Source organism: Podarcis raffonei, chromosome 1 (assembly GCF_027172205.1).
Source record: "Podarcis raffonei isolate rPodRaf1 chromosome 1, rPodRaf1.pri, whole genome shotgun sequence".
Lineage (NCBI taxonomy): Eukaryota > Metazoa > Chordata > Lepidosauria > Squamata > Lacertidae > Podarcis > Podarcis raffonei.
This window is the reverse complement of record NC_070602.1, coordinates 95,402,628-96,461,935: the sequence shown is the minus strand read 5'-3', so window position 1 is coordinate 96,461,935 and position 1,059,308 is coordinate 95,402,628. Positions and strand designations below refer to the sequence as shown.

General features: G+C 40.5%; 6 protein-coding genes and 5 long non-coding RNA genes across 28 annotated transcripts; 4 read left to right on the top strand and 7 right to left on the bottom strand.

Moving 5' to 3' along the window:
* Positions 1 to 3,485: 3,485 nt before the first annotated feature.
* Positions 3,486 to 6,797, bottom strand: LOC128421974 (uncharacterized). Its single transcript, XR_008332411.1, has 2 exons — positions 3,793 to 6,797; positions 3,486 to 3,615 (listed from the first exon to the last, which is right to left on the bottom strand). It is a non-coding gene; the product is annotated as an uncharacterized LOC128421974 (long non-coding RNA).
* A 113-nt stretch (positions 6,798 to 6,910) lies between these two features.
* On the bottom strand, positions 6,911 to 116,042 carry MGAT5 (alpha-1,6-mannosylglycoprotein 6-beta-N-acetylglucosaminyltransferase). 2 transcript variants are annotated; one of them, XM_053405298.1, is made up of 17 exons: positions 115,707 to 116,042; positions 68,858 to 69,254; positions 58,942 to 59,109; positions 49,339 to 49,415; positions 48,884 to 48,973; positions 43,925 to 43,996; positions 43,182 to 43,343; positions 39,541 to 39,710; positions 36,892 to 37,026; positions 33,825 to 33,958; positions 32,738 to 32,871; positions 20,170 to 20,319; positions 14,751 to 14,897; positions 12,465 to 12,581; positions 11,666 to 11,740; positions 10,575 to 10,732; positions 6,911 to 9,090 (listed from the first exon to the last, which is right to left on the bottom strand). In XM_053405298.1, the coding sequence occupies exons 2-17, from the start codon at positions 69,096 to 69,098 to the stop codon at positions 8,892 to 8,894; spliced, it is 2,229 nt and encodes a 742-aa protein (XP_053261273.1). In that variant the 5' UTR covers positions 69,099 to 69,254; positions 115,707 to 116,042; the 3' UTR covers positions 6,911 to 8,891. The 2 variants fall into 2 exon arrangements, with proteins under 2 accessions (XP_053261273.1, XP_053261283.1); XM_053405308.1 differs by lacking the exon at positions 115,707 to 116,042 and adding an exon at positions 114,997 to 115,105.
* Positions 116,043 to 132,080: 16,038 nt separating this feature from the next.
* LOC128421937 (uncharacterized) lies at positions 132,081 to 149,153 on the bottom strand. The gene is made up of 4 exons (XR_008332406.1): positions 148,923 to 149,153; positions 147,185 to 147,625; positions 139,963 to 140,054; positions 132,081 to 132,363 (listed from the first exon to the last, which is right to left on the bottom strand). It is a non-coding gene; the product is annotated as an uncharacterized LOC128421937 (long non-coding RNA).
* Positions 149,154 to 207,051: 57,898 nt separating this feature from the next.
* On the top strand, positions 207,052 to 765,220 carry NCKAP5 (NCK associated protein 5). 8 transcript variants are annotated; one of them, XM_053405165.1, is made up of 20 exons: positions 207,052 to 207,184; positions 272,104 to 272,229; positions 392,371 to 392,444; positions 452,221 to 452,284; positions 479,946 to 480,079; positions 558,243 to 558,333; positions 572,890 to 573,039; positions 613,321 to 613,389; positions 618,696 to 618,734; positions 628,344 to 628,463; positions 667,399 to 667,503; positions 671,387 to 671,578; positions 673,101 to 676,867; positions 678,464 to 678,641; positions 682,286 to 682,364; positions 708,544 to 708,861; positions 713,764 to 713,900; positions 715,352 to 715,484; positions 720,820 to 721,007; positions 763,798 to 765,220. In XM_053405165.1, exons 2-20 carry the CDS (start codon positions 272,161 to 272,163, stop codon positions 764,065 to 764,067), a joined length of 6,177 nt encoding a protein of 2,058 aa, XP_053261140.1. In that variant the 5' UTR covers positions 207,052 to 207,184; positions 272,104 to 272,160; the 3' UTR covers positions 764,068 to 765,220. The 8 variants fall into 8 exon arrangements, with proteins under 8 accessions (XP_053261140.1, XP_053261131.1, XP_053261153.1 ...); XM_053405156.1 differs by lacking the exon at positions 207,052 to 207,184 and adding an exon at positions 222,995 to 223,160; XM_053405178.1 differs by lacking the exons at positions 207,052 to 207,184; positions 272,104 to 272,229; positions 392,371 to 392,444 and adding an exon at positions 410,525 to 411,142.
* LOC128421924 (uncharacterized) lies at positions 338,505 to 411,322 on the bottom strand. Of its 3 annotated transcripts, XR_008332404.1 has the most exons (4): positions 411,222 to 411,322; positions 402,212 to 402,395; positions 346,123 to 346,300; positions 338,505 to 339,343 (listed from the first exon to the last, which is right to left on the bottom strand). It is a non-coding gene; the product is annotated as an uncharacterized LOC128421924 (long non-coding RNA). The 3 variants fall into 3 exon arrangements; XR_008332402.1 differs by lacking the exon at positions 338,505 to 339,343 and having other exon boundaries at positions 344,787 to 346,300; XR_008332403.1 differs by lacking the exons at positions 338,505 to 339,343; positions 346,123 to 346,300 and adding an exon at positions 359,102 to 359,487.
* Positions 765,221 to 767,448: 2,228 nt separating the features above from the next.
* On the top strand, positions 767,449 to 800,604 carry LYPD1 (LY6/PLAUR domain containing 1). Of its 2 annotated transcripts, none has more exons than XM_053405249.1 (3): positions 767,449 to 768,311; positions 771,589 to 771,726; positions 799,926 to 800,604. In XM_053405249.1, the coding sequence occupies exons 1-3, from the start codon at positions 768,194 to 768,196 to the stop codon at positions 800,162 to 800,164; spliced, it is 495 nt and encodes a 164-aa protein (XP_053261224.1). In that variant the 5' UTR covers positions 767,449 to 768,193; the 3' UTR covers positions 800,165 to 800,604. The 2 variants fall into 2 exon arrangements, with proteins under 2 accessions (XP_053261224.1, XP_053261231.1); XM_053405256.1 differs by lacking the exon at positions 767,449 to 768,311 and adding an exon at positions 769,474 to 769,560 and having other exon boundaries at positions 799,926 to 800,333.
* LOC128421934 (uncharacterized) lies at positions 799,239 to 799,980 on the bottom strand. The gene is made up of 2 exons (XR_008332405.1): positions 799,870 to 799,980; positions 799,239 to 799,480 (listed from the first exon to the last, which is right to left on the bottom strand). It is a non-coding gene; the product is annotated as an uncharacterized LOC128421934 (long non-coding RNA).
* GPR39 (G protein-coupled receptor 39) lies at positions 800,548 to 923,412 on the bottom strand. 3 transcript variants are annotated; one of them, XM_053405222.1, is made up of 3 exons: positions 923,072 to 923,412; positions 921,919 to 922,794; positions 800,548 to 801,074 (listed from the first exon to the last, which is right to left on the bottom strand). In XM_053405222.1, the coding sequence occupies exons 1-3, from the start codon at positions 923,181 to 923,183 to the stop codon at positions 800,548 to 800,550; spliced, it is 1,515 nt and encodes a 504-aa protein (XP_053261197.1). In that variant the 5' UTR covers positions 923,184 to 923,412. The 3 variants fall into 3 exon arrangements, with proteins under 3 accessions (XP_053261197.1, XP_053261204.1, XP_053261213.1); XM_053405229.1 differs by having other exon boundaries at positions 923,153 to 923,410; XM_053405238.1 differs by having other exon boundaries at positions 922,974 to 923,185.
* A 53,937-nt stretch (positions 923,413 to 977,349) lies between these two features.
* On the bottom strand, positions 977,350 to 1,007,029 carry SLC35F5 (solute carrier family 35 member F5). 5 transcript variants are annotated; one of them, XM_053405093.1, is made up of 19 exons: positions 1,006,847 to 1,007,029; positions 1,003,790 to 1,003,859; positions 1,002,446 to 1,002,507; positions 1,001,778 to 1,001,848; positions 1,001,591 to 1,001,672; positions 1,000,251 to 1,000,392; positions 995,615 to 995,758; positions 993,501 to 993,563; positions 992,069 to 992,150; positions 990,348 to 990,538; positions 988,628 to 988,709; positions 987,287 to 987,374; positions 986,519 to 986,583; positions 985,727 to 985,831; positions 984,939 to 985,098; positions 982,996 to 983,086; positions 979,699 to 979,853; positions 978,807 to 978,898; positions 977,350 to 978,136 (listed from the first exon to the last, which is right to left on the bottom strand). In XM_053405093.1, exons 6-18 carry the CDS (start codon positions 1,000,383 to 1,000,385, stop codon positions 978,814 to 978,816), a joined length of 1,446 nt encoding a protein of 481 aa, XP_053261068.1. In that variant the 5' UTR covers positions 1,000,386 to 1,000,392; positions 1,001,591 to 1,001,672; positions 1,001,778 to 1,001,848; positions 1,002,446 to 1,002,507; positions 1,003,790 to 1,003,859; positions 1,006,847 to 1,007,029; the 3' UTR covers positions 977,350 to 978,136; positions 978,807 to 978,813. The 5 variants fall into 5 exon arrangements, with proteins under 5 accessions (XP_053261068.1, XP_053261091.1, XP_053261084.1 ...); XM_053405116.1 differs by lacking the exon at positions 1,001,778 to 1,001,848; XM_053405109.1 differs by lacking the exon at positions 1,002,446 to 1,002,507.
* On the top strand, positions 1,003,172 to 1,011,785 carry LOC128421862 (uncharacterized). Its single transcript, XR_008332383.1, has 3 exons — positions 1,003,172 to 1,003,318; positions 1,007,975 to 1,008,044; positions 1,011,725 to 1,011,785. It is a non-coding gene; the product is annotated as an uncharacterized LOC128421862 (long non-coding RNA).
* Positions 1,011,786 to 1,023,498: 11,713 nt separating this feature from the next.
* On the top strand, positions 1,023,499 to 1,057,839 carry ACTR3 (actin related protein 3). The gene is made up of 12 exons (XM_053405079.1): positions 1,023,499 to 1,023,694; positions 1,042,040 to 1,042,095; positions 1,044,695 to 1,044,819; positions 1,045,972 to 1,046,082; positions 1,047,087 to 1,047,182; positions 1,049,264 to 1,049,371; positions 1,050,791 to 1,050,934; positions 1,051,614 to 1,051,787; positions 1,052,992 to 1,053,084; positions 1,054,573 to 1,054,698; positions 1,056,352 to 1,056,435; positions 1,056,903 to 1,057,839. The coding sequence occupies exons 1-12, from the start codon at positions 1,023,651 to 1,023,653 to the stop codon at positions 1,056,996 to 1,056,998; spliced, it is 1,257 nt and encodes a 418-aa protein (XP_053261054.1). The 5' UTR covers positions 1,023,499 to 1,023,650; the 3' UTR covers positions 1,056,999 to 1,057,839.
* Positions 1,057,840 to 1,059,308: the final 1,469 nt, after the last annotated feature.

Genomic DNA, 1,059,308 nt, shown 5'->3' with positions numbered 1-1,059,308 from the left:
TCCCTTAGTGTACACAGCACGGATTGCCAATATGGTACCAGCGGGCATACATGTGCCAATAGAGGTATTCCCAAAAGGCCACAGCATCTCCTCTCCCAGCCTTGAAAGAAGCATAGAATGTATAGCAAACGGAATAGTCGCACCATGCATTTGGTTAAAGCCCATAAGCAAATTTACCAATAGGCCCCAAGAGCTTGGTACAAAATGTACCAAGAGCTGGCAGCCCCCATGGTGTATAGATTATTTGGTATTGCAACTGATACTCATACTTGGGCACATATTTACGGCTTCTAGTGTTTTTCTGACACCTTTGTTTCAGGCATACAGAGCTTGTGCTGTGAAACCATCAACCAGGCCTCACACCCATATGTGTAAGGCTGATTTCATGAATTTTATAGCAGGAGAATATCAGTTGCATTGGCAAGATAGTCTATTATGCAATGTAACTATCCCTCTTTTTTAAAAAAACCAAAAGCAGAAAAATGAAAGCGGAGAGGTTCAATTCTTGGAAGAGGGGAAAGTGTGCTTTTGGCTTCCTCTGTTTTAATAACTATCAGAGTCATTTATAAGAAAATTCTGATCTTAATTTTATTTTTTAGCACAGTGTGGTTGGATGGAAGAAAGGGTGAAAACAACGCAGTCACACAAGAAAAAGTTTATTGAAAAATAAAATTTTCCCTAGTTTGCCCTACAACAGTTGGTGGGGGTGGGGGGTGGGGGAAGGAAGCATTGTCAGCCATGAGAATACAGACATATTTACACCTTGGTTTTAAGTTTCCCATGTTGTTAATCTTCTCATTTTACAGTTACTTGCTGTGAAGCAACCTGCTTAAACAAAATATAACGGAACACAATTTAAGAAATAAAACCCCCGCACAAAATTTCAAGCATGTATTGTTTTAAAAAACATAATCAGTGCTTGTGAAACAGATTAAAATCCTTATTAAACCTTAACCTACTACTCCGCTGAACAATACTCAGAACTGGGAAGCTAACACTTTACTTCTCATTACAAACAATATTTTGACTTTCAATGTTATATTTATAGAGATAGTCAGTGACTTGCTATTCTCTGTTGCACACTTCTGGAAAAAAAAACCACTACTTACTTTTTTTTAGGGTTTCTCTTACTAGCCAAATGTTAATGTTGTGATCTTGACCCCTGGCTGTGGACTGCTTAGCTTATTTTAGTGAAACAGGAGAGTGGTGAATATATGCACTACTCACTGCTTTCTGTTCTAAAAAATAGGACAAGTCTAAGTTGGGAGGTAAGCTTTGTTTTGTCGGACAAAAACAATGCCATTTGCTTAGAACCCGGGTTTCAGTAAACTATGTAAGCCTTCTGCATGGTTTGCCAGTACCTCTCAGTGTTACCGATGCATTATGTAGGTAAAAGAATTAAATACACCTGGCAAACAGTCCTTGGAACTGGTAGGTTTCTTTCCTTTGAAAAGTCATATTGTAAACTATTTGCCCTGTGGCATTGGGTTCAAGGAAAAGTTTAATTAGAACTAGCAATTCAAAGTGTCCCATAAACACCTACTGCTATATACAGCATATGGCCAATTCTAATATAAGAAGTCACTTTCATAATTGTAGTAGTAGGGGGGGTCACTTGATACAAACACACTCCAAATGGTGGATTATTAAGCAAATCTGGTACCTTCATGTACACATCAATACAAAGGAAATTAATTCATTTATATAAATATAAAATGACAGGGCATAGTTAAGTAGCATCATTCAGTGTCCTGAATATATAGTACTCAATAAGATATAATACTAAGGTACATCCATCTTGTATATGCTATTTCTATAGCATAACACATATATATACACACACTTTAACATTTGCAATATATTGACTGACCTTCCTACCTGCTCTGTTATATAGTCAATTTATGCACAATATGTTCAGTCTTTACTATGGGAATTTTACATCCAGAAGAGATTTAGAAAATTTTAGAATAAGAAGCAGCAAAGCATGAGCAAAGCATTAGACTCATTATAAGACGCTTAAGGTACTGGAAATCAAATCCAGGAGACTGGGGTAAATAGAAAGAAGCACAGATAAGAGAGATCAATACTGGCCATTAGAACCCAATTGTTTACAGCAGATGGAATGTGGAAGTTGCTGCAGGTGTGAGTCTTATGTCTGAAGTTTGCCTGTTGCATTAGTTTTCCATATGCAACTGTGAGAACAGGATGCTGGACTAGATGGGCCATTGGCCTCATCCAGCAGGCTCTTATTTTATATGCTAGTCATGTATGCTGTGTGGTCTGATTCCTCATTTACATTCACTCCACAATAGCTGCTACCTATCCTAGTAAAACAAAGGACAACAGAGAATGCTCAATTGAAACTAGACAGTAATTTTAGTTGCTTTAAATTTATTCTGACTGCTTAACTGTGGTCGTTAAAATATCAGCACTTAGGCATAGTGAGAGTAGTTTGGGCATTGTATACATGCCTGTTTACTTTGTCTCCAGTACACTCCTGGTTTGGGAAGTGGTGTGCACATGATGTTTAGCTGCAATTCATATTTGCCCTGTTGTTTCATATAAAATGCTGCATTCTGATGTGCTTTTCCCTAAACCAGCTTTGCTCCAAAGTGAGAAAAAGAAAGCCCTAGCTGCACTGTAAGCCATGAACAGGAATTTTTTTTGTCCCAGCCAGAACTCAGTTCTGGCACCTCTCAGGTGGGTGCCATTGCCATACGAGAACCAGGGAGGTGTTCAGGGTGAGTTCCAGCATCTTTTTTCTATTAAAATAGCACTAGCCATGAGCAAAGCTTCTTAAATAGCCACTCTCTTGCTTTCCAGGTGCTGCTAGACTCCCAAATCCTGTCAGCACTGACTGGCGACAGCAGTGGTCAGGTATAATGGGACTGCAGTAAAAGCTGGAGGACCACCAGGTCCACAGCACTGCCTTAAGGCAATTTCTAGTTCAAGCACCTGAGTGACTATTTACTAAGTTTTCAGCAGAACAAGCCTAATTATTCTTGCAACATTATAAGCAGGAGGTTGTAATTTCAGTTATTTTGAATTAGTCTAGTTTCATGTGGAAGGAAGGTTAACGTGATACAAATTGGCATGGGTTGGAAGGATGCACCTGTTCCTGAATTTCCTTGCAAGGTTGTTCTGGTGGAAGAGAATGCAGAAAAGACCTTGAAAATGTCTCTTTCTGTGTACCTATGCTATTTTAATGTGATGGCACCGATAATTTAAGTTCGAATGGTACTTTATTAACTCTAAAGTTATTGATAAAAAAAAATTAAGCAAAAAGACCGTCTATAAAAATGGTGTATAGGGTTCCTTTAGCAAAGCAGAAACCACACCAATCATTTAAAGCTGCTGAGAACCAATCAAAGTAAAATAATAGCTATAGCATCTTTGTATAACATATGGTTTCATATTAGGTGTATGGTAGGGGAATTGGGTTCATGCTGTTAACAGCAAAACACCCAGTTTTTGTTTTTTTTAAAAAAAGGAAAAGCCATTTGATAGATTAAGATGGATTGTTGGAAGATGCCTCCCTTGAATAAGACTTTTTTTTTTAAAGGTTCTTATTGTGGATAAAATATAAGATTTTTATCAAAGGGTGCAAGGGACCAGCTATTACTAAGTACATTAATGGGCTATGGACAACTATGCATGTTGATACTTAATTTTTTTAAAAAACAAACAAACTTGCATGACAATTGCAATTGCTTGTTGCATTTGACAACAGCCATCTAGAGCACCGCATATAATCAAAGCCAGAGGATGTTCTGCATAACCAGCTTAAAACACCTATAAATGCCTTCTCAACAATAACTCTCTTCACTTGTTGCACTAAATAAACAGGAGTTACCTAGAATATGAATGGCCTCTACTTTGCCCAAAAGGCTGAAAGCAATCATCTAGTATTGTATGAAACCTATTGAGAATTATAATCTTCAGGCATAACCCATCACAATTACTACTACTAACATCCATTGTGAATGCACAGTGATTTTGTAGCAGTCATGACACCCTTTTCAATTCAGAACCTGTATGAAGGCTATTCTTTCTTTAGAAAGCTCACTGTCAAAAATACAAAAACAAAGGCACTAATTACGGGGGGGGGGGGGCACTGCGTTATGTAGTTAATTCAATTGTGTGCCTCAGAACTTTTGCAACAAAAGTTATTGGGGGGGAAACGTAGTGAACTGTCCCTGAATTGCTCCCAAGTACTTTTTTTAAAACTAAGCAGCCTGTCAGACAAGCCGTGGGCATCGTACCATCAAGGTATAAAATGCTGAATGATTAATTACAATGCTAAATACATTTTTATCCCCAGTTACAAATGGAAGTTTCCATAGACTTTTCAGAGAAATTGACTTAGGGCCTACTTACACACTCTAAAAATTCTCCATATTGGACAGCTATATAACCAGAGCCACACTGACAAAATAACATGTGAGTGTTCAGTCATGTTGGTAGGCAAGGTTCTTCTCTGTGACAATTTGTAAAAAGAAGGAAGCCCAGTGCTACTCAGATTACAAGTGTCACGACTTTTAAATTTATCCTGTAGTATATCTGACTATTTTTAAGGAAGTGCATAGGTAGACCCATACAACACCAGTCTTTGTGCACTTGCTTGCTTGCTTGAGGAGGTTAGGCTGCTCCTTGTGACTTGGTGTTAGGCTTCTGATAATCCTTATTCTACAAGAGTGGTGCGAACGTTAGAAGCACATAGCATGCCATGGTAGCTGTGTGAACTTGAGCTAGGGGCCATGCACCCTCTGATGCTACAGGAATGAGCAATTACACCTCCTTTGAAGAAAAAGAGGGGACTTTCCTCTCTAAACAACTTCTTGAGTGCTCATGTGGTCAACCTTACATACTACTAAATGTGAATAACTTAATTGGAGCGCCTTCATACCTGCGAAAGTTTGTGCTAAGAACGTCAAGAAAATAACCTATTTCTTCAAAAGATCATGCCAGTGAAGTACTAGTAATTTATAGAAGAACATACTGAACTGCATTCTTTTGAGAGAGAGAAAAAGCATGTACATACCAATTTACATTTCTAGTTCTTTGATATTGGACGTCAGCAATTTCCTGTCACTTGGAACATGAAAAGTACACTACCAAACCATTTAAGACCAGGCAGATGGGCATTAGCTAACTATATTCTCTCCTCCCTCCTTTACTAAGATTTAGCATGGATAATGCATCATATATAAGCGCATTGTGTTTAGACACAAACATTCAAGTACAAATATCAATAGGTAGCATTCTCTTTGAGTTGTTGCAGCTTGTAGTACGTACTTTTGCTTTGTCTTTTCACCAATATTAAAAAATACTCTTTATAAATCATACCAATATTTACAGAAAGTATATAAATCCTCAAATTAGTGTTCCATTATAATTGCTCAGGCAATGTTCACATCCCAAACACACAATTAATTTAAAATAAAAAATAAAATAAAAGGCACACATATTAGCAGAATGTGCTTCAACACTGCCATGCAGAAACCAAACCCCCCCCCAACCACAACTGCTTCTATGAACCACAAGAGAGACAAATGATCAGAACTAGGTGAAATGTACTGAAAAGCATATTTATAGATGTGCAAATCAACTTGCATATATGAAATAAATGAGGTTTTTATTGGCATTTTTAAACAGTGTATTCAATCTTTACCTTTCAAAGGTAAGCTTTAATGTTAAAGTTCTTTAAAAATAAATTATGTAAATGCTTCTCTCAGGTTTTGGTGATCTCTCAGAACAAGATTTCTTTTAAAAAAAAATACCAAGTTACAAACTTGTAAAATAAGGGAGAAAATTTTGATATATGAAGACATGATGCTTCTAGCATGATGTGTTCTTTCATTTTATTTCAGACTTCAGGGAGCTCCATGAATTGTAGCCCACTACACCCAAAGCCAAAACCTGCCAAAATGATTTGCAATTCTATTTATCCCCTTAGATCTCCTAATAATCCTGAAGTGAAATACCACATTTCTGCATTTGAACTTTTAAAAAATGGTCCAGGTTTCAGTCAAGAGAGGCATTCCCCTCAAATAAATCTATAAGTTTGTCTGGCTTTAATGAAAAACCACCTTAATCATCACCTGCCAACTGCTCTTTATGCTGGCAGAGGATTATGAAGGCATTTGTTTTCAATGTGTCATTCATTAAAGGTACTGTATCCATAGAGATAGGTTTGAAGAAAAACCTTATAGATAGCCTGGATCATGGTACAAGTTTAATTTGCTTCCATATTTCGATGCTAAAAAAGTGTGAGGTCCATTGACTCTGTACTAACTACAACATGGTTAGATGAAACTCTTCTTTTGTACCATCTACCAAGTCTTCATAGTAAACACCATAATAAGGCTAATACACAAATTCATTTCTCTTCCACAATTACTGTTATTTTAAAAAACGCAGCTATGAAATAACTGGATGAGCCTATCAAAGGTCTGATCCTATTCTCAGTGATATCATAAAACGCTTGAAGAAATAATGGGAGACCATGTCATATGCAGAGTAAACCCAATGACTTGAAGTTAGTCATAACTTAAGTCCATTCATTTCAGTGGCCTGCTCTGAATACGGCTTACTCAGATACCACCCTACAATAATGTTATCAATTATACCTTCTCAGTACACCGCCACTCATTATAACCACATAGCATTTTTTTTTTTTTTTGGCCAACATACAGTATGTCTAAACTAGCAATTTACAGATATTACCCCCTGCTGAAAGACTATGTTATTCATTGCACCAACAAACTAACAAAACTCAAATCCTTCTCTTGGTGTATGTATGAAAACAAAAACACATTAAAAATGTTGCAATAGAGGACAAAATCTATGTTATTGTTTAAAGAAAAATAAGCAATTGATCAGATTTGTAAAATTGTATTAGGACGTTTAATACATTCTTCTCTGGAGAAGAAATATTAGATTGGAACTGGCCCCGTTACTAAAGCCAAACTAATCTGAATGTGCTAAAATGCATTTACAGCACATATATTCTCAAACATTTTTGCTGCAGCAGCAATTGGTAGTACTTTGTTTATTGCCAGGTCTAGTTTGATGACGGTCTGGCCTCATAAAGAACACATTAGAATAAAAAAGTCAATCACCAACAAGGGTATCAAAGTTGAAGAGTGATAATTTTTTAAAGGAAGGAAGGAGGGATGGGCTCCCATGTACTTACAAGTGTGGGGCAGAAACTGCTTGGTAACTTAACACACAAGGCTAGATTCCAAGTGTTAACTATTACAGAAGTCCAAGACATCACACAAAAGCCAGTCACAAGTTACTGGAATTTGGGCCAGCCACTGCTAATTTTTAATCCTATGCACATACAATTAAAAGTTGTTAGTCTTGTCAAACATTTCTGGAGCTATGCCCTGCTGATATGAAATAGTTCTTTAAAAAAGAAAGAAAGAAAGACTCTCTTATCTCAATGATTTGAGAGAGGTGTTTTCCCTTATGGTCTTTGGTATGTCAAAAGATACTTGAGTGCTTCCCACAATAAACAGTGAATGCCAAATAATGAATTAAGTTACATTACAAAAGAACAGAAAGGAGTGAATTATCCCACCAGTAGAAATAGTAAGTAATATTTAGGGTAGAGGGGAAAGAAGCAAATAACTGAAGTATCGTACTCTCATATAATATTGAAAATGGTCCAAGTTTTTTCTTGCCAACCTGTGGTAGCTTTTAGCTTCAAAGTGAGGAAGCATCCATTTTCTATCCAATGTCTTTCTATCCAATGCCTTCCACAAACAGTGCTTTTAAAGATGTCAGCTGTGCTGCAAAACACAACCCCTTTTTCCTTTTAAAAAAAAAAGGAAAAGCTGATCTACAAACAAATCTGAGTTCAATTCTCTGGATTAATTTCAAATTGTAACACTACCAACCTGCTGCAGCACACCTACTTTTAATTAAGGACTTCAGGAAGAGGTCTCACTTGCTTATAGTCATTGTTTTGTTCATGTCTGTCCGTCCATCCTATAAAAGCTTGTAAAATCTCCCCAAGCTGTCAAAGACAGACCAGCACGATTTGACTGCCTCACTTCTATTTTCAACTTTCAGTCACTGTTTCTCCACCTTATACCGAGGAAAATATTGCTCCAATGGCACCATTTTATTTTCAGTGATCTAACAGTATGTCTAGTCACCACCCTACAACAAAACTTCGTGGGACTGGGAAAGAAGGGTACACTCATAATTCTAGACAAGACCATACATTTTAAATATTACGCTTATGTGGCTTAGAAGCCCCGATGAATGGCACAATCATAATCCATTATCAAACCAAAAGTATCTGCGACTCAGGAAGCCACCAGTTAATGGTGTTACTTGCTTAGCTATGTGGAGACCACCACACGGCTGTGAATTTGCAGAATGTGTCAGATGAGATAAAAACCAATAGATATTCTGTCGCTGTGTTCCGTTGTAGTTCCATGTTCACCAGCCATTCAGGATTCAGAAGCCCCCTATAAACAATGTACCCAGGATTGTGTTACCGGTAGTCTTTCCTGTACTGACCAATCTCTTCCAGGTCTGTTTCTTTGTACTGGAAATAATATTCAGAAAAGTTGTTGATCATGAGGAGTTGTTGGTAAAAGAAACCCACACTCTTAATTTACCCTTACAAAATGCTGAACTTTGTTTTTTACCTCCTTAAGTAAATTAAGGAGATTTCTGTGTCACTGGAATTGCTTGCTTAGGAAAAAAAATATAAATCATTTGAGATTTTTTAAAATCGCTTTTCTGTTCCATCGTGGTACAGATTTTTCTCTTCAGCAATTGTTCTGCCTGCAGTAGCAAAGTGCAAGAAATGGCAGCAGCTCTCACTAAGCCACTGGCTCTTTTGTCCCTTCATCAAGTCAAGTGAGCTGCTGCTATAGACAGTCTTTACAAAGTGCAACTTGTCCTTTAAGGTAGTCTCTGCAAGGGCAGATTCTTTTGTGGCTTGGATGAGATCCTGCACAGCTGAACAACAAGAGATCACCCTGGAAGACACAGTGTTTTCTCTTTTCATCAAAAGATGGAACCACAATATCATTTGCAGACTCAGCTGTATGACATTCAATGTTGTATCTGGAAAAGAAAAGGAAAAGTAAGACAACCTATATCACATGCAATAATTCAGCAAGCAGCAGCAGCAGCAGCACTTCCAACTCATGGTTCCAAAGGTAGGTAATGCAGAGATTCAGTTCATACATAAAACTGACATCTCAGCAACTGGGTCCCGTAAGCTGCCCAACTCACGTCAAAAATCACACCAATAATTTCACTTAGAAGAGATTGACACCATCCCAGAACACTTGGTTACACAAACACCGATGAGCAGAAATACTATAATCCAGAGTTCTCTTTGACATGAAGTTGCATAGAGTTCACAGTTAAAGTGGATAACTAGAATGTATAAGATCTGCACAATGCAGTTCTACTATAGGCCCCCCTTCCCTTCCATAAAAAGAAAAGTAGGGATGAGCCCACTGCCCCCCACCACTTCCCCAATCCATCCTCTGCAGCACACAGCTTGTTCTAGTCAAGTAGGCTGTCTGCACAATTGGAAACCCTGGAAGTTCTAAATCATGTGGCAAGTCTGCTTCAGTACAGCATGCTTCCAACAAGCAGTGAACTGCAGAAACAGTGATGGAGTGTGCAGAAATCACTCCTTGTTTGCACTTCTCATGCAATGGTAATCATGTGATGGTGAGAATGAGTGATTGGGAATTATGTTGCCTGGGCACTGTGGCACACTCTGCTCTGGAAAGTAGTGACTGACTTGTATAGGACATTCCCCAAGCCTATGGGCCAGTTTACACTTTTCAAATTCATCCAGCAAACCCACCTGTATATGCAGAAGTGTAGAGTAAAGCTAGAAGCTGGCAACTATTTTAATGATGATGACTAAACAAAAAGCAGTGGCAGATGCACATTCACAAACATGATTCTAGAAATGTATTTAATTACAACACACACACACACGTGTACAATGGAAATCTTCCACACTAATACCACAGTTGACTCACTTCATACAATAACTGTTCCATGTGACAAGTTTACTGGAGGCATATACCCCAACAAACCATGATTTAGCAGACAGTTCTCAGCAATCATAGATGTAAGCTAACATACATGTGTGATATCGTCACACATGAGAGCATACAGGGAGTTATGGGGTTTCTTTTCCGCCAATACCTGCATACACTAGTCTAGGGGAAAGTATTTGAAAGTAGATCTAAACATCAATTGTAACTTGTAGGTCAACGTAGGCAGAAGCCAGGGAATTGGTTGCAATACAAAGGAAAGCTATGGTAAATTCTGTTTGGTTAGCAACATGAACGGCATCATTTGGTTCAGTTTTCTCTGTCTATTAAATTGTGCTATGCAGGTGAACAATTTCTGTGAAAATTTTGTGAAATTGTGCTATGAACACAAATGCATTATATTCGAAAGCCTCTGAAGTTTATCTCATGCTGAGATGGAAACCGTGTTCCAGAGCAACATTCAAAATGTGCTGAAAATGTTTTCTTGCAACTTTCTTTTCTTGTCCTTGGAACTGCAGTACTTACTTCAAGAGGTCTTTGTCCTTGTTCAGGTGCTGGAAAAAGGATGGCTCACAGATGAGCTGATTTTCTTGACAAACCTGCTTACATGATTTCCCAGACCCAGCAATTTTAACCTGAAGGGCACTTAATGGGGGCCACATCACTTGCCCGTGGCAGAAATCCTGAAAAAAAGTACATTTCAAAATGACAAGGCAAAAAGTGATTTCACGCAATACGCTGCTGTTATTCAAAGCTTCAATCTCCAGACGGTTCAGTTAAGACTGTAAAGTAACCAGCATGGATCTCAGGGCTGCCTAGATCTCTGCCAAGTGTATAATCTTGTTTCAGGCTCCTGTCTGAAACTTGAAAGTCACCACCACTCAGGGTAAACAATACACAGCTAGAAGAAGAAGAAGAGTTTGGATTTGATATCCCGCTTAATCACTACCCTAAGGAGTCTCAAAACGGCTAACAATCTCCTTTCCCTTCCTCCCCCACAACAAATACTCTGTGAGGTGATTGAGGCCGAGAGATTTCAGAAAAGTGTGACTAGCCCAAGGTCACCCAGCAGCTGCATGTGGAGGAGCAGGGAATTGAACCCGGTTCACCAGATTACGAGTCCACTACTCTTAACCACTACACCACACTGGCTAGATGGATCAATGTTTGGTTTTAGTAGAAGGCAGCTTTTAAGGTATGTTTTCTGTCTAAAAATGTGGTACCCCCAAGGCAATAAACAGCCAACTTAATAAAATAAAAATATTAAAAGAGCACCGAAAATGGCTCAGCAACAACAAAAAAGCATCACCAAGCAATCTATTAGAGATATGCACTGACCACAAGATTTGTTTTAGACGCTGATAGAGTGCTTCATAGAGTGCCCTCTACCAGTTAGTTTACTGGTTACCGTATTTTTCGCCCTATAGGACGCACCTTTTCCCCTTCAAAAATGAAGGGGAAATGTGTGTGCGTCCTATGGGGCGAATGCAGGCTTTCGCTGAAGCCTGGAGAGCGAGAGGCGTCGGTGCGAACCGACCCCTCTCCCTCTCCAGGCTTCAGGAAGCTATCAGCAAGCCTTGGGAGCCCTGCGGGAGTTCCAGATATGGAGAGCATACCTGTTTCTCTATGAAAACATTCATTCTCTGGAGCATCCCCTCACATGTGAATTCAAAGGGCAGGTAAGGTTCAATCTGTTAAAATAAAATGTACAGTTTAGTTCCTTGTTGTTGTTTTAAAAAATATTATCCAAGGCACCACTGTAACATATGTTTGTGCAGGTGCTCAGATATTAGTTATGAAGTTGTTTAGTAAGGCATCTGCCATTCTAAATATTGCTGCTACCATGAAATTAAACTATAAAAACACTCAGCAAATTTCACACCTGTAGTATTTCCTAGCCCAGTTTCCCCTACCATTAAAGCTCTCCGCTACCAGAGAAATAATTTTGTGCTTTTTCGATCTGTAATTTCCCCCCACACTGAGGCTTCTTAACAAAGTACAATCTATACATATATTCAAATATGACATTCAAACTATATTGGATGGGCAGGGGTGGGGAGTTATCAGCTGAGTGCCCCCCTCCCGGTTTCAAGCTCTAAACAGGATATAAATCTTATATCTTTTGAAATAATGTCATTCATATTTTGCATATTGCATGGTATTTACAGTATGTAAGTTTTGCATATTAATGGATCTTATATAATGATCCATGTGAGTTTGCAACAAGCTGTAATTCATCGTAGCCAAAAAACAGAAAGTTTTATTTTTGTTGGATTATTTAAGGCTTTTAGTTTCATATTGAGCTCTTTCTGATAAACCTCACACTATCATATGTTTCTGTTCCATATTTATGCATTGATTTACAAATGCAGTGGGGGTTTTTAAACAACAACAACACCACACAAAACTGTTAACCTTTTGATTCAAAATTGCTTTCACTGCCTTCTCAACTTCAGAGAGGTCATTGATGTTTACAGTCCAAACATGAGGCTTCCCGATGTAAACTTCAGCATAGGGGTGTTGAGATGTCAACTGAAAGAAAAACAATCAAATGTCATCTTTTCGGGAATCATGTTCATTTCAGTAGGCAAATTTCAATAAGATACAAAATGTGTAGATAACATAACACTCCAGCCATTTAGGGGGCTCTTTATTCCTTTGTTTTCAAAGCTTTGCACACGTCATCGTAGTCACCAAAAAGGAATTATCAAGATTTCTATAGAACCTAATCAATGAAATGTGGGGCAAGTAACTAGGTAAGTGTTAGGGACAGTGTAATGCACCTTGACAAAGGGAAGCAGACAGTCTAGTGTTTCTTGCAATAAAGTATCCTAACATTCTGATTCTAAATTCTGACCTCTCTAGTATCTCTTGCCAAGCTAATTAGTATTTATATGAGAATTGTATGCTCAGTCATTTCCATTTGTGTCAAAGCTGGAAGACTCGATAAGATTACTTAATTTGTGAGTTGCCATCTAGAATGACACTTTTTGTAGCTTGTTTACTTAACGTTTTGAAAAACTTAATACAGCTTAAAAAAACAAATTCAGAGCACATGCTATATAAGCCATCTCTTTTTTCGTACTTTACCTTCATGGTGTTCCAAATCATTCTGCACCCACTCTTTCTAAAGCCCCTTTTACCTTGCTTCAAAATATTATAGGCAGCTGTTTACTTCTTAAGGAACTGTTTCCACCTGAATTGGCTTTCTCCTGCAGCCACTTCCTTGCCTGATATTATGCATTTGGCAGAGATGCATAGGAGGTCATGTAAAGCACTGACATGCACATGTCCCAGCCCCTTGGTAGCCCATGAGTCTGTAGTCCACGAGTCACCTCCTGTACTTCTAGATAGCCTCATTCTTCTAAAAGCCTTCAGAATTAATGCTACAGAGTTATAGTGCTGGGCATTATGCCCAAAATACTCCACTGTTTGATGACTCTTAATGTTAGCTAAAGGCACTAAAGGCTGGCAAGCAAGACCTTGCTTCCTGTCCAGTGAAGGCTAAAAGGCAGCTAACACATGTGTAGATAAATGAGGAGCCTTCAATCCTAATCTCCCTTGCTTTACTTTCTGAATGCCATATTTACAAAGCCAATTCTTGTTGTTGAGACATATTTTGAGGACAAATCCTTATCAGCTTATATTTGCTGCCTGAACAGAGTGAAAGCACCTTGTAAACCAAATGCTTCTTTTACAAGAAAGAGGCCATTGCCACACAAGCAGTTTATGAAAAGAATTGATTCCCCCCCCCATGCTATGTTTACCCCATGCTATGTTTATCCCTTTTATTAAGTTAATGGCCCCCTCTGACTGCCCTTTCTAGGAACTAAAACAGCCAAACAAATATCCTTTATACTGATTTAAATACAAATATCTTCATAGAATTTTATTTATACTTTTTTAATAGGCTATGTGCTGTCAGCATACAGGATTCAGGTGGTGATGACTGTAAAACATTATAAATATTGAGGAACAAGCTGTTATTTCCAAGTAACAAGAAGTATGCTCAGGAGTGAACACGTGAACTCCATTATCTATGGGAAGGGAGCAGGCTGTGCATACAAGCCCTGGCACAATATCCGCATCCACCTCACTGCCTATACTTAATGCCTGACTATCCCCGTGTTTGAATTTGAGTAGAGTCCTGATCAGGAACCTTGAAATGTGTGGCTGCAAGTAAAAGTTCACTGTAGACCTCCATCACCCAACACAGGGAAGGTTGGGGGGGTGCAAGGACCTTGCCCCTAAAGTCTAGCAAAATAATTCAAGTGGTTGGTGTGTTTTTTCCCCTTGCTGGAAATTGGACAGAGTTTAACTTTCTTGCATTTAATGTACATAAAGCTAAATAAATGTGCAAACACACCTCCCCAAAAAAAACCTGCTTAGAATTACACTCTTAAGATTTTCATACATTGATTTTTGTTTTTAGCAATGATGATTTCCTGTGTAAACTGAACCAACTGAAAGAATTGAGCACTGATACTATTCTAGATACAAATGTCTAAAAGTAATTGCAGGTTATAGGCTCAGAAGGAAACAATCTCAGACCAAGAGTTTGCTATGGCAATAGCAATGAAATCCCATACTTTGGTGATGCTTAGAAATTTAAAAAAGGACGTGCTACAAAAGCTACTGTTGACATGTCCAACCAGCAGTACACACAATAGAAAATTGTGAATATGGATGTTGATTGCTTACCTCTCGGAGTGTTGGCTTGCCTTTGAAGAAATCTGTGTTTTTGCTGCTTTTGGGTGGATTAAATTTTGGATTCAGAAATGCACATCCATTTGCAATGGCCTCTAGAGGGGCAGGTCCCTCATATGGAAAGCCAAGACCAACAAAGAGCTGTAAAATAGAAACACCCATAACATTAGATTTTATTTCATTTTCTCTGCTACATTTTATTTCTGTGTTAGGCATTATTCCCTTTCCTGATTTTAAACTTTAAAATTAGGTTAGCTTACTTGTATTCTTTTATGCCATGTTGCATGGATCGATTCTTTTGTATTTATTATTGACACAAGTACAGGTGGTTTGGGGAGGCTGCCTGTGACATAATAGGAGGGTCAGCCTGGACATCTAACTCACAAAGTAAGGCAGCTTCCTGCCCTATATCTGATGACTGCCAAAGGTGCTTGCTTTTGCAACATGCCACACTTCTGAAAGAGCCATGAAAATATACTGCAAACCTGATAACCTTTCTATAACGGGCGAAAGTGAAAATTATGAAACCCTTTTCCTAAAATAAAACCTTCTCTAAATTAAAAACAAGTTTTATAAAGCACTCCGTATTTCCAGTATTTTTGTAGTGAGCAGGGGAGGGAAAGGAAGAAGGGAACATCATATTTTTAGATTTCTCTACAGCCAATAGTGCAGTGAAAAAAGGTGAAGCAAGGCACACTGTCTTTCCATTATTGGGAGAATGTATTTTCACCCACTTTCTTGGTAACACATATCACCAAGTCCTAAGCTTTGACCAAAGTCCACTTCATCCACAACCACAATTCACAGACCTCAAGACATTCTAGGCCCATCACAGAGTAATAGAACCACCATTAGATCCTGGCATAAGGAGGAAATATGTCTTTGGGGAGTTAGCAAATACTTTGCTTGAACTTGTGCCACACAATAATTACTACACAATTGGCAAAAATGTCTTGCATAGAGTAGCTGAGCAGGGTGGCATTCTTGAATAAGCATATTCTTCAAACAGCACTAGACTTCCAAAGACCAACGGCAGGTGGCAGCAAAGTTTGCAGGAATGTGCACCTAGTCTACAACAGTGAGTCCAGCTCAAACTACTTGGAAAGCTGTGTGAAAAGGCTGTTCTTGGAAATTGTTTAGCATAAGAGATGAAAGAAGGGACTGTGAGTGGTCTGCAAAAAGTCAACCAAAAGAAAGTTGCATAGAAGTACCTGGTCTTATAGACCATTTTGTCTAACCCCAGCCTGATGCAGGAAACCGAGAGCTACATGGCTACTCCTTAGACATCTATAGGAGTGCTATCCTGCCCCCTTGGCTACTTAGCCTACTCCTTTGGCTAAGCCAGGGTTCCCCAAACCTGGGTCTCCAGCTGTTTTTGGACTACCACTCCCATCATCCCTAGCTAGCAGTGGTCAGGGATGATGCAAATTGTAGTCCAAAAATAGCTAGAGACCCAAGTTTGGGAAACTCTGGACTAAACATTCCCAGTTCTTTTAGCCCAAAGAAGGCTAACCTGTAGCCCTCCAGGTATTGTTGAACTCCCATGACCATCAGCCCTAGCCAGCATGGCCAATCATCAGAGATGATGGCAGCTGCAGTACAAAAACACCTGAAGAGGCGCAGACTCCAATCCCTGACTTGACCTTACCTTATAAAGCTTGTTTTTTTATACTGCTCACCATAATCATTGTTCTCGTCTAACCCACTCCACTCTGTTTGTATCTTTATTAAAGTGTAGCACTCAGAAATGGGACACTGTACTCCAGTGGGGTCTGATTAGTGAATAAAATGGAACTTAATTACTTTACATGTCCTGGAAACTATGACTCTATTGATGCAGTCTAAAGCCAAATTTTTCTCTTTTGCTGCTGCATCATGTTGCTGACTCATTTCAGTATGTGGCTGGCTACAATCCTGAGGTCCTGTTTGCAGGAATTATTGCCAAGTCAGGATCATCCGTCCTATACCTGTGCATTTGATTTCTCTCACACTGAAGAACTTTGCCTTAGTTTTTGCTGAACTTCGTTTGGTCAGCTTCAGCCCAGTTTCCCATCCTGTCAAGGTCAACTTGAATTTTGTTTTAATCTTCTGAGAGGTTCTCCTTCCTAGTTTTGTGTTATTTGCAAATGTGATGACTCATTCCACCCTTTTATATTTATAAAAAGTTGAAGCCACAGCCCTGCAGCACCTCACTTGAAAACTCGTTCCAGTCTGATGAGGAACCACTAATGAGTACAATTTCACACCAGCTGTGAATCCACCTGACAGCAATGTCATTTAGCCTGCATTTAAACAGTTTGCTAACCAAGGTACAATTGGAGGGGGGGACTTTGTCAAAGTCTCTGCTGAAATATAGACATACCATGAGCATCCCACAACCCACTAAACCTGTAACTCAACAAAGATGATAAATTTATTCTGGCAGGATTATTAATTACAAATTTATACATGTTTCTACTAATACTGCATTATCATCAAGATGCTTTCAATCTGACTCCTTTATAATATATTTAAGCATCTTCCCTGGTAATGAAACTGGACTGACTGTTATGTAGTTTCCTTGATTCACCTTTCCCTAACCTTTTGAAAATTGGGCAGTCCTGCCTCTTCTCACTTGTTCTCCACGATTTCTCAAATGTTCTCAGAGTACACCAGTGAGTTCCTTTAGTACATGGGTAGGCAAACTAAGGCCCGGGGGCCAGATCCGGCCCAATCGCCTCCTAATTCCAGCCCACGGATGGTCTGGGAATCAGCATGTTTTTACATGAATAGAATGTGTGCTTTTATTTAAAATGCATCTCTGGGTTATTTGTGGAGCATAGGAATTCGTTCATTATTATTTTTTCAAAATATAGTCCGGCCCTGCACAAGGTCTGAGGGACAGTGAACCGGCCCCCTGCTGAAAAAGTTTGCTGACCCCTGCTTTATTACTTTAGGGTGCAGTTTGTCTGGCCCTCAATACTTGAACTCGGCATCTTTGTTTCTATTGACTAATTCCTTATCTATCTGAACTGCAATCCTCACCTTCATTAATTATGCTAATTATGCAAGGTTGTACACTATCTCTTTTGAGAGAAGATGAAGGAAAGATCGAAGATATGCAGTGCTGCCTTCTCTGTGTCACCCTTTAGCATTTCACCATGCTTACTGAGAAGTCCATTGTACGTACCTGAAAAACCCTTTCTGTTGCTCTCAGCATCTCTAGCCAGCTTCAGCTCATTTGAGTTTTAGCTTTCCTGACAATGTCCCTACAAATCTGGATTCCTTGTCTGCACTTGTCCTTGGTTACCTGTCCTCCCTTTATAAATGACCTTTTTTATTTTTAGCTCCTCACTATACTTTCACATTGCCTTTTGTATACCTCTCTCTCAATATCTCTCTCTCTCTCTCTCTTAGCTGTGCCTCCCTTCTTCAGGACCTCTCGGCCACCTGAGGAATTTCCCTATCTAGTATTTCTCTGAGCTTATTAAAATCAGGGTTCCCCCCCTGAAATTCAACTCATTCACTTTTGATGAATTTGAGAATTATTTGGCCACTTTCTCCAAAAGTTTCTGCTACTTAAATGTCCCGACTTTCTCTTTCCTACTTGTTAAGGCCAATCTATCTTACTCCTTCTCCCTCTCTTCTGAAAAAAGGAAGTCCTCACCAAGCATGGCCACATGAATGGGTCTTTCCAGCCATCACACTTTCAGCAAATTGTCACATCTTAAAGTCTCCAGATGACTCTGGAACCCCATATGACAGGGAAAAAAGGTAATCATTTGAAGGAACCTTTGTTGGAACATGAGCTTCCATGCACAAATCTTGATTTGGACATCCTGCAATGATCCTTGCCATTGGAGAGGGGCAAGTTTTAATCCCCAAAAGCTCCTGGCAAAGGCTGCTGCTGAGAATTATTAACTTGTAAGTCTTAAGTGGGCAGGATTCAGGCTCTTTTGAGATGAACAATACTGGATATTAAAGCAACAAATTTTTAGTATAGATTATGAATATACCTCTTCAAAAGAAAAATAGGGCAAAGTGCCATCTGGCTGCAAAATGTTATAACCCTTATTTCAGAGTGCCTTTTGTGGAGAGGCTGACAGTGAAATACAGGAAAAGAAAACCTCCTAACAAAACCTACTGATGTATCAAACTGCATTATGAGTTCCCACTTTTTTTAAAAAAAAAGCAGATTTAATGGGCTCAACATTTACAGAGAACAACCTGATCTATTTCTGCATTCCCATGCAGCAAACAAAAAAGGTAGACAAGTCTGATACGCAATTAAATTATATCTTTTAATTAGCAGCAGCAGAAACATGGCCGAACCATTAATTAAAGGACTTTAAAATGTCACCAACAATTCAGCAGTGGCTGAGTTTTAATTAGTTACAGAAAATGATACTGGATGGTTAGATAAGCATTCTTCACTTTTTACCTTGACGCTGTTGGAACATCTTTTCTGTTCTATATGCTGTCAACTTATTTAACAAAAGCTCCTTAGGGGATAGTGTGCAGCTCACATGTCTTGACAGCACAGGGGCTTCTGTTACCACTTAATAATAAATACAGCACCAACTGTCCTCCACTCATATTAAATAGCTGCTACCATCTGTGAAGTATAACTTGGAAGTAACAACACTACAAACTTCCCCAATTGGATCAAAATTATAAGCAGCACATTCCACCATTTCAATAAGAAAGGAAATTATTTTACTGAGTGATGTTTTGCTTCACTTTAAATGAAAATATTCTTTCAAAAAGATCCCATGCAAGCAAATCCTTTTGGCTTTTTTGAAAGAATATTTTCAGTATTTTTGTGGCGAATGTTCTTTGCTTTTTTGGCAGGAACACACATGTATTTGGTGTTTAATACTTTTGAAATATTAAGATTTTTGTTGAATTTTTGTCATTTGTACTGTCTGCATTTGCATTATTTTGTATTCACGTTTATTTGTTCTTTGTGAACTGCCCTGGGAACCTTTTCAGGCTGATAGGTAAATAAAAAGTAGCATAACAGAAACACAACATAATAAACAGCTATTTGTGTGTATTTGTGTGAGAGGGATTTTGCCTCAAGTTTGCTGAGCCAAATTCTGAAGTGCGTTTGTGTGGGAGGAGTGTTTCTGAAATCATCAAACTTGGTTCTCATGCATGCAAAACTTCTAGAGGGTGGAGGGGCGGCTATTTAACAGTGAAAGCTTTCCATTTTTCTAAACAAACTTAACACACATATGAAGCACCATCCCAATAAGAAATTGAAACCAGTGGAAACCAGTGGCAAATGTTTAGAGCTGTTATGGTACAATGAGCATAATGGGGCAATCGCTTCATGGGGGCGGGGAGTAAATGCATTTCAATGCACATGTATTTTAATCTTTTGGGGTTTTGCTTCTTCTTCTTTTCTTTTTTTGCATACCAGCCAACTTACCTTTGTCCCTCTCAGCAGGAACTGCAAATCCCGGCCACTGAGGATGCCATGGTTTTTAACATAGCTGGGCATGTAGACAGTACTAGTCCCGTGGACAGTTCCATGAACTTCTGTATAGGTATGAATGACATCCAAATAAGCTTTCTTATCCTAGTAAGGAAACATAAGCCAACCAAAACTGAGTCTTCACATAATGCAGAGGCCTATCTATCTAATTACCCACCACCACTACACAATACAATATCTCCTGCTGCTCCAAGACTCCCCTGATCCTATGGAGCAGAATTTCAAGGGGCAAAGGGGCTGTAGCAGTGGTCAGATCAGCAAAAAATGCTGCAGTACCCCATCGGTACTCCCACCATTGGAACTAGTTAAAAGTTCTTATTTCACCAAGCTCTTATTTCACCAAGGAGACTGGTTATGCTAAGTTTTGGGCCCCACACATCTGAGTCACACAAAATAATTACTGATCCTCTCCAAAGTTAACTCCGTCAAAGCAATGACAAACCTAGACAGCATCTTAAAAAGCAGAGACATCAGCTTGCCAACAAAGGTCTGTATAGTTAAAGCTATGGTTTTCCCAGTAGTGATGTATGGAAGTGAGAGCTGGACCATAAAGATGGCTGATCGCCGAATAATTGATGCTTTTGAATTATGGTGCTGGAGGAGACTCTTGAGAGTCCCATGGACTGCAAGAACTCCCATGGACTCCATTCTGAAGGAAATCAGCCCTGAGTGCTCATTGGAAGGACAGATCCTGAAGCTGAGGCTCCAATACTTTGGCCACCTCATGAGAAGACTCCCTGGAAAAGACCCTGATGTTGGGAAAGATGGAGGGCACAAGGAGAAGGGGACGACAGAGGGCGAGATGGTTGGACAGTGTTCTCGAAGCTACCAACATGAGTTTGACCAAACTGTGGGAGGCAGTGGAAGACAGGAGTGCCTGGCATGCTCTGGTCCATGGGGTCATGAAGAGTCGGACACGACTAAGCGACTAAACAACAACATGCAAGTGCTTTGAAGAAAAAAGAATCCCCCTCATACTCCCCAGTCCACAAAAGCTTAATGGTGGAGTCATGCTGCTCTTTACATACATGGTGGCATTTAAAAATTCTTCTCTAGAGTGAGCCACAAAGTCTCTTGGTTTCCCCCCATATACTAGGACTTGAAGCAATGTGGAAAACTAGGTGCTTTGTTTGGGAGAAATTTATTTCATAAAAAACACACCCTTGACCTGCTTTCCTCTTCTCTAGAACTCATTCAAAGATGGATTGTGAAGTGCTCAGTATAGAATAACCCTTGAAACATATTGCATGAATGAGTCTTCTCAACTGTGTAAATCAGCAACCTCAAAGTCTGGTTTCTAGTTGAGAAGTAAATGTACCCTTTGTCTCCAGTGGGATCAGAAAGCACAAGCTTGTGTTTTGCATCCCTCAGTTCCATCACATGCAACACCGACACACTATTCCCTGTTTGTTGGTTAAAAGCCATGCGCAGATGCTCATTCAAAGGTTACAGGAGACTAGGAAGAATCTTCCTGCCTTGAGCCCTGTAGAATCCAAGCATCTTCACATATATTTGAATTATCAGTTTAAGAACACAAAACACACTAGCTATTACATCTTCTAATGAAGAGTAAATATATTGTAAGAAGTTTTATTTAATTAAAAATTATTTCAGAATTTCAATACCACACTTCATTCTTTTGGGGTTTTCATGATGGTGTATGATCAGTGATCTTAACAGGGCAATAGGACAATAAATAAAATCCAGAAAGTGCCCCATCCAGAAAGAAACCCATTAAAACGATTTGCTTCCAAAATGGTCCCTCCCGCATGGCAACACTGGTGCCCTGCCAGGCAAGCCTCTTTGCGGGGGGAGGGGGTGTTTTGTAGTTGACGGTCTACCACTCAAAAATCCCTCTCTATTGCTGTTGAAGATCACACATCCAGTAAAGGAGGAGATGATTATTTGGTCTTTCCTTTAGAAAAATGTCCTCCTTTGGACTACAACTCCAATCAGTTTTTGATCCCAAGATTTCAGCAGTCTTCAGAAACCCTTCCTTGAACATGCTTCCACTTAGCTTTCCTTTGAGCTCAGATCTCTTTTCCTTGCTCGCTTCCTACTATAGTACACACAGCTAGTTCCTGGGCTTATCTGTAAATTCCAAACCCTGCCTTCATGAAAACTCAAGCCAGAAAAAAACAGCTTGGCTTAATTTTTCTGATTTCATTAAACTCAATCAGGTTGGAGTTTTTGTTTTTTTTAATGCAAATTCTTCCTTAAAGAGAAGTATGCCTAATTAACTTGTTTTGTATGGTTGTTAGTTTTAAAAATTGTATTGTGTTCTTGATGTAACCCATGTTTAGACCTTATGGTGAAGGGCGGGTAGGAAATTATAATAATGATGCTGATGACGGCAACAACAATTCTAGCATCTACAAACTCTCACACATTATTTAAATGACTGTGGTCTTTGAAATAGAGCTTGAATCAAGATCAGTATGGGGCTGCTCAGACAGATGCTAAGGTGAGATTAAAGCTCTTGGTTGTTCCTTTGATCAAGCAAGATGCATTCCCAGGTGATGGGTACTATGAGAACACCTTCAACACACACACCCCACTCACACCACTCCTTTAAATCTCTGTACTTTGAAGGAAAAACGTGGAGGGAGGCATTTGGGATCAACCAACAGGCAGTAGGAGCATGCCTTGCTCGATACTTTCAACACATCCCTCCCACATTTCTCCTTCAAAACTCTGCAGAGACTTGAAGGAGAAACTCAAGGGTGTGTGTGAGAGAGAGAAAGAGAGAGAGAAAGCCCTTTGTAAACATCCCCATTGGTGGATGTTTGCAAAAGGGCTATTTGAAAGCCCCACAGTATGCTTTGAAGTCCAATCAACGATGGAGTGTGTGTGTGTCTTCAAAAGGAAGAATCTCTCAACATCACTATGATAGCAGCTATCAACTTCAGTCGATGGTGGGGTATGTGTGAGAGAGATAAATATCTAGCCAGAAAAGACTACCCACCCCTGCTCCATAGGAATGTTCATATTCTAATCCAAAGTGTTTTAGAGCACGATGTGGTTACTGTGAATATAATAGTAAATCATGTCATATTTTCTTTTGTACAGTATTATAAATTTTAATTTCTTAATCCATTTAGAATTTACAATACTTTTTTAATTTCAAGGATCAGCTCACACACCAAGTGAATTATCTGAGATTTAGTTCTTTTTCAGTGTTCAAAGGGCAGGAGGAAGGGATGGTGGGAACAGAAGAAACATTTTAAGGAAAGGTTGCTTAGAAACAGAATAGACTTGTTAAATCTTTTGACACAGATTAGGATAGGCAGGGCTAGTACTTGTTTGCAACTGGAAGAGAGAGATATAAGAAACAAGAAACATAAAATGGGTCAAACTAAGGCCACATATTTATTAACTTAACTTCTGCACTGCAAATGAAACAGTGCAATCAGCTAATTTCCACTGATGGCCTCGGTCCTGTATACCTGAAGAAGCGTCTCCACCCCCATTGTTCAGCCCGGACACTGAGATCCAGCGCCGCGGGCCTTCTGGCGGTTCCCTCACTGCGAGGTTACAGGGAACCAGGCAGCGGGCCTTCTCGGTAGTGGCGCCTGCTCTGTGGAACCGCCTCCCATCAGATGTCAAGGAAATAAGCAGCTATCCTACTTTTAAAAGACACCTGAAGGCAGCCCTGTTTAGGGAAGTTTTTAATATTTAATGCTGTATTCTGTTTTTAATATTCGATTGGGAGCCACCCAGAGTGGCTGGGGAAACCCAGCCAGATGGGTGGGGTATAAATAATAAATTATTATTGTTATGACTGCCTTGAATGTATCAAGTCCTGTCCTCAGCAGGGGTAATGACCAGGCATAGCTCCATTGCCTAGGCCTTACCTTCGAGTGAACAGGGATGCCTTCCTGATCCTGCCAGGGCCATACAACTCAAGGCACATGAGGTATCCAGGCTAAGGGCCCCACAACTCAGAACATTGGGCCTCCAAAATGCCCAATGAGGCCAAAGGGGGCGTGGCACAAACCCCACAGCCATGCCCCCGATAGAGATGTTTATGTGTGTGCAAACCTCTACATGCATGTCCATGCATCTTATATCTTCCTGGCCAGGTGCAAATGACACTCCAGGGGTGTGGTGCTACACAGCCAGAGCGAACTTCATTTGCCAAGGCTTTTTAGAGAAAAGCTAGGCTCCCAACACGAAACTCTACCACAGAGCCGCAAAAGAGTGGTTCTTATTCCTCTGGCAGAACCAGCAGCTGCTTTCTTCTTGACAGCTACGATAAACTTGCCATTTACAGAAGGCACTTCTGTTGATCATCGAATACACAACTGTTATTACTTTATGCCAATTATTTTCCACCTACAACCCTCCTCCGTATGCAAGACCTTTCACATCAGAGAATGGGATGACAAAGCCTGATGCGTTTCTCCCTCTTAAAGCAACATTAAACTGGAAAATATAATCATGTGTGTACAATTTTCAATGGGAAAGGGGCAAATTTCCACAAGCTTTCTTTATGGTAATCAGCTGCAGAAACATAGGATGGAAAGAAAGAACACACGTGTTCTGTTTTAAATGGAGATAGTAAGGAGGAGGAGGTAAAGCTGCCTGAGCCATCAAACTGGCAACCTACAATTAGCAAAAATGTGCATTATTTAAAAATTATGCAGGTCACCTCCACAGAATAGTAATCTTGTTAATCAATGATCTGCTAAAAGCCACAGGAACAAAGTGCAATCCAGCTATACTCTGTGTGTGGGGGGAGCCCAAGCATTACCTCACTGCTCGATTATCACCACACCAGGCAGTCTTGTTCTATAGCTCTATGCTCTGACTTCTCATAGAATTCAATGGAAAACGAGAACAGGGGTAGCCAACATGGCACTCTCCAGATGTTGTTGGACTACAACTCCCAGAATTCCTGACCACTGCCCATGCTGGCTGGGGCTGATGTCCACAACATCTGGAGAGCATCATGCTGGCGACACCTGTACTGGAAGCATTTTTTAAAAAAATAACTATTGCTACACAGCTGGATACATGGTTGGAGACCACAATACATGCTTTTTAAAAGATAAGTGCAGGATTTCTAAAAGATATATAAATGTGTGCATGTATCTAAGGTCTGTTTTCCCAGTGAGTTGATAAATCTCACGATTTAATGGAATTTTTCTCCGTACAAAAGACAAAACAAAACCCTCCATGTAGAAAGCGAGACCTAAAGGAGCAGCTTCCGATGTATTATGACGCCTTTTAGTGGAGCAGCATTCAATCATGTCAGTTTCACTTGCAGGATTAAACACTACAACCCAGACACAGCAACCCAACATTTTATTAGCAATCTGCTTTAGGTGGAATTGACCAGTAATTCTAGCCTAGGGATACCTATCATAGTGCCCTGCAGATGTTGATAGACTAAAATTCCCACCATCCTTGGCTGGGGCTGATAGGAACAGGTGTCCAACTCGGTTGGGATAGCATCATGTTGGCTACCCCTCCTCTAGTCTTTAGTTCTGTATTCCATAACGGCCCTGCAGATGTGACTACAGATAGAAAAATCAAAAGTCTTGCTATTGTTACAAGATTAAATGAGACAAACTTCAGGAAAGATTTGAAGCAGCTGAACATGATTGGGGACAACTTTGTTATTTTTAAAATGTCACATTTAATGCAGCAAGATGTGTGGAACTAGAAATTAATTGTAACTCTCAATAGCAGATACTTTTTCAAAATCTCACAAGGGAATATGGTAGAATCTTAAATCTATCTATGTTTTCTCTTTTCAATCCTGCTTAATGCCGAAGCATACAAAAAGAGCTTCTGAGTGCCAGTTATATAAATTCAATTTGGCAGAAGGATCTGTTATTCCTTCTTGGATTTCATTCTCAATAATACAGCTTCTGTAAAACAAATTACATTCCCAGAAACACATGTGTAAACTGCTATTTCCTCAAACAGGTGCCAACTGAGTGGAATCTTGTGAAATATTTTGTCTCTACTGCACAAGGAAAAGTCTTTCCATCCATATCCCTATTCCACCCCATCTAACTAAATAGATTCCATCTATTAGGAAGACTGCATGCAGATCTTATGCATTTGCTACACGATCCTTACAATCCTAATATATTTTGTTCTGAAACACCCGCGTCATCTAGCCATGGCTTTGGAACAACCCTAGGATTATCCCACAATTAGGGTGAGTGGCTTTTCTGTGCATGGCATCACAGCTAAATTTCATAAACAATCAAGGACAAACTAGAGGTGATGATTGTGCTGCAATTTTAATTATCCCCAAATTCTTAGTCATTAAAAAATAATAATCAAATATAGATATAGCTTTTGAACATAGCATTCTTAGTTCTGGTGTTCAAGCACTTTATCACTGTTTATCATAAGGTATATAAAGACATGAACCTGGTGTAGCAAAGATAATTAAGGAATGAATGTAGCACAATGTAGTGAGCATCAAGAGAACCACTGTAGAAAGACAGCATGACAAATACTCAGCCTTATTTTATAGATAAAAATGTGACTATACAAATGCAGTCATTACTCTGAAATCTGGGCTGGCACAGATGTAAATCTGGGTTTACCTTAATTACAGCTGAAAATTCTTCCAATGAACTATTTAATCATTATTTGCAGATTTAAGAGATTGACTCTTTATTTGCAAACATATGTTAAGCAAGGAAGAAACACTGTGTACAGCAGGACAAACTTTGGAGAGTATGATTCAAATTCAATAGGTTGAAAAGATCATCTTTATTCCCTGCATCTCTAATTTATCTGCCTATGCTTGTGAAGGTGTAGGCAAAGCAGCACCACCCATGCAGACTTGAGGTAACCGGGATGTTTGCAGGTGCCGGGGGGGGGGGGACCAAAACCCAACTGCCTTTAGGAATGGAAATGGGAGACACCCATATGGAGAAATCAAGGGTTTTAATGTAGTGTAAAGCTATCTACTTCACCCCCTAAAAACATCCCTAAATGGAGAACCCTTGTGACAAAACAAGCCACTGAGTGCAGAGCACTCTCAGTGGGGACAGAATATTAACTGACTGATACTAACTGAGGACAACCAGACCAGTGGAAGGAGCAATGGAATGGATTGGTTGGAACTCTGAGTAAAAGCACAACACACTGTAACATTTTGTGGCCGGTTGCCACTTGTTACATGGCTATTAACAATTTGCATAACTTTTTTCTAGGGATACTCAATGGCACATAGTACCAGCACCTCCACCCCACCCCAGTTAAAAGTGCAGCACTTATTGTAACAACTTCATGGTGAGTACCAACACCTTTTTTCCCTATCTATAAAAAGCAATGACTATTTGGTATAAATCAGCAGCTCCCTTCCCCCAAATCTGGAGGTAGGATCCCTGATGAGCTTGTGTGTGTGTATCACTAGAAAACTGGAGAAGATGAGTGAACGGGAGCCTGAAATCCCAAATGTTTGAGGAAGAAGCTCTGTTCTACTGAATACAAACAAATACCATTTCTTCTCTACTGTCCACCAATGCCACACACTGTTCACATTCTGCAGCAAGTTCTATCCACCTATTATCTGTTTTGCCTGCATGTTACAACTGTTCATTTAACAGCTGGGAACCTGGAGAGGTGTAATGATCAGGAGGTTGCTGTCACTGCCCTTACCCTTACAAGCATGCATCCTCCAGATGGTCTTTATTTAGGCTAGGAAGATGAGTAACACAGAACAAGCGGCACTAGAATATTTTCATCCCCCAGGAAAAGCAAAGATCTAAGGACTGAAGAAGGATTCCGTATTCATTTCAGATCTATCTATAGTGGGTAGAGCAGGGGAGTGAGAGGGCAAACACTATACTAGTTAAGATAATATTTTATTTTTTCCACAGTGAATGTTAATATGCAAGGAGACATTAATTGACGTTTCTGGAAAGAGCTATTTTACAGATGGGGCATTTAACAATGGATACGAATATGCTGGATATGGCAGACAAATTGACAGGGAGGAAAGGAAGGAACTAAGGAAGAAGGGGAGGGAGCTGGGGGAAAATAAACTAAAAGAAAAATCTGAAAATAAGTCTGATACATCTTTTTGAGTACAAGACCCAAGTCTATCTGACAGGCTGTTCTTCTGATGTACTACTAATCACATTAGGAAATAAACTGATTAATTATACTCATTTTTTATTGAGGCTTTTAAAAGTCTCCTAGTACTGATAATAGAACAGAACGCATAATCACGAAAATGAATCAACTGTTTCCAATGCTGCTAAAATGTGTACTCTAGCACAAGGAGCACACTCTAAATGAGGATGAAAAAGTTAATGATTTTTCTTCAAAGTCACAATGAAAGCAGCACAACTACCACTTAAATAATAAGAAAATAGTAAGGTAATAAGAATAAGATAATAATAAGAAAATAATTTTTCTGCTCAAGAACCATGGGCAAATATAGGACAATCAAAACCTCAATATGCTGCTAAACAAATGAAATGAACAGACAGCTGCCACACAGAGAAAAAGTCTTGACAGGCCTTCAGGCTTTGTAACGGGCAGACAAAATAGGCTGGCAAAGGGGCCACTAGGCATTTGCCATTCTCTCTGTCTCTCTCTTCTTCTGCCATGGCGCCTTCTTGAAGTGGGCTTAACCTAGCAGATTTATCCCTATGGGAAGTATAATGAGAAATGCTTTCACTGAGGAAGTTGGTACACTGTGGCTTTAAATCACTGGGAAATCCCAGGAAATTACTACAGTACGGATGAAGAAACTACGTGTCCAAGGTCTGTACTATGAATTATGAAGAGCTCTCACGGTTTTCTGCTGCTAGCCCGAACTAAGATGCCCCACAAAACGCAAATAATTTGTGAAACCCTTGAAAATTGAAATGACACCTGTACTCCTAAATTTTTACTCTTAAATCCTCAGTCTGGCATGTTTCTGTAAAGGACTGAGCAACAGCTTAAGATAATCGCGTACACTTGTTTTTCCTTAAGGAACAATATCTTACACAAATTATTAGAGCTGCTTTAGCACTAGATAATGTACATGTGCACACACACACATCATGTACTCCATCATGTTAAAAGCTTCTATATGCATCTGTACACCACTGCATACATGCATGTATGGCAGCTTGAATTGGCTGTGGCTTCCTAAATATTCTAAATGCAACACTGTAAATCAGCTTTCCCCCAACAACTTCTAGCATCACTGATGGGAGTTATAGTTCAAGACGACACCCTGCGAGAGGGCACCAGGTTCAGGGAAACTGGTATGCACCATATATCCACTCATTTATTTTTGGGATTTATTCAACAATTTCCCAGGATGTCTAGGCATTCTAATCTAAGAAGCAGCTTTTAGTTATAGGTTAATGGCATGAAAGGGAGATGTACCTGATTGACTGAGTGTCCTCTAATAGTTTAAAACAGGGTAGCATCCACTCTGTGACATCTGTGGCTGTGTGTGCATGATAAAATCCTGGTCAAATAAGCCAGCATATATACAGTTGACATGCATCTCCTTTGCCTCTCCCTTCACTTGAACAGTGAAACAAACCAGATAATTTCTCCTTTGGTCTGAAAAGGGAGTATGGCTAACGGCTTCCAAACAAGCCGGACTCAGAAGCTAGTATTAAAGTACCTTCTCTGTGATTTACAGACACTGCTTAGTATAGTGATAGCTCTTTTGGAAGGTATTAGAACATAGATGGCTTCTTGCATAAACAACTCTTTTTACTTTTGTGTGCGCGCAAAATTGAACTTTTAAACAATGCAAATTCAGTTAATTCTTTTCCTCAACCCAAACTCTTGATGTTGTGACTAGCTGAAATCCCGCTTTCGGTAACTAAAGTACTTATCTGGGTTGCAAGCTATTGATTCTTTGTTCTAGAATGCTAGGTGTAAAACCTGGTATTTGTAGCACCAAGGAGAGATTTACCCAGCCTCCAAGATCCATCTGCAAACATGCTACAATATCTAGCCTAACCTTTCTGTACTAAAAACAAACAAAGAAAAACCCTCACCTCCTGCTTTATGTAACATTTTGTCTGGACAACTCAAAAGCTTGCAACAAATTTGCAATGTTTTGATAGGTCCAATAAAGTTGTTGGCCAACCGGATTTTGAAACTTCTTGCTTACATGCTAACACAGCTGCCTTTGGCTGTTAACATGCTATTATAATTCAATTTGTTACAACTGCATTTCAGCTAGCCATTTACCCAATAAAATGACAACACATAAGCACAAAAGGTTAAGATTACCTCATCTGGCTCTCAGCAGCTACCTCTTATGAAGAGCTAGAAATTACAGAACTTTAATTGCACAGAGTAGTACTTGCTGCATTTGCTTCTCTGAATACTTGTGTTGTATTATGGACGATGGCCGTGCCCTCTGGGCAATAATGGGACAACACGAAGCCTTTCTACTGAGAATGGAGGGCAATTTGGAGAACGCCCCAAGGCAGCCTTCCACAACCTAGTGCCCTGTAGATGTTTTGGACTACAACTCCCATAATCACTGACCAGTGGTCATGTTAGCTGGGGCTGATAGGAGCTAGAGGAGAAGAAGAAGAAGAAGAAGAAGAAGAAGAAGAAGAAGAAGAAGAAGAAGAAGAAGAAGAAGAAGAAGGGTAGTAGTAGTAGTAGTAGTAGTAGTAGTAGTAGTAGTAGTAGTTTGGATTTGATATCCTGCTTTATCACTACCTGAAGGAGTCTCAAAACGGCTAACATTCTCCTTTCCCTTCCTCCCCCACAACAAACACTCTGTGAGGTGAGTGGGGCTGAGAGACTTCAGAGAAGTGTGACTAGCCCAAGGTCACCCAGCAGCTGCATGTGGAGGAGCGGGAAATCGAACTGGTTCACCAGATTGCAAGTCTACCGCTCTTAACCACTACACCACACTGGCTCTAGACTCCTAAACATCTAGAGGGCAATAGGCTGGGGAAGGATACTCCAAGGTGTTTGTTCTTCTAGCAGACCAGAGGTGACCAAGGATTGTTTTTTTGCCCTTGTTCTCTGGAGCTGTATGCTTAATTCTCAAGGGAAATGAACAAAAGAAAATCTCTTTTGTAAGCACATAGCTCTCTCTCTCTCTGCACTTCTTTCTGGATGAGGAGAATGCCTTGAAGTCAGTGCTAAGAAATTTGACTCAGTCAAGACCTTGCCGTGCATGTGAAAATAGGTGAATTATTTAATATTATGATTACAGGGAAACAGCAAGTCAGCAAGAAAAAAAGAAAAAAAGAAAAAAAACTTTAGGCAAAAGATAACTCATAGGTTATCATTTTTGGAAGTGCCAATGGCCTAGTCTACCATTGGCACTTTATCATAAACAATACTTTTAAAATAATACCGAATTCAATGGATCTTTAAACATGTAAAAGCAATTCCTTCGAGCATTTTGGAAAGACAAATAATAACTGAAACTAGAGAAATCAACTCTTCTGTTTTCCTTTCATTACCTACAAGTTCAACAACACATGAATCCACAAGCAAGTTTGGCCAGAGGCTGCTACCCAGAGACCAATTACTTATAACAAATGAGAGAGTTGGAGTAAGTCTCCATTGGCTATTGTGTGGCTTCACAATGTGTAGCTGCACAAATCAGGGCCTCTATCTTCCACTATGGTCAGGATTGTGAATACTTTGATTACAAAGAAACTTGAGAGTGTTGGAAACAGGGATTTTTTTGGAGGCATTTGTAAGGCTAAACATTCAGTTAAGCTGACAATTAGCTGGAGATCCTTTGGTAAAAAGAATGTGACACTCACACTAGAAATCTCACAAATGGAAACACAGAAGCAGTGCATGTAATAGTGTGTTAAAGACAGTGGGCAGGATTCACCTAACCAGCCTCATCAACAGAAGCCCTGTTCAAGGACTTCCACATGTACAATTTGGCTCCTGCACCCCCTGAATATTTTTTTTTGGGGGGTGGCAGTAAAACCACCTGAACAACACGAGGAGGTAGGCGAGAGAGGAATCATTCCACCTGACAAGTTGTAATGCTTGCACAGATAGAATGATTGGAAGAGCATGATGTTGAATTCCACCCAGTAAGTACAGCTAGGAGAGTTTTTGTTTCCAATATTCAGATATAATATGGAAAGCAGTTTGACTGAGAAGCCAACCAGGAGCTCTAAGTTTCTTTTCAATGCATGAAAATTGAGGAGACGGGAAAAGACAAGAGTCAAATGTTTGTACTTGCTCATACACATTATGATAAACCAGCTAATGGCTTGGTACAGATTAATGGCATGTCCCTTTCGCCTTCCAAATCTTTCAGTTATAAACATGGTGCAATAAACCTGGCTGAACATATAATGACGTAAAATTGTGCACAAGACTATAGTCTAAAGGAGCTGCATCTTTTGTTAAAAACCTCTTTGAACAGATAATATCTGCCGGCATTGTTTTCTAAAAAGTACCTGTCAAACACTATTTAAAATATAGCTCAGTTTAAGCTTGCAACTTTGTGTTCTGCTCAGTCATTGAAAATGAACTTCCAAGAAAAGATTTGTTCAGCATAGCAACTCACCTTCCAGAAGTTATCAACTTTGCCATAGACAAGCGACTGGTCCTGCCTTTTAATTACGTTGAAGTGCTTGATGTCACTGGAATTCAAATATTGTTCCACAACAAAACCAAGGAAACTATTGTCTGGAGTGTGAGCTGTAAACCAATCAACCAAACAAACAAAAAGTCAGCACTGCATCATTATGCATCACTGCAACACTGTCATAAGTCTTATCTTCTATTATGTATTTTCCTAAGGATATTGTCATGCTGCAATTCACATGGCTGTTGACAGGTAGCACTGTGAGGTAAAGTAAAGGTAAAGGGACCCCTGACCATTAGGTCCAGTTGTGACCGACTCTGGGGTTGCGGCGCTCATCTCGCTTTATTGGCCAAGGGAGCTGGCATACAGCTTCTGGGTCATGTGGCCAGCATGACTAAGCCGCTTCTGGCGAACCAGAGCAGCACTACTTGCACTTTGATGTGCTTTCGAACTGCTAGGTGGGCAGGAGCTGAGACCGGGCGGGGATTCGAACCGCCAACCTTCTGATCAGCATGTCCTAGGCTCTGTGGTTTAACCCACAGCACTACTGTGAGGTACAGCATGGTTAAAAAAACAACAAAACCTGGTCTCAGAACTGCTGAGCCAAGGCAGCAGCATAAGGGGCTGAGGAGGAGGGGAGATAGAAAGGCAGGAGGTGGCACAGGCCACAGGATGGGTGGCCCAGCTAAGTGAGCAAGATGTTTGGCAAGGTGTAAGGAGAAAAGGGAAGAGGAGGAAGGGGAGAAAGTGTCCTTGATGATGCGTAAGGGGAGGGGGTGTCTTTGGTGAGGGGGTTGATAAGGGTAGGTGGGATGGTCCAGCAAAGAGAGCAGGGATGCAGCCCCTAGCATCTAATAAGTGCTTAGAATATAGGTTTACCCTTTCATTATATTCAAAGACTTGTAATATTAAAAGTGAAGGATACCAAAATAACTACAGACCTATAAAAACAGTTTAATATGTGGACATATCTTCTTTTTTATGTAATATCTTGACTTGGAGGACTCCGAGGGCTAACTCCTATTCTGAAAAGCAAAAATTGCTTTTGTAAACAACTTGAACTTACGAAACATTGTGTAGAATTGTTGTGGGTTAAGGTTCCATTTTCCCCATGGAGTTTTGTGGCCTTTAGATTGGGCATAATGAGCATGGTTAAACTCTGGTTCAGTCCCAAATGAATCTAGCACTCGTAACATGCACCTGTGCAAAGATAAACGAAGGCAACAACAGTGTTAGTAATTGGTGACCATGCCTTCTAAAGCTGATACAAAAATTTCTGGCATAACCGAGAATAAAAGCAATACCATGATATGTATCAACAAATCAGCATGGTTACTATTCATAGTTATTTATGCCAAAGAAAATATGGTAAACATCTGCCTCTGATAGCAACACCACGGGCCAATTTACACCATAAAGGGCCCATTCTCCCAAAATACCAAGTATTATTATTCTTACTTGCACGTGTCCTAGAAGTACTTCTCAACAATGCCCTAGGAGTACTTTGTTGAGAAGTTTTGATAGAAAAAGTATTTGAAAGGCAGTTTCAGAGTTGGGATGGGATCAAGAGGTGGGGGGGGGGGAGAAGAGTTGCAATAAGTTAAACACAAATAAGAATTTTCTGACAATAAGAGCTGTTGAAGAGTGGATCAGACTCCCTTGGGAAGTGGACTGTCCTTCCTTGGAGGTTTTTAAGCAGAGGTTGGATGGCCACCTGTCATGGATGCTTTAGCTGAGTTCCTGTATTGCAGAGGGTTGGACTAGATGACCCTTGGTGTCCCTTCCAATGCTACAATTCTGTGATTCTATTTTATGCATCCATGATACTTCCACATTCTAAGTCCCCTAAGTCTGCACTGGGTAGCTGAAATTCAAAGCTTTATGTCAACCGCTTTCAGTGAAAACATTTTACAGCAGCAGAATTATTTTTTGATTACATCAAGTGCTTGTCGGGAACCAAACGTATTATTTAGTAGAATAAATCATACAGCAGAAGGAAGCTGTTGGGTTATACTGTGGAAAGGAGAGTGGGATTTGAATAAAAGCATTTGGTTTTAAGCCAAATGCAGGACGTGGGATGATTCTTGGAAGATAAGGATTAGCAAAATGAGTAGGCTGAATTAACTATCTGAAATACAGTGACAGGTTACATAATATTTATTATTCTCCCTGTTGCATTAAAACTGATAACAAAGAAATGAATCACCAAGTCAAGTTTTAATGCACTGTTATGCATATGGTGTACTCTTAAAAATAATGTTTGAAGGAAAGTAAACCAAAGTTAAGAAAAGGTATATAATGTGATTCCTAAAGTAGTTTTCTTCTTCTCTACTTTTCATAGAACTATAGGACTGAAAGGGATACCAGGGGCCATCTAGTCCAACCCCTGCAATACAGGAATCTCAACACCTGGTCCCCCATCCAATTTGAAACCATACCAGACTCTACTTAGCTTTGCAAATGTGCTAGCAGTTTTACTGCTATACCACTTGGAGGTGTTTTGCTGACTTCCACTTTATAGAGTACCAAAGAATAACTGGAAAACAGAAAGCTTAAAGAAAACCAAAGGATCACTAATTCAACTTCCTGAATTGAAAAGGCAAGAAATTGTTGGAACCCATTGTCAACAAATGCCTCCAGAGCCCATAGCTTTCCAAAGCACTTTATTCCATTACTCAGTTCATGCTGCAAAATGAATAGTTAACTGAGTTACCTCAAATGCTAAAAACAGCCTTTTTTCAATTTGAACCATTTGGTAAAGAAAAGCAGCAAAGAAAAGTTGACATATCCATGTTATTTCATATATTTAATGAACTAGGAAGAAGGAAAACAATGAGGTTTTAGTTTGTCAGGCACATTTTTTCCTCCCATCTTCTTCCTATCAGAATCTGCTCAGTTTCTAAAATTTGGAATCCAGTGGCAATGTAAACCTACATGAATGAAAAATGAGTGAATATATGTTGCCCGTTCATATTTTCAATTATGTTTTTCAGGCTCTGTTCTGCTACAACTGCAAACCGTGGCTTGGTGTTACGTGATAAAGCTTGCACACACATGCACACACTCCTTGCTCATCTGAAAAAAATATTTACTTCCATTTTCCTGCAAGCCTATTACATTTGAGTCATCCAAATATGGATTATGCTTTCATTCCAAACTAGAATGGCAAACCACAGCTTGAAGCTGATTTGAAAACATGATTTGGAGAGCAAGTATAAACTGTAGTTCAGTTCACCACACTGGATAGAAAAACAAGCCCTGGATTGTTTGTAAGAGGAAGTAATTGGGTGTCAGTGGGGAGAAGGGCGGGTATGAATACAAGGTTTGTTCACAGTGCACCAAAATAAAGTCTGGAGATACACCTGAGTGACCCTGACCACAAAAAACTAAAGCAACTAAAAAGCAAGAGGAATGCAAAATAATACAATTTATTTTGGTTAAGTATACTTTCAGATATGCATAATCAAATACTGAAAAACAAAACAGATAACAAAACAGAGATTAATAAATCTAATCAGCAAAAAGTAGTGACTCCAATTGCCAGATGCATTTCAAACTTCTTCTTCAGTGGCATATAAACAACAATTAGTGGATTAGCTACTCCATAGTAGAGTCCGATTCAGGCTTGCATAAATCAGGAATCTTAGTCTTAAGAAAAAAATATTACATTTCTGCTCTGTGCAAGATTTATCCTCCTGATATCCAGGAATTTTCCAGTTCCACTTCACTGAAGGAGGAGGGAGACTCCCAACGCTCTGGCCTTGAGGGACATAAGGGGGTACGGAAGCTACTGTCATACAATTTCTTACAAGTTCGGCACTTGTGTTTTAAAGCAGGAGCAAGACTGCTTGTTGAGAACAGACGTGCAAATGAACAGAGCTCCTATGAAAAAGAAGCTACTCATACACAGGAGTTTTTCCCCAATGTCCACACAAGATGTGAGGACAGCCTGGGTATGTGACACTGGCGTCATGGCCTTATGTGAATGCTCTATAGAAGAGTAGCACATAAATAGGGCTAGTTTAAAAATTCAGATTCAACATCAGGAACAATGAGGAGAAAGTTGTAAAAATGCACTAGACATGTGGAACCACAATTCCTTCTGATAAATTGCTTTAGAAAGGAATACTTACTGATAGTGAACCCAGGATGGTCCAAGGGTTTTCTTGAACTGAGTGAGTCCAACAATGTCAATGTAAATTAGTTCCACTACTTTATCCCCTTGAGTTGGGCAGCCAGATCTATTACCAACAACCTTCTTCATAATCCTAATAGTAAGAAAAAAGAAAAAAATTATTTCCACTGAATTCCTGCATTCATACATAAGAATGAAATAAATTTAGTCTTAACAGTGAGCTTTTATTTTTCCATTCCCAGAGTCAGAATGACTAACAAACCAATGTGTGTGTGTGTGTGTGTGTGTGTGTGTGTGTATGCGCATGTATTGCCTCAACAGGATTTTTGAAGAACAGTGTCTGAGCAGGAGTCACTGCAACTCCAAAAGCCTGTCCAAGGCAGTATTCTAACCCTCAAATTATCAGTGCTGATCTAACATTTTGCTGGCCTAGTTCACAGAACACCATATGTCAAACTATGGTTTACCAGGACTGTGAGAAGATGTGGATTCCTGGAGAGAAGTTCACAGTCACTTTACTCATCCCGTCTTAAGCCATGGTTTGATTTAGTGCGTCATCAAAACCTGGCCTTGTGGTTAGGCTCTTTCCTTGCTAACTGTGAGCTACGGCCAAGGCTTGTTCTCAGCACTTGGGTTTGGAAAACAAGCTAAGCGAAATTGTTGGTTAGCTCAGCAGAGGAGTTAAAAAAAGACCAGGAAGAAAGCATAATGGTTGCAACCAACTCTCCTTGTACCTGCACATCCACACAGTCCCAGAAAACCATAGTATGGCTTACTGTATTGTGCAGGCAAAGACTAATGTGAAAAATATGGTTTGTGCAACATGGCTTTCGTGTCCTCTACTCTTCACTGCTGCCTTCTCCAGGAGCTCCACTAGAATGAAGTGGAATATTGTGTCAGGGAATGGAAGCAGGATATGGAATAGGTTGGAGCTGGAGGGCATCTTCCCTATAAGGAATTCCACACCCTTCATTGAGTGCCCCCTCCCCATTTCCTGCCTAGCAATCCAATACTGATAGGTAACCTTCACAAATGACCTTGGGTTCTGTTTTCCCTCTATGAACTACATGTCTCAGAGAAGCCAATTCTCCGTGTACTGTATACTTGTGAAACACTGCAAGAGGAATAAATCCCCAAGCTTACCATGGTATGGGTGTGCACATGGATGTACACATGCGCAATAGCTCTTCTTCCCCATTTGGTAGTAGGTGAGCTACAATGTGCTTCCAATTTCTTACTGGGGTTTTATATATCGGGAAAGTGAGGGGGCTGGTGGGCTCTCTACTAAGACAAAAGCTTGCCTCAAAAAATTTGGTCTTTCCAGATGCAACTAACTTGCCAGATCCTCAATCTCCAGAGAAATTATGCTAGTCTCATTTTGAAATCGCATTAGTCTCACATTTCAGCAAACAGCACTACTGACAGACGTATTAATGCATGGAAATGTCCACAACAGGGTTAACACTTGATAACTTCCTTAGCATAAACATGTGCTCACTGCACTGGCAGAAATACAGTGAAACCAGACCAGATTAAAACAGATAGGGATACCCTATTACGTTAAACTCACATAATTCTTTCCACAAATGGGCCTATTCATGTACCAAAGAAGTGTCACCAAACAGTATGACTAATCCTTTAAGCCCATATTGTAAACATTTTAATTCATGGCTGCTTATGTATATTATACAAATACAAGCACACACACTTCCGGGACTAGCTGCCATACATTAACTCTCTGGCTTAATTTACAAGGAAACATAATAGAGAAGTCTTTCAGGCTTATTGAGTTGAGATATGGTACAGCAGAACAGTTCTTTGGGGCCCTGAAATCAAAGCTCATCGGTTTCTGACATACAAATACAGTCACCCCACAACTATGCGCCTAAAACCACGTATAGTCAAAACATGTTAGATGTCATGGTGGGTGGGGTTTGCCTTTGTTCCTAGAAGCCTGCCTCCTTTCTGCCTGCTTTTATCTTTTATTATTTGTTTGCATTTTTTTTTGCCAAGAGCGTAAGGCTGAATGCAAACAAATTAAGTGTGCATGTTGTGGGCTTACTGTACCACCACCTGTGCTATTAAACATCACCCCCAGCACAATACAGTATAACCATGGGCTTAATTCTCAATGTGTATCCAATGAAATAATTTGGAAATTATGGGTCGCATGCTGAAGAACAGGATCTTCAGAAAACAGCTCAAAATCCAAAACCTGTCTGAACAAAACGATGGCTTTCACACAAATTAACCACAACCAATCTAATTTGCTGATAAACAGTTTCATGTTGGAAATAAAGGTTATTTAAGAAAAAGAGGAAACAAATTAGAACACATTTCTCTTGCTGCAGATGTCTAGCACACCTGTAATGGCAGAGAATAGAACTGCTTAGTTCTGAAATTTCCAGCATTCATTTATGAAGCCTAAGGAGGAAGCAGTGACAATGAAAACATATTATGCTTTTCATGGTGCACATATTTAGCTTATGAAAATAATCTACTTATCATCTGTTTAGTGAATTATCACTTTCATTTTCCTCTTCACAAAATTATAGGCTGTAGAATAAAGGCTTCAAGAGAGTTTGCAGTTAAAGGAAGGGGGGTTTTTTTGGTACTCAAGTTTCAAAGTGGAAAATAATCTCCTTACTCCTTGAGCTCTGCCAATGAAGCTGAAATCCTAATGTCATGGCCCAGTAAATAGAGAGATGTAATTAAATCACTCCACTGGACTAATTCACCAAGTGGGCCACCACTAAAGGCATTTTCTGCAATCTTGAATCCAGATTCTTTTGTGAGGAGTCCCAGATGAACAAGGACCTGAAAAAGAAAGCTGAAATGTAAGTGTTCAGTACTGGATATATATTGAACAGAGGGTTTAACTATAACATCATTTTACATCAATAGCCCCAATTGCTACAACATAGCATATTAAATATTTGTACTTAATTATTTCAATCACTTATAAAACACCTAGTATTTTCTAAGCATATGGAGCTGTTCATGTACAGCATCTACAGAACGTTAAAAACACACACAAGATACTCCTCAGCCACAGACTCACAGGCACAATGCAAAAGGAAAAGAAACTAAGAGAATAAGTCATGCATTCAAAGGCATCAATTATTGAAATTACTTCAGACCTACTCATGTGGGCAGAAGTGTGCAGAGAGAGAAGCAAGGCCTCACTTTTGTGTGAGAAGCATGTGCAAGCTTCCTGTTTGTGAGCTGGGGATTTGCACAGCTGGGACCTGTGGCGTAGCATGGGCGGGGCAATGGGGGAAATTGCCCTGGGCGCAAAATTGTTAGGGGTGCAAAATTTCATAAGATAAAAAGAAAATAATAATAATAATAACAACAGCAGCAGCAGCAGCAGCAGCAGCAGCAGCATGCCCTCTGCCTCACACAGAACTGGTGATGGCCAGTTGCTCAGGTTCCCTCTGCACGGGCTTTTGAAAGATACCCGCTCCTGACCAAACCCCCATCCTGCTTGATGCTCACAGGCATCACAGCTGCAAGGATACTTGCCTTGCCCCAGGCAACCAATGCTACTCCACTGGTTGGCGCGCGCACACACACACACACACACACACACACACACACACAGACCACAATTAGGATCTCAGACTACATGGAGCTCCTGCAAATGTGCTCATACAGTGGTATTTTCCCCTTACAGAACCAGTAAGATAGTGGAACTAAAAGTGAGCCACTCCCCACTCCCTAAACATTTATGCCCTGTGCAAGAGTGAAACATGAACAGGGCTACTGTCTCAGCAGTATCATTTATTTAGCCAGCAAAATTCAAATACCACTAAATCGCAGTCTCTTAAGAGATTCACATAAAACATACAAAATACCAATTCAATATAGCAATAAAATAAACTTTGAAAACAGTAAACACAATACAATTATCAAAATATAGATAAGAACAACAGTTCTGAGAACAAATGCATATGATCAAATTACATTTCTAGGGAGGCCTGCTGGTGGGAAAAAAGGTTTTAGAAGGCACAAAAAACAAACAGTACAACGAAGGTGCCTGTCTAATATTAACAGGCAGTTAATTCTCTAATCTAATGATGATTAGAGAATCTTCTAATGTGCACTGTTGTGGGCTTCCCTGCCTGTAAGTATGTATACACATACAACCCAAAGCCCTTAGTCCCTTAGCTGTTTGCAGAACCCAGTACACAGTCAAGAACAAAAAGCAATACACTATATTTAAGGTTTTTTATTGGTCATTCATTTGATGTTACATCTCAAATGTGATTCCTCTGAGTCTGGCAGGTTGTTGCAGGTTTCAGTTTCTCTTCAAATTCTGTATTCATGGTTAGGATATATCATTTAGTTTCCAATTATATAATCCTTGAAGGTTAGTCCATGTTCTGCACAATCTAATGTGTGGGTTGTTTTTTGTTTTGTTTTTTTTAAATGTGTATCCAGAATAAATACTCTCTGGTTTAACTGCTGGTACAGGACCCCTTCTGATCTGATGGTGCCAATTATATTAGTACCAGTTACTTCTAATGTGATTTAACCCCAATTATTCTCATTACAATAACAAGAGGTTATCTGTGAGGTACCCTGTGAGAAAATTAAATCATTTCCTTATGGCCAAAAGGAGACTGCCAAAAATGCTTTCACATTATCACTGACTCAGACCACTGAAAGGCATAACACAAATAGTTTTGGGGGACATTTTTATATCCCAAGCAAAACTGGAGTGAAACTTGGGGTTGTAAGATGTCCCCAAAAAGAGCCATGTGGGCTGGTGCCAGAAGAATGAATGAATGCTTTTCCTGAATCAGTTTTTGTTTGAAAAAACCATGGGACTTTTTAAAAATGCCAGGATATTAACAGTGGCTGGAGTAATAAAATCAAAAAATCACCATCTCACCATAAACCTGTACCAACCAGACAGAGGGCCTTCTCGGTAGTGGCTCCCACCCTGTGGAACACCCTCCCTTCAGATGTGTAGGAAATAAGCAGCTATCCTATCTTTAAAAGACATCTGAAGGCAGCCCTGTTTAGGGAAGTTTTTAATATTTAATGCTGTATTGTTTTTAACACTTGAATGGGAGCCGCCCAGAGTGGCTGGGGAAACTCAGCCAGATGGATGGGGTATAAATAATAAATTATTATTATTATTATAACCTGGTTGGATCACAGGGATGTGGGTCCGAGCCCCACATAGGGCAAAATATTTCTGCATTGCAGGGAGCTGGATAAAAACAATCCTCATGGTCTCATCAAACTCCATGATTCTGTGATGACTAGGAAAATCACACCCCAAATTATTGTATTTGCAAGGCCAAAAAAGCACCCCACATATAAAATACAATTAGTTTTCTTAGGATATTTTGTGTCCCAGATGCTTTTTGTGCACAGATAGAAAACTGTAAATAGTATGTGGCTCCTTTTTAGTCCTAGAAGGACTACATTGTAGATAAATTCTGCAATGAAAAAGTGCACCCGGGGTATAATTCTAACTCCAGACATCTGGATTAAAATAAAGGTATTCCATACATGATGCCAATATTTCATAGTCTCCAACTATTTCCTCTGTGATGAAAATAGGGATGTCCTATTTAATCATCATCATCATCATGCTCCACCCATCTGACTGGGTTGCCGCAGCCACTCTGGCAGCTTACAACATATATAAAAATATAACAAAACAAACATTTAAAAAATTCCCTATACAGGGATGCCTTCAGATGTCTTCTAAAGGTTGCATAGTTACTTATCTCCTTGGCTCAGGGGTCACATAACTCCATACCCTCCAACATTTATCCAATGAAAATAAGGACATCCTAAAGAAAAGCGGGACATTTCAGGATCAAATCAGAAACCCGGACGGCTTCTGTAAATCCTGGACTGTCCCTGGAAAATAGGGATACTTGGAGGGTCTGACATTTGAAATCAGCTTATATTGGGCCCTTAACACCATGGAGAGATTGCAAGTCAATACCTGTCCATCCAGAATCAAGGTTATTCAGATACTACTTTACCTTTATCCTCAAAATGCTCCTTTCCTTGGATTCATGTTTTTAATTGGATTAAAATCCCACTGGCAGAGAATTGTAACTGGTTTTTAGTTAGCCTACACTACCTACTTAAGTGTCACCATTTGGAAGCATTTTGAATTGCTAGCTTAGTTACCTCTCTCTTTTTCTCTGACCTACAAAGAGGTATACTGACATATGGCAAGTATATTGAACCAACTCCTACTCGACACTTAGAGCTAATGGGGCAGTTTTCTAGATGCTGCCTTGGAGCAGAACTCACTTTTTTTCGTTTTCTCCTCTCCAGGTTTTGTTTTTCAGCAAGTGATTTAATTGCCTCTATCCAAGTGTCTGCCATCCTTCTTATTCGTAGCATCATCCACCGGAACTCTTCGTGCCTGGACATCATTTTGTATAGCAATTCAAAATTCGTTCTGATTTCGGCCTTCAATTAAACAGAAAAGTTTTAAAAGTGATATTGCAAAAATGATTTTTTTTCCTAATAGGAAATCTCTCTAAAGTGTGTGGGTGTGTGAGGCACAGTGTCATTCCACTTCATTTATTTAAAAAATGCATACAGATATTCCAAAATTCAAACTCACAAAGTTGGGAAATGGAAAGTAAGCTCTCAGATATTATCTGTGTGATAATTGAGCTCATCATGTGTGTTCTCCCCTCCCCCCATATTACTTTGGTCATTTCATACATTACACCAAATATGTCTGCTGACTGAATAGACCTACCTGCAATATAAAAAGTATGCTTCCAAATATTTGCTGTAGTATCTAAAAGCCGTGTATTAACTTCTAAGTATGTCCAACAAATGCATGTTTCCAAAAGAATGGCAAGAAAAAGCAAGTGTGTGAGATTAGGACCAGAATTACTAGGCATTCAGACGGTTTAGGGTTTACTTTATGGCCCAAGATTTGTTTTTGTTTTTTTCTCCCTACACAGAAAGCTGAACTTAAGGTAACTCCAAGGCCCACTTTGTTAACCATTTTGAAAGCTTTGAGACATACTCCTTACCATCGTCTTTTGATCAGTTTCTTCATTAGGATTTTTCGCTCTCCAGGGTAAACGAGGACACCAGTTTTCAACCTGCAGATATAGGGATCTTTTGTTAGGCACAACTTCAGATGCATCAAGCAAGATGTTCATTCAACTATATCCTTGATGCGATCCCATTCTCATTTGCTGGTAGCCATAACAAAACAGCACAAGGTCAGCAGGCGACAAACTAAAAAAGAGGCACTTCTTTTAAGATATCGTAGCAACAGCAATAGCATTTTCAAAAGACGACGAACACAGATTGGCTATTAAAAGTCCTATCTTTGGCCTCTTCAATAAACTGGCTCTCTTTCATTAACTGATCAAATCTTCAACATATCATATACGTATTGTATGAAACAACCCTGAAGAAGTTGCTATGAGAAAATTGGAGTGCTCAGCACAACAGGACAGCTGGCACATGGAGAAAAATGTGTTTAAATCATTATGCAAGAATAAAGCACAACACGAGTCAATAATAAATAAAAAACTGTGACATTAAGACTTTATTATTTAGTAGATGGAACACCGATATCCACAGAAGGCAACACTTCCCTTACATTGTCCCTCGAGACGGACGGATGCCAACAACAATGAATATATGAGAACACAGGATGCCATGAATCCATTCTCCTATCGTAATGGATTTCCTGGTGGTACTAATCCCAATGCACATTGGCATCCAAAAACACGTGGGATGCATAACAGCAAATACTTTTCTACAGTCCAAAAACGAGTGTTCCAGTGATAAGGAACCTATAACACTTAAAAATGATTCACTACAAAAAAAAGGCCAAAACCTTTGCCACTCACCAAAATCTTCAGTGCTAGCAGAGGAGTTAATAACTTACCAGTCAAAAGAGTTTGAGTCCATGTGCCAAATCGCCCATAACTCTACCATGGTTCATTACTTTCATTAATGTTTTGTTATTGTTGTTAAAATAGAAATGGAAAGTGCAAGGAGGTCTGATTAGGATTCCACTGTGTCCATGGTCAACCCTTTCCTCCTGCACCATTGTGCTGAAAAAAACACACACCCTCCCCAAATTGCTATTAGTCCTAGGACAGGACTAACACTCTGTGATTTAAAGTAGGCTATAGTTCAGAATTTAATCCATAAAAAGACAGCCTTTTTGTTAGTACTATTCTATATGGGGGGCGGGAGGAATAATTAGATGAATAAAGAAATGCTTCTGACCATGTCAGAATCTCTACTGCCTAATTCTGATAGAAAGAACAGCCAGAGGGATGGTAGGATTTAACTGTCATCAGCAATCAGAATTTTAACCAATGGCACACTATAACCAAGCAAGCTTCTTCACAGGCAACTTTATAATTTTGTCTTGCAGCAGAGGTACTTCACTGTTTCTGTGAAGCAGCACCATGCTACATACTGAGGAATAACTGCACATTTTAAGCAGAATCTCCTTGTCAGAAGTCATTGGAGAAAAATAGCTCCCACCTATGGTGAATTACTAAGCTATCCACCCCCCAAAAACCCAATTCTCTTTTTTAGTACTGTTCTCATTCCTTACTGCATTCCTTATTGCAGAATATGCATGTCTAGAACTCTAGTTGAAAATTATGATGATTGATTTAAAGATCAAACTGTGTTGAGAAAGAATCTTCCATCAATCTCTGAGAGGATGCCTGAAGAAATAATGCTCCATGATTTTGGAGCATCAGATAGAAAGGTAGACCAGGGAAGAGTCTGCTGCAAAAAGAAGACTGCCTATTGACAAATGACTTTATGAGACACCAGTTCCAGGTTATCTTTAGCAAGCAACACAATTCATATATCTACATCATTGTAGTGGTTATTAGAATTTTATTTCATGCTTGAATTCACAAATATTTAAGCTTTCAGAATTTGCTGTTTAGCTTAATCATAACATTAATCACAGGATTAAGTATGCTGAATTTAAGCTCCAGGTTAATACCATGACCAAACAATATTAGTTTTATGTGCTGTCAAAAAGAAACCTCTTAGGAAACCCCCAAATACTTTTATGTATGCTGTTCACTAAATATAAAACAGATTGATGAGTAACATGGATCATTTGTTCTTCGGGGAAGCACAATGAATTCTATACAATTATGTACTGTAACAAATGCCACATGAAGTACTTCATAAATTCCCTAAATTCTGGAGTGTTTGAAGATCTAGGATTAACTATTTTTTCATAAATACAGAAGCATCCTAATATGTCAAGCGAAGGACATGATAAACACAAATCATTATACAGTGGTACCTCGGGTTACATACGCTTCAGGTTACAGACTCCATTAACCCAGAAATAGTATCTCGGGTTAAGAACTTTGCTTCAGGATGAGAACAGAAATTGTGCTCCGGCAGCACGGCGGCAGCAGGAGGCCCCATTAGCTAAAGTGGTGCTTCAGGTTAAGAACAGTTTCAGGTTAAGAACGGACCTCCAGAACGAAATAAGTACTTAACCCGAGGTACCACTGTATATCACTAGGCCTTGACATTTTTTTCTCCATCAATAGTTACAAGATGGCTGAGAGCACTGGTGGTGAATTGGGTGTTATAAACAACATTTTCCCCATTGTCTGCATAGCTCTAACCTGTTGTATATAATGGCCTTGCACAAAATGGAAGTATATAGGGTGTTCCCCTAGCCAACATGTTAGGTCATATAATACTACTGTAGGTGTCACAGAACACTTATATGCACCTCTCCCAGATTTCAGTTCTTACAATCACCCTAAAAATGGGGTAATGGACTCTGGTAAAGAAAAACCTTTTCAACAATACACAACATAGAAAATAAGTCTAAAAAGTGTGACTGGTGAGGTTAAAACACTTGCTCCACAAACTTATATATTTATAGCCTTATCATAACATCTTGCTTTTTAGAAAAATGAGATGAGCAAACGCAAAATTACTCTCCGATCTGAACTGGTTGAGAATATGCTCCTCCTACACTCTAAAAGAACATATTCAAAATAATTTTCCACTGCAATTCTGTCTTTCTATTATCCCTGCAGAAGTATCTCTGTGTGATATATTTAGATGTTGAACAGTGAAGCTTCATGCAATAGTTGATTCCCAGTTTTCACCACCAAATAAATGGAACCCAATACTCTTAATAAGTAGTATCACAAGGCAATGGCAGCCCAATGGGACCATGTGTCACAGGTCATGAAAGTACTGCACTGGCTGCCAGGGAGCTACTGGGCCTAATTCAATGTGTTAGTCCTAGCATATGCAACCCTAAATGGCTTAGGATCCAAGTACTTAAAAGAGTTCTTTCCTCAGTATCAAACACCCTGTACCCTATGATCTGCAGGTCAGTCCTTGCTGTTGATGCCACCAACAGGGGCTGCTTCGTTGGCACTGACATGTAAAAGGGCCTTTTCATTGGTGGTTCCCCATTTGTGGAATGCCCTCCTCTAGTGAGGTGCATCATAGTGAGGAGGAATTTGAAAACGTTCCTAAATAATGGCCAAAGAATACTGTACACCTGGCGACCCTGAGATCACCGGATGAAATCGTGTTTTTAATTGTGAATCTTTTTACACTGTTGTAACTGTTCTAGAATGCTTTTATTTTCTTTTAATTGTGAGAGTGTGTGCTGCCCAGTGTAAGCTGGTAGCCAACAAATGACAGCAAGAGCCACTGTTGAGGTCCACTGGGACTGCATGTTCCATCTCTTTCTTCAAACCATTTTAACTCACCCAGAACCTATTAGAGTGGTACCTCTAGTTACGTACTTAATTCGTTCTGGAGGTCCGTTCTTAACCTGAAACTGTTCTTAACCTAAAGCACCACTTTAGCTAATGGGGCCTCTCGTTGCTGCCGCCCCACCGCCGCCCGATTTCTGTTCTCATCCTGCAGCAAAGTTCTTAACCCAAGGTAATATTTCTGGGTTAGCGGAGTTTGTAACCTAAAGTTACAGTGTATGTAACCTGAAGCATATGTAACCCAAGGTACCACTGTAGTAAGATACACTGTAAATCTAATAAGCAACAGTTTAGAAGTTAAGCCACAAGCTGATCAATAGCCACCAATACTGGATGTACTGATCTTCTAAAAATCTGTTTTCACCCAAGTTATGGCACTCATTTGCTGGCATTCTCTTGTGAACTGTATTTGTTCCATCATCTATATTGAGCTTAATTAGCATGTCTATAAAAAGATACCGGTAATACTCACTGACACATGCCAGGAAACACTATGATACCTCCTGAGGTGAGGGAGATATTAACAAGCTAACTTGCTCTAAGAATATGTTTTGGCCTTTCATTACCTCTTGAAAGCTGAGAGAATAAATATGCCATTTTGAGGGGGGGGGAGGAGAAGTACTATGACACACAGTATGCACATAGCATTTTAATAATTTAAAAGAAGAATTCTACGTTCTTCATTAGCTACATCAGCAGGAAATGCTGATGATTCAAAGACAGTTAAATTCTATTAAGGAAAGACCTTCCTTAAAAGGGAATAAATCTTTAAAGTGCAACAAAATTTAAGAGTTCACCCAGGATAACTCATAGTCAGCCTGTACTTTGAATATTCAGGGAGTTATACCAGAGAGAAATAAAGGGGGGAAAAACATTTTCCATCTTACAAGTGTTATAAAGTACAAACGGTAACATACTGCTGGAAAAATGAAACCTATTGGTCACAATTATGCAGACTATGATAAGAACAATACAGTGTGCATATCAAAGGGCAAGACTAATTACTTTTTTGCCCACCGATCTAAATCGCAGTTAAAGGTTACTAAAAAACTCTGGACCGAGCCACTTTGCCTCTCCCCACTATCATGGGGCCTATGGGGTTAAATTGTGGTTAGCATAAATTATTTTTTATTGTGCTAAACGATTACTGCTTGAAATTTTATTTTAAAATCCAGTCAGTCATTGGGATTTTTAAACAGCTCTACATATCAGTCGCAATACAAATTTACTGACCTCACTGAGGTAAATAAAGAAGGAGCATGTGGATCCATCCACACCGTAACTTGCGTAACAAGGATCAGATCGCCACATATCTTTCATCCACTAGAAGATAAAAAACACACACATACAGTCAACAGATATGGGGTTTATAAGCCTAACTACAATACCAACCATACATATATAATATAGTAGAACTGGTAGAAAGCAGCATCTGAGATCAGCAAAGTCAGCTGTGGCCATTAATTATTACATCATGTTAATATTTCATGCATGAACATGTAGAATAACCTCAATGTTAGTCACGGCATCAATATATGGTTTATTACTGTGCACACAATGTAAGTGGACCAAGATCTGTTCTGCACACCATTCTATATATGGGGCTTTTTCAGGCTAGGAAGCTGCCTTATATCAAATCAGACCATTGGCCCACTCAACAAATAAATGCAATAGGAAATTAGTCTTACTTTTATTTTGCCCTCACAGTGGGGGAAGCCATCCATGGGAGGCAATTCACACTGTTCCTGGGCTCCATTAATGAGATCTGAGAGAGAGAAGAGAGAGAGAAAGACAATATGATTCAATAATTGTAGCACACTTCATAACATATTCATACTTCATCTCAACTGGCTGTGCAGATGGATCACCACCCAAATCCCAACTGAATTCTAAAAATGAGCATTGCCTTTTCTCCCCCGACCCCCAAGAATGGAGAATTAGAAGCAGGCCATACAACCAGGTAGGAATAAAACTGAATGTGCAGCAATTGTGCTCAAACAGAACAGGTTGTTAAGAATTAAAAAATGGAAATAATTCCTCATCATTTATAATTAAGCACAGCCAAATTCCTAAGAAGAAATGCAATTAACCTATTTGTTAAACTGAAGTACAGCAGTCATTCAATGAGCAGTTGAGAGTCAAATGTTTGACAAACCTCAGAACACAGATGCAAGCTTAATTCATTTTAAGGCTGCGTTACCTATTATCACTGCATGGAGCACATGCATTTACAGTGGCACACATTATTATGGGTATGAAAATAAAGAGAGAGAAGGGATGTTGGTCAGAACCTTGGGATCTGAACACCAGAGATTTCTTTCTCCTTATTATCTGGCTCTACCCAGTCCTCATGTGATTCCAAAAGTCATGTGTGAGGAGTTTGTGTATACACATGGGACTTTGTGCAGAGGACAAAGGCTAGTGGCTTTTGATGATCTTCCCATCCCATGTTGGGACAGCCCCATGACTAACAGCCTGACCACAGATTGCATACCTTGACCTCATGTTCTTGATTAAACATAAGTTTGATGATATGGTAGTAGGAAGTTCTTTTTCATTTCATTGTCATGGTGAGCCAGCCCATTTCCTTGTGAGGTTTAGGTTCACAGATGTTTCTAACATTTGCAGGTGTGATGTACCTATTAAAATGCCCTGCCCCTGGTGGCTGATGGACATGTTTAGCCAGTGTGGTGTAGTGGTTAAGAGCGGTAGTCACATAATCTGGGGAACCGGGTTCGCGTCCCCGCTCCTCCACATGCAGCTGCTGGGTGACCTTGGGCCAGTCACACTTCTTTGAAGTCTCTCAGCCTCACTCACCTCACAGAGTGTTTGTTGTGGGGGAGGAAGGGAAAGGAGATTGTTAGCCGCTTTGAGACTCCTGAAGGGGAGTGAAAGGCGGGATATCAAATCCAAACTCTTCTTCTTCTGATGAGTAAACCAAGGATGAGGAACCTGCAGCCCCCCCCCAGATGTTGTGGACTATATCTCCCATCATCCATGACCACTGGTCATGCTGTCTTAGGCTGATGGAAGCTGGAGTCCAACATTTATCTGGTGGGCCACAGGTTCTTCATCCCTACAATAGTCCATCTGTGCAATGCAGAAATAACGCAGGCAGTTGATTCAATCACTACCCAACCACACTCTCCTCTACTACTGCAAAGAACTCAGCCTGCTCCCCCACCCCAAATTATTAATCCAGGATGTTATCTAATGTTGTTCACTAACACAAGGAATAAATCAGTGGACTGCCTCCTAGTGGTGCAGCAATAAAACTGCTAGCACATTTGCAAAGCTAAGCAGGCTCCTGTATGGTTTCAAATTGGATGGGGAAATGCAGGTTGCAGGAAGTTGGACTACATAACCCTCAGAGTCTCTTCCAACTCTAGATTTCTGGGGTTCCATGGAATAACTCCTGCAGTTCCACACTCTAAATCTGCACCGATGAATCCCTCGCTACACTGCAGTCTTTTCAGAAGGCCCTGAAGATTTATTTTCATCTGAACATCTAGGCATGGTGATGGTTAGCTGGGTGACGGTGTAACTCAATTACACTCTCTCCAGCCCTGCATTTTATATGTTAGGTGTTCTTTTGTAGTGTTTTAGATTTGGTACTAAATATAGGTGGTGGAAAACTTGATTCAATTATGACCTTCAGAATGGCACATTAGTGTGCCTACTTTGTTTCGGCAATGGCAGCATAGCAGCAATAGTTTTCTGCACCCATTGTCTCCTTGGGGGGGGGGGGTCTTTCAGAAGAGTTGTGCTATATAAAATGTGAAGGGACTCTTTAGCATGTGAATATCACCTCAAGGCACAAGTATAGCCATTTCCAACCAACACATCTCCTAGCATATTAAAATGGTTCAAGCTTTATTTAAAATATCATTGTATACAAACTATAGAACAGTGTAGGCAGCAAAAGAAGAGTACACAAAATTAATACCAAAACAAGGAGATAGAACGCTACTGTTAAGTACTTACATACATAGCTTTTATGCTATGATAAAGCTCAGGTCATAACAGGAATGCTTAAATAAAACATAACACACACAGAGCACCAGATGTATCAAAACAACATGTCAAGGCTTGTTTGCAAATAATATTGACTCAGCTGGAAGTTATCATGAAGGTAGTGTATCAAGGACAATAAATGGGGCTTTGCTTGAAGGGCACTGACCTCTCTGCCTCAAAGTCCTTGGAACTACAGGAGGGAGAACTGAAAAGGCAAGTCTTGGTAACAACAATGATTTGTGTCAATTCAATCAGATTCCCAACAATTAAGAAACATAATTGAAGCCAATATCTGATGAGTTTGAGCTGGACAGCTGACATTTTGACTACGGCTTTAGCAAGCATAAAAAGCCTATGTAGGGTCACTAATTTAGCTGAGTCCTATACTTGTCCTTCAGTACACAATCTGCAAGCTAATTCAAAGAGAAGTTTGCAAGAGATTCATTATAGATTTTTCTGTCATGGGCTTGAATAGAAAATGGCCTTTCTATTTATAATTTCTAGAAGGACTCCCCACCCTGCAACAAGGGAGAATAATTCACACACACACACACATACACACACATCCCCCCTAGAGATCTGGCTGAAAAGAGTAGCTTGAAGATTGCAGGAGAAGATGCAAAATTTCAAGGAGGAAATATTCACTTTCACTATCCTTTGCAATAGGAACCATGCTTACTTCTCACTTTCTGATGCAGGTAGCGTATGGGGCTGTCTGCCAGGCACTGGTTCTGGTTCAGTGGTCTGGAGGATCAGAAACCAGATGCAGGCACAGGCATTCTACCTCATATTTCCTCCTCCTCAGCTTCCTATGCAGCATTAAATTTACTGTAACTTGCTATGAAACCAAAGTCAGCAACTGTGGTGAGCTCTGGCCCTTAAAATGCAACAACAACAACAACAACAACAACAACAACAGTGATTTTCAAAGCAAGCAATGTAGGCATTTTGAAACCACAAGGTGGGAGAAACAGGTGTTTTTAGGAAATGCAGGGAGAACTGAAATGTATGCAAACATGGGGGGTATTCAGACAATCCTTATATGATCTTGCTTCTATGCGTTGATAAAATCAGGGCAGCTTTTTGAGCTCAGACACTTTCGCACATGCATAAAAAGTTAGCACCTAAACTAGGAAATCTTACATTTATTTAAACACATTGAAACCCCTGATTCAGGTGTTGCCTTCTCTGTGAAATAAGGAATGAAGAAGAAACACATAACCCAAAGACACACTTCCAGTGATGCAGCATGAAGAGATAAGACCAGGAGGAGTTATTCAAAACAACATACTAAACTTCAGTTGTTTAGGAACATGAAGTGTATTGCAACTTCCTGAACAAAACAATACTGTCTTGTATATGCATGAAGCAGGAAAAATATAAATCCTTCTCTTTATAGTCAAAGATAATTGACTAATTACAAATGCAACTAGTATTTGAGATGGAGTTGCAGGTGCTTCAACCTACGGTACCCAAGAATACATCATTTGACTAGCTAACAAATAAGGTGGGGGGGTGGAACCATCAACATACCAGAGAAGAAAAAGGAATACTAACTAGAGCACAGAGGTCTCAAAATAAAGAAAATATCAGGTTCCTCCAGAAATTGCTGAGTAATATCCAATGCTATAACGCAATGAACAGAATTACTCTCAACATTCTGAGAAAAATCATTGCATGAGCACACGCACGCACCCACCCACCCACCCCGCAATTGGACCATTTGGGTGGAGACAAACATTACAAGGGAAAAATATGCTTTAAGCCTGCACCTCACAATTCTGAACCAATCCAAAGTATTAGACGGGTGTTTTCCTGCATTAGTAGTCTTTTGTTTGATATACTCACCAAAAAAGGTAAAAATAAATAGGGTTAGGTGGAATAATGATGTCACATTGTTTATCATTACTTTGTGGAAGCAAAGCATGAAGCACCTGCCAGCTCCAAGATACGTTGGAAGGGTATTCATCCACATGGGCATATCAAAACTTGCAATTCTATCCTCCCGTCTTGACAAGCTTTTCATGATTCCTGCCTAATAAGGTACACTTTCCCACCCACAAAGGGCACATCAAGGCTGTGATACAATACCATAGCCAAATATTTTAAGGTGAGCACAAGCTACATCATGTTAGGTCCATGGAACAACTCCAGCAAGGAAACAAATAGGTATCCTTTTATATGTTAAAGAAAAATGTAGTCAACATGTTTCAGCAATTCAGTGTGCAGGGTAGGTTCTCTCTAAAACCAGTTACTGGTAGGCAATACAATACAAGGAATGAGGAACAACAGGGTGTAGTTTCATCACAATCTGCTTCTTTCGGTTCAATGACAGTAAGTCATTTTTTAAAAAAACAAAGACTAGGGGTTGCATTTAACAAAGTCCTACTCAGAGTAAACCCATCAAAGTTAACAGACCTAAATGAGTCATAGCCATTAAAATGCAATGGATCTTCTCCGAGTAGGACCAGCATCCTAATAATATCCCAGAAATGTAATCATTTATTGGATTGGCTACCAGGTCTATACTCACAATGGTTCTTTAAAACCCTGACTGCTTCCATTTACTTCAGGGGTAGGGAACCTTTTTGACTCCACAGGTAAGATCCTTATCAGAATCAGCCTTGCAAACCAAAATTGACAGATATCATTACTATGGTGATGGTGATGATCCCACCCTTCACCCTAAGAACCTAGGATGAATTATAAGAATGTACAATCAGGATACCGGGTTCTTGGTCAGATTTTGAAATATATTCTTTTACTGTATACAGTATGTGTGAATCTGCTTTGATTCTAATTTCCTTAAAATAAATCCAATTTTTTTTACGTGTGATGCTGCAGCTTGGATTTAGCTGTCAGCTGCTGTCCTTGCTCAGCTTTTCCATTTCTGCCCTGCACTACTAAGATTTTGAAACTCGTTATTGCAGAGAGGGTGGCATCCAAGTTTGCCCCAATACATTAGCTTGCGGCAAGCAGTAGCTGTTGGCGTGCTCGAATACAATTGCCTCATCCACTGTGGGGAAAACATGGGACATTAATGAACAAAGTTTGTCTGGAACCTGGCTGCCACCACAGCATCTAAAGCAACCAACATGATGCCTTCCACATGTTGTTGGACTCCAACTGTCATCAGCCCAAACCAACATGGCCAGTGATCAGGAATTATGGGAGTTGTAGTCCAACAACAGCTGGAGGGCACCATGTTGGCTGCCCTCTTCTGAGAACCTGCTTTCAATGTTGTCTGAAGGCAACCACCTTGCTCAAGCTAAGCAGGACTGGATCCAGTGAGCTCACTGGTGGGAGCCCATCTTGGGATCCTTCTGCATTGCATTTATCATGGCTGTTCTATAAATATAATAAATCAATAAAAATCCTAGTTTTGTGTTACTAGGAGAGACTGCACTTATGATTAGACTTTTCCATTTGCTTTCACTCATTTATTGCAGACATGCCCATTTCCTTTTGAAAATTAATATTATGTGTCAACTCTTCAGAGTTCCTACAAAACTCTTATTGTTTTGTCTCCTCCCAAACCCAAAACTATTTCTGTCTTGAGAACAAGTGCCCAAAGATGAAATTCACATATAAGCTGAGGCAGCATTAATAGTTACTTTATAACCTCTTTTCTTATTTATACACTCATTTTTTTCCCTTCAACTCACAAAAAGGGGCTTAGGCAGAAGCGATATGAATTATGAAAACCTTTTCTTTTTGAATGAGATGGTAAAATGCTTCACAGTTCCATGCCAACAGAAGCATTAATGGCTTTTTGGGAAGAAATAAAAGTATATTCCTTCTGTTCTCAAAAAATACCTGCTGAGCTAGCAGCCTTCCATTAACACTTGACTGAAATAATGCAACTTTTAAAATGTTCAAGTAACTGTCAAGTAGTTAATCCCCAATACTGACTGCAGACCACCTACAGCACATTTCAGTTTTTCTAATACACATTTATCACAAGAGCTTTAATAGTTACAGACAGGGCTGTCACCACCATGAGCCAATCAGGCAATTTTCCGTGTTCTTTGAAACCAGTTGCCCTCCAAAGTTATTGGATGCAAGCCTCCCAAATGAAATGGATATGAATAAGAAAATTAACAACAATATAGGTGAGCAAAATAGTATAAGCAAACAACATAGCAGTAAATAACACCTTCATACTTAGATCAACAGTTAGTAGGTATTCGGGTAATGGGCAATGCGGAATTAACCTTATTGTAAGGATTTTCTGGGGGATCAATAGTAAAGGGCTATGTTTTAACAGAGTTCCTATGCTTCAAAGACCTCATGTGATTAACTTCAAAACAGAGCTGAAATGCCACCATTTCTTAAATGGTTGGTTATTGACATGCACTTCTTTAATGAAAAAGATTTTGGTGTACTCTGTGCACTAAAAGCAAGAAAGATGTGATCAGCAAATATATTACTGCAACATTCTAATCATATGCTCATGGCAGACCTTTGAAGAGTCAGGAAGCAGTGCAGCTTCACAGCAACTCAATCATGCAAGGTCACACCTTTATCTTTTGTGAAAGAGATCTGCCCTCCTGTTCTCTCAGTACAAACTCCATGCTTCAAGTGATCACACAGTCACAGAATTGTAGGGTCATCTAGTCCAACCCCCTGCAATACAGGAATCTCACCTAGAACATACATGACAGATGGCCTCCTAACCTCTGCTTAAAACCTCCAAGGAAGGAGAGTCCACCACATTCCAAGGTAGTCCATTCCACTGTCAAACAGCACTTACTGTCGGAAAGTTCTTCCTGAAGGTATCAGAATCTCTTTTCTTGTGACTTGAAGCTATTGGTTCAGATCCTAGCCTCTGGAGAAGGAGAAAACAAGCTTGCTCCATCTTCCATGTGACAGCCCTTTAGATATCTGAAAATGGCTACCATATCTCCTCTTTACCAGGCTAAATATATTGAATTCCCTCGACTGTTCATCATGAGGCTTGGTTTCCAGACCTTTTATCATCTTGTTTGCCCTCCTCCTGTGCACATGTTCCAGCTTGTCAATATCCTTCTTAAATTGTGCTGCCCAGATCTAGACACAGTACTCCAGGTGTGGTCTGACCAAGGCAGAATAGGTTGGGAATATCATTTCACTTGATCAGGACACTAGACTTCTGATGATGCAGCCTAGAATAGCATTAGCTTTTTTGCTGCTGCATCACAGAATGTTAAGTTGGTATGATGTTACTGCGTTTGACTAGTATATGCAACACATCTGATCAAATCTCACTATAAGCATAAACCCCCCAGTTCCCAGTCTTCCACAAGCCATTATACTTTGGTTCTGATTTCATAAAATGGGATGATTTAGCTGTTTCTAATGAGTTTCATTTTTGAAGAAGCACTGCAAAGCTAATGCTTCTTCAAAGTTCTATGAAGCGTGAAATACATAACATGAATAGAAATTCATAGTGTCATACGCCGGTGGGACAACAGACAGACATAACAAGCTAAAGAGCTTAGAGGAAACTACAGCATGTTGTTGAAACAGGCAGCTCATGTGACACATCATGCAAAAAGAAGAACATTGCTTTTTAAGGGGAAAGAGTCAAGACCTATGTTTTAAACTTGGCTCTATAAAAGTGTCTCTTAGTATACATAAGACCTAATGCATTACAAGGTCAAGGTGCCAAAAAAAGAAACAAGAAATAAAATTTTGGCTCCAAATAATGTAGCATTATTTGTACAGCTGTATCTCGGTTTTTGAACAGCTTAGTTCTCGAACGTTTTGGCTCCCAAACGCCGCAGACCTGGAAGTGACTGTTCTGGTCTGCGAACTATTTTTGGAAGTCGAATGTCTGATGGGGCTTCCGCAGGTTCCGACTGGCTGTAGGAGCTTTGGTTTCTGAACGTTTTGGAACGTTTTCTCTCGTTAAGTTGCTTCCCTTGGGTAACTCTAAGATTTGAGTGTCTTATAAGCCTGCTACTTATTGTTCAACAAATTATGCATCTTCTAGATAGCACTCTTCTTAAAACTTTAAATACTTTTAGTAACTTTTTTATCACACCGTGTGTGGTAATCATAGACACAACTACAAAAATAAAAATGTGGTCTAAGTGTCACGTAGCAGATCTTTTATAAAGAAGCAAAAACACCCTTATCACATTTCCCGTGTTCTCTGAAGCTTAAACATTCCTCCAAGGGGGTAAAAAAACCACTCACAATTGCTCAAATTGATCTGTATCACATCTGTTATGCGCAATCTTTTAAAAACAAATTCCCTTTACTGACATGTTATTTATATTATTGCCCTGCACCAGAAAGTGGTAAAATAATGGCATCAACTTAAATCTGAATTCTACACTAGATATAAAAGACAGACACATAATTGTGTGCCTGATGCTTGCCAAGAGAAACAAAAATGATTAAGGTTTTTTTTTTAAAAAAAATAGGTGGATTCTCTGATCTGGTTTTATTATCAATACAGAATACAAAAGCTATATAATTGCATACCTTTTCAAGTTACTTAAACAAAGGGATTACATAACATCACAATAAACTGTTATGTTGCAGGTGGGCTGCTTTATTTTACATGGTTGATCACTGATCAACCGGCTTCCTTGCATTAACCTTCTTTAGCAAAGCATGTTTGCAGATTAGATAACTTTTAAGTCACAGGCACCAGCATTAGTTAAAACTCATTGATCTCACTAAACCAGTTCACTTAATGTTGGTTATGCAAGAATCATAGCTTTAACTAATGCATACCCATGAAACCTAACTTCTCAGTAGTTGTGCCCGCCCTGTGGATCGCCCTCCCATCGGGTAGCAAGGAAATAAACATCTATCTGACTTTTACAAGACATCTGAAGGCAGCCCTTTAATGTTTGAAGCTTTTGTGTTTTTTTGTGTTTTAATATTTTGTAGGAAGCTGTCCAGAGTGGCTGGAGCAGCCCAGTCAGATGGGCAGCATATAAATAATAAAACAAACAACTAACTAAAATGTATGGGAAGACCCTGAGCCCATGAATGAAGATAAATGCTAAGCATTATTCATTAGAGGGTTCAAGCCTGTTTACTCAGACTAGGAGTTCCATTGAGACTACTAGGACTTAATCACTAGTATGACTGCAGCCTAAGTCGTATACAAAAGTACATTAGGATCAGACAAGAGGTGCACTTTCCTTCAGTTAAGATTTGACACCAAAGACTGAAGTCCATTGCAGTTTAAAAAAACAGAAGGATCAATTCATACCTTCTTGGATATTTGATTCTGTAAAACAGAATTTAAAAAAAGGCACAACAACTTTCACACCCACCTGCAACATTGAGTTTTTCAGCTGCTCCTGAACTGGGAGTAGCAGTGGAGGTACTATTTGTGGAGTTTGCACCTGTGCCATTGATTACAAGGTTCTCCACTTTAGACTCAAGCTTCCCAATGCGTTGCAGGATGTTGTCTAGGAGGACGGCAAGAGTTTTCTTCAGATCTAAGTTAAGAAAAACAAAGTCAGTTAATCTTACACAGAACAACATATACCAGGAAATATACCCATTTGGTAAAAGTAACAGGTTTGCAACAAACCCTTCCAACCCTCTAATTTCTTACCTAAATATTTCCACAGATCCTCCTTAACTACCTAAGTGTGTTTCTAAGGCTAAAGGCATTCTACAGTCATATGCCGTCAATATGGTTTATTATAATAATGAACATTTACAGACAACAGTTATGTTTTTTCTAACTACAGAGATATGCACCCTCTTAACCCCCCAAAAGAGTATTTCAATACAAAGTAAAAGGCTACCTTTCGTGGGGAGGGGATACACTTTATAACTTGTCAATTTCATCTGTATACCATCTCAACTTATCCATATGTGCAGTTTCTAACTGTTTAAATAGCCATTGTTCTTAATAGATGGGGTTGCTAAATGTCCCCAGTACTGTACTGAGCAACAATAATATTTGCCATACTTGAAAAGGTTAACAATCAAACTTTCACTCTCTTTGTTTAACACATCTTGTATATGATGTATGAATAACATCAAATAACTCCTGTTACTTGGTTGATTATCTGAGAACCTTGCACCCAATAACTTCAGACCTTTGGACAACTACATGTTGTAAGTCAGCATCCATTCTACCACATATTTTGCAGCTTTGTACACTAGAGTAGCAGTGCAGTTATGAGCACTAGCAGTTCTAGCTCAGACTGACATGAGTACTTCTAGTGGCCTTATTAACTCAACCCACTATTCCTGTACTTCAGTTTCCCTCACTGATCTAGAAATATGTAAGCAACTACCCTATCTTATACACCTCTTAAAGATAACTTATATTAGAGGAGATTGCAGGGACTTTGCTCCACCCTGCTCTTTTTTATTCCCATGCCACATGTCATCTGAACTCAGGCTTGTGGTTAAGCTCTTTCTTCAACACAAGCTGTAGCCAAGAGCAAACTTTTGTGCAGTCCCAGTAAGCCATGGTTTGGCTTGCTACATCGTGAAAACCAGAGCATAGCGTGAAATACTTGGAGAAGAAAAAGCAGCATTATATTACAACATCTTACAATATTTTTCCAACTGCAAATTAATTTCCAAATTTACCACTAGAAAGTGATTTCAGCTGGAAATTTGACCTGTGGTAATAAAAAAACTGCATTATTGGGGGAATTTTCTGCTTTTCTTTCTCCTGGAATCGGAAGCACTCTTATGTCCTATCTCATACTTTTTAAAACCTTCAACAGACACTACTTGACAATTCCCCATCCTTTGAAACCATAGAAATTGGCAATTATTTCCTTGTGGGGAGGGAATTAAAGCAAGTTTTCTGAAGCAGTCCACATATGTGATGGCTGAACAATGCAGATGCAGAAGATCTGCAACGGTTACAGTGGTACCTCTGGTTAAGTACTTAATTCGTTCCGGAGGTCCGTACTTAACCTGAAACTGTTCTTAACCTGAAGCACCACTTTAGTTAATGGGGCCTCCTGCTGCTGCCACGCCGCCAGAGCACGATTTCTGTTCTCATCCTGAAGCAAAGTTCTTAACCTGAAGCACTATTTCTGGGTTAGCGGAATCTGTAACCTGAAGCATATGTAACCTGAAGCGTATGTAACCTGAGGTATCACTGTATAGCTAACAAGCCAAATGAAGTGAACATTTGGTCCAGGCAAGTTTCTAATCTAGGCAGGTTGCCATTTTTAAAAACACCCTCAGGAAATGTACATGGTTCCCTTGCGACTTAGGATCAAGGAATAAAGGCTTTGCTTTCAGAACAGCCTTTAGCACCCCATATGCCTTAGTGGATCTTCTTTTAGTGTTAACTTTTTAAAAGGCTCCTTGTGAGGAGGAAAGCAGCACATCATCACCATGCTCTAAATTTGTTCCATTCAAGTGCCAGCCTAGCACAGATTCTGCTTGGTTTGCAATACACAGTAAAATCACAATGCAAGCTACCATAGCCTGGAGGCTGCCACAGATAAACATGAGTTACAGAACAAGGGATACTTGTTACTTCAGCTACAAAGCGATGCAACAGTCAGCTGCCTAGGGGATGGTGGCCTCAACCTTTCAAGCAAATGCATTCACAGAACCACCAGCATCTTATCGGAAAATGAGACAAAGGTATACAAAAGCAGCATGGCACCCTGGCATCTCTGGCACCAGTTCTAAAGAAGGGCTTTCATTCCTAACAGAGGAAGGGGAAGAAGATACCCGAAGCAGTAAATGAATGGCTGTAAGCTCCGACTTGTGTGCATCACAACTCCCCTCTCCTTTGGCAAGATTAACAGACAAACCAAGTTAGATCCCACAATGATAAGATAGTGATGGGGAAAAAGGACCATTGTAAGTGAAAACAAGGTGAACAACTAATTGGCATCTAGCTTTCCAAAGCGGCAGGTGCCTTCTGGCAAAACAAACAAAAAGGTCAGAAAATGAAAACCAATGTACAGGGAACACACACAGTCACACTGCATTTAAAGGGGCGCTGCACAGATTCACTGCACAAAATTCTCATTGAAGTATAAGATCACAATTAAAACCTAGGTATGTTCCCAACCTGTAAGAGGGAAGAATATTCTTCAATGCACTTTACACAATATATGAAGTGAATGGCTTGATCTGATACACAACCAAGACAGACTTTGCCAGACTGGTGTCACCCACATGTTTTGGGCTACAACCCCCATCAGGTGCAGCCAGCTCAGCTGTGCTGGCTCAGACTGACTGCAGTTGGAGTCCAAAATATCTGGAGGGCACTAGGTTAGCAAAGACAGATCTGATTCATCACTTTCAATATATCTTGGGATATACGCTTTCTTGGTGCATGGCTAAAGGATCACTTATATAGCTGGTGTTTAATTACGTAATATTGTGCTAAAGCTACATATATTTTAGTATTTTATTTGAATATATCTTAGTATTTGATGAGAACGGCAAGACAGGGTTGGGACACCTTTTATTGTCTGTGCTACCCATAATGTGGAAACTTCTTAAAAACTTACCACACTGCCTTAATTGCAATGAATAATAGATGCTACAAACACTGTGAACTAGCGATGGTATTTTTCGGCGCATAATGTTCACCTCAAATATGATGCTCTTGTTGTAGGCCTGAGAGATCTTTCGAGTCAGATTAAATCTTAAACAAAGACCTTCAGCCCTCTTAACCTGCCTCCTTTCCCCTCCCTCCCATATCTCCACTTACTTCTATGAGAGCAGGAGAACAGAGAAAGGTTTCTGTACCCTTTTCCTGTCTAATGCCCAGTATGATGCTATGGCTGCATGCCAGACAAAAGAAGCACATGGAAATGCTGTTTCCCAGCACTGCTTGTGTTTGGCTTGCAGCCATAACATTGTACCAGGAAGTGGGGATATTTCTTCTCCATCATTCATTCCCCTAACGCTGCTCCCCAAGGAAAGTAGAGAGTTTGGTGGTAGGAAGAGGGAGGCAGGTGCTGAGCATATGGGAAAAAGAAACTGGGTTTTGAGCCCAGTTATCAAGTCTGGCAAGGATGGTTTCTTACCATCACTACCAGTCTTCTGCTTAGAGAAATTCCACATACTACATGTAGTTCCATGCTTATTTTTTTCCAGGCTCTTATTCACATTATGCAATACGTTAACCTTAGTTTCTTAACCTTTCCACAAATGCACACACACCCCATTCAACATTCTCCCCCTCCCCATAAGTACACCTTGTTTCCATCAAAAGGTAGAAAAACAGGTAAAAGGGTTAAGAAACCCCTGTAGTCAGTGTTGGTTTTATGCTTCAAAATAGAAGATTCAAAGTGTACATTGCATAAAGACAAAGAAAAAGTCTGATGTAATCCCATAACAACACACATTGTACAGTCCTTCCCTGAGATTGCTGCCTTATAGAAATCAACCACTGACTATTTTTTTAAATGAAAAAAGGGATTGCACAGAAAAGAAAAACCTTGCTTCAGAGCTTAGGATCCACCTCTTACATGACAGTAACAGCATAAATACTATATTCCCATGGCTCTAATGAATTTCATGCAACATTAGAACATTGGAGGGGGATCGTGGAGGATGATATCTTATTTTTTTTTTCTGAATAAAGTCATGGGGCACCTTAAAAGACAAGGAAGGTTTACTGTAACTTTCTCAGGGCTGTGTAACTAACCTAAAATATGCCAGTAGTGGTTTACATGTGGAATTAAGTCGTGTAAAGTGAGTCCACTTTCAAAAGGAATGCATCTCTGATGTTATATGGCAATTCAGTAAATTTTGCTTGGTTCCCATGCAATTAAGTACTTATGCTGACAGACCTTCCCTTGTTTACTAATGGCTGTATTTTTTCCAGTGAAAAGGTTTGCATGTGATTGATGGAAAACAGGGACACTATTTGGATTATCAGAGCCAATGTCACTTAAAATTAGAGATGCGGGACATCAACACAGTGATATAAACAAGATTATGACCCGTGTAGCAACTATGTACAGAAAAAGCCTTTAGAGAGCTCCTGCATGTAGTTTGTGAATAAAATGTTTCTACGTGCATGTGTGCATTTGTGCACGTGTGCCTGCTCACACAAATACAGCACTGTTTTATCCAACTAGGCTTTTTCAGGGTAGAATTGGTAGGTATTGCTCTTGGGAATTTTACAAATGGGTTTAACATAGTCTTACAGCTTTAGCTTTGCATTTTATTTTACTTCTTTTTGTACACCACAATATTTTTGAAATTTTTTTATTGTGTTTATATTCCGCCCCTTCCTGCCAAAGGAACCCAGGGTGGCAAACACATCAATATCATTAAAATATTCCAGAAACAGTTAAAAACAATCACATGCTCTCAACCAATTATTTCAATGTTGCCTGGAACAGTATCTTTTAACCATCAAATGCCTGGGTAAACAGGAATGGGGGGGGGGCTCCTGGTAGTCAATAATGAAAAGTGATGAGTGGTGGAAAGTTTCTAAATTCAATAAATAAATAAATGAAACAAATAAAACACAACACATACAAGTTAAGCTATGCTTCCCATTTCTGGTACAACTTATTTTTATCTGTGGGCAGCAGCTGTGCCAAGGTTTTGGGTGGCTTTTGGTCTGAGCCACTTAATGAATTAAGTTTTTATTCTTCCCAAAACACAGAGAAACACATGCTCCTGATTCATTAGCTGAATTTGCCTTGCAGCAGAATCATAAAACAGTGAAACCCAAAAGGGCAGTCAGATCATCCCAGGAGAAGGTGCCAAGTGAGTGAAGCTAAAGTCATGCTTTTGCTATAGTCAAAATCATCTCATTCCGAACCAGACAGATTGATCCAGTTCTGTCTTACCATATGAAATGCATACGCAAGGAATAGGACTCTGCATCTGACCAATCAAAATATTTGGTCACAGCTGTTCATAAAACATTGGTTTTGTTTCTTTTTAACAGATCAGTAAGGGCTATTGTCGTTTTTCTTCCCCCTATATCTAATATACTTTGAGCAACCCTTGTTCCTATCAATTGAAGTGACATACAGATGTTTAAATAATAGTGCTAGTTACAAAAAGGTAACCGAAGTACATAATCTATTATAATCAATTCCATTTATAGTAATTAATTATGAATTGCCAGGTTGGTTGGTAGTAGCACAAAGGTGAGACGTAGCCTCAGCCTTTACTCAGTCTTATAAGCACAGAAACAAATAAACATCCCTTGCAAATAGAGAAGCTTGTTCATTTACACACAGTTAGAACAGGTCTTCAAACATTTACTTTGCTTTGCCCACTAGCTTTGGCTGTCATCATAAATGAATGCATAATTGTTCACCTTAACACTGACCTAATTTACACATGATGCTAAACTATGATTTGACATTATGTGCGGGAGTCTTAGTAAAATATTTGGCTCAAGCACTTCCACCTCATTTCTCCCATGCCATTGGGAGGAGAAATAAAACATGATTCAGTGTTACTTCCTCCAGTTCCTGAATTGTTCTTATGTACTGTGAAGGAAATGGACTATTCTGTTGCAGACTGTACTGTTATATAAAACTACAAATCTTGCATGTAGGTTGATCTGGGGATTATGGAACACTCCTAAACCTAACCCCTAAGTCTGGGGTTCAAACTGGAAGGTGGAAAACTAACTGAGGTGGATGGCATGTAGCCCAGTGATGGCAAAACTTGGCCCTCCAGCTGTTTTGGGACTACTATTCCCATCATCCCTGACAACTGGTCCTGTTAGCTAGGGATGATGGGGGTTGTAGTCCCAAAACAGCTGAAGGGCCAAGTTTGGCCATCACTGATGTAGCCTCTGATTTGGAGTTGGTATTTGACTGTCATAATTTCCATGGAATTGTGGAATGGGAGTCACAAGGTGACACAAGACAGAATAAAGTGAACAAAAAGGAAAAGGAAAATGAGAGAGAGAGAGAGACAAAAAGGAAATACCAACAGGTGGGGGGGGGAGTAGGAGGTGGTGAGAGAAAAAGAAAGGACAGACATCGTTAATAACAGAAAAAAGGAGAAAGGAAAAGGTAAGGGTGGGGCCAAGAGTGGAGTACAGTTTGAGGAGTACCGCAAGGCAATTCACAAGATATAGCTAAAGTATTACAACTTGACAATATTAACTACATCCACATTTTGCTCAACACAGCAACGTTAAGGTCTATGGAAACATTTTCACTAACCTTAAATCACACACACACACAGTGGCATCTGGTTGGCCACTGTGAGAATGAAATGATGGACTAGATCAGCGGTTCTCAACCTGCGGGTCCCCAGATGTTGTTGGACTACAAGTCCCATCATCCCTGAGCTCTGGCCTTGCTAGCTAGGGATGATGGGAGTTGTAGTTCAACAACATCTGGGGACCCACAGGTTAAAAAAGGCTGGACTAGATGATCATTTGGCCAGACCCTGAAGGGCTCTTCTTATGTGGTTATCATTGCTCTAGTTCTGGTCTCATAGGTATCCAAATCAACACTGACTTTTGGATTTTGGCATACATAGGGAGACCCTCAGCGGCAGATCCTGAGCCCCAGACATTCAGGCTTTTAAACAATGTATGGAGGACATCACAATGACTATCCCAGGTCAAAAGGGTGCCCTGCAGCAAGATATGGCTGACAAACTGAAAAATCTCTCTTCCCCTCCCGAGTACAATGCCCTTCAAGCTGCTGGCCTGCCATTTTATCAGATATTTGCTATTCATCCAAATCTTCTGTAAGAGAAAAAGGTCTTGGAACTGAAACTTTTTGAGAAGCTGCTGCTCCCTGGCAAAAATGAAGGCTAGTATTTGGTTTTCAGCCAATGGAAAAGGCTGAGCTCACTGTGGTCATTGCCAGCTATTAATATGCAACTTCTTAGCTTTGAAAAACTTTTCCTGTGAAATAAAAAAAATAAAAAATAGAACGTCTGAAACACCACATTTCAACCACAAAGTGGGTGATGTTTCTTTGCCTAAACCACCTAAAGTGACATTTAAAGAAGTTGGGGAGTTCTTGCTGTGTAGTTATAAAAGCCTGATTCCTTATAGCCACTATTGTTGACACTTTGAGTCACTAAAATAAGGAACGGATTGGCAGAGCGGGGCAACGGGTGGGAGGATATGAAATGCATACTTAGCAATTAGGGCTTATTTGCCATAGCAAAAAATAACTCTGTTCCAAAACAGTGGGAAATTGTAGGGTTAATCTTGCTCCAGGAAAAAGTCTTACTATGTGATAATAGCAGTCCCTTCCCATTTTTTGAGATCTAGAACAAGAAGTACCTTCAACTTAAAGAATAGGAAGCTGCCATTGGACTATCTAGTCCAGCCTTCTACAATGACTGACAATGACTCTCCAGGGTTTCTCCAGCCCTACCTGGGGATTGTCAGAAGGTCCTACACATGAGTAGGAGTCCAGCAGAGACACATGCCCGACTGACATGTTCTCTCCCTTCTGGTCGGGCGTTCGGGAGATTCAAAAGCTTTCTCCAGCCCGAACATCACAGCGACTGATACCAAGAGGCATCAGCACACTTCAGGATCAGCAGAGTATAGGCAGTCAGCGTTCAGACTCAGTAGCCCAGCAATCTGGCTAAACTACGTTTATTTACATATATACACTTAGAGCATCATAACTCAGCTCCTTCCTCTTCAGCATCAGACAGCAAAGAGAAAGAACAAAAGACAAAAATCCTACATCACAGAAACACAGTAATAAAAACATCATATCTCCGTCACTTCCCACAATGTGGAATGAAAACATACACCGTCATGTGATAAAACCAATCCCATGACTACAACACGGGGAATGAATCCTAACAGGGATGTCAGAGATTAAACCTGGGACTTTCTGCATGGAAGTAGATGCTCCACCACTGAGCTACAAGCCCTAATGCACTTGGTTTAGTACTATGGTTACCACACCTCTCCACTGATTTTGTTACACTATTTTGACCAGCAACCCACTTGGCAAACATATTCCAGCAGGAACATGGATATTAGTGAGACAATTAGGTAAGTAGTTATACTGAAGTACATGAAGACATGAAGGGCTTTTTAAAAAGAATAATTATTTAACTAAAACTTTAGTTTGAAAATGAATGGGGCAGGTAGAAGTGGTCTTAGGTGACATGGTATATCAATCCGCAAACCTTCCCAAGGCTTATTTGCATCGAAGCACAGATTACACAATGATATATTTAGAACATTTCGTACAAAGATTGCCATAATAAAAGACAAAAGTGGAAACGACCTTACAGAAGCAGAAGACATCAAGAAGAGGTGGCAAGAATACACAGAGGAACTATACCAGAAAGAAATGGATGTCTCGTATACCCCAGGTAGTGTGATTGCTGACCTTGAGCCAGACATCCTGGAGAATGAAGTCAAATGGGCCTTAGAAAGCACTGCTAATAACAAGGCCAGTGGAAGTGATGATATTCCAGCTGAACTATTTAAAATTTTAAAAGATGATGCTGTTAAGGTGCTACACTCAATATGCCAGCAAATTTGGAAAACTCAGCAGTGGCCAGAGGATTGGAGAAGATCAGTCTACATCCCAATCCCAAAGAAGGGCAGTGCCAAAGAATGCTCAAACTACCACACAATTGCACTCATTTCACACGCTAGCAAGGTTATGCTTAAAATTCTACAAGGCAGGCTTAAGCAGTATGTGGACCGAGAACTCCCAGAAGTGCAAGCTGGATTTCGAAGGGGCAGAGGAACCAGAGACCAAATTGCAAACATGCGCTGGATTATGGAGAAAGCTAGAGAGTTCCAGAAAGACATCTACTTCTGCTTCATTGACTATGCAAAAGCCTTTGACTGTGTCGACCACAGCAAACTATGGCAAGTTCTTAAAGAAATGGGAGTGCCTGATCACCTCATCTGTCTCCTGAGAAATCTCTATGTGGGACAAGAAGCTACAGTTAGAACTGGATATGGAACAACTGATTGGTTCAAAATTGGGAAAGGAGTACGGCAAGGCTGTATATTGTCTCCCTGTTTATTTAACTTATATGCAGAATTCATCATGCGAAAGGCTGGGCTGGATGAATCCCAAGCCGGAATTAAGATCGCCGGAAGAAATATCAACAACCTCAGATATGCAGATGACACAACTTTGATGGCAGAAAGTGAGGAGGAATTAAAGAACCTTTAAATGAGGGTGAAAGAGGAGAGCGCAAAATATGGTCTGAAGCTCAACATCAAAAAAACGAAGATCATGGCCACTGGGCCCATCACCTCCTGGCAAATAGAAGGGGAAGAAATGGAGGAAGCCTACTCACCATACGCAGTCATCGTACCAACATATGGTCCATCCACCACGTTCCTATTCTCTTCCGCCAGTGCTTTTATGTATCTTTTGCTGAGGTCCAGTATTTGTTCACGAAGCACCGAACTGCTTTCGTGCTGAGTCTTCTGTTGGATTGTAAAATGCAGCAGCATCATTCCCCAAATGAAGCCAAAGGTCACCAGAAAAAAGCCAAGTTTCTGAGAGGACAACTTCCATGGAGTAAAAAATGCCATGGCTGTTCAACCAGCTCTGGAGTCAACTGGAAAAGGTTTGAAAAGTCCACGCCAATGTCTCAGTTCATAGTCCAGGCAGGTAACAATCAAAATTCTGGTGCTATTCACTCTGGCTCCTTAGTCAACATATTGTTGCTATTCAACTCCATCCTGCTGCTGCAAGAGAAAAGGAAACATATGGTAATTTAGAGTAGCAAAAATACCCACCAAAACTCTTCAAAGCTGTTTTCATGTTTATAATTCCCCATTGCCAGCCTTGGAAAGCAGGACAATGTGCTTTCTTGGTAAATTGTTATGAATCAATATTTTATGACACAAGTGACCATAGAGTCCAGGAAACATTTGGGAATGGATCAAGAAATGTGTCTTTAACAGATATGGTCCCTGGGCTGACCTTATCACCTGATGTCCTATAGTATATGTGCAAGACATTACATTTGGGACAGAAGAGCTGTTAGCATCCATCTATCTCAAGAGACAATGGAGTACGCTTCCGGGGGTTAAAATCAAACTGCTGTGTTAGCACCACCTAAGTGACCACCCTGGGGCACAAGCATGGGCAGTTTGTATGGAGGTGCTGGGCTGCCCAGACGACAAGATCCCCCTCTTGGCCTTGCCAATGTGGTTTAAAGGAAAGCAGAGCAATACATTTGGCACCAGCTTGGCCACAGAAGTTCTGGAAGGAGGCATACAAGGCGCCATCCAACAGTCTTAGGGTTGCCACGCTGGATTTGTGTAGAGTTTACGCCTTAGCCTTTTGTTCTCCTGAATATATCTTGCAAAGCAGCAGAAGTTTAGGATCAGAGTCTTCCTTATCTGAGATGGGCTACCTTTCCAGGTTGCCCTTCAATACCCTCTATAGCACGTGCAGAAACTGCCTTCTTGACCACTGGATCCACTACTGGTCTCTTCCACTCAATCCTCCAGAGCCTGTCTTTGCATACAGGGGAAGTCCCTAACTCACTGAGTGTTTGAGACCCATCAGCTACCTTCACCTGGTTCAGCCAGCCTGGTTTGAAAGGTAAAGGACCCCTGGACGGTTAAGTCCAGTTGAATCTGACTATGGGGTACGGCACTCATCTCCACTTTCAGGCTGAGGGAGCTGGTGATTTGTCTGCAGAAAGCTTTTCCAGGTCATGTGGCCAGCATGACTAAATCGCTTCTGGCACACGGAACACCATGACGGGTGCCAGAGCGCACGGAAACGCCGTTTACTGCTGGTTTAGCCAGAGTATGGCTGCTGTTTCAGGCTGACAGGTTCTAGGAGCCACAGGTGAGAGCTGAGTGCAGGGTGGGGACCAAAGGTGGGACAAACTATCCCAGAAGGAGTATGATGCGTCCTCTACCAAAAGTACTACCCCTCCCCTAACAGAAGTATTCAAGCACAATTTATGCATCCATGCACAGCCACAGTGTTGCTACATGCACATCCCCACACCATCCTTAGCCAACGGGTCAATGGTCAGCGATGACAGAAGTCGTGGCTGAACAGCATGTGGAGACCTAAGGCTGGGGAAGAATGGTGTAGATAATTTGGAAATGAAAGTTGTTTCCAGTTTCATCCTGTGATATAATGGAAATATAGTTTAAGCTTATCTTTTCAAAGAACACGCATAGCCTAAAATCAATGAGTGACTTCCACGAATAATTAGTTCACATTTTGTTAATCATTTGCTTATATAAGATTAGTAGGATGGTTTATTGTCAGTCCTCTTGGCGGAGATGGCGACATCTAGCTGATGACTTCAGCTGTCACCGAAGTGCAACAAATTGATAGTTGTTATTGTATTTTTACTGCCAAGAGGAGGGAGAGGTACTTGCGGGATTTCCTGCCTCAGCTGCCAAAGTAACTCGCACCTTGAGTCCCAAGGTACAAGGGCAGGGTGGGGGAAAAACCATTTGCTGCTTCACCTCAGGCTGCAAGATTACATAATCTAGAAATGCTCTCAAATACATAAAATAAAGAAGAGGTCTTGGGTCAATCCTGTTCCCCCACCTATACATCATAAAAACAGCTGTTCTCCCACAGCCCTCAGATAGTCACACTCCATTCTTCTCAGGCTGCTCTTGCAATGTTGCATGCTGAAGTCCTTCCCTTCTTAATGTCAGATGGTAATCCTTCTTTATATGGTGATATCTGCCACCTCCCACTTTCTAACAAAAACCTCTACTGTAAATGATTAAAAATATACTCTGCAGAGAGATGAGAGGCAGATGGACTGAAGGAGGCTAAGCTCCGAGTGCTAGGGTCTATACCTTTCATGCACACACACACACACACACACACACACACACACACTTCCTCCCTCCTAAATAGACATGTATGAGAACTGACAAGGGTAGACGTTAAGATAATGCAACATGAAATCACTTTTAACCTTGAGCAAGCAATGTAGTTCTATTTTCGGGGTGGGGGTGGGGAGAAGTCTCCTTTGTGCTTGGAGTGCTGCTGAACAGGCCTGTGGCAACCACCCATGATTCTAACAGATACAGGAGTCCTTGGTTGCACTGAGCATCTTGAAACCTCTCCAACTTTCTGTCAAGCATGCCATCTTACACAGCTTAGTCCCACAGAAATGAATCCATCAGCAGACACTTTTCTCATGGTGTGATCAACCATTTTTCTTTTTTCTTTGCTTGTCCCTGAATCATCATTTGCGTGAAGACAAATGGAGGCTTTAAAACAACAGGCGCTCCAGAGCCTCTCACTATTTACTATCCTGTTTACAAAGTCTGAACAGAATCTTCCCAAACTTATGGTCAGCCTTTAATTGGCCAGTAATAATAACAAGAACAGAATAATAGGCAGGAACGCCCTTTGAACTGCCCCCTGAAAAACACTTCACCTGCCCCAAATGTTCTCTCTTCTAGATTTAAAGAGTTGGCAGAAGCTGGCTTGAGGGCAAGTGATTCCTATTTCCAGGATGTCATCTCAGTGGGGATTCTAGTCTTATGATTTTCCGTGTGACATTCAAGTAGGGTTACAATGGCTTGTTCGGGATCTGCAAAACCTAATTTGGTCTAGTAGGTCCCATCTGTGATATGGAAATCATAGGGCTTTTCGTGAGGTGTTTTATAATATTGCTTCAACACTCACCAACTCCTACTACTCTGCTGAAAGGTGCAAACATGGAGTCTTCCCATCATTTGGCAATGCAGGAAAGCAAAGAATGAAGATGGGAATGGCCTGCAACTTCTGCTGTGATGCAATGTCATGGATTAGAGGGAATGTGTTGCTGGCAACACACTTTTCAGCCTGCCTGCCACTTCTTCCCACTAACTTCACCTCACCAAGGGAAAAGGCTGCAGAAGTGATGCACTTATCTGTGGACCAAGAAATAGGTAAGTCAGACTTGTTGGCTTCTGGAAAAGATGTTTGGCTACCAAGCCGAAATTTATGCCTCCCTGGATAACAATTGTTTTCAAGTGTGCCAGGAAACCCTGAGATTTGCAGTAGCTATCAGGGGTTTACCCATGGGGACAAACTTTTCCAAGTTATACTTTTCCTTCAACATACTGAACACTTCCAGAACCCTTTGTAGGATAAAGCAGCTCTTCAGCATACATGTTGATGTGGAAAGTGGTCCTACAACTACTGACAGTTCTGTGAGTTTTGTTCATGAAATAAACAACACTCCACTAAGGTTCTAAACAAATACCCCAAATTTCATTTAAAGTAATAATTATAATCAGCTTGACAGCATAACACGGCATATGTCTGAGACGCAGCTGGGTATCTGTATAGTTACTAAACTGATATAGCTCCTGGGGAAAAGTTAAATTTGTTGGGCTATGATGTGTGTAGACAAAAGCCTCACAATAACTCCCAGAGACAGTTATATGATAGTCACAGTGGAGCTACTTGAACCCCCTTTTCCCCTGCTGCTCTTGATTTGCTTAACCACCTGCCCATATGAATTTGGAGCCAATGTTTTCTTCAGAGCTTGGTAATATGGCAATTAAAAATCATCATGAGCCTTGCAAACCGATCAACTCTTGTGAGAGCTTAAAATAAAGAACTGAGGAAGAAAGGTAAATAAATTCTGTTTTTATCGCCCTAAGGAACATAGGAAGCTGCCTTTTACAAAGTCAGACTATAAGTCCATCTAACACATTATTGTCTACACTGTGAGGATAAAATGGAGAGGGGGAGATCCATGTATGCCAAGTTGAGGTCCTTGAAGGAAAGTTGGAATATAAATGTAATAACATAAAAATAAAATAAATGAAGGTTTATAAGAAAGGGGGGGGGTCTTCGTGAATTCTGATAAACACAAACAAGATGAGGAAATTCTCGCTAGACCAGAGTGGACTGTCCTGGAACAAGGATGCTGGGGCAGTGCCCCTAGGGAGAAGGAAGATTGCCCAGTTCAGGAAGTGAACACCTGGTGGAATGTAACACAAAAAAGCAGGAGACATGCTGTGTATTTGGAGCTACAAAATCAACTCCATCCCCTGATCTTGGACACCAATTCTCAGTCAGAGGAGCAAGTACAGTGCAAGGTTGAACTAGACGGGGTCCCTTCCAACTTTACAATTCTATGAAACACATGTAGCTGTGGGTAGATATTTTCAGTGATAAAGCTTGGGGGAGGGGGTAGATTCATCTCAGAAGTGCATCTTTTATTGTTATGAAAACTCCAGGGAAGAAAGTATTTAACATGCCATGGGACTCATTTGTGAAAAAAATTTCTTCCCTTCATTTTATAACATTTATTAGACAGAAAATTAAAACAAACATTTTACTGGTCAAGTTCCACACTTTCCCAACATTTGATGGTTTTGCCAAAAAACAGCAACGGAAGCCAACTACCTAAACTAACATGACAGTCTTGAAATTTTTCAAAGGAAAACAACCATAACACAACCCTGCCAAAACTGACATCAATTTTAAAAGGGGGCAGGAGAGGAAATCAGCCTACACAAACCCTGTTTACATAATTAATGCTTGAGCTACCAAGCATAGCCATAATTTGTGGACCTCTGATTAAGTCTTGGGTTGTAAGGGATTCAATATCAGCATGGTAATATAGAACAAGGAAAATTGTATGGCCCTGAGCATCAAGTTATTGTTAAGCCATTTTATTTCCACACAACATGTATCTGTGGAACAGGGGTTTTAAAAAACAACAACATAAAAAACCCACCCACCACTGCTACATATACTATTTTCTAAGGATGAAGATCAAGGACAAAGCCGCAGGCACTATAGTGATACAAGATAGGACAGTGTTGTCAAAGCTGAACAATAGTGACAATAAGATTAAAGACATTGAAGACTGGTTAGAGATGCAAAAGAATAATACAAAAAGATGCAAGGGCTTGAAAACGAGTGAAGGACACATTCATGCCATTGTTAGAGATAACACACAGCTAAATTTGTAAGAAATCTCCAACTCCAACTGAGTTGGAGTTACTGGAAAATCTGTGATTACGTTAGTTTCCTGCTGATTGAGCATTCAAATGAAATGGTTAAAATGGCTCCTGAGTTAATACTCAGAAGTAGCTCTACATATTTAAGAAGCAACAGGTCAACAAGAAAGATGGCCCAGGTGAAAACTGTTCCGTTCAAAATCCGAGGAATTAAGAATATGGCATCTACATGTCAAATACTGTGACAGTTAAGAACTTTGGATACAACTAAGCCGAAGTAAGGCGTTTCTCAACAAAAGGAATATGCACCATATGCACTAGTCTCCCACTGAAACTCTTCCATTGGCAGAGGTAGGATGCCTCTGAATGCCTGCTGCTGGGAACCACAAGTGAGGAGAAAGAAGACTCCTGCACTTAGGGCTTGCATATGGACTTCCTGAACTAGATAGCTCACTGGCATCACCCAGCAGTCTCTTCTTCTGTTCTTAAATCAACAGGACTTTAAAAGATCTTATGTCCATTTTAATTAACCATCAAAAGCTGTTTCTTAATAAATCCTACACCCGGGCTAGAAAAAGCCATTCAAAGGCCAGATCTAAAAATATCTACCAATCTGCATACTATATATATAATATAAAAAAAACACAATTGTTTACCTTAGTGTTAGCCCTACTGCTAAAGTAATTGATCCTGTTCCATAAGATTAAAAGAAGCACTAACAGCAATTTTCTGCCAACTGAGCCTTAGCTTTGAGCTGCTCATGACGCCTCCACAAAATAAATATTTAAAAGAGAATCTTATTACACAGGTCTAAAAATAAATTGCATTTATGTTTTCTACCAACTGTAAACAATTTCATATAAAAAGGATGCTTAATTTAATTTATTTCAGAAGAGTGCACCAGAAGCAGATGACATAATATGCTCTTTTTTTCCATCATATGCAGCGCAGATTTGCAGAGCAGAGAGTACATTACATACCACAAATCTGGTTAACAGCACTTTAAGTACTTGGGTGGCCTCATCCTGAGATATGCTCAGTAGATACGACTTCAATCTAACCCAAAATGTAAAATGTTAAGATATATACTTATTATAGACTCTCTCTCTCTGTCTGTCTGTCTGTCTGTCTGTCTGTCTGTCTGTCTGACTCTGACTCTCTCTCTCTCTCTCTGCCAGACTGATCTAACTCTTCCAAAAGCTCCTAACAATCGCTATGTGGATATGAGGAAAGCAAACTCACAAGTGCATCTGGTTTTCAACTACACCAAATGGCGAGGTGTTTGCACCTATGAACCTCCTTCCTGCATGTTCAACCAATTGATTTCAATCCCTCAACCAGCTATTTCAGCTCATGGATTCACTTTACTTAATTTCTAAGCAACCCAATCATTTTAATGCATATGTCGCAGGGCGGGGAGGGTGGTCGTTCCTACCATAAAGCTACCCTCATTTTGTCAGTGCAACCTGGAGAATGGAGTGTGGCAGAACACATGCCTTGCCTGCAGAATGTCCCAAGTTCAATCCCTGGCCCAGAACTCTGGAACGGCCGTTGCCATTAAGCATAGATAATACTGAGCTAGATGGAACAATAGCCTGACTGTGCAAAGCAGCTTCATTCGTTGCCTGCTGAGTCATTGCCACATCCTTCCTTCACCATTGCCCAGCCTTGCAGAAACAAGAGATAGCTGTACTTCTACCCAGATAAACTGCTACAATACACAGCCTCTCCCTACTATCATAATGAAAGGCATTTCACTTGAATATGGGCCAGGTTCAGATGCAACGGGGGCCCCACATAGGCACCTTGGAGGGCTGCCATCAGGCAGGCTCACACAGATTCATAGTTTGCAATACAGCTTCCATGCAGAAGGCTTTTATGCGGCCATCATGGTTTGTACTGGGCAGCCAAAATGATGCCATCCGGGTGCTGCTGAATTCCCAACACCCATCAGCCCCAGTCAGCAATGGCCAATGGTCAGGAATGATGGGAGTTTTAGCCCGACAATATCTGAAGGACACCGTGTAGGCTACTCTGGTTTATGTGACTGTACAGTTTTCTTTCTTTTCTCCCCTTGCATCCTCTGACATGCCCCAGTGAGGCATATCTTTAACTCTGACCACTTTAAAATTCTACATAATACCACAACTCTATTTTGGCTTGCTGTCTGTCCTTAGAAGCTACTCATATCACAACATATACACAGACACAGACAGAGTGTGAGTAAATGAAACTTTCAGATCAGAATCTACTTCCTCTTCCCCTACTCTACCAGCTTCTATTACATGAAGTTTAAAGAATTACCTGTTTTGGCAACAGCGTACCATTTTGACAGCCTCTCTGATTTTTCTAGCTGATATCATTAACTACAAAACAGAGCTCCTCCATTTCCCCTATACTGGCACTCTCCCCAGACTGCCAGACAGTTTAGGGAATAAGCAGAAATCTTTTACTGCCTTAGGAAAAAAATTGAATCAAGTAGGAAAGAAAATTGATTTTAATGACTAGCTGGATGAAAAGCTACTCTTCTCAAAACAGAACTTCCCGGGCTCACTTACTGCACAGTTTGGAATGAATTTTACACCAACCCGAGGATTCCTTAAGAGTGTAATCAGTTGCTTCTACCTGCTAATATAAGTTAGTTTACATCTTAAGCATAGCTACATTAGGAGCAAGCAGTACAGACCAAAGTTGATGCATATTGCTTTTGTCTAATATTTGCAAAGTCAATAACTGCACTCTAAAATACCTTCCCCCACCTCATCTGAGAAAATGCCCCAGTTTGCACACCACACTAAGCCACCCAGGGCTTACCAGTACTGTGGAAACATGGAGGCTCCTGGGGAGCAGCAAAGCTCACAACCACTTTTACTGCTCCTTCCTGGTCTTTTTTTAATATATACTCCCTGGCTTTGCTGAACTAATCCAAGGTTTGGCTTAGCATGTATTCCAAACTTGGATTCATGGTTAAGCTGTGTCTCACTAACCAGGATCTGTGGCCAAGATTTATTCAGTAACCATTACTGAACTCATCAAATACAAATGCTTTGTTTCTAAAGGAAACTTAAGTGTAGCTTTTGCAAATGTCATTTATGCACTGCACTTAAGAAAACACTGAAGTGTAGAACAACGTGCAGCTGGCTTCAGCATTCCTAACTGGACAGAAAAGTGCTGTGGACATTGGTGCCATTTCGAAACCAGCATGAGTGCACTGCAAACATGAGACAGAGAAAGGGAGAGGCTGAGAGAGAGTAGGCAAGCTTAGTTGTTTCTAGAGCAGAACCTGAAGAAGTGGAGTTGGACTCTTTAACATCCTTAGTCACTAGCACTATCCAACCCCACCCTGTGATTCCAGTACCTCATCATCAGCATAGATTGGAAGTCCTGTAGCCATAGTCTTTTCCTGCTGTCCTTCTTCCAAAAGCTCTACTCATTCATTTCAGTAAACAATGCTTCATGTAAGATCTCATTTCAATTGTTACATAAACTAGATAATTTAAAGAGAGTAAAATATTTATTGGCACCTCTGGCAAGAATAATTTCTCATTCATGCTGTTACGCCGACAATACTATTAGTTTCACATGCCCAAGTCAGTCTGCATTAACTACCGATAACTTCAGGAAGGTATTGCAATAGAAAGTTACTGGTAATAAAGGTTTGGATTTAAGCTTCACAATCTATGGTTTCAGATGGCATCTGAATTGATCCAGAGGTAATGGCCTGGAGAAAAATGATTACCTGTTGTCCGGGAGTAGCCATTTAGTTAATAATTCCAATGTAGCTAGATAATTTAGCTGCCATTCCATTGCTTAAAAGTCCTGTCCCTGACCCTGCTCTCTGCACTGACAAGAGAAATGGTGAACTAGTTCAATAATATGTAAGTCAAGAAGTATAGCTGGGGCTGCAACTTCCAATCCCTACAATTTGTGTCAAAGGGGAGGAGGGGAGGCAACACTCAAGCCAAGCTATTAATTACCTTGTTAAGACTGAAACTCTAGATACAGGAATAGATATTAAGGAGTCCTCTCAAAGAGGCAACATTTCCTGCACACCCTTTAATAAAATGCAGGGAGACCTGTAGCTCAACTCTCTAGTTGCTCATGCCTTTTGCCCTGCAGTTTGCAAGCAAAGTCATAGTGTTTTTTTAAAGAATCAAAAATTTCCATAAGAAGACATCAAACAATTTCATGTGCAACAATACATTGCCTCTTAATAGTTGCAAAGTCTAGACACAGGGTACTTGCTATTATTATTATTAATGTAATGCTTTATACAGTCACTGAAGTCCTGATGCAACTCATGGTCGCAAAAAAAAATGTAATGAATATATCTGTTTAAAAAACTAATACACTAAAAAGATCACTCATGAAGATCAGTTACAACACAGATTATTTATTCCCTGCTTCCAAAGGAATATCACAAAAACCAACACAATACCAGTGACCATTTTTGCCTGGAAAAATAAGAGCTTATTTCTCTGGCATCCAAAAGATGACGATGTCTGCATTAGGCGAGACACTCTTGGGACAGCATTCTACAAATGGACTGCTGCTGAATTGTGGCAGTCACCTAACCTAAATATGTTAACCTCCACTCCAATATGTTTTGGATAATTCTCATGCACACAACCAGGTGGTCATTTTTAGGGGCTCAAGTTCCACTTTCCACACATAGTGCTTCACAGAATAATACAGGCAAAGATGCAAGCAGGTTGCCATCAAAAGCTGTACATTCACCACCCATGTTGACTAAGAATCCAGAACCAACATTAAACTGAATAGGATTGGTGTAAAAGTAGCAGAAATGCTTAGACATTAACTTGAAAAAGAGCCTTAATCTGTACAGCCAAATGACTAAGCAATTAGGTAACAGGGCCACTCTCCATGCAGTTTGTTAATTTTTCCAACGGCATTTCACCACACTAGAAAGGGACTCCACCCATTTAGGAAAGTTACTTAATTATTTAATGCAAATCATTGTTTGGCAGCAAGTGTTGATTGAACAGAGTTCCATAAACTTAAGGGCAAATCATAAGGCAATGGAATAACAGGAGCAAAGACCCCTCTTTTAGGGTCAGGCAAAAGGCAGATCAAGATCGACTTTTATATCTTTTTTTCTAATACAACAAAGTATTATCTCTCTAAATTCAGCTGCTGGAAGAAAGAAAGCTTACTGTACAACCAGAAACAGATTTGTGTGCCAACAAATCAATAACTCACTTTTGTTACTAGAAACAAATTCCTGGGTTCAGATGTGCTCAGACCCACCCACTATCCTCAACCTGACTCTCGCTGGTGGATCTCAAGTTTCTATTTAAAACAAACCTGAAAGTCTACCCACTTCTGCCCTAGTTAATCAGATCAATGAGACAACTGGATCTGGAAGTTTTTATCAAGGTCAATGACTCTCACCTGACCTGTGAATTCCTGTGCATCTTCTTCTTGGTCTAGAGCTGGGTAGCAATTTATAGAATGAATCTTTGACTGACAGCCCAGAGGACCCAGGGTCAGGAACCTGTTGCAGTCATGTACCTAAAATCTCTATATCTGCAGGAGGTTAGCCTTTTACAGCAACAACTCTAAAGCTTACAGATGGAAAGCCAGTGATTGCACAGTACAGCAATGTATTCTTATCTGCACACGGTAGCCAACTCAGTAATCACCACACAAAAATCTGTACACCATTACTTCCTCAAATAAAGAAGCTTGCATACAATGCACTTGCAGACCTATCATTTTAACACAGATAGACATGAAAATCAAGAGACTTCCCACAAGTCAGTATCTAAATATTAGAACACAGTGAATTTTTGCTCACATAGGAAAAACCAATTCACAGCTTGTATGTAAAGCATACTTGTATACTTTGATTTACAATTTTGTAGAGCAATTCCGTCAGCAGTTTCTTGTTAAAGCAGATCATATTTCATTTATTGGAGGAATACCATCACCTCTTAACCTAACATACATAAGCATAATAAGCTAGTCTCAGGAGCTGCATTTTCAGTGCACTTCTCAACTGATAATTTCCCTTGACTTTACATTCTCCTGAAACTGTTGAGATTCCTGCATTGTAAGGAGTTGGCCTAGATGCTCCCCGGGTCCTTTCCAACTCTACAATTCCATGGTTCTATGAAATAGTGTTGCAACTTAAAATTTCACAACCTGATCCTCAACATGTGTAGTTGAAACTTAGTGGAAATTGTTTTAGTGGGACTTAGTAACAACGTTTAAGATTGCAGCCTTAAAATGCAACTTTGTGAACAGATTTTTTCAATTCATACTTGGTTAAAATCTTCAAGGCAAGGATGTTCAGAGGCATCAGATTTTGCAATGGAAGAAGCTTGAGAGTCCATACCAGTGCTGGATTTATGTATAAGCTAAACAAGCTATAGCTTAGGGCCTGGCTCTCTTGCCCCCCCCCAAAAAAAAATGTAAAGGAAAAAAACACTGGATGCATATTTCCAAAATATGTTAAAATAAAATAAAATAAAATAAAACCTACATCCAGCTAGAGCGTTTTGTGTTGTGTAGGATCCCATGATATAAGTAATGGGCCCCACCTGCTATATAAAGAGCCCCATTACCTTCAGTAGCTTAGGGCCTCATCAAACCTAAATCTGGCCCTGGTCCATACTCATAGATCTAAACAAAGCAAACCAAAACTACACCGAATAAAATGATTCCTTAGTTTGAATCAACTGGAATACACTTCTGAAATCGCTGCCAGTGACTTTTTCATATTCAGTAACTGAAGAAAGGGTAGGGGTGAATTTCCTTGGCGGGGAATTGGTCATAAGTGACTTCACTAAGGTTTCAACCCTGAACATTTTCTGTGAAGATAATTTTGATTTGTAAGATAGAAGGCTTAAATTAAAGCTATAATGAAACCTCAACACTTGCTAAAACACCTTGAACCATAATTTACTTTGTACTGGGCATTTTTATAGGTCTGCTGTAAAGATCAACACTTGGAAGATTGCTTTAAGTGTTTAATATCCCCCCATCACTTTTTTTGTAATGATAATTCCAAAACTATTCATTCTCTATACATGAACTATACATGAACCACATAACATAAAAACAGATGGATTTAGTCTAATTTATAATATGTATCATTATTGACATAAAATGGAAAACTAATCAGTGGCAGTGGCTCTGCTTGAATCCTAACTAATATTTTTTAATGCACAGAGTCAGCTACACTGCCACCCACTGTAAGTGGAACTGATCAATACTGCACTTATTTTATTTTGCTTTGAGGAGGGGGTTCTTCCACTTTTATACACAATAGTGGCATTTCAAGTATTTTCTTTGCTTTGCTTTTGAAATATCAACTACTAATTATATGAATGCATAGCATATATACCCCAGTGGTTCATGCTCCTAGATGAGAAGTATTCATCTTGCGTTGGAACATTGTAATTAAGGCATTAATTTCCCTTCATTGATGCTTGTTCACCTTTGTCCATTTTCTCCCAGAACTCCCTTGACACATACAACCTATGAACAAATCCTCACAACACATGCCTCTTTCTAAGTGGAATGTTATTTTCACAGCTCCTGCTCATCTAAACAGAATGCTGATTACTTTAACAGAAGAACGGTTTAGTTTGAAAGAAGGAAAGCATATACTTGAATAACAAAGAGTTGTAGTGCTAGAAGGGAACCTGTGGGTCATCTAGTCCAACCCCCTGAGCTGCAGGAATCTCAACTAGATCATACATGACAGGTGACCATCCAACCTCTGCTTAAAAACCTCCAAGGCAGAGAGTCCGCCACATTCCAATGGAGCCTTTCCACTATCAAACAGCTTTTACCATCATAATGTTCTTCCTAATGTTTAGTCAAAATCTTCTTTCTTGTAACTTGAAGCCATTGGCTCAGGCTCTACCCTCCAGAGCAGGAGAAAACAAGCTTGCTCCATCCTTCATGTGACAGCCCTTTAGATACTTCAAGATGGCTATCATGTCTCCTCTCAGTCTCCTATTTTCAATGCTAAACATACCCAACTTCCTCAACTGTTCCTCATAAGACTTAGTTTCAAGACACATTATCATTTTGGCCTCACTTCTCTGCATATGTTCAAGCTTGTCAATATCCTTCTTAAACTGCAGAGCCCAGAAATGAACATAGTATTCCAAGTGTGGTCTGACCAAGGCAGAAGAGAACAGGACTATTACTTCCCTTGATCAGGACACTTGATCTGCAGACAATGGACTAAGTACAATAATGAAGAACCCACACAATAACATTTCCAAGTGCCTTGAGGAAATCTATTACTGGTGTATTTTTGCTGCTTAAAACAACACAGCTGTTGGCAAGCAAAACCTTCACTTTTTGTTCAAATGAGCAGTGCTTTCACATAGTTCTTAAAAAGTGATCCTAGTATTTGGACCACTGTCAGGATTCTTACAGTTATGTGGCAGTAGTCTAGATCCTTTTCTTGAAGAATATAGATGCCCAACAAATAAACGCCCACCCACTGCAGGCAGTATGCCTCTGAATATCAGTTGCTTGAAACCATAGGAGGGGATAGCGCTCGTGTGCTTAGGGTCCTGTTTGTGGGTTTTCCATAGGCATCTGGTTGGCCACTGTGAGAACACAATACTGAACTAGATGGTCCATTGCCTGATCCAGCAGGCTCTTCTTATGTTCTTAAGTGTTTGGATGCATATATAGCACTCAAGAATGGATCTGCTGTTTTGGTAGCTAGCGCGTGAAGACTAAAAATGCCCTATGTAATAAAATCCACATTCATTTGTGTTTGTCAAAAACATTAAGCATTATGCAGGCAAATTTGCTAAGGTTTAACACATTCTGATGAGGTCTCAAGATCTCATACTCTAATTAATCAACTTCCCTTCTGCCATTTGTGCACTTGCTTCTCTCTTTTTATCAAGTAACCAATGCTGCACCAGGACACGTACCCTTAAAAATATATGACAAAGCTGATAAATATTCTGCAGGAGTTGCAACAGCCAGACAACTGTCCCATTTTACTGACTCATTAACATGGCACAGCTGTCGCCACACTCACTAACAATGCTAGCCTCAGGGGATCTGACAAATACAGGTCATAGTGAAGGTAAGGCGTAAAAGATTAGATGACAAATCTAAAGGGGAGAAATGTATTACTCTCTGCATACCGCAGGTTCTTTGCTGAAAGCTGCAAAGCCAACCAGTTTTCTTTCCTTGACACATTCTTTCACCAAAACACATAGCTTTGTGGGAGCTGAGAATATATTTATTTATTTTATTTTTAAGAGAATGTCTACCCAACCCTTCATCATATGGTCCCAGGGCAGATTACAATATAATAAAACAGCACAATAACACAGCAGTAGAACCAATTCAGCACAACTTATGGAAGCAGATAAAAAAAATATAGCACTCTAAACACACAAGGAGTCACAGCCTGGGCAGTAACTTACAGTAATGACAAAATCTATAGCAACTCCAAAAAGCAAACAGATGAGTTTTCACCCAGTGCTGGAAAAGTTATTTATTTATTAAATTTATATCCCTTGTTCCTCTCAAAAGAGACCTGGGTGGCAAGCAACCAGAAATAGAAATAGAAATAGAAATAGAAATATCTTTATTGTCATTGCCCCCTCTCAGGGGCAACGAAATTTGGTTTTGTCAACCAAATGACAAAACAAAACAAAACTTAAAAACAACTCCAATATAGATGCAGGCTAGGAAATATATCACCTTGTTGGAATAGGAAGGTCTTCAGTAGGTGCTGAAAAGACACAGGACCTTATATTCATGGGGAAATAATTCCACAAGAGTAGGTGCTACAACACTAAATGCTTGATTGCTACATTGTGTGGAACAGACCTAATGGTAAGATGGTATCTGCAGGAGGCCCTCATCCGTAGAGTGCACTGATGAATTGGGTAAATAAGTGGTGAGATGATCTTTCAGGTTTCCTGGTGGTCCCAGCATAGGGTTCTTTACACTAAAACCAGCATGCTGAACTTAACTGGCAGCAAGTGCAATTCTTCAAACAGCAGTGTAAAACAATGTCTTGCCCCAGTAAGCAGTTGAGCCACCATATTTTGCACCAGCTGCAGCTTCCAAACCAAATGACAAATGCACTGGCCTTGCTCATGCCTCTCTAGGAGTAGGGAATTCCCAAAGTGGGATACCACTACTGAGAACGCTCTGCATCCCATGTCACTGAAGAATGTTCTCTGCTGAGTGATGTAAGAGGACGAGGGGCTCACCTATAGATCTAGAAGCACAGGACAGGCTGTCACAGGGAGAGGTGCAAGGTCCAAAATCATTTAGGGTTCTGTAGGTCAACACCAGCACCAAATCCATATTTCTGCAATTTCTGCTACCCACACAGTGTGACTACAGAAATAAAAACACCAATATTGAAAAGGCCATGGACTTTCTCATATGAGCAACAGGCAGAACTATGACCATGGAGCAATAGAAGCTTGGGGAAGAACCCTTGATTATAGAACATGCTCTACAAGCATATGGTGTTTCAACTCTGCTGAAGTTAAATAGGCCTGTGTCTTGTGAGTGCCTAGAAGGGAGCCTGGTTGGGAATCCTATGCACATTGCCTGAAGTTCTATGATGAAAGAAAAGTAGACTATAAATGTAATGCATAGCACATCCTCAACTCAGTTTCCCTTTCTACCCTCTCATGGACATCATGGAGGTACAATTAGGCAGGTTCAGACAGCAGCAGAATTCAGCCAATTCAATTACACTTACTTACACACACAGCAATAATACAGGGTGAGTCTTTTAAAAGAGGCCCCGTGAAACATGTGTACTCTGTATCCACAGGGCCTCTTTTAAAGGACTCGCCCTGTATATTCTTCTGGCCATTTTTTTTAATCTACCCAATCCCATAAATGTAGCCAACAGGAGTACAAGCTAGACTGAGGGAACCGCAATTCTTAAAGAGGTTGCTGTTGAATGCGGCACAAATAAAATTTGGGCAAGGCAGATGCTTGCAAGGTGAACCAAATCCATAAAAAGACTGTCAATGGGGAATAAGCAGAGGACAGGGAAGAATGGAAAATCTCAGTTTACAATATTACCATTATTTATCACCAGCATTAGTGGGACCAGTCCACCAATACCACCAGCATAGGAGATAGCAGAATAGTTACAAAATTGTGTAAGTATTTGTTTACTGAATTTGACATAATAATTGGCAAGCTTTGCATAAACAAAGAATGGGGAATGTTTGACCCTCCAGATGTTGGACTACAATTCCTTCTGTCCTTAACCATTGGCCCTGCTGGCTAAGGCCAGTATAAGTTATAGTCCAACATCTGGAGGGCCACAGATTCCCCATCCATAGTATAAACTCATTTGCTATGTTCTGTGTCAGCAAACTAAATTGCAGGAAAGGTGTAGGAGGATATCATGGCAGGAAGCAGTTCTAGTTCTTCAAACAAACAAAAAAACCATTTTTAAAAACAAGTATCCCTGGCAAAGAATTTCTTATTTCAGGGAAACATGTTTATGCAACAAGATGTGTCAAAGTTTTCAAGGATGATTCAAGGTTTTCCAAGAGATTCTTTTTTATTATTATTCAGTAACCCTGCAGGTGTTTACAAAGACACTCTGCACTTAATCGAGCTCACATCTTGAGATAAATTATACAGCTATTGATGTGTGCCTACCATACCGAATGGCTCAACAGCACTGATTTACACTCAAGGAAAAGAGTTTTAGCAGAGAGCAATACCAATTGTGCCACCTCAAACTGTGGAACACAGAATTTCCCAGGGATCTGCTGCTGTCTATAGGTTTGAATTAACAAAGGATGCAATTTCATACACACGAAGTAAGACAGCTAATAACTCTGCAGAAGTTGAATTCAGTGAGCTTAATGAGTACATAAAAGAGAGATTAAGCATCAAGGACAGCTCCAATAGGACAAGATTAGTGTCTCAAATGAGTTTTTAAAAGAGTGGGGAGGGGAAAGATCTAAGAGCCAAAACTGAATGAAAGTGTTTATATTAATGATGAAACAACACGGAGAACACATTCTGCCATGTACACAGTTTCTAAGAGAACAGAACCAATGTGCTAGCAAATGCTTCGTGTACCATATTATTTAGAGGAGGGGAAAACATTTAGCAATGCAGCACCATCATGGAGAGTAGATAATCTTCTGGGGCCATTCTGATTCATAGTCCTACTCAGATAGGGTCTATGTTAGTCACTCCAAGAGCAGGGCTTTTTGTGGCTGCCACGGGAGACTGAACTCTTTTGTCAAAGATATCTCCTTAACCTCCCCTCTGACATCATTTTGTAGAGTTCTTTTTCCAATAGCCTTTGACTTCATTTTAATGTGGCTTGCTCCCAATTCATTATTCCTGCTATTTATTAGGATTGTTCGTATCATAATATTTTATTCAATTGGAAAACAGATTTTAGCACAGAAGGACAGGCCACAGGAGTTTAATCTCTCTCTCCCCCCGCCCCACCATACCATTCCCATTCTTTCAGAGGCCCATCCAATGTAAAAACTGGGTGTCATTTAAAGCATGCAAATTTGTCTGGAGGCTTCCTGGTTCAGCTTTGCTCTATAATCAGTCATGCCCACAGATCCTGCTGACCTCGGAGAAAGAGCTCTGAGACCGTGGAACTATGTTTAACATTAATACATATTCAGGAACCATCCTCTGAATATTGCATTGTTGCTCCATCGGTGCCATTTTGCAGCCCTGACTTTGCTGCCACCCCAACTCTACATTATCCAGGTACATGGCAGTGCTGCTGTTGTAGGGAACATGGTTCTATAGCACTGCCCTATCACAGTGACTACTCCTATACCTAGGCATCTAAAATAGGAGTATTCATTCTAGGCTGCTGGAGAAAACCCTTTATATGGAAAAACATGTAACAGAACACAGTAAATATAAGGACTATCCTCTTTAACTTTTAACCACTTTATGTTGCCCTCAGCTACTGTAAGTTTCAGAGACAGAAAAGTAAAAAAATGAGAAGATTGACAGTTGAAGATAGAAGGAAGACTGGCAAAATGAATGTGATGCCTTGCACAGATCTACACAATAAACATAAATTATAAAACACTGCAAATAGTTTTGAATGAAACCAGGCTATAGCTCTACAGTCTATAAAAGGTCTGACGGGTTCATACTCAAACCTTTGGCTGTGAACATTTATCTTAATCTGTCTGCATAGCATGACCTTTTCTGGCAATTCCCCCCACCAAAAATACTTTACATCTTTATCTATAAAAATGCAAACAAAACCAAAAAACTGTTAAAAGGAGTCAGACAACTTCCTAACAAAAGCCATGACATGCCTTTCTTAAAATGTATCTTTATACAAGTTTTTCCTCTTTGATATTTAGCTTAAGAAATCTTCTTCTGGCCATTCTATATTGAAGACAACACTAATACAGTAGTTCTACAAGTCAGCAGGCAAAGCTTTTACTACTTTTTTTTTTTCAAGTGCTCTTATTACAAGTTTAGAACAGGTTCACAAATTGGAGTTTAGCATTAAGTTAGGAGCGTAAGCCCCTAGTACAATGGTTTATTTCCTTAGCATTTCTCTACAGTACTTTAAATGCATCACATCACTAACAAATACATCCCTTCTGATGTAATTCAATAAGGTCCTGGGAGTCCAAACCAGAAGAGTCAACAATTGGATTTTCACTCATTGTGTATGTGCAGCTGTCAACCTAATTATACTAATTGAAGCTTCATAACACTATAATCTAGTGCAAGAGATGGTGAATACAAGAGTTTCCAGCTGTTTAGAAATACTAGTATTTGTTTCTCTATTGCAATTGGTCGTAGTGGAATGTGCTAGCCTGCTGCTGATTTCTACAACGTAAGTAAATGCATAAGCTGAATTCCACTTTGGATATCAGGAACATATCATCAGACAAAAGGAAAATCAGTCAGGCCGGATGTAGATTAGATTTGACTGTCTCATCACAGTTATTAACTTCTCTATGATAGATTTTGGATTCCCCCCCCTAAAGGCCTTTACAGCTTAGGACCTGTTTGCTTGGAGGATCACTTTAACCGATATGTGCCCACTCAACTGGGTGAATCTGTGGAAGTGGCACTTTTACAAGTGCAACTACAAAAAAAGTGCTAAAAGCCATGCAACTATATCAACATATTAACAATTAGAACTTTAAAGTGAAATAGGAAAAAAATACTAAAATTGCAAAGACACTCTTGGAATTAAGGTTTGGAATGGCTTTTCTTTAATTAAACTCTGTGGTTTTTTTCCTAATGTTGAATATGATTATCCTACTTTTGTTTTATATTTAGTAGCTTTTTGGAGAGATGGAACATTTCTGAAGTCTTCCCAGTTGTGAAAACTGCAATGAGGGCCTTGAAAGGCTTTTGAGGTAGTGAGTTTATGGTTGGCATGTGTTCAAAGGCTACTACAAAGCATTTGCAATTTAAAAACAAAAAACCAGGTACATAAACATGTTGCATCTGTACAGAGGCCAGTCTAGTTGCATAACAGAGAAAATTATTTGAAAATATAATCAACAAGATCACCTCCCTTTCACAGAATCATTGAGTTAGAAGGAACCCCAAGGGTCATCTAGTCCAACTCCCTGCAATTCAGGAAACTCAGCTAAAGCATCCATGACAGATTGCCATTCAACCTCTGCTTAAAAACCTCCAAGGAAGGAAAATCCACAACCTCGAAGGAAGGAAAATCCACAACCTCCCAAGGGAGACTGCTCCACCGTTGAACAGCTCTTACTGTACAGAGCATTACCTTCATTCAGCTAACATCTGGTCCTTGTGCAGAGATAGTGGGAAGCCAGTTTAGACTGGGGGGGGGGGGCGAGAACCAACAAAAAATACTAAAAGGAGGACCCAAGCAAGTAAAACATGATGCAAACAAACCAGAAGCAAAATTAACAAATTGCTTTGCTACCATCCATCAAAAGCAGCCAACCCACAAAATGAACTCTAGAGACCCCGTCTCTTCAGCTCAAGTGGCAGACTATTATATAATACACTGCACTTGTAGCTTGGGAACCAAACAGATTGCTGTGGTTCTGCTTTAACAAATAGCTTATGTTGCATAGTATATGGTGATGTCATCACTCAGCAGAATGAGGCCAGATTATGTTCCCTGGGAGGATCAAGTATGTATTATGTCAGTAAAAATTATCTGAAAGCAGGCCATAGAAACACAGCTTTAATTTATATAATTACTGCAAGCCAGATGGAGGATGCCTATCTAAATTCTTACGCTTGCTTCTAAAACAGTTGTGATTTCTATGTACAAATCACCTCAGTGCTAACTTAGGTTTTCACTATTGTACTGCCTTGCTTATAGTATTTAGCATGGGTGGCTTCAAATGAATATAACAGCAACAAGAAAGAAACTCAACCTTTTTCTTAACCAAGTATTACAGCCCTTTAACCAGCAACAGATCTGCTTTGGTTACACAAGAGTGACTTACACTCTATGAGTACTGACCTCATTTTAAATCTACTTGCTACTGAAGTGAGCTCTCTAAAGTATTCAGTAATTCAGCTGTAGTTGATTGAAGAAGAAAAAATCAAGGAAAATGTACAAGTGTAAAATGTATTGATTCAGACATTCAACTTGCACTTAAGCACCTTGCACTTCCCACTCTGCTCCCATTAAAGGAATGCAACAAAGGTTTCTCCTCTAAGCGGCGGGGGGGGGGGGGAAGAGACCTGTATTCTCATTTAACAATTATAGCACAGATCTACACCCCCACCACTGGCAGAATACTGATTTTGCTCTGCAAGTAGATGGTCCATTAAAGAAAACATCTCATTTCATTATCTCCCACTATTATTAACACAACAATCAGCTTCACAAAAAGGGAGGACCCAATTGTCACCACACAATTTTTAAAAGAAGGTGGAAAATTAACCTTAAGGCACTATTGTAAATAATTCCACAGAAATTTTGTAGCCCACCTACAAATGCATACCAGCATAAGTAATTTGTGGAAATTTAAGAGGATGGAAGAGAAAGCAAAAGCACTGTCCTCTCATTTACAAAAACCTTCTCAGCCGCTCACCTGGAGACAATTGGTACTTACGATGACCAAGGAGGCAAGTCACTATTTAACACTTGTCCCTTAGGAATCAGCAATGTTGCACTTCAGAGAAGCTCTGATAAACAACTAAGCCCCAATGAACTTGAATATTAGCATCTACAGAATAGCACGTCAGCGACTTGGAGGAAACTATGTCTGCAACTAAAATTTGCTGAACCAATCATTCTGTATCTCTCTGTGGAACAGGTTTGGTACATGATCACTAATTTCTGCTTTCAATGTGAAGAATGGAGAGAGATTGGAATGCTCCTGAATTAATGGTTGTACAATTTAAAGAGACTGACTTTGTAGGGGGAGGGGTGTGTTCTTTAACATTAGATAAACTGATTAAAAAATAGTAATCTAGGAAAGCATTTAAAATAGCAAAAGTTCCTGTAAATGGATTTCTACTTGTTGGAACTAATAAAACTCATGCAGCCATTTCCTAATTTTGACACTAACTGAACTGATGAGGATGATCATAAAAAACTGGTGAGTGTGTGTTTGTGTGCATTGTTTGTGTGTGTTGAAGTTAAAGAGGTATTTATTAGATGTTATCTTATTTACTACGTTCTCTTTATATAGCCAAAATAGCACCAACAAAGATGTGGGTATCAGCAGGATCAGTGTAACCCTAAGGCTTGCTTGCAGAAATGTATAATGATGATAACCATAGAAATAATGCTGATTATTATAATAACAATGCTAATAATACCTAAAGGTGGAGGGCTCCAAAAGATTGTTGTTGTTTAGTCGTGTCCGACTCTTCGTGACCCCATCTTCGTGACACCCCTGTCTTCCACTGCCTCCCACAGTTTGGTCAAACTCATGCTGGTAGCTTCGAGAACACTGTCCAACCATCTCGCCCTCTGTCGTCCCCTTCTCCTTGTGCCCTCCATCTTTCCCAACATCAGGGTCTTTTCCAGGGAGTCTTCTCTTCTCATGAGGTGGCCAAAGGTTGATTTCCTTCAGAATGGATAGGTTGCAGTCCATGGGACTCTCAAGAGTCTCCTCCAGCACCATAATTCAAAAGCATCAATTCTTCGGCGATCAGCCTTCTTTATGGTCCAGCTCTCACTTCTATACATCACTACTGGGAAAACCATAACTTTAACTATACGGACCTTTGTTGGCAAGGTGATGTCTCTGCTTTTTAAGATGCTGTCTAAGTTTGTCATTGCTTTTCTCCCATCCAAAAGATTAAGCATGATCAATACACATGAAAACCTGATTGACTATTAAGGGGAGAGGAATGGAATAAAATATACTAGAATGTGTTGCTGGCTAGCTGAAATCCTGAACAAACTCCATACTGCAGCTATTGCAAGTTGCACCACTGAAAAATAATTGTAACCAACAATAAATAATGTAAGAGAGAGCAGGTAGACTATTCATGAATTTCTTCAGAGAGGCAGAGAGGAATAAAGGGGGGGTGGGATTGTGTAAGGAACCTTTGGGTTTTTTTCTTTCCCCAATACAGATTAATAAACCACAAGTTTACCCTCTCTGCCCCACCCCAGCTGCACAAATCTCCAAAGATGAATTATCAGTTCAATATATACCACCAGAAAACATGCTGGCACTAAGCAAAAAAAAAAAAAAAAAATCAGTCCTTTTTTACACCATTCACAAAAGGTAGACACACTTGATATTTCAAACTACAATGTTAGAATAGCACTTAGAGACTTCAGTGGCACTTTTAGATAATTTTTATCCAAAAACGCCACTGAAAAAGATGGTCTAAATCAAATGAGTGGAGCTTCCCTCCTGAATAGTTTATCTAAACCTTTCCTTCTCATTTTAAAATTCAGTGCACAAAGCCAAAAAAGAAAAGAAAAAAAGTGTATTAATTAGCTATCTTCATTTCGTCTTTCCTACACCACCTTTTCCCAAATCTTTTCCAGATAAGTACGATTACTGTATTGCTTGTATTTCAGGGGGCTGTTACAATCTAATCCTGACAATATTTATATAGCTGTCATGAGAATTTGTTTAACGGCAGGATATAAATACCCAAACTAAATAAAATGAAATGAAATTTAGGAGCCAGACTGACTAATATAACACCTTAAGGAGGAATAAAATTGGCAAGTGATATATTTAGCTCTATATTGCCTCCTCCACACAGAAAAAGAATGAAAATGCTTTCAAGTGCTTTCAAGTGTGAGAAGTGGAAGTGTTGCGTATACAGCCAGGCACTGGCACTCTAGCATCCCTGGTGTCTTTCTAAGAGAGCCTTTAACCTTGTGCCCCACAAGATCATGAAGTATGCAGGGTAAAATGGATGTTTAATTCTCCCAACTTTACTGCTGGGACTAAATGAACATTAAGACAGCCCAGTGAATCACTAGCTGCCAACACAGACTGAGTTAAACCTGCAGTGAGATACTAAGTGTAGCAAGTAGAGGAATCAGACTAGGGTACTGTGACACACCACTCTGCCAGCTCTCAATTTCTGTCCACCCAACTCCCTAGAAGGGTAACATATGCCCGGACAGTAGTTTGGATCAGAAGAAAAACAGAATGATATACATTGGTTCAAAATGTATGTCCAGATCAGAATACATTACTGTTTATCACTTAAACTATATACAGTATATAAAAAAATAGGTTTATCAATCAGAACACAGAACACATAAATATGGCAGACAATTAAATAAAGAAAATCTCTTATGTAACTGCCAAGTCTTGCCACAGCTGGTATAATAGGCATGTAGTTAATCTCTTATGGGCTGTGGAAGAAACAATTGTGGAAACAGAAATCAATATCCTCCTTGGAAATGAAGAAGCATGTAATACGGATTCCAGCTGAAGGCAATTTATCCAAGGTAGGCTAGGTTTCATATTTATAGGTTTTGTATGCAAAACAGACAGTTTGGCATGACCTTCAGGATATTAGCCAGGGGTGACACAAAGGTCAAGCAACACACACTTTGACTGTCAGGAAAGAAGACAGGATGAGGGCTGGGGCAAAAATAAAGGCCATATCCGACTTAGACATGATCTAGAATTACTGTAACTTAAGTCAGGGGTATGGAACCTTTTAGAGTCCAGGGACATGGAAACACAGAAAGCTGCCCTATATACCGAATCAGGCCAATGGTCCATCTAGCTCAGTACTGTACTGTCTACACCGTACATAAGCAACTCTCAGGATTTCAGACTAGAGTCTCTTCCAATAGTACCTGGAGACATAGGGAGTTGAATATGGGACCTTCTACATGCAAAGTAGGTGCTCTAGCACTGAGCTACATTGTTAAAAAGTAGGTTATTATATATGTTTATTGATGTTAACTCAGAAGTGGCACACAAGCAGGGCAGCCTTTCTCACCTGGCTTCCCAACACTGCCAGATACTAAGAGGGGAAGGAGCAAGGCAGCATGAGGTAGCATGAAGGGTCTGTGCAGAAGCTTGCAACTCGAGTGTCCTAACTCTCAGATCAACTAGCTAGAAGGGATTAAAAAGGAACAGTGTCACCTCTCTCTTTGTAGAGGATAGCTCTGCTGGCAGAGGAGCACATCCACTGCATATGCCTTACTACACTTGCAGCCAGCCCAGTAGTCTAATCCACATTGACAATGACGCTTCTGCACGCAACCACTGCTAGGTCCCCAAATGGGCATTGTAGGGGTGGAGCAGAGGCAGCTTCAGATCTGCTAAATCCAAGCTCCCTTCATTCTTTGGAGAGGGCCGTGCATCTGTGAAACAGGAACCAGATTGAAAAATGAAGATACACACAGGGTAAGTCCGACCCCTTACACTTTGCACCACGCCTTGGGCAAGCCAGCAGAGCTTCAGAAGTGTGGTGTACCATCTGCCACATTACACATTCTCCCCCCAACCCCCACTTAGGATATTTCATGGCAATATTTTCATTTTCTAATCCATTCAAAATGTGCAACGCGTTTCCTGGAAGGTAAAAGGCAGAGAATTCACAGATTGTATTATATGATATGGCGGGGACGTTTGAGGGAAATGATTGTCAGTATAACCCTGAGAACCACTTTATCTGATAAAGAGACTGTACAAGGAATTCCAGATGGATAAACACCCTTTGGAACTTACAGTAATGCTTCTTCTTGCTAGAAGGGAAAGCTTAATTTGACAACAGGGGAAAACAGCACATTTCATATTTCCAAGGAAGAGGAAGCCAATCATTCTGTTGCTTTTTACAGAACAAAATGCAAGCAGATAAAATAGGATATAAAAAACGAATTCTTTTTATTTAATTTTCCATAAACAGGTACATATACACATCTGAAACAAAACCAAGCAAAAATTAAAATAATAGAAACAGAAAAAAGAAAAAGAAGTTGCTAGTTTGACAGTGCAGAGGAAAATTTTAATTAAATAGGATTTAAAATCTGAATGCAAAAGGTAAATTCACACAACTTTTTAAACAAATCTTTTATAGACTAGGATCCAAAGAGCTATTTTAGGCACACAGTAGGACTTGGCATGTCTAGCCAAATTTTTCATATAACTATTTTTCTTTTAGCAGCAGACCTTTCATGGCATATTTAAACTGCTTATGAAACTCCTCGTTTTTAAAGAAGTTTGCTATGTTTGACACACATAAACCCAAAGCTCCATTTGGAACCATTGGGATTAGAAGGCAAAGCCATTTCAAAACTGCTTCTCAATGGATTTTTTGGGTTTGTTTGTTTGTTTATTTTTCTATAGTTCTTGTGACTATTTTGATACGATTCAACAGAAAACACGTGCCAAGAAGATTGCATTTGGAGGTGAGCCCCAATTGCCTAATTATAGTGTCCTAATATACTGAGCAAATACCAGGACAGAATGTCACATCAAAATGTCAGTCACTCAGAGAGTCATAGAATCATGGAAACTGGAATGGTCCCTGAGTCAACTAGTCCAACTCGCCACAATGCAAGAATCCTGCCCACAGCCATCCCTAGATGGGCTTGAACCATCAACCTTCTGGTTAACAGTCAGATGCACTGAGCCATTGTGTCACTGGCATTCCTCCCAACTGCACCTCCCAGCCAATATCAGGTATAGCAAGTGGAATTGCCAAAGTCATTTTTCCCTGGATGCCTACCCCCTTTTTATTTATTTATTTTAAATTCCAAGTGTGCAAAGCTCAACGTGGACAAGTTAAATGCTCATAAGTTGTGAGTTACCTGTAGCTGCCAATGACAGGTAGCAATAATACCAGGCCTGAATGCCATTAGCTGTATAAGTTCCATGTACCTGAGGCTTTATGCCTGCACTACTTCAGTAGGTACTCCCATGGAACATGAAATAGATGGGACTTTCAAAAGTAGTTTGTGAAGTAGCACAGATTTGTGTTCAAATAAAAAATAAATGTACAGCCCCACTGGCACCCCTGAAGTAGCTCTTCTGATCACAGCCCACTTGATGATGGCATTCAGATTTTTCAGGTTATACAAATCAGAATTATTTCCCTCATAGTGGCTAAAGCTAGCAGGCAATGTTTGCTGGTGTCTGAACAGCAACAGTTTTAAGCTTATTCTGAAGCTGTAAACACATAGTAGATGGACTGCAATTCTGAGAACTTTATAGTCATTCCTTGATTGTAAAGTAAATAACTTTTGACAGTGGCTTGGTTCACACATTACATTAAACAATCTATGGCTTCATAACCCAGCTTAGCTTTCACTTATGGGGCATTTTGGGAGAGAGACAAACCATGAGCCAGTACTGAAACACAACAAGACAGACTATGGCTTGTTTCATGGCGGCATGACAATCACAGAAGTGGGTGACCAGCAAAGAACTCTGTTTCGTCAACATGCACCAGTATATTGCTCATTCACACAAAACCATGGTTTATTTTAACTGCAGTTTAATGCAACGTGCAAACCATACCAGTCTTTCTTTCCAGACACAGTACAATGCTAATTTAAACACAAAGTAAAATCAATATGTATTTTAACCACAGCAATATTCATGAAGTTCACCTCCTTATAAATGGGATCACTGTCTTGTCTTACTAAAAGACTTAACTGTTTTCAGGGCTGTAGGCATCTGCTACATGTATGCCAATATCTTGGTATGCAAGAAGTACACTTGATCTCTATGAAGTAGTTTAATCAATGCTATCATTCTCCTCTAACGTCAACCAACTTGATGAGTAAAGCAACTATAGGAAATTAGTCAGAACAGCAGAGTTTAAATTGAAACAGACTCATACTCTACAATCATATTTCTCAGTAGCTTATTGCTACTTCCATGCATTTCCATTTAATATTCAGTAGCTACCTTAAAGGTTTAAGTTAATGGGAGGACAAGTTCTACCAAAAAATTTTTGTAAGGTGTAAGATGACTTGCACTATTTTTTTTCCATTCTGCAACGGAGTCTTTTAGTGTAATTAGGTCAGTCAAGAATGAAAGTGGCTGCAAAGTAGCTATGTAATGGATTAGTCTGACAAGCAAACAAGGTGTTCATCTTCATCCAAGTCCTAGCTGACACAAGCACAGATGTGTATCAACTCCTTCAGCAAAGTGCAGCTTTAAATGCGACACTGAGAGTTTGGACATCTCCATGGAGATGATGGCAGTGGGGAAAATAATGTAATTTTATTTTGGGCAAGACAGAACACTGGTGCATTCATTTACTGGGATATTCCTTCATGTGTTAGAGGAGCAAGTTCATCATCCTCTGCCATGTAGATTTTCTTTTTCTTTTTTAAATATTTTTTATTAAATTTTCCATTTTAACAATCCAATCAAATCACATTAAGTATTCCAAATTATACAAATACATATCATATAGTCCAAATATTCTGCCAAATTATGTTGGGGCTTCCCATGCTTCAAGTTCAGTGGGGTTCCAATCATCTTATGTTTCTACTGCCTTGAGTTTCCAATAGTTCCTTCTTTAAATCTTCCTGTTGTTATCCTTTTCTTTCGTGGCCTCTGAGTTGTTTCCACAGGCGAGTTGAAATAAACAATAATGTGCTTCTTTGTGAAATTTGTATGATTCTCCCTTTTTTGCAGCTGGTAGTCCCAAAACATCTGGAGGGCCGAGTTTGCCTATGCCTGCTCTAAGGAGCATCTTATGGTGATTGACAATGCAGTTTCTGGTGGAGAGCCAACATTCCTTGTAAGCATCCATTCCCCCCCAACCTCCAAAAAACAAATTGGGGAATGGATTAGACAAGGTCCAGGCCAGGAGAGCAGGGCTGCCCTGTCAAAGAGTTCAGATTTGATGCCACTTGCAGTCTTCTCAGGAGTTCTTTCTCACCTATGTCAGTGGCAGTTCAATTTCAGTTCGATTCCAGCAATTGCTGGCTTTACTTTCTATTAGCCATGCAAAGGATTGAGCTCTGTGACTTAAGATAAGCTTACAAGTGGTAGGTTGTTAGCAATAGGATACATCAGTGGACTCCGAACTCCCTTCAGTAAGAATTCTCAGAGCCCACAGGGCATGTTAACCTGATCCAGGGAAGCAATTATTTCAAACATCCTTGAAATCCAGAATGAGTAGGACTAGTCACTTTATAGGCAGGCGGGTGATATAAATCAATTGGATACACATTGTTTCATCCAAGACAATGAAACACAACAGTCCACTAGTATCCAGTAGTACACATCCTTTCTACTGGGCATACTGGTATGCTTCAAACATTTAAAAACATTTATCAGTATTATACAATAACATTGGTGACTTAGAGCAGTTTTAAGGAATGTCATATGGCTCCTTTGCTGCTTATGTTTAGAAGGGCAGTTAAAATATATCAGGTTTTTGAGCCCTTCTAGATATTTTGACTGCTCTGCTGTTATTATTTTATACTGCTTAGTGTTTTATTATTTTTAAGTGTCATATTGTACACTATGCTCTGATCTGCTTTGGGAGGAAAAGCAAGATGCAATGGTTCAAAATAAGGTCTAGGTGTTTGTGCATAGTTTAGGCAGTTACAAGAATAAAGGTAGGTGAAGTAAATGCTATCCCACTTCACAAAACTTAGCCCAAACTTTGCAGCTTCAAAATTATTGCATGCACACACAGTGGCGGAAGAAGGCTCTAGGGCACCTGGTGCGGCGCGACAAGGGGTGGGGTGAACTGTTCACAGGGGCAGGGCACACGGTGCCCATATGGAAAGCGCGCCTGGCGCCCATATGGACAGTGCGCGCGGTGTGGGGCCTCAGCGGCTCTACAGCTATGGGGGAGGCGGCCGGTGGACAGCGCGGAGCCTGCGGGCACCCGAGCCACACGTGGCTCGGGTGCGCTGCAGGCCCCACAGTGAGTGCCAGCCGCCATTTTGTCAAACCCCCTCAGGGTGACACCCAGGGTGGACTGCACTCCCCGCACCCCCCTTCCTACACCCCTGTGCACACACTGCTATGAGACAATATAGGACATAAGTATAGGAAATGGTTATATACATAAAGTATAGTGAAATGGTTGCTCACTCTTTGTTATGATTAGCTGATGAAGATTTCAGAAGATTATTCACTTACTCATGTCAAGCCTTTTCTGCTGCAACCAAAAAGAAATCCATGCCTTTTAGAGAGTTACACAGACAAATACAATATATTTCACAAGATGTGTTATCTAGATCAAGAACAACATTCAGTTTCCCATTCTAGATAATTGAAGCTCTCTTAAGAGTGACTTCCCCTGACTGCTGAAATTTCAAAGGCTTCATTTTCCTGGAGCAGACAGAAAATTAGTCACTAGCCTCAAACAGCAGGAAGCGTTGGAATCAGGAAGTCGGAAACATTAAGGTAACCTACCAAAACCCATTAAATAATTTATGACTGAGATGGAAATTGTAGTGATTCAACAACAGTATGGAATGATCAGTAGGGGTGACCAACATATTCACTGGACCCATACTGTTGCAGAAGAACTAAGAATGTATCACTCTCAGCTAAAACGCAAATATCTGGGAGAAGAATAGATGTGTTATAATCCCCAAAGATGTGTTAACATAAAGTTCATGAACTTTTAGTTACTTGTACACTGAAATAAACATTAATAATAACAAAAGAGATGCCTACACCAGTAGCTGTAGCTATTGTTATTAATTATTCTTATTATTAGGTAAAGGGGTAAAGAGACCCCTGACCATTAGGTCCAGTCGTGACCGACTCTGGGGTTGCGGCGCTCATCTCGCTTTATTGGCCGAGGGAGCCGGCGTACAGCTTCCGGGTCATGTGGCCAGCATGACTAAGCCGCTTCTGGTGAACCAGAGCAGTGCACAGAAACGCCAATTATGGTACCTTTCCGCCGGAGCGGTACCTATTTATCTACTTGCACTTTGACGTGCTTTCGAACTGCTAGGTTGGCAGGAGCAGGGACCGAGCAACGGGAGCTCACCCCGTCGCAGGGATTTGAACTGCCGACCTTCTGATTGGCAAGTCCTAGGCCCTGTGGTTCAACCCACAGCGCCACCCCTGTCCCATTCTTATTATTAAGCAACTGTAAATCCATTGGTCGAAACTTACTACATACATTAACGCATGAGGTGGTCTTAGGCAAGAACCCACAAGTTTAATAGACAGGATCTGGCAACTTCTGACCAAGAAGCTATGCCCACACTCTTCTACCCTGCTCCTAAGACTTTAGAGGATTGATTTGGTTGGGGGGGGTATCCGTCTTGTCATAGTGCACTTAGAGGTTCTCTCTGATTATCCAAAAAGGCAATCATGCTGCGTAATTCCCTGTCATCCTAAACTATTTCATGCTCTGTTTTCCTATGTAAATGTATCACAATTGTCACTGTAACAGGATACTCCCTCCAGTCAGGGATAAAAGCAGAGTCCCGGGGCTTGCAAAAGCTGGCTAGCTATCAAAGTCAGGCAAGATCTATGGAACCTGGCTTTAGGAAAGCAATCACTGACAGAACCCCAGCTGCACTTTCTACCACCTTTACTGATCTGTTTTGCAAAATTGTTGTAAGGATTACTGAGATAATACATGCAAAATGCTTGAAGTGTACAAAGTGCAAGAAGAAAGATTAAGTATATACAGAAGTCAAAGTGAACAAGAAATATATAAATTCTATCTCAGCTTTCAACCATAAGGTTCTAAAACAGTTTACAGATCAAAACATTATTCACAAGAAAACCGCAATAATTATTAATCCACAAACTAGGATTGGTGTTGGTATAGCAAAACTCACCAATAAATGTTGGGGGGGGGGAGTTAACATGGCACCTAAATCATCAAAGCATATCAGAACTTAACTTGGTGCAACAAAAACCAAGTGACAATCCAAAATGTTATCACTTTGATATCCTTTCACTGATGACCTACTGCCAGTAGCAAACACAAGTGAGAAGCCCATTGTTACTGCTAAAGCAATAGGACAGCCTTTACCAATGCTGCGTCCTCCAGATATTTTGAATTACAGCTCTTATCGACCCCAGACAGCTCTATGGGAGATGTGGTTGAAAGATCTGGAAGGCACCAGATTAGCAAAGGCTGTGACTGGACTTCCTCTAATAGCGCCACTAATATCACACAGTGCTAGTTGCTGACGATCTCAGTGTAGTAAAGAAATTGAGGGAAGATGTCAACCTGTCCTCATGCCCATTCTGCTGATTTATCCATGTGGACTGCAAAAAAGTCCAGTGAAAATTAGCATCCTCTTTTTCTACCTTTACTTTCAGGGCTGGTCCACCCATGAAGTAAGGTGAGGTGACTGCCTCAGGAGCAGTATCCACAGGGGCAGCAGATCCAGCCTCCAAGGAATGCCTCACCCGCTGTTGCTACCACTGCCGTGGTGAAAATAAAATGTTTTAAATATAACAAATATAAATATACAATCAGGATTATAATGTGTGTTTCTACTAATAATTGTGGAACTAAGAAATGATCTTGTAATTTATTTTTCTATAAAAAAATTTTTTTTTAAATAAAATTTTAAGTTATTGGCATTTTGCTGTCGTTTTGGAAGTGAAAAGCTGATAAGACTCTTCTTATGCTATTACAATGGGAATAAATCAAGTCACAATTTAATTCATGAACAAAGAGAAATCTTATGATACTGTGCTTTAAAAGGCAATTGGTGGTATGAAATTGTGGGTTCGCTCTACAGGTGGTGGTTGTTGTTTTAAAAGTAGAAAGATCAAAGATCAAACCATCCGTATCTTCTTCCTTAGGTTTCACCAGAACTAAAGATAGACTATCTGTTCCCTTTGGGCTTGCTACCACAAAGCAAGATAGAAATATTGTTCTCCTGTCCTCTAAGACCTAAGTGATGCAACCTTTTTAGCTTGCAGAACAGGTCTTTCCTCTTGTCAAAATGAATTAAGGATCATTGATAATCTATCCTAAATGGTACAAATGCCTTCACTAATTTTCATCAATCTTTTCCTCAAATGCAAGCCAATCTGACCTCTTCCCAGCTTGCTTTCACTACTTTTTCCTCAGGCAAGCCCGTGAGAACTGGATATCCCACAAGCAAAGACCTACATTTATCTTCTACAATTATACTTTACATTCATTCTCTTTCCCACATAGTTCTTGTAAAAAAACGGCAGCTTGGGGCGGTGGGTGGGATTTCCTGTGCAAGTAAATAGAGTTCTGTATACATACACAAACTTTCCCTTTGGTTCATGAGGATTAAAAACATAGTAACAGCAGCCTCGGTCCACTACCAAATTCCCAGCTAAGAAGGCAGCCCACCAGAAGCATGGGTATCATACAATTATTTTAGACTTTTCCGGTGACTATTAATAGAGTCTCCATCCAAAGAGATACAACAGTCCCTCAGGATAGTGATTGACAGCCTTCACCAAAAGCTGAGCAGCAGAGAGATGGGGTGACCAGCTGCTTCCACCTGTCATTAAAACAGGCTTTCAAAATACCATTTAACCATGGGTAGGCAAACTAAGGCCCGGGGGCCGGATCCGGCCCATCTTCTCAATCTGGCCCACGGCTGGTCTGGGAATCAGTGTGTTTTTACATGAGTAGAATGTGTGCTTTTATTTAAAATGCATCTCTGGGTTATTTGTGGGGCCTGCCTGATGTTTTCACATGAGTAGAATGTGTGCTTTTATTTAAAATGCATCTCTGGGTTATTTGTGGGGCATAGGAATCCATTCTCTTTTTTCCTCTTCAAAATATAGTCCGGCACCCCACAAGGTCTGAGGGATAGTGGACCAGACCCCTGCTAGAAAAGTTTGCTAACTCCTGATTTAAACTATAAAGATCCTTTTAGAGCCAAGTACCAACTCCACAATTGTTGCAGCAGTGGAATGTGCCTGAAGCAGGTTCCAGTTCATTGTGATCCATATGTAACAGTGATTGCAGTCAGCACTACCTGATCATGTTGCAAACTTCACTGTAACATTATGGCTCCATTATAAAGTTCTTGAAACTCATGAGTAAGACTCTATGAAATAGGCTAGCAGCTGGCAAGGCCCCAGTGCAACATTTTGGACATTGCATTAACAATATTAAGCTCCCATGAGGCAGCTACATCTCAAAAACTTTGTTGTAGAGCTATTGAAGATTTGTAAGTGACAAGCCTCTGACTGTTTGGAAGTTGGGCTGGCCATGTTCCAGACAAATTAACACTTATAGAAGCCTCACTGATATCAATGTGGATTAAAATGTCCTTCACTTTGGCTCGAATGTACCTATTATCATGGTGACCTTCACAAACCATGCTGCTATCTGTACACCTGTTATGGCTTAATTTTTTGAGTCACTGAAATCTGTTTGAGACGTCTTACCCAACAGTCCTCCATTGTCCATGGAGTATCAATGACATCTGGAGAAGGTTTTTTGAGACACAGTTGACTGAAGGAGGTGGGGAAGGATCAAGATGAACAACTTTCATTTCATGACCTTCATTGAGTTAGCTTATCTCAGGAGCTGAGCTTTTCATTTACAGTCATCCTGGTAAGTAATATTCCCCCAGAAAACTGTGCCTGGAAACCAGCTACAACTTGGCTAAGCAAAAGTCCTTCCAAGGACATCAGTATATATACTTGTCTGGCACTATGCCCACATACTGGGTCACAATGATTATTCTAGCTGGAATGCCCATGCTTGTCTTGATTGACTTCATTGGCAATCATAGGCATGGTGCAGTCGTCAGAACTACTTGTGTGTCCCCAAGCACATTCCACAGTACTGATAAGCAACAGCAGCAGTGATCTAAAAAGAATGAGACATGATTGACCAGCTCTTCTGTCACTGCGTTCAAACTTACAGCTTTCAAAAACCCAGCCTTTTTATAAAAAGGCTCCTGCTGGTGTCCAAACTTTTTTCAAAGAGGGCCAGATCTGATGAAGTGAAGGGCCGTGCAGGCCGACCAAAGTTGTTAACCTTTTTTCAGGATTGAAAGCTGTTGAGCTTTTTTTATGATTTTACCCCAAAGTTGTTGAGCTTTTTAAGGGTTGAAGTTGTTGAGGTTTTTTAGGATTTTACCCCAAGAAATAAACTGCCACAGGGACCGGATTGAACCAATTTGGCCCCCGAAATGGACTTTGGACATGCCTGAATCTTGCTCTTCCATATATGCAAAAAGTAAGACTCATTGGCCAAGTGAGCAATCAAAACAAAAATGCCACTGGCTAAAAACTACTCAGAAATAGAAAGTACAACCAGAGACTCAACAGGTAAACAGAACGCACACCTACCTAATATAGTGTCTCATTTATGTTCCTAGGAAAGTCACTGAAATTCATATGAATAACTTTTTCAGTAAGAATTACAAAAACTATTTAAAAGTTTGCCTGTATCTGTTCTTAAGCAGATCTGTATCTGTAAAAGCAGCCATTTATGTAAGGCTTTGTCTGTTTCTATAAATATTCCTTTACCAGAATATTTTAAGAATTCCATCTATTTAAAATGTTCTCTGAGCATCCCTATTAATAGGATGAAGGGTGTTTTTTGTTTTAGATTATTACACCACAACGGTCTCTCGGGCTATTTTAAAAGTCATTTTATTGGCCTTCATAATGCAAAATACAGAGGTAACATACCTCTCAAATACTTCTTGACAAGAAATGAGGCCTACTGATGCACTGAAGCCTAACAAGAGGCTAATTACCATCACCAACAGACAATAAGAACAGAACTGAGACCTTTATTTATAACTAAGATTCATTGCACCACAAGAGTCCAGAATACAAACTTGGAAGCCATTTTAATAATAATAAAAAAATGAAGTCAAAGGATTCAAAGGATTAAAACATGTAACATTTCACAAACACATTGATTCCCCCAGAGTCACATCCCAATTATGATATGGGAGGAAGAAATCTTCTTCTGGACTATAATGTAGAAGGCTAAAATATTAAGAGCAACCTCCATATAAAAGTTAAGGAGGCATACAGCAATCCTTCATGAACCCTCTCTCATCTAGTTAGTTCTCCATTTGTTTTTCTTGAATTCAGAAAACTATGATTGCAGATGTGAGTCCATATGCAGCGGTGTTAAACACATTCACATAAATGAACTTTAAACTTATTCCTTAAAAACCACATACTTGACTTACTTTCATTGCAGCTGTACCATGAAACAACTGGAAACAAACACAACTAAACTAAAAGACACAACTTCTGGCCACCAGCCTTCAACAGATAACAAATATTAGATTATTAAAACAGAAGTAAATGACTATGCAATTTTATCTAACTAAGCAAGCACTCACACAGACTATGGATTCAGCTACATTAGTAAAAAAAAACCCACTTTGAATGTGTTATAAACATGCAACACCAGATGGTGCCAGAGAGCAAAACAAATTTCTATGCGATTTTTACATAGCTTTTTTTCTTTAGTTTCAACAATTTAATTTCTGACTTATTTATAGTGGGAGTTTTTCCCTGTGTGTAGATCCACCTTATGAACACTTTAGCAGACCAACAGGTTTACAAGAAGACAATACTTTTTGTATTGTATTTTTTGTATCTGCAAAGCAAATTTTCCTCAAGTGTCAGCATTTGATTAGGTGGGACATAGTATGAAGGTACATAACTGAGTAGGAGGCTGCATGGGTAACCCATGTATCTGCCTGAATATAAAGAGAAGAAAGAATAATTCCAATCTATTATAGTGGAACCCCTTATTTACGTCACAGGCTCCTTTTTCTATTCTAGCTTGTTTTGGCTTCTACTTGTGTTACCCATAATGAACCACACCCAAAAGCCCAACACCAGAAATTGCATAAGAAAGAAACAACATGAAATATGAAAAGAAAAGTGAATCATCTGCACAGTTCACAAATTGCTTCTACTTGGAACCTTGTATTGCAACCAATCAAGTATTCATATGTTCTGTATAAATGCATATAACCTGAGTAGGCTAATTTGCTCAGTCCATGACATCATGACCCATTCATCAACATCCCTAGAGCAGTATCATAGTTTTTAACAAACTTCATTATGCTTTTTTTAATAAATAAAAAGGTACACAAAAGGAACAGGTTTACATTTAATTGAATAAACATACACTCAGTTCTTTGTAAATGAAAAAAGGCAAGCACTCTGCTTAAAATATGGAGGATTGAGGCAAGGCTAATCAATCACTACTGGATTTGCATATAGCTAAATATGTCTTTTTCACAGCAAAACTAATGGGAAGAAAAGAAGTCAGGTTCTGTTTTTAAAGTCAGTTTGTAGGCATCCCAGTTGGCATATTGATTACCTGCTTAATTTTGACAACTTCATTTTGTAGATGCATAGATCTGTACTGTTCTCAGCACACACTATTAGTTACAAATTGCTTCTGCTCAGTGAAATCCTAAATGAAACACAACCAACTTCCCAGGGAACCTCACCATAAATAACCTGCTTCAGGTCTATGCCCTATCGTGCCTACCATGAGGGTTGCCATATTTCAAAAAGTAAAAACCAGGACACCCCAAAAGGCGCGATTTGTTGATTGACTTGCCTAAGAAAGTGCCACATTTCAGAAGGTGATCCTTCATTTAAACAAGCATGCATCTTGCTCAAACATTACATGATACAGCGTACAGTGAAAGCACTATGCAAGTAAGGCAAGAAATATACAAACAACTCCTTTCCCAATTTCACTGCAGGATGGAAAAAGACAGTTGACTCAACAGTTCCCAGTAAAGCAAAGGACATCATTCCTGATCATATTCTGTATGCGAGCTTCTGGAAACATATGACTAGTTACTGTTGAAACAGAATGGCAAATTAAGAATGTCCAGATCACTCGAGCAAAGTTAATTTTTAGAACACTAAATAGATAAGGGTTTTGGCCAGTATAGTAAGGACCCCATAGTATTGAAAAGGAAAGCCCCAACCTTTTGTCCCACCTCTTTCTGCTTGTTGATCTCTTGAAAATAAAAGGGATAATTGGGGGTGCAGATGGGAGGAAAAGAGATAGGTATGGATTGATAGAGGAGTATATGATTGCTTGTTTGTGTGCAGCCAAAGTTGTCTGGCCCAAAGTTGCTGCAGAAGACTCATCAAAGGCAACAGGTGCTACTTTCTTCTTCTGCCTCTCAGGCTCTGTATCCTCTCTGAAGAGGGTTTTGGCAGAATGGGAAAACAGAGTTAGAGTGATATATTTTGAATTTATTTTATTTACTTATCAATTTTATATACTGCCCCTCATCTGAGGATCAAAGGGCAGTTTACAGTATAAAAATAACAAACAAACAAAAAATCCACCCCAGATTAAAAGGCCATATATTGTTTAATTAGCTAAAGGTCTGGGAGAAGAAGAATGTTTTTGCCTGATGCCTAAATAGATGTAAAGAAGGTGCCCGGCAAACCTCCCTGAGGAAAGCATTCCACAAATGGAGAGCCACAGAAGAAAGTCCATTCATGAGTTGCTACGCTCCAGACCTCTCATGGAGGAGAGACACAAAAAGAAAAGCCTCAGGTGATGATCACAGAGTAATGTAAAAGGAGGACAGGCTACATTCTTTCCTACTGAGGCCCCCTGCATCACACACACCAAGAATCTGTTCTGGGGGACTAAGGGGTTCTGGGGAGACAGCATGGAAGGTGGTACAGGGTAAGGAGAAGTTGGAGAGACAGACAAAAAACCACTTCACCATTAGCAAAGCTGCAATTCAAGGGTCACAAATTGATTGCAATTCATTATTTCCAACGAAAGCTGTAAATAAAGTGTACTCAAAGATGAATACTTGAGGAAACTGTCACCTTTCTCTAGTTCCAGGTCCATATATAAGGGTCGTTTGATCATATTTTCCAACTTCACCGGTAATTTCACATCAAGTCCTCTAGCACAGTTTTCCCCAACCTTGTGCCCTCAGATGTTGTTGGACTTCCAACTCTCATCATCCCTTACTATTAGCTAAGATGGTTGAGGATGGTGGGGGTTGTAGTCCACCAACATCCTGGAATTCCAATTTTAAGAACTCTGCTCTAGGAGAAATAAACTTTCAGAATACATTTATTCTAACACTGAGAGGTGTGCTCATATACATGCTTCGCATGCCAAGAGTTCCAGGCTCAATCCGTTGCATCCCCAGGTAGGCTGTGAAATTATGCAGCCTGAATCTGTAGAGAGCTACTTCCAGTCAGTACTGAGAATACTGATGAGTATTCTGGCATGGTATAAGGCAGCTATCTCATGTTCCCTTGACCACAGGAATGTTTTCCTGCTACCTGTTCCATTCCTGCAAATCAGAAGGCTCTGGATATCCATCCTTGGGACGCAGGAGGGTCTCATCACTACTGATGAGTTGTCACACCTTTTCTCATCTGGATTTTAGTTTATTTTGAGGCATTTAAAATCTCTTTTTGATTTCAGCTGTTCCTGCTTTAAGCTGCTAGGAAAACTGTCCTTAAATGATGTCTAAATTATCTATAATTGAATTATTTTTAATAAAACTACTTGTCACCAAAAAAACCAACCCCCAAATTACGATGATATCCAATGTTATGTCACACTTTTAGTAGATACCAAAGGATTTAAGTAGCAGAGTTTGATATTGCCCTTAGATGAGGCATAGGCAAACTTGGTCCGCCAGATGTCTTGGGACTACAACTCCCATCATCCTTAGCTAACAGGACCAGTGGTCAGGGATGATGGGAGTTGTAGTCCCAAAACATCTGGAGGGCTGAGTTTGCCTATGCCTGCCTTAGATTAATAAGACCAGTCATTTTATTATTTTAAAATTAAGGATGTACAAATTTGATTTCTCTAACTGGAGGAGTAGAGTCACTGAAATCAATGGATTCAAGTAATTTAGTTGGCTATTACCCATAGATTATTAGAAGCATCATTTATAGAATGCTACCAGCTGTTCTTCTCTTTTCTTGAAAAAATTAAGAATGTACTTTTTTTTTCTCTAGCAGGAAAATATCTTTCTAAAGAGGGTTGTACAACACTGCAACATGTGACCTGGCCATTTTTCAGTCTGGCCCTGGGATTCCATTACTGAGTTTTCATCAACATGTACCATACTGCCAGTCTCATAAAGTCAGCGCCATCCTTATAACAACATTTTGGACTCTGCCTCCTTCGTCTTTTTATCTTTTCTCTATTTATCTTAACAGGAAAGTAGTACTGAGATGCAGAAAATACACTGGTGCTAAGACAGACGTAGAAATGTATCAGGCTAGTTGCCTAGATAGCTTGACAACTGAGAGCCTGTGTTTGGATGATGACTAGCATACTGATTTCTTAAGAATCTCAATTTTCTGGTTGCGAAATGTGTCTCCAGCGCTTAAGTTCCTTAGGTGAACATGCCCTGAGCAACTTCGCCCAAATTGCAGCAACTGTAGCAGAACACAGCTACTCTGTAATGGCCAACAAGAAGCTCTGTAGTCAAAGGAATATAATTACAAAAAGTCTAGATTGTGGTGCCGGAAATGCAACCAGAACTCAGAGTGGGGAGAAGCCATCTGACTGTAGACTGTGGTGTATCTACAGGTTTTCTGTTCAAGTGCAGAACCTGGTCTCTGGCAACTGACTTTAGCAAGTTGCTAGCCATATGTACTACATTCAAAAATGGGGCCCAAGTTGCCTTGGCATCAATGTCAGCGATTTATGGCACATGTGACTGCCTCTGCAGCCTTGTAAATCTAACCAGGCAGATACAAAAGGCAGAAACCGAGAAAGCTGGTTTACTCCAGTTACTAGGCACATTTGTAGGCTCCTCCCCTCCTCACCTCTGTCACAACATTTTAATTCTCTTTTTTTATATGGACACCTACTGTCTTGAAATGCTCTTGTTGCAATCTTTGACGGATGCCATAACAAAATTAATTTGTTACTTGATTTAATAGATAGTTAAGTTTTGGCTCTTGTTGATGCAATTTCCAGACTTTGAAGTCTGGAAATTGTGTTCTAATTATGGATTTCTATTTTACACTTGGTATTATATTTTGCAAGCCACCTTGAGCAATGACTTTCAAAGTAGGGCAAGCACTAGGCAGGTTCATAGAGTCAAAGAACTGTAGAGTTGGAAGCAGTGTTAGAAAGTGATATGAAAGCTAGGAGCTAAATGACACCTTAAACCTAGGTTATGGGCGCAACAACGGAATGTCTAGACACAAGTTTTTATAACAAGAATACAAAGCTGAAAATGAATGAACAACAGCTAAAATATTATGTTCATTTTTCACGTGGTCTAGTCCTTCACCTGCCCACCCCCCTAATATTCTTAAGAGGGTCTCTCCTCCAGTCTTCAGAGAGTAGCTGGAAGTGCAGAGGCAGGAAAAGGTCCTCCTTTGCTTCTAACTCTGCAGTTTTAATCTGAAATCTTAGGTCTAGTACTGCGCCCAGTGCTCAGAAACTCCTCGCACTAATTAAATTCCCTGTCACAAAATGCACCTAGAACAATAGGAGTTTTGAACACTGGTTGGAAGGGCGCCCAAGGGTAACCCTAGTCTAACTTCCTGAAATGCAGGGATCTCAACTCTCCAAAACAACAGTTTTCTTGGAGACTTAGGGGAAACCCCGTGAAAGGACTTCTTCCTGCAAAATGGGGTTTTCTCCAATCTCTCGCCCCCATGCACTCCCTGAATTTGGTTCAGGGAAGTCTGAAGAACTCCCAGTAGAACAGTACACAGGGAGAGGAGGGAGGGATCATTCTGCCTGACAAGCTGAGATGCACCTTAATGGCTGTCTTCATTATCAATCAAATATCAAGGATGATGTGGAAAAGGAACTTAACAGTTGGGTTTTTTTATTTTAAAAAACCCCTCACTTGGAAATTTACTACTGTTTTCACACAAATGATAGACATGGAGGAGTTTACCAATGACTGTTAGTCAATCTACGGCAACAGGGCTTTCCTATGCAGAGGGGCAGCATACCAGAAACTGAAGACAAACAAGAGATAGCCGCTGCATTCATCCCACACTGTTAAGAACCCACTGATATCTAGCCAAGCTCTGTTAAAAGCAGGAAGTTGGGTTAGTTAGCCCTATTCGGCTCCATCAAGGCAGTTGTTATGATTGCATCTCACAGAAGCACCAGGAAGAATCCATAGGCTTTCACCTTCCTTACACTAATGCCATGTATGCATTACTGTTGTCTGTACTGAACAGATTTGTCTCACTTTGGAGTATCAGAATAGCAGCATTCTACCACACCATTAGTACCTCAGCCAAATATATTAGGCAAGCATATCCAATATGAGACTGTTGCTACATGTAGACCTAAGGAGCAAAACAGATCATGTTAACATTTTGTTAACTAAATTTAATTATGATCAACTGGAGTTTCCCCATCAATTCCAAAGGGTGTTGGGTCATATTTTTTCTCTCTCTTTCCTCAAAAGACAAAAATAAATAAATACAGCTGTGGGAATTATTAGGTCACAATATAGACAAACCACATTTCTCATGCCATCACATCTGCCAACACAGTCCCTTGGCATCCCCACCGCTGTTCAAGAAAACAACAGAAGATGAACATGTACAAGCAGCAATAATTCATCTAACATGTAGAATTTTTGTTTTATCAGCACAGAGAGCTATGATATTTACATGCATTCAAGATGACAGACTTTTAGGATCTAGGATGGGGGAAAATGATTCAGAGGAGACAAGACGTGCAAGAAAGATTATAGCTGTCTCAATCCTATCCATGTCAACTCACTGCTGAGTTCAGCTAAGCTTACTCCAGGTAAAAGGATACAGGAGTGCAGCCTTAGGCACAGCCTCATTTTTATTTATTATTTTGCATCCTTCAGCAACCAGACATCTGATTTTTTTTCCAGCTCTACTCTGAAGATAGCATGATTGAACACTTATGGGGAAGACTGTGGGGAGATTTGAGGGGTTCAGACCACAGTACTTTTGAACTTAAGCAGTGCAGCACAATAGGACATTTATCTATAATGTGCAGAAAGTCTGATACACTAGATACACTGAATGGGCAACTAATTAATAAAATTTTCTACTTCCAATAAGGTTTGTTTTAAGAAAAAACATCTATAAATTTGTATTGTAGCATTATTATTTAAGCTCTAATTTCTAGCAGATGAATAAATTACGATTCACTTTTATTAACTATACAAACTATATTACTGTGCCTCAATGCGCAAGGTTTAGGAAATATATTAATGGAGGATTTAAGCCATTAAATATTTTTTTATGAATTTCAATAGGGAAAAATGTAAGGTTCTACACTTAGACATGAGCCAGTTGCATAAATACAAGATGGGGGACACCTGAATTGCCATGTGAAAAGGATATAAGGATCCTAGAAAACCACGAACTTAACATGCTTTAACAGTGCAAAGCAGCAGCAAAAAAAGCTAATGCTATTTTAAGCTGCATTTAGTGTCCTGATCAAGGGAAGTAATACTCTTACTCTATTGTGCCTTGGGAGTTACTGTGTCCAGTTATGGGCATCACAATTTAAGGAGGAAATTGACAAGCTGGAATGTGTGTAGATGAGGCTGACCAAGATTATAAAGGGTCTGGAAACCAAGCCTTAGGAGGAATGGTTGAGGGAACTGGGTATGTTTAGCCTGGTAAAAAGAAGACTAGGAAGAGAGATGATAGCCATCTTCAAATATCTTAAGGACTGTCAAATGGAAGATTGAATAAGCTTGTTTTCTCCTGCTCTGGAGGGTAGGACTCAAACCAATGGGTTCAAGTTACAAGAAAGGAGATTCCAACTAAACAAGACGATTAACTTTCTGGCAGTAAGAGCTGCTCGACAGTGAAACGGACTTCCTTGGGAGGTTGTGGACTCTCCTTCCTTGGTGGTTTTTAGGTAGAGGTTAGATGGCAATCTGTCATGTATGATCTAGTTGAGATTCAAGCACTGCAGTGGGCTGGACTAAATCAATCTTGGATTCCCTTCCAACTCTACAAATCTATGAATTTTTAATCTCTACCCACTAAAAAACATATAGGTCCTGATACATGAGCAATCAGAACACCTGTGGACCTTTGTGAGGAATTTGCATATACAAGGAATACAGAATTGAACCAATAAGCTAAGTTATGACACACAATTCAAAGAGTCCTCACCAATAAATCATAATCACAGCATGCCAAAATGAAGCATCCTTTCAAAATCACAAACATTTTGGAACACTCTACCAACTTCACATTTTGGGATGCTTATATACCTCTGATTTACAGTGAAGTTTAAGCAAACTTGAGGCTAAATACAGAAGTCAGTCAATACCACAAAGTTATTTTCTACTTCAACACTAAAAGCCAGTGTTCCCACTCATTGTGTTCTGTGCAATGTTCCTCTCACAGAGCATAATAAACCTTTTGGCCACCCTTGCCTAGGAAAACAGAAGTATACCTCATTATCTTTTATCGTGAGTATGCTTGCTCTCCCTGCATTGTTTACGGTCATTTCATGCTGTGCTATATTTGAATTCCACTGTGGAATGAACCCATCTCACTGCTCTTTTCCATTCTGTATAAAATTATCATTTATATTAGCAAAAAAAGTGACAGCATGCTCACTGGACTTGGTAATTTTAATGCCCAGATTTAACATTCTGGCTTTGCCATATTTAGCATGAAGTGTGCTACAAAGTAGCTTTAGGTATGGTGCCACTGTAGCATTACTACCCAGCAACAGAGGGAATAGAAATTTAATAAATAATAACAACAATATATGACCTTTTAAACTATGTGTGGGGTGAGAAGCTTATTGTTTTTGTTTGTTACTATATATTTTTGCTATATATTTTTGTGTTTTTATACTGTAAACCACCCTATGATCTTTGGATGAAGGGCAGTATAAAAATTCAGTATAAAATGTCAATGTAATGTTGACATGCCAAGTTTGCTGGTGTGGCCAATTCCCACCCCCTAGCCATACATACAGACACATGTCATTTCCAATAGCTCAAAGAGAGATATTACAACCACAAGACAACAGCTGTAGGTGCCTTTCAGTGACCTCAGGTTCCCTATGGACTTCCTAGCCACATATTTGTGTGTTTGTGTGTTGGGAGACAATAGCTTTAGGGAAATACAAACTCTGGCTGAGCTGCTGAATTTCTGAATCCACCCTGAGTCTCTTCCTGAAGCGCAAAGAAATGCTCTTCCTGAAGAGCAAGGAAAAGCTTGAAGTGCACACCGTAGGGGACACACGCACCAGGCCCCTTTGTTCCTGCACATACCTCCAATGCAAATGCTTTGACATTAAGGCTGGGTATAAATGCAGCAGATGAATGATAGTCCGCTGCAACACACACACACCTCCCATCTCTCACTACAATCTCAGGGAAGCATCACATAATCCACCAGCCCAAACGGAAGGTGGGCTGGGCAAAAGAAGGCCAACAAGTGTTCCTTCTGCTGGGTGACACAGAAAAGAAAAGGCATTGCAGCCATCCCTCAGGGCCATGAAGATACTTGGCGGAGTATCTTTACTGGCAAAAGCTGCATCCCTCCCTCGGAAATTGGGCTGGGAACATCACCACCAGCTTGTTGGCACTGGGAGGTGGGGGGAGGGAAGAGAACAGGAGAAAAAAGACTTTTCTTTCATGGAAGACCAATAATAGCTGTCCACAAAGACAAAGGCTGGAAGCAAACAGCGGTGCACGTTAGGAACCAGAGCCTGAAAAAGCCAGGAAGAGAGGCAAGGGGGCTCCCTCATCCCTCTGAAACACTTTGCTATATCCCAGTAATAATGTTTACTATATTCCCTCAAGAAAAGATAGCAAGGTGGCAGACTCTGCTCAGGGGAACGCACAAGGCAGGGGAGCAAACTCAAGCCTGCCGCCCACCCGCCCCAAAAACCGTCACACCAAAGGAAAAGGCCCCTTAGTAGGAGGCAGACGAAAAGGGCAGGAGCATCTGCTTTGCGTACAGAATGTCCCAGGTTCGATCCCGGGCATCCCCAAGCAGGGAGAGGCGCTGCACGTCGATGGGGACTGACGTGCCCCAATGGCCTGACTCCGCCTAAGGCAGCTTCCCAGGTTCCTCTTTCTCCACCCAGCTAACCTGGAAAGTAGACGCAGGTGTGGCAACCTGTTCCCCATATCTCGTGGCCAGGAAGAATGGGGAGAAGCAATTACTGTCCTAATGATAGGAAAAAGTCCCCCCCCCCCCGTTGGTCTTACCCGCCTGACAAAAGCAGAGGAGAGAAAAGGGACCGGATAACACACCCTCGTCGTCCACACTGACAGGGAGGGAGAGGGAGATACCCGCGCAGGGAAGTGACTGTGCACCGGACGCGGCCACCACGCGGGACGCGCTGGAGAGCAGGAAGCAGAAGCCACCTTGTCCCTCATCCATTCCTCCGTCGAGAGAGGAGCGCCCTGGCAGAGCTGCTCTGCCTCCAGAAGGCAAGCGAGGGCAAAGCAGCATTTTAACCGCGCTCTCCACCCTATAGGCGCAGGCAGGCAAGCAAAGGAGCAGACCTACTCCTCTGCCCGCCTCTGCTCCGGCACACGAGGGGGAATAGTAAGCTCTTTCTTCCACCGCTCTCCACCCCCCTCCGCGTAAATGCGGGCGAGGAAAGGCGAACTGCTTCCATCCTGACCACACAGAGAGAGGTGGGGGCGGCGGGAGAGAGGAGAGGAGCAGCACGTTTAACTACGGCGGAGTAAGGAGGGAGGGGAGACGGAGCCACTGCACTCCGCTCCCCCCCCCGCCCCCCCCCCAGTCCTTCCCCGGCGCCCGGCAACGCCGTTGCACACCCCGCCGGGCCCTCGCAGCGCTGCGAGAAGCCGCGTTTCCAAGCGAGCTTCCCGGTGCTGCTCTCGGGTTACACGGGGGCAGAGCAGAGTGGAGCAGAGAGAGAGACAAGCCCCGCAACCCCGCTGCTTACCAGCTTCGCCGGCGAGTCGCCCCGCCGCCTTCCTCGCCCATCCTACTCTCCCAAGCGCGGCTGGGGCTTGGCCCCCCCGCCGGACTGGCGGGGAGGCCGGACCTGGAGCAACGCAGTAGTGGCGTCGGAGGCGGCGGCGCTCGGCGCTCGGCTTCTTCCAAGGGCCAGACTGGCCACTGCAGCGCCTGAACCCCGCGCGGAGCGGCCCGTGCTCGGCGGCTCCTTGTGCGCCGGCTCCTGCGGCAGGGTCAAGGAGCCCGGGCCGAGCAGGGAGCGTCTACGAGCCTCCCGCCCGGCCGGGAGCGTGTATAGCAGCCTCGCCTCGCCGGAGAGCCAGGGAGCGTCTGCAAAGTGCTCACCCTGGCGGCGAGCGCGCGCAAACGAAAACAACAAGGGGCGGGGGGGGGGGAGAGAGAGCCGCCTGCCGCGAAAGAAAGGGAGCGTCTCCAAAGTGCCACACTCGTATCCACCGGCCTGGGAGAAAGGCCGCAGCAAATCAGGACTCGTGAGAGAGAGAGGCTCTTGGCAGGCCTCCGCGGAGGCGCATGACACCGTGTGAGCGTTTGGCTGCCGCGTTGTTGTCGTTTTAATGCGCCGAGCGGCGGCACGTCCCATATTGCTCCAGAAAGTCCTCAGCAGGAAGGGGTTAAATCCTTCATCTCTGTGTGTAAAACAACACTGCATGATCAGGAAGCATCTGCAGCTTCCCGGGTCCCGTTGCCCAGGAAAACCTCCCCACAAAACCCTCTCCCGTTTACGGTTGCAAAAGTCCCCGCCTAGCCGCCGAGACGGCCGGGCATCATTGACACATAATACGGTTAGATAAACCTAAAACTTCCTGCTCTCGCTCCCTCCCCCTTTTTTTAAAGCACAGACATTCATAGATTTCCCGTCTGCTGGCCACGGCCCCAAAGCGGCTAGAGGCAACCCAATGGACTGCTCTGCAGTGCAGGGTTTCGTACCTTAATAGGTACCAAGGCATAAACTTCAAATGATGCATGCCCGAAGATTACGTGCACAATGCACGGCAGTGGAAAACACATAACCACAATGACAGATCGGAGCTTTCTGAGTAAATACCCATTACAGAACGAGAAGTGGGAAGTTTGGTGAGAGCCTGATTTAGAACCAGCGACGACCCTGTATTGCAGTTCCCCACGCATTAAAGGCTCACACGCCTGACAGCTGTTAACACGTGGTGAATGAGGGACTGGCTCAAATATCACATTTCCATACCACTTCAACAAGCAAACACCAACCCCTAAATGCAATACTTTCCGATTCAGTCAGTTGACACAATCAGCTGCCAGCCATCATGTACTGAATAACTGTGGTACAAATGGCCACCCCCAAAACTTTTTTGAAGAATGCCTGGGGTTGTTTCACATGGTCATGCATTGCAAGCATTGTTGACAAGTGAGGTGATACAGATATAGACCCTCCCATGTGTAGTGCAAGGGGGAATCCTGACCAATTAGAATCAGTGGTTGGAAGGGACCCTGATGATCATCTGGCCCAATCCCCTGCGATGCAGACCCCATCCTCCTGTCACTGGTGTCACTGCCGTTCACTTGGACATGGTGGCGGCAATAGTGGCTAGTTCCATTGCAAGGAGACCAGCAGCAGGTGAAGCCAGAGTTAATGACAGGCAACACCCACCAATTCTAGTTTTGCCCCCCGGCTCCATCCCCTTCCCTGCTGAGCTCTGGATTGACTAAGGAAGAGGAAGGTGGCAGCTAGAGCAGGCAGGTGGAGGCTGCCTGAAATCAGACTGAGGTTGGTGGGAGGGGCAGAGACAAAGTGAATCAGGATGCGGCCGGGGCAAGGACCCCTTCACACCATGTCTTGGTCCAGATATGGCTCAATCAGTCATGCCAAGCCAAACTACATGACAAAGGTCACATCTAGTTTGACTCTTACAGCAGAGTAACCCTTCAGATGTTGTCAGACTACAACTACCATAAATTTCTGATCACTGGTCTTGCTGGCTGTGAATCATGGCGGCTGTAGCCCACCAACATCTAGAGGGCACAATGTTGCCCATTCGTGCTGCAGAAGAAAATAAGGACAATGGAGAGAAAGAGAAGTGAGATCTTAATAATGTGGAAAGAGGAGAAAACAAGCTTCTTGGCATCTCTAGCACCCCATGCATCAGTTGCCAGGTCCTATTTTTGGGGTGTCAATGTCAGCTTTGTGTCAGGGTTGCACCTTGTGATATATACTTTAAAAGTTATTAACAGCCAACATTAGTCATATTCAGAGTAGACAAACTGATTTAAGTGAGTCTATTCCCCGTATGACTAATGTTGGCTATATATACTGTTCTTTAAGCCATCAATTAAAATAGTCTCCATTTTGTCAAAGTGTCTGAAATACAGCCATCAAGAAAGCAGATCAAGCAAGGATAAGTTCAGTGTCATTTATATGGAAGAGTCCTATTAACATATATGAATCTTATCCTCTCCCGATGGAATTTATAACCTTTTCTATTAGAGTGTTTGCCAGCTGTTAATAGTTCTTGCAGTCATATTTGTGCAGTTAGGTGCACAGGAGCCCTCTGAAATCAATGAATCTAACTCTGCATTGGGCTTGTCTGATAAAAGACAGTTTAAAACGATCAATGGCTTAGACGAAAAGGGTGGCTAGGGTATAAATGAGACATCACTCTTACTATCTGGCAGCCTGAGATTTCAAAATAATATCTTTCTGTATCGATTGCCCAACGATTAAAATGTAAGATGTGTGTTTCATCATATTTCCGTTATAGATTTGCCACATTCCTCTATGAATACTATATGGTGATACTCCAAGACATAAATTTCAATGTTAAAGATGTTATAGGCCTGTCACTAACTGTAAGGCACTGTTACCCAGACCTATATATTGATACTGTAGAGTATGATCAGAGCATGTAAGTTTGATCAGACCTTTACAGACAGGGGCCTGTAAGCTAAACTGCTAGTGATTTCACAGCAAAAAAAGAAAATCTTCTCAAGATTCTATCTTCAGCCTTATTTAATGGGGATCACTGAAATTAGAGGGTATGTTTAACTTAGTTCTGACGGAAGACTAGAGCAGGTGACATTTTAATTTACCATCAGAGCATGCTAATTGCTGGGCTTTTAACATATCACCACGTGTGCTTTTATTTTCTCTCGTCTTTTACTTTCATTTATCCTTTCTTATTACATTTCATCTTTATTTACCCAAGCACCATATTTTGCCCAAATTAAATGCCCATAGCACAGAACCTTACATAGGTTTATACACCCCACAGCATGCCAAATCACATTTTTATTTTTAAATACAGTACATATTTGAGCAATGAGTTCACTATAAGCACATTCTATTTGGGCTTTTAAAAGAGGGGCACTGTCATATGCACTTGTCACTTCCACTACCTGGAAGGGTTTTTGTTTTTTTTAAGGCGTGTATTTATTTATTTATTTATTTATTTATTTATTTATTTGGTCTCTTTCCTTTATTTCCTTTTTTAATTTTATTAGCTTTATATAATTATTACAAAATCAAAATCAATCAACAAAGTATTACAATTACATACATATATCTAAAATTCTCCATAATGCTGTTAATAAAAAAAGAAAATCATAGAAGAGAAAAGAATAAGAATGAAAAAGAAGAAAGAATAAGAAAAAGAAAGAAAAATTAGAAAAAGAAAAAGAGAAGAAAGTAGGAAGAATTTTTTTCTACATGTATTTCAATAAACAAATAATAATAAACAAATAAACAAATAATAATAAAATGTCATTGAATGACTTCCACCTCTTACACTGCATTTCCTATAGACATTTTAAACATAATTGTATGTGTTATTCCATATTTTTTTCTCTCCCAAAGAATCTCATATAAATAATCAGGTCGCTAAGTTCTCTGGGTATCTCACAAATTTACTCTAAACACAACCAAAACCTTGTATTTGATCCTTGTCTGTATAAATAATCATTTAAACATTTCTGTTGTTTCTGAATTATACTCTTTGGTTTTTGTCTTATTAAATCAGTTAACTTTGCTAATTCTAAATATTCACATAGTTTATTCAACCATTCCTCTTTGGTTGGGATGTGGTTTCCTTTCCAATGGCTGGATATCAGCATTCTTGCTGCTGTTGTTGAATACAGGAAAATATTTATTTTCTCTTTCGGGATGTCTCTAGTCAAGATTCCTAATAAATATGATTCTGCTGTTTTGTTGTATGATATTTTTATCAATTTTTTAATTTCCTCATGTATCATATTCCAAAATGTCTTAATTTCAGGGCAGGACCACCACATATGATACAAAGTGCCAGTTGTTCTGTTGCACCTCCAACACTTATTACTACCCAATTTATTCATTTTTGCCAACCTCTCTGGAGACAAATACCATCTGTGGTGCATCTTCATAAAATTTTCTTTTGTCCAAAATTTTTCTTTGTCCAAAATTTTCCCCAATCTTTATAATAAATTTTGTAACCTAAATCTTTTCCCACTTTAACATATTTTCCTTTTAATTTCTTGATCTGTTTGTGTATTATTTAATAGTTTATATATTTTTGTGAGTATTTTTTTTATTATTTTGTAAAACTTATTTATCTAACCTTGATGTTTTGTTTTCAAATCCTCTACTCTTTATATCTTTCTCAAATGTCGCTTTCAATTGAAAATATTCCAGTCAATTTATTCCCGTCTTTTTTAATTCTTCATACTCTTTTAATTTAGGATTTTCATTCACTTCTTCCACCAACTCTTTATAGATTAGCCACAATTTTTTGCATTATTTTTAATTGTGGATTTTGCCTCTACTGAGGAGGTCCCCCACAGAGTTTTTTCTATAATTTTCTCCTTTGTTCTCTCCCATACTTCAAACAAGGCCTTTCTCACTAAATGATTCGTAAATCTTTTATGTACTTGTATTTCCCCATAAAATAAATAGCCATGCCATCCATAAATTTTATCCCAACCTTCCAATTCCAAAACCTTCCTATTTTTAAGTAACACCCACTCTTTCAACCTGCTCCAACATGCAGCTTCGTAGTATTTTCTTAAATCAGGAACTGCAAAGCCTCCTGTTTCTTTTGACCCCATCATTATTTCTGATTTTATTTATTTGGTCCCTTTTATATTCCCTGTTTCATGCCTTTTGGCCCAGAACAGGGAAATACAGTGTGCATATTTGCTAATACTATGCTTAGAAATATATTTTTTAAAAAATAAAATAAAATAAATCTAAGATATTCCATGGCATACTGTTCTGCTGAGTGCAGACTTGCATGAATAATTATTTTAATAGAAAATAATACTAATAATTGAAAAATTGAACTGTAGTACAACAAAGATAAAGGAATTGCTGCAATCTAAGTTACTTGGTACTAAGTTACTTGGTACAGGAAATCGCCTTGTACTGAGATAAGACTATCAGGCTGTCTAGATTGGCGGCCTCAGGTCTCCTGGGTTGAGGCAAGAGTCTTCCCTAGTCCTACCTTGTGATGCTGTGGCTTGAACCTCGGACCATTTTTGCATGCAAAGCCCATGCTCTGCCACTGAGCCATAGCCCCTTCCCTATTTGCTTATGAATGGCAAAATAATTTGTTGGAGTCAACATTTGGGGTATTTTAAAAGACAAATGCATAGAGCCAACCAATGGAAGATGGGTGACATCTGGTGGTCAGTGTAAATTCTCTGGGTTTTTTAAAATAAAAGTTGAGTATTTCCACTGGAATGAATGGGACTTACTTCCTGTGTAACTCATATGAAGATTGCAATATGTGTTCAGAACAAAGTTAATATGTTAGGCCAATAGCCAAATAACCTTAGATATATTTATGCATGTTGTACCATTTGCAAGACCCAGCCTGAATAATGCAAGAAAACTATCCATAGTAATGGAAGAAAACCAAATGGCAAAGTAGTACAATTTTCTTGGCTGCTGTGGATGAAAGCATAACTGGTACAAAATACTACTAATTTGTTTTTCAGGGGAGACAAATACATTAGATTCTGAAATGCAGTTGCAGAAGACTTAATTAAATTCACAAACATTGAAGTCTTTATCTCCAGGAAGGCTGGCACAATCTGCAGTTGTACATTGTAGCATATAGTATTCTATGATAATATGTATAAAAAGCCCTTGACATTTAATGAGACATTTGGAATTTATAATGCTCATAGGTTATTAGTGATCAAAGCCTTGGACTTATTCCGTTAGAAAGGATGAGCAACTTTAGAAGTATTCTCCTGTGATTCATATGCTTTGTAAAACAGGCTCTTTTCATAAAGAGAAAGCAGCAGAAATCATGCTGGAGGTTTTGTGTATGTGTGTGTATGTGTGTGAACCCTATTCAGTTTCAGGACTTAAGGTGAAATAAGGTTAGCAGAGTTCAGACCTGCATTCTCTTGCATGCTTTTTAGTCACTGTGAAATGTTTGTGGTGATTGTCAAGAATGAATGATTATAAGAAAAAAAACCAGATATATTTATTTCTATAGATGTATACTTCACCCTTCATCCTAATTGGAACCCAAGGTGGCTAACAATACAGGTTTCAGTAACAACAAACAAAACTTAACAGAAAACATACAAACCAACCATACTAAAACTGGATAAAACAAAGCAGCACAGTCAGTGGAAAATTTGTTATACTCCAGAGGCCTGGTGGTGTGTGTGTTTCTAAAAATATCCAGTATGGGGGACTATCAAGCAGAAATCAGGAGAGAGAGCCATAATCTCACAGTTCCATTAGGTTCTAGGTTCTGCTTGTGTCAGGCATCCCCAAACTCGGCCCTCCAGATGTTTTGGGACTACAGTTCCCATCATCCCTGACTACTGGTCCTGTTAGCAAGGGATGACGGGAGCTGTAGTCCCAAAACATCTGGAGGGCCGAGTTTGGGGGTGCCTGTCTTGTGTCATGGAGCACTGACCAGCTAGCAATAGCCAGTGGTGGGACAATAAGCAGGCATCTCCTGCTGATGTTAATGATCGTAGGGGACAAAACAGGAGAAGGCTTTCCTTCAGGTAGTTGAGCCCCAGGTCATTCAAGGCTTTGTATAGGAATACAAACTCCTTGAACCAGTCTAGCAGCTCAGAAGGAGGCAGTGCAAAGTTTGGAAGATCAGAGCAATACGACCCCCACCCCACTACTTGCTGTACCAGATACCAACTGGTCAGTGGTATTTTGCACCACAGGCAGCTTCTGGATCATCTTAATGGGAAACCTGACACAGAGTGCATTCCAATAATGTAGTCAATTAATTAATGTAGTAAGGTTTTTGTTTTCTGCTTGGTAAATTGTTGAGACCTATGGCTGTGTCTTAGGGACGCGGGTGGCGCTGTGGGTAAAACCTCAGCGCCTAGGGCTTGCCGATCGCATGGTCGGCGGTTCGAATCCCCGTGGCGGGGTGAGCTCCCGTCTTTCGGTCCCAGCTCCTGCCCACCTAGCAGTTCGAAAGCACCCTTAAGTGCAAGTAGATAAATAGGTACCGCTTTATAGCAGGAAGGTAAACGGCGTTTCCGTGTGCTGTGCTGGTGCCGGCTCGCCTGAGCAGCTTCGTCACGCTGGCCACGTGACCCGGAAGTGTCTCCGGACAGCACTGGCCCCCGGCCTCTTAAGTGAGATGGGCGCACAACCCTAGAGTCGGACACGACTGGCCCGTACAGGCAAGGGTACCTTTTTATGGCTGTGTCTTATGCTGGGATTTACAGTTCAATCTATTCAGAAGTTTAACAGTACAATCCTACATATGTGTATTCAGACCTTATTCTCCTTGAGGTCAACAGAGCTTCCCCCCAAGAAAGTGGGTATAGGATACCAGCCATAGAAAGTCTAGGATTGCTGTTGCCCCCGTACCTAGATGTAGGCCACATTTACCTCTGTGGTACTTACTTTCAAGTAGGTGTGTATATAATTGTACTGTTAGTCTGCAATCCTATGCCTGCTTGCCGGAAATTTAACCCCAATGTCCTCCAGGGTACCTTTTCTTTTTCTAAAAAAATAGTAGACGTGTATCAGGTCAGGCTATAATCCTGTAGCCTCTTATCTGGGACTAAACCCCACCAACCTCAACTGGACTTACTGTTGTGTAAACGTTGTAGTGTTGTGCGGTTTTTTAAGAGATACGTACAGAATTCAGCTGTAAGTCACAGCATAGGACACAACATTTATAGCAATAGGTCACAGGAGTTTACTAAACAGAAAAAGAAAACATTAACAATTAAATCAGGATGTAAGAACAGAACCACCATATAACAACCAAGTCCCTGTCTACTGATTTTCTGAATTCCTTTCCTTTGCACCTCAGGCCTGTGTTTAAGGAAGAGGATGCATTTATTACCTGGGCAGAAAGGAGCGTGACTTAATTTCCCTTGACCTCTTGGAGGCTTTTCATGAAGTAGAAAATGGAATTATTTTTTGATTGCTTGTGGAAGTTGGGGATTTAAGAAAGTTTTGCAGCGGATTCTGCTCGTCATCTCTGCTAGTCCCATGTAGTCGATCACTTTTGTCTGCCACACTTCCAGTGTGGGTAGTTCTTGTGTCTTCCAATACTTTGCTAGTAAAACTCTCGCTGCTGTTGTAGCATACATAAAAAACATCCTATCTTTCTTTGACAACAATTGGCCTACCATGCCCAGGAGAAAAGCCTCTGTTTTTTTGTGAAAGGTACACTTAAGCACCTTCTTAATTTCATTATAAATCATTTCCCAGAAGGCCTTAATCCTTGGGCACGTCCACCAAAGGTGATAGAAAGTACCTTCAGTTTCATTGCATTTCCAACATTTATTATTGGGCAAATGATAAATTTTTGCAAGCTTGACTGGGGTCATGTACCACCTATAAATCATTTTCATAATATTCTCTCTTAAGGCATTACATGCCGTAAATTTTATACCGGTGGTCCATAACTGTTCCCAGTCAGCAAACATAATGTCCGCGACCAAGGGAAAGAGACGGCGGAAGAAGATTGGAAGAAATTTAAACTTTATCTTAAAAATATTTGCAAAATTACTGAGTGTTAAAATGTCATGGGTAAAGCATAACAGATTTGCAACGTTAAATGAGGATAAGAGGAAAGAAAGAGGTTAAAGAAAGGAAGTAATTATAATTTGGATCAGGGGTTGCTGGAAAAAAAGTTTAAAATAGAGATGCAGAAAAGGGGGGCATGGGGAAGTCGCTGAAATTGGGTACATGAAAAAATCTATGAAATTATACATGTTTATATGTTTGTTTGTTTGTGTTTGTCTTTTGTATTGTTTTATATTATATGTGGAAAAACCAATAAAAAATTTTATAAAAAAAAAAAAAGAAAGTTTTGCAGCGGTTCTGGTTGTATTTCACTAGTTCTCCCTCATGCAGTAGTTTTGGTCGACTGCTGCTTAACTTTGTGGAATTTGACCTACAAAATGTGCAGGGACCTTAGTTTTAGTGGCAGAGCACATGCCTTGCATGCAGAAGGGCCTGGGTTTGAGCAAACAGAATCAGGTAGCAGATGATGAGAAGGACGCTGTGCCTGGCACCCTGAAGAGCCACTGCCAGTCAGCATAATAATAAATACAGGGGTAGATGGACAATATAGTTTCACCCAGTAACATTCAACTTCCTATGTTCCTTATACCACAGAGTTCTGACTTATACTACTAGGAGACATTATCCAGAGGCAGGGTGTTATCAGTTTTTGGTTTTGGTTTTGTTGTTTCACCACAAATTTGATATTACAAAATTTAATGTATGTTACCCAATGCAAATGTTCACTAATTCCTAGCAGAAGCAGTGTGTTCAAATTCTTATATTCTGGACTTCCACATTCCTATTGAGATATAAAGTCACAAAGTAGAATCCTGACATTGTAATTTTTTATATGGAGGAAGTTTTCCTATGGGGACCATTACATAGCTGATCCTGCATATGTAATCTGAGGTGGTGTTGTCTAGCAACAAATATACCTCGGGTACCTCGGGTTAAGAACTTAATTCGTTCCGGAGGTCCGTTCTTAACCTGAAACTGTTCTTAACCTGAGGTACCACTTTAGCTAATGGGGCTCCCACTGCCGCCACGCTGCCAGAGCATGATTTCTGTTCTCATCCTGAAGCAAAGTGCTTAACCCGAGGTACTATTTCTGGGTTAGTGGAGTCAGTAACCTGAAGTGTCTTTAACCTGAACATCTGTAACCCGAGGTACCACTGTATTGACTAAATCTGTAGATCATGTGTTCCTAGTCAACTTTTAGCCCTGAAGTAATAAAGATATTCTGCCTCCCCACAGGAAAGGGCAAAGTTTTTCCTGTAGAAACAACTGCCCATTCTATAGTATTTCTATTATTTAAGAACTGCTGATTGCCTTATTAAGGGTTACAGGTGGATAAAAAATATTACAGAGTACAAAAAGATACAGTTCTCTTCTGAGAGGCTCAGAATCTAATTTCTTATTCATTGCCAGTTTTATTGTAGTTCAATGGATATCTATGGCACTTTACAACCACATATAAAGATGAAAGCTACCTCTAGGAGTTCAAAGTCCTAAAGTCAGGCCATGGAAGTAATGATAAGAAAAAATATCAAAGAGTAAGGCAAGTACATAAAGACCTTGAGCACTAGAAAACCAAATTATTTCAAATCATATTTTGCCAGGAATATTTGCTGGTTTTAAAGGGTGAACTTTTGCCAGAGGCGTTAATTGAAATAGCTACTCACCAGCAGAATGTCTTGACCCTGGGAGCAAAGGCTATGAGTGCTGTTAACTTTTTCAATATATTTTGAAATTAAGGTTGCCAGTGATTTGTAATTCAAATGAACTGGTCACATTAATTAGACTTTGTAACAAGGAAAAGAAAAAAAGGGGAGAACTTACTGAAAGTATTTCAGAGATGGAAGCCAATAATTCAAGCTTTGCCAGATGTCTAAAATTTCTTGTTCAAGTCCTGTCCATATTCAGACTTGTCCATGTTTTTGTGTGTGCTGAAGGCTTTTGTAGGCTTTGATCACTGCCTTTCAAATTTTTTTAATTAAAAAATATCTATAAACTTGAAATTACTGTGTACAGTAACAAGGAACTGTGATGATGGTTAGGAATTAATGCGCTGTTTCCCAATTCCTTCTTCAGTTTCATAAATGATGGCACTAGATAGATACCTGCTATTTTACCCAATCACAATTAGCCCCTTGATGTGGTTATCAAAGTTCTGCCCTGGTGTAGTGAAGGGATGGACTGTCCATAATTGGATTGTCAACTGAAGTTAAAAGAAACTTCAGAACGGCTTAGAGAAAGAGAGAAATACTTTAGGAGGTTTGTCTTCTTACCAAAGAGCTAAAGGAGGGAGTAGGTCAATAATGTGGAGTGACCTGCCATCTCACACTCATGCTCTCTCACATGCCCTCCCTGGCCTGGAGTGCCTTTTACCAGTTTTACCACTATGACTGTTCCTGGACAGGGATGGCTTAGCCATGGTGACCAATGCCCCAGTAACATTCCAGCTATGTTGCTGACCTGTGTGATATGTGAATTGCCCTTAAATATCACCAAGAAGCTTCAGTTAATGTAAGATTTGGTGACAAGAATGGCTGGAGTCATTCCTATGCAACCTACTTTGAAAAATCTATGTTGGCTGTCTTCTCACTTCTGAGACCAATTTAAGCAGTGGTGCTTAACTTTAAAGCCCTAAATGACTAGGAACCAAATACCTAAAAGAGTGACTCTTCCCATACAAGCCTGTCCAATCCTAAGATCTCCTGGAGAGGCCCTGACCCCAGTATACTCTTTAGTAGAGACACACGTTGTTTCCACAAAGGAGGGGGCTTTTCCTGCAGTTGCATCCAGACTTCAGAATGTCCTCCCTAATGGGCACATTTAGCATATTGATAACAGTTGCCTGCTTTGTAGTTTCACCAAACAAGGAAAATAATTATTATTGAAGGACAATTTCAAAGGTTTAGGCAAGTAGACAAGTTACTTTGCTTAATGATAACTAGGAATTTTCCTCAGAACGTCTTTAAATGACAGCTAAAATGACAGCAGATGACATTGGTTGGAAGTTGGAAATGGCAAAATAATTATTTAAATGCAATTCCAGTGCAGAATCTTGCTTAGGACATTTGCCCACCAAGTCTCAGGATGGCTTCCCAGAAATTCTGGGGTCAAGTTACATAAGCTATGAGGATGCATTGAGAAGCTGGGCTGAGTTTGGCCCATGCTTGTTGAATTCCTTGAGAATGCAGCATCTGGCAGGCAGCAAGGTGGTCATTCTGATTGCTTCACCATGTGTGCAGCTTGCGATTCAACCCACAGGCATTTGCAGGGTGGGCGTTTTAGTAACTGTTTTGCTTCCGTCTTTAAAAGCCAATGGAAGCCACAATTTCTGAAATGGATCAATGTGATTTAAAACAAATTCAGCTCTGGGGTTAGATTATTTGAAGTTTAAACCGTACCAACTTCAGAACTTCTCATAAAATGTCTTATGTTTTTCTTCAGAAATACTGCAGTGAATTTTTTTTACTGATGACAATGGCAGACTTCTGAATGGGTGACAAGCAGAACAATCCACACTCATATAATGCTGAGACCAGAGGCAGGCTGCCTCTGTGTCAATGGAACAACCATTGGACTGAATAAATGCTCAGCCAGTGAGGGGAGGGGAAATATACAACCAGAATATGCAAAATGTTGCAGGAAAACTGAAGAAATAGCCAGAGCAGCCTGGAAGCTCCACTAGGGCCAACCAATAAGGTGTTGTTTCTGTTCCACTACTTCCCTTATGCTGCCTGCATAGGGAAGGGACTGATGAACTCACCATGACAGGGACACCTCTCCAAAACAAGTCACAGTGTATGTGGTAGGGGGATGCAGCTGTGCTACTCTACCAGCTGCAGGGGTGCTGCCACTCTCCAGGACTGGTAGGGTGAAGGAAGGTGGTGTTGAGGATTGGGGAGCAATGGGTTGGCAGTGCTGGGTGCAGCTACTTGCCCCTGCCACTGCCAACCTAGTGCTTCCTCAACCCTCACTGCTACCCTGCCCCAGCACATCTGGAGCCTGGATTGGCAGTGCCACTGCATCCAGGAAGCAGCAGCTCCCTACTTCACACACCAGAGCTGCCCAGAACACTCCATGCATTGCAATACACATACACCCCAATACCACAATTGTTAAGGTCTACTAAAAATGGTCTAGGGCACCAGGAAGGAAAGGTTTTTAATTTCCTAGGGAGAGAGCCACCTGAAGATGGATCTGCCCCACATATCTCCACACACAACAATCTAGTTTGTAAATCGCTAGTGCAAGTTGAACCTGCTGTCATTTCAGTTTAAAAATTTTTTGTTTTGTTGCTCTGGGAAAATTAGTACTTGTAAAGCAATAACCCTAAATGAAACCCATTAACTCCAAATGTATCTGTTTGCTGGTAGGAAGTCTGCAGCCTGCTGACTCATGTCAGAAAGAAACCTTTTCTTGTCCATTGACACAACTGGGCTGCAGACTGCAGCTTGACACCATAGGCTGCACCTTTCCCCTGCAGACAGATTTATTGTGGCAAGAGGCAGACCCCAGTCATTCACCTTCACTGTTTCTCTGGCAAGGAAGTGCTGCAACATGCCACTCCCCACACTTACCAAGGAGCATTTCCTGTGTGTGAACTGCAGACAGGCAAAGAATAACAGAGCATGAAGCAGCATGATTAAAGGAGATTAATATTGCTTGTTTCTTGGAAGAAACAGACCAGCATAGAAACAGCATGCCTTCCCCCACCCCGTTTTGATTTCATGAAAGAAATGAATCCTCACTTGATTTTAGAAATAGTTAAGGGGTTCATAATATTGGAAATAAAGTAGCATCCCTTGCTAGCTGCCCTTGTTTTCAGCAAACCATTTATTGAGGATTCTTTTTATATTCAGACTGCTAGAGCATTAGAGTTAAGAACATAAGCTATAATCCATTGTGCGTATTTGCTAGAACAATATATATCCCAGCCATAAGGCAGCTTGTGAAAACCAGTGTATCATCATGCATGTCTTACAAAATCAGCGTCTTAAATAATTAAAATAATGTTTCACAAATAGTGAGTGGTCAGTGTCTGAAAGAGGAAGCACTGGCTCAGGAATACCTGGCCCAAAGTCCCAATTACAACGCGAAGACTCACTGTAGCTATTCACAAGTGAAGGAATGGTATTCTCCATTCTGGGATAGGTCAGTGGGTAAAGCATGGGACTCTTAATCTCAGGCATTGGTTCAAGCCCCATGTTGGACAAAATATTCCCGTATTAGTCTAGATGACCCTGGAGGCCCCTTCCAGCTCTATAGTTCTATGATTCTATGATTCCATGTGATTCCATGTCAATCTCTCTATACTCAGTAGTTATCTATTATTATTTGGCATGTCTTAAGGGTAAATGTTGTTCATAAAAAGAGGTGCCAAGACTGAGCCTTCACTTAAAATAAACTTTGGAAATATGACATTCCCATCATGAAATCAAATCACCAAAAAGTATATTTTGAAGAGACACCTCCTGTTTGACATAGTTATCCCTGTGCTTGATAGCCAGTATATGGTAGTGGTTAGACTGAGTATCAGACTAGGATTGGAAAGACCCAGGTTTAGATTCCCACTTGGCCATGAAGCTCACTGGGATACCCTCCCTAATAAGGATGTTTTGAGGATAAAATCAGGAACGATGGGTGCTGCCTTGAACTCTTGGATAAAGACATTATTTGCAATGTCTGTACAAATAAAAGGAACAGCTCCCCCTGGAAGGGGTTCATTCCTTATTTTTTGTTTGATATTCCTAGAATCACACACTTTAAGCTAAATTAAGTATCAATGTTCATTTGTTAATCAAGGTTTTGTGTAAGCTTATTGGCTAGTATTGTCATATCCTGGGTGTTTGGGGAGACTACTTGCTGTGTGAGGAAGTCTTACAATGCATCTGTCCAAAGACCAGGAGTTGAGAAAACCTCAGTAACTATACTTATCTGTGATCAACAATGCAACATAGTGGCTAGCAATTGCTACATAAATAAAACAGATGACCCAATCAGTTCCCATTTAGCTTTTTTGGGGGGGACCACACCCAGGGAGGGAGGCTTCTTCTCAAGACCAGGCATGTCTCTTAAAGAGACAAGCAACACACACTACAAGAGTGTCCTCTTCTATTGCACTGTAATAATTACCATGAGGGGAGTATCTTTTTTGCCAACTGAAGTGCCCATGCTGCTCTCACTAGAACACTTATTCATTGATATCACTGAATCAGCAAAGCAATACTAAGGACACACAGGTAGCTGCTGAACAGACAAGCATCATGGAAATGGTTATTTGGGAATATTACTGGGACATTATAAGGCAACCCCTTTGCTAATATTTAATCTGTATCCACCTAGTAGGGTTTTTTGTTTTGTTTTTGTAAACCACACATGGAATTTGTTGAAGAGTGGGGTATAAACCCTCAAATAAAGGCATACATATGTTGAAGGCACATATTGTGATATATGTGAATGTTGTGGGATAACCAGCCTCATATAATCAACATGCTTAAAACTAATTAATGCACGAAGGGGTTAATACCATAGAGTAAACTATCCTGCCAGGCATAGCTATGTCCATTACCATGGGTGGAAATGGGTAATCAAGCCTGTTGTTCCTCAGTCTACCTGAGTTACTCAGCATATAAAGAAGTTTAAACTGGTTGTTCCAGCTCAAACTGCAAGGCTCTCACTCTTGAATTCTTATACCAATAATTTAGGAACTTTCACCACTTTTTAACTAAGCCAAGTTTGACTGCCTGTGCAACTTTCTGAAGCACATGTACCTGATCTTTGAAGAGTTTGAAAGTAACCCCCTTTTAACATGCCAAACATGTTGTCTTTTTCTATGCTAGATGAGAGAAACTTTGGAACTCCCTTTAAAAGGCATATTTTAAACATTTAACAGTTTATATTTCCATGCTTTACTTTGCTACATATTCTGCAATGTTTTGCTGGGGTTCTCTCACCAAAAAGTACTTTCTCCAAACTTGGATATTGGCATCTAGGAATTATTCCTTCTTTATTATTATTTTCCTTGAACCAATAAATGTATCTTTAAGATACCCATTTTCTGTTCATATTAAATTTCTCTGGGTGTGCATATATAAATATGTAATTTTATTTTTATGCTGCCTTGCCATAGTTCAAACCATGCTTGAGGCAGCATAACATGAAAAAATACATAATTACAACAAAAGTAGTCATAAGCAATAAACAAAACATAACAAATATACAACCAATCTGAACAATTTCCACATAAGATCTAAAATAAATATACAAAAATAATAATAATGACAACAACAATTCCACCCCAATCTCAACCCCGCCTAAACAATCCCCCAATGCAATACCCTCAGCTTTATAGCTGCAATTGGGGCCCTGCTCTTCCAGGCCAGGTGAAAAAAAGGCTTGCAAAGCAGGAATTAGGTCTTCCAGAACTTGCATCCAAGATGCATGTCTCTGACTCTCTGGGTGTGCCAGGTTCATTCTCTTAGTCAACATAGCTTGGCTGCCTCATAACTGAAATAAAGGTTAGTGCTCTGTTAAATCTTTGCTGTGTCGTCCTGACTCTGATGACAGACTTCCCGTAAGCTGAGCTACATCAAAATTTATTACCCTTTGCCCAAACGTAAGACAGAAATATTATGCACATCATGGTCTCCTGTGGTGAGCAAAGACATGGATGGAATTATGATCTCTTTGATTGGACAGCCATGTGCTTAAATGTCCATACATGTAGAAATCTACAGGCCACGTGTAGCTTAGCCGTTAACTTCTACATTACACAATTAGATGTCTAGTGCATAAGTTGTGAAGTCTTTGTTTCAAATCTTATCTTGGCTATGCTCTTAAACAAGGGACACTATTTATCAGCCTCTCATCTGGAATATATGGATGATAATATGGGTTTGCCGGCTGGGGACACTGGGATGGTGTATGTGATATGTTTTGAAACCTTAAGAGAAGTGCTGAAAATTGTTATGAGTTGTGGGTGGCAGACCACTACCCCCTCCAACCTCTACATTCAGTGAAGGGTTAGAATTTGAACAACCTCATTAACTCATGAATTTAGCAAGGGCTGGAAATAATACAGGCTAGCTTCCTCATGAGGCCAGTCTGGGAAGGCTCGCTGAGGGTGGGTCATTGAAGAAACAAAAAGCTGACAATAGCCTAGTTTGTTTAATAATGATAAGCCATTGACAAAATATAAGACCCCAGTAGTTTTGGGGTACGATTATCTTTGCCTTTTGCAATCTTTTACAGAAGATGCCAGGGTGACCGGGATGTGTGTTTGCTGGAAGTAGAAGGGGAGTAGTTGTTTTTCTGCAAATGTTGCTGGAAAGGAGGAGGAAGTGGGCAGAACTCCATGTGGGGACTGAGGGACAGCAGCCATACTGGCTGGCTTGAGCAGGCTGTTAAAGAGAGACAGGGGGATGGTGCTTAGGATGCCCCTGAATCCAATGATGCGCTGCTGGAAAGCACAAACCCCTCTTAGGATGTGAATGCCCCACAATCCCTCCATCTAGGTTCAGGTTGTATATATGTATAAAGCAAGCATATATCATAAAGACACCACCGCCTCTGTTGTGCCTCCTTGTCCCAAAAGGAGACCCAGTTCCTGGTGTTCTTAAGGTGGAATTCTGAGGCCTAAGGGGGTTGTTTCTCACTATCTCTATCAATATAACTTTTAAGCCAAGCAGGAATTACATTTCTTTGTGTGTGTTTTTGCATTATGCACATGTTTATGCCACTTGGCATGATGACTTTTTATTTTTAGACGTAGCTTCCTATAGAACAGACTGAACCCAAAATGAGTTCAGAAACACACCTGGATTTGCTCTACAGACCTGCATATAAATATCCAGTAAACCGATTACATTTGGAGACAATACACTTAAGAAAATATAATGCCCTGTGCACTGGAGAAGCAGGTTAATATTAGCTGATGTATATAGCATACTAAATTGAAACAGCATTTCCCACAGACAAATAACAGGCATATGGAATAAGAGAAACAGTGATGGCATATTAGGGTAATTTTATACAGACTAGGTTGTGTTGAATAAAATGTGCAGTGGTGGTGGCTGGTGCCCATTGGGACAGTAGAGTGGAAAGCAGGGACACCAACAATAGGGGTGCATTCAGAAGGTTATAGCCATGATAGTTTTCCTGATTATTATGCTAACACTTTTGTCCCAGTTTCAAATGCTCAGAGTTGTCTACACCCAGAAAGATGTCTCTCCATTCAGGCAAACAAGAGGCATTACCACAGTTCAAAGACACGTGTGGCCAGGCAAAAACACTTGAGGGGCATGGAGAAAGCCTGAAGAGCTGTATTCAGGCTCCCAGGGCTGGAGATTCCCCACCCCTAGTTCCACTGAAGTTTCGTTTATCATTAAAGTTGTTGTTCTTGGCTATGCTCCTCTTGGCTTGTGTCCTGGGAGAATATATACACATTGCACAACTCTATAATTGTAGAAATACCCGCCTTTGCAACTAGGCAATAGAAGGTTTCTTTTTCTTTTTTAGGTGGCCAAAGTAACCAGGAAGTTAATGACATTCTTTACATATAGCACTTTTTAATTGGCCAGGTGCAGAATGGGAGCTTTAAGTTTCCTTTGAGATACTGCCAAGGCAGAATATAAGAACAGATGAACCCATGATCTGTTCAGGTACGACAATTTTTAATGGTTTTTGTGCGTGCATAAAATCTGTCAGTAAATATATTTAGGAGTTAAGGAGTAGAAGTGTTGTTGAGTGTTTTGAAAGCAGAGGCAGATGGAAAGTGAATCTCAGAGGAACAGTTGTCATCTTTAAATTGGCAACACCACTGAGGAAACTGGAAGGATTGCAGGCTGAGGGGACAATTTTACCTGTGTTTCAGATCAGCTCTGCTCTTTCTATAGCCACGATGGCATTGTGAACACAATAGGACTGAGTTCATCCCACGGTTGCGGGCAAAGATGACAGCATTGAAAATGAACCCAATAAAGTGAAGTTTCATTCTATTGAGAGCTGAGTGATTGCAGTTTGGGAGAAGAATTATGAGGTTTGTTTATTTTGGTGGCAGTGTAACTTCTTTTTTTCTTCTCCAACAGAAAAGCTTTGTTATAATTAAGCCAAGAGGGAGGATTCTGTTTTAGTGATGCAGAACTCAACACAGAGAGTTGATTTAGATTCCCTACAAGAAGGATTTGCTGCTGTTAGATCAGTTAACACTCTGCTCCACAACCCTTCAAAGCAGAGATCAAACATCAATTTGTAAAATTAAGAAAAGTGGCATAGAAAGAAAACGTGTAAAGTTGCATGCAGGTGGGAAACCTTTTCTGTGTGTGTGAAATCAGTGCTATTGACCTTGGGCCACCTTTTGTGTTCTGACAACTGAAAGAGAATAGGGTTTCCAGTTTGATGTGCGGACAATGGTAAGTTATAATATTTATTCTTCTCCCATTAAAACTTTCATATTCTGATTCTGCACATGAAGCTGCTGTTAAAAACAAGAACCACACCATCCATACCACCCCGCTCATCTGTAAATTTTAAGTAAGAAGTACATGAACTGGCTCTATGTGAACAGGCATTATCATCACAATTGCAATATAATAAATTAATCTCATTTTATACATTCATTCATTATTTCATTCCTTACTGCATAACAGAGTTCTTTGAAGAATCCAACCCTCAATTTAATTATACTGGATTGAAGGACACAAGGAGGGAGGTAGTCTCATATATAAAGCACCAATAGTGCTATTCTCCCATCCAAATTTCTCAATAGTTAATAACACATGGCATTCAAGGCAGCAACTCCAGAGACACCAGTGTGGCAACTGGAACATATATTTACAGCTGAGCTCCTCTGGTTCAGTGGCTATTATTATATTTGTACCTGAGAGGCTTGAGCTGTAATCCAGCTCAGCAGCTGAGCAGACTTGAGAAAATCACTAAGAGTGTGATTCAACCAAAATAAAGCACTTCTAAGTATCACTGTTAATGTGATAGAGCTAAGCATGTGCTTACATTTGACTGAATAGTGTCCTGTGAATGTAATCCACAATTAACACCTCTGGAATAATCCTGGAGACTCCCATGGGAATTTCATGGTACCTGGATCACAAGTCACACCTGAGCCTAAGTTCTCTATAAAACAAGGATGGAAAACATAAAACAAGGATGGACAACCAGAGGTTGTTGGACTCCAACTCCCATCAGCTCCAGCAAGCTTGGCAAAAATCACGGATGATAGGCATTGCAATCTGGCAACACCCAGATGATCACAAGTTTCTCACTCCTGCTATAAACCATAAAAACTAATTATTGGGGATGTGTGCTAAGCTGCATATTTAATTTGGACCCCAATTTGGTGCTTTGGAAAACAGCCTGTCTTGATCTGAAGTGCTTTGTAGTCTGCTTGATTTGTTTAAAGGTCAACTTCAATTTGCTTCATTTCTCTTCCAAATCTTTATTTTTGTTTGCGGGGAAGTTTTTCTATCAAAAGGAAGTTATTTTTGTTTAACTTCCTCCCTTTTGATAGAAGTGGATGAAATTTGCAGGCATGTTATCCCCTCCCAAATATATAAATTGAAGGCAGATAGGTCCAGGGATATTTGTTGTGTGTGTGTGTGTGTGTGTGTGTGTGTTGTAAAAAGGACAGAATAATCTGAAATTATTCCACTTCTGAGGGCGTATATCCTACCAAATTTCAGAAGGTCCCCCAGTGGTTTTCCCACAAGGGCAGCCATTTCTTCATTTCCCCACCCCCTTAACTATTAGGAAATTTTCAAATGGCCATAACTCCACTCCAATCCTTTGATAGAAGTGGGTGAAATTTGTAGGCATTGTAGCAGTTAAGATGTGTTGGTGGTTATGGTTTAACTTCCCATGGGTGGTTTGGAATTTAAATATTTCCTTTTCAGAACACAGAGAAGGGCATGCTTGTGAAAATAGAAGAGGTGGGGAAAGTGTCCAATCATTTCTAGTATTTTACATTTTGTGGGGCAGAGATCGAAAGAGCAAGATTGAAATTGCATGTCTTGGCAGCCTCAGACAGAAGAAGAGGAATCATAGAATTGTAGAGTTGTAAGGTATCACAAAGGTCATCTAGTCCAACCTCATGCAATACAGCAATATTTGGCCCAATATGGGGCTTGAACCCACAATCCTGAGATTAAGAGTCTCATGCTCTACCAGCTGAGCTACCAAGGAAGGAAGAAAAGGAGCAGGTGGGGATAGGGGCTGTAAGACTGGCACCCAAAGGTAGAGGAGTGAGGTGACGCTAGATGTCCGGCAGTGGGAAGAAGAGATGCTCTCTCCTCTGCCCTTCCTGTGGACTGAGATCCACATCAAGGAGGTGGGAGGACTTTGACCAGCCAGAGGTAAGGGCTGAACAGGAGGCTGTCTTGTTCCTCTGCCTGCCTATAAGTGGTAGGGAAGCTACTATTGCAGATTTGCCCCACTTGGCAACCCACCCCTGCCTCTGTCTAATGTATTTTTCATAATTTACAGTTAAAAGAAACAAAACCATTGATACCCTGCTGCTTTGTGGTTTGGTTTGAAATTTTATATATACTGTAATAGTTACAGCACCCAAACAGATAGTGGTGGTTTAGGAGAGAAGAACAGGATGAAGGTTACTGTAATCCTAGATAAATAGGATCTATATGAATAGATAATGGGGTTAAAAACACAATGCTAAACTTGTTTACTTGGAAATAAGTACCACAGAGTTCAGAGGAGCTTACTCCCCAGCAAGTATGCATTGGATAGCTGTTAAACTACAAAACTGCATATCTTTCTTTCATGAAACAAAAACAACAAAAAATGCTGAGTATACTATGACAATTAGTGCTCCCATCAGAGAAAGCACAGATTTTGTTGTAGAGGAAATCAACATTCTCTTATAAACTGCACTTAATATTCTGTTTGGGCACCTATTTGACTAAAAGAATAAAAAAACAAACAAACACCATTTAGTGTAGGCCTGGAAATGCAGGCATAAAAGGAAATCCTCACCAGGGGATTAATTTATTATTGTTGGTGGTTCTACTGTTATTTGTAAATTAAGGGACAGCAACAAGAAGGAAGTGAGATAAGGCACAGTGTCTTGGTTCATGAGCAGTAACAAGTAAGAACGCATTAAATAATAATTATTTTTTTAAAATTAGACAAAATTTTACTATCTCAGAAGTTACAGGAAATGTACACACATGAATAAGAGTAAACAAGACATGTAAAAACATGCTTTGGAAACCCTGATTACATCATCAGAGATTGTGCCATCCTCTTTTTCAGGGCTGCATTGGAATGAGGTCCAATGAGAAAATGGTTTATGTGAATTCATAATGTGTCATTGAGTACACTTGGTGCTCAGTTTTAAGGAACTAAAAACACCTGAATGACCTAACAATCACTACACCACTTCACTGGAGTAATAATGTCTTCCTGAGCTTCGTCCAGTTATATCCTGAAGCCTGAAACCCCCTCTCTAGAAGTTAACAGAAGTGATAATATTTTATGTCTCAGTGTTTATTCTTGAGATGGGACATCATGTCATCTTTGACTTTAAAGTAAAATCTCTCACCAAGCAGCATACCAATTTAACCTCAAGTAAATCTGATTTAACAACATGCTACAAAGAGGTCAATGGTGAATGAACATCCAGATGAAATGTGAGTAACAACAGAAGCAATGGGGGGAAAGCTTTGCTGCAGAGTCTTTTCATGGCTCTCTTGGTATATTACTCTGAATAATTTTATCAGATTTCCTTCCTACTCTGTTTCAGGCAGTGGTAGAATACACCTAGTGATTAGAACACTTGAATTTTATCTAATATTCTGTGATTGGGAAGCAGCATCAAATCACGATTTACAATCACAAAATACTATATAAACTTCAGCAAGGGCATTGCCAACCTTTTTGGACAAATATAGCCAGTAGTGGATTTATAAAGGTGTGGGCAGTCCCCACCCCCACCCCGGGCGCTGAGCCAAGGAGCCACAAGATAATGATGAATTAAAAAGCAATAATGAATTAAAAAGGAATTACAGTGGTATCTCGGGTCACAGACGCTTCAGGTTATAGACGCTTCAGGTTACAGACTCTGCTAACCCAGAAATAGTACCTCGGGTTAAGAACTTTGCTTCAGGATGAGAACAGAAATCGTGTGGTGGCGGCGCAGCGGCGGCAGCGGGAGGTACCTCAGGTTACGAACAGTTTCAGGTTAAGAACGGACCTCCAGAACGAATTAAGTTCTTAACCCAAGGTACCACTGTATTGTGAAAATAAGACCGGGGGGGGGGGGGGACAAATTTTGTCCTCACTTAGGGAGCTGTATTACCAAAGTTTGCCTTGTGGGAAGCCAATGAACTGTGATATGGAGCATCTGCCTAGAACAGAGGTTGTCAACCTGCTGCCCATAGTCACCAGTACTCCCTCTGACATCCATGGAAAGTTTCAGCAAATATCCACTCAGAAATCCACCATATATGATATGTGGGAGACCACCTGCACCATTTTAGTCTCTTTTTATGCTGTTTTCAATGTGGCAGTCACACACAACACAGCAGCCATTTTGTGCCAGGTGCCAATAGCACTATCTCAAAATTCCAAGTGTGCCCACTGCCAGGGAGCTGAAAAGCACTCTACTAATACTATTTTCTGGTCTCAGCTCTATAGGTAGGACCATAATCATTCTAACAAAGTGTCCCCACACAGCTGGTTCAGGAGTATCTCATAGTCAGTGGTAACAAAAGGTGTAGGGAACGAGAAGATGGAATAAGGTTGCATGCTGCTGATCCCACTCTAAACAAAAGGGAATCCATCATGACAAGCAAGGCTGATTCAGTTCCCGGACCAAGCCTGAAACAAAACTGGAATGAATCTAGATAATCCATATCATCTACAGAAGTCTGCAGTTGCCCCACCTTGACCCTCTCCACCAACTTCAATAAAAGGGGTGGGGTCTCACAGGCAAAGCACCAAGTGCAGACCCTCTAAGCCCATCCCAAGATCGAGTCTGGACTGGTGCTGTCTGGGTGAGCACATCTGGGTTCGGTTAGATGCACTTAGTTCACCCACTGAGGTTTCACCAGTTCAGTTCTTTCTTCATTCATGATCAAATTGCGGATCACCATGGTCTTATTTTGGACTGACCTGATGTTATGTAACAGCACTGCCAGACTGGTGGGCTCAGTGGATAAACGAATATGTTTTTCAATACTGGGAGACTGAATGGTTAATAATTGTAGGAGATGCCACCTACCTTCCTGAGGCTGCATGGGACAGAAGAACCGCTGGTTGTTGTTTGTGTCAAGATGTCTGACTGCTGTTAGAGGTTCTGACCTTGATTGTGTTCTACATTAAAATAAATGGTTAAGTCCTGTTAGAAAGTAGCAGTATATGTTCTTCCTGGAAGCCTGGAAGCTCCTGACTTTCTACCACAGTAGCTACCACAGTGATGCTTCAAAGAAGTATTTCAAAGGACAATGCCATAAGTGTTTGCAAGAGAAAGCTATAATGGAGGTAGAAAAACAGGAGCTTAGTTAGAATTTCTTCCTGTGCTTTAGTTCCCGTTTTCCTTCTTGCACTTTAGCTTTTTCTTGCTGTTCCAACAGTATGACATACACGTTAGAATTATATTTTGACTATGCCCCCAAATGTTTGACATTTTAAATGTTAATCTGCACAGTAATCAAGACAGGGTATTTTATTTGTCAAAATACCTACCTTAAACTTCAAAGGTTTTGCCTCTAAATACCGAAGCAATCAGTGCACACATTAAATAAAGGTCAAAAGCTAGGTTTACCATAGGCATTTATATTGCACCATAAATTCATTTCACAAACTATGATATACATTAGGTGGTTAACCTGGGGCCCTGGATCTTGCAGTCCTTGCAAAACAAATGGTAAAGAGTTTATTGAGAAAAAGGTAGTGGAAAACTTCTTTGCAGGTGGCAACAGTGTTGAGATGTATGAAGAGGAAGTAAAAGTAGAACATATCTTTTCAACACAGTTTAAATGGCAGCAAAAGAAAATGCCATTTGTGTCATAAAACAATTAAATGTTGCATGACATTTTGTAGAAGGCAAGGTTCATCATGATAAATTCAGTGTAATGGAATCCACAGAACTCTACAAAGGTCATTGGGTATAGTCAACTCTCTGCACTGACAGGCTTCCATAGACTTAAATAATCTATGATCAAATTCAAATGTTTTGTTTTCAACACAACTGCTGCCCCAAACCACAGCCCCTTGAGTAGGGATCTATATGCTTCCTAGAATGGTTAGATGTTATTGCTTCAGAGACCACCAGATTTGGCTTTGGAGTTATTATACTTTGTCCAAACATCAACAGAACCATTGTGTTGTAGTGGATAGACTCAGACTGGAGAGTGTTGGAATGTGTTAGATTCAAGGTCAGCCAAGAAGCTCACTGGGTGACTTTGAGCAAATCATTCCCTTTTATCCTGACCTAACCAGCTTCACAGGTTAGTTGCATGAAGTTAAAATGTAGATAGGGGATAGGGATAGGGTAAAATCTCCAGTTACTCTGCAGTATTCTTTGGCATGTATTGAAATTAGAATACTGTATATTGCTTGCTGTTACATCTTTCTATGTATCAAATGAACTGCTCAAGCTACATCACTACTAATGGATGGGTGCACTGCTCACTTCAGTGTTGATCGGCTACTATTTAATGAAGACTAACTTATGAAAATTTTATTCCAGAGTGCTCAGTTTATTGATGAAATGAGTACAAAGCCAGGTTGTAAGGAGCAGCTTTTTTTAAAATAGTTTTCTATAAGTAGTTTACTTTTCATTTAAGGTCTTAATGGAATACAGCCATTTACTTCACCTGTTCAGAGGCACGGGTTGATGGGACATACTAAATAAGGAACAGTGAAGATAACAGGAACAGTGTAGGTTACAAAATTTGAAGCGGAGTTGAAAGCTATGTCAAGATATTATCAAACTGCAGAATAAGATCATCATGAAGAGGAGAAACCAGAGTTCTAAAGAACATCAGAAACCATAAAAGGGGAGCAGGGATAAAAGTCACAATTTTTGTAAACCACTTTGAGTTTTTTGGGTTTTTTTTTAACAATCAAGCAGTGTATGAATTTTATGAAATAAATTAAAAATATGTTTTGCAGCCATCAACTTCTGTAGCATTACTTAGCTGCTTTGTTCATTAATCAGAATCTATCGACAGCTCCAACTCTCCGTCACAACCAGCAAGAGAGGAAGCAAAAACTTGCAAGCAGCCATAAACTGGAAGATTGGCTTTCCAAGGCTTCTAGTACAGTACATGGAACTTTCCCTAACAGTGTGGTATTAGTCCTCAGAATGTCTGCATGCCATTAGAAACTGATAAAGATTTGGCTCCTTTTCAAGCTGCTGAAAAGCTTAAGATCAATATCTTATGGTTTATCTGAAGGTGATTAAAACAAATAAGCCTTATGCAGCACTTTTTATTGATCTCCTTCAGGCCCTTCAATCAACATCACCGAGAAAAACGGTTAAGAGCTTGTGAGATACATTAATATTCTGGAAAGACAGTGTTATTGTTAAAGAGTTCAGTCAGTGGCAAGATCTCCTATTTTCATAGCGGAATGGCAGGCTGTTCTTTGTTGCTCTCCTTGAATTTGATTTGAGTGGGATCGCAAATGTAAAAGTGTCGTTGGCAGTGGGGTAAACAGAATTTTGCTTTGGGAGCTAACAGACACCTAATTACTTCAGGTAGCAAATCTGCCCTTGAAACCAGTGTGTTGTGATGCGTGATTTGGAGAATGTGGAGAGAGACAATATTTTCTCTGTACTCTTGTAATGGTAGAATTCAGGGTTACACAAGGACTGCTTCCCTCTTCCCCTGATGTGCAGCGATTGCGGCCCGATGCAGAGGTCGCAGTGACTCTGGGGGTGGGGTGGGGGTGCTGGTTTCCCGTGGGACCAGGAAGGATGTTATTTCCTCCTCCAGTGGTCACAGGGGCTTCCATTGACTCATCCATGGTTCTGACTAATCACAGGCGGGCCAGGGGGAGATCACCTCAATATGGTATATGTAAGGAAGATAATGGAAGACTGATGAAGAACCCTGCATGACAGGCAGGGAAGGGAAGAACTCCCAGGCTGAGAGGCTGGGAGTACAAATGGAAGCTCCCAAGTTGAGAGCTGGAAGGGTCTACCCCCTTTTGTGTGAGACAAGAGTTAAGATCTACCCCGATACAGGGCTCTGTATATTATTTCTCTCTCTCTCTCTCTCTCTCTCTCTCTCTCTCTCTCTCTCTCTCTCTCTTTCTTTCTTTCTCTCTCTCTTTCCCCTCCTATTTTCTTTCTTTCTTTCTTTCTTTCTTTCTTTCTTTCTTTCTTTCTTTCTTGTTTCCCCCCCTCTTTCATTCTCTATTTTTATTTCGATTTCTTTGGATTTTATTGTATCATATGTTCAAAGCTTTCAATAAAAAATCAGATTAAAAAAGAAAAGATATACACCAAGAGGTGATCCTTAACCTGGGATTAACCCTGCTCAGTAATCAACCAGAAGTCGGGTTGGGTGATTCTGGATATACAACCATTGCCTATGCCAAGAGTTTCTTACATTTGTAATCAATAAAGTTGTAGCCTATTTTATCCCAAAGCGATTGCCCTGTGATTATTTCATCTTCCCATGTTAGCCCCCAACTGCTTGCAGCTTCAGTGTGCCTGAGCCCTCAAAGAAATCAACTGGAACAGATAATAGACAAGATGGATAAAATAAAATAACCGAATGGAGCGTGTCCAGAAGAGGGTGACCAAGATGGTGAGACTGTGTCTCTAGGTATGAAGGGAAAGGAGGGGAATAGGAATGGAAGCAGGTCCTTTTTATATGCCCCTGCCCATGGATGCCCAACAGTGGGGTAACTGGATGCCCCACTACAGGAACCTTTGCTCTGATCCAGTAGCATTCTTGTTTCCTTCTGTAGCCTTGAGTGTAAGTAAATAACAACATGCATAAGGAACAATACTTTCAATGTCCTTTCTCTCTGACTAAATCATTCATTGTTATGACCCTACATAGAAAACAGTAACTCACGTCATAGATGAATTCTGACTACAGCAAATTGTTTTTGTTTAGCTAGGAAGCAACAGTCAAGCTATCAATCCCAACAAACCCACTCTTCTAGTAATGTAAGTTGAGTTTTGGCTATCAAATACAACCACCTAGGCACCTCTCTATATAATGGTGGAATGACCGTGAGCAAGCAGTGACTATTGCTTAAGCAGGAATACAGCACCATGGACCTTTCATCCTCCAGGAACAACTGATACCAAGTTCCTAAAACAAACAAACCGAGTTTCACTGTTACACTTAACACAGGCCAGTGACCATAAACCCTGAAAAGGCTGAAGAGCAATGAGTTCAGTTCTTATTTAGAGAGTTTTCTGAATGCCACCTAAATCCCACTGCTGATTTTGAAGCAAATGGGTTGGTGGAATTGTAACTAGAGACTGAGAAACATGATTAGTGAAGAAATCTATCGTTGGAGGAACATACATTATTCACTACAGTGTCACACCTTTTAGAAACTGAGAGAACTGAAGTAACAAGATAGTAAACAGCAGTGTAGAATCACCAGACATGGGTAGCAAAAGCAGAGAAATACAATCTGTGGGCAGAGATGTGCCAATTAACCATCTCCCTTGTGAATTTTTAAAAATACCCTTGCTATACTTATTTTAAAGTTCCTCAAAAATTCCTGCAGGTGTTTCATCTGAGCAGTACCCTTCAAATCCACAAACTGAATTTTATGTTAGGTGAAATTCAGAGGCTTTTCTCCTGGTAGGCTTATGTTTATACCAGTTACACGGGAACCTTTGGGACTGCAACTCCCATAATCCCTGACTACTGGCAATGCTGCCTGGGGCTGATGGGAGTTTGAGTCCAACAAACATAGGGAGGACCACAGTTTCTCTACCCACCTGATGTATACCTTCCTTCCTTCTCCTAATATATTTATTTATTATTTATTTCAACTGTTTCTAAGTAGTGCACATTAAGATTGCAAAAAGCATACAATACATAAGATCAATGGAAATTAACCAAAAGAACATAATTACCTAAATTTACGCCATGTCTTTCTGATACAGGACAGAAAGGGTTGTCAAACAAACTAGCAAAAGAAATGGACCTAGCCAGAAGTTGATAAGGGATTGTTTGTTTTAACAGGCCATTTAACTAAAAAGCACATTTTAAAGTCAAACTGCAAATGCTCTGTGTTTCCAGTTTCCAGTGGCTGTCTTTCTGAAAAACATTGGTGGGGCAGAGCCTGATTTAGGGTCTGGGGCTATAGCACGGGTTACATGCTGTGCTCCAGTCTGGTTCCCTGTCTTAAATTGCACACACATCTGCATAATTATTTTTTTTTAATGTATGGACAAAAGCTCTTATAACAGTGAGTTTCCATCTCTGTGGCTCGCTGTAGATTTGGAGGTGAGCAATGTGACTTAAGTCAGGGAATATTCATTGAGCTACACCCCTGTCACCAATGTCATGGCTCTGCTCCAAATCTACCACCAAACTAGCTTTCATGTTGCATTGTGTTGACACCAAGATGAATAGATTTTGTCATGAGCTCCTTGACCTATTAAAAATAACAATGGGCTTTGATGCTGGAGCTGCCCCAAACTGCCCTTGGCTCCAACCCAGACCTGCTCTGCTTTCCGCAGCCTCACCCAGACAGTTTTACCTGCAGGCCTCACCCAAGTACCCCAGTGAATATCTTATCTCAAGGCATAACAGGCAGAGGGTTAAGTAAAAGTCACTTCTGAGTCTGCAGCATGATTCTGAACACAGAAGTGTAGAAATAGTCACAGGCAACCTTTACAGTTCATGGGCTTTCCTGGGAGCTTGTTTGCAGTTAATGTATACATGATGCTGTAATGCTTGTGAAGTTAGAATAGTTGAAGCACCACATAATTCAATTATCAGCATGCTTCTGCCGAAGATACTTCTGAGAGACAGTGCCACCTTCAGTCTTAATAAACAATACTACCAAAGGAGACTGCAGTTTTATGCCCACTTTCTTTAGAGAAAGGACTTGCAGAGGACTGTACTGTACAAAAGAGGGAAATAATAAGTAATAAAAATAAAGACAATAAACAATGCATTGGGGCAAAAGGAGGGGAAAACTCAGATGGTCTTTGTCTGTGAAAGATAGAGGTTAGTGTAGACACAGCCTTCCAGTGGTTTGGAAGAGAACAGACGCTCATTTAAAATCTGAATTCTGTCCTCCCTCCCTGTCAGGGGTGCCAACTTGAATAAAATATTGGGGGGGGGGGAGATAAGCCCTGCCCCACATAATCAACGACAAGACATGGTGTGCGCAGTCTTTGAATAGCAATGCCCATCCTATAGTCTTCTATTAGGATTCTCACAAAAGGGAAAGCATCTGGTTGGGCACTGTAAGAACAGGATTCTGGACTAGATGGGCCATTTTGCTCTGACCTGCAGGGCTCTTCTTATGCTCTCAAGCGGCCAAACCCACTGTGCCCCTGCAGCCCCCCAATGTAAACTGATTGCTTCTTTCCTCTTCAATTTGGCTCCAAGAGTGAATTTTCTATTACTGTTGCCTCACAGTAGAATTCTTGGCTAATAAAAGCCAAAATGAGGAAGTACTAGATCTATGGTGCAGGATCATTAATAACTCAGGAAGTGCCTTGGCTATGCAGTTTAATATATTGGAACGACTCACATTAATAAATTTTACTTAAAATAATTTGCTTCTTGTGGCACCCTTTTTGGCCCATGATCTCCGAGTGCTTTGCAAGCAGAAAGCCAAAGAACAGAAAAGTATTAGGCATAAAGTGAATAATGAACCCTTCTCTCATTTTCTTTAGATGGGATGGGGGAAAAATTAACAAGCAATTTACACTGATGTAGACCCATGAACTTTAATGGGTAACATCAGTGCCAATGCCCAATCAACCCTCCTCCCATATGATTAACATTTCCCATGCTTCACTGGCAGATATTAATACCAAGGACTTCATTTTTAGCTCCCTTTTAAACTGGAGTAAATCCTGACTATAGTATGGTATACTACAAGGATAGTAAACCTCTGGTCTTCATATGCTCCTGGACTACATCTCGCATCATTCCTGATCTTTGGTCATACAGTCTGGTGCTGATGTGAGTTGGAGTCCAACATCTGGAGGTGCACAGGTTCCTCATCCCTGAGGAACTAGCTGTATGTATATTTGCTAATTCCATAAGAGCTATTGAAAACTTGGAGTTGTCTATTTGATCCTGAATGATCCAAATCAGGTTTGATACATCAGATAAGTCTGCACAAGATACAGATATATATCTTATGGAAACCAGCAGTAATTGACAAGGTGATAGGTATAAAGGCAGTGGCTCTCATTTGGTTAGAACTACTACTACTACTACTACTACTACTACTACTACTACCGCTACCGCTACTACTAGACTCAGGATACTGACCATTTCCATCCCAAGATCTGGTTCAGCAGCAGATGTGTTGTTCTTTTCCTTTAAACCGACGCATGAATTGTGTGCACATAGTTTCAAATTACAGTGATCTGCTGCAATCTTGGTAGCTGCTGAGTCAGGTATATATTGCATCCATCACGTCCCGAGGAAGCTGCTCTCTGCAGTATATCCCACAGTGTGATTGACTGGTGGATTGATTGAATGACCCCGTCTCACTGTTTCCACTTAACCTCAGCAAAAGTTTGGGTTGTGGGGAAGTAGAGACATGCATTTCACTTTTATTTTCTTTTTGATCAACTGCATCATAGCTTCAAGCCATTTCTGTCAGACACATGGATGCTGTAGATATTATCTTAGGTAAAGAAATAAGTAGGCAAGCCTATCAAACAGGACCGTCTGCTCCCCAGTGTGTGATTGATGTATATTGTTTTCCTAAAAAAGAAAAAGAAAAGATAAGTTGGAGCTAATTTTATAGGCTATTTTGTTGTCTGATGGACATAACTCCTATTTAGAAATTTTTCAAACACTGAAGAAAAAATACTAATAGCATTTTAATGGGAAAACAAATCAGATATACAAAGGGGTATTATTAACCTGAACACAGTGGTGCTTACTGGAGCATATGATGTTCCTCTTTTAAAAATGATGTGGAAATTGTAAATGTTACTGACATTGTGTGGAGATGCAATCACACTGCTAAGCTTTCAAACCTACCTATATTCATGATACCATACCCTGTGAGTTGCTTTATTAATATGCATTTTTCACTTGGAGTCTGCTAAGTGTCACAGATCAGAACTCATTTTTCTATGGGAATAGCAACAACAATCTAGCTCACACCATACCAAACTGTTTCTGAGGGCTGTGTGGCACAAGATGAACTGCCTTCAGAGCGAAAGGCAGCAGAGTGAAGCAACCTACCTCAGGCGGTACCATGAGGATGGATTGATGAAGTTAGAAATCGGTGGTGTTCTAAGGAAGACTTTTGCAAGTTTGGCCCTAGTAAGGAAGGGGAGCAGTAGTAGCAGCATGAAATTGGCCTCCATTTCAGGAAGCAAAACATCTCTGAATAGCACTGCCTCCCTTTGTATAGGGGGCATAAATCTGTGAGGAACACACCCAAATTTATTTCACAGCGAGCCCATTGCTCTACCACACTTGCTTGGGCCACATGTCTCTTTTCTAGCCTCAAAATCTACTCTTCTATGTCCAGGGAACACAAATGCTTAAGTTCAAATGACTGAGAAGAATTTAAACTGAGCTCTTGGAGGGAGTTCCCCCTTCTATGGCCCTGACTCTATTCTTCCTGTCAGGAGCACACGAGCAAGGCGCAGCATACTTAAGAAACTTTATGCTAGATAATGAAGTGCCTTCATAAAGTACTTGGGAGAGAGCAGAGGCGCCGAGTTCCACCCAATATTGGAGGGCGTATTGTTCATGTGTGGCATCACACTCATTGGAGAACATGCCACCAGCCCCAGTCAGGCCCGCCACCACCACTGCGAGGCCTGGCAAGGCTCACCACTACCTGTGAAGCCTGCCGTCGTGAGGCCTGTGAGGCCCAGTGAGGCTTAGCCCTGGGAGGGCTCAGCTCTGTCCCAACAGACTTTATTTGGGGTGGGTGCGTGAAGACACCTCAGCCCTATGGGAGAAAGCAACAGAAATGAGGCTTATCCAGCAAAGGTGAAGTTCTTGAAAGAGTAAACATAGTAAGTAAAACTATACCTACTATTTCTCACAGGCCTGTGCAAGAAGGGGTGGGTGCAGCTGGGCCCGCTTGCACTGGGTCTCAAAGATCGAAGCTGTCTGGGGGCCCCTGCCATCTTATGTTAACTGGACTGGCTGCTTTTTTACTTGAGTTAATAACTTTGTTCTAACAAGACTCCTGTCCTGGGCCTCTGCATGGGCCTGCTCTCTCAGAGCACTTATCATCTGAGGAAACCCAGGCTAGTACAGTGGTTCCTCAGGTTAAGTACTTAATTGTTCCGGAGGTCTGTATTTAACCTGAAACTCTTCTTAACCTGAAGCACTACTTTAGCTAATGGGACCTCCTGCTGCCGCTGCGCCGCTGGAGCACAATTTCTGTTCTCATCCTGAAGCAAAGTTCTTAACCTGAAGCACTATTTCTGGGTTAGCGGAGTCTGTAACCTGAAGCGTATGTAACCTGAGATACCACTGTACTTGAAGGCTGACAGGTGTACAAAATGAGAAGATGAGGTAGGTCTATCCTTCTAGACCTGGAGCAGAGAACCTTTTTTCAGGGCTGCATTTGCTTCTGTGCAACATTCTGGGGTCTACCTGTTAGGGGTGAGTAGGACCAGAGACAAAAAAAAAAAAAGGGAGTGAAACAGCAAATGCACTGTATTTACTCGAATCTAATGCTCACCTTTTTGAGGCCAAATTGTGTTGCGAAATTTAAGGCGTGCATTAGATTCAATGGCACATTTACATTTGCCAGCAAAAACCTTTTGGGGGAGTTTCAAGGTTATGAAAATTGAGGTGCACGTTAGATTCGATGGCGCATTAGACTTGAATAAATACAGTAGATTTTACCTTTGTGCACCTGGCAAGATTCTCTGCGCACTCATCTCCCCCATGTTAGGTTCAGAAGGCATTATCAGAGTTCAGAGACATATTCCAGCCAGGCAGAAACACTCAAGGATCCCAGCACTCATGGGAAAATGTGACGCAATTTGTTAAAATTAATCAAATGAAACTTTAACACGTGGCATGATAAAAGCATGTGGTTTTATCATGACAAGCTATTTGTTGTTTACTGTTGTGACAATTGTTTTCTCAAAATTTATCTTCTGTACCATGAAAATAGATAAAAGCAGTATTTTTTTAAAAATGGATAGTGTGATTGAGGGATGGGACCTGGGCAGGTGGTATGGCCTGAAGAGACTCCCAAGGCTCGGGAGGGCCATCTTCAACCTGAGGTTTTCCTACTCCTGTTCTAGTCAGAGGGAAATGCTTTACATGCGTAGTAGGGACACAGGTGGCGTTGTGGGTTAAACCACAGAGCCTAGAACTTGCCGATCAGAAGGTCGGCGGTTCGAATCCCCGCAACGGGGTGAGCTCCCGTTGCTCGGTCTCTGCTCCTGCCAACCTAGCAGTTCGAAAGCACATAAAAGTGCAAGTAGATAAATAGGTACTGCTCCGGCGGGAAGGGAAACGCCGTTTCTGTGCTCTGCTATGATTCTGGCCACATGACCCGGACGCTGTAGGCCAGCTCCCTCGGCCAATAAAGCGAGATGAGCGCCGCAACCCCAGAGTCGGCCACGACTGGACCTAATGGTCAGGGGTCCCTTTACCTTTTTACATGCGTAGTACCAAATGAAAGGCCAGCTGAAATGTTGCACACAAACCCCTGCTGGGTTCTTAATATACAGTGAATGGATAGCAGGAGCCCACTTCATGCATTTAGCCTGGGCACATGAGGGTTGGGTGTTGGCTCCAGTGTTGCCAGATGTGACACCTCCACTTTTGACCTACATGTATTTAGTGCAAAAAGTCTGAAAGGAGGAGGGGTTGCAAGTGTGTTTGCCTGAATGTGTTTACAAGTTGCTTTTTAAGTGGGAACACTGATAGCGCTAAACATGATAAGGCTGGGGTAGAGTGAGTATTCCTGATGTTGTCAGACATTGAGGTGTGTGGCTCATGTGTGTGCCCCCATCTTTTCTCATCACATGTTAAACCTGAATGCTCCAAAAGGGCAAGAATGTTCCCTTGATTTTGCATGTGTCCAATTGACGTGTGATCGTGATGGGGGAGTCCTTTTGGACCCGAAAGAGGGCAGAATGGGGCGTTGGCTTATGTGCACTCTGCCTATGTGTGCGGGGACCAGCAAAGCAACCCTCACAAGAAATGGTCGCTGCCTGTATTTTGTTTCAGTGGGAAGTGAAAACGCATTTTGCCCTAATTAACATTGTCAGATAAAATGGAAACCTGTAAGACAAAGATGGTAATGTAGTAACCCAAAATGACAGTGGGCTGATGCCTTTTAGCAACAACATACTGTGGAATCCTGCTGCCATGTGGCACTTTCTACCATATGTACAAACAACTAGCTTGTCACACATGGTGATGTTCACCCAATTAGCTACTTAGAAATAATAGGTGCCTCATACATTGTTTATGAATGAAGCAAGTTTGATGACAGAGCTTCAAGTGCAGCTTATCTGCCTCAGTGGAATGGAAGTTTCCCAGTATCTGGGAGTAACCTATTGAGAACTGAATGTGAGGAATTTCACCTATGTGTTTATGCCCTAATGTACAGGATTTTACTTGGCTCTTCTAAAAGTTTCTCCATCTTGTCGGAATATGCTTCCAATGAGCCAGGTTCCAAACTCGAGTTAAAATAAAGGATTTCCTTTCAATTTGGCTGTCAGATTTTTCAGACTGCCTGTATTTTCAGTTCTGTGTTGCTAATCCCTTGACTAGGTAATATTAAAGCTTGTCAGATGTATTTAAATGCAGATTTAAAAGCCCATGGCCAAGACATCTCATAACCTCATCCTTTACATTTTTGAAGTCTGTATATATTACTTAGGCATTCTGCTAGTTCTCTTACTGGATTTGAGGGAAGGCAGGGATGGTGGTGGTCCAAGGATTTTATAAATTGCAGTCAAAAATCCCAGAATGCTGGCAGATGCTGAGTACTAGACTTTTAATAGACCAGAACCATTTTTATTTTTTTTGCAAAACACCTCAAACCAGACAGCTGACAAAGCAACATGATGGGCTTGGAATATGGCATTTCTTTAAAAATGTCAGAATATGACAAATGTTAAACTGCTAAAAGTTTGAATCACTATCCCCTATATTATGTAGTGCTTCTGGAAAACATTTGTAATGTTACCTTCCAACTTCTATGCTTATGTCAGGCTTCTAAGAAACTCTCAGTGGGCCTGCTGATTGGAATCAGCGTGTAAAGATTTGAAGTGATCAACTTGATATATTTTTGCCTCTAAGGTTCAAATATAAAAGGGAGCAAAACAGTGTCTGTCTTACTTTCCAGCCATTTCTTTAGTGTTGCCAGCTTTTTTCTTTTTAACAGCAGCTTGGATATTAGCTTGGATATGCAGATGTGTTATTAGCATTTATTTCCATGTTCTGGAAAATGTTACCTGACAGTGGCAACAGATAGGAGCCACTGCTCAGTGCTGGATTTATGTATAGGTTACCTAGGCTGAAGCCTAGGGCCTCTAAATCTAGGGGGCCTCACCAGCCCACCCGCTCCCCAGCAGGCAGTCTCCCTTCTCCCAAAATTGCAAACCTAAGACTTCATGCAAGGGCAGGGCAACTTGGGCCCAGCAACTATGAGACTCAGGGCTAGCCAGTGGGGCCCAACTTGATTTATTTTTGGTAGGGCCGCAGTTCACAGCCAAAGTCTGCAAAATCTTAGCGATATAAATAAAATCCATCTAGATTGCCCTGGTGCGGGGGCCCCTTAGGAGTAGACCACAGGGCCCAATTTGGCCCAATTGCTCTAATTGCCTTAAGGTCAGCCCTGATGAGACTGTGCAGGGGTTGGACTGACAAGCCCTGCACCTTCTAGGTCCCTAGTGTCACTATTCAGAGTACAGACTCAAGGACTTGTTATGGAAATAAGGGCCACTTATTGGAAATCAGTTTTGTCACCTCTTCCCCCCCCCCCACAAGCCTCAGGTTGATGAGCCCAGCCATCTTTTATTCACAGTTGAATAAGCGCGGGTGGCGCTGTGGGTAAAACCTCAGCGCCTAGGACTTGCCGATCGCATGGTCGGCGGTTCGAATCCCCGCGGCGGGGTGCGCTCCCATCGTTCGGTCCCAGCGCCTGCCAACCTAGCAGTTCGAAAGCACCCCCGGGTGCAAGTAGATAAATAGGGACTGCTTACCAGCAGGAAGGTAAATGGCGTTCCGTGTGCTGCGCTGGCTCGCCAGATGCAGCTTGTCACGCTGGCCACGTGACCCAGAAGTGTCTGCGGACAGCGCTGGCTCCCGGCCTATAGAGTGAGATGAGCGCACAACCCTAGAGTCTGTCAAGACTGGCCCATACGGGCAGGGGTACCTTTACCTTTACCTTTTACAGCATGGCCATAGACCTGTGCGTTCAACCGCTGAAATATACACCAAAAATGTACCAATGGAAATTTATGTTACTGCTTTATGAATGAACACTGTGTTTTATGAATGGACTCTGTATTTTGTGAATTACCTAAGAGCCACCAACACGGAGCTCTAGAATCTGACAGCTAACCAATCGGGTACTACCAAACAGCGACCCCTGTTGCTGAATGCAGGTAACCAGCAGGGAACGCTTCATTTGCAAGGAATCATACAAAACAAAGTGTCACTAATAAAGAAAAGTTCCAGGGTAGCAACAGAAAGCAAACTAAAAATGCTTTTGCATTTTTCATCAGAACTATCCAGCAATATCAAGTTATAGGAAAACTGGTGCTATCAACAGTAACCCTTCTAGTCGGTTAATTGATTTGGCAACTTCCATGCACATGATGTGTGATGCTAATTTCCCCCACAAAGAGTTAAATGATAACTCATCAGAGGCAGCGAGAGTTGCAAATGGCAACAAAATATATGTGAAAGGAAGAGGAGCAGGTTTGTTCAAGTGTGTTTGTAATGAAGTGAGAGCAGTAGTTTACTTGCTCGAATTAACAAATAAGAAAGTTTTGAGAATTTACATGCTAGATTAAAATTGATTAATTCATTGAGAAGGGGATTGTAAGAAAACACTGGGGCCTAGTTTGAATAGTGGAGTGCCTAGTATCTGGTTGGCAATCTTATCCTTTATTTCCACACTGTGGCTGCAAACCAAATCACCCGTCAGGAGAGCTATGAGAGTCAGGTGAGGGTCATATGCCCTGTCAATCCCAGCAGGTATATAAGAAGCCTTTGCCCTGGCCAGGCCTTGCACCCCACAATTTTCCATGTAAGAATCCAGAGTCAGTAGGCCCAGAGTCAACAACCAGATGCACAGCCTTCCCTAGCTCAAGGGTCAGGTCAGTAGTGGTACATGCTGCACTTTAATCCCTGGGAGACTGCGAGTGGGGGGGCCGGCTGGGGCTGATAAACCATGCAAGCAAGCTCTCCCAAGTCTCTTCCATTCCTTCCTTCCTTCCTTCCTCTTTGGCTTGGACAGAGCAAGGCAAGCACATGTGCCTGGCACTGAGCTCTCCCCTTCCAGGCAGGGAAGTCTATCTTTCACACTTCACAGAGCCCTGTTGGTGCCTGCAGCATGCACTGTAAATTGCCCACAGGCAGAGAGAAGCCTTGGGGATCAAGGAAGGCAGCAGTGGGGAGGGATCCAGAACTACCTGTAGAAAGCAGGAGGCCAGGTTGGACCTCATCCAGTATAGGGGGTCAGTTCAGGGTCAGAGGAACTGTGTTTTGTCTTATTTTATTTATGCCCGGTGGTGTTTTCCTTTTCTGTGTTTAAAATCCTTTTACCTGTAGATAGTCAAGAAAATATTTGTTCTTTATTGAAAAACCCAGTCTGGTGCTGTGACCACAGAGTCTCCCCTGCTCTGCCCACTACCAGTGCCTTAAGGAGGGTGCTGTGAGGGGGGAAAGGCCAAAAATGTGCAGGTGCCAACCGTCTAGGGGAAACCCAAAGTCAGGGATTTTCATCTCCAAACCCCAGGAGTCAGCCAGAGGGGTCTCACTGCCCCTCAAGAAAGGCATAAGGAAGTCAGTGTGTGGTGGCAGCTACTGAAGAGTGACAGAAGCCCAAGTTTATCCAGTTGAAGATTTATTTTTATTTTTAGATTCTAATCTAAGCATGAGTAAAAGATTTGCAAGTGGTGCTAGCAACCACAAGAGAGAGACTCGAAAATGCTATGATAATGAAGTTAAGACCAATCACTGCTTTCGTGCATCAACCACTAATTGAAGCAACAAGATATTTATTGGAAATATTGCATACAAGAACCAGTGTTGTAGTTGCCAGCATATGAAAAATGTCTGACTTAAGCCTGCAAGGCACTTGAACCACACTTTGGAAGATAATTTCTTTGTATTTCCAGCTTGAATCTAAACACATTTCATTTAAAGTAAGTACTATCTGATTTTGATGGAACTTGCTTTTAAGAAAATTTGCTTGGAATCAAGGAAAGGGGAAAAAATTCTTCAGTATACATTTTTAAATGACTAAAAAACAGCTTGTCAGATTTTGTATAATTGAACTATTATCTCAGAACCGTGTAAGTCTAGAAACTGCTTCTGGTCTTTTATGCTGCAGCTATTTTGTCTAGACTGAACATTGCTACGAGGTTGTAATTATTTCATAATTATCCTCTTTTGAAGACATATTGTTCACTTTCCTGAGGCCCCAAGGCTGAAGTCCATTGATTTATAATGGGAAATTGGACTGAACAAAGGCTTCAGTGTTAGCTATGTAATTATTAATTAATTTGTATACAGGATTTTCTCATGGTTGCAATTTTCTAGTCATTTGTAGTTTAAGCTTTATGTATCAAACCCGGTCAACTAACCCCCTTTCACTGGAATAATTTACTAAAAAGCTTTACAAGTATTGATACAAGTACAGTTAAGCCCACAGCCCAAGAGTTACTTGTGAATCCATGAGTGTGTTCGACCTGGCATTTGTTGCTGAAGGTCAACAAAGGTTGTAATCCTTTGCATGCTTCGTTGGAAGTTAGGGTTGCCATATTTCAAACAGTGAAAATCTGAACAGAAAAAGTGTTGAGCTTTTTTTTTTTGCCCAAAGTTGTTGTCCTTTCTGGATGTATGGCAACCCAATTGGATGTACTTCCCACTTAAGGTAGGATTTCCTTCTGGATCAACACAAAATTTGTATTTGCACATCAGTAGGAATGCAATGGGACATGGGTGGCGCTGTGGGTTAAATCACAGAGCCTAGGACTTGCCGATCAGAAGGTTGGCAGTTCGACGGGGTAAGCTCCCGTTGCTCCCCTGCTCCTGCCAACCTAGCAGTTCGAAAGCACGTCAAAGTGCAAGTAGATAAATAGGTACCGCTCCAGTGGGAAGGTAAACGGCATTTCCGTGCGCTGCTCTGGTTCGCCAGAAGCAGCTTAGTCATGCTGGCCACATGATCCGGAAGCTGTACGCCGGCTCCCTTGGCCAATAAAGCGAGATGAGCGCCTCAACGCCAGAGTCGGTCATGACTGGACCTAATGGTCAGGGGTCCCTTTACCTTTACCTTTAGGAATGCAACAGGCAGCAATTACAAGTGTCTCTGCAGCCACAGCAGGCGCTGTGATTCTCCAGCAGTTTGACCTCAGCTCCCGAGGCACACTCCATTGTCTCTCAAGACAGATGGATGCCAATAAAAAGCTGTAGGTACTTGGAATCAAGGTGTAGGTGCTAATCAGGCTGTCAATGCAAGCAGCCATCAGCTGCTGAATGAATTTGGAAATGAAATATTTAACAGAACCCACTTATTCATTCTGATTGTCATGGATGTGGCATGGGGGAAACACACACCTGTATCCATTATTGGTTTGCTGCTGTTCTTAATTTTATTATGTATTTTGTGGTTTTTATATTGTAATTTTATGTTGTGAACTGCCCTGAGATCTATGGATGAAGGAAGGTATGCCAACAACAACAACAGTAGCTGTGTCTCTAGCTCCTCACCCCACTCCTCAGGTGTGACACTGCTCCACTCCTAATACATACATTACATTAGTAGCTGCCACTCCCTGCTGAGTTATTTACTTGCCTCAGAGCAACAGGATTCTGAGCATACAATACTGAATACAGTAACTGTGGACTACTGAGCAGGGCCTTTATTGATGAGTTCCAACTCACTTGACTTCAGGGCTGGCCCAATATATTTTGCTACCTAAGGCGAGGGACAATTTGGTGCTTCCTTCCTGCTGCCAGTCAAGGTACAGAATCTGGCCAGACTGGTAGTTGAAACTCATTTCAACACTGACAATGAGACAGGCTCATCCACTGCACTCCCTCTAGGGTGCCCAGTGCAGGCCATAGGTATTGCATACAGCTCTCTCCATTCAGCATTTTACCAGCCTTCTCCTCACCCTAGCATGTGCATCCTTTATTTTACTTGCTTGGTTTCCCCTTTGTACACAGAAGTTTGCTACAGATGTTGTGTGTTTAAGGAACCTCTTTGCGCCTATGCCACAAAAGCCCTGTCAGGCAGATTGGCGCTGTCAGCTCTGACACCCCGATCACTTGTTTGTGGGAATGAATTGCACCAAGTATCTTTTCCTCCTCTTCAGGTAATCAGCAGTAACAATCTGTTTTCATGATGATTTCTACATTACTACATTTCTACATTACTCGGCCACATATGCGTATATCTGGATAGGCATTACAGAGAACGGAATAAAAATGCTCCTGTTGAATTTCTCTTTGTCAAGTGAACAGATTCATCTCTGTGAATGCAAGCCATTTTGCTGCCAAAAATAATAATAAAAAGAATGAAGCCAGGCTGTCCCTTATAAAAAAAGAACAGAAAGGAAATACTTTATGTATAAAGTTGTTCTGTGACACATGTGGAATGTCATTTGTAAAGCAGATGCTGCATGTTCTTAGTAAGAGGCATGTGAATAATGTAAGCTGCCAGTTTTCACAAAAAGCTTTTTATGGCGTTCTACATCAGATAATAGACACTGGAGTGGGAAAGGTACTCTGTTGTTGGCATTGCATCTGTGATCAATGTTTTGAATAACTACTGTAGAAACATTACAGGCGAAGGGAAGTATAGAAGATTAGTATGTTTTCCCAGCTTAGTTTTGACTATACTTGCAAGAGCATTATTCTCAAAGGCTTTGAAATTCTGGTTTAGAATTATCTGTGTTTGCTCTTAGTATTCAAGACTCAAAAAACATTTGTGCTTATTGCTCTTTTATTCCTATAGCAACATGTATGCTACAGGAGCATGTGGAATACTCTTGTCCTCTGTGTTCATTCCTTTGAAGCCAAGCCAGGAAATATGGCAGCCCCACCTAGTAAGAAAAGCTTGCTTATGCCCGTGCTTTCTAGACTTTGGCCCTGGAAGAGTCATTGCAACACCCAACAATGTTGCAAGGTGCTTGTGTAACTTTGGGCTTCTCTCAACATAACCTACCACATAGGCTTCTTGTGACAATAAAAATTGGAAGGAGAAACGTGCTCACTTGGTTAGATCCCCATATTGCAGGTTCGATCCCCATAGGAGACAGCTGCATATTTCTGCATTGCAGAGGGTTGAGCTAGATGGTCTTCAGGGTCCCTTCCAACTCTACAATTTTATGATTCTCACACCTCCTTGAGCATCTTGGAGGAAGGGTGGAATTAAGAAGAAGTTGTGGACCAAGCCCTGTGTTGATTGAAGGATGCACATTGTGCTCAACTCATTTCCGACAAATATAATAAAAGTAGGAAATACAATCTCTTCACAGTATGACTATTCCCATTCAGCAATGGTAAATCTTACCTTGTGAGATGTGGACCAAATATGATTATGATTCCTTTGAGACAGGACTATTCCAATTCAAAGGCAGGGTATGCATGAGGCTTGATCATCAAGATAAATGATAAACCAGATGACAGACTGTTGTGTGGTTGTTTTTTTGGGGTTTTTTTGCTGATTGCAATTTTTAACAATACCAGAAGTATCACAAGCTTACGTTTACATGATTGTGTCATTAAATATATGCTGCTGTTGTGAGTAGCTCATGTTATGCTGCTCTCTAGTGGCTTGCTGAGTTAATAAAAACACTGTAAAAAAAATAAATGAACAGAACTGAAGAACACCTCTCTTTTTGGTCTTTCATAAGCACTACAAAAATAGGATGTTAATAAATCAGGGGGCTTTACAATCCCTGGCTTTTATTTTTAGAAATAAAGGTATGTGTATGCTACAGTATACATACCTTAAGATAGATGCCTGTTATGCAACATTATTTTTTTAGTCACTGCTATGGTGCATAGTGTGTCATTTATTAGGGTAACAACTTAATTGGTTAGATTCAAAAACTTAATTGGTTAGATTCAAAAACTTAATTGGTTAGATTCAAAAACTTTTAGGCTGCTGTCTTAGGATGTGGGAGGAGAGGAGCCCATTGGAATGGAGGATGAAGAAGTGCTCTTGTACTACCCTGTTTCCATCCAATTGGAAACAGTGGTGGTGGATCTGATAATAGATCTCCCTTTCCAAAGCTGGAGCTCTCTCTTTCTCCTCTGAGATGGAGATCCAGTGCTCCCTATAAACCTTGGGGTGCCCTTCCAGAACCCATGAAATTGTAGGCTTAATCTAAAAAGTTGGCCTCTCCGGGCAGTGGAGTTTTAAAAATATAAACAGGGATGGGTAACCTCAGGGCCACTAGCCCAATGCAGCCCCCCCCCCCACAGCTTCCTCCATCTGTTCCTCCTGGCTTTTTCCAGGCCTCTCTCTCCCCTCATTGCCCCTTTCCACCTTCTTCTTGGGCTGCTTGGAATGTTTCCTGGAGCTGTAGTACAACCTCTTGCTTGCCTTGATGGAGGATGCACAGAGGTGTGGAGAGTGGAATGTAGCCTACTGTGCAAAGAAAGGAAACACATACTTTGCTACACCCACCTTTGCCTCTGGTCTTCCCCGCAAACCTGGCCCCATTAACCAGCTCCCAGAGGGATGCCTGGGAGAGAATGCAGCCCTTGGCCTAGGAAAGTTTTCACAACCCTGTTATAAAAAGTGCAGAGGGCATGCACCATGATAAAAGAGGTGGTTCTCAAAGAACAAAAAAGTGCTTCTAACTTCATAAAATAATTGTGTTGGGATTTGTATATCATATGAGTGTTAGATGACTTACTAATCTATCAATTTAAATTGAGAAAAGCCATAGTTTGTGTTAAGTTGTGGGCGAACATATCAGACGACACAGCGATTCTTCCAAAGCAGCTCTTTATTGTAAGCTGGAACAGAACTAACTGAGGAGCTCAGTCAGCCTGCTTATATAGAGCTCCAGAACAATGTAACTGTTGCCATTTTCTAAAACTATCCAATCACTGAATGTCACTTTTTGATCCAGGGTGAGAACTTCAGTAAATAACAGTTTGTATCCAAGCTTTGCCTTCGTGGAAAGTACTAGTGTGGCACTTGATATGTCCCCCCTGTTACCTTAACTGTCTGGAACTTGAGGGTTGGGTAACCCTCCGGAACAGAATGGAACATGTTGCAGAGAGTGGCACTAGGTCAGGGGACACTTGGAAATTGGGTGGGTGGAAGTTCTTTTTGCAAAGGCACCATTAAATACAGCTCTTTGCTTTTACCCATATGAACATTTAACCAATTGACTAAAACTTGCATGCTTCATCCAATTTGAATAGGTTTGCAACTGTACATTTTATATTCCTTTTGTGAGTTTGAAGAGGGGAAAAAGTTATTGTTTTGAGCCTTGTTGCTTTCAGTTTAGTTTACAATCTGGATCCTCTTGTAACAGTCTCTGTCCTGGCTTCTCAACTCCCCAACAACTCAGATTTACTCAGGCTATTTCTCACAAGCTGTCAGAGTTGTGTATAATAAAATGAAATAAAATACAAAAGACACAGGGTTGTGTACAATGTAGCACCAAGTTAAAGTCACTTAGTGGTATATGTGTGCTGATGGAACATTGTTGAGCAATGGGAAACACAATATATATTGTTGTTCAACAAGAGTCAGCTGCCACACAAGGAAAAACACAAGTATATTACCAAATATTGTTGTGCAGCATATTGCACAACAAGAACCAGCTGTTTCACAAGAACCATCTGTTGTGCAACAAGCTTCCAATACTGCAGATGTTGCATTGGATTCCTTTGACAGAGTCTAATAACCAGATACGATGGCACTGGGACACAGTTCTCAAGCTGAGTCCATGATGTCTGAACTGGGTCTATAAGAATATATTACACAACATACTGAAAATACTCCCTGCTCCTAAACCTACAACTTAAGGATTTCAGTGTTGCAGCATTCATATGCCTGAAAGACTTACATTACCTAGAGAGAACCACACCACTTCTACTCAAAAGAAAACCAATCCATGCATTTATCTTCTGATTACCGTATTTTTGATCTGAAATGATGCTTATTTGTTTTAACCAATAGTATTGGGAGTAGGGAGTAGCACCCTATATAGCACAATGGGAAACCAATTATGCTTGATATTGGCTCAATTCTCCCCATTCTCATTAGCAAGAATTTGAACTGATTCCAAGGTATGTAAGTTGTAAATAAATTGTTGAGCTGTGGTTTTCTGTATAACAATTCCACCATTACCTCTAACCATTCAATATGCAGTATAATAGTAAACATTGTGAAGAAAGATTTCGGCTCTTTTATCTAAAACTGGATTTTAGATAAATTTTCTTTTCTTGCATGGAAAAACTGTCACAAAATATGTCAAAATTGCTGTTACTGATACAATGATGGACTTACATCCTGTTAATGTTTCATTCTTTGAAAGATTGATACATGACACAGTATTGATACTCTGTCTCACCTCCACCGTATACCTCCCCCCTTCCTAAATGAAATTGATCACATCATCTCTCTGTGTTTTCTACATATATACTATTATAACAAATATGAGTTGCTTGGATTAACAATACTAGCTGGGATGTGCTTCCCTCTGCTGGTTCATTTTTAGAATACTGTAGGTTTGAAATTAAAAAGTAGAAGCTAAGCCAAGGGGTCAGATTTATACTTTAGAAAAATGCATGTGGTGTTTATGCAGGATTTTTGTGTCAGCATCATGTAGGTAGGTCCTTTAATTAATTAATTGGTATTGTGAGAATTTGGAACTTGGTTGGTTGCATTTGGTTGGTTGCAGTGTGGTTTGTTTGTATTGGGGGCGAGGTGTTGGGTCAGATTAGCCATATTTATTCGTATGCTATTGGGGGGAATCGGTCACTGTCCCTCTCCCCTCTGTCCCCAACCACACAATGTCTATGACAATAGTGTCTCAGACTGAATGTAAACAAACTGTGAAAAATACTCTATGTATTGAATATGGAGACACTATATGTACTTTTCCTTGTTTATTTGTTTGTTTTGTAACACAAGAAAATCTTCAATAAAAGCTAATTTAAAGGGGGGGGAAAAGAAAATTGCAGGTGGTAACAGTCCATCCAGGACTGCACCACTTCAGAATGCCTAATTACTTTCTCACCTCAAAATATGTCTATTATTATTATTATTATTATTATTATTATTATTATTATTATTATTTCACTTCCCATGAAGCATCTCAAAGCAATTAATAAAATAATGGCTCACCAGATGCTGTTGGACTCAAGATTCCATCAGCCACCAGCAAGCCTGGTTAAAGGGATGAATAAAGCCAGATGGGAATCTCCAGAGCGAGGAGTTATGGCCACACTGGCAAGGGCTGATGGGCGTTGTAGTCCAACACATCTGGAGGGCAACAGGTTGGGGAAGGCTGGTAGAACAGTGGAACTCCACCTTTGAGCAGGAGTTCCATTTGGGATGGGGAGGGCAGGAATTACCACCCATCACCTAAGTGTTGGAAACCACGTGTTTTTATTTTTTAGGAGCAGCTATATCCCTTTATGTTCCTCTGGGACACGTGAAACAACCACAACACATGTTTTTAAAAGAGCGCTGTGTTTTGGCATTGCACTTTAAAATCTATTCAAAAGCAACAACAACACCACCAACACTGGCTATGGAATTCCAAAACAAACCCCCAAACAAGCCACTTGGGATCATCAAGACCTGAGTCTAAACTGTGCTTCTTTTACTTCCACACCTTTGCTATGATGCAGAGATAGGGGACTGTGGCTTCCCATATGTTGTTGGACTCCAACTACCATTAGCCACACCAAGCATAGCCAAAGGCCATGGATGATGGGAATTGCACCCAGCAGTATCTGAAGAGCCACAGGTTCCCTGCCCCAGTCCAATGAAATCTTTTAAAATTGTAATCTTCCCTTTGTGGACTCAAAAGTATGTTCCAATGGAATTTACCTCTGAGCAAATGTCTATGTAGACCGTGCTGTTAACAAGTTTTACTTTTTTTATTGACAGCATTGAAAATGGCTGGAATTCAGTAGCTGAAATTTATTCACTATGAGGTTGATCCTGCCAGTCCTTTTTATCTAGTAACCCACTGATTGCAGTTTCCTGACATGTGGCTTAAAGGGAGTTACTTCTCATGTCAAAGCTTCACAAATAACATTTCAACAGAGGGGGCCTCAGAGCCTCAGTGTCCTTATTGTTGGGATGTGGGAATGGAATCCAATTTCTCTGAGTTAATGTCTTGCTTGATACTGTTGTTCTCTGAGAAACCCAAGGTCTATCAGTCTATTTAATTACCTGTCTACCCTTGTGTCTAACACCAGCAAGGCTTTTGCACATTAGGATATGGCAGAGGATGCAATCACTCAGTCATCTGCCAGCTCCACTAGATGACTTTCTGAAATGCATTTTTCCCCCCACATGGGACTACTTCACTGCTTGCTCCTCATGGAAGACTATGTTTAAGAGGAGGCAACAAACAAGCCTCTCGTTCAGGGGGAAAACCAGAAGGTTTGCCATGTGCTTCGCGGGCTGATCCCACACATGTGGTAATTGCAGCTATCAACATACAAACTAGAAACATGAAACTGCTAGCAACAGTCAGCCACATGGTGCATTGCTTCTCGCTTCTCCTCTCTTCGGAAATAGACCCCAAATGTAAACAGGGAGTCATACATGGCAGCTCACCACATGGTGACTGATGCTAGCAGTCTGTATGTAATGTAAACTTGCAGTGTGACAGGACTGAAATAGACTGTTTGTTGATATCTATTTGCAGACGAAATTGAGCTTGTGGGGATTCTCTATTCAGATACGGCTTTCTGTTTCAAAGACATTGGCCTATGTAACCAGGATATTATTATATATTAAAAATAAACCACAGCATTGGCATGTATCTCAGAGATCATCTAGTCCAACTTCCTGGTGATGCAGAAAACTCACTGCTTCAGCATCCCTGATAGGTGGCCATCCAGTCTCTGCTGGAAAACTTGTAACTAAGGATTCTCATCCAACTCTTTCTGAGGCAGCCTTTTATACTGTCAAAAAGCTCACACCACTACTACGTGCTTCAAAACGTTTATTCTAAACCCCCTTTATTGTAATGTGAACCTGTTGATGCGGGTCAAATCCTCCGAAGCAACAGAGAATAAATTTGGTCCCTCATCTATGTGACAGTCCTTATTTAAAGGTGGCAGACATACCATCTCTTATTTGTCTCACTTCCAGGATAAACAAATCAAACACCCTCAATGTTTCATTACAGGTCTTAGTCTCACCATCTTTGTCAATCTTCTTTGGACACATTCTAGTTTTTCAATATGGATCTCAGAACTGGACACCATAGTCCAGGTCAGGCTTGACTGAATCAGAAAAAGGTGGTACTGTTATTTCTCATAACCTGGACACTACTTCTGTTGATGCAGTTGAGGATTGCTTTAGCCTTTTTATGCTGCTGTGTCACACAACTGAGTCCTTTTTTTATTGTGGCCTACTAAATGCCCTGTATCCTTTTCATATGTACTGCTGTCAATCCAGGCATCAGTTATCCTGTATTTGTGCTTCGGAGTCTTCTTACTTATGTACAGAATTTTATACTTATCTTTGTTGAAATAATTTTACTCAAATTTTGCCTATTTCTTTATCCTGCCATCTTGGATTCCATTTCAAATGATACTTGTAAAAGAAAACAATAATACAAAATTGTTGGGCAGCTAGTTTTAGAAGTGCAAATAAGCCTGAGCAAAATGCACAAGGGCTTAAGCCGGTTGGGATCCTCAGCTTCACAGACAAGTTCTTTTGGGAAAATGGAAAACAATGACAACAATGGTTCCAATTGTTAATGTTATTTTACAATCGAGTAGCTTTCTGTATACGGCACTCCAAAGGGCATATGAGATGTAATGCAATCTATTGATGTTATGGTAAATCCTGTGTACAGTGGCCTTAAGGTGGCTAAGGTGGGAGGGGCAATTGGCTGGACCTCTGCTGTCTACTTTGGCTTCTTTTGTGAAGTGAGCCAAAGCAAATACCAGCTTTGTTATAACGCAGCCTCTCTCTCCACCCCCTCACATGTCATTTCCAAGTCTAGCTCTACCACCGATACACAAGCAGCTGCTTTGCCTTTTTGTCTGGGAATTGCAGATGAAGTCTAGTTACAGCCTTATTCCGAAGGCTGGCCATGCCTGTCATGTAAAATGTCATGGTGCCAGCTTTGAAGCTGGCTGGACAATGGCCCAAAGCAGTAATGCCAGCAAGTAATGAGTTGAGAGAATAATCGTATAATGCAGCTGGTGCTCCTCTCAGCAGAGGCCCTTTCGCTGGGCTTGCTCTTTGGTCTTTATTTGCCTTTCCACTTGATGATCTGGTTCACAGGTAGCAAGTGTGAAGAGTACCAGAAATGTTGAAATAAGGGAGGGCTGCTTCACCTTCCCATCAGCCTCCAGCATTGTGAATCTGGGCTGAATCAGAGTTCCATTAAAGTCAGCAAGGCATGTTGCCACATTATCTATAGAGAAATAAAATGAATTTAAGACAACCATAGGATTGTTTCTGGCTTCTCTTTATCAAAAGAAATCTAGTGAACATGCCTGGAGAAAAACTTCATCATTTGGAGAACTACCAAAGCAACACAATGCAGTTTAAAAACAACGGCCACAAATTGACTGTAGTGCCCTGGGTAGCGACTCATGCTTCCCATTTTGGGAAGCTCATATTTTCCCTTTTTCCAGTCTAGCAGTCATTCAATGAAACCAAATCACAGAACGGGATCCCTGCTCTCTGCATTACAAGGCCAGCTGTCAGGTGGAGGGATTGATTTAGCAGAGTCTTGCTGCTTCACAGCAGGACTCCAAACAGACCCTGACAGAAGGAAGAGTGCAACCAAGGAGCCCAGAGGAATCAGGTGGCCCAGGGAGACAGTGGGAACTCTCATAGTCTTGGCATCCTCAGTCTGAGCAATTTATCTCTGAGTGGGGCTGCTAATCTCTTGTTTTGCCCGTACCTCTATATGCTTCAAAACTGGACCACAAGCTTGTCTCAGGTGATGCCATCAGCTATAGATTATTGTTTGGCTGTTACCACTGCTGTTTTGTCCATCCCATGTCTCTAGCTCCACTGGGCCCTAACCCCCAGCTTGTTCTGCTCCTCTTCACATACTTGTCTGCATAATCTAAATGCACAGTTGGCTAGAGGCAAGAGGGAGGAAATCAAGGGAGAGCACTGGATCCATTACCACAATCACCTCAATTTAGAGGAGTCTTTATTGGAATCCCCAAAAGACAGGATATTGAGTCTTGTTCAAGAGGAAAGTCTCTAACACAGCCAAAGTCTAGATTAGCAGCATCTGTACTTAAGAAAACTGGCTGCATGATTTCATCACTGGTTTTCTCATCCTGTTATCCAAAGTCTGTATTTAATTTTGCTTGTATGTTTACTTTTTAAAAAATGTTCAGCTCACTTTTTATTTGAAAACAAAAGGCAGGTCACAGCAACAAAACCAAAGAACAATACAATCTGAATCCCATATTAAACATATTGCATCTGATGCTGATAATAGCTATACACTAAAATATCAGCTAGTCAAATCAGTAAGAGCTGCTCTAAAAAGAAAACTAGTGAAGCCAGACTTTTGTAGGCTTTTGTAAGCCACACTGCTAGGGTTGGATCCACTTGGGAACTCCTAATTGGAACTCCCAAGTGGATCCAACGTCTGCTGAAAGCAATGTGGCTTGCATTTGGCACCCAATTTAAATGTTACCGAATGCAAGCTGTGCTTGCAACGGAGTAATTGGGGGCTTGCTTTTGATGCCAACTTTAAATGACACACCCAATTGTTCCTTTGCAAGCACAGCTTGCATGAATTCAATTCTGTTTAAATTTTGTGCTAAATGCAAGGTGCACTACTTCAGTTAGGAGCAGATTCACCTGATGTTAGGTGACTGACAGGGATGAGGGAGAAAGTCTATGAAATTCAAAGTTTAATACAGTGGTACCTCAGGTTAAGAACTTAATTTGTTCCGGAGGTCCGTTCTTAACCTGAAACTGTTCTTAACCTGAGGTACCACTTTAGCTAATGGGGTCTCCTGCTGCTGCCACGCCGCCAGAGCACGATTTCTGTTCTCATCCTGAAGCAAAGTTCTTAATCCGAGGTACTATTTTTGGGTTAGCGAAGTCTGTAACCTGAAGCTGCCTTATAAGGAGGATGCTTCATCTGGTAGTGCTCCCTTGGAGCTTACCAAGGTCTTGGTCTTGTGGGCTCTCTGCTTTGTATTGGATGTTTGGGCACTAGATACTTTCCCCATGAGTCTTGACCTTCCATGGAACTGGGCACTTGGGCTGTGTCTGCAAAAACACTAGCTGCTTAGTTGAATTTTGAGCATGTGACAAAGGCCTAAAGAGTAGCTTAAATACATACATCCCTACATACACATGATCTTCCATGTGATTGGGACTCTCAATGCCACACAGGAGGTGTCACACATACAGTTGTCCATGCACAGGCTTCCCCTTCAAACCTTTCTAAAATTCATGGCATTCTAGAGAAAGCAGCTGCAGGGATGCACAGCCCTGCTCCACTGCCATGTGACCAGACAATGCATGGGGAAAGGTGACTGAAATACCTTGGCCATTTTGGCACATTTTAGTCCTCTCATTTTGACAAAGTACAGGTGTCCTGTTTTCAGGGTTGGGCAGTGCTTATGACCACGACTACTGAACATGTACAGAGGACTCCATGGCATGATGCCTTGCCTAGTGTCCCTGACCTCATGCATGCCCAGTATACCTTTTGAATTGAGTGGCTCTGATCAGGAACCCTGAAAGACAGGGTCCCGGGTTGCACCTACAGAAACTACACATGCAGTGTTTTATTGTGCATTCTCTGGGTGGCAATAATGTGAGAGCAGTGGGAGAGCTTCACAGAATAGGTAATAAAGCAGAATGATGTGTGGATGGCCCAATATGAATCCAGCATTAAGGCACTGTTATTGCATCAATGACATGTTGCAGAACACCCACACATCCACACACACCACCCATCTAGAGGGTTCCTGTATCTTCCCTGCTTTTGCTTTATAGTTTTCAGATTTAAGTTTTAAGGATTTCAATTTTTAATCCAAGGATTGAGTGCATATTTTGATATTTGCAATTTTCGTATACTATTTGTTTACATCCATTTCAAAATGTGTATGTTTCGATAGCAGCACCTTTTCATACATTAATAAAATTAGTCGCAGTGTGGCTATATATTACCCCCAGTGATGCTTGCATTCCCCAGCAACTCGTATTCTGAGGTAGTCTATCTCTGAATACTTGTTGACTGGATAACATAAAAAGAGTGTAGTTGGGCTCATGTAATGCTTGTGGGTTTCCCACAGAAATCTGGTTGGCTAATGTGGCAACAGGATGCTGGACTAGATGGGCCATTGGCCTGATTCAGCAGAGCTCTTTTTATGTTTTTATACTCACTCTATTGTGAATGTACGGCTGTTTATTGCTGGAATACATCAAGGAGAAATGGAGAGAGAAAGTTTTAAGTATAGGGTCTTGCTCCAGCCCTTTATTATGAGTGGTTTTTCATTTAACCCCATAATATCAGATTGCTACAGTGTATTTTAGGGTTTGCTTGTCATTGTGGGATAAACTGTAGCCAAACAGCTAAAACTACAGTTTCATGTGTTGAGTGTGTGTGTGCGTGCGTGCGTGTGCGTGTGCATAGAAGGGATTAATTTTGATTTCAAAGAGTGAAATTGTATACAACAATAGGGCTTAAAAGCAAGGTAGTTTTCCATTAAAAAAGAGAGAAAAATTTTTTCCCTAAAAGAAGGAAATGAGATGCTAGGTGTTACATAATAAATTGGACAAAATTCAGTTCAGTGTAATCAGATCTTTTTGTGTAACAGTGGAAATATTTACTGTGATTGGTGGCTATTTATTCAATGTTTAATTCATGAGCAAATTAATGTTTGGATTAATCATTGTCTGTTGTACTGGACTCTGGCCTTGTGAACTACCCTATGGACTTCAATATTATTATTTTTAGATTTTATTTCTCATACTTTGATTTAGACTTTTTAAAAGGATAATAATGCCAGAGAAGCAGAAACAGGGGGTGGTGAAATGTTTTATTGCCCTCTTTGGAAAAACATTATTATCATTGTGAATAAACTTTGAAGACTGAGGATAAATTAGACCATCAGCTTCTAGGAACCAGGAAGTAGTAACAAAACTGCAGCAGCTCTTGGGTGGACGTATGCAGCACAGCAGCCCCAGAGTAAGATAAAGCAAGTCATGGTTGTCTGTATATTACTGCACTACACTTGAGCACACCTATAAGAAGCAAGCAAACTTCCCCACTGTAAGTAGTTGGTAAGGGAAGAGCGGTCCTAAGAAGGAGCTGGAGAGAAGAGGGCCATGCAGGACCAGGCAGTGGGGTGTGTTTCCCCCTGCCCAGTATTTACTGTGCCAGTGCCAGGCTGGCTTGCTATATGTGAGGGGCCTGAGGAGTGGGTCCCTTGGGGGATCCACAGGACTCTGAATCCAGAGTGCCCCACCTCTAAATGCCCCATTCTAGAGCTTTCAGGTGGATGGAGCTCTCTCTCTCAGTGGCGCTCCTCTCTGCCAGTGGAGGCCAGTAGAGAGGAGATTGTGTGCCATTGATGCCCGGGGATTAGTATTTCTCTGGCTGTGTGTGAAGTGCAGTATTAGACGCAACAGCACTTTACAAATATCCACTTCTTGCTGCTATACAAACCATTAGATGTAACATTATCTTATTTTTCTGACTTAATTTTCCGACTTCCCTAGTACATGTGTACCAGATACCAATTTTCTGGATGCCTTAAAATTTCTGCATTTTGGAAGCACTTTTTTTATCTACACAGGAGCCAGGGCAGTGAAGAAAGCATCACGATGGATGGTAATATTAGTCATAATGATTGCATATCTCATTTGTTCAATTATATTCTAAATGTTCCACTTCAGTAAATTAAAAAATAACTTTTGTAAGTGAAAACCATGATATGTTGTAGAAATGCAGGGGGTGGTATTCATGAATATATGTTCTCAATTAACTCATTTTTAGTCATTTGTTAGATGGGAAATAAAGCTGCTCAGGCCATATCTGTGCATGAGGTGCTGTACTGCTGCGGCTTTGCATGTGCTTTTGGGTTAGTGGTGGAGAGTACATGCTTTGCTTGCAGATAGCCCCAAAGTCTCTTCCCTTCCAGTAAAAAGAGTCACTCATCAGTAGTAGGACAGTCTGAAGATCTTGGGAAGCCACTATGTGTCAGAGCAGGCAATACTGGGCTAACTGGAGTAATGATACTGTAAGGCGGTTCCATATACCTGACATATGCCTGACTGGCCAGACAGGAAATAGGGGTGCCAGACTAAAGGGTATGCTTGTCGGGGGAGAATTTTTAAAAAGTGAGAAATGGAAGTGGCCAGCCCACCAATAACCTTGTGTCGTGTGGAATTGCTTTGAGATGCTTCATAGGAAGTGATTCATAAAAGAAGCAGCAGCAGCAGTAGTAGTAGTAATAAAAGCCACTGAAGTTCAAGCAGGGGCTGCAAAAGAAGAGCCTTCCTTTGCAGTCCTGACTCTTCGATTCCAGCCCCAGCTGCAAAGAGGGAACTGGGAGCATGCTCTTGCTACCGATACTTCCTTTGCAGCCCAAATCCAGTGCTTGTTGAATTTGGCACCTTCTTCCTCTGCAGTTCAGGGCAACAGAAAAAAGGGCCAATTTCAAAAAGTGTCCGCAAAGGAAGAATTTGGAGTGTGCTCCTGATGGTTCAGCCTCTGCAGCCATTTTCCTGCATCTGATGTCATATAATGGGGTCTTGAAAATTGGGTGCAGTTTGCCAGAAATGGCTTGGCAGGCCTAACTAGGTCCATGGGCCAATGCCGCCTGGTAATTATTATTTATTCCATTTATATCCCGCCTTCCTCCCAAAGGTGCCTTCGGCAGGAAACAAATAATTAAAACCATTCTAAAACCAATCACATTCTCTCAGCCCATGATGCCAGGGTTGCCTGGAGCAGCATCTTTCAGCCATCAAATGCCTGGGTTAAAACAGGGGTGTTTTGATGGAAAGAGGAAGAAAAGTGGTGGGTAGCAAAGGAGCTGACAGGGTGGTTGGAATGCAGATTGTCTATGGTGCCAATAAATAAATACAGGGCTGAAGAAAAGGCCACAATGCACATATCTGCATGGCTCCTGATACTGCATAGATTTTTTAGTGTTCTTCTTCATAGACTTGTTCACCAGTGACGAAGGACTTACTGGCATCTATCTGGTTGACATGTCTGGGTGCTTGGGAGCCAGGCTGGGACTGTGTCACCTGAAGTGCTGAACTTGACGTCACTCCACAGGGCAACGCAGCATATGAAGAGCCCTGCTGATTCAGAGGGCCACTCGCAGCAACATCTTCATTTGTATACTGGTGAATCAAATGCCCCTGTCCTATGGGAAGCCAACAAGGAAATCGTATAATACCACGCTCAAGGAAACACCAGGTTTCCCAGTGTATCCATACAGGCAATATGTATATGAAAGTGTGTGAAATAAAGACTAAAACCGCAACGTATGGAAAGTTGCACATATTTGACGAAAGAGCAATACATTCTAAAACATTTCTAAATGGCAACGATCGCTTTAGTGTGTCGTGATTATGAACTGCCACCAGATGGCAGTAGATTGCCAGTGTGAGGAAGAGGCCATTCTTAACAGAGCTGCTTCCTGCATATCTCGCCCTAGTCAGTATCACTCCGATAGCAGGACAGGAGAAGAAAGAATTATTTATAGGAAACTCCCTAGCTGAACTATTGTGAAATCACTGCAAAAGCTGTTTCCCTTGATCCATTACATACTAGCTAGTTTCAACCCGGGCTTCCAAATTATGGGCCCTGTTTAGGAGCTTGCACTGATGCTAATGTTGTGTTACAGTTGGTACCTTGCTGGCACTGACCTTATGCTGAACAGATAACCTAAGTGCTCATAACTTATCTTATTTTACTTAGTGATATCAACAGAGGGTGCTTTGAAAATGTAAAAATGTCACAATATAATACAAGCAGTTAAAACAGCAAACTCAAACAACAATATTATCAAACTTATGCATTATCTACAGTTCTGTGCCATACTTCCTCTCCACCAAAGACCTGGCAGAAGAGGTGCATCTTTACCTGCCTCCTAAAGGCATCTCTGTAGGGAGGACATTCTAGAGCAGCCTTTCTCAACCTGTGGGTACCCAGATGTTGTTGAACTACAACTCCCATCACCCCTAGCTAGCAAGGCCAGAGCTCAGGGATGATGGGAGTTGTAGTTCAACAACATCTGGGGACCCACAGATTGAGAACCGCTGCTCTAGAGTTTCAGAGCTGATGCTGAGAAGGCTCAGCTATGGGCCCCCTCACTCCATGTATCCCTCCCTGATTGGTTTCTCCACCAACTTCCTGATCTCCTTTGCTGATCATAAAGAACAGGAAGGCTGGAATTATTGTATGTCTTAATAGGCTCCGGGTCTGTGTCAGCATCCCATCCAGCCCAGACCCTCGTTGAAAGGCTTGGGATCCCACAGAGAATCCTGCCCAGAGCTGGAAGAGCTCCATCTCAAAAATGTGTTGCCTGGTCACACCAAGGGCTGAATGTTGGAAGATTCAGGACAAATAAAATAAAGTACTTCTTGACACAGCCATAGTTAAACTGTGGAGCCTGCTCACAGAGGCCTGTTGACTTGAAAAGAGGATGGCTTGAACCTAGATGGCTTGAAAAGAGGATTAGACAAATTCATGGAGGTGAGGGCTCTCAATACTTGATGGCTATGCTCTGCCTCCACAATTCAAGGCAGCAATGCTTCTGAATTCCAGTTGCTGGAAGTCACAGGAGGGGAGGTTGCTCTTGTGCTTGAATCCTGCTTATGAGTTTTCCATAAGCATCTGGGCAGCCACTGTCAGAACAGGATGCTAGACTAGATGGGTCATTGGCCTGATCCAGCAGGCTCTTATGTTCTTAAATATGGGCACAAGCTCATAAAGTTTGAGGCATGTCCCTTTAAAAATGGGTTTTATTTGAGGATAGTTGATAGTGCAAACTGTTGATGGATATTTTATTGTATAGATTATACTCAGTTTGCTTGATAAGCATTGTTATCCACACTGAGGCTGTATAAAGCGAGCCCAATAACATACACACATAAACCTCAGGCTGAGGAATCCTTTTAAAAAGAATGTGAGTTCACGCATTTGTATACGTTAAAAAAATAACATTTACCTTTTTATTTACAGTGTTTCTAAGATTAGCAGTATCTATTATAGTAGGTAACAAGATCTGAGCCTCAGGAGGAATAAAACGGATGTCTATCAAAATAATAGAATCTGTAAAATAAATATCTTTTCTTTTTCCTTAAAAAAACACACATTTTGTAATCTAAACAGGAAGCATTTCATAATAATACAGACCTGGCCCTATGTGCGTGAAGAAGATTTGCAAATGGATATTTGTGGTGGGGGCAGGGAGAAATAAATGGAGTAAACTGCATTTAATATTCTACAGATGCAGCTGTACTGAGTTAAACCTGCTGAATGACTTCACCACGACTTCATTACTCCCCTGTCCCAGTCATAAAAAGAGAAGCAATTCGGTGATCTCTAAAACCTGCCAAGTATTTTACTAATCCCCCATCAGATATGGGAAACTCTTAGAAGGTCACAGAGGTGGCTATTTAACACTTCCCCTTTTGGCCATCATTGTTAATAATATGCAGTCGTGTATTCCTGTGTTTTGGAAAGCTATGGCCCACAGACATATATAGATGGAACGGCAGATGGGAGGGTTTTTGCTGTGGGTTTGCACAGATCTGCCAACTTGCTTTTAGTTTTCAGACTTTCCTTGGCAAGCATGTGTGTTGTGTATCCACACAATGAGCACTGAATTGTTTTGAAGGGTATGTTTATTTGTAAAGACGCGGCAGACACTTATGAGGAGCCGCAGCTAATTGTGGCCATCCCACCATGTATAAGCCCTGTGCATCCACATATTTTAGATAGGATTGTGTTCATTACATGACATGCAGTGCACATGCTGAGAGCACAATGGGATATTTATGCTTCTAAGCAGGCCTTGGCATTTGTCTGTGTCAAGTTTGAAAGTGAAAGCTGGAAGCAGATGTAGTGCTGGAAGACCTAGAACTGCTCTGAGGATTTAAGTATTAGGAAGCGGAGGTTAGATGGTTGTACAGGAGGAGTCAATTAGCTCAGTCAGCCAAGAATACCTGGCTTCCCTGTGTTCAGTTCATATCCAAGCTAACTTTATTTTTTTAAAGCATGAGACTATCACACAGGGATGCTATTTAGTTCAGACGTTACAAGAGGAAGGGCTTTATCACCAGTGAGGAGCAAAACTACATGTTACACTGTGGAGGCCCTGATGGCCCCATCTCTCTAGGTGCGGATGATATAGAGAAATGGCGGGGGAGGCTAACCTGTTGCTCTCCAGATGTTGCTGAATTCAACTTCAATTGCTCCTGGTCATTGACCACACTGACTGAGGCTGATGGACGTTGTAATTCAGTAATACATCTGGAGGGCACAGGTTAGGCACACCTGTTGCAGAGTGAAGAAGAAAGGGAAGGGAAAGTGTAAACCTTCACCTGAAACCCCCCTCAGTTGCTTGCTCACATTTGTGTTTAGGACCTACCTTTACACTACAAAATCCTGCCAAATACACAGGGGTAGAATTGAACTGGCAATGGGGCTGTTTCAGAAGAAGTGCAGGCTGCTATAGGGGGAAATTAAACACTCCCTTCTCTTTTGCTGCTTCTTTGCTTCATAGCATTTTCTCTCCCAATAGCACTTTAAAGGGAAGAATTGGGCATTGGGGCCTCATTACACACAACTACAGTGCAACATGTAATTGAGCCTTCATGCATTAGATGATGTATCTGAATAAGATCTCACTTAGCTGCCAAGCTAGGGGTGTAGTAGCTGGGATTGGCAAGCAAGGCAAGCAGTTGTGCAGCCCCTAGTCTGTCTCAGAGTCTAATTCTGTTCAATGGAGGACACTTCCTGATCATTTGTGGGCTTTCATCACATTGAAAACACATTTTACTCCAAGACAAATAATGAATATATATGGCTTTGACTTTCAGAAATAGATAACAGGAATGGGAAAGGCCAGTTCTCTGCTCCACAATGCTTTATTATCTATGTGCAATCGCTGCAGAATAGCGAACGCTGCTGCTTCACCTCTAAGTTATGTCTGTGCCCTACACCCATTCCAGGCATTTTTCCACTGCATTGAGCAACCTATTTGGGTGTGTTCCTTGGCTATAATTCTAAATTTCAAGTGTTTTTCAATATCTTAAAGAACTCTGAAGTCTGAATTACTATTGGTGTCAATTCACATTAAGCCATGTTTGATGCTTTGACTATACAGCCCTAGATAACTGGAAAACTACACTGTCTTGTTACAGTAACTTGTCATTGTAAACTAGAAGCATAGTTTAGCTCTCTTGTTGTGGTTAATGGGACTTAATATTGAGATGGTGTACAATATTCCATGAAATATAAGTGAATAAATAAACCACCTGTGGCATTTGTATTAGGGGGGTAGGGGGGTGGGGTAAATTTGGTTGCATCGTATTATTCGTCCGATATAAATATACTTTTCTTTAGCCATGTGTGAAGCACAGAAATCTAGGGCACGGTTTGGACTTGTGTCCCTCTCTAACTTTTCTTTTTATGAGCTGAAGAGTTTTAATGAGGTTCTCCCCACCCCCTGCTGTGTGAAACTTTCCAGTAATGTTCATAATGTTACACCAATCTCTGATAGGAAGATAAGTACCATTATCCCAGTTTCACAGTGGCACAGAAGAGTGGGAGTGAGGGAGGGATGTAAAATTCCTGTAAAAATTGCTACACTGGTGCCAAACACACTGATGGCTTTTGTGGGAAATTGCAGACGATTTTCTCTCCCCCCCCCCCGTCTTTTTTTGCAAGAATATCTTATTGTATGCTCATTCTCATTTACTGCAGAGGTCTCTAACTTCAGTAGCAAGTCACTAATGCATTAAAATGGAATAGAAATACATTTCTGGTGAAATAGACACTGGCAAAGGAGCAGTTAGATTTCTCTCTGCGGCTGTAACAAGGATGAGGCCTGAATCTTGGGAGTATGTGGTTTCTAGGATAAAGGGCCATTTTCCTTGTGTTACATTTTGATGCAGGAACTGCTGCAATACAGATACATGTAATTTCTAAAGAAAAGATGCTAGCACTGTCAGGAAATACCAACTGGCCCCAAAGCCCTTTCCCTTAATAGCTATCATGTGGGGACAGTCCCTATAATACTCACTGATGAAGACACAGAACTCAGCACCAGCTCTGGGTTATACCCACAACCCATTAGGAGCCCCAGCACTGTAAACAAATGCCAGGGTTGAGCTGGGCTAAACTATCTGTCACATTTTAAGAACCATGCTGTGACTTTTCTCCGTATTAGCAAGCATTGCTCCAGTTTTTCAGAGGAGTGATACCAGAACTCCACCTTGGACTCCTGCAATAGGGTTTGCAACTGAGTGGGGTTTTTGTTTGTTTTTTTTAGTAGCACTGGAAGGAGCTGCGCAAAGGGGTGGGGAAACCTCAGGCCTAGGGGCTGAATATGTCTTTCAGAGACTCTGGAGGACAAGGCACTGCATAAGTTAATGGCCAAGGCATCAAATGACAGTTTCCCAGCACCACCTTTTGAAACCAACTCTCCAGAAAAGACTGGATTCACCTTGGAAGACTGCCATCTAGTTCCATCCCAGAAGAGACTTTCCAGGGGTTCACTTCAGACATTCCTAGCCTTGTCTGGAGATGTCAGGGATTAGATTTTGGATGATCTGCCACTGAGCTACAGCTTTTTGTAGGCAATGAGCTATGATACTTTTTCAAAAAGGTAATGGATATAGGCCTCAGATAATGGCAAATGAATGGCAACTATCCAATCTGCTGATTGTCTATAGAAAGTGTATAAAATTCACACCAGTGTTTCAGTTCAGATGTAATGACAAACCTTAGTTTGGTGCTGTATGAACAAGCCAATGAGCCTCAGGTATGCATAAGCGGTCTTTCCTGCTCTAGTTCCTGATTTGCTGAAAATTATAGTTTGTGAAAAGCAATGACAAACCTAGACAGCATCTTAAAAAGCAGAGACATCACCTTGCCAACAAAGGTCCGTATAGTAAAAGCTATGGTTTTCCCAGTAGTGATGCATGGAAGTGAGAGCTGGACTATAAAGAAGGCTGATCGCCAAAGAATTGATGCTTTTGAATTATGGTGCTGGAGGAGACCTTTGAGAGTCCCATGGACTGCTAGAAAATCAAACCTCTCCATTCTGAAGGAAATCAGCCCTGAGTGCTCACTGGAAGGACAGATCGTGAAGCTGAGGCTCCAATACTTTGGCCACTTCATGAGAAGAGAAGACTCCCTGGAAAAGACCCTGATGTTGGGAAAGATGGAGGGCACAAGGAGAAGGGGACGACAGAGGACGAGATGGTTGGATAGTGTTCTTGAAGCTACCAGCATGAGTTTGACCAAACTGCGGGAGGCAGTGGAAGACAGGAGTGCCTGGCGTGCTCTGGTCCATGGGGTCACAAAGAGTCGGACACGACTAAACAACAACATAGTTTGTGATTACATCTGAACCAGCAAACCATGGTCTACATTATAGTCTACATTTGCCTTACAAATAGGTCAGAAATATGGTCAAAAACATACAAGACTTTTACTCACACCAATGAAACAGATAATGGTGTGGTTGGCTGAGAAAACTGATGCCAGCACCACTGGACACACTTTGATTATAGGGGAAAGAAGAACAATGCATATTTAGAGACATGCTTTCACTAACACCATTTCTTTCCTTTGATAAGCAGCCTCAGTCTTTGCAAAGCTGATGGACCTAAAGAAACACAGAGATATTATTTAGGAAAACAGAAGCAGAGCAACACAAGGCTTTGGGCATTGCATCTACTTTGGTCCTAAGATAGCTTTAAAAAAAGAAGAAAGCCGTACAGCACAGACTATATAGTACAGATTACAGCTCCTGTTGGAGTCAACAAGTTCTCCATGGCATAGCTATGCTGTTCAGTGGCTTAAGCATCCTCCTGTTTATAAAAAGAGATGTTAATGTTAATGTCTGCTAATTTGCATTCTTAAATCCATTTCAAACACGGATGTTATGCTTAGCAGTTTATATTTGCATAAGCATCTGGCAGTAATAATTTCCTCTGAATAACTGCACAATGCAACCATGTTTTTTAAAAGAGACACTAGATTATAAAGCAGCACATAAAAAGAGTGACAAGGGACACTGACATGTATGTGTGATGTCTGAAGCACAAGAGTGTTTATTGATAAAGAGCGACATGCATACAGTGCTGGTTGCGAGGAAGCAAAATGCTCCCACCGAGTGGATGGGAGTTTCCCATGGAATTCTATTTAATCCCATTTATGATTTAATTATAAAGCAGAGTCGAGGGGAACCCATCTCTCCTCCATAGGAGTCCTTCACTTTAAAGACGTGACACTATATCACGGGGTGTGAAGAGGAAAAAGACAGAATTTGCATGAACTGCATCTTGTGTTTTAATGGGCACAGCTTTGCCACCGTTCTAAAACGTAAGCGGCAGAGACACACTGAAAACATATTGTGGCATCATTCGTTCCGCTTAGGAGACAGAATAGGCAAGTCAGACAATGGACAAGATGGATGGACAATCCTCTTGCTATTTCTATTAGCGGAGGAAATTTTGGCTGAGGGATGGAATGTAACAAACTGGATGTCTTTTAAAAGCATGAAAATATGGTGAAAACACACTGCACCTTCTCTTAACATGAAGTGGGAGGAAATGGTTTTTGGAAAGCAGGAGGAGAGGAACAGGAAAAGAAGGGCATAGAAAAGATGTATGGATGTGGACTTCCAGATCTGCAGGCGGACAATGGAGGAGGACAGAGACAGCTCGCTCTGAGCAACCTGATTGCTGTGAGGAAGGGGGAAGGGTGTTTGGGGAAAGCACCTTCTCAAAAAAGCCTGGAGGAAAAGTTCAGGTTCTGAAGGGTCCAGCAGTGTCAAATGATGTTCTCTAGGCATTACCAAAGCTCCAGAACTACCTCCCAGCTGAGATCAGGCAGTCACCCTCCCCTGTTGAGGGCACTAGGTGAAGACTTTTGTATATCTCAACAAGCACTTGTCATGGGCTGGTTGAGCCAGGATGGTGCAAACTGATGGTTTGACCTGGACCTTGGGAAAGGATCCAGTGGGATGGGGAAGTGTCTGCCAGAATTGAGGCAGCCTGATAATGAGGATCCTGGGGAGGGTTTGAGGATTGGTGGGGATTCCCTTCAACTAGCTCTCTTTTCTCACGCATCTCCCCAATGAGATCTGTGGGCACAACCTCCCTCTGTATCCGCACCTCCTATCTACAGCTGCATCCTCACCTCCTTTTCCACTGTGTCTATGGTGCTGCCTACCCTGGCACCATCAGACATGGAAAGATTCTATTACACAATTTTTTTACCTGCGGCGCAGAAACAATTTTTATGACTTGCTGTTTGTGTGGACTAAGCCAATGTGAGTTTCTGATCGATTGTTCCTCCCCAGGACATACATTATGACCGCTCCCCGCTTAAAACGGGGGGCGCCCTTTGCATGGACGCGCGCAGCCCTAGATCTGGAGCGGCCCCATCAGCATAGGCTTGGCTTTGCCTTCCCTCAGGTGGGATACCTGGAGGTCTCCGCCTACCTCAGTCAGTTGTCCAATCCCACCTGGGGGAAGCGTTGCCAAGGAGACCAGGCCAGGTAGGGGAGGGATTACCTGCCCACACAATAGAGGGAGGATCTTACCTGGGAATCCTCCAGAGCTTCTCCCACCCTACCCACCCTCAGTTAATGTCTTCTTTTGCAGGTTAACTTTTCTTCATAGGTTTTGCAGGTTAACTTTTCTTCACAGGTATGCGGGCGCTGCTATGTTAAGGTCGCTGTTAAAGGGCCGGAAAGGAATTTCCCTGCATTGGCAGGTTTCGCCTTTCCCGGAGCAAAACGTCACAACTTTGGCAGCATCAGGCCTTGGGCGGAATCCTTTAGTCCATCTTCCTCTTTGCGGCGGCGATACCAGGGTTCCCCCTTAAAGGGGTTTCTGAAGGGAGGCTTTGACCGTACGCCGAAAGGTCATCATTGCTCTCCCCTGCGGCGGCGGCGTAACGGGGGCGGCTATCTCTGCTTGAACATATGTTCTCCAGAGCCGGCCCATCCCCCCCCCACACTGGATAACCCTGAAGCCCCCTAGGTCCCCGGCTGGGGACTGGGGAGGGAGAATGCCCAATGCCTGAGCCAAGGTCTACCCACATTTGAAATTTAATAAAGTTGTGGCCAATTTAATCCCATAGCACGTTGTCTTGAGTCGTTATTCCACATGACGGGGGGGATCGCTCGGGATCTGGGGACTCCGCCTGTCCACGCAATGCAATATCTGAACTCACTGCTTTACTTTAGGCACTTGCTCATCTCAACCAGTTTCTGTCTGTTCCAGCAGCCAAGGTTCCTTCAGCACCTTAAGTCAGTTTCAGGAGTGTTAAAGGAGACCTGGCAAGGCCCTACAGGAAAGCCCAGCCTCTTCCAATCATCAGGAACTTACATTTCAAATAATTTTGTTGGGCCACCTCATTCAGTTAATTCTTATACAGTCTCAAAGTTTCCTTTCTCTCATATTCTTCGCCTCAGACAAATCTGAAGGCCGCAGTCAAACAAACTGAAGACTTGAGGCTGACATTACAATTTTTTCATAGATGGAGTGTTTTTACCTTCACCTTTGACATGTTTCTACATTTTATCATTCTCATAACAAATTCTTTTATCTTAAGTGCTGATAAATAGATTAGATTTCCTAAACAAATATTTTGGCTTTTTGAGAAACAATTGTGCTGATAAAAGCTTTTAGAGTTGCTCAGAAGAAGGGCTTTTATGCCTAAAAAGCTTAACATGACCAACCATTTCTCTAACTCCTGTTAAATGTTCTTCAAGTCCCATTTTCCTGGGCTTTTTGTACTGCTCCCATTCTTTTCCTTGGACATATATGTTTAATAATATCTGTAATATTCAGGTAGTAACTAAATTTTAATGTATGTATATATATATGTGTGTGTGTGTGTGTGTGTGTGTGTGTGTGTGTGTATGCATTTATTCTACACTCGCCTCTACCTTCAGGCTAAATAGACTATTACCGTTATGAGAACTGTTGCTATAGGAACAGTTTTACACTGCCCTTCCTTTTGCGTGCAGTTCCATACAGACATTTTATATCTCTTTAAGATCTTGGCATTGTGAAACAGAAGTAAAAGCTCTCAATTAAAAGACTTGAAAGTCAGCAGTTATAAAGCCAAGTTACTGTGCTAGATTCACAGCAGAGAGAAAACAGCCCTGGATTCTGTTTTCTTTGTCCCTTTAACATTTATTCTCAAAGTTTTCCAAAATGGTAACATAGCTGCCAAATACCAAATCAAACTGCAAGCCCATATAACTCAGTATTGTCTATAATGGCTAGTAGCAACTCCCCAGGGTTTGAGAGAGGAATCATTCCCTGCCCTACCTTTTGCATGTGAAGAATTTAGGTCACATTCACATCATACAGTCAGAGTGCTTTGGTACCACTTTAAGTAGTCATGGTTTCCCTCAAAGAATTCTAGGAGCTGTAGTTTGTTAGGGAGCACTGAGAGTTGTGAGAAGGCTCCTATTCTCAGAACTACAGTTCCCAGAGTTCCCTGGAAAGAGGTAAACCACTCTGGGAACTGTAGTTCTGTGATGGGAATAGGGGCCTTCTCACAACTCTCAATATAATAGTGCTTTAAATGTATGGTGTGAATGTGGCCACAGCCCTTCCCAAGAGATCGCTAGGAACAGAGGTCACTGCCTTAGACTAGCTGAAACCATTTGCAGATTAGGCCAGTTTTGTCAGCTCAGTCTCAGTCCTTTAACCTGTGACGCTTCAGATTTGGGGGCTCCAATGCCCATTAGCCCCAGCCAACATGGCCAGTTATTAGGTATGATAGATGTTTTGGTCCAGCAATTTTTTCAGGGCCACAAGTGAGCCTTCACCACTTTAACCAAGCATTCCAGGTTTTGAATCTCTGACATGCAAAGTTTTGCTTTACCACTGACCTCCCAAATTGCACATATGGGAAGCAAAGGAGTGCAAAACAAAAAGCAAGAAGCAAGACCCAACTCCACTGTGTCTGCTGATATAACAGCTGATGGATTCTGAGGGATACATATCTTCTTTCCGTTAATATAAATTTGAGATAATTAACATAATTAACTTAATTGTGTTAATTCCAGATGGCCTTTTTATAAATAAAGGACTGACTGTTGGCATTAAGGATTTCATGAGCCACGGGTCTTTCGAAGACCTCACCAAAAGTTTTAGCTTCAATGGTAATTATATTACCTGCATCCATATGTTCACTTCCTCATATCACAGATGTTTGAAGGTCACTAGTCAAGTTGGGGAAAGAAACCTCAAAAGAGGGATTTGTAATCTGAGGACATCAAAGAAATAATATAAAGGCAAACTCATAGATGGGGGAATGCCCTTGTCGTATCATCACACGTCAGATTTCAGTGTGGAAGTATGTTGGAAAGAAAATGAAAGAACCAAGTAAGATTGCATTCATTTGATACTTTATCTTGTAAGTGAACATTCATTGATGTCTAAAAAGAACAGTTCATGGAAACACTTGGATGATGTTGAGATTACATATTTTCAGGGTGAACTTCTACTGCTCTAATAGTGGTTTGACTGAAAAAAAAAAGGTGTAGTGAAGTCAACAGCATAGAAAATGACTGCCATCAGTTCAATGTGTCCTTAGTCTCACACAGGACAGAAATATCTTTCCATTTTATTTACCGAGCCAGGCAGATCCAGTAGTAATGAATAGTTTTAAAATGCAATAGTTGCACTATTTGTTTTTAAATGCATTGAACAATGGCTGTGTCGCTCTGTAATTTAAACTTTGAATAATGTTGCAAGATAAATATGCAACTAATGTGTTTTTCCTCCCTTCCTTGACTGAGCTTTAATCCTGATGAAAATTTTTGCTCAGACAAGTCTGCTCAGGAAAGGTAGTAATGGTCCACTAAATATAATATTCTGTTTTGCACTGCAGCAGACATTTTATTGCCCTTATATAGAAACAAAGATAAAGTCTTGGTTTGTGGTGGACTATGCTTGTCTGGTAGTTGCACTTTTGAAATGTTCTGTTTGCTTCCATGTTTTGTTTTATACATTAATTTATGTCCTGTCTTTCCAACCAAATGAGTGCAGGGAAGTTCTAACACTAGTTTTAAATGTGAATTATTGAAGAAGAATTTAAAAGTTCAGTTTGTTTGTGCATGTGTATTAAGACTGGATGAGAACCATTAGAATAAAGCTCAGCCCAGATAAGGAGGTGTTACTGGCAGCTGCTTCAGCTGATCATGGAGTTAGGCTTTGGGATTAAGTCACAGAATGATCAATGACAGGAGTTCCTGAAGAGCTCTGTTGGAGATGCTAATGGATTCAGCATTATCACTAAAAGCCCAGGCAACCCACACTGCCTTTTGGTAGCTTTGTTGTTGTTTAGTCGTTCAGTCGTGTCCGACTCGTCGTGACCCCATGGACCAGAGCACGCCTTCGAGAACACTGTCCAACCATCTCGTCCTCTGTCGTCCCCTTCTCCTTGTGCCCTCCATCTTTCCCAACATTAGGGTTTTTTCCAGGGAGTCTTCTCTTCTCATGAGGTGGCCAAAGTATTGGAGCCTAAGCTTCAGGATGCTGCATTCTTGTTGGATAGATATCATGACCAGAGTTATTAAGCCTCTAGGCTAGACTGCTCCATATAACTGACATTTAAAGATCTCTCAAACTTCAGTTGCACAAAATACAATACAATGTATTTGTGTAAGGATTGAATAATAATAATAATAATAATAATAATAATAATAATAATAATAATAATAATTTATTTATACCCCACCCATCTGGCTGGGCTTCCCCAGCCACTCTGGGGAATAGTTTTGGAAATTAAAACGGAACACTGTTCAGCTGAAACCCTGGCTCACTTTGATCATCTGGGCAATCATTTTCATGATCTGAAACTTGTTCAAAATGTTCAGGATGTCTCTCCTCAGCAAGTGTGGTAAACACGTTCTTAGGAGGGAAGCTGTTAGACTCATACTAACAGCAGCACATACATTAGACAGATAATGGGATAATATAATGATGTTACATATCCAGTGGTGAGAGCGAATGGGGCTAGCCTTTGTGGCCTCATCAACCAGACAGGCTTTAACATGTGAGCAGATTAATCTAACCCTGACCCCAATGAGGGAAAACAAAACTCATTCAGAATCATTGCAATGCTTTTCTTTTCACAAAGTATTTTATCCCCCTTTGAAGCAATCACCCAAAAGCTGAGTGCATTTTGACAATGACAAAAAAATTCATGAAAATTGTCCTTTTAGTTTGAAGGAAATAGGTTGCTTATAGAATCAGATTTGTGAGGGAGAGCTCTCTTCCATACACATTTGCAGAGGTAGTCTGGGGTGAACGTACTTTATTGTCACAATGGCTGTCTTCTTGCTTGGAGCTTTAAATCAGGGCTCATCAAGTGCTTTGAACAAAATGATCTCAGTGGAAAACATTGATGATGTTGTTGGGCTTCTCAGAGTATCATTGAGTTAAAATTCCTGTGACTTAAAAGGAAACAAATGTCCATTCAGGAAACACCACAGCTCTTTCTCCAATGTATACCGTATTTTTCGCCCTATAGGACGCAATTTTTCCCCTCCAAAAATGAAGGGGAAATGTGTGTGCATCCTATGGGGCGAATGCAAGCTTTCGCTGAAGCCTGGAGAGTGAGAGGGGTCGGTGCGCACCGACCCCTCTTGCTCTCCAGGCTTCAGGAAGCTATCCCCCCAGCCCGGCAAGCTCCGGGAGCGATGGCGAGGTTGTGCACAGCTTCGCCATCGCTCTGGGGGCTGGGGTTGGGGGAAGCTGGGCTTCCCCAGCCCCGCAAGCTCCGAGAGCGATGGCAAAGCTGTGCGCAACTTCGCCATTGCTCTCGGACTCTCCAGGCTTCACGCAGCTCTCCGCAAGCGGTGGGAGCCCGGCGCTGGGCTCCCACGGCTTGCGGAGAGCTGCCTGTTCTGGGGGCTGGGGTCCGGGGAAGCGCGGGCTTCCCCCAGCCCCGCGCCTGAGGGGGAAATAATTTTCCCCCTTTATTCCCCCCCAAAAAAAACTAGGTGCGCCTTATGGGCCGGTGCGTCCTATGGGGCGAAAAATACGGTATATAATTTGGTTTAGCCTGAGAATTTTAGATGTGGGGTTGTTCTATTTATATTAAGTTTATTGCAAACAAATCTTTACATGTTTTCTTAATATATTCTTCATATAGAAGCAAAAATTAGCAAGTTTGAGGATTAAAAATAATAATTCAGCAGACTGGTCTTGAAGGAAAGCTTGTTTCATTTCAAGTTTTGAGTATGCCTATTCATTTAAGTCTCCATCACAGCATATAAATGCCTTCGTGTGGTTCAGTGTGCTTATCATAAGGCTTATCAGAGACTCCCTTTTATTCCTCTTTCTGTGATGCATGCCAGGTCCTATCAGTCAGTGTACTACACTTAGCACAACAATACACATTTGTTCACGATGAACTTGGTCCCAAATTTCCCAGAGTTTGCAGAATGTTCACAGCTTCTGAATTCTTCTTTGTTGGGGAAAAAAAAATCTCAGCCATTCAGACTGGAGGGGGAAAATGCTTTATGCTGTCAGCATAGCCTAAGGAAACATTATCCGACAATGGCGATACAACATCTAACAGCCGTGCATAGCATGATATTTCTTATAGCTATCATTTAATAGTAGCTTGAAACCCAGATCTTCACTGCTGTCATTTTGTGGACACAGGCTACCAACCAAACAGTTGGAATTCTTATATTTTATTTTAGATACTCCAGGAAAAGAATTATAGATGGCACATTCAAATCTTTTGAACATGCAAATACTCTGTGCCTTTAATATTTTTGTTACAATCATACATTTATTTATTTTATTATATTCCTATCCGTCTCAATTGCATGGAACTAAAGGCAACAGGCAGTGCTATTTTTCCAGAAAATGAGGTGCCGGAACTCACCATGAATGCCACCTTTGTTCTCTTATAATGGCAAAGGCACCCACCTGAAAGGTGCCGGAACTGAGTTCTGATGAATTCCAGCTGCAAAAAGCCCTGGCAACAGGTTTGAGTTTCCTGCCAGTCTTCTATTTAACTACAGACAACATCTAGTGTGGTGCAGTGGTTAAGAGTGGTAGACTTGTAATCTGGGGAACCTGGTTCGCGTCTCCGCTCCTCCACATGCAGCTGCTGGGTGACCTTGGGCTAGTCACACTTCTCTGAAGTCTCTCAGCCTCACTCACCTCACAGAGTGTTTGTCGTGGGGGAGGAAGGGAAAGGAGAATGTTGGCCGCTTTGAGACTCCTTTGGGTAGTCATTAAGTGGGATATCAAATCCAAACTCTTCTTCTTCTTCTAATGCCTCATTCCAGCTAGGTCAGGGATGATTAGTTAGCCGCTCATTTATGCATGAAGTGGCTAACCTTTGGTCTTCTAAGGGAGAATGCCCTTGCTGAAAACAAATATAACACAGAATATTTGCAGTATACCATCAGTTCATAAATGGATGGTGGTGGCAAAAAGAGAAGGTAGCAGGATCTGTTGACTCAGCCAGGCAACTGGCAGGGGCCTGGCAGGACTCTGATGTGTGTGTGGTGGAGAGAGGGGCAGTGATTTATGGGGTTTGGTGCCATCTGTGAGGCAGGAGTAAGGGTGGAGGGAAGAGGAAGTGTCAGAGCAGTTAGAGATGGAGGTGGGGACACAGGACCTGTCAGAAGAGGCTGCTCAGGTGAAGGGCAGGCCAGTCAAATCCTCACCTGCCTGCACTATTGTCTCCTAGAACCAGGAGAGGCTTGAAAAGGGAAGAGCAATGATTTTCATGCAGGAGAAATCTCAGATTGTGTGTGTGCACTTCATCAGATGAGGGTGCATTAGCCTGTAATAACCAGATGACAGCAACAATTAGCAGGGGCAATTAGAGTAAGATCTGTTGTTTGATTATTGATGTAAACCTCCAGAATGTATTTTGTATAGTTAAGTTTTTACCTCTATCTTCCATACATTGTATTTTATTTCATTGCTACAGCTAGTGGCTGATGCAAATAAATATTCTTCTGCGTGGGGCATGGTCCCACTGTGGCTTCATCTGCTTCATGGCATGAACCTGGAAAAGTTCAGGCCAGCCAAGTGGGCACTACAAGTATGTGTGTGTATCTGGTGCACCTTGGGAGCTGCTGTAAGTGTGTGCATTATCAATAAATAATTCACTATGGGCCATTTGCATTCCTTGGCTAGGTGGGTGCAGGACAGCAAGAGCTAACAGAAATTATTTGAGAACTGGTGCAGTGGATTCAAACTCAGTCATCAAACTTGCCCTGTTTGTGTCCTCTTTGAAGCTGAAGGTATACCTTCTACAGCCAATGCACCTTGACTGCCGCAGGAAACTTCTGATAGGTAATGAACATTTTTCATTGTGTTTCCAATCTTCTGGAGAGACAGTTAATGGGAAAATGAAACAGATAACTGGCATTGAAGGAAAAGAGGGGGAAAACACTAGATGTAGACAATAGCAACCTCTCTTAAGACAATTCTCAACTTGTCCATGGAGAAAACAATAGATAAGAGCCTCAATTTCCTACACCAGCATGAGCTGTCATAATGAAACCCATAAAGGTAATAGTGGACCTTACTGACCAGAGCCAAAGTCTTCGTTGAACAATATGGTCACACAGCAAATATTATCACCATTTGGTAACTAGATTGAAAGAAGGCAGCCAGTATTAACATTCCAGACAGATTTTTCCAAAAAAGTAAAGTCCCTTTGTCCATTAATCCTCAACTCCTTTTCCAATTTAAAAATGTTCATTCTGCTCAGCCTGTGGATGTCTATAAGAACAATTATTACACAATTTATCATCATTCTTGTGTTATTTCCCTCGTGAAAGATAAAACCAGTGGCTGGGGCCATAAAGCACAAGTCTCTTATTGTAAGAAAGCAATATGACTTTACACAGCAAGGGAACAGTGAAATCCACCTAAGCAAAAATTATGCCCCCTTTAGCCCTGCATTGAGGCATGCAAAGAAGTGTGTTGGAATTAATCCTGCAGCTCCTAAGCATATGGGCAAAGATCAAATGATCCTGTGCCCGGGACAAAACTCTGAACCATTTTATATTATGGCATTCAATTTTCCATACTTGCATAACTCTGACTCCTTTATTGCTGAAATCCAGTGTGGATTCTGCTTTCATAAGATCTTCCCTTTCCATGGCTAGACAGAAATTTCCTGCCATCAAACTGACAAAAGTATTTACCAAAAGTTTTTGCTTTCATACAGCAAAGACAGAAAACAACTCTCACTTAGAATCCTATAATTGTAGAGTTGGAAGAGACCCAAAGTGTCATATAGTCCAAACCCCCCCCCCCAATGCAGGAATTCTTTACCAAATGTGGGGCTTGAAACCAGAACCCTAAGATTAAGAGTCATTTGCTCTACCAACTGAGCCACATCAGCCTATAACGTATTAGTTCATCTCCAGTCAAAGAAAGATCTAACGCTTAGATCTGCAGTAGCTAATGTAGTGGGTGCCTCCTGCCACACCCCCAACTCTGCCAGAGAAGTGGTGCAAGTATTGGTGCTGCTTTCCTGCAAGATCTTGCAAGATCTCATAAATGTCAAGGAAAAGCCAAGCATCTCATGAGATTCAGGTGAGATCTTCAAGCTCTTTCAGGGAATCTTTCAGGTGCCAATGCCAGCACTGCAGTGCTGGTACAGCTGGTACAGTAATGGCAGATGACACAGTGGTGGTGAGTGTCCCACAGGTGGTAGTGGTGAGGTGGTATGGCAGAGCAGGGTGGCACGTTTTGTTTGGCAAAATGGGATGTACTACCCCTGGTGTCAGGATTCCAGAACTTACAGCTGTCAGCTCTGAGGGAAGGCTGGCAAGGACACACAACCCAGGTGGGGCTCGATTTTTCATGGACAAGGTAAGTGATTCATTAGCTGCAGTAAGCTCAGGACAGGTGAGGGTCAAATGCTTTGTCAAGCCCAGAAGGTATATTAGGAAAAGCTTCCTAGCCAGGCCTGCATCACACACACACACACACACACACACACACACACAGCTGCTGTTTTGTGCAAATCTGATGGACTGAAAAACTTGTATTTTAAAAAATATTAAAGATGTGTGCTTACAGGTAAACAGATACCAGTGTGCATGCCCAGAATGGCCTGTATCCTAACCATGCCTGCATCCAGGCCTGCGTCACTCACACACACACACACACACAGAGAGAGAGAGAGAGAGAGAGAGAGAGAGAGAGAGAGAGAGAGAGAGAACTGTTGTTTTGTACAAATCTGATGGATTGAAAAACTTGTATTAAAAAAAAAATAAGTTGTGTGCTTACAGGTAAACAGATACCAGTGTGCATGCCCAGAATGACCTCAGCTTGCATTCTGAGTACAGGCCTGTGTCCTGGCCGGCCAGGCCACTACATTGGCTACCCAAGATCTAGATTTGCTTTCCCTGACCACATTTAATGGTGGTTCTTGTTATATCCCCCTTTCAGAATTTGTTACTGGTCTTGTCACCGGGACAGATCCTCCAGACACATATGTTTGAGATCAAACTAATCAAATTGTCTTCACTAGAGATCTAAGGATGTATTTAACTATATTTGAGTTGGACCAGGTTCTCTAATACTGTTTTTCGATCTATAAGCTGATGGAATGCTTCTGAAATGGACTTAGAAGATTAATGAGAGTGGAATGTTAATATATGGAGCTATATTTTAAACACCCTGAAAGGAGAAAGCTGATATCTCTAAAATTGATTAGAGAACATCTTCTGCTGTTAGAAAGACTGTGTGACAAGTGAGTGGAGCTGTACATAAATCTCATACTTCCCCTTGCCAAGGATTTTTATACATTGGCTGATTTATACTTCAGGGTGAATGCCGGGACATTAGCAGCATAAATCATCCAAATGGAATTGCTGAAAATGTGATGGTAACTAATTTTTGGTTTTGAGCAACGGATTAATGTAGGTGCAACAATCAACTTCTGGTTCACATTTGGTAAAAAAAAAAAGGGCTATATTATTGCCATGGTAGAGTCAAGAAGTACTAGCCATGGAGCCAGATTCCAAGAATTGCATAGCTGAAACTTGTACTGGTGAAACTGCAAGAATTTGGAGCACAAATTGTAGGCTACAAACATTTTCACTAGCCTGCCAGACATATCATTTGGAATGAGAATGAACTTCTGTAAAACATCCATGTCTGTCTGTGTAGAGGTGATGCTTATATATATGCCATAGGCAACACCATAAAGTCTCAAGTGACAATGGACCTTGGAGGTCTGCTGTGATAATTTTGCTAGGCATTATGCTATGGAGACGAGCACTTTTACCATAAATCTGAATGCCAATGTCAGGTGAGATGCTGGTGAGGCATCCGATGTACTGCCTACTTCAATCCAGCAGGATCAGTTTCAGTTGTTGAGACCTGAGAGTGTGCTTATGCCACTTCAAATGCCCATCATGGCTTATTTGCACTAGTTGGGATTGGTTGGTTGTGTAGCTACAGGGAATGATGGGGTGGTGACAGCTGCTCTCAAAGAGACCACTATGCAACCACTCCTAAAGAAGCCCTGTATATACCCAGAGTTTTATCATAATTACTACCTGGTCACAGCCCCGCTTTTGGGGGCAAGGTTCTCGAGAGGGTGGGGGAGCCCAACCACAGTTGTTCTTAGAGGATATTGATAATCTGGACACATTTTTGACTGGGTTCTGGCCTGGTTTAAGAATGGAATTAGCTTTGGTCACTCAGATAAATGTCCTTTTATTAGGAAAAGCACAATGGGAGTACAATCCTCTTACTCTTGCTCGACCTCTCAGTGACTTTTGAAGGCATCTGCCATGGATTGGCTTATATTGACTCCATAAGATGGAAACTTGAGGCACTGAATTGTAGTGGTTTTGGTCCTACCATCCATGCCAGTTCCATGCCAGAATAGAATTGAGTGATTGTGCCTTGCCCCACTGGCAGTTATGCTTTGGGGTGCTGCAGGAAAACACTTTGTCCTCAATGTTGTTTAACACCAATATAAAGCCAGTTGGGTACAGCCATTATGAGTCTTGGGACAAGGTGCCATTAATAGGCTGATGATGCTCAGCTCTATTCTTTCCTTATATCAGAGACAGGAGCTGATGTGCATTATCTGCACAAGTGCCTGGGTGCACTGGTCAGCTGCATGAGGGTGAAGAAAACGAAGCTGAAGCCTGATAAATTAGAGGCACTGTGGATGGGTGATTCCTGGGTCCAGGAATTGAGAAATCTGCCTGTTCTGGGTGTGGCTGCACTCCCTCTGAAAGGACAGTGGGTAGTTGGACCCATCTCTGCCACTAGATTTCCAAGTGACCTCAGTGGCAAAGAGTGCCTACTGCCACCTTTGATGGTATGCCAGCTACAAACATTCCTGGAGAACAGTGATGGTCCATCATGAAGTGAGGATAGGCAGTTGCTTCAGGCAACATGCTGGGAGAGGTACCACTGTGCACTGCCAGCGTTGCTGGCCATCACTGCTGCCACCACTGCCCGCTGCTACCATTGCTAGCTGTTGCCCAGCCACCATAGCCAGCAACCGCCACTGTTGTCAGGCCCTCCCTTCAGAAATTCAGGAAGGCCGTTATAGGAAGATACCTTACGAGGAGAGGAAATGCCCATGTAGCTCTGGACAGCAGGAAACAACGGAGCATGCCCTTCTTCTTTGCCAGTATTATATAGACATTCTAACTAGGTTTATCCAACCCATCTTATATAAGTTTCCTGGGCCTTCAGAACAACACAACTTCTCCCTATTACTACAGGATGAGAGCCCAGAAGTCACATATTTTGCGCTGCCATGATAGATATTTGACGAAGAATGGTCTATGCTACAATTCAATCCTAAACTGAAGGCCCATATTGTTAGATCCACACTTCTGAAGCCCACCCCTTATAGCTGTGTTAATCGATCTTTTAATTTTTCTTACAAATTTTTACTCACCCATTATCTATGCTTAATTAAGCATTCTATGTATATGTTTAAATCTACATTTGGTTCTTGCTCCTATTTATTTAATAATTATTCGCTTAGATTCATACTGTTATGCTATTTATTTAGATGTTTTGCTTCTGCTGGTCTGTGACCGTAATAAAGTACTTGACTTGATTTGACCCCTGAGATGCTCACTTAGGGGCAAGGGGGTGACCAGCAATAATGCCTCCTTCAAGAGGCTGGTTTTTTTGTCAAAAAGTGGGCATTGCTGGTCTCCTCCCAAGGGTGGTGCGCAGACTCCCTTCCTCTCTGTGGAGGAAGGAAAGAAGGTGTGAGTTGCGGCCTCTCCTCCTTATTGCTGTCAGGATGAAGCCTCTGCCTCACAGCCTCTCCCCCAAAATTTTGGGGCAGAGGAAGAAAAGGAGGAGATGCTGAAATTGCCATGCCCCAAAGGCAGCCCAGGCAGACACCAGACACTTTGTTGAGGTGAGGAAAGCTTCCTTAGCAACATTTAAGCTCGACTTTCTTCCCCGCCCTTCCTCCTCTCTGTCTACACTCACTCTCTCTCTCTCTCTCTCTCTCTCTCTCTCTCTCTCTCTCTCTGTGTGTGTGTGTGGTTTTGGTATTTTTTTTTATTCATTTGCTCTAACAATAAAATGGGTGAATGTCAGGACAGAGAAGGCAACCATATGCCTCAGTGCATATGCAGCTGTGCTTGTAACTAAACTCCCAAGGACGTAGGGCTTGCCTATGGCATTGCCAAAATAAGGAAATAATACACCACAAACACCACAATCCCTCATAATAGGATAAAAGCTTAAGAAATCAATGTTTAGTCTGAAGTCAACAGCCTTTGTTTTGTTTAGGCTGCTGTCTTTCTTTTCCTGTTCTCGCTTTTTTTTTATTTAGCTCACCTCCAAATGCACTGAGGCATTTGTCTGACTCTTCTGTCCTGACACATTTGAAGTGAGTTTCATTTCCCCCACCCACTTTTTCATCTCCACATCCTTCTCATCCCATTATGCCTTTCCTCTTTCCCTCTCTACTAGATCCAGCATATACTGTGCTCTTTTACCAAAAATAAAAAAGATCCCTTCTGTCTCCACTTCCCAGCTTTAGTGTGAGAGGATTTCTGTGTAAGAGAGAACATTTCTGTGGGTGTGCAGGGTGGGAGAGAATTTCTGTGTGAGAGGATTTCTGTGTGAGAAGATTTCTGTGAGGGTCTCACACACACACATGGCCCTTAACAAACTATGATTCTTGGCGGGACACCATTTTCTGATTTGCCTCAGGTACCAAAATGTCTTGAAATGGCCCTGCTCGATAATTATATCCTTACTACTGTGACTCAAGTGTTCATAATCTCGCGACTGGAGTACTGTAACATGCTTTATACTTGGATATCCTTGAGGGTTTGGAAGCTGCAGCTAGTGCAGAATGCAGTGGCCCAGTTTCTCAGTGGTATTCCCTACTGCACACTTATAACACTGGTGCTGAAAGACCTGCACTGGCTGCCGATTTACAAATTCAAGTTGTTGCTTTTGAGCTATAAAGCTCTGAACAGCTTAGGGCCAGGCTATCTCTGATACCACCTTTTCCCATATAGTCCACCTAGGCCTCTGTAACCTGTGGATGGGGACTTCCTGACTGTACCATGGTCTACACAAGTTCAGTTGTGTGCATAGGAGCCAACTCCTAGGGACCAAGGTCTCTTTGCCCCCCCCAAAAAATATTTGAGGGGGCTGGGCTCCCCAAAAGTTGATGGGCATTGCCACTCAAATGGTGTGTATGTTGTGTCTTGTGATCAATTATGCTGGGCAGGGCTTACCTAGCCCCCCCCCCATTTTATTCAAGTTGGCACTTGTGGTTGTGTGGGGTGCAAAGAGGGCCTTGTCCACTTTAGGGATGTGTGACTTGTCGGTTTAAGTTGCTTTAAGTTTCTTGAAGTTCAGTTCAGTTTCACATGATGTCTGCATGAAAATTCACCAGCATTTTCATGCAAATTTCTCCTAGCATTCACAAATTTGTATGCAACTTTACCTAATATTTTCCCTGATATAATGCATTTTCATGCCTATATACCTTAATATGCACACTTTACCCCAGTGTTTTTGTGTATGTTTTTGTATACATTACTTGTCTGGTGAACTGCATTGCACAATTCTGATAATTTTGAAGGATGGCTATGTTTTATTTTTAATATTGTTTCAAAAAGTGCAAATTTGGTAAGTTTGCTTTAAAATGTGAACTGAACTGAATTTTTCCTCCATCTCTACCGAGACGTAAATCCTGCTTTCAATGGGAAGTATTTACAATGCAGTTTACAGAGAATTGCTTCTAGCAACAAACACCAACTCATGCATGCTTATGAACTTGTTTAAGCCACCTTGAGTCCTGGTTCAGTAAAAAGGCAGGATGATAATAATAATAATAATAATAATAATAATAATAATAATAATACAAGTAACTGTTGGGCTGTAGGTTATTGTAGTATACTTGGAGCAATAAGCTTCTGGTAAATTCTTTCAGTGTAAAGGGGTAGTCTATGGGATCTGATATATAGTTGTAACAACAAATGACTGGAAAACTGAAATCATGAGAAAATCCTGTATAGAAATTAATGATTACATAGTGAATCCAGCAGCCTTTGTTCAGACCAATTTTCCATTATACATATGGTTTCATATGTCTTTAAACTATAGAGAATCCCACAACATCCAGAGGACAGCATTTGACCAGCCCTGCCATGTAGTAACATATTACAGAACCATATTCTTTAAAAAAAATAATCTGGTCATGTTTTACAAAATATATGTGTAAGTGTGTTAATCAGCTAATGCATTTTCACATATGGGAATGTGCTAATTGACTGATCCTATCATATGAAATATGGTTCTATGAGTTATATTGCACTAATCTGGAATTTCCTCTTTGAACACAAACATGCTTGTGGTGGCTGACCCTGCTCTGATCTGTTTAAAATGTTATATTGATGAAGCAAGTCCAGAAACTATTTTTCATGCTTTGAAATTATTATTTTAAACAATTGTAAAGCCATTATTTACACTGAGCTTCTGATTGCAGAATGGTTTAAATTAGCCAAGATTACTGGCTGAGTCTGTCAGTTATAAATCAAGGTGAAGAATGTTAGAATTTGCTTGGTGAAATGTCTGACTTTGCAAGTAAATGAGCAGGCTATTCTCCTGACAGATGGTTCTGCCTTTGCATGGGCCACCTACCACCCTAGATATAAGTGAATCTGTGGGTGCAGATGCAGAAATGTGGCACATTTGTTTACTTAAATATGCCCCCCTCCAACTTGAATCCATATGCTAGTACAGTGGATGCTCGGGTTGCAAACGTGATCCGTGTGGGATGCACGTTCACAACCCGCAGCAGCGTGTCTGCGCATGCGCAGGTTGCGATTTGGTGCTTCTATGCATGCGCAAAGCACGATTTAACCTGTTCTGGTTAGTTTACATAGGATTCGGGCAGCCTACCTGCAAGCAGGCTTGCTACTTATACAATGCATTATAGTGAAGATCTTGCCTTCTGGATACGGCCTACGGATGGTCCGGGAATCACTGCGTGGATCGCCAGCGCACGTGTTCTTTCCCTCTTCCTCCCTCTCCCTCCCACGGCGGCAGTGGCGGCGCCTCCTCCCTCCCTCCTCCTGGCTTCTCCCCGCCCTGCCTAGATGGGGAGAGGGGGCTGGGCTTTGTTGGTGCCAGCAGCAGCAGCAGCACTTCAGTGGCCACCATTTTAAGCAGCCCCTCTCTGGAGCCCTTTCATGTGCTGCTCATTGTCTCTCCGCCGCCACCAGCCCCTACCGCTCACAAGACACAGATAAGCAGCCACTGGGGCTCATGGTACTCTTGCATAATTCCCCCCCAAAAATATAGTCCGGCCCCCCACAAGGTCTGAGGGACAGTGGACTGGCCCCCTGCTGAAAAAGTTTGCTGACCCCTGGCCTATGTGCTCTAGCATCCTGTTCTCACAGTGGCCAACCAGATACCTGTAGGAAAACAGCAAGCAGGACCTGAGCACAATAACACCTTCCCCTCCCTTTTGATTTCTGAACTTTACTCAGAGAGTCTATCCAGAATTAAATTGAAATTACAAGTGGGATTCATGATAACCATAAGGGATTAATTTCAAGACTTCTGTCACACCATTGTTGCTCTTTTGAAGATGAGAGGCAGCAAACACAGAATTTAGTTCTTCTGCTCCTGTGTAATCTCGAATTAATTTTAACAGGGTTCACACATAAAGTAAGTGCTTGCCTTGCCTTTCTGTCAACAACATAGGGGCTCCCCCCCTGCAAACACCATTTGCAGCACATCAAACCCTGTGGTCCATGTTAATTTAGTGAACAACAACTGCTTGGCTCTATGCACATAAGATGGAGGTGAATAAAAATCCACATTTTGTCATCAGTTTAATTAATTCCAATATTTATGTCCCACTTTTATTACAATTTGGGGATGTTGGTGAGAGACTTGGTCTGTAGAGGTCTATGCTACCCCTGGCCCCAGTTCTTGGCCCTCAGTCTCTATCCTGTATAGATTCACTAGTTTCTTCAGGGCTGAGTAGAGATTTTTTGCCCATTAGCTGATTTGGCCTTGGTTTTTGCAGCAAGGGCATCTGTTGTCCCAGACTGCCTCCTTAAGCAGATTTTATGCACTCTGTGTTGCTAATAAAAATTCAAAGTATATGCAGAGCAACAAAAACAAATCTATTAAACTCTTACTCTCTCTCAGTATAAGGAATAGATAGTGCCGCAAGTATGTATTATCAAAAGGAGAAGAGTGTGTTGTGTTAAATTAAAAATGCAACCAGCATAAAAAGTGTTTGCAAAACAATGGCAGTGCTTTCTTGCCTGATTTTATTAATCACAAACAACTTATATGAATTGGAGGTAGGTAATATCTCTATAAGCTGCAGAGCATTAAAATACACACAAGCGCTACCATATATCAAAGAATTATTGCTTTATTGAGATAGAAATTTCTATACAGTGGTACCTCAGTTTACGAACTTAATCTGTTCTGGACATTCGTTCTTAAACTGAAGCCATTCTTAAACTGAAGCGTGCTTTCCCTAATGAGGCCTCCTGCCGCCAGTGCCCTTCCACCGTTCGGATTCCATTCTTAGACTGAGGTAAAGTTTGCAAACCAGGACACTACTCGTAAACTGAATAGTTCGTAAACAGGGCTGTTCTTAAACCGAGGTACCACTGTAATGACTTACACTGTTAAAAAACAGAAGCTTGCACATTTGTTCTATCAGCACACAGAATATTGACCAGTCATGTGAACTATACAGCCTTTAGCTGATTAAACAATCTATGGCCTTTTAAAATGAGTTTGGGGGTATATTGGTTTGTGGTTTTAAAATATATTTTTTGTTCTTATTTTGCATTTTTGTTTGTTGTGAACCACCCTGTGATATTCAGATGAAGGGTGGTATGCAAATTTTAGTAAATAATAATAATAATAATAATAATAATAATAATAATAATAGCACACTTTTTATTTTTAAGGCAATATTTTAAAACATGGATCATTTCTATATGTGTGGATGGTTGGGGTTGGGGAGTGAGATATGTACCCACTGCCCGCACTGTATTCATTTATTGCCTGCTGCTCCACCCCAATTTTCACTGTTATTTGAGCAGTACATGGGAGTTTAGCGCATTGTGCAGAAGGTGGGTATGATTAAGGGCAAAGTTGATGTTGGCAAATGGTTGTCTCATGCAGCATCACTCCTTCTCATAACCCAGTTCATCAACATAGTCTCTCCCAAACTATCCTTAAATATAATTTCTCTTACCCTACTCTTTGATAGTTCCTTGTTCTCCCTTCCCATCCCAGCTTTGTCCATTTAATAAAAAAAATTCAGTCCTTAGGGTAGGCACGATGCCACTTCTATGTTCAGACGTGCCTACCACATTAATAGCAATAATAATTGCAATACTAAATGTACAGGTATAGCAAGTACGTTCTTATCACTAAGATTGAAAGGAACAAAAACATCTCCTCCAAAGTTCCTCTGGCTGTGAGGCAAGGGTTGGGTGGAGAGTTAAATAAAATAATTGCTTCCATTTAGGAAAGAGGTCACCATCATGCTATGTATATTTACTCAGCAGTAAGTCCCATTGAGCACAATAGGATTGGTTCAAATGTAATTGTGTGTTGGATTGTATCACTGCCTATGGTGATAACTCTAGGCTTATCTTGGGTTTATTTTGATTTGTTCCATTGCTTGATATGAAATATGGCAGGAGACAGATGTGGCTTAATTTTCTAGCTGTATAGCCAGCATTTGAGTTTTTCAGTAATGCCGCATCTGGTTTCAGTGATCATTTTTACAAGGAGGATTGTTCTCCCACTTACTTTTGGAATACCTGTGATTTTATATTAAAATTGTTGTGTTTGTGTTGCAATTCTTTCCAAAGAATATAGCAAAGGGCTGTTTGGAAAATGGATTCCACATTCCATGGGATTTTCTGAACTGCAGACAACATTACTGCTTGGAGTCAGGAGTTCAAAATGTCACCTCCATAAAATGTGTGGGAAATTGCATTGGCCTTATATTGATATTTGTTTTGGGTGATAGAAATAATTTATTTTAAAATCACCAGTTGTTCATCCAAGTCAAATATCTAGTAGTGCATTTTTCTGGACAGCATATTTGTTAGTAGACAAAGTGTGCTGAAAAGATGTAACTTCTGGGGTGTGTGTGAGCTTTAAAAAAACACTATCTCTTGTAGCGGTACAGAGGATGATAGTATCAGGTAATACTGCATTCAGGGATAGTTTGGCTTTTATGATCTGGCTCCACAACCTTTGTTTGTCAAGGCAGGCTTTCAAACACATTGCAAATGTAGCTTTCCAAATCTTTTACTGCAGATCTTCCAGTGTGTTGTGAAGTCATGGAAGCAATTCATTGTGAGACTCTTAAATGTAAGCCACATCAAATGAATGGGAGCCATGCAAGGGGTTTTGCACAGTTTCCATTCATTTCAGTTGTGTTTGAGAACTTCACAAAATCGTGCCCATAAACTCTGTCCTCTGTCCTTTAATCTAGGGTGAAAAGCCAATAAAATTTCTTAAGGTATTTTGAGAATCCCATTAATTCTGTAAATATTCCTATATGAATGCTAAAAGCAAACATATTAAGATTCTATGTTTTGCTATGTTTTAAAGTTGAAGAGTAGATTTAAAGTTCTGTATATTTCTGTTTCTCTGTCTGAACTTTGTAATCTTGATTGGCTTGCAGCTAACCTCTTCCAAGGCTTGGCTAGCTTAATTTACACAAGCAAGCATTTGCAGGAATGTTAAATAGACAGTATCTGGAAAGGATTTTTCATAGACATTAAAAATTAGGATAAGATTATTATTGCTGCAGGACATCTTATCTGCTTAAGATGTAGGCCCAATATCCATGCTAATGTGGTTAGCTTTGTAATTAGCAGAAAATACCATAACAACTGACTAAGCACATTTCCATAGACACAAATTCCGTTCATTTCAATGAAGCCTAATCTGAATCAGTATGCTTAGAATTAGAGCCAAGAGACTGGCTGGAAGTGAAGAAGCACAGCTGATGATGTGCCATTGCAGCTGAATTGTGATATGCTATGCAGACTGGCTATGCCCACTTAAAAAGGAAACTGCCTGGTTACCATCCATTAAAATTTGTTATGGCCAGCATAGCAGGGTAACTGCTTTGTAGACATCAGTGAGATAATTTATGGTGAAAAGCAGTCTATAAATATTGAAAATAAATAGCTATGGTGGTTCCTACCAGACATTGTGGGCCTACAACTCCCATAATCCCTAACCATTGGCCACACTTGCTGGGACTGATGGGAGTTGTAGTCCAACATTGGCTACTCCTGGACGATAGCTTTCAGGGGCAGGGCTAATTAGAAGGGAAAGAGCTTCCTTAGCAGTGACACCTTGGAGTTTCCCCGCCTCCCTATGTTTGTTGTTCTGTTCCATCTTTTCATCTGTTTACCGGGCACGGAATCTGATGGCATCTTTTTATTCTTTCTGGCTTTTTAAACCAAAACTGTGCTAATGCTAATGCACTGTTCTTTGCTTCTGTTGGATTCACTTTGTTTATATTCTGTGACTGTTTAAATCTGTTTTAGGTCATACATAATGTTGTGGTTGTTTTTTTTAAAAAAATATTGTATTCTATTATTTTAATCTTCATTAAAGGGAACTTCAGTAGCTGGGTGGTGCAGAAATGTAGCTAATAAATAAATATAGTTAGTGATAGATGGAAGTGGCCTTGTTTTCCCATATTTGTAATGGCTCCTGTGGTTTTATTGCTGCTCCCATGTGCTGCCTTTTATTGCTTTTATTGTTATTTTATTAGTTATATTTTAATGTTTTGATATGATGTTGCAAGCTGCTTTCAGAATTGAAAGGTGTAGTGGAAATATTTTCCCCAAGCATAACCCATTGGGATCTCTCACACATTAGCAACAGTGGACCCTGCTACTTTCCTGTCTTCTCCTTGCTCCTAGCAGCAGGATAGAACTATACCAAGCTCCAATGAGAGTCTTCCAGTGACGGCGCTAACATCACTGCTTGAGTGCCTAGTCCCAGCACCTACAAAAAATGACAAGCTGTTGCCTTACGCTGGTTTTAAAATGTTCATGTCAGATCCTCCGAGCTACTGCCTCAGTGCATCAGCTGAGATGTCATTAAAGGGCATACACATTTCAGGTATCATGGCCACTGAATGAAAACAAACCCTTCTGAATATAACTTGTGAGCAGCTCGTGGAATGTTATTTTGCTTATATATGTATAGTTCACTCTGGCTGAACTTGCTGATGAGGGCCTGCTAGTCAGCTAGGGAGCCATCTAGAGTGGCAAGAGACAACACATTATAGACCAGTTAACCTGGCCTTAGTAGTAGGCAAACTCCCTGAGACATTAATAAGGGATGAGATCACAAAACATCTGGAGAAATATGAGCTGACAGAATCCTAGTCATCATGAGATTTGCAAAGTGTAAATCTTGTTTGACAAACTCAAATAGAATGTTGTAGAAGAACTAATGTAGCAAGGAAAGTGGAAAGCGCTAGAGGCAGTGCAGTTACTGTGCAGTCCTAGCATCTCTACTAAGAAGTAAGCCCCACTAAGTTTAATGAGATTTATTCCCAGCTAAGTGTGTATACATGTCTAACCCCAACTATTTAGCTTTTTTGGGGGGGGGATTGCAATTGCAGTTGCAGTTAAGACTAGAATACTGATTGCAAAAAAAAAAAAAAATTATGATTGAATAAAATCAAGTCATACTGAAAGTTATTGTTACACAGGCAACCACAGGGATTTCTCCAGGAGGGTAGGCTGGGCTGTATCCATTTCTAGCACAATAACTATTAACCCTGTCCCTGTTGCTGCATTGGCATTCTGTAGTTATTGTATCTCACCATAATCAGTTATTTGCCAGAAACATGACCCAAAATGGCCACTTATTTTATCTTAACAATACCTACCTACACCTAGGGTTGCCATACTTCTGGATTTTCCCAGACATTTACAGAATACTGCATTTGGCAGCAGTGTCCAGGCAGAAATTGGTCAAATGTCTGGGAAAATCTGGATGTATGGCAGCCCGTGTTGGCAAGGCCATTTTTTTCCTGTTTTCCCATAAAAATATATCAAAACCAGCATTTTTTAATAAGTGATTTTGCCCAAAAAGCTCAACAACTTTTCTGTCCGGATTTTCACTGTTTGAAATATGGCAACGCTACATAACAGCAATACTCACAACAGGGAACCTTAGGAAGTATATAACACGGTTTGCAGGATCAGGTCTTTGGGTTGTGAAACTGTGTACACAATTCTATTATGTAATTAGCATGGTTTTCCTCTGCCAGCGAAGGGCATGCCAAATGACAGATGATGAATATATTTATTTGGATTTTTGTTGTTTTTTACCTGAGGAGTAGGTGTGCCTTTCAGTTCTTTCATGCTGGCTACAGAGTAAATTTTAAGATTTTAAGATTAAGCAACAATCTGAATAATTTGCATTGCTGTTGCACAAGGCACCTAAATTTATGGATGCCACACTTTTATGAGATATGTAGAGGAAATACAGTGATTGCTCCAGGCTACATCAGATACAGCTTGCTCTCCCAAGAATATACTGTAGTTTGGTTGTGGATCGAGGGCCCGACCCCCGCTATGTGAAATAAACACACAAGGACACGTGATATAAGGTTAATGGGCAAGAAAAGGCCACAACTTTATTGATTACAGCAGTGAAAAGGTATTGGCTTAGGCATTGGATGACTATAGGTAGTGGGTTTATTCAACAGTAGGTGGAGCCTGTTGATGCTAATCCAACTATAGGCTCACCCCTGATGTCACCGAGGGTCGTGCCATGGCCTCCCGCCAAGCAGGCATCGGACGGAATACACGACCGCCAGATTCCTTTAACGGAATAACCCACGGTAGATAGCATAGGCGATGGCCACACCTAGCCCTTGACACACATGAATCCAATGCCTAACCTACCCACCAATACCACAAAAGTTGTGACGATTGCTACAAGGTAGGCGAAAAAACCAAAAAGCCTAATGCCAAATGGAAAAATTCCTACCAGGCCCCCCAGACAACCGGGGCGACCAACCTAAGGTCCATAGCAAGGCCAAAAAACCTAGACCCTGAGCTAAATGGGAGTGGAGGGTGGGTGACTCACTGCGGGACGACGACGACTGAGGAGGAGGCGGAGCTGGAGCCGCAGCATTAAGCTGCTAAACACGCCCCCCGGAGACACCTGGTTGCCTGGCTCCGGTGGGCGTGGGCGCCAGCCAGGTGAGGAGGGGCAGGGGCTAAGGCCCCCGGCCAGGGGCGGAGCTTGGGCTCCCGCCCACAACCACTCCCCTCTCTTCCAGGGAAGAGAGTCTTTATAGGAACTGATTCAAAGGAGTTTGTGGAATAATTTACCTATCATGTAGAAATCTGCCCTGTATTGGCAATTATTATCATTTTTTCCTCTGAAATTTCAGAGAAGTGCTGTGCTCTTCAAGTCAGGGTCTTTTAGATTGTAAATGAACTTGCTCCCAAATATTCATCTTAGAATTTTACAGATATGCTCAAATCTTTTTGCAGTTGTTCTCAGAATACTTACCTACGAGATTGTCTTACCCCACATGTGCCCACTTGAACACTTTGATTAGCGGAAAAGGTGCCACCTAATGCCTGTTCCACATTTGTAAGGTGTTGATCATTTAGTATAGCAGTACCTACAGCCTAGTGCAGATGGGACCTTAGTCTGAACAGGTAAATAAGGGATTAATTCTTCAGTAACTCATCTCCAGCTCTACAAACCGTTGAGGTGGTGGACATTGTTCTGTAGCTTGGAATTATGCACCTCTTTTCCCTGCCTCTTATTCCAGTGCATTGTGCAAGGCTGGAAGTTCACTTTTTGAACATAGTCTAGTTTTCATTGGTAATACTGCCATTTTTCCAAGCTGACATAATTTGACAGAGGGGTCAACAAGAGGGGATTTAAGGATTTATATTTATACAAGTTTCTTTATTTAAAATGACAGCAAGAACAACCCACAATTCCTACATAGAAGCCATGAAGAGAAACAGAAAGTGTCTAAGTACAAGGGAGGCAGGCCACAACAGACCCTAAATTTTATTTAATACTAACTGTACATCTTCGTTTAGGGCAGGTTCTTGTTACTTACAGAGGGGAAACAACCTTTCTGTTATGTGGGATATCTATGATAGATCTCCCGGTATATTTACAAACTGAAATATAGCCGGGGGGAAGCTTCCTATTTACGTGAAGTAGTTGGGGAGGGGGAGTTGTTGAATTTCCCCCCTCCCTATGCAATTTTCTTGATCAAAAACCTCTCCCAGCTTCTGTTTGTCCTGAATGACAAAACACCAAGGTGTATATTCCTCCTCCAATAGGCCAAACATCATATTAAGGGGAATTTTTTTAATCAGAAAAATGACTTTGAGGGAGATGATTAAACATCTCTCTCTGACACCACTCAGAGAAAATGGCAACTCCTGCAATTATATCTCAGTTAAAAGACACACAGTTACATCATGGATTGTCCATGCAAGAATAGCACTTGGATGTTTCACTGACTAGGAACATAGTACAAAAACGCAAGACTGAAATCAGCTGAAAACAAAACAAAAGCAAAAACCCCACAGGATAATGGTGTTGCTGCATGATGAATATGTTAAAAATGCATATATATACCCAGTCCAATTCTTTCAGGAGCAGTTTTGAAGTGTGTGACCTTTTTTGCAAATAGGCAGCTTGGGAAATGTGTTAAAATGAAAACAAATCAGGCAAATTCCTGGGGGGGAAACGGAATTTCCACTGGTAAGTTAGACCTGGAAACTTTTCTTTATCATGTTTGCTTTGGCTAAATAATCATCTCATTCATTAGTCAGTCTATATCTTTCTCATCACTCTCTTTTATTTGCACACATCAAAATTACAAGGAATTATGAATTAGAGGATAAACAAACTGCTTATGTGCACAGGATTAAGGGCATGTTTAGTGATTTAGCTCAAATATTTGAAAAGTTTGTGGATGAATTTGGTTTTGTGCTCATGGGCTGATTACTGTAGCTGAAGTTGCAAGAGACTTCATTCTTATGCATCACATAGCGCAGTGGTATAGCACATGGCAGGCATACAGGTATAGAAAGGCCAAAGTTATTTCATGAACAAAATAATCTGTTCGGCAACTCTAACTGTGGGATTCCAAAAGGCTCGGACATCTGAGGACGATGAAAAATTATGCAATGTAATGTAGATGTAAAATTCTGGCAAACCCACCAGTAATATATTGTGAAGTAAGGCATTGGCATAAATGCTCTTTAAAAGTATCCCTGAAAGATTTTATTAAAACTTTTTCATAGTACAATAAGATAAAAAAGAATCTAAATAAAAAACAAAAACAGTGAAAGAAAGAGAAAAGACACAGTCCTCTCTCTAAGGTAGCTCTTAATCCTTGTCCCGCACAGAAAATGGAGGACCCTCCCAGCTCTCACCTGGGAGCTTTCCTTTCTTCTCCTCGTCTCTCACCCTGGGAGGTCTTCCCTTCCCTGCCAAATGCTCTTTAAAAGTATGATGGTTGCATCATTGCTTCAGAGTGTCTACTTTCAAATGAGAAATAATGTTTCATTTATGAGATTTTATAGTGCAATAAACAAAAGGTTGCCAGAATTTGTTTCGTTAACCTTCTTCTGGCTTGTATGCTAAAAACAATTTCTAAGTGTTTTAAAATGAGCTCAGGAAGGAAGGAATGGTATCTAATTTACAGATTCCATAGACAGAGGTGCAGAAATTCTGTATGGACTGGCATTTCAACAACACAATAAACATGATAAATGAGACCAGATCTAAAGGACTACTGGGTGTAAACTAGCATGAATAATTGCAGTCACCCACTGGAATTTGCCCCCTCTTCATACTGTTCTTAGGTACAAATAGCAGTACTTTTGGATTTTCTGATTTAACAAAACATGATAGAGAGGTTTTGAGTGTATTGTTGCATGCCACCCCAATCTCTGAGCGTGCGAAATTCCAGGGGTTCTAGGTGCACTTGCCTAGGGCCCATGTTTTCTTTTGGAAATGAAGCACAGCGGACACTGGTGTCTTTATGATACATGGTTTATTGATGCATATATACCACCTGAGCCTACAATGGAAGAGCTCACAGCATAATCAGCTTCTCCCAGGTGCAGCCTTGGATTCAACATACATAAAACATCGTGCTCTGCGTGCTGCTTTCTGTTTCAGTCACATAGCTCATAACTCCAACCCTTCTAACCTAAGCTCTAACTTTATCTATTGAGGGAGAGGGGCCCCACACATTTGCCATCTCAAACTGAGTTCTTTTTGATCCTCTGTGTTCTTAATGGCCCATCTCCCAGGCTATCACCTTAACAAGGGAGGCTAGCCTGACTTAATTAGATTTTAATACTTGCTGATTCCAGGTGATTAGAAGTGTCTAGCACACAGTTTAACACCCAAACCTTAATTAAATTCTACAGCTACTGGACCCAGGAATTGAGAGGAGTCAGTTCCTAGGTCTGAATCACCATGTGTCATTGCTGTAGAATGGAACTGGGAAAGTGATGTAGGCCAATCATTAGCACTAATCCAGGATGGGTTTTCAAGTTAATTTATTGCATGCTCTGGTTTTCCACATAATTAATTATAATATTATTGCATATTCATGCACACACACACCTATGCAAACCAAGCCATGTTACCCTGGCATTGCGTTTAGGACACTGTCCATTACACATCAACCTAAAAATGTGCTTTTACAAATCAGCAAAAAGCCCCATATGATATTACTAGGGATATACTACTCAGTAATTGTTTCAAGTCACTTGTCTTAGAATCAGTGCAATTGTGAGCTGCTAAGCTTTGATTACAAAGGTATCCACTGTTATTTCAGAGTTTGCATTAGCTCTTGGCACTCATCTGAGAGCAATTCAAAGTTGTGACTTTTTGTTGTTCTGAACTATGAAGCCCTAAATGGCTTGAGCTCAGATATAAAAATGAGAGATCATTCAACTCCTCTACTGTGTTTGCATTGCAGGCAGCTGAGGGCAGATAGTGCATTCTGGCTTCAAATGTGAACAAGGAAGGAAAACAGAGAGACACTCCTGGTAGCCTCTCCCTAAGCTTTTAAACTCATTGGGCTAGAAAGTGTATCATTCTCAGAATCAAAGTATCTTCAGGGAGAGGTAAGTCTTTAAGAAAGAAAAAAATGTAAGCAGTCCTAAATGCTGTTATGTGAGTTTTAAACCGAACTTCTACAATGTATTTTGCCTATATTTTCTACCATATTTTCAAAAGTTTTGATGATGCTGAATAAACTTTCACAGTATGTGTCTGCACTTTTAATAGGATCCAACTGAAATCTACTAATGCTGTCACCCCTTCTACTACCATTTAGCCATTTATTTGCCAGAGGTGTGTTAGGCTTTTTACAGCAGTGGCCTCATTTCTTCATAGCAACCTGGAAGATTTAGCTTTTGGAAAGAAAGAATGCTGGAATCCCCAGAGTTTTCTAACCTACTCCAGATTTAAACATTCATTATTTATAACAGCATCCTGGAAACTACTTTGCTCAGGCAATTAATTACAATGACCCAGCTGAACGGAAGATGGTACAATGCCACATGCCGTGCCATGTAATTAGTCACTAGGCCAGCTCTGCACATTAAAATCTACAGACTGTCTTTATTGAGTACAAGAGATCACCGGTCTTATAGATAATGGCTTAGATGGGAATTTTCATTCCTTAAAAGCAGCAGATATTAATGTATGAAATGTAGTACTCCTAATAGTTTGTTCTTGGAGATTACTACTGCTGCAATGTCCAAAGGCAACATATAGCATTTTCATTACCTCCCTGGCTGTCATCTTGAGCGGTCTTTGAAAAGCTTTACAGACTTAAGGGCAACTGAGGCAGTAAATGTTGTTCCAGAATGATCCTCCAGTTTTAAATGCCATCTAGTGACGATTCAATGAGCATAGAAACTGCAAATCCCAGAAAGCGGAGAATATTTCAGTTTTAGGCCTACCGTGTTGATAGTACCCCAAGCACAAATTTGGTACAGTCCCCTACTCCTCCAGATAGGAATGTATGATACCCTAGAGAAAGAGGCTCTGTGTGTATGGAATACCAAGAAGTTTTTCAACTTTCTGTGTTGACTGCTTCCCATTACAAATCAGTGTTACAGGATAGATGAAAAGAAAATAATAACAGCATTGAGCTGTAGTAGTTGTGTGCTGCCCCCCCCCCAGCTTCCTCTAGGCCTCATATAGATAGCCATGGCTTTCAGTGCAAACTACTGCATTTTTTTGCAGTTCTTCCTTACATAAAACAAAAGAACAACGAAAGGTGGTATTATTGGAAAATAGGCCATTGTAAGTAGTTTATTAAAAAAAGGAAATAGTAATATGGCTAGGGATTTTCATGTTTCCTGTGAGCAGAGCCCCATACAGTGGTACCTCAGGTTACAGACACTTCAGGTTACAGGTGCTTCAGGTTACAGACTCCGCTAAACCAGAAATAGTACCTTGGGTTAAGAACTTTGCTTCAGGATGAGAACAGAAATCGCGCGGCAGTGGCAGCGGGAGGCCCCCATTAGCTAAAGTGGTACTTAAGGTTAAGAACAGTTTCAGGTTAAGAACGGACATCCAGAACGAATTGAGTTCTTAACCCAAGGTACTACTGTATTACTTATTGAAGATATGTTGTGTTTTATTACATGGCAGGTACTGTAAGCCAGCTTTCTCCAACACAGTGCCCTTCAGATGTTTTGGACTACAACTCTATCTAGCACTGCCATGATGGGAGTTGTAATCTAAATGATCTGGAAGGCACCAAGCTGGAGAAAGGTGCTCCAGATAACAAAAGACTGATGCTGAGATTTAAACATCATTTGTTTGTTTAATTCATTTAATTCATTTGTACGGATTTCAAAAAGAGCTCCAGGTATTGCGTATGCCTCCCTTTCTGTGATAAACTATATACCGTACTCCTCAAGAGGTACTATCTTTGTTTGATTTAGCTATTTTCACAGCTGAGTAAATTAAAAACAACCATGCCAATTATTGGTTGAACTTCTCTCAATAAAGTGTGAAGCCTGAACTTCACTGAGCTTGACTTGAAGCAGAACATTGGTCAGAGTGGGTTAAGCTTTTTTATATATATATATATATATATATATATACAGAGAGAGAGAGAGAGAGTGTTTAGATGAGTTCATTGCCACATATTAAGTAGCCCAGTGCCTATAAAGGAAGTCAACACAATTTCATTTTGCCTAGGTTTTCCTAGCATTGAGTGGAGATAGTGTGTGTGTGTGTATGTGTACACACACACACACAGAGAGAGAGAGAGAGAGAGAGAGAGAGAGAGAGAGAATCAAGCTTCTCACACTCCTGTTCTTAGAAATGGTATATTCCTTGTTTTTGCTTGTAGACTATAATGATTGTTATCACAGTTAAAAAAAATCTTTTCCTGTATTCCCTTTGATCTTCAAAGAGCACTAGTGTTTCCAGAGGACAAAGAAAGCATAACAAGAATATTTTTATGTGTGTAACCAAGCAGGTGATTTGCTTGCAAAACACACAAGGTGAAGAGTCTTATTTCAATTTCAAGGAAAATATGGAGAAGTCAGAATGGTTATATTCATTCTCCATAGAATAGGTAGTAGTCAACCAAGCTTTACTCAGAATAGACCTGTTGACATATATAGACTTTAGTCATGTTCTTTAATATCAATGTGACTTCTCTGAGTAAAACCCAATGTTTAGTATCTTAGATTTCCTTCCATTTCTGTTCATGAGCAAAGGCACCCAAACCATAGTTAGAATCTACCCATACTCTATGAGGCGGTCTATGGGCAAGTTCCTACACTACTGCCCATGCATATGTGTGCCTGTGGGAGCTACATTTGGCAACCCCAGAAACACAGCAGGCTATAAAAACTGATGTTTCAACATGTTCAGTTTCTTGGGATAACATATAAGCACCCAGAGCAAATCATCATTATCATCACCGTTAAGACCTGGGTAGAAAAAATAATAATTTTATTTTTGTGATGAGTGAATAGAGAAATAGACATTTGGGTTTTGTGGAGCACTTAAAGAATGAATAAGTTTACAGTAGTAATATGCAGAAGAAGATATTGTCCAATCAGTTTGATTACTCATTTCCTGAAGTGCCAGCTAAGGTAATAGCTAGAGAGCTAAACAAGGCTTGATCAGAAGTGGTTTAAAATGCTGCTTTATTGTGTCTCCCCACATGTCGCAAGAACTGAATAAGGATGATAAATCAGTTCAAGCTGCTATTGAAAGCGGACAGATGATGGAGTTGGATCTGCATTGTAGCACATATGAAGCTACTGAACAACACATATAACATGAGATGCCCAGTTTACAGCAGGCAAATAAAAGTTAGAGCAGGTGCTGCAAAACTCTTAACATGTTGTGATTTCATGGTGGGATTCTGATCCACTTTATACACATTTTAAATATTTATTTATTCATTGATTTGATTTATTATACCCTACTCTTCAACAGATTTCCAGGGCAGTTTGCAAAAACTTAAGATTACAAATTGAAACAAAAGCAAAAAAGCACATTAAAACAACACAGTATAACAGCAGTCAGCAGAATTAAAAGCAAAACTTCCGAACATTGTGAAGGCAATGCAGAGAGTATTTAATAGCCTGGTATTTTTTTAAAAAAATATATTTGTCTGCTGTTGAACCACGACTTCCTGGGTGAGAACATTCCATAGCCAGAGTGCAATAACCATATAAAGCCTGTCCCTTATAGTCTTCAATGGTGGTAGTATTCAAATGGTGTCGAAAAAGCTATGGGTAAGCACTTGCGGAGGAAACAACTGTAAATCTTATACGTTTTATTTGTGGAGCCAACAGACTCTTAAGGCACTTCAGTCATAAACCATAGGATGGACTTTCAAGGTTTAAGAAAGCCCCCAGCACTTTGAATTGAACCCAGAAATGAGCTGCAAGCCAGTGCAGTTGGAGAAGCACAACTATTTTCAGCTTCAATTTTGACCAAGCATGGAATTACATTGTTGGAAAAATATTTGGACCCAATACCCCGTGAGTTCATCCTGGACGGCCAGTAAGATCCAAACTCCAATTTTCAAGTCAAGCAGGACATTTATTTAGACGTTGCAAGGCCAGTGAGACATAACCTCAACCAGCAAGTAGTTGACGGTAGCACACCGGGTATGAAAACAGAACAACCATTTATACACTTACAAGCAAAGGTTTGATCAGGAGGCATAGCAATTTTATTATCTTTCCCTCCTTTGTCCTTAACAGTTATAGCAATAGCTCCTGCATACATGTCATTCCATTCTTCTGCCATGGTTTTCTTGCACATACAACCTTCATTTTCTTGGTCTTTCTCATACACATTTTAATATTTATTCTATAATTCAGTAATTTCAATAATTATCCAACACCACCACAGTGGTATACACATATGGTTTTGAGATAAGGTGATTTAGAGCAGTTATCTTCAACCTTTTCAGACCCAAGACCCACTTTTAACTCAAACATACATTTGGAGACCCATTTCTTTGTATGGTGATAGTGCTCCTGTTATGAGCCACTTTGGATCAAGCCTTGGCCCAGTAGTGGGTCCCAACCCACCTGCTGAAGACCAGTGATTTAGAGCATCCATTGTCAACTGGTGGGTTAGGATCCATGAGCTCTTGGGCCAACTGCATTGCAAACTGTAGGCACAGTTGGCTTTTATCCTCAGTTGGCAGACCAGGCTATGCTCATTGTCTGGGCAGTTGAAATTTTGTTTTGGTAGGTTGTCCTGCCCTGCAGTGCAGCCGGCTGGGGAATTTAGAATGGCTGGCCACTGGGAAGTGACTGCTCACACCTTGTGAGTGGAAAGCTGCCTGTGAGGGGCCACAACCATCACCCACCCAGAAGGATCCATGAAAGGATCGTGTCTGACCTAAGCTAGGTCATACCAGTGCTGCTACAGTTATACACAAATGTGGTAACAAAAAATTAAGAAATGAGTCCCATTATGCGAGCTTGAGGTAAAGCATGGTTGAAGACCAGTGATATAGAGCACTGAGCTATGAATGGAATAGGAAAGCTCAGATATTTGGGTAGGCTTTAAGTCCTCACAAAGCAGCTGAGTCTCTCATCCAGTACTCTAAGCTTGCCACTTGTCCATTATTTCATGAAATATATTTAGTATTAAAATCTAATATTAATAAATAAGGAACAGTTAGCCAACCTACAGGACCCCACTCATAGGGATAATTTAGACGTTGCATAAGCCTGGTAGGGTTGGAGATGCGTCCATGGTTTGTTTGTCTAGCAGACAATTTTATGAGAAAGTATGTCAGGCATACTTTTTTGAGAAGCAAATGTCATCCTTGCTTTTGTTTTATTTTCCCCAAGGGTACTAATTCCTTATAACTGGCATCACTGACAGTACTACTACTGAAGGGCAAACAAAGGAAAATGTGAAGGAAAGAAAAGATAGTTCTGAGTAGTAGGCAGTGATACTGTTGAACCCTGCAGACAAAAAAGGGGATAAACTTTGTGTGCAAAAAAATGGGGTCAAATAATCCTATGAAAAGGTTAGTACTGTATCTAGTAAAATCAGGAGGAAGAGAATGTAGATGTCAGGGAAAATTGGGAGACATGTTTGTGACGAATGTGAGTCAGAAATGGAGGCTGGAGATGTAGAGAATAATACAGCACATAAGAGCACTGGATTTCACAGAAGTATTCCTAAGTGTCTTGCTTTGATCCTGAGCACAGTTAGGTAGATATACATTCCTCTGAAATCAAGTAGATGTGCCTGGGAAATGGGTACACATCACAAGTGCAATGGTAGTTCCAAGGTATGTAGACCACAATTGCATCTAGAACCATGCACATTTCACCTAATGATAGTGAGATTCTTGACATACTCAACTTTGAAGTTTATAAAAATCATCCTCTGCAAACATCAAGGGTACCAAGGGTAGACAGATGTTGTGTGCTTGGTAATATATGGAAAACAATGAAAGTACTTGGTACACAGTGGCAGATAGGGAGGAGCAATTTTAGTCCAGTTCAGGCACTAGGATTGCAGAATCTATAACATCACAAAGGGATTACTGAATAGGGTCAAGAATGGGATATGAAGAATGGGACTGTAACTGAGCTACAAGACAAGTTAAAAACAAAACCCTCCCATTTTGTCAATAATTATATTTCTGTTGAAATTAGACATCATGTTACAAAGGATAATACAGTCCAATGGCAGACCAATCTAGTAAAGTAAACATGACAGAATAAAATGCAGGAAGAGCAAAATAATAACATTTAAAAAATGTCTGTAGGAAGAGACAGGGCTGGACACTTTAAAAGTTTGTTGAATAAAAGTATTTCCAGTTGTATAAGATCTGCACATTTATGACAAGATGTTTTTAAGTAGTTATAAAAATTTGGAGAACTTGCACATTTGCAAACTTTGGTTAAGAACAAAGCTACTGTTCAGCAAAAGCAAACCATTCCTCCAATTTGCTTGTGTTTGCTTAGAAGTGAAGATGGGAGATGGCATGCCTACCTCTAAAAGCACAGTGTGTCTCCTACCCATCTAGAGGTACAAGTTCATTCTTGATTTTTTTATGTATTCTTTTTCTTGCTCATGGCATGGGTGGATTTGTTACAGCAAAGAAGATGACTAAACTTGGCCTGTGCCCTGTGTTAAATTTACAGGTTGAAACTGCAAGTATCAGATTTATTTCTATTTGTATTTATTAACCACACACCTTGTCTTCAAACCTGCAGTGATAGTGCCCCACAAAATAAGATTAGATTATTACCTTGACAGGCCTATAGATGGGCTGTACTTGCCCTATGAATGAGGCATATAAAATCCCCTGCCATTCTGGCTTTGATTTCAGTGGGTCTACTCTGATTATGACTTAGTTGGATGTCTCCCCAAGACAGGGATGTGGAACTTGTGGTTCCCCAGATGTTGATGAACTACAACTCCCATCATCCCATGCTAGTGGAAGTTGGAGTCAAACTTTATCTGGAGGGCCACAGGTTTCCCATTCTTGCTTTATGTACTTCTTAAAATTGCCTGTAAATACTTGTGTGAGTATGAAGCATGTTGTAATTTAAAATAATTTGGTACGTCAATGCAGACTTGTCTTTTTTCCCATCCACATTTCTTGAGCATCAGGTTTGTGGAAACATTGGAAATACAACATAGCATGTTGGGGTTGAGAGTTAGAGTGTTGTATTTTGACATGAGAAGACAGGTTAACAATCTTTTTTCAGCCTTGCTACCTGGGTGACCTTGGGCAATTTGTTGTTACTTCCATTTTAACCAAATTCATAGGGCTGTTGCAAGGATGACAAGAGTACTCTGCCCACCAAAAATGGGTTTAGAAACAGTTGTTGTTATTAGAAACCTTGTTCTTTAATAACTTTATATAATTCTTATTGAAAGGTGAATAGCATTACTAATAGCACTAGAATTAAGAATGGGTCTAGATGTTCTCAATGATACTATATCCTAAAGTGATAGATATTCAGTGGGTGGAGAGACTTATAAATCCAGATTTTTCATAGTAGTAAATGAGAAGGTAGCATATGTTTCCTCCAGTTTTTCTGCTTTTTGCAGCTATCTATCTTACTCACATGTATATCCCACCTTTCTTGCATCATGGAACCTAAACTGGGATAAATATGGTCTCCAGGCACTGATCAGACCCAGACCTGCTTAGCTTCAGCAAGCTGACAGCCACATGTGCCTCCAGATCATATTCTGGCTCTCACCATACCACAAAACCCAGACTAGATCAGGCCATAACAAATCTAGATTTCTTCAAATGAGACAGCATCATCATCACATTTAATTTATTTGTATCCCACCCTTCCCTTCCTTTCACAGGAGCTTAGGACAATAAACAACATCAAAATGTAACCCATACAAATGTTTAGATAAGCTCAGGTAAGAGCCACCTTTGGCCCTTTAGTTAATGCGCACATACAGTACTACAAACATTAATTAATTACAGACATTATTCTTTGGAAAGTCCCTGTTAGATTTCCCTTCCCCTTCTGTGCTCTGTATTAATGTTAACAGTTGTATAATCTTGAGCAAAAGACAGTTGTTTCATTAATTTATGCTCATGTTGTGATCATATTTACCTCTCTTTTTTGAAGGGAGAGGAGCTTTAATTACACCTCCAGTTAATTATCTCTGATACATGTTCAACCTCCAAATGCATATTGATGACATGATGCCATTTCCTAATTATCATAATTGCAGCTTCATTTGAGTGGTTAGAGGCTAAATGTGCTGATGTTTGTAGAAGTCTTTGAGCATTGGTATTAAAGCAATATGGGAACAAAGTTATGCATACATTTAATATAATCATCTGTAGGAACAAAGGAGGGGGGAACACTATAAAAGCATTTAGCTACAAAGTACTTTTATTAATCTTCATAAGCCACCCACCATCCTTTCAAGTTACTACATCTTCCATGGCCCCTCCTACCCGCCCAGCATTATACTCAAGTCCTAGTTTAGTAATTGCAGTGAGATCATGAGCCATATGTCTGGGACACAAACCTTTTTAGAGACTCCTGTAGTGATGGTCCAATATCTTCTTAGGGACAGAACAGTAACCACCTTCTGTTTCAGTCAGTGGTATAAATAGTTTTCTATACACCAGACTTCCTCAATCTGTGTAGCTCCATGGTGTGTGCTTGCATCACTGAAGTGAAGTCTCTTGGGCCCAAGCCTGAGTAGTGTGTATGGAAGTCCTGGACTTCCCAGACGACAAGATACTTCATTGGCCTCACTCATGTGGTCCAAAGGCACCAGCTTGCCAGAAAGAGGCATATAAGACACCATCCAACTGCCTTAGGTACTCAACTCAGGATTTGTGTAGGGTTTACTCAGGACTTTTTTCAGCTGGAACTCACCGGAACTCAGTTCTGTCTCTTCTCAGGTGGGTGCCATTGGCATTCTAAGAGAATGAGGAAGGCATTCATGGTGAGTTCTGGTACCTATTTTTCTAGAAAAATAGCACTGAGTTTACCCCTTAGCCTTTCCTTCTCCTGAAGATATCCCACAATGCAGCAGGTGCAGATATTCGCTCACCATGTATTCCTGAAGGCTTTCTCACAAATGAGAGACATATGACAAGACAGCAGAGGTTTGGGATCAGAGTTTTCCTTCTTCTAGATAGCCTACCTTTCCAGGTTGTTGCTTCCCATCTGTTGAATGTAATGCATGAACACTCCTAAAACCATCTTCTTGTGGACAATATTGTTCACAGAAGTCTGGAAGCTTTTTTTCAATGTGATGTCTGATATTTATGAGGGCATTCATTGGCATCCATAGGACATGAACTATATGTACTACTGGGTACAAAACTACAGCATGTAGGTATACAGTCTTATTAAAGTAGCAGGAGTTAGCAAAATATATGCAGACAACTCTATTTCTCTTTCTTGATATTGATTTGTGTATTTCCATTGCCAATCTCTAGCTTGCCCTATGAACAGGAAAATATAGTGTAATCTCACTTGCATTAAAAGCCTACCTATTTCCTGTTATTTTGTACATTGTTGGCATGAATGACTGCATGAAGAATATACAGGAGTATTATGAAAGACAGGAGTACTTTTACCTTTACATGACAAGCCCTGGTTACATCTGCTAGCAGCTTTCTGCCAAGTTTTTAGAATGAAAATTGCTTTAAAGCTCTTACATGTGAATCATGTTCTGTCTAGTTTTGTTGGTCCTCCTTTCATGTCCTGAAAATAATTTATTATAAAAATGGTGTGTTAAGGTATGTTAAAGTAAACTTTTTTCTTTCTTTTAAGGCTGACATTATCACTCCAGGGCATCAGGCATCAAATTTTGAGTCACCTCAGGACTCAGATGCCTTTTGAGGGGGAAATAATTTGGATTAATTTAATCCCACCCTTTCTTACTTTTGCACTTCCAGTTTTTTAGTTGTCTGAAGCTGTACCTTTGACATTTTGACTTCTCCCTTGTAATATACACCTTAGGTCTCCTTTTGTGTGAAGTTATATACATAAATAAATCTAATCTGATCTAATTCATGATCTAAATCTGAGCCAATCACAGTGTGAGGAGACACAATGAGTTAGACATGATGTTGGCTCAGCCTTCAAATTAGAACAAAGACAATAGGGCAAAAAGTGCCACCTAATGTGTGATATGTCAGCAAGAGCATGTTCCCACTGCACTCATGTAAAGGCATCGTGACACATAGGCCAGTGAAATGTAGTGATGGACTGGAGTGCAGCACAAGCCAGATGAGCCATAACTAGGGATGTTAAGAAGGCAGCAATTTTTGATTCTACCTGTATTTATCACAATCAGTGCTGTTTTCATTCCATAGCAGTTCAGTTTCCACTATATACTATGAAATTTGGCTCACTACCCACTAATTGATTTATTTACATAACTTACACAACATACAATTCATCTTAATATAAGGGAAACTACTATATATCATTTGTGGACATAAAAACAATGTTGTGAACAAATACTGATTGTATTTGCTTTACTGATTTCCGTTCATGACCACATACAACCTGCAGCAATTTCCACTTCCTTTTCTGTTTTCATATGAATTCCCCAACATTCCTAGTCACCAGAATGCTGGAAGCACCCAACCTGTCTTAAAAGGAGAGGGAGGAGAAAAGGAATTCCCTAAATATTCCAAAAGTGGAGATGTCATCTTCAGAACATTTTCAGCAGGCCCTGAAAACAATAACACCAGGGCAGCATTGGAATAGCATGCCTCTTTCAAAACAACAACAACAGCAACAACAAAAAGCCCTTCTCAAAGAACAGCATAGGTATCCCCTAGTTGACTTCTGCCCTAGGAAAGTTTGTCAGCACCCCCAGCACGCCACTATTTCCAAATATTTCCACAAAAGTGTTTTGTAACTTGATTAATAAATGCACAGCATTTGTGTAGCAGAAAATTAGTTTTCCATTCTCTGTGGAGTTACTGCTCTGCCATAAATTAGATTCTCATTCTCTGCAGGGTTCCTCCTTTGCCATAAGTTCGCTTACTCTGTATAACTCTTTTGCTCCCCTCTACCAGCAACACACCGGCAGCCTGGGGAATGGAAGGAAGACAGTGGAGAATTGCCATTAGAAACGGTGAAACAGTCCTTGCTTGTTTATGTCTTTGCTCCGGAAGGATTGATTATCTTTCTTCTGATAGCTGCCATTTTATTTATATATACTGTTTGAAATTTCAAAGTAGCACTTCTGCACTTTTACTCTCCTTGGAGCTATTAAGTGACTTAATAATAAGTGTTTAAATATTTTCTCAGTTATGAAAGCCTCTTTTTGTGGGAGGGTGTGGGTGTATAAAACAGCAGTCAGAAAACTCTGTTAGTTTACAGCTTTGCTAAGGCTTGTACCAACAACATTTAGGTTTGTCATTGTTGCATTGAGACTCTACTAACCTAGGCCATCCATATATTAATTTAAAAGGTGGAAGGCTAAAGGTCAGAAATCCTACAAGTTGTGAGTCATCATGTGGAAACTCCTTGCTGCTCCCACAGTGCTAACTTTACCCAGTGAGTCATTCTCTGCAGCCTTCTTAGAATGTCACATATGGAAATTGAGGGTTATTCCTCCGCCCCCATGTTTCAGACCTCATATTGTGATGCCATAGGATTGCAAATCTGGGTTCAAAGGTACACACCAGTGTAGCAACAAGGATCACACATTCAAGATTATAACTGAAATTATTTAAGGCCTCATCTGCACTATACATTTAAAGTAGTAGTATATCAATTTAAGCAGTCATGGCTTCCTCCAAAAAATTCTGGGAACTGTAGTCTGTTAAGGGTGCTTAACAGAACTACAGTTCCCACAAGTCACAGAACTACAATCCATCTTCTGAGGGAACTCTGCGACTTCTAGCTCTGTGAGAGAAATGGTGGTCTCCTAACAAGCCTCAGCATCCTAAACAAGCTACAGTTCCCAGGATTCTTTGCAGGTATGGTACTGCTTTTCCATAAGCCACATTGACCAATACATGGACCGTAGAGACAATGGCCTGGTTAACAAATCATACTAAGCCAAACTATGGCTTACCAGACCACATTACTGTGCAGGCAGCCAGAGTGGAGCTACCAACTGCTTTGTCCTTTTGTCCTGCTTTGTTGTTATGCTGTGCTGAGCAAAGGCAAGGTTTGACTCAGTATGTTGTCTGAGCCAGGGCTCATGGTTAAGGGCTCTCTTCATGAACCATGTTTTGTTTGCCTCCGTTTTCTAGGGGAGAGCACAACTGATGTTAAATGTAAGGTTGTCACCCTTTTCAACTTGTTTTTGTAAGCATTCAGTATTGTCTCATAACAAGTGCCACTGTTGCCCATCTCTGCCTGCTTATTATTATGGCTTTACCAGCTGCTAAGGTGCCAACCAAGGCCTTCCTTATCAACTAGCAAGAACTTATCATCCAGTCAAGCCTTTCTCCTTCATTAGCAGCCAGCTGCACTTTTCTTTAAAGAAAGCTTTACAAGACTCTGAAGTTCATCTCTAATTTTTTCATTTTTCCATCTCACTATTCAGATGCATTCATGTGCTTGCAACTCTGAATGTTTATAGAATCACAAATCGATATGAAGCAATGTAATCAAATACTTGTGCCATGGTTTAGAAATCATTATGGCTTTGGCAATAATGGCAGCAGCGGCAACCACCACCACCACAACATTGACCTCTACAGGTCAATGACAGGCTAATTCTTTAGAACTTGGAGCATAAATGAAAGTTCTAAACCGTCAGTGGTGTGGCAGAAAGGTGGTTTTAAATGATGGCAGATGTTTGAGAAAAACAGGGATGACGAGGCACTGAGAGAAGAATGGTGCTTTGAAACAATAGTAGAGGTTTGAGTAAAGGGAGGATGAAAATATGCTGAGTAAGAAAAAGTGGCCACTTTAAACAATGGCAAACGTTTGAATAAAGCAAGGATAGAGGAATACTGAGAGGGGATAGTGGTGATTAAAACTTTGGCAGATATTTGAGCAAGTAGGGAGTGACACTGAAGTGGGGGGAGTGGCAGTTTAAAACAAGGTTTGAGCACAGCAAGAAGGGAGTTTATAAAAGCTCTATTCTGTTAGCTTTTTGGTGTTGGCTTCTGTGTTGCACCCATCTCTGATATTTTACTGTGGGCAGTTGGGGGTGGGGAGAAACTGCCATTTCCCTCTCAGTATATCTGCACCTCCACTTCACTCAAAAATTTATCACTTTTTCCCTTTCGGTATTTCTACTTTTTTGCTGTTCTCAAACTTCTCCCTCTTCCATTCCTCAGCCTTCTCATGTGAGAGAGATAAAGGATGTGGAGCCCTGAAATATTAAATAGTACCTTCACACAATGTATTTCACATTGTATTTTATTAACAAGCAAATACCCACAACATCCATCAAATGAGGGTGGAGCAGAAGGCACGGACAAAGAAAAACAAGGGCTGGGATTGGGAAGGTGGAACGTGAGCTTAGAAGTTACATGGAGTGCAAAGGGGAAGCTAAAGGAGATTAATGTGTGGGAAGTGGCAGGGGGTGGCAAGTGGATTGAGTAGGGGTGCATATCCTAATAATGCATAATTCTTTTACTTTCCTTAAAATCCTTACGTTATTTTTTTGCTGGAAAATATGGTTTTACTATCATTATATAGACTAAGTCTCAAGAGCTGCAAGCATTTCAGTCATGTCCAGCTTACTCTTACCAGTCACAGTATCTGAGGTGGTGTGTCACTGCTTTGCCATCCTGCCTGCTGCGGTGGCACTGCTGCTTGTCGGGACTGGGATGGGTTCCAAATAATAAGCATACATTTTCCATAAATTGCCAACTTAGAAACATGAGTTAAAAATAAGAATTGACATCAACGTAGCGATAAACCCACCTGAGAACCCATTCTGCAACTCAGTGGGATCTATATGCATTTATAAAGTTCCTGGTCACCATTAAACCACCAAATTTCCCAGGAAGTCAGCACAAAGAGAATTGCATGGTGAATGCTTAGAATTTCAAGGCTCTTAAGCATTAATTTCAAAAGAATTGCACGCAGCCAACTTGTTAAATCATGCAACTCTTTGATAAAGTAAGTGGGGGGTTCTGCCTATATAATGTGTGTTTCCTTTTCAACACAACAACCCTTAAGTGCTTCATTTTTCTGCACCTGGCAACTGTTGTTAAAATTTCTGCATCAGGACTGTCAACATATATTTATGGAAAACAGTCTTCATTGTATTCTAGCCAGAGAATAATCTCCTTTTCTTTGGTGCCTTCATTCTTCTTGATACGCTGGTAGCGATGGTGGTGATGGCGACAAGTGAACATTTAAGCAGCTACAGTTTCACAGGCTCCTACTTACACTACAAAACACACACAAAAGGGGAGGGGGGAAGCCAGATATTCTTAGATGCTATGACTTTGTTCAGAAAAAAAAACCCTGTTATGTATTGGCTTTAAACCATGAATTTCTGATTTTGCTGTATTCTAAAAGCTCCTTTGAGCCCAAAGTTAAGCACATCTAATTCAGACTAAATTCAGTAGCAAACATCAAGGCACATTCTTAGTTCTCCCCTGGGAATAAAGATACCATAAAGTGTTTAATTTTGGGTAGATGAGACCCCAGCTCTTATATTTACTGTGTGATTTCCCTAGAGTTCTTTTCCCAGTCGTCCCAAACATTTCTTTGGTGTATGTTTTCTCAGCTTTTACAATGGCTATACTTCAGCAATATTTGCTAAACAGTTAAAAAAATTAGGTGTGCCCTTACTTTGAACAGGTAGGACACATTTAGAGTACATACCTGTGCATACATCTTAAGACTCACGGAATAAAATAAGACCAAATTCAATGTAGACTTTCATAGGATGACACTGAATTTATTTAGCAACAAAAACCTTCTGCCTCCCAGCCCAATGCACAGTCACTCAGAAGTCCAAATGAATTCAGTCTGACTCACTCCCAAGTAAATATGCCTAGAATTATGAATCTAGACAGCAAAGATAAAAAGAAAACAATAAAAATACAAATACTGAAGGGTAAAATTGATATAGAAACCAAATATTGTACTAATAAAATATAGAAACCAAATATTATACAAAAAAACCCCCAAAACTAATGTACAGGGATCAGCAAAGAATATGTGGTGTAAAAATATTTTTCAGATACAATCAGTATAACTAGTTTACAATATCACAAACAATAGCACTTACAGAGGAGATATCGAAATAAGAAATATAAAAATTATTTTCTGCATACAAGGAATGCAGATTTGGTTCTGTTCTGGAATGTTTGAAAAAGAGAAAGTAGCACTTCCAAGTTTTACAGTCTTCTTAATTGCTTTGCTGCCAGATTCTGTTTTTTTATTAATTCCTTTCAAATTAATTAAGAATTGTTTGCCAAAAATTATTGATTACATAATTTTGTCTAGATGCATGCTGTTAAGAGGGAGCCAACGATATTCTAGCAATTCCTTTTGATGAAGTAATCAGGAAGCTTGTGGGGCCTGTTTCAGCTGCTGAGGGGCGTGCTTCAAATGCAAATTACTGCCAAATGAGATTCTTTCCAAATTCCAGCCAATTAAAATATATTTAAAGGGCAGCTGCTTAAAGGCAAAAACAATCCTTCCTCACACCCCCAAAACTGTTGCAAGAAACTTTCCAGAGCAAAAGTCCTCAAGTTTGTCAAACAAGATCTTTAAAGTAATGCGTAGCTGCTATTTATTTTGTCCAAACTGGTGGAATCTGTGAACGGCGCCTATCTGCAGTCAGAAGCTGAGATGACATGTTCAGCACCACCTTAAAAGAGACAAAGCAGGGAGTGTTTGTTCGGGTGTCAGTTTTCTCCTCTTGGCTCTTTAAACCATGTGTGTTTGGCTGCTTGCCCTCTGTGGAGCTGCATACAAATATTGACAGAACACAGTGGTATTTGTTGAGCTGGATCTTGGGAAGTGAATGATTAAAACTCTGAAGGAAGATCTGAAAACTTGAGAGCTTCCCTCCTCCCTCTCCTCAAGAATCTTTAACAGTGTTTAACAGAGTGAAAGTGAAAATGCTGAGTTTGGTCAAATGAAAGCCCTGACCTTCTTTTCCTCTGCCTTTGCCTTGCTGTAGGTAAGGACAAACTTCTTGAAATGTTTTCGTTCCTGCATGTTTTTTTAATCCCATTATGAATTAGTGGTTGTTTAATGTGTGGTAGTACTGAAAGGGGCTGGGAATGCTTTTGATTTAATCCTGTGATTTGGGCAAAAGTTATGAGACAATCTTTGTAAATAGACAGACTGTGTTAGCCAGTAACTATGCACCATCAAATGTTAATACTACTTTTCTCACAGTTCCATTACAGTAAGTGATAGGCGCATGAATCTCCTCAGACATTTTAAAGACATACTTAGATCCAAATATCTGGGACACATGAAATTCACCTCAGAATTCAACCTAGTGGTGTTCAACTGAGAGTTCAAAGTTTGCTGCCTGGGTTGTACCTGCAAAACATTATTGTCTCCATCACATAGTTAATCACTGTCATACTGCTTTCTAGTGCCAATGAAAGGGTACTGAAAAACCTGTTTGACTTAAGGTTTTATTTTAACTTGAGAGACTCTTGAAACATTGGAATATTTCCCCCCCACTGTGTATGCTACTTTGAAGAAATCACCAGATGACTGAAAAATTGTATACCAAACATAGTCCTGAAATGGGCTTTGTGTAAGAACACAGATTGTTTATTTATTTATATCTAGAGAGAATGAAATAGACCTATGATGCAGTCAAAATTTTGATACCCATGAGGATTACCGGCTGCTTGTTGCTTCCAATTGCTGCATACTAGCACTCAAAACTGCAGAAGCCTGATGATTGCTTTCCATCTCAGTTGCTTATCACCAGTCTTTGGGGCGTCATCTTTTTTCAATGTAAGCAAAGCATCTTTCATGCCATGGGATCATGTTGCAATAGGAGGGTTTTGGTTAAATATGCCCTGTTAATCTTTAATGTATAAGTAGCACTGAGCATTTGCCAAATGGAAACATTTAAGCAACACCTCATGTATCCATTGCCAAAATAAATGCTGGCAGGCTACAAAATAATATTTTTTAAAGAATTTTGCAACAAACTTCAACATGTGGGTTCAAATATTCCACGATCCTTTGATGCATCTTGGAAAACGTGCAAATGCAAGTTTGCCTATTAAAATCCTACAGTTGGGGGCTGGAAGTTTGCAAGCGTTCCTCTGATTGAATAGCATTTATTCATGAAGCAGGTCTAGTTGAGCTCAATGAAACAGCTTGTTTGAATCAGCACTACGCGTCATTAGAGTTAAGTAGAATTAGGCTCATAAGGAATGTTTATGGGCATATGATGTATATGTCTGATTAATATTGAAAGCTACCTTCACAGAGCAACATGTTAATAAACATAATCACATTTTGTGGAATGTCTTTTAAGAAAAGCAGAGATACACAGGGTGAGATGGGATTAGAAGCTGAAGTTTTTGGATTGCCTCTCTTTACTTAAAACATTGGCCTTATCCGCAGTATTACCCTGCCATGGTATTTTATTTGTATCACAACTGCCAAGAAGCTCAGGGGGCTTTACATAGTTTCTCCCATTTTATCTACACAGTGATCTTGTGATTTAGTTATGGTGGTATTGACTGGCGTTAGTGAAACTCAGAAGTTGAAAAGGGTCTCTGTGGTCCAAGCAGATTGGTGTGGATTGCCTTTTTTCCAGCTGTGGCTGGTTTGCCCACAATGAATGTTTATGGCCAGGGGTAATCTAGCCACACTGGGCTATTATCTGAAAACCTCCTGTGTGGACTACTGTATGTGGGGCTGCCCTTGAAGAGGACTCATAAGCTTCAATTAGCACAGAAGGCAGCTGCCAGAATTTTAACCAGTAAGATTGGCTCACTAAATGAATTACTGTACATTGGCTGCCTAGTTGCTTCTGAGCTAATGTAAAGGCACAGATGCTAACCTTGAAAGTGCTAAAACTCTTGGTACTCAAATAGCTGAATATACTCCTCTTTGGGCAAAAACAAGCCTGGCTATGCTTTAAGATTTGCAGAGAAGGTCTTCTTTGTGCCCCACTGGTAAGGAAAGTTCATTTTGTGGTGATGTGGATGAAGCCTTCTCCTCAATTGTGCCTATTTATGTCATGCCCTCCTACTAGAAACACAACAGGTACTTCTTCATATGTAGTAGGAACATTAGAATATATAAGTAGAACTATGTTGCATAATGCCCAAGAGTAACATTCCTTCTGAGCACCACAAAGATTCAAGGGTAGTGCTGATCTCTCCTTGACAATTCTTTACAAACTCAAAGGCCACTTTATGATGTGTGGACCAACTGAGGGGTCATCACCTCATTAAATGAAAACCTGTTACCTTACCAACATGGCCACGCAATAAGGCCACATCAAAGCACAAATAAAAAGAGCTACTGTTCCAGAGGGATTTGTGAGGTATGCTAGAGAAAACCATAAGGAAGCTGAATGCCTCAAACACACTCATTTGTTCCAATACATTTGCTGGCTATACTCTTTATTGGGAGACTGCTGAAAGATGTACACAAAACTAAATGCTTTTCTCCTGGGTTAGCAGTCCAAATCTGTCATTGATGGTTAGGGAAGAAATTTAGTAGACAGATGCAGTAAATATTTTTTTCTGAAAGCAGAAGCAGTTTGTTGCAGGGGTTAAAGAACCCAACCAAAGGGTATGGTATTTGTTGGACATCGGGTGAGTTAATATGTAGCAACATTTGCATTTCCTATTGCATTCTAGACTGATCACATGCACACACATTCACACAGATACACATAGCAATTGTGAGACATTAGGACAATGGTGGCCAATTTGCTTCTCCTTCTTTCTCTTTGTTTGATATGTGTGCCACAAATCAATCCAAACTGTGGCGTAGTGCCATCCTGTTGTGCTCTGCAGTGCATTAGCAAGGTTTTCTGGTATATTTAGATATGGGTTGAATAAAATGGCATGTTTTTCTTGTCTGCTGGGCTTGGAACAGCTAGCACAGGAGAGTCAGCCGGCCGAACTATGCTATAACCAGGTCTGTAGGTCGTTGAGGGAGGGGGACACACAACTTTCGGTACCTGTAAAACCCATGCCTCCAGACAGGGCTCCTGTGCATTAGGAACAGCGATTATAAAATCAAAAGCAATGCTGATTGTTGAATGCATTCTGCTTCTCCTAGATTTGGTAGTGCAAAGCACAAGAAGTGTTTGGTCAACAAACATACACATGCAAATTAAATAGTATCTGTAATTCTTCCTGAGGAAATAATGTGATCTGTCTTGGTATATAACTTGAACTTTGTAGTGTAACAGACAAGGGAACCTGTGACCTTCTATATAAGGTTGAACTACAATGTCCCTCAGGCCTGACCACTGGCTATGCTGGAATCCAGCAATGTCTAGAGAGCCACAGGTCCCCCATCCCTGTAGTACAGGGCAGACCTAAACATGCCTGATAATTTTCTAACATTTAAGTCTTGCACTTTTACAGTGCCAGCTATAGATCCTTCCTACCTAAAAGATACACCTATCTGGCAAACAATTTAGGTTAGAACTGCAGCACAGCCTTAACTGGATGGTTGTTCCTGGACAAGGCTGAATGGGAGAAATAATCATAGTAAGCATATGTGAAGCATCCTGATTAACATCACAGAGTCCTTGGCACCAACCCTGGTCTCAAAATCCAGACTTTAACGGGAATTTTGCCCAAGCTGGGACTACAGGATCCACTTCTTGTAACAGCAAACAGATGTTCACTTACATTTTTTGGAGCTGATTTTGTGCCCCCCCCTTCCGCTCTATTTCCCTGCTCTCTGTACACTGTAGTGTTCCATTGGGCTTCTCAATATAGTCACTAGCATTTCATGCCTTTGGCATAGAAGAAAACAGCTAAGTTTTGGGAAGTTGCCTTGTTAAGACTTCGTAAAAAATTATTTTACAAACACTTTCACATTGACAGCAGGAATGGGGCATACCCTGCAATCATAGTAGGTTATGAAAGAGCATTATGGAATCACCATTGGAAAGACACTGTAAAGGTGCAAAAGTGTTAGGATAGGAAAGTTCTATTTGTCTTGGTGAACTGGACCAACACTCCATTTTTCGTGCTGTTGCAATGCAGTGTGACCAATCTGAAACAACTGGCTCACATGTGCATTAGAATGTATGTACAAATGTTTAACTCGGTTGTGGGGATTACAGCTTCAAACCCCTTTCTTAACCTTCCACTTTATTAGATAACCTTGAGCAAACTACTCTTTCTTGGTCTCTCAACCAAGGCAGGACAAATGACACCTAGAATTTTGTAGCTCTCAAGATGGATGGGGCTTAACTATCTTATTGTTCTTCCTAAACTACAGCTTTCTTACCTGAAGTGTAATTTACTGATAGTCTCTTAGAAACCACAAAGCTGTTTCTCCTAAAATGGGGAATCATCCCACCTCTCAAGTATAAAATCCAGCACTGTAGTCTGATTGACTGGAATTTAACTCTTCTTGCACAGCAGTAATTAACACTGATAAATGAGAGGGCACGTCCGTGAAAGACCTTGGCAAGCAAAGCACATTGCTGTGGTTTGCTAAATGCTACTCATGCTGCCTTAATGGAATTATTGCTTTCTAAAACATGAGTGCTTTTCCTTGTCAGAGGACCACAATCATCTTCCAGAGCAAAGGAGTTCCTCCTCCCCTTTTTCTGTGTGGTGTGAACCACTAAATATAAACAGAGTATCATGTTTAGAACTACTACTACTACTGTGGTAAGCCACATGAATTTTGTGTTTTGTCATTCTATCACATTGGATATTCAAGCCATATGCAGTGGTACCTCGGGTTACAGACGCTTCAGGTTACAGACTCTGCTAACCCAGAAATAGTACCTCGGGTTAAGAACTTTGCTTCAGGATGAGAACAGAAATCGTGCAGCGGCGGGGTGGTAGCGGCAGTGGGAGGCCTCATTAGTTAAAATGTTACCTCAGGTTAAGAACAGTTTCAGGTTAAGAACAGATCTGCAGAACGAATGAAGTTCTTAACCCGAGGTACCACTGTACTTCATTATTTGAGGTTTGCTTGAGGGTTACAGATTGGCTTGTTGCATTGGGGGAGTCTCCCACAGCAGCTGGGATAGTTCATGTAGAGAGGAGGGAAGGATGAGAGGGAAGGGGCAAGACTGTTCCAGTCACAATGAATCTAAGGTCCATTCCTCATCTGACTTTTATTGGATGAATACAATTCAAAACAGCACCTAAGCCCCACTACTTTATGCCTTGACCAGCCATGAACTTCACATTGGCCTGGACAGAATGCTAGCTCCTAACCTGCTACACAGTGACTAACCATTATTCTTGAAGATGGTTGAGAAACTGCTGCTGGTACAGTTGGGTGCAGGTGTCTGATTGTTGAATGGGGCAGCAAAATGAGACCATATATTACTCATTTTATTCTTATTATTCTTGTTCTTTTTAAAATTAAATTTCTATACTTCCCTTGATCAGAGGATCACAGCAGCTGGCAGTAGCAGCAGCAAAAGAAAGAGAAAGGAAAAAAAGAAATGTAAAAAAACCCAACTGCCCTGCAAACAACAGTGGTGCCTGGTTGCTTTTCAGAAGATGTATGATAACCTGCTATCTATAGTTTGATCTTTTGTGGTTCAGTAAAAGGGCTCTTAACTTTTGTGATTGCAGAGCATGAGAAAGTATGAGCAGCAATTGCTGTTGATCTTAATGCAGATTCCCTTTGAAGAGTTAGATTGCACTGCTGTGGACCTATGTATGTACATATTAACATTTTAAAGTGTCTCATCTCTGCATCCTCAAGCATAACTTGGAATGGTATAATTCCATCTCAGGTAGGTCCTTCTAAAATTCAGTAATGTAAAGGGAGAAGAGAGTTCACTTTTGAACAGAATCCACTTGTTGGTCTCTGATTTAGACTCCATTAATAGTATATAAACAATCAGCCATAAACCTGTAATACTAGTCTGCATGCAAGCTAGCATATATGACTGAGGAGAGGTTGAGATGAGCAACATCTCGTTTCCCAATCCTGCCTTAACTCTTTGGGTCAAATGTACCAAGTTACTGCAGCTTGAGTGGTGATACCCAATAGACAGTGCTGCCATAACCAAACATGGTTGATCCCACACCAGCACTTGTGAACTATTATGAAAACTTATGGGTAGCCTTCCTTGCCTTTCCCAAAGCTGATATAACAGCAGAACACACATAATAGTTTAAGAGGCAGCAAATGACATGTATTGCTTTATTGATTGTTACATGTTTGTTGAGACTAAAAAAACCACTGGAAAACCCAGCACTACACTAGGAAAGTGCATGTAAGTCGGTCTTGTTAAGAATCAATTCTACAAGAAGAGGGACAGATATGGCGGTAAGAAGAAAGGGTGGTGTGAATCTATGGCTCCATCCTTACTACACATTTAGAGCAGTATCATACCACTTTAAACAGCCATGGCTTCCCACAAAGCATCATGGGAAGTGTAAGTTGTTAAGGGTGCTGAGAGTTGTTAGGATCTGTGTAGATCTGTGAGGGGAATAGGGGTCTCCGAACTCTCAACCCCCATAGGAAGCCACAGTTCCCAGGATTCCTTGTGGGAACCCATGACTGCTTCAAATGAATAGTGCAGATGGGACATACCATGTCTAGCTTGTCGAAAAGAATACTGACAAAAATGTTACTAGAAGAAATGTGAGAAAATTCTGCATCTTTTCCAGTCCTTTACAATCCTATGGCAAAAATAATGTGTGACTCTGTCTCTTTAGTGAGGTCAAGCGGCACAGGGTCTTTACCTCAACAGAAGATTCCCTGGATCATTTCCTGTACTATTTAATTCAACATGATGTGATTTTCTCTCTCCAGTGGATTCAGTGTCTCAGTAAGGCAATAAGACACAAACAAACCATACCTTGCGAAAATGCTTTGTGATTATTTGGCAAGGCATCTGCAGTATATGAGGGACTGCTATTAATAATAAAAGTATGTTGCTGAAAATAGAGCTGCAAGCTATAAGGGGAGGGGAAACCCAAAGGAATTACTGGGCCTTATTGCACCATATTTGGCTCTTCCAGCAAAGTAGTCGAATGTGCCAAATATGAGTAATTTTTAAACAAAGAAATCTATGCATGGATTCTGGATTCCAAAGGGGGAAACTAAGAAAATTGAAGTTGGCAATGAATGCACGTTTGTGCAACTAATGGATTCTTTTCTTGTTTCTGGCCTCTCAGTTCCTAAAGCTTCTGAGAGGCAGCAGAGGGTTGTTTTCAGCAGGCTGCCTTAGTGACTGGCTTCTTTTAGCATTAGGCTTATTAACAGGCCTCCACCTCTCAGATATTTCAGGGCATATATGGGTTTTCAGTAGCTGTCTTTCTAAAGGAAATGTGGGGAAACTGTATGATACTTCAAATGTGTCCCTGGGAATTTGGTACCACACAGTAGAGAACCCTTGGCTGCCATCTTAGGGATAGGAAGAAAGAGTAAGTGGCCACTTACTCTTTCTTGCCATGGGATGAGAGAGAACAGATGAGCACTCTGCCTTACAATTCTAATAGCCAATATCTATGACTTTAAAGGAGCTATTTATTTTCATAGTGGATTTTGGTCCACCAAGGTAAATAGATGAAGCTCACTTTTGGAATGCATTTTATCAGGTTTCTGGGGCTACTTTCTTCCTATTCAGCAGTAGAGATAGATTTGCATATGGCTGTGGATGAACCTGAACCTGTTCCCCTCTTCCCTTCAAGCATGACTGGATGGAGTTTAGTTTAACTTAAAAATAATAATAATCACAGTTTAACATTAAGTCTGGACTAGATACTTATCTTGGGTTTAAAACAAACCCTGGTATGTTTCAGAACAAGCAGGCTTCAAAGGCCCAGGGTTACAAAACTGGTTTGTTAAACTAACCATTGCTTGTTTGAAATCAGGGTCCCTAATTTGAATGGAATGCTAAATCATGATTGTGTGAAAGTGAACGAAAATGCTAGCAAAGGGAATTTAGGAGTACATGAGTCTGATACTTATTCGCTCAGGGTTGTTTGGGCTCAACCACAAAGGGCTAAACCACCGTTTAGCATTGCGTGCAAACATGGCCAGAGAATTCAAGCCTGGAGATTGTGAAACTAGTCTCTCTAACACTTGGAGACTATGCAGATTTAAATGGTATCTAAAGAATAATCCTGAAATGAGTTAGGTGGGAAGAAACGGCTAACCAAATCTCACATAAAGGGGCCTGTACTGGAACTAGGCTCTTGCTTGTGAATTTACAGTCAAAAGATTCTTCTTTTTTTGCAATCCATTCTTGTTCTGCATCTTTTAAAGACTGATGAGCATAGCATTGTGTTGTTTTTTAAAACATTTGGAAGCAGTATAATCTTCTATCTCTGCACTGCCCCCTTATTTAGATTAAAATCTTTAAAGAGCATTTGATATGGTGACCTTTGGTTTACAAAATAGAGACTTTAGCAAGGAATGCTGATTGCACATTGGCTGCTGCTCTTTGGACCAGACTAAGGCTATCAAGATAAAAATGTTAGGACACAAAATCCTACAGAAATCTTAGGAGCAGACAGAGCTGGTTCCAAACTCTATTTTTTTTCTTAAAGGAATGGAAGGAAAACAATATATTCCGAAACAGTCACCCTGTGGCAAACATCCCACCACATATAACTTCTAGGCTTGCTGTTTTCATACTTCTTTTTACATCAATTTGCATCATAGCTTACCGTACTTTGAGAATGATCAGTGTTTCTATTTATTAATTCTTGCTTTGTGCTCCTAAACTGTTCAAAGAAACTGAAATCATGCATGCGCTAAGCACCTTGAAAGAGATTATTAACGTGCTTAAATTCAGATTAATATATTTTTTTTAAGTCAAATGGGATGGGAAAAGAAGGCAAAGAAGCATATTTCGTTATTCTAGCAAGGCAGACTGAATTAACACAAATAAACAACTTTGGTAAGATAAATGGACTAGTTCCTTTGGAGCTTTCCTCACATATTGACCGTTGAGATTATGGCTCCTGCCCCATGATTAGAAACATGTTGTGCATTTTCTTTTTAATCTCTGAAGAGCCAAGATCACAACCCAAGCTCTGCTTGTGACATTGCATTACTTGTGCAAGTAGTCTACTTGCATAAGTGGTGTAATTTACAGATAATTCCATATCTAAACTAAACTTTGCCAACCTGGTGCCCTTCAGATGTTTTGGACTACAGCCCTAACAAGCCGCCTCCAACCATCATAGTCATCTGGAGAGCTTCATGTTGGCAAAGGTTAATCTAAATTTGCTATTAGGCTGTTCTCTCTCTTTCACCAGTAAACAGGGTGGTGTGGCTGATTCTCTCTCATGTGACAAAATCACATTGGAGATGTGCTGCCTGATGGGACTCCAATGAGCCAAGCAGCTGTGGGCAAAAAGGTACACTTCAGGTACCAACTGCAAACAATTAAATCCCCTCCCCACAACCACCATAGGGCAAAATGCCACCACCGTTTTAGATCTCATCCAATGTACTCTGCTTTTGGTTGTGTCATGGTTGTGTGTCCAATCTGTCTGCCTGGTAACAAGTAGGTGCACAACTGACAAAAGACTTCCCCATAGTAGTCACCACCCATCTGAAGCATAGCTGTCAATGTTTCCCATTTTTTAAGGGAAATTCCCTTATTTCGAATAGGATTCCTCGCAAGAAAAGGGAAAAGTTGACAGCTATGATCTGAAGGACCTTAGTAGAATATTAACATCAGGCAGGTACATATGGAAGTAGGCACTCTGAGGTAAAAGCACCAGAAAATAGCCAAGCTGTTCAACCAGATTGCTATGGGAAGCCTATAGTATCTTAAGGCTAGGTAGAGATTTTACAGTTAAAACAAGCATCTTGAACTGGATTTAGAAATGAACTGGTAGCCACTTGGAAAACTGGTGAAATATGTTCCCAGCAGACTGCCTTGGTTAGAATCCTAGTAACCTCTTTTTGAATCAGCTGCAGTTTCCAAATTGTTTTCAAGGTTGGCACTATGCACAACACATTATAGTAGTCTAAATGGAAGGGTCCAGAGCATGGATCACCTTAGTGTAGCTGTTCATAATTACAGTAATTATTTCTAAATTATTATTATTATAGTAATTATTTCTATATTTGCATATATACATATAAATTAGAATATGGAAATTTTATTCAAATCAGTATCCTACTCTCACCTCTTTTTTGATGATGCATTTTCTCTTTTTTGGTGATATGTAAGTGGCCATGCTTGGATTTCTGTCACATTCTAATTTCATTCATCATCTCAGAAGTGCTTGGTGTCCTTCAGTTCAGGTGCAGATGGGGGAAGGAGGTCACAAATTTCAACAGGGAAAGTTTTCCCTTTCCCAAAAGAAACAGCAATTCCATAGTGTTCCAGAAATATTTGTTAGAGTAATACAAAATGTGAGAGTTGAAAGCATTCCATTACAGTAATAATGATATTAAAGAATTGGCTACTAGTCTCATGATTCATGAAACAATAATCAAAAGAAAAGTTTGTTTCAGTAACAAAAACTTGCTAGAAAGAAAGAAACTGGAATTCTATGAACAAAATAAATTCTGTTCTTCTCAGATAACGTGAAAACTGATGTCACTTCTAATTCTCTTGAGGGAAAAATGGCTACAGTTAGAAGTACATCAATGCAGCCATTTATTACCCAGACCAGTCTATAAAAAGACATTGTGTACAAGTTTTCACTTTCCATGCCAGAAATGCATTCCTGGAACATAACTGCAGTCTTTTTTTATTTAGTAATTTAGATAATAGTTTCTCCATGAACTTTCATAACATTTATTTACTACCTTAAAGGATTCAGTCGAGTGCTTGTGGAATCCTTTAGCATCTAGCATTTTCATTATATTATATAGGTTCATGAACCTTATGTGGAAAATAATCTTAGTAGGCAGATTTACATGAATTTACAATCTTTACGGAGAAGCACAGAGGAGAGAAGTATGTAGGATTATATCAAGGGGAAATGTGCTGGCTGGAACAATTGTGGGAACATGAGGAAGGGGAGGCAAAGGATGCAAACAATTATGAAATTCAGTGGTGTTCATCCACCAGCAGAATGGACTTTCCTCTGGTGGTTTGGGGTTATGATTATGCTTCCAGAGCAGATTTTGGGTAGAGGGTTCCAGGGGGAGGAAAGGAAAGGAAAAGAGCAGAAGTTCACTTGCATGATACTAGATGTTGCCTGTTGAGTTATTGGGTCAAGTAGGACTCTGGCATTTTTCCTGCATATTATTATCAATTTTAAAATCGGGAAAGGTTGGGAAATGAAGCTTCTCACATGCCAAATGAATTAAGTTCTTTATTTTGCATTTCATTTAACAACCTCTAGGTACCTGTGAGAAACAATTAAAATGTCGTCTGACATCTTCCCTAACTACTCCTGTATATAATAGCTTATATATCTTATATATCCACAAATCCTTTTCTATCTGAATTAAAGATGTTCAGACTATTAGGGCTCCTTACCCAATTTTATTTTTAAAAATCCCATTGTTAGTTCTGGAAAGCAATTAAAAACAAACAAAAAACCTTTGACCTCCCAGAGCCCTTTTACTTTCTTAATTAAAAAAACCCCTCCCCAGTTACTTTAATTTTCAATTTTATCTCTATGTCACTAGTTTCTTACTTTGCTTTGTTTTGTGTTCAACACAGATAATTAATCCATAGATAAGTATCCATGATTTCTTTAATGATATAGCTAAATTATATAGTTTTCAGGCACAGTACCACACCCACACCTGGAAGTTGCCTGTATTTACATGTTTGTATCTTCAACATTTTATTTTAAATATCAGATACTGTACTTCATTAATTTATTTAATCTTCTGTAAAGTAGATTAAAATTAATGTTTAAGAAGCTGGTTTCTCATAGAGGCCTTGTGTATTTTCAAAATCAACATGATATGATTAGTATTTATTTAGGCTGCTTTTCTGAGCAAATGCCCATCTAAAGCGGCTTGCAGGCAAAACAGATAAAAAACAGTACAGAATTTAGAACCATACACAAATTTACTTTTAACACACAACTACTTAACAGTTGTACAGTGGTACCTCAGTTTAAGAACAATCCGGTTTAAGAACGATTTGGTTTATAAACTCGGCAAAACCGGAAATAGTGTCTTGGTTTGAGAACTTTACCTCAGTCTAAGAATGGAATCCGAATAGTGGAAGGGCACCGACGGTGGTAGGCCGCATTAGGGAAAGCGCGCCTTGGTTTAAGAATGGATTTGGTTTAAGAACAGACTTCCGGAACAGATTAAGTTCGTAAACCGAGGTACCACTGTATCAAGTATCAGGTATCAAACTTTCTTTCGGTCACAGACCAGCATAAGATAAAACATGGATAAACTGAACACATAAGACTTAAATCAGGCAAGGAATAAAAAACTAGTAATTAGTAAGGGACAAACAGTTAAAAGCTACTATAAGGGAGGGTGCGTGAAGGAGCGCAGACCTTGCATTTGGGGCCTAGTTTGTGGCGCAAACCATCCTTTGGTAGCACAGAATCTAGCAACTGAGTATGTAACATATGGGTTTTCATCTTGAAGTAGCAGGAAGGTATAAAGTTGTTCTGTGTAACCTGGGAATTTATGTAATATGGGCAAGTTGAACCTAGCTGGTATATCTGTATAGTATTGGCAGTGAAAAAAGACACGTTCTGTTATTTCCAGTTGCCCAGAGCCACATGGGCCTTTCCTCTCCTCATACGGTATCTTCCTAAAGTTGCCTTCTTGGATGGCTGAAGGGAAGGCCTGGCAACGGACCAGAGTGAAAGCCCTTTGCTGTTTTGGAATTTCAAGGTTCATCATATATGGCATCTGGGAGGTGAAGTGTCTTCTGGTTTCACTGATTAAAAATTTCAGGGACCTGGCTAGATCTTCTTGGCGTTTTGTATCTTCCACACACTGTTTGATGGTTTTTGGGGCTTGTTAAAACCCAAGTCTGCGGGGTGAAGCCTAGAGTTGTTATTATGTTTATCACTGCACATTTCCATGTCGTTTGGAAACCATACTTAATAATTAAGGGAGGAAGGCCACGCAGGAGGAGAGAGAGTCTCAGCCAGTAATTTAGTGTGGCGATCCTTACAAACCCAGTTTCAAGACTTATGGTAGCATTGGAGATGTGTTTAAGCACTTGTAGGGCTGATCTTAAGAACTTAGATTATACCAGTTCTAATGGTGTGCAGTTGGCAAGGGGGCCTAATTGGGCACTATATACAAGTTGTGCAATGAATTTGGCCTCAAAAAGTTTGAGGGCTGCAAGTATATATTGTCCGCCTTTAGTCCTGAAATACCTGAGTATTGCATTTATGAATCTCTGGGCATTCCCTGCAACATAATCCCCATGGGCTTTTCTACTTCCTGAAGAGTGAAGGGTTATACCCAAATATTTGAAGCGGGTGACCTGCTCAATCTTATGGCCATTGATGTACCATGAGCAAGGTTTGGGCCTTTTGGCAGTGATTTTGGTTTTCTGATAATTTAGTTTGCTCTCCTTGCAGTATACTTCTAGTATTTTCATGGCTCTTTAAAGACCTATAGGAGTTCTTGAGAGGATTGCTGCGTCATCTGCATAAAGCAGCACAGGGAGAGATATGCTTTCCTGCTAGTTTTGGAGGCTGTAAGTTCATATTGTAGAAGAGAGGTACCATATCATTTATATAGAAATTGAATAAAAATGGGGCCAATATGCACCCTTGATTGATGCCTTTTTTGGTTTGGACTGCGCCCCATTGGCCAGATTGAACCCAACATCGAGGGACCTACCAATCAGGTGTTATGGCTGACCAATCTTACCCACCCACAACACAGGAGGTCAGTCTCCAGGTCTCACTGCAACACTTGCCCTCTTTTAGGGAGGACACATTGCTGTAGGGTAACCATAGTGAAGGACTATTCACCTTACCGACCTAAGGCATGGTACACCAGGAGAGCCAGTGGAGCAGATCTGAAACTGCAGATTGAATGGTAAGAGTGCACATATATTCCAATTAATAGCTTTGGCCCAAACCATTTAATGCTTTAAAGGAAAACCAGCAGTCTAAATTGCGCCTGGAAACACACTGGCAGCCAGTGCAGCATATATATTTGCATATGAACGAGGCCATACATACACTGTCTTCTAACTGTATTTACTCTTACTCCTTACTGCCCAAATACTTTCCTTCCTTCCTTCCTTCCCTTCATTTCCTCTGCTGCTAAAAACGTAGATTACGTTCCATAGGACAGAGATAAATTTATTTATTTAGAATGCAAGGGTTCAATCCAATCCAAATAGCTTTATTGTACTAGCTATTGGCCACGACATGCAAGGTTTTGGAATCATTCCCACAAAGTCTGTCAAATCAGAACAGGGAAACTCTTTGCTGAGATTCACGTCAGAAAATGGGGTTATTTGTATACTGTATTAAAAACGTATGTGCTGCAGAGAAGCTGACTGTGCCATGTTATTACAGTGAAAAAGATGTCCCACAATATATTCAGCATATTTCAGTATCACCATAAATAAGAAACAATATTTGTGGTGACCATCAAGTGATTAAAAGAAAATAAAGAATGGATTTGAGTACTGTAGTTAACATTAGATTCAATCGGATAGTTGCAGGAAGTTCTGATTTTCTCTCCCCAAATTAATGCTTGCTGGCTATGAGTAATATTATCAATAATTCATCACCCGAGTTCATTTCGATATGATCTGTTGATACACACCACCAGAGCACATGGCAGTAATATGAGCATTTAGGTGATTTACAGACCTACAAAATAGCAAATAATCAGAAATTTCTTCAAGTGACAGCCTGCAAGGGCTTTTGAACATTTGAAATGAGGATGTGCAACGAGATCAGTATATTATAAATCACGTTCGTCTTTTTTTAGTACTCTCTGGTGGTCCCAGGGTAGAAGTGCGTGCACTTAGACCATCTACTTCCAACACTGTTTCCAGTGCCTAAGTGACAGGTTGTGTTTTATATAATGGTGCTCTTTCTATATCCTTATTAACTCTTTAGTCCCTCAAGGCATTTTACATTCACTGGTGTACATCATGGAAACAGGCACTATGTGTCTGCAAATATTTATTTATTTATTTATTTCAGTGTCTGTTAATCCTGATTGTTGTGGTCCTGAATATGAATCATTTAATAAAGCAAACCCTGCAATGGCAACCCATTCTATTGCTTTGTAATAGAGATGCATCTTCATTTCTTTATATGCTGCGCTTCCTACATATAGCAGTCTCTCCAACTCTGTCCTGTCTGTCCACTCTAGGCTGCTCCGTAGAGTCCCTAAGTACATGGAGAGGGGTTACGTGCATGTGATTGTTGCTATGAGGTGGGCAAAACCTCTAGATAGGCCCAATTTGTCTGCAGACAAATTCCTCCCTGGCCCTGAATACGGCAACCAGTTAATTCCACAGCAAGGGCCAAAAGATATAGGGTGGGTGGGATGTCCCTTGCCGACTAACACTGCCCACTCACAGCACTGCTGGAATATTGTGCTATGGGGGCGGATCTAAATGAAGACTAGCTCCCCTAAGTCCACCTCCAAAACCACGCCCACTGGAATGGCCACAATTGGCCAATTTAAAGTGCAGATTTTGTCAGGACAACTCTGAAGACCCTGTGACTGGCCAAGGCTGTTAGTGCCACCACTGGTCACTCGGGTTAGGACTTCTGCCCCCCTGGTTCCCCAATGAATTTCTATAGAGTGTTTGTATTGCTACTGCTGTGGTTTTAGGCTTTTTTTTTAGTTTAAGTTTTATTGTACTGAATGTGTGGCTACTCTGTAAATTTCTGTGGGTATTCTGCGCTAGAAAAGTAATATGATAAATACTGTACTAAACATAATAATTTAAATGGAGGTGAGAGCATCCTGTAGAGGTGATTTCACTTGGTGCTAGTTTAGAACCTTTTTTTTTTTTTTAAGTGTCATGCAGAGCAATGCTATACATGGTTACTTGGAGCTATCTCCCACTCAATTCAATGGGGCTTTTTATCTAGTAAGTACGCTTAGCACGGTGCTGGCCATTCCTTGAGAATGGCACTCTGTGTATTATGTAGGCATTTCTTCATATAGTTGTAACAGAAAGGGGGTAACTCAGATAATAATTTTGTTTATGGTTTTGCCTTGGAGGGGGGAAAAAACCAGGGTCCTTGTGTATTTTGCAATGTGTCATGACTAAAATGTTTGTCTGCCTTTTGCTAGAGGTGGAGAGTGTTTTTGTCTGAGACACAGCTGCATGATATGGATTAGCCCTAAACAGGACCCAACTTGTATTTGTGGTCTCTGGTCTTGCTTAAGAACACTTTTGCAAATATTTCACACAGGAGGCCTTATTTTACTAGGGCATGGATTCCTTGGCCAGAACTGATGTAGCCTAATCATTATATCTTCCACACACGAAAGGACTTATGCAGTGTCTTGAAACCTGATGAGGAACTTGTGGTAAAAGCCAAGAATGTTGCATCCACAGGTGGGCATTCTATAAGAAGAATCTCAAATTGCCATCATGAATTTATATATGCAATGGTGAACACATTGTTCAATTTGATCAGAAACTTTTTTATGTTCTTGACATGTGTGGAGAACGTGCCTTGTGCTTTCATAGTATGCTTTTCCTTAAGTAAACTTTTTATCAGCTGGCTAGGCAAGAGATATGCCTTTCTGAGGACATCTAGGGACATGAATGTGGTCTGTAACTGAACTAGTAAGCTATAGAAAAAGCCGGTCGATCACATAGAGTTATAGACTGAATTCTCTAAAGCAGCAACTGTGTGGATTCAAAATTCAAGACTACAAATCAAACAGACTTATTTCTTGACAGTACAAGATAATTGAGAGGCCTTAGATTAGGTATGCCCCAGGATGTGTATAATAACATATGAGCCTTTCTGGATCAGGCCAAAGGCCTATCTAGTCCAACATCCTGTTCTCACAGTGGCTTACCAGATGTCTGTGGGAAACCTGAAAGATAGACAGGAGCATTATTATTATTATTATTATTATTATTATTATTATTATTATTAACCACCCTGTACCCCAAGGTCTCAGGGTGGTTCACAGAATAAAATCAAAATATAAAACCACAAAATGCGTAATAAAAATAAAAACAACAACCACCCAATAACCCCCCACTGCAAAGTGGTGCCACCCACCTCTAGTTCGGAAAGTCGCTCCAGAAGGATACCATGGCCAATGGTATTGAAAGCCACTGAGAGGTTGAGGATAATTAATAGGGACATGTTTCCCTTCTCTCTCTCTCGACAGAGATCATCATACAGCTAGACCAAAGCAGTTTCTATGCCAAAACCAGGCATAACAGCATTCTCCCCACTTGCAGTTCCCAGCATGATTCCTCTGACAGAGGAGGTAAAACACAGCCTTCATGGTTGGTAGCCACTGGTGAGCAATACAAGGTTTGTTATTTCAGTGCCTTTGTCTTGAGTAAATCTCCAAGGGCAGAGGTTGCTTTCCACAGTAACATATACTAAAAATGTATAGGAGCATATAGTAAATCAGAAGTGACAATGTCACTGTGCTCAGAGTTTCTTTACTCCCACAAATGTCAGTCATGGAATGAAAATGATGACTGTCAGGGGCAATGGCATAATGATGGCATCTAACGGTAAGGCAGAGTTAAACAAATCAAGGCTTACTGGGAATGAGCAAGCATGCTGCTCACATCATGTCTGTCTCCTCCATTTGCTGTGCTGGGAAGAAACAAACCAAAGTTTTTGGGAGGAAACAATCCTTAGTGCTTTTGTGTGAACCAGTTCTCGTGAATTCTTTCTCTCCAAACAAGCCATGAGGATAAGCCAAGAACAGACCATGTTTCAGGATGCATGCTGGTGCCAAGTCCCTTTTCTGAAAAGTCTTCCAGTAGGTCTTTGAGGTCCCAGAACAGCACCACTATCAGAAATTATTCTGCTGGTGTATCTCTGGGTCTCATCTGCATTACTTAACCACTGTGTGTGGATTTGATAAGCTATTTTAAGGGTGTTAAGGAGACCTAATCTACCTTGTGATATTAAAATTTCAGCATGTGCGTTTGCGTGAAAACACACACACACACACACTTCATCATAGCCAGAGTTCCCTTCACTTCCTTTTCAATCATCCACTTACTGTGCAAAATCACTTTCCAGCTGCTTATACCCCTTGACAGTTGGGTGTGTGAAAGTACATCTGTCAGAGCATTGTATATTCAAAGGTTGGCTCATCTGATAACAGTTCGTATTACTAGATATGTCAGCTTCTATTGTGTACCCACAGCTATTTATTAGGCCTATGTAAAATGTATTTCCACCACCTCCCCCAAATCCAAGTAAGTGCTGTTGTCTTTTTAAGTTTATCCTTTTTGACAGATAAAAGCTGAACAAGGATGTCTACACCTAAAATAAGGTTGTTATTGCCTCAAGGGAAATATTGGATGCATGAGAACGTTTTTGCTAATTGTAGAATAGAGAGGCCCTTTATTTTGGCAGGGAAAAGTTGCAGGCTGCTTATGGCACATGCATATACTTGCAATGCAATTACATTTAGGGTTTGATCTAGCATCGCTAGTGTATGGTGTCTATATTTCCCCCTTAATATATTTCTTTGGTGTTCTGTGTAATACGTGCTAGATAGAAGGAATTAGCTTAATACAAACAGTTCTTAGTAACCAGATACAGCATTGGAGTCATCCAACATTTGAAATAAATCCAAACATTGCTTTTTGTATAATTACCATGTCAAGAACTTTAGATTATTTAAAATGGCAATCTTTCACCTCACCAATCATAAATCATGATAGAGGACTTTACTGTGTATCTTGCTATCTATTATTTGTCAAATGAGTCTCAAATCGTTCAGTGTATGTGCTCTTTACATTTTTTTATTTATTAATTAAAAATCCCCTTCATAAAGTAAAGGTAAAGGTACCCCTGCCCAATCCCCTTCATACCAGTATTTAAAATGTAGTGATGCAATTATAAATTTTAGATATTGTACCTTTTGGGATTTGAGGGGATTTTTGACATATCAAAATTATTTTATTAGATGAAATGCTTCTCTTTCATTAGAAGAATTAATTAATTAGATGGGGTCTTCTAATAGTCTAGTATTAGATAGCTGTATTTCAGGGCAAGCACCAAGTTTGAAGGTTGCCTCTCAGTGGTGTCTGGTGTCCATTAGGCCTGGTTGGGAGATTGGGAGACTGATGGTAGGAGGAGCCAAAGTGAATGATAGGCCGAGCCAACTAATTCTAGTTTTATCTCTGTCCTTCTCCCTGTTGAGTTCTAAAATGACAACACTTGGACTAAGGAGAAAGCTGACAGACAATACCACTCCATTGACAAATAGAATGTAAGAGTTGTTGTTTATTTATATCCCGTCCTTCTTCCCTAAGGAGCCCACAGGGGCGGATACAGTAATGAAAAACATTTTTTAAAATCTAAAGTTTCAAAACTTTCTAAACATAGTTAAAACAAAAACAAAACAGTAAAAATACTGATCCGTCCTCTGTAGTAGATTTCTGCTTATGGCTAGTATGGCAGCAGCCTAGTGAGTATTAACTACTCAGTGTGTACTTTCAAATTACCTTGATGATGTAAATTGGGTTTTGAGCCCAATTTCAAAATGAAAACGTATGGCTACCTGTATTTTACCACAATTACGCAATGTAAGAATGATCTGTTTTTGAATAATGACATGTTTTTGTGCATGGAAGCACCAACAATCAGCTGTTTGTCGGCACTTGCAAAGTGCTATGCATGGGGCTTTGCAAGTGCCACCAATTAGGTGGCTGGTGGTCCCTGTGACTCTGCCTGTCAGCCCATCCATCTCCTGACCCACAGGTAGGACAGGTAGGCATGGCTTGGCTCAAACAGCCTCACAGCTCAAATGGGGATGCCTAAATAGGCAATGGGAACATTCTAAGACAAAGATGGATGGGGGGCCTGTGGTCCTTTAGATGTTGTTGGACTACAGCTTGCATCACTGCTCGCCCATTGACCATGTTGACAGATGCTGAAAGGAGTCTAACAACATCTGAAAGGTCGCAGGTTCTCCATCTCTGTTCTAAGTGAAAAGGGCTTTAGACTAAATTTAGAAAGCTCCCCCAACCCCCAAATTAGGAAGATCTTGAAAATACATCATTTTAAAAACAGCTTCTCATTGCAAAAAAATAAAAATTAATTCCACCTTGAGAATGCAAAGGTATGTAGGCATCATTCACCCAAAGGGTAAGTCAAGTTTATGCTAATGCACAATTTTTTTATGTTAGGTTACCTAAAATAGAGGCACCTGCTTAATGCATGAGTGACTCACATCCTCCATATTTTGCTTAGTTGGTGCTACATTTTAAAGAGACAGTTATATTCATATTAGGTCATTAAATGAACTAATTACCATCACATTTTCTGGCTGCTGTACTTTTATTTTGAAACCCTTTGAGTGGCAGTCTGGTTTTATCTCTTTAAAGCAGAAATAAGTATTTGGGCATTTATATATCCTCAGGTTCCATAACAGACGTGACAAAGTTTATTTGTTTGTATAGCTAGATACCATTTATATATATAAATCCATATCTCTTGGCAACTAGATTCATGAGATATACCCCCAGGATACAAATAAAAGCCTTAGCTTTCTTGTGTCTAGCTGCAGCTAATTCACTTCTAGTACAAAAATATCCTGGGAATTAATAATTCATATCATAGGTACTCTGAAATTATATCATTGTGAAGCAGAGTCTCTCCACTGGCTGTCCCTACCATTATTGCTGCATGTATCATGGTCCAAGAGATAATGAAAAGACTACATAATGGTTAGAATCTTCATAACATTAGCTTTTGAGCCAGTGCTCAAATTAGTAGCACTTGCCAATATGCTATTTCTCACTCTGTTTTGCCCTAGGTCTCTTTGGCCATGGCATTCGCTCTTTTTTCATTTACGAAAAAGCTATAAACCTTTCTGTGGAGAGATCATAACATTAGGGTGCAGGTTTTGACTCCATATCCAGTCAGATCTTATATAAGAAAATCTTAATTTGGCTATATACAGTAAGAGTTTTTATTTCCAAACAACAACTTTTTCATACTTCCAGCATTAATGAGAAGCAAGTCTCCAAAATAAGAATCATTTAAACAGCTCTCTCTTTTTAAAATCTCTAACTGCACCCATATAGGAAATCACATTTGAAATTTCAGGAAGTTTTCGAATCAATTTGTAAAAGTGGCATGGAAAAGATAGGGCTGCTTCTTAGAGAAAGAAAAGGCCAGTCAAAAGGTCTGTAGTGTACATTCAGGAGCAGACCACAGTGGTTTCTAAGGGAGCTCCTTGGATTGTGGATCCAATAATACAAGAATAATACAAGAAATTGGATGCAACATTTCCAGTGCACCACTGGAAAGCTAGCTAAACCATGGTTTGGATGTTAAGTGGAGCTGCCTTGTAATAGAGAAGGCCACATGCATTTCTTTCAGGAGTGGTTTAGAAGATAAACCATGCTGAAGTCCATAGCCTGATTTGCTTTATTTAGGAGGAAGTAAGAAGGATTTCCTCCCCAAATGAGAATTGTCTGCTTTTATGTTCATATTTGTTGTTTTGGTTTTTTGCCTTCCTAGCTAATAAATGGATTTGACAACTTGCTTAATAGACATCTGGATTGTTTGTTTAGCCTATTTTTTGAATCATTAAAGAAATTTCAGCATGAGGAAACTTGTTGACTCTTGTTTGCTGCAAGGTAATTTATTTCTTCTTCTTGTGCACTGTTTTGTCACTGTGGCTAAAGCTACAGAAGCAGGAGCTTTACAGTATTCATATGTGTAAGATTCAGTTTTGGGCAAGAAGGTTGGTCTAGATTTATAGGGGACCTAATACTGGGCTAGGAACTGTTTTAATATATGATCTTCTATGTGAAATGAGTACATTATCTCCAGATATAATGAGTCTTCCACTGCAGAAGATGAGACACAAGAGGATGAGCAAACCAATAGTCCCAAATTATGTTTTCTGAGAGTTGATGAAATTGACCTGAGGCTTGCAGAGTAAGTACACAGCATTTCAAAATTGAGCTTAGCCAGAGGGATTACACACAGAAATGAGGAAATGGAAGCAGGTCTCCCTGTCTCTTAATGATAGCTTTCAGAGGAGACTACAAGCAGGGAGTGTACATCAGAAGAATGTGTCAGAGAATAACAAATATTGGCAAATGATCAAATATATTATGTTAGAGTGATCACAGGAAGATGAAGAGTCCAACTAGTGCAGCATTCTGTTTCAAAGAATGCACAGCTAGATCCAAAAATACAGTATGAAGGCTACAGCCCTCCCAATTCTCCCCACCCCCCACCAGCAGCTGGTGTTTATATAGGTATATTGTCTTTGACCATGGAAGTTCCATTTAGTCACAATGACTAATAGTGAATCATTACATTGTTCTTTGAATGAAATATATTGATATATTACTAGGTTTGAATAATGGAAGGAAAAGCCTCTAATATTATTGCAGCAGAACGGTTTAAGAAAGACAGGGTTGATATCATCCTTTTCTCCTCTTTGCTCCCTGACCCCACCTACTCTTTCAGGTTGTATGTGATTGTTCCGTATATTGTTAACAATATTATCATGCATTACACCCACATCCACACCCCCCCACACCAAGCTCTTAAAATACACTGCTTTATGCAAGTTAACATGAATAGATGTAAGGGTTTGCCTTTAAACTATGCGGAGCAATCCACACCTACAGCCAGCTGCAACATTTTGCACTCTGTTCCCAGAATCTGAAAAGGTACCCCTGTTGTTCATCAACTCTCCTCACATCCCACCCACACCCTCACTTTAAATATATACCTTAGGCAAGCTTAGGTGGTAAACTGACCCCTTTAAGCTCACCTAATATGTAGGGGGGAAAGAATAGCTTGAACAGCTGAGAGCGAGAGTCCTGCTAATTTAGAAAAAAATATATTGTGACTAATATAACAAAGACTTTGCTGCTTGTTTTGAATTGAAGGGTTTTTTTTTGATGCTTCTAATCTCACTGAAGTCTTTATCACATGGTTTGAAACTGTACCTCTGAGCTCAGATTTTCAAGAAAAGTTGCAAAGGCATTTGGTAGATAAGTAGTACTCTGTGCTATGAATTTTATTTATATCAGTCTACAAAGGGTTTCTCCTTTGTAAAGTTCAGGGAGAAATGTTCACAGGCTCCAGAAGAGAAAACAATCTGGACAAAAGAACATAAAAAGATGCATCTTCTTTTCTCTACCCATGGGCAAAAAAGAAATATTGTGCCTTTGCAAAAATGTAACAGAAGATGTTGTCTCTTATTCTATGCTACCTTTATCTAAGCCACTGCACCAATTATCTACTTAACATAGACCCAGGTGTGCTTTCCCTATGTGATGAAGGTTTTTGAGCTGGAAGTTGTAGAACAGCAATTTAACACATGCTTAGATCAGGCATAGGCAAACTCGGCCCTCCATATGTTTTTTGGACTACAACTTCCATCATCCCTAGCTAACAGGACCAGTGGTCAGGGATGATGGGAGTTGTAGTCCCAAAACATCTGGAGGGCTGAGTTTGCCTGTGCCTGGCATAGATACTACTGACCAGGTCTTTATGTGGTAGCGGTAATGAAGCTAAGAGTTTTAATTAAGGATAGTTTTAGAATCCGTTTCTAAGTCAGATCCTGCCTAAATATTACAGGTCTAAATTCCAGCATAATTTCTAGAACTGGGTGTGCATGCGTTGGACATGGAGGGTTCATGGAACCTGTGTGCCAGCTCACTCCAGGCCAAGCATGGCTGTGCTGCACATCTGCCTGCTTGTGCAGGGAGGAGCCCATCTGGCCGATGCATGCCTTGGCAGGCAGATCCCGCCTCCCCCCCCCCCATGCTGACCAGGTGGCCATTCAACAAGGAGGCTGGGGATACGACGGCGAGGCCAGGCTGGGCTCTGGGGCTCAAAGACCACCAGGGGCAGACAGGGCAGGATGGGGATCCTTTTATGGAGACTCTTGGCTCACGCCCCCTAAAAATTGTGCTCCTGGGGCTACACCACCCTATTCCCCCAAACACTATGCCCCTGGTTGTTCCAACACATTTTAGACCCCATTGGTCCCTGAATTTCCCTGAAGAACCAGAATGGTCTGAAACACATTGGATCAACAAGACTTTTTCTTCTCTGCCACTTTTTTGTTTGTTTGTTTCCAGTTATGTTTTGAGGTGTTCCCATTTTTGTTGGACCTACTATAGGCTTTGATACCCTGAATATGGTTTGGTAATTTGTGCGAAATATAGCAGGCTTCACTGGACACCTCTAAAGTGCTTATTAAGACCAATGGGTCTTAGGATAAAATTGCCGACAGTAAAGTAGAGAAGAAATAGAGTTCTATCATAAATAGGGGTGACTGATTAGGATTTTGCTTTTAAACTTAAAAAAAAAAAGTCAAAGGAATCCTGAGACTTGGGAAATAAGAGAACTCTTCTTCCAAAAGGAAAAGGGCAGAGGTAGAAAATGTCACCATCTCTATTTCCTTGGTTAAATCTAGGCAAAATCCTGCCCCTTTCCTTATTGTTTACTGATGTGATGCACGTTGCCAGATCTCTCACAGCCTGCTGCATATCACCTCATCTGTTCTGTATATGCAGAAGGGTACCAGAGATAAAACTGTCAGAATAAAATAAATTCCTCATTTTCTATAAGCTGTTTTGATTGTTGTCTCTTTCGATAGCAGAAGCGCTGTAAAGTTTATTTGTGATGGACAAAGATACTGAGATAATTTCTTTTGGGAAAAGAACACTTTTTTTTTGCATGTGTCACAAGTAATATAGTTGGTGGCTTGGATCTCGTGTGCAAACAGGATCTGGAGTTGCCTTTGACACATTCCCCTGTCAGTGAGGAGCCTCCCCAACTGAGAACAACTCTGATGCTGAGCTGGTCCTAATTCCATCTCTGTCTCAATGGAGACACCAGTGCTGGGACTAACAAGCATCATGGACCCAATTTACTCAAAGGAGTGCCTGTTTGTTTGCCCAGTGTTGAGATTCTAGCTGCTTGCCATGCATATAGCTGTGGTGGCTTTGCTCTTCAAAGCAAGCAGCAGGTGGCATGTTCAGGTTGGATGAAGGTTTTAGTTCATGCTTAGATCTGCATTTCAGCTCTCATGTACCTGCTGATTTCTGAAGCCTTTAACTTGCCTTATGCACCAATCTTATCTAAAAATTGAAGCCTTTGGCAGAACTAGAGTTCTTCATCCAACGGGGAGGGCCAGGATTTATTTATAGAAGGATTTCTGCACTGCCACATCATGAGATACTAAGGTGGTATACGCTGTTAAAACATAAAACACAATCTTTTTTAAAAATTAGGAATACAGATAATAATTAAGGTGACTGGCCAATTGAAATTTTAAAAGCTGCAAAGGCCTCTTGGAACAAACAAAAAAGTATTCAAGTGATACCTGAAAGTCAAAAGCAAGCATGTCTGGTGAATCTCTGCTGGAAGAGTGTTCCACTATATGGGTATGGCAATACTACGTAAATGCTCAAACTCTAGTTAAGGTCAGTTGGGCCTCTGTAACACAGGCAACAACTAAACAGCACTCCTCTGGATGAAATAGAATGATGTGTGGGCAGTCCAACATAAATCCACCACTAATGCAATATTATTACAGCAACAGTGACATGTCCCAGAATATACCGGTACTCACAGACACACACAACACACCAGTTTAGCCAGAAAAGACTCGGGGATATCTTTTCCTGGTGAGAATCATGGGGGTTGTAGTTTTGTCCTCCTGAACTGAATTGGGAAGCAGACACTCCCCAGAAACTAAAAATCCCATAATATTTGACATGAAATGTTTCTTATTATACTCAGACCATCATTTCTAGCAAAAGTTTCTCCTGGGTTTAGAAAGCTGTGCCCACCATCAATTTTGTCTCTTCCGTTTGCAAATATAGGTATTGCTTTTTTATTTCCTTGAGAAGGTGGAGGGGTAGGGGAGGCAATTTAGCAATAGGAATTTCTAGTTTATTGAAAGCCCTATACCCTTAAAAAGTTTGAAACCTAATCATCTATAGGCTACTGGGTTTCTAGAAAGATGACAACATTAACTTCCTTTTTCACATGCATTACTGGTTTGTCCTGTTTGTTCTATTAGTAGTACTGAAAATAATATTTACCAGACTGCTCAAGGTTATGTTCTCATATGAGACAATAGGAATGTCTGTTCCTACTATCTGCTATGTTTAGACTTAATTTGGTTTTGCCACCACTTGTTGTTAATATGGAGGAAGGTATGGTTGGTAGAAGCACCCCAGAAAAGTAAATGCTTACATATTCATATGCATAGCTGCAAGCCTAAGCATTTGTGCTTTTATTTTGATTTGTGGACTAAATGCTTAAACTCTGGGACAGCCTGGATATATCTTTGTCTTATCTATCCCACACCAGCCCTTTCTTTTCTCAGTTCTGTTGCTAACCCTTGGCAATTTCTTGCTTCCTTTCTGCTTATACTTATGTTCACAACACAAGCCAGTACAGTGGTACCTCGGGTTAAGTACTTAATTTGTTCCGGAGGTCCGTTCTTAACCTGAAACTGTTCTTAACCTGAAGCACCACTTTAGCTAATGGGGCCTCCCGCTGCTGCTGTGCTGCCGGAGCACGATTTCTGTGCTCATCCTGAAGCAAAGTTCTTAACCCAAGGTAATATTTCTGGGTTAGTGGAGTCTGTAACCTGAAGCGTATGTAACCTGAAGCATATGTAACCTGAGGTACCACTGTATTGCATGAATCCTCAGGTCTAGAGGGTTTAGGGTGTTAGAATGTGGCAGTTTTGTCAGGGTGACCAACCTCAAACCTTTACTCCAGAGCACAACACTCCTAAGTGTGTGGGCCAGCCTAGGTGTTCATTGTAACAATACAGTGGTACCTCGGGTTACAGACACTTCAGGTTACAGACTCCGCTAACCCAGAATAATACCTTGGGTTAAGAACTTTGCTTCAGGATGAGAACAGAAATTGTGCAACAGCGGGAGGCCCCATTAGCTAAAATGGTACCTCAGGTTAAGAACAGTTTCAGGTTAAGAACGGACCTCCAGAATGAATTAAGTTCTTAACCGAAGATACCCAAGGTTCATCCGAGGATGAACATGCCTGAGGAAGCTCCTTCCTGTCCAGCACCCCAGCAGTACCACTACCATTGTTCTGGAGGGTTGGGAAATCAGTAAAAGTTGCTCTCCTACTGCTGTCCATCAGCAGGCTCCCTCTGCGGGATCAAAATTCTCATCTGATTAAAAGAAGTTTTTTTATCCAGAGAAGGCAAACTCTGGCTGTAGCCCTGTGTTTAGTGGCATAGGAAGGGGGGAGCGGAGGGGGCGGTTCACCCCGGGTGCCACTCTGGGAGGGGTGACAAGATGGCCTCTGCCTCCCCCCAGCTGTAGAGTGGCCGAGGGCACCTGCAGTCCATATGGGTGTTGCTCTCTTGCGGCGTCTGTACAACCCACCACACGCAAGCGGCATCCTGTATGGACTGCGCATGTGCAGCATTCTGTACAGAGTGTGTATGCGTAGGATGCCGCACATGCGCAGTCCGTATGGGCTGGGCCGTCTCAGGTGCTGGAGAGGGTTCCTCCACCACTGCCTGTGTTACTGAGTTATGTTGAACAATCTCTCAACTAACTAACCTTGTTAAATTCACTGCTGTAAAATATTTACCAATGCTAATGTGCAACATGCTTTAAATATTCCTAAATTATGTTTGATGACTTAAAGCAATTCACTAAAATTTGGTGCCAGAATGTGCCATTACATAAACCTAAGAGAGGATTCACACAAATAGCTTTAAATAGTGCTTAATTTTTCTAAATATCTGTGAGGTAGAGATTGGTATTGTAAATTAGTCAACACACATTTTAACATAGGGCAAAAATACATGAGCCAGGCTTCAAAATTCTGTTCAACCTTACCTGTATTTTAGACTATGGTTGAAGGTAAAATATGTCTATGTCTTTGCTGCAGTCCTGGAAGATGGAATTTCTTATTACTTCTAATACAAATGATTCCCAGATGATTCTAGTAAAAGTTATACAAGAACAGACCCACTCTTGAAAGATGAGAGAAAGACCATCTGAGACATGCAGTATTTTTGAACATATGATTCCACAAGAAATATATCCCTGTAGGAGCAGAAAGTTAGTGATTTGTTTTGGGCTGAATGTGGCATATTCATTCGTCATACATTCCTGAATTGGAGCAATACTGAAAATATAGGAACAAATATGTAGTTGTGTGTTTTAAATGTGTTCTTTATGGTTTCATGAGTGTAAGTATTATGTGAAAATATGCATCTGGCATCTTTTGTTTTGGAGGAATAAGCACTTTTCTTAACGCACGAAAGCAAATATATTTTAAAATATATATATGTATATATTCTATATTTACTAGGCTTTTGCATTTTATCCAATGAGATGCATCATGAACCTAACTAACAGACTTCAGACTCACTAAAAAAAATTGCAGCAGAAAGTCAAATTTAACTCCTTTATGTATTTGGAGTTCTAATTGGTTCTAAACATATGTGAAAGTATTTCTAATTCAGAATTGGAAAAACTGCATTTGGATCAGTTATACTGCAGTCAAATTAAATTGAAACACTGCATTCCATGGCATTTAGGATTGCAACTGCTCCCAAACATGGTGATAACTCAATCTTAGCAACATGGCTGTTTTTCCAGATTTTGATTTCGGAGAAAGTGTGACGAGTTTGTGAAATCACACAAAGACATTAATGTTCTTCACAGGCCCCATGATACCCACCTTGCAAACAGGTGACATGTTAATGCAGTCATATGAATTAGTAGGGACTACCTTATTCAGTGGGCTACCTTCCAGATACATTTGGCGAACCATAGCATGGCCACTGTGACTCATGTATTAGTGACCTCAAGGTTGGATTACTGTAATGTGCTCTGTGTGGGTCTTTGATTATGACTAATGTTGGATAAAACCCATTGATAGTCTCTTTGGACACAGCCTTGACAGCAAAGTATTGCATCAATAGAAATGAAGTTCTGTGATAGGTCAGACATTGTTATTAGAACAACCAAAATTCTACCTTCCCAAGCAAAGGAGTCTATAGAGCAATAATCTTTCAGTTCAGTGAAGCACTTGGCTCTGACTACTGCATTGGAAGCTAAAGTAGTGGTATAACTGGAAATCTATTTATACCTATAAGATAACTTACCACCTTTACAGCACATTTCTTTTAGAAAGTGGTGAATGGACATCATTAAGAACCAAGGCAGGACTGCTCAGTCACACACCAAGGGAACTTAAGTTTGAGGTATACAAGGACAGATATACAATACTAGCACAATTGCAGAGAAACAGTGATGATTCTAGAAAATAAGGAGCACACTGCTAACAATACAATCCTAGCCATATCTGTTCAGTAGGTCTTATTTAGGGTGGCAACCTTGTTTATTTAAATATGTAGGATGGACCTACATCTAGGTAGGCATGTGTAGGACAACACTATCACTGGGACACAGTATGAAGGGCTAGTACCATTTTAATGTGATCAGAAAGTGAGGCAGACCCACTGACATGTATACGTCCATAGATCATAAAAGTCCAGAGGTAACAGGGCTGCTGCAACAACCAGTGTTGCGTTGGACCATGAAGGAGTGAGAAGCTGAAGCATTCCTTGTATTCCTTTTCTTGCAGGTCTGATTTTATAGAATCATATAATTGTAGAGTTTGGAGGGGACCCTGAGGGTCATCTAATCCAACCCCCTGTGCATGGCCAGCATGGTTTGAACAGAGGCTAAGTGCTCCTAACAAAGGAGGATCTGTAAACTAGAGAAAAGCTGATGTCTGAAACATTTCAGAGTTTTAAGACCTCCTTAATTCTGTTGAGTCTGATAACTGCATTTTTTTAATAAAAAGAAATACATGGTTGGTATGTCTCAATGCTGGAGTCCTCCCATGTTTGTGTCATCAATAGAGAATAGCTATTAGTATACACAGTAGCACTTCCTTCACCTTGCCCTTTCAGTGATCCAGGTCATCACTTGAAAAGTTTAGCTTTTGGGAAATAAGTGCAGATGTTTTGTAACTTCAGCTCAAGGCCTTTCTTTGAGGTGACACTCATGGGGACAAGGAAGTGGAACACACACTTAGGGAGATGCTAATTTCCCTCCTCCGAGCAATGCAGTTTCCTTGAAGACTAGAAGCTGTTATTCTCGTTTCACACATAAAGACTAGTCTCAGGTCCCAATCTCAGGAGTGAAAGGTCAGTAATTTCTTGTCTTACCAGCTCACCCACCACAAGCTGAATGGCTCTCTTTGTCAGTTACAGCCTGATCCTCAACCTTTTTATTCAGAAGAAAGCCTCACTGATTTCATTAAGACTTACATGGGCGTATAAATATTATTAGGACTACAGTCTCAAATTTTTGAGATTTAAATCTGCGAGAGACACAGAAAGAGACTTTCTATAATCACCTTTAAAAAAATAGGCATGAACTTATTTTACTGGTGGTTATTTATTTATTTATCAAGTTAGATATAAGATATTAGTCCTACAAAACACTTAAGCATGTTTGATGAACCTATTAAAATTTTTGCAAAGTTTTTCTTACACTCTAAGACTTAGCAGACTCTATTAAACTTCAAACCATTCCTAGCATCTGTGCTGGTTTTTGTGTGTGCATCTATATAACATTTATATATAAAAAGTCATACTAGAAGTATGCAGCTTTTAAAAAGTATGGTAAATGCAGCATTTAATATATGTTTTTCTCACTAGACCTCATGTCCTTTTTATTCCTTTCATTTTTCAGACTGGCAAAGGATATGATTCTTATGGAAACTTGGCTTCGTGATCCTAAGGAAAGCATAGTTTAGATAATCACAAGTATTTACATATGTATAAGTGAAATACCGACTAAGCTCTCAGATTGTGCTTCGGGGTAGACAGTGGTGCCTCCCCACCCCTCTCAGTTCCGCTTTTCTTTTTTTGACAGCCAGTTAATAAAGACTCAACAATAAGCAGCTGCTTGTGATGTCATTTGGGACTTTGTCCACAGAGCTTGTATTTACAAGCACAGAGCAGCAGAAAAGCTAACTGGCAGCAAACTTCATGCCTGCAGTTACAGTAGGACTTTCAGCGGTGACTTGATGAACTTGAGAGCTAACTCAGTACTGCTCCTCACCACAGATTTTTAAGGCTTGGTAAATAAACACAGCATCAACTCGAGCAATTTTTAGACTGCTGAAAACTTTCGTATGGTTTGGATTTCTCTAGTACGGGAGCATGTTTTAAGTGAACAACAACAAGTAAGGTTGGCTGTTCTTACTGCTGTTATTTCCCTGTTCTAGAATTCTATCAGATTAGCACAGCTTTCTTTCTTTAAATGTTGCTGTATTTATTATGTTTCAGCTTCACTACCAAGATTTGCTTTTAATTATAATAGGAGCAAGTGTGCTGCTGTTAGGCGGGATTACAGCAAGGTTTTTCAATATGCTTTATGCATTTGCTCATAAAATGGGAATGTTTGGAGATGAGCGAGAATTCAATTCTAACTTTTTTGTTTGCATTTTTATGATGATATTAAGCTGCCCCTTTTTCAAGTTCCATCCGCTTACAGTTTTAAGTCTAATATCATTGTAGATATTTTGTCATCAGCTAAACGAAGAACTTGAAAATTCCCACCCACCCCTTGTGGCTTCTGTGTTAATGCTCAGATTATGTTAGAATTAGCATTTCAAAATTGTATTGCCGGCTTCGACATAACAGACTAACTGGATCTATCTTGATCCATAGTACAGGTTTTGAAAAGTTAGAAATTTGAAAGTTCAGACGCTGCAAAATGTTTAACAGCTTGAAGCTGTTTTAGTAGAAGTCCTTTATGCTAAGAGTGACAGTTTTGGAATTGGCTGGTTTTTATTGAGAACAGAATGGGATGGAGCACAACCATGGAATCATTAATCACAGTAGTCTCTGGCAGCAGAAGGAAACATGGGTTTGTAACTCTATTTCAGAGAAGAGCAACCTGTGGCCCTCCCATATGTTGTTGGACTCCAACTCTCATGAGCCCCAGCCAGCTCCAACAACATCTGGAGGGCCACAGGTTCCCCATCCTTGCTTAGAATTTAAGAATGCTTGGCCTACATTCATCAACGAATATACAAACAAAGGTGCATAAACTATTTATCATGTAATAAAAGGGACAGTGTGAATCTGCCATTCCTTGCTCTCCTACAGGGCAAGTCTTACAGGAGAATCCTATGCAGTCTGGCATGCAATTACCGTATTTTTTGCTCTATAACTCACTTTTTCCCTCCTAAAAAGTAAGGGGAAATGTGTGTGCGTCTTATGGAGCGAATGCAGGCTGCGCAGCTATCCCAGAAGCCAGAACAGCAAGAGGGATCGCTGCTTTCGCTGTGCAGCGATCCCTCTTGCTGTTCTGGCTTCTGGGATTCAGAATTTTTTTTCTTCTTGTTTTCCTCCTCCAAAAACTAGGTGTGTCTTGTGGTCTGGTGCGTCTTATAGAGCGAAAAATATGGTAATTCCCAATGCATTCAGTAAGGCTTACTCCTCAATAAATCAAATAATTATGTTCTTAGGATCCAGTCCTATGCACACTTACGTGGAATGAAGTCTTACTGAACACATTCTAAATAAACATGCACAGGTTTGTACTGTTCATCTGTAAAGCCACCATTAGAGTCTGGCTGTCATGAAACTTCTATAGTCAATAAACCTACATTGCCTTCTGGTTCCTTCTCATGCTGTTCACTCTCATAGCAACTGTGATGCAATAGCAGTTGCTGACAGATATAAGAAGAGGTGGTCTGGATTTCCATGCATGCCTCATGGTCTTCAAATACTTTCTCCACAACCCTCCCTTAGAAATAAAAAATTAAATAAATATCAAATTATTATGTTTGAGAATGCCTTCAGCTTCTCTGTTCTATTTTCAAAATAGTAACATCCATTTGGAACAATTTGTTCACATATTTCCCATTCCATTACCCATCTTTTATCCCTAAAGAATACTGGGTTTGGAGGCTATATTTAAGGAGAGTTAGGTGGTGTACAGGTATGGGTGTGGTGTACCCTCAAGCCTCAGTAAAGCTGAAGTTTCCTTCACCTAGGCCCAGCCAACTCATCTGTGATGCTTAGTGAAAGTCATCATTGTTTTCCAGCTGCCCATTATGACTCCACCCAGACTTCACTGCCCATTGATGCTGTCAAGGAGAAGTTCCCAGTTTAACCCAGCTGTGGTTTTAATGTAACATCTGGAGGTAGACAGGAAAGGTTTGCTGCACCAGCTCCAGGCTGACTCAGCAAAGAGGTCTAGACTGGGCTCCTTGCTACAACCTGCTGGTAGGTCAGCTAGCTTAAGATCCAACAAACCTTTGGCCAACTTAGCTCTGTCTCTTTCCTCAAAACACCCTGTTTCAGGGGTTTACCCTGGATACCATTGGTGGGGATACCACTGGCACTGGTGAGCAGAGTGAAGACCTCTGTGACAGTGGAGCCTGCCTGCCAGCTGAGCCTGGTACAGCCAGGAGGACCTGGGTGCAAGTATGCCAGTCTCACTTCAGCCTCTTCCAGTACGGTGGATTAAGGGGCTTGGATTGCTCATCCTATGTAGACTAGAAATGCAAAATCATACAATAAAAGCCAATGTTAACATGGTTTCGAGCATGAAGCAGCATATTTCACTCCATGCAGCGAAATACTATGCAAAATAAAAAGAGAAAATTACCCATAGCTTTGTTTAACAATGGCTCATGCCTTGTTTAATGATGTGTTTCATGTAGTCTTCAGAATCCCCAATTATTTTCTGCTAGTGACATAAATTAATCAATGTGCATTGAGAAGTGAGAAGGCTTGTGATTATATATATATATATATATATATATATATATATATATATATGAATATATATGAGAATATATATGAGAGATTATTTATTTGGACTAATGCTAAGGTGTTCTGCTCCAATATGGTGTATGCTGTGGCAGAAGGTGCCGTACATTGTTGCGGAAATTGCCTGTGAGCTGTGAAAGATGTGAATTCTATGGCAAAGCAGCTTGATAATAAAACAGTGGGTAAACATTATGTGCTGAAAGATGGGCATTTGCAAGGAAGCATTTGGAGAACAAATGTTTCTGTTGAGCCCCACGTTTTGATGGGCTTTCTACTAAAGTCTCCTGTTTGTTTTCACAGAACCAGATGAGACTGGGATGGTGTGCACACACAATAGATCTTTGCAGCTGGAAATCAGCGTCACAAATTGTTTTCTTTGACAGTGCTAATTGATTACAAGGGTTTAGCCTTATCTAAATTGTTAAATTCAGCAGTGTCTGTGCTTCCCTTTTCTTTTCTTTTCTTTTTTGCACAGACAAAATAAGGAGAGTTAATAACTACATAAAGGAACATGGGCAAATAATATTTGCTGCCTTTTAAAACAAAAACAAAGCCATAAATTGTAGATGTGGCAGTGTGAGGATTGACTGCCATAGGAGAGATGCAGAAAAACTTTGAACAGCGAATTGTGTTTTTCTAGGAAATTAATAGTAAATCATACCTTTTGGAGAACTGACAGTATCATGTGTGAGGTCTGACTGGGATGCCCCTGAAAGCCTTTTAAGCTAGAGTGTGTAATAAAGAGGTGAGACATGAAAATATGAATTGAATGAGGGCTACATTTATTGTTACAGATCTCAGCAGAGGGAAATAAGGGGGGTGGGGTGGAGAAAATCAGTTGCATGTTGCCTTGCATGAGCTATCCTGCCCAGGACAGGATGCCTGGCAACATCATAGCCCCTCTGCCTTCAAGGTGTGTAGGAAGGCTTTCTTACCCCTCCCCTGGGCTCACAGAACTCTGAGTGGGTGAAATCAGGCTGCTTAATAGGCACTCCATATCCAACACACAGGTCTCATGGCCCAGAGTGGCTCGCCTCTAGAAATGTCCAGCACCCAGAAAGGGGCCACCAGGTACTCACCTCTTCACCTCACCACAATTCTATCCTTGTACCTATCTGCCAGCTGTGAGCAGATTACTCTATTTAACAATACACACTGCCTAGTCTCAACCTTCCCAAATGCATACAGCATAGAGTAGGCAGTATAGTGAATCAGATCAGTGCTGTGCAGCAAAAGGGGCTGAAGGAGGCAGCACAAGGGCTTACATTAGCATGGCTCAACTTTTCATACGAAGTGGGCTGCAAGAGTTATTCAACACAAAACCCATGCCTTGTTAGGCAGGCTGTGGAGGCCAAAATTTGACACCACCCCAGCCCTTGCACTGCCTTCCCAAGCCAGATAAGCAAGGTGTTGGGTTTTGTGAAGGAGGCATGAGGTAAGGTCCTAGAGCCCTACCACCTGTTTCTGAAAGCTGGGAAAGTGCTAACTAGGCCACAAGTTTGACTACTCTGGCTTATATATACTGACTCCTCCTACAACATTGCTCAATGTGCAGGTGCATATGGAACATCTCCATGTCATGCCTTCCTTCTAGCCACATACGATGCGTCTGCTGTCAGCCTTGCACTGGCTGTTTGAGTAGTTTCCTGCTATAAATAGACACAAGTTCATTTGTCACAGTGGTTTGCACATTGGCATTATTGTTTCTTCTGTACTGGTGTTTTAACCATTATTCCCCATAGCAAACACATTTGTATTGTTTGGATGTAATGATCGTAGCTCAATAAACTATAGAAAAGAACACATTTCTATGCAGTCAGGGAATGCATATAGTGGAGCTGGAGCTCACCTATATTTCCAAGTGTTCAAAAGACTTTGGGGCACACATTTCCCTCTACATGTGACTTGCTTCCTGCAGGAAACAGCTGTGTAGCACTGGTGTTGTTGTAGCAAACATGGTTGCTGTGGAAAGTATAAAGCAGCTCTGAAGGCAGTGGTGTTATTCAAATTATGTGGTGTGTTAGTAGTAAGGAATTGTAGTTTAGCCATTCATGAGTTGCTCCATAGAATAGTATAACCTTCAAAACTCCCCCCCCTCCTGAAATGACTTCAAAGGTGCATTTGCAAAATGAAATGGAAGTAATTATTAAACTTTTACACTATTTACCCCCATGTGTTTCCCTCTTGTTAAAGTTCTAGAATGGGTCTTCTAATGTATACACAGTGAAATAACTTAGCTGTAGTACATATCCTTAATTAAAATTATACTTCTTACATAAATGAGCAATGTCTGATACTGGTAAGATTTGGGGGTGAGTTTTGCCAGTAGAGGGCCATGTTAAACTGAATAATATCAGAATGGACCCTTTTAGTGAGCTGCAGTTTTTATGAGGACTTTAAAGGACAATATTTTTGAAGGTGGTTTTTTGGTAATTTTGATATTTTATATCAAATTAGACTATTAAGCACTATTGTCTGCTCAAATTTTTTATTTCAGTGGAAGTGAAGTAGTAGACTGATGCTTTTTTGTTTAATCTCAGCTCTTAAAAGTAGGCTGAGGAATTTTTCAGACATAAGTAACAGTTTCAGTCATCCATCATCCATAAGATAAAAGGATAGCTAGGTAGACAGATTAGAAAATGATGTGTTCAGAATACACTGATAAAATGAGAAAGTGGACATTTTAGATCAGCAAACCATCTTTACAGTAAACAATTCAACCCAAAAATCCACTATTGATTTCTTTCTTACCTAAAACCTGGCTTTTCTGAATGTGTATGCTATGTTCACATTTTTCTGATTGAACGTAAAGGGTCATTCATTACCCTCTCAGTTGCTTGTCCTTTGAACAGATGTTAAAGGAGTAAGCCAAAGGGTTCCTCCTCCACAGCACCTAATTATAACTGGCATAAAAGATTAACAGATGTTGTAATTGTCCTTATACTTTGCTGAAATGGGTTTCTGCATAATTTGTTTTCCCGTCTCTCACCTGACAATACCATTCCTGTAAGGCTGCATGGACAATGGAGACATGCCTTCAATTTGTTATCAGGGCTTGTTGTACAGTCTTGCAATTTATGTTATATTTATTTACATTTTTAGCATAGTTTTTGTATTAAGCCATGCAGAGGAAAAAAACCACACATAAATTGCCAGCTTGGATTCCTCCCCCCCCCCCCATGTATCACATTGTTAGCCTCTGATGCTCAGTAGCTAGTGATGGGACATACAGTGGCACCTCGGTTTACGAACTTAATCTGTTCCAGAAGTCCGTTCTTAAACCAAAGCCGTTCTTAAACTGAAGTACACTTTCCCTAATGACGCCTCCTGTCACTGGTGCCCTTCCACCGTTCGGCTTCTGTTCATAGACTGAGGTAAAGTTCGCAAACCGGGACACTACTTCCGGTTTTGCGGAGTTCATATACTGAATAGTTCGTAAACAGAGCTGTTCTTAAACCAAGATACCACTGTATACAGTAGAAGTGTTCACCAACAACAAGATTTAGCTCAGACCCCAGTTCAGTGCTTTGGAAAACAACCCACTTCACTCTGAGACACTTTGTACACTGCCTGATTCAGTGGGGTCTCTGCAAGTGCACTTGGTTCCTCCAATTCACTATTGAGGAATGAAAAAATGGTTATATTTTTTTTTACATTTTTTTATTTGTATTTAATCCTTTCTCTTTAACCATGAATTCTAGAAGTTTGTAATTCTACAGGATCCCACAGACAATGCTAGATTAGGTTTGCCAGTGAAATGCTTTTGCCATAACAGCAATACAGTGGTACCTCGAGTTAAGAACTTAATTTGTTCCGGAGGTCCATTCTTAACCTGAAACTGTTCTTAACATGAGGTACCACTTTAGCTAATGGGACCTCCCGCAGCCACCGCACGATTTCTATTCTCATCCTGAAGCAAAGTTCTTAACCTGAGGTGCTATTTCTGGGTTAGCAGAGTCTGTAACCTGAAGCGTCTGTAACCTGAAGCATCTGTAACCCGAGGTACCACTGTACTGATAAACTCACACACTTCAATTGTTCCATTTATCACTGTATTTATTTTGTAAAACTTCCTGACTGTATGTAAGTGTTCTGTACACTCTGTATCAACAGAGTTAAGTATAACTTTCAGTTTATAGAACATAAAGTCTTGTGTAGGTGGTTTCAGAAATCAGCCTTTTAAAACCCCAGATCTTGATGCTTCAAAATGACATCAAAATCCAAGGTAGAAGAACAGGAGTTAAGAATGAAATCCTGGCTTAACAACAGTGATATGCACAGCATTTTAATTATGCAGACACCTGTTCACCACCAACTTTTAGTATTTCATATAGGTCACTGAGCAGCCATCTCATAGTAATGACTTTCACCCACTGCCAACCTGGACTGAATCTGAAATGCCATTCTTGGGTTAAAGGCTAAAATTCCAATTACCAGAAGTATGAGGTATCCAATTTCCTGCATTACCACACTGCTGAAGCACTGCTTGAGTGCTCTATATGTTTTCAGGAACGTGGAATCATGTATAAATTATGACTTATTAAAATATTAGTTGCATTGCTTTATGATATTAGCAAGTGTTAATAATTGATAGTGAAGGAAAGTCTCATGCAGCACATAGCTTAATATGTTTATTCCTGTTGCAGTGTCTAATACTCAGAGTGATCTGAGAAAGAGCCTTTGTACCATACAGCTAGCAGGGAGAACAATAAAACAACAGAATGTAGCAAGTGATGCACAACTTCTCTGCATGCAAGATTCATTAATAATTATTATGTGTTGAGTTTCTGTTTGATAAAACAGAACATTCAGCACATTGATCCATGGCTTCATAAATCATAGTTTATGGTTCATTAAATCACAGCTCTCTGTTCTGTCCAAACTAATATTTGGCTTAATACAGGTTAACAAACCAAGGTTATAAAACAGATTCAGAAAATAATCCTGCTTGTTTGTTAATTGATAAGCCAAAAGGTAGGATTGTGGCTCAATATAAGCCAGGATTTCTGTACGGAATCCAGTTTGTGATGGCAGAAGAGTTGAGCCAAGGAAGAACACACAATCACAACACTTACCCACAACTTTACAAACCATGGTTTGTAAGCCATGGACAAACTTCTGAATATTGTCATTCTATTAGAGTGTCATCAAATACTTAGAAAACAAGAAAGCTGTTTCTGGCATTTCTAGAATAATGTTGATTCAAATCCTTAATAAATCAATTGCATGTACTCTTAGAGAGAAGAAGAAAGCAGAAGTGAGTGTTGCCCACAATGCAGATTGAGAGTTGGTATCCATAGATGTGCTATCGAGGGAGGATTCCTGTGGGAGCACAAGTATTATGCATCTATGTTCTTTTGCCTTTATGGAGCACTGACTTCCCTAAGAATTAACATGATTCTACCTAAAAAGAGACTAGCACCTTTTACTAAGCTGAAAACATATTATAGCCTGATTAAGTTTTAGAATTCTTAATTTTAAAATAGCTTTCTATCAGCTGTTCTGTAGATTTTATTAATCTAGGGCTGCCATACATCCAGATGTTCTTCGGACATTACCGAGATTTCAAAGGCGGATTTGACATCTGGGGGGAATTTCCGAAATGTGGCGCTCAACAACTTTCGGGGTGTCCTGGTTTTTACTTTTTGAAATATGGCAACCCTAAATAATCTTCTGTTGCTGTAATCAGAATATTTGCAAAGTCCTATTCCATTTTCTATCTCCAGTAATATTCACCCTCTGTAGCTCTAATATTATTGTTAATGTCCTTCACCTATATACCTATTTCTTTTCTGTTTCACTTGAAATAACCAAATGCAGATGAGGTAAAGGAAATGGGTTGGATGACACAAAATGTAGAAGACTTATGGACTGTAAGTAGTAGTTCGTGAACTTTTTTTTAAATTTACATTTTTATTCATTCTGTAGCAGATGGTGAGAATCCATCTGCAATTGTCAGTACCTCTTTGCAAAAAGTAAAGCAAACCCCTCCCTGTGAGCTAGCAGCTGACTGCCTCTGGGGAAATGAGGCATTACTGTTATTTATATTTTTCCAAAGCAAACCTCTCAACCTAGTATCTGTATAATTTGGGCCAGACACATCAATGCAGAAAAAAGAAAACCAGAAGAGATTAAGGGGAAAGAAAACCTATTATTCCATCGCTGCCTTTGATACATTGCTCCCTGTAGTGTATTTTATAGTACTTTAGCCACTGTACTGTTTAATATCACAAGTCTTCTACCTTTTCCCTGGAAATATGGCACCACATTTTATATTAGATTTCATTGTAGAGAGCGTATCCTAATCAGTCTCTATTTCACATCATTGCAATAATCTTCTAAAGCTTTTTGGCAATGGTTTACATCCTTCAAAAAAATATAAAATGGTTATTTTCCCTCTCTCTCCCAAAGGCCTTTCTTCATTGTTTAAATTCATTACATCCAACTTTGTTCGACTTTGCTCATAAGGCTACTGTTATGGCTGTTTTCCAAATACCTTTCAATATTTCTGAACTTGTGGTCATTATTGGTGCAGACTACTTGGAATACATGGAAGTGTATTATATGTGAATTGAATACTATTGTGCTGCTGTGCCACCTGGTTCAGCTTTCAGCACAACATTTAAAATATGCTCCAAGCTAGAAAACACGGCTTCCCCTGCAATTTCCCAGATAGAATCCATTCAGGAGCCAATCTCTAGAATGTTTTGTGGTGTAAGTGGTGGACATTAGATGTGAATTCATAGATGTGTTACTGGAAATAAGTGCAATTAACCTGTATGCATGTGTGTCTACCGTTGTACATGGGTTGACTTGTTGACTTTTACACATAAAATGAATGTGTGGATTATTCAGACATTCTTGCTTTTTCATTAAAACCATTGATTACACCATACAGGAAATTGAATGTGTTTGAGACATATGTAATTGACATTCATTTAGGCTTGTAACTTGGTCCTGGCAGGTGGATACAATGGAAAACACTCTGAGGAAAACCCACATGTAAGTTGTTGTGGATACCAAGTGCAATGAACAAATCCATGATTGTCATCTTGTTGTCATTTTGCTCAAGTCATTGACATTTATAGTTTGCTCAGATCACATGTTAATGAAATCTGGGGTCTATCTATCTATCTATATCTATCTATCTATCTATCTATCTATCCTCTATCATATAATCTAATCTATCTATATCTATCTATCATCTATCTATCTATCTAATCTGAGCTGCCTTTACTGTAGAGCTTTAAGTACCTGTGATTTCCAAACTGTTCTTATTTTACCTCTGTCTATAATGGGAAATAGTTTTCTTTTACAACATGGGCAGAGAATGCTCTGGACAACTCAACACACTTCTTATACTACTCTCACTAGATTAACCATGGGGGGGAAACCCTTTCTTTTTTGTACACCCAAGTGTGTAATGATTACTGTTGATCCAATGCAGTCAAACAAAACTGATAGCCTTTTAACATAGCTTGATTTGCTGGAGTGATAGGTGGAAAAATGAATACACAGGCCACATTGAATTATTTCAATATTAACAATTAGGTCCTGTAGTTTAAAATCTCAGCCGCTACTGCTTTTGGTTTACAGCCAACCTGGTTTGCAGGTTGGATCTGGATTTGTTGTCAACAGAGTTCTGGTCAAGGATAGTCCTGCTGAAGGAAGACAATTTTCGCCATTTCTTCTTCAACCCCTTCTGAAAACCTGTTCATTGGTTAGGGGGATTCTCTGGAATGGGGAAGACGATGCAGGAAACTGAAAGGGAAAGGGGGAATTGGTGAAGATCATCATCTTCCTTCCTGCAGTGGGCTCCCTCCACTGAATCTGAAAGTCCTATCTGCAAAGAGAAGGAGCCCGTGTACTCATGGAACGGCAATGCTATTTTTCTAGAAAAAGAGGTGCCAAAACTCTCCACAAATGCCTCCCTTGTTCTCTTATTATGGCAATGGCACCTACCTGAGAGCTGCTCGAACTGAGTTCCAGTGAGTTCCAACTGGAAAAAAAAGCTCTGTGAAAGGGCAAATCTGGTTCCAATCCATTGCTTTGAAGAACTGAGCACAGCTCTACAGTGACATGTGGATGATCGGTGGCATAAGGAGAATGTTGCATAGCATCCCCATTCCCGAATTCATCTGTCATTGTCTCTACATGCATCCTCAGTTTCCCAGCTCATATCTGTCCTGAACTCTGTTCAAGCATTTAGTTTTGCAACCTGAATTCCTCAACTGCTTCACACAAGTGAATGAATAGCAAATGTACTCCTTTGACCTTTTCGGTCATCTTTGGTATAATTTACAGGCTGTTTGCTCTTCCCCTAGAGCATGCCCCCCAAAAAAACCTCATGATAAAAACAGACAGCCAATCAAAGTATGAAATGTTGAAAAGGTTACCACCTTTGGTTTTGCTGTGTCTGTTCAATGTTCATAGCCTTGTTAGCAAGAAATACTCTAACAAGAACAGAAAATGCCATCAGATGAATCATGTTTCTTACAGAGAAACTGAGAGATGATATAAACATAATCAATTTTCATTGCCAATGCAGATAACTATGTCCCAACCTTTCACATCTAGAACATTTCCTCTTAAGTGAATATTGTTGGCCTTTCAAACTGCTGATTAAGGTAGTGAGCAGCAGATCTTCAGATATACTTTTGTCTAGTAGCTGTTATCTCCTAGATAGTGTAATAGTCAATTCTACATTTTATTATCATTTATTAAATTATTTTTATACTACACAAGATATCATAGAACTAGACTTCTAATTCTCATGTAAGATTCTGGGTGGTTTTTTGATATGACAGGCTAATAGTGATTTGAAACTAATATACCTAGGTGCGTCTTGTGGTCTGGTGCGTCTTATAGAGCGAAAAATACGGTAGTATTCCAGAGAGTTCCACATATTAACTAACTAATTACCGGTAATTAATAACCAATTTATTTGAAAATCAGTTGCTATGGACTCAGAGAAGGAAACAACTGCTGGTTGTCCAAGTTTCCTGATCAGCTAAAGGAACATTTCTCCTTAGACCTCTAAATTGAGTCGTTCTTATGAAGACTCTTGACACCGAGGTGAGGTGGTGTGGTGGCTCAGAAGGTTCATCTTTTGAGGACAAGGCAGTTTACTGTCCAGCTTCTGTGAACAATAGGAGAGTTGAGTTGTTCATCTGGTTAGGACTGATATCTCACATAGGATATAAATGAGAACTGGGAAGAGGTCTGGAGACTTAGTGTGGAGGGCAGATTTTTTCTCTAGTCTAGGTAGTTTATTTGGTGCCTTGAAAAGCAGTCCATTTGTTTAAAGGCAGTAAGTTTCCATGAACATATTGCTCTTGCTCTAAAATGGTCTCACTGGATACTAATACATCTGTACGCTCAATTCAAGGTTCTTGTATTGACTTTAAGGCCTGATAAGGTTAGGGTCCAGAGTATTTGGGGCAGGAATGCCTACCTCTTTATGATCCCCCTTCCTGTCCCGGTATTACTCTGTATTCCATCAGGGAATTTGCCATTGACAAGAAGCAGGTGCTTTTCAATCAGTCTTCAAACTATGGAATTCCTTCCTCCTTGAAGTCATGCTAGCTCTTCCTTCGCTCCACTTGTTTATGTATTTATTACGTTTATATACTGACTTTTTGCCAATGCACCCATGGTGGCTTATAATTTAAAAACACTAAAAGAAGCAAATGATATAAAATGTAGAGTCCTTTCAGGTCAATAATGGTTTTATCATGAGTCTGGGCCTTCCCTCAGTTCTTAAGTCACCTCAGGGAAGGAGGTACCTCAGGCCACTGATGACTCATATAAAGAGCCAGCGGTATGTGCTTTGAGGGGAGGGAGCATGCCTTTTGTTGTTGTTGTGTCTTTTCTTTTTAAGATCTTGCTTCAGCATTGTTTAGCTTTGGTTCTTTGCACTTGAGTTTTTAATCTGACTTTTGTTGTTCTGCTTTTTTGAATGATGGCATCAACATGAGAACATGTCTGACTCACAGGCTGAATTTCTCCAGTCTGCCATTACCAAGCTCAATTGCCCCTGAAAATGGTATTTCAGCTGTGTTTGTTCAAACATCTTTGCCCCACCTTTCCACTAAAAAGTGCTTAATGTGCCTATTTTGGACTGGCAAAAATCTCATGCATGCTCTAAAGGCAGGCCAGGCCATGTGTAAATAGGGATTTTTGCAAAAGCAAAATGCGTGAAATCAGCTGTTGGGGGAAACAAAAGCCTCTAGCTGCTTGAAAGAAGCAATCTTGCCTTGTAAACCTCCAAACCAACCACAGTACAATATGGTCTTCACAATCCAAGTCCTCACTTCAAAGCTCCCATCCTATCAGAAACCTACAGTGTCACTTGCTCTGCTTAAAGCTCCCCCTCGCGCTTGGAGTGGACCGGATAGAAATAGTGGGGGCTGTGACATAGAAACAGGTGCCACCTGTCAGGTAGAGAGACTGCTTGTCTGACTTGTTATAAGTCATTATACCTCAGTTCTACCACAGCACTGTTGCTTTGGGAAGGTTTTGGCTAAGAGAAAACTTATTTCTTTTTAATTTCAGGCTGTACATAATGTAGATGCCACTGCAAGTTTTCTGGTTTCCTTTTCACCTGGCTGTCAGAAGCAGCCAAAAATTCTTAACTAGAATTATTAACTTCTTATTTTTGTTGTTTTTAGCATTTAAATAAGCTCAGCTTGCTGCATACCAGAGAAGGGAGGGTAAAAGGGTGTGGGTGTTAACATAACTCTTGGACTGACCTGATTATATTCCCAGTGCAGGATGTTCTCATGCTTTGCAGAGGTAGGATGCCTACATATTGTGATAATATTTTGGAGCATTGAAGCATTTGGAAGGATAAGAAGCAGTTATGGGATAGAAATATGTTACTCTGACAGATAGGAAGGTGGGGGCTATAAATCAGCAATGTTGGTTTACAATGAGCGTTCCTCCACGGTCCTGTGTACACTATGATATTACACTGTGATATTTTGTTGTGTCATAAAATAGTTTATTATGCAATAAACCACTGTGGTAGAAGAGGGTATTCACAGCACTGGGCTGCAGCACCAAAACAGCGGAAGGGACAAGGAACATTCAGACTCTGATGGAGCCAGCCATCACTATCCACATCACTGGTCCACAGCTCAGTGTTCTCACCTACCATTGCAACTGCCCACTATTGCCAGTCACTTGCACCCTTTCTTGGCCCTACCAGTAGTCTTCCTGGTCCTAGTGGTCCTGGGGTGGGATTTTAAAATAGAAGGTCAAAGTCCCTCTTCTCTGGACTGTCAGTGGCAGAAGGCAGATGCTATTTTAGCTTCTCAATGCAGTGCCCAACATCATATCGAAAGGAAGTGGTATTTCAGATATCTGGGGCCCAAGTCATTAGGGTTTTAAACACCCTGAATTGGGCCCAGAAATGAACTTGCATCTAATGCCAGTTGTTTTAAAACATGAGTTTTAAAGGGATCCTTAGTCCGTAATCTGCTGCATTTTGGGCCAGTTGACGTTTCTACATCATCTTTGAGAGCATTCCCACACAAAACATTTTACATTAAACCAGTCTGAAAGTTACCAGAGCATGGTTCAAACTCCAGCTCACAGTACATTGCACTAGTGGTACCAGCATAATTTTCTTTTCATTTTTAAGGGAGAATGACAGAGAGGAAAAGAGAATGCACAACATATCTATGTAGCAAAATATTAAAAGCAGTTATCATCCTTTAGGCTGTGGTATATTGTAGGCCATGTACCTATAAAGGTTTTAACTATAGATGTAGCTTTCATAATTTTTCATGTAATCATTATACCAAGTTATTTATTGACCATGGGAGTGGCATATTATACATTTTAGAAGTAAGTCAATAAATAAATATTACCTGTTTGTCTAATAGCTATATCTCTTCTTCAACCAGGATTAATAACTCTAATTATAGATATGTTTAATTTAGGCAAACTATCAGTGGAGAGTGGGAATTCTACTATAACTATTATTAACAACCTGGTATGAAATTTTTAATAAATTCCATTATTTATGTTTAGAATAGTTTTTAAACCACTTGATCAAAGAGATATCCTAGTAGTGTACAAATAAAATTGTACATAAACACATATACACACAACCATAAATCAACATTATTTGGATACTCGCTTGTTGAGGAGAAAGATGAGCAAATGATATTAAAAGATATTTATTAAATGATAGATTAAGTGATATATTCTACTAAAGCAACCTTGGTGAATAGATTGTGAGCTGTACCACACTGCTCCTGTGGTCTGAACTGAGAAGCATAATGTATTGAGAATTGTATTTCATGTTGTCTTGCAAAGGTTCTTGAGTCTTGCAATATCCTGGAATACTAGTTGCATTGACTCTGGGGTGTTTTTCTTTTTTGGAGAAATGAAAAAGATCACACAAACACACACATTTTTCTGAAGTACAGTGGTACCTCGGTTTCCGAATGCCTTGGAAGTCTAACATTCCGGTTTTCGAACGCTGAAAACCTGGAAGTAAATGCTTCCGTTTTCGAATGGGCCTCAGAAGTTGAACAGCTTCCCCCGAGTGTTTCCCAATTTTCTCAATTAAATTTCCAGACCGCCCTTTGCGCCTCAGTTTTCAAACATTTCGGAATACAAATGGTATTCCAGAATGGATCACATTCGAAAACTGAGGTAGCGCTGTGCTTCCTTCATAAGCAGGGCTGCTGTATAACAATATGTACCAGTGTGTGCTATCCTGGATAGTTTCCAAAGAACTGAATAGGCTGGGGAGTTGATAAATAGCACCTTTTACCCCATTTTAATCCAGTTTCATGTGGTGATTGAAATGTTGTAATATTTAATTTGATGGTCTATTCTAGTGCCATTTAGAAATAATTACTATACTCAGTGTTATTTTTCATGTCAAACAGAAAAGATATCTCTCCCTCTCTCGCTCTGTTTTTTCCTAACAAGAAAAAAGTATAATCACACAGGATTGCCATTTAGTTGTGTTAGTAATGGACAGAGCCATTCTACAAAACTATCAATTTAACTATGGCACATATTAACTGTCTGCCTAAGCCACTTGAGAAACCTCTTTTGGCCCCAAAACTTTCTGGGCATCCTACTTTCCAGTGTTGTCTTTCACATCTCAAACACTTGGAAAGCTCATAAGACTTACTTTGCACAGTGATTGGATACATATATTTACTTGAACTGGTCTGTGTGGTCAGGGGCGGAGGAAGGGGGGTGCAGTGAGTGTGGGCTGACCCAGGTGTCACCACTGAGAGGGGGTGACAAAATGTCAGGCGGCACTCACTGTGGGGCCTGCAGCACGCCTGAGCCACATGCCTCTCCTGGGAGAGACGTGGTGGCTTGGTTGCGCACAGGCTCTGTGCTGCCCAAATGGTCTGCCCACTGCCTCCCTCCCCTAGCTGTAGGGCGGCTGAGTGAGAGGAGGCAGGCAGACTCCAGAGGCCCTGCAGTATGGCCCGCCCCTATGGGCGGCTCGGCCCGCCCCTGGGCGCACTGCACCAGGAACCCAAGCAGCTTCCTCCACCACTGTGTGTGGTGTAGTGGTTAGAGTGTTGGACTAGGACCCGGGAGAACAAGGTTCAAATCCCCACTTGGTCATGAAACTCACTGGGTGACGTCAGACCAGTCACAGCCTTTCAGCCTAACCTACCTCACAAGGTTGTTGTGGGGATTAAATGAGGAGAGGGAGAACCATGTATGCCATCTTGAGCTCCTCGAAGAAAAGGTGGGATATAAAGGCAATTGATAAATAAAAATAAGATATATGCACTTGGAGTATTCATATAACATCAGAGCCAGAATACATGCAAGTTTTCAGACTAGATTGCAACCAAGGATTTTCAGTTACAGGACACTCTGTTCAGTTGTTCAGAAATGTGTTCACTGTGAGGACATGATGCTTTGGTAACAAGCTCCACCTCCATGCTATGTCCATTTGTGAATGCCTGAAAAGATATTGGGGCTCTTATTCAGCCAATTCTGTTAATATTGTTATGAGTTTTTCAGGGAGGGCAGATCCTCCTAAATTCTTAGATTTAGCTAATATTTGGACCTGGTACAAATCCTTGCACAAATGGAATGACTTTGTTGGCTACAACTCATTGCCATTTGCCATAATGCCATGCCCCTATGCATGTTCATTGGACAGCTGAATGGGGCTCTCACTTCCAAGGTTGGGCTGCAGCCATCCAGGATTCTCTGAAGGAGCACTGCTCATGTGAGTAGCCTGCTTATGTGAGAATTCAGTTGCAAAGAGCAGTTAGCTTAGCAAATGTATGAGCTGTTTATAAGTTCTCTGATGAAGAGCTGCTCCTTACTGACATGTGGTAAAACAGCCGTAGGCAAACTCGGCCCTTCAGATGTTTTGGGACTACAACTCCCATCATCCCTAGTTAACAGGACCAGTGGTCAGGGATGATGGGAATTGTAGTCTCAAAACATCTGGAGGGCCGAGTTTGCCTATGCCTGTGGTAAAATAACAGGGTCACAGGAACATAGGGAGCTGCTTTATACCAACTTTGACAATTGGTCCATCTAGTTCACTATTGAACTAAATACCGACTTGCAGCATTCTAGGCTTTCTGACAGGGGACATTCCTAGTTCTACCTAGAGAGGCCAAAGATTGAGTCTGGGACCTCCTGTGTGCAAAACATGCTCTACAACTGATTTGCAGCCTTTCAGGCCAACCCCACTTCAACTTCTGTCTCTTGAATCAGTTCTAAGCAAGCACATTGCAACTATGCAAATTTGAAAACCCTCACCTGCTGGTGATTTGCCAGTCTTCCTTAAAATATAAATATAAATCCAAGCACACCTTAGTTGTGATCTGGATGTATTCTGTAGCATTTTCAAGACCCAAAGAAATTCAAACAAAAGCGTGGGGGTGGGATTCCAAACTAACTCTATTAAATGCAATTGGTGTATGTTTCATTGAATCAACTAAGCAGTGTTTTTATTTTAATTTATTACTCATCTTTCACCCTAAGGTACTTGGGTGGCTTACAGCAATTAATTTGTATTTATTTTTCCATCACAGTGAAAGCGGCAACAACCTGGCATTTCTAAGAGAATAAACAATAAAGGATATTCAGCCATGGACAAAAAGCAGCATCTAGTGAAAAAGGAATTTAGCAAAAGATTTTCTTTGGACAGTACTCTCATGGTGAGTACAAAAGCATATCTATAGTTTTGGATATCTTTTTGGCATTGGGCGCTTGGGCCTTTCATTGCTGTGACCCTTTGTAACAGACATCCTTGAAGACTTGTTGAAGACCTTGTATTGTCAAAATTGCAAGAGAGTTTTTTTCTAAATAGCCAAATGTGAGTAAATGCTAAAAGACTATTATAGCTCAGCCAAAATGCAACTGTTGATAGGAACATGACACCTTGTTCGTCTAGATCAGAATCTCAGAAGAAAAATGATGCCTTGTCCAGCGGAGTTTAGTGGATCTGGGATGCCCTGGTATAGGGGTGTCATTGATAAAGTTGTGTCAAGCTAAAAAACCCAAAGTGGTTTAATCAGAGAACATTGCTTCAAGAAAACTTACGTGGTTAAATAATGTTCAAATAACAAAGATATATATTTCTGTGTCTGTGTTCTATAGCCATTTGTACAGTGCTTTTAAAGTATACATACATCAAAAACTAATGTCAGTATGATGAGTGCGCATGATCATACAGGCATCACTGGAAACCAGGATCGGCTGTTGAGAGCACACTTGATGGCAAACCTTGGTTTGAAATGGCCCTGTTAATGTCAGTGTTCATTTTGGCTGCTGTGAACAAAAATTGAACCTAAAACATTGCTGTCTCTCGATAAGCAACTTAGATGTGTTTTCTTGGTTAGTCTTTTTCTCCCATAATAAAGGAATTGGGATCACTCCACACATTACATTTTCAAAGTGTTTTCCTAAGAAGTGACAAATGCAATTCATGGACCTGTGCCTGGATGCCACTCTACTGAACATACACTTGGTAGACATTCTTTTACATAGAGCAAATACCTAATGTCCTCTGGTACCAGAAGTTAGTGATTTGTTGAGCACTGAAACTCCATTGTTACCTATGTGAAACATTCTTTTTTTAGGCATGCTTCAGACAACAAGCATGTACATGCCCCCATAATACTGTTCTACAAAGACATCATATGGCCATATTATCATATTACTCAACTCTGCCAAACACTGAACAGAGAGAGCTTCCTCTCCAGTAGTTGTCAACACATCCACATTTTAGGGAGTTTCTGTCAACTTTGCAACAGTATTTGGATGGGGGAGAAGTACATCAGGACCCACCCAGTTCTTTGAAACAGTTTAAATTTATGGATTTAAATTTAACACTGCTGGTGAAAGAAATGCAGAATTCTTTTTCAACCATGTCATGGCAGGATTCTTTGGAAAGCAGAAAGCAGAGGTGGAGTTGAATATCAGATCATGATAACTCCTGAGAATTACAGCATGCTCTAAAACTCTCCTTGCTCATCTGTCTAATGGCTAATGTTCGTGCCGTAACATTGAATGTGTTTAGTCAGCAGAGTAAGCTCTGCTAAAGCTAATGGGATACATTTGCAAATAAATATGGCGAGGAGAAGCAATAATAGGAAGCCAAAAAAAGGGGGGCGGCACAGAAATACCAAGTAGGTATTCAGGCCAAAGTCATGTCCGTGAGTCTGCTTCCTTGCCTCCACTTCCAGCATAATGAATTTGTGGGCTTCTAAGCAGTGAGAGAAGAGCAGCATTATTTTCAAAGAAATTAAGTTCCCGGGGTCAGCATTTCAGGAGGTCGCTGACATATTTAGTGGCTACCCTTCAAATGTGAGAAAGCTGGTATGAGATTTCTAAGGATGATGAAATCAGGTGACCCAGGAAAGAATGGAAAGTAGAGATGAAAATCAAAGTATTTCTGGGTCAGTAATAGAGCAGTTGCAGAGATGAAAGGAGAGCCTTCTGCCTTGTAAAATAAATCAAGGTACATCCCTTTAACCCAAACAAGGTAATTCATCAGCAGCGGCAGCACAGCAAGCTGTGGGAGTCTCACAGTAGTGTAGCTTGCAGGAAACTTTTAGGGTTGCTTACTACCATAATATGCTAATAATATAAAGCAGAGCTTCTGTGGCTTTAGATCTGGGTTTGAAAAGCAAAGCGACAGGTGATGCTTTCTCCTCGGTTCATATCTAAATGGGAGGGAAATAATCTGAAACGTATGCTTGTTATGCGCTTAAAAAAGCGCAGAGAAGTCTGGACAAGAAAAGGGAGTAACTCCACAACCACAACCTAGCATACTAGTCGCATTGGGTATGTGAGGACTAATTGTCCAGTCAGCTTTCTGCCCCACCTTAGCTGTAATTATCCCTTGGCTGGGAGAAAAGAGCCTAGTTACAACCAGACTAGATTATTGCAATAAGGTCCACAAGGGACTGCATTAAAAGATGTTTGGATTCTTCAGTTGGTACAGAATGCGGTGAATTCTGGACTCTTGTGGGGGCAATCAAAGAGTAGAACACCAATATGATACTGGCTGCACTGGAGGCTAGATTATTTTCAGGACTAGTTTAAAGTGTTGGTGAAGACTTTTAAAGCTCTAAACAGTGCGTAGCCAAGTTGTTTGAAGGGCTATTTGTACTTGTATAAACCTGTCTGGGTCTAAAAATAGGTTCAGGGAGTTGTGTGCCCGCCATCGATATATATTAGGTTGGCAGGCACTAGAATTAACCTGTGGCCTTCCAGATGCTGTTGGTCTACAACTCCCAGCATTCCTGACCACTGGCTATTATGGCTGGGGTTGATGGGAATTGGAGTCCAACATCTGGAGGGACACAGGTTTGCAACCCTTGTACTATATAGGACGGGGTCTTTTTGGTGTTGGCCCCATGTTTAATGGAAACTTAGAACTTCATTCTCTAGGTATGTATTCATGGACCATATTTTGCTGCTTTTTAAACAGAAGACATTCATATTTCAAACTGTTTATAATTTACACTTGGAATGTTTGGCTCATTTTCAACTGTTGGCTGTTCTAATGCTTTTATTTCAAGCTGCTTCTGCAAATATTTAAATAACTAAGTATATAAATAAACTGGTTCGATCATGCATACTTAAATCTGTGCATGATAGGTAATGTCTGTGTTCATGCCAGTGGAATTCAGAATGTGGCAAAGAAAAGTATGCTGGGAAAAGGTCTGTTCGCCCGCCCCCTTTACAGTGGTACCTCGGGTTACATACGCTTCAGGTTACAGACTCCGCTAACCCAGAAATAGTACCTCAGGTTAAGAACTTTGCTTCAGGATGAGAACAGAAATCGTGCTCTGGCAACGCAGCAGCAGCAGGAGGCCCCATTAGCTAAAGTGGTGCTTCAGGTTAAGAACAGTTTCAGGTTAAGAACGGACCTCCAGAGCGAATTAAGTACTTAACCTGAGGTACCACTGTACTTGGCAGCACTGCCATCCCTGGAAATGTATCCTATCTAAAGCTCTGAATAGCCACCCACTTCCAGTCCGTATAGACCAGCAGTTGCTAATATGATGCCTATAGCCACTCATCTGCTTGCATAGGTTTTTATTGGTGATCACAAGGCCTCTCCCCCACTCCTCACCCCATTGAAATTGGACTTGAAACAAGCTTTCTGTTTTAGTGGATTGAATAAGCTGTGTGTGTATGGTGACCATGACAGCCTCACTGCTTGGCAAATGCACCCACTGGCTCAAAAAGGATGCTGACCCCTAGTATATACAATACTGAGCTAGATGGACCAATGGCCCAACTTGGTGTGATGCTATGTTGGTGCGAGGTAGTGGAGGACAGAGGTGCCTGGCGTGCTCTGGTCCATGGGGTCACAAAGAGTCGGACACGACTAAACGACTAAACAACAACAAAAAAACAGAGTTACCCTAAGTCAATAAATGTTAAGTTCTCTGTCCAGCTATTCTTTATGTCACCCCCTTCTATACTGTACAGACAGCTTTTGCCAATGCATTCAATATATGAGGGCAGGCACTGTATTTAAAATAAGGACAACAAAACTGGTATTCAGAATGCAGAGAAGGCATTACATCATAATGTCTGGCTCCAAGTATTATTTTAGAAGGGGAGTCTAGACCCCAAATCAGAATGCAGCTAGTTAAAAATAGTTTCATGACTTGTAAATATGTACATCCCTATTTTCTGTCTCCTGTCACAAGCACATCACAACTTTGTAGTGCTGTAAATCAGAATTTGGAAATGCACATTAATTAATTAGCTAGGATAATGTATAGTTCTTACAGCTCATACATAATCTACTGTATATTCATTTTTAAAGTTAAATGTGCAATGTGGGACATTTTATCAAAACTCAGTTTAAATGTTTTCATTTTCATTGTCTACAGCCCTTCATCCATAGATAGCAGGGCAGTTCACAGCATAAAAATACAAGATAAAAACACAAAATACATAATAGAAACAAGAACGAAACAAAAACCTGCTGACCCCCTTCCATAAATGATATTATGTTAGGGCTGGTCAAATGGTGATCATAGTTGTTTTTTTTAATTTGAGTTGTGCATCAGAAAAATTGGGCTGCTGTTGTGGCTATTAAAACTACTGCCCAGAAGAATTGTAAACTTTCTTCAAATACATTCTTTTTTTATATATATAAAAAGTCCTTCTGTAACCAAGTAGAAGAAAAAAGAAAAACCACTCACATTATAGACCAAATCATTATTACTGTGAGGAACTGTTGCTTTTTTCACACTCTCTGTACAGTGCTCCCTGTGAAAATAATAAAAGACCCACCAGAAACGGAGGCCTTTGCCTGACCTAAAACTGTTCAGTTTTCTCCAGGACACATTTTGATCAGAAAAAGTCAGTGCTTCAAGCTGTGCTCTTTATTTACGAGAGTAATTCCCAAGCTGGCTAGGGAATTGCCTTGGATTGACACTTGCAGCTGTGATGGCATTTAGCTGAGCAGCCTTCTTGAGAACGTTTCATCTTTACAAGTAGCTAGCCTCTATAAAGTAGAAGTTTTTAAAGGGTGGTTTTTTTCGGGTTTTTTTAAATGGGCAGCTTTCCACTTTCAAAAGAAGAGTGCAGTGAATTGTTTCTTAGGAGGCTGATTGCCTGTGCTCTCACCTTTTCAAAGCTTAGTTATATACCACTGTGATTTGCAATCGGATTAGTCTTAATAAGTGAGATACCTGTAATATTTGCTGCTCACGGTTGGGAGGCATGGAATTGACTGGTGAACAGGAGCGCTGCCAGGTCTGAGGGGCTGTCCTAGTTCTTCCGCTCTCCCTTAGAGTACCAGGTGGTGGCAGGAGCCAGGGGGTGTCCTTTTTTAACACTTAAAGAGGTCTGGCTGGTGGGTGTACTGCACAGTGAGCCACCTGCCAGTGCCATTCTTCCCCCAGGAAGCATGATGATGGTGGGTGCATCTGTAACTTTGGTCCTTCAGGGTGCTGTGCATTCAGCAGCCCAATGCCTCTAGAAGTTAACAAATGGTGTGCTCATGCTGGGTGCTGCAGCAAGTTCCCATCATCTACAGGTAATGGAAGGGCGTCTAGGTTTCAGGGCGCAAGTCTGGCCCTAACATCACCACTACCGAGAAAAGTGTTACTAACACCTGAACATTTATACTTCTACCTGCTCTATGTTACCCTTTACTATTCAATCTACATCTATTTACCCCAGTATTATCTGAGGTGCCAAGCTCATCATCATATCATTACCTTAAGTCTGATCCCCATACTTTTGGACAAGCTGTGTTTCCCCTGAATGATAGTCATTCCCAGATCTGCTCCATGCTGAAGAGGACTGCAGATGGCTATTTCCTAGCTTCCAGAGAGGTAGCTGAGTTTGTCTGCTTAGTGAAAACAACAGAGCTTTTGGGCACAACTAAGGGCAAATCCACACTTAGCTTTGCTCTGCATTTCTAGGCACAGGTCCATGCTTTAAACTTCCTGTCTCAGCACTTCTTTTTTTTGCCACTGTGCTTTCCCCGCAAAAGCCCACTCCTTACTTCTGAATCGGTGCAAACAGCAATCTGCAGAAAATCTGAATTGCTGTTTGTTCCGATTCAGTGTTGAAGAGCAGCTTTCCTGGGGAAAGTGGTGGGGCAAAAATAAAAAGAGTGTTTGGACCTATGCCCAGAAAGCACAGGGCAACAGGTAAGTGTAGATGTCTGCTTTAACATTCTATGGCCTTTTAAATGTATTTGTGGAAGGACGGGGTTATTGGTTTGTTTTTGTTTTATTATGTATTCTGTGTTCTCATTTTGTAGTTTTATGTTGTGAACTGCCCTGTGATCTTCAGATGAGGGGCATTATACAAATTAAATAATAAATAAATAAAGTAAAATAAAAACAGGGTCAAATTCACAACAATCATGTTTGTAGTTTTGCAAGCCAAGGTAATAAGAACAATTAGGTCTTGTTTTCCAAACTGTAAGGTGACCCACCTGAAAGATGGCAAAGAATGTGCCCTTTAACCATATTCAAGGTAAAATGAATGTGTGATTTCTCCTCGACCTCAGAAGGGGAAGGTGCCATCCCTCTCTAACTTATTAAGACAACAGCCAGACCAAGCTGGTGTGATACATTACGTACTATCAAGAAACAGGCACTGAAGCTGTGTATTTAAAGCAGTATATTAAAAGTTAAGCAGTTGTATGTAACCTTTACCCTGCGTTGCTTTGTCAATATTATCACCCTTATGAATCAGCCTTTAAGCCTTGGATTTGAAGCATTTATTTATCTTACCATAAAATCTCAATAACTAAGAACACCTTCAGAATAAAATTTGATTTACAATCTTGGCATGTTTGTGTGTCTGGATGTTTCTCCTCTGGCTGCTCAGTCAAATACTTCTCCCTATACCCCCAAATTAGTGATAGGCAGTCAATTCTACCACCTCCCTGCCAAGTATTTGCCTCGTGACTACTAGTCCACAGCAAGAACAGGCAATGTGTGTGGCAATAAAGGAGACATCAGCAAATCTGTGACTAAGTTGTCTATTTGAGTTAGATGAAATTTACATAAAATTGCTGGGTTTCCTTAAGATTAGTTATTCTAATATTTTACTGTATGTCTGGATTAAATGTGAACATTTGAGTTGGCTCTTGGGCAATTTTGCAAATCTATGGACATGTTCACACTGTGCCCGGTGCATGCAATGGATTTTGGGGGTGAGTGCCACAGCACACATTCTGACCTGTTACACACACACACACTTTGTTCACCCAGCCACTTTGTTCATAGATTGAAAATGCCCTACCCACATGGAAATACCAGCTCCATTTTTGTGACTAACATATTGTATGGCATAATATACTTGTATACAAACAAGTATGTGAGTTTAGTCTTAAGGTGTCTGGGTACAGAGTATAGCAGCAGGACTCCCTTATCTTTAATTGCTGGGTAGGAGAGGGAATTTTGATGACTGCAGATAGCTTTTCAGGGCTGAGGAAGTTGCGTTTACTGAGGGCCAAACTACCAATAGCCAGGGTCATTGCTAGATGCTTAAAAGATTTGAGGCACCAAGCATGTGGGGTAGGAGGGCTTTAACTCTCACCCTTCCTGTCACTGTTGTGGTCCTGATCCAGATTGGACTTCTTTGTGTACATTTTCTATTGCAAAAAAAGACCCATCAAATTGAATGGGACCCTTTTTGCAATGTATATTGCAAGTATGGGGTCCCTAATCTGCATTGGGATCCCAGTGGGAAAGAGTTAAGGGATCCAACCCCCAATACTAACAATGTGATGTGGGGAGGTTGTGATTCTGTATACAAGGGCAGGACTATGTCATTAGGGGCACATGCAGTTTGGCTCTGAAATTCTATCTTCTACACAATTAATAAAGATAAACAAGCTGTGTTTTCCTTTGTGCATCACTGCTCTTCCCATAAAACATTCTGTTGCAGCAGTGAGGGTGTTGTTTGACTCTAAGTAGTAATCCAGTATTCTGCTACGTGAATCGTCCTTAAGAAATCATGAACACCTTCCCTCCCATTGCCTTCTTATTCTAACTTACAGCGAAGTTATTTCCCAAACCAAAATGCTTCCGTTTTTCCAGTGCTAGCTATATTCTTTCAAAAACTTTCAGAATTCTAATTGTTCTGTGGAACTGAAAAGTAACATTGCCATATTTATAGTATATCAATATTTGAATGGCATAGGGAATGGAATTTGTGTTGAACATGAAAGAAGAGAAAAATATTTCAGATGGGTTCAGGATCATGTGCTTTACTTCAGTTTTTAATGTTTCTCTCTTTTTAATCCTACCATATCTGCAAGTTGATATTTCCTGCCACATTATTTAAGATATACAGTCCTACAGGCACGTGAGCACAGCCAAGTTAGCTTTGAACTCACACTTCTGATTTTAATGCACACACAATAAAGTAACAAAAAATGCCTGGAGGAAAGATAGGGTTTTAAAGAAACACTTTAAAATATGATTTTGAACACCCAGGAGCTGTTTCTAAAAGGAATTATGCTTTCTGAACCAGTTCCTGTTTATTTGGAAAAGTTATTTCAATTATACATTGGATTAAGGCAATCGAGGCAATTATTGCTGATCACATTTTTAAAAAACTTGCCTATCCAGAAATGAATTCATTTATTCTCAGATATTTCTAAGTTGTTTTTCAAGACTATTGCCTTCCAAAGGTGCCTTATGTTAATAACAAATATAAGATTACATTAAAATGTACAATGCAAATCACAATAGTACAACCATTTAAAAAACGCCCATAGATTAAAATGCAACCAATGATGATAACAACCTCAGCAGCAGCCCATATACTAAAATATTTCTTCAATCAAAAGCCAAGAGAAACAGATGAATTTTCCTCTTTAAAAACCTGAACTGAACCAGACAGCTATTTATCTCTCAGAAGAAAATTCCAAATGCTTGGAGCCATCACTGAGAAAGCCCTATTACTCAGGCCTACAAGTATAATTTTGTTTGTTTATTAAAATGTTTGTTTACAAATACTTCAACAAACCACACAAAGTGATTATATAAAATCATGCAGTAAATTTATATTATTAAAATCAAACTTCAATTAACTATTGTGGAAAGTTGTACTCGTAACTGCCTGCCTAGGTCTGGTGGCATAGAAAAAACATTTTCAGGAGGTGTCTAAAAGCTGAAACAGGAGGCACCTACTGAATATCTATTGACAAAGCATTCCACAAAACCGGACCGATCACACTAAAGGCTCCATTATTGTCAAATGAGCCTCTATAACTCGCGGAACAACCAACAACACTGATGATCTTAGTGACTGAGCTGGGATATAAGGGTGCAGGTGGCTCCTGAGGAACCGCTGGACCCATACATAGAGTATCTGAAGCTAATCTTAAAACATGGGTTATATGGGCAGTCCTGTAAATCACATTGACACAAATCTTGTTGGGCCTTAAAGGTCAACAACAATGAGTTAAGCCCAGAAATTCACTTGCAACCAGGGCAACTGGAACACTCTGGGGGAGGGCTGTAGCTTAGGGTTGCCATATTTCAAAAAGTAAAAACCAGGACACCCTAAAAGTAGCTAAGAGAGTGGGATCAGTGGTCCTACTTTATATAAAAAGTGGACTAGGTGGATCTGTGACCACTTCTTGTGTGCAATGTTTGAGCAAAACCTAAAGCAGCACAGTTTAATTGAGTCATGTTGTTATTGAGTTATTGAGAATCCAAGGCAGAACACATTTCTTCAAATGCTATTAGAAATCTTATGTTGTTCTCAGTTATTCAGTTTCTATAACGGTGGTGCATCAGCAGAAAGCACAGGGTTTTGTGGCTCAGGCTGTGTTGCCTATCAATCCACCTATGTTGGGGGGGGGGACTGAACTAAAATTTGAAGCCCATCTGGAGGTGCTTACTTTGACCAAAACATTTGCAGGATTTTAAGAGAAGCTTAAAGCATTTCACTAACTAATAAGACTTCTCCAGGAGAGGAGTGGTTTCATGCATCCCTACCTAATGCCAAGTTTGCCTAAAGTAGAACTGAGGTAAATCTGGAGGTTTCTGCTTAGGCAAAACATCAAAAGAATTTCAAGTGATGAAGGTATGTCTCAGAGCTGTTTTGTCCATTCTCCAATGCTTATGCCTGAAAATCAGAACAGCTACTTTTATTCTTCAGAAAGCAGGCAAAAGAGGAACAATTGTTCTTGTGCTTTCCCCCATGTGGATTTTTTCAAGTTGAAATTGCACAAAATTTCACATTTTACTCAGTCCCCTCCTTCTTGTGACTACTCTTATCTTTTCACTAGATGTTTTCATTATCCCCCAGTAGTGATTGCTGGTAAAATATGCCTCTCTTTTTCTTTGAGTGATTTGACTATAAATAATGTCGACAACTTTTACCTTGTTCTTTTATCTCGCTGTTCTCAAGAGCTTAGTTTTGTGGATACATTTTCAAGCAGTATTTCTATACTGTCTTCAGCACTGTCAAATTTATGATTCTGGCTTCGCTTCTGCAAACCCTCATACACACTGAATATCAAAGTGACAAGCATTCTCCAGTATGGTGCATACTGGAACACAGTAAAAAGACAATGTCAAGGAAACTTGAGGCTTTCATTAATCAATAATAACAGCACTGAGAAGTATAATAATGCATTTGCTAGTGCAGTGCTTCTCAAACTATCTGATGTGGTGGACTGGCAGTCTGTCATGCCCCCTACCCATGTGCCAGGGACTGGTAAGATATTTAGTCCCTGAAGTGTCCCACCCAACCTAGGTTGTGGTGGCGTCACCATAGATCAGCAACTGATGTTAAAAGCAGGATTGTACCACTTTAAAACATCATGGCTTCCCCCAAACAATCCTGGGAATTGTACTAAAGAATGCTGAGATCCCTATTCTCTTTAGAAAACAGTTCCCAGAGTTCCTAGAGAAGAAAAATGAACTGTTACACCACTCTGAGAATTGTAGTTTTGTTTGATGCTACTTTAAATGCATAGTGCATTATGGGGCCATAAGCAAAAGATTGTTATACTCCAAGAGGTGTACAGCTCAAATGCCCCGGATTGTAGAGATTTTAATATTTTATTATGTTGTTAATGCTCAGTTGTCTCAAGCCCTTTCAGCTGATGTGGGATATAAACCAATAAATCTCTTGTGTCTCAAAACACTGAGGTAGCAGCTATAGTCCTGGAAATCGATTAACGTAAGGACTACACCTGCCCCTAATACTTGAAATTGGGAAAGATGAACACCCACGTGGACCATTTTAAAATACTGTAATCTGTGGGGCATGTATTTTATTGCTTGAATTGTCTTCTATATAGAGGCTTAAAAGGTAAAGGTAAAGGGACCCCTGACCACTAGGTCCAGTTGCGGACGACTCTGGGATTGCGGTGCTCATCTCGCTTTACTGGCCAAGGGAGCCAGCGTTTGTCTGCAGACAGCTTCCGGATCATGTGGTCAGCATGACTAAGCCGCTTCTGGTGAACCAGAGCAGTGCACGGAAACGCCGTTTACCTTCCCGCCGGAGCAGTACCTATTTATCTACTTGCACTTTGTGCTTTCAAACTGCTAGGTTGGCAGGAGCTGGGACTGAGCAAGGGAGCTCACCCTGTCGTGGGGATTCAAACTGCCGACCTTCTGATCAGCAAGCCCTAGGCTCTGTGGTTTAACCCACAGCGCCATCCGCGTCCCATATAGAGGCTTAGAGATGTCATTTATCCTTGTAGACATTAGCTTTTCTTGCCATTGTGCTTGTTGCATAGAAATTGTGTGATTTTTTCCCCCTAAAGAGCTTTCATGTGTGGTGAAGACCAAGCATCCTTACTTTATCTCATGTCTGCATTCAGATACTTGGATAGTCTCACATTGCTTCCTCTGTGAATATCATAATGGAAATCGTAACAATGTTAGAAGCAGCTGTGGCATAGAGCTCACCCCCCTCCCTTTTTAAAAAGCCCTCTCTGATGCACAATATTTCTAGCAGACCAACTGCCCCAAGCCTTTGTTCTGCCATGGATGTTTTGGAGCAATATATGAGAAAGGGAGGGGGAGAGACAGAGTAAGGGTGCATGCTGAACTGCTTTAAATAGAAATATGCCAGATATAGAATCTCTGACCTAATGGCTGGAAGGAGAAAAAGTGCTCAACTTTAAAAACTAATTTAAAACCAAGAGTTATTTGAGAAAGTATAAATAGCACCTAGTTAGTCACTCTTATTCCTCAACAGAGAAGCAGCAGTGAAATCTGCTTCATTAATCTCAGCCAGGCTACTTTGCGGATGACTATGTCTATTTCAGTTCTTCCTTGGTTGACACATCACATTTTAAGTCTAGCTGCATTAGACGTGTCAGCTCATACAAAATAATACAGCATATGGTAGACTTCTCCCATGGTGCCATTGAGACATCCAAACTTTATCTTTGTGTTCCTAGCTAAACAATTTCATTAAATTAAATTAAATTAAATATTTATTCTGGCCATATTTTTTTATTTTCTGCTTTGCTGTCTGACAGAGATTTCAGATACAGAGCCATTGAGTTTTTTAACGTCTTACAATAAGAGTTGTATATCTGTGTATCATTTATATGTCCACCTGAACGTTTGCAGAATTTAAGTAACATGGACAAAATAGCTTGCAGTTCATGAAGCCTAAAACTTATGTCCATGGCAACCCTAACTTAGAAGTCATCTTTATAATTTGGAGTGTCATTTTTTTCAAGGCAGCATGATTGGAATGGTGCTGTAAGCAAATTAAGCTATGGCATTCATCTTACAGAATATTTGGGCATTGTGTGTGCATTTATCTGCTGAACTGTTTCCCCATTTTACTAACACATGACAGTGTCATTTTAACATTAGGACACTATATGGTTATCTTTAGCATATTTCCTAATACATATTGGAATAATTTCTTTCTTTTTTAAAATTTCCCTTTCTGGTCCTCTCATTAAGCTCGCCTCAAATGAAGCCCCTTGATAGAAGAGCATACTAGCAAACTGCATTCTTGTTAGGACCCTATCCCAATTGTCCTAGTCTGTCCACTCTTTTCCATTCATGTCAGACTGGATATCAAAATGACTGATAATTTCAAAATTCATCAAAATGTATCCTGTATTTTGCTCTGTTATTATTGCTTAATTTTGACATCTGGGGAATTTGCAGTTTTCAATAAACCTGGAGAAAAGGTACATCATCCTTTGGATTTCCTTGAAGTTGCAAAATTATTACCAGAGACAGCCGAAATATAAATAGCCCCAATCCATAACAGTTGCAGGTATTACATGGAATCACACAATTTGTGATAAAGCTAAAGCCAAAACATTATGTTAATCTGTAATAGATTCTGAACTGATGTCAATATAACAGCCTACCACCACCCACCAAGTGCAAATTTCTTGGCCCCCTTCAAGGCCCTGGCCCTTAGAGCTTACTGGGTAAGTTTCCCAGCCCGCCCACCAAGGCCAGACTTCCCCCAACTGCCCCTAAATAACACTGCTGCTACCACCTAGAGAGCAGTAGGCCGCTCTTTTTTACAGTGCAATACATTGGGTGAAATAAGCTTTTCTAGAATCCCCAGAACACACTCGGAATTGTAAAATTATACATTTATTTATAGAGAATGACACCCAGTACAGTCACCTGATACAAATAGGAAATAATAGTTATATTTAACACCTTAGTCTAACTCACCAACTCCCTGCTCAAAATAGGCATTTCTTTCCCTTGAAACCGCCTGACCTTCAGATGACAAAGCTAAATGAATGAGTAGCCACAAGCTACAATCGTGCACTTTCAAGGGGAGCACAACCCCACATAGAAATGGCCTCGGCCTAGTATAACTGAAGGAGCATCTCCACCCCCATCGTTCTGCCCAGACACTGAGGTCCAGCACCGAGGGCCTTCTGGCGGTTCCTTCATTGTGAGAAGCAAAGCTACGGGGAACCAGGCAGAGGGCCTTCTCAGTAGTGGCGCCCACCCTGTGGAACGTCCTCCCATCAGATGTCAAAGAGATAAACAGCTACCTGACATGTAGAAGACATCTGAAGGCAGCCCTGTTTAGGGAAGTTTTTAATGTGTGACATTTTAATGTATTTTTAATCTTTGTTGGAAGCCGCCCAGAGTGGCTGGGGAAACCCAGCCAGATGGGTGAGGTACAAATAATAAATTATTATTATTATTATCCAACTAGTTCCCAGAGTCAAGAACTGGCAATGCACAGTACCTCTAGCTTGCCTGGATTTAGTTTAGGTTTGTTGGTCCACATCTAGTCCAGCACTGCATCCAGGCATTTCCCCACTGTCAGTCATTTTCCCACTCCTTCAACACTTACCCATGCTTAAGGGATAAGAATTCACTAAACTTCTTCCTGGGAGGTGATGCACTGTGGAGAAAGAACATAGACCCTACCACCAACTCCTGATCTTTTAGGGCTTCCATATCAGTCTAGAATTTGAGACTATTTAAAATTTTGAATTTTACAGATGGAATTAGTTCATTCTTTTTTAAAGAATATATTTCTATTAAAAGGTAAAGGGACCCCTGACCATTAGGTCCAGTCGTGACTGACTCTGGGGTTGTGGCGCTCATCTCGCTTTATTGGCCGAGGGAGCCGGCATACAGCTTCCGGGTCATGTGGCCAGCATGAAAAAGCCTCTTCTGGTGAACCAGAGCAGCACACAGAAACACTGTTTACCTTCCCGCCTGAGCGGTACCTATTTATCTACTTGCACTTTGATGTGCTTTCAAACTGCTAGGTTGGCAGGAGCAGGGACCGAACAATGGGAGCTCACCCCGTCGCGGGGATTCAAACCGCTGACCTTCTGATCGGCAAGTCCTAGGCTCTGTGGTTTAACCCACAGCACCACCCGCGTCCCTTCTAGAATTTTGTAATAATTCTTTGTCCATGTCCGATATTTTGGTCTCAAAGTCTGTCATTTTTTTGTCTATTTCAAAAATTTATTTTAAATGATAACGTAACCAAGTAATACCTGCCTCTTTGAGTTCCTTGTACTTCTTAAGTATGTTGGCCAATTGTCTTCCATATTTTTCTTTTTTACTGCAATTGTCTCAACTGGGGACAGCCACCATGGTGTTTTAGGTGCCAATAGTTTTTTGTTTCTTTCCCACGTGGTGAATAATTATTTTCTAATTATATGGTTAAGGAATCCTCTATGGTTTTGGACTTTATGCTATCCTAGATAAATAAATAGAGTATGAACTAGGAATTAGTTCATTCATACTTCACTGGAGACAGTGAACAGTTCAAATTTTGAAAATTATTTGGTATGACTTGTGGAAGAAACCTAACCACATCAGATCTTCCAAGCACAAAGTAATCCCAATTAAGCCTCCATTATTTCTTCTTCATTTTGTAACATGTAAATCTCTTTGGGGTTCACCTCTCGTGCAAAAATATCTTGGGCCAACCGTTCTTGATACAGATACATTTCAAAGGCAGTATATCACTGATGTCTGTGGGGTGAGGAAATCAAAGCATCATGGGGAATTATTTCTTGTTTTCTTTCTGTTCAAAGTTCCTTCAAGGAAGCAACCCTCAAGAAATGACATCTAGGATTCTTCAGGCAATTTTCTGGTCTTTTTCAGAGTCCCCGAGTACAGTTTTAATCTCAGAGGTTGTTGATGACATTTATAGATGAACTGGAAAACAAATTAAGCTAGTTGGCTACTAACAGTGTTAAAAATAGTGGACATCACTAGGAAGTTTGTGGAGGATGCTCTCACATTCTGTGATTTCAAGGACCTTTTTCCTTTGCTTTTATGGTGTGATAAATTATGGCTTAAGTCAGTGAAGTAAGCCTTGGTCCAGGTGATTTGCCACTTATCTTTTATCATTCATTTTTGGCAGCATCACATAAACTGATAACATGAGTCAGTATTGAATTCCTCATGGTCAGCTCTACTCCCACCCACTACTTAATGGCCTAATATTGAAGAATTCTGCCCTTGAAAATCATACATGTAATTATCATTGCCAGCCCAATAAAAGAGGAAGTATTGTGACTACAGTATAAGGCAACAATATCATCTTTGGATCAAATGACTGTAGAACTTTGCATTTAGCAAGACCTTGAACAAGTCTTGATAGTAATGATTGATAAATAAAGCTGTAACTTCTGCACTGAAAAATTTTTTTTGGAGCTATGCTTCTCTTAGTTTAAACTGTATCTTTGGCAGAAAAGCAAATACAGGCATCATCCCACTTACCTGCATTTGACTCATGTACATGCAGCACTGGGAAATAAATAAATCTATTAAACTGGAAAAAGGCACCAAAAGGGCAAAAAAGCATGAAAAGATCGGGAAAACAACTCACAATCCTAGGAGCCTATGCAACTGCAATCCCATGAGTCTTTTCACCAACCTTTGAGGCCTGTAGAGAGTTGGAGTTTGTAAAAGGAGGTTTGGAGGGAGTGATGGTGGTGGAGTTTGTTGGATTTTTGTGAATTTTTTGTGGTTTGGCTTTGTAGATGGTTTTCCCCACTATACACTATTTCATGTGTATGTGTGGTACTCAGAAACATAACCCCCACATAAGTAGGGAGACACCTGTATATAAGAACTTAACCATGTAACAAAAAGCCTGAAGGAATGATGGTTCTTGTTCCTATAGTTTCAGATAAAAGACTGGATGTTAGTCTGCTTTCACTCTCTTGTAAGGAGATTGGGTGTGTTCTCAATCAAGCCATAAGAGAAAGTCAGCTTGGGCATGTTCTGGGTGATACTGAATGCATCCAGAACTATCCATCAGTGGTCTGATGTGTTTGGAGAAGTCTGTCCAAATCAAATGACTCACCCAGTGCAGAGTGTGTTGACTTGATGACAGGGCAAGCTCCCCAGTCAGGATCAGAACCAAGCCTAAAAAGATGAGTTATTTTCCAATAAGACCTACACTGTCCATAGCTAAACCCAGTAGGACTCTTTCACACACTTCATGATGATGAAAGATCAATAAGGACCAGTCCTTCCACTACTCTGTGGACTTTTGACCTTCTCCCTTTTCCCCCTACATCTCACATACCTACCTGCATGCCTGCCTGTCTACTTTCCACCCATCCACTTATATTTCCGATTGAACACCACCAACACCCTACTTCACTTGCTGGAGCATGATTCCAACTAGGCTGCTTATAAGTGTGTGCAAATGCTTTAGAATAGTTTGTTTCTAAATGTCCAAAGCCAGGAAAATGCACAGTTTTATTGAGAGGTCTGCTTGGGTGGGGTTTTTTTGTATTTGTATCTTTATGGTTTTGATCTTGATTTCTACTAAAGAGAAATATTTCAGTCCAAGATCTGTCTACATGGCCACAAGAAGATGAAAGGATGCAAAGGCTGTGTGAGCCCCAGATCCTCAATCTTTAAAACTGACAAGTTTGAACATAGTGTGTGTATGCGGGTGCGCACACAAGCACACGCACACACGCACACACATTGACAGAGAAAATAGTATGTTCAAAGCATGAAGATGCATTGTAAATGGCCCTGATATACTTTTTCTTTTTCACCAAGCCATGCCAAATGAATGTAGACATCCATATGCTGCCTCTATCTGCAATATCTTATTTATTTTAATGAGTTCTATTTTTAGATCACTTTTAATGCTCAAAAACACTTTGTGCTTCAGTCTTTCTTGTGCTTAAGGCGTTAACAGATTGGAGAGAGGTTGAAGCCCACTGACCTCATTATGCTTTGTATGAACCCCTTCAAGGGCAGTTCAGCTAAGATAGCTACTGCTACGCCAGAGTTGCACAACTAGTGATCCTTGTATCTCAAAGCATCAGTGCCAAAAGCTCAATCGTAGCCATAGAGGAGGACAGATAGCACAGGTACAGCTACATCTACCACCACAGCATCCCTGACAACTCTGACACAATGCACTGATCACAATAACACTCATTGCCCAAGCTCTTGCATTAGTGCAGCATAGGATTCACACTGTGATGGTGGGAATGCTATGACATTGTGAAATCCAGTCTATATGATCTCCCACCACAGATAATGGAGCCATAGCTGCTGGGGACTGTGGTGTATGACGTATAAAGAGTTAAAAAAAGATTGGCTGCAATCATTGCTCCTCCTATGACTCAGTGGGTGGGATTTATGTTGAGTGTGTTTCAGCCCTTCACTAGTTCAGTTCTGTGCAAGCTGGCCACCTGTTTCTCATCTGTTTAATAAAACACCATTCTTCTGTTCTTTTAGAGTTTACTGTAGTGCATGGTTAACAGAAAGATTTGCAACCATGTAAGTAGATGCATGAGGGACCCACTTAAGAATATTACAAGGATAACAGTGCCATTTGTCAGCAAAATTTACAAAAGCAGAGGAAGTTGTGTTGGCCTATTATAAAACTTTCCAAATTTAAAACCAAGTAATACCTGCTGCATATGATTAATCAAAATATCACAAAAAGTGAGCAAGCTTTTGAGCACATATAGTGCTTTATCCGCAATCCTATAGAGATAATTTTAAGGTTACATGCAGGTGCAGCTCAAATAGGGGAGTTACATAAACTGAGATTGTGGGGCAGGGCCTCTGTTGTGGCAGCTGCCTCATCAGGTGCACACCTAGGAATAGCTGAGAGATGTGTAACATGCCTTCCTTTAACTTGTAAGTGTACTTTTGACAATAAAGACTTAATTCCTCACTCTGGACATTTCAGACCTGCCTGACAGTGCTGTGACAGTAGGAGTCCAGCTTTGAGTCATGGTCACCCTAACCCAGTCTTGCTTACCTGTGTGGGGTGTTTTGTCCTCTCATCCTTAGTTGAGCAGTGGCATTGTGAATCCTGGTGAGTGTGTATATGTGAAGTCCCAACACAAAGTACCTGCACAGAGGGATGCTTCCAAAATTCATCTCATCTATATTTCCTCCTGGATTATGGAGTTCTAAACTACCTAGTTTATTTCTGAAGTGGAAATGGTTTAGCAGTTGAGCTTGATGAAAGCAACAGCAGTGTGATGATGTTACAACACCATTGTAATTTAGAGAATTAAACTGAAATCTGGGTGTTGTAACTCAGGAGTAGTTTTGCATTATTAATCCAGTTGGGATTATACATAATCTGTGGTGCAATGGTAATACTTGGGAGCATGTAAGCACACTTGCACGTTAGCAATCAATAATTCTTCAGTACAGCAGGGAACTGGCAGCAAATGCTTCAGGAGTAAAAGGAATCTGAGGGCACTTGAAAAAGCCACCAATATAATATAATATAATATAATATAATATAATATAATATAATATTGCAATCCCAAGGCTGTTCAATTGCAGCCTACTGCTACATACGGCAAACTCCCTAGGAGCAAAAATCTAGGTCAGAAGCTGAGGAGCCAAGAGAGGATTTCCAGTAATATGTTTTCACATAATATGGCTTTGGTGAATGTGAGTCTTGATATTTTATTTGTATTTGCATGTTGTGCTTTTGGTCTTTTAAGAACTAAAGTATTGGCCGGTGGATGCATGAAATATAAACTGCTTGTTTCTGCTTGCTCCATCCATGGTTTCAGGGTCCTGCCACAGTCCATGAATGTATGAAAAATCCACTCTTCTAAAACTACTTACCGGTAACTTCAGAAAGTCGATAGGGAAAGCTCAGGGACAGCCAAAAATGCTGAATGTTGGAAGTTTCAAGGCAGATAGATAAAAGCACTCCTCCTCACAGCACATATTTAAATTATGGACTTCACGCCCACTAGATTTAGTGACGGCCACCAACTTGCAAGGCTTTCTATGACAAAACCATGGAGGATAAGGCTATCAATGGCTAACTGCCAAAATTCCTATCCTGTGCCTCCACTGTCAGAAGCAGTATGCCTGTGAATGCCGGTTGCTGGGAATCACAAGTGGGAAGAGTGCTGCTGCGCTCAGCTCCTGCCTATGGACTTCCCACAGGGAAACCTAGCCAGATGGGCAGGGTATAAATAAATTCTTCTTCTTCTTCTTCTTCTTCTTCTTCTTCTTCTTCTTCTTATTCTTATTCTTATTCTTATTCTTTATCTGGGTTGGCCACTGTGAGAAAAGGATGCTGGACTAGATGGGCCATTGGCCTGAACCAACAGGCTCTTCTTATGTTCTTTGGGCCCACATACCTGCCACATGCCATAGCCCTCATTATCTTAGCAGAAAAGCAGGTAAAATTTTTACAGGAAAAAAATAGGGGGCTGAAAAGAGTAATATGAATGTTAATGGAGATAGGACTCCCTGAAAATGGGAGGAGTTTAAGATAGCTGTAACCCCAATCTAGATTCCTCCTGGTACTTTCTGGTATTGAGGATTTTCTTCACAGCATAAAACCTGATGCTATGCAGGCTATGTATTTGAAACCAATAGTCTCTAAATATGGATGAGACTGTGGCTTCTCTGTTATGTCTTTATATTAAAACTTATTTTAGATTTCAGTGAGATCTGAGACATCATAATAATAATAATAAATAAATTTTATTTATATCCCGCCCTCCCCAGCCGAAGCCGGGCTCAGGGTGGCTAACAACAATAAAACAGTACAAAAGTACAGCACAAACAATAAAACAGTACAAAAGTACAGCACATACAGGATGTGCTGCTGCAAATAACAAAATGTTTGCTTTCTAGCTGTAGCAGCCCCTGATACTTCAGAAAATACTAGGATGACAAGGAAAGCACTATTATTAACTGTGTAGAAGAAGGATGTCAGTGGACAGCTTTCTTTATCACAGTATGGGAAGCCATAAAAATCCCTTCTCCTACAATAACTAATGAAGGTTCCAGAACTCTTGCTTACTTTGCAATTGATCAGCTTAGAAAATAATAAGGTTGTGATGAACCTTCAAATAATCCTTATTCCAATAATTTGAAATGAAGTTGACTCCCCCACCAAAAATAAGGGTAAGAACCTTATAGAAAAGCCCCATGCGCACTCACAGTGGTGTGGGACTCTTTGTAGACAAAATCCCATCTCAGTAGACTTCCCTTCCTCTTGATAAAACACAGATCATGGTGAACCTTTACAACTACCACTTTCATAAAGCTATTCATATCTGTCTTAAAACCTGGTGTGCCTTCTATGCTAGGGGTGGGGAACTTCAGGCCAGGGGATAAATGAAGCCCCCCAGAGTCACTACCAGTCCTTGGGGCTGTTCACAATCCATGTCCATCCCCAGGCTTTCATAGCCTTCCTCAAATATTTTTGCTTGGCTGTAATGTGTCTTTGAATTGGGACTATCCTTTTTGCTTGCCTGGATAGAAAATGGAGGTGTGTGTATGTAGACAAATCTGTGTGAATGGAATGTAGCCTGCAGTACAAAGCTCAGAGCTACATCTGTTGCTCCACCTGCTTTTGCCCCTGGCTCCCAGCATTCATTTCTTGGAAGGTTGTCAATGAGGCAACGTGGTCCTTGGGATGATAAAAGTTCCCCACCCATGTGCTACACCATTGCTTGAGGAAGGTTCCAGAATTTTATACCTCTGATACGATTATCCTCATATCCTGTTCCAGCTTGCGTCCTTTCAAGTACAGCATTTGCATGAGAATGTTTTCTGTTGTAGATGATGTGTGGTAAATATTTCATACGAACATGCTAATACATCATAGTTTCAATTACCATGCATGACAGGCGGTTATTTCAACTGGTTTCCAATCTCTTAACTTATTGGAATTTACCGAGTCAGCTTTAAAATCCTTGTGAAGAATATATCTATGTTTCTATAGAAAAATCTGTTATCTGAATGCTTTAGATGTCCTCCAGGCTATTTTAGACAAATAAAGCTATACTCCATATGGAGTTACATTTATAATGTCATTACTACTACTGCATAAGTGAGGTACAATGAATGAACTACATTGTCAACACATGGTGCATTGCTAATTTAATCCACAGACTGTGAGAACCATCTGGGTTGTGGAAATGGCCCTGGTTCTTCAGAATCCTGTTGTAGGCCACTTTTGGTGATTGACATGCTTTCAGTTGAGGGACTGAATTTTAGGCCCTGCTATTGTTTTTTTAGGTTGTCCTTGCAGGCCCTTCTGGAAATAAGGAAAGCTATAAGTCCATATTTAAAACCACCACCACATTTATAAGCAGAGTCATGAAAGGACATCATGCTATTTTCAGCACTGATTTTTTTTTTTAATCTTTTGGATGAAAGATTTACTGATGTAACCTAGTATTAAGATATTTATTGAATGACTCTTGGCAGGTTCTTTCTTGAATTTGATCCCTCCAAAATTGATTCTTTATATATTTAGTGAGCCCTGGAGCACAAAGCATAGTATTTCCTTTCTGACAGAAAATATATAATTTTTGCATTATTTAGCCCCGCTCCAGGACACTGCATCAGGTGGTGGTGGGGGAATACAGTAAATTCAACTAGACCAAAGGTACAATATTTTATTTAGTGACCCCTTTTTTCAGTGTACTTACTTATTTTGGTGTTCTCATGGACTTACACCTGGGATCCTCCTGTTCTTAGTAATAACCCATAACCCAGCTGTACCATTTGGTGTGGAACTATTTTGCACTCTGGCCTAGCAATGTTGGCTAGAGTCACTCGGCTCATGGAAGAAACTTCCAAAAACAGAAGGAGAGGGTTGGTTATATTCTTCCTTCCCATTGCAGCCCTCTAAAAAAAAAAAATCCCAATCCACTCCAAGAGATTTTGTCACACTTTGGAAGTGTGTGAAAGGTGGCAGGGTAAACGAGGAGTCAGCAAAAAAAAATCTCCTCCCTATCCCTTCTGTTCACAGAAGCTTCCACTGGATCAATGGACTGTCCTTGAGCAGAGGTACATGGTTGAACAGAACCCACTGAGTTTATTTACACAAGTTGTGGATTTCCTACTATCAGGAAAGATGCTAGTTGTGTGTGTTCACCATGCACTGCTTCGTGTGTTAAGAGCTCCCATGCAGTCACCCATGAGAGCTTATAGGGCCATGTTGGCTCCCAGCCTGTTTTGAACATATTGGTCTATGTCATCAACATCTTGCAGGAGAAGGTCCCTTTTTCAGCACCTTATTCAGACCCCTCCCAGCCAGATGGCACAGTTCCGCTACCATTTTCTGACTGAACAAGTCACTTGCAATACCCAGGTCTCCCAAGCCTTGCAGAAGACAAAGACTGCAAAACAAGGCAAGGACCCTTTAACCTGCCATCCAGTTCTTCCAGGGAGTTGGACTACCACACTCCTGTGTGTTTCTTCCTACAAAATGCTTCAGTTGGTTCTAGATCGCTGCAATGCAGTATTGTATCTTCTGTAGCTCCCTAAGGAGGAGAATGCTTCTGGCAGCAAGTCCCACTTGGAGCTATCCAGGGTCCTGTTCGTGTCTCTACTTTGACTTGGCTCAGACTCGACACTGCCTGCTTCTTCGGTGAGCCTCAAGCTCCCACCTAACTGGACAACCCAAGGACTATGTCTTCTGTCGCTTCCTTTTTCATAGATTCTGCTGTATTAAAAGGAGAATCTCCCCCCCCCCCCCATTTTTGACTCACCTATCAAACTCCTGCCTTTCTTTCTGTCTAGATATTTATTGGCTAGCTTTCTAAATAGATTCCTGGCGGCCAGTTCCAAGGTGCTGATCTGTTTCTGATTAAATGGAACATAGATTTGTTCATTTTTAAAAGTCACATAATTCCAGGTACATTTTGTAGAACCTAACACCAAAGAAAGTGAAACTTACCTTTCTTATACAATAAGCATTCAGTTTCTGAACGTCTTTAAAAAGGGGGGTGAGGTTGCCTCTTACACTTTCCTGCTAATCCATTAATTATTCTTCAATGTGTAATGATGATCTCCACAACTGTCAAGTCCCAATTCCTGCTCCACTGCAGAATTCACTTAATTTTATTACTACAGAGGTTTATCCAGACCCTTTCTGAGAAATTGTCTGTACTTTCCATCTTCCATATATAAGGGTGTAAATTTTGGAAATTAACTTCAAAATGTCCAGCCATGCCTTTCATCAAAAAGTATTGTTTGCTTTTTGAAAGAAGGGCTGAGTGATGTCCCTACTCTCAAATGGAATTTCATTTTTGTTAAATTGGAGGAGCAATGATCTGGCTCACAGGATATGTGTGGAGATGAATTCAATAAGTCTATAAAGGGACTGGTTGATGATTTCACTGTATTTTTCTGGGTATTCTTCCGCATAAGTGAAGTAACAGTCAGGAGAGTTTCTCTTCAGGACAGGAACAGAGTTCACACAATTACACTTCCTTTTTCCTTGGGCTTAGAGTCCAGTTCTGCATTCAATTGATTCATGATTCTAATAGAAGTGGATGCCAGTTCATTTGGGAGAATGGGGAATTGCCCCGCCAACCTCAATCTATCATCAGCCATACCCTATCTGCCTGCTTTCTTCTTTAGAGTTATGGCAGGAGGGACTGTCAGCTTAGTTTCAATGTTTTCAATGCCCTTGAAAAACTTGGAGGGGGGGGACTAGAATTAGTTGGCTCTGCCTATCATTGCCTCTGGCTCCTGCTACTGTTGGGCTCTCTGCTGTTTGCACTAGCAGTCCAATAGGCACCAGCCGCTACTGTCTAATAGACATAAGTTCAGTAGTGTTATATGGTCCCTGACCTTTAGTGCAGTTCCTGCCCCTTTGACTTGGCATTCCCTGGTTCAGGCATGGCAGCTGGATTGGTGCTGTTGTGACGGCCTCCCCACAGCAGTGTCACTGCCACTTACGAGGGCGGTACAGAGTGGTGACAAGGTCAGGGGGTGCTAATGGATGCAATCCAGTTGCTCCTAGTCTTGATCAATTGTTCTTTTCTTTCTTGGATACCAGGGATGTGTGTTTTTTTCGTTCAGCTGTCAGCCAGCCACTAATTTCCCAGATTTGTACTTCAAGTTGCTATCTATATGCCATGCTATTGGGCCTGCCTTAATATAATATTGTTTTCATCTTTGTTAAATATATCCTGTCCCTTGAGTCTCTCATATATCTCTCATGTCCCAAAGCAAAGATGTTTGTTTCTGGTACTCCATTTTCTGTGTCATGGTACAGTATTTCTGTCATTCAGAGCTCTTGAATGACTTTTGGCATGTGTTTCTATTTTCACTGCAATTTCCCTTAGCTCAGATTTGCAAATGTGCATGTGCTCAACAGTTACTGTATTTTAAACCCCAAGCACAATGACATGAGCTGCCCCTTTTCTAAATATGCACAGCAGGGTGCCATCAGTTCAGATAATGTAAGATCAGTTATCATGGGCACTTATGAAACATGCCTCATTTATTTAAGAAACATATGGCAGTGCAGGGCTTGGAGTCTAATTTCTTAGTTGAGTGTTTTGATGCAGTGACTTAAACATTTCATTTGCAAATGGCACTTGGCAGGCAACAATAGTCAAAATTAAAACAAACCAGAACTAACTGGTAAAGATAAATTTGGAAACAAAATAATTAATAATATTAATTAAATAAAGGACTAGCGGCAGAAATTAATATGAGAAAAAGAGTCTTTCAATCTCATAAACGTAGTAAAATAAAGTAGTCTTCAGCAGATGCCAAAAGGCCCTCAAAAGGAGGTAAGATGAGCCTCCCGGGAAAGTGATCTCGGAACCCTCTCATGAGTGCACATCTGATGGCAAGGGGACATGGAGGAGGGTATCTAAAGATGACCTAAGTCAGGGGTGGCCAACTCCCAAGAGACTGCGATTTACTCACAGAGTTAAAAACTGGCAGTGATCTACCCTCTTTTTTCGGGTTCAGGTCAAAATTGTTGAGTTTTTTTAGGAAGAAGGAAGGCCCGTTTTGGGGGGGGCACAGGGGAACCAAACTTGTTGAGCTTCTTTGGGGGGAGCCAGTGATCTACCAATGATCTGCCACAGACGTCCAGTGATCTACCAGTAGATCACAATCTACCTGTCGGACGTGCCTGACCTAAGTGACTGGCAGGGATATGTAGGGGAAAGGAATCCCCTGCAAACCGCCATGACTCAAAGGGATAGCACAGAAGTTATCACTGGGTGCACGTGTTTCTGCAGAGGCCTTCCCCTGGTGTGCCAGTGCCCCTTCCTCTTGACAAAGTCTAGCTTGAAAGAAACATTTTGTTTTAACCATTCTGTTTGTGGTGTGTGTGCTTGGTTGTGTGTGTGTGGTGCCTGAAACAGTTTCTGCAGTTTGGAAATGTGCCCACAGGCTCACAGGAATAGAGGCTCAGAGCATGATAATAATAATAATAATAATAATAATAATAATAATAATAATAATAATAATAATAAAAAATAAATAAACAGGGCAAAGTTTATTATTCCTTTTTAATCTTTCTCACTCACATTTCTATTTTTGATCTTCTGAGCATAAAAAATTAATATCTTAGCCCAAGTACTAAGGCACCTGGCCTGCTACTATTGGGTAACGGAATTGATAGACTTGATGGCCCTTGGACACAGTAAGCCAGCTCTTAAATGTTTGTCCTAATGTACCAAATCCATTAAAAAACAAACACTTTCTGACCTTAGAACTATAGTAAGAATATAATCATGTGGCACCCTCACTTTCTGGGTTTAGCAAGATAATTGACATTTTTACCTCTGAATTCTTGCATGTGCCCTATGGAAATTTATAATGGGTAGAAATTGGAAACTATTTCCACTGAGGGCCCTGGATAAGGCAAGTGACTATTTGATCTGCCACTTATAGTAGAAAAAAGGATTTTCCGCGTTATTGTGTCTGAGATGAAAGGATGGGATTGAATCACTTAACACTAGGCCATGAAGTCACATTGTCTATGTGTCGTTCCTTTTAACACACTCAGGGAATCAAACTTCTCTGCTGAAAAGGCAATATCGCATCTTTGAATAAAAAAAAATTATAGTGCTGCATCTTAGCATTCAAAACATTGCTTAGACATAATAGCCCCCATCTGATGTACCCCTTTTACACATTCAGGTTGCACCCATAATGCACATACCTATTTACATAAAAGCCAGAAAGTATTTTTAATAGATACAGGTATTCAGAAATATATGTGTTTTTATCCTTAGGTAATTTGTCATAGTGTGAAGAACTTACTTCATTTATCTGTTGTGAATCAGCTGCGAATTAATTCATTGGAAAACCTTGAGTTCTTGTATTAGTTTGGTTGCAGCTCTTATGATACCCGTTTTTCAGATGGGCTGACTAGAACTCTACTTTCAGTCCTTTTGTTAATAGTGCCCTCTTCCACCCAAAAGCTGATTGGTCAGATTCAGATAGGAAAGAGAGAACTCTGGCTCACTCCTCCTGCACCCTCCCAGATGGAAAAATTTACTAGAGAGTGTGTGTGTTTATATATGCATGCTATAATAAACAATACAAATAGAAGAAACACCTGTGTTATTCTACTCATACGTGTCTTGCACAAGCTCCATGTGAATTTTGTGTTGGGTGTTCAAAGGCAAAGTAAGTGTTTTCTGTAACACAATATCTCATCATAGCTATACAGGATTTTAAAAAAGTAATCACCAGGCAGGTGCATATTATAGTTTTTTGAATCTCTGTGGCTTCCCTCTCCCTCTAGCCATTAAGAAAGATATTTAAATGCCTGTGATCACCTTGAAAAATGCATCTATTCCAAATCATAGATATTGGGAGTTCATATAAATCAAAATGAGCAAAACTGATTAAAGCTAACAATTTGGTGCTTCCATCAATGTAACTTGAAAGTGCAGCCAGAGGGGCTGAAGTGCATCCGTCATGTGGCCAGTTTCCAGCTGATTTTGGGCCAGACCTTGACAGTCTTCAACTTACTGCACAAATTCCTGCTGGCTCCAGTATCACTAACACTGAATGAAAGCACTAGTATATTTAGCATGCATAGGACAACCCTTGAAGGCCACAGTTTGGACATCTCAGGTATACTCAGGCAGTGCTCGTGGTGTGCAGGGGTCACCAACTTAAAGTGTTCTGAATAATATGTTTCATAATATGAAGCTCACACAAGTTCATGTGTAAACCAGCCTATGTAAGAAAAAAGGTTTCATTTAATGATTTTTATTGCAAATATAAAATGACTGCCCGCTTTAAGAAGCTCCCAAAATGATACAGATATATATATATATAGAGAGAGAGAGAGAGAGAGAGAGCACGAGCGCATTATTTTAGGTGCTTTTGAAAGTGGGTACTTGTAATTGAAACCATGTTTTCCTTTCATAGGGTAGTTTCTACATGAACTTATGTGAGCCTATGCTGGACAGGAGTTCCATACCTAAATGGAATGAGTCCTTACAAACAGCAGTTTTGGATCTGACTCCATAAGTTCATTTATCATCTACTTTATAATCGTTTGTCTTCAGGGTATTTTATATAGCATGGGATGTAATGCTTCTTAGCAGAGGTCATGATCACATTTAACTGTGAGTCATCAGGAGATACATTGCACATGCATATGTGATTTGGCCCACATTGTTATTGGTGGAGCTTCACCAACAGCATCAATTTCTACTGGGACTATGTCTGTGATTGCATGATTGAAATACTTGGAGCTATTGGTATCAATATAGTGACATTTTATACCACTGCTATTAAAGGACACAATCAGACATCACTGTGTGTTGTATCACCTCTATTAACCTATTTAATTGAGAGTATCTTCAGCCACTCAGCCAGTGCCTCAGATTATAATCATTAGTAGAATTGATTGTAATCTCCCCACTGCGTATCAGGCTATAAATTCCCCCCTATCTACTTCTCTGAAAAAGATAAACAGCACAAATAGTATTCTGTACCCCTGGTGGCATGGATTGGGAATAATAATGTAAGTCTTACACAACCTGAGTTTAAATAATAGGGATGTGCAATAGCCACAAGATTCAATTCTGGTTTGGTGCTTCAGAACAGAGCAAGATTTGGATTGAAGGGCTTTGGAGTCTGCCTGATTAGACTTGGAGGTCCACGCCAAAATCCGTTTTTAGAAAAACAAAACTTAATCCTGCCTCCCACCCCAGTTCATTGTTATGGGGACTCAAGAACAGTTATAACTTTTTCCCTTTTGACAGAAATTGATAAGATTTTCAAGCATAGCAGCTGCTGTAGTAAGCCTGCCAAATCAGAGGTAAATATATCCAACTGTTTTTGTATGGACACCTTTAATTTTGATTTTTTTTTCTCTGGCAAAACTGAATGAAAGTTTCAAGCATGGTAGGCCCTGCTGAGGAGGGAAAGTTCACCAAATTTCATATCAATAGCTGCAGTGGTTCTCTCACATGAACAGCTGCTTATGTTTTGTGGCAATTGGTCTGAAAATTGCAGAGAGGTGCTCCTAGGTAATAAACCTGCCAAGTTGTATGCTAATAGATCTAGGTGGGTTTGTGCTAGGCAGATTTCAACTTAATGTGGATTTGCTTTCTTCATTTGTTTTGTTTGTGGGCAGTGGAGTGAGCACTGATTCAATCAGCTTCCTAGCAGGTGCCAACAAGATAGTTAAACAGTTTGGAAGGAAAGTTATTGTGCAATCATGACAGCAGTCTCTGTTTAGGGTGCTTCCAACTTAAGGATCAGGGACGCGGGTGGCGCTGTGGGTTAAAGCCTCAGCGCCTAGGACTTGCCGATCGAAAGGTCGGCGGTTCGAATCCCCGCGGCGGGGTGCGCTCCCATTGCTCGGTCCCAGCGCCTGCCAACCTAGCAGTTTGAAAGCACCCCCGGGTGCAAGTAGATAAATAGGGACCGCTTACTAGCGGGAAGGTAAACGGCATTCCGTGTGCTGCGCTGGCTCGCCAGATGCAGCTTGTCACGCTGGCCACGTGACCCGGAAGTGTCTGCGGACAGCGCTGGCCCCCCGGCCTATAGAGTGAGATGGGCGCACAACCCTAGAGTCTGGCAAGACTGGCCCGTACGGGCAGGGGTACCTTTACCTTTAACTTAAGGATCCATATTTCCACCACCCCAAATCCTCTATAGCTGCCTGCCTAATCTTCCTCCTGCTTCTTGGGAACAGGAAGCTTCAGAATTGGGGGCGGGGGGGGGCTTTTCTCTCTTGCTTAGCCGTGCACTCATTTTGTCGTTCCTGCCTGACTTCTTCCCAAGCAGGAGGGGCTGTGGCTGTACATGTACAGGTGCATTTTGAGACTACTGGAGGAAATTTCCCCCTGCTCTACTGCTTCCTGCAATGCAGACAGATAGCATCTGCTCTGCTGCCAACTCAAATTGATACCAAACTATACACTGCTGCTTCTGTGAGGACCCAGAATCTCAGCCTTCGGCCTATGGGCCTGCAACAGGACAAGCAGGAGGGATATTGGAGGGGGAATCCTTCAACACAGCTAGCTGTGCTGGTTGCTGCCCAGTGCCTTCTACTGGAATGCTACTGCCTTGTGCGGGAGATATCTTAGGGCTGCAGGATATGATGGTAACTCCTTAAAGTGGGAACCATCTGTTATTCAGTCAGGGTCAGCCCAATAAATTTTGGTACCTCATGGTTTCAAATCTCATGATTTCCAAGTCTGTCACACTTATCTTATGAGGTTGAAGCAAGTTTTGGAAGCTAGTGGTACTGTGGTTCAGAATCACACTACAGGACATGGATCTTCATCTGGTGAGAAAGGACTTGCCCACCGCAACTGGCTTGGTAGCCACGGAATTTATAGATCATGGTATTATATATATGTGCTAATGTGTATGATGCATACCCTTAGTGCTGATCTAATTATACCTCACTTTCTGAACAATCTAATGAGTGATATTTCACAGTACTTCACAGAGCAGGGTGTCGCGTATTCCACGCAGCGCTTTCAGCGAAACACTAAGAGTTCCAGGTTTTTCCAGTGCAGTCTTTTTTAATGTGAGCTATATACAGGCACTTACAAAAGAAACAGTCCATACAGAGTACTTACAAACGAATACTCTCCACCACAGCACCACCACACTACAGCACAACCACCACACCCACTGTTAAACAGGCTTTCCCTTTTAAAACAGGTGATAGCCAATTACACTAATCACACTCCTGCTGAGACACTCTGACCCAGCAGAGTATTGCATCATCCTGTTGAAGCCTGCAGACTTATCTAGTATCCTGCGAATCCCCAACACAGGGATGGGGACCAGGGCTGGCCCACCTATGAGGCTAGGTAAAACAACTATCTCAGGCGGCAGGACCCCCAGGGGCAGCAGATCCATGTGTTGATCTTTCTTTCCCTCTCATTCCCTTCTTCCCTGGCGAGGAGGGGGTACCATTTTGGGGTTTGCCTCATGTGACAAAATGTCTTGGATCAGCCCTGTGGGGAACCATCCAGATATTGTTGGACTCCAGCATGTATCAGTCTCATCCAGCATAACCAGTAGACAGGGATGATGGGAGTTTTAGCTCAGCAGCACCTGGAAGGACATAGGTCCTCCATCCCTGATAAAGAAAAAGCTTACTAAGACATGGAAAGTAAATGTTTTGAAATAAGAATAATCCTGGGTTTCATATGCTGCAAAATGCAATTTATACAATGAGTAGCTTTTATTACATGAATTCTGTGTAAGAGGATTTGTGTAGTCAAAGAGATTCTCTGTATCAATTAATAGACTAACTTATCATACCTTGAAGTCGCACTATATTCACAGCAAAGCATACCAAGTGGTAGACCACATAAGGAAATGATTAATGGGTCAACCAAATTACCCAAGGAATATTAAAACTTTTATTATTGCACAGTTTAATTAAAGCTGTTAAATTCTTGCAAGGCTTTTATATTATAATGTTCAAATCTTTGGCCTACATATTCTAGAGTAATTCCATTGGCCAGTAGGGACTATACCATGATAAAGCAGTTTGAGGATTGCAACCCATATTTTTATTGGGTGAACGCACATAAAGTGATTTGAACTAACTACTACTTATCTGTAACTTCTTCCTAAAACTTTACAGAATGAGGGAACACTTGAAGATTAATTCCTCTACTAAAGCCAATTAGCCCATTAATGTGACAGTGCTGGGTCTGAGAAATCAATGTGATACCCAAATAACTTATGTAACTTTGATAACTGCCGTTGTAACTTAAGAACTCTGTCAGCAAAATTGGCAACTTTAATTACTTTGGCATGCCCATCCTAAGCTTATGAGCGCATCCTGATTAGAACTGCTGAACCTTGATTAATGGAAAGCCTAAAAGGTTAGAAAGTTGTATTAAAGAAGTAAAGAGAATCTTAATTATCTTGTAAGTTTTTCTGTGGGCCTTTTTTCTAGATGGGGAATGTGTATCAGCAGTGAAAGATAAGAGTAAAATCTTTCTTTACTTTCCATTACATTCCATTCTTTTAGGAGCTTTATTTAGATATCAGCAGTGCATTCAAGGGAACACATAAGAGATTTTTACTGCTTCAAGAATCTGGTTGCCATGAGGCAAATGCACTTTTAGAATCTTAAGCTAGTAGGAGTCTGAAGGGAGAGGAATATAATCCAACAAAATTCCACTCCTTCTTCCAAGATCCTATATGGTGGGGAGGGGTGTTAATGGTTGATTCTTGTTCTTGTTTTTATTATGTATTTTTATTTTTATGTTGCGAACGACTCAATCTGTGGTGCTCCAAATTTTTAGACTAAAATAACCATACTCTATGGCCATTGGCCATGCTGCTAGGAGATGTAGCCCAAAACATCTGGAAGGAACCAGGTTGGGGAAGGTTGGTGTATATACTAATTTCCCTAGTAGTCTATCTTCTAAAATACAGTGCTGTAAATTATGTGAATTCTGCAAACACAGACCTGTGAGTTAGACAATTCTGACACCCTTTCAGTCAAATATAGTAGTGGAAAATGTTATAAGCAGTGCCACCCACCTGGCCTCCAGTTGGTCACATTGCTGCTCTTTACCTGGAGGTAGAGTGAGAGTGGAGAGGTGTTGCCAGGTTGACATGGTGCCAATGCACTGGTGAAGCCACTCTGGTGCTGCTGCTAGTGCATTTGCTCTGCACCTTCTTTCCTGCTGCCTCTGCTTCCTGGTAAACAGCAATGATGTGACCAACTGGCCTTCAACTGAACAGCAGTGTTCCATTGTGCCATCTACTACTAGTTAAATGACCAATAAATGTTTTCATGTAGTGATATGTATCAGTGTCAAGGACAACTGTTAGTTTCTCCTTGCTTGCATTTTGCACAAAATTATTTCTCAGCTCTGAGGATAATGTCGTGTAATGTCATGTAAAGGGTTAATAATGAAAAAGCAATAAATAAACCCACAGACTAAATCCAATGACAGAAGAAACTAGTGGGCACACAGTATCTGGAAAGGAAGAGGACAAAAACAAGTAAGTTGCAGCCCCAAATACCAAAAGGTCACTATGTGACTATGTGCTTCTCTTTTTATATCTCCTCACCAGTTGGGCAAATACATTTAACTGGGGCCGAGGAAAGAGGGTGTGCAGGATCAACAAGGAGAGTTGCTGGCATCCATCTGTCTCGATAGACAATGGAATGTGCCTCTGGGGGAGAAGTCAAACCTCTCATTAGCAGCTCCGAAGTGACCACTCTGGGGAGCAAGTCTTGGCAGTGTGTAGGGAGGTCCTGGCCTGTCCAGACAACAGGACCCCCCTCTCAGCCTCACTGATGTGGTCCAAAGGAAAACAGAGTGATATGTTTGGCATCAGCTTGGCTTCAGGAGTTGCCTGAAGGAGGCATACAAGGCGCCATCCAACTGTCCTAGGGATTCCACTCTAGATCTGTGTAGGGTTTACTCCTTAGCCTTTTCTCCTCCCAAAAATATCCCACAAGGCAACAACAAGGAAAGGGCACTCTGGAATGATCATAGAGTTTGTCAATACTGACCTTAGGATGCAACCAATGGGCTGGTAGTTATTACAACTGAACTGACACAGAGACCAAGAGTGTCAGCTGTTGTGCATGTCTCTGTTTTTACCTCCAGATATAGATTCTGCTGAAGGGTCAACCTAGTAAATGTCATTTATTTCGGTAGGGACAATATATTTGGCCAGTAACTGCAATTCAAAATGGCTTTTGGGCAAAGTACTTTAAAACTTACCCATGTCTCTCTCTTATGCAGACACAGGTGCTTTATTATCTGTGAATGTTAAACATGTTAATTAATTAAATGGGCATTAATGATTGCAAGATTGTGTATAAGATGTGATAAGAAAATGCTTACTCTGTCATTCTAATAATTCACTCCACCTGCCTTCTGTCAAGATAATCTTCATTGGTAATTAGTTAAAGGCAGAGCAAAAATACTACAAAATGCAGTTACAGACCTCAATGTGTTATATTGCAAAGACCAGTTGAAGGTGGGTGGAAGGATGGGTTGATATGTAGACATAATAGCAGGATAAACTAATAGTCTGGTGCTTCAGAATTAATGTATCAGACACGATCAGCTACACACATTACAGAATTCAAGGAGAATGAGAAGAAGTATGAGAGAGTTGCTTTATAGGTATACTGTTATATCAACACTGGGGAGATGTTCAACTTGCCAACTAAGTTGTTTCATAAAAAGAGGAAGCATAAATCCACCTCCCACTTACTTAAGCCTGTATGGAACACATAAAACCAGCACTAGAGCTATTGATGACATGATGGTATCAAAATGGATCTAGCAGCAACCATCAGCAATCCTCTGGTATCCATCGTCCCTGTCCTGAAAGCAGCATTACAGTGCTATATAGAAGCCACTGAATCTTACTTCTGAATATGGGCCAAGTAGCAGACAGAAAATCTGAAGGAAGATATTGCTGTATCTTGTTATTGTCATTGTTAAATTTGAGCCCCACCCTTCATCGTAGATCTCAGGGCGGTTTGCAATATAAAAATACGATAGGAAAACACAAAATGCATAATAAAAATAGCAACAACAAGAAAAAGCCACCCGGAAACCAATAGTGCTTCCCTCCTCCCACCCACAAGCACATTTAAAAGGGTATAGGATGTTAATCGGTCAAAAGTCTGGTTGAAGAAGCATGCTTCTGCCTGTCCATGTCAAAACGAAATACTTTTGCAAAAGCCATGGTGTTGAGTATCCCCACTATATGTGTGTGTGTGTGTGTGTGTGTGTGTGCGCGCGCGCGCGCATGTGTGTTCAAATGCACACACACACTTTATTTTTTAAAAGAACTTGTTTTGGCATAGTCCAGACCAGCAAGATGATTATTGTTGTTGTTAAAATTTGTACACCACCCTTCATTCAAAGATCACAGGGTGGTTCACAACATAAAAATATGAAAAGAGAATATAGAACATTATGCCAAACCAACCATGTTTTTCGAACACATGGCTTTCAATTCCAGTTTGTGTACTTTATTGAATTTCTATCATTAGAGCCACAGAAGCCAAACACATTCACCACATCAGATGGGAAGAGGGTAATGAGGGGGTAGGTTTCCCTGGCAAAGCCGGTAGACAAATAATTATGTGTCTTCACATTATACAGAATTCTGAAAGAGCTGTGATAGTGAAATTGGTTATAGGTACTACAGTAGTTACTAGAGATCACTATAATCAGGCTGTCCATTGCAAAGGAGGATTTGGAAGTTCCTTATAGTTTAAAGCCCCGTGAATGCCTTTTACTACAGTGAATGAGTTGATCTTCAAGCACATCTTTTACTTGGCACTCCACTGAAGATCTCCTTCATAGAAGCCTAGGAGCTTAGTGCACCGATCAGATCTTCCTTTCCAAAAAAAAAATCACTGGAGGGTGGCAAAGCATGGTAATTCTACTTCTTGAACAATGAATTTTGCTTTGACTTTGTCCATTGTGCTGTGGGAGGAGAGACAAATGTAGGGAAACAAGAACTCATTCCAGAGTTCTGTATGCAAGTCAGGTAAACATTCCAACTTGAACATGCAAACAGAAGGTCCCATGGAAGTGCATGCAAAACTTGATTACTTAAAATAATGTCTGCAGTTTGAGAGGCCAGATGGACAACTGGATTTGCTTCTTCAAAACAAAATCTTTACTGAGTTTCAGGGATTCCCACAGGAAAAACAAAATTGCTCATTCTGGGATGGTTAAAGAACTAAATGGATTGCACAGATGGCTGAGTGACTGGCACAAGGAAGAAATATTACATGTGGATGGGCCAGAGCCATTATTTTAAAGCAGTGATGTTCTAGCTCCTGTGCTTTCATTATAGAGGAAAGGGAAGACATTCAACAATCTAAAATCGATTACTTATTATGTAACTTTTAAAGGATTGTAACAAAAGAAACACAAGGAAAGTTTAAGCCAGACACTGGCACATTGAGTTTAAGAAATAGTGTGGGATGACTGTTCTGTTTCATTCTCTCTGCTCTGATATAAAGGGTTTGAGCTTTTGTTAAGAAAACAGACCTTTAGTAATCCTAATTTACAGCATATCTGCTTCCGTTTTGTGCAAGGTAGATGAGTCCATTTCTATTAGATTGTCCATTAACAAAAGATTGCTCATTGTGGTGCTATTTCCCCCCCACAATTAGCCTTTAACATTGTTCATTCATATTCAGATGCAAATATTTTTCCAGTTCCTTTTAAATCAGTATAAAGGATTATTCTCGCCCATAGCCTTAATAAATAAATAAAACCCGAAGTTGTTTAGACAGGAGAGCTTGTATTACAAGTTACGTAAAATAGATCCATTGGTGTAAGAAACAAGTAGATGATTATGAGGTAGGAATTTGCCAGGTCTGAAGGAGGCGGGAGTATTGTAAAGCACTTCATACCACTATGAACCTGAAGGTCACAAATATGGATTTTTGTGTCTGTGTTCTTAATTTTCTGTATTATACCAGGGTTTGCCATTCCAAAAGCGTTGGGTCCCCCCTCCAAAAAAAAAAAAGATGCATTGGAAAGGAAACAGTATGATTAGAGAAGTTAAAGAACTGATTTGCATCCAAAATGAAGTGTACATTCATTTAGGTGCAAATGTAGTGAGGAAAAACATGCAGGTACAATGGCTAAATCCTAAACCAAAGAAACACTTAATTTTCTTTTATTGTGCTTTGTGACTATTAATAATGTTATGGTACTAAGGCAGAAACATTAAGCTAAGCAGGGGAGCCATAAATGTTCCTAGGCTGAGGAGTACTGTTGATATTAGTGGCTAATAGCTCCAGAGTTCACATAAAATGCAGATTGAAGTACAAAGATGTTTAGTGGAGTCAGCAGTGGCAGTGAACTGTTTACAGGTGAAACCAATAACCAGAGGGCAAACTCAGCATGGGGTAGTTTCTGCACAAGACATCAAGGAAGGAATTGTGCAGAGGCTGTAATCGGAATGTATCTGTCCTAAGGGGGAAAGATTGGATGATCTCTGTTTCTTTCATTTGGGGGTGGGGGTGGGAGTAGCACTGAAGATGATTAATTGAAATTTGTTTCCATTTACAAATGTCACAAGGTCTGTACTCCTGCATGTGCATAAAATATCTGCATTGATACAGGGAAATTCCTGCGAGGCATATGACACATGACTTAATAGAGCACCATCAGGGCCTGGGGATGGGAAGCTGAGCTTGGGGTTAATGAACCATAATTAAACTCAGTCACTGTGACTTAACAGAAGAATGCAATGTTTAATAGCAGTCAAAGGGGGCATTACCATATTCAATATGTTTATCAGAAAATGGACACTTGCTGTTTTGTCACGGACACATGCAAGAGAGGCACACTGTGAGAGGGGCTATTGACTTGCTAAACAATTTAGATGGCTAAATGAATAGGCAGCCTGTTAAATAGCATCTTATGGGTTGGAAGGAAAGTCACAACCATCGGTTGGAATATACCTAGTCATTCATATTTCGTCAATATTCAATACAGTGGTACCTCGGGTTACAGACGCTTCAGGTTACAGACTCTGCTAACCCAGAAACAGTACCTCGGGTTAAGAACTGTGCTTCAGGATGAGAATACAAATTGCGCAGCAGTGATGCGGCAGCAGCAAGAGGCCCTATTAGCTAAAATGGTACCTCAGATTAAGAACAGTTTCAGGTTAAGAACGGACCTCCAGAATGAATTAAGTTCTTAACCCGAAGTACCACTGTACTACTTCAACTTTTTTCTATGTTAAATTAAAATATTAAATTATTGAGAATAAGATTTCCATGTTCTTTTACCCTTATACAGCTGGCTTTGACCAAATTGAAAAAAATCATAATCACATTTATATTCTACTTTCATTGCAGCCTTCTTGCTGCAATGTTGTTGCTGTTGTTGTTGCTGCTGTTGTTACTTGGATTTATTAGTTGCCTTGTGCCAAAAGCTTCTATAAGTTTTTCACCCAACAAATATCTCCCCAATAACCGGGAACTCTTGTTTGCCATTGTCATTTAATGCCTGCAATTACATTTGAACATATTGTAATGATCTGAAGTCAAATTTCTGCTTGCAGCCAGTTTCTTATAACATAGATTGAACAATGGCAACTGAAGTTTCTTTAGTCTGGAATTGTTTTTAATCTGACAACTCACAGGTGCTATACCAAATTCTAGTAATAATGCATGCAGATGCTAGAGCTATTGAATTCACATTGTATCAAAGTTAACATATAGTTCCATGCCAGTTTGAAAAAGCCAAAATTATATTCAAATGTAACTTTTCTGCCATAGAAGAAATCAAAGGTATCAACACATACTTGACCATCTTATGATGAGTTGTCTATACAATACAACCAATTTGCCTGTAAAGGGTTCTGTATAAATCTGTGTCATAAGATTTGGGGTACACAGGTGTAGAGAAATTACAGACTAGCACAGTATGAAAATTTATCAGTAATAGGAATGGAAGAAGTCATGAATGGAGTCTGCCCACGTTATTCTTTCAAGTGTTAAGTAGTTAAGGGAATTATGAGCTGTGAACAATCACAATATTACAGAAATAAATAGGAAAGGTGAAATAGTTTTAGAGCATTCTAAAATTGTATTCTTAGCTGAAACCTCTTTATTAGCAAGCTCACAGGTATTCATTTATTTCTGTGTGCTGCCCAGCACAGCAGGTAAGAGAGTTTATTCTATTTTTAAGTGATGTGTGTGTGTATATCCCAAGTAATACCAATTATGTTAATAAAATTAGTAATCCAACTATGGCTGATGAAACTGCTGAACTGTACTTGCATCGGTATTGATTGCTGACTGACTAAGTGCTGGTGAATGGATGTAAAATTGTGTGATGCAAGATCATTTGACAAAGAAATTGCCTGTTACAAAACACATACTGTAAAGTGACTACAAATAATAAAATATTCATTTCACAGCCTTTTAAATACAAGTTTTAAAGCAAACCAGAAATCATTACTTAAGTATAACAAATGCTGAAGATGTTTCACAAATTTACCAATTTCCCCCATGTTGCTTTATAAAGGCCATTTCTTTCCATTCTATATTTTTGTTTGTCATCAAAGTAGTGTTTTAACTGGGATGCCATCAAAGTCCCTTACTCTTCCAGTAGCTCTTTAAAGTGCTTTCTATGCCACCTGAATCACACAGTAGGGGTGCACTGATTGGACCATTACAAATCAAATGTCCATTTCTCTAAGGGAAAGAACACAATTTTAAAGCAAATGGATCATGGCAATTTAAGCCAATCAAGAAGCAAATGAAGCAACACTGAACACACAAAACATTTATATCTTGTTTTGAGTGAAGGATTAAGTCTAATTTCTCTGCACAACCACAACAACAGGTTTAGGCAAGGGAAATCTTATGGTAGTGTGTCAGTAATTTTTCATAATATTGTGGAATTCCAGTGACCTCATAGCCACTGTTCTTTCAAGACGGCTGGAATGTCATGGTTGTTGGCCTGTGCTGTCAGGGCCAGGTGTGAGAACTGTGGTAACCAATGATTACCAAGCAATGGAAAGGAATTTGATGAGAGCACATGAATGCCTTCTTCAAATGAATACTTGTCTATAAAGTTGGTTGCGTGGCCTCGAGCACATCACTATTTTCAGCCTAATCACGAATAGTATTACTGTGCTACTAAAATTCCACTTTGAGCTCCTTGGAGGAATTGTGATTAAAGTTTGGTATTCATTATGTTCAGACTGTAACATGTGAATCTGACTGGAACATCTTTTCCTTTGGTTCAGACAGGTTTGGGGAACCTCAGACCCAAGAGCCAAATACAGCTCCCCAGGCCTCTCTATATGGTCCTTGACACCCTACCTGGGCAATGCCCCATCTCCTCAGCCCTGCTCTGAACCACTTTGGAGTGCTTTGGCCTGACTGGAATGTGTTCTTTAACTGTGATAGCACTTCTTGCTTGCCTAGAAGGAGGGTGGAGAGGCGTGTGTGTATAGAAACGCTGACTTGTAACTAGTATGTAGCCTATGGTTCAAAGATAGCCCATTGCACTTTTGCCTTTGGATCCATATACTACTGGGATGGGGTGCCCAGTAGATTGTCCATGAGAGAATGCAGCCTTGAATAAGTTTCCCCACCCCTGACATAAGATTACAAAAGCAAATGTGACTCCAGAAAACCAGAATCAATAGCTCACTATTGATATTGCAAATGCACAAGTCGTTATAGTATCCAGGTAGAGAGCAACAGAATGTGAACTATCAAATTAGGGTGCAGTTCTCCTATACACTGGGAATAAGTCCAACTGAGCTCACTTCCGAACTTACTCCTACTGAACTTACTTCATGTTTGGAATTGCTCTGTAAGCTTCATCAACTATGTATGGGAGTATTTTAAAGGAAGACTTTGACACACCTGTTCAGATTGCAAAATATTATTTATATGACAAAAAGAACACTAAGGTAACATTCAACATAGGTCATGTTGCAATTTCCTCCCTGTAAATCCTGGAATTGTTGTTAGTCACATAAGACAACTGTCTGCAACAGAGATCCTTTCGTGTCCATGGATTTTGAAACACTGATTTAAAAAGCTAAATAACGGGAACTCTCTTTGAAACTCTATGAATACTGCTGTAAACAAATCAGAGATTCCAGTTAATATGACAGCAGTGTATCCAAAAAGATACAGTTAAAAACAACGAAATAAACCCACCAAGTCCATATATAAATTGTTACTCAACTAAAAACATTCACATTAGTTTTATGTACTAAATACGTAGCTTCAACAATCAGTCATGATATGCAGTGATGTCCTTTGCTGTCCAGTACAATCCTTAAAATAAATTGTTTGAAATAAACAATTCCCAGTACCTTGGGAATTAGAATATAGCATTCATGTAACACTGGCAGAGTAAATGAACTGGCAGTGAATGTAAGTCAATATTTTCCCCCCTTCTGAGATCTTTAATGCTTATTCTTGAATGTGCTTGCTTCACTGGAGTGAAAAGATTTCTCTCTGTCAGAGTGAAAGTACTTTTCTCTTTTTTTCCCTTTTTTTAAAGGAAAGTTATTGAAACCCCAAAAATAATCAAATAATTCCCACAGGTACTAAAGTTTTATTACATTAATTAAATATAAAGAGAAAGGGTGAGGTGAGGGAATCTCGTTTCAAAATAGTTGTGTAGCCTATGGTTTTAAATTCAGCCTTGCTTATTTCTGCACATTTCCATTATTTTGTACCCTAATCCTTTCATCCTCATTCTGGACTTTGAATAAGAGACAAGAGCTTTTGAAATCATTGAACCAAATTCAGCACAAAGCCAGTCAAGGAAGGGTATAAATTTATGTAAATATGTTGAAAAGGCAGCATACATCCTGGTGGAATGAAGAAGAAGAGCGGGCTGGAAATCCCACCTGCTCCTTTGCAACTGCAAATTGCGAGTGCTACCTCGTGCTGTTAGTTCACATTTAAAGTTGAACTTACCCAATTTACTCTTCAGAATGATACACTAACTGAAACACAGCTCTCCTTTGAAAGTTGCACTATCCAATGCATTTTCCTATCTGAGTAACGAGTACAAACACGCATATACTTCAGTAAAGTGTGACTATAAATACATATATTAACAAAACTAACATACCAAAATCCTTCTAAGTTGATATTCCTATTCCTTCTCAGCGAGTGCTTTGCTAAAGTTGATGGTTGGAGAAATGGGAAAACAGCCCAAGGAGCCAATGTTAAATTTGCTTGGTGGAAAGCTTTGGGCAGGGGTGGGGTGACTCAGACCTAGGGGCCAAATACCACTTTACAAGCCTTTCTACCTGGCCCTTGGGACTCTCCCCAGGTCATGCCCTTCACTTGCCCCTGCTTTGCACCCTCCTGAAATATTTTTGCTTTTCTGGAATCCATCCTTCAGCTTGAGTAATACCTTTTGCTTGCCTGGATGGAGGACAGAGTGTCCATATCTATGTGTAGAAAATAATGTACGCCACAAAGTAAAACTGGCACATGGCCCCTAGAAGGCTGCCTAGAAGGGAATGTGGCCCTCAGACTGAAAAGGGGTCTCCACTTCTGATTATGAGAAAGAGAATGTAGAGGATCCTCATCTGTTCAGCCCTTCTGATACCTGATCAGATGAAAAGGTTGTCCACACTTTGTCTGTCCCGTGCCTAGAAAGCATGCTTGCTTTCTAGGCATGGGTCTGAGTGGTTTTCCATTTCACGCTACATTCCCCAGGAAAACCCACTCTTTAATGCTGAATTGAAACAAACATCAATCCACAGAAAACTCAATTGATGTTTGCTCCGAATCAGCAGTAAAGAGCAGGTTTCCCTGTTCTTTGTGGCAGGATAAGCGGAAGTGTGAATGGGCCTTAAGTTGCTGGCATGTGAACAAGTGCATGTTGTTGGACTACAACTCCAATCAGCCCTAGTGAGAAGGGCCAGCAGTCAGGGTTGCTGGGAGTCATAGTCTGACAACATCTGGAGACCCAAGGTTGAGAAAGGCTGATCCAGAGTGTCACATCTGATACACCATTGGGGACTAAGGGTTACCAGATCAGCACTGAGAGCCAGTGTGGTGTAGTGGTTAAGAGCGGTAGACTCGTAATCTGGGGAACCGGGTTCGCGTCTCCGCTCCTCCACATGCAGCTGCTGGGTGACCTTGGGCTAGTCACACTTCTTTGAAGTCTCTCAGCCCCACTCACCTCACAGAGTGTTTGTCGTGGGGGAGGAAGGGAAAGGAGAGTGTTAGCTGCTTTGAGACTCCTTAGGATAGTGATAAAGTGGGATATCAAAGCCAAACTCCTCCTCCTCCTCTTCTTCAAACTCTTCACAAGCAGCTTTCTGGTATGGTTTAGGGGTGTTCTAAAATAAGGACCCACAGATCAGGGCTTTGGAGGCAATATTGCTTAATGGATATAAAATTAAAACAGTGGGCATTTGTTAAAACAAATATTGGTGGAAATCTAGTACAGAATGCCCTAACAGAATGTATTCTTCAATACTGAATCAAATTTAAGCAATAAAACAATCCCATTTAATTTTTTTATATAACACCTCCCTCAACCGAAAGAAGATACATTTTTGCCTCTTTTCTGGGACATGCCTTCATCCCTTTCAACAAGCCTTTCAAACATTATTGGGTGACCTAGTAGTGACGTGGTCCACCTGTCCCTAATTTGGCTGTTCTGTTGTTAGCAAAACAACAGTGTCAGGGATGTATATAGTATAGGATGTATGAAATCTTATACTCATAAAGCAATTGCTGTCACTTGTACAAAAATCCCCCTCCAAAAAGTAAATAAATGTTAAACATTTGTTTGATAATTCTTTAATGTAGTTGGCCAGTTTTTGAAACCAGGGACACAATAATGTCATTTTCTTTCCTTTTCTTGTGGGGAAGGAAATGCCACAAATGGAACAAAGAATCTGGATACATAAGAGCCATTTGTGTCAGGCCACTCAGTAAAAAGAAAAGAAAAAAAAGGGGGGGAGAGAATCAGCAACAACAAAAGGATACAGATGAAAAGGCTTTGCCCAGCCCTTCTCTGAGCCCTGAGGATTTACAATCCTTAGTCTGTATATGTGAATATAGGTGGATATACAGCCACAGGAATTTTTCAATAGGGAATTTTCAGAAGAAAGAGATTTTGGTGTTCCCTGAACCTTACCATTGTATTATTGGCTAATGTGTGTCAGCTCCCTTCTTCTACAGACCTTGAGGGCAATGAACTGATTCAGACACTACCTTCATCACAAATACAATCCCCTACTGTAAAGGCCTTGGTCATCTGAGCATCTGACATTAAGATACAGTCTAGGGTGGCATTCCGATGGGAATGCCCTTAAGCACCGAAGGCTGTCAGCAGAGAAGTGAGATAGCATTTTTCAAGACTGAGCTACTCTCACAGAAAAAAGCAGTTTATATATTACTTGAGAACTAATCAAAATGGCATCTGAGAAGGGCACGTAATCACATGAGTACTGTAGCTCACGGCAGCATTACAACGCTTGACCTTTAGTTATCCCATTCTTTATTCCTTTTGCACATACATCTCCCCCTGCCCAAAAAACCCACCTCCCACTTTAGGCAGTGTGAAAAGAATCCAGAAACAGGTCCTAAAGTTAAGAGATTGTAGAGACTGGGACCTAAATGCACAGCAGCTGCTGAAGTAAAGTAGCAGTGGGCAGAATTTTCATCACAGTGAGACATTCTGTGCTCTTAAACACAAACAATAATTTTACAAGTGCCAGTATGTAAGTGTGTTGGGATTGAACTTTGAAGCATTTGATGACATTGGAAATGATGGTAACTTATTGTAAGAGGTGGAGCTAGTTTCTAGCTTGTTCACAACAGAATAAACCCATATTTCGTTTATCAATGATAGATTGCTGTCACCTCAAATAACAGTGAAAACTAGTGTGTTTCTTAAAGAGCAGAATTGATTAAAGCTGAAAATTACCTAATATAACATGGATACATATAACATTGGAGGTAAAGCTCTCCTGAAGTGAATTTTCATAAATATTAGCAAGGCTATGAACAGTCCCTAGGCTATGAACAGTCTATAAAATCCACTATTAATAGTGCTCAAAATATTGTTGTTACAATATGAAATAATATTGCTACAATGCACCACTTGTGTGCAGTGCTTCTCAGTTACATTCAAATGCTGGTTTCTTTTCCAAGAAAGCTTATGCAAGGCCTTTGAAAACTTGCTTGGAGCCCCTGCATGGTTGGGTTCTGAAGGAATTAAAGATGCAAGACTGCATTCAGAAGACAGAAGGTACTATTCAGGGGAAATTTGCTAATTTTTAAATGGTTGAACAGATGACTTTAGTGGACCTGTGCCAAGTTATAACATTTGAAAACTTTGCAGTGAATATTAATTAGAGGGGGGAAGGAAGGCTCTTAGTTCCTCTAACATATGCTCTGGTCTCTGATTCTTGAAAGGTGGAACTGACAAAGAGAGGTGATTTTTAAGAACATATTAATTAGCATCAAACACTCATCCCCTATTGTGGTGATTTTTCAAGGATCACCATTAAAAGTGTGAATTTCCCCCCTGAATAGGTATCATTCATGCACAAGTTACTGATTGCCTAGGGTCATCCTTGTGACAAGTTTAGAAATCATTCATTTGATACTCATTTGCTACATGGCAGTGTCATGGCAGTGTAACATTTTCTTGTTCACCACAAGAGCAGGCAGTTGGGATGGGGGGGGGGCGGGGAAGGTGGCAAAGCAGCAGCAGATTGCATAAACAATGGCAGTGAACAGGCACGGAAAAAGACAAAGCACGGTATAAGAGTAAAGTGGATTTTGGAATATTTGCCCCCACCAAGCAGTGTTCTCTGTTTTAACCTCACAGTCTAAATTAACGAACAAGCCACATGTTCTAAGATAGTATCTGAAGCCTCATCACCATAGCTGTCAATGTTTCCCTTTTTTAAAGGGAAATTCCCTTATTCCGAATAGGATTTCTCGCAAGAAAAGGGAAAAGTTGACAGCTATGCTCTTCACCCACTTAATAGTATCCAAAAGTTGTACCCCTATGACTTAACCAGGAGATGTTGTCATTTGCTTTCTGCATTATTTTATTCACAGAATAGTCCTGTTGTACATTACATGCTCAGACTGGGTACAATCCAAAGATTGTGAGGAATATCCATGAAGAGAAGAGCAGAAGCTTCCATTTTAAATTAACCACACTTTAGCATGGCACCTGAAAATATCAGTAGATAATACCTCCCTAAACACCAATCATACCTCCAATGAATAGGCAAATATGTGACTTCAAATTGTACCTAAACATCACTAGAGTTGAGGTCTTCTTTTCTACATCATCTGTTTATTGGAGTCAATAGGACGCCAACAGTCCAAAGAATGAATGCAGTAATATTTTGCTTCCCCGCCTTTTAAATGTTTTTTTCCCTTCAATACATAGTTGAATGGCTTACATCTTTATTACATCCTTAGAGTTGCTCCTTTGCCAATTTTCTTTTGGAGTACAGCAGCATTGGGGAAGTATATGTGCCAAAAGGCAATTTTTATGAACCCTAAGGTGCAACTGGAGGATGAATATATTCCTTGTTTTACTCAACCACTTACTAGCTGCCTTTCCCCCAAATCCTGGCAGTGTTCAAGCTCAACAAAATTAGCTGCCTTTTAACTCAGTGGTAACTCCTTTGTACAACAGAGGATTATGAGGTGGCCAAAGAATTTCATTTATCCTTGAAATCCATTACTGCTTTGCTCTTCATTTATTAAGCAGGCAAATCCTGGAATCATATTACGTATGAGTGCATATCTTGAACAATAACAGAATAAAGGCAATATTGTGTATCCATTCTGTCTGTAGTCATAAAATGCCCTCAACTTTTAATTCTAGGCAACAAATTCCTCCAGGCAACAATTCCAAGGCATTACATCTTATTTCACTTGTCCCATTAGCCATCATCCCCCCACCCCCACCAAGACATATGTTCCAGTGCTGTCCTTGCCATTTTTACTCTCTGCGAGTATGAAGTACACTATTCTTCTGTATATCTTACACACATAATCAATTGTGGGGCACAGGGAATTATCCCTAAAATAATAGACTTCAAGAATGTTTGACAATAGTACCTTTAAATGAACTGGCATTTGTTGATCAGATAAGATGAAGACTTTCATTTTGTATTCTGAGGAGTGGAACATTCAGTAGCCTAAGGTCATCTTTATTATTTGGTATATTGACAAAAAATGTCAAAAATGAACAACTACTACTACTTATTTTTATTATTACTACTAATACTACTACTCTATCAGTGCTCAATGGCTTAATACCATCTGTTAAGCTTGACTCTCCTCAATACTCAAATTATTATTAAATCCTATAAAGACATTGGATAGAAAACTATGGGGAAGATTTTTATGAAGCATATTGATACTGTAGTTAAGAGAGGTTGTGTCCTTTTAATTAAATATGTTTAGATTTGTCATTTTTTCTTGAGTAGCTTTTCCCCTTTAACACTCAAAAGTTTAGAGTAAGTGTGTCTTCCAGGGAGAAATATGGCGGATTGAATGTCTTCTGTCTGCAAGTTGCCGATGGAGATAATTATCTGGTGATTGATGATAGCCAAGTATAAATCTTGGCTATCAAATTCACTCTAGAGATAAGAGTGAAAAGAGTGAAATTTCCTAAATCGTGAGCCTGAGAAAGCTGTCAGCTCCTGGGAATCCTGGGAATCAACATCTTACCCAAAAGCTGCATAAGAGCCACAATATAATTCATGACTGCATGACTAAGAGAGGTTTCTCTGTCTACCAGCAGAAATTTACATTGGGTTTGTGAGCTACTTTCTGGCTTTGATCATTAAAGGGCTGAAGGCAGAACAAAAACATGATCTAATTGTTTACTTCAATAAAGTTTAAATAATCAATGGATCTTAAGGTAAAGACACGAGTTGTAATGAGACTGATTTGTTAATAAGAGCAAGAGCACTCAATATGGCAAATACTGTACATCATTGGACATTTCAGTGACTGTTGGCATCCTTCAGCAAATTTTTGATGAGCAAATAGAAGTGATAGAGCTGAGATAGATTAAATGGTGAATGAAAATGGACCAGAGATTAAATGGAAAGTGCAATCAAAGAGGACACAGAGACTTTGGAGAATGATAGGGATAAAGGATTTCCAGAACATCCTGAGCTGGCAGAGATAGAGTTGAGAAAAAAAGGACTCAGTGTACAACTTGGAATGAATCCAGAGTGAAATGCTATCAAACCTTTGGCACTTTTATTGGAAAAAGAATGGAATAAGTGTAAATGGAAGATCCTTTTTAAAAAGAAGAAGGATGGAAACCACAACAAATACAACAGGAAATGGGAACGGAAGATACAGAACTGGGTATTAATTAATGAATACATAATAAAAATCATGGAATATTATTTTAATATATGACCAGAGCAGAGAGACTTTTGTGTGGTCAGAGAAAGAAAGACTTATTGTTTAACATGGAGGAATGGTTGTAAAAATTATTGGCGACAACGTTGATATGCTTGATTCGAAAAAACTATTGCTGGAATTTATTAATAACAATAATTAGAGAATCCCTTTTGGATTTTTTGTGTAAAAAGGAAAATGAATTAACCTAAGACATTTGGGTTGGAAGATTTGGAAAATACCGTATTTCCTAACAGAAAGTAGATCAGCTTGATGTCAGTGAATATTTTTAATAGTTTTTTATGTAACTGGCAAACAGAAAATCAGAAGTCCTTTTTATTGTTCATCTTTTCTGTTTTATTTTCTTCTGTTTTTTGGTTTTCATTTGGTGTTCTCTGTTTTTGTTTTTGTTTAGATTAATTTCTTTTATCTTACTGTATTATGAAAAAATATTTAATAAAACCTTATTTTATTATAAAAAATGTTTAGAGTTGGCACATTCTAAGGACATGCGATATTCTGTGGAAATTTACCGGCTAAACTTCTCTTTTTGTATAGTTAAAGGTTTAGCAGCCCAAGCAGAAAAAAACATGGCAATCTTTCATCAGTTAAAAATAGCTCAGTTGCACCAGCACTGGAGCATCAAAATTATTTAATTGAAAAGAGTTTCATTAGTTTTACTGGGGTGGTCTCAGGATCCAATAAATGAATAAGCTCCTGGCAATGCAACATTCTCACTTCATCCCAGAGGTGTACAGCTTGTATTAACATACTAATCAAATTCTAATGAGGCAAATATTTGTTTACGTTGAGTAGATTATATATTTCTAACAAGGCTACAGAGCCGACAATAGTTTAAACAAGGAAAATGGGCTATAGATCAAGGGATGAACTAAAACATGAGGCATTTAACTATACCTATCACACACAAAAGCATTGACCTCACTCAATTTTTTCTTTGTGACATTCGCATAGCAATATATTTCTGGTTACCTGGCTGAGATATATTAGCTGGTCACTTGGTGATAGTTTTAAGTAGCAATTACTTGCTGAGCAAAAAACGAGTGGCCAGCTCTCTGTGCCATGATAACCAAGGAACCACAAAGAAGCTTCAGCCATGCCACTTAGATAATATAAGAGTTGAAGTGAAGCACAGCTAACATTCAGTTGCTCATCTCCAAAATGATAGCAGTGGTGACCTATCCTTTAAAACTGTGCAAAAGCAAAAAACGAAGACATTTTTGCACACTGTGAAACACTTTGCTAACAACAAGTGACACATACACAGCATGTCAGTCTAACAGATCTCTGTATATCTGATTTCATGTCAAATTAGAGTCATGATAAGTCACATTATGGTCAAGATCATGACTTTCATTATTCTTTCCTGGCACTCTATGCACAGAAATAGAAGAAAAGTAAACAAAGGCTTTGGTCTGGAGAGATTTATAATCTCAGATAATACAATTTGGTGTTCAGCAAAGATAACTGTTCTGGAGATACCAAAGACAAGCAAAATCTTTATTACTTCCCAAGAGCATGATCACATGGTAGGGTTACTTTCAAAATCCTTTTATAGCCCAATCCTATTCATGTTTACTTGGGCATAAGCCCCTCTTTTCTCACCAAACCTTACTCTTAAATCAGTGGACATAGGATTGCTGTCCTGTGTCAAACCTCTCTTTCTGATTAAATTCGTTCTGTCTTACAGCAGTGTTCAAACAGGCACACTTTAGTCCCCTGGTATTTCTTAGCATAGCAGAAAGCAAATATTTGCAGTAATAGTTTGCCCAAGACCGCACACATTTTGCAGTAAATATATTCAGTCTTTCATTAAAAACAACAGCAGCAACTTACAGAACCATGTCCACGGCTGAACATTTTATTTCCTTAAATGGTGTATCCCCCCCAGTCACTGACTGCTACTTGTAACCTTGAGTTTAAGTTGGACAAATTTGTTTTTATGGAGGTTTATTAATATGTATAGCTTTGCCAATCTAACCCATGCACAACATGGATATCCCCATACTAACAATCCAATCCACTAAAATTTCCTTTTGAAATTCTTGTAAAGCACATACCACTAATACATGGAAAAAATAACTGCTTAGGTATTTCCTTGTGAATGGCCATTAACTGTTCCCAAATGTGTGTTTCAATTTATGGTCATGACAAGTCATTTCAGCAGAGATTGACAATTAGATATGCCACCATTCTTCCATGACCATGTTGTATTCTCATGGACAACTGTCTGCTTGCCAGTGGTAGGCAAAAGTGGGTGGAGCAACAGCTTTGGCTTTTACCAGTAAATGGCACACCACACATAGGGCTGCCATACATCTGAAGTTTCTCAGATGTATATGGGATTTGTCCTCCGAAAATAGCATCTGGGTGGATTTTTTAGAAATCGGGAAAATCTGGGCATATGGCAGCCCATATTGGAAGTGTTACTATTATTTTTTAGCCAAAACAAAACAAGCTCCGGATTTTAATTTTTTGAAATATGACAACCCTACCACACACCTCTCCGCCCTCTATCGATTCAAACAAGAGGCTTTATCGCAAATCAGAGATACATTTCAGCTGATAAAAACACTCAATGAGAGCATGTACTAGGGCTGCTGATAGGCACAGCTGTACTGTTTTGCCTCTGCTGCTGCTGCTGCTGCTGTTGTTAATATTTATTTATATCCCACCTTTTTCCTAGTCCTGGACTCAAGGTGGTTGTATTATACTGCTGTATATCACCTGCTATATTATACAAGTTGGTGATATATCAATTATCTTATAAATAACTAACTAAACTAGCCTGGGGATAGGGTTGCAGCATGGAAAGAATCTGAAGGCCAGATAGAGACAGCTCCCAAGCCTGTGATTCCTTGGGTAGAGGTTGTGCCTTGCCTCTGTTTTGCTTAACAAATCTCCAGGAGAAACCCATACAGTGGGCAATTCAATGCTGCTGCTGCCTTTCAATTGGTACTAAAGTGTTTATTCCGCAAGGTTCACTTAAACCCTAAATAAGTTCCTGAGGGTGCTGACAGATTTTGCATACATGGCCATAAGTAGTCCCAAACCTGCTGCAAGCAGTTGCAACCACAAACAGCAAGGACGGCACGGGAAGAACTGCCAGTGAGTGAATATTGCAAGAGAAAGATGTGCACTGCATGTTCATCTATTTCCGTTCAAAATAGCTTGGTGGAAATAGAGCAGGAGGACATTACTTGCTTCCCACTTAAATGTATACTGGTATGGAGACTATATGATTTATTGAACACAAGTGGTAGCTCTTGATTGGGGAAACTCAGCCAGATGGGCAGGGTATAAATAAATAAATTATTATTATTATTATCATCATCATCATCATCATCATCATCATCATTTGACTTGCATCCGAGAACCCAGGCTTATGCTGTCAGGCTACATGCCAACTTTCAATAGCCTATACATTCTTACAGATGTTGTTCTTGTCTTTATTATGTATTTTCTGTTTTTTATCTTGTATTTTTAGATAGTGAACTGCTCTGAGAACTAAGGTGAAGACCAGAATACAAATTTAACAAACAAACAAACAAACAAACAAACATTTCTACTTAGAAGTAAGTTCCAGAGGTTCAATGGGAAAAGCAGTTAAAAACACAAACATATATTTAACTAAGGAACATAACATCCAGAACAAGATAACTTCCACAACAGCCCTCACGTACCGACTAACTCAGTCTAACATGATTATAATGTATAGGCAAGCTAATGGAATTATTTAACTGCCAGAATGATGATGTGAACCTTGACTAGGATATTTTTTAAATAGGCATATCCCCTGATTACTTAATAATTCACCCGTATAATTCACACTCATATGAATCTATATTTATATGTACAAGGTTACCACACAAAAGGATTAAATTATACGTTCTGTGTTATGCTATGTGTATTATGCCATAGTGCACCATTTCTAAGAAATACCACTCTTAGATATGTGGATAACTGGGGCGGGGGGAATGGAAGGCTTAAGTATAGCGTGCTCTGACCAATTTCTTCTTCAACCCAACCTCCAGAACAGGGCCATAGGGATCAGTGCATCTGCTATAATTAATTTATGGCCAGATTGATGGAACCAGATGGGAGGTCATTGTGATTCAGAAATTTGAAAAGAATAGGAAGGTGTATAGTAGTAGTAGTAGTTTTATATTATAAAATATAGTTTGGGGTTTAACAAATTGTTCTGGACTCATACATTTACCTTAAACAAGAGTTTCTTCTGAAGTTCTCATTCTTGAAATACACATATGCTAAATCACATATGCTTAATCCATTGACTTCAAGCAAAGCTGATGCCACAGACTGTAACTACAATGTTATGGGAAATAGTCTTTTATGTGTTGCCCACCACATGGAGCTTAGAGTCATTTCTTTTACAGGTCATTCCAAGAGAATGAACATTCTGTGTCTAAGTACAATATACATATGACTTCTCTTTGTATTCCATGCCTGAAGCGAGGGTGCTATTTGGTTTGGGGGAGGAACAGACAATCATCTCCATTATGCTTAAGACAAGGATTAATGTTGTCCCTTCCTGCTGAAACCTGAAATGGCATCCCTGGCCTGAAGCTTCCATTAGATGTCTCTATCCAATTAATTCTGCAAAAAACATTGAGTATCATGGATTATGGGAAGTACCATCTATCCTAGGGTCCAACAATCAGAAGATGCAGGGCCAAATCTGGCCACTGGGTAGTTCCACCTATATTTCTTCTAGCGTTCCTTACGAGCTAAGGCAAAAGGGACTGTGGAAGGAGTGATGACTGTTGAAATAGGATTTACTGGCAGTCCATTTTCACTTCCAGTCTAGCTGATTACCAGTTAAAGGCATTATCCAACTAAGTTACTTAATGTACCTAAGTCATGTCCAGAAATTTTGGTATGAGTGAACATAAGAGTAGAGCTAACATTGGATACAACCCTACTAATCAACTTCCGTAATTTTGGCCACTTCTATGATATTGCTCTGCTTATGCTGACTGCTTACTTGTTAGAAATAAATGCTACTGAATTAATCAGGGCTTGCTTCTCATTAAGCTTGTACATGATTGGATTGCCATTTGCCAGTTAGCATTATTCTTTTCAGGGGGGGAAATGAAAACTTAAGAGGATGCCTTGATTTTAGCAACTCTATTGGAAAATAAAAGAACAGGCATGTATTTTTAGTTCTAGTCATTTTATTCATTTGGTTTATTTCCTTATAATTAAACAAATGGTGGATATATATTATTTTTATTCGAAGTTGACCTGAGTTGTAGCAGTTTCTACAAAGAGCACACAGCAATATTTCAGCTAATTAGATACTAAGTTTTTCATAATAGTATGTGGTTCGTTTGATTGTTTTGCCTTAGCAAATATGAGTAAGAATGGTGCAACCTAGATCACTATCTGTGTATTATATGCTATAGTGTTGTCTGTTGGTAGACAATGAATAATTTAGCATGTGTGGGTGAGGTGTAAAAAGAGCTATTTTCTTTCATTTTTGCATTTTTCAGTCCTGTGCCGAAAAATAGATCTTGAATAATTGATAAGGATTTTCTATCATTTCTCATGAAAAACCCATGAGATTCAAGTTTGCTGCATGATGTTGATAACACAGGAGGGTTAATACTGCAATTATACTGTATATTGTGTGGGTAGCATATTTAAAGTTTAACAAACCCATTTTAAGACAAAAGACAACATTTTGTGCTTATCCCAGAAATGGTTTCCCTTTCACAGGGTTGTTAGCTTTCTCTTTTTAAGTGCAAAACCCCAAAGTGCATCTAGCAGCTTTCAGCCCTAGTACTTGGTGAAACTGTGTTGTGATTTCTTTTCTTTTCTTTAAAAAAATCAAATTGGGAAAAGATAATATTTTAAATATTATGTTCAGTTATTGAACAAAAGCATGGTACTACATCAATTGTAAGGAACGCGGGTGGCGCTGTGGTCTAAACCACTGAGCCTAGGGCTTGCGGATCAGAAGGTCGTGGTTCGAATCCCCAGGATGGGGTGAGCTCCCATTGCTCGGTCCTAGCTCCTGCCAACCTAGCAGTTCAAAAGCATGTCAAAGTGCAAGTAGATAAATAGGTACCGCTCTGGCAGGAAAGTAAACGGCGTTTCCATGCGCTGCTCTGGTTTTGCCAGAAGCAGCTTAGTCATGCTGGCCACATGACCCGGAAAAACTGTCTGCGGACAAACGTGGGCTCCCTCGGCCAGTAAAGCGAGATGAGCGCTGCAACCCCAGTGTCGTTGGCGACTGAACTGTCAGGGGTCCTTTACCTTTACCTTTTACATCAATTGAAAGGTTTTGTAACTCTCCGCTCTCCCCTACTTCTAACGTGTTGGGTCTGTGTCGAAATCTAATGGCCGTGTAAGTCCTAGCAAGATGGCAAATGTCAAAGTTGCTTTGGTAGCAACCACAGTAACTTCACAACACACCATTTATCAGAGATTCAAAGCACTATTCAACAGATCACAGTGACACCTGACTCATTTATTTGACCTCGTCAAACAATCACTTTGGGATTGCAGAAGGCGCTCAGTTGTGTGGCTCCCTCAGCCTTGTTCCCATAGTCCTATGAATAGAAAGGCTGCATGAAACACTGGGATACACACGTTTATGCACTATTCACAAGAGAGGTGAAAAAGTCTGCCATCTGCTCAAAATACTTGTCTGTTATCTTTTTATTCAATGGGAAGGCACATCTAATATGTGTGAATCCACGAGCATAACCTTTATAATAGAAAGCTGAAAGTACACAAGAACAACGAAGCAATCACTACAAAATCAGGGACAAAACGAAGCCTCTGCCTTATTGAGCTGAATATTAGTGATAAAAAAGCAGGAGGAAGGAATATGAATTCTCTACCTTTCCATTGCTACTGTTCTTCTCTGGCTCCTGAGTATCAACTTCCAGAGAGGAAGCCATGTTAGTTTATTGCAGCAAAACAAACAAAAGTTTCAGTGACACCTCAAATACTAACAATTACATCATGACAAAAGCTTTTTGTGCCTCAAAAATGAGCTATGGAAGGTGCAAATATAACACAAAGTCAGGATCTTTGTGTGTTTTTCCTTTCTTGAATTAGTTTAGAATATGCAAGACATACAATTTGAAATGACTATGGTTCCCTGTGAAAACCATCTCCTGGCTTTCTGGTTCAAATGGAGTAAGGAAAAATATATGACCTCTTTTTCCCTTGGGTGGCAGGAGAAAACACAGAATGTTTACTTTTTGCAAGCCCAACCATGTATTAGTGTTACTGTTTGGCAATATCTCTCCTTCTTTTGATTAATTGCTTAATATTGTTTAAAGTCCTTATCTGAGGATTTTATAGGAATTGAGTCGTGGATTGTCATAGCTGGCATTTTGTATTCATTAATGCCATTTGAAAATACGAAATGAAATTCACTGAAACATGCCTGCCTGACAAAGTGACATGTGGCATTGTGTAATCCTAATGGATAGATGGTATCAGGTCCAGAGAATCCATCATAGATCATAAATCTGAACAAAAAATAAACATAAAATCCTTTGCCGTGATGTGATTAAAAGAAGGCAGTATACACTCTTTGTGATGGCCTACATAAAGAGATGCCCCACTCTTTTTAACAAAAAATGTTTAAAAATACAGAATTGCATCCAGTACATATTGCAGTTCCATTCATGCAATGTTTCTCTCCTGCTTCCTGCATGACCCCAAAGAAGGAAAAATGAAATGCTTTCTTTTTTACACAGCTATTTTATGGTGAAACTGGACCTGATTGGTAGCCATGATTGTTATTTGTATATGTGTTCCTGTCTAAACTGGGAGGGGAGCTACTAATTTTTACAACAAATCTTATGCACAGGTGGGGGAAGCTAAACCCCTTCTGGCTTATTGCTTTATCACTGCAGGCACCATTTGACCAGCCCATCTGCTACAGGAAGTGAGCTAGACATGTTGGGAGGGGAGGGAATGAGGAAGGAGCTTTGAGTGACAGAATGCCATAGATAAGGCAGGAGGGTTCAGCTCCCACCACCTGTGTGCACACTGTACCTCACTTCAGAAGTGAGTGTGGCAGGTAGATGAATAAACACAGCTGCCCAGATATGTTTATGGAATAAACACAGATTTGGCTCCAGGAATGCTTTTTGGCATTATATCAGTCATAGACAGGTGCAGAGCAATCATAAACTCTTGATCCACCGCACAGGATTGAATTAGGAAGTGGTGGTGATGTCCAGGTGCCCTGTGCTCCACCATTGTGGAGGTCTCCATTTCACCTACTGGAAGCACAGGCAAGTGGAAGCTACTGCTTTATTTCTGTCAGTGGTAGCCAGCATCAATCCCAGACCCTCCTAGTGTCCCTATTTTCCAGGGATGTCCCTGATTTAGAAAAGCCTTCCCAGTTTCTGATTTGATCCCAGAATGTCCCACTTTTCCTTAGGACGTCCCTATTGTCATTGGAGAAACGTTGGAGCCATCTGAAGGCAGCCCTGTACAGGAATATTTTTCAATGTTTCAATGTTTAATGTTTTATTACGATTTTATATATGTTGGAAGCTGCCCAGTGGCTCAGCCCCTTTATTGAAAGTTTTTGGGGAGGTGGCCCCCCAGGCCCTCACAGAAGGGGCTGAACCCCCACGAAGTTCTGTGGCGGCCATATGTGTACATTGTGGGGTGTGCTCACATCACATGCGCAAGCCGCAGGGCATGTTTGCGTCATGTGTGCAAGCTGCGGGGTGCCTGCACAAGACGTCAAAACACGACAGGACATGAGCGCATGGCGTGCTAATGTCATACAGCTCCGGCCCCTCAATCACGGGGGCAAGATGGCACCTGTGATCAAATATGTACTTCCACAGCAACCTAGCCCCCCCCCCGTGCTGATCTGAGGTACAGGTTGCTCTTAAAATATAATTCCTTAGCTAAAGGTAAAACCAAAGTATTTTAGAGCAGGTCTATCTTCACGAACTAGTTCAGTAAGAGCAGGAAACAGAAATTCAGTAGTGTGCAGTCTACAAAATAAAAATAAAGGTGATTTTGATCCACATATTTTCAGGACAAAATCAGTACTATGTGGACTCAGTGATGCACCTGGGTATTGTCAGTTGTGCATGTTTCCTTTTCTTTGGTTGTTAATGGTGGGATTTCTGATCCCACAGAAATTGTTCTTGTTAATACGATACATTGGTGGTGAATGATGATGTTGCCTTGAAGCGAGCTTTTATTGTGGATCATGCAGTTGCACATGGGTTTATGCTGTTCAAATTTTAATGAATGAAATCAAGCCAAGCCCTTTAGCAAAACAACAACAAACCTTTTTTACTGCGCATTTTATATCCTGCAAGCTGACCTCTGGGAGTGATGATTATCCGTTTGTGTTCATTTAAAAAGATTTATTTAGTTGACGGAATTACCATAAGATTGCCTTTTTAAACGGGCTATTTGCTAATGGAAAGCAACGTCAAGAGCATTATGAGATTATTGCTTCATTTCAAATAATGTACAGAGATAGTCAAAGGTTAGTATCACTGCTTTACTTCTGTTTTGTTTTTTAAATGTGTATCATGCTATCTCTGCAACAGAGAATGGGACACGGAAGAGGATGAACAGAATTCTCTGCAGTCTTACAGTACAAAGGCTAGGATTCTGAATTTACCTATACTAAGGCTGCATTAACGTGTGTCTTACTGTGTCAGTTTAACTGATTATAAGGCTACTGCTTCTGTCTCCTTTTCTAATTTTCCTCTCACACTGTACATGCCTGTCCTGTCCCGTCTTGATCGCTATACCACCATGTTGCAGTAAATGTCATTCACATGTCATTACTCCATGCCGTCCGTCTCCTATGCTCTGCCATTCTTCTAGGTTTTACCTTTTCAGCACGACTTTCTATGCTTAAATACTGGCCCGCTTTCTCATCAGGCAAAAAGAAAGAAAGGTGTGAGCTTTGAAATGGGCAGGGAGCACAGTGCATGCCAGTATGTAGCCTTATGGCTCATCACGTGACTGGCTGTATCATGAACCCATGAAAAAGGTGGAGAAATTGCTGCAAATTTCTGTGTTAAGCGGACTGCAAACCAGGCATTTGTTTTTGTCAAGTGAATTCTCTCCAGCTTGTTAAGCTGAGAGCAGGACTCTCAAGTGTTGAGTCATAGGCTTATTCAGGCATTGGTGGCTTTGTCAATAAGATCCTGCAAATTGTTTTAGTAAAAAATTGTTACACTATAGAGGTTTGCTTTGAAATGGAAATACGTGGTGAAATCAGTCAACATGAATAATGGATTCCAGTGCAACATTGTTTAGGGAACTACAAATTCTTTGTTCTGCAACAATCACGTGAGAGCAAATGGCCAGCACACAGAAGAAAGCGGGTCTTTGTTAAGATACTACTTCCATGTACAATTCTGACAACATTATTAACATTATTAACATGAAGCAAAATATCTGCTTAAGTGGCATTTGTTTTTCTCTAGGCTTATTTGATAACCTTTCTCTCTTGATTACATTTTGGGGCCTGGGAATGAACTGAGTGGCATGTGTATATGCATGATGGTGCTTGGAATTTTTTATGAAGCCAGTATTAATTTATGACTAACAAAAAACATGGATAATTTTTTAATTTAGTCTTTACTGCAAGGAAATGCTTAGGGCCAGTCTCTCTCCAACAGAACCATTATATAGGTTCCAGCATTTCTCTTTTAAGTTCAGTAGACGTTCTAAACTACAGGTTGAAGCCTTGTTAGTAAAACTACCCATGGTAACTGACTCAGCTTTAGTTTGTGAGGAAGGCATAGAATAGACAAATGCTGTTACTATATAGTGCTGGTCTTCCGCTAGTCAGTCGGGGGGCCCACTATCAGGTCATGACCTCATCTAAAGTGGGTCACAGCTGCAAATACATTGCACAAAATTATGAAAAGGTTCCCCAGATACATGTTTGGGTTATAGGTAGGTCCTGGGTCTGAACAAGTTGAAGGCTGCTGTGATATAGGAATTATTTCTTTGCTTAAAACCCTGTTTTAAAGAACAAAAGACATCAGGGGCCAGAATACGAAACTTTTATAGGTTTTACAACATATTTTCTACCACCTCTTCATATACTTCATGTGCATGGATCATAGCTACTATATTTTAAAAAACCAAGTAGGCAACACAGGGATTTTGTTCTTAAGGGAATAAGTCAGCAAAGGCATAACAGACAGCCTTCATAGTCAAGGTTTCTGCTGACAGGACAGATTTCCCAGGATCAACATTAGAATCTGAAAACCACTTCAAACATGATTGATGTTCTAATTAGGGGGCACTTACAGAAAAAGGGCATGTTGATTGCTTGTACATTTTTTTTCATGTGTACTGGCACTGTAAGGCATTAGCCACAGCTCCCCAGTGCACATAACAGAATAGTACTATGTGCAGTCATCATCATGATCAACATTCAATTTGCATGCTTTTTTCCAGTATGAAAATGCTATCTAAATAGGGCAGTCCTTCCATCTGAAAAGGCCCCATTTCTTAACTACTATAGGGGAAACTAATGACAGTGTTATGCTAATTAAATGGCAAATGTATTGACTCAGATCGCTCTGGGGTAAATGTTTGGTGCTGGATCACATCTGCCCTATTCTTAGTGGTCATAATTGTAATTGTCCTTATACTTTACATCATAAAGCAGTGACAGGAAGTGATAAAAATAATAAAAATATAGATTTTAGAAAATAGATTTCAGAAAATAGCACAGTGTGAGTTTTACCTCTATAGCAGAAACTCCCCTCCTCCTTCATCTGAATTTGCATATGGAATAATATTCCAAAACTGATTCTTCTTCAGTTTAGTACTGTGTATTTGGGGGTCTATTGACCACAATAAAGCTGTGTGTGAGTGTTTAAATCAATGCAGCATTCTACTAAGAACTATTAGGGATTCTTCATACAATATGGTGTTTGTCTTTGGCATGTACACATTAAACATATAATGGATGCATATAATATATACATAGCATACATATAATGGACACTTTGCAGAGGTTTGGACTAGATGACCCTTGGGGGGTCCCTTTCAACTCTAGGATTCTGTGATAACAAACATGTGCTTGTAACCACACACATAAAACCATCCCCTAGACTAAATTCCTGTGATACTTACTTCTGAGTAAATCCCAATAGAGCTGAACAAACACAGGACCAGGTTATGTACACACACACACACACACACACACACACACACACAATATTATGTGTATTCCACCTTTCAACATGCTCAAGGCAGCTTACAACATGATAAAAATACATAGCTACAACTTAACAAACTAGTCTTAAACAATAAATAGAACATTAAAGAATATATCACCAAAGTAAACAATTCCCACATAAATCACAAAATCTAAAGATACAAAAATCAACAGCAACAACCCCACAAACACCCCAGCCTGAATCAGTTCAGCAGCCTCAGCGTTCATAGCTGGAGTCAATTGGGGCCCTTCCCTCCTAGGCCAGGTGGAGAAAGACCTGCAAGGCAGGGAGTAGGTCTTCCAGGATTCACAGCAGAGATAGTTGTAGTATCAAGCATTTCCTCCTTTATTTGGTAATTCCAGGTTTTATAATTTCTTTTAGACATGGTAAAATACTGTTAGATAATTACCTATTATTATTATTATTGTTGTTGTTGTTGTTGTTGTTGTTGTTGTTGTTGTTAGATAATTACCTATCAGGCACTATTAATGTGGAGGGAAAGACTTTTAGTGTGCAGATTGGAATTTTGTGAATCAGCTAAATTCAGTGAGCTTCAAATGGAAATATTTGGTTTTGACCTAACAAGAACTCTGTGGTTTGGGTTTGAGGTAGGGTTCCACAGTCTGCTAAATCTATCCTAGTTAAGAAGATTATTCTACTTTGACTTTTCAATTCAATCTAACTTAGTTTCAGGATCTGACCATTTCACAGTGTAAGCAGCGAGGCCTTTTTAGATTACTTTTATGTTCACACATATTTGGAGCATCTCCCCAGCCATGCGGTGTGGGATTAAAAAAAGCAGGAGTTAAAGGCAAATTAGCATTTGCTTTTCACAAATCATCTGGAACTAAATTAAATAAACCCTTTTTGTCCTGTGTGACCTTGGACTGGCTACTGTGGAAGAGAATTGGACAGTGTTTTTATTGAATCTGGCTCCTAACAGTATAAAACAAAACAAATCAAATTTAATTGATTTGATCCTTCTGTTTGCTCCACTCTGCGACACAGCAAATATTTACTTGTACAACCGCATTAAATAATTTGAGTAAATTTGAGGAAATGAGGCTCTTACAAACAAGGAAATTTAAATAATACATGGGTAAAGCTGCTTTTAAAAAGTAAAGTTTTAAAATATTTGCTTTTCATTCACTTGTCAGATATCACATTCCTCTTTCTTAGCTGTTTCAAAGCCTGTTCTAGCTACAGTATGTAACAAATATAACTGAAATGTTGGGTGAAATATGGGCTTTTCAAAATTAATAGGCCAGTCAAAATGTGGCTTTGTTTAAAGTTGGCAGCAAACCCCCAATGATGAAATGTAATTTTTTAATGACTAGACAGAGTTTAAAACTAAGCCATGTGAAATTTTCCCAGAACTAATGTCAAGTGTTTGTAATCAAATAAGATGACTAAACGTTTGCAGTTTTTGTGTGATGAAGCTATTTGTGAAATTAATCATCAGCTTTTGGGCTGCTTAATGAAATTATCCTAGAATTTATAGCTTGGAAAGTATCCATTGCAACCAAGGAAAATAATGCAATACAGTATGATCTGAATATAAGAAATGTTCCCAAATAGTATTTAGTATGCCTTTGGTCTTTTATTCTGTTTTTGTCTTGTATTATTATTATTATGTTATGCCCTGCCTTTTTATCTGACATGACGCAAGGCGGTGTACAGATAGAAACAAGAACCGCTAAAAATGTAGAAAAACCAGTCATTAAAATACGATTAAAATATTGATAGAATTAAAACAATATACATATCTAACATCTGTTTAAAAGATACCAATAATTACAAACATGGCTCTCCTTCCTCCTCTCGTCCTCATTTTATTCTCACAGCAACCCTGTGAGATATCATAGAACTTTAGAATGACAGGGACCCCCAAGGATCATCTAGTCCAACTAAGGAAACAGCAAGTGGCTCAAGGTCACCCAGTGAGCAGCCTCATGGCCAAGTGAGTTTTGAAGCCTGGTCACCCCACCCCATTACTCTAAAACCACTGCAATGCTGTCCCAGAGATCGACCGGCCCACTCCTGAAGGGTAGATCCGCAGATAGGAGGGGTGACTCCGTCTGGCCCCTCACACCCACCCTGTCCCTCCCCTCCACTGCGAACTGGTCTATAAAGCTGTTTATTATTATTGATAATGCTAACAACAACAAGAAGAAGAAAAATAGGTGCCTTGGTAAGGTAAGATACCCACAAAGTTCCATTTACCACTATTCTGGATATCACTCTTATCAGCCCTGAGCCAACAGAACTGGAGCACATTCATTTACCCAAACTGAAAACCTTGACTGAAGAACTGGGTTTCAGTCTTTGCTGTTGGATCTTTGGGTAGGAGGAGAGAAGGAAGGACTGAATAGAGGATGGAGCATGAGACTCTCAGTCTCAGGGGCGTGGGTTTGAGCCCAAGGTTGGCCAAAAGTTTATTGCATTGCTGGGGTTGATGACTTTCGTGGTCCTTTCCAATTCTATGATTCTAGATAAGGTTTTTCCCCTATGGATTGGGTAGAAATGAGAGGAAAGAGAGAAAGTCTGGATCCATCTTTCCACATGCTCATGAGCCTCCCTTTTCCCCAGACAGATTATTGGTGCCATTGCTGAGTTTCTGACTGGGAATCTATATTAATTAATTAATCAATAAAATTTAAAATGTGCTTTGGCTTGGCTCCTGAAAGTTTAAAGACAGGGGGGTGGATGTGGATGAAAGTACTACGATATAAACTCTGAAATTAGGTTTCAGAATATGCCATCAGAGTCACCTCTAGTTATATACCGCCCAACAATAAAATGAATGGAATATTTGAACAAATGAATTTGGCAGTAAATAAATCAAATGTAATCTTTTAGGGTTCTGCTCTTGATGTTTCACAAAAAGGTGGACAATAGGTTAGTAAATTATTTGCATGTTTTATTGCAAGCGTCCAATGGGCCCCCTGTGGATGAAGTCCTCTTGTCGTAAATGGCAGCCAATGCCCTTTTGACCTTTTCAATGCATCATCTGAGGTGGTAATGGTCATCTGGCTATCATCGTTTGCTGTGACTCCATCTGGACAACCAGCTGGCAACCAGACATATGGAAAAGACTGACGGTGGAAGCAGGCTCACAATGGCAGCCGAGCTATACTCAACAGATGCATTAGCAGTTGTGTCCAGTTAGGTTCGCAGAGGGCAGAAAGCTGGTTCTGTTTTCTTTGTTTCATGTTTGAATGGGGTGTTTGTTACATGGTAGATACAGGAAAACCTTTTCTTTTGAGTTAGATGTATCTAATATTCACAAAATAATCAGCTGTTTCCAATGGTTTATCAAGCTAAATATACTACCTCCAAGTACTGTATTCCTAACGTAGAAGTCTGGTGCATTTGAGGGAAGAAGAAAAAACAGCTAAAGGCAAAAAATGAAATTTACATATCAAATCTGAAAAGATCTTAAAGATATTGGTCAGACCTCTTAAAACTGAACACAGGCCCCATAACCTTCAGAAAAATAAAAATGAAAATTTTCAAAAACAAAAGCACAGTGTACAGTGTCCCTTTCAGACCAAAGATAGGTTAAAGCAGAAGTTAAAGCTGTTGATGGCAATGAAGAACTAACAAGACTTTCAGGGAAGGTTGAACTGCTTTTCAAATTATTATGTATAATGTTCACTAAATTTTCTGATGTTACAGTTGCACCATGTCAATCTATTAAATGTTGACTGCAATACAGAGTTGAATACAAAAGGATTTTTGCAATGCTGGATTTAAGTATAGGCTGAAGCCTAGGGCCTCTAAATCTAGGGGGCCTCACCAGCCTGCCCACTCCCCAGTGCCGCAGTCTCCCCTCTCCTCAGGAATTGCCCCAGGGAATGCAGCAGGAAATTCTGTTTGTGGTTATTAAGTTTTAACTCATTAATTTGGCTCAGTAAAGTATACCTTTTCTATTATGTCTCTAACAGGTGCAGTTGGGAAGGTTAATAATATGCTGCAGGAATAAAGTTTATTTTTCTATAGGTTAAATCTAAGAGTAGAAATCTTTTAAAATGCAATGTTAGATTATAAATGCAACCTAAACAGACATTGTATGATTGGAAAGCATGATAGGCTCAAATCCCAGGTGCTTTTGTTGTTATCCTATGTGAAAATCATGAAGAGCTATTAGCAGGGGTAGGCAACCTAAGGCCCCCCAGGGGCCGGATGCGGCCCAATCACCTTCTCAATCCAGTCCGCAGATGGTTCGGGAATCAGCGTGTTTTTACATGAGTAGAAAGTGTCCTTTTATTTAAAATGCATCTCTCGGTTATTTGTGGGGCCTGCCTGGTGTTTTTACATGAGTAGAATGTGTGCTTTTGCTTAAAATGCATCTCTGGGTTATTTGTGGGGCATAAGAATTTGTTCATTTCCCCCGCCCCAATATAGTCCAGCCCACCACATTGTCTGAGTGGCAGTGGACCGGCCCACTGCTGAAAAAGGTTGCTGACCCCTGGCTATTAGGATCTGTGCCTTGGATCAACATTTTTTTGTGGTGCTGGCAACCACCAGATCTGTAACTTTTGCTATGCAGTCTGTAATCTTTCATTTGATTATGTTTGCTTATGTGGGGGTAGATCCATTTTAATTCTACTGGAACTGAATTTTACCCAGCCGAGAAAGCAAAGAGAGGGTACATCTGTGTGCTTTCTCTTTATCTGGGGTGGGCAGGTAGGGGCAGAGAGGAGTTGACCTGCAAGAGGAAGGAAATACACAACCAGAAGGTGGAGTTCCAATGACACTTTCTCAAAAGTAAATCCAGTGAAGTTTATTTCCAGGTAAATTGGTACAAGATTGCATCCTGAACAAGATACAAATTACAAGATGTTTTTCATAGTAACTACCAGAGTTGCCACTTGGGGTCGATGATTTGGGGCCACAGTGGCACATCATACACATGATGCATGACACGTGCCTGTGATGACATATGTGCAACGCATCATCTTGCCCAGCACCGCACAGCTGTACCGTGTTCAGCTTGGTGGTTCTACCTCCTCTGCCTTTTGTACTGCAGCAGCCAAGTACAAAAGCACTGTAGTTAAAAGAATCTGTCATAGGACATTGTTGTGAAACAGTAATGAAAGTAAAAACCTGACAGCCCAATCCTATTCATCTTTCACTGTGTGCAGTTGGACTTTTTCCTGAGTAAGAATGGATATGAGTGCAGCCTGAGTATATGTATACATATAATACATTGTATGTATGTATATGATGTGTGTGTGTATAATATCCTGGCACTCAGATGTGCCTCAGTTATACTTCAGGCTTACCAAGCAGGCTGGGACTTTATTTGACAGTGCTAGGCTGAGTATGTGATACTGCTCTAAATGTTTTTTCTTCTTCTTTTCATTTAAAAAGTGATGCCAAGCAACTGGCAAGAGCCACAGGGCCCAGCATTGTCCAGTCATGGCAGGTGCTGATTCCAGGTTTGATGTGCGCACATTTTACCATTGTAGTCTTTTAAAAATTGCTTTCTCCATAATCCATGATTAGATTAGCTGATATGGTAGCAACTTTATGCCAAAAAAGATATAATATGCACCAGTGAAAACAAGGCTAAAAAAAGAAGACACAAGTTTGAATATTTATGTATATATGCAGATTTTAAAATAATTATTAGAATTTAAAGGCATGTCAGCTCTCTTCCCATCTAATGATTCCTAAAATTATTAAAATAATTTGCAGTCCACTCAAGATCAGCTAGATCTTTTCTTAGTCAATTAATTTATCTCCAGATTACTCCGATCCTGCTCTGAAATCAATTTTGCTACAATTAATACCTCCCATTCAATTCAATAATCACATCATTGCATCCCTAAATAAATTAAATTCAACATAAATAAGGACACTGTCATGATTGGCTTTGAGTGGGGTGGGGGAGTGTGGTGTAGTGGTTAAGAGCTGTAGTCTTGCAATCTGGGGAACCGGGTTCGCGTCTCTGCTCCTCCACATGCAGTTGCTGGGTGACCTTGGGCCAGTCACACTTCTCTGAAGTCTCTCAGCCCCAGTCACCTCACAGAGTGTTTGTTGTGGGGGAGGAAGGGAAAGGAGAATGTTAGCCGCTTTGAGACTCCTTGGGGTAGTGATAAAGTGGGATATCAAATCTAAATCCAAACTCTTCTCTGAGACTGCTCTCTTTACCTTTCTTTAGAAAAACGTAATTAAGCTAGAAAAGACAATGATCTGTTATTTGGCCATGCTAATTAAAATCTCAGCTGCCCCTGGGTAAGGGGAAAACATGTGATTTCCATTTCCTTTCCAGAGACACTGTATGAAAAACCAAATGCCTCTTTCTATATAACTCACTAACTAAGAATATCAGAAGAGCCCTCCTGGATGAGACCATCTAGTTCAGCTTTCTGTTCTGTTCTCCTTTCACATGCCCATGAGAAGCTTACAAGCAGAACGCATGGACAATAGTGCTCTCCCGCTCATGATTCCCAGCATACTTCATCTGGTACTGGTGGTAATATATAGTCATCATGACTAGCAGCCATTGATAGCCATTGATTTTTTCTAATCCCCTTTTAAAGTTTTCAAGGTTGGTGGCCACTGCTACATCTGTGCACAAAATGACTATTGGAACAAACAATTATGTTAATTTAAAACACTACATATGCATCCAACTCCACAGAGTTGGGTCTTGAAGTTAAGATCCTTGAGAGGGAATTGAATGACATGGCATCTTGCAAAACCAACCTTTTAACAACCTCCCAAAGCAAAGATACAGCGGGACAGTGATTTCCCAGGACAGAACATAGGAGCAGTTTGAGCATATGCAGCTTGATCATTCGTATGTTCACTCAAAAGTAAGTCCTACTTTATCCAGTTTGTTTCCAAGTAAGTGCTTAGAGTTGCATCAATGTGTTCTGACCCTAAACATATTTACTTGGAAGAGTGCTCCACCAAACAAAGCGGAGTTTACTCCTTAGACATAGTGTTTAGGATTGTAGCCTCCTTCATCCTGAAAGACAAGAAATAAATCACATTAAGGCAAGTATTGTATTTTCTTTTCAGAACAATCTTCCAAATGTTTACGAATAGGTTGCAGTCTGGTGTATTGGGGCAGCCACTACAGATTATTTCTAGAGCTGACACATTAGATTCATTGTGTTCTGTAAATGAATTGCTGAAGTGAAGCTAACATTGTGTAAGTCTAAATCAATTGCAAATTGAGCATCTCCATAAGCAATTTGTAATCTCCATTTTAGTTCCTTGCACTGTGTGGCTTAGAGACAGACTCTGAGTTATATAACTGACTAATACTTCTTGGGGGGGGGAAGAATACAAGAAGGGTTAAATAAAATAAATAAATGTTCTTGTCCAAAATGTTGCTTCACTGAGATACAGGTACAGTTTATTACATACACTCTCTTTAAACAAGATGGTATTCCTCCATTTCATATCAATTTCTCTTAAGACCAAAGTGTCACCAGTATCGGAGCAGACAAAATCAGGATTTGAAAAAGCACATATTTATCATCAGAAAAAGTGTGACAGGTGAGATTTGAAGAAAAGCAACTGATACATTCTCAGGGGTTGCAGGGCTGATACAGCATCTTCTAGGAACTGGCTGTTAGTCTTAGGCACTGTATCATTCTGTATCTAGTACTGATGCATCCATAAATAAATAATAGGTAATAATATTTAAACCCACACAACATCTTTTGTTTGTTTGTTTGTTTAGTACTAAAAACCAGCAAGTCTATTCCTTCCCATGCCATTTCATATCTATTCAGTCTTAGAAAAAAACAATCCTACTTTTCTGAACTTCAGTGCACACCTCCCCCACTTCTAACAAAGCAGCAAATGACTTAATATTCACAAACACCATCCTGCATCCAGGCTATGTTCCTTGAAGCAAAGCTGTTTTGCCTTTTCCTTGTGTAGGGCAATGGTGGGAAACTTGTGACTCTACAGATGTTTGAAGACCACAAGTCCCATGATCCCTGACCATGGGCCATGCTGGCTTGGGTTAATGGAAGCTGGAGGCTAGGAACATCTGGCAGGCCAAAGGTTTCCCATCTTTAGTAGAATGATACACTATTGCATTACAGCTGCTGTATCAACATTATGCTGTGCATGAATTACTGTTTACGCTGTGTGTTCTCATTGTTCATTTTTAATTCCATTACCCAGGATCTAGAGCTATACTGTAGATCAGGGTTTCTCATACTTGGATCTCCACCTGTTTTTGGACTACAATTCCCATCATTCTTGACCATTGGTCCTGCTAGGTAGGGATGGTAGGAGTTGTAGTCCAAAAACAGCTGTAGACCCAAGTTTGGGAAACCCTACTGTAGATTCTGATTAAAAGCTGTTTGATAGAACCTGAGCATGGTATCCTTGTTGAAGTCACATTGAATCCAAGTTGTGCACATATCAGAAGCCTTCCTTTCCTTCTGTTTTTTACTCCAGGAGTCAGCTAGGCCCCTCCAAAACTAGTTCTTACTAGTTTTGTGGTCAGACCATATCCTTGTGTACATGAAGCTGGCTTCATTGATAATGGATTTCTACTTCACTAGGAAAAGAATGAATTCCAAACTCTTTAAAATTACATTTTTTTAAAAAAAATTGTTATTTTTTAAAATTTAATATTCTGTGGGGAAATTACACCAATAAGTCCAGCAGTGAAAAACACAAAATTTGCTCTCTTTTTTTACAAGTGGCATGTATAGATGTTACTTGGGAGTAATCTCCTGGGGAACAAAGAGCTCAGGCATTAAATGAAGTATCTCCCTAAACCCCCACGATCCATTCCAACAAATCCAGTATGGTGTAGTGGTTAGAGTGTCAGACTAGGAGTGAGACCACTCAAATCTCCAGTCAGCCATAAAACTTTCTGCATGGCTTCTGTCAAGTCATTATCTCTCAGCCTACCTGGAGCTCCTTGGAGAACAGTGGGATACAAATGCTATAAGAAGCTAAATAAATAATCAAAAAGGAATGATACCATAGAGAGAACATTAGGTCCTCCTTTTGTCAAGGGGATGAAGCAAGGACATGTGCACATTGGAGAGCTTTGATGGACTGTATATTTCCTAGGTAAATAATGTCTGAAAGGCCCAAGGATTAATCTCCTTCAGTACATACACTAAATGAAAATAATTCTTTGTCTTTCTCCTTTCTAAAGTACTGTATGCAATAAATTTTAAAGGCACATATTATGGTGAGATAGACACTTTAGTTGAGTCATTGTGAATAAATAGATAGGTTGAATTTTTACCTAATACAAAAACAGTTGGTTGCAGAATGGAGAAAATCAACACCATCCCACAAATACTGACTGTATGCTTACAGTATGACATTCATACTTTCCCCCTTTCTTTTTACCTTGTAGTATATGTTGTACATTTTCCAGTATGTAAAATAACCAAGCAAGTATTAGAAATCACCCCAGAATTGGCCTTACTAAACATCTTCTAAGACAATAATGCCCACTTACACCACAAAGAACTCATAACCCACCTAGTTTCAGCAGCCAGAAACATCATAACCAGACACTGGAGAGATTTGTCAGGAGTAAGCATGGACCAATGGTACCAAATAGTATGGGAAACAGCCTTACTAGAAAAATTAACCAATAAACTGAAACTGACACGGGGACAATTAGAAGAAGACGCCTTCACCCCAGTATGGCTCCCCTTTATCACATACACAGCCCAACAAGACAATGACAAAAATCCACCAACAGCATACAAATCAATATGGCTAACCTGAACCAAAACTCCCACCCACCCCACTCACACATGAAAACAAAGACCAACACAGCCAACCACAAATGAACAACCACACCCTAGGCCAACCCCAACCTCTCTCACCACCAAAGGAACACAAGTGAACAGCAGAGAACCTGCACAAGCAACGCTGACACCAAACCCTACATATATTAAGTAAAATAGAAACATCGCCATCTGACCCCACCCATCTTTCCCCCTTTTCTTCCTAATGTCTCAACAAATGAAACTGATTTGTAAAAATGTTACATGGAAAAAATACGAGAGAGAGAGACATTGCACATACTTTTGTAAATCAAGAAAATCTTTAATAAAAATACATTTTTTTTAAAAAAAGTCATTCACACAGGGGGGTCTGTATTATTCACAAGGTATCATGCATCTTACCAGCTTGATTACAGATTGTCTGTATTGGGAACAGCAGCCCTTGGAGCCCTTTTCTTTGGCAGCATTTCTTGATTACTGAATTTCTCGTAAAGCTCATTTACTGAAATAATGAGAGACAATTTGCCCAGATCCACTTTGCCAGAATAATCTCCTTTACAAATTGCCACTCTAAAGTCATTCAGGCTCTAAAAACTTTATTGTGAAGAAGAAATGCAATATAAGGGCTTTTAAAATGTGATACATGATAATCTTCCAACAAGGATAGGGCAGTGTGTGAAATAGGCTTAGCTCCTGGAGCTCCCAGAGGGCACTGCCTGGGAAAACTGAGACTAAGGCTTTCTGAATGATGGTGTTTCTATTGTCAATTAAATGTGTTGGGAAGTCAATGTCGTTTATCCAATTCATAAGTGAACTAAACCCATACATCCTGTGCTCTTAACACCTAGCACTCTCAAGCCTTGCACTTGATTTTGGTACCAGAATGACAGGATATTTGATAGGAGATCATTGGTGGGCAGCATCACCACTTGCTGTGTTAATTAATAACAGCAAGATTGCAACAGCAGAATTATAAGGCTGACGAAAACCAGAGCTTAATTGGATATGTATCTGCCAATTTCAACATTTATTGGTTGATCCTGCCCTTAAGGCACAAGCTGCTAGACCCCTTACTGAATTTGAAGGAATTTTATTACATCTGGGTCGTTGGGGCAGAAGACTGGTATCTGTTCTTTATAACAAATTTCTTGATATTTCTGTTGAAAATATATGACTCTAAGTGGAATGCAATGCAGGCATCTGAGCCCTATAAATCAACCTCAGCTTATGGAAAAAGTAAGGTTACCATATTTCCTTGAGTCTAATGTGCCATCAAATCTAATGCACACCTCAATTTTCAGAACCTTGAAAACAAAAGGTTTCATTTGCTGGCAAACATAAATGTGTCATTGAATCTAATGCACACCTTAATTTTCGCAACATAATTTAATAATGATAATAATAATTTATTTATATCCCGCCCTCCCCAGCCGAAGCCGGGCTCAGAGCGGCTAACAACAGTAAAATAATACAGCATTCTAAAATCAATTCATTATAAAATCAGTTCAAATCAAATTGTTGGCAACCATTGGGCTAGAGTTCTGTGAAGAATTACCAAAGGAGGGGGTCAGGCTGTGCCTTGGCCAAAGGCCTGGTGGAATAGCTCTGTCTTGCAGGCCCTGCGGAAAGATGTCAAGTCCCGCAGGGCCCTAGTCTCTTGTGACAGAGCGTTCCACCAGATCGGAGCCACAGCCGAAAAAGCCCTGGCTCTGGTTGAGGCCAGCCTAACCTCTCTGTGGCCCAGGACCTCCAAGATGTTTTTGTTTGAAGACCGTAAGGTCCTCTGTGGGACATACCAGGAGAGATATGGCCAAAGGTGAGATTAGATTCAAGTAAATACGGTATTTTCTTTACAAATTCTGCAAACTTTCCCTTATGATATCAGATACCCCACAGGATTGTTGGCATGGTTGCAGTAGCAGGGGACATTTTTCCACTCCCTGCCCCCATTTTCCATTATAGTGAGAATGCTATCCATCACCACAATTTTTGATTGATGCTGCTAGATAGATAGATGATAGATAGATGATAGATAGATAGATAGATAGATGATAGATAGATAGATAGATAGATAGATAGATAGAGACAGACAGACAGACAGACAGACAGACAGACAGACAGACAGACAGACATAAAATGCCTAATTGAAGCCTCTCCACAGCTTTTCCTTTAGAACTTATGGGATGATCAAGCAGTAACTTTCTGATCTAAGGAACTTCCTACAGGGATGTGAGCTGCAGTGAGAATGTCTTTGGCCTAGAAAGGGAAGGCACTACGGAACTTACCATAAATCTCTCATTATAAAAGAATATGTGGACTGTGGCTACTGCAGAGAAAAGAACTCACAGATTACATGTTTCTAAGGCTTAAAAAGATCATTTTTGTGCTGTTTGGTGGCATTTCATTTCTTATGTGTCAAATTTTGATAATCAAAACTTTATTCCTCCACCAAATCATGAAATTTGGCTTTCATAATGCATTTTGCTGCTTTCGTTTTGGGCCTTTATTTATTTGGAAAATGCAAGCTCTGCACTGCTCTATGTTTTGTAACTTCAATCATAATTTTGGTGTTGTTGTGGGGTTTTTTTGTATTTCTTATTTTACATCAATAAAGAAGAATAGCAAATAAATAGATAATAAATAATAAATAGATAATAAATAATAAATAGAAAATAAACAAAAAGAAATAGACACACTTCAGGAGTGGTTGATAATAGCAAAGAAGTAGCCTGGGTGCAGGGTGTATCATGTTTTGCCTGCCACTTTCTCACTGTAGTTTTCCATAGATTGGCCATGCTCACCAGGGCCAGCCCTTCCATAAGGTAAAATGAAGAGGCTGCCTCAGGTGGCAAATTCTGTGAGGGGATTGGTAGCAGTGGTGAGATATCAGGTGACAGGGCTGTAAGTGCCCTGCCGCCTACTCTGTACCCCGTAAACAAGCCTGCTGCAACAAGTGCGGTGGAATATGCTGCCCTGTTGCATGTGTTGAAGTGAGATTCAGCCACATTCTGTACATGGAATGTGAGTGGGTAACATTTTGGCCCTCACCTCAGGCAGCAAAATGACTTGGGCCAGCTGTGCGTAGTGCCATTTATGAGAACAAATATCAGGCCAATGTTAGTGGGGCAGCTGTGACTAGCTCAGGAGCTGATGAGGGTGTTGTCGCGAGAGTCTGCATTGTTGGGGTCCTCCCATTTGGCAGCCTTTCAGTATGCTGGGAACGATATTTATTCCACTTTAAAATTATCCCCATTCTCATCTTATATTTACTTTTCACCAAACTTGAGAGGAAGAGAGATCATGTCTGCTGGCAGGCCTCCATCCTTTGTGTATTCACCTGAAAATGAAATCGAGCTTTGTGCATATTATAACTGGGAACCCTGATTCCTCCATGATTCATGATCGTGCATATAGGTCAAGCACTGGGCCAGCAGATACAATCACTTTCATCCTCTGTGCCAGTGCTGGGTAACTGAATAAATTCAATGCCAGGAAAAGTAAACAATACTTAATTCCCATGACAAACGTTTTAAGTTAGATTTTTTCCAGTAGGACATTATTGTTTGCATGGCTTGCACTCCACATTTGCAGTCTAGTACAATTGGCCAGGTAGTCACAAGTTACGCATGACATGAACATGAGTCTACTATTCCACTACATGCATGTTATTTTTGTGATGGAGCATTTGCAAACTGGTCCTACGGCCATACAGTTTAGCTATTTGTTAATTAGTAACTAACTCTTGTTTTTTAAATGTTGGGCAGCCCAATCCAAAGTGTTTTTGAATCATTATTCCCAACCAGACTCAGAGATGAAAAGGTGATAATCTGTTGAAGTGGAAGATAAGCATTTCAAAGTACAAATTAATGCTACCACTTGAAGGACACTGTGAACCTATCTGCAGTCGTTTTCAGTCTCAAGAGGGCCTCTCAAAATCCTTGGCATTAAGATTCAGATATATGATAGATGCCAGCTGTTGATCTCTTTCCCAATTACACTGTAACGTGTGAAGTAAACAAACCTCACTAGAAGCCTTTAAATGTCATGTATTGCCTGCATGTCATCTCCTTGAACCTGGCAGCTTGCAAGCAACATCCTGCTCCTTTCATTCATCGCTGACTCTTGCAAGAGGGCTTGCAAATACTTGAGAGTTCAAATCTACTTCCTTCATTCCCATCACGCTATCCATCTGGATTGGTCTGTGAACAAAAAAGACAGTATGCGACATGATCAAGAACTTCAGTTGCAAATTATGTTTCTCTCTCCCTCTCATTTTCTTTGTTTACAAAAGTATGTGCCTTGTCTCTTTTTGAAGTTGTAAAGTCTTTTCTACAGATCAGTTACATTTGTTAGGAGACATTAATGTTGAGTACAGTATAAGGTCAGGAAGAAAAGGGGTGGGAGAGGAGGACTGTTGCGTTGTTGAAAAGTGGCAGATGGGGAAAAATACAAGTCTGAAGGTTCCTCTGTTCACAGAAGACAAACAAGCACTTAAATGTGTATGATGCTCTTGAAATACACTCTTGAAGATGGGCAGTCCATACAGTACCTGTATGGGATAAAACAGGGGAGTTGCAAAAATGTATTCTGCAGCAGAAAATGTGGTGGGCATCTTGGTTGTGCTTTACAAACCCAGACACATAGCAGACCAGTTAGCCTTGCTTTAATCCCAGGTAGGGTATGAGCTGCTTCTACTCCGTGCTTTTTTCTGGGGGGACGCAGGGGTACGCATACCCCTAAACATTTTGTGAATCTATGTTTGGCCTCATTGAGGGACTGTATTTCAATATGAGTAGGATAATGAGAGTATAGTCATACCTAGTTTTGCGGCCGGGATCTGTTCTGAAAAGGATGCAGGGCAAAGTGCCGCGTTTGTGCATGTGCGGGGAGCAGTTTGCGCTTCTGCACATGCACAAAGCGTGATTGGCAAACCCGGAAGTAACCCATTCCAGTACTTCCAGGTTTGCTGTGGACATTCACCGGAATGGACGCTAGACAAGGCGGAGGTATTATTGTACCCCTAAAAAAAAAAAGCTTTTCCGAATACCCATTTCAGAGATCCACCCTACCCCAATGCTTTAAATCTGTTTTAAAATATTTCTCTCTCCCTTTCTCCTCCACAAACCAGTCATTTCACTCACCTTCCTAGAGTTGCACAAAAGCGTGTTGTTGTTGCTGGTGATAGGTACTTCTTGCCTTTAAGGCCACATGGGTTTCCATAGACAAAGATGGGACGAAAGATGGTTCCTCATTATCCATTTACCTGTTCCTTCAGAGGGAGTGCAGCCTCATCTAAACAGGCAAAGTCCCCGAATCTTGGATCTGGGAACTATTCACCCACAGTGTCTCTGTTTTAGCAGTGTCACTGTTTTAGCAGCTTTAATCTTATGACCACCACTGCATCCAGACACTGGTTCAGAATTGGCACAAACTCTCCTGGCTCATCTTAAATGGATGCCAGATGGCAATGGTGGTTGCTTGTGAGTAACCAGTCAGGACTCCGCCCTGTCTTTTACAGGTTTTATTTTGGTGCAAAACTATTTAGTGCAGAACCACAAGTTCATGTCTGCCCCAGTCGTTAGCAGAATCTGGGAGTGGTCGTTTCCAGGTCCTCCCCGAATATAATAGCTTAGTCATCCCCAGCCTTTTCCTTCATTCTTTGCATTTTACACCTCTGCGCAGGGTGGGCGACAAAAGAGGCGTGCTTCCCTCCTGGCCGGCTTGGCCAGGAGTGGTTCTGAGGCTCCCAGCAGCATCCTCTGGTCCCTCCCCCTTTTCCCCACTGGACGTGGGGAAAAGAGGAACTGCTTCGCAAGATTTTCGGAGGTTCCCTGTAACCCAACTGCCCCTCTGCTTCCCTTCCCTGTTCCAATGGCAGTCCCCTGACAACGGAGAAATAGGATCTCAAACCTCCTGATAACTGTCCCAAAGGCTTCATATAGATGTTAAAAAGCACTGGAGCTAAAGAGCCTTGCAGTTCCCCACAGCTAAGTTGCCAGGGTGTAGACACATAGTCTCACAGAGCTATCCTCTGAGACCTGACAGGAGCCAAACAGGAGCCAAACCACCGTAGAGCAATGGCTTCAAACCCCAACTCATATAGATGATCCGGGAAAAGACCATGGTCAATGGCATCAAAAGTCACTAAGGGTTCCTGCTGGGAGGGTTGTACTCCCCCATCTGTACGCTAGAGAAACTCATCAGTCAAGGCTGATTCTAGGCCAAAACTAGGCCTTTCCAGTCTGTTAATATAGTGGAAACTGGGGGGAAGTAGCAGTTTAGACTACATAATTAAAGCAACAAGAAACAAAAATATAACTTTTACAGTGGGCTTTTATTAAGTCCCTTATATCCTGCAGATACACAGGATTCTTGCTATTAATTTGCTTAATTTGATTATATCAGTCTTTGATAGGATTTTAAAAACTATTCTAAGAATACACTGATGATACTCGTTAAGCCTAATGGAGTCTAACAATTTATCACACAAATTAAAATACCTTCTCATAACACCCCTCCGCTTACCCTGTTTGTGTCAGAAGAAGATTGTCGAAATAAATCAAGGACGGGTTTCCGATATCCCAAGTACTTTGCAAAGTAGTGAGGCATCTGATCATAGCCTGCATTTTTAATCAAGGCTTATATTTTGATCAGATTCCTGTATTCCAAAAATGAGCTTAAATTCACAAATGTTTCTTTCGAGACAGGACACCAGCAGGCAAGGTCTTTGTCAGAGGCCCCTTTGGTTTATTGCGGTCATAAAACAGGCTGGGAACAAAAGGTCACACTGACCATACAAATGATAGAAGACAATCAAGGTTGCAAAAACACAATTAAATAGTAATAATTATTGTGCCTCCCATTAAACTTGAGCCACATCTTCCTAAGGTTAAAAGGGCAAGAGCTAATACAAACAGCAGCTGGCCAAGGGAAGAGGCCTCTCTCTCTCTCTCTCTCTGTGAAACTGCTTTGAAGCTTCAGAGAATTTAGAAAACTTATAGAACTTAGCTTTTACTAAGTTCCTTTTTACTTAAACAAGATCTTTGCTTCTAAAAATCTATATATGTTATATGTATGAAATATTGGCTTAAATGTAATTATGCAAAGGATTTAGAAAGTAAGATTCTTATTTCATAGAATCATAGAATCATAGAAGAAGTTGGAATAGACCATGAGGGCCATTGAGTCCGGACCCCTGCCAGACAGAGAGACGCCATCGGAGCACTCCTGACATATGGTTGTCAAGCCTCTGCTTAATGACCTCCAAAGATAAAATTAGCCACCATCTGTTTTGGAGTGAATAGGGCAATAGGGCAAAAGATGAAATGTTAGTTAAGGCGCCTAGTCTAGGGCAAAAGGTTATTTGGTAATTAAGGTGCCTTGTAGAGGTTAATGGCTATTTATTTGCCAATTATAAATAGAAGGAAATATAGCTCTTTGTCTCCCATAAAAGGTAATAGGAAATGGGTGTATCTTTTATGATTGGTTCTAGCAAACAGCCAATAGGAATTTTAACCAGGCTGATTGGACAGAGGCAGCCAAAGGAGGAGCAAGGGGGCTGAGCTGAGGGAATATAAGTGCTGGCCATAAGGGCAGGAAGGCAGGCCAGAGCTTGGTAACCATATACCACTGTGCCTCTCATTTATTTGTCTGACAAATAAATTATTATTTTAATTTCTCTATTGCTGCGTTGAATATTTCATTCCAGCTAAGCGTTAACCACAAGCAGGGTGCTACATTTTATGGTGCCTCTGTGACTCGGATAAGTGGTCTGCTGGAACGCAGCCCCTTCGCCTTACTGGGCAGGGTACAAGAGGGAGGACCACTAACTGCTTACCCAGCGCGCACTGGAACATTTTTTCCAGGGGAACGCAGAAGTCTCGTCTGTCTGATACCCTGCTCACCGACGGCGACGGACCGGGGGGAACCAGAGAAATAAAGAGGGATCCGCTAAGGGTAAGTGCACAAAGGGGTTTTGGCCCTCCAATTAATTGGGAGGAAGAGAAGTCTTGATCAAACTTCTGCGTCTCAGTAAGGGGGAAACTGAGTACGCTACATGACTGGGTACATCAGATGGTGATCTGGTGTAGGGAAAAGGGAAAGGTTGGGAGGTAGAGTGTGGTGAAGTATCCAGCGCATTGTATGTGTGAGAAAGTACAACCTGAGTGTGGAGTGGGTAGTACTTCGGTTCCCAGTAAGGCGACTTCACTGGGCAAGGAACCCCACGAAGCGAGTGTGTAAGTGACTGAGTGGATACTTCACAGGGCCATACAATGGGAGTTGGGGGTTCAAAGGGGGAAAATACACCTCTTGAATGTATGTTAAATAATTTTAAGAAAGCCTTCTCAGGGGCATATGGAGTCAAAATGACGCCAGAGCGCTTGAGAACGTTATGTGAATTAGAGTGGCCGAAACAAAATACTGAATGGCCATCTCAGGGAACCTTTGATATAAATTTAGTAAGCAAACTTTGGACTAATATCGCCAAAGAAACGGGAGGGTGCCCAGAACAATTTTCATATATAGATTCTTGGCTGAGCACATTAAATAAAAATCCTCCATGGATAAGGGAATGCAAAGTCCAACGATGCAAATTATTGGCTGTAAAAGCCGAAGCTAGGAAAGGAATCTTGCCAAATAAACTCAAACCCATTTTTGAGGGACCAGAGGAAGAGGTGCTTCCACCTCCACCCTATGCTCCACATCGAAGGGAGCCTAATCCAAATACTCCACCAGTTGTAACCCCAAGGCAAGAAAGTGGAACGAATAATGGGGGTGGAGTCACAGAACTTGATTCCTTGATAGATTATGATAAATATCTTCAGGAGGCCTTGGAGTCCTATAATAAAGCCCAAGCAGAAGTGGTTATTCCACCTGTGAGTCCCAGTAGAACTCCATCTACAGTCTCCTTTAGTGGACCAACTAATTGCCCACCCCAAACCCCTGTACATCCAAATCCTAGAGAACTATTACAGAAGTTACAGGAAGACCTTGATCGGTCAGCAAGCAATACAGCAAGGCGTATAAAGCTGCTAAAAGAACGCCTTGGGACAGATACCATCCCCTATGATTTGAGGCCCCTAGAGCAAAGCGAAGAGAAAGGTCACGTAGTAGCCCCTCTTAGAAGAGTATTTGATGCACTTGAGGAGCCTGTGCTGGTTAACGGGCAACCCGGACCACGGCCACCTCGAACTTCGACCCTCCAGTACATTCCATTCACAACTACGGATCTGATGAATTGGAAAACACACACCCCATCTTTCGCAGAAAAACCTCAGGCTATGATGGACTTGGTGACTTCAATAGTAAATACTCATAGTCCTACTTGGACAGATTGCCGCCAACTCCTGAATACTCTGTTCACCACTGAGGAAAGAAGAGACATAATTGAAAAGGCACAGATATATTTGCGTGAGCAGGCTAGAGTGGGAAATATTTTTAATATTGACCGTCATCTCCAGGATAACTTTCCTTTGGAAGATCCTAATTGGGATCCAAACAATGCAATTCACCTGGCCAGGCTTACCACCTACCGCCAGACGCTTGTGCAAGGTATCCGCAGGGCATGCCAGAAGCCCACTAATATGTCTAAAGTCTCAGAAGTAGAACAGAAACCAAATGAGAGTCCGGGAGACTTTTTAGAGAGGCTGCAGGAAGCCTATCGTATATGGACTCCTTTTGACCCTGAAGCCCCTGAAAACAGCAGAATGATTACTGCTACATTTGTGGCCCAGTGTGCTTCTGATATTCGTAAGAAAATTCAGAAATCAGAAGGATGGGAAGGGATGCTGATGAGCCAAATTATGGCCATTGCACGCCGAGTTTATCGGAATAGGGATGAGGCTGAGAAACAAGAGAAGAAGAAGTGGCAGAAGGAAAAGATGGTGATGCTAGCCACAGCAGTGAAGCAAGACTACCGCCCTTTAAATGGAGGGAGAGGGCGGGGAAGGAATCCACCACTGGGAAGGAATCAATGTGCGAATTGCAAGAAGGAGGGTCATTGGAAGCGGGAGTGTCCTGAACCCCTGAGGTTGGAAGAAGTACGCCCAGGCCCAGGCCCAGGCTCCGGCCCAAGAAACCAGGGACGGGGACGGGGAATGATCCGAAATGGAAGATATCAGAGACCTGGACAAGGACAGAGTAGAGACAATTTCATTGGACTGGCAGAGGAGGATTTTACCCAAGACTAGGAACGACCGGACTCCATAAAGTTAGGCTTCCAGGAGCCCACGGTCACGATTCAATTAGGGAGCCATTTAATAGACTTTATGATTGATACTGGGGCTGAATACTCAGTACTCCCAGAACTATTGCAGAAAAAGGCATCCAAAAGTGTAGTCATTAAAAGTGCCACTGGTCAGTCAGCTAAGAGGTCTTTCCTTCAACCTTTGGAATGCCAGATTGGGGGACATCGTTTAACCCATCAGTTTTTGTATATACCTGAGTGTCCAATACCTCTCTTAGGTAGAGATATGCTGTCCAAATTGCAGGCCCAAATCACCTTCACTCCTCAAGGTCCAGAAATGAAACTGCCATCAAAGGCAGCAGGAATAATTACCCTCTCAGTACCTAAGGAACAATCATGGCGCCTAATGTCAGCCCTGCAAGTCCAACCCACATTGGATACAGAATTAAACAAGCTCCTCCAAACCCTACAGGTGCCACCAGGAGTATGGGCCGAAAATAGCCCACCAGGAATGGCTAAGAATATAGCTCCAATTGTAGTAACCCTAAAACCTATGGCTACCCCTGTATCTGTAAAGCAATATCCTTTACCCCGGCGAGCAGCAGAGGGCATCCAGAAACATTTGGACCGCCTATTAAAATATGGTCTGCTTAAGCCCTGCCAATCAGAATGGAACACACCCCTTTTGCCTGTTCGGAAACCTGGGACAGATGAATACAGGCCAGTACAGGACTTGAGGCTCGTAAACCAGGCTATCGAGACCTTGCACCCAAATGTACCAAACCCATATACCCTGCTGAGTTTGATCCCACCAGAAGCAACATTTTTTACTGTATTGGATTTGAAAGATGCATTCTTCTGTTGCCGGCTGGCACCACAGAGCCAACCTATATTTGCCTTCCAGTGGGAAGACCCTTTGACAGGAACAAAAGGCCAGCTAACCTGGACAAGATTGCCCCAGGGATTCAAAAATTCCCCAACTTTATTTGGTACTGCCTTGGCGAAAGATTTAACAAGTTACCCCTCAATACCTGGAGAAAAGGTGGTTCTGCAATATGTAGATGACCTTATACTAGCGGCAAAGGATTTTGATACCTGTAAAGAAGGGACAGAGGAACTGCTCCACTTGCTCTGGGAAGCTGGCTACCGAGTTTCCCAGAAAAAGGCACAGTTATGTTTAGAAAAGGTCAAATATTTGGGCTTTGACATCTCACACCAACAACGAGCATTGAGACCAGAGAGGAAAGAAGCTATTTGCCTTATTAAGGAACCTACCACAAGGAAACAACTCAGAGGATTCCTGGGAACAGCAGGGTTTTGTAGACTATGGATACCTGATTTCAGCAGTCTGGCCAAGCCCTTACATGAAAGCACTCGAGGTGCAGAAAAGGACCCATTCATATGGGGACCTGAGCAGCAACAAGCCTTTTTAGCTATCAAACAACGACTTATGGAGGCCCCAGCCCTTGGACTGCCTAATTCGGAAAAACCCTTTCAGCTGTATGTACATGAACAGAATGGGATTGCAGCGGCAGTCCTGACCCAGAGATTAGGAAGTTGGAACCGTCCAGTAGCTTATTTGTCAAAACAATTGGACTCAGTAGCAAAAGGATGGCCTCCATGCCTAAGGGCAGTAGCGGCCACTGCAAGCCTTGTCAAAGAAGCTGATAAATTTACCTTTGGCCAGACGATGTATGTGAATGTACCTCATGCTGTTCTGACACTTATGGAATATAAGGGTAGTTATTGGCTAACAAACCCAAGGATGGCTAGATACCAAGGCCTATTGTGTGAAAATCCCAGGATTCATCTACGAGTAGTGAATATGCTCAATCCAGCAACTTTGCTGCCCCTACCAGAGGTAGATGATGAAGAATCACATGATTGTCTCCAAATAATGGATGAAGTTTATTCCAGTAGACCCGATCTGAAAGATGAACCATTGAAAAATCCAGATGTTGTATATTATACTGATGGTAGCAGTTACCTGCATGAGGGTGTCAGACGAGCAGGATATGCTGTGGTCACCAATGAGGAAGTTGTGGAAGCTGAAGCTTTGCCTGCTGGCACCTCAGCACAAAAGGCTGAACTTATAGGTTTAACTAGAGCTCTGCAATTGGCAGCCGGATGTAAGGCAAACATCTATACTGATTCTAAATATGCCTTCTTAACCCTGCATGCACATGGAGCTCTATGGAAAGAAAGAGGTCTAATAGGAGCCCACGGGAAGGCCTTGAAATATGGACCTGAAGTAGAAATCCTGTTGGAAGCAGTATGGGCTCCAGAACAGATTGCTGTAATGCACTGCAAAGGTCATGGACGTGGAAGGGATCCAATAACCAGAGGAAATCATGCTGCTGACAAAGCAGCCCGAGAGGCAGCCCAAAAGCCTGTGGGAGGATTTATAGCAGCCCTCATACCAGAGGTAGTTCCAGAAGAAGTTAAACCTCACTATACCCCAGAAGAGAGGAAGTGGGCTGAACAGGAAGGGGCGATTGTGAAGGACGGTTGGATGATCCTGCCAGACAATAGGATTTATGTACCTCATCACCTAGCAGGTACAATTGTAAGAAATTATCATGAATCTACTCACCTTGGCGGTACTGCAACCAGAGAGAGTCTCAGTCGGAAGTTGTATATTATTAACCTATCACAATTAGCAACTTGCATTTCCCAGAAATGTGTTCTTTGTGCTAAAAACAATCCCAGGCAGGGACCGGTACAACCTCCTGGAATCCAACATGTGGGATACGTCCCCATGGAAAGCCTAATTGTGGACTTCACAGAGCTGGTCCCTTCTAAGGGATTCAAGTATCTCCTTGTGTTTGTAGATACTCTTACCGGATGGGTTGAAGCTTTTCCCACCAGAACTGAAAAGGCGCGAGAGGTAACTAAGAGACTCCTCACTGAATTGATCCCAAGGTTTGGATTACCTAGATGCATTGGAAGTGATAATGGGCCAGCGTTCATTGATCAAGTAGTACAAGAAGTATGTCGAGTCCTACAAGTGAAGTGGAGACTGCATGCAGCATATAGGCCTCAGAGTTCAGGGAAAACTGAAAGAATGAATCGGACTCTGAAAACCCAATTGGCAAAATTAACCCAGGAAACAGGATTGGGATGGGTAGATGTGTTACCCATAACACTGTTTCGTGTTCGGTGCGCACCCACAAAAAGACTTAAGTTGTCACCTTTTGAGCTCCTGTATGGGAGGCCGCCCTCCTTTGTTCAGGATATTCCAGCTGACCTCAAACAAATAGGAGACTATGTGACACAGGGACAAGTGCAATCTCTCTCCCGTGTTTTTGTTTCTCTTAACAGGTGGGCCCTCGAGCGCACGCCGTGCAGCATTGCCGAGCCGATTCATCAGTTCCAGGCTGGCGATAGCGTATGGGTGAAAGAGTGGAAACGCGATCCACTTGCACCTAAGTGGCGTGGACCTTACACCATCTTGCTCTCTACTCCAACAGCGGTGAAGGTAGCTGAGGTGACCCCCTGGATTCATCACTCCCGTTTGAAGAAGTCCGAAGGCAGTTGGACGTGCAAAGGTGACCCCTCTAATCCTTTAAAACTGACTCTCTCCAAAAACCCCTGTATCTAGCCCTACGGGGAACGGGCTAGGTCACGGGCAACATTAGACGACCGGCCTGCTGCAGCCACAACCTGGAAGCTGGCTGACCTGCGCACGCCTGAAGCTTGAGGAGCGTCTGAACCAGCGATTGTGAACGGGAAGATTCTCTTATACAATTGATTGACTGCCCCCCCCCCCGTGGAACAATTATCAGAGATATTACTCATTGGGGATCCTTGGGACATATGTTTTGGTCTTGGTGGTTCCCCATTTCTGTCACTGGGGGAATTATATTGGGACTAATATTTTTTTGTTATCACAATAAGGTAATCTTTTGTGGAAGGAATGCATATACTAGACATCAACATGATTTTATTATTAATCCTGATCCCTTGGGAAGGGGAAGGGTCCTTGAATTTGAGCAAATTTGCTAAATATGGATTCCGCCATGACCACAATATGTGGGTAGGCTTAGCTGAGATGGTAGCCAATGTTACAAATAGGACCAATTGCCTTGTTTGCTCTCTTGGGCCAGATGATTCAGAGGGAGGTATGCCCTTATTACCAATACCATTAAATGCCATTGGTATGGTAAGCGAAATGCCACACCAAACAGAAGTACAGAATTTCCCCGGATGGAACTCAACTAAACCAATACGAGTTATACCTGTACAAGGGGAATTCTGTGTACATAAATCATCAGAGGCAGCTGATTCTACCATGATAGGCTCTTCTCATTGCCACTATACTTGGGATTATATTAAGAATAGTCAAACCTGGGCAAAAGGTACTACCTATCGAACTCGGAATACCTTGCCCTGTGCACCTCCTTTTATTCATGCATGGAAAATGGTGTGGAACATAACTATGACAGAAAAAGGCAATCTAACATACTGCACTGTGAGCTCTATGCCCCTTTTGATATTTCGCCTTATGCACTCCACGTACCAAAAACCTCAGACCCGATGGTTGTGGTGGATATGTGGAGAATGGGCATACAAGAAACTCCCTTCCAAATGGAGTGGGACTTGTTTCCTGGGATGGGTATTACCACCAATGTGGATTATGCCCACTAGTTCAGCCAAGCGTACACGAAGAAACGCTGATATTTCTCATATAGCAGGAGGAAGTACCCAAAGTTGGAGCGATACTGATGATTGGCCACCAGAGCGCATTATAGCCTATTATGAACCTGCCTCCTGGAATCCTGATGAGCTCATACAAGGGGCTCGAGATCCTATTTATAATCTAAACAGAATAATTCGATTGCAAGCAGTAGTGGAACTTGTAACCAATGCAACGGCCCAGAGTTTGAGACTTATTGCACAACAGTTGGATGAAAGTAGAGCCGCCATTTTGCAGCTGAAAATGGGAATGGATTATGTACTTGCCAGGCAGGGAGGCCTATGTGGAGTCTTGAACTTGACAGGGAATGCCTGTTGCTTTAACATTTCTGATAATGGTGAGGCAATCCGTGTGTTGGCCACAAAGATGGAGAATATAGCACATGTCCCAGTACAAACATGGGAAGGATGGGATATGGGATGGCTCACCAACTGGTTACCAAATGTCGCAGGACTCAAAGGGATACTATTGTCTTGCTTGTTTTTCTTGACGGTAGTAGTAATGGTTTTGTGTATGGTGCCATGTATCATTTCATGTTTTAGAAGTACAATTAGCAAGATGATTTCAAATGAAACTTTACCTCATATCATGGCCCTATACAGAGCTTTACCTCAGGAATATGATGAAGGTCAAGCTATCAAGGACACTTGGGAAGGTCCTTGAGCTTGAAAGGGGGGAATGAGGCATCTGATCATAGCCTGCATTTTTAATCAAGGCTTATATTTTGATCAGATTCCTGTATTCCAAAAATGAGCTTAAATTCACAAATGTTTCTTTCGAGACAGGACACCAGCAGGCAAGGTCTTTGTCAGAGGCCCCTTTGGTTTATTGCGGTCATAAAACAGGCTGGGAACAAAAGGTCACACTGACCATACAAATGATAGAAGACAATCAAGGTTGCAAAAACACAATTAAATAGTAATAATTATTGTGCCTCCCATTAAACTTGAGCCACATCTTCCTAAGGTTAAAAGGGCAAGAGCTAATACAAACAGCAGCTGGCCAAGGGAAGAGGCCTCTCTCTCTCTCTCTCTCTGTGAAACTGCTTTGAAGCTTCAGAGAATTTAGAAAACTTATAGAACTTAGCTTTTACTAAGTTCCTTTTTACTTAAACAAGATCTTTGCTTCTAAAAATCTATATATGTTATATGTATGAAATATTGGCTTAAATGTAATTATGCAAAGGATTTAGAAAGTAAGATTCTTATTTCATAGAATCATAGAATCATAGAAGAAGTTGGAATAGACCATGAGGGCCATTGAGTCCGGACCCCTGCCAGACAGAGAGACGCCATCGGAGCACTCCTGACATATGGTTGTCAAGCCTCTGCTTAATGACCTCCAAAGATAAAATTAGCCACCATCTGTTTTGGAGTGAATAGGGCAATAGGGCAAAAGATGAAATGTTAGTTAAGGCGCCTAGTCTAGGGCAAAAGGTTATTTGGTAATTAAGGTGCCTTGTAGAGGTTAATGGCTATTTATTTGCCAATTATAAATAGAAGGAAATATAGCTCTTTGTCTCCCATAAAAGGTAATAGGAAATGGGTGTATCTTTTATGATTGGTTCTAGCAAACAGCCAATAGGAATTTTAACCAGGCTGATTGGACAGAGGCAGCCAAAGGAGGAGCAAGGGGGCTGAGCTGAGGGAATATAAGTGCTGGCCATAAGGGCAGGAAGGCAGGCCAGAGCTTGGTAACCATATACCACTGTGCCTCTCATTTATTTGTCTGACAAATAAATTATTATTTTAATTTCTCTATTGCTGCGTTGAATATTTCATTCCAGCTAAGCGTTAACCACAAGCAGGGTGCTACAGTAGTGCCTCAGGGGAACTTCTCACATGATCTTTTGTACTTGGGAACAGATATAATCAGAGTACAAAATACAAGCACACAGTGTTATTTGTGAAGGGTACATGTTTTGTGTAAATTGACACTTTCCTTCAAAATCCATGAAGCAGCCACTTGGGGAAAAACTACACCTCCATGTATTTTTAAAGGAGAAAATGGTAGGTTGCAGTTCACAATTTTCATGGTACATGTACATTAAAATAAAAATCAAAACCTGTACTTAAGTACAAAATATAGCAGAAATAGGATCTACTTACCTTTGTAGCAAAATATTTATTTATTTGAGATCATTTCTATTCTCATGTGTGTTCACACACACACACAAACACACCTGGGGTGTATGGGGTTTTAGGGGAAGAGTAGTACCTGTGAGGGGAGACACGTTGTGCTTCTTCTGGGGTAGTTTGTCCATCTTTGATCTCCACCCTATCCACAGCTCCCACCTGTGGGTCCAAGAAGCTGTCGGCATGTGACAGCAGCCACACTCCAGGAATGGCTTCAACTGGCCAGCTACATCCAGGTGAGCATAGCCAATGGATCTCAAACCCTCAGTGAGTCAGGGATTTCCCCTGCATGCGAAGACAGGCTCTGGTGGACTGAGCGGACAACACCAATAGCGGTTTCAGCAGTCAAGAAGGTGGATTCTGCATGTGCTGTAGAGGGAAGTGAGGGAAATATGGGGCTTGTCAGTCTGGGAAGGTAGCCTACCTAGGAGAAGGAAAGCTCTCATCCTAAACCTCTGCTGCCTTGCATAATACCTTCAAGCGAAAAGGAGTAAACCCTACACAAATCCAGAGTGGAGTCTGTAAGGCGGTTTGATAGCGCCTTGTACATCTCCTTCCAGCAACTCCTGCTGCCAAGCTGGAGCCAAATGTATTGCTCTGCTTTCCTTTGAACCACATCAGCAAGGCTGAAAGAAGGATCCTATTGTCTGGGCAGCCCAGGATCTCAATACACACTACCCAGGCTTGTACCCTGGAAAGGTCACTTCACCCATGGAAGCACATTCCATTGTCTTGTGAGACTGGTGGATGCTAACAATACAACTAAAACCAGTTCCTAATTCAAACTCCATTGCACTCCTGATTCTTCCTTTGCAGCTTTAGGTCCCCTGCATCTGATTTTATAAGATATCAGGTGATAGGGAAGTAGATGTGGTCTTGCTTTAAACAACTTGGGGACCAGCTTACTTAAGATACTCCTTGACTCCATATATTCCTGCCCAGCAACTGCACTTGGTAGACTGAAAGGAGCCGATACCTCAGGGGTGTGTTTATTTTGTTATAGAAACTGGGCTTTTAGTGTTGCTATTCCAGCCCAACTGCAATTAGGCATGCCTCAGCACATTGATATTTAGGTAGCTATGGAAGACCTTTTAAAGAAGGTTTTTAATAATTTTAAAGGAATAATTATTGCACAATTGTAGAAATGGTTGTGTTGCTAATTGTTTACTGAGTCAATAATCTCTTGTATTTCCTCTTACTGTATACCACTTAGGTACCTTTTAGTTGTGAAGCAGTTTATAAATTTGCAAATAATTAAAAAAGAACTCCTAAGGGCTTATTCCTCTTTGCCATAACATAGAGAAAGTATAGGCAAATGTGCCACAGAATATAAGCCACTGCTGTTATATTGCGCATCAAAGCTCTTAAAGTTACAGGTACTGTTTTCCCCCAGCCTGGAGTTAGGAAACCTAATTGCATTGACTGCTAGCTTGTGATCCAACAAGATGGATGCAGAACACCAGCCAGGAATTGTGGCCTACTAGGGACTCAATAACCTAGCTGGGCTTGCAAATGCAAAGGTGTCATAAAGCATCTGAAAGTCCTCCAAATACAGAATTTGTGTGCTGCATTCAACTTTATGGCTCTGGAAGGCCTGCCAAAAATGCGCAAAACAGAAAATAGGCGGGGTGTGTAAATAACTTGGGAGAGTTTATCTTTATGTCAGCCTAAATTCATTTTGCTAATGTAATCCTGAAGGGCTGGTGTGCGTCTTCCATATTTTCTAATGGTATCATGACTGATACGCAGCATTGTGGTTGTGGGAATGGCTGTTTGTGCTGCACACAGCGCCTCAGTCGAAAAGCTGACCCAAGCCACTCTTTGCTCCAACAGATCTAGACACAGAGGATCAGGTGTGAAAATTAGGTCTGCTCAGATATGATGGAAAGAAACGTAAATGATCTTTTAATTTAGCAGTATTCTATGAAATTTACTACCCTTAATTGTGCCGTTAAAAGGTTACAGGTCCAAAAGATGAGCATTATTATAGTAGGTGAACATATGTTTGTGTATGTTGTTATGATGTCTGCTCTGAATCCTAAATTCATTATTTGCCCCAAGCGGCACTTCTCCATCTGTTCCACCGTATATTTTAATGAATCTTTCACATTTCATGGCACTTTGAAGGATATTTAAGCAAGCAGCTACACTGGAAAAAAGTCTATAAAGGGTAAAGGGCAAGAAGGTGCTCTGAAATGGTACAATAAAGGTGATGAGGCATGCTTTTAAAGTCCAAGGCAGATGATTACCATGAAACATGAAAATGATACTGGAGTCCTTTGGCTTAAGGCCTCATTGCCAGTCCAAGTTACTGTTCCTGTAGCTTTCCCTCTCTCATCAGTAGGTTTGCTTCAGTAGAGAATTCAGGAGATAAAGTTGCAATTTTATATTTTATCTAATAGTACTTGACCAGGCTTATCTAATGTTCGTGATGTATGCATGTGTATAAGATGCTTAACAGTAACATTGAATATGTAGTTTGATGTAATAATGTAAATGTAGTTGTGCAGCATTTTGACTGGCTCCCTAGAAATCTAGTAAACTATGCTTTCCAAATACTAAAACATGCTCATGAGAGATCCAGTGCAGTGAGGAGTTAAGAGGCAGGGTAGGCAACTTAGGGCCCTCTGGATGTTGTAAACTACAATTCCCATTATCCCTTGCCATTGTGCATGTTGGCCGGGGCTGATGGGAGCTGTAGTCCAAAACATCTCAAGAGCACCACATTGGCTACCCCTGAGCTAGAGTATTAGGGTATCATGAAGATTCAGTTTCAGCTACTCAGGCATGACCAGACTCTATCTGCTAGAGTCATAACTGAAACGTCACCAAAATCTGAAGGATTTTAGGGAAGTCAAAAAGTTTAACCAGAAGACTTTATAGGTGAAGTTGAAGAGCTATCTTGGATCAGTTATTATGTAATAAGATGGGATGACCCTATGGACGATACCCTAGGCAACTTGACATACAAGTGTGATCACCAAGGCAACCCTACCTGTATGTACCCAGAGGTAAGTTAGACTGACTTCCGGTCTACTGCGGAGGACAATGGCGGTGCGCTAAGTGTCATCCTCGACACAGAGCTGGCAGAGTGGCTTCGAGGGTTGCGCTAGAGCTCAGCACACCCCCAAAACCTCCTCACAGAGGATTGGGGACCTGAGGGCTCCAGCGGAGTGGAAAAACTCACTCCCCAAACATTTCCAGGCTGCTGCAGTGCATGCGGGAGGGAAGGGGAAGAGACTTGAGTTCACTCTCGGCACCAATGCAGCCTGCTGCCGAAGCTATGATCCGTCACCAGAAGCAGTAGATCTTCCAATTAGAGATAAATGTCAAATAAAACATTTAAAATTAAAATTAGAAGCTAAAAAGTTAATTTGGCGAAACGGAAGCAAAACAGGAAATCAGCTTCCGATTTCTGCGGGCGAGCTCTGCAAAGGAACTTTTTTGTGAATGGGACACAGAGACTGCCTACAGCAATGGAGAATTGAAGCATTTAACTTTGACTGAGTGGATGGTTACATTCTAACATATATATATATTAACTGTATCTTAAAGACTGTATTCTTAAAGACACAAATTTGAAGTGGAACTGGCCTAACATTTGCCCCCTTGTTTTCTGGATTTATTTTTAATTTTTATTTTTTGTCCTTTTAATTGTATATTTTATGTTTCCTGATTTATTGGATGTTTTTATTTCTTACTGCCTTCCTTTTTGTTATATGTATGATTTGTTGCTGTTGGGAGGAAGAAGGCAGACTGTATGTGCCTATGTTTCTCTTTAATTTATGCCCACTGATCCCACTGCACTAGCATCCCAATTCCAGTTCACAGATATTTGTGTACCTGCAAAATATCACCTACTGGGTGTAGCCATTCATTTATATTGTAAATCCTATGCATGCCTACTCAGCAATAAGAGACATTAGTTCAGTGGGGTTTATTCCCAGGTTGGTGGGTTAAGGGTTGCAGCCATAGTCATATTTATGAAATGTTTGTTAGGGCACAGATCTTCAGGGTTATCTCTGCAATCATGAATGCTATTCACTTAATGTTTTTATAACAAAGCTGAAATGCCATCAGTGCCTGAAAAAATATTCTAGGAAAAGTTCCAGAAGAGTAGCAGTGCTAATCTAAATTTTCCTCCAAATATAATTAGTGTTAATCTGTGCTGTAGCAAAACAACAGAGTCCTGTGGCACTTTACTTGAAATACTAACAAATCATCATGTCATATGCTTTTGCTGGCTAGAGCCACTTTGACAGATGCATCTAGTTTATATAGAGCAGACTTCCTCAACTTGGTGATCTTCAGATGCTGTTGGACTCCAACTCCCATCAACCACAGCAAGCATGCCCAAAGGTCAGGGATGAGGGGAAATGATATCCAGAAGGATCTGGAGGGCAACTGCTGGAGGAAGACTGATGTAGACACTGCAACATTAATAAATTAATTGAAGGAAGGATATTTACCGTAATTGCAAATTTATTTCATTGACTACAATATTTAATTTATAGAATATGTGTTCAGGAGGATGAAAGGGAATAGTAGAACTCAAGGGGAATAGAAATGTTCAAATGTTAGAGTGTCTTGTACAGTACTTTTAAAGAGCAATACTTCTATAATCTAGAGTACTCTTCGTAAAGCAAATTTGCAACAGACGAAGTGGTTTTTTTGGAAGCTTAAGCCACAGAAAGTCTATTAATTTTCTAAGGTTCACCAGAATCTGTATTGCTTTTTCCTCCCTATATCAGGCTAATATGGCTACCGGTCTGAAATTAATTAAAGTATTTTTATTTGAAATCTTTTATTATATTTAAAATTAATGAAAATGAAATAAGCTCCCTGAGCCTATTGAATAAGAATGTAATATGCATTCAAATAAACAAAACACATCTATTAGGTTAGATCTAGATTAGGCAAACTTGGGTCCCAATGAAATTAGTGGGCCAAGTTAACTAACTTAGTTTTGATCTGGCCCATTGTCTTTTTCTTGCCATGGAGACTGTTGTGCATCAACAACAAGTATACCATAAAACAGTTGGCTATTTTAGAGAATGCTTATGTAGTCTGAGCTGAACATAGCTTTTGCATTATTAAATGGATCCTAAACTTTTGACCTCTCACTAGCTGAAGTGGATAGCTGTAATGTTCCAGTTCATATACAGTGGTACCTCGGGTTACAGACGCTTCAGGTTACAGACTCTGCTAACCCAGAAATAGTACCTTGGGTTAAGAAATTTGTTTCAGGATGAGAACAGAAATCGCGCAGTGGCCGCGTGGTGACAGTGGGAGGCCCCATTAGCTAAAGTGGTGCTTCAGGTTCAGAACAGTTTCAGGTTAAGAATGGACCTCCGGAATGAATTAAGTTCTTAACCCGAGGTACCACTGTATCTTTCCATGTTTGGAAACTCCCTTCCATGTTATTATCTTTCTCTTTAAGGGATTGACTTCAGTCTCTTGAGAAAGCTATGGTCGCCCTTGAAAACTTGGAGCTTCTAAGCAGTTAATATGCATTTTCTCTTAGATTTCCCTGAGCCTCAGCTGGTGTGTAGGGTATGGGAGAAATAAAATTGCCACCTTGTTGTAATCTGAAGCTAAGCTTTTAGCTATAGTTTGGTGCAAACTGGATAGCCTGAATTGCTTCTGAGTGGCATGCAGTAATCAATATATCTCTATATCTCTATCTCTATCTCTATCTCTATATCATCTATATCTATGGTAAATGCAGCATGGATCGAGGGCGTTGTATATTAGAGTTTTCTAACTACTTCTACACATATATAGATTGAGATTGTCACCTTAAGTAGATGCATACCAGTTTAATTGCAGTGTTTCAGGATATTTCAAGAGGAGAAAATAACTAATTGTGAAGACACTTAAACATTTTCTTATACAAGATTCATGAGACCACAGACTCTTAAATGTGCTTAATTATATACCATTTGTGAGTGATAGTATAAGCCTCTGTGTGCAGGAAGAACCAGCAGCACACATGGAGTACACTTGGATTGCCAGTAAAGGTGAAGATGTGAAAAGGATCTAGGGGTCTTAGTAGACCTCAAGCTTACCATGAGTCAACAGCGTGATGCAGCAGCAAAAAAAAAGAAAAGAAAAGAAAAGAAAAAAGAATGCTGTTCTAGACTGCATCAACAGAAATATAGTGTCCAGATCAAGGGAAGTAATAGTACCACTCTATTCTTCCTTGGTCAGACCATACCTGGAGTACTGTGTCCAGTTCTGGGCAGCACAGTTTAAGAAGCATATTGACAAGCTGGAACTTGTGTAGAGGAGGATGACCAAAATGATCAAGGGTCTGGAAAACAAGCCTTATGAGGAGCAGTTGAGGGAATCAGGTATGTTTAGCATGGAAAAGAGGTGACTGAGAGGAGATTTGATAGCCATCTTCAAATATCTAAAGGGCTGTCACATGGATGATGGAGCAAGCTGGTTTTCTCCTGCAGAGGCTAGGACTTGAACTAATGGATTCAAGTTACAGGAAAAGGACTTTCTGATGGTAAAAGCTGTATGACAGTGGAACCTATTCCCACAAAAGGCAGTGGACTCTTCTAAAAATGATGGTGATTAGAGGTTTTCAAGCAGAGGTTGGATAGCCATCTGTCATATATGATCTAGTTGACATTCCTGCATTGCAGGGGGTTGGACTAGATGACCCCTTTACAATTCTGCAATTCTATGATTCTATTAACACCCATTGATGTTCATAAGGTTTTATTTTGTTTGTAGGGCTTGATATCTATGTAGGTAGTCCCCCCCCCAATCCCCTGAGGATGAAAGCAAAAAGATTCTCAGGTCATTAATGTGGAGAATGATCTCAAACACAATAGATTTTCCTCATGACAAATCACACACAATCTCCATAGCAACCCTTCCATCATTATGCATAAGATTTCAATATAGTTACAAAAATAAGCTTGGTGGGAGTGGAAAAGAATTGCCATATATAGGGTGAGACTTGTGGGTGGAAAATCATGCACAGATAGATTGAAAAGCAACTGTTCTTTAAAAAAAAATAAACAAAAGAGGAGGGGAAAGTGATTGGATGCTTTGTGTTTTGGAAAGTGGTGATTAAGTCAGTACATTATCTTGAAATGAAAGGCTCTCGTCTGAAATATAGTGAAATATAGTGGTCTCTCTGCCACACTAAAAAGAACAATTTGAGCATCATTCTTTTTCTCCAACCCACTTTCACAATATTAGGAGCTTTGTATAAATCAAGATGTTTCTGATCAGCTGTTGGATAAAAATTATGACAAATCCTAACTATTTTTCCAACCAGGACTGAGATCTACTGATTTCCCTTCCCTCTGCAGCTAGGGATGAGGAAAAATTTTGGTTCAGTTCACATTTTAATGTGCACCTACATATTTTACACACCCTGAAACAATATATAGCTTTCCTTTGAAATGTCCACATTTCTGAGTTCTGTATGTAGTTCTCTGATTAAGAAATATGTACAAGAATGCATAAATTAGTGTGCATAAAGATACACTCATTTGTGAAAATTATATGTATAATGCATTGTTTTACAGAAAATGTGTGCATAATATATAATGCAGTAAAATGTGTATATTAGGAGAAATAGGCACTAAAATGAATTTTAAAAAACTGTTCTACTCCACCCTGGTGTTTGGTGAAGAGTGGGTGATAATAATAATAATAATAATAATAATAATAATAATAATAATAATAATAAAGGTTAGCCGACTTCAGGGGGTCTGATGACTACTGGAGTTGGTAGGTCTGCAACATTTAAACTCCCCTCCCTTCATAGGCCATGGCTTCCACATAGCTAGGATTTCATGTGAGCAAAGCAATATGGAACATCCTGTTGAACTCTATTAACATTTCATCCCACTAGATGTTCTGTCAGTTAATGTAAAACATAATAAGATGATTTGTCAGTAGATGTATGCAGAACTTTTTATTTGACTCTCACTGCATTTTATTTGCATATAAAGTGGCACATTTACCCTCAACAATAACTAGGCCTGAAGGAGTGATATTTAATAGGAGAATATAATTATTCTGCTCAGGTCATAAACATTTTCTTTAGGGCAATGGGCAACCGTTTAAGGACAAGACCCATAATCATTCATGTAAATGATTTTAATATTACAAAATGGAGCTAGTAAAGATTTAAGGTACAAAGAGAGAGGGAGGGAGGGAGGGAGGGAGGAGAACACTACAATTCAGTTTTAATGAAACATCTCTTTCTTATCAACTGCCTTAGTGGCTGAATTCATAAAGGTCAACAAGCTCTCTACCTTAAACGTATTACTATCATTTAAGCTCACATTGTGTGGTGTGACTTTTGAGTATATATATGTCTGAGGTATCCAATACATATAATTAATGCATCATGCAAAAATGAATATATATATATATCACACATCATGATTCTACTAAATAGAAAAGCTTGTGGGAACAAGCCTTAACAAACTTGGCCTGACTATACAAGCATCCTCCCCTGCCTGTTATTTTGTTATAACATGGCATGCTTGTATGTAATAGCTTTATTATAAGGATCCTACCCTGCCCCCCCCCCCAAATAACCTGTATGTGGTAGCAGCACAGATCAACTGAGCTATAGTACTACAGTTACTAAGATTAGCTATTGGGGCAATTTAATTTGTTTCTCAGTTGGGAGATAACAACATAGATGTATTTCTCACACAGACCAACAATTATTTAATATGGTTATTGACCTAATTATTGGTTGATTTTCATGGAATAAAATGCTTTGGACAGTGTTTTTTTCTGGGTGGATGGAGGGGTACGCATACCCCTATACAGTTTGTGAATCTAGGTTTGGCATCTTTGAGGGGCAGTAGTTGAGAGTACCCCTGAACATTTTTTAAGGAAAAAAGCACTGGGTTTGGATACTAAGATGTGTTAGCTTAAGGAAATTCATGGAATAGAAGTTGTCCATCCTCTCCTCTCCCTGCAGCCCCCTGTGCCCCTTAAAAACAGCTATAAACGCTGAACTCAGTAGGGAAAAGATCAGATAGAAATAAACAGATTATAAATGTACTCCTATGGGGTTTTGATCAGTTTTGTTAAATATTTCAAAAACAGTTCCCCCACCCCTTGCAATGAAGAATTTAAACACGTGTCAGCACACACACAAAGTAGATAAATGAATGCATACATACAGATGGAATATTTACTGGTCACAATTATTTCAATTCGGCAAACTGCATAGCCTGAATTGTGGGGTTTTGTTTAAAAAGAAATATAGCACTTGCTCAGATTTGTTTAATTGGTGACAGTGTCACTTTGACCTTTACTTGACCTTAAAATTCCATTTTCCTGTAGAAACCAGAGGACCAAGCATCTCTGAGATACTTGCATTCAAATCCCATTAAATTCAAGAAGAGCTGTGCACAAGTATGCAAAGGCACAGTTTGGCCCTAGGTAATGGTTAGTTCTGTAAATGTCATATTAAGGGAATATAGAAACACAAATATAATGATTTCTCCCATTATATTCATAGACTTTATTATTTCCATGTTCTACGTGACTTTTGATATAGAAATGAAGTTTCCCAATGTAAGAATAAAAGATTAAGTGCATGAGCTTTCGCTGAAGCAACTGATCTGCTAATTATCATGGTTCGTTTTTGGAATAAGGTAGAACTAGGGGGAAATAACACTATAAAATTTATTCATAACATTTCATGCAATTTCTCTGTATGATCACTTGCCTCTCTCTCTCTCACACACAAATATCTAACTTGAAATGATTTATTTATTTAGAAGATTTCTAAATTGTTCTTCATTTAAAAAAGAAATCCCAGAGTGAACTACAATATAATAAACATAATAATATGCAACTTATATAGAACTTTAAAAACTTGGTCGCTGCACCAGACCATGGTGGGCAATGGGAGACCTGTGCATGCCTCCTATATCCCTACCCTCTTGCCACTGTCCTGGAACTCCATATAATGTTCCTTAACCAAACAGAGGTCATGAACCTGTGCCTTTGCATGGACTGTAAGGGAAAGAGGGGGAAACAAGGTGCACGGCAATCTCTGCACACGTGCCTGCAGAATACAAACTATTCTGAAATGTTCAAGGTTTGTTTTGTTTACAGTGATATTTAAGAGGACAAAGTACAGAAATTCCCGCAGTCTTATTTCAGCTATCCAGATCCAACAACAAGAACAATGTCCAATAGTGTGAGGACAACCGTTTATGTTATCAATGTGGCTAAAGGATTGCATCAGTCATCTTAGAGGTGTGGAAAAAACATATGAAAGTGGAGATTTTTGAAATCCCTGTTGCTTTTAATGAATTTTGGGCCAATGAAACTTGTGCTTCTCTGTTAAGTAACAATCATTTTTCTCTCATACTGTGACACTACACTGAGCTGTCTCTTTCATCCCTATTTTTTGCTATTGGCAGCAGAATGCTTGCCAATTGCATCATGAGACAATCTAAGAACATTAGAAGAAACCTGCTGGATCAGCTCTGCATCCTGTTCTCACAGTGGCCAACCAGATGCCTATGAGAAACTAGATATAAAAGGCATGGTGACACATTCCAGAGATCATAAACAATCCATGTGTGCAGATGACATTGCTATTTCTGTGGCCAATCCATGTCAGCTTACTTGTCGTTATCCTCATGTTGGAAGAGTTTTTCTTAGTCTCTGAAAATCAAGCCAAGTACAATAAACCAAATGTAAACATACCTACGGAAGTAATAACTGGTTCAGGCTGTTGACCCATTCCCATGGCCTGACGACCCATAGATACATTTTAATGTTATTACTTATCCTGATTTGAATGTTCTCAATTGTATTTTATTACAGTATTGATAGCCAAAATTAATAAGGAGGTGCAAATTTTATCTCATTATAGGGTGTGTGTGATTATGGTGTGCATATTGAGCAACATATATCAGGGAGGATTCAACTAATTTGTTGTGTGCAGAGAATGAGGTCTGCTCATTCAGTAAGACTTTCGCCCTTCTCCTCACCCTGCCCCCTAAATTTGTTCTGGCGAGTTGGGGAAAAACCCAGAACTGGTTTAGCCGGTCCAGGGTGTGGGGGAGAAGAGATAAAGTCCCACCGCACAAGCAGACCACATTCCCCATGTGCAAACCCCACTTAGCACTGGATTGAATGCCACCCAACCATAAATATCTATATGAATATTTTACACGGGGTGCCTTTTTATCCCAAGTCTTACTTAGGTTCATTTATGTCTGTTAATATATTAAGTTACAATAGATGCTTAGTGATGCCATTTGGGCACTAGGATTCAAAGGAGCATATGTTTACTGAGATGAGTTAGGTGAAAAGGTACTTTGCAGCATTGTGGAAGGGCCATGGCTTAGCACGGGCTCTGGTCACTTCCCTATGCTGTTAGTGGTTGCAATACTTCTCCTGTCATGTATAACCCTCAGTGAAAACAATGAAACAGGTCTTATTTACTGCTATCTTAAGTTTCATTGATTTCAGTGGGACATTATTTTGACTGTCACTACTAACTTTTGATGGATTGTTCTCTGCACATAATGGCAAATGAAAAAGATATTACATCAGAGCAGACTTTGGCTCATCTGCGCATTATAAGAGATCACAATTCAGCCAACGTTCTGATATGTGTGCATCATACTTACCGGAGCTAAGAAAGAGCCACCCCTAAATGTTCCATACAGCTATAGGACCTGTCCAGAGTTTTCATATCTGGTTTGCATTTGTAACATCACTTAAACTTGTAGCTTTTATTGTAACTTTGTTTCTGAATAGGTTAATGTGTTTGATGGAGATAAAGATCTGGAGTATCAGTTAAATTACATTTAGGAATATATTTATTCCTTTATTCCAACATTACAGGAATATATTTATAGTAAAACATTTGAGCACTGATAAAAGAATATGGGAATCCAAGATCTTTTCATAGTGAGTTTGTTTTATTTTCACTCCTCTGTCAAATTCAAATGGTTTCAAAGAAACAAAAATACTATGACTCATCATAGCTTAGAAGAGTACAGTGGTACCTTGGGTTACGAACTCAATTCATTCCAGAGGTCCGTTCTTAACCCGAAACTGTTCTTAACCTGAGGCGTGCTTTTGCTAATGGGGCCTCCTGCTTCTGCGCCACCAGCGCACAATTTTCGTTCTCCTCCTGGAGCAAAGTTCTCAACCTGAGGTACTACTTCCAGGTTAGCGGAGTTTGTAACCCGAAGTGTTTGTAACCCGAAGCATTTGTAAGCCTAGGTACCGCTGTATAAGATTGAAAAACTCTGTGATTCTTTATTTTATGCAAATTTAGTCATCACATATATGTAAATGTTCTGTTGGTGTCCTTTTATTGAGGGAAGACATCCATCAGTGGTTTGGGGTGGGAGGCAGTTTTCCATGGATGCCTTCCATCAGAAGAACACCATCCTCAGCTTATCTGCTCCTTGAGCATAACATGAAAGTTCTGTCTGTACTCTCATTTCTGTGATGGTCTAGTCTATTTGCACATTAGGAGTAGCAGTCATGAACTAGCCCTGAGTTCCAAAGTGCACATAATGTTAATCCTCCTGTGGTGCAATGGATCAGTGCATCTGGCTGTTAGCCAGAAGATTGTTGGTTGGAGCCCCCCAAGGATTCCTGCATTGCAGGGGGTTGGACTATATGACCCTTGGGGTCCCTTCCAGTTCTACAATTCTATTATCCTAAGTAGGTCACCCCTTAAATGCAGGGGTGTGTTTTCTTTCCTTTTTTATGAAATATTTATTAAGGTTTTACACAAAACATAAGTTTACACAAAACAAAAGTTTACAAAGTAGAGTTTTACAAAATAGAAAAGATTTAAAACAAAACTTAACATACTAAAAAAGAAAAAAAACACATAATAAAAAAGGAAGAAAAAAAGTTAAAAGTTAAATCCATCTTTCAATAAGCTTTCAGCTCATTTCCTTATTTCTTTGACCTCCTCACACCTCCCCTTTTGTATTCCCGTTTAAAAATCCTTTCAGCAAATCCTTACCCTCTATCATTTGTCTTTACTCAGTATCTTAAACCTATTATAACTATGTATTTTCAACCATTATCACTCCTATTTGCATATTCTTAATAATCTTTTTACCAATACCACTTAATTTTAATCCAACATCAATTTAACATTCATTAATTTTACAGTATTTCTGCAAATAGTCTTTAAATTTCTTCCAATCTTCTTCCACCGACTCTTCTCCCTGGTCACGGATTCTGCCAGTCATTTCTGCCAATTCCATGTAGTCCATCACTTTCATCTGCCATTCTTCCAGTGTGGGTAAATCCTGTGTCTTCCAATACTTTGCAATCAGTATTCTTGCTGCTGTTGTTGCATACATAAAAAAAATTCTATCCTTCTTTAGCACCAATTGGCCGACTACGCCCAGGAGAAAGGCCTCTGGTTTCTTGAGGAAGGTATATTTAAATACCTTTTTCATTTCATTATAGATCATCTCCCAGAAAGCCTTAATCTTTGGGCACGTCCACCAAAGGTGAAAGAATGTACCTTCAGTTTCTTTACATTTCCAACATTTATTGTCGGGCAAATGATAGATTTTTGCAAGCTTGACTGGTGTCATGTACCACCTGTATACCATTTTCATAATATTCTCTCTTAGGGCATTACATGCCGTAAATTTCATACCTGTGGTCCACAACTGTTCCCAGTGTTTTCTTTCCAAATTTACACTATGGGCTCATGATCTGGATTAGGACTCCAGCATGTGAAGGGGGAACTTTAAACCTTTACATTTTAGACCGTGTCTGCAGTTTGCATTACAAAAAAGGGTTCTGTTAAAACAAATAGGACCCTTTTTTTGGCAAAGCATATTTCTAAGGTTAGTAACCATAGAATAATAATTCTGAAATGATGCTCTGAATCTTGATTGTATAAACTTGCTAATTTTATTTCTGAATGTTATAAGCAAGTATCTGTGCCCTTTGATGCAACAGGCACAAAAATATATTTGACATTTGTTTTTATTTTACATGGATTAGCTAGATGACTGCTTGTTAGGCAGAAAATTGAGGTTTGTCTTTCTGATACAATTTTGTTGCTCTGAAGGTTGTAGTTCCCCCTACCCCCAGACTATCTGGAAAAATCACAGAGTGATAAATATATTCATTGTGCATGACTGAACAATAGGAACACAGACATGATACACTTTCTCATTCTCTTGATGAAGTCTTGTAGTATGAATGTAAAGGCTCCTGCAATTATAGTCCCTTTTGTGTTCCATGCTGCCGGGATGGCATTTTACTTTGTTCAGAATCTCAAGTCCTGCATCTATCTGAGCGAGAAAATAGATGGTGTTCAATGGGTAAGATTATTGGAAGTGTACAGAGCAATGAGCAAGTGCCATCACCATCCCAGTGGAAATTTTCAAAGGGAGACATTCAGCAACAATAGAGTTTATCATACTGCCCCTCTAATGCTATTTCACCACAGGGATCACTATTTGCAGAGTAAAGGAAACAAAGGTAATGCAGAAGTAGCTGAGAAAAATCAATAGCTCTACAATTGTGACCAGCAAGTTGCTTTTGTTAAGTGCAAACTTATCAATAGCCCAGAAAGATAACAAAAGCAGCTCCATTCATACATCAGAAAACTGTCTCCGAGGACTATATTGTAGGAGTAATAATGGAGTTTGTTACATGCAGCTGCATGCTGTTTGGAGTCATTTCTAGCCATTTAGCAAATAGTCACTTTTTTCTTTAAAAATAAAAGTCTTTATCATTTTACATATAAATTGCATTTTGATGATGACATTTCTGAAATATCAGACTGATTCCTAGCTATAAAGTTACAGAATGATAAAGTGATCACTGTGACATTTTGTTGTGACATGTGTTTATGTACCTTTAAAAGAGATTGTGACAGTCCAACTTCTGCTCCTGTTGATGACGCTTTTCACTCTCCTCTGCTTCTGTACCATTGACTAGCTGTACAATCCTAGACCACCACTGACTGAACTTAGAACTCGATTATGGAACTTGAGGTTTGACTTAAGCAGCCCTCTAATGTAAGTGAAAGGATTATATAATGACCATGTTTTTGTCATTTAGTACAATGAATGAATTTCATGCCATTAAAAGGGAGTTAAATGAAGGAAAGGGTCAATATGTATTACTCATTGAACCATTTCCAAGGAAGAAACTGTTCTTTTGGTTTATGCCTGGTTGGAGCAGTTGCTGGGGAGGATTGGATAAATCTGAGGACTAATCAATTATTTGGCCAAGCTGACAGCCATGGAGCTGTAGACCCAATACCCTCAGGTATTGAGAGGGCCACTCCCATTGTGTCCAGGAAGCTGACCTAAGAGAACAGGTGGGGAAGGGATGGAGATTAGGAGAGGTAATCCGGACTGCAGGAGTTATGAAGCCTCAGGCGAACTCTTGGTTTCATCTGAACACTGGAGCTATCTAAAGTGCTGAGACACTGGTTGCCTTGCTTCATGGGTTCTTGCTAAAGACACAGCAGGACACACTGCCTGTACAATGCTGTTTGGATTTACAGGTGTGTGCTCTCCTCACTCTAAATAGAACCAAAATGGATCAAGGATATTCTTTGTGGTAACCAGTGTCAAATATATTTTTGCTCAAAAATGGTAAAGCCACGTGAGAGGGCCATGTTTGAGCAGTATAATTCCAAAAAAAGGGAAAGGTTGGGGAGTCCCTCATGCTGTTGCTCCATTCATATTGGCAGCTCCTTGCTTTTTATTTACAATAAGGCAAGAGACTGTGTGACATCTACTTTGGCCCTAATGTAGTGATTTTCCTAGAGACTCTCCAGAGCCCCATTTCCAGCTGATAGCAGCCAATGGATCAGTGTTCTAAATAGAATTGCAACTATTTTGACAAATCTTCTGAGCATACTGCTATCCATGCAAGCTCTTTTGATAAAAAATAAAAAGCAGTGCTACATAACTTGTTGGTTTCACAAAGTAGTTTTGATGTGTGTTTATTACAACTGCAGTATGCCTTGAAGTGGGTGAATTCAATAGTCAAAGCAAATTAATATTCAGCAAACTGTCAATAGAGTTATAAAAACATGTGATATCTTCTGTGATAATGAATGTATAAATTTCATTATGAGGTCTGCTGACTGGTTCAATAAATTGATTGGTCAATTGATCAGGAAAGCACTTATAAACGCACACAAAATATACCCTTGACAATGGGCTTTATGGGTTCATAGGAAAACTTGAGTGAATTTGCTTCCATTTCACTGACCCTTGGAGTAATGAAAAGCCCTTCAAAAAGTTTTAATTTAAAGCTGTGGATATTGGTGCTTGCTGTTTATTGCTGTCTTGGATGGCTCTGAAAACTCCCAGTGAATTTTTTTCCAACTGCTTACTACACTCCTCATGTAAACAGATGCAGACATCCGGAAATGTCAAGTGTTACAGATATTTGGTTTCAGAATGCAGAATTCCCATGGTCTCTGTGACCATAGCCAAGTATTACTTATGACTCACAAGTAGAGCAGCATATTTATTTTTATTGCCATAAAACTCACGATAGCAGTTTTAAAACACAACTTAAAGAAACATAACACAGGAGTTTTAAAATTGTGTATTGACTATGTCTAGCTGTGATGACTTATTCTAAACAACAATAAATGGCTCTACTACTTTGGTTATGCAGGAGATTGTAATACTAGCTGGTGTGTTCCACTAGGGATGGTATATACTAATAATCATGATACACTTTAATCACAGGGAGGCCTATAAAAACTTGGGTTCTGGTAGTCCTGGGCAGCAGTAGTTCAGTTTTCATGCTCTGGGGAGCAAGCTGTCAACCTGAACAAGTTAGGAGTATTATCCAAGACAAGCAAGGAGTTGAGTTCCAAAAGCAGCAGCTGATGTTCAGAAGGGCCAGAAGCAAGTAGAATAATCCAGAGTAGGCAGGAAGTTGTGTATAACAGGCTAAATGACAACTCTAAGGAAGTCCAATCTAGAAGCAACATAGAATCTTGAATTTCAGGAGGTCAGAGCTGGATCGTTAGTTTGCATATCTCTCTTGCACTCACACAGCATCTTATACAGTGCTACACTCAAGCATTTCAGAAGCAGAATCAATTGTGCAAAATATCCAGATATTGGCAAATCTGCTTAATCATAATTTATTTGAATAAGCTTTCCTTGCATTACATTACTGCAGATCTTTATTCTAACCACAGAGTAAGCATTACCTTGCCCATTATTTTTGTTTCAATCCATTGGGCTTCACAGAATAAGTTCGTGCAAAATGATCTAAAGAGGACTGCATTGTCATTTTTTTTAAAGAGCAAGGCAATAATTATGTTGACTACTCCAATTTGCTCTTTAAACCCTATGAGTAACAAATTATCCCCTTACATGTCATTCTTTGCAAAGAAAAGAAAAGCGTGATGGCATTGTATCTTCTGCACTTAAATATATCTTTAGTGAGACAGATTGGCTCCAGAGGATAAATGATGTCCTTCGTTTGCAGTCAAGTGTGAGACAGGACTCATCTTTGAAGGGGTTTATTTAGTTACACTTAAGTGGTATAAAGTTAAACATTCCCTGTACATCATGGTAAGTCATATTTCCCTCCATAACCTATAATAAAGGTTGCAAAAATTGCAGGCTGCCAAGCCTGATATGTACAGCTAAGCGACATGTTTCACAAAATACACAATAGTCAAGCACAAATCAAGTTAAAGTTACATTTTTTAAAAAAAGTATTTATTTATATGAGAAAAGGAGGTTCTTAGGGTGTGTTGTTCCTGGGCCACTAAAAGCTTTAAAGGTTAATGCTAGCACCTTGAATTCTGCCAGAGCATGGATAAATAGTCAGTTAAGATTTCAAATGTCTTGTATGTGTGCTCTGATCTCTAAAGTGTGGTATAAATAAATAAATAAATAAATAAATAAATAAATAAATAAATAAATTTATTTATTATTTATACCCCACCCATCTGGCTGGGTTTCCGCAGCCACTCTGGGCGGCTTACAGCATATATAAAAACACAGTAAAACATCAAGCATTCAAAACTTCCCAATGCAAGGCTGACTTCAGATGTCTTCTACTCCTGGGGATTATTTTTTTTTGGACTAGTTGAACTTTCTGGATGGTCTTCAAGGGAAGCTGCATGTCTAGATATTATAGAAATGTAAGTTATTTCAAGGGGAATAATAACCTTGGCTAACTCCAAGTTCCCTAGAAAGACCCACACCTGGTGAACCAACAAGCTAGTTTAAAGCACCTCTGCCTATTGCTGCCTGTTTATCCAAAAGTACTAGATCCAGAATTAGCCACAAGCTGCAAACATACTTTTTGGGAGTGGTAGAGGAGTGCAACCTCATCCAGCATAGATGTGTAAGTCTCTACCCACACCATAGAACTCACCAACCAGCAGCGTTTCCATCTCGCTGAGATTAGGTTTTAGTTTCCTTGCCTCTCTCTACTTCTGACACCAGCATTCAGGATGCTTTGGGTTGCCCATCAGCTAGAAAGAGACTGAAAAACTAAATGTACCCCCCACTGCCCCAATTTGTAATTGAATCAATTCTTTGCCCCAGGGCAGGTTGTTCTATGTCTGTTTTATTTATGTAAACCCACTCCCAGCTGAATCATCTCTATTTTCTATAAACTTATTATGAGAAAGACAATTACACTGTCTGCCTGGTGTCTAGAAATGGGATGGTCAGCACATACTTTTAAAAAGGAGCCACTGTGCAGGCAGCTAGAACTCTCAAAGTAACTGACTACACAACACTGTTGCAAGACAATTCAGAGCAGGGCAAACCACCCTCAAAGCATACCAAAACTTATTATTGTAACACGTCCTCTCTGCCTCAAAGGTTAATCAGAACTACTAGTGATGTAGTATAATTTCCAATATTTTATTGTCTGTAATTAGCATTGTGACATCAGACCCTGACATCAGCAGGGCCTTGACTTTAAGAGCAAAGCTTTGGGGAAGGGCTGTAGCTCAACATCACAGGTTCAGTCCTCCATATCTCTAGTTAGTTCTGCGGAAGACTACCTGTATGAAACCCTGGAGAGCCATTGCCAGTCTGTGTTGACAATAGTGAGCCAGAATCAGGCTCGAGGCCCCACTCCATAACAGTGTGAGAGATAGTGTAGACCAGGCATTGTCCAACTCCCAAGAGACTGTGATCTACTCACAGTATAAAAATACTGGCTGTGATCTACCCTGTTATTGACAGCCAAAGTTGTTGAGCTTTGTGATCTACCACAGGCGTCCAGTGATCTACCGGTAGATCACGATCGACCTGTTGGACATGCCTGGTGTAGACTATGAACACCATCTTTGGTGTTCATAGTCTACACCAACTGCAGGAAATAGTTAATAATGGTCAGGTAAATACAGGTGTGTTTTTTTATTTATCCCAGTGAGACCATTTAAAAGAATTGTTGAGGAAGGTGTTGGGAGTAATTGCAGCCTACAGCAATTAACAATGTTTAGTTCACTTTTTTTTTACTTCATTAGCAGATGGAAAGTTTGTTTTTTCTTCTTCCCATGAAGCAATGTGGCTAAAAGGTCATCATTTTTCTTTTGATTGGTTTGCCATATTTAATGGAAGGGCAGTCTTGATTTGTCAGTTATTCTTGGCCCTAACAGACACTGAAGGTGACATCTACCAGCTTCTCAGCTGGTGTTCCAAAGTATTTAACTACTTAACCTATGGAGAGCTTGCTGTTAATATATCTAAGTGGCCAAATGCACATGAATAGATCCAAGATTTAGTAAAGACACAATCATTACTCTCAGCAGCAGGTGCTTCACTTCCCACTGCGGAGACGATCACCCTGCTGCTTTCAGTCATAGCAAGAGCCACAGGAGCAAAATGCATGAAGAAATAGGAAATGTCACAAGGCAGTGTGTTGGAAATTCCATTTGCTGATAGGCAGTACTTAGTCATATCAATATATATTTTTGTTTGACAGGTTTAGTTACACTTTCTTACTTCAGGATTTGTCAGTCTACAAACTCTAGTTTTCAACTGTTAATGCACAATAAGATGAAACACAGCCATAGGTGTTAATACAGTGAAGTTTTCCTCTACTTTTTACTGAACCTAAAGTATCCTTAAAAAGTTAGAGAGATACAAGCAGAATGTTGGACTTTGGCCTAGAATTCCTAGGCCAATGTTGGACTTTGGCCTAGAATGAACATATTTAGTCATTACATGGACACATGAGGTGGCCTTGGACAAATCACTTGTCTTCTACCCGAAGACCTTGCATCATAAAATGGGAATGATAATTGTAACTAACTACACAAGGTTACTTCACTAATTAGAAGAAGAATGAAATCAGGACAGTAAAACAAATCAGTATTTTTATGTACAGCTCTCTGTCCTGGAGTTTTAGCATGGTAAATGTTATACTTGTCCTGATTTAAGTAACCCACACATCTAGTGTATTGGTCTCAGAAATGGATCTTTAAGAATATGGAAGGTGGGCTGCTCAGCCAGCTGGTTACTAAAAAATATTACACCATCAGCAGCTCTAGCATGTCCAACACAAAGGCATTAGATTTCAGTGCTCAGATATTTAGGACCAAACAATAGTGGTGGTGTGTATTCGGCTGTTTTGGAAAAAATTGGAGCTTAGTCTGTTTTGAATACCTGGAGCTTGTGTAACCATGCTTAATTGGGACATCAACCTACTTGTGAACAAAAGGAAAATGTTATTGATGCCATAGATTGAGGCTGAAGATAGGTGAGTTGCTAGATTCTGGAAATAAATGGAATCCCATATTTGTTGCATTTAATGAATGGGTAGCATTTTGTCAAAGAACTGCAAGTTCTCCAAGTATAACTCTATTTCTTCCTCCCTCTGTGGAAGGGCTGTGACTTAAAAGTTAAGCATGCACTGTCTACACAGGAGGTACCAGGTTCAGACAACTTAAAAGAGGTAGCAATGCTAGGACAGACCATTGCCAGAGTTCTTAGACACAATAAAAAAGGCAGTTTCAAAAAATCGGTGTGTAGCTGTATGCACCATACAAATACTAATAGTCCTAGGATGGTGTTGGAGAGTGTATGTTTTATACAATAGTCTTTGAGGTGTTGGAGGGTCCAGTGTTCTTTCCAGTCTGGAATCTTCAGTGCCAAACTGCATGTTAGCTTAATATATAGCATGCAGCTCTGTCTCTCGTTTTTCTTTAATTAATTTATGACAAGCACGGGGAGAGATTGCTAATTAGAATCACAGTTCATGAAGCCCCTTCCTCCTCCAACTGCAGCTACAAGGTTTAGAATAAGAAAATAGCACCAGTAGAAACTCCCCCCAAACTGGGGGAGGGGGCAATATTCAGGAGGTCGTATCTGGGGATGGAAGTGATAAACCTTCCTTTCTACATGTGGTGATTTCTTTAAGAATCCTCTCCACTGTAATTCATTAAAGAAACATAAGAAACTTTGCTACACATTAAGCATAATGTGCAATTTGAACCTGTTGTTCTCTTGAAACTTTACACTCCAGTCTCAGCCCTACAGGGGCCTCTGTTGAATTGATTTGTTCCTCTCTGTTCAGTGTTGATATTGTAGCACTTAAGTGAGAGTATCAGCCACCACTATCCACACACTGTTCCTTCATGGGCAATAACGTCATTGAGGAGTCGGCATGAAGTTGCAAGACTAGTTCAGAGAACTCAAGTTTTCATAGCCAGAGGAATGAGATCAGCACAGGAAGCACTCTAGAAATTATTACTATTTAGGAATGGTTTTGCAAAATAAGAAGAGGCTGTGCGGTGTCACAGAAAGAGTCTGTGAGAAAGCATTTATCAAGTTAATGAAAAGCTTGTCCTGTGCAATCAAAGGATAGATCAAGGCCTCTTTTTCTTTCTTTCCATCTTCCAAACTTTCTTTGTGGCTTAACAGATGCTTGCATATTCTGCATGCCTTTCCAGCCCAGACATCCAGTGTTTGGATTGATTCTAACATGATGATGAGAATGAGTCATCTACATCATTTATTATAATCTTCAAATATACACTGATGAAGGTCTCTGTCCTTAAGCAGAACAAGCCAAAATGCCATCAGATAAAGCTGTTTTCAGTGTTCTGATATCTTAATTAAGTTACTACAAATTGATATAGTAGTTGATTTTAGAAAATAATTTAGAAAACGATGTGTTTACAAAAGCTTGGCAAGTCTTTCCTATTTTCTGAGTAGTAGTAATCATAATTCACTATTTTTCATAAAAGTGACTCAAAGTAGCTTCCAGGAAAGGAAAGGAAAACAAGCAAAAACAACCTAAAATGCTCACTGGTGATAAGCATAAAAGAACAGATCAGACACAACCCACCCCACTAAAGAGATAAGCAGAAAATTAAGGTACCTAAAAACAGATACTGATGGTGCTCAATGTGCATCCCTGGGGAGGTCCTTCTGCAATTGGGAAGGCACTACTGAGAAGGCCGGTTCTCCCCCTCTGCATCTCCTTCCGAGGGGGAACACAGAGAAGGGCCTCAGATTATGAATGCTGGATTTGAATTGGTTGGTGTTGTGTGAGACAGTCCTTGAGATATTGGGGTCCTGAGCAGCATAAGGCTTTATAGGTCAAAAGCAGCACTTTAATTGGACCCAGAAACTAATTGTCAGCCCATGAAGTCATGCCAGGATTGTTGTTATATGTTCAGACTGTCTTGCCCTGATCAGCAATCTGGTCATTTAATTCTGCACCAGCTACAATTTCTAAACTGTCTTCAAAGGTTGGCATTTAGAAGCAAAAATGGCTATTAGACTTGGCACCTATTGTCTACACTGTAAAACTGAAAGGCTTTTAACTTGTGTTCTGCATAGCTGGTCTATTTCCTCGTCTTTAACAGAAATAAGTATTATTTGTCAATTGCACTATGTTTTAGTCCAGGGGTGGGGGACTTCAGCCCTGTAGCAAAATTCAACCCTCCAATCCTCTCTATTTGGCTCTCTCCAGGCCACACACACTCCTTATCCACACCCTTTCCCCCCAGGTTGCATCCCTCACTGGCCTTGCTTCACATGCTGCCTGACTGGAATGTGTCCTTGAACTCTGGTAATGCTTTTTGATTGCCTGGATACAGGAAAGTGGTATGTGTAGCCTTCAGTGCAAAGGGAAAATCTACAATAATTTTTATGCCACTTATGCTTATGGTTCCATCCAGCACGACATGTGTCTCCTGGCTAAAATAGGTCATAGAATCATAGAGTTGGAAGAGACCACAAGGGCCATCGAGTCCAACCCCCTGCCAAGCAGGAAACACCATCAGAGCACTCCTGACATATGGTTGTCAAGCCTCTGCTTAAAGACCTCCAAAGAAGGAGACTCCACCACACTCCTTGGCAGCAAATTCCACTGTCGAACTGTCCCAAATCCTTTTTCTAGGCATGTGGTATCCTCTGGCAGGACTGGATGTTTGAGCATCTGTTGAGACATTGCTGAATCCCGGAGTTCCCTGGTCCTCCTTCTCCTCCTTCTCACCATTAACACCAGCTTTATCCCAAGTGCCCAGAGGGAAAGGGGGAAAACTACTTCCATCTTCTTGGATAGAAATTGTAGTTAGAATCTTCATACGCTTTTCTGAAAGGTGTTGTGGGATAGCTCCTACTGTATGTACTTTTCGGAATGGGGACAAACAAAAATGATTGGGGCTAGATAAATCTCCACTGAAATTACAATGTAGGAACAGTATTGGAATGAAATATTTCTCCCCTGCGGATAACATGGGAGTAGACAGGCTACTGCTGTTTGGCATGACAAGAGTGAGCACACCAATTTTGTGCATTCCACTGTACATTCCTTGGTTAACGAGCTAAACAGTGGCGCTTTGTGGTCAGAGCCACTGCACAGAGACCATAAAAGTTCTGGTTTAATGAGATAAAAGTATTGTGTCACAAAGAACGTGCCTCTGTTCAAACCATAGAAGGAAAGACATTTCAAATGCCAAAGATCCAGTGTCAAATATTCAGGAAAATTAACCTGACAGTGTAGGCACTGATCTAATTCAGTGCTTGCACAGCAGCAAAGGTTGCATGCCTAGCCTCCCTGTAAAAATAAGCTGCAGTCATACCAATCACCTGCTTGGCAGGGAAGAGAAAGTAAAGTAAGGGAGACCTAAATATGGCCTTACATTTCTCCTCTTGAAAAAGTGTGGGTGTGGAAGTGTAGCCCCAGGTTGCTAGATCAGGTTGGAGAATGTCATCATGGGCGCATCAATTTTGTTCAGGAGATTTCCTATCCAAGTAGGGTCATGGATGTGGAGTTCTACTGCCACACATATAAAGCCTTTAGCCTAATCTGGGCACTGGGACTTCTCGCTGTTCTTTCTAGCCCAAACCACAGAAGATAGTAGTCTAACTACATATCCTGGCTTGTAGTCAACTGCCATCTCTTTCTGAAGGCCAACTCCTGTTGGCCCTTGCTGGTAATAATGGCAAAAATCCTCGCTTTGTTCAACTTAGCCATGATTTGTGATTGTTACAAATTAGCAAGAGTTAACATCTACTGGGATAAATTGTATTGCTTTATGGGGCGTGTGACAATCGAGAAAAGAAAAAAGTACACAGTGTACATTTATATGGAAATATGAAGACTGTTGTGCTGAGCTAGTGGCTTGCCCTCAAAGCTTTCGTATGTAATTTATGGAAAGTGTTACTCCCATTATTCAGAAATGTATGTGTATATATTACAGAAAGGGAGAAAACGTATCTTATTACAGTTATACAGACAATAAAAGGCAGAGTTTAATGGACCATGCTAGGTTTCTCTTAAAACATTAATTTCTTTGTGTTGTCTTTAATTTCCATGATAATGAAATGTTCACAATGGCCACTGGATATTATTATATGAGAAATAAATTAGATCCTTGCAGTTAGATACAAATCCTCTCTGGTGTTGTCATAGGGATATGGTTACTGTGCACCCCCCACCTCAAAATGTTAAATGGTACCCTTTGAAAGTATTTCCTGTTTGAGAATTATTGTTGGTTTTTCAGAATCCTTTTATTTAACTACTGTTAAGCTGATACTAATGCAAATGCTTTTAAAAAGAAATGATTAAATAGTTCATTTCAATTTTTTTAATTGCCTCCTCCACAAGTATAATCCTGGCGGCTCAATGAGATTTCCATGTGGTATGTAACACTTTTAAATCAGAAAACACAAGGAAATGAAATGTCGTAGACATAGAGATGAGTTTAGCATCCCATGCTGTTGCTACTGTACTGATAATGGAAAGGACTGACAAATGAACACACAGTTATTAGAAATGTGCACAGCAAGTGCACAGTTGTTGGTTTCACAACAGCTACAAAAATGGGGATTTGGTTCCTTAACTGTGCAGCAACTCAAGATCACATGAGAATTACTTACCTTTTGAGCATCTTGTAGCTGCCCTGAAATACCATGTGCACTATCAAAGGTGGGTGAATGATAGACTCTCCCTCTACTTTTCAGTACATTTGGTGTAAAAATCCCCATCTATTTTTACTATAAGCAGCACCTTTGAGGGAAATAGCAGCCAGGAAGGGGGCAATTTTCATTCTGAACATGGTGTAGCTCCTGATTCACATGTAATAGCAATAAATGTCTCACAGCACAAAGTTAAGCTTATGATGGTAGCTACTGAGAACATGAATTGCTGGATTAAGGCTTTTGGAATTATCCAAGCATAACAACTTTTACTAAATTTGCTTTTTTTCAAGTACAGATTTTCATTCAAAATAGATTCTAAGGAACAAAATATCTCAATAGAGCTTATTGGTGTTTATTGGGATTTGGAGACAATTTTGACATGCAGACACGTATTCCACAATTTCTTTTTCTAGACTTATTGCCTATTGCTGGGATGGTGCTGAACTTTCTAATTGTAGGTTCCCTTTCAAAATGACCACTTCATTTTGCTAAATCTGTGCCAAATTTCCTCTCTAAGCAAAGGCACATGATGCTATCTACTTTCACTATACAGCATTTGGGAAATGCCTAGCTTTTTTTTTTTTTTTGGAGAATTCCATAAACACAGAGTGTAGGCTTAGGCTGGGCTTTTATCCATCAGTTCATGCTGAAAATAAAACTTTATTTTAAAAATGGGGTTGATATCCTTACTGAATGTTGTTCTTCATTAATGCAAGAAGAGAGTCTCAAACAAATAAGTTGCATACCCACTTCCCAAAAATAATAATTTCCCCAAAGAAAATGAATGATATATGCTCTGCCTACATACAATATGTGTTGTTGTTTTCTTCAAATCCCATAAATTTTATTGAGATTTTATATGGACAATTATAAATACTTCAAGGCAGGAAATATGTGTGCAGATATATATGCATGTGTGGGTGCTTATGGATGTGCACATGCACCTATAGTATAATTCAAGATTCCAGTTACAGCTGTCATGGACTGGCTGGATGCAGAGCAATGGTGGGAGGCACTAGCTGGGGAACCCCCGAGGGGAGCTGGATGGTGGGACAATGATGAGTGATTAGAGGGAGAAGAAGGAGCAGACTGGGTGGAGGAGGTGTTGGAAGCTGAAGAGGTAACAGGGTTTAGTGAGCAGGAAGTGGCTGTGGCAAAGGGCAGTCCAGAATCAGAGGCTGAAGTGGAAGCTGGATAGGAGTGGGGGCAGGCTGTTAAAGAGCCAGGCTGCTAAAGAATCTCCCCATTCTGCTGTTACCAGGTCCCCTCCCCACTAGTCTCCCAGAACACAGAGAGGGATGAAGAGTGCAGAGCAAAGAGAGGAAAGATGAAGGAACCTCGGATTGCTGGGGAAGGACCTGGGGGAGGAGTCTTATAGTGGTAGGAAGGTGGAGACCATCGGTCCTCGCACTTCCTCCTGGGAAGAGTTGCTGCGATCACTAGGCCTGCGCTGTTTTGGTTTCTTTGAATAAAGAGTTAACTTCTCTGATACTGGGTGTTCTATTGCTGATCTGCTCCTGATTCTGTCACCTGACAACAGCTTAAGTATAATTCACACAAAAGCTTGCTGTATAGATATTTAATAGTGAGAATCTTCCATGTTAAAATGCATTACTTTTAAAAAAAAATGTTAAATTGAAAAGATGTAAAATATGAACTTTTTTGTACTATTGGTTCAACTTTCATCTTCAGTTCTCGCCTGGAAGACTCCTGATTCCCTGCTGTCATGGGAACTCATTTCCAATTGGGGGCAAGTTTTCAGTCTTACTTTTTGAAGACATCTGTGGGCAAGGCCATCACTCCCTTAAAATACAGGTGCTAAATGATGAAAATGAGTTAGATTCACATCTGGTAGAAATTCAGGCAGAGCAATGGATAATGGTCTTGGCTTCAAACTTTGTATTCAGACTTTCCCCCCTACTTCCTTTCATCTTTTTTGGTCCCAAGCTCTCATTCCATTTGTTCTTTCTCACAGAGAATATCTGTATTACAAACATAATATAGGAGTTTATTACAGTTCACTTACCTTGAGTTCTTGAACAAAATCAGAGGATCATATTTTTGTGAGGCTTTTGGGAATTCTCTTTGCTTCCTATCCTGTTATGGGGCTTGGGGACTCACAGGAAGGAGAAGCAAGAAACAGATCCATACAAGTCCAGGCAGGTGTCTCTAGGCAGGGCAGGACCCTAGTCAGCTTCCAGGGGCCTTGCTAGCTGAGCTTTAGAATATGTTGCCTTAGCAAAGAGCTGAGACCTTCTGAAGTCTTATGTGAATTGTCATGTCTCCTTCCTCCTTGAGATGACTGTGCTGACCTAAAGGGCCTTTGTTTGAATCTTCAAGTACTGACTTTTATGTTGTGGATTGTATGAGGTTGTTATTGGGGACTTGTTCTCTGAGTCTGCAGAAGGTGGAAAACTATGTCATCTGGTCAGAGGTTCAAGGGAGAGGTATTGACCCCCTCCCTAAGTGTAGAAACCTGTAATTCTTTATTATTATCTTCCTCTCGGTCATGTGAGGAGTCATGTTTGAGGGTCAGGACACTTCCCAAGAGGAGGCAAAAGCACTGTTAAGCCTATTGAAAGTTGAGTGTATTATGTTCTTGACTAAATTTCTATTCAGTAAACTGTCTTCCTATCTATCTTTGTAAAGTGTCACCATACATGTTTGTGATGTCACTGTATACCTTATAAGGCATATACAAAACAAAAATGAATGACATTTCATACCAGATATTACAAATCTGGGTATGAAGTTCACACACTCTCTATTCGCCCAGACTGAGAATAAAACTGGTGCAAGTTAAACTGAAAAGAGAGTACATAAAATAGCTTCAATGGTAACGTAAGCAGTATACAGTCTCATCTGAGCTTTACTAATACTGAATTGTGTCTGCATTAGGTGTGTGTGTGTGCGCATCTAAACACATGCATGCATAAATGTGCACCCACTAACTATAAGACTAATTGTATAGCAATGGTTCTTAGAAAATAAATGTGCATTGACTAGACAAGCACTGCTGGCTACTGCAGAACAGATGTTACTTTAAAACCTGCCTTAACAAGTCCCGTTCCTTCAGCAGAAAATGTTTGTGGCTAGAGCTGGGTGCGCTGTCAGACGTGGAACAGAAAGACAAAGTGACGGCAGGAAACAATGAAAGCAAGATGCCTCTCAGCTGTCTTACTAAAGGGGTAAAGAATGTGTTGGCATGTCTGCAGACAAGGAAGCCCCAGCCCTTGCACTCCTGTTGGCCTCTCATCGCTAATCTTTCATGTCTGTGTCTTCATGACAGGTCACAACATACAGGAGCTACTGTATATAGCTCTGGGGAATGATTTTCTAAGTCAGCAATGTTTTTATAAAGAGAGTCTAGGCAACTGAACTGGAGACCTTTGAGTGAGGAATTTTGATGGCTTTCCCTCCCTCACATTAGCCTTGTCAATGGATGGTGCTTATAGATGAAATTCCACCTAAATTTTATGTCTGTTTTATTAGTTCTAAAATGGATAAGCTGAATTGATTGCCATCCCCTTCCTGAAGGTTTAATAGGATCTGTCTGTAATAGGGGGATTTTTTTTTGGCTTCACATAACTCTCATGCTATTCTTAGGGTCCTTATATACAGAGCGGAAATGCTTATATCTGTTTGATGATGGTAATGGTGAAGTGAAGCAAGGTGGCCAAGAATCCTTGTTCCTTTTAGTGATGGTTGAAGCGCTTAAACTCAAAGCCTCATTGACTCACCATTTGCCAATTACAAGTGCCATTTGTTAATACTGGGGCCCGGGGAGGATTTTTGGGGGGCAGGAGGTAGTTCTAAATTGACACATTTTTGTGTTTTTGTTTATCTGCCAGCAGATTCAGGAGCTTTGCTGGTGGTGGGATTTAGTAATGCATCATTGTTGACTGACCAGATGGGTGGCCGCTGCTACTTGAGAAGATGCACATGTTTACCATGTTACCTGAAATTTCCAGTCTGTGTCCAATCAGAACCTGATACTTGAGAATGATAGTGATAGTTCCCAGTTGGTACAAGTCATGGAGTAGGTTTGATTAGAAGACTGAGATGGGGATGACTGTAAATTGATGGGTACATTTATTCGTTCAATAGGCAAGTTGTGTCGCGCCTCCCAACTTGGGAGTTTTGTTGTTGTTCCAACAGTTGGATATTCTTGATTTGGTTTTATAAAGGTCAGATTTTTGTGAAGCATGCCCTACCCTTGGAGTATGCTTCAGAGACCACTCAGGTGCAAAAGACACACATAAATGTGCATTATGTTTAGTTTACATTGTAAGTAAAAGACTATTTTCAGGCGCAATGGAACTTGTCTCAAAATATACTGGCATATTACGAGGCAGACACATTTGCATTGCCAACTAATTATTATTGAAATTTTCTTAGTACAGATTTTATAATAATTAGCTGACATTGCAAAAAGGTATTAGGAAGAAAGCAGCAAAGAGTCTTGTGGCATCTAAAAAACATATTTATTGTGACATAATATACCATAGGAAGGTGCCAAAGAAAGCCATCCTCCTTCCCCTTCTATGGAACAGAGCAAACTATTCTGGTCTGCATTCTTCCTTGATCTGAGAGCAGAACATTCATTAATTTCCCAAAACTTGACCCATAAAGGTTGGGTCAGATTGCTGGGATCAAGAGAGCTTTCAGAAACACTGGTATAAAGTATCCTCTGTTGGTATCACGCTATCTGAATGCCCGCATGAAAACAGAAGGAGGGGGGAACTCTGCTACATTTTTTCCAGCACTTTACATAAATACTTCTCATGCCTTGTTAACACCTCCTGTCTCATTTGATCCATCACATACATGATTCACATGCAAGCACCATATGCTGCAGAGGTCAGTTACTTACAACCATCACTTATATTCAGTGTATGTTGTTTGACCTGTATTCATGTAAACAATGATTCAGCGATGGCATAGTTTCTACATGCCCTTGTTAAACGCTGACTGCTCAGAACTTGATTATTTTAACTCCTTAGTCAGTCTCAATGAGAATCTGTCCTTCCTTCCTTATATTTTAGTCCAGTCATAACACCCTGGTGGGTTGTTTTTTTTTAGAGGAAGGCACTGTGGCTTCCTCTTTAAAGTTTTGCAGTCCACCCCCACAACTTTGTCTTCAACCTTAGGCTCAGCACTTGGTGCAGTGGAACCTATCATGCTGCCGTAAATCTGCCTCTGCAATCAGGCAGCCAATGCAGAACTTTAGACTGGTGTTATATAGTCTCGCCCAAGAGTACCACTCAACACCCTTGTGGCTGTATCTTGCACCAGCTGGGATTTCTGAATTGTCTTCAAAGGCAGCCCTGCATAAACCACATTACAATATCTTAATGGCAATATTACTAGGGAATAGTTAACTGTGCTCAGGCTGCCCCTGGCCTTAGCTGGAAATAGGTGCCAGTGTGGCCACTTAAGTCTCCAGGGGCTAAGTTGAATCAAGGAGTGCACACTAGATATTTCAGGTGGATAGGTTATTGATTCGTTTTATGTTCTTGTTTTCATCATGTATTCGGTGTTTTGATATTGTATTCTTGGGTTGCTTATGAACCACTCTGGGGTCTGTGAAGGGTGGTATACAAATTTAATAAATAAAATAAATAAAAATAATCCCATCCAGAATAAACTGCTTTTCTTGTTTCTCATAAAACCCAAGGAGCACCATTCCACAGCAACCCTGGTCTTGTCAGGAATGCAATCCTTGTTGTACAGCCTGAGATGCCTTGCTAGCCAAGTCCACCATTGACACTTGTGTAAAAATGTATTCAGCATGAATAAAGGCTGGAGAACTAAGCTGTAAAGTAGCTTTTTGACTTCATGCTGTATACACTTGTGTGCTTGAGAAGAACGATGTTACAAAAGGACACCCAGCCAAAATTTGCAACAGTAGAATATGAAAACAATTGGCTTCAGAATATGATAGATCAGTCTTAGTCACGTCAGCTGAGATTTAATTTTAAATGTGCGCTGATGCTTAAGTAATTTTGAACAATTAAGAAATCTATGCAAAATGCTTTGTTAAAGCAACTGCTATGGGTTTTTTTTAAAATTCATATTACAATGTATTTGATTTTCAGATCTTTCTGTATGGTGCATGTAAACTTTAAAGGCATTTGCCAATTTTTCACTGACTTAGTATTAGAATATGACGTCTGCTTTGGTTTCTAATAAATTTACCAACAGAACTGCAAAACTAAAATGTTGTTGCCATCCGTCTGTTTCAAAAGACACTGGAAGAGGAGGCATAATGAACAGGTTAAGTGACACTCTCTGTACTGGGTGGCTTTTCCTGGTGGATGTCACAAGCTGGGGCTGCCAGCATGGGAAGGGATGCTTGTGTGGAAGGAGTTGCAGGGGAAAGCAGGAAGCCATGTAAATAATACCCCCCTCATTTTCTGTAGTGGGGGTCTCCACTGTATTCTATTGACGGAATGGCAAATGTGGATCCAACTCTGATTTAAGCAACTCTGATTTAACCATTTGTTATTTTTTATATGGCAGAAATAGTTCTAATTATACAATACCCTCTGGCATGGAACATGGCCCAGTGTATGCCATAGTGTTATCCAAAGCAGAAGTCGAAATCAAAGCTCTGAGCCGCCACAGGCTAATTTGCAATGCAACTGATTATTAACATGGAATTTGGTCTTTTAAAAAAGGAAAGCACAGTGATTGCTTAAGTTGTTTCCTTGCATATGTTTTATGGTGGTGTCTTTCAATTAAGGTATCTACTGAGATGTTACTGGGGAATTCCTGAAATTGCTGGGAAAATAAAAGGCACCCACTGTACATGAAATATGATAGTGGTTCTCTTGTAACATATATCTTCATGTTGAAAAGAGATGTAGCACTGATGCATTATTCATGACACTTCCACCTTGCACTTTTCAATTATGAGGAGAAATGGCTGAACAAAGACCTGTCATTACACAATACACAATTCCACAGTCACATGCCTTCCCAATCAATAATAAAGCCTGCCAAACAACCCATGTGTGGAGAAAGATATTTTCCTCAAAGGGGTGCATCTCTTGTATTTGGGTGAGTACAGAAAACATCAGAGAAGTTCTGATGACACATACTGTTGCATTATACACTTTGCATATTATTAAAACCTTTCTTGAGAAAAGATACACAGCAATATAAGCACTGTGTGTAATGAAAAGCAGCATTGATTACTAGCTCCTTTTGATTGCATTTAATATTGAAATCATGATGGGTTTTTTTTTAGAAATTTAACTGTTACGGCGGGGGAAGAGTTATGTTGTTGTATTTCTTTTACTATATAATCAATTGATTCATGGCTTGTAAAATGTTGGCTTTCATGAAAAAAGCAGTACTTGCACAGAACATTTCAAACATAAAAATATGAGGCAATGGAAAAGAGATTTCATGTAAACATTGTTGAATATGCTACCTAAAAAATAAAGAATGTGTACAATTTAATGTACACTTCCATGCTGAGTATAAGTAGCTAGCTGCCCAGAGTGGTGGGGGCAATCCAGTCAGATGGGCAGAATACAAATAATAAAATTATTATTACTCACACAACCACGAACCTCCTTTAACAAGTTTATAAATTCATTTTACCCATTTTAAAGCAGTAAATATATGTATAATGATATAGTACAGTGATTAAGTACATTGTAGTGATTAACTTCTGGTTGCCTTTTTTGCTTGTTTATGGGAAGTGAACTAATTAACAGTGACAACAACAACACTGCAGGAGAAAATACACGTCTGATGAACTACAGTTTTGGTATGATTGAAACCTGCATCAGTTAACACAAATTAATTTGCTGAACAATTTCCTTTATCACAGGAATATATGGACTCAAATAGATACATTGACCATTTGCTGACTCAGCTGGAAGAGCAGCGCTGGAATGTGTGGAGGTAATTATATAAATGATATATGTGTGAGCCAATTCATATTTACTCAGAAGAAGTACTGTGGAGTAGAGGGAGAAATCTGTCAGTTTCGGTTGTTCACATTAATTTTGGTTCTCCCCATTTCCACATACATTTGCAATCAAAGCAGGAAGTCCATATGAAAATTTGTGTGCATTTTTCATTAGCATTTCTTTCAGTGTTTCATTTCTGTATGCAGTTTTACCTGGTATGTACATTTTTGTGATTTCCCCATAACAGAATGAATTTTGTGCATTGTTTTCACTAATATACACATTTTTGCATGCACTTTTCGGTAATGTATGTATTTTTGTATGCATTCTTTGGTTGGAGAACTACAATGCAAAATTTGGAGAAGGGCAGGGTTTTCTTTCACATGCTGTTTTGGAAAGTGCACTTTAAAATATGAACCAAATGAATTTCTCCCCCATCTGTGTTGTGAAGTCAATCTCAAACGTAGCAGCCAAGTATTGGAATTGTACCTCAACACATCTGCTGAAAAAGATCAAATCTTTATTCATAAGTACTTATCCTTATCTGATATTTAATGTTGGATGATATAATGTAATACTGTGTCAGATTGACTGACAGCATGATGAGCTTGTTTTCTTGATCCATCTGGATATGGTTGTTATTTTTAATTGCACTGCCTTTTTCTACGATACCAATTGCATAGCTCACTTTGCTCAAACTGGTGCTTAGCTTCCAACTGGAATAATTGGCTACATTTTCACACACTTGCTTGAATCCTGTATGTCCTTACCTAGGAGTAAATCCCAGGGCTTACTTCTTAGAATCAGTAGAGTTGGAAGGGACTCCGCGGGTCATCTAGTCCAACCCCCTGCAATGTAGGAATCTTGCCCACAGCCATCCCTGGGTGGGCTTGACCCACCAACCTTCTGGTTAACAGCCAAACACATTGACCCATTGTGCTACCTGAGGGTAAGTAGACTTTAAAGGCAAAGACTTGGTATCAAAAGTAGCTCTAAGCCTCTTCCTTCCAGCCTTCTGGAGGAGGGTGCAGGCTACATCCGGGGGGGGGGGGAGTTACGTTTTGCAAGTGATAATCTGTGCAGTAATAGAACAAAGGCATTGTGCCATCCATTATGTTCAAAAATGTAAATGTAGACACTGAACCAAAAAATCAAGGCAATCTTATGATAAAAAATCTAATTGAGTACAATAGGACTTATTCCTAAGAAACTAAGAACAGGACTGCAGCCTCAACAATGCAATCCAATACCTTATCTACTCAGAAGTAGAGGCCGACTCTCAGATAAAGAAGCTTAGAATTGTCACTGTAATTTTAATATTATTTGCTATTCCAATGCATTTAGTTTAGACTTTTAATGGTATAATAAAATAAATAAAATACATCTAAATTAAAGCTATGACCCATAGGTGAGCAACACTGACAAGAACAACCCTAATGCTTGTTGGAAACTGTCCTGATGATGATGAGTCAGTGGAGGAGCTTGTAAGAAGCTGGTCTGGGGCTGTTAGTAACAGAAGGTGACTGGCAGGCAGGAACTCAAAGGCTAAGAACTAGAATTAGGAGATGAGAATGGTAATGGATAGGCCCTTCAGAACCCTGGACAGGTCCCAGAGAGTTCACTTGTTGTGTTCAGTAGTTGATGTTCACTAAGCCCTTATAGACTCTCTAGGCCTGACTATCCCTCCTAGGCTCCACTTCCCTTGCAGGAAAACAGATAGCCGTCAATGAGCAGCTCTCTGGCCTTCAACCTCTCCATTGTTTTATCAGGTTTATTACTTGAAGTCAAGAGCAGGCCTGGTGGAGAGGCTCTTGAAGAGGAGTGGAGTCTAGCTCAAGGGCTATGGTCATTGGGGGTTTGGGCTGCTGGATTTGGGTCCAATATCAAGTACCTGATCCAGCATGTCTGTGGTCTACTGCAGGGCTCTCCAGATGTTGCTGGACTGCCCAACCCCCTATCCTCTCTGACCATTAGCCATGCTGACTGGGGATGATGCGAGTCCAGCAATGTCTGGAGGGCCACGGGTTCTCTACCCTATTCTAGTGGCTCTTCTAAACCAGAATCCAAGGTGCTGCTAGCTGCAGTCATCTCAAAAACCATAGGTAAAAAGGAAATATTGCAAGAGAAATTGTGTGAATGAATGAAGATAATAAAAGCATTTTGTTTGATCAACAAGTTACAATAAATGGAAAAATTAATGGATGTGTATGGAAGATAAAAATAGTTGTAGGCAGATAAACTTTACTAACTTGGGCAGAACACAATACTTTTCAGGATCAAATCAGTGCTTCCCTGTCTGTAAATCTCCCTGTCAGAAATACTGAATAAAAATAAAGCACTGGCTTTGAATGTAATTTGTATTATTAATAGTTTTCGCATTTATTTCTTTTATTTCAACAATTTTTATATGCTGTTTAACACTGCAGTCTCCAAGTGGTGATGTACAGAAACATGCAGAATCAAGGAGGGAGGGAATCACAACAAAGCAAATGTTTTGTATGTACTGGGATCAAGACCGTACACTGCATTCATAATGTGAACAAAGGGAGGACGTTTCCCTCAAAATATTTCAGCTTATTGATTCCCATCTCTTAAACATTTCCAATTTCACTGTTTCAGCCATCATCCAATTCCTTCCATTCTGAATGATAAAGGGTGGAATCTAATATGATTGTTCCAGTAGTGCAAGCATTTATGCTTGCTAGGCCAAATAGTCTCCTCTCTCTGCATGCTATTCTGGGGTTCTCCTGACCCTCCAGAGTGGATTTGGAGGAGGCCCAGGGATGGGGTGGGGAAGCCCAATTATGCTAGTGAGAGTCCTTGCACTGCCTTCCGCAAGTGCACTGGGTTAGTTGAATCTGGCCCATTGTGTTCACATAATTTTTCTTGCTGCTAATATTTAAGCCAAAACATTTAATCCTAACTCACATCATTCATTTTTTAGCCATTTCAACCAAACACGCAAGCAAAGCATTGTGACTATTATCTTATTTTACAAGTCACTTCGGCTTTATTAGAAGGTCTTTTGTTTTGTTTTTTAAAGAGAGAAGTCTCTGATATGTGGAAGACCATGGGAATAGCTGATGCTATCCAAGGGCAACAGTAGATTGTCTATAGTCAGACAGATGCCCTAATAAATCAGTGTGGACCACTTCTCAGACTTCATTATGCCCTTGATTTGTGGCTGCCACAATTTTAACGTATTGGGTCATTGGGTATTGAACCTGACATTGAATGATAAGCCCCCAGTTTACTCTGGGCTAGCTAATAAAACAGACAGACACAAATTCTGAACATTTAGCTCCTTCAGCATTACTCACAGCCTGGGCTGATTTATGGCAACCAGGCCGAGACAGAGGAGACTAAAAGCGATGTCATGGTGCTCATGCAGAATGTCTATGTTACCACATGTAGAACAGTATGCTAGAAGAGGCTTAATTGGATGTGGGAGAATAAATTTCTTTTCATTTTACAGAGCTTGATAGATTTTGTTTTCTTCATGTGGCATAGCCATCTGTTCTGGAACATGAAAATTTATTGCTACAATCTCGCTCCCTTGAGGACCGGTTATGGTTAGCTCATGTTTCATAACATTTTTCAAAAAAAAAAAGAGAAGAAAAAGATCAAGAACCTGCACTCCAGACTAGTTTTTCCATCAGATTTTGTAAAAGCATAGTAAAGAGTCCTCTCAGCAATCTGTACAAATCCAACTGGCTTCAGCTCCCTCCATATTTCCTTCTATGCTTTTTCAGTTGGTTGTTGTGGAAGATATGAGGATAGGGATAAAATAGGAAGATAAAGCCAGAGGTCTGGATCATTTTAAGACAAGGCTATTTCTTTTCTTTTATTGATTATTGTTGTTATTGTTAGTGATACTTCATGCTTTGAATATGCTGATGCTCTACTTGCGGACCTGGAAAACATTTTCATTTGCAAAGGAGCTCCAATTCATTCCTAGTTTAACTTCATAACATGTAATTCATAAACAGGCATAGGAGCCAACTCCTAGGGGCTTTGGGGGGCTTCAGCCCCCACAATAAAGTATTTGAGGGACCAGGCTCCCCCCAGTTGATGGCCATTCCCATTCAAATGGTGTTTGTGCACTGAGTCATGTGATCAATTATGTCAGGCGGGACTTACCTGGGCCCCGCAATATTTCATTCAAGTTGGCACCCCTGTAAACAGTCACGAGCCATCTTTGTTTAATGATATTCAGTTTATAAAATATTATTTGAGCTTTGTGCCTATTCGCATTCTTTTGATGTCACTTGCATGCTATACATATACCATGTATTGTGAGACCATGCGGGGGTGGGTAGCAGGACTCGTTCTATAGATAGAAATGTTTTAGAATTGTTCACAAATGCATTTCCCTGCTACACCTGTGTCATATCCCTGAAGTATGAGAATAACAGGTGCTTGGAAGTTGAAGTGACTGTTCCCCAACCCCATTTTCTAGGGCAGAAAGATTTGAGGTGAGCTTTAGTAGTGTTAAGATTTCTAACAGTTCAGTTTTATAAATACAATATAGCTTGATCAGTCTAGTCCTTTATACAAACCAGGATTCCTGAAGGCCCTGAATGCTGTCCAGAGAGCAGCAGGGAAAAGTTGGGAGTACTTTAGCTGGATAATCCTATAGATAATGGATACCACATAACTGTCCACCTTTGCCAGCTTAAACCTTGAGCTCTTCTTATTTGTGAGGTTGTATGAATGCAGGACACAATAAACTCCAGATCAGCTTCCCACATTGGGTCCTGAAGGCAGTATTGCCCCCATTTCTCTTCCTATCTGCTATGTAAACTGTGGTTTTAGAACTCCATTAGCGCATTCAACAGAGGGACGGGGGTGGCGCTGTGGGTTAAACCTCAGAGCCTAGAACTTGCTGATCAGAAGGTTGGCGGTTCAAATACCCGCAATGGTGTGAGTTCCCGTTGCTTGGTCCCAGCTCCTGCCAACCTAGCAGTTCGAAAGCACGTCAAAGTGCAAGTAGATAAATAGGTACCGCTCCAGCGCGAAGGTAAACGGCGTTTCCGTGTGCTGCTCTGGTTCGCCAGAAGCGGCTTAGTCATGCTGGCCACATGACCCGGAAGCTAAACACCGGCTCCCTTGGCCAATAAAGCGAGATGAGCGCCGCAACCCCAGAGTCGGCCACGACTCAACCTAATGGTCAAGGGGTCCCTTTACCTTTACCTTTAGCACATTCAAATCTTGAAAATGTTCCATGCAAGGCCTTATTCTTAGAAACATCGCATGAGATGGTAACCCTGAGTCTGGCCTGGATCACTTCAAACTGAATATTCAGTCTTCCCTCTCTAGAAAAAAACGTTCACTAGAAAACTAGGCATAAAGGCAAAGGGTTTCAGTATAGTAGTTTCCCTGACATGCCCAGTTTCCTAGGATTTTTTTGTATAGAGAAGCATTCTGAAGTGATACAATCCAGACATAAGTTTACCAACTCAACTGCTGTTTTTGTAAAAAAAATAGGCTGCACAAATATTATCTGAGTGCTATTGAAATATATGGTAACACTCCAGTTGGTTTTAATGGATCTAAGTAACATTACAAAAGGATGAAGGGGACACAGGAGGCGCTATGGTCTAAACCACTGAGCCTCTTGGGCTTGCCAGTTCGAAGGCCGGTGGTTCAAATCAACGCAACAGTGATGAGCTCCTGTTGCTCTGCCCCAGCTTATGCCAACCTAGCAGTTGTAAAGCACACCAGTGTAGTAGATAAATAGGTACCGTTGCAGTGGGAAGGTAAATGGTGTTTCCGTGTGCTCTGGCACTCATCACGGTATCCTGTTGCGCCAGAAGCGGTTTAGTCATGATGGCCACATGATCCAGAAAGCTGTCTGTGGACAAACACTGGCTCCCTTGGCCTGTAGTGAGATGAGTGCCACACCCCATAGTTGCCTTTGACTGGACCTAACTGTCCAGGGGTCTTTTACCTTTACCTTTTACCTTTACAAAAGAATACAATTACACTGTTTATATTTTAAAATAAATACATAAAGATAAACCTGATTTCATGCAATTAAGAAAGAAACGGGTAGAAAATATTTTCGATTTTGCTCAAGGATTCATCCATTTATCTAATTTAGGCTGTCTTCTCTTACTATCCCGGAGTTTCATGGGAGGGCCTTTTGACATAATACAGGATTAAAATTCATTTCATGTTAGCGGGAACTTCAGGTGAATGCCAGTGGGTAGGTTATTATTATTTTGTATCTACTTTAATTAGAAGCTTGTGATACTCTTTTCAAGCATAAAACCAATTCTTTTAATGTGTCTGATACTGCTTCTAATTTAATCCACTGTTCTGTAACTGATTTTAATTTTTCATTGGCTTCATTTATCCAAACAACTTAAGGAGAACCTCTGGGAAGAGACTGGGATCATTCTGGTTGTTCAAGAACAAAGAACCTTTATTTAGGAAACAGTAAGGGAACTGATGGGTGCCTCTGAAACCACAGTTGCTGGCAGGTGCCTTAATCTATATCTAGAGGAGCAGATTAGGAAGTAAGGAGCAGAGTCTTGTGGGTCAGGCACTAATAAAGATTAATCTGTGCACAGATACAAACTCCAAGGATTAGTGATGGAAAAGTTTGCATGAACTCAAAAATGAACAAAGTACCTGAAAAATGAAGTGTCTTACGAAAGCCAAATGCATGATCAGCAATAGGCCCAGAGCAACTGAGGCCAAAATATTTGTTTTACACTTCCTACCTATCTACAGTGTTGTCTCAGAGCATAGTTTGTGAGATACAGTTGTTGAACTTAGAACTTTGTATTGATCATGGTCACCTGGTAGCCCTGCACCAGCACTTGACAGATAACTAAGGAGGATACTTACATGAGAGAAGGCTTGGCGACAGACAGTGGGCACTGTAAACATGTTACTGTGAATCTGCATTATTTCGGTGTAGATTCCAGAAGCACTTACTGTAGACCAATACCAGGAAGTTTTAGACTATTGAATACATTACAAAATATTGAGTATGTAGAATAGCAGCCAAGGGAATGCTCAAAATAGATAATAACTTAAGTTAGGCATTTACAAAGCATGTGTTTAATAGAATGGGGTTTCTACAATAAAATGAGATATATTTGTATATCTGTTGAAAGTATTAGCAGGTCTCTATCCTCTGGAGTTTAATGTTTGCAAGCTAAGGATTGGCAAGTATTAAAGAGGTTGCTTTGTCCTGTAATCATAAACATCCACTGGGAAAACTTAATTGGTCATGAGCAAAATTACACTGTAGGACTTCTTCATGGAAAAAAGATATTAAGAATAAACAATTGTGATTAGCTGTAAATTGCTTACCTAGAGAAGGATTCCATGGGACTACAAACAAATGGAGAAACCTGCTTACTCCTTGCCATTACTGCTACATATCCTTAGGGGGTGGGGAGAAGATTGCTATTTCAAATTTAACTGTAAGTGCAAACTCTACACAGATTTCTAGCAACTTACTTATTCTCTTGTGTCGGACTCTCTAAGAATATGATTAAATAGAGCAATGGACAAGCAGACATAGGGTGAATACAGATGATCATTTACCATGTGGTAAGGCACTACAGTGTGCATATAACTACTCGCTAAGCCACTCATTTATAATGTTGTGCTTGGTGGTGAGAACTTATTGCCCATTGTTTCTCTGGATTTCTCATTTAGTTGTGGTTGTGTAATTAGTTTCATGGCTTTGTTGAGAAATGTGGAAGACTGGCTTATCACTGCATGAAGTACAGGTTTAGTTACCACTTGGTAAAATTGTGATCTATACTTACAGTGTTCTTAGAATTGTTAAAAATCATATTCTGCAAAATCCCTGAACCTCTGCTACCCTATAAAACCTCAATCACCCTACACATGTCATCAAGTCCCATGGATGGGATGGATCTTTTTGACCACTGTTAGTCCAGAAGACAACACCTATAATGTCCATACTCTCCAACCTCAGAATGAATAGTCCCCAGGGGAGTTTCGACTGCGTTTAGCAGTATGTTTCCAGCAATGGGAGCCTACAGCTGCACTGTCTTGGCAGCATCCAAGGCAAAATCACTGTTTGTCCCACCGATGAATCTGACGAGTACTCAGACTGCTCATACATTCTCTAATAGTGGCTTAGGGACTCTTTTTTAAAAATGCTGAACGAAGAAGCAGATTCAAATTTTCCTGTGCAATTTGCTCATTAGAGCTACATGTATTTTTCGAATGCTTTAAAACTATTTTCATTTATTCTAATCAGATGTAATGCACAACAACTAGCAACTAATATATGCCCCTTACCTGGGAATATGCTCCCATGAACTTACTTCAGAATAAGCATGCATAGGATTGCACTCATAAGAGCTGGTTAACACAGGCCAGGGGCAAGTGATAGTGAGGGATTTGTGGGCCAAATTAGACGCAATTGTTTGAATGTTTTACTTTATTTTATTTGGTGCAAGGAGTGTGCATATACATATTGGGGCTCTGGCAGGGGCAAATGATTAAATCACTCCCTTCCCTGACATTGGATCTGGTACCTATTTGGATTGGGCTCCCCCAGCTGCAATCTACTTTAAAATAAACATTCACTTGCATGAATAATGTCACATCTGTTTTGGCCCTGAGGGTTTGCCCAGCTGGTATTACCTCTCTACTCCCTCCCAAATTAATTTCATGCTCCCAGAGTTTTCTACGTCACGTGTAAACTTAATATAGCTTCTTAAATATTTTTGTTTACTGATATGTTGTCTGGGAAATGGTTGTATTGGATAAGGGCATCAGGCAGCAAGGGCAAATTTCAAACAAATAAAAAGTTACCCTATCTTGCATACGAATCCATTCCTGATGTGCAGTGTAACCTGATGGGTGTTTACTTAGACATAAGTACTACTGATTTCAATGGGTTCTTTGTGTTCCCAAGTAAGCATGCATAGGACTGTAGCATCAATTTTTTTGTGTCATATTGGTGACTGATTGAAGGGAAAACTGTGAACTTAAAAGTTATCATAGCCTTTAGCAGGCACATTTTACTCCACAGAATTTCCTCTTAATGCTACTTACAGAAATGTGGAGGCACATTTTACTCCACAGAATTTCCTCCTAATGCTACTTACAGAAGTCTTACCAGAGAAATAAATGAGAATTTCAAGCTGAAATGGTTAACACTGGCTATTTTTTTTAAGCCATTCTGTCTATTTGCTTACTATATTATCAGATTGTAGTGAACATATATTCCATTTTAAAGCATAGCTTTATAAGATGATTCTGAAAAGGAGCATATAACTGAACTATTTATATAAATTTTAGTTCCTTCAACCTGCACATTGTACTAAGTGACATCAAAATGAGAAAATCTATTGACCAAATTCACAGCAAGCTTAATAACAAAGCAAGCAAACAAACAAAAAGCAGAAATGTAAACAGATGTATTCCTTGGAACTTTTTCTTTTAATTAGAAGCTTTGAGCAAAATATATTCTTTAGACTTATGTCATAAATAAATATAATCTATTCTACTAAGCTGAAAGGCACAAACTCCAGCAGGGAAAAGGGCAGATAACCTCATAGACATATGGATGTTTGTTCAAATACATGCACAGACCAAAGGAAAGTACGTGGAACAATTAAATATGCAGTCCTGGGAAGTTTTCCTTTTTTTGTTTGTTTTCAAGGCTTTCTTTCTTAAGAACGAACTCGTATGTATTCAGATGTGCTTACAACTTTCAAAGGTTTAAAGGGCTAGAAAAATGTTGGGATTTGATTTTACCTGATCCCATCTGTGTAAGGCAGATGGTTATTGTCTGGATCTCTTGAACTGTAGTCCATGGTTCAGTTGAAGGGCAGTGGGCACAGCATGCATAGACAACTGTATCACTGCATGAGTTAAGCACAGGTCCACTCAAAGGAATGGTGGCTTTGGGGTGGGGGAGGATATTGGATTACATGCAAATCTAAAATAAAAAATAAAAAATTATCCAGCTTAGAGATTCATTACTGAATGAGATCATTGAGATCAAAGTATCAAACAAAAATGCAAATATATTTATCTGTTGTAATACAAGCTGTCTCTGTGAAGCCCTGGAAACATTTCCTGTCCTTACATTTAAAAAGAAAGGGATTACGTGCTTTCAAATGTATTAAATGTTCAGCCTTGAAAATCCCACAGAAATATATATCTATCTATATATATATTCTAATATATTATGATTGTGCCACACTATTGAAAATATTACTCATTAAAAGAGTGTATTGAAACTGCTGTTGAAGTGATATACAGCAAATGTCCAACTCCTAAGACTTGCTGATCCAGCAAAGCCGTTTTATTTATTTTTTACTGGAGGCTTATAAGTTGTTAGAAGGTGTAACATCAAAATCGCTGCTGGTCTGTAATTTTGCAGTCGTGTTATGCTAACAGCCAAATACCACGTCGGTGGAAATACTTAAGGTTAGGAATAATTTTATGTGCATTGCTTATATACATATGAAAGTCAAAGAGAAAATATCATGGTGTTCTGTTGCACCAGGAGCGGTTTAGTCATGCTGGCCACATGACCCGGAAAGCTGTCTGTGGACAAACACCGGCTCTCTTGGCCTGAAAGTGAGATGCGCGCCACAACCCCATAGTCGCCTATGACTGGACTTAACCGTCCTAGGGATCCTTTACCTTTATTTTATGACCCTAGCACGACATCCAATCATTATGAGTGACTATGATGGTGGTGTACCAAGTGACTTCTGCTGATAATAATATTCTTCATGCTTTTCCCCCCATATAGTGGGTCAGCATGTTGAAAGGAGCCTTGGGGCTGCACATTTAGCATGCCCCCTCCAAATCACACTGCTCTTCTTGCCCCCACCATTGCATTGATGTGTTGAGAACAATGTTTACAGCAATGAGCCTTTCCTGGGTGTGGAGGATCCCTGCTTCAACCTTTGTTTGTTTGCTTCTTTGTTTAACTTATTAATTGCTCCAGGGAGAGGTTTCTAGGTAACATACAATGAAACAAAATTAAAACATCTAAATGTGATAATATGTGAACTACAAGTAAATAAAAACAAGCCGAAGTACAACAAAACTTCAAATTCAGCACAGTAATATCAGATTAAGAACCCAACCCAGATACACACAAATACCAATCATTAGAATTGAACAAGAACTAAAAAATAAGTAACATTAAAATGTTAAAAAGTAATTAAAGGGCTTGGGAGAAGGGGAAGGTCTTTGTCTGATGTGGGAAGGATATAAATGTATGCAGCAGGAGAGCCTCCCAAGGGATAGCATCCTATAGAAACTCTTTATAGTTGGGAGGGAAATAGCAGAGGTGATGAAGATGAGTGATGATTTAAGGAGCTTCTTGGCTATCAGTAGCTGGTGGTATTCCATCAAAAGAGTGTTTGAAGGTGTAGACTAGACTGTCTATCGAAAGTTAGCTGTCAGGTGCTCAACCTGCACTTCAAAGCTCACTTCAGGTGGGAGACTGTACAGAGGTCAAGTCTAGAATATTTCCTTACATACTCCCTTAACATTAAGAAATCCTGATTCCTATTCTCTTATTCCTGAGTTATAGGAACCCAATCCTGACCAAAATACATGTCTTGGTTTATCTAAAATTCTAGGCTTAGTGAGTGACAATACTGGCATAGATACAACCTTCAGGGCAATCTGGTTCAGCATTTAATGTGGTACTTGTGTTTTCAGCTTACATCATGGTAATTTGCCAAACACCCAAGAACAGATGTTGCTGGGCATCTTCTTATCGGATTTCTAATGTGTGTCTTCAGCATGGCTCAAATGCACCGTTTCTCTAGAACCTTCTTTATATAGTCATCAACTGGGTGTTTTAAAGGCAGTGAAAATAGTCACTGTTGATTAAGTGGAAAACATTTTTGTTTAGAAGATTGCAATTGCAAAAAATGCTAACATCCATGATAGGCAGAATTACATTAAAAGATTGAAGGCCATTCTTTGGATAAAGATTTTTGCTTGAACTTGAATTTGCACTAACACTTGGGACTCCATACATGGTTAAATACACTTTGATGCAGATGTGTCAATTGGACAGTGGTACCTCGGGTTAAGTACTTAATTCGTTCCGGAGGTCCGTTCATAACCTGAAACTGTTCTTAACCTGAAGCACCACTTTAGCTAATGGGGCCTGCTGCTGCTGCTGCTGCTGCGCTGCCGGAGCACGATTTCTGTTCTCATCCTGAAGCAAAGTTCTTAACCTGAGGTACTATTTCTGGGTTAGTGGAGTCTGTAACCTGAAGCATCTGTAACCTGAAGCGTATGTAACCCGAGGTACCACTGTAATATGAAAACTTCAGAAGCAACTTTTACTTAAGAATACCCCCCTTTCCCAAATTAAGTTCAGAAAGGGAGCAAAAATTAGAGACATGTTCCATAATGTTTTATTGGAGTTTACAACTGTTTTTGTTTCATGACTCTTTGATAATTACAATTAGCTATTTATATTGTAACGTTATATATGCTTGTGTTCTAGCTCTTAGAACTAGTAAAAATTGTTAGGTGGATTATTTTCAAGAGTAAATGATACAATATTGCGGCTTTCTTAGCAGCTGGTTCATTTGGCTAAATCAGGGGTCAGCAACCTAAGGCCCATGGGCCACAAGCAGCCCACAGGGGTCATTTAACTGGCCCCCGAGCCGCCCCCGAACCGAGCCACCTGCTGTGCTGTGCTAAACCAGTGCAGCACAGGGACTCACTTCCATGGCGCCGGAAATCGCGTCTGCACAGATGCTGGAAATCGCGGGCGCGCTGGAGTGAATCGGCCCAGGCGAGGTAAACCTTGCTGACCCCTGGGCTAAATGCACACCCTGAAAATCAAAGCAACATTCTAAGCAGGACTCTCTAGCAGTCAATGTTGGTTCTCCATCCCTAACCTAAATCTCAGCGATGCTCAGTGTTCAGTCTGAAAAAGCTGTTTTTTGAGCAGAGATTTCAGAGACATTCCCCAGGTGGATATCAGTGGGTTTTTTTAATCAAAAAAATACATATGAAATCACTGCTTGGCTTTGTTTCCAGCTGACAGAACACTTCTGTATGCATTTACTTACATTTAAATGGAATTTGATTCCAAGTAAATGTGTTTAGGAATGCAGTGTGTGTCTATCTTTGCTCAGTTCTAAAAATCCCAAAGTGTTCTTTGGCTGGAGAAAGGGACATTCCTTCTCCAAGATCTGGCACTGAGGAAGAAAATCATCTGTGACACATGTGTGGAATCCTCTTGCCACTGTAGGACAGCTTTCTCATCTCACTTTTTTAGGTCCCAGTGCACTGGGGAACAAAACTTTGCACAGTTCTATACTGGTTTTTCAAAAATAAATAAAATGAAACTTTATGCAGGGGCTTCCTTTGTTCTTTTCTCTAAATAAAAATTGGGATGGTTGGGGAAAGGTTAGAGAAATCTGACAGGAGTGAAAAAGAGGGTTAAGGGGGTAGGGATACAAGGAATAGGTGGGGATGAGTAATTTTGTTATTTTTACAAAATGAATGAAACGTACATTAACAAGATTGCTATTTCCACATGTGTACACACATACACAATCCAACCACCCAAATACACAAGTATTACATAAGACTATGCAAATATTTACTGCATAAGGCAAGTACTATAAAGATCAATTAGACTTCATGCTCTTTTATGGATTATATAGACTCTCTCTCCGTGTGTGTGTGTGTGTGTGTGTGTGTGTGTGTGTTCTGCCCTTGTGTACAAAAAGAGCATTGGAAATTTAAGATGAGTTTCTTGAAATTTATTAGTTATGGTTGAAATCTCATTTGATGAAGCCATGTTTTAAGAGAGACTTTCTGCATGTGATGTCTTGGAGGTGCTGAACTTAGGTTCCCTTCCACTGGAACTAAACTTATCTCTGCCCTACTCTAGTTTTTAACAGGTCAGGATGCGACTCTCATGAACTACTGCAGTACAGACAACACTTTGGACTCTGAATTTGCCCACCTATTGGGAGAGCTCAGTGGACCATTCTCTATTTTTACAAGCATTTTTCTTCCACAGAAGCCATGTCTAAGAATTTGTGGTTAATATTATGATGGACCTTAAAGAGCAAGGTGCTAGCAAGAGTTCTCTTCCTTCCTGTATTTGAAAAAGTGTAATGGTTTTTCTCATTAATAAGGACCCCTCTGGAACAGACCAAAGGCCCATCTTGCACAGCATCCTGTTTTCACAGGGGTCAACTAGATGCTCATGGGAGTCCACAAGCAGAACACAAGTGCAACAGTATCCTCCCAAACAACAAACAACATTTAGCAATTTTTGGCTGACCAACTTCACCTACAATTTTGTCCATTACATTGGGCAATGGCCAGGCCTCAGTACCTGCATGAACAGAGCTTTTTCTTTTTTATCTGGCTTGATTCTAAAAGCCATCACCACTACATCTCTGTAAACTTACAGGATCAATCCCCTACACATTTTTTTTCCTAACATGAAAGAAAGTTGAGGAGACAGTCCAGTTATAGCATGATTTCCTGTTGTGAAGGAATGATGTAAAAATAGTGTACAGTATTACCAGGCTTTTGAGATAACATGCTGTTATTTTTACTTTCTTAGATGTTATCTACTGAAAAGAGTAGAAATTGTTTTAATTGAGAGCTGTAGTTGGATCCCACACTTTTCTATGAACATTTGTAATAAGGAACCATGTGTGGGCAGAAGTATTTGCTTTTTCTCTGGACCAACTCTGCTGTTCCTACAGGGAAGTCATGCTAGCTAAGATGGAGCCAAGCAGATCCTTTTTACAAATGTTATCGGAGTACCATGAATTTACTTTGTCCACCAAACAACTGTCATTGGTAGGATGCAGCGGACAAAATCTGCTTTCATAAAATCCATGCTGACTGAATGCAATCTTACTTTTCGCTCATTAAGCTGCATTAATTGAGCCCCACATCAGTGTTTCCATTACTGTACCCAAAATCAATGCTGAGCTAACTGGCTTGTAATTAGCAAGGTAACTTTCGAAGCAAGGACTATTGATAGTATGATAACAGTTTGTTGCAATGGCATTATTATTTTTTATTATGTCAGAGGCTTAATGTACTGTGAATCCAATTACGAACTTTGATGTTTATTAACTGAGGACAAGGGAAACTGTGCTCTGTAGCCACAACCCAGTAGGTCACTTGTGCATATATATGACTTTATTGTCTCTATTCTAAATCTGCTCTTTGGGGGAGGAGGTGTTTATGTATTTAAATTTAGATGCATGCTTAAGTCCTTTATCGAACTGGGGCCTGGATTACTCTACTTCCTTCCTTATAGCTTAGAAACTATGTTTTTGCCGTTTGTTTGGATTAGCTTCCTTATCTTACATTCCTTTGCCACTTCTAGCTCACTAGTCTTATGTGCATCTTTTATTTCTCCAGCAAGAGACATTCTCCTAATTGGCAAGAATACAGAGTCTTTTACCAAAATGCCGCCAAGTTCCTTCATTTGACATTTAATCTAAATAAGTAGACCTGGAAATCTTCCTGGAAGTAACTTTTTTTTTTTTTTGCAGACATAGCACAAAAAATGTATATACACAAGAATCAAGCCCCCCCCAAAAAAAACGTTCTAAGGATTTTTGCACTTATCACCACATTATAATAAGATGTAGTTACTAGGCAGAAGTTCTTCCCCTACTAGTAGTGACTTTTTTGTGTGTCTGCTTAGAAATAAGATCTGCACATACTTTTATAAAATACTGTGGAGATGAGCATTCCCCATTCAAACACAGCATCCACATGTAGAGGGGCCCCACTCTCTAAAAGAGTCATGTTTTCATTGCCTTACTATGCCATCCAGGCAACAGAACAGCCTAGAAAACAAGAAGTCTCCATGTATATTTTATATCTTCCTCCAACCAACTCCATCTGCTCAGTTTTTAAGCTCTACAATTTGTAGAACCCCTTAGAGCGGGTTGGTTGGTGAGACACAGGCTGCATACACACCATACATTTAAAGCACCCCCACAAAAAAACCCCCACAAATCCTGGAAAGTGTAGTTTAGGATTCCTAGGACCCTTAACAAATTATAGTTCCCATGATTATTTCTGTGTGCACTTTAAATGTATAGTGTGTATGTAGCTACACAGATCTCCCATTTCCTTAGAGGGACATTGTGGAAAACGTGCAGCACAAAGCATTTTTTAAAACAACAACAACACACAAATATTTCCAATAAAACAATTCCAAAATAACATATACAGCATAAATGTATCTAAACAGTATAATGATAATAGTGATATATAACAATGCAAGGTAATGAGGAGTTCTATATTATATTTTTTTGCAATTCCCTGATACTTCGGTCATATTGGGAACAGTACTATCCTTAAAAAGTAGTACAGTGGTACCTCGGGTTACATACGCTTCAGGTTACATACGCTTCATGTTACAGACTCCGCTAACCCAGAAATAGTACCTCGGGTTAAGAACTTTGCTTCAGGATGAGAACAGAAATCGTGCTCTGGCGGCACGGCAGCATCAGGAGGCCCCATTAGCTAAAGTGGTGCTTCAGGTTAAGAACAGTTTCAGGTTAAGAACGGACCTCTGGAACGAATTAAGTACTTAACCTGAGGTATCACTGTATCTCCCAACTCTGTACTGCTATTACAAATTTGAAGGAATCTTTCATGAGTCACATATTTGTGTATAAAACAGGTAGTCAAATGGCCTGATTAGGTTTAAGTAAGCTTACTGTGTTCCTATTATGGGGCTTCAAGGCATATTTTATCCTCCCTGCCTCTGTCCCTCTTTGTTTAATATCCAGTCTGAAAAAGAATTTTTGAGATCTTGAAACTTGTTTCTGACACTTTGGTTAGTCCTGACCATGTCTCTCCACCAAATGAACCACTATAGTAGGGCTTCTTATCATTCTTTACCAGGGCTTCTGGGTCCTTAGTAAGGTCTCAGAACCCCTGGGAAATGCAGTTTCCCAGAAGTCTTCTGCCTAAAGTACTGCTAAGCATGGTCACCAAAGTGGGTGTCAGGATTCCTTACTAAGTACAGTGGTACCTCGGGTTACAGACGCTTCAGATTACAGACTCCGCTAACCCAGAAATAGTACCTCGGGTTAAGAACTTTGCTTTAGGATGAGAACAGAAATCGCGCGGCGGCAGCGGGAGGCCCCATTAGCTAAAGTGGTGCTTCAGGTTAAGAACAGTTTCAGGTTAAGAACGGACCTCCAGAACAAATTAAGTTCTTAACCGGAGGTACGACTGTATTCTAAACTTCTAAACTCTGAACATCAGCTGCATCACTAGTGTGCAGGATATTTAATTGTGGGTACATTATATATACATCAATAGATGGTAGAAAAGCAATCCTGAAACTGCCCTGATCTTACTTTCCTGAAGGTTTCCAGAGCCCAAAGGAGTCACTGCACTCACTATATAGCTTTGGAAATTCCACAGGCACTCTTCCCCTGAAAGTTTGAGGTGCCTTAACCAGAAAGTGCGCCACTCAATGTTTTCCCCAAAGCCAAACTCCCTTCAACTTCCTTAATATTACAAACTCTTCCCATCAGCAGCATTGCCCCCCACTCCTGCAACCCAAATGTCCTTTCGTACACTTGCTGTTACTTGACGTTAGGCAAGTTGGCAGCATTAAAAAGTACACAACCCTGTCAGTTTCAAACAATGCATGGGGGGGGGCCTCCCACTTCCTCCTCACTTCTTGAGGAAAAAAGAATTAAGGCTGGCATCTTTCGCACCAGCTTGTTCCTCCAGAGCAAAACTGCTAATCAGATTAAGGTGCAGTAATTGTTGATTTAGTTAATTAGCAGGAGGGGTTTATTGGGGGAGGGGTCAACAAACGGAGCTGGGAACAGAGGGAGCTCTTGCGTGTGTCTTTTTTGTCGTTGTTGCAAAGTGGGTGTTTTGGGGGGTGGGGAGGCTTCTGCCCCCTCCTTCTCCCAGCCCAGCGCCTCTCTTTCCCCGCTTGCCTCTTACTTCGCAGGCACCCTAGTTCCCAGCACACAATAGCAGTATTTCGCCGAGAGCTCCCCTCACGCCCTCCCTCCCCTCACCCCCCTGCCTGCCTCCCTCCCTCCCCCTGACTTCCCTAACCCCTGCTGCAGGCACAGATTTGTCAGAGCCATTCAGTTGAGACTGATTATGATTGCAGCAGATGGGCTGGATTTGACAGCCCCGATCCTAAGCAGTTCCTTCAGGGCGGCGCGGGGAGTCGATAGGCCCCGGCCGCGGAACCAGCAGTTCCTGCACACGGCGGTGGCCGCCAGAGCCCCCTCCGCGCGTCCCCTCGAGGAGCCGCCGCCGCCGCCGCCGCGCCTGAGTGGCTCCCCTCCCCGCGGCAAGTGTGCCACCTTCCCACCCCGCCGCCTGGCCGGCCCTCCCCAAGCACATGCGAGGCGGCGGCGGCGGCGGCCCTGCCGCAGCCCGACAAGGAGCGCCAACTAGAGCCAGCCCGGCAGCAGGAGCACAACAAAGCGGAAGAAGCGGCGGCGGCGGCTAGAGCAGCGCGAAGAGGCGAAGGCGGCTGATGCTCCGGGGGCCCCTCGCTGCGCCGCCGCCGCGGCCATGGGAAGTTTAGGAACTCGGGGCCCGCCGACGCCGCCAGCGACGGGCTCCTGCAAGGCTCCCGGAGGCCCGCGAGGATTATAGAGGCCCCGCCCCTGGTGCGCGCCTGCTGCAGAATGCCGCTCCGGAGAGCAGGTAAGAGGCGGACGCCGACGGCGGGGCCCTCCTCGGGCCTCACCTCTCTTTCTCACCCCCCCCTCCCCGGCTTCCTCACCTGCTCGCCTGCCGGCTTCCCGCTCCAGTTCTGGACTGGACCCCGCCCTCTGGCGTGTGTCCCCCCCCCGGGCCGGCGTCTCCTCCCCTTCACTCCTGGGTTAAGGGCGAAGTACGGGAGAGAGGTCGTCGGGGGGGTGTGCAAGCCGGGGGGCGGACTTGTGCGGGAAGCAAGATGGGAGAGCAGCTGACACGGGCATGCATGCTGTTTTTGCAGAGGTTCACGCGTGCAGTGCATGCATGCACGCGAAGAGGCCGGCTTGCGCGCGGGCGCTTGGTGGGTGCCTCAGTTGCATGTGCACGGCGAGCGTGGGCAAGTGCATGGGGGCGAAGCGTGCTGCGTGCGTCGACGCCAGCGTGGGCGGCAGCTGCTCCGCTTCGCAAGGTGATTTGGATGGAATGCCCTTCTTCCCGACAATGGAGCATTGGGGAGATGTCGTTTGTAGGTGTAAACACGTGCATCTATATGTCTACGAGTGTGTCTTATTTTCTCCTCCTGATTATCTGTAGGAACTCATTTGTCTGGTCGTTTGTTCTTTAACCGCTATGCAAACCGGTGTCACCCTCGGCACACATGCTTCTGTGCAGATTAATGTACAGACCCTAGGTCTGAGCAGCAGTACTAGCCGGCTGCCAAGTTCTCAACAGCCTGTACAGGACTAGCATTGCTGTTAAACATGTGGTGAGGGGGCAACATGTGGGGCAAGGGGAATGGCAGCCAGACAGCTGCTGCATAGCACTTTGGCGAATCGGGATTAAGCACAGTGGCCCTGTTGATTTCCGAATGGACGGAGTAGTTAAATCTACAAATAGGAGACACTTGCTTCTGTCAACTTCCTGCTGTTGATTCTGTCATTTGGAGTTCCTCCTGCTGCTGTCACTACTCCACCAGTTTTCTGAAGCTCCTGCAACTCTTGCCCTTTTCTTGTCCTTTTATAAATTACTGCCGTGGAATCTTTGCTCCTTCTGGCCCAGCATTTCTGTCCTTTCTGCTTTTTGTTACTGTTTCCATTTCTTCCTGCTGCTATCCGTTGCCCTTTCCCTTGCCTCTCTTTTTCCTGTTCCTTCTGCTGTCCCTGCTCTGCTGTCCCATCTGCTGCTGCCCCTCTTTGGTCACTCCTCCTTTTTGCTGCTGCTGTTGCTGGAGGAGGAGAGCCCTACAATTGTATGCTCTGTTGCTACTGGCAACTGCATGTACCGAATTGCTACGCATCCATAAGCAGCTTAATTCTGATTGATAGCAGAGAAATATGATATTTTTTAGGATGACCAAAGAGAGAAAGGGGGGTGGGGAAGAGAGACCAAAGCTTTCTGTGCTCACATGTGTGTGTGTGTGTATTTGTATATAATTTCCATGATTCAGATTTTTTTTAATCTTGGGGGTTAATCCCAGCGGCTTCCTCCTTGTGATCTGGCTGGTTTATCTAAGCAGTTGGTGTGGTTGCAGTAGACCTTTATTTCTGCTCTTCATTATCTATGCCTCTGTTGGTTCAGATAAATGAAGCTTTTCAAGTAAATTTACTTCTGTGCTTGAGCACTGAAACCGACCTATCTTACTGACCCAGAAGGATTCTTTAAAGCTCTCCGGAAGCAATTTGTAAAGAAACCAGCTCACTCCAGATAATAGAAATATTAATTTCCCTTTCTTTCCATCCTTTCTTTTCCTGCCCCTGTTCACCTTCTCTTTAAAAAAAAAAGCTACTTTCCCCCAAGTGCTGGAAGGGATATGATCAATGCAATTAAATATCCCACATGATCTGGTGAGGCATTAATTACACCATATGTGTTTTGTGGGTGATGGGGCTATAAACTGTCCAGCTACATCTTTAAACATTTTAAAAATTTTTTGCTAAACAGCGAGTTTTGTCTATGTACTGTGACTTTGAGTATTTTAGTATAAAATGACAAAAAGTTGTGCCTTTTTACTGTTGTACCAAATTCCCAACAGCTACTGCATCTAAGCTAAGCAGCAAGCACTACTGTGTGTGATGATCCTCATGCATTGTAAACATCACTTGGTGTATTCATGATTCTATTGGTTAGAGTGCTAAAGGCACAACTGTAAGTTTACATGATGTTGTATTGCAAGCCTGCATGCTTAAGCTTCCTGACAGGCTACTTTCATAAGTGACAGAACTACTTAATATTTTAGTGATATTTCGCTACATGGATTTGGAACTACTTTACATGTTGCATTATAGAAAATCAGTCTAAATGAAAAAGAGGAACAACAATTGTTTAATCACAGATGCATTTTATTCAGAGCGTGCTGGTTAGTGATGGAGAGCTTAAATTGCACGGTTAGTTCTTCCAACAAGTGCAATTAAGCATAAATCACAGTGAGAACTGTAGTGTAGCTATCATTTAATCATATATCATTAAGGAACCAATCAAACTATGGCTTTTTGTGGGAATTGGAAAGCTGTGGTTTTGAAGATAGTTGTTTCATCACAAATGAAATATTGTCTAGCATGTCTTCCTTGAAATGAATTCCCTCATTTCTACCAGTGAGCACACATCATTCTGTTTATGCCAGTACCATCTAACCTAGTCCATGAACATGGCCTGTTTTCATCCCTGCTTAATTACTTTGCTTAGACCTGCTATTCAGATGTCATTATATACTCTCACCCTATTTAGCATACTTATGACAATTGATACATGAACTGGTTTATGATGTGCAAGAAGCGGTTTTATACAAAGTTAGGCCACGCGTCCATTTAGCTCAGTATTGTCTACACTGACTAGTAGCAGTTCTCCAGGATTTTGGGCAGTGGACTTTCCTAGTCTCACCTGGAGATGCTAGGTATTGAACCTGGGACCTTCTATATGCAAAACATCACCTGCAGGCCTTCTCCATAAAGATGAGTTTATGGAAACTCTCCTATAGTCTCCTCCTATACAATACACTTGTTTGAATCCAACTGTATCAGTTACTGAAACCCACCTTTATTGTGTTTCTTGTGGTCTGTCTGTCTCTCTCTCTTTTCATCCATTAACTCCTTGGCATATATTTGGGAATGGAAGGGCTGATACAAGACTATAATTGTTATTATTATTATTATTATTATTATTATTATTATTATTATTATTATTATATTTTATTGGAAACTGGGTAATGTCACTTTGGGGACATGTAATTTCAGATGCCTATGCTGTGAGCAGCATTGTGACAAGTCATGTGTTGCTTCTAGAATGAACATTTTTACATTACTGCACCTGATATTTGTTTTATAGTTACTCTTAACTGTGTTTTTGGCAAGATGTCACAGTACTGTTGTTCTCATAGTTGTGTTGATGAATAAATAAGTTGGCTGAAGGTATCACAAGTTTTGCATTACTTACTTACTTACTTACTTACTTAATTAATTAATTAATTAATTGAGAGCCAGTGTGGTGTAGTGGTTAAGAGCGGTAGTCTCGTAATCTGGGGAACCGGGTTCACGTCTCCGCTCCTCCACATGCAGCTGCTGGGTGACCTTGGGCCAGTCACACTTCTGTGAAGTCTCTCAGCCCCACTCACCTCACAGAGTGTTTGTTGTGGGGAAGGAAGGGAAAGGAGAATGTTAAACGCTTTGAGACTCCTGAAGGGGAGTGAAAGGCGGGATATCAAATTCAAACTCTTCTTCTTCTCTTCTAAATATGTTGATTCCTTTACTGCATGGAAGCATACTTAATTTTAGTGTCCCAAGATCAATACTCTTCAGGAATGAGCTAAACATTTTAGACATAGAGTTGCCTTCCCTATTTGCCTTCTGTATTCACTTGTAGTATAACACAATGGCTCAGTTTTCATGTCACCATAAGGCAAACCATGGCAAACTGTGAACAACATCATCATCATTTTATTTGTATGCTGCCTTTCCACAGTTAAAAACAATGCTCAAGGCGGCTTACAACATGACAAGATTTACATAATTACAAAAGTCATAAGCAATAAATAAACCACATCAAAAAATACACAACCAAATGGAAAACAATTTCCACATAAATAAAAATCTAAAATTAAGAATATAGCATTAATATCCCAGTTTTAAATGACATAGGTAAAAAATAACAGCAGTTTAAAGAACACACACACAAAACAGAGCCCTCTCTGCCCAGCGGCAGCAGTTCTTATAGGCCTTTCAGGCCCCTCCCTAGACCAGGTGGTGAGTGGCAGGACTGGGGCCCTCAGGCGCTCAGCAGGGGAGTCCTCCTGGGTAGCAGCAGCAGCAGCAGCAGCAGCAGCAGCAGCAGCAGTTCTTATACGGCCCATCAGGCCCGGCCCAAGGCAAGACAAGTTTCTTGGTACACAGGGTGAAGATTGTGGCCACTGATTGCTGCCTCACTACTAGGAGCCAAGCCAAACCATGACTTGGTTTAGCATTACATCCAAATCTGGGACCATGTATGTCTAGCTCCAAACAAAGCATGAGTGGCGAGCCACAAACAAATCTTGGTTACAGCTTGTGGTTTGTTTGGAGTGAGACCAAGCATGAGCCTGACTTCAGAAGCAATGCTCTTGATAGTGCAGCAGCAGAAGGACTGTAAGAGGACCAAAGTGGCCACGATTTTCAAAATGTACACCAGCACACTTGGCTCCTTCATGCTAAACAGTAGTTTGGCATTGTATAATGTGCAAACCACGCCAGGTGTGACCTCGTTGTGCTACTCTCCCCTCCTTGCACCTACTTAAAGTTATTGGCTGTCAAGTGTAGGGAAATGCACTATACACTATGCAAGTCACATTGCACATGTTCTAGCACACATTATGAGGAAAAGAGGGCAAAGTAACATAGAGTAGTGGCAATACTTTGTTCTGTTCCTTTGTGCGGAAGTTATGTGTGTATTGACTGTGAGGCTGGTCCTACCTTTAGGCAAAGTGAGGCCATTGTTTCAGGTCATAGGTGCTTGGAGGCTCCCTGGATATATGCAGGAGCACCTTGACTATTGGAGGTGCCACATGGTCCATTCTGCACCCCATAGTTTTTTCTTCTGCTAGCTAACCTGGAAGATTCAACTTCCAGTCCAGTTGGCATTGTGGAACGATGGCAGTGCCATTCTGTTCTTTATCACAGGCGTAAGTTTGTTTTGGCCTTGCCGTGATGGGCTACACCATTCTGCTTCAATCATGTGCTCATCAGTTGGGGATGCTTTGCATGTTGAAGGTCCCAGATTCGCTTGATAGAAAGAGACATGGAGATGATAGGATAGTCTCCTGTCTGAAGTGTTGGCAAGGTGCTGCCAGTCAGAGTAGACAATACTGGGTTAGATGGGCAAATAGTCTGATCTTCTGTAAGATAGTGTCCTGTGTGCTTCCTCCATGAGCTGGCAATGCTGCATGTTTATTCAAGTTCTTATCCTTGCCATAGAAAAACAATGGATAATACACTGTCACCATGGTCTCAGAGTGGCTGAACTGGCAGTTGTCCTGTTTGTTAACTTTTTTTCTTTTTTTAGTTCTGAAGCTGTTGCTATTTTGACATTATCTAAAATCCTTTGAGGGGCTTGTTTTTGTTTTTGTTCTTTAATAACATAGCAGCCATAAAATTGTATTTATATATTCTCAGAGGAATATCGTCTATCTTTGGATTCCAGGTTGCTTGGAATGATGAAACGGTTATTTGGTTTGGAAGCTGAATGACATTGGCATCTGTCCCTGCTATAATGATGGGTGATGGATGATAGATGGAAATTAAACTAAAAAAATCTTAATAGAGCAATCTATCCTCATAGGCAGCTTTCTCTGTTGTGATTTGCTTATTTTATTGCTGTTCTTCTTCAGAATTGATCTCAAGGCAGTTAATGAAACAATTAATAAAACTAAGTTAAAAATATAAAATCAACAACAAAACAGTGATTATAGTAACATAACAAAATTTTTAGTAGATGATATAATGATCCCTGATTTCTATAACCTTGGGCAATCTAATCAGTTATGCCAAAAGTCCTGGGACAGCTCAGTTGGTAGAAAATGAGACTTAACTTGAGGGTTGTGGGTTTGAGCCCATGTTGGGCGAAAGATTCGAGCATCACAGGGGGCAGGACTACATGGCCCTTGTGGTCCCTTCCAACTCTACAATTCTATATAAATGAAGGCTAAGTAAATGCATACATTTTCACCTGTGGTTGGAAGCTTCAAAAGGTAAAAGCTGTTGCACCTCCATGGGGAGAGAATTCTACAGTTGAGGTGCTGCTACAGTGTAGGCATATCCCATATTTCCATCCAGCAGGCCATTCCTGCTATTGATATTGGCTGTCAGAGCCTGGGCTGGATGATTAAAGAAAATGCACTCTATCAGTTTCGGTACTGTGATCGTCAAGCTATGGAAGTGCGGAGTAATTTCTTCTCTTTGGTCTGAATTTAAAAACTTTTTTTAGTTCAGGACTGGCTAACCTGTGGTCCTCTAGATATTACAAGTTGTCTCATCACTGGCCATGCGGCCTTGGACTGATGTAAGTTCAGTGGACTTGACTAATGTGGATATATGCTTATGAATAGTTTTATTATAGATAGGGTTTGTCTGTGTGTCTGTGTGTGTGTTAACAGTGGTACCTCTAGTTAAAAACTTAATTCGTTTTGGAGGTCCGTTCTTAACCTGAAACTGTTCTTAACTAGAGGTGTGCTTTCACTAATGAGGCCTCTTGCTGCTGCTGCGCCGCCAGCACACAATTTCCCTTCTCATCCTGGGGCAAAGTTCTCAACTCAAGGTATCTCTTCCAGGTTAGCGGAGTTTGTAACCTGAAGCGTTTGTAACCTGAGGCATTTGTAACTCGAGGTACCACTGTGTGTGTGTATATCACACTTCTTTAGAAATAATTTATTAATTGCGGGTCTCAAAACAGTTTACTAGCATAGTCACTTTCATTTTTCTTCAGAGCAGATGGGATAAAAATTTGTCCTGTGCATCCAAAAACAGATGCATGATTTAAAATATATATTTTTAAATTGTTGCTAAATTTATGTCATACATTCATACATAATTTTATTTGTATGCCACCTTTCTGCAGTTCAAACTATTCTCAAGGCAGCTTACAACATGAAAAGAATATGTAACTACAACATAACAAAAGTAGTCATAAACAATAAATACAACTTTTTAAAAAAACACACAACCAAAGTGAATGACTTCAGTATAAATCACAACAAGATCTAAAACAAAGATACAAAAAAACCAATCAGCAACAACAACCCCTCCAACAGTCCTCCAGATCAAGTGTTTGTTCAGCAGCCTAAGCTTTTGTAGCTGGAGTCAGTCAGGCCCTGCCCTCACAAGCCAGGTAGTAAAAGGCCTGCAAGGCAGGGAGCAGGTCTTCTAGGATTCACAGCCAAGATGGTCTTGCTGCACCTAGTTCCTTTTCAGCATTTGAGGGGTAACCCCTTTCTTCCAATATCCATTTTGTGCTTACAATTTAATGTCAAAATAGTCCAAACAGAAAGCTTGTAAATATAATTTATTTAAAATAACTTTCAGCTCTGGATAATATCCTTGTTTCAAAGTTCATTAAGCATAAGTTTCAATTTAGTACAGTCATACCTCGGGTTACAGACGCTTCAGGTTGCGTTTTTTTGGGTTACGGACCGCCAAAACCTGGAAGTACCGGAACGGGTTACTTCCAGGTTTTGGCAGTTGCGCATGCGTATAAGCGCTAAATTGCGCTTTGTGCATGCACAGAATCGCAACCCGCACATACGCAGATGTGCCGCTGCGGGTTGCGAACGCTGCGGGTTGCGAACGTGCATCCCACATGGATCACGTTAGCAACCAGAGCATCCACTGTCTTTTATATGCAAGTAATTTAACCCAAAGGATTGCCTGCATACGTTTCTCGCCAAATTATCACCTGTGGAAGTAGAAGCTCTGTGGTCTCCTAATGTCCGTGAATATGGAGCCATCATGGGACTTTTCTGCTAGCTAACAGCACAAGACATTGTGGGAACTGTTTGATGTGTAGGACTTTTGCCTGACAGGAGTTTACTTAAGGTTATTATACTTTGTTTGGGGATTTGTATTTGCCAGGCACTATTGCATTTTTAGTTCCAGGCTTCTCAGAGTTATGGGACAACGGGTCAACAAAAATTACTGTGGGATTGTCAGATGTGACAAACCAGATTTTCAAAGCAAATAGTTCATAATTGATAGCAATTTAGCATTCCTTTTTATAGGACTTGTAATTGCTTTTAGTGGTTCTGTTTTTGACTTCATCTGTAATGCCCATCCTGGTATCATGTTTAATAACAGCATTAAAAACAAAACACATGCTGATTTATCATGAGAAAGGTCTGAAGATATCCTCTGAAGTCCCGCAACTAAGCACAGTCCACAGTGGCCTCATGAATGCTCTATGTGAAAGTGCCTCTCTTCATTCCTACTTTGACCCAGATGTTCTCCTCTTAGCACAGTTGGCAGTGGGAGAGAGGAAAATACCATGATTTGTCAACTAGCTGGAAGAAAATGGTTCTGCCCTGCTTTTGTGCCTCCAACAACAGTGTAATATGCATGAATTAATCTGTGTAGACTTCATAAATTAGTGGATGAAGCTTTTCATAGTTATGGAAATTACAACAAGCACAATCACTTTGTAAGTGCTGTCCATCCATTTTAAGGTAGAAATAAATTTGCTCTTGCAGCCAAACAAGATGTAATGCTGAAACCAGTCATCAGATCTTTTGACATTGCTTTCTGTGCTTCAGAGCAGCTGCAGAGGGGATTGCTTACTTGACTGGGGAAGCAGTGCTGGGGGAGTGTTTATCTTGTTGCCCTTCTGAATGACATCCCTAGTCTATTGGTTCTCCTGCTAAAGGAGTACAAGCACCTCTTGTTGCTTTGCACAGTGAGACTTGGTTAGGGTACATGGAGTCCTTAATAGCATTTGGGCTGTGGATAATTGATTTAGAAGTCTTGTATGAAGTAATTTTCCCCCTTATCCTTAAATGTGTTGACTCATGAGGTTTTTAAATATATTATGTGAATGCAAGTACAAAAGGTAGAAAGGAGGTGCTCTCCTAGGTGTGGCGTCTTCTGTTTGTGCAGACCAGGTGTTTTTCCAGACCATCACATTTTTTCCTAATGTGATCAGGGTGCTCCTGAAAAAAATGCATAGGTTCAAAAACAAAGGCAGCATTTGATTTGTAAGTCATATCGCAGTTCTATATTCCGCTGTTGCTGCAGTATGGTGTAATGTTGACATTGGACTTGGAGAGGCCCGGGATTCCATCTATGCTTGCAAACAGGTGGGTGTGCTTGGATGAGTCACAATTCTCAGTCTAGCCTATGCTCATAAGTTGTTGTGAGGATAAAGGGACAGAGAAGTTTTCCCCAACCAAATTTGCCACCTTACACTTCTTAGACTCTAAGGATTCTTTCCTTTGGAAGTTGGGTCAACAGATTTAATGGTGGCACCTTTGAGTGACAGGTGGCCAGCCCTGTCCACTGGGGGGGGGGAGCTCAAGATCTGGCCAGCCAACTGGATCCTATTCTGTATCCCTGCTGTAGATAAAGAGAGAGAAAAATGTGAGTAGATTAAGTAATAAGAGAGTGTTAACTTTGCTAAAGTAAGTTTTCAATAGTTACCTTTAAACGATCTGGGTAAATGCTTATGCATTTGTGTTTAAGGTGGGGGCATCAGTGTCCTAGCTAGGATCCCATGTATCTATGATCAGTGTCACCAGGGCTTAATTTAAACCTCAGGATAACTTGTCTTTAGAACTCACCCTGACTATGTGAAGGAGAATGCTGCTGTTTAGAGCATATGAAGTATTTTGAGAAGCACACTCTAGGGAAGGGTCAAATACTGTGGCCTTCTCACACGATGGGAGACTCCAGAATTTCACCTGTATCATTAGAAACACTCAATATGGCTCTGAATGTCAGTTGCTGAGGAACAAGACAATTGTATTCATATTCTTCTTGAGGGCTTCCCATTGGCATCTGGTTGGTTACTGGGGGAACAGAATTTTAGACCGGATAAATCTTTGGTCTGATCCAGCGTGGATGTTCTTAAGTAAGCATTGAGTAGCTTTTGGGCCTGTGTAATTTTTTGGAATCTAGTAAACAGAATATATTGTAGAAGCAGAAAGTTCCTTAGCAAAGTATTTGCTACCTATCTTTGCCTCATGAAAAAGTGGCCTGTTCTCTTTGTTTTCAAACAATCAGATCAAAATGTGATTTGGAATGCATTCATAGCACGGGTTTCCCCTCATCAACTTGAATTCACTCAGGTAACCCCCAAGTGATATTCCCTAACACTCACCGAGCCGGCATGCCGAGTGGGCCTTGCCTGAGAAGCAAGGTTGAGAGCTTAAATTTCTTGTCGTGCTGGGAATCCCAAGTGAACCTGGCACAAAAAGAGCTCTGGGACTGGTAACAATGTTCTTGCTACTCTGCTCTACCTCTTTTAGAAGGCTAACTGGCTAGCCATGGGGCAGCTCCAATGGTAACACAGTTTTGGCTGTATGTGGGCCAACTATGTGCTAGCGTTTCAAACAATACAGGCCCAATTGAAGCAATTTGCAACTTTTTTGAAGCGAAAGGTCACTGTGCAAACTTGGCCTTCTTGGCATGTGAAGTCTTTGACATTATTTAATTATTAATATTATTAATAGTAAAAATATGTGTGTGATACATACTTTCATACATTCATTCATATAAGATAGTGCTGCCAGCCCTTAACAATCTAACTGTAAAAAAGAAAGAAAAAACCATACAAGATGACAGTGTGTTGTTTCACTCATTATTGAGATAAGTATTCCTGTGAATCACAATTACAGATGCAGTTAAAAAGTAGGAATAAAGGAAAATATGAATTACTGATGTGTTTAATGTGAGGTCCTTTAAATACTCTGAAGCATATTGCAAATGCTAAGTATTTATTTGTTGTAGAAATTATAGGAAAAATAAAATGTGAAGTTGAAATGTGTGTGAGACGGGCCAAACTTGATGGGCTGAATGTTAACAAAGGTACATTTTGAAACTTTATTGTTAATAGCTATTAAGAAGCAGTAATGAATTTGTTTGTCTTCTCAACATTACTATGAAGTGGGACGTTATTACAGACTTGGCTTTGCATCCTTGTTCAGTCACCATCCTCTCTTGGTGACACTGAGGTTTCTCTGTTTAGTGTGCTTTACAGGGCTCCTTTGAGGACCAAATGGTGAAAACCCCATGCATTAATGTATTTGTTGACTTATTTCAAGGATTTTTACCCCATTCTTCAGCTGAAAAGGCTCCCAGAGCATCCTATATTAAACTGCCCTACCTTCTGATAACTTTGAGACCTTAAATTGAATTCAGAGAAGTATATATTGCAAACATTCTGAAGGGGTACTCATATTTAGATATCTGTAAGTCTCTAGTGGGGAAGGAAACTGAGGACCAACTGTTGAAAACAATTAATTTTTTTAAAATCCATGCTCTTTGATTGTGATCCACAGATTTCATTAAGACACTCTTGTTGACTTGGACATATATGAAAAAGGGAAAGAATCAGCTTTGCTTGTCAGCAATCAGAGAATCCTAGAATTGTAGAGTTGGAAGGGACCCTGAGGGGCTTCCAGTCCAACCCCCCACAATGCAGGAATCCTGCCCACAGCCATCCCAGGCTGGGCTCGAACCACAAACCTTCTGGTTAACAGCCAGATGCATTAACCCAGTGTGCCACAGAGATTTTGTATCTCAGCAGAAAAAAGTGCATTGCTTTCTATAAATTAATGATTATTTGCTTACTTTGCACACCCGGAAATAATTATCTTCATCTTGTCTCTGAGTTGCTGCTTTTAGTTTTTCCTTTAGGTGAGCACATCTTTTCTATGCCTGACTAATGCAGGTGTTAGGAGCTAATGAGTCTCAACAATCCTAAAACTAAGGATTATGTTGTGTTGCTATGGGAGTTGCTAGCTCTGTGACTGGCAGTGTGCAATTAAAAAAAACATACATTGTTTACAAATCCATTCCCATGTTCACATCTTACTGAGTGAGGCCATAGAAAACAATAATGGCATTTACTGAAGTATATCTGAAAGGGTCACAGTATAAGTAAGTTTTAAAGTAACCTTAAGTTGCTTTCCATTTGATTAACTGAGCATTAGAGAGCAGTGTGTCACAAATGTCATTATTATGATTATTAATAATAAGAATATATAATTTATTATTTATACCCCACCCACCTAGCTCAGTTTCCCCAGTCACTCTGGGCGGCTTCCAACAAAACACTAAAATACAATAACCTATTAAACATTAAAAGCTTCCCTAAACAGGGCTGCCTTCTGATGTCTTCTAAAAGTTTGGCAGTTATTTTTCTCTTTGACATCTGGTGGGAGGGCATTCCACAGGGTGGGTGCCACAACCAAGAAGGCCCTCTGCCTGGTTCCCTGTAACTTGGCTTCTTGCAGCGAGGGAACCGCCCAGAAGGCCCTCGACACTGGACCTCAGTGTCCAGGCAGAACGATAGAGGTGGAGATGCTCATACCTTTGAGATTAGTGTATTCTGATTATTTTCAAGTGTTTTTCAGATTAGCACCCGCCCTATGGGGCCAAACTACACAGGATGTTAGAATGTGTCTTTTATTTTACTGCACACATTTTTCTTTTTTAAAAAAATACAAATGATAGCTATTGATGTGTGTGTGATAATTATATTTGCAGCAAGAATACCCAAATGGTTCTAGAAGCTGGCAAGGGCAAAAATCCCCTACATCAGATGAAAGACCTATTTCTGGTTCTTCTGCTTGGTGCTTCAAAGTATCATAACTTAAAGTTTTCGTAGGTGAACATAAATGCTAAGTTCATCTTAAAAAATAACCAAGAGTTCAAAGAAATGCACATGCTACAAAACAATTAAGAGAAGTGATGTGGAGTATTTTGCCTATGGATTATGTTACTTGTATTTCTCTGAAATCTTTGAGATGAATGTTGTCCAATAGTAATCTTGTATATTGTTTTAGGTGCTTAATTGTTGTGAAAAAGTACTGATTGAAAGATTAATGTTTGTGTATAGTCTCAGTCCTTCTAGTGGCTGAAAGGTGGGAGGAAAACTGGATTCATCGCTTGTTGTGCTTGCTCCAGAAGGGCTTGGTTTTATAGTGGTGAAGTGTTATCTATTTAGAAGCAGAATGATCTGAAGTAGTTCATGCTTGCCAAATATGTTAATTTGGAATATCCACTGGCAGAGGTGCAAAATCTGGGAGCTAGACAGATTTTCTAGGAGTCAGAAAGGAGCAGAAACCAATTTCCTTGCAACCTGGATGCCGGTGCCCAGTTCCATTTTTTTTCTAAGATGCCAGATGAGCTTCTGAATTCTGCAGCCCTGTCTCGCTAGCTTTTTCTAATGTGATACTGTTTAAAAAGCAAAACAAAAAATCCTTTAGTAACTATTAATAGCTCTTTGTAAAGGGTGAGAGAGTGAGAGGTCTGTGTTAACAGTACCCCGAGGCGATATCATTGCATATTAACTGCTATTCAAGCAAGCTGGGCTTCGCTGTATTTGTATGCCACATTAGCTTCAGATATGTCTGAACACAAAATATGCACAATTTTCAGGATTAATTTAAAACCCAAATTGCCAAGAATTAGACACAGAAAGCATTTTCACTCCCTGAACTTGAGTCTGAAATAATAGGGAGGGCCTCTGGGCACACATAGAGTGACTTTACTTTTCTATGTTGTGTAACCACATATAATTGGGCTCTAGAAGCCCTTCTCTCTCTTTCTAAGTACTTAGTTTAGATTCACTTCTGCTCAATATAGAAATTATGCATGGCTGGTATTACAAAAACGACACCAACTTTTCTTACGCAATTTTGCAGTTTTCTAAAATAACTTCTGAGCGAAAGACTCAACAGATGCTGCATACTGGAACACTATTCAAGTAAAGATTGGAAAGTTTAAAATAATTGCAAAAGAGTATACATTTTGAGAAAACAATCATACTAGCATAAAATATACTAAAATTTGCAACATCCAGCTTGATGTAAAATGCTTTTGTTCTACCCTCATTTTTCAGGCTAGTCTTATTATAGGGCCAGGCACTCCCAGCACTGCAAGCCATCCTTCTGTAGGGTCTGCAAAGACCCATGAGGTTGCTGAAGGCTCCATGTACGCTCTGAGAAGGGAATAGTCTATGCACCAAACAAATAGGAAGTGATCTATTGACAGAACAAAACCCTTCAAGCACAGTGCTCCCATTCCAATAATAGCCCATTTATATCAAAATATGGAACTGGGGTATGTGCCACACAATCAACTCTGAGCAACCAAAATCATACATTTACTTCTCCAGGAGAACTGAATCTGGCCCATTGTATCCAACCCAATGTTGCCTTTTTAATGCCAGATGGAGCTCAAGGGCCTGGTAGAGGTAAGAGGGGACAGGAAACCTCTCTTCTGTGAACTTCATAAAGTTACCTTAGGATAGAATAGTATATCTTAGGATAAATCAGATAGTGTTCCTGTAATGTTGGGCATCCTAATTGTCACAGTCATGTAACATACCTATTTCTAGTAGAATTGAATACCATTACAAATTTGGCATACCCTCATTAGGCATGTTTCTTACATTATATAAGTGAAGTGAGACTTGCTACAATTGTAGCTGCTTCTCATGCAGCTGGATAACATGAGAACTCCCCCATGCATTGTAAGAGAGTTGCATCAGTTTCAGGTCAGGTTGATACTGGCGTGGTCTGGTTGATGTAGTGCAGGGGTGTCAAACTCAAATTCATCGGGGGCCGCATCAGCAGTTTGGTCACCCTCAAAGGGCCGCTAGAGGGCAGACGTTCTATGGCTTGTAGGCTGCTGCGCATGCGCTGAAGAGGCGGCTTTCTTGTGTAAAAAAACCCCAAAAAACGAGAATAAAAGGTGAAGGCTGGCGGCCGCCGGCGGCTACACGGGCCACATGACGAGGTCTGGCGGGCCGGATTCGGCCCGCGGACCTTGTGTTTGACACCCGTGATGTAGTGCAATATGACTTCTCTCTACAGTGGTACCTCGGGTTACATACGCTTCAGCTTACAGACTCCGCTAACCCAGAAATAGTGCTTCAGGATAAGAACAGAAATCGGGCTCCGACGGGGCGACGGCAGCAGGAGGCCCCATTAGCTAAAGTGGTGCTTCAGGTTAAGAACAGTTTCAGGTTAAGAACAGACCTTCGGAACGAATTAAGTACTTAACCCGAGGTACCACTGTATCTGTTTTGGGAAATGAATTGCACTGCGATGTCTCCAGTGTGGCTGGTGTAATAGGATGGACCTAATATGTTATAACTAAGTGGTGAAATGAACATGTTGGTATATGTTGGTATCTAATCATGTTGGTATATGTTTAGCTGCCAAGCTAATCATTTCTGTACTGATGGGGAAAAGTATCCAGAAATATTATTTGCTTGGATAATATTAGGACGTTTCATTGGAAATCAAGCTACCAGTTCACTGAAGAACAGATAATGTTGTGCAAGAGTGGGCTGATGTGCCTGAAAAATGGCACGGATGGCTGTTCATGGTTTCAATGGGTGTAATTGGTAGCAGCTAGTGATCAATACAGAGACTGCCTCCTATATCCAAATCAGCGGTTTCCTAGCAGCTGTGCCTATTCATAGGCATATAGCAATATAGCAGACTGTTCTTTTACAGTAATTAGGTCTCATCCTTTTAAGCAAAGCGGGTTAAAAAAAAAAAGTAGTCCAGCAACTGATTCTGCAGCAATTTAAATCATTGACTGAATCCCCCAGTGGTTGCGTTATTTTTATTTGCATAAAATTTAGCAAACAGGGCTTTTAATGGGAGTTGGGACTCCTTCTTTCATCTTAATTGGAAGTTTGAAATCAGACAAGAACCACTTGGTTATCCACCCAGCTGATTTTTTTTTATTAATTGTGGCAGTCCAGTTATTGAGAACCCTTTGGACTTGTTGTGGTTAGAAAAGTAACAGGGAAATGCACTGAGAAGTGCAGGATGAACAAATGATTAGTGGGAAGATAAACATCACACTAGCAAATCAGGATGAATACTCGTTGTCGTATAACCTCTCCACAAACAAATTGGAACGAAGGCTTAATAAACACCAGACACAGTCTAACCTCGCAAGTAAGCAAATTAGGCTTCATGGTCAGTTAGCAACAGCCCCTGGTGTAGGATTCAGATTGGCACCCATCATGGAAGTGGCAACCTCTTGAAATCAGAATTGTTATGGAATTCAGATGTTCAGGGTGAACTTCATTTCATCTTTTGGGAATGTTCATTTAGTGTGGGCTAACTGCAGCCACATGCTACCCTCGGAAGAAGAAGAGTTTGGATTTGATATCCCGCTTTATCACTAACCTAAGGAGTCTCACAGAGGCTAACAATCTCCTTTTCCTTCCTCCCCCACAACAAACATTCTGTGAGGTGATTGAGGCTGAGAGACTTCAGAGAAGTGTGACTAGCCCAAGGTTACCCAGCAGCTACATGTGGAGAAGCGGGAAATCGAACCTGGTTCACCAGATTACGAGACTACTGTTCTTAACCACTACACCACACTGGCTCCAGAGTCCTTTCCAACTCTGTTTCTATGATCCTATGAGTACTTGTATGCATAACTGGCTGTTTGTTCTAAACCAAGTTAAACTTGAACAGCAGAGGATTTGTTCCATCCTAAATAAATTCACCTTTAAAAAAAATATTGAATCAATAAATTTTGAGAATGTGATGACTGGATGAAAGAAAGGCAAAAAGCAGTATATAATGGGACACGGCAAGTTTAATGGGACATGGCAGACATCTTCTAATACCCAGTTTTAGAGAACCACACTCATTTTATGTCTAAAGGTCCTTCATTCTGTGAGACATGGGTTAGCCAAGGTGGCAGCCTCCACACATGTATACATTTTGCTTTTCCATCTGGGTCTGCCAAATACCCATGTGTTTTCTTTGGATCTGAATACTAAACCTCTTCTTGCATGCCTTAGCCATTGTATGATTAGTCAGTTGGCAAATCGCCTGTTTGGCACACAGCAATTTCATCAGCTTTCTCTTGAGGCTGTGTTTTAGTAAAAGCACTATTGATTTAGAGTCCAGTTTTGCATATTACTGCACTCACGAATGGTTGGGGAGGGCTTTGCACTTAGCTGGGAAACAATTAGTGGCTCTTAATAGTTGAACCTTCATCACTGTATATTTTATACCAAGCTTCCTTACAAGAGTAATCCTAACATAAGCAGTACTTGTGACGTCACCTGAGCAAGATTTGAAGGATTATGTGAAAATATTAAAAATAAACATTCAGCAAGTGTTTGAGAGAGACTGTAGTGGAAAGTAATTTTTAAATACCACAGCATCACAAGACTGCATTATAGTATGGTGAAATATTAACCTATGCAAAGAAGGAAATGTGTATATACTGGAAACATTCCTTTCTGACCCATTTCCAGGTTGCCAGGCTTCTTGGTGAATGAATTCTTTTACAACTTTCAGAAAACCATTTTGCAAGGAAAACAGCTTTTAAAAAACAGATTAAGTGGTTTGTTAACTATGCATGATTACTATCCTACAGTAACTGTTTTGTATAGCTGATTGACAAATCTAAAAAAAACACCTATCCGCAAGAAGGGCTTTGGTTCAGAAGAGGCTACTTTTGACCGTGTATGTATTTGTGTGGACATATATGGGTTCCTTTTTATTTAAAGTACTGTATAGGCCAGTAGCATCTTTGAGAACTACATATTAGGACACCACTGAACATTTGTGCTACTTTCACTTTCTTTATAAAGCTACACAAAGAGTTTTCAGATTTTAGTACACGGGATATCAATACTTTTCTCGAATAACTGTGGAAGCAAAGAACCTTTGGCTTCTGGCGTCAAGATAAAAATGGATAAAATGATGGTGGACACCTTATGATTTTTATTCACAAAACTCCAGTTCTGTTTCACTGGGCTCCCTTCCCTGCCACTACAAACTTGAGGGTTAAAAAATAATAATAAACAAATATCCTGTTGAGCATTGAGCAGATCATAGATAGGGGTAAAATACTGGGTGGCATAGAGTTGTGGCTTTCCTTTCCGATGTTTTCTCTCTCTTGGAAGTCATATTTATTGTTTGCTTGCTTCAGGGTTTGTTTGCTGTATTGTGTCCCAGACATGCTTTAAACATGTTCCCAAATAACAGCATGCCAGGCACATTGAGAGGTATGCCTAAACACCATGGGACAAAGAGTGGGGTGAAATATTGGCCACACAACACTCTTGGTTACAATATATTAGAATTTGGCACTGCCGCCACCAGACCTCCTGGTCCCAGTGACCATCAGTCTTCCCTTCTCGTTTGTTCCCCTATCCCCTGCTCATTGCCTCCTTTTCGCCACTGCTGATCAGTAGCTCTCTCAGCACTGCAGTTCTCCCCTGGCCACTGCATATTTCCCTGTCCTGCCTGAATCTCTCCCTACCTAGCCTCATTTCTATCTGCTACGACGTACCGTACTTTTCTGTGTATAAGACGCCCCCATGTATAAGACGCCCACTTCTTTGGGGACTCAAATTTAAGAAAAAAGTTGTTGAGCTTATTTAGGGGAGGATTGCACAGAGTTGTTGAGCTTTTTTTAGCGGGGGGGTGCCGAAAACCGCTCACCTGCACGCGTCGCAAAATCCGCCTCTCGTACCATCACCACCAGAAACATTTTCCTGCCTGTTTCCCTTTCCCCCTTTTTCTTACTCTTTCCTTCGCCTTTCCAACCTGTTCTAAACTTCTCTATTCCACCTTGCCTGCTTGCCTGCCCCAATCTATCACAACAGTGATAAATATAAAAAAAGCAGTTTAAAACAGCAACATAATCATAATGCCAAGTCAGGTACAGGACAGATCAGATCTGAATCAGCAAAAATATTATATTTGGTTAACCCCCTCAGTGCTCTGCTATGTTGTGTTGAACACTCGCCTATTGCTATAGCCCATGTTCTGATAAGCCATCCTTACAATGTGCACTCCACTGATTTTCCAAAAATGCACATTTTCCATGTGGGCTGCTTTCTGTGAAAAGGCATCAGTCAGTCCTTGTCAACAAGCTGGTGTTTAGGCTTGCATGTTGTAGAAAGGAGAGCAAGCACCAGATCTGGGGAAGCTAAATATTTTTCAGTGTAAAATTACTGAGAGGTTGTTTTTTGTACACTAAACGGAGGAAACCATGATTTTCCTTATTTTCTTGCTAAAGGGCTAACGAGAACTTTTTGCATTCCAGTCATGTATTCATTCATCATATTTATGAAAGGCACATTTTGCATTTCTCAATGGCTTCATCTTGCATAGAATACAATGTTATCATTTCATTTTCACACAGAATTGGGTAATTATAGCTTTCAGTGTGATGTTGGAAAGCTTGGGGTTTTGTTCTTCACTGTAATAGGGGGAGAAAAATGAATCTTAAAATAGCCTTTTGTATTAATGTCATGTTTGGGTCTTTTACATTGTCTACTGTTGCAAAAAAGATTGAGAAGACTGCAGCAGTGTAAATATACTCCCCCCCCCCACCTCCGTGTTTATCCAGATAGGACATTTTATTGTAACTTAGAGCTGGTGTGCAGAAAGCAAGCTTAAAAGAAATGCCACCAGTATTTTCAGAAGGGAAACCAGATGTGAAATCCTTTAGGTGTTTTTCTTTCTGAATTTTGGTAAAGTTCCAAGATACTACATAATAATTTCGTGACATTTTAAAGCCGGTATTAATATGTTACTGAAAAGACACTGGAATACTTTTAGAAATTAATAGTTTTCTTCTGAGTTCCTGAAATATAGTATGCCACCAACTGATGTAGTCTTTGTTGGTAATGAATTCTGGATGTAGAGTAAATTATACTTGCGTCTAGTTTCCTTTTGGGAAATGGATATTTATTGGTGTTATGTGGTTGATAATTTATGAAGTTGTGTGTGTGCACCAAAGGCCCTGTTCTGATACTAGAATAAATGTGAACCTCTTAGATCAAGCAGCAAATCTCCTTTATGCCTTGAACTGAGTGTATTTTACATGCTGCATGAGCCCTAATGAATTAGGATTCACTCATAACTCCACTTACAAGTGAATAAGCCCCCTTGAATTTAGCATGACTTTTTTCCATGCGCTGCTCTGGTTCGCCAGAAGCGGCTTAGTCATGCTGGCCACATGACCCGGAAGCTGTACGCCGGCTTCCTCGGCCAATAAAGCAAAATGAGCGCCGCAACCCCAGAGTCGGTCATGACCTAATGGTCAGGGGTCCCTCTACCTTTACTTCTGAGTAGACATAGTAAGGAGTTCACTGTTGGGCAGTATAATGGCATGTAGGAGCAGGCATATAGGAACACTTAAAATCTGATTGCACGTATCTTTCAGACCAGGATTCAGTGCTGTTGGTTGTGTTCTTGCTGACCATCTTCCTGACCTAGTAAGGGAGTCCTGTTTGTAGAAAGAAGCAAGTGCCTTTGTTCCAGGTACCTTTTTCTGGATCACTAACTGCACCTGGAGATGTATCTTGCATAGATACAAATTGTGGTATGTTAAATCCATTGTGAATATTTCATGGAACAGACGCTGTGAGTGAGTGGGCAACATGGGCAAACATTTTTGGAGTCAAATCAATCGAGCTTGGGTGGGATACCTTTCACACTGGAGACTTGGTCCTATCTCTGTATGATGGTTTCAACTGTGCCATATAGCCGGTATGGGTTAGTTACTGGCCAATACTAATAATCTCAGTATTGAGTTCATTTCTAAGTTTCTCAGTGTGAATTTATACATGGGCATGCTCTGTTTTCAGGCCAAATAAACCATTACTTGGCTGCTCAAAACAGCAATATCTGAACCAGGCCACAGTCTAATCCTGTCATCTGCTGTTTGTGAGAAATAGGCCAAGTTGCAGCTGAAATAATCCTTGCAGTGATTCCCTGCCTTTCCCCCTTTTGCTATATATATTGTTGTGAGGTTTTGGGGGGGGGGCGGTAAGAGGAATAAGACTGTATGCTTGAGTTTCTGCTAATTCTTATATCCAACAAGAATCCAATTGCCAGCAATAGGCAGACAGCTTTCTTAGTAATGGCCCCTAAGTAAGGGTCATTAAGGTAATAAAGTGGCTCTATACTGTGTGTGTGTGTGAGAGAGAGAGGGGGGGCACACTAGAGGCTAGAAACAGGAAGTAGGCTGGGCAGCTGAGAGACAGAGTCATGCCTGATTTCTACTGGGATCCAAGGCTGTGGCTATGGGAAAAGGAAGACCTTATTGGGGTGTTAATGCTGTGAGTTCCTCCATCGTAGGCTCAGGTTGTATATATGTATAAATGAATCATAGATCATAAAGACACCACAGTCTCCACTGTCACTTTTTCTGAGGAAGCCAAACCCTGCATAAGCACCTGGAACCCCTGGAATCTTGCACCACTCAGAGATTGGGGTGGCATGCGACAATATAGACAACTGTGTGTGTATGTGTGGAGATTATATATACATACATATATAGTATGTGCGTATATCTATATATCTCCATATGCCAAATTATTAAGAGTGACTGTGCTTTGTTTATAAAAATAGGCTTTTTTGAAAAGAACAATTTCTTAACTTTATCACACAAGGTATACTTTATTAAGGACTCTGGTGGATGGCTGCTCTCGGTTCCATTTGGAACCCATCCTTTGGTTTTTTTGCGTTTTATTAATGTGTGTTCGTGTGCTTTTTTAATAAAATATATATAGTGATTTTGTGCTTGATGGTTGTAGTTAATCATCAAATTGAGAAGGAACCAATGAATCTCACGCTGTCTCACCGAACAAAATATAATGAACATTTTTACTGAATAGAAAGAGAGAACCAAATTGTATCACATGCTGAGAAATGTTCTATGTTCTATAAAGAAAATTGCACAAATTTCCATTTATTTAAATGCATCTCACATTTAACCAACTTTATAAAGAATAATTACAAAAATTATTCTATAAAGAAAATTACACAAATTTCCATTTATTAAATGCACCTCACATTTTAACCAACTTTTGAACTTTCCTTAGTATCTGTATTTCTAAAATTATGGTAATAAGTAGCATATGATACATAGGATACAAGAGAATGATTGCAAGAAATAACAGTGGATTTACTGATGTGAGTTTCAAGTGAGAGCACGTATGCAGACATTTCTTTATCAAGAGGACTTACAGTAGATTCTTCTTCCCCAGCCTTTTAAATGCTTTTGACAGATGGGCTTATCAGCTAATACACTTCCGAGTCATCTGTCTTGCATCTCCCTCAATTCTTCTGGTGGGCCTGCCACTGTTTTTATTTTTTAAAGAACTGCTTGCAAGTTTATCTGATTTAACTCTTGCGCAGTAGAAAAAATAGTTGAAAACTTATTCTGGGTTCACAGAGACAAAGGCCACCAACCAATCAATGTAGTGCCTAGCCATCTTTTGCCCCAAACACAGAGAGAAGTTTATTTTTTTCTGAGATCAGTTCTGGGAAGAATACTGTATCCATACAAACAAAATGCAACAAGAACACTTCCATATGTATGCTTTGGATATGTAGTTAATAGCCATGCAGCAAACATATGTTTATTTTCCAATTTCTCTAATGCAGTAATTTTTAAACTGTTCCAAGAAACAAGAGCTTCCATAGCATTGCTTGCTCTGTCCACTGGGAAAAAACACACAAAGGCATTTAGAAATCACTTGGATTACATTTGTCTCTGAAGGTGGACCATTCTAATCTGTACCCCATCCCTGTAGGGGAAAATTGGAGCCATAATTCCAGACTTTTTCATGAAACGGACTGACCATAACAATGGGTTAATAGCCACCACTCCCATCTCTTGACCACTTCTTCCTCAACCTAGAGCAAAAACCAAATTGAGGTTATTCTTGGTTGGAATCAAAATAGTGGATAAAGCCTTGTCATTGCCCCATCAGTGGCAGGCCTGGCGCCCAAGGACTGCTGGACTTTTATGTTCCCTGACCCAACCAGGAGCTGAAGCAAGAGAATACAAGATTAGGGGCAGCCTCTCTCTGGTCTCTTGGTAAAGGAGGAGCTGGACCCCCAGCCTTTACAGCACTTAACAGGGGACATCAACTGTTTTAATATATCCCAGAGTATAGTCTCAAAGCCCCTGGATGTCTTCTTTCCAATACTGTGAAGACTGAACTACTAGTGACCTATCGTAAGACATGGCATGGAGATCTCAGTGTCCAAGGGAGCCAAACTTAGCACACTCCACCCTTCCCCACACTGAGGAGACATATCCCAAGACCAACGCGATGAGCCCCAGCTGCTTGAAAAGTGCCAGTATGTCTGCATTTCTGCTAGTCACTTCTGAAAAGTGTGCCTTGTGCTGTGGCCAAACCATTTTCTGATTGAGTCCTAAGGGAAGTGGCGTTGCCTGTACCATCCACTCTACTGTAGTAGTGGTATATGTGACCCTGGTGCTTTTATCTAGCCATTTCTGACCTAAGGGATGAATGTGGAAAGTTGCAAAACCAATGACTAGTAAAGCATAGTTTTGGAGAAGCCTCAGCTCAGCACATTTTTATTTGAGCTGTATTTTTCTGGCAACAGACGACAGAGCTGTGAGATAGGTGTAAAATGCTCAAGCAAGAGTTTTATTTACAAACTTACCAACACAAAGCATGTGGGTGTTTTCTTTTGCAGGCAAATTCAAACTGCAACTTCTCCTCCTTTTGTACTCATCACCAGCTGTACCTAATCAGCCTAGAAAACCACACCCGGAACTCAGAGAAACAGTTCTTAAAGTTACAATCATCTTTTCTGGTTTTTTTTTTTTTGCAGAATGACTCCTAACAATTTTATAGTCCCTTGAGTTTTCCTCCCATTTGGTTACAGGGATCTAGTTGGGTTTTGCATAGCAAACCTACATCTTATGCAGGAGTTACGTTCCTGGGATCACACCTAAAGCCAACATTAGGTATAGTGAAAACACATTAGGTTCAATGGTGGATGGGATTGCCAAAGTCTTTTTTCCTGGACACCCGCCCCCTTAATAATAATAATAATAATAATAATAATAATAATAATAAAAATGCCAAGCACATAAAGCTGAATGTACACAAGTTAAATGTTCATAGGTTGTGGGCTTACTGTACTTGAAACATAGGGTAGCACCTAACCTCATACGAGGACAAATTATTTATCTAGCCCATGTTCTCTATTCTAACTGACAGCCGCTCTCTCAAGTCCCTAACAGTCTTTCTCATCTCCTGGTCCTGTTTAACTGGGATTGAACTTGGGACTTTCTTTACGCAAACTATGCACTCCAAGATCTGTTCCTTTTCTGAAAATGCAAAATGCAATCTCAAATATGAAATCTAGCTTTCATTTCAATTCTTCCTTATTTAAGAGATACAGTCATATCTCTTGTTACGTTCGGTTCAGGTTACGTCTTTTCAGGTTGCGTCCCGGAAGTACCAGAAAGGGTTACTTCTGGGTTTTGCAGCTTGCGCGTGCACAGACGCGGGTTGCGTTCCTTTCAGGTTGCGAACGGGACTTTGGAACAGATCCTGTTCGCAACCAGAGGTACCTCTGTATATTGTACTGTGTGGTATACTGAATTTTCCCATTTTAAAAAGGAGAGGGTGGTTGAGCTGGCATTCAGATCTGAAATGTGAGAATTCTGCCCTTGAACATATGTACTATATTTCATTTTGATTTCTCAGTGGTTCAGCAGAGTTATTGGGCTGCAAACACACATACAAACCAAAAACATCCTTTCACCAAACTCAGTGTTGACAGTCAAGTTAAGCTGGGGAGGGGGGAATCCACTCACTTTGTTCAGCCAGCAGATACTTACTTGATAAAACATTCCTGGCTTGTGGCTTTTTTTGTTTAAGTTTGTTTTCATTTGCTTCCTGTATTCTTATCATGAAAGGCTAAAGGGGAAAGTAATTTGATGGGGAGAAATTCAAAATAAAGGAGATGAACTCGAAAGCTTTACAAGGAAAAAGCAGATTACATCAATGATAAGACATCATTAAAGAAGAAGAATCCTTCAGTTATAGATAGCTGCTCAGTGAAATTTAAAAGCAAATGCATGCGAAGTATAACTGGTCAGAAGGTTTCATTCAGAACATGAAAGACTCTGAAAAGCAATCTTTTTACTAGACAAGGCAAAACATCTACAGGTGCCCTTGATAATAGCAATATGCTGTTTTCTGGCCCTGGCCCTGCTAAGCTTGTAGAGAAAAATAATTTTCAAATCTGACTATGAGCAGAAGTAATACATTATTAATTGCTTTTCAGTTTTGATAAGCAATTGCCTTGCAAACAGAGAGAAGGGGAGGACCATTCCAGAATGCAATTTCCCTTCAGCTGCTGCTGCTGCTGTGTGTGTGTGTGGGGGGGGGAAAGGATATTCTTCTGATGTCCCTTAAATGAGTGGTTAGCATTATCAACTATTCAGCTCATCTTTGTCTGTGTTCCAAAAGGGTTGGCTCATTGTTCCTTGTTCCTTCTTTTCTGAGGAAGTCTTCACAAGGAACACTGGCTGAGGACTTCAGGGGCCTTTGCTCTGACATGTAAGGGTAGAGCGTGTGTTCATTCCATTTGTATTCTCTGAACTTCTGTGTGTGTTAGAGGTTGTGTAGTCAAACTCATTAGCTGAAACCCACAGTTCATGAAACTTCATTTGCCATGTCTACTCTTCTACTATTCATTCAACCTTTTAACAAAAGGTCTCTGCATTGGACGAGTATTGTGATCTTTCCTTGGTGATGATGCCACCACCTAACCTGTTGATTCTGGAGAACTCAGCTGCAGGGGCCACTTGGAACATTTGCTGCATCCAGAGAGGACATGACACTGAGTCCCAAAAAATGCAGGTGGAAAAATCTGGTGAAGAGGATGAGTGAGAGGATTCAGGAAGCCCTTGGTGATGTACCTTCCGGTGGGGAGGAGTAGCAGGAACATTCTAATCAGCACTGTAAAGGTTTCAGCTCAGTAGTAGAGCATCTACCCAACATGGGTGGCACTGTGGTCTAAACCACTGAGCCTCTTGGGCTTGCCAATCAGAAGGTCGACGGTTCGAATCACCGTGACGGGGTGAGCTCCCGTTGCTTTGTCCCAGCTCCTGCCAACCTAACAGTTTGAAAGCATGCTAATGCAAGTAGATAAATAGATACCGCTGCGGCGGGAAGGTAAACAGTGTTTCCATGCTCTCTGGCTACCGTCACAGTGTTCCATTGTGCCAGAAGCGGTTTAGTCATGCTGGCCACATGACCCAGAAAGCTGTCTGCCGGCTCGCTCGGCCTGAAAAGTGAAATGAGCACCACGCCCCATAGTTGCCTTTTACTGGACTTAACCTTTACCTTTACCTTAGCGCATTGGTGTCTACAGATGCTCCCAAATGTTACTAGTGTGTACCTGGACTCACATGTTCGCAGCCAGCACACATGTATGTTCATATATACACTGCTGAGAGGTTTAGAATCTTTTGTTGGCGTTACGACATTCTGCGTTCCAGTCAGAGCTTCCATTTTAATTATCCACAATGACATAAATACAGTATCGCTCTTCGGCACAGTGGGAAATTATCTTGGACCCAACTTCTTTTTAAAAGAAGACTCCATTGCTGTTGAGTGAGGTTCCTGGCTTTAGAAATAGACTGGAATCAATAGCAGGAAAGAAAGTCATCAATGCTTTTGAATATTTTTGAAGTATGTTCCACTTGTAATTTAACCACCTTTCCAGGCCTATTTTCATCCTTTACAACAGAAATTGAAAGACTATTGCATCGATAGTTAACTCTGTACTAGCTTATGTTTTATGCTTTATGTTTTGTTTTTCATGTGAATATAGGCTAGTATGTATTTGAATAGAATTTAAGCATGACATATAAAGGGGAGGGATGGCGTGAGAGAGTAAACCTGGTTCTTAAAGGGGTTTTACCATGGTAATAGTGTGTTGATAGCCCAGTGAAAAGGGGGTTAAAAAGCTCCTCATTGCATGACCGCCCAGGAACACACTGAAGGCCATCTGTGGACTGCGACCCACAGTTTGAGAAGCACTGGGCTACATAGACATACCTCTTAAAATGCCTTTGGCATAAGTTCCCTGCTGACCAGTATAGTGGTGACTCCTGTTTCAATAGTTGATGTGTGAGGGAAATGGATTGAGAAAAATAGTGGCGTAAGACACAAGCTCCTTTGTGTTTGCTTAATAATAATAATAATAATAAATACACAATCAGTGAATGTGCTTTGGTTTTTAAATAACTGAGCTCTGAAACGGCAAACTACTTCTAGTGTAACAGATGAGTTTCTGGGAGACTGAAAAAGAAAGGTAATGATCCAGAACACACTGTTTAGATGAATGCATAACATAGAGGGGAAGAGAGCACAGGGAGGCTATAAAGGTATAGATAATATTCTGCTGCTTTACAGAAGGTCAGGGAAGTTCAATCTATTATTCTCAATAATGGTTCAAGGTCCGGTACCACCAATCTCCACAGGCTTGCAACTCTTGCTTCCTGGAGCAGGCATTAAGATTGTTTTGTTTTGTTCTGATATTGTGTACTTCTAACCCAGCCTCCTGTGAGGGTCATTTAACATGGATGAGTGGCCATTATATGAAGCGCGCATAGATAGATAGATAGATAGATAGATGATAGATATATTCATTGCTAGTAAATTAAATGCAGGACTTTGTATATATCTCTCTCACAAAGTCCTGCATTTAATTTACTAGCAATGAAGATTAATTAAAGAAATAGCACACACACACACACACCCTGATCACAACCCTAAGGAAAAAGCTAATTGATCCAGTCCAGAACCCAGTGTGCACTCAGTGCAGATGGACTATTTGTGGAAGGACAAAATCTTTGACCGCAAAATAATGTGCCTGCATACCTGCTACTTCCATGCAAGTAATTGGGGCAGCCCTTGTGGGCAAGGAAGGAACGTTTGTATGTACATCAGAGATGTAGCCCATAGCTAGAGATGTGCAAGAGCTCTGAAGAAATGCTGCCAAAGTCAGATTATGTAAACTTTCATTGTAATTTCTACAAATGTTTCACCAGAGCAGGACACAGAAGGTAGCATGGATAATGCCTCCTTTTGCCCTTTGGCCAGCTTGGCTTCTGTGGTTTCAGAATATAACAAAATGACCTGTCATTGTTGGAATTTAAACATTTCTGGCTTCACCTGGCATTTCAAAATGACTTCTATTAGTCCTTATATTTAAGCCCTTTTTTAAAGCCAAGGGGTCTCATGGTAATGATGATAATAAAGTAGAACTCTAAGTACTTGGCAGCTTGCCTAATTGTGCAAATTCCCTCCATATGCTTTTTGGATTGCAGTGTGTTGGCACGTATCATGCAATGCTGAATGCTAATACTAATTTTAAAAGCAACTTTAGGATTGATAAATCAATCACTTGATTGGTAAATCAAGAGAAAGCCGAAGGTTCTTGCAGCAAGGTTGAAACATTCTAGGTGACCTCTTCCTGCACTTTTTATTGCATAGATTAAATTGTAGGTGTCCATATAGCTGAACCTAACAAGAACATCAGAATGTGTACAATGTAGATGGACTAACACTGTGGAAACATTAATACAACCAGGTTCTGTGCTGAATTTACATTCTCTTCACTTCAGTATGATACATGTGGGAATTGCAACAGCAGAGATAATTTGGTTTGTAACCTAAGGGTTAATTCTGTTTTTAGTAAGTCAGCTAATCAAGGGGTGGTGGTGCGGGTGTTGCTTAACAACCAAGCAGATCATTGTGATCTTTGCTGAGGTAACACAGGCTCTGATAGGCTGTGTGGTTCTGAGGGAGTTTTCATCTGAATAGTTGGTTGGATGTCTCCCTGCTGCATATAAGTCATGAAATAAAAAAAGACAAAACCTGTTTTTTTCTCCTTAAATTATACTCTTTGTTCAGTTCTCTTAGTAGTGTGTTACCAGGATTTCTTTTCTCTCTGGGCTCCATCTGCATCATTTACGTGACACTGCTAACAATACATTCTGTAATGTTAGGTAACTACATAAGATGATTAGTTAAAATTGATGTCCACTTAGCTAAAATGTCTCATTTTATAGCTGAGCCCTAATCTTAAGGATTGCAGTTAATCACATGCAGTGCATAATGGCAGTAGCTGCTGGCACTGCTTCCCTGGTTTCCCAGCACTGTGCACTGCTGCTGCTGCTGCATACTGAAGGGAGGAGGCAAGGCACAGTTGCAGCTGCAGAGACACAGTGCCCCCGCTGCTACATCTGTACTGCGCTTAGCTCCCTGCTGCCCTGCCCCTCTCCTGCTCAGTAACTAACAGTGATGGGTGGTGTTGGGGAGCCTGGGAAGCAATGCTGGGCTGCCCTGCCAGCCACTACTGCATAATGGCCTGCATGTGCACCTCTGCTTATCTGGATAAAAAGATAAATTCCAGTGGTTAGATGGAGACCAGATGAGCGTTATGATACAGACAGACATTTAGTTGCACATCTGCATTTGCTGTGCACTTAGAACTCTTGATGCAATGCATGGAAGTTTGTTGCTGGGTCTGGTTGCTAGTGGCTGGGTTCCACGAGGGGGAGGAAAGCTAGATGGTGGTGGTGTTGGTGTTGGTGGTTAATTAGACTTATATACCACCCCTCAGCAAGAGTTCCCAGGGCAGTACACAGCATAAAACACAATAATTAAACCAAAACCACAGAACAATGACCCCACCTTCTGACAGATACATTTAAAAGGCTGTAGGATATTAATTAGCCCAAGGTCTGGTTGAAGAGGAACGTTTTTGCCTGGCGCCTAAAATATATATACTGAAGGCGCCAGGCGAAGTTCCTTAGAGAGAGCATCCCACAAACGGGAAGCCACCACATGTGATCTAGTTGCTTGCATTTTAGTATACCCTTGTCTCCTTGTCTGGATAGTAATAATAGTTTTATTTCAAGTTCAGTGTATCTTTCCTTTACTCTTAGTATTTTCTCTCTCAGTCAGTATAACCTTTTCTGTTTTCAGGGTGTGTAAATGGATATGAAATTTTAAAGTAAAAACAAACAAACAAAACCCCTTTTTAAAGAGCTTTTCTATCAGAAAAACAAAGGGCATAATATTTACTTATACTCAGCTGTCACAACATTTTGCATCTGACAAAGTATTGGCTGTGCTCTCACACTAAGCAAATCCGTCTTCCAGAATCTTTCTGATGTTTGTGGCATCAAGGTGCTTAAAACACCTGACAGGTTACCACAAAAACTGACACTGTCTTTTCATGTTGTTTCTAGTATCCATTTTCCCACAGTTACCAACTTGTCCGCCCGCCCAACACATATTCTAGCAATGTTAGCTAAGCAATTTAAATGTTTCATTAGAAAGGGAAGCTGACAGTGTCTTGCTGTCAATATAAAACCACAATATCATTAGATATAATCCCAGTCTGTTGGGTAACGCAATAGGAAATCACAGGGTTAGAATGCAAATTATTGGTTCATTCATAAGAGATGTAAAGTTGAGCTCATCAGCATAATGCCGGGTCACTGGAATCGAGTGACTGTAGCGTTCAAACAGGAAGCAGCATGTAGCAAAGGAACACCAGAAGCTCTCCTCCTGATGCCAATCCTGGCAGTCTGAACTGTGATCAGTAAGGGAATTATTGACACAACTGTGTAGAATTGCCATTTAATAATATAAGGCAATGCAGCACTTTACAGCTTGCAAGGCTATAGACCAGACATTGTGAACTACAGCGCCCATCAGTCCTGACAATGGTCAGGGGGGATGTAGTTCACAGCAGCTGGAGGGGGCCGGATTGGGTACCCCTGCTATACCTGGGAGTAAGTTCATTGAATTCAATGTGTCCTACTTCTGAGGAGACTTGCATAGAATTGCACTTTTTGGTGGCCGAGTTAGAATTTCTTGCCTAAATATTGGCAATAAATGGGTGTGATGGTTATGAAAACACTTTTATGTATCATTGTGTGTGTGTGTGTGTGTGTGTGTGTGTGTGGTTGTGCTGTGGAAGTTGAGGCAGGATTCTAGTTGCTCCCCCCCCCCCCCCCGTAATGGAGAGTTAAGTTAATTAACTGCAGTATTCCTGAATTCACCATCTGCTTAGCAAGGAGCAAGCAGCACCTGTTTACTGAGTAAACACAAACGACTTGTATTTATATTACTTTCTTATCTCACAGCAGTTAAGAGAAACGGCTTGTTAAACTGGCATACAAACCTTTAATTCATACTGCTTGTTAATGTGCTTAATCACAAGATTGAAAAAGTAAGCCTGCAATTCTTGGAAAACATTATGTTCTGTATGCCAACCCTAGTAAGTATCCCACATTGGCAATCACATGATTAAGATCAGTTAAAAGGTCAACTGTTAATAAAAGCCTACTGCCTTTCTCTAGATTGCAGACACCAGGAGCATCCTGTTGCAAAAATCAATACACATTGGTATTAATTAATTGGACTTTTAAACATAGTGTTGGATGTAATAAACCCATTACGTACGTAAGTTCTTGGAAATTATTAATCAATAGTCAACTCCTGATTTTAAAACAACATAATTTATTGCATATGAAGCAGCGAGCCATCTCTATTATCCATATCCATCTTGCTTCATCACACATGTATTTTTATTTATTTTAATAATTTATATACTGTGTAACATCAAAGTTTCTAAGCAATGCACAACAGGGATACAGCCTAAAGGCAGTTACATTTAATGGTAAAATCAGAAAGTCTCACTTAAATTTCCCGTGGAAATAATAATAAAGTCTTCACCAGAAACTCAGAGGGAGCCTGCCTTATCTCAGATGGAATGGAGTATCATGAGATTGGGCCCACAGTACTGAACACATGGCTCCAGTGGATATGAGCTGGGCATCTGAGCCATGGGGGGACATTAACAGTGACCCCCACCAGAAAAACTGATTGAACTGGGTGGTCTGTCTTACATGCTTTAATATTTTCTTCCCCTTTCTTCCTGGGTGGTTCTTAATTAATTGATCTAAAGAGGCTCTGGAGTAACCTTTTCCTGAGAAGACCAGACAGAAAGTAACATATCCAGTGTCTCTTTAAATTTGATACTTTATGGATGTGGAGTAATACGTTTTCTGAAAACAAGTCCCTTGGTGTGTTCCTTACGGGAAGCAAACAAACAAGGGGGCAAGGCAAAGCTAAAGAAAACACCACCTGCACAAAAGACAAAACCCGCAACAAAACTACATGTTGTGTTGTCATGCACTTCAAATGTTGAACTTTTACTGGATAAAGAACAGTTTGTTACCTGAATTGTTTTATAGCAGGGGTGGCCAACTCCCAAGAGACTGCGATCTGGCAGTGATCTACCCCCTCCTTTTGGGGGGTTCAGATCAAAGTTATTGAGCTTTTTTTTTTAGGAAGGAGGAGGGCCATTTTTGGAGGGTTCAAGTAAAAGTTGTTGAGCGCCATTTCCCGCTGCTATCCCGGATTGTTAGGTATCCTGTAGACTGTCCCCGGGACAGGTGGGGCTGCTGATCCCTTATTTTCGAATCTGAAAGTTTACAGCTATGGTTGTTGAGCTTCTTTGGGGGTGGGGGCAGTTATCTACCAAAAATGTCCAGTGATCTACTGGTGGATCACGATCTATCTGTTGGACGTGGCTGTTTTATAGCATTTATTTTCTCCCTTCCTTAGTCCAGTCACCATTGGCAGATGGTTCTAGGACTCACTATATTTCCACCATGCCAGGGCTCACCCATGTAAGAGCTGATCCACTGGTGTAGGAGAGGATAAAAGGCCCTCTTGGAGTTTACTCCGCATGCGGCACTCTCGTCACTGTAGTTCTTGTTTCTTTCTTTCTTTTTTAAACTATCAAAAATGCAGCAATGGAGACTGCAATCTGCAGTAGAAGGGCCAGCAAGGTGAGAAGGACAACTTAACCCTTGCCTTGTATTTTTCTTCTGGGAGAAAAGAATGGAGGTAACTGTATTTCTGGTATCACTTGCCCTAAATAATCTGTTTCTTCATCTTTTTGAAGTTGCCTTCATCTTTTATATTGTTAATGTGTTGGTAGCCAAATCTGGTTTCAGCCATGAAGTGTTGCATCCGAACCAGTGCTCACGCTACGTTTTCCTACTTCAGGGAATGAGGAACAAGGCTGGGCTCGCTCAGACTGCATGCAGCAGCACAGAACCTCATGCACAACTTTGTTTGCATAACTATGATGTGTGGCTAGCCTTCGTTAGGTCAATTGCCATTTTGCTACTGTCTCGAGTTAGCCAACAGGCTACCAGCTGACACATCTTTTCTAAATACACAAGTCTTGGGCATGCTTTAAATATTGTAGGATAGCAACAGTTATTGACATGCAAATGACTTTTTCCAGTGCTATATTCCACTTTGGAGATTAAAAATCCAGTAATGACTGTTAGGACTCCTCTAGAAGGTGATAAATCATGGCTAATCGTTGAAGGAAGAAAGCTGTAGTGATTGTGTGCTAACCACAGTCCTAGTTAAACTTGTAAATTAATTAATTGTGGCCGCAACTCCTTGGGCTGGATTCTTATAAACTTAATGAGAACAATCATGGTCAGTATTTGCTTGTGGTGGCATGCATGGCATTGAAGGAAGCAGCAATATATAGTGTTTTAGGCTAGAATAAGCACTATGCAAGAGCACTGACTTCCTGGTTTTGGATGTGCTGCCTGTCAAATGATGTGGAGAAAACTAGGTCCTAGATACTTTCAGTGGTTAAAGAGAGCTTCATATTAGTGGGGATTAATAAAGAGAGAGAGTGTGTGCACTTGAACAGCTGTCATCGTTTATTATTTCATTTTATTTTACATTGTGTAACATTAAAGTCTGCCCTACGTTAATTTAGGCCACATTTTACTTTGCAAAACACAACTTACCCAGACAATGAAGGGCATTTCCTTACCTGACTTCTAAAAATAGTGGCATAGCACATGGGTGTTTTGTAGCTAGACAAGTTGTGTACACGACCTCATTTGTTGTTAGCCCAGGAGGGTGCCAAAACTTTCTCAGTTGTTGCTTCTTTGTCGTCCTATTTAAATGTGCAAGACTTCACAGCTGATGTTACAGAGCACAAAATGTTAAGTGAGAGGATGCATTGAGAGATGCTTTGATTGTATAAAAAATATTGTGCAATGTTCCTTTGCACCATGAAACAAAGTTACAGGTAGTTTTGAGACTTACAGTGCAAACTGAATCATGACTGCTCATGATTCCTGCTGAATTTAATGAGGCTTACTCCCATGTCTGTGGGGGTTAGGATTGCATGAGGGTTAGGATTGCATCCTAAGGCACTATTGAGCAGTGCAAGGGTAGAGAACCTGTCAGACCCACCCCTGGTCTAATGTATCTGAATAAAAGCAAGAACCGGCCGCTGAGATTTCTCAATTGGTTTTTCATAGAACTGTAGAGTTGGAAAGGACCTTGAGGATCATCTAGTCCAGCCCCCTGCCACACAGGAATATGCAGCTAGCTCTTACGGGGATCGAACTGTTGCTGTTGTCAGCACCACACTCTAGCCAACTGAGCTATCCTGCTCACAGGGTATACTTTCCCAGAGCTATGTAAAATGCATTGAAAAGCCAGGTATCCATTATTGTACAGTACATTTATATATTAATATTGTCACAGGAGCCTGAATTATTAAATGATGCTAACACACTTTTCTTTTGTTGAAGACTTTATTTTTATTTTTCAACACATACATTCCAAGTACTATTATCACTGAGTTGATTTAGACATCTCAATGAGCCAAGGTACTTTGTTAGGAAGGAGTCTGTGAGTTTCTCAAATCCTTCTCAACTACCCCCATTCCTTCATTGTGGCTGTGAGGAAGAGGCTGGGAGATTTGATTTCTGTTTCTTATCTGAACCCAACAAAATGTCGTTAGTCATAATTTTGCTTCAATAGCCCATGGTTGAAGTTGCCTTGTTTCAACAAGTCATAGTTAATCACAGCTTGTTGCCCTTCAATTCACTCTTATTTGCTCCTCACATTCCTTGACTCCTGCATTCAACTAACTGGGGATAAATTACATTGAGAGGGAGAATCTAATGTCATTGGAGGCCTGACTTGGTATATGGTTTAAGGTTTTTTTGTATGTAAAGTAGAACTGTAGGCCTCATTGCGAAGACCTAAAGGGCCTGATAAATCCCCCACACATTATGTTTGACGTCCCTGTTGTAAGCAATGGTATGGATTATAAGGATCAAGCCCTGCAGAACAGGACATAGTTTTACTGTGCAATTGACTTATTGAAGGTAGCCCTGCAATCTATTTTTGGAATGTGTAGGTCATAGTGTCAATAACTTGCTGTCAATTCCATCAGATTTATTTTACATATTTTCCTTATTATGTTCCATTTATCCCTTTGCATTCCCTTATGTCTTGTGCAGTCATTTTTGAGGGACTTACTCTGGAGCAGAACCTTGCACTGGCAGATGACACCTTTTTATCTGATGCTCAGCTCCTGAACCATGTGGCTAACTGGCCTTAACAAGTTTTGTTTCCTAATTAGATGAGTTGAGTTTTTATAATGAGAGGAGTCATTAGAAGGCAGGATTAAAAACCAGCCCTGCTTTTAGGGTTCTTTAACATACCTGCCAGCATTATGGAGATGAACGATGCCCAATAGGTATAACTGTTCATGATTTTGCAAATGGCATAATCTATTAATGTGAGCTTATTAGTGTGCTAATGGAGATACACTAAAAGCAAGACAATTCTCGGAAGCAGAACCTTGGTTTTGACAGGTAAAAATGGAAGTCCTTTTTCTTTTAGCCTTGAACAATTTGCCTGAACTATTATTATACATTTGTATGCTTGCATAAAAGAGTGCATGTATCTGGTCTGACCCTTTTATAGTTTGAATTTTTGCTCAGAAAAGATTATCTACTTTCAGGATCCTTACCCCAGTACCCCATTTTACTTTTGCAGCAGAATAGAGCTTGCTACATGTAGTGTATTCATTTTAATACAACATCTGAGATACACACACACACACACACACACACACACACAATCTGGAAATTCACTCTGTGTCACAAAAGGTATTTTCTTTATTAGCACCCACAATTGCTTATTCGTTAATTTCTTCGCTTCTACAAAGATTGTTTCAAAGCACAGCTGTTTAGCTTTGTATTTCGTGTAAAAGTCATGAATATGTTGGAATAGTGTAGTAGAATTTTAGTGTGTACGTGTGGGGACAGGATAGGAATTGCTACTAATTCCACGAAGTATGCTATTGGTATATATTGGAGCTAAGATGATACCTGGAACAGGACTGGTGCCAAGGATTTGCCATTTGCTGGGGCAAATGACAAGAGGTCACTGACAAGAGACCCCTAGACTTGCTGCATTGAGGAGGTAGATTAAGTTGGTGTTTGTGGAGTGTGTCGTTTCAGAGGTCCAGCAAAACTTGGACTTGACACTGATAAAAGAGAGGTTAAGATTTGAGTACCAGTTCCCTCTACTCAAACTGACTGGTCCCATTTTGAGTTTGGTGCAGCTCCATTCAATCTGTATCTTCCTCAAAATAGGCCTTGCACCCTACCCATTCTTATTTCCTCACTTTCCCAAAGGAGAAGAGATTTTGTAGCGTGCACAACAAGCAGCAGAATGATAAGTTGACCTGAGAAATCACTGTGGAGCCTTAGCATGGCTGCACTGGGTAAGCAAAATGTGACTTGCTGCCTGGTATTATGAGACTTGCATGGCAGTGTTCTGATCCAATGCCAGATCACACACAGAAGAAAGCATGGGTTGGTCAGGACCATGGATAGTTCCAAGTTAGCCACTTGCTCCAGCAAAGGTTGAGAGCAGACTGAGCCTTTTTAAGCTCCTGCTCTTAGACTACCTCTCTTGGGTTCCACCCGCTTGTCACTAACTCTAGGTTCTTAAAGCCCATTCCTCTAACTGAAGAGGGGCACTCTGTTCCCTAACCTGGTGCATTCCCTACATTGCTGGACTGTAGAGGTACTGGGGGAGGTATTTGGTTCCTCAGGTGAAGGTACCTGTAAAGATCCAAATTCTTGCCCTGCTGATACAGGAAGTTCTTCTCGGGGCTCATATTCCTCAGCCTTGGACTCAGTTGTTTCCTGATCCTTCAACATCAGGTTCAGAGCATCTGATCTGTCTCCTTAGCTAGAAAGTCTGCAGCCTCTGACTCCATGTTGTAACCACTGCTGGACTCTGGGCTTGTAACATGCATCCATGGAGAAGATCTTTATGATTCAGTTCTGTTTTTTCCTTGTCCCTCTTCCTATTCACCATGATGTGGTCTCAAATAGCATGATGCTCCACTTCAGAAAAGGGTGTGTGTCTGTTGGCCTTTCCTGCCCTGTTTAGCCTGTCTTCTATTACTGTTTTCCTTGTGCTACAGAGGCATACATGGGTGTTTTATTGCCCAGGCAAATATATAGGGTGGGAGGAGACACAAATAAATTTTAAATAATATTTTGTTTTTATATAATTTGTGAAGTCCCAAGTCTAGCACTGTTGATTTCTATAGACGCTTTAAACTCTGTTTATGAACCTTACAGTGTGATATAGAACTTTAGCTAATGAATTATCCAGAATCACAGTTGACAAAACAGTATGGTTGTCTTTTACATTAAGTTTTCACTATTCTTTAAGGTATGTTTTAGGATGAGAGATGGACAATAATATCATATGGGACAAATCAAAATACTGGGGTCAGTATTTCACCATGGGGATATTGGACTGAATTTGGTTGACCCAGAAGCAGTTAAATTGAATCATAAGTGTAGTACTCTGAAACATTTTTAGTTTCAATTGACTTAAGTTGACTTATTTTGTGTATAAAATCAGCTTAAAGAGTGCTGCTTGATTTAGTTTCTATACTAAATGTTTGCAGGTGTTATTCAAAATAAAATAAAAAATTAGCTTTTGTGGCCTAACATTCAAACTTTTGATGCAAATTGAGAGTGCTGGATAAAACTGAGGATTAAAAAAATCAACAGCATTGTGTCAGAAAGTGAAATGTTATTAGTGAAGTTCAAATGAGGTTTCGGGATTCTCAAAGACTCTGGAGACATTTAGCTGCCTTTCCTTTCCTATGTAGAATTGAATAGGGGCAGTCAATCAGTGCTTTCACTTTCCTCATGGAATGAATAAAGCTGAGGCTTTTATTTACAGACAGCTGAGATAAAGGAAAGGAACTGTGTGGTGGCCTGCATTGTTTCTACCAGCTATAATCTAATGTTGCTTCCACAGTCCTCCTCCCTGCCCCAGATATTTTTTTCTGAATAAAGAGCTCAAGGAATAATTCCTTTGGCATTAGTTTCTTAGTCCAAGATTATTCACATGTGTGAGAGTTGTTCCACTACAGCCTAAAAATGACTAAAGGAGCAAACCAGTACAGAAGCACAATTTGACCATTGGCTAGAACTAGCTGTACAGTCTATAGCTGACTGCTCAAAAGTAAGCCCCCTCCAGTTCAACTGGACATACTTTCAGGTAAGAGTGTATAGGATTGCAGGCTAGCTCCCCGAAACATGATCAACTGCTTTGTAATTTGCTTGGGTTAGCATTTTATGCAGGGCATCATTAAAAAACAAACAGTAAATGAAGCTGGTGGTTGCTAATACACTGTGAGGTGCTGAACTTGCAGTTTATAGATTGCCCTTTTTAATGAAATAGCATCAAGGTCTTAAAAAAAGTTTAGAGCATGATTTATAAATCTACTTTATGAAAACCCCACAGCCACAGAAGTTTCTTTTACCATGTACCTTGTTCGGTTAATAGCAAGAACAGAAACTTTATTCAAAACTTGACAATCAAAACAATGGTTATTGTAAGTGACATTCAGTATTTATACTAGCTACAATTTTGAGATACTGAAAGTCTGGAAATGGAAATGGAGAACCATGTTTTGTTGACTCCCCCACCCTTGAAAAGCAAAAATAAAATAAAAATGCTTTTACCGGTAACTTGACTTGTAATTTTTCTTTTCCATGAAAACTCTGTAGAATTTGAGGGCATTATTTTAGATGGATCCTTAGCAAATTCGTAACAACAAGAACAACAACTTTACAAAAGGTATTCATACAAACTGAGAGCCTAGGTATGTGTACACAGTTTCTTTATGAAGTGTTCACATACACAAAATATGGCTTGAAAATGAAGGGGAAACTGTATATAAGAATTAAGCAGTTTGCAAGGGTGGGTAAATTATCAGTCAAAATAACATATTAAGGACACAGAAAAGAATAGAATGAAGAGTTTTTAATTTGCATTACTTTTTTTAAAAAATAGACGTTCCAATTGCTCTGCAGACATAGAGAAAATGGGCAATAAATATGTAAGAAGCTAATTTATTAACTTGGTTCCTGCCTATTATGGGGAAGACAAGGAGACTAGTTTGCTGTCTGAAGACATAACTTTTCAAACACAATGACTATCAGTTGCAATGTATCCTGTGGATCCTCATAAATCTCTATAGAGCAGGCTTTTTTATTCCTCTCTCTGCGGGCTTTTTTTTACCCACAGCTCTTCCCAACAGATTGGTTCACAAAAGAGCATTGCTGGCTCTGTCTTCTCACTCCTACTTTATCCAGTCCTACGCAGTGGGGTTCATTGGCAGTGAATGTGTCTATAAAGGAGTTGCTGTCAGCATTGTTGACACTTTCAAAGAACTTTCTTGTAGAACTGTCAAGGAAGTCATTATGGTGTGCATTAGTTGTATCGTGTGCTTTTTAAGTATAGCAGTTGTTATTGGCAGTGTTGATTCCAAAAAATTATGTTGGTATTTGGGCAAGATACACTTAGAGGTACCGTTGACTGGAAGCAAGCTGAACAAAGTGATACTTCTCTCAGAGCTTCTTGAGTACTCTGGGCAAAGTGAGAATGGTCTTGGGAGTTTAGCAGGTGGAGGAGACTCTTGAGAGTCCCATGGACTGCAAGAAGATCAGACCTATCCATTCTTAAGGAAATCAGCCCTGAGTGCGCCCTGGAAGGACAGATCGTGAAGCTGAGGCTCCAATACTTTGGCCACCTCATGAAAAGAGAAGACTCGCTGGAAAAGACCCTGATGTTGGGAAAGATGGAGGGCATAAGGAGAAGGGGACGACAGAGGACGAGATGGTTGGACAGTGTTCTCGAAGCTACCAGCATGAGTTCGACCAAACTGCGGGAGGCAGTGGGAGACAGGAGTGCTTGGCGTGCTCTGGTCCATGGGGTCATGAAGAGTCGGACATGACTAACCGACTAAACAACAACAAATCTTGAACTTCTGTGGAGCTATCTTTGCCTGTGAAACCTGTGACTGTTAGGGAAGAACACATGTAGGGAGGGAGTAGGAACATGGCAGCTAGTCCCACATGTATCCACTTGATTGTACAATCCCTACATGTGGTCATTTGCCATGTTTTTTGTATGGACTTATGTGTACAAACTTTTATGGACATGCAAAATGGGTATAGGGATGGCTGAGGGAACATGGAAAGACAGGCCCACATTAACTCAGCCATCTGTACACTTTCTATGTATTTTCAGGCTTGTGTACATGGTTTAGGAACAGTACAACTCCTGCTGTTCCCCAATGATGCATTATATAGAGATGGAGTTTCTTTTTAAAAGAGATGGGTTATCATTTCTTCTAAAATTCATATTTTTTATATTGAAAAAGTTCATGTTTTTGGTCTTTAAAAAATACCTTTCAGTTTGCTTTTAAGTCTACTTTACTTTGGTTGCAGATGTTAGGGAAGTAAGTGTGTTATCACAGAGGAGAATAAAAGTCATACGCAGAGCCATAGACCATTTATTAAACAATACTGTATACCAAAAGTGGAGTTTTCACATACAGTTATGATCGCAAACCACTTTTGGGTTCCCACACCCTGGGAAATAGTAGGTGCTTATATGTATCAATTTCGCTGTCAAGAAATACAACAAAAGCATACAAGTGCTTTAAAATATATGTTATAAAATATGGCAGATAAATCAGTTTCTGCCAAGGGGGGTTGCCGCATTGATGAGCAGGAATGCTATGGTGACATACAAATGATACATTTTCCCAGCTGGTGAAAAACGAGCTCCTTTTTATGCTTTTCTTCTTTCCACAGGGAGAAGCTGTCTGTGGCTCGTCTACAGCAGGAAGTTGCGCGAAGTAAGAGTGACAGAACAATGGTAAGTTTTGGCTTTGCATTTGTGATTTGTCCTGTTCCCATTCAGGCTTCACACACACTGGCTTTGTCTGTGATTACAATCAAAATGTAAACGTACGATTTTACAGATGATGAAATCATAACACCGCTTAGAAAGAGATCACTTCTTTTGATAGCAGGAAGTGGTAGAGAATCCCAGGAAAACATTATCGGCCATCATAGTGGCTTGCTTTGACTGCTGATGACCATATGAAAAATCATGCTCATTAGGTGCATAAATAGGCAATTTTAAGATTGAAATCAGATACACTTCATTAGTAATTAATCACCCAGTGCTAGCTATGGAGAATGGACAAAGAAAACCATGGAAACATGTGAAAGATTGATCATGCTCATTCTTAAGTCTTTCTTTCCATTCACCTTTTCCATACTCCATGGAAATCATTTTCCTGCTGTTACAGTGTGAAGCTAGAACTTGGCAGTAGCTTGGTTTATAACTGTGACCACAGTTTTAGTGAGCCTTCTTGCGCTTTTTCTTTCTATACAATACCTTTCTGAATGTAGCCTGGTTGCATTGGTCTCCTCCCCCCCAGATGAAGATAATGTTCCTGTGTTGGCTAAGTGAAACCCAAGGATTAAAAACAAAAGGCTCCATCCCTCTCTGTCATTTCTCATACCCATATACAAGCATGCATTATAAAACACAAACACAAGGTCTTGAACTGGCAGTCTCTAGTTATGATGGCCATCCAAGCTCTTAACAAAGGCAGTACTACAGAGATCAGCCAGTCCACAGTCAAGGAAGGCTGCCTCTTTACAGTGGTAGGTCAGGTGAGGTGACTGTCCTTGACTGCAGTTAAAGCATCAACTTTATTGCTTATTGGTCTTCTCAAGAGATAGGCTCTTCATGTCTGCTACACTTTGCCTTTCCCTTTACAGGAGCTGCAATACACTTGATGGTCAGGCACTAGCACCAGTTCATATATTACTGCATTTAAGCAAACTGCAGAAATATGAGTGACCTACTTCTGATTCACTGTAAAATAAATTATATTTGAAGTGGGACTTATTTTCCTTGCAGTGATCTGGAAGCACACACACACACACGTTCGCATCTGTAAGTTCCATCCTAAACACTAATTGCATGTTTGTTGAAGTTGAGTTCTCATTTATTGGTATTTCATACTTCACTATCTTGTGTTTGCCCTTCATTTGTCAATTCGGTTTTGAATGCAATTATTAACACACAGTTTCTCAAAATACGTAACTTGAAAAAAAAGACATTGCACATACTTTTGTAAACCAAGAAATCTTTAATAAAAATATGTTCAAATGAATAAATAAAATCACTTAACCAATAAGAATCTAAGGTCAGATATGGGAGCTCCAAGTGTTGGTTGGCCAGAGGTGTCATTCATCTTTATGCCAGGGGTACACAAATGCTACCTTCCCCACTAGTAAAATGCAAAACTCTCTTTAAGGAACTCCCAAGTGGGCAGAAGAAAAAGTACTTCAGTTCACAGTGTGAAAAGACGCATTGTCACTTCACAAATTTTCTAGCTGGTATACAAATTAAAATGGAATAAATATAGTAAAATCTAACATTAAAATCCGAAACAGCCACAAGTAGGCAACGCAAGAAAGGAAAAAAACAATCCATGAGTAAATCCTGCCACACACAGAAAGAGCTGAAAACCACTAAAAAGCACCCAACTCTCATCTAGTGCAGCATGGGTTGAAGCCATACTGTTTTTAAGTGCAGCTTGCGGAAGAACTTACCTTCGGCATTGCACCCTAATACCTGTTTGGGCAGGTGCTGTTGTAAGGATTTGTCAGTTTCCTGAGTTTCATCACACCATGGATTGGCTGGAGCATGCCTTAGGCTGCTGAACTGAGTGTTAGTAGTGACTGCTTGAACAGAAGCTGCAGCTGCAGCAGCAGGATGCTAATTGCGACCAGCGTCTTTCGCAGTTTAACCACTTGTGTGGCCTGGCTGTGGCAAATATCAGTGCTAGGCCCTCTGACGATGTTGACTCTTAGCCCTCAGGCAAGAGTAGCTGCAGCCTGCTGCTCCTGGTGCTCAGTGGTAGGTCTGAACTCACTGAGGATGAAAAGCAGCAATGAGCAGGCACCGTGATCTGAAGCATTGGTCCCTTGCTTATAGGTCAGCATCAATAAATCCATTTACATGATTGTCATTTTCTACAGATAACAAGACTCTGGTTAAAAAGGAACCCATGCAACCTCTGGGCTAAGAGTCTCCTAAAGCTGTGTCTGAATGTAGACAATGGCAGAATGTAAGGATGATCTAATCAAATGATAAGGTGTATCTAATCTAATGATCCAATAATGTATATCTGGTCTATGATACACTGGATGGTTCTTGAATCCATTTTGGTAGACTTCCGTAATCATTCTATCAAGGAGGGTTCTTTAATATCACATATGTATTTGTTTAAATAGAAAATGGAAACTTTCATTGGAACTTTCCCTGATCAACACAATTTGTAAACAGATGAAGTGAAAAGGGCCCTTTTCAATTGTGACTTGTAATAGTGAATTTATTGTTGGCTTTTTAATATTTGCCACCTGTATCTCTGCAACACCTGTAGATCTGAAGCAAGAATGTGTAGCATGAGAACTTTTTGACCGCTGCGTCTTGCACTTTCCATTTGTCCCAAGATTTTCATGCCTGCATAGAAAACAGTTTCTAGTTTATACTGTTGCTTTCTCAACATGAATAGTGTTAAGAACATGCCGTGTGGGATTTTATTCCATTTGTACAAAGTTCGGTGTTAATCTCCCTTCTGACTATAACCAGCTGAACATTTCATCTGTAGCATTTGTAAGAAAGAAAAGGTTGTGACACTATCCCAGGTAGTACACTGGAGTCACTGCAGCAGAAATTAGTGGACCAGTATAACAGTAGCATTTGCAGCACAAAGGTGGTTTCACATACCTGTCAAAAACAGTACATGCTCATACTCAGAACAAATAAGTGGCACCTGTATAACAGTTGCATTTACAGAACACATTTCTTGTCAGAGGGGAAAGGCTGTTCAAGTTTCCCTGTATTTGAATGTGACTCAGATTCATTTTGAAATGTCATAGTCCACTTGGCTCTGTCAGGAACTGGCATGGTTTGACAGCCCCCGATACAAGAGAAGGAGGAAGGAAACAGAAATGAGTAAGATGGGGGACTGGAAGGTAGGCATAAGATAATTATTTGTGCCTAAGTTGGCGAAAGGTGGAGTTTGGAAGGTTGTCCTTCTCAGTTTGCCATGCCTAGTGGGCATCTTGACGAAGATTGGCATCTTGAGGTTGCAAATACTGCTGCCATTGCAGGTTGGGACTAGCTATAGAACTTGTGCTGGGGCAGGGACCAGCACTACCTTTAACTGTCATGGCTTTCCCCTACAGACCTCTGTGGATTGTAGTTGGGTTATAGTTGGGTTAGATCAATGTTTCCCAAACTTGGATCTCCAGCTGCTTTTGGACTACAATTTCCATTATCCCTGACCACTGGTCTTGCTAGCTAGGCATGATGGGAGTTGTAGTCCAAAAACAGCTGGAGATCCAAGTTTGGGAAACACTGGGTTAGATGCTGAGAAATCTTTAGCGCTATCACTTACAGAAATACAGTGTCCCAGGATCTCTGGGAAGAGGGAATGGTTGTTAAGCTACTTTGGCTGCATTGTGGACATGCCCTTAAATTTGCATGTGGCCACAATTCAGCAGACAATTACATGCACATTATCTGTTGTTTTGTAGCTAGTGCTATAACTTGACACGCATTGTTTCCTATGGTAGAAAAACAATAGTGTCTTCATTGAAACAAAATACCTAATATAACTGAAGAATATAAGCAGCCACAATTATTATTATTATTATTATTATTATTATTATTATTATTATTACCTGCCCGTCACCAGTAGGTCCCAAGTCACATGTGTTTGTAATGATTTATATTTTAGCACAAATCAGATTTTCAGTATTATTTCATCTACTATTTATGGCTCATACTCCTATTCTTTGCATATTTCAAAATCCTATGTCTCCTCCTAACAACATTAGCTCTTATTGCATTTTCTTTGTCCCATGGCCTGTAGCATAAATTATGGCATTCAAGCTATTTATTTATGAAGGTTAAAATGGAATCAGTTGTGTGATATTCCCTTTCATGTTGGCGTAGATGTCACTAAGGGTGGGCCAGAAGCCCTTATTTGCTGTGTTCCCCACTGTGGGTTTAAGTGATACAAAGTGATTATCGTGGCTTCTTCTCTGTATCCATCTAATTCACACCTGCACCCTTTTGTAGAAACACACCATGTTAACTGAATATGAGATCCCAGCTGAATTGGTCCCCTCCCTTTTCGTAATCCTTCAGCGTTAGATTGATTTATGAATGTATCAGATTCTTTGTTAGCATGTAAACCTCTAATTAATTTAAAGCCCTCCTGGGAAAAATTAAAGCCCTGGTTAAGACTTTCAACAGGCTCAGATGGTGCTAATAATAGGAAAACAAGTTATATTAATGAGTTTCAATGTGATCATCCCTATCACTGCTGTACCATAATTTCTGGCAAAAAATATAGCCCACTATATTAAAAAAAGGGGAAAGAAAAAGGTTGAGCATACAAAGAACCCTAAATAAATTGTGCTGTGCCATTTGAGATGCTGCTTCCTTGAGTTCTTGAGAATTGAGTTATTGAGAGATATAATGAAAAGTCTAGATTATGAAAAGCCAAACCTGATTGTTTATCTAGCAAAATTAAACTTTCAATAAAAAAAATGATGGGGGGAAATGATTTTTCCTGGGAGTTTTTGTTTAATAAGGTGCCCTTTTGAAAACATAACTGTTACGTTCTGACTTTCTGATATATCGAATGGCGCAATTCATATGCTTTTGGATATGCTCCAGTTAATGCGTATCTATTTTTGGGTCCTATGCCAGCCAGTTTCATTACACTGTGCTTATTAAAAGGATGCATTACATTAAAAAAAAAATGCATTCACATAGAGCCATTATTTAAGTGTCACCTTAATTGGAGAATTCTGCATTGCCTGGTTTGGTGGAAGGGGGAGAATAGTAATTTTCTTTAGTGAATTTTCCATCTAAAAATATTTGAAATGAGCTATGAATGATACAGTACATTGAAAGGGGTTAGTTCTAGGGTCAGCAGAAGACTGCTAACTTGTTCAGTGCCTCCCTTTCCTTTGCATATACTGAAAAGTCACTCTGGATGGCCCCTAATTTGAGGAATTTCCCACTGAAGCACACCTATGTTGCAGCCCACACTGTTCAAGGGAGTCAACTGTACACACATTTTGGGGGGGAACGCTTGCTGATGCAGTTTTGTCCCCACCCCGTGTGTGTTCAGTCTACACACAGAATGACTGAAAAATGCTTAACTGGGTAAAAGATTAGAGAAATTGTGAAAGGTGGCTCATAAAGAACTAAAAATCAAGAGTTCAATGGGACTCTGTGAAAATTGTATAGGATTAATGGTGGAATATTAAACTGGGGAAACCGTAGAAGTGTAAGAGCTAGAGCAGGGGTCGGCTTTTTAATCCAGCCCACGAACCTTGCGGATCCTGCCGCCTGCTCAGTCAGTCCCCGCGCTAAACCATCGTGACTGACTTCCATGATGCCGGCACGGCTCCGGATTGGCTGCAGGAAGCTCCTGAACGCTGAAAACCCGGTGCAGGAAGCTCTCCTTGAGTGCAGTCGGAAGCCACGCCTTGGTTTTCAAATGGTTTCGGGAGTCGAACAGACTTCCGGAATGGATTAAGTTCGAGAACTAAGGTTTGACTGTACTATAATACAATTCAAAGCAGTTTCGTAATAACAACATAAAATATTATTTAAGATGTGCTGCATATTGTAAAGAGATGTTTTACATCGATTCATATCAGCTTTCTTGTAATGCCGGGAAACTGTAATATTTATTTACTTGGTGGTTGAGCAGGCAATTGAGCCCAGTTCAAGTCCAACATTTTGTCTGCTACAGCACTAATAGCACTACCCTTTTATGACATATATGTACAAAACCTTATACCCAATGAGTTTGCATTCTTTCTGGAAACATACCTCCTACTACGAGCAATAAGTCAATGGCTTCTTTGTGATTGACAGTGGTTATGAATATATCTTGCAATCACCCATCCTTCACTGATCATGTTGATTCTATTGAACCATAGTGGAGAAAGGGCCATAGGTCAGTGGCAGAGCAACTGCTTTGCATGCAGAAGGTCTCAGATGCAATCCCTGGCATCTTCTGAGAGTGTGAGAGAGACCCCTTTCTGAGAGCTGCTGCCAGCCAGTGTAGACAGAACAGACCTGGATGGAACATTGGTCCGATTTATTATAAGGCAGGTTGCTATGAAGAGGCCTCTAAGGTATGTATGACTAAAGCTCAGTCGCAAAAGAGGGCTCATGTGTTGAGAGTTTTGTATTGTTTTTTAAACACAGAGTGTTTTCAATATTCCAGAGCACCACAGTAAGGGCAAAGTACTTACCATTGCTATAGAGGTTCCTGCTTTTATCGTTTAACCTTCTCCCTTAATGTCTGTGTATTTCTCTTTGCTATTGTAACTCTCCCCCCCCCCCCACTATGCTATGCGACTTCAACCTCTTCTGACATTAATGCTGCTCCATTAATCAGCTGGCAGGGAGTGCATCTGAACTCTGCACAGTTGGCTGTGTGAGAGGTCCAGTGCGTTCTCTCGGCAGCGTGCTGGGTCTTTACTGGGGGAGTTGGGAGTTACATGCCTGCTTTTGAAATAGCTGTCTTACACATGGAAGCGCAATGTACCTCCTCCAGCTTGGAAGCGCTTTTCTATCACAGAGGAGATAAATCTGTGCAATTGCCTGGGGCAACTAGGAAGTCTGTTGATGCAAAAGTATTAAGGTCATTTGGAAATTGATGTTGTTTAGTAGTAAATGAAGTGTTAACAGATGAGATACAAAAGACTAAATTATCCAATTTTTTAAAAAGAGAATTTTCAACATTCATTGTTTTTGAATTGGTTTCCAGTAGCTGTAGCTTTAATAAAGAATAGCATATTCTTGTAAATGTCTGGCATTTCTTCTAACATTTCCCCCAGGATTGTTCTCCGTTATTTTCTGCTTGCATAGGTGTGAATGTATGTATAACCCTGTTTTGCTAAGGTTAATTGCAGATTCATTTTTGAAATCAAATCCCATCCCAAAAGGAGAAGCGTAGGTGAGGCCAACAGACGTGTTGTGTGTATGTGTGTGTGTGTGTGTGTGTGTGTGAGAGAGAGAGAGAGAGAGTCAGTCAGTCAGTCATTCGGCCTTCCATAGATCACTGGGTGCAATTTAGTGCTACCCACTTCCAACCATTCCATCTGCACAAATGTTTCAGGTTGCCAAGTGTAACAATATGCCTTCTCCCCCACATGCTGTTTTGTGGGTTGGGTAAAGGTAAAGGGACCCCTGACCGTTAGGTCCAGTCATGGACAACTCTGGGGTTGCGGCACTTATCTTGCTTTACTGGCCGAGGGAGCCAGCGTACAGCTTCCGGGTCATGTGGCCAGCATGACTAAGCCGCTTCTGGTGAACCAGAGCAGCGCACGGAAACACTGTTTACCTTCCCACCGGAGCGGTACCTATTTATCTACTTGCACTTTATTTCTGGGGTGTGGAGCAGAAGATGGGGGGGAAGACCCTATTGTGCAAGTGGAAATCCTTGTGTAGGGCTTCTCCTGATGAAGCAGGTTAGGAAAATCTGGGTGGTTTATGCCTAGCTTCAATTGCTTAGAGCAGAGATGGGGGTATCTTGCTACCCTCCACATGCTATTGGAGTCCAATTCCCACCAGCACCCACTAGCCTGGCCCAGTGGTCAGAGATGATGGAGAGTTGTACTCCGGCATCATCTAGAGGGCCACAGGCTCCTTGCTCCTGTCTTCAAGAAATGTCAGCAGAACTTCCACTGTTTTGTGAAGCTGAATTGCTTACATATGTATCTAATCTCTGCAACAAGAAAGCTCATAGGTTTTTTTATAAGGTTGTTAGCAAAAGAGCACTATTCTGACACTTCTGAAAATGTTCATGTTATGAAATCTAGTTTGAATTTAATTTAACAATGAACATTAAATTATATTAACTCTTCGACAAAATGAAACTCATTTCCATTTCCTAATCTTCGAAATGACCTTAAATGCCACCCTGTCGTCTTTTGGAAGTTAGCTGCTAGAAATTTTGCAGTGTGGTGCCAGGAAATAAAAACCTGTTGCTGAATGACTTCTGTTTAAACTCTGTATCATAAATCATCCTTTCAGACCCTGACTCTATTAGGCCAACTTCTAACCCATATTGCGTTAACTTGGAAGTGCCCTGCTAGGGTTCTTTAAAAAGTACTGTGCCACATATTTAGATTTGCTGCAATGTTACCACTAAAGCTGGAGCCACAACAGAACGCTGGACCTTTTCTTTAAAGCAATTTCATCTTCTACCTCATTTCCATTCATGCCCCCCTTCCCTTTGGATTTGCCTTGCCTGTTTCTGTTTAACACTCTATTTCTGCCTCCTGCTGGACATCTCAGTCCCTTTTTTGTGGTAGATCACACTGTGCAGATTGTATGTTCTGCAAGCAATTCCTTTTGTTTTTTTCCCTTTGTAAAATTTATTTTTTAGCCTTCTGTTTAGATATAACAAGTTATAGGCTAAATAATGATGATGTGCATCCTGCATATTCAGATTCTGTGTAATCTAGAACCTCAGCAGACGTGCTTTCTGAAAGCTGCCCTCTTAGTTGCCAAATGGTTTCAAACTCCAAAGCATAACTCATTGATTGAACTCAACATTAGATTTTTCACCGCTTTATGAAGATATTTATTGGTTTGGGGTTTCCTATCGTCTCTAGACTTTAGGAAGCATATTTGTGAGGCACGTGTGACAGTAAACCACACTGTAGGACAGGCTTCCTCAGCCTTGGCCCTCCAGATGTTTTTGGCCTACAACTCCCATGATCCCTAGCTAGCAGGACCAGTGGTCAGAGATGATGGGAATTGTAGTTTCAAAATATCTGGAGGGCAGAGGTTGAGGAAGCCTGCTGTAGGACTTGCTTCAGAATAAGTGTGTACAGAAGTGGGCTTTAGCTTCTTTAATTTGAGAGTGTGATTGTTTCATCTTTAAAGGGTTAAAATAAAAAAGGATTATAAGAAACCCAGAAGCTAAGGGCCAAACCATCCTATGATACAAGAGATCCGTGCATGTATCTCCTGTTGGATGCATGCTACTTTGGTGACCAGTAATGAGGATGGGGTTAATTTTAACCATTTCCTTCCATGTTGGTTTCCCAGTCTAAGCCTCCAAAGTAGCTATTAGCCCAGTGGAGGGGGAAAAGGCAATTAAATGTATTATACCTTTTCCTCCCATTTTTCCTGCAAAGTTTTAATCAGAGAAATAGTTGTTGGAAAAGATTGATCTCCCCCCACATCCAAAGCTGATTTGGGCTCTCCACTGCTGCTTTTAAGCATTGAAAAGAGATGTTAGGTGAGCTGCAACTTATGTCTAGTTTGGGCCTATCTTTTAAAAATTGTTCTGTATTTTTCAGGTTTTTAAAAGAGTTTCATTTTCTCACTATTTTCCAGGAAATGTAGAGTTTATCTCAGCAGTGCTCTACTTAATAGTAGTAAACACTATTCTTACTAAATTCAAAGTAAAAGTTTTGGCTTTGACAACCCCTGTAACTGTTAAATCATTTTCAGGATTAAAAAGCATCAACATACCTGATGAATTAGTCTTGTGTGCATGTTTCATGGATGCCTTGGTTTTCACAGTGTTTTTAAAATGAAAATGCACTCAGAGCATTATCACATTTAATGGAATGTGCACCTATTGTGGCTCTGTTTCTATTATTCCTCTTAAGAGTTTCTTCCTAATAGGCTTGCTTTAAAACAATACCAGCTTTTAATTTCCTAGATCATAGCTTTGTTTAGCAAGAGTCAGTGCTCAGCAACTCTTATATTCCACAATGATCTTATGAATAAATTCACTTCTTCATCTTCCTTTACATTCTTTAAAATTAAAATTAATACAAATACTAACTTGGTTTCCCCCCCTCATTTTGAGCATGTAACTTATATTGAGTTTCAAGATGAACCCTTCCCCCCAATATTTTTCAAAATACACAGTTATCTGTGTCACCAAAAATGATCTTCAGAAAGAGAGGAGATGATCCTTTATAACTGGCCGGAATATTCTGTTTCCTTCTGATTTTTTCTCCCTTTTTCCCCAAATTAATGAACATAAGATTTATCATAACATATTCATAAAATATATGATGAAAATTTGACCTGTTTATAGTGTGAATTACATTATTGAGTCTCAGCTCAGTAAGCAATAACTCTGGCAGTTCTTAATATAACTGATTCTCCTTTTCTTCCAGAAGAGGGAGCTGTATGCATTTAAATAGTTCCATTACTAAAAACAAAACAACAACACACAACCACCTCTGTTTAAGTAGAATATTTATCACAAGTGATGATTAGATTTGCTTGTTGCATTTTCTCTATCTCTATATTGAATGAATACTACACAGAATGTACAAACTTTTTTTTTTAGTTCCTCTTTCACTTTGACAGCAGCATATGTCATATTGTATTAAAATATCAGCCTAGCATCAGGCTGAAAGACACTCTTACAGCCTGATACTAGGCTCATGTTTCAAGAGAATGAGTTCAAAACTAGTATCTGTAGTGAAAATGCTATAAAGTTGCAGCATTGGTGGCATTCTTTAAACCCTATTGAATCAATTCCACTTTAATTTACAGTTATGTGTAAAATTTGGTCACAGCACTTACTTATAAATCCCAACTTTCTTTAAAATGCTGACTTTCATATTTACTGGAGGAAAAACATGGGATATACTGTCCTTATTTTTAGATTTAGTTGGATGCAAGGGCTGTCTCTCAAGTCTTCTTGCTGGGAGCAAATAGAATTGAAAAAAGCAGCAGAATGTAATTTTGAGTTGGTGCTCAAGTTCACATTATTGCAGTACATTCTTTGCAACAGCTTTTTGAAAAGCATTAAATCTCTCTATCTCTTTCTCTCCAAGCACACACACACACACACACACACACCACCACCACCACCACAACAACACAAACACACCATAATTTGTATAAGAGGATAACATGAGGTTGTTAAGACCTCAGTGTAAAATACATATAATATTTCCAAAAGTACAGGATACAAGGTAAAAAAAAGTAGCCCTGAGGTAGAAGTTGACATTTATACATTAGATAACCCATGCAGAAGCTGATCAAGGGAAAGTTGGAGGGAGTTCCACACTATCCACTGGGTATATTTAATATCACAGAAGCAGTTCCCTCTAGTGTGGAACAAATCCCATTTTATGGCTAGGAACAGATTATTCTGCCTGGGGCAATACCTCAGTAGCTAATAGATACGAAGCGCATAGACACTAATAATACTGAATTGTGACTACTTTAATTTTAAAAGGTTAAGCTCAGCAATCCAGAGCCCTCCCCATTGCCCAGGGCCAGTGGTGTGTGTTGGAGGTAGGGTAGAGCTGGGTTAATGTTTTTATAGCAATGCTCTTTTTTAAGTGTTGGGAGAAAGTAAAATTTATAGACATTAGTTATTGTGGTGTTCAATGTGAGTTGATAGAAAAAAATCTCAACTAATATTTAAGAGCAATATTGTTGCATGAGGAATCATACAAGGGGGCTGTAATCATAGTATAAGTTTCCATATTATAGCATTCAAAAAAAGTATCTTAATTTCCAGAATATTACGTGGGTTAAACCAGTGTCACCTCTTCTGTCAAATTATGCACCACTTGATCGGATTACTTTGAGATTGTACAAAAATCATTTAATTAAATGCTTGTTTATTTAAAATATTTATTATCTGCCCTGCATACTGTGATCTCCAGGCGCAGGGAACAATAAAAGCATGTTAATAGAACCTATTTACAACAAATAAAATTAACAAAAAACATCAGAGGCATAATTCACCTTTCAGGTTTCTTATTTACCTGGAACCAAGCAAGCAAGCCTCATTTGTTCAGCTGCTATTGCTCATTTCTTTTTCTGTAGCCTTCTTATGTGTTCAAGGTCAGGCCTTCAGCTGACTGATAAGAATTTGAAAACACAGATTTATGCTACTCGCAGATGTTTGACCCCAATGTCCTACCCGTGCCGTATCGCTATACGTGCATGTGGTTTTTCAATTATCAAACTAATATATGCATCATTGTATAATGCAGCCTGCAGTTTCTCATCAGTGCTACTTGTGAGGAACTTGAGAGCTCTTTACTAATTCAATTTTGTTATCCTAACAATAACAGTAACAAATACTGCAGATTTCTGTGGAACCACATTTCTCGCTAGCTCAAGGAAGTTGTGCTATAAAAGTGGGTCAAGATTTATTTTCAGTGTTAAAACAAATTCCCATCCCCTCTAGTGTTCAGTTAAGTGTTCTGATCTACCCAAAGTTAGTCATTGCTTTTGGGATTATGAGTCCTGTTGCTTTCTGAGCAGTGCAGCTACATCGGAATTCAGAAAACACATGCTGTGGAAGCTGCATTTGCAGAGTTCATCAGAATGTGGGGAGAATTTGACACTGGACCCATGGATAAACAGGCAAGCCACAAATGATGGGTTGAACATTTTATTTAAATTGCATCTGCCGTGGAAATTAGAAGAGTAGGAACCTAGCTTAACTACATCCTTGGGCCAGCCAGAACTTGCCCATTCTCAGGGTCATGACAAGGCATCACCCCAAAGCTTGGGCCCCACTTTATGGTGAATAAGGATGTCTTCCTATCCCACCCTCGCCCAGTGCCCACAACTCCAGGCTGATGTGGCAGGTGAGCCTCAAGAATGTTCCATACCCAGGCTAAGGACCCCATAACCCTGAGTCCTTCACCTTCAAAGGTGCCTAAGGGTGATCACCTGCTGCCATATCCAAACTTTGCCTTTCCTACAACTCCCTGCCAACAATGTAACCATGAAACCAAATCAACCAGAAAAGTGTCCTGATCCACTTCAAGTTAGCCGTGGCATATAGGAAGTACCATTGTTTTCAAAGCTATGCAATTTCATTTTATAAACGTTCACTCGCTGAGTTAATCAGAATGTGAACACTAAAACAGAAGTATTTGTGCAAGAAGAGCCTACTATGCCAGCACTTTTTTGTCCCAGGGAGTTTGGGTTGCCCTCCTCTGACTCAAAGGACTCCAGTTTAAGAATTCCTAGTGACACCGCCGTCTTTCCTGCTCCATTGGAGAAAATTACTGCTAAAGCAGATTGGTCTCCTTTAACTAAAATGGCTCCTCTTATGGAAGGTGGAGGCAGTGACTTTGGAGTTGCATCTTCATCAACCTTCAGCTCAATCTCATGATGACTGCTTCTGTAACCATGTCTGCACTCTGGTCTTATTGACTCTCTTCATGGAGTTGTCCAGAATGCCACTGAAGTGGAGGTCACTTCTCAGAACAGAACAAATCCTATGACTCTTTAGTCAAAAGTAAGTTCGACAATCAGTGGTACTTATTCCCATGGATGTATGTTTAAGGTTATAGCTTTAGTCACGACTAATTCCAGGGGGCTCAGAACCTATATTGTATCACAAATCAATCCTAAGACACTGCACTTAATATTTCAAGTAGGGCTGAAAAGGGGAATTTATTGTGGCCATTTACCAATATGTAGTAAGGAACTTTTGTAAACATCTAAATCCTGGGTGTTTAATCTGTTATCCTCTACATGTTGCTGTAACTCTTGACCCCTGACCATTGGCCATGCTGGATGGGGCTGATGGGAGTTTGAATCCAACAGCATCTGAAGGACTGCCGGTTAGCTACCCTTGATTTAAATGACTGTGGGAAGCTTCTCCACATCATTAAATATACCGTATTTTTTGCACCATAACACTCACTTTTTTCCTCCTAGAAAGGAAGGGGAAATGTCTGTGCGTGTTATGGAGCGGATGCCTGCGGGTGGCGGGGGGGGGATCTGCTGCAGTCATGAGCAGAGGATCCATGGTTCCCCTTCCTTCCCTCCTCCGTGGTTACAAAGCATGGATCTACATGGATCCTCAGGATTTTTGCATTGGGCTACTCCAAACTCACTGTCAGATCACATGTCTGTGGCCACAGCATGAACCACAAAAATCATATATCCACTATTTCGTTTAGAATATTTTTTTTTCTTGTTTTCCTCCCCTAAAAACTACGTGTGTGTTATGGTCTGGTGCGTGTTATAGAGCGAAAAATACGGTAGTTCTTTGCCTTCACTGAGTAACAAGCTCACCTTCCATTGTCAGCCTTTATGCTTGGCAGCCACACTTAAACCAAAGGACTATCACTTGCATCTTCACATAGTATAGTTCGGTAAAAGCATACTTCAGGTTTAAAAGAATGCCACTTTGCAACCCTTGACACCAAACTACTAATTTTTGTCTAAATTCTCACTTTATAGAAAATGGAAATACTGTCTTGTTTGTGGGAAGTTAGTTAACAATGGGACAGAAGAGTTGTAGTGTTAGCTCTGTCATTATGAAGACACCCCACTGATGTTTGATAAGCCAGCTGCGGCGCCTGTACAGCTTTCCAACTAAATCAGCAGGCTGGAAGCAAAAATACTTTCCCCTGCTGTTTTGTTTCACTGTTATCAAAAAGTTTATGAACACAAATGCAATTCATTTCATTTTAATAATTAGTTTTGAAAAACGCAAATTCCAAGGATATATTTAAGTGTTTCTTAATTTATGTGTTAGGATGTGAATTAAGTTTAAAGCAGTGCCCGTTTTGTGGGTACAAGAATTTCAGTGAGAGCTTACATATGGTGTGAAATTAAAGAGGTAAGCAAATTGCTTAGAGGCACAGCAACCACTGATGTCACATTTCAGGAGTTGATGATATGGTAGAGACTATATGTTATATAGATGGTAGAGACTTTACTCTAGTGGGGGCCCATCTGGTGGCCGGACATGGAACTGGGAGTTGAAGGTTGACGTACACTAATTTCTGTTCACAGCCAGATGCCTTTAAGTATGGTCTTCTCCAACCATAGAAGTGGTTTGGAGGCATGAATATGCATCTGGGAAAAGCCCAATTCAGTTCTGCCTCTTCGGGCAGCCATTAACTCCCAACTGAATGTTTCTCTTCTTCCCTGTTCCATGTTGGATACAGATAACCTACCATTTGAGGGCAGAAGTAGTCCTTCTGGTGTTATGTATTCAGATTAACTGCTTTGATGAGAAAATGAACTGTTGTACCAAAGCTCATTTCATTGTTTTGCCACTGCTGTTTCATCTCTCAGGAGGTGGGTATACTGTGGGCTAATGAGAGAGCAGAAATGTATCTATAATGAATTAGTCTAGTTTGGGAATTATTGTTTTTAGGTAGACACATAAAATGCAGTTGTAGTCTACTAAATGGCAAATACTAAATGTGGTCTACTAAATGGCAAATCTAATTGTATATTTATTGCTAGTCAATTATTCCATGACATATTATCTAAGAAAGAAAAAGTTAACTTGGGTTATAAAAGACAATCCCTTTCTTTCCTGTTCTATGTATTCTCAGCAAGGGGAAAGTTTTCCCCAAAAAAGCACACTTACAAATTCTATTGAAAATGCCCAAGGGAATATATTATTCACCCGGCTTCTTCATAAAGAATGCCACTCTGTAGTGCTTACCAGAAGAAGAGCAAGTGAAAAATACTTGATCAAAGTTCCTTCATTCCTCATAGGTGGAGTAAACTGGACAGTCTTTCCACAAGAGAAACAAACAGAATTCCTCTGCTTCCAACATACTGAATATCTTTCCAAAAGCACTCTTTCTACCTTTGTTCTCATGCCTTATTTGCCTGTCCCTGTTGTAAAATACATGTTCTTCCAGGAAGAAAAAAAAAATAAAACCTCAATACTCAACAGTCCTCCAAATTCCTCTTTTGACCCCTGTCATCTTGCTGCTTCCACAAGTTCCTTCCTCAACTGATAAACTCAGTCAAGGATACCGACAATATGAGAACCCACCTAAATCTGAAATAATTCTTATGAACTCTGCCCAGAATCTACCTGCCTGCTCTAACTACTTGCCTAACATTTCTGAGACACACTCAAACTCCTGTATGTGGCTGAAGCAACAGCTGCTCTGCTCTGCTCTCTCCAGTACCACAGTCTATGCAGAGACTATTTCTTTTCCTGTGCCCCATAACAACTTCCCTAAGAGTCCCATAAATGCTCTCCCTTCTACTATTGTTGCAAGACACTTTACACTTATCCACATTTTATCTGCTCCCTGACCAACCCACAAGCCTTTTTGTCACTGCAATATGCTTAACATGAAAAATGCACAGCAAAGCTCCTTTATTTTTCAGTTGTCTTTTTTTAAAAAAAATAAAAATTGTGTGGTTGTCCTATAGTTATTCTGTACACTAATGTTCAAAGGATTTAGTAATGGCATCAATTCACAAATACCCCCAGTGGTCCCTAACTATTGTAGGTAATCCTGGGATAGACACAAGCCAAGTGCAAATGCAACACAGTCTAATTACAGGTTAATTAGATGGATTGGATCCATCTCTTCCTCTCCTCTCGTTTGAGCATTCTCCTCCCAGTTTTGGATATAATTATGATTAGCAATGCATTTCTGCCAGTATTTTATCTACCCATAGGTAGCACTCATTGCAAAGCTATTGTCTGCAAAGTTTCTAAACTGTGTTTTGGGCTATGGTTATCAATAATGTTGGTGCAGACATATTGGGCTGGTTCACTCATAGCACTAAACCATATTTTAGTGCTATATGAACAAGGTAGAATAAGCCCAAGCCAAACTTCTGCCTTCTGTAAACCCACCCTGACATCCTTCTCCCCCACCTCCGCGTGTGACCAGAGCAAGGACTTCTGCACAATCTCTGGTTCATACACAATGACAAACCAGGATTTGTGTCAACTGAAATGAAATGCTGCAGAAATCCTTCTCCATGCTGTGCAGGAAAAGGAGAGTTTAGAGGGGAACCATGTAAGCCCAAGTCTTCATGCAGATCAGCCCAATGCTAACCAGAGTTGCTTTGAATATATTGAAAGAAAAGAGATCATACTCATGAGGGGGAAGGAGTGTGATGGTCCCAATAACCAATTCATTCCCTCAGCTTCTGTTCATGCTCAGAAAAGCATCATGGAACTGTTATAGGCTCATCATGGAACACATGGATATATTTGGATATATTTAAATCTGGAATTTAAATTTCCAACTAATACAAATTTGAGTTGTACTGATTTAGGAGTAAAGTCTATCAGAATTATCCAATATATTACTAACCTCACCCCCACAGCTTTAACACAATTATTGGTTCAAAGGGTTGACGATGTGTCTCTAAAACCCTGTATTAGCCAGAATGCTCATTCATGTTATTAGTGTCACTGCCTTCCATCTCTCTCATTAACAGCAGCCAATATAGTCATTAAAAATAGAAGCTGTACAGAAATTAAAGCCACACAGCTAAAAACGCTCATAAGAAACACTTAAACACCCAAAAGGGATCTCCATGCCTCTTGGAAAGCTGTAGAAACTTGGGAAGTCTACAGTTTCTCACAAGAAAAGCCATGAGCCTAGTTATAGGATAAAATAGAAGGAAGGAAGGAAATGCAAAGCAAACATAGTCAATTATTGCATCAACCTTCCTCTGTTCCTACTAGTCTGAATACTAAAGTGGCTATCCTGGTAGCAAAAACACCACCTTTTCAACTAGACGTGGGATTTAATATTGTTTGAACACTTTCCATGTGCAACAGTGATAATTATCTGAAAATATTTGCTGTGTCTGATCATCCTAATGCATTCAGGAAAAATGCATTCAGAATGAATTAAAATATGTTTCATTCAGTAGCACAATAGCAAGAGGATATACATTTCAGAAGTCTAAAAAAGGTAGCTTATAAGAATAATTGCACCTTTAATTTATAGTAATTAAATGTAATATATGGCAATATGAGGATTTCCAGAATTGTAAGGAGAGGGGCTGTCCAGCCAACTTGCCCCCAAAGCAGTGATGTTTGTTCACTGATCAGCCAGTAATCCAGATCATATGGCACTAGGAGCAGAGAAGTGTAATCAGACAAGTTCTGTAGAATAAATAGCAGCAATATGAATAAAATACCTAAGTCACAAGACATGATGGAAGCTTTAAAAAGGTTTCAGTGATACCTAGGGAAATATTCTGAAGTGAGAGGTAGCAAAATATTACAGGCCTACACAGGTTCTTTAGATGTCATTCATCTAACATTATTCTGGAGCTGGCAGCTATCAAGGTAGTCTGGAAAGGAATTGTCTCTCTTTTAGGACACTGAATCATGTGATGCAGCATTAGGGTTATCTGTGAGTTTTGCTACTTCGTCAAGTTCTCCTGTTCTTCTTCAGCATCACAGAAAAAAAAAGGCTGGATTGACAGTAATTTATATTCACTACACTTTATGGCTGAAGAGGTATTGCAAAGCATGTTCTGGGCAATCTATTTAGAATCCATTTCTGTGCTCTGGATAAGAGGCATTTCACTGATGTGCCACGATCAGATTCAAAATTGGTTTGAGTAACTAGCTACAACAGATATATGGATGACACCACTATATAATGACTTGCCTGAGACTAAACAGGATGCCTTGAACCATTCTCTTCAATCTTTTTGCATAAATTCTGAGCAAACTGCATCTCCGATTTGAATTAAAGCAACATCTGGAGATACCAATCACAGTAAGACAGAACATTAAATTCAGTTCTTATATTGTAAAGTCAGACATACTAAAATGTGAGCTATTCCTTTTTTTCATGCAACCTTGTATATCATCACCAAGCACATGAAATGTTTGCTACGTGCAGCTGAGATTGAGCTATAGCAAGGGTCAGCAACCTTTTTCAGCCGCGGACCGGTCCACCGTCCCTCAGACCATGTGGTGGGCTGGACTATATTTTTGGGGGGGGGAATGAACGAATTCCTATGCCCCACAAATAACATAGAGATGCATTTTTAAGAAAAGGACACATTCTACTCGTGTAAAAACACGCTGATTCCCGGACCGTCCATGGGCCAGATTGAGAAGGCGATTGGGCCGCATCCAGCCCACGGACCTTAGGTTGCCTACCCATGAGCTATACACATACCTGTGTGTATTGCTGTAAACAAAAATGCTAATTGATAATGTTATTTAAATACATAATGAGCAAACTTCAAATCCAAACCAACTTATTGTTTATGCTGCTTGGGTACACTAAGCCTTTAAGACCCAGCTCAGCCAGTCACAACTGGTGTGGCAGTATTGTTGGGGGAGAACTTAATAGGCCCATGTATTGTGTACATGGTTGGATAAGGTAGTGTATATGAGATATCTCTGCTCAGCTGGTTATCTAGGAGTGGAAATCATTCCCTCCCCCCTTCCATCACTACGGGAATTCTACACATCCCTGTTTTTCTTTCCAGCATTGCATCTGGCCGTATGGGAGGAGCAGCTTGAAGAAGTTTCCATTCAAAAAAGGGAAGGCAAGGAAAAGTTCAAGGCCTGCCACTTTTCCACTCCAGATCACACTGTCATTAGGAAGTGTGTTGTCGGAGTTTATTACATGCATCAACCTGTAATGTAGCCTTACGTAATATGTAGGACTTACTTGCTGCATTAATTCCAATTGTCAACCTGAAAAATCCTTGTGCGGAAGCATAAAGGAGAAAGATGACATGAGTGAGAAAATGTGGGAGGCACAGTGAGAGTTGAAGGACTGTGCTTCCCTTTTACACCACTGGTCTTTAATGCAAACTCCTTTCAATGCAACGTGGAAATATCATGAATGTAAAGAAGTCATGATATTGAAGTGTCATGAAAAGTGCCACAGGAAGGAGTTAATGGTTCTGTATGATGTCCATTGAATTTCATAAAAAACGGTGTCCTTGGCATGAAGTAGTGAACAGTATGGTGGAAGTGGCCACAATGCAGAGTGAAAAATGGTGAGTGATTAGACAAATAAAAGCATAGGGATGAGTCAAGGAGAATGGAACAGAGTTCTGTCTCCTTTTGTCTAATACTCAGGCTGTTGATCTGAACAGAAGCTTGAGAAGCCCATTAAGTGGTAAATCCTTGGTGGAGCCACACCATATTGTGTATACACTTCTGCGTTTGACTTTTTATGAAGGATGAATGGTCTGCATTGAGTATATCACTAACATACCAGTAAGTCATTACAAAAATATATTAGTTCAAAAACTGCAATACTTAGTATTTATCTACTAGCAGAGAAACATATTGTAACTGGATCAAGACAGAGATTACATATTATAACTATTATTTATTTTGCTATTGATTTAACCTTATCTTTCACACTTGTGAACATTAGATTTTTGTATAAATTATTTCTGGTCTAATATCATTTCCAGTTTTTATTTGATCTCAAAAAACATTTCATTATGTTTAATTTAGGGAAATGAGATTTCTTTAATTACTGCCTCTAGAAGCTATTAGAAGCTCAATTACATTTGCAAATTCATTTTTGAGTAGCTTTATGGTTTTAAGATAAAAAATTAAATGATATGAGTATGTGAGCTTTCTTGTTCATTGAAATGACATTCTCTTCTTTTCTTACTTCTTTGTGGTGCATATACATCAAGGCAGGGAAATATACCTTTGAGTAAAAAAAATTAATTAGGCTAGGAGCTTAATATCAGTTTCAAGAACTCAAACTTGGCTCTGAGCTTCAAATTTGAATAAACAGTAAAGATTTCATTATAGGAAAAAGCCTTGTTAAATACATTTATCACATCCCTTCATGTGCCATTGGAAATACCATAAATAGCTTGATCTGAAAAGTCAGCAAGAGAAAAGATGGGTACCACTGATGCAGGTGTCATTTCTGAATCTGATATGGCTCGAAACAGTTATAGTGCCATAGTGAATTATATACATATTAGTGCTTTGATGTCTAGAGACCCAGAGTCTCCAAGTAAGACTGTAAAAGGCCATCTACCTAGTAGGATTTGTTTATTAGTCTGTGGAAGATGACAAGCAGCTTTAGTAGTGTCTCTAGTTTTATTGGCCCTGGTTGCTTGTTTCACATAATTAAACAGCTATTTGGCAGTGATACCTTTTCATTTTCCAAGTCCTGCCAGGGTTGCACAGCTGGAGAGAGCAGGAGCAAAGCTTAAATGCCTATTGCTACTTTATGTTGTTTTTGCCTTTTTGCATATACAGTAACTTCACATGTAATAGCATTCTAAATTTCTAAATACAGATTAATTTTATGCTTAGAATGAAAAAAGAGCTTCTTAACAACAGTTACTCTGTTGCACAGATGCAATTAAAGCTGTGCACAGTACCAGATAAATAAAGCCAAATTGGAATTGAATAAAGTCACTGTCCTGCCACTTGGTGGCAATTTTGAGCTACTGCATAGCGAGTGCTGACATCAAGGAAACTACTTTAATTCACAGACATTTGTTTAGAAGAACTACATCACCAATAACACCATTGACTAAGAATGCGAATCATGAAATCTACTGTCCATAAAGCATCCCACCAGAATCACTGAAAATCTTACAGTTCCTTTCTTAGTCATCTTAATAGACAAATGCAAATAAAGCACACAGAATTTGTAATTGCCAGCTGCTGAATGGATTTCTGTTCTAGTGACAAGAACTGTTAATTTAGGAGTTACTTAGAATGGAAACAGAAAACATAAAGCTGCCCTGATTTACAAATCGGAAAATAACTGGTCCTTAGTTGAAGAGAACATTAAACAGAAATCTATATTATATTGCCATTAACAGTGCAATGACTAGGAATGTTTGGTTGCTTAAAGAACAAAGCATGCTTCACATCAGTTTCTTTGAGGGATGGGAAGATCATCTGTTCAGCTAGAATTAGAAGTTTGGAAAAGGGATGGTGAAGACTGGGAATGTAGCCCAGTAATTAAGAAGACTAAGGGGCAAGAACCCCAGAAACAAGTATGCTGCAGGATAGGCAGTGGTCTGCAAAAGAGCTACTCAAAGGATAGGTAGAAATATAAATAGAAATGATAGGGGTTTTTTAAAAAAAATGGCAGCGGAGGAAAGGGGCTACAGAGAGGGGGTGGGTGGAAAGAGGTGCTGTGGAGGCTGGCTGGTTGAAGTAGTTGTGGCTGAGTGAGTGGTAAAAACATGCAGTTGAAGGAAGAAAGGGCTATGAATAGAATAATATAGGCCAATCCCTTGCATAAAGTCTGGAGACATAAAGGTCTGCACAATATTGACAGGAGAAAGCCAAAGGAACACAGGGTAGCATCTCTTATGAACAAGCTTCCGGAGGCATCATGCCACCTGGGGTAGGACCAGAGGCAAAAGCTCATGGAGCAACAGATGCCGCTCTTACCCAAACTATATACAGTACCATATTCAAGCGACACAAAGGGTGGAGGTTATTACACACATCTCTCCATCCAAGCTGTAGAAATAGGCCTGGAGAGGATTTGTGGTCTGGGGACTAGATAGGGAAGCCTTGAGTCACATCCAGCTTCTAGGTTTGAGGTTGCCCACCTCTGGTCTAAAAATCTAAGTCTCCCACTGTACAGCATTGTAGCCTGGCAACCCTAGCAGGGAATCAACGACCAATAAACCATGGGAGAAGGGTTGGATTTTCCGTAGAACTAAACCAACTACTCAGATTTGGGTTTCAGATTTCTGTAAGGCCTTTGTTTAAACCATAGTTTGTTCATTCTAAAGCTTTTAATCCTTTTCAGGTGTTTGAGGTGAGACTGCATGTGTGCTTCAAAATGGAGAGGGTTCAGCAGCATGCATGCAAACTCCACCCACATGCATGCAGCTCCCCTTCAGACCTCTCTGCATTCAGCACAAAGGTTTAAAGAGGAATTAAAAGTGTATTCACCTAAACCTGCTTAGAATCCCCGTTCAGACTTTCCACTCAATACAGGGAATTCTGAAATGGGCATATTAAACCCACATGCATTTGTCTTGAACATTTAAATAGGTCAACTGAAGAAGAGAGAGAGGGTATTTAGAATAGCTAAAGTGGACAGTTTTTAGATCCTTTCCTGCAGATAATTCTCTTATCTTTTCATTCCCCTCCCCCTCTCCTTAAAGTGCATACAGCAACTATAGAATGTTTAAAAAGAAAGGCCTTTCTCAGTCCGTCGCCACAAAGTTATTACAGTCTATTTTGTGTTACTTCACGCTACTTAAATTTAATCTATAACAAGCGCAACTGGAGGGAAAAAACCTGCAAAAGATAGCTGTCAGCTTTAGCAGCCCATTTTGGAATGGTAATGAGAAACCAAGGCATACTAACTAACTAATCTAAGGGAATTGAAGAATTGCTACTTGTCTAATGTAATAGAATGATTCTACTGTAAGCAGCTTGTAAATACTGAAATGAGCAGAAAACCCAATGCACATTTCTCTCTCTCCCCCTCACTCTCCCGCCCTCCTCAGACTTCGGGGTGATAGTTGTTCATGCTGTTGAAGCCTACAGTCAAGAAAGCTGCAATATGCTGCAGAGTTGTTTGTCAATGCCTAAGTTTATTTTTGTAAAGAAGTATTGATTGCAGGATGAGAAACATTTAGTTTAGCAGCAGTCGATGAGGAGCAGACAAAGGGCTGTCTGTGCTCTGAGTAATTTAAATTGTATACTAAAAGGTACAACCCCAAATATATATTACTGTGAAAGACACTGGTGTGGCACTGCGTGCGTGGTATAGTGTCATTGAATAATTTGGTCACTAGGTGGCACTGGGCTTAGTCATATTTGGAAGCAGTCCGGAGTTGCTTGTTGCTGTCTGTTCTCATCTAAGAGAGGCAAAATAGTTCCCATCTAGTAGGGCGGGGCAATACAGTGGTACCTCAGGTTACAGACACTTCAGGTTACAGACTCTGCTAATCCAGAAATAGTACCTCAGGTTAAGAACTTTGCTTCAGGATGAGAACAGAAATCGCTCAGTCACGGCAGCGGCAGCGGGAGGCCCCCATTAGCTAAAGTGGTGCTTCAGGTTAAGAACAGTTTCAGGTTAAGAACAGACCTCCAGAATGAATTAAGTTCTTAACCCAAGGTACCACTGTATCTGGTTTTCAACATCACAATAGATCACAAGCTAAATATCATGATATGAGATATATATATACACACACACACATACATATATACATCTATCTATCTATCTATCTATCTATCTATCTATGTCAGTGGAGGGCCTTGCTGGGCCTCCCTGCGGCGGCAGAGGGTCCCATGGTACCTCCTTGCAGCGGCAGAGAGTGTGCCACACTTCCCCACAGCAGCCAAGGGCCATGACGAGGCTGCCTGTGATGGTGGAGGGCCTTAACATGTAAGCAAGTAGTAGATTTAATAAAAATATTAAATAAACTTCCATATAATATATTTTCAACTAATTTAAGTGTCGTTGATAAGTGATTTACTAGTCAAGTTTGCATCTGCTTCCCCACTCAGAGGTCTAAGTGCAATCTGTGTATGCATAAACCCCACTGAGTTCAACTAAACTTCTACTTTCCTGGGAGTAAGCCTCATTGAATTCAGTAGGGCTTGCTTGTGAGTAGACATGCATTTGCTTGCACAGCTTACCGAGAAACACCCTCCCCATTATTCTCACGTAGTACCCAACCTCCAATTTCAGCATAAGGCTAAATCTTCTCCACTCCATTCACCCCCCAGAACCTCCCCCCAAGCTCTCATCACACCAATCTCTCCCTTTTTATCAAAGGGAAGGAGGGAGGGCAAGCAAGCAAAAATATAATCTCCTTTAAATAAATTTTAAAAACCTTCATTTTTAATATGGAGGAAAGCTATTTAGGGGGAACCAACAACATGAACACCACCAGAAAATTAAAATAAAAACTCTTCCCCCTCATTTTTTCACTGGTGGGGGTGAGGAAATAAAGAAGAGCTTTCCAGTTCTTTGTTTACTTTGCTGATGGATCTTTGACTGTCTAGCCTTAGGGGTTTCCTCCTGGATTATTAGCAGGGCTCTGCATAATTAGCTGAGCTCTAGAAAGAATACTGGTGAAGATGAAAGAGTTTGCTGGTTTGTGTGAGGGCTTATCTCATTTATTATCGGTTAGGAGAGAGGAAGGAGAGAGCAAACAAAGCTGGAGACACAGTGCCTGCAACTTATACAGGCCTTGGTCCAGTATACCCGAAGGAGCGTCTCTACCCTCATTGTTCTGCCCGGACACTGAGGTCCAGCACCGAGGGCATTCTGGCGGTTCCCTCACTGCGAGAAGCCAAATTACAGGGAACCAGGCAGAAGGCCTTCTCGGTAGTGGCACCCACCCCGTGGAACGCCCTCCCACCAGATGTCAAAGAGAAAAACAACTACCAGACTTTGAGAAGACATCTGAAGGCAGCCCTGTTTAGGGAAGCTTTTAATGTTTAATAGACCAGTGTATTTTAATATTTTGTTGGGAGCCGCCCAGAGCGGCTGGGAAGACCCAGCCAGATGGGTGGGGTATAAGTAATAAATTATTATTATTATTATTACCTGTTGCAGGATAAAAATAAAAGCTATGTATCAAAACCACCAGGAATTTACTGGAATTATGTATAATTTATTGGTGGGCAGGGAAAGCTTTCAAAGTCTCTTATTCCAGTGACAAATTCTGTCCTGTAAAAGCCCCCTACATGTTCCATATATTTATTTTTTTGGATTTATATCCCACCTTTCTTCCATCGTGGTATACATTTTTCCAAGGTGGTATACATGTTTTCAGGCAGTCACCGATCTAGGCACCGACCAGACCTAGACTTGTTTATTTTCAGGAACAGTTATGGATTTATGAAATGCATGTCTGCCCCTTTAATAATGTGTAGCCCCATCCTAGCTACAGTTGATGAACTTCAGTATTTGCGGCGGGGGGTGGTTGTGGTTTTGCAAGATTATGGCAGTGGGAGATGCTAAACATTTTTATACTTATTCAAAGCTCTCTGTAAGTAACATTCTCAGTATCTTGTAGGATTGTGTTATGGGGTAGTAAGAATAAATATTAATTGGCCAATTTAATTAGAACACTAAATTTCTTTTATGGAACTGTGTTTTCCCATTTAAAAACCCTCACTTCCAAGCTTTTATGTGTGGCTAGCTAGACAGAAGTTCTCTGCTATCTGTGTAATTCCACATATTTTACCAGAAGTAAAATAACTTAGATATTTCATTTAATCCCTTATATACTCCTGGTGTGTCATCTGTTTATTTATCTTCATGATATGTCTTTTAAGATCAGTTTTCTGACTTGTGATGCATGTATTTTTGGTTTCTTGCTTTCTACAATTTTAAATTTATCATATAAGATGTAGAGCTGTAAGACTTACACTAATAATGGCTTAACACCAAGAAAGCTTTATTATTCTCTAACGAAAGCAGAAAGCAGAGACATCACCTTGCCAACAAAGGTCCGTATAGTTAAAGCCATGGTTTTCCCAGTAGTGATGTATGGAAGTGAGAGCTGGACCGTAAAGAAGGCTGATCGCTGAAGAATGGATGCTTCTGAATTATAGTGCTGGAGGAGACTCTTGAGAGTCCCATGGACTGCAAGAAGATCAAACGCATCCATTCTTAAGGAAATTAGCCCTGAGTGCTCACTGGAAGGACAGATTGTGAAGCTGAGGCTCCAATACTTTGGCCACCTCATGAGAAGAGAAGACCCCCTGGAAAAGACCCTGATGTTGGGAAAGATGGAGGGCACAAGGAGAAGGGGACGACAGAGGACGAGATGGTTGGACAGTGTTCTCGAAGCTACAAACATGAGTCTGACCAAACTGCGGGAGGCAGTGGAAGACAGAAGTGCCTGGCGTCCATGGGGTCACAAAGAGTCGGACACGACTAAACGACTAAACAACAACAACAATGAAACCATGTCTGTAATTTGGTGATACATTTTTCTAAGCATGTCATAAAATTTAGGTCAGCACCATCAGGCATACATCAAATCCTTTGGTAGGCTACAAATTGCACAACATTGTGTTTACAATTGTTTTTGAATAAGCATGCACACATAAATAGAATGCCTGGTGTCATCCCCCCCCCACCAGCATTCCCCTGAATTTCTAACTTTTTCATTATAATTTTGTAGCTGAACTTTTGACAAGCTATGTGTAGGACTCATTGATGCCACTACATTATGTATGTAAGAAGAGTTCTGCTGGATCAGGATGAAAGCCCACATAGTCCAGAATCCTATTCCCACAGTGAGCAACAAGACGCATATGGGGAGCTGGCAAGTGGGGCTTGAATGCAATTAGTATTCAGAGGCACATTGCCATTGACAGAGAAGGTAGAACATAGGCATCATGGATAGTAGCTTTTGATAACTGTATTCCCCATGATTTTGTCTAATCTTTTAAAGCCCTCCAGGGGAATACCTTGTACCAGGGATTAATTGATCCACAGGAAACTGAGGTGGTGCTCCAGAAACCTGCTAAAGGGCAAGAAACTACAAGAAGGAAGCAGCTCAGGGTGGGAACAAACAAGAAGAACGTGAGCTTTTAATATAGGGTGGCAAATATGACTTAATAGGCATTACCAAAACCCGGTGGAGATGGAATGTAGAAATGGGGGTGGGGCATAACCTTTTTTTGCATTGTGAAAGTACTGTTGAAATTTGAAAGCACTCTTGAACAGTTTTGTTCTCCTGTTTTTTTTTTAAGCGCGAGAAGCTGATACATGAGTTGGAGGAAGAGCGACATTTGAGACTTGAAAGTGAAAAAAAATTACGAGAAGTGACACTGGAATCTGAGCGCAACAGGGTTCAAATGAGAGGACTGCAGCAGCAGTTTTCCAGGTATGCTATTAATTTTTGGCTCATTTTTTAAATGGTCATGCACATATGAAAACAGTGAAAGTTTGAAGTTGTAGCAAACTAAATTATTCTCAGAGACCCAAATGAAACAAATGAACCTGTGCCATATCCATTAATTTCAATGGGTCTACTCCAAGTTGGACTAACATTGGCTACAACCTTGAATCCTGTACTTGTCTACTCAAATGTAAGTTCAAATATGAAAGTAAGAATTGTCTCCAACAAGCTGTCATCAGGACCCAGGCTGTAAGTCTGCAATCCTTAACAGAACTCTGTTCCTGAACCTAATTTAAATCTGCGAGAATGGGATTTACACAAACTAATTAGATGCACACTTGCAACAGAAATGGCCATCTGGAGTATGGAAAAGGTTAAAGAATGGTCCTGAACTTACTCATTTTCTTGATTAATAAATCCAATCTTTAATGTAGATGAAAAATACCTGGAGAAGCAAACCTAAACTTGTGCATGTTATGTGTCCTATGTACATTATTGCATGTAAAGGTGAAAGGGCCAGCTTCAAATTAGTTCACCAGCCACAAATAAGCTGCCATTAGCTTAAGTGAGATAACTGCCCCAGGCAGCAGTTGCATGGAGAAAGAAGTGTGTGTGTACTGTGTGTGTGTACATACGTGCGCCACACAGCTTGCTCTGCATTCTCTTACTTGAACCTGTTGCCCTCAGGTGTGCTATCCTGTTGCCAGTGCTGAAACAATATTCAGCCACCATTCTAGTTACCTTCTCTATGTGTGTGTAGGAAGAGCATATTGCCCTTTGCTTTGGGCAGTAAAATGTCTTGGACTGGCCCTGACACCATGTGCATCTTTACAAAGAGGAATAACATAGCGATGGTGATTCATGCCCAACCTACATCCGACTCAGTCTACTGCCATGAGTTCTTTGTGAGGCTGCTCTTTATTTGTTTAAAATATTGTTCTTTGTTTTGCCATTTATCGCATCATATATATGCTGCCTTTTGTGCATAATGACAGTATATGAAAACACAATGAGCTCCCAAAATTCAGAATGAAACAGCAGCTGCTACGTCAATAGCAAGTAGTTAAAAAGGATCCAGCTGCTATTAATGGCCGGCAAAAGGCCTCCAAGAATAAATGTGATTCCTGCGAGTGCAGAAAAATGCATTAATGTGGGTGCTTGCCCCAGTTCAGAAGGGAGATTATTTCACAAGAACCACAGACATTCCACGTCATGTAAGCCTTCACAAAGCTACTTACACAGCCAATTGATTTGTGTTGTATGTGGAGAAGTTCTACTATCTGGAAATTTCAGCTAGTTTAGTTGTAGTGGCTTCAGTATTAACCAGTGCAGCCTGCGTGGGACACATACAATGTCAAATCTGCAGTTACTTCACTGTTTTCCATTTAGTTTGACCACTTTTAAACCTTAAATGGTCTGGTGTTATACATGTTAAAATCCTCCTCAGAAACCCATGTCCATCTATTGGAAGCATGGGAAAAGGCTTTCTCTTTGATAGAAACAAGCTGCAGTGTGTACACAGTAGGGGTGTTCTTGGTGGTCTTTAGGCATCAGGCCCCTCCAGCCCTTCTCCAAAGAACCTTTGGGGTAGTCTGTTCTTCTATCACAACTGATTGCTGTTCTTAACTGCAAGCTTTAATGAGTTAGAGGAATAATTTTAATACTTAAAAGGCTACTTTGAATACAAGTGCTTATAAAACAACAGATAAAAAGTTCCATCTTAGAAACAGCATTTCCCCTTCAAGTTCACGCTGGATGGAACGTTTCTCCTAAGATACTTCTGCTGTGACATAGACATGTTTTGGTTCTATGAAAAAATAGGCAGATTTAGCTGATTTATCAACTGGTGTTTCTTAATCATGCAATGGGCTTACTTTTAATTCCCCCCCCGGGCTTTTATGACACTGTGATATTCAACAGTTCATAATATTTTGGGAGCTGATTTGGTTTTATTATTATTATTATTGAAAGGCAGCTTATAAATATTTGAATAAAATAAATATAAATGAGGTGACACTGTGCCTTGCACTTCTGGCTTTCACCTGACAATAATAGAAAAATGGGAACCCACCAGCACTTGCAAGTTTCTGTTTCTAGGAAGAACTATTTGTTCTTGTGCATGCGCTGCTTGAAATTCATTTGGTTAAAAATGTAAAGCCTAGGGCACCTTCTTCTCTGTCCCCCTCATCATCAAAGTATACTCAACCCATCTGTATAACAACAAAGCACGAAAGCATATGAAAATCTGTCAATTGCCCTTTTTTGTTTAGTGACAGTATAAAGCTGTCTCTTCATATGCTGAGAAAATGTTAACGTATCATATAAGCTGTCAGTTTGAGTGCACAGGTCTTCCTGAATGCATGTGACTTTTGAAGCCAGGGGTGGTTTTCTTTTTTCTTTTTTTCACTTTGATTGACATTCCAACTCAGCAGTATCTCATTTCTGTTACCAACTCAGCAATATTTCTTCCTGAATTTTTTTATCATCTGAAATCCTTATTTTTAACGTATGTGTAAACCTCATATTAAAAATGGCACCGTGACTACAGCCACACTTTTAAGTGCCTGACTACTCAATAAAATGTTTTTTTTAAGAAAACCATGTGGCTTCAGTTTACGCTGTTAATTTGCATGTAGGTTTTACATGGAGTGCTTTCCATTATGCTTGACATTCTACACCAGCACCATTACCATTCCGTTCATTATCCTATATTGTCATTGTTGGTGGTTGCTTTCATACAGAATCACATTGGCCAGGTCTACTAAATCATCTTTTCCAGTATAGTGCTCTTTCTGATTGGTTTAAAATATACTAAGTGCTTCACATAGGTCAAGGCAGCATTTTCCTGTTTCATGACATAAGAAGCAGCCTAACATTGAATCAAACCACTGGACCATCTGTCTCCGTACTGAAAGACTCTTCAGGGTTTCAGACAGGGGTCTCCCCCAGGCCCTTCTCTGAATGATTCTCTTTTAGCTCTACGAGGAGTTCAACTACTCTCTTTCTTGAGTTTTGTTTTGTTTTGTATGTTATTTTAACCCTGCTGTCTAGTGGTATGTGCCGAAATGCCAAAGAAGACTCAGAAACATCTGAATGATTTATAGTGTTATTCCAGCAAGAACATGAAGTTGTATGCAGGGTATAAATGGATTACATCGTTCATTTTCTGCACGGCCTTATTGTACCAAGTGCTTGTTGAGCAAACACGCTCTGCATAAGATCCATGCAAACGATCAGATGTTAGAGCATTGACTTTGGCTTTTTTATTATTTCAATTACTATGTTAGGCCATGGAAGGCAATAAAAGACATTACTACATTAACAGTCCCTCTGCAAACAGTTATTGAAGCTTTTTGTACTGGTGCTTTAAACTTTTCTTTTCAGTTTTAAACTAGAAAAAGCCAAGCATTTCAGTGAAGATGGCCTTAATGATAAGCATATCATTGTGGGGGAATATCCTATGCATGCTTACTTAGTATGTACTGTGGCATTTACGCCTAAGCCTTGCCGTGCAATTCTGTGCATATTTGCTCAAAAGTAAGTACCACTGTGTACTGTAGGGTTTACTTCTGGGTAAATCTGTGTAGGATTGCAGCTTGAGTTTTTAATAATACACAAGCAAAATGTAGGAAATCAATCACATTTGGGTTAGAGGGAGTCTGACAGATAATATGCGCTGTAATTCCAGTTTCAGTGTGTGTTTCTGCTTGTCACGCTAAATATTAAACAAGGTTATGCCTGTCACTTCCAACAGGTGTGAACACAAACACTATGAATTTGGTAACACGTTACATAGGATGACAGCCTGTGTCAGCTTCAGGTGCAAACATCTTCAGATCCTTCCCGTTGTAATTTTGATTCTCTCAGAGTTTGGTTTAGTGATGCTAGTGACATACTGTCAGCTTAACAGTGAAGAATTAATTCTCAGATTATTAGCGATAATGTGATAGTTTGCATTTATGCTGCTTTACTGTTTAAGAAGATTAGTCTGAAAAGCGATGACAAACCTAGACAGCATCTTAAAAAAGCAGAGACACCATCTTGCCGACAAAGGTCCGTATAGTTAAAGCTATGGTTCTCCCAGTAGTGATGTATGGAAGTGAGAGTTGGACCGTAAAGAAGGCTGATTGCTGAAGAATGAATGCTTTTGAATTATTGTGCTGGAGGAGACTCTTAAGAGTCCCATGGACTGCAAGAAGATCAAACCTATCCATTCTTAAGGAAATAAGCCCTGAGTGCTCACTAGAAGGACAGATCTGGAAGCTGAGGATGAGAAGAGAAGACTCCCTGGAAAAGACCCTGATGTTGGGAAAGATTGAGGGCACAAGGAGAAGAGGACGACAGAGGATGAGATGGTTGGACAGTGTTCTCGAAGCTACTAACAGGAATTTGACCAAACTGCGGGAGGCAGTGGAAGACAGGAGTGCCTGGCGCGCTCTGGTCCATGGGGTCATGAAGAGTCAGACATGACTAAACAACTAAAGAACAACAACAATAGAATGCCATTCTTTTTTTTCTCAGCAAAGGTTTTTATCAGGCAGAATTACAGGAGTAAGCAATGGAAAGCAAGTCTATCAAGTCAGTTCTCAGTATCAAAACTAATGGTAGATCTCATGCTAAAGCAGTAGGCTACTTTTGTGTACTTTGACGTGAAAGGCTGGGGCAGTATATATTTGGCTTGGGTATGGAGACACTTTGCTGCATATTTCCATCATTACGGTGCTTCCTAGGGTAGGATTGAAAGCACACTGTGCAGCCCACCAGGCAGTATGGTGAACAACTGCATTGTGTGCTTGATCATGTGGATGCTACAGTGGTGTCAGGTCTAAACAATTAATTATAAGGTCCAAAAGCAAGCAATAAAATATATTGTTTTATGATTGCCTGAGATCTTACCACATAAGCTTAATTAGATGGTATGGCATCCCACATCTATGCACTGTCAGTATATCCCTATAGAATCTAGGTAATAAAAGCCCATTTTAACGTGCATTTTCAGCCTTCCTTTCCCTTCTCAGTGGAACCTCAAACACTCATGAAAAACTCCACAGAAAGTTGATGTGCTTTCCAGAGCAGTAGTTATCCTTAAAGAATTGTCGCTAGAAGGAAGAACAAGGTGCACACAGTCTTTTAAATGTATGAAATGTGAGTGTGTACACAGTTGCCCATGGGTTTATTTATTTTTGCCAGCAGTGCACTTTTGTGATTACTGGCATTGCTCAGATCATCTGCTGCATAATAGTTAGAGATGAATGGCGTTTTCTAAGGGAGTTTCTTTCCTTGAGGATTTTTTTCTTTTAGGTGTAGCCCCTTCCTGCTAAATAATTCTGTAGGCTACTTCCATGGATGTGAGCTTAGTTCCAAGAAAATAAGTTGTGTATTTCTTCTGATATTCATAGATAAGGCTGTGGGGGGAGGGTAGGAAGTCTTCCTAGCTGGAAAGGATAAAACATTCATCAGAAAGGAAGTCTTGAAAACAACACACTACTTTCAAAAGGGAGAGAACAGGGAAGGGAGGGAGGGAGAAATAATGGTTTATCTTACCATCTGTCAGAGAACGGTATGATAAAAGATGGTACTATTCTTTAATGCTCAAAGTGACTTGGGGCATTCTTTATTTCATTGTGCTTTCCTTGCCTACTAGCTTTGGGGTTGTGCCCCACTGCTTTTGCATGCTTTCTAATAGCCTGGCTGGCTGCCATTGTTCTTAGCATTACCTTGTTTGTTGACACTAATTTTCCTGGACCTAGTATGAACTCTGCCCTGGACAGACGCCATCACAGAGCACATCCTGCCAAGACTTGCCTTCCCAGCTTTCATCGTGGTATTTCCTTCCAAAACACACACTAAGGACGAGCAGATGTATCTATTTCAGTTTCTCATTCCCCCCCCAATCTTTAGTTCAGTTTTCCACATTTCCACATCAGTTTTCATTTTCTTTTGAACTCCACATAAACATTTATCAGCAAATTTCTCCTAATTATACAGAAATATGCTTGCATTTAAAAAAAAAAAGCATTCCCTTAGTGTAATGTACATTTTTGCTTTTTATTTTACTAATAGGTCAGTTTTATGCACATATTACCCATGTAATGTATTTTTGTGCACATTACATGGCCGCAAAACAATACTGTAATATTTGGAGAAGGTGAATTTGAAGGATGATTGAGCTTCCATTCCCACATTGTTTCAGAAAGTTTGGAATAGGTAGGTTTGCCTTTAAATGCAATTCAAATCAAATTTCTACCCCCTCTGTAATAATCTCCGATAGTGAACACAGCCACCAGTCATAAATCCAGGAATCAGAATTTCAGGCCAAAGCAACTTTAGTTGAGTAAACATTGATTGCCACTGGTGAACATTTACAGTTTTAAGAGTTAAGGGATGGTAGCTGAAGAACCTTCCATTGGTTTATAATGGAAAATAAGGATGTGAACTTTTGGTTAATGAGAAAGTGGTGTCCTGTATGATTACTCATTTTATTTATTTTGCATGTACATCATCCTGGAGTGTATTACTTGGATGGAAGTGATAATCTTAATGCTTACATAGGTGCCTTTTAGGATTCCATAGCACCTGGTCTCATCTACATAAGCAGGAACTTTGCTTCTTCAAGTATTTGTGGCCCAGGAGGCTAGGAGGACATTGAACAAGCCAGTATTGTTACTGGCTACATTTTCAGTTCAGATGGGAAATTCCAAATATATATAGGAAGGTAGCCACTTCCAAGGCAGCTCACAACTTATTAAAACACAAAATACTGTAAGCATAAAATCAAAATGCAAAACTCCACATGTCTAAAAATATAATGCTACCAGCAGCTACATTGTCAGCAAAATAAAACAGAAGCAATCTCATTCAAAAGCTGACCAGACTAAAAAAAGTATTTAGGGTTCTCATAAAAGTCAAAGTGTTTCATTTTTTTAAAGTATGCATTTTGTATTACTGTATATGTGATTCCTTATTGTTGTGTTTTTTTAAGAGTTCAGATATGTATATAAATATCTTATACTTTGTACAAAGTAACCTATTATTCTGCCTGTTCAAAGTGTAAATAATGCATCTGTAGAAAATACATGTAAGAAATCAGAAGTCCAATTAAAGAAGTTAAAATTATAATCATACCAAAACAAATCCACAGTTACTGGTAAAAGATTCCCCCGAATCTCTGGACTTCCCACCTTCCCCTCCGTATTTTTACTGCATATTTTTTCAATAATCCAAGTATTTTTTATAACTCCAGTATTTTCATAGTTCTCGTTACATTACAAGAGTTACTGCAGTCTTGCTAGTGTTTCCAGCTGCTTACAGTGGTTTTCTAGATAAGCTATAAATTTTTCCCATTCCTTATTAACGTTTTGGTCTTCCTGGTTTCTGAGCTTTCCGGTCAGTTTTGCCATTTCGGTGTAGTCTAACAATTTAATTTGCCATTCTTCTCTGGTAGGGACTTTATCTTCTTTCCATCACTGGGCTAACAACATCCGGGAAGCTGTCGTCGCATACATAAAAAGTCTTTTTTGCTCCCTTGGAGCACCTTGTAGGTGCTGAAATAAGTGGCTAATTTCTATTACATTTTTGTCATCTTTGTTTTGCTTTCAGGAAGGGATACAATAGGACATGCATTTCAAGAATACTACCCATAGGCATATAAAAATGCAATATTAGGAAGTTCAGTTTTAGCATGGAGATAAGCAACTGAGTAATAGGCCTGCGCTAGTCTGCTTAAATTCTTTACATGTTTTGAAAGCTTCTTTAAAGAGGTCCTGGGAAATGAGTAATATGTGTCTGCCGTGGGCAAAAACATAATAATTTACTTGCTTGGTTTCTAATTCTCTCTCTCTCTTTCCTTCTCCATTCTGTGTTTGAAAGTGAGCATTTAGTATTGGCTCAACCCTATCATATCATTACTCTGGCAATCTTGTCAATTGGCAACTATTTCGTAGATCCACAGAATATGTGTGTCTATAAAGACAGTGGGTGTGTTTTTTTAACACACACACACACACACACACACACGGGAGAGACTAAGCAATAGGTTGATAATTATGCAAGCTTCAGTTTGTATTGAAATCTTCATCAGGCAGAATGCATTCTAAATGCCTAATAAACCCAGCATAGAAACTTTATTTACGTATCTGAGGACCAAGCTAGATGTTACACAGCAAGATGTGTGTACCAATCACCTGGTGTGTCTCTGTATGTATGTTTAATAAAGTGTGTCAGGGTAAAGCAGTGAGATTTGAGCAGAATAGCACAGAGCAGAGAAATATCTCCTTAACTCTTTCTCCTCTGTTAAAGTTTGTTCTCAAATTGCTCTGCACTCCCAGGAGAAAATATACTAGTGCTAGTATATACTAGTAGGTGGAAAACATCTTGGGTGCTAAACTTTGAATGGGAAATAACCAGTGTCTTCTCCCTGACAGAGCCTGACCTGGCTGCCAATTAGGTTGCATACATGCGGAAAGCAATGGGTGCAGGTTTTTTAAATGCGGTGGAGCTAGTGGTGGAGTCCAGTGTAGTGCTAAGTTTCTTGTTCAGTCAGCACAAGGATTTCTGCTTGTGGAATAGCACTGTATTCTCCCTGTGTGTCCCCTAAATCTATTTTAGAGTTTTCCGCAATCCTCTGGAGCAGGTTTGGGCATGGCAGCTTATAGGTAGAACAGAGAGAGAAGGTCCTGTTTTGCAAGTGGAAATCCTTATATTGACAGGATTTGATACTTGAATGTAGGTCTGCTTCTGACCACCCTCCTGATTTTTCTATGCTGTCAAACCTATGCAGGCTATTAAGAAAACATATTTCTGTAACAGTTAGTGGATGGTCCCTAATTTTCAATTTTTATGTGGTTTTGCTATTGTAAACCGCTTTGTTATTTTTTATGATATAGTGGTTTATAAATAAATGAAATAAGCTTCTAGAGTGCCAAAGGTTTCCCATCCTTCATCTTGTTTTCTCTCAGACTTGTGTCTGTCCTTGGCCTAGCTATTCTTGTCTGTCTTCTCAGTGCCACCTGCAGACACTGAAGCCTTAACCACTCAGGTGTCTGAATCTGTTTGGCTCTGGCAGTGAGTGACACAAGGGCCAGTCAACCAGTGCTGTATACAGTTCAGCTTCAAGAAGGAGGTGTGTGTGTTGATTTTTTACTTATATAAGTGCTCACCTGTTATATGCTGCATAAGTTCAGTTTCTGCTTTGAGCCTAAACCAAAGAAGAAATGTCAGGAGAGCAGTGAATCGGCTTTGGGGGGTTTGTTCCTGTTAATTAATAATAATAATAATAATAATAATAATAATAATAGTAATAATAATTTATTATTTATTATTTATACCCCGCCCATCTGGCTGGGCTTCCCCAGCCACTCTGGGTGGCTTCTAACAAAATATTAAAATACAGTAATGCATCAAACATTAAAATTTTCCCTAAATAATAATAATAATAATTTAATAATAAAAAAACTTACATAATTTAAAGTATTTGAAGTTTATAAGAAAAAGAAATAAGCATTTATTATTTTCTGGAGCTATTGAATGTTTTGAACACAACTTTGTAAAGGTTAAAAAGAAATAATAAAAGTTTGACCTTATGAAAACAGTCAATCTTCAAGTCCTCCAGGTTCTCAAACAACAAAACAAAACAAAGCTTAAATCTTTTATTTGCCAATATAATTGTGTCACATCTTGGTTTCAGACTCTCATGTAATATCTTTCGACGTCCTTTTGCCAGTAATACAGAGAGTTTTCCATAATAGGAAATGGGTGTAGTTGTGAATTGCTTGCAGCACCAGAGCAGGAGAATCATATACTGAACATGTGTTGCTGAAACATTTCTTCATGTTTCATCTAACATAGCTCATATTCACACACTGACACATTCTTCTTGTTGTCGTTTTTTAAAAAAAGATTATTTTGCCAGACAAGTAAGTACCTTAGTCACAAAGATGAGCAAAAAATAAAATGTTCTCCTAGTCTTTCAAATCCAAAATTCTTTTGTAATACTGTCTAGTATTGGTTTCCTCTGGGGCATGGAAATCCTTTAGACTTGTCTAAGTGCCTAATTCTTGAGTCACCCTCAGAATTATACCCGCAATCTCTGCATAATGCCAGTGTCACATCAGAAAATATTCACAGGTTAAAATAAATGGTTTTCATTCGAAACCGTGAGCTTTTCATTATTGCATGTGTATAATAAATTCAAAGCCAGCATAAATTTATATGACTTACATTGGTAACACAGCACAATCACAGTCTACACATTGTGGGTCATGGGCTAGCCTTGGAATACTTTACAGTTGCCAGAATATATGTCAAGCTGCATGGAGCCAGAGATTTTTCCAGTTTCAGCAACTCCTTCATTTCTCAAAAGACATACAAATGAGATGCCTGTGATTCCAGATCAGATGTGACTTCTGTGGGCAGAGATGCATGTATACAGCCTGGAGGTTCATCATCATTAAGCTCATTAGTTGCTTTGTGCTACTGTCTCAAATCAGATTTAATAGTAAAATACAGCATATGGAAGCCAAAATAATTAAAATAAGTAGTTTGAGATAACCAGACCATGTGATATGTGCTTCCAAAGATTCAGCCTTAACTCTTTGACATATAGGCTGTTATCAAGCTAAATAATGACTGAATCGGTCCTATGGCTTTTTTTTTAATGCTCTCCACTTTATTTACCTGACAAATATGTACAATAATAATTTATAATAATAATAATAATAAATTATTTATACACCACCCATTTGGCTGAGTTTCCCCAGCCACACTGGGCGGCTCCCAATCAAGTGTTAAAAACAATACAGCATTAAATATTAAAAACTTCCCTAAACAGGGCTGCCTTCAGATGTCTTTTAAAAATAAGATAGCTGCTTATTTCCTTGACATTTGATGGGAGAGCATTCCACAGGGCGGGCGCCACTACCGAGAAGGCCCTCTGTCTGGTTCCATGTAACCTCACTTCTCGCAATGAGGGAACCACCAGAAGGCCCTCGGCACTGGATCTCAGTATGTCTGCCAGTGCAGGATCGTACAGCTCTATACCTAGACTGCAGGTAAATAGAGCTGGAAATGTTCTATTGTCTGAAACAAACATTGGTTATAGCTCATGGCTTAGCTTCAGGCAGCAAGACCACAACAGTACTGGAGAAGAAGTGTACAAGCTTCCATTTCCTCTCTAAGAAATTGTGCACTCGTGCTAAGCTGTGGATTGGCTTAATGCTGTGTGTGAGCTGGTTCAATTTGTCCTGTAAGAGTATAATGATGTGCTACTGGGGATAGAAACTATACAAAAATGAGTGTAAAAATCAAGTATCCCTTGAGCCTGATATTTATTACAAGTTTGATGTGTTTCATGACAATACGTATGAGTTTGGTGACAATAATATTTTCAAATTTATCCTTGTCAGTCTTCCACATTAATTGCTTTGGCATCTCCAGAAGAGGGTTGGGTTATTTTTGTAAGACTGTAGTGATACATGAGCAATTTATAGACTTTGCTTAATCTGTTGCTTCAGGGGATTTTTGTGACCTTAAAAAGTAGAGAAGCTATAGGAAAAAAATACACCGTGGATAAATATGATGGTATTCTGCCAACACCATCCTGTAAGGCAGAATGCATGGTCAACACTGCAGAAATAGTCTTGAGCACAGAAGACAAAGGACAGTGTAAGTGTTCCATTTAATTGACTTAAAGAAGCTATAACATAGCAAGAGGCTTAAACTGCTTAATTGCTACTTTGGTTCAGACTTCCCTAAAAGGATTAGTGACATTTGGCAGTATCCAACTAAACAGTTCTGCCAGTGCAAGAGCTTTTAGCTGCACAATGGAATTTCCTGCATACACCCTCCCCAAATCTGCTGCACAGGATTCGGAGGAAACCCTAGACAGATTTAGAGTGGGGCACGGGTAGTGGAGGAGAGGACTTCAAGTATGCAGCTTTAAAGTCCTTCCCCCTGTCCTTGCTCCTGCATCATGGGGGACACCAAACCCCATAAATGGCTAGCCCCCTCTGCTGGGTTAATCCCCTGGCCTCTTGTCAGAGCCCTGCCAATGCCTGATACCCTCTCATGTTCTTGTATATTCAGAGATAGCCCATGGATTGTTTTGAATATATTTTTTATTTTATTTTAAACAGCTTGCACATCCGTTTGTTTCTAAAGCAGACATACATTATCACAGTGCGCCAGCTCATGGTGTATGGGCACCAGTATTAAATGTGCATTTCAAGGCTGTGTGTACATCCCTACCTTTGTTGAGTTTGGGTGATCTACCCTACCATTATTTCTGCAGAGTTTGGGTACCATTATTTCTGCAACGGACAGGAAATTGGGTAGAACTGGACATAACAGAGGTTCAGGATTAATGTTGATGCTCATGGAACAATGTATGCATTAAACTGGCTGGATTATGCATCAGCAAGGATAGGAAACCTCAAGTTGGATTTAACTAAACAGTAGTTCTTGTATGCATGTGGGAAGAATTCTGGTGCATGACTCTTGGTGAGGCAGGTTTATCTACAAACCATGTCGAGACAACTTAATCTCATTTTTTGATTGGATCATGAGCTTAACAACTGAAGGAAGTGTGATGTGCTTAGTGCAGCTTGACTTTATTCCAGAATTTGACATGGTCCTACATTGTGTTCTCATGGGGCAATTCACATTTCTCTAGGTTTCCTTTATGCTGCAGAAACAAGATACATAGCAGGTGCCTGCAGGCATAACACTGTGGAGATGTGTTTTTGTCAGATCTCTCTAGTTTAGCTACACTTGGTTTGGATTATGATTTGGTTTGATTCAAGTCTCTGAAGAAAACGCTTAATTAATGAATTAAATTTGAAAGGAAGCATTCTTGTTCTGGCCATCATTTATGCAAACCTGCTAGAAGATGCAATTTACTTTTGTGTTGTTGTTTTTAATGAAATGGTCTTAACTGAGAAGGTAATACAAGTAAGGTCAATATTAGAAATAGGCTGCCTAGCATATTGCCACATTTTTTGTTGTACATTTGAACATTTGATAATCACTGTTAGAAAGTACATATACCCAGATTATTATACAGTAGTCTACCAACTGCACAGGCTGGCTACTATCAAGGCTAATAATTGGCTTCTGGCCTATGTATCATTTAAATATAAGGCATAAAATAAACTGATAGCACTTCTTAACATTCAGTCTTAAGGAATTTACAGTGCTGATGGTTCTCTGAAGTTTTGTCCTTGTCCTTGAGACTGCAAGTTTCATGCCGAACCAGAAGCTTTTGGGTGCTACTTTCATTGTGCTGCTGCCTTTTGTATGCCCCTCTGCACACTGATCCCAAAATAGTACTGGAAGAACATTCTGCATCATGGAGCTGTACATTTCCAGATGCACACTAGATGTACACTGCATATATGACATGGATGTAGTTGTGGTCTGCATCATGGTGGATGACACCCCCTTATTTTTTTAGTTTAGGAAGTTAACAAAACTGGGAGGTTTTTTTTAATATATAATTTTTATTAATTTACAACAAAAACAAACGCACAATAATTTCACATCCAATTTTTCACAAAGTATTTCTTTTCTGGACTTCCTTCAGCTTTTCCGTAAATCATCCATAGTCATTATTTAAGTTACGCATTCCTTAAGTTTGTATTGTCATTATTTAAACCTTTCCTTTTCTATTCCCTTTTAACAATACTTCTCAAATTTCACAGTGCTTCTTTAAATCCCTCTAGCATTATCTGTCCCTCACTAATACTTTTCAGATATTCCACAAATTTTCCCCAGTCCTCGAACTTTTGGTCTCTTAAATATCTAATCTTCCCAGTCAATTTATCCAACTCAGCATAGTCTAACAGCTTCATTCTCCATTCTTCCATCGTCGTTATTTCTTGTTGTTTCCATTTCTGAGCCAGTAACACTCTTGCAGCTGTCACTGCATATTGAAAAAAATTACAGTCCTTTCTCTTTATCTCATTTCCTAAAATTCCTAACAGAAAGGCCTCTGGTTTCTTTATAAATGTGTATTTTAGTATCTTCTTCAATTCATTATATACCATTTCCCAGAAGCCTTTCACTTTCTTACATTCCCACCACATATGGTAAAAAGAGCCTTCTTTAAAAACTGGGAGTTTGTTCTCTTGGTTGGGTGCTATACATTATGTAAGTCACAAGATTTGCAGGCCTGTCCTAGTCTAAGCAGATCAGATCAGACAGACAGCAGGGCTTGCCATAAATACTTTTTTCTGCTAAAAGATTTATCCCACTACATATTTTGAGTCTTTTTACTCCTAAGATAGCAATGTGGGACAAACTACATTACTGTTTCTCTTTTACCTTTATTGACTTGAGGGAGACCACATCAGAACAGTAAAAATACAATTTAGGGGGAAAATACAAGTCAGCTGGGTATGTTTAGTCTGGATTAAAGATGACTGAACAAAATTGTAATTGCAGACTAGTGTATAATGTAAAGGATGTTCAAAAGCAATGAGACATTTTCTCTCCTTAAGTAGGCAAGAAAGCAAGAGTAATTATCCAAGCCAGTGAGATTAATCCAAGACTCTATAATTGCTAATTAAAAATGGCATGTACATAAAAGGGCGACAGGGTTATATTTAGGTCTAAATATAAAAGATTTTTTTATGAGAACATTAGTAATTGAAAAAATACAGTAGGAATTATGCAACTATCAGTAGAACTATAATAAAATATGTATTCACCCTTTGGGAGCTAATCAAATTACTTTACAAAGATTAGGGAAAGTCTATAGGGCTGTAACATTAGCTAGGCCAAGATACAGCTAATCTTGAAACCATTTTAAACACGAATTTTAGGATTTCATTGAATTTGAAGACTGCACTCCTGCATCTAGTTAAGTCTGCTTATATCGTATAGAAGAGTATAGAATTTTAGGAATCTAATTGTGTGCCATGTTATCAATTTCGCTGCCAGTGGCAAGTGGTGGGTTTTATCTTAGAGTTAGTTAATACATCAGAGGTCATAATGAGGTACCGTCTTAATAAAAGGTTAATGTAAAGTGTGGAAAAGTTAGGGTTACTCACACCAGAGAGGAAATAACTTCCTCTGTAAAGTATTAGAATGCATAATTAAAGCTAGAACTACTGACCATATGGTACAGATGTGGGGAACCCTCTGTGGCCATTGACCATGCCTACTAGGTTGATGGGAGTCATAGTTCAGCAACATCTGGAGGGCCGAATGTTCCCCCATATATATTTCACATGATTTCCAAAGTAGGAGAGCCATGTTGAATCAAATTAAACGCCCATCTAGATCACCATCCTGTTCTTAAAGTGGTCAGTCAAATTTCTATGGGAAGCCCTGAGTGCAGCAGCTCTCTTCCCATTTACACATCCCTGCAACTGGTATTCAGAGGCATACTGCCTCCACTAATGGAGGTAGCCATCCTGGCTAGTTGCCATCAATAGCTTTATGAATTTGTCTAATCTTTTCTTAAAAGCTATCAATTAAAGTGGGCCATTACTGAAGAACAACAGGATGGTTGGCCATTGGACCCACTATTTGTCTTGTCTCCTTAATCCGCCGGAGCCTGTCTTTGCATGCAGGGGAGGTCAGAGAGTATTGTATATACTTGGTGGTGCACAGAAGCTAAAAGACTTAAAATAAAATGTTATCGATAATTAACAATATGAAAAGAATTTCAGAAATGGAACTTCCCTCACCCATAGCGAAATACATCATAATAGATAAATTGTTGTGATTGAAGTTTTCAGATAAAAACTTTCACTTTGAAATTTGGAGTGTTCAGAGCAAAAGAGGACTGAAATCTCCATTGAAATTCGAAAGATGGGGTGGGTAAGCCACCATTCCCCCACCACATCCCCAAAATGTGTTCCTAGAATAGTGATGCTTGTTGATGTAGTTTTGCACTAGTATGGATCTCTGCTTGAAAATGCAATCTACAATTGTTTAAGCCCATATGTCCACATTGGTATATGTCACCACACAGCATCATTCTATTTTGATGGAAGGATGCTGTTGTAGTTAACTTTTCCTGCACTCCCCAATTTCAGTCAACATATTTACTGACAATTCCAGAATCTGTCTCCTAGCTTCATTATATTAAGGTTGCAAAATTGGAACGGGAATTTTGACTCAAGTTTAGCAAAGGAAGATAAAAAGGAGGTCTGCTAAAGACATAAAGAGGAAAGTTCCAAGCATGAAGGTGATTGACAGAGAACTCACTCACAGAGGGGGTGGGGACAGGTTCTATTTTAGATGGGTAACTGCTTGGAAATGCACCAAGCAGAGGACAGAGTAAAGGGATGATAGCTTCTCAGTGGAGGGAAGAAAGCACTGGCAAACTCAGATATTGTCCAATTACTTGATCCAGATGGCTACTTAAGGATCATCAACCAAGGGATCTTGTCAAAATGGTGAGTGACACTGAGTTATTCAGCATGATGAATTCTGAAGCACCTTGTGAAGTACTTCCAAAGGATCTCTCTAATAGGTGAATGGGCAGCAAAAGAACAGATGAGTTTCAATTCAAGTTAAGTACAAAATTATCCATTATGACCTAAACAAATCACATATATGTTCATAGTGTTTAAGGTTTTAGCTGGGCTTTGACTCCCCAGGAAAGAGATGTTTTTGTGATGGTATATTCACATAAAATAAGAAACTCAGTGTGATCATGTCACTTAAGTGTTTTCCTGTGGAAGAAGAATGAAGCGATCAGAGCTTTTTTGCTTGGAGAAAAGTTGACATGATTTGAGAGACTAGATAACAGCGTATGGTGGATAAAGTAGAATTGTCCTTTAGCATTCAAACAGGGGGGGTTAACAAATTAAATAGGCTTGGAAGTAGATTCAGGATATTCAAGAGAGAAACTTATTTTCATTCCACAAGGTGATTAAGGCAGCTTACAAACAAAAAAATGTAAAATAAATTCATATGCAAATACAGTATAAAAACTATATAAAAACTGCAACCAGCAAAAGAATCAACAACAGTAAAAGATCAACAGTTCATTAGACAAAATATGGGAGTAATAAATACCGTATTTTTCGCACCATAGGACGCACTTTTTCCCTCCTAAAAAGCAAGGGAAAATGTGTGTGCGTCCTATGGAGCGAATGCAGGCTTTCGCTGAAGCCTGGAAAGTGAGAGGGGTCGGTGTGCACCGACCCCTCTCGCTCTCCAGGCTTCAGGAAGCTATCCGCTAGCCGTGGGAGACCCAGCTCTCCCACGGCTAGCGGAGCGCTGCATTAATCCCGAAGCTTGGTGCGTGCGGAGCTCAGCGCGCCCCAAGCTTCTGGGTGCCGGCAAGGTCTCCGCTAGCCGTCTAGACCTTGCAGGCATCCCGAAGCTTGGGGCGCGCTGAGCTCCGCAGCCCCAAGCTTCGGGATTAGCGCTCCGCTAGCCGTGTCTAGGCCTGCTTCCCGGAGCGTCGGGCGCCCTGAAAGCAGAGCGCCCGGCGCTTGGGGAACACATCCGCAGCCTAGGCAACCCTGCGGGAGGTCCCGCAGGGATGTCTAGGCTGCGGATAGCAGCCTGCTTCCCGGAGCGTCGGGCGCCCTGAAAGCAGAGCGCCCGGCGCTTCGGGAACACATCCGCAGCCTAGGCAACCCTGCGGGAGGTCCCGCAGGGATGTCTAGGCTGCGGATAGCAGCCTGCTTCCCGGAGCGTCGGGCGCCCTGAAAGCAGAGCGCCCGGCGCTTCGGGAACACATCCGCAGCCTAGGCAACCCTGCGGGAGGTCCCGCAGGGATGTCTAGGCTGCGGATAGCAGCCTGCTTCCCGGAGCGTCGGGCGCCCTGAAAGCAGAGCGCCCGGCGCTTCGGGAACACATCCGCAGCCTAGGCAACCCTGCGGGAGATCCCGCAGGGATGTCTAGGCTGCGGATAGCAGCCTGCTTCCCGGAGCGTCGGGCGCCCTGAAAGCAGAGCGCCCGGCGCTTCGGGAACACATCCGCAGCCTAGGCAACCCTGTGGGAGGTCCCGCAGGGATGTCTAGGCTGCGGATAGCAGCCTGCTTCCCGGAGCGTCGGGCGCCCTGAAAGCAGAGCGCCTGGCGCTTCGGGAACACATCCGCAGGGTGGGGAGCCCTGCAGGAGTTCCCCGCAAGGCTCCCCAAGCTGCGGATAGCAGCCTGCCGCCCGGCGGGTGGGGCACCCTGAATCAGAGCGCCCCTCGCGCCGGGCAGACATCCGCAGGGTGGGGAGCCCTGCAGGAGTTCCCCGCAAGGCTCCCCAAGCTGCGGATAGCAGCCTGCCGCCCGGCGGGCGGGGCGCCCTGAATCAGAGCGCCCCTCGCGCCGGGCAGACATCCGCAGGGTGGGGAGCCCTGCAGGAGTTCCCCGCAAGGCTCCCCAAGCTGCGGATAGCAGCCTGCCGCCCGGCGGGCGGGGCGCCCTGAATCAGAGCGCCCCTCGCGCCGGGCAGACATCCGCAGGGTGGGGAGCCCTGCAGGAGTTCCCCGCAAGGCTCCCCAAGCTGCGGATAGCAGCCTGCCGCCCGGCGGGCGGGGCGCCCTGAATCAGAGCGCCCCTCGCGCCGGGCAGACATCCGCAGGGTGGGGAGCCCTGCAGGAGTTCCCCGCAAGGCTCCCCAAGCTGCGGATAGCAGCCTGCCGCCCGGCGGGCGGGGCGCCCTGAATCAGAGCGCCCCGCGCGCCAGGCAGACATCAGCCAGCCCCACAAGCTCGGGGGACAGCAGGGAGGCGCAGCGCCACTATCCCGCTGTTCCTCGACCTGGTTCGGTTTCCCTGACCTGCTTTTGGGGGGGAAATAAAGGGAAATTTTTTTTCCTTTATTTCCCCCCCAAAAAACTAGGTGCGCCCTATGGTCCGGTGCGTCCAATCGTGCGAAAAATACGGTAGGTAGGCACTACACAAATGTTTCTTTGTAGAACACCATCTTAAGCATCATCACTGAAATGTTCTATTCTGAGGCGCCATCCACCATCTCTGAAGACAGGGAAACGTGGAACAGAGTCTCAAATATTGATTTCATTTAATGGGAAGGTTTGTGCAAGAGAAGGCAGTCTTTCAGGAAAATTATGGATTTCATGGCCACAAGATATACTGATGCCCCCTGGTTTCAAAGACTAGTTCAAGGATTGTAAACCAATCAACTGCTATTAGCCATAGCAGGTTTTTAAAAAGTATTTTATTTATATAGATAAAAACCAACAAAAATTGCAACTATATAATAACAGTACACCAGAAATATAAGGATATACAATCTGACAGCCCTGCCCAATGCGACTAAAGCCAACAGTTTTAAAAGTAGACAGCAGCATATACTAAATTACAGTGTATAGAAAGACACACCACACTATTAACTGTAATGGTGATTGCTAAATGAAGCAATACTGCCTCTGAGTATTGGACTTGCAATGTATGTTAGCAGCCAAGTATGTTTTATTGGAAATTGGTTGTAAGCTAGCCACACTGTGATCTGTAGAGTCCAAAACAGACTGTGCAGGAACACAGGAGGGACAGACGAACTTGCAAAGCAGAAGCATGCCCTAGTGGTGGAGTGTGGCTAGAGTGCTAGTTATCAGAGTGAACTGGTACCAACATGGAGCGGAACCCTTGAGCCTGTTCAGAAAAATGAACAGAGAGAGGGTGCAAATTTATCTTGTCAGTATTTAGAGGGGCCTCTTTCACAGTTTAACAAACAACAACAGGCCTGGGGAACAATATCTGCTTTTTTCATTGCTCATGCTACACTAGATGAAGTTTTAAATAAATTAGTATGGGATCTCTCATGTTCGGTTTAAACAGAAATCGATTAACCTATGAATAGCCAGGATCTGAACTTCTGAGTAGTTGGTAAACCTGATGAAATGTAATATTTAACCCAACTCACAGGAGAAAAAAGTAGAGTGATTAAAATTTAATGCATGGTCAAGGAGGCCTGTGGAGACAGTATGGTAGTTTGAGGAAGAACTGAGGAAACTTTCTCAGAATTGTAATTATGATTAAACTCTGATGCAGATGTTAAGGGACTGGGTACTATGTGGAAGTAATGATGAAAAATGCAGAGACTGCTGTCTGAATAACAGTTAAACTTTTGCTTTTCTTCAGAACTGACCCTGGCTCAGAAATCAGCAAGTAAATCTATATTAAATTTACAGACCTTCCAAGTGTGTCTATTTTCCAGGGACAGTCCTGGATTTACAGAAGTCGTCCTGGTATCTGATTTGATCCCACAATGTCCCACTTTTCCTTAGGACATCCCTATTTACACCAGAGAAATGTTGGAGGGTATGTGACCACTGAGCCAAGGAAATAAGTAACTATGCAACCTTTAGAAGAAATCTGAAGGCAGCCCTGTATAGGGAAGTTTTTAAGTGTTTAATGTTTCATTGCGTTTTTTATGTGGAGGAAGCCACCCAGAGTGGCCGGGGCAACCCAGTCAGATGGGTGTGGTATAAATAATAAAATGATGATGATGATGGAATAAGGTGTCCCTACTTTCACCAGAGAAATATTGGAGGGTATGAATTTAGAGGCACCGCTCATGGAAACATGGGAATGGGGAAAAGTACACAGGTGACAATGTTTTTTAAATGCATAAACATACCTGAAGAAGGAAATTTGCATGCCCTGTGGAGGAATGCCTACAGATTTAAAAATGTGAAATACCACCGTTGTGGTCTGACAGTTTAAATTAGAAGAATACGCAGCTTTAAATAAAAGGGTGCACCTATATCAAACAATGTGAAAAGCAATTTAATTCTCAAAGAATTCCCGTGTATTAGAGGAGACAAATCCTGAAAATGATGAAGTGTGGCCTATACTATCTACAGTGTAAATGGAACCATAATCCCTAGGGATTGTTGTATTGGACACGAACAATAAGGAGGTAACATTTGAGCTGACTTAATGACTCAGACATCATATAAAGACTTATGGAAACACAGAGGGGCATTTTCAATGCAAAACAGCAAGCTAGAATTGCATAAATATAACAGAAGAAACTCATTTAAGTTACTAGAAACCAGCAATGTGACTCTTTTCATAAGACAAAGTGAAGGCCAATAGGGCTGGCTGCACCATTAGACGAAGTGAGGCAATAGCAGCATGTGGTAGATGCTGGTGGGCAGTAGCAAAGCCCCCCAAGCTATTTTCCTGAACCCCCTGGCTGTTGCTCTGTGCTGGAGATTAGAGCTAATTGTGCCACAGGCTTGTCTTTTACTCCCTAAACTAGTTTTCTACCCTCATGTGTAGTGGAGGACACTGCCCTGTTGGCAGCATTGAAGTCAGAGTCAACATCCACTCGTGCAGACTTCTGTACATGGAATGGGAGGGGATGCCATATTGTCCTTTGCCTCAGACAGCGAAATACCTTGGGCTGGCCCTGAAGGCCAAAGTTGGCATGATGGCCTTTTCAAGCTGTTGTAAAATTATTGGTCTTTTGCAAAGAATAAAACTGATGACATGTTGGAGATGAACTGAAATTTGGTTGGTTTGTTTTTTTAAAGAAAGCGTTCTGAGAGTGGGTTCTCCCCAAACTATTGGAGGATATTTCTGCAACATTGGCAGGAGTCCAGCTATTAAGTGGGGCAGGAGCCATACCTATGAACACCTCATGTTAGCTGAGAATTCAAAGTTGATGTTACTATAACACACACACACACACACAGAGAGAGAGAGAGAGAGAGAGAGAGAGAGAGAGAACTATTTTAATACTTATTTAATTTGAAGTTTATTCTGCAGGTACTATATTCAATGGAGAGATTAGGCCAAGGAATTTTTTGGTGTATTAATCACAGAGGGTTACAAAAGGCAAATGTGTACAAAATGTAGTAGAACTTTTGAGCAGATTAAAGAGAAATGGGTGAGTGATTATATTTTATAACTACTACTCTTTCTTCTTTGGCAATCACTCGTAGCCGAGGATGATTGCCATCCATAAACATGGTTTTAACATTGAGCCCGTAGGTGACTGTGGAGGCCAGTTTTGGATCCACAATGGGGACATATGTTTCCAGGCGGAAGTTGACCATGGTGAGGGTTTGCCAAGCGTGCCTTCCTCTTAGTACATTTCTCTCTTTCGTCCTGAGTTCAAGTGTCTTCAAAGTCCACGACACCTTGGTAAGGGCTGTTCTCCAATTGGAGTGCTTGCAGGCCAGTGTTTCCCAGTTGTCAGTGTTTATACTACATTTTTTAGATTTGCCTTGAGAGAGGCATAACTACTACTGGCATAACTCAAGGCATAACTACTACTACTACTACTACTACTACTACTACTACCTTTTTGGGCTCTTATGCATAATAATGCTTCTGAGCAGTCAGAGAGACAGACTAAGGTTCTTCAATTAATGCAGAAGGTTTTTGCCTAACTTATCAACAGTTCTCTATTCTCTGTATAGCTTGATTAAGAAAAATGTCAAGTGGGATTGGGGATTTTCTAATGAAAAAGCTTTTGAGCACTCTTAAGTAATTACTATAGACCTCAGATGTTCTGCTGTACTAACAGCCTGAGAAGGAGTTGGTTTTCTCTCATGATGCTTCTTCTGGGAAGGAAATGCTGTCAGCTCAGTGGACTGAATATAGATCCAATAATCCCATAGGATTTGTGTTATGAATGGTGACAAGTATCCAACCAAGTCATGCTTAGAGTAGACCCATTGAAATCAATACACTTAGGTTACTTTATTTCATTGGGTCTACTCTTGGGGACGACTAACATTGGCTATCACCTCTTGCTGCTTGCTAAATGCAGGTATTCACAATTGAGCTAGAAGGGAGTGGGTGTTACATTTGGAGTACAGAAATGTAATACAGGTAGAGATAAATTTACAAATTGGACTTAGCAGAAACCCCTGATTTCTTTATTTAGTAGCATTGAAGTAGTTCCAGAGGTGGGATGTGCTCTTGAGGCCTATGATTATGTAATTGTATATAGACCCTGAAAGGAAATGTGTGATCTAGGTATCCTGGGTTGATTGCCATTGCTACACCTACAGCAATACACCATGAAAACTGAGAATTACTGATTGATTGCATTGATGCAGCCCAGTGACAGCCTTACACATAAAGTCTTGGACTGATTATATTGTCATTGTTAGCCAAGGTCAGAGAGATTGTTCTGAGAGTATGGTCTTTTAAGAAATGAGGCTTAAGATTTTGCACCTTGTTATCTTTGTTTCAGGGGATAAAGTGTATATGTTGACGCATACTGTGGAGAGCCTTAATACTAATTAAAGTAAGAAAAGGATATTGTATTAAATGAATGCTTATGAGCTCCCTGTAGAATTACCAGAATGAATGTATGGTGGCGGAAAATAGAGCTAGATAAGAACTTATGGTACATACCTGCACTCTCTGTGTGGCATTTTAAAAAAGAGATATCACACCTCCCCTCCATAGTTGGGAATAGCCAGGTAAAAACATGGAGAGAAAAATCCCTCTAGACAATCCAAGTCAATTTCTCAGGAATAGATTACATGCAAGAGATCCAGGTGCCAAAAAGGCCATCTACTAATGTATATGAGCTTGCCTGAACCCTGTGGTCATCTTCAAAGGCCCTTCCTATATTGTTCTCATCAAAAGCGTTGTGAATTGTGACTCTCTTTCCCTTCTTTGCCACATTTTGCTAGATAAGTAAGACACAGTAAAATGTCATCAATCACATGGGTGTGAATTTCTTTTCCAGCATACTAGATTCCATATATTTAAGTTATTAAGCTACGGTTGCAATACAGTGTTGTCTTGGGTGGACATTGTTAATTTAGGAACTGAATTAATACCTTGCACTTCCAAAAATAATATCATTTGTTTTTATAGCATTTGTGCAGCAAAGAACTATTAAAAAAAAACAACCTAGAAAGAATACCCAAAAGTAATGTAATGTTCTGATAAAAATCTTGAGCATTTACAATGAAGCACATTGCAGACACAGTCACCTCTGAGACTGGAAGTCATTTACATCTTAGAATCCAACAATACAATTTTTAATACAAAGCCCTTTGTGCTACACATTATGTTGTGCTAAAATGACTAGAGAAACAGAATGGTGATAAGAGAAAAGGGGGCTGGGGGGGGCTGGGCTGAGACCCAATATCTTCTATGATGAGATAAACTTTATAAACCTTTTTTAATTTTAAAAAAATATCAGCTTGAGTTGAAACTTGTTTTATATATTTAACAAATTCCTTATGACATTGTATCCCTATAAAGCAATTGCCTGTCATCAAGGATGGCTGTCTATTTCCAATCCACCACAGTTTTGCATGTGTTCATTCATAAGTCCATCCTGTCTCATTTCTGCATTGATCCGTGTGGGTTTCTTTTAAATTAAAACATCATATTTAAATACTTATTAAAACTTGTACTGAATCCTAAAATGCACATTGAAAACAACATTTTGATACACAGGGTTGAGCAGAGAACTGAAACACAAAATTTGGGGAAATGCAAAATCTGAAGAATAATTGTTTTCAGATGTGTGTATTAATGTGAAGGTGCAAATTAGGTAGGTTTGTTTACTAATGAGGACTGAATAAAATGCCCCTGCCCACCCATAAGTTAAATGTTTCAAGGCCCAGGTAATGAAATTTGTAACTGGTGTGACCAAAAATGGAACAACTGTTTTTATAACCTGTAATAGGCCAGGTGTATAAAGCGGATGCCGCATCTGCTCAGCAGCTTCCACCAAATGGAACAGAATCATGTGGTGTTATTTCTTTGCACCACACTGGGCACATGTATATGTGCAGTGGTGCAACATCTGGAATGAGAGTGTTCTTCCCACATTTATTTATTTTTAAAACCTGAATCTCAGTAATGGAGTGTTGACTGTCCTCCTTGAAAGGATTGTAGCTGGTGCAGAGGCTTTGTGTAGCTATGTACCTATGCTTTATAGTCAATGTGAAGGAGGACTTGAAAATGGTACCCTTCTCTTCCCAAATGTATTGGATAAAAAGAAAGAAACATTGCATGCTGTGTAAATTATACATATACCACTTTGGCTTATACATGGTATGTTGAGCCAATAACACAGTCTTCATTCTGCATGAGGATATAGCTGCATAATTAAGCTTCTTGAATAGCAGCTCTGTAATTGTGTAAGTGCTACAGTTATTTAACATTTCAATGAACCAGCATTTTACTACACAGCTTTGTTTTATGACAAAGAAAACCAGTTAAATATATCACAGGAAAAAAGGATGGTTGTGAAATTGTACACAGAAAACGTTAGGACTGAGGGCCAATAGGCACTCATTGTATGAACTTCGGCTCGGAATACGTGTGAAAGAATACTTGTTCACTTGCTAAGTTGAGTTGTATGTATATTTTTGTGTTCCAAGGAAACCTGAGTTACTGTAGCTGTGTTCTCATGAGTTTTCATATATTAAAAAATACTGTAGGGCACTGTATGTTCCAAACAAGTCCATAGTAGCCCATAATATGTTTGCCTTAGGATCATATTTTTATTTACTTAGTTTCCCGTCCCAGCCCCACCTCCCAATTGCCCATGAAAGAGTGTCTCACTAAGTGTGGCTAATTTGTATTTTCTAAATATAATCAGTTTATCATGTTGGTTTGTGCAATCTTTTAAGTAGCTACAATAACTAATAAAAATTGAATAATTTATATTGCTTGCCTTGATAACTTTTTATATGCAGTTTTTAAATGTAGTTTTTCATGTTTGCATATTTTACATTGTTTTTACGCAAGAATTATTATGGTAATTTAAATATTGCTGAGGAACATGCAATTATTATTTCACACTATTGTTTTAATAATATAGAGTATTAAAACGTATAGCATAACAGTAGTTCATTTCTTAGCAATAGTTGGAATTGGACAGTACTGCTGAGAAAATCTAGTTAACCTTTTTTCCTTTCCTAATACAATTATTTAGAGAAGGGAATAATTTAAAGTGCTTTTAATTAAATGCTTGCAGTAGCCCCCATCCAACCAGGACATGGGGAGGGCATGGAGGGGAGAGAAGAGAAAACGGAAGTTCCACTGGGCGAGCAGATTTCCATCGCATAAGCAGGTTGACATCAGAAGCGAATCCTAAGCAGAATATTTTCGTTCAATTGGGCACTTGTAAAAATAGTAGTGCCATTAGGCATTAGCCAGAGATGTACTAACAATAGTTGATTTCTTTTACAGAATTAATATTGTTGCCAGGTTCCATAAAGGGTTAGAATAATTGAATCATAGAATTGTAGAGTTGGAAGGGACCCCAAGGATCATCTAGTCCAACCCCTTTCAACGCAGAAAAGATGTTATCTAAAATTTCAATAATGAAGTGCATTGTGATCTGGTTTCTTTCTTTCTTTCTTTCTTTCTTTCTTTCTTTCTGTGTCTTAGAGCTGTGGAACCATTATTATTTTTTAAATCTACCTATATGATGGCTTGTGGAATTAGGAATATGGGGCAGTGTTTTAATCACACATCTGGCTGCCTTTGCAAACCTGAAACTCCTCTCCCAACTCAGAAAGAGAATCAGCCACTAAGAGAGTAGGAGAGAGAAAACAATGGAGAAATGACAGCCAGTGGCTCTTACTTCACTATGTGCACGATTTCTTTGCCATCCATTTTTCTCTGCCTGTTCACAGCAGAATTCACAACAGGTAGAACTCTTAGTAGCTGCTCTCAATATGATGAGTGTTGCATGTAAGAGAACCCCTTGGGTGGCCATCAGCTTTTTGCCCAGGCAACATTATTGGCAGAGATGCTAGTGCCCAGAAGCTGCTGTTGTGAGTTTAACAGCTGTGTGTCAGGGAAATGTGTTAGCAGGTGCAGTCTCTCCTGTTGCTGCAGCACTTTGACAGCAGAACATATTCAAACACCCCCCCAAATTTCTCCTTGATGATTAAAAAGCAATACAAGTACTCTTTGGGTCAGGCGATGGCATCCGTATTCATTGAACTCTTGGTGCAGCTAGACATACAAATCTGTCCTTAAGTAGCTAATAATTTACATTCTCCTGGTAGTGTTTGTGAAGTTATTAATCATGTTGAAGTCACTTGATCCTAATGTGGATGTAATATCAGTCCCATGGAGATTCTGTGGCAGTTTAGCAACAATTACTGTCTGCTTATTATAATGTGTTGCTGGGGGCGGGAAACCCTGATGTTACTATTTTTGGTCTTAGTGTGTAGCGTACATCCATTTACAGATATTGCCCTAAAAAAAAGGCATATAGATGTTTGTGATTAAAACCAGATTATCATGCAAATAATTTTGGTTTGTACCATCTTTTTCCTGTACAGTCTTTCTTCATCCTAAGTTTATACTTTGCTGCAGTATTGCCCACAACACTGTCATTAATTAAGCATTTAATTATTTAGAGAAACCGATGTTCTCCACCAATCATGCGGCACAATAATAACTGTTGACAGGCAATGCTGGAAAGAGTGCCTGGAGGATGCTAGCAGTATGTTACATTGCCGAAAGCAATGGAGTTTTTCCTATGGGAGTCAGAGAACTATACTTAGGATACAAGTGCCTATTTCTCTCAGCATGACTCATGAATACCACAGAGTAATCAGGCTATGGGTGTGGGTGTGCGCGTAGATCTATTAGACATTCTATGTGTGTGTGTGTGTGTGTGTGTGTGTGCGCGCGCGCATATACATACCTTGGAACAAATATTTCATTAACTTCTCCCTCTTTGCATGATTGGCAATATGCTCCACATAGAGATTGTTTTGCTTTATTATTAAGGTGAGAGAGATTATTTGTAAAGCTGTAAATCACTAAATGTCGGGATGTGTTGTAGCATAATTTTAAGGCTATAAACATTGCTACTGTTCCATACAGCCTGGATTCCTAAGCTTCAGTCATATAAACCTGGGTGTAAGGCCCATTGAACATCATGAGACTTCCTTCTGAGTAGACATACCTAGGACTGCACTGCAAGTCTTTTAGAGCTGGCGCCCAAGAACGTCAGTAGAAACGTAGCAGAAATGAATGACCAGATACCCCACCCCAGCCTTATCATTCAGACTCTGAGTGACAGGGTTGTCATATCTGAGTAAATTGTGTTTAATAGAGCCATCTACCGTAGTTGTATGTCTTTTATATTCATTGACTTAAAGACAGAAATTCCTGTTTACTTCAGTAGGAAAGCAAAGCACGTGCTTAAATCTCTCTGCAATCAATAGGACTCAGAAATGCTGGGTCATGCCTTCCCTAGCATTCTGTAAAAATGGATGAGGTAAGACACTCACACCCTCAGAAACATTGTGCAGAAGAAAAACTGATTGTTTCTGCTAATACAACAGAACCGTTATAGCTAGCAACAAAGGCTTTGAGGTATTGGGAGCTGACAATGCCTAGCTGGAATTCATCTTGCTTTGGGCTTCAGTATTACCCTTATCCAGTGCTTTTTTCTTTAAAAAAATGTTTCATATTCATATTGAAATACTACCCCTCAATGAGGCCAAACTTAGATTCACAAAATGTTTAGGGGTATGCGTATCCCTGTGTCTCCCCCCCCCCCGAAAAAACCACTGCCTTTATTTACCCAGGGAATAAGCCCCATGAACCATAGTAGCACTTAGTAAAGGTAAAGGTACCCCTGCCCGTACGGGCCAGTCGTGTCCGACTCTAGGGTTGTGCGCCCATCTCACTTAAGAGGCCGGGGGCCAGCGCTGTCCGGAGACACTTCCGTGTCACGTGGCCAGCGTGACGAAGCTGCTCTGGCGAGCCGGCACCAGCGCAGCACACGGAAACGCCTTTTACCCTCCCGCTATAAAGCGGTACTTATTTATCTACTTGCACTTAGGGGTGCTTTCGAACTGCTAGGTGGGCAGGAGCTGGGACCGAAAGACGGGAGCTCACCCTGCTGCGGGGATTCGAACCGCCGACCATGCGATCGGCAAGCCCTAGGCACTGAGGTTTTACCCACAGCGCCACCCGCGTCCCCAATAGTAGCACTTACATCTGACTAAACATGCATAAGAAAGTGCCCCTTTACATGGCTTTGATGTTGTGGCAGAATTTTTTTTATTTATTTATTTTAAAAACCATTTTCTCGCCCTCCACATTTTTATTCCCATTTCTTGGATAAGACCCCATCTGCACCATATATTTAAAGCAGTATGCTACCACTTTAAAGGGTCATGGTTTTCCCCCAAAGAATCCCGGGAACTGTAGTTTAAGGGCACTGAGGGTTGTTAGGAGACGCCTATTCCCTGCACAAGCTACAATTCCCAGAGTTCTCTAGGAAGTGGGGTTAAACTCCTCTGAGAACTGCATATCAGTGTGGGGAGATGGATGGCGATTTAAACAAATAAGAAGGTCTTTCAGTGCACATATGCACATATGTTAATTTTTCTGGTTGCCAAAACAAATAGCTGTGTGGAAAACAGAAAAGAAAAGATGTAGCTTTGTCTGGATTCTGAGGGAATACAGATTAGATCGTTAAGGTGTAGCTCATTTTGTTCACTTATCAATGTTTGCATACAGTGGAGTCTATTAATTGAATGAGCACATCAGGATCTGATACCTGATCTCAATTTGTCAAAGGGTTAATTTTCTGTCTTTATTGATGGATTTTATCCTTAATCCTGTGAACTGACTGAAATTGGCTTTTGGCTGCTTTTTATGTTTGTGTCCTTGGTCTTCAGTATACTAAATAAACTAATTTGCAGACTGTTTAGCATTCTGTTGGCTTGTAGCTGCAGAATATACAAGGGCTAATCATGTTATCCTGGTAGTCAAAGAGTAATAATAACAAATATTTATGCAAGACTCTTACTGTTGAGCAGGGTAGAGATAAGCAAAACCTGGCAGGCTTCTTGCACTCACTCCAATACACTAGGCCAAACTGAGTGAAGCAAAGCAATAGATACTGTGGCAGAATGTCGATTTAGACCTCATAATTAAATGCAGGGTTGCAGTAGATCAAAGTAACAACATGTTAAATATTGGCAAAGATTTACTTTCCTTATCTTCCAATTTAACTGGGTTTGCACCTTTTCAAATATGTGATCCTGTGCATAGTTTGGATACTTTAAAACCCTATTCATGTGTGAGAAATGTGCGTTCTTATGTGATTCAACCTGTTGATTTTTCCATGTGCTGGTTGTAAAGCTAGAGGCTTATTGACTCTTGTATAGTCACGGTATTATATACACAAGATTCATATATATTTGTTGAGTCTGTAACATTCCAGAAATCACACACACCCCAGGCCATATAGCGATACAGTTGGCATGTCATCAGAAACCCTTTTTCTCATGATCTTGTGGTGGCAGAAAGGAAAAGAGCCAAGGAAATCTCCAGAAACTGTTGAAATAAATTGAAGAGTCAGTTGTAAGGTAAGGAAAAAAGCAGACTTAAAGAAACAAATTAACCCGCTTTTCAGCACCAGCCAATTCTTTCCTGTTTTGGACTATTGTGCTGAATTTTTCAACCCTCCAGGCAACTGGTGCCTTACTCTTTTCTTAAGATTAAAAAGAATACAAACTAAAAAATTTATTGCTTCATAAACTATATTGAAAACCTACACTATGCATCTTAGACAGAGCCGGATTAAACCATGTGGAAGCCTCTATGCAGTTGAATTGTAGGCCAGGGGGGTGGGGGGCTTGTGGACATGCTATACTGTGATAACATTGAACTAAGAAAGCTTGGTTGTAAATTTTTTTCAAGATCAAATTGGTATTATTTTGATACGTTGTCATGGGGCCCCTAAAAGTCGTGGGGCCCATAGACCGGTGCCTACTCTACTTATCTGGCACTGATTTTAGATCATAATTATAGATCTATACATTCTAGACTACAGTTACAGAGCTGCATGTTTCATAAAGTCAAATATTGATTGGAGTTCTGATGAAATACTTAACTCATAAACTCTCACACTCAAATACAAACACATTTGTATATGAAATAAGCCTTACTTATGTAAATGATATACATGATATGTGAGAAATTTCAGAGAATATATGTTAATTGATAATCAGGAATTGTTATTTTTATCATAACTGCTAATTTTTTTATTGTCAGTTTCAAAATGTGGTGGATTTATTAATATTATTTTCTTAGAGCATTAGGGAATATGTTGTACCAGGTACAAAGGAGAAATAGAAACAGCAATATATTCACTGGTTGGTTGTGTTCACCTTTGAAGGATCTAGTGAAGTTTTTTGGTGAGGTATATTTGTATAGATGTGCACAGTGGACACCTACCTACCTATGACAGAAATGCAAAGTGTGGGCAGTCGTTTTCAAAATAATTTCCTAAATAACCTTAAAGTGCCTTCTGGCACTTTAGTGTTAGTGATCTGATTACCATATTTTTCCAAGTATAAGACGACCCCAGTTTTTTTTGAACCCCAAATTAAGAAATCCATATTTTAGGGTTGCCATCAATCACCCTCAAAATTCTTGAGCTTTTTTTGGGCGATCACCCTACTGATCACTCCATCCCAGACATTTGCTAAAAAATGAAAATATCCCCCTGGCAATCAGCCTTTAACGGTTGCCAGAACTGGTTCTGCCAGTTTCTTCACGGCCAACCGCAGGAAGGTAAGTAGTGGGATATTTTTTAACTACTGTGCATTCACAGTTTTTGACTAAATACATTTAGCAAAAATAATAATCTTATACATATAAAAATACGGTCCTTGTTGATACAGTGCACCCCCCTTTAAACTGATATATTGCTCCAAAAAACAAAAACAAAAAACCATATTAGTCTTAAGTGAATGAATTGGTCTCCTGGTTAATGTCCATTCCAGTATTTGATTCTTAAGCTATAGCAATATAGTGTCACTACATTTGGGTTTGTTCCTCCACCCACACACCACCCCTCAATATGTCCTGAACAATTGGTGTTACAGTAATACCAATCAGTGATTGCTGGTTGTGAGACAGAGGCTACCAATTAGCAAGGTGAGAATCACACTCAGCCATTCAACACTGTGCTGCAGTAATATGAATAAACACATTCACAAAACTGCTTGCTGCTACTGGCTGAAATCGAATGCCTCTGCTCCGCTTGTGGAATGGGTTTTCATCCTGCAGGGATGCATCTGCTAATTTAAGAGAATGGGAGGTGATTTCACTGTGGTTGGTATTCAATTACCACGTCTCATCAGCACAAAGATTTCCTCTTGCACAAAAGGACTTTCCCCGCTCTCTGTGTGTGCCTTGTGCCCTCCCAAATCTGCTCCAGTGGGTTGGGGAAACCTGCAAAGCTGATAAGGGAGTGCATATGTAAGCAGAGAAAGTAAAGAGGCAGTACATAGGGCACAATCCTCAGATTCTTCCTTCCACCCCCACTATTTTTGTTACTGTTTGGCGGGGTGGGGTGTCCCAGAATAGTATGGAAAATGGCATGGGGAGCTGCAGGTGGAAGGGGAAATTGGGAAGAAAACAAAACAAAACCCTGCTTCTTATATGTTAGCACAAGGGTGGGGAAGTTCAGACCTGCGGTTCTAATGCATCCTGTCCCATCAAAAGGATTTTAGTGGAAGGGATTGTCTGAAAGCAGCCTCTTTGTCCCTAACAGGAAATTGGTATTGTAAAAGAACATCTTACGTTCGGTGGTTTGAGCATTGCTTAGTTCATTCTCTGAACACAAATGTGTGTTAAATTTGCAAATTGCTCTCTTTTTGAATTAAGCTACTGTTAATAATCTTTTTATATCATGAAATATGCAAAAGCGTACAACCACAGTAAGAGTAAAGGGGAAATAAGTCAGTCACCAAATCTGTCATCGTTGGGGTTTTTGGGAAATAAAATACTATGATGTGGAAGCATTCTGTGTGGTACTGGTCTCTCTCATCAAGACATGTTGAGTCAGGAATCTTTAATTCCTCTAGAAAGTATGAAAGTTCTAAAAATCGGGGCTTTTCAACATAGTGGAAATGTCTGGACAATATGTTAAGATTGGATGCATCATGTGCTGTGTAACAGATCTGAAACTTATGAGTAATGAAGGCTTCATGCAGAAGAGCCTCTGGACACACAGTGTGGGGCCATGCTAATGCTTTTTTGAAACGTAGATCTGTTCTTGAGCAACCTTTTGTGAGAAGTCATTTATCCCAGTCATGGCAGGTAACTGACAGGGTCCCAGAACACCGCAAGAGGAGCATCACTCCGAGTTCCTATCTGGATGATTCTGCCTTCATGTTAGGACGGACTGATAACAGGTAATAATAATTTGGGTAAAAGTCATGCCACCCCTGCTGCCAGCTGCTAAATTTAAGACTGAAATATTTCTATGTTGAAAAATTGAGGGAAAGGTGAAGGGGCAAGGTTACAATAAGCCAGTGCTTTATGAGTTGATGTTTCATAACCAATAGTTTTGAAAACTGCTTTTTACAATGAAGCTTGATATGTCTTATCATAAGACTACTTCAAATATTTTATGTGGAATCTAAACTTTCTACGCAGCATAATCCTAGTTTACAAATATTCTACCATTTGTGTTTTAAGTGGCATTGCTTAGCAGTTTTAGAGGCTTTTATTGTATTTCTAATAGTTTTATGTATTTATCAGGTATTTGAGCTGGCTCTGCTGAAGTTAAAATGCTTAATAACCTTTCCTAATCCACTTTTCCAGTTGCATAGCTATGAGAAAATGTCATTATCTTTTTGGAAAGGGTTTTTTAGCTCCTTGGAATCCGTGTTGTCTTTGTAATGCTGTATTTCTTTAATATTGTTTCCTGTTTCCACAATTATTACATGTGCTCTCGCCTGGAAGAAACAGAAGTACTTTTTTTGTTTTTGTATGGGTTGTATGATTTTCTTTGGGACAGTTTTCATGACAGCGTGGTTATAAATAAATCCACAATGCTGAAGTGTTTTGTACACAATAAGTTGTTGCTTACTTTCTACATTGTTACCAGCTGATAATATTTTGGTTCCTTTTCTATATAGTAATCTTTTTGTACGAGGCTTGTGGTGAAGGTGGTATTAAGGGGGATAGAGCTTAGAGCGATGAAACAAGCTGGGAGATGGTTCAAATTTATTGGAGGAAAACTCCCGTCAAATGCAATTGAACACTGGTGAGGGCTCATCATCGAACCTTCCTAGTGGCAATGAAGGCAGCAAAGGAGGCATACTTTGCTGCTTTCACTGTATCCTCATTGTGCCATCCAGCAGAGCTTTCCCGGTAGTGTGGGGCCTCTTAGAGTCTGGCCCAAAGGAAGTAACAGAGCTGACAGTATCTTGCTATGACCTGTTTGCAAAACATTTTGAGGATAAAATGGCTTTCATCCACTGGGACTCCACTGTTGCTGTCACTTGAGGCTCAGGTGGCCTCAGTGGCACCAGCTTCGGCTGGTGGCACAGCTGCACCCCTATAATAATAATAATAATAAATTTTATTTATATCCCGCCCTCCCCAGCCGAAGCCGGGCTCAGGGCGGCTAACAACAATAAAACAATAAAACAACAAACTATCTGGACAGGGATAGCCTAACTTGTGTTGTCTGTGTTCTGGTAACCTCTGGGTTAGATTATAGCAATGCATTATACTTGAGGCTGCCTCAGAAGATGGCTCAGAAACTTCAGTTGGTGCAGAACTCAGTGGCCCAGGGCAAGACTGTTCGCACCAATCCTGCCCTGACTGCACTGGCTGCCAATTAGTTCCCAGGTACAATTCAAAGTGTTGGTTTTGATCTATAAATCCTTAAACTGCTCAAGACCACAATACCTCGAGGACCGCCTCTCCCCATATGAACCAATCTGGACCCTGCAGTCATAATCTGAGGCACTTTTTTGTGTGCCTCCTCCACAAGAGTTCTGGAGGGTGGCAACATGAGAATGGGCCTTTTCTGCGCTGGCTCCCCACTTGTGAAATGCTCTTCCCAGGGAAGCTCGCCAGGTGCCATTGTTATATAACTTTAGGCTCCAGGCAAAACATTCCTCCCCACCCCCGGTCTTTGGCCAATTAAACTATGGGGGGTATTGCTTTTGTTTGCTACTGTGTTATATATTTTTGTGTTTTTATATTATAAACCACCATGTGATCTTTGGATGAAGGGGATATAGAAATTTAATCAATAATCATCATCATCATAATGAGGAATAGACATTTGTTGGCATATTTTTCATAGTTGCATCCTTTCAGTACCTGAAGTGGCTCATTTACTTGTACCATCAAAACTGTAGATAGAAAAATGGAGAATTAATTCTTTACTGTCAAGTTGTTGTAGGGTTTAGCTTTGATACATACAAAGGCCCTTGATGTCTTAAGAATAGGCTTTTAAAAGTTTTTAGGCTTCTGTAAGGATTTCTTAAATGGTAGCAGGTTTGAATATATGTATCGGCTAGAATAACTGACATTACAAAGATGTTGTTTGAGACAGTTAGTGGCTGTAGGTCTTTCAGGCTGTTAGTCATTCCCCTTCTATGCGCGTTTATATATCCAAATTACCAGTGGCTTGGTGTCATGTTCTGAGCATTGAAACCCATTGAATAGGTCTACTAATCCCATCCAGAAACAGAAGAGCAGATCAGGCTGAGTCAGGAAGTGCTGCAGAATAACTGGCATTTCTGTGCTGATTTTGAAGGTTGGAAGATTGTTGTACCAGCATTGCCATAAGGCTGAACTGTTCTGTAACCTGGCCTGCTAATAAGTCGTTCTAAATGTCAATCATGGCAGAACATTATGTGAAATGGCAGGTTTTTTAAAGTGGAAGACCGCCAGCCACTAATTCAGCATTCTGGAAAAATAGGGGACAATCATCTTCAAGATGCAGTGACTTCCCTGTTTACTTCTCCTCTGATAGAGTGCAGATGCAGGATGAAAGGCACTTTTGCATGTGGATTACCACTGATGCTTTGTGTCTGTGGCGTAAGATATGTTAAAACTTGAAGTGAAGTGTAGCTGCTGATCAGACCACATAAAGTTGGAAAGATTCCTTCTGTCTGAATATGCGTAAGCGGATGGGCTCTTCATACTTTGCAATCCCGAAGGGTGAAAGTGCAACCCCACAGAACAGCCCCAAGGACATTTGGCAAGGCTGCAGCATACAGATTCTGGAGCTGGATCCCAAGGTAGACCTTTGTTCTCTGGATGACACAGCCTAGCACTTGGGAGAGCTGGACCGTATCCTAGGCTTCCCTCAAGCACATGGAAATAAAGCTGAATGCCAAAAACAAAACAAAAAAACAAAAAACTAGAAGTGGAAGTTTTACTCTTGTTTCAACATAATCATGTCGTAATTGTTCCTTTTGCTGGTTGATTATTGATCGTAGAAATTTTCTGGAAGACCTTACATTGGAAATAGATGACCTGTTACTATGCAGAGCTCATATGCAGATAAAATATTTCCATGCTTTGAGGCATGCTATATAGTGTGTGACATTTTGCTAAAGGGAAATAATCAGTGTGTGTTGTAACTGGACCTCCTAAATTATGAATCACCAGTTCTTGTGTGCTAATGGTAGGAAACATTTCCTGAACACCCTAGTCATGTGAGGAAGTGAGGTGATTTTTAATAGCTGCTGTATAAAGGTAAAGGTAAAGGTACCCCTGCCCGTACGGGCCAGTCTTGACAGACTCTAGGGTTGTGCGCCCATCTCACTCAAGAGGCCGGGGGCCAGCGCTGTCCGGAGACACTTCCGGGTCACGTGGCCAGCGTGACATCGCTGCTCTGGCGAGCCAGAGCCGCACACGGAAACGCCGTTTACCTTCCCGCTAGTAAGCGGTCCCTATTTATCTACTTGCACCCGGGAGTGCTTTCGAACTGCTAGGTTGGCAGGCGCTGGGACCGAACAATGGGAGCGCACCCCGCCGCAGGGATTCGAACCACCGACCTTTCGATTGGCAAGCCCTAGGCGCTGAGGCTTTTACCCACAGCGCCACCCGCGTCCCTAGCTGCTGTATATTGCAGTTATAAATATTAAATTGTAAACATTTCTCTTCCTTCAAATCATTCCTGAAAAAAACCCTACTCTTTTTCGTCTTTCATTTACCCCCTCAGACATTATGCATACTAAATGCTTAAATGCACATTGTTTTCTGATTTTTTTTTTATCCATTGTCTAACTTGGTTCCCATCAGAACTATACATTTAAAGCAGTATCCTACCACTTTAAACAGTTAATGCTTCTCTCAAATAATCCTGGGAACTGTATTTTGTTAAGGGTGCTGGGAGTTGTTAGGAGACCTTTATTCCCCTCACAAAGCTAACATTACCAGTGTTACATGGGAAGAGAGATGGATAGTTAAACCACTCTAAGAATTGTAGGGTGAGCGGAACAGGGGGTTTCCTAATGACTCTCAGCACTGTTAACAAACTACAGTGAAACTCCTAGGTAAATGTATATAGAACTGCAACCTTAGATTGAAAACTCCTTGGGGGAAATATGTCTCACTTGCATGCATAATGAGTTATTGAATGGAAAAGAACCTTCTGTCGACACAAGGCTTTTGAGGGATCCTGCAGAAGGAACAGGGAGCTGATTTTCACTCATTCCCCCCTTTCTTGCAGCTACCTTTGCTTACTTGAAAATCTGATCTGGTGAGTTGGGGGACCCTCTGGAATAGGGTGATGTCATTGGAGGCTGCCAGGGAAACGGGAAATAAGCATAGGTCGGTTCAAAAGAAGTTCCTCCTGCTGGTGGGAGCAAAGTCTGAACCCAAGCCTATGAAAATAACCATGAATACATGGTTGAGTTTATGATCATTTTCTGCTTGGATGTGCCTTTGGTTTTCTACTCATTGATTCATTCTACAGAATAGGATTCAGAAAGCATCATATGTTTCTGCAGTAACCTCTTGCCCCCCTCATTATCATCCTTCTGAGCTAAGCGGTAATGGTTGAGCACCTGTAGGCCAGAACATGATTCCCCTAAACTGGTTCTGGGTCGCCCCCCCCAACCCTCCAGAGCAGATTTAGGAATAAGGGTGGGGGGCATTCTATTTTGCAAGCAGACCTCATTCTGTGCAAGCAACAACTTAGTTGAATTCCTGCCCATAGGTATTTTATGTCTAGTACTGAGCGAGTTTGTCTACAAACAAAGTGAAACTCTCCAGGTTCAGTATGTGTAATAAAAAAACCGAACGTAAATTACCATATACAGCCAGGCTTCAGAAATATGAAAAGCTTATGAAAACGAATTGGAATCCATTTGTACTCTTGAGGATGATATGATAATAAAAATGTAGATTGTGTGGGCCCAAGAAATGACATTTGGAATCACATCTTCATTCCATTCCTGAGGAAAATAGCATGATTAGATTCTTCCCCCTAGGAATCTTAGCAACTAATCTGGATAAATTAAGTCATTCCTGCTGAGTGTAATTAATTTTGAAGCAAATCTAATGCTTCATGGTGTTTCTAGTATTAGGCTTGCTTGCTTAGATTTTGCTGATTATAAGCGGTATGCTTAAGGTCAAATTCTGCCTCCAGATACATGTGTTTCTGTCCCATTAACCTTAGGGGCAGCCACATGCACATTCATATTTGAGTATTGGGTGGCCTCTTGTGGCTTATGAGACATTGACAGGGGAGAAGGAAACAGAACGCTCCCCACTTAAAACAAGTCTAGCAACAATATTTGTTGTTTCAATTCTGTCTCTATTGGTGCCTTTACTGAAATGACAAAAAGAGGTAAAGCAGTTGTATGTATGTATATATTCTGAAGCAGATGCTACTGTAAGAATAGTATGTATAATTGTAGCTTTTAAAGACAGCAGAGCTTAAGATATTTTTTCAGGGTAGATTTATTCTGTTTTCAAACCTGTACGACTGCAGTGGAATTTTTATGTTATGGAATACTGAAATAGATAACTTTGAGAAGCCAGTTACAGAAGAGGAAAAGAGAAGGTGGGGCGACGCTAATCTCTGAGATGAGCTTTGCCTCACATGTTAGAGTTCTAAAACAGAAATATGGATATATTTCAGTGTAAGCCTGCCATCCTAACTTTCCCTTATTTTTCGTTAGTTCATCTTCCAGTCATAATTGCCTGGCAGTGTTGTTTTTTCTTTATGTTACCATGGATGTCATAGGGACATAGGAAGTTGCATTATGCCAACTCTGATCATTGGTCCATCTAGTTCAGTATTCTGTACTCTGACTGGCAATGGCTCCTAGCCCTACCGGGAGATGCCAAGGATTGTATGTGGAACCTTCTGCATGGTAAGCAGATGCTGTACCACTGAGCTTCAGTCCACAATGGGGGGAGGTGGGGAAGCTACTTGCTGGGGGCAGGGGTAGACAGCAATTGGTTCTCTCTTCCATTCCAGTATCATTTTCTCTCTTTCAATCAACTGTCTTTTCTAGGACTTAATTTATTATTTCCTGGAGAGGGCACCATTACATTGCCCTCATTTTGTTCCATTGCTAATTAATGGGAAAAATAATTCCAGAATTAAACCATGATTATAGCTAATGCCTCTTTTCCATCTTCCTAGTAATATTGTTTTCCTGCAGTCATACATAACATCTGTAAAATGTTCTAGCTAGGAAATAGTTTCCTGGGTTTATCTATTAGCAGCCATAGATAAATATTTGGTCAGGAGGCCACAAATTATGACTGGACTTGGTAGCCATGTGTTCATTTCCACTAGCCAACTTTGAAATTTTAATTTATCATTTGTCCAACGTAGTTATGAAATTTTGTATGTGTGTAAGATTTTTAATTTGAACCTGAGATGCATTCCATAGCTTTTGGCAGGGTTTCTTGTTCCATTTCAAATTGTATTCACATTAATGCTGAACTTTTTTCAGTCACTCAGGGATAGGGGAAGAAACACACACACACACACACACGGTGCAGGAGAAATTAAGTAAAATTAGGGGCCAGTTGAGAGATATGTGGGTGTGGCATTACTTTTAATAAAACTCAGCTGAATCACCACAGTAACAACATAGCATTTTAAAAATCCAACTTTAACCTATCTTTATGGATCAGTTCCAGATAGTATCTTTTTGGAGATGAATAGGACCAACAGATGAGTTAATGCATGTTTCTCATGCCAGGAAAAGTTAATACTTGCTAGCTGGGGATTCCTGGTGCTTCTGCTGAGAAGGGCAGAGTGCCTGAAATCTGGCAGAAGTACAGCATTTTTCTTGAGATTTGTTGCCACACCAGTTAACTACTAATCAGATACTCTATCGCCATCCAAGAACAGACCCTTGGTAGTTTCTTCCATGGACTCATAACAAAGGGTCCTTGGTGGAATGTAGAGAAATGGAGCTATATACTAGTTGTAGTAGTAGTAGTAGTAGTAGTAGTAGTAATACCACCTTTCTTTGAAAGGTTGGACAAAGTCTGACCCTAAACATATTTCTGAATGCACTGTACAATCTTTTCCTGTCAAATAAGTGTTCTGTGGCTGTGGATAATTATTGGGTTTTTATATAATCATTCTATCATCTGCCATATTTGATGCTCATTTCTAAGATTTTAATTGGCCTATTTTATAAAAGTGTTTAAAAAAATAAAATAAATAAACCATGTCACCTCGTCAGAGCCTTTGTAGGATGAAAACATATGTTCTTCATACAGAAGGTTTCGGGTTAGATCCTGAACATCTCCAGGTAGGACTAGGAAATAATCCTTCCAATCAGAGTAGATAATACTGAGCTAGATGAACCAATGATCTGACTTGGTGTAAGTCAGCTTCCTGTATTCCTATGTAAGTACCAAAAATATACAAATCTATTAACCTTTATCAGGCAGATATTATGGCTCATATTGGTTTGCCTTAGCTTTGAAAGTTCAATCTGGCAACCGTAGCAAGTATGTCCCACACAGCTCTGCCTTTAAAAAATCCTAGACTTGGAGATTTTTTTGTTTAAGCACTAGGAAAGGCAACCCTAGAGAAAATACTGCTAATATCAGCACAAACTCACATTTCTGTTTCTCTGTTGGGGTGCTTTCATCTTCAAAGAAGTTTTTTATTGCAAAAAAACCCCTACCAAAGTGCATACATTTTTGTGTGTGTGAACATGACAGTTTGCTTTGTAGGCTTGTTTTTTCACATTTAGAGCACTCCTGTGCTAAGCCTTTTGTAAGCAGGGCCTGCAGATATGTGGGGAAATAGCTTATCTTAATGATAACTTAAAATATAAATAGTAAACTTCTTCAATATTGCTGGTCTGAAACACTACACAAATTCCTGTTCTTGAATTGCTGCAATTAATATTTACTTTTTCAAGTGTTCAATGAATCATAATTTAAAGGTTCTTATTAGTTAACTAAATCCAGAGCTATTTTTCTAGAAAAAGAGGTTGCCGGAACTCACCATGAACATCTCTCTTGTTCTCTTATAATGGCAATGGCGCCCACCAGAGAGGTGCCGGAACTGAGTTCTAGTGAGTTCTGGCTGGAAAAAAGCCCTGACTAAATCCAATCAAGTTAGAATTCCTGGCGCTTACAGAGCATGTTTCAGGAATTTGAGGTTTGAAATTCCATTTCTGAAGCGCATAAAGCTGTAAATGTTAACTCTTTGAAAAACTGACCTACCCACCAATCACATATCTCTCTATATATAATAAAATTGGAACAATGTCATTGCATAGCCCCCATTAGAGGATTTGTAGTGTCACATCTCAATCCTGGATTTGCATGAAGTCAGGATGGGGTGTGGAAGCAAAAGTGAAGGCAGGTTGCAAAACAGCATTGGGCATGGCATGGGAGTGAACAAAGAGGGACACTGACAGAGGAAAAGTGGTTTAAAACAACAGCAGAAGTTTGAGTAATGCAGGAATGGAGAGAACTGAGAAGAAAATGGTGGCTTAAAACAATGGCAAATGTTTGAGTAAAATACAGTGAAGTTACTATTGAATATTTGAGGGTTCCACAGCCTTTATCTGTCTTATATGCCACATCTGAAGAATGAAAGAGGGGGACGTTTGAGTACATCAAGAATGGAGAACCACTGAAAGGGGGGAAGCGGGTGTTTTAAACAATGGTGGGAGCTTGGGCAAAGTGATGGTTAGAGCAGCATTTAGGAGGAAATTGTGGTTTTAAATAATGGCAGAGGTTTGAGTAGAATGATGAATGGGTGACATAGTGGTAAAGTGGTAGTTTAAAGGAAGGTTTGAGTGAGAAGGGAGCTTGGGATGGCTCTGTTATGTTAGATTTATGATGTTGGCTTTTGTGTTGTACCCATTCCTGTTCTTTCTCCTTGTAAAAACAATTTTTTAAAAAAATCTAGCAGTGTTTCTCCACCCCCACTCAACTCAAACTTCTGCTGTTGCTTAAAACAGCCACTTTCCCCCTTTCAGTGTGTCTTCCTTTTCGCTGTATTCAAACTTGTCCCTCTTCAATTCCTCAGCTTGCTCATGAGTGTGAGTGAGATGTGGGGCCCTTAAATATTCCATGGTACCTTCATGCACTGTATTTCTAGATTTTCAATGTAATATGGAACATACATTTTGTTAACAAGCAAGCACCCATATATGTACAACATCCATCAACGAGGAGTGCAAAGTAGGGATGAAAATGGGATTGAAGATGAAAGCAGGGGCATGAAAGGATCTGCAAAGCAGGAGGGGGTGGTGACTTCAGAAGGTGCTTAGTAGTTGCAGTGTGCGGGAGGAGGAAAACAAAAGAGGTCACCTTGGGGCTGGTTGGTGTCCAAGAGGGGGGTTAGCACAAAAAGAGGTGGAGGCATGGCCATGGAGGTGAAGGTGAAAATGGGTGCAAAGGGAGTGCATAATAGAAGAAAGAAGTGGCCGCAGAAATGGGTTTGGGATGGTGAAAAGCAATCTTGGTAGCTGTATGGAGTGGGAAGGGGATACTCCAGGGCATGGTTAGGCAAACTAAGACCCAGGGGCTGAATCCTGCCCAATCGCCTTCTAAAAACGCCCGCAGACAATCTGGGAATCAGCGTGTTTTTGCATGAGTAGAATGTGTGCTTTTATTTAAAATGCATCTCTGGGTTATTTGTGGGGCATTAGGAATTCATTCATTTCCCCTGTCAAAATATAGTCTGGCCCCCCACAAGGTCTGAGGGACAGTGGACTGGCCCCCTGCTGAAAAGGTTTGCTGACCCCTTCTCCAGGGGGTACCATGGGAGAATGGCAGGGGGCTTGGTAAATGGAGTGAGCATGGGCACAGCCCCAAATATTACCATATACGTTAAAGCAGAGTTACTTGCATGATTCAAACCGTATAATGTGAAGGTGCTAGTGGCCTTTAGGTAGCAAGTGAGATTATTTGCAATACCTTTTGAACAAAAAAAAGGAAGGCTCAAAAGCTTAATGTAAATCCCAGGAAAATCTGCCTAGTTAGGGCCAATGATTTAAAACCTATACCAAAGGGATTAGTTTAGCAACTTGTTAATTATGTATCTTTGTTTTTCCTCTAAAGATTTGTTGTATTTTGTAAACCTCAGAGTTCATACTAGCAGATGGTAGGTGGTGCTGTTTTGGCAACATAAGGGGTGGCACTGAGAGAATTGAGATTGCTGTTAGTATATGTGACATAATATTTATGTACCTCACGCAACATTGTTCTACCTCCACAGTTGGAGGCTGTATGGCTCTGAATGCCAGTTGCTGTAACCCAATGAGATGGCTGCGGTTAAAGAACTAAATTGTGATGGTGGTTGTTTCTGCTGCTGCTGGGAATCACAAGTGGGCAGAGCACTATTGTACTCACGTCTTGTTTGTAGGGTTTCCATAGACATTTGGTTGGCCACAGTGAGAACAGGATGCTAGACTAGACAGGCCATTAACCTGATTCAGCAGTGTGTTTCTTAACATTCTGTTTATATAATTAGGAAGTGGAGTCCGTGCCACTCATGGTAATGTATTACTTTGTTAAAGTGTTGAAGTTTTGAGGCACTCGATCTGGAAAAAAAAATCCCATTATCTGTTTACATAAAGAGAGTAGAAAAGACAGGAAATTATTCATTTTTATGTTTGTCTCATCGGATTTTTAGCCTGCTTGGTCCTATAGGCTCCATGTGCCTAACACTAAAACATATACACAGAAGCCAGTCAAAACGAAAGAATTAAACAAGCTCAACAGAGGTTAAAAGCCTATGCCCATTGTTGACGAGTATCCTAGTGGACATTTCCACATCTTTTATAACCAACCTCATTACCTATTTCTACCCCAGGGCAACACAAGAACAGGCCCAACTGTTCTCTCTCTCTCTCTCTCTCTCTCTCTCTCTCTCTCTCTCTCTCTCTCTCTGTGTGTGTGTGTGTGTGTCACTCCTAAGGATTAGACTCCATTTCAATCTTTCTGCGCTAAATGCTCTGTTCTTCCCCCCCTCCAGGTGAATCAAATATTTTCCCTTTCTGTAGTAGGAACTTGCAAACAATGTCATGGACATTAATTTCCTTTCTTAAATCATTATGCATTGTTATTCTCTTTGGAAACCTTTTCCACTGGCTTTAACAAGAAATTACTTGTATAGGATTCCCTCACCTGTTTTACTAGTAACGTTTATGATGCCACAGCTAGACGTGCCCAGGCATAATTTGCCCAAACTACTTTTACTTTATTGGTTCCATAAACGTTTTTCAACACCTCATTGATCTAATGAACCATCAAGGATTTCCAAGGTGTTTAACAAAACAAAAACACCCTTTGTGTGTAAACAAAACCTATTCTCTAATTGGCCTTTCTTTTTGCTAGATTTCTTCAGTGGTGTCAATGTTCCCATCCTTGTGGCTGCAAATTACAAAGTCAGATGGTAGAAATGTGTGAAGCTGCTATTTGTAGATAAAATAGTGAAGGAAAATAATAGCCTGGTGCTCCATTTCTCTCTTAGAGGAAGAGCCAGAGCTCAGTGGTAGAGCACAAATTCTGCATGCAAAGCAATCCCTGGCATCTCTAGGTGGGGCTGGGAAGGATTTTTTTCTGGCTGAAACTCTGGAGGACTGCTGCCTGTCAGTTTTAGCGTTACACAGTTGACAGTGTTCCTAAATACTACAATGTTCCTAAATACTGCCTGAAAAATCACAACTCATCTTCATGTGGTCTCCTCATCAACAAGGCTGGTTTCATGAGAGCTGTTGTGTTTTCTGTTCGGTACTATTTCCAATGCACTGAATCTTCATATTTTCTCGATCGGAAACTGCCAATCTGTGTACTAGGACACACCAGCTGACGTCATGAGAGAGATGAAGTGTACAGTGGTACCTGGGGTTAAGAACTTAATTCATTCTGGAGGTCTGTTCTTAACCTGAAACTGTTCTTAACCTGAGGTACCACTTTAGTTAATGGGGCCTCCTGCTGCCACCATGCCGTCGCCGCGCGATTTCTCTTCTCATCCTGAAGCAAAGTTCTTAACCCGAGGTAATATTTCCGGGTTAGCGGAGCCTGTAACCTGAAGCATCTGTAACCTGAGGTACCACTGTATGTTGAAAAATTATCACCACATTGGATGCACCCATTGTTGTGTGCCGCTTGTAGTTAGGAGACATCGCATAGCATTGATTGTCTCCCTGTCAATATAGGGAAATTATAATTTAAATGAATTACAATTTGAAAGAAGAGAGCTTTTAAACCCACAGTCATGCCCCTCCAATGCAGGTGGCAACATGCCCATTTGGCATTGTTGTGCCCCTTCCCCTTCTGCACCAGCTGCAAATAGCACTCCTGGTCCTAACACTGCATGAAGTTGCCCTTGCACCCATTCATAACATCCCTGGGGTGGAATTTTCCTAACACATTCACAGAAAGAGATCATTTCAAGTATAAACGCAAATCTGTTAAATTTCCTTTTTGTTTTACTACTTTTTGCCTCTGGGGTTTCAATAAAAGGACTTAAATTCATGAGTCAAGCACTTAATATTGTTCCTACATTGACATTTGTAGGCACACAGTTTATTTCAAAAGAGGAAAAACTAGACGTAGGTTTGCATTCATTAATCACGGCAATTTAATTAACGAGCTGCCCTTCAAGATGGAGCATTCATGCGGTTCTGTGCTACAGTGCAACTGGAATGAGCATCTCAGGCTGCACTGAATGAGTTGAGAGATGACTCCTTCTTAAAATATGGGAAGGGTCTAATGAGAGGGATGTTGGAGCCCTTTGGGAGAAGGATCCAGAGCCTGTTTGGGATGAAGGACTGAGCCCGGTGAAGAGAAGACCAATGGGTTTTTGCTGGGTGTGCTCATTCAGAAGTTACCTATTTGTCTAATATGTTCCATCTAAATGAGGAAAAGGGGGTGGGGTGGGTAAAGAAGCATATACCAAAAGGGATTTCCTCTGTGACTTCTAACAGCACATACCAATGTGCAGTCAGTTGGGTGGATGGGTGCAAAGTAGAGCATCAAGTAGACTGAAGAAATAAGATGACAGCCAGGGTGGCAAGAGCAGTGTGACAGAGCAAAGCAAACCAGCAGGAAAAAGGACCATCTTGTGGCAGGGAAGTTAATATATTGATTTTTGGCAGCAGCAGGTGCTAATTGGACAGTGGCCTAATTGGTGGCAGCAGTGGTTGCAATTGGCAGGCTGCACAGACCAAGGGCAAAGACCAACTGTGAGTCATGTGTTGTGTTCCTGTGCCCTATTGGGGAAGAGGATTCAATGATAGGATGCCACCACAGATACAGGCCGTGCTTTTTTTCTGGGGGTACTCAAGGATAGGCAGTATCAAAATCTATTTTTTTTAAAAAAAAATGTTTAAAAAGCACTGGATACAGGAAAGACATTTGAAGCTGGGGCGGGGGGTGTAAGAGAGAGAATATGGACAGTGTTGGTGGAATCCTGTAGAAAAAAGGTGTTGCTAATGTTAAAATAAAATTTCCACACATTTTTGTGGGTTTCAGCTATGGATGGGTGAATCCATCTATTTTTGGTCCTTGTCATTTTGCATATGTTCACCTATTTCTTTCTTCTTCATAATCTGTATACCCCCTAACTGTAAATAGAATGTCTTAGCAGTTTACTGCTAAATCCATCCTGTCCCATTTCCACTACAATGGATAATTTATTGATGTGCTTTTGTGTGAGAGAAAAATCTGTACCAAAAATTGTATTTAAATAGGCGAACATCAAATTCCGGAAGCATCCGGTTTCAACTTACCTGCACTATACTAGTGAACTTAGACCTGTGACATAGCATATTTAACATTCGGGTTAATCCTTCCCTTTATTTAAGATTAAGTATTGAAACCCAGTGCAAGCTTTCTCTTCTGATTTGTAAAGTGCTTCCTCGAGATGAGTAACAGTACTTGCATTAATATGTATAATACTGTAATTGGCATTCCTAATGTGTTGTGATGAGACTTGAAATGGTTCGTTGAGCTGCACACTTTCCAAAAGCTTATTAGAAATGCCTCACACATTTAATGCATGGTGACTTATTATGCACTACATAACCAACTCAGTGTAGAATAGGAAGGGGTGGCTGACTTGATACACTGTCACTGTGCTCTGAAAGCCTTGCAGTTTTCTTTATTTCTTTCCTGCTGGTGTTTCTGCATAGAAAAAAGCCAGTGTTAGCAAGGAATTTAATTTATTTTCAGACTTATCAAAACTGATCAAATAATTACCATCTATTAAAGAAGATGCATGAGAGTGCTTTTATTATTGTTGTCTCTTCATAAACAGGATAATTTTTATGTTTATGTGTTTATATTACTTATTTTGACTAATATTTTAATATGCTATTTTAATACTTCATCAGAAATAGCAGACTCAAATTCACCTTAGAGATTAACCTTCCTGCCAAGCACATTTCCAGGAACTATGGAACTATAGAACTATAGAACTTGCTCCCAGGGGAGGCAGTAATGACCACCAGCTTTAATGACTTTGAAAGAGGATTAGACAAAATTCATGGAGTGGCTATTAGCCAAGAAGGCTACGTCCAGCTTCCATGGCTGGAGGCAGTAATGCTTCCGAATGCCAATTGCTGGAAACTGCAGGAGAACAGAGTGTTCTTGTGCTCATGGCCTGCTTGCAGGTTTCCCACAGGTTGACCACTGCGACAGCAGAATGCTGGACTAGATGGGCCACTGGCCTGATCCTGCAGGAGCTTTTTGTGTTCTTATGTTTTGGAGATTGTTTAGATGGTGGCCGGAGTGTCAGCTGTATGACCAATGGCTAGCACTTTTCCTCTCCGCCATATCATACCTGTCAAAATCCCTCCACCAGTGCTAGAAATGACCTCCATCTGCCAACTTTCTGTCTCTAGACACTCTACGGCTATACAAAAGATTCTCTCTTCCAAGCTCATTCCAAATAGTCCTTTTGCTAATCCTGCCAGTCTGCATATCCCTACAACCTTTTCTTTTTCTGCTGATCAGAGGCCATTGCATAGAGTTTCCCCTTGACTTCAACATACTCACAAATTTGCACACTCTTTGATGAGAACACCATTAATTTAAATAGAACAGAGAGCAGGCTTGGCATTTGAAATGGTACCAAGTTCAGAAGGGAGCAAGATTTCAGCCAGGTGGCAAGCAGCCAGAAGTGATGGGCTAAGATGGAAAAGGCAGGGTTATAAGATGGAAGAGGACCTTCTGTCCACAGGAAACAAAAGCCTTTCTTTTCAGTATTTGAGACATAATCTCAACATACTACTGCACTGAATTCTGATGTCAGATACATAACAGTTTTTAAAAAGGCGATTTGAGTATCTACTTTTTCCTACTGAGAACATTTGAAACTGACACAGCATGTACCAAGAATGAAGTACATTTAAATGAACATTCAACCTCCAAATATTTCAGAATCCACCCTCCCCAAAAAACCCCTAGCCATAATAATAGGGTTACTTCCAGTGGCAGCTGCAACACCCAAACAGCATGGCTTCCTTGTCTATTGTCTTCTCATGGTAATAGCATCTGTAGATCTCAGGGTGGTTCAAAACATAACAAATACAATATAAAGACACAAAATACATAATAAAAACCCAAACCAAAAAACCCACAAACCAATAAACCCGCCTCCCCCCACCCCATTCCACTGATACCTATAGGTTTATAGGAGTGGCGAATTTCTGACCATCAAAAGTTTTGTATAGCATACACTTTCCCCTAAAATTTGTGCATAATTTAAGTAAGGAAATCATTCAACAGTATGCTTGTACATTTTGGTGGCTTGTATTGGTATCAGCCCTGAAGTTTCTATTATGCGTATGATGATTTATTCATTCTGGGTGCTTAGAGAAACATGTCATTGTTTTCTCTCGTTGTTTAAAAAGATTACTTAGAATTAGAAGGAGGGAGAATTAAAAGATTACACTGAGCAAAGCAGGCTTCCTAGTCACTGAAACCAAAGCATAACCTGAAACAGGAATTTTCCTTTGAAATCTTGCCCTGTAGGCAGCATATACAATGGAAACTAAGATAAAACAGCTCAGCCGCGGAGAATTTAAATGGAAAGGAAAGCCACGATGAAATTTGCCAGTCAAATGGCATTCTCAAATGATGCCAGTGATCCTGTGAGAGTGCACAATTAACCTTTTTATCAGACCTGTATCAAGTGCCTTGAAGGTTGTGATATTTCTCTGTGGAAAACTAATTTTTGAAACCTGAGGCTTAAATAATTATGTGAAGAGGAATGTGTGATGATTGAGGCAGCAGAGAGATGATTACAGTTGTTTGCCCACTGGATCTTATGGGCCCAGGTATACTACAGGAGAAAAGACATTCAGAGACTTACTTAACTTTTACTTATCATCCAGTAAAATCTCAGCTCAAGGCCATAATGCGCTCTTTGATCATGCTTTATTGTTACAGCATAAAACTATTTTTTTCTCTTATTACATTTATACTCTCTTGATTCTTAAATTCTATTAAATGTTGAGATTTTACGTTTAAAATGAGAGTTTTGCAAAACCTCTTGTCTGTAGTGTGTGATAGCTAGGTGTGCCTGCCTGCCAGGGGACCCAACTTTGTCTTGCACAGTGAGGTTTCACTTTCCTCTCTTTTCTATGCTGCCTGCCGTATGACACTCAAATCTGCTATGTAAGCTTGGTGGGTGTCAGGGACTGGCAGGGTGCGTTTGAGTGTGCACTGGGGGGAGAGGGGCTGGAGTCTGCCATGGGAAAGGAGGGCAGTGGTCTTTGGGGAGCAGTACCAGCCAGGAGGCAAGAATCAGAGGCAGGGGAAGCTTCAGAGCTGGAGGAAGAGGCAGGCCAGGCAAGTGAAGGGCTGTGTGCTTCCCCCACCCTCCCCTGCACCACTGTCTCCTAGAACCAGGAGAGAATTGTAGTGGGAAGAGCAGAAGCAGCTTCCACGCAGGTGTAGTCTAGAGCTACATGTGCACAGCATGTCGGGGGGAGGTACATAAACTGGTGGAGGGGGAGTGGTCCCCGAGTTGCTACAACTACTCCATAGAGTGCAGACCTGGGAATAGCTGCCTAGAGTGACGCCAATTTGGTGTATGTAGGTCTCCAGAGCTGTAGAAGCAACTGTAAGTGTTCTCTTTGACAATAAAAAAGCAGTTTAAAATAATGCTTAATGTTTACATGGCAAATTTGGACATCCCCACTCACCATTTGGATGCATGATAAGGAAAGTAAACATCAGGCAGGTTGGGTGCAGATTTGCCCCTCACTGAATAGAACTGCTCCTTCCCTTTGAGGAAGGAGCCAGGAATCGGCAAAAGCTCTCCACTGGAGGGGGAAAGAGAGAGGCATTTTTTACCAATTTCTCCTTGCTTCTGAATTCCCCAGTGCTACTTTTTATGCTGTTCCTGAGGTCCCTCTGCAAAAACCTCCCATCTCTAGTGACTGGAACACCAATGATTTATACAACCCCATATGTTAGGCAACATTTAGTACATTGCTACTGTAATGATAGCAGGATTCGGACAGATAGCAAACACCTTATATATTCTTAGAAAAATATGGTTGCTTTTGATACTTTGGTTGACTTGTGACTCTGCTATGACAATATATTCATGTCTTAATGTGCGTCTTTGAAGCCATGCATTTATTTATTTATTGGTATTCCTCTTAAAAATTCTGGCAATAAATGTATTCTATAATGATTGAAAATTAGCTTTGGTGTTCAACTTCAACCCTTCCAGTTTGTATGATTTATATACTAGCTGGCACCGCAAAATGTTTGATGTGTGTGTGGCTTTTGCTAGGTGACAATTACAAGCTATACAGGGCATGAGCTGTACTTCTGGCAACCAAGGGTGGGGAAGGCTCCATGTAATCGCCAGTTACGACTGCTAAGTGACTACTGAGAAAGCATGCACAGGTTATGGGATCTGATATCCAGGCTATATATCTGTACAGACTTAGATAGCAGCCTGTGCAGGCAAAACTCAGTTAACATAATTTCAACTGTGCAGGCTACTAAATTTTTATTTTTATTTTTGGCAGCCGCCAAGTTACATCACTTGGATGTTGTGGCATGGATGTGGACTACACATTCCTGCATTCTGTCTGGTTGTGCTTCTCCAGTTTCAAGCCCTAGTGTTACATATAATAAATACAGTGGTACCTCGGGTTACATACGCTTCAGGTTACAGACTCCGCTAACCCAGAAATATTACCTCGGGTTAAGAACTTTGCTTCAGGATGAGAACAGAAATCGTGCAGAGGCACAGCGGCAGCAGGAAGCCCCATTAGCTAAAGTGGTGCTTCAGGTTAAGAACAGTTTCAGGTTAAGAACAGACCTCCAGAATGAACCTGAGGTACCACTGTACTAGATATGGAAAATAATGCACCTATGTTCATTTTTTAGCCCACTGGCTCTCTCTTTTTAGTCTCCTTGACACACTCCTGGTGTTTGAAATAGATTTCTGGTATGAAGCATTTCATACAAAGTGTTTGCTTCATAGGAATGTGTCTGGTAATAAGAATGATTGAAACTGAAAGAGAAAAGTCAGTCAACCAAAGCGTGGCTTTTTTGTAGTCCTTTGGTGGTGGGGAGGCATCTAAGACTACATGGGGAGTCGAAATAAACATTAGGCCTTTTGAAAGCACTATGCCTTCAGGGCACCCAAGGAAGTCCATTTAAGGCTTACTTTGCTCGGCTTTTACACAGATATATATTTATAAATATATTTGACATTCCCTTGAATACACATTCTTCGTTGGAATTCATAATGGAAAGACAGTGCACAGTTAAACACACTTCAGGGCTGTTGAAATCCATGTGCTTAACTGTCTCTCTTTACATTTGGAGGATAAAGCCATTATTTAGGGAGCAGCAGGGGCAACCCAGCAGGTATAAAGCATACCTAAGTTCTATTGAAATTATTTGAAACTAAAGTGCATAGCTAAACACTTAAGCAGGCTGCACCTACCTTTTGCTCAGCAAATGAATCTCAGCACAGTTAATCATGCTTAAAATCAGTGGGACCTGCAGAGAAAACCTAAACTTGTTTACGGAGAAATAAGTCCTACTGAGTTCAGTATTGTTTATTCCATGGTAAGCATATTTAGGACTTTAGCCCAAATTACATGGTGAATTTTGTGTACTTATTTCAGTGTCAAGATTTCATCTTCCAGGGCTAAAGAGAAGGGTTGAAGATACTTCAGTTCTCTTATGGTACAATATAATATGGGGAAGAAACACTCAGTTGTACAATTGAGGGCAGGACATATGCAGAAGGCGGCTTCTGACGGAGCGCATTTTCCCTATTGGATTGGAAACCACATATGAAAAAGCAGGGACAGCAACTGCCTTGGGCTCCAGGCTTCAGGGGCGCTGTCATGGGCTATCTACTCAACTATCCACTTAACAATTGAAACAAAGAGTGCAAACAGTTCATCTTCCCTTGTAAAGCTGGCAATGCTAACCTGTGTGGCCAGTGTTAACGTGTGCTTGCTTGTTTTTCATTCGTTTGATTCAGTCAAATCCATGCTTGCAGATTTAGTCGTTCTATGACAATGATAACTCATGCAAGCAAAAAATCTGTCCATGTTGTAAGGAGTGTGCAAGTGTAACAACAAATAAAATCTCCTCCAGATGACCAGCTTGTTGAGTATTCATTCTAATGTGGGAGATTGGACAGTGCTGACTATTTACTGAACATTTTTTCTGGTTTATTTGTGGGGAGGTTGTGTTGTGTTGCAACAAGCAAATGTTATCTGAAACTTTCCGGCACATGTCCTTGTCACTTTCCTGATCGTGAAAAGTCTGGTTTTGGAGATACTGTACTAAAAAGCTGAATAAATCAGAGCAGGTCCAGAAGATGTTCCACACCTGGGGTGTCATTAAATCTAGGTTTGGTCCTCTGTATGTGTGTGTGGCAGGGAGTGCTGAATGTATACAGTAGTTCCTATCCAGTACTTAAGGTGATGTGTTCAGTCCCTGACAGCTAGATTATGGACCACATACACAGTGCTGATGTGGAGGCTGGTTGTGTCAGCTTTCACAACACTAGTCGTTTGAATTGAAGGCTAGGAGCTGAATCCAGTCCATCATTTTCTTCCTTCCCTAACTGTGTGATAGGGACCCATCCCCTCTGCCAGTAGGTGACCATTTCTGTCAAAGCTGACGCTGCCGTCTATCCTTTTGGCACCCATATGGGCATATCAACATGTGGGCAGCCTGTGTGTGTCTGTATATCTTTGGTTGGGGTCCAATATGTCAAAGTAAATTAGGCTAATTTAATAAAAAATTAACTTCTGCAATCATGTGATTTTGATGGTTGTTTAACTGTGTATTCCTCTACTATTTTTTTAAGAAAAGAGGGAAAGGGTGCCAACAGAAACCCTGAACTTCAGTGCCAAAACCTGTATTGAATATCCTGAAGATTTCTTACATTATTTTGGAAGAGAGGCACTCTGCTGATGTGTAAAAGACTTTTAAAAAGAATTGTAAATTATAACTAAAGAGTTCTGAATTTCTAATTAATTATGAATGCTAATATAATTGAGTGTATAAATCTACACTGATTTTTGTATTGTATGGAAAGAATATTTTCTGGATTATGCTGGCTTTTCCATCCTTTTTGGTGGGTGATGTTGCAAAAAGCAAGCATGCTCATGCAAATTAGGACTTCGGTTGAGAAAGCTGTTCTTTATGTGGTTGCTGCAAATATTGTTGCGTAATTTCTCTAGTTAGATGAATTGTGAAAATGGTAATGCTGATTTTAGAGCTAAAACTTTTGTATTCGGGAAGGGATTATGCCTAATAAATACCAATAAATGAATAATTTAATAAATAAATACAATAAATAAATACCAATAAAATGACCAATAAATACGTGTGTGTGTGTGTGTGCGCGCGCGCGCACGCACACACACACACAATTTTGTTAGTGGGTTGCTTTCTTTTTTCTGGACAGGCAAAAACAGTGCTTTTTTCGGGGGGGACGCAGGAGGACGCATACCCCTAAACATTTTGTGAATCTTTGTACTTTTGTCCATTTACTGTATTTATTTTCCCCAATGGTGATTTTCTTGAGTCAAAATGAGAGTACAGTCATACCTCGGGTTACAGGCGCTTCAGGTTGCGTTTTTTCGGGTTGCTGTAAGGGGTTGGTGCTGCCAAAGCTAGCAGAGATAAAACTCCAGGCTCACAGCCAGTTTCTGTCTTGAAGATTTATTTACAAAGTTCAAATGGTTACAAGAGCTTCAAAGGCATGTCCGTGCCTGTCTCCCTCAGATGCCTCGAATGGCTTTTTCTTACTCCTCCTCCCCCAGCAGGCCAATCGTCGAAAGACCCGCCTCTTACTTCCTCTGTTCAGTGAATAGCTAGTTCCGGGCTCGGAATCCCCCCTCCCTGTTTCTTCTTCGGAGTCAGATGATAAACTGCTAATAAGCTCTTTTGGCTCTCTATAAGTGCTAGTCTCCCCCCTCGGCTTTCTAGCCGTTTGCACTTCCCTGACAGTTGCAGACCGCCAAAACCTGGAAGTACCAGAACAGGTTACTTCCGGGTTTCAGCGCATGCACAGAAGTGCAAAATCGCAACCCACGCATGCACGGACGAGAGTTGCGAATGCTGCAGGTTGTGAACGTGCATCCCACATGGATCACATTCGCAACCCGAGCGTCCACTGTACCCTTTTTTTTTTTAATATAAGCACTGGGTAAAAGTATGTATACAATCTTCTCTTTCTTTGTGTTTATGTAGTTGAATCTACCTTTTTATGGTCATATACCTATAATCTAGTTTGGAACTGGGTTTCAATATTTGTTTTGAGCTATAGGTTAATGCATTCTGGCATTTACAGTTCTTTTGTAGTTCGTGTTCATTATATTTGTAGATTATCATTTTATTTCTTTGCTGAACTGAATAGTCTTGACCTTTTCCAAAGAGCCAGACTTTCTATGCCAGAAAATAATTGTCGGTTGTCCATGCTTACTACTTTACTTTTTCTGCTGTGATGTACTTGAGTACAGTGGTACCTCGGGTTAAGAACTTAATTCATTCTGGAGGTCCGTTCTTAACCTGAAACTGTTCTTAACCTGAAGACCACTTTAGCTAATGGGGCCTCCTGCTGCTGCTGCACCGCCACTGCGTGATTTCTGTTATTATCCTGAAGCAAAGTTCTTAACCCGAGGTACTATTTCTGGGTTAGCTGAGTCTGTAACCTGAAGCGTCTGTAACTGGAGGTACCACTGTACTTGAATTTGGTCTTCATCATAGCCAAATTCTGTAATAATGCTAAAATAGATTCACCAAGCTTGGCAAGTGGGTAAGAGACACTTAGGGTGTTTTTCAGATCGCCTTGCTATACTTTTTGATGAACAAAAAAGTGTTTCTTACCTGTGGCTCTTCATCCATTGCATGGCAATGGTCTCAGTGAGAAAGTGGGTGAAAAGTTCTTCCACTCATCTGTTCATCCATTACCTCCTTTCCATCATTAATGCCATTGTTGTGGGCAGAGCAACACACTTCTTTTGTTGCCCTTAACCATCCACTACTTCCAAGTTCAAATAATGCTTGCCACCCAAAGCCAAAAGTCATATTATGGATGGAAAGATGATTGGCTCTTCCTCCCCAAATCTTCTACAGAGGGTTGGGAAAAACCTAGAACAGATTTAGGAGGTGCACAGTGGGAGAGGGGAAAGCCCCATTGCACAAGCACAAATCCTTGTGCTGAAGTGCTGAACACTGCATTGGATACAAGCCATAGCTTGCAGCATACCAAACAGTGTATAGCCTCTCCATTTACCTGCTTCCCTCACCCCAAATAACTGTTCTATAATGCTATCCTCTGATATGAAGAGGATTGCATTAATGTCGAGGCAAAATTAGGTGAAATTGGTTGGTGAAATCTTGCCTTTTTCCCGGATTTTCCTTTTCTTCATTATGTTTTTGGTCATGCTCGAGTGTGATGAAATGTTAACAACTGGATTTTTAATATAATCTTTAATAACGATATTATTTTGCTATAATATATCCTCTATATTGACAATGCCCCCCCGATGACCACCCCAATCATAGAGCATATAGTTACAGATAGCCTTGATCATGCAGACTTGTTCTACTGAGTTCATAATCAACACTATCTATGGGCAGATTTTAATTTCCTTTTACCCATTATGGTGCAGTGAACTATATGATTTATTTTTCCTGCTTCCATTGCCTTCCTATTTTGTATGGTTATTTACCTTATTCAGAAGGGTTGGTTTGTGTACACTTTTTGAATATCTGTTGAGCATACTTGAAGAAGCAGGCTGGAATCTATTTCCGGTAATGCTAGATAAAAACCTCAATGTCCTGTCATGAGGCACTCTATAGCAAAACTACATTAGGCCAAGGGCTAATAACTGCTTCATTGTATCTCACTATATTTGGCATATTTTCCGATACATAACATCATACCATGTATTCAGGTCTGCCATCATCTGTAGTTGCCATCATATATGTAAAATGATAATAAGCAAAACCCAAAGTGGTTGGTGAAATACATGTACAAACCCATACTTAGCTTGGTTAATAAGCCTTGTTTCCCCTTAAAAGCTTTCTAATACGGCTTTAAGAATGAAGGTGCGTAAGCAAATTGCGGGCGGACTGATAACTGCAATTTGGTGTGCAATTACAGATGCATAAGCTTCACTAAGTCTGTTCTTAATACATCAAATATTTTGGGGGGCAGGGGGGAATATGGCTGAAATGAGTTTCTTTTGGAAGTAGCTTGAAAGTTTTGCCGCCTCTGATACCAGATGTGTTTTTGGTTTGAAACACATCTGTATGAGCTTCCACTAGAACAGGAATCGGCAAACTCGGCCCTCCAGATGTTTTGGGACTACAGTTCCCATCATCCCTGACCACTGGTCCTGTTAGCTAGGGAAGATGGGAGTTGTAGTCCTAGAACATCTGGAGGACTGAGTTTGCCTATGCCTGCACTAGAATGTTTAAACCTGTGTGTGTGTGTGTGTGTGTGTGTGTGTGTGCAGCATCCTATGAAGAGAATCCCTTTTTAGAGGTGAATCTGAAACCATAGCAGATATTTTGTGTACTCTGTGGTATTCTGCCTAAAGAAGCCCACCAGAGTTTGCTGTATTTCATTTTCTGTGTATCTTTTTTTTTATTTTAAAAAAATATTTATTGAAGTGAAGGACATGAGGCAGCGAGTTGATAATGCAGGTGAGCTGAGCACAGGTGAGCTGCATGCAAGCTGCTGACCAGTCCTGTGGAGCCTCCTTTTATTGAGACAAATATGCAAACCAGGCAGATACATTTTGAGCTGTGACCTTTACACATCTTCCAGTCCCAAGATCGTGGGGTGGTACAAAGTTATTTTGGCACCTGTTTCCACCGCGTCATTTTCCCCTTGCACAGTGTATGACGAAGGAGACAAAAGGTCTCAGAGACAAAGGTTACAGACAGGACACCGCAGACTACTGAGACCGCAAAAAGGTTAGACAGAGGGAACGATGTTCAGACAGCTGTGGCTTGTCTGTGGGGGGGGGGGTCATGCGTGCAGGCAGACTGTGGCTGCCTGCTGGTGGGGAGTGTGCTCCCTCTGGACCCCACTGCCCACTCCGCGATCATCCCTACAAGTTATGATTTTCAGTTATATACATTTCATTAGTTTTAAAAACATTCTAACATTTCAAAACTCGACTTCCTCCTCTTTTTGTGGTTCTTTAAATTTATTTTTTTTACATTTTCTGTATATTCTAAATCAATTTAACTTATTCCTTTATTCATCCACTTTAAACATACTGGTTTTTTTCCCTGGGAGCACGGCGGCCATTTTTGGCGCCTTGCTCTTGTGAGATTTTGGGCCAATATCTCACCTCAGTCTGTGATCTTGTGTGGTGCCCCAAAACATATGTTGTTTTTAATTTCCTAATAACTGTAGTATGCAGACACTAAAAAAGCCATTTGAAATGTAGCATATCCAGTGCTTTTTTGTGACGGCACTCACAAGTATGGAGGACCAGCACCTCTCCTTTTTTTACCAAAAAAAGCACTGAGCATATCCAATTAATATTTGGCACCAACCAATTAGTCAGCTAAAACTTTATTTAATTAGCCGGTCACACTTATTACATATTTCAACCCTGTTATATTAGTTTCCATAATAGTCCAGATACCTACAACCGGTCCAGGTTAATAGCCTATGGTGGGTGCACTTGAGAAGGATTTCTTTTTAAGAAAGTGGCTCCTGCGTGCTTTTCTTTTATGCATTGCAGCATAGATCACATAAGCACTGTTCGTGCAAGGTATTTGTGACACCACTCCAAAGATATCAAAGCAATTATATACATGGTTGCTATTTATCAGAATGTTTCCTTTACCAAAGACACTATGGAAGAGGAAATCCTACTTAGCATGCAGAATAGAATAGTCCCATCCTCTGAGAGTAACATGATAAATAGTTATTTATATTAGGGGTCAAAAACACTTCGCTACTCCATGAACAGAAATAAGCTTTTATTTGACGTATTTATTACATATTTAACCTGTCCTTCCTCCAAGGAGTTCAGAGTGCTGTCCATGGGGTTATCCTAGTTTATGCCCTCAACAATTTTGTTCAGTAAAGCTAAACCAAGAAATATCAACTTGCCAATTGCTTTCTGCTCTTTGAGCCAATTTCATTCAGGGCAGGGCATGCTGCAGCCTGGCACAGTTTTACCCACCTGATGTATATGGTATCCCTTCTAATTAGAAGGCTATTGACTATTTGCTATGGAACCTTGATGATACGCTTTTATTTAGAAGATGACCTGACTACATTGTATGGAACCATCCCATGGAAATAGCATTTTAAATTATTTAGCTGAATTAAACATGGCTTGTGCACTTCTGATTCACTTACAGATTTTCCTCATATGCAACTTGGTATTCATTCAGTTGTTCCATTTATATTAAAAGGAAAATCCATTTTAAGCAGCAGTAGTTGCCAGCTACCTTTGGAGCAGTGGCATGCCCTTTCAAACAACAGACACCTGTTCAAAATAAATCTTTAAGCCCATAAATCACTAGCAACAAGTTTTGTTTTGTTTTTTGCTGCAGGTAATCCTCATGGCTCAGCAAAGCATTTATTCTTGATCTTTTATTTTCTCATCTGATGGGTCATTGAGCAGAAGTTTCACACAATTACTAGCTTGACAATTTCTTTGGGTAGCTATTTAGAACACGGAAAAGGCCTGTGGGCAGTTTGGGTTGCAGTTCTGAATGTCATTGTTTCTAATCTTTTTCGGACTGAAGCATGAGGTATCCATGCTGAGGTTGTTTTAGTTTCCTTCAGAATTTACATTTGTGTTATTATATCATTTTAATTTGTATCTTTTTAAAATTTCCTTAATATTTCATATTGACTACTTATTTTAAAAAGACTTGAGGAGTGTGCTACTTGAGTTGCAAACATTTGAATTGGCCATGTATCTGAGAATGAGTCTCAGGTCTTAACTTGGTAGGTGCTAAGAGCAATATATAGCACAGGACACTTAAGGAAAATTTCACTCCTGACAGAATATAAAGTTGGGTTACAAACAGTATCCAAGTCTGATAATCTGTTGAAATGAGGTACTGGTTTGTCATCCTCCCCTTTTCAAGAAAGGGGTTTTGAGGACACATGATGCAGCCACCTTGCTGGAGCTCAGCAAACCCCATGTGCCTGTAGAGTTTGCTGCTGTCCTGGTGCCTAAGTATTTACAGGCAACTCCACACCCCTTCTTATCAAAGCTGTCAACCTTCCCTTTTTTTGCGGGAAATTCCCTTATTCCAGCGCCATTTCTCACTGCTATCCCGGATTGTTAGATATCCCGTAGACTGTCCCCGGGATAGGTGAGACTGCTGATCCCTTATTTTCAAATCTGAAAGTTGACAGCTATGCTTCTATATCTTTAAACCAGGCTGGAATCAGACACCCTTCAAATGGCCAGCTGTCCTATGACAGCCCTACAGATAAAGGACTATCCTTTGTACAGTAGGATGCATGGCCACCCTGGGCCAGGGATCAGTTAGGCTAGAGTGAAAGAACACTAAAGGCATAGTTTGCCACTTGTTTATGTCAATCTTTGCTGATGGAGAGATGGAAGTCTTCTTTGCCAGAGTGGAGGTAGTATGCCTCTGAATAAGGGCTGATAGGATTCACAAGTGAGGAGAGTGTTGTTGTGCTCAGGTCCTGTTTGCCAGCTTCCTGTAGGCTTCTGTTTTTTAAAAATTTTATTTCAACCATTTGTATACTGCTTAACCTCATAGTCTCTCAACAGTGTTGGCTTCTATGAGAGCTGGCCTAGGTGACCCTTTGGTCTGGTGCACTAGGGCTGTACTTACAGAAAAACCCAGCTTTGGATTCCACAGGGTCAGTACTTCACAGTTCCTTTATAGGAAGTTTGCAGTTCTTTAAAAAATATTGACTATTCTTGTTGCTCATACCCATTACATAACATTTGCAGTATCTTATGTGAAACATGTGTTCCTTTATCAGATGTCACATGGAGGCAATAATATGGTGCAATATTGGAAACTATTTTATGCCTTAACCAAAAAGGAGATTTCCCTTTAACACAATTTATCATAATGATAATGTAGAATCTGAAAACCTCTCAGGAAGATATATTTTAAGGAAGTCGGAATAGAACAAGATGTAGCTGTTTTTCAGACCTGCAATCATTTTTATGTGAAGTGTAGTCAAATCAAGTTATCGTTTCAGGAAGATGTATGCTTGATCAGTCTTGTATTATAATGTGCCTTTTATGAACATATACAAAACATCTGTGATGAGAAATAATGGAATAATAACAGAAAAGTGGGGGACATTCTTGAGGTATTATCTCCATAAATTATGAGCACTGGTATTCTAGGGCTTAGATTGTAGAGAAAACAAAAGGAAACATGAGAAAAAATAGATTAACTCATGTGTGCCTGTCCAAAGCAGACAAATATACTCTGTGGCAAATTTCAAATTAGCTAGATGATGTGAATTATTAATGTGTATTAAATCATGTTAACTGTTCTTGCATATCAGTTCTCAATGCTTGGGATATATTGGCTTAAAGTGAATTGGTTATAAACTTGATCTGTTTTGCATTGAACATTTTTGGCTCCCACATTTGCATTTTCATCCTACCATTTATTTTATGAAAATTGTGCCATGAATCAGACTTTTTTTTTAATGTTCAGGATTTTAGGAATACTGATCTAATTTCATAAAGATGTCCAAAACAGTTTTTGTTAGGTGATTGGGTTGTTTTTTTAACAGTTTTTTAAAAAACAGTTTTTGTTAGGTGATTTGTTAGGTGCACGTTCTTATTTGGGAAAATGTGTTCTTAGAATTTCTTTGAGAGGCAGGACTGTTGCCAAACATTTCATTTTGGTTTTGATGCACATGTAATAAGTGTAGCATGCAGTTATAACAGGCAGCTATTTTCATAAATGATGGCTTTCTCCATCAAATTACATTTTGACTGGAATATTTGGAAAGAATTGGATCTCACATCTTTTGTCAGATCAAGAGCTTGTTTAGCCATACTGAACTACTTCAGATTATCACATCTCAGTTTAGTAAACTAAAATTTTATTATGCATATAGCTCCTTTGCTCCTCCCTTCTCAGTATATCATAATTAAACTAGGAAGTCTTCAATAAACCATAGCAACTTATTATATCTGTCTTGGAAAAGTATGGTTACCATGTTCGGAACAAGCCAGGATTTTAAACCAACTTCAGACGAGAGCATGGACTACTGAGACCAACCTATACCAATCTAGGAACCAGCCTAACATGGGTATCAGTGCTCCTAGCCATAGAAGCTGCTTGAAACTCCAGCAAAAAGTTGGAATCCAGGAGTAGTCCCATACGATGAACCTGCCCTTAAGAGGGAATACAACTCAGATAACAGGTTGTACCCCCAGGTACCACCCAACCACAGGACCTCTGTCTTATCAGGATTCAGCCTCAATTTATTAGCCTTGATCCAGCCCATCACTGTTTCCAGACACCAGTCCAACACCTTCACAGCCTCTCCTGGTAGCAATGAAATGGAGAGAGAAGAGTTGAAGAGACTACAGGGGAACTTACTTGATTTTGTCCAGGCATACTTGCTGCTGGCTGGCCACCACCCTCTTGATCACCTTGCCAAGGAAAAGAATACTAGATACTGGATGGTAGTTTTCTAAAATCTATGGGAGCAGCATTGCCTCCTCTTTCAAACTCCTTCACAATATAACCACTCCCCACAGCCATCCAGTCATTCCTCTCATGCTAGATTTTATCAGGCATGATGGGCAAGGATCAAGAGGGCACATTGGCCTCAATGCCACAAATATCCTTCACAAATCTCTTACAACAGGTTATTTATTGACTGATCTGTCTGGACCAACTAGTTTACTATTTTAACAGCTCTGCTAGGTTAGGGCTGGAGGGGGTTGTTTCTGAGCTTATTTTGTATGAAAACAATGAGCAATCCTGTCAGTGGCCTCTACCCTCTTACTCTTCCATTGGGAAAGTCAGGCCTTGGCAGCAGCAGCCATGTAATTGGGAAATACCCTTGGAGCCTTCAGAAATCTAATGGATTTGCTTTTCATTGTTAATATTCAAATGATCTATATTCATGTATTTTTGATAAATAAGAACGTGTAGCAATTCAGAAAAGTGTTCATTATGCACAAATAATTTTACAAGACAATTTGAAGCCCAGAGAGAGCATCCGTATTGATCTGAAAGACTTATTTACAATTATGTATTTACTTCAGTGTGAATTATTCTTGTGAGCTGGCATTTAAACTTACGCTCAGGAGAGAAATTGCCTGCAGAAGTTGTTTCACCCAACAGTGAGCAATGCAAAAATTCTATGTTTAATTTTATTTAAATTTCAATGTATAATAGCAGTATTTTTTTCAGACTGAGCTCAACACACTGCATAGAAATAGGTTCTCTTGAAATCAGTGTCTTATTTCAACTTCAGAACCACCTTGCCAAAGCGTGTATGTGTATGTCTGTGCACACACAGTCAGGCCTTCCCCCTTAGTTTTCATTTTAGCAGCTCTAGTATAAAACTGCTGCACTTACAAGTACTAAAATGCACTTTGGGAGTTATAGGTGTTTGGGCAAAAATTAATGGGATAACCTGACTCTACGAGAGAGAGATCCAGATACCGCATTAGTGAATTTTAGCACTGTAGTCAGAGTGTTTAGATTCGGAGTTGAAGAAGTAGAATCACCATACCAAAGAATTACTGAAGCATACAATATGCTATAGGAATGTAGAAAAGATTGTATGGAAAGGGATTAGGTTTGCTTGGATTATAGACTTGACATGTGTGACAGTTGCTGTTCTTCAATAGAAAGTAAGATCATTTTGGTTCACAGCAAGTTTCTGGCAGACCACGCATGTAGTTCCTTTATTTCATTCTAGTCCTGACATTATACATTGAAAATACTGTTTTTCACATTGGAAAAGGAAACAGAAACCAAATTATGACGTTAATTAGGAGTGAAAAAAAGTTATTTAGAAATAATCTTGTCTTATTTTCAAATCGCTCTTTTTTCTATTCCAAATAAGCTTCCCATAAATGTCTGTTCAGCTATTAGTTTGCCAAAGTTGACATATAAAGCAACACAGTTAAACCTAGCATCAACATGTGGCATCCTCAGAAACTACTACAGCTCAAATGCCTCAGCTGAGCCCACCACTGACACATTCACTTGACCCTCCAACAGGCACTGTTCCAAGGCATTGCAGGAAATTAAATTATGGGTTGGCACTGGATCACAGTGCTGCTGCGACTTCCGCCGCCACCACTATCAGCACCACCAAATAAGCTTTCACTAGGCAAAGGATTGACTTTTTAACTAGTTTGCCTATACTGAGATGTGTTCACAGATTCTGCTTCAGTAGTGAATGCTATTCTGTCTTCCTCAGTCAATGCATACTTTGAGCAGAACACAATTTTGTTGTTATTTGAGAACCCATTTATTTTAAGCTGCTGATGAATGACTTCTAAACTGTAGCCATGCTTTACTGAAAGGAAATTCCAGGAAGAAAGATTCATCATTCATAACATGTAAAAATGTAAGAAGAGGCATGTTAGATCAAACCAAGGATCCATCTAGTCCAGAATCCTAATTTAAGCTGGTGTCAGCCAGACGCATTCAGGCTAATAACTATTGATATACCTATCATTCACAAATAAAATACTTATTTTGAGTTTAATCAATATAAAGTCTGCAATGTAAGAACAATGTAAGAATTTCTATATACTTTTTGTGTGTGTGTTTTTTTAAAAATCTGCCCACCTCTTCATCTAAGAACATAAAAGTTGGCTGGTTAAAAAAGGTTGGCTAACATAAAAGGTTGCATAAAAGGTTGGTTAGCATAAACCAATGTTCATTAGTTTCAAAAAGTTCCCTTAGCATAGGTATGGGCATCCTGTGTCTCTACAGATGTTGCTGGACTACAACTACCACCTCCAGCCATGAGCCATGCTGACTAGAGATGATGGGAGTTGTAGTCAAACAGCATCTGGAGGACCACAGGTTCCCTACCTCTGCTTTAGCACAATTTAGTAAGAAGCACCCCATGAGTCAAACAGTACAAAGGTGATATCCTGCTATTATCTGCACATACCTCAAGACTAGTAACTGTCCTAAGATGGCTATAAGTTAGATTAGGTCTTGTGCCAGTAGCTAAAGGACTAGAATTTACGAGTTCACAGTCTCTTTTCTAATCATTATAATTATAATTTCTGAACAGAGAATATAAAACAAAATAAATTGAAAGAGAGCAAATTAGCAGTGAACCTCCATATTTGAAGAATTTATACGAAACAGTGAATGAAACAGCTGTGTATTGATATTCAGCTGCTGCCATGGACTTCAGGGATAGGATTCAACTAATGAGTCTTGTTAGTGGAAACCCTGCAAAAAGGGCTTCCACTTGCGCAACAGGACTTTCCCCTTGCCCTCCCCAAATGGTTCAGTATGTGTATGTTGGGAGAATTCCTGAAACAGTGTTCAGGTGGAGGATAGGGCAGATCAATCCATTTGGCAATGATTCCCTTACCCTGATGTTCAAATCTTCCTCAAGTCTTCAAATGTTTTTTAAGAATTTAATTTAATTTAATATTTTGCTTTGCATAGAAAATAAATAGTAGGTCACATATAACGTTGTGATGTGTATATCAGTATATGAGGTTCTCTGCCATTCTATAAATTGTGTTCTCCTTGGTTTTGCCTGTTTTGCTGATGCATACCTTGTCGGATGCTGCTGCTTTTAGAGGGATATCTGTTCTCCTTCCTTTCCTCCTAAAAGTGTGTTAAGGCTGTTGCTGGGAACAGTAATTATAGATGTAAGCAAGTGTACAGATTGAGTGATGGCTGTGATAGTGAAAAAAATTGAGCAAGCAAGGTAGATAACATTTGAACTTAAGTGGGTATCATCTTCTTAAAATTAGATTCCAGTATTTATTTTACTCCTTGCACAAGCTAGTGCTAGACCAATAGCAGCCCACTTTGAAGCCATTTACAAAAGCCTACTGTAGATCTGTTAAAACTGTGTGAAAAGAACACACAGAGAAGCTGAACAATGTGCACACCACCGTCTGTTACAACCCAGCTTTCCTGCATTGAACAGGTGCTTCAGCTCTTTGTGCTCGATGCAGGAAGGTCTGGGGTGGAATAAGCAAGAATGTGGGTGATGGTGGCTGCCCCCACCCTTTACCTTTGCCATTTCCACTTTTGGAATAATTCCTGAATAGGGCTTGAGTTTCAGTGTGCTGGATCACTGAATATTAAAACTCTTAATAAGCAATGCAAGTTCACATTTACTAGATTATCTTATAGGTGAATCAGTTATGATTAATAAAATAGTGCCTGCCACTTGAGAGAAGAGGCTTACTGATGATTTTCTGGAGCCTTGTGGTAGTGATTATGCAAACCAAGGGTTCGTAATTTAAAAATAAAATTAAAAATAACGGGAGCAAACAGCCTTTCCTGCCAGCAAAATGGTGCAAATTATTTGTAAGCAAAAAATAAATTCACCTTCAGGTAAGCATTTTAGAGACCCCTGCTATGTGTGCAGTATTAAAAACATATGGCTTTTTAAAAAATAAAATAAAATCCTGTTTTCCTTCAGTCACATCATATCACAACTTAACAGGATAATGTTCAAATAGTACATTATTTAGACACTTTGGAGTACATTTTCAAAGGTTAGCATGGGGTTTTAGCCACAGGATTCCCATTAAGCTCAATGGGAGCTTTATAGCTAAAAACCCACACAGTGGCTTGAAAATGTACCTCTGACTGTGTTGAAGATAGATGTGGAGTACAAGTGGCGGAGGCAGGGGTAAATAAGGGGTGGTGTGACTCTTACTATAGGACTACCATTATGTCTCACCCCTCCTTCATCCTGGCTTTCCTTACAAGTCATCCTCTGTGGCTTCTCTGCCCTTTATTCCCACCTTTTATTAGGGAGGAAATGTACTGAAATAAAATGCTTTGGTGCATGAGCAGCGACTGCCTTCTTTCATTTTGTCCTGTTACGTTTCTAGAGCCCTGTCCTATGATGCTATATTCTCTTTGTCTTCTTAAAAATGCCCTCTCCTTTCAACTCTTATCTTCTCCAGTCCACACATATTCTCATTCCTGCCTCCTTAAAATTCTTACATTTGTTTTATTGTTTGAAGTTTATGTCTCTCTTACTCTGTGGCAGCCATTTTCAAATTGTGTTTACAGGAATCCTAGGGTTCCTCAGAAGTTTATCAGAGGTTTATCGGTTATTATATAAGCAATGAGAAATGAGCTTTCCTGAAATGTGAATGGCTTTTCAGCATTACCAAACTTCGCCTGCATTGTGCAGTGTTTTGATAGCGTTCCAGCCTTCACTCTCTTTCCTACTATACACACGCTTGTAGAACTTTTGTTCTTCCTATACAGACAGTACACACATTTAACTTGCACAATTTCAGGGTGGAGATGCTCTCATTAGATCTTGCTCACAGTTTCAAGTGGGCAATGTGGAAATACTCTCATAAGATGTTGTGGGAAGTCATATTGTCTCGTGAGAGTTCTATAGGTGTGTGCATAGAGAGATGTCATTTCAGCAGAAAACTGAAAATTAAGATAGCATCTATTTTAAGAGCAGTTGTAGATTGCACTGTGTTAAGTAAAATACATTTGTTGTACACTTCAACTCATTTGTGGCAGCTAAAAGTCACTTAGTCTCAGAGCAAGAAAGTTCTAACACCAACAAAAGCCCAAACAGAACCACAGTTGACACATGCAGAGATAGAAAAGGCCTGTTCTCCCTAGAAGCAGGAAAGAACTTCCAGGGTGGGAATCTGGGAGAAGAAATGGAAGCTCCCAGGTGAGAGCTGGGAAGGTCCATTTCCTTTTGGGTGAAATATGGGTTAAGATCTATCTCTGATAAAGGTCTCTGTATTTTACTCTTCTCTCTCTCTCTCTCTCTCTCTCTCTCTCTCTCTCTCTCTCCTCCTATTTTCTTTGTTTTCTCTCGCTCTTTCTTGCTTCTTTCTTCTCTATTTTTATTTAGATTAGTTTGCTTTTTATTGTGTTCTATGCTGAAAACTTTCAGTAAAAATTCAGATTAAAAAAGAAAAGAAAAGAAGACCATCTACAAATGTGGCCTAAATATAATGGTTCCCAAACTTTTTTTTACTTATAGACAACTAGAAAATTGCTGACAGTCTTGGTGGACCACTTAATGATTTTTCTCTGTGTTATAGCAATTGTAATTCCATAGAGTTCAAACTGTAATAAATTAAACACAAAACAAGGAGTAAAAGAAACAATAAAAAACAATTAAAAATCAATATGAATATCCAATGCAATGAACCATCACCAATCACAAATCCACAGACACACCTGAATGAACCACAGCTTAGGAACCCCTGCTGTGCAACATCTGGAAAAGAATGCATAAAAATTCCAAGTATGTTTAAATGAGGAAAAAAGAATATCAAGGTAACACTATATACACTGGTGGAAATATGAAAATCCACATGATTTCTTCATTGGCACACATGGTTTTTCAACTTTGAAAAGATGAGCTCTCTGGGAAATTCTCGTAAATGATCACAGAATAGTTCATTTTAAAATGGAAATGAAGGCACAGGTTAATGCAATTCTTTTTTTCTTTTTTCTTTTACAAACTTACTGGAATTTGAATAGCACCATTATATAAGATAAGTTACATACTCTGGGAAAAGATCACACTTGTTTGGTAATTGTAATCTGAATTGGAGGTATAATGGCAAGGCATCTCAGCTGGAATTCCAGTAGTGCATTTCAGTGTGCAAGCTGCAGAGGGTATACAAGCTGTGACTAATTTAAATTTAATACAGAAGACCTAATATAATAGAAACTGATCTGGAGGATCAATGGGATGCTTATAAAATTACAAAGTTGTGCTTCAAGGTCTAGTTTGTTTACCAGATGAAAAACTCTAGAAAAATAAAACTACAGGTGCTACCCGTAATAGATGCACCATAGGCCTCATCATCATCAATAATAAAAATTTTATTACCGTATTTTTCGCTCTATAACACGCACCAGACCATAACACGCACGTAGTTTTTAGAGGAGGAAAACAAGAAAAAAAATATTCTAAACGAAATAGTAGATATATGATTTTTGTGGTTCATGCTGTGGCCACAGACATGTGATCTGACAGTGAGTTTGGAGTAGCCCAATGCAGAAATCCTGAGGATCCATGTGGATCCATGCTTTGTAACCACGGAGGAGGGAAGGAAGGGGAACCATGGATCCTCTGCTCACGACTGCAGCAGATCCCCCCGCCACCCGCAGGCATTCGCTCCATAACACGCACAGACATTTCCCCTTACTTTCTAGGAGGAAAAAAGTGAGTTTTATGGTGCAAAAAATACGGTATATTAAGTGGATTTCTTTTCCATTCTTCACCATAAGGATTCAATGCATGTTACAAATGTAAAAGCACTATTAAATCAGTTGAAAACAATTTACAATCCAGAGAATAGGGATATAGAGGAGCATACATATGTATTTGTGTGGGCAGATAGATAGATAGATAGATGATAGATAGATTTCAAATGGAACTGAATCATATGAGAAAAGTGAAGGTGATAGTCAGGTTAAAGGAACTTAGAGATTGAGTCAGTCCTGTAGTTCCTGTGGATAAACCTGACATAATAAGTTGGGACGGTGCTTTTTTTCTAGACAAATAGGTGCCGGTACTATTCATGAAGTTGTTAAAGTAAGTGCCACACTTTTTAACAGCAAAGAAGTTGTGCCAGTACTGCATATCCTTGAGTACCCCCCTGAAAAAAAGCACTGAGTTTGGACCCAAATACAATGAAGAAAGCAGTGGAACATGTCCAATTGACGATTGTATAAATCACTTTTTTATATCTTTTATTGGTGTCATTGGATTGATCCAAAGAGCCACTTGTGTGGACAGAAGGCACATTGATGGAGAAGGTCTCCAATTTCCACCAGTGCCTGTCCACCTGAGCCTCTCATCCCATGTTGCTTTTTGGAATAGGTTTTTTGCTTCAGTGAAAATAACTATTCAAGAAAATCCCACTGCACAACCCTACATGCAATTCTTGGACCTGAGTTGGGCAGAACCAAAATGCAACTCTACTTATATTATCCACTTGTACATCAGTGATTTTCAATAGGAGTGAAAAAGGGAAGTGAAATTTCAGAGAAAGTTATGTAAACAATTATTTTATTTATTATGCGTGCCTAAGACAATGTTTGGGTCTTCATGCCTTTTACATTTCCCCTTCTTCGATTTTGCAGTTAGTCTCCTTGTTTTGTACCTATTGAAATATACGATAATTATTATTTATCTTAGACAAAGTTCCGAGAAGGCTACTGGAAGTGGCAGCAGCCTTTGCTGCTGCTAACTCGAGACGGAATATCAATTACTCAATCAAAATAAAATGATTGTTTAATTGATATTCCATCTTGAGTTGGCAGGAGCAAATACTTCAATCCAAGTATTCTGTTTTCATTAGACTTTGAGCATCATGACATTTTTAAAAATAAAATATTACTCATAGAATCTTAGACTCAAATTATTTATAAGTAGTTGTGCTCAGTCTGTTTTTGTGAATAAATACAAGAAAAACTATTATCATATCCTATACTTTGTTCTCCATGTTTCTGCAATTTGTATACCTCTTGGAATTCTAGAATTAGTCAATATGATAACTTAATTAATTGTGGTTATACTTTCATTGTCTTATTCTCAATTGCTGAGTAACAGAAGAGCTGTTGTATCATTTTAAAGATACAACTGCTGCCTAACAGGACACAGATAATTAAGCCCATAGAGATGGTTGCTCACCAAGCTGTCCAATTTTGTTGTGTGGTTAGATAGTGCAAATGAGGCTCTTCCCTCTCTCTCTCTGTAGCTATTACCTCCCTGTTCTTGATTTACCTTATCAGTTGCCTGGATTTTCAGACCACTAATATAATGGTGACATCAAAATGACAACACTATCCTCATTACCCCAGAAATCTCCTTATTTATCCAGCCCTGCTTCTTCAGCTGCCTGTCTGATACATTCAATATAGATTCTTCATTGCCATCTCAGACTCAACATGAGTCCCTGTCTTTGCCCTCTCTTACGTTCTCAGCACTGTACTCATCTGGGCACATATTCCTTCTGTATTTACACTTGCCTCCATCTCTTCTTTTCCTGCACCTCCTTTCATTGCTTTCCATGTGCAAGGGTTTTGATGGTAAGTTTATTGGTGCTTGGACTTGCTTATCTCTTGGTCATTTGTGAAACACCACACGCGGTTAGTGGTACTGTGTAGATAACGTTTACAATAATAATACAATAATTTTCTCGTTGTGTATCTGCAACAAAACTTAGCTCAAGTGGAGATGTTTCTTCTGTATACATTGTGTTACATAAAACTGTCTTCTGTGAATTATAACAAAAGGAAGATATTGAAGTAGAGTCCCTCATTATTTTCCTATCCTCTTTCAACTTCACCCTTAAGACTTAGCTGTTTCTGGATTTAATTAGAAACATGAAACCTTCTGTCACCTCCCACCCTATTGGTTTTGTCCTCATTTCTACCCTCCCCTCAGGCCTTCACAGTTACAGTTTTTATTCTTTCAGGACTCGTAGGAAATGCTTGCACAATACCAAATAGATATTCACATGTGACCATGGCACATGAGTCTTTTATGCTTTGGATGCACATACTTCACTTGGAAGGTCAGAGAGTTTTGCCACACCTAATTATTAATTGAACAGGTTAGAATGAGGCATATTAAATTAGGAGAGGGTGCTTTTTTTCTTAACTGATCAAGTGTAGTTTTGTAAAGTTCCTTAATTTGAAACTTTATTTTATTCATTTGACACAAAAAATGACAATGTTCGCATGACTCCATACTTTTGAAGTTAACTGTTTATTTGCCAACACTTAAAAACTGGTGCTGTATTCAGTGAAGCATCATTCCCCCCCCCCAAACTGTTCTTCACTCCATTTGCAAGTTTACAAACCATAGTAGTAATTAACTATGGTCAAATTACATTTGTCAGATAAATGAACAAAGTAGAATTAGTGATGGATCATCCTTGCCTCTTTTATTGTGTTTGCTCACATTACTAATTTGCAAAATTCAATAATTCACAATGAACTTCCTGGTAATATGTGTGAATTAAAGATGTTCTTTTATACTACTATTCACAGGGGTGCCATAGAGATTAATTGAGGGCAAATCTGTCATCAGCTACATGTACCACTTCTATTGCCTTTGGTTGTCTGAATGTCTCACTAAAGGAGAATTTATCCTGTATTTTGGAAGTACTTTGAAATTCTTCTATTTAAAAGGAAAGAAATATCAATAGGGGGGGGGGATAGAGAACAGATCCTGAAGCCTGTTTGTCTGTCTGCCATTGACAAAACTTGGCCCAGTTCAGAAAACACTCATTCTTATACCCTCGTCCATATATGACCACAATATAGTTTTGCCACTGATTTGATATTTGAATTGATTTCTGTGACAGCTTTCTATATAGATTTGTTTAACGTGTTTAAGTTTTGAACAGATGGGTAAACATATAAGAATTTTTTTTTCCTTTTTAAAGGCAGTACGTTGTACATGTTCTAAGGACTGTCTTGGCACTTCATGGTCTATGAATAATACCAATTTGTGAGGATGATCCAAGTTCGAATGAGTGCTAATTGCATTCTGTTCTACTTTTCTTCTACCTGATCACTTTATTTAGTTCTTTCTGCACTACTTCCATTACCCTTCATTGTATGTCCTATGGCAGCACTACAACCTGCTTTAATTCTGGTTTTATGTTTATTCTGCTTTGTTACTTGTGGATATTACTAAAATGTTCTTTTGCAGACTTGAATGTACCAGTGCTATTGTAGGAGTTTGGGGGATGCCTATTGAACCAGAATCCTCAGGTTTCAGTAATTACATTTGTGAAATCATACACTGTGGACAAAACCCTAAGAAAGCCTAAATTTTACACCACCTCCAGGGTCTCCAGAGGATGATCTGAAGGAACATCTCCTGCAGTGATGGGACTGTAGCTTAGTGGTAGAGTACATCCTTGGCATCTTTTCTTAGAAGTACCCAGTAACAGGTAATATAAAAGACCTTTATAGCCAGTGTGGTGTAGTGGTTAAGAGCGGTGGACTCGTAATCTGGGGAACCAGTTCCGCGTCTCTCCGCTCCTCCACATGCAGCTGCTGGGTGACCTTGGGCTAGTCACACTTCTCTGAAGTCTCTCAGCTCCACTCACCTCACAGAGTATTTGTTGTGGGGGAGGAAAGGAGGAGAATGTTAGGCGCTTTGAGACTCCTTCAGGTAGTGATAAAGCAGGATATCAAATCCAAACTACTACTACTACTACTACTACTACTACTACTCTTCTTCTTCTTCTTCTTCTTCTTCTTCTTCTTCTTCTTCTTCTTCTTTAACACAGGAGTCCCGCTGCCAGTCAGAGTAGACAATTCTGAGTTAGATGGATGAATAGTCTGATCCAGTTTCTCCCAATAAAATTTGTAAAAAAATTGAATGCTTTACTTTTTGTCCATACCCTATGTGCATGTCTGCCCAAATGAGCACAACATCTTACAGCATTTAAAGTAATATCTTTCTGCATTGCTGAATCAGCATTATAGATAAGCCAACCTCTACAGATGCTTTCAATAAAAATAACTACAACAAAGCCCACATTTAGTTTTCTGTTATAACAACACTTCCTAATAGCTGGATTAGTTTTTCACACTGTCTCTAGAAATTGTTGTTTTGCCATAAGGTGGGATCTGATCTGTACATTCAACAAAGAGCAGTCTAGTTTGAGGCTACAATCGATCTCTGAAAAGACATTAAAGAAAATGAGTTTCTGAGGTGTTGTGGTTGTTTTTGTAATAGTGAGCAAAACTCACAATTTTCTGTTGCCAAAAACTTGTAACATGCAATACTGTTCTGAGAGTTAGTGCCATACACTTATTTAACTTGGTGTTTTACAAATGGGTTCTTGGCTTCAATCTAGAATATTGATTCAAGAGTTTATAATAACCTAAAACAATTACTACCTGCTCTTTATTGCAAATGCAATTTCAAATTAAAACAAGTTTAGATGCATCATGCAATCACTAAAATCAAGACACATAGTTAAAATCAGCCAGTTAAAATAGAGATAAGCACTGGTGTTTATTATTTGTACGTGGATATCTGCATTGAAGGGGGTTAGACTATATCACCCTTGGGACCTTTTCCAACTCTACTGTTCTGTGATTGTATGACCTATGTTTCTGCTATCACTTGAATCAGGGATGAGAAACCTGTGGCCTTCTAGATATTGCTGGACTACATTTGCCATCATCCCTGATGACTAGCTAATTGGGAGTCTGACAATAGATAGAGATCCCAGTTTCTCAATCCTTGACTTCTATTAATGAAAATGTTACACTGCAATAGAAGGCAGTAAAGGAAACTTCATGTCTACATAAAATGTTGTATAGATGTTGGTGGCTCCAACACTGAAATTTGTGGGGGGGGGTGGAGTTTGGGAATCCAAAGGGTGTATAATTATAATCTGTTTTGCTTTTACTTTGTTTTGTTATTTGTATGAGAATTGAGGAAATCGTGGAAGGGAATTTAGGCCGACTTTAGAAAAAGGTTTTAAGAATAAGCACTGATGTATAACTATTGATGTTTATAAGGCAAAATTGGTTTTTTAAAATGAACTAAATATAAAAAGGTTAAAAATTAGGGATAAGAACTTGTTGAACCAACAATTTGAATTGGAATACAAGAGGGGGAGGTGTGGGGAAGTCAGGGAAATATGTTATTGAAAATAAGGATTGTGAATTCTATGTGTTTTTAAACTTTTTTGTTTTTTGATTTTTGATTTTTTTAATGTATTACAATGGAAAATTTTAATAAATATCTTAAAAAAAACAACAACACTGAAATTTGTGGGGCCACCAATGGGTTTGCAGCCAGGCTGTACTTACATGAAGGTATGATTCATGTGAATGCTATGCATACTTACATAATGGCACCAGCACTTTTTGGAGCTAATTCCATACCTCTGTTTGTCGGAACAGCTTCCGTTTGGATTTGCCAGTTCAAATAAATACTGTCTCGCCAGTAGTACTGGTGCCAGGGTATTTTGCACTCTAGGCAAGCCTAACTACTTGTACATGCACCCCCCCCCCCCGAAAAAAAAAGAGGAAATTGGTAACTTCAGTTTTCAAAAGCAAATATCTGGCAGAAAAAATGAAAAACACAAAACTTCAAACTGCTAAAATTATTGTAAATTGCAAGAATAAGTAATAGAACCTTCATTGTACTTCAAAAATAATAAATTTCTTCATAAAAAAGCAAAATATCAGAACTTTATAACAAAAACTAATCTGTATAAAGCTGTGCCCATCAAAGGTCATTACTGTGCCCCTCAGTCTGTACCCTTGGCGGCTGCTTCCTTGTCCTCATGATAGCATTAGCCATGTCAGTGTGACAGAAAGCTCAGCTGGGCCAGAATTTGTTGGCGCAGTGCAGTGGAATTCCACCAGGGGGCTGGGCTGGGGCTTCTCTCTGATTGGCTGTGGATACAGCTAGCCAAAGGCAGGTGGAGACAGCACTTTTGGAGGGAAAAAGGAAAGGCATCTGGAGGGTTTGGTTCTGGTCAGGAGCATAGCTCCTGAGCTATGTGTGTAAAACCCACTCTTGAGGAAACCATGTAGAGATTCAAAGACAGTGATTGGTGTCTTTTAAGAGTATTCAGACAAGAGAAAAGTAGGAAGCTGAACTGGAGACAGGAAAAGTGGAAGTGTGAGGAAACACTCTTACTTGGGCCTCATTTCAGTCAGAAGGGGAGTGAGTTTCTGGAAAAAGCAGAATCCCCAACCAGTTAGGAGGGGTGTGGTAATCCCCTGGATCCTGTTATATTATTAGAGGAGCCTCAGGATTGTGATTTATAGAAGGATTGGAAACTAACAGAAATCACCACCTTGTTTAAGAACCAAAGTATTAAGATGTGACACCAATAAGTTTAAGGAACTGAAGTGAAAAGAAGCTGTGCAGTTTATCATCTTGTTTCAAAGCCTATAATGTCCACTGAATTTAATATAAATAAGTTTACTGAAATAATTTTATCTTCTGACACATCCTTAGTTTTACAAAAATAAACCCTTTCACTGTTTAACTCCCGTAAGTTTCCAAGAGTCAAAGTTTTCTTCATAAAAAACAAAACACAGTAGTTAAGAGGGGCTTTGCCTCAGTCAGCTACAAGCTTGATAAGGTTAAGGTGCTACCATGTTTGAACTGACTCTTGTTTTAATGTGCCTTTTAAGCCTCTACAATAGTATTACTGTGCTATTGGAAAATCAGCATATAATTACGTTTTAATACAAGTTTGTGAAGTCACATGCAGAAGTATGCTCCATGGTATTTTATTTTATTTTATTTTATGGAGGGTATATTAGGGAAGAAAAAGATTTGGAATGAGAAAGGGCTCTGAATAAAGTCAAGATATAAAACACAAATGATTCCAATCTGCTGCTGAGAAACTGTTCTCCTGTCTGAACTGAAGATGATACTTGGTTTATTTTTGTTCACATTTGGTCAACAGATGGTGTAACTGTACTAGCTGCATTCGGGCGGATGAAAAGTATGCATATCGTAAATAATGATTATACTAAAAATAACAATTTCCACTGGACATCTGATTAGAATGAATTTCTTGCAATGGGGAGCAGGATAAATGTCAATTTAATGTAAAGCACTAAACAAATTCAAATGTTATCAAAAGTAACTATATTTAATTCTAACTGGTATGATAGATGAGGCCTAAATTCCCAAAGAATATTGCATGCTGGAAATAAGCAGTGGAAGGCCATTACTTTAGTGTGCTACTTATGAGCAGCAGAACTCTTCTGTCTCTAGAATGGAAAGGGTGATTGGTCTTACCTGAAGTGTAGATTTGATAGGTTCTGAGGACACGAATGGACCCTGGTCTGACCCAGCAATGTGATTCCAAGGTTTTTGTCACTTGAAAAAACCCTTCAAATTCTATTTCAAAGGAGATTGTGACTAAACATTAGGAAAAACTTTCTGAAAGTAAGAGATGTTTGACAGTGGAAGATGGTGGACACTCCTTTAGTGGAGGTTTTTTTAACAGATGTTGGACTCCCATCTGCCAGGGCTTATTTGGCTGTGATTCCTGCATTGCAGGGAGTTGGACCAGATGAGCCTTGGGTTCCCTCTCAACTTTTTGATTCTGTTCTCTGTATTGGCAGCCAGAGTACAAGTAGAGTACTGAACAGAGCATCGGGTTTCAACCAGGAACCCTCAATTCAGAGCCTTGTTCAGCTCGCCAGTGCTTATTTGTGTTTATGGAGTCAAAGTGAAAAAAACTTTGTTGTCCTAATGATAGATGGCACTGGCCCTGTATGATAGGGATACTCAGGAGTATTGAGCATTTAGGAGCATCGTTTTATGCTTTGCCACAAAAATGCCCCTGAAACTACCAGAATCTTTTATAAATAATAATTTTGCATTAGTGGGTGGGGTGGAGGCATTTACCTAACCTCCTGGTGGGTGAGTTGCTGCTCAGTGGGTGGAAGAGGGGACAGGTGAGGCAGTGGGGAGGGCGGCATGTTGCATGTACACCAGCAGGATAGCCAGAGTGCAGCTGCATTTGCCTTGCCCCTGCCCCCCCGGTAGATAATAGTGATTCTTCACTAGGAGGTCAAGTGAGCACCTCTGTCCCACTACACCCTTCATAGAACATCTACTATAATTATGGCTTTCTATTTTTTAATATGTTTCTCAACTTGAGCGAGGTGATTGGTTGTACAAAAGAACTACAGTGGTACCTCGGGTTAAGTACTTAATTCGTTCCGGAGATCCATTCTTAACCTGAAACTGTTCTTAACTTGAAGCACTACTTTAGCTAATGGGGCCTGCCGCCCTGCTGGAGCACGATTTCTGTTCTCATCCTGAAGCAAAGTTCTTAACCTGAGGTCCTATTTCTGGGTTAGCGGAGTCTGTAACCTGAAGTGTATGTAACCTGAAGCTTATGTAACCCGAGGTACCACTGTACATCCCACGGCTCATAACTTCAGGTGGAATCCGTCTGGTGTCCTTGCACTCATGATTGAGCTTTTGAAGAAGGGAGGGTGGTTACTTTTTGACACTATTCCCTTCCCTCTGAGTAGCCCCATGCTGCTTCCCACCAGGTTCTTGAAGATCTCCCAATGGTCTGGAGCTGCTTTCCATTAGTGGGCACCACTGTTGGATAGGGGGTGAAGCATATTGATGATAAAAATAAAGAAAAATGCTGTATTTGTTTCATATTTTGCATGATATGTGCCTGCATATGTACATTCACAGACATGAAACAATATGTTCTTCCTTTGACTGAAAAACAGTACTTTAAATGATCCCTCTACAATGAGATTATTTATTACAAATTCTATCCCTTCTCCCCCACCCCTTGTCCATAGAATGGAAGAAACGGTGAGAAATCTACTGCAACGTCAAGGATCACCAGAGGCAAACAGCGAAAAACCTGTTACTGTAATAAAAGCTTATCAGGTAATACTGATATCAGTAAGCTCAATTGTCCGCTTATGGTAACTGATATAATAATTGGATAATATAATGTGTGGGGGGTTGGAGGCAGATGATTTAGGCTTTGATACAAAGTTTCATCTTCAGATGTTTGTCAAAAATATATTTGACGCAGAAAGTACCCTTTATGAAGACTAGCCATGAAGTGTGAACTAAGTGAGAAAGCGGCAAGGTGTTGGCCTTGGGAACCACAGAAGTGTATTAAAATACAGCCGAGAAAGAGGTGATTAAAAGTGACGCTTAGAACTGTTACCTCTCTGAAAGGCTGTTTCTCAGAGCTATCAGAAGTCATGATTTTTTGAGACTGCATGACAAGAAAAGGGAAAGGCAATTTCGACATGTGCAGAATAGAGAGAGAAAGAGGGAAAGGAAGGCAGACAGATGGGGAAAGTATGCATGGAGACAGAGGGGAATTAACGTGACGGCTGGGCAAAGACAGGAGGTAGCTGTGAAGAACTCTTCATCGCTTTCACATGGACATGTATTTAAGTTTATTAATATCTCTGTGTGTGAAGTGCATGCATGCAGATGCTCCTGGGGATGTGGGGCTTGCGGCATATGCATGTAATTTATACAGGGGGCGGCTTCTGAAAATGGTTCAGAAATTTCAGCTGGTGCAAAATTTGGTGGCCAAATTGTTCACCAGAACAAGCAGTATACTGATTTGGAGGTTACCTGTGCATAGACAACAATGGCCAGGCTACCCTGGTCCAGAAATTGCCACAGCTATCTTGCCAGCTGAAGCAGACAAAAAGTATTCCTAGTCACCTGAGCCTCTAGCAACAAACAGTAGCACTCCCAGACTACAGACTTGCTGTTTCAAAGATAGTACACCACCATCCAAAGCAGGTTTGCATTTTATGGGTATGAGTAAGCATGTTGATTACTCAGACGCGGGTGGCGCTGTGGGTTAAACCACAAAACCTAGGACTTGCCGATCAGAAGGTCGGCAGTTCTAATCCCCATGACGGGGTGAGCTCCCGTTGCTCGGTCCCTGCTCCTGCCAACCTAGCAGTTTGAAAGCATGTCAAAGTGCAAGTAGATAAATAGGTACCGCTCCAGCGGAAAGGTAAACGGCGTTTCCGTGCGCTGCTCTGGTTCGCCAGAAGCGGCTTAGTCATGCTGGCCACATGACCCGGAAGCTGTACGCCGGCTCCCTCGGCCAATAAAGCGAGATGAGCGCCGCAACCCCAGAGTCAGGCATGACTGGACCTAATAGTCAGGGGTCCCTTTACCTTTACCTTAAGCATGTTGATTATGCATATGTGTAGAGAACACTAGTTCTAGTATGTATGTATGTATATGCAAATAGATAGTGTGTAGTTTGCAAGTGTTTATATGGACCATGTGCACACAAGTGGATGTATAAATAGTCATATGTGCAGAAGTATGTATAAGAAAGTATGCAGAAAGCCGGGAATGCTCCCTTGTTGCCCTTCATCATAACACCAGTGGAGAAGCAATAGTGGTGTATATTTCAGCCGATAATCATAATCATCATTTATTTGTATGCCACCTTTCCATAGTAAACCATGTTCATGGTGCCATACGACATTTTTTTTTTTTTTTTTACAAAAGCCCTTAAGCATCCTCAGCAGCATGTATTTCCTGATTCACAGCAAGATCATTTCTGTTACCTTCAGCAGTAACAGTTGATGCTATAAGAAGGTGGCCAAAGGTGGACCTCCCTCTCGGCTCACAGTGAAAGAGATCTGCTATCTTCTGTAGCTCCTGGAAGGCTGTTTGCAGGATCCTAGGATTGTACTGTCATTTTAATTAAGTGTCAGTGCTGCCTTCTAGAAGTTGCATAATGTTTCTTATCAGTGCCATAATGAAGGACATTAGTAAAATGCACCTCTAAGTTAAATTATGATGACCAGTTTTCCAATTTGTTTTTGATCAAGTGTTATAGGAAGAAATGAGGAAACGCAGGGTGTTCATTTTGAATATGGCTCTCAGTAAGAGCTGATGAAACTATTCTATATTACCTCACACCATGCTAAGTTAGTTTTACTGTGTGCAGCCTGTTCAAATTAGTATTTGAGTAGTCATAAAAGGTACTTCTTTGCAATAAACACTTTTGATCTATTGACCACCAGCTGCATATTTGTTTTTTGCTTCTCAAACCTAATTATTGTTCTGGGATATATAAAACTGAGTTCTTATTACAATATCAATATCCCTGACTCCAGAATAAATATTGCTGCTAATGAACTTTAAATGTTGCACGGTAGTCATGTCAGTGGAATAGTAATCAGATGTACACAGAAACATGCATGTGTTACCATTGTTCTGTGAGGCCTTGTCAAGAGTTCTTCTTTAAAAATAGGAAGTTTTGAGGACTTGCTTGTGGTAACTACATAAGTTTATAAACTACGCTTTTGCCATATACATTAATTTTTGAATCATGGGTGCAAATAATATAACGCTCAGTTACTCCTGGATTGACTTTGTATAGCACTGTAACTAAGAGCAAAGTTACCTGAATATGGAGAGATTAAGCAGATGTCACTGACTGTAATGCGTTCCTGAAGGCAAAGCACCATTGCATCTGCTACATGAAAAGACAAGTAATATACACATAGGCTCTTCACAACCACTGCTCAGTGGCAACATGCCAGTGGCACATAGTCTTGTGCAGTCTATGTTACTTCTATCCTTAAGACTGGGCTAGTCCATGTGTCACTTACGTTAGAGTTAAGCATTTATAGATGAGCATGCAGCATGGTGCATGAGGCTTAAAATCACTCTCCCCTGCTTCTTTCGCTGCCACATTGCAAGGAGCCAAGCCATGGTTTCAAGGTGAATGTGCAGCATCCTGGTCCATGGGACTAAAATCAGGGTTGCTTCATTCTTCCCCCACTCCTTACATGGCTTAACTTCATATCTGAAAATGGGCATGGTTTTGTTTCCACCAAAGGAACCAGAAGTGTTAAGCAAATAACAAACGTTAGTAACAGCTCATGGTTCTTAGGAGAAAAGCAACACAGGTGTCCAGGTTCAGATTCAGGTAATGGCTTAAGTTCTGGCAGTGCGGGGGAAGCAAGGGAGGAGCATAGTGGTTGTGATGTTAGCTTGCTGCACTAGTAAGTTGTGCATTCATTTTTAAATCATAGTTAAGCTTAACTAGGCCACTAAGTATAGAAGCTAAGCTTTGAAAACTGGAATTAAAGTTTTGCTTCTGAAAATGTTTGGCAGCACATCAGGTGCTTTTGCTGAAGTATTCTTCTCAGGCAAAGCTAAAGCTATAGAGGGAGCAGCAACTGAGCATTAGTTTCCTCCCCCGCCCCTAGCACCTACTGCTTATGATTTCATAGCTATAGTTTTCAACTTCATTTCGAAGCTCTTTCTGGTGCAAACAATTCCTTGTTCCAGTGCATATCTCTCCTGTGATCTTGGACAAGCCATACAATTTCTGCCTCTTTGTAACTTATTTCCCTATCTTGAAAAGAAAGACAATATTATTTCACACCTCTCAGAATAGAAAAAAGGGTACCTTCATTGGTGTCTGTGCAAATATATTCATGGCAGGGTCTTTGATGTTCCATTATGAACTTGAAAAGTGGCTCTGCTCGCAGAGGTTTGATGCAGTATGCAAAATTTTCTGATTAAAAATGAGGCAGCTTCAAGTGAAAATTAAAGCTTAAAAAGGTAAATGAGCTTGCTTTCAGTTTTGAATTAAATAAATATTCACATTTAATATGCAAAACACATGGAAACAAAAGCTGTTCATTTGGCACCTCTCTGCTTCATATTTATAGTTGATTTTAAGCATCAGGACTGGTGTTGGATAGAAGATAAAATAATAGTTTTATCTTTTCACATAAATATGCAAGGAGAATGTATGTAACTAGGAAGTGAATGAGGCTGTAAGTAGTATTGTTAGGAAATTATTTATTTATTAAATATCAATAGTGTTCTTCACCTGAGGATCATAGGGCAGTTTACATTATAAAAAAAACCAAAAATGCACAACATAGTAATGAAAAGAACCAACCAGCGCCCTTCCCGACCCCAGTTTAAAAGGCCATAGATTCCTTAATCAGCCTGGGAGAACCTGCTTCTTTCTGCTTCTTGTGAACAGAAGCAGAAAAGGCAGCACCAAAATGTTGCACATCTTGCTCAGGTTTCCCACCCACTATTCTGACTTGTTGCTGATGGTTTTAAGAAATAGAAAGGAAGCAAACACAGTGTAATTACTAGGCCTGTTCTCAGGATGGTAGATGAAGAATAGAAGAAGATTATTTTATGCTCAGGCTTTCAGACTCTCCCACAAACGGGCTGTCTTTCCAGAAGAGAGGAGTTTGGCTTAGGGAACAGAGCAGAGTCAGCCCTGAAAGTAGAAATGACGAGTTATGGCACTGGCATAAAATTGGAATCCAAACTTTGTGCTGAATGAAAGAAGTCAAAACTAGAGAACCAAACTTCTAGAAGAAAAAAAGCACAGTTGACCTACCAGGTTGCTTTGTCTGTAGTTTTCTTCCTTCTGAAGTCTTTTTACAGATAAACAATGCTTTGACTCCATTGCAGAATGCCTTCTCTTAGTGATCATTCACTGACATGCACCAGGCCTCATCACTGCTGCTATTGATGGCACACATGATGCTCTCATGCCTGAGCCTTCATTTAGGTGGCCATTGTGTTTTGTTTTGTTTCTGTTTTCATGTTGTCTTAATAGTTCTTTGCTAATTACATAAGCACAAAATACAATGATGGTACTTCCATTAATTATCTCCTGCAGAAAAAAGGACAGCACTAGGAAACAGACTGTTCCTGGGGCCATTGGTCATGTAAATGCTCATTATAGCTGCATTTGAAGGGGTGATCTAGAGAAGTGTTCTTCACTATCAGCATTAATAAGAGCTGTTCCCTGTTTAACAGATTTAATTAACATTAGTATTGAACTTTTCTAAATATTTCATTTTACTCTGTTGCTTCCTTTTAGTCAAAGTACCTCTTAGGACTGAACGTTTTTCAACAGAAATAAATGTTGCTGATGGATGGAAGAGGCAATAAAAGCATCATCAGAAAATTTATTAATGTAGCTCTGCAGAGCTGTTCAATAAGGATGATACCCTGCAATATTTAGAAGTGGTTTGAGTGAAGACTAATGTGAAGTAGATTTAGATTGATATGCCACTGGTTGTAGGTTCATATTAGAGACATAAAGAAAACACTTTGTTCTCTTATCCATCACAGGCGTTTAATCTAGGAGATTTTACTGCTCACTCTGTGTATACTTTGTAAGTCAAATGCAGAGATGAAAAAGAGGAGTTTTATGTGTTCTTGCCTGACAGCAGTAATGTTAAACTGTGAACAATTTAGACTGTTTCTCTCAAACCTTCTGATTTATCTAAATCCTTTTCTTTTGCTTCAAATTTTCAGCAGCTTGTGTTGAGCAAAAACAGTTAGCTATACAAGAAAACATTATTCTTGCATCTGTGATAGGTTGTCTAAAGCAAACACATATTGTGTTCTGCTCTGTTGCCATAAGAATGTGAAGGGAATAGTAATAATAATAGTGAAAGGAAGTCAGTGGTGTCTACATGCAGGTTTCAGAATAGGTAAGTAAAATCAGTACTTTTATACTGTGGACTTTTATACTGTGAATTCTGATTTTCTTTCCAAGTTAGCTAGTGCTCATATCTAGTTTAGCATTTTAATAACAACATACTATTTAGCCCTGGATAATAGTGTTAGCAGTCTGAAAGGTTTTCCTTTAATAAGGAGAAAAGGTTACAATTTTAAGTTCACTCAGAAAATAGAAGCATGGAGGGTGCAGAAACCTCCTCATCATATACTCTGCAAAGAACTGAACTGAAGACAGCCCTGAAATTCACCAGAGGTTCCAATGCATAGCTTGGATTGGAGTGCATTAAATGTACTTCTTCACTTCAAGTGTTCCTGATATGGAATAGGTAAGAAGGGAGATTAAAAGTCCACATGCTAAAAATTCAGGAGGCATATCAGAATATCTCAGGTTGAAAAATCTGTACAAGGCCATAACAAACTAATCTAAGCAATGCCTAAGGACAATAAGACCTTTGGAACAAAACAGATGATTCTGAGAATAAAATAAGACTTGAGAATTAGTAGCAAGCTGCTAAAGCCTCCAGGTGTATTATGGGAATAGCTATAGCTCCATGGGTAGAGCTGATTCACACCTCTCCATCTCTTGGCAGAGTTGGGAAAGACTGCTGTCTAAAAATCTGAAAGCCGCTGCCAGTCATTGTCTGCCAAGTTTGGGGAACATTTTTCAACCTGTGGGCCATATTCCCCCATGGGCAGCCTTCAGACGGCCACATGCCAGTGGTGGGCAGGGGTCCAAGGCAAAATGTGGATTGTGCAAGAACTGTGGCTCTTGGTTTTGTTTAGTATCTTACATTCCAGTCACAAAACAGAGGTTTCTATACATGTGCATCCACCCAGGCAAGTAAGAGATATTAGCACAGTTCAATGGACATTACAGCCAGGCAAAGCTACTAAATGAGGGCACAGAGCAGGACCAGTGAGAGGGGTAGCCTGGGGAGAGGGGTGTTGCCAGGGAAGATGTGGCTTAAGAGCCATCCTTAGGTCAAGAGGGCTCCATTTGTTACTAAGGCCTGAGGTTACTCACCTCTGATGTAGGCAGTGTTGAGCTAGATGGGTCAACATTTCAGTGTAAGAAGAAGAGTTTGGATTTCATATCCCGCTTTATCACTACCCCAAGGAGTCTCAAAGCGGCTAACAATCTCCTTTTCCCTTCCTCCCTCACAACAAACACTCTGTGAGGTGAGTGGGGCTGAGAGACTTCAGAGAAGTGTGACTGGCCCAAGGTCACCCAGCAGCTGCATGTGGAGCAGGAGGAAATCAAACCCAGTTCACCAGCTTACGAGCCCACTGCTCTTAACCACTACACCACACTGGCTAAGACAGTTCCCTACATTACCTATGTGAGCTTTGTCTTTACAGCAATATGAGAATTCCTCACAATGAAATAGCATGATTATTACAGACACACTGGCAACTCATCTCATGCATTCCTCATCTACCCACCAAATAAATCATGGGCAGGATCCTATGAGAGAGAAAGCTAACTATAGAGTAAGCCTTCATAGAAAATGAAGTCCCATGCTTTTCACGCAGGGGTACAATACCAGACAGTCTGCTGGCTTTGCTTGCTACTAAGAACTTTGTGTTGTGTTTCAGCTTTGGGGTTTCGTCTTCGCTCCCCACTTTCTCACAGCATGATTTTTGAATATGCTCTTATTATTTCTTCTCCCTACACTCCGTCTAACCTCATGAACTTTTTATGAGTCAATAACAGAAGATATTCCTCAGAAGATCTTTTGAAAGGATTGGTGATTTTATTTTGATTTTATTACTTCTTTTCCACTTTTCCAACAACAAACGTTGAGCTCAAAGCAGCTCATAACAGCAGCAATGGCACTGTAAATCAACATAATATTTAAACAGACTTGCATGTAAATAAAACAAATTCCTCAAACAATTATTACACAATTCAATGCAAGCTCATAGTGATTCAAACTATCAGAAAAAGAGTTGCTGAGCATCATATTCTCTCTTTAAAGGCGTGTCTTCATGCAGAGCAACAGCGTGATCCCAGTAAGATCTTTCATAGTTTTTAGTCTTTTTCACCCTAAGAGAAATAAATCACTTCTATGTTACTTTTGGAGAGTGGATCAACAGGTTCCACAAAAGATACAGATTGTCTTTGATGTCTTGTCTCCTAGTGGTATTCATAAGATAACTCATTTTCACTGTCCCTTCTGAGGAGTGCACCGGCCTCAGCTTCTCTTTCTCATAACGGGAACAAGGCCGAGGCAAAGAGCCCCAGAGCCCCATAGCTCTTGCCCTTTGGCTCATGCCAGAAGGCCTACACGTCTGGCAAGAACCAAGCTTTAAAGTATCTGAAGAGGAGAACAGATAACTCCAATCAGATTAGCAGGCTCCAGGTGGAAACATGCTACAGCCTCCCAACAAACTCTTCCCCCTTGATAACCCCAATGCCTACATAGGCTGCTTATTAAAAATCAATACTTCACTCCAATGCTTTTGTTTTTCTTACATTTCTCTCCTATTTTCAATCCTTATTATTCCTTTGCCTTGTATTTTGTTGACATGTCCTTCATTTACCATTAAGTTCTTTTTCTCCCCATATCTGTCTTCACTTCCTTGGCTATATACTTTATTTTCTCTTATATATCATTTTTGGACCTAAACTTCTCTTAATTTCCCTATTAACCATCCCACAGTCCCACCTTTGAAGATGCTGCTGAATGCACCACTAGTTTTTCCTAGGGCACAGCCATTCCTTAATCATCTCAGATCAAGTTATGTCCTTTTGATCACCAATCCCTCTGACCCCCCCCCCCCAGCAACTGCTGATGTGATTCAACGATTTTATGAAAAGGAGAAAGTTAAGGAGTCAGGCGTAGGCATGAACCATTGATGACAGTGCACCACCAACCCTAGCTCAAAGGTTCAGAAAGAGTGAAGATCTTAGAGAAGGAACACTACTCAGTGGTAGAGCATATGCAAAAGGTCCCAAGATAAATCCCTGGTGTTTCAAGGTAGAGCTGCAAAGGACTCCAGCTTGAAACCTTGGAAAGTCACTGCCATTCAGTACAGGCAAGTCTAAGCTAGGTGGACCAATGGTCCAGTTTGAAGTGCCACTATGGCACTTCAAGCTAAGCTGCATTGGAAGTGTGTGGATGCTGAGGAGCTAACAGGGTTAGGACTAGGACAAAGTAGCATGTAGGCCTTATAAAAAGATAGCGCACAGTGGAAGAGAATAAACATGCTTCTTGTCCTTTTTAGCTATTTAGATACCAGCTGGCAGTGGCCTTTAAAATAGCCTTGATTCAATTGCGTCGTACCCCCATCTGAAAACCTTTTCAGTTTTTAATATAAACTTGCTTACTCCTCCACCGTGATAGAAAAGGGACGGTACAAATTTTAGCCATCTGGTACTGAATAATGAAGCGTTGTAAGTTAATAAAGAAGGGCAAGCTTTTAAAATGTGCAAATCTGTGCAGAGTTGAAAATAGACATACAGAAAATGCATTGCACAGTTGTCTGTCAGGAATAGGTTGCCCCTTACAGGTGCTCAAATGATTCAGTGATGCGGTAACAAACTTCCATTCCTGATCTAGTTTCTTCCTAAATCCCTTTCCTCATCTTTGTTCACGCTATCAGTAGAGGATATTTCACGAAGAAAAAAACTTTGAACCTTTCTATTTCATTGTGCTTTTTTTATTAATTGCAGTTGGTATAATTAAGTGCTGCTACTCAGTTTTAAGGGGGTGTAAGACAGTTTTAATGAGATTGTGTTAATGGTGGTTATTGTATTTGTTATGAATTCCTGTTTGCTGCTTTGAAAGGGGGTATTATACTCTAAAAGATTGACATGCAAATCTTGTAAATAAATAGTGACTGCAAATGAACACCAATGAGAACTTCTACAAAATTAGGTTGTTCATAGAACTATATTCCTCGTTGTAATGAAAGAGTGATACCCCCCTTTCAATGTGATTATCCTTTTCTTCAGAAAATGGGAATATCATAATGTTATAATTTAGTATTAAAGGACCAAATAATATTTGGCTTAGGTGGAGGAAGATCAGTGCTCTGGAGTTTATAACAGTCAAAAGAAATCCCTGAACTATTTCAATTTGGGCCTGAAATAGTGACATTTCAGAATTTAACAGCAACTTGGAGCTTTACACTAATTTACAATTTATGACTTGGCCTTGGCCTGTTTTGATAAATACGTTTGCTTTTGCTTTTTTGTTTTGTTTCTTTGGTCTGCATGGTAGATTATCCATATGACTTAAGAATGGCATGGACTTCTAAAACAACAGAAGGTATCGGGGCAGAATTACAGTTCCAATTACTCTAAATGTAACAATCCTGTCAAATATGTTAAAGAGGAAATTTCCAAGATGGCCATGATTAAGTGGCATTGACTAGTGTAGCATCTTAAATAGTGTGACATTAACTGTCTCAGAAGCTGTCTTTGGTTAAGATGAAAGGCTGACACTAAGAGTCTCTTATTTGATTGACATTCAAATGCTAATAATCAGAATAATTCAGTGGTGACCAATCCTTTTTACTAAGTGTGCCATAAGTCAAATCAAAAACTACATTACACCATGTGTTATAGTCTTCAGTGCATTGAGATGGTTTTGTCTTTAATTGATGAGCCAGAAGTACATGTCACAGTGAAGGCCATGGGCTCCCCTATTAATTAGGATTTTGTCAGAGAGACCAGTTATATACAGCTGGACAATATGTTCTCCTACAAAATTTATCCCTGTGGAAACTTCATCCTGCTCCAGAGAAATCTAGTAGCAATGTCACATATATTATATGTCTTTTTAAAGCCATTAGTAGTTAACCAATACTCTTATAGCCTGATACTATTCATGTTTTATTAGAAATTAGACTAGCTGTTTTAGTACAACTGCAGATTTAATTTGAAAAATGAATATCCTGGTCAGGCCACAGACCTATATTGTGGTAATGATGGGACTGGCAAATTGCAATTAATCTACACATACGTGTATTGAACACAGTTGCACATCTTCTATTGATTTGTTGAGAAAAGTGATTGGCATTGAAAGCTCACAGCTCACCTGTGTCTCTTTCTTTATTTGTTATTTCATTCTGTTCTGTTTGTTTTCTATAAAATTGTTCAGCATCAACTTTTTCTAGTATTACTTTTGTGCCACATGCACCCCCAATGTATTTCTTATTTAGTTGACATTCAGTGTGAATTTTCAACTCTGCTAACTTGGGCTACGTGCCAAAAAAAAAGGCCTAGAAGTATTTATTTATTTATTTATTATACTTTGTCTAAGGATTGCTTTCTATAAAACCATAAGTCATACGTATCTGCCATGCACTTTGAAAATAAGTCTCTTTTATCCCAACTCTCTGGCAAAATTCTGGGGTCATGGTATATGCCACCATTTGAAAAACATATGAATTCAGTGAAATGTCTTTGTGAGAACTTTTGCCCGACACTAGCATTTATTCATTTTGGCTTTCTATCTTGTACCTAAAAAGTGTGGCCAGTGTTTGAATGGCACTTACTATGAACTGTTGTTTGATTATTATTTTTTAATGTATGCCTGAATGAATGTGCTTATTTTAATTGCTTTACAGTAAATGGATTGTCAGACAAGTTTTAATTATTAGCTCTAATTCAGAGTACCATGCAGCTATGTTTAGTCATGTTGTTTTCTTCCTTAACAGCTTTGTTTGTGTGCTGAATAACAATATCCTTTTGGAGATTTGGTAGTGTGAAAAGCATGGTAATACCATGTAATTACCAGTGTACGTGGCATTAGGTCATATAAGCAAAGAAGGCAAGCCCTTATCCAGGGAGATGACAGCTATGCTGGGTAAACACATGGGGCAGAATCCTGGGGTGGTAGAAGGCACCACCTTGGTCTCACAGGTGGAAAATAACATTTCTGTGTGCCCCTCAACAATCCATTCTGCAGTCTTGTTCAGTGCATGTGTAGACGAGAACTTGCACAACAGAAAGGAACAGCAAAGGAAGCTAGTGGAAGGGGAGGGATGGGGAAAAGATGCAAGGGTAAGAAGAGCTGGACATGTGGTGTTCCAAACATTTTCATGATCAAAAGTGAGAGGCCTGGGAGTATTTTGGAATACTATGACCGCACAAGGTGAAAGGAACACAAGGAAAGTGTTTATGTATAGATCAGCATTTCTGCATAATGCAGCTTCTAGCGTGGATTGTTGTTTATTTATTATATTTATTATTACATTTATATCTCAGCTTTCTTCCAAGGAGATCAAGGTGGTTTACACAGCTCTCCCCCCCCTCTCCATTTTACCCTTGCAACAATTTTGTGAAGTAGGTTAGGTTGAGAAATAGTGACTGGCCCACAGTCACCCAGGTGAGCTTCCTGGCTGATCGGGGATTTGAACCCTGGTCTTCCAGATCCTAGCCCTGTGGTTCTCAAAGGGTGTGGCGCACTACACTGGTGTAGCAGGCAGAAATGGGAAGTGTGCTGGGAAGATTCAAGGGCAATCAAACTCATTGAGCTTGTATACATACTTAAGGCTCATATGTAACAGACTCGTTTATAATTAAATTTTGAGAATGATTCATATTCTTATGTAACTTCATTGTTTTATAGTTTCTGGATGTCCCACAGCCATATTATAAAGTAGCTGTGTTCTGTGTTATAAATCAAACACTGCTAGTTGTTTATTTTTGTTTCCAATATATTTCTTACCAATAAAAAATTTGGTATGGCACGAGCAATTTTTTATTCTGAAAGTGTGGCCTAGAGGGAAAGAAAAGAGAACCACTGTCCTAGCCCAGCGCTCTAACCATGTGCAAAAGATATCTGGATATATATGTGTCAGAGGCTCAGGAGCAGAAGAGCAGGGGAGAGAGCAAATAGAGAGCGGAGGAGAGGAATCAGAGGGGAGCGTAGGGGAATATGACAGTGGACCGAGAGATTCCATGAGCTTCTCCAACGAATCTGAAGATTCCCAGGAGGGGGCGCCTATGGTAAGGGCGAGGCGAATCCCAGAGGGGACGATCCATAAACAAGGAACCAGAGGGGAGTACCAAAGGAGTAGCGGAGGAGTAGGGCCAGTTCCCTCACCAGAGCACAGTGGGGGGAAGAGTCACGTGAGTCAGGACCAGCTTCTCCTCCATCGGGGAGTGGGGAGACGGAGGGAAGGCCAGGTCCAGCTAGCCTCCCCGAAAGGGGGAGCAGTGACACAAGTGTAACGGTCAGAAGGAAAGTGGGAGGCTGCGCGCGCGCGCCAAGTTCAAATGTGGAGGAGCGCGGGACAGCAGAAAACCCGGATTGGGAGCCAGGTCCTAAAGCCCGAAAGAGGGGGGGGGAGGAGTCGGGAGAATCAGCGTCAGAGGAATCTCGGAGGGCTGAGACTCCGACTAGCAGAAGGACCCAGAGAAAGAAGGAACAGAGGAAGAGGTGGAGTAAGGCTAGAATCTTAAGCTGGTGTCAGGGGGGAGGAGATTCAGATGGGACTTCTACGGTCTGATGGATAGATGTAGCGTTGCGCGCTGCGCGTCTGGAAATGAGACTGAACTTCAATAAAGACTTTTAAACTTGAGCAAGAAGCAGCGTTGGTCTTGTGTGAGCTGGGACCTTGGGCAGCGCTGACAGTATGATTCTGAGAATTTTGAACACTCCCCCCTCCCCCAATATTTTACTCCAAAGCTGGTATGGCTCGAAGCATATACAAATATTTTGTGAATAGGAATTATTAATATCTCTGCTGGTACCTCTGGGAGGAAACACAGTATATAGGCTAAACATGGGAGGCATCTGTATGACAGGGTTTAACTAACAGAAATACCTATCATAACACAAAAGGAGTTAGAAACCTAAATACACTGGGCTGTATCCAGTTATGTTCCTTTGCTGACAGAAGGCTCTTTAATCCAGTTGAGGCTTCAAGGATCAGAAAGTGATTTAGCTGATTCTCCCTTTTCTCTGCAGCTCCTTCCATGCTATTTGAAAGAATCCACCAATCCTCAACTGATTTTTTCTTGTGGGGTGTATAGAGGACTGTAGAGGAGAAGAATCAGCGAAAATTGCCTGTCTATTTACCACAAGCAGAAGCCTCCATGTGATCAAAGAGACTTTAGCCAGTGGGTGGGCACAGTTGTTTACAGCACTTGCATCTGAAAAATATTTATTTATTTATTTAGAGCATTTGTACCCTGCTCTTCAGCCAAAAGTGTATTTTTGTAAGCAATCATATTTTAACTAGAAAACTGTATCACAGAATTATGAGAAGTATTAATTTTCAAAGGGTAACCATGTTTTGGTTTGCACGTTGGTTCAGAAAGTGTGAATTCAGTAGATTCACATTAAAAGGTGAGCCAAGCAAATTTTCCACCTAACTCGAGCATGAGCAAGGTCTTAATTCAATTGTGGGGAGGTAAAGAACACATTGGCTACTTTGCAAAGCAAAAAAACACGATGCATTCATGGGCTAACTGCAGGATTAAAACATAACCTTTGACCTTAGGAATTATAAATGTGTAATGTTTTCTTTTCACATTGTGAGTTTATTTATTCCTGCAACTGGCAGCTATGGTTGTACAGTGGGGTGAGGGAGGAATTAACATCTTGATGATGATAGCTTCTATTTTGTGTTTCTGAATACTATATTGGAGAGAAGATGAGAGGACAAAGGGCCATTGTTTTTGGTTGTGGTGGTTGTAATAGAAAGCTCTGGAAAGGAAAGAAACAATGGACAATGAGTACTGTCATTTTAAATGATATTTCAGGAAAATGCAATGTCTCACTGCAGGGTATACACTGTGTATATATTTAAATATCTGCAGGATGTTATTCCATGTATATTAGGTGTCACACTTCCACAAAGCTTTGAAAGATGCCTACAATGTGTGTACGTGTGAGATTATAATTACATTGCTTTTTCTATGTATTGTTTTTACCATTTTACTGATGAAAAAATACATTGATCTTTTAGGAAACCTTTACTCACGAGAGCAAGAGTCCTAAAACAGCGGTGGAAGACATTTGCATGTCACTAGATAAAGATTCAAGGGATGAAAACAGCAGCGCTGAAGAGGAAAAGGAAAAGACAAAATTATTGCTGGAACGGCTGAAGGCTCTGGAGGTAGGATAAAAAGGAAGTTTTTGCATAAGGGGGTCTTCACTTTTATTGGTACTGAATCGTAGAGCAGTATAAATCTTAACTTTCTCAGTTCACCTAAGCACTTGGTACAAAGTATTTTTTGATCACGATTCATTAAACCAGGATGAGTGAAATACTCTTCATTGGAACCACTGAAATGATCTCTCTCTAATGTCAAGGATCATATATCCTTAAAAAGAAACTTCATAAATAAATTTAACTTGTTTCAAGCTTGAGACTAGCTCAGACCCACAGAGACTACAATACAGAAGTCTAAGTCTACGATTTAGTTTCAAGTGTTCATTTTAGGGCAAAGATCACAAAGGGGCTCCATTGTATCCTCCCTACCTTCCCGTCTTCTTAGTGCAAGGAGTGAAGCCCCAGCAAACTCCTGATGCACCCAGGTCTAGGAATTATATTCCTTAACTGCTACCAATGCTGCTGCAACTGACTGAACCAGAGGGCTTAAGTTACTCCGCTGGAATGCAGAGTTAACCAGGGTTATTGACTGTCTGGCTCCAAAGCGCCCTCTCTGGTTGCATGGAGCCCGGACAGCCCCGTGGTTTTCCCCGGAGCTGAGGGTGATGAAACAATTGTTGAGACGGCTAGAGCGCCGGTGGCGGAAAACTCATTCTGAATCAGACCAGACACAGGCTAGAGCTCAACGTCGAGCCTACCAAGTGGCAGTGGTCACGGTGAAGAGAACCTTCTTCACCGCCTCTATAGCATCTGCAGAAAACAGCAGCAGGAGACTTTCAGGTGGTTTTCAATCTATTGGAACCACCTTCGTCACCGGGGCCTGGTAGGGACCCCAAGATCTCCTGCAATGCTTTTGCAAAGTTTTTTGCAGATAAAGTCGCTCAGATTCAGAAGGAGGTAGACTCCACCATGGGAGCAGGGCTGGGGCGGGAGAGTGCTAGTGTTCTGTCTAGGCCTGTTACATGGGATCAATTCCAATCTGTTACCTCCAAGGATGTGGACAGGCTGCTTGGACGAGTGAAACTGACCACCTGTCTCCTTGATCCTTGCCCATCCTGGCTAATAAAAGCGAGTCGGGAAGGGCTGGGCGATGGATTCTGCAGGGTGGGTGAATGCTTCCCTCTGTGAGGGAGCCTTCCCAGACCCGCTGAAAGAGGCGGTCATTAAACCGCTTCTTAAAAAAACATCTTTAGACCCGGCCAATATGCCAACTATCGCCCAGTCTCAAATTCACCTTGGGCAAGGTGACTGAGTGGGTGGTTGCTGAACAACTCCAAGCACGCCTGGAGGATGCGGACCATTTAGATCCCTTCCAGTCGGGATTCAGGCCTCACCATGGGACTGAAACTGCCTTGGTTGCCCTGGTCGATGATCTCCGGTGGGCTAGGGACAAAGGTGAGAGCTGTTTCCTAGTTCTGCTGGATCTCTCAGCGGCCTTTGACACCATTGACCATAACATCCTTCTGCACCATCTAGAGGGGCTGGGAGCTGGGGGGCACTGTTATACAGTGGTTCTTCTCCTTTCTCCTGGGCCGTGTCCAGAAAGTGGTGTTGGGGGATGAGTGTTCAGACCCCTGGGCTCTCACTTGTGGGGTGCCTCAGGGTTCCGTCCTCGCCCCCATGCTTTTTAATATCTATATGAAACCGCTGGGAGAGATCATCAGGGGGTTTGGGCTGTATGAAGATGACACCCAGCTCTATCTCTCTTTTAAATCAGAACCAGTGAATGTCCTGTGTGAGTGCCTGGAGGCAGTTGGAGGATGGATGGTGGCTTACAGATTGAGGTTGAATCCTGACAAGACAGAAGTACTGTTCTTTGGGGATAGGGGGTAGGTGGGTGTGGGGGACTCCACAAGTCACAGTAGTGTTGCCAGTTGCACATCAACAGTATGCTTGGGATTTTATGGTATTAGTGCATTTGCTCCCCTTCATGGATCACTGCCTTGCCGTGGCGAAGGGGCTTGAAGAACTCAGAGAAGCTATGAACTACGCCGAGCAGGGCACACAAGATGAACAGGTCATAGTGGAGAGTTTTGACCAAACGTGATCCACCTGGAGGAGGAACCGGCAAGCCACTCCAGTATCCTTGCCAAGAAAACTCCATGGACAAAGACAACAGGCATATAAAAGTTATGACGCTGGAAGATGAGCCCCTCAGGTCAGAAGGCGTCCAACATGCTACTGGGGAAGAGCGGAGGACAAGTACAAGTAGATCCAGAGCTGATGAAGCGGCTGGGCCAAAGCCGAAAGGACGCTCAGTTGCGGATATGCCTGGAAGTGAAAGGAAAGTCCAATGCTGTAAAGAAAAATATTGCATAGGAACCTGGAATGTAAGAACCATGAACCTAGGTAAGTTGGAGGTGGTCAAAAATGAGATGGCAAGAATAAATATTGACATCCTGGGCATCAGTGAACTAAAATGGACGGGAATGGGCGAATTCAGTTCGGATGACCATCACATCTACTACTGTGGGCAAGAAACCCGTAAAAGAAATGGAGTGGCCCTCATAGTCAACAAAAGAGTGGCGAAAGCTGTACTGGGATGCAATCTCAAAAATGATAGAATGATCTCGATACGAATCCAAGGCAGACCTTTTAACATCACAGTAATCCAAGTTTATGCACCAACTACTGGTGCTGAAGAAACTGAAATTGACCAATTCTATGAAGACTTACAACACCTTATAGAAGTGACACCAAAGAAGGATGTTCTTCTCATTATAGGGGATTGGAATGCTAAAGTAGGGAGGCAAGAGATAAAAGGAACAACTGGCAAGTTTGGCCTTGGAGATCAAAACGAAGCAGGGCAAAGGCTAATAGAGTTCTGTCAAGAGAACAAGCTGGTCATCACAAACACGCTTTTCCAACAACACAAGAGACGACTCTACACATGGACATCACCAGATGGGCAACATCGAAATCAGATTGATTATATTCTCTGCAGCCAAAGATGGAGAAGCTCTATACAGTCAGCAAAAACAAGACCTGGAGCTGACTGTGGCTCAGATCATCAGCTTCTTATAGCAAAATTCAAGCTTAAACTGAAGAAAGTAGGAAAAACCACTGGGCCGGTAAGATACAATCTAAGTCAAATCCCTTATGAATACACAGTGGAAGTGACGAACAGGTTTAAGGATTTAGATTTGGTGGACAGAGTGCCTGAAGAACTATGGATGGAGGCTCGTAACATTGTACAGGAGGCAGCAACGAAAACCATCCCAATGAAAAGGAAATGCAAGAAAGCAAAGTGGCTGTCCAACGAGGCCTTACAAATAGCGGAGGAGAGAAGGCAAGCAAAATGCGAGGGAGATAGTGAAAGATACAGGAAATTGAATGCAGATTTCCAAAGAGTAGCAAGGAGAGACAAGAAGGCCTTCTTAAACGAGCAATGCAAACAAATAGAGGAAAACAACAGAATGGGAAGAACCAGAGATCTGTTCAAGAAAATTGGAGATATGAAAGGAACATTTCGTACAAAGATTACCATAATAAAGGACAAAAGTGGTAAGGACCTAACAGAAGCAGAAGACATCAAGAAGAGGTGGCAAGAATACACAGAGGAATTATACCAGAAAGATATGGATGTCTCGTACACCCCAGGTAGTGTGGTTGCTGACCTTGAGCCAGACATCCTGGAAAGTGAAGTCAAATGGGCCTTAGAAAGCACTGCAAATAACAAGGCCAGTGGAAGTGATGGTATTCCAGCTGAACTATTTAAAATTTTAAAAGATGATGCTGTTAAGGTGCTACACTCAATATGCCAGCAAATTTGGAAAACTCAGCAGTGGCCAGAAGATTGGAGAAGATCAGTCTATATCCCAATCCCAAAGAAGGGCAGTGCCAAAGAATGCTCCAACTACCGCACAATTGCACTCATTTCACACGCTAGCAAGGTTATGCTTAAAATTCTACAAGGAAGGCTCAAGCAGTATGTGGATCGAGAACTCCCAGAAGTGCAAGCTGGATTTAGAAGAGGCAGAGGAACCAGAGACCAAATTGCAAACATGCGCTGGATTATGGAGAAAGCTAGAGAGTTCCAGAAAGACATCTACTTCTGCTTCATTGACTATGCAAAAGCCTTTGACTGTGTCGACCACAGCAAACTATGGCAAGTTCTTAAAGAAATGGGAGTGCCTGATCACCTCATCTGTCTCCTGAGAAATCTCTATGTGGGACAAGAAGCTACAGTTAGAACTGGATATGGAACAACTGATTGGTTCAAAATTGGGAAAGGAGTACGACAAGGCTGTATTTTATCTCCCTGCTTATTTAATTTATATGCAGAATACATCATGCGAAAGGCTGGGCTGGATGAATCCCCAGCTGGAATTAAGATTGCCGGAAGAAATATCAACAACCTCAGATATGCAGATGACACAACCTTGATGGCAGAAAGTGAGGAGGAATTAAAGAACCTTTTAATGAGGGTGAAAGAGGAGAGCGCAAAATATGGTCTGAGGCTCAACATCAAAAAAACGAAGATCATGGCCACTGGTCCCATCACCTCCTGGCAAATAGAAGGGGAAGAAATGGAGGCAGTGAGAGATTTTACTTTCTTGGGCTCCATGATCACTGCAGACGGTGACAGCAGCCACGAAATTAAAAGACGCCTGCTTCTTGGGAGAAGGGCAATGACAGGCCTAGACAGCATCTTGAGAAGTAGAGACGTCACCTTGCCAACAAAGGTCCGTATAGTTAAAGCCATGGTTTTCCCAGTAGTGATGTATGGAAGTGAGAGCTGGACCATAAAGAAGGCTGATCGCCGAAGAATTGATGCTTTTGAATTATGGTGCTGGAGAAGACTCTTGAGAGTCCCATGGACTGCAAGAAGATCAAACGCATCCATTCTGAAGGAAATCAGCCCTGAGTGCTCACTGGAAGGACAGATCGTGAAGCTGAGGCTCCAGTACTTTGGCCACCTCATGAGAAGAGAAGACTCCCTGGAGAAGACACTGATGCTGGGAAAGATGGAGGGCACAAGGAGAAGGGGGCGACAGAGGACAAGATGGTTGGATAGTGTTTTTGAGGTTACCGGCATGAGTTTGACCAAACTGCGGGAGGTAGTGGAGGACAGAGGTGCCTGGCGTGCTCTGGTCCATGGGGTCACGAAGAGTCGGACACGACTAAACGACTAAACAACAACAACAACAACAACAGTGCATTTGCTCCCAGAGTTGTGTGGTGTAGTTCTTGGGCAAAGTTCTTGAGTGGGTGGTTGCAGAACAAATCAGCGTACTCTTGGAGGAAACTGCTTTTCTAGATCTATTTCAATAAGGGCTTAGTTGGTGGTTCCCTAGAACAGATGGATGGGGGATGTTAATACTAATAATAATAATTTTATTATTTTATACCCTGCCCATCTGGCTGGCTGTTGATGGGGTTACCCTCCCTCTGAAGGAACAGGTATGCAGCTTGGGGGTAGCTTTGGATCCTTTGCTGTTGATTGAGGTTCAGGTGGGCTCAGTGGCACAGAGTGCCTTCCATCATCTTCAGCTGGTGGCCTAGCTGTGCTCCTATCTGGACAGGGATGTTGTCTATCCTCTGGCAACCTGTAGGTTAGATATTCTGAAGATGGTTCTGATACTGGTGCAGAATTCAGTGGCTGGGGTGCTCACCAGGGCAAGACAGTTTGAGCATGTTAACTGATCCGGGCCTGACTGCACTGGCTGCCACTTAGCTTCCAAGTTCAGTTCAAAGTGATAGTTTTGACTTATAAAGCCTTAATCGGATCAGGACCGTAGTACCTCAAGGACCGCCTCTCTCCATACCAACCTACCTGGACCCTGAGATCATCATCTTTGTGTTCCTCCTCCGCAAGAGGTCTGGAGGGTGGATACATGAGAATGAGCCTTTTCTGCAGTGGCTCCCTGTTTGTGGAAAGCTCTCCCAAGGGAGATTCAACCGGCCTGAGATCTACGGATGAAGTGCGGTATACAAATTTAATAAGTAATAATAATCATTTTGATGGAGAATGGGGACCAAGCCTATCAGATTCTGAGGTGCCCATTTGCTTAACCCAAGGGTGACTTGTTAAGCAAAATACTAGTTCTGTTTCAACATATGTGTATGAGAATGATAGACTGGACGGACACACACAGCTCAGATTCTGTATCCAAATCTTTAACACCCCATTTTAAAGAGACTCGATCATTTCTTGTCCATTTATCATGCCACAAATAATTATATTACATAGCTTCATGCTCTTGTGTACATCACTTTGTAAAGTCAATACTTAACTATTTCTAAAAGAAATTATTGAGAGTATTTCAGTTGAACAAAATAAAGTAAAAATTATAATTGCATATTGAAGAAAAGAAAGAAAGTTGTATCAATATATATGCAAATAACTACTATTTCATGCATTTATGTAGTATATAAGCATATAACTGTTGTTAAGGTAAAGGTAAGGGTACCCCTGCCCGTACGGGCCAGTCTTGACAGACTCTAAGGTTGTGCGCTCATCTCACTCTAGAGGCCGGGAGCCAGCGCTGTCCGCAGACACTTCCGGGTCACGTGGCCAGCGTGACAAGCTGCATCTGGCAAGCCAGCGCAGCACACGGAACACCATTTACCTTCCCGCTAGTAAGCGGTCCCTATTTATCTACTTGCACCCGGGGGTGCTTTCGAACTGCTAGGTTGGCAAGTGCTGGGACCAAGCAACGGGAACGCACCCCGCCGCGGGGATTCGAACCACCGACCTTTTGATCGGCAAGTCCTAGGCGCTGAGACTTTTACCCACAGCGCCACCCGCGTCCCCATAACTGTTGTTATTATTATCCAAATACATATATGGTTATTTATAACCTACTATATTTTTAATAACTATAAATATCATTACATGATATTACAAATATTATTATATTTGTCCTTACAAAGTCTATGTCTGTAAGCAATCCGTTCATAAGTTGCAAGTGTTATCATATCTTAATTTTGGTTCACTGAATATGTACAACTTCTTCTTACTAGTATGACTGCTCCCCCCGCCCTTTTAAAGGTCAATATTTACTTAGTGGGTTGATGTTCCATGCAGACCTTTCTTTCCAATATACTTTCCAATATATTTCCAAAAAGTTCTGTTAGCCTAGTTTTTCACCTGTGTCCGTGTAGCTATTTCAGTTCTTCATTTCATTTCTGATGATAGAAAGTTGTTTAATGAAGTCATAGCTTTTTATCAATTATAGTCAATTGCCTTGAAGAGGGAGGAGGGAAGCCCACAGTAAACCTGGCTATTGGAAGGTCACAGAATAGGATTTCTTCATTGATTCCAGTTTTGTGCTACAGCTTGGTTAAAAAAAAAAGTGCCAATACTTCCAGAATTAATCTACACAAGCAGTTTTAAGGAGTAATCCATGATGAAAAATGAACTACAGGACCAATGTTAATAGTACCCAAAGATAATTAAAATAAAGTGTTGCTAATTGTATGTTGGTTTAATGTTATATATCCTTACCCTTGTGTATTTGAGCTTGGTAGATATAAATTTTTATGTCATGCACTGGAAGCTCTGAGGTTTATTAATCAAGAGACACACATTTTATTAGTTGTGCAATTAGTGGGTTTAATCCTTTGGTATTTGGAGAATAATTAATCTTTGTATTTAATTAGTGGGTTTGAAAAAAACAAAAATAGTTATTCATTAATTCTTCTAGTGTGGATGTTGGAGTTTTGGTATCATGTTTTCAAAATGTTTTCAGGCATGGGGAAGTAGGCAGCTAAGTCACTTGCATATATGAGATGTAGTTTCTCATCTCACTTTCTAGAATTATAATATAAGGGTGTGGGCACTCATTGTCATTATTTGATGCCATGATGAATGTTATCTCCCAGCCTGATGACCCTCAGGGCCAGATGGTACAGTTCTTTCTGTACCAGTCTTCCAAGGTGGAATGGAGAATTATGCCACATCCTCTAGACAGCTTAAATAATTCTATGTGAACATTGGGAGCAAGACCTGTATTATCAAGAATGTAGTCGTGCACAATGGGTGAGAGCGATGATTGTCTCTGTCTACTAAAATCCTACAGCTTTCCAGACACTTCACTTCTTCTGCTCTAAACATGGAAATCATAACATAATCCTGATAATTCTGAGAACTGCAGGCAGAGCACAACCCATCCTGACTGGAACTTTTATTTTTATATCCCAGTGAGCAGACTCCTTTAGGTCCCTGAACGGAACAAACTGGAATTGGCTAGTTTCTGTTTTTCCTGGTGAAAGTAGTAAATCTGAACTACCTTTCATTACTAGTTGACTGGATTAAGGGTTTTCCTCCGAGATACCCCTTTTTCTGATTTTCTCCCTCTTCTTTTTCTGTTCTTATCTATATATTCAGTTAAGGTCTTTGTTATACTTCTCCATTGTGTTGGTTAACACATGCTGCTCAGGTGTGTTTGGGGTATATATGGCGCCCTTCTCCCAGAGGAATAATTAATTGAAGGTGGACATTTATGTGCCTAGGAAGAGGGAGAATCCCTTGAGTACACTGCTTTACAGCCATCAGGAAGAATATGAAGTGTACAAGTATGGCAGACTTCCCAGTTTCTCAACAATGGTTGTATTAATTTAACATCATCACCATACTCTTTTACATGTAAACTGTGTTAAGGAGAGCTAGTCATCCTGGACTGCAGCAAGTTTCTCACTGTCACTAGGTGAGCGTTGCCTTCCCGTAGAGGGTGGGTGGGTATCATCTTCAACATATATACTACTCCCTTGAGGTGAAAGGAGTGGAAGCTATTCGTGTTTTTTCTTTTAAAAAAATACTTTTAAAAGTCTTCCCAAAGGTAGCCATTCTTTCTCCAAGAATTTTGTGATTCTATGCAGCACAGATAAAACTAAAGTATGACTTAAGTTCAGCATTTGCCCTTCTTAGCCGTTCAGTCAGTCATCTTTTTCTATTCTTTATCTCCCTCTGCCAATTCTATTTCTGCTTTAGTGACTGATAAATTCTGTACATTTGCAATCAAAGGGAACAGATGATAATTAACAAATAGTTCCTACTCACTTATACTCTTGATGCACAGAATTCTTGTCAAATTATGATTTTTTAGATATCACAGCTCCCTTGTGTCATGAACATGCTTTGCTTAGGAAATCCCATTTAATTTACTTCACTCGTTACAATAAAAACCTTATAGTTGATACAAAGTAAAAAAATATTCCCCTGTGTATATGGCCTTCTAAAGGAGATAAAACTTTTATGAAGTAGCTCTTTTGTGGTCTTTTCTCCTGATTGTCGTCTTTTAACAAAAGGTACTGAATTCAGTTTCTTATTTTGTATGGGGAAAAGAAAAAAATCTAAAAACCTCCACATATAAGGACATCATCACATGGTAGGCAATGGACATGATTCTTGTAGGGCCACTGATGGTAAACTGGGATTTCCTGCAGAAAAAATTAAAGTAAAATTGAGTCTTGCTTTACACGTTTTTGTGTATACACATGGACCCCTGAGAACCAAACCCTCACTTATTATGTGAGTTAAGGTAAAGGTAAAGGTACCCCTGCCCGTACGGGCCAGTCTTGACAGACTCTAGGGTTGTGCGCCCATCTCACTTAAGAGGCCGGGGGCCAGCGCTGTCCGCAGACACTTCCGGGTCACGTGGCCAGCGTGACAAAGCTGCATCTGGCGAGCCAGAGCCGCACACGGAAACGCCGTTTACCTTCCCGCTATAAAGCGGTCCCTATTTATCTACTTGCACTTAAGGGTGCTTTCGAACTGCTAGGTTGTCAGGCGCTGGGACCGAACAACGGGAGCACACCCCACCGCGGGGATTCGAACCGCCGACCTTTCGATCGGCAAGTCCTAGGCGCTGAGGCTTTAACCCACAGCGCCACCCACGTCCCGATTATGTGAGTTACCTGTATTCTAATAAATAGAGAGGTTGAAGGAGAAGAGACTCTAGAGGCATAGGTCATGCAGTAGGTGCCCTTTCAGTGTGATGGCAGCTGCATGGTAATACTACAGGAATCTGCCTTACACCAGGTCAGCCAAGTGCTTCATCTGGCTCAGTACTATCTACGATGAATGATAGCAGCTCTTCACAGTTTCAAACAGGAGTCTTTTCCAGCACTACCCAAAGATTCTGGGGGCTGAACTGTAGACCTTTTGCATGCAAAGTATGCACTCTTCCACCAAGCTGCAACCCTTTCCTCTCATGTAAGTGCGTTCTCTCTCGCTCTCTCTCCCTCTCTCTCTATATATATCTAATACAATTTATATAACTCTTGACTAAAGAAAAATCTCAAAGTGGTTAATATGACCTCCTCTTGTTTAAATCATGCTATAGAACACAAGGAAGAAAAAGGAAGATATTGTGGGGCAACCTTTATAATTAAATAAATACAAGAAGATGAACCTTAAGAATTTGTGGCAGTTATTGGAAAATAAATATCTGGTAGAGCAGATACTCAGCAACAGAAGGAGATCTATTTGAAAAAGTATAACCCTTAACTTCCTTAAGCATCATTCTCAGTTGCTTACACAGCCCTTAGCAACATTGTTCTCCTAGCACTCTCCTCTTCTTCCCTTGCCCTTTCAGACCTTTTGTCATCAACACTCAGTCTTCAGGGCCTTTGTAAGATTTTCATCCTGTTCCATCCTGGCACCAGCTCTCTGCCTGCCCATTTGTCCTCCAGCACCCACATCTTAGATTAACCTAGGTGTGATGTTTTCCCCAAACTGTTTGTTTTTCATGCCTTGTTAAAATCTTGTGACTTGTTGTGTCCCTATAGCAGTTAGAATGTTTGCCAGCGTTCAGTGGCCTTGCAGCTGCCTGCATACATACACAAGTGATTTTTAAACAGAGATTTGGATAGATATTCCAAGTGAATATGAAATACACCTCTCCACCCGCCCAGTATCGTCTAGCCCCTTGACCACTTACAATACCAGCACAAACATGATGGGAAATCTAAAACTACTTCATGAAAGTGCCCCCCCCCCAATAGCAGTGACAATTTCTTTATGAATTACCAATAAAAAGAGTAATTCAGAAAAACAGCTTGCTGAGTTTTCAGATCTTCAAACGTTGTTTGAACTTAAGCAACACTCTTTTGTTGTTTGCTTTACTGCTGCTCATCCATGAAACTCACTGAGTAGCCTAGTCAGGATCTTTGTGAGCTGCTAGTCCCTCTCTTTTGTATGCTGAAACTTGCAGCTTTGGAGTGGTGTCCCTCCACCCACTAAGTAGCACATGATCCATTCATGAAACAAGATTCATTCTGGCTGTCACAAACTGACTGAGTCCAAGTTAGTAAAGATAAAGGGACCCCATTAGGTCCAATCGTGACCGACTCTGGGGTTGCGGCGCTCATCTCGCTTTATTGGCCGAGGGAGCCGGCGTACAGCTTCCGGGTCTTGTGGCTAGCATGACTAAGCTGCTCCTGGCGAACCAGAGCAACACACGAAAACATTGTTTACCTTCCCGCCAGAGCGGTACCTATTTATCTACTTGCACTTTGACGTGCTTTTGAACTGCTAGGTTGACAAGTTACTTAATAGTAAAAAGACAGTAGTAGCAGCAGCAGTAGTGCTGGTACTAGGCAGAGCAATGACTTGCTGTGCTGGTAGAGCAGTGTCCTGCCGGCTGCACTACCCAGTTCCACCAGTGGGGGAGCTCAGCCATCAGTAGAAAAGTCTTGCCCACAAAGGAGCACCCCAAGGTGCCTGTCCATACTGTGGACAAAATATGTTGTTGGTAGTATCACCGCTGGCTGTTAACCAGTAGAAACCCCAGAAACAGGCATTTAGGGGAAGGGGGGCACCATAAAGTAGCTGGCACGGCAAAAAGGTGTTTCCTTTCACCCCTGCCCTTCTGTTCTAGCTGATGTGAGCACCAGAGCTGTATATGCAGTGCTGATTGCACTGGTCCATCAAGCTCCACTGCTGCTAGCCAGGAGTCATGAAAGCATCCTAAATCATATTTTGCTGTGTCATTTTGTCAACATAAGTAATGAAGGTATGTTCAAGCTAATAAAAATTTTGCTCTTTTGTCCCTCGTTTAGCAAGTTTCTACAAAAGTGGCTTCCTTTTTACGTATGAACTGCATCATTCATGAGCTGTGCCACTTGTGATACTGGTCCAGCACATGCACTAAATGAGGCATTGAATGATATAACTGCACATTGTCCAATGGCTTTTGTTCGACCAGAAGGAACTTAAATATTTACTTCTATTTTGTCATTCAGTGCTGACCAATTACTTCTGAAATGACAAGCCTGCTTGTGTTAGACAGTAGTTTATAGGGAATAGGAAAGGGCACATTTACACTCTTCCCATTGCAAAGGATAAAAAGTGCTTGTATATAAGTGACCGAAGGCTGTATTCAACCTGGCTTTCCCAGACCAAATTACAAAAAAAGTGGAAAGCAGTGAAAATGTATAATCTTGAAGGTTTCCAGTGAAAGTCTAATTTTATGTGTGAAAAATCTCATTGCTTCTGGCTGAGTTAAAGTCAGCAAAAGTTTGCTGAACTACACTTGACCTATTTTCCCCCCAGAGAATAATCTCCAAACACCTTTACTGATATTCCAGCATAGTTGTTTGCTGCCCTCTGTGCAAATCATTATGATAAATATTCCTTCTTATAATAAATACCAATTTTTGTCTATCTACACAGAACTCTAATAGTGTGTCTCCAAAATCCTCTCTAATCTTAATCAAATGCCCATAGGAAATGGCTCTATTGATTCATTTTTTGAAAGTAGCTATTTGTTGACCTTGCACCAATAATAAGGAATGCTGTTTGTAATGATGATTACCTTCCATGGATGAACCAAAATCTTACAGAGAGATTACTTTCATGTAATCCTTTAAATGGTCAATTTAAAGAATATAGTTTTTATTTTTTCAAAAAAGATAAGAAAAAAAGATTCAGTGCATTATGTAAATTGCAGCAGATAAAGTTGTTTGTTGCTTTGAGTATTTGTGGGAATATAACTTCTCTGTTCCTGAAGATATAGTTCGAAACAGTGCCGGTACTAAATTCACTGAGAACATCTGCCTGGTGGTTTTAAACACTGCATCCAGCATAAGTTTAGAGTATAATTATGCAAAGTTCCTACAGAACCTTTCCATTTTATCAAATGAACCTGTAGAAGTTGTCCACTCATTCCAATTAATCTGATTCATAGAAACCCCATCTCACCCTAGTATATTGGGTCCTCACATGATTAGAATTTTTTAACTGCTTAGCTGCCCTAGGTCAATCTACTTAATCCTAATTATCTGATCCCTTTGCTCTTAATTCTTCTTCCAGGGAGATTCTTACCAATAGGATTCTGAACTGTTTAGAGAATTGTCCCTGCAGTAATGAGAACATAGTCACAGATTCCACTGCTGTCCAAATCCTGATAATTAGCTGCTATTTAAGAGATGGCACTCATTCTTCAGCTTCAGTTTGTAAAAGAAAAGAGACAAGAGGAAAGGAAAGGTGGGAGGAAAGTATTCTGTGTGTTAGATTGGTGGGGGAATTGGGGTCCCCCCCTTTTAAACTTCAGTGCTATTTTCTTGCAGTACTTTAAACATATCATTTCTTACCTATCACGTTTGAATATGCAAGATCTAAAAATAAATATTAGAATTTAAGTAGTCATGTAATATATTATGTTTGTTTTTGTTTGTTTACTTACCATCCATCCTCTGGGCCGTTTATATAGTGCAAATTACAAAATATAATCCAAATGTTTTTTTTAGAAGGTAATTAAAATAAAATAAAACTAGTTATAAGCACAATACAAAGCCTATTCGAACTGCAGTTAAATAATTAATTGCTATATTAATAAGTGATCAAATTGTTACTGTTATTTATTACATACTTTATATGTAGTGTGTGTGGTACTACAAACATTGTAAAAGTCCTGCCACAAGAAGCTTACAATTTCTGAGTTCTTCCTTCATATATTACTTATTCATTTAATATCTTTCTAAAACTACCCTTTCACCATATATGATCCGGATGTGGAAAGCAATACTTTAAACCAAAACAATAACCATATATCTGATTAACAAATGCAGATAAAAGCAAGTCATAAATTAAATCCCTTACCTTCCTTAAAAGCCCAGAGTGTTTGACATGCAATGCAAGTTAAATATTTTATTATTGTTGTTAATTTTTCAAGGGCCCCTTATGAAAAAGATTGTTTCCAAGTGTCTTTTGGTTGTATTTGAATCCTACTTCTTAAGATAGCCTAATATTTATTATATATATATCTGTTGCTCTATGAATTTTCAGTGCTACTATTATGCATGAAAAGACAGCTAAAAATATCTTCCAAGGTACTGTTGGAGTTTACCATTCCGGGTAAGGTGTGACCGACAGGGCCACCTATCCAAGGAAATCCAAATCCATCAGGGGTTTAGGCAAGGGTGTGTCCTTGCGCCTACTTTATTTAACTTCTATATCAACTCGCTAGTAGGAAATATGGAGAAAGAAAATGCCCATCCCCCCAAATTGGCTGGTACGCCCCTCCCGGCCCTTTTATATGCGGACTACACAGTTTTAATTTCTTTTTCTTGTGTTGGACTAAGAAAACTTCTGAGATCTTTTTCCAAATACCGCAGCATTGAACAACTAACAATTAACTACAACAAATCCAAAGTCATGGTGTTCTCTAAAAAAAGGAGGAGGCACAAATGGAGAATAGACAATCGCTCAATAGAACAGGTAGCAACCTTTAAATACCTGGGTGTAACCTTTCAGGAAAGGGGCTCCTGGCACTTTCAGATTAATAATACTATTGCAAATGCAGAAAGATCTACCAAAGCGTTAATAAGATTCTTTTATGGGAAAGGGGGCCAATACATACCGGCAGCCTCCCAGGTCTTTGCTGCCAAAATACTACCACAATTGTTATATGGATCCCAGATCTGCAGTTTTAAAAACCTTACTCTCTTAGAGGCATTTCAAACTAAGTTTTTCCGTTGCCTGCTGGGGATCCCCTCTTGCATATCCAACATAGCGGTCCGTTTGGAGGTTGGGCAAATTCCTATCAGTACTCGGATATGGATACTGAAGATCCATTATTGGCTAAAGCTTATTTTCTTCCCGGTTGGGCTGGCACCTTTAACCTTATTAGATACCTACCAATCCAGATGGAAAGCTACACTGCTGGAAAAGCTTAAAGGCTTGGGGATCTCACAGCAGACCCTGATAGCGACAGGCTTCGAGAAAGCTAGGACTACAATCCGCCAGCGTATCTGGGACGTAGAATTACAATGCCACATGAGCGAAATGATCAAACATCCAGCAATAAGGGACCATGGGAGAGGTTTCTCTCCGGCTAACTATCTGTCAGGTCTTCAGATACCCAAATACAGACGGTCTTTTACCCTTGCCAGATTTAACGTTCACCCTTCTGTCTTACTTCAGGGCAGATTTGAGGGTAAACCATACACAGCACGGGTCTATCCTTGTGGCTCGTTGGAAGTTGAAACTGCTTCACATGTACTATTACGTTGTCGTCTTTATACGTTTGACTTTTATTACACCTGTTTTGCATAAGTCTAGGAAAGAATCGGAACACCATAGTCTAAAACTACAGCTAGAGGACAATAAGCCCAAGACTACATTAAATGTAGCTAAATTCTGTGCGTCTGCAATCAATCGCAGGAAGCAAGTGGTATCCCATAATGTCCAATCCCCTAAATGTTAATTACAGGGGGCACGCTAACAATTAATTTTAATTTTTATATTTAAATCCTTGTTATTGTCATATTGTCCCTTGTATTTCTGATATTTTTTAATGATCTGTGATATTGTGTGTGTTGAAGCTGGTCTGTGACCGTATTAATAAATTCATTCATTCAGCTAAAAATATAAACAGCATTGATTATTATGTTCTGAACAATGGAAGAGAAATTGACAGAAAAGCACAAATAATTGAGTGGACACCTTCCTCTGAAACAGCTTAACATGATTGTAAAGGTTCTACTTTTTTGCAAGAGAGCACCTGACCTCCCTCAGCAGTATTTTCATACCGTTGCAAACAAAGCAATATGATGGCTACGGACTTCTTTTTATCTGCTGCATTTACTTGGTTCAGGTATCCAAAGCTTTTTGAATCTTGCTCAATTGAGTTTGTTCAGGCTATAGAAGCTTCAGGCATAATAGTCTGGTGTCAGGGGTTCTTGGCTAATAGTCTAGTCAGTGGACACAAGATAAGGTCAGACCACAGGGAGTCACAGAAAATTACCTTTACCTTTCGATATATTTGAGCTGCCTGCTATATTAAAAGCCAGGCACATTCTCTAGTGGGCTCTTGTTGAGTTCTAACATTAAAACATACATCTAATTTTGATCGTCCAGGGTGTTTCTTTAAGTGGTGAGAAGCTTTTTGAAAACTGCCCATTAGTAATTGTTGTTGAAATCAGTTGATACCAAAGGCATTGTGCATTCTGCAAAGGTTCCAAAAGGATTTGTCCAAACTGGGTCGATGGCAAAAGTGATTCGGTGCAAGTAAAATGATGTACATTGAGGCAATAACAATTAATAATTCTATTGATCATATTTGATCTTGGTGGGAACATACCTTGCTGATATTGAAAGAACAGCAGTGGCTTCTGTTCTGCTCACAACTCCAATTCAAAACGCTGACACTTTACTTGGAAGGCCCTATAATTTCGGACCCATTTTCCTGAAGAAACATCTCCTCCTCCCATGCCAACCAGCCCATAGGAAGTGAAGTAATTTTCAAAGGCCTCCTTCCAGGTTTCCCTGCCTTATGAGGTGAGTGACCAGAGAGAGCGCCTTCCAATATTATTACTATAGCCAGGCAAAGGCGTTTCTATTCTGTCAGCTGTGTAATGTATTACGGTGCAATTTATTAAATTTTATTCTGATTCTTGTATTTTGTTTTGTTTGTAAACCACCCTGGCAGCTTTGTTGAAGGACAGTATATAAATCTTTTGAATAAATAAGCTGATGGGATGTGAACTGGCAGCAAAGAGATCTTGGGGTTGTAATAGATAGCTCAGTGAAAATGTCAATCGGATGTGCAGCAGCTGTGCAAAAAGCAAATTCTGTGCTAAGAATTATTAGAAAGGGAATTAAAACCAGAACCACCAGTATGATTAGGCCTTTGTATAAAACCATGATGCATCTGCATTTGAAATAGTGGGCACAGTTTGGGTTCTCCCTTTAAAATAAAATAAAAAAGTCACAGTGTTGGAAAACTGATATAGGACAACAAATAAAATTATTGTAAAGTTGAAGCACCTTTCCTATAATGAAGTTGCTGATTTTGAGGATTGATTTATTTCAGAGGTAAGGTCTCATTTTCCAGTGAAAGTCCATATTATCTTGTTCTTATCCTGTTTGGGTCCATATTCCAGGAAAGTGGACCTTACCAGTGCCTAAAGCGGGCATGGCAAGAACTAGTAAACGTGGCAAGAATGGGACATACAATACTCCACAGACACTCTTTCACATACGAAAAGTAATATCTCCTCTCTTTATTTATTTTGCTGTGGAAAAGAACAAGAAGAGACAGGCCAGTTGGCTGGCTCATGTTCCCAACCACGGAGCACAGGGGCTAGAACATCTACAGAGACACTCTGGGTTCTGCACTCTTGTCTCCCACTGTTGTTTGGCACTGCCCTCAAAGAGGGACAATTGATGATCCTGTGGGCAGGAGCTACTGAGGTGCACTGCCAGCTGCCACACAGATATCCAACCCCCTTCCCTGCTGGATTGCTACAGGGGGTGTGACCTTTGCTGAGGGGGGCAGGGATTGAAGGGGGGGGTAGTGTCCTAATAAAATGGCATAAACATTCTGGCTCCTGAGGGAATCACAGTCATTTTGCTTCTCCTCAAGCATCTCTTTGGGCTCCTCCCCAGGCAATTTGGTCACTGAAGTGTAGAAGCTAAGCCAAAATGTTTGTCCCCTGGTTATAGTGGTTAATGAGGATAAACATTAAGCACAATTCCAGGATCTGATGACATCTTCCACTGACCTAAAAAGCCCAGGAAAAAGTAAAACGGGTGTGAACTCCTCTCCAGGAACCAGTACCTTTTGGTAGTCATCGTAAGCCAAGTTCAACTTACTATGGCATGTGCACTAGACCTCTGTATGTGAGACAGTAAACTATGCAGGAAAGTCTTTGTAGGATGAAACTCATTTTCTGTATTATGCTTTGTAATCAGATGAAGAAATAAGTAGTTCAGAGATTTCTAATAGACACTTTAGTTAAAATTCAAATTGAGCTTTATGTCTCTAAATGTTTTGCTTGCTGCCCAGGGAATCCCATTTAATTTACTCGAGTACTTAGACTCATATAACACACATATATCGCATATGGGCTTTGTAAAATGGTGAAGTGTTAATGTACTTTTGATGTAAATTACCTTTCATAGTCTATTTTAGAACGTGAATAAGAAAATGTGCTTTTGACAAACAGCATTATCTCCGCATAGAGAGTATATGCATGTAGACTTCATGAATCTTGTTTTGTTTTAAATAGTGATCCAAACTCTTGTTTGTAGATTCCCATTTTATAGGTATGCTTCAATACTGATTTAGCATGTAGAAATATTTTGACATATTTCTTAATTCAGTGGAAGCTGACATTCATTTTACTCTACAGTTGAATATAGATAGATGTCTCATCTGTACTTGTCCTTTTGCTTTCTAATAATAGGCTATTAGAAAGCAAACAACCAAAAGGGAGAGAATAATTGCCAGTTATTATGTTGAATTTTTGCTTCACAAATATTAATTTTGATATTTAGCAATGAATATGAAACAAAATAAATAAAATACAATTTATCATTTGAGAAAAAATACTTAAGTATGTTGGGTTGATGTCTATTTGTGCTACGCATTTTACAACAAGTTTGCTATCACTAGTTTGCTTTTAACCATTTCCCTTTTACTGTAAGCATACCTGAAAATAAGGTTTCGTACTAGTTTCTCATCGCCGCATATGAAATCATGTATAAGCGTTTTCCCATTTCTGGAATACTTACTTTTTTCAGAGGGTGGGGGGAGAACCAAATCCTGGAGTACAAAAATTGAGTATCTGCCAGATTGCCACAGAGGTAGCAGTCTCTTAGTACATCCATTTTTGGATGCTAGAGTGATGCACCTGTCACCTTCCCTAGAGGCCAGTAAGTGCCATCTGATCTTTCTGACTTAGGTGTATACACTCCCTATTACCTGGCTTTCAGTCTCCATTATCATCTGACATACTCAAGTGAATTCTGCCACCTAGAGGGATTTGTGATAGAGTATGCACTTCTTTGCTAGTTTGGATGTTTTCCATAAGGGACCATTATCAATCCCTTGGAACTCAGACATTTTTTGCAGATCAGAGATCTTATTTTCAGCTGCATAACCACAGTGCCCCCCCCCAACCCAAGGCAATAATTTATCTCAATTATTATCAAAAATAATTCTTACCAATTAATGCCTACGCTGTTATTGGCAATCAAAACCAGCTAATCCTACCAACAACAAAAAAAGTCTCCACTCATTTTCTTAAGGTCTTATAACCACTAATAAAACTTTTGCTTCTTCTGTTATAATTTGAGGTAGTTCCATGCAAAATAAGTGGGATTGAAAAAGGCCTCTCCAAGTTTTCAGATAAGATTAATTCAAATGTCAATATTGAGTAAGCTGGGAAACTGATAAAAAACAAAAATTGAAAGTGCAGAGCTATAGCATATATTTGAGGCTCCCTCATGGCCTACTTCTCACTGATGAGGAACACCACAGCTTTTCTCAAGCTCCATCTGTTTTGATCTCCTGGTTTCTGTCTGAGTTAACTTTATCTTTGTGCCAGCTGAATCATTTTCAGGCCAAGTTGAAATTTCGAGAGAAATTTCCCTAATACCCTCTGATATTTGCATGTTTAGGATTTAGGATCTTCAGAGCCAGGTCTTTTAGGCACATTATTTTAAAGCACTTTTCAATGCATTCTTTTACTTAAAAAGTCACATTTTCAGTGTGCAAATTACTTTGCATTTCCCCCCTCCCTCTCCAGCAGTCATACAGTAGTTTGTATATTGTGTGGTATATTGTGTTTGTATACAGTGTTGTGCTTGGACCTATAAAGCCCTTGATTCAAATTCCCACTGAGTTTGTGTATGTTATTAGGTGACCCACAATCTTTTGTTATCTTTCAGCCATGTATATCTCTATAGGCTGTTGCACACATATGGGGAGTAACATGGGGACCACTGGACTTCAGAGTATATTGCTATCAAAGACCACTTTTGGCTCATTCAGTTGGGTTGGCATAAGGGTTAGGGTCATGTTATTTCACCCTAAGGAAAGTGTACTTGCCTAGAGAGCATATGTTAGGTAGCTGGAACTTTTTGTGTGCCTGGCAACTATTAATATTTCAGGTACTCCTAAATATATTTTTTGTTTAGTTTTTTTTAAAAAAAGATTTTTGGCAGTTATGTACACTGAGTACTTGTTCTCCTTGAATGGTTTGAGCAAGGGTGGTGAGACCACATTTCTAGCTGGGATAAGCTTGCTTTTTTTCTTTTCTTTTTAGTATTTCTCATTGTCTGTTCAGGTTTCTAGTCCCTAAGGAAGAGTTAGCCAATTTAGTACACTCCAGATGTTCCTGAACTACAACTCCTATCAGCCCCAGCTAGCATGGCTCAGCATCAGGGGTGGTGGGAACTGGAGTTGCAAAATACCTGGAGGGCACAGTGTTGGCTACTCCTTTCCTACGAGATACAGGGTTGGCGAGAACACACTATATTCCTCTAGCTTGGGATTTTTTTTTCTGGTTCTCTAATATTTGATTTTGCTGTATTACATTGGTTTGCTTACTGGTGGTGCCACGACATTTTATTGTACTTAGTTGTATATTTTGTTTTAGCTGTTCACCTCTTTGCAAGCCTCTGGGCTGAAAAGCAGTATATACCCGTATTTTTCGAACCATAGGGCGCACCGGACCATAGGGCGCACCCAGTTTTTTGGGGGGGAAATAAAGGGGGGAAAATTATTTCCCCCCCAGGCGCAGGGCTGGGGCGGGGGAAGCTCGAGCTTCCCCCGTCCCCAGCCCCCAAACAGGCAGCTCTCTGCAAGCCGTGGGAGCGCTCCCACTGCTTGCTGAGAGGTCCGCGAAGCCTGGACGCGCTGAGCTAAGCGCGCAGGCTTCAGCATGCAGGCAAGTCTCCGCAAGCAGTGGGAGCGCTCCTGCTGCTTGCGGAGAGGTCCGCGAAGCCTGGACGCGCTGAGCTCAGCGGCAGGCTTCAGCGTGCAGGCAAGTCTCCGCAAGCAGCGGGAGCGCTCCTGCTGCTTGCGGAGAGGTCCGCGAAGCCTGGACGTGCTGAGCTCAGCGCGCGCAGGCTTCAGCATGCAGGCAACTCTCCGCAAGCAGCGGGAGCGCTCCCGCTGCTTGCGGAGAGGTCCGCGAAGCCTGGACGCGCTGAGCTCAGCGCGCGCAGGCTTCAGCATGCAGGCAACTCTCCGCAAGCAGCGGGAGCCCAGCGCTGGGCTCCCGCTGCTGCGGAGAGGTGTGCGAAGCCTGGAGAGCGTGAGGGGTCAGTGCGCACCGACCCCTCTCACTCTCCAGGCTTCAGCGAAAGCCTGCATTCGCACCATAGGACGCACACACATTTCCCCTTCATTTTTGGAGGGGAAAAAGTGCGTCCTATGGTGCGAAAAATACGGTAGATAAATTGTAAAACTAAAAATAGCAGTACTGCTGCCCTGAGCTCCTTATTGACAGATAGCGTGATACAAATATTTTGTGATTAGGGAATTATGGCTGAAACACATGTACTATTGCTTGACTGTATTTAATATCTAGGCCTGTGGCCCCACAAGACCAGTTGCTATCAGCAACACAACTGAACTTCATTGGTGAGGTTTTCTTGAGCCTGTTCCAGTGATGTTGATCTGCCAAACCCTTTCTGCTGCAGAATAATATCCTTACCCAGCTAGAGCTCTAATGTGTTGTGAGAGTTAATGCACAGAATTTCCAACTGAACTACAATGTGGCATTTTTCTTTCTCTCTTTCCCCACCCATTATTAGCTGTATTGAATTTTCCAGGGAAAGCACAAATACAACTTCAAACATGAGAAAACCATTTGAGATCAAAAGGGACACAATTCAATCAATAAGCTGAAAGGAAAGAAGGGGGGAGAACCATTACTTTGCAGACTGGAAGTAGCATTTTTCTTACCAGTTTGAAAATGATCTTAAAGATGATTTCTCTGAAATGTACTTCCAGGTATGAAATGCAAATAATGACAACAAAATTGATAGTTTAATAGTTGCATTAATTTAGACCCTATTCCTTACTGTGGATGAAAGTGGGAGGGAAGGAGGTATCATTTCCCATTCTGCCCTTGCAGTACTGTTTCCATTTCGCTGCAGTTCATTTTCTGCCAAAAACTATGTCATTCATCTCACTGCTGCAGTGAAATTATATAACCTACATAAGTTTCAAATTGTTATGTTATCCCACTTAATTAATTTCAGTGTAAAGGAAATGCAGTACAGATGAGGGGAAAACAATCAATTATGTATCATTTGCAGGTGGAAAGCAGCAGCAACAGTAGACAGTCGTATTAACTGGATTGATTTCTGTTCCAGACATGTGATAAATAAGCGAACATTAGCAGTTTCCACTCCTGTTTATGTTTACGATGGAATTCTCCCACATCCCTAGCTTCAAGTTACTCTTCTGAAGCATCTTAACTAGATTCCTAATCTCTGCCTTGGTTGTAGCATAGAGGTTTCTGTAAGTATTCATCTATGGCTTTCTTCACACATAAAGTTAAGACCTGGTGAATGGATTTTCAAGACTTAGCAGCACGCTACTTCACACTCTTCTGTGAGTGGGAGTTGGCTTTTAGGTATGTCCAAGCCTGGGTATGAGGCTTGTTTTCCCAAACCAAGGACCATGAAGCCATGGTTTCTTTTTGCCTTACTGATTGTTGTTTGTTATGGAGAAACAAACTACAGTCCTTGTCTGAATGCAATGACAAGCAAAGGCTTTTTGGTTTGTTTCTCCCTTACACGTCAGGGCAGAAGTGAAGAGGAAGTGATTCAGCAGCATGTACTGGCATTTAAGCCATTAACCATCACATATTGTCAACTTGACATCCTATTCCAGGTTATATAGTAATGGTCCTGTTCCCCTCTGATAGAATGAGAACAGAATAGTGCTCCTTGAACATTTTTTTATTCAACCAAGTCATCTCTAGGCATAGACTTCTGGTCAAAGTTATTTTCTGGTCAATATGTGGCATGTTTAATGTTTATAAAATAAATACAGATAGGCATTAACACATTTTGACAAAATAGTCATTCTCTGTTGGTACAAGCTTTCTCTAATTTCAGTTGTTTGAACTATTTAGTTCTCTCCTTACTTTTTTTGTTTTACTCCCTTTGTTATCCTTGGAGAAATTGAGGACTAACAGTTCAACACTGAATATTTCCAATTATAAGAAGAAAAGCAAGCTATCAATGTCCCTTTAGATATGTTGGTCATGGTGCATACAGTGTTATTTTAGTTGACAAATAGGGTATGAATAAAGCTGTGAAGATGTTATATTTTGTCAAGCAGTCTGTTTGCCCTGATGGTGACCTCTTATATGGAGGGTTATATCCTCATCACCAGCATATTTGTGTGAACAAATATGATCGATCCTAGATATATATTACATTGCATAGCACTCCACACATTAATTTATTCATTGTTCCTTGTGAACATTTCTCCCTCCAAGCAATAAATTACTCATTGGTATTACCTGCAGAATGCCATGGGGAGTAATGTATCTGCATGATTTCCTCATGGTGGATGCCATTGTTTAGCTTCCCTAGGCTACATTGTGACTAGTGGGTGAGATTCCCCTGAAGATTGTTACATTTAGACATGTAAGTCCTGTTTCGAAACATAGGGCCACACTGGCTAACCTTGCTGCCACCCCCCATGTTGTGTGGCATGCTTCTGCCCTTGCTGATAGGCGTGCCGTCACATGTACACGTGTACACAAGGTTCCTGATTCCTCTTTGCAAATATCTTTCTCTTCTTTTCAAATGTCAGAGCCATTGTGTATACATCAAGGGAAGGTGCATGCTTTTTGGGGTGAGGATAAGTGCAATCGTGAATACTGCTCGCTCACACGTTCAATCAGAACCTGAGTTCTAGCTTCTGAAAATGGCTATAACATTTGCCCTTTTTTGATGTTCAGTGCCTTAGACTACAGTCCAGACATATACTTTAGGAATGTCCAAGGCATTGACTTTTTTCCCTTAGAAAAGCTCACATAGGACCTTTTCAGTAGTGGTACCTCAGATACAGAACTGCCCCCCTTAATTATTTGCCTGCTGTAAAAATTGGTTGTCTTTGGCTGACAAGTGAAGATAATATTTTGCTTGTTTTCACTGTGCTTTCATTTGCTTTTAATTCATCTGGTTTTACTACTGTATTGATGATTTCTCTCTTTGTGATTAGGATATCTAGATAGTCTTAAATGATGTTGTAAGTTGCTTTAGGATTTGTAATTTGAAAATTGTAGTCTAGTGCTTCTGCCCCTTGGTGCTGATGTAGGTATATGTGCTATTATTGCTATTTCTGTTGTCTGATCTTTGACTAGAATAAAGATTGATTGATTGTTATGTATATGCTGTGGGTGGAATACAACTAACTTGTCCCGTCAGTGGAAGCCCGATGCAATGAATTCCACTTGTGCAACAGGGCTTTCCCCTCCTCCCATGCATCTCCAGTTCCTCCTGAAATTAGCTCTGGTGGGAGGCAGGAGAAGCCTGGAACCGTGTGTGGGGAGGGAAAGGGAGATAGTTCCATTTTGGCTTGTCAGTGGGAACCATCTTCTTAGTGCGACATTTAATTCCTCCCTCTGTGTCCTCGACTTAGACTGCACGTAGTACAGCTAAAGTGATCTGATGTGTGTTCTCTTATGACTTGTGATTTGTTTAGGGCATCATTAAATATACCCATTTATAGGAATAATTCACTCACTCAGGAAATATTTCCTGGCTATGATCTCTGCTCCTCTTTACCCATGCACAGGGACTTATTTATTGCTGCAAGATAGCATATGAGCTGTATTTTCTTCCATTTCACTCAACACATCTGTAAGTGAGCTATCTTTCAAGATGACTGACTGTCTCTGTGTTATTATTTCTGTAGCTCTTTGACACAAGTGATTGGACCAAAGTAATATAGGAAACCTTTAGCAGTGCATGGGGCTAACTCAAAAATATTTTAAATGTCAGAATCCTTAGCCTGCCCACCCCCCGCCTCCATTAATAGCTGTGGGGCTCCCGTGCTTCTTCCCACAAGAAGAGATGCTGCAAAATGGCACTGGGTACAATCTTGGCCCTATTTAGGTCAATGGCAAATCCTTTAAATCCTGTTTGTCATGTAGATAACCATTAAGGCTATTAATGAGAGAGTTTTGTGGTGATACATTTTAAAAACTATCTCCGAATGATATGTCATTGGGATTTCTGAACAGAAATGAAATGAAATGTATTGTCTGAAGACTGAGTCAGCTTCTGAAACTTTAAGGAACTAACTTAAATTGATAGTTGACTGAAATATATCTGTTCTATGTTATTTAGAGGAAGCAATTAGGTTTACCGCTGTTATACTGTACTTTAGTTCTATTTACAGAAATTGATGTGTGCCAGGAAAATTGGTATTGCAGCTCTAGTCCTTATTCTTCCAGGGTGCCACAAAATGGAAGATATTATTAACCACGTGTTTACTCTGAACATCTCCAAAAGACCAGCTGTGAAATATCAGAAAACCAATCCTATCTCAGTGAAGTTGGTGACAGATTCATTTCCATAAATAAATCAGAATAGCTTTATCCTCTTGAAACCTAACAGCAGATTTAAGGAGAAGATGAGTATGCTAATAAGGGATGGATAGATAAGGAAACAGGGATTTGAAGAAAACAAAATGATAATTATGCAGTGTGTGAATCCAAGCTCAGGTTCTCTCACTGCACAATGCTCATCCTTTTAGTTCTTTTGCTTTCAGCAAACAATTGGCCCCAGTGACATAATTAAGATTAAACATTCATGTTCCATGCTAGGTTTAAAAGAAAATGTGTGCTCGAGGAAAACTAGAGCAAACAAACATTTTCTATTCCATACAGTGGTACTTCGGGTTAAGTACTTAATTCGTTCCGGAGGTCCGTTCTTAACCTGAAACTGTTCTTAACCTGAAGCACCACTTTAGCTAATGGGGCCTCCTGCTGCTGCTGCGCCGAGGGAGCCCGATTTCTATTCTTATCCTGAAGCAAATTTCTTAACCTGAAGCACTATTTCTGGGTTAGCGGAGTGTGTAACCTGAAGCATATGTAACCCGAGGTAGCACTGTATTTCTTTATCTGAGTATTGCATCTGAAGAGTCACTTCATACATTTATTTGAGGCAAATGTGTCTTTTACCACTTTGTGTACATGCTGTAGGGAGTCATTCACAGTGTCCCAATATGATATATGTGGTTGTAAACTCATCTAAGTTGTGTGTGTACATTGCACTGTTACATCCATGCAAATGTACAATGTCTGGCCAAGTGCACACTAAAAAAGTAATATGTGAATCCACCCTTACCTACCTCTTTTTGCCATTCAAGATTTGGGGGCTGCATTGCAGCACTTTGAAATAGCAATAGGAAGTTAGATCCCTGCAGAACACTTGTTTAAAAAAATCAGGTTAGCCATGGAGTTCCATTCTGGTTTGGAGTCCACATTCATCAAGTATTGCTGAAAATATAGCACATTTATCTTTGTGATGACCTACTGTGACTTCATGGTAGATATCATTGCAGTGATCTTGTTTTGTGATGCTTCTCTCCCCTCCCCCAACTTTCCTTTGTTACAGAAGAAAGACAGGTAATCTCTAGGGCAAGGAGGTCCAAAATGCTGAAGTGACTGAGGGATGTAATGTGTGAATCAGAATTTAGCGTAAGACAGCTATACTCAATAGTTAAAAAGCATAAAATGCAGAACAATGACTCAGTGGAATTGCCTTCTTGGGTATCATGCATCCCTCCCAACACTGTTGTGGTAGCAAATGTAGATTTTGTCTGGAAAACATTTTAATTATGGTATTTTACTTTGTTTTTCCTGTTACTGGTTGCATTCTATTCCATTCCAACTATGAAAATACTTAGCTTTACTTTGAGGTTTTCTGTTGTGCTAGACCAGGAGCTTTCAGATTCCTAACTTTAAGGAACTTTTTCTCCATCTACTTATCAAGAGACCCTGCATATGTGTAATGGTTCCAGGAGTTGCTCGTGTGTAAACCGGCGCCACACCTGGCTGGGTTGCCTGAGTGAACCTTTTCTGTCCGGACAGCCACTCGCCCATGGCTGTCTCAATCGCTGGCAGAATCCATCAGTGGGCGTTTCTTGAACTTCTTCCAGCAAAGAAGCTATTTGATGCCTAGTCTCCGCCTACTCTCCCTGCGCGGAAGCCTTCTGCACCAGGAGGGTGTGGGCAGCGGAGGACCCCTACTCTCCCCACTGGTGCCCGGCACGGAGTCATGGGACCGCCTCGCCGCTTCCCCCATCTGCCCCCCTTCTTCACTTGTGCTACGCTGATTCTCTTCCCCAGAAGATGGGCTGCCTCTCCCCATCCCGGGGCGCTCTCTGGAGTCCCTCTGGAGCCCGCTCTCTCCCTCCGGCCCTGATGGCAGTTCCCTGACAATATGTATACAGTGATACCTCGGTTTACGAACTTAATCCATTCTGGAAGTCTGTTCTTAAACCGAAACCGTTCTTAAATGGAGGCGTGCTTTCCCTAATGAGGCCTCCTGCCACTGGTGCCCTTCCACTGTTTGGATTCCGTTCTTAGACGAAGGTAAAGTTTGCAAACCGGGACACTACTTCCGCTTTTGCGGAGTTCGTAAGCCAAATAGTTCATAAACAGGGCTGTTCTTAAACCGAGGTACCACTGTAATTGAGTTTATTCAGGGCATTTTCCACATTTGTCAGATCATAGGATTGCTCCACTTGAACTGTGAGTACACCCTTGAATATTGTCCATAATCTCCTGTGACTACACATTACAGGGGAAGGTTGGTAATGGAAGACAACCTGTCTTTCACAGAAGTTTGTCTGCCATGTTTGATCATCTTACTGAAGAACTCCATTGACTTTTTAAGGACATCCACCCCAAGAATTCCAAATCCTGTGCTCTGGGTATTTATTATTAATAAAATATAGAAATATTCAATAACATTAATTCTCATCTATTAGTATCATAGAATTGTAGAGTTGGGACCCTAAGGATCAGTTAGCCCCTGCAATGCAGGAACATCATCATAGCCTCTCACCCCATCTAAAGAATATCTATGTTTTAAATATGTATGCTACCCATTTTGTGTTTCTACATATACTCCTTGATCAGCATAAAAAGGTTCTATATATTTACTTAATACTGCATGTAAGATTGTGGTATGTCATTTTTTATTTTTTATTTTGCTATTTATTTTATGTACGTAGGTTAAGTGCTGGAATCTTCCATTTGTAAGCTTGCCAAAGGATTTGAGAAACTAAGCAAATTCCCTTAACGATCCACGTAGTGTTCTAAATTGTCCAAGTGCTGTATCAGTAACAATATTTAACATGGATGGACTTTGCAAGGCCAAACAGCTTAAACATTGAAGCCAGGATCACTTGTTTTCTGGCAGAAGAGTCCACGCATGTGGCACATTCTATTTTGCCAGAGATTGTTCTTAACCTTCTCTTGAAATGTCAGTTCCAGACATTTCGGCGATTCCAGGAAAGAAAATGTTGAAGGTTTTAAAGGCTTGTCAGTCTTAACCATCATGCAGTAAACAGAAAGACAATAAAGGATGTTATGATTCTTGCACAAGTTTTTTTTTAAAAATCAGAGCATGTTTTGAGAAAAATATTATGCAAGCACAGCAGAAATGCCTAACATTATCTCAGAAAAACTGAGGCTCAACATTTTACAGAGACAGCTGTAAGACAGGTGTTGTGTGTTCGTCCAGTCATTGCAATCTTATAAATCTTGCTTCAATGTATAGATTTCAAAATGAAGTTGTTCATTCACTAATTAGCAATTAAAGAGTAAAGCTGGTTAATAATAGACATGTCATATTTCATATTAAAAATACACAAACACACAAATCAATTAATTGTACTAATCTTTACTAAGCACATTTTAAGATCTTGCATGTAGTCAGAGCAGTCATATTTGATTTTGACTGAAATTTTATTTTAATTTCTTTCTCTCAATTGATGACCAATGGATAATTCTGACTTCCGTGTTTAAGTATAATTCACTAGCAGTATCACTCACAATTTTCTTGCAGCAGGATCTAGTCTTAAATTATGTATACCCTTAAATCCTTATTCTTAAATCCATATTGTAAAATTTATTACCTCTACAATTTTATTTCAGCACTTCAGTCTTCCTATCAATATGGCTTATAAGTTTCTGATTATGTAAGGTAAAGGGACCCCTGACCATTAGGTCCAGTCGTGACCGCCTCTGGGGTTGCGACGCTCATCTCGCTTTATTGGCCTTATTTCTACTTGCACTTTGACGTGCTTTCAAACTGCTAGGTTGGCAGGAGCAGGGACCGAGCAACGGGAGCTCACCCCGTTGCAGGGATTCAAACCGCTGACCTTCTGATCGGCAAGTCCTAGGCTCTGTGGTTTAACCCACAGCACCACCCGCGTCCTTTTTCTGATTATGTATCACCTCCCAATTAGCCTAACTGTACACAGTGGACTGTTCAGATATAATGTTAAAATAATGAGTGTCATCTGACAAAGTGGCAAATCATGGTAAACAAGAACCCAGAGCTAAAGTAGTTGCTGGTTGTGTATAAGGAGAAGAAGGTGTTTAGTTGCCAGTTGTGGGGCACATAGATGCTGTCTCCCTTATATATGAATGAGGACTGGACCTAGAGATTTTCTGTGTAGAAATCTGCTCATTGGATGTAGTGGAATGGGACTGGGATTTCTTCATATTCAGGCAGCTCCTGTTCCCAAGAAAGCTGCTCTGGGTGGTTGGAGACCCTCTGGAACAGCAAGGGAAGGAGCACCAGAAGCTGGATGACTTGGGAAAAATCAGCTTCCCCTTTCTTCCTGTGGGAGCTTCCACAGGTCCCAACCCTATGTGTTTCTTGGTAGATACTATGGCAGACCAACACGGCTACCTACCTGTAACTAGAAACTTGGTAGATATGTTATTCTATGATGTGCATTATGAAAACTCAATATTTGGTTCTGCATAGGTTTAAGTAAAACCATCTGTGAGACACAGGAAAGGGGGGAGTTGGTTGCTTCTTTTCTAAATCACTGCTTTTACCTGCTGTTTTGGTCAAAATGCTTGGAAAGCTGTTGATACATTGGGTAGCCTTGGGCCAGTCACTGTCCCTAAAGCTAACCTACATGTTGCACAGAGATAGGGAACCAGTGGTCCTCCACATGTTGTTGAAATTCTACTCCCATCAGCCTCAACTACCCAACTACCATGGCCAATAGTCAGGGATGACTGAAACTGTAGTCCAGTAGCATTGCCTACTCTTAATGCTCCACCTCTGTAGATATATTCCTTAACAGCACAGTGTACAAATTTATCAAGAGTACATATAGAACAAAGATCTATTGGGCTATAGTATAAAACTCTCCAAAAAGTAAATTGAGCCATGGGCATCTTGTGCTCCTACTGTAGTTGCAATATAGTGTTTGTTAAATTTAAGCCTTATAGCCTCTGTTCAATTGCTAATAGATGTCACATTTTAATTGATGTGTTTTTACTTGCTGAGTGTTCCAGAAGACACTCTGAGTACTTTTGTCGCCTTTAAAATTCCAGCCTGGGGTGTATGTGATCCAAACTGATTTGTAGTGTCTATAAACAGCTGTCCTGTGATAAAGATGGGAGAGCAGCTCAATCAGATGTGGGTGGGTGGTTGAGTTCTACCTGCTGAAATAAGAAGCAGTAAAAAGGTGACATCTGAGAGTACACCTTGTCACTGGTGCATCAATCCAGGCAGAAGGAAATGAAGGCCAAGTGTTTACCAGGACTTAAACAGGATAATGTTGTTGTCTCTCTCTCTTTGGGGGGGGGGGGTAAAGCAAGCAGCTAGTTATGCAGGCCTTGAATATTTGAAAAAAAATGAAGAGAACTGGATGCCCTTCTTTAAAATTTTCAAGCCTCTTGTTGAAAGCGTTAAATGGTGGAGTGTCTGTACATCGGAGCACAGAATGTAGGGAATTACAAATAAAAAAGATTAAAGATGTTGAGTACATTTGAAGTACTTGAACAACTTTAATGTACTGAATGGGCCATGCTAAATGAGTCTCTGTGTAAATCAATAATCCTCTCTATAAAGAGACTAATAGTTTAGTATGAATAACAAGGAAATGTACATGGTAACTAGTGTTCTAGAATTCTGTCAGTGTTTTTAAAGTTCACTGTCATAACTCTGTTTGCCTTGACCTTTATCAGTGATACCTTCAAAGATTTTTTAGTTGCTAGTTGGGGTTCAACTTGACACAAGACCTTTTAAACCCTCATTTCGTTTTCCCTTGGTGCTGATGCAGTAGCTAATATACTGCCCGCTCCTTATCTACCACTTTCGCTTCCCTTTTGCTTTTTGTTCCTCTGTAATTATAGGTGTGCCAAGCAGAATTTTCTCTCTGCATGCTTCCCTCCTCTTTCCTCCTGCGGGAAATTCAGTTTTCATTAGAATATTGAAGCTTTCCATGCGCTAGTTAATGATCTTCCCTAATTCATTGTCAGCATTGCCATTTGCATCTGGTGTGACTTATTCTGCCTTGGTAGTAAGTAAAAGGTCTAGGGACTTCAGTGACAGTGAAATTCCATAGTTGTATCATAAATGTGTAAGTGGAGATAACTGAGAAGGATCACAGTTTGTTGTCTCCCCAAGTTGGTGAGGTTCATTCAATATCAACACAAAACTGAGCCTTCAGTGCTCCTGTGTAATGCTCTTCCAGCAGAGATTCAAAACGCACTGTCTGTATTACATCTCACGTGTTTGCTGAAGACTTTCATTTGCTGCCAGGCTTATGTAAACAATTAAGAAAAACATATTCCGTAATAGTCAGTTGATGTTTTATCTCTGTATTATTCCTATTGCATGTTAGTAGTTGTAACCATCTTAGATAATATTTATGAAATTGCAGTATATAAATACGTTTATAAATAAATAATCATATAATATCATGAAGAATATTACAAAAAATCATTTGACAGTTCAACTGAGTTCTAAAGAACTCAGCAAGATGTTGTTGTTGTTGTTGTTGTTGTTGTTGTTGTTGTTGTTGTTGCTGCTGCTGCTGCTGCTGTTGTTATTATTCCTCCTGGATATGCAGGCCTTAGTCCTCTCAGTTCTTTCTCCTTCCATTCTTTGAACATATGAGTCACCTCTTTAAGTCCTTTAGTTATATCTCTTACGAGGTGGTGAAATAATAACATTGCATCACTCTGACTGTGATTCGCAAGCTTCTTTCTATAAAGCTGGCTCACATATATTTACTGATAACATTGCATACTTAGCCAAATACCCCATAGTTCTTGTCCAGCAAAATCAGGGATCTTGGGTTATGATAGTAGTTTTCAACCTGTGTGTCATGGCACTCTGGGGTGCCTTGAATGATAGTCAGGGCTGCCTCGGGCAACACTGGCCTCTATCCCTCTTTCCTTCCTATCTTACCTCCCTCCTCTGATGCCCTCTCACATCTCTGCCTCTCAAAGGCCTGCACAGCTGTTTGTTGCCAGCAGCCCTGGCTACAAGCTCCCCATGTGAATGGTGCCTCTGGGGCTGCCCAGGGGGTGCTTCCCAGGCCCCTGTGGGGCAGTGTGAGTAGGCACCTCTCTTTGTGGTAGGAGGGGCAGCTCAGGGACCAGGGGCGGCAGCTGTAGCTGTCCAGAGGACTCCCAAGGATAGGGGAGAAGAGAAGATGCTGGGGGAACTCTCCACAAGGGAGAGTGTTCAAAAAGGAGTGAGGGGCTGCTGGCTCTGCAGGCAAGGGGTGGCATTACTGAGCTTCTGAGCCCCACAGGGGTGCTGCAGAAAAAATGTAGTTGGTCAAGGGAGCTGTGAACCCAAAAAGGTTGAAAAGATCTGGGTTATGATGCCTACTGACATTAGATCAGTTCAGGCTAGGCAAGCCATGCATAGGCAAGCCAGAGCACGGTGTTAGAAAGGCAGAATTGATCTTAGGATGCCATCACTAGCTGAACATATGCAACATATGGTATGTATGAAAGAGTTTAATCCCTTAGTGTTTTGTTTTTTTCAAACCACCAGCAATGCATGTTTCATTCAAAATGATTTGAATGTGTTTCCTTTTGAATTGATTGTGGATCGAGGGCCCGACCCCCGCTATGTGAAATAAACACACAAGGACACGTGATATAAGGTTAATGGGCAAGAGGTGGGTGACTCGCTGCGGGACGACGACAACTGAGGAGGAGGCGGAGCTGGAGCCGCAGCATTAAGCTGCTAAACACGCCCCCCGGAGACACCTGGTTGGCTGCCTCCGGTGGGTGTGGGCGCCAGCCAGGTGAGGCGGGGCGGGGGCTAAGGCCCCCGGCCAGGGGCGGAGCTCGGGCTCCCGCCCACAACCACTCCCCTCTCTTCCAGGGAGGAGAGTCTTTGTAGATGGGGGGGGAGCCAGATCTCATGAAGGTAATTTAAAGTTTCTTAAGATTATCGCATTGCTGTCAAAAACAAAATTCATATTTAATTTTGTGGTTGGTGAGTCTTTTGCTTTCCCACCCCTATTTCAGAAATACCTGTCAATGTAAGCACACCAGTCAGATCTTTTAATATCTTAATAGTCACTGGAGCAATATGTAAATGACTCCTTTAATGGGAATTAGTGTTACATGGTGTATTTGGCTCACTTGATGCTATAGCTGTGGGTAATGGTTCAATGGAAAATAGTTTGCTGTGAGGCTTTAGTTGTAATAGCACAGACACCTATGAATTCTTCCTACATTAAAGGCCCAACTGAAGTCAAAATGAGAAACCACTAAAACTGGTAAGCAATCTTCTTCCTTCCTTTCCTTTGATTTATGGACATACACCCAAACCATATGTTATGTCATGAGAAGCAGTGACTGAAAACCACAATAATCTATCTTTGATGGCTTCTTATTTACTGTACAATGTAAGCTGTGTTATATGGGTCTGAACTAGCTAGGTGGAATTTAACCAAGAGAACAGTGATTGGACAGTAGTCATTGTGGCAGTTTTTAGATACCTAAAATCTGATGTGAAGAAGACATAAAGATAACCACATATTTTGGTTGTGTGATTGTGTTAGAAGCAATGCATTATGTACACATAATACTGCTTTTTTCTTTAAAAAATGATTTCCTAATTGTAGACTTGCCTGGTGTAAAGACAAGACCAAACTGGAAATCTTTAATATTAACCCTCAAGTCACTTAGATTATACAGCTTTCAAATTGTGGATGGTATACAACTGGTGTCCCTCCACTGACAAAGCATCCATCAGTGGAATGTAGAAGGGAACAATTTTTGGTGATTTCCCAACACTGCCCCCCAACCCCCCTGTTCCATAGACTCTCCAGAACAGATCTGGGCAGAGAACTACTTGGGGAAGAATATTTTTGTTTTGTTTTAAAACTCCCTTCCTCGTTTCACTGATAGCTATCTTTCATCTGCAGAGGGACATCAGTCCAAAGTATATTTTCTCCAGACTAATTTCCCCCCTCATTTAATTGTTTTTTTTTTACTATTGCTCATATGCATAAAGTGCTTGTCTCAGCAGTTTAAAGAAAACAAGATAGGAAAGGAGACTGCCTCCAAGGTACATATTAAGCACCAAACCATAAGACTGTGTTTGTTAGTAGTATAAAAACAACAACCATGTAGAATCGTCAAAGATTTTGAAAACTTTCATTTCCTGATAAACTCTTGTGTTGGTAGAAGTAAGGCAGACTGCATTATGTCTTTTCCTCCCAGGTTTCAGGCAGTTGTGCTGTCAGTGACCAGGAAAAAAATGTGGGATATCTAGTCTTATATAACAAACACACATGAAGGAGTTAATGCCATAGAGTAAGCTGTCCAGCCAGGCTTCGCTAGGTCATTCCCCCTCGCATTGAGAAGAAGGCAATCAAGCATATCATTCTTCAGTCTACCTGAGAAACTCAGTGTGTAAAGAGGCCTCAGCTGTTCGCTCCAAGCTCAAACCCCATGGCTCTTACAAGCCTCTCAAGTTCCTATACCAGTAATTTAGGAGCTTTCTCCACTAACTAAGCCCATATTTTAAAGGTCTAAGAGCCTATATGTCCTGAAATTGCTTTGCTATATATTTTGTGGTTTTAAATCTTTGCTGGTGCTCTCTCACCAAAGCGTACTTGTCCCAAACCTTCATATTGGCATCCAGGAATTCTTCTTTTATACCTATTTTTTTTCCATTACCTGTTGACTAGAATAGGACATCTGGAAGCATAGCATGACCAGCCCATGCTTGAGGCTGTATGAAATCTAGGACTTGGGTGGAAAATATATTGCAAGCCCAAGTTATAGACAAACTAAATGGGCCAAACATTTCTCTTTGTTTTCCTTCTCAGTTGTATAGTTTGCTTGTTTGATTGAGTAATACTACACTTGTATCTCAAAGTGGCTTACAAACAAAAGAAGAAAAACACACATACAAAATTTAAAGCACAGATTATAAGAAAATAAGAACAGCATAAAAGCATTCATGGTGCTTCTATCATGCTATGTCTCCCTATACATTTCTGCGGCTTTGGCACAAGAGCTGAGCTGAATCTATAGTGCTTGGTGTCTAGGATTTAGGTGTACAAAAGGGAAACACTTGCTTATTTTGTAATCTGAAGTGATGCTCAGCAAACAACAACTCTATCACTTGCTTAAAATGTAAATATTGCTGAAAACACCAAGACTTTAAAAAAAATAATCTCAGCCTATTGTGAGATAACTGATGCCATGAAGAAATTTTACATACATGTTTCCCCTACATAATTCTGCAAACTTTCTTTCTCATGATGCTCATCTTAAGCTGTTGAGATACTCTTTCATTTATAGACACGGGACAGTACATGAGGTAAGCATAATCTAGGCACAAGCATGTAGAATAATGGATTTCCAAGAGATGAAGAAAGGTATGAAGCATACATGCTAAGAGTGACATAAAATCCTATTTTTTTAGGCTAAGGTGCAAAACAGAAAATAGACTTTATATTTTACAGTTTTATTTTATTTTTACCTCCAATGCTCTGCTACATTATTGGTGATTTAATGTATTTAGCCATTGCTTTTTCATCCTTAGGGGGCTGGCAGGAGGGTCTTAAATGAAGTCATTGAAGCGTTGCCTTCCTATTTCAGTCCCTATTACAAAATGTCAAATAAATGGATATGATTTGCTCAGCAATCACGGGAAGGATAGGCATCAAACTTGCATAAATTCCAGTTAGTTGATATTTAAAACCTCTAGGATCAGAATCCTTATGGATATCTCTCTAACTTGTCCTATCAAATTATTATACTATTAGTTGTAAGACTCTCATATCCTTATTTCTTAATTTTGTATTTGGGGAACAAAGGCTAAGCAAAAAATATGCAAGCAAGCACTACTTTCTTGTTTCTCTGATCAGGGAGTACAAATCAGCAAAAAAAAATATGTGTAAATATCTAAATCACTGCATTAGCAAAATGGAGAAGAGTCTCCAGCTGTGTAAATTCAAATCCATTTTCAGACTTAAAAGTTCAACGTTCAGATATATCAAGTTTGCTTTTTAACATGTTCTCTTACAAACATATTGATAGAGGTGGTCTGGTTGACACTGTATCCCTGGACTTTCAAAAGCCAGAGTACCTCACCAAATATTCCCAAGTAAGCTTAGCAGTCAAGGAATAAGATGAGAAATCCTCTTGTGGATCAGGAATTGGTTAAGTAGCGGGAAGCAGACAGTAGGAATAAATGGATTGTTCTTTGAATGGAGAGATGTAGAAAGTGGAGTCTCCCAAGGATTGGTATTGGGATCGATGAAGTTAGGGGTGAGCTGCAAGGTGGTCAGGTTTGCTGATGTTACTAAACAGTTAAGGATCATTAAAATAAAATGAGATCATGAGAAGTCCAAAAGGACCTCTACATATTGAGTGAATGGCAAATGCAATTCAGTGTAAACAAGTGTAAAATGATACACGTAAGGGCAAAAATGTGTATCTTAATTTCACATGTACAAGTGGCATAGCTTTCTGTCTGCCACAAAGTGGGATGGCATCCCACACCAATCCCTCCCACTCTGAGTTCTGCTGTCACTTCTTTTCTTCATCTCCTTTCCAGCTGTGCCTACTCCCCTGAATCCATTGCCCTGGAATACAGTTGCAACATTCGCCTCTACAATTAATTTGGCCCTGAGTAGGCTCATTGTGTGCTGGCTGTACACTAATATGGAGGTGATTATTCCAGAGCATATGATGAAGATTTTCTCCCTCCTCTTATCACAACAATTTGGTTGTATAACACGAGTATGGTTGCTTTTTGGAATGCTACCTCACTCTGTAGCTCTCATCATTTAACCAAAGTAGATATGGTACCAAGAAGTGATGTATGGGTGTTGGTGTGAGGGAAGTGACCCCTTTTTAAAGATGAATGTCAGCCTGCCTCTTTGGGAACGAGCAGTGTTTCAGAGAAAACTTGGGGGGGGGGAGCTCAAGCTGTGCATCTGGTCCTCTTACTTGCATGCCAATTAATTATTTGGATCACAGCATTAATGTGTAAGCACAAGCCTAGCGTAACTTGATTTCATTACCAATAACAAAAAAGCCCCCAACACTTTTCATAGATTGTCAGAACATTAAAAGAGAAGCAAGCAATGTAAACTATGTAATGGTTGTAATTATGTGTGGTATTGATTGTGGTGTCATGGTTACGTGATGTGAAGGTTATGCATAGAGCACCAGGTATCATGCCTGGATTCCCAAGGCTAGCGTTTGTTTTTGCTTGAACATTTATTTTATTTTGTTCCCGCCTCTGGAGGAATTACTATTTAGACTCACTGCTGCCTAGATGGCTTAGAACTTTTATTTGGTCCTAATACATTTGAAAGGGATTCCATATCCCAAAAGACTTCTCCCAAGAAACAAGCAAATATTTTACAGGAGTGAAACAAGGCTTTATATCTTGCAGAAATAAAATAATGAATAGTTTAAATTTATGATTTTGTTGGTTGGTTGGTTTTTGAATTTTCCTAACTCCAAAGAACATCAGTGTGAAATATGACAACATAAGAACAAAATACATCAACCATCAGTAAAAAAAACACACAAACTGAACATTTAATTAACAAGATAGCTTGATGTGCAGCCCTGCTAGGGATAAGAGTCCCAAAAATGAAATGCAAATGCATGGGAAAATGAGTGTCTTCAGTTGAATCTGAGAACCAAAAATATGGAAGACAGACATAACTAAGGGGAGATTATTTCAAAGTAAAGAACCCACCACAGAGAAGGCCGTTTATGCATCCCCTCTCCATGAATCCTGGTAGGGATTGCAAGCCGAGCCCCACTCCCCCCCCCCCCCATTAAGGATTGCAGTGACTGGTATTAGAAGATGCACTGCTGCATTTTATCAGGACCAGAGCCATTTAGGGCTTTGTAAACTGTTATCAGCCCTTGAATTGGGCCTGGTAGCACATAGGCAACCAGGACACATCATCTAGCATTGGTGTTCCATTATCCCATCTCACTACCCAGCTACTTAACCTGGCAGCAGTATTCTGCACCTGCTGCTGCTTCCAGATGATGTTCAAGGACATCTTCATGTAGAGCATGTTGCAGTCCCACAGCCATGAGATATCCAGAATATGGGTTATTGATAACAGGCTGTCTTGGTCCAGGACAGCTATAGTTGACAAACCAGCACTCCTTGCCTATTCAAATAGTTCCTCTTATAACCCCCTATTGTTCAGCTGTGTTGATTAGTGGTGACATTTCTTTTCAGAGTGGCAGATCAAAAACAATCTGATCTAATCTAGAAAATTAAAATAGGTTAATATTCTAATCCAGAGACAGTCACTAGCCATGGCATAAGGAACTTCTACTTGTAAAGATGACCATAATTCAATGTGGAAGTGAAAGTTTGACATCACAATGGCTTGTATTGTTTTCATAACACTAAAGGCTATATTTGCTGTTTGTCTATAATTCCTCCCCTCCCTACCTACGCTAAGGTGTGAGATAGAGCCTAGAGTGCAGCAGAGAGGAGGTGCTGCTATGTTTGCCAGGCAACATGAGATAGTCAAGGTCTTAGTACATTATAGTTAGCCTGTGCAATCTAGAGACTTCATGCTGATGTCACTAAAAGGGTTGACATTAGATGCCCCTATTCTATCTGTGCATGATCAAAGATTTGGGAACTCTGCAGGCAGTCACAGATTACTCTTTAGGTCAAGTGCCAGTCTCAGATAATGAGATTTCAAATTCTATTTCTGGATTCCCTGATAAGCTCCCACATTGCACAATTTGTATATTATACCATCCATGTGTTAAAGTTCTGCTGTTTTCAATGTGACTTTATTTAGTTGGAAAGGAGAGGTTTCATACTGGCTAGATTGTGTCCTGCATTTTTATCAACTCTTCCAGTCTTACAGCAGTGAACTCTATTTATATATATTTATGATAATTGGAGGTGAGCTTATATACTGTCCACCTATTACACTGGACAAAATAGGCTTGAGCCATTGCACCCAGTGTAAGAGAAAAGTGTGTGCTGCATTTCTAGATTTTATGATATCAGAAAGAAAAACCACTCCTAAAATACGGCTGTGCTATCCATCAATGCTGCAATGTTCAGATGATAAAAAGAAATTGCATTTTATTATTGTATCTCTAAATCTCTTAATATTAAGCTAAGCTTTGTGGTTTGGAAAGGGAAGAGAATGCCCCTGACTCATGATTTTCAAGCATTCGAGCTTGGCAAGCTTGAATAAAAGAAAATTGATGTGCAAAATATCCACTGCAGTGTTTATACTAAAGGCTGTTTTCTGCATCTGCCAAGAATAGATTACAGAGATGTGTAGAATAGCAATGTCTGTCGTTCTCTAAATTGTAATGTATTTTGTGGTAATTTCATAAAGCTAATAGAATTTCTGTTATTTGTAACAGCAAATGAGAGCACATAGATTTAGTTTATTGTTTATTTATTTATCCACACACACCCACCCTGAGTTTATTTTGGATCCTGAGGAGGTGTATAGGGTAAATGTATTGATTGGGTTGTCATGTTTCACACCATGCCCACTGATTAATTTGCATTACTTTTCTGTCTTGCAGGCAGAGAATTCCGCACTGGCTATGGAAAATGAAAATCAGAGAGAACAGTATGAACGTTGCCTTGATGAAGTAAGGTGGATCAGTGTTTTGTCACTTTTCCAATAAGCAACCCTTCCCTTTCTTATTGGGTTACATTTTTATTTGTTAATCAGTTTATAATAAAATAATTCTGAATATACTATTTTTGTAGTTTTGAATATACAATTTTTGTAGTTTTGTTTAGGATTCTAGATTTCCCTTGGGACATATACAGGATTAAAAAATAAATAAATTCAGAAGTAGAATAGAAGCAGTGGAATGAGCTCCCTTTGAGACAAAAGAGTTTTTTGGGGTTTTTAAAGGTCCATTGTTAAATACTGTTATTAGCTTCACCTACAAATCCTGGATGGAATGATAGATTTGATTCCCATGTAGTATGGTCCAGTGGTGCTCCTGTTCTTTTACTGAGTGGATCTACCCGAGGAAGTTTGTCTTTAATATGGGTTGGTTAATTTAAATCCATAATGCAATACTGAAAAGTCATTGGATCTTTGCATTTATCTTCAAGACCCATGCTCACTTTGAACAAACCAACTCTGTGATGCCATTGACTTACATTTTGAGAAGTACAGCAATAGATTATGGTACTAGTAATAATCCTTTTTACCCATGAAATATTCTGCATCCCAAATGAAAAAGGATTTTCCAAACCATTTTCTTCTTTTGTTGGCCTTAATTAGGCATGAACAATCTAAGGCATTCCAGACAACTTGGAGATTTTACATCCCAGAATAATATCAACTTGGATTGTGACCCATGTCTAGTTCTATTTCCTCCCCCCCTCCCAAAATCACCTAAGCTCAGTCTGCAAGTTTGTATTTCCCATATCAGCTGGGAAACTGTTGATACTGAAAGTTAGTGGGTCTCTGTCTCACAAGACCCTGCTTAACCACCTGAGTTTAAGACATTCTCATCCTGTTCTTCTAAGAGCAAATCTTGAAAATTGAAATAGAGATTGTAGGGATCCTCCCCCCCATTTTTTACAATATTTGTCAGAAGTAGCTTTGAAGAATAGGTTTAGACATTCATTTTCTTGGGAACTTCCTATGTCAAAGGCTATAAAACCAGGTCCAGCTATACCATTTCCCCCAGCTGGGAGACTATGCACACTATCCCTTCCACCAAGAAACCTACTACCATTAAGTACCACATATAGGTTGAGGGTACTTGCTGTTTTGGAACAAGTTTCTACAGAAACTTTTCAGCTAGGATATAGACCTATTTAATAAACTGCTGCTTCTGATTATATGGATTTGGGGGTTTATCAAGCAGGGAAAAATATAGCCACAACTACAAAATTCAATTCTTTTGCTCACACAAGAATTATATTCTATGTAGTTTGAGGTGAAAGTGTTCCCAGCACTATGCTACTGCATACCTAGAAGTGACACACAAATCTTCTGATCGCATGTGGGCATGCACAAGCGAGCTGTTTTATTTTTTCCAGTGGCTGTGGCAGCCCATATTGATGCCAGGTTTATGGTATGAATTTTGGAATAGGTTTATGGGCAGATTAATAGCACAAGGGTTTGCTGCTGGGCAGACAACATACATTGGAGAGTTGAGTAGTTGTAGATGATCACAAAAGTGGCACTTCCCATCTCAATAATATCAGCTGTATAAACTTTAATTTGATTTGATGGCATGGGAATTACTCAGCTGTTTCAGACTTTGTGTATAGGCACAAAACCTCATCAAATAAACTGATAGACAGAGCTGAGGTGCAAAATTGCTGGATTCAGGCCCTCATTATTATTTAAAAATCTTAATGTCCCTTTTGTTCATATGCTTTTTTCTCTGTTTATTATAAACCTAACCTTCATAACTGCATTACAAATTCTTGCCCTGAAATACAATTTAATATTCTGTGAGTGTATCTACCCATAAAATTCAGTCGTCGTAAAGGGCGGGGTGGGGGGAATCAGAATGTGAGACAATTACAGTCGCTTATAAATTCTGATAGTAATCCTAACAAACAATTGTTTTGAAATTAGTTGTCTATCTCTGCTATTTCCTCTAAAGTAGATAGATCAATCATTTGGATTGAACTTGAAAGTAAATAGCGCTGCAATGCATTATATAAGGATGAGCTTCATTTATTTAAAATTCAATACATATATCTATACATTCTAAACCCATCTCCTTGTCTCTAGGAAACCTAATGCAAGAAACAGGATTACCTTCTTCTACCTCAGGGGCCTGAGGTTTAAATGCTTAATCCTAGTTTCCTATTCTGGAAATTGATTGTCAGTTTTTTGTCAAGAAGTGGTATAATATTTATTCATGTTATTATGCCAGTAAAGATTTATGTCAGACTCAGCTGCATTCTATCAGGGCAATGTGATACACCACACTATAACATCTTATAATTACTATACTAGCATTTGCAGTTAGCCAGACAAAATATAAAGATCCCACCAATGTTTAACTTGTATTTGAAAGCAACTAAAAGCTGTCATTAACATGCCATGCAAATAAGATAATAAAAGCTTATTCTTATTCTTCATCATTCGAAAACATGACCAGGTCACTGGAAATATATCCTGGATTATTTTAGCTCTGTTGCTATTCTTTCTTAGATTGGCCAGAAATCCTCCAAAACTGTTATGGCGAGTTTCTTTAAATTAAGATGATGGAGAAACTACTTCAGCTTTTCCAAGTATAAAGATCTTGGATTTCTGCATGATGGTAAAGGGATTATTGTTATTCTACCCCATTGATTTCAGTAAAAAGGAAATGCATTGTAAATGGAGTGGGGGGGGGAGCCATGATCAATTAACATGTTATTGATAGACTGGAATCAGCAATGACATGAATACTAATTGTATTTGCTAGATTTATTTCCATTCTGGGCATGGGATGAAAAAGCGAACATCAGCAATTTCCTTTTCCTGTTTCCACTTTCATCAGAATTCTCCAACATCCCTTGCCACTAGGTTGCCTTACCTTCAGCTACTCAGATCAGAAGTGCTTGCACTGCTCCCTCTTCTGCTTATGTCACTCGGCACAGCTCTCAGTGACTATGCAGGCAGAACTGCTGCAAATGACTTGGACACAGTCTGCAGAACCTTGTAGGGTTTTGAACATAGCTATTTGTTTGCTTGCTTATTTATTTATTTATTTATTTTACTAATAAGTGGCTTCATGTCATGTCATTTCGTAAAGAAGTAATGTATTGGATGGGTTTGTTCAATTTTCAGGTACACCAAACAATGTTACAACTAAAAATACATGCTAGAAGGAATGCTGTTGGACGTCAGTTCTTAAAGCCTATAGGGCAACACACATGGATTTCAGAGATGCAATATATTTACTGCTGTGGGTTATTATGGCTGCAGTATTAGTCTGTGTCTTGTATTAAATCATGTACAGAACTATTTTATGTGACGGTTTATTCCCTAGTTGCCTTAGGTTAGAGACCAGTTCTGGAAAGGGAGAAGTGATAATGGGTCATGTTATAAGTGTATGAATCAAATCAAACTCTTGGATCATACAGGAGCAGAATTACTTAGGTTGAAATTTCCGCTCATGCTTCAGTTCATTTTTTCAGGTTACATTTTTTTTCAATGAAGTTGTTGAGAAGAAAGTGGAATTTTGTTTTTAACTGCTAGGTATGCTTGTTTTCAAATGAATAAGCTTCAGATAGGGCTCTGCTTTGACAACATAAGGTTTTTTAGTGTGTACAAAAATAGGTCATTTTTTGAACAAAATAAGGTATTAGATAATTAAATGTGTGATACAAATGTTAATATCTGGTGGGGTGTTTGTTTTTTTTAAAAAATCTAGTTGTATACACAATTCTACTAATCAATGTTTTGTAATCTGATGCAAATAAATTTAAAGTGTGGCGTGAGTGCCATCCAAGCACATTTGATGACTGTAGGCATTTTAATTTTTAGTGGCACTTAACAGTATCTTGCTGTCATGACAGATGTTCTGTTTTGTCAATATTGAATCAAGAAACAATTAGACCTCATGAAAACATCCAGGGCCTGGCCTTCTGCTTGAACAAAATTGATGATATCTCTTTCAAAATCAGTTGAATAGTACTGGTTTTTTCAAGTCCTGTGACTTACACTACTCCAGAATTTGGGACAAAATGAGGTTTTCAAGGGAAGTGGTAGAATCTGAAACTCTAGTGAAGATAAGAGAAGTTAAAAAAAAAACACAACCCCTCCAGGTGTGCCTAAAGGAAATTATCTGTATGAACACAGGAAGCTGCTTTTCACCCAATCAGACCATTGATCCATCTGGTTCTGCACTGTCTATAGGTAAAGGTAAAAGGTAAAGGGACAGTAGTGGAGGAAGGGATGCAGCATGGGACGTGTGTGGCACGTGGCCTGTAGGGCGCCCTAGCCGCCACCTCCATCCCAGTCGTGGCCGTCCTCCACACAGGGAGGCAGCTGGCCCCTGCCCAGTGGGTAGCTTTCCCCGCCCCCATGGACAGCTAGCACCACCCTATGGTGGCTAGCACCTCCCCCGTGCTACTCCGCTGCCCCTGGATGGTTAAGTCCAGTCAAAGGGGACTATGGGGTGCGCCGCTCATCTCACTTCAGGCTGAGTGAGCTGGTGTTTGTACACCGACTACGTTCCAGGTCAGGTGGCCAGCATGACTAAACTGCTTATGGTGCAACAGGACACCGTGATGGAAGCTGTAGTGCACGGAAATGCAGTTTACCTTCCTGCCACAGCGGTGCCAGTTTATCTACTTCCACTGGTATGCTTTCGAACTCCTAGGTTGTCAGAAGCTGGGACAGAGCAACAGGAGCTTACCCCGTCGAACGGATTCAAACTGCAAATGTTCGAACTTCAGTGTTACTCAAACTTGGGTTGCCAGCTGTTGTTGGACTACAACTCCCATCATCCCTAGCTAGCAGCTGAATATACAAGTTTGATAAATACTGGTCTATACTAAGTAGAAGTGGCTCTTCAGGGTTTCCAGGTCTACCTGGAGATGCCACAGATTGAGCCAGGACTTTCTGCATTCAGAGCCACTGTGGTGTAGTGGTTAAGAGCAGTAGACTCGTAATCTGGGGAACCGGGTTCGTGTCTCCGCTCCTCCACATGCAGCTGCTGGGTGACCTTGGGCCAGTCACACTTCTTTGAAGTCTCTCAGCCCCACTCACCTCACAGAGTGTTTGTTGTGGGGGAGGAAGGGAAAGGAGAATGTTAGCCGCTTTGAGACTCCTTTGGGTAGTGATAAAGCGGGATATCAAATCCAAACTCTTCTTCTTCTTCTTCAAAGCAGATGCTGTATTACTCAGCTATGACCCTTAGAAAGCACACACAAACACAATCTGATACATGGCTCAAATGTCCTTTATTTATTCTTACAGGTAGCCAACCAAGTTGTACAAGCACTACTTACTCAGAAGGTAAGTAATTTCTCCTTTTCGTGAGACACTGTTAAATGTTATAGTTACCAAGGGTACTTAATTAGAGTTATCAAAGATCTTTATTCAATAAAATTGCTGCTAATTAGAGATTTACTCTGTAACGAAATATCAGCTTAACCAGAGGATTTTCCTTAGGACTGTAACATGGGAGAAAATGGATAAATTCCCTCTCCATGTCTTCTCTGATCCCATTAATTATTAGCACATACATGTATATTGAGCTAATAGAATTTGAAATTTAAAACATGCACATATACTATGACATGTATTTGATATACTGTATACTGGCATGTTTTCTATCAATGTTTAATTGTATTTTAATGCTTGATTTTTCTATGATTTTAATGGTTCTTGTTTTTATCTGTAAGCTACCTTGAGTCCCATCAGGGGAAAAGGCAGAGTTGTTGTTGTTGTTGTTGTTGTTGTTGTTGTTGTTGTCGTCATCTTTTATAGTAAGTGCATTTATTACTAGATGAATTTATTCTATATTTATTTTCTCTATCAAAATTGTATGCTACTCTTCCTCCAGGGGGATTAAAGCACAATCCATTTTTATCCCTGCAATGGTTTGAGCTGGAAGAGAGGCCCAAAGTCACCAACTTTGGATTTGAAGCTAGATCTTCCTTGTCAAAGTCCAGCAGTTGACATGTTCCTAATGAACTCATTCTATAAGTGCCTGTCCTTACGCCAAAATTGTATCCCCACCCCTGCTATACACAAGAAAGAGAGAGATTAGCATGTTCAGGGGCAATCTCAAGGTTTGAAATACAAACAAAATACTTTAGGAAAAATCCCAGGGGTGTGGAATCCAAAAAGAGCAGAGTGAGAACTGAGCATGCTGACAGACATGCAACATTTGGATAGGGAAAGGGAAGTGAGTAACTGAAAACCTGAACAGAAGCACTCCACATTGCAGCATTTCCTTGCAGATCCCACTAATATGTATTTGGCAAAGATAAAACTTTGTACAGATTGCCATTTGTACAGATTGTCTTTCCTGGTCTCACATCATTTTTGCTATTGGGAGGGTGGGAGTTACATATCCCTCTATTTCCAATTGCCAATATTAGGCTTTTTTTCCCTTTTCTTTTTTTGCTGTAAACTTTGCTGTATTTGTTGTTGTTAAGCTTTTTGAGTGGTGCTTCTGCCTCAAATTTTTTCCCCCTGCAAAGCTATCTGGCTTCATTTCTTGATCAGCAATTAACTCTCTTTGGCTCCAGTTTCTACTTAAAAGTATTGTCTGCAGAGTGTGCATGTGTGTCTAATAGGTAGTATAACACTGGGACATCGGCATCCAGTTACCCTCCTACTGCACAGGGGGAAATGCCAGCACAACTTTCTCAGCAGTGCACAGTCTGATGACTCTATGCACAAGCCCAAGCAAGAACAAACTGGTGTTCTGGAGGTGGGGGTTATTGTATTCAACACAAGAGTGGCAGGAAAGAGGTGGATCTACTGCCTATCTAAAAGTTTATTCAAACAAAATTTATATACTGCTTGATTGTAATAAAAGCTTGAAGTGGGTTACAAAAAAATATTAAAACTATCAGTAAAAACAGTTTTTAAAAAGCTAATCAAAGACATTCTAGTCCCAATCACTTTGTGGAGGCTATTAATGGTTGCTTGTCACCATAAGGGTAAAGGTAAAGGGGCCCCTGACTGTTAGGTCCAGTCGTGGATGACTCTGGGGTTGCAGCGCTCATCTCGCTTTAGTGGCCGAGGGAGCCAGCATACAGCTTCCAGGTCATGTGGCCAGCATGACTAAGCCGCTTCTGGTGAACCAGAGCAGCGCACGAAAACACCGTTTACCTTCTTGCCGGATTGGTACCTATTTATCTACTTGCACTTTGACGTGCTTTCAAACTGCTAGGTTGGCAGGAGCAGGGACCGAGCAATGGGAGCTCACCCCGTTGCGGGGATTCAAACCACCGACCTTCAGATCGGCAAGCCCTAGGCTCTGTGGTTTAGACCACAGCGCCACCTGCATCCAATTACCGTATTTTTTGCACCATAACACTCACTTTTTTCCTCCTAGAAAGTAAGGGAAAATGTCTGTGCGTGTTATGGAGGGAATGCCTACGGGTGGCATGCCTACGGATTTTCCTCCTCTAAAAACTACGTGCGTGTTATGGTCGGGTGCGTGTTATAGAGCGAAAAATACGGTAATGATTGCTTGTCACCATAGCTATGGTCTATCCCCATTGTTGGAGACTGTATGCCTTTGGATACCTGTTTCTGAGTATCACAGCTGTGGAGACTATTTTTCCTCTCAAATACTCCCAAAGGCATCTTGTTGGTTGCCATCGCAGGGTGCTGGGCTACATGAACCTTCCCTGTGTTCGTGCAGTTGCAGACATACAGCCTGCAGTTGTTCTTACATTTTTTCAGATGAGGGCTATTACACACAACCTTTAATCTCATATGAAACATAAAACGCCTCCCTGTACCTGGTCAGAGAAAGAGATCTTTCCCACCATCCTCTGCCAGGTTTTCTGTTCGGTATTTTTTTAGTGGGAGATGTGTGAGTTTGAACCTGGGGCCTTCTGTGTGCAAAGTATGCATTTTTTCCAGAGCTGCAGTCTGCGACCGTGTATCCATTGTGGTGCTGGGACGTGATTGTGAACTAACACGCCTCGTCCCGCTTTGTTTTCATCTCCATAAAATGTAACACATGAGAGGCATCTTAGAAGGAGTGAGGAGATGCCTTTGGGTCTGAGCGTGTATTGCAAGGATGGGGGGGGGGGAGAGAGGTATAGTGGTATTGTGAGTTTTTTTCTTCAGGCATCAACACTGGGTAAGGTTTAAATATCTTCAAGTGCAGAGAAATACACATTATTATAAGTTGCAGATTCTTTTCACATCCATCAGTACTAGCATATGTGGGTGGGGCAGAATGTTACAGCTGGGTGAGGATGGTGCATGGGAGCAACAAGATTGGTGTTTTGCTGCACTGGTGGGAATGCTGAATTGGTGGCAGTAGTCCTGTGAGTGCAGTGCTATGGCCCCAACCCCACCCCGTAAACAGCAGTGATGTTGGTATCAGGAGACAAGCTCTGCCCCACTTCACACTGATATCCATGTATTGTGACTGTAAATCTAAATGCATGCTGAGCAGTCCCAATCGCCACTTAATCCCAGGAGAAGTTCCAACCAACTAGGACAGGAAATCCTGGCAATCAGGATTGTTGCTGACTGTTGTACTGTATAATATAGCTGGCAGGGGTGGATCTGTTGCTGGAATTGTCATTTCAGTGTTGTTTTTCTAAATTCTCAATTGAGAATTAAAACAGACTAGCCAACTCTAGAAACAAATCAGAAATGTATTCATTTTATCTTGTTATGCAATTTAACAGGCCATGAATACAAGTGCATACACAAACCAGATTAGCATTCTGCAATATAAAAGCCCATATGTTGTTGTATATTCGCTGGTATATTGATCTCAATATATTTATGCCTAATTTAGAAAACGGCATGTTTTCTTTTTTAAAAACAAAACAAATACATAATGGAGTTGAAGTGGGGAGAGTCTCGTGAGTTATTTATAACTCCTTTAGGACAATTTTTTTCCATGACAACCCCTTTTGTCAATATTAGAAGACACAGGTACTAAGGACTCCTTATGAACGAACTAAGGATATAGATTAAAATGTATTTAATAATGTGATTTGCTTAGTATTGATGAAATTTAACAGACGCTAGCCTACTGCTGAGTAATGCTGCTTAATTTAATATCCTGAAGGGGAAACACAAGGCAGCACTCTAAATGTTAATGAATGTTAACTGTTACAGCCCTCCTAATGCCATTTGGACTGAGACTATTTATAAGAAAGGACAGGAAGACAATACTGTACAGTAAAAAGGAAATTAGGCTCTTCGGGTCAATCACAAATGGCTCCTATACAAATCTAAGTAATAACTGGTAAACAGATAAGTCTTCTACCACACTGCAGCAAGATGGAACAAGTAATGTCACCAAGAGATAACACACCTCAGGGGCATCATGAGATACAGAGGGAATCTGAAGAGCTCTCAAAGACTCCAGAAGAGTAATACTGTGCAGTAACACCAACTATGTATATTACACTGTGAATTTGGAAATACCCCCCAAGGACTAATTTTTTGTTTAAATTAAATACATACTATAATAATGTAAGGGATGAAGTACTGCATACCCAGAAGTATATGAGAAGCTTCTGTTCCGCAGAGAGATCATGGTGACACCAACTGAGAGAGCAAAGCCTTGAGTGATTTATCAATGTCACTGAATCCTTGAGATCAAATTTATAGTTTGAAGTGGGTACTTTTGGAGGAGATCGTTCCTTATAAGACATATGGAACTCCTCCAGTGAGCCTAGTTTTTGAGTGAAAATATGAAGGAAAATATATTAAATTGGGAGTTCTGCCTCAGAGCACTGCATTTTGTTGTTGTTTTGTTTCCATCATTTCCACAAGTTACGGTTTTACTTAAGAGGCATCTAAAAACCGATAGGGGAATAACAGACCAGCAAACAATCATAAACATTTCCAGAAAATATTTCATGTCTTAAGTTTTAAGACTAGCTTCTAACTTATTTCATTCAGCCTCTAGCCAGGAGCTTCTTTGGCTGGAGTCCTCTTGCCATGTTATTTCACATTGCAGATAATTTTGAGGGGAAATTAAAACTGGACTTTCCTGTCTTAACAACTTTCACTCTTTAGTTTCCTCTCACACTGAAACAGAAACATTAGAACAGTGCTGGACCAAACCAAAAGACCATCCAATTCAGCATTGTGTTTCTCATAGACACCTCTGGGTAGACCACAAGTAAGACAGGAAGGCAAAAAACAACTCCCATTTTTCCTTGCAGGCAACTGGTTCTTAGAGGCATACTACTTGAACCTGAAAGTTGTGTGTCCATATTCAGGAGATCAGATTGGTCCACGGTCGTGGTAGTTTAAGATTTAGTTTAAGGCCTGAAGCTTGGTAATGTAATTGCTGTTTCCATGTGGGCATCATGACTCAGCAGCAACATCTACAATTAGCAACTCAGTGGAAGTAAGATGGATTGTGTGGAAGTACCCATGCTAGCACCATTTCTCCTAGTAAAATCAACATTGTGACATTAGAAGTGATCGCGAGTTGGTTAAGATGCTACCTTCAAGCCAAATTTGGCCCCATTCTGCAAACAGAACCAAAACACTCCAGCTCTTACCTGCCCACACAGTTCACCAGCCCTACCTTTACCAGCCCCATGTGGAGGACCAGTGAAGACCAGCATACCCTTGCTGGCTCCATGTATTTTGCCAGATAGGCCTAACCACATAATCTAAACTGATTCCATCTGATCCATATAACCCATGTGGCTGCTGATTATATTCACGACTGTTGTAGCAAGGAGCCCAGCCATGTATAAATTGCAAGCATACTATTATGGTATAATAAAATCTAATTCCAATGATGATAATAGTAACCTTCACTATATTATTGACCTATGTTCCTTTTTATACTAGGACAGTAGTTTGTCTCCATATCTTAGGGGGCTGTTTTACGGCCTAATAAGTAAATGTGGAGTTGTTTTAACACCCAAGAAAAACAATATATTGACTGTGGTGGAGGAGGAGGAAACATGTAATAGGAATACAGTACTGACTAAGAAGAAGTGCTATGCTATACAGGTTCCTGCTCCTTCTGGATTGTGGGAAACAGTAGAAATGAATATTGAAAGCTTTTCATAGCAGAGGATTGGCATGGAGGGAGATGAAATATATATTCATATTGAGTTCAGATGTTTTGAACTCTTCCTAGTAAGTCCAGCCAGATGGTAACCTGCCCCAGATCATACTCACTTCTTTTAAGAACTTCCAGTACTCAACACCTTAGTAGTAACATCTGCAGCTAGAAACTATGTGGCCTTAAAAGAGAAACTATTCCTATGAGGAGATTGGATGTTCTAGAAAAGTTATGGGAAACCCTTTGACCTCCATATGTTGTTGAACTCTGTCTTCAATAAGCCCCAACCCACATGATCAGTAGTCAGAAATGATAGGAGTTGTAGTCCAGCATTGTCTGGAGGTTACAGGTCCCCCACTTCTATTCTAGAGCCTAGGAAGAGTCTGTCTCATAATGTGAGGGGAATCATTTTACATCTAATTTTGCCTTAAAAAAATAAATTTTCCTATGAACAACTGTACTGCTAAAGCACCTTTTTCCAATAGTTGGGCAATCTAATAACATGCGTTTTATTCTTTATTTTAGAATAAATGCGGGAGAGGAGAGTTTAGCTTTTGAAAGGAATGGCGCAGAGAAGGTGTTACTTGGCCTGTGGTTAGTTTGAATTGCTAGTTCTCGTGAAGCGCTGCTTCTTCTTTTGACTGTGGGGTTCAGTCTCAATTGGAGCAGCTAGTCTTACAGTGAATTTGTTATCTGTTAGAACCTCATAAGGACTGTCCTTAGTGCTTTTGCTTGGTTATATATATATATATATATATATATATATATATATATATATATATATAATGGCTCCCCATAAAAGGTCTGAGATGATGCAGTTATACAGGGATTTCTGTTTGCAGAGGATTTAGAATTTTGCTACACTTCAAATAAAAGATAGCATTGCCTCCTTGTCACTTTGGAAGGCAGAGAATGTATAACTTGGTTCGCCTTAGGGGTACTTTAAATAAGCACTCCACTCGTAATGTGCTCAGGCAAAATGACTTCTTAATTCATCCAGCCTTACCTTTGAATTAAAGCTAACCCACATTTTTTACAGCTTTCATTTAACAAAAGTGTCTCATTGTGTTACCTCTTCTTCTCTGTTCACCGTGCTGGCTTAGGCACAGCAGACCAAGAACAATCAAAAAAAGACTATTTTTGTGAACATTCTGGCCTGCTACTTCAATAGGTTCATATAACTCAATTTATTGTTAATTCTGTTAACAAGTAAATATGTGGGAAGCTGCAAGACTTTTCATTGTGCTTTGCGCCCTTCAAAAATAAAATACAGGAATGTAGGTAGTTAGTGCAGCTGTTCTCATGTTTAGGAGAAGCAAACTGATGTTTTTATTTTATTTTATTATTAATGCAGCATATAATGGAAATGGAAATTCCATGCTACTGAGCCATCTCAACAGTTTCCATTGTAGGCCTGAAACGGAAATTGACAATTGGATGGATGAGGGCAAAATGATGGCTCCTGCCCATAATATGGGCAGAAGAAACGTCTTTACTTAGTTTCAGGGGGATTGTAGGTGGGTTGCCAAGGAACCCAAGCTGCAGATCTCCTTAAACTTAAATTACTTTTTTTTTTAATTTGCCCATGGAATGACTGAGCATACACTAAAGCACAATGCCATTGAGACCACAACCCACCCACCTTCTTACTTTGCCCATATGCTCTTGTTTTAGTTGCAATGTGCATGTAAGCAGCAGTTCGTAACAATAGATTGTAGGCATGATGGAGCGCTGAGCTGAACATATATACAGTGTACTGGGCCCAGAAAATCCTGTTGGAACTCATCCAAGTGGTTTTCCCCTTTCCCACTCCCTTCCCAGGGAAAACCTGCTCTTTAGTGCTCAATCAGAGCAAACATCAATTCAGAGAAAACCTGAATTGTCATTTGCTCCAACTGAGTGCTAAAGAGCAGCTTTCCTTGGGGGAAAGCAGCAGGACAAGAGGAAGTGTGGATGACACCTAGGTCTCTACAGCTATGTACTGGCTGCATTTCCTGGAATGTCTTTGGAGTGATGCCAAACTGTGTCCCATTGCATTGCTTCCAGGGTATTCTTGGAAGTGTGGTCTGTGGGAAGTGGCACAAAACTGCTTCCACAGCTTCCCACTAGTCCTCCCCCCTTCCCCCTTGAAGTGCAGGGTGTGTTTTGCCAGGAGCACAGACATTGGGAAGGGAGTGTTAACCCTTTCTTCCCTCACTTCCCAACAAAATGAAATCCCCTTGTGGATAGGCATGTGGGATGCTAGATTTAGTAAAGAACCTGACTGCCCAAGGGAGGAATGAATTGTTACAACTCCTAGACAACTATCTGGAGAATGGAGTGGCCTTCAAGAATTCAGAAGCTCACCATTCCTTAATACAACAGAACAGATGAATGGGCCTGCATCAACACATGCATGCCTACTGTGAAAAGGAAGAAGTGGATAGGAAAGCAGATTCAGTATCTTGCTCATATAGCACATACATATTTGTGTGGTGATTTAATACCTCAGTGCCTGTGTACCCAGATGATACTTGAGATATAATTTTGTGTCTGGTAAGTCTCATTGGAGTATCATCACAACCAATGCATCCAACTGCTGTTGGGAAGGAACATATTCATAGAGGGGATGTATATGCTGTCAATGCTACTTGATTTATAATGAAGCAATTGAGAAGATGAATGTAATATACTCATGTCAAACATAGCTATTCCTGTGGTTGCACATAGTTTTTATCAGTTTTCACCTGGCATAGGTTATGTTTGCCTTTCCCACTGTTTGCTTGTGATTGCAATGAAATATGGTCTTGCTTGGTTCATCTTTCTCTGACACACAGTACCACATAGCATTGTTTCTAGAGTGCTGTTGGTTATCCCTCTTGGTTGGGGAAATGAAAATGCAGCTTTCTGAAAGTGCATTGCTTTTCATGTTTTCTATTTATTATTATGTATCCAGACAAAATGAAACTAATTAAAACTTTTATTCAGCTAATAAATACTAGAAAACTGCCAGTCTAAACAAATATACTAGGTATTTAGAAATACTACCTTTTAATTTCTTATGACATGCTAGTGCTGAAATTTCACTTTTAAAAATCTGCTTAATTTTAAAAGCTGGGGAGGAATCCATTTGTTTCATCCTAAAGGCAGGAAGAAGGGACGCGGGTGACGCTGTGGGTTAAACCACAGAGCCTAGGGCTTGCCGATCAGAAGGTCGGCAGTTCGAATCCTCGCAATGGGGTGAGCTTCTGTTGCTTGGTCCCTGCTCCCGCCAACCTAGCAGTTCCAAAGCATGCAGTGAAAGTAGATAAATAGGTACCGCTCCGGTGGGAAGGTAAATGGCGTTTCCATGCACTGCTCTGGTTCGCCAGAAGCGGCTTAGTCATGCTGGCCACGCCAGCTCCCTCGGCCAATAAAGCGAGATGAGCACCGCAACCCCAGAGTCATCCACGGCCGGACCTCACGGTCAGGGGTCCCTTTACCTTTACAGGCAGGAGGGCTTTTAATCTGGCCAACACTTCCAGTGATGGAAGGAGGGATATGGTGTTGCCAATTTCACCTCTTCTTTGTTGCTTCTTCTACACCTGAAAATCTGCTCCAGGTGGTTGAGGGATGCTACTGTGCTGTGTGGAAGTTGTTGTGGAAGGTACAGGAGGGCAGGAGATAAGTGAAAAGCACTTTGCATCCTTCTGTCAGCAGAGGCCTCCACAAGATCAAGTAGCCTTTAGCAAATAGGATTCCTCCTATTAACAGAATAGGGTAGTGTTTTGTCACAGGCATTAACAGAAGGGTGGTGTTCTGTCACATGCATTATAATATTCATTGACTTTTCAGTTAATATTTGAATTATGTGGGTTGTTTTTTTTTGCTAATTCAGATTTCCTTCCCTGTTCTAGGACCTGAGGGAGGAGTGTTTAAAGTTAAAGACAAGAGTTTTTGACCTGGAACAACAGAACCGAACGCTTAGTGTGCTATTCCATCAAAGAATGAAACCAACATCCGGCTTGCTGCTTCAGGTAGACTTAATTCATGAAAACACATTTGCAGTTTAAAATATGTGGCATGTTATACTTACTGAAATTACATAACACTAGACAGCTTATGGCAATTTCAACAAGCAAAGTATGACAGTTGATAGGCACAGTGTATTAGAGGGACATTGGCTCTCTGTCATCTGATACTGTTGAAATTGAAAATGTACAAATTCTGGAGGTACATTGAAGCTGAATAAGATAGAGAAGAGAGAGAGCTCAGTATGCTTTCTAAAAAAACACAACAAAATCTAAGTTACTTTGGAATAATAAGTAAACAGAGCAACAAAAAGTATAGGCCATGTTGTAATAGGATAATTTCAGTCATGTAACTTATTGGATCTTATTGGATGAAGAAGAGATTTCTAGTCTAACCAATTAATTTATATAAATTTACAGAATTCTCTCTATCTTTTGCATAAATCTGCACATGTCAATTTATACTTTTTATGGGGGGAAATGTTTAATAGGCTAATGGATTTGGCTTCTTTTACATCTATTTTTTCTGCACAATTCTTCTCAAATTATGAAAAATCAGCTACAGTGCACTGACAATTGCAGCCTGATCTAAAGCATTATTTTAGTTGTTACAGTGTACTACTGTTATAACAAAGGCTGTTGTTGGAGGGGTGAAAGTAAGGCCTGTTGAAATCAACATACTTAGTACATGAAATGAATAAAGGGTTAAAAAAGAGAAAGCAATCATTTTTTTTAAATCAAACAAGATGGTCGTAACCCAGTCTATTGTGTATTTTTGCATAGAGGAATCCCTGTAGGACACAGCAGAGTTCCTTCTATGGTGTGCAGGCATGGAAACTCACTTGGAAATACCATCAGACAATTTTGGGTGACATTTGCTTGAACATGGGAATGATCAAACTATGGATAGGGCAGCAGCACACACCTCATCCTCAGACCTCTGTTTATGGAGAGCACATTCAATTGAACATGCTTAAAAACCATCTTCAGACCTTTGCAAAAATCACATGAAGATATGAACAGCAGCCCGGGAATATTGCATGTTGAGCTTGTGTGTGTGCATACCTACCCCAACCATAGTTTAAGCTGTCACATGTTCAGGCAAATCCTGAACATGATTTATGTTTATCCCATATGCCAGCTGAACATGCCCCTTCCTCCTACTTGCCTAATAGAATGGGGAGCCCTGAGTGGCAATATGAACAGAATGCTCAGATCTCACATTTTCTGTGTAGGGTGACATGTTAAATTCAATACTTTTGCACATATGCCCAGAAAGGGAACACTCTGCTATGCTTCTGCCTGCAGGTAAAGTACTTAGTCCAGTATGCTTATGATGCAGATGCAAATATATCCTGAAAAATATGGAAATCAGTACCTTAGAATTAGTACCACCTGAGAATATTGATGAGCAATGCTCACTGTTAGTCTTCATACTTGTAAAGATACAGATAAATCAATTGAAACCCATGATGATACATAATAATGACGAAATCGGAAAGATCCAAATGGAAGTAGAACCACCTTTCCATCTTCAGTAAATCGTGTTCAATTTGCCACCAAAGCACATCACTTCAGTATTTTGTCACAGCTGTGAGACTTGCCTTGCCTACCTTGCTCTCCAAGCCATTCCTTTTCCTTCATCTGGCATCATTCTAGTATCTCAGTGGTCAGGTATTTAACCTGAAGTGACAGTATTTTTGAAAGTAACTGTGGTGGGTGGCGGCTAACTAGAGGACTGGCACCCCACCTCAGGAACCCCTTCCTCAAATAAGCCCGCCTGGTGCCAGCTTTCGTGGTTTATCAGTGTCAGACATTTCAGCAGGTTTTCTTTAGTTTTGTTTTTATGGCTTTGCTGGATTTTGTTTTTGTGGTTGCTTTTCTGTGGCTTTATACAAGTTCATCATATTTATTGTTTTAATCTACATATTGTCTTGGAAACTGTGCTTCTAAATATGTAGTAATACCATCAGCTAGCAGACATTATATTTGTTTATTATATTTTTTTAAAAACCACATTAAATGTATAGAGTGTTCTGCAGAAATATAAATTAATAGTTTCTGCTCACAGCCTCCCAATCTAAATATATATGAGACAGAATGATTAAAATGGATAAAATATTTCAGAAGCTGGGTAATGCTAAACGAAAACAAAAGTAAATAAAGTAAAACTAATGTAATGTTGAATCTACTAAAGTAGTAAAACAATCAAATTCAGACAGGAGGAAGAATCAAGAAGGAAATGCACAGCAGAATTTTAAATAATATTCTAAAGCTGTGTTTTACCAGGTCAGGATTTTTATCCAGCATCTACCTAACATGTATTGTCTATCCAGGTCTAAGGCAGAAAGACTTTAACATCATCAGATCCCTTTTAAATGGAGGTTCCATGAATTAAACCTGGGACCTTCTGCATGCAAAGCAGGTGCTCAGCCACTGAGCAATGGCCTCTGTCCATAAGCTGAAGTTGTTGCACTTGACCTTTCCCCTTCTATCAATAATTCTATCAATAAAATATCTAAAAACTACATCATTCAGTAACCAATTAGTGCTGAAAATGAAGTCCCATAAAAAATTAAGTATGAAATGATGTTTCATGCAAGAATGCCAAAGAACTTAATTTATTGTATCACAACAAACCAAAGTTGTGTTTACCTGCCTTCCAGATTTTAACTTTTCCTGTTCTACCTTCTATAAGCATATTCTTACACAGTTTAGTATTTACTTGGTTTGCAGACCTTACATCATTTTTTCTTACATTTCCTATTGATTTGTCATAAAGATATGTACACACTAACTCATAGTCATGTAAACCATTACAGGACCATACATGGAGCATATTCAGTATAAAAGGTAAATTAGAGAGATGCAGTTAGATAGAACAGAGTTTTTTATGATGAGACTATATAATACAACCACAATTAAAAAGGATCTGGATATCAAAACAACCCTTTGACTAAAAAAAAATATAATGGTATGTGAGTAACAGAATATTTTTACAGATATAATATGTATACAGTGTGGCTCTTTAGATTTAAGTGTACTTCTCAAACAAACAGAACTCAGCAAACTATTTCCATATAGTGTCATGACAATGAAATCTAAAAGCAAAAAAATTTGGAATTTTCAAACTAAGGCTTGTTATATGGGAGGCATATTAGGTACAGTAAGTATTATAGCAGGTCATAGATACTAGAGCAAGTATGATGAGATCTTGAGTGTGTCTTCTCTGCAGCCTTCATGGTTCAATAGATGTACAATATGCATGTAATTGAATTGGTTTTGACAATTTGAGGTTGAGGGAGAGCAAAAAATAAAGTGGTCTATTGTTCAGGTAAAGAAGTTGGTTTATTGTTCAATATAGCTTTCCTATCTGATAGTCACTCCAATCATGTATACTCCTTCTAGTGAAAGCAATTTGGTCTTTAGTGTCTGTCACAAAGATGTGGCCCCTGACTTACACATATTTCAGTTGCAGTGCTGTTTAATTGCCCCTGGAGCCTACTTTAAAAATAGGTGAGGGTATGAAAATGCCCTATAATACTTGTTCCTTGAAAACTTTAACTGCTACCTCTCTCTGCCATCCTTCTCCAGAAGAAGAGGAACAAATGGTTTTCACTTAGGCATTGGCACCCATTTGGAAATCAACTGTTTAATCATTTCCTTTGCAGTGTGTGTGTGTGTGTGTGTGTGTGTGTGTGTGTGTGTGTGTGGAGGATGTCTGCCGGCTCATCTTAATTCTCAAAGCACTGATTAAACCCCAGCACCCAGGGATCTGGAGGAGCCAGGGTACCCACAAACCCATAACAATATGACTACTACTACTACTACTACTACTACTACTACTACTAATTATTTGTACCCTGCCCATCTGACTGGGTTGCCCCAGCCACTCTGGGCAGCTTCCAGCATATATAAAAACATAGAAAAACATTCAACCCTAAAAAGCTTCGCTATACAGGGCTGCCTTCAGATGTTTCCAAAATGTTATGTAATTACTTATCTCCTTAACATCTGATGGGAGGGTATTCCACAGGGTGGGCACTACTACCGAGAAGGCCCTTTGCCTGGTTCCCTGTAACTTCACTTTTCACAGTGTGCGAACTGCCAGGAGCCCCTTGCTGTTGGATCTCAGTGTCCAGGCTGAACAATGGGGTGGAGATGCTCCTTCGGGTATACAGGGCCAAGGCCGTTTAGGGCTTTAAAGCTCAGCACCAACACTTTGAATTGTGCTCAGAAATGTACTGGGAGCCAATATAGATCTTTCAGGACTGGTGTTACGGTGGTCATGGTGGCTGCTCCTAGTCACCAGTCTAGCCGCTGCATTCTGGATTAATTGTAGTTTCAGAGTCACCTTCAAAGGTAGCCCCACATAGAGTGCATTGCAGTAGTCCAAGCAGAAGATAACCAGTGCATGTATCACTCTGCACCATTCTTCCATCTTCCATTCTTCTTCCTCTATGTTTTCTGTGTATGGTCACAGAAGTAAACTTTTGAAAATTAGTTATTCTTATAACTAATTTTTGTCACATTTCATCTTCAGAGCAAAACTCAAAATCATTTAGTTATTCTACAACAAAGAAGTTAAAACATAATTTAAATTGTTATTTTTGAAAAGTGTGACATGAAAAATTTCAGTACATAACTCATTCCATGTTTTATATAGATACACTTTTTTCTGTTCAGCTCCCCCATACACATTCCTCACAGATCAAAAGAAAAAATGATTACTCCAGATTTAGTCAATTTCATGTAGTGGAAATTTTCTATAACTATGTTCAAAGGGCTTTACAATAAAACTATTATTAAAAATTACAGTGTCATGAATTTTGGACAAGTATATATATATGTATATTTACATATATACAAAGTAGTTGCAATAACCTAGAGCCTGGTAATATTGAAAAAGAAATGCTGCTGTTTATCTCAGGGATTTGATTATGCAGATTGGTACATTAATTCCTTGGCACTCGAAATTTGATGCATCCATTTCTGGCAGTGGATGTCACCACAAGGGAAATCTAATTCCCATCATGAGAAGATTAAGTAAACCAAACTCTGACCCAGAAGAGCCAAGCTTTCTGAAAATAACTAGAGTTTCAGTCTCTGAAACACTACGTTCTTCCGCAGCAAAATACATTGGACTCAATCTGGTAATCTGAGTATAGAAACTGCAGTGACCACAAGGAGATGCCTCACTCAGATTAGGTTTTTCCTACTTTTGATATTTTTGTTCATATTTATTGCTGCTGTTTTAATTTGCTGGGTTGTTTTTTGTTGTTGTTGCTGTTTAGTGTACTTTTATGTCACTATTTTTAGATGCTCCCCCTAATATTGCATGTGACCTTTGAGCAGAGAGGTTGCTGATAAATGATTGTATTTATATTATTTGCTAATTATTGTCTCACTCTTTGAATTTAATGGAAACTTTTGCATTCAGAAGGGTCCCATGTGCATATGAATGTGCATAGATCTACATTTAACGTTCTTTTCTGGTGCTTTTGAGATCTTGATTTGGCAAAGGAATTTCCCCCAAGTTTGTTCTTGTTTTATCATCCATATTTTGTTTAGGAGAAAACACAACACGAGCCCTAATTTAGACTACTTGACAAGTCAGTCCATTGTTTATTTCCCAGCAGTAGGAAGGGAGGATGGGTGTCCAATGCTGGAATTCAATGAAATGTGGACTATTTCAGCGTAGGAGAGGTCGGGCAAATGCCAACAAGAACAGATCAGAAAGAGCCAAAAGTCTGTTGTGCATTGTGGATTTTTAAAGGGATTGTTTACTGAGACCATCTGTGGACATCGTAGGTATTGGTTGCTGCATTGTTTTATTTCAACTTCAGCTTAATGCAGGAATGAGGGATCTTTTTCAGCCTGAGGGCAGCATTTGCTCATGGGTGACCTTCTGGGAGTTGGGAAGGGGTGCGTCAGGTGAGAGGCAACAGTTGGGTAGGGCAATGTATGTAACTCTTATCTTGGTACAATGGCCTACATTCCAGCCACACAAAAGACAGAGGTTTTCACACACACACACGTTCATATACATGCATGCACATGCACACACACATACCACTCTCCAGCCAGGCAAGAAAGAGACATGAACATATTCCAGCCCAGCAAAAGTACTCAGAAAGAGCATGGAGCAGGGCATGTGAAGAGTGTGGCCTATGGAGGCACAGCCTGGACAAGTCCCAGCAGTCACACAAACCTGGTTGAAGGGATGCAATTTGCCCCTGGGCCTTAGGTTTCCCACCTCTGGTTTACATACATACATACATACTTGATTGAAATTTATACTGTACACAAAGCAGTAACTCAAAGCTGCTAATGTGATGTGTGAACCCAGTCAACATGATTACAATGAGTTATGGACTTCTTTCTTTTCTAGAATAGGATGACAGGTAGAACCAACTCAGAACTAAAATTTAAAACCTCTTAATGAGTCCTATGATGAAAATATTTTAGAACTGTTGTTCTGAAATACTTCATGTTAATGTGATATTCTATCTTTTTCCCACATATACTGACATTTGAAAAACATTTTGCAATATGTGAATGTGAAAAGCTATTATGTAGCCTTATGGCTTATAGATTGCTGTTCTTTCCTCTGGAGCGTTGAAATTGGCCTGTATTTTAGACCATTCTCCGAGCATGTTGGCCTGTATCCAAAAAGCTATGGAACTAGTCCTGAAAGCCTAATGAAGTTTTACAACTGTTTTCTCTGAATGACTGTTCCCCCTGTGGTTCATGACATACCATTTTGAAACTGAGGTGTGTTTCAAAAGCACTTTATGATGTGCTGACTGATATTCTTGAGCTGAGTGGCTGAGGGATGCCAGTGGAACCTGTCATTCAGCTGTCCCAAACTTTTGCCTGTTCAATTCCCCATGTAAAAGCGACACTACATTATCACATTACATCATCCCCATCCAGTGACAAATTTTGGCCCTATTTGATCCTGTGCTCCCCAACACTGGTCAACAATTCAAAAAAATAAAATCTGCTGAATCCTGATTGAGCCTAAGTAGCTATTTTCATGCTTGCCAGTCTCATATGTTTTTATTGAATTCTGAATAAAACTGATGAAGATCAAACACCATTCCAGTTATTAATGGTATGTATCTGGCTTGATAGGTTCAATTCATTAATTGACTTGTTCAATGAATGCTTCCCTTGGATGTCTCACATCATTTCATTTTAATCTGCATTTTACATGGTCTTCTGCTGCCAGGTTACCTTTTTTAGGTATCCACAAAGGTTAACCTATATATTCTGGCATTATCTTTGGAAGCAATTTTGAGAGATATGTTTAAAGGAGCTGTGTTTAGATGGAAGCAGTTAACAGTGTAGCAGGAAGGGGTAAATTGCCTCCATGACATTATTATATATGGCAACACTTCTAGGCAATTAATTGTTCAGTACCTGACAGAATAAGATGGAGTAGGTCGCCCTAGAGTCTGACCTCTGATTCAAATATCATTAAACATTACAAGAGGTTGAAAGATAAAGAATTATGTTGGCTTCTATCAGCACGAACATGTTGACATCTCCCCCCCCCCCAAATATGTCTTTGTAGTGGAGATAAAATATTCAGAAGTGGGTAAGTACATGCCTGTATTACAGACACCCTCCTTTCGGCTATGGTGTCCCCCAGGAAACTTGCCTTATTGCCCATGTTGTGGGCACATCGGTGCCATGTTAAGACTTCATTGTTCTCCCAGGACTTTTTAAGATATGGTCAAACGTCCTTGTGGTATAGATGGTGGTTTGAAAGTATGCATTTGATGGCTGCTTTTGCTTCATTTAGGCAGCATTATATTCTGTCCTCCCAATGTTTCCTTAACTATTAATTCTCTCATTTTCACATGACATAAAAGCCACTTCTAGGAATCTAGTGGACATTTAGCACTCATTTCCATGTTAATTGCTTCCAGAAAAATCCATTTAAAACTCAGAAAATCACAAAAGTTTTCTGTTGTAATTTTATCGTAGTTTTCATGATCACACCACCACTGCTCATGTGACCAAAATTGGGCCTTAAAATTTAGCCTGACATGGTGATGTATCAATAGAAAAAAACCCTACTGTTCCATAATGCAACAGGTACTGCAGTTTAAAAGGAATTTTATAAAGTGCTGGCATTATAACCCCTAAAACTGATGCATTTAAACCCCATGCCTGAATGTAGCCTTAGTTCTGTGCTGTCTGCAGTATTTCATTGTGGTTTTCTGTTTGGGTTCTTGTGCTGATTGGCTTTCAAACTTTTTGTGCTTTGGTTGTAGCATGGCTTATTGTTAGTTTTTATTCACTTTTTATTTGTACTATGCCCAGAGAATGTACATTTTGAGGCATAGCATAGATATAATAAATAAATAATGGTTGGTTTGCCATACTATATATTTTTAATTAATGCAAGCAGTCCTAGGCTTCCCCAGACACACCTAATGTGGAGAACACATCATGGATAAAATCAACAGCAATTTCCATGATTGCAGCAGAGGCAAAACTGGAAAGGTCTTAGTTTTAAGGAAATTAGCTTGCAGTAGCTTGGAGAATGCCAACAGCTGCCTATATATGCTGTCCCGTTTCCCCTTTTATATAATTCTGAACAAATGAGATTATCGTCCCAAGAAAGGTGGAAGGGAGATTGTGGTTGCCCAGCAGTCAGAATCAATGCTGCGAATATATTCTTATAGCAGCTGAAAACGTATTACAGGCGAATGCTTGGGAAATGAGACTTTTATGAGCCAGTCTCTCCCCCCCCCCAACTCTATAGTAGTTTTCTATGTGACATGAAATTCCCATGGGAATGTGTCACCTTGAGACTATGCCTTTGTCAGTCTGCAAAACTCTAGCTTTCTGAAAGTCCATTCTGTAGTGGGACCCTTCAAACAGTGCAGTCTTCTGGGAACCAGCCTCACGCTTGCAAGAAGTGGGTCATTTAAACACAGCGCCACATTTGAAACTTTAGTCAAATAGGATGGGGACATTGTGTGGTATGAATTCAATAGGAATATTTTAAACAATTGTATGCAAATATTAGCAAATTATATGAGTGGCTTGGCACATGGATGTATAGGGTGTGAGCCACGTGCAGCGCGCCCGCCTCATCACATGTAGTTCCACATGCCTCTTGAAGCTGCTCCCTTATTCCATCCCATCAAAGTTCCTCACTATCCTCCTTAGTTTTTTGGCTTTTCAAAGTGTTTTTCCCTCTGTGTCCTTTCAGAACTTTTGAGAGCATTGATTTTTTGATAGAAATAAATAGATGGGGTATGTTTTTCTTCTCCCTACCCCCCCCCCAATTCTCTCTCTCTTTCTCTTTCTCTATCTCTCTAATTCACTGTAAGTGAATTACTTACACTTCATATCCAAAACAGTTGCTTCATTGGTCTCTTGTAGTAAAATAATAATAATAAATGAATCATCTGTATACTCATTGGAAGGTCATCCTAGAGCCCTATCAAGCCCAGTGGTTTTACTTCTGAGTAGAGCGGCGTAGGATTGGGAATTTAACCTGAAGTAGCAGGTTGGTATTTATTCTGGATCATTTAATCCAGAGCCCACTTGTTTCTGACTTTTCCTGTCACCCGCACTGGCTCCACCCACTGCCATCATGTAGCCCCAGCAGATTTCCCCTGAGAATATGGCCCTTGACAGAAAGAAAAGGTAGCCAGGCCTTGTTAACACTTACAGTATGGCCAGTGCTGAGGGACCTAGATGAGCAACAATTAAAGGCACATTTAAAGCAACATTTAGAGTAGTTCTTCTATATTTTCATTATTTAAGGAAGGGATAGCCTATGTGGTACCCTCTACATATATTGGATTATTAGCAGGGCCAGCCCCCAACCCATGAGGCAAGGTGAGGCTACCACCTCAGGTATCAAAATCCATTAGGGCATCAGATCCCAATGTGCCTCTCCCCCCCCCATTTCTGATGTAGATCTTCCCTCACCCCTCCTTTTTGTGGTCCACCTTAGGTGCCATAATGTCTTGGGCTGGCGCTGGTTATAAGTGCTATCAGTCTTAGCCAGGATGGCCAATAGCTAGGTGGAAGTTAGTTTCAAACATCTGGAGGGCACCCCTGCTTTTAATGTTTCCAGCCTTCTGGTGTTAGCATTTTTGCTTACTACAGTTGTCATTTTATATTACAAAAAAAAGAACATGCTTTTGCCTTTTTCTTTAAAATGGTTGTTAGGCAAACAGTTGAATAGGACAATTATCCATTTTGTGAACTTAATTTCTCATAAAAGATAATGTTCTCAGACTAGACAATATATACTATCCCTGTGGATCTTGTGACCCACTTATACAACTGCGGGGTTACATTCAGTTTCCTAGGGACACAATACACCTGCTGAGGGGCACCTGGCACTATGACTGATGAGCTGTGTTGAGACTGGATGGGTTTTCCCCCCCACCAAGCTCTCACCTTGTTTTTGTGAGAATTTTTCCAGTTCTCACCATGCTTTTGAAACATTTGAAAGGCAGGGAAAAATTACAGATAATGTACATTGCTGGCATATTCTCCCTGTTGAGCTAGTGCCAAGGGTGTTGACACCTGTACCCTTCAGCTTCTGAGCAAGAAGATACACACACAACCTGCAAAGAGAACCTGATGTGCTATGAACTTCTTGTTTCAGGCATTTGGTTTCCCTAGATAATAAAAAAGGAAGAAGCTAACTGAGGAAGGGCAGGAGTAGGCAGAGAATAGGAAGAATGGAAGCTTGACACCAACATTTTATTTGCCACTATGCTTGTCTCTTCCACCGTGGCGGTGGTCTGACAACACATCTGAAGAGCACACTTTGGATTTGCTTTAAAAGTTTTCTTACTCTCTGAATTACATTCTCCTTTGTATTTAATCAGTTAAATACACGCAATAACAAATGCACATGTGTTACAGCTTCTAGCAGCTGTAATGCTGCATTGCTACCTGGACTTCAGGGACTGCTTCAAGGTGCTCGAGCAGCTTTTAGGGGTGGGGTAAAAGGATTAGGGAAAAAGTTTGGGGTGAAGTTGAAGGGAAGAATAGTTACTGCCAATTGCTCTTTGTTAAGAGCAAGAGGCATGGCTGTTTGCCAGTGGTGGAGGAAGGGAACTGAGGGCTCCTTGTATGCCAAAGTGAAGAAAAAACAGTTTGGTCCTTATCATGACCAAGAGCCTTTGATATTTTAAGGGTGTCACTTTTCACAAGCTGCTAGTCTGCTACCCAAATGACAGTACAGTGCTGGGGAAAAGGCCACCGGCAATAAATCAAGTCGAGAAACTGTCTTGAGGCAAAACATAAATGGTCTTTAGTGAAATATTTATGAATAATTTTGAAACAGGAGTTGCCATCTATTGTGACAGCTGGAAGAAAGAAGGGTATGAGCTTGGTTTGAAGAATGAAGATAGATATAGCTCAATGTTGACTCCAGGAAACCAAAGCTCTCCACATGTTCCTTAGTGACAGTGGTGTGATTGCATTGCTTTTCTACACAATCATTTTTATATCCCTAAAATTGACATAGCCATAGAATCCATTCTTGTATTTATCACCAGGGGCATATACTAAATTCTGGTCTGTAATCATTTGCAGGACTGGCCTGTCCATTAGTCACTCTGAGGTCTTGTCTCAGATTGAGGGACGGGAAGGAAGATGGATTTGCATGGCCTCACCTGGCCACCCACCCACCGCCATTGAATGTTCTGGGAGTGCTATAGCCACATTACGGCTGCAGCAAAGCAGTCAAACACTTGGCAGTGCCTCCTGTAGGACTCTCCATGCTGCACACACCAGAATATCTTGCTCTGGAGAGCAAGGGGAGGGAGGAATTCTGGCCTACTTTTCCTTGGAGCTCCCCTGTGTCACTGCTACTTTGCTGTAGCAAATACTTTATTAGCAGCAGTAAATTGTTAAACTTGGAAGTTTGTCTATTCCACTTACAAATTTAATAATATTTGGTGCTGCTGTGGTAAAGCCACAGTGGTCCAGGCTCTGTTCAGCTTGCTCATGATGGCTTACTCTGGAGTGATTGTATGTTCCCTTGGGTCCTTCCACTCGGAGCAGGGGATTGCAAGGTGGGTGGCTTTAGAGAGCCTCAGCACACTTGCACGGCTGCCACTAGTGCAGTGGCAAAAGCAAAAGGAGGAAAATGAGAGTGATTATCAGTGCAAAGGCAGCAGGTCTGCTTCAGATGACAGAATGTCTTGTGCTGGCCCTGACCATTTGTAAACAATACCTGGCATGGCATTAATTGATTTGCCACCATAGGTCAGATAATTTGTGAACAGGATGGGTGAATATGTTCATTTTGGTTTCTCTCTGGGTTTTACCCCCAGTCTTCGGTTCTTTACATTTCAACATCAATTTGCATTTTTTTAAAAAATGCTTCATGATTTCAGTATTTTAGTATGAATAATATACACATTTTCACATGCAAGTTTGCCTAGTATTTTAAAAAGTCCCTTACCTACAAATAAGTGCTTTCACAGAGCCGTTTCACCACCCAAACACTATTGGGAAACATACTCTCATAGTGAAACTGTTTAATGTCCTCTGTTCCATTCAGTGGCTGTTTGCAAACAAAAAGGTAGTGAGAAACCACTTGCCTGGCAGCTTTGTGAGGAAAGGAGAGCACCAAGTGTGAAAGAAGGGTTTTGTGTATTGTTAGGAGTCTGGGTGCCAGATTTTGTGGGTGCAAGTCATCTACAATTCCTGGATTTTGTAAGTGTTAGAATTTAATCAATGTTGGAGAGTTAAACTGGAAATCAGACTCAGCTCCCTGTGTTCAAGTGACCACCCAAAATATGGGTCACTAGCAGAAAACAAAGACAGGAATATAAGCTATCAGCAAAGTAAAGACTGTGCCAGACAACAAATGGGGACAGCTCCACCCTGAGCTCTGATATCATTAGTCAGAAGACAATGCTGGTGGGGGGGTTAGGAGGGAGTTTCAGGATCGGAGTTGGCAATGTTGTAAGCTGGAAGGAAGAATAGTGGCTGTTTGCAAGCAGCAGCAAACTGGAGAGGCAGCATCAGAGAACAAGGTGGGCTGACTTTCTAAATCGGAGGCAGCCGCAATGGGAGAAACAGAGCCCTCTTGGAGTGTAATGCTTTGAACCCCTCCATCATAGGCTTAGGTTGTATATATGTGTACATAAACCATATATCCTAAAGGAAACACAAACGCTGCATAAGCACCTGGACCCCTGGAATCTCACACCACTCAGAGGTTGGGGTGGTATTTTAAGAAAGAGATGTGGGCACATTATGTCTTTCGGGTTTTGCATTTTATAGAACTCAGAAAGCATGAGCAAGATCCTTTTATAGTAGCAAGAAGCCCTCTTCACATGTTCCTTCTCTGTAAAGGGAGAGTGTGGTGAAAAAGGGTTGTGGGGCTGTGAATTTTGCTGTACCTCAAACATGAGTTGCTCCTCCTGCCCCTACCATCACCATGTTGATCACACTGCAGTGGGAATACTTCTTTAGGTGTTGAGGCTCCAGTGCATTTTGGAACCCACAGAGCCTCCACCTGTAAGGAGGACTGCCCACTGCAGAAATGATGCTCAGCTTGGCAACAGTACGGAGTGGAGGAATGCTGCTTTGGGGCAGTGCTAGTAAGCGCATGGACCTTTTGTTCATGCCTTTTGCATGTGTGTAACATATGAAGGAAACTAGAATGTAATTGTATGTTCCCAACTTCAGGCTTTTTGATTATGTGGATGGTTTCTAAAACTTTGGTATGCCTCTTAGCAAGTTCAATGCATCCAGATAGATTTCATAGAATCATTTGTCTGTCTATGAATAACAGTGTAAAATGTCAGCAAAGTTAACCATTAATAGTATTTTTTAAAAACCATTTTCAAGCTAAAGTTTGATAGGTTCAATCTAGTTCTTTGAGTTTATAACAGTATTTGTGAAGTATTGGTTATAGCAGAATATGGATGGGCCTGATGGTGAAGGGTGGGCAATAAATGTATTAATAATGATTACATCGGAAACAATCCAGTGGATCCAATTTACACTTGCATTGTCTATTTTGCCATGTGATACATGGGTAGAATTCTGCTTATGTATGGAGATTCCCTTAGGAGTGGGATAAAAAATAATGGTACTCTCAAAGTCACTTTCCATACAACTTACAACAAATTCTTATCACTATATGTGTATATGAGAAAGAGTGTGCGTATAAATAAATACAAAACACTTTTTATTGTTATGCCTGACTACTCATACTTCGCTTATTGTTGTTGTTTTGACGGTCATGATCATGTCAACCACAGAAAAGAAAATATACACACTAATACAATACTGAGGAAGAGTGTCAACCAAAACATGTCTTTACATTAAAATATACCAAAATACTACTACTACTACTACTACTACTACTACTACTAATAATAATAATAATATGCAATATACAAAAGTTTAAAAAGTATGTTGTACTGAAAGAGAATTGTCTTTTTGACAAGAGGGCTGTTTGGTATTTCAACCTGCTATGTTTACAGAACACAGGAGTAAGATGTCACCTTCTCATCTAAATCCCTGTGCAAATGGTCAAGAAGTAAGCTGAAGTTGTCTAAAGGGAGTCTGTATTTTCGGCTCTAAATTTCATAAAAAGTATTTGAGCTCTGTTTGTTTTTCTGTTGTTTTCATAGCCAGCTCCAAACCCTTTCCTCATCCCTTGAGAGGATGCTGCTGACTTAGCTCTTTATAGCTAGAGTGAAATATTTTAATGAAATGAAAAGCAGAGTATTTACCTTTCGTTCTCTTTTGCTTTTGCTTTGTTCAGGTTCACAGAAGGTTCACAGAAACAGTTGCATTGAAACCTTTTTTATATAATAAATGTAACCTAGAAAGTGAAATGATTTATCATCATTGGTTTTATGGCAAGGACAGAACCAAAGATTTAATAGAGGTAGTAAATATATCACAGTTGATGCTTTCCCTCTGCTCCCATGGTCTATGTGCAGTTATCCCTCTTTTTCATTATACAACATCTTTAGTCTATATTTAGTCCCAGAACTTTTTCATTATTGTTATTATTAGTATTATGTTGTTGTTGTTGTTGTTGTTGTTGTTGTTGTTCAGGTTCAGGGTTGTAAAAATGAGTTTGGTTTGAAAACAGAAATCATTTCACCATAATCATGGCAGGTAAAATAATGACTGCGAATAACATGTAAAAGTGTGATTCTATCTCTTTGGATCAGTTTCATTCCCTTGGTTGAAATTTTGCAGTAGGTAAAGTAATAGCCACTGCAGGACTCTTCTTAAATATAATATGCATAAACAGCAGGTGTGTGAGATAATTGTTTTCTCATCATGGTGCATATTACACACTCCATAACTCCCAAATGAAATACCAAAAAGAATGCATAAAATTAAATGATTCAAAGATTTAGAGGTTTTCTGCTCTTTGTGATAAAGCTGAAATTTGAGGAAGGCTAGAACTTCAGCCATTTCTATTAACATTTAGGCTAATGTTTAGCCTAACATTTAAATATAGGATGACAGCTCTATGATTATAGGCAGCTGAGTTTGTATGAGGCTGCAGTAGTTGCAGCTGTCTTTGTTCCAAGAGATGAGAGCTACGGTGTGGGTCAGTTAATATATTTTATGGACCCAACATCTGTTGGTAGCTGAAACAAGCTTTCAAGCTCTTCAGTCTTATCACATCTGTAACCAGATGTTGGCCCACCTATTGGAACCATCTTGTATCACTGTCACACACGTGTGATATATAGGTTTAGTGCTAATTGCTTTAATTGCTTGTAGCATCATTACAGAGAATGAGACAAAGTTAATCGCTAATACGTTCGCTTACTGTACAGCTATGCGTGTTTCGCTGTTCTGGAGCCATTTTTACATCATGAAGTGGCAGAATTTGGGACATAAAGCAGCATTAAACTATTCCTGTACTATCTGAAATGTCCAATATATACCACAACGCATTGCATTCTGAGGCATTTAGATTTTTATCAACTCTGTAATTTGCTAGAGGTTACAAATTATAATATGCCTTGGCAGACAAATTGCATTAAGTGTCCCAACAGGCAGGGTGGGAGCTGTTGGATAATTTCTGCATCACTTCTTTTTTTGCATTGAATTCTACCCATGGGTCTCCTCGCTCCCTTCATGTGAGCTTACCTCTTTTGTTGTTTGGTAGAATTTGGGTCCAGTGCCAAAAGCTCTGATACTATTGACTGAAATCTCTGCTGACTTTGCTGAGGATGTGAAATACTGTACGGCAAGATAAAATCAACACACAAATGCTCTGTGTAACCAAATAGGCCATCAGTGCTTTAACTCGTACATTTCTACTGGGCCTTCATACTTGATGAGCCTGAGCAGGAGGACAGCATTAACCTTCATTGTTAAACCTTGGCAACATGATATTGACAGACTTAACTGAGAATATTTTTAGCAGGACAGTGTTTGGGCATTCATATTCATTTTCTGTCTCTGAACTTGAGCAAGCCATGTTTCATTAGTCACTCACCTATGTCAGGACACAAGGAGAAGTGGTGATTTGTCTGTGTCTTGCATGGGAGTACAAGGGCATGATGAACATTATGAATTAAGCTCCCTGGATCTTGAAGTATGGAATCCTGAGGGCCAGGGCAATAATGTCTCACATTAATAACAACGGTACTTAATGAGTCACAAACACATTTCTACTCTCATTTGTGTTTTCTTTGCCAAGAGGTTACATCTGTTCTAAACTTTTAAAGTTGTTTGGAATTAGATTATATTTTGGTTTATATATAGCCGCAGCAGCAGTTGGTATGTGTGAACTTGCTTTACTTTCAGATTCAGAGTTTAGCATCTAAATAATTTGATTATTTTCTCCCTACACACACACACACACAGAGAGAGAGAGAGAGAGAGAGAGAGAGAGAGAGAGAGAAGGAAGGAAGGAAGGAAGGAGTTTAGGAAGGGGGTAGGGAGATAAAAATGATTGAGGTGACAAGAGGTTGGGATTAGGCAACCAGTAAGGTTATGGACAGACAAACTAGGTACCGTATTTTTCGCTCTATAACACGCTCCCAACCATAACACGCACATAGTTTTTAGAGGAGAAAAACAAGAAAAAAAATATTCTAAACGAAACAGTGGATGTATGATTTTTGTGGTTCATGCTGTGGCCACAGACATGTGATCTGACGGTGAGTTTGGGGTAGCCCAATGCAAAAATCCTGAGGATCCACGTGGATCCGTACTTTGTAACCACGTTTTTGCACCACTGCGGCCCCAGGCAACAGTGGGTGTGTGATTTTTTTTGTGCATGCTGTAGCCATGGACATGCTATGTGATCTGATGGTGAACTTGGGGTGACCCAGTGCAAAAATCCTGAGGATCCATGTGGATCCGTGTTTTGTAACCACGTGAATGAAGGAACTGTCAGTAATGTATGATATCTCCAATACAGTGATGAAGGAAGGGGGGGGGAGCTCACACTTGTCCTAGGCAAAGCAGCCAACTCCTATAGGCCTAGGTGCCTTCACCCCCCCATTAAATATTTGAGGGAGTCATCATCCCCCCATGCTGATGGGCATTGCCATTCATATAAGGTACCAGTGTGCATGCACTTTGTCTTGAGATCATTGCAGTCTGTGAGATGGGGCTTACCTGTACCTGCCCCCCCCCCAATATTTTATTGAAGTTGGAAGAAGGAGGGAGGGAGGGAGGGAGGGAAGAGAGATGGAGAGCTCACATTTGTCCTAGGCAAAGCAGCCAACTCCTATGGGCCTAGGTGCCTTCACCCCCCCCATTAAATATTTGAGGGAGTCATCCCCCATCCCCCATTGTGGTATGTGAGTGGGGCTTACCTGGCTGTCCCCCCAATATTTTTTGAAGTTGGAAGAGGGAGGGAGGGAGGGAAGGAAGAGAGAGGGGGAACTCACATTTGTGGAGCTGCCTTGCCTCGAACCGGAGCAAAAAGAGGAGGAGGAGACTCAGGGACACGAGCCTTGTAAGCCGCTTTGTTTGAATTTACCTGTGAGGTGCTGGGGGAGGGACGGAAGGGGATGCCCTCTTTGTCCCTCCTTCCGGCTCATTGTAAAGAAAGCAGAGTAAGAGCCGCTTACATTTGTGTAAGGGAGAGCCATAGAGCAGACAGACACTGAGAAAGAGAGGCTGTCTCCCTTTCCCCACCTTGGTTTTTACACGCTGCGTGCAGCTCTTGCCAGCTTCCGAGCACCCACCTCGCCAAAAAGCCATAGAGGAGGCAGACAGGAGAAAGAGAGGCTGTCTCCCTTTCCCCACCTTGGCTTTTACACACTGCGTGCAGCTCTTGCTGGCTTCCGAGCTGCCTCCCTTCTCCCACCTTGCCAAAAAGCCATAGAGCAGGCAGACAGGAGGAAGAGAGGCTGTCTCCCGACACTCAGCTGTTGCTCAGCTGTTGCCGGCTTCTCAGCCAGCCAAGCGGAGGAAGAGAGGCTGCCGAACAGCCAGCAAGAGCGGTTCCTCCTGCCTGCATTCGCTCCATAACACGCACACACATTTCCCTTTCCCTTTTAGGCGAAAAAAACTGAGTGTAATGGTGCGAAAAGTACGGTACACATTCTATGCAATGTAATATAATTTAGGACCTAAAATAGGGGGGGGGGTCGTGTTAATGGAAATAACCTCCAAAGCAAGCATTTACAGTGAAGAAGTGGCAGAGAGTAAAGGGATCACTTAACTTTCCCCCCACTCACCATTTCTTTTGTTCCAAATTCCCCCTACTCCCTGATAGCCTTCCCACATGCTCACTCCTCTTGCTGCTCCCCCCTTTTTTTCTTAATGTGCTCTTTCTCAGTTGCAGTCATTCAAGTAGAGAGATAGTTGCTAGGGGAAAGAAATATCAAATTGTGTAAACAGAGCACTAAAGGTAGACCCAAGTGGATACCTCAGTTGGTTAGTTTGGTGCTGATAACATTGAGGTTGCAGCTTTGATCCCTGTATGGGACAGCTGCATATTCCTGCATTGCAGTGGATTGGACTAGATGGTCCCTTCCAACTCTGCAATCTATGATTCTATGAACACTTGGCAGCTAGAATCCACTCAAATCACCCAAGCAAATATTGTTCCACAACTTTTTGGACATCTTACACTGTGTATAGCTGGACATGCCACCCTTTCTTAATTCTGATAAAGTTATCTGTGACTGGAAAGCTTGCATATAGTTTTACATACCGTATGTTCCGGTGTACAAGACGACTTTTTCTCCCTCGAAAATCACCCCAAAAGTCGGGGGTCGTCTTATACGCCAGGCATACGCGTTGGGAAGGAGGAGAAGGAGCCAGTGAGCAGAGGTGTCTGCCGTTGCTCCTCCTCCCTCAGCATAGAAGGGGATGCGGAAAGTCCTTCTGAGAGCAGCGCTCACCACACCGCCCGCCAAACGCCTCACCTCGGGCTGCTGCTGCTGCTGCTGCAACGGCAGAGGCAGCGGGGGAGTGCGCGCTCTGCCCCTGGCAGCGCTCAAATTCTATAACTCTAAAACTCTAAAATTGAACAGCAAAAGTTGGGGGTCGTCTTATACCCCCAGCCGTCTAATACGCCGGAATCTACGGTAAATTTTTTATTCCAGTTTAAATTTCTCCCTTATTTCCTGTTTGTGGAGGTTTTACCCCAATATTAGCCAGATAATGTTGGCATTGTTGACAACAGCCTCACCACTATTAGCCAGCATTTTCCATCTTTCCAATGAGAGCTCATATTACCACAACAAAATGTGTGAGCCTTGTTATTGAAGAGTGTTTTGTTTTTACTGTAGCTACATAGAATCCGGATGTCTTGAGGGACAAATGGTCAATATTCTCCTCTCTATGGTGAAATGTCTGGTAAATTTTAGATAACAGTGTTGGCCAGACAGGTTTTGCTCTATATAGAGCTCTTTTAAATAGCCCAAGAAACAATGGACATTTCTTGGTTGACCCAAGAAACATAAACACAAAATAGATTTTCAAGAATTTGATACAGATTTCTAATGTAACACACCACAAAATATAGGTTCCTTAAAATGTAAGTCCAAATATAATAAATCTAACATAGAGAGTTAAACAAAATACACTTCTCTAAACCAGACGTAAACACATATTAAATTTCTAAACTGCCTTTCATCCAAGGATCACAGGGTGGTTTACAGTATAAAAACACAAGAATACATAACATACTAACAAGCAAAAATAATACAGTTTAGAATGCAATAGATTGTTTAACTAACCAAGGGCCTTGGAGAAGAGGAATGTTTTTGCTTGGTTCCTAAATGAATGGTGTGATGAACCCACATTTGGGTGATGTGGCCAACTGGTGGACAGAAATGTTAATAATCCAAGGGGCTTTGGTGTTCAAAGCAGTGTGGCCACCAGGTGATAGAGAGCTGTCTCACATTAGGACCATAGTTTGTTTTAACCAGGGTTCTGAGCTCCTTCGGGGGGGGGGGTAGCCAGAATGATGCCATGCAGGATTTGTGATTCATAAATTATATCAGCATGGCCAGCAGTCTCGAGAGTTGTAGTCCAAAAACATCGGGAGGGCTACTGCTTTATAAAATGGAAACACCACACAGTTCCAGTAATATATGAAAGGGGCTATTGTTTTCCAGGTTAGTAATACCACTCATAACCACTGCATATTTGAAACACCTGCTAATAAAGCTGTAGCTTGATCATTCATTACTGATTGCTATTCTCTCTCTTCCAACTCTAAATGCAAAACCTTTGCATAACTGAACTCAAAATGCAGCTTACTTTTCATCCTGATTATTTATTAAAACATTTATTCCATATTCCTGCAAATCTGAAAGATACCCATTCATTGCCATAAATTGCCCCCACCCTCGTATATTGGAATTTTTAGAGAGAAGGAGAATTCTAGTCTCTCAAAAATAAATTATTTTTGAACACGTTTTCATTATTGCACTTTTCCTTTTCAGATTTTTCACTGGAACCTTTACAAAAATTGAATAGTGTAAAAACTATTTTACTAGTCCAAGACTCATTACATCTGTGCAGTCCCAGAGAAAGCACATTTCTTTATATATTGGAAAGTTATGCTGGCTTTGAAAGTAGTAATGAAGGCATTTTGCCGTAATCTTGATCTTATTGCGCCTCTACTTCCATACCTGATATTTTAGTGATATACAAAAAGAGCCTTTCAAAATGCAAAAGATCAGAAGGGAAAAACGAAATATGGCTTGTTCAACATTAACCTTGGCAAATTCATGTTCTTGTCATGTAAATGAATGAACCTTTCTAGTGTCTGGCATTTTGAACCTTGAGAAACAGCAATAAGCAAAGATTGTAGAAAATGGAGCTTATCTCCCTTGATTTTTAATAGAGGTAAATGACTGATTTCGGGTAAAAAAAAACAAGCAAGAAGGATTCTCTTTTAGAAGAGCGAATATAGCATGTTCTTGGGACACTGTTTTATCGCTACTGAACTTGCCAGGAGAGAGCTTTGTTACTTTCTTCCATTGTAACGTATTGATCTATCTTCTTCTAGCCTTGACTCTCCTACAGGCAAGAGGTTAAAGTCAGATAATAGTATTAATTTTCCAGACATCTGCACATGTTTTAATAGCCTTTAGAAGGCTTCAAATGGTTTCTGTTTGACCACCACAGGGCTAAAATGCCGTTAAGGCCTGGATTGTAGCAATACATTACAATCACAGCCACATAGTTCAACCTGGCAATGAAAAACTAATTTATTTTACTGGAGGTTTAAATTAATGTGATGAACTTCTCTCTCAGCAGGAACCCGCATGCCATCCTTGCAAAAGTAAATCTCCTGCATGTGCAATATCTTCTTTATATAAGGCATAATAACGGCAACAGAACTCACACCGTGGACGTGTTTATCCATGTTCATATAGAAGTGCATTCATATTTATTTGAATGTCTAGGCTCCAGAGGCCCAGCACCTTCCCATGATGAGAAAACAATATCAAAATCAGGAATAAGTAAACACTGACTATTTAAACCCAGCCATTAACAGGCAGGCCAAATAAAAGTATGTCATAGTACTTTAAAATCATGTTCAGGCTCAGACTTTGGTGAAACTCTGGAGAAACAGAGGTTTACAGTTGTGGGGCTTTTACTAAGATTTTATCACAAGTGGACGATCTCACACTTCCCCAAACATAGAGGGGTTGTATCTGGTGCTGTACAAGCAGCATTCAGCTAACACAACAGGACTTCCCCTTTCCCCTTCTTCTCCTGTATGCCCACACCTCCCCCCAAAAAATCTGGTCCAAAGGGCCCTGCAACCATCTGGAGCAAATTTTAAGGGTGTGTTGGGGGCTGCAGGGTAGAGGATTGAAGGAGGAAGTATGTTGTGGAAGCACAATTGCAGCAATCCATAAAAAATACTACAATTCAAATAGAGTTAGAATATATCTCACCATAGCGGAGAAGACTGTGATCAGGTGACATGTCTCTTCTCAGTCTGCAGTCTAGGTACTAACAGCTGGTGGGCAACTTCTAAGCCCCTGTACTTCCTTAGGGGTCTTTCACTTGAACCGGACACATAGTGGACACCTTCAAACAGAGGACTCTCCTCTGTAAAGTAGGAGACAGCTTTGTATGTGAGCCCCTCCCTGCCAAATCCCTAACTTAACCAGGGAGGCAGGGACAACTCATGTTAGGCTTGAGTTGTTCTGCTGCAAACTTCAACACAAGTGTCCACAGAAAGTAGGAACCATGGAAACTTGGGTTTCTTCTTATTGCCAGATTGTATGGAAATGGCTGTGCTTGCTCACCGCAACATTGTAAGTTCTGCAACACCTAATGTTTAGAGTGCTTGAACTGAAATCAACTCCCTGCCCCAGTAATGTAAGGGGGAAAGAAGTGGTGAGTAGGTCTTGGGTTAGTTAGGAATGACAGTAGGTGGATGAAAAGATCTAGTTAGGAACTGGCTCAGACTTTGGAGGCTTGTAGGTACGATGGGATTCATCAAGAGAACATCAGGAATCCTGTGTTAGAACACCTTCTTTTAGGACCTTCTCTCATCAAAATAAAACATGCTGGTCTTCATGTTACAGTAGTGTTCCTAGAGAAATTAAATGGGTTCTTCTTTGTTGTCCTTTGCTGGTAGGTGAAGAATTTTGTATTCCAATAGGCTTTTGGGAACTGACTGTTCTGTGCTGTGCTGTTTTTATTGTTATGAACTGTGTGTGTGTGTATTCTATTATTGTTAATTTTTGTGATGGTTGCTTTTTTACATGTTTTTATCTGTTTCTGTTTTAGCCGTAAGCTACCTTGATTCTTGTCAGGGGAAAATGTAGGAAATAATAATAATAATAATAATAATAATAATAATAATAATATCTGCCATTCAGATGATGTAGGTACAAGGCATTCTTGTGAGTATATTTATGTTATCTCAGTGCTATTCCGTATGGTCTTCAGCCAGAGGGCCAAACTGTAGTGATGTTAGAAGTGTCACATGGTTGTTTCTCGAACTGTAAATAGCAAGTGCAGGGGGCTCAAACAGGACTATGGTGTGCTGCGATGGAAGGTTAACCCTTCCTTTCTCACTGCAAGGCCAAGTGAAATGCCCCCAGCCCACTACTGTTAACTCCAGCTGCTGATGGCTACAGGAACGGTCATCCCTGGTCTAATAGCAGCTCCAAAAGCAACAATTTTCATCAAGATGATTGTACGGAAGTAAAAGATTAAACTGCCTTCCTAGTACACTATGATTCTGATTGGAGTCCCCACACCTATTTATCTTTTTGAAAAACATTTTCAAATTCTTCTTGACATGTTAAAGGTCATGTGCAGTTGACCTCACTAGTCGATGATCTTATCACAATCTAATTTTTTTAACCTCATCTTAGGACTGGCTATAATTTTATTGAAAGAGTTTGAAATGTTATTTAAGTGATATCATCTAAATATTTCACATACTTGTGAAGGTGTATAAAATACATATTATGTGTAATTACTAGTTTACTTTTCACGGCTTGAAATTCTGTTTAGATCTGTGACCATTTTTATTTCTGTCTCAGTGCTGGAGGAAACCTTTCGCTTCTCCCATTATAAAGTGATAAAGCAGCATTTGATAGCAACAGCTTGTGTGATAAAATGATCATGGCAGCAGTGAGAAAGAATCTAATAAGGGAATTGATCTGCAGATTCCAATTCTGTAAGAGCCAACATCGATCAACATAAATGTCAATAACAGGATCGTATTGAGGTCTGCCTAATTCCTTTAGATGATTTTTTTGGTTCTAGTGACAGACTCAAGAAGCAGATGTGAAAAGTTTGGAACTATAAGGCACTCAAAGCCATGAGGGCCAAAGATATATTGTGGTCTGAGTGATATATTTCTGGACACTAGGTATACATCTATATCGGCACAATGAATTGTGTGTAATCAAAAGAAAATGACAAGGAATGGATTTTGCTGGTGGCACTTGAAAACATTAGTGTGGCATTCCTTTAGAAGCCTTTGGGTTATGTCTCTTGGCACGTCAGGGTTAGAAAAGATAGCCATGCCTTACAGTGTTAAAGTGCAAATATTTTGTGTGAGATGGGTCATAAAAGATTAATGATGGCATTCTCCCTTGTCACAAAAGTTTGAAATATAAAATGGAATTTGGAAATGATTCTGACCGCCCTGAAATCTAAAGGTGAGGGCTGTGAAACCATGTGAGTAATGCAAAAAGATAAGGTGTCATAATGTGTAGAATCCTGTGTTGTTGCACTGCCTGACTTCCTGATGCTAATTTCTCTTAGGTTGTGCTGGTTTGAGGGACATTTTATCTTATTTTGGCCATCATTTGATCAGTAGAGAAGCAATTTCTAGGGAGAAGGTGCTCATCTTCATACATAATAAAATGAGTGAACAAATTCAATATTTATATTTCAGAAGTACTTTTGATTTGAATAAAGATGCTGTTGATATAAAAAGATGCAGTCAGCCAGTAAAGGAAGCAGAGAAAGACAGAACATTTTTCTTCGTCTTTCTTCCAGGTTAGATAGGCATCTGCTCGGAGAAGGACCTGCTATGCAATGTTCCATCTGCTAAGGGGCATTTTAGGAGGACATTTCCAAAAACAAGGATAAATGGAAATTCCAAATATCCTAAAATCTTGTGTCATATTCTGACATTGCTGCCTACGCATAGGGTGGATAAAGATGTGTATGAGAAGCAGAATTGCTTCCTGATCCTGGCCCTACATTGGCGAACAACACGCTGAGTACGGTATATCTTCTGCAAAGGATGTGTAGAGTCAGAGCACTTCACAGATAATAAGAGTACTTTAAGTGCTGTGTGACAGTTTTCTCTACGCAGTGAGCTGTTTGCACACAACATAAATTAGACAGTTTTATTTAGGCTGGGTAAAAATGTCCAAAACCCCATTTGTGGGTGTGAGGTTATTTTGTTTGTTTGCAAAAAGCACATGAATGGTTCAGTGCATTGAATCAGCTGCTCGATGCTTCAGTTTCAAGTGCTTTCTGTGTATCAAAAATACACAGAATACACAGAATTGCCTACTGGCAATTACTCAAGAGTAAATCTTGCTGCAATTGCTTAGCCTATATATTTTTACATGAACATCTGCAGCGGGAGAGTGATATGATTGACCAGCTATAGAAACCTGGCCTGTTGTCTTTGTTTAATGGAATAGTTCATTACTATACTACTTCAAAATTTCAGCTTCCAGAGTAGTCACCTGATCTCAGAAGCACTTGCCCCAGAGAGTGCAGCTTCTAGGCTTGGATTCTTCTGTGAATATATGCCAAATTATTAAGTAGGTTGTCTGTACCAAGTAAGTTCTATCCCTTCGTCAGTTTTTAAACAGTTACACAATTTACTGCTGTTAAAATAAGAACGAACATTCTGCATTTCTTAAAAACAAACACTGACAGAGTTATAAAATGAAAACTAAGGATCAGAGAGGATTACTTTGCTTTTTCTGTGTATCTTTTATGTAAAGCGGTTTATAAACATTAATAAAACTTGGAGGGAGGGATTGGAAAAGGAATAATTTTAGGCTTATGCTGTTTGCCGGGAAACATTAGAATAGTAGAAGAAGATTATGCCATTTATGTTTATGCTCTGAATATCTGCTTAAAACTGCACAATTTGCACCCTAGGACATTTATGAATTTCTGTACTGCAACCTCCCAAACACTTTGAATTTTCATTCACTGTTCATATCTTGAAGTGGCTTGATTATACCAAATATAACAAGCCTGTGGAAACTGAAGCAGGCTCTCTAAGTCATTGTTTAATATTTTGTGGCGGATTTGCCTTGTTAACAGGATTTTCTGATGTAGTTGTAACTTGCTAATCTTCCATACCAATGTTTGTAATATCATCTCCTTGTTCTTTGTCTTGGATGTTGTCAGTTAAGTCTCAGTAAATCCGCCTGAGGATTTGCCAATAAAACTGGCAAGTATCTCTTAATGCAAAGTTTAAATTTAAATGCTGAAGTTTGGATTTTGGTGGATTCCCACCCCTTTCCTTTCTCTCCCTCCCCCACTCCCACTTGGAAGGCACTTACAAGTTTAGCCTTTACATTTTTTATTCTGATAACAGTATGTAGAGTGAGTGGAAATTATAAAACAAAGTAAAACTCATGCTGAAGAGTATTTTTGTTGCTGTAATAGAAAGTGGGGGTGGGGGAGAATTGAATCCATTGGGCTTGATAAATTTTACCTAATAGCTGGATGATGCTTTTTGGAAATGATGAGGCTTACTTGAATGTATGCTTGCAGTTAATCCTTTAATATTTGTTTTATGCATATTTCTTCCTGCTGTTAACACTGGGCAAAATGATATGTTTCAGGTTTCCTGCCCCAAATGTTAAACAGTTTTTGGAAACACTAATAAATAAGTTTCCTACTGTTTTTTTTTAACCCTCTAATCACTGAATCTCATGCAACAGATATTTTCAAAGGACCTTCGTGGTATAAAAAAGGAGCATAAATGAAAGAATGTTCCTGCATAGGAAGTAAATTAATAGTATCAAAACTATCAAGCAGGAAAGCTAATAGCCTAGTTAATGCGATCCTCTGCAGCAGTAATCAGGGGTTTAGGATGCTGTCTAATATAGCAGCTGTTGAAAGAGCAGAATATCACAACACTACCATACAAGTGTCATGATCTGATCCAGGACATGCTGTAATCCAGCTTGTAGTTGGGACTGCTCTACCAGCAGCATCTGCTGACTGGAACAACACCAGTATCATATCAGCATTGTACAAAACTTCGTAGTAGCAAAATAGCATTCTCAATTCTAAGGGTGTGGCTGCCATAATCACCCAGCTAAGTCATATGATGCTTACAAGCTAATAAGGCACATACCTACAGGCCATAAAGGTTGGCTACTCCTGCCTAACATGCTGTCATTGTACTGAATGTGTGTCTCACAAAAATAGACTTTCTGTATACTCTTTTGAAGCCAATCCTTGGTTTTCCATCTGTTTCTGCTGCTGTTCTGAAATGGATAGAAAACAAGTAAATGCAAAAGGGGAAGGCTTCTGCAGGTACTGATTGAATTTGCCTGCACAATAGACATTTGTGTCCTTCAGCATGTTAAAGATTCTGACTAGGGAGCTTGATTCTCATCTCATCTATGGTACTTGATCTTTTCATCTTTCTCTTAAGAAAGATCTTAACTCCTCTTGTACTGAATAAACTACAGTGTGGAAAATTGCCATAGATTCAGAAGATTGCAAAATATTGTATGAAGCTCAAGATCTTGCTGTATCTTGTCATCTTGACCCAAAAGCTATATTGTCATTATTCAAGGCACAGAAAAAGCAAATATAGCCATGTATATAACTATGAGGAAAAAATATCGCCATAAGAAAAAATACCAAAATCCACAGTTGTGAAATACCTTATTGGGATCAACCAAAATGTTACAGATGTGTGGTAAGCCTTTGAGTTCTTCAGAACTCTTCAACAGTAATAAATAAATATTTGGGGTGGGGGAGGAATTGGCTGGCTGTTGTAGCTATAAGGTCATATTGTAAATATAGTTCCAAGATAGAGATCGCAAGCTGAAAAAGCCCCTCCCGGGTACTACAGATGTCACCCAGGATAGTGAAATAAAGAAGCAATGGCTGCTCCTCATTTCTGAGAAATTAAAAGTCTGGCTTGCAACTCATTCTGTTTCTTTAAGGTGGTTTGTGTAATGTGTCATGAAGAGTTCTGGAGAACTCAAAAGCTTGCCATGCTTTTGTGGCATTTGGGTTGGTCCCAATAAAGGTGTCGATTTTTGATGATGATGATGATGATGATGATGATGACTATATTGTGATACAGAGAGTTACCATAAAACAGAAAATGAAAAGGTAGCTTTTTATCACAGTATTCATTCCCCATAATGTGGTTTATTCTTATTGATGTCCTCGGATCTTTCATAGTGCAACTTTGAATAGTGCTAAGGTTTTAGTTTTGCTTTTCTCCTTTCTTTTTCACTTGTGTTACCATTAACAAAATCGTATAAAAATTCAGTGGGATACAAATCTCATTTGAACCTTTTCTGTACAGCCAATAAAACAAGTCTATATATTATTCCCCAGGACATGGGGCTACTAGTAACAAGAGCTTTATATCATTCTCTGTTTCATCTTTCAATACCAGGCTGATCGGTGTGGGAATAGGACTCTTAGGCAAAAATGAAAACAAATGACAATGGAGCATGAGAGCCCACTGAGATCTCCAGGACTGGCACTCTCTTAATCCAGTATTACTAGGCAAATCTGAGCCAAGTATCTGTTGTAAGATGTGCTTACAGATGGCTGTAGGTACTGCTGTAGTCCTACTATCCGGTTGCTGTAAATGGGCATATTACTGTGGTTTTACTGTAAACCAATGACTGGATGAAGTTTGGTTTTTGACACAGGAAAATTGCTCTCATCGTTAGAAAATTAGCTTCTTGATCCAGAGATGGGGCATCTCTTGCATGTTTGCTTTGAAAAAGATTTCAGAGCTGAGGAATTGTACCTTACTGCAGGGACACAGATGTTATTAGGACATGATGCGATTAATTTCTTACCTGCCTTCCACCACAGAACCCAAGGCAGTGTATATGTGGTTCTCAAATATTCAACCATCGACCCAGTTAGGTTCAGCAAGGTGGCAATTTAATGTACCTTTAGAGCATATCCTGGGGCCCTCTGGAATTTAGAGTAACCTCTGGAATTTGAAGCCATACCTTCTCCTGTATAGATCTGCCAAATCACTAAGATCTGCAAAGGAGACTTGCCTCCTCCCCAGTTGGTCAGTCAGTCAATCAATCAATCAGTCAATCAATCACTTTGCCAGTCAGTACCCCATGGCCAATGAGCAACTTCACTTGCCCTTGATCCATTTGGGAAGAACTTACTCCCCAGAAGATTGTTTTGTACATCTGAAAATCTCAAGGCCATGACAAACCTGCTGATTCCTCCCTGTTGTGCCTGTCTGGTGCTGTTTTAGCCGCATAAGTATTAACACTCATGGCAAAAGAGGGGGGATAGAAGGAATGATCCTACTGAGGGATAGCTGAGTCAGTAGAGCATGAGACTCTTAATCTCAGGGTTGTGGGTTTCGCCTAACCCCATGTTAGGCAAAAGATTCATGCATTGCAGATGGTCAGACTAGATGATCCTCATGATCTCTTCCAACTCTACAATTCTATGATTATAACATTCTTGAGCTCTAACAGAGTATTCTTTAAGTACAAGGCTCAACATTCTGCAGTGGGTTCACAATAAGAGCTCTCAAAAGCAGTAACTGTTAGGGAAGTAATTTATAACATCTTAAGAAAGTCCAATTCACAATGTGTGTGTGTCCTGCGGTTCAGAAATGCAGACTACTTCTTATGCCAAATACATGTGTGGCAGCAGAAGTCTAATATTTGTAATGGTCTGTCTGTCTGAACACTTTCAGTGATTGAAATCTTTATCGCAATACCATTTTTATTTTATTCCCTACGTTGCTTCTTTCAGATCAAGGTCGTTTGAGTGATTAATGTTTGGTACAGGATATTGACCAAGCATATCTGGAGACTTCTTTCTTTTAAAAGTTTGTTGCCTGCACTTTGGGCCTTTTGCTTTACAGTGGTACCTCGGGTTACATACGCTTCAGGTTACATACGCTTCAGGTTACACACTCCGCCAACCCAGAAATAGTGCTTCAGCTTAAGAACTTTGCTTCAGGATGAGAACAGAAATCGTGCTCCGGCGGCACGGCAGCAGCAGGAGGCCCCATTAGCTAAAGTGGTGCTTCAGGTTAAGAACAGTTTCAGGTTAAGAACGGACCTCCGGAACGAATTAAGTACTTAACCCGAGGTTCTTAACCATTCTACTTTTAGCCAGCTCATTGATTATCAACAATTTAATCCAACCCAATGCCTTTTGAAACAGAGAGACATAGGATGAAAAAATGCGGAAGGAAGAGAATGGCGATAAGGAAGGTGATCAGTGTTTGGATAAACCTGGATCAAAAATTTAAATTTGTAAATTTGTAAATAAATTTGTAAATATTTCTTTGGCTTCCTATTCAAATAACGCCAATATCTTCCATATCTGCTCTTGTTTATCTAGGAGAGGGAAGGGGAATTTCCAGCTTGTGGGCCAAACCTGGTCCACTGGACCTTCCCATTTGGCCTGCTAGCCATGCCCATCTCACACTTGATTTCATAAATGACATCAGGTGTGGCTCAGGTAAGGGTGGGACTTCAAAATAATAACCAGGAACTTACACCGGGCCCCCATTTGTTTCTTTGCAGGAGCAAGGCATGTTCCCAACCTTGCTTAAGGAAGAACAAACTATTTCCATTCAGTGGAAATTGTCCCCCCCCTCCCTATGTTGTTGTTGTTGTTTAGTCGTTTAGTCGTGTCCGACTCTTCGTGACCCCATGGACCAGAGCACACCAGGCACTCCTGTCTTCCACTGCCTCCCGCAGTTTGTTCCGACTCATGTTTGTAGCTTCGAAGACACTATCCAACCATCTCGTCCTCTGTCGTCCCCTTCTCCTTGTGCCCTCCATCTTTCCCAACATCAGGGTCTTTTCCAGGGAGTCTTCTCTTCTCATGAGGTGGCCAAAGTATTGGAGCCTCAGCTTCACGATCTGTCCTTCCAGTGAGCACTCAGGGCTGATTTCCTTCAGAATGGATACGTTTGATCTTCTTGCAGTCCATGGGACTCTCAAGAGTCTCCTCCAGCACCATAATTCAAAAGCATCAATTCTTCGGCGATCAGCCTTCTTTATGGTCCAGCTCTCACTTCCATACATCACTACTGGGAAACCCCCTCCCTATGCTACTCCTTAAACCTCTGGTCCCAGAGCTTTAAAGGATCAGTGTGGGGCTGCTTGCAAAGTCATTTGGAAACCACTTTCTGCTACTCCTTTAAACCTCAGAAATTGGAGGTTTAAGGAAGAGCACAATGTGGGAGGTGCAAATATGCTTTCAGAAAACTTTCAAACATCCCAGTTCTGCCCTTTGAAGTCCTAACAATTGGGACTTCAAAGTGCAGCATCACCTGACATCACTATGACATCAGGTGATTGACAGGTGGGTGGCCCAGCCTCCCCATCAGATTTGATCCACCAAGGGCTGGGAAAATAATAATCTGGCCCACCAGCTGGAAACTGTTCTCCACCTCAGTCTAGGGCAGGCACAGGCAAACTCGACCCTCCAGATGTTTTGGGACTACAACTCCCATCATCCCTAGCTAACAGGACTAGTGGTCAGGGATGATGGGAATTGTAGTCTCAAAACATCTGGAGGGCCGAGTTTGCCTATGCCTGGTCTAGAGCTTCATGTGTATACTATGAAGGTGTTTTTTAAACTTCCCCCTTAAATCTAACATGTATTCTGTTCAATGTTCAATGTTGTGGGAATTTCCTTAAACTTCCTTAAACTTAAGCTGCAAGCATTTTAAAATGATATTTATCGCCACAAATGAAACACTGGGGAGGTTTGTTAATCTGAGACATTGTGACTAGTCCAAGGTCATTCATCAAGATGGGGACTCCTAGCCTGATGCTTGAACTCTGCCACACTGGCTCCCCTCAGTAATATTGGTAGAGATTAGGTCATTTGAATCTCCAATTGAGAGATAAAGCAATTTGGTTCCCAAATAAATCTCCTAAGCATATTGGACAAGATTCAATGAAGGTTGTGTGTGTGAAACAGTGTGTGCTTGTGCAACTGGATTTCTTCTCATCTCCCCCTTCCTGTGCTCCCTAAATAGGCTTTGAAAGGTTGTGGGAACCACCAGAATTGATTTGTGGAAGCTAATCTTTACTATGATGGGTAAACCACATGTAGCAAGTGGTATTGTAGCATGCTCCTTTAGAACCATTTTGGACTACAATAGTCTACATTAGTGTTTCTGTGCTTTGGCTTATAATACTATTGTGCACTATTCACAATATTCAAGGTTGATATTACAGACACGTGTACATTTAAAGCAGGGATGGGAAACCTGTGACCCTCCAGTTGTTTTTCAACTCGCACCATACCTAACCTTTTGCCAGGCTGGCTGGGGCTGATAGGAGTTAGAGGGCAGATGTTCCCCAGTACTGATTTTAAAAGGTAACAGAGACAGTCTCTGATATGACAGTTATTCCTGCTTATATTATAATACAGGTAGTGGTGCTAATCATGTTAAATTTAGACATTTATAATTATTCCAGTGGTCATTTGAAAACTATTACCGATTTATTCCCTTATTGCCTCTAGACTTCTGCCTTGATTTCAGCTACAGAAAGCAAAGGGGAGAGGTCTTCGCTTTTTTCATACTGTGCAGGATACAGTTGGCTAAGACAAAAATAATATTACAGGTAGACAAGGAAACTGTTCAAAGGATCTGAGGCAAGGACCACAAAAAAGACACCAGATTTCCACCTTGTGTGTTACTCATCTAGGTAGAAGACATCCACAGTAGCTTTTGTCTGCTTTGCAGTTTCTACGTGGATAACTGACACACAAAAGAGATAGCAGAAGATCTGTTGTTCCCACACTTCTGACAAATACATGAAGGTATTCCTTCACAATGTGTGAAGGGAAGCATATCTCTTTTCTGGATACTAAGCTAAGCTAGTGCCAAAATTTAAAGATCCTGGGTGGGTAGGGGGAGAATCAAGGCAATTAAAGCAATTGATATTTAATACAATCAGTACTTGGAGAGTTGCGTTGTCTTTGGAATGAATAAATAGCTGGAAACTCAATGGAAAATTGTTTGGTCCATGATACATTTAAAAAGGAATTTGAGATGGAATGATACCCCATAGATAGGAAATTTCACAGTAGATAGACAGACTTGCCCTTTAATTGTCAATGTCAAAGTCTTCTTTTTAATCTTAAGACAGTGGCTCTCAAATTTTTTTCTCTGAGCCACACTTTCAGAACAAAAAAATTGGCACACCATTTTTTAAAATTGATAATAAATACATTGGAAAACAAAAAGAAAACTCTAGCAAGTGCTTGACTTATAACATAAAACACAACTACTGATTAATATGATAGTGGACTATCCAGAAAGAATAAAACAATGCAGCTACATAAGAACATGAATCATTCCCAAAATATAATATTGATTGTCCTTGAATCTTCCCACAGCACTTGCCATCCTCTCAAGCTACACCAGTGTGGTGCTTGGATAACCACTGCCTTAAGAGTACTGTGTACTCTGGTCCAATTCACTTGAATTAACCTGAAGAGGCAGCAGAGGTGTGACCTCTTTTATTGCTGATTGCCTACATTTCCACAGGGAAGCTAGTTACCATGCTTGAGAATCACAAGAGAATTTTAATAGGGGAAGCTAATGACATTAGGCATAGTGAGGTGGTGGTGGGAGGAAGCAATGGTAAAGATTATACACCTGTGTGTGCCCAATGGCCTGTGCTGTCCCTACTCCAGACTACCCTGCTGCCCTCGGGTGTGGTAGGGGATGCTGTCCCATCACCATTGCTGAAGTAAGGTTAAAGTTGCCAGTCCAGTTGGCATCTGTAAATAGAATAGGCACACCATCTTGTCCTTCTGGGCGGCAAAAGCCTTGGGCCAACTATGCACCTTTTGGTTGGGCTTTTGCCACTTACAAGTATTGCTAATGCATGATATAAGCTACAAGGTATTGAGTTCTCACTTAAATGTCAGTTCTATACTATATATGGCTTCATACACAGTGTGTACAAAAGAATAGAATTAGAAACGTTTTAAGTTTTAAAACAGCCACATCAGAAGAGGTTATGTATTAACTAAAAGGAAACTCGTTTATTGTGCTTGGCCTAAAGCCTCCTTTATTCTCCTGAATTCTTGCTCAATAATCAATGTAACTTGGAATACATGTGTCTGTGTATAACATAAAAAGATGTATATTATTTTTAAAGAAACCATAGAAAATGTCAATACTGGCCCACGCCAAACCTTTATTGCAATGTGAAATGTGTGCCTCATCCCTGCTAACTCCTTAGGCTACAATACTGTAAGTCCTATTGAACTAAATGACATTACTTCTGAGTAGACATGTATTTGATTGAGCTGTTAGTTTTATTCACTTAAAAGTTTGGGCTTTTTGCCAAATTGTCCTTGTGTCTAAGTAAGCTTTTCCTTTATCCTCCCACATGAACACAGTCTCATTTTTAAACTTCTCCTCAGAGCTTACCCACTCTGTCTCACTGTTCTCTTTCCCATCTTACTGCAATGCCTAGTGTCTCTGTGACCTTTCCACTTTATCTAGACTCTGAGCAGGACCAATAGTGTTGGCATGAAGTTAGCACGTCATTTATTTTCTCAAAGAAAACCCTTCAGAAGAAAGCATAAGGCTCCATATTTGACCTACAAACTCAACTGTGAATGAGGCAAAGCAGTCTCTAGTTGATTCCTAAGATGTTTTTGAAACAATTTTAACATAATTAGCAATGTTTTGTCACAAAACGTCCAGTCCTATGTCTCACTGTGACTTCTCTGCTAGTGTACACATTTGTAAAATGTGGGTGACTAAGTCATAGTTGTTTACATTATACAACAGAACTTTGGTGAAAAATAGGAAGGGGGCATGATAGGCCCTAGTACACAGGGGACCTTCTTCCAATGGTAATATGGGAAAACCATGATCTGATCTCTCAAATTCTTTTTCTCCTCTTAAAAGCAGGTGCAGGAGGGGTGAATTTGGATCAGGGTCGTAATGATGTGGGAAAGCTGTTAACCCCTTCCCTCTCCATCTTTTCCATGATTTGAAATACCACTTCAGCTATCCTACAACTCCTTCACATTGTGCCCCATACCAATTTCAAGGGTAGTATTTCAAGTGGGGAAATGGTGCCAAGGGAAAGATTTAAACCCCTGATCTCCAGCACCACAAACCCAATCTAAAATGCCCCTCTCCAAACAGTTTTTAAGCAAAGGTAAGGAGGTTGGAAGGTCCAGTGATGGGTGTGTATTTAGATAAGTCTTACTCAGAGCAGACCCACTGAAATTAATGTACATAAGCTAGTCGTGTTGGCATCTGTCAGTCTTGGGAGACAATGGAAAAGTGTGCTTTGATGGGTAAAGTCAAACCATTGGAGAATTACAGCACCTGCTGTGGCTGTAGATACCGATACAGGAGAAACATGTTTTATTTCAGGTCAGGTAAGCAGATAAAAGTGTCCGGTTGTGCTGCTGCTGCTGCACTATTGCGTTTCTTCTCTCCGCACTCTTCCCAATGGCCATTCCTCCTCTGGCCACTGCTGTGGATACATGACCTGTCTCTGTCTGTCTCCAGGCACTGTGATTCATGTCCATTAATTTCAGTGGTCTACTCTTGAGTAGGACTAGCAGTGAATACCACCCTTGGGGCAGGATTCAACTCATGAGTCCTGTCAACAGAAATCCTGCACAAGGACTTCCATTGATAATATGAGGCTTTCCCCTGCTCCATGCCCCCCAGATTGTCTCAGGGGTGAAGGGACTCTCCCCCCCATCCCCAGAAAAAAGAGGATAAATTTTCAGAACACTCATGTGTAAGCTTTATAAAATATTTGGAAAACACATTAAATACATTGAAAATAGTGAGTCCAGGCAAAGAATCAGACTTCCTGGAGCTACTTCTAACTTAATAGTCCAATGATCCTGATAAGTAATAAGGTGGTAATAAGATATGATTGGGTGCAGATGTCTGGGAAATCCCAGACATGTCCTTTCTTGGGGGGCCCATATGCCCTCCTGGGGGGATTTTTACAATTTTAAGTAAATGTCTGGGATTTTTTTGCGGGGGGGGGAGGTTAAAAAGAAATGTGTGTGCATGGGCGCCTTGGGTTTAGGCTACCTCTGTCTCGGATGACCTGGGATCTGTTTCTGGCTCTGGCGTGGGTGGCTTTGGCTCTGTTTCAGGCACAGGCAGCTCAGGCTCAGGCCGGGGGCACAGAAAACAAGCTCAACAACTTTTACATCTAGAAGTAAGGAACCCTACAGTAGAATGTTGAGACAGAGTGTGTGGGAAAATGACTGTGTATATGGGCTCAACACCTACTGAATAACTGAAGAACAGATGCTTTTAAAAAATAAGTTTTAAAATAACCTACCTCACAGGGTTGCTGTGGGGTTTGGATGAGGAAGGGGAGAACTATGTAAGCTACTTTGAGCTCTTTGGAGAAAAGTGGGGAATACAAGATAGATGATAGATAGATAGATAGATAGATAGATAGATAGATAGATAGATGATAGATAGATAGATGTTACATTATAAAAGAAGGTAAATATTTAGAGTGAAATCATATTGAATGAAAAATTTTCATGGAAAACAAATTTAGGGTTGTATGTATCCCTCAAACAGCTATATCATTTTTGCTGGAACAAGGGTGGTGTCAGGTGAAAGAGACTAAATAATGGAATGGAATATGAACAGTGAAATAAGCCCCCAATTAATATCTAGTGGTATTTAAGTCTTTAATTGGCCTTGAACTGAAGCCAGTTAGTGATGACCAATGTAGAATATGAACTAAAGGACTGCATATTTCGAAAGATTTCCTCTAGCAGGGGTGAGAGGATGAGTGAACAATATAGCTGACAGTTGTATTTATAATTATTTTATCTGCTTTTCTTAGAAAGGAACAGTGGTTATGCAACATTTATATATAAAAAAACAACAACCTGCCTCACTATAGCCTCTCCAGATTGCACTCCTGTTAGTACTTCAGATGCTTTTGTAGAGAAAACTCTTTCTGTTTTCCTATAAATGTATTTGTAGTCCTTGTCCCTCTTCAAGCAGAGGCACTGAATATGAGCCATAAAGGCTGTGCTCAGTGAGGGTCCTCACACATAGCAGTGGTGGGTGATTTGAAGATGAGTGAGTGTTTCTGCCAATAGATCTAAACTGGTCACTCACTAACAGCTTGTCACTATGCAAGGAAATAGTCTTAGTGGAACATGTGCTTGATAGTTCCACTTTCTTCTTGGAGTTTGGACAAAATGCTTAACACAATGTCTCTGGAAACTGTACAGTATCTGTAGCAATTTGTACATTCTGTGATTCCACTGCAATGCAGGAAAAATGACAGAAAGTAGTAATGCGAGTGAATATGAACTTTCCCCCAAAATTCTCAATAATCCTTTCCAAGCAAGTGTGTGTAGGTTTACAACCTACATAACATTTGTTTGTTGAATGTGCATTCCTTTTTTCTTGTTGCTCAAGACAGCTATAAACAATAGTGCAAGTGCAAAACAGCGTAACATTAGGCTTGAGTTTTGTCTTCTAAACTGAACTCACCTTATCTTCCAGACCCCCAGCTAGATGTGAAAAGTGGAATGTTGTATTCAAATTTAGATGGCTCTGTGTATTTCTGAATAAAATACAAGTAAAAAAAAACCCTCAAAAAGAAAAGCAAGACAAGTGAACATCATTAAAAACAACCAGTTAAACCCAATTTTAACATTTTTACAAGCCAGCTTATTAACCAAAAGCCTGTCCAAACAAAAAAATGTTTTTGCCTTCTGGTGGAAGATCACCAGTCTAGGCTAGCCCAGCCTCTCCAGGGATTAGATGGTGGGACTCACCCCTTGGCCCTTTTGTAGTTACTAGAAGAAGCAAAATACATGGTGTAACTTGAGCACAGTACTCAAATTTGTTTGTTTTGCATTTTTTTCCAGGCTGCGCAATTCAGTAATTATTTATGCAGAATTTGATGTGAAATTTTTAATTTTTGTTAAATATAGAATTCACACAGCCCTGACTATATGACTGGCAAGAAAATATACATTACCAGGTTTGGAATCTTTTGAAGTTATCCAGCCAGGAGCCATGTTTACATAAATTGCAAAACTTATTGTATTTGCAATTAAAACAGACCAGGCTTAGCACTGACATAAAAACCTTAGTAATTAGTATACAGATTAATATGGGGAAATAACACCAGTTTAGCACTCCTTCCAAGCAAAACTGAAAGAATTGAGTATGTAATCGAACAGCATGTGAATTTTAATGCACAAAATCCTTTGAGTCCCTACCTCCCCGATGCAATTATTTTCTATTCACATTAATTGTTCCTAACAGATGACATTAATGACTTTGAGTTTAAATGTGTGCAAGGGAGGGCTTTGCAAGATCAATGTTGTTTGAAGTAGAGTCACTTTTATAATCATTTACCCGAGCTATAGCAACTGCTAAATAAAATAAAGTTAACCTGTTGATTGCTCAGTAAATGTTTAATATCATGCCTTATTATATTAGGCATCAGTGGCTATAGATAAATGCATTTTATTCCTATGAATGCATCATCGTTATGTACAAAGCTGTGATAAGTAATCAAACATTGTAAGCTAAAAATGCCCTTACTTGTTCGTGCATTACCAACTCCATTTTATACTGTTAAGTTCTGGACTCAATGAACAGAGAAATTAGGACAAAGCTCTTTTACCTTAGGGTCTGTTTTCCCCTTGAATTTAACTGCAGCGGTTGGGATTTTCAAAATCGCTGATCTTCTGCATGCTTGTCAAATGGTTATGCTTTGGTCATTCTGTTATTTTCCCCCAGAAACTTCATTCGCGCATCTTAGATCTGTCGTCTGGGGATTTCCTTTTAGAGGTAGAGAAGAACAGAAGTTTGATACCGCTGCAAAGTGCTGATGTTCAGGTTCATGTGAGTTTTCTTGAATTTGATTTCTTCATTTAGCACATTCTTATCTCTCCATGAAGTATGATTTAATGGAGGGGAGAGAGAGCAGGAACAAATAACACTCATCCTTGAACCTAAAACAGAGTGGAAGCAGAGATAACATCATTTTCTTCTCTTCTCTGAAGTTCACTATAATTTCCCAGGCTATATAGGAATAAAAAAGTGCCCTCTTTGCAAAAAGGCATAAATCTTGGCAGTGTCCCCAAGATACCTTTTTGGGGTATTGATTACATCTCAAAGTTTCTGAGAAATGGTCAAGGAGCTTTTTATTAAAGCCGGTGCACTGTATCATTCATCCTTGTTTTATGATATATTATGTATGAACTGTTAAAAATTCATGGGCTCTGGGGGAAAAACCCCACCTTTTCAGATGGGCTTAGTTTTTGTGCTTATTTGGCAAAACTTTAACTAGTATGCCTTTCATTTTCATTGAAAAAGAAAAATGTAACTCAAAAACAAAAGTTGCATATAGGCAGAATTAAAGCAAATGAGAATGGAAGCATTCATTTTATGTTTAAATATAAAAATTCAACAAAAATGCAATTTGCTGAAGTATGATAAAGTGTTTCTAAATGGGGTGGGATGGGGAGAGAAGCAATTGTTCCAAAAGTTCAGAAAGATGTTAATGACCTACCGTGCAATATGTAATTTAGCCTTCAGGTTAGATTATTCTAACTACCCAGTTTCATCCTGGCAATAGCTTGATTTAGACAATTGTCTTTTCTTCCTACTAACAATTATGTGTTTAAAATATAATCCCGCGCGAGCTTTTGTACTCTGATTTTATTAAAGTTGATGGTTTAAAACCCATGATTAGGGGAGGGGGAGTGCACTCATGAAAAGCAAATTAATAAACCAATGAACAAGTTAAATATATGTAATTAATGCCCCACAAGGGTGATCTTTGAGATCTTTTAAAGGAAATGTAAGAAAATGATTAGGATGCTGTTAGGAGGAAAATTCAGCCTCCGTAAAAAAAAAAAAAAAAGCGGCTGCCATTTTAAATCTGCAATTTAAGAAGACATCCACTGTTGCATGGAATATTGTTCCAATGTTCCGGACTTGTCTCTAATGTGTGTGTATTATATTATCTTGCTTAGTCATTCTCTTTCTTTTTCTGAGATAAGAAAAGCTAGGTGTTGTTTTGTATCCCATCTGTTATATATCTATTCTATGTCTATAGAAAGGATGAAAATATCCCCTCTACTAGAAGAATCTGGGGGAGGTCATAAAGAGAAGTTGGGATCCAGTATTCATCTTCTCTAAACAATGCATGTTGCATGCATAGATGCATTTCATGCATGTACATCGAGACCTCAATTTAAAAACAAGAGTTATCTGTTACCATAATCCTTTCCATTTTTATCCACAAGCAAATCCTTCTGTGTTCTATGGGTCTTTTTCTCACACAAATGAGGATAGGATTTCACCCCTGCTCTTCCCATAATTGAGTGAAGAAACATTCTCTCGTTGATAGTTTGCATGACATTGGAGACCTTGGCAGATTGGACTGGACTCTACATGACTTCTGTCTTCATGTTCTGCTCACTATCCCTGCAGGTTGAATGTTCCACTGAAGCAGATCTATGCCTTCAAACAGAAAGTCAGGGGGAAAGGTTCGAGCCTAACCTCCTCCCTGATATCTAGTTTTTCATATTTAGAAAATATTTGTTTATGGAAAAGCATTCAGCCATGTGATAACATCTCTGATTTAAAGTCTGAAGTACTACAATCCAGAAATACTGCTTGTGGGAACTGGGCTCATTACTTATCAATTCCTAACTCAACCAGTATTTTTGTGATTTGCCAAGATGTGGTCAGTTGTGATCTCAGAATGATTCTGAAAGTGTGTTGGAGCATTCAGATGCCGCCCTTAGAAAGCCCATCTCGGATCTCGTAGTCTGTGATGGTTATTGACTGGTTGATTGCTAATATGCCATTTCTTCAGAATTTGATTGAAGAGGCTGTGGCAGAGCAACTGCAGACAATCTTGAATGGCACTGATTATCTAGATCCATTACAGTCAAATTTAGACCTGGTTTTGAGACTGAATTTGCCTTAGCCACAGTGATCAGGACAAGGGAAAAGCTTTTGATACCATTGACCATAGTGTTTTCTTAGACCAGTTCTGTGGGATGACAGTCAGGCACAGTTTGTGGTGGTTTTGATCCTTCCTGCAGGTTTGGCTCCAGAGAGTAGCATTGGGAAATTGCTCCTCAGCCCCTTGGCATCTATGTTATGGGATGCTGCAGGGCACTGTTTTTCCCTCAGTGCTTTTTATCATCTATATGAAGCCGTTGAGAATGTCATCAGAGAATCTGGAGCATGCTGATAACACACAGCTTTATTTCTCCGTAACATCTGAATCAGGAGTGGTTGTGCAGGCTCTAGACCATTGTCTGGCTACAGTGGTGAGCTAAATGAGCATCAATAAACTGATTTTAAACCCTTGATAAGACAGAGGCTGAGCATTATAGCCTTTAGGTCAAGTGTCACTGTCATCACCCATGCATATTTCCTCCATTGCTCAATAGGCATGGAAAGGTGAAGCCAATTTCATGCAAAACCTACAATCCTGAGGACTTCATGTCCAACATTTTCCCACAGTTGTCTATGAAGATTAAGATTCATATTTACACATAAGGCACCTTGAGTATTTTAGTCCATGACAAACCTGAGTGATTTTTCAGGATTGTGAGCATTCACCCCATCAACTCAGAATGGCACCTCGAAGGAAAGGGAAAGAAAAACATTTTAATGAAGAAGGGAATCCTAATTGTGCAGAAGATCCATTTGGGACTCTCGATTTAGGTTGTTTGTGTCTACTCTTAATGGGATAGAGTATAAGCATCCACCTCCACAGCTTTCAGTTCTTGTTGTTGAGAAAAAATGGTTTTGAGATTAATGAAATTTGTTGCAAAATGTCAAGGAAATGTAGTCTTGTTGTTATTGATAACTTATGCAATGCCTCTGCATAAGTTGAAAGAATTTCATAGCTGCATATTCATGAAGATTCTGAACTTTCAATAATATTTTGCCATATTAGGAAGCAGAAGATTTGCCTGGAAAGAAATTAAATGCTTCCACAAACTCCAGCAAAGGTTTAATGTTTTTACTAAAGCACCACTCTCTTTCTTCATTATTCTCTTCCTTGAAGCTGGTATTTAGTCACAGCAGCTGAGATTGCATTTGGAGAGGGCCGATAACTACACAAGTACTAAAGGCAGCCATAAAGTGTCAATAAAAAGCATAAGCAGGAGGCTTCAGCTGTCGGACGGTGACACAAAGATGGATTGTCCTGCATCAGAGACTTTCTTAGACAAAGCTTTGAACTAGATAGGAAACCAAAATTAGACTGTAATGGAGAGATTCCATTCTCCGTGGACATTCTGGTTGGGACACTAAATTAATTTACCTTGTCCACTTTGTAGGGCCTCATCTGTTACGTTGTGGGGATATAATGCACTTGTCAAGATGTTCTTGTACTGGCTTAACTTTGTTTCCAGTATCTTTCTGGAGCACATTGCTAATAAACACAGCATACTTCAAACAGACTGTCATTGAAAGGCCAGCTTGAATACTAGGATGTGCATGTATTTTAATAATAATAATAATAATAATAATAATAATAATAATAATAACAACAACAACAACAACTGGCAAGTTTCTAGATATTTTAATCTCATAATAGGTAAGAAATATGAGCACTGTGGTTTTCATATTCATTCAATAATTATATCAGCATGAACAGCAAATGTGGGCTTCTGTTTTGTTTTCTTATATGAATGTGGTATGGAATTTTTTTAACCCATAAAACAAAGCAATCTCTCTCTTTTTCTTGTTTTAGGAATGTCAGCAGAATATCAGATCTGGAGTACCTGCCTTGAAGTGCCAGAGCCAGTTAAATATGACAGGGCCTCACCGAGTTTATCCTCGAAGCAGCTGCAGCAGCAGTGAGCTCTCTCTGTCAAGTGCCTGCAGTGAATATTCCAGTGGCTCCTCCTACACTTGGAATGATGGGAAGGCATGCAGTAAAAGGGTAATGAAATAGGTTCATTTATTGTCATTGTCGTCATCAAGTTTATTTATGTGACACTTTTCCAAATAACAGTTCAAAGCAGCTCACAACACCAGCAAATAAACTATCAAAAACACACTTCATAAATATATATTTACATTCACAGTTGCAAATAGGCACCTGTGTGACAGGATGCTAGGCAAGATAGATCTTTGATCTGATCCAGCAAGCCTTTATGCTATTTTGTTCTTATTTTGTTGTTGGCATCAGTCTGTCTCAAGAGGCAATGGAGTGCACCTCTGGGGATGAAGTTGAACCACTGCATCAGCAGCACCAAATTGACCTCCTCGGGGCACAAGCCTGGGCAGTGTGTAGGGAGGTCTTGGGCAGCCCAGACAACAAGACCCTCCTCTCAGCCTTGCTGATGTGGTCCAGAGGGAAGCAGAGCAATACGTTTGGCACCAGCTTAGCTGCAGGAGTTGCCAGGAGGAGGCGTACAAGGCGTCATCCAACCATCTTAGGGACTCCACTCCAGACTTGTGTAGGGTTTACTCCTTTGCCTTTTCTTTGCCCGAATATATCCCACAAACAGCAGAGGTTTAGGATCAGAGTTTTCCTTCTCCTTGATGGGCTATCTTTCCAAGTTACCTGAGCCCCCTCACTTGCCTCTACAATATGTGCAGAAACCGCCTTCTTGACCACTGGACCCACTATTGGTCTTGTCCACTCAATCCACCCGAGCCTGCCTCACTGAGGGTTTGAGACCCATTTGCTACCCTCACCTGGTTTAGCTGGTCAATCTAAGCAATTTCCTGGGGTGTGGCCACTGTTGCATGCAGACAGCTTCTAGGAGCTACAGGTGAGAGCTGAGTACAGGGTGGGGACCAAAGGTGGAGGTACTAGCCCATTAGGAGCACAGCGTGTCCCCCACCAGAGGTACTACCCCTCTTGTTAACACTCCCCACACCTGTTCTTATTAATATTTACTGAAATATGAAGTACATTGTAGGCACCTCCAGCAACAGAAGCAATCTTTTAGCTAGAGTCTACATTCCTAGGCCTCATGGAAATGGGCCAGATGGAGGCGCACAGGATGAGTTTAGTAGCTTATAATATTTTAAGATATTTGTATGTAATGCCACATAATTCGAACACAAAATTGACGAGAGCAACAAGGGAAGCCAACACAGTGCTCTCCAGATGTTGTTGGACTACCAACTCCCTTCAGCCCCAACCAGCATAGCCAGTGGTTTTAGCTGATGGAAGATGTAGTCCCACAACATCTGGAGGGTTGCAGACCTTGATCCCTTGTATGCCAGGTCCTCTTTTTATTATAGCATTGTAACAGAACTATCTGTAGAAAAAAAAATACTATAAAAACCATAGGCCTTCTCAAGCTCCACAGTGTGGCCATTTTAACATGGTTATACAATGTACAACCATAGGGATGAGAGAGAAGTCACTAGCTCAACATTGTCCGTTTTTTTAGTAATGTTTGTTAATTTCTGTGGTAATAACTCTTTCTTATTTCTTTTAAAATCAGTCGTCAGTGAACTGGGATAAAAGAATAAGCATTGGTTCTTCGCTCCCCAGCAACCTTTCCAGTCCTGCTGATGATCTACCTCCAACTCGTATCAAGGAAAACCACATTTTGGAAGGGCTAAAGAAGTTACAGAAATGCAAAATATTACTTGAACCGCCTTCTTCTGTTATATCCAAATGGGGATACAAAGATTGCATGGACTCTAATGAAGGAATATACTCCCCTGGCATTAAGTGCAGCAGTCATAAAGAAGAGGTACATTGCACACCAGAGGAAATGGGGGCCATTTGCATTGATCACCAGAAAAACTTTGTGTATGATTCAGATTCACATGAGGATGCGGATGATGAGTCTTCATCTTTAGCATTGCTGTATGAAGTACCGAGCAAAGACTGTAGGCACTATTGTAATAAATTAACTCACAGCGTTTCTGACAGCCTATTTGGTTGGGAGCCTGATAGAAAGCACTTGCCAGAAAGAGGTTCTTATTTTAATTCAAAAGAGAGACCTGAAAAACTGACTAGTTTTGTCAATGAATTTCAGTCAAAAGGAAAATCTTGCACAAATGTGAAGCTGCCTGTGTTGCAAATAGATAAAAGTCTTGCTAGCATAAGCTGGAGAGACCTTAATTTACACCTTTCAGATACTGATGACAATGAAATCCTGGACGAATTACATATAGAAAGCAGTGATGAAAAAAGCCCATCAGATTTGTCATTAACTCCTTTTGTTGACAAGCACACAGAGAATTCTGATGTGCGTGTAAAGAAGGAAAATTGCCAGCATGTATCTTCAGAAAAAGAAGCAAGTCAGGCACTCACTCACTCGGGCATTAGGCCAAAGGCATGTAATTTCATTAAGCAACAAAAAGTTATAAAGAAGACTTCTTCAGAAGAATGCATTACTGTTATATTTGATGCTGAAGATGGCAAACCTATTGAATTCAGTTCACATCAATCTGGAGTTGTCACTGTAACTAGAAATGAAATTTCAATCAACCACTCATGTACTGGGCCCAATGCAGAATACACTGAATGTTTACCTCAGGGAATAGTTAATTTCCAAAAAGCAATGGAAGCTAAGAACTACAGCATTTTGCAAGCACCTGATAATGAAATTGAGAGAAAGACTCTCCCAAATAACTTAGAGAATGAGCATGCAGTTGACCCTACTACATGCAACAGTCAGTCTCCTTTAATCCCCAAAAGACCCATGTTTCACAACATCCCACAGCAAAAGCTAATGAAGCCAGTTTGCAGTATTTCTTCCAAGCCTAGGTCTCCATCTTGTATGCAGGCAGGTAGTAACCAAAACCAAAAATTGACAAAAATTCCGAGCAGAGATAAGTTCTCGCCACAAAAAACAAATATCACAGTGAATGAATATTCCACTAGCACATCATCACACTGTCCTATGACACTGGAGAAATCTGTAAAATGTTCAAGATTCAAAAAAGTGCAGAGTCCCACTAAGAATACTGATTCAAAAGTAGATTTGCTTATTTCAAGGGTGCACCCTCTGCAAAATTCTAAAATGCTTGACAGAACAGATTGGCCCAAGAATCAGGTCCCAGAATCAACTTCATTGCCTCAACATCTTATAGAGTCAATTGACTGTGAAGAACCACCTACTAGAGATATCCATTGTGATTTGCCTGCTGTAGAAGCTAGATCTCCATCACCACCACCTCCTCCAGGCAGGTCAACGTCACTATTGATAAGACCAAACTATGAATATTCACCACCTGTACCCTATAAGCCAGGAGCAAGCATTCCCAGTGAGACAGTAAAAAGTCCAGTCATGTCACCACTGAAAACGGCCTCAATGTCCATTTTTCATAATGTGCATAGAATGTCAACTAGCAAGCTCCCTTCAACACCTAAAGTCAAATTAAATAACTTCAATGAGAAAGGAGAGGTGTTTACACAAAGCAAATGCATATCAGAGCAACCCTCCACAATGTGCCAAGTCATTCCCAAAGTGTTTACAAAGAAAGTTCCTCCTAAAACCTCAAACCAATCAGTATCCTGCAATAATATAGAACGTAATTCCAAGGATGTGTCCCCAGACTGCACGTCACAAGATACAGATCTAATGCAAAATGAACTACTGCCTAAGGACACTGAAGTACCTCAGAAAAATAAATTTCCAAACAGATTCTCCACATCACCAGATTGTCAGCCAGCAATGATTGGGAAACCTTTTCTGCCTCAGATTAATCACTCCCCATTATCACTGTTGTCTCAGGGAAGTGATGCTGGAAATATACCAGAAAAGAGTCTGAAACCACATCTGCCTGTAGGACTTAAATTACTCATAAAATCTCCTCAGCTCCTAAGAAAGAGTTCCACTATACCAGGGAAGCAGGAAAAAGACAGTATGAATGCAGCTTCCAAAAGCTGTGTGAATTCATCCAAACGGAGGCAGGGTGAATCTTTAGCTCAAACCACCATAGACGTAGCTGACACTGAATTAAGGAATGCTGAGAATGGAATAAAAGAAAGTTTTGCTGGGGATCTTGGTATGAATCCAGCTTCCTCTATTTCACCTGAGACTTGCTGCTTAGTAGAACGAGGAGATGGGTTGGAAAACAGGTTAGTTAAGAGATCCATTTCTTCTAGTAGTAAGGCATACTTGAAGCCTGCTCTTGGTATGAATGGAGCAAAGGCCCGAAGTCAAAGTTTCAGTATTCACACAGGGGAAAAGTCACCTATACCTTCCACAGAAGGGTTAGGAAAAGTTCGGACCCAGATCATAACAAACACATCTGAAAGAGGGAATTCTTTAACGAGGCAGAACTCTGCTGTGGAAGGATTACAAGTCAGAGCTGTTCCTGGTTCAGCAGTGATGTCAGATACGGTTTCAAACACGACAAAAGTTCCAGAAACTTCCTATTCTAGACAGGGTTCTTCTGCAAGCATGAGTAGTTCCAGCAGTCAAGTTGGTAGCCCAAGCAAACTACCATTCCATATGTCTCCAAAGGGGGATTTATTCTGCAGCATTTCAAAAACTGAGGACAACAAATCACCATCTCAGAGAGATGTCCAAAGTAAATCTTTCCATGATGAAAAGGCCAGCGAAATTTCAAAGCATCAACCAGTAAGCAAAAAAAGTGTTACACAAGCAGAAATGGCATTGGAGTCATCAACTAGTATTTCATCAGAACAAATTTTGCCACTTCAGAAAAATCTGGACAGCACACAATCTCCTCATAAACACGAAGCAGGCAAGGTAGTATTGCAAGAAGCCTGCATAAAGGCATCTGAAGCCTTGGAGAAGGTTTCAGCTTCATCTGTTTTACAGCCCACGATAGAAGAAAAAGTCATGTTGTGCATCCAGGAAAATATGCAGAAGGAACAAGGGCAGAGCAAATGCCCTACCACTGAGACTAAACAAAAGAGTGGGGGGCCTTCTATTGCTAGCTGGTTTGGTTTTCGAAAGAGTAAGCTCCCAGCCTTGAGTGGTAGAAAAGCTGATATTTCTAAAGTAAAAATAGAAAAGAAAGAGCCGAAGGGTTTAGCTTTTGGAAGCAAGCAAACAAAATCGGAAAAAAGAAAAGACAAAAAGAAGACTGAACAGCACTGTGAAGCAGAAAACGAGATAAATAAGAAAACTCTGAATTGTGGTATTTTAGACAGTGTTCCAAAAGGGAAAAAAATGACAAAAGCCACACACAATAACCTCAGCCAAACTGGGTGCGAACAAAAGAACAGCTCTGCCACCACACACTCAGGAAAAGACAGCTTTATGAAAGAGCTTTTACACAGGTAAGGTTTTTGGAAATGTAGATTGAGATATAGATATTGTGAAGGCATGTAGATTTCATTTCATTCAAACTCCCATCTTAGTTTCTTTAGTAGGAAAGCACAAAGAACACACTTTACTATGCCACGATCAAGCATGCCCTCACAATATGTACAATGTGGCTGTTTTCTCTTTCCAAACAGCATCCCTTTTCATCCCTTTTACTATGGCACATCACAAGCTGCTATATAAAATCCTGCTGACATTAAAAAGTAACTTGCAAGGAGCGCCCAGTAGCTGGAAGCACCTTGCAATGAGCATGCAAGCTGCTCATCCCCAAAAAACACAACCCCACAAACTTTCCACAAATTGACTCTCTTTTGTCTCTAGATTCCAGCTGTAGATGAGGAGCCCTGTAACACCCTTTATGGCCTAGCATCTGCACAGCCTTCTCCATGTCTCGTCAATCCCAGGGATTTGACTGGTGATGACACAAGGGAGAGCTTTCTTTCTGGTAGCACTTGGGATATGAAGTTCCTTCCTTAGTGAGATTAGCTCAACTCCCACTTTAGCAGCATTTTTATACCACCTCAGTACTACCACCCAGCTCCACAGGATTTCAGCAGACAAATGGTTTGTTTAATTTGTCTCTTTTCTCGTGGTTTCTTCTGTTATTTAGTCCACTTTGTTTATTATTATTTGCTTTTTATTATTTATTATTTATTTGCTTTTATTCTGTCTGTCTGTTTTCCATTGCAGCTACTTGTGCTGATGCCCGTGAGGTAGAAAATTAGGATATAGAACATAAAATGAATAAATCATTTCAAGATTCTGGATAACTGGATACACCATACCTGTAAAATGATCATTCCTTTTGTGAAAAATAAGACAATATTAGGATGTCAGAGAGTAGGATGTCAAGGAGCCTAGACTTTTCCGTGGCATACTATTTTTATAGCAAGAGAGCTTTTTAAAAGCATATGGCCATGCATTCAGAATTGAAACCCCTCTACTACCACCTGCCTCCTAGAATAGCATAGCCCAGTAAAAACTATACCACATGGCTGCTCCGATCATTTGTATCTGCTCTTTGTTAACCAGGTCAGTGGGCTCTGAAATTAAAGAATAGAAAGACTTATAAAAGCTAATACAAATATTAAGCCATAGAAGGTTATTTTTTTTCCTAGGAAAAAACCCTGTAGGCATAGCAGTATGGGAGGAAATGCATTGCCTGGTTTTGTTTTGTTTTTAAGGTCTTCTAAAATTTGCTATTGTTAATTGTTAGTAAATACATACAGCAACCAACCAGAATTAAGTACATTTATGGCCACCTTAGACCACAAAGACATTCGGCAATAATGGTTCAGTGTGTTTTCCAATTTGCCTCCCAGTCATAGAAAATTTAATATAAATCATTATATGTTGAAAGACTAAATTGATATAGTACCTGAAATTGCAAGTGACAGATTTGATCAAGGCTAGTTAGAAACATTTATCACTCACAGGTCTACGGGGAGAAAGATGCAGGGAGGTTACGTTAAACATTAAAGGAATGGTGTAAGTAGAGTGATTGAAGAAGGGCAATGTAATTTATCAGAGGAATCACTTTCCACCTACAGAGTTGATAAGAAAGCAGCCCAGCCGACAGAAAGTGGATCACATAATGTTTCCTACAGGAGCGTGTCGAAGGGCGGCTCCCAGGGCTCTTCTCTTCCCAACAACTCTGTTGGCACTCAAGGAAACCAGAAGAAAACCAGCAAAACAAAGGCTGATATGGAAATACCAAATGATGCAGTGGTACGTAACAAGACCCTGCTGTCCTTAATTTTTACTTTTTTCCCATACTGTTACTGCTCCAACACAGGGTAGAAATATGCTTGTCATTGCTGGGGAACGATGGATTAATGTCAGCATCTGATGGCCTGATTAGGGAATCCGATTATACTAATGCCCATAGCTGTCATTTGATGGAAACATATTCAGCCTTTTTGGTTATATTCAGCACTTGGTTACCTGTACTTTCAAGCCCACTTCAAGGTCCTAGTTTTCACCTTTTCAGTTGTTCCATGGCTTGAGACCCACATGTCCCCAGACATTCCTTCTGGATATATCAACTACCCTGCTGGTTGTTCCCTGAAAACTAAGCCTTGCTTCATATCCTTCACTCTGTGATATAAGGCCTTCCATATCTAGAAGTAAGGTGCTTTATAGTAGTGGCCTATTCTTGGAGCGTACAGGACCTGGAGATGCCAGGGTTGGAACTAAGACCTGCCACTTGCAAAACAAGTGCTCTACCATTGATCTGTAGCCTTTCTTCTACCACCACACTGCCCCACACACCAGGACCCCAATCTGAATCAGGTCTCCAGCACTGGCAGTTTGTGTGGGGTGGGAAAACTTTGTGTTGGATGTCACATCTGGGTTAGCCCTAAGAACACCATTGGATAGTTGTTTCTTTTAAGCTTCTTCTGTTATTGCTCTGAAAAAAGGAAAAGGTGAGTGATTAACATCCCATGCATGCTGCTGCGTTCTACGAGGAAGCTTGAATTGTGAAGTAATTACATATTTCTCAGGGATATATTCTAAAGGTAAAACACATTTTCAAAGCCCTTCATGATGGGAATTGAAAAATCTATTAGCTCAGTATTGATGTTTAGGGTGCTTAAGGTTAAAAGTATCAGTGGCTAGCTCTCAACGTCAGGCAAATGTCTGCAAGCATTTGTGCTTCCATGTAAAGCAAGCTTTAACTAGAAGATATACAAGGTCATTTGTTAAAAACATCTCAGAACCTGCATTCTGAATCCATATGCTTTGGAAAACTTTTTCTATCTCCCCTCCCCCTCTCCCCCCTTTCCCCTCTCCCCCTTTCTGTAGCATGTAGCTTCTATAGTATCATCTTTTCTTTGAAAATGTAGATGTCCCCTGCATTATAAAACCACAAATTATAAGCATATCTAAGTCTGCCCTTGTAATGTCACTGAAAGGAATGAGAGAGAATGAAAGTCTGGAAATGTGCAATATGCAGGAAATTCAATCCAACTGATCTAGAACTTTGATAGCAAAGCAGAGCCCCTTATCACAGCCACTCAATTTAACTATGCCCCATTTAATATGGTGCTGACAGCTTAGGGTATATCTTCACTGTACAGAAGTATTTTTTTTAAGCATGCTGCTTTTACAATTTCTTTTTTAACTTCCTTATTATTGTCTAATGGCACAGTAATTTGCAGAAGTTTTTGTCTCATTTTGTGAAGTCTTTGCAAATGTAACAATAATAGCCATTTAGGACTTTAAGTATATCTTCAAGAAACACACTTCATTTTATCGGGCAAGTACAAAGATTGTTCTGAATCTACATAAATAATGAAGAAATGTTAATTTTTTTCTCTTTAACTTCTAAGGACAAATTACTCACGCTGCAAAGGCATTACCTTTTCCTTCTCCAGACTGCACTTTGTTAAGCTGAAAATCAAAGTGTTATTAGGACATTGTTTTTGAAGATTGGATTATATTATATGCTACATCTTTGTGGGTTTTTCAATACTTGATTTTATTCTGTAAATGAAATAGCTTGCATTACCATGTTGAAGCCATTTGGGTTGAAAGAAAAATGAGTGCCTATAATCTGTGTTTTGGAATCTGTTGTGTGTTTTTTTTAATAATGACAGAATTGTGGGGAATTTCAGTTTGTCCTCTAAACTTGGTACTACTCAATCTCATTTAAAATGCATATATTATTTCCTGGTCTTCATGTCCTTTTCTCCCTTTACTGGCTTCTCACTTTGAATCACGTTGCAGAGAATTCAGTAAAAAGAGATAGCTGTGATTGAAAACACTAGCATGTGGTAGCATTTCCCATTGTGCATTCTTTTTTCCCTAAAAAAAGGGGGGGACATGCCTTTTTGAGAAAAACAGCACAAACCTTTTCAAAAGCCCTGAGCAGAGATGATTTCTTTTTCTTTTTACACTGTAACAATACAAGGCACATTTAGAGATGAGGGTCAAACCAGTAACTAACACTTGCAAAAGTTGATAAAGAATGCATGCCTTAAATTTCATCTGAATGGAAAAATCAAATGTGCCTTTTACATTTAATGCTCCTCTAAAGTGGGTTTTCAAAAGTGTATCTTTCATGCACCATAGAATTAAGTCTTTTCTTTTTCAGCATGTTAATTAAAGGCTTAGGGTTCTATTATGCCATCACTTAAACACTTATCTCAGACTATGGTTTCCTGGCGATTTTTATATACATTTTTAAGAAAAACATGTTCCATTAGCATCGTTGGAACAGATCGTTTGCACAGGGTGTGCAAAACAAGGACTTTGCTGGAAATCTTGCTCATTTGCTTACGTAAATAGCCCCATTTTGAACCTAACCATTGAGTATTTTGTGAAAAACAGGAAAGATACTATGCTCCCCCAAACTAAAGCCAATGTGGTTTTAGTTTTAATATGCATACCACAGCCAAGGTGGAAAAGCACCTTGGGAAGCCAGGTGTGTGAGAGTAGAATATCAGACTGCCATAATGAAAGCATTCTTGCTTGACTTAGAACTGAGCCACATTGTTGAAGCTAATATGGTACAATAGGAAGGGCACAATGGATTGCAGTGCTCATTCTTTCTTCACATATTTTTACCTTGGGTGTCAAAGTATTTAAGTTGCCCATGCACCTTTAAACCACTGGTTGACAAAATAGTATCTAAGGCAGCAAACCAGTTATAGATGAAAGGTAGTGTTGGTAGCTGAGTGGAGAAATGGAGTGGAGAGTACTTAACCTTTTTTCTTTCAACAGCTTTTCAATTCAAAATCTGTTTCAGCCCAGGTGGTAGTGACAGCGGAGGTGGCAGTTCATTTTATTTATATAGATGTGGAAAAGATGCCAGAATTATGTGACTGCAGCACTGAATGAAGATGCCATGTGACACATTAATTTTATTTCCTCAGTTCTTTAACATAAATTAATAAGATACAACATTTGAGAAGGAAGAAAAATACAGGATCATGAGAACTTAATGTATTTCTTTAATATTTAAAAAAATAAATATTATTTTATCTTTTTGAGAAATTGTATCACGTTGTTGTTTAGTCGTTTAGTCGCGTCTGACTTCGTGGACCAGAGCACGCCAGGCATTCCTGTCTTCCACTGCCTCCCACATTTTGGTCAAACTCATGTTCGTAGCTTCGCACAAAGACTTAATTTTTCTTGCCAGTTGCATCGTATTGTTCTTAGCAAAGCATCTAGAAACAATTTAAACGTCACTCATAATAGGACGCTGTGCAAGCTGTACTACGTGGGAGTTGCATTAAGGTGGATAGTAAAGGGTGATAGCAAAGATACTAAAAGTTAAACAGATTTGTTTTGAAATACACTGTTTTTGTTCTGTTAAAAGAGAGATATGCAAGCAGTTACAATTACTGTTCCCCCCCCTTACAACACAGATCAAAGTGGTAACAGAAAACTTCCAAGAAGATGAAGAGAACGCCATCGCTGACTCAACTTGTCAAAGCCACTTAATAGGTAACATCAACAAAAAATTTAAAATGTTGTAATATGTGGCTTAGATTCTCTGAGTACATTATGTAGTCTGTGCAATTGAACAGAGTTATGTACAATTAATCCCATTGAATCACACTAGACTAAAGGTAAAACTGGATGAGTTTCTTCTCTATATATTTTAGCAGGCAGCACTGGGGGATCAGGCCAAAGATCTTAGCCAGCCAGCAGCCTGTACTTGCAGTGGCCTACCAGATATCTGTGCAAATAGGAACAAGATACTTCTCCTTCAATGGCTCAGTACAGAAATTAATGTAATCCTATATGATTACATATAGTACAGTGATTACATTAATTTCTATGATTACATAGTACAGTGCTATCATTCATCCTGATTTTTAGTGCTATGTTATTTGTGCATCATTGTAGCAGTACATTTTGAACATACCAGTTTACCAAGTTGGATGATACATGCCAGCGATGGGAACCTCCAGCTCATGTGGCTAATTAGTCTCTGCAGGCCTTCTCATTTGTCCTATCAGTTATTTTGGCCAGACCACAGCTACCTACCCTACACCTGACATTGTATATAATGTGTGCTGGGGGACAGGTAAAGTCACAGCTGGGCCAAAAGGGGAAAGTGCAGGCACCGTCAATCAGCTGAATGTCACGACTTCAAAGCGCAGCCCAGGGTCTGCAAGCACTGAGGGTCAGTTGGTGGTCGGGGCTTGAAAAGAGTGCTACACAGCTGAAACACTGAGAGTCATCTGGGATCAGGAACTGCCTAGCGCTGATGAGGGGACTGGAGAAAACAGCTTGTATTCAAAGCTCTTCTTCCAATGCTCTGAATACTAGTTGCATTCTGAAGGGCTTCAAAGGACCTCTCTGTGACCAAGGATCAGCTGTTTTGAAGGCAAGTTCCCAGCACCGATCAGGCAACTGGCAGGTGGGTGTTCTTGTCGCCTATCAAATTGGGCAACAGAGGATAGCGGAGATAAAGATCTGGCCTTCCAGCCAGATCCAGTTCCCCACCCTGGTTATGTGCACTCCAAGATGAATCATCAGTAGAGGAAAGGTGCATGGGAATATAAATTAGGATGTTGAATAGTATTTTCAAATGTAAGAACATAAAATGATTGCATATACTATGCTGCTTATATATTTCTAATACTATTTACAAAACTATTTAGCATGATTGACATCAGAGAATAAATTATCATTATTATTTATTACATTTGTATACTACCCTTCATCTGAAGATCACAGGGCAGTTCACAACATAAAAATAAAAGAGGAGAACCCAAAACACATAATAAAACGAAAGCAAAAAAACCCAAAACCATTAACTATTAAACCATTAAACACATTTAAAGGATCATATAAGGTTAATCAGCCAAAGGCTTGGTTTTTGGCTGGTGTCTAAAGATAGGTAATGAAGATGCCAGGCAAGCCTCCCTGGGGAGAGCATTCCACAAATGGTGAGCCACTGCAGAAAAGGCCCATTTCCTTGTTGCCACCCTCTGGACCTCTCACAGAGGAGACACATGAAGAAGGCCTCAGGTGATCAATGCAGGGTACAGGTTGGTTCATATGGGGAGAAGTGGTCCTTGAGGTGTTGTGGTCTTGAGCTGTACAAGGTTTTATAGGTCAAAGCCAGCACCTTGAATTGGGCCTGGGGAAAAATTGGTTGCCAGTGCAGTCAGGCCAGGATTAGTATAATATGTTCAACTGTCTTGCCCTGATGAGCAACCTGCTGAATTCTGCACCAGCTGAAGTTTCCAAACCATCTTCAGAGGCAGCCCTACATGTTATCAAAGTGTTGCAGTTATCTAACCTAGAGGTTACCAGAGCATAGATAGAAGTTAGGTTATTCCTGCCCCAATAGGGGCATAGCTGGGCCACCATCTGAAGCTAATGGAAGGCACTCTATACCACTGAAGCCACTTGAGACTCAAGCATCAGCAAAGGATCCAGAAGTACTCCCAAGTTGTATACCTGCTCCTTTAGATGGAGTATGACCCCATCAAGAGCAGGCAACCTCCCAGCCATCTCTTCTAGGAAATCACCCACTAACAGTGCCTCTTCTTATCTGGATTGAGCTTCAGTCTGTTGGCTCTCATCCAGTCTGCTACTGAGGCAAGACAATGGTCCAGCACTTCCACTGCCTCACCTGTAGATTTAAAGAAGAAGTAGAATTGTGTGTAACCAGCTTAATTTCTGACAATGTACTCCAGACCTGCAGATAACCCCACTCAGTGGTTTCATAGAATCATAAAATCATAGAATTGGAAAATCATAGAGTTGGAAGGGATCCCAAAGGTAATGTAGTCCAACCCCCTGCAATGCAGGAATCTCAACTAAAGCATCCATGACAGATGGTCATCCAGCCTCTGCTTAAAAACCTCCAATGAAGGAGAGTCCACAACCTCTCGAGGGAGACCATTCCACTGCCAATATTAAATAGCATAGGGGATAAAATTGAGCCCTGAGGAACTCCACATTAAAGGCTCCATGGAGCTGAAAAGCACTCCCCAAGCATCACCCTCTGAAAATGGCCATCCAAGTAGGACTGGAACCACCGCCAACTCAGACATGTTATCCAGAAGGATACAATGGTCAATAATATCAAAAGCTGCTGAGGGGTTGAGGAAAATTAACAGGCACATTTCCCCTGTTTCTCCCACACTTACGATTCCTCTGTAAGTCTCTTTTTCTCAGCTCTTTATTGTTTCCTTCTTATCAAGAGATGGCAGTGCAAATACATTCATGTACCACACTTCACATTTTGGGAGGCTGAGTGTTGGCATAAATGTAAACCAAAATGTTTGTGGTGAGGATCTGTGTCTTGTTCTCGTTTTCTCCTGCTTATACTCCATATGAAAACATCTGTGCTGCCAGCTCACAGCAATCTCTCTCTCAGTGCCAGGCTCCAGCTGATATGACTTTGTGTGCTTTGTTTCAAACTTCCTCCCAATCACAGAAGGTGCTTCGAAACTGTAATTTAAAGATTATTATGATAAATGGTTACATACTCACATTTTAACGAGCCATTCTCTCTCTCTCCTCCCCACTGCCACCTAATTTTTCACTGTGCAAACTAACATTTTAACAAAGTGGAATGTGTGTGTATAGTGTGAGGGTAGGGGGAAACTATGCTAATGGCACTAAGCTCAGGATACACGTGCAATCCCTGGACTGGTGCCTGGATACAGTGGTGAACTGGATGAGGGTCAACAAATGGAGTTTGAATTCTGGGGAGAAAGACGCCTTTGGGGTGGGTGGTTCTGATGTCCAGGAAGTTGGTCAGTTGTCTGTTCAGAAGGTGGCACTCCCTCTGAAGGAGCAAGTACAGAGACCAGGTTCAAGGCCCATGTGCTAATCCATAAATCACAACTTGGGCTCAAAGTACCTTAAGGACTATCTTGATTCCTTATGTTCCTCTTCAGTTGCTGAGATCCTCTGATCTCAGCAACACTCATGAGTTTTGATTCACCTTCACTAAAGACAGAGCATTTAGTTCAGCAGGTCCTGCCCCTACCAGTAGAGGTTCTTCAGAAACCATCCCTCCCTCCCTCCAAATACAACATGCTTGTTCTTTTTCTTTTACCCAATGTGTATTTATTGGTGTTTATTACTGATGTTTTAATGGATCTTTTGTTGATTTTATCCTTGTACTCTACCCAGCTATATTTTTATGAAAGCGGGACTTACAGATTTGTAAATAAATTAATAAGCTAATAATTTTAATGAGAGAGATTCAGTTGTTAACAATTGTCAGTGTAAGATCCTCAAATGGGTATCTGGTCTATAAAGTTAGATAATATGCAAGTTAAATAATAGCCAGTGGACTACAGGTATGGTATTATTTGGCACAATGGTATTTTATCACAGTGAAGTACTCCTAGTTCTTGTCATGCATGTTCCAGTTACTTTATATTCTGTTCAAAAGTGCTCTTAGCAAGCCAATAGATTTAAATAAGTTAATGGTTTCTTGGATGAGTCTTCTTTTAAAAGACCCTGAGAAGACAATGTAATACATATCAATAAACATATAAGATATTATCTTGAGCACTGCACCTTCACAAGATACTTTTACGGCTGGGGAAACCTTGACTTACAGAAAAGCCATCATGCAACACAGCTGAAGTTATTCATCTAGAAATTGCAGAACATAATTTTTAACTCTTAACTTCCCATCTGTGTACTGTACCGTCTCTCTGTCTCTCATCATATTCAGCGTTCAGCTTGGCTATTTGGTCCATTCATGCACACAGTATATATGCATAGAAATCTTATAAAATCTGGTATATATATTAAGATGCTACAAGTAATTATCTCAGTTGCATTTTTCTTTTGCTGAGTTGCAGAAGCAAGGATATCAGGGAACCTCTTTGACTGCTTCTTCCCCATCCTCTGTGTACCTACTGTCTTACAAAAATGTTTATAGCATAATCCAGGGGTGGCAGCTGTTGCCCATTGAGGCTGGTGAGGCAGGGAGAAAGTTAGCTATTGGTAGGGGGAGTCAGGGATAACAACAGCCAGAGCTAAAGTAGGAGGAACACTGCAAGACTGCAATCCTGTACACAGTAACACAATCACGTGAGAATAAGCTCTACTGAGCTTAATATATTTATATATATATAATTTAATACTTAAGACAGTTTACTAAGTGGTTTACAAAATAAGAAATATTTGGAAGAATTTATTGTCTCACTAAGACAAATGTTCCATCAGCGCAAGCATTTCAGCTTGCCAGAAGGAATGACGCCCCCCTACTACACCATGTGATAATTTGGAGGTTCCTCTGACCTCCCCCCTCGCAACTCAATGGGGGCTGCAGGAAGAAGAGAGGTGAGAAAGCCTTGTGGAAGTCTTTGCGCAGACATTGTGCACTCATTAGGTGAATCCCACCCAAGATCGGGTCCTACGCTCTCTATGCAAATTCCACGCCTACTGCCACTAATGTCTTGCTGCATCTTTAGGCATCTAAAGTTACGGTATTTACACCAATTCCATGTGTTTTGAGTCTTCACTCTTCGGGTGCACAGAAAAATACAGTTCTTTGTGCTAGAATTTTACACTAAGGTGAAGATTTTATTTTATAGTCTTGAATCCAGGCACTCCAGTCCATTAAAGTTCTTGATAATCATCTAGCTTATAGCCAAGCACTTTCTTATAACATCATTTTTCGCTTTCCAAGAACAACTCTGCAAAAGGTTCTGCAGTTTAATTTAAAAGCAATCTGATCAGAAAAGAAAGGTCTCTCTTTTCGTATACCTTTGTTATTGTAGGTATCCTTATTTAGTGAAAATGTTGAGCTGAATTCAATGGATCTTGAAATGTTCTTGAAATTGAGGGTTGTTGGTATTGTATAGTGGTGAGGCTATTTTTCAATCCCCATCTTTGGGCTTCTTATAAAGAAAGGGAGACAAGTGATGAAAAAATAAATTTCAATGAGAGACTGGAATTGTCTTGATAAGAGAGTTTTTATGTATTATTTGATAGAATGCTTAGTAAAGATAATGGCTATAAGCAGTAGAGTTAGAATGAAGTTTCAGCATTTAAAGTGCTTTGGTTATGGCAACAAAATCTGTATAAAGCATTTTCGTTCACTAGTTCTAATGCTGATTAATTCAGCATTACACTCATTCAGTTCTCTATAGCTTTCTCATTTAAACAGAAACATTAAATGGGCAATGATTGTATATTAAATTAATGTAACAGTCTTTCTTCAGTCCTTATCTGCCCACCCAGGTGTTTATTAAGTAATAAAGACATTGGTGAATTTAAGTTTTAATGCTATAATCCTACCTTCACAAATGCAAGTGAAGGCTTATTTCTTATGAGACCACACTTACGACAGTGTCAATATTTTTCTCTAATAAGTATCTGTCTATTCAGCATAACCTAATAAGTACCCAACCTAGAAGTTTGATTAAGTTACAAGTCATAGTACTAGACAGGTACAAAATCAATGAAAAACCAGAGGAATCAAAGCTGTCTAAAATGCCAGTTGTAGCTCATTTGCTTACAATTTTTGAATGACAGAACTACAACAAATTTTGGAGAATGGAATACGCCTCTCCTTGTTTTCAGCCTCTCCATTTCATTTCTCCACAGTTTTCTGCCCTACTACCATTAAAACAACAAGTCAATATCACATGCATTCTGCGCATGTCCAGTCCTCATTGGGCTGGTAGGGGGATTTTATTAATGGAATCCTTTAAAAAAAACCAGTAAGCCTTGGGTTTTCAGTCTAGCTACAGCCCCCTCCCCCAAAAGGGAAGGTTCTGAGCCAAGAAAATAATAGTGGGATGCAGGAGGAAGATCAGAGGAAGAAGGGGGTGCAGCTAGGTTGGAGGCTGAGCAATCAAGTTTTAAGTGAGACTGAGGCAGCTGAGGAGGAAGAGGAGACTGAGGCTGTGACAGATCCCCAGCCACCTGCCAGTTCCACTGTTTCCTTCCCCCATCCTCCTCTGCCCCCAAGAACGAGAAGGGTGTTACATGTAGCAGAACAAAAGGCACAGAGAGCCCCTCCTTGAAGGAGTTTGCGACTGTTGGGTAGGCAGCCGGCTGGGGGGGAGCCTTAGGAGGAAGTGGAAGGCTTAGATCCTCAGTTCTGTCAGTGGTCTCAATAGGCTAGTTCTGCCTGTGGAGTTCTCTGTTGGGTTTTGTTTCTCTGAATAAAGAATCAACCTTACTGCTCATCCCTGAGTTTCTGCGCTGAACTGCAGCTGAACCATCCCTGACATCTGGTAAGGGTGAGCGAAGCCAGAAAATCCACCTTTTGGTCCCTCCCAATAGTAGTTTTAGGCACCATGAGTTTTGTCAGGACTGGGAAGGGGAGAAAAATTCCAGCTGTGGATCACTGCCTCCCTCCGTTTCTTTTGTGATTGCCTTCTGTTCTGTAGTCAGTATGAACCAAGAAGTGGGAGGCCTTTGCTGTGGATGCTTAAGGACCATTCTTCATACCATTCAGGGTGAGAGCCTGGGTGGATTGGAGAGTGGGGCTGAGGGTGTAAGGTGGTAAGTTGCTCAAAAGCCATATAGTGGGCCCCTCTGTGTGTGTGAAAGAGGGGGTTGCTATAGATGAAAAATGGGCTGGGAACTGTTACTATAAGACCATTGGTTGTGCACGTATTTGTTAGGTATTTGGCTAAATTGGAAATGATAGCTTTTGTCCTCATTGTTGTTTTTCTTGTTTGCCTTAGGGTAGAATTGCTAATTTGTTCACTGGACCTGTTCATATGATTTTGGTATACTGTTTTTGCTCCGTTTATCTCTATTACTTTTGTGCCCTGCTCTGGGATTGAAAATATTCAATGAAAAGTGGGCTACAAGCACTGTAATTTAATAGATAAATGGATTCACTCTTAGTTTACATAAATGGGGCCTGCATCAAAATGTTAAGAGTGTAGAATGTTCCTTTGCCTGCCAGCCAGATATGCCTTCTTCCATTCCCGACCACCCAGGTTTTTTGAGTTCCTCACCCACTCCCAATAGTCAGCCACATCCTGTGGCCACTCCCCAACTTAGATGTGTGTTTAAAGGTTTTTCTGTTTCTGAAAACCTTTGAGTTCTGCCAGACCAGTTCTCTCACATGAATGGTACTGTTTTGGCTACATGGGAACTTGCACTCATAGAACTGAGTTCACTATACTTTATGCCTGAGCTAGGTAACCTTTAGGATCCTCTCTGGACAGTAGCATTTATACCTGGTACAACTCTTACCACCCTAATCCTCTCCATTATGCTGGATGCTTTAAGGGTGTACCACCACCTGGAAGGGACATCTTTGTAGGCGGAGGCTGGGCTACTAGAAACCCAGCATGGACTTAAGCTGTAAAGAGGCCGCAAGGACTTGACAGCCTTATGTGATACTACACTCTGTGAGCCTACAGACAAACTGATGGCCACAACACAAGATTCCAAACCTTATACAGTTGCTTCCAGACCTCCAGGAACAGCAAGAACAACAAGCCTAAAGCCCAGAGTGGTAGACAGTGTGCCTGTCTTGCAATCCAAGACATTCCTGAACCTACTCAGAAAGTGTAATTCATTAGACCATAATTTTTGCATGAAACCTAAGTTCTGCTGGAATCAGTGAGGCAAGCTAGTTGCAACTGCAGTCCCATTGATTCCAATACAACTGAGATGCAGCTGACTCTATTTGGATAGTGGTGGTGATGATGGTGATAATTTCAATTATTCAAATTTCCTAATCCTTACATAGTAAATCATAGTTCTACCCACTGCATATTAGCTTTACAGATCTTAGAAATGATACTGAGTTCATACATGACCACAGGTTTAAGTACCTACCTCCCAACTTTAGCCATCCACTATGCTATACCAGCTTTTAAATGAAACCTGAGACCCAAGTATAGTAGTATTTATATGTATGATTATACTTGTTAACTGTATTACAACAACTATTCTTTGTTGTTACTTTACTATTTGGACTAGGTATGGGGAAACGTGCTACCACCACCCCTGCCAGATGTTGTTGGACCTGAACTCTCATCGGCTCCCAGCCAGCATGGCCAATACTTAGGAGTATCAGTTCCTGGTTTAGACTCTTTTTTTTAGGTTTCACACTATCCTCTTAAAAAATATAGCCAGATGCATTTCATGGAAGGAAAGAATATGATTAATGGGGTCTATGCATTAAGTCTGGCACGTGTCATACTGTAATGTCTCTATTAAGCTTGACATATTTGAGTAAATAATGTTCGCCTTAGAAAGAACTGGAAAACCAGAGTCAGATTAGGTGAGTGCTTTAATGAATTATTGAGATAGAGCAGAATTGTGCAACAAACTAAATGGGATTGAATGACAGAGTACAAATAGATCACACTTGCAAGGTTTACTTTTAGAACCGAAAGGCATTGATTTGGCAAGGGAGAGAAAACGGGGGGGGGGAAATTCCAAAAGTTCCTCCCATGTGAAACAAAGAGCTACGTGCAGTAGATGTATTTCTACTTCCCGCCCCCTCCCCAAAGTAGTCTTTCATCATGAAACCTCACAGTGCTTGAGAATGCAACTTATCAATGTCAGTCTTAATTTCTTCCATCAACCCTTTTGATAGAAATTGAGAAGAATCATTTAGCAATCATCTTATCACTGTTGTAGTGTTTGAACCATTCATTTTACACATGATCAGATAAAGGAATGATATTTGCTTTATCTCCTCATTTGCCATCCAAAGAAATCTATAGAACCCCTAAATGTCTTTGCAGGCATATAGTAGGTTGCCAGCTGTGAAAACACTGTCAGATAAAACCAGTAGCACTGAATCAATTTCCATTCTCTTTTTTGTGTGGGATATATATCTATATATCTATATCTATATCTATATATATATATAGATATATATATATATGGTTTTCTTTTTTTTAAAAAAAGGTATCTATTCTGAGGTGTTGCAGTTTGATAAGAAGAATGGCAGCAGATCAAGTTTTTCAGCAGCCATTTATGTGTGCACAATGTTACCTGTAATCACACGTCTTCTAGCACTTCCAGAGGAAGGCTTGTTTCCTAAGGCATCCGAGAGACAACCTGGTTTTTAAAAAAATGTATTAAACCTAACAAGAGCATGTGTATACACAGACATCATTCTTTGTAGTCACCGCTTTATGGTTTTTGAAGAGAGGACTAGAGAACTGAAATGTAACCGAAAAATTGACACTGGAAGCATACGTGCCAGTACATTTTTCATGGAAGTAGTTGAATGCCTGAAAAAAAGCATCTGTTATATGTCTTTCCATTTAAAGAACGATCCTCCTTTTATCAACTTTTTAAAGGGGAACATTAAATAATGGTTCAAAATCAACATACAGGTCTGATTTTGAAAAGAAATGCAGCATAATATCTTCTTGCTTTAAAAGTCAGCCTTCATTTTTTTTTAAAAAAAATCTTATTTATTTAAATCATTTATAGTCATCCTTTTATCAATTTCAATACAGTTTACAAAAAGTGTACATATTCAGCAGATAAAAGCACAATTAATCTTTATGTGATAGAAAATTAGTCTCCACTCTGGGCATCATCTTTGTTTTAGGAATGATTGGATGTTTGCTAAACTCTGAAAGTTCTTCGGATAGACATAGTTAACAGGGACTTGTTGAAATGGTGTCATATAGAAATAACTGCACTTCAGGCATATACACATGTAATAATAAATCGTTGTAACTTGAAGATTATATAAAACCCTGTCCTCCCTGAATAATAAGAATCTACCATGCATTAGTATCTTTTAAATAATGTCAAGTTACTGTTCGTCACAGTCTGGCGGAGACAAATAATTGCTTTCTGCTTCTAAGAGATAGTACACATGGCACTTGTCTAATTGCCAATTTTTCTGCAGCATTACTGTGGCATGCAGTTTAGTTATCCCTCCACTAAGGAGAACACAATAGCATTTAGCTCAACTTCCTTGTTAAACAAAGTATTTTTTTAAAAAAAAACTTTTAACCTTCCGTTTATGTAAAGCTAAAATACTGTATTGTGATATCAAGGATTCCAGAAAAACTAGTATCTTCTTTAAGCTAGATGCAGATGATATAGTGACTAATGTCTGGAAATATGTATGTGTATTTCCTAACTGATAAGCACTTGAAGAGCTGATTGTACATAGTAATGTGATATAAGTCAATGATATTGTACCCGTTTGTACCATTTGATTATTTGAACGTTGGGTAATTGAGCCTGTTTTGCTTTTTCTCAAAAAGGAAAGTGTTTCTGTTTGTTTGCAAGATCCTATCCATAATTATGTTCTATTAAGTTCAGTGAAATATATGTGCTTGCAAGTAGTTTTGTTGCTTGCTTCCCCCATGTTTTTGGCCAATCATAATGGTGGAATATGTTCTCTATGCAGTGTTGTTGTTTCAGGCTTCCCTTCTTCCAGGGTTTCTGTAAGTTGTAACTGTGGCCTGGGTTGCACGTCACACTAAGCCAAACCACTGCTTAGCACAAATGTGTGCTCCTGGAGAAGAGATTGCAGACATTTTGCTCCTCCCTGGTAGTTCTGCTGCTGTGCTGTGCTTGAGCAAAGTAAAGGCTTGACCTACTGTGCCATCCAAAACTGGACTCGTGGCTTTATTCTCCCACAGGGTAAATATTGGTCACACTTCATAGTTAGTTTAGAGAGAGCTAAACCACAAGCCTGTGTTCAGAAGACACACTAAGCCTAGCCATTGCTTTGTTCAAGAGCAAAATGATACTGATCTCCTCTCTGGGAGCCTGCACATTTGTGCTAAGCTAGGATTGGTTTAGTGTGACTGCAAACCAGGCTTTTGTGTTCCAAATATACTTTTCAGTTAGAAACCACATGTTGGTGGCATCCATACGTCTCAGGAGAGAATGGAGGAGTGTGCTTTTGGGGGTGAAGTCAAACTGTTGGAAGGTTACAACACCTTTAGAAACCGATATAGGCAGGACTTCCGGTGGAGCGCGATCTTGTCGCAAGCGAGGGATTTTTCGGAGAGGAAGATCCCAGCTATTTCGGGTGGAAAGGGGGTGTTACAGGGCGCAGTAACCCCCCAAAAAGCCTCTGGAGGGTGTCCGAGGCCCCAGGTTCCCGGCAGTGCCCTTGAACTGCCCGTCCGGCCGTCAGGTAGCCCCCAAAAGGGTGAAGAGTACGGCGGAACGGGATAGCGGGCTATCGGGAAGCCATTGCTGCACTCGAATAGCGAAGCCCCGTGCTTGCAAGGAACAGCGCTCCGCTCTCAAAATTAAAGGAATTTGGACCTATTTGGACTAAAATTAAAAGATTTGGACCTAAAGGAAGCTCCAGATTATTAAGAATTTTTTTTTCCGAGTTCGGCTTTTATCTGGGATCAGCTTTGACGCAGCGATACAGCAGAGCAGGAAAGCGAAAGTAAGTTGCCTCTAGCGGTTACTGTTTCCGTTTCTCCCATAACTTTTATAAACTTTTTGAAACTTTCTGAAACAAAGTTGAAGTATCTTGCCAGCCTAAAGAAACCTAAGTTATATGCTATAAGGGAGAACAGAAAGTATCTGGGTTTATTTTGAGATTGTCGATGGAACGGAGGAGCTAAAAGAGAAGCCTTCGGTCTTTGAACTTTTTTTTTGTTTTTTGTTTTTTTTTCCTGAAGACAAACAGCATTTGATACTACGGATAGAGGGCAATCTGAAAGGGCCACAACCCCAACGTCTGAGATTTAATATATTTGGACCTTTCTTTTGTTTGCATCTCTTCTATTAAATTGTATAAAAATTTAAATGGGACTTATCAACCATATTCTCTAATTGAATTTTGGCCCCTAGTGGTAGAAACTGGTAACTACAACTTGTTTTTCTGAGATCTTTCTTGGCCAGTGGAAAATTTTTTGAACTGTCTTTGTTTAGAAAATCCTTGGTTTATGCGACCTTGACAGTTCCCAGTTCCTTTGTACTCTCTGGACGGAAAATTCCTCTTGGGTTGTGGTAGAGCGAAAGAAGCCGACTTGCCAGCAGAGAACTTTGTTTATTTTTATGACTCCAATAACCAGTGGAAGAGGAGATGGCCATATTTGGGCTGTGAAGAACATTTTCTTTTGGATTACAAATTTGGACTCTAAACCAGCTTGGTGACAAGACCCACAACCCTTTCTTCCTATAAATATTATATAACTTGGATTTGTATGAGGGACAATACATCAGTTGGATTATAAATTGGACTACAATTTGGATTATAATTGTAAAAATTAAAAGGAAAGCTGAATTAAGGATTAGCCCGATTGGGGGCAAGAAGATTGGTTTCCATCTGTGACTGAGATATTGGAAAGAGTTGGACTAACTTTGGTTTATAAGTCATGCTTTTCTTTTAAATATTTAATGCATTTATTGTATATTTGAATCTAAGTTTTGAAATTTGAGTTTATTGTGGGGATTTGGTGAAAAAGGGGATTATATTTAAAGATATTGAACTAAAATGACACACCAACAAAAGAAAGGGATGGAGGGGGGAACGCCAACTGATAGGAGAGCATCCAAACAAGAATCTGACTTTAGAGCAGAAATATTGAAAATGTTCGCAGAAATTAAACAGAGCGAAAAGAACTTGGATACTAAACTGGAACAAGTGAATAAGAAAATGGAACAAGTGGATAACAAAATTGGGAAAATGGATAAAAAAATTGACGAGACAGTGAACGAACTGAAAGGGCAAATAAAAGAGGTGTCTAAAAGAACACAATCTGTGGAAGAAGGCCTGAAAAAAACTAAATTGGAGATGAAGGAGGTGAAGCGGGAGGAAGAAAGGCTGAAAGTGGAAATAACAGAAATTAACAAATCCCAGGAGGAAATTAAAGATACAATTGCCATGAATGAATTGAGACAGAGGGAGGTTAACCTGAGGTTGAGATCGGTACCGGAAATGCAGAATGAAAATATCAAAGAGAAGCTGATAGTAGAAATTGCGAAGTGGCTGGAACTACCAATGGAAGATGTGGCAAAAACAGTACAAAATGCATTCAGAATGAGAGTAAGAACAACAAAGGCAAGGAAATTCCCAGGTGATTGTTTAATTACATTTAAAGATCGAGAGATGAGAAATTTGATACTACAGAGGAACAGAGAGAAAAGATTACACATCGATGGAAATTACATAATTATTTTTAAAGATATACCGATTAGGTTGTTGAAACGAAGAGATCCATACAAGCCACTGGTACAGATACTTAAGAAAAATAAGATTGATTTTAGATGGGAGTTTCCGGAAGGAGTCTCCTTCTTCTACAAAACTAAAAAACGCAGGTTGACAAGCCCAGAAGAGATTGGGAAATTTACGAGAAGGTACAAGGAATTACAAGTTGAAGAAGAAGATGTGAAGGGTGCAGGAGCAGGAAGAGGATCAGGACCTAGAGATGAGTCAGAATCAGTGGAAGAGGAAGAGGAGCAGGGGAAAAGATCCGAAGAAGAAGAAGAAGACGAAGAAGGAGGTGAGGAAGAGGAAGAGGAAGCAGAAAAGGAAGACAGATTATAAGCAAACAAATAAAATTATTTAATTCGACTGCAAGATGGCGTTAAAACTATGGAATTGGAACATTAATGGGATGAATGATAAAAGAAAACGAAATAAAATCGAACAATTTCTTAAGAAGAAAAATCTGGACATTATATGTTTGCAGGAAACGCACGTGGCAAGAAGACACAGGAAAATTTTGATAAATAAGAGACTAGGGAATGAATTTATATCATCGGATAAAGAGAAAAAAAGAGGTGTTGTTTTATATATCAAAAACAAAATTGAAGCCAAACAACTCTTTAAAGATGAAGATGGGAGAATTATAGCAGTCCAGACCAAGTGGCAAGGCGAAAATTTAATAATTGTCGGGATCTATGCACCTAATGGAAATAAGACTGATTTCTACAAAATTTTGGAAGAAAAACTATTTGAATATGTAGATCAGAAGATCATAATAATGGGTGATATGAATGGCGTGGTTTCTCTACAGATGGATAGACTAAGAGAAGGAAGAAACAAAGAAGGGAAACTTCCAAAGACTTTTTTCTCAATGACTAAGAATTGTAATTTGATTGATATTTGGAGGCTCAGACACCCATTGGAAAAACAATTCACGTATTATTCAGAACCGAATCAGTCAATGTCAAGAATCGATCAAATTTGGGTTTCAAATGAACTGACTCCAAGAATTCAAAAGATTGAAATTCAACCTAAAGTAATTTCAGATCATAACCCAATAGAATTGGAACTAAAAGGATTTGAGGAAAGATCTTTCAGATGGAGAATTAACGACTATTTATTGGACGATGAAAAGATCATGGATAAGGCACGAAAGAAATTAACCGAATATTTTATGGACAATCTTAATAAAGGTACAAAGATTAGCATTGTTTGGGATGCAAGCAAAGCAGTGATGAGAGGTTTCTTCATTCAGCAGAATTCATTGAAGAACAAACTCAGGGAAAAAGGGAAAAAAGAAATTCTGAATCAGATTATGGAAAAGGAGCAAAAATTAATTAAAAAACCAAACAGTTTAAAGATTAAACAAGAAATCAAGATTTTACAGACGCAATTTTCAATTATTATAAATAAGGAAATAGAATGGAACATTAAAAGACTGCGACAGAGAAACTTTGAATATGCGAATAAATCAGGCAAATTGCTTGCATGGCAAATTAAAAAGAGAAAAGAACAGAATACAATTAACAAAATTATTGTGAATGGAGAAGAGAAAATCTCCCCAAAAGAAATCAGGAAAGGATTCTTGGACTTTTATAGACAATTATATAAGGACAAAGAAAGAAATAATGTGAAGAAAATTGAAAGATTTTTAAGAAATAAAAAGGTGCAGAAGATCCCGACAGAACAAAAAGACAAGCTGAACACCCCAATTGAAGTTGACGAGATTAAAGAGGTCATAAAGGAATTGAAGAGAGGAAAGGCCCCGGGACCAGATGGATTTACATCAGGATACTATAAGGAAATGAGCGAAGTTTTGATGACTCCATTGAAAGAAGTAATGAATAATATTTTAAAAATAAGAGAGATTCCAGAAACATGGAAAGAAGCATTTATAACATTAATTCCCAAACAAGATTCAGACTTAACACAAGTTAAAAATTATAGGCCTATTTCTTTATTGAATACAGATTATAAAATATTTGCGGGTATTTTAGCAAAGAGAATCAAAAAGATATTAATGAGTATTATCCACAAAGACCAAGCAGGGTTCCTGCCAGGCAGACAACTGAAAGACAATGTAAGAAATATAATTAACACTTTGGAATATCTGAATGCCAGGAACGAGAAGCAAGCGATATTAATGTTTGTGGACGCTGAAAAGGCCTTTGATAATATAATATGGGAATTTATGTTGAAAAATCTTGAATATATGGAGGTAGGAGAAGAGTTCTTTAATGGTATCAAGGCAATATATACAGAGCAGCGAGCTAAATTGATAGTTAACAATGTGGTTTCCGAAGATATAAAAATATCTAAAGGAACAAGACAGGGATGTCCGCTCTCACCACTGTTATTCATAACGGTTGTGGAGGTCTTTTTAAATGCAATAAGACAAAATAGTCGAATAAAAGGGGTAACAGTAGGTCAGAATGAATACAAAGTGAAAGCTTTTGCCGACGATCTGGTTATAACGATGGAAGAACCATTAGAAAGCGTTGGAGAGCTACTGGAGGAGATTGAACAATTTGGGATGGTGGCCGGGTTCAGATTGAATAAGAAAAAAACTAAAATAATGGCTAAAAATATGGAGCAGGATAAGATAGAAATATTGCAACAACAAACGGAGATAGAAGTAGTGAAGAAAGTAAAATACTTGGGAATATGGTTAACAACCAAAAACATTGACCTGTACCAGAATAATTATGTTCAAATATGGAAAGGTATAAAAAAAGACCTGGAGGTGTGGAATAGAATGAAGCTGTCCTTTTGGGGCAGGATTTCTACAATTAAGATGAACGTGCTCCCAAGGATGTTATTTTTGTTTCAGACAATCCCCATAATTAAGGGGAGTGGAACCTTCAAAGATTGGCAAAAAGTGATATCAAGGTATATCTGGCAGGGCAAGAAGCCAAGAATAAAATATAAATTACTTACAGATGCGAAAGAGAGAGGAGGCTTCGCCCTGCCAGATTTGAAACTATATTATGAGGCAGCATGTATTTGCTGGTTAAAGGATTGGATTAAGCTTGAAAACAAGGAATTATTAGATCTTGAAGGTTTCGATAACAGGTTTGGGTGGCACGCTTATTTATGGTGTGATAAGAAAAAGGTTCACAAAGGATTTGGAAACCACATCTTCAGAAACTCGTTAATAGAAGTATGGGACAGGTACAAAAGTCTTTTAGAACCAAGGGTTCCACATTGGTTATCTCCGTTGGAGGTTATGAGTGTAAAGAAAGTGAATATGAGAGGCAATTGGGCTACATATGGAGAATTGGTAATGAAGGAAGGAGGAAAATGGAAACTAAAACCATATGAACAAGTTAAGGATTATGTATATGATTGGTTACACTACTTCCAGGTAAATGAAATGTTTAAGAAAGATGCAAAGGAAAAGGGGTATATAGAAAAAGACTCTAGGTTTCAAATGGATATAATTAATAGTGATAATAAGATTTTGTCAAAAATGTACAAGATATTGTTGGAATGGTGTACGAAGGACGAAGAAGTTAAATCAGTAATGATACACTGGGCTAGAGATTTTGGATATAATATCCAATTTGATGATTGGGAGAAACTATGGAAGGAAAATTTAAAATTCACTGCATGCATGGGATTGAAGGAAAATGTGATGAAAATGTTCTATAGATGGTATATTACACCTGTTAAGTTAGCCAAAATGTACAAAATGGACAATAAGTGTTGGAAATGCAAAGAAAGGGAAGGAACATTTTATCACATGTGGTGGGAATGTAAGAAAGTTAAGAACTTCTGGGAAGGGATATATAATGAATTAAAAAAAATGTTAAAATATACTTTTGTTAAGAAACCAGAAGCTTTTCTTTTAGGAATCACGGGAAAAGAGATAAGAAGGAAAGACTGTAAGCTATTCCAGTATGCAGTTGTGGCAGCAAGAATCTTACTAGCCCAGAAATGGAAACAGGAAGAAACACCGACAATTCAAGAGTGGAGAATGAAACTAATAGACTATGCGGAGCTAGATAAACTGACTGGAAAAATAAGATATTTTAAAAATCAAAAGTTCATCGAACATTGGGGGAAGTTTGTAGATTATCTGAAAAATCTATGTGATCCACAAACAACGCTAGTGGGGTTTCAAGAAGCACTGTAAAGGTTAAGATGTATTGTTTGGGAAAATATATATTGGTAAAGGTGAAAGTTAAAAGGCAATGCAAAAAAGGAAATGCGTTATAGTTAGGAGTATATATGGATGATTACCAGAAAAACCGAAGGAAGTCTCAAAAGTGTAATCTGTGAAAATTTGGCTAAAAATGTATGATTTGTGTTGTAAACTAATAAAAAGTATATTGAAAAAAAAAAAAAGAAACCGATATAGGAGAGAGATGTTTTGTTGCAGCTGGGGTGGATGAAGGTTGTGCACAATGCAGATGCACATGGCGTTACTTTTTTCTGCACTCCTCCCAGCGGTTATTCCTCCTGTGGTCACTGCTGTGGATACACAACCTGACTGTCTCCAGGCACTGCACTCATCTGCAAGGGATTTCCACACGACAGCAACATCAGTATGACATGTAAGCCAGGGTGCTCCAGTGGCCAGGTCACAAGTATCTGCTTTTAAAGTTAGTCTTCTACTTTAGATTTTGCATGTAATATGATATGCTTCATGAGAAACCTTAATGCTTAGGTGGCTTTTTATAGTATGCTTCCACTCTTGAAAGGGTCAAGGTTTTTGTAATTGTTATACAGGCCACCCCGGATTTGGGGGGGGGGGGTTGTGTTCTAGGTCTTCACACGCATCAGTGGAGCGTGCATAAGCCCGTTCCATCCCGCTCCATCCTGCTATTCCCTGTTATGCCCCCATCCTATCCCTCCCTCCAATTACACCCCCTTTCCAAGCCACTTCTGGGTCACCATGATGCGCAGTCATGGCCACACATCAATTGGACAGGTGCAAATCGGTCATTGTCTGTACATTGGATATAGATATAGATGTAGACAAGCTTAAAATGTGAGCCAGCTCCCTATTCAGGAAATGAGTGAAGGCCATTTAGATTTTAGAGTAGATGTCCACCAACATGTAACCTGGCTCTGACAGGAACATAGGACGCTGCCTTATACCAAGTAAGAAAATTGGTTACTCTAGCTCAGTAGTGTCAATACTGACTGGCAGCATCTCTCCACAGTTTCAGACAGGGGTCTTTCCCAGCCCTCTCTCTGCCGGCAATTGAACCTTGAACTTTTTGCATGCGAAGCGTGTGCTTTACAACTGAGCTATAAGGTTGCACTTTGGAATCCTAAATCATGTAAGACCCATCAAGTGAATTAATATTAATTACCCACCAATTTTCATTCCAGAATTATGTCTCCAAAGCTCAAACTAGCTTTTATATTTCAGACATTTGTTGCATGGAAAACACACTTCTTGAAATAAATCAGTATTCGAATGTTGGCTTTAAATCATCACCATTTGTTACTAACTGCTGCTTCCTGCTTAGCTACCGCTCGCTTCAGATTCAGAGATTAGAATGTCATTTAGTGTGGGGGAGGTGAATTTGTGTTCTGAAAAGGAGGGGAAGCCATTTCCGATGCCATATTTGTATCCATTCATTCTTTTGTGTCGGGCCTGGCCTATGTAAAAATCAGAAGGTCATTTCTGGCAGATTGTCCTGTATATATTGTGGCTGATGTATTTAGGTCCTGTAATACTATTGCCAGAGTAGACATGGGGACAAGAGTTGACATTTGGATTTGTTGTAGGGTCTGGTCCTTGTTTATTTCTCTGTTGTGTTGCCTGCTCTTGCTGCTGAGTAGATGTTTTTGGTTGAGGGTGGGGTCATCAGTAAAAAAAAAAAGAGTACAGAATTGTCACCTAAGGATTGTGAGTAGTATCATTGTCCAGGATAAGCTTTAGATATCTGATGATTTGTTGTAGTGGTTTTAGCTGGGAGTCATAGGTAACAAGAAGTGCCCTGGGTCTGTTTCATAGTAGATTATTCCTTGATAGAAACCAGACAGAAGCATGTAAATATCTGCAGTAGGTTTCTGATATAAGTTGGTGCTTGTATGTCCATTATGTAGTTGCACAGTAGTGACCAGAAAGTGGATGAACTACATGGGCTGATTTAGGCTCAGATGAGTAGTGTTAAGTAGCTCAAGCCTTAGTTGAACTATATTTCACCCTTTTACAGCCATGTCAAGTTTACACCTGACAACTGGGGGTCACACTCTGTGCATCTGAAGGATCTGGTCCATGAAAGCTCGTGTTATAATAACATTTGTTAAGCTCTTTAAGGTACCACAAGACTCTTTTTGTTATTTCTGCTGCAAGAGACTCACAATACTTTCCCTGTGGAAATTATTACTGAAGGTGGTTTCACTGCTTCTCAGACTTGTACATGATTTGGCTTTTTAAAAAAACTATAAACAACTGCTTCGTTCAGCTTTGACTAATTAGATCAAATGATGCTATAGCCCTAAAGAAATAATCCACTTTAAAACTGACATTGATTTGGCAGATATATATTAGTGTGTGTGTTTTTTCACTTGTTTTAGCATTTCCGAGAATGGAAAGGACAGGCAAATAAAGAGATCTGCTCTGCCATCTGTAGTTTGAGATTGTCTTGCCAACAACACATGTAGCTTAAAAGTGTTCATTAGTAGCACACAACAACAAAAAAGGCTGTAAAAACCTATTTGCATTGGAGGTGCTATGAAAAAGAGAGACTAATATTTGGAAGTTAGAACATTTAAAAATTATTGGGCCAGCCTGGACTGTTATGGTCTCCACATATTTTTTTATAAGGAACAGTTCAGTGCAACTTTGAAGGTGTAGGCATGTCCCATTCTCACTTATGGCTTGCAGAACAAAATTACTAATTTTACAGCAAGGGCTGAACAGAGGAAAAGAGTGGCTGGGGTCCATTAATTAAATGTGATTCCAAATGGTGTTGCAATGTTTATTTTTAATAATGTGTACTCTGTTCTTCTGCACAGCAGTAGTCACTCATACGCACAGCAGTAGTTAAAAATTCAACAAACGCAAAAGCATGAAAATTGTCAACAGAATCAATAGTTTGTTTAAAAAGGGAAACTTTTCAATTGAGTATACTGCTGCAGTGCACTTTATATGGGGATGCCTTTGAATATGGCTCAGAAATGAAAGCTAGTGCAGAATGCAACTGGGTGTTAGTTGGGGCAAGACACTCTGAGCCTATTACTCCAGCTGCAATGGTTGCCAATTCATTTCTGGGCTCAGTTCAAAGTGCTTTAAAGCCCCAAATTGTTTGAAACCAAGTTAAGTGAAAGGACAGTGTGCATCCATGTGAATCCATGTGAACCATCAGAGGTTCTGCTTATGGATCCACCAGTGGATACAGTTAGATGGGTGGCCACACGAGATAGGGATTTTTCATTGGTGGGACCCTGTTTATGGAACTCCCTTCCCGGTGAGTTTTATGTAGCACTCTCCTTGTTTTCTTTCAGAAGAGCCATAAAATATCATTCTGGTCAGCTTTTGGTTAAGATGAGCTGGGGTGGCTCATATTCAGTGTTGGGAATGAGGGTGCTGGCTATGGTATTTTTATGTAGTCTTGGTATCTCCTGATTGTCTGCCTTATATATAAGGAGTTAAATTATGTATTCGTTTTAATTACGTAGTTCATAATGTTTTATTGTGTTGTGATTTTTATTGCGAGCCACTTTGGGAGGAGCTGTGATCCTGAAAAGCAGCATAGAGGATGTCAGTATAAATGAATAAGCAGAGAAATAGAATTGGTAGCAGAACACAAATAGGGGAAACTAACCTAACTTTTTGGAGCAGAGTTGCAGCGTCACATACAGGGTGCCATGGCAGAAAATGCACTCTCTCATGTTGCCACAGCCTTGGCTCAGAAACCAATGCATTGTTAAAGGCATGGTTTTTAGGCAAAATATTTATATGGGATCATATGAGAAGAACTTCTAAAGATTCACAGTTTGAAAGAATGAAAACAGAATTTGAAAGAGCCTTGCTTACTAGGGCAGAGTTAAATAACTAATGGAGAATATTATAAAAACATCAATACATAGGAACATAAAATTGAAAGGGAAAAGATTTGTTACATCATTTTGAGTATCGTCAGCCAATATGAGATAGCTCACCGCAGTATATTCTGAAGTCCTTTATTCAGTCTAATTTGAAATTGCCCAAGCAGTGGAACTTCTAACTTTTCCCTTGAGGAAATCTGCCACAATTTTAAAGAGCTCGCTATCGAGAGATGTTATCAGACATTTAGCCTAAATTTTGCTCAGATTTAAGCCAGCACTTCTAAATCGGTCTCTTGGGTATTTACTTTTTAAGCTACATGTAAATTGCCATTACAATCCTTTTAACCGCTATTTGGAGATACTAGCTCCAGGACACATGGGTAATATATTTAAGTGACAGAGGCTGTGTTCATGTGAACAAAAGCAAATATCATTAGGTCCTTCAGTAGGAGTTAATCAGAAGTCTGTGCCTTCCGTTTGGTGCTGTTCATGCTTTGTATACCTAAATGCATTCCTAACTTGCCCTCCACCCAAAAGAGAATATAGAAATGATGTGAAGGGTGGGATCATGTTTTGCACTGAGCACACCCAGGATAAAAGCAGGATCCCACATCCTACAAGCCATATGTTTAATGTAACATATTGGTGCTGAGGTTTGTTTGTTTTTTGGAAAGGATATAATCTTGTTGGTGGCTCCAACAGAACAAGCTTTTTCAGTGTTTGCATCATTTCATCACTTATACAGTGGTACCTCAGGTTACAGACGTTTCAGGTTACAGATGCTTCAGCAGGAGGCCCCATTAGCTAAAGTGGTGCTTCAGGTTAAGAACAGTTTCAGGTTAAGAATCAACCTCCAGAATGAATTAAGTTCTTAACCTGAGGTACCACTGTAGTCTGTTCCCATTTCTTTTACCAAAGTTTGTGGCCCTTCTTGTTTTCCTCATTTGGAGGATACTTTCATTTTCTAAAGGAAGCCTTCTTGCCTCTAATAATTTCCTTAACTCTGTCTGTTGACCACATTGTTGTCCTCTTGGCCCTCCTTGTACCTTTCCTGATCTGCAGTATACATATTAGCCGAGCTTCTATTATTTTGGTTTTGAATAACCACCAAGAATTATTGAAGGATTTCAATCTCTTCCTTTCATCCTCCTTTCTACCAGTCCCATTTTGAGGAAATTTCTTCATTTGAAGGACTCAGTGCATAAGTCATCATTTCCCACTCCATCACAAACCCCATAAATGTAGATTGATGATAGGAACCAAAATTATAGTTCCATTGACAGCCATAAGCAGGGATCCAACACAAAATGTACAGAGGGAGAGGAAGGAGGGAGGAGCTGCCGTAAACAGAGTTACAGCATGTAGCTGTCTTGACTCTAGAATTCAGAGAACAAAAGAGGCTTGGGCTGGAGTTTTTCTCCCTTGGAAATAAATCTTTTGAGAATTGCAAGCTCTGGTTGTGAAAGAGTGTGCTGCCTTTCTATATGGCTGCCTATAGCAGTTTCGGTTTCTTTGTCTACATCATTCCCTTTTGCCACTAGACATTTGAATTCATTTCTGTAAAGCAGTGGTTTTCAGTCAGTGTGCCATGGGACCCTGGGGTGCCTTGAATGATAGTCAGGGATGCTGCGGGCAACACTGGCCTCTGTCCCTCTTTTCTTCCCTCCCTCCTCTGATACCCTCTCACATCTCTGCCTTCCAAAGGCTTGCACAGCTGTTTACTGCAGCAGCCCTGGCTATAAGCTCCACAGGCAAATGGTACTTCTGGGAGGCACCTTTATTAGGGGGGGTGGAGAGAAGCTCAGAGACCAGGGACAGCAGCAGCAGCTGCCTGGAGGACTCCCAGGGAGAGGTGAGAGAAGAGGAGGCTGAGGGAAGCCTCCACAAGCAAGGGTGTTCAAAAAGGGGTGAGGGACTGCCAGCTCTACAGGCAACAGATGACATAACTGGGCTCCTGAGCCCCACAGGGGTGCCGCAGAAAGAATGTAGTTGGTTAAGGGAGCCATGGACTCAAAAAGGTTGAAAACCTCTGCTGTAAAGTTTTCTCCATTATCAGTGCTTTAAGGGGGGATTTGATTTAATTGCCTTCCAGTTCTGGAATATTTGATATTTCTGATATTACATGTACTGTGCAAGCTGAAGAGGTGGGCATCTAATTTGTACAAGTAGAAAGATTCTGTCATGTATTTGTTTTCTTCACTGTACAAAACTAATGACCCTGCTGAAACTAGAAATGAGGATTAAAATGGTATTCAGCAAAAGGAAAATAAATTAAGCCAAATTGGACATAGTGAAGGCTTCTGTTATAGTTGGATGCTGTGGTCAGAAAATATATTATTGTAAAGAGGGATTCATAGACTACAGCATCATGTGGTCTATAATAAAATATCTGAGGCCTTACCACTCCACTGACAGACATGAAAATGTCAAAACAAAACTCATCAATGAAAACAAAAGGCTTAGGAAAGCAGAATATTTTCTGGATTGTCTTCCATCTCCACCTCCCTGCAATGTTAGTGAATACATATAGATCAGACCATGTGGTGAGCATGATTAGATTTGAATGTACCTGCAGGGCTGTTATGGTTGCCACTGCCAGCACCCTTTGGGAAGAGTTGCTTTTTAAGCCTGACTTAATACTCTGCACAAAAGAAGCAAGCTGAGTCAACTGATCACACACTCTGAGCTTTAATTCCATGTATGGGGGCTGTCCGTGGTGCTGAAATGGCAGTCAGCTATGCAGAAGCAAAATTACCGTATTTTTCGACCCATAGGACGCACTTTTTCCCGTCCAAAAATGAAGGGGAAATGTGTGTGCATCCTATGGGGCGAATGCAGGCTTTCGCTGAAGCCTGGAGAGCGAGAGGCGTCGGTGCGCACCGACCCCTCTCGCTCTCCAGGCTTCCCGCAGATCTCAGCAAGCCGTGGGAGCCTGCGCCGGGCTCCCGCTGCTTGCGGAGAGTTGCCTGCATGACGAAGGCTGGGCACGCTGAGCCCAGTGCCCCCAGACTTCGCACAGCTCTCCGCAAGGCGCGGGAGCCCGGTGCTGGGCTCCCGCTGCTTGCGGAGAGTTGCCTGCATGACAAAGGCTGGGCGCGCAGAGCCCAGCGCACCCAGACTTCGCGCACCTCTCCGCAAGGCGCGGGAGCCCTGCGCTGGGCTCCTGCTGCTTGCGGAGAGTTGCCTGCATGACAAAGGCTGGGCGCGCTGAGCCCAGCGCACCCAGACTTCGCGCAGCTCTCCGCAAGCCGCGGGAGCCCTGCGCTGGGCTCCCGCGGCTTGCAGAGAGTTGCCTGTTCTGGGGGCTGGGGTCGGGGGAAGCTCGGGCTTCCCCCGACCCAGCCCCGCGCCTGGGGGAAAAATAATTTTTCCCCCTTTATTTTCCCCCCAAAAAACTAGGTGCGCCTTATGGGGCGGTGCGTCCTATAGGGTGAAAAATACGGTACTTCCAAAGTTATTCCAATGCTTTCTTAATCTCACTTTTTGTAAACTGAGAATGTTTTCCTACTCAACCAAATTTTATCTGAAGTTAAGTACATGTAATAGCTAGAAGGTTTGTTTACTATATATATATAAAATTGGTCCTGAAAAAAACCCTATGATTTAAGATACTCACATTCTACCTTGACATTTATTCTGTGTAGCCTGTAACCCCATAGAGTTCCTATACTGCGTTGAGGTTTCTATGCTATAAACTAGTGAGGTGCAAATGAATTTGGATGCCCATACTTGAGTTATATAACAGGGCCAATATTTCTTGCTGAAGTCCCAGCTATTGAAGACTGGCACATCCACAAATAATTAATGAACTGGCTAAACAGGCAAACATAATCACTGGTAGCAGCTAACTCTTTTGGATTGAGATGCCTTCTGTTAACTCAGTGAACATAATCATATATTGTTGTGAATAAAATCAGCCCACGGCAGTGTGTGGAGTCTAAACAATAATAGAAAAAAGCTGTGATGAAAGTCCACCTAGAAAAAAACAAAATACTACAGTTGTAACAAAAGGTATCATCTTACCAACTGTTTTATTCTTTGAGCTTTGTGTACAAATGCTCCTGATTAAACTGAATTCAATTGCATACTTAAGCACTTTGCTTAAGAAGATTATGAATTGGGCCTTTTATAATGTATGTCTCCTAATCAAACAGACACAAGTTAGTCATGCAGCTATGATTAATTCTGTGCTGAGTTTTTTATTTCAGTTGAGAAACAGCACTTTTTTCTTACAAATGAAAAAATAATCTAAGCCAAAATACTGGAAGGACCCCATTACCATAAGCATAGTACTTCTTTGGTACCAAATATGTTTGAACCTACGATCCACTGGGTCTGTTCTAGACCAATATTGTACATTATGACCAACAGTGGGCCTCTAAGATCTCCAATGTTTTACCTAGAGATGCTAGAGGCTGAACCTGATGCCCTTTGTGGGTGAAGCCGTTTTCCCACCGCTGCACAAAAGTTGTTTCTTCAAGGTGTCCTTTGTTTTTTGTAGTTTTTGTCAGGTTCTCCAAATTACACTGTATTCCTCTTTCTTAGAATCCTGCTGCCAAATGAGGACGCTGGACAGTGGGATAGGAACCTTCCCTCTTCCGGATTCAGGAAACCGCTCGACTGGACGACACGTTTCTAAACAAGAACTGGATTTAGAAGCTGACGTTTTCATATCACCTGCACAAGGTTTCCCTCCGGCTTCTTCTGAGAAAGCCAAAACCCTTGAGCGAGAAGTGCCTTCAACAGCTAATAAGGACCAGGGATCTGTGGAGAGCATAATAACACATTCAACATCAGATCCTGCCATGACTGCTAAGGGTGTACAGACTTTTCAGAGTCACCTTCCAAAGCCAGCTTCTGCAGGTAAAATGACAGTTGTACTGGAAATTAGAACTTTTGTGCCCTGGTGCCTGTTCCCATTAGTGGAGACCTGTACTAATGACATTGGATGAAAGACATATGAAATGTACAGCTGAAAAGACTCTTCAAGTCACTGCAGAAGGTTAACAAGCTGGAGACTGCACTGACATGGAAATCTTGTTAAATAAAATACTAATCTATAAAAAAAATTGCTGTATGATACACCATGTCTATAAGCAGCCCAGTGATAAATTTAAAGCATACACCAGGAATGTTTACCAAAAACAAGTCCAAGAGGCTTCAGAAATGTCACAACTTTTGCTTCCTAAATTTTCTTTAAATATAGATATGACAGTATTGTGAAAGTTAAACAGCAGTTGCTTTGCTAATAGAATGTGGTGACTTCTGATGAATGTTGGAATGAAATTTTCTTCCAATGAAAGGACAGGTCCCCATGATTACTCCTGTAATATGATGTTTACATTTTCAAAGTTAATATACCACAGTCCCAGGGATTAATGGACTGCTGCCCTCTTGTTGATCAGCATGTGTTGAATCCCTATTAAGTTAGTTGAACTTTAGTGGTATTTAAGTCCTGGTATCTTTTTACATAGATTTAAATGGGACCTAAGTGTAACTAACGCTATCCAGCTTGATGTGTCAAACCTTTCATGCAATATAATAGACATTTTATCATAATCAGGCTGGCTACTACAAGGGATGCAAGCCGTGTCATGCTTAGCTTATATTAAGACACCCACTGCTTGTTAAGTGTAGTTGTTGAGAGTCCTGTTTAATTCATGGCACTGTTAGGGTGGTTTAGAAAAGAGGAATATTTTGTAAAGCATGGATGTGCTTACCTTATTGACTCCAGAAAACTGTAGCATGGCAATGACACTTCAAAATCATGTGCAGAGATACTAGTGGATAGTACAGTTTTCAGACATTGTCCAGGGGTACATACTTACAACATAAAGCTTGAAGCAACCTAACAATAAATGTAAGTTTTTGATAACTATGAGTACAACACAGGGATACATCACTATACAAGGAGCACAAAATGCTGGAAATCCAGCTAGGGAGCATGTGCCCTTATATATAAAACATATAAATCAGTAACAACATGGAATAGAAGTGGCATACCAAGTCCCCAAATCTTCCATTTGTTGTTCTTAGGAGTACTTTTTATTATATGTATACTCAGTATAGTTCCTAATGCATAAAGCTATTCATTTGTTGCATTATGTATGGGGTTCAGGGCTGAAAAGATACCTTTAGAATGAATGCTTGAAGCACAGCAGCGCTTGTCTTTGTTGTTGTATTGTCTATTTCCTCCTACTCCCCTGCATTCATCAGTACCAACAGTGGTTTGCCTGAATGCTTACCATATCCCTGACTTTCAGAACTTCACTCAAGGCACTGTTGTGATCATGGAGATAGCAGCTTACTTTAAGAACTGAGGGCTAGAGAAGGAGGGAGAAATCTATTCCAATGTTGCCCTGATGGTCCTTCAAAGTGGCTTCTGAATGAAATACAGGCCAAGATGCTCAAGGCTAGACTCCCCACCCTCATGGTTGCCTGCAGGCCATTCTCAACACATTCCTCATGCTTCCTCCTCTGTTCAGCTCTCCAGCATTCCTGTGGAAAGCCAGCCCCAGGGAACCAGCTTAGTAGATAAATTTAGGGCAGAGAGTACTAACATCCCCTTTTCTTCCCTTCATGCTTTTACTAAGCAGTGGCAGCTTTGGGTAGCTCATGGAGGAGGCAGTGACTGTGGGAACACTAAGCCATGCCCATCAACCATGCTGCATTTTCATGCATGGATAATCCCACCCTTTCCTCAACACTCCAGACACATAGGACACAACAGTCAGGGCCCACAAAGGCTAGAAAAATTGATCTGGACAAGAATTCTAGGAATGGACACACGAAAATGAAATGTAAAAATCTCATTTCTGCACACAAAGATAGGGCTGAAGTGTTCTGATTGGAAGAGGAAAGCAAAGGAGAGTATCGTACTTTTTCGTGTATAAGACTTTATTTTTTATTTTAAAAGTATGTTAAAAATTGGGGGTTGTCTTATACACAGTGCATAGAGGGGCTATGGGATTGGTTGCTGCTGCGAGCCTAAAACCAGTGGTGTGTTATTGGTGGCTGCGGCAAGGGCTGGTGTTGATTTGCTGTTGTTGCGGCAATAGGGCGGGCAATTGGCGACCTCTGCTGGCAGTGGGACAGAGGATAGGTGGCTTTTGTGGCGCATGTGAGTGATAGCATAGGTCAGGTGGTTGAGCAATTTTCGGTAATACCCCCCCCCCTTTTAAAAAGCTCAACAACTCTGGGCAATCTCACCCCATTTTCTTAATATGTAGCCCCCCAAAATAGGGGTCATCTTATACACGGGGGCGTGTTATACACGGAAAAATATGGTAAGTTATCAGCTTTCTCATGTATATCTTTCCCCAGTCCCTCTAGAATTAATGTATTTTATTAATGATCAGCTGTATTATGTTCTGCCTTATGAGAACCATGTGTCAAAATCCTATCTTTTCTATACATTAGCCATGTGACTTCTGTTAGAGATGCATTAGTGATTAGTCAAATGGGGAAAGTAAAGGCTTGTGATAATGAATTAGATAAGGCTAGCATTGCTTAATCCACAACCCCAAGGTAATTTGAAGCACCTTGGGGTTGAGCCAATATAATTATTATCTTTAGGAACCCAAAATCAAGGTACCAACCCATTATTTGAATAATAACTGAGACCATAATTTTATTAATTGTTATTGTTAATAAAACAATATTTAAAGTTAAATTGAGAAATCTTTAAAGACAGCCATCCAGTCCTGCAGCATGCAAAGAACACCCAGATCTATGCAAGGATGACAGATACAAATCCAAAGCCAAGCAATTATATAGACATTTAGGACAAGACCTGTTGAAACATTCTGTATTCTCTGGATCATTTGAAGATCTGGACCAAAAAACTTATCTCCGCTGGAAGGACCAGCCCAAGACATTTTGCTGCCTGAGGCAAATGACAAGATGGTGGAGCTGGCCTTGCCAGCCTGTTTAAACAAGGTAGTTGATGTAACCTGTGAGACATTTGGCTAGTTCCCATGTCCCTGCCTCCATGTTAGGACCAGGACTCACCCACTTACTCTTCCATTAGATGGGAATAAAATGAGTCTGCTTAGATCTTGTTAACTTCAACTCGACTAAGTTCTGAATCAGGCTTTCTAAGTGCTTCATAAAGGAGAGGTGGCGGGGGGGACTCATGCAAAAGGACCACCGTAATATGTTTAGCCTGCATAACTATGAAACGGAATCACTCTCTACCCCCCTCCCATATCCATGTGAGAATTAGAGATTTGGCTGAAGTCTATGGCAAGTGTACCAAATAATGTTTTGCTAATGTGTCAATATTTAAATTGAGCAAAAGAGTAAATAGGCAGCATTAAAGATTCTTGTGAGTTTATGTGAAGTATTCTAATTAAACATGTTGGAATTTAGTTGATTTAGCAATATTCCCAGTGCAGTTTTGCACCGTAGTTATAATGGAATGCAAACACACAAATTGTACACCCTTCATTGGAAACTCCCCTGCTCATTTCAAATCAAAGCAAAAGAAAAGATATTTTTAATTCATGTTATTGTGTGTGTGTGTGTGTGTTAAAAAGTGTATTGTTAATTAATAACACAACTAAGGGAGATTCAGAAGAGAAATCTTAGTTATAGATTATATGCTACATGCTTGGATAGCTACATGTGTGACCTCAATTCAGCAGTGTGCTATGCAGTAGACTTCATGATTAAACACTGTCATTATAACAAATTGAATAGAAACTGCAAGCACTGAATTGCTTCATAAGAAGTCAGTAGCAATAAGATTGTCCTGAACTTAATGCTAATATTCACTGCACCAGGCTTCCAGGGTTTGTTTCTTAATTAAATTGTCTTGAAGGAATGTAAAAAAGTAGTATATAGCAGATTGGGAGGTCAACTTTCCCATTCTCAAATTTTATCATCTGACCCATCTCCCCCATCTCCTCCCTCCCCCTCTCTCATACACACACACAACAATTATCAGTGAATTCTACAAACACAGTGGATTTACTTGCATGTTTGTTCTACACAATGCTGTTTCAAAAAGAAAGAAAGAAATGAGTTGGCTGAAAGCATTTGTGCTGAGATATTTTTCTTAAAGTCTGCCAGTTTAAATTATTGGCCCATGGTCAGGGATGGTAGAAATCATAGTCCAACAACAAACAACATGTGGAGGACCACAGGTACCCTACTCCTGATCTAGGTCTATCTGTATTTACCCTTCCTGCCACCCAAACACATTGGGAACTGAAAGAAACTGTGGGAAATGGAAAGAACGGTTTCTGAACCCTTCATGTCACAAAAACAAGGGGTGACATTGAACTGTCCACCCAGTGTTCTTTACTCATGAGTTATTTACATGGAAGTGCAAATCCATTTTACTGGAATCATAATTGGGACCTGTGTGAGATGGGGCCTGTGTGGGATATGTTGCACAATCTATTCCTCATTATTGCTAGCTAAATAAATAAATATTTAAAATTTAATTTAAAAAAATGTATACATGAAAACCAAATCCAATAGAGGTTCGTAAATGTTTTCTGGGCTATTTAAGGGATGTGGCTCTGGAGACTCATTTCTCCTTTTCCTCTTCTGTCCAGTGGATGTCTCTTCCCCATTTACTAGGTAACCATTTCAGATATTGCTTTCCTAACACATTAAGCAAAGCTCGTCTTTATAGAAGTGCAGTGCATTCAGGGTGGATCAAGTGAAAGAACTTGACCCTTTCATGGAAATGGAATCAAACGCTATTTTTCACACTCTGATGTTCAAAATCTTTTGCTGCTACTTTCTCTTACCCAGGAATAATGAGCCCTGTGAAAAAAAGTGGACAAGAAGAGAGTTCTCTGACTTCTGTATCATTAAAGCATTCAGAAAAAGAAAAATGTGGCAACAAGATGTTTCCGGATTGGAGCAGCAAAAAAGCTATTAAAGCCAAGGTACAAATGAAAGAGGCAAACCGGACACATATATAATTTCCTTTAAGTAGCTCAGGCAACAGACAATGGGGCTATAGTTTCGTTTTGCTCTACCTACATGTGAAGTAGGTAGAACTGTATGCTTTGCATACAGAATGTCCAAGTTTGAATTCCCAGCATCTCCAGATAGAACTGGGAAAGACTCCTGCCTGGAACCCTGGAAAGCTACTTCCAGTAAGAGTAGACAGTACTGAGTTAGAAGGACCAATGGTCTGAGTTGGTATAAAGCAGGTTCCTGTGTTCCATTTTCTCATGAGTGTGACTGGCCCAGGCCACCAATGGGAAGCAAGTATCAACCAATGCAAATGTTAGATTTTGGGTACCAGGAAGAGTAGTAAAGTAACCAGATTGCTAAGTACTTTGTGTAATATTAGTCTAACAACCTAACAGAAATAACTTCATATTCAATTATCACCTTCCATCTAATGATGTATTGTGAGTATTCGTAATTAACAATAAACTGTGTGTGTTTTACCCTTTAATTTGCAGACTGTATAAATAAATTGGTAATTATTAGGACAACAATAAGTTTACAGAGGAGGAATCTTTGACATAAGAGCTTATAATATGACTCCTTAAGAGATGAAGCCCCCACACCAAACTTTTCTCTTTTTTCAAATTATTTTTATTTATTTTCTAAATTATTGCAGATCAAATCAAATTCATTTAATTTAATGCAATTCCCCCCCTCTTGCCCACTGATGTTCATCCATCAGTATCTCCATTCCCCCATATTCCTGTTAGGCAGTGGCGTAGCGTGGGTTGTCAGCACCCGGGGCAAGGCAAGTAATTTGCGCCCCCTAATCCGTGGATTTGCGCCCCCTAACCCTAACCCCCAGATGTTGCGCCCGGTGTGCCCGGCCCCCCCTGCACCCCCCACGCTATGCCACTGCTGTTAGGAACATAGGAAGTTGCATTCTACTGTGTCTGGCCATTGGTCTATCAAGCTCTTCCACCTAGAGATGCCAGGGATTGATGCTGGGAAACGCAGGTTGGAGGATATTTATTTGCTGAGATAATGCCTTGCTCAATCCTCAAATGTAATGGCAGGTAAATGTTCCAGTCTGAATTCTTGTTTGTCACCACTCATAGATCACCTTTTCTCAAATGCTTTGTTATGACATAAACCTGAGAAGAATCTATGCATATACCCAGACTGGATTTCTTGAAAATAGGGACTGTGAACATAGATTATGCCTGGACAATACTTGCTGGAGGATGAAATCTGTTTTCAGAGATTTGTGACATTTAATTACATAATCAATGCCAAATTGCAGCAGCTAAATAAATAGGCTAGACTGAAGAGAGACGAAATGCTTCGCCTATTGTGCTGCACTCCTGATCCTTTGTATTCAGTGTAATGTTTTTTTCTTCTGAGTCATGGATTTGTCCTTTAATGTTGCTGTGTACAGGACAGGGCGCTGAGAGTGTGCACTTACTCTGCTAGCAGTAGCAGTGATACCGAAACAGAGCTGGAGTACGAAACAAACGATTTTGGAACCGGAGGGGAAAAGTTGGTAGATTTAATGAAAAACAACAAGCAAGGTAATTTAAAATTTGTACACAGGGATGTATTGATCCCACCTTTGTCATGGTAGCTGTTTGTGTTTTGCTTGCACTATGTCTACGTTTTCTCATCTCTTTCCAAATCTCATTTTCCATTATGTGCTTTTTATTGTATATGTACATCAATTTTTGCCTCTTATGCTGTGTTTGACACTAAAAGCCAAACTATAACTTTTTTAGTTGTAAATCCCTGTGTTGAAACTAAAAACGTCTTCAGTTGGATTATAGCTTCAATAATATATCTCTTTGTATTTATATATATTGCATTTGTAGGTAGTTTAAAATAACCCAATGAGCCATGAAGTTAATTTCCTCACCTCCATGTTATGTAGCTCACACTGCTACATACAGTTAAAGCTGTTTCTGGTTCTCCCCTCACAAATAACCATTTTATCCTCACCCATTCCATTTCAGTTAATACCTGTTGATTGTTACTAAAATTAGGACAAAAAAAATCAGTGTGATATTTTGGTGAATTTGTTGTCTCTCTAAAAATGTGCTAGAACAAGTGGTAGACAGATATGCATACAGTTTTGAAGAATGTAGGATTTTATCCTCTTTTTTAGTGCAAAGGTGAGATTAAAATGTCAATCAGGGGTGAGTGGGGAGCTTGTTGGACTATAACTCCCATCAGTTTATGTTGGACTACAACTCCCATCAACTGACCGTCAGCCATACTGGCTGGGACTGAACAGCAACATCTTGAGAACCCCCAGTTCATCATCCAGTTCATCCCTGATATGCAGTGTGCAGGCATTGACTACAAATCCATCCCAGAGTATGAGTATGAGAAGGAAATTTGATCCAGATCCAGCAAAGCTGCTGATTGTGTCATTTTCCTTTTCTTCTTTAGTGTAAAAGTTCATGAGGACAGCAGATTGCACAGGGTAGGTCTGGGAAACCTTTTTCAATCCAAGGGCCACATTCTCTTCTGGACACCCTTCTAGGGGGCTACATTCCAGTGGTGAGTGGGGCCAGAAGCAAAAGTGGGCACAGCAGCAAATAAAAACTTTACCTTTGAACATTAGGCTAGTTTTACACCCAATCTCACACTCCTGTCAGTCTTCCATCAGACAAACAAGAGTTTAAGGATGCACTCCAACTAGGCCAAGGAGGGTATATGGCAGGGCCAGTGTTGGCTGGGGAGGGTGTGTGGGATGAGGAGAGTCCCAAGGGCCAGATAAAGAGACATAGAAGGTCACATTTGGCCCAAGGTTCCCTACCCCATAACAGTAGGGTATTTTCACCTAGTCACCATGTCACCTCATTGCTTACTGCTTTTAATTGTTCCAGAGACAGGTCCCAGAGTCTGTGCAGTGGGCAGAAGAAAGCATGGTTGAGCAAGTACTATTACATGAAATTGTTTAAGTTCTGTGACTAACCCAGGGACATATACAGAACTTCAGTGATATGCAGATTGCAGACTAAACTATAGTGAATAGATCTGATCAAAGGAAGACTGTTTTGAGAAGAAAGGAAATGAGGACTAATTATTTTACCTTATAGCTAAAACAACTGCAGTCTCTTTTTGAGATTCTGCAGTGACTTAATGACTCCTGAAATGTTTCCAGAATCAATATTCTATTTCTCATTTGAGAAATAGCAACGTATTTGCAAATATTGTGATGTTCAACATGCACCGACTGCAGATATGGATCTCTAATCAGTGCTCTTTCAGGCAGGGAATTCTAGGGTGTGAACAGTCCATAGTGGTACACACACACCCTTCAACCCAGATGCTGGGATCAAAACTTTTTACTATACAGCATCTTGTTGATGCCAGAATCAATTTAAGGATGGATTGGTGAATGGATGGATAGACCATACATAATGCTTTTGAGTGGTCAAAGCGCTTCACTCAGATTGTCTTGTAATTACTACAACAACCCTGTAAGATAGATCGGTATTAACCTCATATTTTCTGATTGGAGGCTGTTTGAGAGAGAGAGAGAGTGGGTTTCCTAAGACCTTGATAAAAGGAAAATTCAAACCTGGGACTTCCTGGTTTTATAGCTCTATATTTAGGTTGCTATGTTACTACCAGTTCCAAACCAACACAGCTCTCTCTCTCTCTCTCTCTCTCTCTCTCTCTCTCTCTCACACACACACACACACACACACACACACCACCCATGGTGCATCAAGTCTTGCTACTCAACATATATTCATACCTCCAAGTGTTCTTGTATATACACCAGAGCTTGTAAGCCAATCGGAGCTTTTTAAAGTTCATTTTATATTGAGTGCAAGTGAGGGTTGGTTAGGAATTCAATGTATCAACTATTACTATGCAAATAAACCTGCTTGAGTTTCTTGAGAGCAGACACAAGACCCTGCTGGAGTGCCTGCTTCTTAGCCCCCTTCCACACTTAAAAAAAACCCCTAGCACCTTACCTTGGGGGAGATGGTGGTGGGTGATTCCACATTTTTATGCCAATGATCCTAGGATTCATGGTCAGTTCTCAGGGACTCAGCAGAAAAGATGACATTACAAGCAGTGAAGGGACTTCCCACTGCTGCCACCCCCAACTTGCTCTATGTAAGCTTTTGGGAGGTTTTATGGCCAAGGGTAAGGAGGAGGTAGAGGTGTCAGAGAGTGCTGCAGCTGAACATTCAAATGGTTCTGAGTGCTTTCAGGCAGAGTAGGGGTGCAAATGCCATCCCTAATACAAGTTTATGTAACAATGAACAACTATCTGCAGGCTAGCTCTGCTCTGTGATTTTCTAGTTTAAACTGTAAAGTCTCTAAAATTAATTTCCCAATTATCCAAAACATCCAGTACATGTTACTGATGTGCACATGTACATTATTTTAAACAAGGTGCAAAAAGGAATGGTTATCTGATATGATTTCCTTTCTCTGTTAAAGCATCTCTATACATTCATTAAATTGCAGTGCAAAAATAAATAAATGCTGAAGTGACTGTGTGATTGAAGCCGTGCTCCTTATTTGTGCTGTGATTTAATCAATGCACATACACGCTTGTGCCCATAATTGGTGGGGGGGGGGGAGGAGAGAGACATGAACTGAAAACTTGCAACAGACTGCAAATGCACAAGAGTCTGAAGAAAATCCTGAAATACTCCAGTAAAAAACAACACATAAAAATGGTTTCCAGAGCAGTAGCCATATTAGTGTGTTGAAGCAAAAGCGACAAAATAGTTTTGTAGCACCATGATCTTTCAGGTGCCCCAAGACTCCGTTGTTTTTAAGGAGAATGGCTAGCTAATATCATCACATTGTTGCTCTGCAAATTATATTTTAGTAAACCCAAAAGAGATATTTGGATGGGAATAATTCTGTGGGCATCTTTCATGCCACCTACATTTGAATCTTCCTGCAATATCCCTTCAAGCTTCCAGTCAAAAATTATAGTGCTTTGCTGCAAGCTCAGAAGCTGTTGCTGCTGCCTCTGGTCACTCACCTTCCTTGGCAGCACCTCACTTTCATTCCATCAACCAGAGCGGAAGAAGGAAATTAGGCTGCTGGGCTGTTCTCTCTCTCTCCCCCCATTCCCATTATGAGCAGGGACAAGCAGCCAAGCCAGAGAAAAAAGAAAACAAAACAGCCTCAAAGCACCACTTCCCTTTTCCTTCTCTGATGGCTGAAATTAAAATGAGCAAATGCTGGGAAGGTGCTTGGGCCACATGGCTCTCGTTGCTTGTTGTTGGGGGGGGGGGAGCTGGAAGGGCCAGGAGTGCCTGGAGCAGCTGTTGTGATTGACAGCTGTAATAAGTGCATGGAAGGTTAGGCACATATGGTGACTCGTTTAGAGATTACTGTGTAGATCAGCGAATCAGGCCTTTAGTGACAGACTCTTGTCTCTGACCAAAATGTATGTCTTTGTCTTCATAGTAACCATAATCCTTGTTCCTTGGTAGTATTTTAACACATTTGGGAAGACATGGTACATCAGGAGTCTGCTATACTAAACATACTTACTAGCAGGTCTCACTGAATTTAGTGGAAGCTGCTTTTAAAAGAAAAACAAAAAATAATAATGGTTAGGACCAGGCTGCATAATCTTCGAGCTGGGCCGGATCATGTTTACTCTCCCAAGCAGAACTTCAAGATTTAAACCTACTTACTAATATATGAATGGAACTTGCATAATTAGGTAAACTAAAATCTATAAAAATGAACCTTTGGGCAGAACAATCACCAGATTTGGTGAGGGGTGTGTGTGATTGAGTGGATGAGTTGACAGAACCTGGGTTGCCAATGCCAAGGAAGAAGCTCTGTGTGTATGTGGAAGGGACAGGGTTTTTTCTTTTCTTTTAGGGGACCTTGCATCAACAGTCTCCCCCCCCCCAGAAAAAAGAACCCCCAGAAAATAGTATACATTGACAGCAGCCCCAACACACTATCAGAAAATCTTACTTTTGCCCTCGTGGTCACTGGAGCAGCAAGAATGTAGGAAGAACAATGTGGAGGTTTCTGCATTGGCAATTAGGAGTCCTCTGAGTTTAGACCTCCTGCTCCAGCTGTGTTTCTCCTCCTCTGTTTATGGGGAGGGGGATATTAAAAAAACCTTTGGACCCCAGGACATCATCCCAGGAACCAGAGGACCTTCCCCTAAATAGGTTTTTAAAAATACTCTCATTCAACTTTACTAGATTTCATTTCTAAATGCTAAAACTGAATGATTTTCTTCTTCTTCAGTAAATAGAGAATTGATATGTAAGAATAGCACATTATTTAATGTAGATAGTGAAATTCATGATGGCCATAAAAATGAGGTATCAACTCAGCAGCCAGTCTCTCTCTCTCTGCCTCTCTCACTTAAGCATTTAAGATTAGCAAGATGACCAACTAAAAATGTAATTGGCAGGAAGAAAAGGATGTTTAAAACTAGAAACTAGGCATATCCTCAAGGTATGTAGGGCAGATGAGCCACAATGATTAAGATAGAGATTTAAGCTAAACTAACACCCAAAACACTATATTAAAGTGAAATTAGCAATTTCACTTCAAGGAAATTACCTACTATTTAAAATAGAAACGCTTATCTCATATATTTTCCTTTCTTTATTCCTTTTTCTTTTTTCTTTTTTTAAAAAGCATGAATCATTAGCTTGAATTGTAACCCAGAATCACCTTGCTTTTGTGAGTTTAAATTACACCATGCCATTCATAACATTGGATGGGGGATCATTTTGGATGTTATAGCCTTAGCTCTAATGTTTCCACTTGTCTTGCGCCATTTTTCACATTGAACAAACACACAGCATGCCAAGCAGTGTGTAGGCTTTTTTCTCAAAGAAATGTACAAAGCGTGTGTGCTTTTTATTCTTATTTCAAATCTGTCCTTAGCTGAGCAAGAAGAAAATAGTGTGAGAAAGTCCTTTATGGGGAGACCCATGTCTATCTTGGATATATACCAGCACAGTCTCTGTGGCCATTATGGAGAGGATGGACCTGAACAATTAGCACATTACAGTTTTATTGAGCAGCTGAATGGAACTTCCACTAAAGATGGCAAGAGCAAAAAGATCCCTAGTGTGAGTTTTCTTGCTTTCTTTGATGCTATTACCTCTCTTCTTTCTTGAGGGATATGTCTGGTTTGCTTTCTTTTTCTGCACGCATCATTACTATTTATGGATGTCCAGATTGAAAATGTCACATGGACTGCAGGGAAGAGTAAAAGGAACTTTTAAGCATTTTCTTTCCTTGAGGCAAGTTACATATATATATGTGGCAGCGACTTTCGTAGCAACATCCTGTGAATGCCGAACATTAAAGATCGGCTGGCGTTCAGTGTTGTCAGTTTTTACAAGCTGAAATTTGGAAGGTTGCTTATAGCTGCTTTAAGCCATTTTGCAATAAACCACAGTGCATCAAATAATGCGCTATGACTATAAACAGCACTGCTCTTTAAAATATATGCAGAGTGAGAGAACGTGCGTGCACAACTGAAACCTCCATTAAGATCCAGAGTCACTTGGTTTATTTTTTAAAACAACGAACAGATTACAGAAATGCAGTTACATATAGCCAAGGTTTTAAGATGAGTTTATATAGCCCAGCCACATGCTCTGAGCCTGTTTATATAATTAATGTATCCTCTGCCTTTCCTCCAAGGAGCTCAAGACAGAGTATACAATTCTCTTCCCCTCCTCCAGTTTTATCCTCACAGCTTTCCTGTTAGGTAGATTAAACTGAAATGCAGTGACCCAGTTCACACGTAACACCAACCCAAACCATGGCATAACATGAATGAACAAACAGGCCAGTTCCCAGAGCTAAGATCGCAGCCACTGTGCTCTTCTCCTAATGCAGCTGCTGCTGTGTTACCAGGGGCTAAGCCGTAGTTTGTCTCACTCCATGATCTGTAACCAAGGTTTGTTCTTGGCTTACTGCTTGTGGTTTGTCTGAAGCAGCACAAGCCACAAACCCAAAGATCCTTAGAGCATCTGGTTGTCTCTTCCTGTTGGAGACCTCGGAAGGGACCTTTGCCAGTTGTGCGTACATGCCTTTTTCATTGCAGGACCTGTACCTTCTTCCCAACAGTCCCTAACCACAGTCTCATGTTGTGGTTTCTTTCCTCGCCTTTGCACTTCTTCCTTTCTCTCCCCTGGCTCTCCACGGGGCTTGCTAACTGAGGCCTGCTTCCTTTCTATATACTTTTATCTCTCCTGGTAATCCAACTCTTTCTCTCCTGGTTTCACTTTCATTGCTCTGTAGCCTCTCCATATCCTATACACTCTTCAAATGCCCTCTCTCTTCTCTCTTTATTTATGCCCGGGACCTCTCCCTGATGTTTTAGCATCCTGCCTTTTTCTGCAGCTGCTGTGAGCATCTTTGTAATGCCCCACAGCTGCTGCCATCCTGTCACCTCTGGCTCACTTGCATCTTCATGTGAACTAGCAGGGAGAGCAGTGACAAGGAAATTAGCATCACCTCCTGCATCCTTCTTATACACAGCTTAGCACCAGGTAGCACAGCAGCAGGAGAACATGGGAGAGGAGCACGGCAGCTATGATAATTGTTCCAAGAGCTGGCACATTTGCTTATTCATGCTAAGTCATGGTTTGGCGTAGCTTTATGTGCACACTGGGTTACTGAGTGGCCCAAGGTCTTCCAGTGAGCTTCACAGCAATTTGAACCTGGGCCTTCCCAGTCCTGGCCTGATATTCTACAGTGTGGCATTTTCCTTAGGTTTAGTACAATGTGTGAAAAACGACTGTCAGCTGCTGTTTCTTCTGCCCTTGCTCTTTCAGTTTTTAGCCTCACATGTCCTGCCGAAATTATGGCCAAGCAAAACTACCTGGGGTTTTTTTTATTTTAAAAATCAGGAAATTAATTATTATTTTTAATTAAAAGCCAACTAAAATGTGTTTGTCAAAGTGTTTGTGTTGCCTAGTTTATGTGATTACTGTTTCCTCTTTTACTCACTCTGTTTTTACTGTAAGCTTGCTTAGAGTTGGCTGTAAATACTGGATTGCTTTAGACACCAGGCTCTGGTTTGTGCTGTGTTTAACTCTGAAAGTCTGTCATTCACAAATGTCCATCAGCCTTGTGTCTAGCAATGTCTGGCAAGTCTAGTTTAGTAGTCATGGCAATGTGCATAATACAGAGGGGGAGAAATTGAGGAAGGGACACTTCTAGGTGGAACAGAGAGTTAGTTGGTCCATCACCGAAAAAGTAAACATTGAAGTGGAAAGACACAAAAGATACATCGATACTTTTAATATATATGCAATCAAAGACAGACAGACAGTCCTAACACCTCTCAAGCCAAAACAGAATAAATGCCATTTTGAAAAGTGTTTCGTTTATGTGGAAAAACATAAAGTAGCTTTACTTTTTATTATTAGGTTTTAAAGAATGATGTCAATACAACTACACCAAAAAGAATAAAGGAAAGGAACTAGATGTTCCACTGCTAAAATGCTTAGAAATCACAATTATCTGAGGAAGATAAATGCTATGAAAAGCAACAACCTTGGTTTGTGGCATCTAAGATCTCAAGCTACAAATGCATTTAATCTCTTTGGTTTGTTCTATGTCAGATATGAAGAATTGGGGTGGTTGTTGGTTTTGCATGGCTTAAATACAGGGACATATTTCTGGAATGTATAAATGCAGCATTGGGTAAATTTTGGTTGAAGGGATCAGAAAACAGTGCTTGCTTGGGAGAGAGGCTGATGAGGGAGCAATACACCAATTGCTGGGTTGTAGGTAATTTTTCTCCAGCACGTTGTTGTGCAGCAGCGTGTTGGGTTGGTTTTTAATATTTACCATCTCGAAGACAGCAAACTCTTGAGAGCTCAATAAAACACATAGGATTTACCTATTTTAGTATTAAACGCTGCAGGATGACAAATGAGGAGCAGTGCCTGTGATAAGCAAACTGCCCCTGAAATTTTGCACAGGCAAAAAAAGTCATGCTTTCCATAAAGCAATTTAGATCTATAATGGGGTCTGTTTTAAACAAAAGTGTTATGCGCCTGTAATTCCACTTCGAAGAAAAATGTGAAGGTTTAGTGGGAAGGAAGCATAGGTGTCAAGATGGACAGAATGAGTTTACTCTGTTGTCAAAAGAGCAGTGTGCCATGGCTCTGTGGCTCAATTAAATAGAATCTTAAAGCATGAATAAAATGATAAAATGGTGATTTCAGACTGCTTCCCTAACAAGACTTTTTGGAGGGAACCTCTACTAAGGTGTCCAATTCCTTGTTTGTTTGTTTTTATTTAGCAGGGTTCCTACATATTTTGCTGCTGTGTGGCAGGAGCATTTTTCTTTCCATCACTGCACTTCAGTGTCAGGAGAAGCTGAAGGCATGGCTGAACTCGTGTTAAAAAGCATAGGAAGCCTGCCAGAAAACAGGCAGCACTTTGTAGTGTAGCATAATAAATCACAACATATATCATATTATTAGTGCAAAGCTAATGTACTGAAGCCAAGATTGTATATAATGTATTATTTATTATACAGTTGGGGGAAATATCAGTCAGTCTATTACTAGTCTGCTATGTATTTTGCAGTGGGCTATGTCCAGGATGGTTGCCGGCTCCACCTTCTTCCTCTCTCCAGGGGGGAGAAGAGTCACTACATCCCACTGACACACATGCACACTGCGGTTTAAGCAGGAGGGCAGTCAGTGGCCCCAGCATTATGGCAACAACCAGCTGGTCTCATATTGCAGAGGGACGGCTGGTCTAATTATGCAATTAAGAACCAGTAAAACAGTCTCCAGCAAAAGTAGTACTGTGAAGGTTAAACAAAGAATAAGATGTGGGTCCTACAAACCAAAATACCTAATGTGTCAAAAACCAGGATAAAGAGGTGCTTCTTCAGTGTATAGCAGGAGCTACACAACAGAAATTGTGGACACACAGCCATGGCAAGGAAGTTCCATGATTTAAGGGCTATCTTAGAGAGGACCCTTTTCAGGGCTGCCATCTCCCACGTGTCTGAGAACAACTGAACTACTAAAAGGTCTCCTTCTACTGGCCTTAACATCTGAGATGATCTGTAGGAAAGGAGGCAGTCTTCCAGATGTTTGGGGTCTAAGTCGTTTAGGGTTTTAATCACCAATGTGAGCATCTGGAATTGGGCCTGGAAGGAAGCAACACAGGACACTGAATAGGCAGTGCAGCAGGAGCAAGGAAATGGGCTTACTGGGGGCATCCTGCCCCAGGACCACAATAATTTGGAGCCAGCACCGGGTCTGCTATAATAGTGTGTCTCAGCTTCATAATTCCTTGTGGATAAAACGAGCAGGTATTTTCTAGTATGCCATATGCTTAATTCCTATATCCTGTGTCTTTCCTTACTTTGGAGTGTTATCTACTCTATATAACTATCAACCCTGCATGACCTCAAAAATTCTTAAGCTCTGTGCCTCCCACATATAAAATGTTGGTTTGTTGGCAAATTGGTTTGATGTTGTTGAATTTTTATGGTCTGTAATTCTTAGCAATTGATTTGTTCATGCATGTGCTTTGTAACCCAAGGGTATAGTTGAGAATTGTGACCAGCTCCACTCATAGTTCAAGCAAAAGCATTTAAAGTTAATTGAAGGGTGCATATTATTACCCTTACATCAGAATTATCACACCATTGATATCTTTTTTCTGACACAACAGCTTTGTTATTGATTGTGGTGTTACAAAATTGAGAGAAGAATGCTTTTTTAAAAAGCAGACCCAATCTTTGTTTTCGAGGTACCCTCTGGGGGCTTTTGCACATGACAGAGAAATATAATGAGGTGTGTTCAGGCATTTGGCAACAGGAACAGAGCACACATGTAAGCCTCAACCCTGATGTTCTGGTGCTTGTCCTTGACCTTCCTCATGTTGCCCCAAAAGGCCTGCTGCAGGAGGCTTCTACTCACATTCACTTGAGTAGATAGAGCCAGGCATTCTCCTTGTCTTAAAGCAAATACAATGAAAAGTCCCTTGCACATCTTCCCTGCTCAGTGCCGAGGCGGTCAGGGACTTGTTGTGCAGGGCACGGTGCATGGGGACATTGCAGGCAGGGCTTGTGTGCCTGCCCCTGAGGGATGTCCATGCAGGTAGCATACCTGAACACAACTCTATTTTATTTACTCTATCAGGCGCCAGTGGTATGATGTCATTTCCATATAGATTTGTGGGGGGGGGGGAGGTTCTTTCCTGCAGAAGAGAATAGTCTTACAGGTGGGTTTTTTTAAGTATAATATTTTGTTACTGTACTGAAGTATAGAACAGGCATCTCTTACTGGTCTTCAACACTTTTTTTAAATTGCTTCATTAATGCCCCTGCACTTTTACAGTAGAAGAGTGTTCAACCTCTTTAAAAAGTGGGGTGTTTTTTTAATAGAAACAATAAAGGAAGGTCACAATGTAGCACTGGTATGGAGAGTGAGGAAGAATGTATTGCTTGGCACTATGCTACAGTCCAAAGTACACAAATTCAGCAACAAAATGTGGCTTTTGGAGTGCAGAATAATACAATTTATGTGCAAGTCCAATAATTTTCTTGGTTTGCCACAGTAAAATTTCCTCTGTTTCATGCACATGCACACATGGAATCCTAAGGGGCTATGACTTTAAACAATGTTCTTCTGCAATTTCTGGCTATTTCATTGGCGTTAGTGAAATAACAGCATTTAGTAGGTTGAAATATTGACTGTTTAGCTTTCATAGGATTTTCCAGAGACCCCTTGAAACCAAAGAGACATATGTTTGTTTTAATAAACTTGAAACCTGAGGAAGGTTTCAGGAAATGGGGAGAACATATTTGTATTTACTATTTTAAGTATATGTTTCCTCACTTCTGAGGGTATACCCTAAAATGCTTAGTCTGATCCCCTGGCTGTGCTGGCAGCCAGCTGGCCTACCTGTGCTTTCCAACATGCTGTGGCATAAGTACCAGTAACTTTTCACCTTGCATTATTTGTAAGGTGTTACTACATTGAGGACTCTGGTTTCTCTTCAGATCATATGAGCCTTCCATTCTTTTATTACGTCAGTAATTCCACTGCAAGGCTCAGTTAGCCAAAGAGACTTACGTTCACCTAAATGTAGCTTTCCATTTGTTTTGTTTTTCCCTTCGTGTGGCAGAGTGGTTTTGTGTATTGTGCAGATGATTCATTAAGGAGTTTTGATGCTCATATTACCGTGCCATGCAATTCAAGAACTAGCTAGCAGAGATGAGCAGATTTTTTTAAAACGTACGCACTCCACTAAGAAAGGAGATGCTGCTGATTTGGCTGTGGTTTTGAACAGAATTGAAATGGCTTCATTCCCAGATAAACTCGGGATTTATTTTTTTTTGACTGAGTGAATTGATTTGGAATTAATGGCATAAACATGTCTCATTGGGCTTGTGAGACTTCAGATGTATCATATTAGCACAAACTGTTATCCAAATTAGGCCTATCAAAAGGATGATTATATTTGGTGCTACTTATACTGCTTACCACCTTGAAACATTCCAAAGCACTTTGCAAGCACAGCTTGAATCCAAAGATCCCTGTAAATAGTATCACCAGTTTTTCCTCCTCCAGAAGCAGCACCTTTATACCACATTACATGTCACTCTCTGCAATCCCCAAGAATAGCTTTAGGATAGCATGAAGGCTAGCAGGGGTGTGCAGAAATTGACCTGGTTCACATATAACATTAAACCATGATTTATCAAACTATTAAACCATGGGTTAGTGTCATGTATGAACCCTGTCCAGCAGCTTACTGGTAACTATGGTATGTTTGCTGCCAACAAACACAATGTGAAGCCATGGTTTATTATTGTCATACGAACATGTTTTGCTGTAATTGTGGCTTGCTGTTAACATCCAAACCCAACACTCATCCTTAACTGTGGTTTGTTTTATCACACCACCCAAGACACTCATCAGAAGCAAAAGATAAGAACAACGAAAAAACAAAACAAACTTTGGAAAAACTGACCAGCTTGCTCTGTGACAGCTATTTAGTTTAGAAAAAAGTGATAATTCCATTATATTGATGTGTTCATTGATATGGAAGTTTTAGAGCAGAAACTGTAACATGTTGCAGGCACTAATGTCTTTACATATGTTGCTAAATTAGACATTCTTCATAAATCATAGATTTTTGTACTCAAACTGAAAAAGAAACCATATATGATAACTCATATGAAAAGCAAGCTGCAAAAGGAGGAATGCATAATAAAACCATAAGTAAAAAATGAATATGCTTTGCCATCTCCTGTGAACCGAGTCTAGCAGAAACACAGTACTGAGAAGAAATATTTCAGATAAGAAGAAAAGATCTATAGAATCCATACATAGCTGGAGAACCCAACATAAAATTTAAAGCTGCATATATGCAGAGGCATGTTGCTCTGGGTAGAAATCACAGATTTCTATCAAATTGTGGGACTTTAGCATAAAAATAAAAGCAAGTCAGGGAAGAATTGCTGATGCTGTTGTTGTGCGTTGTTTCAACCACTGAAATAAATTATACTGAATCCCATATTCCTTTAACTTTGTGGTCTGTACATAGAATCATAGAATCATAGAGTTGGAAGAGTCCAACCCCCTGCCAAGCAGGAAACACCATCAGAGCACTCCTGACATATGGTTGTCAAGCCTCTGCTTAAAGACCTCCAAAGAAGGAGACTCCACCACACTCCTTGGCAGCAAATTCCACTGTCGAACAGCTCTTACTGTCAGGAAGTTCTTCCTAATGTTTAGGTGGAATCTTCTTTCTTGTAGTTTGGATCCATTGCTCCGTGTCCGCTTCTCTGGAGCAGCAGAAAACAACCTTTCTCCCTCCTCTATGTGACATCCTTTTATATATTTGAACATGGCTATCATATCACCCCTTAGCCTCCTCTTCTCCAGGCTAAACATGCCCAGCTCCCTTAGCCGTTCCTCATAAGGCATCGTTTCCAGGCCTTTGACCATTTTGGTTGCCCTCCTCTGGACACGTTCCAGTTTGTCAGTGTCCTTCTTGAACTGTGAACGCATTCTGGTCGATGAGAATAATCAGTCAAAACATATATGTATAAAGAATTAAGGAACTTCCTCATACTTTCCCTGAAAAATAGGACAAGCCCACCTACCTTGTACAGAATAGATGAAAGGTATGCCACATTGTAAATCTGCAGAACTCTAAACAAAATTCAACAGGCTGCATTTCAGCTTTTGACCTCACTATTAATAGTCCTTCCAAACCAGTAAGGGAAATATGGACATGTAAGCATCCCATCTGTACATGCAGATCCTGCATCTATTAGGGGTGATAATGCAGCAGATAGAGATTATTTGCACCAGTAAGCCAACTTTTGAGATTTCTGACAGTGGGACACTGATCTATCAATTTGGACCATAAATTGTTCGGTTGTTTTTGTACAGGAGCTTTGCAGAACACCAAATTTTGAACATTGAGGCAAAATTGTTCTACAGAAGTTTCTAAAAGATTTTGTAGAGTTTTGCATATAGAAGACATGCCCCAACAGGGATCTTGTGATCTTTTTGTGCTGGGTACGTATGCGATCTAGGTAAATCCCATTAGTTAAAAAAACTGACCTGTGTTGCCATGGGTAAGCAAATAGCAGTAATCATCATCCACAATGGGAATAGCCTACTTTTGTGTGTGTGCTAAATTTAACTTCTTGTTTAAATAGGAGTGGACTTAGAGGACAATCAAATAGGACTGAGCACTTGTACATTGCTAAATCTTGACTTTCCTACTGAAATCTTTTCACATTACCAACTCCTGTTGATGTTGTCTGTTAAAAATTCTTGCACACTGCAACTATCAATGCTTGTCTGATGTACACAGCAGCCCGTGTTTCTCTTTGGTATAATTCAGTAAGCCATTGGCTGAATGGGCTGAAAAAGGTCAAACACATGTGCCTCATAAAGGTATCAGCATTACACATTTCTTACTTTCAAGGTTTAATTAACCTCAAAAATAGTGGTGCATCCTTAAAGATTCCTTCACTTCCAAACAAAATAGAACAAATTAGAGGTTTGAAAGGATGTTATGTCAACTAACCATATGTAATTGGTCTTTCTAGTAGGTGGATAAATGACTAAGGAATATATGTTGGATAAAAAGGAAAATGTTGATCCCTGGTTCACTTTAATTGTGTGACATTCATAGCCATTTGTCAAAAAATGACGGATGCAGTGACTGCAACTTGCAGCATCGCCTAAAGTACAGTAAAGTTTCTTCCATTTGTCATCATGACCTCTTCAGTCTTGAAGCTGTAGAAATGAAATTGACGTTTTATGTCCCTTCACATTCCTATTGTTGCCTAGGAGTGGATTATAATAAACTGATACAATGAATCCAACACAGGACTGAATAGAGCATTCAAAGCAACAAATGACAAATATTACTTAGGAAGTTTGTAAGACAGTGTAATTGTTATAACAGTACAAACGTCATTACTAATAAAAGAAAGAGATAAAAACTAAATTGAATGCAATAAACATGGCATTGACTCAATCAAGATAAGAGAAGTTGGGAAGAAGTACTGCTCAAAAACATACCCCCTCCTTTTTTATAATGCAGGATTGGAAAAATATTTTGACTCCAAAAGGAGAATCTGATCAGCCGAGTTAAATTACATGAATAATGCTAACGTATTTCAGGGAATTGGTTTTTTTCTTCTTTATAGCCGAAATGTACCTTCTTCATTTATAACATTGATATGCTTTGCATTACGCAGTTAAATATTATGAAGAAAGGAATAGGAAATTACTGATATACTAATATGAGAGTTATGTTCTCGGCATGATGAGTGGGGAATATGTTACATAGCTTGCATTAATGAGAATTGTGTACAGCATCGAAAATGAACTGCTGAACCATTTTGTATTTCTTCAGTGGCACGTTGTATGATTCTTTCTGCTTCAGATTTGGCCAATCTTAGCTGCTTTTGTTTTACTCTCTCTTTTTCAGAGCACTGAAAGTCAATAGCTGGGCTATAGTTATAGGTTTCAAAATCCTAGAGAACCTGTGGGTTGTGCACAGTTTATTCTTCCACACAATTATAGGTTTGCACTATCAATGGGTATTTATTTCTTCGTTTTTTTAATACGTAGTCCTAACAACCCTCCATCAACTTTGCTCTTCTGCTGTTAGGATAGTGTGTCTTTCATAATATTTCATGAACCCCTCTGCCAATACTAGAGAAAGATGTGTTATCACTCAAGAATGCTTTAAGATTATGGGAGAATGGATACAGTCAGTGCTTTTTTTTTTTAAAAAAAGGAGGTACCAGTATTCATTTCTTGGTGCTAGCAAAGATGGATTCCATGGAAAGCAAAAAATAGAGGTGACAGTACCATCACACACACATAAAGCACTGAAGAAGAAATTGAATATAAACTGAGGATGAAAATTTTATCTCGCATGTAATAATCAGAAACTGGTGGTCTTCCGGATCTAATTAGAAATAATGTTTCAACAGAAAAAGAAACATTCTAAATGGTGAGCTATTGATTGGGTGTTTCAAAAGAGAGAAAGAAAAATTGAACAAGTTATTATGGGGCTAAGTAGGCTGAGAAACAGTATGCCCCTCAGGTGGCATGCTCTTTCAAGAACTACAAGTCCCAGAGTTCCTCCTGGCAGGAGGAAGGGACAGGTACCCTGACCATCTATGCTGGAAAGGTTTGACCAATCCTGGTTCACAAATCAACTAGCAGTGATCTCAAAGGAGAGACCCTCCTTGAAAATACTTTTTCAGATAGCATCAATATCTGGAATGAATAAGAGTTCCAAACGTCCCTCCCCTTGTTCCTGCCATCCCCCAAATTCCTTAGTACCAGCCTCCAAAAGACTCTCTGCACCTTTCTATTTAGGTAAAGGTAAAGGTACCCCTGCCCATACGGGCCAGTCGTGTCCGACTCTAGGGTTGTGCGCCCATCTCACTTAAGAGGCCGGGGGCCAGCGCTGTCCGGAGACACTTCCGGGTCACGTGGCCAGCGTGACGAAGCTGCTCTGGCGAGCCAGCACCAGCGCAGCACACGGAAACGCCGTTTACCTTCCCGCTATAAAGCGGTACCTATTTATCTACTTGCACTTAGGGGTGCTTTCGAACTGCTAGGTGGGCAGGAGCTGGGACCGAAAGACGGGAGCTCACCCCGCCGCGGGGATTCGAACCGCCGACCATATGATCGGCAAGTCCTAGGCACTGAGGTTTTACCCACAGCACCACCCGCGTCCCTACCTTTCTATTTACTTGCCTGCAAATGGGGACGGTGGCAGAGATTGGTAGAAGGTGAAGAGGTTTTTCCCCTTGCTTCCCCTTGAGTTTTTGGACAGAGGTTTTGGCTTCCCAAGTGCTCTATCAGTCTTGATGTGCTGTTTCTAACAGTGTCAAAAAGTGGAGGAAGAGAGGGAGGGAGGGAGGAAACTTTTCCCCCTGCTGCTACTGCCACCATCTCCTCTTTCAAGTCAATAATGGGAAGGATGGAAAGAATGCCTTGGGGCTCATGTGGAAGGGATCCTTTCATTTCATGACACTCTCAGATTGTCTCAAGAAACTTGTTTCCAGTTTTGGGGAAAACAAATCTGTTTATTTCCAGTTAAGCCCAAGAAGAGCCTAGGGACCTTCATGTATCTCTAATAATCAGGGGCAATGGGATTTGAAGAATAGTGGGATCCAATGTTGCTGATAGGATTTACAGGTCCCAGAACATTTGCGAGTAAATGAGTTAGGCCTCTGGTTATAATGCCCTTCATTTTAATACAAATCAGGAATCCAGTAACGTAAGGAGGGTAAACAGTGTGAATGAAAAGAGGTTGGTGGAGGATATTGTTCAGTCTTGCAATTTATCAAAACAAACTAAGGTTCATGTGAGAGAGCAGCAGGCCTTATTATATACTGGCACCAGGCCAAAAAAGAATGTTATTGGGCAGTGGACATGGAAGCAGTGGCGGGGGGTGGGGGTGGAATACCTGCCTTGTTGCAGGATGGATAGCTATCCTACAACAAAGAGCTGTGATCAGACCAAGGTCCTATGCATTCCAACATGCTACATCACATGGTCAACAGCCACATGCCTCTGGATGTATTTCTGCTATTGAAGGAGAGGACACACAGCTCCTAAGTAATTATGTTTTAGAAAGAGTATAAATCATTCAATAAATAGCACACATGATACACATGTGTGCTCATGCTTGTGTCCATGCATGTACATCTTGTTGCTATGCTATTCCTTTCATTCTGAAACCTTAAAATTCAAGGAGCACATTCCCTGAGAATATTTTAATATACAGAAACGCATACAGATCTAGATATAGACACACAACTATGTCATGCAGGTATGGGAATGAGTTGACTTATTCTGTGCTGATTAGAATCACAAACACTATCCAATAGCATTTAAACAACAGCATTCCAGACAGTAATAGCCCGTCCATTCAAAATAATGCAGATTTTAGGGCTGGAGAAATGGCATTTCTTCTCTACAGAACAGCAACTTTGAGAGAGGACATGCAGACAGTGTGCAATGAACGTGCCTTTATTCCAAACAAAAAACCTGAACATATGGAAGGGCCTCTAGATATTTCTTTCTCCTTCCATTCCTCATTATGAACTCAGAACTGAGTTTCTCAGCTAATTTGAATGCTGGAGTCAGTAGCATGATAATAGTACACAACATGGTCTTGCAGCATTACTCTCCTCAAATGCATGCCAACAGGCAAAGCAAAGCAAAACTGGCGGTTTCTTATAGGAACTTAACCTAGGCAGGTGGTGTCAGCAATTATGGAACATTCCACTTGCTGAGAAACTGATAAAACTGCACAAGACCACCAGAGAATCAGATACTTGGGTGGAGGGAGTGGTTTCCGCTTTTATTATGCATGTTAGTACAGAAAGCACACCACATAAACCACCAACCACTCATAGGATATATTGGAGAGATATTTGGGGTTGATATTGAATGTTAGTATTTCATTCTCCCATTGCTGGATCATATGATCCTGTGTTTACTTTCTGTACTGTTATGTATGGAAACGGAAGTCAGTCTGAGAAGCTTCCGCTCTTTGTTCTCTCTCTTCTGAGGGAACTGTCTGTGTGAGAAGACGCAGCTCACTGCTCCTCATGATGCTTTTGTTTTCTTTGCTGTAAATAAAGGATACTACATATCCAGCACAATCTTGCTTTTCGCTTACTCTTCTAATGTGTGCTCACATCTATGGATGTGGGTCGTAGTGTTTTATGGGACTGAGTCCGGAGAGAAATGTCCCAATATCGTTGTTGTTGTTGTTTTAATGATTATTTACCCCCCCCCCCACAAAATGCAGAACCCTTCTATCAAAACAATCTTTTACACAGCAGATCAGCTATTTGAAGAGGTCACAAAAGTGTACAACCTCACTGAGTTCTGCTACCTTGCTTACCTAGTGGAGAACATTTAGAATTGCAGGTTTTAAATATTGCTTGAAAGTGGCCCAGTTCCACACATATCGTTGAACCATAATTAAACATCACCTGTGAATTGAAATGAATGAGCAGCGTACTGGTGCATGCTGCTCATTGGTGCCCAGTTTGCTGCTAGAGCTCACTCATTTCTTTGTCACAAATAAATATTTAATTGTATTTATTTTATTACTTTTATACTTGTTGAAGGGATGTTGTTGTTTTCCACTAAAGCACCCTATGTTCTTGTGGGAAAGGAAGGTTAAATATACTTAAAATAAAATACCAGTCTCAATTTATGAAATGATTGATATGTTTTAAAGATTCCTATTTATTCTCTTCCCAAAAAAGAGAGTTTAGTCCAGTTCCTTTCTGAACTGAGAGACTTGGCCTATACAAGGTCTACTCTGAAGTAAAGCCCATAAAGTTCAGTGGGGCTTACTTCCAAGTAAGTGTGCATAGGCTTGCAGCTTAATTCTCCCAGAATGATCTAATATTTATGCCATCTTTTGAACCTGACAAACAAATTGGCTGCAGCCTGATGAAAAACAAAATTTCCATATTACAGTAAGGTTTCAAAAATGATATCAGTTTAAGAACTGAAAATGAGGGTTAATGGAAGCCCACACCATTAATTTTGACTTGAGCCATTTCCCCCCCCCCCCCTTCCTTCCTTTCTTCACATCAGGCTTGTCTTCCTTCCCTTGGAACTTGGCTTTCAGTACCCCATGCAATATTCATGTATTGTTGTTGATTGAAAAGCAATATCTGTATCTACTGTGATAAACCAACAGGGGGATGCCATAGAACTAATAGCAGTGAGCAATGAATGACAAATACCATTTGAGATGTCTGTATGTTGCAGCTATATAATTTAGTCATCTTTTAATAACATTTTACAAAGACTCATAAGAGTGATGTAAGCTTTAGTGGCATATATCAGAGTCCGCCCAGCTTGAATTGCTCTCTATTAATCATTTCGGACACTTCCTAACTGCTGTATTTCCAGTAAGTAGCTGCTTTGGATTACTCCATTCTTTGCTTAATCACTGGCAAGCCCCCTAGAACTACTGTCAAATGCCTGCAGACTTAAAGGGCTTCTTTTAACAACTCTAGGGGTTATTCATAGTAAATAAAAGCCTGAGTGGTTACTTAAAGAATTACTGGATAATTGCTGTCAAACATCTAAAAGTGATCTCTCCAGTAGATATGCTTTTAAAATATGCACCCAACACAACAGCAAAAATGAAAGGTAACATGGAACATACTGTAAAACAAGACCTCAAATAGATTTCAGTAAATGTCAAATAAAACACAAGTGGGTGGAAATGGGGAAATTAAATAGGAATAAATTACATTAGAGGGGATTTTAAAATTAAAATTGTAACCTCACATTAATAGTACATGACACTTTTTTATGTCAGGAGGGCTTTAAACTTCACCAGGATCATATATCTGGCAAGTCGGGGATCATGTATTTATAAAGCTGCAAAATGGAATTAGAAACACAAGAGTTATGTTTATTAGAATTTCTGGAAAGTGGTTAGCCGATAAGCAGAAGGTAAATGGAATTTGGTCACACACTTGCAAGAATAATTTTCATGCTAAAGCCAAACAATGCAGCCATTCCTGAAGTCAGATCTGAAAAGCCAGGAGAGCAGGCCTGCCGGGCTTTTGAAGCTGAGGCAACTCAAGCCATATAAAGTATCATAAATTAACAGTAGAGCTTTTCACAGAGATTACGAACTACTGAAGCTTTTGTTGGCATAACTGAAGGTAGCATACACTTACAGTTCCTTAAAATGGAACCATCCTGTTATAAATTGCTTTGATTAAGCAACAGCAGTCCATGAACGTAAGCCTGCTGATGGATTTGCAGTTGCCGAAAAGTTAGAAGTAGCTACCCAGAGTACACAGGAAAAGCCCAGGTCCAGCATTTTGTTTTTTTAAAAAATAAAATTTATGTACTGCTTGATTGTAGTGAAACCTCTAAGCACTTTATATTGCATGTGGTATGTTGATAACCCCATTATCCTAGGACATAACAGATACAAACCTACCATTCCCAGCTCCCTGTTCAGCCTTCATGCACAAGATTTAAATGGAAAGCTATTTACAATGTGCTTCTGAAGTCTCAAACACATCTGTTAGTTCCTTAGATACTAAGACATTTGGAGATTATTAAATCAGTATCTTGAATGATTCAGAGGTGATAGTCAAAAAAAGGTCAGTGAACATTGCTTAAGATGTTCCCATTCTTATCACAAAAAGGGAACTCTCTTAGTGAAAGCACGTGAAGACTTTGAGGCATAGATCTGGCTCCCTGAAGTATCTGTGCAGTGGGAGGTGGTAAACACAGCTGCAATGTGCATCACATGCTAAATATTTGTGTGCCTGCATTTCCTGTAACAAGTGAAATAATCTTAAATTGAACTGAATTTCAGAGTTTCCTATATCTAGTGCTAATAAAGATCACACCTTTGCTATGTGTTTCTTTTTTTTATTCACTTAGTCAAAGGTAAAGGTAAAGGGACCCCTGGCTGTGAGGTCCAGTCGCGGACGACTCGGGGGTTGCGGTGCTCATCTCGCTTTATTGGCCAAGGGAGCCGGCGAATGGCTTCCAGATCATGTGGCCAGCATGATTAAGCCACTTCTGGCGAACCAGAGCAGCACATGGAAACACCGTTTACCTTCCCGCCAGACCTATTTATCTACTTGCATTGGTGTGCTTTCGAACTGCTAGGTTGGCAGGAGCAGGGACCAAGCAGCAGGAGCTCACCCTGTCATGGGGATTCAAACCACCGATCTTCTGATCGGCAAGCCCATGGCTCTGTGGTTTAACCCATAGTGCCATCCGCGTCCCTTAGTCAAAGCAGGTACCAATTCTGTAGTTCTTCCCCTCTTGCTTCCTTGTGCAGTTCATAAATTGGGGATAGATGAGTGGGTGCAACATATTTAAATTTTAATTCTCAGTTTTGGTGGTCAATAACAGCTAGCACTCTATGTTGCAAATTTGTGTAGATTTTAGGGAAAAAAATATAAAGGGTGCTCCAGTAGCACTAAAGCTTTGGCCAATTCTGCACAATATTTCCAAATGTATTTTTAAGGCAGCCCATGTCTAAAATAATTGCTAACCAATGTTGAGCCAGTTTTGTGAGCCACTTGGGAATCTAATGAAAATCCATTTCAGATTTTACTTTGGAAGGATCTCAGATATGGAGAGTTGGTTGTGTTCTGTTCATTACACCAGATGGTGTCCCATTTGGTGGTTGCTAGTTTATTTGCAGTGTGGTATTTTGTTTCAAGGAAAGAGGGACAAGTTAAATCACTTATATGTGTGGCCCATAATCTGCATGATCAAAAGTCCACTGAAGCTATCAGAAAGATTTGTTTTAACTTTGGCAATTGTTTAGTTAATACTGAACTTCTGAACTGCTGCAGGAAATAATCTAGTAAAAACTAATCCTAAAGTGATATTTATTTCAGGGAGATTTCTTGGCTGAAAGAAAATCATCTCTGCATGCCCCAAGAATTTAATGTACCAAGGAATAAAACTGAGGCAACAATGGTTCCACGAGTCTCCTGGTATTTTTATGTTGCAAATGTTTGCATATCATAAAACCACATTTCATTTATGCATCACTAAAACAAGGGCTAAAAGCAGATATTATTCAATGTTGTTGATATACAGTATCTTCAGTGATAAGGAAGGAAACGTGTCATGGTGGTGCTTAAGAACTGAACAACATTATTGAGATGTTTTAACTTAGCTGTAGCTTTAGAATCGGCCTGGATTCATCTATGGATCTTTTAGGGGAAACTGGGGCTAAAATGATAATATCTGTTTCAGGTAGGCACTAATACCCTATTCCTAAAAGCAATTCCATTTCCGTATCCCTTTATTAACTGTATGGGACTACTTATTTAGGTCTATGTAGCGCAATGTCAATATATTATGTTCAAAAAACCCCAGTATTTATTTTTTGTACCGACTCCTTAATAATGAAAGTTTTTCAATAATAAATCTGGTGTGTGAGGAGTTCTCTCATGAAATCTGTAAGAAGTCAGCCATGGCTCCTTGTTAGGGTGCTGAAGGACATATCTCACCAAACAGCGACAGGTATAAACAGTTAATAGCTTACAATTGTATTTTAGATTGTGTTCGGTCCAAATATGTGGCAAGTAACTAATGCCAAGTCTGTTTTGCTGGCATCAGTCTGCTCTGATGATTCCTGAGTTCCCAGGGCACACTCTGTAATCACTGGCAGCAGTAGCCATGGACAAAGAATGACATAATTATTGTTATTGTTATGACATAATTATTGTTATTGTTATACCCCACCCATCTGACAGGGTTGCCCCAGCCACTCAGGGCGGCTTCCAACAAATTATTTTTTAAAAATGAAATATCAGACACGCTGTATTTCCCACATCATTCCATGCTGCTTATCACCTCCATAGAGGAAGTAGGCAAGACTGAGCGCTCCAACCTGCTCTGCTCTTCTTCAGTACTTCCCAAGTGCTCTGCAGTCATTCCTAGCACTTCGGAAATATCAGAGCAGATGGGAAGCTTTTGCACACACACACACACACACACACGAGCACTCAACAATCATCAGAGCAATTTGGAGGACTTGGTCCACCTCCACCATGAAGGAGAGAAGTGGAAGGAAAGAGCAGCAGGGAACACATTATGTCTGTCTTTGTCCACTGTCGCCTCCACAGGCAACACAATGAGTGTCTTTATGTTGAGCCGAGAATCATAGAATTGTAGAGTTGGAAGGGACCACAAGGGTCATCTAGTTCAGCCCTCTGCAGTGCAGGAAACTTTTGCCCAATGTGGGGATCAAACCCAAGACCCTGAGATTTAAGAGCCTCATGCTCCACCAACTGAGCTGTTGAGAGCAGAAGGGGGTGCTGCGCTGGGGGCAGGGGGATAAGTCTGTGTGTGGTTGCGAATAACCTGTGTTGTGTATTAGGTGTTTGAAAAGTGTGTGATTGTGGGCCACCCACTTCGACTCTGCCCCCACCTTCTTTGGGATCTGACCCCACCCACTGTAGGGATGATTTTAACCACAGTAAATGCTAAAGCCCGGAGAATGTTCCTAACTTTGTTATAGATTGGAACCCAAAGTTCTAATATAGCTACTATATCATGTTTATTTGGAGTTTCAATGAAGCTTATCTATAAAACATATAGTAATGTATTTTAGAGACATCATATGCACTACCCTTGCATTTCAGTAGTATTTCAGTCCTCCAAATAGTTTTTAGTTACATAAGGCAAACGCAAGTTCATTCACAGATCTATCATAAAATATATTTCGGTCTCACTTATTCACTATTGACTGTCAGAATGGTTAAGATGGTTCCATGACAGATTGAATACTGAAATAAGGAAAGAATGAAAATACAATATTTGGACCATGAAATCTGCCAGAAATAGCTGTCTGAACTCCAAGACCCAGTTTCTATGTTTAGCAGAATCACACCTTTTCTGGACACTAGCAATCTAGGTTGCAAGTTAGAGGCTGTATATTTGACTACTTTTGCTTTAAAAACTTTTTTCTGAATTAAAAACACGGACATATCAGGGTGAAAAGTTTAGCAGAGTACACATTCTATTCCACACACAAACACACCCTCCACATTTGGAAAGGTGCTTTCTTTTCTTTAATTAGGAACATTTTCAAATAGGCAACTGTACCCCCACCCCCAGTTGTAATCTGAAGTAGTATAGTAAGAAGTATAGTAGGGAAACTTGATTTGCTGACTGACAATTTTCTGAGGTATCTGCAGCCTTTAAAATTGCCTCTACCAACTCTTAAGGCAAAGGCAAGCAGCTGGAAGAGCAGCTTTCTCCAGTGCAGTGGTGTTTTATTAGGATTGAAACAGAAATGTTTCTTTTTTAAATAATTTTTATTAAGTTTTACATTTGAATTCAACACAATCATCATTATCACAGAAAGAAAAACATATGTGAATCCCCATCTCCCCCCACCCCCGACTTCCCTCAACTTCCTCTTCTGGTTCTTTAAATATCAGTTTCTCCTGCTTGTTTTGTTCTACCTTAATTTTGTATTCTTTTAGCTAAACGTTATTGCATTCTCATCATTTTTATACCATATTTTCCCAAATTACATCTTACGTTTTATTATTTTCCCAGTTATTGCCTCTTAACTTTTATATTTGTTTTCTTAGTTGTAAGTGTTTATAAGTGAGTCTACTTCTTTACACTGTTTCTGTAAGTACATCATAAACTGTTCTGTCTTTTTTTAAACTGTCCTTGTCTCTAAGTTTTCCAGTGAGCTTCGCAATTTCAGCATATTCCATCAATTTTACGTGCCATTCTTCTTTGGTTGGTATCTTGTCGTCTTTCCACTTTTGGGTTAGTAATATCCTAGCCACTGTTGTAGCATACATAAATAGTTTCTTCCACTTTTTTGGCAAGTCTTGACCTGTAATGCCTAGCAGAAAAGCTGGTCTTTTGACAAAAGTTATCGCAAACATTTTTTCAATTTCATTATAAATCATTTCCCAATAGCTTTTGATTACAGTTCCACCACATGTGATGAAACAGAAATGTTTCAATGGTTAAAAACAACAACTCCAGCATTAAAATGACATTATTTAAATGTTCGATTACAAAGATCCAAGCAGTTTTCCCAAACACACATGTGAGCCATCCTTTCCTTTCCTTTTTTTTTTTTTGCGTTTTGCTCTGAGTATGTTCCCCCTGTTGCTTTTATTTATAATGATCCAGAAGAGAGTGGGTGTCTCCTGCAGTCTGGTTTTGTATCTGTCATGAATTACCTTTGCTGAACACCCTGTCCTCCGTTTCTTATTTTCTGCATGTTTACACCAGATGTGTCACACCCTGAGACTGTACCCTTGACTTTCCTTGCAAGTGTAAAATTTAGTTTTCGATCTTTATTTGTGTTCACACAGATATGCTTCAGGCTACAGATTACATTTAATCAGCTGAAACTCAATAACACCTATTCCAGTTATTGGAATATATTGGATTGGAATCCCCCATACCAACCAACAAAATATTGCCAATTAGCCTGTACAGTCGTACCTCGGAAGTCGAACAGAATCCATTCCGGAAGTCCGTTCGACTTCCAAAACGTTTGACTTCTAAAACACAGCTTCTGATTGGCTGCAGGAAGCTCCTGCAGCCAATTGAAAGCTGTAGAAGCCCCGTCAGATGTTCGGCTTCCAAAAGAACGTTTGAAAACCAGAACACTCACTTCCGGTTTTCGATCCTTCAGGAGCCGGAACGTTTGACTTCCAAGGTGTTCGGGAGCTGAGGTACGACTGTTAATAAAAGGATGTATCCATGCCTATATGCAGTGCTTTTTTCTAAAAAAATGTTTAGTGGTACTCTCATTACCCTACTCATATTGTAATATTGCCCCTCAATGAGGCCAAACTTAGATTCATAAAATGTTTAGCGGAATGCGTCCCCCCGCCCCCCCAAAAAGCACTGCCTATATGTACAACAGGAGTGGGCAGACTTCAGGCTTGTCATAACTACTTGTTTTAATAAAACCCCAAGACCTACCAACCACTGCTAGATGTAAAAGAGATAGAAGTAGAGAATAGGATGCCTCTGAATAATGTCTGTGCCTGGAAATTCATTTTAAATAGCACAACTGAACTGAGAGCACTTTCACTGGAAGTCCACTCCTGGTTAATCTTCTTCATTTCAGCAGCCTAATTTAGGTATAAAAGGTTATTTTGTTATTGCTGTTGTTAAACCAGTGGGAATCAGTAATGCATGTCATTCTGCTGACAGTCACTCAGAGATCTTTGAGTCTGCCCTGCCCAATTATACTTAATCCCATAGCTGAGTTTACCTTTAAAAACACAGGTCTTCATATAAGCATTCCACCCCTCATCCTATTTAACTGTTGCTATTTGTTACAGTCTAGATGCATTTACAATTGTATTGAACCCTAAATTTCCCAGGGAGATGCATTTTCCCATGTTATTCCATTCATAGAACTCTCTATACCTAAAATAAAATTCTTGTCTTAGTCAGCTCTCTCATGTGTCCAGTCTTCTTTGCAACCCCAAACCTAGTCCCTGGCTCCATTGCTAACTCATCCATGCTGCTACTGAAAGTTAATAACCTCACAATAGCATTAGCTTTTCCATTCAAAAAGGCCTACAATCAGTCATCAGTGTTACAGGACTTCCTCTTTAGCAGCTGCCATAAACACTGATGAATTTCTGAGACAAAAGGGAAGAGATGCAGAAGAGTGCCTTGCTGAATCACGTCAGAGCTCCATCTAATTCAGTCTCCAATAATGCCTTCCTATATAGCCCTAGGAAGCTCACAAGCAGCCTTTATCTGCTGTTTGGGAAGCAGCTATTGTCTATGTTTGGCTCTGATGTGCAATGTATACCACTTCCAAACATTTGCATGGGTTGATAGAAGCCACAGCACAGCTTTGATGTGCTTGGTGCATTTCTCAGAACAGTATTTAGTTGTTGAATCTGGCTGCATTTTAAGGAATTAAGCTTAATGTGGTTACTGGATCTACAGTGCCAGTGAGTGCCCTAGAGGTACCAGAAGTACTCAAAAAGTGAAGAAGCCAAGTAGTCTTTTTGCAGCATTCTTTATATTGCTCTGCTTTCTCAGTTCTGGAAAAGTTATGGAACATTGCTATGGATTTCCTTTTCTTTGGATGAGGGGTCACTGCAGACTTACAGGTTCGTTTGTAATATCCACTTATTTCAAGCTGAGCAAATAGTAAGCCAATACCAGTTGAAATATTAGTCCCCAGAAGCTATGAGGTCAGTAGCAATGGCAGAGAAATCCAAAGGTTTTAATAGGGACATACTGCTGTAGGGACTGTAGGGACATACTGCTACATATTACAGTGGTACCTCAGGTTAAGTACTTAATTCGTTCTGGAGGTCTGTTCTTAACCTGAAACTGTTCTTAACCTGAAGCACCACTTTAGCTAATGGTGCCTCCTGCTGCCGCTGCGCCGCTGGAGCCCGATTTCCGTTCTTATCCTGAAGCAAAGTTCTTAAACTGAAGCACTATTTCTGGGTTAGTGGAGTGTGTAACTTGAAGCGTATGTAACCCGAGGTACCACTGAACTAACTTTATTACAAATGTAGGACACAATCAGGATTCAGTTTGTCACTCTGCTGTAGACTGGCCATAGACCCTTAAGGTTTTACAAGAAATAACAACTTAACAACACTCCAGAAAGTCTACATTCCCCTGCTCAGGAATACTACAGTCAATGAGCTGGTTTGGAAGATACCCCAGTCTGTCCAAAGGGAGGTGGGAAGGAGGACATGAAGCTGCTCTTCCCATCAGATGCACTGACCCGCACTCAGTGCACTGTCCCCACTTCCGCCTGTACATGCAGGGATGGATTGTCTGATTGTCATATATTGTACGCAACAATTACATTTTCCAAACTCAATTCAGGAAAACAATTTGTATATGCATAGGGAGCAGTCAGAAATTTTGTTCGTACCTCTGCAGAAAGGGAGCCAGACAAAATGGGAGTGGCATGCACATAATGTGCCCCAGAGAAGCTTTGTGTACTCACTCACCTCCACACATTCGGCCAGATCAGGGAAGAAAATATAATCCAAACTAGCCCAATTTATGCTTCCAAGACTCAGATACTTCCTATTTCTATTGCCTTTCCCTATTTATATTGTTTAGGGTAACAGTGGCTCTTAACCTTCTGTTTGTAACTTTAGATAAAATTGGCTAGTTGGGTGGGTGGGGGGAACAGGCATGCTGCAAATTTTATCCTTATTTACCAATTTTCTTGGGTTGACTGTTTTTCTATCAGTCTCTTAATTATTAATGTAATTTTAGTGGGCAACTTAATAAATTGTTTACTTAGTTAATTCAGATAGCAATTTATATGATTATTGCCTGACTATAAAAGCTTTTTTAATAGAACAGGGTTTTTTTTTGTATCCAGCAGAATAACAAGTTCTTTTATTATTCAAACACAGCTTACTTCTTGCTGTTTTCAATAAGATTTTTAATAAATATGTAAATTTAAAAATTAATTTACTGCATATGTTTGGCAGCGTGATGTTTGAGCTGACAAAAGTTTGATGGATTGTAAAATTATCCCCCTAAAAATCATCAGTCATAGTAAACAGAATGTATCAACCTCTGGTAATTTTACAGCTTTTTCTTCATCTTATCTTCTGTTAGGAACTCACTTAAAATTGATTATAATGCACTATATTTCTGGAGCCATAATTCATTCATAGATTAATTAGATTTTAGGTTAATATCCTATCATAGTGTGGGATAAGAGCCAAGAGAATGTTTTCTGGTTGTTACAGAGCTGCAGTAGAGAAACCTTGATTACTGTTCCCGTGTGGTTTCAGCTGCCAAGACTAATCACTAATCAAATTCAAACCACATAAAATGAAACATCCTTCATGCCATTTAGTTTTCTTTTACAGTACCATGAGTTCTTCGTTGACATAACTAGATAAGCTGGATTTTAATTTTTTATTTTTTAAAAAGGGATGCAAGCGGTTTTCTACCATAGCATTAATTATTCCAGTTTCACACTTCTGCCCTGATCCACTCACCCATATGCTCATAGATGCACTTCTTCCTTGTTTTCTTTTTTAAAAATGCATGCAGGGTACCCATTCATTTCAATTGTGAAAGCTAATCCCTCTGTACAAAGGGATGTACTTAGCCATGGCTTTCCATTGATGAAATGAATGAGAGAACTGTTTGAGGATGGGGTAGTCCGTATATGAATTTTACCTACTGTGCACAGAGTAAAATCCAAGAACAGTCTGCTGGAGCTGAACATTTATCAGTAGAAGTACATTTGTATTAGTTACTGTCATGTCCCCAATTCTGTATCACAGAACATAGCCAGAAGTGTGGATGACATAGTCTCTGTATAATAGTAACTGTACATTTCTATGCAGTGGCACTTGTGAGAGGGGTGCAACAGCTGGTCTTAAAGAATAGGTAGAGTCACATAAGAGAAGATGGCCCTTCAAGTAGCTTGAATCCATACTGTTAAGGGCTTTATAAGCAAGAGCCTGCAGCTGATAAAGCAAGGGAGTCACATGATCCCAGCACCTTGCCCCCAGTTAAGATTATGGCAGCAGCATTCTCCACCAACTGAAGCCTCTGTGTTGTTTTAAAGGGCAGTTCCCGCAAAGAGTCATCAGGTCAAGATGTGATGAATGCAAGTGAGAATACCAGAAACAGATACAACTGGGGCACTGAGCCTGGCCACAGTTGATGCATCTAATTTCTGTGTTCTAAGAGTGGTACACAGAGGAAGAACAATAAAGTTCTCCCCCCCCCCCAAAAAAAAGCCAGATATGTGCATAACCAGATAAACAACCCAATTAACACTCACCCCAGTGCACAAGGTGAGCAAATATTAAAAAGCAGAAAATAAGTCCGTATGGCCTGGAAAAATAGGTGAGTGCATTCTAACTTATTTAAAAAATGATTTATATCCTTGTTAAAGATCAGTGAATTCTTGTAGATGACACACATGCTGAAATTAACATAACAAAATGAAAATCCATTTAAAATCCTGCAGAAAGTAGAAAAGAGTGTAGAGGGGATTTGTCTGTATAGCTTGTGGTGGCCCAGAAGTGGAGTACTGATCAGGGCAAAACATGGTGAACAGGTGTGTACTAGAAATATATTTTTGCAGATGATATCAGCAAAAATCTGCTGCTCCACATGTAGGCATGTATCATTTGAATTCTGCAAAGACAGTATACAAAAGTGAAATTTCCAACTTGCTTTCAGGGTTTTTGGCATTTTGCACTAAGTATGCAGGATTTGACAGCTGATGGCTTAGGCAGGTGTAGATTTTAATAGAGGCTGAGCCATTTGCCTTTTCAGTCTTTCAAAATTTGATCAGAGAGCCAAATACTGACTGAACACTGTTCCTTGTATTCTGGAAGAAGTGTTGCTCAGCCATCATCAGCAATTAGACTTCAGTCCCTCCCTCCGCTTTTTATCTAGTTGATTGTAAAGATCAGAGCACACCCCAGAGAGAAATATACAAATGGCAGCACTCACCTAGTGCAAGCCAGCTCATTGTTATTTTAAGCCACCATGCAGACCTACTAGGCAGCCTGCAGAGGCTCCTTTGGCATATTAATGCCAGGGTGGGTAAAATACATTAACCCCTTTAAATGAAGCTCCTGCTGTAAGCACTATGAAAGGTAAAAAAAGAAAATAATGAATTTTTCCTTGTCTGATCAGAGAGCAAGAATCCTGGAGCCAGCATATGTCTACAGTGGCACCTCTGGTTATGAATGCTTCTGGTTACGAACGCTTCAGGTTACGAGCTCCGCTAACCCAGAAGTAGCTGCTCCTGGTTGCAAACTTTGCCCCAGGATGCAAATGGAAAGTGCGCGACGGAGGCTGGCCCCATTAGCGAAAGTGCGTCTCAGGATAAGAACAGTTTCAGCTTAAGAACGGACTTCCGGAACGAATTATGTTCGTTACCAGAGGTTCCACTGTATTACACATGAATAGTTGTGAATAGTAGAAGATTGAGAAGTGTGCACCATCTGCACCAAAAATTCTCAAGTACTGCTGAAAAGGAAGTATCTTCCGCTGGGGGAGCTAGAACCAGAGTTTTGCTTTCTTGTAGTCTGTGGGACCTCTGGACCCAAGTAACTCTACTTGCAGAGGCAGATTTAAGGGAACACCACCAGTTCAGTCGCATTCGGCATGGAGCCTCAGGGGCACTATAGGGGGCGCCACAACTATGATGTAGAATGGAAGGCAAGAGGCGAGGGGCACCAGATTTTGGCATCATGCAGGGTGCTGCTGAAATTTTAGACTCCAAGGTCCATAACTGTATCTTGCTCCACCCTCAGTGTGATTGCACCACATATATATTTTCTGCTTGCAACCACGTATTTTGTGTGAGTCCCCCTAGCTGAATTTCCTAACTTCTTCTTGCTTGTGTTCTCAGCTATGAATTGCCTTGTTGTCTATCTTAAAAGGTAAAGGTAAAGGTACCCCTGCCCGTACGGGCCAGTCTTGCCAGACTCTAGGGTTGTGCGCTCATCTCACTCTATAGGCCGGGAGCCAGCGCTGTCCGCAGACACTTCCGGGTCACGTGGCCAGCGTGACAAGCTGCATCTGGCGAGCCAGCGCAGCATACGGAACGCCGTTTACCTTCCCGCTGGTCCCTATTTATCTACTTGCACCCGAAGGTGCTTTCGAACTGCTAGGTTGGCAGGTGCTGGGACCAAACGACGGGAGCGCACCCCGCCGCGGGGATTCGAACCGCCGACCATGCGATCGGCAAGTCCTAGGCGCTGAGGTTTTACCCTTATCTATCTTAGACATGATCATTTAGGCTGGATTCCTAGGAGTGACAGTTGCTTAGTCCACAAGCTTTCACAACTCTTGGCTTATTCCTGCAAATACTTTCTACCATCTTGGAGGCTCCGATTTCTGTGTTCTAAGAGGAAGAACAATAAAGTTCTCCCCCCCCCAAAAAAAAGCCAGATATGCTGGCCAGATACTGAGAGTATGGGACCACTCTCTCTTATAGTATGTTAACTACGAAATGTAGAATGTTTTAGAGGCTTCTCTGACTCCTAACCTTTTTGGTGCCGCAATAGTTCAAGAGTTTGTGTTCCAATTTTGTACGCCAAGTTTCATTTTCTTTCTCAGTCTTCAAGAAGGATATACTTGCTGCCCCTTGAAAATAGGTGGGGTTCATGGTGGCTTCCTGAACATACATATATATCAGCTTCCATTGAGATGTCTCAGTGCTCAAGGCAGGTATCGCATTGTACAGTGGTACCTCGGGTTAAGAACTTAATTCGTTCTGGAGGTCCATTCTTAACCTGAAACTGTTCTTAACCTGAGGTACCACTTTAGCTAATGGGGCCTCCCGCTGCCGCCTCACTGCCGCTACACGATTTCTGTTCTCATTCTGAAGCAAAGTTCTTGACCCGAGGTACTATTTCTGGGTTAGCGGAGTCTGTAACCTGAAGCTTCTGTAACCCGAGGTACCACTGTGTTTTACATTTGCATTTTCTGTTTGAAAATGGGAGCGGGGTAAACCAGTACTATTTCTGCACACAGGGTGTTTGGAAATGAACCTCATTTTGCACAGGTGCATCTGCTTGGGAGAGGGGAATCTGTTTCTTCTGTATATGTAGTATTTCCTGAAATAGTTACAGGTAGCTAGCCGTGTTGGTCTGCCGTAGTCGAAACAAAATTTAAAAAAAATCAAAAAATTAAAAAAATCCTTCCAGTAGTACCTTAGAGACCAACTAAGTTAGTTATTGGTATGAGTTTTCATGTGCATGCTGAAGACGTGTGCATGTACACGAAAGCTCATACCAATAACTAACTTAGTTGGTCTCTAAGGTGCTAATGGAAGGATTTATTTTATTTTATTTATTTTGTTTTGTTTGATTTCCTGAAATGTAATCCTTGTACCAATTCCCCAAATGACTGTTGAAACTTTAACTTTCAAATGCAGATTTAGAGTTCCCTGGGGCCAACTGATGGAAAAGGAAAAGTTTCCAAAGACTGAGCTATTACATGGAGGGTTAGATATAGTTCTAGTAGAGTACACACCAATAGTTTATGTACTCCTTATTTTGATGCCTGGGGAGTAATTTAGTAGTGAAGATGGGGAATGCAATATTTTTCCATTTACTTTAGAAGGAATATGCAGAGGAATAGACAGAAGGAATAGACGGAAAGAGTGGGCAAATGTTTTCCCACCATTTAAATGAAGCACCTCTTGAGAATAAGCTTTGAGGTATTCTACAGGAAATTCCTTCTCTCCTTCCTTATGTTCATCTCCCAATAGACAAGCTGCACTTGAACTGAGCATTAGGAAAGGCATTTCCTTTCATGCATTAAAAAATGTGGCTTGTTTTTCACAACAGAAATAGTAGTTTCTCAACAGCTGGCTCAGGCCGCTGATCACTTGTGAAAACTGTCCCTTGAAAAATGAATGTTTCCACATTTGCTGCCTGCCCTTCCCACACCCCAACCTGCCCCTCCTCCACCTGCCCTAGTCCAGGTCAAATAATGAACTTTCCCTATTCATAGGTTGAGAATCTTAATTCATTTCCCGGAAGAGATGGTTGCTAGCCAAAAAAATTAAATGTATATGGAGCGGGATGGAGGGTCCTTATGGTTGATGAAATAAATTGCCTTGCTCAGTTAGAACAGAATCCATGATACTACGTTCTACCTTCATCGTTGGAGGCAATGTACCTCTGAATACCAGTTTCTGGCAATCGCAAATGGGTAGAGTGTCTCACTCCATGTGTCTGGAGTGACTATAGAGTGAGAGTCCTAATGCTCTTTAATTTAGTAGATGTGGCAGCAAATGGTGGTCAGATGGTAGTCAGAGTGTCCAGATAGGTTCATATGGAGAGAGGTTGTCCTTGAGATATTGCAGCTATTCAGGTATTAAGGCCATTAAGGTATCAAGGAATAGGCTCTGTGCCCCTCAACTTGATGGTAGTTACAAAGACAAAGTGAGGAGTTGGGTGTGTAAGCTTAGAAGCTGGAAGGAGGAAGCTACGGTTGCCATATTTCAAAAAGTGAAAATCCAGACAGAAAAATTGTTGAGCTTTTTTTGTTGAGCTATTTTAAGGAAAATCACCAAAAACAACACGGCTGGCGTTCTGCCCCAGACACTACTTACAACAGCCAATTGCAGGCTATGTATGGGAAATTCCGGACATATGGCAACCCTAAAGAAGCAGGCTGGGAAGCCGGGGGGGGGGGGTGGTCGTGCAAGAATCCAAAGCTGTGGCTATGGGAGAAGCAAGACCCTCTTGGTTTGTGAATGCTGTGAACTCCTTCATAGTAGTCACAGAATATGTGTAAATAAACTGTATATATAATAAAGGCACCACAGTCTCCGCTGTCCCGCATGCCAGGAGAAACACGAACCCTGAGTAAGCGCCTGGAACCCCTGGAATCCCATGCCTCCTGGAGATTGAGGTGGCTAACAACAATAGTTAAAACGTGGATTTGGGACCACCTGGTATAGCAATAGCCACCAACCATTCCCTTTAAAAGGAAATCAGATGAATTAATGGATGATAGGGCTACTAGCCACAAGGGCTGTTTTTCAAACACTGTAACATAGGACACTATCCAGCAAGGACTAAGCACTTTTAACAGCTCAGTTAGGTTCATGTTTACTTAGAAGCAATCCCACTGTGTTCAGTGGGTCTTACTTTCAGGTAACTGTGTAGCCCCTCTGTCCCACAGATTCCTTAACTCTCCCCCGCACCTTCTTCCTGGAAGCCAATTGCTTGCTACAGTGCTATTTTCTTATATCCTATCAAAGCCAGTAGTTTTAGCAGCCTAATTGTGGTGCAGTATTGCACACAAAAGAATGTGAAGCTTAATTTTGTATTAGTTGTACAAATATTTTTGTTATGGTGAATCTTAAATGTCGATTAAACATAATTCTGATCATGCTATTTATTATTATTATTTATTGAATATATATACTGCCCTATACCTGGAGGTCTCAGGGCGGTTCACAGAATAAAATGAAAATATAAAACCTCAAAATACATAATCAAAATAAAAACAACAACCCAATAAAACAAATAAAATATTTGCTTACCAGTTAGTTACCTTAGGTGAGCTTCCCCCCTCCCCCCAAAACGTTATCAGTTGTCTGACCCTATTATAGCAATTTTGTATTTAAATATGTGAGGCTTGTTCATTCAATACTTTCTTCCTTTTGTGTTATTCAGAGATACAAAGCATGGACAATTTTGGTTCTCCCTTTCACAGCTAGCTATTTGCTCATCAATAACCATTTTTTTCAGGCCAACAGGTGGGATCCATTCACACAGCTCATGCTAATGAATTGTTCTTTCCTCCCATACAATTTACTTACTTACCAAAAAAAATCCTTTTGATATATCCCCTTCCCAAATCCTTTCTGTAACTAAAATATCAAATAAAGAAAGTTGTTCTCCTCTCATACTTTGGTTAAGCATAATGCCTATGTAGATTACTTTCTGCTAAGTGTATATTGTTTTCTTATAAAAATGATGAACAGATCGATAATTTCACAAGCACTTCATATCAATGCAATTTTTCCATGAGGCAGAAAAGAGAGGGCCTCTCATTATTTATCCTGAGAATGTGATGGGGTTCCTTTGAGAAGGTCATTGTCTGCTTCAGCAAAATAATCATGGGATTTCTGTTCAAGCAGGAAAGAGAAAAATGATTCATTATTTCAAAAAATTATTTTACTGCCAGTCTAGAAAATAGATGAAAGCTTCTCACAATATATGAGGGAGAGAAAGGCTTTACTTATTATTTAAGGTTACGCTTTAAAGGGGGGAAAGGTTCAAACGTTACATTTTTAGCTTAGCTGTAATATAACAGAGGTCATGCAGTTACAGCATTCACCTTTGTAGTTTCCAGGAGGTGATTTTACAACTATTTTCACTGTGGAGCTTTACTTATCCACATACACTTTCTTTCATTTGGCTAAATGAGATCTGGGGACTCTACTCCACTCTGTTGAAAAACTATTATTGAGAGTTGGCATCAAATTTTGCCTAAAGTGAAATTTGGGGGCCAGTATGGAAGTTTTCACTGGAACAAAACTTCTGAAGAATTAGGAGGAAAGTATAAACTGGCAAAGGATTCCATCCAAACGTGTCTGTAAACAAATGTAGCTCAATTTCACCTTCCTCTCTTCCCTTGCTTGCTCTCAGAATCTTTTCTGGGCGGGGGACGGGGGGACGGGGACTCTTGATTGTGTCCAGACTTGCACTCAAGATACCTTTAACTTTTCTTTCATTCCTCACTGTTCCTCCATGTCCCGGTATTTATTGGCACATGGTTCTAGTTCATGCACACTTAATCCACCTGGAATGGAATGTTTAGATTTAAAATTATTCCTCTCCCTAAAAATAATGTTGAATTTGTACATTTACATACATGCATATTTTAAAGAGTGTAAGCCAAGGTTTATTCCTTTTGGTGGGTTGTAACCAAAGTTCCATGCGCTTCCTTCCTCTGGTACAATGGAACTTTTCTTTCCTCTCCTTCTTCCATGAGTTCTCAAAATGTGCTCCAGACCGTCTCCGAAATGTCCAGAGAGGGGGCTGGCGCTGGGGACAGGAGAGGAAGGGGAAGTTCTGTTGCATGCAGGTTTATTGGGTTACTGCTTTTGGTTTGATTTTATATGTTTATCTGTTGTGGTCTTATTGTGAACCGCCCTGAGACCTCTGGGTATAGGGCAGTGTATACGGTAAGTATAATGATGATAACTAATAATGATGATGGTGCAGGTACAGTGCAACAGCAGAGCTGCAATCTTGGATACCCAGTATAATTACCGTTCAACAGCTAATTGCTGAAGCGCTATACTGTATAAATATTTTTATTACTGGAAGTGTTGACCATGTTAGTTTATTACAGCACAACAACGTTTTGTAGCTCCTTAACGACTAAAAAGCTGTGGCACAAAAGCTTCATGGTCCAGAGATCACTTATCAGATACACCAAAGTAGGCAGGTATATACTGTAATATGAATATAAAGAGAAGAGGAAAGTTTTTGTTACCAAGTGAAAAGAAAGGAGGAAATGAATGGCTTCTAGGCAGAGACAGGTGAATACAGAATTACTAGTTCAAATCTGCAACATGGATATGATCCATTCCCAAATAGAAACTTCGGATGATGAACAGGTATAGCCAACAGTGCCCTTCTGCATTTGTTAGCTACCATCTGTTACCTAGTGGGAGGTAAAAGCAGCTGAGAAGGATGTTTTGCAACAGAAAAACAGCCAGAGCAGAAATATTTAATAAGCTCCTCTCCCCTGCATTGGTTTTCCACTTCTAACTGATGCTTCAGCAGCTGGGTTTTTTTTTAATAATAAAAAGAACTGCACATAACATATAGCCACACTCTTTACTTCTGTGGTAAGCTAGGAATATCTAGGATCAGCTCAAACCAAATCCTACCATGTCAAATTTGCTAATGAAGTTCAGTGAGAGAGCTTCACAGTTGAATCTCCCTTTGAAACTTATTTGTTGGAGCCTCAGCGAGCTTAAAGCCTGTTTCTGGATGTTCTAGAGGTCAAAATGCTCCCTCAGTGCTTTGAGTGCTCTCCTTTTTAAAAAAACAAACAAACCCCATCTAAGTTGTATCCATTTGCCCTCTTGTGCAGACTGACCTGTTTGGACTATGTAAATGGCAGAGGGGCACTGCTGGTCATGTTTATTCATTAGCAGCTGCTGGTGGTTGGGACTGGTCCACATCCATATCAGTGGTGGGATTATATTCATTTTAGGGTATTCTGTATTCATTTGTGCTCTAAATAGCACTGTGACACAGATACACACATGCTATTCCTTGCATTGTTTGACCATTTGACCCCATTGAGAGACATTTCCAGTTTTATGTAAGCTCTGTTCCAACTTATAAATGAATTTGCACAGGTTGGGAATGCATATGTTGGGGTACGGCCTGCAACAGCCCTGTCACTGACTGCATGCCCAGCTATATCCATTTTTCCTAATTTTTGGAAAGCCTATGACTTCTGGACTTGAAGAACCCATTTTAGCTCTGGCAAAAAGGAACCATCCAATGAAATTAACAAAATGCTTATTTTGACAGGGTTTGTGGTGGCAATGCAGAAAGTGGCTCTGATAATGGAAAGGAGGGGGCATAATAAGATGCAGGAAAAATAAATTGTAGGAATGTTTCTCTTCCCCTCCTTTGTAAAGTAATAGCTTTCATATGAAAGAAGAAATAAAAATCTGGAAGCAGTGCACTGAAGATCAGCTAAGGCTGTGTTACCAGGTTAAAATACAGCAAGGTTGTACTTTTTCTCAATTTGGATAGTAGCTGGTTAGGGGAAAAACACATCAAAATGCATCATTTCATTAGAAATTACAGGCTAGGTATGCATTGTGGCTAATGTTATATGTATACCACTTCCCAAGCCAGCAGTGAGAGTACACAGGATGCAGAGTAAACAGGAGTGTGTACACAGCCTCAGGCTGCAATCTTGTGCCCACTTATCTGGGATAAGCCCAGTTTAACCATATAAGGCTTCTTTCTGAATAGACATACCTAGGAATGTGCTATAATGATGGCAATCACAGGAAGCAGTATGGGTATCTCATTCTTTTCAGGTGATTTTTGGCAGCAGATTGCACACACAAAATACTGTTCCTTTGGATGTATATTTGGTTTTCAGCAGATAGAAAACTGCTGATTCCAGCTTGAAAACTAAATAAACCTTTTTATAAAACAAATTCCTTGGGCACGCACAAACTTTCAAGTTTATGCATAATGGACTGACCAATTTATCACCAGTTACATTAGTGGAGTAAGAACTCTGATTTGTATTATTGTATGATTCAGCTCCACTGTTTCCAAGGAACTTGTTAACAATAGAAAATTTGAATTAAAAAAAAGGAGGGGAGCCACAGAACGTTAATAGCGTGCACTATGATGTTTTTATGTAATTTACTCAATGGTCCATTAGTTACTTTATATCATAAATATAAAGTAGCTTCAGTGATTTCTAAGACATCTAGCTCTGATTAAATGTGAAATTTAACATGATAAATAGTATAGATTATTGGATCAATATGACCTTGGATAAGCAAAGGCAGAGTAACTTGCAGATTTAAACATGCAAAAAGCTTGAAAACTATTCCACTTCATAGCGACATTTTTATTTTACTTTTTAATCAGCATACTTGCTACTTCTGATCAGGGATTAGGTGTGAAATGAAAGACCTTGAGTTATGCAATTAAGTATTGATTTTGTTGATCTATATTTAATTCTCATAGCAATTTGGCAGCTTGCAATATAAAAACACAAAAATACACACCATACCTATCTTCCTTCCCTGCACCCTTTTTACTGCTCCCACTCTGTTGCTGGGCATGCCTTACAGACAATTCTCTCTCCACTCGCCTGTCACAATCTTTCAGACTTATCACAGATGGCTTCTAAATTAATCCATGACAGCAGGATCAAATGGCAATGGATATGGAGAAGGACATCTATGCTGGATGGCTCAGTTATGAACTCCCATAACTGAACCTGAGTTGTTATTGGAAGCATTGAAGAACCTTAAATTTAAATGTTCCTGAGCCTGAGTTGCATTAAAGAATTTTAGATATTGGCTGCCTTCTCTTTGTGGCCAAGTCTAAGCTTTAGATTGGGTGTGACAATCTTTATTTTTTTGGAGCATGATCCTTCAGTCTGCATGGGCTGCTTTGCCCATTTCCCCACCCAGATAGCTCTTAGGCACATGGACATGGCTTGTAGCAAAACAACTCTGATTTACAATGGGAGATCTCACCTCCCATTCTTCAATGTACCCATCTCTGTCACCTCCATAAACCTGAGGCTGAGCTGACTCAGGTATCTGGAACAGATTTTGCCGTTTCTGTGTCTGTTTAATAGTACAGCATAATATACCCAATTCCTAGCAATTGAGAGTGTATAACAAGTCAACATAAATACATCTTAATTGAAGTAGAAGAATTGCCATAGTGGATTGAAAGGTGTGTGCTGCATTTTATTATTTATTTGTACTTACAACATGTAGCATGTTAAGCCTTTTTGTTTGTTTCTGGAATTCAGTATACCCAAAATAATATGTAATCATTACTTTGGTGATTAAGTTTTAATTAAATATTTAATGGTGCAGCATGTTTTAATTAAATCTTTAATGAAGCAGCATGTGTGTGTGTGTGTGTGTGTGTGTGTGTGTGTGTGTGCAGACATGTATATATGTGCAAACATAATTGTGAATCGTCAGGAAATCGCATCGTAAATCAGCTAAGAAGTAGTGGTAGTACTTTGTTCTCTTGTGTTTTTTTGCTTGTTCTCCCCTTTCCTTTGTGATGATGATGTGAATACTTGGCAGGTAAACTAAGTATCTGGAGGAGTTAGTCAGGGTTCATCAGGCAAGCTTCTGATAGCAATGATTTTCAGTCACTTGTGTAGGCCAGATTTTATCTGAACCAGTGACCTAGAGGTTAAAGGCTTCATATACTATTACCAAATCCCTGAGCCATCCAATTCCCCAGGATACAATATATATCTGATATCCTGCAGAATGGCCCTTATCAGCAAGAAAAGGTACTGATTCACACTAAAAGTGCATTAGTAAAATAATGATTTAAACATGAGCAGAGGTTTTGAGCTTCCTAGTGGCTGAAATCAGTAGTGGATTTAGAAGCACTGTAATGGTGGGTAAATCTGCACCATCTATCTCTCCATTGTGTAACTGGATGCTTATAATGTCAGTTCCTTTGTTTTCTTCCTTTTACATGTTATGCCAAAGCTGTTCTTTAAAATCTTTGGAAGCATTTCTGCATTTTTTATTTAGGGTAGTCCCAAACCTGTATATAACTTTGGTATTAGTGGAAAGATTTACATGTTCCTAAAGTATAAGAGATAATAATAATAATAATAATAATAATAATAATAATAATAATAATAATAATAATAATAATTTTAAAAAATAATCATGGTAGTAATAGCCAAATTTATATCAGCCACACTACATCTTGGTCATTTTGCTAACTGATAACAAAAAAACCAAACCTGATAAAAAGTTGGATTAGAAAGTAATCAAAATAAGGACTGAATTGAGCAGATGTGATGATTTCTTGCCATCCATTTGGCAATCCTTACTTTATTCCATTAACATGAGAGAAGAACAGTTCATTTTCATAAGTTTTGTTCAGACACATTTATTTCAGAAGGAAGCTAAGATATAATTGAGTTTATTTTTAGGCTTACAATTAATTGCACACACTTTTGCAATGATTTGCCCATGTGCATTAAGTATTATATTACATAACTTCTTATCCCAGAGACAGCAGGATGCAGGTGTTAATCTATTCTGCAAATAAAGTTTTGAAGATTAAACTAAGGGCCATGCTGAGGGTGGGGGGGGAGAGGTGAGTGTCTTCATATTCATTGGTCTGCCAAATTCATCATGAGCATTTTTTCATAGCCTGACTTTAAATGGTAATTGAAATTTTTCTCTTCAGTAAAAATAAATAAAATCCAGAAATTAAAAAAGGCTTATTTTGAATAGCTTACATGAGTATTTGTTCAAAGAGTAATAGCACACTACCAAACATCTTCCATTCCAGCACAGCCATTACCTTACTGTAGTATAATAAAATACTGTTAATTAAACAAAAGAAAAACCAGATTCTCTTCCACCATTGATGATCAGTTAAAGAACCTTTCACACATGGTGGTTTCATAATTGTTGGAAGCTGCCCAGAGTGTCTGGGGCAACCCAGTCAGATGGGTGGTATATAAATAATTAATTGTTACTGTTATTGTGCCGTGGATGGCTAACGTCCCAGGTGTTGTTGGGCTGTATCTTCCATTGTTTCTGACCACTGATCATCCTCACTGGAACAGATGGCATCTGGAGTCCAGCAACATCTGGAGATCATGGTAGTGAATAGATTTTTGCTTACGCACATGGACTTCCCCTCTCTGCTACTCCATGTGTGTACACTGTGCCCTTCCCAAATCTGCTCGAGAGGATAAACAGTTTTAGAGGGCACCTGGGAGGATTCCATTGCACAAGCAGAAATCCTTCCTCTAACCTTCCAGATGTTTCTGAAACTTCCATCAGCCCCAGCAAGCATGGGCAGTGGATGATGGGAGTTCTAGTCAAGCAACATATGGAAGACTAACGTTTTCCCACACACACTGCAATATAACATTCACATGCTGCTATGTTGGATTTGGACAGCATTAACCTGACTGTTTATTCCATTTTCCTGACGTTTCCATGTGGTGGCTAATGCAACAAACCCCACGTGTGAATGCAGCCTGAGTTTGCCACCACATTTTTATTTAAACTGCAACCACAGTTCTTTGACTATTGTACCTTAATGATAGACATGCTTATCCTCTTCACACTTAAAAGCCTTTAGGTAACTATCAATGCAGTATGTCAAGTGCCCCTCAGATCACTAATCTTGGTGCTAAAGCACAGGAATTAAATTTATTTGTTGTATTGTCAAGTACAAGTACAAAAAGAACTCATTTCACCACCAAAGCTGTCCTCCAGTGTTTATGATAACAGCCAGACAGCTATTAGCTTTAAAAGCTAGACCCAGTTTTGATGACAATATGACCTAATCCAAAACGCATTACAGTTAGCAGGAAGACTCCTGTTGACTTTGGTAGACTTTGGATTAAATTTTAAATCCCTTGTCTAGTTTCACTACTGAATACTGTTTATTGCTCGGCATTTTGGTTTAATTTGGCTCCTTGATTTAACATCATAGAATTTGACCTTAATGTTTTCCCCCACCTTAATCCAGTATATTTTATTAATTGATGTCATCATATTAAATTACTAACTAAACTGTAATACTACCACTGAAAGTGATAAATAGAAGGAAGCTGCAATTTCTTTTGTCCGATCAGCATAAGTTTATCTTTGTCTAGATCAGTCTATCAGTTCTACCCACAAGGTTAGAGGTGAAACCCTTAGCTCCTTTTACAGCTATGTCCTTAAATTTTGATAGAAGGAATCTGGCATCCCACTCAAGCAGTTCCTACTGTTTTGGGAAATCTTCCATGTATCTCTATATATGTAAAGTATTAAATATATCACTGCCTTGTGGCAAGTTCTTTGAGATGAAGACTTCTGTGGGGTTGGGCATATACAACAAAGTACTTATATTGCATCTTAAACACAGAAGATGTTTTTCACTGTTAGTTTTCAGGGCTGGTTTAAAACTGTAAGAACTACCGGTATGTATATATGGATAGGAGTGTCATAAATATGGGGTCCCCACTGAAAAGACAGTCTCTAATTCCTGCTAACCTAATATTTCTTGAGAAGAACACCAGAAACCGATCTTAGGGCCTGGTTTGTACAAGTGCAGGTAGTCCTTCAGATAATTTGATCCCAACCCATCTAAGGCTTTAAAAGTAGCCAGCAGCACTTTAAATTTTGTCCTGAAGCAAACTGGTAACTGGTGCATCTGATATAAAATATATGTCAATTGCTCTGATCACCAGGCCCTCACAAACAATTCAGCCATTTGTGTCATATAGAGTGCATTACAATAGTATGTTCTGAAGGCTTGCACAACTGTGACAAGGTCTGCTTTCTCTAGATAGGATTGCAGTTGGCAAATCAGTCTAAACCGCTAAAAAGCATTTCTAGCCATTGAAGCCACCTGGGTATCATTTGACAGTGCCAAGTCCAGTAGAACCTCCAAAAATGAGAATTTTGTCTTTTGGGAGAAGGCAACCTTATCCAGAACCAGCTGGATACCTCCATCCAGATCTGCATATTTTCTCACACAGATAATTCATTTTATCTGAATTTAGTTCCAGCTTGCTCGAGGTCATCCATCCCAAAACCTCCCTCCAGATACCCATTCAGGGTTTCAACAGTTTCTCTAGGATGAACAGATGGAAAAGAATGGTGTTGTATTAACACCCACATAGTGGTGACACCTGAGATGTTTGCAGGTGTCAAACAGTTTAGGGAATCCAGAGATCGATGGCTGCAATATGGCTCATGAGCCCCTCAGCACCACCTTTTGGATGTGTCACTTCAGAAAGGACTGCAGCCACTATAATACCTTGCCTCCAAGCCCTAATCCAGCCAGATGGTACAGAAGGATACCATGTAACTGAAGTGTTACATGCTAATTTGGGAAGCCTGGATTCCATTCAAAACTCAGCAGTGGTGTAATTAGGTGGCCTTGAGAAACCTTTTCCCCATATTCTGCAGCATGCGACTCATAGTGACATGCCACACAAGGATCTTCATGAGAAAAAGGACTGCAGCACAGATTTATGTACCACTAAACAGCCTTATATGAATTATTAATAATTATAATATTTTTCTTGAGATTTTCTTGGCTGTGTTAAATGTATTTAAAACAGAGCTGTGTAGCTGAAAATGAATGAAAAATTATGGAATGTCTCCCCCGCACCGTGGTTTAGCATTTTGCAACCAAGACCATATGAGAATGCTTAAGTTCCAAAACACAAACTTAGTTGTACAACAAAGGCTCTTGTAGTAGTGCCAAGAACAACGTTAGTTCCATTTCAGAAAAAAGGATTTTGGAGCAGCTCTAGTGGTTCCACAACACAAAATTGCCAATACCCTGTTAGTATATTGTCCATGCTAACAAGGTGTGGAAGGCAGGACACAATAGGGCCACGGGTAGTTTGTCTGCTCTGCAGGCCATTTTGGGGATACTGAATTTTGGTGTTTCGTGTTTGACAGTGAAAGTGGTTTTGTAGGATCAAGCTGACAATAACCCAGTGGCCTATATGACTGAGATGCAAAAATCAAACTAGTCTCTCTCTCTCTCTCTCTCTCTCTCTCTCTCTCTCTCTCTCTCTCTCTCTCTCTGGCTCCAAAGGGCTGTGTATTTTCCAGCTCTCCAGCTACATCCCTGCACTGACCAACCCCAAAATTAGCATTCCTGACAGGCCATATCTGTAGCTGGCTTCATATGGCATGGGGAGGAGGGATGCAGTCAGAGGGGAGATGGGCAGCCCCATACCCTGCAGGTGTGCAGAACTGCTTTCAACACATGCATGGGGCCCTTAGGATTCAGACCAATAGAATACTAACAGAACTAGAATACCTAATCCTACATTGGACATGATCCAAAGCATTACATATGCAGAAGTGCTCCATTTTCTTCCACAAAAATACATGGTCCTCATGAATACACGAGCATACTCCCTTACACACAGTTTATTCAGCTCATGCATGAGCATATGTCTTTGCTGGGGCATGGCTGCCACTTGGAGACCCAGTGACTTTAGTGGTTTTTTCCATGAATTACTGGGTGGTTTGAATCAATAAATGTAAGGCTTACGTTTCAGCTGGCTTATCTCACTCTTGTAATGGAATAAGATAGTGCAGATGTTATAGTCTGATTGTGGAAATGGTAGTGTAATTCAGTAGCAGCAAACACAGACCCATCACCCTGGCTACTTATGCTTTTTGAAAATAACTTGCACAATTTGTACTTGGGCTTAAAGCATTTTTTTAAAAATCAAATTAACCAGGCCTAGCTGGTTATGGGTTGGGCTTCAACTGTAAAAATTAGCATTGTGGCTTAATTCTTTTTTTTTTTTTTTTTTTTTTTTTTTTGCAAAAATGGGCACACATAACGTGGACCTAAACAGAACCCTAAGTTCTTCAGAGTCAAACATCCTCATCTTATGTTGCTCTTATATTGCAATATCTTTTTTTCCTTTGGTAGTTTGTATTGTATTCTTGATATTTCTGAATGACCACTAAATCAGCCACTTCACTTGCCAACTAGACATAAAGTAAAAATGTTTGTTCTTGGACTGCCAATAGTTTATTGATCCATTTATTTCTGCTTGGAACTAAGACTGAAAATGAAGAATGATTGTGACTTTAGCACACCTCATTTAACAATGGATACTGCAAAAACCTTAGATATTGGTAAAGCCCCTAATGCATTCAGTAGTTTCATGTATTTCTTTAATGATATTATTGAGAAGAGATGGTTTTTTTTGTTTTTTAAAAAACACAAGCTGTGTGTAAAAACCAGGTCTTTTTTATATTGAACCTCTCCCTAAAACAGCTGATTAAAAGTGTTCTTCAAGCAGAGATAAAATTGGTATTGTACAATCCAGTTGTGGTTTTTTTTAAAAAAAATAATAATTTGCTGATACATTGTCCAGTGCTTCATTTTATGTAGTTTTGTCAGATTACAACACTTCTCCAAGTAGACATAGCCAATATCTGATTGATTCTGGCCTGAGGGGATTGGACCAGCTCAGTGTAATTTCCTCTCCTGTTGCTTTCATTTCTGTTGGAAAGGTTTTTTAGTTCATGAAAATCAATACACATGCAAAATGTGAAGTTCTTTCGTAGTAAATTTAATTAATGTCTGCATTATACAGATTTATTTTAGTAAATATATATCCAATACACATTGGGATACTTTTCCTCAGATTCCAGGTTCCTTACTAAAGTTCCAAATACTCAGCCTGTTAAAACAGGTGGTATATTAATCTATAGATTAATTGGATAGCAGAAGTTGCTTTTCCTCTGATACCGGTTAGGTATAGGCCACACCATTCCATACACGTTTAGATATTTTGTACTCCAGCATTTCTCTCTCAAAGTACAGTAGTACTTCCGGTTACATACGCTTCAGGTTACAGACTCTGCTAACCCAGAAATAGTACCTTGGGTTAAGAACTTTGCTTCAGGATGAGAACAGAAATCGTGCTCCGGTGGCGTGGCAGCAGCAGGAGGCCCCATTAGCTAAAGTGGTGCTTCAGGTTAAGAACAGTTTCAGGTTAAGAACGGACCTCCGGAACGAATTAAGTACTTAATCCGAGGTACCACTGTAATGCATAGTTTTTATATCTGATTTACACTACTGACAACAAAAACATGTTCCAGTGAGATCAGGTACATGTATATATAACACTGCAGACATTACCTGCAGTCTTGTAGTCCCTGGGAAGGCACTCCAGTGGCCATTGGGTGTTTTGGACAGTATCCTCCAAGGATGGAGAGGGAGACCCAGTGTTGTAGGGCCCCCTCCTGCTGCTACAGAAATGTTCCTGGTTCTTGCCTCACTGATGTCTGATAGAGGCAGAAAGTGGGTATACCTGGGGTGGTATAGGGGCTTTTGGAGTTCACCAACATGCCCCCAAGCCAAGGAGACAACTACACCTGCCTTGAAGCTGATAAGTGTTGGATGGAGGTGGCAGGGAGGGCCTAGGAAATGATGGGGGGGGACCTTTGCTTTCACTATTCTTTCTGGTGTGACCCTGACAAGTTAGGTGCACTTTGGATTTATTGAAATAAGTGAGACATGAACATTTGTCTGTATGCAAAAGTTCCACTGATTTTAATAAAACTTAACCATGCCTGTCTTGTCTTCTGCTTTCACCTAATATTTGCACTGTTACTTGGTCTCAGAATAGGAGTGCACTCACTGGAGTCCAAATGAAATAATAGTGCCAGCTACTTTGACGAATAGGCAGTTGTCCTTAAATAATGATTCCTGAAAAAGGATGGGAAATGTAAATTACTCTGGAGATGCTGGAGATATTTTACACATACAAATTCCAAAATCAGCTGCTTAAAATGTAAATGGCACTTAACTGTTTTGCAAATTGAGTCCTATTTGTCTCAGCAGAATCATTAAAGCTATGATTTATCCCAAAATGAACTTTATTCTTGGATTTAATTATTATGGAGGATTAAGCCCCAAAGCATTTAACTATCTATTTCTTTTCTGCTGTGAACTTTGGACAGGCAGTAATTGACTATTTACAATTTTGATAACTATTTTTGTTTTTGGAGAAGAGTATGTTTCTAATTCTGACTTCCTCTCCTCTTAAATCGTTACAGAAATTGAAGCAACCTGAAGAAGCAAAGGAAGATTCTGAAAAGGGGTTATCTAAAATTTCCCTGGAGTCTCTCAATAAATTTAACAGCAGCAGAAGCATTTTATTGGAAAAGGAGAGCAAGGTTGAAGGGCAAGAAGAAGAAAATGGGAAGAACGAAGAAGTTTCTCTAAATAGTTCTGATAGGCATGATATAGACCACTTGGAGTCCTTGAGTGATTCTTTATATGATAGCTTCTCATCCTGTGCAAGCCAAGGCTCAAATGATGTATAAAGAGGACACTCGACATGGGTGGCCACTGAGTGGAGCACTTAATGAACAGAAGAACTAAATAAATAAGAGCTGTTGAAAATATTCAAAGTAAGTTGCTAAGACTCATGATAGGATATATCCAGATATATTCATATAGAGCAATAACGAAGAAAAATCTGCATTATAACAAAAAGACTGAAAGTTTGACAGTACAACACAGTTGTTACTAAAAAGAAATAGTCTTAATTTTGCACTTTTATGAATTATTGTACAGAAGTTGTAAAAAATGTTCTGGGGAAGAGAAATAAAATTATATTTGTAGAAAAACATGACAGCAATAAATACTAATTGGTGCCATGCTCCTGAAATAGCAGGCTACTAACTTTAAACACTGATGTTAATATTAACAAAGTTAGTAATTTTTTTGTAAAATAAAGATTTATGAACGTTCTAGTCTTAAAACTGTATGTAGAAACACTGCTTTATCGCAAAATTGAACTTGCCAAATGGTCTATAATGAATCACCTTGAACCACATTGTACAACATACGTTTTTTAAAATGCATATATTTGTGCAATTTTGAAAAGATTCTCTATGAACTTGCATATTTCTCTTAATGCCATTTGGTGAAATCATCCAAGAGATACCCTCCTTCCCTATAATCTGTAGCCTTATACCATGAATACATGTTGTGTTGATTTAACTTTGATATGATTTCATATTAATTCTGTTAATTCGGGAATCATGGACTATAATGCAATTGATTTAGATTTGTATTCAACAATTTAAATTTTTTTAATCAAGAAAAAGATTGGTGCCAGCAAACAAATTATGGGGGGTGGGGGTTTCCTACAAAGACTCTTTATATGTAAGGGAGAAGTCTATTTCAATGGTGGAGCGTATTTTTTTTAGATGTGGAATATTTATAACAACTTTTGTACAGCAGCCTGTAAGCTATCTATATTTACAATACTTCCTAACCCGTTTACTATGTTTGTAGCATAAGCCTGTTGATTTCCACCCACTATGTTGTACTATCAGTGTTACTTGGTTAATACTTTCGTGCAATGTTACATTTCATGTTGTTTTAAATAATGTTGGGGTAGAGTTTGGTTGTTTCTGATTTTTATGAAATTTCCTTTGAAGTTTATTTCTGAATAAAAGTCATATCATATATGGTTATCCAAACAATGATATTACATACACATCAACAGATGTTCTAACAGTGGTAAGGGTTGATTTGAAGCAGGCATTTAAAATCTACCTGGAAATTGATAGTTAAAACTACCTTTATATGTAAATATAAAGAAGCAATATTTATAGACAGGAGGACCAACTGCAACAAAATACACAGCTGTATACTGATTCTCCAGCCATTTCCCTTCTCAAACTAAGCTTGCCTGGTATGCTTCTCTGCTAATGTATGTGCAGATAGGATGCAAAATCAGTCAAATGAATTTTCTACATGGCAACTAAGAAGTAATTTAAGCTTAATTCAAACCTCTCTAGCGATTTCTCTCTAGCTCTCATTCTCTCTCTCTCTCTGAGAAAAGATTGGGTGAATGATGAAAAGCAAAGAAAGGTCTCGGAGAGATGAGGCTGGAAAAAGCCATCAGAGGCGGGTGCAAGTGGTAATGGAACAGCTTTAGACACATAATCTTATGGGAGATAAAGTGCTCCAGCAACAAAGTGAAGCCCCCACAGAACTACAGGCATGGAGATAAATGGGACAGGGGTCTGAGCCCTGATAAAAAGAAGGCTGCCCGTTTATAAGGCGCGTGCGTTATATTTATTTTATTTTCTTACGTCCTTTGTGTCACTGGCATGAAACATGGTGAAGCCTAAGCTTCCGTTACCAGTCAGAGAGTGAGTCCCACTGAGCTCCCTCAAGCTCGCTTCTTGTTGGACGTGTATAGGATTGCCCTGAATAGTCCCCAATTGCCAAGAAACGACGCCCAGGACCTCACTTCATTTTTTTTTTTTTTTTGGTAAATCCTAGAAGGCGAGAAGCGATCCCCGACTGCCGCCCCCTCTGCAGCACTCAGGTAAGGCATGAGAGATGCTTTAACTCTTATTTCGCCAACCTGGCAAACCCCCCCCCCCCCAGTTGTATTGCCATAATGTTATCAAGCTTAAACTTATGTGAAGGATAGGCTGCCTGCCGGTCCCCCTTTCCCATTTGCTGCCTGTTTGGCTCATTTTTCTCAGGTTGGAAGAGGCTGCGCGGGCTGCAGAAGGCGCTTTTCAGCGAGTCAAGCGCGCGCGCGCACACGCACACACACACACGCTCGGGGCCGTGCTGATGGGAGCGGGGTGAGGTTTCGCGCCTTTGGAGCACAGCAGCGCGCGAGAGCGGCAGGCAGGTAGTAGGCGGCGCGCTCCGAAGGGCCGCTTGGCGCGTTGTTTTCCCACAGAACGAAGCGCTTTCCCGGTGCTCAGCAACACTTGGCTGAAAACGCTGAAGAGCGTGCGTTCTCCGTTCCGTAAGACCCTCTTCGCGCGGGAGGCAGTGCTGTCGTCCTCGCCCCTCGTCCTTCGTTTTTCCCGCCAAAAAGATGAGCGGGCGAGGGGGGCGGCGGCTCGAGCGCGGTGGTGCGTGCCTGAGCGCGCGCCCTTTTGACCACCTAATCCTACACGCACACACGCTTGCGCAAAGCCTTCACTCGTTTAAGCTCGCCTATTTGGTTGTTTGGTTAGAGCGCATTGGCGCCTCCTCACTACGGCACAGCGTCACTTCCTCTCCGCTGCCTCGGAGTAGCGTGCGAGTTGTTTGGTGGACGCTGTCAGTGTACAGTCGCCGCACTTTTTTTTTTAAGAGCCTGAGAAAAGAGGCTGCCCACGCATGCCTCTCTGAATGCACGCGGGAGGCGCGCAAAACGTTAACCCACGCGCCCTGTTGATTCACCCAGTGTTACTAGACAGTGTTCAGAACAGGGATAGCGAACCCGATCTGTTTGGACTCCTAGTCCCATGAGCCCCAGTCCGCATTATCAGTGGCCAGGAATGGTGGCAGTTGTGCTTCACCCGTATCTGGAGGACCAGAAGTTCCCCATCTCTGCTTCAGGAACACGTATCCAGGGCATAAAAAGCAGCAACAGATGCTTTTCTCTGACTTGTGCAAACTAATTGTATTAAATGTTTGCATATCGCTCTCGAGTATTCAAAGCGCTTCACGCTTTGCGACCCTTACAATAATCCTATATGGCAAGTAAGAATTATTTTCCCCCGTGTTGCATGAGGAGAAACTGCTTAGGTTAAACTTAGCATAAATTCAGAGCAGAGACAAGATTTGAACACTGACTTCCTGGTTCAAAACTTGACAGCCTCTATGCAAGTAAACGCATAACGTAGCCTTCAGCATAACGTACCCTCTTTGTGCGGGGGGAGCACCTTAGGTGAGCATTTCGTGCATCCACACCATCAGGATGCCTGCGCAAATTTAGCAATCTGGCACCGAATGGGGGCATTTTACAACTCATCCCTCTTTCGTTTTCTTAAAAGTCCGTTTCTAGTCCTCAAGGGTGTCGGGTATGTTCTCTCTCGAAAGTACAGAAATACTTTTGGCCGGGAGACGACTTGGCGCATCCGCTCGGCCTCCCAGGAGAGCACCCTTCACCTTCACTGCAGTCAGTTCAGCAAACTGCCGCCTCAAATGCTGCCAAAGCGCCACATGAAAGACAGGAGAAACATAAACACCAAGCACATCCCTCTCCAATGGAGGAGATGAATGTGTGCCGGTGTGCACGCCTATACTGTGACCTGTGCGATCATGACATCTGAGGTATAAGCCTACTACCCTTAGACACCCCCCCAACCCATCCGCAGCAACCTCAAGCTGTTCTCCACCTGCTCCACAACATGAGCCGGCCCTGCGGTCCCTGCACCAGGTTGAAACTATTGGGGACAGGGCACTGAAGCCGCCACTGCTTGATATGTGCCGATTATTTAGGAGCAGAAGGCATCGCCCTGGGAAAAACCCAGACCAAAACGAGCTCCTTTCTTTGCACGGCTCCGTTTGTTGTCCCTCGCGGCTGTCTCTGTGTGGAAAGGGCGGCCTTTTTCCCGCGACCGAGAGAGGCTTCCTCTCTTTTCCAAGTGCCTCAGGCAGTTACAACAGGCGGCAAAAGCGCAACATATATAATCTAGGATGGGAGAAACGTCGCCCACCCTGGGCGCACTGGAGACGAGACGCGCCAATACAGACACCACACCGGTGGAAGGCGCTATCGGCGTGGGACAGGCCGCGGCCCTCCTACAGCGGGCGGGTAAGTGAATGGCTCCCCTGCCTCGTCGGCTCTCAGAGCGCGAACCCCACCCCCTCGGGCTTGGTTCCAGTTCACGTCGTCTACGGCCAATTAATGTGTTCGCACAACCACAATCGCGCCCATAAAAGCGCGGAGGGGCGGGGAGGTGGCGGCAATCAGAGCGGAGGAAACCCACCTATTAGCCACTAATTGCAAAATTACTTGAAAGTGGTTGATTGATTGTAGCAGCCAACTAATCCACTCTCGATGAGTCATTTTGACTATTGCATCTCCACAGCGTTTGTGTGGTTTTATTTATTTATTCATTCATTCGTTTTAAAGGCTGCTTAGGGAAAACTGATCATTGTTTCAAGTGGGGGAGAGGGAGTCTCACAACCACACACCGTCCTAAGGCGGCGGCGGAGGAATCTGGCGAGGGTATGAAAGGGGGAGACAGCGTGAAAGTGAGCGTGAGTGAAAGAGGGAGAGAAGACCCTGGTGGGCAGAGAGAGGAGGAGAGAGAAGCCTGAGCAAAAGAGTAAGCAGCTGTTTAAAGTTGGTCCACGAAGGGGCTATTGTACAGCTGTGTGTTAGATGTGTGCCGATCTTTCCGTACCAATCCAACTGGGGACGCGGCTGCGTCGGAGGAGCTTCCGCGTTAGCCCCGCAGGTGGGAACTGAGTGGCTGACCGCCGGCCTCCTCCCCCATCGCAGCTGCGGCGCGTGCAGGTGTTTGGAGGGTGGGAGGGGCTCCTCCCCCTTCGCCTCTCCAAGCTGAAGGATTCTGCCTGTCTCCATAAACTTTCTCCCTCCTTCCCCCCTGCAGGAAAAGGGGGGAGGGGCACCACGTGACCCCGGGAAGGCGGGTGGGGGTTATTCGGTGGGTCTCTTTCTCTCTCCCCGCCCTCCTCTCCCTCGCCTCTTCTTGGCTAGGCGTCTTCCGCTGTAGTTTCAGTCTCTCAACTCCGGCGAGGCTGGAGGGAGCTCTCGCAGGGAGGACGAGAGGGAGCCGGGGCTCGGGCGGGCGATGCGGGCTGAGGCGTCGCCTGCTGCCCCCGGAGCTCCTCTCCGCAGCGGCTGCAGCACTCGCACCAGTCCGACGAGGCAGAGGTGCGCGGCTCTCCCGGCGTCGCCCGGCTGCTGCTGCTGCTGAGAGCTGCCGTGCCTTGGCCAGCGTCTCCTACCGCCGCCGCCAGCCCCTCCGACGGCTCCAAGAGGATGTGGCTCCTCGCCGTGGCGACAACTTTCTGGGGATTGTTGCTGGCGCCAGGTAAGAGGGGACGCCCGCCGTAGCCGACCCCAACCCCCGCCCCGCCGACTCGAATCGGTGCCTGCCCGGTGCCAAGGACTCCTCGCCGACACTCTGCAAAGTTCGCGCCTGCCATTCAACAGCTGCTGCTGCTGCTGGCACCAACTCTGCAGCTCCCGCCCCAGCCAGCCAAGAAGCCGGCGGCGGCGGCTGCTCCTTTTGCTACCGGTCTCGCCGGCAGCTCTGCCTGCCAGCTTGAGCCACCGCCGGACCCTGGCTCCTCTGTGTGCCTCTCCCGAGCAATGCGCGGGGTCACGCAGCCCACCCGTGGTCATCGCCGCCTCTGGAACCCGTCCGCTTCCAGATGTCTCGCTCACAGCAGCAAGGAAAGCTTGCTTGCCCATCCCTGCTGCGCTTGTTTCTGGAAGAGAAACTCGGCTTTCCGAGGAGAACTCGCTTGGGATCTGTCTGGGAGCAGCCACTTGCGCTGCCTTAGGGACGCTGCCGAGGCGAGCTTCCCAGACAAGCCCTGGGAACTTCCGCGGGCAGATCGCAGCAAGCTGTAGAGCAGCAGCCCCCGCCCCATCGCTCCCACGAGTCTCCTTACCCCTATTTCCCGGGGGGGGGGTTGACGATTCACACTGGCAAGCGGTTGCCCGGGAAGCCCTTCGCTTAGTAGCCAACTAGCAACCCTCGGAACAGAGGATTCTTCTCGGTCTGTGCGTCACGGTTACCCTCCCAACCCCCGTGTTCCTTGCAGAGCCCTTTGGTGGGGAGTGTAGTTAGTAGTTTCCCTGCAAACTACCTTAAGGAGCAACAACGCAAGGGCTGCCCGTCAGGAGCCAGCAGGCACCTGTTTAAGTAAAACAGCCCAGATACCTACTGCCTGGCCCCACGAGTTGAATGGGGAGGAAACTCGGCTGAGTAATGGCAACTATTCGGGCGTCCTTGGGCAGCTAAATGACTAGCTGAGCTTGATTTTCCGCTGTGACCGCACTGAAGCCAGTTCCCTGCGTGCTAGCCCGATCAAACCGCTCCTTCCAATGATCGCACTTCTTCACTTCTTTATTTTAAGGAGACATTGCTAAAAGCACCGCTTTTCACCCAAGTGCCTTCGAACTGTCAAAGGGTGTGGGGCGGCGTTGGCTATCCCGTCCGGATCTTTCCGTAGCACCCAAATCCTCCAGGAGCGCTGGAAGATCTAGGATGGCTGCCCTTGCTCAGGCGGAACTCTAGCAGACAGTAAATATGGGGAAACTCCCCCGGCCCTCGCCTTAAACTTCCAGAAGAACCCTCGTTTGCATGATAAAAGAGGGAAGCTAAGGATGCTTTGCAGCTGTAATTGTGCATGGCAAAATAGTAATTAAATCATTGCAATTAATTAGTAGTTAAGTAAACCCTTTGGCACAGAAAAGCTCTGGAGCACATCTATTAGGAGGTTTACTTTTTCGGTCATTTGCTTGCTTTTTAAAAGCCTAGTGCTCAAAAAAGACACAACCCTACACCAAACCTTTTAAGAAGGAAAAGCAGAGAGGACATGATGGTGAGCAAAACAGATCAATTTTGCTACTGCTCATTATTGTTCATTCTGCCCCCTGCTGGATACAGATTAGGTTGATGAAGCCAGAAGGGTTTGAAAACTTGGAAGCAAACTGATAATGAGTTTTGCCCATGTTTAAAGGTCTGATGTGGAATGAAGTTGGCAGATTATTAAAGGATACTATATCCTTAAACCATGGTGTTAGCTAAAAGGACAACGGTTACAGCCAAATAGAGAATGAATGAGAGAGAGTGTGTGTGTGTGTGTGTGTGTGTGTGTGTATGAGAGAAATTAAATAAAAGGAAACTTAATATACAGCACAATCCTAAGCATGACTGCTCAAAAGTAAGTGCTACTGAATCAATGGGACTTGCTTACTGCAAGTATTTATTTATGCTTATGAAATAAGTCCTATTAAGTTCAATGGGGCTTATTCCTATAGAAATACAGAATTTCTGCATTAAAAATTAATCTTAGCACATGCTAAATAATGTTTCTTTCTATTCTAGGATTTGCTTTGCAAATACAGTGCTATCAGTGTGAGGAATTTCAGCTAAATAATGATTGCTCGTCCCCAGAGTTCATAGTGAATTGCACTGTGAATGTCCAAGATATGTGTCAAAAGGAAGTCATGGAACAAAGTACAGGTAGGGTAAACTATATCAGTTCTGTCTCATTTAGTCTCTTCCCTTTTTATTTTATTTCCTGTCTAACTCAACTCCATAGGTAATTCAAATGCACGTTTATAACACCTTTAATTTGATTTGAATTGTTAACCATGCCATTCATTTATTCTGCTGAATAAAGGGTTCATCCTTCCACTTTACATTGAAAAAGCTGAAGCTTACTTAAAATAAGTTATCAAAACTATAATAAAACAACACTTGAAGCCTCAGACCTCTTTAGAATACTCGGGAATTAATAACAAGTTCATTTAATCTCATTACAGTTAATTACACGGGCCTTCTCCCATCAGTTGGAGGGAAATGTATTGAATTAGTAGCTGCCGTTATTTACTCTAGCAAGTCACATACCCAGTGGTTGATCTTTAGGGAGAGCGGATGTGGTGAACTGAGCTTTCAGCCATTAAATATAATGGAATTGCATAAGATGGGCTGAAGGTTAGGAGGCTCTGCTTTGGTCTTGTGAATAAAGGTCCTAGATCATTTATTTCACATGTGGAATTTCACACAAAAGGGCATGCTTTGCAAAAGTAGCTGACAGTCTGTTGGCTGAAAATGTTGATAACATAAATTGTTCTTCTGTGTACCAAACCATGCAACATGGAAGGATTATATTTTTTTAAAGCAGCATAGATCACGTGATCCATGCTGGTTGCTATCAAACAAGTTTTGGATTTACAATTGTACCTAGGGGGGAAAGGTCTTTGGCATCTATGGGAAAGCCCATATTAAAACCACTGATTCTAACCCTTCCTGAAATCATATCTTGCTTTGATATCTCTAGAGGGGTGAAATTGGGACATACAAAAGCAAGACGATAGAAGATGCAGAGAATATTGTGTATCACTGACATTGGAGATTATCATCCATCTTGGGAGGAGTAGAATATATTTGCTAAGGAGATCAACAAGTTATGCCTGTTGAACTAGGAATGCTTCAGTACCCATGTCAGTAACACTGGGACCTATCTGATAATGGAAGACATAAATATATAATTACAATATATTTGGTTTGTTAATCATAAAAATAACAACAGCAACAAACCAATGGTTGTTTAGTAAATTGGGCCTTTTTTGTGGTAAATGAAACAAGTGCCACAATAACCATTATTGCTGACCAGCGTTTTGTAATTTGTTTCCTCTTTAAAACCTGTGAAAATGAATGGGTGAGAATTGTCAGTTCAGTACACTGCTACTCCAGGTAGAAATCCTGTAAATAAAAGCACTAATCTTCTAAATGCACTGTTAATGATCTGTGTAGTTGTAAAGAATTGGACAGTGGTGGTGGGAAAAGATCTGTCTTTGCTCTCTGAAAGTGCAACAAAAATATACCCCCAAGTTCAACACGTAAACATTTGAATGCACAACGCAAAGCAAACATTTACTCTTAATCCTCATACTACCTGGAAATCCTCCTGCTAGAGAGAAATTTAACATCATTATGATGCTCTTTAAAAATTAAAAGCAATTTTGGAAAGGTATCTGAAATACAAATTTAAAGACTCTCACAATAACACAAAGCAGAACATTCATATTTTTGTAAAAAATATAGAGAGACTTCAGTGGATTGAATGGGAATGGGGGCTGAAAGGCCATTAAAAAACATCCCAGCGGAAATATTAAAGTGTTTTCCTTAGTTGTGCTTTTCGAGCATTACTTCTTCTGGCCATTATATTTTTATTTCAACTTGCAATTTAAAACTTTTAACAGCCTCCCAGAAACCATTTTGGTAATCTTTTAAGCTGAAGGTTAGCGAGGCAGAAAAATCTGTGCTAGCAGTAGGCCTTTATCTGGGAATGGCTTGCTTAAACCTTTGGGATACCTAGATTTTTAAAGTGATGAATTTGTTGGAGTTTTTAAAAAATCAGATTTACTACTGGATTTTGAAACTGATTGATAAAGCTACCATGACTATGTTAAGTTCAAAGTAAGAACCGTTCTAATTGGATCTTAAAACATTTAGAGTGACATAAATATGCTTTCCCCACTGGAGAGAAATTGATTTGTAATGGCTTCAGTAAGAGAGAGGCATTTTAAACGATATTTTTTCTTTGAATTACTCAACCTATGAATCTTGTATCAAGTTGTAACAATAGTACCCGACTTAACAGCAGAACTTTCCCTATGCATATCAAGCAGCAGGACACATACTATCTTACTGGTCTGCTTAATTTCATACGTAAATATATTTGTAACTTTGATCAGGAGTTTCCATGATTGATGACATTTCTATATATTCTTACCTATATCAAAGACATCCCAGTCTGCAGTTAACCCAATGGGCAAGGCAACAACACTTTGATTTTTAAATCAGTTTTGTCCCATTGCAATCAATGGGGTCAAGGTTGTGATACTGAGCACTCTTACAAGAAAATTTCATTCACGCTAGTAAGACTTAGCTCCATATATGTGCTTAGGATCAGGTTATGAGTAGCTAAATCCAAGAGATGGTAGGTTACAGGGTACTGTGAAACAATTCAGGGCTCAAATAATTACCTCTAGTGTGATTGTGTTCAGCTAGATTTTTGTTTGCTTACAGATACTTAAAAATGTGTACAAAAAAATTGCTACATTCCTATGCTTTAGCACATGTCTAGCTCAACATTTAACATACCATTTCCCAATGCTGCTTACTTTTACACTTGTTCAGCACTGAAGAGATTTCTTATTCAAAGAGAGCCACTCAGTTTGAATTTTTAACCCAATATATAAAATAAATAAAATTGCAATCTTGCAATTACAGGTTCTCCTTTTGACTACTAAGGCTAAAATCAAATTAGTATAGATTTAATAGTTGTTTTCTTTAGTAAGATATGCATTTCTCTCAGTGCGCATGATAAAGGTTTCTGTAAATCTTACTTCAAAGTGAAATGCAACATATTTTGTTCTTTTTTTTAAGGCAATGTTGTATTTTAAATTGTTGCAACCATCCTAGGACCTTATGGTTAAGGGCAGACATAATAATAATAATAATAATAATAATAATAATAATAATAATAATAATTATTTAATTGAAACCATGTTAATGGTCCAAATCAGTAAGCCAATGGATCCACACACTTGAACATGCATTTAGCTATTTTCCTGTTTTGCAATATATAGGATCACTTATTTACATACAGTTATATATATTATCTACATGTTAATGGTGGCAATGTGACACAAATGTTTGTTCGTATTCATTAAATGGAACGATGACACTTACGCAGGTCAATTTCGGTACTGAATTCCTTTGTTTGTTACACAGTACCCAGGCACCAGAGTCTCCCTTTTATCATAATCCAGATAAAATAAGGAAACCTGTGACTTCTCAGATGATGTTGGACTGCCAACTGCCATCAGCTCCAGCCAACATGACCAATGATCCGGGATGATAGGACTTGTAGTCCAACAATATCTGGAGGGCCACAGATTTCCCACTTGTGATCAAAAACGTAAGAATGGCCTTTTTAGATTGGCCACTCTGTACATTAGATGGATGTTGGTCCAATGTGATGTTTTTGGAAAGTCAAACTGAACGACCCCCCCCCCCCGTTCTTAGTTCTATTATCTGGGGCTCAGAACAGGCATACTGCTGTGATTTTAGGTATTGTAGCTAACAGTCCTGTATAGAACTATTCTCCATTAACGTGTGTGTGTGTGTGTGTGTGAGAGAGAGAGAGAGAGAGAGACTCTTCAAAACCAGTGATTACAACCACATCTTGTGATAGTGAATCCCATGCATTAATTATGAACTGTGTGAACCACTACAAATTATAGCCTAGTATTGAAGCAATGCTTTGGGTTTTTTTTTTAATGCTATGCCCAGTTGTTCAGTTTTGCAAATCTCTCTCATACCATCCTCCAATCTTAGTATGCCTCCCCCCCCCTGCCCCCCGCAATAAGTTCTAGGCTCTTCAGTCTTGTCTTACAGGAAGGTCTTAAAACAGTAGTCCAAAAAGCTGCATTAATTTTCTTCAACTTGTCTTTTTAACGACAGTGCAACCAAAACGCCAATGTTATATAGGCAGACTTATCTGTGTGTAGTGGGCTTTCCCAATTCCCCCTCCCCCTCCATTGCAGTCTCACAGGCCCATGATAAGTTTCGCCTGTGGATCAGACAATCCTTAGGAAAGGCGTGGGAGATGGTTCAGAGGCTGCAGCTGGAGACAGAAATGCTGACAGTCAGATGGAAGCAGCTTGTTTATGCAAACTGCCTCACACTAACTTTTAATGATTCTGCATGTTGTTGAAGCCCATGCACCACATACCAGGTTTTCTTCCCTGAAGGATACTGGGGGCTACAGAGAGGAAGGGTCAGGAAAACCCTCTTGTGCAAACAGATTTCCACACACATAATGTTGAATACACTAAATGTGTACTCACCAAATGGTTTATATAACAACATCCTAAGACCTGCTGCATTATTTTCAGTTCCTTTTGTAATTATGAAGTAGTTTGGCTTTTCACCATCTTGACACCTTTTAGGATATTTGAGTAAGAGGAAGATATTGGCATATTTGACTTGGATTAAAATCTTAGCCTGTAGGACACCACCCCCCCCAGGCAATTTTAGATCTCCCGGTGCCATTTCTTCATTTGGAAACAGAATTGTTGTGGCTCAGCTCACATAGTTAACTAATAAAGAATGATAAACCAATTTATAATTAAGTGCCATGTAAATGAATTAGAATGTACTTCATTGAACATGATTATTGGTCAAGACAGACCCATTTGTAAGTTATACAAGCTAACATGCAAACCTTTACTAGAATAGTTTCTAGCAGTATCCAAAGCAGAATCAGTCTGTAGAAAAAACATATGACTGACAGAGAAATTTCAGAAAATCCAAATTTAAAAACAGAGTAATAGCTTTGATTGTAGATTTAGTGTGGATACTAAGCAACCCATAAAATAATCACATCAGGCTTACTGGGTAGACATTTTTACAAACAATGCAACATACTTTCATTGCCTAATTAAAGAGAACAAAATGGTTGTACAACTAGTGGATTTTCACTAGCAAAAAGCACTTCTGTGAAGTGAGACACCTTGTTTTTGTTCATTCTACCTACAAACTGTCCCATGCAATGCTGCTCTTCACAGCTGTGGAACACTTTGGAATAGTATGGGATAAGGAGTGTGATGGGCTGCAGTAGATGTGTGGAGGAAATTGGTAAAAATGGGATACTCTTCCTCACGTAAGTGGCAGTGCTTTCTGCTTAGCAGTTCAAAGCCAGCTGTTGGACGCAACCTAAAGTTTTCAGAGATAGTGGAGGATGAAGGAGTTTAGATTATACATGTAGAGAGGTAAATGGGTTGACGATGAGTGTAAAGACATGTTATGGATTATATTCTGGTTGATACTTTGCATGTGTGAAACCTCAGACTGATGTGTGTAGGAAACCAGCAGAACAGAGAGGAAGGCCAAGTAGTGTCAAGTAGCATTGGCAGTGAATGCCGAAATAAATTCTAAATTGTAAGAGAGGCACAGGATACCTAGTACGTTTAAAATGGAGGGACACAGCCAAATCATGGACAATAATGTGAGTATAAGGGTATTCTGTTGCTGAATGAGCTAAATGAAATAACACAGAAATCCTCTTCCAGATCTATAGTCTGATTCTCACACCAGCTGCACCCGTGAGATATATATCATTTGTCTCCTGCCTGCTTTCTTATCATACAGCTCAAGGCAGCATCCCCCAAGGGGATCACCCATCCAGGTAATGACCATACCTAGGTGGTGCAGCAAGGTGGCTGTATGAAGTGTCTTTAGACTGTACTCTGAGAACGATGTAAAGCAGGCATCCCGAACCTGTGGCCCTCCAGATGTTTTGGTCTACAACTCCCATGATCCCTAGCTAACAGGACCAGTGGTCAGGGATGATGGGAATTGTAGTCTAAAACATCTGGAGGGCTGAAGGTTGGGATGCCTGATGTAAAGCATGCCAATGCACCATCACAAGGTAAGAACAGTTATATGGATGGCATATAAATAATAAAATTATTAGTGGTGCTGTTGCAAACTGAGGCTGAACTATTTGAAATCACCAGTTTCTTTTTAAGGACTAATGCCCTCTTTGCTTTGAGACCAGGAAGCTATTAGTGGAGAAGACCATAAAACAAGAACATCTTACCAGGAATCTAGCTTGTACAGTCATTCCCAATTTCACCAGGAACACATACTTGCACAAGTCGAATTCTAACTAGGTATATTTTGAAGTGATTCCATTGAACTCAACGGGAATTGGTTCCAAGTGAGTTTAGAGTTGTGTATTTTAATGACATTTTAATAAAACTTTGCTAGCTGACAATGATATTTTCAAAATGTGAGAACTTGCCTTCAAAGCTGCTTAGATTTCAAGGCAAATTTAATAACTTCAGTCACACAAGCATGTACTGTTACATGTAAGGTAAGGAGGGCTCAAGTCTGGGCATAAGGGAATCCTTTGTATGCTGCTTTGAATAAGAAATAAGTGAACTAATGATAAATCAAATATAAATACACCACATGCTACCATACAAGTACAAGGAAGTTCTCTCTGTTAGTGAAATGCATGATCAGAATAGCAAAAGGGTGCAAGAATTCAGATGTAGGCTACAATTCTATATACACTTTCCTGGAGGTTAGTGCCATTGAATTGAGTAGGACTTACATAAGTAGGCATGCCTGAAAAAATGCTGTCAATGCAATTTCAAGGAAACGCAGTGCAAACTAGCTTTTGTAATTGTGACAAATATTTATTGCTAATTAAGGAAAGTATTCAGCAACAAAGCTGGTGGTAGTTAGTGATTGCCATCAATATACAGTATTTTGCTTCATCCCAGCATGGAGTGCAAAGCATATCCCATGGAGAGTACTTTGGGAGCTTGGTTCTTGATATTAGTTGTCTAAATTCAATTTCCCCATCATGGCAAATGAATATGGAGAAAGAAATTGAGAGTAGGAAGGAAGAAAAAGGGGATTAGGTGCCTATCCAACTAGGTAATTTTCTGAACTTTTACTGTTATGTGGCTTTTAAGCACATATTTCCCATTGTTTCTACTCCATTCTTCTGGTATAAGCTGTGTTACATCACTTGTAAGAGAACCTGAAAAATAGTGGTATGGGCTTGGGCTTAAATACTTTTTTAAAAAAGGAAATAATAAAGTGAAAAACTAGAAGCCAAAATGTCAAACTGTCCAGAGAGCTGAATTTCTACTGCAACTGAATTTACCAGCAACATGATTCCCTTAAATGAAATGTTTGGGATTTTAAAAATACATTTGTTCAGTTTACAGTGGCATTTTCCTGTGCATGCAAGGTTGTATAAAATGCTGCAGTGCAATTAAAGCAATTACTGTAATCGTGCACTTCAGCTAGTATGTTAGGAAACTGGGTACAGTGCAGATTAATAAATGCTGTTTTTAAAGCTCTGCAAAACAAGTTATTTTCGTACTAATTATCAGAAACCAAGAGAAAAACTAATTTTGAAAAAGTTCCCCTTAATTATTTAACTCATTGATCTGGTGCATGTGTAATTCAACGGCTGTCGCATTCAGTTTTGCCTTGCTATGACCATGATGAGCAAATATATATATCTAGTGAAGCTTTTACTACAGTACAGCTGCAGTACAAAACAATCAGTTGCTGAGTTTTTGTTTTTCACCCACCTGTCAAAAGGTAGAGGAACCTCTCCCGGGAAAAGGTGACATACTAGTTGCATCTATGTTAAAGGTGCACATTCCCCCCCTTACTTAAGAAAGGCTGAAAAATTGTATATTACTCACATTTACATATTGACAACATTTTAAAAACTGAAAAATTTCAACATATGTGAGAACCTTCCAGTCATTAATATTCAGAGCTAATTGCTTTATCTTTGGTATCCCATGAAAGGCAGCATGGTCTGTAACTTGGCTGTTCATTCTCCACATTTTTAAAAAAATCAATCCTGTTTAGAACACATTGTTCATAAGAGGTCAATGGAGAAAGTAAAATAACACTCCAATAATGTACAGTGGGGTGGCTAACATTTTTTTTGGCCCAAGGACTTAATTCAGCCAATCCTTGGGGGAAGTGGCTCTCCCACAACCGCATTTATTTGTACACAATGGCACACAGTTTTCCCCTCCTGAGTAGATCAGTCGCAGGTTGGCTCCTGCCAAATCACACCTTTCGACTGTGGCTCAGAGTGGCTAGGAGCCTGTTCATGTGCTCCCCCAGCTTCTCCTCAACTTCTCTGGGGGCCAGACCAGGCCCCCGCAGACACTTCTGGGCACCTCTGGTTGGCGCTATTAGAAGGGGCTTGTGGGGGGGGGGGAGATGGACAGCGATTGCCAAGAGCCTGAGGGGGACCGTCAATATATCTTCTTGCCAAGGGCACAAGGGCGCCTAAGTACGCCTCTGATCAGTTGAGTAAGGTTTGTTTTTCTGCCCTGCTCATCAAATGATTGACATGATGATTTTAGAGATGGTTCTTTGTATCCACATCTTTGAGTCCACCTACTTCAGTGCTGTGTCTACTTCAATGGTTTTTCTTTTCACCATTGCCACCAAATCAATGAGTGGAGGATCAGAATAATTTCTCGGGAGGCCCTCACACTAATGTGCCTGAGCTGCACATTAACTTTTAAACTCTGTATTAAATACTGTGTGTGTAGATATTGTAAACCGCCCTGTGATCCTCGGATGAAGGGTGGCATGAAAATTAATATATAAAAATAAAATAGATGTAAATCTACCGGGGGGGTTACTTCCCAGGAGTCTGCACTGGTAAGAGGGCTTTTTTGCTTAGAAGCACAGTCCTCTCCTTAATACAGTCCTTTTAAAAATAATGGGGCATGCATTCCATATTGCACAGTTTAAAATGCGTTTGGACAGGATACTCCATCGTACTGGAGTGGTAAGGCTTAACAAGAAAGGATGAGGAGATGTGCATCTCTTCCAATAAGTTATTAATGAAATAGGCTTCCCAGAGGGAGAAGCAGGGACATTTGCTGCCTTGGCTCCTGGACATCTTCACCAACTACAGTGGTACCTCGGGTTACAGACGCTTTAGGTTACAGATGCTTCAGGTTACAGACTCCGCTAACCCAGAAATAGTACCTCAGGTTAAGAACTTTACCTCAGGATGAGAACAGAAATGGCGCGGCGGCGGCGGCAGCGGGAGGTCCCATTAGCTAAAGTGGTACCTCAGGTTAAGAACAGTTTCAGGTTAAGAACAGACCTCCAGAACAAATTAAGTTCTTAACCCAAGGTACCACTGTAGAGGCATTGCAGCCAGTTCCTTACTGTCAGTGTTTGTCTGGAATAACTTTATAGTTGCCCATATCTGAAGCACCCAGCTCCTTTCTGTTGATGATAAACAAGGCTGCATGCAATAAAAGAATTATGGTATATGTTATTAACTTTCACTATATGCTATAAATTCTGAGCTTCAGATATATTACCATTCAGGAAGTGTTTTCAGATGCTAAAGCTGTAGGGCATGTTCTCTTATTAATAAATTGCTTCCAATCTTACGGTTGCCTGTAACACTACAAAGGAAGCAGGAGATGAACTAAATTAAGTGCATTAGATAAGGTGAAACCATGGAGAGCTTATAATAAATTGCTTTTTTTTTTTTTAGTACTTTTAAACACAGTAAAGCAGTGATGGAGCTAGAAGTTGACTTGAAGTAGTTTATGATTTGGAAAAAAACATGAAAAGAATAAAAATGCAAAAAATTGATGGATTATTTTAAAAGGAAGTTGCAATTTCTGGTTGAGCGACTTTAATTTCTCACAATGATATGGACAATAGCTTTTTATGTTTTTCCATTTCTTGGACTTGTTCTGAGGGGATATACAATGATCAGATATGGTGCCCACAGGCTGCTATCTTAGCAGTTCAGTTCTAAGCTTCCAGACTACTAGAGTGTGGTTTAAATTTCACATATAAATGAATAAATTCCAGAACAATTTGCAGTGACCTACCCAGATCTATGCACTACACTCCCCTTCCCTTCTAAAAGTTTATTATAATGACAAGTGGATTTAATGTCAGCAATCCTTTACATTTTATTGGTACGATCTCTGAGCAAGCATCTGAGTACTCTTATCCACTGCTAAACCCAAAACACCAAAGGGCTAGAAATTTTATAGTACTATTACTGCTAATGATGCTGTCAAAAAGAACTGAAAGCACTTCAAACAATCAGCAGTAGGGTGCTGTTTGCAGACAAAACAATGATATAAGGAAGCTGTCTCATAAAACTATGGTGGCTGTAGATGTCAATGTCATATTCTCAGTCTTGATGCTCATTTTGTTATGGGCTCACATAGCCTTTCCTACATAAAATCCATCTTTCCATTGTTGTTTTAACTTCAGTGTTGTTTTAAATATGCATATGTGCTTAGATTAATTATAACAAGATTCTACACACACACACACACACACACACACACACCAATACCAATCACTGAGATTTGCAAATCTGGTGATGAGAGCAATCCTTGATGGTGCACTGATTTAGACGTAAAGGTACACCACAGTTAAAGAAAACCATGGAAGGGGAAAGGGGGAATAATCTGTGTAGCAGGGAGGTTAATTGAGTGCGTACCTGAATGGTATATTCCAAATTTCCTAAACGTTATTAGAAAATCAGGGTATGGATCCAAACTTCATTCACATATGGGATTGCACATTAAAATGGTTCTGTATACCATTTACAAGAAGGCTTAAGAACAACAGAGAAAAACAACTTGCCTAAACTTTGCTTCAGTGACTCCACAGATAAAAAGAGTATGCCAATCCCCACACTGTCTCCAAAGCTGGATCTCATTACACTTCCGGAGGCGGCGCAAAACCGTGATGGCGGACCTCTTCGAGCTCTGAAGAGGGGCACCGCAGAAAAGGGTTGCTCGCGACGGCGCAGCGGCAACCCATCAAGATAAACCACGGGCAGAGTGAGTCCGTGGCCGTGGGACCCGGCGGGCACCTGGAGCGACCCCGAAATCACAAAAGGAACCCCGTAAGGGGCTCCGGAGTGAAGGAGGGGGAGCGGTGCTGTGGGTTCATCGCTCTTTCTGCGGAGGCGAAGCCGCGCGGCTGTCACGGATGAGCGCTGACCTTTCTTCCAAGAAACATCGGGCTGAAACATCAAACCCGTGAGTAAGGACCTAAGATTCTACAAATCAAATCGGAAAATTTGGCTAAAAACGGGAGACGAGAAAGAGGAAGTCCGTCTTCCGACACTGCTTTCAAGATCAAAGCAGACGGTCTAAAGAGCGGAAAGCGCTGTGAACAGGGAAGCTTTGAAGCTTTAAATCGGGACTTTCGTGCACATTTGAATTTTACTTTTAAAGAATAAATACAGCATAAAATTGACCTGGAGCGGACACCCCAAGGGCAAGGGAAGACTCTAACCCCAAATTCCCGGGTGGCCGGGTAAAGTTGTTTAAACTGCGGAACTGTTGCAAGCTTCCAGATACTTTTGTAACTGGATAGTGTAATTTTGAGCTCACCTAGCTGAAGTGGATACAATTGCAGGCACCTTGCTGGAACTTTGTTATATGTTTAAAAGGGCTCTGCAGGACCTTTCTTTTAGCGTGCTGGAACTAATTTGCTTTTAAAATTGTTTTTAAAGTTGGAACAAAGAGACTTTAATTGCGGAAAGTTACCTTCTTCTTACTAAAACTTTGGTGGCACTCCCCCTAGAGGACATTGGGAATATAGAGGCCTGGGAAAGTTTCTCTGTTTACCTTCTCTCAATAGACTGTTTTTAATTCTGGACTTGCCTTTCCCATGGGATTACAACACTTGACCTTGAACGTTGACTGATGAGTGGCACAGGAAAGACAAGAGCAGCCAAAGCTAAGGAAGCTAAGGAGAAAGAGAAAGCAAAAAAGCAAGCACAGCTTTTGCAAACAACTTTAACTCAGGGACGTAGATTATCAGTTCCAGCTGTGCTTGCGACACAAAAAGTAGAAACCGAAAAGCCTGAAAAATCTGAAGAGGAAGATATGGCAGCAGGAGGAGCTGAGGCAGTACTGAAACAAGTTTTGGAACAATTGTCAGCAATAAATCAAAAAATTGATAACCAATCAACAAAAATTGACCAAGCAACATCCTCGATCCAGAAATTGACAGATCAGGTTTCCCAACATACCCAAGCAATTGAAAAATTGCAAGGAGCAACAGAAGAGAATCGTAAACTGGCAGGGGAAGCCGTTCAAATTGCAACATCAGCTAAAAAAGAAGTCGAGGAAGTTAAAGCGGAAGTCAAGCCTCTTCATAAACAGATAGGGGACCAACAAACCTATCTCTCGTTGGTGGAATTGAAAAATCGCGAGACCAACCTCAGACTAAGGGCAGTCCCAGAAATTGAACAAGAAGATTTGAAAGGACTTTTGACAACAGAGTTTACAAAGTTCTGGGACTTAAAAGAAGAAATTGATTTCAAAATTGTATCGGCTTTTCGGTTGGGAAGATTAGTAAGAAAAGATAGATCCAGAGACTGCTTAATAGCTTTGAGATCAAGGGAGGAGAGAGACAAAATACTAGGCCTACACTTCAAAAACTCAATTGTGATACAAGAGAAAAGGGTGGAAATTTACCGAGATATTCCTAAACAGTTATTGGACTTGAGAGCCACCTACTCAGATTTGGCTAAGTTGCTGAGACTCAACACAATTCCTTATAGGTGGGAGTTCCCACAAGGGCTATCATTCACTTACAAACAGAAGAAGGTTAAAATAAGATCACCAGAGGACTTACAAAAGTTCCAGCACGATCACGGAGAAGACCTCCAAAAAGAAGCAGCAGCTAATTGGCCTATACCCAACCCAGGTGGAGCAATACCTGCACCTTCGGAACCAGAGGAGAAAGAAGATACACCGCTCTAGGTGTAGCAGAATAGTTCAGGATGTCTCTGCGGCTACTCAGTTGGAATATAAATGGCGGAAATTCCCCGGAGAAAAGAAGGAGGTTATTTCACATATTGAAGAAAGAACAATTGGACATTATTTGCCTACAAGAAACCCATGTGACCAGGCTCCACAGGAAGGTTTTGGTAAATAAAAGATTAGGCCAAGAATTTATTTCGTCTGACAAAGTAAAGAAAAGAGGAGTGGTGATCTACGCTAAGGAGAGCCTGATACCCAAATTTCTATTTAAGGATGAACAAGGAAGAATTTTGGCAATTGAAATTCAAACCCAAGGAGAAAAAATATTGATATTAGGAATTTATGCCCCAAATGACGGGAAATCAGAATTTTTCAAGAAGCTGCATGAGACGTTGCTGGACTATCTGGATTATGCTAACATCATAATGATGGGAGATATGAATGGAGTGGTGTCTACACATATGGATAAGTCTTACAACCAAAACTTAACATCAGACGGCAGACTGCCCAAAACTTTTTTCGAACTGACTGACAATCTGGATTTGATCGACATATGGAGGACAAAGAACCCCCTAGGTAAAGAAGGAACTTTTTTCTCTGAGGCCCACCTGTCTTGGTCAAGGATCGACCAAATCTGGACCTCCAGGGGGCTGGCTCCCAAGACTAAAAAGGTGGAAATCTGCCCAAAAACATGCTCCGACCACAACGCCTTGAAAATAGAACTTAGATTAACTCAACCCGGTTCCTTCAGATGGAGAATGAATGACACACTACTAAGAGATCAAGAGATTGTGAAAAAGGCCCAAAAAACATTAAAGGACTATTTTGAGATAAATCTGAATACTACAGTTGAAAAAAGAACGATCTGGGACGCAAGCAAAGCTCTTATGAGAGGGTTTCTGATACAACAGAATTCAATCAAGAAAAAACTCTGGAACGGAAAGAAGGACAAAATATTGGAGAAAATACACCAAGGAGAAAAAAAACTGAGAACCAAACCAAAGTCCAAGGAGGTGCTGAGAGAAATTAAATTCCACCAAGCAGAATACTCAAAATTGATTAATCAGGAGATTGAATGGAAAATAAAACAGATGAAGCAAAGATCTTTTGAATCAGCAAATAAATGTGGAAAGCTGCTAGCTTGGCAGCTGAAAAAAAGACAAAAGCTAAACACGATAACAAATCTAGAGATTGATGGAAGGATCGTACAGAAACCAGAAGAAATTAGGAGGTGCTTCCACAGATACTTCAAAGAACTGTATGCACAGGGGCCCCAGAAAGAATCAGAGATAGATCAATTTTTAAAGATAAATGGACTATCAAAAATAACTCAAGATAAAAGATCAATCTTGAACTCTACAATAACCTCACAGGAAATTGAAGGTGCCATTCAGAATATGCAACTAGGCAAATCTCCAGGCCCGGATGGACTTACCTCCAAATATTACAAGGTTCTGAAGGACTATTTGATACAACCTTTGTTGGAGGTATGTAACCAGATTATGGATGGGAAGAGGGCACCAGAAACGTGGAAAGAAGCCTTCATCACATTGATACCTAAGTCAGAATCTGAAAAGACTCAGCTTAAAAACTACCGTCCCATCTCACTCCTAAATGTGGATTACAAAATATTTGCAGACATTTTGGCAAATAGACTTAAAAAAGTCTTAAATGAAGTAATTCATAAAGACCAAGCTGGCTTTCTCCCTGGTAGACATTTATATGAGAACACTAGAAACATCATTGACATTTTAGAACTTTTGCAGACTAACAGGAACACAAGGGCGGTGTTAATCTTTATTGATGCGGAGAAAGCATTTGACAACATATCTTGGATGTTTATGAAGAAGAACTTGGAAGGGATGGGAGTGGGACGGGGGTTTGAGAATGGATTACATGCAATCTATTCAGAACAAAAAGCTAAATTAATAGTGAACAATGTGGTGACGGAGGAATTTAAAATTGAAAAAGGGACACGACAAGGGTGCCCTCTATCCCCTCTGTTATTTATTTCAGTCCTGGAGGTGCTATTGAATATGATCAGAGAGGACCGGTTGGTACAAGGGATAGAGGTCGGAGTGAAACAATATAAACTGAAAGCCTTTGCAGATGACCTAGTTTTGACACTGCAGGAGCCAGAATCCAGTACAAAAAGAGTTCTCGAACTTATATCTGAATTTGGTCGGGTGGCGGGATTTAGGTTGAATAAACAAAAAACTAAGGTTCTGACCAAAAATTTAACAATTACAGAAACAGAGGGGTTTCAGAGAGAAACAGAACTGAATGTGGTTAAAAAAGTGAAATACCTTGGGATCTATTTGTCCTCCAAGAATTTGAATTTATTTAAGGATAATTATGAGAAATGTTGGTTGGAAGTTAAAAAGGATTTAGAAATTTGGTCAAGATTGAAACTTTCCTTGTTGGGAAGAATTGCAGCTATAAAAATGAATGTGTTGCCGAAAATGTTATTTTTGTTTCAAACCTTACAGATCGTGGACAGAGTGGATTGCTTTGGAAAATGGCAGAAGGATATATCTAGATTTATCTGGCAGGGCAAAAAGCCCCGAATAAAGTTTAAAATATTAACAGATTCGAAAGAAAGAGGGGGGTTTGCCCTGCCGGACTTGAGGTTGTATTATGAAGCTGCAGCCTTCTGCTGGCTGAAAGATTGGTTTTTGTTGGAAAACACCGATGTCCTAGATCTGGAAGGTTTTAATAATGCTTTTGGATGGCACGCATACCTATGGTACGACAAGGTTAAAGCACATAAACTGTTTAAAAGCCACATTGTCAGAAAAGCAATTTTTGCAGTCTGGATGAAATATAAAGACTTACTAGAGAGTAAAACTCCGAGGTGGCTATCACCAGTGGAGGCCAAGGCCCGAAAAAGACCCAATATGGAGGCCTATTGGCCGAAATATTGGGAATTGACTGAAAAAATTGGAGACAATTGGAAGTTGCAGAGCCAGGACAAACTAAAAAATAAGGTGCGAGATTGGCTACATTATGCTCAAATTCAAGAGGTTTTCAAAATGGACAAAAAAGTTGGTTTCCAGGTGGAAAAGTCGAAACTAGAGACAGAATTGTTAGAACCAAAGACAAAGCTGTTATCTAGAATGTATAACTTGCTGCTTATGTGGAATTTACAGGATGAGACAGTTAAATCTGCTATGATTAAATGGGCACAGGATGTTGGACACAACATTATGTTTGAAGACTGGGAAAGGTTATGGAACACCGGAATGAAATTCACGGCCAGTACGGCCTTGAAGGAAAACATTATGAAAATGATATACCGGTGGTACATGACCCCAGTCAAGTTAGCTAAGATACATCACCTGTCTGACAATAAATGTTGGAAGTGTAAGGAAGCAGAGGGGACTTTCTTTCACCTCTGGTGGACATGCCCAAAGGTTAAGGCTTTCTGGGAAATGATTTACAATGAGTTGAAAAAGGTATTTAGGTATACCTTTCCCAAGAAACCAGAGGCCTTCCTGTTGGGCATGGTAGACCAGAAAGTGTTAAAGAAGGACAGAACTTTGTTTATGTATGCTAGTACAGCAGCAAGAATACTCATCGCAAAGAACTGGAAGACACAAGATTTACCCACGCTGGAGGAATGGCAGATGCAGTTGATGGACTACATGGAGATAGCTGAACTGACCGGCAGAATCCGAGATTTGGATGTAGAAACAATTGAGGTGGACTGGAAAAAGTTTAAAGACTACTTGCAAAAGTATTACAAACTGTATGAATCTTAAGACGGTGCATGATTTGGAAATGATACGCTTTAGCAATTATGATTAAGTAAATAGTAAACTAAGTGATAAAAGAGAAAAGGAGATAATATGAAATTGAACATGTTACGTTTATTTTAAAGGTATAAAAATTGTGACATAATACATTGAATATAGATACATAACATGTAAAAGTTACAATAAGGTATGACATAAGGTAACAAATTGCTGACATTGTTAATATAAAGAACGCAGAATCGGAAGGGGTGGGGAAGTCCAAGTTGGGATTTTTGTTAAAAAAAAAAAAATGGTTTCTTGTAAACTCCTTATTTGTTTGTAATGTATAAAATTTGGAAAGAAACGTAATAAAAAATATTATAAAAAAAAAACAAAGCTGGATCTCATTATAAAGTAGAAATGCGGCAGTAGCCCAACCTACAACTGCATTAGGAATATCATGGATACAGCCATTTATCTGTGGCATTAATTGAGTTGTACACTATGAGCCATACATGTATCTGTAAGTCAGTGCCATATATGGTTTGCTTGAAAGTTTAGGAAGGAGATAGTCAGACAGCATAGACTTTAGCTGATTTTTTTAAGACTCCCCCCCCCCCCGGCATACAAACCACCCCCATGTTGAGCTCTTCTTCCCTCCCACACAATGCAAATACTAAGCACCCTGTTCATCTTCCTAATTAACAAGCCTCCACCCCTTCCTGTTCTTCTGGCCATTCCACACACCCCACTTTAATCTTCAACCCAATTCCAATATCTCCTTCCTTCCCCCTTTCCTGCAACTTTTATCTTTCTCACATGAGGCAGTTGATGAAGAGGGAGAAGTTCAGGACAGCCATTTTTCTTTTCTTTTCGGTATTCTGTTTTTCTTGCTTTGCTCAAACAATGGCATAAGTTTGAGTAAAGCAGAGGTGGAGGCACACTTAGATTAAAACAATGGTGGAAATTGAAGTAAAGCAAAGACAGAGAGATGCTGAAGGGTTGTGGGCTTTTTAAAAAACAACAAAGCAAAAACCAGTTTTAAGGTGGAATAGCAGAAAGAGGTGCAACACAGAAGCTAAGATTAAAAAAAATTGTATTGGAGACTTTTAAAACTCCCTTCTTGCTGTATGAAAACATTGTCCCTTTCCCCCTGTGTCACCTCCTGCTCACTCAGATCTCTCCCATAGTTTCAAATGTTTTTCCCCTCTCAGTGTTGCGCCATCACTGCTTTATTTAAATCTCTACTGTTTAAAACCACCAATCTCCTCTGTCTCCTTCCATCTCTGCTTTATTCTGCTGTTGTTTTAAACCACCACCTTTTCATTTTCAGGGATCTCTCTTCTCGCTCCCATCACATGGGCTCTGCTGTTGCGCAACCTGCCATCTCTTTTATCCCCTGCTCCTGCTGACTTTATGCAAATCTAGTAGTGCGGCAAAAAAATAACACAACCCTCCATTGTGAGCTGTGTGGTGACAGCCTTACATTTTTTTTTATGCCTATAGGAATACTGTATATGGGTGTGCAAGAGCATCTCGTGTAGAATATATATTCTACACAAGATGCTCTTGCACACCCATGTTAGCAGTGCTGAACACTATACAGTAAACTCGTGAAGGGAAGACAAATATCTTAAAACACTCCTGTCCCACAGCAGCATCCTGGGGATTATTCACTGCTTACCCCTGACATTTTGGAGATGTGTACATTTTGTTTACTGCTTATGGTGTTAGGCAGTGCAATCATCAGTGTACACACAACAGGAATGCTTGCCACATAATCAGCCCTTGCATAAATCAGCCCTTAGAGGAATGTAGCATCTTATCTCATAAAAAATTCCTCCTGCCAAAACAGATTATTTGACGGATTACTTCATTTGTGTACATAAGGAAAGCATGTTAAAGAGTTACTAGAAACATCTCACTCTTAAAGCAGAATGGTAATAATTTAGTGAACCATTATACAAATTAAACAGTGTGCTGCTTTTTATACACAATGCTACCACATCACTCCGACTTCTAATACATTTTGAATTCCATTGTATAAAATATATGAAAACAGTGCTTCTTCTGGCTTGTCAACAATGATAGGGATTCTTGTGAGAAATGCTATAGCAAAGGGTATGAGAATATATTTGTAAAAGGAGGACACATCACTTACTCTATTTTATGGTTGTGTCTACATAGGTATGATCTCTTTGGTCTTACACTACCTTGATTACTAATTTATGAAGGGTGTTGTTTCAAAATCTTTTAATAAAATAATATATACAGGGTGAGTCCTTTAAAAGAGGCCCCGTGGATAGAGAGTATACATGTTCCACGGGGCATCTTTTAAAAGACTCACCCTGTATATCCAATAGGGAGAGTCTGCTTTTCAGAGTCATTTCGGAATCTTTATAAAGATTCCTTGTAGGTCATATACCTGAGAATATGTCTGTTCTACTCTGTTATTTGGACCTAAAAGAATGGATCAAAGTATCAGAATAGAAAAGGTGAAAGAAAACAGAGTCTTCATCTTCAGGACTGAATACTTACAGAATTGTAAATTTTGTACTAAAGTTTCATCTCACATGATTAATTATTTGGGAATATAAGGAAACTATCAGTGTTGCACACTGGGGCAAAAGAATGATAGCTTCACATTTATACCAACAGAGGCTGAGCTGGGTGACCAGGCAGGGGATCATGGGGTTATCATGGTCAGTTTAGTGTAAACACTGACTATGTGGCAGCTATTAAAAAGGTCAATTCCCTGTCAGGGACCATTAGGGAAATGGTTGAAAATGAAACAAGCAATATCTTACTGCCTTTATGCAAATCTGTATAAAGTCTTGGAATACTGTGAGGAGGAATTCAGCATTGCATTCTTATGATTATTTCGTCAGTGCAAGCAGTTCTGCTTGCCAGGTGGAACAATCCTTTCCTCCTCTCCACATTGTTCTGGGTAGTTGGAAGGGATCCCAAGGGTCATCTAATCCAACCCCCTGCAATGCAGGAATCTCAGCTAAAAGCATCCATGACAGATGGCCATCTAACCTCTGCCTATAAACCTCCAAGGAAAGAGAGTCCACAACCTCCCAAGGGAGACTGTTCCACTGTCAAACAGCTCATACTGTCAGAAAGTTTTTCTGTGTGTCTAATGGGAATCTCCTTTCCTGCAACTTGAAGCCATTGATTCAAGTCCTACCCTCCAGAGCAGGAGAAAACAAGCTTGCTCCATGTGGCAGCCCTTCAGATATTTGAAAATGGCTATCATATCTCCTCTTTTTCCAGGCTAAACATGCCCTCTTCTGCACATACCTTCTGAGATACGGTCATTTCTCTATACTGTAGATGTTGCTAAGATGGGAAAAGGACGACCAAAGTGATCAGGGTCTGAGACAACTCCCTTATGAAAAAAGGTCTCAGTATTTATGGTTTATTAAAAGCGTGAGTAAGGATGTGTGTGTAAAATAATTCATGGTTTGTAGGAAGTGGAGAGAGAGGTTCTCTCCTTCTCTCATACTACTTGGACCTGGGTTTGGCTAATGAAACTACAGGGTGGGAGAGATTCAAGAGAGTCAAAAGGAAATACAGTGGTACCTCGCAAGACGAAATTAATTCGTTCCGCGAGTTTTTTCTTCTTGCGAGTTTTTTGTCTTGCGAAGCACAGTTTCCCATAGGAATGCATTGAAAATCAATTAATGTGTTCCTATGGAAACCGCTTGCCGGGCTGGCGGTGCGGAGAAGGGCTTTTCTCCCCACCACAAGCCTTCAGGACAGGTCTGGGAACAGAGGGGAAGGTGCGCTGCACTTCTCCTCTGTTCCCGGAGCTTGCAGTGAGGAGAAGGGCTTTCCTCCCCACCGCCAACATTCAGAACAGCATTCTGAATGTTGGCGGTGGGAAGGAAAACCCTCCTCCCACCGCAAGTCTTCAGGACAGGTCCGGGAACAGAGGGGAAGGCGCGTTGCGCTTCTCCTCTGTCCCCGGACCTGTTCTGAAGGCTGGCGGTGGACCGCCAGCCTTCAGAACAGCCATCCGAAGGCTGGCGCGAGGAGAAGGGCTCTCCGCCCCACCGCCAGCCTTCAGAACAGCCATCCGAAGGCTGGCGCGGGGAGAAGGGCTCTCCGCCCCACCGCCAGCCTTCAGAACAGCCATCCGAAGGCTGGTGGGGGGAGGAGGTCTCTCCGCCCCACCGCCAGCCTTCGGAGGAGCCTTCCGAAGGCTAGCGGCGGGAGGAGGTCTCTCCGCCCCACCGCCAGCCTTCGGAGCAGCCTTCCGAAGGCTGGCGGCGGGAGGAGGTCTCTCCGCCCCACCGCCAGCCTTCGGAGGAGCCTTCCGAAGCCTGGCAGGGGGAGGAGGTCTCTCCACCCCACCGCCAGCCTTCGGAGCAGCCTTCCGAAGGCTGGCGGGGGGGAGAAGGTCTCTCCGCCCCACCGCCAGCCTTCGGAGGAGGTCCGAGGACAGTGGGGAAGACGCGCTGCGCTTCCCCGCTGTCCCTGGAGATTTCCCTATGGGCTTTCGTCTTGCGAAGGAAGCCCATAGGGAAATTCGTCTGGCGAAGCACCTCGAAAAACGGAAAACTCTTTCTTCTTGCGAGTTTTCCGTCTTGCGAGGCATTCATCTTGCGAGGTACCACTGTACTTGGGAATTCATTTCCACAGGATGTTGTGATTGGTACATAATTAGATGGCTTTAAAAGAAGACTAGACCGATTAATGACTCTTAATCCTGATCAGGTTCTTTTATTTCCAGTATCAGAGGTATTGTGCCTCCAAATTGCTAGCGAACAACAGCCGGAGAGCGCTGTTCCTCTCATAGCTTGCTTGTGGGCTTCCCAGAGATAGCTGCTGTGGGAAATGGAAAGCTGGACTAGATAGGTCTGTGGCCTGATCCAGCAGGGCTCTCCTTAAATTTACCAGCATACAGTACATTTATTTTATAAGAAAGACAAAACTTTGATATGCTGTCCATACATTCTTGGACTTACCAGCAGTATGGAGGTTTTAAAGCAGAGGTTAGATGGCCATCTGTCATGGATGCTTTAGCCGAGGTTTCTGCATTGCAGGGGGTTGGACTAGATGACCCTTCAGGTCTCTTACAACTCTACGATTCTATAACCCGGGAGTCCAGGGTTCAGATCCACACTCAGCCATGAAACTCACTCAGAGACTTTGGGCTAGTCACTGCCTCTCAGTCTACTACGCTGAGCCTCCCCCAGCAGGAGGAGGAGAACCGTGTACACCATGGTTCTTTGAGTGCCTTAGCGAAAAGGTGGAATATAAATGCGATTAAAAAAGATCTGAATGTGGTTCTGCAACTGTATATTAAAATTTTGGTTAGTTAGAACTAAACACAATGTAATTTGAGAGGAGGTAAGGAATGCTATCTGGAGGGGAAGAAAGAACAGGTAATTTGTAAGTGTAGATTGACACTTCCATCAAAGCAAATGCTTTAAAAGAAATTCTCTCTCTCTCTCTCTCTCTCTCTCTCTCACACACACACACACACACACACACACACACCCGAGAAAGTTTGAGAAAGGAGAGATAAATGGGCCCATTTACAGGAGACCCTTATCAGGAGTGAGCTGAAAAGCCTTTATCAGTTTACGCACAAGGTATTCAATCTTGTCTTTATGAACAAACAAATGGGAATAACATCCAAGAGAAAACAGTCATAAATCACAAAAGTGTATCATTAAGAAAAGAATAATTATTAATTACTAGCCTGTCTATATGATGTGCTGAAAATTAAATTTAATGGAGGCAGCAGAGATTGACATGAATTATGACCAAGTCTGCAAATGAGAGAGGGAGTTGGGAGAGTGAGAGAGGAAATGTAATGCAAAATTTTCTCCATGTAAAAAGGCTGGGGCTTGGATCCTAATTAGACTTCCACAAATGGAAGGACTAATTCTGTGTGCGAATGGAATTAAGATGCTGTAGAGGAGTCTGCCAGTGGGGAAGGTGAAGCTTCCAAAAATAAAAAATAAAAATACATTTCTGTTGGTGGGGTTGTCCTGGAGTGGAACACAGGGCACAATCCCACCTGGAGGTTCATTGAGTTTTATTGAGGAATGATGGAGGCTGTATATTATCATAGGATCATAGAATTGTAGAGTTGGAAGGGATCCCAGGGGTCATATAGTCCAACTCACTGCAATGCAGGAACCTTAACAAATGGTCCCCATCCAATTTGAAGCCGTACTGGACCCATTAGCTTTGCAAATGTGCTAACAGTTTTATTGCATTATGTGGTGCAGTTATCTATATATAGCATAATTATTTGGTTCAAATTAGTTCTCATTAAGACACGGATTGCTTTTTGGTATCACCTGGTGCAGAAGTTCCCAACAAAAGATTCTGCCACCCATTTTATATTCCTAAATGAGCTGTCATCAGTGCAATACATAATGGGGAAAGAGAGCATTTCATAAATTGGCTTTTTGATCATAAAAGGATAATGAATGACCACAGAGCAAGAGGGATAAAGGAAACGGCTAGACATTGGAAACTAGAATCTACTTGGTGACTTGGTCTTTGTATGACTAACCTGTTTCTTGGCCACAGATGGCGATTGGCCAGGCCAGAACAGAGGGAAAATATCCCATGACATATATTCAACGGTTGGTTACGAATGGGTCTCTGTGTCATTTCAACACAGTGACAGATTCCTTTCTGAGTAGAAACTTATTTGTAGTATAAGCAATGCAAAACTATCAAAGCCAAAGGATGTTCATCAAATTCCAAGTCAAGAATACAAAGATGGGTTAGCTCCTGTTAGGAATCCAGTCCTCGCCTTTTCCCTAGTATTAGGATAGCACCATTTGGTAAAAACAGTTTTTGCTTTTTTAGAAATGTAGTTAAGGAGAAACATAGTACATGCTGATTATTATTCAATCACTAGTGAAGCCCAACTTGCATAAGCTCAAATTTATTTCACAACACAGGTAATTTATGAAAGGTTATTGGTTGATACTCTTTTATAGTTTCGATTTCTTACCCACCATTCACAATGAAGTTCCAGGGCATCTGCAGCATATGACGTGGATTGCATCATGAAGGTGTTATTTGCATCTTTGGAGGAGGAAGTTGCATAACTTTGGAGTTGCCACACCTAGCTTTCAGGTTTTTATTGATATTTCAGGTGGGAGCACAAAGTATGTATTTTTAGATGCAAACAATCTTGGCATTTGTAATTCCAGTGGTTTGGAACTAAACTAAGTCAGTTGCATTTAGCTTCCATTGCAATCTATGAGTTTTAAGTTAAATCATTACTAACTTCTGATACTGATGACGTTAAGTCCCAAGGGGAGCTAACTTTGTATGGACCCATCTCAGTGTGCTAACTTGACAGAAATCAAGAAAACTCCAATGTATGTGATTTCTGGTTTCTGCAACCTGAACATGTTGTTTGGTGCTATGCTACAAAAAAAGAAAGAAGAAATGAAATGAAGAAACGTGCTCCCTTTTTAAACTATTGCTTAGCCCAGAGGCACTCCTAGGAATTAGTTTTTTCTAGAAATAACAGCATTGGGAAAAGAGATCAGGGGACTAACCCAGAGGCACTGAAGACTCCATAGTCTCTCAAGGAAGGTATTAAATGAGCAGACACATTTAATGCCAGGTTGGTTGAGCTACTATCCTATTCACATTTATGTAGAAGTAAGTCCCACTGAATTCAGTGGGGCTTCCAGGTAAGTGTACACTGGATTGCAGCTTGTGTGGGAAGATGCCAATTGTTCCAACAGACATTGCAAATGCAAAGTTTTGTTAGCTGTCATGACCATGTGCCATATCATTGTCCTGTGAAATGCAAAAGGTTTCACTTGTGATAATTTGTTTCTATGAGATGTTTCTAGATGAGCTGTTCTGTTTATGGTAATGGATGATAAAAGTGACATTAGATGGCAGATTAGTGAGTTACCACTGCTGCATTTGTTGTGCAATGTGTCTGAAATGCCAGCATGGAACGGATGGTTTCAAAGTGTTTGCCACTGAAAGATGAATTTCCTGCAGGTTTGATTGGACACTCAGCTGTTGCACCGTTAGGTCTTTTGAATAGAAGGATTAAACACAGCTCATCCCAATGTCCTAAATGAAAAGCTTGGCATTGAGCTACACTTTATGAGCATTTTACCTCATTTGGCTCTTTGTGTTATTCAGATTTTTAAGTAGCTGCAGGATTGTTACCGCTGAAAGGCAGATATGAAACCTTTCACCTGAGGTTTTTCAGTTTGCATTCAGCTTTCAAGGACTGATATGGTCTCTTTCATCTGCTGTTACTGTGCAAAATGTGAAGGAAATAAATACATGACTTGTTTTTACAATTGAAAACCCTTGTTATCTGTTGCACACAAGGAGGCATAGCTATGTGGCAGCATTTTGATCCTTTAGTTATTTTGTTTTTGTGAGTTTAGCTGCGGAGTGAGGCATGGGTAACAAGCTCTGGTAGTCCATAGTGAACTCCTTAAGCAATTAGGAGATATGCCCTTTTTTGAGATTCTTATTTCTTGCAGAGCAATTGGTCTTGAATTCCTTTACATCTCAGGCCCTCTGCTAGTATGGCTGCAGCAATTCTCACAGATGTGCTAAAGGCAGATGGGCTATAGCTCCTACCCTGGCAAGGCTGGCTGGTAGTAACTGGAATTTGAGCCAAATGACATCTGGGGAGTCACAGGTTCTCTTTCCCTGCTGTAAGGAGCTGTGCCTGCTGCAGCTGCCATGACCATGTGCCAGCAACTATGCAGGAAATAGTAATCTCCCGTTAAATCCACGATCTGCAAGGATGCTGATCACAATGGTCTGGATTCCGTGTTTGAAATTAGCCAGGCGCCAAGTGCATTTTGCACCTGACTTATTGGCCACCTGCGACCAAGTGAAGATGCCTGGGCACTAGCATGGTGCCTGACATCTCTGCCATATGGAGATCATTGGATGTTGACTGTTTTCACACACCAATACCGCATCCTGTAGGATCTGCACAATCAGAATGAATTTCAGGAACCAAAATGCTTTTTTCTGGGCAGCCTGGGCAGGAATAGTGAGTAACGTTATAGTTAAATGTTGCAGCTTGTCTTTGCTTACCCCACCCCACCACTATGCTCGTAGTTGTGAAGAATATTCTTAAGTTATAAATGGACTGTGTCGCCGTTTAGAAAAAGAGGTAGGAATAGGCCATATATATGTGGACTGCCCCTGGATAAACTACTTTTCTTTAAGTTCTCAAGTTCCTAACCTAGATCAAGTTTGTCATCCGAGCTAGCCGGGTGTTTAACTGAGAATCCAAGTCAGTCCATCATTTGAAAAATAAGACTTTAGACCCATCTTGCCCTAAAGTGGCAACTAGACATTCTGGTGAGTCTAAATTTGGTTTAAGGAGCCATTTGGCACCTAGCTTACATATCTGAGTTTCTAACACTGTCTGGATTTGGACTTGTGATGAGTAGAGTTCCACTCATGCTGAAGGGTTGTTGCCAATTGCCACACCCCTGTGCCTCATGAAAAGGTGTTATGGGGAGTTGGGAAATCCTCTGGAAAATTTCTGGAGGGTGGTGCTGAGACAGGTATGATTAGCAAAAATTGCTCCATCTTTTCCTCTGACATAGAGCTCTACTGGATCCTGGTCTCTTCTGCGAATGAAAGCAAACTCAATTAGGCAGAAGTTGGTATAGTCACTAACTGGTGTAGGGAGCTTTTGCAAGTGTTCTGCTAGAAACGTGTCTGAAAGTGGCCTCAATCTTTATCCACTAAGTAGGTTAAAAAAGGTAGAAAGCCACCCTATGAATTATATGCGTGTATTTTCTTGATTACTGGTGTACTCATACATGATGAATATTGCATAAAACCTGGATAGATCAGTTGGTTATAGTGTGGTGCTGATAACGCCAAGGTTGCAGGTTCGATCCCTGTATGGGACAGCTGCATATTCCTGCATTGCAAGGGGTTGGACTAGATGATCCTTGGGGTCCCTTCCAACTCTACAATTCCTGATTATAATGCTAGTGCTTCTGTCCTGCTTTCCAGTGTTCATTTCAGACTACAATACTAGTTTTGTTATGGAACTGTGGCTTTTTGACCTCTATACCAGCATGGCATGCTAAATTTCATTCACACTGGTTGTGGTTTGACCCAACAATGAATGTCATTCACTGCTCCACCACCCTTCCCACACATGTGGGCTTCTATTTGTCTATGATTCAACCATGAAAACAGCAGGAAAGAACCATATGCTGGTATACTTATCCAAATTTAGTCACTTCCATGATTTTCTAGGTCAGGGGGGCTATAAATGGATTCCCCTCCCCTGGAACTAAGTAACATAGAAAGAGCACTTAATGTGTGTTGTGTTCCATTAGTTTTCTGGAAATGGCTTCTATGTTGTGTGGAAACTCAAATATGATCTGGGAATTAACAGTTTGGGGAAATGGAATAAAACTGTTGGGTGAATGCAGCTACATAAATGAAGGAAACCAATAAATTATAATAAGCATAAACAGCTGTCAAGACTTACATTAGTAAAGCAGACTTCTCATTTCCAAAATCACAAACCTTTTAGGGTACCATGCCTGGGTTCTAATACATAGCACGTATATAACGTAATATACTAATAACGTAGCGCTCTTTATTAGTGTGTGCGGTGCAGCTTACAGCTTTTACTCACAGGGATTGCTAAGTTTAGTAAAACCCGTCTGTTCTGTTCCATTTTCCTGTTCATAAAATGTGGTTTTCCATGCAGTGTTCTATGGATCAGGTGGAATTCAACGCTGTGTTAATACAAACATTCTGTCTGCATAACAGCTTGCCAGATGGAACAACGCCCCCCACCCTGTGTGCTGTTCTTAACTCCCTCTGAACCAATTTTGGTGTGTGTGAGTGTATTGTATTTGTATTGTACACACACACACACAAAATTTAAAATGCATATTTAATGTACATATTACACGCCTTCAATTAAAAAAAGGTGCAGAACAGTCTCTAGAGGGCTTCTTACAAGGCAAGTCATTTCGTTCTGACTCCAACTTTCTACAGCAGCCTAGTTACAAGGATGGAGAAAGAGAGAATATTTATAACTTTTGTGTTTGTGAGTATTGCTCTGTAGACTCCAAATTCTCCCATGAGCTCTTTCTTCGTTTGGGGCTCATTTCCTCCCTGCAGAAAGTGCATAAAAGGAGAACTTCCTTTAGCACGTTGCAAATCAGAAGCATAAAAATAATCATGGGTCTCCTTAAGCTCCCATAATGCTGTTTGGAATGTGATCAAACTTACATGTACTCAAATCTTAAATAGGTACAACTTTTAAAGTTTTAAGTGCTGTATGCCCCAAATGTGTTGATTTTGCAATTTCCAGGCTTTGTGGAAAGCAAAAGCAGAAAGCGGGGGGCTTAAGAATAGTGCCATTTATTTAAAGCCCTACATTTCCTGCTAAGATACACAACAGGTGATGGTGGGCTAAATCCTTTGGAAACGCGCTGAGAATCAGAACCACTATTACGGAAAACTTGGCAGTCTGTTTAAATATAAAAAAAGAGCTAACATACAGTAGAAAGCATGTTTGTTCATATCAGGCTAAATAAACTTTTGTTCTGTGTCACAGGGATCCTGTATCGCAAGTCCTGCGCATCCTCTGCAGCTTGCCTCATGACCTCTGCCGGATACCAGACTTTCTGTACTCCAGGGAAGATAAACTCTGTTTGTATAAGCTGCTGCAATACTCCACTCTGCAATGGGCCCAGGCCAAAGAAGAGAGGAAACTCTGGCACCATGCCCAGGGCTGGTGTATTAACAACCATACTGCTCTCTAGCTTGGCATTTTTAACACCAGTACACTGCTGAACTCTAATGGAAGATTTTTTGTTGTTGTTGGCATCGTTTTGTCCAGACACAGCTGGTTTCCATTGTAATAATTGCTGTTTGCTTCCAACTGCTAAAAGAAGAGTTTGATTTGAAAAATCCTCAGCAACTTCGTTAGCAGCAGAATAGGTCTAGTTGTCCTGTCAAGCACTTAAAAAAACAAAAAAAAAGCCGTCACCCATGTAGAACCCATATTCATTTATGTTATTGGGAACGTAGTCTATTGAAACAAAGCACTTAAACTTGAAGGGTGCAACCACATAGGTTGCAAAAAACCCTTTGTGGTGCTTTTTTATTTATTTCAAAAAAAATAATCAAATTTTTAGCATACTGTATCATCCAGCTCTGTTTTTTTTAATGTGGATTCACAGTTCGTGTTCACAAAGTCCATTTTGGTTAGCAGGGCTAGGATCTGTGCAAGTCTCCAGTGGCATCGTTTTCACATTCAGCTCCAGTGATTCAAGACTCAATTTCTGCAAACTGCAGCCAGGCTTGGTTTCGCTCTGAAAAGTACTTAAGAAAACCTTGTTAGCGCTCTTGGTGGAAGACTTGCGCATGGCGGATGACGCGAAGATCAATGGGCGCCGCGAGCGGCCGCTATCGGCTGCAGAATTCAAATTGGCTCTTAAAAGCTTCTGTTTGTTGACGTGTTCCAGTGTCAGGCGACAGCGGAGGACCTGAACAAACACATTCCGGAACTGCTGGGAGGAGATATTGTACAGGAGCGGGTTCACGACGGAGCTGAGGTAGAAGAACGTATCTGCTATAGGGAGCAGGGTGATGTACGCTCTGAAGTAGGGGACTGTCCAGTCCTGCTTAGGTCTAGCAGCAGCCATGATCCTTCGAACTTGATTTGGCAGCCAGCATATTGCCAGTGAGGCAACGATCAATCCTGCAAGCAAAGAAAGAGGGAAGAGAAAGCATGTGAAAACAAATCATAAAATATTTAGTATCAGTTCTGCACTTACCGGCTAGGAAATGACACCAGTTTTTCAGTGTTTTGCCTGACAGCTTCTTCTGCCAGTAGCAAAATTTGTTCCAAGGAAGGGGAAAAGAAGGAGCAGAGAGAGGGGAAAAAGCAAGCCACTGATTCAAGGTCACTGCAGTCTGTGCTCCAAAAAGTATTATATAATATATTTAAGACAGCATTTCTCTTTACTCCTTGGCATTGGTTACGTTCAAAGACATTGTGTTTCAGCGATAGTGCATTCCTCAAAAAATTATATATATTTTTCTCGTTCCTGCTCCCTTCCCTTTTCCTTCATCCCCCCTCAATTATTAAAAAAAAAAATACAGCCATATTAGAGCAGGCAATACCCAAAAGATGACCAGATTCTGTTTATATTTTACAATACAAATATGCATACAACTGTATATTTGGCATTATTTTTGGTAACTTTTCTCTTACAAAAGATATTTTTACGTACTGTGTGAATGGCTCTTTAGGATAAGGAGCATACAATGGGCTTTCCAGGGAAAAAAATCCAGCAGAATTAAAATATAAAGTAATATGGCACAGGAAAAAAACACTCAAGTATACAATGGAAATGGCAAATAGTTGCAGTTAATATGAAGTATGTTCAAAACTTTGATATCCAATGCATTTTGTAGTCACCTATAAACATATTTTCTCCACTTTATTAGGCCCTGGAGTTTTGTTTTGTTTTTCAACACGTTAGATTTGTCCTTGATCCAGTACCAGGCCCACACAACGACAGCTAATTGCTGGTTGCAACAGGGGAAAGACTCCCAGGTACTTGTAGTGCTTCATCTGCTATAGCTGACAAAAACACTTTTAGATAGAGCTTTAAAATATTCAGTGTCCTTCCCATTCATTATCTTGCATACAATGGAACCTATGAGGTAAGTCGCTGTTATTGCTGCCACTGAACAGAAAATGACTTGCTTTGAACCTCATAATGGTGGTGAGTCTTGAACCGTGATTGTAGTTCAGCCTCTTAGGCTGCAATCCTAACCTCATTTACCTAGGAGGAGGCCCCATTGATCGTGCTTTTAGCTGGTAGACTACAATGGGAGTTGATGAACACACACATGGTCTGGATAACAGCCAATGTCTATTAGTTCTAGTTTAAGTATGCAAGGATTGCAGCCCAAGTTGCACTGAACACAGTAGGACCAACTTCCAAGTAAAAATGCACTGGATTGTGCTTTTAAATTTTGATTGATAATGTTCCTCTAACAGGAATCTCTTCCCAGAAACTGGATAGTATTAAAATGAATGTACTTGGAGCCTCTTTCTTTTTTCAAGGATGCACTCAGTGGTATGGGGGAAAGTGTTTAAAAAATTCTGTTTAATTATTAAACTCCTCTATAATGCAATTCCAAAGTTTTCAGCCTCTTTACCCTGCAATGGTGTCCCTTGTTTTGCAGTAAATGTGCCTTATGTGTAAAACAAAACACTTTCATAACAGAGGTTCCCCAACCATTGCAAATGTTTTCATTGATTTGTGCATTTTGCACCATGCCGTTTACTCAAGCTCCTATTTGCTCTAAGGCTAGTTACTCAACTCAGCCTGCTTCTTTGGCAAGAGTACAAGCATTATGCTTATTTACTCTTGCCAAAATTAATCTGGACTCGTATCTAATCACTATTATATGGGAACACTAAAATAAAAAAGGTTAGAACAATTGAGATGTCCAGGATTCTAAATGGAAAAGGAAGATTGTTGTCTCGAGGAATGTAAAGGAATTTGATAATGCCGATAGAACAATAAATATGAATGTATATTGAAGTAGTGGGAAATTTTGGCCAGCACCTTGGAAGAGCCAGGATTGAACATAACCTTTGTGTGATAGTAGTTTTGTGAATCTTTTTGTTTTGAATGTTTACTTTTGGTTAATAAAAGAGATTGATTTTTGTAACTGAGAATTTTCCATTAATCAAAACCTTTCTGTATTTGCCGTGCTCATTACTACACCGTATATAAACACACAAATGTGTGCAGTTTTAATGCCAAGGGACAGTTTTGCAACAGCAGACATCTTGGTGCGTTTGGTTTCGCAGACAGGAAAGTAACAGCTGGTGAACAAGATTGCCAGAGGCACAGAGCAAACAGCATCCTTTTGCATTCCCTAACCAAAATCAAACTGGACTGGTAGTTGCATCTTACTTGACCACTGGTGACATGGTAGCATGATAGCACCATCCTCTACCACACCTGAGGGTAATAGGTTGGCATAGCAGGTCATATAGCATGCACAGGTCTATCTTTCAACACCTCCCCTCCCCAGGCAGCTGTTTGCCTAACAGTTGGGCTACCCCCCTGCTGGTGAGCAAGGTTAAAAGGACTTAAACAGAAGGAAAATGTCATTTTGTCATTTTCCTCACTGGTGCTTAAGAACACATGACTAAGTTTGTAGATATTATACTCCCTGTTTTGCATCTTCGTATTATTCTCAATCATCCTCTTGGCAACAGCTGCCCATAGCAGACCCAAGGTAGGTGCACTGTTTCTTTGCCAGCTCCTAATTAGTGCATAGATGGTATAAGGCACACACACAAAATGTCCTAACAATGAATGTGATGCCCTTGTGTTTCTAGTAGCACATAGAAGATGGGATTGTGAGAAGTCGCTTAATTACTTCAAATCTTGGAGCCCAAACAGACAAGCAGAAGAGTCATGTGGAGACTGCTTTTACTAGACTGTATGTACCATTTCATACAAAACACATTCACACGTCACACTACTGAACCACTGGTTACCATCACTACTCACAAACTAATTTGCAAAGGGCTGCAAAACCATGTTTTTTTGGAGCTTCTTTGTAAACCAGTGTGTTTGCTGAGATTTGCTTATGATTTCAAAAACCATATAGTTAGGGCAATTGCTCTGCCTCAAAAGGCTGCTTGCTGTCCAGTGATAGGAATGTATTTGACTCTGAATGCTGAGCAAATGGAAAACAAAAGCATTCAAGAATTCTAAACCATGGTTTCCTGTTATACTGTGGAATTAAATGATGGTGTGAGCTGTTAGTTATGTTTAGCACAATCATAGCTTGTTCTGATGTCTAAATTGAATCAGAAAGTAAAGAACTGCATTTTGAATGTTCCCAGGACCATACAAAATTAGGCCTTGCTTTTAACATGTCTCTGTACATGCAAGCAAACGTGTGTGAGTGTACGTGTGTACACTTACCTATTCAAACAAGTGCTTCCTAGCTCTACTTAGAAATTTACCTATTCGTTTAAATAGCAGAAACTGAACCAGGTGATGGTTCTGATTGCATGTGTTCCCTGTTCCAATGCAATCCTATAAAAGTCTGCTCAGAAGGAAGTTCAATGGGACTTATTCCCTGGTAAATGTGTACAGGATTGTAGCCTATGCACACTAACCTAGGAGTAAGCCTCACTCCGTAGCAGTTATTTTGTAGTAGGTATGCATGATTGCAGTGTGAGTCTCTTTACCTCCTTTGCACTTGCTTCACTTCAGGTCTGTTTCCTTCCTTATACTACAACAGACCTGCTTTTAAAACAGGCATTTCATCACTACTTGCTCTTTGATCATTCCTCATGTAAAAAGCACAATGAGGTCATGCCCTCACTCTTGTTTCTCTGTGCTGTCATAATCATTAACAAGAACTAAAAATCAATGAGGCACAGCATAGATGTTACTGAAGGCATGTAAATCTAACAAAGGTACTCTGTTTGTTTGTTTTTAAGAAAAAAAGGTGGAGCCAATGAATTTATTTTTGAACCTTTAGAATACTTTCAATTTAGGCCAGTAGCCAGAAATTTTGTGATAAGATGTGCAATCATTGTATTACAACAACATCATCATCATCATCTAATTAAATAACTTTATGAAGTTAGGGCATTTGGGCTATCCTAGTGCCTCTGTGTTCATTGACCAAAACACTGGAAGGCAGGGTCGTTTTTTTCTTGAGAAAAAGCCATGCATGCCTTTCCCTCAAAGTAGAAGTGATACAGATACATATCTATTTTTCGATTATAGCTAAACATTAGGGCCCTAATCTAGGATGTTTATGAGGAGGCCACACTGCTGTGGCTATTGTGAAGAAAAAGGGAAAAAAGGAAAAGCAGGAAAAGTGGAAACAAAGGAAATAACACCTATTCCAGCTCCTGCTCTCACTCTGGCCAACCCACAAGCAGGCCCTGAGCACAAGCAAACTATGTTCTCCTGCAGTTTCCAGCAAGTGGCATGCAGAAACATTACTGCCTCCATCCATGGAGATGGAGTATAGCCATAATGTTGTCCAATCAACCTTGGACAAGTTGCTGGCCACCAGTGCTTCATGTGGCAGTGAGTTACATAGTTTAACTATGTGCTGTGTGAAGAAGAAGTACTTTCCTTTACCTGTGCTGGTCTTCCTTTGTACGTCCACAAATTCTAATGCTAAAAGAAAGGGAGCTCTTCACTATCTATTTAAACAACCCTGCACAGTTCAGTATCATAAGCAAAGTTGGTTACCTCACTGCTCACCCACCTTCTACATCCCTCCACCTGAAGAACTCTCTGCTGCCCTGGTCCGCAATTCCTGGACCTCTCCTGTTATTCCCCTGACTGCTAAGCTTACTCAGGAGACTTTGGTGAGAAGTACCTTGTCTAAATAGCACATAGTACACTATGGAAACTGGACCATCTCTATCTTCTTTTGGACACTCTTGCAGAATATTAGGTTTGTGAGACAGAACTGGCCTTTACAGAAGACACACTGGCATAGTTTAAGCAAAGCTTGTTCTTCTATATGCTTTGTTATTTTAACAATACTTTCCACCATTTTTTCCAGCTAGCTGGCCTGTAATTTCCGGGATCACCCTTTTTAAAAAATGGCGTTTGTCATAACACGAAGCTATGCTTTGGTTCAGACATAACAATCTTGCTCCCATGGTTTATGGAACCGAGAATGATTGTTGTCCCATATACTGTGATGCAAGAGTTTCAGAGTTTTGTTTCACTACAGTTTCCTGTGACTTCCAAACCAAGAAACGGTGCTTTAATCTATAAACTAGGCCAGGCATAGACAAACTCAGCCCTCCAGATGTTTTCGGACTACAACTCCCATCATCCCGAGCTAACAGGACCAGGATTGTGAAAGTCACTATGCAATTTCCTTTTTTTCTTTTTCTTTTTTGTATGCAGTCAGTTCAGGGCTAGTAGCAGGACAAGCCAGGCACACAGCTAACTCAAGGAACCTGCTGTTACTTCTGTTTGCTGCTGTTCACTCTAAGGATGTGCAGTGCCATATACAAAGAAAACAGCAGCAAACTTGGGCCCCGAGGACAAGTCCAGCAAATTTATAGCGACAAAAGCATCAGAACATGTGGGACCATTCATTCAAGGCATCTTTCCTGACGGCCCCTCAAAATCTGATCTGGCACCAAGTTAGATTTAGATATTTAGATATTTCTGAGGTTATTAGTAATGGGTTGGTTCTGCATATCTGTCATATATTTAAAATGATATAGAATACCCCATCATAATACCAGTTTTATACTATTTTGAATTAGAGAGAGGAGCTTTCAGTACCACTGCCTTATTCTTACTAGAACACTGCCCCTCCCAAGTTTTCCACAGTATCCAATGCATTATAACAGCTATAGCATAACTTCAAGCTATCTTGCGGCAATTGGTTTAGGCCAACAGAAGGCAGGGAGATTTAATGCCTGTTAATCTGAGTTTTTTATTCTGCACCAACAAGGTATTTTATTGGCTTTTAAATTAAACACAGTCTCTCAAATTTACTGTTAATCTACCTTGAGTCTTCAGGGTTGTGTGGGTTATACATTTAATTAAATAAAAATATTGTTTTGGAACAAAATTCCAGCGGGCTGTCTCTTAGGTATTACAGACTGACACATTCACAGGGACAAATTACAATTTCAAAAAAACCCCCACACCATTTGGACAATACTGTGTGCCAAAATTAGCATCCGGGACTATAAAACAAGACAAAAACACCGCATTACAGTCAGATTTTCTTCTTATCTATATTCTTGGCTTTGACCTTCACTGAGGGTATGAAATGTTGCACATGCAAGGTTCTTCCTTAGATTCTTCAGAAGGCACCAAACTGCTTGGTTGTACATTCAGCAAGTGAAAAATGAGTTGTTAGTAACCTTGCACGATACTGTAGAGGTTAGTCTTTCATGGGGCAGAAGGAAGGCTGTGTGTGTAAACTTTGTCATTTTTATAAGCACAAGTAATTGCTCATCTCTCTTCCTCAGGGGGAAAAAACACATCCTTTGCTTTTGCAGAGATGTGAATAAACATGGTGGGGGGAAGGGGTGGCAAGCGGTTAGGCAGGCAGGGAAACCCCAACCCAAAACACTTTACGTTTTGGCTCAGATGCTTAGGAATTACCACAAGCCTCCAAGGGAAACTGTTATATTCTCATTCAAGCCATAATACGATAGTGCATAAAATCCTTCCACTCTGTTTAATGTGCTGGTACAACCAATACAAACCTGAGTATGACAAACTGAGAGAGACCGAATAGGCTATGCATAGCAACTACTACTGCTTTATAAATGGGCAGAGTGGGCTTAAGTAATGCAGTGTGAACTTTTATGTAGGCCAGTAAAGCAAATGCTCTTATAACACAGGAAGCAATATTTTCTATTAGACTGAGCAGCTGCTCCATCTTAGAACCTATTCAGTGGTCAGGGGCTTAGTGTGCTTTCAGAATACTGCAAATCTAATCAGAAGGTAAGGAGAGCGGTAGTTTCATTTCCCCCCCATCCAATTACTGTACCCAAACCACAACAGCCATTAGATGGCACATACTTTTAAGAGAAGCATTTGCAGGAACAAAGTGTCCATCTATAGCTTCAGCTTTTAACATAGTAAAAAACAGTCTTTCACTTATATTTCTACACTTTCCCCCTCCCTCCTCCTGTCTGCAAAAGGTGGCATGGTCCAGCCAAACATAAACACTTTAAAACACTTTTAAGTTATAAAATATGCTAAGTTGATTTGTATCTCTATCTGTTTATTTCTATATATATATTGAATTGTGGTTGCCTATGGCTCTGAGTAATAAAGATCCACTATCAGTAAGTCCCAGTAATTTACAAGAAAGAGTTAAGGTCACCACTGAATCTTTCCATGCACATTAGTAAGACTTTCAGCGCATGGCTACACATGTCTACTCAGATGGTAAGCCCCACTGAGTTCAATGGGGTTTATTCCCAGGTAAGTCAGTCTAAAACTGCAGCCTTAAAAATGCATGATTAGGTTGGATTTTGTTCTACACAGTCCCAAAGGATTTGAGTTTTTAGACTCTCTACAGAAGCACAAAACCAGAGTAGAAGTCATTTTTCCTAAGGTTGCAGCAGAAACTACATTATTCAAAAATCATGGTTGCAAATAAAAATATTGCATATTGATGTAATGCAGCATAAAACACATGTATCCAAAATGTTCATTATCCTAATGCCTTGTTGCCCCACACAGCATTTAAGAAATCATAATCCTACACCCAAGCCGGCTTATTACAAAAACCCATGGCGGTGCTCATGTTAAAATAAAAACAATTATCACAATTTATTAAATAGCATTCACACCAGCAAAACAGTCGCAGCAAAGTAAACGTAGTGTATTAAGTGCCAACAGCATAACTCTGCCTCACTGGCACAGAACAGTAGAAACTTGGCAGTCACTTTCCCCTTAACAATTCTTCCTTTTTATGACTCAACAACACTCCCTCAGGCAACAGGATTCCAAACTCAGCTCATTACTATCTGCATCTTTATTGAGGATTTTAAAATACATTCTAGAGAGCGGCATTCAAAGTACAGCGGAGAACACCAGATCATTTACTCACTCCAAGATTAATATGCATTCATCTTATGATGCTTTTAAAATGTTAAGTGTTGGGTTTTTTTAAATGTTAAGTTTTAAGGTCTAAGCAAACCTTGTCTCACAGCAGCCTCTCCAGAGACACCAATTAACCCACAGAACCTGAGTCACCTGATGAGTTAAAGACTGCTGCTGTTATTAGGAGTGCTCAAATATTTATATCTTTATCTAATGCTGACCCCTGTTAACCATTTCCATAGTCACTTATATTTCAAGACTCCATTCCGGGTACCCCAAATACTTGTATGAGTCACAGGATATAGGTGATTCATTGGGACCAAGACCAACTCATTTACAAAAACAGTACTGGCATGAACAAGGTTAATTACCAAAAGGATTTTTTTGTCATTAAATTAATGGCACAAAAGAGGATTCCTAGCATCTGTTTATACACTGACATTTAAATGGTAATTGTCAGTGGAACATAAGCATATGGCTAGTTGCGTTCCGAGTGGACAAAAATGTACATGACTAAGTTTTAAAATTTTAGTTTTTCATTTACCTGACCTGGCTTTATATACCATAGTTAGGCATAAGTTGCGTCATTAGTCTCCTATCACCTTTCTGCATTATTTATATTTATAAAACCGGCGTCATAAAATCCCCCAGTGGAGAGTTTATTTTTAAAATGTTATACAGTTCCATACCATGTGGCCACTTTTCATTTGCAGCTACTTGAATGTTCTTCAGCAAAGAGACAAGGCAGTGTGGTGGGAGAAAAGACTTTGAAAAGAAATCAGGAGAAAAGGGTAGAAAAGATCTAGGGATATTGGAGTACTGTTTAAGAAAAGGGAGGAATCTGAATTAAAGAATCTGAATAAAGAATTACATGGACTCAATTTATGGTTGAATAAAAATTTGCAGTACTGAGGAGCTTTAGGCTACTTCCAATACAGAAATGCACACAGCCTATGTCCCAATAATCCTATATTCCAATATAGGGGTGGGGGACGCGGGTGGCACTGTGGGTTAAACCACAGAGCCTAGGACATGCCGATCAGAAGGTCGTCGGTTCGAATCCCCACGACGGGGTGAGCTCCGTTGCTCGGTCCCTGCTCCTGCCAACCTAGCAGTTCGAAAGCACGACAAAGTGCAAGTAGATAAATAGGTATCGCTCCAGCGGGAAGGTAAACGGCATTTCCGTGCGCTGCTCTGGTTCACCAGATGCGGCTTAGTCATGCTGGCCACATGACCCGGAAGCTGTACGCCGGCTCCCTCGGCCAATGAAGCGAGATGAGCGCTGCAACCCCAGAGTCGGCCACGACTGGACCTAATGGTCAGGGGTCCCTTTACCTTTACAATGGTAAAGAATGTTCTATGCATATACAAGTTCCAATATTGCCCTGGAAAATAGTTCTGCATAAGATCCTTGGAGAGCTGCTGCCAGTCAAAGCTGACAGTGCCACTGGGCAAGGTGAACAGTACAGACCTGTAGATTCATAGGTTCACATACGTTTTATCATATACGCAAGAAGTATGTCACCATAGAGGTGAACCATTGATAACAAAGGTGGCTAACCTGTGGCACCGCAACTTTTGCTGAGCTACAGCTGCCATCAGCCCCCACCAGCATGGCCAATGGTCAAGAATAATGGGTGCTGTTGTCCAATATCTGGAGGGCACCTCTTTGGCTGCCCCTGAGGGAACCCCTACAGACTCTGTATGAACTATATGAATTGAACTGTATGAATTGAACAGAAGGAGGTAATTTTCACTTATTCCTCTTAAAACTTCATTGACCATTGGACCCACTATTGGTCTTGTCTTCTTAATCCACTGGAGCCTGTCTTCACATGCAATGGAAGTACCTAACTCACCAAAGGCTTGATATTCATCAGCTACCCGCACTTGGTTTAGCTGGCCAGTCCAAGAAGTTTCCCGGGGTGGGGCTGCTGTTTCAGGCTGACAGCTTCTTGGAGCCACAGGTGAGAGCTGAGTACAGGGTAGGGGCCAAAGCTGGACAAACTATCCCAGAAGGAGCACAACATGTCCCCCCACCAGAGGTACTACCCCCCCTGCCCTAATACCCCATACACCCTGTAATGTAATTCTTTAAATCATGTGTATAGTATACCTGACCCATTCCAGTTTGTATCTCACCTTGAATGCTTCAACCTAGTCAAAGTTACAAAGAATTACACTGGCCATCAGGCTACAGTTCATATATATGCTAAACAACAAAGCACCTAATGATGGCAAATGGCAATGGAGCTGGTACATCATCCCTTTACATTTCTTTTCAGAGGTTATGCTTTGTTTACTCAAGGGCAAATATTTGTAACAGCTAATTAGAAGCAAATTATATTGATAATGTTGGAAGTATCACAATTCATTAATCAGAGACATAATTATTGACTCTGCTTTACCTTTGTCAATATTTACAAAGGAAAATAAATTAGTGCATTAACTGAACCAACCTATCAACACACTCGGGTCTATGCCTATGTCTATATTTTAAAAAACTCTGAATTTCATTTGACTGCTTTGTAGTCTCAAATGTCACAACTTCCTTGAAAGAGACTCACATTCTAGAAGATATAACTGCTATATTATTGCACTACTATTTCTTCTGGCATCTTCCCAAAATTCATATTGTAAAATAGCTGCAAAGGAAGCATTTATTTATATTTTATCCTGCCCTTTTCCCAAGGACATGGAGCATATCTGGTTAACACACACCCTGCTCCATTTATCTGCATCATAGTCCTCTTAGGTTATACTGAGAGAGTGCAGCTTGCAGCCAGCCTTCCAGTAAGGTTCATGGTTGAGTAGAGCATTGAACCAAGATCACCTTACGCTTGGTCTGGTACTCTAATCACACCACTACATAGGGTCAGATCACTTGCCTACCTTGCAATTACAGTGGAACCTTGGTTCTCGAGCTTAGTCCATTCGGCTCCCGAAACCATTCGAAAACCAAGGCACGGCTTCCGATTGGTTGCAGGAGCTTCCTGCACTCAGGCGGAAGCTGCGTCGGATGTTTGGCATCCAAAAACTGGAACACTTCCGGGTTTTCGGCGTTCGGGAGCCAAAACATACGAGTACCAAGGCATTCAAGAACCAAGGTACGACTGTAGTTGTTGGCTGTTTGATAACAGCTCCAACTTTACACATGTTCCATGGTGAGCTGGGGAGAGCTACATTATGATGATAATGTATAGTAAATGATGTTATATTTGCCAGAATGCCTTTGAGTCCCTCCTTCCATGTCAAATAATTTCCATTTCCATCTGCTGGTTCCTTAGCTTCACCAACGAATCCGAGAGTTAACTAGGGCAAGCTGCTACGTACATCCGTGTGTGCTCATCTCCTGTCCAGCCAAGTTCTCCTTACCTCTTGCAATCTAACCGCCTTTACATGACAGCCTCAGGAAAAATTCTGTTGCCAATGTTCAGGTCTGCACAGATGTATCTGAAGAATGTAGCCACTGCAGCATAACTAACTGCTCTGCAGATGATAGAACTAAGTGCAACTACAGCTCTCGGGGGCTAGATGTCCTGTGTGCATAAAGCCAGCAAAATTATAGAATCGGTACCATAATTGTGATTAGCTTAAAGCGTTTAAAGGACAGATGTTTTCCCTAAGAACTTCTGATTTAGCAAAGTTCATAGCAAAGTCATAATGGTTGCCTTTGGATGGAGTTTACTGGTCGGTGGTTCCCAGCACACATTTTCGCACACCGTCCAAAAACGCTTGTAATCCAAATGAAGGTTCTCCAGGTCTTTCCAGTTACCGATCTACCCAACTGCTTCCCAATGTTTTGTATAAATTTAGCTCTTGCCAGGTTTCATTCGTCAAAAGCTTATAAATTTTAGATACAGCTTTTTCTTCTTTTTACCAGTGCTATGTAAAAAGAAAAAGAAAGGTCAATGAAATAGCTGTTGGTTGAAATGAAGGGGGAGTGGAAAGTGTGGAATTTACAACTTTTAGTGGCTGTATAAACACACATACAACTGAGTGCTGGGGCGTTAAGGAATTTTGTAGATGTGATGCCACAGGGACCATGTCACTTTGTCAGCCGCATTCTGCATCTCACTCCAAATCACAGCAAGTTCATAAACTGGGGATAGTGTCACACTCTCAGTGATAAAATGTGTTATTGAAAGAGAAACACTGCTATAAGGGAAGGTAGCATACTGATGCTTGCTACAAGGGAGTAACAACAGCATATCTTGTTTGCAGTATGAACTGCTTGCTTAGAAAATCCCTAAGCTCCTTTATCTCAAATAGAGCTACAACAGAGCTAACACAAAGTAATGACTCTCAAAGCAAATACTCAAACATTTGCTTACTTTAATGAACACCACTACTGAATTTGCAATTGTGTGAAATCAGAATTTTTTTTAATTTGCACTCCTCAATATTAATTTCAGCTGTACATTCCATACTTATTACTTTGAGTGAAGCTCTGCTAAAAGTATGTTCTTAGCCAATTTCGTTTGCTTGCAAAGTTTTTTCTTATAGTACACACATGGCTATTGATTTCTCTTTTTAATATTATGAATTTACCAGTACCTTGCAAAAAGATGTTCCAGCAGCACTGGAAGTAACATAAATTGTTATTTAATATTGACTATTTTATATACCCTACACAATTCTTTACAGTAGTACCTCGGGTTACAGACGCTTCAGGTTACAGATGCTTCAGGTTACAGACACTTCAGGTTACAGACTCTGCTAACCCAGAAATATTACCTCGGGTTAAGAACTTTGCTTCAGGATGAGAACAGAAATCGTGCTACGGCGGCAGTGGGAGGCCCCATTAGCTAAAGTGGTGCTTCAGGTTAAGAACAGTTTCAGGTTAAGAATAGACCTCCAGAACGAATTAAGTTCTTAACCCAAGGTACCACTGTACTTGGAAAGGTAGTGCCAGAAGCCCTAGTGTACATGCAGTCTGCCTCTCACAGGAGACAGAATATGCACATGGTGCAGCAATCAACTCCACAGTCACCTGGTACCATGCAGGTTGGGGTTAGACATTTAGCCTGAGGGCCACACTCCTGCATGGGCCGCTTGACAGTGATGGCTGTGGCATAAAGTTAGATAAAAATAAGCAAGAAGTAACTTTTTCATGTCATCCTCCCTGCTGATTCAGCCTTTATATTAAAGATGAACTGACTGCAATTTATTTTAGAACTTAAAAATTAAAATTCATTTTAAAATCTATGGCTTTTTTAAAAATCAGTGAAGAATGATCAAACCCTTATTCATGCACACAGATTATTAAAGCAAGGTTTCAATACCTGTGACATTTGAGACCACAAAGTAGTTAAATGAAATTCGGAGCTCAATATCCCCATACCAAAGAAACTGCCCCAAAGTATAATGCCATAATAATAAAAGATCTGTTCAAGGGCATGAGACAGAAGAAAGAATATAGATGTAAAATACAAGCAATGCTCCAAAGATTCATGCAGAATTATTTCTTTTGTCCAGTTGCCTTTTATTTTGACAAAGGATATGTCTTCATTGCTGCAAATGTACTTTCCAAAACAAATCCACATTTAAATTCAGAGGTGCAACCATTCAATTGGGTGTGCAAACAAAGTTTTGTTGTTGTTGTTTTAAAGACAAAATTCAGCCAGCACAGCATAAACCAAATAAAGCAGATGTTGTCTATTGCAAGCTGACTGCAGAATTCAATGAATAATCAATTGCTCAATACATATACCCAATGAGACAAAACATGATATGAGATGTCATGTCATAAAGATTCCTGCCAGAAAGACAGGCCTGATATATTTCTTTTTTAATACCGAACCAATCACCACGGTAGGACTCAACAAAGCTTTTTCAAAGAGAGTAGAAATAAATGCATCCTCTTAAGACAGTCAGCCATCTTGATAAACATCAAATGAAGCAATGGTGGGGTAAGTTTTTTCACACAGTAACCAAGCAATAAACGTGAAATCATTACAAAGTAAGTTAATGAATTAAAGCAAGAGGTGGGGAATGCCAGAGAGAGTATCATGTGAAAACTGGATAGTGCAGTTTACTCTGAAAGATATGCTGTTCAAGCCTATGCATGTCTACTCAGAAGTAAGTCAAACCAAGTTCAATGAGATTTACATCCAGGTAAGCGGAAGCTACAACATGAGTTTGACCAAACGCAGTAGAAGACAGGAGAGCCTGGGGTCCATGGGGTCACAAAGAGTCGGACACGACTAAACGGCTAAACAACAAAAGTGGACATAGGATTGTAGCCTATGTAGGAAAGACAAGACAAGATCTTCACCAATATAACTAGTATATCAACTGCGCGTAGATCCAGAGTTTGTGATGGGCAAAACTCATGTCCTAAGCCACAATCAAACAATAGTTAGGAACATTCATCAGGCTCTCATGCCTGCCTTCTATCTCTTTGCCCCCTTTCTTTCTCTGCCTCTTTGTCTATGTGTGAGAAGAGGAAGATTAGACATACAAAATACAAACACACTCACAGGCAACCATGCCTCATACACTTAATTCACCTACCAGAGTGCTGTTTCAGATCAGGCTTTTAATGCTTCTTTTATGCAACTTTCAGAGGGGTCAAGATGATGTTGTAAGCCAATTGCAATCCACCTGTGTTTTCCCACTGCTTATTACAAGTTTTTTTCTTTCTGCAGTAACTCTATAAAAGAGAGAAAGAGCAGAACAACAGCACAACCTCTTCAGGTGTGAATAGGAAAATGTGCAGCTGAGGCACAGAGGGAGGAATTATCCCTGGGAGAGGTGGGTGGCATGTCTGAAATGGCCCTACATTCTCTATTACTTGATGTGCATTTCTGGTTTCAGAGCTATTTCATATCTTGGGCCTCGAAGTCATTTCCATGGATCAACTGGCTCTCATCCTTAATTAATTGCTTCCTGGAATTAGGATTCCTCAACCCACACACTTCAATTAGCTATTTAACGAGTAGATTTCATTGAAAACAGCAGCGCTTGCTTGCAAGTACAGAATGTAGGTTGTGGCTGTCACCCTGAAAGCGTGCAATCGCTAACCCTTTGAGGAATGCTTCGTTTATTTATTTTTATTTAAACCACAACACAATGAACAAGCAAATAAAACCAGGCTGCAAAGATTCTAGCTCGTTCTAAAACTGACTAGGATTGGGTTGTCTGATTAGACCTGCTTATTGTCCTGCTCTGCAAGCACTCTTTAAAAACTCTCATTGGCTCCAAGTCTTCCAGCAAGGTTCGTGGTTAAGTGGACTGTTGAACCAAGATCACCTAAGGCTTAGTCTGGCACTCTAATCACACCACCACACGGGCAGTAGGCTCTTTGAGAAGAGGCTGGTGATCTGCAGGCATGCTGCAGTTGTAAACTGCATTGTAGACCCTGCATTGGGCAGTGGGATCTCCACGCCTGCCCCTTCCAACTCTCTAATTCTAAGTACAGCCAAACCCTACACAGATCTGGGCTAGGGATCTGGGCTTCCCACTGATGGCTGGTCTTCCAGACAGGCTTGAACTCTAGCCCTTTTTAAGAGATGAGGTTGACAACCTGAAGTCATACAGGGGACAGTTCATGGACGCACGATACGATACGATACAATACAATAATCTTTATTGTCATTGTCCCATACAGAACAATGAAATGGAAAATCTACATCAGACATTCAGAAACCAACAAGCCTGCTATCCTAGCTATCCCAGCCAACATTCTCAGGATCCCCAATTCTATGCAGTGGAGGGAATAGAAAAGATCCTTTCCACAGAAGGCCAATACCTAGCACTGCATTGAAATCAAACCTGGGAAGAGGAGGAAGCAAGCTATAGTTGTTTTGAAACCTTTCCCCCGCTCCTCTCCCCTTGGCTTTCCCATCCAAACCACATTCATGAAAAGGCAAAAAGGCTACAGGCACTTCGTGAATGCTTTCTGGATACAATGCAAAAGACTGAACAGACTAAATATGTGCTGCAACAATAACTGGCAATTATATTTCCTTGTCACCCCTTTCTCACACTGGAAAAAGAGGGTAAGATGGTTATGTCTCAAGTTCCACAATAGCTGTTGTAATTAGTCACACTGTGTTCAGACATCTCTGTTAACATTCCCTGGCTCCTATGGCTGAGGCTTTGGTGTTTCAACTGGAGGTTCACCTGCATAGTTCTCCAGCTTTTGTTACCCCAGGATATGCAGGGCAACATTCATGAAGACCAGATAAAAGTAGTTAAGAGCACAGCCTTTGCTACCCCCAGCCCCTGCCTATGGGTCACACAAACCCCATGTACAAAAAGACAGAAATGGAAAGGAATAATATTCTGGAGAAATTATAATGGTAAAATTTAGGAGCCAGAAAGACGGAGCGAGTTACATTTAAACAGCAATGCTGCTAAAAGTATACACATCTAAAGCATATTCAACAGGTGTCTGAACAGGTTTTAATGAAAAAGATTCTAACAGAAGAAATGCAAGAACGTGAATGCCCTGCAGAATCAGGCCAAAGGCCCATCTCATCCAGTGCTCTTGTTTTCAGTGGCCAACCAAATGTCCATGGGAAGTCTTAAAGTATGAACCGAGTGTAACAGTGCTCTACTCACATAGGATTCTCAGCAACTGCTATTCAGAGGCATACAATCTTCCACAGTGGAAGTAGAATATAGGCATAATCACTCCTGCTTCCTGCTGAAAGGTGGTTTCTAAGGGCCTTCACCATTTCGTAGCCTTTTGGGTCAGGTCCACCTTGAACCATGATACCAGTTAAGAGAAAGGCAGATTCATTCCCTTGCTCCCACCCCATACATACTCTCTCTCTCTGTCTCTCTCACACACACATACACACACGAGAGACTAAAGAGCAGAATTTTGTGACTGTCAAATGCCTCAACACACTAAATCATTATGAGCTCAGATGCTTCTCAAACTGTTCTTCCAACCTTCCACTTGCTATCCCCTTCTACAGATACACACAAGGGGAATCTTATGGTTGCTGCACACACTAGTGTTTAGTACTGCAGTCTCAACACAGATAAACTGTAAGCCAAATAATCACATATTGATTTAACTGAGGTGGAAGTAGCCTTAAATTCCATCATATATTTACTTTTTAAAGACTTCGCCCTGATCTTTTCTGAATGTGGGTTATAAGACTATTGTGCAGAGCATTTGTTGGAAGGCTAGGATGATTTACTTGGAACATCAAGTAAAGGCATACATACCAGCTGCAAACCAAGACTGGACATAGGCTACTATGCAACAAATACTAGGGCAAAACAAGAAAACAGCAAAGTAATTATCATAGCTACCTCAATGCCTAGTTTCACCACAGATTTCCAGAGAAGCTAGCTAGATTCCACTTTAAATGTATGTTGTGATAGCTTTCTGGTAATGCCCAGATAGCAATTTATTTTCTTCAGCAATGCCAGACAAGCAAAATCAACAAATGAATAGTATTTTGGGGTGTTACAAATCCACCTCTATGTTATGTTAGCTTATAGATTATATTTATTCTATTATGGGTTTAAAGATCCTCACTCAGTTTCATAGATTTCATTCTTCTGCACTAAATTCTCCAATTTCACAGACCCAAAAAGTGTTAAAATAAGTTTATCTGGAGCCTTTAATTTGGATGAATGTAATTTATACTCCCCAAAATGTTGAAGCGTAACAGAGGGCAAGAAGGACAAATGGGAAAGCATTTTTCGCAGTGATCAGTAAACAGAAGCAAATTGGAAGCACCGCTTGAAACATTGCTGACTTCTGCAGTATAGAAATGAGCTTATGTTCAATACATTCTGGGTTTTCACTTTATTCATACTGCTAATGATTTAATCCCCCATCATATTCATTCAGATCAGCATGCTAGGGTCATATTCTATCTCCAATTAAGCAAAGAACACATTAATTATAGATGGATGATCAACAACAGCAGTGTTCTCGTGTATGTGCGCAGGTGGTACGAAGTCTTGCTTTATCTATATCTAAGCTGCAGGCTTTCAACAGCACAGTGATTCCGTCCACAGTAAATCCTATTACTAAGCACTATGGGAGGTTCGTTCCCCAAAAGTGCAATCTTCTACACATTCAGCAATGCAGAAGCATTGGATTAGGCTACAGGAGCTATATACTTAATTTTTTACCTCTTTTGTGCATTTGGTCAAGGTAGCAGTTGAACTGCACTCAAAACTCATGTTTTATCATCAGCAAAATGCTCTCACTTACTCACACACCAAAGCAACAGTTTATGATTAACCAACATAACCATTCAAAAGCAATCTCTTCTAGCTACAGGACGCCGCTTGAGTTATGAGTCTGAACAAAATGGGCCTTCAGACATAGATTGAACCACCTCAACATGAAATGAAAATCCAGTAAATTGATCCAAACATGAAAATTTTAGAGACAACAATGCAATGTACTAGCCATAAAGGGAAAAGTTATTACGCACTGCTAGCCACTGAAGCATTACTGGTAACAAATCAAGTGGCACAATTTATACTTTCTTGTCAAAAGGCACAATACTATTTTCTTCCCTTCAAAACTGTGAAAGTAAATGCTTATATGCATTTTGATCTGGGTTTTGACAGTTGCAAAAACAGACTTTGTGCGGTATTCTTAAGTGCTTACCCTTTTTCAAGCAGCTGGCCAAAACAGCAACACTAGCAATATTCTGGAATAAGGCCTCAGAGAGAGGAAATTAAGTTGTGGCTGCCTCCTTATGGCTCATATTAGTTGCTTCCCTTGAGTTCAGCCACGATAGGGTCACCAAACAGCCTTTATTCTGAATGACATCTCTAGGTTCTACAAAATAACCATGCTATACCCATATATTACCAAAGAAAAAATTAGAAAAAATCCACAGTTCAGGGATGAGGAACCCGTGCTCCTCCAAATATTGTTGTACTCCAGCTTCCATCAGCCCCAGACAGCATGGCTGATTGTCAAGGATAATGGACGTTGTAGTTAAAACAGCATTTGGAGGGCCATAGGTTCCCTATCGATCCATAGTTCAGTTTTGAAATATATGGTTTTTACCCTCTTTGGCAACCCTAATATGATCGGAATTACCTTTTTTTAAAAAAAAAGAATTGTCAAATTTTGACAAGCTGCTGGATAACAGTACAAGAAAAGAGTGCTTGTTTAACCTTTTCTTCATGCTAGCATATTCTTTGGTAAGACCAGCCCTGTGCATGTTGATGTAAGTGAAGCAGGACTGACTACATTTTGGTTGAAGTCTGAGCTCATCTCTATATGAACAACAACAACATAATTTTTTATTTATACCCCGCCCATCTGGCTGAGTTTCCCCAGCCACTCTGGGTGGCTCCCAATCGAGTGTTAAAACAATACAGCATTAAATATTACAAACTTCCCTAAACAGGGCTGCCTTCAAATATCTTTTAAAAATAGGATGTCTGCTTATTGCCTTAACATCTGATGGGAGGGCATTCCACAGGGTGGGTGCCACTACCGAGAAGGCAGTAAATGTGTGCTTAAAGCAAGAACAAGAAGCAGCTAAGCACAGAGCTAAGCAGCAAAAGCTTAAATGACCTTATATGTTTGCAAATAGATATTGTGGTTTTCATGACAGTTTGGACTGACAGGTAGGAACTTTCCACCTGGGATCTTCCTCCTGAGATGTTGTTTAGTCAATAGTATACAAGCTCGCTTCTAAATGTAATCAGCGTTCAGCTTCTGTTCTATGCTGCACCCTTCTCACCCAGGTGTGGGGGAAAAAAATCTCCTGAAGAGAATTGTCCTGATCTCACTCCTGTTGCTATCTGGGGGAAAGTTGGCTCAGCAGAGCAATGGGTGGTTCTTTTCCCACAGCAAGGTCAGTCAAAATCTGACATCAGATTTCAGGATATAAGAGCATTCTAGAAGCAGTGCATCAACAGATCACCCTACCAAAGAGATACATCCCAAATTTTAAGAGAAATTATGCAAAGAAATGATAAGTAAGGAAGAAAAGGAATTTTAAAAAGTTTTTGAAATCCCTGATTGAACCCCATGGTAAGTCCTATCCATCATAAGTTACTGTAAGTTGTGATCTTGCTCTCTGGAGAGTTTTGGGGGATGGCCTTTTAAGCTAGCTCTAGTATATATACCTTCCCCTGAAGTCTTTATATTTTAGTCTCACTCCTTGGATCTCTATAAATCTTTGTGGGAAACAGAGCAAAATGTGCAGTAAATTCAATTTACTCTTCACCAAAACTGTCCAGAGAGCCAGTTACAGTAATTTATGATGGATGGACACCAGAAAATCAGGACTGTCCCTATTGAACAGGAAGGAGTGGTTCATATATAAGAATTATTAGCATGGGCAAACGTTAGATAAAGGATCTGGAAACACACATTCTTGTGTTGGTTCTCTGTGGGCAGCAACATGCATTACTAAAGCCATTTTGTGATCAACAAGTCAGTTTGAAATCAAAATTAAGCCAGTGCTTCTTGATTTGGAATTAAAGATAAGAAATAAACCTTGCTAAGCCTGAAAGCGGACAAAAGAGGATAAACATATGGGCAATTTTTTAAAATTGGGTAGTACAGAAATATGCAAATAGTGCACCATTCACACTGATGATTTACGGTGGCAGTTTACATTTAACTCCACATGGAAATAAGAGATAAATCAAGTGATGAACTGCCACCAGTGGGCTTGACACGTAAAGCACTTTTACCCATGAGTTACTTGCTGAGTTGGCACTAAATTAAAGCTTATCTGGCAAGATTATGAATTAACGACAGTAGAAAAAGGCCAGGCAAGACAGCTAAGCAAATCTCACTGGCAAAGAAGAACCTATATACTTTTGAAGGGGGAGGAATGGACATCTAGTTGATATGTTATATCTTGCTGTAGTTAGAGAAGTTATGTCCTACACAAAACATATCCCTTTTCATCTAGTCCAAAACCACCAACACTAAATGTGTCCTTCGTGCCCACTGTGCCCTTCTTGTTGTCCACACATTATTCTATGTAAACAGAGCCTACGTGCATTGATGTTTGGATACTTGATCTAGCTCGGACTCCAACTGCATATGGATAGAACCTATGTGTACAAGTTGTACATACACTGGCTCATGAAGTTACAAGGACTGCATAGTGGTCCAGGGCAGAGGCAAAAGCAGAAACATTCATTCATTCATTCATTCATTCATTCATTCATACCCCACCTTTTCCCCTGACAAGGAAAACACAGGGGGAAAACATTTTTAAAAACCTATAATTAAACACTGATAAAATTAAAACCACACCCACCCACCAAATAATTAGAATAAAAACAACATGGCGCCAGTCTGTTCATTAAAAACAATACAACACCCTCCTCCTCTTCCATGCATTATTCATACTTGCTTTTCAGAGAAAGGTAGAAAGGATGACAGAAGGTGGTCCATATATATATATATGAAAATAAAGAACCATGGAATGTACATGAGTGTTTATTTAGAGTGCCTTTTTAAGAAGTGAGTTAGGCTAAATAGAGCATGCAGTATGGGACATAGAATCATAGAACTGTAGCACTGGAAGGGACCTCATGGGTCATCTAGTCCAACCCCAGCATTGCAGGAATCTCGGCTAAAGCATCCATGACAGATGGCCCTCCAACCTCTGCTTAAAAATCTCCAACGAAGGCGAGTCCACCACCTTCTGAGGGAGTCCGTTCCTGACTAGCGTATCCATTTTTACTTAATTATAATCCCCAACTAAACTTAAAACTATTTGGAGAAAACAAATTCCCATGGTTTCATGAAAATATATATGTCTTAAAGATGGACACTACTAAGGTACTTCTATATGCAGAGCCAGCATGACAAATACCCCCATGTCACATGGGGACTGTGCTAAAGCCAGTTTATATAAATACTAGACTAAAGTTAGCAGGTTAAGTGTGGTACAGTAAAAAAAAATCACACAAAGCTTCTCAGTACCTCTTCCTTCAATTACTGCTATAATTCCAGGTCCTGTGAAAAGTACAGTATGGTCACAGTGGCTAATTTCTTAGAAAGAACCCACATTTCCCTCTGATTTAGATGTTCTTCATTCTAATTTATGTTATAAAGTACGTAGTAAGTAAGGAAATTGCATCTTTCATCTTGGTACTTCACGGCACAACCATAACCATGTCTACTCAGAAGACTATACCTGTGTTTAGCTAAACAGCTCCAAATCTTCCTGCTCAACATGGGAAGGTTGAATTAGAGGGACAGTGACTCCACTCCTCCTCTATAGACAGAATGTAAGAACAACTGGATAGCTCTGCTATCCTTTGTGAAAGCGCCTTGAACGACTCTAATCAACACAGAAATTCATGATTATGGTATTCAAATGTTCTGCTGAGGGAGCCGCCACCAAGAACTACTCATTCAACCTGAGTAGACAACAGAACTGTGCAAGATAATATAAATAGAAGGCTTCCCAAAATCCTTTGGAGATACCACTGAAGTTTAAAAATATATTTGCATAAAATACTTGTACTAAGAGGCATTTGTTTCAGGAATGGTGAAACAAGGATGTTTTCATTCCATGCTAGGCACCTCGGCTAGGGACCACCATTCTCATGTTACCACCTGGCAATCTGACAGGATAAATAAAGCTGTCTCTGTGGCTGGTTTTCAAAGGTGTCCTGGAGGAAACGATAACTAACCACACTTCTGGTTGGTCCGTAGAGACTCCAACTGTGAGCAAGGTATTGTCTATGCTGCCCTCTCCAGAGGCACATGATTGTGCTTGCACAAGCAAGTGTATATTATGGGAAATTGACAACCACTTGACAAAGCTCAAAAACTTTGTTTTACATTTTGTTTTGTTGTTGTTGTTGTTTAGTCGTTTAGTCATGTCCGACTCTTCGTGACCCCATGGACCAGAGCACGCCAGGCACTCCTGTCTTCCACTGCCTCCCGCAGTTTGGTCAGACTCATGTTTGTAGCTTTGAGAACACTGTCCAACCATCTCGTCCTCTGTCATCCCCTTCTCCTTGTGCCCTCCATCTTTCCCAGCATCAGGGTCTTTTCCAGGGAGTCTTCTCTTCTCATGAGGTGGCCAAAGTATTGGAGCCTCAGCTTCACGATCTGTCCTTCCAGTGAGCACTCAGGGCTGATTTCCCTAAGAATGGATACGTTTGATCTTCTTGCAGTCCATGGGACTCTCAAGAGTCTCCTCCAGCACCATAATTCAAAAGCATCAATTCTTCGGCGATCAGCCTTCTTGATGGTCCAGCTCTCACTTCCATACATCACTACTGGGAAAACCATAGCTTTTACTATACGGACCTTTGTTGGTAAGGTGATGTCTCTACTTTTTAAGATGTTGTCTAGATTTGCCATCGCCTTTCTCCCAAGGAGCAGGCGTCTTTTAATTTCGTGACTGCTGTCACCATCTGCAGTGATCATGGAGCCCAAGAAAGTAAAATCTCTCACTGCCTCCATTTCTTCCCCTTCTATTTGCCAGGAGGTGATGGGCCCAGTGGCCATGATCTTCGTTTTTTTGATGTTGAGCTTCAGACCATATTTTGCGCTCTCCTCTTTCACCCTCATTAAAAGGTTCTTTAATTCCTCCTCACTTTTACATTTATGTCCTCACTATATTGCAGCCATCTTGCTCTAACTCAACAGACAATCCTTCTCAAAAGAAACACGTCACATAGAAACTGAAGTTCCTGAGAACGCTTTCTCCCTCACTATGGCAATATGACGACTGGATACGATGTTGACACAGATAAATTTCTGTAGCGGGGAATGCATAAACTAGCTGTCATGGCTTATATATGCTGCTCTCTGTTTCACTCTATGTCAAAGGTTGTGCTGGAGAACTCAAAATGACAGAAAGGATTTAAAAATGGCATGCACACACAAAAGGGAAAGCAATAGTAAAAAGCAGAGAAGTTTGAACATTGTCTCCTAGTTACAGTTCCTGGGAAATGCCACATACAAATTCTTTTGGTTATCCCCTTACATACAGTCCATCTTGCTAAGTGTTTTCACTGCATGGTACTGTCATCTTGTCCCCCACCCCCCACCCCTTGATGTAATGCAACTGGGAGAGCTAATTTGTTTCTAAAACGAAGAAAATGCATATGCATTAGAAAAGAAACACCTTTCCCATCTTAAAGATGTTTCCAAGAAAGTGACTATTCCCACTTCTTTAAAATATTGAGTCAAATGTGGATATGTATTTTGAAAAATACACGTGAAGAGTATGTCACAGTCCAAAAGCTTTTGAGCTTTTTTAAACTGGAAAAAAACAACAGGATTTGTAGCGTAAAATCCTAAATTTATTTACTGAGAAGTCAGCCACAGTGAGATTTCTTCACAAGTTTAGGATTTGCTTTACTTTAGTAGCTGTGCGTGCATGTGTTTAGGATTTCAGCCTAATTGAGGGAGGAGACTTAATAGATATAAATTTAAAATTGGTATGGAGTGGAAGGAAATAATTATTTTCTAATATACTGCAAGTTGAGATCAACCAATGATATCAATTGGCTTTAAAATTTAAAACAGAAAAAGTACTATTCTATGCAATATATCATTTTTAAGTTAAGAATTGTGGAATTCGTCAGTGCTTTTTTTCTGGGGGGACGGAGGGGTATGCATACCCCTAAAACATTTTGTGAATCTTTGTATTTTTGTCCATTTACTGTAATTATTTTTCCTAATTTGAACTATAAAATGGTGATTTTCTTGAGTCAAATTGAGAGTACCCCTAAACGTTTTTTAAGAAAAAAAGCACTGGAATTGGTAAATTACCGTATTTTTCGCTCCATAAGACGCACCTTTTCCCTCCTAAAAAGTAAGGGGAAATGTCTGTGTGTCTTATGGAACAAATGTGTGGTCGATCGCTGGCTCCCTTTCTGGCCCTGGCCCCTTGCCCAGGCCTCCATTGTTGAATGTTCTGCAGATGGAGGCTGTTTGTTTCCCCAGCGACATGTGACGGGCTGATCCTCAAAAAAACGGGGCTTTTACCCTTTGCAAAAGAAGCTGCACAACTGTGAGCTGATCCCAAAAAAACAGGGCTTTCCCCCTTTTCTCCTCTATAAATTAGGCACGTCTTATGGTCAGGTGTGTCTTATGGAGTGAAAAATACGGTACAAGATGTGCTGCTGGCCTTAACTTAGATGGCTTTCAATGAGGATTCATGGAGGATAGTTCTATCAAAGGAATGATAGTAACAACAGCTAAGGAGCATCTCCAATCCATGTTCACACTGGCAATGTAACTCAGAACACTGGCCACTGCCAGTCAGGGTAGACAAGACTAGCTGGACCAATCGTGTGACTATGTTCACTGAAGACCTGACCTAAGCAAAGCTATTTCCTGGGTGTGCTAGCCAAGAAGTGATGGGGCCAGTGTTTGAAACTGCTTAATAGTTACATGTATCAAAAGACAGTATTGTGAAAGGGCAAGGATCTACAGTGGTACCTCGGGTTACAGATGCTTCAGGTTACAGACTCCGCTAACCCAGAAATAGTACCTCAGGTAAAGAACTTTGCTCCCGTGGCAGCAGGAGGCCCCATTAGCTAAAGTGGTACCTCAGGTTAAGAACAGTTAAGAACAGTTTCAGGTTAAGAACCGACCTCCAGAACGAATTAAGTTTTTAACCCGAGGTACCACTGTACTTCAATAAAGCCATTACATGCTAATTAGTTTAATCTGTTACAGCTTTGAATCTGATCTAAAGATTTAAAGGAAATCATATATGATAAGCCTGCCAGAGTGACTGTCTTCCAATTTAGACTTCTACTGCCGTACTTTTTTTTAATATAAAAAAGAACTTACTTAATGAAGGAAGATGGTAGATTGTCTCTTAACTAGTCAAATATATAAAATACCATCCCACATGATGGTAAAGTCACTGAAAACCAAACTGAAGTGACTGATGTATCTTTTACTGATCTTTTAACTGCGGTATGAGAGCGGGGAATTAATTGAATGAAAAAATATCGTAATTTTCTCCTCTTGAGGTTTCATTATAGGCTAGAAACCAGAGCTATGCACTGCCCACTTCTGCTTCCTTTTTCCCAGTTATTTCTGGGTTTTTTAATAATTATTCATTAATTGCACACTATGATAAGATCCTCACTGTTTTGAAACATTTTCCCTCTGGCCTTCATACTATTCATACTATTAAAGACCCTGCCTGCCTGCCAAGAGCGTAAAATTAAAAATCAAAGCACTACCTTCGAAAGGTTTAATATGTGCCACTTCGAAAACGTTTCTCCAGCTTACAGCCTTGTAATTGCATCACCAGCTTAACAGCACAATCTCCCCCAGTGTTTTGAAATGTTTTCCTTTGAAATCTGAGCCAGCCAGGAGCAGAGTTCTTGTTTAACACTGATTTACACACCATGTATGTCACAATCCTATATGCCTTCTGTGTCTTACCTGGCTTAATTTTTTCTTTTTTCTTCTTTTGTCCCAGGGGCAACGCATTCTGGCCAATACTGTCACTCAAAACACGCAAAGAAACAGAATATGAATATTGAGTATAGAGAGGCGTTAGCAAGGTGCCAACTTGAGCAGAACTTGCTGCTCCTTCCAATATTCTGGTTCATCCGTTCCTGAGCCGCCATCCTCTCCTCACACAGACACCATGGAAAAGTCTTCAAGCAAGCCCCTGAGTGGAGGAGGAAGTGTACAAGGCTGAAGTCTGCACACATAAGGCTAAACCATGTTTAAACAGAGGGGTGACAACCTCCCTCTCAGATAAGGTTGGGCTCCAGTTCCCATTACCTGTAGGCAGCAGAGCCAATAGCCAGGGTTCATGGAAGATATAGTCCAGCAACATACATACGCAAGTACAAAAGTTAGCCACTCCTATTTTAGTGTTATGCATGAACTGTGCCTTCATAACCAGCTATATTTTCTACACCACCACCACCACCAAATAACTGTGTGAGGCCATTAAAGTGTGGCTTCTGTATCAATTTGGTTTTCATATCCTCATTCCATCCTTGATGTTGAGGAACGGTCAACAGCAAGTTTTATTATCAGAGCGTTGTCACATAATTAGACTAATAAATATGTTAATTAAGATTATGCTAACATCTTAAGAGAGTAGACGGATCCATTATTCCTTTGATATTGCAAAAAAAAAAACCAAAACTGTTGCCTTAACATTTCTAACGGTATTCTATCCACACGCTGCATAGATATATAAACTTTTACAGGACCTATTGCATTTGTTAATTAAAATAATTTCCCTTTTGAAGAAAGAACTGCTTCCAGTGAATGTATGGCGCTCCTACAATATTTCTTGGTCACATGTTGCACAGGTTAACTAGAAATGAATCATTGTCTTGATTTTCTATTTCCACTGTCCAGGATAAGCATTTGGTTGCTATCAGGAAAATTGTGTAGATAAAATGATTAATATCAGGCTTGCAAATCTAGTGCCTCAGTTTTAACAGAAAATAAGATGTAAGCTTTAAAAAGTACCAGATGGCCATCAGACCAAATTGAGCTGTGAAAATTATTGTACCCAACCAGTGAAAAGTGTTTTGGAATGAATAGGGTAGAAATAAATGCAGCCACATTTGAATTCATTTCAGACAATCTCCTCCTTCTTTTAATTACTGTCCAGTATAGTCTTTCTCTGCCTTGCAGAACTCTTCCTGAATTCTCAACAGATGCAACTATCATGAAGTCCACAAGTTTGAAACATTCTTAATCAAAAGAGACAGAGGTCTCCAGCCTAAATCAAAGCAATTTCCATAGTGTTTTGCATGGTAGTTTCTCCATCAAGTTACGGAGATGTTGCGTTTCCTTTACCTGTGATGTCACCACACAAAACCTATTGATCTCATGGAAAAAGCCCAATAATGCACAACCAGAAATGAGAGGAATGTGAAAACAAGCAGTGAAAAATCAATACAACTTGAACTTTGAAGCATTCTTTTCCTACTGCAAGCTTGTAGCCAAGACTTGACTGGTTATTTCAAATCCACTTTTGATTCTTCACCTCAGTAGCTTCAGGGCAAACATTTCTGTCCCTTTTTGCTCTCCCCCCTCATTCTTTTAAGACTGCTCTCTCTCCCAAGTCTCATCCCATTTTTCCTGCACAGCCAAACACACACTCTTCCTTTGACCTGCTGCCTCCTCAAAGCTCTGGACCAGATCAAAGGAAATGTGTGCAGTTGGGTGAGCTGGAAATGAAGACTCTGACTTCAGAGTGAGAACAGCCTGGAAGAAAACCCACCGCCACGCTTCTACTTGCTCCTTTACTAGAGCCATTTACCTGCTTTCCAGGATTAGTATGCCACATTTCAGGGCTATGTAGTCTTCTCAAGGTGGTTGACACAATAAAACAATATTATTATTAGAATAATAAATTGTGTTAATTTGTTATTTCCAACAAATTTCCAGAACAAATTTACAAAAGTTTTACATCTCTAATATGTTAAGAATCTAATTCTTCTTGCCTAAAGTTGTGCAGATACCTCTATGCTTTCTGCAACTTCATGCTCTATCGATACTGCCTTTCTTGAGACATCAAAAAATGTATGAATGATTTAAGTATTGAAAGTATTGAAAAACTTTGCTCACCACTGGAAACATAAACAGGAAGGGTCAAGAGGATGCAAAGAGCAATAAATGTATTGGGTACACTATCAGTCACGTTATGTTTACATATAAATGTAATTATCTCTTGGGTGTTGCATGGTTCAGAAGTTGTCGGCCAATAGTTTTTAATTCATCACAATAATTCAGCAGCATCAATGTCTTTGGCATCCCTATGCTGTAAAGCTTTCTCTAAATTTACACAGTGTTGTACAATTTGTGCTGATGTACTATTCTGCAAACTTTGAATAGTAGAGAAGAAGCCCAATGAAGAATTGATTTTATCTGTCTGTTTGAACTTTCCATCAAGGGATTGCTTTGCAGTTTCAGGGATACCAAAGTAAAAGTTTACTTTCAATTTTTCTTTAGGATTCTGGATAGGTTCATTGTTCATTTCATATGCAACCTGCTTCTACTTTTTTCTCAAGCAAACTGGATCTGGTTCAAAATTGCTCGGATTTCTACTACTTCAGCAAGATCATATGCATCTACCAGTACTTTGTCAAATACTTTGTCACTCCTACAGTTGTTTGTTTCTTCCATCTGGTTAATTAAATAATCTATTGCAAATTATCCATCTTGAAGAATTTTGCTTGTAATATTGCTATCAAATATAATATTGTATTAATTTATTCCTTTCCCACCTCTGGTTTCCAGCAGTAGGCTAGACATACCCCTCCCCCCACTATCTAGTGCTGGGGTATGGTTTAGGGCAGGCATCCCCAACCTTCGGCCCTCCAGATGTTTTGGACTACAATTCCCATCATCCCTGACCACTGGTCCTGTTAGCTAGGGATCATGGGAGTTGTAGGCCAAAACATCTGGAGGGCCCAGGTTGGGGATGCCTGGTTTAGGGGGTTTTGTTTTGGGAAGGAGGATTGTTGCTGTTATTGAAATTAATTTTTGTATTTTTATTTTATATCTTACTATGATTTACGTGGAAATTGTTTAGTTTGACTGTGTACTTTTGATGTTTTATTTATTGCTTATGACTACTTATGTAGTGTTTCTAATTACGCATTTTTTCCTCAAGTTGTAAGCTGTCGAGCATGTTTTGAACCATGGAAAGGTGGCATGCAAATAAAATTATGTATGTATGTATGTATCTGTGATGTGACACATTTAATTGTAATAAACCAAATTAGGTATATATTTTTTTTAAGTGACCTCAGGATAGAATTTAAAAACCCAAGTTTTGAAACCAGCTTTGAGTGTATACAAAAATACACAAACAGCAACTGCAAATTCTCAATCACAATAAGAAGAGCAAGAGAGAACTACAAACATATCCAAGTCACTCAGAAATGTTTGAAACAACAACCTTCTGTGATAGCCAATACCAAAATGCTACCGTGCCAGGGCAGCAACAACCACAAAGGTAAGCCACTCTGATGTGCATCAGCCCCTAACAGTCCCCAATCGCAAACAACCGTCTTGCAAGGAAGTGGATAAGCCTATACTATTAAAAGCAACTGGGATGATCTCTGGTATTAGAAATAATTAAGTTAGTTTTTTAAAATATTATCTTAACCTTTCCAATGAGATTTTGTGAGCTGAATATTTCTAATCACCACCACCCATATACATGTATGAAATATAGAGAATTGTGAGGAGGAGGACCAGGGATTTGGGGGGGGGAGTACATTGTTGTTCTTTTACCTGCCCCACACCTGACATGCTATAAGTAGTCAGGTGTAGCACAGAGACCCACAGGCCAAATGTGGAGGTACAAGGGTGGAGCCCCACCCCCAGCCCATTTGAGAGCCGCCTGTTATCTAGCTTCTAGCAATTTAACTGAGGTGGCATCTCCCTCAAGTATCATCACAGGGCTTCACTAAGGGGAGGAGAGATGTAGTTTTCAACCCCAACCGTGGTAGCTTCCCTTGGCTGCCTTTTGATGTAGTTTTAATTGGTGCTTATTTCAGTGTGAACCACTTTGTGAGGTTCACCTGAAAAGCGGGGTATAAATATCCCCCTTCAATAAAACAAATAATTCTCTAAAGCTCAGAGCGCAAAGTGGCTACTGCTTGCAGCAGAAAACACTGTGAATGGCAAAAATGAAAAAATGTAATAATTTATGACACTTGCCTTACTAAAGTTCAACATGAAGAACCTAGAGACACACGTATTAAGTATGATGCACCGACAATGAAGGGGGAAAGAGTGCAGAAAAGAGGCAGAGGTCAGCCAAACAATGAAAAACGGGTTTGTACTATTTTGAAACAGTGAAATAAAGAATGATCTATTTGGGGAGGAGGGGAGGCATTCTACACAGAATTTTCAGCCATCTTCTCTAAGTAGACCATGAATCACGCTAAATAAGTTCACTGCCCATGGCGAAGTCTAAATGGGCAGCATTCTAGTACAAATCAAGTAAGGTCTGAGAAGAGCTTTTACATTTATTATGAATGCAGCTGTGTACAATGTCAATTTAAATGCTGCATCAAAAACATTCCCCAAGCACAGGCGCAACCAAATAGCCTATTCTTTATAAACCACACTCCTGGCATTCAGGCTCACTTTATTAAGATATATAATGCATATTAAAGTGGCAAGCTAACAGACAGTTAAGTCTCTTCCTAGGAGTGCTGCAGTACTGGTCAATCCCACCAACACATGCTGCTGCTGCTTTGTCTTATGGGACAATTTCGTAGCTTGGCCTCCAGTGCTGAACTAGGATGGTATCATATGTACCAGGCTTGCAAGGAGGAGAAGAACTTTCATACCTACCCTGAAGGATAAAAAAAAACTAGGTTTGTCATAGTAACACACCAGGATCAAATTCCAATTGTTGCTTAACAATTATTATGAAGCATCCCTTATGTCCAATTCTTACTAAATCACTTGCATTCATGCGTGGATGTACAAATTATGTACTTTTTCTTCATTCCTATGGAATGGCAGCATACACACAAACAGCCTTGTTCTCAGTGTATATTGCTACTGTACTCTTACACCCAGTCTTATGCATGATCTCAGTTTGTCCAATCGCACTTACTGCCAAGCAAGTGTGGGTAGGATTGCAACCTTAATAATGGTAAAATGAGTACGCATAACAGGATTCTTCTTGCATGATTCAGAAGAATAAAAATTAGGAAGGAGGTATATAAGAGCAGTGGTGCATTTGCTAGAAGGCATTACAATACAATGGCTTTGCTAATAGCTCTTTCCTGACTTTTTCTCATCCACATCGTTCCCCTCCCTTCATACATGGCAATGGCCTTTTAAAATCAGATCTGCATGTGGAAATGTTCCAGCCAGCAAGGACTAATTATTTAAACTTGAATGCAAGCAGTATTGTATTTGAACAGAATGGAGTAGGCGGTTAGTGAAGTGGGAAGTTACAGATTCTTGCAGAGATCACAACCTCAAATGTGAGTTTGCAGGAAACTATTTTCCTTCTCAACAGGAAGACACACAACATTTTTTAATGTACCTACACGGTATTATGCATACACTTGATTCAAACTTCTCCTTGGAAATCTTATTAATAAATGCCTTGGGTCTGAAGGCTTAAGAGCTCCGTAAATCTGTGACAACAGAAACATAATGGGGCAGGATTCACCTTACTCGCCCCATCAACAGAAGCCTTGTGCAAGAACTTCTGCATGCGCAATGGGCCTTCCTTTCTCTCCTCACCTTGTATGCCCTTGAAGTTGGCTCAGGGGGTCAGGAGAACCCCCAGAACAGCAGAGTGGAGGGGTGGAATCATTCCATTTGGCAAGCTTAAATGCTCGCACATAAGAAGCACAAAATAACGTGGTACTGTATTGAATTCCATACATTATGTGCCTTACAGACAGAGGTATCAGACTAAACACTACAAACTTTTCTTCTATATAATAAAAACTGAAACTGGACATCTGTGAAATAAAGATGGGGTGCATATTCCTAGTGAGAGTTTAGGTTCAGCTTTGGAAATGACCTTATCCCTCTTATTTCTATGAGGTAGTTGTACCTAACATACACAAATTCAGATTTTCTCTTGAGAAACAGATTGCCTTTGGAGGTTATTTTAGAATAAGAATCCAGGTTTTTATAAGCTCAACTACCAGCAGATCTTTTTTTCAATCAGTTAAGAAGAAGGTCTACATTTTTTGCTGCAGTAGTGTAAAGGTTTCAGAGCTCACGGTTAGCTAACGCCATCAACGGCCTCAAATGCTTATACCTTTCACATTTATACACACTCTCGGAAGACTCTCAGCAGTACTAGAGTCACTTGGCGATTGTTATTCATGCAGCACCCAGGAGGTCAGAAAGCTCTTAACACCTGTTCTTTTGTACAAAGCACATGGTAAGGGAGAAAAAACCTCTCCAAAACTGGAAGGTGCGTCTGAATGGAAGCGTCCTCAAGCAGGTATGAGCGTTTAGAAATGTCACAGAAAACATGAATCCTTTCTCTAAGCAGCAATGATGCATCTACTTCTAGGTACAGGATATTATTACTGATGTTGGATTTATGCAAATGAACATTTATCACCCCACACAGTTGCTTCAAAGCATTAAACACAGCATTGACAAAAGGGTTCAGTGAGGTGGGCTGCTTAAGAGGTCAAACTATATAAATTACATTAAAACATACTCAAATTAAGTGTCAGTACCTTGCCAAGTGTTTTGTTATATTCCGGTACATTACAAAACCTGGAATCATTATTCTGGACACACTTGCATGTTTTGGGATAAAACTTTTGAAAACATAACCTTGAACCTTGGTCAGAGATACCCATTTACTACTGGTTTCTGAAATTCAAATAATGGAATAAAAGTTATTTATAACATAACCTTGCACCTTGGTCAGAGATACCCATTTACTACTGGATTCTGAAATTCAAATATTGGAATAAAAGTTATTTATACTCTTCAACAACAAAAGTTTCTCAGCAGATAAATTGGTGAATTCATCTTAAAAGGATCCACTGCTGGTCGCAATCCCAAAACCACGTTTTCCATAACACAGCCCTTTTCAATGGCATTATGTCCAAGATGGTACCAGCTGTAGGGAATCTTTAGATGCCACAAAACCAACGCCAAATCTGGTCACTTACAGAAAACAACAACAGATATGTAACAAAAACAGATGTGTTACAGCTTTCACCAACCTGGTTTCCTCAAGATGTTTTGGACTGCAACAGCTTGGGAATGGGAGGTGAAATACAAAACATCTAGAGAGCACTAGGTTGACAAAGACTGATCTATGCTGTTAAGACATCCGTTTTCATAAGTGACAGGACCTAACATGGATACTGTGGCACCTTGAAATCTCTAAAAGATGTATCATCTTGAATGTAGTTGGCAAAGGCTGGAATAGATTTCTGGGTTATGCGGTCTCTGACATCAAATGTTGATGCTAGTCTAGTTAAAGAACGTTTTCAATTTTTAAACTCCCAAATTCATTAGACGTGTACTTTTAAATGCAAACAAACGCCACTGACACCGTTTTATGAAGTATGATCATTTGCTTTTAAGGTAATTGCTTCTGTATGTGATTTTAAAAATACTAAAAATGGCACTTCTACAGCACACTTTAATTATTAAGTTATTATTATTATTCAAATGATAATAAAATGTTTATTAAAATATTCAAAACACGCCATGTGCCTTTCAGGAATCTCATCCAGTTTTCCAACTGCTGTTGCCCTATGGTCAATTCCGACAACACATGCTGCTGCCAACTTTGGGGCAGAAATCTCCTGCCTGCCCGCCTTTCTAAGTTACTTTGCTTATAGGGTGACTGCAGAAGCTCCATGCTGCTGAGAGACCACCCACCCACCACCTTAATTTCCCAGAAATAGCAATACATTAGCATATGCACATTTAATAAACATTTGTGTTGTGGGTCTATGCCACAAGTCTTCAAGTACCCAGCAACACTTCTGAAGTGAAGTGAATGGATGCATATGAACAATGTAGGTGGTACTTTGCTTGGTTCACCACACCAGGTATATAACTGGAATACAACAGCCATCTTCAGTTGTGTTGAAGAAAACAATGTTCTTATAACACAATCAACAACAAAGCACTGCCACATGTCAACTCTTTTCTGGAGGTGATTTCCTGGCCTTTAATGTTTAGCTTTTCATAATGATATCAAGAAAAAAAATGCTGCCCTCTGGCATTTTCAGCATGCAAAGTCTCTCCTACACAAATGTAATTTTCATTCTCTATACCTCCCCCAATCTGAATAGTCACGTCAGGCTTCAAATTAAAATATTAATCCTCCTTTAGGTGTGCCAAAAATACCTACACAAACGCTGTGAGCTCTAGTCTCAGGTAAAGCCAAATGTTTCCTAGAAATGAGGTTGAAAGACAGCACTATCGTGGCAGAAACAATCTAATGGGATGTGTATGCTGAGGGAGCCTGCAAGAACAGTTGTAATTAAACTTTCATTATCAGTTCCATTATAGAGCTGGTTTCTGAGGAGGCTTAAACTACTACACTAAAAAATGGCTTTTGTGCTCAGCATTTGGGCTTTATGTAGGTGTCAAGAGCAGCTTTGATTTCAAACCTGCTTTTAACACTAGGCAACACTTCGTTTTAAATACAGTACAATCAGGGGATGAGGGGCTATTTTGTACTAATAGATAAGGCAGCTTGGTTGATCATTTCAGACCAGCTCACTTCTGTGTGTATGCGTAAAAAGCTCAGGAAAAAAGCATCAAAGCTATAAACAATACAAGCAGAATCAAGCTTTTCTGCAATAAATCTGAACAAAGGTCCCCAATTCTTTTCCAATGAGTGTTCCCATATTTAATAAAGGGGTATTAATCCATTTTTAAATGCACTGCTTAGGACTGGATGTCATTAATGTTTGTTTCTTTTTACATTCTAACTTTGGTACGTTTGTGAGAGTGATAAATATGCTGATCATATGGATTTAAGATGAGCAACTGCAGCTCTTCAGCAGCTCATAACACATTTCCAGAGTTGCCCCTTGAACTATCCATTGATTCTTACTACTTGGAAATGGGACACATGGACTTGTTACCAGATGATTTGAACTGTACTTCTCAACTGTCATCATAACCCCAGTTTAGTGACGAGTGGTAGAAACCAAATCAAATAAAGGGACATATAGAAGCATCAGACAATACAGATTTTTGCCATCCTTCAGAGAATAGCATGTATGGTTCACTCAATCATTTAAGTAATCTAAGGCTTCCAATTAACATTTTTTAACAGGAAACTTTCAGAGAAAAAGGAACTTAATGACTTTGTTCGTTTCAGTATTTGAATAATGGAAGTATTTTTAGCTCCAACAACGGGTGAAATCCTCATAACATCCCTCCAACGGGAATAATTTAATCAGCAAGTGTTCGCTTTCCTTAGGTTATCTGGGTTATCTATGTATTGTATTGAGCTTTGGCTCCAGACACCCCAACTCAATCCAATTTAGTCCTATGTCTGTACTTACAACGCATTGTGTTTATAATTTTACACTGCTACATCCCAATCAAATTACCAACTGGCATGGCTCTAAATGGTGGAACTGCTTTGCAAATTGGGATGAGATGGTATCATTTGAGAGGGCTGTAATAGCTTTCCTTTAAACAATATTTCATTTCCTCTCTCCTGCCTGTGTTGTTCTGCAGGGATAACAAGTGCCATTATTTTGTGCTTTTCACACTTCCTGTGACATTCAGCTGGTTTTCATTATAGATTTCTAGCTTGCAGGACAAGCGAAGCCTTTCTCTGCCTCTCTTACTGAGAAAGCCAGAGAAAGGGGAAGGGAGAAAGGAGGACAAACAAGATACTCTCTCACAATATTTGAATTCCCACTTTCTTTGCGAAAGGCAATTAGCTCTCCCTGCTATTTTTCTAATTTATCTCTACCAAACGAAAACCAAACTTTACTGAAGCTGCTATAAAGACATAACAGCAGTCTACACCCAGCTGTACTACTCTGGAGCTTTCTACACGATAGTCATTTGCCCGTGGCATGTTCTCGTAAGTAAACTCACCAGACACAGAACTACATGGCAACCTGCTCACCTGTAGCATTCAGTCAAGAGGAGAGGCCATTTTGCCCATGCTCTGTAACCAAGCAGAAGCCAGACAGCACCTCAGAGTTTCCACATTGTGCTTACAGACAACCACAATAATCACAGAAGAAATGCAATTATTTACCATTCTCACAGCCTGACTATGTGTTCATTCTAGACCACCTGCGCTTTGACCCAGGATGTTCACAAGATCACTGCTTCTGAACGACCGCAAGCAAAGTCTGTACAGTTCAAACCTTTGTCTTAACGTCCTCCTGTTTTCTGCAATAATATCCCCTTGAGGAATAAAGGTTGCAAATTTTCCATTTAAGCAAATATTTAGCAACACTTACCTAATGCTTTCTCTGGGCGTGGCTCTCACAGTTTCTTATCTTTCGCTTGTAGCCCTTTGGCCAGAAAACCTCTGCTGGTCAATGCAATTTACTCCTCATTCTCTCTTTCTGACACCATGTAATGTTTCTGGGCACCATGAAGGAGGAGCAGTTTTATAGAAGAATCTAGAACTCAAAACTTAAGGCCTAAGTAACTGCCCAGGCCATGTGACCCAGCCATGTGACCCAGGGCAGAGCTCTAAGGGAGTGTCAATAAATTGCAGGCTCTGTCAATAAAGGTCAGGAATACCTAGTGCCAGGGAATCACTGTTAACATTGCAACCTTCCTCAGAGTCACTTTGCTAGGTTTGGGTTACTTGGACCTGGTTTGCCCCAGTTTCTTCAGAGAACATGTAAAGGTACTCTGAGATCTTGTACCAGTGCAGGTGATTTCAGGTTAAACATTATGTGGCCCAAGGCAGAAATGTATTGAGAGCGCAAACTTGAAACCATAGCAACATCCACAGAGGAAAAGGAATCTAATCAAGCTATCCATGGGAGGCTTGTGTGCATTCCCAGCCAGGCAGCCTAGTTACTTAACAGCTATTATTTATTATTTTTATACAGCACCATCACTGCACGTGCACCACACAACTTTTTTAACCTCACAATTAGCTTACTTTTATGGAAACAGTGGTGACGTGAATACAACTCATGGGAAATCAATGGAAACTTAATTTGATAATAATGAGTTGCCTCCTTTGCAAGTTTTTGTTTTGCTTTTTGGGGATTATTTACATGCCTACCTTTCTGCCAAGGTGTTTTACAATCTAAAATGCTAAATCTAGAATACTAAAATAAACACGCAGAGAGACATAAAATGCAATATAAATGTTAGAACAGATTAAAAGCACCAAGGGCTCCTCCTCCAACTTGAAGGCTATATGAAGCTGTTAAAGATGTATATGAAGGCCTCTGCATGCCAAGGTTAAGGCAAAACAGGATTCCAGGCCAAAGAGCTGGAAATTATTCATAATATGTAATTCAGCCTTTGCCAACCTGGTGTCCTTCAGATATTTTGGACTCTACTTCCCTTTAGCCACAGCCCTTACATATAAATAAATAAATAAATAAATAAATAAATAAATTTGGGTTGTCTCAAGTGTATTAAAAGAATCAGTACTGCTACCTCTCCAGGTATTATTTTTAAAAAGACTGTTCTTTCAGTATATATACTCCTACGAATATATGCAGATTTAGAATTGCCAATGCTCTAATTCTTTAACACCAGGAAATAAAAGGCAGGTGACAACTCCAGTTAAAAAGCTGAGAGAGTTTTGACGCTTCTGTAAATATTGCAATGAATTTCAAAATAGGCTTTTATTGCAGTTTTTTTGGAGAAAGGGTATAAAATTAATAAGACCAAGATACTAAGAAAATTTTATAGAAAGGCAAGCAAGCTAGGATGTGCTAAGGAAAACTGGCAAGAGGCACTTAATGAGTTTCTACTTTCACAGAGGAACATTGTGCTGCTGCTGCTGCTGCTGCTGCTACTAAGTCAGTACCATAATTTTTTATTTATGGGTTATGCTTTTCCTGCTGGGATCCCATATCCAATGAGCTCTAGCAAAACTTATCTAAATGTTGTTCATGCTTCACTTCCCATTCTCAACTCTTGATGCCTATGTTTTTATTGTGTTTTTTATTATTTAAAAAAAAACATAATTTGTTATCCTTGACACTTCAAGAAAGCATATACACACGTAATATATAGACTGCACAAGTTAAGTGCGTTGTAAAGACAAGATCACGGTTTTCTAGTCTCTGTGGGCTTGCTCCATGTATTAAAATAAATCCCAAGCACCAGAATTTACTCAGGGGAGAGGGAGAGAGAGAGAGGGAGGGAGGGAGAGGGAGAGAGAGGGGTAGTGTTTGCTTTTGATGCCTGGAGTTTCTACTTGCTTTGCCCAATCTACCAGCCTTAGGAGCCTTTACAAGGGAGCTGCTTCTAGATGAAATGGTAATGCTGGTTCTGACCTTCTGGGTCTAGATATAAAAATGGACTGGGGGTTGCTAAGCACTATTGCCATAAATTTTGGGACTATTTGGGGATATACTGAATAATTGGCCTATTGGTAAGCTTTAGATGCACTTGATCTTTTGATATATTTAAAATGAACTATTAATTGTTGAATGCTCAGTATGTTGCACAGATATTATGGTTTTTATTATGCACCGTGGTTATTGCATTTAGACTTTGCTTATTTTCTGTGCTTAGAGCAAACATTTATTTGTTTGTGGGAAACGCTGTATGTAGATAAACGGACCATGACTAAACCAACTAAGAGCACAGTATCTGCAAAGCCAAATACACCACACAGAAATTCAGGGAGGAAAAGTACTAGCTGGACAGAGTTCTCTACACACCTCCAAGTAGGAGTTAATGACAGAATAATACTCTGCAACAGTTCAATGCACAGAATTGATGTTCAGAATACAGAGTGTGCATGGCAGAGATCAGAATTCCAGATAAGACATCTGAAAATGCAGTTTGGAAAGAAGAATTACTTATTAACTCACATGAAATTAGCTGAAGGCCTTTTATCAGATGCAAAATTTAATTGAAATTATATTGGTGCTTAGCAGACACTATGGACAGGAAAAGAGAATTCAGGTGTATAATAATAAGAATATGACAATCCCATTACTGAGAGCTAAGTTTCCACTGCTCTAACTCATGAGTATTACATCTTTTGACAAGCCCATGTTTCTCATGCAGCGATGAGATGCTCTCTCCCATTTCCCCATGGAAACTTTACAAGCATAGATTCCATTGGAATAGAGAGAAACCAAGCGCCAAAGGAAGGCTCATGTTGTTCAATCTCATGTTCTGCCCTGTTTTTGTCTACTTTTAGGAATGTATGGGTGACAGGAACAGCTGGGTAGGGTGAAAAAGTGCCAATACTGACTGCAGAAAGGGAAAGCTGGAGAGAAAGAGGATTCACCTGTGCACTGCAAAACTAGTCAACATTTTCAACGTGAATATAGGATATATGTGAAGAACAAACATGCCATGCCATGTCTCCTTAGACAGAATTTATGTAACATCCATTTATTTACACATATGCCGGTTGTGGGAACAATGGGCAGCTGATGGCCCCAAAATACTGTAACTGTAAACCTCTGTGCTCCCAATCTATAATTTATAACATTTTTCTCATGCTTTTCCTTCTAGAAGCTCAGGGAGCCATACATGTCTCCTTTGTTGTATTATACATTCCAAGAATCCTAAGTAGTAGATCAGCAGTAGGTTTCTTGCTTGAATAAGATCTGAACCCAGGTCCTCACCCCAACTCTTAACACTTTCTTTATTGCCCCAGACTGCCTCTGAAAATGGAGGTCTCTTATACTGACCCAAATCAAATTGCAGAAGCCCTTTGTGAAATCTTGATAATATATTGAGACTATTAAACAGGGCCATATGCATACAGCTCCCTGACAGGGATCTTAACACAGACCTGTAGCAGAATATCTCCTAACCCCAATGGAAGAGAGGCTGGGTTGAACTTAAGGGCAGTGCATAGTCAAGTCACCATGCTGGAAAAAAACAACCCACCATCTATTCCACAGGTGAGTTGTGTCAAAACAATGCTGTAGGACAGAACTGGGGAAATGGATCTGTCCAGCAGATTGAACCACTCATTCTCCCACCCCTCAGTCAACTTTGACAGGCGAGTGGTCCTGTCCACCTGTCAATCACCTCATGTCATAATGATGTCAGGTGATTGACATCTGTCAATGTCTAAAGTTGCTTGCCATAACTGCCAATCAGCTGGTTGGCAATCCCTGTGACCTCCTCTGAAAGTGTTCTTCCAGCCCCAATGAGTTGATTGGTACTGGAAGTGTGCTTACAAAGGGGCTTGCTCTGTTTCAAACCACAGTAGAAGAGGTAAGGGGCAGATTGTTCCAAGTGCTTGCTGAATTGGGACCTAGGTTGAGAAAGAATAGAAGCCTGGTCATAGAAGCCCAATGCCTGCTCTCTGTTCTACATCCTCAACAGAAGGCTGAAGAGTTTGACTGAAGGTGCATAGAACAGGGATTTAAAGAAGCACCAGACTCTGGCTAGGGAGGTGGATAAAGTGGTCTCTAGGGAGATGAGCAGATACCAAAGCAGAGGTAGAGAAGCTAAGAAAAAATCATAATCTGGGACCACAAGGGTCATCTAGTCCAACCCCCTGCAATGCAGGAAACTTTTGCCCAATATAGGGCTCGAACCCACGAACCTGAGAGTAAGAGTCTCATGTTCCACCCACTGAGCTTTCCCAGCTGACAATGGGTGAAAAGAATGCCAAGTGAGAAAGAAGAAGTCATGCTGGGACTTTAGAAGGCAATGCTACTGTTTTCTCTTCCGCAACTTCAAGTGGCTTACCATGATGGAAGGAATTACCAGAGTAGAACACATTTAGCTCTCCACTGAAATTTCAATCCAGACACTGCAATACATTCCAGCAGTTTGGAATACCCATTGTCCATCTTAGCATACAGCTTATCAGAGTTCTGCTGTTCTCTTTCAAGGGCACGACTCCAAATGTTATTCACTGATGTGAAACCGGGGGGTGTCAAATCAATGGCTCATCCAGCTCAGTAACACATCTTCGGCACTGATTAGATCAAGTCAGTCATGTTGTTTTATCAGCATGAGTACCTCCATTTTTTACTGTCTACTCTAAGACTGGCAGTCCCTCTTAGGCTGTGTACACCTGGTCATTTACTCTGACTCCACTGTGCATACACTGCTCATTTTTTAAAATCCATGTACACATGATGTTACCCAGGATCCAGAGTTATCTCGGAGTTTCTGGTGAAATACTGCATTTTGATGGGGGTTTTCCCTAAGCCAACATCAATGTAATTCAATCCTTATTCAAGTCATACTGAATCCCAGGTGTATACAGTACATTTTGGAAACTGTCCTTGTTTTCTAGATTTCTGTTAGCAGAGATGGGGCAGGAAAAGCAACCAGGCGATTCCCTCAAGCAAAGAAATCACTGCCCAGTCTCCATCCACTGATATGCACAAACAGCGGGTCACTTCTATACACATCAACCCATGCTGATGACTACCATGACAGGCAAATTCAACATGAAAATCAGCAAGAAAAAAATGACCTTGCTGCATTTTAAGCCAATAATGCATGCATAGCCTTAATACACTGGATATTACACAATGGTTAATTCTGTGTTTCATACATGTGGTACAGTGGTACCTTGGTTCTCAAACGCCGAAAACCCAGAAGTAAGTGTTCTGGTTTTCAAATGTTTTTGGGAAGCCAAACGCCCGATGCTGCTGTCGGCTATTGTTTCCGGGGCACCTGCACCAATCAGAAGCTGCGCCTTGGTTTTCAAACATTTCAGAAGTGAAACAGACTTCCGGAATGGATAGAGTTTGGAGTTTTTGTTTTTGCTATTTATTTTGCATTTTTGTTTTTGAGGCCTTTTAGGTTAATTTGTTTTTGTGACTGTGTGGAACCCAGTTCAGCTACTACTGATTGTCTGATTGTGTGCCTGCGGAAATGGATAAAAGCCCCCCATCCAAACAATGACTATCATCAGTGCAGGCAAGAAAAAATAATAATTTTAATTCTTATCATCTACAATACTGTCTTATTTATTTTATAGTACAGTACATTGATAATTGCTTTCATTTTATGGATCAATGGTCTCATTAGATAGTAAAATTCATGTTAAATTGCTGTTTTAGGTGTTGTTTTTAAAAGTCTGGAACGGATTAATCCGTTTTGCATTACTTTCTATGGGAAAACACACCTTAGTTTTGGAACACTTTGGTTTTGGAACAGACTTCCGGAACGGATTAAGTTTGAGAACCAAGGTACCACCCTTTCAGATATTGAAATATTACTATTTATTATTAATAAAAATATTCTTTATTAGTGTTATAGCAATGTCAAAATGCATATTGCTTTGTGAAGCTCAAGAGGGCAGGTCTTTGTCCTTCTGGAAGCAAGCCTAAGTACATGTGATTAAAATTAAAGCTGGGAAAAACAGGGGGAGAATACGCTATTGTTTTAGTCAGAACTTTGGGCTACAGCATGGGGATTAATGGTTAGTGCCATAGGCTTTAACAGATTGAATAGACAGGCTCCCATATGGTTGCACAGAAGCCTGTCTGCAGGGTGAGACAGTTGACGGGGGGGGGGGTTAGCATCACTCAAGCCAAGTGCTATAGCAGATACATTCAGAAATATGAAGATATCAAAAAACCAAAATTTTATCTAGGGCATTGGTTTGAGTTCAGCGTGGAATTTTTAGCAAATGAATTTGGCAGTGCAGCCCTAGGCAAGTTTACTCAGACGTAACCCCTACTGTACTCAGTGGGACTCACTCCCAGGCAAGCTGGTAGCCTGAATCACACACACACACATTTCAAAACAACTCAAGGGTGTTCCATAAGTTGCTTGGGGGATATGTCAAAGTAAGGCTTTGGTGCCTAGATGGGATTTCTGGAACAGAAGCGGGTAACAGTTTGCCTTTGACAAAGTCAAGAGGAGATCCTGCAAGAGTTTTTTCTGTAATCATTTATACCACAGATCAATAGAAGCTCTTTTGTAAATCAACACCCCACTTGACAGTCTATTACAAGTAGTGCTATCACCTGTCAGTAGATGGTGGCAGGAAGTCACACTCCCTCCATTTAAGGGAGCTTGGCTTACGCTTATAATTGGAGTAAGTGTGCCTCTGAAAAATTGGATAGTGCATATTGGTTAATGCAGCTTTCTCCCAACCTAGCGGCCCTCAAGATGGTTTGGACTACAGTTTCCATCATCCCCAATTGCTGACCATGCAATCTAGGGCTCCAACTTAAAATAACAGGAGCTCTAGATTGGCGAAGGCTGAGTTAATGCAACACTTCAAAGCAAATTTACTTATTCCTACCCCTGTAAAAGGGATGAGAGTGGCACTGTGGGCTAAACCACAGGGCTTGCCAATCAGAAGGTCAGCAGTTTGAATCCCCGCAACGGGGTGAGCTTGGTCCCTGCTCCTCCCAACCTAGCAGGTTGAAAGCACATCAAAGTGCAAGTAGATAAATAGGTACCGCTCCAGCAGGAAGGTAAACGGCTTTTCTGTGTGCTGCTCTGGTTCGCCAGAAGTGGCTTAGTCATGCTGGCCACATGACCCGGAAGCTGTATGCCGGCTCCTTCAGCCTATAAAGCAAGATGAGCACCACAACCCCAGAGTCATCTGCGACTGGACCTAATGGTCAGGGGTCCCTTTACCTTTACCGCTGTAAAAAGCAGGGCTGCTAATTCATTTGATTCTACTTGAATTTCCACTGAGATTCCTCAAGTATTAACTTAAAGACCAGACGATTCTAGGAGTTTCTAAAGGAAAAAGATCAAGGAACCATAAAGCATATGAAGTTTTTGCTGGCTGAAGTCTATTGACTAAGGAGGGTTGGCAGGGTCATAGGGGCAAGTTCATTTCAACTCTGTGAAACATCAGTTTTGTTTTGTTTGTCACTAGACTGGTTTGCAATCCATCTCATTGAATAATTCATGGTGTGGATCTTCATGTGGGTATTGTACTGTCGGAATTTCTAACATACTCCACTAATCTATAAATACCAACTATAAATGTTCTGAGCTGGTAACTTTTATGGCTGCGAGGATATTTCTCTCCCTCTCCGCCACTCTTCGTTGGAGGGATACACTGTAGATTTTTTACTGCCTCTCTTTTACTAACACCAAATGCTACAAACATTAGTGTTATTAACATATACATTAGCTTGAGCTGATTTCTTCCTCCAGCTGCTGTTCCACGTTCCGATGAGAGGCTGCAGCAGTGAATCAGATAACACTAATGAGTGAGTTAATGAAGTTCCTGCAGTGGAATGTGCCGCTTGGAAAGGGGTATTGAAAGCATATCCAATACCCTTGAAAACTCAAAATGGTCTTCTTCATTTACTTTCTTTGCTTTCTGGCTTGCACCTCTTCTGGACCAGGACTTACAATAAGCAAATGGCTTTGAGGATGGGGAGAAGAGAAGCAACTATCCATTCCAAAAATGCACAAGTGAAAAGAGAATTCGAGTTAATTAGGAAACCGATTCCAAGTGGACACCAGCCAATTCCAGTCCGCCCTGGATTGAGCTGCCAAACCTTTGCTTGCCTTTCATCAAAACTTCCTGCTCCTGTTTTCTTGTTTTGCTTTAAAAAAATTAGCTCACTTTTAGTAACCACCTTAATAGATCCTCTCTTCTTTATTACACATAGCCCAGATCCTATTTCTGCATTTTAATTAAAAACAAGAGCTTCATAACTCAGACAGAATTTGTTTTAACTGCTCGCAGGGGGAGGGCAGGCAGGAAGAAAAGAAAACTAAGCCGAGTGAATGAACCGATAGGAATTACAGGGATTGCCACTGCCTCCCCAAAGCAAGGGGGTTACAACAAATCCAAGCCACCTTGCTAAGCCATCCCCATCACACATTCCATCAGCTCCAGCTGCCTAAAGCTCTGTTTCATCCCGGCGAGCCCTATCAGTCATAGAAACTAAATGCCTGGTACTCAAAGGCAATGTGCCTCCTTACCTTTAGGATGAAGTGAGCTCTCATTAACACATGCATCCCTGTACTTTTCTGTGCACAGGTGCAAGGTGAGGGCATAGCCTGCTGCAAGCTGGACCCCCACCTCAAATTTGCTCACGACCCTTGGGTGCCCGTTAACACCCCACCTTCTCAAAGGAAGGGACACCTTTTCTTGGGGAAGAGATGGCAGTGCCTTAGATGAGGCCCAAATCAGTTCTTGATGAAGCTCCTTAACAACTAACGACATTTGGGAGTTCCTACTGGGAATTCTGCAACTTGAGGCCCCAAATCCTGAGCAGGAAGAGATAGCTCTCCATGCATCTGTGGGAGAGGTCTTGTCCGCTGCCCCCTTCCATTCCCAGAGATCATTTTTGTTTGCAATGGAGAGGAAAAAGGAGGAGGGGGAGGAGAATCAGAGGGCAGCATCAGGCAGGCCAGCTGCTTGGGGCTTTCACCTAGAATAACTTAAAAGCCCCATGCAATTCTAATGGGAGCAGCATTGTAACCACCCATCCCTATTTAGGATAAACACAGGGGAATAATGTTGCCTTCATGGCTTGTTTTAATGCTTCCCAGAAGTGTTTGACTGGGCAGCGATAAAGGCACAGTGCTGAACTAGAAGGCGATTTGGGCTCCAAGCCCTAAACAGCAAAGCCCCAAATCATTTCTCTTTCCTGATATTAGTACTGCTTCTGGAATAATATTTCTTGTCAAGCCATGGTATGAAATGTTCTGAATGGCTCTTCTATCCCTGTAGACTTTTTTAGGTTTGCAGTGACTAAAAGGGAAAAATAAATTCCCACTGTAATGATGCAAACATGTGTTCTCTTTGCAAAGCATAATTAACAAAAGATTCGCTGCCGCAAGATGTGGTGCTTAGCTTTCACACACACACACACACACACACACACACACACACACACACTATTAAGACATATTCAAAAAGAAAAGGTCTATTGACAGCTATTGCTCAACTGGGAGTTCAATGTTCAGAAGCTGTGTGATCTGGAGACCAGATGACGATGATCATTTCTAAAGGGATTTTGTATTTATAAACACAGTGGGACATTATACAAACAAAGAGATTTCACAATAGTAACATAACAGAGATAGCAGCAGCTATACATTACTACCTCTCCCACCAGCCCTTCTCTCTTAGCTCTCACACAAAAGAAAAGGCAGGAAAGGCAGACAACTATCAAGGAGGTTCTGATGCCAAGTAGCTCAAGAATTTCTCATCCTGAAAACCGTAACTGTCTTTGTAACTGTGTTGGAACATAACCTTGATCAATATAGTGTGAAAATAAAATGAAACTCTGCAATGGTTCATAATATGTGTCCAGGCTGTCCAGTCCTATTATTGTCCATAAATGATGGGTTAATTTTCCAGCTACTGCTATAGTCCAAACTTTGCAGTACTACAGAGACCAGTCCAAATCTAACAGGTTCTTCCAAAGTTGAGCTATTGATAAACGTGCTGCCTTTATTACAAAAGACAACACTTCATTGGATTTAGTGTCCAAGTTTGGACCTTCAAAGACAGTTAAACCCAAGTGCAGAGTTAATGCAATATAGTCTTTCAAAATTGTAGTTATTTCTTGGGATATGATTGTCCGGAACAATGCCACTATTGGGCATAGACAAAGGGGGATAGAGTTCCCTCTGAAGCCACAGCTTCTCTGACAATCAGGGGTAGACCTCTGGGAAGATGAGGGAGAGCTGCCCTGGTGTCTAGAACCAGTGGCCAGTATCGCCTTCATCCCCTGCTTCCAAATGCATCTGGCTTCTTCTTGTTGTTGTTGTAACAAAACTAGATAGACATTGCTGTCTACCACCAAGGATCTTCTTTATGCCATAATCCAGCAATGAAACCCTGAATTTCCACAATCCTACCTGTCACATTAATTAAAAAATTGGGGGGGGGGGATGAGAAGAGCCCTACTCGAGGATATTAAAGATCTATCTAGGCCAACATCCTACTCTCTGAAGTGGTCAACCAGGTGCCTATTGGAAGCCCAGAAGCTGAGCATGAGGATAAACAGAGTGTTGCTTCCCAGACTGTTGCTTCCCAGAGTTGTTCCTTGTGGTCTTCAGCAGCTGGTATTCAGAGGCATGCTGCCTCTGATCCTGGAGGTTGTCTATAGCCAACATGATTAGTAGCCATGGATAGTTCTGCCCTCTGTGAATTTGCCTAATGCCCTTTTAAAGACACCTGACTTGGTGCCCAGGATCCTTTGCACTGTGGGAATATAATATATTTCTCTTTCTAGATTCCTCTCCACACAGAGGGATTATCCCCCCACCCCCTATTCATTTTAACTGTCTCCTCAAGCAATAGTTTCCAGAAATCCTGCAAAGAATGGCAAAGCGATCATTCCTACTCTCTTTCAGTCTTGTTGGATTGTCCAGGAGCTCTCATTAGGAGGGAAGTGGGTTCAATGCCCATGCCAAGTTCATGCTGATCAAGACAACCAATCCATCACTACCTATGAACTTGTTTGCCTACATCCTTAAGCATCCCTTATGAAGAAGAGGCGTTCTGGCACCACCTGGCAGACAGTGAACTATGCACTGCACCAGGGCTGATCCTTCCACCAACTAGAGCTTCAGAACCTCCATAGGTCCCCAAACTCCTGACCATGGTCTTCAAGGCAACCCCCCCTCACACACCTTTTTCATTATAAGAATCAATTTGTACAGGTGATTTAAGAGCTTTCTTGCCTTTAATACAGTGTACAGTGTTCACTGAATAAAGAGTCACTACTGCATATGTTTGAAATTGTGTAGGCATATGAGAAACCAAGAAGAACACCTCTGAAATCAAGCACGTAGCAGTGTAAGGAGAAAACAGGAAAGCAGCAAAACATCACAGGAATAAACCACGGTAGCATACAGTGAATATGGCAACGAGAAAGTCACTGAAAATCTCTCTTAAGAGAAAAACCTCACAGTTTTTCAGCAGCAATCACGTTATAATAAAGTCCACCCCCACCCCCGCTCCCCAGTATATCACTCTTCCAGCAGCGAAGTCACTGATTTTCACAGCTATTGCAAAGGAAGGGAAAAAAGGTATATAGTCCTTTTGGCAGTAGCAATCTACAGTATGCAGAAGCCACCAGAGTGACTTTATCGAATTACCTACTCTATGGGTTACTGTGGGGAACAGGGGAAGTAGAAGACAACACACTGATGCATTTATTTTTTCAGAATGATGGAAGCAGCTACAAAAGTAAAAAGGAGATCTCATAGAATTGTAGAGTTGGAGGAACCACAAGGGAGATCTATGCATTTAAATTTCAGAATACGTTTTACTTGCAGCTTTCTGTGTTTACCGTGATAAGATAAAGATATTTAAAGTGGCAAAGGTCAGCTGCTTATATAATATCAGAAAACGGGATTTTTATTAATTTTAGCTGAATTATGTGCACACACTTTTATTACCATTTTCATCACAGTTATTGAACTTGTGCGCTTTCCAGTTATGATGCAGTTCAATGCTATGGCTACTGAACTAGTCACTGAAAGCAAAAATTCCCAGTTTTTCACTTGGCAGCATTTGGACATTCAAACTGGCCTAACCTGATACTTCAGCTTTGTATTTACGAGGAAATGTTGAAGGCTACCCTGCGATTTAAAGTGTCTCATAATAATTGTAGAACCGCACAAGGCAACATATACACTTGCATGTGAAATGGTATTATCCTTCACTAGAGGGACTCCCCATTGTAAACCAATACCATACTTTTATGTCTATAAGACGCCCCCATGTATAAGACGCCCCCTATTTTGGGGGACTCAGATTTAAGGAAATGGGGGGGAGATGGCTTTTTTTGGGAGGGGATTGCACAAAAATCACTCACCTGCGGCACCCACACTGGCAATCGCTGGCACCCGCCAATCAACTGCCCACTTCCCACAGTGATAGCCAATCGCCAACAGACTCTTCCCCAGCTGAAAATCACAAACCCGCCTGAGAAAAGCTGTCCACTGACAATCGCACGCATCCCAGAACAGCAGCCGCCAATCACAGCAGCAACAACCAATCCAAAGCAGTCCTTGCTGCAGAAACCAATCACCAACCCAATTAGAGCAGCAGCAGCAGCAGCAGCCAATACAAAGAAGCCCTTCTAGCAGCCAACAATCACCCACCAAATCGTCGCTGACAAGTTCCTGCTTGCAGCTGCAGCCAATCACCTTTCCACCCCATTCACCATCCATGTATAAAACAAGGCATGTTTTTGAACATTATTTTAGAGTAAAAAAAAACAACTTGTCTTATACACTGAAAAGTATGGTAATTATGTTTGGGGCATTGGCATCATTTCATACAAAGATTTCCTTTTTGAATCTTAATCCTAACTATGTTTATGTGGAAGGAAATACCACACAACCTTTGCCACTTCTTAGAGGAAATTAGGGCTGGATCTAGACACATCAAAGAAGCAATTACCGTATTTTTCCGTGTATAACACGACTCCTATTTTTGGGGACTCCAAATAAAGAAATCCCCCCATATGCACTATCCATGTATAAGACGACCCCCACAATTTTAAACTTGAAAAAATAGGAAAAAAATTTAGTCTTATATACGGAAAAATACAGTAAGTTAAATGCGTTGTAAATTCATGCAGGGAAATCCAGTAGGGAAAGATGGGACTCTACAGCACCATCTGGTGTCAGAGTATTATAACTGCATATACAACGCATATTAAAATGCTCTTTCTTTACCAAACTTGCTGAGTTAGGGTTGCCATATCTTGAAGACCAAAAAACAAAAAGGATGCGGGTGGGGGGAGTCTTGGCAAGTTAGGGAGTCTAACAGAGCCAAAGCAGCTGGCTCATTCCATGCTCATGTATGCAGCTTGCAAAGCAGTCCAGAAAACACACAGAGAGACTCCTTCCCCACCACCACCCTAACACCTTTTTTTGCTAAGGAAAATATTCCCCACAGATGCAATTTTTACATTTTAAGCAGGGGAATGGGGACAGAGAGTTGGAGGATCCTCTTGGTTTGATGGTGATGGTGGGAAAGCCCTGGATTCCCCCCCCCCATGCTTTTCTTTTTCGCAAGGATTCTGAACAAGCGAGGGATGGGGTTCTTTGCTGTGCCTCCCCCTCCCCGTCTCTCCAGTGGCTGGCAAATGTGAGCTTCAGGCTGCACTCCCTGCAGAAAGAGCTCTGTGAATCAGAACCCCCACCCCCTACTCATCCTCCTTGCGGGGAAGCATGGGAAAAGAGAAAGGGCAGGCCCCTTTAACTCTTGCAGTGCTGCCTCCAAACAACGCTCCTTATTAAAAAGTGATTCCTCCAAGACTTCAGACTTAAGCACCACTTATTAAAAACACACACATAGACCCCTTGGTCCTTTGTCAAAGAATATAAATCACATCACACTTCCGTATCAAAATCCAGTATTGGTTTCTTTAAGCAAACCAACACACTTTGAGCAGTTTGAAATGTTACATATCACCCTGTGAGACATACAGGTAAGCAATGGTGCTTATTGGTAACAAGGAAAAATACTGTTTGGAAGAAAGGGGGGAGCAGTCATGTTTCAAATAAGACTTTTTATTATGAAAAGCAGACAGTTTGAATTAATGTTGGTACAGCGCAATACAAACTTTGTTGAATAAGTTTTATTCAGAGTAGAAATTAATGAACATGGCTAATTTCAACAGATCCACTCTGAGTAAAACTTTGTTGAATGCCACCCAGTCTACTAGAACCAATAGGTTTGTATCTCTCATTCATCTTCTGTTTACAGTACTTTTTAGATTAATCTAAAATGTGTTGCAAATACTAAAGTTTCTTTATGTAACTGTCTGTCTGGGCTTAACTGCTCAGTGTTGCTCCTGTTTGCTCATTATCATGTAATGAACAATCAAATGAATTAGCTATTTCCTTTCTCAGTTCATGCTAGAATAAAATGCTTATACGCTAACACCTCTCCTCTTCTAGAATTTACACCATTTGATAAGAAAGCTTGCATTAAACATTTAAGCTGCTCTTATACAATTTAAGCTGGTCCTATACAATTTAGCCTGCACTAACAAATTATAGTAAAGCAGTTATATTCAACTTCTGCGTCAATAAGGTTAGAAATGAAATTCTAACCATTTGAAGGCAGCATTACCATGTTCCTATAGCTCAGTATTACTAAATTCCTGTAGCTATCTCAGAAATATAGGAGTGGAGAGCAGGGTCTGATAATGCTGGGCTTGGGCTTCAAGACCTCACCCCCTTCATCAAAGCATAGGCTAGTTTTTTACCCTCATCCCTGAAAGTAGCATGGGCTGTTTTCAAAGGCTGTACAAAACAGCATTACCAATTTTATAGAATTCCACTCTGCTTCCTTTTCAGCCTCTCAAATCCTCCTGCAAACCCACCATCCATTTTCTGAAATGAAACACAAACTACAAAGCTGAAATAGTTCAGTATTTCTCAGGAAGACATCGCACAGGAATTCTAATGCTGGATTCTCTGACAAGCCCAATTTGCTATCATTATGGAATCAAGCTTCAAAGGAAACACTGAAGCTTGTGGGGTCAGTTTCAAATCCACACACTGAAATAAAGGAAAGCATGTTCACGTCCATTTCAATTGTCAAGTGGCAGTTAGGCTCTGCCTTATTGCTTGAGGTTCATGGCACAATCAAGCTCCAAACCAGATGAGCGCCTCACCTTTCAATATCAGCATCATACAATGGAATGCATGAATGCCCATATTTAATTCCTCAAGGACCCGTAAAACCACACAGCCCCTGCCACTTATTGGAGGAATTATGGCATTCCCCTTCCCACATCCAACTCTTGATAAACTTCTGAGATTTCCTGCTGCCGGTCTTTCAAAGGTTGTTCCTCCCTCTACTTGCTTGCTTGACTTATTGTCCTTTTCATTTTAATTAGGATTTTTGAAATGGATAGGAAGGCAAACAGTATTAACAAGGGAATTGGGAGAAAAATATACACTAAAGTAAGTTAACATAAACTTTGATCTTTGCTTATTCTAATTATACTTTTCACAGTGTCATGATGACACAGCATAGAGTTGAAGAGATACTGTCTCCAATATCATGTCTCTTTGAAGTTAAGAATTCCACAAAATTACATATTTTTTTCTGGTGTAATTCAGGGTCTTTGCTCCTTCATCTATATACTTAATAAAATTAGCTAAATCAATAAAAGGGGCAAGCAAAATAATCAAGGGGATGAACCAACTCCTCTTTGAAGAAAGGCTGCATCATTTGGGACTTTTTAGCTCAAAGAAAAGGTGAAATAGAGGTGACATGATAGAAGTTTAAAAATTTACGCATAGCGTGGAGAAAGCAGATAGAGAGAAGTTTTTATCCCTCTCTTATATTACTATATCTCATGAAGCTGACTGTTAGAAGTTTCAGGACAAATAAAAGCAAGGAGAGATAAACTATGGCACTCACTTCCACAAGAGGCAGTGATGGTCTTGGATGGTTTTATAAGAGGTTTAGAAAAATTCATGGAGGACATGGCTATCAATGCCTATGGGCCATGTTAGTTATGTTCTACCTCCGCTGTTGGAGGCAGTATCCTTCTGAATAGCAATTACGGGAATCACAGCTGTGTTATGTCCTCTTACATCCAGGTCCTGCTTGCAAGCTTCCCACAGGCATCTAGTTGGCTGCTGTGAGAACAAGGATGCTGGGCCAGATGGGCTGTTGGCCTCATCCAGCAGGATCTTCTTATATCAAACCAAACTTGATAAAACATGTACATTTTGACTTATTAAAATGAAATTTTAGGATGAGCTTTTCTGACATAGCCAGAAGCTATGCTTCGCCATAGGTTTTTTCCAAATACTTCCAAAAATGTGCAATGGTCAGTCTTGTTGCCATCAGCAGATAACCAATTAGTTCTTTATTTACGCAGTCTTCATTTCACATCCTTTTCTGATGTCTGACCCATAAGTATATCTCTTTATGTGTGGTGCTTCACAGTTGCTCAGCCAGGCTCTGTCTGTTCCTGCCTATTCACTCCATCAAACTTCAAGAATAGAGATGAAATAAGACTGCCCACCATGTAGCAATATCAGGAATAAAAATGGCTAGCAGGACCAACCAGCGAGGGCAAGGGTGTGATGCTCCCCCCATTAGTGAAACTTCACCCCAGCCAATTAGGGGTTCCTTTAAAAAAAAGAAAAGCCACATTTCAAATCCACTGTCATATAAAACAAGAGAGATGCCATTAGAAAAAGAAGAGACTTCTGCTCACAATGAACCACATGCTTCTGGAATTGTGCAGTCTCCTGCAAAGGAATAAGCTGAGGTGTTGCAGAGAATGACAAATTATGTGGGTAGTTTGCCCATCCTCTTTTCATACTTTCAGCTGTGTCTTCAAATGAGGAACTCAACATGTAAGCACACAATTCATGCACAATTCACAAGGAATATAAAAAGCATGAACAATTCACACTTCAACCATTACTTCTTTTCTGCAGCCTTTGAAGCCCATCATGGCTGACCGTGGAACTGAAAACCTGCCACTTGGAAAATCCAGCTCAGCTGGCCTTGTTGAAATGGTGCTTGCAAACAGCAGTGGTGTTCAGGCTGTTCAAATGACACTGCAGTGGCCTGGGCACTTAGTTTCACTGTACAGCATAGATACAAAGGGATTATAAACTCATATCCATTCTAGTGACAGACAACTGCTGCACAGGTGCATTGTGGTGGAATTTTCATTGACTGCCGTGAGAATATATGACCCTGGTCTTGAACGCAAAATATTAAAACTTGGCCTTTTATTTAGGAAATAAAGTAACAGTTTCAAGCTAGAAAACTGATGAAGCTTTCATGCAAATATGCAACCAAAACTTGTAAACAAAGCATAAGACTTCATTCAGCTTTCTCCACCTACAAGACCTTCAGAGTCCATTTCTGTATTTATAGTTTAACCAAATTGGTGTAATAAACTCTGCCCCTTGGATACAACCAGAAACCTCTTTCAATTTAAAATGGAATAACAGGTGCAAATGAACAAAGAAATTGGTTCACAGAGCATACAAAATGAGTGCTGCACAGAATTCTGGGTTATAGCAAGTTTATGGGATATATAAATTAAGCCAAACAATTTCCTTCAGACCTCTTGCTCTGGGAAGGCCAAAGCCATTTCTGTGCATTTTTTGAATTTCACAGAGCAAACTGCATTCTCATTCTCCATTAAGTTCCAACTGTTCCAGAGAGCATAAAAGATGAAGAATGAAAGAACGGTAGCTTCTTACAACTTATGGTTTTTACTTAGCAGCCTGTTTCCACCGGCTCAAAATGTATGCCTTTTCTTCTACTCACTGTATCAGTAACAGGTGCCAATCTTATTCAATTAGCCTCACAGGATTCCTTTTATAAGCCAATGTCCTCAGATATATAAAACAGAGCATTTCTGTAGCGGTCAACTACTTTTCCCATTGAAAGTGTCAATCACACTGTAGAAGGGAGGGATCTCATGTCTAGATACTCAAAGAAAAAGAGAAAAACAATTTATAGGTAAAGAAATTGCTTTCTCGGTTGCTTCAGGTGCCTCCCTCTATGGGAAATGGCAAGCAGTCATGATTAGCTTCTTGTCACTTAGAAGTGGGCCTGCATTAGCCATCACATCCATTAGATGTAACTCCTAGACTTTGATTCCACTGCCTCCTTGAATATTTCATACCACCTCCAAAATGGCCACCCTAGCTCCACTAACTGGATGTGAAATCCTCAAAACCACAGGTCCTTAAGCACTGAAAAGACAACAGACCACTTGCCAATATTATGTCACACTAGTCTGCAGTTCTCATCAAATCCTCATAAGAAGGAAGCCTCGTTGAAATCAATGGGACTTACTTCTATGTAGAAAGGTGTGCAGTTTGCTTATTATTTTTTGTACTTATAGCCCACCCTTCACCAAATGGTGCCACAGTGGATTACAAAAGTCTGCCAGTTAAAACAGATACAATTTACATTAAAGTAATAAAAATAATGCTACGGAACAGCCCACAGCAAAATAACACAACAGCATCACAGAACCACAGCGCCCAGCAATGCAGGAAGAGGAATGACTTCTGCACAGCCCAAGGCCTTTGTGGTAAAGAGGGCAGTCTTGACCAATCATCAAAAAGCGCACAGTGATGATGAAAGACACACCTCAAAGGGGAAGTTATTCCTAGGGCTGAGCTTTAGGTCCAATGAAATAACCCAATATTCACTTTTTTTGTTTTTTAAAATGTCAAATTATAATGTAATACTTCACAAATTAATCCAACAGAGCTACTGATCATCACCTGAGGCTTTTGTGTGCCCCCTCCGTGCGAAGTCCAGAAGGTAGCAACACTGCCTTTTCTGCAGTGGTTCTCCATTTGAGGAATGCTCTCCCCAGAAAGCCTCACCTGGTGCCTTCATCAGATATATTTTGACACCCGGCAAAAACTTTCACCTTCATCTATGGCTTTTTAAACTCTGGGGCAGGGGTGGGGTATTGTTTTGTTTGTTATCATGTTATATATTTTTGTGTTTTTATAGTGTAAACTACCCTGTGACTTTTGGATGAATTTAATCTTTGGATGAATTAAAATAGCAATACTAATACTAAGGCACCAGCTGTAATAGTTCAAGAGCTGAGAGAAAATGTGGTGGATGTATGTTACAGAGACCGTGCTTGTTTTTGCAAGTGATTACCAGAGAAAATTATGACTTTCCACAAGGTATTCAATGGAACCACAACAGAAAGCCATTGGACTCTAAAGCAAGGTTTCCCAAAAGAGAATGTGCCAGATTATCAGAGACAAATGGACTTCATTTAAAAAAGGCTTTGCTAAGGTGAGAAAAGTCAGTGTGAGAAAGGTTCTCCTCTCCTTGCATGGGAAATAAGCTTGCTGCCCTGGTTTAAGGCACCAAGGACAATGCAACCAGCAAGAAGCCCAATTATTTTCCCTTTTATTGCCCATTTGCTTCACAGCTGAGTTAAAAGCTGGATGACATTTGCCCTTCTGCACTGCACAATCTTTTAACAGAACCTCCAGGCATCCCGTCAGCTTCCTTCTCTTCTAAACCCTCCACCTTTATATTCTTGAAGCAGCGATGCAGGGCCTGAGTCTGAGATACTGATCAAGACACTGGAATAATGTGCAGTTAAGTTTTGGCCGTCTACTCTTTCAGATATTACTAGCTTAGCAGCTCCTCAGTAGCAAAGAAAAAGAAAAAGAAACATTCCACTGCATGTTCTCAGCATCAGAAACTCCAACAAAAGCAGAGTGACTGATCTCTAATGCCTGAGTTCAAGAAGCCAACTTTGCATGCTGGGATATACCAGATGTACTGTGCTTGGTTTGACTGTGGCAAGCTCTGCTACCAAGCTCTGAGGTGCCAAGACAACAAAGTGATATTTGTGATGGCTCATCATAGACGACAGAGCCACACACTAGCAGAGAAGATTCCATGGCTCCATTAACCCATTCCGCAGCCATAAAACCTTTGCTTTCCTGTGAAGTGCAGAAAGGATTTTAGCAAGTTTTACAGGAAGTAGAACATCTGTTTCTTCAAGCCAGTCTGCTTTGCAAGTCTTTTCCAGCCAGCGTGGACGTGGGGAACTTTTGACCCTCCAGATGCTGCTATACTACAATTTCTATCCACCCCAGCAAACATGGCAAGTGGGCAGGAATGATGGGAGTTGTAGAGCAGGGGTGGCCAACTCCCAAGAGACCACGATCTACTCACAGAGTTAAAAACTGGCAGTGATCTACCCCCTTGTGGGGGGTTCAGGTCAAAGTTGTTGAGCTTTTTTAGGGGAGTCAAAGTTGATGAGCTTCTTTGGGGGGACCCAGTGATCTACTGGTGATCTACCACAGACGTCCAGTGATCTACCGGTAGATCACGATCTACCTGTTGGAGACATGCCTGCTGTAGGGGATCGTCTATGTGGTCAAAGTCTCTCTACACATGTAGGTAGAACTTGAAACTAGTCCTGAGGAAACCCAAGTCTTAATCTCTCCTCTCCTATCATGTTCACTGGGTAAGCCTAACTTACTTCACAGGGTTGTTGTAGGGATAAAAGGGAGTGGAGCACATTGGTCATTTGGCTGGGACTGATGGGAGCTAAAGTCCAACAACACGGGGGGGGGGGAAGAGTTCCCCAAATGTTCCTTGGACAAGAGGAATAATATAAATGCAATGAAGAAACGAATAACATAGTTCACGCAACACAGTTCAGTTGGCAGGCTAAGTCTATGCATGTTTATTCAGAAGCCAGCCCTTTTGTTCATTAAGACCTATTCAAAGATAAGTGTGTGTAGCGTTCATTATTATTTCCAATCTGTACCCCTTGATACTGCAGCAGGCCATTTATATCTATATAAAAGTAGATCTAGAAAATTAAACATAAACTAAAACATTGTGGAATGCAAAATCAATTATTTTAGGCCTGCGGGAACACAGAAGTAATTGCTGAATATAACGGCAGCAAAATATGCAAGCTTCTAAGGCATTCGTCTTCATATCTGAAGACTCATCTAATCTGCCTCAACAGGATTAGTTCCAAGGCACTTAGCTTGCAACATTTATACTGTCGTCCAGCTCTCTTAAATTCGGTGGAAGTTTTGACACTGGCTTTAATGTGAGCAGGATTGCACTCTTAATCATATTCTTCAATCCATCAGAGTAATACATAAAGCTTTTCAAACTTTTGTGTTGAGGGGCCTCATGATCAGTGTTTTGGCTCTGTTCAGAAGTCAGCAGTCGTTCAACCTTACTCATTCAAGTGCAAAAGTCACCTTTAAATTAGATACGTTGTTGGAACACGCCATTCAAAAGACTTCAGATATGAGGCAGACAAAAGCTATAATCACAGCCAAATATTAGGCAGTGGTTTGCAGAGAGACAAGACAGAGCACATGAGCCAAGCCAGAGAGCAGAAAGTTCTAGTGTTTTCCTCTTGTCTGTAGTTCTGTGTCTCCCTCGGTCCAGTTTCAAGGTTGGGTAACAATGGTCAGTAATGTCTTCCATCTTGGCCTGCAAACTGCAGTTGGGCAGAAATTTAGCAGCATCAGGAGAGTTGAATGGGGCATGAACCCAAAGGAAAACGGAAGGGTCCGGCAAGAAGTCTTAACCTTGGATGCAAAGCAATACTGTAGGCCAGAGATAGGGAACCCGTGACCCTCCAAATGTTTTGGCTCCAACTCCCATCAGCGCCAGCCAGCATTGTCAACAGTTAGGGATGATGTGAGCTACAGTTCAACATAGTTTTCCAATCCCCACCCTATCAATATATTGGGTATTGCCATAATTTTAGCCTCACTGTAAAGTCTCTTCTTCCTCCACCGATTGCATGTTGCATGTTGCATGCAGCTGTCTGCAAAGAAATCCCAACATGCAAGCCAACAATAGTCTGTGTGGGCTCCATACAATCCGCACGCCTGTGCAACCAGTTGCTCCCATCAGGGAAGATCATGCGATTGGGTTTCTTTACAGATAACTGAGCAAAACACACAGTTGTTGGAGGAGGAAGAAACAACACTAAACCTGTGGCCCCACTCTAGATTAAACAAGGTAATGCCCTACATACAAGTAATGCAAAAATAGGAGTCCTAGTCTCCCGGGATTGATGTGAAGCTTTGTTTATGGGTCATCACATAATGATAAAGATATTCCTCCATCTAAATTGAGTACATTGCATATAAATGAACCCACAACATTGCTCTGACTAGTACACAGCAGACTGCCCTCCCCCTTCTCTAACTTTTTCCATCAAGCAATTAAAGCTATTTGTAAGTGAGCAAAGTTAATTTAGAAATTATAAAATTAAGGCTAATGGACTCAATTATCACCAACACACAGGTCAGTGCCTGTGGCAATTTTTGTCCCCTTGCTTTATTTGAATGTTTAGCATAATAATGAACTCCATCACACATTGCTATTAGCATTGTAAATCCTGAGATTATTTTTCCTGCCCCTTTGTGAACCCCTTTGAATTGTCATAGGAGGAGTCAGTTTTTTCCATTATGACTGCTCATGTTTGTTGCAAAAGGGTTGTAGTACAAACTAAGGAATAGAGGAATGAGCATCTGTAAAATCAGGATTGTCAAAATATCTATAGCAGGGCTGGGGAGTCTGTAGCCTTCTGAATGTTTTTGGCCTTGCTGGCTGAAGGCAATGGGAGTTGGAAGCCCCAAAACATCTGGAGACCCACAAGTTCCCTGCCCTAGATCTGTAGGAATGCTGGCAAATATCATTTGATTGACCCATCCCAAACCTTGTAGGGTTCAAGTTTTATGGTAACGGAAAACAGACAAGCAGCTTGGAAGTGTAAGCACTAACCTTGAAGCACTAACAGAGGCCTTTTTAAATACCCTTAGTGGAAGAAACAGAGGAATGCTAAATATACACGAAAACAGATCAATTTTATATCCTGGCAGAGAGCTGCTTCAAGGAATTAGTTCATTCTGCTTGCGCTCCAAAAACTAAGAATCTAGAACTAAATACATGCAAGTAGCATAAGGACAGAAGTACACATGATATAAGGCGCATGAAGCATAACAGGGCCATTACTCAATTAACAGTCCACATTGTTCTATGCATCTTGTGTCAGAAAGAGAAGTGGCTCTATGGACATCATCTCTGACCGGTGCAAAAGATGGCTGTACCCCGTTGGAGAGCAGTGTTTCACTACATCCCAGAGGCCCATAGCTGGATGTACAATTCATAATTAACACAGGGGATTTTCCAAGTTCACGGATACATTGTTTATTTGCGGGGGGGGGGCACCTTTAAAAACACTCCAAGATGTTTACTGTAATAACCAATTATTCTGACTTGCTGAGGCTTAAGAGACTATTCAGTTATACAACCTCAATATTTAATTAAAATAGTGCTACAATATTTACACTGGTTCACACAACATAAGGCCTAAACAGAGGAGAAATTTTGAAGTCACCAGTTCTTAAGGTACTACTACTACTAATAATAATAATACACAACCACACACAAAGAGTAAAACACCATTAAGAAACAGTACAAATAGGCAGCAAAGTGGCTAATTCAACAGCTGAAAAGTTCTGATGGCATAGAAACATCTTCAAGAGATGAATAAACATCAAAAGGAATGTGGCTGCTATATTTTTGCTGAAAGAGAGCCAGTGTGGTATATTGGTTAAGAGTGTTGGAGTATGACCTGAGAGACCGGGGTTCAAATCCTCACTCAGCCAAGAAGCTCACTGAGTCGCTTTCGCTTAGGCCAGTCACTTTCCCTCAGCCTAACCTACATCACAGGGCTGTTGTAAAGGATAAAACAGGAGCAGATAACCATGTACACCACCTTGAGCTCATTGGAGAAAAAGGTAGTTTAGAAATATAATTAAAAGAAATAGTATAAACTGCTCTTTTGTGCTGGAAAATCAATGAATTTTAATGGAAGTTTTTAATGTCTGATATTTTATTGTATATTAAATATTTTGTTGGATGCCACCCAGAGTGGCTGGGGAAACCCTGCCAGATGAGTGGGGTATTATTATTATTATTATTATTATTATTATTATTATTATTATTATTAGACCTAAAATTCATATGTCATGCATATATTCGATACAGTTTTACTGTGTTTAGGAGAAATTATAATATATTTTGAACTGCTAGGTGGGCAGGAGATGGGACCGAGGAATGGGAGCTCACCCCGTTGCAGGGAGTCGAACTGCCAATCTTCTGATTGGCAAGCCCATGATGCTCAGTGGTTTAGACCACAACACCACCCGCGTCCCACCATAATAAAAATAAATATACTGTATATAATTTTATATATATATATATATATATATATATATATATATATATATATATATATATATAATGCAATGTGTTTCATGGCTATTAACAGAGCACAGTCAGCACAATCAAATAATAAAGGTAAAGGATCCCTGGCCAATTATGTCCAACTGAATTTGACTATGGGGTACACCGCTTATCTCCACTTTCAGTTTAAGGGAGTTGGCATTTGTCTGCAAACAGCTTTTCTGGGTCATGTGACCAGCATGACTAAACCGCTTCTGGCACAATGGAACACAGTGATGGAAACCAGAGAACACGGAAACACCACTCACCTTTTTGCCACAGCGGTACCTATTTATCTAAGCTGGCATGCTTTCAAACTGCTAGGTTGGCAGGACCTGGGACAAAGCAATGGGAGATCATTCCGTCGTGCACATTTGAACTACCAACCTTACAATTGGCCCGCCCAAGAGGCTCAGTGGTTTAGACCACAGCGCCACCCGCGTCCCCACAAAATCAAATAATATACGCTTCAGCAGTGGAGAGTCTCTGCATGTACCAAGTTATACACAGTGGGTTACCTCTACCAATGAAGTGAATGGGGAAATCTCAAGCATAGAGAACTCCATGGTCATATCATAGCTCAGTGGGGACTCTAGACCATGGCTCTAGGCCAGTCTTTTAATCAAGCCACCTGCCACCATGTTCCCAGGGTCTCCCCACCACCACCACCACCAAAACATAATCCTTGTCCTCAAATCTCAGTTTAAAACTACAAACCCCTCAGATGAAAGATGGCAAAACTAAACTAAACATACGTAAGTTTTATAATGGCCTCTAGATCTTCTTTGATTTTTGTCCCTATACTAATTTAATCTTAGACCATTGCAGAATCTTTAAACCACTTCTGAGCAGCTGCAAATCACTAGCCTCTTTACTCAAAGAGAATTAATTGCTGTTAGTTGGCACCTTACTGGCAACTTGTAAGCTTCTGTCAATCATCTCTTTTCCTTAAAGGGAAACATTAAGCTTTGTGTTTATCCAGTCCCCCATCTCTGCTTCTCAAAGGAGACAAGCATATTGTAAGGCATACGAACTCATTATTTCCAGTAGATGAAAGCAGAAAATGTAAAAGTCAGCCCTAATAAGTGTAGGCCTCTCTATCAACGTTTTATTTGGAATTCTCTCACACACATTCAAAGTGAACCACAATATCCAAAGAACAAGTTATAAGCTATGAAGAATTAAAATTGATTCCATTACAGGAGCCTAACCTCATGCACCATAGCAACACTCCACATAGTATCACTGTGAAACATAAACACTTTCATTTATTTATTTTAAAGTCAAAGGAAAATAAAAGTTTCCAGTTCTGCTAATGTTTCCAAATGAGCACTACAGAAACAAGCTGTTATGATACTGACTACAATCAAGATACCCCAAATGGTACAATCATAAGAAGCATTACAGCACCTAGAAAGGGCTCCAAACTGGAAAGTCGCCCATACCTGCAGCAAGTAGCAATTTAAAAATACTAGTTTTTTTGGAACTGGTGCTATCCTGGAAGGCGTTCCAGGAAACCTGGATCATGTGATTTGAAGAAATAATGTAGCAATGGTTGCTTATTGATTAAGAGAAAGACCAACAGCCCAATTTATTTTTGGGTGTGTGGGATATCCTTTCCAGATGGGCTTCTCAGCACCTATGAATCACAGAATTGTAGAGCTGGAAGGGACCCAGAGGGTCATCTAGTCCAACCCCCTTCAATGCAGGAATCACAACTAAAGCATCCATGACAAATGGCCAGCCAATCTCTGCTTAAAAACATCCAGTGAAGTCCAGCACCTTCCCAGGGAGTCGGTTTCAATGTCAAACAGCTCTTACCATCAGAAAATTCTTCCTGATGTTAAGTTGGAATCCCTTTTCTTGCAACTTGAAGCCATTGGTTTGGGTCCTACCCTTTGGAACAGGGGAAAACAAGTGTGTTCCATCTTCCGTGTGACAGCTTTTTAGATATTTGAAGATGGCTATCATATCTCCTCTCAGTTTCTTCTTTTCCAGAGTAAACACACCCAACTCCCTCATCCGTTCTTCAGACTCTTGATCATCTTGGTCGCCCTCCTCTGCACATGTTCCAGCGCTTGTCAATACAAGCTGAATGACTTAGTTGACAAACAAATCAGCTCCCGAACACTGCAAACCCAGAAGTAAGTGTTCCGGTTTGTGAACATTTTTCGGTACCTGAATGTCCGTTTCAGCTGTCAGCATTGTTTCCGGGGCCAATCAACCAATCAGAAGCCAAGCCTTGGTTTTCAAACGTTTTGGAAGTCAGACGGACTTCCAGAATGGATTGAGTTCGAGAACCAAGGAACTGTGTCCTTCTTAAACTGTGGTGCCCAGAATGGAACACAATTCTCCAGGTGTGGTCTGACCAAGGCAGAATAGAATGGGACTATTACATCCCTTGATTGGAACACTACACTTCTGTTGATACAGCCTATAATAGGTTTACTAAGACTTTTAGATGCTTTTCACACGTAATACTGGCAATCTAGGTGTCTCTCATCTATCTGTAGCTATATGGCTTAAGATACTACTTTATAATTTGTGACAAATGGTTTTTATCCACTTTATTTCAGAGCAGAACTGCATGCTACTTGCATACAAAAGCTTAGCAACTGATTTTATAAGGAAAAATGTTATTTAAGACACAGAGGCTATAGGGATACAGAATCCACTTCACCATTCAAAATCAAATGCACTATCCCCTACCCCAATGGAGTTCCAAACCTAGGAAAAGCAACTATCAGAATTTTATTATACATGTATGCATGCGCAATGGTGCCTGGGAGTGCATGCAGACATACAAGACTTGTAAAAAGGAATGCATAAAGATTGTGAGGTTGCACCCTCTTGTCTCTGCTGCCTCACTCTGCACATTATTGAGAATCTGTGAATAGAACACACACATTCCTCACATACATATTTGGAAGTGCATGAGAATCCCCATAAATGTGTGAAAAAGCCCTAAATAACAGTTCACATGTATAGTTTAAGTGGATTGATAAGCAGAAACTGTCCATCATTCTGTCAGTAGGCTCTTGTCAAAGGACAACAGCAAATATTTACCCCATGTTTTCCTGATTTTATTATCATACAAACTGAGCAGATATTCCAACTAAGTGTGTGGTCTTAAGCTTTATCATTTAGAAAGTACGGCACATAAAACCATTAAATCGGGCCTTTTCTATATGTGAGTAAGCATCTGGCATTCTAAAAAGTCACTTGCCACATAATTCATTTATCTAAATTGATTATATAATCATTGCAGCTAAACACCTTCACAAGGTGAATGATATTTAGTTTAGGCAACTTGAACAGAACATTATGCGCCTACATTACTTTAAAAATAAACAGGGACAAGATAACCCAAGTGGCTATAAATATCCATGCTACTTCACATTGTATAACGGTTCAGAAATAATAATGCATTTTGTATTGAATACACCAATACTGTACTAAATGCCAAATCAGGATTGCTGCTAGAGAGCACCCTGTTTGTTGAAAATGTGTCCATGCTTGATAGACACAAATAGAATAGATACAAATGGGAATATACAACTGGCAACACAATCCAATGCACATCCACTAAGAAGAAAGACCCACTGAGTTCAATGGGACTTACTCTCAGGTAAGTGTGTTTGGAATTGTAGGTTGGCATTAGACTACAGGATGGATAGAGAACCCACTGCCATAGTGATGTATGGAAGTGAGAACTGGACCATAAAGAAGGCTGACTGCCAGAGAATTGATGCCTTTGAGCTAGGTGCTGGAGGAGACTCTTGAGAGTCCCATGGACTGCAAGAAGATCAAACCTATCCATTCTTACGGAAATCTGCCCTGAGTGCTCACTGGAAGGACAGATCCTGAAGCTGAGGCTCCAATACTTTGGCCACCTCATGAGAAGAGAAGACTCCCTGGAAAAGACCCTGATGTTGGGAAAGATGGAGGGCACAAGGAGAAGGGGACGACAGAGGCCGAGATGGTTGGACAGTGTTCTCGAAGCTACGAACATGAGTTTGACCAAACTGCAGGAGGCAGTGGAAGACAGGAGTGCCTGGCGTGCCCTGGTTCATGGGGTCACGAAGAGTCGGACACGACTAAACGACTAAACAACAACAAGAGAACCCACTGCAGCATCACTACTTCATTTAATAGCAAACTTGGGCAATCAAAGTGCCTGCTGGTTTGGATGTAAAACATAACAACCCAAATATAAAGGTAGCAGTTTCTACCGTATATACTTAAAGAGCTGTCCAGCTACAAATATGCATAAAGGTAAAAGGTAAAGGTACCCCTGACTGTTAGGTCCAGTTGCAGACGACTTTGGGGTTGTACACTCATCTAGCTCTATAGGCCGAGGGAGCCGAAGTTTGTCCGCAGACAGCTTCCGGGTTATGTGGCCAGCATGACTAAGTCGCTTCTGGAGAACCAAAGCAGTGCACAGAAATGTTGTTTACCTTCCTAGAAACGGTATCTATTTATCTACTTGCACTTTGTGCTTTCGAACTGCTAGGTGGGCAGGAGCTGGGACCAAGCAACGGGAGCTCACCCCGTTACGGGGATTCAAACAACCGACCTTCTGATCGGCAAGCACTAGGCTCTGTGGTTTACATACCCGTTTGTAAATTCAAAGAAAAATAATTGTTTAAACCTCCCAAATTTGACCTACAAAATGTTGAGGGCATAGAGAGAGCACAATACCAAAGTAAATAGTCTCATTTTGCAGGGAAGAAACTTAAGGGTTTACATTCAACTCCATATTTTCGTTCTCTTCTTCAGAAGAAGGGAGAATGGGCCAAAGAAACAAAATCTAGAATTTCAGGGCCAAATTATGTCTGATAGTTATTTCTCATGCAGTTTGCCCTTGTTGTGAATTTTTTAAATATTGGATCAGATTGTTATTATTAATGCTTGAAGTTTTATTATGTTTTTATATGTGTTGGAAGCAACCCAACCAGATGGGTGGGATATAAATAAATTAATGTTTATTATTATTTTATTTTTTATTTCTTTATTGTATTTATATACATGTTTTTTCTTTAACAAATTGCCAGGTATGTATTCTATTTGTGTCTATCATGCATGGACACATTTTCAACTTCATAGTGACTACCAGCACCGGTTTTTTAGAAGAAAAGTACTGCCTATCAGGTTAATGCTGTGCCCCCGTCATGTGGGACGGGGATGTTTTTATTCTATGCTCCCACTGTGATCCCAATCCAGTTCAGGATCCCACACCTGTATTTTTTTTGCATCAAAACTGAACTGGATTTTTTTCCCCATCAAAAAAGGAACTCCCATAGGAGCAAATGGAAGCTTCCAAATCCAAACTAAAGCTTTAGCACACCTTATATGGACAGATCAAGACCATAGAGAGGGCAATGTGCCACAGCTGCCCCCCAATCACATCTGGGTCCTCCTGATCCAGACTGAGGAACCTGCACTGACAATTTGTGGAAGAAAAGGCTCACACTCAAGAGCAAGCTATGTGATAAACGTCATTACGCAGCTTTGCAATTAATGAAGGTGTGATTGGACATCAACACTTTTGCCCAAAATAAAACTAAGAAACACTTTCTAAATCATGTCTTACTTGGGGTGTTTTTAAAAAGAAAGTTGTAAAACGTTTTTTTTAAATTGCCCTGCTAATGCCAATGCAGTCCATCATCACCACTTTGTGGGAGGAAGCAGCGTGGCTGGGAGGGAACAGCTCATGACAAGGTTCTACTACAGGCTAGAGGTGGAATTTTAAAAAGAAAGGAGTTAAAGGTACTGGAAATTATGCAGATTATATTGAAACTAACATTAGGAAGTCTATTATTGAGGGCAGCTAAGCCACAGGATAGTGGCTATATATATTACTGTAGGTTCCTACTTGTAGAATTCTTAATTGTAAACTACAATGAAATTAATAACCTCTAATTTCTCCCTGAACTATTATCAAATGCTTCATTGTTTTCTTTGCAGATATCTCCTGGGCCTCTTGCCTAGGGTAACATCAAGGTTAAGATGATTAAATGTATGTAATTTAGTTAATGATGATTAATGCACAAACAAACTAGGGCCATAGATCTATTTGCATAGAAATAGATCTCTCCTAGAGCAGCTTCACTTTTTCATACGCATGAAAAATCTAGCACTAAGTGTTCTGTAGCAGATGGGCTTTATGCAGGTATTTTTATGAAAGCCATAGAAGTTTCCACCCAGAGACCAAGTCATCTATGATGAGTTTGCCAACCACTTTGCAGACACAGTAATTCGCAGTGAGCTGAAACTGGGAGCTACCACTTCCCAACATTTTCAAAGTTCAAGGTTTATTTATTGTTTGTATTTATATTTTGCCCTTCACCAAACTGTCCCAGGAAAGGTTACAAAAATGGCATGATCAGAAGAAAATAAAGTAAAATAAAATGTTACAGGCTCAGCTTTGTTCATTTGGAGTGGTTTCAGTAATCAACTTCTACTGCACTAAAACTGTGGCCAGTTATTAATTGTCCAAGCTGGTGAGATCCAGGGCCAGCCCTATCATTATCTAGAGCAAGAAAGCTGCCTCAGGCAGCACAAGCTTAGGGTCAAGTGGCACCAAGGAGGAACTGAAGGACAGAGCTGTGTGCCACACAACAAGCCCTCAGGTGCAGAAGAAGACACTGTCTCAAGACCAATGTTGAAATAAGTAACAACAGCCACTATAGTTACATTTCTGTACAGGGGTGTGGCAGCTTGTCTTCTACTTCAGGCAACAAAATCTCTGGGGCTGGCTCTGGTGAAAGCCAACTGGCTGTGATCTTTGTTTGGTCTAAAGTTAATGCCTCACCCTGCAAAGGCATATTATCTTGTATATGCAGATGTTTAGTCCATATTCAGAATCTGTATTGTGGATGTCGAACAGCTACTTTTGGCCCGTTTTCCCATTTTGAGGGCAAGGATTTTGAGCAAGCTTCTATTTCCTTACATCAATTGTGGAGGAGCCTATGGCTTTCTAGTTGTTGCTGGACTCCCAACTCCTACCAGCTTCAGCAAACATGATCAATGATCACGTATGATGAAAGTTGTAGTTCAGCAACAACTGTGGGCGCAGTGGTGGCAGTTTCTCAGTAGCTCCCTGCTGAGTTATCTGGAGTGACTTCCTTCATCCAAACTCTGTCGGAAGGTAGGCTCAGCTGCTCCCAGACCAATAGTGTACACAAATATATCCCTTTTCTTTTCTCCACAGGAATGTAGGAAAGCAGTTTCTTGAGTCTGAAACCCATTCACCTTAGAGATTTAGATTGCCTCCTTTTACACAGTATCTTGTGATTTCTAACTAAAAATCCCACCCCCCTCAGATTTACCACAGAGTTAATTCACTGCTATAAAGCTACTCTATGCTATTTCTGCTCCAAGTAGGGATGACCCTTGGAACATAGGAAACTGTCTTATACAGAGTCAGACCATTGGTCCATCTGGTGCAGTACTGCCTACTCTGACTGGCGTCTGCTCTCCAGGGTTTCAGGCAGAGGTCTTTCCCAGCGCTACCTGAAAATGCCAGGAACTGAGCCAGGGAACTTCTGCATGCAAAGCAGATGCCCTACCACTGAGCTATAGTACTTTCCTTTACTTACATTACTTGAGTATGGGAGGCAGTGTTTGAACATCTGAACCTAACAAGAATATGCTACTGAACTGATAGTCCTGCCATTCGGACTTTGCATTGCTTCTTCAACCAACTGAGACACAATCAATAGCCAACAATATCAGGTCCAAGGTAAATGGAACTGGTGCTTTTGGAGCACTCAGTGTTGATGACATGTCTATTTTCAGAGCTTCCTGGAAAGTTCCAGAAACACGGGTTGACAGTCAAGGCAGAAGGTGTTCGATTGGCCTGGGTACAGTTATTTATCTGAGTCGTTGGGTTGGGTAGCAAACTGTTACACCTGAATAGTCCCAAGTATAGTATAATGGGTCCAAGAAACAGGTGCAGCCTAGTCTTTGGTTTGCTGGATATTTTGTAGACCAGTTTCTCTTGCTGATTTCTATAATAAAGCAGCCTGAATTTAGTCTCCCAGCAGGCTTTTGCCTACCTCAGAGCCAAGCTAAGTTTGCTCTCTTCCTTAGATCCTATGAGTCTTAACAGGCCTGTGCCACAGAGTCAGTGTGTGGTTACAAGCAGATCCAGAGATTGGGCTACAGTAATTGGCATGAAAAACTAATGCCCCAGGAGAGAAACCTCTTCACAACAGAAAATAACATTCATTTCCTGCCCTATTTGTCTTTAGCAATTAACAACACACCAGGAAGGGTCAGCTTCATAGCTAACGTCTCCATCAGCTGGTCCAAAATTTGCAAGTGACACAAATCCCTGGGTCCCAGACCTCATTAGCTAAGAGTCTCAAAGTAAAATTCCACCACCTAAAGTGTCCTTCTGGGGATAGGAGGCTTTTACTATGAGGGATGAAGCGTAGGGTCAGAAAATCACCCTGGCAAAAATGCTGCCTGTATATTTTAAATCAATTTGCTAGTGTGCTAAATTTCTAACCGACTAACTTTTCATGCCTTTCATCAATGCAGCACTAGAGTAGAGATGGCAATTTTCCTTCTGGGTTCTTTTTTCCAAATTTGCTAGTATGGGTGATGCTTTTATCTCTCTGTATTTACAAATAAAGATATATATTTGGGTCTAAATGCGCTGAACTGGAATTGCCATCATCACATGAGGGCTAGCCCCAGACTCTCTAGCAATTCCTCAAAGTAGGGCATTGAATAGGCATTTACCTTAGTAAGAAGCTACAGTCACATCTAAAGAATGATATTATTCTCTCATGTTTGAAGCTAACCATGGGCATTGGGGCACTATTCTTTGAAATAATGATTGTATTACATTCGAACATTTGATCCCCACCTTCTTAATACATTTGGCATATTTACCTTTAAAGGTAAAGGTAAAGGAACCCTGACAGTTAAGTCCAATCGCTCATCTCACTTTACTGGCCAAGGGTGCCGGTGTTTGTCCGCAGACAGTTTTTCCGGGTCATGTGGCCAGCATGACTAAGCCGCTTCTGGCAAAACCAGAGCAGCGCACGGAAACACCGATTACCTTCCCGCTGGAGCACTACCTATTTATCTACATGCACTGGCGTGCTTTCGAACTGCTAGGTTGGCAGGAGCTGGGACCGAGCAACGGGAGCTCACCCCGTCGCGGGAATTCGAACCGCCAACCTTCTGATCAGCAAGCTCTAGGCTCAGTGGTTTAGACCACAGTGCCACCTGCAACCCCTATATTTACAGGTCCTTTAGTCCTGTAGAAAAGAAGCTAGGTGAAGTCCTATATGAAGACTGTATGAGTTAATTCCAGGTTTGCTGGAGAAAACTGCTTAATATTCTTCCAGGACAGGCTGCATCTGAATCATCAAGGATAAACAAGTGGGAGTCATTGCTACTTCTCCTTCCCTCCAGGGATGAATTCCAGTTATTCTAGGTCTGCTGACACAGACTCCATTGAGTGAACTATGATGAGGTATCTGTTCTGCAATACATTACTTGACAAGTGCACCATAACGACAGCCTATAGTTTCTTCCATGATGATCATCTGGTCATTATGTGAGACAAAAGCTTGCATCACATTAGAAATAGCACTTTTACATCATCTCTGTCCATGTATACATGCAGTAAGCTATATGTATACATACAGTAAGCACAATATTAATTGTAACAATGAATTGGTGCATCTAATTAAAACCACAATTTGAAGATATCAAAGCAATGTATAACACTGTGATATAACCTTGGGTTGCAACACTGCTTTTGCAGAAACTTACTCTCTTTTTTTGCAAAGACCTATTTAGATGCGGGACGCGGGTGGCACTGTGGGTTAAACCACAGAGCCTAGGACTTGCCGATTAGAAGGTCGGCGGTTTGAATCCCCGCGACGGAGTGAGCTCCCATTGCTCGGTCCCTGCTTCTGCCAACCTAGCAGTTCGAAAGTACGGTACGTCCAAGTGCAAGTAGATAAATAGGTACCACTCCGGTGGGAAGGTAAACGGCGTTTCCGTGCGCTGCTCTGGTTCCCCAGAAGCGGCTTAGTCATGCTGGCCACATGACCCGGAAGCTGTATGCCGGCTCCCTCGGTCAGTAAAGCGAGATGAGCGCCGCAACCCCAGAGTCGGCCACGACTGCACCTAATGGTCAGGGGTACCCTTTATTTAGATGCTCACTGGTTAGAGTACTTGTTATTATTTACTTATTTTTTATTTTTTATTAAGTTATATGCTACATATAAGTGGCTTCTTTTGCAGAACTTGCTACAGGGTATTGTGTGTAGACCCATGCAAGTGGGAGATCTTAGCAAGCATTTCACTAACATATACTGTATTTTCTTTCCTGATGATTGTTACTGCACTGGATGAGCTATTCTAAAACCATGTAATAACAAAAACAGTGTGGGACTATATTTCTTAGATTGTCTTTTCTTGAAGACATATGTCACTTGCTGCTTATTGCTTCCAGAAGCACCTATGCATGCATGGCCAAAATGCTTTAAAAGTGATATCAGCTTCAGAAAGCCAAGTCTCAACCAAATAAATTGTTAACCAAGCCTTCCTTAAATCCTCTAGGCTGATCTAGGTTAAAAGCATTATGCGGGGAGGGGGGTAGCAATGTGCATGCACGAAAATGCTGACTTTATAAACAGAACTTAAAAAACAAGGAAATGATTTTCTATGAACTTGGAACTCCCCAGTGAGGACTATAAATAAGCTAATTTGACATTTCTTGCTTCAGCCAGCTCTGACTTATGAGTGTGCAATTTTTTTTGCTCTGAAGATACGGGAAAAGTGTATTTTCCCCATGCTTGCATAAATCAAAAAGAGCTGAACTAGTTTGACTTAATTTTTAATTTATTTTTTTTAAAAAAAACCTTCTCATGCTAACCTTTAGGTTAAACTTCTACAATGCTAGATCACCCCTACAAAGCACAGGAGAACAAAACTTTCAAATTATCAGTTAATAATTAGTTATTGCTTAGCACTATAATAGGTACAAACCTTGAAAAGCCTGTTTTGCTGATCTTGGGTCTCTGAGAAAACCTTTTAGCAATGCTCAAAAGGATTTCAGGGCCATACATTTAAAATGTTCTTGTTTTTCTTTCTTATTTTAATCTCTGGCTGTGTTGCTGCCTCTTTTACATTTCCTGCTTGATGCCAGTGTCAAAACATACCCTTTATTTTTGACTCTCTAATCTGTTTGCGGTAACTGAGCCATTCCCAAATCACTATTAAGGCTAATGGTTGAATATAGTATTATATATGTTACGGAATAAGTTTGACATGGATAGCTAAACTGAACCTGTGATCCATCTGTTTGGGAAACAGCTTGTGATTGGCAAGGCTTAGCTGTCACATTGGCCCCACAGAAATGAATGCGAAGAAAATGGCAAATTTAATGGGACTGAGATCCTGTTCACCAAATTCTTGGGATTGTAAATGGCCACTTATGGGGTGAGATTCATTACAGAGTGGGCAGGCACATCCACTTGTGCAGTGGGGCTTTTCCCTCTTCCTTCCCCTTACACACACCTCATCACACACCCTCATATTCTGCTCTGGAGGGATGAAGGTGGAAAACAGAAATCAGAATTCCCATTATACAAGAAGATTTCCATCACACAAGTTGGGCAGGTATCACTGGATGGGTAGGCCCATGAAAAATAGTCATGTGAGTATTCTATCATGAAACATTCAAAAAAATTATCCCACTTTCTAGTGGGGCTGGGCAATGTATCAATACATCATCCAAAAATGGTTTGAAGTGCACATTGAAGCAACGGTTTCATAATATTCAACATGGTGATACATCGCAAATCATGATTTGCACATGTGCTATGTGAATAATCGTGCTGTGAGGAAAATCGTGAAGCTGGTCATCTCTTCTCTCGTGATTCCTGCCGCCCCTGTTGTTCTGTACTATAAAATAACAGCTGCAACAATATGTTAATGGTATTAGTGTTAGACTTCTAAGGAGTAGCAGTTTCCAGTACATTGCTTCATTCGCCTCTGCTTGGTATCATCTTTATTTCAGACATCATGATATATTGGTATATTGCAATGCTGGTGATATATCACAATGTTGAAAGCCAGACATCGCCCAGCCCTGCTTCCCAGCCTTGAAGCTGTTTGCTGCCTATGGCAGAAGATTCAGATGAACGCTTTTATCACAGGCATGCTAGTCAGACCAGATAAGTGGCTAAAAAAGCCTAACAGTTGGGTTAACTGGTTTTGAGAATTCACCTCAGCAACGTTTTCACTGGATAATATATGCTGTAGGTTTATGCTTCCTATCTTACTTCAGCAAGTTGTATAAACAAATAAGCTAAAATGTTCATGCCCTCCTAGCTGAAGGCCAGTTTCATTTTACTTTTAAAATATGCAGGTGTGCATTCCCAGATGCAAGTCACCTGCAAAGGCAAATTATGGGGGGGGCGGAGGGGGAGGATTGTCAACAACAGGGAAAGCTAATCAGCTGGCTCAAAGAAATCATTTGCTACAAAGCTTATTTCTGTAATAAAATGCAGCCTTTAATTCCAAGTTTTTATATAATTTCCAGGAAGGCTGTGCAATTTACAAGTTACACAGAGAAGGATGATTAAAAGGGTCTTTTAAATTAGACAAGTACTAATCGTTGATTATATTTTTGCAATTTAGTGTAGGGAGGTCCAGGTGCATGTGAACAACTAGATATGGGCAGCTTTGCCAATATCTTCTTTGAGGAATCACAGGTGAAGATTGCAAACCTTGCGCATTCCTCTGTTTAATTTGATACTGCTTTGTCTCCAGACTATGAAATTTGTTTCCTCTTAACATTAGCCTTATTACTTTTGTGCACTGCTGCCCCCTTCTGTCTGAAATGGAACTTTAAAGAGAGAAAGAAACCCTTAAATTATTTCACTAGTTTATAGACCAAGTACTCCATAAATTTGGTCTGTGCAAGGCACGAAACAGCTAAGTTTCTTTTTTAAGCCCACAGACATACAATTTGTGTAAAATCCATTTGGACACATGGAAAAGCAAAGAAACCAAAGGCAATTTTTTAAAAAGCCAACTGTATTTTATAAACATAACTCCCAAGAGTAGAAAGCACAAGCTGTAAAGTCACTGTGTCAAACCCTAGATCTGGGCAGGAAAGCAAACAAGAGCCATCCTAACACAGTACATCGCACTCCAGCTTATCCCATATCTGATAGACCCAAGTTTTTATAAGGATATATACTGCATCCACGTAAAAAGGTAAAGGTAAAGGACCCCTGGACGGTTAAGTCCAGTCAAAGGCGACAAAGGGGTGTGCCGCTCATCTTGCTTGAGGCCGAGGGAGCCAGCGTTTGTCCACAGACAGTTTTCTGGGTCATGTGACCAGCATGACTAAACCGCTACTGGAGCATCGGGGCACCATCACAGAAGCCAGAGCACATGGAAATGCCGTTTACCTTTCCACTGCAGCAGTACCTATTTATCCAATTGCATTGGCTTGCTTTCGAACTGCTAGGTTGGCAGAAGCTGGGACAGAACAACAGGAGCTCACCTCCGTTGCGGGGATTCGAACTGCCGACCTTCCAATCAGCAAGCCCAAGAGGCTCAGTGGTTTAGAAGGCGTCCATGCATCCATGTAGGAGAATAAGACAAAAGAGTAAGATCATCCTTTTTCACATTCAAGCTTTGAAACAGACCTCTCTCCAGGGCTGCTTCCAGTTACTGTATATTTACCTGCCCATGTCTGGTATAGTTCACAAAATGGCCAAACAAGCTGGTAAAATTGTATCAGGACTGTACTACTTCCAGACTGGGAGATTATATGATTTAAACATTTCTCTGCAAAGAAAAGAAAGGGAGACCTGTGCTAACAAAACCAGCATACCGAGTAAAACACCAACTCTTCTCCAGTAATCTAGCTATCCATGTGGGAAGATTTTGTATATGAAGGAGCATTCAATAATGTCATTTAACACCTATAGTTTCAGGTAGTACAGGTGCAGGGGAATTTTACACAACCTTAAGTGAAACGGTTCTTAGATGTGACTACTGTGAGGCCCTTCAGCTTTTCAGACTCACTTTGCCAAGCCCATTAAACTCTGTTTCTTTCCAACATTTCCCCCTAAATATTCGTGGCCAGGAAAATCTGGTTGCTAACTGTGAATAGTTCTGCAGAGACCACTTCTGTTTTTCTTTAGCATGAACTTGTTGTATGATGCTGACTGGGGCTGATGAGAATTGTAGCCCAAAACACCAGGTTGACAAAGCCTGTTATATCATAAAAATGCTTATCGGGTATAGCTGATATATAATTACAACCAAGATGCATAGATGAATATTAATTTTTAAAAAAGTATTATTATGAAGCATAACAACTTCAATCAGAACTTTCCAGTGTATCCATTTCAAACTGCTGTGTCTTTTATCCAAAGCACTATAAATATGAGAAGTGGGAAATCCAAATATTACCTTATCTCAGTTACAAGGCTGGATAGGGTTTCCCCCCCTTCCGTCACAGGAAAAAATAATGAGTTCTCTCTACCTGGGTCTTTATTTTGTGTACTTTGCAGCTTCAGCTGCATTTCCAGGAGTATCCATTCAAAGAGTTTTCACAGACCCTCCAGGAAATGCAACCAAAGGTAAAGAGAGCCGCAAGGCTATTGCAATTACCAGTACAGCAAGGAAAGAAAACTTCACCCACCTCATAAACCTGGCAAAAGCAAAGAAGAACAAGCACCCACCTCAAAAAAATTCAAGGCTGTGTTCGTGACTGCAGAAACTCGCCTCCTATTTTCACACAGGATGAAGGAACCCACTAAAATGGGGAATGAATTCCAGCCCATGTTTAAAGTTAACTATAGCTTGTTTGAGATTATGGGTTGTATTCAATGCACTTGTTCCACCAGTGCAAGAACTTCCCCTGCCTCTCCTTGCAAAGCCACTAAATTTGTTGTGGGGTTTTTCTTAACCCTCTGGAGAATATCTGGGTAGGACATGGGGGAAATGCAGGGAGAAGAGAGAAGTTCTATTATGTAAAAGGAAATCCTTATTGCTAAAAGGACAGGTGCCTTATGTTTTTAGTGTGACACAGACAGATGCATCCACAACTCTGGCAATCCTTCTGTCAAGGCTGGAAGTCTACAGGCAAATTAGGCAGTGACAAGCATAGGCCTGGCACATAAATGAGCTCGATTTGGTCCCCAGCCCCAGAAGCTCAGTTACAGACTTTCTAGGGACCAGATGGAACGTCTATGATTTATTGTGCAACTTAATTCTTACTGAACTGGTAGCTGCAGTGGCATCTTTTTGGCCAGCCACACTTACGGAACTAAAGCACAGCAGACAGCAGGCCAGTTGCTCTCCTCCTGGAAAGCCCTTTGCATCATTAGAGAGAGAGTATGTCAGCTGGTCTAGCTGCCTGAGTCTGTGGTTCAGGACCTCCAGCACATTAACATACCTCAAATGAGTAGATTTATACATATTGGGATTTAAGAGGACTCAACTTTAGTAAACACCAGGAGCTTGCTGGAGGCTACAATTTGGCATCACACTATTCAGCACCACACAATCATACAAGTTTAAATTGGGTGGGATTCACCTAACGAGCCCTGTCAGCAGACGCCCTGTGCAAGGACTTCTGCTTGCACAGTGGGGATTTTGCTCCTCCTCACACATGTCCTGCCTTCCCGAAATTGTTTCCAGAGAAGTTACGAGAACCTCCAGAACTGTGCGCAGGGGGAGAAGAGGGGGAGATTGTTCCACTTGCCAAGCTGAAATGCTGGCACTGATGAAACGATCAGAAGAGTGTGATGTTGAATTCCATCAAATGCATCCCTTTTCAAACAAAGCAAGAAGGAGCTCAGGTACACATTACTGACAAGTCACTTCAAATAATATAAGCTTTCCTATGTATGAACAAGAAAAGACAGCTATACACAAGCCATCCCAGTCTTCTTTGGAAGGAAAGGAGGGATATAAATTGAAGAATGAATGAATGAATGAATGAATGAGTGTGCCTGTCTGCCTGTCTGTCCCCCCCCTCTCTCTTTCTCTCTCTCTGTGTGTGTGTTTTACAAACAGCAGCATCTAAAAACAAACCAGTCATCAATTTTGTCATCAAACTATCCACCAGAACCTTTCCTGAACAGAAACTGCCAGTTTAGGCTTCACATATACACTTATAGGGTCTGAACTGGCAGTGACTGCCCAGAAAACCAATCTTGAAATCATGGTGGATAGCTCAGTGAAAACATCAGCCCAGTGTGCAGCAGCTGTGGAAAAGGTGGGGTGTTAGGGATGATTGAGAAAGGCATGGAAAATAAAACTGCCAATATAATAATGCTGTCATATACATCTGTACAGTGCAACCACATTTGGAATACTATGTAAAGTTCTGGTCGCCACACCTCAAAATGGATATTGTAGAGCTGGAAAAGTTTCAGAAAACGGCAGCCCAAATGATTGTGGGCCAGGAACAATTTCCCACCAAGGAAATATTGCAATGTGTGGGGCGTTCTAGTATGGGGGGAAAGCAAGTAAGGAAGAATGTATATACATGTATAGAATTATGCATGAGCCACCTCCAGAACATCACTATTTTGCAGGTGGAATTCAATCACATACTGGAAAGTCATATTTGTAGAGTTAAAGGGGTATTAAAGCATTCTAGTGTAACAAAGTCACTTGAAAAGAAACAGAACTTTTGCAGTTGGGAAAGTGACGGGGAATGCACTAAGAAGAATGAGATACATAAGCTCCACACAAACAAATCTGGATAAATCCTCAACGAAGTATAGATATTTTGTAACCTCCGCTTAAGGTTGAATGAACAGGTAGTCTTAAAAAAAAAAGCATACAATATTTAAAATAGATGGATTTCTTCCCTCTCTCTCTCATAATGGCCATCCAATAAGGCCATCCAATGAAAATGAATGTTGGAAGACTCAGATAGACAAATGGAAGAACTTCTTAACACAACAAATAATTATATTATGGAATTTGCTACAGTGTGATGCAGTAATGGTTATGAAGATGGATGAATTTAAAAGGAGGTTGGAAATATTCATGGACAATGAAGCAATCACTTACTATTAGCCACAAACACTGTGTAATACCTCTGGTATTGGGATGCAGTATACAACTGAACACCAGCTGCAGAGAAGCACAAGCAGAGAGAGGGTAAAGGTAAATGGACCCCTGACCGTTAGGTCCAGTCGCAGACAACTCTGGGGTTGCAGCGCTCATCCCGCTTTATTGGCCGAGGGAGCCAGCGTACAGCTTCCGGGTCATGTGGCCAGCATCACTAAGCCACTTCTGGCGAACCAGAGCAATGCACGGAAACGCTGTTAACTTCCCGCCGGAGCAGTACCTATTTGTCTACTTGTACTTTGACGTGCTTTCGAACTGCTAGGTGGGCAGGAGCTGGGACTGAGCAACGGGAATTCACCCCATCACAGGGATTTGAACCGCCGACCTTCTGATTGGCAAGCCCTAGGCTCTGTGGTTTAGATCACAGCGCCACCCGCATCCCTAGAGTATAATTGCACTCATTTCCTGCTTGTGAGATTCCCATAAGCATTTGATTGACAACTGTGAAAAGAGGATGCGAGACTAGATGGGTCTTTGGTCTGATGCAGCAGGGCTCACTTATGTTCACATACTTAAAAAAAAAAGATTTAGCTGTTTTCACTCCTGTTTGTATTTTAAAGAATACAAGAGCTAACATAAAAGGGCAAATGTAAGCTTTGGTTGAGTTTTAAGGATTTACAGTTAGAATCTGCATAGATTTGTAGTGTACCAAGGTGAATTTTGAATGCTGGATGTATTTGAACTGGAAGATCAGTACAAAAGTCTGACAGCAAGAAGGCATTAAGCCAGTGGCAAAAATTACTGGAGAAACATGTGAGAAAGCATCCTTTAAAAAACACAAAAATCAGACCAACAAGTTTTATAGTAGGCTACTTTTTAATGCATTTTGAAATATATGTGGCTTGCCAGAAGAACACTGAGAACACATTTATAATGTAATCATAAGCACAGCCTGTGACTGTTGTATGCATGCATGCAGTGTATTTCTTAAGCAGTATTATGACCAAAATCAAGTATTATACACTTTGAATACAAATTATTAAAATTACAACATCTACATTTTTATGGTAACTGCAGCCACACGAGATTACTGCTGTGGTGGTTAGTCATCTATGGTTCAATGCTTTAGCACCACGTTCCATTATTAATTGAAATGTATTTCCTGCCCTATTCTGTACTGTATTTGAAAATATTAAGTTTGCAAGCTTTAATCAGTTTAATGGGAATAAACTGCTCTGGGGCTGTTCGACCAGACAAAAGGAGAGGAACTCTAGAAGCCCCTTCTTCAGCTCTATTGTATTTTTTAAATCACTTAAGAATGAAAACATCTGTAAATGTGCAACTACGTAAAAGAACCCCCTGCTTAAAAATCCCCACCAAAAAGTGTCCATGCCACAGCACCCTGAAGCTTGCTAAAAGCAACAACTCCTCGCCCCACCAAAACTGGCTTTGTTTCACTGAAACTTTGTTCAACGCCTGGCATGATTGAAAGCAATCCAAAAATAGAAGAACCATCACATCATGGTATATTTCTCTTGAAACGCACTAACATGAAGAACTAGTGAAAGGAACATAATCTCAAACAATCTTCAGCAAAAAGCTGTCTGCCCTATTTCTTACCTTGTGAGAGCTATAAAATGCAAGCAATGCTTTGGCACACAGCAGGTAGCAATATAATCATGCAGGTGCATAGTTCTGTCTATACACATTAGAGTACTGCATATGTAACTGGGTGGATTTTCACTAGATTGAAAAATGCATCCTCCTCATTGACAGATGCCCATTCACTAAAATATTGGGAAACAAATTTATCAATAAGGTTGGCTTTTCTGAAGGTTACAGAGGTCAGCCAGAGCATCTTTAATGAACTGAACATACAGATTGCTGCAACAGATCAGACAATTTGTGCATGTAACTTAGCTAAAAAGACAAATCTCTAAAACCAATTAACACAGTCTTGGAATTGCTTATATGGCCAAGGGTAAATCCAAGGGTAAAGAGAGATAAAGCAAAGGAGAAAAACTCAAGATACTCATGGGCTGTCCATAGCTTCTGCATTGCTTTCATCTGCCTATTTAGATCTGGCTGTGATAGAGTTAATGAACAGTTTACAGATTCTCTGACGCAGAGTACTTCACACTGATTCCCGTCTAGTTCATCTGCAGATTTCTGCAGATTTTGTGCCCAAACAAACCAAAACCAAACTGCTGCTTTTGCCTAACGAAGTGAATGAATGGAGGGCTGTGGTTCACTGGGTAAAACACATGCTTTGCATGCAGAAGCTCCTAGGTGAAATACTTGGCATTGCCAGGAATTGCTGGAAAAGACCCCTGTCTGGAAACCTCGAGAGCCATTGCCGGTGGACAATGCTGGAAATGGATGGATGAATCAATTCTCCGACTCAATAAAATGCAGCTTCCTATACTAATTGTCAGGTAGCATCTCTAATCCTCTAAATATCTCCGGATCATTTTGGAATGCCTTCAGAATTCTTTGACACCAGTGATGTTGTAGCCAATACATCCTCCACCAGGGCCAGGGCCTTTTCGGTGATGGCTCTGACCCTGGTGGAATGCTCTGTCCCAAGAGACTAGGGCCCTACAGGATTTAACCTCCTTTCGCTGGGCCTGTAAGACAGAGCTATTCTGCCTGATCTTTAATTTGAATTCAGCCTGATCTTTTATTTCCCTTCTTTTCCCTCCCCCTCCCCTTTTATGAAGATTACCTGCTCTGAGACCCCACAGCTAATTCTCCCCTGGCCTCCTCGCTGGCCCAAGTAGGACTAATTCAACCAGCTAGCCCTGGTGACTAATGTTTATTGGATGGATTTCCCCCAAATAGATTTTTGAACTTTGAATTTTATTGTTATTCATGTTTTTATACTATATTTTATGCTAGTTCTATGTTGTATTACAATTAAGTGTTTTAAATTTGTTGTTAGCCGCCCTGAGCCTGGTTTTCTGAACCAGGAAGGGCAGGGTATAAATTAAAATATTATTATTATTATTATTATTATTATTATTATTATTAAGGCTTGCCCACCTGAGGAAGGGGGGGTGGAACACTTCAGCAACGTCTTCCTTGCCCTTCTAATCAGAAAATGTTGCTCTCTCCCTGCCAGCCTCTGACTCCAAGGATGAGTTCCACATTGCATCTCTATCACTTTCAGCCTCACAGCAGCCAGCACTTTCATAATTGGACAAAGTCGCTTTAAAAGAACACATCCAGCTCCTTTGAGGAGGCAGGGCCAACCGCATAAAATGTCTTGCCACCTAGGAATCCACTGAGCTCTTCTTGATAAGCTCCTCTCTGACAGACAACAGGGAATCTTTTTTGGGGGGGGGAGAAACTGCAAGCATCTAATGCTACTATCTTGGGGAGACCAGAATCAAGATTTGAGAACAACTGGCCTGTGCATATAATTCTGAGACATCAATGGAAAGCTATAATTTTAGTTTAGATTGCATTCCGGGGAGCAGGGGGAGGGTGCCCTTTTTTTCATTTATTATAGAATCAGGTCAATAGATCAATTACATCTGCTTGGGCTTCACCCTGATAAACTCGGCTAATTTATCTATAACTAAAAAATAAATAAGCCTTTGAAAATTCATCTGACACTTTCAAGGAAATCGAGGAGAAAAACGCAGCCTTTAAATCTGAAGATTCCTGCTGGTGAAGCAGCGATCGATTTCTCTCCCTGAAATAATTTGTTTCTGCATTGGCGAAATAATTAGAATCCAATCTCTAGGATGAGAGAAAAATCTAAGTGAGTTAGCTATATAACTGGAATTCTCCAAATGCTGGCTTCTGAGGATTCGTGCTGTCGCTTCCTCTTTCTTCATTCCATATAAATGAAATTGCATATGATGCACTCTGGCCAACCATTTTATACCTCGGTTTGATAGAGTGAAGTATCAAACATCAGAGCCTGCCCGACAGAAGGCTTGTGATTCACTCAACTCTCATGTTCATACAGCGGCATTGCCCTTACAAGTTATTTAAAAAAGGCCCTGGATTCTGGTCCAAGGTATACAAAATAAATATTTATACTGCTAACCAATTTATCCCATTTTTCTCTTACTGTATCAAAGAACTGTAAGAATAATACAAGTTCCTTCAGATCCACAGCCAAAAGATTAACTTAGGTATGGGGTGTTCCCAAACCCTTTGGGCCATTGGGAACATGTGTTGCTGTGAGAAAATGCCATGGGTACCAGTCACAAAATGGGCGCCACAGTGGCAAAGAATATACTGAGGTCCAGCGCCGAGGGCCTTCTGGCGGTTCCCTCGCTGCGAGAAGCAAAGTTACAGGGAACCAGGCAGAGGGCCTTCTCGGTAGTGGCGCCCGCCCTGTGGAACACCCTCCCACCAGATGTCAAAGAGAAAAATAACTACCAAACTTTTAGAAGACATCTAAAGGCAGCCCTGTTTAGGGAAGCTTTTAATGTTTAATAGGTTATTGTATTTTAGTGTTTTGTTGGAAGCCGCCCAGAGTGGCTGGGGGGACCCAGCCAGATGGGCCGGGTATAAATAATAAATTATTATATTATTATATAAACTGAATGGTTTCCACGTACAAAAAAGCAAAAAGTAGGATGACAAAATGGTGCAGACATGCCCCCGTATCAATGGGGAAGAAGGCATCAGCCTCCACTGGACTTGCTCACAAAGTGACGCTCTGGGCAAGCTAAAGTGTGTCTGTTCAGTGTAGGAGAGGCTGAGCCAGTGCCAACAGAAGCCCAAACCATCTCTCACACATTCTGGATTTTTATGGGGATATTTCCTGAGGCCTTTTGCAGACATAGTGCCTCTGGATGCCTTGGTGGCAAGCAAGCCCTGGCCTAGGTGTTCCAGGCTGAAGTGTGCAAAATGGTCAAGGTAAAGCCATGCTAGTGATACCTGTAGGGCAAATGGTAAAGAGGATGTTAAATGAGTATATGAATGTGTTATATACTGATATATTCAATGATGGGAAAAAATCCCTTCTTGCGTCTGCATACATGGTCCAGCTCCAGGGTTGAAGGTCTCCATAGCAAAGGGAACACCTGCATTGACCCACTGTAGAAATAATTATCTCTTTCACAGAATTGTAGAGCTGGAAGAGACCCCAAGGGTCATCTATAGTCCAGCCCTCTGAGTTGCAGGAATCCTGCCCACATCCATCACTGGATGGGCTCAAACCACTGGTAAACAGCCAGACACACTGACTTACTGTGCCACATGCATTAGAAGCTGAGTTATTCTGGCTCTCCATGGAGAAAAAATATTCATCTTTGTGATAACACCCTCTCTCCCTCTAACCCAATGATCTGAAATGATCTAGTGTCTGGGGTGTTGGAGGTAAATTCAATTTGGTGGCTGCAAAGTGCTTTGCGGCAGAGTGCCAATAAAATAAAGTTTTGTTCTTTTAAAAAAGGGGGTGGGCCAGAACTGGGCCTGGAGCTTTCCAAGCACACCTCATGAAGATGTCATACCTGTAGGATATGGCAGTGGTTCTGACATTCAAGTCAGGCCTCAACTTATTTGTTGGTATGAGAGATATGCATGCCAGGCATCACCCAAAACCACACAAGACTTTTCTAAATTTGAAATGCTAAAACCTGTTGGAAAAGGTGAACAGGAGACTCCACTATGTTGCTTCTATTTTCTGTACAAATCCTAACCCGCTGATGCACAGCAGAATTGAGTAACCTGAGCAGGCTATGTTTGGATCAGCGTTATTCCATAATAATGAATATGAGCCCCAAGTGTCTTAGTTTGCATTCTAGTTTATTGCAATATTGAGATTTGTGTCACCAGGCCACAATCCACCCTGGAGCCCAAATACCGCATTATATTTACATACAGTGACACAAACCATTTTAATCATTCTTAAGATTCAAGAGAATTTAGATCAACGTTTTCATTTTTGTGCATCTTGGGGAACATAACATGCACATCAGACTGAAGCAAATATGAAGGCTGGAATTTAGACTTTGCAAGCAATATACAGAGACCAGGAGGCAAATAATGTTTTCTACAGCTGAATCATGTTTCCTCTACAGTTATGGTTGCATTTAGACATCATGAAAAATTATGTTTTTCTGGGACAAGATAAACCTAGGCGAGGTCTTATGTTTGTGCTTTTCCCCATCTTCCTCCTTGGCGTGGCCAAGAGGGGAAGTTCAGAGGTTTTTACTTCCATTTATGATCAATCGTGACATTCCATTTGATGGGATGTGATCAAACCATAATTAGCCACAGCTTAGGGTTCAGCTCTCTTTCTCACGACCATGCCAGAGGATGAGAACGAATGGGAGACCATGTGTAGCTGAAGTCTTTTCCCATCAAAATTTCCAATTACGCACCTGCCTTAATCAAGCCAAAGTCTGTAAGCAGAAACTTGCAAAGCGTTTCTCAGTGACATCTTAAAATATCAGTTAAGAAAACCACTACATAATTCATGGTATGCCTTATATATATCACAGCACATTGAGAAGTGGATGGTACACCTCACTACAACTTGAATTTTTATATTATTAAAAAGAGTTTGGGAGGTGGAAGGGGAGAACTTGATAGATTTAGGGCTCATACTTTTGCCGACTGCATTGCCAATGTGATAAAATATTTAGTGGCTTCATATTCCCCAACCATATTTTTGACAATACGCTTCATGCTCTGCTTGCAACAAAAAAGGGAGTGATACAGCAGTCAGTTTTCGAAGAGTAAAGTGTGCATTTTTCATGGCAAAGAAAACTTCATTTTTTATTACCCTGCCATTGGTTAAGTCAAGCTCTGATAATTAGGATATTGGATATTTATGAGGAGCTATTCTCCCTTTATTATTGCTTTAGGTGCCTGTTGACAGATGCAGCTAGACAATTTACACTGATGCGTGAATTTGCCAGTATTTCAGTAATAATGTCCAAGTCTAAGACTATTAGAAAAATGGGCTGTTTCTCACTCTTAGAATATATATTTCCAATTAATTCCACTCTTGCAGCAGCACACACACACGCACAGTCACATACACACAATAAAAACTAGAAAAAGTGAATTTAACAGGATATGAAGAATGTGTTCAGTAGCAAAACCCTACTGGCGGGGCCAAATTATTTGAAGGGCCAAAGCTACACAAATATTACTGTGCGCCATTAACAGGTAGTGACTGTGACATATTTTTGGAGACACCACCTGTGCAAGTTACAGTTTGAGAAGACAAAAGCCAGGTCCCGGGTGGTTTTACATATCAACTGCAGTTCGTTCCCACTTCAATTTAAATGGAAAGAGAGAATTCCTTAAAGAGCACGTTACTGCAAGCTCATCTATGTTTATACGGAACAATTTCAAGATATGAAATGGTCTGCTTTTTCAATCTAGGTTAGTACTGAAGATATACCATCAAAAGCTGTGCTCCGGAATGTCCACCAATTCAGGCAGCGTGGCAAAATGTTCATTAAAACAACAGAGATTACAGCCTGTCTTTTAAACCCTGGCCACAGCTGTTCCAACAGGATGAAAGAACTCAAAACTGGGGATTCCGTGGTTTTCAACCAATCGAAATGTAGCTCAGAAACCACTGCATTAACAATGTTCCCATATAGAGGCATATTCCAATAGAGTGGTATAACATTATTTATTTATTCAATTTATTTCCCATCCCCTCCCCTCCTCCCAAACGAGCCAAGGGCAGCAAACAACAAGTGAGGAAACAACAAAAACATCTTTAAAACAATTCCAATACAGATGCAGACTAGGACAGATCTCAACTTAAAAGGCATGTTGGAAGAGGAAGGTCTTCAGCAGGCATCAAAAAGTGATGTATCTCATTGTTATAACAGATATATCTTTTTTTCTGTATTTCATTGTTATATAACAGGGTCATCGACTCAGTGCCCATGGGAAATGGGGTGCCTGAGAAGGCCTTAACTGGTGTCCCAACACAGGGGCTCCTGACTCTGAGCTTTCCTATTTTAAAAAAAGCCTTCTAGAAAACAGATTTTGAAGCAAAAATGTGCAGGTACCCTTCTAAGCAATTTCTTTGAAGGGCACCAGCTCCCACCTGTCGGTGTTTTTATCCAATGAATGTGCTTGTTAAGTAGATTGCTTGGTTACCAGGCAATAGGAACCCCCTGGGTCCTAAAGAGCTGCTATTTTTCCCTCCCCTTTAGTGAACGTTTCCTCCTTCTCTCTTATTTTCAAGTCCTTGTACCCACCTATTTGGCACTCTATGGCTGTGGGCCACTTCCAATCTTCTTCCAGCCATGCACTGAGTAGCTGGTCTGTCCTTAGTTAAGCCACTGCTCTCTCACTATCTCCCACCTGCAATATGGGAATGAAAATGCCAATCTACATTACAGGTTTGTTGTAAAGACTGCTGAGATAACTGTCTGTGAGGAACTCTTTAAAAACCCTATATAAATGCTAAGTGTCATTATCGTTCATTTCCCAAAGTAGTTAAGCTCTGCTTGTATGTCTGAGAACTTAGAAAGAGTCTTCAGGATCCAAGACTAGGCCTTTCTCCCACCCAAAAGAGAGAAACCATTAAGCATTTCAATTGATGTTATGTGGTAAAAAAGCACTGATCCATTCCCAGTTAATCTATGCCCATTCTACAAGTAAATGGTTCAATACTTCCTCTAATGATCTGTACATTTTAGGATTTACTCATGGCTGAATAAGCTCCAGAGTTTACGTGTGCAGAGCCATAAAACTGAGCAATATATAATTGCAGCCAAACTATCGTGCTTGGACTGCAGACTTTTAAAAACAGAGCCAAGTAAAAGCTTAATGCCTTCAAATTACAGCATGCTTGAAGCATCCAAGCTGTCTTCAGACATTACAAGACAGAAAGAAAAACTCAGCATGCTCCGAGCCTTGGAATTCACAACTAAAACAGTGCATGTCACTCACTTCCCCCTCATTGCCAACAGGTCAATGGCTTTTAACAGGGCGCTTACTGGTGCCTAGAAGGGGGAAATGACCCTTATAATACTAACAGCTCACAGCCCAATACTCTGTGCAGTATGCCAGTAAATTTAGTTAGCGTGGCTCCGAGCTACTCTAGGAAACAAATCTTCACAGCCCTGGCTAAACAGGTACGGCATAGGCACTTTTACGCCATCAAAATCTGTTCCGGATCAGTCCGACACTGAGCTGCCCTGGGGATAGCTTTATGCCTTGTGTATTCAGTAATCACAGAGTCAACACATGGCAAGATGGCAATGAGGCTTGAGCATCTGTTACAAATGTTTGTGGAACCACAGCCCGCTGCTGTCCATTATCTGGCATTGTATTAAGCTGATAGATGGAGACAATTTTAGCCATGGAAGATTCCTTCTAGAAGCTCAGTGAAGAGAGGCTGAAAGGTGCCAGCCTTCCATAGTTAAACTTCATAATGGTTTCATTTATCAACACAGCTATAAAGACTGCAAATTTTCCAGCACAAGTGACAAACATTCAAAACCCTACTCCAAAAACAAAAATCATATTCCACTGCTGCTGTAGCAAATTATAGTCAAAGACCTTAAATATTAATATTTGTAAATCCTAACAAAATACATTACTTAGTGATACTTTGACATTTTCATTTAGAAAAATATCCGTCTGCACGCCTTATTTCAGCTGAAAAGAAAAATCACAACACATTAGTTACTTTAGTATTGCTTCTACATGACATCAAGCTATTTCTAGGAGTGTTGCAACTTTCAATGTCATTTTTCAGTCTGTCATCCTAGCCAGAAGGAAAAGCCACATTCACACAGCCAGCTGTAGGACTAAAATACCACGCACATATTCATATACACTAGATGTGGCAGATTATACTTTGATTAAGTATGGGAAGGAAGAGGGATAATACAGAGGCTAACACAGAATCATTGCTATAAGCAGCTGGATATCACAAGAGTAATGGGTTATTATTGGCACAGGGAAGAATAGTTTTACCTAAATAAAAAAGATTTGATGAACACAGGTTCATCAGCAGCAAAAACACTTAATTTTTCTGGAATTAATAGGCTTAGATCAGGGTTGTAGAAGAACCATCCACCAAAAGGCCAGGAGAATCTATGGCATGGACTTCAGCAACACACAACTTTAATATACATGTTGATACTGAAGGGCCTCAGAAATAGAAACTTCCAGCATGCAGTTATCATGCAACTATTACAAGACGATCAAGGCCATAGCAGGCAGAGAAGCAAAGCAACTGTTACAAGACAAGCAAGGCTATAGCAGGCAGACAAACAAGAATGAGTAAATTAAGAATTTAACCTTCAAAAGGAGAAACATGGAATGTTAGAGCCTGATTGGATAAGAATAAGATAAGTTTCACTCTCTGTTTATTCGTATAGTCTATAAAAAGTGGGCGCACCCTGATTGGGGTGTGCAGATTGCGAACGTATTGCTTTGCATATGCGAACCAAATAAACCTGAATTGGCGTTTGCCTGCCTGTGTCCAGTCCGTGCTCCAGAATATCGAAGTCACATGCGGTCCAACAATACGACCCCTGCTGAAGGCCACAATTTTAAAGATCTACACAATAATACTCTGGTACTCATGTAAGCATTTTCACAAAGATGTTGGAGGCAGGGATATAAGAGAACAATCATAGAAGAAATATCACAGCTGTGGAGGGAATATGCACATTTGCCACACTTACAGTGTGATTTCGTTCCTGAAATGGGGTGTGTGTTATATTATGCATTTCTTACACTATTTTGATATAATGGAAAGAAATGAGATATGAATGTGGGAGAGCTTGTAATTTAAGCTCCTTCACACATCTACTGGTCAGTGACCAAAAAATGTATGTATGTATGTATGTATGTGTGTGTGTGTGTGTGTGTACACACACACACCGTATTTTTCCGTGTATAAGACTAGGTTTTTTCCCTAAAAAATAATTTCAAAAATTAAGGGGGTCATACTCTGGGCCATCTCCCCCCATTTTCTTAAGTCTGAGTCTCCAAAAATAGGAGGTGTCTTATACATACATACATACATACATACATACATACATACATAACCTCCTTCACACACAGGAACAAAAGCAGATTGATTAAAGGACAGTTCAGCACTATTCTGACAACCACTCTGATGAAGGAACATGGGCAAAACCTGCAAATAGGAAGCTTTGGATTTTAAGGACTGTTTCCTTTAAACCACCAATAGTCCTTTGCTGTCCACACATGACAAACTGTTGCAGCAATTGAATTTTATAGGTGTGGGTGTGGGAAATTACCACTAGTCAGATCTAGAAAAAAAAGAGAGAGAAAAAAAACAACTAAGAAAACACTGGAATGCAATGATTTTACTATGATACTATGTGGATTAACTATCTTGCCACAGCGGTACATATTTATCTACTTGCACTGGTGTGCTTTCGAACTGCCAGGTTGGCAGAAGCTGCGACAGAGCAACGGGAGCTCACCCTGTCGCAGGGATTCGAACAGCCAACCTTCTGATCAGCAAGCCCAAGAGGCTGAGTGGTTTAGACCACAGCGCCATCTGTTCCCACAAGGGAAGGTAAACAGCATTTCTGTGCACTCTAGCACTTGTCAGGGTGTCTCGTTGCACCAGAGGCTGTTTAGTCATGCTGGCCACATGACCTGGAAAGCGGTCTGTGGAAAAACACAGGCTCCCTTGGCCTGAAGCAAGATGAGCACCGCACTCCATACTCACCTTTGACTGGACTTAACCGTCCAGGGATCCTTTACCTTTTACTTTTTGGACTAGCTATAAAAAAGGGAACACATAAGTGAATATAATAATGGCCAGATAGAGTTAGATCATGGAATATCACGAAGTGACCAAAAAACCAAACCCATTGCCGGCTTTAGGTTCTAAGAACTGGAAGAGAGACACTAAAAGCTGGTCAGTAATTTAACTTAAATGTGTGGTACAGACACAGCTACATAGTGCACTTATTATTGGCACTTTATTGTTCTAGATGGTATACTGTTCAATTTCATTTGTAGAACTTTAACTGAAAGACGTAAAGACTACTAGTGATTTTCAGCAATATTTCTTAAAACATCTGGAGGCCCACAGATTCCTGAGCCATGCCATAACACCACTTCACAATTAGCATTTATAATACAGCAGACATTCCTTGCCATTATATTCCCTGTCCTATTTGCTTCCTATGAACACACCAGCTTACATCCATAAAATGTATTTCCACCAGGAGGAAATGGTTAAATTTCAAAACATGAAAACAAAAATCATTTATATGGATTTGTAAGACACACGGCATCAAGCAAAGAACTGCACGATCCATCTTTTATCCTAAATACAATGAGATATTCTTCAGCACAATAACAAGAGTTCTTTTTAAAAGATCTATGCTATCTTTGGATATCTCCATCAGCATTACATGCGGTATCTATCAAGCAGAGGTGTAAATTGAAAAAAATGAAGATAAAATGACTAATTAAAAAAACATCTGAAGGTTGATTCACTGAAAAACAAGGAATACAGAAAAATCTGTCTAACAAAAGACTAAGGGGGAGATGGTTTTATTAGACGTCAGTCATAAAAAAATGCAAAAAAGATGATAAAGAGCTAATATGCAACATGAATCACTAAGAAGAGAGTTGATGATAAGCCGGATCTTCCTTGTATATTAGAACGGTAAGTAAAGGGGGACTGCACTTTGAAAGAACATTTCAACAGAAAAGCTTTACAAGCAATTGGGAAGGAACTACTGAAAAGTTTTCACATTTCGGAACTGCCAGTATGAACTATAAAGGAAATATATTCTATATGGCAAAAAGCCATATCCTGTGCAGATGGACCAACAGGATAGAACAGAATGTAAGTTTAAGCCTCCTTTGGCCTTATTTAATTTATATACTTCAGATATGGAACAATTAATAAGTAAGGAATTAATAACACATTTATTAACAGCAGCTAGAACGGTAATAACCAGAACCTGGAAAGACAATTAATATTGATCACTGGTATATTATAGTATGGCAAACAACTGTAATGGAAAAGCTGTCGCTAACATTGAAGGTGGCAAAGGGACAGAAAAAACAAGATAATGTTTACGCTGTATGGTGCGATTTTATTAAATATACAAATGAAACAACACAGAGACAAGAAATACCTACAACATATATTGCAAGGGGGTGTAGATAAGCAGGTACTACTCATTAGCTTTCTCCTATTTCTGTATTTTCCAAGTTGATTTACTGAAGAATTCACTGAACTGGTTTACTCTAATCACCCCATTATCTTGTACTGTAATATCATATGTTTAGTATTTTATCCCCCTGGTGACCGATCTTTTTTGTTGTTGTTTTGTCAGTCATGTCATGTTTTATTATTTTTGGGTGTACAATTTTGTAAGAGAAAAATAAAAATTATATATTAATAATAATTAAAAGGAATGTTTGTGATGGGGTGAGCAACAAGATCTCCCTCAGGAGGTTGTGGGTTCTCCTTCCTTGGAGGTTTTTAAGCAGATGTTGGGTGGCCATCTGTCATGGAGGCTTTAGCTGATGTTCCTGCATTGCAGGAGGTTGGACTGGAAGACCCTAGGGTCCCTTCCAATGATTCTATGATATGTTGGCCCACCCACATGCAGTGCTTGGAACCTGTAATTACAGCAAGATGAAAGAAGACAGGTCCTGAAGGCTTCTATAGCACACATGAGCTTTCTGCCAGGTGTTGCTCGACTTGAACCATGAGCCCTGTGGACTACTAGACATTAGGTCTCTGCTCCCACAGTATTTCTGATCAAAGTAGGCAATTATAAGATGGTTCCTGCACTGGAGTCCATAATCATCCTACTCTGGGATGTCAGAAAAGGCCAATCACGTGGGCTACTGGATAACATCATGTTCTCCTATTCTAGGCAAGTTGTTACTAAGGAAGGTCACCTCCACTGTATTCCGTTCTTTAGTAAGTCCTCATTCTACCTGAATGCCCGTAGAAATTTAGATTATCTGCAAGTGGTTTGTCCTAGTTTCAGTAAAACCATCAGCTCTATTGAACAAAATGAATAGACCTAAGGCTGAGAGCACACACAACTCTGAGTCAACCCGTAGCCTATACAAAAAAGGAGTAGAATAGCAGCTTTCTTCTAGCCTTCTAGAATGGCCTACTTCTTTATGAACTCTCATTTATAAAAGAACTGAGGTTTGTCTATTTGCATTAATATTGTTTGTCCTCTTTTTACTCTTTCCTGTTCCTAAAAAATGTATGTTCGGAGACCTTGTGGGGAATAAAAATAATGGATACAGCTGGCCTCCTGCAGACACACACATACACAACCTTATCCATACTTGGCTGCTTTAGAAAGACTTTTCCAGAAGGAAAGCAAAAAAAAAAGAAAAAAGATGAAAGATTTCTTAGTAGACTGCTGACATCTCCAGATACATGTATAAATAAGCAGCTACCAAATGCAGTTAGATCCGTATTTGATGTCTGAATTGGAGGTTATGGGAGGGAATTTTTTTTCTGCCTCTGAAACTCATCCCTGCTCTCTGGATACCACTAAGCCACCCCTGGCAAAGGAAGGATTATCATCCTTGGCTCAAACTTCTGAAGAGAAAACCTTTTTATACTCTGAATGCACCAGATGGTATTTTTGTTATAAAAAACTCCCTGTTCCCTTAAGAGAATACTTCCATGACCCTGCCTCCCCAAAGTCGCTTATCCCCCACTCCTTGCAAATTACTCACTTCAAACCCTACTACAGAACAGAAGTAGAGTCTTCCCTTGGCAACTGCATTGTGCTACGCCGCTAAAGAATAGCTGGAGACGCTTTCTAGTTACCCTGGATTGATGTATTCCTTGGACAAAATAAGACGGCACAGCCTAGTCTAGTATAATTGGATTATATTAATATGAAATCCATAATGCTATGCATCCTCGGGAGAAGTTTACTTTCTGGGTTCCCCACCCCCACTCCCGCATGCCAGACTGATCTTACACACTCTAGGAAATGGCACGAGTGGCAAAACAACTACAAGAAATGAAATATTTTTCTAAGTTGCACATTGTGGCAGCTGTTTAATGGAGGATGCGGAAGTAAAAGTCTTTCCCTACACTTTGAGGATCCCTCTTCAGCTGAGTTTTGAAACTGAGAAGATTCAAAGGAAGCAACTTTAACCGTAGTTATGCAGCTTGTAAGTCAACCTAAGCAAGTATAACTATGAAGAAAAACCCATGAACAAAACAGTATGTTTACTATACATACCACCCTTAGGTACAGCAATGAAATGCATACACCTGTGTTTCAAACAAATTCATACAGAGGATTCTTCTGCAACACTGAGACACCATTCTTGTGGTTTATTTGTACATCGTAAGTTTACCACAAAAATGAACTCTTTTTCTAATCTGGTTGGTTAAAGGGAGACAAGCTCAGACACAGAGCTTTAAAGCGCAGACCGTGCCTAAAAGAGCAGAGAAAAGTAAGTGTAGATAAGCCCTTAGAAGACATTACTTAGTGAGTTTTCTGCTGCACAACTTTTTGAAATGGTTTCACCCATATACAAAATCAAACCTAGAAGGTAACAGTGCCATAGTGCAGTGGTGTATTATATAGGTTACAATAGTGGAAACCATATCACTTTTTAATTTGTAATATCTAAAGCCCAAACATTTCCAACTTTCAACCACATTTGTTCCCTGACTAGTTCCTTGCTGCAGAAACCCGGATTTATTTCACATTTACAAAATGCTTCCTGAAGCAGAGACCAAGGACATTGGTCTACCCATCCAGATAGAAAGATTTAGGCCATTTGTTTTTAAAAATGACACATCATTAAAACTCTCTGTCATGCAATCTGCTCCCCAGCACAAGCGATGAAAGCTCCATCTTGATATCAGAGACTGAGAAATGATGGCTACAAAATGGAATCCTGATATCAGCATCAATTTTGAAACAGTTCTAAATGTTCACTAGTCTGTTTTTGGTGTGGCAATGAAAACTGACAAGTCACACCATTCAGGTAGGTAGATTATTACTTACGTGGAGAGAGTTGGAGCAGAATCAAGCTGTACAATTTCACTGCTCTGTATTGGCGCTTCTTAAAACTTTGCCCATGAAATCACAAGATTTATAAGAAATTAAACCCACAGCCATCACATGGTTGGAAACTGGTTACCCAGGAATGCACAAAGAGCAAGGACTGATATACAGAAGTATTCGAGATTGTTCCACTCTTTCTCCAGTTTTCTCACATACCACTCCTTTTCCATTTTCTTGCCTTAGAGGCCTGTCTGGAAATCTTCCTAAGCAGAAGGCCACAACTAATTTTAAATGAAAATAAGTTGTATGTTGCGAGGAACAGATGTTCATATATATATATATATATATATATATATATATACACGCACATGTTGGATGTGACAGTATTTGAATAAAACTATTTCAGTATAAATTGAGGTAATTCCTTACAGATAGCCAATGAAACTAACAAAAAAGGAACTATTTTTTTGCACATGTTTTACTTCACTATAGGCTCTTGGACAAGGCGGCCCATCATTACTCAAAACAAATTTGGGTCCTTTCCATTTGCCTTTTTGGAGAATATATTCTATCACTTCAATGGAACAGAAACTTTTAAATGGAGTCCTGGGGTTGCATTCAATGCAGTGCTAAGCAAAACATTCCATCAGCACAAGGATTTTTCCTTGGGTAATGGAATGTTCTCCCCATCTCCTGGGGTTCTGGGGCTTCCACCAACCCTCAGAAATAGATTTGGGGATGGCACGGGGCACCCACGGGAGGGGGACAGGAAAACCCCTGCTGCGCCAGCAATAATTCTTGTGCTGGCATCAAAACAAAGCAGAGACTAAGTCAATAAAAAGCAAGCCACCACATGGAACAGAGAATATGTCACCTTGGTATGGTAAACATTGGTCACCAGAAAGAAAAAATGATGTATAGATAAGTTTCTGTCAGTCAATCAGTACCAATCCCTCCATATTCTAAACTAGCATGAAATTAGAAACGGTGGCTGTTTTTCACAGAAAACTGGGGGGGGGGGGAATCAATGGAGGTAAAATAAAGCTCTTCTTTTCTATGCTGCTTCCAAAAGGGGAGAGAGGGATTCTGCAATAAATAGTGAGAATATTAAAAAGACTTCCTTTATGTGTGTATGTGTTTGTGTGTATGTGTGGACAACTCTTAGAGCATAATAACCTGTTTTATTGATGCTGCTGCTGTTTCATCATGGCAGCATGGTTCCCTGCTGCCTTTTATAGAAGAGAAATCACATTGTAAGAGAGTGCCATCCACTTAACGTTATTCACTCTACTGCAAACGGCAACTAAGGAAGCTGGAAAGACAGAATGTGGATCTGCACTCTATCTTTCCTGTTATGGGAATATTTGCACAAAATCTTGACTTCCCTGCAATAGCTAAGTCAATTCACCTCCATACCAGGGAGGGAATTATAATCATCTCAAAGATTTCTTAAAGTCAGGGGTTGGTAACGGCATCTTCAGAACCATTACTAGTCACTGAGGGAGTTCCGCTTGGTCCCTTCCAGGTTGCCAACTCAGAGTTGAGAGAGAAGCCTGGAACAGCTATGGTAATGGGGCTTGACGAAAAGATTCTTGGGTCCAGAAGAGGAAAGTTGGCTTGCCTCTCAAGGTGGCTTTCCTGCAAAACAGTAGACAACTTATACCTTAAAAAGAAGTTATGCAAACTAAAGAAACCCAAGTACTCAATGGCACTAAATTTACAACTGATGCACCAGGATACTGAGAGAAGTTTGTTCTTGTTTCAGGCTGAAAGTAGTAGGGATAGCTTCACAGGCACTTCAGGGCTTGGAGAAAATAAAGGCTTTTTGTTTTGTTTTTTAAAAAAGAAGAACATAAGAATCTTTACAACTGCTCTGAGGTAAAAAATTCTATCATAAAGTTTGCAGGATGCAGAACTTTTCCTGGGAAAAGTACCCTTAAGTTTAAGGTAAATTTGCCTCAGAAGAAACATTTCAAAGAGATGCTTCTCTTTTTTATTTTCCCCTAGTCTGTGTTTAAACAGCATATGGTCTCTCATCAATGCATACGCAGAACGTGGGGATATTAAGAGAAGTTTATACACACTTCCTGAAGTAAGCCACCTTTAAACACAGAAATCCCCCAGACTGCTTTGAAGTCAAAATCAAATTGATGGTGTCATTTCTTTGACCAGCACAAATAACAATAGTCATATACATAATATTTGTTCTCATCATTTGTTTGCTCATAGTTGCCTCAAGAGGTCCCTACAACAATACTATGTTTTACCGAGAATGTTCATGTTGCCCCAGACTTTGAGCTGATGTGCTGTTTCAGAGAGTCAGTAGAATAAACAAAGGAAAGCTAATAAGAAATAACTGTGACATTCAGTATATATACATGGCCATTAAATTTAAATGAAGAGAACCAAACATTCAGAACATTGGAAATACGATCAGCAACCTCAGTCCCTTTCACTCATATATAAAGGAAGTAAGATCTAGGGCAAGCGTAGCCAATGTACAGCCCTCTAGATGGGGTTCCTCCTCCCATCAGCCTCAGCCAGCAGGGCAAAGAGTCAGGGATGATGGGAGTTGTAGTCAAGTAACACCTGGAGGGCTACTCTGGTCTAATAAAATTACATTTGACAAGATGCAAAAAACAATCTTAAAGAAGGCATGTGCTAATTACATGGCTGTAAAGCTTTGAGAGCAAAGCTTACTTTGTGCACAGATTTATGACCTAAAGACGAAGCCCTAAAAGCTTCATTTGAGCTCAGTAGGGTAGATTGTGGTGCTGATAATGCCAAAGTCATGGGTTTGAACCCCATATAGGTACATATTCCTGCATTGCAGGGGGTTGGACTAGATGATCCATCTGGTCTCTTTCCAACTCTATTATTCTATGATTCTATGAAGGAATTGTAGAAAGGCACTACTGGAAAGCTGGATTAAAACTTGCTCCATCCAGGTGGCGGCGGTGGCAGGGGGAATACCAAAGTTTCCAGCTATAGCCCTGATAATAAACAAACCTAACCTCACTTGGAGCTTGCTACTGGAATGAATTAAGAGGAGTAGAGTTGAACTTTTTCTATCCTGGGATCAGTGTGAGTTTCATTTTGGGGTACATTCATTTAAGTGTCTTAACATATACCCATGAGTCAGTGGTTTTCTCCCAACCTTTTCTAGGCCAAGTGGCAACCTTTCTCTACCTTCCAAAGAGCCTCCCAAAGTTGTTCTACTCTGCCACCAGTATAGCTCATTTTATGGAAGGCGTTTAGTGGGTGAATGGAAAGGCGTTTAAGAAACTGATCACATAAAGCAAGACTTTACTCAGTTATTCAAATGACTTTCTAAGAGACTGTTTGCTCACCAGTTTTCTAGAAAATCCCTACATTCAGCTCACATTATGTCAGACTGCACAGTAGCAAAACACACATCTATTTAGACAGTCTCTTGAAACCAGGGTCTGGTTGTGTGCCTGGTTCAACAACCAGCTTAGCACCGTACTTGCACTTAATGAGTAAGATAGGCTATTATGGAAGAAAATCCATAATGACACCCCTAGCATCTAGGATGTCCACCCACTTGCAATTCCATAGAGTTCAAATTATGTATTTCCGCCCATTTATAGCCTTTTAACATTGGTGCTTTTATCACATGCATACCATCTATATTACTGCAGCACAAAGGAGCTCACTGCAGTTGATTTGCAGAAAGCAAAGGGGTTTGGACCATGTATTTTGTGACTGTGGGGGAGGCTTTTGCCCATGATAAAACGTTACTCATTTTATCAGTAAGGGAAATCAATTTTGGGTTCCCTTGAGTAGAATTTCTCTGCTTGATTAAAGAAAGAAATTAATCTGTAAGAACACTTGCAGTGAAAAAGAATTTGCCCTCTGCAATGAAAGGCTGGAAACAGTCAGCCGTTCTCAGAAGCTAATGAAATTGAAACTTGTGAGGTTGTTAGAGGACTCCATCCGTCTGAATTATGCAGATACCTAATGCGCCCTTCATCATGGCATCACGCTTCAAAATGGGAATCCTATGCATGAACCAAGCTGGTCGAAGAAGCATCTCTCTTTCCAACCCATAATGCAGCCTGATTGAAGGCTAACAAGAAGTTATGATTTGGTTTTTACAGTACTTTGCTCACACTCTTGACAGCCTGTCTGGAAAGCATCATCATTTCCCTGTCAGTAAACAAATATCCAGACCTTTTAAACTTCACAGCAGTTTGATAAGGTTAAACTAATCTGCCCTACCACAGCAAAGAGAATGCACAACGCAGGACTTTAAATTGTGCACAAGGAGACTTGCAAACACTCAGGTCATGAAGTGTAACACCTAAAGCAAAGAGCAGCCTACAGTTGCGTGTCTTGGTGCTGTTTATCTTTACCCTTTCGCCTTTGATTATGAATGGGAACAGGTCCCAGGAAACCAACTTCCAATACTTTGGATACTTTATTTATTGATATTGACCTCTCTAAATCCCTGCCCATAAAATTACACTCAAGGCAACTAACAATATAATGGCTTGGATCCTAGTATAAATTAGTTCACAGTAGAAGTATTTCACATTTTTTCTCTTCCTGCCCTCCCCCAGCTACAACCCCACCACAAAGACTCTCTGGAGGGTTGGGACCCCACTTGGACATTACAGGACAGGACCCAGGAGAGGGAGGAATTGCCCCAAATCAGGAAGAGATTCACCCAACTAGGGACAACTGTATTCTCCTTCAGCAACACCTGTATGAGAGCCAGTGTGATGTAGTGGTTAAAAGCGGTAGTCTCGTAATCTGGGGAACCGGGTTCGCGTCTCCCCTCCTCCACATGCAGCTGCTGGGTGACTGGGCTAGTCACACTTCTTTGAAGTCTCTCAGCCCCACTCACCTCACAGAGTGTTTGTTGTGGGGGAGGAAGGGAAAGGAGAATGTTAGCCGCTTTGAGACTCCTTAAAGGGAGTGAAAGGCAGGATATCAAATCCAAACTCCTCTTCTTCTTCTTCTATCATCCACACCGCTGAGGAGTATAGTCTGGCTTTTCAGGGAAAAGTAGGGGAAGAGGGAAAGGGAAAGAGAAAGGGATGGAAAACTTTCCTCCCATGAACTTCCTTCCATTACTTTCATGTTATTATACCAAGGAATCCCCCTGCTCCAGTGCAGCAAATCAATAGGGCTACCTCTCTGGAAAACAAAGGAAAACAATTCCTTACTGACTTTACTGTGATCTATATAAGGCTGCCAATTTGTTATCAGACAGCCAGACAGCCAGAGGTGTGAGGAATTATTTAACACAAGCCATCCAAAAAGGTATGGGATAAGTTTTTAAAATATCTGTTTTCATTTAAATAAATACTGCCCATTCTAGTTGTTGAGAAACTACGTAAAAAGCTGGGCTGCCACAGGTTACCCACCTATAGTTCATGTCATCCTATATTGTTTTGAATGCTTGAATACGGCAAGAACTACATACGAAACCCAGGCTCTCATTTCGAATGGGCTTTACAAAATTTCACAATTCAGAATCATCTGAAGCTGAAAAGGAGTGGAATCCAGTGTGGGGTTTTTCCTCCCTACTGCATAACCAGCTGTTTATAAACTGTTGCAGATACTGTCACTTTTAATTGGCCTCTTAGAGCATGGAGGAGAGCTTTTCTTCACATTATAATTAGGTTCTTCTCCCTCAATTGGGGATAGTAAAGTGGTACCCAGAGCAGACAAATAGCAGGTTAAGCTGTAAGAGGCCAAAGGCCACTTAAGCATTTCAAAGGTTATTACTTTTTCATTAAAACATGCAGAAAATAATTACAAATCACAAGGAGCTTGTGAAAGGTTTCAAGCAAAAGCATAGCTATTAGAGGCAAGTGAGGTAGACAGGGAATTCAACTCAAGGCTTATTTACACCATTCGACTAAAGCAATATGCCTTTACTATTTCCTGCAACAACAGAGTGTAGCACCAGACAGCATTGATTCTGCTTCCCCCCATCTTCCAGTCTCAGGGAAACACAGATCCAACTATTCATTCTATGTGTACACCTACCTAGGGTGTCTGTGCATCCTACCCCGACCATCTGGCTGTGTTTTCCCAGCCACTCTGGGCGGCTTCCAACAAAGATTAAAAATACATTAAAATGTCACACATTAAAAACTTCCCTAAACAGGGCTGCTTTCAGATGTCTTCTTTTGGTCAGAGTCTATGACCCTTTTTCTCTCTCTCTCTCTGCCAGTCAGTGGTGCCATCCAGGTTTTGTGGTTGCTTTTCCAAACATGGCTTTGCACAAGGGCATTTCTCAAACTGTAGGCACCCACCTCTCCCTGGGGTCTCGCCTGCCCCTCCTCATGCCTTTTTTCTGTGTCTCCCCTTCAACTGTCCTGTTTCCTTGGGCAGCTGCACAGAGAAGGATGTTATTATTATTATTTATTTATTTATTTATTTATACCCCACCCATCTGACTGGGTTTTCACAGCCACACTGGGAGGCTCCCAACAGAATATTAAAAACATGATAAAACGTTAAAAGCTTCCCTAAACAGGGCTTTCGTCAGATGTGTCTAAAAGTCAGGTAGTTGTTTATTTCCTTGACATCTGATGGCAGAGCATTCCACACGTTGGGCGCCACCACTGAGAAGGCCCTCTGCCTGGTGCCCTGTAACTTCACTTCAAGCAGTTAGGGAACCGCCAGAAGGCCCTCAGAGCTGGACCTCAGTGTCCAGGCAGAATGATGGGGGTGGAGACGCTCCTTCAGGTATGCTGGGCCAAGGCCGTTTAGGGCTTTAAAGGTCAGCACCAACACTTTGAATTGTGCTCGGAAACGTACTGGGAGCCAATGTAGGTCTTTCAGGACCAATGTTATATTGTCTTGGTGGCTGCTCCCAGTCACCAGTATAGCTGCCACATTCTAGATTAGTTGTAGTTTCCGGGTCAGGGGACAGTCCTCTATCTGAAAGACCAAGTGTGGTTTAAAGGTAAAGGACCATAATAAGGGAGAGCAGAAGCCTTGATGTTGCCAATCAGCACCTGGACAGGAGACTGAGAGGCACACAGGTTGCAGTTTTCCCCACCAATGTGATGAAACTTGGTGTATTTATATTTAAATTAAAGCAATTATAGACATGCAAATGTTATGCAAATCTGTTTTTTGTGTGCGTGTTTTTGAGGGGGGTGATTCATTTTCTTTCTTTCGGCAAGGCATATATGACAACCCTATATACACCAGTAGAGGGCCAATAGCAGTGTGCACTGCGTCCCTCCACAAGATCCATTTTTCATATGGCAGAAATTGCACAGGTAAGAAGCAGCACTGGATATCTGCCCATGTTAACTGTTATTGGCTGGCTGCATTCAGTGGTACTGAATGCTCATTGTATCCATCCTTTAAGAAATAGCAATAGCAACAACAACAAAACCTATAGCAGTTTCTAAAATAAACAGAGAATTCTTTCCTACGTTGCACCTAGATAGAGATACTCTCTCAACCAGGCATCTCCTTTTTCAGGATCCTTATTGCATGAGATGGCTTTCAGATAAGTGACTGAAAATGGTATGGAGTAATTCTTGCTGGATTTTTGTACTGTTGGGAGTTTTGCAGATGCTCTTTGTGGGCTACAATATTATCAAGCCACACTGTGCAAAAGGCTTTCCTGTTTTCTTCAAATGAAGAGGAGTTACTATGTATGAACAGAACCACCCCTGTATAGGAGAGCAGTCTCTTGCTCATAGAAGAAAACAGCGATGACCCGGAACTTAATTGTAGCAGAGATAGTTTTGTGCATTTGTTTTACAGTTTGTTTTTGTTTCCAAATGCAGGAAACTCATTCAGGCTTGGCCGGGATAAAATATAGACTGGAATAAAAACTAAAATATGTGGAATACGAATAATATTTCCCACCAGGATAGCCAATAGAATTTGTCAACTTTCTCATAGTTTAAATGTTGATTTTATGCTGAATTTTTCAAATGTGGAAACAAAACTGTTCTGTTTTCTAAGCAAAATCTCATGTTTCAAGTTTCCTTTAAATATACAATAATTATTCATGATGTCTGAACTCAGGAAATTGTTGCTTGGTTAAACTCTGGTTAAGTGGGAAGACAGCTTCAAACCATTGTTTCAGATCCTGGATTGTTTTCACTAACTACAGTTTAAGCAAGCCACATTTCCTGGAGTTCAGGCATCATGGGGAAATGTGGTTTGTTTAAAAACAAAACCATCTGATCTTAAATTCATTCACATAGTGCTGGGATGGGGAACCTGAGGTCCTCCAAATGTTGTTGGACAGCTCCTATCAGCCCCAGCCAGCAGAGTCAATGATCAAATATAGTAATCACAAATCAACAACACCTGAAGAGCAGCGTTTGAAACTCCCATTGTTCTAGGCACTTTTTGCAACAGGGAATTTCATTAATGCGAGCAGTTTCTGAGCTCTGGGCGCAGAACTGCGCCTATGATTTCAGATTAAAACTGCCACTGTTTTGTATTGTTGTTATAAAAAAAAAGTGCGCCTAGACACTGTATTGCAGCACTCATAACCTAAGTTTAGGGTGCCATTTAGATCAGTTTCTAACGCTGCTGAAAAAGCCATAGGTTCCCATCCCTGAATAGTGGGAAACCATGGTTTCACATTATGTCTGAAATGGGCCTAAATTAGGTCAGTGACTAACACAGGAATAGGACACCTAGGTGACCTTTATTCCATAAACCCTCATCCTACAAAAGCATGCATTTCCACCACTTTCTCCTAAGTAGTGTCATAAGCTCTTTACCTCCATCTCCTTCACAGAAAAAACAGCAAAAGAAGTCTCTATGTGTTCTCTTTATTTACCTCTACTGTTCACTCCTATGATCAAGCCATGATGCAGGCAAATAGCAGTGAACATACAATCTGTCTAAAGGAATAATTCTGCCCAAGCTTTTGCTGGGGAACTAGGAAGACCTTTAGGGACTAGATTTGACATTCATAGCCTCCACTTGCTGTACGGTTGCCTATGTGCCTGCTTGTGAGTGAGGTTCATTACATGGGCCTAACAACGTCTCACTCTGGATTCTAGATAGGACCCTGGAATGGTACTTACTATTCTCTTCCAACACGTAAAACTGAAAGGACCACAACTGAAGTACTTTACCATTATTGTTCTTCAAATCATGATTTCTTGCTTATCTCATCCTAACTCGGAAAAGATAGGACTCATTTACGGTACCTTCACAGCTGATTTATTAAAGCTTTCACCTATGAATATTAAATCCATTATCTATTCTTCCATTGTTTCCAGTTCCAATTATACCACTTCCCACAAAATTAAACCTTTTGTGTCAAGATAATGCCTCTGATGTCTGCAAGAAAACAATAATTGTTGCTCTTCAAAATTTAATAGAACGAAGATACGGTGTCTTATGAGTTCCTAGCAATTTGGCGCTGCAACTCTGCTCACTCTCTAATGCACTTGTTACCTAGAGGCAAAGTTCATAAGAGGAAGTCAGAACAACTGTCTTTTCACTACAGCAGTATTCTGCCAAAGGTCTAAATCAGTAGCTACAGCAGTTAAAAAGAAACCCCACAATATTATATTCTACTAAAGGATTGTTCCGACACTGCACTTTATATTCAAGCCATAACTAGGTTGTTCTGGGTAAAACTCTGCAATAGCTGCAGCATGTCCTTCTAGATCTTCCCAGAGGTAACCTAAAAAGTATTTACAAGATCCAGATTTGATCTATATAGCCGAATACTACAGAAAAGGTAGCATTTTTATCTGCAATCCCTTTATATGCAATATAAAATTAGCATATCCCCAAGGTCAGATAAGCTTGAGGATGTTCCCTTGCACTTAAGAATATTAATTACTCATTAATGAGAATATGAATCAGTCAGAAGATTATGGAACAGGTCTCCTTCAGCTCTAAACAGAAGGCTTATGCTAAAAGTTTAAAATTCCGCACCCAGCAAAAACGGATTCCATGAGCTGTACAAATTATGCAGGCTAACTAGATGTACACATATCCTTACTTAGCCCAGTTTATTATGCCACTGCTATTTATGGGCAAGGCTTCCATGCAGAATTCTGATGCTTTAACCTGTAATCAGAAATCTTGATCACACACAACACACTCAAACTCTAGAATTTCATTAGATATTTTGGCTACTTAGGAACTCCCGGCCCATTGATATCACTTTACTCTTTTCAGCACATGCTAGACTATTCTTGTTTAGACAAGCCTACCCAGACGCTTAGAAAGTTGAGGTAATCTTAATCTGTTTTGGTATTTTTACTTTTGTGTGTTTAAAGGTATGGTTGTGAATCTTTCCATTTTTTTGTTTTTGTTTTATCCTTTTGTAATCTGCTTTGAGGTTTTTCCCAATCAAGTGGTATATAAAGGTTATGAAATAAAATAAATAATATTGCCACTGTCATGTCTATCACTGTCATGTCTACCCACCCCCCGATTCTTCTCAGGTGGTTGTGGTTAAATTCCTACCCTAGCTTTCCTCCCAAAGGAGCAGAACACAGCAAACATCAAAACATCTAAATAATACAATTTAAGATTGTGGCCCATTTAAACACTGTTTAGAAACATTTGAAAATATTTAGAGCATCTAAAAATATTTAAAAGCGATCACATCCCCTCACAGTTCCGAATTTCACAATTGCCGTGACTGGTACATTTCAGTCATAAAATGCCTGGATGAAAACAGGAATACTTTAAAATTTATCCTGAAAATCACCTCACAAGGGAGGACATTCTACAAACAGGGAACCTTCACCAAGAAGGCCCTGTCAAGGATAAACATCAACCTAACAGCAACCAGAGGTAGCACTAGCAACAGGGTATCCTCCGCTGATTGTACAGCTCAAGATGGTTGATATTGGGGGGGGGGGATTTGCAGTCTCATAGCAACTTACCGTAAATCTGGAGAACAAAATTAAGAGAGAACTAATTTTTTAAAAAAACAAAAACCAGTGGTGCATTAAAAAAAATCACCACACTACATAAACAGCATAGTAGCCGTCCTCCTGGGTGTCCTAGGGGCAATATGCATGTTAGTTTAACCTTAGGTCATTTTGTGCTCATGAGACTATTTTAATTTTAATCTATAAGCTGTTATTGTATATTGTTTTAAATGACTATTTCACTCTTGTGAAAGCAGTCTCAGTTGTGCTTCTTGAACTGGTCTTTGACCATAATAATAAATTATTACTATTACAGCATAGTCATTAAAGTAACTAGCTAGCACATATCACTACCAGCAAAATTAACAATCCCTAGAGAGATGGTAAGTCTTTGCCTGGTGCCAAAAAATGTGAGTCAGACCTTACTGGTTAAAGCATTCCACAAATGGGAAGCCATTACTGAAAAGGACCTCAGCAGCTCAGCCAGATGGGATACTGAGAAGGGCCTCCCATCATCATTAGCCAGGTTTTTGAGTCCTAAGCCACATGGGATTAGGGCTGCCTAATCGGAAGATCTGACCTCTACGCTAGTTTACGGTAAATCCTGGCACCTCTCACTTTAAAAAATAAAGCACCGTTTTAACTGTGACCCATTTTTCAAGGCATTCTTCAGGGCAGCCAAATAGTTTTCATGTAAATGGCAACACATCCCACATACCAATCAATTATAAATATTTGCCTAGACTGGCATGAGATTCATACGCATGATGAAATATTGTCCATTATCAAGCATCCTATCCATTAATCTCTCACATGATTACTATTGCATGGGACATCCAGATGAAAATAATTCCAAGACACAAGTATCTACATCTCTGATAACTCCAGTGAAGCCTAAGAAGAAACGCAATAGAGTGTAACAAGGAACTCCAAGGAAGTCAACTAAAGTACATGAACTAAAGCTATATTTTTTCTGAAAACCAATCAATCAAGCTGTTCTTTCAATTTCATTCTGTCCTCAAGCTGTATCTTTTTCTGTAAAAGAGGGAAAAACAACAACAACCCAAACACAGACAATTTTCAGCCTACGAAGAAACATCTAATTTTCCTGTAACAGAAGTCCTACCATTGTCAAGTTTTACAGTGCTCGAGTCATCTATAGATGTCAAGCACATATTTTTAGCAGAGTGCTTGAAGTAATCTGTCCTACTGCAAATCCATTTGCCAGGTGCCTCAGAAAATATATTTCCTCAGTGATCTTTTGAAAGGCTATTTCTTTCTACGCACGACATCCTTATTTTGAGCTACACATTAATCTGCCAACAGTAGATTGATTGTACAAAAATTAGATGTTCAGCTTTAGAGTGTTGGGCTTTGGTCTCTTTTTTTTTTTTGTCTTAGATATAGGAAGGCAAAAAAGATCCAACACGGGTCGCTAATTATGTTTTACAGCAATATATTTTATAGGTCAGGCCTGCAAAATGCCTTCAAAGCAGCTTGCTGCAATATTAATAGATATTTAGGAAGTGCAAAGTTTTATTTAGCAACAAATTAAGGTGCCTTCTTTTTTCCTCTTTTTGCTGTGACTGCAAATACCAAACCATTGATTGAGTTCATGTGTCAGTGTTAACACAAACTTAACTGCCAAAGCATAGATGTAGTATACGTGGCATAATGCATACTGTGCTGAGCTATTCAGTTAGGAATCTGTCATAAACACCTCTTTACACGCGGAAATGGCCCAGCCTTTGCCAGAATTCCTCCATATTTGCTCCTGTATCCTAGCTTGTGTCCCTTGCTAATGAAAGGGCTAAACATCGAAACCCTTCCTAGTCCCTAAATCATTCCAGCTTTTCATACAACAGACCCCATAACGGCACAGGCATGGGAATGCATAAATATGGCGACTCCTCCAAATTAATACCATTTTAAGCAAGTAGCCTAGCACCTGTAGCCCTGGTGAGAAAAGAGTGTGGATGCACAAGGATTATTGAGGAACATCCCCCCTTTCACTTATTTCATCCAGATCATTTCTACTTTGGCTTGGGCTATTCCAGCGAGGGAGTATCACTTCTGGCAATAAACTGCCTGTTTTTCTTTTCTCCACACCTTATGTCTGTTCACCTATTTTGTGACATGGCCACTGCAGCACAACGCTGCCCCACCACCATTACTAGGTGCCTTATTTCTGTTCTCAATGGCTGGCAGGAGACATCACATCCTTCACCACCTGCATGTGGGGATTTGAATTCAGGCCCTCCTGTAAACTGGCCAATTGTAGGCAGGCCTGGAGGCGGGACCTAGTGGGGGTGGAGCTGCCTGGGACTCCTTCCTGAGTCTTCACTCAGATCTGCTCCATAGGCTTAAATAAGGCTCATCTCCTTGCCTCAGCACCTCAGTCTGCCTATGGATCTCTCACCCTTATTGCATGGCTAAACCCACCCACCAGAGGGGATGGTACCTTCCATACAAACTTGCTGTGGAACTTTCGACTGCCATATTCAGGGCCAGAGATGAATTTCTCCTTTGGACTAATTGGCTCTGTCTGGGGGTTTTGCCTACCTTATAGCAACTATCACAACTTTGGTGGGTAAGGCATTGGGTAAAATCCTTAATCAAGGATGGAAGGTTGTAAGCCTTACCCTGCAATGAATCGGGGTATCCCATTAAAGGGACCCTAAGGGAAGTGGTTCAGTCCATATGTCCAGGCAGGGACTGAGGGCCATAGTATCTCCTAAGGTGGCAATCCTGTTGAGGTTGCACCCATTTGATGTATGTCTTCGTCAGCCCCAAAGCAGGACTGACCCCCAGCAAAATTTTCTAGCAGGTGGGCTGGTTGATACAGGTGATACCCAATGCCTAAGCCAAACTCACTTTCATCTGTAAACAATAAAGTTGTGACCTGATTTGAACTGAAAACACTGTACTGTGGTCTTTTCAGCTTCCACAAACACAGCCTCAATAGGTGGTGAGCTCAGAGTACCTGGGTATGCAAATATTTTTATACACCTGTATACCATGACCCTCCCTTAATTGCCTATTTTCTAAAATTAAAAAGCCCCAAATATTGTAATATTTCCTCATAGAGGAATTGCAACAACCCTTTGATAATGTTGGTTGTCCTTTTCCAGCTCTACAATATCCTTTTTGAGATAAAGCAACAGTATTCCAGGTGTGGACACACCATCGACTTGTATAACAGAATTTATGATACAGGCGATTTTAGTTTTAATCCTTTTACCCATTTTTTACATTATTTTCCAGTACACAATCTAAAAACTCCTTTGATATGTCAAGTCTACTAAGGACAGCCCAAGCAATATCCTTTTTAATTAACACCTTTCCAGTCTCATCTCCTGGCTCAAAAAGGTGTTATGAGTGCCTTCCTGGCTACATGAAACTCAGTTGATTGGCAAATGACAGGCTGTCTATCAAGACCACCCAAGCTAAAACGTAATAAATATGGTAGCTACCTCACCCAGACAGATGCTTGCTCGCAGATCTGTCCTTCCCTCCTCCTTGCAAGGGAAAAGAGAAGTTGTGGCAGAAACCTAGTCAAAAGAGAGATGTGTGCACAACTGGCTTGCCTCACAAGGTAGCTGTGTGCAAGACTTCCTTACAAGAGTCTACACATGTACAGTTTGCATGCACATAAGTGTAGGATTAGCAGAAAGCCAGGACACTAAAACATAGCTAACTCTATTTTCATATTTGCGACCTCTGACCTCCTTGCTCAGTGCCATCTACTGGCCCTTGTGCTTATACAACTAACACCCCCACCCACCCACCTCGTGAGGAATGCTTAAATAACATTGTGGTAGCTTTCACAGTGGCTGTGTACACATTCCCATCTGGTGCACCCCCACCTATGCTTTGGGAAGCAGTATGCACACGACATTAGCCAGAATCTGCATCTATCCAGTCGCTTCTTATGAAATACTGCAGTTTGATACACTTCCCCGCAAACCAGCTTTGATCCGAACTGAGAAAAAGAGCAACCTAGCTGCAGTAATGCACACATAGCCTAATTCTAAAAAGTGCATCGTAACATTAGTTAACTCCCTTAATGTGGTAACATGCTGCCTGTTCATAGGGAGGAGACACTTCCCCTATTCACCACACCTTGTGCCTGTATGGGCAGAATCCACTAAAGGCTGCTTAATTTTGAAAACTGGGTAGTTCATTGTGTTGAAGTCCAACATATTTTTCACAGAGAGCACTTGAGACATTCGCATACCACAACTGCTATTTTAACAGCTGCCACGGCAGGAAAATGTTGTTTTCATTTTCAGCGCCATTCTGTCAAATTATTTTTGTAGAACACTATAAACCATTTTTAAAGCACTCACAATCAAATTCTATCATCATTGTTCTCTAGAGACAACTTGTTTATTGAAGAAACCTTTTTAAAGACTATTTTTCTTAAAAAAGAAATCTTATTTTTATTTCACTTGAAATATTTATAGCCTGGTCTCTTAAAATGGTTTACAAATGTAAAAATCTAAAGTTGTTACTAGAATTTATACAGAGTTAAGGAGCAGAACAATATCACTAAATGCCATCAGCATCAACCCATATTGGAAGCTAACCCAAGAGACATCTTCCATTTTGGAAGGTCAAAGAGATGGACTGTGATGTTTGGATAAAGGAAGAATGTTCCAGAACTGAGTGGCCACAACCGTAATGACCATGCTCATGGAAGGCCACCAAGCTCACTTGGCAAGATGGAACAGAACTTTAGTCACAGGCACAACAAATAAGCTTCTGTGCCAAGTACCAACATATATTCCCTTCTCTATTCCTCACAGAACTGTAGAGTTGGAAGGGACCTCCCAGGATCATCTAGTCTCAACACACAGTCCCCTGTCCAATTTGAAACCATACCAGACCCTACTTAGCTTTGCAAATGTGCTAGCAGTTTTATTACAGCACCACTAGGAGGGATATGATCTGAGGCCCAAACCAAATGTCTCAACCCAACTGAGATGTAAAAGTAGCCCATTCTGTGAAGTTAAAGTCTCAGCTGCAAAACAATTAGTACACACTTCCTGAATAATAATTTTCTGCAGGCTTCTTTTTGAAGAACTAGAATAGAATCAGACTGTGTTCCATGACTACTTGTGGAGCTGGGGAATTATTATGTTTGGAGTGAATGTCTTGTATTTTCAAACAAGTTTTCCTTAAAATGCAGACGTATGCACTACTGAGGGAGTTTCATGGCAACGACAAACAACAGCTCTCAGCCTTGGAGAGGAAAATGTTACTGAAGTCCTGTTAAAGTCTGTGCAAATGAATGAATGACTGTCTGCTTTGTATGTGTGTTTAATCCTTGCTATGCAATTATACTATGAAAAGCCTTGCCTTTTGCCACTCAAACACCTGAGTAGCAAGAGAGAATGAGAAAGAGAGCAGGTGGACACCAACTACTACCTTCCTGCCTCAAAAGCAAAGAATGAAGCCAGGATGGAAGAAGAGAGATTTCATGGTCATTTCTGCTGCCAAATCCTGTGTCTCCTACTGGTGGAAAAGGTCATTTTCCTACTTTCTCCTCCTTCTCAACCACACAGTGGAAGTCTGAGCAAAGGGATGGACAACTCAGGGCAAGCCTACAATTTGGACTGTAACTGTGACTTGGGGAAGACTTTGACCCTTTTCCCACTGCTGTGGTCTGGGGATTGGGGGGCACATCTGTATTGCAGGGGAGGTCCCATAGAGCAGTAGTAGTTGTCATGGAATCAGAGGGAAAGAGGCAAGCAAATGGAGCAGGCAACTGGAATAATGGTTTGCAAGCCTGCACTATAATAATGATTAAAAAATGGAAACTGGTTTTACCAAAAACTGTGAGTCTTCCTTCCAGGTAAATATCTTTAGTGCACACACAGTTTCTCTTTACACTCTGCTGGCCTCCGGATTCTCAGAAACACAGAGGAAAGCCAGAAGTACAAAACTGTATTTACCATAGACTAAAATATACCACAGCACTCTCTTTCAGCATGCACTTTGTGCAATGAAGACTCTTTTCAGTTCCCCATCTGGCATTCCTTCCCTTCTCCCATACAACCACACTGTGGCAATCACTGTACAGTATGTGGTTTACTGCCGAAAAGTAGTACATGCACCAGTATGAAGAACCAAAACCTGTCATCTGTGATACTTAACCTGATGTTTTTGATCCCTCTTGCTAGCTTCAGGCCCACATGTGAAACACCTTATTGCTCCTTCACAAATAAGTTACATATTTCAGTATTTTGTTAAAGCAATCAACAATGCTAAACCTTCTTTTGTTGGTGTACTTAAACGCAGCCTTACTAAAGGAAATTTAGATCTAAGCAACATCCACCTCTGTAGCAATTTTAACTTTTGGTTTCCCAATGCACTTCTTTGGTCACAGCATGTACCGTGTGCTTTCCACATTGCAAAATTTACAGCACTTTCTCTTATTGTGGATGGGGTCAAGAGTTTGGTTTATAACCACACTAAATATTTATATACAGACAGATGTCTTTCTGCAGAAAACTTCTGACTTCACACAGGTGTCGGTGCTTTTAAGAAATCTGGGTTCTTGAAAACTGTTTCTGTGAGACAGCAGCTACATGAAATGCTGAAAGGTTTTGGGGGTTTGTAAGTTATAATAATAATAATAAAATTATTTATATCCCGCCCTCCCCAGCCGAAGTCGGGCTCAGGGCGGCTAACAACAATAAAACAGTACAAAAGTACAGCATAAACAACACTCTAAAATCATTCATTATAAAATTAATTAATTCAAGCCACTGGCAACCATTGGGCCAGAGCTCCGCGAAGATTGCCGAGGGAGGGAGTCAGGCTGTGCCCTGGCCAAAGGCCTGGTGGAACAGCTCTGTCTTGCAGGCCCTGCGGAAAGATGTCAAGTCCCGCAGGGCCCTGGTCTCTTGTGACAGAGTGTTCCACCAGATCGGAGCCACAGCCGAAAAAGCCCTGGCTCTAGTTGAGGCCAGCCTAACTTCTCTGTGGCCTGGGACCTTCAAGATGTTTTTATTTGAAGACCGTAAGTTTCTCTGTGGGGCATACCAGGAGAGGCGGTCCCGTAGGTACGAGGGTCCTAGGCCGTATAGGGCTTTAAAGGTTAAAACCAGCACCTTAAACCTGATCCTGTACTCCACCGGGAGCCCGTGCAGCTGGTATAGCACCGGGTGAATGTGATCTCGCAGCGAAGACCTCGTAAGGAGTCTCGCTGCAGCATTCTGCACCCGCTGGAGTTTCTGGGTCAGTCTCAAGGGCAGCCCCACGTAGAGCGAGTTACAATAATCCAGTCTGGAGGTGACCGTCGCGTGGATCACAGTGGCTAGGTCAGGGCGAGAGAGGTAAGGAGCCAACTGCTTAGCTTGGTGGAGATGGAAAAATGCCGCCTTTGTTATAGCTGCAATCTGCGCCTCCATGGAAAGGGAGGTGTCGAAGATTACACCCAAACTCTTAACGGACGGTGCTGGCACTAATTGCGCCCCTGCAAGAGATGGGAGTTGCCCCCCCCCCATCAATTAATCAATACATTCTCAAAAAGAGAGAGAAGACCAAAGACAGAAATGAAAGGAGTTAGCCAGACATTTGAGCAGTGGTTGGGAGAGCAAAATTCCACTGCCATTTGATGTGTTTCCTAGCACCCTGGCTCCAAAAGAGTCCATTTTGGTCTGGATAGGCAAGCAAGTAAGGATTTAGTTTGCACAGGGCAAATTTAATAGTCTCCTACTCTATTGACATGGACAAGGAGGTAATCCCTTTCCACTAGTCAGCTAGCATGTAAACACTCCACTTCCATCTTGTTGTTGTTTATTCGTTTAGTCGAATTCGTGACCCCATGGACCAGAGCACGCCAGGCGCTCCTGTCTTCCACTGCCTCCCGCAGTTTGGTCAAACCCATGCTGGTAGCTTTGAGAACACTGTCCAACCATCTCGTCCTCTGTCGTCCCCTTCTCCTTGTGCCCTCAATCTTTCACAGCATCAGAGTCTTTTCCAGGGAGTCTTCTCTTCTCATGAGGTGGCCGAAGTATTAAGGCCTCAGCTTCACAATCTGTCCTTCCAGTGAGCACTCAGGGCTGATTTCCTTCAGAATGGATAGGTTTGATCTTCTTGCAGTCCATGGGACTCTCAAGAGTCTCCTCCAGCACCATAATTCAAAAGCATCAATTCTTCAGCGATCAGCCTTCTTTATGGTCCAGCTCTCACTTCCATACATCACTACTGGGAAAACCATAGCTTTAACTACACGGACCTTTGTTGGCAAGGTGATGTCTCTGCTTTTTAAGATGCTGTCTAGGTTTGTCATTGCTTTTCTCCCAAGAAGCAGGCGTCTTTTAATTTTGTGACTGCTGTCACCACTTCCATCTAGTTCCAATCAAACCAACCCTTGCTGAACCTTTGCTGAATTAAGTTATAATGGCCCATGTCCTGGGTGAGAAGGCTGGGGATTCTGTCAGGGCCCTAGTTTCACTATGGAATGGTGAGATGAAGAGAGACAGATAGCATTCATGACCCCATGATGCTCCCTGGCTTTCTGGGGACCTTTAGACAATTAGGTAGGTCAGACAGGAATGGCTGGTGAGGAGCAGCGTCATCACTTCCCTGACTTACTCCATACCAGTGTAGGCACCAAGTAAGCACCCACCCTCCCTGTCAGCCACTTCTGAGGCCAGATGACCAACAGGATATGGGCAGTGCAACTACTACAAGCTTCTGTTAAACATCCCTGTGGAGTTTAAGGTGCTAACAATATGCTGATGACATACCATCCCTATTTCTTGTTATCCTCCAAGTCAGCATGGAAGGAAAGTTCATGGTTTCCCTCCCCAGGATTCCCTTCTCCCCTGAATCTCTCCCTTCTCACGCTTGAGGTCCTGGATGCCTCCATCCCCTTCTGAGTATCACTCTCTCTTTTTCTCTTCTTCCCTGAGCTTGTGCTTGACTTGTTTGAACATTAGACCATCACTCCTCCAATGTTCAAACAGAAGGTAATAATCGGCTTCTCTCCTCCTCTTTCAATGTCTTTGCTTGCCTTCTTTCAAGTCCCACTGCAATTTTCCCCCTTCTTTCCACCTCCTTTGAAGCCAAAAGTTGCACCATGCCCCTGTCATTGACAGCAGCCTGTCCACTGAACAGAATAATCCTCAGAAGCAGTTCCCCTAGCTACCCATTTCAGCACTCAGGTTTGGAAATTCCTTGCAAATGGTTAGGTTCACTGTCATATTTAAAGACACATTTCCTGAGCAAGCATCAGAATAAAACACTGCTTGTGCTAATGACCATCATAGTAAGATTTGCACTGACTTCATGAAATACCACTATCTTTGTCAAAGGTCCAGAGCTGACAGGCCCACAGTGACATATATGGACAGGACTGTGCAAACCTTATACAATATTTAACAGCACAAATCATGTAAAATATGATGGTGCTGATATATCCTAAGATTATGTGCACATAACACTAGCATGCCCAAGGCAAGGGCATATGTCAGTCACTTACTCCAGGGATGTCATACATAGCTAGATGTCAAGGGGAGAATAATTCAGCTCACTTCTTTGTGCAGTAAAAAGGCTTATTTCTCTCATAATCACTTATTAGCTTCAATTGTTTCTCAACCTTTTAAAATCCCTCTATATTTACTCTGCCTTCCTGAGCCCACCCCCATACCCCAATAACAGCTCTTTCTTCAGATTTAAGATGGGAAAATGGAGTGAAGGAAACAAAAGCATTAGCACTCTCTCCTCCCCAGCACTACAGATACACTCCAGGTTTTAATGAAACATGTAAAGTGGTCCTCAAACTCTGCCTAAAACCAGCAATACAATGAACAGGAAGACCTCTTGTGGCCAGAATCTCCCATATGTTCACTGGCAGGTTCTCACAGAACATTAAATCATGGTTTAATACATTATGGTTTTCTAAACCATGTCCTAGTGTTATATGTGAATCCTGCTGGGCAGCTATAGTTTGTTTACTGCCCTCCCAAAAAAGATGATCTGAAGCCATGGTTTGTTGTTTGGCTTACAAACCTTGCTTTGATTTAACTATGGCTTGGTGTTGTGTGTGAACTCAGCACCTTTCCTTAACCATAGTTTGTTTAACCATGCTAACAAAACTACCAATGCACAAGATAAAAGGAGCTGTAATACATACCAAACTTCAGAGAAACAAACTATGATTTGTTTTATTTGATTATCTATGGGGCAAATAATGTGTAAATCATGGCTAGTATAACAATGATTTAGTGTTATGTGTAAACCAGGCTACTGTGTCCCTTCCATGCCTAACAGCCATTTTGTTCGGCCAGAATACTAGGTTTTAACTGCTTTTAAATGAAGTGTGCCTATGGCTTTGCTGTAAGACTCTCTCCTCCCACAGTAAGCCTGTCTCAGTTTGAGACCACTAATTTAATGAGAAAAGGGTACTGCAAAACTGTAGAAATTATGGGGAAAATGTTGTAGGAGAGACTACACCAAATTTTAGCCTTACGAGTTTCTCCCATACATTACAATATCCACTTTAGAATTTTTTCACCAAGCTTATTTATACCCTTGCCTGCCATTTTTATGTTCTTGTTCTTGGGCAGATTCTAAATATCATATAGAAAACATTTCCTCACATATGCGTGCATGAGCGCACGCACACACATACTAAAATGTTTTCAATTTGTTTTCATTATTTTTCAAACATTGCACCAAAGCATAGCACTAAAACCACTTGTTTTTCAACTTACGCTCTTCCTTCTTGAGTACTAGATTTATGAATTTAATTTCTGCTTTATAGAAGTTATCACTTTTAACAACTAGAGGAGAGAGACTCTAAATTGCTTTTATTGTTGCTAGACTCTTCAACACATCTTGCTCCGTGTTGTCATTTACATTTCACATTAAATGTGAAATACATTTGGAATGAGCAAATATTTGTTTTAATTTGACCCATCTGTTAAATGAAATTCAAACAGGCCTGCTACATCACAATGTTTAAATTCAGCAATTTGTAAACAATATATCTGTTCATTCTGCCTGGGTTAAAAGCACCCTAAAGCATAATTCTTATGAAAGCCACCACTTCAAAATGTATTATTCTCATGGATGCAGGCCATGGTTTCTGTCTTCTGTTCATTAATTTATTTTCTAACCAAAGTTAATTAGTGAGACTCATATTAAGAGAGTAATTTGAAATACAGCACAGAAGTCAGGGAGGAGGACACTAAACACCCTTCTCCTCCCCTCCCCCTTCCTCAATAGACACTTGCAGGCATTAATGCAAACCTGCTTGCAGACAAAATTATCACTAGAAGTTACAGAATGGCTTTCTTTTTCTTCTTTGAACAAAAGTTTTTCAAACAAAGAAAAACAAATATACCTTGAGAACTTGGTGTATTGATAGGTCCAAGGAAAGATCACACATGCTAATAGTGCTGTAGCATATGAGGATAGCAACAGATAACAGGGTCTTCAAATTGAAGAAATTTGAAGGCCCTGTCTTCATCTTACAGAAAAGGGGGTCATTCCTGACTTTTGACAAAACTACAGTATCGTATTTTCAGATATTAGAATATTTCAAAAAAATCTTATGTTATGTATGCCAGTGGTGGGTAGACTCAGTCCTTGGAAAGTTCACTTTAAAAAGGAACTAGTTCTAGTTCAGGTACATCCTGTTCAAGTCAAGATGGGGCGCGATCAAGGGAGCAGGTGGCCAGATGCACTCCTTTAAGCAGCGTGTCCACATCCTTTGGTCACAATAATAAAAATTAATCCAATGCAGATGGAGCAGACAATGCTCTGTATGCTGCCAGTAGACTTGCTCTAAATGTGGCATCCAACTCTGTTTGTATCCAAGACCATTTCCCCCCCTCTAAGTGCTTTGCAAATTTGTTGCAGCCAAGGGTGGCAGAGCAATGCTCTCTTGCACAGATGACAAAGCCCATTCACCACTTGTAGATGCATCAATGGCGGAGAAGTATGCTTTTTCATCACAACTACATGGTAGGCGTGGTAATGCAACCTTACCCTGACCAGGGTTTACTAGAACCCTGCGATCAACCAGATGCAAAATATATGTGCTTAGAATTAAATGATTCTAAGCCCAGAACTGTTTTCAGCATCAGAACTGAATGTAGCGCAGAGTTCCTTCACACAAAAATCCACTTAGGTTATCCTAAGCTTTTTTTTTCTACTTCAAAAGTATATAATCTGTGGGAGAGGGGCATTATTTCATTGCTGCTATTGGTAAACAATTGAGAGTCAAAAATCTTTTGCCATCAATCACAAATCACCCAGAGATTTTCCAATCAATCTGGATTTGCTGTCTCCCCACCCCTCCTTTATACTATGGAAGATAAGAGAGACAAAACTGAAATCCCTATGCTCTATCCTGTTAAAGTATGTGGATATTTCTGAATGTGTATGAAAATGCAGGCAGGGAAAAGACATGGCCTGACAGACAGGAAGGTAACAGTTCCTAGAATATGGCCCACTGTAGCGACCCACAGATTAACTTCCAGTTGTTCAATTCCCATGAAGTGCATTGTGGTACCGTCACCTGGGAAGGCGACGAAATAATGTTCAAAGGCTGTAGCACATCTAGTCACAGTGATGTTGCTCACCAAAAGAACAGACAAACCAACCCAGGTGCGAAAGCAAATCGTATGACTCATCCAAGTACACAGCATCCTGATAGTATATGGAAACACTAGAAAAGGTTAAGGTGAAAAACAATAACAACCAGAAAGCACATAAAAAGAGCAAAGTGTTGAACCAAAAACCACAATGAAATCACACTTGGGTTTTTGAAATGGCCCTTCTTTCCAGGTCTGGTTTAACTTTGTAGTACTAAACTGGAATCATGTGTAAAGGTGATGCAAGTAAGAAAAACTAAGCCAGTGTGAGTATAGCATTATGGCTTAGAAACTCAGCCATCAAGTCTTCTGTTGTTCACATCATGCCAGCCACCAGGAACTGACCAGATGCACTTTAAAGGTAAAGGGACCCCTGACCATTAGGTCCAGTCGTGACCGACTCTGGGGTTGCGGCGCTCATCTCGCTTTACTGGCTGAGGGAGCTGGCATACAGCTTCCGGGTCATGTGGCCAGCATGACTAAACCGCTTCTGGGGAAGCAGAGCAGCGCACGGAAATGCCGTTTACCTTCCAGCCGTAGCGGTACCTATTTATCTACTTGCACGTGCTTTCGAACTGCTAGGTTGGCAGGAGCTGCGACAGAGCAACGGGAGCTCATCCCGTAACAGGGATTCAAACCGCCGACCTTCTGATCAGCAAGCCCTAGGCTCTGTGGTTTAACCCACAGTGCCACCTGCGTTCCTTAGATGCACTTTAGGCAAGCCTTTATTTCTTAGTTGTTTCTCTCCCAATGCGGATCTTACCTATGAAGACAACAATACTGACCTTCCTCACAAGGCTTACTAATATAATGTATGTGGAGTGCATTCTTCTTCTTAGCTTTAATAATGAAAATGGCAACAAGTAGTATGGCATTTTTCATCAATCACTGGACCTGAACCAGCCTGTTTGGTGTAGCACATATTTCCATCATAAATCCTATCGTCTTTGCACAACCATGAATATGGACTAGAAATATACTTACTAAATAAAACAAAAGGCCACAATAAAGCAACCTTGATTATATATTCGCCACTCTCTCATCCCATATTTTTCTCTCTCTCACACACACCTGGCTTCTTTTTCGTCTGAGCATACCTCTGTTGACTGCACACTTCTCCCAAACTGATGGTAGATTACTAGCCCTTGCTACAGTTCAAAACTTATCAGGGCCTCTCCAATACAATCTATTTTTTAAATAGAGCCAGCACTGACATTTACTGCATCTGGGATTTTTGGTTGGAAAATTCATTCTATAGACAAGAAACGAGCAGGGGCTTTTCACAGATCATAGCAAAAGCGCAAGGAGCTAAAAAAAGCAGAGGATGCAGTTATTAATCTATGTAATCTATGTAATTTGTGCCCCCTTTATCACACCCTTTACCCCTCCCCCCAAATGTAGTGGACCTCTAGAAAAACAATTTTAAAATCTCCTCTGGTTTGGTTGTGCACTCTGGTTTGGTATGTTAGCTGATTCGTTTATTGTAGCGCTAGCACCGTACAAAGCAGGCCAGTGAAAACGAGGAATTGCAGCAATTCAAGCAGAACATGATGAAAATCACATCTAAGAGCTCTCAACAAGATGCTGAGGCTACATGGATCACAGCCTGGAAAGATTCTCAAGATGGTGAGATGACAAGTTGATTAGATTTAGTCTGAAAAATGTGGCAAGAGAGATCAGAATCAAACATAATTCCCAAGTTATTGGTCTTTTAATAAGCTCTAGGTGCGGGGAGGGGAAATTCCAAGAAAGGCAACTATCTGGCTGGCTTAAAGTGATCAAGGCCTAGCAAAAACAAATAAGTTGAAAGAAAGGCTTCCAACTTTTTAAGAGCCCCTGCTCTCATACCTTTAATGGCAACTTCGGCATCTGAAGGTTTCTTATGGCATGCCACTGTCTTCACATTTAGTGACAACCTCCTTGAGAATATGCGTGGCTGCTGCCAGGCTTGTGACTGACTCAGGCTAAGTCTTGTAAAGAGGCAAAATAGGCAGGAATCATAGTGCCCAAGGAAAGGCTGCTAATTCTTGGAAGTAGTCTGGAGAGCCCACACGTCTGAAAACCAGTGTCTCCACAACTGCCACCTCCATGCCAGCCCAGAGGGTGGAGTGGGATCAGGTGGGCTGGGCGTCATCATGAGCCAGACTCTAATTTTTTCCAGGACAGTTTCAGCTACCAGGGATTCTGTTAAAAGCACATGAGCATTTACTTTCATGTAAATGAAAGTGGCCCTGGCAACAACCCAAATCTCAGGTTTAAGCTTTCTGAATGCACACATTTGGAGTAGCATTTGGAGCTTGCGAGGCTCATTATTTGTTTCTGCTTGTTTGTTTGTTTGGGTTTTTTTTGGAACAGTTTAAAAACAAACAAAGTCTTTTAATCAGCACTCCAGTCCTGAACCTATTTGTTCAGAAATAATTCTTAGTGATGCTAGTAGGACTTTTGCCAAGTAAAGGATTTACAATTGCAGCTTAAGGTTGTGATTTGCAAAGGGCTCCTCATTCTTTCCGGCAAGATCAACATGTAAAAAGCTTCCTTTCCTTGAACCCCATTCCATACATCTCCCCCACTTCGCCTATAAAAAATAAAAAAAACTAGTTTCGTTTATCTAAAAATGGGGGATAAGATGTTATCAAGCAGCATGACTAGTAAAAGCAAATTGAATTTTAGGATCCCCCGCTTAATTCAAACGAGACAAAAATTATAACACTACACAAGATAAGCATTTAGCTTTAAAATTGAAATATTTAAATCAAAAGTGCTTTCTTTAAGTGATGATGGGAAAGTGGGACAGGATGGGTAGAGAAGCCTCTTGAAAAGCTGAGTTACTTGGTTCTGTGCATAAAGAAAAGGGAAATGCAGCTGAAATGAAAACCATTCCTCTCAAATGCACATTCTGAAGGCACTAATGCTTACTTTAATATCACCACCGCACAGGTTCCATGCAATTTATGCCATTTGCTTTGTGCTGAGCAGAATTATTTCCATAATGAATAGGGAATGGTGGAACACTAAAAGGGAGATGAAACCCACCTCATTTTCCCATCATTTCCTACTGAATCAATCCCACCCTGCCATTTGTCTTTCCTTTTGTAGCTGCAGAGTCATTACCAACACACACACACATACATGTACATACACAGGGTCTTACCTAGGAAAAGGATAGTCTGTTTTCTGGAACTCCTGCTATCGGGATTCTTGTTTTTCCTTAGGTACTGGTTTTGGCTTTCTCTCTCCCCTCTCACGGCTAAGGTCCCTTGTTTGTGGATCATCAGGGCTTTCATCATATTCCGGCACATAAAAGCCACAGATACCAACACCACGACATACACAATAAAAGCAGTGAAGATACCAGACTGGAAGGCCTTCCATCGAGACGACAAGTTGGTGCATATGGTGACATTTAGCATCAAGTTAGGCATGTGGTGCCGGGGTTTGGGTTTGCTGCAGGGAACCAGTCCTCGGTGGTCCTGGATGGCTTCCAATGGGTACTCTGTGCCCATCGCAAAGAGAAGAGGTAAGGCCACAAGGACAGATGTAATCCAGACAAAGGCAATGAGGATCCTCACTTTGCACGGCCCAGAAGCAGCTTTAAACTTGAAAGGGTGGCAGATGGCAATGTACCTTTCAAAGCTGAGAGTGGCCACATGCAGCACCGTAGCATAGCTGCAGGCCTCAAAAAGGAAGCAGTAGAGCTTGCAGGCGAGGTTGCCTTGAGGGGTGGAGAAAGGGGTCCAGATCATACTGAAGAACTCCACAGGCATCCCCAGCAAGAGGACCAGCAGGTCCGAGCATGCAAGGCTCACCATGTGGTCTGTGACCTCTTTCTGCAAGTAGCCCTTCTTCTGCAGCAGTTTGGTTGTCCGGATGGTGACACTGTTGCCCACAATGCCTGCCACAAAGATGATGACGTAGATAAGGGCTAGGGTGATCTTGATCCATTGATCCACTTCAAATTCTTTAATGTGGGTTTCATCAATTATATCCCAACAATCCCGCTGGCTGTTTCCTGTCTCCATGAGCAGAGCTAATCACAGACACACACACAATGGAGGAAAGAAAGACAAAAGGTGGGTCAAAACATGTCACTGATCCAAACATCCTTCCTAACAAAGCTTACAAGTTTACTCACAGGCCAAGGCCTACTGCATTCTAGGAAGCTTATTTCACACAGGTAGAAGCTGTGAAGTAATAGCAATGACTCACCTACACCCAAACAGGAAACACAACTTTTTTTTCTGAATCAGCACCTCACACCAGTCACATTAGTGGATTAGTCAATCCAGGAAAGAGATGAGACAAACCATTATTCGCTTTAAAAAGAAGAAGAAGAAGAACCACGAAGGAAATGCTTCTTTCTTCTAAGTATTGTTTCTGTCCTGTACCTAATTCCTCCTCACACGCTTCAGGGTGCATCCAATTCTTCCTGATGGAAGGAAGGCTAAACCCTTCGGGTTTTCTCCAGGCACTCCCTGTTCCTTGCCCCGCCAGCTTCTGAGTGACGAGACTTCCCTCTAGCCGACAGGCAACCACTTCCGTCAAACATTAACTTCTAGCTGAACAGCCGGGTGGGATGTGGTTAGTGACTGAAAAGATAAGGTGGCCAAAAAAAGGGACAAGGCAAGTCTGGTTCCAGCCAGTTAGCTTCCTCTGCCCTCCCTGAAATCTGATTTCTACTCCTTAACAACTGTGAAGTGAAATCTGACAAGGAAAATAAATAAATTAAATAAAGGCAAGGCGTGGCTGCTGCAGAAGGAATCTGGGTGTTTGATTTAGCCCTCTGTCCTCTGTTTACAGCACTTCACGTGGGTGGAAGTTATTGCAGCTTTCCGTTTCCTCGCCTTTTCTACATGGGAGATTACTGTACAGGTTTTCACGTCACGAAGGAGGAGAGGAAAAAGAAACGATTATTACTTCAAATGCCATATGAACCTGGGACTAGATGAAGAATAGGAACTCTGCCAGGCTGTGATGGTTGATCCCATTGCTGGTTTAGAACACAGGACTCCAGAATACATACGTGCCCGAAAGTACAAAAAGCTTCCTGCAACAGACAGCATGCATCCCCCGCCCAAAAAAAGACGTATAGGGATCTAGCTTATGAAACTCTCACCTACTGCCAATAACTTTTAAACCCCAATTACATTGTTGTTAAAAGGCAAGTCAAGAGCCTTCTCTAAACAGAAGTCATATTTAATAAATTTGCCTAATAATTTCCAAAATCCATTATTTTATACTCTCAGTGCAATTCTAGACATGTCTGCCCATTCGTTCCACTTAGTTCAATGGGACTACCCCCAGGTAAGTTAAATTTAAAGCACTTTCAGTGCACGTTTGAAGCCCAATAATCCTGGGAAGTGTAGTTTGATAAGGATTCTGGGAAGTGTAACTATGAGGGGGAAGCTACAGTTCTCATGATTCTTTGGAGTGGGTCATGCTTTAAATGTGTGCTGAATGTGATTCAAATGTAGGGTGTGGGTCTGCCCATAGTGTAATGTGGGATAAATTCTTCATACAAACCCTTAATAGCATTATTTTAAGATTTCCTTCTTTTCCTGCTAGATAACAGAAATACATATAGATAGCAGTCCTAACCATGCTTATTCCTCTGAGCCCTACAGGGGAAGTGAATTTAATGCACACTATATTTTTGGTTTCCAAGAACCTCTCATGGTAACCTCCAGAGTTTTATATTTATAGATTAGCATACCTTCACATTTCCGTGCAGGCTACTTCACAGCTAAATAGAATCACTTCCAGAGGACTTTCTCCAGACTACTAGGCTCAATCTACTACAAAATCTCAAAGCAACAAGTTCCAGACTAAAAATGCTTATAATTAGAAAAGGTGGGCTTGCTTTTTAGCTATTCACAAGAGTGGAACAACAGATAGCTATTAAACAGTTCTCATCATATTCAAGGTGGTTATCTTCCCACCCAAAAACTTAATGAACAAAAGATGCTAAAAAATAAGCACCTGTTCCAGTTGATTATTCATGCAGTCCTATTTCAGAGAAAAACCTCTTTCCTCCAATCTCTGTGCCGCTTCAAGCCCTCTTGCCCCAATCCTCCTTCCTTGTGCTTGATAATTCAAATTTGTTCTGCTCAGACAAGCTTTCTATTATTGCCCAATTTCTTTCACTTAATTTTACTTTATAAAAGTGTGAACAAAGATTACATATGCATGGCTGAATTGTGGATATGAAACAAATTAAAATTTGCCCATTACCAGGGGCTGAGGAAAGAGAGGAAATAAGGGCCCAGGGAAGATTGTTGGTTCCCCCACAGACATACTTTCCTATCCAATTATATAAAAAAGCACCAGTTTTGTAATCTCAGTATGATAACATATGTAATCAGATTGTATTATTAACATGTCTTCTAGTAAGAGAGAGGTATGGGGTGAATTTATCACTTCCTCTACTAGCTTCTTCCCCATAGCAATTGGGAAAGGTGTGTTGTCTTCTTAAGAGACCGGTTACAAGAAGGAAAACCACCTTTATTAACTTTAGGCAGTGCTTTTTTTCTAGAGGGACGCAGGTGTACGCATACCCCTAAACATTTTGTGAATTAAATTTGACCTCATTGAGAGGCAGTATTTCAATATGAGTAGGAAAATGAGAGTACTCCTAAACATTTTAATAATAAAAAAGCACTGACATTAGGAATAGCTATAAACATGAGTTTACAGTACAGTCGTACCTTGGTTTAAGAACAGTCCAGTTTAAGAATGATTCGGTTTACGAACTCTGCAAAACCAGAAATAGTGTCTTTATTTGAGAACTTTACCTTGGTCTAAGAACGGAATCCAAATGGTGGTAGGGCACTGGCGGTGGGAGGCCTCATTAGGGAAAGGGTGCCTCAGTTTAAGAACGGTTTTGGTTTAAGAACAGACTTCCAGAACGGATTAAGTTCGCAAACCGAGGTACCACTGTACTTGGATGCACTGGGTCTGTTTTAAGTCCTGCTTGTGTATATCTTGTTTCCTGCTATTGCTAATTTAAAACCTAAATTTGTTTCTGTATAGGCATTTTCACTTAGTCTACCCTACCACCAAATATTGTAGAGGAAGGCATTCAAAAGGTTTGGAAGAAAAGTGTGTGGTTCTAGAAGGGCACTGGAGAGTAGCTCAGGGCTTTGAATATTGGTAGTTATCAATACCAGGGCACATAGTCAAACATAGTGGCTGACAAGTGGAACAAGCAACAAATTGTTGCAACATATCCTCTCTCTTAAACGAGTCCTCATTTTCAGGGCTCCAGACAGATATTCCATCCAAACTGACTTACCTACAGTCCTGTTGATACCCACCATAAGAATTTGCTATTAGAAGGAGTGATATACCGGTAGTTGACTTGAGAGGAGGTAATAATATATTTCTTGTAATATAATTCCAAGAAGACAATACGCTGCAACTTCAAAATCAGGTCTTTTTTTTTTCTAACTCCCATCATCCCAGACCACAGACTATTTGACTGACAGCAGTCTAGAATCTAAATGTGGGTAAGATGCAACTTACATGTGCTTAAGCCCAATGATTTAAGTCATTTTATCATCACAATTCTACTCAAAAGCAATTCCCTTTGAGTTCAATGGAGTTTACTCCCAGGTAAGTGGCTAAAGATTGCAACCTAAGCATGCATTATTTTGTGTAGGATTTGAGATATATATATATATATATATATATATATATATATATATATATATACATACATACACCTGTAATATATATATTACACACACACACACACACACACACACACCTGTAATCTTGAGCAATAACCACCTTCAAATATGTGTTGTGGAACTGATACAAAACAAAAGCAAGCACCACCATATCAACAGTAATGCAAATTATGACTATTCTGTCTCAAAATATGTAAATTGCTCTGATGCTAATCAACAATGGTCTTCTCTGCCATTGTTTACCTATGGTATATGAGCTTTAGGTGCCGATAATTTTGTAATAACATTTCTGTAATTGGTGAATAAATATTTCTCCCTCATTAAGTTAAGTTAATTGTATTATAAGCATAGTTGCAGCTTTAGAGCCACCTTATGCAGTGCTTTTTTCTGGGGGTACGCAGGGGTACACATACCCCTAAACATTTTGTGAATCTTTATACTTTTGTTCATTTACTGTATTTATTTTTCCTAATTTGAACTATAAAATGGTGATTTTCTTGAGTCAAAATGAGACTACCCCTAAACATTTTTTTTTAGAAAAATAAAGCACTGACCTTATGAATATTGTAAAAACACAAAATTCAACATATATGGACACATGGCATGGCTGGCTGCTTCACAGTTAAAGAATTCCATTTTTCTGGAAGCTGACAAAACCTGAGCATTTTCTGCAGTGTCAACCTTATTTGAACTCCTTAATTGTAATCTACATATATATAATGTTTCAAAGTGCAGTTACCTTCCCTGACCACTATTCCCTTCTCTTTTCTGGACATGAATAACATTGTTTAACAGGGAGAAAATCAAGAGGTATGACTTCTCTTCTTGCTGCATATAACTCTGTGGTGAGAAACGCAGCTCCTGCTAAATACCTCACACTCTTCTGGTTCTTATAGGCAGGCATAGGAGTCTCTGTCAGAAAAGAAAGTGGTAATCTGTACCTTCGGGAATAATTGAAGAGAAAAGATGCGGGGGATATACTTATATTTTAAAGCCTAGTGGATTTAATGGTGGTTTGCATTTTAATGTCTCTGTGTGTTTTTAATATGACTAATGTTGCTGAGCTTTTTAAAAAAGAAACCGAGTCCATAAGTTCCGTTGTGCGAGCTAAGCATTTCGTGTATACGATTGCAATGGCAAAATCTGTGCCTGTTCTAATAAGGAATTGCATTCCTATATAGTAGTAAATGGCACTTAGAAACACCTAGATGATTTTAATGTTTTGCGACATAGGCCATTAGCTTCCAAGGTAGGTTTTTTTTTGGGGGGGGGGACTAAGAAGACCTTGAATTATTATTTTGTTTTTTTTTAATCAGAGCAGTGTTTTCTTTTCTTTCCCCTTGCTATTTGGAGAAAGATAGGAAGATGTTTGGGTGCATAATAGTTTGCACTCTCAGCAAATGGCAGAGATGTGGAAATGTTTACAGAAGTGCTTTGCAGTCCTTAAGGTAAGTATGCACCTGCACTGGTTATCTAGAAGGGACTGAATATAAAACATTGATTTTGTTTCATTAGCATCCAACTATAGAGGCAGGCTGCCATCAATCAGAAAGGAAAGTGATATATAAACTAGGAAATTAAGATAATGCAGAAAGCCCATAAAAATGGAGATTATTTGCACACAATGCAGATTTAGCAGTGGCATCTCATTCTGCCCATAGCCTACAGGCCAGTCAACATTAACTCCTCTAATGATACATTTGCCTTATAGACAAGGGGCTGTAAAGCACACATCCATTTTCTAAAGAGATAAAATAGTTTAGCATGCCTGTGGTCACATGTGCGCAGTTTCTTTTTGAATTATGTATAAACTTCTTTTTTAGTATCAGTGTGGACTGGGTTGAGCAAGTGTGCTAGATCAAATAAAATCTGGAAATGAAGAATAATAGGAATGTTCATTCTCTGGTCTATGGAACATTATAAAGATGGACTGCTGTGGCACGAGGGATGCCATACATATTGTTTTAGGGATAACTGATAGCCATGAGAACTGGCAACTGAGGGCATGATGCAGTCAAAGTGAAAAGCCGGTGTAGCATACTGGCTGAATGTGTGAGCTACACATCAATTATTTCCTGGTTCAGTTCTCACCTCTGTCATTATGTGAGACAGTCTCTCTTGGCCTCGCGCCTTCAGTATGTGACTCTTCAGGGCTGGTGTAAAGATTATGCATACAAAGTGAACACTTCACAACACTTGCCTAATCTGAGTGAACTGGAAGAAGGAAAGAAGCAGGCAAACACATTATTACACACACCTGCTTGGCTCATATTTGCACCTCCTGTTGCCAGAGTGATGTTTTTGGGTCCCTCCACATGTTATCATTGTACCCAATGTTCAGAGGAACTTGACATTATCCATGTGTGGAGAGGGGGAAATTGGTTTGTTTTTGAATCCATTGCTTCAAAATTCTGTTTTTCACCCAGTTCTTCTCTTTTCTACATTCTCAGGTGTCATATCTCGTGGATCCATTAATTGATTTTTAAATTTTTAAAGAGTTTTATTGGAAGTGATGTATTATATGAATGCTATGAAGATTGGTCTAAAAGCAGGACACAAATTTAATTAATAATACTTAGCAGATCTGCCGTTGATCTTTAGTGGCTCATGCTGACATTGCAGCTATCAAGTTTTGAATATGCATGTGTGAAACCACACATTATACACAAATGCATTTAATGTAGTTCATTTTAAATAAGTAGGGAGCCTGTGCCATACCACATGCTCTTTGCTTTCAGGCTGCTCAGATTGAAGAGCTTTCCATCAGGAAGCTAGCCTGGCTATTCCAGGAATTTGAATCCTTGCTTAGATTTTGACACTTGCTGGATCGAGGAATTAGAAGGGTCTTCTACTGCCTACTGCAGTAGGGTTAGCCTACCGCACCCCCCAACTCACAGCAAAATATACTTTGTCTTTTGCCCCCTGATTCCTCGCTCTTAACTCCCTGATCAGTCAACTGGCTCATCATGACCTAACTTTGCATAGCCTACATTTGAGCCTTAAAAAGTTTCCGTTAGGAACTGGATGGAGAACATCAACATAATTTGACAGATGCCGTCCCATTTTAGGTGCCTTTTTACAGATTTCATTCTCTCGCCATACTGGAATATAATTACATGACTAACTCCTATATGTAGATTTCTCCCCCAGTTGTGTTATTGTATCCTTGTTTATGGGTTCTTGGTATCCAAATCTGCATAAGCACAGTATGTTTATTTCTCAATTACCATTCAGCTTGGGAATCCCTTGCCTCAGAATGGCTCCCAGAGATTATTAATTTTCCATTGTCTTCATATTTGTTTCTCAGTAGCTGTGCTGTGCATATGCAAATGTACCCTAATTGGCTCTGCTAATCTCCCTGCCCTGATTGGCTTTTTTTGTCTACCATCCTCCTAAACTGACAGTGACAATAAGTCCACCTTGATCTTTCTCTCTTTCTGGGTGGAGCCTTAGAGGACCCAAGTGAAAAATCTCAGAAGCACAGACAAAAATAAGGCTGTGGAACTGCTTAAATGATCAGTGGTTCATTTGGGACAGTGTGATTTATCCTTCTCTGTATCTTTTAAGGTAACAGATTAAGAAAGTTGAAACTGTCTCGCTGGATCTGACTGAACGCCCACCTCATTTCCACATGGCCAAGTTGATGCCTCTCGGAGCCTAAAAGCAGAGTGCCCTGGCAGGGTTAGGAACCTCTGGCCTGCAGGCTGGATCCAGTCCTCCAGGCCTCTCTGTCTGGCCCTCTGGTCTCTCCACAGGCCACACTCCTCTCACCAGCCCTGCTCTGCCCCCAGTGGCATTCAACTCTTTTTGTCTGGTGGGAATATAAGAAATTGCTTGCTTGGATGGGAAGGGGTGTGTATGTGTAGATACTTATTTTTGCATGGTTTGAATGCAATCATAAGAGTCCCATTTTGTTGTTCCACCTACCACTGCCATGTGGTTCTGGGAAGGGGAAGTGGCACTCTGGCTGTGAAATATTTCCTGCCCCTGGTGTATTGCAACATCCTTCTCCAATTATTCATCATACATCATCCAGCAATTAGCATTCATAGATGCATAGAATTGTAGAGTTGGAAGGGATCCTGAGGGTCATCTAGTGCAATCCCCTGCAATACAAGAATCTCAACTAAAGCCAGAATCATGTATATTGAATGTATATTCAAAACACACTGAGTGCAATGGCAGGCGGGATTGCCAAAGACTTTTTCCCAGATGCCAGCCTCCTTTCCACTCTCTCTCTTCTTTTTTTTACCAAGTGTGTAAAGCTGAATACTCACAAGTTACATATGCATAAGTTGTGGACTTACTGTATGTAATTGAATCCCGTCAGAGAATAGCAACAGTCTGGAAGTCCCCCAGAGCAGTGTGTGGATTTGGACATATCCATTGCTCGAATCAAGAAGGGGCAGAGGGAAATATGGAGGTTGATGATGGTCAAGGTAAGATGGTCTGACCACATATTGCTCATTCTACCTTATGAGCTATATCCAACTAACAATATAATGTAAGCCTGCCTGAAAACCTGGAGAGGTTGCGGTTATACCTGGTTGGTATTCAAAGGCTTTCAGCCTTATAAATCCCACTGTTATTTGTGTGCATAGCAAATAATGCACCACTGCAGTATTGGAGGAATCTCGAAACCCCGGGACTGGAATGAGACCTAAGTTCTGAGCTAAGGCAAAAGGCCACATCAGAGGGACAATGGGGACAGAGAATTTTTCACTGGGTATATAGTTGTGCTAGACTGAAGGGAAGAGGATGGAGCAAGAATATATGTCCTAACTTGCGGTTTAAACTGGCCAAGAGCATAACATTCATTCTGCGAAACACCTTTGGAAATGAAGAACTAAGAGTCACTTGGATGATTGCACAAAAAAACCTGCTATGCTTGGTGCCACATACGAAGAAGTGTTCCAAGGGTTATATCTGACGTAACCAGTATGGCAACAACTACTCTGACACTTTACTCAAGCAGCGATGGACTTTGGGGTTTCAAATTTCAGCAGCATTCTGTGCGATGCCAAAATTTGGCACACACACCCCCCGGCACCTCTTGTGATCCATTCTAAATAGTTCTAAATTCTAAATCCTAGTTGTGGTGGCCTCAAGGCTCCACGCCCTAAATCCGCCTCTGGCTCAAGCAACTTGTGACAAAATTGTCACAAGGGGAACCTGCCAGTAATGTTCATACATGTTTATATTGAACTATATGGGATTTCTCATCCATCCCTATGTGTACCAGCCTGGACTGAAGCCAGATCAGAGATCCAGGGAAGTAGACAAGGCTGTGTAAGTTTTAAGAATTATACTTCTTAAATGTGTTGCCCCCCTTAGTTGGCTGTGTGGTCAGTCTTCTTACACCAGCAGCAGACTTCCCCTCACTGATGGGGAAATGACATCAGATACCCATGTTTGTGTCTACTCTTTGGTTTCATTGTAGTAGGAAGAGCATTAAGCTGGGGTAGCTCAGTCGGTCAGCATGAGACTCATCTCAGGGTCATGGGTTTGATACTCATGTTGAGCAAAAGATTCTTGCACTGCAGGGGGTAGACACTTGTGGTCCCTTCCTATTCTATAATCCTATGACCTATGATCCAAAATCACACTTAGTTTTGTTCCAGATGGCAAATTTGTCTGCTTGCCCTGATGGGTGTTTATTGGCATTAAAACAGTGTCTGTCCACCTGCTTGAGATGATGCTTTTTCCTCCTTTGCTGGATCTCAAAAACATTTATCCACAATGTCTGCAATACATCCTTCCTCAGTACAGAATAGCTGTGTTAATAACAGGGGACATGGCCTTCTCAGTTAATATTAACAGAGTTTCAGCTGTTCCATAAATGGCTATAGAATCTTGCCTTTAATTCCTTTAAATGTAAGTTCAACAACTTCAGCTTATCACATCCACAGGACATAATAGAGTCACTCTTAAAAACCCATCATCTTAGGTGCTTTGATCTCTGCAGATTCTGATTATGAACCTATAGGATTAGGCATTCAATTCAACGGAATATGGGTATGCAGAGGTTTCTCATCAGTGGTGGAAGAGTATTGCAATTCATAACAGCTATTGTTGTTGAAAGGTAGTGGGCGTTTGAATTTGGGAGCAGGGGGTAAATTAATTCTGTGGAAGTCCTAGGCAAGACTTTGAATTCTCTATTTTGTGCAACGTTATTTGTTTCAGTGATACACTGCACATCTGCTGAAGGAAGGAAATCATTGCTAATGGGAATCTTGTATTTCACCTCTTGTTACTTTCTGTACTTGAAACTTGCATGTCCATCTCAATAATTATAGAGCCATTCAGCCTTCACTTCAAAAATCAGCTAATAACATTTGCTAGGGGCGGAAAAAGACAGTGTACTTTGTCCTGCTTCAAAGTAAAATGTTCCAGCTGTGTCACTTCTACAAGAACACATGCATATGTACCTTATGCATACCTGCTATCTACAAAGTATCCTGGACTGAGTGCATGAAATGCTCTGCGTCTTCATTCAGTAGACTAATATTTTAGTTGTCTGCTTGTCAGATTTGTATCCCATCTTCCCACCAAATCATGCTCAGGGTGTCTGCTGTAACAACAGTAGAAATAAAAGAAAAACAGTTATCTAACCTGCTGATTGCGTTGGACTTTAAGCATGGCTAATTAGACCATTGGTACGGGTGACATATAACCCTCTCTTCATCACCTCACTTTGAATTCTGCATCTTGAAATTGTACTTGGCCAACCATGTCTTATCAACCATTAACCTCCATGGTAAGCAAGGAGTATGCAAGGGGTAGTTGGTACCCCAATTAGTTGACCTTTGCTGATTCTCATTGAACTATGGTGGCATTCCGCCTTTGTATGCTTGACCATTCACTCAGCCACCAACCACATTTCTGCCTATGGCTCTGTCCATTTCCAGTTCTTTCCACTATGCCACACTGACAGACCATGAAGTGTATTACTTACAGAGGCTCAAGGTGCATGGTGTATAAAATTTGTACATCACACTGTGCGCACATTGAATGTACAGTGGTAACTCGGGTTAAGTACTTAATTCGTTCCGGAGGTAAGTTCTTAACCTGAAGCACCACTTTAGCTAATGGGGCCTCCTGCTGCCGCCGCACCACCGGAGCACGATTTCTGTTCTCATCCTGAAGCAAAGTTCTTAACTGAGGTACTATTTCTGGGTTAGCGTAGTCTGTAACCTGAAGCATATGTAACCCGAGGTACCACTGTCTAGAATATGCACACACACAATTGCAATTATTTATTAAAAAGTGTGTTTTAATGGAACCGGGGATAAAATTAAAGTCAAACTGGGATTAAGGAGCGAGAGGGGAATTAGAAACATCAGCACAGATTGAAATGTCATCAAGATTTGTAAAATGGTCCATTCCTAGTAATGCTTCTGTAGAAAGGACAGGTACTGTTCAGTTTCCTTGTTCTCTTTCTACTCATAGCCACTAGCTTACAGTGTTCCCACACATACCCATGCTTTTTAAAAATGACAACTGCGAGTAAGGACCCGTCTTAACTATGGGTGCTAGCTTGGCTATTTAGTAGCTTTTTAAAAACTGAATATACATGTAATCTTTCTATAAAAAGGGTCAGGACAATGGGATCAAGATTAGAGGGTGGGAAGCCACCTTACCTGGTAGGTGGTGAATTCCAGCAGTGGACGTGTTGGGTCTGGAAAGGGGGACAGTGAACACAAATTCTTTTATTTAAATGTTGGAAGGTATAAAAGCCTAAAATACACGCTGTTTGCATCATTAGAATTCTGTTATTAAAAGCTGCATGCTGGTAGAAAGGAGCCACTTTTGTTTAAAGATTGCATTACAATGCTAATTTTATTTTTAGAGCTAATGCTAGACATTGTGTATTCCCCTCCTGTTTGTTCTCCAAGCACTGCAACATTCATAGCAGACAGTAGACTTTCATAATAATCACGCTAATGAAACTTCTAATGCAAATCCTAAAGTATTAGTTTGTGGGAAATATACCAGACTTCCAAAATAACACTTTCACCTTTAAAATGCCACTGCAAAATCTTATACTGTGAAATCTGAACATTAGAATTGGGTAATGGATCACGTGACCTTTGTATTGGCGCCTGGCAACATCCTGGGGCGTTGCCATATGGAGAGTTTCTTGCTGTTTGTGTGTACTAAATCAGAGGTGAGGTGTTTTCTCAGTTTCCTCTGGTTTGCCTAACAAAGGCACCTCACACACAGTAGTGCACCTTTGTGCTTTTTATGCTGAATGATTGTATGTTGGTTAAGCGTACCAGTGTATTTGAGCATATGAAAAATCCTGTTTCGGTGTTGTGTCTTCCTGAAGTTGGCCTTTTAAAAAACAAAAATAAAATCTCCTTCACTTATAGACCTGTCACGCGGGTAACATTTATTATTGAATGCACTTCTATTGGGAAAGGAGGATGCAAACCAATTGAGCAGCATAGATTTTCTTTCTCTGGCAAAACAAATAGAAGCGAAAAGGTAATCAGGGTTTCATTCAAACCAAGTAAAGAAGCAAAGCAGCCCCATACTCTGGTATGCCAAGGGGAATGAGATACACCATCATTACGCTGTTACTATGCAGCAAGAATCTTGCAACCCAAGGGTCCTGGTCTATCCAGTTCTTAATGGCAAGAGAAGATAAATGAAATTTTGACTAATCCAGGAGACAAAAGGATTTCCTAGCTCTTTTTCATTATTTAGTCTCTCTTTTTAAATGATCTAACACCACTTTCAATTTTAGTATACAAATACTTATGTACAGGAATTATAAAAGGTCTCTGGTTAAAATGACCGATGCACAAGAATCATGTTGATTACTGGCGTGCCATCGCCATCTTACTTTGCTGCATGGAGTATTTCCTACCCATTCAAGATTCTGAGTCTCCTTCACTTCTCCCTGTGGCAATCAAGCTTCCAAAATAGCATCTCCAGCAGTCCCTCCCCAAATCTCCCCCAATCTGGGTCCTGCCTTTCCATGCCATTTTGCATGATGAACCACATTCCCATTTGGAAGTTCTTAAGTAGCACTTGCACATGGTTGAGTTCAGATAGCTCACCGCTTCTCGAAGAACATGTGTTTTCATTAGCTCTTCAGGATGTAGTGGGCAAAGGATTTTACCATGTAAAGTAAATTCATCTGCAGCATATTATGGAAATGTTATATTCTCCTGGGAAGCCATTGGAGTACGGTGGGTTGCAGGCAACGCTGAGTAAGGCTTTAAAACTGAAATAAAGTCACAGTGATTTAAATTCTACTTCTCAAGGAGGTTAACACAGCCCTCTGCTCTTCAGACCGTCAATTGGGTGTTGGATTCCACATAAGCTGCTAGGGATAAAAAAGCTCTGCATTTATCCGAGAGCTATTTAACATGTGCCTCCTAGAACATGTTAAGTTGGGTGGTTGAGTGCTGAGACTTTTGTATTTCTGCATCCTAATTCCCATTGCAAATTTGCATCATACAAAGCTGCCTATGAATGGAAAGAAGGAGCAGGATCCTTTGTATAGAGAAATAAGCATCTGTGTTCTAGTACAGGCAATATTTCATTGTTTGCAATGAATGTGAGGTTGTGGACACACTTCCACTTACTCTCCATCCAGTGCACTCCCACTGCTGGTTGGGAAGTGGTGTACACATGGCATTAGTCACAATCCATATCTAGCCTGTGAAATACTAGTCTTATGAAAAACTGCATTTTGATGCATTTTCTCCAAACTAGCTTCTATCCGAATAGGGGGAAAGAGCAGCCTAGCTGCATTTTAAGCCCGTAATGTGTATGGAATCTAGGTGTGCTGCTGGGGTTGGGGGGGAGGTCCTATTTCTGGAAAGCACTACAAAAAAAATCCCATTTGTGGAAGGGGTGAGCAATTTACTGGCCAAGAGCAAATTTCATGATGCTGTTGGACTAATTTAATAGGAGTGGAGGAGAATCTCAAAAGGAGTTCAAGAGGGTAGAAAGGGTAAAAATGGAGAGGAAAACTTAAAGCAGTGGGGTAATGGAAGAAGAGATAAACTACTGAAGACTCAGATAGGAGTTGTATAAAACAAATACATTTATTAAACGTACCGCTGGTGGGCAACATGTCATTCTTCTTCTGGGGTAGTTTGAACACCTTTGGATCCCACCTGCACTCAGCTCTTACCTGTGGTTCCTAGAAGCTGTTGGCATGTGACAGCAGCCACACCATGGGAACGGCTTTGACTGGCTGGCTAAATCAGGTGAGGGTAGCCAGTGGGTCTCAAACCCTCAGTGAATCAGGGACTTCCCCTGAATGTGAAGACCGGCTGCAGCGGATTGAGCAGATGAGACCAATAGTGGGTCCAATGGTTAAGGAGGTGGTTTCAGCACATGCTGTAGAGGGAAGTGAGGGGCAGATGGGGCTTGTCAACCTGGGAAGGTAGCTCATCTAAGAGAAGGAAAACTCTGATCCTAAAGATCAACCACCTTGCATGTTATCTTTGGGAGAAGGCTAAGGAGTAAACCCCACACAAATCTGGAGTGGAGTCCCTAAAATGGTTGGATGGTGCCTTGTAAGCCACCTTCTTACAACTCCTGCAGCCCAGCTAGTGCTGAATGTAATACTCTGCTTTCATTTGGACTACATCAGAAAGGCTGAGAGCAAAGTCTTGTTTTTCTGGGCAGCCCAGGACCTCCATCTACACTGCCCATGCTTGTGCCCCAGGGATGTCACTTTGATGCTGCTAACCCAGTGGTTTGACTTCACCCCTAGAGGCACACTCCATTGTCTCTTGAGACGGACAGATGCCAACAACAACATCAAACTCTCACCCTTTCTGCGTGCTAGAATTGGGGTTGAAGGCAATTTCCTTTATTCCATTCCCTTTCAGTGACTGTTTTGCACCAAAGACAGCCTGTGCTGTGTTTTAGCTCCAGCAAAATGCACCAAGGAAGCAAAAGCCTGAGTTCTGTGTAAATTGGATTTTAGTCACGAAGCATGGCTGATGGGCTGCACTGGTGAGTCACAGGTTGTGCAGCTTCATATTTATGACTTTCTGTGAACTGATGACGATGTGTTTGGTTTTAGAATATCACCACATCTGTACTGAACACAGAATGCTGGCAACGATCGTGTGATCTCCTCCCCATGGATTGCTGGGGCTCCAACTCAATTCCCAATTGCAGTAAGTTGGGCACATGATATAGGCACACAAGCAGCTAGAAAACTGTGTGCTTCCAACTCACTGAATTTGACTTTTTGCGTCATTCTCTGTATTGTGATTAATTTTGGTCCCAACGTGCCGTTGCTAAAAAAAAACATGCACAGCCTCACTATAATTTTATTCCATTAAAAATGTTTCTCATAGCGCACTGAGCAGTGATTCTAGTAACAGTATGTCATTCTGAGTTTCGGTTCTGGGTCCTGACAGTCCCAGCTGTTATAATCAGAGTTTGTTGGGAGGGTGAGCTCTCTCTGATTAATGCTCACTGTTTACCTGTAGCTGCTTAGTTAGAACTGGTTTGTGTGCTCCTGGTTGAAGAGAAGGGAACAGATATGTACTGAGACTTGACTGCACTTGGACGTTTTGAACTCTGTCAGTAATCATACTTTTGCTAGCTGTGCTCAGAGAGACCAAGTTGTACAATGCTTATTAGACAGAGTTAAGCTTAGGAGGCCTTGGCCTCAGATATGCTTCCTACATGTATTGTTGCCAACTGTCAGGAGGGGGAAAAATAATAATCCGGCTGGCTTTAGGTCTGCTGGAGCCTGTTGCCAGATGCTTTTGTGCAAGAGCCAGTATTTTAGATTGGTTGCCAAAGCTTTTCAGTAAAAATCAGTAGTGAAAGTTTTTATCTAATGCAAAAGCTTGAAACATAACCTGTACATGTGCACCGGGATATTTAGCTTATGAGAGAATGAAGAGTGCCTTGCATGCTCTCCAGTCAAGTAACTTGTACACAAATAGATATGCTAGGGTAAAGTGTGCATAAAAGTACATATATTAATGAAAACAGCATACAGAAATGCGTTGTATTTGTATATTACTTTGTAAAGATATGTAAATTAGGATATATTCACATTGGTGATTGAGCGGGTGGTTGCTGAACAACTCCAAGCACGCCTGGAGGAAACGGACCATTTGGATCCCTTCCAATCGGGATTCAGGCCTCACCATGGGACTGAAACTGCCTTGGTCGCGCTGGTTGATGATCTCCGGCGGGCTAGGGACAAAGGTGAAAGCTGTTTCCTAGTTCTGCTGGATCTCTCAGCGGCCTTTGACACCATCGACCATAACATCCTTCTGGACCGTCTAGAGGGGCTGGGAGCTGGGGGCACTGTCATACAGTGGTTCCGCTCCTTCCTCCTGGGCCGTGTCCAGAAAGTGGTGGTGGGGGATGAGTGTTCAGACCCCTGGGCTCTCACTTGTGGGGTGCCTCAGGGTTCTGTCCTCTCCCCCATGCTTTTTAATATCTATATGAAGCCGCTGGGAGAGATCATCAGGGGGTTTGGACTGGGTGTTCATCAGTATGCAGATGACACCCAGCTCTACCTCTCCTTTAAATCAGAACCAGTGAAGGCGGTGAAGGTCCTGTGTGAGTGCCTGGAGGCGGTTGGAGGATGGATGGCGGCTAACAGATTGAGGTTGAATCCTGACAAGACAGAAGTACTGTTTTTGGGGGACAGGGAGCGGGTTGGTGTGGGGGATTCCCTGGTCTTGAATGGGGTAACTGTGCCCCTGAAGGACCAGGTGCGCAGCCTGGGAGTCATTTTGGACTCACAGCTGTCCATGGAGGCGCAGGTTAACTCTGTGTCCAGGGCAGCTGTCTACCAGCTCCACCTGGTACGCAGGCTAAGACCCTACCTGCCCGCGAACTGTCTCGCCAGAGTGGTGCATGCTCTAGTTATCTCACGCTTGGACTACTGCAACGCGCTCTACGTGGGGCTACCTTTGAAGGTGACCCGGAAACTGCAATTAATCCAGAATGCGGCAGCTAGACTGGTGACTGGGAGTGGCCGCCGGGACCACATAACACCGGTTCTGAGAGATCTGCATTGGCTCCCAGTACGTTTCCGAGCACGATTCAAAGTGTTGGTGCTGACCTTTAAAGCCCTAAACGGCCTCGGTCCTGTATACCTGAAGGAGTGTCTCCACCCCCATCGTTCAGCCCGGACACTGAGATCCAGCGCCGAGGGCCTTCTGGCGGTTCCCTCATTGCGAGAAGTGAGGCTACAGGGAACCAGACAGAGGGCCTTCTCAGTAGTGGCGCCCGCCCTGTGGAACGCCCTCCCATCAGATGTCAAAGAGATAAATAATTACCTGACATTCAGAAGACATCTTAAGGCAGCCCTGTTCAGGGAAGTTTTTAATATGTAACGCTGTACTGTTTTTAACACTGATTGGGAGCCGCCCAGAGTGGCTGGGGAAACTCAGCCAGATGGGCGGGGTATAAATAATAAATTATTATTATTATTATTATTATTATTATTATTATTATTATTATTATTTAAATGCTGGTGAATTTTCACCTGTATCACAAATTAATGTGGGAATGCAGAGAGCTAAACTCAAGACTGAGAAACCGAGAGAAACCAAAATTGACAGATTTGCCCATCTCTAATCTCGCATCCTGATTTTGAACAGCAAACTGAAACAATTCTTGGCGTTGGTGGTGTTTAAATTTTCTGTGCCAGACTAAGAATTTAATTCTGCCTTGGTGCAATATCCACGTTGGCAAAACTCTCTTGCAGTATACTGCACTACATGAGTAGATATCATTTGGAGGAAAGTATTTGCATTTTGATAGTTAATGAGCAGCCACTAATGATGATGATGATGATGATGATGCAGCCTGATTTGTTTGCAGAGGGATTTGATGACAAGCAAACTATAGCTCTCCTGAAGGACTGTTTCAAATCTTCCAATAGCTCTTTCCCTTTGCTTCCTACATTTCCCAGTGCATTTTCCTATGACTTTCCTTATCGAGAAAAGCCCAGTCTTGGGGAAAGTGGTTTTGTACCACAGGAGCTCCAAATCAGCTTGATTTGTGCAGACTGAACTTGCTAGGATATGATTGAATTCCACCTGACAATAGTGACAGTCTGGAAGCGCCCTCCGTGGTACAATACACAGCTCTACTGCAGCTCTGATGGGTTCCCTTCATTATATAGTGGTGAGCTGGTTCAAGAAAAAATAGAGACAGAGAGAGGTCCTTTATTTTTAAAGCAGCTAAGTAGTCAGCACTGGTCTAAAAGAGCAGGAGCTCAGTAACACTGATCTTTTTCACACTGACCTTATATGAAAGCACACGTTCTCAATTATATATCTATGGCATGTTAAGGTATAATTCATAAACTATCAGAAAGGACTCATGTTTAATTGAACAGTGATCTGTGACACAACCAAGATTTATATGTGGCTCTTGTGTTTGAATGAATGGCGGGGGGAAACATCATACACCTTCTGTGCGTACCTACTTGTGAAATGCAGCCTCAGTGCATAAGTTGATGAGAAATATAATCCTGTCAGGAACCTAAACGTGGGGCCATATGAGACTCTCATTGAATATTTGACCCACAGACATCTTCACTGGCAGAAACTTGTGTGAGAAGAGCGCTTACCTTCAAATTCTATTTTCTGTTGCGGCATTATAAAATGGGGCTGTGACAGATCACCCTCTTATCACAAATCGGTTTAAGACTCAAGATTTCCTTCTGGTTAGGAATATGCTGGTGAATGTACAGTATGAAATAATTTGTATAAGTTGCATTTAGCTTGCCTGTAGACAGCACAGATGAACAACCAACCTGGCTATATGAAGGACTATTTCAAAAGCCCAACCATTTCCAGTAGCTCCTCTCAGCTTCTCCCTTCATGATCTCCATTCCCTATTGTCCTCTTTCTGCCTTCACCTCCACTCTTGTGAGCTGGCTTCTTCATTCTTCCCTCTGTTTTCTCTCTCTCCAGCTCTCTTACTGAGTCTTGTCCCAACCAACAACTAGCTTGGAGCTGGATATGGCCATGCCTGGCCTTTATTCCAGAAGACTCTTCCCAGTCCAATGTTACTATGGCTGACAGATAATTCCCTGGCCCATCATTAATGACCGGTGAATGGAAGTAGAATATATGCTCCTGGAACTAAATGTGTAGGTCCTTTGGACTCCTTTTTGAGGGACTTGCTCATAACCTAGGCTTGGAGGCAAGCTATCAGCCTTTTAACATCACCTTTTAACTATTCACACAGCAAATGACTCTCCTCACAACACACACCTGCCTCAAGTATGCTCAGGAGGGTAAGGGCACCCCAAGACCAAATTTAGGGGGGACACAGAGAGAGGAGAGGGGGAGAATGCACAACCAGAAATCTTGGTACTGACAGAATGGTGATATGCTGGAATCCACCCAAACTATCTGTAAATGTACTGTACTAGATCGTCTGGATAACCCAGCAGAAACTACCTTGGTTCTATAAGACCAGGCTCCAGGTCTGAATAATGGACATCCATTTGAAGGATAATTACCTAGCAGTGAAGGCAGCCATGGCATTCAAAGACTGGATGATTCAATTTCTCTGTTTCAAGAACTTATTTGTCCAAACTCAGAACAAACATTGTCCAATGTTTATATTTCCCTTGGAATATTTGGGTTATTTCTACTGTTGGAGACTGGCATGTAACCAAGGCTGGCCTTGCGTATATCTTTGACAGCATGTGGGGAATAAGCATATCCTGAGTTTAAAAGTTTGTCAGAACGTCATGTAGATTTATAAATAAAAATGTCTTCCGTGACACAGAATGGTTAATGTCTAGGGGTAAAGGAGGATGGCAGTTTGTTTACTGCCTGAGGGTCACAGATACAATGCATCTATGGCCTTCAGCTGGCAGCTTGCCAAAAAAACAGCACAACTGATAAAGTTGCTGTGTAAATTGAAGTACCTATCACCTGAGGGGTTTACAGTTATGTCATTGTGACAATCGAAGTCCTCTGCTTTTATGCTGCACACAGGAATAATAATTAAAACATGCAGTCAAAGGTCAAAACACTGATTGAATGTTCCCTCCTGGACTTATCTCCTCTCCTCGGTCCTTAATTATAGGCTAATGGACTATGAGCCTGTAGAGTGTAATTTATGATTCTGTGAAGGGTTCTGACCGGTGGAGGGACAACTGAGAAGGAAGCAGGCAGTGGCTGTCCAGAGGAAGAGAAGAAGGCAGAAGAGGGGCAACACAGAGAGCAGAAATCACACAGCCGAGGGCATCTGCAGGGAGAGGAAATTCTCTGTAGCAGACCTCCAAGAGAGCTGAAGCCACATCTGTGAGGTATAAGCAGCTGAGCTCAGGAAGCTGCTGGGTCTGGAGGGACCTACAATGGAAATAACTCTTCTGGGTGGAAGCATCACTGCTTACACCCAGACCAGAATGAAAACCAGAATCAGGCTTAAACTCTTGAACTCACATGTGTGCTGACTGAGCAGGAGTTGGAATAAGAGAAGCATTAGCAAATAGCATTGACTTGGAAAAGTGTTCTAGTTCAAGGTTATAGACACTGTCTTCAAGCCAGAGGTGCCAGTTTGGGCACTAGGTTATGGGTGCCCAATGGCACCCACGACATAACATGACGTCCTAACATCACATTACATCAACGTGCTGCAGCGGCACTTTGTATCAGAAGTCGTGTTGGAGGCCTGGCAGGGCCTCCAATATCACCTCAGAGGTCACGTCTGGCCTCCAACATGACTTTTGGTAGAAACTGGAAGTTGCATTGAAACATTTGTGGGTGCCTGGGCCCCCATGGCCCCCTATAGTTGGCACCTATGCTTAAAGTGACTGTATCTTTAGGGCAGGGGCAGGGAAGTATTTTTGTTCTGCAGACCAGATCCTTATCAGGATCGAGCCTCACAGGCCAAACTCTGACATCACAGTGACATCAGGTGATTGGATGTTTGAAGTCTTAAAGTTGGAACCATACAAGGTACAATGATATGTGCTGGAAGCCGCCCAGAGTGGCTGGGTAAACAATTTGGTGGTATCACTAGGACTGATTATCACAATTCAGCATCAGTATGATGGATCATCCACAGTATGATGGGGTTATTTTTCACATAGTAACAAGGAAGACCAGGCCATTGTTGTCTTCCATAATGGTTGCTGGAGGCCTTTTCTCTTTACTGTCCTTCCCCAGCTGTTAACCGGATGGCTGTTCTAATTCATCTCCATCATTGTACCCCCTTACGTGGCATGCCCCACCCCCCAACAGGCACTCCTGAGGGAGACCTTCTAGATTAGTGTGAGAGTTGAAGGAACTGGTGAAAATTTAAGTCCTGCCTTGTATGAACAGAAGTGCAATCCACTCCAGATGAAACTCCCTGCCTCATTGCATTCTGGTGAGTCTCTTCACTCTCAGAAGCAGACATGCAGGCTGTGGGACAAAAAAAGGGTTAAGTGAGAAAGCCCAATGGCATGAATATAAGTCCATTCATTCTCCTCTGGATCAAGAGAAGTATCCAAGCATTCATGTTTTCCCTCCTCATTTCTTATAAGTCAGTAAAACATATCATTTTGTCAGATAAAAGGACTGTCATGCCGTAAAACAGCAGGTCCAGATTACTAGCTGGTGACATCCCCGTTAAAATTGGCCACTGACTTCTGTCCATATATGTTTACTTCTCTTGACTACACACAGGGGAAAACTCAATTTCAGTTGGAAAATTAGGAGATAAGTTGTCACTGGGAAAAGTAAAGGGAAGTCAATATTGTCTTTATTACCACACTTCATGAAAGGAATCCCTGGTTGGACATAGATGGCTTCCAAGGCTATGTTCCTGTTTTTTATATAGAGAGACAGAGCAACCCATTCTGCTCTGTAGTTATAAATCTAATATGTGTGTGTGTGTGTGTGTGTGTGTGTGTGTGTGTGTGTGGAAATGAAACTACAACCAGAAAAGTTTGCAGCATAATCCATAACCGCTTCCACAGAGTTATGTGTGGCATCTGAGTAGTTGTATGCCTCTGTAGCTCTGGAAGGAAGCAGGGTGCTGCTTAGTCGGATCTCTCTGCACGAGACACACTTACCTGCAGCTGAAGGGAATAGACAGGTTTAATGCAGTTCCCACAGCTGAGGATGGTAGGAGGGTATACAAAGGGTCCATATTGCTTTATGGGAGGATGGGAACCCTGGCCCGCTAGACATTTCAGAACTTTAACTTCCACCAGCCCCAGCCAGCATAGCTAATGGTCAGGGGTGATGGGAGCATTAGCTCAACAACAGCTAGAGAGGCACAGCACCTCTTGCTGTTTTATGGGGATTTCCTTCCCATATGCCAGGGGTCAGCAAACCTTTTCAGCAGGAGGCCTGTCCACTGTCCCTCAGGCCTTGTGGGGGGGGGGCGGACTATATTTTGAAGGGGAAAAAATGAACGAATTCCTATGCTGCACAAATAACCCAGAGATGCATTTTAAATAAAAGGACACTCATATAAAAACACACTGATTCCCGGACCATCCGCTGGCTGAATTTAGAAGGCGATTGGGCCGGATCCAGCCCCCAGGCCTTAGTTTGCCTACCCATGCCCTATGCAGTTGGGTGCCTCTGTAGTGCAAGTCACACTAGAGGTGATACACTGTGTTCATAGGCCAATAAAAGCCCACTTCACCCATACAAATGAAAACAGTGAACTGCCTTTTCCACACCTTTTTCATGGGAGAGCAGCTAAAGGTGAGCTATAATGTGACCTTGAATATGCAGATTAAAGTAGAGGGGGGAAATACCTTGCTGTAGGAATATGAAATTGGATTCATGGGGCTACTGAAGAACTCATCATATTTTCTTTCGCTTTAGAAACGTTCTATACTGATGGTCTACTCCTTCAGCATTTGGCAAAACACTTCATCTTCTCAGATAGCTCTTTTTGTCCCCAGGGGGATTTTAAAAAGATCCTTGCTTTTTGTGTTCATATCAGGTAATTATTTATAGTCTTCCTGGTTTCCTGGCAACCTCTGAATGAACTTTTTCAGGAAAGGAATTCAAAAGGACGGGGCCTATTGAACACAGTGTGCATGGTTACCTCCTCATTGTAAATTAAGCTATTTCTCAAATAATATGTGGAATAGAAATTGGTTTTCCCTTCACCTTATCCTATGAGAATATTCCAAGTATTTAAAAAAACCCCAAAATAATTCTAAATTTTTTTTAAAAAACCATTCTAACAGTCCTATACAAATCTTTCAATCCTTTCTAATTGCTAGGGAGATTCACTGCTTTCTTTTCAAATGGAGCAATGATACTTTATCTCTAAAAGGAATTTTACTGCTTATTAAAATAAGCCAAGATGCCCAGCTGACAGCTCTGAGGAAAGTAGATTTACTGGGCAATAGCGATGAATGTTCGTTCATGCTTTACTGCAGTTGGGGAGGCAGGTTCTGGTAACTGCTGTTTACTCACTCACTCCTGAAATGTGGAACTAGCATGACATCATTATATAATAGGGATAATTTTTAAGCAGTACCAAACCAGGCTAGAGGGTTTTCTCTGTGGTACTTTGAAGTGTTCCTCAACCAGCACCTCTTCATTTATTGTATAGAAAGTGCAGAATTTTCAGTCCAATGTCAGGGATAAAAAAAAAATCACACTAATGGTTTTGGGGGTATATTTTTTACCCCCAGTGAGATTTCCAATGTATGGTGGGGTAGAGCTTTAACCCCATAAAATATTTGTGTTTGTGGTGTCAGAAGAACTGTGCTTGACAATTCCCAAATACCCAGGGGCAGAAAAAAACTTATTTGTGGGGTGTTCTTCTAACCCCAATAAGAAACCTGCAAGACAGCTGTCCATGATTAGGGAAATGTCCTGAAACGACATTGTGCCAACTTATTGAGCCTTCCTCTACAATCATGAGTTGCCTTGCTCTCTGCAAAATGAATAAACACAGCTTCAGTGAAAGGTGTGTCCTTCTAGGCAGATCGGCACTGCACTAATGGATCCTTGGAGCTGTGACTGCAAGGTTCCCATGGCTTCCTTTTCCAAACTGGACTGTAAACCAAGACATAAAGGTAAAGGTAAAGGGACCCCTGACCATTAGGTCAAGTCGTGGCCAACTCTGGGGTTGCAGCGCTCATCTCGCTTTATTGGCCGAGGGAGCCGGCGTACAGCTTCCGGGTCATGTGGCCAGCATGACTAAGCCACTTCTGGCGAACCAGAGCAGCTCACGGAAACGCCATTTACTTTCCCGCCGGAGCGGTACCTGTTTATCTACTTGCACTTTCACGTGCTTTCGAACTGCTAGGTTGGCAGGAGCTGGGACCAAGGAACGGTAGCTCACCCCGTCGCGGGGATTTGAACCGCCAAACTTCTGATTGGCAAGTCCTAGGCTCTGTGGTTTAACCCACAGCACCACCCGTGTCGTCCTGATTAAATGGAGGCGGTGGCAACCTTTTAAGGAGGAAATCTATGGGAATGGCTGCCCATTCCTAAACGCCCATTCCCATAACCTCAGCAAAAGTTGATTTGAAAAATATATTTGCTACAAAGACACATCATTTTGCTGAGAAAATGTGAATGTGTGGTTAGGAATGGTCAGCAGGAGTGGGAGGCAGCACATATTGTGAATACAGGGGGAAATCAGCAAGGTGGAACTTTGAACCTGCTTCTGGTGATGCAATTAAATACATATTAGCAACCATGGAGGCTCTTGTGTCACGACATCCCCTAGCCCTTACCAAGTACATACTTGGTTTTTTAATGCTGTATTTCATGGTCAGACATACCATTAATCCCTCAAGAAAAATGGTACAAAGTCAATGCATTTAAATACATATTTAAAAACTGCCTACAGCCCAATGCTGAGATTGAGTTTAAAAACTGGCCATGTGGCAAATAAAGAAGAAGAATAAAAATCAGCTAGGTGTTAAACCTTTATACAATTCTTTGGATTGGAATAGTCCAGAATATCTAGGTGCTGCCTTGCCTTTTTGCTATCAATTTGAAAGGGGCAAGGGAGAATGCGCTCAAAGTAAAAACATTAAAAACCAAAACAATAAACAGGCAAGGCAAGGTAAGATAGTCATAATATATGGTTGTGCAGATCTGAAGCTCTAGCAGCTGCTGCAGTGGATGCCAGCTTTAAATATCTGGCATCCAATTGCTTTGTCTTCATATTTGTAATTTCCAGTGTAAATTACAGAAGCAGATTTATCATAATCTAGCAACTCATTCTTAAGTGAAGCATTGAGCAAGGTTTCTACATCTGTTTTATTAGCCCTGTTATTGTTTCAATAGTGGCGGCATTACACAGTAAGAAAGGATTAGCGCATATTGGAAATGCATCATTTTGCCATTCCGATGTTTATAAATAAGCACTACAGTCAACTTGAAGTTCTTTTGCACTATATAAACAATGCAGGGTAATCAATCCTTAGCACAACTGAAAAGTCAAGCTAATGGCTGTAATCAAAGAAGTGAGGCTTGCCTATGAGAGAGAGAGAGAGAGAGAGAGAGAGAGAGAGAGAGTCAGAGCATCACTTGCTTGCTTCTGCCAAAGAGGCAAGCTGCTTTGTCAACTGAACAGCTGCTGGTCACTTCAACAGTGGAAATTGCTGTGGCAGAAACAGATATTCCTGCAGACATGTTCTAGCATGCGTTTAATGAAGTCAGCTCTTGCCACAATGCATTTGTTCACAGTGCCACAGAACTATTGGTGGCTTTAACAATATGTTTGTGCTTTGGTTCTGCGCATGCAAATGCTTGCTTTGGGCTACTGCCATAGTGCCACAAAGCAACAAGCTAAACAAAAAGCATGAAAAATCGATTTTGTTTTCAAAGGCACAGCTTTTTTGGGATAGTGGGGAGTTGCCTGGGAGTTGTCACAGGGACCTTGGTGGGTCTCAGGCCTGAGTAGCATCAGATGAGATGCCTGGGCTTCTGTTCATGGAAACACCTCAGGATAAACCACCCAATATTCAAAGGCATGAATCTGTTTGTTTAAAACATTACTCCACACACTGAAGCAGCACACTACATAATTAAAAAATCCAAGCAAACCCATTGATAAAATCCTTACGAAATGACTAAATACTAATCAGTGGAAGAATAGCAGTAGGTCAATGGAAACTACAAAACATACATACACACCTCTCCTTAGAACAGGGGTCAGCAACCTAAGGCCCATGGGCCACAAGCGGCCCATGGGAGTCGTTTAACCAGCCCATGGACCCCCGCCGCCTGCTCAGTTGGCTCCTATGTGCCATGATAACTGGCGCAGAACAGAGCGGGGACTGCCTTCCGCAATGCTGGCTGGCTTCCCATTGGCTGCAGGAAGCTCCTGCAGCCAATGGAAAGCTGTGCACGCTTCCTCCGCACTGGAAGGAGCACCGGAAATAGCGTTTGCGCATGCATTCATGCGTGCGCGCGCACACACACACTCCGGCCCACTGTGGTGTCTGAGGAACCGTGAACCAGCTCAAGCCATAAAAAACTTTGCCAACTCCTGCCTTAGAAGTAAGTTTTGAAGCCACCCTTTGCAAACATTAAATCATGTTTAGACATGTCTTGCTCAGTTTACTGGACACAGCAATAATAGGGGACAATGCTGCTGTACTAGCAGATCATTCCAAACCCTCAGGGCCATTATCTAAAAGACCTGTTAAAAGAGAGAGATTTAAGAGGAGAGTCCTGGCACAGAGGGATCACCCCACTCCCATGGAAACACCACTGTTGTAGGGCCAACACTTTGTGCAAAGCAATGTGGACAGTTTGTTAGAAGGCAGCTGCGTGAATTGATCAGTTACGTTTTGTTGGGTGTGGAAACACAGTAGACACAATTGGACCATTACATTCTGGACAGCTTAAACATCTTCCTTTAAAAAAGCTTATTAAACAAAACATAAACTTCTAAAATACACACAATATACATTCTAACATTTCAAAAGCATAATTTATATTATTTGAAGTATGTGATTTGTTTTTCCAGAAGATAAGATAAGTAACTCCAATTGTGAATCAAATCATTTGGAGTCTGCCTCCATTTTGTTTTGACATTATGGCATGTTCGTGTAACTTATTTTCCTGTTTAGACAATTCATTTATTACTGGAATTTTCCAGTGTCTTGCATATCCCTGCTGCGACAAGTATGTGTGAAATAAGCTGTCAGTATGCCAAAGGTACATTTTCCTGTAAAGGTTATTTTTTAAATTAAAAAAACAAAGAATCTAAACAAGCTTTAATATTTGCCGTCTTTTCAATATATATGTTAGCAGTCTTCCAAAACTTTGCTGATTTATGTGTCTGCCACATATGAAAAAAAATCTTGACTATATAATCTGACTATATAAATCAGATTTTTATTCACATTTTTTGGAGTTGAATGCCATGTGCACATCATTTTATAACAATTCTCTCTGATTTTTTAAGAGAGAAAATTATTGCCATATGTCCAGATGTATCCCCACATGTCAAAGTTAAGTGGAATATCCTCATCCTTATTTCATTTTAACATATATGGTTTCACTCGTTATTTCTCATGAAAATATTATAACAGGAAGCTAAATATATATATATATCCAAGATACAATGTGTGTGTATGTGTGTGTTACACATTTCCCCCCAGTACATGTATTTCAAAGGGAGTATATTTTCACATTTAAAAACCTCTCTTTTAAAATGGTTTCTTATTTGCAAATATTCACAGCAAGAATTTTTCTTTGACAATTTATTAAATATAATTCTGTATAAATAAAAAATTAAGTATGTGCAAATAACAAACTGTAAGTATGGAAATTGGATTCTGGTATACTATTAGGATTAAGTAGCTGAGATCACCTTTATGGATATGTACACATTTGCTCATTCACACTAAACTACTGTTGGCTTAGTGGTACATGCAAACTAGAGTGATGTGTGCAATCTGTAACATAACAAATGAAGAAGCCACCTGAGTATGGCACAGCACAGAGAGAGAATAATCTCACTCAAAATGGAAATTGAAAGGCTTTGTTACCTATTTCCTCCCAAGGTGAGGGGAAGTGACATGGGCTAAGTCTGGCAGGACAGCTTACTCTATGATTTTAACCCCTTCATGCATTAATTGGTCTCAAACATGCTGGTTATATGAGACTAGTTACCCTACAAATAGAGCACACCAAGTTTTATTCTTGTTCTGCCACAGAGATTCTCAGTCCCCTTAGCTATGTCTTGTAACAGGGTTAGTCAACATCCAGAAGTTCCTGGACTACAACGCTCACCATCCCTGACCACCAGACATGTTGGCTGGGGCTAATGGGAATTGGAGTCTAACAGTATCTGGAGGGCACTACTTTGGCTACCCCTATTCTATATACAGTGGTACCTTGGGTTACAGGCGCTTCAGGTTACAGGCGCTTCAGGCTACAGACTCCGCTAACCCAGAAATAGTACCTTGGGTTAAGAACTTTGCTTCAGGATGAGAACAGAAATCGCACGGTGGCAGCGGGAGGCCCCATTAGCTAAAGTGGTACTTCAGGTTAAGAACAGTTTCAGGTTAAGAATGGACCTCCAGAACAAATTAAGTTCTTAACCTGAGGTACCACTGTACTTCCTACACTTTCTTTCATCACCACCCTGATGACCCATTTTCCCCTCTTCCAATTTGCATAGATAACTTCTGGAAATAGAAATATTAGCATTAGTGGGCTAGCAGAATTATTGTGTGAAGAATCCCCCCAAAAGCATTTAACAAAAGAAAGGAGGAAGCATGCCCCCTCCCTTTTTTGGCAAAAGGAAGCAAACATTTATTCTGCACAGAGCCACCTCTTATCCTGGCATTCAGCTACAACTACAAACAGCTGAAAACAGAAAATGGTGCAGCATGGTGAATAATTGCATACAATTAAAGCCAAGAGTGCAATTTTTGCTGTTACAAAAGATCACTCTTTGCCATCGATTTGAAAGGCCCAGTGCAAAATCAGTTTCCATTATGAAATGCCAGTTCCCAATTTCATCTGCAGGGCTCCTTTACATTTTCCAGTTCAGGTGTTTCTTTCCTTTCATAGCTATAGTCCCTTAAAAGGGAAAAGAGCAAAGAAAGAAACCCAGTTCAGAGGGCATTTTCAAACTTCAGCTCCAATCCACAAACCTCTTAAACTGCAGTAATCTCAGAACAGTCAGTTGGCATTACACTACAATTTATTTGAGAAATGTAGCTTTAGTGTGTGTTTGGTGGTGGTGTGTGTGTGTGTGTTTTAATGTACTTACAAGACTTTCCTTATGGGGTTCTTTTGTCTAAGTGGCTCCTACTGTGGGGCAAAATAATTAAGGAAATAATTGCAGCTCTCAACAAAGGTCTTGCATACACCCAACGCTGCTTTTGTTCTGCAGGATAATAAATGTCACTTCATCAGAAACCTATGTGAAGTGCTACTACAGTTAAATCTTTTCTTATGCGCCTTGACTAACCTGCGTAAGGAGTGGGGGATTAACCTGCACCCGTTAATAGGTGGTTTTAAAGGTCAAATTAATTGGGGTCCCTTGAAAGTGCACTATAGCTTTACCAAGTAGATGCATTCCACAAGTTTGTAAGACCCCATGTGCACCAATACAGGTGGGAAGGACTGTATTTTATTTTATTTTTTAAAATATATTTTTATTAAAGATTTATTTAAAGCCCTTTCTGTTCCCTCTACCCAGCGCCCCTGGGCTGAACCAGGTGTGGGCTGCCTTTGGCTCTTATCATTATCATTACATAAACTACAACATTTCTCCGATGAAACTAGGGATTTCCTATTCAATAGTAGTAGTAGTAGTAATTTTTATTATTATTTATACTCTCCCCATCTGGCTGGGTTGCCCCAGCCACTCTGGACAGCTTTCAACATATATAAAAACATAATAAAACATTAAAGATTTTTTTTAATAAAAAAAAACCCCTTCCCTATGCAGGGCTATCTTCAGATGTCTTCACATAACTCCATACCCTCCAACATTTCTCTGATGTAAATAGGGATGTCCTAAGGAAAAGCAGGACACTCTGGGATCAAATCAGAAACCAGGGCGGCTTCTGTAAATCCAGAACTGTCCCTGGAAAATAGGGACACTTGAAGTGTCTGTCATCGTCATGATCATCATATCTGGCTCTTGTCCTTTGTCTGTTGTTTTTAACTGTTTTTTAATATTGTGTTTTGATGTTGTAACCATAGCTGTCAACTTTTCCTTTTTCTTGCGAGGAATCCTATTCGGAATAAGGGAATTTCCCTTTAAAAAAGGGAAACGTTGACAGCTATGGTTGTAACGCACCCATGGACCTGAGAGTGAATAGTGCGTAATTAATAATAATAATGATGATGTTGCTGAACTACAACTCCCTTCAGCCCCAGCATGCATGGTCACTGGTCAGGGATTGTGGGAGTTGTAGTTCAGCAATATCTGGAGGGTCAAACTTTCTCACATCTGGCTAAGGTTTTTAAATGGAATTGGTTCATAAATCACCACTATTTAGCCAAGGCAGCAGACTGCTGCTGCTGTAATGACATGTGAATGGGTTCAGCATCCTCAAGCCTTTGGGAACTGTGAGACTCTTTCGAAAAGCAGAACAATGAAGTGATGGCATGTTGTAGATGCAACAGCTAGAAAAAGTAGAAGTATTTGAAAAGCAGTTTCTCCCCAGAACAGAAATTATTGAAAAAGCAGGTTTAGTTACATATTGTGATTTGCAACACACACACACACACACACACACACACACACACACACACAATTGGAAAGTGGAGTAAAGCCCTTAAGGGATAAATCTAGCTATATTCACAATGGCAACCTTTCTTTCAGATACATGGTAAAATTGAACTGAATTCTGCCTTGACAATCTATATTGTTGGCATGGCAATTCTGCCTGTTTCAAGGAAGATCCCTGCTCTAATAGGCTAACATTTCTGATGGCATCATGCAAGATGAAAGCAACCATCTAGGCACCTCCAGGCAGGTCAGTAACAGAACATGGTGGAATCTACATACATATTAAAAAACATTCTGAAAATGCTTTTTTTTAAAAGAGTTTTTAAAAATACATTGAATTTTCCATAAGGCTCACCATTGCCATTGTATATTACACTTAAAACACACTTAAAAGGTTTTATTTGCTGCTATATAGCAGAGTTCCATGTCACTATCTTCTTATGAATGAGGCCCTGCTTTGGCAACGGGTACCCTTCCATGATCAAAGTGATCAAATAACCATTTGCAGTTGTTTTTAGGTACAGAGTCATAGGAAAAGCGGAAGTGGCCTTATCCCAGGTAAGGCCATCAGTTCTTGTTATGTACGGAAGTTCTCACCCTGGACCAGCAGGGGGATACTGTAGATAGTTTTCACTCAGGTCCACATATGCAAATAAGGGATTGAAAGTGACATTCAGTGATTGGATAGTTACAGAAAATGGTTACTGTTGCGTTCTAGTGGAGCTCTGTATAAGCAGGCTGGCTGAACCCTTCAGTTCAGTTCTGTTCTGGCCTGTGAATAAACAAGAGCTGTTTGAAGAATCGCTGTGTCGTCTGATATGTTCACCCACAACTTAACACTTCTCTAGCTCATTGTTGTCAACACAGATCAACAGAGGCTCTCCAGGATTTCAGGCAGGAGATTTTACCAGGACAAGCTCTACTACTGAGCTACAATGGCCTTTCTGCAAATGAGAGCACCCTCAGAGGGTGCTGAGTGGTGACACTCTTAAATTGTTTCTGGCTTTCCATAGGCAGTTCAGCTTCAGGGGCAGGCATGCTGTTTTGTTTCAGTGGGAAAAAAACAGCATGCAAACAGGGTATTAAAGATGATCAAGAGCTAATAATAAAGTAGTGGGCATCCTGATCCAATACTCATTTACTCAGAAATAATCCCACTGTGCGCAATAGGATTTACTTTCGGGTATGTGTGCATTGCTGCCTGAAACACCTAAGCTGCCACCGTGGGGGGAAAGTATACATACATGTATATATAAATCTCCACAACAGCAAGAAAATTATCAGAATCTACCACATTGCCTTGAATTCAAAAGCACTGTGGTCATGTAGTGAAAACATCTCAGCGTGCTGCGTTATTTGGAGATAATCTTGGCTTGAGATGTAACCAAGGGCTAGGAAGCTTCAAGCAGACGTTAAACTCTCTGCTGCTTAGCAGAAACAAGACCAGAGGCTAGTTTCTCCACGCAGCAGAGGTTATGTCTCTTTTTAAGGTAAGGATGTTTATATGATAGGTTTGAATAACCTGCCTCTCTGCTCGTTCCTAACGGAAAACTTCCCCCACAATGTAGCAAGCACAACCAAATTGTTGAGGCAGGAATAAGAAGCCCTCGATAATACTGGGAAGCGGATGAGTGGGATATTATTGACTTCTTATTTTAATAAGAACCCACCTAACTTCACACTCCCAGTTGAAGTTTCCAAGCTGCTTTCAAGGGCACATCCACACAGAATGTGTCATGACATTATGGCTATCAACAATTAATTCAACTAATTGTATTTCTGTTGCATATGATAGTAATAGAGTTTTTCTTCCATTATTAAAATAACAACATTCTCTGTCTATTCTCCATCTTTGCAAAGCTCTAAGCTTGCTACTCGCCCCAAGTAACCCAGTGCTTGGCTGAGGACTAAACTACCCTGGAAGTCAACCTCTTCATTTTGGATTATGCAGACAGCCTCAGTTGCTGAAGTGTGATATCATTGTTTTGGACCACACACTTGCTTCTAGCTGAAACTTCAGGGTTGTTGGTGTTTCTTTCTTTCTTCTTCTTTGCATGTGGCCTATTAGCATGTTAAGATCTCGGCAAAGCATAGGTTTCCATTGAAAATATTATCAGGCCAAAAGGAAAGTATGCTTGATACGGCAGAACGCCTGAATGAAACTTAGCATTAAAACATGCAACTCTGGGTCTTCAAAGAACTGTACTGAAAATGTAATTTCATTTCTCAGTGCCTTAGTATCCTTGTTCTTGCAGCACACACACTTATCTTGCAAGGTTATCCCTTCATTTCCCATGAATTTAAGCGAAATGGCAAATGAACTGACTCGATGAAGATAGAATCTAAATATCAGACTAAGCTGTTAGCAGCAGAAAATCCAATATGACTAGAAAATGTTCAGCCCTTTAAATGAAGTCATGGAGATTTGAATTATGATTCTTTTCTAAGACAACTATGAGCAAAGAAATCCTGCAGAACCTGCATCTCTTCTTTTTCTTTTTTAGAAGCACCTATAAAGAATAGTTAATAGTGCCTTTAAATATAAGTAGGGAATGAATTAAGACTAAAAGGTGTTTCAAATCAGAGCTGCTTTCATTTCAAGTTCTACCCAAAGTCAAATATAGCCATATTTTATTTTACTTTTCAACCAGTTACTAGGTTACCTAGGGTTCAGTCCTAAGCTGAGGAGAGGAACCAAAGGCAGTTTCTTATATTTCTCGTCACTATCCTTTTCTGGGTTTGAAAAAATAATAATAATCTCCCACTGAGAACAATGAGACAGGGGAAAACAGAAATAAGCTGTATCAGCTCCTGGGCTAATATAGCTTCCCCACCACTCCCCGAGAGTTGAGGAACTGGGAAGGTGGCAGATCATCCTCTCTGAAGTCTCCAGAGCTCTCTATTGGCCCTTAGAGGGGAAGTTCTGCTACATTCTCATGGACCATAGGACTGCAGGGTTAATGGACTACCACACAAATACATAGGACAGTAATAGGTATGGGATGTGGTTTGTTGCCATGACCAGCTTTGACATTTTATGTACTTAAATAATTGCAGATGAAATGTACGTAAAAAGCAACTTACCAAATTGAAGCCAGATTTCTCTGATACAGTAGTTGCCCCCTCCAAATGTCTTTTAGGCTGCAGGCTTATACTGACTTACCTGGAATAAACCCCCATTGAAATCAGCAGCAGGACATGTATAGCAATGGGCTTCTGTCTTTACATTCTGACTGAATGGAGTGAATCAGTATTGTGGAACCGCAGCAACCATTTCAACACAGAGATATTTGAAATACCATTTTGTTTTTATTTTACTTCTCTCTCTCTCATCTCTCTAATACTCCTTTTCCTGGCATCCTAATTGCTGAGCCCACACAATTGTGCCTGTACAAACACTTGTTCTGCCCTGATCCAGATGGCTCAATTTGTCTTGAAAGAGAAGGGGAAGTAACCCTGTGACAGGATTCTGAAGCATTCAGGTTTCAGATTGTGAAGGTGATAGTTTTAGCTTCTGCTAAAAGCATGAAATGTCAATGCCTCCACAAAGGGGTAAATTTTTTTTGAAAAAAATAAAACATGAATGGTGTTATTGCATCTTGGATTCCATGTAGAAGTACATATATTTTTCTAATGCAGCCCAGGCTATTACAGGAGTCCATAAAGAAATATTGCCTAGTTTAAGATAAAGTATTGGATTTGTGATCCCAGGTTATTCACTTCAGTCATAACTTCAAAGCTGACTGACTGACCACTCACCCAATATCTTTTTCTGCAAAAGAGGTATGGCTTTCTTGAAGGGGTACCTGAAGAAAATAAGGTGCATCTCAGCTAGTAAGTCACAGAGTATACCTCAACAGAACAAGTTTTTGTTAAGAAAGGCTCTGATGGGGTATGCAATGTCCTAGTCTGGTTTCCAGGAAAAATATATGGAATATTCATGAGACACGTAGTAATCACGTAGCAGGAGTGAACAGCCTGCTCTGTTTTGTAAACTAGGCTGAACTGGAACATCACACCTAAGGCACATGAGCTTAATCATGCCTTATAAAAGAGCTGGGAGACTCATAGCCCTTCAGATGACATTGGATTTCAACTGCCATCAGCTTCAGCCAATGGTCAGGGATTATGGCAGCTGTAGACCAGCAACAGGGTCATTGCTTGGAACTTAAAGCCTTGGGGGCACAGGCACACATGGAAGACTTGCGTAAAATTGCATTTACTAATACAGGTGCCTCTGGTCAGATTAAGATGGTGGGTGGCTCAGCTCACATTCACACTGTGGTTTGCAGTGCACCCAGCCACACTGTGAGCAAGGTAATACAGGTTTTTAAAGGAGCAGGAGCTCCAGGGCTCAAGCCCCCAGGACCATCTCCAACAATGCCCCCAACCATCAACATCTGCAGGGCAATAGGTTCCCCACCCCTGCACCTTATGTAGTCCTCAAGTCAGTCTCCCCACCCCTAATACTCTCTGTATAAATTACCTTTTTAAAAGCAGTCTTTATTAATGTTCAGATATGTCAACAAGAATTTGAAAAGAGAAAATAAAAGACCCCGAAAGCAAAATGTAAAATACAAAGATGCAGAATATAGCGAGGGAGGAAATGCAGAGCATATTGTATACCTTTTCACACTTATCATAAGCACATATGGGTACAGAATGAGTCACTGAAGTCAATAAGCAGAAATGTCCCCTGTGTTCCCAGAGTGGTTGTTAAATAGTTTAAACGCCCAACGAGGCAGGTGGTAGAGATTGTTGAAATTGTTCTGCAGTGATATATAAGATAAGGTGCCACAACGTTGTTGAAATATGTCTGGTTTTGCTGTCTTATATAAGGCTCTGATGTGCCATGTTACCTTTCCTAATAAACCAATTGTTATGTAACCCAAAATAAACATGGAGGCCAGTGTTTTCGATCTTCATAACACTATGTAAATTATTGAACCATCTCTATGGTTCAGAAGTGATGCTGCCCTACCCGTGTCTGCTATGGCCTACCTCAGCATCAGAGTAACCCCCTTTTATTTTGACGTTTTAGCAGTGTGGGTGCCAAGGAATGCAGGGATTAAAGGGACTAGACTAGTTCACTGGGGTAGAGTGTAGGATGGCGGCAGAAGTTACAGCTTTGGCCAGTGGCAGAGGAAGCCACTCAGGTGCCTGGGGTGGTGCACCCAGGGGCAGGGTGCACTGCCCATAGGGGGAGACGAGGGCAGGGCAAGCCCCCCATAGGGGCGGGGCGCACCGTGAGGCCTCTGGAGTCTGCCTGCCTCCTTCCACTCAGCTGCCCTAAAGCTGGGGGGGGGCAGCGGGTGGACCGTTTGGGCATCGTGGAGCCTGCATGTGCCCAAGCCACCACGTCTCTCCCAGGATAGACACATGGCTCGGGCGCACTGCAGGCCCCGCAGTGAGTGCCGCCTGACATTTTGTCACCCCCTCAGTGGTGACACCTGGGGCAGACTGCACTCACTGCACCCCTTTCCTCCACCCCTGGCTTTGGCATGTGGCATAGCAACTGACTGAGACAGATATCCAGCCTGGCAAGATATGGGGTAACTGTTCTGACACCATAAGCATTTTGGAAAGCAAGCAGCCTTTTATCTTTTGAATGATTATTTTTCTTGATATTTTACAGCATTTAGTCACCTGGAACACTGTTTGGTGCAAAAATGAGGTACAAATGGTAGCAAATAAATGAATAAGCAGCCGCAGGTAAGGTAGAATTCTTGGCTCTGTTTGGAAATAGTGCTGGAGAGCAAAAACATTATTTGAGCTCTCCACGTGACTCACTCTCTGAGGGCTGTTCATCAGTTGCTTCCGTGTGATATTTTTTCTTTAAAACATTTTCCTGGGAACATCATCTCAGCAAGCCAGGGATCATGTAGTGAAAGTAATGATATCACAATATGGATGAGAAATTGTATTGAATGATATTGTTTTTAACCTTTATTGTTTTCTTTACAAACCATTTGGGCATTTGTATTATATTAAGCCGTTTAAAAAATTACAAAGAAATAAAAATAGATAGGACTTCACACATAGCCAAATCTATGTGGCAGTGACTGAAAGCCTGTTCAGAGTGAGGTTATTGCCACCTACCCACACTCTAAATAGCCAAAACCACATGGCCAATGTCATTACACTTTAGGGAAAGGTTGATGTTTTAATCCATTTTCACAGAAGCCTACAATACAACAGAGGTTCATGAAAAACAGCCCTTTTGTCTCAGCCCTAGGGACACACGAAAAAGGATTTTACATTGTGAGGTGTTAAGGATAGCATGGGTACAATTCTGTCTTGGAGAGAGCGTATCACTGACAGTGTTCAACAAGGTTTGACTGGCAAAGTCCTTTTGGAGGCCAATTACTGGTGCTGCTTAGGCCATTGCTGGTGAAAAATTATACAGTGGTGCCTCGCAAGACAAATGCCTCGCAAGACGAAAAACGCGCAAGACGAAAGGGTTTTTTGGTTTTTGCATCGCTTCGCAAGACGATTTTCCCTATGGGCTTGCTTTGCAAGACGAAAACGTCTTGCGAGTTTGTTCGCTTTTTTCCTAAAGCCGCTTGAAGAGGTGCAGTTGCGACGAACCGTGCTTTGCAAGATGAAAAACATCGCAAGACGAAAAGACTCGCGGAACAAATTAATTTCGTCTTGCGAGGCATCAGTGTAGTATTGCCCATGGCAAATTCTAAAGGCGTGGTTTGGCCCTTCAAACCACTTGAATTTGACATTCCTAAATTTGGGGATATATCAAAATTAATAGCAAAGGAAGAATAGCTTGGGGGCAGTGATTGCCTACATGCATTTTAGCAGATGCAGCTCCTTCACCCTTCCCGAAGATCTATGAATGAAAATACAGTCGCACATTATTGGTTTGTTTTTGTCTCTAAAATGCACCATGTTGTTTGCAGGGAAAGTTGCAAACAATGAATTATACAGTGCGATTATATCTCTGAAAAGATGCTAATTAAATTTTAAAACAATGTTCTGACATTGAACAAAATACCACTATAAGACATAATTTCACATTTTATACTTCTTTTTCAACACACACATTATCTGAAAGCTCTTTGGACATCTTTGTGGCCATCTTCTCCTGGTCCTCAATGAACAAAACAAATGCCACATTTTTGCAATAGCTGCTTTGAACTGCTACATTCCTCTCAGCAATTTTGAGAGCAAAATCGGAGGTTTGGCAAGCTGACCACAGAACATAACGGATTGACCCTGTATCAAAACATCCAGGATGTGCTAGGAATATCAATCTATCAAATATCCTTCTCGGCTGTGGATGGGAGCAGAGCTTGGCTGCCTTTCAAAAGCAGCACACACTGCCAAAATCACTGTCTGGGTGGCTTGCAGGAAGTACAGTGAGTAGTGGCAGAGCCAGGTCAGGCCCATGGGTGGGGGGAGCCCTTCTGAATCCCTGGGGCTCTCAGTCAGTGTCTGACCCTACTGGCACTGGCCTTGGGCTGGCTAGAGGCCCAGGATGCTTAGTTGATATTTCGTCAATGGAAGCTAATATCTGAATATGTTCCCCTGATGCTGGGAATCTCTCTCCAGCTTTTGGAATGTCATGGCCCATTCAAACTTGGAAAGGTGACATCCTTCAGTAAGCGTAGGGTAGCATTTTTAAAGCAACTTTCTGTTTAAAGTTAATCAGGAAGTGTTTGGGAGCTGTGCATTGACTGCAGGTGAAAATCCTTGGGGCAGAGAAGCTCTCTCGGGGACTCTGATGCGAGAGGTGGGGTGGGAAGCAGATTTTTCTACCTGCTGTAGGAGTATCAATAGGCTTGTATATTTTGTAAACAAGATCATACTCTCACGATGAAAAGAAATTAAGCCCTGTAGCACCACACCTGGAACTCCTCATCTCTCAGGAATGGAGGGGGGGGAGAGAACATAACAGCCACAGTAAATTATTACATTGCCACAGCTGAACCAGCAGATGTCTGAGTAATGTAAGAGAAATAAAACTTCCTGTATTTAAGATACAGTTTTGTATCAAATGTCAGGCATCTACAAAATAAAAACAAAACCTATTGTTTACAGTGATGGGGTGGAGGTTAGCCTGGCTCCTCCTCCTCTTTCAGCCTCCCCTCCTGGCTAGTTGATACCCCCCCCCCCATTTCTAGGGAATCTCTCTGCTACCTGGACTGCCTCACCCTCCCTAACCTCTAAGGGGAAAGGAATGGGGGCGGGGGACTTTCTCCCTCTCGGGCTGTTCTTAGCTGATGTCATCATTTATAGTCTCCTCCTCTGCTTCCAGCAACTGCCACCACAGCCTTGTGGAAGTCAGGATGGCAGGGCTCAGAACATATACAGCCACAGGCCAGCTTCAAGAAAGAGATTTTGGGATTTCCCTGCCTTGCAGAGGAACATAATATTGTTTTGTTATAGGTTCAGAGAGGGGGGGACCTAAACCCTAGAAATTAATAAATGGTAAGATTTTAATTATTTGGGATTTGAATGAAAAATTCAAGCTACAGAGGAATTCCTGGGCTAGCAAAATAACCTGGCCAAGCTAGGGTCGTTCAGAAACAATACAGGGCCATTGAGGCCCATTGGCAATGCAAGAGAACTGCCCCCACCCCCAGCCTTGCCCTGAGATGTGAACAGAGACAGGGATTTGGAAGGTTGCCAGGACAACTAGGCATGATGTCACAGGAAGAGTTTGGGGCCTTTGGCACGAGACATGGAATAGGAGAAGAAAGACAGGAGATCCATCTTGGGCAGGCTGGCTGAAGGCAGACTGGGAGAGTTGCTTTGGAATCCAGTGCTACACTGCTGTGGGGAGTAAGCCCTACTTGACATGAGCATGCTATAAGATCTAGACTCCCTTCCTCCAAACTCAGGTGTAAATATGTGAATAAATCATATTTCTTAAAGCTACAACAATCTTGATTCTCAAAGGGACACAGACTCTATGTGAGCTAACTGTAGCAAGATTCCCCGTATTGTAACAGTATGTCCTCCATTATTCTATTTCACAAAAACATTCGGTTCTGCAGCAGATCATTTAAGCCCTTCCCTTTACTCCCCCCATTAGAAACATTGTGTCGCAACCTCATGAAAATAGAACCCAACTTAAAAGGATAGGAGAGGCACTCCATATTTTCAACAAAGCAAAATGATTTACTTTTGATAATGGCTCCACATCCTGTCATTGTGTATTGAGGTCACTTCCCTTTGAAAAATCATCCACAACGATTCCATTGCTGCCAAGGTCTCCCATGTAGACACAGTCTTACTTAGGGACATCAGGCTGCTGCAAAGATGTGAGCACTGAGGAAGGACAAGGGGGTTTTAAGCTGTTAGGCATGGACAATCTCCAACTGCTGAAGGAACCTTTTGGGTCCCTAGGCAGCTGGCAGGAAGTAAGACCAGGGACTAAAGTTAGGACCAGGAGTAACCGAATGAAGCCATTAAAAATAATAAAAGTTTTTAAAAATCACAACCCACAAGGTTATTCTTTAGCCTACAGTGAACAGGGTTTTTGTTTTTCAAAAAAATGAAGACATGCACACACAGGATATTTAACTCACATTAGCCTAAGCTCTGGAAATATGGCTTCTGCCCTGCTCAAGAGGGAAGACCACATTGTTCTTGCATTCATTGTGTGGTTTGTCCAGTCACAGGCGATGCCCTCCACTCTCTCCTGCTGCTGCATATGAATTTCAAGTCTTCATTTTGATCGCCTCCCCCTGCAGCTTACAGGCAAGCAGCCAGTTCTCCAGTGCATTTTGAGACCCAGCCAGAGGTGCCTGCACTGAGATATATGTGCCTCTGCCAGGCTGCATCCTTTGATACCAACATGACTCTGCAGTGACAGCAATGAAGATAAACCGCTCTGGGTTGTATTAGTGGGGACCCAGGTGGGGAACACCACACCACACATATATCCCAGCCTTAAATTATTGGAAGGAAGCTGCCCTGATCTAAATAGCTAAAAGACTTCCCCCTTTTAGGCGATTGCACATTATTGTTCATCTCTGTTGTTGCCACCAGGGAGACATCAATATTAAAGGGCCTGGCCCAGCCATAACAGTGGAGATGCATTACTCTTGGCCTCACCAATTGGGACTCATTAAAAACTTAGGGAAGCAGGCAGCTTGCCTGTGCACTACCAGAGGTAGAGGAAGGCGAGCCGAGTTGCAGAATGCAAAGCAACAAAGGGAATGGGCTTGGCCAAAGGCAATTTGGCCAGAAAGCCCATCTTCAAGCTTCATTAGCATCTTCTGAGTGCATAATAATGAATAGCCAAGTTAGCTTTCCAACTGTGCTTTTCACATCTCAAACCCATGCCTTTCCTCTCTGTCAAAGTAGCCTCCCTCTTGCATTCGGAAACCTGGTGGATATTGGCTCGATAAGGCTGCTTTCTGGTGTGTCTGGCCAGACAAAAAATCCTTCCTCAGCGACACAGGGTTGGAATATTTATGCTTGCACCAGGATTCTGTCCTTTAAAATGGCTGTGTAGTAGAAAGGAACGCAATAGGGAGGAAGCTTGTTTCGCCACTTCAGAGGCACAAAAGGAAAAGTGGTTCTAACTGAGGTGCTTATACCTACACAGGCTCATGATGTAGCAGCAACCCAGATGCTCAGCTCTGAATTGAATCAGATGCTGGTCCTAGTTCACTCCTAGCTCCCTCTCCCATTTCAAAGAGGGTAGCCTTGTCTGGTCAACAGGGGTGAATGTGAAAGCGAAAGCAATAATCGTAACCAACAGATTGGACTGACCTATAGATGATGTTGTTGTTGTCACAATCAAAAGTCATCACAAAACTGAACAAAAACCCCAACACTATCATAAAATGGCTACTAGAAGTATTTGTCATGCAGTTGAAGGTACCTGTCTAATCTCAGTTGGGAGAGAGCTCACAACACGTAAATCTGTGGAGCTGTAAAATATGCACTTAAATAAGAGGATTGGGCCAGCCTTTTTGCAGCATGGTTCTATTTCCTAATGATAACAAACAAAATAAGATGTGCTAGTAGTCAGTGGTGGAGGAACCCTCTCCAGCACCTGGGTCAGCATAGCCCGTACAGACTGTGCATGTGCAGCATCCCATACGGGCTGTGCATGTGTGGCATCCTGAGCGTGTGCACTCCGCACGGAATGCTGCTTGCACAGCGGCTGTACAGGCTGCCGCGCAAGCAGCATCCCATACAGACTGCGCACACACAGCAGCCCATACAGTCACCATGCACGAGAGCGGCAGCCCATACGGATGCCCATAAGGACGGCCCGTACAGACGGCGCACGAGCAGCGCCCATATGGACTGCTGCCGCCCTCGGCCGCTCTACAGCTGGGGGGAGGCAAGGGCCATATTGTCACCCCTCCCGGAGTGGCACCTGGGGCAGCCTGCCCCCCTTCCTACACCACTGCCAGTAGTGCTTGTATTGTGTGTGCTGCATGGGGTTGGTGTGTATTCTTCAAGGCAAATTCTTGTGTGGGTTCCTTCTCCTGATAAACTTACTTAAAAGCTATTTTTACAAGAAAAGATCACTCTATATTGATTGTGGTAGCTTAGGGTGTGGTTGTTTTTTAGTGTTGTCACAATTATTTCACTCAATATAAATGTTGCTTTCTTCTATAGTTAAGGTATTGCTGGAAATTGTTCAAAATGGCATCTAGGTAATTTCCCTATGCGTTTGAAAGCATCTGGAAGTAAAGCTTTCCGTAAGAAAGATTTCTGCAAACACGATATGCATTTGTTACAAACAGAACCCAGGGCCCCCTGGGTTCCTAGAGGCACAGCAGGCACCAGACCTTAAAGTGAGGAAAACTGCAATACAGGCAGTGAATTGTTCCCACTGTTCATCAGAGAAGATTGATTTGAATTCATTGGCTTAACTGACAGAGCATTAAAGGTAAAGAGACCCCTGACCATTAGGTCCAGTCGTGACTGACTCTGGGGTTGTGGTGCTCATCTCGCTTTATTGGTCGAGGGAGCCGGCGTACAGCTTCCAGGTCATGTGGCCAGCATGACTAAGCTGCTTCTGGTGAACCAGAGCAGTGCATGGAAACGCCGTTTACCTTCCCGCTAGAGCGGTACCTATTTATCTACTTGCACTTTAACATGCTTTCGAACTGCTAGGTTGGCAGGAGCAGGCACCGAGCAACGGGAGCTCACCCCATTGCGGGGATTTGATTTGCCACACCAGAGGGTTTTGGATGAAGCGATGATGTCTCTCTACCAGCCTTTGCTGGCGTGGGAGCTCTGAAGTTGACAGGATGGCTCTACTGATCAGGCGTATCCACCTAAACAGCCAATGGGTGGAAGTTACCACGTGCCACATCCTCACTTGTTGTAGCCAGCAGAAGCTCCAGAAACAAGGTGTCTAGGGAAGAGTTCAGGGCCAGAGCAGATTCTACTGGATCCTGAGCTAGCTCTGCTGCTGTCATGCAATGGCAGTGGGCCTGATCCAAGTACTTGCCGCTGTGCCATCCTGTGAGCTGGAGTGAAGCCACACCCTACTTCTGCAGGGCTGTGGATGCAGTGGTGTAGTGTGGGTTGCCAGCACCCGGGGCCGTGCAGAGGTGAGAAGGGAAATGGATGGAGTACACATGTGCATTGAACTCCCTAAAGGTGTCTGCGTCACAGCCACAGAGATCAGAAAAGAAAGAGTTGTTCCATTATCTGGAGAGGTCATTTCCTGGTTTGCATGGATAAGCCATTTTCAACAGAGCCGAGCAACAGAAGCTTGCAGCTGTATTGAGGCGGCAGTGGGTATTTGCTTCCTAACAATTTTGCTCCTGGGGCAACCCTCCCTGTTGTGCCCCTCCCCATTATGTCACTGTGTGGATTCAGTGTTGGCTTCTCAAGTCCATGAAGTTCCACTTAGGCCCAGTAACTTCAGTTAGTCTACCCTGAGTAAGAACCTAGCTGGTGACCACACAGTATGCACTCCTACAGGAAGAAGACAAAGATGTGAAGAATAAGGAGGCTGTGAAATAGTCGGTGTTTACAGAAAACAAGAAGCATCCACGGCTGAAAGGAGCCAAAGTTATGCAACAGGTTGCTTTTATTTTGCATTTATATGAATCACAGGGAATTAATACATATGCTAATCTTGATGCTAAATTCAAATACACAGCCCATTGATCTGACTGTTACCACCAATCAGCCCCTTTAGGGCATTTCCAGCTACTGTTTCCTACCCACCCTGCTCCTGTCTCTTTACCTCATTAAAGGTAAAGGTAAAGGACCTCTGACAGTTAAGTCCAGTTGCAGATGACTGGTTACAGCACTCCCTATTCAGTACCAGCAGCATCTCACAGAACAGATGTGCATAGCCTTCTGTCTTCAGGGCAGAGCTTCTGTCTGCAGCTTTTCAAAGGAGTGAACAGCTTTCAAAGCAGTGGGAAAAACTATGTTTTTAAGATGCAAAATGTTCCTTAGAATGGAAAGACCTTGGAGGCCGGCAGAATGTTGCAGCGGGGTAGCTGGGGCAGGGGCGGGGGCGAGAAAAAGATAATCTTATTGACATTTGCTACTTTATGAAAGCCAAAGCTTTCCTGGACCTGAAAAATACAGAGGGCCATCACCCCAAAAGTGGAGATGCATTATTGGTGGGAAAAGAGATCTGCATAAAATATGTGCGTTCCGATTTGCATGCGTAGATGCAGATCTAGAAATTAGGACAATAATTTAAATAGAAATACATCTCACCACAGCAGGGAAGACTGTGAACAGGTGACTTGTGCATACCTGCTCACTCTCTGCTGCCCAGGTGCTAACTCTAGATGGGACAAGGCAAAGCCTCCCTGTTCTCCCTTCTTGTGATTTAAGCTTTCAATGAGTCTTGAGCTAGATAGCTTTTCCAATAGAGGATTGTCCTCTGTAAAGGAGGATGGATGGTCACCTTACCTCCCCACTGGAGTAGCCATTAAGAAAAAGCTGACGTTTCTCAGAAGGGCATCTGGGGAAATTGCATTCATTTCTGCATGAAACCCAAGCTGCGCCACAGCTTATTTTTGTTCCCTGTCCTTTTGAAAAGCCTTGCTGAGTCCACTGCACAATCAGTGGGGAAATTAACAACTTCAACCTCAATAAGCTGCAGAAACATAGCTTTATTTGCCCTTTATTCCGATCCGTCCTGGGCTAAGTGTGTGTTTTGACACATGCCTCTTTCAGCGAGACCTTTGGAACTGGTCTGCAATCTGCAAAGGACTTTCAACAAATAATTTGAAATCACACTGCACATTCAGATTTACACCCAAGGGTCAGCCCACTGTGCTGATTAACTCTAGAACCAAGGTCAGGGGGAGAGATGACTCATGGTCTTTGTATGGCTAATGTCATTTCCCACAGCGGGACTGCAGCGGCAGATATGTATTACAGTAGCCCCCTCTGCTGGCCAAATCAAAAGAAAGTTAAGTTACCATGAAACAAGCGCAGTGGGGTGCAGGGAGAGAAAAGACATGAGGGATTTAAAGTCTCTGCCTTTTTGGCTTTGAATTTAGTGCGAATTCAGTCTGGCTTGTGTTGGTACCTTTTCCATTAGCTCCTACTGCTGACAGGTGGCCTCTGGAGTTCAAGACAAGCTAATCAACTAGAAATATTTTTCATAGCTTCCCAAAAGAAGGAGCAGGTAGCAATAAAAGCAAATTGGGAAATTAATTATAGATGCTAAATTAAATTAAAGATGCTAAAAGGAATAGCGATTAAATCTAGAACTGGTCCTCTGTTTTAAGCACATAAATTCCACACACACACAAGCCCATATGTTAAAGAAACCAATTCAGATAACAAACATTATAACCAAAATTAAGAGGAAACATTGAGTAATCAATCATACATTAATTGTGAGACTTACACTCCAGATTCAATCCTTGGCATATGTAGATTGTCAGGTTTTGTTTTCTAGCCTGCCAGCATGGTGTTAAAAGGCCCACATGACAGCTTATGAAGCATAAAACTGAACAATATAAGCTTACAATCAATCATATTTAACACATACTAAAACCAAGCACAAATAGGAGCATTGCCATGATAAAAAAATCCATAGCAACCACATTTTAAAATTTCACTTGAAATATTTCTATATTTCATCAAAATGTATTCCCTTGCAGTTTTACAACAATATAAAAGAACAAGCATAGCATTAAAATACAACACACTTCTGCCACTACTGCTACTGCTGCTGCTGCTGCTGCTACTACTGCTACTACTAATAATAATCATAATAATAAGCAAAGAATAGGAAGCCTAAAGAACGTAACTTAAACTTCCTGGGATAATAAAAATTCTGCCTGATGCCTAAAAGACACCGTGGTTTGGGTCAGGCAAGCATCCTTGGACACAACTTTCCTTAATTGAGTCACCCAGCAGTTGACATCTGTTGCACCTCTGTTAGAGGAAGCACTTGGAGATGATCTTAGCTGATGGGCACATTGAAATGAGAGTAGGTGCTCCTTCAGGTACTTGTGTAAGGAGAGCCTTAGCTTTAGGCAGAGTGGGGCACAACCCGCTGGCAGCAGCTGTGAGGTGCTGAAGGATAAGGTATAATTGCTGTGTGATCTATCATCGGCCTCCTATGCCGCTGAGTGAAGCAAAGGAGACTACAATCTGTAGTCAGGGGCATAGCAATGGGGGTGCTGTAGGTGCAGCCTGCCCCAGGTGTCCCCACTGGGGGGGGGGTGACAAAATGGTGGGCGGCACTTACCGTGGGGCCTGCAGCGCACCTGAGCCACGTGTCTCTCCTGGGAGTGACACGGTGGCTTGAGCGCCCGCAGGCTCTGCGCTGCCCCAAACAGTCCGCCCGCTGCCTCCCCCTCAGCTGTAGGGCGGCTGAGTGGGAGGAGGCAGGCAGACTCCTCAGAGGCCGCTGCTGTCTGTAATACACATTTAAAATAGTATCACGCCACTTTGAACAATCCTGGCTTCCCCCCAGGTGTGCTGGATTCCGCCCAACATTGTGACATCATACACTGAGAGGAGCCCTGGTGCTCCCTCCGAAAGGCCCGTTGGGGCCTGCTGTGGCTGCCATAGGCTCTGTTGGGGCCCCCACGAAAGACTGTTGGGAACTGTACCTTGTTGAGGGTGCTGAAGGTTGTTAGGAAACTCCTATTGCCCTCACAGGCTACAATTGTCAGAGTTCTCCCCATGGAATTTAGAGTAGCTGGGGCAACCCAATCAGATTGGGAGCATGTAATAGTAATAGTAATAATAATAATAGTAGTAATAGTAATAAATTGTAATTTAAGCTCTGTGGTTTGGCTCTGCTTTAAATGTATAGTATAGATAGGGCCTAAGATTCAGTTGCAAGTTCTGTTGATTTTTGTAGATAAAGTATAATGCTCTTGCTCTTTACCTTCGGCAACAAAATATTTTGAGTTAGCCTTGCTTGGTAGCAGGGGTAGGGAACCTATGGTCCTCCAGATGATAATGTTTTTCTGCCCTGCATTCCGACATCTCTTCAGATATCATATCCAAATTTTACAGGATGGTTCGTGAAATCAAGGAGCAGACTTTCGTCTCTGTGTGGCTACAATGGCTATCAAGACGGCAGGTTGAATCTTTAAAAACTTTACAAACTCTTAGAATTCCTAGGCAACATCGGATGCAATAATAGAATAGATATTCATATTTAAATAGGACAGGATCCCTAAGCCACATTCCCCATATTTGGGGGCAGCTAAACATACAACACAACAGACTTCAAAGTTCTGTAGGTGCTAGTTTAAACAGCTCACTTGTGTGTGTGTTTTTTTGGGGGGGAATTATTCAAAGTTTCTCATATTCCAGGAGGAGGGTGGGTGGGATGAAGGTCACTTCAGGTCCTACTCCAGCTGGACAATCACCTCTCCCTCCCCCACAGGCCCACCTGCCATCCACCATCCTGTTTGCACAAATGCCTTCTGAATTGTGTATGCCAAATACACAGCTAGAGCCAGGATATATCTCCTGGTTGCATGTGTGATCACAGCATAAAATTCTCAAGCAATTATCTTGTCCTCTTTGTTCTGAACTAAATCATTTCTATATTTTTATCTGAACTGAAGTCACTATGAAAATTAATGAAAGATGACATTAAACCATCTCATGCTCAAGCTAATACTATTTTGAGAGTCAGTTCCTAATCTTTCAAGTTTATATTAAAAGGAATAGAACTCAGAGCGGGCACAAAAGGAGGGCAGGTGGGAGGATGTGAAGAAGAGGCCGTACTGTTCCCAAGGAGACCTGTGCATCGACTTCAAAATTACTAAATCTGCCCTGCTGTTTCCTTGTTTTGAAAAAATTGCCTCACTCACAGGACATCATGATTAGCATGTTATTCTCTGCATGCCTGTCTCCATCACAGAATGGGAAAATCAGGAGAAAATGTTGAATTTCTCCCCTTGTACAAATAGTTTCCCAGGAATTCAGTATCAAGCTTTATATACATGCAAATGTATTCTGCATTGGTGAATAATAATGTAAGTGCTGTATTTTATCAAGGGGGAAGGGTTAAAAGGTTGTGCAGCCCCGGATACTATACTGTGTGTGTTTATGAAGTTTTGAACCATGGGCCCAAAGATTATTGATGAAATAATAAACATATGCAAGAGATAAACTGCCATGATTGTGTGAACCCACATTTTTCTCCAAAAATCTTAAATGGAAAATCTCACTAAATCGCATTGCTTTGAATCAATACCACAAAGTGACTTTTACTTGCAAATTTCACAGCAAAGCTATTTGGAGGTACACAAATAATACTATAAATAAATAAGAGCAGCTGGAATTTTGCAAAATGAGATCATACAACAGAGCCCTGTCGCCTTTGAATGATTGCCTGGTATGATCACTACTTCAGAAATTATTTTTAGCCATGGTAATATAATTATTGTACATCTCTGCTTATCACCTTGAAGGGTGGAGCTTACACAAAGACAGGTCTTTCCATTTAACCTTGAAGAAAGGTTTTTTTCCTCTCCAGACCAGCAGTGTAAGAGCACTTTTAATTTAATACAATTAAAATATACAGCAAAACTATGACAGATTAAAATTAATAGAGTATGGCAGTATCAAGCTGTGAGCAGGATTCTGCTTTTAGATCTACAAAATCACAAAGGATTTGAGAAAATGTCCCTTAATAGAACGAAATAGACTATTAAAACCCATATAGTGTTGAATGCTTAAGTGCAATGGCAGGTGGCTGGCAATTAATCTTCAAATCATACAGCTGAACCTAATTGATAAACTCATCATATTATATGAGACCATCCATCCTGACAGTCAGGACATAAGAGTCAGCATTAATGAAACATCAGTAGGTAGAAACATTTCATGGTAGATAATTCTTAACATGGGTGATTGGTAGATTTCAACACAGGAAGTTGCTGACACCTGCCTGCCTTTGGAGACAATGGAGAAGTGCACCTTTGGGGATGAAGTGAAACCACTGGGCAGTTACAGTGCCTGCTGTGGCTGTAGAGACTGAGGTGGAAGAGACATAATTTATTGCAGTTGGAGCAATGAACATGTCCAGTTGTGCTGCTGATGTACCATGGTGTTTCTTCTGTCTGCGCTCCTCCCAGCAGTCATTCCTCCTCTGGTCACTGCTGGGGATACACAACATGACTGCAGTCGTCTGCAAGGCATTTCCACATCGGTGGGTCTGATGTTGCCAGCCTTTACGTTTCATTTTCAGACATCTTTATAAGAACCGAGGGGAGGGAGACTTTCTGCAGGCAATGGCTTTTCCACCTGTCTTGCCCCACCCTCCAGCCCTGGGAGCCTTTCCCAGACCATGACTTTGAGAACAGCAGAAGCAGCTCGGAAGGGAGGAGTTCAGGGATACTTAAAAAAAATAATTTTACAGGTTATGTGTTCTTGTTTCGCAACGTGACCCTTTTACATGGTTTTGTATGTTTTGTGGTATTTTATGCATTGTGATTTCCTGTTATTTTTATTGATTATTGATTAGTAATTTTTATTCTAACTGATAAGTTTAAACTGTTTAATTATTATTATTTGTTGTTGTTGTTGTTTAGTCGTGTCCGACTCTTCGTGACTCCATGGACCAGAGCACGCCAGGCACTTCTGTCTTCCACTGCCTCCCGCAGTTTGATCAAACTCATGCTGGTAGCTTCGCGAACACTGTCCAACCATCTCGTCCTCTGTCGTCCCCTTCTCCTTGTGCCCTCCATCTTTTCCAACATCAGGGTCTTTTCCAGGGAGTCTTCTCTTCTCATGAGGTGGCCAAAGTATTGGACTCAGCTTCATGATCTGTCCTTCTAGTGAGCACTCAGGGCTGATTTCCTTCAGAATGGATAGGTTTGATCTTCTTGCAGTCCATGGGACTCTCAAGAGTCTCCTCCAGCACCATAATTCAAAAGCATAAATTCTTTGGCAATTATTATTTGCTGATGCTTAATTTTACTGTTTACTATTGGATTCTAATGGATTATTGAATATTGCTTTGATATAAGTTGTTTATTTTAAAGTTATTTTGACTTCCATATTGGATTGGATTGTTTGATTTTTTTAATTATTATGTGTGTTGGAAGCCACCCAGAGTGGCTGGGGCAACGCAGCCAGATGGACGGGTTATCAATAACAAAATGTTATTGTAATGTTTTTGTAATGAGTTTACTCCAAAAGAATGCAACAAGTACAGGATCTGGCCATTAAGTTGTGTGTCCTAGTTTTCAATTTTTATTTCTCAGCTCTAATGTACACATTCGGCACACTGCTCCTATTTAGAAATGTTTATGTATCCATCACGGTAGGCAGTGAAAACAAGTAATTGCTCAAGTCCATAAATGTGCATGAGAACTGCTGTATAGATTTGAGATTACTCTTATTGTTCATTCTTTAAAAAGAAGTATGTACATTGTTCAAGCCAAAAAAATTAATCTGTGCAACATTAGACTCTCTCTCTCTTTCTCATCTCATTATCTCTACAATTTAAAGTGTTACAGCTTTAGGTTTGCTGTCTTGAATATCCCCTGAGCAGTGGCTCATAGCAACTTTCCACTGAAAAGGATTTACCAAATCTTTTCTCAACAATAAGTCTATTCACACATACCAATATGCAGACTTCAAGTGCCTAGGTAGACAAAGAAATCCACTATTCAAGGTGGTTGTGATCCGATTATGATGTACACTGCCAAACAGCATACAAACACATCACTCTCCAAAATAGGGCATTTCAAGAGGTACCACTATGTTTATTCCAGCCACATTTCCTCTGCATGAAACTCTTGAGCATAGGGGAACAGAGCTGTTTCCCCCCAGATTATAGGTGGTATCCAACTAAACTGTTCCGCTAGTGCAATGAGTTGTAGCTGTTCAATGGAATTTCCCCTCCTTGTCCTCTACACAGCTAAAAGTCATTGCACTTACTATTTTCTTTAGCTCTATGCCATTTTTAAAAATGCACAAAGCTAAAGACTAGTATAAGCTATTCATATTCCCTAGAAAATGCAGGTGACAGATGTTCCTTCTAACTATGTTATCTTCCAAATCTCTCCGCAAACAGAGATCCACCTACAGTTAAGCTTTTGCTTTTGTCTCAGGCGCTGTTACTAATGTTAATTTGCAACACCTTCCAAAGTTCTGGCCTTGGGGGAAGCCAACCACCTTAATCAGAAATGCAAACCCAGAGACAGAGGCATGGTTTGTTACCAAGGTCATATCCCAGGGACCCTCTCCAGGGGTAACAAAATCATGAATAAAACAAAGCAGAAAGGAAACAAGGCAACAATATAGATGAAATGGCTGACGAGGAAGGTTTTTCATAGGAATCAAGGGAAATGAGTAAATAATCAAGGGACGGGGTTCATTATCAGATATCCAGTCAACATCAACATGTAAACACTCTGGGAATATGATCAAAGGGAGATATTAAAATATTTGTCATAAACAGACATACTCCGAACCAAATTACTGCTCTTGGGGTAGAGATAGGATAAGCACAGGTTTCAGAAGCAGCAGGGTCATTTGTTCATTATACAGCAAGGCCCCGTATCTAATTCCCAGCATCTCCAATTTGACACTGTCTGCTTTTAATTTTGCATTTTAGTGTGATCTGTTTTAACCTGGGGGAAGGCCAATATTAAATATGTACTTGAGATGGGCTTTAATTTAAAAAGTTGGCAAATAAAAACATTTTAGGTCACTATATGACTATGTGACATTTCAAAAGTTACTTTACTTCAGTGTACAAGCTAAATAATTAAAAAATGAAGCGACTCTGCCCCTATGTCCCACACAGAGGCACTGGGAACTAAGTTTGTCTTGAGAATATTGGATTGGATCCAGAGGTGATTTACGAATTCCAGATATAGTAGTACCTCAGGTTACAGATGCTTCAGGTTACGGACTCCGCTAACCCAGAAATAGTACCTCAGGTTAAGAACTTTTCTTCAGGATGAGAACAGAAATCACGTGGCGGCAGCACGAGGCCCCATTAGCTAAAGTGGCGCTTCAGGTTAAGAACAGTTTCAGGTTAAGAACGGACCTCCGGAACGAATTAAGTTCTTAACCTGAGGTACCGCTGTACTGTGAAAACACAAAGTGATAAATTCCTGCTCTTCCAGAGTGGCGATACAGGCAATTTATCCTCTTCACACACTTACTGCAGTTAATAAGCTGATCCTAAACACAATATATAATATAGTTGCCAAGTTTATAAAGCTAAATGTTGACATTAAGAATTTGTTCTAGAAGAAAGACTGTTGACATAATTATTGTTCAGGCTGGGACTAGGCAGACGCAATTGAGTGTAGAAAAATATCATTATAGTTTATTAAATGCAGGTCCAATGCCATATATAATATGTATGTACTGTAACTCATACATTTTAAAACCTTAAAATCACTGTTGACAGTTTTCAGAGATTTCACTTTATAATGTACTCCCAACTGCTAAAATAATAGTAAGAAAAACTATCCAAACGGTTAATAGTTTTGCTCGCACACTAGCTTTTCTGAGCACATTTAAACAAACAATGTAATGAGAGGATGCTAGGCCCAGAGAGGATAAACCACATGTCTATCACCTAGTGGTATTGCTGGATATACAGGAAATGTTGAAATAAAGTGTGCATTATAAATATATTTATCATATCTTCACGATTTATTATTATTATTTAAAAAACACACTCTTCCATCAAGGTATTTTAAAGACAGATTATGTAAGGTAAAGGTTAGGATGGCTTCCTGCCAATTGTTGCAGGTAAATACTGGGGGGTTTTATTTTGCCATGAATGTAGAAATGGCACTTGCCTCCCTGCCAAAAACATTGCAACTCACATATCTGAAAGCAGAATTGGCCACAGGAGGCACATTACTGTATAAGCCACCAAATTACTGCTCCAGTAGCTATAAAAACATAATTTAGTGGTCAATTTTTACTAACCAAGCTTGACTGACACTCTCAAAGAGTAGAACATTAATGAAGCAAATCATTACTGTTGCTTACTTTCTCTACTGCCTGATGCACTAATAGTTTGTTTTTCCATTTCCAGACAGACTTAAGCCCATAATCTTTCGCATTCCTAAAGCAATGTAATCTTATTGGAGATAAGTCTTGCTCCTGCCAATGATCTAAACTTTATGCAAGGTCAAGTCACAAATCAATTCAAGTTGGTGGTCAAGAAATCAAATGGACACAAAACAGCTTACAATCATCTCAATAGTTGACAATGACTGAGAGCAACCTACATACTGTGCAGATATGGAAGGTTATACATGATCTATGGTTGCCGGTCATAAGTAGGAATACATACGGATTCTGAAAAAAATAGTTTACTTAACTAAGTGGATGAAGTGTTTAGTCAAGGTGCTTCCTTAACTGACACAATTTCGTTTGTTCTCATCTTATTTGTATGGGCACTACTAGCCTTGACTATTTCTCTCCTAAAAATTTTGGCCTAAGTTCCCAATGAGCAGAACTATGCTCAGGGGATGCTCCTGCCCATTGAAGGAGAGCACAAATTTTCATGAATTTCTCCTTCAAATTTACATTTGATGGTAGGAAGATCACCCAGACCAGCATGTGACCTGCCAGTGGGGCCTATGGAGGAACTGCAAAAACCAGCTCCTCCCTTCCTTTGGTGGAAGGGCAACTCAGGATCCAAGCTACATACTACTGTATTCTAAGAGTGGAATGTACAAGTTCACAATGCCATTGAGAGTAGAGGTATAGGGAGGATTTGAACCACAACTTGTATTTTAGAGCATGTAGTTTAGAGCATGTAGGCTCATAGATACTACTTCAAAGTTTAGAAACTAGGTAGTGGGTATCCAACAAAGGCATTAAATAGACACATTGAAATTAATGTGCTGTCGTGTGTGTGTGTGTGTTTAAAACAGCCAATAGTCTTAAATTAATAAATGAAATCCATTGTTTAATTATTCTGAAAATATTTACTGGGTTGCACAGTACTGTTGTAGCACTATCGGTTTATATATGCAGTGCATCTTCCAGGTGATCACTCAGAAGCAATTCCCCTTGTAGTCAATGGGGCTAACTTCCAAGTAGGTGTCTACAGGATTGCAATGTCAAGGTGGGATCCAGAGGTGCCCTTCTGCAAGTGGAAGTCCTCCTTGAGGAGCTGAATAGCCTTTTCCTGACTTAGTGCGAGATCCTTGTGCAAGAACTGAAATCCAGATAAGCTTCCATGTCAAGTTCACACAATGCCTTCAGCTGGCTCTAGCACAATAGTTGACGGAACAGCACCAATAGCAGAATTTCTGCTAGCAAATTTCTAGATCCAAGTCTTTCCCCACCATTTGAGCCCTCTGCCTTTTGTCTTACTGAAGACTGATAACTTATATGCACTCTTCCCATGTATTAGAATTCTCTGTAAACCAGAACCCATTCCACATAGTGTAGAATGAGTTTAACTTGTTAAAAAAACATGCACCACTGCAACATATTATTTCCATGCAGCCAGGGGACCTTTCTCTGAAGAGGAAAGCCTTGCATCGCAAGCTCCAAATTACATACATGTGTTATTCTCTAGTCCACAATTACATGTGACAGGCATTCTATAATCAATCCTTTTGGTTTTTAAAAATAAGATCCTGTGTTTTTTCCTCCTCAGATGGGAAAGCAGCTTTGGGAACAAAGAGGGAGGGAGGGAGGGAGGGAATTAAGCCCCTCCTTTTTCTTGGTCACAGACAGGTACATCCATAACGCTAGTCCTGATAGGGAAAATATATTGACTTCAATGAGAAATTGTGTACAAAAGTTTAGAAACTTTTTTCCTTCTCCATCATTGAATTCAGAGCACTCTATTGTTTTCAGCTTTTATATTTGGTTTGATACATTTTACAACTTTCGTTGAAACAACAGGAATTGAATTCTTTAGAAGATTCTTTAGATCAGTTTTTGTAGTTCATATTTATAAGGATTCTGATGTTAAGTTATACTTTTACATTAAGAGTTCTTCAAAAATTTGAATTAGGACACAGATATTTAAAACACAAGGCACCCAAACTCTTTCAAGGTCTTTCATATAGATAAGATGGCATATTATATAGTACTGAGTAGCCATAATAGCTTCTGAAATAATGAAGTTATTCAATAAATTAAATAATTTTCTGCTCTTTTGTTGTTATTCAAGTAGAGCTTAAGCATCATACAAGGGTAATCAGTACCTATTACAGGTAACTGCCGTATTTTACTTTTACATTTGAAAGTTTATACAAAATTAGGATTCACACAGACTTTTTACAGAATTTGAAAAGTATTTGTAAAAATGTCATCCAGCACTTAAGAAAATATGAAAGCTTAAAAAAACAAAAAAAACACTAGATCAGCATTCACTTCATTGATTGTATCAAGTAATTTCACCAACTGAGTTCTATAAGGCAGGTTGGTTTCTTAGAAGGACTGGGATTTCTTGTAGTAAAGTAGCTCTTTAATAAAACCGATTCAAGATTGGAACTGAGAAAGTGAGAGTGTATTTTTAAGTTTCAAAAGAACTGAAACAATTAAAGATTCAGAAGAGGCACTGAAACATGATTCCATAAGGACTTTCCAGGAGATTGTCTCTTCGCTGAGTTATTTTTCCATCTTGCACTATTGAAGAAATGGGGAAAGTATTATTAGTTTATTACATACAACATTCTGCATTTATTTGACTGGACTTTATAACCTACATTAACTAATCATGCTGCTATAGATTAAATAAACCTAAGGATCTGACTACATAGCAGCCTGTTCAGCATTTTAGTACATAAAGGAAGAAGCAGAAGGATTATTGGGAAATAAATGTATTTTAAATTACATTCATGCACTTACACCTGGACAAGCATATCTGGTAGTGTCATTATGAAGTACCTGTGATTATTAAGTCTTTTCTCATGGTTATCAAATTATTAAATCACATACATAATTTTGTTTTCATGTTTTCATGATTTTTGTATGCTTTCTAGACTGGCACACCACTTAATAAGAATTTTTTGAAATATTAAATGATAAATGTTTTTATGCTAAATAAAACAAACAATGTAACACTAGAAACTTTACAAGTTAAACCACTATTAAAACTGATGCTCACAGATTCTCTGAAGTTGTGCTGCTGCAATTGTTGTCATCAATTGGCATACATAACCGGCTCTATAACATCTGTGCTTATTATTAACATTCCAAAAGTAAGGAGATGGGAACTGTTTCATGTTGATAACGTAATGCATTTCTTTTTTATAACTTAGATGTAACCCACAACTTTTTTTATAATTGTGCATACCTGTTGTCTAAGAACAGCAATTTTCTCCATCTTCTTGCGAAACACTGTGCATGGCAATGAGACTTTCACATTGCTCACTTTCGTCAGATGTTCTACAAAATGATACAGATTGTGAAATTTGTATTTATACACAGCATTATGAAAAGCAGACAGGCACATCTATAATGCTAGTCCTGATAGGGAAAATATCTTGACTTTGACGAGAAATTGTCATGCACAGCATTTTGTTTAGAACCCTTTTACATTCTTCACTCCACGTTTGTTGGCTCTAAAATTAAATTGATAACTAAAATGTGTACTAAGGAAAAGTATGTTTATAAAAAAAGAACAGCTTAATTATCAGATCATTTTGATAAGTTGTTTATTTGTCAGGGGTTACTTTGTAAAAAATATAAATGATTTGTACTTTTTTATATACATAGTTTTCCTCAATGTCCTTGCTAAGTTTTATGTTAAGAATTATTTGTGCCTTGATTATCTGTAAAATGAGCAATTCAAAGACTGTCAGTGGAACAATGTTTTCCCAAACTAGAATACTGTTGAGAAAAGTATGCTGTAATAAGAGAGTAATAATTTAAGAATTTAGAACAATGTCCAATGAGAACATATATTTCAGACAGTTGAAACCAGATCATGCAAACTAATCAAAGTCATGTAGATGAAGTTTCATGCTCCTTACATAGCTGTGTAGAAGGGGGAATTTCAACTCATGCAAGATACATCTGTTTATATTCTCCGTACTGTAAAACTATTAAAAGTGCAGGTGCCCTAACCGCCTTTTCACCTGCCCACCCCCATCAACAGTGGCAAAACAAAGGAATAATAAAGATATGCATCAAAAGAAGTCCATGTAGGAATGGAAAGAGATAAAGCTGTAAAGAAATGATCCCACCTCTGAATACGGTGTTTTCTGCAAATGAATACAAAAACTCTTCTAATTCCCACCATCACTGGATCCCAGTTGTTGTAGTGACATAAGAGAGTTGCAATGAAAAATGAAAAGAATACAGGGATTGCCCCGGCAAAAAATAACCAAGAAAATTGGACCTGAAATTAGAACAAGGATAGCATTTTGCTTTTAAAATATCAATTTGCTATTCCACCAATAGTAAAAGTGGAGTAAAGGAAGAAGGTATTTGGTCATTACAGAAATCTTGGAAAACATTTTCCTAGATGGAGTAGATCTGTGTAAGGTTTTAAAACACAGCAATAGTGGTAGCCATCTCATATTGGCACTTTATTTGAAACGGCTGCCAATGTTATCACATACACAATTTATATGCAAGTAAATGAAGTTACTCAGTTTACAAAATCAGAAGCCCAAGTGTTTCAGTCAACTAATTTTTACTCATATTTGATTAAAAGTTGGACTCATCAATTTTTTAAAAAAATATTGGTTGCATCCCAAAAGGTTGAAAGGCTGTTTCACACAATTAGTTTTCTTTCTTCTCCTCTAAAAAGTAAAGGTAAAGGACCCCTGACAGTTAAGTCCAGTCGCAAACGACTCTAGGGTTGCGGTGCTCATCTCGCTTTATAGGCCGAGGGAGCCAGCGTTTGTCCACAGACAGTTTTCCGGGTCATGTGGCCAGCATGACTAACTGCTTCTGGCGCAGCGGAACACCAAAACCAGAGTGCATGGAAACGCTGTTTACCTTCCTGCCAGAGCGGTACCTATTTATCTACTTGCACTTTGGCGTGCTTTTGAATTGCTAGGTTGGCAGGAGCTGGGACTGAGCAATGAGAGCTCACCCCGTTGCAGGGATTCGAACTGCTGACCTTCTGATCGGCAAGCCCAAGAGGCTCAGTGGTTAAGATCCCTCCAAATGTCTCAACTGAGGCACATGGGTCCCGTTTCAACAGCTTGGGTTGTGTCATGGGGAGCTGCAGCTGGACCAGGAACTGCCCCCAAATCAGCCACGAGAAGATTGGAAGCTTTTGCTTCCAGTTTTGATTAACCAAAGTTAAACTTCAGTTAATTTCAACTATGGTTGTTGAATCAAGCCAGATTCCTAGCCCGTTCCAATCTCCTCTCCTTGCTGGAGCAGAGAAGAAAGAGTGTGCAAGCCTTAAGCTTGCTGCAGCTCATTCCTGGAACAATAAACTGCATTTCACTAATACGTCCAAACACAGCCACTGTGAAGAAGAAAGAGTTTTGTGCCAATTTTCCACCCAGGCATCCATCTTTCTTTGTTGCTGCTTCCTTCTTGCTAGGTACATCGTGCAACGCCAAGACTTTGCTACTGCCACCTAGCTCCACAGAGCCATAAGTGGGAAAACCTGTTTTGTAGTTCATGGACCTTAAAGCCAGTGGGTAGGGGAAAGGTAAAAAACAAAGGAAGAAACATTGTATACTAGGGATCGGAAGCATTTCAGCATTGGATACAGCAGAAAGAAGCGTGAATTATTTAATTTGTGGGTCTGAATTGTGCAAGTTATTTGGACATCAATCCAAAGCCTTTGTTAGCAGCTGAGACTAGTAGCTGCATCAAATGCTAATCTCACACTATATTGGAAATGTCTCACTTTAGAATGAAAGTGTCACAACGAGGGCAAATTCTACCAGCATTAAAAATGAATATGAAAACGAGACAACACTTCCACTGTGACAGGCTAAAATACAACCTGCTGTATGCTTCATTCATCAAGTAATTTAGGTATTTCTCATGCCATCTACTTAAACAGTTTTCCTGCTGTGTCCCTGACATACTGATAGAGTATTTTCATTTGTCAAAATACCCATGTTCCTATAGGATCTCTGCACCTCTACTTGAAAAACAGCAACAACTACCTGGATTCAATAAAATCCTTCCTGCTGTAGAATTAAACCTGAACTGTATCTAAAAGTAATCTTATTTCTGACAGCTGGTAACTTAACTCAACTTATTGTTCATGGACAAATACCCCTAACTACTATAGCACCATTTCTTATTCTGTTCAGCAATGAGGCATAAAGTCAAAGCATGTTTCCAGCAAGGCTTTCATTGGCAACTACAAGAGCAAGCATGCCTAAATCCTCTGCAATAACATGATAGCTTGACCATGATGGAGACATGTTGCAATGCGGACATGCACTTTTAACTCCTTTTATTTTAACTAGAACCACCAACCAGTGGCGTAGCGTGGGTTGTCAGCACCCGGGGCAAGGCAAGTAATTTGCGCCCCCTAACCCATGGATTTGCACCCCCTAACCCGTGGATTTGCGCCCCCTAACCCTAACCCCCAGATGTTGCGCCCGGTGCAGCCGGCCCCCCCTGCACCCCCCACGCTACGCCACTGCCACCAACATTCTTGGGTTTTCTATGAAAAGTCAAACCTTTGAAGACCTTTGAGCAGGCATAGGCAAACCCGACCCTCCAGATGTTTTGGAACTACAACTCCTATCATCCCTGACCACTGGTCCAGTTAGCTAGGGATGATGGAAGTTGTAGTCCCAAGTTGTAGTCTGGAGGGCTGAGTTTGCCTATGCCTGCCTTTGAGGCTTCTAAACCCATACAAAATTATACAGCCCTTCTACCCACGTAATCAGGATCTAATTCCTATAATACAGAATTCTAGCAAGTTAGGAAACGTCTTTTATTTGTAGAAGGTATATAAAGACTCAAAAGCTTAATCACTGGCTCAGTGACCAAGCAGGTTCCATGCTCTTGTGCAGAGAGGCTGAGAAAGAGACAAGAGAGCTCCATTTCCCTGCTCTGCAAACACAGGCACCAAGAAACCTGGAAAATGGGTGGCCCATGTGTGCCTCCCGCATTCTCATGCAGCCCTTGCTCTGTCAAGAAATATGAGCTTGGAAGACAATGGGAGGCATGCACAGACATCTCATGTCCTGGATTGCCCTGGTGGCATTTCTATGTGTCTAGATAGGTGGGGAAGGAAGGAACAGGCCTCTGTTATGTCCTATGTGATCAGTGAGCTTGCAAGGATCGTGCCCATTACATCCCCCCCTCCATTTTTTTAAAAAGCCACCCACTTATTTCACCTTATAAAAAGAGAAGGTTGCATTTAAGGTAGTGAACATTAAATGATATTGCTGGAGAAGCAAAAGCAGTCACTTGCAATTAAGTACAACTTATTCCTCCCTACCAAAGCTATTTTAATTCTCCCTAGTCATGTGACATTGCTAAGAGTCCTAACCAGGGCAGTTCTTACAATTGTCATTAATAATAATAAAAATAATAAAATACATTACCTTTTGCATGCACATATCGGCTATTATGGACAGAGGTATTGTAAGGCTCAGAGCAAGTGTGCCTATCAGTGATGAGGTAAGAAAACAGCCCCTATGAAAATGTTAAAATATAAAACACTTGAGTTTAAAAACTAAACAGGGGAAGTGTAGAAGCAAGTTTCATTGTTGTATACACCTTGGATAAGCATAATTTGTGGACCTGTTGTGGCCTGCTAAACACATTTCTGAAAGCCAAAGCACTTGGAAAACGGATAATAATACAAAGAAACTCTAAATATAAATATTTCTAACCTTACTTAGCTGAGGAGACAAAACTGAGAACACAAACTTTCTCTATTAGAGAAAGACCAGCTCAATAGTTTCACACATACCCTATACCTCAAGTCTCATGGTTTTCAAATTTAACTAACAAATTCCAGGTTTTTACCTCTGAAATCATCTATTTTTCAAAAATAAATAAATATCATAATTCCCAGCTGTGGCCCAACTCAAGTAGTGTTAATATGTATAATGTATTTCCAATCCAACACTAACTAGCCCTACAGGAAAGAAAGTCTTTCACTGGACTACCCATTGCAGTTCACTCAATAATTCCAGAATCAAGTGAGGACTCACACATCTTTATGGAACTTTATGGAACTCACTGCTATTTACCTGCATCATCTGTTGTCAATACAAACCAAATCACTATAGACAGTCCACACATTTGACTTTTCATTATCAAGTGATTCATCAAGTAGTGAGAGACTAACACTGTAATTCTAAGTGTGTCTATTTGAAAGCAAGCCCTACCAAGGGCAAGGAAAATGGGTACAGGTTTGCAGCCTAAGCAAACATGGATACTGAGACCTTGATCCTCCAAACTGGACATTAGCAATTTGATTCAAAGGAAACTATTTTAGGTAATCAAAAAGCCATTGCACTATTCAGCCCCTTGATACCTACTCAGGGTTGATGATCTCAGAAAAATTATGCAACAATGTCTACATACAACAGGTAAGATTCAAAGCTGCACATGAACACAGAGCACCTACATATTTCCCTCTGACTATTTCTCCATGAAGCTCTTCTTCTCTCCCATTACTATCACCTAGAACCTTTTCCCAGCCAAGAACTGAGACTTCTTCGCAATGAGACTGGGCAGGAGAATGAGAAGTGAACTGCATATGCTGCCGCCGCAGCACTGACATGTACCCGGTTTAATTCACAGTACTTTTGCAGACTCAGATGACTTCTTAAAGAGAGAAAGAGTGCACATTTCACAGCGTTGTGCTGGAAGCTTCCCAACTGGCTGTTGGGGAACTCTGGCGATAGCCTGGGGGTCAATGGTCACTTGCTCTGGACAAGCAGAGCCCTGCCTTAATAAGCTAATATATACACTAACAGAGTGCACCTGCCTTTGCTACTCTGGTTGCATGAGTAAGAAAGAAAGAGAGGATTTAGCTCTTAAGCACAGCCTTGCATGACTTGTAAGCTGAGTCCTAAGTGGCTGCAAACAAGTTGGGATTCATACATCACCTTTAAACTCTGGTTCAAAGCTAGTGCCTAACCTTGATTTGTTTGTAAGACCTTAACCATAGTTCCCAAATTGCACGTCATGGGAAGCTACATTTAAGTATCAAATAATACTTGTTTGCTTTGCAACTCATGTGAAAGGGGGAGGGGAGGCAGGTAGACGCAGCTCATGCCTATCATGGCTTATTGAGCCAGGAATTTCAGCGCTGCATTACATACATAGCCTTTCTTCCACTTAATGAAATTTAATGCTTCTTGTTGATGACAAAAGATACCTGTGTCGATAACTTTTAACACAGTATTTTGCAATAACCAATGCCCTGTAAAAAACAGTCCTAGCTCTTTCGGTAAAATGCAGCCTCATTTGTTGACTCCTTAATAGCTACCTGATATTAATATGAAACAATGAATCAGAGCTAGGCACATACCACAGCCAGAGAAATTCAGACAGGACGGTTCCAACAAGGCCATTGATGACAATGCACATAAGGACTAATTTACTGGGAAATTCAAAGTTCTCAAATCCAGTATAATGGAGTAAAAAGAAACCTGGCCAAAGCAGCAGCAAATTAAACAAACCAACAAAACCTGCAAAAACCCAGAATAATAAAGTGTTAGCAACAAAGCCAAAATAATTAAGCGTATCTCTACAGTAGTGAACGTCTCTTGAACTTCACTACTTCTCTAGTATATATGTATGTCAGACTCTTTACAGGATTCATTTGGTAGATAATTGTCACATCAAATTCACAGGATTAATTTCAAAAAAATTTAATAAGTAGTATTGCTAGGATAGTCCTCTAACCTGGAATTAGATACTTTATTTATTAAAATAGGTATACCCTCACTGTTTGATTAAACCACATCGCTAGCAGTGTGTGCTAGAACAAGAGGAGATACTTATGGGTAGGGTATCTTTTCTACTATGGGCAGAAGAGACACCCTAAGACTGTACCTGGTCTAGAGGAGCTGTATAAGCATTTCATGAAAATTCACACAATTCAATTTCCTGTCTACATTTGCCCTTAAGGTTTCTTAAAGGAAAAGGCAGTGACAATTCTGCCCTCTTCTGGGTCCAAAAGGACCTGCGTATCTGCGATTGCGCATCAAGTGGATGTGCCTAAAACGGTCGCTGCCTGTACATTTTTACAAAACTGGATCCTAGTGAGCAAGACTTGGTAACAGAAAATAGTATTGTTTCAAGTTCTGTTCTTACCAAAAAACATTGGTATATCAAGTTTGTCTTCTCTGTCTACTTTTCGTTTTATCATGACTATGTAGATTGCATAAAGCATAGCTCCCACAAGAGACCACAAGGACCCTGTAGATTGGGGGTGGGGAGAAGAAAGCCACACAACTTGTGTTAAAATAAAAGTATTAATTGCTATACTATGGACTGAATTTCTTACAAGTTGACATGCTGTTAAGATGTTTCATTTATACTCAAACAAACAAACCATATGAAGCAAAAAGGGAAAGCATTGCAAAACAACATAAAAGGGTGACAGCCTAATCTAATCCTGAGCAGAATGGATCTTCCTCTACTTCCGACTACAGTTCCCTATGTGGCCCCACACCATCTGTTCTAGAGCGCTCCCCAAAATAATCTAGAATAGAGAGGATGCAAGGGACTAAAGCTGGGAGAAGGAGAATTCCCATTCCATACAGAGACATTACCTTGGAGGACAGTGGATATCATCTAAAGCAGTGGTGGCCAAACTTGGCACTCCAGCTGTTTTGGGACTACAGTTCCAACCATCCCTGACCACTGGTCCTGTTAGCTAGGGATGATGGGCGTTGTAGTCTCAAAACAGCTGGAGGGCCAAGTTTGGCCACCACTGATCTAAATTATTTTATAAAGAAAGTTCTTCTTCTACAACTGCAATCCGTACATGATATTACGATAAAAAAATTATTGTATTTTCTTGTAGTTCCTGTCTCAAGAATGTACAGTAATGTCTACTCAGATATTTCAATAAACAATAATTAGATTTTTGGGGAAATGTACCTATTGTATCTCTTCCAGCAGATTTCTCAGACCCAGACAAATTCACAAGGACAACGCCTCCAATGCTATTTGAGAAATAAAGTATTATAGTTCAAGCTGAGTTTAGTAAGACATTTTGTGTGGAAATCACTTAAAAATATTGCCTATCTATAATTATGAGATAAGTATATTAATATTTTGTATTCCTTCTTTGCTATGTCACTCAGAATTATATAAACCAGGATTAACAATGCTTTGAAAAGCAAAGCATCATAATGGTTCAGATAATCAAAAACAAATATAATTTTCTTATATTTCTTGTTTATAGAAAGTATACACATATATCTGAATGTGTAGAGAAGCCCTTAGGATGAAGCATAAGCTATTTTAATATGTGAACATTTTCATAACTAAGTACACTAGACAATCCAAAAGCCCTATGGAAAAGTTAATATTAGATAATTTCACACAGTCATCTGATTTAACAAGGTTCACCTGGCCATAGTAACACAAAGCAGCTCAGGTTAGGACTCAGTGACAATTCTAATCCTGTGTTACATGTTGCAAAATGGGGCTATGAGCAATTATTGGCAGACCAACTTTCAGAACAGGAGCAACATTTGAGCAGGTATTCTGCAAACTTATTTCCCCTACAGCTGTTCAAGATCTGCTGCACCTAAAAATAGTGACAAAACCTGCACTACTAAATCCAGCTATCTAGAAGAATGTAAGAAAATTCAAGCCTGTAGGAGAGAAGAAAATTGGAGATTAAGGAGTCTATATTCTTACCTTAAAATGACAGCTAACAATTTTGAAAGGGTAAACCTATCACCACTGTTACTTGGAAACACTGCAGCTAGGATTAAGGTAAATAATCCTGTGAAAAGAAAGAATTTAAGATTTGTGGGGGGAAACATTGAATACACAATACAAAGAAATACTGTAACCACTTTACCAGATGAAAACACACTGAAAAACATGTTGAAGAAAATTGATTGGGATCCAAAGTAAGTTAGTCTCACTTAGGCCCCACTGAAATAAATGTAGAAAAGTTAACCAACTGAAGTTTCATTAATTTCGGTGGAATCTAGCTGTTACTAACTTATATCCTATACCTTTTTAAAAGGAGGCTCTTTTGGGGGGGGTGTTACTGGATTATTTTTATTTTTGATGTTATATATTGTGATTTTTATTGTGAACCGCCCTGAGACCTCCGGGTATAGGGTGGTATATAAATTCAATGAATGAATGAATGAATGAATGTTATTAACCATGTGTACTCAGAAGTAAGTCCTACTAAATTAAATGGGGCTTAGTTCCAGGTAAGTGAGGTTAGGACTGCAGCCCTAGCTCCTTATACCCAGGAGTAAGCACCACTAAATTAAACAGGACTAACTTCTGAGTAGACATGGTTAAGACCGCAGCGGTAGTAGCCTGGGTCTAACACAATGGCAATAACCAATATTATTCTCAGAGGAGACTCCGCAAAACCAACTTAAGTTGGAAAGCACTTTGTTTCAAAGTTTTATTTAGTAAGACTTTCCCTATTAGCACAATTAATTATTTAGCATACAGATTGCATGACTACATGAGGTGGTTTCTCTAATAATTATTTAATCCTTTAGCTCTTACTAGGTTCATGTATAATAAAGATTATGTGTTATCGGAGTCCTTTGTTCATGTTGCCTTTTCATGCTGAGCCAATACTGAGTTACCAGCAGGTGGGGGACTGTTCAGAACATAACCAGAATCCCCTCCTACTCAGCATTTTAAAAATGATTCGTTGTTATCAAAATGTGCATCCCAACTTTCTAGAAAACATTCAGGGCATCTTTTAAAGAATGGCAACGAAATAAATTGCTAGAGGAAATTCTGTTTACTTGATCTGGGCTTGTAGAAATACAATTTGAGCATGGGACATGGTTGGTTTTTTAACAGAAAAAGACACTTGAAGTTTGGGGGGGGGAGGAGAAAGAAAGAAAAAAAGTCACTTATCAGGTATAGTTTTGCAACCAAAAATATAGAATAATGTCCTTCTTAAAACATGCAGTGAGTTGGATCAAGCTTATTGAATTGTAGTTGCTAAAATTAAGTGTATCAACAGTCTTTTCTATAAGTTTCATTTCTTACCAGATGTTGAAGACAGAATATTAACGATGGCCACTTGGGTGTCCGAAAGCGCTTCTTGATAAGAGAAGTTTGCCAAGAACCACTAGGAGATTAAACGACATGTGTTAGTTTTAAAAAGTTAGAAGAAACTCACAAACCATTAAAAATAAACCCAAAAGGTTAATCAGGTCTTTGCCTATATAGTGAGAGCATGCTTGGGAGGTAGGAGGGATTCAATTTATATTAAGAGGAAATGAAAGGTTTAGGCAGCTAGATGAAAAAATAATTTGGGTTATTTATATACCAAGTGTGAAATCCAATGTTGTGTGCACAAGCAGGACAGACTTCCGCTCATGCAATGGGAATTCACATTTCACTCCATCCTCCTAAATCTACTCCAGAGGATCCCCAATCCTCCGGAGCAGATGGAGGGCGTGGGTGGAGGAGAGGAAGCTCTGTTGCACAAGCGAAGAACTGCTCATACGATGTTGAATTTTGTCGTAATGGTTTGCAGCTGCTAAGAAAAGTAGATAAACATTCTAGAAGTAACAATGATTGTTCACATACTTTCAGACACTTAGTTGTTGCTTTGAAAACACCTTGAACATAATGGACATATAAAATGCTTGGAACTATCAAAATACCAACATATTAGTTCCAAACCTGAAAGAGAAAATTATGCTCAAAGTTCATTCGTTTCAATTGGACTTAAGTCTCATGGGACAAATTAAGCCATGATTAAATTAAGGGCTACTAACTTTATCAGGATTGGGGCCACTATATTTCTCCGTAGTTCAAAAGAAACATTGCATACATATCACATCACATGCTATTTGTTGAAAACAATGAAAGAAATGATTGTCCCATGGCTCTCAAGTTCCTCTTTGGAAACTGCTAGACATATTTCCCAACTTTACCAGATACAATCATATGAAATAAGTTAAGTAACAACAAATCAAGTCTGCAAATATACATCCTAATTTTAAATAATATATATAAATACTAAAATCAACTAAATGTACATATAAATGTCTAATACACTTCGAAACTAAATGCAACACTGCTTTAGATCCAAAAGGTCACAGGAGTCTGTCCCACCTATCTATAATGCTAATAATTTTTAACACTGCTGTGCTAGTGGTGAAATGGAAAATACTTCAATGTCTCTTTTATCTTTAAATTCAAAACCATCATCTAGAATGTAAGATGCAGTAGATTTTTATTTTATTTCAAAATGTGGCTAGAGATAAATTATTATAGCTGGAACTTTAAACTGCCAGATTGGTGGCGGCCAATTTTAATCAGTGTTGGTAAATGGAACTGAAAGTGAAAATCACATTTTTTGAAGCTCTTTTCATTTGGGTGAATTATTGCAACAGAGAATGAAAACGTTATAGATAGCCTTTACTTTTAATGATGAATGACAACTGCTTATTAAATTGTAAACTCTCTCACCTGCAATAAGTCACCTGTGGTGAAGTCTTTTGTAAACAACCACAATTAAAGTCAATCAGTTATAAGCAATTAATTAATGAGCAGACAGCCCCCAAAGATCATCCCTTTCTCTAAATGGCATGAACAAAATATAATGACTAGCTCAACACCCAAAATGATCCATTCTATTTTTAGTCAAGCCTTCAGAAAGAAAAATATAAATAATAGGGCAAAAAGAATACAAAATAACCAACTTCCCAATAATATATATTTAGAAACAATACTTAATAAAGAATAGGTGACATACCACAAAGCAAAAGAAAAAGCTGATTTTGGCTACTTGAGATGCGGTAAGCTTCCCTACAGCTTTTAATATTGAATCCTGTTCCTTAACTGTTGGATAAGACATACGAGACAGCTTTGCTTCCAATGCATGGCTTGATGGGAGTTGTCGAATCTCCATAATATTACTGAACCTTACACGAGGCTTTTTGGGAGCTTTAGGGGGGAAAAGAGTGGTGCAGGTCATTATTATACGTAGCAGACTGGAACAAAAATAATAATCCTCAAGATAAGGCCGAGACTCCCAAATTGCAATTCAGAGTATGAACCCATGTTTAACTACTTGCACAGTTAGTTTTATGAGAGCAAAATGGTTTGTGTGTGTCAGGAACATGGACTATCCATTTGGTGCAAAAGAAGAGATGGCTTTAAGAGTTTCTATCGCCATTAAACATATTCACTGTATTTAAGGAACGGGCCAGGCTTCCTCACTTTGGGTGCAGCTACTTCTCTTTTATGGAAGATGCGTTCCATAAACATGTTCTCAGAAGAAGGGCAAAGTTAAGTATTTAATATTACAACTTTGTCTTTAAGCTAGTTTAAGTATGGCTAGTACACCATCTTGTGGTAAAACCAACCAAAGGCTTAGAACAGCCATTGGTTACAAAATCCTGTTAGTCTATTTCTAGGCCTATGTACTTGTTTCTTAGAGAAACTGATCTACAGCAAAGATGATTTCCCAGGCTTCAACTGAACTGTGTTGTTCAACTTTCATTCATCACATACAGATCAATGCATGTAAAAGGAACCAACATAATCTCAGGACTAAATCCACATTGCAATACACTAGGGGGCACATATAGAATCTATATTAGAACACACTATTGTATTTTGAGGCTGCAGTAATGCCTCTGGCAGCAATTGGCTAAACCTGTCATGCCGTAGGATGTTCACATTACAATGGTTTGGCCACCTTGTAAATAAATACAAGATCAAATTGTGCAACAAAGAGAAAGAGGCCCACCTTGCACATAATGGCCAATCATTGTGTGATGTCCAAGTGGGGGATTTGTTTTGCTCAAGCAAGCTATGGATGTTAACCAAGAGCAAACTTTGATTTGAGTGAAACAAACCACAACCACCAGTTCAGACATAGCGCTAAATCGGGGATTGTGGTATGTTTCTGCCATTAGCTAGAGGGGAGAAGTGAAGTGGAAGCCTTCTGTGGGTTTATGAAAAGCTATTAACTATGGCTTACCATAACATGCAGCCAATTCGTGGCAACATGCAAAAATAGCAAGCTGCATTTGCTAAGTTTCAGTTTCCCAAAATTATAATGAGCTACATTTTTTCAAAATTCCACTGAATTTTGAAAAGTTCACTGAATTTGTGAAATTACACAAAAAATATTAAACTTGGGATATGCTCCCTTCTCCAATGCAGTGTTCGTCAATTGTTCATTTTAGCATTTGCCTTCTGCATGAAGTCCAAACATTGATGTAATTGTCAATTCTCTGATTTTTTAAAAAAATTAAAAGTAAAAAAGCATCTTAACTGATTATCTCTATTTTACTACTGAGCATCTTTACCTGTTACCATATTTAGAAAATACTGTACTTCAGGCCATGTGGGTACACAGGTTTTTAGGTAACACAGGAGAAGTTGCTTTCATACTTTCAACATGACATAAATATTTATAAGTTGATACAGAAAACTATATTTTGACATTTTGAAGCATTTACTTACTTTTTTCAGTGTCACTGTTAGTGTTGCTACATTTTTCACTTGGCAAGTCATGAAACTTTACAGGAACGTATAATGGTTCACTCTGAAATGCAACATAATGAGGTCCCAGTTAGCCTAAGTTATAAAAAACACACACCCAAATAATAACAAAAAATCCCCCCCAAAATAAAATTTACTAACAGTGCAATCCTATGTATGTTTACTGAGTACATGCAGACATAAACTGATTTGATGTATAGTACAATATACAAATACAAAACAATGTACAAAACAGCTGGACCAACTGCAAGGTAAATGTGCACAAGTTGCTAACTTGCAATAAAACTGTTAACCAAAAAACAGCAAGAAGGAACATATTATGAGAAGAAAATGAGCTGCATTTCACCATTTAAGGTAAATAAAACATCCTATTGTGCATCCCTCCTTCTTTAAATGAAATATGTGGGAGAATTCAAATACTGACTCCTCTTGTTCTGATATTTCCAGTAGCAGAGTACCACATTCCCTTAATGGCTTTAACTCTAATTGGTGATTTGTTTTTTTAGGTAAGTTTATTGTAGTAGAATAAATAACTGGTTTGAAGTAAACTAGGTTGGCTAGATGGATAACCACTGAATTCAGCCAAATAACAAACAAACAACAAAAATGCAAGTGCAAGTATTTCAACTTTGCCTTTTTTTTTGCTCCTTATTGATTGTCGCTAATGAGTTTCCATGGAAGGACAGATAATATGCTTAACTATGTGTTTTGAAGGTGGCCTTATAGATTCTACTGTTTTGGATATTCAGCCACAACTTAATGAGAGAGTGCCTATACAATATAGGCTACAGTTGCAGACAAATTAAGATAATGCAACATGGCCATAGAAATCTTCCACCTGGGCACTTCACTGCTTTTTATACCTGCTGCAGATTCTTCATATTGAAAAAATAAGGCTGTGTGTGTATATCTTTATCTTGCATTACATGATGGCATTTTAGGCAAACAATGTTTAACTATAACTGAGTGACTGAAGTGCTTGAACCACATGTATTTAAAAATTCCATGGGCCAAGCATAACATTCCCTAGTAAATTCATTTTTGCTCACATGCCATATATGTTTACTTTCCCTAATCCAGTTCCTATTTAAAATGGCATTATTCAGAGCTCTGTGATTATTTTCAGCACTGATTAAAAACAGACAAGACATGAATAGCTATTACCACACAGTAGTAGATGGCAGGGAGGGGCAGCAGCACCTATCTGACCTCCAGGGAGGTAGGTCACGGCTGCTTCCTGGGAAGAAGAGTGGGAGGGACAAGACGGTGGGGAGGTTGGTGCTGTGCAAATGGATCCGCAGAGAGGTCAGGTAAGAACCCCACTGTCCCACCCTGCTGTCTGCTACTGTTGCCACACAGAACATTACAATCACTTAAATGAGAGAAAACTTACCAAAGAACTATTTACAGTATTGTCAGTTGTGCAGGCTGCAAAATAGCCTTCAGCATCTGCAAACTAAACATTTAAAATTCAGCTGGGACATTACAATGAATGTGTAGAGTAAAAACAACACATTGCACACTGAAGTTAAAAAAAAAAAAGGTGAAGGACCCCTGGACAGTTAAGTCCAGTCAAATGCAACTATGGGGTTGCAGCGCTCATCTTGCTTTCAGGCTGAGGAAGCTGGCGTTTGTCCACAGACAGCTTTCCGGGTCAGGTGGCCAGCATGACTAAACTACTTCTGGTGCAACGGGACACCGTGATGGAAGCCAGAGCGCATGGAAACATTGTTTACCTTGCCGCCACAGCGGTACCTATTTATCTACTTGCACTGGCGTGCTTTTGAACTGCCAGGTTTGGCAGGAGCTGGGACAGAGCAACGGGAGCTCACACTGATGACACTGTGGTCAATAACTTCAGGTGAGATGGGACTCAGGAAGACTAGCCCACTGGTGAAGAACAAACAGATCCATCTCCATTCTTGTGCCTTGGCTTGCTGCTAGGCTAGTTTCAAGCTGCTGCAGCTTCAAAGCCAAGTCTATTCTGGCATGAAGCCTATTCCAAGAAAGGGCTAGAGAAACATGTTAGTTCTACAAAACCAGTGTGATAGGGTTCTCTTGATTAAACGGACTGCCAACCACCAGCTGTATGATTTCCCCAGATAGCCTCTTTTCTGGAATAGGCTTAATAGCAGCCAAACTTATGGTCAGTCGAAAACAAATTTTAAAAATTCATTAGATTATCCAGGAATTAGTTGGCAGCCTGAATTAACTTTAGTCCAGCAGCTATACAAAATAACTAGTTTTATAAAACATTAAAGTTTACTGTTTGAACAGTTCCTCTTCAAACAACTTAAGAGCTAACTGTAAGTAGTCAAACTTTCACAAGATCACTCTGCAATCTCAGACCTTATAAGTAATATTTGGGAACCACAAGCCAGAACTGAGGAAGAGGGCTTTTGAAGTCCTTGTTTACCTAAAACTTTCACACTGTACCCTTTACTATTCTGTCCAGCAGCCCTCAAAGTGGAGGGGAATAGGAAAATAACACAGCATCTATCATTTTCCTGTGCTCCCAGCTTTCCTGTCCAGTCCAAAATGTTAAAAACAGACCTGAGGAGGAAGGTGATTTCCCCATCTTCAAAACCTTCCCCAATGTCAAAAGCTTATGGTTAGCAGAGAGCTTAAGAACGAGTCCTGCTTTGGACAACTTGCTATATTAAACCATTAGCTCAGAGTGGCAGTAAAAGGGAACAGGGAGGAGAGCATAATCTCTGCTCTGGAAGCTGGCATGCTTGTGTGGTCATGATAAGCCATGTGTGTTGTGCAAACCTGGTCAATGTGTGGGATCCCAACTATTCCATCAGAGATCAGAGAACAAAAGATTTGCAGTGTTATTACTATTGGTTTCCACATTCATGTGCTGTGTTGTTCTTTGTTCATCAAGAAAGCACTCTTCAGCCAAGGTAGAAATGCTTCCAGCTCACTAGTAGTCTAAGGGTGATGAATTGGCTATGTCTTGTTGAGAAACATGGATTAGCTAACCAATTCCCAGCTTTTTAAATACAATTTGGAAAGCATGAAAAATGGGTCTGATAAAGAATTCATTCACCACCACCACCACTGCCACTGTCTTTTATCAAAAGAGAAAACTCTGCTGAATCTTTGTAGACCAGTTCAAGAGAAACAGATCTTAAAAAACCCCAAAAACATTTACTGACATCTTTTTAAATAGGTTAATAAAAACATTTCAAAACTGGCAGAACATAGCAAAAAATATAAGCCACGTGTCCAAATACTGATTCTAGGCACATCTTAAATTTTATATCATTTATTCCATTTCAATTCCACTAAGAAGCATTACTGATGCAATTACTGCTTCTGTTTATGCAACGATTCACTTTGAAATGTTAGACTAATGAAAGCATTATTTTGCTCACTGAACATCTGGGGGTTTAGCTTATGCTAGTTTATGCAGGATTCCCTCTCCAACATAAGCTTTGATTTTGTGTAATTTACAGAAGCCAAAGTGATGGCAAAATTATTAAATGGAAAATAGGCACTTACAAAAGCCGCATGTTTGCCGCGAAGGCCACGTGTGCACTGCTGCCTCCAAGGTTTCCAAACAATAAATCCCAAGAGGTAAAGAACAAACATGGATGTTTTTGCAAATGTACTGAAGAACGGCTTATTGTACACAGTGAAAACATACTGCAAAGGGAAGGAAAAGAAAGGTGGTTAAATGAAAGACATGTCATAAGACCAGCATAGTCTTACTGATCAACTCTTGGGTACCACTTCAAATTTCTTGACCGTCACAGACCATGGGAGGGCTACCGTATGGTCCTCTGGATGTTGCTGGACTAGTTCCCATCCACTATGAACATTAGCCATGATTGAAGTGGAGTCCAACAACATCTGGAGGTCCACCAGTTAGCCCCCTGCAGTGGACGGACATACAAAGAGCAGAGGTATAGTTCAAGCAAGAAAAAGCTACATATCCTGGAAACGGAAGAGAAGAGATGCAGTATTCCTGGGTGTGTATCTCAGGATTGCCCACTACACCACCAGCCAAGAGAGCTAACAATTGGGGGTGGGAAGCTGTTCTGGCACATGGCAGTATAGTGTTCTGGTATGAGGCTTCTGGCCTCCTACAACTTTTACCTGCTGTGGGTTAGATTCAAGGACAGACCTGAGAAGATGGCATTCCAATGGCTACCTACGTTAGATAGAAAGCAGAAATAGTCTAAAAAGCTGAGGTGGAACCTTCTGCAGGGCAGCTAATGTCAAGAGCATCAACTCCTGGGAAGGGAGGAAGTACAGAGGGGCATGATAAGAGCAGTGGGTTGTCCTGAGCAGGAATGGCAGCTTGCAACCTACCTGACTGCATCAGAGGCTAAATGAGAGACAGACTTTACAATACTATCCTGCTCCCAAAATCTGAAATACAAAAAAGCTACAAATGTTTGTAGTTGTTCCCCTCACCTAGGGAGGGAAGACCACAGTCCTTTGAAAACAGGAGGAACTCACAAGCTGCTTGGAGGTCAACTGGCTAAGAAATTTATTTAAAATATTTACACACACACTCCATCGCAGCTCGAAATGCTCCCAAAGTAACTTAAGAAAATCAGCAGTAAAACACGCTCCTACCCTTAGGCTTACAATTTGAAAGTCAGGACACAAAGGGGATATGGGAGGCACCAAAATGAAGATGGAAACAGTTCAGGTAGCCTAATGAACAGCTAAGTAAGCTAAAAGGCAACTAGTCGCTCAGTAGGTTTGATGGAATCGCCTCTTTCCCTCCAATCTGCAGCTGATGAAGATAACAAATTTATACTGGTCTATTCAGAAATAAACCTCACAGGTTTGATGGGGTTACTTTTAACTACATATGTAGGTTTCCTCCTATATATGTGGGAATTGAAAGGAACTCCTTTCCGACTCAGCACAACCCTACCAAGGTGTTTTGCTGTCAGCGGCTGATGAAACTAAAATCTGTTTTCACCTACGGGCAGCCATTCCATCAGGCTGCCTAGAAAAGGGAGAGAAGCCTGCCGATACGCTCTTCAAACCACACAATCAGGGAGGGAAGCAAAGAAAAGAAAACACACCAGTTTTATTTTCATCAAAAGAATAACATCCCTTCCAATTGTTCTGAAACTACATAGACACAGAGACCAACCATTTTTAAAAGCCAGTGATAATAAGGATCCAACAAAGCATGAAGGAAGGAACTCTGATGGAAAGAAAAATTGGCCTGTAGCGGGCTGCATAAAATGAAGACAGGAAGCAAACATGGTCCCTGAGTCACAGGCTGCCCACCCTGGTTTTAGGGAACTGACTCTCTGACTTAGACTGGACAATTCTGGGCTTAAACCACCACACACAGCTCAGTGGGGGACCCTGAGCCTCTCACTTCTCTCTCAATCTAAACTATATCATAAGGTGGGTGTGAAGATAAAAATGAGATAATCCCATGTATGCTGCCCTAGCCTGCTAGAGGAGTATCGATTTTCACTTTATTGTAACGGATATAGACATCCTAAGGATGTCCCCATAAACTTTGCTAAGCCCACCTTCAGAGATAGAGAGAACTGCTATCCTAAGGCAGTAATTTCTGTATCCAATCAAAAGGATGTATGAATGTCTTCATCTCTACACTGTCACCTATTCACACATTTTTATTCAGCTTCATATTATTGTAGGAACCCCTGAAAGCTACAATTCTTCTCCCAGTTTAGGAATTCCTGCCCGAAAAATTGGGGCCCCAGCATATTTATGGAAGACTGTGTTTTGTTAAGAGTTTGCTGTTTAAAAGTCATACTTATAGGGGATTTGGAATTATGAAATAGAACTGGCAAGATTAATTGAATTTAACATCCTTCTGGACCGTCTTCAGGGGCTGGGAGCTGGAGGCACTGTCATACAGTGGTTCCGCTCCTTCCTCCTGGGCCGTGTTCAGAAAGTGGTGGTGGGGGATGAGTGTTCAGACCCCTGGGCTCTCACTTGTGGGGTGCCTCAGGGTTCTGTCCTCTCCCCCATGCTTTTCAACATTTACATGCAGCCGCTGGGAGAGATCATCAGGAGGTTTGGGCTGGGTGTTCATCAGTATGCGGATGATACCCAGCTCTACCTCTCTTTTAAATCAGAACCAGTGAGGGCGGTGAAGGTCCTGTGTGAGTGTCTGGAGGCGGTTGGAAGATGGATGGCGGCTAACAGATTGAGGTTGAATCCTGACAAGACAGAAGTACTGTTTTTGGGGGACAGGAGGCGGGCAGGTGTGGAGGATTCCCTGGTCCTGAATGGGGTAATTGTGCCCCTGAAGGACCAGGTGCGCAGCCTGGGAGTCACACATGGACTCACAGCTGTCCATGGAGGCACAGGTCAAATCTGTGTCCAGGGCAGCTGTTTACCAGCTCCATCTGGTACGTAGGCTGAGACCCTATCTGCCTGCGGACTGTCTCGCCAGAGTGGTGCATGCTCTGGTTATCTCCCGCTTGGACTACTGCAATGCACTCTACGTGGGGCTACCTTTGAAGGTGACTCGGAAACTACAACTAATCCAGAATGCGGCAGCTAGACTGGTGACTGGGGGCGGCCGCCGAGACCATATAACACCGGTCTTGAAAGACCTACATTGGCTCCCAGTACGTTTCCAAGCACAATTCAAAGTGTTGGTGCTGACCTTTAAAGCCCTAAACGGCCTCGGTCCAGTATACCTGAAGGAGCGTCTCCACCCCCATCATTCTGCCCGGACGCTGAGGTCCAGCGCCGAGGGCCTTCTGGCGGTTCCCTCATTGCGAGAAGCAAAGCTACAGGGAACCAGGCAGAGGGCCTTCTCGGTAGTGGCGCCCGCCCTGTGGAACGCCCTCCCAGCAGATGTCAAAGCGATAAACAACTACCTGACATTCAGAAGACATCTTAAGGCAGCCCTGTTCAGGGAAGTTTTTAACGTGTGATATTTTACTGTATTTTTGGTTTTTATGGAAGCCGCCCAGAGTGGCTGGGGAGGCCCAGCCAGATGGGCGGGGTATAAATAATAAATTTATTGTTGTTGTTGTTGTTGTTGTTGTTATTATTATTATTATTATTATTATTATTATTATTATTATTATTATAATTCGTGACAGCATAAATGCTGGGAAAGGCTTCAGGCAGGACCAGAAATGTAGCCAATCAGGTATGAAAAGCTGCTCACTAAGAACCAGTCAACCCGCTTCTAGCAAGCAAGTACTAAGATCACAGTACAAAGTTAATGGAGTGAGTGTTAATTGCTCTCCTTTGAGCATGCTGTGCTACTACATTAAGGTGAATACACTCTGACATCACAAAGGGTTTGTCCACACTTACCGTATTTTTCACTCTATAGGACGCACTTTTTCCCCTCCAAAAATTAATGGGAAATGTGTGTGTGTCCTATAGAGCGAATGCAGGCTGTGCGGCTAAGCTTAAAGCCAGAACAGGGAGACGGAGCGCAGCGCTCGGTCTCGCTGTTCTAGCTTGGGGATGGCTGTGCAAAGCCTCCACAGGGCAGCGGGGTGCCTTCACCCTGCTGCTCTGCAGAGGCTTCAAAGGCTTGTGCTCCGGGGGCTTCAGGCAGCTACCTTGCCACAACCTTGCTGCCGCTCCCGGACCTGTTCTGGGGGCTGGGGTTGGGGGAAGCTTGGGCTTCCCCCGCCCCAGCCCCGCGGCTAAAAACGAAGCCAAGACAGCGAGCGGGATCCATCCCACAGCCTCTCCCGGCTGGAGAGGTTGTGTGTGGCTAAAGAGGAAGCTAAGACAGCCAGCTGGATGGATCCCGCTCGCTGTCTTGGCTTATTTGCTCTTTGGGGCTGGGGGAGGAAATAAGATTTTTTTTCCTTGATTTCCCCCCCCCAAAAAAAAACCTAGGTGTGCCCTATGGTCTGGTGCACATTATGGAGTGAAAAATACGGTACCTTTTGCCCCACGCTTTCTAGCCACAAGCCTGCGCTTTCCCGGTTCGTGTCTGAAAGTTTTATCTTTTTGTCCTGCCACTTTCCCCAGGAATAGCAGATCTTTACCGCTGAATCGGAGCAAACAGCAATTTGAGTTTTCCACAGATTGCTGTTTGCTCTGATTCAGCAGTAAAGAGCAGGTTTTTGCAAGTAAAACAGCCTGGAGCTGTGCCTAGAAATGCAGAGCAAAGGTAAAGAGGGGTGGATGAGCCCCAAGACACACTTACCGAAGTGAGTTCAGAAGAAGCAACCCATATCACATCAACCAGGAGAAGAATGACAATTCCAAGAGCCATGCGCCTACGCTGACTGGGAGAACTGCTCTGTGGGTTCATCCGGTTCATGATAAAAATCCACACCATTTGTAATCTATGGCAGCAATAAATAAATAAATAGTTTTTAAAACTATGTGGGCAACAGGCTTTGTGCTCCAGATCTGGATGGGACACAAACTCAAATAAGACACAGCTAAAATGTCAACTAATAACCAATCCACAGGAACGAAACAGGAAGCAGTTTATTACAACTGGCCTATTACTCTTTCAGCTAATGTTTCTGTTAAAAACGTGGTCAATCCATGGGAATGTTGTTTTGCCACTGGAGTTGGGCCCTGGTCCAGAGTGCTTTAAAAAAAACCATAAAGAGGAAAGATTCAGGCACCACTCCCTATCAGTTGGTTTCAGTTTTCACTTTTGATGGTGTGGGGCACTTGGAAGAAAGACACAGGCAGGTAAGCATGGGAGCAGGTGTTTCTTTAGCAGAAAAAGAGAGGGCTACTTGTGCCCTTGTAAGTATACTAGGATTACAGCCAATAGCAAAACAATGGAATCACTGACGGAAGTGGGCTTTTGAAGTCACATTTATAAACTAAACTGTTACAATAGACTGGGCTGGCTTTGTTCTTGGCTGCAGCTCCTGTTTAGCAAGGAAACAGCTTAACCACAAGCATTGGTTTGGACATGCTAAGTCATACCTTGACCTAGCTCAGAACAATAAAAAAGAGCAGGCAGGGACAAAATGACTACAAACCATAATCTGGCTTACTGTGTCATGTGAATGAGGTCACAAAGTGGGATTTGTCAACTAGCTGACAAAATAAGCATTTAAATAATAAATCTGCTAGTTGTAATTCCTAGCCCCCTCAAAAAAACAAGCCCCCCCCAAAAAAAACAACCACCACCATTGCAGCCAGCACCTATGTTTGTGTCACAACTACCTTGGGTTTTGTTTGACAGAGGAAATGGAATTAATCTGTGTTTGCTTTATTATACAGTCAAACCTCGTTCTGCGTTCGCCTCCGCTTGCGTCTGCTTCAGTGAACTTCCGTGGCAAACCTGAAAGTACTGGAACGGGTTACTTCTGGGTTCGCCGCTCGCGCATGCGCAGAAGTGCTAAATCACGCTGCGTGCATGCGCAGATGCGGCACTTCGACGTGCGTCATTTTCAGCTTGCGGGCGGGTCTCCGGAACGGATCTTGTCCACAAAACGAGGTTTGACTGCATTGATAACAATGTGTTTGGATAAGGATGCTAAGTATCACCAGCTATACATGGGGCAATTTCCATACCTGCTCAGTAACCTTTTAAAGTTAAAATAATAGCTGGACTCTGACAAGTTTCATGGCATCATGTTAAGGTGAAGGGTGCCTCCTGAAAAAAGCAGAAAAATAAAGGGTGTCAAGGGCTATAAAGAGACTACGCTTTCCTAACTTTGCCACCAGGCTTTATGTTTGCCATTTGAGCTAATGCACACACCTGTTCCACAATCAAAGTATTCCCCACATCCTTCACTTAAGAAAGTCAGCAGTGTGTGTAGAAGGCTGGCTCTGTGTAAAACAAGCGTGAAAGTCAGAACAAAACAAAGCATACCCAACACAAATAACCTCAGTCATAATACAGCAGCCGCAGCTCAGTAAAGGGCAGCAGAAATGAAGCATAGATGGACTGTAAATTCCTGGTTCAGGCAGAAATGGAGAGCAGAAGCTTTTTAACAACAATGACATCAGAGTGCAACATGTCAAGCCCACAAACCATGCTGGACAGAGACAGCAAGACAGAGCGCTATCAAAGTACTTTAATACTTTAAAGATTTTTACAGATGTTTGCCAAGACAGACACAGCTTTAAAAAAATAATAATCATGAGATAAGTATAACCACAACATAGGAGAACCTCAAAATAATTTTCCGATAATGAATAAAATATACCTTGCTTGAAACATAGCGTAGTGTAGTAATGTACCTATATAAAAACTGAATCAAAGGACTAAAGGAAACTATAAAACTGAGTTTCAGGTCTCATCATTTTGGAGGGGTGGGAGCCACAGGTTTTAATGTACGTTTTTCCTTTTTTTAATGTAGACAGCTATTGCATGGTGAAAACATATTCTTAAAAACAGTCATGGCATGATAATATATTTCTTACCTCTTGAACTGACAGACATATCTCAAGGATCATATTTTTTTATCTATGGGTTTGTGATGTTTCTGGAAAAAAACCAAAAGAAAAACCAATCCTTAGCAACTGTGCTGCTTAGTAATGCTTTATAAGATGTTGACCTGTTAAGTGTTTCACCCCTTTCATTACAGGATTAAATTATCCAGGATGTATTAATACACAATATGTACTGTATGGCAGAATACTGAACACACTTGCGATTGCAAGTGTCTTTTGCTCACCGCTGAAATAAAAAATGACTTCAGCCAGAGTCCTATGACATGCCACTTTATTTCCCTATCTTTTTTTCCTTTTGCTGCACTAATAGATTCATTGCGTTATAATAAAACTCTGTTCAAAGAAATTCATATTTACCATTTATAAAGGAAAATAATAATAAAACACAGCAAATTAGTAACCATTTGTTATGCCATTTTTTGTAAATTAATACTCATAAAAACGTTCTGGTAACATGTCTGAGCACGTCTAAATGCATAGGTTTTTAACTCCATTCTGTATGTTCACTTTCAACAAATTTGAATCAATATCTTAACATCTATTCTTAATTTAATGAAACATGAAACAACCTTGAAAAGCTGACTCATTTTTGCCAGTAATCCTTGTTCATGATGCCTTGGTGACCTCACAAAGGGATAATGTACACAATCATGGCACCACCATAGCAACTGGTTGAACAATTCTGCAGCCTTCTATACTTGCAAGACTTAAAGAAACCTTTGCTACTGAAAAATGACGAGGTAGTTAACTACATATTGGTCCATAAGGAGTTATTGGTTCCACCTATAGTCCATTGAAAGATCAACAATAAAGAAGGCACTATTTTGTCTTTTAAGGACCAGGGTAAATAAATTCATTCTATGCAAAGATATGAATTTGAAATATCTTTCAAATATTTCGTATTATATGAACCTAACAGCATAATTCTATACTGTCTACTCGGAACTGAGTTCAGTGGTGCTTACTACCAGGTAAGCAAGTAGAGGATTGCAGTCTAAGTGTTCAGCCAGTAGGGATATTTTTCATCACCAATTCTGAGTGTCTGACTTGTAAACCGGCAGTGTAAACTGCATCTATAACCGACTATCTTTCTAATTAAGAAAGATACAGATGGAGGGTTTCATAGCAGCAACATCAAAATGTTATTATAACGATTTAAAAGGAATTGTTCTCTTTCCTAAAGCCTCAAGCTTCACTGCTCAAACCATGCTATATCTGCCCAAATTACATTAAAGAAAGTGGTGTGCTGAATATTAAAAATATAACGTGTTCAGACAATAGGAACTGATTTTGTAAATCTCTATTGTTTCTTACCTGGATATGTTACTGTCGTGGCATCAAAGTGTTCTTTGTAACACTACTGGTATAACTAGTTGTCAAATGTCTAAATAAGTAAGAAGACTTGGCATTAGTTCTGAAGTTCTCAGCATTCAAATTAACGTCAATCACATTTTAGTCTCTCTTTTTTAACCATTACACAACCATGCTTTTACAATTATGATACCTACTTTGTGGTTAAATAAAATCCATTCTTTATGTATCTTAAATCACCACACATTTGCATACACACATGATCATGAATCACTACTAGGAAAAAGGCATGCCAAGTTTGACCTGCAAAAAGAGAGTTCTTGCCAATCTCACTGCCCATCTTCCAATCTAGCATTCAAGCCAATGCTTCAGGTGGCACAATGCCCATCTACCTGTTTCTTCAAATCAAATATAACCCCCAAACCCCAAGTAGAAGGAAAGGAACCTCTGTCAAACCAGAAGGTTCACTTTTCTTCCTCATCAACTTGGCACTTGGGTATTGCTTTTATTGCTTTGCTTGTTTATTAAGTGAAGGAGCTAAGAAACCCATTGCTCTCATCTCTTGCAACCCTGCATCTACTTTTAGAAGGTTAAAGATGTTCAAGATCCCAGTAGTGTCGCTAATGGCAGTGACTGAGATGCTAAGTGTGAGCAGGTTCTGCAACTACCATCATACTGTTCTACTGCAACAGCGTATTTTTCCCAGAGCTATGAGTGAGAGCATAACAAAAAGGAAAACAAACAATTGGCTACCATTGTGGTGGGGACTAAACTTGTTTTGCTCTTCTGGAGACTCTAGCCAGTAAGGAATCAAGCCTCCTATATTTGCATAGCCCCATATTCAGCTCTGGATACTGAGTATGGTAGCATGTTAGGAAATGGCTCATCCATAAATAAACATACAGTTTTATTTGAATGGGAAATAATACCATATACACTTTGAACTAGAGAGGAATTCTAAATTTTGTTTAATTCAGTATCAAAATTACTAGAATTTGATGGTAATTTTTTCAGATTGGAAATGTTTACTAACTAGGACACTGCCACTAAGAGCCACTTCCAAATGCTGTACTGAAATAAACTTTGTCCCTGTGTTTGCCTAAATCACATGTACTTCAGATCCATCAATAACAAATAAAATGTGTTACTCCAATAAAGAAAAGCTGATGCCTGCCAAGGAAACAGACAGCTGCAAGTCAATGTTGATATTCAACAACTGTTTATATTTTTAAGATATAAAGCACCTATATGCATAAAAATATTATACAAAAACCACCTCCTGAAGCCATACACCTGATTCAGCACACAGGATAATGTGCAGCTTCTTTCCAACATGGAGTCATGTACACCCCATATTCCATTATAGCCCTATTTACACATTCACAAGAAAGTACCGGTAAGTGAGCTTAAATTAGGAGAGGGACAGAGGCATACATATTAAGATTCACCCTCAACATCTGCTTGCACCAGATCCATTTCAGACATTCACACATGAAGGAGGAAAGGCTATAAGCCCAATTGTGGTCCATTCTACTATAAGATAGTTGCTTATGTTTATATATTCCATTTGGGTGTCTATATATTGACATACATATTCTGTGCAAGTTAAGCCAGGTTCTTCTTATTGCTGACACAGCACTGTCAAGTTATATGATGATATATGCATTTACTGAGTAACAAATATAGCCATGCTGGCCCATAAGACAAACAACTGCAGAATCCAAAGTTGGGCAATACTTTTACTAGGACCAAGCAAATTGTCACAAAACAATAATCATAATTTTGAGCCATTTTGGTACTGTGCCAGTGTAGGTTTTGCAGTAGATTTACTGAGTTACAGAGGCATAAAAACAGACCCCTGCCTCTAAATAACTTTGGAAATTGTCTCACACCTGAAAGTGGTTCTACAGAATTTCAGAAGGGGGGGGGGGCTTTCCCAGCCCTACCTGGAACTGGAGGAGAATGAAACTACAAAGCAGATGCTCTCCCACATGTGCTACATACAACTCTTCCCCAAACAAAAATTAGGGGGGAATCAGCACAAAACAAGAACAGCCCTGCTGGTTCAGCCAGAAGGCCAGACTAGCCCAGCACCCTGTTCCTGCGCACCAGCCAACCTTCGGGGAAAGCTGGCAAACAAGACAGGAAGGCAATACTTTCGTGCTGCTGCTTCCCAGGTGCTGTGACATTCAGAAGCATATTATCTCTGAACTTGGGAATGTGTCCAAGTAGAAGCCATAAGGACCAACAGCCCGCGACAGGTCAGTCCTTAGCCGACCTGTGTAACCCCATTTTCAAACCACCTAAAAGAGACAGTCCAGTGGCAGGGAATTCCACAGATTTCACTACAGGGAAGGAGAGGAAAGAGCTGGGGGTGGGGTGGGGGATCCTACCTCTTCCTTTACTGGATGAAAAGAGAGAGAGAAAGTGGGACAGGGGAAAGCAGGATTTTTCACTTCAGACAAAGGAGAGGGCATTTAACCCACCGACCGAGAGGAGAGGAGGGTGGTGGTCGGGAAGCTGAGCCGGAGGAGAAATAGCGTCGCTCCTCCCGCCCACGCAGGCTCCGCGGCCAAGAAGGAAGTACAGCAGGAGGATTTTTAAACACACACACACACACACACACACACATACACACAAACATACAGACGCCAACCCCGGTTGCTCCCTGACCCCCTGGAAGTGAGTGGGTGCGGCGGGACAGCAGCAGATTGCCCTCGCCCCCGACCACACACGCAGAGGACCGGGTGTGCGTGTGCAGCCCCTTTTGCAACGCTACTTAAAGAGAGAAATAAAAGTGCACTCGGGCACCGCTAAGGACAGGTCTGCTTCCCTTCTGCCCACCGGGAAGCCGCCGCACCGAAAAGGGAGAGACGGGGTCCTGGCTGGCTGGTGGGGCGCTTTGACAGGGAGCTGCTGGGAGAGGCGCCAGCGTCCCCGTCGAAGCCGTTCCCACCCGCCTCTTCGGGGCTCCCCTCTCGCGCTCCTGCCATGCCCAGCCCGGCCGGAGAAGCCCAAGTTTTGCGGAAGGAGGGAGGGAAGGAAGGAGGGTGGGAGTACCTGTGTGCCGGACCCTCGCGCGACCGCAGCCGCTCTCCGCCAAAGATGGTGGCAAGCTCCGCTCCCACAGCTGACTCGGCTCAAGAGCCCGTTCGCCTGGGCCGGAGTGAGTCGACCGCCGAAAGGAGACACCCCTTCATCGATGCGCTCGGGGTTCCGCTCGCCGGCCTAAACCCTCTGCCGCCGCCTCTCTCTCTATCTCGCTCTCTCGCGCTCGCTTCCTCCCTCCTCTCCCCCGACCCATCTGCATCACGCCCGCGGAGAGTAATAATAGGACAGTAGTATTAAGAGAGATTGAGCAAGGCGGGTGGGAAATGGGAGAGGGCTGCAGAGAGAAGAAAAGGGGGAGGGGGAAGTAGCAAAGGAAATGTGGTTTTTGCCTTTGGAGCAAATTCTAAACTTAGCTGCAGGGTTTAGGATTGACTTCGATTTGATGGGAGGTGGGGTGAGTTTAAGGCTGCAGCTATAAGGAGGCAGATCTCCCTAAATTTAGTAAGCGGCGCTATGATATAGCTAATATTTGTATGGGGTGTTAGGGGAGGGTGTGACCTCTGGTGGGGGACACGTCCTGCTCCTTCTGGGGTAGTTTGTCCATCTTTGGTTCCCACCCTGCACTCAGCTCTCACCCTTGGCTCCCAGTTACAGGTAGGTCTGCTGTAATCGAAACAAAATAATATAAATAAAATAAAATAATAAAAAGTGTGCATGCACACGAAAGCTCATACCAATAACTAACTTAGTTGGTCTCTAAGGTGCTAAGGGACGCGGGTGGCTCTGTGAGTTAAACCATAAAGCCTATGTGACGGGGTGAGCTCCAGTTGCTCGGTCCCTGCTCCTGCCAACCTAGCAGTTCAAAAGCACGTCAAAGTGCAAGTAGATAAATAGGTACCGCTCCAGCGGGAAGGTAAACGACGTTTCCGTGTGCTGCTCTGGTTCGCCAGAAGTGGCTTAGTCATGCTGGCCACATGACCCGGAAGCTGTACACTGGCTCCCTCAGCCAATAAAGCGAGATGAGCACTGCAACCCCAGAGTCGTCCACAACTGGACCTGATGGTCAGGGGTCCCTTTACCTTTTAAGGTGCTACTGGAAGGAATTTTATTATTATTATTATTTTGTTTCGACCTCAGCTTCCAGAAGTTGTCAGCATGTGACAGTGGCCACATCCCATGAACAGCTTTGCCTGGCCTTCTGAACCAGGTGAGGGTAGCTGAGGGGTTTCAAACCCTCTGTGAGTTGGAGCCTTCCCCTGAATGTAAAGACAGGCTCTGGCAGATTGAGCGGATGAGACCAATAGTGGGTCCAAAGGTCAAGAAAGTGGTTTCTGCATGTGCTGTAGAGGGAAGTGAGGGGCAGATGGGAGCCCCATGTCAGAGAATGGAAACTCTGATCCTAAACCTCTGCTGCCTAGCGGCTGTACTCATTAATGAGAAAGGCTTTGGGAGTAACCCCAGGGAAAAATCCGTATCCGCTGCCTTGTGGGACATCTCTGGGAGAAGAAAAGGCTAAGGAGTAAACCCTACAGAAATCCAGAGTGGAGTCCCTAAGGTGGTTGGATGGTGCCTTGTATGCCTCCTTCCGGCAACTCCTGCAGCCCAGCTGATGCCAAATGTATTGCTGCTTTGGACTACATCAGCAAGGCCGAGAGTGGGGTCTTGTTGTCTGGGCAGCCCAGGATCTCCATAGCACCACTGCTTAAGCTTGTGCCCTGAGAAGGTAACCTCCATGCTGCTAACACAGCGGTTTGACTTCACCCCAGGAGGAGCACTCCATTGTCTCTTGAAACAGCCAGATGCCAACAACAACATTTTGCTTAATAAGGAAGATGTGACATAGTGTAAAATGACAGGTTATACTGGTTTTCCTGTTTGGGAGATCGGCTGATAGAGGTGTCATTAAGAAACAAAGAGAGCAGAGTATTGGGCCATAAAGATAGATTAATAATGCAAATATTGCCCTTCCTCTGCCACTCAGTAGTGGACGTGGACAGAAGCATTGGGAGGGTGAGGTTGTCATGGTTACAGGGGCCATGATGCCACTACAGGAAAAAGTGCCCATTTGCAGTGTGTGTGTGTTTTTAAAACGGAGGCTGCCAGGAAGACCGTGAGTGATGGTGTAAATGGAAAGGGAAGCTGCATCTGGCAAGGGGTTCTGAGAACAAGAAGTAGGGAGTGGACAGAACTCAATGCAGGCTGGCAGGAAGAGTCTGTACCCAGACACTGGGTAGCATGGCTGGTTTCTTCTTTGGGCCCAAGCTTGCTGAAGCTCTGGGAAAAGCAACAAGAGACACCCTTGGGGTGTCATACTATGCACCCCTTCATCCAAGATCCTGGTTGACACTACAGTCACTGTTGTGCCTCATTTTTTTCCAAAGGAAATGCAAACCCTGGTTAAGTGCCAAAACACTTGGAATCTTGTGCCGCTCAGTAGAGCTTGGAGTGGCCAGTAACAATATGTTTTGAATAACAATTTCAGTTGAACCTTAGGATTTCTGAGTTAGAAAGAACTCTAATTTAAGTAGGAGGACAACATCTTGTCAGTAGTCCAATCCCCTGGACGCAATATCACAGAAACAGTCTGACAAGCACAGAACAGAGTGGAACTATCACTGCTTGTGACCTGGACACCTCCTTACCTCACCTGGGCTGCAAATCCCTCTGTATGTCATTTGTTCTACTTTTCCAAAGTTGCACAATTCTCCTTATGAGTAAAGACTATGGCAGAATAGTAGCTGAGTGGTTCCTCCTGCTCTCCGTCACTTGTTAATACTTCACCATCTTCCCCAAGCAGTGGACCTACATTTTGTTCTGGACATAATTAAAGAAGGTTTTAAAATTGTTTTTCATTTTCCTTGCAAGTCATAGGTCATTATGGGATTTAGTCTTCTTGACACTGTCATTACAGGTTCAGAAAACTTTTATATTCATCCTTGGTTATGTCACTTCTTTCATCTCATATACATTTCCTTTTTTGACTGAGTGGTACTGAATTGTGCATACACATCATAGGATCAGACTGCAAATAATATATTTTCTATTTAGTTATTTAATTATTTGGTACATTTATATACCACCTTTTTCTTCCTAGGAGCTCAAGGTGGAATACATGATCGCACTCTTCCTTAAATGCTCTTTCTTCCTGATCCCTTATTTTACTGGTTAAACTTGCCATTTCTACATATTCCAGCAATTTTGTCTGCCATTCCTCCTTCATTGGTACTGTTCATTCCCTCCATTTCTGGGCATATGCCATTCGAGCTGCTGTGGTAGCATAAAGAAACAGATTAAAATTTAGATTTTAATTACATTTGTTTTACTTTTAAAAGGCTAAGTTGAGTCATTGAACAATTGCATATGCAAGCAACCAAGGTTGGATAACAAGTAAAGAGCAAAGTTAAACACAGAGCATAAAGTCTATGACTCACAGTCCCCTGATCCTTTTCACTAGTTACCCATCTTCCTCAAACTTCTACCAGCTGATGCTCTGAAATTGGAAACATATGTCATTCTTAGGCTACAATCCTAAATACATTTTATAGGGAGGAAGTTCTGTTGAATTCAGTGACACTTGCATCTGAGTAAACATGCTTAGGATTGCACTGTTATACTCAAAAAGAGAGGAAACTAGAGGGTTGTATCCAAGTAGGTTATAACTCAGAATAGACACATTGAAATCAATGGACTTGCTGTTTACATTAATTGATCTTAGTGAACATACATACTCCACCTCCCTATTGTCCTCATGTGTTCTAATTAATTCATTCCTAGTTTGCAGAAAACCAACCTTTCCCCTCTGCATTGACACAGGGAAGCTATTGTTTGGGCTTCCTCTCCAAACCAGGATTGCAAACCAAGGTTTGAAGCTGGTTTGCACAATTCAAGTTCGAACAGGAAGCTTAAACTAGAAATTGGCAATTTCCATGTAAAAGGGAAAATCGTTTGCTGCAAACCAGGGAGTTTCTATTTGGCAGAGTGAGTGAGGGGACGAAGGGGTGTTCAAAGTCCAAGGCTGCGTCATCTAACACCCATAGTTTGGCACTTTTGTTAACGAACCCTGTCCTCATTCCTCCCTCAGTTCTGGCTTAAGAAACTACATTACTGTATAGCAACTAACCCTGCTTTTAACAAGTTTAGGATCTGACTGCTGCAGTAAAATGCATATCATCATTTTTTGGTCTGGAAAAAGAGACACAAAGATTGGGAGGGACGAGGCTGGGAGGCATGCAGACTTCCAATTTAGATGAAGAAGCCAACATTTGCTTCTCTCAGATTTTCCAGATGTTGATCTTGGAGAGATTCTCTTAGTCACCCAACTGCAAGCAGCAGGAATGCTGGCTGGCTGAGATTTGGCTGAACAGAGTTTCTGCCTTAGATAAATGCAAACAGTAGAAATAGTTTAGCTATTGTGCCAGACTTTCATCCTTTCCAGAATGAAGCATTTAAGATGTGGTTCTTAAGGCATCTGGAGGAAATGGGGTCAATGTGATAATAAGTCTGATAGTTTTAAAAGAGCTATTGTGAAGCAAAGGGATATCACAGGATTCCAAACTACATTTTTATCTCCTTATTTACCTTTTTTTTCTTTTTTGCACATCGCAATCTCACAAGATGAACTTATGTCAAATCTGCAGCCAAATACATTTTCGATCATTCCTTTCTTCTAATTTACTGAAAAGGTAAAACATAATGCAGATGTCCTTGATATATGTATCTATCAGTTTAAAAAGTATGTTATTTCCTTATTATTTGAGCTGCATAGGATAACCTATCACTCATTTCTATAGGTAGAATGAATTGTCTCAATCACAACACCTCCAGAAGGAGTGAGAATAGTTTCCACAAATATGGGAGTATTTCTTTTTATATACTGTTTCTCTACAGATCCTTTCAATCGAACGCTGTAGAATTTTTATTGGAATAATGGCTCACTTAACACGAGGTAAGTGGAACCTGATTGTGTGTTTTCTGGAGGAGAAATGGGCCCCCTTATCAGTGGCGTAGCGTGAGGGGTGCAGGGGGGGCCGGCCGCACAGGCCGCAACATCTGGGGGTTAGGGCAAATCCACGGGTTAGGGGGCACAAATCCACGGGTTAGGGGGCGCAAATTACTTGCCTTGCCCCGGGTGCTGACAACCCACGCTACGCCACTGCCCCTTATTGAGATCTTTGCTTATTTGTGCTGCTTACCCATTGATTTCAAAGTGATTACTCAAACATGGTTTTGAAAGTTACAATTCATTTTTAGTGAGAACCCCCCTCACCCAAATGTATTACTTCAAAAAGTTTATGTATTCCAATACCTATAAAGATGAAAAACAAATATGAATTAAGATCCCATAAATGACAGAAAGGATGCCAACCCATTGTTATGGAAACTAACTGAGAAAATACTAATATACATGTACAGTGGTACCTCGGGTTACAGATGCTTCAGGTTACAGACTCTGCTAACCCAGAAATAGTACCTCGGGTTAAGAACTTTGCTTCGGGATGAGAACAGAAATTGTGCGCCGGCAGCACAGCAACAGCAGGAGGCTCCATTAGCTAAAGTGGTTCTTCAGGTTAAGAACAGTTTCAGGTTAAGAATGGACCTCCAGAACGAATTAAGTTCTTAACCCGAGCTACCACTGTATTATTGTGAAGTGTGCTTCCAGTTTTAATCTAGATAAAAACTGTGTCCCAAATATCAAAAGTTTTTAAAATGCTGGCATTGGCATAGGATCTTGCTACAGATTCAGAATGCTTCTTTCTGGCCTTGAAAAAAATCAGTTAAAAAAACCCCAATAAAGAGCAGCGTTTAGCTATTTTTATCTTTTTAAAAAAACACAAAACCAAGAACTAGCTCTCAGAAAGGGCAGATGTGGTTTTCCTGCTATAGATCAAAGGCCAGCAATTGAAATGCCAGCACTTGACAAAGGAAGGCCATCCTTATCGTTTAACATGGAAAGAGTAAAAGTATAAACGGAAATGCTAGGCAATAACCATCCTTCTTCCAAACAACAATTGAGCCTTTATCAATTGCTTGTTCAAAATCCATTTTCCCCTAGCCGCAGACCCCCAGATTACATTTTGAAGACCGTGCTGTAGTTATTGCTCAGTATTTTATAACAACAGAACTAGTGTAGCGCAGCAGTTACAGTATTGGGACTGGGACCACAAGATCCACGTCCAAATTTCCACTCTGCCGTGATGCTCATTGGATGACCCAGTCATACAGTGGTACCTCGGGTTAAGTACTTAATTTGTTCCGGAGGTCCATTCTTAACCTGAAACTGTTCTTAACCTGAAGCACCACTTTAGCTAATGGGGCCTCCCGCTGCCGCCGCGCCGCGGCTGTGCAATTTCTGTTCTCACCCTGAAGCAAAGTTCTTAACCCAAGGTACTATTTCTTGGTTAGAGGAGTCTGTAACCTGAAGCATATGTAACGTGAAGTGTATGTAACCCAAGGTACCACTGTATTTCCACTGGGATTTGAGATGATAATATGGGTGGGAGGACTATTGTGTATTCCTCCTTAAAGAAAGGGTAGGGTTAAAATGTAGAAAGTTAATAGCAAACAGGTATTGAGGACATTTTGAACTTGATTTTTTGGGAGATTGTGATTGGCCCAAGATCACCCAGTGATCTTTGTTGATACATGGGAATTTGAATCTTGGGTCTCCAAGGTTCTACACCTACAGCCTAACTACTACAACATCCTGGTTTTTAGGATAAGACACATTTGAACTATGGATGCCGGTAAATCCAAACAAAACTATAAATACCACAGCAGCTGGTTTGCCTACTGTCTACAAAAAAATGTTTTGGGTGATTCCCTCTATCCTCACTCTTGAACAGTGGGCAGAACTAAAGTTTTGGCCAGGTAGCCAAAATCCTTTGAGTAAATGTCAACAGAAGTGTTTTTATTTAGTGTGCATGCTTGAATTCTGCAACTCGTACACATGCACTAAGGATACTGATATCAACCACAATCTGCTGGTACAGGACATCACAAAGTGTGTGTGTCTTCTCTGGAAAGCCATCCACAATCCACTGAGGCAGTGAGTGATGACGGAACAACGTGACAGTGCATTTGGCTGTGGAAGACGTAAAACCTATCTTTAACCCACTTCTCTATACTTTAAATTAGAATGCAAGCACAGGCTCAGCTGACCATATTTGCCAGCTTTGACTGTATGCTGCCATGGGACTCTGTGTCTGGACCTGATCCTTGCCATGCTAAGATACCAGAAACATCTGGGGACCACATACCAGTGGTGGGTGAGGCCTAATGAAAAAGTCGTCAGAACAATGAACGTGATGTCACACAGGAGGCTACAGTCCAGCCACACAAAACCCAGAGCTTTCTATATACACATATACCGTATTTTTTGCACCATAACACTCACTTTTTTCCTCCTAAAAAGTAAGGGGAAATGTCTGTGCGTGTTATGGAGGGAATGCCTACGGGTGGCATGCCTACGGATTTTCCTCCTCTAAAAACTACGTGCGTGTTATGGTCGGGTGCATGTTATAGAGCGAAAAATACGGTACATCGTTCCCTCCTCCATCCAGGCAAGCAAGTCATTTTCACAGTTCAAGGACACATTTCATCCAGGCAAAAGCTGGTGCCAAATGTATTTCTTTGCTTTCCTTTGGACCACATCAGCGAGGCTGAAAAGGGGGTCTTGTTCTCTACACGTAGCACAGGCTTGCACCCCAGAGAGGTCACTTTGGTGCTGCTAATACAGCAACAACAATGTGGAAGGCAGCAGTTACGAGTTGCATGTCTCCACAGTCACGCTGTAATTCTCCAGCGTTTTGACTTCACCCCCGGAGGTGCACTCCATTGTCTCTTGAGACAGACAGATGCCAACAGCAATGGAAGGGAAGAAGGGAGTAGGATAGTCCACTTGCTCTTAGGCCTAGTTCTAATTGGGAGGGTAAAAAAAAAGACCTGTTTCTGGACTGTACCATTTTAGAATGCAGGTGGGAGTTCACACAGTTGATTGTTCTTAGCAATACAAAAACAAAAGACAAAAAACCTCCACCTAGAAAATGTGCATGTTCAGGATGCTGTACTACAACCATTTTCCCTAACATCTTGTTTTCTTTGAGCATGGTGGCAATTTTTTTCCTATTGAAAACTGTTCATCTGTATGAGTCCCTGCACATAGTTTTCAGTAGTACAGCCTGGACATAGGTGTATCACCTCAGTGAAAACAGCCTAAGTTTTAGACCTCATGAGATTCCTCTCCATAATAATTCATAGTTTCTGACAACTCATTGGCTCTGGAAAAAAGAATATTTCTATCAAAGGTTACAGTTATCATATACAAAATTTAAAATCAACAGCTGTTGTTAACAACACTACTTATTTTCAACTTAAGCTGAATATATCCAAGAGCACCTTTTAAAATCTTTATATCGCTCAGTAAAATCTATTTTCTTTCCCTGCTTCCTCCCAAATTTGAATTGACACCCTAGTTTAAATTTTTCAGTGCCAAGCCATCAGCAGTTTTTTCCTGGGAAATTACCACAACGAAAAGAGCTGATTTTCTGGCCAAAACTAAACCATAAACATATGTTTCTAGCCAGTGTCTGCTCCCAGTGTGGGCAAAGGGGGGGCCAACTTGACTATGTGTTAACAAATGTGAGGCAATGAAAGGCCTGTGCTTCCCTGCTGCTATGAGGGAGAGAAGGCAGCAAAACACTCTTCTACCCAGCGAGGAAGGTGCATTTGCTTTGAGCAATCGCAGGGTGGCAGTACAGAAGTAAAATCACTCCATTTTCAAATTTGAAAACTACTAACACACCCCAGTTGGAATGAAATGATTTACAGCATTTGTTCACGTGGGTGAATTTCATACTTTCCCAGAAGCTTATCTTTACCTTTCCATGAATGATTTACTACATTTTATTAGATAGCATCAACTGCATGAGCTTAAACACACGCTAAGCCTAAGGAAAGCAAAATAACTATGTGCAGCACTTTGAACATGAACACTGCTAGTGAGTTTCTGGCGCTGCAATCCTGTAGCTCAGGGACAGCTAACCCCCCAGCTTAAGGGCCTGATTACTCACGCATTTTGAATGCATGCAAAAATATGCATGAGGGACTTTAGGGTAGCTACACCCATTTTTAGCTACACTGGCCACTGGCATGCACACCTGGGAGGGCTGGCTAAGGCTAAATGCCACCCTTGGGTCAAAAAAAGGTTGCTCACCTCTGCGGCAACTACTTGCCTATGAGTAAGTCTAACTGAAAGCAGTGGAGCTTACTTCTGAGTAGGCATGTGTAGGATTGTGCTTTAAGGCTCTCTTGTCATCACTCATTAACTGTTCTGTGGAGAAAATTATTCCAGGCTGATGAGACAAGTTACAGAGTAGTCCTATTGTTCAGAGTAGTCCTATTAAATCACTCCCACTAACAGAGTCGGGGGAAACAAGTCGGAGTTGTTCTTACAACAAAAAACCCACAAACTTTCATCAGTACAAATGCATTTCTTTTTATTCCTACCCCTGCTATAACTACAATTCGGTGTACTTGCCTGTACATAATTTCCATTCAAGAATAACAAATTTACTTAGGCATGCCTGAATGTCAGATTGCAGCCTGTAATCATTAAGCCTGCTAACTGACAGGTAAAAAGTAATTTTTAACCTTGCCACAACCCTGTGAGGTAAGCAAGTTTAATTACTACAGGCTGCAACCTGGCACACAAATGTAGCAAAGAAAGGAACAGTCAATTGTATCAATGCCAAGCAGGCTCACAACAACTTTCTGTGTCACTAGCGGTGACAGAGGCCAAAGCGTAATGGCATAAATCTTTTTTTTTTTTATAATAATTTTTTATTACAGATTTTTATAACAACACAAACATATAACAAATACATAAACAAACAAAAAACACAATCAAAACAAAAAACATGTACCATTTCATATCTTAGTTTCTTACACCTTTCTTCCCCGACTTCCTCATGCCTCCCTTCTCTGTATTCCAAGTTCTTATCATTTACTCAGCAAATCTTCCCTTATTTTAATAAAAATTCAAGCTAATCTTCCTTATTCTCCTTGTCTTAACCATTACTAATAGTAACCATTTACTTTCCAATCCAACATCATTCTAACTCTCATTGATTTTGTAGTATTTCTTTAAATAGTCCTTAAACTTTTTCCAATCTTCTTGCGCTGCTTCTCTTCCCTGGTTTCGGATTCTGCTCGTCATTTCTGCCAAGCCCATGTAGTCTGTCACCTTCATCTGCCATTCTTCCAGTGTGGGTAAGCATAATGGCATAAATCAAGGCCAATAAAGAGTACTATAATGCACTGTACATGGGGATGCCTTTGAGAAGTTTTCAAGAATTATGGCTGGTGCAAAACATGGCGGCCAAATTGTTAGCTGAAACTGATGGCCAAGAATATCATAGAGGGGTTAAAAGAACCTAGCTAGATACTAGTTTGTTCTGAGCTCAGGCTTTAAAGCCCCAAACGGCCTGAAACCTTCTAAATCAATACAATACTAATATATATGGTAACAATCAGCCATAGAGCAATAAAACAGTAGATTTAAATAGCATTTAAAATAAATAAATATTTAAAGAGCTCTCAAAAAGTCCTAGGGAAATAAAAGTGTGTTTTCCTGGTGCCAAAATAACCCCAGAGAAGGGGAGAGCATTCCACAGCTGGAGTGCAATGACTGAAAGGACCCTCTTCCTAGGAACCACCTACCCCACCTTCCTTGTCAGGGGCATTCAGAGAAGTTTTAAAGGCTTTTAATTATATTTTCCACTTTTTAGGGCAGAATCTTTTACTTTTGGGCCATTGGCTGAATGGCTAGAGCAGGGTTAGCCAACGGAGTGCACTTTAGATATTGCTAGTCTATAGTTTCCACCATCTCTGGGGATTGACCATGCTGGATGGGACTGATGGGAGTTGGAGTCTAATAACTACTTGAGGACATTGTAGTAGCTACCCTTGGGCTAAACACCACTGCAATGAGAGATATGCCATCAGAAGACAGGAGAGGAGAACACATACATGATTACCTATAGCCCTTCCATCAATGGCCACCACCACTCTTTGATGGCATAATGTTACACCAGCCCAATACCTGGGGCAAATCATTGGCCTCTTCTTGTCAGAACATAGGATATGGTGTCACACAACACCCAATCACAGCTCAGCATCCCAAGTACATAAATTCCACACAGGGAGAAGATAACTCAGATGGTAGGCCATGTGGTTGTACAAACCTGCTGCTCACAAGGGGGACCTTTGGAGATGGAAAACATGGAGAAGGAGCACTTTGCACACAAATGAAGGACTTTGCACAAAGCAGCTTGGCTTCACAATACATCAGGGAATTAGTGAGTGGTGCTAATGTCCTAGAACCCTGGTGAATACCTTGCTTTGAGATATCAGAAACCAACACTGAACCCCACACCACTTCCAACAACTGGAGGGAGTGGGTAGCTGTAGTCAGTAGAGAACACCTCACACAAATAATAAAGGGAATATAGAACACACGCTATAATGTATAACTGTTGCAACTATCTCTGTGCACCTCCCCAGGCTTATTCCCTTGGAAGTGCATTTAGCATTGCAGCCTAATTGTACAATGCTCTTATCATACGCAGTACAAGTATTTGCTGTGGTTCCTTGGTCAAATAAAGCCGTCAAAAGAAAGTAAGATACATGCTATGGGAAAATTGAAGGCAGGGCATAAGGAACACCTACTTTCTTCCACAGTGTTTAATAAAAGACTGCAGTTGTTGCCTCTGAAGCATTTATAGAAGTTGGTTGGTTTGTAATACACTCCGGTAATTACACAACCAAAGTGTTTGTACTTACTTCACTGTGCATTTTCACTTTTGCTCCTAAACTCGTCACATCTTGCTATTCTTTTCCTTTGGCTTGGAGTTGTTTCACATTACAGAATTAGAGGCTAGATTGTGTTTGCCTCAAAGATGTGAGGTGAGTACACAACATGCCATAAATTGTTATGTACACTGGCCAGAATCCAAATAACCATGAAACTAGTTCCATAAGCCCTTGTGCACTTTAGACTTACTGTTCTTGAACAGAAGATACCAGGGCCATATAATAAGTGCTCTTGAAATGGACAAGCATAAAGAAAGGATTTGTGATAATAGAATCATAGAATTGTTAAGGTGGAAGGGACCACAAGGGTCATATAGTAGTCCAACCCCTGCAGCGCAGGAAACTTTTGCCCTACATGAGGCTCAAAACCACAACCCTGAAATTAAGCGTCTCATGCTCAACACAGGCATACAAATAAGTAAGTACCCATTTTAGAAACTGAGGATACTGTGAAGCTGTAGGGACATAAGAGCCCAGCTGAATCAGGCCAAAGGCCTGTCAAGTCCAGCATTCATTTTTCCCAGTGGCTGATCAGATGCCTGTGGGAATTCAGGAAGTGGAACCTGAATACAAATGCCCTTCTCCCACTTGTGATTCCCTGCGACTGGCATATTGCCTCTGATGGTGGGTGTAGAACATAGTCATCATGGCAAGTAGCCATTAGTCTCAGTCTCCAGGTAATAATGGATGAAATGATTTGTAAAAATTCATATATTTCTGATAAGTGTGTATCAAGAATTTATGACTTCAGATGAAGTGGAGAAAGGAGAAATATAACTTGATATAGATCATTTGCTGTCAGTTGAGAAACCAGTTCTTAATAACATTAGAGAGGAACATCTCTCCCCACCTTGGCCCTCAGGAGCACTTACACTAATGCAGTTTATGGAAAACATCCAATAGGTTTCTTTTGTTGGACAATTATTTTGAAACATTTACAGGACAGGGTGGGGCGAGAGAGAATGATTGCATTTTATGAAGAGTCATGCGAATGTAGGAAGCAATTTTAACATGCATAGGAAAGTTTATCTAAAAAATGAAATTACAAAATATCCACTGATGTGGATTCTATATTTTACTAAATTTCATTTGCTCTGTATGAAGGGAAAACAAGTGTTTTATTATTACATTATGCAATGATATTTTTCATTAACATAAATAAGTTTATAATAAGGTGGTGTGATGGGAATAAAATTATATATTGACCTATTAAAAGATGGTTTTTTTAAAATAAAAACCCAGACACTGTGAAGCTGTGCATACATTCATATGTGCAAATAACTTTGAGAGCCTACCTTACTATCAGACATCTCCTGGTGGCTCATCACCATTTGTAGAGTATAGCAATTTTTCTGCAGCAGGACATGCAAACAATTTTCTCAGTGCCATCTTGGTTCACATATGTTTGCTGTTCAAGAACAGCAGAATAATGAAAGCATACTTGCAAAGAAAGCGAAGAATGGCTGGGCAGTAAGCAAGGATCCTCAAAGGGAGATGCAGAAAGAGCCACATAGTTGGCATGAGATACATTAGGCCGAGCAGCAATAGATGTGTGATGACTGGACCCAAAGTTCATGGCAATCTTGTAGGTTGGATACTGGTGATAAGTTGGGAATGGTTAGGAGTGTGAAACAGGATTATTTGAAATTAAAAAAGTAATGAAATAATGTCATTCTTCAGAGTTGGTCTTTCCCCCAAAATCCCAAGATATTTTGACAAGCCCAGCTGTTTCAGTGTTATGTACTGAAGTTCTCACCCTGGGCCAGCAGGGGGATACTGTAGATAGTTTTCACTCAGGTCCACATATGCAAATAAGGGATTGAAAGTGATGTTCAGTGATTTGATAGTTACAGAAAGTGGTTACTGTTGCGTTCTAGTGGAGCTCTATATAAGCAGGCTGGCTGAACCCTTCAGTTCAGTTCTGTTCTGGCCTGTGAATAAACAAGAGCTGTTTGAAGAATCGCTGTGTTGTCTGATATGTTCACCCACAACTTAACATTCAGGTTCTAGGGTAGAAAAGAACAATCCTATCCTTGAGTTACATGTGCTAAGTTAGAAAGGGTCAGTCCAAAAACTATTCCGCCAGCATAGCAGGACCATAAGACGTTGGATGGTTAAATGAGGGTAGAAATTACATTTCATCTTTGGGCCTTTTCATACCTTCATATAGAAGCAATCAAAACTATAGTATAATTTTAATTCCATTTTCTGTACCTTTTGAGAGATTTAGAAAAGTATACAACAGAGAACTACATTAATTGAAGCATCTCTCACAGCTTTTTAAGACCAAACGTTATCCCATAAAACAACCTTTCCCATAATATTCTCCTGGAAAAGGAAAGCTTTTACCCTCTTCCCAAACATTTGAAATATTTGTATAAAGTCAGGCAGCTTTCATGTGGTTGGGTTGGGAAACAGGACTATGAAAGTCCTGCCTGCACTCTTACAGGGTAGATGAAAACCAGAATAAGGCCTCATATGTCTGAAACAGCATCTCATTTTGGGCAAACTTTGGGCAAACCAAAAAAAGCTGAACAACTTTTGTGTCCAGATTTTCATTTTTTGAAATATGGCAACCCTACTTAGCACACCCGGATACCCATTTTTAGTTTGATGTAAACCCTAGGTATAGCTTCCTTTCTAACAAGTACCGGCATTCTTATAGGGTTCCAGTCTTATGGAACTGACTGGTAATAATACACATATAGTTGTTAGACAACAGATCAAACAATAGCCACAGTGGAGCTGTCTATTTTCAGTCATGGAAGTCTCCTCAAATAAAGGGCACTTCTTCAATGTACAACTTCTCAAAACATGCATACACAAGCTAAATTTATAAATATACAGAAGCCACTGGGGGAAGTTATCCAGAGGTTTGGATAAAGGAATTATATCAACACTCAATGACACATTGCTCTTCTTATTTCCATCTTTTATTTTGGAATCTGGTTCTGCTTGCACACTTTCCATAGGCATCTATTTGGCCACTGTGAGAACAAGAAGCTGGATGGGCCTTTGTTCTGATCCAACAGATCTCTTCTTACATATCTTATTATGTATGAGTCCTAGAGAGCATGTCTGGGCAATTTTAGGGTGTATGGGAGCAAACAAACAGAGATTTAATCCATGAAAGAGATGGCGGTACTGTGGGTGGGAAAATCTGAACAGCCAGACGGTATGTACTCGAGGTGGTCATACTTCCCCATAAATATCAAGTCAGTAGCTTGGGAGTCCTGCATTCAGTGCTGCTGATGGAGGTGCAGGTGGCACTGGATATGAGTAGCGGTTTTATCAGATTTGGCTGATTCACCAGCTATGACGCTATCTAGCCAAAGTGGACTTTGCCTCAGTAATTCATGTCCTGGTTACATCTAGATTAGACTACTTGCAATCACTAGAGTGGGACTGCCTTTAAAGGCAGCTTGGAAGCTAGAAGTACCGTAGAATGTAGCTTCCTGGCTGCTAGAGCTGGCCAAGCAGAAAACACATTTTACACACAGCCTGTTAGCTATATTGGCTGCTGATGCATCTGGGCCCACTTTAAAGTGCTAGTGGTTACGTCTAAAGCCCTGAATTGTTTGAGATGAAATTATCTGAAGGATTGCTTGCACTCATTTGAACTTGCCCAGACCTAACATCAGCCGCAGAGGTCCTGCTCGCAGCTCCACCATCCAAGCTGTTTAGATTGGCAGGCCAAGAGTTGAGGCCTTTAACAGCTATCACATTATTTTATTAGGTGGATAAAAAATACATTATATTTGCAATATAACAGATAGTTTTGTGGTGCCTGTATTCTTTACATATGTACAGGCATGATATTTGAGAAGGAGTGTAATTATTATTATTTATTATTTTATTTATTTATGAATACCCAGCCTTTTTCTCAGAACTGGGGTAATGTTTGTCTGTTTCCCTCATTCAAGCGGTCCACACCCCCTCTCCCGTCCCCAGTAACCAGGAGAGACAAGATTGGCAGCTTGTTCCTTGACAGAGCTTCTGTGCTTGGCTAGTTGTCAAAAAATCTATCTGGCGAAGCGTTTCCCCTGTCACTTCTCCCCTATGCTGTGAAAACGCTCAGCTGTTGCATTTCTGTCTGCCGTGCGTTTTGCAGAACCCGAGCCCTGCCAGAACTTCTTAAAAGAAATCGCTAGGGCCGCAGGAGCTGGAACCTACGGCCCTCCAACAGGGTCTCCTGGACTGCAATTCCCATGATCCTCGGCTGCTGGCCGCGCTGGCTGGGCATGATGGGAAGCGCAGTCCAGCAAAAGAAAACAAAATCTGGAGGGACACGTTCCCGCGCCGCTGTCAACCGGGTCGGTATTTAAAAGAGGATCCTACGGGGGCGAGGAGGTGTGATAAAATCAGCAATGCCACTCTTTTGGGAGCGAGCATTAAGATCACGAGGACGCGGGGGAGGGGGTGTGAGAAAGCGACCTGTGCTCTCTTGACGCTGTAAGTCACTTGTGAGGAGCCTTTCTTATAAAAGAGAGCGCGCGCAAGCAAGCAAGCAAGCCAGCCAGCGCGGGCGAGGAGAAATATATATATATATTTCGGCAGCCCGCCCGCTCCACTTCTTCGCACCCACTCGCTTCCTGAACAGCGCACGTCACCGAAAGCTTCGGTTTGACGCGCCCGCCCTCCCCTTCCTCCTGGGCGTCCCTTCCTTCCCTCGTCGGCTTTGGGTGCCGAGAGGGAGGGACGGAAGAGGCGGCCATCTTGGGCTCCGCTCGCTCTCTCGCTCGCCGGCGCTGTGCGCGTGTGTGTGAGAGGTGGGGGCGGGGGGGCGGGAGCGAGGCAGCGTCTGGGGCAGGGAGGGGCTGGCTGGCCGGGCTCCCTTTTGCGGAAGTGGGTGGCTTCGCTCCCCCAGAGTGGAAGGAAGGAGAGAGCGCGAGCCCAGCGGGGTCCTCCGCACCTTTCCCCCAGCGCCGTCTCGACCCGAAGGAGGATGGCAGGGCGGCTCCCGGCCTGCGTGGTGGACTGTGGCACAGGGTGAGCGGCGGCGAGGAGAGATTGAATGGGCGCCTTGCCTTGCTACTGCTCTTATTCTTATTTTTTTCTTATTTCTTCTTTCTGCTGCTGCTTTTTCTGCTGCTGACAGTTTTGGAGAGGGCGGGGAAGGGAGCCATTGAGATTAGCCTTGCGATTCCCTTTCATTCGGGGCTGTGAATGCGGGTGGGAGTGGTAGCTTGCCTTTTCATTTAAAAAAAAGAAAGGGGGTGGCGGCGGCGGAAGGGACGTCGGTTCCACCCCCCCCACCCCAGCGCCAGGCATCTTTTATCTGTCCTCCTCCCCACGCATGTCTCCCCCTCCTCTCTCTCCCACCCACCCCCAGCCCTTCCCCTCTTACTCATGCCTATATTAGCCTTCAACTTGTGAAAAGATTAAGGGGAGAAAGGGTCATGTGGAGGAAGGAATGGGAGTGGGGAAGAGGTGGGGTCCCCCCCTTCATTTTCCTCTGACTGGCCTTTTCTGAGCAGGTTGCCCAATGGCCCTCCTTCCTGCTTTTTTAAGCATCCAGAACTGTGTGCCTTTGTGGGAGGGAGAGGGGAGTCACACCCTAAACAGCACAGCTTCCCTCACCTTCCCGTTTTTTAAATATGTGGGATTGGCCCTTACTCATTCCTTTAGAGGCTCGGCCTTCTGTGGAAATGGGAGTTGCATTGTCTTCACCATCATAAAGTCGTTGAGGCTACAATTCGCCAGAGTTGTTTATTTTTAAAAAAATGTTATTCAATGTGTTGGTTGCAGCAGGGCGACCAAATAGATTGGCTCTCTTCTTCCAGACTGGGAACAGGCTAGCTTCTGAAAATGGGCACTTATATATCCTAAGATCAGGATTTTTAATTTTTTTTACCCTCTTTGCTTCAGAGAGAACTCATCCACCATCAGTTCATTTCAACGGCCTGGTTAGCTCTTTCAGGAAGCAGTGCTGCTTCATTTCTTTCTGAAAGGAAAATGCACTTTCATAGAGCTTAGGCGCAGAGTCAAGATCAGCATAGATTCTAATCCTTATTTCTTTTAAATCCAGGCTGGGTGATCTGTAATTGTCTCCAAATCTGAATATGCATTTATACTATGTGGATTATTTAGAGTGGCAGTTTTGTTCAGCAGTGCCATGATTTTTCCATATGTGTCATTTATTCAGCCTTACTTCTCTCTGTGTGGGTGAAAAAAAAAGTCCACCCTCTCTTGTGAGCAAGCGCAGAGGAACTTCCTTAGTTTTGTCAAAGGCTCTTCCTTCTTTCAGGCTTTTATACCTTATAAGGCAGTTTTCAGTGTCAAACCTGAACCAAATCTTTTTTAGAAACCGCTTTTCTTATTTAGCAATTGCCGGTTGGTGATAAGAGAGAAAATAGTAATGCTTAATACTTAATGTGTGCCTGTAGAAAAGAGCTTTATAGGATAGTTGCAGAGATTCTTTCTGCTGCTGTTTCCAGGAGGTGGTGAACAAAGCGTTGGAGGTACAACTGTAGGAAGCAAAGGCTTCCTCAAATAGATACTTTGTAGCCTTCGTGCCAGTGCCTTAGGGAACTGGGTTTGAGGGAAGTTCTCTTTTTGACCACCATTTTCAGATAACTGGAATGGGGGCGGGGAACTGAGATACTTTAGTGTGCAGATCATATATGCAGCCTCCAACACAGAAACACTAACTTAACATGTCTGATTGTACAGTTTTTATGTAAAATCAGTTGTCATTCCACCAACTTTAACTCCTGTTTAAAAAAGATGACCAGTTACAAATTTCCTTCATTGTTTGGAAAAAAGGATTTTAGAATGTGATCAAATGTGCAGTTACATAATCTTTTAAAATTGTGACCTTGTCTTTCAATTTTAAAAGAGAAAAAGGTTGCAGGGGGGCGGAACAACCCACATTTGATTATGGGTTGTTCATATAAATGGAGCAGAGTATGTAAGATTGACAGCAACACATATCTGACAGTTTTTAAATTAAATATGTTATAAACTCCTTGAAATGCATTTTGTACTCATTGCATTTGGGCTGTCACACTTACCTAGAACATATCCTGGTGTTGTGATAAAACTATAATGCTTCTACAAAATGCAATACTTAAAATGACATGTAGGTTGCAGGTTCTGCTCTGCAAACTGTTTCTGAAGCTTTCATTTTGTACTTGTAGAGGAGACCTCTTTGGGGCCTTGCTGTCAACTGTAGGCATTCTTGAGTGTGAGTGTAATAAATGAGGATAACTACAAGAGGACAAGGGGACTTAAGTCCAGATTCTACAAGGGGCTCTGCAAATGAACACATAACTGCCTCTTTGATTGCAGAGCACATCCTCTTTTAATTTGGTAGCTAGCTATTTCTTCCATTTTTATGTTGTGATGTTTTACTGTGCGCAAACAATTTGTGCCCTCTTCACTCCTCCCACAGGAAGGTAACAAACCATTACCCCAGGTTTGGCATTATGTCTGAACCAGGGACTGTGGTTTGTTTTGCTCACAGCATGATGGATCAATCAAGCACAACCTTAGATTATTGTGACAGGTGTAGAGAGAAACAAACCACAATCCCTGGTTCAAATGTAGCACAGAGCCAGAAATTGTGATTGGTTTCCGCTTGTACTAGTGGGGAGGAGCTAAGAGTACAATTTCAATCCTATACAGTAAGCCATGGGGGCTTACCATGGGGTGCAAATGTGGCCAATAGGTTTGCAAAATTCAGACTTCTAGGTGCCACCTTGAAGAAATGTGCAAAGCTCTGAAAATTTAACGGGATTTCAAAGTGTTCTTTAGTTGGTATCACACTCTTTCACTAATGCTGCTTTAATAACAGTATTGAAGAGTAACCTTGTCATGGACAACACAATATTAATTTTTCTTCAAGGCCTTACGTGAAGATGTGGAAGTCAAGGTGCACCTGATGCATTCTGCTCATCCGTACTGTATTATATATGAGATACCTCACTCTGCATCTGTCTGCACTGTAAACATGGATGGGTTCCAGCCAGTGTGAACAGTTGGAGGCTCGAATGGTGGGAGGAGTGGAGATCTCATTCATTTTGCTTATGTGCGGTGCTTTCATAGAGTCATAGAATTGTAGAGTTGGAAAGTACCCTAGGATAATCTAGTCTAACCCCTCTGCAATGCAGGAATATTCAGCTGTCCCATATGGGGACCTGCAACCTTGGCGTTATCAGCACCATGCTGTATCCAACTGAGCTATGCAGGCTGAAATCTAAAAGTTTGCAGAAAACTTCCTATAACATATGAATGGTTCCTGGTCTGGTTCCAATTGTAAAGTGCTGTGCACTGACTAGTACAGCTGCAGTTAAAGGTGACTCATAGTATCACGGATGTACAGTGCATCAGTGTGATTCCCCCAAAAAACTTTCAGAACTGCACAGGAGACATACAGAAGTCCAATTATGCACTGGACATTTACTACAGACTTGAAATCTGGTTTCTGTTTATTTGATGCTCCTGGATGTTTAGGGACACACATTTTCCCTTTACTGTTTACTGCAGCAAGAGATGGTGTTCCAAGTTGTAGGCATTGGGGTCCTAGTCAGCTAAGTAAGTGTATGTGCAAGTTCTTAAAAAAACTTGAAGCCTTATTGTGTGACAGAAGTTAGAATCCTGCTGACCTGGTGCATGTGATGGGTTATGAATGAACTTGGCTCAGTTCAGATATTGCACCAAACAACAATTTGTACTAACTATGGTTTGAGGTTTCAAAGCCATGGTTTAAATTTGCTCGTCTGCTCTTGTTTTTCATTGCTTAGTGCACACAACTCTATGGCATAGCTACAGCTGTAACTAATGTTGGTCAATTCAGATATTGTGCCAAATTATATTTAGCATAAACCATGGTTTCTGATTATGGCTTATTGCAAAAACATGACCTGTCAGTTCAGACATCTTGGTAAACCATAACCAATATTTTTTTCACTGAAGCATGTATAATTTGGAAAACCATACATCTCTAAGTACAACACAGGTGCTTAGGTAATCTGTTTTGATTTGTGCAATAACATGTATTTGTATGGTCCATCAGGATGTTTTTTGCACACTACATTAGTTCAGCTACTTACTCATAGCATGCTTAGGTCATTGATTATACTGTGTGTTTTTCTTCTAATTTTGCCTTTAGTATTTGTATTTGCAAATGGAAGCATCCCATCAGCTATATTGTTAAATGTCGTTAGCATCAAATTGCTATTAAATGTTTCAGATAGCAAGCCTAACCATGTCTACTTAGAAGTAAGTCACATTGAATTCAGTGGGGCATACTCTTAGGTAAGTGGGCTTAGGATTGCTGCTTTAGTTACTATGCTGATGTGTTTGGGACTATGGGTTGTTTTTTGTAGAAGATTTCAGAAGTTGTAGCTGTTTCAGCAAGCCTTGTTATTCTGCTTATTAAAACATTTTATAAATTGAGTTAAATAAGCTGCAGGATAGTCCTGCACCCTCGTACTGATGCATGAGTCCTACTGATCTCAGTATCACTCAAGTGCATGTAAATAAAACAGAATTATGACCTTTATTATTAAACATGACAGAGACCTGTATTTGCTGCAGAAGAATGGGTTTGGGGTATACATTTTAACTCTAAAAGGGCTGCTTGTTCTATGCCTCTCCAAAGACCAGTTTTCCATATACAGTAGTAGTGAGTGTTGTGCTCCACCCAGCTTTAAATTTGAATTCATACAACTCAGGATGATACTTTGCAGCTAGGAGGATCTTACTTTTTACAAGTGTATGTGAAGTCCCTGAAAGAACAATCCTACATTTTGTCCATGCTTTAGGTTTTTGTAAAGAAGTGTACAGTAAGCTACCATAGGAAAGGTTTTCATTTTTAGGCCTTGCAGTTATATTTCAAGCGGCAATGTAATTATATAGAGTCTATTCCTAACAGGTGATACTGAATTGCTAGATCAGGGCTCAGAGAGAAGGTCAGGTATTGATTTTCAAACAGAAGTTTCCCCATAGTCAATTCTAAACCAGCACAAGTGTAAACTTCTGTGTTTGAAATTCTGTAGCTTAATTGACACTCAGCCAAGAAGACACTGCTTTATTTTTGTAGTCTCATATACTAAAAAATGCACACAGCATGTAAAAAAAATATTAAAATGTTGGACACATTAGACTTCTGTTTATCTCCCTTCCCTTCCCTGAAACTCATAATTTTAGCTCAATTCTTTACTGGAAACTTTAAAAAAAAGCCACTCGTATGCATCTCGAGGGTGAACAAACTATTCTCCAAGTCATGTTGAATATTTATATTGAATGGGTTCAGCCATTACTTTTGTAGCTACGCTGAAATTTATTCCAATGCTGAATATCATTCTGCTCTGTAGTAAGAGCTGACCTTATGCTGAACTCTTTGTTTCTTCATGTTTGTTATGAATAACTGTTCTAGTCTATGCCAGGCTTTTGTTTTTGGGAGTACTCATGGTAGCATAGTTTGACAGAAGGCCTTGGACAGTTGTGAGGTGTGTTAGATTATAATGATTTATAAGCTGTCTTCAGTATTTTAAAAAAATGTCTCAAGAGTTCTGTAAATAAAGTAAAAATTAAATTTTCTTGCTTTTGTGTCGATATGGACAGTGTGTTTGGCTTGCTAAGGGTTTGTTTTTTTAAAACTTACTCTGCCAAGGAATATTTATAGTTTTCTATAAAGTTGTAAGCTGACACAAGTTACTGTAACAGAATAATGGTCTTGGTTTTCTTCTAAAAATACAAATGTTTCAAACTGGTATTTTGAGTATGAAGGAAAAAGTAATCATGTATCACCACCATAGAAGTAAAAAACAATCAATCAATCATCCACTTTAGTTAATGGAAAGACTCCAGTTTTAAAGTGCATTAAAAACAATGTGCTCAAGTGGAAAAATAAATTTAGTGGGTATAGTTATTCTATACCTATGGTATATCTGTATATTTACTTGGATGATATGCCCATAAATGACAGTCAGTATCTTTTGCGCTGTTCACCTGACAAGGCAGGTTCTCCTTTAGTAGTGTGTGGCGCTGTGGGTTAAACCACAGAGCCTAGGGCTTGCTGATCAGAAGGTTGGCAGTTCGAATCCCCGTGACGGGGTGAGCTCCTGTTGTTCGGTCAAAGTGCAAGTAGATAAATAGGTACTGCTCCGGTGGGAAGGTAAACGGCGTTTCTGTGCGCTGCTCTGGTTCGCCAGAAGCGGCTTAGTCATGCTGGCCACATGACCCGGAAGCTGTACGCCGGCTCCCTCGGCCAATAAAGCGAGATGAGCACCGCAACCCCAGAGTCAGCCACAACTGGACCTAATGGTCAGGGGTCCCTTTACCTTTTATGTTGCCATTTCCTGTCTGGAACTGTTAATTTAATCTCTTGCTTAGTAGTTTCCATTTTGGTATGATTAGTTATACAACATTTAACAAGTACAGATCTCAAGGGATTTTGATTAAGAACTGAAAGTGGGCTTCACACATTACATAGCTGGTGTATGACTCTCATGTTCTCTTTATGCATGACTTGGGTAACATCAAAAGCAAAACTCAGCATTGCTTCTGTGGGTTATGACTGAGGTTGATGACTGTCATGTCCACAGAGAGGAAATACAAGTTGCTTGCACTTCCTCTTGTACATTTCACAGAAATGAGGGCAAAGTTATTCTAAGAGAAATTAACCAATTGTATTCTCAAGTACATTTTCAAGCTATCTGTATGTCTAGTTTTTTTCCCCTTTTCGGTTTGTAGTTAACAACTTGACAGCAGCAAGAATAATAATCACTTGTCATTGGAAGAGTTCTGAAATCCTTTCAGTAGGGGTAGGTGATAGGAATGTGTGGGAGGTTGTCGTTATAGTGAAGCTGGCAAGTCATGGGAGCTTCAAGGGGAAGGAGAAATTAATTCAGAGAGATATTGATAACCCATACAGAATTTTGGAACACCAGAGGAACAGTCATGATTAATGAGGATACAGAATTTTCCTAAAGATAAGAAAATAGAATTGAATATATAACTCCTATATGTAATAGTATGTAGGAAGGCACTGTGGAAATGAAGGTTGTTGGAGGGTTAGCTGGGATAACAATGGAATACTGATGATGATGATAGGGTTACTCAAAGACTTATCAAAATTGTTCTTGTGGAGTATTATAATATAACCTTGGAAGATTCACATTTATTTAAAGTTTGCATACGAGAAGCATTTGGTGTGAAATGTAGAAGTGAAATTCAGTTTGTGTAGGTTTTGTAAGATTATTTCACAGTTACCTGAAGTTTTTTCTTCTCAGACCATGGCTGAGCACCAGTCCTACCCCTCTCTGGTCTTCTTTCACACTCTCCATGTGCATTTTTGCTTGGCTCTTGATGGTCGATAATGACTTGCCTCAATGGAGGAAAGAGGTGTATGCAGACATTAGTCCCTAGTATAAAGATAAAATTGGCATACATTGCTCCACCCACTTTTACCTATGTCCCCTACCTACCAGTAGTATATGGCCCTCATAAGGTTTCCCAGAAAGGAATGTGCCCCTTGTGGGGGTTCTCAGTCTCTGTACATAGTTGATGTCTGGTAGTTGACTTACATAGTCTGGTTATCTTGTATAGTTGTTTTGAGAAGGTTGTGCTCTAGTAAATAGCACTTGATGTTATTAGTGACATAAGTGCCGAGCAACTAACCTTCTATTCTTAGAAATTCCAAGATATAATATAAGTTTCATCTCTTTTTGCTTTATGAAGAATTTCTGAAGGTGCTGAGTGTTTTCAGGTCCCTGAAAATACACACAGGTCCTGCTTTACAAACACAAATTCACTTATCCAAACACAAGGAAATAGTACCTATTCCTTTCTCAGGAACGCATTAGAAATTTCCCCATAGGAATAAATGGAAATCATTGATTCATTATGTGAACACTTGCTTAACTTGCCATTTCCAGGGAACACTTGCCATTTCCAGGGAATATGTTGTGTCCATAAAACAGGACCTGCGTATAAAACTCAAAGCAGGCTCTTTGAGTTAGATCTTAACATATGGGCAGGACTATATGGGTGCAACCAGAAGAGAGATTAAAATGTGCAGTTCAGTTATGAATTGTGAGGATACTTAAGAGTGGTAAAGACACTGAAAATAAGATGAATTTAATAAACTGGAAGAGTGATGTAATGAGCGACGTCTTGAATAACAACTTGGGTTCCAATTTCTGCTTGGCTACCTCTTGGGGGGGCTTGGACCCAGTTACTCTCTCAGCCTAACCTACCTCACGGGGTTGATGTGAGCACAGAAGTGAGGAATGGAGAGAAAACAGTGGAAGCTTTTATTAATCATGCTGGCTGAGTCTGATGGGAATTGTAGTCCAAAAGCATCTGGAGGCCACAAGGTTGGTAAAGGCTAGCATATATCATAAAGAAGTCACCCTTCCAAAAGTCTGCTGTAGTAAGTGATATTGAGGGTAACTGAAGTACTTAACACCTATTAGGGACAACTTTGTTTGCAAGAAGCATTGAAAATAAACTGGAGTAGTTTTGTACCCCAATTGTTTACACTCAGCATATGCAAATGTTAATTTCTTCCCTGGAGTGTATTTTTATTTGCAGAATGTAAATGGTAAATTGTGTGTTGCTATACTTTGTTTATCCAACTAACAGATGACAGTGTATTAAAGTGCAAAGTTACAGAACCAATCCCTCACAAATTCTTGCAAGAGATATGCCCCAATGCAATTGCTGTCTGTGTCAAAATTTAAAAAGTAAACAAATCACCAATGCATTATAACACATAGTAGCAGTTTTTGTATTGACAGTTGCCAATTTGTTATGCTATCCTTTATTTCTGTATGTATAGAAACTTGAATCTAATGGTTCCACATGTATTTCAGTTGAGCAGATCTGAATGGAGGACCCTATTTCCGTATGTGAAAATGCATGCATGTTGCCTTCTTTGAACTATTTGGAGAAAATGTGGTATACAAATACAATGGAATTACAGTGGTACCTCTGGTTATGTACTTAATTTGTTCCGGAGGTCCGTTCTTAACCTGAAACTGTTCTTAACCTGAAGCATCACTTTAACTAATGGGGCCTCACACAGCTGCCGCGCCGCCGCCACGCGATTTCTGTTTTCATTCTGAAGCAAAGTTCTTAACCCGAGGTACTATTTCTGGGTTAGCGGAGTCTGTAACCTGAAGTGAATGTAACCTGAGGTACCACTGTATTTTTATGGTTGGAACTATCTAAGCTCTGTAGATGTTGTTTTCATGATCCATTTTCAACCTTTTTTCAGAGTCACTACAGAGTACTCCAGAATCCTTAATTTTAGTTGGGTTTTTAAAATGTGCATGCCTTTTCCTTGTGATGGGATTACAGTGAAATTGAGTGAGCAATAGTTTCATTTTACCTTTGCCACCCACATTTAGTGTTATTTATGTCATTAAATATTTTTGCCCCCAATGTTTCCTTCTAAAGAACTATGACAGGATAGTAATACATTCACATTTGAGTATTACAGTATTTATTTTTCCCAGAAAAACTGAATAGATTTTGAGAACTCTACCATTTTAGCATTAGTGTGTGCAGATGGTAATAGGATTTCAGCCTCAATGAATTTTCAGGAAACTATCATTGCAGGTCTCACTGTAAGGACAATTATGTTTTCACACAGCTATTAGTTAACAAAGTATGTGCCAAACAATGACTCCTTAAACTGTACAAATTTGTACTGTGAAATATGACTACCCTGAACTCTATTAGTTTCAGAATTCTTTAGAAAAAACAAGTGTTGCTTCTCCCAGTGCAAGTTACTTGATTCTTCACTCTTAAAAAGAGTGTGTGTTCGTATAAACAAATTGATGATTGTTAAAGTACAGTGGTACCTCGGGTTACATACGCTTCAGGTTACAGACTCCGCTAACCCAGAAATAGTGCTTCAGGTTAAGAACTTTGCTTCAGGATGAGAACAGAAATCGTACTCTGGTGGCACGGCGGCAGCAGGAGGCCCCATTAGCTAAAGTGGTCTTCAGGTTAAGAACGGACCTCCGGAACAAATTAAGTACTTAACCCGAGGTACCACTGTATATTGAAGGGGAAACACCCATAATATGATTTCTCCTGTTTTGCATGCTCCTGGCTGTTAGGATACTGTGACAGTGGTTTTTCCTCTATCTGAGTCAGCTTGAGTGTGTGAAGAGAAAATAGCTACAATGCATCCCATATGTGCTTTAGCTGCTCAGTGTTTGCTGCACTTATAACATGTGAGCAGTTAAAAAACAACCCTCTTGAACAGGGGTCAGCAAACTTTTTCAGCAGGGGGCCGGTCCACTGTCCCTCAGACCTTGTGGGGGGGGCAGACTATATTTTGAAGAAAAAAATGAACGAATTCCTATGCCCCACAAATAACCCAGAGATGCATTTTACATAAAAGCACACATTCTACTCATGTAAAAACCCGCTGGTTCCCGGACCATCCGTGGGCTGGAACTAGAAGGCGATTGGGCCGGATCCGGCCCCCGGGCCTTAGTTTGCCTACCCACGGTTTAAGATAATGGCACTTAGCGATGTTATAGGCAGAAATTACCCTAATTATGATTGCCTTGTTCAGATTATTAATGCCCATCAACAGTTTAGGAAAGTGATTTCTAAGTTTATATTTTTCATATATATAATGTTTCACCAGCTATTCATTACATCACTGGAAATATTTATAATAAAGATAGCCAAGGGCCTATCACTATAAGCAACAGCAAATACTGTTAAAACATTTCAGTATTGAGTCTTGTATTCCCCACCTGTTTCCCCAACAATTGCTTTTCCTTTCTGCCTCCATTCCCTTTGCTTATCGGGCTTCTTATTGACACTGTCTGATCCATGTAGGCATGAGTTGCTCTTCAAAGGGAGTCAGCTGCATGATTTGGAAGGCCCTTTGCTAATCAGAGCAGCTGATCAGTGGCAGCCAGAAACGCTATCGGCAAGAGACACAGTGCTAGTAATGGTGACAGAATGACAATCAGGAATCAAATTCAACCAACAGAAGACCTGTCATACTGAGGGTCATAAGCTAGTTATAAAATATATGTGTTTAAAAGAAGCAAAGCAAATATCTACTGCCACAATAATTACTGGGCTGAGTGAACTGGCCTGTGGGCTGTCTGCCTAGAGTTTCCTCTATTCCCTGTTCCTTTTATAGACTAACAAAGGATTTTTTGTCTGCAACTTTGAAGTATCAGTGTCTTTCTCCAGCTTCAACACTACTGACAAATGGCAATTCAAACAGTTTTAGTTCCTTGCTGTTTTTAGGCATCAGGGTTTAGCTATTCTTTCAACTTCAAGAGGAAAAGTGCAGGTACAGAAACTGAAAGTTGATATTGATCAACATGTGCCATGGCCAAAAATAATGAATGAGAAAGTTAAGGGCTGCAATACCATTTCTGTTAAGATCATAAGAAGAGTTCTGCTTTGGCCTTCTACCAAAGGCCCATCTAATCTAGCACCCTGTTCACAGTTTTCTTGACCTGGTGAATTATACCAGCTTGCTCTGTTGTATGCACTTCATGCAGAAGCATGCCAGATTTTCCTCCCAGTGATTCTTGGATAATAGACATTTGATTTTGAATCATATTGGCTTGTATCCATCAAAACAGTATTAGGAGTATATTAATTAAAGTTTATTAATTGGAATGGGTCTACTTAGTTGCAAACATCCCATTCATTTTAACTCACTTCATCCTATAGCATTTGTGCTATCAAATCTTCATTACATTTTGTTCTACCTTTACAGCCAGAATTAGTAACTATTCTCCAGTATAGCCATCTAATTGCTTGTTTAATGTGTTAACTCCCTACTGTATAGAGAGCAAGAGCCATATTTTAAGCACATATTTTCCCAACAGGAATGGTTGGGAAAGGTTAGCAAGACTATAAACAGGAATTGGTAGCTAGCATAATTTCATTGTCTGGTTCATGAATGATTTCTCTTTCATTTTGTGTCGTAGGTTTAATACTGATTTGTATGTACTAATCTCATATTGCAGAATGGTACTGGAGATACCTTATATGTGAAAATAACTCTTGTCTCAGAGTGGGTTGAATAGTATACAACAAATAGCCCTCTGTAGGCTTCCAAAGGACTATGCAAATATAAATATAATCATATTACTTGGTATGTCTTATAGTAATTATGAATTCACCTAAAAGTTGCATTGCTAAGAGAATCTGGAATTGGTGATACTGCTAATACCAAGGTCTGCTAAATAATAATTACTGTTTCCTACTGTAAACTGAACTGAAATTGGGGTGTGTCTCATTATTCCCTGAGTCATGAATGAGTTGCATCTTGCTTTGCATTCTTTGTATTACTGCATTCCTAAACTAGGTTTGCCTACATTGTTACTGAATAAAAATACTTAGAGTAGTTTGATACAGTTTGAGATTTTCTCCCCACTGTTTAAACATGGAATTAGAAATCTTTTATAAAGTATCAAGATTTGTTTATTTCCCCCCCTTGTTATATTTGTCCTCGTTTCGCACTATGAACTGATGACCCACTTTGTTATTGTGGTATTGAAATTACCCTGCTGAAGATAAGATTTAGCTCTTCGAACAAGAATTAAGAGTAGTAGTGTAGGCTGAGAACTGAATGGCCGGAGTGCCTGCCAATTATCTTATTTATTTTCATGACTCATTCTTCTGCATTTTTGCTAAAGTAGCAATGAATATTTTTAGATTTGCTGAGTTGTACTGTTTGAGCTTAGACTTACTGGAAGTACATCTTAGTATTTTCCTTCCAGTCAGGATGTGTTTTTATGCTGTGGATCATTGCCTACATAAGCTATTAAGCACTCTTTTACATCTTGGTCTTCTGTTTTTGGTTTTCCTGAGCTTACGTTTTTAAAATGCTAGGATATTGCTTCACCTATATTCTTTTGTTGAATTCTGTACTCTTGCACTAACCGGCTAATCCTGTGCATGGTTCCTGGTATATAGGCTCTGTTTTGTTCAATGGCACTTATTCCCAAATAGGGGATTATATCCGAAATGTACAGTGTCTTAGAATATGTTCAAAACTTATTTTTAGTAAGAATGTACATAGATGATTCTTTTGTGAGTGGCTTTGGAATCAGAAGGCATTTGTTTTATTGGAAGTTATTTTATTGCTCAATACAAAGTATGACATATCACAACAGTGCTAAAACAATGAATGGCATTAAGGTCTTTCTACTCCCAATCTGTCGCTTATGAGCTTCTGTAGTTGGAAATGTGTTTGGGATGCTGTGCCCTGAAAATGCAGCAAGAAATAGCAATTTTAATAGGACCTTAATGCTAGTTCTTCTCAAAGGGCTCACTCATGGGAGATGTTTCAGAAAGTCTGCATGAGAAAGAAATGAGACAGAAATTGGTTGGATGATCATTTTGCATGTGCTTTGTCATAAAAAGGGCTATAAAATGCTTCATCTGCAGCATTTTTGTTTATCAGAGGCTGGTTATGAAAATCCAGTATTAATCCACAAACGTCTGATGTTCCAGATGTTCCACAAGCATATGAAAATTGGAAGAAATGGCTGTTGCTCAGCTTTATCTATGCATTTATTAAGATAAAGGGTGGAGAAGCCATTTTGTTATTTTCCATGTTGTTGCTGAGCAAGAGAAAGCTGGGGAAACCTGGGAAATCCTCTCCATACCAACAAATGAATGGCCCTATTTCTTCCTGTTATCTTGACCCATAAAGCACTTCCTTCTTTTGGCCTTATAATCACTATTCTCTTGTGTCCCATATCTCTTACGTGTAACCACCTTCCCATATCATAGTCTCATATAATGCCCCTCATAACCCTTCCCTATTTGCCTTGTTCCCTATTGTCATTCAGCGTACTTTATCTTTTGGCCCCTAGACAATTCTTGTCATTCTCTTCCCCTACATCTCAGTCCTAGGGAATCTCATGTTCTATTTTTTCACCTCTGTACTCCCACGCAGAATGTACTCGAACTGTATTTCAAATTCTGGCTGTCTTGGAGAAAACTGTTAATTTGTATTCATTTTGATCAGTTTTCCAGACTGGTTACAGGACTGAAACAGCCTTGGTCACCCTGGCGGATGACTTATGCTGAGAATGGATTGGGGATGTGGAGGGTGACCCTCTTGGTGGCTTTCCATACCATAGACCAGAGGTTTTCAACCTTTCTGAGTCCATGGCTCCCTTGACCAACTACATTCTTTCTGAGGCACCCCTGTGGGACTCAGGAGCCCAGTTGTGTCACTCCTTGCCTGCAGAGTCGACAGCATCTCACTCTTTTTCAAACATGCTGCCTTATGGATGGTTCCTTCAGCCTCCTCTCCCCTCTCCTAGGGAGTCCTTTGGGCAGCCCCTGGTCTCTCAGCCCCCACCACCTGCCCCAAAGGGAGGTGGCTCCTCACACTGCCCACAGGGGCCTGGGAAGCACCCACTGGCCAGCCGCAGAGGCACCATTCACCTGGGGAGCTTATAGCCAGGGCTGCTGCAACGAACATCTGTGCAGGCCTTTGGGAGGCAGAGAACCGAGAGGGCATCAGAGGAGGGAAGGAAGGAAGGAAGGAAGGAAGGAAGGAAGGAAGGAAGGAAGGAGGGAGGGACAGAGGCCAGTGTTGCCCAAGGCACCCCTGACTATCATTCAGGTTGAAATCCACTGTCATAGACCTTGTATTCTTTTGTGTCGTCTTGCTGGGCTGGGCTTGGATGGTAGTTTTGATCTGGCTTCAGTCCATTCTGATCAGATATACTCAGCTGGTGATGCTGTTGTGACTTTTGCATCACCTCATACCTTTTGACTCCTGTGGTGCTGCAGTGTTCCATTCTGCCCCTCCCCCATGCATCCTATCTTTTGCATTAAACTTCTAGGTGAAGTCATCCATAACCAATTTTATATAACATTTTATTTGAAAAAGTTTATCAGTTGAATTACAGCAGAGACCCAACTGTCTCACATTTTACCTACTAATCCTAGAAAGTTTGTAGAACTCTTGAGCAGGTATCCGGAGACAGTTTTGATATAGATGACTGTGAACAAACTGAAATTTAATCCATTCTATTCTATTCTTAGCATTGGTAGGAGCTTTTTGTGTTAAAAGCTATGCACTCTTGCTTCTTAGATAGGAAGATGGTCAGATGTCTTAAAGAATATCTCAAAATTTTACTCTTTAACCTGTTGCATCCTTAACTCTAGGGTCCATGCACTAGGAATGATTTTTCTGAAACTTGAGTAATGCCAGCCATAAGCTTGTTGCAGTGACTACAGTACAATGAAGTTCATTTTATTGTCTGGCTGTTGCAGAATTTATCATTCCTGATAAGCAGCACCCATTCTAATCTGGACTTGGGCCGGTCTGGAGCACAGACTTTTGTTTGGTCTAAGCTGTGTTTCTTCCTCTGCCTAAAAGTAAATAAGGTGAAAAGGGAGTAAAGCTCCTTTTCGTTAGTGTGAATGCATCTAAAGAAAAATATTTCCAAGATCTTAGCATGTGAAATCTTGTCAGTTTTAACATATAATCTGGCAAATATTGGTGTGGTTCAGACACACTCACAGTGTAGTCTATTCATGGTGGCAGAACAAGACACCTTCCCAACTAATAACTGTGTTTAACCTTTTGACCTGCAAGGCACCCACACCTTAGGTACTGTATTCATAGACACTGTACTTGGAAAGTCCATTGCACTTGTCCTAAATCATGGTAATTGTTAACCCTCACCTGGATTGAGTTGTTCACATATGTTGGGTATGAAGATAAATTTGGTCTAAATCATGAACAATCAGTTGAGCTTCAGTCTGGCTTACCATGTGACCAGTTTCATTTATGTGATGCTTGGTGACATCTGTAGTTTTCTGATACTTATGCAGGTTATTTGGGGATAGAGATAATAATATTAAGAGTAAGTAAGTAGGGCTGTGGGATAAAGGCAGAGTAGCATAAGGAGAACATAAACATGAACATAAGCCAGTTACATTAATTCACGGAGCTGGAGTAATGCTTTATGAGACCTTGATCTGCACAGCTTTGGAGGCCAATTCCATGTTGTTTTAGAGTCATGTTTGTAATAAAGCTCCTGTGGCTCTTCTGCTGGGAGTACAAGCAGCTGAACTGATAGTTCTTCTCTTCTCCCACTCCATTTCCATGTGAATATCTTCTGTGCTGGATGCACTGCAATGGACTTTGTTGGACTGCAGGTATCTGTTAGCTTTTACTTACCCAAAAGTGACAACCAACTAATAGTTGGACTACCTGTATTAAAGTCCCATATCTGTGACGAATTCATTATGTGAGTCTAGGCAAGTCATAGAATCATAGAATTGTACAGCTGGAAGAGATCCTCAAGGGTCATCTAGTCCAACACCCTTCAATTGATGAATCTCAACACACGGTCCTACATCTAATTTGAAACCATACCGGACCCTGATCAGCTTTGCAAATGTGCTATAGCAGAGGCCCAGTATCCATTCCCGTATATAAAAATGCACATTAGCGGCAGCCTTTTCTCATGGTGCTTTTGTGAACTGGACCAAGAAAAGGGTTGCAAAGCTTTAGCTGAATTAAAATGATCATAGCAATGTCTAATAATTGCTACATTCATTTTTTAAAAATCTAGTATTGAAACATTCTCTAAATCACAGGCATTGTTTGCTTGAGCTAATATTGTATGTTTCCTACTAATGTTTATGATGAGTTTATGGGTTATTTCCCAGGTTACGGAATCCTATAAATATTCCACTAGGTTTGCATCATTATGCTTAAAATTGAATTTTAACAAATTTGATAGAGAAGTATAAATTTTGATGTATTGTTTTCGATATGGGCCAATGGCCGCAATAAATCTATAGATAGATAGAGAAGTATGAGTTACCTGAGTTAAACATAATTGAATAGCATTTTTGGAAACGGGATTTTTATTTAGAAGCAGTTTCTGTGCACTGCCTGGAGTAAATGGCACATACTTAAAAGCACTAGGGATCCTGTTGTGATTTTTATTCTATTCTATTTTTTACCTAGCGGACAACATGTGTGATCATGTTGTAGATTATCTCCTTTCTCCATTGCTAAGGTCCAGCTCTCCCCTCTGGACTGGTGCTGTACTGATATTTTAAGCAGTCAGTAGTGCTGTGTGTAGCACAGTTGTTCCCCAAAAGGATATTTTGGGTGTTCCAACAGTAACAAAGCTCCTGCTTGCATTATTTGAAGGACTAAAAGCTATAATAGGTACTATATTTTAAAAATAGCAGTTTATAATCTAAAAAAGTATAGGATATGGAGAAGAGGAAAAGAAGCAAGGCGTAAAGTACATGTCATTGATTGCCAGATGGTGAAGGCAAATTGGATTCTGGTAAGTGCAATGCAAGGAGGCATTTTAAAGACCTTTAAAAAGCCTTTGCCTTTGATAGGAAATAAAGGCAAATGTGTGAAGGAAAAGCAATTAGTTGTGCACCATTTGCAAAAGAGCAAAAGTGAAAAATTTAGAGAGCTGAGGTTTGATGCAGAGACGAGAGACAGGGAGAACAAGTTGTTAAATTTGTGCATGGTTGCCAGGCATTGCTTTGCTGTATGCTAAAGTACTAAGTACAGTGTGATCACTTAGATGTGAGTACATGAAGTGGCTATGATTCAGTAAAATATGGTTAATTGCTTATGATCTACAATAGCTCATTCCACATGCACTTCTTTACAGCACGCACCACCTAAGTCCTGTGAAATGCTAAAAATGGTATTTTAAGATTAAATTTAAAAATCCATAAGGAAGCCTTATTGTCTTATAAGCCAACATTGTCTTATAAATATGGACTGCAACACTGAAACCCTTGACTTGAATGGTGATATTTGTTCTTCATGGGAGGCAAGATAATTGCATTCCTTAATTAACAGAGTAAAGCTGCAATTCTAGAAATGTGCATAGAACTAGATGGGTTTTGAAACTTGTAGCTAAGCTGATCACCTCATTTAGCAAGGGAAACAAATTCTAAATGAAGAAGCTGTTAACCTTTTCAGCTACTTTACTAGCTGCAGCAAAACTCATAAAAACATGATGGTTTTGCATGCATGTATCTTGAACCTTTGCCTTTGCTGTTTAGGATTTCTGCCTAGAACAATAATACTGCATTGAGCAGTCCATCTTCATAATTCATGTGATTAAGGGTTGAATAATATAGCTTTGGCATCATGGTTATCAAGAAAGCAGTTATGTTTCAGGTATTCAAATCCTCAAATTGGTCTGGTGTTTTAAGTGGTAAAAATTCACAGTAAGAGTCATCAGTGATGGGATATCAGTGGGAATATTTTTGTGAATCAGTATCTGTTTTTATGACATTGGTTTGTAAGTGCTGCCTTTCGTTTGGTGACTGGTAACGTAACCTATTACTGTTTCTTGGCCTTTACAGGTATACCAAACTGGGATATGCTGGTAATACAGAGCCACAGTTCATCATTCCATCATGTAAGTTTTATGTTTGTGATCAGTTTATATTTGTGTTCAAAGATATATCCAGTTCTTAGTTTCAAGAATAGGTGTATATTTTTAAATGCTTTTTTCCTCACAGTAAACATTGCAGCCACTTTGTTTCTCCTGTAGTCATTCTGCTACTGTGCTACGTGGAGCTAAGCCATGGTTATATCTGAACCTGGGCTTCTGGTTTGCCTCATCCACAAACCATGAGATGTACGTTTTAAAAGTTATGGGTATAATGGCAGCAAGACAACCAAGAAAGGAGTGAAATGGTTGTGATGTTTACTATGAGTACCTACACACTTGTGTATTAATGTTTAGCCATGGTGTGGTTTAGCATTATGTATACAACTGATACAATGACTGATGCAAATTACTGTGTAGTTTTCAAATCATTCTTGAAGAACAAACTCCAGAATAGCTAAAGATATTCTAATTAGACTCTAGCACTGCAGTACTGAGTCTTGGAGGATCTTTCCCCAGCTGTTCTGTTTCTTGGCTGCCCTAGATTAGCAAGTGCTGCTGGCTCCTCTTGCTTTGTGTGCCTTATTCTTTCTATGTGTCCTGTGAAATTCAAGTCTATTCATGGGAAAACTGTTACGGAACTCTCATATGATCAGTAGATGCCCTTTTTCAACTTTGGGTCTGCAGATGTTGCTTGGGATGATGGGAGTTGCAGTCCAACAACATCTGGGGACCCGAGGTTGAGAGAGGCTGCTCTCAAGAAAGAAAACTCACACCAATTTATTATTTCTGTCTGAAAGGAACTGCTGCTCAAGGGGCTATAATATCAGCTGATGAAATGAAAACATCTATTGCTCTTCCATCCCCAAAGGCCAAGTTCATAAATAATTATACTAAGTGCAATTGCTTGTTGTAATTCATGCTCCAGAATAGGATTATCTTTATTAGAAAAGTACTGATTTTTAATACTAATTTAAACAATCCCGGGCTGCTTTGAAAATGAGAATATAAACTTGTTCTCATCATTTTTCTGTATCATGGGAGAAGGCTTGTGGAACCTAGTCTTTCAGCAGGACCGATGGAGAGGCCTTGCATTATCTTTTCTCCTTCGATAGCCTGGTTGGAATGGCTACTGATAGTTAGAAATAAAAACCTGGGGACTGGGTGGAGGGAGTCCTTTATTTAGTACATTTATATGCTGCCCATCTAGCCAAGTTCTTCATGTTCATTATAGCTTGTAGTATCCTGAAGGGTGGCATTGCTGGCATCCTTCATAAGGAATGATGGTGCACTGCAACTTGAAACATCTACATTAGACATGTAGTTTTGCATAAATATCTCACATAATTGTGGATTTTTTTTACTGCAGAGATAGGCTTTTTAACAGGTAGAAGGAGGTTGAGGTAATCAATGTGGTAAAAAGAGCTTTCAGAAATTTAGCTATGCCTTTTCTTGCTTTCTTTGCTAATGCTGGAGGAAACTATTAGTCATATTTATATTCAGGTCCCCCCCCCCTTAATTCGTGATGGTGCGATATGGCTCAAAATGCCATTGATTGATTGATTGATCTTTACAGTACTGAACATACTTGCAGTTGTGAATTAACTATTCTGAAGAAGTTATCACTCAATTTTCTTTTAAAGATTTTAAACTAGAGGCTTAATCAGTGTGCACACTAATGCCCAATGCAGTACAAACAAAACTTTATTTGTTCTTAAAGCGTTTTATTCTTGCGGCACACAAATCCAAGACAACCACTTTCTTGCCGGCACAACTCCCATCTTTTTCTTCTACCCAGACGTAATTTCCAGGGCACTGCTTTTCTAGGGCGCTGTTTTTCTTCTTTTCTTCTTGCTCTGAAGTTGCCCAAAATAATTCCACTACATCTTAAATTTGGACAAGGGCAAAATTATTAAGTGGAGTTTGGAAAGGCTTTTTGCATTGTTTCCCATCCCCTACCCAAGATCTGTTGCTTCTTCAAGTTGTGACGGTGATATCTAATAAAACTGAATTGAAATGACTGAAGGATACCTAAAATCAAAAAGCAAACAAACAAATAAAACTTTCTGGCCAGGGCTATTGGCCCAGTACCTCAATTTTCTATTATAACACTTCTGCTTATTCAGTAAAAATGTACATTTAGAACTAAAATGAGAGATTTGTAGAGGAATGTGCTGAGAGATTAATGCTATGTGGTAGAAAAGGAGGCCATGAGAAACCAAATGAGAAAAGGGATGAGAAACTAAATGAGAAAAGGGAAGCTGTAGAAATGTAATAAAATTCCAGTAACTTATTGCGTAGGAATGGAAACATATAACTGCAATGAGGGTACATACAGTAAGTGGTAGAGAGTTCCTTCCTTGGTGCTATATAATTGGAGAGTTCCTGATAGATTTATGTGGCAGAAGCACACTGCACCTACAGATTACTTTCCTTGTGGGTGTCTTGAAGTCTATTCCTCAAAGTCATTTGAAATGTATCTATTTAGAAAGTTAGATTGTGTACCCACTAAATGAATAACCTCCTCCTTGGCAGTACTTGCAACAAAATGAATATCGCTTTGAAAGTTTAGGGTACATATCTGTCTCGGCTGACTGCAACTCTTCCCCCCACCCTTACATTTAAGGTATCGCTATCAAGGAATCTGCCAAGGTTGTCGATCAAGCACAGAGAAGGGTTATGAAAGGTGTGGATGACCTAGACTTCTTTATTGGGGATGAAGCAATAGAAAAACCAACATATGCAACAAAGGTATTTAAAGCTAGAACTTTCGCTACTTTTTAATAAAAAAAGAAACCACACAGCCAATTTACCCTGCCCTAGAGATTTGCCTGCTCATTACAGAGGTTGTTTTATAGAATGATAATGCATAAAGTACCATAAAACAGTGATAATGTTGCAACTCGCAAGTCTCTGGTTGGAATGAATAAAATATTTTGTGGTTATAAGATTGCAAGTTTATTTAATACATTTCTGTCGTGGTAGTTGAGCCAATATCTCAGAGCAATATTTTAGAGAATGAAGAAGGTTGTGTTATCCTCAGGAATGTAATTCTAAAGTTTGGAAGTCACGGCAGAGAAGGGCCATCACTTGGGTCACAGCCATCTCGCTGAAGAAATGGTCCCCTGGTCACATTCTGTGACCAAACTGCCACATTTGTGTGCAAGTCACTAGAAAAAACTTAGCCAAATGCCATAACTCAGAACCAGCATGAAACATTACCAAACAAAATGCGCTCTATATGGGCCTACCTTTGACCATCCAGCTCTCTTTGAATTAAAAGAGGAACAAATGATCTTAATGTGAAAGATCCTTTTAGGCAGTGAAATAGCATAGATCAACATGAAGAAGGTGAGTTGTGTCACTAATTTTTTTGGTGGCGCTCTTCACCTAAATAGTTTTGTGCCTGCCCTCCTTATTCAAGGAATCCGGTGTTTTGTTTTTTCAATATAGTAAAAGTTATGTTGTATCTTACTTACATCAACAGTGCATCCAGAAACTAAATAATTATCAGTGGAATTTGGCCGTTATGTTTCATTGTGAGTTTCCCAGAGGTTGCTAATGGGGGTGAGTGAGATGTTAGATTAAATGGACCCTTACTTGGATCCAACAGGGCAGGTCTTATGATTTTATGTTAAGTTGATATTCAGCTGAGCAACATAGCTGTGTAAAACATAGTTGGGATATAGAGTACTGTTGTTTTTATCTAGGATGTTTGAAAAGACTGAGATGTAGTCCTTAAATCCTACACACAAGAATAAGTATCTTGAACAATTTATACGCTGAGCAAATACCTTGCAGACTAGTTCTTTTGATCTTCATACAGAATTATATTTATGTAGCTCTAACATAACTTAAAATGCCTTAAAAAAACCCCTCTTTTAATTGCAACATTTTCAACAGTGGCCCATCCGTCATGGAATAGTTGAAGATTGGGATTTGATGGAGAGGTTTATGGAACAAGTAATCTTTAAATATTTAAGGGCAGAACCTGAAGATCATTATTTTCTATTGGTGAGTACAGCCTATCTTCTATTTTTTAAGCGTTCACAACATCCTCTCAGCACACAGTGTAGAATAAATTTTAACTTTCAAGAGAGTTGAGGCAGAAGTAGCAGCTTGAACACATGCACGGTAGCAGTTACTGATTAAAGGAGTTTTTCTTTTTGGAGTGTTAAAAGCCACAGAGCTTCTGAATTTTGGATGACTGCTTCAGTTTCTGTTTCTTTTAACTTGCACCAGCTCTCTCTAGAGCTGAATAATGGTGTCCTGGCAACTGCATTTTACATAAGTATTTCTCCAGTGATGCAACAGGGGTATATCTGGTGTTTGAGTAGAATTAAGACTGCTAAAACAGCTGCTGTTGCTTAGAGACAAGCATTAGTCAGTGACATTTGGTTTCTTCAACTTTTTTCTGCTGGGATTCTTAGAAAATAGGCCTTGAGTGGTCTCAAACTCACATGAGAACATTTTTTATTTTAACAATGGGCCCAGGATCTATATGGCCCCTATGTCATATTTCAGAATTGGATGCAAATTATATTGTTAAATTTCTCTATTTTTATATAAAATGGTAAATGGAAAAATGAACACACAGGTACATTATTATAACAGAAGTATTGTTACATTAAAGATACTTCGTTTAATGTAGTATAGTCAACTCTAAGTAACGGCATAAGTCCTAGGCATGAGACTTATTATCCAAAACAGCAAATGAGATGCTAAACCTGTATTTTGACTAGAAATGCCAGATTAATTTGTTCTTCGTGAATTCCGATATGAATTGGTCTAACTAACCTTTCCTTCCGGAACCAGAATGTGGATTGAAACACAGTTATTATTTGGATTTGTCATGCTTCTGAATTTGTGATATAGTTCATGCTCAAACACATTAAATGTGTATAGGAATGGGTATTTTAAGATAAAGTAAGTTCTTCTGTTGTTCTTTTTCTACAAGTACAACTCAACTGTAAAAAGCTGTGTTTCAACTGAGCTGACTGGATGATTTTGCTTTACAGACTGAACCCCCTCTAAATACTCCAGAAAACAGGGAATATACTGCAGAAATCATGTTTGAGTCCTTCAATGTTCCCGGGCTTTACATTGCTGTTCAGGTGAAACATCATTTAGTTTATAGTTGAGATAAATGTTTTAAGTAACATTCCTTAAGAGGAGAATATGCAAGCTGTTGTGCAGAAATTGGGATTGGCACCGGATTTGGAACCTTTCATGTGGACTCTGACCCAAAAAGTAATTTCTGGTTTAATCCTGCTAAAGGACCAGAAAAATTCACCTTGTTCTTGGGGCCAAACTGGATGCCACATTGCGATAACCATGTTTAGAATTAAGTCTGCTGCCAAATCTCTTTACTTTTTGCATGGTTGGATTGGTGTGGAAGCTGAACCTTACACCATCTGAACTATTCTGCTTCCTAGCTTTTTATGCTGTTTTTCTCCCATGAATGCTCTGGCAGACATTATTTCCATTCACAGAGAGTGGCTGCTTTTTAAAAGTGATATTTGGTGGGGAAATATGAGCAGGTTGATTTCCCCACCAGCCAATGCTATGCTTTAAATCAATCCCCGCCTGTCCTGTTTGTCAGCTGGCACAAGGTTGTAAGCTGTTGCCATCATGTCTAATTGTGATCCCAATTCTTGTATTGCAAAGAAATACATGAGCAAATAACAACATTCTGTAATTACTCCACAAAAGGAGTACAAAAAACCGTGTTCACGCACTAGAAGATATGATTATGAACAGAATGTCTTAACCCTTTGAAGATACATCTCTGTTGGCTCTTCGAATTGGGACACTACACTTGTGTGGATTTCCTGAACTTGCAATAAGGCTCTCTGTTAAAGCTAAGAGATATAAATAAATTTATAAACATCTATTCTAAGCCAAAAATGTCCCTTTGTGGACCTTAAAACAGAGGGTAATATTTAAAATTCATTAAGAAAAGTATTCATACCAGTGAAAATTCAGTGTCAAACACATAAAGTTGTTCTGAGATTTTGTTTTGAAAAGCAGATTATGTATTTCATAAACATACATTGCCCCACATTTAATCTCTGAATAACACTTTCCTCAGGTTTCTTTTAAAATACAACACAAAGTCCATATGTATATGTATAGCTGTTTAGATTTAGAGCAGCATTGCCGTCTTTCAAAGGGGAGACAGCAGCAAAATTGTCACAGGAAGAATAGTTCTGTGTCTCAGTTTGATCTATGGAATAAGATGCACTTTGCCTCTTAAGAGAAAAGTCAGATTCAGAGACTTCACCATTCAGATCTGCATATATAGTTTACTGTAAAAGCTAATCTTTTCAACCTACTTCCAGAAAACAGCTGTTGTCTTGTGTAGGCTTGTGAGGATGTGGATTCTTAACCTTTCTGTTTTGAGTGTCTACATTAGTGTTTTAGTTCATCCTCATTATGTTCTGTTGAATGCACGGCTCTTCATTGCACTCCTTACTTTTATTTGTGGTCCTAAATCCTTCTGCAGAAGATCTGCAGCAATAATTTGACATTTCTTTGCTATAAACTGTTGAATTTAATATAATATTAGCTTAAAGAAAATCATTTCAGAAACACAATAATATTTTAGTACCCATAATATCCTTGGTACCAACACAGGAAAGATAAAGCCCACAGTAATTGATTGAGTATATGGGAAAATGGCTCCCTTGTCAGCTCCTGAAAAAGGGGTGCAATTTCTATGGGAAGCTCCTTTCAGAAGCCAGATCTTCTGCTGTTGCCTTCATGGTAACAGAAAGGAGCTGTGCTGCAGTGATCCCTACGTTACAAGGTAATGTGAGAAAGGGCCCTAAGTTTTTAGACTGTTTAAAACTAGTGTGGCTTCAGCTACATAGTACCAGTTAGGTAGTTCCTATATATATCAATGCATATTTAGATTTTCCCAAAGCTTGAATTACAATAAATTTCCATTTTTCTGGTTAACTTTTGGGTGCTGCTGCAATTATAGAAAGAAAAATCTACCAACTTTTGAATACCATTTTTAGGGTTTTTATTTCCAGTTCCTTTGTTGTGTTTTCTTACTTCTTGTTTTCTTCTGCTGCATGGTGCAATGTAACTATGTTAAATGGTTTTTGTCTGATGTGGCAATTTTTGCTTGAAGAATAGGCCTTTAGGCTGGTTATGAGATACTAAATCTCAAATTCTTTCCTCGGATAAGGCCGTCCTTGCCTTAGCTGCATCTTGGACATCAAGACAAGTGGGAGAGCGAACACTGACTGGAACGGTTATAGACAGTGGGGATGGTGTCACTCACGTCATTCCTGTGGTAAGTACACATAAATAAGGGTGCGGTTTGTGGAACACCACTGCTTCTAAAACTATCACTATTATGGGAAGAATAGTCTTGGCAGCTCTGTTCAGATTTTCCCAGTGACCTAGGTGTTATATATCATACAAGATTGTGCTAAAATTAGCATTTAGGAACATATTCTTATTTTTATTTTGGAGACAGAAGTTAGAGAAAATCTGCTTTTTTTTGCCTTAGGTTTATAATTGAACTTTGTAGCTTGTTGAAAGTTTTTAATAATTAAATCTGCAATGCTCCCAGTATAACATATGAAGGTATCCTTCAGCTAAATCTGAAAATTTTGTGGGGTTCGTTGCTTTTAAGGAAGACATGGCGATCTCTTTGGAAGTGATGCTGCCACCCCCACATTAAACAAAAATCATGAGGGCAGAAACTAAGCTTCCTGCCCTTCATCCAGTGTAGATTTACTTCCCTTATTTTCTTCTTCCTCCTCCTCTGTCTTATAAGCTGGTGAAAGAGGAAGGCTATACTGTACCAGACTGATGATCCCCTTATATTTCTCTGTCTGTTTACACTATGTTAAAGACACATACCGTGTGTGTGTGTGTGTGTGTGTGTGTGTGTGTGTGTGAGAGAGAGAGAGAGAGAGAGAGAGAGAGAGAGATATCTTCAGAATTATTTTAAGTTTGGATCCTTTAGTTGCAGTAGTGATAAATAGCTACCAAATTTCCTCTCTTTTTACACAAAAATGGAAGAGCTTTAATAATTCCAGGATTCATTTCATTGGGAATCAGAGTGGAGAGATTGCTTTGTGTTGTTGTAGATGATGCTTTAATTAAGTGCTGGTATAAGTTATGGTATAGGGACGCGGGTGGCGCTGTGGGTAAAACCTCAGTGCCTAGGACTTGCTGATCGTAAGGTCGGCGGTTCGAATCCCCGCGGAGGGGTGAGCTCCCGTCGTTCGGTCCCAGCTCCTGCCCACCTAGCAGTTCGAAAGCACCCCTAAGTGCAAGTAGACAAATAGGTACCGCTTTATAGTGGGAAGGTAAACGGTGTTTCTGTTTGCGGCACTAGTGCTGGCTCGCCAGTTGCAGCTTTGTCACGCTGGCCACGTGATCCGGAAGTGTCTTCGGACGGCGCCGGCTCCTGGCCTCTTGAGCGAGATGAGCACGCAACCCTAGAGTCGGTCACAACTGGCCCGTATGGGCAGGGGTACCTTTACCTATAAGTTATGGCATGTAGAAAATCCACCATTATCTGTTCTGTAAAGGGAAATATCCATGTAACAGAAAGTGCGCAATTTGAGATGATAGTAGAGAGATGGAAACATGGGACTTGCGATATGTCCTACTCAAGTGTTCACAAATATGTCTCTAAAGTTTGTATTTGGGATTAAGTTCATTGAAGGATTTTATTATTATTATTTTTTACTTTCAGGCTGAAGGTTATGTCATTGGCAGCTGTATCAAACATATTCCAATTGCAGGACGAGATATAACTTACTTTATTCAACAATTGCTAAGAGAACGAGAAGTAGGAATCCCTCCTGAACAATCATTGGAAACTGCTAAAGCGGTGAAGGTAATGTATATTTTAAAAAGCAAATAGATACTTAATGATTGGCTCAGTAAGACTCAAAAACTGACACAGCACATATATGTTCTATGCCACTACTGCTATTAACTTTAACAATTCAGATCAGGTGACTTATACATTGGAAATCGAGATGCTATCTTGGTGGTAACAAATTGCCAGTAATCTAATTAATTCTCTGGGCTAGGAAGGTATTCTAATACTAAAAAGTACTTAGTTTTGCATAATGAAAAGTCATAATTACTTTTCTTGAGACTTTTCATGAATTTTTCTCCCCCCCCCCCCCGAGCAGCTCTATTATTACTGATGGATTTTAAATTCTAAAGTGTATGATGGTATGGTATGTAACCATGGCAATAGTACATTTGAGCATGCATTTTCCGGAGTTAGCATCTCCCAACTAACCCCCCCCCCCCCCACCTAAGATAGTTTAGGCTGTCAGGTCTCAAGAATTTTTGCCTAGTGGTGCATAGAATTGTGTCTAGCGCTGAGTGCTAATTATCTTAAATGTATGCAGTTAATACTAACTCAACAATTCTCTGGTGTTTTCATTTGTGGGGTTTTTTTTTAAGGAAGTTTCATTCCTGTTCCATTTAAACTGATCAAATATAAAACCTTAGTAGATTTTTGGGAATTTCTTTTGTAACTGTCTGCATCTTATTTCCAGGAACGCTTTAGTTATGTCTGCCCTGATTTAGTAAAAGAATTTAACAAGTATGACGCAGATGGTACCAAGTGGATCAAACAATATACTGGAATCAACGCAATCTCAAAGAAAGAATTTACCATTGATGTTGGCTATGAGAGATTCTTGGGGCCAGAGATCTTCTTTCATCCTGAGGTAAACTGGTGCAGATCTTCATAACACACACAGAAGTATACTTTTAGTTTTATCTTTAAATCTTTAAATACTGTTGTGCTTGAATAAGTCTTGTTCCCTTGTAAGTGTGACTTATGATTGCAGCTTTCATTTCATAATGTAGGGCAGGTAGTGCCTTTCAAAGTTGGAATTAAAAGCCAGCGTACTTCCACCCCCCTTTTAAAAATAACCTTAGAACCCAATTTCTTGGTGCCGAGTTAATTATGTTGACTTTAATGTTCAACTGAATCTGTTTTGTAACTTTTGAGGATCATGAAGCTTTAAGGCATTTCCCCCTGCTTCTTAAATGATACTCTGCTGAAGAAGAATCTGGGGCTGGAGGTGGGAGGGGAGATCTAGCTGTTATCACTAAAAGCCACACAACATGCTTTGTATAATAGTTTCTCTCTTCCCACTTCAAATTTGAAACCACCAATCTGGCTTCTGTGGTGAGCTGAGGGAACAGGAATAAATATTTCTTCCAGCTGATTCCCATTTTTTCATGCTGAATAAAACTGTTTGATTCAGTGCTTAGCATCTGAGATGTGTAGGCGGTCTCCAAAGTGTTCAGTACAATGCAACAGCAGGGAGAATGGAAAGGGTAAAGGGATTGGAAGGCTTACATTTTCCTGAATTCCTGTTCTTCCGTATCTGTATATGGTTGTACTTGGTTTTTTACCCTTTCATTTTTTTTATTAGTTTCAAATGATCTTTATTATTATAACACAGGACCTTTGAGAATAAGTGGTACTTTACAGAGGTACATAAGCAGGCAGAAGCTGCCTCAAACTTACAGTGTAAAATAGCCATTGGGGAAGACTGTAGAGGCTGGTGAGGGAGAGACGAGAACAAAGATTATTTTTCAGAGTAAATACTGAGTCTATTTTTTGAATTAGAATTTACCTTCAATTAAACTAGTGCTTCTTTTTCCATAGTGTTTCTCACATTGTTGTGTCTTAGTTTTTTCCATCTTGCTAAATTCATCTCATTTAACTTTCTTAATGCTTTCTTTAGAAATCTGCAATAATCTACACTTGCCTCTAATATGTTAAAGAGAAGGCTGATGCTTCAGTATTATGTATGGAAAATGAAACCTGTTTGTATTTGTTTTTTTAAATGCTGCAGTAAGCAATAAAATTACTTGTAACCTAGTCAGTTCTTTGCTGATACATACTTCTGTTTTTAGTTTGCTAATCCAGACTTCACACAGCCTATCTCAGAAGTAGTAGACGAGGTAATTCAGAACTGTCCCATTGATGTTAGACGTCCGCTATATAAGGTTAGTAAAGCTAAATAATGTTTGTGTGTATGTGTGAGAAAGAGAGAGAGAGTTTTTTTCAGAATATATCTCTGCCTACTTGCTAAAGAGATCTCAATTCTTCCGTTGAAAGCACAATAATGGGCTATGTTACAAGTGTAAGAAGCTGCCGTATGCAGTCTGACAAGTGACCCACCTAGCTTAGGGTCTACACTGACTGGTAGTGGCTTTCCAGGGTTTGGGGCAGGGTGGTCCAAATTTTCATACCAAGTGGGCCTTGGGACACGGTTGGTGCTGTGGTCTAAACTACTGAGCCTCTTGGGCTTGCCGATCAAAAGGTCGTAGTTCAAATCCCCATGACGGGGTAAGCTCCTGTTGCTTGGTCCCTGCTCCTGCCAACCTAGCAGTTCGAAAGCACGTCAGTGCAAGTAGATAAATAGGTACCGCTGCAGCGGGAAGGTAAACGGCGTTTCTGTGCGCTCTGGTTTCCATCACAGTGTTCTTCTCCATCAGAAGCAGTTTAGCCATGCTGGCCAGATGACCTGGAAAGCTCTCTGTGGACAAACACCAGCTCCCTTGGCCTGAAAGCGAGATGAGCGGTGCAACCCCATAGTTGCCTTTGACTGGACTTAACCGTCCAGTGGTCCTTTACTTTACCTTTTACCTTACCAAGTGGGCCACAATAATACTTAGACATGGAACCCCCAGGCTGCACACTGCCATGTCACACAGGGGTTGGGGAACAAGGCTAAAAGTTGGTGCCCCCTCCCCAGTCCTCATGCTTCCTTTCCAAAGCTTTACAAGAAGGTGCCAAGGACTGAACTTAGACCCCTTTGTGTGCTAAGCATGTGCACATTTATCCGTTATTAGCCCTTCACTAATGTACATTCAAGTGGATATTGTAAATAATGTAATTCACAGAATGAAATATGTTGTTAAACTATAACTAGAAACAAAATGTGAAAGGGTTAGGTTGTATCCCCTGCTGCTGTTCCACTATTATAAGCAAACTTCTGCTTGTGCAACAGAACTTCTCCTTCCCCTCTTACTCTCTGGTTGGAAGACCCTCTGGAGGAGGTTTTGAGGGGGAGAAGAGTGGAATGAATTTTGGCATGATCATTTAGGAACGTTTGTTGTGTTGCATAGCTTTTAAAATTGGGCTGACTCAGAACAAACTTATTAAACAAGTTATTTAATAAATTTCTAGATGAAAGTGCACTTTAAGTATCTAAACATCTGTAGTAATTTGTAATCTAGCCTTTCTTTCATGGGGTGCTCAGTTTAACACTGATTGTAAAGCCATAAAATTCTCAGGCTATCTGTAAAATTCCTATTTGTGAAATAATTTGTGTCAATCTCTTAAATTGAGCATGTATGGCTCAAGCATGGCCCTGTTCCTTGCTGTGACTGTTTTGTAGTCATTACAGCTGCCTTCACTCCTTATTTTCAGAAACTGATTCCTAACATCCAGTGTTGTTAAGTAATACAACTTTTGTGTGTACAATTTAGAATATTGTCCTCTCTGGAGGCTCCACAATGTTCAGGGACTTTGGTCGCCGTTTACAACGAGACTTGAAAAGAACTGTTGATGCCAGACTGAAACTCAGCGAGGAACTGAGTGGTGGCAGACTGAAGGTTTGTTTCTTTAGTTAAGACGTTTCACTTGTATGTGTAGTTCGTTGTGCTAGTTTACGTCACATCTCTAAATGGAATCCAATAAGAAAGCCATTAAATTGTGTCATCCTCATTTTGAACTGTATCAATCTCCTCATCTTTAATTACCATATATACTCGAGTATAAGCCAACTTTTTCAGCACATTTTTTATGCTGAAAAAGCCCCCCTTGGCTTATACTTGAGTGAAGCGCGCGGTGGCGGCGGAGGGACGAGCGGCCTGAAAGGAGCCCTTTCGGGCTGCTTGTTCTTCTTCCGCTGCTGCCACCACCACCAGGTTTGTGTTGTGGTGAACCTGCTTATACTCGAGTCAATATGTTTTTTCCAGTTTTTTGTGCTAAAATTAGGTGCCTCGGCTTATACAGTGGTACCTCGGGTTACATACGCGTCAGGTTACAGACTCCGCTAACCCAGAAATAGTACCTCGGGTTAAGAACTTTGCTTCAGGATGAGAACAGAAATCCTGCTCTGGCAGTGCGGCGGCAGCAGGAGGCCCCATTAGCTAAAGTGGTGCTTCAGCTTAAGAACAGTTTCAGGTTAAGAACAGACCTACGGAACGAATTAAGTATTTAACCTGAGGTGCCACTGTATTTGGGTCGGCTTATACTCTAGTATATACGGTACTTTCCACATTTGTGAAGGTTTCATTTTGATGGCTACAGGCACTTATCCTGTCCGTGATCTTGAAAACTAGTAGTGGTTTTGGAGAAGCAGCTGTTGCCACTTTTGTGGAGAGTGGATACTTCTGTTTCAATGTTTATTGCAACAGGTGGATAACAAATAGAATTTGCCAGTTTCCTCAGAAAAATAATAAAAAGCATTTATTTCAAGTCTGCTGGCAACATGAGGCTTATTAAATTATAGAACTGCTTTCAGTACTGTGTATTGTTTTTGGTTGGTGAATAAGTGCTTATATTGGAAACTACCTTTTGTTACATAAGAAGAGCCTGCAAGATCAGGCCCATGGCCCAACTGGTTCAGCATCCTGTTCTCACAGTGGCCAACCAGCCTGAAAGCAGGATCTGAGTGCTTTACTGGCCTGACCGCTTCAACTTTACTGTCCTGTACTTTCCCTCTGGCACAACAGATTGGAAATGGCAAGAGGCATGTTATAGTGGCTTCTGTGAGAGAAAGGAGAAATATATTGAGGTGTTTTTTATGACTTTAGTACCTGGGGAATAAGTGATTTCTAGATTCTGCCTGTTTTCAACCATGTAAACCCACAAGAAGTATCTTGTGGCATTTTTGGGAGAAAGGGAAAAGTTCACACTTGTAATATAGAGAACGTTAATGGCTGGCAATGATTTCCCAGGGTTTCAGGTAGAGGTTTTTCTTACACGTTTGACCCAATCATTTTAGATAAAAATATTGGGGCTGGGACATGGGACCTTCTGCATGCAAAGTCATGTGCTCTTCCACTGTGCTGAGAAAACATATATATCTTGAAACCTATTCAGATTAGTGCATTTGAGAGAATTTGATTAAAAACTGTTTTGCGTGACAGTTAAATATTCTTAAAACTGGGGTTTTGCTACAGCCAGTGAAAAAAAAGAAGTGTCTGTAATGGCATTTTATTTAAAACAGTACTCTGTACTGATTTTATTTTCTCTTGTAGCCCAAACCTATTGATGTACAAGTTATCACACACCATATGCAAAGATATGCTGTCTGGTTTGGAGGATCAATGTTGGCTTCCACGGTAAGTTGACAAAAGGAAAAAGAAATCTGAAGAGAACTTTTCTCACATATATTTTGACCTGTATTCACTATCACTGTTTTCCACTTTATCCATGGTATATGTTTATAGGACAAGCCCAGTCATGGTGCTTTAAAAAGTGCTCCTATTTTTTTTGGGGGGGGGATACTGCCTGGAACCTTTTATAAATAGACTTTCCAAAATATTTGTAACTTATGAGGAGCTTCCTTGAAAAATGTAAATGCATGGGGGGAAAACTTTTCGCACTGTCTATTGTTTATCTGTTCCTAATTTTTTTCAGAAACATCTTTTTAAGGCAGTGTTGTCTTGTGTTAGATAAGCTATAATACAGGCACGAAACTGAGACAGGAGCTTTCATAACAAGTTTTAATATATCACAAGTTTAACCTAAAAGTGACAAAAATATATTTTTAGTGAAAATATTCCCTTTTATCTTCTTTTCCCCCCAGCCTGAGTTCTACCAAGTATGCCACACCAAAAAAGATTATGAAGAAATTGGTCCTAGCATCTGTCGTCACAACCCAGTTTTTGGAGTTATGTCTTAAATCCGACCTGCCATGAGTTGGATCTAGGGAGGCTGGGAGATGGAGGGTCTTTCTCAATACATGTTTGTCTGGATGGCCGGTATTAAGATAACAAAACATGACTTGAAAATAAGAAAAAAAAAAGACCAAACACAATTAAACAGGAATATTTTAATAAGTGTCTCAACATGCAGATGTAGTGGGAAGCCAAAATGATTCCAAGTGTTTTTTTTCCTTTCGATTGAATATTTGATCCTGTGCGTAAACAAAACAAAAGAAGTGGGTTTTTGTTCTTTCTGTGCCCTGATATTTTGTATATTAATGGAATATCCAAGATTTGATGGGATTTGATGGTGTGTAGATAGTCAGCTCTATAATTCTTCAATTGTACTCTTACACGTGTACAATGAGAGAGCTTGTTTATATTTCATACTTTTTTATACGTTGAGAAAAATATCAGTGAATGAAAGAAATGTAATATTTGACAAGAGAAATACCAGTGACCAATTTGAGATGAATAAAAATAATAATAATGCCCACATGAAGCTTAATCATGTGAATCTCTAGTAACTTCAAATTATGACCAATCCTAAAACTTGGGTTCCACACACAATGCAACTTGGCAAGTGCTTTTGGAACTAAGGAGCTAGAATCTTGGATTAACCGATGCCTGCTAGTGCTTTCTGATTACTCGGTGCATTTTCATTCTATTTCTTGCTTTTGGGGGCGGGGGGAAGTAAAGACAAGACTGTTGGACCAGTATTGCAGTTCTGTAGTGTCATTTCTAATTACAACCAAATATTCAAGTTATCAAAATAGGTGTATTCCACCATTCCAATAAAGACACAAAAATTCTTTTTAATGTTTGTCTGAGGCCTTTCAGTCTCATTGCTTGATTGTTTGAAGGTCTCTCTTTCTAGTTTGCCATGGCAGTTATTAAATCAGTAATTTTAAGGACACGAAAATGGAACAGGTATTGTGACACAAATATGAAAGTGGTGCATGTTTCTGTGATTTTAGTTTCTATTCAACAGCATACAGAAGTGCATATGCAATTTATAAAAATTTAGCTTTCATTAACATTTTCTCATTATGTTTTGGTAAATAATGCTGCTGCATTTTGGGGGTATTGTTGATTTGCTACTGCAGGATCCAGGGGATGAATTATATGGCTTCTGTATATACTATTATCTAACAAGGAGCTGGTATGGCATGGCTGACTATACAAATATTTAGAGCAAAATACGTTGGCCTTTGTGGAGTAAACGTAGCTGCTGATCAGTGTATTGCCAATTTAGTTTTAGTCCCGCTCATTCACCTTTTGAACAACTTGAGGCCATGGGTCCTGAGTGAAAAGGGAGATTGAAAAATTGGAATGTTCCCAAAAAATTAAATTGAATTTTTAAAGAGTTTTGAAATTTCTGTTAGTGTTGGATCCAGGCATCACAGAGCCTGATTTCTGCTGATGAGACAGTCACTTCATGGCAGGTGGGGAAGGCAAATTTCATTAGTATAACTTTTCATTTGCAACACCTGTGTTCCCTTAAAAGCTGTTCTGCATAGATAGGAGACCTCCTGCAACAGCATGGGAGGTGGTTCTGGGAGTTGCAGAGGAAGGTGGACTATATGAAAATCACACATGCCCTTCCTGCAGCATGAGTCTCCACGGGACACATGGGCTGTGGTGTGAGAGATAATCACCAGAAATCAGGTGAAGGATACTTTGCACAAGCAGAGCTCCCTTCTCAGGTGATTTCCATTTGTCCCACTGCCACCTCATACAACATACTCCACACTGTTCAGAGGGCCCCAGACTCACTGGATAGGCTTTCCAAGAGCCACAGTGACTGCAGAGGGAAAGAAGGCCAGGGAGAAATGTGAAGTGCCTTCTGCTCAGGTAACTACCGAATATAATCTCTACTAAACACAGGTGCAATGAACTACTTGAATAGCATTTCTGCATATGTTCTAGAAAGCTATTCCATTGGTTTGAACACTTTTATTGTATTTTCAAGTCTACCAACGAAGATGTGTGGATTTCTTCTACTGAAATGTAGTTTAATGAATAATGATGTGAATCTCCTATGTGTTGCATACCAGTAGTAAAGGATGACAGTGGAATCAGCTTTGCAAAACAATAAGATAATTTTACAACTAATAAAATGTTGCATACAGATGCTCAATATAAGATTATTCATAATGCAAACTATTTAAACAACCAGGATATCAAATTGATTCCTCAGTAACGGTTGTTTCTTGCTTCCCCCAAGAAAGCTGTCAGCTAAGAGGAAACTATGAACAATTTTTTAGGCAGAGTCCCTAAACTTCAGC

Bases quoted from the DNA above. Each gene is read 5' to 3' on its own strand.
- MGAT5 (XM_053405298.1), bottom strand. From the start codon at position 69,098: ATGGCATTTTTTACTCCATGGAAGTTGTCCTCTCAGAAACTTGGCTTT. The intron at 33,959-36,891 runs GTAAGTATTCCT...ATCTTTGCACAG, and splicing joins CCATCCTGGGTTCACTATCA to GTGCATGTTACGAGTGCTAG. The intron at 14,898-20,169 runs GTAAGTTGGCTG...TCTATTTTACAG, and splicing joins TCCTGCTGAGAGGGACAAAG to CTCTTTGTTGGTCTTGGCTT.
- NCKAP5 (XM_053405148.1), top strand. From the start codon at position 411,457: ATGCATGCACGCGAAGAGGCCGGCTTGCGCGCGGGCGCTTGGTGGGTG. The intron at 676,868-678,463 runs GTAAGGTTTTTG...TTCCACCTACAG, and splicing joins ATGAAAGAGCTTTTACACAG to AGTTGATAAGAAAGCAGCCC. The intron at 713,901-715,351 runs GTACAAATGAAA...TGCTGTGTACAG, and splicing joins AAAAAGCTATTAAAGCCAAG to GACAGGGCGCTGAGAGTGTG.
- LYPD1 (XM_053405249.1), top strand. From the start codon at position 768,194: ATGGGAGAAACGTCGCCCACCCTGGGCGCACTGGAGACGAGACGCGCC. The intron at 768,312-771,588 runs GTAAGTGAATGG...TTTCTATTCTAG, and splicing joins GGCCCTCCTACAGCGGGCGG to GATTTGCTTTGCAAATACAG. The intron at 771,727-799,925 runs GTAGGGTAAACT...TCTGTGTCACAG, and splicing joins AGTCATGGAACAAAGTACAG to GGATCCTGTATCGCAAGTCC.
- GPR39 (XM_053405222.1), bottom strand. From the start codon at position 923,183: ATGCACCCTGAAGCGTGTGAGGAGGAATTAGGTACAGGACAGAAACAA. The intron at 922,795-923,071 runs GTTTGTCTCATC...GTCTGTGATTAG, and splicing joins TCTTTTTAAAGCGAATAATG to CTCTGCTCATGGAGACAGGA. The intron at 801,075-921,918 runs GTAAGACCCTGT...CTTTGCTTGCAG, and splicing joins ACAGACTATCCTTTTCCTAG to GATTGATCGTTGCCTCACTG.
- SLC35F5 (XM_053405093.1), bottom strand. From the start codon at position 1,000,385: ATGGTGTGGATTTTTATCATGAACCGGATGAACCCACAGAGCAGTTCT. The intron at 992,151-993,500 runs GTAAGTTTTCTC...GTTGCATTTCAG, and splicing joins ATACTGTAAATAGTTCTTTG to AGTGAACCATTATACGTTCC. The intron at 988,710-990,347 runs GTATGTCACCTA...TTAATCTCCTAG, and splicing joins GCTTTTTCTTTTGCTTTGTG to TGGTTCTTGGCAAACTTCTC.
- ACTR3 (XM_053405079.1), top strand. From the start codon at position 1,023,651: ATGGCAGGGCGGCTCCCGGCCTGCGTGGTGGACTGTGGCACAGG. The intron at 1,042,096-1,044,694 runs GTAAGTTTTATG...CTTACATTTAAG, and splicing joins ACAGTTCATCATTCCATCAT to GTATCGCTATCAAGGAATCT. The intron at 1,044,820-1,045,971 runs GTATTTAAAGCT...CATTTTCAACAG, and splicing joins AACCAACATATGCAACAAAG to TGGCCCATCCGTCATGGAAT.